We start from the raw sequence: 1,082,063 nt of genomic DNA, 5'->3' as shown, positions 1-1,082,063 counted from the left end.
TAACCATTAAAACCACTGCAACTGTAATTGCAGAGCAAAGGTGAGTCTGAGCTCCAAGTATGGGGACACTTGGATGTGATGGATTTGTTTAGCTTGTCACAGAAATGGAGGCTAATGTTAAAATTTGAAGTGTACTGGTCGCTGCAAGTATGGTTTTTAGCATGTGAGTTCCTTTAAAAAGCCTCTCTCTTTCATCCTCTTACTGTTTTTTTTTATTTTCAAACAGGTTAGGACACTTGGAAAGTGACACTTAAAAGGAGAGTGGATTATTCTGTAGCAGGAGCCAATAATGAATGAATCAATCAACTTTTCTTTTGAAAGAGGAGGGAACAAGAGGGTAGGGAGACAGGGGAGGAAGCGCTAAATGTTCATTTAACCGAATGAACTAACAGGCTAAACTTTGGGGAATGCTTTATATGATGTATTACCATGCAATTAAATGGCAGTCTGGATTGCAGTGTTACATCAAATTCCATTTAATTTCCTGCAAGCTCACATGATGAAAATGCAGGTGAAAGCTGATTCTATTGATCTCTCTTGCTCTAACCTACTGAACAGCTCTTCAGCGGACAAATGACTGTTTTCCTCAGGTTAGTTACATGAGTGTCATTTGGACTTACACACTGTGAGGTAACAATTTGCTTGTGTAAATGGCTTCACTGAGGCAACTTCACGTTTGCCTGCGTCTCTGCGTCTCTCCTGGGGCATATTTGGGATGTCATCTTAGTGAATGTAGAGTGTGGATAGCTTGCTGTGTGATGCTAAATTGTTATTTTCTTTCAGTATTGCCAAAATCCATGACAATGACTAATGTTTTTTTCCTGTGCATAAGTGAGTCACTTTTTAAAAGTGGCTAAAAAACAAAGACCGATGTGGGAGGTGGGTGGGTGGGAGGGGTGGGGGGTGGGTGCGCGAGTGTGTGTAGTGTGTGTGTGGGATGTGTGTGTGTGTCTGTGTGTGTGAGAGAGAAATTAGTACTGCAGGCTTCTACAGCCTCATTTTGACACCTTGTATCAGTCTTCAGTCAGCAATACTCTTTTCATCTGGGGATGAAATGACGTTCAAGAGTAACTATTTACTTAAAGCATAAACAAAGAAAACCAATAGATTTGTGTGAATGAGGAAGGTTAAACTAACAGAGGAATGCATTGCAAAGTAGGGATGTAGTTAAGTATGTTCTTAAATACTCAAGGCTTTAATGAAAATCTTGATTGTTAGTCAGTTACTACAGCACTGAAGTATTATTATATCATATTCCTCTCATTATAGAGAGCTTGACTGGGTTTCATGCTAATCTCAAATTGCACAAAGTTTGTTATTCTCCTTTCGTTCTCTTTGCATCTGTAGTTTCTAAGGTGCACCACCAGTGTCAGCCTTGAAAGGAGCGTAACCTGGAGAAAGGAAGGAATGCAGCAGGCCAGGACTGAGCTAAGCAGAAAAGCTATATGGCAAAGATTACTTGAGATACACTAAGACCATGTTAGTTTCTACTTACTGATGTTAATTTGTAATCTTCATGAGTGCCATGATCAAATAAATTTACAAAAACATAATCCAGATTGCTGGGGCAGAGGAACGCTGAACACAGGGCTGCTCTAACATCCTGTGTATTATTGGCCCAGAGCCACTGCCAGCTGCAATGTTTTTTCTGTTAGAGATGAAATTGCTGCTCCTGAATGCACACAAATATTTAAACAACTGACACAATATAAAGCAATGGATATAAGGTCTTAAGAAATAAACCAGCATTTTGGCAATAAATGTTGTCGAGAGAGCAACAGCTTTGCAAATCCCATCTAACTTTTAACAGAGCCTTAGTCCTAATGCTGACCTCTGCCAATACATTTGTGTGTAGATTTGATAGCAATCCTAACAGTTTGGGGTCTTAGTTTTCCTTTCACCCATCTGTTGCTAACACAGCACATACTTGACATGACCGTTCCACTTCGTCTGAGACCTGCCAAATAAAAATTCTCTTTTATTTACATGAGTAGTAACTACTAATTATTTGCATTTACAGCACATTGTACCCTCTCTTGAAAACTGAAAGCACTTCATAAATATGGGAAATGGAGATTTTTCCAATACTTCTGGGAGGCAGTGTATTATTTTCCCTATTAGAAACTACAGAAGCTATCACAGATAAAACATCACATTCAGTGTTATGGCTAAAAGAGAAAGGCAGAGCCTTGAGGAGGCTGTGAGCCCCTTGAGTGCTTTTGCCACAAAATCACGCAGCAGTAAATGAGAAAACTACATGCACCATAAAAAGGGTAGTCACACTGAATGAAGGCAGTAGCGGCACCTATGAAATACTAAGCCATTTTAGAGTCAAAGAATTTTTATGAAACCTGCTCATTTGAAGTATTTCCCGTGGGGCATTTTGAGTCAGATTCAACCTGCTAAATAGAAGGAAAAAGTGCTAACTCACATTAAGGGAAAGGTCAAAGCTCTACTGACTAGCAAATGTGGGAAATAACCAGGCTGTCCATGGTTCAACCTGATGGATGCTGGTAACTGGAGACCTCAGTCCTCCCACACCACATGCCTCAGCAGACTCCTGCTGACTTGATGCTCCTCACAGCAGCAAAGATCTTCTCACACAAAGGCACTTTATGGCACTGAAGCGTTCAGTAGATTCCTTGTTCTGCACCGTGAGGGTGGAGAGAGCTGTGCTGATACGAAGCTGGGTCTGTACTGTCTCAGCGCCTTGTGATGAGAGCTACAGCAATATGTTGCCTAGTAATGATCTTTCTAGGGACTCAAAAAGCTTTATAAATTTTTAATGCTCCAAATTCAGTTTCTGATAGCCTTAACATACGTTTACAATTTCAGCCTGTGAAAAAATATCTGATGCATGTTCACAGTTACTAAGGTCCTACTGCATTTTTTGTTTATTTTTCAGTAGTAACTGTTTTGTTCAAGATCCCTTTTTTAACAAGAGCCACAGCAACAGTTTTATCCATCTCAGCTCACTATTCTGGGTTAGGCACAAGAAGGGGTGATTCAGGTCACATGCAAATCAGTTTTAGAGTGGGTTTAACTCCCTGAGCTCCCTGTGGGGTGGCTCCTCCTTTACACAAGGGTAAGTGCAGGATAAGGATCAGGCTATTGACATTTGCAACTTCTCTTCCCAAGGATCTGTGCAGCAGAGTCTGCCTCTGTGGTACGGGTAGTGAATATATCCATTCTGCTCTGCTTCCAGGCATTCATTTCCTGTAACATAATTTTTAAGGAGTCTCTGGCAGTTCAGTGGAAAGAGATTTTTTTTTTTTTGTTTTAATCTTACTTAAAGCCCTATTACCACTTTTAATTACCACTGTTTAACTTTCAGGGACAAAAAATCTGGCAGACTTGTTGAGCTGCTTAAGTCTCTCATTAAGTGCTCCTAGTTAACACAGCCGCTGTGTCAGCTGCAAGCCAAATGAGGGAGAGGGCAGCAGAGGCAGGGACCATGCATCTACCCACTCACATCCCTTTGTGGCATGTTGGTACCTGTGCTTCCCTGCTTTTATGTCTTTTTAGTCCTTCCTCAATTCTGTCATGGACACATTGGCACCATAAGGCCTGCAGGACAAGACAGTCTTTGCCTCTGCTGGTGACATGTCAGGACCTAAAGCCCCCACCATGGCCAGCATGCAGTGCTGCCTGCTACCTGTGATCCTTACGCTGCCATGGTCACCAGCACAGCTCAGAGCCACCCTTGCTGCCCCTCCTGGGTGGTGAATGACCCAGTGGTGACTCTCCCACCACTGAGCGGTGCTGGTGCTGTGGGGCTGCCTAGCCTAGGCACCAGGGCTGACCCAGTCCAGGCTATGGATGTCCCAGCCACCTCATGTCCCTGATGGACAGAGTGGGGGTGTGTCAGGTGAATACAGTGGCAGAGCAAAGAGCAGACAGCAAAAGGGGACAGAAAGGAAAAATATCTGGCTTTCAAACCACCTGGCTGCAGCAAGCTGTGAAGCAGGTGAGAACATTGGGAGGGCAAGTGCTCAGTGCTGCACATATGCAACACAGCAGGCTTGCTCCTGCCTCCTACACAAATTATGTGTGGTGAAAGCTTGCCCAGTGTCACCAACAGACAGTGTCTGATCATCATGGATACAATCTCCTTCTGTTCCTCAGTGAAGGGCTGGATGAATACCCTGACACAGGTGATGAAATGCTTATGGAGATGGTTGGTGTGTGGTGTGTTCTGCTATCTGAAGGGCATGGATAGGGGTCCCCTGTCTGCAGTTTTCCTCTTCCTTTATGCTTCTTCCTTTCTTCTTTTAAGAAAACTTTACAGAGGGAAATTTCTGTGTTTCAGGCAATCATTCGCTTCTATCAGTGCTTCTTGAAGAGTTCATGATTCCTGGTTATTTATCTGATGTGTCTAAATGAGAAAGTGTCATTTGAGTTGTGTTCAAATAGAGAGAACAAAATAAATAACGGTATGATGTGTTAGGCAGCTTTTCCTCTTGAAGACATCATGTGGCTGTTTACTGCTGGATCATTGTTTTCTGCAAACTGTTGTAAAATCTCTTACTGCCACCATCAGGACAGGACATCAAAATATAAAATACTTTTTTATACAGAACACAGCATCAAGGCCAAATAAGTCGGTACATCAAATAAAAATATGACTAGAATATAAATCTTTCGGATGTACACAACAATATATACTGAATTGAAAATTATAATAGCGTGTCTTTCCAGAGGGATGTTCATAAAGAAAAGTGTGTGTGTGGGGGGTGTCTGTAATTAGTGCAATAGTCATGTAGTAAATAAAAATCTAAGCAAAATAACTTGCATTGTGTGTATTTGTGAATGTGAATTAAAGGGGTATCTAATAATAACACTGTAAAAACATTAAGAATATTTTTACCTGTACTTAGTACAAAATCCACATAGATGCTGACTGTATTTGTGAATTCTTAGTCAGCTTTTGTGTATAACCTGGAAAACTAAATTCTTCAAAAGTTCTTCCTGCCACTTTGCAAATGCAGTCACATTTTTTAATGTAATATTCTACTAACTAGCACCAAATATAGCCAGGACGTACCACATCTATGTGGTATCACTTGGCTATCATCAGGAAGTCCTGGTTGAGGCTGGCCTGTGCAGGGTGTCAGTAGATGGAAATTATCTCCTTCTAGCATGATTTATATTAACAGAGAATTTGGTTTTGTATATATATATATAAATAACAGAACTCTGTAGTTTTATGTATAGCTTTGTGTAGTCCAAATAAAGAATCACTAATGCAACAATAAATAATAAAGACTTTTCTGAGTACACTGCAATGCAACACACCAGATTGTTTTTAGAACCAAGCATGCCAGGAAAGCCTCAGCTGCTTTAAGTTATTGTTTACTCTTATTCACTAATATTGTGAATTCCAGGAGAATATGGTTTGTATGTTTTCAATTAAAATTATATCAGCCTTAAATTGAACTGTCTTTGTTGAAGAAGTTAAGCCACCCTCCTTTAGTATTAGTAGCTCTCTACCTACTGTGCAGTTGCTGCTCTGCTGTTGCTGCTGTGACTAGGCACCCCAGGACACCCAGTGGGTGTGCAGGCAAAGCAAATACATACACATTTTCCAGGCACACCAACAGTAAGTAGTTATTTATTGTCAGCAATTATGTGCATACCTGGGTCCTCATTGTCCGAAGACATCATATATGTTCTAAGGGAAGCCCTCGTGACTTTACTGTTTTCATTTGTGTAACCAAGCACTGAAAAATTTGTAGGAAGAACCTTTGCTGCCCCAAATCAAGAGGGCCTGGTCTTTGATAGCAAGCTTTTTTTGGGACACATTTGTTCTTTGCTGGTTGTATAAGAAAGAACCTTCCATAATTCCCAGTAATTTATTTAAAAGGAGAGGCTCGTGAAAGTGGAAAGCAATGGGAGTAGGGGTGCTGGAGGAGTGAACAGTCATTCATTATGGTCATTTATGGGAACAGTTTTCAGAACAGGGGGAGGTTTCTCCACAGCGCAGTAGAAAGAAACATTTGGCCCCAGTGGGGTTACAGGAAAGACCACAAGGAAGTCTGAGGGGGAAGAGGCCACGGGAAACAAAAAGAGGTGCAGAGTGAGGGCAAGCAGCCTGCAGTTCTGTGCCGCACAGCCGGCAGCTTATTGTGGGAAGGATGGGGATTTCTTCTGGACTGCATTCCTTGAAGTGTTGAGGAAATCCCTGGGTGCAGCAAGGAGGCTAGAAGAGCAGGAGAGCAGAGGGACAGGAGGACTGGTGGGTTTGGGGTGTAGGCCTGAGGCTGGCAGAAGTCTTCCAGACCTGGAAATGGAGCAGGAAGGTTCCCAGCAGGGGAACTCCCTGTAGCTGAATTTTGGCTTTGGAAGAGCTCTAGACCAAATGACTGGGAAGCACAAAAGCACCTTCCCAGCCTGCTTAGGGCAGCTGATTCCTATGGGGAATCGAGGCATGATATCAGCCAGGTGAGCATTACTGCAGACCAGTAAGGTCCAGCAGGCTGCTGGGAGGAGAGTGCTGCACAGCTGAGGTCCTTCTGCTGAAAATTACTCCTGTCCTGGGTGCACATTTATAGATTTTTAGGAAAAATGCCTCTGATTATCTGAGTTTCCATGGAGGTCTTTGGAGGAAGATGTGGTCCTTCAAGACCTAAACCATTTACCATCCAGTTTTACACAGCGTTAACAGCTCAGATTACATCCAGATGGGAAAATGGTGTGGCTGTGTCATTCCTTCAGCCAGTTCTCCCCACCGTGGAAACATGCTCTGCCCATGCTTTGCTTGCTGAAATGGATGACTGGCTTAATTGCCTTGCCGTATTGCCACTTGCACTTGCACTAGCCGTGGTCTGTTAAATAACTAGAAGCAGAAGGAGTAGTTTTGTGTGAGGTGGAACTAGGCAGGCCTGGTAGCGTCTCATGTTTGAACTATCTGACACCTAAGGAGGTGTGAACTCTAGCAGATGATTTTCCTCTTGTTGAGAAGAAATGGTTCATAATGGCTCTTTTCCATGGTGTCTGAAGAGGGCAAAATGTCACAGTCTTCCCCTCAATACAGGCACTAGTAGCATTTTTCTTCCCTTCTCAGTTACTTATTTTCATTTCATTTCACTGAGCATCATTTCTTCAGCTCACAGTAGCTGGGCTATGCATAGCTGGTTACTACGCCCCTGTTTGTGACTGGTCTCAGACACACTGAGAGTGATTTTGTTTTGTAGATGTTCACCTCCAAACCAAAGCTCCTGGTCTGCCCATACCAGCATACTGACCACCTGCTAGCCTTCCAGCAAAGAGCTAGAAGAAGCCAAAGTTAGAAGGCAGCTGTATTCCTGACATAGCAGAGTAACAGCCATAAATGGGTGTTTGTGACCCTCTAGGGGTGCTCTTTGCAGGAAAGGTACCCCAGTAATCAAAGTGGTGGGAGTCCTGCTCTCAGCTCTGGAAGACATATTAGGATCGCACTGAGAGTAGGACTGCAGAAAGCTGCTATTTTCTGCACTGAGAGCAATACAGGGCAATCTGAAACAAAATCTAAGTGGGAACAACCACTCTTGCTTTATGCTTTCCAGAACCAGAGGCAAAAATGCCTCCTTTGTGAATTAATGCACTGGATATATGGATGGCTCCCTCTGCTTTCTTTCCACATTTCAGGTATGTTTGCATACTGCATTACGATTATCTACAAATGTGTTTTATAGGGACAGATTCCAATCCCGAATATTTAAATAGTCAGACTGGACTGCTATGTCTCGTACACAGATGCGATTCCCTTTGTTTCCATAAAAAGGCAGGGAAGGGTGGTGGGGGAAGGCAAAGGGGAATGTGGGGAAGGTGTCGAAAGATGAGGGAAAAGCCACCTGGAAAGGGCAAAGGGAAATGGAGAGCTCTCCACACACAAGCCTACTTTGGCTCATGAATTTAACATGTGTGTAATGTTTCTTATAAGAAGTCATGTGAGCAATTTAAACTAGCCTCTAGGCAAGTCTAATCTGAACAAGCTGCTCTGAGACAAATTACAAATTGCAAGGTTTAATAAAAAGGGTAGGCCAGAGTCAGCAGAGCAGAGGATAACACAGGAGGGGGAAAGGGCTGATATAAATAGTATCAGAACTTGAAATGAAGTTTCCATGAGCAGATCTTAGTAATACATGACACTGAGAGCGGAGACCAAAGAGGAGATATTGCATTAAAATTCTGCACAGTTGGGTATGTAAGTCATATAAGATATTCTGACATTTACTTCATACCCAAGTGACAGTTCTTTTAGTTCATTTGCACCCGTGCTGTATCTGTGTCTTGCATTGTGTCCCTGCCATTAGGTGTCACCACTTCACAGCAGTAGATTTCTGAGGAGATAAGTCTAGAAAGTCTGGTCTAATAATGCAAATGCAATCTGTCTTTCTTAAGGGTTCCCAGGCTACCCCTACAAAAAGATTTTCTTGGATAACAAGCTAAGCTACTACAGCAGACAGCAATTGGATGAGGCTGGGCAGATCCTGAAAGCCTCTGGCATTGATGGAACAGTTTGGTATCAGGCTCTTAATATTGAGGTTCAACTTCTGGGTACGTTCAGCCTCAACACTGCAAAGCAAAGCTCCAGCCTGTCCTTCAGAGTGCCTTGCTTGCCTTGTTCCTTTGCTCATTTTCCACTTGTGACTGGGACTGAGCCTTTGCTGCTGCCCCCGATGGGCGATCAGCTTGCAGGTGGTGCAACTTGGCTTCATGTCATCTGTGCTTGTGTGACAGACTACGAATCTGCCTGTGAGTTCACGAGACCCAAAGTGACAGTGGGGTTAATGTGGCTAGTTTTTGTTTTGTGAGGAAAACACAGCTCCAGAGTGTTCTCCCTTCTCTGTCTTGTGTACCATAATGCTCTACAGCTTCCCCATGAGAAGAGACTGTACTACAGAGAGTTAAACACTCTTGGCACAAGCAAGTGTCATCTGCTTGGCAAAACTGATTTTGGAAATTACGGCAATGTTTGTTAACTGATTACCATTACAGGGATGGACAGCAATCCTTACTGCAATTTTCATGGAGTTCAATGAGTCATTATGCGGAAGTTTTCATCATAACCTGGAAACAATGGCCAAAACATCTAGAACAACCAGATTTGGTCTGTGCAAGATTGGCTTCCTAAAAAAACCCTCAAGCAAACCAAGAAGTTGTTGGCTTCTGGTGCTTCTGCCTGACCCCACCACCTGAAGACTAGGAGAGCTCCAGCCCCCTACGCACAGTGGCCTGGGCAGCCGCATGAATTTCCAGACTGCAAATGGCAATGTCTTTCCAATTAATTCAATACCTTCAAAAAACCAAGAATTCTTTGGAAATTCAAAGTAAAAATAACCTCTTGTAATCAATATTTACTCAGCAACATAAACAAGCAACTGAAGGACAGAATGTGAGTCATTATGTGGAATTAAAAATACTAATCTTTACTGATAGGTGACCGCTCTGTCACACTAACTGCTGCCAATGAGCTCATTTTGGCCTGAGACTCTACAGACTTGTTTCTCTGATGTGGCAACCTCTTCTACACTGTTGGGAAAGCAACACCAACCTAATGAAGTGTGAGAACCCCATGGTAATAGTCTTCTCTTTCTATCTTCCATCCTCCTCTCATCAGGGGAGGAAGTTAAAATGGTTTTTTTCCTTTCAATGTTCTCTTGCTTCTTAGTTAGTTGTATCCCAAGAGGCTGCAGAGGCCCCATGATGCTGTTCTGCTATAGTCCATATGCCTTCCCAACAAAGCTTTGTAATAAACATCACAAGGTAGACAAAGGGGAAACTACTCTTGTTAGCAAAAAATTCAAAATGTGCCACAAGCAGTCTGTAACAGAGCCTGGACATGCACAATGTTCTCTGGAAACCCAGTCAGCGTTTGTGACAAGACCCTTGCTGAGCAGACCTGTGTCCTTCCAGCCAGACACTACACTTCTGAGTCCGAATGAGCACCTTGCAGGAGGAATGGCCTGCCAGGGATAAAACCAATATATCTAATTAGGAACGTACCTGATTAAGAACCTCCAGAAGCAGGCCAATGCAAGGGCCCGCTTCACTCAATATCTTCTCCCTGTTTAAGGAGAACAGTATAAGAAGGATGAAGTATGGAGTGGTTTTCCCCCGGTATAATCTCCCAGGTTATAGAAATCTGCACTTTATAGTTCAGGAGTTGAAAGCTGCATCCACTCAAAAATGTTTTAAAGGCACTGTTAGATCTAGGCTTCACAACTGTTTAACTGTTCTGAATCTGTTTATACTCCCAGTGTCCATGACATCCTGTGACAAAGATTTTCATAGTTTACATGGCTGCATTTAACTCATTTAACTGCCTGCTTGCCAAAAATTTCATTGGGTGCCTCCTAGTTCTCCTTTTATGAGGAACAATAAATAACCATTCCCAGTTCATCTTCTCCAGACCACTTGTAATTTTATAGACGCCTACTTTCAAAAATGTTTAAAAATACATTCCCTGAGCTTTTATCAATGTTTTCACATCAACATACAACCTGTTTCATATTACTTAGGTTGAAGCCTGCCATGGCTATTGGCCAGCTAAATATTTTAGTAACAAAAGTAAATATGTCCAGCTGAGCCTCTTGCATTGTTTTGTTTATTTGTCTGGCAATATTGCTTCCTCCTTTTTTAGGGTTTGGTAGGAAGTATTCATTTAAAAGCAAGTCTGGATGCATACTTCCCTCATTGGACTGCCTCAAACAGTCACGGTGCTCCAGACCTTAACTGGAGGAAAATCGGGGAGGGGGTGGAATCCTGTGGCATACTGGCAGTGTAAGATGGGCAAGCACTGCATACCATGTGAGCTGGACTGACAGCTGGAAAATCTCACCTGACAATGGGTGCAAGTCCCAGAAGGCATTTTAACTTCCAGTGCCTCTTTGTGTGCACAGAGATTCACCCCATGGTTTGAGGTTTGCTGTCAGCCGGGAATAGGCATGGAGCGCAATTGTACATTAAATGCAAGCTGAAGTCAAAACTGGGTGTAGCTTCTTACTTCAAATAAATTTTGGGACCAAGATTGTGCAGTGTGAAAGGTCATATGTAGGATTTCCTTTTGCTATCACATAGGCTGCTGCCCCAGAGGAAACAGAGGCTGCCCAGCATGTCTGTGACTGCTTGTCTGTTCATCTGTCTGAGGTGTTTAATGGACTTCTAGCCTCCCTCTGGCAGCCCATACATTGGTGTAAAATCTACTTTGCCAGGAGATGCTGGTAAGATAACGAGGGGAATCAGCCAGAAAAAAAAAAAAGGGGGGTGGGGGGGTGGGGGGGGGGGGTGGGGGCAGAGAGAAGAGAGAAGAAGAAACTCAGCCACTGGAAAGAGAAATCTATTGACTCCCAGTAGAAATAGTCCTTTTCATATTCTGGGAGTGGAAAGACATTGAGAAGGCTTTGTGCTGCGCTTCATAAAAAGCAGGAGGGGAGGGATGCTGGGGAGGCTTTAAGCTGTTATACCTGGTTTTGGCACAAGACCACCTGTGGTCTGTCTGCACTGCTTCTGAGACCCACCTCAGCGGGGATGGCCAATGCTCAGTGGGGCCATGAGCTCCTTGAAGGGCGGCTGAGGTTATCTCCTGCCAGCCCCACATGGTGGTCCCCACAGCCCAGTCCTGGCTAATGGGGACAGGAGGGTGAAAGGCGCCAGTCTAGGGAGCTGGGGTATGTGCTGTGTTGCTCACAAAAGCCCAGATCCTTCATTGCTGACTGTTGGCTCTCCTGGCTTACTGAGGGCATGGGTGAATGAAGGTCTCATCACTGGTCCTGGCACGTCCCGATTTCCAGAGCTATGGAGGGAACGCAACTCCCTTGGCCACCCTGGAATGCCTGAAACCATATCCCAGACAGTTAAACAGGCTGCCTGAGGCTTCAGCCAAAGACTCTGCAGAAAGTCAACCGCATACAAAATAAATGTATTTGAGCATGTCTTTTAAAGAGTTCTCTCAAACTTATTCTTTCTCCTTAGGGAGACCATCTGAGCAAAAACGACACCAGCTTCTGCTAAAGAGAGCCATCCATGCTATTTCTTCAGTCCAGGCTGTGCAGCATCTGCTCAAGCATCCCAGTGAGTGCTCAAGGTACTTCCCTGCTTTTCAGAGGAGTCCCACCAGTTACAAGCAGTATTTCTTAATATGCCTGAGGACCTGCCTGTACCTCGACCATATTCTTGTTCAACCAGAATTTTCAGCTCTGATCTCTTGGGCCTTCTTGAAACTTTTTCTCTGCTGAAGATGGTCCTAGACAACGCAGCAATGATCTTTCTTCCGGTCTTGTGCTAAGCACAATGAAAAAACACCTCAGGCAGCCCTTAGCCATCTGAATTCAGCCAGACTTAGGCAGTAAGGATGCAGACCCAAGGCTTTCCCTTGGACTGGAGATGTATCCCACCTGTTTCTTCCATTCATGGCCCAGAATAGCTCTGCACAAACCCACACAGGAGCCCTTTCCTCTGAATCCATGGCCTTTCCCAAGCAGGTCTCGTTTCACAGTTTCAGAGCTATTCCTGCACAGAAAGGGCATGGCTACAGGCATCTTGGTATAGCAATATCACTTGTCTGAGGTTACCCATGGTGGGCCAAGAAGATAACATCTCTCCCTCTAGTAAGAGCACCACAGGCATGGAAACCTAAATGGAAGGGATGCTCCATAGGTTTCTGGTGAAGAGACTGCCACCTGAATAGCACTCAACTTACGTTTGATCAGTTTGTATGTTATGTTGCATGTTATGCAATAAAGTGGAGGAGAGACAGGAAAGCACCTCTACCTTATGAAATAGCCATGATAAAAAACAACTGAGAGAAATATAAGTTACTGCCTGTGTTGTGAATTTGGCTGTGCCTGTGGTAATCATCTCCAGCTGTTCTCCAGGTTAGGGCATCCCCATTAGAGACAAAGGGTGAAGTCTGCTAGTACATCTGTCTAGAGACTTGTGGAAAAATTGCTAAAGATATATTATACAATTAAGGCAATTTTAGGGTAAAACTGCAGCTGCTACTTCCACGATGGAATGCGGTTGGTATGCATGGAATCTACTCCCCAGCAGTTTCCCAGGCAACACAACCTGAAACTTTAGCACATGCTAAGATGAATTGAAAGGAGGGTGGAACAGAGTGGAGACACCATGGCCAGGCTCTGTTGCACTTTCTGCAGAAGGGGGACTTGATGGCACCATGTACTGATAAACCTCATATCAGCTGTCAAACAAGAAAGATAAAGGAAGAAGTCAGCTGTTAAGTCAGCAACTGTGGCAAAATCACTTCACTTGAGTGAACTTTACTCATTATAATCTCATTGTAACACCAAAGCACAGCTCCATCTCAAAGCTACCCACATCCAAGGTACAACCACCCGGCACGGAGCATGCACTTTGTATTTTTATTGACTGTACCTTTAAAGGTAAAGCGAGAGAATTTTAGACCTATCAGTAATGTATGAATAGAGTCACTCAACCTCCACCTAGAAGTAAAGAAATAATATACAAGTGAGTTAGGAAGGAGAGAAGTTGGGGAAGACTCCATCGTAATTGTTGAGATCAATCAACAGGCCAAACCTGTCTTCCTCCCCAGAGGGACACGTATGAGGTAAGAACTATACTCTGTATGCACTTAATGATTAACTCCATCTGTTTTTTATTAGTGATTAGATTTTGTGTGTATACAATTTCACACTTGTTCTGGCAGTCAGTGTACTATCAACAGCAATCTTGAACCTTAATCTGTCACACATTTGTATAATAAAAAATTCTCAGCTGAAATCCCTTTTGTGTGAGTTTCTGGAAACTTGAATAGTTGATTTGACTAGTGAACCTGCCACCTTGAATCCGTGAATAGGACAGTCAAATCACCCTCTGATACAGTGTGCTGTCCAGTAGAGTCCCTATAGCAAGCTCTGACAGGCTGGTCAGGTGCAAGGGTCTCGTCTTTCCTGGGATGTTGACAGGCTAGTTGAACATAAAGGGTTGGAGGGAAACCTCCCCCTTAACATGACAGGAGTCTTCCCTTTATAGCAAGAACACTGTGTGGGCTTTGTGGGTATTTCTGCAAAAGAGCAGAGATCTCCAGGGCAAAGGAATAGCAAACAGATGAGTAATGAAGAGAATTGTGGAGGGCAGCTCATCACTGCAGAGTAAATGGTGGGACTTGTTAGTCTATAGCCTAAATGAGGATAAGTGAAGGCACACCTGGGTTTGAGATATAGAGGACAACACACTGTGAACAAGTGGTTGCTGTTCACACCCTCATAATCCTTTACTGAGGAGTGATGAACACTCACATCATCCAGTGATTTTGGAGAAAGCATTTCTCTGGCTCTTTTGATAATTCTTTTGCTTCCTTTCTCTTATTTTTTTTTTTCCCTCCTTTATAATAAAGTATTGTTTGATTAAACCTCTTTCATTGCTTATGGTCAAAAAGCAGTTTGTTAAGTACTGACATGGAATAACTCCATTTTCCCAGCTTGACCTCTGCAAGTTGAAGCCAATGTTACTGCCAGGCAAAGCCTGGCAGAAGGGTCACAGAGGCAAATTCCAGTTCAAACACATGAGATTCTTCTGTGCCAGACAGAAAGCCTTTGAAATTTGGAGGGACTGGCAACACCACATGAACATGTATAGTAATATAAACATTGCTCTAATGCCAAGTCTTCAGATCACACTCCAAGTCTACATATAAGAGAGGGCAGAAATATAAAAGTAAGTGGTTTGTGAAAATTTCCATTGGTTAGTGCTATGTTAACAGCAGAACACTGCAGATGATGTGAATGTAGTAAACCAGGCAGAAGAAATAAGCAAGCCCTCTGCAACCTCAAAAATTACGGACAGATACTGTCACATTGACTGAAAAGCGGAAAGCACAAGTTTTTCTTCCAAAATTGTAATAGAAGCTTTTTCTGTTTAGTAAATATTTCTTCTCTGCTCCCATTCTTGAGTGAAGACATCTGTAGTTGAGATGTATGAGCCTTTTGGTAATAAGGCATTTTCCTGCACATTTCATTTCTACTTGTATTTTTGCTCTGGTTTGCATTCCTGCACTGAACTTGGATGTGAGAAATAAATATCCAGATAATTACATGCAAAAGCCCTGCACTGTCTCCCTGAATAATCAAAAAAGGGCTCAAAGAAGCAAATCTAAATTAAAAAATTTGACTAAGGGAAATGTAACCTACGAATGTAGACTATTGGCCCAACGAGTTCAAAAGCAGCCTAATTACTGCATGTTACACCGACCAGAAGCCATTGCCTTGTGTGGAGGCAGGAGGCAGAGGCATTTCTGTGCATCTGTTGGTGAAAGTCAGCACCAGATCTAGGTGCAATTCAATAGCACTCCTACCCCTAAAACAATATCCTGAGTTTATCCAGAGGTCAGTTTGTATTGATCTCTGAGGAAAAGGTCATTTAACGCTGAATCCTATGAAAACAAACATGAAAACTCATCTTGGAAACATTTAGATACTAAACAACAGAAACAAAAAAACCTTTTGTGGTCATGAAGTTTATTTTGCAAGGAGATGTACATCTGCATCCTATTCAAGCAAAGTGCTCATGAACATGCTCTGTGTGAAGCATACATACTACCTCTTTTGTTTCAATGCCAATTCTTGGATGTTTAAATTTTAGTATGAGTTTGGTTGGTTCGCTGTTCCTCATGGAACAGAAAGGACCCAACCACGCCGAAGCAGATGTTTTTAAAAATGGTAATTGAGATGATCACGAAGCTATTAATAAGTATAGATACATAGAAAACATAGATGATTTCTTCATATACTGCAATTGTCTGTATAATAAAGTTTTGCGTGCACTAGGCTTCTCAGATGGAGAAGGATGCTGCAGCCCACTGTCGGTAAATGTGAGTAACATGACCAGAAAGAGGAAGTGTTTCCATCCATGACATTTCAAAAGCTTGATTAAAGAAAATATCTGAGAAAAAAACCCAAAATACTGAGCAGGCTAAGGGGTGTAATATACATTTAACATCAAATTAACAGAAAGGGTAACTATGCATCATCTAGATTTTTGTTTTTGAGGCAGGAATTGTCTTTACCTGAGCCTGTCATGATGAAATCTTGAGTTGCCAGATCTCTGTGTACAGTTGAATAACATAATCTGGAGAATAAAACACACCACATACCCTGAAGTGGTAAAAATTAATTGTGTCATAGCTGTGTAGAAATGCAAATACAGTCAGTTCAAGTGGAAATTTTAAAGTTAGTTCTTTAATTGTGTATCCCAAAGTTGTAGGTTAACATTTTCAAATGGGTATTGTGATTTTTGAGTGCTTTAATTTTGAAATAATATGAGTGACTTTGAACATTAGGTCTCTATGGTACCTTAACCTAGCACCTAAAAGCTGAGGCTAATCATTCTGGTGGTGTGAGCTATGTGCATGACTAGCAACATGGAAGTTATTAAAAAAAGATTGCATGTGCAAAACTATTTTAAAAATCAGAAGGAAGGAGGAACCGAAAAAATTACAAAACATGTTCCCTCCAAATGAAAAGGATGATGGAAATTATATTTAACAGACCATCTGACATGTAGAAATACAGCTGTATGAAATGGTAGTTGGCTTCCACGGGGAAGACAGGACTGAGAAACTCCCTTTCTCAGAAAAAAAGAAATAGAATAAATGCTCTAAATGCTCAAAAATAAATGCAGGATAAACTATTAATAAGATACTGCTTTAAAATACTTTCCACCCTATCTGCCCCAGGAAACTGAATCCATTACTAGTCACTCATGTATAAAACTGAACGGTTCCTTGTAAATCATTATGCTTAAGTATTAAGTGCTCAGTATGTTAAGAGCTACTGGAGAAAAAATGGACACCTAATTTACCCTTATTATAAGCTAATATGGAAACATGCCAGGGTAGTCTGGAGGAGTCATAAAACCACAGTACGCATTGGGATCAAATGCCTGATGGTGGCCTGGGTATTTTTTAATTGGCGGGTAGGTCAGCGTCCCATGTGGCTTATATTAGTGCTGCTCCACTGACCCAAGTGGGGCTGCAGCAATGTGCAGCACCTGAAGACCCAGACCTGTGTAAAGACATTGGAAATTTTCAATGAAAGGATTCAGTTGCCAGCTCCTTGGTGGCATGCTGTGCTCACAGACCCACACGCTCCTGTGCGACGGTTGGTGCGCCAGGGAGTCACAGGGGCAGGGTGCTCCTCAGCAGCTGGTGGGGCCGTGCTCCCACTGGCAAGGGCACTGCCCCACAGCACCCACACAAGGCAATCAGGGCAGGGATGGTGGCAGCGACTGGGGACAGCCACTGCCCAGCTATCATCCTCATGCAGCTATTTTCCCAGGAGATGATCCAAGGGTGGCAACAGGCCCCATCACAGAGCTAGCAATACAGCAGTGTTTGCTCTGCCAGATTTCATTAGAGCTGGCCACTGTTCAAACTTTCTACAAACGCTGCAGGAAGCTTCCTGCTGGTGCTCCTTGCCTTGTGCCTCCTGTGGACTTTGCCCACGGGGAAGCCAGCCTGGACCAACCCAGAATTCTCACAGAGGTCCAAGGTGGCGTGGGCAGCTGTGGCTGGGCTTGCTGGCATTGCTGCTGGCATTCCAGTGGTGCTGGCTCCACACTGCCAGGTGGGGTGCAACAGCACCGTGAGTGTGCATGGGAAGAATTTGGTACCACAGGACAGGGGAAAGAGGCTGAGCTCCTTGGGGAGACTTAGGTGAGAACAAAGTACCCCACAGAGGGAGAAAGGTAGACCTTGTAAAACCCTGCTCAACACCCTGAGCTACTTGTTCCTCTTCCTTTTACCTTTGCCCATGCACAAATGAGACTGACTTCCCGGGACTCTGCAATGTGCAGGTCTATAGCTAAACTTTGCCTCTTGGGTAGTTTGCTTGTGCACAGTGAAAGCTTAATCTGAAAACAGTAACCCCAACTAAGCAGGTATCGAGTTGCTTGCAAGACTTTATGCCTGCAAAGCACCATCAGCATATTTCTGTCTTGAATGCATTGCTTTTCTAATCCCTTATTTTTTTATTATTATCCCTTATTGTTTTATGACAGCTGAAATTGCCTGACTGAGTGCCAACACATATGAGCTAATAATTCTTTCTTACATTTTATGGTCCATCCTGTTTTGAAATAAACTGCCTACTAAACAAAACCAGTTTCCTTGAATTTCTGATGACATAGATATGTGGATTTTGAGAAAGGGAAGTGGGCATGGGAAGAAATTCAGAAATCGCAGAAGGAAAAATGTTGAGGTTATTTTTTCTTCTTTCTACAATACATGCAGCAATAGACCTGCTGAAACTCCCTTCCTCTCCTGTTTGGGTTTATCTGGGCTTGTCTGCATGTGGCTCTAGTCCAGCTCATTTATACAAAGCTTCAGTGTATCACTGTGGATGATGCATCATGTCACACACCCTCTTCTTCATGTGCTTCTCACGTGCCCATCTCAGGGTCACAGCCAGATGGGACAGCTGAGGCAGCAGGATGCTCTTGGGAGGCCCAGGGGCTTTGCCACCAGCTGGTGAGCCCACAGAAAGCACCTCTTGGTCTTGCACTGTAGCTCAAGCCTTGCATCCATCCTGCACCTGTGGATCCCTGAGCTCCTGGTATGCTGCTCCCACAACTGTGTGCATGCAGGCTGAAGACGTGATTTTGGCAACTGATTTCTGAGGGTGACAAAGGTTAGGTTCTGCATTCAGTGATACGTGTCTGTGGCTTCTGGAAAAGTTTTGTCAAAAGTAATTGCCCCTTGTTTGCCGTCAAATTAGATCTTAGCTTTTATTACATGGAGATAATGTCCTCACTTGAGTCCTTGCTGCTGTATTTGTGTGGTTGATGTGAGGTCACTTATGGTACAGAACAATTTGCTTTCAATGCCAGGGTCAGGGCATCAGATTAATTTTATTGAAACTGTCTTAGTGCACAAAGCCAGGGCCAGAGCAGGGCCCTCCAGGCCTCCCACGCTAAACACCAGGCACGCATCCCGCACCCCTCGCAGCCAGGTGTCTTGGCCTCTTGCCTCAGATCCCAATTCCTTATCTCTTTTATACACGATCAACTGTGGCATTCTATCCTGACTTGGAAAAAGAGAAATTTGGGTCATCACATTGCTTGGCATCTGCTGCCCGCCCACAGAAATGAGGGTTTGTCTTTTAGCAACCTTGCGCTGAAATGTCAATAAATAAATAAATAAACGATGCCTTTCCGCAGAAGGATTAAAAACACACATACATGCAAAAAAAGGAGGGTTGCCTAAAAAGGTTTTTCCAACCATACTAAGTACATGCAAGCAGGGACGCTGGAGGCTCACGCATGTTTTGCAGCAGACCCTTAGCTAGCGCAGCAGGCGGCTGGCAGCTGGCCGCAAGTACCAGCTCCAGCTGGGATCAGCGCAGCCTTGGGGGTTCCCAGTCTCCAGAGTTCCCACTTTGAGGATTAAAGTGAGGGGCTGCGTTGCTACAGGCCAGGAGGCTGCCTTGGCCTTCTGCCGTCCCTCTTCTGCCACATTTAACCCGTCCTTCTTCCCATTGTTTCCACCTCATTGGTTTCAGTGAGGCTGGGGTGTGGGGTTTTTTTTCTTCCATCTTAATTTAACAAAAAAGGCAACCATTTTTGGAAGGTTTAATCAACCCCCGTGTTCAGCTGTTTGAGCCATTTAACTATGAAAATCCTTTCCCCAGCCGTTCTCTCCGTTAAGCAGCTGAGCTTGTAAAACCCTGCAGCTGCCCCAGCGGCCTCCAGGCCCCCTCAGGCCTGAGGCAGGTAGGCAGCCAAGCCCCAGCTGTGGTTTTCTTCTGTGCTTCCTGTTTTAAAGCCGCGGTACTCTACCAGCGCTTGTCTGCAACAGCTTTAATTTCGCAAAGAATTGCTCTGTGCCTGTAGGGTAGGGGCCGCATCGGCCGTGGAAGGGAGGAAAATGATTGTACCTCCCCGTCGGGGAATCGAACCCCGGTCTCCCGCGTGACAGGCGGGGATACTTACCACTATACTAACGAGGAACTGTACGGACGCAAGTCGTCTACCAGCCGCCACATGGTGTCTCCACGCTCCCAGCCTGGCCCCGGCTCCGCGCGGCCAACCAGGCTTCCCGGCGCGCTCCGCGCCGCCTCCTCCCGCGATGCGCCGCGGGCCTCGTAGTTCTCCGCGCGCTGCCCTCGCGCTTCCCGGGGAGGGCGGGACTACGCCTCCCAGAGGCCCTAGCGCGGGCACCCCTCCCGCACTAGGCGGGGCGGCCCCGGCGCTGCCCGCGGTCGCGCGGCTCGGGGCAGACGGCGCGCGAGCGATGGCGGCGGACCCCAGCTCCTTCGCGTCGCCCTCCTGCTGTCTCACGCGCCACCTCTACCTGCGCTGCCGCGTGGACTTCGGCGCGCAGGCGCTGCGGGGCACGGCGGCCTTCACCGCGCGCGCCGAGCGCGAGGCGCAGCGCTGCCTGGTAACGGCGGGGCGGGGTGGAGGCGCGACCCCCGCGCTGTCCGCGGCGGGGAAGGCGGCGGCCCGTGAGGGGTCGCTCCGGGGCGCCCGTCGGAGGGGGAGCGGCGGGGTGCGGGGGCCGTGCCGCTCGGGGCCGCCTCGGCGGCGTCTCCCCTCGGCCGTCGCCCCGGTCCCTCCTTCCCTGCAGCCGCTGGCGGCCACCTCACCCCCGGGACCCGCCGGTCCTGCCGCCTGCCGGGCTGGAGCCGCCGGCCGGTCGGGCGCGCCCGCGGCCCCTGCGCGCTCCCTGCGCGCTCCTCACACCGCGCCGCCCGGGCCTCCCGCTTGGCCGCGCCTGCAGCCGGCGCGTCGTGCAAGGGAAGGGCAGCCATGCGTTCGTTCCCCTTAAAATGGCGAAGAGCCTGTTGCCGAAAAGATGGGAATGAGCCATTGGAAAACTACGCTTACGGCTTTTTCACGTCTGTGTTTTATTATGCCAGCTACTTTCTCGGTTAGCTACGCAAATACACGTATAAACTTCATCAGCTTTGCTTAACATGCAAAGCGAAGTTTGGGGGTTGTGGGCTTTTTGCATGCTGGCTCCATAAAATCGTTTTGGTCGGCACATCTTATAGAAAAAAAACCCCAAACCATCCTGTTAATAATAAAAGAGTAACACTTCAGTCATGCTGCGTTATTTAACTCACCTTCCATTGCATGGAAGTCTAGATTCTTAGTGGGTAGTTCAGGGTGGAAACGTTGGCAGGGCCTTTTCTATCATTCTCATTTCATAGCAGCACTGGGAAGTCCCTTGTAGTTACCTTGTTTCCACTTCCACGGTCAGAAGTTGGTTATCATCCTCTTTGCCCTCCAGTTTTCTAATTTGAGTGCTGCTCTCTTAAAACGCTGGTTCCTAGTGCTCAGTCAGTTTTTTCTGGTTTTGCTTAGTAAATACTTTTTCCTTCAGAGACACTTGTGTTTAAGATTTTATGAGTGCTACATTCATTATTGCACTATTTAACGGGTATGTAATATTTGCTTCATTACAGGTCTTGGATACAAAAGACCTACAGATATTTAAAGTGACCGTAAATGGACAGGATGCAAAATTTGGTTTTGGACAAAAGCACAGTTTCAAGGGGACCCCCCTGGAAATCACACTTCCTTTTGAACTAAGAAGGTATGCATTTTTGCCTGTTTCTTTAAGTGGTTTCCAAAATGCACTGTGTAAAGTGCTTATGTGCCTGTAGGATCGTTGTGTAAAGCTTGCAAACACTTTATAAATTTAGGGTGATGCATTTATTTGGCATGATCATGTAGATAAATTTAGTATTTGGCTTTCGTTAGACAGCCAAAACTCTGGGAGTCTTTGTACGGGTCCCAAGGGCTTACACCATGTACAAAATGAGTTGCTAAAGAAAATAGTGGAATGATGTGTAATGCATTACAACTTTTCCAGTGCTGCTTGTCAGTAATATTCTTTCTGCTTCAACTACCTGAATTGTGTCATGTTCAGAATTGCTACAGTATGGCACATACCAAGTTACAGGCCCTGTTTGCCTTTTTCATACAAGAGTTGATCCTGCATTTCTCTAGAACTGCAGGTTACGACTCTGATTATATAGAAACATGTTTTCAAATAATAAATTTTTCATTGTATTGACTATGCTAGGCCCAAATCCCTAAAAACTGAAACTTGAGTTTTAACAGCATGATGGAGAATGAACTATCATAGTCTACCTTCTCAGTTGCAAAACTAAAAAGTTGTTGACAAATTACAGTAAATTTCTTGGCAATTTGTATGTTGTAACTGCATGGTATGGCATGTGCCCAACCTGCAAGCTGTGGTTGTATAAGGAAGTTCCTTTATATAAATAAAATTGTATACTAAGTTGGTTCTGATTGTTTTGTTTTCAGAAGTTTACTACCTCTACAAACTCATGTCTGGTTTCTACTTATTTTTTGTTGTCATTGTTCTCTGAATTAGTGCGATTTAGAAACATACAATGTGGAAGAGAATGTCATACAATAGCTGCCCTTTCTAGGGAGACGCTCATGATCTGATATGAAACTGATCAAATTAAATACAAACAGGCTACAGCAGAAACATAGGCCAGTTTTTGTTTGGCATTCAGCTTTTCTTTTTATTGCTAATTTCCTTGTAAGGAAAAAGCTACAAAGAGGGAGTTATGAGTTGTGATCGTAAGAATTTATAGTCTTGCGTGAGATACAGTCCCCCATGAAAATATCAATAAAACTGTGATAGGAAAGGGTAGGAGTTGCAGCTGAAAGCTTGACTGTTCACTAAGCAATGTGCCTTAACAGTAATATAAATTATTTTCTCTTTTTCTTGTCAAGTATGTACTTTGGAATACTGGTTATAAACCAGATACATATACCTAGTCAGCTTATCTAGTGTCCGGTTCCTCTGATCAGCTGAAGTTTGTTCTGTTTTATGCTTGGATTGTTAATTCCGGAGAGTTGCATGTGTAACCTGGAACTTTCCCATAACAGAAGCAAGTACTTCTGTGTGCTTTTGGTGTCAGTGATGGTAATGATAATGGTTTTAAAAAATAAAAAGTATGAATGTCAGGTTTGTGTGTGTTGTCTTGTTAGCGAGCTGATACCTGTCTTGCACAGAACTGTTAGTTTTTACTTTAGACATGTTCTGAATCCCTGAATAAAATGTGAATGATTTTTATTTTTCTTGTTAACCCTACTGTTAACAGGGTTTTTCAGGATTACTGTTTTCCGTATTGATGTATGTTTTTCTGCTTAAGGAACATACTTAAAGAACATAGCATCAGCTGCAAAATCTGAATTTCATTTACAGAATACACAAATCCTATGTTATTGAAACATGTATGTTCTTTTATAGGCTTTATAGACTTTTTTGTTTGCTTATTGCAGTGAGGTTTTTTTATACTTATGTGTACAGCGTTAGATAGTTGGGACAAAACTAGATGTACATAGCTCATCCAAATTGGTTAAAGTCCATGTTGGCCTTGCAGAGAAGAGAGGAAAAATTTCTGCTTAGTAAAGAAAATAATAGAAGTGTCTTGGACATTAAAATTAAAATAAACTGGCTAATTTTCACTATCATAATTGAAAGGGAGAGGTTGTTTTTAATAATTTTAATGCTTTTGGACAGTGCTGCAGACCTGTTCTTCAGAATCTTTGTGGAAGAGTTTCAGTAGTGATTGGGAGTTGTGTCAAAACAGTCTGACTGTATTCTTTATTACACAGGGGACAAGAAGCAATTGTTGAAATCTCTTTTGAAAGCTCTCCGAAGTCTTCAGCTCTCCAATGGTTCACTCCAGAGCAAACTTCTGGAAAGCAACACCCGTTTCTCTTCAGCCAGTGTCAGGTTGAGTGGATTTTAAAATATCTTTTTTTTTTCAAACTCATTGACATACTGCTGTAATACCCCTTGGTTTCCAGAGAGTTGGAGAGGAAGGCTGACATGGGAAAAAGTACAGTAGCCCATAACTTGTTGTGAGTGTCAAAGGTCTTAAATGAAAGCAGTTAATAAGTCAGGACGTGGCTGAGATTTTATTATATATTTGCAATTTAATCATTCCAGATCTGCTTTACCCTCTCTAGTGTTCTTGTTGAAGAACATGCAGTCCTCTGCAATCAATATATGTGGCTATTGATCTGTTTTACCTACTGTTATTTCTTTTAGAGAAGCCTTAACGATGAAAACTACTATATGCTATGTGATAGGAAGTGTTTGTTTGTAGGTAATTAATTCTCTGGATGAGCTGTATAGATGCCCAATATATTATGTTTGATTTATTTCTATATATCTGCATTATCAATGTCTCTGCATTAGAAAGATTGTTAGTTTAGCTGTTGTTGTTTGGGTTTTTTTTATCCCCTCCAGGCTACCCACTGCAGAGCCATCTTTCCATGCCAAGACACACCTGCTGTGAAACTGACCTACTATGCAGAGGTAGATGAACCTAAGTCATGTGTGTCTAAAGACACACAGTGGGTGAATTGTATTTTTTTGTAGCTGCCAGCATGTGGCCTAAAATAAAAACAAAGAATGACAACTGTAATCTTAATGTAAGAGCCATGTTCCCTGTGGCACTTCCCTAGCTTTACCGTTTTCTTAGGTATATATCATCTCCTTTTTCATTCGCATGTATCTTTATTTCAAAAAAAGGAAAAAAGTGCTGTAGTAGAAAGAAATATCTTCTTAAATCAGGAAAAGCTGTCAGTAAAGCAACAAACAGTGTTGTAGTACTTGAAATTACTCTCATATATGCCTTAAGTAATATATACTGGTACATAGTTAAGGGATCTTTGCAGTCCTGGTATAAAATAGTCTGATTGTTATAAGAAAGCAAAAAGCAAGATGTGCAATATGACATTACAGTTCAGGAGTATGAAGAAAGTGAAACTTTTAACTTCTGTCAGAGGTAATTTTTCTGGTTAATGAAATATTGCCAGCTTTAAGACAAAATGTTCTATATGCCTTATATTCTACTTGGTGGAGAGGAGTTAACAGAATAAATCCGGGCTACTCTCTTTGCTGTTGCTGCTTCTAGTATATTGTATAATCATGTGTGCCACCTGAGTTCCTCATGGCTGGGTAACCAAAATTTCTGTTTCAGATATCTGTTCCTAAAGAGCTGGTGGCTCTTATGAGTGCTAATCGTGATGGAGAGGTGCCTGACCCAGAGGACAGCAGTCGGAAGATATACCATTTCAGTCAGGATGTAAGTGCTCCAGGCTAGTAAAGATGCTTAAGGTCTTATTCAGAACTCGTGCAGTTCACAGTCACTTCAGATGGGGTTTTGATGTCATTGCTAAATCATGTGACTTACGATGGATCTTTGCCACTATAGAAATATGAGGTATTATGAATCTCCCAGCTCTGGAAAGTCACCCAGATCAGGTGATGTTTACTGGCTGTTTTGGCATTCCCTGAAAAGCCAAATTCAAGTTTTGAAGATGTTTAGTATACTGAAAGCTAGTACTGTCAAAACCCTTTCTGTCTGCGCTGATTCTTGGGAAGTAATGCATGGACTTGAATAACATGAGAGTGAGTTTTGGAAAACGGGTCCTGCAGATTTTAAGTTTACCAGGATCTCAGCAGTGAAGCTGAGCATTGGAATCAATTTGTAACTTGAAGTTAGGCAAATTCTGACAACATATTTTTTTATTTTTATTTAAAGGTGACAACTTTGGGTTTTATGGAAACTATCTCTAGCTAATTAGAGATTACCATTCTGACTGTGAAGTTTTATTAAGTGGTGCAGCTAGTTTAATGATACCACTGCTCCTAAAGTGGCAATCTCAATTTACTGTTGTGGCATTTTTGTTTTACAACTTCTTGGGTTACAGTTCTGATGTTTATGGGGTCCCTTGGTGAACCTAGTACATTTTGCTGAACAAGCAGATAAAATTAACTTAAATTTTAAAAAGAAATTGTTTTAGTGACCTGATCTGGGCTGCTGAGGGGACCGAATGACTGCAAGGAGGGATGGAATTGTGTGACTGGCGAGAAGAGGGAAACCTACTCTGAACTGCAGCAGCTGTTGGGTTGATTTGGCTGCTGTGTGAAACCTGAGAGAGGCGAGAGGGGAGGGAGAGAGGAAAATAATTGTGACCTTATCTGTGAGATCTGTGTGTGGTGTTCTGCCTTCTCTGTGAAGCCAAAACATTTGCCACTCTTGGTCTAGTGCATAAGGCTTCTATGTTTTATGTATCCAGAGCTGTATGTTATCTGGAAATACACTGTTGGTAAGTTTGGTGGACCTGTACAAGGAATAACATTTAGTTTAATTGAAATTGTACTACCCTTTTTAATATAGAAAGCTGTTAAAATAATTTGTTAGAAAAGGCATGTGTTTCATTCAACAAAAGAAGTCAGAATGCATTAAACACAAAATAAATCAATGAAAAAAGACAAATGCATCACAAAAAGACATATGCATCGTCTAACATAGAGAATCATGAGACTAATTTTTTTTAAAAAGGCATGTGTTTCCTTAGACAAAAAAGGAAAATGCATCACACACTGGGGTATGCATTTGTGCTGAGCTCACCCAGAACTGCTTTTTTTTTGTTCCTGCGTGGCCAAGCTGGTAAGAAGCATAGTGGTGAGCAGCCTCTGTAAAAATGAATTTATAACCCAAGAGCCACTGAAATTTGAAGTAATTTCAAAATTTCAGATTAGCAAATTGGGCATCAAAACGTAGGGCTATATTGACAGTCTTTTAGTAACTTGTCTATAACACAAGTCAATGGACTTAAATCTTTTCAAGAATATATTATGTGGGTTAATATGTTAAATTAAAACACACATGATATGGGTATTTTAATAAATTATATTGTAATGGTTTGGGGATACTAGAAAAATTTTTTTCTGAAATGTTGTCTTCAAGTAATTATGATTTAAAGTGTTACATACTTAATATTGTTTACTCAGATAAAATGGAACTCTTACAGGGACAGCTGTATTAACCCCTTTTTTCCCCAGAGCACTGGGATGAAGCGTTTCTCTATAAAGATACTGTCATTTTGGAATATTTTTCATTAAAATAACGAATATTTAGAATTTATTGTAATTCCAAATTTAGAAATAAAATATATATATTGCTGACTCTTTCGTATCCATAAATATTCTTGTTTACCTGAATTGAATAAAGCTCTTCCTGTGTCTTTCTGTGTGATACAACTGCCCTTTATCTGAGCAGTATCTCCTAACTTCTCTTCCATAAAATTTAATGGAACTGGAATGAATATGGAAAACTGATTTTCTTTTTGACCAGTAGCTGAACTAGTGACATTTTTGTAGGCAGATTTTTTTTCAGAGATGATACTTAAAATTTTGTGGCCTTTACATGAAACATTTGTGAAACAAGTACTACTTGTAGATAAAGAAATACCGTTAGGGGAGAGAAAACAATGCCTTTATTATAATATAAGGCAGGAAACTGTGGAGGAAATACGCACACTTCTTCATTTACATACCTTTGTTTTTCTTTGAATCAGTTGTGTTGATAGCTCACATTGCAAATAAGTTTTCTTTTTTTTCTCACATTCTCCACTAGGTTCCCATACCTTGCTACTTGATTGCTTTAGTGGTTGGAGCTTTAGAAAGCAGGTGAGTGCATCTGCACCAAGTATATATATTAATAATCATAATAAAACTTAAGTTATTCTTTTTGTTTCTTGGTCTTGTTTCTAGTTTTAAAAGGTCTTTCAGTGAACCAGTGTGTTAACAAACTGCTTGTATCTTGATTCACTCTTGCATCGTTTTTTCTATAGAGTATACTTTTGCTGTAAGTTAAGTAAATACCGTGAAGAGTTTGAAATTGATTGGAACCGCTAAGAGCTTTTTCTAGTTCTGGGAATAGTATCTTTTTCCTCAGGTAACAGATGAGCCTCATCATATACAAGAGGCAGAAAATTATAGCTTCAGCCTCCTTGCTCATCTGCACAAGGATGTGTTAATCTAACCCATAATAATGCTTTTATATTACGGCTTTGCAGAAATGTACGTTCTATTTATGTGTCCCGAAGAGTGGATATGTGTGCTTTGTTTTGTTTTGTAAAACTTACTTTAGTATGGAAAGGAAAAAGTGACAAAGATTCAGCAACAAGGCGTACTTGTGAGCAGTTAAACATGTGCTCTCTGTATTAGTTTCCCATAGAATTATTTCTGGCTCATGGTGTCTTAGTGGCATTTTTACTTTCAACAGAAAGATTGGCCCAAGGACACTGGTGTGGGCTGAAAAGGAACTAGTGGATAAGTCAGCCTATGAATTTGCTGAGGTGGGTAATTTACAAAAAAATCTTTTGTAAACTAACTTTGTTTAACATAGTATTGGAAAAGGAACAGACTGTAGTTCAGTGTTTTGTTCATGTATAGCTGTGCTTCCTCTACCTCCCACCCCAAAAAATGCTGCTGTTCTGTTGGAACACAAAACTACTACTGAAAATAAATATTGATTCGGTCTTGTACTCATTTTGCATGTGGGACATGCCAAGATGAAACAGAACGAAGTACAGGATCCATAGCTTATTACTTGTTCAGTGTTTGTAGTCAGAAGTCATGTTAGAAACTAATGTGAATTCTTGTTTCAGGCTGAAGCTATGCTGAAAATAGCAGAAGATTTAGCAGGACCCTATGTGTGGGGGCAGTATGATTTGTTAGTCTTGCCACCTTCTTTTCCTTATGGTGGTATGGAGAATCCTTGTCTTACTTTTGTAACTCCAACACTATTGGTAAGTGTAACACTGACAAAAGTCAGCTTTTGCTTAGGGCTTGCTTATCCATCAAGTGATGAATATTAATCACTGGATTATTGGATAATTAAATTGGATTAACCTTCCCTTTAGCAAGAACTGTAAATGTTCCTGCCTGCTTTGCAGTGAGGCAGATAGTGATCATCCGTGAAACTGCGTTAAGTAGTATATATTGATGTTTACTTGAACTGACAATTCCCTTGTCTTTTTTTTTTTTTAGGCAGGTGATCGATCTCTGTCAAATGTAAGTGCAAAATAGGTTCATGTCTTCAAGTAGAATGCAACTTGAAGTTGTGTCTTAACTTCTTGTAATAGATACCTGAAAACTTGGTCTCTTTTTCATTGGGGGAATTAAAAGTTAAGGCAGTAACTCAAGAAGTCCTACAAAGTGAGTTTTAGTTCTAAGTAAACTTTAGAAAACTGGAGACACATCTATTTGTATAACAAAGAGATGAAAACAACATGGGTGTCTGTGTGCCTAGGGGGCTGACTGAAGTAAGCTGGTCAGTATCTTTTGTCCTGTCCTGTGTATAGATATGTTTAAAACCCACAACTGAGTTGATCTCAGTGAAGTTGTTCGTAGAGAACTTCTTTCACTATATGTCTGTATGCACTAGAACTCACACTGTGTACAGCTTTCTTTTGAAGCAGAAATCATGAGTATGATTTGAATAAATTTTGGTTTTTCTGGAAGGTTGAGTATTCTGGATGCAGTTTTATCTCATGTCTTTCTACTAGACTGATACACTGCTAAAAATAAAAATAATGTTGCCTTATCCCAATAGTACTGAAATATTTGACATGGATACTTTTTAATATATCATGCTTCATTATCCTTCTGGGGGTGACTGTTTTCTTACTATTTGATATTTGAGAACATCTCAGCACTGCAGAAGTTGCTTACGTGGGGAAAGTAGTACTAGCCTGTCACTTGGCATGGGTCCAGTATTCTGAAATGTGACTTCATAAACCTGCACTGTACTACCAGAGGAATTATTTTTGTTGATCAGTGTGACTCTATGACTTGCAGGCTGGCCATTCAAAATTATTTCTGGAGAAGGTTCAGTAGCATAGTGTTAGTCCTCTAAATAAAATTCATATGGATAAGTTTACAGAGCTGTGAATGCTAACTGGCTTTGGGGATGTAATGCAGGGAATGAGATTCCATTAGGATTTTTTTTTTCTGTTGGGATTTGATGTTCGTTTTTCAGAGGAGTCTAAATAGTAGATCTGTCATTGTTTTCTGTGGTTTAGGTTATTGCTCATGAAATCTCTCACAGCTGGACAGGAAACTTGGTAACAAACAAAACATGGGAGCATTTTTGGTAGGTGTGATGTTCAATGCAATGCAAATCATATTTTATAGTTAATCTGTAAAGAGACCAACTAAATTCATTTTACCAAACTGCTGACTTTATCAATGTATTTCCAGGTTGAATGAGGGACATACTGTATACCTGGAACGCAGGATTGGTGGTCAGTTGTTTGGTGAGCAGTTCAGGCACTTTCAGGCCCTGGGAGGTTGGAGGGAACTGCAGAACACGGTAAATATTTTTAAAGTTGTGATAACTTCATGTTTAAGCCTATACCTAAATAAAATAAAGCTGATTTGTTGTGTTACCTACAAATAAGACTTCTCTAGTCAGCTTTTCTAAGACTTTTTTTATTAGAGGATGAACAACTTTGATTCCAAGATATATGATCTCTTCCCAAGGTAATAGTTTTAATATACTCAGATTTTTTGAACTGTTCTAAGCTGTTTTGTAAGGGTGAATATCTTTATAGACTCTCTTGTTTGTTCTGGGTATGGCTAAATTGCAGTATTATCTGTTAACATACAAGCAGCTGAAAGCTTGTCAAAATTATCTGCAAACATGACCATCAGAATTTCCAATGCCTCATGTAACTGATTTTTTTTTTTCTGTGTACTGCATTATAATTTAGCATATTCTTAATCTGTTACTGCCTAGGAAGGTGGTTTAGTTTTGTGTTTAAGTAGCATAGTTGAACTACAGTTTTCAGATTTCCAGCCTGTGATATTTCCAGCCCTTTCATTCAGTTTGGTGATGCAGATTACCTGGTTTACTATGAGTATTTCCTCGGATTTTATTCTTTATACCACCCATCTAAATCAAGTAGTTTAAATAGTTTGTTAATAAAGGGATAAATACAGTTTACTAGGTGCTCATGCTTATGACAGACATGACAGCAATTAACTGCTTTGAGACAACTGGAGCACAGAGTGACTGATCCTAACACCTTTCCGTTTGATACACGATCAGACACTGATAAAACAGATTAGTAAATAGGTTTTGTGGAGATTCACAATGTGAAGAAGGAGAATGAGAAAGAATGCTTTGAAATGAGGCCACCCTAGTTTTGGATGGGTTATAAATGGGATTAGTAGTGATTTGCAAGAGTGCTAGTTTTCCTAGTGATTATATTTTCTTGTGTCTTTATAACAGATAAATACTCTTGGAGATAAAAATCCTCTAACTAACCTTATCCCTAACCTGAGTGAAGTAGATCCTGATGTTGCCTATTCATCTGTTCCGTATGAGAAAGGCTTCGCTTTGCTTTTTTACCTTGAACAACTTCTTGGAGGACCAAGTAAGTGTTAGTCAGACTTTATGTATTACTGTTTCCTATTTCAATTTCAAATGCTGAAACAGTTTGTTTTTTAACTGCTAGATGTCTTCATTGGCTTCTTGAAGGCTTACATTCAGCAGTTTGCTTATAAGAGCATAGTAACGGAGGACTGGAAGAAGTTCTTGTACTCATACTTCAAGGATAAGGTTGGCTAGTATTTAAAACTAATTGCTTGAAACCTTTTAATTATGTGAAACTATGGCATAGCTCAGGAATTACCTTCTTGAAAGGACCTGTTCTTTATCTTTCTCTTACTTATCTCAAGATTTTAATATGATGTAGTCTGGCCTCTTACAAATACAGGTTTGCATTAATAGGCCTTTTTTTTTTTTTTTCTAGAAAGGAATATTGTTTTGAAGTAATCTGTATAGGATTCTCCAGGGTAATTGGAGAGATGTTAAAAAGATTGAAACTAGTTTTCGTAGGATAAGCTTTTCTCTAAAAATAACATATAAAACTGAATAAGAATTTGTGTTGCTTTCTAGGTAGCTGTTCTTGATAAAGTTGACTGGAACTCATGGTTTTATGCTCCAGGAATGCCACCAGCGAAGCCTACGTAAGCTGCATTCTTTCATAGCTCATCTTTTCCTTCTCCAGATTGCACATGATTTTCCAAACGCAGTCATGAAGCAGTTTGTAAACAGGGTGAAAGTCTTCCCCCAAACCTTTTATTAGAAAATGTCCTAGTACTATGCAGAAATTCATGTAGGAGAAAAATGCGTAGCTGTTAATATTTTCAATTTTTTTATTCTGGTAGAAATTCATTTTGCTTTGAAAGTTGCCAGGACAGATTCTTTTTTTTTGGCAGTTTGTTACAGCAATATTCTTCTTTTGGCTATAAGCTATAATAAATGTGTGAGCGTATGTGCTCAAAAGTATTGGTCGTTTTAGGAGTGTATGGATCAAAGGATAGTATCACCTATGCACAAAGTGCTTCTAACTAAAACTGAAATATATTGTGTTTTAATAGATCTTCTGAAAAATTTGTTGCAATATTGAGTTCAAGCCTACAATGAACAAATGTGGAGCTGTTTGAAAATAACGTATAACCATTCTTGTGAAAATATTGCAGGAGCTTTTTGTGTTTCCGAAGTGTGATCCTTTGTTTTTAATATTTGACAGGTATGATATGACACTAGCAAATGCTTGTGTTGCCTTGAGCCAACGATGGATCAAAGTGAGTGGTCAAAGAACACCGAGGTGCCTGTATCTTGAAAAGCTAGTTCTCTTTGTATAGTGAGCCATTCTCTTCTGAAGTCTGTCATTTGCTGAGAGAGAGTGTTTTCATGGCTGCCAGGGATTTTGCATTTCATAAGCTAGCCTTTTATCACAGACTCTGTGGATTTGCTATGACTTCTGTATGTGAAGTGCAGTACGTATTTTAACAAGACACACAGCCAGCTTTTGTTATGTGTAATAAACAAACTGGGAATAATCTTTTTGAAACTGATGTTACGGCTTGATTTAAAAACAAATGCCAAGGTATCTCTATATTACTGATTATATTGTATCAGCCATAGTTTCCCTACATTACACTGGACTAGTATGCATTTCTTATCAAAATCATAATAAGTAACTAATACCACACAATTTTCTCATAATTTTAAGCACAGAATTCATACAACTAATAGAGAATTCAGCATGCCTTCCTTTTGTTAGCTCTGTGGCTTTTCACTGTATTTAGCATGTTATCTTTAACTTCCTTAATGTTGCTTTTTACATAAAAAAGTAGTTGATTTTTCACTTTAAGACAAAGGCAGTGGAGATAAAATGTTAGTGGAGAGAAAACAAGTTAATTGAAGTGAAGAATACCAAGCATCAGGCGGTAGCTTAAGTCCCTCCCTTCCCCTTCTTGTAACATCCTGCACAAATACAGATCAGTATCTTTTTTTATGTGGAATGACACAACAGTAAATGTGGATTTCCAAACAAGAAATTATAGCTGATTATGCTTTGAAATACCTATTAAAAACTTAAGTAACCATTCTCTTTTAGGCGGAAGAGAGTGATTTGGGCTCATTCAGCTCAGCAGACCTCAAGGATATGTCATCTCATCAGTTGATTGAGTTCCTGGCACTGTTGCTTCTGGAGGTAAATGTGTGCCTGGGGTAACTTGATTTTGGTATCATAAAAGCAGACAGAACTCGCAAGTGTGCTTTGGAATTAAGTTGTCTGTTTTCTTCTAAAACTTGCTAAAATAATCTGCTCTTGCCATACATAGTTACTAAAATGTTCATCCGTGCCTCGCTGATTATGTCTGGCTCTTCAGCTAACAAGTGACATACAGAGTATTTTGGACTGAAAGGTAAAAGCAAAACTGTAAGGTGCTTAAATTTGTCTGCATTTGATGTTAAGCTAGAAATAAAATGGAATGAAAATACTGGATATGGGAATTTGCTAATGTTTATTCCTTGCTCCTCCCCCAATACTATGAGGAGGTGAAAGGAACAAATACAAATATTTGTCATGGTAAACTTTTAATTCCTTTGTAACATCAGTCTTCTTGCATGAACCTGTTTATTTTTGGAGTATGTGGCTTGAAGTGTGCCTCTGGCTTGTTCTGACTATGCAATATACTTTTTCAGGCTCCTCTTCCAGTGTCACATGTCCAACGAATGCAGCAAGTGTATGACTTCAATGCTATAAACAATTCTGAAATAAGATTCAGGTTAGTTCTAGTATGGGCATTTTTCTACTGTTAAATGCTTTCATAAAACAAAGTGTCCTGCTTCATAAATGTCTGAGACATACTGTTGTACAGAACTGGTGTAGGTTTTGGGGGATTTTTGTTGTTGTGGTGGTGTTTTTTTTGTCAGTGCACGTGCAAGCATGCTTACCAGAGCACTTTGTATTTACACATGCCAGTTGTTTAAAAAAAAAAAAAAGGTATTCTTGAGGACATAAACAGTCTTAACAAGTATCTTGAAGTATTGCATATTTTGTTGCTGTTATGTACTTAGATACATTTGCAATAATCATGGTTATTCTGCCTTAACTAACTTAGAGCTCTTTGTTTCTTATTAAAAAACCCAAGTATTTTAAATATACAGTATAGTTTCTAGTTCTTGTCAGTTTCTTATTTTTAAAACCAAACAAGCACATGCCAGTTGCTGGAGTTGTTTTGTTTGGGGTTTTTTTTGTTGTTTTTTTCAATCACTTGGTCAAATACGAGAAGTGCCCTGTAATTCTGAGTGATGCATCTGGACACTACTGTAATATAAAAGATACATAGCTGCAGAAGATCATTGGACCATTTTGGAGAAACTTTGAAGCAATTTTTTCCTATTTTATAGAAAAGTCCACTTCCGTAATGTGGTAGTCAGGCACTAAATATTTAATGTTGAACTTAGCTAGAATCTCATTCCCCTGGTGACACAGCACTGCCCAGGAAAAGAATTGTGAGCTAAGTAATCATCACAAATGAACATAAAAGTGTAATTTTTATTTTATTTTATTTTTTCTCCCCAGATGGCTGCGCCTCTGTATCAAGTCCAGGTGGGAAGAAGCTATTCCTCTGGCTTTAAAAATGGCAACAGATCAGGGCAGGATGAAGTTTACTCGACCCTTGTTCAGGTAACAGTAATCTCCAAATTGTAGGAGCTCATGCTGTTGACATTTTTAGTATAATGGAATGTATAATACTTGACATTGTACGTGTATTTGTTATGTTTCAAAGTGATATAATACAGAATTTTCTGTATACTGTGGACAAGCTTATCTTCAGAGTCACTTTCCACTTGCTGACTTTTTGGATAGAAGAGAGCTTAGTCTTCCGGTATACACTTTAATGCGAAGCTTTCAAGGCAAAAGTAAAACCTTGAGAAAACCCCCATTGTACTATTTTCAAGGATTTTTGTAATAATGAGTTGGGTTTTTTCTTTTTTTTCCTCCTTTTACAGGGACCTTTACAATTTTGACAAGTGTCAAGATCTGGCTGTAAAGACATTTCTGGAGCATAGAGCCTCTATGCACCCAGTCACTTCAATGCTTGTGGGCAAAGACTTGAAACTGGATCAGTGACAAATTTACTGATTTCTCTGAAATGTTCTTGTTGCTGAAAGAAGAGACTGATTCCACAAACTGTTGATATGCGTGCTTGGTTATGCCATAAAGTGCTCTGCTGCTTTAGTACTAATTTAGCTTAAAATGAACTTTCCACCTCAAGTTCAGTACTTTCTGTTTTGCATTTCCAAGTAAAACAGTAAAATTGCTAAATCTCTGGTATCGGGAGAATGGTTTTGTTACAAGCAATTTTTAGAACACAGATAAAAGCTGTTCTAAGATGTAGTCGTTTGTCAGTCGTGGAATTCAAAAACACAGAAAATTAATTGGTGGATGGTATGGCTCTTTGTGCACAGCTTTCTTTTTCATAGCAATGTGGTTGAAAGGTCCACTGTCTGAAGTCTGAAAAATAAATCTTTTCATTGTCTGCTTGTCTGTGTATTGATCTGTATGAAAATTTTTGAAATAACAGTTTTATTTACTCTTCTTTGTTGTGGAGAAATTCTTATTACGGGTCTAAGAGGACTACAAAAACCTAAACAGATTTCAACCCACTATGTATTTTCAAAGCTTCTAATTATTGCAGGGGGGCACTAAAGCCCAAGTCTTTCCATCCTCAGCTTGAATTTTTTAATATTTGCAATTTTTAATCAATTCTGGACATGCTAATATAACAACTTATCTCTAAGTTTAAAAACTTAAAAAAAGGCTGTTATCCTTACAGTTCTTGCAGCACTTCAAGTCAGTGGTTTAGGTGAAACTGTTGTGAATACTGCCATCTGTAGATTGGTTTTTGAAGTGAGTTTGAAAGAACTGCTTTTCCTGGAGAAGATCAGTTAGCATTAGATCTGTTGACACGGATTTAGATCTGAGAAACCGCTATATTAAGGAGTAACAAACAAATAAAAAGCGCTGGTTTAGAGGAGGAAGGTACCAAATACATGGCAAAAGGCTTGGATGTAATAATACCACTTCAGGTGGGTGTGGAAAGCCTACCAATCAATTTATTTCTGTTCTAAGTGTTGATCAGTATAAGCTTTCAAGTAGATGAAGTTACGTACTTTACCAGGAGACTCATCTTTTCATGCTGGCAGCTATAATACAAATAAAGGCATGAACATACCTTGTTATATTTTACCAATTTGAGGCATGCTGAGTCCTTCCATTCAACTTTAACTTATGTATGTCTAAGTAGTTTATGTAAAAATGATAGAAAAATTAAGTCCTAGCCGATTGAGGCTCAAAAATCAATTTAAATACTTTCTATGAATATTGTGATACTCAGTTTTTAATAAACACAAGAAAAGACTGGCTTTTTTGGGAGCAAAAGTAGTGTAATTTCCTTGTGTCTGAAGAGCAGGCTTTCTTCCTGTGTTAAGGACCTAACGAGCCATTCATTCCCTTCTTGCTAATCCTCTGAATGAGTGATAACTTCTGCTGGAAAACTCACTGAAAATAATTCTTCTATATTTCAGGTTAGAAATTTCTTTGATGTGATTCCAAAATCTAACCAGGTTTCTGCTACAGCATCACCTGATTGGGGATTCTCTCGGGTGGGGCTCTGGTAGGAGGAGGGTATCTGGTGTTAACAGGTTCTGGTTCAAGCTGTCAGATTGCAATGAGAACTCCTGTGCCCTGTTTTAGAAATGTTTTACGTTACTAGTTTTGTGGCAACATTTTGTTGTAAAAGCCAATCTATCATATATAGTGATTTGGCAGTTGGAGTTCGTGCTGCCAGGTAATTCTGGCTTCTTGCTGTTAGAGCTGGGAAAAGAAAAAAGTGGCATGCATGGCTTTTGGTAGCGTCCTGCTCTGCTGGGGCAGTGTCTCCCACACAGAGACTCCCACTGATAGGTCTTGAGTTAAAATTCCTTAGAATAGTTCAACCCCAGGTAAGTGCTCTTCATAGTATTCCCTTTGCTGGGAACGCTTTTGAGGATGGCATGGACTACGAGGTGTTACTGCTTTGTCTTTAAAGACAAAAGTATTTTCAGCTTCAGTGCAGACGTGGTTATTGCTAAACTGTTCTGGCACCATCTGACATACTTGTCCCCATCTTTTCCTCTTCGCATCTGCCTGCAAAAGGAGGATGATACAGCAGCACGAGGCTCAGTAGTGTGCAGGTGTGGCCTTATGTTTGTTGCTACCTGTTCTAGCAGCGTTTTCCAGAGCATAATGAAAGGGTAACGGAAATTCATGAATCTTTTCCTCACCTACGATACAAAATTATGTTTTCAAACTTCAGCATGGGATTGAGCAAAGTGGGCCTGCTTTTATCCTGCTCTGCAGAGATGTAAAAGTACTATAATACATTCTCCTTTCAATCCTAGCAGCCACAACCAACCCACAATAATGGGGTGACTTTCTTCCAGCCCGGTCCCTCATGGAAGTCTTCACTACTGTGATCTACCGCCAGGTGACAGCTCTTAACTCCTGCTAAACCCTTCAGTTTTTAGGACAGTTGCATGTCAGCTTAGTTTGATTTATTTATCTATGCTTGGTACATAAGCTCCAGCTCCTGGATTTTCATTTATGTATTCCTGAGGTGATCTTTGGAAAAAAATTCCTGTGGCAATGGTTGGGGGAGGGGGTTGCCTTTCCATGAAAAGGGTGTGCTCCCTGGGTTTGGTTTGGTTGGATGAAGTCAGCCACGTACATGGATCTTGCTTATTTACAAAGGTGGGGATTTTGAGGGTGGATTTTTGCCTCTGCCCAATTGCAACACTGGACTCCAGCTGGACACTGCTCTCCAGGCCATCGCGTGGTAAATGTAAGGCTGCTGCACGCTGCAGCCCTTCTTGGTCAAGGGACAATTTTGGAGAGAAAACATGCCGAGATACACTGTGCATGTCCGAGGGGAATGGCTGGCAGTGCCGTGCTTAAGCTGCAAGAACACAGTTGGGTGGCTGGGAAAGGAAGCTGTGAGACGGTACATGAAAAACAAACCTGACAACGGGGGATTCGCCTCAGTGGAAGAAGTAAAATTTTATATTCGAAGGTGCAAGGGACTTGGCTTGCTGGATCTTGATGATACTGTGGAGGATGCTCTCGATGACAATGAATTTGTTGAAGTTGGTAAGCAAAACCTCAAGCAACACATTGCAGAGTGATTGCGTTGGCATCTGAGTCAGCAAAGTGGCTTAGTTTATCTAAAATTGTATCTGACATAGTATCTAACAATTTTTATGGAAAAATGCCAAAGTGTTTTAAGAATATGTAATTTTTAGGAACAGAACTATGCAAGGTTTAGAAGGTACAGGATTCTATATACACCATCTGTATATGATGTCATATATAGTATATGTTTGAGTTGGGCTGTTCTGCTTTTGCCTTTAGAGTACCTTAAATAAATATATACTCCTTTGTTATTTTCCTGAAAGCACATAAATATGTTCAGGGCTGGTAACTGCAAGTTAGAATTCTTACTGCTGTGTATTGTAATGAAAAACAAATCAAATTATGTGTAGAATGCAATTTAATCCCATTTGTGTTTATTCTGCATATTTCTTCTAGTTATAGAAGGAGATATAATGTCTCCAGATTTCATACCATCTCAGCCAGAAGGAGTTCATTTGTATCCTTTTTTGAGCGTTTTGTGAATTTTTTATAATTCCAGATTTCTAATTTTCTAGATTTCTCTGTTCTTTTAGAGTTACTCCATTCTTAAAACACATTGCCAGCTGTAATCAAATGGTCACTACCTGTGAAATCCTGTCTGCCCTCTTTTTTCCTTTACAGAACTTTCAGATATAGCAAATACCGAGAACCAGAACAGGTAGGAATTGCCAATGATTTTACAACTCGGTAACGAATCCTGCTGTTCACCAGAACATGCTGAGAGCTGAGCCACTGCAATGTTCACAAGAGCAGGGGCTGTTAGATTGGCTGGGTCTAGGAATCCAAATTATACTGTGCTTATTATGTTTTTGTTAGCAAGTTCCTGTCTTACAGGTGAGCATGAGCAAGCTTCCTACGATTGAGTTTTGATATTATTTTTTTTTAATTCTGATTATTAAGCAACTTTATATGTATGCATATCCCAAACTAAAAGATGGTTCTTTGGTGTAGTATATTTCTTTAGATGGCAACAGCTTAACAACGGAGGACTTGGTCAATTTAGGAAAGGGGCTCTACAAGATAAAGGTAAAGATTCCGAACAAATGCAGCTAAAAATTACATGTTTATCTTTCTACAGTTAAATAACGACAGATACACTAATATTTAAACTACTCATGTTTTAGCTTATGCCTGAAGCTGAAGCAAAAGTCAATCAATCACGAGAAGTGATTGAAAGGATTGTAAAGGAACAGACGGGTAACTATTTTTATCTCTGACTATTAATTGTTTAGAAAACTTCATCAGGTTCCCTCCTTAACCAGCAGTGTATGTTTCTTGCAGTTGTTTATGGAATCACCACTGGATTTGGGAAGTTTGCCAGGACTGTCATCCCAAATAGTAAGCTGAGGTAAGTTGTGTGCGTGGCTTTCTCTGTCCTTTCTTTTCAGCAAGGGAAGAAGAGGGAGCAGTTCAACCCTGTACATTTATACTCTGTGGTTAGACGAGAGGGCTGCTTGCTTCAGTATTTCCCTGTTTTGTGCAAAATAAAACCTGATGAAATTTATTTGACGTTTTACATATATTTTTTTCATAGGGAGCTTCAAGTGAACTTGGTTCGTTCGCATTCTGCAGGTAATGAGAAATGGCTTGACGTTTCCCTTTGCTGCTGCTGTTGGTAGTGGGTTAGTAACCAAGAGGGTTACTGTTCCAGGTGTGGGGAAACCTTTGAGCCCAGAGAGATCTCGCATGCTATTGGCGCTGAGAATCAATGTCCTAGCAAAAGGATACAGTGGAATATCCCTAGAAACGCTCCAGCAAGTTATTGAAGCATTCAATGGTAAAAAGATGTTTAAAGAAAATCCCCTTTTGCCCTTTTATTTCTCTTTTAACTGTTTCGTTAAAGGGTATAGCACAGTAGGTCAAGCTACAGATGTTGGTCTTTCAACTTGGTAAGACCAGAGCTTGGCTGTACAAGTTTACAACTGGAGACCATTCCTCTCTTTAAGAACTTGGGATATGAGAAGAACTGATGGGAGAAGCTGAGAGAAAGGGATGCAACAGGCAGAAGTTTGGGAAATGAGCCTCTGAGAGGTCAGGTTTGAGACGAAGCTTGACCAAGAGCATGACTCTTGACTCTGGGCAGGCTCTTCTACAAGGGCTCAAATCTCTTAACTTTTGTCCTGTTGGGTGTGTGCTGATGTGTGTGCCACTGTCATTAGGGATGCTGGGATTTGTGGCGGGGCATGGGGGTGATTTCCATGTAGAAAACTGCATGTGCTGTTGTTTGCCAAGTAGACCTGCTTGAGCAGCACCTGCTTTTGTTAGTAGACCCCCTGAGACTTACACAAGTGTTTGTAAGCAAGGGCTACAAGGCAGCCACACAGAATTGCACAGCTAATCAGCAAGTCAGATGGCCACAGGTGTTAAAGCTGGGTGGCCTTGCTGGACGCTGCAGCACGGAAACCAAAGGGGTGGCTGTGCTGTTCGTTAGCAGATGTCCATTGATGGTCCCTCTGCTAAAGCATGCCGGTGCAGCAGTGGTGAGCAGAGAGCACCCTCTCTCTGTGTTAGAGTGTTAGCTTCAACTTTCCTTCTCTTTTTTCATAAACCATAGATTGGAAGGTTGTTGAGGCTATTTCTGCAGTTCCCTGGACTCCATTTCTTCATTTCCACTCATTCAGTGCTCAGAGGAGTAGGATGGGGCAAGAGGGCTTGAAGATGGTTTCTAGCAGTAATCCAGTGTTTAGCAGGAGGTAGCTTTGTCCACACCAGATGGTCACCCTGCAACAGAGAGCTGAGAGGAGTGATGTTTTACCTGCTTATGTGGCTGTAGATGCAATTGCCCCTGGCTCTGGTCCCCCCATTCTAAAACTAAATGCAGAACTAAGTGCAGAAGGGGGTTGATTTCTTTATAAACTGCAGCTAGCCTGTGAGCAGGGGCAAATCCCAGTCTGCGGCAAGAGTAGTCATGTTGGTGCCATTGGCTATGATTGCAGGATGTTAACTGTGACCGCATTCATGTGCTGGCTTCTCTGTTTTCCGTGGAGTGTATCGAGGGGAAGCTCTAACAGGAGTCGTTTTTGCTTTCTTTGTAGCGTCCTGCCTTCCTTATATCCCAGAGAAAGGGACAGTTGGAGCCAGCGGAGACTTGGCCCCCCTCTCTCATCTTGCTCTGGGATTAATTGGAGAGGGAAAGATGTGGTCCCCAAAGAGTGGCTGGGCTGATGCTAAATACGTAAGATTCCTGCAGCTGATTGCTTTTTTCTGCTTGCTGGCTCATTTGCCAAATTGCATGTAGCCTTGAGAGAAAGAGCTTTTGTTCAGTTTAATAACATGTTAAAGTCTGGATTTTTTTGTACCAGTTTGAACTGGGACTAGGTTGCCTTTGGCAGCTCATCTTCTACCTTGAGGAAGGTGGATCCATGAGAATGGAATAACTGACCTTACATGTCAGTGGAGCAGCTATGTTATTAAGTTATTAATATGTTATTAAGTCCTAAAGAGGTATCATGCTATAGTATTGCAGTACAAGGTACCACAGTAACATCACTTAGGACCTGGAGAGAGGGACAGGGTGTGATACCAGCTATGAAAGAACTATTACTGTGTCTTCAGCTCTATGAACATTAACACTGTTCCAACAAACCCAGTGTCACCTCACAAATTCAAAACTTCAGATGCTGAGGATGACTGGAGATTTATTGGAAGTGGTAACTTATCAGTAAAATTTATACTGATTTTATAATGGCTTTAAGCGAGCACACAGGTTTGCACATTTAATTTTTGATAAATTGACTAGCATTACAATGAATGATTATGATGGAATTAATTTTTAATTAATTCTGTCACGAATACATCAGTAGACTGAATTAGTGTTGCATATCTCCAAGTCTGGCCCCTTCAGTTTTTCATGTTCTGCTACAGCTATCACTTCAATCCAAGAATATTTGAACACCAGATTTATTCATGGATTGATAGCTGTACCATCACTCTAGGCTGGAGAAGTACTGAGAACTACACAAGCAGAGGAGTAGGGAGGAAGCAGGCCAGTGTGTCCTGGACCTTTAGGACCAGAAGTTACAGTTGTACACCTCTGAGATGTATTACCTCTTCAGTTGGAAAGGTTGAGAGGACTCTAGTCAGAATCAAGGTTATACTGTCCCTCCATTTCCCAGAAGAGCAATTGCCCTATAGAATAGACGTGTAGAATAAACTGAGGAGGACTCCTCTGTCATTGGAGATTTTCTGTAGAAAAGGTTAGGGAATCATTTATAAAGGAACAGTTTATGCCAAGCCAAACCTGCTATGAGGCAGGGTGTTGGCAGAACTACCTTCCCAAGGTGTTTCCAGCCTTCTCTCCTCTTACTCTCTCCCATCATAGAATCACAGAATGGTTTGGGTTGGAAGGAATCTTAAAGATCATCTAGTTCCAGCCCCTGTGCCATGGGCAGGGACACCTCCCACTAGACCAGGTTGCTCAAAGCCCCATCCAGCCTGGCCCTGAACACTTCCAGGGATGGGGCATCCACAGCTTCTCTGGGCAACCTGTTCCTGTGTCTCACCACCCTTACAATGAAGAATTTATTCCTAATATCTAATCTAAATCTACCCTCTTCCAGTTCAAAGCCATTCCCTCTTGTCCTATCGCTACATGCCCTTGGAAAAAGTCCCTCTCCAGCTTTCTTTCAGGCCCACCCCCCGCCTTAGCCTTCTCTTCCTTCTCCAGGCTGAACAGCCCCAACTCTCTCAGCCTGTCTTCACAGGAGAGTGCTCCAGCCCTCTGAGCATCTTCATGGCCCTACCCTGGGCTCTTCCAACACCTAAATACACAGTAGGTGTTAATATGCTGTGATGGTATTTCACTTCAGTGCTCCTGCTGCCTTCTTTTACTGGCACTGGGAAATGAAGCATTAGTTTGGAAGCCAAAAAATGTTGTCCCTTATTTAGCCCAGCAGAAAAAAAAGCATTTTAAATGTTTGTGATACAGAGCTCTATTTCTCCCATCACTTAAGGAATTTGTTAATATTTTTATTTATGGAAACAGTTAAGATTTAAAAATTTTGGTAATTGAATTACTGAAAAATATTTTTCATTGATTCTGTTGTCATTAAACTCCTCCACAGGTCCTGGAAGCCCATGGTCTGAGACCAATTGCCTTGAAACCAAAAGAGGTAAAAAAGTATAATGTCAGCTGATGGAAAACAAGCACAGTCCGTCACTAGTTGCTTCATACTTACAATTTAAGCATGAAATGAATTAACAGTTGCTTTAAATTAAGCTCCAGAAGGATATTAATGTAGTATTACCAGGAGTGGGATTCACCTCTTGTAGTGTCACCCTACTTGACTTGAAATGTCAGACCCATACTTGGATGTTTAAATTGGCTCTGTAGTTGGTGGAGAGACAGGCATCTCCAGAAAACACATATATCATCCTGAAACAGCTGTCCAAGAAGCCTTCTCAAGGTACCTATCTGCCTTTTGACCATAACAGGAGCTCAGATGACTGACTTGAACTAGGTATCTGAATTCTAGATCATTAAAACTAGGTGAGATGGTTTAACTAATAACTTAAGCAGAAATAAATATAGCATTCCACTTCCAAAGAACTGAAAAAGACTACAAATTTCCTGTACTTTTCTTGCTTAAGCTTTAAATAACATGAAATAAACCTCTTGCTTAGAATTACTGGAGCTCCAAGGGTGTATATAAGTGACTTAGTAGGGTCATGAACACTGACAATTTACATAGCAAAGAGTCAAACTGTGCACATCATGATTTCAGGATGATCCAGGAAGCCAAGTGAAGGTCTGTAACTCACTCATGTGAGAGGAAAATTATCACAGATACGGGGAGTTGTCACAGTGTGTGGAATAGCTGCAAGGAGTTTGCTTAACGTCTGCTCTCTTTTTGAAGGGTCTGGCTCTCATCAATGGGACACAAATGATCACCTCGCTGGGATGTGAAGCGGTTGAAAGAGCCAGTGCTATAGCTAGACAAGCTGACATAATTGCTGCCCTTACACTTGAAGTCTTGAAGGGTACAACGAGGGCCTTTGACACTGGTGGGTGCTGGGCTGTTCCTCTCTGTTTGCGTAACAGTTGTTGACACGAGAGGCAAAACCTAACAGTCTTGACTTGTGCTAGATATCCACGCAGTGCGCCCACATCGAGGGCAGGCTGAAGTGGCATTTCGATTCAGGTCCCTTCTAGATTCTGACCATCATCCATCAGAAATAGCAGGTGAACAATCTCAACCATCACCCTTCCAGGTTACCGGGACAGGCTGGGTTCTTCAACCGTAGCCTGTATGCTCAGGTTCCTCATGGTTATGTGAGGAATACTTGTTTTTTTCCTCCCTTGTTCCTTCTAGAGAGCCACAGATTCTGTGACCGAGTGCAGGATGCATACACAATGCGCTGCTGCCCTCAGGTAAGAACTGACTTTTATTCCCTTTCGTAGCAGTAGATAAATGATGGGGAAGCTCCTACCTCAGAAATACTGTTATGTGCTGTCTGACTCCATTAGAGGAAGCCATTTTATTTTGCTTCTCCCTCACTTTGAAGTTAGTGTTAATGGAGACTTTTCATTGATCCTGTGCACACACCCATCGGGCAGCATCTAACACAGCTGTATTCAGTCTGGAAGAGGCCAGGTGTCAGAAGCAGGGGGAAGGTGCTGGTTTGTGTGCTTGCAGGCTTTGTAGGACATTTCTTCTGCATTGATGCTAGGACCATGAACTGGGGAAAGGTGTTTGCAGAAGCAGGCAGAGTGTAGTACCTCAAACATACTGGAAGAACTCAATCCTATGAGTTTTAACATGAGCAAAGCTATTAAATCAGTCTATTTAATTATCTTCCATTAATTAATGAGAGGTTCTGTTTTCTATGTGGACTTTGTAGGGCTACTTCTCCCCTGATAACAGTTCTGCCACTGATTAAGTATCTTATCTTCCATTTAGGGTAAATCAACCCAAACAAAGAATGACATATTCAGATTCCCCTTTTAGCACTACTGCCATAATAATAGTAAATACAGTCTTTCAGGTGTCTAGGATGGGCAGTGTCCCACACTGGTGCTCCTGATTTTAAGAGCAAATATAAGAATATCTTTGTGTGTGGATGTAAAGAGCAAATCCAAGTCCATCTTCATGTGTGGATGTAGAGACTGAGGTGATGGGAAAGAGGGTGCCTGCAGCTCAGCGTTCTGAAGATTTAACTAAGTGTAGATACTAAGTTCAGGTGCTAATGTCTTTTTTTTTCCAGGTCCATGGAGTTGTAAATGATACAATTGCTTTTGTGAAGGACATAATGACAACTGAAATCAATAGTGCCACGGACAACCCTGTATCTTTTTGATGGCTTTATAACTATGTAATTTTTTGCTTGGCCTTTTTTATCCTTTTTGTCTATATAATTATTTGCATAGGAGGCAAAAAAAATCATAACTGGCTTTAGTCAATAACTGATTTGCTGCAACATCAACCTCTCTTCCTTTCCCCATGTCTGCATTGGTGCGTGCAAGTGTGTTGGGGCAAGGAAATCACGTGTGCATATGCTTTGGTGCATGTTAATGGTTTCCTAGATTAAATTCTATACACTTATATTGAATATGTAGATAGATGGGACTTGGCAACCACATGGACGTAGACAGATGGTGACTTGTCATATGAAAATTTGTTGATGCCAAATGAGTGAAACCTGCACTTACAGAGCAAGATTTGCACTCAAGTCAGGGCAGGCAGACAAAAGACATGTGGCTGGTCAGCCTCATCGTGGCTCAGCCTGGTAAATTCTGTGCACAGTTCTTGCGCTAGTACTGAGCAAGGCTGGGTTCCCCTCAGCCGTGTAGTGATCCTATATGTAATATCATTATCAATTGCTGATAAGCATTACTGTTTGTAACCTGTCTAATATTGTATCTACCATGGATGTAGTCAACTGGCTCTGTTATTAGATCAAAACTTGATATTCAGACAAATTATGTAAATATCTATAATGAATATGAAAGAATTTGAAAAACAGATGATGATACACGTAGTTAATGAAACATAGCCTTGGGAGAAGGGATAGACACCATAAATACGTCAAGCTGGGGCGTAACAAGATAAGCGCAAGGAGAGCCAAGTGGTTAATGAGACCAAACAGAAAATTACTTGAACTATTTGTAAACTATCCAAATTAGCATACTACAAGATCCCCCTCGAGGAAAGAAAGCTCCCTGCTAATAAAGCCCCCTCCCCACTGAACATGCGGGGTGAAAAGAGTACTGTACCTTTAAATGGAGGTGAGGCTCATAAGAACCAATGAGAAAATATGTGACTAAACATAATTGTAAACAATTGTTCAAAATGTATAAAATGTTTTACTGTGTTAAGAGGTGGGCTAGCTTTGTGGATGTACCACCTAGCACCCATCTCTGTGCAGACATGCAGTAAGTGATATCTCAGCTCTGTGTGTGAGACTGGCTCTTTGCACAGTGAGTAACAAACTCCGTTTGTGAGACAGCATTGGAGAGAATATACCAAGGAGCTGAGAAACTATGCTAGGGTCTGAACATGTGTTTCTTTGCACCCCTCCCCACCTTGATCAGAGACCTCATTTTGTGTAGCCTATTTGGAAATACACGTGTCAAAACTGTATCTGTAGATTTGGAGAACTGAGATTGAGTCTTCATTTTTTTAAAAGTGAACATGCAGATGTAACATAATGTGCTTGCAAATAAAAGCCTATTAGTACAAACATTCCTACAATTAAGATATTCCAATTATTGACAGATCTCTGTCATGTAAACTATATTTCACTCATGTTTGTGCCTTAACTTCTCTGTCAAGATGGTGTTTGCTGAAAGAGCAGAGACTATTTCTGGAGGAAATTTTCATGGTGAATATCCTGCAAAGGTAATTAAGTATTTGGAGAAACAAACAAACAAGCCCCTTAGTTTCTGTTTGAGTTTTTTGATTGTTTCTTCTGTCATTTGGTTTAACAAGATCTTCTTTTATAGGCTCTGGACTACTTGGCAATTGGTGTGCATGAACTTGCTGCAATTAGTGAAAGAAGAATTGAGAGGCTCTGCAACCCCTCACTCAGCGAACTGCCTGCATTTTTAGTCACTGAAGGTGGTCTGAACTCTGGCTTCATGATTGCACACTGCACAGCAGCTGCCCTGGGTGAGTGCTTGAGCAGTATCATCAAGAGAGAAAGCTAGAAAGACCCAATTTATATTGAGGCAGTTGTAATTTGATAGTAGATACAAAGGCATCTCACTCCTGTTTTCCATCTTTTCTTCACGTGCTTTGTGCTGTCTGGCTGCAGAGTTTGAGTGGTGAGTGCAGCTGCAATTATTTTAGCTCGGGGTTCTTTATTCTGCACTGAACCCATGAGCAAGTTTAGTGCTCTGAGCAGGCAAACCCTTAGGTGGACTTTGGTGGGGATGCTTGCCTGCTTGCATCTGTATGGGATTTGCAGGGAGTGCTCTGATTTACAGTCACCGTCATAAGAGCTCGGGTTGAAATCAGTGACAGCTGTGTACACAGGAGCCTGCAGATCAGCTCAGTTAGGGCTGTAATTAACAGCAAACACTGCATGCAACACACATACATCTGTCTGAGCTGTTCTGCTGAAGGTAGAACCTGCTAGAATAGTTATGGTCTGTAAGCAGGTGATAGCTCTTTCCCTCACTTCTCACCAGCATGGGGACACCACTTGTCTCAAAGCTGGGCCTGATACCCTTGGTAGTCAGGGTCTCCATTTAACAGCCAGGTCTGTACATCAACATCAGACTCCACAGTCCTCAGGAGACTGGAGTTCCCAGAGATGGTTTTGGAAGCACACTAAAAATAAGCATTAGTACATTTTTCCTCTGCTACTCAATGACTAAGGCAACAAGAAGCCTGCTGGCTGCTGGGATTTTACAGTTCATAGGTTCAGGAAAGTACGAGCCAACATAAAGATAAACGTGCTATGAACAGAGGGCAAGTCATAAGAGATGCAAACAGACAAAGGAACAGATGATGTCAGATAAATGAGTAGATAAACATCCTGCAGAAAAAAAGCCAATGAACTAAATTGATACAATAAAGGTACCCTGCCCAGAGGCCATTTTGGGAAGTGGGACTGGAAAAGGAGCTGAAGTGCTTGTCCCCTTCAAAGACTGGAAACTTTTGGTTTGGCAGAGTTTTGGATAGCTTCAGGCCTTAGCTGTTGCTTGGCTTCAGGTTTCACAGCTCACTTCTGCAATCTGGAGCAAAAGATTCTGGGGCGTTTGTGGTCTCTGCTGCAGGGAATGAAAATGACAGCTCTGCTTCCTAACTCATCGCTGCACTGACACCAGGAGTCTATGGGTTAAAATCATCTTTCCCTGGTCAAAATACCCAGGAATTTATCTAAAAGTGAAGTCAGAGCTTTTTCCTTTTCTCTTTATTTTTTTTTGCTTTAACAAGGTATTACTAATAGTTTTAAGGTCTCACTGCCGGTTTCTAAGGTGTTTGTGTACCAGCTAACCAACTCCCAGGGTTAATAGATAAAGCTGCAAAACATTTGCAGGTGTTTTGCAATGCCACTGGATGTGTCTCCCTTTCTCGCTGGTAGCACCGTGCCTGCTGGACCGAACTGTTTGCAGTAGCCACACGCAGTCTCTCTGGGACCTGCTGTTACCTGCCTGAATGTGCCAGCTGGGATCTGGCCCTGGACTGTGTCACTCCAGCCTATTTACAATTGGTGTCACCAACTCTCTGTTGCTTTCACTGCTTTTCTGAAACACCTAATTTGGTGAGGGTGTCACGCAGCATCCTGTTGGGGTTCAGAAGGAAAAGTTCTGTGTGCAGCCAGAGCACTGAATACAGACTTTGTTTCTTCTCTTCTAAAGAGCGATTCTCAGCCTCAGATTGTCACCGGATGGTGCCTATAGCCCTTCCTGCAGCCAAATTCTCCCTGCCTTTAGGTGCAGCTTGAGAGACTTGCTCCAAGTCTCGCAACTGGCTTTCAAAGCCAGAGCACTCCCACCCTCAGGGGTGTGTGTGCCTGGAGGAGGGTCATGGGCAGCCTCGTAGAGAGGCAAGGAGGGTGGGAGAGGATTTGTGTCCTGCTCCTGCATCTTCCTGGAGCAAGTTCTGTAGGCGCCTCAGCTCTGATGAGAAGAGGCCAGATGTTGAGCTCTACTCTCTCCTTGAAGCCAGGGGAGGGGCAGTGTCTGTGACCGAAAACAGAGGGAACCGATGCCCTTTTCAAAGAGTTGCCTTGGAGTGACAGGCAATACCAGGCTTGTATTTCAGTTGTGCTGTCCATTCTTTTTCTTCTTTTCCATCAGGCCTTTGAGCCAGAGCAACCCAATCCTGGTGTGGGGGGAGGAGCGAGTAGTCTTTCTACATTTGGTTAATATTTGCACCTGAGGATGGATACTGGTTACTGTTTTCAGAGGCAATAAGTAGTTTTCAAGGTGTTTATCACAAATTACTCAGTCCAGGTAAAAAATGGATGCATCCTCAAAAGAGGAGCAATAGTTGGACCTGTGGTGGTGGACAGGCTCTTTGCTCCAGGTTGGCCGTTGCTTCTGCTGTCTTGTGCCTATTCTGTCCTACATTCATTGCACTGGATTTTTGCAGTTTCTGAGAACAAGGCCTTGTGCCACCCCTCTTCGGTGGATTCTCTCTCAACCAGTGCTGCTACAGAGGATCACGTGTCCATGGGAGGATGGGCAGCCAGAAAAGCTTTGAGAGTTATTGAACACGTGGAACAAGGTAAAATTAAGATGCTGATTTCCAGACAGACCTTATGTCTGTCACTAGACAAAGATATTCATGCCATTTCTCTGTATTTTAACAAAAAAGAAGTTAATGCCATCTGAAAGAGCTATCTAAAAATATTATATTGAGTACATAGTTTTACAAGCATTTGGATCTTCCTAACAGAAATTAGGTAAATCTAGCATAAAGTGTTTTTCATGGGAAAAAAACTGCTTACTGCAGGACACTCGGAAAAATTTTCCTGTCTTGCTTACAAGGACAGATTGTTCTCTTGCTTTGTATTTATTTATTTGGCAGATGGTGTCCTTAGCTACAGATGTCAGCTGTTAGTGGAAGAGCAGAGTAATACATGGCACACAAATACTGAACTCACTTGCCTACTTAGGTTTATACATCTGAGTGCTCTGAAGACTTAGTTCTATAGAAACACTTTTTTCTGTGCAGAGAAACGAGTCTGAGAAACCATGTGTTTCAAAAACACGCTGACAAACAGTGTGTCCTATATCCAGTTGGCTCACTCAGTTCCTTGGGTGAATTGGCTTGTGAAAATGAGGAACTAATGACAATAATGATCAGGTATGAGATGTGCAGATAGTGGTGTAAACTTCTCCAGACAGAAGAGTCTCTTCCAAAGCTCTGTAATTTTACTGGTGCTATCATGTAGGCTCTTGCAAGCTTCATAGGCAGAACTTTTATAGCTCAGACCCCTTTCTACTCAGGCCTAAGGAGGTTTTCTGATTTATGGTGGTCATTGATGCTGGGCTGCCTTTCTAGGGTGTGTGGATCCACTGCTCTTTTCACATTGCCTGAAACCATATCATATTAGCCAGAGCAAACACCAGGGATAGCTTTAAAAGGGAGACCTCGCCTTGAGCTGTACCTGCCGAAAATCCCTTTTGCTCTTCTGTTTTCCTAGTTCTGGCTATTGAGCTGCTTGCTGCCTGCCAGGGCATTGAATTCCTACGCCCTCTGAGAACGACAACCCCATTGGAGAAGGTCTATGACCTTGTGCGTTCTGTTGTGAGGTAAGATCAGATAAATGCCTCCCCCAGAGGTTACCCGGCTGGAGCCTGGGGGCCAGCAGTGGTGGTTAATGTTTGGCCAATGTTCACCATGTGTCTCGTTACAGGCCTTGGATGAAGGATCGCTTCATGGCCCCAGATATCGAAGCAGCTCACAGGCTGCTCGTGGAGCAGAAGGCAGGTGTTGATTTTTGGCACATCTGGTAGGACTGTCCTGAGGAGCACGCTGCAGCTCTGTTTTGGAAATACCTCTCCATGCATTTAGTGGCAGGCCTCGCTAAATGCACTCTTCTGCCTGGGGTGAACCCAGCAGATCCTCTGCGATTTGCTTTTCCTTAGTTTTGGTGGGATAGATTTAGAAATCAGTTCCTGAATTTGCCCTGTGTAATAAACAACTTTAAATCTGGCAGGGTCCAGACATGGGTCCAACTTTGAATTGTTTGAGAGCAGGGTCCTATAACCAGAGATTATAGGCCCAGAGAAATTGGCAATCTTTCCAGATGGTGATCCTGAGTGTTCCCCAGCCTTGAGGCACTTGGGCATGGTCTGGAAGCAATAAGAGGATGTGCATGAGGGGATAGCAGTGGTGAAATGTTTGTGCAGCTATAGGATCTATCTATTTTATTTGTTTGTCAAATGTAAATAACAGAAGAATTGAGGAGAGTAAGCAAATGGGAGAAGAAAACAAGAAGACAGCTTGCTTGCCTTCCCCCCCCCCCCCCCCCCCGCAGCCCTTACAGGAGAAGAGACAAAAAAGACTGTATAAAATTTTTCTTTTCTGCCTTAAATCCCAGCTGCCAATCCCTCCCCTTTTTCTTTGTCCGTGTCAGCTGGCATTTTGCTTCGCCACCTCCTTCACGACCAAGTGGTTTTACAGCGTGACAGTGATCCTCTCCCAACTATTGCACACAGAGCATTAACCTGGTAACAAGACACAATGCTTTCACCTTGTGTCCCTTCACCTTGTCCTGCTGGAGCTTTATCTTTTCCCATTCACTGTCAACTGCATCCACACATTCATCCCTAAACCTCGCTCTGCCTGCCTCTCTGCCTCTACTGATCACGTACAGCGTGTCTGCGTAGGTCTGTAATTCTCACCTCCATCCTGATAACTTTTCTACAGGGTTTCCTGGACTTGTGCACTGATGTCTTACCTGACTTTTTGTTTTACCCCTGACTCTGCTGTTTCACTTTCTTGTTTCACAGGTGTGGGAAGTGGCTGAACCATACATTGAAAAGTACAGGAGGGAACACATCCCTGAATCAAGACCCATTTCGCCAACAGCTTTCTCCCTGGGATCACTGGAAATGAATATGGGTGTTGGTCACGACCACAGGCATCAGGATGAACTTTAAGAGTTGTGGTCCTCTGGTAGAGAGCAGATCCTTTCCAGGACCTTGCCTGAGGGTGGCCGTTCTACTCAAACTCAGTGTGGTTTCCCCAAGTGCCCCAAAGGACCTGACTGTTTAGCCTAGGAGCTCATACAGATAGTAGAGAGATGGCTCACTAGTCTCCTCATGCGTGAAAGACAGCTTTGTCATGATAGTGTGGTTTCAACTGAATTTCCTGAGCTTCCAAACACAAAACATTCAGACTCTTGCTGAAATGGGTGGATATTTTATACAGAGCTTTGCTTGTTTTCTCTTTGTCTGTGCCAATGGTATCAGCCTACATTTAATATTCTGAACTACTCTTTTTTTTTTTTTTTTTTTTTTGGGGGGGGGGAGCAGTAACTGCTGTGGTCCCCTTCATTCTGCCACAAGCAAAATTAATCTTTACACTTAATTCTCCTCTCTTTTGCAGATCATATGTGAGGTACAGGTTCCTGTATAACAAGGGCATTTTTAGAGCAGGTGCTTCACAAATCAGAAAAGCTGTGTGCATAAAAATGTGCTATGGACATCATTGCTCCAGAACAAATGTATTTTATTCTGGTGATGTACTACACTTACTGCAACTTTTCAAGAGCTATGGGCTTGCACCTGCAATGAATAAACTGAGGCTTCACATACGGCTGTAGCCATCTATTTTCCTGTCGTGTGTGATGATGAAAAGCATAGGATAGAAATCTTCCCAGGCTGCTGGCTATGCTGCAGGGGGCAGCCACAGTGCTGGTGTGGGGCTACCCTTGAGCATCTGAGACCTGCTGTGTTAAACGTGCCCTGAGGAGAGGACTCAATGCCTGATGGCAAGCTAGCAGGGAGCCACCTAACCTGGCCACAAGACCTGGGAACTAGGGTACCTACGCATGGCACACGAGTTCCCAGCTGAGCTCCTTCTGGCAACTGATTTGCAGCATCTCCAATCTCTGTCTCTCCCTCATGTGCCCAGTAAGACACTAACCTTTCAGCTCCAGGCTCTGTCACAGGCACATCTCAATCTCCTCCTGAAGCTGTGCCATTTTGTATAAAATCTAGGCTTACACCTTGTAGGGTCAACCATTTGCCTTCAGCCTAATGTTATGGCTGAACAATAAGGTTCCTTCAGCACCAAAGTGTCCCAGTCCCAGCTGCTGTGAGAGCCAGGGCAGTGAACATCACCCCTGAAGTGAGCCATGTTAAAACCAAGCAAACAAAAAGCTTCCTGCGTCTCAGTAGTGTGCGTCTTCCCTGGCAGGTGGTGACAGCACTGCAAGCGACAGCAGGACTGTGTAGCCAGCTGTGCCACTGAAGTGTAACTGCATGCTCTAACTGCAAACCTGCCACTAATTACAGCCCAGGGGCATGCTCCGAAACGGCTACTGGATTTGGCTAAGCTGGTCAGGCAAGCGTGTCGCTTGAGGTTCCTGTCAAAGCTCACGTGTGAGAGTAGAATCCCCTCATGTCAGTAGTTTCAGGCCATGAATGCCTATTCTTGTCCAGTGAGAGAATATTTGAGGTTTGCCTTATGCAATCCTGGGCCCCCAAACGCCTTAGGTACTTAAAGAGAGGAGGTGCTGGGCATTGCTTCCCACTCACCTCTGCTTTTGGCTGCCTGGGACCAAGAAACCACCTGCCCCTGCCGCAGCACAGTGGCCTCAGCTTTGCACCAGCCTATGCAAAGCCGAGAGGCACCACTCCGGCTACACACTGCAGAGCAGAACTGCCTGTGCTCGTACCCTGACAGCTTTCCACAACTGCCAGCATAAACATTTATGAAGGCTGTCGTGGGCAGAATTGACCATGAGCTCACACACTTCAGATATTCTTCCAAGCTCTATAGAAAAAGAAAGTTCACACCCACATCTGGTACAACATCTGCTTGCAGAAAAACACATCTAGTGGTAAGAATGCCATCAAATTGTTTTAAAAACTGATTTAGTTGGCTAGCCTGCCTCAAATAAAGCATGATCAAAGATACTCTAGGGGGTGGGTTATGTATTTTGGATGTTAACAGGTATGCCCAAGGCTCAGGGAGATCAGAAGCTCACACATGTTTGTGATGCCTTTCAAATATCTGTTAATCAGAATGAGACTGTTGTCCTTCCTCAGGGTTCTAGTTCACTAAAACACTCTGCTCTGTACCACAGATTATGTCACACTGCTTTTATCAATAATTATTTTTGATGCTAAGTTTCTCATACTTGTCAGGTGTAGTTTTATGACTTCACCTGCAGACAGTTAAGCCCTTTTGTTTCTGCAGCCACCATCCATTTGAAAAGTTGAAAAGCCTCAGTCAGTGTGTATTCACAGATCCTCCCTACTCCAGACCTTCTGCCAAAACACTGCAGCGGCGTGAACTCTCCAGAGCTGTATCATCCTTTTTTCTATATACCACATCCCCAAATGATGGTACAAGCCCCAGAAAAAAATAGTAACTGAAAGAAAAAAGAGCGCTCTAAAAAAACCCAGGATCTTGTTTTTTGACATTACTCTGAGTAGCTGTCATACTCACAAACTTATCATCAGATGTACATTCAAACTTCCATGAACAAACATGTCTCATGTTATTTAAGATTCAGCCTAGAATAAATGGAATCAGGTCTCTTCTGGAACATCTGTACAACACTGCCTGTGATCTTTAAAATTTCAGAGTAATTGAAATTCTGAGAGGTTGGCTGTACTCACCAGACCTCACTGGGCTAACTGCCTCCAAGAGCAAACTGTAAGGTTTTGGCATCACGATTTCCAATGGTAGGTCTGATTCAACCTCTAGCTTACAGTGCACTCCAACTTTCAGCAGCCCAGCGGGTGCTGTACGTGATTGCACTTTCCTCCTCTCCTCCTTCTTGTGCTCATACAGCCCCAAAGGAGCTTGAGAATCTCAGCAAGGGACAAAGTTGCAGACCAGCTGATAAGCAGCACCTTGCTGGGCTCCCACTGAGTTTCAGGGCTGCAGAAACCAGGAGACTTTGTACTTTGGAGAAGTAAGATACCATGCTTCCCACCACAACTGTGGCTCCTGCTATCTACTGGGTTTGGGACTGCGCAGAGATGGGACCTATGAACATCGCCTCAGGATGCTATAGCCTCCCAGCACCACCAAAGGCCATTCCAAATGTGCACGACTGAGCCCCTGGCCCTCCAGCACAGGTTACTCTTCCCAATAAATCTTACCTGGATCCAAACCTCTTCATTCATTGGTGGGTTTTTGGGGCTATTTTCAAATACAGTAATCTTGTAGATTAATTGTATAGGAAACAATTTTTGGAAACTGCCTTGTTTCAACTGGATACAGTTAGAAGTTACTTTCAGGCGATGGAGAGAAGGACAAGGGACATGAAGATGCACCAAATGGGTAACACTTGGTAAAGTTTGCTTGAAGAAGAGGGCTGGTAAGGTGAGCAGGCAAACAATTTACCAGTAAATACAAGTCTGATTTGTCTGTTGCTTTGAAATACTCCACGTTTATTTGATTACAGTAGCTTCCTAAATGACTGTCTTCTCTCAGTAACTGCTCATTGTCCCACACTTCTCATTTTGATAGATGACTTTCCCTTTAACTATAACATAGCTGATCAGTGCTTCATGTCCCCCAAACTGGTAAATCAAGTGCTCCCACCTAAAAAGACAACAAGTGGTTTACAAATACCCAGACTTGCATAAAAGCAGATCACATACCTAGTATACCTGGCAATTAGAAAAGATTTGCTTGAACCATGAGAAAATACTGTTCCATGTCTACATGTCGATCTCTTGTTGCATGAATACAGTGAGTTAATGTACAAATCAGTAAAGAATTCCTTCCACAAAATAAACATCTGTAGATAATTTGTAATTAGGCAAGGATCATTTGTAATATTAGCCCCAAAAGTCTTAGGCTTTATTTTCCACTGAAGTGATTAAGGAGAATGAAAATGGCTCTAAGATGCTAGCAATGTCCCTTTTTTCAGATTAAAATAACTTCTAAAGCACGAGGAATTCACTAACCTCTCCACTAGCTAAACATCATGAAAAACAAAGTCCCTTATGTTAAATCCCATATCAAACAACAATGGAAAAACAAACCTTGATGAATTTATGATAAGAAGATCCCCCTGCTTGCCAACCTCTATGGAGCCATGCGTGTCCGACTTTCCCAGGGCATAAGCCGCATTAATGGTGGCAGCTGCTAATGCTTCATTCATTGACATCTTCATGTTTACACAGGCTAGATGCATCACCATAGGCTGGTCGGCAAATTAAGTGGAACATGGGAGTTACCAGTCACATAAATAAAGCTCTTCATGCCTCACATCCCTAAGCACTCTCCTTCCTCCTGGTGCAACAGAAGGAGTTGTCCTGCATAAGGCAAATCTTGCCAACTCCATAATGGGAACTCTAAAATCAGGAAGTCTGAGAGCCTTTTTTATAAGCCTCTCAGTGCATATGAAGAATAGAGCCCCTTCTGGTTTCAAGAATTTCTGGCAAAAACTACCAATACAAATAAGCATAAGCAGTTGCCTGAGCAGGGCATACAGGTCTCTGCGGTTATGAAGAATGTTTTAAGTGTGCAAGATCTATACACAAGCTGTACTACAAAGAGATTTCATAATTTTGTGGTGTCATGAGTATTAGGAATAGCTTACCATTGAAAAGCAGTATGCATTAGGATTAAAGTCACTGCCAAGAGCAACTATAACTCCTTCTTCTAACATTTTTCTAGCTTGAGGTTGCTTCAGTCTAGTGGGGAAAAAGACACTTGTCAGTACAATTTGCTTAGTTATTATATGATGATTTACAGGAGCAAAAGTCATCACTCAGTTTGGCTACATTCATGCGTTCAGTTACACTAATCCTTCCGGAGACAAAAGCCCAAAATCTTCTCTTGACTCCCTACCTATCACCCTATGGACAGCATAAATGGGAAGTGTGATCCACTGCTTTTGCAGTAACAGCATGTGGCAGCAGGCAGTACAAACTATCGGGCTCCAGGTCACCAAAGTTCTGGTATTTATCCAGACCTCAGCCACTTTGAGGATTTACAAGGTGAAAATCTTCATTTCTCAAAAATGTAATTTTCTAATTCTTATAGCTTCAAAGACAGGCTCCCAAATACGAGCAGTGGCACAAGCGATGCAGTCCTTCCTTCCTGATTCTGCTGGCAATTCAAAATAGTAAGTTCAGGTTGTGAATTTAATTTGTATATATTTGAGGATTTGCTCACTTAGCAATGTTAATGCAAAATAGATCTTCAATAACTTCAATATCTGGAATAGCCATTTCAAAATTGTTTGGATGCTGGATTAAACTGGGTAGGTGTTTGCAAGGGTGGGCACTAGGAAATATACTCCCTAAGAAGTTTTAACCACAGCTGCTAGTAAAGCCAATGCTGCCAAACATGGTGTCTGAAAATAAACTAGTGTAACAATAAAAATGAAACATTACAGCAACTGCTGCTCAAAAAGCAGTATTAAAAGCACCGTAGTTAACAGAAAAGAACAATAAATGAGATCTCGATGAAGTACTTACATTTGGTATAAGCCAATCCTCTCCCTATAGAAGCCTCTTAGCAGATTTATGAGAAAATACCACCGGTTCCTGCACACCACGATGCCCTGGGAGTTAACCGTGTTTAAAAAGATTTGTCTGAAGAGCCATTCCCCATCCTCATGTGTCCTTCCAGCCTCTGCACCCCCTGCTGCGCCATGCCGCCAGACTTCTTAGGGGTACTGCAGGCAATGGTTAGCAAAGGCCAAAACAAGTGCGCTTACCATTAAGCGGCTCTCCAGCTGCACTTGCCAGCTCAGCTTTGGCCATCAGGTGAAGCCCTGACCACTACTGCTTTTCTTAAAGCCAGGGGACAGTGCAGGAGCCAGACCTCCCAAGGTCTGAGCTCTCATAAGTGGTACAGAAGGAGCTGAGGGAGGCCAGCAAAAGATGCACCACATGACATCATAGCAACTCCTTCTCATACACTGCACAGATTTCAGCCCTCTAATACTCTTTTAATGAGTATCTCGCTCATGGCTTCTTCATTTTTAGAATACATCAGACCAGGAGACCTGTTTTCAGTAAACAGTGCACCAGACACCGCAACAAATGAGGCCTCATTTCTTACAGCTCATTATTATACCCATCTTAGGCTCATCCTGAGGTTATAAACTTTCACTGCACGGAATCTCTGGAGTAACACGTGAGTAACAGCTGCAGCTTTTTCCATGGGTGGTTGTGCCTCTGTGTGTCCTTTACCTCCCTGCCTGGGAGGGAACACACATCCCCCCTGAGATCTGTATCCTGGCCGTGCATGTAGTTGCAATCAGCCAGTGGTTCAAAAGCACTGGTGCAGGACACGAACAACTAACCGCAAACAGAAACACCAGCACGGACATAGGAGTGAGCACAGGTGGCAATGGCCCAAGCCTCAATGCTTCAGAAAGCAGGGTGTTGAAAATAAACCAATATCAGCTCAAGGATCTTCTCTTCATGGGAAGGAAGGTGTTATCGGGTCATGGTCCTCATCATCTAATTGGCTTATTTTTGGCATTAGGGGTAAGCAGGTGATCCACCTATGTTTATCAGTAATATCTGCATATGGAAAATTGTGTTCTTAAGGCAATTCTGCTCAGTGTTGCCTGGGTAAAATCAGACGAGATTTTTAAAATGCTACCCACAGTCTTTCAGCTTTTTTGATAACAAAAGATTAACTTCCCAGCAAAACCTTCTGCAAGAGAGCAAATACATATATTGCAGATATAATTACCTGAAAAGAAGCCAACTCAGTTTTCAAAGTCTAAATAGATTAAAGAATCTGAATGGATTAAAGGTCCAGTTTTCTCCCTAAATGAATGCCCTATTATTACCTTAGCCTGTCATAAGGGTTAAATTCCAGTGCTGACTGAACCACTCCACATCTACTGTGAGACTCCTCAGAAGGGAATGGTACTGCCTCATTTTTGAGGATCTCCTCCAGAAACAAGATGTAAGGAGTTTCATTCAGTTCTTTGTATTTGTGATTGTCTTCACTGATCCAGCCTGATCTTTAAGGCACAGATACAAGCTTATGCTTTTGCATTAAAAGACCCGGAAATCACAAACATGGTTTTGCTGTTACAAAGGTTTCCCTCCAATCTGGTGGCCTTACCTTAGCATGTAGGCAGTTGTTGGTAAAAGGACAGCAGCGCACTTAGCTCTTGCCATCGCCGTGATACCTTCATCACTAACTTCTTCCAGGTGGCTGATAGCCCGGGCTCCTAGTTCAGCTCCAAGCTACACAAATTTTCAAGAAAGTTACTCAATTCAGTAAAGCAGTTGTTGTTCTCAAACAACTGGAGGCGACATTTCACTATTAATGTAAAATTTACTAAAAGAAAAATCATAAAGAATACTTAAAAGAACAAACAGAATATAGAGAGAAAGCATTTGCTAATTTACTGCAGGAAAAGTTGATCACAAAAAGGTATTAACCATCTATTAAGTGCAAGCATACCTTTGGTGGGGTTTTTAATCAGCCTACCATGCAAACTCTGGGACTGCTATGGGTAAAACCGTTATCAACTCCTGTTTATAAAGTATCCAGCAGAAAACAAAACTGACACTGGTTGCTGAAGTAGTAGTGCTGCTGCCTTCAATGGTGAAACACCAAAAAGGCTTTTATGATCAATCAACTTTTTGTTTGTTTTTGGTGTTTTTCAATTACAGCAGACAATAACTTGAGTTGACCCCACAGAAAGGAAGCAACATTTATATGATGGTGAAACATGGTCTCAGAGTGACTTTTTTTAATCAAGATACGTGGGAGCCTATTCTTGCCTAAACCATCCCTCTGAGTGTGCTCACCGCACATCTGACTTGTTGACAAGACATTTAAGGAAAAAAGATTTTTCAAGTTCTATAGAAACTGTGGTTTTGCCATTGCTGGGTTCACAGATATCCACCTTCCCCATCTGTATCCCATGTGGAAGATAAGCAAAGTCAATGTTTGATTAGGCAGTGAATGTTAGTCCCAGAGGTCAAGGCTTCCTCCCATGTCCTTAACTCCAAAGTGCAGAAGAATGGCTGCAGAAGCATGGCTTTAGAATCTCTGAAGATCTGCACAATCCAGGCCTGGTATTAGAATAGGCCTGTAATCAGAATTGTACTGAAGTTGCTGTGCTGAAGATAACAAGCAAGGTAGCCTTGAGCTATTCTTGAATCCTGAGACCGAGTAACTGTGTTGTGCTAACAGGCCCTGGCTGTAACAAGCTACAGCTGCTGGGAAAGCAGGTGCAGGGCCAAGAGAGATAGGGACCGGTATGGGAAAATAGGGAGTAGCAAACCGCAAGGCTGAAGCACAGCAACACAATTAGCTACATGGATAGAATGCTTATTTTAGTCATGATAATTAGGGGTGTGAGAACCGCGCACATTTAGAGACTACTAACCAATTACATTTCTGCTTTACGAATATGCATATGTATCGGTTCTATATAAGTAGTGTTAGAAACTAATAAAGTTGAGCAAGATGCATAACTCATATTGAGCGTCTTCTTGACTCCGGCAAACCCTTCTCCCAACACCAAAGCTGCACTAGGGTTGCACGTTCTATCATCTGATAGAAATAGGTGTCTATGAACGGTCTATTTTATAAAGTCTTAGAAAAGAAAACCTCAGGTTTGAAAACTGCAATTCTTTCAAAGATTCAGCTGTCACAAGAGCAAAAATGGCTTAACTGAATGTTAAGAAAGATGTACCTCAGCAGATTTCATTGGATGGAGTTCATCACCATGGAAGTTAATCTGTAACCCTATATCTTTTCCAGCTTGAAGAATCCTCCTAGTAGACTCCAGATCAAAGACTCCCTTCTCACAGAACACATCTATATTGTCAACATGTATTTCACCACTTAGTTTCAATTCTTTCAGTTTAGGGAGATGGTTATTGATAATGTCATCTGTGGCTTCAGTAGCAGTTTTCCCTCTAAGGAAAAGAAAATATTATATAACATAAAAGAAAATATTAAATAACATCCTTGAAGTCTGGCAAACATTCAAATCGTACATGCAATTACAAGATTATTTAGAAAATGATGCAAATACAAATCACTCAACAAACCTGCAGATTTAAAATTTTAAAACTACTGTAATTCATGTACTCTCAAACTTGAGTTACTTTCAATTCAAAGAATATTAGCTTGCACTGCTATATATATTTCATAAGGTTGGTGTCTGGATCGCTAACCAAGATACAGGTTATTTTAAAATTAATTATTCTGCTTACCTATTCATATATTCTGACCTCCTTATACTGTATTCTAAAACACAACTATTTACAAAAATGTAAATTATTATATATGTTAAATAGTATGCATGCAATATTGTTATGCAAGTATCAAAGCTCAAAGGGGATGTACAGCACAAATCATTAAATGTATCTCTCCTCCTTTCATATCATTCAGAGCGATAGCTGGAAAACTGTTTCTAAGTCAGAGGGGCCTCTGGAGGTTCAATTTGCCAAAGCCAGAACCATTTGTGAACCCCCTATTATGCAAAGATAACCCGGGACAGATCAGTAAATGCTTTTGAAAGAGCAAACAATCCCAAAATATGCAGTTAAGTTAATATTTTGCAATTTTAAGATCTAAAGCTAAGTGACATACTGCAGCTAGAGGTGCCTGTGACACCTCAATCCTCCCTTCAGGCCCTGCAGGGCATGCACAGACCAGCATTATTCGAGTACCATGTGTGGGCGACTTGGGAGTTTTACAGCAGCAGCAAATTCAAGAAGCCAAATTCTGGTTAGATTTATAAATGAGGCTGTGTGGTTCTAAAGCAGAGCAGAACCCAGCTTATGGCCCTTCTTTTGTTCGCCTCTCACTGTAACAGTCATTGAGGTTGCTCGAGCTTCTCCCTTTTCTTCTTTTACTCAGTAGCCTTTGGAGGAACTTGGACTAAAAAATGAGGACCAGAGCCAAGGCAAAACAGAGGGAGACCTAAGTCTTGGTTTCACTTTTTGGGGGACATAATGCCCAAGAATGCCATTGTTTTAACACAAGAGACTTCTGCTCGGGAAACCACTTCCAAAATGTCTTCCCAAAGATGAAAAGGGCACAATGCACAATGAACCCTTGCCAATCAAAAAACAAACAAACAAACAAACAAACCCCAACAAAACCAACCAAAACCCACAATTGCAATCAGACATCCCCACAATCATAAATTGGATTCAAAATTATGACTAAAGGGATGATAGAGCAATTGTTTCTTTGCCCCCCTACTATAAGCATTTTAGATTCAATTCCTAAAGAACCGGAGATACTCGAAGGCTGGAAGTTCCAAGGCTGGAAACATTTCTTAAAAGGAATGGATGGAACAAGGATCACTATAAACAAAGCAGCCTTATTTTTCTCTAGGACGGCTCAGACTACAGTCGCCTGCCCTGCTTGGTGCACACTTCACTAAGTACTGCGTATTACCATTATCATACCATAATACTGTGTATTACCAGTGCACTGTATCACAGTCCCACAGATTTAGTGTTTGTTTGTAAAGACCACTGGAACTCATCTGACCCAACCCCTGGTGCACAGCAGGGTCAGTTTGAATCATGTTTCAATGGTGCCTTCTAGAAACAGAAAACCAGACGGAATCACCATATGCCTAGAATCACGGACAAATACATGCAGCAAGTTCTCAGCATTTGCCCAAAGCTAATTTCCAGGTGGGAAAAAAAAGAATAACCAGTACTGGCAAGTCTGGAGGTAGGTTCCTCTTAAGACTCTACATACTGAGGCTTTACAAGACATGCCACATACTGCAAGACTTGGCAACATGGAAGAGTTGGCACTTTTGCCAATTAAATGAACTTTATGGAGAGGCTTCAGCTGTAAGAGGCCAGACTTGCAACAGTAAATTAAACCAAGTACAAGACGTAAACAAGCAAATGCCTCAGCAAGAACTTAACAACGCTCCTCGGCAGCAGCCCTGTGGGGGTCTCAGCAGCAGTTTCCGTGAGCAAGCATAGTATTGCTCTCTTGTTTCACATTAAATAGAATGATTTTAAATTGATTTCATGTTAGCAGATTGATGGTAATGAATTTGCATGACCATGATCATTCCAAAACCATCACAAGATTATTAGACTTTTAACGGCCATCTACTCAAGAATAACCATTAAGTACCTGCCACAAAAAACATCTTGCAGGCATTGCATTTTAAGACCTGCATAAATCAAGAAGTTTTAAATAAAAATAGTTAAATCAATATTACTCTTCTGTTCGTAAGATTTATGCGTAAGTGAACTACAAGGCAGTTTTATGGAATATAAAGATGAAAGCAAACTGCATGAGCTTAAATGACTTGGAAGATGTCTGTTTAACAGCTTCTGGAATCCACAAGATCATAAACTCATTTGCATATGTAATATTACAGAGCAACTCCCAGCCCCAAGCCTGCTTCCCCTTGCAATCCTCCACTGTTACTGAAGCTGCAGGAAATTCAGTTTAAAATTGCAGCTCAGCAAAGCAGGATGCTTTCCTCAGCTGAACCCAGATGTTCAGGCGCCAGCCAAAGGATGAGGACCATGGCTCTGATCATCAGGCCTTGGATGAGGGAAGGACTGCAGAATTCCTTCTGGTCAAAATAAAAACCCAAGGCAGAGACTAAGTTTGAAGAGTAGCAGGAAACTCAAGCAAAATATTCTAGATGTGAACATTTGAATGAAAAGAAGATCCAAGTTAGAAAATACAGGTAATTCAGTATTTCCTTCAGGAAATTTCTTCAATTCCCCAACAACATTTTCTACTTACTTAAAATAGAATATCCTCACTACCTCTATTTTGTTATGCTTGATATGCATCAGTGGGGACAGAACCGTGCAGAGAATGAGATGGTACACCTGTCTTTCTAACACATAAGATTTGATATATTTGTAAAAACACTGGAATTTATTTCAATAGTTTATAGAAATGCTTGAAATATTTTGGTGGGAAAGACTATTGATCGTGATTTTGACCAAAATCTTCCCCAGGTTTTTTAGAGGAGGAGGAAAGGAAGGGCTAAGAAATATATATAAAGTGGGAGTAAAACCTCAATTTTATTTAACCACTAAGTCCTCCAAATTTTAGTAGAGCTTCTTGAAAGAAATATTTGATGTTTTCAGCAGATTATACTTATTTTATTCTTAACCATCTTCCAGTTATAGAAGATGATATAGGATTCCTTTTGAAGAGTTACATTAACAAAAGAAAATTTCCCATCCTGCCCCAAATACACAATAATTAAATTGCAAATAATTTTTTCTAGGTCATGTTTTCTTGAATGCTGGAAGAGGTAGGCTTTTTCTGGAGTAAAAATTTTTTTTTTTTTAAATTAACATCTCATAAACATTGCTACAGTATCACTGTGATGCTACGCCTGCCTCCACCTTATGTGCCTTGTTTTGCAGCAGCCTGCCACTTAGTCTGTCAAAATACATGGGTCACATGCACCTACCTAGGTAAAACTCCTCATTAATTTTTTCATACAATGAAATCTGGTAACTTGAAGATGTTATTTTCATCATAAGGAAAAAAACATCAAGGTGAGGAAGGCTTGTTATGGTATGCCTACTTCAGCCATCAAAATAGTTGTGATTAAGGACATTAATTTTCTACTCATGCCTATAAGACATATGTAATTCTTCACTGCATGGAAGCATAACTAAGCTTTGTTTACTGAGGTATTATTAAATAATATTTATTTATTTAATATATATTTCATATATTTATATATATGTGATGTTTATAATTATATAAAAAGATTAATTTTATAAATATGATATATATTTAATATAATAATGATATATAAATATTAAGTATATGATAAAATAAAATATAAAAATAAAAGCTCATGGCAGAGACTAAGCTTGAAGGATAGCCGAAAACTCAAGCAGGAGAACTTGCTGTAAAGGAATATTTTGAAATATTGTTATGCTCACTGTACGTTATGCTCACTGTGAGCACCAGTGGGAGGAGGGTGTTCTGTGCTAAGCTTATGCTGGCATTTAGTATCCATTAAATAATGCTTCCCCATCTTCTTTCAAATTAAAAATTTAGGAGAGCCTTCTTTAAATACTGGCTACCATTTCAAATACGTTACAAGTTAGGAGGGCTGGGCAGAAGAAACCTTTCTGAAAATAACAGCCAATTTTCAATGTAAAGCAGTAATACTTAACAAAAGCAAGAAAAATCAAGGCGTATTACTTTGGCACCGAATGAGCTCCACAGTACGTTGAAGAAATGCCAATATCCATGGTTTGCTTAGCACGTTCGATCACCCTGAGCATCTTAAGCTCTGTGTCTAAGTTTAAGCCGTATCCACTTTTGCACTCAACCAAGGTAGATCCTGCTCTGCACATGCGTTCCAGTCGGTGTTTGAAAGTAGTGAACAGCTCTTCTTCTGTAGCCTTCCGAGTGTGTTCCACAGTAAAATGGATTCCTCCCCCAGCCTCATGGATATCCATGTAGGACGCACCTGCCAGCTTTGGAAAAAAAAAGGAAACAAAAAACAACCCCCACACACAATTAGCTTTTAAATGTGCATTCTCTATCCAAGGGATTCTGGAAAGTGATTTGAGGTCTCTTTGCAGTGAGAGAGAAAAAGAAACAGGGGGAAAATTCCCATTAGTTCTTCCTCCCTCCCCCTCCTCTTCTCTATCCCCTCCACTTAAGTGAAAAAATGATTTAAGAAGCGACATAAAGAGAATGATTCCGAAGACTTGCTTCCCCCTGAGTCCAAAGGGAAAACCTATCTCTAGCTCAAAAGTTAACTTGTATGGAAAAAAACAAATAATCAAGGTTTGAATGGTAATAGAAGGCAGCACTCCTGTATTGCTTCAATTAATGCAAAAAATATATCAAGGCTGGCTGCAAAGGCTGCTGTTACACTCCTCCCTCAGCCTACCAGTATGCAAAAATCATCCCTCCTCCCTCAGTTAGATTATCTAACAAAAATTATGTATTTTTCTACAAATGAAAGATGGGAGTCACTAGAAAGTAGAAATAGTTATGCATAAAAAAAAAAAAAAAAAAAAAAAGAGGAAGAAAAATCCAGCTGTGCGATTTTGTGCCATTACCTTCATTGCAAACTCATGAACCCTATCACCAGCCCATATTGGATGTGTGTGTGCATCTACCAGGCCTAAAGAAAACAAAGTAAACAAACTCCAGTTATTTCACTCTGTAAGAGAAGAGGTTATGAACATGGAAGCAAATTAAATGAACAGCAGAAGCTCCCCTATAAAGTCTCTATTGGTTAGAGAAAAACAAAAATCCAACCAGCCAAAAATCTAGGATTTTCTTCAAAGGCTATACATTTTCTGTCAAATTTTTAGGTGTCACACCTTATGCATAATGTCTCTAGGTAAATGCATCAGTTGCTGATTTTTTTGTGTTGCTTTGGTGGTGTTTTCAAACTGTGGAAAAAATTATAACTGACAAACTTTGAAAGAGTTCATTAGACTTTAAGTTTTTGTTCTTTCAAAAAGGCAAACTGTTTAGGCTGGGCTTAGTATGCTAGCACTTGCTCTTACTCCAGCAACAGTCCACTTACTCCAGCAGGAGCTTTTTCTGCAAGCTGAGAAACCAACACTACTGGGTGCCCAAGGCCACTGCAAATGAAACATGAAATGATAAAAAAAAAAAATGCGAGGTCTAACAGTCATGTGCTAACACTTGCAAAGTTTAACATGCCATAAACTTGCTCAGGTTTATTTTTTATCAGGTAAAGTTGCAAAATATGCAGCTTAAAATTCAACCGACTGTGGACAGGCTTGGACAGACTGAGCTCCGTGGCTGAAGGGCTGATGGGCACAAAGGGTGCAGAAAAGAGAGGTGAATCTGAAAGTCACTCAGTGGGCCAACTACATTACCGTTGTGATCTATGCTACAGAGGAACAGATGTAAGATGAAACAGGAGACAGATCTCCACTATGGAGTCCAAAAGAACCATCCCGAGTACTGCAATTTTCTCCTTGCAGCGGTCCTGATGAGGAACCTATGATACTCTGCACCCCGCACAAGGTATTACCAAACCAGTACTGAATATAGAGGAGAAAGGATGGAGGGACATCTAACACGCACGTACTTTGTCTCTAAGCTCTTGCCACCATTCAGCACCGTATCTTTATGAAAAAATATGCCTACCTGGTAACACACACTTCCCAGAGCAGTCAATTATTCTTTCAAATGTTGCTCCTGAAAACTGATGGCGAATAACATCTGCCTGGCCCACAGCTATGATACAACCATCTCTGCAAACGACAGACAATGAACGAAGGGAGCATGAGCAACAACTCTCCAGAGGCAGGGGTAGGGACGTTCAGCAGGACTGCAGCTGCACACAGGAGGTGGTTTGCTAATCTTATAGATTCACAGGGGTCGATGGGGTAATGCCACACATTTCAAGTTGTTTGCCATAACACCTGTCATGTCCTCTGCTTAGACCCCTCAGGACAATGCCTTGGTACTCTTTTGCTAGACAACAGAATCTTTCTCTTGTGGATCGGCAAATATACAGCTTTCCTCCAGCAAGTATCTGCAGGGCACTCTTCCCCCTCACGGACGTCAAACTGCCATTGCTAGCCTCCACCACCTGGACCTGAATCATACCCTTGTGCCCTTGGAAGCCATAAGGATAAATCTCTTTGGGGCTGATCATCGGTTCATCAGCTATTTTCTTGAGGATGGTACTGGGAACCCCAGGCTGCACCTGAGGGCTGCCCTGTAGCCATGCATGGGCTGCACCCCACCTGCACCAGAGGAGCTTCCTGGGGAGCACGCAGCACCCCTCTCCTTCATGCCCTGCCTTTCTCCAGCTCTTCTCAAGCCACTGGGATAGTAACAGGGAGTCATCGTGAGTACCTCACTGAAGGTACCTCTGTGCTACGCAGCTGAGTATTTACAAGATGCAAATAGCAGAGCATTAGGAAATGAGAGAGAAGAGATGTAGCTATGTTATTAATTATGATTTCATTAATCAAATTATTTATATGACCGCTATTGGTTTGCGTCAGTTCACCCAGAAACGGAGCAGAGGCAGAAGAGGGTAACAATAACGATCAATAAGTTATCTTCCCCAGGCTGGAAGCGCCAACGCAGTATGACAGTGGAAGGTATCGACACATTGACTGACATAATCAACGTGATGAAGGCCCGCCTCGACGCAGGCCGGCGGCTGCAGCCCCCGGCCCCGCAGCCCGCCCCGCCGCCGCTCCCGGGCGCAGGCAGCCCCCGGGCCCGGCAGCACCCCGGGCGCAGGCAGCCCCCGGGCCCGGCAGCACCCCGGGCGCAGGCAGCCCCCGGGCCCGGCAGCACCCCGGGCGCAGGCAGCCCCCGGGCCCGGCAGCACCCCGGGCCCAGGCAGCACCCCGGGCGCAGGCAGCCCCCGGTCCCGGCAGCACCCCGGTCCCGGCAGCACCCCGGGCGCAGGCAGCACCCCGGGCCCGGCAGCACCCCGGGCCCGGCAGCACCCCGGGCGCAGGCAGCATCCCGGGCGCAGGCAGCCCCCGGGCGCAGGCAGCACCCCGGGCCCAGGCAGCACCCCGGGCCCAGGCAGCACCCCGGGCCCAGGCAGCCCCCGGTCCCGGCAGCACCCCGGTCCCGGCAGCACCCCGGGCGCAGGCAGCACCCCGGGCCCGGCAGCACCCCGGGCCCGGCAGCACCCCGGGCGCAGGCAGCACCCCGGGCGCAGGCAGCATCCCGGGCGCAGGCAGCACCCCGGGCCCAGGCAGCACCCCGGGCCCAGGCAGCACCCCGGGCGCAGGCAGCACCCCGGGCCCGGCAGCACCCCGGGCGCAGGCAGCATCCCGGGCGCAGGCAGCCCCCGGGCGCAGGCAGCAACCCGGGCGCAGGCAGCACCCCGGGCGCAGGCAGCCCCCGGGCCCAGGCAGCACCCCGGGCGCAGGCAGCCCCCGGGCCCGGCAGCACCCCGGGCCCGGCAGCACCCCGGGCCCGGCAGCACCCCGGGCGCAGGCAGCCCCCGGGCGCAGCAGCACCCCGGGCGCAGGCAGCACCCCGGGCGCAGGCAGCCGGCCCCCGCAGCCCGCCCCGCACTCACAGCCCCACCACCAGGCTGGCGTCCCGCAGCACGGCCAGGCCGCCGGCGCCCTCCCGCCGCAGACACTCCTCGCCGCGGGCGCAGACCAGCACCAGCTGCCGGGCGTTCTCCAGCAGCAGCCGGTGCCGGCCCGCCATGGCAGCGGCGTGCGGGGGCGGCGGCCGCTCCGCTCAAAGTCCCCCCGGGGCGGGGCGGGCGAGGGGCCTCCTGCCCCACCCCCCCATCTCCCACCTCCCACCACACCAGAGGGCGAGGGCAGGGCAGTGGGAAGCGAAGCCGGCGCTTGGCACAGGCACCGGGCTTCAAGGGCGAGCTCGGCAGCAGGCTGCTGTCGGCGGGGGATGCTGGATTTGGTGCGGTCCGAGGCAGGGACAACATCCGCACGTGGTGCTGGTCTGTGACAAGCTCCGAAGCACCGGTCTGGCCGGCGGGGGCGTCCCAGAGCCTTCTGTCCCCGCCGCACTGCCTGGAGATCTTCCTCTGCCCAGATAACGGGAGCTCCTGAACTGGGAGCGTTTGTCTGCCCACGTCCCCCCTCCCCGGCGTCCATCACCTCCCCGGCATCCCAGCGCCAGCCTCTGAGGGACCGTAACACCTCTTACCGCGCTGGATATCCTGGCAGGCATTACTTCATCCCGGCAGACATTAATTTATCCAATTCCATTATCAAAAGGTTTGTGCGATTCTGCTACCCCCTATAGAATGAGGGATGGGAGAACTGGGAGCAAACATTTACTCCTAATGTGGATTTTCGGTTTTCTTCTCTCTTCAAACGTTCATAGCATCTACAGGGCTTCAGTAATTCCCAGATGGAAAACAGAGTGTCTTTCTGAGTGGTCCCTCAAACACCCTTCTAATGATGGTAATCTTCTTTAGACATCCTCTTTTCTTTTAGAAAGAGGATCAATTTAAAATGCTTGTAACACATCTCTGTGCATACACACATTCCTGTAGAGCAGAAACACATACGGGCTCTTTGAATGAGCCTTTCTGGTGAGGTCCTGTTTGCAAATGAGGCAAGGTATGCAGCTAAAATACAGTGATTTGCATTTAACAACAAACCTGAAAGGTGAGTAATAGTATCGGCTATCATCTTCTAATACTACTTCACTGGCTCAGTATTGCACTATGACATAACCTTCATCTTCCTCCTAAGCATCATTCTCTCTCGCTAGGCATGAGGAAGATTGCCAGGAGATGGGGTAGATGGTACTTTACTGTTTCCAGGGGTTCCTGCTGCTGACTTTGGCTTTCCCCGGCAGTATGTTTGGAAGCAGAAGTTAGAGAGGAACCTTGCAACAGCATCATAGCAAGGGCAGGACGCTCCATTGCAGGGGGAATGCTTAAGCAGCAGTGGTGGGGGGAGAGCTGGTGTGTCAGGAATGAAACACAGCAGGCTGTGGTGGAGCCTGGCACCGGCCGGATCAGCCCTGCCAATAAACCAGGGGGGAGGTGGTTCAGCCAGAGCAGAATCTCACTTCTCTGTGCATGGTGGGATGGTGGCAAATAAAGTGCTACAGCGAAGCCATGAATTCTCTAACAAGCACTGCCATTCTACATCGAAGAGTTCTCACCCCCTAGGAAGGGAATCAGAGGAAGTGCTATGCATCACAGGAGGGCTTTAGCTCTCTCTGCAGCGCGAAAACATTTTCTTTACCCTCTTGAGAGGAATAAAGCATGCTGCCTGTATTGTACAACTTGAAAGACATCTTTCTAGAGATACATACTTCTCTGTAGTTGAGGAACCAGTCACATTCACCTACATACACAAAAGTGGTTCAGCATATGCTAGGGCTTCCCAGTTACTCTCTAAAGCTGAAGGACTAAAACACTTAGCATGTTATTGCAGTGATGGCACCATCCGGTGATCCAGCGCCCAGATCCTACATTACACAACTCACCTCCAGTCCTGCTTCGCCTCATGTGGAGGAGCTGCTTTCAGGGCAGTGCCAGGCCACTCGAGACAAGGAATGAACTGTATACTAAGACGACAATCACAATCATCTTCTTCTCCAATACTGATACCACTGTAAATATCAGTAACATGGAAAGGGCACTATTCTGCATCATGCAGATGTTAAACTGGGCATGCATCACAAACATCTTTTTGCCTCTCATTCCTGCAACTGAAAGTGTTCCAAGAACGCATTTGCTGTAGTTGTTTTCAAGTTTCCTAAGCTCACTGCTGATTTAAAAGTACTCATTTATTCTTGTGCTAGTGCTGATTTTAGCTTAAATAGCTACTTTCACTTTTCCAATGAGATTGTAAGGTACTTCTTCAGCAGGCCTAGGAAGTAAGCCTTCAAGCTGCCAAAAATAAGGGACTAGTTAAAGTAGTAAAAGACCTTCACAAGTACATCCAATGTGATTTTTCAGTTTATGGCAACTTACAGATTTAAATATCAAAGGAACACACACATGTTCCAATTCCAACATGAGAAAGAAACAGGGCAGTATTTCTCTGCAGGAGCTATTCCCACAGGCTGGTTTTCTCCCAATTCACATAACCAGTATTAAATCCTAACACTGCCCAAAGCGTCCAGCACTCTGTTCACTCATCATCTCTGAAAGGATGCATGATCCTAGCCTAAGGACCTGGGGATCTGCACGCCACATGTGCCTACCACAGTTGCCACCTGTGTAGCTTTTATACAGAACTTTTCTACTTCAGAATGCTCTGAGGAAGACACAGCAGAAACTAAGGTACAGTCGTTGCAGTGGCTTGCCCAGCAATTCAAGCCGCACTGGTAAGTGACCAGGGTCTGGGCTCAAGTTCCATGTCAGTGAGATCTACTTCCACAGCTGGGTCCCTGCCTAATTTTTATGCCAGAGACTCACAAAGTACACTCCCATTTTGCAGTGCGTTGTCTTAATCCTCTGAATGCTATGGACCTTTATAGCTGGCAAGAGGCTTTTGTTTGTGTAGATATTGGCTACAAAGTTGATACAAATTTGTCCTTCTTTACTAATGATTGCACAGCTGCACTTCCAGCTTTATGGCTCAAAGCAGAATATTTCTCAGATACACTGAGATGTAACAGATCTCCACATCTCACCTGCAGTGAAGTCTTCACAGCTATCTCCAAAGAGTCTGTAAACAGGTTTAAAGATTAAGTGTATTTAAAAAGTAACTACATAAATACTGTAAAATATACAGATGGCCATATTTTCCTGTTTCAGATGGGCAAATAACTGGCATTTTGCCCACAGCCTTCAACTGTTAAAAGCAGAGACAGCTAAGAGCGAGGTTCTTGCAAATACTGAAGATGACTTAGTTTTGTCACTTAAGAGGTGAAACCTTGTTTCTACTAAAAAGGGCTACAAAGCATTATACCTGTGTCCTCTTCATTAACCAATCCAGAGCTGAAGGAATCATCACCAAACCGTCAGCAGCAGGCATATCAGGTTATTTTTTAAAAAGATTTTTCTGTTTACTATTCCACAGTCCATACTATCATCAACATTAAGAGAGAGAAAAGGCTATTCCTGCAGCTCCTTCAATCTACTTAGCAATGCAGCTTAGAATGACAGAAGAAAGTCACATATACACGGCAAAACGTTCTTCACCCTCTATTACATGCTAGTTTGCACTGCCCGTATGGCTGTCTGACAGCAGATGCTGAACTGAGCCAACGCATCAATGAAACATCAATTTTCTTCTGGAGTACACAACTTCGAAGATTTAATTCATTCTGGCAATCACTTAAATTCAGGTACTTCCTTCGACAATAATGGCATTTGTTGATCCTGGTAAGACTTGTAAGTTGTTCTGGGGGGCTCTTTTGGGTTGGTTGGTTTGGTTTTTTTCAATACTGACTTTTCACTCTAATATTTTCAGCTTTAAATGGAAATAATTGCCTGACCCTCCAGCATTAGTTTTTTGGATATCAATAAAAAATTAGAGTAGTTTTAAAGGATTAACTTCCCCCATATTAAAACACAATGGGGCAAAAAGTAAACACCTTATTACAAAAGTATGGAAAACAAAAAAAGAAAAAAAAGTTTATTTCCAGATATACAAAACACCTATTCTCTCATTTCTCCATCTTCTTCCTCTTCTTCCACACCTCTGATGTACAAAACATTATTACACCTGTAAATAGAACCAAGAGCTCCCTTAGTTATTAATGATTTTCTTTAATACAGCTTTTCCACAAAGTTCACTGCAATTGCACACACAACACCACCCCAAAAGTAATAACTGGCTAACAATGCTGTAGAAGAAGTTTTTACTTCTGAGTTAACAGTTACGGTCATGTTTAACTTCCAAGCATGCAAAACGTTTTCAGTAGCAATGCACTAGTTATAATGCCAAGCGATTAACAGATATACAATAATCTGGAAAAACGAAGTATTTCGTTACCCAAAGGAGGGATTGTAAATACTTCTTATAGAAATATTTAAAAATTCATTTTTCCTCCCCTGCAAAGAGATCTCAATTTCACATTGTCACATTCATAGCCTTCACATAAGAGCTACGTCAATAAGTTAGACAAGAAAAAGCACCTACCAATACAAGTTTTAATGCAAGTGGTGAGAAAGTTTGGAAAGATGCTGCCTCTACCGTAAATACTCTAATTACCTTATCAAAACTTCACCCAGGTGTCCAGACAACGCACCGTCTATATACTCCTCTGTGTTTGCAAGCTTGAGAAGGAAGCCGGCAAAAGTCAGAACGATTGTAACAGCAGCACCTCCGCGAGGCACGCGGCGGTTTTGCCCCGCAGCCCGGTTGCGGTCACCGGGGGAGGCCCAGCGCCCACCGGTGCGGCACCGCCGAGCCTCTGCAAGCGCCCCGCTTCGCCCCGCCGGGGCCGAGGCCTAGTGCCCCCCCCGCAGCCCCGGCGCGGCCCCCGCCCCGCCCTCACCTGCATGTTCATGTAGCCGTCGACGGAGACGAGGTAGCCCTTGTACTCCATCCCCCACTTCAGCTTCACCATCACCGGCTTCCCCGTCAGCCCGTTCAGGAAGGGCTTGGGGTTGAGGGGCAGGCTCTGCCGGGGAAAGCGGCCCGTCAGCGCCGCCGCTGCCCGCCCCGCCCCGCCGCCTCGGGGCCGGTAACGGCCGCGGCTCCCACCGTCGTTCCCCCCCGCCCCCGCCGCCCCTTCCCTCGCGCAACGCGAGCACCGCCCTCACCATGGCGACGCGGCGCGCGGCAGGGGCGCGAGAAGCACAGGCCGACGCGGGAACCTCTCGTGCGCGCCGCGGGATGCGTGAGAATAGGCACAGCCCCGCTCCCGCTCCCGCTCCCGCTTCCACTTCCGGGGCGCCGCGCTCCCCTCTGACCCCTCACCCCGCTGAGCCGAGCTTTCGATAGGCTGGGGCACTCTCACGCGCGAAGCGAAAAGCGGGGCTGCCCATTGGCTCGGCGGCCCTTCGGGCCTCTCTCATTGGCCAATCTGGCCGCCCTCCTCCCTTTCCTAGCCAATCGTTGGCGCTGCAGGGCGCTCCGCGCTCGGCGGGGCGGGGCCGGGCCGCGCCGCGCCGCGCCGCCGCACGGTGGTGGGCTGCGGGCCGGGGACCGCGTTCTTGCGTTCCGCGGGCCCACAAGGCCCTTCCCTGGCCGGTGGCCGCCTCGCAGGCCCTAGGGGGCTGGTTTCACCCCGCGCAGACCGGCAGCAACCTGATTTTGCCTTGGAAGCCGGGCGGCCGGAGCGGTAGCTGCCCTGCGGCCGGGGGCGGGCGCACCGCTCCTGGGCAGTCGGGCGGGCGCAGCTCCCGGTGGCGTACCGCTGCGTGCGCCCCGCGAGAGGCGCCGGGCCCGGAGCGCGGCCACTCGGCCGCGGCCGTACTGTCCGTGCTGCCTCTGCTCCCCGCGCCGGCGCGTCCCCACGAGGTGGCGGTGCTGGCCTGGCGCCGGGGCCGTGGCGCTCCGCGGGGGGCGGCCCGATGGTACCCACGAGTCTTGCAGGCGGTGACAGCGTGGCGGCAGCGAGCCGTGTGTAAGAGTAGATTTGCGGACCAGTAGGTTTGCGTGGGTTGAAAACCTCGGAGTTTCTAAGACATGTAAGCGATCTCCTTGCCCGTGTAAGAGTGCTCTACCCGGTCCCACTTGATGCCCAGGTGCCGAAGTTGCTGGAGCTTTGCTTGGCTGTAAAGACCATCAGGCTGTGCGCCCACATGAAACATCAGTCCTGCTTTATTACAATTTGTGGCTCTTTAACCTTTGACAGACTTAATATGTTGGACCAACGTTTGTAGCGTTTACTAATTTGTCACGTCTACACTTAACATCTTCTCTATGTCTAAAGTCATTAAATGCCACAATGTGTATTTGTGTTCCTGCATACAGCATGTTCCCTTCAATGTATTGGATACTCAATGTGGAAAACATGCGTTCAGGAAGTAACCTTTCTGTAACAGAACCATTAGGTTTCTTGCACACTTCACCTTCCAAAGATCAGTCTAGCGCCCTAGTGTTGAAAGCAAAACCATCATCACCTGCTTAAATCTGCATGTTTATTGGTGCTGACTCAACAACCTGTCTTCTCCAGGTCCAGACTGTCCTCACACACAATTGTTGTGATACTTTTACAAACAAGTAGGAGTGAATAAGAGTTGAAATTTCTTTGTAACTAGCACGTATCAAATCTGCACTCAGATACTTGTTTCCATGATCGTTAGAAATGAGTGTGATTTTCTTTTAGTGAGTGTATTGGATGGGCAACAGAGACAACATAAAATTTATGCTAATCGTCTTTCTGGTAGCAAGACTCAGATTTTTGCTACTCTGGTAGCAAAATGTTTCATGTTACTTGGAGTAAAGAATAGCTAATTTCAAGTGATAACATGTATAGTGTTGCAGAATGCAATGAGCTTAGAGGAGTGTCTTGGATAAAATCATACAGTGGGAGTAATTTTTGCACTTTTCAGACAACTACGAAGGATAAGTATGTGTATCTGTGGGTGGCAATATAACAGGTTTAGTATGCTATCTGTAGAAAGCGCTTCTTATTTTCATACTGAACAAATTTTGATCTCGTGTCATGCTCATGTAGGGAAATCTTTCTGCGTACCAAGAAATACAGGAGCAATTACATTTAACTTCTAATACACTCTGTTCCTCTGACAGATGAGTAAATATTTCAGCCCTGTTGTTATAAAGTTAGCAAAACCCAGAAGAATTTCCGAGGGTCACAGATAGCAGCATAGAAGTCAGAGAGCAGGAGTGCTTGACTTCTTTCATAATCAGTGCATGAATTCACGCGTCAGTAATCTCATCAGCTGTAGACTGGGTCTGGAGCAATTTTGTGTGGTGGTAGGGTAGAAAGGAGTACTGAAAGCACAGAATGCGTGACTACATCTGATGTAGTTAACTGAATAACTTGGTTAATCAGGAAGTGAAATAGCTTTTGCTTTTTTTTTCCCCTGTGAAGAATTTGCTGTTCATCTTGTTGACTGAATCATTCTGACTCAGAGACAGTTTTCTTATGCGTGTCTTCTCCTGACCTTCAGCGCAGGGGTGAAGTTCACCTTTTGTCTTCTTTGTATTTCCCCATGTAATAGTGGAAGTAATCATGTGCATTCTTTTCTGCCTTTGGGTCAGGGTATTTAGGCTGCTTCTCACCAGGAAATGAACAGGAAAGATTCTTTGTCGTAGATTAATCCAAACCTTAGGTCTTGAGTGGATAGATAGGATTTTCTCTTACGGGTCAGGGGTAGGAATTTAGCACAAGCACCTACACTCCGTTCCTAAGGAAACACATTAAGCAGTGGGACATCCCACGGCAGCAGCATTTCTGGTGGAGGGACTCATTAGATGCCATTCTCTGTGTAAGTGCAAATGCTCACTGATGTTATTAATGTACCATGTCACCGTAATGCCAGGCAGAGAGGGCTAGCCCCTGTAGCCTCACATCACCAAGAGGAAGCTGAGCTGCCTAGAAATATTTCCTGATTGAGCTGAGTTTGCTGAGACAGGAACTCCCTGCAATAACCCCCTTCTGCCTGCCATAACACATTTCTTAAGCAAACTTCCAGGACTGCCCTATCTTCCAGCTTCTGAGCTGCACATTTAGTGACCATCCCGTGCCTTTTCCTAGTGATATGTCAGTGTAAATGGGGTTTTGCTCTGCTGCACTCTTCTTCCACATCAAGCAAGTTACTTCTGATACCTTGCAGTTCATCTCCACTGAAATAGTAGCAGTGTCAACTTTGCCATCACACCATAGACATCATGAGAAGGTTGCAGTCAGAGAACTTAAAGCAGCGGTGAAGGCACATCCCTGAATTAAGGCTGGGAAGAGCTGAGTTAACAAAAAGGAAGCTCCATCAGGAGACAGTACCTTCAAAGGACAGGTTTGCATCAAAATAAATCCAGTGTAGCAGCATGGAGTTAGCCCTGCTACGTGGTGGATGAACCTCAGCTTCTGGTTCTGTTGGGTTCATAATTGGCAAAGCTGTGCAAGAACCTGCTGCTCTCCCCATACCAACCTGTCCCAGATGAAGACATACCACCCTTCTTCCTCTCTCTTGCCAAAGTCCCAGACTGCAGTGTCTGGTTCTTGGAAATATTAGGTGATATGATGCCTCAATCTAAGCTAGATAGTTGTTAAGTAGTCTTGTGCAGACCGTGAGTTGATTTCTGACAAGCTTTCTATTCTAACTACTTAGGGATGCAGTGGTTATGACTCTCACATACTTAGAAGGATTTTGAGGCTGTGTGCATCCTTGGAGAGTTTTGCTGCTGTAGCCGTACTGCTGAAATGTAATAAGGATCTAGGACTCAGGCCAACTCTTGCCATGAAGAAAATTTATTTTTCCTTCAGCAGTAGGCATAATGGAAGATTTGCTGTTATAAATCACACTAATGGAAAATTTGCTCTTGCCCACAGATTTTCTGCAGAAAATACCTGATGAAATTTTGCCTAAAAATCTTTTTCAATAAGAAACACATTATTTTTTTTGTATGTGCAAAAAAATCTGTATGAATTACCAGCTCTTGGTGTTTTGAGAACTGCTGTGGCAGTATGGGTAGATTGTCACTAGCCCTCACATGAGGTATAATCCTGACCTTCTGGGACTGTGCCAGGATAAACCAGTTTGCCTTCAAGCAGTATTTTCACAGAGATTTCTACCAGTACAACACCTTTCCTCTCTGTGCTGACAATTTATTATTTTAATAACACCATCTTTGATCAAATGAGGCAATAACTGTCCACCACAAACCTTCACCATGGATCAGGACTGGGATCCAGTAGGTAGTGACATCAGGCTTCAGACGAACAGAGGTCTGTAATTTCTCTCCAAGATCCTCATCAACCAAACCAAAGCAAGCTGTGCCACAGGGGTGGGTATATAGAATCCAGGTGCAGGGAACCACAAAGCTGGTTAGCCTGTTTCAGGTTTGACCTGAGTGACATACCACTTTCCACATGCTGCTATGTTTTCATCTCAGTGAAAGACTAGCCTAGAATTTAGATGCTCGGTCTTGCTGAACAGTGTTTGGAAACAGCTGAATGGAAAGGCACAGGGGAACCAAAAAAACCAAAGGACTTGCCATCGTCCCTGCGTGCTTGGGGGTGGCTGGCATACTAATGTGAGGAAACACAAGCAAGATGCAAAAGTCTCTTTAGGATGAACTTGCCTAGTGAGCAGACTGTGCTGTGAAGGACTCCCCAGGCAGGAGATGGAGGTGAGCCTGGGAAGATGAAAACAGAGGGTTTCTTCTTGGGTAGGGGTTTTATGTGCAGTTTCAGATCAACACAATGCCTTTTTCCCACAGAGTGATGTTGGTGTGACATGAGGTTTGGGGGGTGGCAGGTATATGCTAACAAAAGGCCAGATCTTGATGGAGTTACAAAAATTTTTTGCCCCCCTTCACTGTAGAGGTTTGCCAGAGTGGCTCTGCTGTGAACCTGTCACCAGGCTGGGCTGTGCCAGCGAGAAGGGGCATAGGATGGGTATTGTACAGAAATTATGGGAACATTAAAGCCTCCTTTTATGCATGTTGAAAACCTTTATTTATTTGTGCAAATAGTATTCATGCAAATTATGCAGCTACACTGAAGAGAGGCCCTTTAAGAATGTGTCTCTGAAAACACAGGCTCCTTTGCCAAGAAATAATGGGACTTCCTTAATTATCAGCTGTTATCTTCTGGTTTTGGCAAACTTTTGTTGCTTTATGTGCTGTTGCTTCTTTTATGCTTTGACATTAATGAATTGGAATTGAAATTATGTGCTGAGGAAAACAAAGTGATCTGTATAAATAATAAAATGGCATTCTTGTGTGTGTCAAAAAGTGAGGGGATCAAGCATTGTGCAGAAGGAATTTGGAAACTGCTTTCACACAAACATCTTAATGGAAACTAATAGCTGGCTCCAAATCACAGAAGTGGTTCAAGAGTTGGTGTTTTGAGAAACCTGTCTGAGCAGAGCTCAGGAAGTCTGGTTGGTGCTGGAGGTTCTCTGTGCTAGGTGGCAACCTGTATTTTAACAGAGGAACTTGTCTGCTGCTTCTCTTGTCCTTTTACTTCCAGCTGTGGCTGAAATTCCAGTGGTGGTGGTACAAACCTAACAATAGTTTCTAAACCTTAATGGCCCTTTTTTCATGCTGAAGCCCTCTTAGACAAGCAGTTACCCTGGCAAACAGAGGAAAGCAATTTTTAACAGTGAATCCTGGCAGGGCAGAGGAGAGGAAGGGGTGTTTAGGCAACAGGGCACTTGGATGGGTCAGCAGGAGATCACTGGTCAGGAGAGACTAGAGGTTGTACAAAAGGTTCCCTCGCCATTTCAGAGAAAGACCTGAAGGAAACTAGCTGGAGAGGAGAAAGTAAGAGAGAGGAATGCTGCTGGTTTAAAAGAAGTAGCTAAATCCATGATTCCTGAACTTCTTGGAAAACTCTCTCTGAGCCCAAGCCATATTCTGGAGACACAAGGCAGAGAAACAGGAGCTCGGGTCCCAAGGAAACCAAGGCTGACCGGCAGCCTGGCTGACAAAGCTGACCAAGGGCAAATACGGCCTGAACTCCCTCAATTACACTGTAGGGCTTTAATGTGCTGTGGTTTTATTTTTTTGGCCAGATACATCTAATCTTGTGATAGCCAGAGGGAAGAGTGATTTGGGGTTGGAGCCTCTGCAAGGTCTGCCAGGCTGTTTGCTGTTTGCACCTCTCCCAGGGGAGCCAGAGCTGGTCCTCGGACAGCTGGGCTAGAAAGTCTCGTTTCCAGGAAGGGTCTGCAGACAGAAAAAAAATCCTGCCCCCCCGTCCGGCTCTGAAAATGTTCCAGAGGCGACGTCTGCATTTTGTGTTTGACTTGAACCTGAGCCCAGGGCCCAAATCTCAGCTGGGAGGCAGCAATCACTGCCCTGCATCTGAGACCAGTGACTTGTGCTTCTCCGCTAAATGGGTGGCCCTTTTGTGAGGACCTCTCCAGGGCTAGGGAGTGGTGAGGGTCCGCTGTAAAGTCAAACATATGGGTACAAACTTGCTCATGGAGCAGAATGGAGGAGAAGCTTTCGTGCAACCAGTTTCTGGTCAGCTACCAGAGCCTTGGAGCATCTCATTGCCTACCTGAAACAGGCAGGAGTCCAAGCTTGTGTAGGTGGGCAAGCTTTCTCAGACCCCACAAACCCCTTAGGCTTAGCGTACCTGAGATAGGAAGGGTTACCAGCGCCCAGGAATGAACTGTGGGGATGGCAAGGACCTGATGCCCAAGGCAGACAGCACAAAAGACCGCAGCGTGCTCAGGGCAAAATTAACTCAAAATCCTGTAACTCAACACACATCAACTGATACAAATCCAGGGAAAAGAGCCTGGGTATAGCTGTTTACACTGGTTTTATGCCAACCGCCCCCACATTACCAGTGCCCTGACTTTCATACTTCTTGGGGCAGTGCCCAACTGTGTGCTGGGTGCAGTGTGTCACCAGGGAAATGCCTTTCTTCAAAGTGCTTCAAGAGTTCAGTAACTGGAGTTTTGGCCAGCAAAGTTTCCGCTGCATTTTGTTAATGGCAACAGAGCTCACAGAAACCAGCTCTGCCTGGTTCATTTCTAGTCAGGAGGCCACTGATATGCTGGTGTTCTCTTGTCACAAGTGCTTTCTGTAACGCTTGAAATTATCATTTAGTTTGGCAGAGTTTTGGCGAGTACTCTGTTAAATCAGTTAACTGTTACTTTTTTTTTTTTCCCCCCAAAAAAAAGTAATGCACAGAGGATGGGAGCTGGCTTCTCTTGGGCCAGCAGGAGTTTCTGAGGAGGCAGCTGATGGGCTTTGGGCTTCCCTGCCTGGGCACCAAGAGCCTGGAGAGCCACAAGCAAATTTCAGTGCTTCTGATGGTGCACTGACAGTTCCTGATGCTCCTTGCATGCCCTAGGTGACCCGGCCCCACTGCTCCCTTTGGGTCCTTTTCTGTTCTTTACAGCCTACAGCAGCCACACTTGGCATGGGTGTCCTCAGCCACATAACACGGTCTTAGAGACATTTACATCCATTTGGTTCCTCCCTTCACAGAAGTGTCTTCTTTGTGGCAATTTACATTGCAGATAATGGGAAGGGCCAAGGAGGTAAGTGGAGCCTGTTCTTGCAATAGGACCCAAAGATGGGCAATGGGGGATCCACTCTCCTGCCCAGGAATGCAGTGACAAACACACTTGCAAGGGTAGGTGCTGACCAAGCAAGTGAAGAGAAGATCAGGCCATGACCATATTGTTTACCGCAATGCAGGATGGAGATCCTTAAGCTAGTTTGGGTAATAAAAACAATTGAAAAAAAGCCTGCTTCTCTGCCAACATATTCTGGTGTCTGAGCTGGCTTGCTCGGACCAACACCTGCAAACTGCAATAATTTGGAGGATTAGGGAACCTTCAGGGGTTAGACTGTGGACACATTTCACAAGCATAGCAAAAGGTGTACCTTAAAGACCATTTATTATGACACCCAAGTATTTGCTCCAAAGCTCATTAGCATTTTTTTCCAGAAGAAACATGTTATTTTATTTTTTTAAAATAACAGGAAAGGAACATTTTTTTTTTTTCCAAGCACCATTCATGGAAGTGACCTTCCTGGCTGAAATTTTCTTGAAAAATATCAGCTTGCTGCAGATACTTCCTGCTTCCAGGAAAGCTTTTCTAGAGATCTGCCTCCTGTAACTGTTTATACAAACAGTTAAAGGCTGCCAAGGAAAGAGGAGCTTAGAATGGAAAACAGTGAAACCTCAATAATAGCATTGCCAACTTCACTTAATAAACAGATGCATTTAATATGGGGTTTATATAATAAATGCTAGCTTAGATGTGAAACTATTGTACTGGTTTTTTCTACACAATAGACAAAGATTTAGCATATCCATGCAAAATGTTGAGTATTTTCTGGCAAATGTTGTGTTTCTTAAATTATCCTTAAGGTTGTTTGATCAGTTGTAGGTTTCAATGGACTGATACTGATGTTCCTTTCAAATGATGCTTCACATAAGGCAAGTGACGACTTGTTTTGACAGATGGTATAAGGTATGTAATTAGAAGGGGGAAAGGGCTAGTTCATACCTGTGACGCTTTATGGATTTACATGCTTCTGTGAATTGGGCACAAAACACTTCAGCTCATCTGTGGTTTTGTGGGTTCTTGCTTTAAATGCTCAAGAAGAAGCTCCTATCATTTTTTATCTCTGGGAAAGGAGATCTAAAGGATTAAATGATGGACTTAGAGTTTTATTTAACAACAGATATCAAATCCACAGCTAAACAGTCACGTGTAAGCTTAATTTGCAGTACTATCATGTTGAGACCCCAAGAATTTTAATGGAGATATGACTTCACATCAAGCGGTTTAAGCTAATTCACCATAGAGTCAAGTGGATGGCAATTCCCATGCCCCTCTCAGCTGGGCTGCTGGAGGAAAAGCACAGCTGCAGTGGCAGGTGACAAGCATTGGGCCACCAGCTCCCACCAGAAGACCCCACCAGATGCTTTACCCATCCAGAAGATAACAGTGGCTGGAATCCTGACTGCCGTGATACTTGTTCACCATTTAATGATTAGCGGAATTTAGTTGTGCAGAGGGACTTTCCCACAGGCCATGTTGACAATAACCTTTATAGTACGGCTCTACTTTTTGTGGTGTTTGGGAAGCAACAATTACTAGACTTAAGAACCTGTATTTTGTGAGGTATCTTGAAGGTTATATACAACTGATCTCTTTTCCTCTAATACACTATTCATACAGCACTTTTTCTTTACGGGTCCATTACTTGCGGTGCTAAACTTGGCAGAATTTCAAGGAGTTTATTCTGAAAATAAAAAGTTCATTTGCATGAAATTGGACTTTTTTCCCCCCAAGTAGTCGACATCAGTGAATTAAGTACAGATGGAAAATACTGCAGACCAGTGTTTCTGATGCTGAGCAAATATATGAGTATATAATAGCTTGTACAAATGAAAAAGACAACCTTTTTGATGTTGCCAAGTTGATTCCAGCCTCAGATAATGGGCTAAAAGGTGCAAGCTGAGCACATTGATTGCAGCTGTAATGTCTTCAGCAAATGAGGGAAACAATACCTTTTGCCTACATAACCTTTGCCTTCACTGGGTTTGCTTTATTCGCATTTGGAAGGACACATCATCTCCAAGTGTGTTTAAATAGCAGCAGGATGGAAGTAATGACTGCGCTTTCAAGGGCAGAATGCCCCCAAGTTCCATGGGAACTGGATGCTAAATTATACTAAAAAGTCATAGAGCACACATGACTCAGACCCGAGTGGTACATCCGAAATGTTGTTATAATGAAAAGCATTGCTTAATTATTTATTTTTTATTTATTTATAGCAAAGACAAATCCAAATCCATTTTTATATCATTTAAAAGTATGTTTTACTTTCTATATTTTCTCTGGTTTCATACTCATGCGTGTGTGTGTATATATATATACACACGATACCACAAAACAGTGCAGACCATACCATGATTATTAAGATATATTTGTGTGCTGCACCTTATATGTATATGTACTCTATATTATCTGCTAGCAACCTTTTTATTTCAGACACCAGAAAGATGTGGGATTCTGCTGTGTCTGAGAGCACTGATTACATTCACAATGGTGAACAGATTAACCGTTTAGTTGCAGGTATCAAGGTTGTCACTCAAACTGGCAGCACCTCAGAATAGCTAAAGCTTATCAAAAATTGTCTGGATTGGAAATGACAGCCATACATGCATGAATGCGTCTGTATGGCTGGAAGACTGTTGAAGTGTGAAGTGAAGAAGTTCACTTCAGTTTATTTTTTATCATAATTACTGTATTTCATAAGGGAACATTGACTTGCAGCATGATAAATATAAGTGGAAGCAGAAAGAAACTTCATTCTCTTATCATCTTTGCCTCCCAAAGGTCACCACGTTTGAACAAAGAATATTTCTTTCATTCCTTACGCATTTACGTAGCCATTTACTGTACTCTGTATAAGTGAAGCAGAATAATTTTTTGCGAGACTAATTAAAAGTTGCATGGTAGAAAATGTTTTTGTGATCACACCACCGTAACGAAATTGAGCTGTCTTTACTGACATGTGCTCCATTTACTGGGTTTTTAAAACATATTTCCCACACTTCCAGCACATCATTGTTTTTTAAGAGCAAAAACATGGTAAAGTTTTTCATCCTATGCAAAGTAATATCCTTAATGAACATATTATAAAAAAAATCTTGGCAATTTATGTCACCTTTATTCTATTTGTTCTGCAGCTTTATACTGCTTCCTAGCTCTATAGCATCTCAGAAAAATTCCATGTCAAATCAAGAATAACTAAACTGGCCCTGAGTCAATAGGATCGATGCATAAATTTTATTTGTCTCCATCCAAGTGGTGTTACAATCTCCTTCAGTTCCAGCATGAAATACTAACCAGGCAATTTTACTATGTTCTACATTTTGGATCACACGTGGAATAAACATTTAGCAAATGGAAGAAGCCATTAATTTAGGTATATGATTTCCTCGTAGACTGTTAATGGAGTTGAGAGTTGTGCTGAAAAAACCTCTAGGGTTTACCATGCCAAATAGAGAAAACCAAGCTTTTATTTAAAAAAAAAGAAAAATTAAAATCCCCCAAGTTAGTTCAAACCACAGTTAAGTCCTTCCCAGTGTTTGGGAAGAATTAGTTTTGTGGCTGACGTTTTTGAGGACAAAATGGTCTACCAAAGAGAGGGGAAGGTCCAGTTTTAACTGGCACAGAACTCCAAAGTGCCCATTTGTCTTCCACAGATAATTTAAAAAGTGTTCTTTTTCTGGTGTTATGTGCCTAATTAAAATCTAATAATGAATACTGTCTGTGTATATACTCAAAGGCAACTACTGTATCTGAACCGGCCTGTGGATAATGTGTTGATAATAGCAGAAGTTCATGCTATGCCCCAAAAGACTAAAACGTGGCAGCTTTGATGCATTCTGTCATCACAGGAGTGGGGCTGAGGACCAGTCTTACCCCCACTGCTGGTCCAACAAGTGGCCTTCAGCAAGTTGTGAAACTCCCATTTGCAAAACAGGAGCAATTTTTATCATTCTGACCATCATTGCATCATTTTATTGATGTTATGATGGCACCTAGAAGACATGCAAGACAGAGGCTCTGTGCTGTGGGGCACCTGAACAACATGAAGAGGGTGCCCTGCAGAGATGCCAAACCTCGGGTGGGGAAAAGGAAGCACCATGTAAAAGGTGGAGAACGGAGGTAGGAAAGATGACGCTTAAACGCTCTACCTGCCATTCAGGAAGTGAAAAAGGCACTGCCAGGGTATGGTAGTTTTTGTTGCAAAGCTGTGACCATCTTAAGGCACAAACCCATAAATATTTTTCTCCCTTCCTGGTGGCTGACCACATGAGGGAAGACGAAATGCCTTCTTTTCCAAATGCGTGCAAATGGCTCTGAGATATGGATAGATACGGGATTGTCAACTCCAATTAGTTGGTGAAATGACCTACTGTACTTCTCTTCTATAGGTATTAGAAAAGCCGTTCCGCCCATGAATTAGGCGTCGGTGAGAAGCTGAATTTAAGCCCACTATTGTATGGGAATGTCCACTCCGCTTTGCCACACTAAAGACATTCAGGCAGGCAGAACACCCTCCACTGACTCATTAGGGCATACATTAGAGGCAAACTCGCTGTGCTCGCCATGAACCCACAGTGCTCTCTTGAATGGTAGCCCTTGGTGGACGCTTGCAGGGCAGGCCAGTTCCCACAGCACCCCGCTGATCCCCTGTGAACAGATTCGCAGCTCCCCGCTGGCTGCAGAAATGGATTGCTTGCCCCATCCTCACTCGCCACTGACAGCCCTCATAATAATAACCTGCCCGGGAGGCGAGGGACGGGACGGGTTGCTGACAACTCATTAGCTTGAGATACGGTCGGTTCCTGCCAGGGATTGCCACCACCATCGCAGAGGGAGCAGGGCGATGCCATGCAACACTGGTCGGACCCTTTGGGATCATCCTTTCCCCAGAAAGTTACTTTCATCCTCAGAAAGGAGTGCCTACAGAGGGTGGCTGCGCGAGGAATCCCGAGGGGGGAAAGCCCAGGAAAACTGGCAGCGCAAGGAGTGCGGAGGAGAAAAGCGAGGCCAGCAGGGGCTCGTATGATACTACAATGAAACCACAGCTGCTCAGGGGGGTGGAGGCTGCCTTGGGCTGGGGCAGCACACACGCATCGGCCGCCTCCCAGGCAGCAGTTCAGCTCTGAGGTCCTGGGTCTGATTTCTGTAGTGCTGTCCCTCCTCCTCCTTTGGCTTCACCAGGACATCATGATCAAGGTATTACTCTGGGAAAAGAAACCAAGAAAAGAACCGGGAAGACTCCATTAAATACTGCTGCTCACTGTTCTTTGCAGTTTGTCTTTTAAAATCCAGATGCACTGAGCTACCCTGTGATTTTTTGGTCCGGTTGAGAGCTACACGTGAGATCCTGCCCACCCCCTGCGCCACCGGAGCGGTAGACAGGGCACTTCCGAGGCTGGCAGAAATGCTTTTGGGGTGTAACTGGTCTATGAAAACCACCAAGAAGAAGTTCCTCGAGCTGGTTCAGCAGGAGGGGATGTGGAGAGCCGTCCATAAAGAGCCTTTTTTTTTTTTTTTTTTTTTTCCTGGCTGTCATGGAATGTTGATAGCTTACCTCCAGCTTGGAGACTGATGCTTGCAAAGGAGAGATCTTCATTCAAAGCACCCAACAAGAGCAGTGTGGAGTGGATTGGTCACTACAGCCAAGAGATGCCCTTGCTTATAATGGTATGGGAGCAAGACATGGGAAATCTTAAAGGAGGTCACATATTTCACCTTCGCTACATATCTTTTGTGTGATATCAGAGGCAATTTTCTCTGCAAACTGAAACCCTGGACTGCACGTACTCTGACTGATGTTTTCAAGTTTAATCATTAGACTCAGAAGGAGCAAACCAGTTGATTTATAAGGTCTGTGTCCGGCTGCATATTGGTAGACGATGAAGATTTAATGAGTTTTCTACAGATTTTCATGCAAAACCAAGAAACAGCTTCACTAAGAGAAGTAAATTTCAGCACTACTGTGGAGAAATACCATCTACCAGGAACGGAGATGGTCACTCTAAAGCAAATGCCAGCAAGACCTAATCTGACAGCACAAAAAGTAAAAAACAATTTAGGCCATAAATAAGTAAATACATTAAAAGAATCACCACAGTGTGCTGTTCCCATAGCTCAGCTGCTTTGACAATAAGAATGAAGGCTTTCTGAGCCACAGCTCTCAAAGTACTTGAGTGTTGTGGTCAGGGAAGGCTCACAGCTATTGCTAAAGTGTTGGCAGGGACGTAAAATCACAAAGAAACAACTTCTGTTTCAGAAGGGAGGGAAGTGGGAGGGGTTGAATCCACAGGCAATGGTCTAAAACGGTGGTATTTTATTATTTCTGTCTTCTAAACAGCCTGTCTTGTAGGCAGGACTTAAACTATGGAGGTGGAAAGATATTCTGGACACCACTGGAGATATTTCAGACCCTCTAATAGTTCCTCTTAGTCATGGAAGCAACAACACATCGTAAATCATATTGAAGGGCAACAAAAGGTTTTTTAAAATTGTATTAATAAACTGCAAAGGGAGGAGCATGTCAGTGACATTAGTAGAACATGTTAAATTTGGATGTGTTGCAGGGAGAAAAATGGCTCAAAGACAATGTGAAGATTAGAACGACGTGGCAGGATTGATACAAAGTCATTCAGTTTCAGGAACTGTAACTGTTGAAAGGGAAGCCAAATACATTGATCTGGGTTTAACATTGCTTCCCATAACACATGCAGTCTGTCCAGAGAGCTGGAGGAACTGACCTTTTGTAAAAATAGAGGCTTGTCAGATATACGCCAAGGTGACATCACCTGCTGGCAAGTGACAGCTGGTACTGTCCCGCTGGCCTGAAACACAGCGATTAAAGGAAAAAAATGCAAAGAGAAAGAAACTAAATTAATCCAAATTAAAAGTCTGGCCCTTTTAATTTAAAAAACACGGTCCAACTCTGTGGTGAGATACTGCTAAGTAAACAAGGTACATGTTGTTCCCAGACTGTCTCGAGGAAGGTGTGAAAAAAACCCTAGATGCAGTCCTTCATGGGAGACTCAGGCAGGAAAGGAATGAAACGGCAGTGGCTGTGGGTGTGTGCTTGGTCAAAGCCAGGGAAAGTCAGTCTGCCGCTGGGATAAACAACAGAAGTATCTTGTCCTTCCCACCAGAAAGGTTCAGTTGCTAGACGGGGGTGGGGGTGGGGGGCTCTAACTTTTTGAAGAAGGAATTGTGATCAGCAGTGTAGGCAGGAGTGCAGCTGGGGTTTTGTGCACAGTAAAATGGTCTGGGGCGGGGAGGTAACCACGTACAGCTGAGGGGCTTTCCTCTGGAAGCACTCCTCCGGGGAATTCAGCGATGATGCCAGTGTCCAGTTTTCTGGAACAGGTTCATATTCCTGAACTGCCTTCAAGCACACAGTACAAAGCAGAGAGCAAGCTTTATTATCTATTTCCAAGGAACTGTGGCTTGCCAAACTAATATCAAAGAAACTTTCTTCAGGTACTAAAAACTTGTTCATGCAGAAAAAACCCCAACCTGACTGAAAATGCACATTCTGTTGAATTTTTTTGTCTTTCAATATTTTGTTAGGAGTGATCGTCTTGTGTATGGAAATTTCTTCTCGGATGGAAAATACTCATCTTCCCAGAGGTGACTGTATTTTTCAACTGCCTACAAATTTGAATGTGGTTGCAATCTTACTAAAGGCTGTTGTTTGAAGTGATTGCTGCACTTGCACATGGATGGACTCCAGCTGACGGTGCCACATAATCCAACAGTACAACTGTAATTAGAAAAACAGGTGCTTTTTTTCAAAGTTCATTTTCAGCACTGAATTTGCAACGGACTCAAAAAGTCTAAGGAAAAACGAGATGCAAAACTTGACTGGGCCAAAAGAGACATCGTCCAAAGGAGCAAAGGTTTCAGTGTTGCATCTCAGAGCCACTAACGGAACTGTGTTGGTTGCAGTCCCCCAGTGAGACACACATCTTAAAATCACAAATAAAGTACCTGCGCCAATATTCTCACTGTGATCCAGACTGCAGATTTGCAAGTAAGGTGGAGTCCAGTGTTTGAAGCTGAAAGTGCCTGGTAAAATATAGAAGTACGGAGGCAAGCGAGTCAACAGGAATCCACAGAGGAGGAGGATCCCTTAGAGGATACTCATGCTAAGGGCCACCACTTTTGTGAATGCAACAAACAGCAGCTCACCTGATATTCCTTGGGGCAGAGGAGCTGATGTTACTTTTCCTACTGTGTGAACAGCTCCACTTCCTGCCTGTGTGTTCATATGCAAGTATCTAAGACAAGGAAAAAATGGCTTCGGGAGATGAGTCTTCCCACTTTATGACATGAAGACTATATATAAAGTATATTTTAATAATGTTTGGAGAGCCTTCAGAGTGAGCCATTTCAATATATTCCACTGAAACTATTTTTCAATGGGAAAGCAAACATGTAAAGAAAAAAAGAGGATACTTTTCAAACTCTCCAGGAGATATTTTTGGCTTTCACACACTTCCTTCCAAGCCCATTAAACACTCTTTCCCAAAGTCAAAACTTCTTTCACTAGAGCAGGCTGAATGAGCCCAGAAAAGCAGCCAGCCCTAAGTTCTTGGTGCTGTTTCTGACCTCTCTTATAATATTTTAGATACCTTAGATATTTGTCCGCCAAGCTCTCTGAAGGCAAGAACTGTTAAATCACATCTGTAAACCAAAGCATGGAGAATTCTTTACATGTGTAAAATTCCTTCTCATTATATATAGAGGAATAGTTTACAGACTGCTCTGAGTACAAGGCGAATAACTCACCAGAACAATAGGAATAGTATATAAAAGCCTCTTAGCCTTGATGATCTTGTTTGGCAACAAATGTCTGAATGGCTTGACTGGATTACTTGAAAGTAGCTAAATTAAATACTCTTTTGTTCATCAGCTGGGAGATTTTTTCTAAGCACTCTACTCCAGTCCTGAAACATCTGCAGATAAATAAGGAAAAGAAAAGAAGGCAAACCAGCACATAAAGGGGATTTAACTCTCTCTTAAACAGAAATGCAAATGAAGGGATTCTGGCTAGCTTGGGAGATCCCTGCTCTGGGAGATTGATGCTAGAGACTGGACAGGAATGATACGAATATAAATTTCTAAGAGTATCCATATCACCCAGAGCTGAAAAACGGGGGGGGGGGGGGGGGGCACCCATGGTCATATTCAGAAGACAAGATAAAGTATTAGTACTTATATAGGGAAATGTCAAGCAATCAGATCAGAACCTGGATTCCCATGTGCTAGGCTGAACTTACACATATAAAGACACTCTCCCAGAAAGCTACTGCCCTCCCAAATGCTTGAATTTCTCTCATGAAACTATACTTCAGTACATATAGTACAGGTATTTGAAACATAGTAAGCTGTGTACATCCATTGGTGCGTGGGTTTGAGTGCTGTCTGATACATTTTCAAATATACCAAGCTCTGTGTATTTGTGCACTGCGGCTGAGACAGCAAATCCCTGGATAAATGGAGTGGAAGGCTTCTGTATTTTACTTCCTCCAGTGCTCACTGCTTTGTGTCTGTACCCTGATCAGAGGCAGTGGTTGCCTGGTCCATGATCTCTGAAGTCCAATAACAGAAGATCTGGATCCAGGGAACAGCCAGAGAGAGCCCTGTTTTGCAGCCATGGGGCAAACCTCACAAGTTTTTTTTTCCTGGACACGTCCTTTGTTTTCCACCTGGAAGTTTTGCTCAGGTGGCTTTTATCAGCTCCCTGTAAGTGCCCTCGTTTTCTGATTTCCCTCTCAGCAGAGAGGTGGGACTTTGCTGCACCTTTCCAGGCTGCTCCATAGCACTGGCTACTCCAGTCATTGCAGATGTGCAGTGGTGTCCCCTGGGCACGTGTTTCTGAGCAGGACAGCAGGTCTGTGCTCAGCGGGCTCCTTCCCCACTGCTGCTGAGTGCCACTGCCCTCCCGGGCACATCGTCCCACCTGCAGGTGCTGACGCCCGTCATGGGACCCCAGGCATACCATGTTCTTACATGCTCAGCAGTAGATGTTGAAAGGTGTGCTTTTAGAGTTACTAGCCATTTTTGTCTGAAGCATCTGCTCTACTGTGTGCTTTCTTGCTGCCTCTTACTCCCTCGAACAAGGAAGAAGCCAAGGTTTTGCGAGCCAAGTCTAATCCTGTTTACATGATGCTTTTAACTCCCGTATTACTAGTTCAAAGCATGTGTCCAAATTTAGAAGCAAGACTAATACAACCTCAGGCTTAGCACTCATCATCCTGCTAATTAAGCATGTTCAGGCCTGGTCTGTCCTGGATGGAAAGTTGTCAAAAAATTGTCTGCCTTAACTAGGAGTGGTCTCAGAGACTGCAGGTGATGCACTCCTCTCAGTAATCAAATACTGTCCCAGCCACGCTTAGCTTAGCAGTTTTGAATGTCTGGAGCAGAATTTGGTTTAATTACATGCATAGCACTTCGTGCTTATTTTCCCATCTGGAGAGGGAAAGCCAGACTGATTTTGAAGACCAGCACAGGGCTACTTGGCATTTAAATCCCAAAATTCCTGTCCGGAGGACAGAGAAGGACTTTGATGCTGCAGAACATGTGTGCTTGCCATCTGCACAGCACCATCTCCTAGTGCCATACCCTGAATACATAATGAAAATGCTGATGTGTCAGGCTGGGCTGCTGCAGATGCTCATTTATCATCAGTAAAATACTGAAATATTTTTTGCTTAAGGAAGGATGTTGATTGAGGTAACTTACTCCAAAGAGGCAAACTATTCTCTTCTTTCCTGTATTCTTTGTCCTGCCTATCCATCTGATGCCTACACTCGTCTGGCCATGCTGCTGTTATGCACTTCTCACATTTGAGTGGAACTCAGCCTGTGTTTAAAGGGCTAGCATGAGATCCACAAACAACCTGTATAAGGCTTCAGTGTGAACCAGATTTATCACTGTATAGCTGATAGCTGAGTTTAGCTCTAAAGAAGGTTTTGCAAACAGCTTGGGGATGATCATTGCAACACAAGTGGCTGTAATAAACCACTTTACATAGAAGACACTATTTTGCCAATGACAAATGCTCTTCAGTTGGAGAAAGTTTAGCACATCTACATGGAAAACTTGGCAGCAAACTTTCTGCTGCAAAGTTTTAACAACTCTGTAACTCCCTAGCTATGCTGCAAAACATGAAGGTCAGCTCATCAGGTGATAGAAATGCCCATAACGCTCATAATCTTTGCCACAGGATTGATGTCTGGTCCAAAGCAAGCCAGGATCAACATCTTGAAGTTATGACATGCTTCTGATTTCACATGAATTGTCAAAAAGAGATAGAAGGTAAAGGGGCAATTTACAGATCCAAAGCAAAGGCAGATTCCCACCTACAACATGGTACTATCTTTTAACTATTTGTTAAGAAACTGTTATATTCGGCACACATTTTGAGAGCTTCAACCAGTTCGGCTTTTCAATAGTCAGTAAACAGCAAAAAATACAAAGTGAAAATCAAGGGGGTTTTGCGAACAGTGTCTAATTCTGTTTATATGCTGTCGGATTTAGAAATAGCAGTGTTCCCCTTGCAGCTAATTGCTAATTCTAGGTAGGCAGAAACTATCTATATGTTTTAATTTGAAGATAAAAAAGCTCTCTCTTCTTCGTTAGTAATGTGCATAATCAGCACAGCTTTGCTCATGTTTTCCTGTGACTTCTAGGACATCTGACTGAACAAGACAGTGTGCTGGTGGTGGAGTGTAATGACAGAGAGCCACCAGCTATGCGGCAGGCTAGGATTTGTCTGTTATTCCCATTTCTACTTCTCCCCAGTAAGAAAGTACTCATCCAAAACCTGAGTGCCTTTGCAGTTGTCGGTGATCAATTAACAATTAAACTTTAAATGCCCCACCTTTCTCAGGGATCATAGCTCTGAGAGCAAAGGGCCATTTCAGTGTCTAAGGTGAGTACTTCTGTAGCCCTGTTGGGAAAGCAAACAAAGGAAGAAGAAGGTCTTAGTGGTATTGGTAGTTTGTCACTGCAGCTATAAACTAGCTTTACTCTTTCCCTGGCATGCCAGGATTTTGGCAATAGCCCAAAGAGCATATATAGAAACATCTTGACTGCTGCAGGGGAAAAATAACCCTGGCTGGAGCAGGTATCCTCTACCTTCAGTCTTTCCAAACAGAGGTGTCATCACGTTTCTGGTAAGGTATCACACTATCACCCTTAGAGAGGATTGTGCTTGGGGGTAACTTTTCTGGTGTGAATTCCTCTTTCTTCTCTGCTCTGACCATGTACCCCGTGGTAGAAACTGCTTAATCCGATGAGCCTTGCTGTGCATCCTTGCTGCACCAGGGAAATAGTAGCCTGTCACTGTGGGATGCCACCAGCACCGTGAGATCCCACCAGGACTGTGGGATGCCCTCGGCACCCTTTTAACCCACAGGAGGGAGGTGAATGCACGGGAAGGACCTCGTGCCTGATCCCTGCCCCATCCCCTCGCTGCTCAGGTGGACTCCCCCGGCCTCTCAGCCCACCACACATGGCGTCTCCTTTTGTAGACCTGTCAGTCAGGATAACGTCCTTGACCAGGCAAATCACAGCCACTTTTCAGCTGGAAACAATGCTCGAGCCACAACATGGTATTGTGCTCAAAGCGGATTACACAAGCAGAGCTGTCTGCCTGGCATGATATTATTATATCAATAGGACTTTTCTTTCTCCCGAAAAACATAAGCTCTGTCATCTTTTAACAAAGAAACCCAATGCCAACCTGCTGCCCATCGGCACTTTTAGCAAAACACTGCTGCTTTTCTTGGAAAGAGTGCTAACAACTATGGCTCATTTGTGACAAAAACATCAGGGGCTCTGGTGGGGAGAGAGGGGAGAACTTCATCAGCAATCCAGATTCCTTTTCCCAAATCTGGTGATGAGCAAACAAAAAAAAGGGTTCCCTGATGCAAAACCCTGCCCTGACGCAAAGGCTGTGTCTATCGGCAGAAAGCCCTCAGCTGGTGGGTGCGTGCAGTGGGGATGTCCCACAGGCGGTGGGGTGTGTGTCCCTGCAGCATCAGCGGGGTCCACATCTGGCACTGATGGTAAGGCAGGAGGAGGAGGCCAGTGGCTGTAGCAGCAGAAAAATGGCACTTGCCAAGAAATATCTTTTGCTGTTTCAGGGCTGTGTTTCTGACCACTCCTGAATGCTGTGGAGACCTTCACTGCTGGCTGACAGGGGGTCAGTGACAGCCAAAACGTGCCCCCAGGTCAGCTTATTCCTCTCAGTCCTCAGGTTTGTTACATTCAACAACTTCTAGACGCATTTTCCCCTCTGAAGCAATGTTGCACCGCCGTTGCCTTGCACTCTCTGTTATCTCTGGCTTGATCTGGGCTATTTATTTCTCATGACATAATTCCAATCAAGTTTCAGAGTGCTTGATTCCTGTAAAGCGGCATGAAAAGGCTGTTGCTGCTGTGCCTACTGACTGTTGGTTAAAACAAACATGTTTCCATCTGGCTACATCAATCTGTCATGTTCGGCCATCTGTGGTTTTGCCTGCCAGTTAAATTCATTTATCATTAGAATAAATCCCTTTCAAAAAAACAGGAAAAGAAAAGTAAGGCCATTTGTTGGGCTGAGTTTAGTTTAATTTGAGATGCCTGTCTGAATCTACCCAAGGAAATCTGTGAGCAGCATTCTCAGCTCATGCAGGGAAATATGCCTGTTTTCACAGAGACTGAATGTATCTGCTTGCACAGGAGGGCTAGAATACAACCAGATGCATACTCGGGTATTGCAGGAAGATTGTCCAAGGGGTGGTCTGGTCATATTTGTCTTTGTGCACATCAAGAGAAGCCTTACTGAAATCAGGGCAGGGCATTGATATAAATCTAGCATATGCCTCATCAGGAGGCAGTGTGTTCAAAAATGCTCAATCACCCTAGGTCCTGTTTTCGAAGGTGACCCAGTAGAAAAGGCCAGGATTTACTGGTGCCTGTCAGCACCTGTAATACATATGTTCACAGCATAGAGTCTATGCACTTTAGCGTAATTTTCCAGTCCTTCTCTGTTTTTCATCTATCAGTTGTATTTCCAGAGACTAATCCTCTTCCCAGTTTGAAATTTTCTGATCCTAAATCTTTCAGCCCCTGTTGGCCTAAGCAGGCACTCCCTGTCCTTCATCAACTTTAGTCTTCTCTGCTTTGCTCCTTATACAAGGTGAAGCCGCTGACATTTCCTAATGGGATGCTCAGTTTCCTCCTTCCCTGTGGTACTTACTCTCCCCAGGCCAGTGTTTGCAGAGCTGCTTATGCACCTTGCCTTGCAGATAGGAAGGGGCTTGGCTCACACAAGCCAGAAGTCTTGGCTGCCTTAAGATGGAGCATGTGCACGATGCACCTGAGCACTGGTACTCCTGTGGGTCCCCACTGCAGCAGTGCTTTGTAGCATCCCCAGGCACACACCACCTTCCAGACATGAAGAGGTGACCCAGAACTGGGCCAGAGATGCTGGATGTACACTGGAATAAACCACTGAGCCTCTGAACGTGAATAAGCCAGTCAGCTGTAGTTCATTACCACCTTAGTCATTACTTCACAAATATCTGGACTTCTGCCAGAATTCATCAACATATTTCTGGATTCCAAGAGTGTCAGAATTCATACCAGCTGTTCATTAGTCACTACTTACCCCTCAACTTGCTCATGCTAGGGAACCTTGGTGTTTGCTTAGGGAATCAGAAACCACACTGGCTCACCCTTGAGGCACCCCAGTCACAAAGGTTCATTAGTGTAACACCATAGCCAACATTTTGTAGGACACCCATAGCTGGAAAAGTATTTGCCCAGATACTCAGCTAATGTTTAAAAAAAACACAAATACTTCAGACTCATTTCCCAAAACTATACACTCCCTGCTGCATGACTGACTGCCCTTAGTGGCTTTGACCAGGGGATCTGCAGAGGGCTGGTGCTAGGGCTAGGGCTAGGGCTGCAGAGGGCCGTCACTTAATCGCTGCTCAAAGCCTTTTTGAGTGTCTGCGTGCCATTTCAGGGGTGTGTCAGGGCCTAAAGTCCACATTGGACAAGGCTCTGGAGCAGAGCCCCAGGATCAGCTCCTGCTTCATTGCATTGCTGCATCTGGCTCTGTCTCAGGAGGCAACCTGATGGCCGCACCCAGGTTCACTTGTCCCTCCTTGAAGATAAGGCTCCTGCACTGAGGTGGCTCTGAGCAGGAGCCAGCTGCTTCTCAGCGACGACTCCCATTTGATCCGACCAGCCTCGAAGCTTGCCATTGCCTAGTGATGGGGTCAGTGCTCTTCCGAAGGAGAAGGGAGAGGAGGTGAAGCAATGTGGTCAAAGCAGGGTTCTCGCTTAACCATAGAAACCCATCACAGTCCCCAGTACGGGACTTCACGTGCCAGCCTTGCACAGACATATTCCACAAAGACTTTCACACCCCTGTGAGGCTTTACTTGAAACTGAAGAGCTGCAGCAGCTACTCCTTTCGTGTTTTGAGTCAAAACAAGTAAATAGCCATGTCCCAGTGACTCTGCAGTGTGCAGCTTAGCCAAAGCTGCTGCCTGCCTTAAGTCACCGCAGAGTGGTAGCGTCAGTTGGTCCTGGACGTGTTACCTTCTCAAAGACAGTCCTTCGCTGGCTTTGTTTAGTGCCAGCATCTGTTACAGACCAAAGTGCATGGCCTTGGCTTCTGAGCACTGCCCAGTGTCCAGGGGCATACACCCCTGCAAATGGGCACCAGGCCCAGCTCCACTTCCTTACCTTTGCTCTGGGCAGCCTTGTGCCAGCAGGATGACACCTTCTGCCCTGGGACTCCCCAGGATATACAAGAAGGAGGGTGACACCCAGGAGGTCTCTTTATGTTGAGAGAATCAGCTCCATCAGGCAGCATTACCTGGTTCTGGTATTTTGGGTTGGATGTTTATAGATGCTGGTCATCCACAAGAGGTGGGTTTGGCTCTGAACCGAATGTCCCCAGCATCAAGAAGTCTTTTCCATAAGCTCACTCATGCCCATCTTTGCTAAAAGATCTCAAGTGGGAAATTACTGAGGAGAAACTAAATGGTAAATCTGGAGTCCAGTGTACTAAATGTTTGTGCAGATGAAAGGAAATTGCCTCTATTACAGGGAGATGAGGAAGGTACATAGAGTTTAACTAAATGGTTGATTTTCTCCAGTCAGTCCAAAGGAAAGCTTTAATTTCCCTAGAAAGGACAAAAGAAAGAAAAAAGCACAGCCCAAGGGAAGGGAGGAAAGAAAGACATTCAAAAACATAAGACAGTATTTCCCATTATGAAAGGGGCTTTTTGGAGACATAATGCTCAGAACTACATTATTACAAGATTTCTTGTGATTTATGACAAATCTTATAGCTGACAGAAAATACTTGACATAATTCAGTTAATATTACAAAAGGTCTTTGGAACAAGCTAGCACAAGCTTTAAACTTTTAACTTAAGATAAATTAAAATTCTTACACCAAGAGCCCATAAAGACAGCGCATGTCCCAGCAACATCACGAATGTTACAGTTGTTATGTGGACATATGCAAACCAGTTGCTGGGTTTTGGGGATTGTGCTTTAGTCCTCTTTTTTAGAATAATCTTGAAAATTAACTAGGAAAAAGAAACCCAAACTGTATGTCATATCTGTTCTTGCTTTCAAAAATACAAGCAATCGTTGCTGCTCACTGAACACTAAAATCTGCTTTCAGACAGTTCAGTGTCAATCCCACCAGACATTGTTTTCAGAAAATACAGAGCTTCTGTGTAGGAGGACAGAGACAAACCTGCATAATTACTCACCAAAAAAAAAATCCGTTGTCCCAAGACAGAAAATATAAATTGCTGGTCTGAAGATGAAGACTGGGGACTAACCCTTCACGACTGCAATCTAATGAGTCACTACTGACTTTTCTCCAGGCTCTGTTCTGAACCTATGTTGTTGGTTCTGCCTCTGCCTTCCTTTGCAGGCTGGGATAATTTGTTTACTTTCGTTGTGTCTGTATCTCTGTTCATAAAATGTATAAAAAATAATGTGTCCCACGTCTCCTTCCCTTTCAAAGAATAGTGTAGTTTGCTCAGATTTAGTGATGTATTGCTGCAGCAATGGGCAACATAAGTTGGATAAAGCAGCAGCTCAAAATGAGTTTTACTTTCTGTTGGACCACTTTAGAACAGAATTTTTTAGTGAAATGGCTTAAAAACATGATTTCAGGCAAGTATAACACTTATTTTATTCAAGCCCTTATAGAAAAAAACAAGCGACTTTCATTTTTGCTTCTTCCTTTTCTCTGGCCTTTCTACACTAGAAAGGAGGAATAAAGACTGCAGGGTAAGGGAGATACTTCAGTTTAGATCAGCAAACGTAAAGGCAATATTGCTTTATACATTGAAGGATGGGTAGAGAAAGAAAAATGACCCCTTTGGTTCCCTTTAAATTGTATCAACCCCCTAAACTTGTCCTGCTTTCATCCAATCTGGAAAGGGAATTCATGGCTTGAAATGTGTTTAGAAATCAGTAATTATTTTCTTATTAAAATCAGAGACATTTCAAGCACATCAACATGATTTTATTGAATGAAAAATCCTTTTTCATCTGACCTCATTAGATACTAGTGCTGACATGGCAGTCCTCTGCTAGATACACGTATTGAGCTGATGGCTTCGTGCTTTTTTGCATTCTCCCTTTCATCTCCTTCTTCTCTCCTTTGTTCTGTGGCGGGTTTCTGAACAGCAGCTTGTTTTTCTTGGCTGCCTCTCAGGAACGTCAGTCGACATTGGATCACTGGATCACATCTTCTTTGATTTCAAACCTATTTTAAACCCATTAAAAGTCTGAGCCATTTGTCCTGCGGTGTTCCCACTCCTGCCTGGTTTCCAGAAGCTTAAACGTATTTAGGCAAGGGCTGTAAGATGCCAAAATTCTTCCCAGTTCATGGTCTGAGCTTTGTCCTGGCTGTCCCCTCCCTTGCAGGACACAGTGCTGCGAATGCTGCAGTTACACAAGGCTGCTAGAGCCCATGGCCAGACCCTGGCACAAAAAAGCGACCTTGGGGCACGCCATGTCCCTGCCAGGGTTGTTAGAAACCCTCTCCCCAAAGCAGCAGGTTTCCAGGGGGCATCAGGGGCAGGTGGGGTTCGGAGCTGTTGTTTCAGCCTGTAGACTCCTGTAGACATTTCTGTACCAGGTGCCTATGGGGGGATTAGGATACTGCTGGCCTACAGGAGCACGCGGAACACATTCCCACCACCTGGATCTGCAGTGATCAGTGAGGAACATGGGGAGAATTTTGTTACCTCCTTGCACCCCCTTGCACTTGGGAAATCCTCCCCTTGCTGATGGCGAGGTAAAGTCTTGGTCTCCAGCCTCGCTGTCAGGCTGTTTCCATGCTGAACTTCTGACAGCTTCCATCCACAACCCTGCCCAACCCTCACAGTCAGTCCAGCTGTTAGAAATGTCTAAATTTATCCATTATGAAATGTGACTCAGTGGCTTCTTATCAACTCCTATGTCTCCAGATGTTTGGGGATCTCATCTGTCAGGAATGTATTTAGAATTTTGTCCAGTGCCAAAACTGCAAAGCTATAAAAAATATTTCCATCCTTACTAACTCCTGGATCATTCTGAATTCTCCTCTTAAGCATTGCTTATCTCTCTTCATGCTTTTCCGGTGCTTTCTGTTTTTAAACCGAGGAAGAACATTAGCTCAGTCATGATTCAGTCATTCATCATCCCATCTCTGAGAACCGCTGAGACCTGATGAAGAGCCAGGTTGGCCCAGAATGGAAAACTATGAAGTGATTTGACCATAGTTAGAGATACTCCCCAGAGCTTAGTGTCTGCTCTGTGTCTTAAAAAAGGTTTTGATCCTGTCTATTGCTACAGACTGTTCATTCATATACAACTATGTATGTGTTTATTTGCTTCCTTTAAAAATCTTAGCTCTGCAGGTCAGCACATTCCATTTTATGGTCTGTAAAGATACAGAAACTGGAAACGGAAAAAGGGGTCTCTCATATGTCTCACTCTCTCAGTGCTGTGATATTCCTATATTATGCATTATTATTATTTTTAAGGGACTTGGAAATCCCCTAATCTTGTTACATTTCTTCTTTTATTTCATTTTTCCTGGCATTCAGTTATGATTTCCTTTTGCTCAGCTGTGCTGCACACTGTACTTCATTGAATAACCATACCGTGGCTCGTATACCATCAGTATACCATCAGTATTTCTCTCCAGTTGTTCAGCCGGATCAGACTGTTCTCTGTCCATCTAACAGAAGTCTGTCCTCCCACTTTGATTCCTCCTGCTCTTATATAAATCCCTTCAGCATGTCAGCATCTTTTCTGCAGTGGGGTTCCCAAGGTGGTAAACAACCCTCTAGGTTCTGTCTAAGGAATTTTTCTATTACAGAGAAGGTCTTAGGACATAAGGAACATTAATTCATTGCCTGTGTTGTTGGTGGGCAGTGAGCCCAATCCCCCTGGCATCATAAAACTTGAGCTGAAGGACTCGGGTTGAAAGGCTTAGCAGTGCTTCAGTGGGTAGGAATGCAATTTCCACTGGGACTGGGGCCACAAATAGACAGAAGTGTTGCAAATCTGAGCATCCTGTCATCTGCTTTTTAGGCATCTTGCCATCTTCCTGTCCGTATTGCCCTGAATGAGCTGTCTGTGCTCCCTGTAAGGTGATGGAGAATGCCAGGTGCCCAGGAAAGGGAATATGGGGGTCAGGGCATTAGAGATCCAGGGCACGAACAGGTAATTCATCATGCTAGATGGATCAGTAGGTTAAAGCAGCATCCACCCAAAGGTTTTCCTTTGGACTGTAATGTCTCTACCATGCATGTGGCTTATAGCTGCCTGAAAGACTGGTTGTTCATGTGATCCCATCTGTGCCTCTGGGTGCTGGAGTGCTGCTGATGCCTCAGAGCTGGGGCAGAGCCTCCAGTTTAGTAGCCTCTGAAGGAAATTGCGTTCTCATGTGCCAGAACCACTCTGCAAATTCAACCAGTGAGCAGTAAGTGAAAATTGTTAGGGAATTTGTTTACAAACTGCGGTACTGCTCCTGCAATGCCAAGACTACTTCCATGCTTGTCTTTCAGAGGTTTTACGGGAGTAACGGTGGAAACACGCCACTGCATTGCTGAACTTTGTTGGTTTCAGATGCTAAGCACAACAGTTACCTTGTCACTGCAGTATTGTGCTTGCCCTGTGAAGGAGGAGTTTCAAGGCTATCAACTGACACTTTCCAAGAGGTCTAGACTCATTTTATAAAGACAGAAAGCACAAAGGGTGATTGTCTCACATTTTTTTAGTTCTGCAGATCACTTGGCTTTCAGACTCATGCTTTATAGCACAAAGTAAGGAATTTTATAATGACCCAGAAAGGTACGGTCTGCCATGCTTGAGCATTTCCTTTATTATTTGATTGTCTAATCTTCTTCAGGGGTAATTTCTTACACACAAACTTACACTAATTTGGTAAAAAAGGTAACAGCAGAAGAGGAATGAGGGAAGAGAAAGAGGTGGGGATGCAGAGGGCAAGTATGAATGACAGATCAGGGATGAGAAGATAGATATCCACTGTAGGCTACAGGGGTAGGATTTGTTTCGTGAACAGGAGGAAATTAAAGACCATGATGGCAGGAAGTAAGGGATGGATCTAGGCTGCAACATGGAAAAGCAGAGAAAGTTTGAGATTCAAGAACTGATAGTAAGGAAGAAAACAAGAAGAGATGAAAAAAAGACAACAGAAATGAAAGCTCATTCATTATTATTTTTGTTTTCCAGCCCAAATGGACCAGCTTTTTCTCCTTAAAGTATATGGTATGTGTTTCAGCTGATCAGTTCAGGACAAGGAGAAGAAAAAAAACCTTGTCAAGGCTTTGATTCACTGAAAGATGCATTTGGAGTAGCTGAAAATACTTGTGGATTAAGCACATAGATTTGGCTATAACAAGAAATAATTATTTGGAAATGCTGGGATAAGCCTTTTCATAAGAGCCACAGCAACTTTTATTACTCATTTGTGATAAAGACAAAAGTTTAAATTCAAGTAGTAATAGTATCAACACCAACTGCTACTGGTGTCATCCCAGTTGAAATAGCAGTCCCAGTTGAAAATGCATCCTTCAGGATGCACGAGAATTTGTTTCTAGCCCTTTCACTACCTGCAGACATTTGCACTTTTATCTCCTACCACACTGCTCTGTTTTTTGGAGGGTGTTTTTCAGTGTGCTTCTTTTCCTAGCTTCTGCTGACACTGTGCGTCTGTGCATGTATATTTACTTTGCACTTGTACATATATCATTGTAGAGATAGGCTATTCTTCACAGTGTGGTACCCAAAGCGCCAGGTGATAAAGCCATCCTCTCATGCACAATCTCTCTGCTGCAGCAGGCTGCAAAGTTTGCTAAGGAAATCTAAATAGGCAAGAGAAAACACTGAGAACAATTCATCCTACAATAGCTGGTTGGTTAGGATGCGTTTCTGAGATGGAGGTTTAATTCTGCCCAGGACTCAAATCAATACTTTACTGTTCATGGGCGAGGGCATCTTTCAGTCCTTCAGCTGCTTTGGGAAACTTGACATTTCAGTATGCTGCAAATGGCAAAAAGCAAAACATGCACCAAAAGTCAATGATGTTCGGATTTTCATTTCAGAAGTAAGAAAGGGCACGATTAGTGTTGTTCCTTGTGTTTGATGTGAGGTTGTCCAAGAAGAAAACAACCACATTTCTAATCAGATGGTGAAGTGAAAAAAAAAAAGTTACTGACTCGGTCCTAGGTAGTGATTTTTATTTTCTTGAAAATGATGCTTCCATGGCCTTGAAGTGCTACAGAAGCACCCTGACGCCCAGTGATTTCAGGGACCTGCCATTGAGACAGCTTGGAAATCCATGAGGACTGACAGTGTAGTGTCTGACAAGGACCTTCAGCAATGTCAGTAAATGAACAAGCTGAATCTCCCCAACCTAAGCATCAAATCATACCCTAAAGGGCAGCTGTGCCAGCTGGCCCCAAGCAGAGAACGCACCTAAGGCTTAACAGCAAAGCTGGCAGGGAACCAAGTCAAGAGCAACAGCAAAAAGAGAGCAAAACCTCCATTTTGAGCATGTCCCAGTCTAAGCATACACAGTAACTCAAACTCCTTCTTCAAAACTACTGTACAAATGTCCCAGTTCCCCACTGAATTAACATACCCTTGTGAGCAAGAGTGTCATGGCTGTTTATAGAATGGTCTCTTTCATACAAAAGTAGCATCTGGCTGGTATCCATCCCTTTTTGTATGCTTTTTTCTCCCCCAGCCGTGACAGAAGCACAGTCACAGCATCAAGTAGTGGTACTTGAAGGAGGTGCCGGTTGCCCAGAAAAAGTGGTCTTCAGCCACCAGCTATCAAAATTACCCTGCAGATTTCAGGCAGAATTTAAAGAAATCCTTTAAAGAAGGCTTGCCTATTGAAATGTCTTTATAGGAGTCCACAGGTCCATGCTGAAAGACCTAGATGAACTGTTGCACCTGGCTGTGTGCAGATGTGGCAGTCTTGGGTACCTCTTGGGTAAAAGCACATGGCCAGTGTGTCCTCTGGTAACAATCTGTCATTTTACTGGTATGTACTGCAAAGTGCGTCCAGATCCCCATGTTCCTGCTGGATGCTATGGAACCAGAGGCCCACACACCAGGGTCTGGAAACCTGAGCTGCTTTGAGGAGGATGGAGATCTGCCAGAGGACTCTCTTAGAGGAGATCTGGCATCTTTCTGGCTGTGCTGATATTTCATGTCTCCACTGCCGCCTGTTTGAGGTTTAGAGGTACCAAAAATAGCTGTAAGCAAGAGCTTAATATAGGCTAATTTAGCTTAATTGCTCAATTTTCAACCAGAGCAGAAGTCATGAAGTCCCTGGCATCTTTAACGTATCCTGGAATAAGGCAGCTGGGAATAGTGTTACTTAGGCTGGTTCCCTGGCTGTCTTCCCATTCCGTACATGTCCTACATCCATGGACACACTGAACAACCAGGGCTGTCATATTTAACTAACTATAAAAAATTCTGTTTAAAAGCTCCCTAGTGATCCAAGCTTGAAAGCAGCCTTGGGGTGACTAGACTAAATGCAGACTGACATGCATGAGCTACATGAATCCGTATCTGCTACATTAAGCTGCCACAACAGTACAGACACAGCACATTCCACATTTATGGAGCTCTTTCAGTTTAAAGAGCTAAGTGGTCTTCCATTTCCACTTACAAGAAGCTAATTAATTTGACGACATGATATATTCCGGATAATTTACTAGATGCATGTTAGACATACAGAACAAGAAATTCCCTTTTTAAGATGTGTTTTCCACTATAAATTATGCAGCACTAGGTGATACGCACACTCAGTAACCTGCAGCATGAAGTCTGACTATAATGCATGCACCTGGACTAGCACAAACTCTTTCTGGCACCGAGCCTTTCCACTGCATCCCAATGTGGTGAGTCTTACTGTAGAGTCTTTTCCTGCAGATCGGTCTGATAAGTTCAAGGAATCATAGATATGAAATGGCTTTGTCCTCTGCCTGTCAAAATAGAGGAGATTATTGTCAGAGACCAGAAATAGCCATGATGTCACCCTGTGTGTACGTCCAGCAGAAAGCAAAACAATGTCTAGAATAGGTGGAAGGGCTGCCAAGACCCCTAGCAAAAGCAACATCGGAGCTGAGATTTTGATACTAAGGAAAGGGGCATGGGGACAGACAGATTTCTCTAATATGCTGAAAGTCAAGACTTTAAAGACAGCCTTGTGGTTTGATCAAGTATCATCTCTTTACTATGTATATTATTCACATTCTCCTTAGTATAAACAAACTATCTCAGTTTAATTTTCTGGTGGGGATATTTAAATAAGTCCCCTCAGATTTAAAGATCATAGCAAGCACTAATGATGCCACTGTATCACACGCATTACTTTTTACAGCTTACCTGCACAGATGTTAAGAAGTTTGCAGAGGGAGAAATAGAAGTGTAGCCAAATTCAGGCCCCGTCCGTGCCATAGTTCTCCAGACAGATAGCCTGACTCACCTGAGCCCAAAAAGAGGCATGACCATCACACTAGGATTTCTCTGTGCCTATGTGCCTGCATGGGTATCCTGTTCTATGCCCAAGAGGTTCCAGCACTTGTCCAGGCTGTATTTTTCTGGTTCCCAGCATGCCCGCTCTGCCTTGCAAATCCATAAAGGATGGCTGTAAAAGCAACATTTTGACCCTGAACTAACAGAACAAAAGACAACGTTGAGCCAGCAGGGCAAATTACACCTATTTGCATCTTCCACCAGCACAAAAGGCATAGCCTGAGCCCACTGTCAGATCCAGTGCCTGGTGGTCCACTGTCTGTGCTACCACATTCCCTTTCTTTTAGCAACAGTGTGTGACACTTTCACTCGCAAGTGGACAAAAGGACCAAGCTACACAAGACTGAATTAAGACTTAGTGTGTCTGGGATAATGCGGGGCTTTTTCTTGAATCTCGTTGAAAGGAGCAGCATTAGCAGGAACCCCTGTAGCAATGGGCACCCGCCACTGTGCTAGGGCTCACCAGACTGCACAGCTAACAAGAGTGGGACTGGTAAAAGTGACTGTGTGACCAATCTGATGCCCCAAGGAGAGATTCAAAAGCAAAGAAATCATCACACAATTCTCACTAGTAAATAAGCAAAGTGAAAAAGCCTAGCAGAAAAGGGTCTGGGGGTGCTGGTTAATGTCCAGCTGAACATGAGCCAGGCAAGATGCCCAGCAGCATCCTGGATTGTATCAGAAGCAGTGTGCCCAGCAGGACCAGGGCAGTGATTGTCCCCCTGTACTCAGCACTGGTGAGGCCGCATCTCGAATGCTGTGTTCAGTTTTGGGTGTCTCACTACAAGAGGGATGTAGAGGTGCTGGAGCGTGTCCAGAGATGGGCAATAAATCTGGTGAAGGGTCTAGAGAACAAGTCTTATGAGGAGCAGCTGAGGGAACTGGGGTTGTCTAGTCTGGAGGAGACTTGGGGAATCTTATTGCTCTTTACACTTAAAGGTCTTTTCCAACCTAAGTGATTCCATGATTCTATGAAAGCAGGCAAGCAGTGGACAAGGACAAAGGCCAAGGTTTTCCAGCTTGGTTTGACTTCTAGTGTCTGGGTTTTTTAATGCCTTACCAGAGACACCAAGAGGGTGCATGCAGACTGTGAGTATTCACACTGCATGTGCTCATTTTAAGTGCCTGAAAATGGGGACACTGCAGTGTGACTGAAAGCCCTGGTGGCAAGGTGCCACTGTCAACCACCATCAAACCTTTCTGCTGTTTCTGGCACACTGAGATCAGCAATTCATGTGAAATAACGGCTTTTACTGTCATGCCAGGGTCACGTTCAAAGGAGTCGTTTTTAGCTTGTTCTATGTTGTGTCCAGCACATGCCTGTTCCTCGCTGATACTGGGAGACACGAGTGATATGCACTGTTTGGGCTGACACCGTGAAGGATGGCCTGGAGGCTTCCTCTGAACCAGATTAACCCAAAATCCATGTTGTGAGTCTGAAAATACAGCCTGAGAAACAGCCAGAGCAGGACACCCATGGGGCCACACTTACCTAGCCGTGCTCTCCATCTCACCAACGTAGGTGCAATCATAAGAAGAAGGGACCTTCACATGATGCGGCTGGTATCCTCGGAGACAGGGATCTGGCTCCTTTGGGTTCTTCCTGATGTCCCAGTTGCAGATACTTTGTTTTCCAAAGAAAGGATGGAAAACAGACCTTCTTTAACACACTTTTCTGTCAGGAGAGCTTCCCCACCAGTACGGAACAGATAGTGTTTCTTTTGTATTTTCATGGAGTCTCTGCTACACAGATGAGAAGAAGAGTGGCTGCCAATCATGTCCCTGCCCTGTATGTCCATGCCGTCACCCTCAGGACCATGGCACCTTCTGTCTTTGCTGCTGGTTCACTGGCACAAACCCCATCTCTTCTGTGTGGGGCTCTGCCCACCTCCGGAGGCGGCAGCGCGTGCCCTGCAGCCCGCCTGCTGGCCCCAAGGGCAGCAGCCCTCGCACTGCTTGCCAAAGGGACTCAGGCTCAAGAGGGGACCAACGCTCCTGGTACCTCTTAGACCCAGAGAGGAGCTTTCTATTCCAGCAGCTCATTCAGCCAAAGTGCAATCATTTAGTCAGTGTTTTTCCACATGTTGTCTGGCAATCATTTCTGTTTCTTTTTCAATGGGGTCCCATGAGATCACAAAACAATAACCTACTTTCTCTAAATGCTGCCTTTATTGCTATGTTTGATAAAATGTCATTATTTAAAGAGACCTGTAATGCCTGGAGGGGGTGATTTACAACCACGTAACCCTCCCCAAGTTTGCCATGAAACCACTGCCAAATGCTTCTTTGAGCATTTCTAAACGCAGTTTGTCAGGTTTTCATTTCTCATCCTGTTGATCAGGCAGATGGGGGAACGTTTTTTCCAGTCTTGCTTTCTACTAATACCATCTTTCCTCCGCATGAGTAGTGATTGTAACTGAAGGCTATTTAAATCTTCAAATTTATTTCAAATGTAATGTGGTTCTCAAACGGTCCTGCTGGGGAGGCGGGTCAGCAGCAAGTCACTGTCCTGGAGGAACCCCTGGCCATCCAGCGCCTTACTCCTGACTTACAAAGTTACATTTTAAGCCTTTTTTCTAAATTCATTCTGCATTTGCATCTGAGAGGCCCTGCAGCTGTCTCTGCTTAATTACCTTTCTGTATGGTGCACTGCAATAGGCTTGCGCACGCGCTTTGGTACCAAATTCCCATCAGTCAGGTCAGCATGGAAGAACTGGATACCATGACAGTCCCCAGGGCACTCGGCAGCCCAGAGGTAAGGAGGATCATGGAAGGATGATGCTCAGGGATGGAACCAAAAGGCAAAGAGAAGATGCTAAAGGGAGTGGCTTGGCCCCAGCAACAACTGCATGCCCATACACCCAAGGTCTTGCAAACAAGTCCTGCTGGCAGATGCCCTGGCTGAGAGGCAGGAGCAAACACAGCTGCCTTGCCCTCCTTTCCCGCTGCAGAAGGCATGAAGGAGAGCATGGCACAGTGGTTTCTGTCTCCACACACATATTAATGCCAGCTGGCAGAGGACACCTCCCTTGGTCACCTTGAACCCCAGTTTTGGGGGTTTGTCTCACCTTACATCAGCAGTGAGGCATAGCAATGCTGGGAGTCATTCCTCCACCAGGAACCGGGACACGGGCTGCAGTATGCCATAGCTGGCCCGGCGCTTCTCGGAGATGAAAGATGAGCTGACCCTGCTGCACTTGGTAGCTTTCCAGCACAAGGCATCATTCAGACCAGCTCCCCGTATGGGTTGGAGGGTGGCAGAGAGGTGACAGATGTCCTTGCCTAACCCTTCTCCCTCTGCCTCGCTCCTCCCAGCCCCACATCCCACGGCTGCAGTTGCTGCTGACTGCTGGGCTGCCCTCTAGCATCCCGCTCCCAGCTTTCAGGCTGGGTGCCAGGGCTGAAACAAGAGCCAGTGAGGGCCTGGGAGGGCTGCGCCTGGCCTCGTCCCACTGCCAGCCCCGATGCTGCTGGCCACGGCTGGCTGCCTAGCCACCTCAGCCGCCTCTCGCCACCCCGGCTGCCTTCCCTGGCTGCCAGGAGCGTTTTGGAGGCTTTCTGCCGACTAGATGCTGAAGTTGGCAGAGGTGGCACTCAGAAAGCAGCCAGCAGGTTAATCCTCCTAATAATTTGTAGCATGCAGGATGGAGTGGAGAACTGACATAGAAAGTGTCTGTGCTGTGGATTTCTATGGCATTTAAATGTCATCATTATCTTGATATCTGCATATCAATTACCCAAGAAAGGAAGGAAGGAGGAGGGGCAGAGGTTATGTGGGAGCTAAGAAAACAGTGACAGAATTAATCCGGCAAGCGCAGGTCTTACTGCAAAAAAATTACGCCAACTGCCTACCAACACTTTTCTTACTTTAGCAAGTCCTCCCCTTCTCCTTCTTGCTTTTGCTTTGCTTTTTTTCGTCCTGAATCCCCTCTAAATGGAACATGGGCAGATTAGCTGGTTCCCCTTCATTCTTGCTTGTCCAAAATGGATAGTAAGAAGAGAGAGAGAGAGAGAAAGCGAAAAAAACCCTCAAGATGCCTGGAGCCATGGGTTTTGGATAAAAAGCAGCTGCATGTGAAAAATAATTGATGTGGGTTTTGAGCTACTACAGTTGGAGAATAAAAAGCCATTTTTTCAAAGATCACCCCTTACTTCTAGAAAGACAGCAGAACCTTTAAAAGGTATTGTTGAAAAGAGGGGCTTGGGTTACATTTTTTTCAGCAGTGGATGCAGAGAATCTAATGCACCTGAACCCAGCCCTTTGTGCTGCCAGGCATTCCCCTGCGGCACTGAGCTCGGGGGCTGACCTTTCTTCCTAAAACAAATCCCTGTCAGAAGGTGTTTCGGTGTTGTTAGAGAAGTGTAGCAACTATCAGACCTCATAAACACCTGAATGAGCCTTAACCCTCTCATCCTTCCCATGAATCCTGAGGGTGGAAGTGATGATACCTGCTTTCATGACCAGGTGATAAACCCTTGTTGGAGCACAGGCGTCCCTTTGACTGCTGCAGGGAGACCCTTTTGCCCACTGGAAGGACCAATGCTATAACCAGAGGGAGAAAGATTCAAATCTTTACCAGATTACACAGTAAATGGGTTTGCCTGTGCTCAATAAAGGGATTTATCATTTTGTGCAGTGTGCAGAAGTCTACCCAAGAGACTGCAACGGTCTCTGCTTTGCCCACACACAAAATTAATGGCAGTGAGTAACTCCAGGGTTTCTTCTTCCTCTCTTTCATGTTCCCTGCTGACCCTTTGCATTATTCCCTCTGGTGGGCAGAAACAGGGTGCTTTCCATCCTCATTACAGACTTCTGAAGAATGGCACTATCACTGCAATAATGCTTCTGTGACTTGACTTCCAATTACACTAAAACCCATGAAAGTGCTTCTGTTCTCGTATGCACACTGGTCCAGCATGCAAAATACCTAGCTCCAAAAAGTCAATCACTGGGTACAGGGAAAAGTTAAGGGCACTTTGGTTCCTTCATTTTCTGCAGTTGTCTGTAGGGTGATGCCTTATATCAGAACTCAGCTTTAACAGGAACTTAAAAAAGGAAATACAAAACTTTAATCAGTAATTATAACTCTGGCTCATCTTTTAGTTTATTTTCATACAGAAAACTTAGGAGTCAATCTGTTTCAAAACATGACGAGTCAGTGTTTTCATCGATAATTTGATGACAGTTGGAAGATTTTCAGTGATTTGCAAGAAATGGAGAAACACAAGACTTAACAATGGGTTTTAATAAAAAATGTTAAAGATGCGGCATCAAAGAGACAAGAGGGAAGTGGCTTCAGACTCCATCCAAAATCCATAGATCAGATGCTGACTTCCATTGACTTCAGTGGACTTTGAATAAAGACCATATTTTTTCTTGAAACAAACAAATTTCTATTCCTTTCAATAAAGCTTTTTTAACATGTTTAGATGTGCATGTGGTACATCAACCTCTGTTCATGGCTGGAGGAATGGATCATCTGAAAACAGCAACAGCCACCAGATCTGTTTCAGCCAAATTTTCTTTAAAGTCAAAAGGACTGCTAATCCAGTAGACCCCTTGTAGAAACAGTAGCATCACCATTTCCAACACAGTAGGGCAAAGGACCAGTACCACATCACTTACCTCTATCACCTAGACATTTTATGTTGGTCACCCAAAACACTGGGAAAAGGCAAACCAGGTCAAGTAAAAATGATGTGGAGCAAGCCATAGCTGTCACGGGGAAGGGCTCTGTACAGGAGCATGGTGATGGCTCGCTCTTGCGTAACACAACACGCTCTGCACCAGTGCAAGGAGGGCATCCTTTTGCCCCCATCTCTCCCACCAGCAACTTACTGCTGAGCCATGCATGAGATACATCCAGTCCTGCCCAGAGGACATCTGAAAGGGCCCCTTAATGAAAAATCACTAACAAACTAAAAGTGAGCATCTCTAGAGCTAAAGCATGTAGGTAATTGTTCTACTGGAATTGTTGCCCTGTGGTTAGGCTGCTTGGTGGAGAGCACTCCAGTCCAGCCTCTCATCTTCCCACCGAGGTGCAGTGCTCCGTTTGGGTATCACCTCCGTTCCCCACACAGAGCCGAGTGGGCCATGCCCAGTCCGTGGGGCAGCAGTGAGTCACGGGCAGGTGCAAGACGGCACATGTGACACCACGTAAAATAGTCAGACATGTCTGAAGGACCACGCTGGCCCCAAGGGCCTCCTGTTAAACTGTAACAGGAGTTCTGCATACTTAGACAGATGCCAATAGAGAAAATAGTGATCTTTGAACAAACCTCTAGTTAAAAAGTAAATCTGATCTTTTGGATTTTCGAGTTTTTTATGACAAAAGTCTAAGTCAGGTGGCTCTGACTGAGTGGTAGGTGAGGTGTTCCTCCCATGGTTTTTGTTCTAAAATTAGCTTCACACACTGTCTTGAAAATTTTAATCCAGGCTCATCCCTACCCTTGGCAGGGGGCTTGGGGGAAGAAATTTGCAGAGGATCCTCTGTCATCACCCAGTTCAAGGGCCAGGATTTCACTCTGACAGAAAAGGCCAAAGGGCTTCTGCTACCTCTCTCCAGGGATGGCATCATGCCCTTGGGCACCTCTGCCAAAGCAGCAGGCTCTGCTTCTTCCCCCAGGTTACCTCCTTGGGCCTGCCACCCCTGCTTATTCCCCTCTAGCTTACTGGGACACATATACTCAGGGAACATCATCACTCTTCAAGAACTTCTTAAGTGTAATCAAGAAATACAAACACCAGACAAAAACAGGTGATCTTCACGTTTCTGGGCCTGTCTGTCTACTTGGCTACCTACAACGACTTTGCAGGAATGACAGCTGGAAACATCTTTTGCTCATCCTTAACCAGCAGTACAGCATGAACCCAAAAGCCTATAATCCTGAAGAAAATCTGGGGAGAGGTAAACACTTTCCTTCTCTTAACTACATGTTTTTCTCCTTTGGCACCTCAAGAGGCAACACTGACAGACAAAGAAAATAAAACTGGGCTGAAACATCTCTGTGCGCTTCCCACAACCTGCTGAACTCCCACCAGCCCTGTGAGGCAGCAAGCAGCGACACCTGCCCTGGGAAGATGCCCATAGCTTGTGGCCATACACAGTTCTGCAGGGGCTATTCAGTGAGCCACCGTCTTGGGTGCATTCATGGATGAGTGTTTGTGCAGGTCCCATGGGGCAACCAAGAGCCAGGAAGGGGGTGTTGGGAGGATCTGAGCTGCCTGTGGCCAGAGTTGCAGACTATGTGGCCTCCAACAAGTAAAACAAATTCATCTAGGAAGAGCAAACAGGTTTTATAAGGTTGCAGAGCTGCTAGGCAGAAAGAAAGTGTAACTCCATTATTTGGCTTATGTGGATCACGGCATGCGAGCCGTCAGCACCTTGAAAGAGCAGGCTTATGCTACCAAGGGGAAGGCGGTTCATGAGCTCTCTCAAATTTTCAGATACTCAAGCTGGCTTTGGGATGTCCTACCTGGGGTTATCTGGAAATTGCCCTTTATTGTCCCCAGTTTTCTATGCAATGGATCTGTTTCAGCAATATCAGACCTCCTGCCCCTGCCATGGCTGTGAGCATGTCCTTACCACATGTTCTTTCTCTCTTCTGTCCCTGTGATTCCATGCCCACAGCGTAGCCTCTCTCCTTCCATTTTCCCTTGCTGGCCACTGCTCTTCTCTCTCCTTTCGAGCCTGGTATCACTTTCCCTCTCCAGACACTGATACCGTCATCCATCTCTCTCAAGATTTTGTTCTGCAGTTTTTCAGTCCAGATCACCTCTTTCCCTGCTGCCCCAGGGGTTTCCCCAGAGCCACCCTCTGACCCAGTCAGCCCTGTCATCTCCTTCCAAGACAATTACTCCTTCTGTTCATGGACTTCAGCCTGCCCTATGCTCCTAACACCAAATGGGTTGGCACAGCAGTGTGCTCAGGTCCACCCAGACTTATCACCCTAGGGCAGACTTATTACCGGCCAGTTTTGACGTAGGAGGAACTATGAGCGATGAGTTACAACGGAGATAAATTCCTCGCCTGTGGCTTGTGCTTTCCCTTTCCCAGCCCTGCATGATGTGACTGCTGCAACCTGGCTTTAACAGCACAACCCCCCGTGTGATTCCTCAGCAGCCCATCACCCTTTTGCAAGATGTGAGGCAGACACCCTCCAGAACATCCTTTTCCTCCATGGCCACTGCTGTGAGGAGGCTCCAAAGTGTGGGTGCAGCCCCCATCATGGCGAGGACAAACCTCTGAGTAGCTCACAAGTGGCCATGGGGGCTTGACGGCTGCCCGGGGGCTGGAATTCCCTGTCTAGATGTGCTCGTCTGGAGGGCAGAGAAAATGACAGTGGCAATGCAAGCAAAATGCTTCTTGATGGTATGTAAGTCAGCACTGAAAAATTAGAAAGATGACCAAGATCAACATAGCTGTACCTTTTAAGGTATAGATATAGAGACAGCACCGCCCCGTGAGCCAGATGTTTGACTGCTGTCAGCAGATTATGGACTAAATACTTCTCAGGGAGCATTTTGGTGACGATATAACCCTGAGCAGCCCTGAATGCATGGCATTTTTGAAATCCATTGCAGAAAGCAGCACGGTGGTCTTAAGATACCATCATACTGGTTTTTTAAACCGAGTCATTCTTAAGTTATCCAAGTTCAAAGTGCAGAGAAAGAAGTACTAAACATTTTGTAAGGCTTGCAACACTCTCACTTCCCAGGTTAGATTCAGGTGAGTAAAAAAAGCAACCGCTCAGAAGCGCTTAGCCCTTGCTTTCCTAACGTCCCTCTGCTGAGAACTGAAAAGGTAACGGGCTGGCCGCAAAAAATAGCTGTAGCTGTGCCTTTTCCGGTTTTCAGAGCCCAAAACTCCTGCTGAGGTACGGCGACCGGCGCTGTTGAACCGACCAGACCGTGTGGGACTTGGGGGCTCTGGAACCTGTGAGCTAAGCCACAGATCGCCAAGTCCTGCCAACAGGGAAAACTTCTCATGCTTACGTGGCTCCACCGGTCGGTCCTTCAGGTGCCAGGACCGGGCCAAAAAAAGTCTCCAAAGCCCGTAGCAACTCGGTCTGGGGTGGCTCTTGTGAGAGGGAGCCGGGCCGCGGGGAGGCTGCGCTTCACGGCCGCGCTCGCCCCGCTCCGCCCCGACAGCGCGCCGGGCTCTGCAGCCGGCGCCTCCCGGGGCTGGTGCGGGACAGGCCCCCGCCCCGGGGCGCGGGTCCCTCTTCCGGGCACCGGCCCGCCCGCCTCGGGCTGCCGAGCGGAGCCGCTCGGGCGGCAGGGGGGGCGGGGGGCACCCTGCGCTGCAGTACCGCGCCTGGCCGCGCACCGGCAACCGCCCCCCGCGGCGGGGCTGCGGCGGCGGGGAGGGCAGAGCGGCGGCGCGGCGGGGCGGGGCGCGGGGCGGGCGGCGGCGGGGCGCTGCGCGGCGGGCGGCGGGCGGCGGGGCGGCGCGGTGCGCGGCGGGCGGCGGGGCGGTGCGCGGCGGGCGGCGGGGCGGTGCGCGCCCGCCCGCCGGTGCCGCGCGGGGCGCTGATGCCGCGCGGGGCCGGTCGCGCCGCGGGGCGGCGGGGCGCGCAGGGCGGGCGGCGGGCGCTCGGCCATGGGGCGCGGGATGTGGCTGGCGCTGCTGCTGGGCGCCGCCGCCGCTGCAGGTGGGTCGCGACCGTCCGGCGCTCGGCGTCTTCCGTCCTCCGCAGGCGTACGAGGTAGATACGGGGCCGTACGTGCGTGTGTACGCGCGTGTGTACATACACGTGCGTGCACGTATATCCGCGCGTGTGCACGCACACGGGTGTGTGCGGGTACATAGGCGCGCGCACGCATCGGGTGTCACACACGCGTGTGCGCGCCGCATACGCACGCGTACGTCCGTGTCTGCACGTATCTGTACACACGCGCGTATGCATGTACCTACGCATATATGTCCGTGCGTGCTGTGTGTGCCCGTGTCCGTGCGTGCTGTGTGCGTAGGTGCGCGCGTACGCGCGTGGAAGGGCAGGAGCACGGGAGCGGGCCGGGGCGGCGCCGCAGACAAAGAGGGGTCCGGGCGCGCGGCGCGGCGCGGGGCCGGGGGGGCGGCGGGGCCGGGCGGGCTCGGCCCGGGGGCTGCGCTCGGGGCAGCCGGGAGGCGACACGGGAGCGGGGCCCGGCCGCGGAGCGCTGCGGGGAGCGGCTGCGGGGGGCAGCCGCGGGACGCGGAGGGTGGGCGCTGCCCGCTCCGCAGGCGCTCCGGGGCGGCGGTGCCCGAGCCGTCGGGGCGCGGAGGCGGCAGGCGGGCCGGGCGGGGCAGGGCGAGGCGGGCAGTGTTTTCAAAGCCCCTTCCCGAAGGGTTTTCAAAGCCCCTTCCCGCAGCACAGACAGTTTGCGCTCAGATCTGCCCGCTGCGGGGTCCTGCCGCTCCGCGGCAGAGACAACTGGGCATAAACAGTTTGCATAACGCTTCCTCGGCTGGTTGCGAGCCGAGTGCCAGTTTTCTTCTTTGAAAAGAAAAAAACGAACCCAGATGGGAAATAAACATTTAATCAGGCACAAGATACAAATGAAACATCACAAGGCAAGTGTTGCTAAAATGCTTAAGCAGGAAGCATATGATTTTCCATGGATGTTTTACAGGTGAGTCATGGCATTCGCTTCGTGCTCTCGTTACTGAAGATCCCAGTCCGGTGGCATGTACAGTGTGTAGAATGGGAGTATTTAGTTGGGCAGACTCATTAAGCACAAGTAAGGAAAAGCACCTTTTCCTGGGCTGTAGCAGAGCAGTCATGAACTTGTGGCTGGTGGCGTGGAAATCTTTATGCTCTCATTTGTCCTTTTACTGAATTCCTGTGGCAGCCAGCATTACGCTAGAAAGCTGTCACTTTTCATAACATGCGGTACTCTGCATCTGTCAGGCAACTCTTTCCCATTCAAGTGAAAACAAACACCCTCTCAAAGGGGGTTTCCTCACCCCCCTTCCTGCCCCTGGGAGCCATGTCTGTGTGCCAGCGGCATTTCTCAAATCTTGCTGAAGCCAAGGTCCCTGGCCCCAGGTAAGAGAAGGACTCTCTGTGCCTGGCCTGAAGACAACTGCAGTCAGTGACTGTGTGTGACCGGGGCTGGAGCATACCAGGAGCTGGGAGCAATTGAATACTCTCAGCTCCCAGAGTCTCACGCGAAAATTTGGTAGCCAACCCCTCCTGGCTGGCCTCAGGAAGAGCTTTGCCCCCCACCCAGGGACAGCTACACCGAGCCCTGCCACCACCTGTCACCAGGGAACCCCCTGCTGAGCAGGTCCTCCACTGCCTCCCCCGGGGTGGCAATCAGTGGTGTGCAAAAACCAAAAGGACCTGACAACCGCAAAAAATAATATTGACCTGTCTTGGGCTGCTGACAGGGCTCACTGTTCTTCTTACCTCTTCCCAAATCTGCTTTGCAACCCCGCAACTGACAGAACCGCAGTAAATGTTCATCTGCTTGTTTAGCGGCTAACTGCGCTGTGTTACACGTAGCCAAAGAATCCAGGAAAGCTGCCAAAGACATAAATTAGACCAACTTGTGGCAAGCCTAACTGATAATATGATAATAACACTTACTTACCTACCCCTCAGGAGAGCTGTGTAGGTTAGTTAATGTTTATACAACGCTTTGAAAAGGATGTTCAGGAGATGTAAGTGATATTACATTAATTTTACAGTCACGTTTGTTTACTTTTCTAGGGTAAACGTATTCTGCACAGTTAATGTAGATCATCTCAGGTGTGGTTTTACGAGGTCTCCATAGGAAGCTAACTTGACTGAGCATTTTTTGTTCACTAAAAATTTTGCAAGACAGTTTAGCTGGTGAAATCCAGCGGCTGGATTCAGAGGTGCTATGTAATGGGTGCATAACAAGCAGTGGTCCACATCTGTTCTGAATAATTGGTATAGAAAACCTGTATAGACCTTTGGTGGTAGAAATATTTTCTTTCCAGGGGGTTTCTTGAGGAGCAGAAGGAGTGGGGAATGCTGTCAGGCTCTGAAGGGTTAGCCTCTGCTAGCGTGTAATATAGCTTAATTGCAACTATGACACTGTAGACAAAAGCTGAATAAACTCCAAATAAAGGATTTATTGGATGCTAGACTGAAACGACCTTTGGACATAACAGAGGTGCCAAGAAGAAGCCAAAATAATTGGTGCACAAAGCTGACTATGTGTGATTGGCCAGGTGATAAAGGCAACATTATGTACCTCAGATGGTTTGGCCTGCCCACATCCAAGTCATCAAACCTTTATTTTTCTTTTTATGTTAGACAGTTATGGTCAATCAAATACAGCCTTGACCTACTGTTACATTTATTAATAAAGACGTGGAGAGCCCCTAATCAAACATTCCTGCACCAGGAGGGTTACATTGCAGATGGTTTCACACCAAACCCCATGGTGATTTTTTTTTTCTTTGACACTTTAACTGTGGATTTTTTAATCAACAAGGCTTCCAGAGAAACTTGAACAAAACCCACAGAGCCTCAGCTATGAGGCAGCTTGCCAGCATAATTTCGACCAAGGATTATTTATTTCCCGACACACACACACACACCCCTCTTACACACATCAGTGACAGCCTTCCCAAACTTCAGTGATGCTTCAATTCAACCATGACCTTGGCAGCAGTTTGGGACTGTGGGGAGAACTGGCAACTGGCATAGGGACGAAGGGGTGGGAAAGGGGTAAAGGTTTGAGGTTATCAGTGTCAGGAGATACTCCTACCAGCTCTTGCACCCTGACACCCAATCTGCTGCATGGTGAGCTTGGGTGCAGCCATGCTGTGCCCCACAGCCGTCTCCTGGCCTCCCACCAGCATGCTGCCTTGGCTACCCCAGCGTTGCTGGCAGCCCGTCTTTCTTGTGCTTTTCTCCCCTTCCCTTGTACCACCTGGATCCCAATGAAGGCCTTGGAGCAAGGGTGGCACAGTCACAGTCACTGCCTGTGAAACCTCAGTGCTGCTCTGGGTCCCTCGGGGTGGGAGGGTGAGGTGGAGGCATCTGTCCTGCCTGCTGACTGCTCTGCTCTGCAACTCTTAGTAGGGATTTTCCCAAATGCAAGGAAGCCCTGAGGGTTTTTTGGTTTGTTTTGCTGTTGTAGACACACTGAGCTCCATGGAGGGGAGAGCTGAGCAGCGGTTCCACGCTGTCCCTCAGCCCCTCCGGGGCTCGGCAGGTACCGTCAGCATGTGGTCTTGACAGGGGCAGTGTCCCTGAGAAGTGCGCCATGGGGCGTATCTGCTTCCAACAGCGTGGGGTGTCATCCCCTGCTCTCTGCCTTGCAGGTCTGGGCAGCGTGGTGGGAGCGGTCAGCCCCTGCGAAAAGGCCTGCAACCCTCGGATGGGCAACCTGGCACACGGGCGGGAGCTGCGGACGGAGACAGCCTGTGGGCGCCATGCCACCGAGCCCTTCTGTGCCTATGCCGAGGATGCCCAGCGCCGCTGCAAGCGTCCCACCTGCGGCCGGTGCAGCAGGGCCCACGCGGGGCTGGCCCACCCCCCCGCCGCCATGGCCGACTCCCCCTTCCGCCTGCCCCGCACCTGGTGGCAGGCGGCCCAGGACGCCCCCCGCGAGACCATCCGGCTGGACCTGGAAGCTGCCTTCTACTTCACTCACTTGATTGTGGTCTTCAAGTCGCCCAGGCCGGCCGCCATGGTGCTGGAGCGCTCCCAGGACTTTGGCGAGACGTGGAAGCCTTACAAATACTTTGCTGCTAACTGCTCGGCCACCTTCGGGCTGGAGGATGATGTGAGGCAGAGAGGAGCCATTTGCACTTCCAGATATTCAAGTCCCTTCCCGTGCACCGGAGGAGAGGTAGGTCTGCCTGGGTCAGGAAGAGAAAGCCCTTGCTCCAGCCCCCTTTCCTTCTGCAATCTCCACTCTGGCATTTACCCATCTTAATTTACTGCACTGTCATCCCTTGTCATCGAATTTATTTCGATGAATTAGCACAATTGATTCCTAGGTAATGTAGGCATTGCCCTGCCACTCATTTTGCTGAGCTCCTAATTCCTGTCTTTTCCAAAACCTCCTGTCCCCTCACCCAGTGAAACCCCACACACAACTGCAAATGAGGCAGATGATGCTGATTCCTCAGGAAAGCCAAAGGGAGCATTGCCCTTAATGGTCTTCTCAAGATCTTGCAGTCTTGTGGTTTTGGGGGGATGCAAATCAGTCTGATTTGGACCAAAATGCAAGTATGTTAAGATTAATGGTCACCAGATTAATTTTTAATATTGACCGCCTTCACTGAGAAGTAACTGTGTAACCAGTCAAAACAGCTGCTGACCACATTGAGTTATGGTTCCCATAAACCAAAGTAGCCAGGTAATTAACAAGCTTAGACCTCATCTTTCTTTTTGTCTTTTTTTTTTTTTTTATGCACACTTATTGTCATGTGAAAAGATCTTGAAAAAAAGAAGAAAGACATTACATTCGCTAAGAGGAAAAATATATGTGAAAAAATGCAATTATTTTCAATGTCAGAAACAGCAGATAATAAGTCATGCATTTGGAGGTGCTAACAATAACACTGTTCCCTTTGGTGCCTAAGCCTGTCCTGCAGTGCTGGAGAACCTCCCCTGGGTGCCACAGCCGTGGGGTTGTCCTCCCTCCAGTGTCCCCACTCGTGGGGACATGTCCCCAAGTGACCAGCTCTGGACTTTTAGAGGCTGCTCCCTCTAGTGGCCTAATTTAATGAGCTTGTCTGAAAGTTTAATCAAACTTTAAAATTCCCCTCTAACATAACACAGAGCAAGGAGCAAATCTGATTAGTGAATCGGGGGTTCTGTTATATCATGGTAGTTTCTTCTGAGAACTGGTTTTGAGGTGCAAGCCCGGTCCTTGGAGACCAGCATTCATGTCTGAGAAAAATCACCTGTTCAGACCCCTTTGCAATCATTTGGGGTCACCTCTAGCCATGCTCTGGCTAGGAAGCCACCTTGCAGAAATACTGAAAGCTGTTTGCTCACCAAAGTGTGTCTCTTAGCTGCATCTCGGCTAGGAGAAGCTGCTCTGTGCTCTTGTCAGCTCTGAAACAAGGATCTCCAGACCTGCCAGACAGACCCAGGATAGTTATTTCATTAGCAAAAGGTTTAAGTCAGATGGTTGGTGACAGAATGTGCTATCTTCCTCTCTTCTCCTGCCTCCCTTTTCTTGTGCCCCCAAAAAGCTGCCTGAACTTCCTTTCACAGTGAAGCACTTAAAAGGGCTTGTGAGAAAGATGGAGAAAGACTTCTCAGCAGGGCCTGTTCTGACAGGACAAGAGATGACGGTTTTTAAACTGAAATTGGTTTAGGCTGGATATAAGGAAGACTTTTTTTACTATGAGGGTGGTGAGACACAGGAACAGGTTGTGCAGAGAAGCTGTGGATGCCCCATCCCTGGAGTGTTCAAGGCCAGGCCAGATGGGGCTTTGAGCAAACTGATCTAGTGGGAGATGTCCTTGCCTATGGCAGGGGGCTGGACTAGGTGGTCTTTAAAGGTCCCTTCCAACCCAAACCACTCTGTGGTTCTGAACTGGGGCTCACTACAAAGTGGGACCTAAAAAAGAAAGGCTGCATGTACCCCACTGGGAATTTTCCAGGCCCTCAGCACTACTGCCAGCCTCTGTGTCCCAACACCAACAACTATGCCAGCCTGTGACACAGGGCAGGGACTGAAATCTGTAGCTCTCAGGCCAGCCCCCCATGTCTGGGGTACTCTGACTTGCATGCTCCTTTTTCAGCTTCCCCAGGGATCGTTCTCAGGGACAGCAAATCCAGGGCATCACTCAGGGCAGTACTTGCTTCGTTTGTGCTGGGCCCCACATAGCTAGCACCCCAGTGCAGTTTTCAGTGTGGTCACCCCAGTCATGTACCTGCACACCAGGATGGGGGCTGCACCCAGCAAGAACCTGCGCAAATCCCAGCTTCGGGCTGGCTCCTCTACAGGTTGGTGCAATGCATGAGGGAGAATGATCAGCATCTTGTGTGTAGAAACCAATGCCTATCTCAAAAAGAAAAGGGATTTGTTGGTGTTTGATGCATCCGCAGTTGCATGCTGGAAAAACAGGGTATTTACCTAGCTTGCTCCTGTGGGATCTCTTCTTTTGGCATTGCTTTAGCCTGTGTTATTGCAAAGAAGCTATAAAAGTCAAGAGCATGTAATTATGCTGGGTTTTAAACAAATGTTGAGTCCAAGGCGCTGGAGCTTAGAGGATTTTATTTGAGTGGCACACTGCAGTTCCCTGCACTTAAACACCACTTTTTACCTGCAACGTAATAACAGCAGCTGTCTGGTGACCAGATGGCAAGCTGGATGCTTAGCAAATATGACATTTAATTTATTACAGGGAGCTACATTCCAGCAATTCTTGTAACTGCCAATAGCAACATGTATCTCACCTAAAGAAACATCGGAGTTTTGTGTTCTGTTTGGAGTTGTGTTGTGCTTTACTCCCACTTCTGGTAGCACCTTATTTCAGACACATGGAAACAGTAATTTCACTTGAAACAGTGGCTTCGAATATGCAGTCATCTGAAATGTCCAGGTCTGAAGGGCAGTACTTAATTGCAGTTCAGTTGCCAGGGTGTTTTTTTAAACCACAAACATAAATTCTGCAACTGCAACTGGACTACGTTTTAAACTTTGTAGAGTTTTTTAACTGAGATCTAACTACTGTAACTCGTGATCCAAACTTGTATCACACCATCTGTGTAGCACTTTCTTCCACTTCAAACATTTCAACGCCACATGTGCATTTCCTGGCACAGAATCAGGATTTTGCAGGACTGTGAGGTCTCTGGGTGCTGCTGGAAGCTGGGTCATTGCTGCCCATCCCCTTGGATGAGCAATTTGCCTCAGGGGAGGCCTCGGGAGTTGTCGGCTCACCCTAAATGTCACTGGAGCTTGGCACAGCCCTGAGTAGCTGGTTGGGCTGGTGGTTTCTGGCTTTAGCCCCCTGCAAAGAGCAGGCAGTGCTGATCCGCCTGCATGTCTGCCGATGGTTACGGTGCCTGCGAGCCCTGTTTCAAGGCAGTAGCATGCAGAAGCCCATAGTACTCACTCAGGGGCTTACAGCCTCTTTTTAGTAAATCACCTGTATTAATTTGGAGCAAAGCTGTATCCGCTCCAGTTTTCATTGAAAAGAAAGGTCAGTTTTTTTCCATTTCTTCTGCCCTCGTTTATCAGGAGTCATTCCTTAGATGCCTAGTTCAACTCTTGCGACAAAAATCCTCCCTCATCACGGTTTGCCATGATGTTGATCTTGAGGAGATTTATGATAGCACAGAAAGCACTGCCAGGCCTCTGGGTTCATTTCAAAGGTCCAGAGCTCAGGGCTGGTGGAGAAATCAGAGATGCTGAAATGGCTCTGGGAGATGCCTTTCATCTTTCTTCTGTAGTCGAGCAGCTCTGGGCTTCCCTTTGTGGTGGTGGGACTGGGGTGGTGGAGAGCTTTGGGAGAGCAATCTGTGCTCAGAGGGTGGGACTGTGGCTGTGGTCACCCAAGCTGGATGCCACCACAGCGGTGGGAGCCAGAAGAGGTAATGTCACATGCTATGTGTGGCACTTGACAGGTCTGCTGGTGGGTCGGGTCACCTAGGCAGGGACTTGGCAGGTCTCTGCTCTTCTTTGCTACCTATGACTGATGCTGCAAAACCACAAGGTGTGGGTATCCTCTGCTTTGGATGCATCTGAGTCTTTCACACTCAAGCAGGCATGAGCTGGAGGATCAACAGCTCAAGGGTGGGATTAGGAAGGAAAGGACAGAGGTTGAAGGCTGCATGGCACAGTACTGGTATCAGGAACACTACACTGATGCCCCAGGTTTGGCCTTAAAGGCTTTCTTCGTGGAAGTAAGCATGAGTTCATGGGTCAGCTCAGAGACTTTGCAAAGCTGAGCCCCATGCCGGAGCAGCCTGGTTGTAATCTGGCCTCATGCAAAGAAGAATCACCACCACTTTCAGCAGCCAGGAAAGCAATGACTTCTCTGCAAGGATCCAGGAGCCAAACAAAACAACTGAGCCCCTCCTCAGCAGGGAACAGAGGAAAAGGGCAGATTGCCTCCTGCCCTGGCATCCCCCAGGCACTCACTGCATCCTGCTCAGAAATCCACCCACAGGCTGGCACTGCTTTCAGAAGCACTTACTGTTCAACACCTAGGGCCAGGCTGTCCCCCATCATGGGATCCGTCCAGTAGTATGGGTGAAGGAGAAGCAGGAAGGAGGAGGAAACCTCAATACAGCCAACCCAGGTTTCCATCAAGCTTCAAGCATCTGCCAGTTTGAGGGGTCAGATTTGCAACACTGTGAAGGGGACAAGAAACTCCCCTATCAAGGAATAATTTCAGATCAGCTGCATGCAGAGGGGCCACCAAAGACTTTCCCCATGTTTAATTTAGTAAATTCATTTTTTTCACAGCAGCAGTTTATTTAGCATAGGCAGAAACCTTTAAATGCTGGCCTTATGTCATCAGTGTTTTAACAGAAAGGCTAGGGCCAAATTTTAGCCTGGATTATACAAGTGTGCTACATATCCAGAGTATTTCCACAGTTTTACAGGGTGTAACCCTTCAGCCACATTATTGCAAGGGAAATCAGAACTGGATTCACCAGCCAAACATAATCTGATCTAAGTAAACAAGATGCAGAAACAAACTTAGTTTCATGCTCAGACAGGAATGCCAATTTTATTAGTATGCATAAAAGGCTGTCTTCCCTCCCATGGTTCAGATCATATTAATTTTTCTTCTTTTACACCCTAATCTTAAAATTATCCTTGGCCTGAGATCACTGTTAAGGGCTCATCAACAAGGGGCCCTCAGCAGATGTTAATTCTTTAACTGTGAGCGAGAGTGACTGTCCACTCTGCAATGCAATTATCTCATTCACTTTACATTCCCATCTGTGGTCAATTCAGATTAGCTCGCCTGAGTGTCCCCATTTAGACAAGCTCCAGGATAAAAGGACTTACTGAAGCAGAGTCTCCTTGACAAGATTTTAGTAAATTACTAACTTATTTGAGTGTTCATCTATTCAGAATACTGCTAATAAATCACTTGGAGACCTCAGCTATTGTTGCTGCTTGCTGCTAATAGGAGAGGCGTATTTGCAGTTTGACTATATTCCAGCAACAAATTCTAACGTGCTTTTAACTTTTGAAACATCACATACCACTGGTTTACTGTAGGGTGTGTGTCTTACTGAGCATTTTATTGATCTCTTGTGCCTTCTGTAGCAGAAAAACCTTCAAATGTTTTGCCTTGCGCTGTTACTGCATGCAGCCTACCTCTGTTCCTTAAGGATTTGGACACCAGTCCTACTGATTCTACCTGAAATGAGCTGTGTAGAGAAGTAAATTGTGTCCTGCTACTCAAAACTTTGGCCCTGATACACAGTGAGAGGAACTGCAACACTTGCTGACACAAACAGGAGTTAAAGATGCTTGGTATTCTTTATTTTGGAGCCCTAATTTTGGGTTGTAGAAACACTCTGTTGCAGCCTAGAAGCTTTTACCCATTTTTTTGCCTGTCTTTTAGGCCTGAATAAGCTTGGGTTTTAAGCTTATCATTGTTGTCCTGAAATGAAGCTACATCTTCAATGCTCTCATCTCATGGGTCATGAGAGATTTGAGTTGTCACTTGCAGGACTTGGGACTCCACAAAGAACCTGGGCAAATGCAAGAATAACCTCAAAGCAGCCTGGGACATCAGCCCATTACAAGGCTGAAAATGGCTTTTTTAATCATCCTGTGCCACTGATGTCTGCACAGACAGAAAACAAAGGCCCAATTTGATGAGAAGGAAAGAGGGATCCTGGCTGGTGTTCAGCAGTGCTCAGGACACGTGAGGACATGGGTAGGGAAATATGTTTTCACGTCCCATCTCTACACTTTGTAGAAGTGCTTTTTGTAGGACAAAAACCCCAACCTTTAACAGCATCTTCCTTATCATTCTGTCTTTGGAAAAGCAGGAATAGTTGAGCTCTGCACAGAAATGCCACGTGCAAAGGAGAGTCTGTTCAGCTAGGGGCCAGGGGTGATGGGGGTGACGGCCAGCCCCAGCCCAGCTCTTTGCATTATATCAGTGAGTTTAGCAAGACATGGGGGCATTATTTCATAAGCACAAGAATAATGATGATTTCTAGGGGAACAGGTAATGAGACAAAGTAAACAAAGTCAGGCTGCAGTCAATGAAATTATGTAGGAACCTAGAAATCCCAGGCTGCGGCAGCTGCCTATTCAGTGCAGGGTGGCTGGGGAGGGTTTGTGAGAGTCAAGCAGGACGTGTGCCTGCCACCCAGCGTGGCACGGGGCTCCCTGCTCACGGCAGCAATCGCAGCGACAGCACACCAGCAGGATGCTGTCCCCCACCAGCTGACGGCTGTGGGGAGGTGTATCTCTTGGCTTGGCCCCCAGGCTTTCCCTCCTGGCAGGGAAGCCCGTCTTCCCAAGCCCTGCGTAGGGTTTCCACTGCCTTTAGCATAGCGGGCCAGAGGGTGGGAACCTTTAAATAAGGGGGCAGCAAAAAGAGGATTCGGGGAAAAAGGTGAAACCTGAACTTAGGTTTTACCTGTGCTTGGGAGGACAGGAGCTGAGAGCAGCTCTGGGTACATGTGGAGACAAACCTTTGGTCTCCAGAGAATATTACCATAAAAGATACTTTCTCTCTAGAGTTCAGGCACCGTCAGGGCTGAGCGACACAACTGCTGTTTTCTGGGCACTGGCACTTGCTTTTTAAGCTTTCCATACATGGAGTACCAGGAATGAGACCGCCAGATCTCTGGGTCAGGTTGTGACAGATACCTCCCCCTCTCTCATGGGCAGTCCTGGAGGAATGAGTTGTCCTTTTGCCAGACCTCCCAGGTGTTCTGCATCTCTGGAGCACCAGCATGGTCGAGGAGTGAGATGCTCCTCCAACCTGCCCGGTGAGCGTCTGCATAATTCTCCCCATTGCAGCTAGTGCACAGGAAGGTCTCATCGTCTCCTTTTCTCTCTGGCGTTCCCAGTGCTTTTGGCACTTGGAGGTTGGCCCTCCGCTTGGCCAGCTCTTGAATTGCAGCCGCCTCTGGGATGGAGCACAGCCAGTGTTTAACAGTGCGTATCGGCAGTCCCCCGTTTAGAACGGCAAGTTTCTAACAACTGCGGATCAGGGCTTCTGGATCAGCCTCCAATTATGGCTAAAACAAATTATTCCTCGGAGGGAGCTTGACCAGTCTGTGAAAAGGGGTATATTGTAGGCTGCCAACAGCAGGAGGGAATGGGTCCCAGGGCTGCAGGAGACCCTTTCCAAACTTCTTATGTAGGAAGTGAAGAGCACTGTACCCACATGAAACGAGGAATTTGGGTAGGCAGAATTTAATTCTCTAAACTGGCATCTGGCCTCGTTAGCAGGGCTATTGCTTCCCTTGAGAAAAGTGCCACAGGATTTTAGCAGTGCAGCCAGAGTCTCTCTTCAGGCACTGCACCCCACTGCTTCATTTCACAGTTCATTTTTGTCATGGAGAGAGGACTGGCTTACTTATTCAGCTCCAGTTCACTGGCTGGAAAGTGGGGCTGCCATGTTTCTCTTTGGGAATCCTGGATACAACTGGTTACAGGGGAAGCGTGTAACCTAAAGCAGTGAATTGACACATCTCAGAAGTTTTGGATCAAAAGCTCATGGGGACTTAATCTGAGATTAATCATCACACACAATGGGCGTTGGCATGAGATATCCGGTCTACCACTGTTCAAAATCCTACGCAAATTGAAGTCCTCAGATTCTCCCTGGGCAACATTTCCAGGAAGAAAAGAAGTTAATGTCCAAAAACAAACTTACTAGACACATGCCATGACTCTCTATCACCAGTCTCCCCACAGCATCCCTCATTGCTGTGGTCAAAATCTATAGCCATGAGTTGAAAGATGGGTGCCATTTCTCATGACCCTTTTGACAGTGCATATTTGCATGTATTTCAGACAGGTGTTCTTTTTCCTAAAATTAAGTGTAGGTCACGGTAACTGGATGGTTTAAGCAGCCGGTTCTATAGACACAAAGCCTTTTCACTATAGAGAAGAGCAACTGAAAAAGATTCATGAAATCAGGTTACTCTGAGGCTGAAAGAAATCCCCTTGATCCTTAGTACTATTGCAGTTACTGAAACACTAACCTGCTGCTTTGCAGGCTTTTGCAGTGGTGCGTCGCACTCAGAAGCTGTTAAAGGGGTTATTCTGCAGTTCTGGGGAGTGAGCCAGCTTTTCTCACAGCCCTGCCTGTGAACAAACAAGTCCAGTTCTTTGTTTGGCTCTTTGGAGGTAGCTCCAGGTTTTCTTGGTCTTCCATATGCACAACAGGTACTGCTGGCAGGCCAAGGCTGAGAACATAAATCTTTGTGGGGATAGGGAAAGGAGGGGAATTGCTGGAGGGAAGAGTATTTAAATACCATCTTTCTTACTGGCGGGTCAAAGGACTTTTTCATATGATCAACTGAAATATGCTGTTTCATTTTCCTATGCAGGATAGTGTAGCCTTGGAAACGGTGATTCTGAAGCTGAGAAAAAACCAAAATTATTTTCCTTGATAGTGCATAGCTGATGATATCATGCATCTGGAGGGTTTTGTGAGCCAAGAAACTGAGTGTTTCTATCTGATGAGTGAAAGTAGTGATTAGGCAAAATAAACCCATTGTGGAATAAACTGTCAATTCTTGGAGAAGCACTGTTAACTGGAGGTGAAAAAATCCAAACCTTTTGGGTTGTTTTGAGCTGGAGAGAGATTTTTCTGGTAAGGCTGTTACTTCTGTGATCATTGTCTGCATGAAGACAGGTGTGACCTAGCAGTGTTTCATTTTTGTCTAAGGAAATTGTGTGGCAGGGTGTTGAAGGGAAGAGAAGATGACTCTCATCTGATTGATTATTGCTAGAGATGTCAAGGATCATGGAGAAATCCCAAGGTGCTTGCTTAGCTCTCCTTGTGCCTTTCACAGCCCCACACCAGCCAGCTGCTGCACCTGAGTAGGAGCTCTTCCCATACAGCTTCTCACTTTTGAGAATGGCAGAAGAATGCCTTGAATTTCCAAAAAGATAAAAATTGCCTTGGTATAAATTAATTTGGCAAGGCCCCCACAAGGGCCGGTTAATTGAAATACCTGGATTCTCCTCCTGAAGTCTTTGTAGGATTGCATCACTCTTGGATGGTGAGACAAGGGATCATTTGCCTTATGTGCTGTAAAAGATTGCAGAAGGGTTGTAGGCATGGGCCAAATGCTGTTCTTTTTCGAAATACATGAAACAGCCGTAACAGCTGCAGGAGTGCCATTTCTCCAGCATCTCAAGGACCTCAGGGGGTGCTGGTGGTAGTACACAGCGGGTTTCTGTCACCATTGCTTGGGTATATGGACAGAATGCTTCACACTGTGGCTTGAAAGACAGGCTCCACTACTCACTGTGCTCTTAGTGTTTCTGATGGTCACCTCTCTGCAATGGTAAGGCAGGTTTTGCAATCTCTGTTGCTGTTTCATCTTCACCCAGGTGTTGCTGAAGTGTACACCATGAATGTGCACATGCAGGCGTTGGTCAGAGCTCTCTGTGAGAAAAAGAGAGGCTCTTCTTCCCTGCAGTCCACTTGGTCTGAGAGGCAGAAAAACAAAATGTCTTAGAGGAGCTGGTGAGTGATACCTGCCCAGTTTAAGCCAATGAGCTTCCCACACCATGTGAATTATTTACAGCATCTGCCAAAAAGTCCTGTTTTAGCCTAGGATCATTGCAATGAACATAGCACAGAGATGCACATGGATTTCTCTCTTAAAAGCTCTTTTTCTTGGTGTGTTAATACATCAGATAAGTCTGTTTTGCCAATAGAGGGTACCAGCGTTGTGGCTCTAGCAGCCTTCTTCACAGGGGGAGGAGTCCACCAGGCTTGATTTTGTGAAGGGACAAGATTGTCTTCATAAAACTTTTAGGATCCTTTAAGATATATCTCCTGAATGTGGTTGAAGTTAGCCAGTGGTTTCAAAAGTTTTTAGGGTGGACTGACAGACAGACGCATAGATACACATGCAGTGCAATGGCACAAGGCCTGTTTCAGTAGGAAACTAATCTAAAAGACACGGGAAGGCTTTGCCAGCAAAACAGACCTCTGCAGACATAGCTCTCCCCTCCAGGAAGAGCCAAGGAGAGAGCTTGGCAGAAGTTGACCACACTGATGCAAAAAATCCCTGGAAACTAAAATACTGACCATGAGGGTAAACGCTAGCATGGAGTTGAGCCCTCAGTACTGAAACTGGGAGGCAAGAAAAACCTTTCTGCAGAGTATGTGTCTCTCTCAGGGGACGTATGTGGGCAGGGAATATGTTGGTTGTTGTAGGTACTAGGTCTGGTGGTTAGACCATGCACCTGATAGACAGGGTGCCTGAGTTGCTCCTGCACTGGCAGGGCTGAGGGAGCCCTGTTGAAGCAGGCAGCTCCTGTGTCTGAGGCTTCCCGCTGTAAAAAGGGCTTCCCAAACGTGTCAGGGCAGGAAGGACTGTCGCTGCTCCCCATGGGTACCAAATAGGATTTATTGCTCTGGGGTGTGTCTTGCCACTTGGCACAGCAAACCTTGAATAAGCCATCCTCACACGTGCAATAAGACAGTCTCACCTCAGTCTTTCTTGCACATGCTGTTGGGTGATAAGCGTAATTGCTCTTTCCTGGGAAGGCACAGGGGAACGAGCACAGAGCAATCTCAGCCCCAAGGTTCCCTGCATCACCTCAGGGTGACCGAGCAGGGCTGTGCGAAGGAAGTGTGAGCACATCCTCTCTGAAGTGGAAGCACCTGGCTGGCACTGGATTTCTGCAGCTAAATTTACATCCAACTCCATCTGCAGGTGAAAAAAAGAAAAGTGCAATCAGGCTGTTGTGGTGATGATGGGTTTATTGCTCCTAATGCAGTTTCGTGGGTGGAAGCTGAAAGCAGACACTGTTGCAGGTTGATGTTATAGACTGACCCAGTGAGCACATAGGTGTTGCATCATTATTACTGTTTTTTCAATTACTCATTCCTACAAATCAGCTTTATTGCCCGCTGTGAGCTTTCCGTAATGCTTACCAAGAGAAATTATTACTTTTAACTTTTACCTCTATTGAGAAGGAAAGCTTAATTGGCCCAATAAAATTTCCCAGCTAAGCTTCTCTGAACAAGTCCAGCCAAGGCTGAAGGCAGTTGCCACTTTTGGGTATTCCCAATGGGAGAGGGTCTAGGCCGTTGGACAGGCTGGGCTGGCAGTGGAGGGAGGCACGGGGGGACAGGGTGCAGACACGCAGTGGCTGGGGGTGGCAGAGGTACCGAGCAGCAGATATAGCACAGAGCAGCTTAGCTTGTGCTGTGGCTGTGTGCAGCTGCGAGCAACAGCCAGAACCCGTGGGCACAAGATGTGAGGCAATGCCAGGCACACAGCTGGAAATCCTGGAGCCCGGAGGTGGGAGACAAGGGCTCTCTTCGCCTTAGCTCCAGCACCAGGCAGGCAGTGCCTCACCTCGGCTGTTGCTGGGCTCGAGGGAAGCTTTTTGGGAGGCAAAGGGATGAAGTCCTGGATGTGCTGGCAGAGCTCCACCACTGCCTTTACTGCCTACATTTTCAGAGCCTTGTCCAGGCATTAAATCAGGGGTCCTCAAACTACGGCCCGCGGGCCGGGTACGGCCCCCCAGGGTCCTCAATCTGGCCCCCGGTATTTACAGACCCCCCCGCCCCCCCCTGCCGGGGGTTTGGGGGGGGAACCAAGCAGCCGCAGGTGACTGCCTGCCACTGCATCCGCGCGCCGGCCCCCTGGTTAAAACGTTTGAGGGCCCCTGCATTAAATAAACCAGATAGCTTCCATGCTGTGGAGTTTCAACGGGGCCCCATAATACAGGCCAGTTAGCCACATTTATTTCACACCTGCATACCGAGAGACACTGCAGACTCCTAATGCAAAGCTGTTTCTGTTAAACGCTTCCCTAAACATCACATGTCCTTTTGTAAGGTGGTGCATGTCCCCCATTGCTTTTGCTATCTTATCTATTTGGAGAAGACAGCAAACCTTACATTCTTTTTATTCTTATGATTTTTTTACCCGTGTTCCTGTAAAATGCATTGAAAGGAATAAATCCTCCAGCAAAAATCAAACAAAGCCGTACTGAATTTATCAAATGCCCATGAGCCAAATAGGTGAATTACTATTGGTCATTATTGTAGAGTGCTTGTAGATGTGTTTTCATGCATCCAGGATGGATGATATAGGGTAGAGTCGACCAGTCTCTCTTGGAAAGAAACCACAGATCACTTCATGCAGTGTTACCACCTTGGTTTTCATTTATAACCAAATAAAAATGTGGTTATGTTTTTAATATTTATTGCTTTTATTTCTGCTGTATGTCTGTTTGTTGACTTGTTTCCAACAGCAAACCTTGAATAAGCCATCCTCACATGTACAATAAGACAGTCTCACCTCAGTCTTTCTTGCACATGCTGTTGGGTGATAAGCGTAATTGCTCTTTCCTGGGAAGGCACAGGGGAATGAGCACAGAGCAATCTCAGCCCCAAGGTTCCCTGCATCACCTCAGGGTGACCGAGCAGGGCTGTGCGAAGGAAGTGTGAGCACATCCTCTCTGAAGTGGGAGCTCCTTCCTGACTTCTTGAGTCTTCCATCCATTTATACCCTCTGTTTGTAATTTACTGGTGGTGTCATTTTGTGAACGTGTCCTGGTGTCTTCCAGGTTCAGGGGGAGAAACTTTGGCTGAGGCTGGGCTCCTGGCTGGAGGTGGGAGTGTGGCACCTCTCACCAGGCACAGGGACCCAGGGAAGGGGCATATGTGGGGGCTGCAGGTCCCTGTCGATGGCCTCTGCAGTTGTGCCTATTTCTGGAGGTCTGTGAGGAAGAAGCTTTTTGTGGATCATGAGTGTGTCTTCAATGTCATGGGCATTTGCGTCCCAAAGGGCCCCATTTTATTGCTGTGGACACTTGTATCTTGACAAAGGTCCGGGCCCTTGTAGCTGCAGTGGGTGGTGCGTCCATGACTCATCGAGAAGGCTGTGCTGGTGGCAAATCTTTCATTGGTTTTGTTGACTTCCTCAGGCAACTTTGACTTCAGAGCCTGTTTTGTTGCTCTCAGCATCATTCATTAGCATTTTCCTTCCCACTGTGGAGATATATATAAAGATGTCCTTTCATTGCCTCTCACATGTAAACATACTAGGGTACTTCTTGTGAAGGGACTTTTATGTATTTATAGATCGAGGTCACTGCAGTGCAAGCAGCTAATCGAGTGCGCCGTGTTCATGGCTGCTGCTTTGTATGCAGGGCTACATTACTGCATCCGTGAATGGCAAGTAGCTAAGGCTTCTTGTGCCACTAAGACAAAAAAGTGTGAAGTAATCAAGAGAGCAAGAGTTGCTCATGACAGCCCGTAAGGAAATGGAAACGCTGTGGAAATTTGTTAGAGGGTGTCTGTGTAATGATGTGCCCAAACTGCAGACAGCCGGAGCGGTCTGGCTGAAGAGTGACATATTTTTACTTCATGGCATATGCAAGGTGCTGCAGGGCAGCTTCTCCACTCCCACTCCACTGGGAGTGGAATGGGCTCCCTCCTGCCACCAGTGGGAATCCCACCAGGAGGTTCAGTTGAACCCGACCCTCTCAAGGCATCGCAATGACCTTTGTCCCTCAGGGATTGCACTCTACAGTTTCCATTTGGCTGTGTAGAGAGACTTCCCCCCACCGAAAACAATCCTTGTGCAACTTCTAAATCACTCCTCTATGGATGTTGCTTCACACAAAGTCCGCTTTTATAGGACATGGGATCCAACAACATAATTCCATGCGATGTGGAGGGAACATTACCCCAGATACTAGAATATTTTTTTTGAAGACAGAGGTTCTTTTTATTTGCCTCCTGGTTTGTGACATTTGCTGAGCAGATATGAGATATTGCCAGATACTTAGTTTTCAATGGAAGCTGAGGTAAAGATTTGGTTCCTGGGGCTGTGTTTAGGAAGAATCCCAAGTATCATAAAAATTATGGTGAGCTAGCAACACTGGGGATGAAAATATCTTAGGATCTTTTATAAGATATATTATGGCATGCCTAGCAGAGAAGTGCTGTGAGGTTTCAGTTTGTTTATTCCTACTTGTTCTACAAAATAGAAAACTTGGATTAGTGCATGCACTAAAAAGCTGCTGAGGTAAACATCCAAGCCTCCCACGCTGTGCTATCATATGTGGTGCTGACTACTGGGGAAAGTCACATTGTCTGCCGACCACTGTAATACTGGGTTTTGACACGTTGTTCGTAAGACATGTATAGAGGGACAGGCATGAGTGGGGAAGCAGGAGGTCTGGTCACTGTGGGGTGCTTTCTGGTGAGGCTTGCTGCGTGCAGGTGGCCACATTGTGCTGCCACTGCTCCACCACCAAGGGGATGTGTTCTCTTGCATGTGGTGGAGCTTTCTTCTGGCAGAGGCCTCACTCTGTGAAAACAAGGACAACATCATCTATCAAAAAAAGATGTTCTTCTATGCCTTACTGAGCTATTTTTACAACATGGCTTTTTGGCAGGACCCTTGGGCGCAGCTTCTTCCAGCGTTTTTGGGACAGTAAGAGTAATGGGCTTGATGGCTCTGCAGACAGAGGCTTCTCTGGAGGGTGGGAGGGAACTGCCATCCCCCCGTTGTGTCTGGCAGAGGGGCTGCCCCAACAGCTGAAAAGCTGACGTGACATGTGCCTACATCAGCCAAGACCACAACCGTGGTGGTGGAGCTGCTGCAGAGAGCTTCTCTCCCTGCAGGCTGAGCCTGGCACGCATGTTTTCTGGGTAGCTTTAGCAGGATAAACCCAGAGGGCCTTGGGAAGCTCTTGGGAAGAGGAAATGATGGCTGTGGATTGAGCACCTCACCACAAGCATTCCAGAGCAGCTGGGGATCGCTGGCCCAACAGAGTCAATCAGAGGAGCCAGCTGCCCCCGGCCATGCAGTGGGACTGAAGTCCTGCCCAGTGGCACCAGGGAGATGATGGATTTGCAGAACCCCATCATTGGATGCACATATATGTCAGCAACATGTTCTCAAATCCTGCCTACATTCTTCCCCTGCACTGTTAAAACTAAACAGTATTTTGGTTGAGGGGGCCTCCGACTGAGGTAGCTGGGGCCTGCGGGCTCCCCTGATCGACTCCGTTGGACCAGTGCTCCCCAGCTGCACTGGGATGCTCATGGCAGTGGGCCCAATCCACAGCCATCATTTCCTCTTCCTGAGAGCTAGGTGAGAAAATCTGGTCAAGTTTTCTGTGGAAACCATAGTTCATTCATGGACAGAATGCTACAGCCCCGAGCCTATCCTATCGGTGGGAGAATTGCACGGAAGAGTACAAGGAGAGATAAAAGCAGGAAATCTGGCACTTGCGTGTGTGTGTGTATGTGGGGCTGGGGTGCTGGACAGCACAGGAGCGTGGACCCATAACAGCTGTATGAGGGTGGTGTGGCCCCAGTGATGTGCTGACTCCTGAGATGGGATGGGATAAATCAGCAAGGTTAATAACTGAACAGGGAAATCGTGCTGGGAAGCACACGCTTGACCTTATTATGCAGTCTCTGGGGGCTCCAGCTCAATCTGCTGGGGCAGAGCAGAGAATTGCTGCTTGTCTGGTGTCCTACATGTTATAATGACTGGTTTGTATTTTATTAAAGCAGGGTTACTAGCGTCTGGGATGGAGGGATGAGGGTGTTTACTGTCTTGGCAGCACTGAGACCAGGCTCACCATGCTACATTGCAGTGCTGCAGGGTGCAGCGCAGCTCTGAAACTGGGACTGGGCATCACCAGAGTGATACAGGGCAGCCAGGGGGGGAGCGGCTGGGAGCCCACAGCCCCTGGGAATTACAGGCAGGGCTCATGTTTAGCATCACTGTTTTCAAGTAGCCATAAAAAGAAATGTTTGTAATATTTTAGGGCCTGAACAGGAATACTGGCTCCATTGAAATCAGCAGCATAACTCCCCCTGAATTCCACACAAACAAGATTTAACTCTCTCAACATGAAGGTGCTCAGGGTTATTGACTTCCTCGCTGCAATTGTCTTTGCTAAAACTACAAGCGTTAGTCACGTGCATTAAATGGAGATAGATAAACAAGAAAAACTGAAAATAATGAGAGGAAAGCCTGCAGCTGCATCTAGCGTAAATTCTTCCCATTTATGTATTTGCTTTGCTTTTTTCCATCTGAATCAGGAAAACAAAGAATTCTCTGAGATGTGATTTATGTAATAGCGAGAAACCCAAAATGCTAGTTTTTACAGAAAATTCTCAGCCCAGCATTTTCCATCATCTCCACTAAAAAGAAATAAATTCCTTTCCCAAGGAATTTTCTTTCCATATCTGAAAGCATCTCGTGTTCATAAAGCCACTAATGAGTAAATATGATCAGAATGACATTGATTTAAATTTTGGTGAATAACAAGCCTTGGGGAGAGGTGCAGGACCTGATAGTTGGGTTTGCTTGGGTTTCTGTTCATATCTTCTTGATGTTTTTATTTTAGGAAAGCAGGAAAAACTCTGTATGTTCCTGAAAGACAGGGGGGAAAAAAATACTTTTGAAATGTGTTACTCTATTAATATTCCTCATCAGACTCAACACTTCTACATAAGGGGCATACTGTTCACCAGCCTTGTCCTCTGACCACCTCTCCCAGTTAACCTTCTCCCTTATCTATGTCTTTCTGGCAGAAGATACTCAAATTTGTTTGGGAAGGAGAGTCTGCAGGATGGCGGTAGGGTGCTGCAGCCACGATGTGCTTGCCAGTGCACAGCACCCAGCACCAGCACACCCAAGCCTGGCTGTCACCGGCCGCTGGTCGCAACTGCATTTGGCAGGCTGACAGGATGTGCAAAAGTACACTGCCGCCATTCAGCTCCAAAATGAGCTCTAAATCTTCTTCCAGGCTGGGACAGAGCTTCCTCCAGCTGGATCCTGGCAGCTCTGGAGAGGAGCCAGGTCCTGGCCAGGAGTGGTGCCAGCAGTGGTGGGGCTGGCAGGGGCAGCAGCTGACAGGCAAAGCTCATGGGCAAGCAAGCTGGCAGCACTGGGGTCGTTATTTCCAGGATCTGTGAATCATGGTGGAATAAAAGGGAAGCCTTCATCAGCTGAAGCATAACAGCCACATCCTTCAGGAGAAGTGGATTTAAGGAGAAGAGGCTGTGATCCCATTAAGCGATGCCAGCAGCTCACACACTGCCTGCTGCCCCACACTCCACAGCATCTCCTGACAAAAAATGATGGTCGCCCTTCACTGCCGCACACATCCTGGCTCTGTAGGAGGCTGGCCAGCGTTTCAGGTGGTGTGGGTGATTATCAGTGGGGCAGCAGGGTGATTTGAGGAGGTTTTAAGCCACTGCTGGGAGCAGAGCATCCAGCCATTAGGCTGCAGCACGCCCTCAAACACTCATCAAGTGACTGATCAAATGTTGCTTGTAAATATTGTAGTTCATCAAGCCTTCAGTGGCTATCCAGTGAAGAGCTATTTAACTATTTAGAAAGTAACTTCACTGTAAGTTGAACGTACCAGTAACTAATATGCATCATAAATATGTCATTTTATGCCAATGGTAGTTATATAAAGTATATGCTGTTCCTGATGTCCCGCTGTAGGCAGTTAGACCAACAACTTTAAAATGAACCTCTTCAAGAAAATTGGTTATTTTTATCTAGTGCTCTCAATTTTCAGCTTGAGCCAATATTTACTTATTCAATCAAACTGAAGTTAAAATAAAGACTGACTGATAAGTATCCGTTTAAACTTCAGAACCCCCCCATTTTTCTTTCTTTCTTATCTTGGTTTCATCAACTATCAGCTTGCTGTCACTAATTGCCATACTTAATCACTTTTCTGCTTCGAAGCAGCCTGGGACTCACGGATGTCAAATATTTAGAAATCTGAGCTTATTTGCTAAAAAATGCACCCATTCTGGGGGACAGCAGGTTAATGAAGAGTGCCCCACCTAAGCATCGCCTGCCAGGACTGCCAGTCCCTGTGCTGGGCCACACCATGCACCAGCGGCACCAGCCTCTGCTTTAAGTTAATAGCAAAATGTCACTTGATGCCCATAGGGTCAGCACTTTGCTTAGGGACATAGGGGATCATGGGGGGAGGGGGGCTGTCACTTTCACACACTGGGGGTGGAAGTAGATTTGCTGCTCCTGCTGCTTGAGGAAGGGGAAGAGCACCATGAGAGACTGGTGCATGTTCCCAGGGGATGTTCCCATTGCCATCCCACCCCCCAGGCCACCATGGGGCTGGCTGACATCCTCCTTTCTGCTTCCCTTGCTGCATTTCTCTGCCCAGGTGATATACCGAGCCCTGTCACCACCTTATGCTGCGGAGGACCCATACAGCGCAGAAGCCCAGGCACAGCTGAAGATCACCAACCTGCGGGTGCGGCTGTTGGAGCGGCAAGGCTGCCCCTGCCTCCCACCCAGCCCAGACCCCCAGATCCCACAGCCCCTACCACCCCTGCACTACGCTGTCTACGACTTCATCGTGAAGGGCAGCTGCTTCTGCAATGGCCACGCTGACCACTGCATCCCTGTCGCTGGATTCAAGCCTGTCAAGGCAGCTGGCGTTTTCCACGTGGTATGTACATGTGCCCGACATCATCTGCACTGCAGGAAAGCAGAGTTTTAAGAATGGTAGGGATGGTATAGAGTATGGCATAGATCAAGAATGTGGTATTTGACACGTGATGCCCTGAATTCCAAGCACAGTGAGCACAAGTGATCTTTACAAAGGAGGTGGTCTCCATGTCAAGCTAAAGCGCTGGGCTTTCCTTGTGCTTTGGTGTGGGGTCCACCAGGACTCTCACACTTCAAGGGTGCTCCATGCTAATTTATTTAATGTGAATCCTTAAAAAACATTAAGATTGCTGTCTCCCTTCTTCCCCCAAATGCTAACTACCCAAATGCAATAAAACAATACCTAAAAGATAATAAATGCAGGACATTTTGATGACAAAGAAGGAGGAAACCTTCTCCAAAGGTACTAGGCATCTTGTGATTGCCGTTGCTTCTGGAGGGTCCTCAGACACAGGGTTGGGTCCTGAACCAAGGGGCCAGAGAGCTGGGTTTTGGCTCTCATTTTCAGGCTTTCAATTGTACTTTGCAATACCTTTCTCTAGATAAAAACCCTGTGCTTCGGTTTTGAGGGGACTTCCATCACAAGAGCTCTGAGCTCAAATCCCTTGTGATCCGCCAAGACTTAAACCCCAGTCCTCCCGTGTCCCAAAGTGACAGCCGCTTAACCTGCTGGGGAGGTGATAGGCACAACAGCGGCCAATGCGTTGGACACCTTGCTGTCCCCAGCATATCTTGTCCTTTCTGCCCATCTTGGCTGGCTTGAAAGTCCTGGCTTTGCTGGCAGACAAGCAGTAGGGAAAGCCAGGGCAATCAAACATACTGCGCTGAATAATGTTAGAAAGGGAAAGATCATAAAAAAAACATAAGGCAGTTACTTGAGGTAAAGAGGTCTGGCATCTGTCCAGCTCTTCAGGGAACTCTCATTTCACTTAAATTACCGTCTCAGATGTGAAGCAGACAGTATGTTTCCCTTCTAATAGAACTAGTCTTGCAATCTCTTGAAAATACACCCATTTGAAAGTGTGCAGCGCTATGATTGATAAGTCTGTTTCAAGTAGCACTGCTCCACTTTCCGCAGATGTTCCCTGAGCAAAAGTCTTTGAAAAAGAGCTGTTTGCTCAGGGTTATTTTGGTGGGATACAACTGCATGGGGGCATGTCCTAGAGCACCGCTGAGAGTTGTTACAGAGCCTGCAGCCAAATATGCTTCCACTACAGCTAAAACCATAGTGCACAGGTAACAGGCAGTGCTGTGAGAAGGAATCAAGTGCCAAAATCGCGCTGAAACCCAAAGCAAGAAACAGCAAAAAGCCCCTGCGCCATCCCCGAGGGGGCTGGAAAACGGTTATAAATGTGTGTGTGGCAAGAGTCCCAAAGGTGATGTTTCTGCAGTAAGGCTGACTCATTTTACTGTGCCTCACAGCTTATTCCATATGTTCCATAAGGGATGTGCTGATGTAGGGGTGACATAGCCCCATGGTTTGCGGGGAGGGTCAGGGAGTAGTAAGATGTTTATTCTCCCAGTACCACTTTTTCCATCACAGGATTGTGGCAGCTGGGACTGAGCCCAATCTGTGCCAGGCTTCTGCCTGGAGCAAGGCTGCTGCAATTTGGGGACTGCAGTGGCACCCCACCTGTGCATACCAGGATGGGGTTTGCCAGTGTGTTGCTTCAGGATGGGAAGAGAGGATTATTTCCACGATGTCAGCAAAACGTCCCGTGAAAAGGGATGAAAGATGGCAGGGTCTGTGGCTGCTTAGCTGAAACTTCTGAAAAGAAAGTAGGGTTTCAGAGAGGGAGCATTTTTGTGCATTTCACCTGAAAAAGTCATGTAAAAGGTAATTCTGAAGAACAGCAGTCATTCAAGTGTGAGATGGGGACTTCAGTCTTGTCTTTATGTAATTGTATATACATGGGGATTTAGCAGAAACTTCACTGTAAAACTGAGGATGACAAAAGCTGGGAAGCACATTACCATTTCACAATATGATTATAAAATCTGGCTCTGTCTTTATGCTTGTTTAGACCAGGGCACTCCTGAAGAATATATCCTAAGTTAGAGAGTTAACATCAAAATCTAAGCAAGTTTAAGATCCTTTAAAAAAAAAACCCAAACTTTTCCAAAAAACATATGTGCAAGTTTAACTCCCTGCTTGGTCTCAGCCCACAGGCAAAATCCTAACTGCAGGCTTTGGTGGAGTCCCTGCTTGGCCAGTGGAAGACTCAGATGTAATATAGTTGATTTTCTTTCGGGCTGTTCTGGGCAGTAAGCCGGGGTGTCCTGGCGGTGCTGGGCATAGCTGCCAGGTCTTGGGCAAGTCTCGCAAAGCAACCAGAAGCATTTCAGCCATCTTACCCAGAGAGGATCTGACAAAGCTATGCAGGGATGCTGGTAGCTGCTGCTCGGGCGGGTTTGATGTAGGGACCTGACCTGGGGGGCTGGGATGCTCCACTCAGCTTTTGACATTGGCCCAGCTTGCTGCCATGGGATGCCTCCCAGCAGATGCATTTTTTTCTCGAGGGCTGAGCTATCATGTTCTGAGAAGCTGACAGGTAAGGTAAATGTGGCTAAAAGGAGGCTAGAAGTCCATCTTGGCCATGAGATAATACTGACAGAGGACATCCTTGGGGTGTACAGGTGGGATGCAAACAGGGTGGCTTTGTGGACAAAGAGGGGCTCTTCCAGCCCAGAAGAAGCAGCTGTAGCTCCATTCACTGAGGTGGGATAACCTCCTTTGTGGTCCCTCTGAGTCAAGTGAAAGCAAAGGTGGACTTTACAGAATCCAAACTTTCACTGTGAGAAAAAATATTCCACATTAGTCGCAACAGCAAAAAGCAATCACCAGGGCCTGACAAGAGAAGAGGTTTGGTTTTGTGCCCTCACCACTGCCCAGCTGCAAAACTCTCCGTGATGCTCCTCTCCATGGCAGTTGCTGTGTAGGTATCACAAAGCAAATCTTGCTGGCAATTCCCCTGCCTGCCCTTTCTCCTAAAAGGAAAAGGAATTTATGTAGGAAAGCTCTGGGTTCGTTTGAGCATCAGAAATGCCATGTCAGCCTTTAGGTGAATTCTGAATATACAGATGGGGCTCCTGTAGTGGAGGGCGAAGACTACAGAGAAGACCTGCCTGTCTTCCAATGACAGCAAGGGCTGCTCCTCATGGGTAGTGTCATCCTGACTGTCTCTTGTTATACACTTCTGTGCAACAGACAGCTGTCAGGGTATACAGACACACTTCCTTCTCCTCCCAGCTTCTCCCAAATTTATTCAAAGGGTCACTACCCAAATCTCATCGACAACAGCCCCATGTGGGAAGAAATGTGCATGGACAAGTGCACCCCACACCATGCAAAGCAGTTGGATCAGTTTGTGAGCTGCGTTACATGGCGAGCTACCAGTGCAAGTAGAGACGTGGATTCACCTACACAAGAGATCCCTCCTGATCCTCAGTAGCTGTGGGAAGATTGATTTTTTGGCTGATCTGTGACATAGGAGCTTCTTGCCCCTTCCCAGTATCTCTTTGCATGGAGCTATTGCAGCGCATGCTTGGCCCCTTACCAACCCTCTAGCTTACCACTTAAAGCATCCCCATGGCCTGCTTGCAACTATGGCAGGGTTGTGAAAGACAAGATCACCCTGGAGATAAGTGGGATCTTGCAACTTAGGACTCCCAAGTGGGGAAAGCAAACCCAGAGATACTCCACCTGGGCTATGCAGTTCTGTCTCAAGGGCAGGAGTTTGTCCATCTTGGAGACTCCTTGGCCCTCCCTGACTGCAGAATCCTGCAACAGCTACGTGGTGTTCACAGTTGGCAGGAGTTATCAGTCTTAGAGGACTGTGTCCTGGCTGGGGCTTCCTGCTTTTTTCCTATAAGATGAGATCCCAGTATCAACTGATGACTTAATTATCTCATTGATAATCCAATATTATCAGCTATCTAATGTTTCCCACTCCGTCCTTTCTTTCCTCTCCAGCACTCCTGCTAGTGCAGCCCTATCTGCACATCTTTCACCTGCTGAACAGAGTGAGAACAAATGAAACTGTCTGGTTCTGTTCATCCTCTTGTTCTGTTTTTCCCCTCAATGACAGTTTTAATAGGGTGGTACAACAGCTATCTTTGCTCTGAAGAAAGAAAGTGGGAAATAAGAACTTAGAGATGAAGAAGCTTCAGTGAGCTTCAGACATGTGCTCAAGGTGGTTTGGTGTGGTGCTGCTTGCCATACTGAAATGCTCCTGCTGCAATTACACTTATACACCTCTTCAGTAGTGCAAGGTGCTGTGTCAGTGTAAGCCAAGGGCTTTTCCAGGAACTGTGCTTTATTTTCTAGGCTGAACAAACCAGTTCAGGATCCTGATTTCTGGAAGCTGCCCAACAATTAGGCACCAAACCCCAGATACACCTCACCTAATTTTAGGCACACATTTTGATATACCCAAGATAGCCAGCTGATCTCCCCGGGCTCCTTCTGTAGTTATGAAAGAGTGAGGGGATACAGTATCGTTGGGATCCTGAGTAAACTGAGCTACCGTACTAAAGCACTTCTGTATAGTCAGGCAGGGTGAATGTTCCTCCCTCTTCCCATGTGGCCAACCCAGTGGCTGTTATAAACTATTATCGTGCTACTGACATCAAAAGATGCTGAACATCTCCAGCAACACTGACAGAAGCCTATTGTTCAAGGAATTTTTAAAAACCCCACCAGACAGCCCCCACACCCTGGACAACAAGCTTTGTATTCTTTCACAAGAATGCGATAGGATATGAGAATTTTCTCATGCATAAATTTGGTTGTCTGGTGCTTTGGGAAAGAATACCTCCCCGCGTGCTGACAGCAGCCAGTAGGCATTGGTTCTAAAATTGGCACAGTGGCTCAAGCACAACAGTTTAAAAGTTATCGTTAGAGACTCAGTATGAATGCCATGATTTTCCTTTCAGCTGATATCATGCTCATTTTCCGTGAAAATAAAAAATAAAAATATAGAAAACACGATTATAGCAGTTCCAAGAAAGAAATTTTATTAAAAGCAGTTGCCCCTCCCAGCTATTTAGCTTATTTATGTTATCAGGTCTTCAGGACATTGATTTTCTTCTAGTGTGCATTTGTGTTGTACTCTATATAAATCAGTTCATAACAGGTGACTGAAAGTATTTTTCCCTCAGGGCAGCATTTCTTTCTCACTGCCCAACATTTTGGAACATGATAAATAGGGGGGAGTATTTTATAGAAACCGACTAAAGAAAAAGCCCTATGTATTTGCAATCTGAAAGGAAGTGCTGGAAGGTTATAATTCAGCAACAAAAGGCTCTGGAAGGAAGCATGCCCTAGCAACTGTCTTTCTATAGAGAAATCACTCGCTCGTTTATCTTGCAGAAGTCAACTTTTGTAACACTGTTTGCATTGTGCCCTCTAATGACTGACGTTGTGATGGGGCTGTCAAGCTAAGAAGGGAAACAGTGTGAAAGTGAACTGGGATGTAAAGACCCCATGACAAAATGAAAAATGCTATGAGAATGCTTTGCTGCTTAAATGAGTCAAGAGCCATGTGAATGCTTAAAGAGGTGAGACGTACTGGGAATTGTGTTTGTGTACTTAGCGATGCTCCAGAATGACCCAAGTGGGTACACCTTACAGTTAAATGTAAGTTGAGGTGAATTAAAAGGGAGGACAGTATGTCCTCTTTCCCTTGTTGATGTGTGGGGATCACATTCTGCCTTCGGAAAGGTGCTGAGGTGCTGGAGAAATCCCTGAGGCCAGGCTCATCATTTCCCTGCTCTACCCTGGGTCCCAGCAAAGCTGCTGGGCTGGTTTCTCAGCCCCAGCTCCCAGCCGCTCTGTAGCATGATGGGGAATTTACAAGGCACCACTGTTTCACATCTGGCCCTCCTGCAGCTCTCACAGGCATTAATTTTGCCTGGTGTAGACAGTCTGTTGGCTTTTTTTCACCTGCTGCCACTTCTCTTTTCCTTCTATTACCCCTTCTTCTTGTCCTGTTTTTCTCCTCTTTTCACCTGCCACAGTATTTCTTGACAAAAAGTACCTGTCTGCCTATAGGCTGCAAGAAAGGGCTTGCTAACATTCACCTTCTTTTGTTGCTTCCAATGCATAAAAATCTTTTCTGTCATGCTGGAATTGTGTAGAAGAAATAAGAGATTTTCTTCAATGGGATAAAGCTAGGATGGAGAGATTTTTTAAAGCAGAGGTGTTTTAGGGGGGTAATCATTATAATGCTATTGAAAGAGAGTAAGTACATCAGCCTGATGCAAGGTTTTTGAAGCACTTGGGTCTGACTTTCATTAAAATTCTGGGAAAAGGGGGGGGGGAAGTATTAACTAAGCTGTTGCACTAAGAAACAAGTTATTAAAGACCCTGTTTGCATCCCCTCACTCAGTCGAGACTGGCCATTTAGCTTGTCCATTAGTAGGTCTGCACCCCACTGCCTGGCTGAGAGGAGTCAGGGCCACCGTGAGACCCTGGGGGCCCTCAGAGGCAGAGTTTTCTCAAGGTCCAGCCCATTTCAGTAGCACCACTATAAAGGCTTGGCACTGCGGGAATTGGGAACCCTGCTGCCTTTTCCAAAGCTTGCTCCTGAAGACCAGAGCCTGGGTGGCTGCATTCGATGCAGAAGCAGGGCCAGACGGGCTGTCATGTCCTGAGCCTCTGTGGGTGCTCAGGCAGACGTGAATCCCACTGAGAATACAAGTCCCCAGCCCTGCAGCAAGCAAGGGCCCACAGGTTTGCAAGGCGTTCATAGCAGGCTGGGCTACTGGACGGCCATCCCAGCCCATGCCAAGGTGAGCGAAGGGGATACAGGATCGACAGTGCGATCTGGGCTTGGGAGGGAGCATCTGGTGAAGATCTGGAGCATGCGGTTGTGATAATTGCTGGAAGAAAGATAACTGCAAAGTAGTGCCCTTACAATAAGGACTGGGAACATGTGGTTCCTCCTGACCCAAGCTGCAACAGCACCCACCAAATCGGCTGGGGAGCCCAAACTTACGAACCTCTGTGCTGGTCTGTAGAGGAACAAAGGCAGTGGGCTGATCAGCATTGATAACATGCAGCTGTGGCCTTGCCTCAAAGGCAGCAGGTTGATTGGCATGGACGATGTGCAGCTGTAGCTCGTTCCTGCTAAGTGGTTAAATAGCACTGAGGATGGGGGGGAGGGTTGGGTGGAGGAGGAGTGGTGTGAGCTCTGGAGGAAGGTGAAGCAGCATGGACAGCGGAATCTGACCAACGGTAAAAGCCTTATTGCAGCTTACTACTTTGTGCTGCAGTGCTGGTCCTGTGCTTACCTTTATGCAGAAGTCAGAATCATGCTATTCTGTTATTTTTTTAACTTTTTCAGCCAGATGGTTTGTTTCTTTCACCCCAGGTGTATTGTACCTTTACAAGCTAGCAATACCAGGAGCATCATGCCCTGCTCTGCCTCAGGGTCTATCTAAACACCAGATGGCTTGATTTGCACCATTTCCACATTTGGCTCTTTAGCAGCGCTCTTTGCCACAGTATCTGAGAGCCCACAAGCCTGCTGTTCCTACAGCAGTTTAAGTTTATAAAACCTCTTTAGAGTTCACATACAGATTAATATTAATAAGTTGGCACACAGCTATTTAGTGGTTTACTTATTAGCTCTGCATGCCAAATTAATAGCTGCATGTCAAGTTCTTGGGATACCCATCCTCTTCTGTTTTATTTTCACCCACCTCCCCCTATTCTGGCAACACAACATGCTCTATTATACAATACTTGGGCTTTCAGAAAATGCAGGCTCTTATGCCTTGGGACTGTGAATACTCCTCAGCAGGGAGTTTTGCCTCATTTTCTGCTGGTGTCTTGGGGTGCTTAATCCTTTGAGGGTTTCTTAGGTGCTGCTGAGTTTCAGAGTCATACATTATTAATGCTGAGCAGTCGCTGGCTGATTGGTTGAGTCTCCACTGATTCTTTTTGCAGCTTTGGCAAGGGGGGAGCTGAATTTGAGGGGTGATGCTGCAGGCTGTGGGCACAGGCAGGGGGAGCACAGATCTCTGCAGTAATCCCAAGAGTCCCCGTGTCTGAGGCATACCCTTGCTTGCAAGTCTTCTCCCATGTCCTTCTTACTTCAACACCATGATCACCAAGAGACCACCTGCTTTTGACCATGGCACCCTCTGGCTCCCTCAGGTCACCTTCCCCTCCTGATCCCACATGTTGCAGGTCTAGTGGGTCCCTCTGTTCTAACAGATGGGACAGTCCTGTGAAGAACAGGCTGAAAGATTTCTCTGGCCACAGATATGGTTCAGCCTACTACAACTTCTTTAGAATTAACCACAATGGCCAAAGGGCCTGCAATAAACCCCTACCAAAAAATGTCATCGGAGAGTTAGGGCTCCATCAAAACCACCTGAAGATGACCACATGACCAATATAGGTTTAACCAATTTCTGTTTTTAAGCAGGTAGATGCTTTTAAATGTGTGTGAAGTAGCTCTGTAACATTGGTTTGTGTGGACTTTATCTAAAAAATATATGAAAGAGAGAAATTTTATTAAAGAGTGATAATTCAGGGAAGTGAGGCATCTGAGAGTTTGAAGAATATTTTGTGAGTGGTAGCAAAAATGAAAATATGAAAACACAAGATATACTTTGAGATCTAAACATTCCCTCTGCAAATTTTTTTTGTTTCTTTCTATATTTGCTTCTCATTCTTTTAAACATTAGCACACATTTCAGCATATATCAATATGATAAGACAGACAGACCACCTAATATATGTGGTGAGACCAACTGATATCTGTAATGAGGACAAACAGGACCAAAAGCAATTTTACCTTAGTATTTGTGCTTTAGCTTAAATGCTTGCACATTCTGTCTGACTCCCTCTCTATCTGTCCATTGATTATGTAGTCCACTTGCTGTACTATATTTTGCTTATTCCTGCTTTGACGATGCAGGCATTTTAATAAGGCAGGAAAGGATCACTTGAAAAGCTTTTGAAAGATTTTGCATTGCAGCTGAAAGTCTTTTAAGGACACTTTGGACCTTTTTTTCTGTACTGTTACATCTGACTCCTATAAGTTAGCAGCTGAAATCTATTAATTAAAAATAAGTAAATCAGAAGATCATCATTAACTAGAAGTGAGTGTGGTGGGTGTGCACCTACGTAACAGGCAGGAGCTGTTTACTATGTGTTCAAGGTACTCTTCTGTTTTGTTTACTGCTCAGGTTTTTTGGCAGGAACCTTTTTTGTAGCAGTTTTTGGCAGCAAGTCATACAGTTAGGAGCACCACACTTGTGGAACCACAAGTTAAACAGAGTGGAAGGCAGCATTTTGCAGTAGCAGTCAAAGCCATGCCCCAGCCCTGGGCAGGATCACCAGGCACCCCGACCGCCCTGTGCTGCTCCCAATGCCAACAGCAGCCGGCAACTGGTGCAGCTCCGTTGGTTTTATGGCCAACCTGTAGCATGGTTATGGGGCCATACTGGCAGAGCAGGCTGAGGTCTCTGGCTTGTTACTGAGCAGTAGAAGAAGCCAAACCATGCTCAGTTTATTCCCTTCCTTTCTCTATCGCTTTCCCCATGACCAGTGAAGGGGCAGTGGGGTGGTAAGGCACCGCTCAGCTCATGTTTCAGCAAACGCAGGATGCCAGTCGTGCCTCCAGCCTGGCCACGCATTGGACATCTAGAGAGACTTGCAGCTGAAATGCTCTCAGTAAAACTGTGTTTAAAAGTAAAATGTCGAGCAGAGTAAAGCTGCGAGCACAGGCACTGAAATAGCTATGGTAGGTAGCTGCCTGCCACACTCCACGGGAAAAGGCAGGGCCTTCAGCCGTGCCGGCAGAGCTGTGCTGCTTCAGAGCTTGATTTCATTGCATCTAGGGGCTGCCGGGCTGCTCTTGCCCTCTGGCTATGTCCTGTTTTCTTTGCATTTGCCAACAGTGTGAGTAATGCCAGCGGCTGACAGGGCAGCTGGCACCAAGTGTGCTATGCTGGCTTTTCATCTCTAATTACGCCCTTACACTAGGCTGTCTAGCTGTTAAATTATCTATCTGTCATTAACACATCCGAGCATAGTCACTCATGGTCCTTGTGCTATCCTTGGTTCACCCTTTGTGGGGCACCAATTCTGCCTCAGATGAGTAGATACCTGTGTTTCAGGGAGCTAAATTTTTTTCTTGCACTTATTTATGTTGGTGATGGCTATGCACACGGAAGTGGGTGCTGAGGTTGTGGGCGCTGTTCTTGCAGTACTGCAAAAGTGTATTCATATTTGGGAGGGAGAAAAAGAGAAAAGTTTTACACAGTGTTTCCCAAGGATGCTTTGAATCTTGGCTTTTTTTAACCTCTCCTGGAAATTCATGCTGCAGCTAGAAACTCTCTGCTAAAGATCCTTTAAGATCTAAAAGAAAAAAGGGTACGACTATGCAATAACATGAAGTGCAGATCCACAAATACTAATGTACTTGAAAGTGTAACTGCAGAATATTTGCCTTTGACTAAACTGGATATCAAGGCAGACATCATGCTAGCCCTCTTTCTAGTCTATGTGATAGCATCTAGCTGGTGTGGGATCTCCTGTACCTGGGCACTGCTTGTGCCCTGGACACTCTTTGGCCTTTGCTGTTGGTGATTCTTGCTCTCTTTCCCCTGCTAGGTCCATGGGAAATGCATGTGCAAGCACAACACAGCGGGGTCCCACTGCCAGCACTGCGCCCCGCTGTACAACGATCAGCCTTGGCAGCCTGCCGATGGCAAAACCGGAGCCCCCAAAGAGTGTCAGTGTAAGTAGCCAGCTGAGAACAGTGTCTCCAGAGCCTCTGCCAGAGCACAACACTCCCTCCTTGTGTGTCTTTCTCCTGTGTTTCCAAGAGGCAGCAGGTACCAGGGTGGTGGGCAGGTGCTTGTGAAGCAGGTCAGTGAGTGGAGAGCCACAGCTGCCCCGTGTTTGTATGGCAGGGACAGCCCTTCACTCAGAAATCCTCACAGGACCATGTTCTCAGTTGGTTTGGCCTTCCCGTGGGACCCCAGCACATCTCCTTGAGATATGGTCTTCTGCTGTGGGTAGACTGCAGCCTGCCTGCCCAGGGTGCCTTGGAGGTGATGGGGGGCCAGTGTTGTTCCTTCCATGGGCACCGCTGACAAAGATGTTTGTGGGAGGTATAGCCTTCTGCTGCTGGACCTGGGCTCTGCTCACACCCTGGGCGCTGGGGCAGGAGGAGCCGCAGGCTCTGGGCAGGTTTGAGGATTACTTCTGTGGTGCCAGGGAGGGTGCTCGGGGTGAGTACAGGCTGCAGGGGGCTGCAGAGGTCCTGAGGCAATCAGCTTCTGTAATAGGAGCAGTCTGGCCAGAAGGGTGCCCTGGGAAGGATTGCAGGCATGCTGAGTGCCATCCTGCCATGGCTGTGACGCTATCAACACTGAAGCTAGCATCAGCCTGCCTGTGCAGGCTGTGGTCACACTCACTGCAATATGGATGTTCCCCAAAGGAATGATACTGAATCCCTGTTTCCACCAGCAGCATTTGATGAGCAGGGGTTGGAGCAGGTTTCCCTTGGCCGCTGACTTCAGGTGTGTAGGCATCCAGACTTCTTCCACTGCCAGCACAGGGAAAGGGGGATGCTCACCCTCTCTCACACACCTCCACTCCACCTGCCTTTTCCATCTATCAGATGCAAGGAACATCCTGACAGCACCCAGGTGGCAGTTGCTGCACAGGGCACTGCTGATTTCTAAAGCAGGGAGGGAAGGATCCTGCCCCAGCAGGACCAGTGAATGTGGGAGATCTCCCTGCACTAGCCTGTCTGCATTGCTGTCCTTGTACTGGGAAACTCGTACTGGAAATAAAAGAGTTAAAGAAATCACTTTTTTTTTTAAATGTCACCTCTAGAGATTGGGAAGTGTAGGTGAAAATGTGATGTTACTTAATGCATTTTGAACGAATAACAGGTTCATAGGTCAGGTCTCCCATTCCCAAACGGTTTGGTTTTTTGTGTCTCTTTTCTATAAATCAACATCTTTCACTGCTTTAATGAGTCTTTCTGTTCCCTTTGGCTTCATCTCAGCATGCAAGTGTAATGGGCATGCTGACACTTGCCATTTTGACATGGATGCATGGCTGGCATCGGGCAATCGCAGCGGCGGCATCTGCGACAACTGTCAGCACAACACAGAAGGGCAGCACTGCCAGCGCTGCAAGCCGGGCTTCTACCGGGACCTCAGGAAGCCTTTCTCTGCCCCAGACGCCTGCAAACGTAAGTCAGCAACCTTTTGCTGGTAGAATGCTTCTCAGGTGGGAGGGTGTCAAAGGTAAGATCTACCTGCCTTTTCTTGGAGTAATCTTCTTGCTTCAGTGAAGGACAGGGGGCAACTTGAATTCCCTTTTTGATGCTGTTTGGAAAAAGCAACGGTGCAGTTTGCAGGGCAAAAGCCTGCAAGATGCTGTTGACAAATATATCCCAAGGATCCCTGTAACCTGGGGGCAGGGGAAGAGATGATTCATTGACTTTCTCCTGCTATTTTTGGAGAGCAAAAGCTGCATCATGTTTTCATGTTCTCCTTGTTTGGTGATTGCTGCAACCTCAGAAGCAGGGTGCCTCAGCCAACAGGGGTGCAGCTGATAAATAACATTGCCCACCAGTGTGTGTTCGCAGCAGCAGCAGGTGGATATGGAGTGAGATGTAAGGACACAAGTTAAGTGATATTCCAGAAGCCATGACACTGAGGAGGCCAGGCCAAAGGCAATGACTTGGCCGCATGTGAAATTAAATATTTCCCAAGCAAAAGCAGTGATCCAAAAGCTACACTCCCCAGGGACCACTGTGAGGATGGTGACTCACTGTGCGGGACTCCGGATCCCCAGCATTACACTGGTCAGCTAAATATAGGATGCAAGCATGCTCTGTGCTCTGCACTTACAACCACCCGCTGGCTTCTCCAGATTTCTCTTCACTGGTCCAAATCTGGAGGAGGACCTTCACGGGTGGGAGAAAACAATCTGACTGACACCCTGCTTGGGTCATTTGAGGAGACGCTGAGCACATCCCTCTCCTCCAAAGGAGAAGTACCTGCTTTTAAAGGAAGATAAACCCTTCTAGGGTAGGGAGCTGCACCCGAGGCTGGGAGCGTGTGTGCAGTGTCACTGTTATCTGAGGGGTTGGGTGGAGAACAACCACTTTTGCCCCACTCCCATGCTGTGCATCACCCTCATGAGACTCCCAGCAGCCCCCCCAGCCTGCCACAGAAGTGCTCCTCCTCTCCACCTTTCACTCATTGCAATGAGGAGCAGCAACAGCTGAACCACCTGTTTTACAATCCTAATTCTGTTTATGAAAACAGTTCTCCATTACTTGTGTAAATAATTACTTCACTGCTGTAGTATTTACACAAATTTGTTTTTTTAAACAAGGATTGTAATTACTTTTTAAGACTCCTTTACCTACTTGTGTACATTGAAGCTCCAAGTCTCCTCCTCTGAAATACGAGATAGTTTCCTTCTGTAATTATTGCCAGAACTTAGGCAATGGGCTTTTGGTTTGGAGTCTCATTAGTAAAGAACCAGATTCAAATCTTGTATATAGACCCAAAGCAGGGTCTTGAGGGTTGGGGTTTTTTTTTCTAACTCATGGATTCAGCCTTGCTGATTAAAAAAACCCACAACTGGATTCATTGACTCCTGGTAGATAACACAGGATAAAAGACTGAAATAAATTCTGTATGGGACCTTCAAGGTTTGAAATATGCTTTTACTGGAGTTGTGCTACCTTTCTTTGCTGGGATTGTATTTCCTGATGCTCTTTATGTGCCAGCTCGCATCAGGGCGGAGCATGCACTTCTCTGAGGTCATTGAAGCGAAGTCAAGCTTTGCCACTGATTTGGCTGTCATCTTCTGGACATCTAAAAAGCAATTTTTTAAATTGCTAAACCTAAAAACCTACCACCTTCACCTTGGAGGTGGTAGGAGTGGCTGCCCACTCCTGTGGCGTCTCACGCAGCCCATGGAGGAGACGGAGTTTCACAAAGGACCCATCAAAGAGTTTTCCTAGTGCCAAAATGCCCAGTCCAAATCTGTGGCTGTCTGGAGGGTCCAAGAGGAAGTCAAATGGCACCTCCTGGGCTGGCCAGCATGGAGCCTCCTTCCTTGCAAAACCAGATGGAAACAGAGGTCTCGGGATGTATCACTGCAAAACAGCCACAGCTCAAAGGGAGATCTGCCAACAGTGTGCGTGTGCCTGTGTGCAAGTGAGACCAGCACTAATGAAGTCAGGCATTACATCACATCATTAGCTATATGGTATCCAAATACCAGGAGAGTTGATTAAAAAGTTTTTCTCAGCCCTTCTGGGCAGGAGGAAGCTGTGGAGATGAAATGATTAATGGGTATTTTTGTTGATGTATGCTGGTGCTCAGTATTCTCTGCTTTCTGCATTCATTTCTAAATCACTGGCCCGTGGCATTCCACTTCTCACATTTTTTACCCCCCACAAGTGTACCTGACATAAAGACTATAAACCTGTTTCCATTATTCTTTAATGCAACAATCCAGCCTCTTTATGGACCAGTATGTATTCATGAACTCTGATATTTAAAGGCCAAAGGTAACATATATTTGACAAGAACTGTAAGATACTCTTGAGTGAGAAAAAGTCTGCCCTTACCTTCTGTATTAAGTACATCTACTTTGTTGCTTTTTTGTTTTTTCTTGTGTTTATGAATTACAGAGCATGAAGTACTTTATCTCAGGGAAATAACTTTCCCCGGCAGAAACTGGGTTCCACAAAAATGTAGGGATTATCTGAATGCTTTCCTTTCAGAGACCTTATTGGTACAAACACACAGATTATTTCCCTCGGGGCTTTTCAAACCCTCACAAATGGTCTCCTCCCTAAGACCCCTTCACCATTTCCCTTCTAGTCACCCTGGGACTCGGCATCTCACGGGGCAGCCCAGCAGCTTGCGAGGCTGTAGCAAATGATTAATGACTGTTAAATTAAATTATATAAGACTGATTACAGCCTATGCCTGGCACGTTTCCAAGTACCGTGCCATGGTCTGCAATAACAAGGGACATGCGTGGTGCCCTGTTATTCTCTCTGGGAAGGCCATGGCATTGCCTGGTTGCTTCTGGCTCAAGGCACCGTTATTGCTCAACCATGGGGTAGCACTGAATATTTAAAAATACCAAGGTCAAAGTAAATAAAGGAGTTGTTAAGCCATAATCTTTAAGGATACTTTAAAGATTCTCGTAGGTAAAGAGTGTATATAATATTTGCTCAGGAGTAGGTGTGTACCCGATAAAATGAGACGTTCTGCCATTTAAAGCAGCAATCTGATGACTCTTTTCCCCCCGCCTTACCTATCAGTCCTTTTCTTTACATCCTTTATGAATTTTTAAGCCGCAGCTACAGTATAATTGCAGACAATAAATTGGGTTTTATAATTGCCAAGTTTATTTCTGCTTTTCAACTGTAGGTTTTTGAGGGTAAATATTTGTCATTTCCAAAGGTTAACTGGCAGCTGAAGAAACCACAACAGTATCACCAATCCAGGGCAGTGAAATGCAGCTCTACTGGAGACCAGTGGGTTTCAATCCCGATCAGCACATGCAATGCTGGGACGGGTGGCTGTTAATTCAAATGTGCGTGGAAATCATGTGCAAAATACTGCTATGCAGTACAGGGTGGTAAACGGGCATTTTAACGATGCTGCTTACAAATTGAAAAGAAAGCTAAAAGATCAAGCTTGTGGAAGGTCTCTCTTGGTCCCAGGTTAGCGATGCCCAGCCAGCCCTTCTCTCACTGGAGCTCCCTTGGCCTGGAAATCCCCAGCTTCCCCTGTGGGGTGGCCATGGCATGAGACAGACACTGTCCTGAAGCCTCACGCTGACAGTCTCATGCTCTGCCACCCGTGTATCCACCGCAACGTTACATCCAGCTGTGTCTGTAGTTGCTTTATCTGCTGCTCAGCTGCTCTTCTCACCTTCCTGGAGGTGAGTGTTCTTCTGCCTGCACTACAGTGAGGTGCAGACTGGGTAGAAGGAGAAAAACGGGGTCTAAAACTAACAGTGCAGCAGCCCACGAGGGAGCAGTAGCTGCAGCTACCAATGTTGTGTGATCAGTCCTGCAGTCCTTTTCTTCCTGCCATTGCCATAGTATGGGAGCACTTGATCCTATTTTCATGCATTTCTTTCAAAGTTGGTATGACATACTCACATTGGAGCTCTGGAGCCTCATTTCTGTGCTTGGGGCGTAGTGATGGGCTGCACTTTATGCCTCTGCATTGCTCAGCACGTTCCCATTGCAGCACATCACAAACACTTACTGTGTCGTAAACTTGCCACCCAGAGCATCCATTTAACACCACCTAGTATCGTCTTGGGCCTCCACCCAAGGTGCAAGACCAAAAAGCTTCAGTTTGGTGCCCAAGGTTGCCCTTGGCAGCTCATAGGGGAGGAGCCAGGAAGGACAGGGTCCATGGAGGTCGGTGCACAGCCCTTGTAGAAATGACCAACTTTTACAGTACATCTCTGCAGCTTTTGTTAAAAAGTATAGCCAACTACATTCTCATTTTAATTGCGTGTGAGCTTGCTGCTGTATTTTTCATAACAGCCTTTGTAAGTTTAATATGCTTGCCTCACCATGGTGTTGCTGCTGCCATTAAATTTTTCATTAGGAAAAAATTATGTGAAAGCATTGTCTGAAACATAAAAAGCTCCAACCTCAATAGGGCTGGGTGCAAAACTCACTGAAACCAGACTGAACCAGGACCAAATCTCTCTCTGAGCGGTGGGTTTAGCTCACTCCTACTACTGCAGGAGAATAGAAGAGCTTTAAGTGCTTGATATTTCCCCTGAAGGGGCTGAGGAATGCCAGAAATACCCACCACATCTAGTAGGAAAAGAGAACATTAGGCTACATGTGTCAGGTGTAAAACACTTCACAGACTTCAGGAGAAAGGTATGTGAGTCTTGGTGAGCGCTGTTGAAAACTATGCTATTAAATGTACTGGAGTTCACTGCCTACAGCTAGTTATGGAGTTTGTGGAGAGGCTTTCTAATCTTTTAATTTTATATAATTATATTTGTTAGGGAATGGAAAGGGTGGGGAAAATTTGGGGATTACTTTGGCAAAGTTTTTGGAATTGTAGTCGCCTCTAAGTTAACTGCCAATATTAATCAAGCCTTTAACATTTTGAAGTGACACTCCAGGTATGTCAAATCCCTGAAACCACAAAAATGTTGTCAGAGAAAAATTAAATATATGTGCACAGCAGTAAGTATCTCAAGAGGAAGAAAGGTTGTGTTGCATGTAGTGGCTTTTCTGCTTTATTGCCTTCACAGCTGCAAGAAAAAAAATTGTATTAGAATTTGGTAAAAATTCTCCTTCCAAATGAAATTTTCTTGGGAGATCTGATTTTTATGTAAATGGGGTTTTAGCAAAAGTCTTTCAGCAGAGGATTTTTTGCCATAATGCACAAGGCTGACCATAACACATCCTGGTCAGAGAACCAAACCCTGAGGGAAGGAGAGCATGAGCCATCCAGCTACTGGTCCTAGAGGGCACTGCTTTGCCTGCTGGCCAGGCCAAATGGTTGGATTACAATAATATTACAATAAATATTTCTGATCTTTGGAAAGGTTTAACATCTTCTGGGGGGGAAAAGGTTGTAGTCTCACAACAGACACAAACTACATTTATGCAAAAGAAAAATTCTAAGCAGCTGGGCAAAGAAAACTTTATGCCACCTAATTTAGGGCATCCTTTCAGATTTGTGAGAATATCCATTTGTCCCAGTGTGTCCTACTATGCTTCCAGTGCATGGTTCTGCCGCAAGGGGTTGTGGGGGAGGAAAAAAGAGCAGCCACCATTTCTGACATGCACTCTTCAAACTCACATCCCAGAATATATGCAAAAGCGCGTCTCTGAGCCATGGGTGTCCTCATTCTTATATTTTTAACATTTTAAAATGATAGCGGTTAAAAGAAAATCAGACAGAGACAAAGGGGTACTTTTTGCTCAGCCTCTGCTTTAATTCCAGTGACCATTTTGAGGGGGGTTTTAACCTCCTGGATACAAGACAGTTGTTATTCATGTTTACAATGAAGCACCCACAGCTGCTTAAACATCATTGTGAGCCAGGCACATCGCCAGCTACTTGGCTGGACTGGAGTCCAGATGCAATAAGGAAAGTAATAACGACCTGTTTGGTAAAGCTTAACACCAGGCTAGGTTAACTAAGATAGCTCACAAAAGTTAAAATCATACAGATTCCAAAGGGAGACTCTGCTCAGATTTATATGGGCGAGGGGAAAAAAAGCCCAGAACCCCTCGCTGGTGTCCCTAGGCAGAGCGGCATTTTCACAGGCATCTCCTGCGCCTTTGTCCTGCAGAGCTTTTGCACTCACAGATGCTCTCCCTCCATGGTGTCCCCTGCAGCTTGCTCCTGCCACCCCCTGGGATCGGCCGCGCTCCCCCTCGGCCCCCGCAGCTTCTGCGACCCCAGCACCGGCGACTGCCCCTGCAAGCCCGGCGTGGCGGGGCCCCACTGCGACCGCTGCCTCCCCGGCTACTGGGGCTTTGGTGCCTATGGCTGCCGCCCCTGCGACTGTGCCCGCAGCTGCGACCCCCGCACCGGTGACTGCCGCAGCAGCAGGTGAGTTGGGGGGGCCCGGCCACCCACTCCCAGCCTCACCATACCCGTGCCATCTCCATCCCAGGGAGGGTACCGCATTGGTCCTATTTATGCATGGCACGAGGGCTGAAAAATATCCATTATATAAAATATTTGGGGTTCGGTATGGTCAGGAGCTGGGGATAGAGTGGGAGCTGAGGCTGCAGTCCAGCTGGATGCCTGGCACACCGTGGCTGGGCACCAGCCATGTGGGATTATTGGCTTTCAGCACTGGTGTTAATGTATCAAGTGTTTTCCATAACCTTCACAGTTGCTTCCTCTCCATGAGCAAAATATGGGCCTCAGGGACATCTGAGTGAGAGGAGGCCAAAGGCTTAATATTTTTGCTGCTGCAACTCAGCTTGCACTGACTGTGTTGGACTTAGACTCAAGCTCTGACTTTTAGAAGACAGCACATTTTAATGATACCCCATTCTCTGGATCTTATATGTTGCTTTTCTTTACCACACAGGGGATATTTATAGCATATAAATCCTTGTAATGTATTTTAAAGCCAAAATGGATTCATGACTCACTCTGACAGCACTTGGTGTGTTCACTTTCCGAAACTGCCTCTCGTGTTTAATGTCCCCAAGACATGCAGTCACGTTGCACCCGCAGGACAGGTTGGTAGTAGCCCTGCTTTTTGCTGGCTCCAGGAGGAAGGCTAACCGTCTCTCCCTTTCCCCTCAACAGCTCGGACGTGACATGGCACAATGAAGCACCTCCGTTCCAGGCAGTAATTAATGAAAGCGATCCCACCTGGGGCTGGGAGGATGAGCAGGGCTTCTCAGCACTCCGGCATTCTGGTAGGATGGCGGATTTGCACAGGTTTCTTTGCCTCATCCCTCCCACAGCAGCCAGCATGGATGGAGTCTTCTGCACTGGCTTTTATTTAGCAACCTGGCAGTTTCAGGAAGGGATGAATGCTCCCCCATTAACATCCCAGGTGACCACCTCCTTCCCCTTCAAAAGCTAGAGGAGCTTTCTGGCTTGTCCCATCAATGTGAGGACATGCAAACCCTTGAGGCAGGTTGCTCCGTGCTGAAAGCCTGCACCCAGCATTTAGCTGTCAGTAAGACAAGAGTTGCCTGCCTGAATTTGCAGTCCTTGAAATTAATTTCAAGGCTGAATACTCTCATGTTTTACTTGGCTGTCATGTTTTAAACATGTCTGTGTATTCACTGGAACTACTACCTGTTGGGCAAACCAGCAACGTTATTTAGAGGGTGAAGTTTGCCACTTCACTGGCAGGTAATAAAGAAATGTCTAACGCAGAATTTGTTTCCCCAATAACCAAAACAATTTTGGCATCAATGCAGCTTATGATGCAATTCAGGATGGCCTAGCATTTCAGCTACGGCTTCAGCTGGGGAAGTCATTTCCCTCCTGCACCCCCAGTCTGGACGAGGCTGGTGCTGCGTGAGGTTGCTGTGAGGCAGGATGGCCCCGCAGCACAGCATCAAGCCATCCTCCCTTGCCATCGCTGCATGCAAGCAGGCAAGCATAATTTCCTCCATCTGCAGAAAACAGCATGATAAAATCTTGAAGATACAGTAATTGAGTTAATTGAGGGGAAAGCTCCATCATTTGTCTGGGCAACTTCATTTTAAATGTAAATAAGTATATCGTGTTATTCTTTGTTCTAAGATCACGGAAGTCATTAATCTGCCTGAACCTCTGCAACATTTCCTTTAAAAATTTTGTCTGGTACATTATGGTGTGGAAAATACCACAGGGAAAGACATGCGTGTTATTTGCATCCCAAGGCAAAATAATAAGTCCTTTGTTTCCCTTCTCTTCAAATTGTAAACAAGGAATAATTGCCCTTGGACTAAGACTGTATATTCCGCCTGGATCTGAAAATAGGGCTTTTTTTGCATGAGGCTTGTGGATCACATGAAAATCTCTGGCTGGTCCTAGGCTCTGACTGTGAATGCTCCTGTCTTTGAAGTACAATCCACAGCCATTTGCTTCCTTCTCTTTCCCCAGGTAAATGCGAATGTAAAGAGCAAGTTTTAGGGAATCCCAAGGTCTTCTGCGGGATGAAGTACACCTATGGTGAGTTGTGGGTGAGGTGGCAGGGGTGTAAAGGGAGGTGCTGCAAGGCAGTGCAAGAGTGTAAAGCGTGAGAGGTGCTGCTGTATGCACCATTCCATGCTGGTAAACCCAGCAGCTACTTAGTCTAAGGGCAGATCTTTGACCTTTCCAAAATGTATAGATATCATGATGCCAAGTCAAGATGGCTGAAGTGTCTTGCTCTATTACACATCTCTCTTGCTACCAAAATACACTTGTGCCAAAATCACGGGAGGACAAAAGCTGGAAGTGTCCCTGAGAGGTTGTCTAGGTCCAAGACAGACTGTAAAGGACTGTTACCAAAAACAGGTCACTGAAACTCTCTGTAGACCAGGTGCCCCAAGCATGGTCTAGAAATCACTAAATCTGAGTTACACTGAAGGTAAGGAGGGGTGGTGATCACCACACAGCACTACATGGAGAAAACGGCTCCAGCAGCCACTGGGAACTTCCCTCTCTCAACAAAGTTCAGCTGTTGCAATGGGGTGATGTATATACATCTGATATATATACATGTCTGTGTGCATATTGGATTTAAATGAGTGAAAGGAGGCACTTTGTTTCCCAGGACCTCTCTGTCAGTGATCTGCCTCCTTCATACCACAGCTGAGCAAGGAATGCTCTGTGTAGCACTCCCTTCCTTCGCAGTCTTCCAGGGGTCTCTTGCACCTGTTTCATCTCACACTGAAGTTGAAAATGCACAGAGAGATAACCCATAACTCTGCAGGCTGCAGAGCAACCCACAAAGGGAAGTTCAAGGGGCCGACAGCTGTTGAAATACAGCCCTGGCTTAGCAATATTAGGGAAAAATCTGATTTTGCTTTGCTTTGCTCACTGGCTGTGATAGTGACTGTGTTTAATCTTGCAAAAGATAAGAATAAAAAAATAGAAAAGTCACAACAACTCTAAGTTCATAAATCATGTCTAAAGTGCACTCAGGCTTTCCACCCTTTCATCACTCAACATGCAAAGGTGTCAGCTAAACTGGAGAGGCAGATGAATTACGGGACTCATCACGAGCTTCAGGAGGCCATGCTGTAGGAGGAAAGGTTTTCCTGAACTTCCTAACGTGTGGTGTTGAATAAAGCACCATCATATGGTGATACCTACCAGTGTCAGCATCAGCACGGTCAGGGGGAGGCTCACGCACAAGACCGGAGCCCTGAGCCTCCACCACACAGGGGCTCAGCAGGTGGGATACCAGGCGGTGGGAATTGTGCCTGTGGGTATCTGTGAGCTCAAAATACTCTGTGATTTGCCTCAGTCCCCAACCATGTCTCAGTCTCCGCCACTGCATTTGGATTTGGCAATTCTGCAAAGCAGGAGGACCAGCAGCAGGAGTGCTCACCAGGGTGGGATGGGTGCAGCTCCTCACACCCCTGCCTGCTGCCTGTCCTGCCGGGGCCAAGGCCAGCAAAGCCTCCAGGTCCATCCCTGAAACCAAATATTTTCACTTGATTTCCAAAAGTGCTCAGGCAGCCAAAGTCTTTGCTGAGCTCCAGGGGAAAATGGGACACTCACAAGTTTTGAAAACCAGGTCATTGGACCTCTCCCATTGCCCACGTGACAAGCCCAGGGGCCGTGGCCAAACCAACTGGTGGCATTCCTGCCCACGGGTATGGGGTCATATGTGTTCCCCCATGGCTGTGCTGACCCCAGGCTCCCCAGCCAGGAGCACTGGGCTAACTCCACTGTAGTGAAGTAATTGTCCTCACTGCTTCACCCAGACACCTGCATTAGACCCCAAAAATAGAGCGCACTGTAAATAGTTTATATATCCCTGGTTTTGAATTTGTGTCTTCCCAGTGATCAAGACTAAGATTTTGTCAGCTCATGACAAAGGCTCCCATGCAGAAGTCAATGTGAAGGTCAAGAAAGTCTTGAAATCTACAAAGCTGAAGATCCTCCGTGGCAAGAGGACGCTCTACCCTGAGTCCTGGACTAACAGAGGCTGCACTTGTCCCATCCTCAATCCCGGTAGGTTTCACTCCCTCAGCAGTACATCCCCAGCATGTTTACACAGATATCATTCCCGGCCCTCCATCCCCTCATGTCAATGAGCTGAGATTGCAGCCCAGTGTTATTAAAAATTATTGGCTGTCACATAATTTGGATTCCAACAGCAATCTCCATCAAATTTGAATTTTCTAGAAAAAAACTTAATTCATTCTATAGATTTTCAAACATATGATTCTTTTTTTGAAGCATAACAGTTTTACAGCTTTACCACTCTCAGTCTGTTCCCAGAGGGAGGGAGGTCCACACCACACCATGACTACATGACGTATCTTTTAGAAACTAATGCTAAACTGAATACAGAAAAACACATTTAAATCTGATTTGAGTCATGGTATTGTACTGAAGTTCTCATCTAAACTCAAGGGAAGATGTCTTTTTGAAAGTAATGCTAATCTGTATCTACAAGATTTGGAAAAGATTCTCTTACGCAGTGAGAGAAGAGCTTTGGCTTCACAGGTTTTTCTTATCTTCTTTCATTGAAACAAAGTATAACCAGTGGTGGCTAAGCAGGGCATGCAGGCTGGTACTGTCGAGGAGATGCAGATGCAGGGGTTTCTTCAATAGAGCAAAACTAAGCTCTGGCTGACACACCTCTCTTTACAACTCCGAGATAAACCAACAGTTACCAGCTAATTCAGATAAAGGGTTTTCTTGCCATAAGGTGCACACATCTCTTGGAAATCAACCAATCGGAATGTTGACTTCAGTGCTGAGATGTCCCTTACATCTGCAGCACTAGGAACTTCCTTTGAGGGGGGAGGAAGGGCTGTCTGTGAAGCTGGATCACACAGAAAGGTTATTCATTGATGAGGTGTTTGCAGTCCTCTTTCATCTCCACCAGAGTGACTGTCTTTGGCTTTGAAGGCAAGCTGCCGTGATAGCACAGCTGTAGTCAGGAAGCCTTGTCAGGTGCAAGGGTCAGATGAATCAGCAGTGTTAGGCAGGAATTTACTGTTTAAGTGCAGTAAGACTTTGGATATTGGTAAAACACCATAAATCTATAATTAACTAGATACAGCTGTTTTATTTTTCCATAAGCAATGCAAACGCAAGCAAGAAAGCCCAAAAGCGGTTGCCTTAATATGAACCTGGAGGAATGCTGTGGAAGCTGTCGGACACCAAGCAGGCGGGGCAACCCCGCACCTGACACCCAGCTTTGCAACTCCACTAACTTAAGAGGTGCTTCACTGATTTTCCCCAGCATAGGAAAAGACAGCAGTAATCACAAATCAATGAAGGTCACTTGGACACCAGTGGAAGGGTGGAGATGCAATTCTCTTTAGGGACAATCCAAGCACCTGACACATCAGGTGTTACTCCCTTGCCAGTTTTCATGTTTTACACTGCAAAGCTTGGTATTGTCTTGAAATGCAGCTGCTGGAGTCCCATGAGTATAAACTAATCTCAGCTTTCGTGCTGGAAAGAAGTTGTAAATTTGATCCTAATGAAAAACTTGAAAACATCAACTGGGTGCATTGTAAAGATTCAGTCATTTCAAAGGGGGAAAATAAGGAATCCCAGATACTTTTTAAAATCTCATTATTTTCTTTAGCTGCCACGTTCACTTCTGAATATAAAATAGTATATTATCAGATTTAACCCCCTCTCAGAGTAAGAGCTTCTGACCTCCAGATGAATAAACCAACAGCAGCCAGATAAAAAGCCAAGCTGACATAAAACAATTTCCTGGCATACAGCTATAATGGAAATCACATCTCCCAAAAACATAGAGGAGATCAAAGATTTTAAAAAAATAAATAAATACATACAGACATGTTTTTATTCTGTTTCAGCACTAAAAGGATACCAAAAGGAGCCTTCTTCAAGGCTCTGGCAAGAAATAAAAACTCCAAGCATTTATCAAATCCCCATGGGCTCTTTTCAGACGATAAATGTACTTAAGTTCCTACAAGGGCAACTCTGCTACCCTTGCACACCTTCCCCTCCACACACACCCACAGAGGCAGGTTGGATTTCTGGGGGGACATTGAGCTGAAAACTTTAAAGGTCTCTGCAGTCTGCAAGGGAACTGGAGCCCTTCTCCTTCTTGGCTCTGCCAAGCACAGACACAAATAAGTGGAGAGCTGCCTGCCAGCAATGCAGGGCAAAACACACAGCCTCAGGTCCTGGCTTGTGGCATCTCAGTCGTTTGGTTTATTTTAATTTTACACTTCTGTAAGACAGATTGAAAATCTAGAAAGCCCTGCAGAATCAGCAGCTGCAGCAATATTTGCTCGCTTTCTGAGGGTGCGTGCCACATTTCCTCTCTCGAGGGAGGTTTAGGAGCCCTTAAAAAGTGATGTTTATAACAGCAGGATTGACCTGGCCAAAATGAATGTCTTGCAAAGGGTGATACTGCCATACAGATATCCTGTGTTTACGTGGCAGAAGAGAGGATGTGTGTGCCCAAAAACTCAGATGAAATAGATAACTAATTGTATTGAATTAAACAAAAACATGCTTGACCTTTAACTAGGGGACACTCTCCTTTTATTCTGAACTACAAAATGAAAACCCAAGAAAACACAACCAGGATGGAATAGGGTGACTGAGAGCACTGGGGGAGGCCCATCTCCCCAGGCTAGTTTGTACTGCCACGTGGTGCTCCTCAGAATGGTGAAAGGAGGAAGGGGTACAGGGGGCTCTCATGCTTGCTGTGCCCCAAGCATGCTGCCGAGAGACACTGGCCTTGGCAGGGAGTTCCTCCTGCCACGGGAGGGTTTACCCTCCTTGTTATCCCTATTTGCGGCACCCTTTTAGGTGTTTTTAGATGTCCCGTTTTAGGCTGTTGCGATCTGCAGCAGTGTTTCTTTAGCTAATTCAAGCCAAAGGCTTTGCCATGTCCTGCAGCTTAGCAGTTATTGCCTGGCTGCAAGCATTCTTCAAGTCCTGCTGTGAAAGCCAAGTGCAGATCTGGATGCCTGGGGCAAGCCCTGTGGCAGGGCACTGTGGAACCACGCTCCAGCCCTTCTGCTAGGTTCTGGACACTAGATGCTGTTGTCATGGTCTCTAAAACATCTGGCAGAGGCAGAAATTAATGAAGTTCTTTTCAGAGTGGCTGCCACCCCCTCGGGCTCTTCTAGGGTGCTCGCACCAGCAAATCTAGTATTGTGTCTTGTCAGGGTTTGGCTTGCCTTTGCCTGCAAGGGGGCACTGGCCATTTTGAGCAAGACATCAGCACTGGGCCATCCTGCACTGTCATTACTGCAGCGCACTGAACTGACTGATTTCCAGGCCCAGGTGTATTCAGGGAGGGGTGAGGCAGGTGGCTGCCAAATGAAGGTAATAGCAGTTCCCAAACAAGCTATAAAAAGCTGTAGCGCAGCCCCCAGAGTTCAGCTTCCATTTATATTTACAAGCTAAAAAAATCTAAGTTTGTATACTGCATCTCGCTGACAGATGCACCACAGGGGTCATTTTTCCATAGATACTGATATAGGTATAGAGATACACGAGAGAATCGGTATGTGTAAATATTTCTTTGTATAAGCACTTTTTCACATGGCACTAGATATCCAAGCAGACTTTGCAGCATCAGTAGTCCTCTGAAGCATAGTGCTGTGCAGTCCCTGACCGCTTTGCTGGTTTCCAGGCTTGGAGTACCTTGTGGCAGGACATGAGGACATCAGAACGGGCAGACTCATCGTCAACATGAAAAGTTTTGTCCAGCAGTGGAAGTCAGCTCTTGGAAGAAAGGTCCTGGAGATTTTGAAAAGAGACTGCAACTAGAGGTGCGCGGCTGCCTAGGGTGTTTCTTTATGCACGAAATGCAACAGCCTTCATGGAGAGAAGACCTCTAGGATGAAAACTGGAAAGTAAGAAAATAGTGCCAAAATGTGTAGCGAGGCATTCAGAGTTGTAGGCACTGTCTAATTTAACCCTTCCTGGCCATTGTTCATTCACGCACCTGTAGCTTCCTTGCAAGGGGCTCACCTGAGCCCAGCTCATCGTTACATTGAGGGAAACAAAAGGAAGGGTGGACGCTCGTCTCACTCCAGTGCAATGTTGGAGCAACTCTTACGAAGCCACTGATTGCCCCAAACTAAACTGCCACCCTAGAGATGGAAAGCAGGCCCATGAGCTGCAGCTGAGAAGCAAAACACCACTGCCAGTCCTGCCAGCGTGGATTCTGAGTGACTTCCAGAGGCTCCCGAAGGATACTGTGGGGAAGATGATGGCCGCAGTGGCAGGTAGGTGCTGGCAACAGCGTGGCAATGACAACAGCTCTTTAGAAACACCCCCTCAGGTTAGGACACGGGACGTGTCAAAGAGCATGGAGTGCCACTTGCTTTTAACCTGGTCAGCCTGCTGAAGGTTTCCAGGGCTAAATTCTCTGCTGGTGCTGGTGAAGGTGGAGTTGCTGGAGTGAATCAAATCCCTCTGCCTTGGCACAAGCGTGACGCAGGGCAGAGGCTGGCTCTTCACCCACCGCACGGCCACAGAGAAGAGCCAGCTCTGGAGGGTGCAGCGTCTCTGAGCTTTTTTCCTTGAAGTTTTAAAAAATGAACCTAGCCCTAGTGTAAATATTTCATTGTATAAAGCACTTTACTACCTGCCAGTTCATGGTGCGGGAAGTCTAATTGTGTTGGGGAAAGAAGAGGTTGAAGGTGTCACATGAAAAAAACTCCCTGAAACAGAAGCACTCCTGAAGACCCCCTCAGTTGGACGGCGTTAACGGTATAAAGGGAACAGCCAGCCTGGCACTGGCCACTCAGAGTATCTGAGGATGCAATCTGAAAGATAAAGTATTTGCACTGAAGTCCCAGCTTCAGACCAGCACTTGGACCCCGTGGGCAGGACTCCAGCAAGACTTTGCAAACAGTGTGAGAAGAGACTTTGAGATAAAAAATGCAATTGCCGGAGGAGAAAAACTCTGCCTGCAGAAAAAGGAGTGGATGCAGGGAACTGAAAGGACTCACATTCACATATCACAACCCAGCGATTCATGGTGGGCCTGGAGTTTATTTTTATGTTAGTATTTAAAACCGAACATTTTATTTGTTTTCTTCTGTGTTATTGTTTGAGATATATACAGCCATTATACATCCTCATTAACACCAGTATGGAATATAGCACAGTTTACTGCAGTTTTCAGCACTAAAATATATCTTTTATGTAAAGCATCCTTAAACCACATTGCATAGAGTGTATTTTGTTCATGAGCGAGAGGGGAAAGAAAAGGAAGCCATACAAAACCTGGAAAAAATCACGAGTCTACCAGTCCACTTCATGTATGTATTTTTCTTTCAAGGTCCTGTGGACTCACAAAAAAATTATACTATTTTGGTAATTTGTTTTTGTATCTCATGTATGTAATAAATACAATATGATTTCAACATCTTCATCTCCTGTTACTACTTACACCACTGGCAATGTGGTCTTCATGCCTGTGCTAAAGAGCACAGTGAAAATGGCACTGGGTGAGGAGAAGCTGCCATGGGGGATATTTTCCTCTCTGGAAGGGTAACGTTCACCATGGGGTAAAAAGCCAAGTAACGTGGATGGCTCACAGAAATCTCACTTCACCTCTGTTTTGGGAGGCTTACAAGCTCTTCTCATAAGAAGGAATTGTACCTAAATATTTTCAAAGCTGGCCAGATCCTTGCATCCACACAGACCTAATGGCTGAGCTGCAGAACAGCTACCCATAAAAAACAAGCTGGGGATGGCAGAAATCAGGCTCACTCCCTACATTTGAAACATTTGAAACTGTAAAGGGAAAAAAGAAGTCTGTGGGAAACAAGCACTGTGGCAGAAGGTCTATAAAAACACCACAGACTGAAGTCGAGCATCAGAAATGAGCGGCCAGGGTGTCAAGGCATAACCCACAGCGTGGGCAGCAGCTCCCTGGGCAGGCAGTTAATCAGTGACCACCGGAGCACCACACTGCAGCAGCACCCATCTCCTCGACAGAGGAGAGGGCAAGGAAAGAGCCCTCCTGTGGAGACACTTGGACACTAAGAGCCTCCAATATCTCTGGTTTGATTTAAAACTTTGTAGTTTTACCTGTTTGACGTTTTTTTCTTAGCTTCATTTTATATTAACGCCACTAAAACTATGTTTGCAATGGCTAGTTGATTAATGTGGCATTGTGAAAGCTGGAAGGTGTGAGCGGAGAGGCCTGCAATCCCAGCCAGCTCGAGCACCGCAGTGAACTGGGACGGCTACAGCAGCAGATGCTGCTTGTGGCATCTTGTCTGACCTCTGTCTTAGCCTTTGGTCTGGACACTGATGGTTTTATGAAGGAAAAGGATTAGCTTCCATAGGACAAATCTGCCCATGAGAGATTCCTGTGAGGGGATTTTGGCTGGAAGAAGACATGTCCTTTTACCAAGACCGGGCAAGCTGAATATCCCTCTGTCCCTATGAGATTGCCCCACAGCAACATGAACACCAGCCAAGCCCTTCTCAGAGAGAAAAGCTTGTTTGGACAGTAAATCTTTGCAACTGAGTGAGTTCATGGAAGCAGCCTGCCTGGTTTATCTAGTTAATCCCATCTGTTATATGTATGAGAATAAGATGTCTGTCCCTTGCCCACCTGAAGAGTGTATTTATTGCTTGATGACTTGAGGACAATGCCTTAACCAGTCCTCCTGTGTGACAGAGATCAGTGGCAGGAAAACCAAGCCATCATAATCAGAGTTGGCAGCAGCATCCACAAAAGGGTCTTTTCTTCCAGAAATATGCCTCTGGCCTTACAGACAAGAGTTGCTGATGCAGGCAAAGCTGGCAGCTTCCCAGAGGCTGAGATGTTCCTCTCTGGACTGTGCTGCTCCTGGCAGAGGCGAGTGCTGGGGTTTTAGGGACCAAAGTGGTGGCAGTGGCACCAGGAGCTGCAGCAGCTCTCCACAGACCATCCCCATGTTGTCCTCATGCCTCACCTGTGCCTAAAGATCAAGCACCTCCCTGCTGCAGAAGAAAACATGGTGGAGTGTTCGACCATCCCTATTTCCAATGCAGGAGGCTAGATGTAAGCAGCGGCCAGGGGTCAGTGACAAGAGCTAGGGCTGGCTGCCAGAGACCCCATGGTACTGGTTGTCTGTCAGGGTGGCAGCAGTGGCTCTCAGCTGGTGACATGCACTCAGGCTGGAGGAGGTAAAGCGGTCGTGTTGAAGCCAGCTGCCACCACAACACAGACCTTGAGTATCCATGGCAATACAGCCCCCCTCCAGTGTACGTATGATCAAAACCTATATTCCCTCAAGGTGCTCAAAGGAGACCTCTCTAGATCTTTCTGGTGGGCTCACACATGAGCTCTCAGCAGATGCTTTGGCACAAAGAAAGGAACACCCAGGCCCAACAACAAGCTTTCAAGTCCCTCCTTGCACTCTTTGAGCCCAAATCCTGTGCCACAAGGGCTGTCAGGACCAGGCGCTAAGCCCAATACATGCACTGCTGTGCGAGTGAGGCCTTCTCCACTGCCCTCTGCCACCACTGCTGCTTGTGGCTGAAAGCAGGGTGAGCCACCCAGATCTGCACGTCACTTTTCACTAACCTGAAGCTGGGTGCCTGCAGGAGTCTGTGCTCAGAGATGTCCCGCATCCTCCCTCAGAGAGGTCACCTTACTGTTCGGTAGCAAACATCTGCAAATGGGACGAGCACTCCCACTCTGCAGGGCCTGCGGGATGGTGTCCTCTGCCCATCAGGAAGCAGGAGGTGACTGGACAGAGGTGTTTAGGTGAAACATCTGCTTTTATTCTGTTAAAAAGCATTTTTCTCTTTGGACCACCTCAACAGATACCAACCATGCCTACAGGCTGTAAGTGCAAGGAGGGATGGGGAGAAGCCAGCTGCAGCCCTGGTCACAACCTCCCCCAGCAGCATGTACCCCCACTTCCCAGGAGGTGTTATTGACAAGGGCCTCCTCCATCCTTGACATCTCTGTGATCAAGCTCCAGCGGGCTGCAGGAGCGGTGTCCCTGCAAGAGGCAGGAGAAGGCTTGGGGCTGTGCCAGCTGCACATGCATGGGGTCCATCTGGCCAGCCATCGCTTGCCCCAGAGGAACGTCATCTTCCAGTCACAGTGGAAAATTACAGGCATGTTTAATATAGTTGCTCTGGCAGGCTAAATCTTCTGGGATCTGACCATGTTGCTGAAAATGACTGAACATCTGGTCTTACCGGCCTGCTTAAATGGAAAACCGGGCTGGTATGGGTAAACACAACAACTCGGGAACAAATAGCTGCAGTGTATTTTTTTTTTTAATCTTTATTTTTAGTTATCATATTGACTTCAGTATCAACACTGAATAGAATAAGCATCTCAAAAATGTCTGATGGCTGCTGCCCCAGCATCCAGCGGAGCTCTCTCTCCGATAAGGCAGGAGGAGATCGGCTGCCTGTGGGCCTTCTGGGCTGATGTGTTGATTTTTCGATGACAGCGTTTCCAAAGCATGCCCTTGCCCAGGGGTCACAACTTCTTTGCCGCTCTTTTCCCACAGTTCAGCATAGAAGCATCACGGATGCCTTTTATTGCTTCAAGGGAAGGCAATGTGGCCTCAGCAAGGCTCATACGCTGGGAAATATACTATATATGGAAAACTTGTTGACGTATTGAAAATGTTAACATGGCCGAGAGGCCAGCAGGCTATGGTGAGTATCGACAGAGCCACTCTCTGTGCGCAGCCCAGCCCCAGTCTGTGCCCATGTCCTCACTTCCCCATCACTCCGGTGGGTCCTCTGGAGCAAAAAAAATGCTGGGTCGCTTGCAGGTGTGATGCGCTTATGGCTGTGATGTGGTCACGGCTGTGATGTGCTCACAGGGGCGATACGCTCACAGATACGCTTAAGCCCAACTAATGCACGTAGCCCAGGGAAAATTCTGTCACACCCAAGCCTTGTTCCCTGCACTGCAATCTGCAGTTCAAGGCAACTCCAAGCTCTGCTTGGACACTTTCTCAGGAGTAAAAAATGCCTAAAAGAAGTTGCCAGGCTGCTGTCTGGGGAGGTTGTTGGTGTGGGTGCTGGTGTGTCCCCATGGAACTGCTCGCTGCTTCATTTCCCAGATGATGCTTTCTCTGCTTGTGTCTCTGAGCTCCCTCTGGCTGGATAGGTTGCTCATACTGCCAACATTTCTTTCTTTGCCCTCATCTCCCAGCCTTATACATAGAAACTACATACGCTTACTGAGCACAGGAGATGGATTTTAAGCCATCTGGAAGTCAGGACTGGGAAAATGCCCTCAGATCTGTGTGAAAATTGTGAAAATTGCTGAGAAGAATAAAATTTCTTCTTCAACCCAGAATAGTGAAGTTTCCCTGAACTGACTTGCTGTGGATGTGGGTATGGACCCCTTTCAGTTAGTACAAAACAGTCCACCTCCAGGCTCAGGACGCACACTGAGGTACTGAAGCACAGGGAAAACAAATCAAAACCAAGCAACTGTCCCTTAGGCTGTCATTAACCTAGGATAAAGAACATTCCTTACTGTATTCCCAAACCTGATTCACACATATCATCCCTACTTGGTTGAGTAGGAGATATTTCTAATATCATAACCTTAAATATATACCTATAAAAACCATTTTTTAATAGTTGTGCTCTCTGTCTCTGCTCTTCATCAGAGCTCTCCTTTGTTTGCATCTGATGTAACTCACATCTGGACCTTGAGCACTTGTGCAGCCTCCATGTGGTCAAACCTGCTGCACAATCTCTGCTTGGGCTTTATCTGAATAACACCTGTAGGAGATAAGGAAACATTATTTCAGGTACACAAACAAGGACTGGAGATTCACCCCACCTAGCATGAGGGTGTCTATGGCAAATGGCAGGCATGCAAGGATCCCCTGATTCCCCCCAGGGTTGCGGAAGAGAACCAAGAGCACCCCATGGAGGCCGTTACAGCTGCCCAACTGTCCCACAAGGGCAGGTTGGGGGTCAGGAAGGTGCACAGGTACTTTTGTAGCTCAAAGAGCATCATGAAAATGCTCTAGGCAGAAGACCAGGGGATTAACCCCATCCTAAATAGGGGCAGGGAAGTTAAACAGAGCAGAGGGCCAAACAGGGACACCACCAACTCTGTGGCCGTGGGCAAATGCAGGGACACCCCAGTGGTGGGAGATGAGCAAGCCTCAGCCATCGCTGCCATCGCCTCTTGCTTGGCATGGCTGCCCAGACCTGATCAGCCCCTTCTCCCAGAGAACTACAACAGGGGTCATTTCTTGACCTGCAAAGCAGGTCTTTGAAAAGGCTCCCAGAGCCACTGGGGCAACTGGAACAGGGAGGCCAGTCCAAGGGAGCCCGAGCCCAGTCACTGCAACGCATGCAGCTGGCAGCCACCTGAGGAGTTTGAAAACACTCACACCGAGCCATGTGTGCAAACTGAACATGTCCAGAGCTGCTCTGCAGTGCAAACAACCCATCTGTGCCATCAGACACCTCCAAAACAGACATTTTGGGAGGGATGCTGGCCCTCAGCAGCCCTAGGCCAGTGGGTGGCGAGAGGATGAAGTGGCACAGGAACCCTGTTAACAACTTGGCGGTACAGATGATCACCTACCAGTGCCTGGAAAAGTTCCTGAAAACTATGTATTTTATTCACATGTCTGTACCTCCGGAGAAGCAGCACATCCTGCCCCGTGACTTGGCCTGGGCTGCAGCCAACAGCTACAAAGGCAGGAGGAAAAAAACAACAACAAGAAAACAGAAGCCAAGTTATGCAGCAGAGGGGAAGAAAAAATATTTCCCTGGTCACGGTGGGTGACCAGCAGAAATCCCAAAAGGCACTGTAAATTACAGTGTAATGCAGCATGGACAAACAGCCTGGCCTCAGAACTCCAAGGAACCCGAACGCTCCATGACAGCGCTCTGGGTACCGGGGATGGTGGTGGTGCTGGTGGGACAAGCCAGCACTCCCAGTCCTGCGCCCGGACGTAAACAGGACACCCCACCCCGGGCTGATACCGATCAGAATAGGGAAGAGGTCGGGCCCCCGCTGCGCCCCGGTCACCTCTGAAATGACAAAGCAATACTGCAAATGCAAAATACAAGCAATACTACAAAAGGCTTCAAGAGGGAAGGGCGAGAGGAGGAGACGGCCTGGAGAACTGCCGCAGCGTGGTCTGCTCCCTCGCCCGCACTCCATGTTGGTGACTATTTAACTTTGACATGTTAAAAGCAGTAACAACCAAATTCTTCTGAGCAAAAAAGCACTTATAATTGGATAATGGCCATGGAGCATCAGTAGCTGGGTTGCCTAACGCCTGAAGGAAAGCATGAGAATTTTTTTTCCACCCACAGACCTATTATGAAGCTGACAAGGTCCTGCTCTCTGCAATTCCCATTAATTTTGCTGCTGGGCTTCAAGATTTATGACAGCTTTGTCTGACATTCATGGGGCAGACAGGTATTGTTACATGCCGACATAACCCAGGTAGCAGCCACAGGTTGTTCTCCACAAATGACTGCACTCTCAGCTTTGGAAAAGTCCCGGCTTTTGTACAGGGAAATACTAAATAAATGAGAATCACTTTAAATTCCAGTCTCCCTTTCCACCCTCAGGGAAGCCCTACACATGCCAGAGAAGAGGGATCACTGCTCCTCCTACATTCAAACAGCAAGCAAGCTTAAATCCTTAGAAATCCTCGAATACCCAGCAGATGATGACATACACCGAAGACATACCATACCTGTCATTTAAATTCTCTGTGATTTGGAAAAAATCAAACACACAGCAGTTACATTAGCCAGGAGCAAAGGAGGAGTGACCAGCTGGCATCCTCATTCTTCTCCTTCCAGAACTCTCTAGTTTTCTTTAGTTGTGCAGTCTTTTATATATATATATCTATATATATCTATATCTATATATATATATATCGCTGAAAATAGGGAGAAAACCAATAGAACCAAAATAGCAACAGTACAAGAGAAAATACCATCAGGATTTCCTGTTCACAAGGCTATCCTGGCATTTATCTGAGGCTGTTGACATATTTAATAGCCATCCAGTCTCTGCCAGCTGGATGCCAGCTTCAAGCTCAAATCCACAACTGAGGTAACTTCAAATCCACGACTGAGGTAACTTCTTGCTTCATGCTACAGTTTCTGCACTGTTATTTTCCCTGTAGTGTGTTAGCAGCATAGCATATTCTGGGGACAGCTTATCCAAAGGCATCCTGAAAAATAAACCTATGTGGCTTATCCCTGAGTTTCCTTTACCGGGAAGCAAGGATTTTGCTTTCATGTTAAAGAAATTTTTTTCTGAGTGAATTGAAATGAAGAAAGCCTGTTGTAAAGAACTGTGAGTGTTACCATGACTTCAATACAGTTTCTGAAATCTTCTGTATGTTTATTCATTATACTGAAGAAACATTTGCATTTTCATTATCTGTAGCTCATGGGGATACATCTATGGAAAAAGGCTGGGGAGTAACAGGGCTATAGTCTTCCCAATTCCCCCTCCTGCACCCAGCTTGTTGGTGGAGGCTGGTGCTGGGGTATACTAGGTGCTGCCCAGAGAGGTTTTCCCCCAAAGCCTGCAGGGTCTGAGGGCTCCAGGGAGACCAGGGCTTCAGGGAGAAGCATTGTTCCCCTTGTCTTGCTTGCAGGATGTGGTTTTCCTTCTCTGGCACTACTCAGGAGCAGAGCAGGGCTGGGCTTTCATGACTGGCAGTGCTGTCATGGTAAGACCACCACAACTCTCACTTGCTGCAGTCCTCACACAGATTTTGCAGAAGGTCAGACAGCCTGTCCCCTCCACTAGCAGGCCACCATCAAGCAGCAGATGCTACAGGAGCAGAGGCAGAGCCTGCCATACCGCTGCAGGAACCCAGGTCCTGGGGATCACCTGTGATAGCACCCAGCCTGCTGGTTACAGCTTAGTTGCCACGAAACAAGCCTGCCAAGAACCAGTAATATATGGCACATCAAACTCTCGGCCCACTTCTTCTAGGCTTTGGGCATGGAGGATCCCTCAGTGAGAGCACGGAGTTTGAGAGCAAGCAAGGGTCACCTACTGCAAACCAGAGGTGCTACAGGCCTTCCCTGCTGCAGCCAAGTGGGTTTATCCCAATGACTCACAAGCTGCTGAGCACTGACCTCCACTCTCGCCTTGCTACTCCTTGAATAAACACTATTTTAATAATAATGCTCCATACAGGTTATTGACTCATCCTTTCCCTTCCAGTTAAGGAACTGAATTGGTCTATTATCTTAAGCATCACATAACTCAAAAAAACCAGATTCCTGTCAAGGGATCCACTGTGCTGCCCATTATAAACTGAGAAACTGTGTTCAGGTATCAGTTCCCAACCAACACAACATAACACATTTGTATGTGTTATAAATAGATACTGGTTTTGTTGCTGCACAGTCCTGCAGTTGCAGTGCTTCCCACTGCAAACCCACACAAACTGTGTGACTTGGCCAATGACTTTGACCTTTTCTCATCAGTGAAATACAATGTAAGCTATTTTCAAGGGAGCATTTCTGCCTGCTTTTTTTCCCTTGATGCCATCATGCAACCGTGATAACTCTATTAAGCAGAGGGGGAAATAACAATAGTGGTCTATTGTATTATATACTGGGAAAGATTTTTTTTAATGCAAGTGGTTCACGATAAAATTCATTTTGACTCTGTTTCATGTTATGTGACAATAAGGTAGTGAACAAATGGAGATAGCTAGCCTCCCCACACAAAAAGACACAAAATAACAGTTAAATTTTTTCCTTGATTTTGCCTCCCTCACATTCACAGCCTTGGAGCCCTCCAGTATCTTTAGCTGCTCTGACCGGGATGATGGTGAATTGCAGGTCCCTGTGCTGTGCTGGTCCCTTCAATGCTTGCTGCCCTGGGAAAGTCCCTCCTGGCACTGGCTGCTGTCACATCCTACACGCAGGAGCACTACAACAGGTCCTTAGAGCTGGTTATCTGCTACATTTGCAGTGGCTTGGCACATGTTTCAAGGCACCCTAACACAGGCAGCGGCCCTGCTGGGCATCATCCCTGCAGGCAGCAGGGGCTCCTGGCAGCCACAGTCCTTGGGTCCGAGGGCAGTGCTGGTACTAAGGGTGAGCATGGGTTGCTCTGCTTTTGCTGGGTGTTGGGATGCTGGGGTGCTTCTCTGAACGTGTGATTGCAAGAATGGAGATAGGGAAGGAGATGAAGTGATAATAATGTTCAAATGGGACAGAGCTGATTGCTGTAGTCAGAAATGCCCCTGCTATGCGTGAGTACCATGCATTGTGAGCTTCTCAGAAGACAGCATCTAAAAATATCCTTTTAAAAAGAGAAGAAAGGTAGCAGTCATTAGTTGGTGGCAAGGAAAAACGTACAGGAAAACATCAAGTATGTAAAAAATCCAGAAAGTGGGTAAAAAGGACAACTGCTCAAAAAAACACCTCTACTAACCTAGCAGGAGCTGGTACCCAAGGGCTTGAACACTTCAAAGAGCTGCTGATCCATAAGTCGTGTTTTGCTTTCCATTACAAATCACCCAGTCATGTTACAAGACAATGAAATCCTGCATTTCATGGTGAGTAAGCACTTTCCTTGGCGGGTCTGAGAGGCGCACATGCACAGGGGAAACTGAGCAGCAATCTCAGCCCAGGTGCCCAACGACTTGTCTGTTTTTCAGCTATCCCTCTTGTTTTAGTAAAAAGTGTCACTCCCTGCTGTGTACCTTCTTTCACCTCTTCCCTTGGACCATCACAGACATAATGCTGACATGATAGCACTCCAAACCAAAGCACCCTAAAGGCAGAAATGGTTTAGCCGCAACCCCCCCCTCCTCCCCAACCTGACCCCGCTTGGGTCAGGGACCAGCTCCTGCCTGGAGCCAGCAGGGCGCCAGCTGGGACCGATGCCCACAGTGGGAACAGTGCCCTGGCTGGCATCTCGCCGGCCTTGCTCCCGGGCAGCTGGGGGCAGAGCTCAGCTCCTTGGGTTGAGTGCCACACGGAAGGTCTTCAGGGTGAATTGCACAGTGGTACCTGGTGCTCGGCAGGAGGCACGGATGTGCAGCCGTGGGCTGCAATTTACATTTAAAGAATTAATAAAAATTCCAGGCCAGAGAGTTTTTCTGGTGTTTATAACCTTGACATTTTTTTATCACCCCCTGGCTTGTTTTTTTTTCCCTTTATAACCAAACAGACCCATACAAATTAGTATTTGAAAGCATGCAATTAGCAAGCTGCTCCTGCAGCTATGCAGTTCTGCCACCCAGTTTCCCAATGGGACAAAAACAACAATAAAGAACAAAGAAAAGAATTTGCTGCCTCATATTAATGACTGCTCTTTGAGGACAGCATTTGTATTTTAAATTAATAGCTTACTGAGGACAAAAAGGTCAGAACTGCATTTTATGGTAGCAATAGAATAGCAAGAGGACAGAAGAAAGATGAAAGCTGCAAGCAGAAAGACGGAACACTCTCTGCTTGCTGGAGAGGTTGGACCAGCACCTGGCCATGCTGAGGCCATGGGTCCAGGAGTCAAAATACGGGCAGTCCTACAAGGTGGCGAGAACAGTGGTGGGAGGGGAGAACACTCACCTCACAGCGAAGTCAATGAGTTCTGTGGCACACAACATGGTTCGGGAATGATCAGCTCAGCCCAGTGATCCCCCTCCTATATGGATCCATCTCGTTGCATGTGGAATTTTTTTTATCAGCTCTGGTGCCCTGAATGTGCTCTGTCCCCCAAGATGCTGCCTGTGGGTATGCAATAAGACCCTGCCAACATTCATCGTGAAAGCCTGTGCCTACGTGTTGAGCTCAGCTACCTGGGAATGTGCCCTTTGCTACCTTAACGTCTTCGAACTGCCTGAAGTTAAATCTAAATTGAGAAACTCAAATGAAACCTGATTCTAGTTCAAGTTATACTGCAAAACTCCAGCCCTTATCCATGCGTATTGATCAATACCTTCAGGACAGCTCAGTCTGCTGGCTCTCTGAAGCTTCAAGATAAAGATGAGCCAGTATGGGACTATTTTGACCAATAATATGCAATGAGAATGAAATAGCTGCAACACAACTGATGATAAAGCTTGCCAGAACGGAAAGTCAAAGTCTCCAGAAGGGCTCTGGGATCCCTGAGGTGGACACCCTATCTGGGTATTACCTGAGCAAAGCAGAGCAGCCAGCTTATAGACAACTTCTGCAAAGCTGTCGAGAGGAGTAAGAGGTTTCTCCAAACACAAGGGCTTGTGCCACTAACCTCTCCTGGTGTGAAGCAGGCTCACAATGCCCCTGGGCCACAGGGACTGACTGGATCTCCCCAGCACTGTGTCTGTAAGGTGTGGCTCATTGCTGGGGTGCCAGACCCCTGGGTGAGAGGTGCCATGCATGGCACCTGCAGGCTGTCTGCCCTCCTGTGCACGTTTTGCTGCTGGGCTTTGCCCAGGGACATCCCTGACCTCCTCGGGAGCCTCCTTGCTGCTTTGGACTGTGGCACCAGGTCTGTGCAACTCTGGTACGCTGCCAGAGAGAGAGTGAAAGCTGGTGCCTTGCCCCCACCATCCCTTTCTATGTCCACAGGTTTTATTCCTGCCACTCTTCGGTGCCCTATCCTCCTCCTTCTTGGGCTCCTTCCCGTTGCTGCTGTCACCTCCTGCTTGCTGCACATCTCCTGGCTGCTTTCCCAGGTGCCCACAGCAGTCGATGGGGTCCTCGTACACCCATTTAGGACCTTTCTTGGAGGACAGGCATCTCTCTTGCCCAAGCCTCACTGCAGCTTTGACTTCAGGGCAAAGCTTTTGAGGAAAAAATAGGATATGTTAAAGCTGAGTGACTGGACTGCCGAGCTCTCTTATTGACTATAATAAGATGGAGAATAACATTTCATTAAGTGCATGTTTCTGCCAGTGTAACAAGCCCTTACCTGCAATCGTGTGTGAAGCACAGATGGCCTAAAGGCATCACACCTGAAGGAAAAATTCCAGTCCCTTCAAGAAAGTATTAACATTTTTAGCATGCATTCAGAATGTTTAATGCAGTAGGAAAAACACATGTTCTGGTCTTGGCGGCCTTGGTAATCCGTACGAGACAAGAAGGAAGGCTGCAGCTTTCCAGCAGTGACTTCCCGGCATGCATCCTTTTTTGAAGTGTTCAAGCCAGGAGAGAAATCAGAAAATCAGCTGGAAAACAAGGATGACCAAGCAAGGAAATGCACCTTTTGAACCAGAGCAGTTCTGAACATATTCCTGGAAAGTGTGACTGTAAACCTGTGAGCCAGATAATAAAACTGGTCCTCTGCCACCTCGACTCCCACACCCAGGTACTTCTGCTATAGCCGAATCACCCAGCGCCTCAGAGGTGCCTGAGAGTCACTCCTGGCTTCTCTCCAGGCACTTCAGCTATGAAAAGGAGTAGCTAAAAAAGTATCTCTTTAAAGAAGTGTTTGCATGGTACAGGTTAGTCCTTGTGTTGAGTAGAGCTGGCAAATAACCCCAGTCTGGGCAGGAGGTGGGGGAAAAGGTGTTATGTCAGGAATTCTCATCCAGTAGGACTGGCAGTCTATTCATGGTGTGTTTTCGGCTATAACTGAGCTGGAAGGAAAGGGGTGCTGGTGTCGGACAGAGTGAAGGAACAGGAAAGGTGATGGTCCTTTACTGCTTTGTCCTCCCACTGTGGCATCGGACGTGCTGTACAGAGTCCTGGCTCGAGTGTCCCCCCAGCACGAGCAGCCGAGCACAGCTGGGGTGCCTTGCTCTGGGCCTCTGCAGGGATCGGTGCTGGCTGCATGGAGCACCAAACGCATCTGCAAGAGCAGCTGAATGGCTATCACAGCTTCAGCAGTATTTGTTGGGTGTCTCCAGCTGCTGGGGGTGGACAGGTGACAGCTGGGTCCCCATGTCCCTTCTGGCAGCTGGACCCCCCTGAGAATAGGTGACAAACCATCACGCAGCACCCCTCTCCTTCCCCAGCCCTGCAACAGGCTTCTGGAAGCAAAACAGCTATTTTTGCCTTGATTTTTCAGTTCTTCTTATCTTAAAATCCTGGTTTGTTTCTGACTTACAGGTATTGATAGAAGAAATGTGCATGAGTACACTTAAACCACTTCAGGGATGTAATTTGCAAAGTTTACTTACTTCTGCCTTTTTTCTGTGCTTGCACCAAGGTTTTACCAGCCTACAGCCCAAAGGTCTGCCTGAAACACCTTGAAATATTCTGCATAAACTGTGCCAAAGTTCAGTAAAACCAATTTGCTGGCACAAGCAAGAGACTGGAAGCAGGAATTCTTGAAAAATGCTGGTAATGTCTCAAACATGAACCATTTTTCCCTTAGCTGGGAAATCATTCTGCTTGAAATAGAACAGAGAGGTGACAGAAAATTTTTTTAGCAGTCCCTGAGCCACAGGAGAAGAGCAAATTTTGTTGTTTTGGGGTGGCTTAGAAAACCCTTTCAGCCCTTGTGCACAGGTGAGCTTTCCATTTTGCGGAAGTGAAAATACCAGGATTTCTGGCCTCTGGTTGCACTTTAAGCCTCTGTACTGCCGTGGAGATGGAGACACACGATTTGAATCCATTTTTCTCCACATTGCATTAATGTGATGAAATACATTCGCAGTGTGTAAATAGTGGACTTAGCACAGCAGCCCTGCTTGCATGAATAAGTCTTTTGAGTTCCACTGCCCTTTCTGCCCCATGGTTGCGTAGATAAATACAGATAAGGCCTTATTGTATTTGTGGTCACTAAAATTAAAGGTCTCTGCTAAACCAAGGAAACTAAGCCTTCACATTTGTCCCCTGCCACTTGCTGCTCCTTAAATGCCTTGGTTTAGGCTCTATAACCTGGTGGGAGAGCACTATTCTGGGAGAGTGTTAAAGCTGGAGATGTGGTTACATACTGACAACAACGGGGTCTTTGCCAGATACAAAGCCCAAAGTCTCACAGCTGATGTACTACAGCCCCTCGCTGTATAAATAGACAGAAAGCACTTTATCCAGGGTTATTTGTATAATCCAGGGTTGTTGAGATGTTGTTAAAAGGGAGGGAGAATCTTTGACAAATTTTCGCACTTGGAAACCCATCTGGTTTGAACATGGTCAGTTGGGATATAGTTGTTTGGGGGGTAATCCTGGAAGCGGATTGCCAATTATGTATCCATCCATCCATTCAGGTGAGGACTGCCATGGTTTTTGGAAGGAAAAAAGAGAGGAGAGGGAGAGGAAAGACTATTCCACCCCAACACTGCCTTCTTCCCCCTGAATCTCGCAACCTTCTTGCCCCAAAGCCCCCAGTCCCTGTCCCACATTCCATGGAGTTCGGGTGTGCCCCTCATATGCATCTCCATTCCACCCAAGGTATCATCCTGGCCTTGTCCACAGCCACCAGTGCTTCCCAACTGGGGCGCTGCACTCTGCACACAACCCTTCCCAGAGCCCTTCCATCTCCTGCATCCATGTTGGAGTTACCCTCCACCCCACAGCTCCCCACCTTTCTTCCCTCAGGTCCCAGCAGTCACTCCCCCCTCTCCCCCCAGGCCCCCTCTCCCAGCCCTGCTCCCCAGGCATTTGAGGAGCATGGCTGTTGTCCCCTCTCTCCCTTGTTGTTGTCCCCTAACGCTGTTCCCTTCACAGCTGGTGGAGTCACCTGGCCTGGCCTTTGGTGGGCTCATAGATCCTGTGTCAGTGGGTGAAATCCCAATCCATGGCACTCCTTCAGGCAGCTCCACAAGACCATGGTCTCACTCAAGTGGAGTCAGATTTTCCAGGGGATGTAGAGCTAGAGTTGGGACATGGAGAGTCCCAAATCGCTAATACCAGCCTGAGGGACCTTGCCTTTCACTTGTCCTGGGCTCTCCACCACTGTCTGGACTCCTTTGCACTGTATCAGTCCTCAGGAAAGTGTTTTGCTTTCCTTTAAGAAGTGGGAGAAACTGCAGGGCCCAGACCTCCTACCCTGTGCCCTCAGCCACCCGTGAAGTATTTAGGAGTCAAAATCAGGGGCTGAAGGGCATGGCCAAGAAGGTGCTGGGAATGGTGGGATTAACACGCTCAGCATCCCTTGGAAACTCTCTGAGAAACACAAAGCTTGCCTTGGATGCTTCAAACAACACTCTTCAAAGAGATTTAGATACCTCATGGCTAAATTGAACTTCTGATGTTTTCAGCAGAAGGTAAGTGCCCGGTGCCACCCCCAGCTAGCAATCAGCATCTTTCTCTCCTCACCTGTCCTGGTGCCTTTCAGCTTAGTGCTTGCTCCCAGCAAACCCTCCCACCTGGCAAACCTTTGGGTTTACAGACTCAGAGCAACTAAAATTTACTGTTCACACCTGGCTGATATCACACTCTTCCTCACAGAAATAACCCTGTGGCCACAAACCTTACCATGCCTTCAGGGTGCTCGGCTCCCCATCAGACCAAAGTGTGCAGCACAAAATAAATTCAGTCCACTTTTTTATATCATTCTAGGAATACCTTAGGGGATGAGACCATCTCAGTGTGCAGGCAGACGAAGGGTCAGCACTAATGCAGGGCTTCATCCTTTCCATGCTTGCTTTCCTTACAGTAGAAATATTCCTGCTGTGCTAAAGGGATTAAAAAGATGGGTATCTAGGTGCTAAGAATTAAGATAATTTGGGTTCAAAACACTGTTGAGTTTTCTTTTGAAATGGCTATGTAAACACACAAATGATTAGCAGGCAGAGATCAAAACTTCCACATTAGTAAACACAAAAATGGACTTGGCGATTTTTCTTGAACTAAAATGTTATGAATGTAGTGAAGTTTACTTGTAGGCCAAGGCATTACCATAACAGAACATAAACTTTCAGGGCAGCCAGTTATCTGGCATAATAATTCTGTCTTTACTCATTAACAAACATCAGCATATCCACGCTGTAGGCACCAATATTGGGAAGTATCGGGTATAGTGGCTTCTTTGTGAATTAACGGTCTTTCTCTGAGAACTGAACTGCCAGTAATTAATTATCTCAATGTCTTTGATCTATTTACTTTGTGCATATTTCATCTGTTTTGGTTTGTTACTTGCATTTCAATGATCTCTCACATTACGGAGTAGTTCCTTCTGTTGGGAAAATTGCCTTTCCTTTTCCCATGGGAGCATAGCAGTGGACTAACTGCTCCTCAGAGATGACAGGTCCATTTGTTACTTCTGTGAGCATGACTGCACTGATTTAAGGAATCTGCCCGTATACAGCTGAGGAATTCAGTTTGCTCTTACGAAGCCTCTGTGTGCATTTATAGCAAACTGCAGACTCTCTTTGGACTGTGAAGCTCTTTGCCTGCTCTCTCTTCTAAAGGTAAAATGGTAGACAGAGATGGCAAAGGATCACTGTCATTAAAGATCTGTCTCTTATCAAAAACAAGATCATCTCTATTTCTAAGTACTGATTAAACAATTGTATTTAACCCAATTACATTAAGACTGAGTGTGTATTTGATTGACCTCAGATTTTCCCAAGAACAATTTTATTACCATTACATGTTGTGAACTTGAGCTCAAAATAAAAGGATGGCTCTTTTGGTTTTTTGCCATGACAGACAATAAACCCATGCTGATAGCATGGGGGTCAAAAACCCTATTCCCTCTGTCTCCTTCCCTGTAAAAAAAACTTGAAATCTGTGTGAGCTTTTTCAAATTATTGGTGTTGGAACAGGTTGGGAAGTTTTTGAATCCTTCCTCCTACAGGCTAATTTCTGAATATCTGATGTTTTGCCTTTAACAAATTATGTTATTTCATTATATAAGGTAGTAAAAGCAGACTTGATGAGACACTAGCAAATAATTTATGCATTTTTGGTTTCCTTTCCTGAAAAACAACATTGAAAAAAGCACAGCAAACAATATTTAACTAAAACTGCTAAAATAAAATCAGAATTAATTTTGCATTTGAAAACTATGGCAGAGTCCAGTTTTAGTTTGTTGTAACCCTACCCATTCCCATACAAATCAGTACCTCACCTCAGACAAAATTAACTCTAGGTTGACCTATATTGGAGATATTGAGCTCAAGACAAGGAGAAGCTAAGGGCAAATTACCAGAAAATCAGTTTTGTCACCTTGTGGTTGCAGGAGAGGGACAGCAGGGCTCTGCTGAGGATGCCGGAGCACAGGGTCAGTGAGCACAGGGCGCAGCATGTTTGCCTAAGCATGCATGCCCTGTGCGGGAAACATGATGAGACTTCATGCCAGAGCAGGGGAGGACGGACTCCTGCAGGCCAGCAGTTCGTCACCAAATATTGGTAAAATAGGACAAACCCAGAATCAGCAACTTAAACTAGAATCAACCCTGACTCAAAGCTCCCTTCTGATTTTCACAATGCATGAAGCCAGATTTCGCTGCCCTCTGGCTAAAGCACATCTAATTTATGCAGAGGCACTTATCTAGCAAACTTCTAAGGCTATAGTGATTGTGGGAGGTTCATGAGAACTTTATTTTCTTAAAACCTAAACTATATGCAAAGAGATTCAGCAGTACATTAGGTGCATGGGTATTTTTTTCCAACACCAGGGGACAAATATTGTCAGAGCATGCTCAAACCTCTGCTTGGTAGCTTCAATAACATCAGAAAGAGCTTTTGGAGCTTTCTCAGTCTGATGGTCTGTTATAACTTAGCCTGGAAAGCACAGCTCTTTGATTTCTATGAGAGTAATTCACACCCTATGGCTGGAGGCCAGGGATTCCATCTCCTGCCCTTGAGCACTGCTGTGGTTTGAATGTGAGCCTGCTTCTGTGCTCTGGCGTCACACTGTCACCAGCTGCCTCTGTGTTTGTTTCCCTTCATAGTTCTTCGTGCAGGAGAGGCCAAGATTGATTATTTTTGCCTTCCAAAGTGATAGTGGGACGTAAACAATATATGCTCTCTCTTCAGTTTTTATTGACTGAACAGCTGCCCTTGAGCTGTGTCATGAAGCAAATGTATTTGTCTGAGCTAATAAAAGTGTGAAATATACCCTGTATTGGATAAAGAGCATAGCAAAAGGATGTTTTCACAAAAAGATGTTTCAGGCTTCCTTTGAGCCACCATGATGCCCAGGCAAAGGAGGGAAGAAGAGGTGGCATCCCACCAGCTCTCCCAGCTCTGGAGCTGAAGCTTGCAGCCAGCTTTGGGGTTGTCCTCTCTGCCACTGCCCCACCAGTCCTTCAGCAGTACCTTGGGAAGCAGCAGCCTCTACAGCTCTAATTCTCTTTTCCCCTGGACCTACCTCTTGTGCCAGGGGATGGGAAGAACAGCAACCAGGGGCTGGAGCGGCAGTGAATTTTGTATCTGATATGGAAGAGCAGTGGTGGTGGCATTTTAAGGCACTCTGCAAGGGGTAGCCATTGAGTGACGCTGTGGGAAGTATTCTGTGTCCATTCATCAGTGGCTTATGCTTAGGGGACACAAGTGCCTTGCCCAGCACCACAGGAAGACAAGTTGGGACTTGAAGAGGATGAGGTTTTCTCTTCTATAACCCAGCAATCAGACTAGCAGCAGGTGACCTTTCAAAGCCCTGCACCAGGCTGGCTCGTTCAACATTAGAGATTACGTGCACTGGGAAAACTCAGCAGGAACTAGGAGGGTCGTGGTTACCAGTCCCCTTTTGGCAGGACCTAGCCTCATCAACACAGAGCAAAACCTGAGAGCTCCTTATAAATGCTTCTCTGAAGATGCCAAAGCTTCCATCCCTGCCTTGTGGTAGCTCTGCTCTTTCACCATGAGCACGTGCTGCTGTGGTCCACTTCCCACATCAGACCACGTAGTTTTTCCTCTGAAAGGAAATTTCAAAATACACATTCCTAGTACGAGAACACAGCTGTACAAAGTTGAATCTCATCTCTCTGACTCCTGACTTCAGGACTCGGGCATTATCTTTTCCAGGAAAGCATGAATTTAACTGTATTTACTGTAAATGCTCTCCTTTTGCAGCCATTGTGTCACCAATTGCAAAAATCCCTTCTAAAGTTAAATATAAGATGTTGGTTTGAGACAAGTAATTCATTCCTTGAGACAAGTAATTAATTCCTATCAATCATCTTCCTTTTTTTAATAAGAAAAACTCAGGTCTGTGCAAGATTACTTGCTTATGTAGTTATCTCAGACTGCCCTCTTATGGCAAAATATTAAACTGTAGGTTTTCTTGGGCTTTTCAAAGGTTTTGCAAGTTCTGTTACTGAACATTCCACTCTTAAAAATTACTGAACCAGACAGAAGTAGTCATGGTTGCCTCATTCATTTCCACCCCATACAGGTCATGTCACCGCTTCATCCCGCTGAGCCCAAGCACTGCCAATCCCCTAGTCGGCAGCTTGGCTACCACCTGGTACCCTCCTGCTCGCCCATCCTTCCTCCTCTGACAGAAGTGTGCCCAGCTGGGGCAGGGGTGTATTTGGGAAGCTTGCTAACATGCTTGTGCATGTATGTACATGTACTCATTGCTCTTCATACATATTATAGGAGGGCTGACTTCATGAAGGGCGTCTTTCGCATGGGATGAAGGCTGTCAATGGTCTCCAAATCCTGGAAATCTAGAGGAGTTTCTCAAACCCAGGGGCCAGCTGCCGACAAACTTTTGCTGAAGCCACAGGTGAACTCTCTCCTGCTGCAGAAAGCTCCAGAAAACCAGGGCAGCAAAACTGCTGGCCACTGAAATGATCCTAGAGACCGTTTCAGCTGTCTCAGACAAGTGGATGTGAGAGGGCTTTGCACGGGTGAGCAACCCCAGCCGTGGGTGGAAATGAGCAAGCAGGCAGGGGAATCTGCAGCCTCCTCCCCAGCCCTTCAGAGCCACTGTGCCCACTGTGGTCCTGGCTGCTTCTCCCCTCATCTTGCCCCACACGCGGTGGCCAGCGTGGGGCAGCGAGTGAAGAGGGTCTCATGCAAAGGAGTTTCTCACCATTTTAGAGCAGGGGTAGGGAGGAATTGATCTGTCTGTGGATTCACAGTGTCTATGCAATGTGCAAATGCTTTAAAAATCAGCAGTCACTTACTACAGACATGCAGTCTACACAGCTGGCAGAGAGAGGACTGGCGAGTGCTCTTTTCACTGTCTCCTAAGCCTTTGCGGTCTGTGCTGCGGTGGCTGCCTGGACACCTGGAGCCTTGCAGTGGTGGCACCAACACCTCGTGTCATTCATTCATCTCCCTCTTACTCTTGACTTAAAAGTGTTTCCACCAGAGATGGAGCCTTGCGGCATGCCTGAGCTCTTCTGAATCCACCCACTAGAGGACAGCAGGAGGGTGTCACATAGCCAGCTGTTTAACACCGCTACTAAACGCATCGAAAACAGCAGAAAGTAGTCTGTACACATGACTGACTGCAAGGAACTGGCAGCTCAAGCGATATGTTGGTGGTAAGGCCTGGCTCAGGAAGGAAGCCAAAAAAGAAGCTTCTGCCCCGAGGCGGTGTCAGCTCAGGCCACCACTGCTTTCTTCTAGGGCAGTGCCCTGGGTCTTCTGTAGCTGTGTGACCAGGAAAAAGGCCCAGGACATTACCTGCAGTATACAGACCCCTGCAAACTGCTCAAATGCCCCGGCAGAGAAAGGACGCTATAGTGGCAGCATCGCTTGTACTAGCCATGACCTGGAGAAGAACTCTGTCTTTCGTTTCCAGCCACATACAGCCAGAGATTACTTAATCCACAGATACATTTACATCCTCCCAACCAGCACCAGCCTGTCTGAGGTGCAGCCCTCTCCTGACTGCAACAACCTACAGGCTGGTGAAGGGACATGCATCACCTGTATGACAGTACAGCCCTCTGGAAGGAGTTATTTTCTCTTACAGCTGATTTATAGATAGTGAGGTAGGTGGAGAAGGTAAACACATACTTGACTCATCAACATTTTTATCAATCCCATTTGGCTCCCAGCTCTTAGTGTGTGTTACCTTGCCTGAGTTATGAAGTCTTGACATGACCTTTTTTATTTAGATATTCAATCTGGAAAAGCAATACCCTAGGCTTTCGCTTTCTAAACCAGAAGTCATACCTGGTTTATGCATTACAGTCCTGCACAGAGTGAGGAGGAAGCCCATTTATAGCCCCCAAACAGCAACTTTAAAACTTTTCTAAGGATTTGACATGATAAATGGTTATATCGTATGAATGTCAGCAAAACACCTTCCTTTGAAATTAGAAGAATATAAACAAGAAAGCACTGAGTTGCCAGAAGACCAATATGCAAAACATGAAACCAATGAGGAAGCGAAATAAATAAGGTCTGGTTCCTTTCTAATGAGCATGTGCCCCTGCTGTGAAAACACACCCCCAGGAGACAACCGCTTACCTGCTAATTCCTCAGCTTGGAAAATGAGGCTGTGGTCCCTGCAGGGACTTAGAAGAAGTTATTTCTCTCCCTCAGCCATCTGCTTTCCTGTGTATAAAGTGGAGATGATCATCATTACTTTTTCTGCCTTATTCATCTTGGGTGATGGATTGCATGAGCAAGAGGACGTTTATAGGCTCCATTCTGCTTGTGCATGGAATATAGCATTTGAGCCTCTACTTTGCAGACTGCCAGCTTTGACACACAAAGCCCAGCCACATCCAGCCTCCACTGCGCACCCCCAAACAAGGGTAGGTTTGAATATGAGATGCTGAAGCACGGCTGTGCCGCTGCCGAAGGAGGTTCTGCAGGGTCCCCTGCAGTTCCCCTTCTAGCTGTTTCCTCTGGAGCTGCTGTGAGCAGAGTTTGTTTCCTGGCTCTTGTCCTCAGGTGCCCTGATATCCAGCAAACCCTGACAGTTTGCACACAGGACCCCAGTTTAGCCCCAGTCCCATAGCCAGGCGTCCCTCCCAGGCCTCAGCTGCCCCTGTGAACCTTTAAAAAGGTTTCCTACTGCCTTGGGGATCCTGCAGGCAGAGGTGCAGGTTCTATGTTTTGGCTTTTCCCAGCTGTTTTCCCCCATGTGTGGCTGCAGGCAGGCAGTATGATGTCTCTCCTCCCTCACCCTTGACAGAGTGTCTTGGAGTCTCTGGCAGCCCTCAGTGGAGGGCAGGCAGCATCTCAAGCCTGCCTCCTTCTCCAGAGGTGGTGGAAGCTGTGCCTGAGGGTTCATGGATAAAGAAAGTTTTTTAAAAAGGGCTTTTAAATCATCAAAACCATGAAATATGTGACATAATTCCTTTGTCTCTAAAATTCCTTCATCTCCATTCTCTCCCAAGCATAAAGCAGATATGGGGCAAGCAGGAAAACCCCATGCCAAATTCTCCAATTCGGGGGAAGCCAATTCAGTGCAGTGCAATTGCCACTCACAGTGAGGATGAGGAGCTGCTTTGCTCCAGGTTAACCTCTCATCTAGAGCATCTAGGTCCAAACCTGGCTTTACCCAGCCTCACCCAGCAACGTTTGGTTATGTTCAGCTTTCTCATACATGCTGACATCCAAGACATCTGAATCATTAGATGTTTTGAGAACCCCAAACAAAAACATACCAGAAAGACAACAACCTTTCCCCATGAGGTGAGAATAAAATCTCTGCTTGAGCTGTCCTGGAGAGAGCCTGCATGCATCTGGTCCTGGGGCATGTATCAGGGAGCAGCAGCAGTAGCTACAGCTGTGGATCCACAGGGATCAGTTTATACCCCAAAAAAAAGCAGAGTCAGGATTTCATAAAGAATGTTGGTCGGTGTTTAACAAAATTGCAGGCGGGGCAGGGGGAAGAATAATCGCAAGTATTTTTAGTTTTAAAAATAGTTCTGTTAACTGAGGACACTGGCAAAAAATGGGCACTTTCTGCAGCTGCAGTGACTGTTTTGTTTCCCATACGACAGTCTGGATGTCTTTGCAAGTGCCCACAGATTCCTGCTGGTTTTACCTTTCACTTTATATGACAATTTGAAAACTCTTCTCTGTGGTTGCCATCCTTCCAACCACAAACTACCTACAGTGGTCACCACTGGAAAGCCCCAATGCTTATCGCCAGTGACCACACCATTTAAGGCCTGTACACTGCAACTGGCTGCACAGCAGCAGTCCGGCAAGTCCGTGTGATGCCCTTTGTGTTGTGCCCAAGACACCACAACATCTAAACTTAGAGCAGGAAATGCCTGTGGTGTTGCGGTGAACACTACCAACAATTTCCTTTTTGCTGCTGCTTGCAAGAGGTTGCTGCTGACATACCCAAGGAATTATTTATTATGAGCCCAGCTGAACTGCAAGAGCAGTGTTATTGTCTCTATCTTTCTTCCTGCTTCCTTGCCCTGCCTGTACTGATGGGTTTTTCCTTGCTTTTCATTTAGCTTAAGTGTCTCAGTGGAGGGACCATCCTTTCATCCTATGGTTACAGCATCCATGACCATGAGGCCCAGATCCTTGATGGACACAGTGGCAAGGTAACTGTTCCATGTTAGCAACATGCATCCTGGCTGTGAGGCTGAAGAACAAGCACTAACCACCCAACACAGCATGGCAAACCTGCTTTGCTGGTAACTCAGATTAAAACTGACTTTGAGAGGCTTCTGGTGCATATTGATGGGCCCTGGGCAGAGGGCAATGGTATGGAAGGAATAGGTTATACAGGAGTACAACCTCCTAGTGTAAGGGTTATCTCTCTATTTCCAGTTTAATATCTAGAAAAAGAGGATTTTTAAAAATATTTAAAATTTTAAAAATATTTTAAAATACACCCTTTTCATAAAAAGATTATGGCCCTACAGTGTGAATGTAGCATTGTCTTGTTCTTTTACTTCACTGGAATGTTTTTCCTTGTGTATATAACATACGTCTGTGTTGAAAATTACACATAATTTCTATTTTCTTACTCCCAATGGCAACCGAGCAGAAGTGACCAGCGCCTGCAATACAAGAAACCTCTACCCATCATGAGACCTTTTTTACCATTTCCCCTTACTTCTGCTCTACACACACTCCATTCATTTCCAGCTTAAGTAAATCCAGTTCCTTGAGCCTTTCCTAACAGATCAGTCTTCATCCTTTTTGTTGCTGTCTGAACCTGCCCACCATGTTTCTTAAATGACAGTGCCCACAGCTGGACACAGCGGCCAGGCAAGGCCCTCGCTGGCAGCAGGGTGCATGGGGCAAGCACCATGTCACTCCTCCTCAGCTCCTGCTGGCCGGGCTGGCTTGGAGGGAGGCACAGGTCCCACGGATCTGACCCATGAGGAGAAGCAGAGGGACAGGGGCTGGCTCAGCCTGGAGCTGCGGTCCCTGATGAGAGGATTATGGAGATGGAGCCAAGCTGCTCACAGCCTGCTGGGAGAACAAGAGGCAACGGGCATGAGGTGAAAGACAAGAGTTTCAGACAGGGTATAAGGACACATTCTTTCCCCTTTAAGTGAGGACACTCAAACAGTGGGATGGGCTGCCCAGAGAGGTTGTCCAGCTTCCATTCCTGGAGCTTTTCAAGTCCCAGCTAGATGAAAACCTGAGCAACCTGGTCTGATCTCACGACTGCTCCAGCTTTGACAGGAGGTTGGACCAGAGACCTCCTCATGTCCTTTCAACATTAAATAGCCTGTGGTTCTCTGAGCTTATGATCTTCCAGATGACAAAATTGGGTACACAGCCATTTGTATGTATTGTATAAGCCATTCCCCACAGAGAATATACATACAAAACTAAAGCAGAAAGATGTTTGAAACAGGACTCATGAGGCATATAGGAGGACCTAGTTCAGTGCTGTATTCCCAGTCAGTGTATGCTTCAAGGAGAGGCCTACCAAAAAGATTAATTTTGGTGAAAAGCCTGGGAAGTCAGAAAGATCTCATTGCTTTGAAATCTAGTCAATTAAAAAAATCAAAGTGGTTTCAAAGGTCGTGCCTGCCAAATGCCCTTTGCCACCACCAGTGGTTTCACAATCTTGTCCTCCCATTCGATTGCAGTATTTTCTCACCTTTATTGCATAAAAGACTCACTTGTGGTGAAGCACCAAAAAATCCTGAACAGCTAGAGAAAGGAGACAAGCAGTGAACCTCATTAAACCCACAATGTTTTTGAGGGTTTGAAGTAAACAAACAGGAAAGACGTTTCCTTGAATTGCTTCAAGTTCTAGTACACTAAGCGGGTGGTTTTACCCATAGTAAGTGAAATATTTTCAGAACTGGATTTTGAACTGGTGTTTCTTAAAGTGACATCTTGAAAACTCTCCCTGCCTACAAAGAGCACACATCAGAGCCTGTAATGAGCCTTGATTTCTGACTATCTTGGCAGTAGATCCATGAAAATTACACCACTGCCTCCGTAAACCAAAGTGTCTCATCTGTTTTGTAATTGCAGCTTTTATGAAACTTCACTGCAATAGCACTGAGTGACTGCAGTAAACTGTGCTAAATGTCAGCACTGGATGACTAGAAGTTGTCAGAATCCTAGGTTAGGCTCCAAAGTCAATGCTTTCTTCTTGAATTTTTCCCTGTGAGCAACAGTGGAGAAAAGAGAAGGCACAAAAAAGTTTACAAGAATTGAAACATAAATGTAAAATATTCTAGCATCAATATTATTAAAATAGTGTCAGGCATGTATTTTAAAAAGGAAGTTTTTTACAGGCAGGAAGGCGTGTGCTTTCATGCATGTATAGAACAGTGGGAGCGAGGATTACGTTTCTCTCCTCCAGGGGCTGCCTTTGTGGGCTGAGGGAGCACCCCTGCTCCTGGATCTGGCCACCCTTCCTCTTCCCCCATCTTGTTCACAGCCAAGGCCTGGGTGAGCAAAGGGGCCAAGTCCTGAGCTCTTTCCACAGAGCAGTCCAGCCTTCACTCCACTCCCCTGGCCCCTCCCTGTCATCTGGGAAGGGAATTTCCACACTCTGGAGAAAACATCATTAGCTTTCCAGCATGTTTCCAGATGTTCACTATTTTTCTTTTTATTTTTTCTTTACATGAGGGCTTTTTAAAAGGCACCTCAAGTTTTGGGAAGCCAGCTGTCACTCAGAAGAACTTACTGGTACTTAACCCTATGCAGGTGAAGCAGCCCAAGAAGCATGACAACTACAATAAATTAATGCCATACACTTCCTCTCCTGTCTATATTATCAACTTAGAATACAGTCTCTTCATTGCAGGAACTTCCTCTTGCTACGCATTCGTACCATGCCTAAAGGAGCAGGATGCTGCTGTCAGTCGGTCACACCTTGTGGGAGGTGAACTCACATGGCTCCTTCCTCGCACTCCTCTGCGGTGGAGCTGCCCCTGTGCTTTTGCAGGGCTATGCTGCAGTTGCCCACCTATCCTGTGGATCCACCTGTGAGCCTGGCTATCCAGGCATGGCATTGATATGCCAACACCTTGGAGCCAGTAAGGGAGATCCGAAAGGCAGTGGCAAGAGCACCTGAGCATGCGTCTCCTCATGGGCCTTGAGAGTGGCTTTGGAGGAGCCTGGATGAGAGGCACAAGCAGAGGCATACCTGCAGCCCCCTCTTTGGACACCTGCTCTGGGGTCTGCCAGCAGCTGTCCCCTCCTGGCATACAGCTCATGCAGAGACACCAGGTCATGCCATGGTCAGTGTCAGAAGCTCTGGTACAAACATTCTGGTAGACTGTTCTGGTACAAATGAAAGGTCATGATTATTTGTTGCATGTTTTTTATACATCTTACTTCCATATGTATACATGCACATCTATGTGGGCACACACCGATCTTCCATTCACACCTCTGTGTGAATGTTTCCAAATACACAAAAACCATGGAAAAATAAATAAGTGAAGTATAAGACCAGTCTGTGATTCTTGCAAATCCTCAGGCTCCCACTGGAGTCAAGGAAAATGCAGCAAGCACAGAAAGCGCACATTCAGTAGATATTTATTTCATTGCCTTCATTGCTGTGTCATGGGCTCATGTGAGGCAGGTGTTGGCTTTTCACTCCCAATGTTTAGGCAGCAACAGAAGGGAAGCAAAACAAGAAACGCACAAGTAGATATAAAAGCAAAACCCCTGGAAACGCACAAGTAGATATAAACAGCTGGGATGAAGAAACTTTTTTTTCTTAAGTTTTATGTTTTTTGCTTCTCTCACAGAGGGACTGCTGGGTGAAAAAGATTGCAACCACCAGAGGATATATTTGAGTTATTTGGAAGTCTGGAGAAGTCTGTATACAAAACTATTCATCTGATTGCTACAACTTGTAAAACTGAAACTTTCCAAGGCCTTTTTTTTTGCTAATGCAACTTTTTCCTGACTTTAAGCCCTCATTTGAACATGCATGAGGAGCATTTTCTGCAGAGATTCAACAGAGAACACTGCAATCAGCACCAGATTTCCAAAGGTTTATTCTGGGGGACAGTATCTAATTCAATGGCAGATCTCTTCCTGTGTCATATGGATGCAATTTCTGTCTGACCCTACTCTGGGAAGGGACCAAGGGAACCAGAGGATACCCATTCACGCCCTAATCCACCCCACACAATAAATGTGCTATTGCTGGCCTCTCTTTATCGCTTATCTCCTATCCTTATCTACCATCCTCTTTATACACCTCTCTCACCATCTCCAAATCGGGAATAAGGAACAGCAACCATATAAAAGGCTGTTCCACAATCAGGGAAATTGCAGCAAATTTTGTTTTTACAGTCAGCTATCAAAAACAACGGCTTTTACAGCAAGTGTGTTCTTATTATATGTGCCACTGTCACATTCTGGTTTTGTTTCCTTTCTGTAATTTACTCAGCAGGGGAGAAGCATATAAATTTCCTGTGCGTGCTCCCAGCAGTTTTTGCACTCGAAAGCTCAGATCAGCAGGTAGCGAGCTGGGGCTCCTCGGGATCAACGCGGAAGCGGCAAAATCAGCGCCGGGATCTGTAGGCAGCAATGAAATGGCATTAACTTGGTAGGGGTGTAATTCAGGAAATCTCTCCTTGTTACATACCTTGGAAAATAACAACCACAAGGCCCGCAATAAGTAAGAGTGATAGCAGCCGTAGGTAAAGGTAAGTTTATAATTCAAGTAAGAAAAAAAAAAAGGGGGGGGGGGGCGGGAGAAAAAAAAAAAAAAGAAAGAAAAAAAGCCCAAAACAGCTTTTCATTGTTTCCCAGGGCTGCTCTCCTGCAACTTGAAATAAAGTACTGGAGCAATATACTGTTCTCTAGGGGTTAATGTTACATTAATCAGAACTGACAAGCATGAAAATCATTCTTTGTTGTCTTTAAATTGCTAATTTAAGATCGAAATCTAAAACGCTTGAGCACCGATCGTTAACACTAAGGCTCAAACAAAACCCAAGTACAATCTTCTCTCCTATGGGCCACTACACAATTGTTTTACATTTGGTTGAGAAAACAAATGCAAAGTCTGTAACTAAATCCTAATATATCGTTTAAGTGTTTCCATTCACAGGCCTTCTTTGGCTAAACTTCAACGAATTGTACTACAGTTTAATTGAAAAGCAGCATTTGCACAGGCATTTACATCTGAAGGCAGAAATACTGGCATTGTACCATGCAGTGCAATGGCAGCAATAATTCCCCAAAATCCAAATAATTTTTTGCAGGTATTATTTTTTCCAGTTGCAGAGGTATTTCAATGAGGACATTCTCAACTGAGGTATCAAGCAAAGTCTGAGATATTCAGTAACAGAAAGCATATTTAATAATCTCATTAGATTTAATAATCTCATTAAAAACCTGTTAAAGGGTACAGTCCAAATTCAGCACAATGGAGACAGGCACCAGATAAAATCAAGGGGAAGAACATGCCATCAAACACGGGGCTACAAAACTAACAAAAAAGTATGTAGTAGCAAAACAAATGGGACAAAAGCATGTTCTCCTCCTGCCTCTTTAATGGAATTACAGATTGTGTTAAGGTCCAAACCAAGTCGTTCCTGGTGCCAGCTTGAATATTTGCAGGTTTAGGCCTATTTGCAGACACAGCTCCCACTGAATTCCGTGGACATAAGCACTTGCAGCTGAAATAAGCTGAATCTGAATCTTCCGCTTTGCAGAAGTAAACTCCGACCTAAAATCATTTAACTCCAAACCCATCAGCCGATCTGGTTTGATCTGGTCCCTTGTGATAAGGAAGGAAGGAGAAGGACATCTGCAGTAGGGTCACACTCTATGTGACTGTATGGATGCTCCAGCGGATGCTTGGCAGGATGAGAGTAGAAGGGCCGGGGGCAAAGCAAGCTGTGCCCTCATTCTTCCCTCTGAGGAGCCAGTGAGCTACAGTAGCTGCAATAGCCAGCATCCAGAGTGAAGAATGACACATTTATCACATCCAAGCACTTCCCCTTTCTTTGCAATTACAGTAAAGCGGGGTTGAGCTATGCAGACATACTTACCAGATCCATTGACCTCGATGGGAGATCCATAGCAAATCTTAGGGCAGAACTTGCCACACAAAAGACGTGTTAAAGACACAAGCACTGTCATGCAGAACAAGCTCTTAGAGCAGAAGAAAAGAACTCAGCATTTGGCCAAGGAGTGGGGTCATGCACTGAGGGTGCTTTGTATTCTGGGGGAGGACATGGGACGATGGCTCTCCAGGCTCATGCAGAGCAAAGGCAGAGGAACATAGGGCTTAGGGAAAGAGAAAATTAATGTAGGGTGTGGGGAAAGAGAAAATGTGAAAGATTCTGAGTGTTTTCTCATCTGGTAGCCGGGTCCAGAATATGAAGGTGCCTACAGAAGCGGGCACTTATCTTTCCTTCTGGTAGACAGGAGTATAAAACTGCTCTTGTATTAAGAGTTCATCAGAGCAACATTCCTTTGTTTGTCAACCCCAATATCACTAAGAAATCTCCTTCTGGTGTCTAGACTCAAAGTCAGATCTAATGTAAGTATAAGAAAATCAAATGTCCGTTGCATCGCATGCTCCTCCACAGCACCCCTTGTGTATAGTAGTAGAGCAGGTCCCAGTAGAGCAGATTACTGACAAGCATGTTTTCACTAGGATATGTTGGATTCAGAGACATAGCGGATGACTCCTAAGTCTGAAAATTAAAAACATTTTTCACTATATATTTGTCCTTACAAGAAGCAGTAGAAAGATTTGATTGATAGATTTTTGTTGCATTAAGTTCTGTCTCTTGACACTTACAATGCATGTTTAGTTGGTTTCTGTGAAAGACTGGCAGGAAAAGAACCTGTCTGGGCATTTTTAGTGACAATATTTGTGTTAGAGCTGGGACTCAGAAGCTCACCAGCAGCACAAGCAGAGCAAGTCAAATGCCTAACGTTGAAAAGGACCCTTACAGCCTCAGATTTTTCAGTAAAAATCAATAGCACCTGCCTAAACAACTGTTTGTTAAATTTTCACTTCTATTTCAAGCTATTTAAAAACTAGAAATGAGTAGAAAAACCCAAAGGGTCATGAAGCATTTTGGTATATTTAACGTTGTCAATAGGCCTTCAAAGCCCAGGCCCAAATACTTGCTTATTGTTAAATCATTTTAGCCATGGGTTTGTCTGCATTTGCCTGGCAAAGCCAGTGTGAAGAAGTGAAGGGAAGCTGAATGGGAAAGAGTGAAATAAGCATTGCATTAATCTTGACAATGACAATTTTCCCTCAAATCAGCATTAAAACGAGTATTTTCTGTTTTCTTTATTGTAATGCAGAAAAGTAGGAAAATGATTGGGAAAATATGTAGTGTTTTGTATTGTCATATGTACACTTTAAATTTTTTGCTTTTCTTTTAAACCTGCAGATCATTTAAAGACTAGGGAATACTCCCAAACTTTCATCCCATTTGTGAAAAACACATATTTTCAAACTATATCTTCTATGTTCAGACCCAGTCAAACTTGAGTTGAGTAGGGGTGGGATCCAGTGCACCAGGCAGACACCCAAACCTAAGAATCTGCACACAGACTAAGCGCAAGATTCCATTGCCTAAGGAAGAAACCTGGGCTGGGGAGAGGTGCCCAGCCTCACAGGCAGCTCCAGGAAGGTTTGGTTCTTCTGCAGACTCTCCATCATGCCAGTCAGCCTCCGAGGATGCCTTTGGTGCCCACAGCCATCTCTAGGGCCTATATTTAGGCAACTAAGCATGTTTGCATTTCTGTTATAGCAACGGAGATCCAAGGCTTGATTCAGTTGCCTACGTATTGGATTCTAAAACAATGTAAGAACCCCTGAAGTATCTGAGGCATCTTCCTGGAACTAGCAGATATGGCACAGGACATATGAAAACTGATGCCTTTCCAGAAGCGTAGCCTGAGACACAGCTGAGCTGAGAAGCGTAGCCTGTAGGACATCCCACAGCCTCCCTAGTCACATTAGATGTTCACATAATTGAATGAGCTCATGGTTAGTGTATTCAAAGGAGTCTAGAGATTGATTTGTTTAACCAGCCATCAGCTCGCTGCTTAGGGTCAACCTAAGAAGATCTCCTGTCCTCAATTCAGCTGTCTTGGCACCCAATACCATTTGAGAGGCTATAGATTACCCCATCTTGTTTCCAGTTTCTGCTCCAGAAGGGCACTGCAGTCCTGCAAGTTGTGTGCCAGGTTGCCCAGCCCTGTCTGAATGTCTCACATACCAGAACCACCTCAGATAGATTCATGCAAGCCCCTCTGCAGCTCTACTGGGAATTAAAATACCTAGCTCATATGTAGACACAAACATGTATGTATCTTTGTCTTGAATTGAATTCCAGCCAATAAGTTTCACAGGTGCTGGAGGAAATCCTGTGTTATTTTCAGGGTCACACACAGACAGAAATTATCTTTGAGTCCTGAATCTGTTAATAAATAAAGTATTTTGTATGTATCAAGAAACATGGAAACACAACAAATGCCCAGTGCAGATGTTGCATGAAGGTAAGCATGCAAACATTCCCAAAACATGCAAATACTGGTTCATATATGTGTTGAGCTTTTAGATGAGCTTTCCGAGGGTCCCCTTCTCATATGTTGTTTTAAAACACCCGCACTGTTTTAGAAAAAATTTTTTCCTATTTGTCATCTAGAGCTGGACCAGAAACCAGCAAGCTGCTCATATTAATAGATGCAACTCTGTGATTTATTATCACTCCCATCACCCCATCTATTTTGTGTGCCTCAGATGTGCAATTAACTCCATATTGTTGGCTCCATCTGCTTATGTCTACACAGGACATGTCGGTACTGTCATAAAAGCAAAAGAACAGATTTCCTGATCACCAGTACTGCCTTGCACTTCAGGGAAGCCGGCTGGCTCTCCAGGAGGAGATATTTCATATAGGAGTGGCTTGAACTCAAAATAATTCCTGGTGTATGCAGTGTGGATGCAGGCAGCTTGAGACTAGAGCGGTGATAAATGTGACTTCACATCGGAGCAGTGTGGCTGCCACGGTGACATCATACCCTGCAAGCGCCGTGGGCATGCAGGGGCACCATTCCTAACTGGGGTGCTGCAAACAAGTAACCCCATTGACATCAGCCAGAGCAAAAGACGGCTCCATATCTTTTAAAGCTTGCTTATAATTTCTTTAGCTTATGCAAGGCTTTCTCTTTGTCTTTCCCTTTTCACCATTTCTGAACATTCAAACGACCCAAAACTAGTGGAGACAAAGATGCCTATGCATCCAGTCTTCATTGCTGTACCATATCAACTCTCTTTTCAGACAGACTCTGAAGGTTTGGTTAATTTACCCCTTTCTTGTTCTGGAGTGTTACAGCCTATGACTATTTTATAATTATTTTCTATTTGACAGAAATTCAGAATTTTAGTAACTTGTAGAAGTTTAGATGCTTCATTTGAAATAACAGCTCATGATGCCTCCACCCATCAAACAGACTAAGTATTTTTCCAGCTTTATTAATGCAGTAAGTATACACAGTGTATATAATGCTGGGGAATATTTAAAAAATACATTACAACTATTTGCCATATTGGAAAGATTTTAGCATTGAGTTAGAACTGGTGTTTTCCCCTGCAGAGAATCTTTTTACACATAATAGGAAGATATGAGGTTACATTACTTTTAGGGATTTACTGCATTTGCTTGCTTCTTGACAATATATTCTATATGTGGCATAAATTTTCATAAATGCCCAATGAATTTAAAATTAAATCACATTTGGGAAATCAATTTCTGGCTGTCTCAATAAATCACAAACATTATAGCTGTGATGTCTGGATGGTGGAAAGGAGCTGGGTCTTATATGTGTCCCTAAGGCTCAAGAATTCTCTTACCAGCCATGAATGTTTTTAATGTGGCCATTATTTAGAAGAATAAATATATGACTGTGAGAAAGGTTAAAGGAAAGTGAAAAATTGTAAGCAGGTTGTCACTGAAGGCATATATGGAGCAGGATAGATATGGTAAGAACAGCACATACCAATTCAGTGATTTACGTGTTATGCTGGAGCCAAATCCCAATTCCAAATCAATACTTTGCAATGTATTAGCCAATGTGGCAGGAACAGAGATTGAAGGCTGCCCTAACCCAATAAGAGTATGAAGTGTGCTTAGTGAAAGTCAGCTGAAACGTTGTTCATTAACACAGAGAACAACCCCCCATTCCCCACCCGCCCCCCCCCCCCCCAAAAAAAGGACCTTTATCTATTCTGTGTTAAATCAGATATTGCAGAGATAGCAGAGACATAGCAAATCTCTGTTATCACTAGAACAGAGTTTTGAAAGATAGGGGCTATCTGGTGAAAGAGAAAGGGGTAGCACTGTGCATTACAGAAATTATAGGCTAGCAAAATCAAAAATAGCAACTAAGTACGAATTTCTCAGGATGGTAATCACTTTGGGAATGGCTGCTAAAAGTGGCCATTTAGGGCATAAAGGGGATTGGTGACAAGGCCTCAGGCTGTATCTGAGTGAATAATCAGCTCTGGAGTGAAGCTTATGCACGGCTGAGAGCCACCGTTTCCCATTTACATTGCAGGCCCTAGCCCTCCTGCCAGCTGCCCAGGATCAAAGTCTGTCCTGGATGCTTAGGAAAACCAGGATTTGGGATTAACTATTTCTCGGTGCCCTGAATGGTAGTTCCCTGAGCCTCACCTAGACTTCATCCACCCGGACCACACGGACAAGACCTCCAGCATGTGCAGAGGCACCAGGAGCTTGGGCTCTCCCCCTGTAGAGGCTTAGAGGGGCTGAGGAGCTCAGGTGAAAGCAGTCTGCAAATGCAGCTGACGAGGTTACAGTAGGGATGGGAGTCAGATCCGTCTCAAAAGCAGATCCAACAGCTGCTTTTAACCAACAGACAGACATGCACACAGAATTGGATTTAGATATTGAGCGTGAGAATATTGTAAGAGGATTCCAGAGACATAGCACTACGGGAGGGTTAGTTTGCCAACTATGACTGAAGAAAATACTGCCGCTGTTAAAGATGGAGGTAGTAACTTGGCAAAAATAAATACAGCTATTTGGAAATTGTTAAGGTTGTCTTAAAAACACCTAAGAGGGATGTGGAAACACATGGAATCACTGTGTACGAACAGCTTTCATAAATATTTTGATTAGGCAACAGTATTCCTCACTTTAAAGTTACAAGTTAGAAACACACTGGAATCAGGAGAGAAGCTTAGTAAATTTACTTTATCTATATACTCTTTTTATGAGCTTCTGAAAGCACCGTGATAAAGTGAACCTGAAGAAAAGCTGAATTGCGTCTATTGGCCACATCCTGCTAACGCCGTCTCAGCAGCCTCATTAGAAACAGCAAGAACTGGAAAGCACCACTGGAGGAGAAGAGAGACAACTGGGGCCTCTAGATTTCAGGTTTTAAACTGAAACACATTTGCTGCGATGACACAATTAGAAACGCAGAAACAGATGTGCGAGGTTTTGATGCCGTCATGAAAACAGCCTGATGCATGATGGATCGAAAATGAGTGGTGTGATCTGTAGCGCTCACATTCTGCATCAAACCACTGCTTGTTTATCGTGGCTAAGCTGCAGCACGCACATGCACACACACCACGACCACGTTCTGCAGCTGCTAGCAGCACCAGGCACCAACTTTCTGGGCAGGTTCACCTAAAATAAAAGCCAACCCGATTCAGCTTGGTGCAAAAAGTGATCTCGGCCCCGTCAGGAGGAAGTTTTCTCTGGACAACGTGCAGCCTGTGCACGGCTGCCCAGCACGTCCCGGGGCAGAGCAGGAGGCATGCTGACTCTGAGTTAGCTCAATTCAGGACAAGCAGAACTGGAAAGCAGCTAAAAAGAGCTGGCTGCTTTTCAGAAACAGTTTTTGCCTATTTAACTTTCTGTAATGAAACCTGAAGCTGGAAAAGTACCCGATGGGTAGGTAACAGGGGCCTGGTAAGAGCTTTTTGTGTGTGTGTGTGTGAGCTGCCTGGCAGGAGTTTCCACAAGCAATAGGCACAGAGAGATGTGAAGGAGTCTCTCCGTCCCCTGCACGGTGTTTTGGACGCCCCTCGCGTCCGGGCAGGCAGCGCCCAGGCCAGGCACGGCTCCGGGAAGCACCTGCGAGCCCGGCCCGGGGTGCAGCGCTGGCCGCCGCCCGCTTGGGGAAATGCGAGCGGAGGGCCCGCTCCGGCCGAACAAGGGCGACGCCGCCGAGGATAAAACAAGAGTGAAACGTAGGAAGGAAAATAAGGAAACCCGCCGGGGAAGCCCGGGACGCCGCGTCTCCCGGTTGGGTGCAGACCCGCCTGACGGAAAACAAGGTGCCCTGCGGGGACAGGCCGTGGCAGGAGCAGCCCTCGGTGCCTCGGGACCCGGCTCCGACGCCCGCCCGCCTCAGCCCCGACCCCGGGGCGGCAGCCCCTCCACTCCCCGCCCGCCTTCCTGCGCCCGGCCCCGCGGGACCGGCCCGCTTGGCCCGGCGGCGGGCGGGGGCGGCCGGGGGAGGTGGGAGGAGACGTGGGAAGGACTTGTGTTGCCACTACAAATCTGGTGACAGACCCGCCACCGGCACATGGCGATCGGCCCTTCCCGCCCCGCGCTCGGCAGGTGGGTGCGGGGCGGCGGCGCGGGGCGGGGCGGCCGCGGGGGGTGCCTGGCGGCCGCTGCCCCGCAAGCCCGACGCCGCTTGTTTGCCCGCGGGCCCTCCCCCGACGCCCGCTGCCCACCCGTGGGCGAGCGGCAGCGGCTGAGGGGCGACGGGCGCGGGGATCCCGCGGCGGGCCGGGGGGGGTGTGGGGTGCGGGGGCGGCCGCCGCGCGGCGCTGACGTCGCCGAGGGGCCGCTCCGAGGAGGCTGTGGCTCGGGGCGCCCAAGATGGCGGCAGCGGCGGGTGACGGGTGCGTGCGGGGGCGGCCGGCGGGAGCGGGATGGCGGCTCCGCGACCCCGCCGCCCGGCGGGGCAGGTGGCCGGGGCAGGGCGGGGGGTGGTGGCGGCACTCTTTCCCCCGGGGAGGGGCGGTCGCGGCGGCGCGGTGCCCGCGCTGGGATACCTGAGGAGGGGGCGCCCGTCGCCGCGGGGGCGAACCGGGCACGGCGTGGGGCCAGGAGAGCCGCCGGGGCGGGAGCGGCGGGGCAGCGGCGCGCCCGGGACCGTCCTCCCCTGCCGGCAGGAGACGTCCTGCCGCCTCCCCGCCGCGCTCCTGCGTGGGGCCCGGGCCTCTCACCCGTCCCGGCGGGGTCGGGAGGGCGTCGAGGTAAGGGAGACCGGGGGGAGGAGGAGGGGGCGGCGGTGAGCCGCGCCGCCGGGCCGGTCCCGCGGGGCTCCTGCGGCCCGTGCCGCTCGTCGGCGAGAGGCGCGGAGTCGCGCCATGTCGCGGGGCGCTGGGAAGCGCCGGACCGTCCTGCCGAAGCGGCCGCGGGCAGGCTCGGGCTGCGGCGTCGAGCGCCGGGTCAGCTCGGCTGGAGCGTCTGTGCGTGCGCGGGCTGTCAGAACAGGGGCCAGGCGGCGTCCGAGCGGCTGTCAGAGCGGTCGGGGACGCTTATTTTTCTAAATGGATAGAACCGTCAAGTGGAAATCCAGACTAATTAGAAATGCGGTGGTTTTCATGCTTCTGTGAAAGTGCTTCGATCTAAACTATTTGTTTACCTTGAGTTCTCAGCTGCTGGGAACGACCGGTTATTCGCAGCAAGAGACATAGAGTGTAATGCTGTGCCGGTGTCCTGGTGTAAATGACTACTTCTAGGCAGCATAGTGTATATACATTCCTTAGTTGGCGGGAAAAAAAGGAGAAAAAAGTTAGGTGACGATTTGTATGGCTCCAAAGAAAGGAGGCTGAGGCCTTTCTTGTGAAAGGCTGCACTGTTAAACATTGGAAATAATTTACAAAACTTCCTTTTGAAGTGCTGCTTTGATTTTTAAGTCTTAACTGCTATGCCCGCAGGACTGTACCGCAGCTTGAAGCTGTGCACATCAGTGTTTTGTTGGGATGCTGTCTTTAAAAAAGGAACTGTGTAAGAAAGCAGTACATATGCCTGGTATTTAGCAGACTTGTTATCTAGAACTTTCAGTTGTTCAAGTACCCGTGATTGCTGGTTTTTCAAGTACTCTGAACCTGACGAAAATCAATCGGTAAAATGTCATCTGATGTAAAAGCCAGCATATTAATAGGGCACATGGGGGTGTAAACACAGGCACACAGACAAGCATACGCACACACGGACACACACATATTTATATATTTGTAAAACTGTATTGCATTTCTAGTTCAACGCTTGAGATAAACTGATTTTTCATTTACTTGCCAAACAATTAATTACAAAAGTCGTGACTAAGGGACAAAGTTGTCACTAATGGAAAAAGTTTCCTTTCGGTTATGTTTAGAGTTACAATTTTAAAATGTACTAGCTGTGAAGATGAATCTTAATTTCTTGTTTACACGGAACACAAATGGAAGAAAACCAGCCATTTTCCTAAGTTGGATGGGTTTTTTTGACATCAAGTACTTTTTCAGCTCATGTGTAACCCCAGAATGTACATTTTACCAGCCATTCTTTAGTGAGACTGAAGAAATGAGTATGCCAGTAAAGTTGAAATGTGTTTCAATGAAAAAAAAAAAAAAAAAAAAAAAAAAAGCAGAGCTATTCCATATACCTCTATTTCTAACTTGTGAAACTTTGGTGCAGAAAAATATACCTTTGTGTTTCTTTTTACCAGACAACTTAATGCTTCCAGCGGTGCTATTCTGTGTGTTGGTACTCGTTATTTTGCTTACCACTTCAGCTCAGGTCTGTGCTAAGAACACAGGGGGGCTTGATCTCTGAAGTGCTGGTCAACTAATTCACAGTTTCTTTGTGTGTGTGCACAGAACTGAATCTCGGGAGAGAAGAATGCATAAACTAGCGCTGAATAACTTTCTTCAGGGAAATTTAACATTAGAGTATTTGCTTGTACTATTTTATTCTGGCTGCAGCTTTCTTCTAGGAGTGGGAATGACTGTGCAGTATTTTTTAGGTTTCTTCCACCATTATCTGTCACTTCACCCCTGTTTTTTCCCTGAGCTCTTCTAGTTAACAAGTCTTGGTTCTAAGGTAAAGTTTTTAGATTTTGTGACTCGACGTAGTCAGTCTCAGTCCTTCAGTACTCCACATCTTAAAACATTTGAACTGTCATCATGCTGCTTGACGTTCAGCTGAAAATTTTTTGGTCTCAGTTTTGTAATTCTAGCTTTTTCAAAGACTTTTCAGATATTTCTGTCTTTTTGACCAAACTCTGCGTTTTGATTTCTTCAAAGACTTCTCCCATGTCAATGATTTTCCTCCCCCTCCCCCCTTCCACCTCATCTCCTTTTCTCCACACGACGACGTAGGTGGGAAAATGTCATGCTGGCTTGGTTGTTGGTGGGGGAGCTGGGGTTTTAGTTTTTTTTCTTCAAGCCGCTGATCTTGTGCTTTCGTAGAATCGTGTTGCTTTTGCATGAAGAGCTTGATTGTGCAACCCTGGTTTGCACAGTGCCTGAAATCAGCAGGCTGTTTTGTCCTCAGTCCAGTATCTGCTTACATTGAGACATGTAAGTAGTTTCACTTTTGATAATATTTTTAAAATAGAGAAACACACATTTTCTGACCATATATTATTAAAAATAAGGGTTAAATAGGGCACAGTGTTTACACAGTGACTTTAACAAAACCAGAAAGGGTTGACCTGTCAGACTCCTCTGACTGACAGCATTGCTGTGTGTGACAGCCCTGTGGGAAGGCAGGGTTTAGTTTTCTTTTCTGGCCTGCTGGAAAGGACCGTTACTAATACGTTACGCAGGAGAATCTATTTCTGTTAGCCCAAAAACACAAAGATGAGTCTTGTCTCTTAAAATCCTCTCTACTATATTTAATTCTTGCAGCACACTTTAGATATTACTTTGATAGTCCAGGAAGGATTAACATACATAGTTCAACTCTGAAATTTATGTGAATTTTATCAAGTGCTAGAAAAGCTCAGTTTTCTTGGGGAAAACAGGTTGTCAGACTAGAAGAGGACATGGGATAGCTCTAGCAGTAATTGTAAAGACTAAAAACCCAAACTTGGTAAGCAAAGCTATTTGTAAAAGGATCTCATTAGCAGCCTACCGATAGACTACCTTTTAGAAGGAAAGAATTTTGTGGATGATAGCAAGCTCATCAAGGTGTTATTTGTGTGATCTGTTGACGGTAGCACACAAGGGATCTCGATCTCCTGTGATACACTTGTGAATGGTACTTAACCTGGGAAACTGAATGGGTACCTAGACGTCATGGTTCCTGAAATTCTTCAGTGTAGTCAGCGAGTACGGACTAGAGACAAGTCTTGGATAAAACTGAATGAGAACGATTTATATAGGTATGTAAAACTGTATAATTTATTAGTTTCACTACAGCTGGCTCAACCTTTTCTGTATTACAGGGTAACACCTAACAGTGCGTTGCAGTGCTTGATGCTGATTATGTGCTTTAGAGTTATTTGTGGCTCTTATGCTGGTGTCTCTATTGTAACATTTTAAAAGGCAGTAGCTGTGGGCCATTTAAGCAAACACAGCAATTTTTTGTTAAATCTTTTAACTACAGTTTTTATCTAAGTACCAAATGAAAATTAAAGGTTCTTTTCCTATCTAGCTGCAACTTTTTACCTGTTTCCCTCCCTTAGCAGTGTCATGGCATTGTACGTTAGGATTCCCTCAGTCTAATGCTTATTCTGACCTAGACATCTGTTCTAAGTTGAGTAACCTATTATTGTGTATTTCTGAATTGTAAAAATGGAGAAATATTAGTATATTTAAGGATAATAGCGGGAATATAATTTTTTGGGTTCTATCCAGAGTTGTCTGAATCACTCAGTATTTTTGTGATGTGGTTTACTTATTGTAAAACAGAATCCTGGACCTTGATAATTTAGAGCCTAGGTCAGGTCTACAATCTGCATGCATTTTTAACGGTGCAACTTGTCTTAATTGGCATAGCCTGGATATTTTACAAACCCCTGGTACCCCTCAGATGAATAATCGTTTCATCTGGCAAATACTGTGCATAATGATACTGGTGCCATGTGCTGTTTAGCTCTTTAGCTAGTGACATCGTGGTACGAACATCCCAGATCAAATACAATAACTTCCTGATATATGGTTTCTCTATAGAGATAGTCGAAAGATGGCAAAACCAAAGAATGAATCACTGTCTCTTTAATTCTTGTTAGGCAGAGCCTGCCTGTTTGTTTTAGGTAAACGCACCTTATAGGACAAAGCAAATACAGCAGCTTTGAGCAAGTAAATGCTACCACATAAACTTATTAAAAGATGTAAGCCAGTGTTGGCCAAATTTTTAAATAATTTTTTGAAGACATGGATTAGAAAGATCGTTCAAAATGCAGGTTTTTATAAAGTTTACAGCAACTGAGGTAGATACCTTCTGTCTTATGAAGAAAGCAAGTTTTGCTTTTTAGGTCACACTTTTGCTTTCAGAGGTGTTAGGATGACATGTTAAAATGTCCTTATTGAAGATACATTATTGTAGAGAGCATTGGTATTATGGGCTTGCCTGAGCACAAAGGTGCAGTGATTTAATTAAAGGTGTGGTTTAATTAAGGGTTTGAATTGTATAAAGCCTCATTTGTCTGAACTGTTGGCACTGTGTAAACATAATAAATTTAAGCGAACTTTGTACTTCTGCACTTTCTTGCACTTATGCTTAGGAAAAGAATTAATAGGAGCAGTTTATAGCCATAGTCTCACAGAACGGTTTGAGTTGGAAGGGGCCTTCAAAGATCCTCGAGTCCAAGCCCCCTGCCATGGGCAGCCCTCCTTGCACTAGATCAGGTTGCTCAAAGCTTATCCAACCTGACCTTGAGTGCTTCCTGGGATGGGACACCTGCAGCTTCACTGGCAACTTGTCCCATTTTAAGTTGTTTGTATCCAAACTCTTTAACAGTGTCTTGTAATTTAATGGGTGCCCTGAAAAAAACAGGCCTCATCTGAAGTGTGGCTAGTATGTTTCAGTCCTGAGTCGGAAGGTACTGGGAACACAGTGAGATTGAGACCATTTAGTCTGAAGGTCGAACTGCAGTTGATGATGTTGATTGTGGCCCCACGTAACTGACTGCCTTTATGTGTTTGGTGACACTTAATTGGATGGCAGTCGTGATCTTGGCCTCAAGTATGAGTTTGGTATACTCTTGATACCTGTAAAAGTGATGCACTTGGGTATTTATGAACTGTAATTTATGACTTCTTTTTTTTAGTTGCAGATTGAAATATGGACAGCGAATAGTTTGGATGATGTGTTTTGCCAGTGTATCTCTGCAAGTTCAGTTTTAACAATGGATAAATGTAAGCACATCGGGCGTCTGCGTCTGGCCCAAGATCACTCCATTCTCAATCCTCAGAAATGGCATTGCATGGACTGCAATACTACCGAATCTGTGTGGGCATGCCTCAGCTGCTCGTATGTGGCGTGTGGAAGATACATTGAAGAACATGCACTAAAGCACTTTCAGGAGAGCAGTCATCCAGTGGCATTGGAAGTAAACGAGCTGTATGTTTTCTGTTATCTCTGTGATGATTATGTTCTTAATGATAATGCAACTGGTGATCTAAAACTGTTGCGAAGTACGTTAAGTGCAATCAAGAGTCAAAACTATGAGTGCACTACTCGAAGTGGGAGGACTTTGCGTTCTATGGGCACAAGTGATGATTCTTACCTTTCACATGGTGGTGCCCAAGCCTTGCTTCGGAATGAAGATCGTATGTTCACAGCTCTCTGGCACCGACGGCGTGCATCCCTGGGAAGAATATTCAGATCATGGTTTGAGTTGACACCTACTGGAAAAAAGATTTTGGAAGAAGGACGTAGGGAAGAAGCAGAAGAAAGAAGGGACAAAGCTAGGAAGAGAAGACAAGAACGAAAGCGTGAGTTGAAAGCAGAGATGGAAAAGATGCCTCCAAGAAAGAGCAGTCGTCTGCAAAATCAGATTAGAATGTCCTCCCAAACAGCACCCTGCCTGCAAAAACCATCTCAGAACATGGAATCTGTGGCAGAGTTGAAAGAAACATATACCTCAGATGAAGTAAGATTGAAAAAAATAAGTGACTCTCCAATTAAACGAAGGCCCACAGTGACTCCTGGGGTAACAGGACTGAGAAACCTGGGAAATACATGCTATATGAATTCTGTCCTGCAGGTATTAAGTCACTTACTTATTTTTCGAGAATGCTTTTTAAAGCTTGACCTCAACCAAACTCAGGAACTGCTGGCAACAGCAACCAATGATAAAACCAGATCTTCATCGAAACACCTGTCAATAGCTGCCTCAACATTACATGTGAATGAGAGCCAAGAGAAAGCAAAGGGATCATCTTCTGTGAGGCGGCCTGGTTTATCCTCTGGCTTAAGTGGAGGAGCATCAAAAAGTAGAAGTATGGAACTTATTCAGCCCAGGGAGCCCAGTTCAAAGCATATTTCTCTCTGTCATGAGCTGCATACTCTGTTCCAAGTTATGTGGTCTGGCAAATGGGCACTGGTGTCTCCTTTTGCCATGCTTCATTCTGTGTGGAGACTAATTCCAGCCTTCAGAGGATATGCCCAACAAGATGCTCAGGAATTTCTCTGTGAACTTTTGGATAAAGTGCAGCAGGAACTGGAGGCTACGGGAACCAGATACACAGCTGTCATCCCTGCTTCTCAAAGAAAACTTATAAAACATGTTTTGAACGTGGTTAACAGCATCTTTCATGGACAGCTATTAAGTCAGGTATGTTTTATGAGTATTTTTTTAATGTAATGATTTGTAGTTATGGATTTATACTGGCCAGTGGTAGGCATACTTAATATAATTAGCATACCTTAATATAATACTGAAGGTCAATACAATTGTAACTACTGAGGAGGCATGGGGAGGATTAAATACACACGGTTTCAGAAGAAAGGTCATTTGGATACTCATAAAACTTTCAATAGAAGAGTCACTGGATAAAAATGAAAGTTTAAATTTGGTATTCTAAAGCACTGAGAAATATCTGTCTTTGCTATTAAGTACCAACTAATTTGTAGGAATAAAGAATTTACAGTCTTAAGTATATAGCTTATCCCTATAGTGATACTAGATAAAAAGTGTTAAGGAAGGTGTTAAATCTTGTCTAAGTGGAAACTGATGAGGTAATGGCTGCCAAGCAGGGTATTATTTCAGTAAATAGCTTGAATTTGAGATTCATTACTACGGAGTAATTGCGTGTAATGATGCTGTGTACAGGAATACTAATACTTTTCTGTTGCAACATAAAGGTACAGAAGGTTCTGTCAGCACAGGAACTAAATTTGTGGGATGAAGGCAACTGTTGTTTTTCTTTTTTCTGTCTGATTGCTCTCCTTTTTTCTGTCTGACTGCTCTCCTTTTTTCTTCTTTTCGGCTTCCTGTTAAGTACTTCAGTGTGTCCACTTACGATTATGCATATCCCAACCGTGTGTATGTACAAACGCCTGAGAACTGACTGAACAAACAAATGCTGGTTTCTGTTGAATTAATCTAAAAACTGACCAGACTGCAGCAGGAACAGAGGTTGGGAAAGTCTTGGTCCCCAGGAACTGATCTTTAGTATGCATGCACACGTTAATGAAGGAGTACAGAAGCATTTTATGGATATGTCAGGTAAAGGACATAGTTCTAACACAGATTAACAAAAATGTTGATGTTCCTATTGTTCTATTTTGATTTGTAGTTTAATGTTTTAGTATGTGGAGTTAGAAATCCAAGTTGTTTTTGACAAAGGTAGGATTGTTTACTGCTATGATACTGTAAACTTTATCATGAGATAACAGGGTTGTTTGCAGCATATGCTGGCTTTTAGGTTATTTTAGGGTTTGTGTAACTACAAGAAACTGTTTTATCAACTAAAAAAACCGGATAATCCTCTACCTTCCATTTGGCCCAGTGTAAGAGCATTTCTGCTGGCATACCTCCTTTCCTTAAGGTAGTTTATCTATCTTGTGTCAGGGTTGTGCTAAAGTGTCTAGTATATTATGTCATTAAAGCTTTCTATTTGAAAATCACATTCCTGTCCAAAATAGTAACTTTGTTAGTAAAACAAAGTAATTCTTAAGTATACTGACAAAGTTTTGTTGCATTCCAAGCCTTCTTACGAGATCTAATTTTTTGGAAGTATTTTCAAGGTTTTGAAGGCACACGCATTATTTCAGTAGTACCACTTTTACATGCTTTTAGGTTTGTTATGTGAAAAGGCTTGTGACTAGAAACCCTCCCACCCTCCTGAAACCAGGGAGGGAAATAGTGATAATTCACTCAAGTGTCATCAAGTAAGACTGAAAGGGAATTAAACAGTTTTGAGCTATCCTGTGATTTCTGTGACTACAACACATATTTCTTTTACTGCAGCTGGTTAAAGTCTGTGTGCAAAATACAGCCTTGATGAACTTGAATGCCTCAAGTGAGGGGAACAAGGAAAAGAGCATTGAGGCTGTTATCTGTAGTAATTCCTCCCTAGCTCATTGGGCAGTTCCACAGACAACATCCAACACTTCATCTCCTAACGTTCCCTTTGTCTTCCACCACTCTTTTGTTTCAGTTTAAGTCTTCACTAGCACTTTGGAACATTGTAAGTATTAAAAGCAAAAGGTAACTCCTGAAGATTTACATTTCTTCCTTGATAAAATGTATTCGGGTCATCTTATGATTCAGTCCCTGGTGTTTGGACATAGAAGGGTAAGTTTTAAAGACTCTCATTAGGCTATTACTTTTCTCTCCTCAATAAGCTGCCTGCATCATGATTTCACTAGGCATTTGTCAGAACTGGCACAAAGTTCTATAATGCAGTTAACAAAAAAGGCAAGAAAACATCCATGCAGGGCTGAATTAAAATGTGACGTACTTCTTGCTGTGTCATCACATCGTTGACAACGTTACTTATTAAAAGCAAGGAGTGTATGCTTTGTCCCCGTAGGTTTAATTGTATCTACCTACAAGCTGTAACAGCATTACAGTTTCTCCCTAGAAGATTGTTGGAGCTGTAGCCTGTTGCATTAAAAACAGGATGGGATTTTAGTCTACAGTATTTAATAAGCTACATCTTAATTCAGTGAATAAGGGGAATTGAGAAGTTACTTTCTGTGTGCAGTTGCCTTCCACTTAAGGATCACTAAAAAAAATTATTATCCTTACTGTCCCTTTGTACTGAAGATACCAGTTGAACGTACTTGATTCTGTGAGGTACTTAAGCATAGTGAAGTCAGTCTTCTTGACCTTCAAACCTCAGCAATACTATGAACTACTCTTGATACAGTACGCAGAGGATCACTTACAATGCAGATAAGCTGTATGTTTACATAGGTTTCACATTACTTTCATGCGCAATAAAACATTGTCCCTATTCTTCTAGCTCTTCTATTTTAACTTGAAGTCATAATCCTGAGTTTGCCTTCAGTCTCTTGCTATTGCAGTGGCTGCCTGGTTCAGCACTAATTTAGGATATAAGATTAAGAAAGGAGAAAATCGGGTGTGTGAGAATCTTACGCAGATTATTTTTTGATAATTAGGAAAAGCTTAAGGCGATGTCAAAACAATTCCACATTTTATATGAGTTGTTGTTTTGTAATGTTCTTGGCTGATTTAAAGTGAGTATTTGTCACCTACTACTTGAAATCTTTTATTACTTTATGGATACTAGACTAGGTAACAAGTAACTTCAGGAATAGCACAAGTGGATTGCTTCTTGACTTTTTTTAAATTTTTTTTTTTATTTTATTCCAATATCCTTTTTAGGATCAGAGCTTTTTGCTTTGCAACACAGACTGAAACTTCAATACCCAGTACATCTAAGGGAAGTAAAGACAGCATAACTAGCTACAAAACCCTTCCCCTCTTTTTCCTTTTTCACATGCTAGTCTTCCTCCAGGGATTGCCTGGAGAAAGTTGTGCTGTAGCACTTACTGGACAAAGGAGTATCTTGTAAACATGGGCTTTTGGAGACAGATCTGGAGCAGTGGCTTGTCCCTCTCAACCCCATTGGGAATGTAAGCAGGTGCCAATATATCTATTGAAGTCCCAGTTGTTTTCAATCCCTCAAGTGTTTGTACTCGTAGAAGGTACCCGCTATCTTCTGTCCTCAGTCCTTCAGTGGGAAAGGAGAAGATACTGCACTATGAAGTTATGTGGTACACTGATCTACACTGATCCACAGATCTTCAAAGTACACTTCAAGGGCTCAAGTAGGTTAGCTGCTCTCTCTGTCAAGAGTTTTTTGGCTTGTGTTTTTTCAATTGGTCCCAGCTAAATAGCACAGTATCTTTAAAGTATCTTTATTTCAAACTCTGTCCATATTAAGCAAGGAAGTGGGCAGGTATATATGTAAAAGTCCAGAGATTGAAATAGCAGATTTTAGCTTCCAGGGTAAATGTGTGTTTTCAGCACTGCTTTCGGAGAATTGTCCTGCATATCTGCAGAGATCTTATAAGCAGTAACTCTGATGTGTGTAGTTGTACCAGTATTACATTTTTGTCAGGATGATTTTACCGGGCAGGGGGGAAACAGGGAAACTAGTATGAAGTATTTGTGAAAGCTGATCTAGGCAATCTAGCTGATCTAGAAAGCTAGTTTAGCAGGTCTATTGCAGATACTTAACGCTGGCAAAATCTTATGCCATAGTAGTGGCAATGTTGATTTAGTAACAAGTTTCCTCTACAGATAAATTGTGATTAGTTACCATTTCTTCTTAGGACAAGCCTGTTGTGGGCTGTGAGACTTTTTCCCAATAATTCACCATTTATTATAGAAATGCCTAGTAAGAACTAATTTTGGTATCTCTAGGCATACTTAAAAAAATCCCAAATGGTTTGATTACTTCCTGATCATTTTTAAGATGGAGTCTGAGCAGAATGCCTCCCCCTGGACCCTGGGAGAGTAAGTGTGCAGCGCTCAGAGAAGTGAGTATGTCAAGACCCAGAGAGTGAAGTAGGTTCTAACCATTGTAGGATGTAAACTATGTTTTAAAATTTTAAAAGGCGCTGCCTTCGCTTGCAAGTCTTGCTCCGTTTACTTTCTTAACCGCTACTTCAGGACAGATTGACTGAGAGAAAGGGAAGTGTTTGACACCCTTTGGTTTTGGGTAGTATGCTGTGAGTTAAGGTTTGGGGGAGAATGCTGAAGCTGACTTGTGCAGAGCTGGGTGTTAAGTGTCCCACTGAATACACTATTAAAAACTATGAGAACTTCAGGCAGGTCATAGGAGAATTTGCACTTAAACCAATCCGTGACCTGCGTACTGTTTTCTGTATTCTGGTATCAGTCGCTGTTTTTACGTGTAGCATGAACCACAAAATGGTTGTCAAGTTGCTTTCTAACCAGATGAAGGTGACATTTTAAGTTAATCTACAAGAGGCAATTGAATCACAGACCATGGTTTGCTGTGGTTATGCTTATGTTATTCTGTTAAATAGATACAGATAACTGTGATGATGCTGTATACTCATCACTACAAAGTTTAGGGCTTTTTTATGACTGCAGAAATACAGTATGGACTGTCATGTAGAATTTTGTATTACAGCAGTATCCTAGAAATCCCCTTCTACTTGGATTACTTTGTGGAAAAATGCAATTACTGCTCTTTCTATATATGTTTCACATAGTGAAAACTTAAGTAGTAGTGAAAGCACAAAAATGGGGCTGGCCATCTTGCTGTTCTTAAAAAAAAACCAACCAAACAAAAAAGAATTAAGAGCAGAGATAGTAACAGTTGTTTTTCTTCCACGCAAGTGCAGGCAAAATAGGCAAAACAGCTGATGATGGAATTGGCTTCTTCTGTAGCAAAATGTTAACTATTTTCTTCGGCTGCATTTAGGTTAAATGCCATCCAGGGCAGTGGCTGTCCATCAAATTATTGTGGGCACAATGATCCTTGTGCAAGTGGTCTCCATGCTTAGCTTCAATCAAGCAATTTGATCCATCTCTTTTCAGTCTGGCCTTTGGCCCATGATTGAATACTGAGCTTTAACCAAACAATTGTATATAAGTACCCATGTTTCAAGGCATGAGAGGGTGGTCAGGGAAGAACATAAGGTAGAGATTTCAGACTAGCTAAAACCAGGAATTTACTTTCTTTGCTCTAATGTAAACTTCTCATGTAGCTTTGTTGCAAAGGACAGCATTAAGGCTTCCTGAAATAGAAATTATGGAATATAATGGGGAAGGTGAAATCAAACTCTGAATTTGTAAAATGTAGTCATAAAAAGATAAACGTCATTAACCAGATTGCTAGAGCAGACTTGGTTTTCTATTACTGTTATTCATACTCATACCATAGAGAGCTACACTGGACAGATGTATAAAAGTTTTTGCCAGCCCTGTGAGTTTGTGTGTTTTTGGTTTTATAAAAACCTCACGTCTTGTTCAGCTTTTGAGCAGTTTATACAGTTTCAGTGCTCTTCATGAAGAAGAAAATCTGGGTTGCACTTTGTGAATGGAAGTGGAGTGTGAGATAAAGGAGTGCCATTTAGGACTGAAAGAGGAGTGATGGGAGTGTTGTAAAGCCTGTGCTGCACAGGCCAGTGCAGATGGATTCCAACGAAGGGTAGGGATCCTCCTACTTGTTAAGTAACCCAATTTATGAGCTCGGGCCTGGCTAAGAAAAATACTTCCAACCTTTGTTCCAGCCCTGATTTGCCTCTCATTTACCACTGAGTGAGCGTACAGGAGCAGTTATACACAGTGGCTGATACAGTTGGGTGTATGCGTATCCGAAGACTGCAGGTTACTTGGCTATTACGCAGATCCCAGTTGAACTCTTTAAGAGTTTAACTCTGCTGCAGACTCAGGGTGAGGAGGACTGTCTTGAGTTGGAGAAAGTAAGTGCAGCTCTATATCAGTACAGGATTTTGTCAACACAGGTCAGCTTTGCTTGCAGTTGCATGATGATGAGAAGCAGCACTGTTGCATTAGAGTATTGTTTTTTTAGTTTTTTGAGAGGCAAAAATCAGAAACTAGATCAATTATTTGTTTCTTTTTCTTTGAGGTAGTACTTATTAGCTAGTTGGGAAAGAGGATCTGAAAATAACCTAGTCTATTAACATTACACGCTAAATTTTAAACCTCAGACTTGTTAGAAATTATTTGAAGTACATACTGAGTTCATGTATGCACTTCATCCTGACCTCTTTAATCTTCAGTGTGCGTTCGTGTGCAACAAATTCTTAAGTTGTCAGTTAAATCAACTTTTGGCCCAACAAAATCACCCATTTATACAGTAGAAATCTATTAGTCATATTGTTTTTATGCTGGAGTTAGCTTGAACTGTGGCCAAACATATTATTTTGTCTCCAAGTCTAGATTCTGGCTCTGAATTACTAATAGTTTGTGGCTTTGAAGCGCTGCCAGATGTTAGCGCTTACAAAAGAAGCTCCTGTCAGTGTAAATTAAAGGAGAAGATTCTCTTTTCTGCCATGTAAGTTCAAAGTTTTGTTTTCTAAGAACAAGGCAGTGGCATTTTCTTCTTCTTAGAACTTAAAGCAGCTACCAGCTTTCCTAACTCCACTGCTAAACATGTACAGGTGCACAAATACATATATGCTAATGCATAGATCATGTACAAGCTGTTGTAGCTAATGAATATATTAAATACTAGTTACTCACAAGAACACCTAGAAGGAAGATTCCATAAGGTGACAGGTCTGTCATTATATAAATGATCATGAAATAACAGTCAAAGCAGGGTGAATAACTGTGTAACAGCAAACTTTTAGAGGATTGTAAAGGAACTCTCAAACAAAACCAAGTGTCACACTTGTGTGGGCTTACTAACCTAACTGAAGAGAACTACACCAAATTTATGTAGAGCAGCAACGCAAAGGCGTGCCTGTGAAATAACATTTGGATTCCTTGTGGATTTTTTCATTCCTTTATTACTACGTCTTTGTATTAGTTGTTCCAACTTGTGGTATTTTCCTAAATAGGAAGCATGTTTATAGAGATTTAATTTAGAATTACTTACCCTTGTGGTGCAAACTTAAGGAAATACTTGATATTCCATTTACTTTAAAACATGAATGGTGGTGTCTCATCACACCTGGCTGTTTTTCTGAGCTGATACATAGCAGTATCTTGATAGTAGGTTCTATATGAAAATTCTGAGTTCCTTTAATCTTATTGGTGGGGAAGTTTAATTGTTGGGGAAGGGGGTGGGAACATGTTAGATGCTTATGGAAGTTCTGTCAAAGCCATCTTATCTAAGCCCAATTAAAATTCAATGTATTTTCAGAATGTGTCTTTTCTAGAGCAGTGAGGCTAGAGCTGCTTGAGTTAGTGGTCAACTGCAACTTATAAGCCAATAAATACATTAACAGTAGAAAACACGGGTAATTAATCTTCAGGATTGTATTGTACTTTATTGTATTGAACATACCAAGGTGAGTGTATCTTTAGTCTCAAACACAGACTTGATATCTACTGGTATTTCTGTATAGCCTTTATGAACTATGCTTGTTGCAGTCTAAATGGAGTTTCACTACTGCGTAAGTTCAGCTGCTAATAGAAGTTATTAATCCACATGGATCATGGAAGGGTGGAGGTCCTTTGGAAGAAGACTCAAATGATGTGGCACTCTTCTGTAAGCAGCTTGAGCTGGCTTTTAGAAGACTGCATTGCGAATCAGCACCTAGTGTGTTGTCATTCCAACTTAGAGAGCTACTGGTTTTAACTTATTTCCATAAATATTGGATGTTATCATAATTGTCCCCTGATGTATTATCTGCATTTTCCAGGTTGACTCACTTCACTTCTTGACATTTTATTTATGTTGTCTTACTGCTTGTCCTTTCCCTAGTGTGACGATGGATCCACTTACTGAAAGAAGAAATAAATTATTTTTACCTGTTAATTTTTCTTTGAAGAAGTATGCTTCCTAATCCAGGCTTCCCTGGAAGACTTACAAAGTAAGAAGGATATGACTTTAAAACCCCCAGCTGTTTTTTTTGTTTGGTGCTTTTTTGTTGTTGTTGTTTCTAAACTTTACTTTCTCTCTCTAATGTGAATTTTATTTTTGGAGTGTTTCTTTTTGGAGAAAAGACTCCTGAGACTCCACCAGCTGCTTTCTCTTGGACAGTCCCAGACAGACAATTCTGACACTGCTTTTGTTTCTCTAAGAATATACCTGTATGTGATAACAGTGTTGGACATGCTACTTCAGAGAAAAGAAATTATGTGTACCATTTCTTCTGTTAAATGACTATGTCTTGTCTTTGGTTGCATCAGTTATCTCTAGGGGGATTTTTTTTTTTTTAAAAAAAGCTATTATTACGGTACTTTTAGCAAAGTAAGTATTTGAGTATAAGCAACTGATGAAATATCATTTTACAGGTTACATGTCTTGCCTGTGACAATAAATCAAATACCATAGAACCTTTTTGGGACTTATCCCTGGAGTTTCCTGAGAGGTATCACTGCAACGGCAAGGAGATGTCATCTCAGTATCCATGTCTGCTGACAGAAATGCTGGCCAAGTTTACAGAAACCGAAGCTTTGGAAGGAAAGATATATGCATGCGATCGGTGCAACAGTGAGTAAAGACAGTATGTACTCATGCATACATTCTCTGTGTAAAATGTAAAGTAAGCTGACAGTGAAAGTACAGAAGAAAATACTAAAAGTCTTAGAAGTATGTTGCAAACAAAGACGTCCTTCTTATGTCCTGATGTGGTCATTTGACAGCTGTTACTTGCCACCTAGAAGATTAAATTGTTCAAAGGATGTGTTGAAGTGTGATGCTTCTCTTAGATAAAGTCTGATCACACACTAATAGCAATTCTGATACTCCCAGCTGAAGAACCCATCAGCTTTTTATATTAAGGTGACTAACCTAAGTGACCACAAGTATTTCATACTTACATCATAAAATAATCCTTGCAAAATGGCTCTCAGTATATCCTTTTTAAGGAGGCACATAACCAGAGCTATTCAGGTCCACACAAATTTGGTGCATAAATCTTAGACTGAAATACTGTTAGGCTGTTATCAAGATTTGTGTTGTGTAACTGTGTGTTTGGCCTCAGCAAAACGAAGGAAGTTTTCTTCTAAACCAGTTATACTCACAGAAGCTCAGAAGCAGCTTATGGTGTGTCGACTACCTCAGGTTCTCAGATTACACCTTAAACGGTTTAGGTAAGTAGTACCACAGCAAACAGTACTGCAAACTGCCCCATTCAGTTCTGCTCTTTCTGTTGTTTGGGATCAATGTTTTTCAGCATCAGTTTAATTTCCTTTTACTAGTATGATGGAAATAGTTATTTGAAACTTCTTTTTCTTCTTTAATTTAAATGTCAATAAGATACACTGTAAGTAGAGAATTGACTTTTTGGATACACTTGCTACTTTAATAGCAAAATTATTTCATCCTTCTTTTCAGTCAAAACCTACTAACCTTGCTGTGAACTCCGTTGGTAAAAATTAATCTTGTGTTATCTTCAGGTAGAGTAAATGCTCATAGTCACTAACGTATAAACCAAGATTGTATTCAGTGGAAGTCTCACATAGCCAGATAGAACTTTCTCATATAACCAAATACATTAATATTAATGCATTAGCTTGAGAGCTAGGAAGTGGAGACTTCATCTGTGTGAATTCTTAGTCCACGCATTAGCCTGTGCCCAATACGAAGGAAACTGAAAATGAGATAGAATAAATGAGAAATACTGATTAGATATCCTACAATCATTTAGGTTGGAAAATACATTTGAGATCAAATAATATGTGGAAAGTACTTCCCAGTCACTGTAACACAGATCTTAAGATGGATGTTTCAGAAGATGAGAATCATAAAATCATTTAGGTTGGAAAAGACCTTCAGGTGGATCCCATCTGACCCTATAGAGGTGTGTGTGTCTTAAGTGGAGCAGAAGGTCACTGTTTCCTCCTGGACTGTGGGGACTTCATTCTGCTCCTTGTCCCTGTCTTCTAGCTCAGGGGGCTGAGTACCCTGAGGGTAACTGGCCTTGCTATTAAAGACAAGGCAAAAAAGTCATTAAGTACCTCAGCCTTATCCTTATCCTTTGTGGCAATGTCCCATGCCCCGCCCCAGCCCCCTCTTCCAATAAAGAATGGAGATTATCCTTGGACCTCCTTTTGTTGCTAATATATTTCTAAATACATTTTTTGTTACCTTTTATGGCTGAATAGTAGCTACCATAGACACATTTTGAAAGGCCTTGAAATACAGAAGTGAAAGAGGAAGCCTAGAAAAGAAGTATGCAAATTAGCATTGATCTTGTGCACAAAGACAACAGTGATGATAAAATTTGTTATGTTAAAACATATTTCAGAACACTTTCTTTCTTTGGGGAAAAAAAAAAAAAGAAAAAAAAAAGTAAAAAAAAAGTAAGTTTTCATTTGACAACCTTCCAGGTGGTCAGGACGCAATCATCGTGAGAAGATCGGCATACACGTTAATTTTGATCAGATGCTGAACATGGAGCCTTACTGCTGCAGAGAATCCCTCAAGTCCCTCCTGCCTGACTGCTTTATCTACGACTTGTCCGCTGTGGTAATGCATCACGGGAAAGGATTTGGCTCAGGGCACTACACTGCCTACTGCTACAATTCAGAAGGAGGTAGGAATCAGCTGTGGAATAAGGAGTGTGGGAGAAAGGGGTATTTGTAATTCTGAACTGATAGGCTTACTGTCTTCTGTCAAAAGCAGAAGGGGAGTCACTTGTAGCTGAACTGCCTGGAGTGAGAATTGCAGTTCTGTAGAGCAAAACAGTTCAATTTTTGTATTGGCTTGTTAAATGTGTTCTGGCTATAAACTCTCTTGTAAATGTGAGGAAGCTAATCTGGGCCTGAAACAGCATAGGGTTCACTTACAACTCCTTGAATGGGACTGAACACTGATTGGTTATTAAGTGTAACACAGTTACTTCAAATCAGTGTCCTGATGTCTTTTTTTTGGTGTATTTCTTCGCCGCAGGATTTTGGGTACACTGCAATGATTCGAAACTCAACATGTGCACTATGGAAGAAGTACGCAAGGCTCAAGCCTACATTTTGTTTTACAGCCAACGACTTACTCAGGCAAACGGACATGGTAAAACACTGTGTCCTAGCACAGCTGAAATTCAGCAGCACACAGAATTAGCTGGCTCTTCCATGGCCAACAGTAGTAGCAGCTAATCCAAAGCCAGTCAACTGTGTATGGTAAAAGTTTGAATTGTCATAACTATATATTTTTAAATGAAACAGAAGTACAGTATTGTACTTTTTAAATTTGAATCTGTGTACAATGTTTATGTACTTTTGTATGAGTTAAAGTGCTCTTTACAATTGTTAGTAAAAGTTTTTATTGACAGTAAGTAACTTTTAAAGTACCTAGAATTTCAATATAGCTATTTTTTTTAAGAAAAAAGATTGCTATTTGCATTTAACTCTTACCTCAGGCTGTTTGTTTGTTTGTTTGTTTTTTAAGCTGGTTTTGTATTTTGATAAAAGTTTTGAATTGGTTTAGAAAAATGACTTTCAATGGGCAACTGATGTTTCTCTGGTTAATTTTTTATATATGCTTCTGTACATTTTATAGGATAGTTCTAATGATACCGTGATTTTTACTGTCTGCAGGAATTGCTACTAAGTTTTAGAATATTAACATTCACAAGCAAGGAATGTTTTACATGTCAAATAGTAACTGAACTTTTCATAGGTAACACTCTGTATATTCTTTGTGACTAAAGTGAAATTATTTTGCAAGTTTCAAGGGAGCTACACTAAAGATACATTGATAGAATTTCTTAAAGTCTGAAATCAAGGAAATAGAGCGTGAACTTATTTTTATGTAAGAGGAGCATCTAATAATGCAAGAATGTATCTTTACCAAGACTTTCCATGTTTTAAGCCTTAAAAAGTCTGGGAACTTAAAACTCAAGTGCCATAGTCAAAGTACTAACTTGACAACCAGGGGCTTTTTTATTCCAGTAACTCAGAAAGCTTTCTTAAAAACAAAACCACAAAACACCACCAAAAACACAAAACCACATTCACCCACCTCACTGTCATTGCTATTAGCACCCCTCTTTCTTGCATTGGGCAAGCTCAATTTAAACTGTAGCAAGCATTGTTGGTCTCGGTAATCTCTAATTCAGACCAAAAGAAGCTGTAACATTTCTATGAAAGTATTTTCAATCTGACTGTTTCCATTACCTGAAACTGCTGTACCTTCTCCATGGTCCTACCACTAGCATTAACAGAACTGTGCACTGATAAGAACTAACAAGCAGGAATTATCAGTCCTCCACATACAGTACTTAATGCCAAGTAAATTTCAATTGTGAAGTTTTGCGTAAGTCCTATGCAAATTGTTACCTCATCTTCTGCAAAGTTTATACCTCAATAAAATGCCTTTATGTGGACAGGAAAACGTGTGTACTGGAATTAGCTCCTACATTATCATTACAATCTTCTTAATTATTATTTTAAAATTTTGTCTAATGTGGGTCAAGGCATTAACTGTAAGACTGCTTTGGCCATCTGTTACTGATTTAACAGCTGGGGTTTTTTTCATGACTTTTCCTATCGTTTCTATCTATGTTTCTGAAAGATGCCATATTACAGGGAGTACATAGTGGTCTCAGTCCTCAAACTTTCTTTGCCTTGTGCTCATCCTAATTTAATGTGCAAGAACGGTTTGCTTCTTTGGGTTTTTTTATTTAAGCCAAGGGCCACCCGCTGAAGTGAGATGATCTGACAAATCTACTCGTTATGGCTGTACAGTCTTTCAAATACTTTCCTTCTCTGTTGGCCTTTCTGATGAGGAAACAAATGTCATTTAAATGCTTCTTTCCACTTACAGGTAGTTCAGGGGAATAGAAAGGAAGGGGAAAGAGTTGTGATAATTGCCTTTCAGACTCCTGATACTTTTTCTTCTCCCAGGAGTATCTCAACTAGATAATGTAGGAGTCCTGAGAGACTCAAGCATTAGTGGAAGAGCTTATCTTGGGACTGGGGGGGTTGGGGGAGGAGAAGGAGGTTAATTAGCCTCAATCATCAGTATTAAGCACATAATCAAGTCCCTTAGAAAGGGCCTTATCCTACCAGGATTGCCTAGGCTGTGCTTATAGCTGTCCCCCTGCATTTTCTCTTGCTGCAGCAAGCATTGCTAAGTCTCGAGGCTTTCTCTAAAAGAGATCATTAGCTTAGGAGAAGCAGATTCTGCTTTCTTCCCATTGGTGCTCTCTTGGGTGGAACAAGAGAAGGAGAAAGGACATACTCAGAGTTCTGGTCCTAATCCAAGTTGTAGCAAGGATAGAGATGATTACTGCAGTCCAGCATAAGGATGAGCTAATTCAGGTGCACTTCTCAACAGCTTCTGCTTGGGTTCTTAATACTTGCCAGGTGATGCAGCTAGCTCTGCACCCTTTTAAGATGGAGTAAGGCTCAAGCTCAGTGTAAGTCTACATGCTTATGTTCTGCCTTCCTTCACTCAGGTACGTATTTAAAATAGCACTCCAACTGGAGCCAAGGAAGTGGCAAGGTTCAGGAGCAGAAATACCACAGCCAGTGCAGAAGCCTACATTGTGCTGACCTTAGGAAACCAAACAGCTATTTGAGCAAAGGCCACCTACCCATTTTAGCGGCAGCTGTGGAACCCTGACCCCAGGAACAACTCAGTCGCAGTTCTGAAGAGTGGTAAAGCTAAGGGTCCAGCAACTCGGCACCTATATCAGCAACAGGGGTATAGTTAGGTAGAGTTGCCTAAGAGACCCAGGCAAACCCACCTGATTGATAGTTCCAGAGCGAGCTCGTCTGGTAGCTTAAGTTACTGGTATGAAAGATAATCGCGTGAAGGCATCTCAAGAAGCCTAACCCTTGTTTCCTCTACTCGCCACCTTCATTTTAATCTACACTCAGAAAAACAGGTTCAGTTCCATTGCTACCTTGCTAAGAGCTGTCTGCAGCTGACATACAGGCTACCTGGTCACCTAGAGCACCGTACACTGCCCTTGCTGAATTTCCTCATTGCACAAGCAATCAGTGCTTGTAGCAACTAGGTAAAGCAATTATGTAGTAATTATTTTTAATGAAGGGTTCAGGACCACCTCACACACACAGTAACTCTCCGTGAGTAGTAATTTGGCAGCCAGCCACACTGTGGACATAGAAATGTTAACACCAGTTATGGTTTTGCATGCATTTATGAGGTCACTTGCCAACTCCCTTCTGCAGCCTTCCAGGAGAGATGCTGGGTTTTTTTCTCCAGCTACACAAGGGAAGTGGTAGTGTGCCTTAACGAGTTACCTACCAAGTACATTTGAGGAGGGTACACAAAACTGTTGATAGTGGAAGGGGCCTGTGGAGACTGTAGAGTCCAGCTCTGCTCAAAACAGGGTCAACCAGAACAGATGGCTTAAGGGTGTGTGCAGTCAGGCTTTAAACAGGACCAAGGATGGAGACACCACAAACATTCCAGGCAGCCTGTGCCAGTGCTAGACCATCCTCACTGTAAAAGCTTACTTCTGACTAAATGGTACTTCCTGTGTTGCACTTTGTGCTGGTTTCCCCTTGTCCTGTCACTGGGTACCACTGAGAAGAGCCTCGCTAGGTCTTCTTGACTCCCTCCCCACCAGGTGTTTACACACAAGGATAAACTCTACCCTGAGCTCCCCTTCTCCAGGCTAAGCGCTCCCAGCTCTCTCAGCCTCTACTCGTGTCAGATGCTCCAATACCTTTCGTCACCTTTTTAGCCCTTTGGTGGGCTCCCTCCAGTCAGTCTGTATCTTGTACTGGGAAGTGCAGCACTGGAGCCAGCCCTCCAGCTGTGTCTCTCCAGTGCTGAGGAGAGGGGAAGCATCGCCTCCCTTGATCTGCTGGCAGTGCTCTGCCTAATGCAGCCCTGGAGGCAGTTGGCCTTAGTGGTGGTGCCTGGGGTTATTCCTGCCCAGGCGCAGCACGTGGGACGTCCCGGTGTAGAGCTGCACGAGGTCCCTTCCAGTGTGAGATACTCCAGGCTCCTGCTGGCCCATCTCCCCAGCCTGTCCCGGTCCCTCTGGGCAGCAGTGCCCCCAGCCGGCCCAGCCAGCCGCTCCTCCCTGCTGTCCCCCACCCGCCAGCTTGCCGAGCGCACCGATGCATCACGCAGGGCACAGCAGCCCACTCTTCCACTGACAAAGAATCCCATTTTCCCGTCCCAGGTGGTAATGATGTATGCATCCAGACAGCATGCAGTGGGATTATGTGTTTGCACTTCTATCAAGTGGTAAATAGGGCTTCCATACAGCTCTCTCCCATTTAAGGATTTGGAGATTTGGCCTTACTGGGGTGGGGGAATATTTAAAAAACAACTAGGCCAAAAGGCTTACTCTTTATCTTAACTGCTGACAACTGCTAACTAGGCAGTTGTGGGTGGTTTTTTTTTTATAAATCACTGTAACTTTGCAAAAGAAGTCAGCAGCAGTAGAAATGCAAAGCAAAGCTAAAATTAATACGACTTTCAACCTTAGTTGGGTGGCTGTCATGGCAAAAACACAAGTCAAAAATTCTGAAAGAGTCACAGGACAGCTGTCTTAATTAGTTTTTCTTTTACTTTAAAAGTAGTCAAACATTCAACTGCCTCTTGAACCCTTGTAGAAAAAAAATATACTGTATATATTTCATATAAAAATAACATCCTGCTTCAAAGCACACAATGCTTTTCTCAAGTTACATGGTCTTTCTCTAAATACACCTTCATAAAACCATTTGGCAAACCCACTATTTTGTGAATGACTTAAGAATATATACTGCCTGCCTTTGTTTATGGACAGCTGATTGATATTCCATGGAATGCCAAGTACTAACAAGTTGGAAGAGCAAAATCCTGGCAAATAATTAACACAAGAAATACTAACCCTCTTCTTCCTTCCTGTAAAAAAAAAAAAAAAAAAAAAAGTAAGAAAGATTTGGCAAAGTTCCTCTGCCTCCAAACACCGCCTGTAAAAATCAAACGAACAAATTCCAGTCATGCTTACACATCGTATCATTTATGTTTCCATGATACTGTCTTACCCTGGTTTTGTACTGTTATGTAACGCTAATATTATTTTGATATACTGAAGGTAACACAGCATGAAGCAATTGGAAGACAACAGCAACTTAACCTCCCTCCCTAGATGCCCCATTTCAGCTTCCTCTTTGGAAAGTTATAGTTATAACTCACCCTTGAAATACCTGCTGCTCCCTTGCAAGCCAGGTTGCTACACAGCAGCTTGCACAAAGCTAGTGCTAGAACTGCTCCGCTATTTCACAAGCCGGAGTCTCAAGTAGAAAAGCATGTTCCCAGGGGTGTACCTTACAGTTCCTACTTAGCACCAAGTTCACTTCAATTTTCAATAAAATCCACCACTAAAAAGGTGAAATGCTGATTTCTCTTGTAGGGTGGTATTTTTAAGCCAAAATTTGAAGTGCAGAACTCCAAGGAAATCTACCATCAACACACAAGTGGAAAAATAGTTTTAAAAAGAAGACCAGGGACAACAAAACAAAAAGCTGATGCATTAGTTTAGGCTTTCACCTAAAGAAGCCAAGAAAGCAACTGCGTGTAGCAAGTGCTGGAGCTGCCCTGGCATTTTCCCTCTGGCAGCGTGCTCCTGGGCTGGAGCTGGGCCTGGCACGACGCAGCGTAGGAGGCCCACGTCAAATGCCTTTTACAGGGTGGGACGGGGAAAGCAGGGCTGCAGGATGCAAACACAGCCAGCTTTTTGTTTTGGGACATAAAGTTCACTTTGCTTTTGCAAGCTGCAGTCAGGAGTCTCTGCTGCATCCTGCTCCTTGCATACAGGTAGAGGGGCAGGCTTTAAACGTTTCAACCACCTGGGAAAGACTGCTGCAAGCTGGCAGTGCCTGTTGCCCACACGGAGCATGTGCACTGCATTAGGGTGCCGCTAAGGCAGGTAAACACAAGGCAAAGTAACTTTGCCATTTTACAGGCATAAACTTATACAAGACTCCATGAAACTAACAGAAGACTGACTCAGGTTGAAGACTTGCTCAAGCAGGTGATCAAAAAGGGGAGGAAAAAAACCAACCCAAACCCAAGCCCCACATTGGAAAAGCATGTTGTTTGAGCCTAAAATGAGTCTCGAGAGAATCTTAAGCTGTACCTTCATCAAAAGGACAGGTCAAGGTCAAGCTGTACATTCTTTAATGATGCGTGTCTCAAGGTCTACATGAAGGAGAAAGCCTGCCAATTAGGTCTGGGACTCTCCGGCACCTCTAATGAATGTACTCACTGCAAAAACTATTACCATTTCTGGTGCTGCACATACTTGAAAAGTAAGATGATCCCCATCTCTGGGTATTCGAGAAAGACGAAAGACAGACTTCAGTATCTGGCTCAAAAAAAAATAATTTGATTTTGCCAAGTGACAAGACGGTATGATCCAGTTATCAGATAGTGTGGCCAGGACCTTATAACTACACCTACAGCAACAGGAAAATGCAGACTATACGGCATGAAAGCCATAGAAGAATATTTTTTTTTCTTAATGCAAGGTGCAAGGAGGTAGAAATAGGGCTTACCTTCTACACTGACTGTAAATGCAGGATGGTCAGTGGCACAGGAAGCATGTTTCCAGACAAACCCAATTAAATTTAATGGCAACAAACAATCCATCATGTTCTGCAAATGTTTTTGTGAAACATTTCCTCTACAACTTGTTATGCATGATGATCAGCTTCCATATGTGGATTAGTAAACAGCCAGTAAATTACAAAGTTAAAAGAATAGGCCATAATCCAAAGTAGCTCTGCTAGTCCAGATCTTCATACTACGTTCAGGTGAAATAAAAGACAAAGGGAGGAAACCAAATCATGGATCTGCAATACCAAGTGTTCCTGAAGTAACCATCAGTGAAGATAAAAAAGCCTTAACCTGTAGGAACAGTACCAAGTGCCACTGAGCTAGTAACAGATGATCCTTCTAGACAGGAAAGTCTGGAATTGGCAGTTAAGAGGCTAAGCACTGAAGCAAATTTGTCTTGTTTCTAGCAGAACTTGCAGTAACCTGGTTTGTTACAAAAACAGGTAAGTGAACCAGAAGCCATCAATTCCACCACAGCCTGCTCATATCAAGTCAAAAAGTGCATCAGTGGTATGGTCCTATTAGCGTAAGTAAAAAGAGCAGCAGCTGATGTACCCAGCAACCCTGTTCATCACAGATTCTTTCAAGTACCAGTTTTTATTTTGCATTGTACAAGCATGTACACTAGTTACTGTTTGTTTGGAAGTTGAGACACACATGCCCATGCAGCTGCATAAATCACTTAAAATCCAATGCTGGGATGCCAAGACCCCCAGACAGCAACAACAGAAATACACATTTCAATATCCCGTTTCATCCATTTCTACAAGTTTGAACGGTACTAAGTTTAAACAATACTTACAATTGGGGAAAAATACCACTGATGTATATTATTTTTAAACTGTTGCCAGTGCTCATAATACTTGTGTTTTTAAAAGGACAAAGTGCAGCTTTTACTCGAAAGACAGGGGGATTGAACTGGTATTTCTAAATTAGTATGAACTCCTCTAACTAAACACAGGCTGTCATCTATGAAGGAGCAGGTGAAGTGTCTCTGTTTCGTAAGCAATTGTTTAAGGCACTGTTGTGGATCCATGAAAGCAGCTGTCCTTTTTGTTACTTTTGTATGTAGAATTTTAATGTGCAAGTCACGAGGCAAGTATATAGCACTGAAAGACATACTGCACCTAGGCCTGAAGAACCATTTAATTTAATAATAAATAGGGATTTAATTTACCTTTACAAATGCGATTCAGCAGATTCACTGCAGCAGGAAGAAGATATGACCTCTTATGTCAAGATGACATCAATTACTCCAGATTTGTTTGCCTGTATAGAAGAACTTTTAACACTCCAAAATAAATTAATATTTCATTGCCCCTAAAACATGTCCAATTGAATGTGAACTTTAAGGAGACTGGGAATCACACATAGGAAAATTTTACTCTGTGCAAGAGGGCATGCCAACCGCAAAGAATATATAGGGATATATACTAATATTCACAGCTGACTTCAGCCCGAAGTTGCACGTTGCTGGTAACAGCAGAGACCACCAAATGCATTTGACATGTTCTAATACAGCAGAAGTCTGAAGACCGGCACACTCAAAACCAAATCACACCACGCACCTTTACTGAAGTTGTCCCATTCTGTCCTGCAAAGAGTTGATGACTTCTTACCCTGTATCCCAGTACCGACAAGACTAAATTGGCACTGAAAGGCCACATTTCATACTAAGGGTAAGACAGATCCAGTTTCAAGACAAGAAATGGCAAATCAAGTTTGTAAAATATTTAATAGAGCAGTTCCCGAGCAGACTCCTGACTAGAATCATAACCAGACTTCTAAAAAGTATATATATTTTTAGATCTGAAAATTTGTCTTTATTTTTTACAAAATGGATTCCAGGAAGTTTAAAAGGCAGTATCATAGAGGACTTGGGCGCAGAAATCAGGTGTAGTCATTCAAAGCATTCAAGTAGGAATATGGTAATATAAATATTTGAAAAGCATCTTTTCTCATAAATGTTCAAAACAAAATGTATAACTCATTCCAAACTAAAAATCGAGCTTTATAGCACGTATTTCCCTGAACAAAAAAAATAAGTAACTTTTGAAATATTTCTAAAGGCCTGAAAGCTTTTTCCTTGGTTAGTTACATTAGAAGACTTGCCTTTGATTAAATTCCTTCCTTTCCAAATACGGAAAGTATTACATCAGTCCACTGTTAAAACAGACAATACGTTGCAAATTAATTCTGGTATAGTATGTTCTGACAAAGCCTGGAGTATAAAGGTGCTGAGGTGGCTTTGAGTTTAGTAGTCATCTCCTCTGCTGACAACCTCCTTGCACGTTGGGCGCAACAGTATAGTGTGCTCAAACTGTGCCGTGTATGAGCCTTTAATGTCGCACAAGGGAGGATACGGATCCACTATACCCAAGTCGCACAGGTTCTTCAACGCCATTAGGTATTTACTCTCTCCCAGGCGATCTAGCCATCTGCGGCAGAAGGCAAGAGTACCAAAGTTTTCATTGATAACGTTTAGCAAGTGTTTTGCTCTTGGAAGCCTGAAGAAAAAAGAAGTAGTAATTTGAGAAGGAAGAAGTATCACCAGCAAGTATTCCCTACAGAAATGAAACACACTAATTAAGAAAAGGGTTAGATTTCAAGGTATTTTAAGACTGCCCAGTCTTGGGATGTCTTTCTACATCAATGAGATGTTCTGTTCACAAAAGAAAGTGCATTTTCCTCCTGCAAAAAGATATCCTTCAAAACAAAGCTGAATGCTGCCAAATATCCTGGCCATCCATTTTGAATGGGGGACGTCAGATTGGGAACGTTATCTGCATCTAACTATGCAAGCAAAACTAAATGCAGTGACAGGAATAGTTCTCTTAAATAATAAAAGGACAATTCGTTTTATACGGAAAACCAGAATTCTTCCTGATCCAAAGTGGTTAATAATCTGAACTAACTTAGGCATGAGCCTGGTAGTTTAAAATGCTGAAGTTTTACTTCTGAAGTAAAATACTTTTTATTCATACTTCTTGCGATATATAAGCATAAAAATCAGAGATTTATAGATCTGCTAAGAAATAAATTTACTTCCAACCGTAAGATGTTCCTTTCCAACCCTTAGGCTAATTCTACAACCCCTCCCCCTTTTTCATATTACTAGATAGGTCTATTTTGTTTCCACAGAACAATCTGGAAAAGCATGCCTGCCTGCTACAGTTCTAACCATAACAGCCTTCACTTCAGAAAATAGATTGCACTCCTAGAAATGTTAAAACGCAATCCCAGTGAAAACTGAACATTAATAATCTATTTCATTTTATAGCTATACACTAAAATAAGAACTTAAACCCCACAAAATATCTACACAAACAAAACAGATGACACTAATAGCTTGATATATTCTGGGAACAGCACTAAAATAAAGATTCTAGCACACAACCATAATACGGATGTTGATTTTTTTTTTTAATCTATACTTTTAATATATAGACTAATATACCACCATAATATATTATTAATTATTAAAAAAATATTAATGATAGGAAGATTGTTAACAAACAATCTAGGTTTCTGAAGACATAATAATGTATTTTCTCCATTTCAAGACTCTTTGGAATAAATAATTCCATATTGTTCCAGACTTACAATCAGAGCATATTTCATAGCATGAACATTGCTACCACCACCCTTTGAATCCTCCGACAACCTCAAGAGAAGAATCTGCATTGTATCAAATTTGAACCTTAAGAGGGTGGTAGCTCTAGCACAAAATACCAACAAACCCAACAAAATCCAACCTTATTGGCACATGCCCAACATCAAAGTTCTTCATGTAATGAGAACATTCCATATCATCATGAACAACACCTTTTCCCGTGCTACCGAAGGTTTCTATAGCATACACTTCGCCTTCCTAAGGAGAGAAGAAAAAACAAACAAACAAACATGTTGCAATATGAAAATAAGTGACATCAGGCCATTCTGACATGACAATCTCAGTATAACAACTTCTGAATACAAGTAATTAAATGTGAATATATTCAATCACCGGATCAATGTAGAGAAAAATTTAATACGGAGATTTCACACTTAGTTACAGACATCTCCAAATCACCAGCTATTTATGTTAGTACCATTTGTTTCAAGCGATAAATATCAGCACATTTCTAGTCACAATTTCTCAAAGTCATTGCAGTTAAATTGTCAAAGCATATATCTAACATAGCTAAGAAACTACATTCTGTTGTAAAACATTTGCTAACTGGAAGCAATACTCCTTTTATATTCAGATAGAAGTCCTAGGAAACGTATAGTTTAGACATAGCAAATAGATGTTGATTACAGAGACTTACTGCACTGAAGAACTTTCTGCCCAATTTCTGCAAGAATTTTCTGGTAACAGCTGCTAGTATAAACCCTTAACCTGCTCATTTCCACTCCACAAGATGAATTTCTTCAAGAAATGAAGGTGATAAATATCTGCAAGGGCATTATCAAAATTCTAGCCAAGAACATACTGAAATGCCATTATATAAACTCATTTCTGGCAAGTGCACTCACATATCCTTAACGGTAGGATTGTGAAAGGGACTTTACAAGATAGGGCATCAAACATTAATGCACAGCAGGAGCTGGGTTTTTCAGTTTATTAAGCTACTTCGAAAGTCACAACCCAAAAATAAGAAGCCAACACAGCCTTCAAATTCAAGACAAACTCTTAAAGATGCCCTTGAATATTTAACTGATTTAATTTAAAAAAGCGCCCCGAAATACAAAAGCACAAAAACCTGCACACAATGCCACAAAAACAAGAAAACAAACAAACAAATAAATCACTTTACACCCACTTTTTCAGAATAAGGATTGTCAGAGGCTGTATTTCTCTCCGTCACAAAAAACTCACTGGATTGCAGTTTTATACTATAATTAGTACGGTACAGTAAGAGCTTGGCTATGCTCCACATTCTTCATTGGCAAAACCCACTGTCTTTAATGCTGTAGGATTGTGTCCTAAGTAACCTACAGAAGCTGAAGAAATCTAAAAAAGGTCTTCTCCCCAGTGTCTGGATATTAAATTAAAACAATCTCAAATCTCTGAAATCTGTAAGTAAGATTTGCTTAAAGAACTTAAATTTTATACTAGTAATAGATGATGGAAGATACACAAGACCTAACCATTCACTAAGCTAAAACAAGAACGGCACACAAGTTTTTTCTATCTTCCTTTTCCACCACTCTTTCATCCCTTTGAACACTCCTATAGATAAGATTAGAGTTAAAGCGGTCTCTTTGCTCACATCATTAACAAGGTGATCCATAATTACCATACAAGTTTTAGGCAATGAGGGTGAGCCTACCTCAAAAAAACCAGTCCTGTCTAGACCACACCTGTCCCTGTTCAGCTCTTACAAGTCTTATTTACTCTGATAGGCTTACCAGTGACCATTGCTGATCAGTGATCAAGCTTAGAATTAAATTAAAAGCTTCTTATCTCATTATCAATCTTCTAAATAAGCCTTCCTTTCTTGTTAGAACACATTTACATCAAAATGATGGCTGAATCTCAGGTTACATATTTCAACATTACATTTCCAATTGGTAGTTGCCATATCATGTACAGCAATTTCTCTTCCCGTTCTCCAAAACACTATTCAAACAGCATCTCTCATCCAGCCTCTCACATTAACTAGAAATATGCTTGATTATCTTATATCTGCAAAGAAAACCTGCGCTGGAAGCTTCTTGAGAAAGTTAGCATACCTAACTGTACTTGCAAAAAGTCATCCAAAGCTAGAACACTACATAAATATTTCTCAAGAATTACTGGAGCAAGAGAAGATTGTTATTTCATCTTTTTAATTACAGTGAACAAACAAGGAAAGTGTGAATGACTGGCAAGTCCAAACACCTTTCAGGAAAACTCTGATCCCAAAATTTGAATTCCTGACTTTTTCCCTGCACTTAAGTGCAACATTCCAACACTGCATTAAGTAATATATACACACTGAGAAATAAACACGCAAGAGTTTCTGTAAGCATCACTATGGCCATTCAGAATTCAAGGTTTTTTTGTTTTGGTTTGTTGTTTTTTTTTTTTTTTTAAATAGCAGGGTCCCTAGGCTTCAATTTCATAAAGTATTAGATACCAGAACACTCCAGGGCTAAATGTAGAAGCCACTGAGATGAAACAAGAGTGATCACTCTTTACAGTAACACTACAAAGTACAGTTTTTCTTCTGCTGCTATTACCAACCAGCATCACAAATACCACACATCAGGAGTGCACAGGAAATAATAATACTCTTGCAGTGACAGTCAGGGAAACTAAACAAAGATTTAATAACTCCATTTACCTCCATTCTTGTTGCTTCTCCTCCTTTCACAATGGGCACTGTTTTCCCAGCATGTATCCTATATGGCCCAATCGAGTGTCCATTCAAATTGCGAATTGGTTTCACTTTTGAAGAAAACATCAGTATTACAGGCAATTTCCTAACAATTCCTTTAAGGCAATTTGGTTTGCTAGCCCATATTGAAAGTACAATAGTGACTCATCATATTGCAGAGGAATTAAACACAGAACTATCCACACATCTTGTACAAATCCCAACCAAGACACAAGTTAGTTTTGTATGCTGTATCAAAACTTCATTATTAAAGACTAGCAACTCCAACATTAACAAAAGCTCTATGGAAAAATGGAAAATATGAAAAAATGGAAAATAATGGAAAATAAAGGAAAAGCATTAATAAAGCCAAACAACAGGTATCAAATTATTTGCACATTTTGAAACAGTTGTTTAGCCTTCATCTTATCTGTTGAAGATACAATACTTGGAAGGATAAACGAAGAAAATCCCTCCAGAGGAACGGCAAGCCAGCCAGAAACCCGTATTTATGCAAGACTCGTACCATACTTCTAGTACAGAGGTCTTTTCAATATGTTACATATAAATCAGTATTTGTACAAATATATATAGACACACATACACTCTCTAAGAACAACTATCCTTACATAAAGAAAAGAACTTGCCTTGGTATGTTTTGCCATCAATTTCAACCTCATAAGACTCCATAACTTCTTGTATGGCCTCCCCCACATCACAGAGACGTACATCTATTCCAGCACACTGAAAACAAAGTGCAAATATAAATGGAAAAGAATCACAAGGTTTACTGTGAGACTTGGTAAATTACTTACATAGTGATCATACCTTTATTCCAGTATTTGTGGCATCCTTTACAGCTTGTAATAGTCTGTCATATTTTGGATTGAACGTGACTGTAAAAGCACAGTCAATAATACGACCTGAAATCAGCAGAAATTAATTAGCTTTAATCTTTGCACTGAACAATGTTCTCAAAGTTTTAATTCATAAATAAAAACTAACCACTAATATGTGTCCCAAAATCTATTTTGCAAATATCATCATACTGCAGCACTGTTGGATCTCCGGCATTGGGAGTGTAGTGGGCAGCACAGTTATTCAGAGAGCAGCCAGTAGGAAATGCAAGACCTGCATTTAAACCATTCTCCTTTATCAGCTTACGTGAGCAGTCTTCTAGTTTTTCACTAAAAGGCAGAAGGGAGGGAGAAGGAAAAAAAAAAAGAACATAACAGTTGTCATCAATACTTCTTATGATGACTTCAGACAAATCAATGCAACAACAAAGCCTCAGAAAAAATATTCAAGCATATGTTTTCATGTGAAATCTTAAATTACTTATATGCTAACTAGAAGGAGACCCTAGACTGGAAAACGTTAAGTACAACAATAATGATCTTCAGTTCTTTGTGTTGTTTCTTCTACTGGTTCTTGGCCAAAATGGAGGACTTCACTAGTGTGTTTACTCTAAATTTAAAATATCCATCCTTTACCAGCTACATTTAATCCATTCCTCCTGAGCAGCAGTTATACAACTAAAAAAATTCAGGCAATTTAAATAAACTCTTTAAAATTACCGGCATTTAAAAGAGGGTGGGGTGGGTGGGGGAAGGCAACAGTATAGTCACTTCGTTTATTAAAAAAAATAAAATCTAATTAAAGGACTAATATTTTTTTCATTTAAGCAATAACTGTAATAAAATAAAACCTTATGAGACTAGCATTTGTTCATGGTTTTTGTCTACTCTCAAGCTGCTAGCTACTGGAAAGCTACAGAAACAAACACGTTCACCACTGTCCTATAGCGGCAGTGAATGACGCACTCACACCAGCGCACCATACTCCGATTTCATTTAAGAGCGCTATTCACTCAAAGCAATCTGGAAAAAGAAGAGAGCTCATTAAGAGCAAGTCCCCACAGCCTGAGGTATTTTAGAAGGAAAAGTCATGTTTTGAGAAAATTATCGCTTTTAACTGTAATAGTCAAACTGTATAATTCAGCATGACAGATTTGTTTCAGCCAGACTAGTTATTAAGGTAGCTGTCTGTCTTCCACTTTCCCTGATGGTCTATTACTTCTTTCCATTATCCTCACACAGTTACCTTGGGGATCAGCTCAGATTTGCTTTCTTACTATCCTGCTCTTGTCAGCACAGTCCTCAGTCATACCAGGCTGAAAACATCTGATTTTGGAATCTAAACTGTCCCATATCAGTGCAGTACTTGGACAGTAGACATTCACTCCAGATAAACTGAAGGACAGAAAAAGGACTCAGTCTAGCCTAATTAATTCTTTAAACTTCAGCTTAATCAAACTCATGTTTATCTTAATCCATTTGCTCAATTATTTATCAGCTGAGCATAACACAAAGAAACACTGCCATCAGCCAGTGAAGACTAAATCAAGTCAGTCTTCCTGCCCTGGACCGAGTACGCAGCCACCCCATTTTTATGCTTCCTCACCCTCCCAGAAACAGACTGCACCCGTGTTGCTCATTCACATACAATTTCACTGACAATTCTGGCAAAAGCCAGGATGTTTACTACCACTATTGCTGTTTCTCTCAGCACCGCTGCAGAACTTGTGTGCAAGAGTAGCCAAGGTACTGAACATTAAAATCAAGCATGTGCTCAAAATTAAGTGAACGCAACTAAAATCTTAAGTTTGAAATTCAGTATGATCCCAGACCCTGTAAAACTGCATAAGCTAAGAACATGTTGTAAGAGGAAACTCAGAGGAAGTAGTTTGGGATACTGGTTGTGTACTTCAAGCAGAAATCCCCCACAACACTCGTGACACGGTGAATTAAGCACACAAAATTGAGACTAAATCCCACCCCCACACAGAATGAAGAAAAATCTACAGCAGAGGTCTCTGAGAAGATCTGTGTGCTCACCAGATTTCTATCATTGTCATTCCAGGTTTTATCCAGCTCATAACATATTTTCTCACTTGTCTGTGTGCCTCTGCAGCCTCCCGAAAATCATTCCAGATTTCCTCACTGGCTTGGTCTAGCGCTTTCTTTTCTTCATTAGTTGTTCTCCAAGCAGCAGTTCGCCTTCAACATAGATTATGTGTGTCATGAAGTTACTCAGTTAGACCACAAGCTATACTACCCCCTTTATACTTTCAAAAGCCCTACCTCCCAGCCTTCCCAAAAGCCCAGAGAAGCAGTGTCCTTGAAGGATGCATACTTTTCAACAAGACAGAACAAGCATATAAAATTCATATCAATGCTTGCATTTCTACCTTGAGTTTAGCAGGGCAAATCACCGCAACATGCTCTGCTCATGCAAAGTTTATTTTTTGCACAATCTTGCTCATTCAGACAGTGCTCTTCCTGTATGCAGGAGAATCTCAGCATTGTAGCATAGCTACTTGGCCCAGAAACTGTTACCGACACAGAGACAATAGCTCCTTCAAAATTTAAGAGCTTGCAGATCCAGTATTACTTTCACTCACCCTCAGAATTACCTAATGCAGTGCATGGTAACTATGACACATGCCAGGAAGTTACTTTCTAAATTTGTTGGATGGTGAATTAATTTGTTCCAAGAGAATACCACTCATTTTGGCTCTTTTGTAGGTTCATAGAACAAACAGAAGAATGATTTTCAATGCAAGACTAAAGATAAGATCAGGTTTGAATATATTTTTTTGTTATGCAAGAAACGATACAACTAAGTTTTGAAGAAAGCAAACAAACAAGTAATTTAAGCACTCCAGCAGCTGTCAGAACTTAAATACTAATTTTCTGACTACAAAGTAGATACACCTTCAAATAGTGAAGCTGCAGTACTGTAATAATACAAAAAAAACATAGTGCTAACTCAGAGAACTCCATACACATTGTGAGGGACAAATACTAATAAAAACAACAGATAGCTGCACATCCTGCTAGGTGGGTAATAAAAGAAAAGCCATGGTGGGCAAGATGGACCAAAGATGCTGAACTGTGCCAAGGTTTCCAAGTTTAGAAACTAACTTTTACCTTTATCCAAGTGAGCTGAATATGAAGTGTTAAAGGATTACTTTTTGAAATTCAAAGGTGTAGCTACTTAGCTGTTTTATAGACATGTAACTTGGCTCCACTCTAAGTTTCCTTCACAGCCAAAAACCAGGTATGAGTAGCCAAGAGACTATGTCCTGCAATTTTACTGCATTTTGAACTTATTATTTATACATTGTTCAGAGGCCTAATCCTAAAGCAGAGATGAAAAGATAAAGAAGGGTAACAGGCTATTCCATAAACGTTTTCTCTGGATGACTAGAGGATCAAAGTATTTTGAGACTCTTTTGCTTGTTTCCCTTGAACTTTTTGTCCCTGCTCAGATAAAGTAACAACAGTGTGAAGGAGAAATCTCATGCTTAGTTTTCTGAGCAGTTTTCTGGCTCCGATAGCAAGTCTCATGCATACTACTCTTAGAATTTGCCTTCCACCAACAAAGAAACAAAGCAACAGCCTGCAACACCTAAGCCACCTTACTGCACTTGGAAACTGGACTACTGCCAACAATGCAGTCACGGCACAAGATGGAAAACGTGTACTGCAGGAAAACAGTGGGGAGAGGCTTGAGGATCCTTTCAGACTACTCTGGATTCCAGCAGGGAACACCCTCTGGTAGCAAGAGCTGCTGACAATCTGGGCAGCTGCTCTGCCAGTCACAGACTAAAGCACAAACTCCAGCAAATGGGCAGGAAGCCATCCTCACTCTATCCTACTGCATTTCAGCATATAGTCACTCCATGCAATACAGCCGAAGGACAAAGTAGTCCCTACATTTAAAAATACCGTATCAGACCCAAAGCATTTTGCTGCCAAAGCTGCACCACTGCCACCTGGGAGCTCAGGAAAGGAGGTGACAAATCCTGTGTGGGTCTAAGCACTCAAGACATGCAAAAAATCAGTTTATCAGATAAAGGTCAAACATCAAACATCAAGTCCTCTGACAGGTACATGAGCTAACAAGCTTTTCCAAGAACAGTATCCTAATGTGCTGGCTACCATGTGTCAACTTAAGAAGTTCACCTCTTGCTCCAAGCAATTTGTTCCCATCTTTTCACTGCAGTTCACAGCCCCCAGTTTTCACTAGACAAATCTTTGTAAGACTGTGCTGTAAACTAGATTTTAGTGATCAAAGATAAGAATTCCAGAAAACAATTCCCACAGATTACCTTAACCCTGACAACACCACAGAGGAAGAAACAAGCAGTCAGGGACAAGAATTCCTTAATCCCACTTCAACAAAATCAGCGTATCATGAAATATTGCTTAGAGCTTTTCCGTCCTCCCTGTCACGTCATTTCAAATTCCGGTGTCTTCAATAAAAAAACCACAAGCCTTCAAACAAAACCGAATACTTGAGATATAAAAATATCAAACCTGTTAGTCTGTTGCTTATATAAGGATTGATTATCTGCTATTTTTTCCCCTGAAAATTGAATGATACCCACCTTAGTTCAACTTCCTACACAAAATATACAATTCCAGGTTGATGAGAGGTAGCTTCAGAAAGCACTTGACACCAACAGCTAAGCACAGAAGTGCGACTCTTTAAAAAAGCAAAGACAAAACCCTACTGCCCTCTGAATGAATAAGAGAAGCAGCACAAAAATGCTTCACCAATATATAAAATGAAACTGTTCTTCAGAATAGGAAATACCCTAGCATTCATGTCAGTTACTAAGTAGCTACTTGTGTTCAAAAATGCTAAAGTACATCATAAGATGTAAATATTTAAATTAGGAACAAAACTAAGCATATATTTGCTTAAGCAAATTATATAAAGAAATAATTTCCAGTTCCTTAGAAAAGTATACTCTTTTTCCATAGCAGAATGCTCTTGGTACAGAAAAGATGCTATACTTAAATCCTGTTACAAAACGCGGTTTGTTTTTGGTTTGGTTTTTTGTTTGTTTGGGTTTTTTTGTTTGAGTTTTTTTACTTTTCAAATGAATAATAGCAAACCTAGAGTTCAAACATTTAATCTTCAATAGCTGGATATTTAACAGATGTGCAAAAATGGCGTGTTAATAAACTATGGATGTGCTTAAAGACATTTATAACCGAATTTTCTGGACTGCTTAAATCATGTCTATCTGAATGTGTCATATGCATATACAGACACTTAAGCATCAAAGAATCACTCCTGGATCAGCCTGTCAGGATTACTCTGATAAAAAGTTTAATGCACACAAAAAGGCAGTAATTTGTAAATAGATATGAGTACACCTTCTGATCAAATTAAAGTCATTACAAAGAAGAAAAGCTTCCTCAAAACTGAGTTTTAAACTCATAAAAATGAAACCATATCATCTGTGAATATCTGAGTAGAATTTATAGGATATAGTAGACTCTTTAGTTGCTTACACTGAGAAACAGGCATTGACCTTAACCAATAAATGTTTCAAAGTAATTCGATTCTGAAAAGAGTCACTGAAAACTAAACAATGCTTTCAAAAATATAAATATTTATCTACTCCCTGCCCCCCCCCAGCCTTTCATTTAAACACTTTTTTCAGAGTTTTAATGCAAAATTTCCCAGGAATTTTTCAGTAATACTTGGTCTTTTCATTCAGATTTTCATGCAGTTCAAGCTATTTCCACACCACCTCTCATTCCATACCCCCATATTCCCAGTAAAATATGACCTTCCACAACACTTCATGTAGGAAAAAAAATCAGGAAACTCAAGTCAAGCTGGTATATTCTAGTTCCTAACAAAGCACAAGGAAACAGTAGTACTCTATGAAAACCTAAGAATGCAGATCTTTGTTCCAGTAAACTGCTAAAAGTTGTTGCTTGTTTAGTAAAATTGCACACCATTCCCATGTCTGAATGAATTATAAAAAAGTTTGTTATAACATATTCATACAAACAAGAGAAGCAAAGTGCAGAATGTACCACTTAAAGAATATGAGACAGTTTAAGTCTGACACAGACACCTCTTCAACAACAAAAAAACCCCCAAACCAAGTAGTTGACATCTAGATGCCCCCAGAACTGCTGCATAAGTAAGTATCTTATCACCTTAAATTTTAAATCTTCACTCAGTTCTAAATCAGAGTATATTTTTCTTACAAGCTACCTACTGAAATCCTGTTGGCCCCTTGCCTCATAGCAATTCTGCTCAGGCTATATCTTAATTAAAAAGGCAGGGAATGAGAAACATTTCTGAACCAAAGACTTCCAGTTAAAAAAAAAAAAAATAAAGGAAGAAAAAAAAGCAAAAAAAGCAAAAGCAAAAAAAAAGAAAAGAAAAAAGCACACCACAACTACACTTACTTTGTCCATTTAGTCATACATTAACAGTTTTGCAATTCCACACATCTAGATGACAGCATTTTTATTTTTTTTTAAAGCTTAAAACACTTACCCATCTTGTGTTGGTGGGTATTCGCATTCTTCCCCCTTTGGGAATATGTTGCTAGGAAATAGATCACATATTGGAATAGAAGGTGGATCTGTCTGGACTTTAGCTGTTGAGTATAATTTAAGAAAGTTTTAAATATGGTACATGAAATACTAGGTATCTTATTTCAACCATAAAAGCTAAATGGCACAAATTATTTAAGATCCCCTTACCAAAATTTAGGCTTCTACCAAGGTAACATCATTATCACAATGCCCTCATATGACTTTATTCGGCCCAACGTTTAACATGGCATTCAGTGATACCAGAAAGAAGAAAACTCAGCCAGACTTAGCCTACAAACCCAAGATGCACCCCAAAATTTGTTTCTACTGCCAAGAACAGCACTTACACATGCTTATACCAATATTCATGCGGTCTATCTTTATTTTTGTGCCCGATACCTACGTCCTTTCTTCTTTTTCTTCTTCTTCTTCTTTTTCCCTGTTGCTCCATCTCCTTCACCCTCTCCATCTACAGGAAAGAAAGTGTTCAGGTGAACATTAAGTAACTTTAAAACCTGAAGAATTCTGAATGAGACATAAAACCATCTGGAAACACTTCTTTCACAGCAGAATTTAATGGATTAAAAGAAACTAGAAGCTGATACCAAACCATTAGCATTTTTCGTCCCTACAACAAACACAGATCTACGAAAATACTTGCTCAAGTTGAGACTTAAAGATATCACCAGAGAAAAAAAAAGTTGTTCAGGGAAAGAGCTTTCAGAAAGCCCTACTTAAAATTCCTCTATTCTCAATTCACCCAAAAAGATGCATGGGGTAGGGGAAAGCATGAGAGAGAACTGTATTAGACACAACATGTAACAAAAAGCTAAGAACTACTGCTTTGAACCCATCTTCTGATGCTTCAGCTAAAGGAACTTCTGGAAAGATAAAAAACCCAAACAAGTAAAGATGACAGCACTTAGGTCAGGATGAGTTTAATCTGGAGATAACTGGGAAAGTCACAACCAGCACCAAGCAAAACTACTGCGTGTGGGAAGTACGAGTGGGAGGTTTTCAGAAAGCACAGCATGTAAGCACCAAGAACTGGCCACACGGCATTACAGGCACATTTGAGAGTTAACAATAACCCCATGGACTTCACATTTAGTAACATCTAATGCTTAGTTACTTCCATACACTTCATATATACTTCATATCTAGTGTGATACCATCTAACTAAACCTTCTGGACCTCAACACAAATGCATTGCAGAACCAATAGGTACTAGTCATCTACATTTAAAACATTTATTTTTTTATCTAAAGTGAGAAGTAAATCAAGAGTACTTTTAAATCAAGTAAAAGCACTGCCATTTTGAACGTATTTATACAGAATTTTTTATTTGCTCCTTTATTTAAAAAACAAACCAAAACACTGACCAGTTGTTCCAGTCACTAGATTTCAAGCCTCTCATGATGGTCAGTGTCATCTGCATTTTTATGCCACGGTAAATGCTCCTGCAGCTGGAGCAAATTTCAGTAAGGTGTCACTCCCACCCCTCCCCAGCTCATCTTGTCATTAAGTATTTTAATTTAAATTCTTGTAAAAAATCGCAAGTATAAATACTTTGTAACTACAATTGTAGTCCAGCCTACCAGATTCTCAATCAGTCTGTATTTCATAGGCAGCCAAAAATCCTTAAGAGTGCATAAATTTCTTCAAAATGTGGTAATTTTGCCACATTTCTCTTGACCTTGATGTCAAACCATACATCAAGAAATAAATTAGACATGACTCCATTTCATTCACCTAGTGATTTCTGGATATTTATTTTTTTTAAACACACGGCCTAAACTGCAAAAAAAGTACTGTTGCTATCTGCTTATTATGGCTTTTTCATACATCAACGCACGTGAGTCAGCCAACTGCAAGCCAAACCAACCCAGCCTATGCTTTCATGTCCTTGAAGACTGCTGCAGACTAACTTATGCTTCTGCCACAAATTAACTACTGCATCTGAGCAATACCCTGTGTGTCTACAGGTTATTTAGCTGATAATAATAAAAAAAAAAAAAAATCACCAGAAAAGCAATTCCAGATCTTTTCAAAACTGAAGCCCAACCTTAAGCCATTTTGGTATAGCCATTTAATAACTTAGCCTAGGATCATGCAAAAGTCTTACGTATCAGCATGTTTTAACACTGCAGTGGAGGTCAGAAGTGCTACTCCTAATCAGTCCTGGACTTCAAAAGGTATGCAGTCTCATTTCTGGGGCCACATTATGGGCTTATTAGAAGAAAAAAGAAAAGAAGGGGGTGGTGGTGGGAGGGTGGTAGATATTTTATTGGTTTTAATCTAACGCTGCACCATGTCTTAAGCAATATCCTTGAAACTACACAATTAAGATGGCAAGTGGTGAGGATCAGTACAGGCAGGAACACACAGTTGTCTTAAAACCCCCTTACAGTAATTTTTATTTTTCTGCAAAAATATTACTGCTTTTCTAAAAATAAATCCAAGTCTAATATATGGAAAAAAAATATTTCAGTGATAGTACCACTTCATTTCTTTATACCTCCTAATACTGTAATACTAATTGCTAATACTCTAAAAAGGATAAAAGTACACAGCACTTGACCTGCAACTAACAACCTTATTTCTCCTGAGATGGAACTATAGTCATTCTAATAACTTTCAAAGTATTCTTTTTATTGTATGAAGTTTTCACTACTCTCCTCAATACTTATCACTTTTGTTGCAATGATGGAAAAGCAGATATTGTATTAATTATCTTTCAACTATGTAACCTGAAATATAGCATAAAACAACAATCCATCAGAATATACTTCTGCAGAAAGTAACTGCATAAAACTGGATGCTATATATAGATTAATAATGTTCAAAGATCAATCTATTTGTAATTTTCTATATCTCAGCACACTTGTAAAAAATGTCTATAACTAATTTATTGAATTCTGGAATGATGAATTCCAACATTAGTCAACTAAGAAGATTTCTCAGCAAAACAACAAGAAACATTTTCAGGGTGCTGAGCAAACTTTAAATGCTAATGCACACAAAGGAGATTAAATGACTAAAGATTTGTATTTTCTTAAATGTTCACTTCTATTGAGAAACATTCATCAAAACAAAGAAAATACAGCATCTTTATCTGATATTCCTACAGAAAAGACGCATCCAGCCTGGATTTCAATACTGGATGCTTTTGAGGCATTTGCTTTGAACATCAGCTGCACAGCACAGGCAACATACAAGGTGTATACCTTCCTTGTGTATTAATCCCTTTCCTGTTCTGTTTTAATGAAAAATTAGGATTACAGATGAACAGGTTTCAAGTCACTGATAAAGAGACTAAAACCTGGTATTAATTAAAATGCTTCCTTAAAATCTGTATTTTTTTGTTCCAAGTCAAGTATAAAAGACATAATTTGGAACAAATTTGTACTGACCATAGTAACTCAAGTTAAGAATTATTTGTACCTTACCTTATCTTGAGCTAAACATCTCCCTTCAGTAATAAGATCCATGAAAACAAGAAGCCTTAACAAAGCCGTTACCCCCATTATTCTTTATACATATCTGCATGTGCAACAGCTGAATTGCTGCCAAAAAAGTTGAAAAGTATATACAGGTGCATTTTACCTCTCACAAGCCAACCCCCCCCCCCCCCCCCCCCCCCAAAACCAACTAAAAAAACCCACAAACCCAAAAAGCATCTGTAAAAGTTTTGTTAAAATAGGAGTCCAGGAATAAGCTGAAACTGGAAATGTCAACAGAAAAGTTACACTTGCCTTCATCATCATCATCTTTTTCTTTCTCCTCCAGTGCTTGTTTATCCAACTGTTTTGCTACATCATCAAGAGCACCTTCCATTTCTTTATCTGTTTCTTGTCCTGTTTGTAAAAGTAAAGTATGACTTACAATAAAAGATTAGCTCCATGTTAGTAAACAATAATGCCCAAAACTTTTTAAAAAAAAAAAAAAAAAGGCATCATAAAGCAGACCCAACGTAGATAGTAGGGCACTACAGTGACAGGTGCTGTTACTGAAACTTGCATAAAAAGGCAGCACTACCCAGACACTTCTGACTACTTTTTTTTTATTTCCTGCCAGGGCAACTAATTTTTCTTGCCATAGCAGCAACCTGCTCTTGTGAGATAATATGGGCGTGAAGTAGATAATTATAAAGGCACAGCATGATCATCACTAACTGCTACCCTATTAAACAAACCCAAGCCGTAGTTCTTTTACGCTATTTGCCCAGACTTGCTCCAGCTCTGAGAACCTGGGAGGGTACGGGGAACCCATAGAGACTCCATCATGCGGGATGACTTTCACAGCAGCAGTCTTACGCCTTTCCCCCCGCAAGGCATGGGAGGGGATAAGGGAAGGGGTGGCCTCTCCTGCGCGCACCTGAGCAAGGAGGACTTTCCTCACCCCTGCTTCCCAGGTGCCGAACGGCAGCGGCGTCCCCTCGGCACCCGCCAGCCCCCTCCTCGCCGAAGGGGTTCCCCCTCAGCCCACACGGGGCGGCACGGCGGCCTCGGGGGCGCCCATCGCCCTGCCTGCGCCCCGCACGGCAGGACCCTTCAGCCACCCTCAGCCACCCGCAGCCGCCCGCCACCGCGTACGAGGCCCGGTCTGCCGGGTCGCGGCCCCCTCAGCCCGCCCCGCCGGCCTGTCAGCGGAGCGTCCCGACGCGGCGCGGCCCGGCCCCTACCCGCGGGGCCCGCTTTGCCCTTCTTCTTCTTCTTGCGCTTCTTCTTGGCACCATCATCGGCGCCGAGCCCCACCGCGCCGCCCTCCGCGCCATCCTTGTCCTCAGGTTCCGGCAGCAGCTCGCCGTTGAGGTGCTTCTCCGCCTCGGCGGCAGCGCTGCCCGCCGGCCCCACGCCCGCCATGTCGCCGCGGCCGCGCCGCCTCCCACTCGCGGTGCGAGCGAAAGAGAGCGAGCGGCGGGGCCGGCCCTCCGCTCTATGGTGAGCGCGGGGCACGCCGGGAAGGCTGGAGGACTCCGCCGGGGAGGGGAGGGCGGAGGAGGAGCGCTGGGGAGGAGGGAGCGGCCTCCCCGCACGCCGGGCCTGGTGTGCGCGGGCGGCCTGTGAGGGCCCGGCCCGGGTGGTGGCGGCGTAACGGCCGCGCCTGGCTGCCCGCGGCTGCCCCGCCGTCCGTCCGTCCGTCCGTCCATCCGTGGGCCCGGCCCCCCCCGGCCTGGCCGCCGGCTGCCAGCCTGGCCGTGCCGTCGGAGCGCCGCGGCTCGGCGGCCCCGCTGCCCCCCGCAGCCTGCGGCCGGGTCAGGGCCCGCGGCCCGCCGCACGACTGGGCGCCGGCACCATCGCTGTCGTAACCGCAGTCCGCCGTGGCCGGTCATGTTGTGCTTCCTGTTGGTAGTCCCCACTGGCACGCAGAGCGGTGACCAGATGACGTGTTATGTGTGTCAGTGTTTTAGGGGGAGCGTGTGCCTTTGAGTTTGAAGGGCCACGGTTTAGTCTTTTGGCGTTTTCCTGCCGGCTGGAATCGGGGGGCCTAAACTCCCTGGGTGGCACAGAGCACTTCCACGTAACAGGGTTTCAGTTTGGAGAGGGTCAGTGGAGGCACAGCAGGTGGTGCCCATCGCAAGGGGGGGTTCAGAGGTGCAGGGTGAGGGCGCTCGGCAACTCCAGTTGTTACTGCGTATTCATCAGCAAGCGCCGTCCTGGGGAAAGAGTGAAAAATGGAAAATCCTGTTAAAACAAAGCAGTCCTTTCCCAGCAAGAGCAGCTGCCATGGAATGGTTTGTACCATTTAAGTTTGTTAAGGTTTTACGTCTTGAGAACATGGCAAATTAAGTCGTATGAGAGAGAACGTGTAAAGAAGGAAAATGATGTCAGAAAAAAGAACTTGTTCCAAGTCCCATGGAGCAAAAAAGGGAAGATTCTAATATGTGGCAAAGGGCACTGCCTTGTCCCATTTCCATCTCTACTTAGAAAACCAGTGTTACCAGCATCCACGAATAGTTCATTAAATCAGCCTGATTCTTAAAATTCCTGTACCAAGTTTATGCTTTTCACAGCTTTTCTACTAGTATAACCATGCTGGCTAAAAATACTTCCCCCACCCCCCCTTCCTTACTGGTATATTTTAAAAACTCTTGCCTGAGATGTATTTATAGTCTTTAGTATAATGTAGTGTCATGACAGTTTATAACATACAAAAATTATACACAGGCATAATCTGCATAGCTGTGTTTTAAAATGCTTCTGCAGCTAGGTCTGTGCTTGGGAAAACTGGTAGTGCCTTGTATCTCACCGAGGTACGAATTCTGGCCTCTCTGACCCACTGAGGCTGGCTGCCTGCTTCCATTCCCCCTGCCCCCAGCTCACACCCGTGGGCATCTCCTCACTCCTGGCCTGCTACAATTCTCAGCGGGCAGAAGGCTTCAAAATGATTTCCAGCCTGGTCTGTGCAGGTTTCACAGCAGCGTGTTCTCCACTGTTTTTACTCGTAAGAGTACTTGAACAAGGAAATATCCAGCTGGGCCTTTTATGAGACCAGGATGGGTGCAGGGAAGCTGACTGCCCTGGGTTTAAGGCGTGTTCAGAGCAGTGAGACATGCCTCACCAGTTGGGAATGGCTGTGTTACCACTTGTTCACCCTTTAAACCATGTTGTTATATGCGGGTGTTAATTAATACAACTGGACCACCTCCAGGAGGGTCCTATTACTATGATTAAAGCAGAATAAACCTTGTATGATAGAGCAGGTGAGTGATTTAAGTCTTGCTGCTGGTTTTCTGCTGTTTTGTTACCCCTGCTCCAGTGAGAATTGACGTTGTCTGAGGCTGATGAAGAGAGCAACGGAGGAATAGCTTTTTATCATAGCGAGAATGGATGACACAAAAGCATGTAAACTGATGTTGCTTAGAACACTTTTTGTTTATTGCTTATAATTTTAGTTTTCTAATTAGGTAGAAGAGGAATCTATAGAGCAGTGGGGGGTTTGTCATTGGTGGTAGAGGGAGGAGGAACATCACGGGTCAAATTCCCTGAATTCTCCATTTTGAGTCATCTTAGATCTTCCTGTTGCATATTACCCCTTGCTATATCCCCTTTGGTGCCTTTGACAGCTTGAAAAAGAGAGTTATGAACTTCTGCTCCTGGTCCCTTTGCTCTGGTATGTGCCAAAACAGACAAGTTGCCATGCCATGGATTTTGTTGGCTCTAGAACTGAAATCGCAGATAAAGTAGGCCATAAAATCTACAGAAGCCCAGGGAATACAGAGAGATGTTGACCAGAGACAGATAAAAGAAAAATAAGGCGTACATCTTGTGCAGAGGCTGCAGACATGAGATTCAGAAGTAAGGGCATCAGAAGAAAAAGGACAACAAGCAGAACAAATATTTCTGTGATCAGCTGAATTAATGAAGCCAGTTAAGAATATGAAATATTATGAAATAATGAAAGTAGAATCAGAGGGTTGTTTATTTCTTCCCCAGAATGACTCCAGTACCATTCATAACCACTGTGATAGCCCAACGGAGAGAGAGGGAGATGACTTGTGCTGTAGTAATGTGCGTGCAGTTGGCCAGCTGACTGCTTGCTGCACAGTGGGGGCACTTCCCGGGGCCTCTATCGCCTACTCAGCTGCTGACTTTCACAAAGTATGTCCAGGTGTCATTATTTTTGTGTTGTTCTGCCAAATTTGGCTGAAACTGGGCATTTGTATAAACCTCCTTTCCTTAAAAAAGTAGGTTGACAGCAATTTGCAGAGGGGAGTCACACTTTACTTAACAAAGAATATGAATAAAACCTAGAAAAGTGAAATAAAACTGGCAGTGAACTAGTAAGAGGCAGGATTAACAATGTGTCTCTACAGTTTGAGGTGTTACCGGACCCAGGAGCACTCCATAAGCTGTGTTCATTAGGCTGGCAGAGAAGAGGGCTTGTTGAACAGAGCGAAGTTAAGCACCTTCCAGGTTACACGGCTTCCAGCCCAAGAATTAGCACTATTATATAGTATAGAAGATAGCCAGCAGGATAATAGTTTAATAATCAACGTGCAGAAATGGGAACACTGTATGAAAAAAATTGCAAAGTGTGAGTAAGAAGCTGGACGGACTGCATTAACAAAGCAAACATTAACATGAACAGACTGACAACCGGATTCTGTGTTCCTCACTTGGCTGCTTTTAAAAGGATCCAATCTCTCAGAAGCAGAAAGAGTCACATCTTGTAGCATACCCTTACCAGCTCAGATGTTTTTTGTCCTTCTTCTGTTATTGCCGGTCAGCTGTTCCGATATTAATGAATGCTGTGTTTTCCAATTTCATGCTCTAGGCAGTGTGATGAGAAGACAGCATCAGACAGGCCATAGGCCAGAAGAGTCGTGTGAATTTTTAGCTGGAGAAAGATACTGGACTTTTTTGTTTTCTCACAGTGGCTATTCCTTTTTCGTAACCAGTGTCCCAGACAAAGGTAGGCGGTGGCTGGAGAGTTAAGGGAAAGGCTGAATGCCATCCAAAACATGTAGGAACTAAGCAGCAGGACTTGAAACACTTGCCGGAAAAATGGCACAGAGACTCACATTCTCTTTTTCTTCCAAGGAGGCAGTTCCCATTGCACTATTTTCCCAGCAAAAGGAGCTATGATCTTCAGGAAAAGACTTTTTTCAGGGTATGTTACGTTTTCTTTTGTGTTTTCTTTTCAAGCACTATGTAAGTGTCAAGGAATGGCATAGAATGGGGTAGAGGGAGCTGCCTCAGACCACTGCAGTTTAATCCCGCAAAGGGGGAGGAAGGACGACTAGGGAGTAAGTGGCCTGTATCAGTCCCAAGAAGAATTGAACAGAGGGAAGTTATGTTTTTTTCTGTTTGTATTTTTGGGACTGATGCAATTATTTATGTGTTTATGACGCTTTTAATACTCTTTTTCCTAGCTTAGGGCCAAACTCATAGTCCTTACTGAGCTCTAAAAATCCACTGAAGTCAATGGGACAATTTTTATGACCAGAGGTTTAATATTGGGCCTAAAGGCTGGATGTAAACAAAGAAAATATTTCTTGCATGAGAGCAAGTATGTGTTATGAACTCTAGCAGGAAAGATATTCCCCCTCAGCAATTGCTAAGGACAGAGGACACTTGTACATTCTCAGCCATCATCACCCACAGCATTTACTGTGGGAATGACAGCTGTCACCAAGAAGTGTCTTCCTTAGCATGAGCAGGATAAAGGACTTCTTTAATTCTGAAACCACTCCTACTCTGAGATTGTACTTAAAACCTAGGTGAAGTAGCTAAATCAAAACTTCAAGTGACAAAAGCAGCCAAAGATTTCACATTTAACACTGTTCACTATGGACTTCTTTCCACATTCCTCAGAGATTTCTTTTTCTTTTCTTTTACCAAACACTAGTTTGATTACAGCCTGTCAGCCATAATCCAAATGTATGGGTTTGCATCAGCTAGTGTCATAACATCTATGTCCTTTGGAGGACAGATTTTCAAAGGATGCAATGAGTGTTTCTGAAAAGAAGCAAATTTCATCTCTGTTACTGCTGAAAGTAACCTTGAGAAGCACAGACTGCTGTTTGTGCACTCAGACTGGGACAAAGTAAACGCTTTTCAGTTTGCATAAATAGATGCATGCTGTGAAATATAAAAATAAGTCAGTTTATTGCCGCCTATGGAGCTCATTTTTTAAATTGCTTTTAAGCGACAAGATTCATATGAACAAAACAAGCCATTGTCTGTACCAGGGCTTCTGGTTCCTTGTATTTCTGTGATAAGAAGCATTAGGCATGTACACAGATATGTGCCTTAGGGTGTGCTACAGTGAGTGTAGACAGCAGATCTCAGTGCCTGTGTGCAGTCTTGGTAGGGGTTGGAAGGCTGCACAGAGTCCCCACACTGGTATCTTTCAAATAATTTTTTAATATTTATGATGAAGTCATAACTCCCCTTTTTAAATAAAAGCTTATTTATTGACGTACTCACTGAGTCATAACTGCAGATGCAAGCAGTCTTTTTCAGATATCAAACTGAGACATTGCCTCTCCTTAGAAATAATGGTAGCTCATGTCTCATGAAAATGCTAATTTAGAGTAGTGTGCACCTAAGTTATAAAAAAAAAAAATATTTTGATCTTCAGTTTTTTTGTCACAGAATCACAGAATGGTCAGGGTTGGAAGGGACCACTGGAGATCATCTAGGCCAGCCCCCTGCTAAAGCAGGTTCACCTACAGCAGGTTGCACAGAGTCATGTCCAGGCAGGTTTGGAATGTCTCCAGAGAAGGAGACTTCACAAACTCTCTGGGAAGCCTGTACCAGTGCTCTGTCACTCTCAGAGAAGTTCTTCCTCATATTCAGAAGGAACTTCCTGTGTTTCAATTTGTGCCCATTGCTCCTTGTCCTCTTGCTTGGTACTACTGGAGAGTCTGGCCCCATCCTCTTGACACTTGCCCTCAAGATATTTGTAGACATTAATAAGATCCCCTCTCAGTCTTCTCCAGGCTTAAAAGGCCCAGGTCCCTCAGCCTTTCTTCATAAAGGAGATGACCCAGTGCCCTAATCATCTTGGTAGCCCTCCACTGGAACCTCTCCAGTAGTTCCCTGTCTCTCTTGAACTGGGGAGCCCAGCACTGGACACAGCACTCCCGGTGCAGCCTCACCAGGGCAGAGCAGAGGGGGAGGACAACCTCCCTCAACCTGCTGGCCATGCTTCTCCCAATGCACTCCAGGATCCCATTGGTCTCCTTGGCCACAAGGGCACGTTGCTGGCTCGTGGTCAACTTAATTAATCAACTTCATATAATTTAATCTACTGATGCATTAATGTATTCCCATTCATACAGTGCTGGTTCCTGTATTATTTGAAGCAGATTTTCAAGGTCTTGCACAGAAAGTAATTCCTCAGCTTCATTGTTAGTGTAAAAAACATAAACAGTTTCTTTCTCACAGCCTGCTGATATAACTATTTTTCCTCTGGGGTTCTCCATCTCTTCTTCATTTGAGGGAGTAATGGGTATTTCTTTGACCAGTTTCTTTTATGTCCAGGATATTTTTATGCGGTGCTGTCTTATGCACCAGCAGTGCTGTCACAGCTCCCACTCTGGCGGCTGCTGCAGCCTGTGAGGCGGGTATGCAGCTGGAGCGGCTTTCTGCTCTCCGTCACCACAATGGCGTGGGACCGCAACAGGCCCTGACATCTCTTTCTCTCCTGCAATCCTGTTTTACTTCTTTCTTATGTTCACTGTTGTCTTTCTGGGGCACTTTTGATCTTTTTTGCTAGAGCCCAAAGCAAACTCTTGGTGAGTTCAATAGTTAGCTGTTAGCATTTTCCTTACACCAGATAAGGTGTTACATGAAGTACCAAACAAAACACCTTTTCCTAAAGATGCATTTCAGCATCCCATCTGGGATGACCATGGACCTCAGGAGCACTCCCAAGGGCTCCACACCCAGGCTTCTTGGTATATGACTGAGCTATGCTTGCTCCTACGTGGCAGGGAGAACTGTATACCTGCACCTCAAGTCCCCCTGTCCAACCTCTTCCACTTTTCATCTGTGGAAAGAAAATACCAATGCAGGCTTTGCAATGAATGAAGTACTCTTTGCCCACACTGGCAGTCCAGACGTGATCTTTGTGGCCTTGGAAAACAGCAGGCACCAACCTCTTTGTAGCGATAATTCATTTAACTGAACAAACAAAAGAGAGGAGCACCAAGATGATGAACATCTGAAAGACCAGCCTATTCAGTCAGGAGTCCTCCAACTGGAAGATGAAGCCACTCTTGGATTTTTCCCAAGAGAATCCAAACCCCTTTACTTATCCTTACAACCCACCTGCATGCCTCCACCCACTGCTAAGTGGGTGTCCCTTCAGTTACTTGCTTGTCAAACTATAATGCTTATGGCTGTTTGCTGCAGAAATATAATGATAAAAATCTTTTTTTGGGAGGAAGGTGGTTTTTTTTAATTATTATTTCATTCTCTAACATAAACAAACTACATCTGTATCACTACTCCAGTTTTCAGGCAGGTATTTTTTCTGCAAGCTTTGTAATATAAGGGAGTTTCTTTGTCTAGCATAGACACTTGCATAGATGCTGTTATATACTATGAAAAAACCCCAACCCCTTAATCTGCAGAAAGGTGGTGATTTGGAGAAGCAGAGACTTTTCATCTCAAGTTAACTGCAAATCCTGCATGATATTTGACTGGTTGGCTAGTGGATAACATAAGGGGCATTTGGCAGTGTCAGGAAGGTGTGTGTTTTGTGTTCCTTAGTCTGTGCACAGAAGCAGAGCCCATTTGGTAAAGGAAAGGCTCACACTGATTTTGCTGCCTTTCAGGTAAGGCCCAGAATGAGCATCAGCTGCCTGACTGCTAGATCCACGGAGGGACTTCAGCCATTGCAGTACTGAGCTTGGAGTTTATCAGCTCTTAGACCCTGTGAAACCTGGGGGAATTCACACCCGTGTTGGGAAGCTCTGGCTACCCGCACGATGCACTGCGTACTCCTTCCACGTCTATATTGAAATGTCTATTCTAGCAAGGGGACTGGAACACAACCATTTATTTGTTCTATTTTTTCACACAAACTACCTGAGTTAGATCTTTTAGTGGTGAGACAAGCTTGACAGTACGTCCCCTGCATTTTGTAACAGTGTTGTTCTTGCAAAATTATAACTGTGAATATAAGACAAATGCTTATAACAGTAATAAGCCTCCCATTTCAATAACAGTCTTTTGTTTTTATCTCTTTTGGAGTACTATTGCAATATGAACTTATTGTCAGTGATTATTAGCAACAGCAGAGAAGACAAAAAAGAAATGTGTTTGGAAAGAAGCATGCCTAGTGCTTAATATTATAAAAAGCTCATAATGAATTTTAGATCAGAAACACTGTTCCGTTAGAAAGACAAAAGAAGACCACTAGATGGTGGTAAAACCCCAAGCCTTTGCTAACAAAATCTGTGAAAAGAGAAGTTCAGCGGGGCAAAGAAGGGGAGGAGGAGCTACAGTTTGAGTACTGAAATGATTATTGCTTGGAGTCTATAAAAAAGCATTTGCACAGTAAGTAATTTATACATGGTCAGCCTTGACTCTATGGATTTACTCATTCCTTTTTCTCTGTTTTTGTCACCTCTTCCCACCAAGGAATCCCAAGCCCCAGATGTCAGGTGAGGAGGGGGCTCTGTGGAGGAAAGGTTGCAGGCGATGAAGAGCAAGAGCAGCTGAAGGAGCAGCTCTGGTAGATAGGTACAGTTAATTCTTGATTACAAATAAAAGGTTAATTTTAAAAACTGAGAATTATCTTGATATGCTTTGAATTTTATTTGCAACTGACATCTTTAAGTGTTCCCCTTCTTAAGAATCTGATGACTTACAGGTTTGGCTTGAATATTGTCATTACCAAAAATGCACTGAATAAAATATGATCTGGAATAGAGAACTTTTTTTTATTACAGAATTCTACCCATACCAATTCTTAATTCGTAACCTTAGTGTACCCTGAAATGTATGGATTTGTCTTCGTTAGGTGTTTAATACTATGCTTTTATGTAAGCATGTTAGTATTGTACAGGTAAACTGTTTATAACACCATTCCTATGAACTTAAGAAGGACAAAGGCCAGGAAAGCATTTAATTCTTTTTGCTGAAAATGTTCAATTCTTAATTGTGGCAATAATTTAAACTTAGGTATGTTGTATTCGAGTGAGCAGTTTCTGCTGAACCTGCATTTCTGGGGTCTGAGAATTGAGACTTCGAAAACTGTTGTTTGGTTTTCAGCAGAATTTCCAGGACATTGTGCTCACTTCTGCAGGACCAAATAGAATAAACAAAACTATGAATGAAGAGTGCATGAGTCTCTTGCTATCCATCCTTACTTGGAAATTAAAACACAAATTAACAAATCTCTATCAGAGGTTAATTTAGAATCAGTAGAGGAATATGGTGTGGAAGAGGTGGGATGTGTACAAGCCAATTTAAATAGAAATGGGTGATATTTGTTTTGTCAACTTCTGCCTGTTCTCGTCATGCTATATTTTTTTTGGCAGGGTCTTTTGCCTTTTGGAAAATGCATTTATCACACTCCTTGGCAAGTCCCTCAGAAAGAACAGAACGTGTTTGCTTCCATAAATGATGAACACGTCCTCTCAACTGTATGTTTCTGAACCAAACCTGAGTGCCTCTGGTAGCAACTTTACTGTGTCTACTGTCAAGAGCTAGTCATTGCCTTGTGAGCAAGTGGTCATTGCAGCTGAGGTGTTCCTAACTCTGGGCATTGTAAGCCTCCTTGAAAATATCTTAGTTATATGTGCAATAGTTAAGAACAAGAACTTGCATTCACCCATGTATTTTTTCGTTTGCAGTTTAGCAGTGGCTGACATGCTGGTTGGTGTGTCCAATGCTTGGGAGACCATAACGATATACTTAATAAACAATAGACACATAATTATGAAAGATACCTTTGTCCGTCAAATAGACAATGTCTTTGATTCAATGATCTGCATATCTGTGCTGGCTTCCATGTGCAGTTTGCTGGCTATAGCAGTAGACAGGTATATCACTACCTTCTATGCCCTACGTTATCACAACATCATGACAGTGAAAAGATCAGGGCTTATTATTGCATGCATCTGGACCTTTTGTACGGGCTGTGACATTATCTTCATTCTTTATTATGAATCAACTTACGTGATCATTTGTCTCATCACAATGTTTTTTACCATGTTGTTCCTCATGGTCTCACTAAACATCCATATGTTCCTCCTGGCTTGTACTCATGTGAAGAAAATAGCTGTTTTGCCTGGGTACAACTCTGTCCGTCAAAGAACCAGCATGAAAGGAGCCATCACTCTGACTATGCTACTTGGCATCTTCATTGTTTTGCTGGGCTCCATTCTTTCTTTCTTTTTTATTCCTTCCTTTCTTGCTTTCTTTCTCTTTCTTGCCCTCACATTCTTTCTTCCTTTCTTTCTATCTTTCTATACATTCTTTCTATCTTTCTCTCACATTCTTTCTTTCTCTCTTTCTTTCTTTCTATCATTCTATCTTTCTTTTTTATTCCTTCCTTTCTTTCTTTCTTTCTCTCACATGCTGTCTTTTCTTTCTCTTTCTTTCTTTCTTTCTCTCACATTCTTTCTTTCACATTCTTTCCCTTTCTTTCTCTTTCTTTCTTATTCCTTTTTTCCTTCCTTTCTTTCTTTCTTTCTCTCTTTCACTCATTATTTCTTTTTTCCATCTTTCTCTCTTTCTTTCTTTCTTTCTCTCTTTCTTTCTACCACATTCTTTCTTTCCTGCTTTCTCTCTTTCTTTCTTTTTTATTCATTCCTTCTTCTTTTTCTTTCTTTCTTTCTCTCACATTCTTCCTTTCTTTCTTCCTTTCTTTCTTCCTTTCTTTCTTTCTTTCTTCCTTCCTTCCTTTCTTTCTTACAGTGGTGTCTTACAGAATGTCTTGAAGAAATGCACACTAAAATAACTCTGTGTCCCTGGTGCTCAAATCGATGCATGGCTTAATTTTCCAACTACTTCTCCAGATTGCTTCTGAGAATAGAGAGTCTGCATTACCTGCATCCTTTTTCAGCAGCAATCCTGGGCTGTACACAAACAGTGACTGTGACTGATGTGGGAAGTTGAGGTAGTTCATGTGAAGGTCTAACCCAGGACTGATCTGAATAACCCATTTTTCCGGACACCCATCTTCTTCCTAGACGTTATTTTGTTTTTCAGTTGAAGGTGCATACAATGCACATTCCCTCATTCTTTTATTGTGCTCTTCAAGGCAAAGAATCAGTTTTAGCTCTATAAGAAGGCAGTTCCCAAAGCTTCAGCACTTTGTATTCATAGCAATGAACCATACTTTCTATTGACAGGTGTTGTAGAATAGGACTGACATTAACATCTGTCTTGATTTATGCGTCTAATTATAATCTCTCGTTCTGTTTCTCTAGGTTGGATTTTCCAACTGTCTGACTCAAATTCTGAAGATATTCACCAGAAGCTGCCTTTTTGAAATTTTCACTGTGACTCACGCTGGCCATGCTGATTAGTAAGAAGTCGGAACCTCCGCACTCTGCTGCAACTCAAGGGCAGAGTCCGGTGACAAAGTGCTCAAAGGTCTGTAACAAATTCAACAGGTGATGGGGCTATTTGCTGATGTTTGTGAGGCTGCCTGAATTCCTAGATACATTAGTAACCTTAATCATTTCTCTCTCAGCTGAGAAACTCAAATCAAAGTATGTTTTCTGCTTAGGTCACACTTCATTCTAAATTAATCAAAGTCTTGTCTGAGGATTCTGCTTAGCAAAAGCAGAGGTGTAATTTTTTTCCTCCCACATGTAAAAGAGAAGAGCAAACACCTAAGCTGAAAGAAGTGGAGTTTGACAAACCAATTATTCTCCAGCATTATGGTGATCACAGAGAAGAAACTTTCTCTGAGACATGGAAGGTTCAGACTGGCATGATTGTCACAGCAGAGCTGACATATAGCAAAGCTCAGATCCCAGTGATCAAGAAAGCAGGCACAACACAGAGAAAACTGCACTATGGACTGAATGATGGCTCATCTTCATTTAATATCCTTTCTGTTTACACAGCACGTGTGAATTCTAGCAAGAGTGTGAGAGGTGGTGGGAGGACTTTTACGGGGGGAAGACTCAGACTTAATGTGTAGCTGAACAGCTTCCAAGACTCTGCTATGTGAAAATGTTCATTTCTTATCAGGATGTATTTATATAGTACCAGAGCTATAGCGAGGTAGTCAGATTATAGCAACAAAGCCCAATATGTGTCAGGTGGGTGGACATGCCTCAGAAAGAAATTTTCCAGAATGAAGAATGCAGCTACAAGTTAATGGTGTCACACTGCAATCCATTTAGAGTATAACCTTGTGTTGAACAAAGATAACTTTTATCAATCATAGTCATCAAACTGGGTAAGGAGCAGCCTGCCCTGTCACAGGGAAAACCACCAAAGATACTGTGCTTCATAAACGTATTTCTGATTCACGTGTTGCTTCTGTGAAGATCACTTTTGGCCTGTACCAGACATGTTAGCTTAGTCAAGTGGGTGGATTTTGTACTGAGAGCCTTGCTCATCCTCCGTCCCTCCCAACCCACTTGTTCAGGGAAGGAGATGACTGGGTTAGTAACTTCACTTGTGCTTATACACTTGGACCCAATACCCAGGATATAGAGCTGATAGAGCGAGTTAGCCCCCTTGTTCTCTGCAGGGTCATGTAACAGAAGCCATAAAACTGGAGAATGATAACAAGTAAACTCCTTGACTAGTTTTAGCTGTCCTTCTGAGTATCTTGATGTTTGCCAAAGCTGCTGCAATCTCCAGAGTGGGGGTTTCTATACCAACATATTTAGCCTTTCTCCACATCATTCTATAGTTGGAACTTTCACCCCTTTTGGATGTGGCAGCATCTGTCTTCTTAGCAGGTAGGTGGATGCACTATGAGCATGTGCTTGGAGCTGCAAATTAGAGCAGAAAGCATGAAGCTATACAAGGATGTGAACAATGTTCAAAACCATAATGGGCATGAGAAAGATTATATGTTGTGTGATACCATATTTTTTCTGCAGCTTAGAGTCATAGCCTAGTTGGGTGTCTAACAATGGATTGGGTTTGTTTTGATTGGTTTTTTTGCATCTACCCTCTTCACTCAAGAAAGTGAAGCCAGGCACGGTCTTTAGTGACCAGGCTTCTGCTCAGATAGACTGGTAGTCCATGGAGAGTTTGGCATTGGAGGAGACTGACATCTACAGTGTGGGAAGATGAAAAACACCACTTCCATCTTCTTTGCAGGTCAGCTGGAGGTGAAGAAAGCTGGAAGTGAAGGTACTTTACCCTCTACAGGTCCCATCTAGCAGTAAAGTGCCACCATTTTTTCAAGCAGCACAAAAGCACTATGTTATCTAAATTGCTAAGCTAGACAGAAATTGCTTTGACAATTGAATTTCCCATTTGTGAAACCCATGCTGTAAGGACAGGATGCACTTTGGCTTACTAGAAAATTTACACACACAAAGGAGACAGCACACATTTGGGGATCCAGCCTTCTGGCTGCCTTGAATGCGTGAGATGAGGTGCAGATGGATATTACACACAGACAAAATGCAGAAACCCTCTTCCTCCCTGCACCCCTGCCACTTCTTGCTGCCTCACAATGCAGTGCATTATACAGGTCATAAAAAGAGCTGATCAAATGTTATTTGTTCTATGTATTGTTCAATCATCATTATGATTTTCTGTATTAAAAATAATTGGCATAACTTCATGGGGAAAGTGGAGCTACTGACCTAATCTGGAATAATTTACACGCAACAAAATGCTGAGATCTTAGTGACTGTCCACCAGCAAATATTTGCAAACCTGTTTGGCCCTTCCCTCTAAATGTGTCTGAGTGACTTCTCTAAGTCCCTTCCAGCTCCTTTTTCCACAATCTGTTTCTAATAAGCATAAAAATTAGACTATAATTGTCTTCACTAGATCTTACATGCTTGTTTTAAGAAAAATCCTTCAAAAGGTATTACTCATGGGTTTACATTTTCAACTTGATTATATTCCTTTCACTGGGTTACATTTATTCTCTGAGGTTTAGTCTTACACGTTCTTTTTAGGATTTGTTTTGGATACTTATCCTTCTATACAGTTTTCTTCCCTTCGTGGGTTGGTCTCCTGCCTAAAGGGGCATAGATAGGTCTGTCATTAAAATGCTACCTAATAAAAGCTGCAGGATGAACAGCGATATTCTCAATATCCTTGTGTCAAATCTCAATCTCAAATGCAGTTGTAAAGAGCAGATCGCCACTTGTGGAAAGCAAGCACACAGGTGATTTCCTCTGAAGTTTCAGACCCACCAGGCCATGTAAATTGAACAGTTCTCTTCTGGGTAATGTTACTCTCTGTTTGTATCTCTCTGTGTAGTTTTTTGCACCTTTACATGATATGAATAAAGGTTGTCATTGATTCCTACTTACAGCACAGTCTTTTCCTCAGTTTTTCTCTTTTATGCTCCTTTAGTGACTTTGGAGTACTCAAGGCATCTGGCATCATGCTCTGCAGAGAGGAACAGTAGCGAAAAATGAGGGACACATTAATTTGCAACTGCCTTCATTTTTAAAGAAGCCAAGTTCATTGGTTTACCATCCTGACTAAGATCTTGGGACTGGAGGGATATGTTTTACTGGAGCTGTGAAGAGAAGGATTATTCAGCTCATATAGAAAGACTTCAGGAGGAGTTTAATGTCCTCATAGCTAGTGGAAGGAGCTGGCCCTTATTTATATATATAAAAAAAGTCTAGGAGTCCAAAATATAAAAACCGAAACTGTAGAAGAATGGCTGCAGAAGCATGGCCATAGAATCTCTAAAGATCTGCACAATCCAGGCCTGGTATTAGAATAGGCCTGTAATTAGAATTGTGCTGAAGCTGCTGTGCTGAAGTTACCAAGAAGGTAGCCTTGAGCTATTCTTGAATCCTGAGACCAAGTAACTATGTTGTGCTAACAGGCCGTGGCTGTAACAAGCTACAGCTGCTGGGAAAGCAGGTGCAGGGCCAAGAGAGATAGGGACCGGTATGGGAAAATAGGGAGTAGCAAACCGCAAGGCTGAAGCACAGCAACACAATTAGCTACATGGATAGAATGCTTATTTTAGTCATGATAATTAGGGGTGTGAGAACAGCGCGTGCTCAGAGGCTAATAACCAATTATATTTTTGCTTTGGGAGTATGCATGTGTATCGAGTCTATATAAGTAGTGTTAGAAACTAATAAAGTTGAGCAAGATGCATAACTCATATTGAGTAATTTCTTGACTCCGGCGAACCCTTCTCCCAACACAAAACCATGTTAAACAATTCTCAATTGTGATTTAAAAAATCAAATCAAGCAAATTCACTTACACTGGCCAAACTTACATTATGGAAAAGCAAGCAAAAATACACAGAAGATATAAAGTGCAAGCATCAAATCTCAGGATTCCTGGTGCTTCTTACTTTGTCCTTGTTAATATGTATGTATTTTTCAAAACACAGTGGCAACTCAAGAAAACATAGCTTTTCTTAAAAATTCAGTTGCTGTATTCAGTTGAATTGTGAGGAAAAATCAGCAAACTTAGGACTATCTCTGGTGCTTCAAACAGTAAGTCCCACAATTTTCCAATCCCCTGTGTCCAGGGAAGACCATTGATACACAGAATACACTTAAGAACCCTTTTTTGATGATTTGAGGACTTCTTCCATGTGTTTCAAAATTTATGTCTTTCTGCAGGTCACCAGGTGTTTTTTTACATATGGGTAGATAAAAGAAGTATCAGAATACTGTTATTCTTAACAAATATTAAGGATAGAGACATAAAAAATGTTGCTGCAACTGTCAGCTGAAGGCTTATACATGAATGGCACCTATGTGCTGTTTTACTTTGTTTCTTCCTTTAAATTTACACTAGAATTTCAAGTGTTTTAGAACTCCTAGGAATGTCCTAGTAAGTGGAAATGGCATTAAAATCACACCTTTTGACATCAGTTCCTTTTTAATTTGTATTATTAAAACAAGAATTTAACTTGACTCTTTTGTCTGTATCACAGGGATACCAGCCTCACAGGCCTGTAGCATGAGAAAAGCTTGATGAGGGAGCGGATATGCAAAGTGGCTTTTGAATTAAAGACTCCTAGATCAAAGAGAGCTTCTTGGATTGCTTAGGCTTTACTGAGATACACCAGGAAAAACAGGTTTCATATTTCTACTTGATTACAGCAACACCGTAACAGTCATGTTTAGTCAGGAAGGAGGTCTGGTGACTAATGAAGAAATGGTCAGAGAATGGAAATGGCCTTGGGATAGCAAGCTTGCCCAGCCAGCTATAACACAGGTAATACTTATTGCTTTGCTTTTCTTACTGATGTTCTTACCTTTTCTTATTTTTTTAAATTGCACATTTTCTGGCCTCTCTGAGGTGTCTTAATTGCAAGGAACATGGTACCTACATTTCTTCTCCTTTAACACATTCTTTACAAAGAATGGCTTTCTCAGCAGCCTCTACATGAGTGAGTACCTTTACCTCTGTTTTACTCGTGTGGCATCTTAGCAAGAAGAAAGAAAAGCAAATTGCCTGGCAGTGCTGTAACTCATGATCTCAATAAAGCAGAGGCCCATCCTCCCTGCTGCAAGCATCTTGGAAGCATCTTTTCTGAGCTTGGGAATATGAACAAGCAATTCCTCATTTTTCTTTTGGGCATGTTCAGTAGTAGGCAGTTGTTTGCCTTACTTCAGGCCTGATCCAATTTCCACTGACATCCATGAAAAGTTTCCTCCTGCTTTGTAGTTACCAGAGCTGGGCCTAGAATGCTGCAAAAATACCAGAAACAAAGGTAAAACATTTGTGACCGAAGTCGGTAAGCGTGCCTTCAGGCACAGAGTTTGTAAACACATCCATTATTTTCAAGGGTTGGGTCAGGTGATTTTTTTATTCCTTGCTACCTAATACAGAGCTACTGACATCATGCTTAGTGTTTTTTACAAGGCATACATAAAACCCTGACTGAATGACAGGTAGCCAAACCCATAACACATTTTCTTTACTTGGCTCATACTACTAGGCTGGCAGCTAACATGAAGGAATAACTTCAAACAAATGGCAATAAAATTCTTAACAGCTGCCATGGCTGTTTCATGCAGGCGGATATTCTTATTTGGAGTTGGATTTTTTTCCTGTAAACCGACTTTTGTTTGTTCTTTAAAATCTGCAAGACTTTGAGACTTGCAAAATACCATGAGGTATCTGCAGTTTTGGTTTTTACAAAGTCTGTAAAAATTAAATCAGATAATTATTGAAACAGTTTGGGTCATCAAATACAGATTATAGAATGTGAATTATATGGTGTATCAAATTCATCTGACGTTCTTCAAGAGCCATATGGAAATGGTAATGAGTTTAGTAAAGCTGTTAGTTTTTGCAACATAATATTTGAATGGGTAAGAGTGTCAGAGGCTGGTAAAGGCTGGTGCAAACTGGCTTTTGGATTAAATGGGAGTGATTCTGAGTCCCCTGCTTGGTGTCACCAGGGCATTCTTCATGGTCTGTGTGCACAGACAATGCTAAAGGCTTCAGTGACTGTGATTTTAAGAAAGTACTTTGTATGTGTCAAAATACTAATTCTTTACTGGTGACTAAACATTGACCAAATCCTGCTCTCTGTCACCAGCAACAGTAATTAAAGGGCAAGCAAGGACTAGACCTTCCCGAATCGGTCCGTGTCTGACTCCACAGCCTCTGCTGCAGAAGTACACAAACTTCCCTTACGTGGTTTGAGAGTTGGAGAGTTTCTCAGGTCTTCCTGCTGTACAGCATCACCTTCCAAAACACGCACATTTGCTTTGGGCAGGGGTCATCCACATAAAGGGCTGGGAGCTGTCTCTGGCCACAGCTCTTACACCACAAGCTAACTTTGCAGGTTTCAAATGACAGTGACAGCACTTGTTTGTAGACTTAGGCCTAGAGTAACTGATGGTTCCCTCACCTATGACCAACTGTCTTGGACACCCTCTGAGACTTCAGTCTGCCTCTTCCATCCAAAGATAAATATGAAAATTTGTTGGAATTTGTAAATCTCCAATCTCCTTTTTTTCTCTTTCAGGTTAGTGAATACATCCCAATGATGACTGGAGGGTGCTTTGCAATTAGTTTGATCTACAAGTAGCAACATGAAAGTGTGTGCTTGTCTTTGTTACCGCTGCAGGGTGTGGCTCTCCCACAGTTAGAATTGGTATGTTGTAACTGCTACAGTAATGCATTTTATGAAGGCCCTTTAAATATATTATTTGCTCTGTGAACTCTGGAATTGATGAGCTTTCCCATAAAACACACTTTGCAAGTTTATTTCTTTTTAAGTGTGCTAAGTGCAGTCACACAGTGATCAAGGAAGAACTTACAGAGTTTAAGTGTAAACTCCGGTGGATTTATGCCAATGTCCACCTACTACAGGTCTGGCCCAAAAGGACAGTTATTCCTATGTACTTAGGTTCCTTTTGCTGCCTTTTTTTCCTGGCTGATTTCCTTAATGATTTGATGTATTCCCTGTTGTTGCATGCTGGTCTGAGACCAGAGCATGGTTCTGTTTGTATTCTCAGGAACAGAATTAAGACTCAAAACGGAGTCAAGAGCCAAGGAACTTTATTTGCCCAACAATAAATTTGCGAATGCAAAGGGAGAGAGAGCAAGAGATAAAGAGAGAGGAAGGAAGGAAAGAAAGAAGAAAAAAGAAAAAGAAAGAGTTCAAAGCAATAGCTACCACCCTGGAGCTGTGGCATCCCGACAGTCCGATTTGTTTCCAAGTCTGGTGGGGGAACGTTCCCTCTGATGTTAGTTGGTTCCATTTTTTTATAGAGTTGTTACAAGCTGTTCTGCTTAACCGCACCTTCCACCTGGCAATGGTGTACCAGCCCCACATTCCTCAAGGGCCTCCAGGCACCTTGACCCCCCTGACTCCAAGCCTGGGCACATGCACAGGGGTTTGGTTAAGTTTTGCAGGATCAGCCTCCTCTGTTGCTCCATGGCGTCAATCAGTTTTCTCCTTTAACAATGTATAGATAAATCTCTGTGGTGGAAGTGGTGTTATCTTCCTAACTTTAAATCTTTTCTGTGGCAGTGGTGTTACCTTCCTGCCTTAACAATGTATAGATCATTCACTGTGCTGATGGCGTGAGTTTCCTGCCATAGCCATGGGCAGACAACACATCTGCTGCAGCGATGGTGGGTCTCACCGGTGCAGTCTCTTAACACCTATTCACAACTTTTGGTGATTAAGTCCCTACCACCCTACTTCCAATGCTTATAGGTGCAGCTAGAACACAGATTAATCTTCTTTTTTGCTCAGAAAGGATGGTTAAATATTACCTGTAATTTATCTAGAATTCTCTAGTCTATGAGATAGAACACTAAGTGCATTGACAGCCCATTCTGATGTAGGTATAATTTATTAAGTGTAGGTGGCAAGCCTACACCTAATGAAGCCCCAAGAAATCCTGGTCTAAATCTTTTTGGGTTTCATTTCCATGCAGTGAGCTGCCTGTCTAGCTAGGTTAATCATCCAGCCAAACCTCTACATCTTCATAGCAAATGCTGTCTTATATTGGATTGAAATACACTGTTGGTAAAATGTTTTTTTTGGTGTGATCTGGAGGTCAGGCAAAAGATAGTTACAAAACAGTTGTTGGAAAAGCCGAAGAAATCTATGATCCAAGTAAAACAAAAATAAAATTCTGTTTGTTCAGAGGTTATTTCCTCCTTCCTGTTATATATGAAAGCATTTAACCTAAGAAAAGTAAAAGCACGCATTGCAGGCCTATAAAAGGCATGTATACGTCTCATTGATTTTAAGAGAAATTTAGATTAACTCCCGAACATCTGAGAAATTAAATTTTCAGAGTTATTAAATGTCATTTTTTATTTTTTAAGAGTTTCACAATGTGTAGCTCCTAGGCTTAGATATTAGAACACATTCTGTGAAATTGCCGCAACTAACATCACATCATTAGCAAAAAAACTCCCAGCTTCTCATTTGCACACCTTTCTGCTTACATGGGCAAGGAAACATTCTAAATGAGGGAAGATAAAAGTAGTGAATTAACGTATTCAAAATCTATTTTTTATTTGTTTGGAAACAAAAAATCAATCTATGTTTCATAAGCTAAACCCTAGATTTTTTAAACAGTTCTTTGATAAAAGAAGATTGAGGTGCTCTTAATACCTCCCTAATAAGCTGTAACGATTTGTAACAGTGGGATGAGAAACAATACCTTATTCCTTCTAATTCTGGAAATGGCTGGGCCGTACCAATAATAGAGCTACTATAATAGAGACCCTGTAAGACTGCCATCTGAAATGCCAACAGAACAAAAAAATGTTCAAAAAAATTAGAGAATTTCTTCTCTCATTTCTTCTTCCTGTGCAAAAAAATGGAGAATCTAAGCCTCTCTTAAAGCAGAATTAGGGAAGATGAAGCACCATGAGGAATTTCCTGGGTGTCTTTCACTGGTGGAATTGGAAGGGCCACTGCTCTGAGGGACAACAAGGGAACAGGGAGGATTGGTCTAACAGGAATAAGCCTTTTGGCTCATTCACACCCTTAAGTAGGTGTTTAGATTTTATCCAAATCTCTGTTCAGACCTACTTCTTTACACATAAAGCTTTCCTTGACACAGCACTGAGGTGGAGAGTTTGGCTTTAAGAGGATTTGACTTTAAATAGCTGACATGGAAAATTCCACCTGCAAAAAATTATAGGAAATATATGGCGAACAGCTAAGTTCTGAGTCAGAGAGAACCTGTGTCTTCACTTATTCTACTGGCATGAGGGTGTGTCAGTAAAAACCTATGAAGAAGGTAGGACCAGAAGCTTTTATTGAGTTATTTTAGTTGATTATGGGTCTGTACCCTCTAAGACTCCACACCAACTCATTAAGAGGTACCCCAGCGACACACACCAAATGTATATGATATTCTGCAATCTTACTGTCCTCCCTCCTCCAAGCAGATCTGTCATTTTAAACACTACTGGTCCAAAAGAACCAATTATTTTGAAAGGTCAGACTTTTTTGAAAATGCATATGAGAAGGTGGCATTTGCTTACATGAGAAATATCAGCTGTAGTTAGTGGCATTTTAAATACTTCTACATGTTATTTAATTATAGATTAACTGACCACACCAAAAATGGTCTAAACTTTACAGTAAAGCATTTGTCTTTGTACTTCGCCCTTTGTTTCTTATTAATGAAAATTATCTTTCCTCTGAATTTCAAACAGTGCTTCTTACTTATAATCAACAAGAATATCTCTCTCAATCTTTTTCTCTTCCAAAAATCAAATAAACTCCTTTTATAGCAATTAAAATAGCTCTATTTTCTTAGAGTTGTCAGCAATTCAAATAATTAAAGACAGTACACAGTAAAACCTCATAAAACAACAAATATTTAAATGCCGTGCAATGAAAACTGTGAATCATCATAGCAGAAATGATGAATACTCTCTTTAAATGCAGTTGAGCATACCGGGTATTTGTCTTTCTTCAAGTGGTAGATTCTAAGCCTAACATCATTCTTTTTGGAGTCCCATTTAGCATCCAGTTTCACATCAGTCCGCGCTCCCTATGAAGGTTCTTCACCCCGAGAACTCTCTTGCCCTAGACATGGTCTTCGTTATGAGGAGCTGGCCAGTAGACAACATAATCCATACCCTGCTGCTGGCTACACCTTTAGCCTGAGCAAGCAGCGTAATCAGAGATCATTAAAACCAGACATATTGACACTACCTGTCACTTAGTAGTTGCCTTGCATTTGTATTTTCTACCAGCAGAAAATTATTTTCTTCAAAGCTGAGATAATTTGGACAAACTATTGGAAGGACCTGCTATTTAGAGGAGACGAGACTTCATTCTGAGAATTTTCTTCTGATTCTTGTCTCCCTAGCCCTCCAATATGTTTAGCCACAGAGACTTTACATTCATTTCTTCTGAAAGGTCTAGGTAATATATAATTCACAGGGGCAAATCTGAAAGAGAAGGAGGAATATTTTCAGGTAAATTTAAATTAATAGTTACACTGTGGCATGGTAGAATCTGCAGCATTTTTAGAGAATACAGAATGCTGGCATGCAAACTAAGCTTTTGTTAAAAAGAAATAAAAAATAGTTACATTAACCTTCAGTGGGTAAAGTGACAGATTGCAAGTGAAGAGGCAGGTATCAGACTGATTTTGATTTATGCAAGAAATTAACAAGACAAGAACTGCATAGAATGAAAAATATACTTCAGTCTTAACTGGAGAGAATCCTACAGCTCTGGAGAATAGTGGGTTACCTGGTATCTACTCAAATTTAAAGAATTAGGGAAACAAAAATAAAACCACAGCAGTCCTGCCATAGCTACCTTCTGGGAAAAAAAAGAATCTCAAGGGGTGCAATATTAAAAATGTTTATTTTCATTCTAAAAGCATTTCATTTAAGATATGAAGTATATATTCTGTGTGGAATTAATTTTATATTAACTTGAGGTTACATTTTTATTTTTCAGAGGGGCCTTTGTTGTTAATTTTCATTTTCCATAGTTGTCAGGGGCTCTTTCAAACATGCACTGATATATGACTTACTGTTTGTAAAATGTTATTACATATATCACATCATTACTGTATGTTCAGAACAAACTAAAGGTAGAGCATTTGTTTGGAATGCAAAGATTTAATTGGTTCTAGATTCAGTGAAAAATCTAGCTGTCATATATGGTTCATGTGCTTTTTTTTTTTTGCGTAGTGCAAAGTGCTATCTTCTTTGGTCACTAGAGTTTTCATGGGCCCAGCCAAGCAGACAGATAGTAAGACTATTTACTCTGCTTTTCAGTATTTGTAGTCTCCTTTGTCCAGGTTAGAAGAGAGCAGGATTCACTATTGCAATTGTTCTCCAGTGATGGCTGAGCTGGCTAAAAAAGTTTCTTTTTGAATTATACCTTGTTCTATCAATAACTTGTACTTTGTACAAATACTTGCAGCTATTTGTATCTTTCAGGCATTTGATAGTGTTATGTCAGTGTCGGCACCATTAAACACCAAATGGAATCATTAGCTCCTTTAATTTGTTTTCCCATTGTTATTTTTTAAGGCCAAAGTTGACGGAGCTGTTGATGAAAGAAGAAGTTCCAGAGGCAACTGCAAGCCACATAAATGACATCAGTGCAGCCAGAGAACGGAAGAATTTGCAGAGGAAGATCTGGAGCATTGTGGGTGACTGGCTGCAGTATTATCACACAACCCTAGGTCAAGCACGGTCATAAACCAGCTGGGGACATGGTTTTATGAGCTTACTTCTATATCAGCTGGTACCAGAGTAGACTAAACAGTGCTATGAAAGGCAGTCCCAGACTGACCATCAGGGAATATAGACACTGCCGGCTTGAACACTGAGCTAGAACCTGTTAGTCAAATTGGCGAGCAGGTACTTGGGATACATGTTCCTCTGAGGTCAGCAGGTATTTCTATGCTGTTTCCGTACAGCACGGCATTAAAATTGCCAGACAAAAGCTGAAGAAGCCCACCCCGCAACTGACAGCAGTAGAACCGCATCAGAGCGCCACTGCATTCGGACTGATAAGTCATGCAGGAATTTGGCCGTTTAGAGCAAATACAGCAACATGTTAACACACTGTACTGTTCCCGGGGCCAGGCTAATACCTCTGTGTGGTACTGCACCGAGCCAAGCACATCGACTCGGTCAGGGATTGCTGCAGCGAGGTACACTGCGCAGTACAGATGCCCTGTGTAGATCCTTGAGATATAATTGGGTTGACAGACAGCAATTTCCAGTCCTGTACTGAGGAAACTACTGGGGACGTCAAGACAGGCAATGACCTGTCTGATTCCCTCCTTCCTTTTTAGTGCAACTTTTGTTAGACTGAGACTGTGGAAGTGGAGGAAGAAGCATTCAAAAAAGAGGAGGGAAAAAAGTGTGTAGTAACTAAAAAACATTTTTGAAGACTGTTGCTCTATATCCATTAGCTATAACTTTTAAACGAACTATCTGATAAGGTAATCCACTGTGAGTTCATATAACTCCTGACAGCATAAAAGCCAGGCCTGGGCAGAAGGCTAATATAAACTTGATTTCAGCCTTGAATGGAATGAAATTGACTTAGAGAGCTCATGCTTGTGCATTACATGCCATGGGAATCATTCTGTGAGTGCTTGATACATAAAAGCCTCCTTAATAATACAAGCAAAAGCTGTAAGAACATGTTCTGGTTTACAGAATGTTGTTCAGTAAATTCAGGCACTGCCTGAATCTGGTTTCTTTTCTGATTAATCTAGCAGAATACACATTCCATATATTGGAGTCCTCTTACAGGGAAGACAGCTTGAGCTTCACTTTGTTCCTTTGGCATGGTTCATTTTCCCTTTTCTACCTTGTTGACATCGTTTTCAACACTGATAATGTTTTCTTCTGGATTACAATCTAGCCACCAGAAAAACCTGCCAACCTGCCAATTAGTTATACCTAATCCAACAGCAGAGAATTGGTTTTGGGCAGGAAGAGGGAGATATAAAAGGCTGAGGATCAGATTTAAGATCTACCACTTCAGTTAAGACTTTGGCCTTTAGGAGGTCAAGGGAGGTGATCCTTCCCCTCTGCTTAGCGCTAGGAAGGCCATACCTGGAGTACTGTGTCCAGTTCTGGGCTCCTCAGTACAAGAGAGACAGGGATATACTGGAGACAGTCCAGTGAAGGGCCATGAAGATGATTAAGGGACTGGAGCATCCCTCCTATGAGGAAAGGCTGAGAGAGTTGGGGCTGTTCAGCCTGGAGAAGAGAAGGCTTGAGGGATCTCATCGGTGTATGTAAATACCTCAAGGAGGTTACATAGAGGACGGAGACAGGCTCTTTTCAGTGGTGCCCAGCGACAGGACCAGAGGCACTGGGAAAAAACTCAAACCCAGGAGGTTCCCTCTGAATGTCAGGAAATGCTTTTTTACTGTGAGGGTGACCAAGGACTGGCACAGGTTGCCCAGAGAGGTTGTTGAGTCTGTGGAGAGGTTGCTGGAGATATTAAAAAGCCATCTGGACATGGTCTTGGGCAATCAGCTGTCTCTGGCCCTGCTTGAGCAGGGGTTTGGACCAGATGATCTCCAGAGGTTCCTTCCAATCTCAAGAATTCTGTTGTTCTGTAATTGTGTGATTAACTTTCACGATTAATTTTCCAGTTTGGATCACAGAGCAAATGAGTTACATTTATAAGTACAAAACCACCATCAGTTACTGGGCCTGCTTTGTCACTGATTTCAGCATTGGTGGTGTATTTCAGGAACGGACCACATACACCTTCAGAAAATGTCTGACCTTCCTCTGTGACCCTTAAGGAAGGCCATAATTCAGTCTACAGATGCTCTGTCAGTTACTTCAGGTATGCAGAGATCACAAGGGAAGAGGAACAAGCCCAGCCAAACTTCCAAGTCAGAAATCCCTCTTCTAAATCAAATGCAGTTGACTCCTCCTTACAGCATGCAGCAGGAACCATACTTCTATCCTGTCAGGTAAATGAGGGGGACAAGGGGAGGAGATGAAAGAACTACTTTTCCCCCAAGTCACTGGTTCTTTTATGATTGCTTACTTATGCCACACAGTAAGAATTTGCATTCTTTTTCCATGAGATGTTATTATCAGTACCTCAGAGCTTTCATATATACTTGGATGATACTCAAAAAGCAGCAACAACAATGAAGCAGCAATTGCAAAGGTTTGGGAAAATGCCCACCTTAGATCCTGAAATACTATTTTGGCAAAAAAGATTATTTTTTCTTATTATCATCAACATTTTGATAGTAGGAACCTAAAAACTCTGTCTGGGAGCAGTGCCTATCTATACCAGCATTTATGAAGAGGCAAGCCCTGTGTGTCATGCGCTTGAATGATGCTTTGCTCTTCCAAGTGCCACCACCTGTCAAGTATAATATATAGAAAATCTGAGCTTCAGACTCATTTTCTAAGAGTTTGTTTAGAGTCATAGTCATACTACTTTGATTCACTTCTTGAAAATGTGTAAGGGAAGTCAGAGAAATGGAAGGAATGTTGTTTTCAATATCTTTCTTGAGTCCTTGCCTTTTCAAGTACCAGACGGTCTGTATTTGATTTCAAATTATCTGATAGTCTCAGACAAATGTCTTTTTATTCAATCCATTAAAGCAAAGAGGTTTACAATATCCTTAGCAATTCTCTCAAACCTGACTTCACCTATCCACCTATCCACACAAGCTAATGCAAGATGCTTGTGTGTTTTGTTTTGCCATTAAACTTTCACTTACTTGCTGTTATTTTCTCATATGGGGATCCTGTTTTACTAAGTAGAAATACCAAATCAGAGAAGGTGCATACAACTCAGTTCAATGTAAACAGAAGGAAGGTACTGTATGTCATTAATTCATGGCAAGGATATCTAAGCTAAGGCTGGACAATGATGTAAACATTTGATGGTAATAGCTTACGGGCAGTTCATTTCTGGATATGGTTTAAGGAGTTCACCTATGCTTCCAAGCTGTTACACCATTGCATGGGATGCATTGCATGTGGATCAAAAGCAGTAGTAACTTTTCACACCTAAGTAATCTACAGCTGTCATTCATGCTGTGCCTGCAGTTTCTCAGAACAGGAAAAAAAGGTGACATGATTCCTCACTGTATTTTTGGTGGCTCAAGGTTCCCTTGCGTCTTTGAGGTGTTTGCTTTTATTGATAACTTTCCTACAGGTGAATAGCAACAGTGCTTTTTCCAAACACAATGATATCTAAAAATGAGCAAAATAAAAGGAGCAAAGTACTTTTAATTTCATACAACTAGTTTGTAGCTCAACTAATAAAGTAGAAATACCATAAATCTCAAGCATTTTATTATTGCTCCTAGTATACTGAAATTGTAATCTTGTTTTACATACATTTGAAGCTGAAAGCCAAAATTTTGCACATTCTCCTGCTGCCTGTGAGATCACTAGTGGTCTCTTTTCCCTGATCCATTTATTTTAGAATTATTTCCTTTTTCCTTCTGCTCCTTCCAGCACAATATACCCCAAGCAAACATCTGATTCAGGCCAGTGCTCCTCATAGCTCTCTCTGTTTTAATGGTTTTCTCTTGGCACAGCCATTTAGGGATTGATCCAGCATTCCTAAATACAGCATCAATCTTTCCATTAGCTTCAGAAGGGCACAGGGGAGGCCTGTGGGATTTAGAGTCTTCTTTTTTTTTTTTTTTTCCCTGGTCCAAAACTTTCGTAGGATTTGCTCTCACTATGAGGAAGTTTCGTTCAAAAGATACTGTCACCTAGAGAGGCGTGGCAGTTTCTTAATGTTGACGTCTTCACTAGAGGTGTGAAGATAAGGCTCTGGAACTTGGCACTCCTGCTGCCTGCCTTACAGGACCAAACAACCTACAGAATTCCACCACCCCCACCCCCAAATGGCAAAGGACTTCTCAAACAAACTAGTCTTCACCATACTCATGAAAAATAAATAATACCAACACACATAGTACATACACATGAATATAAAACGAGTATACTACAATCAGCTGTCTGAGATAAGAGGTGCCTATGAGACCTTCAAATAATTAGGGAGTAGCCTTTGGAGTCTGCCCTTAGCTGCTACCAAAGTTAGCCTGGCTAGCTCATCTGGCTAAAGCCCATCCCTCTTTCTCCTGTTGGCTTGATTTCAGAGGCTGTGTTTTGGGAGAAGCTAGGGTCTCCACAGCACTCATGGTTGCATCAAACCTTAAGAAAGACCTGAAACGTGTAGATAACTGCACGCCTTAGATGGATGACTGGGCCTAGGCCTGTCATTTATAGGGCTGATATTAAATTATTCTTCAATCTGTACTTGATTTATTTTACAATCTAAGTTGCTAACACTTTCCCCTATTTTCTCTTCCTTGTGGCAGGGACAAGCTGTGGGTCACATCGCAGACTGTGCTGCTGTGCTTCAAAGAATTATGACTGGCGAGGAAGGAAAGACATGCAGGTGCAGTAATCATCAGATTCCATATGTGTCAGATCTGGAGTATGATCACCTCATTAACAATCAGTTGTCCTTTAAAGGAGCAGATTATAGTGGTCTGTGTCTCATCTTCACAAACAAGGATCCTAATGAAGACAAGATAGAGCAGCTGTATAAAAGAGAGAATCAGCAGAAGTATGCCTTGTGCTCAGGTGGGTTTACATCAGACAGTAGATAGTTTTTCCAACACTATCAGCTAAGTTGAAAACTTTGAAGAGTCTTTTTGGAATAATTTTCTGTTTATCTGGTTGCTAAAATACCTGAAAAGTTGTCTCACCAGAAACGGCTAACTGATACAACTTCAAATGTGCATTCTACAGGGAATTTAATATTAAAAAAAAAAATACTTCCAAAGTAGGAAAAAAGTTTAGAAATGCAGGGTTTCCTACCAAAAAAGGCCATTTAAAAAAAAACTGTTTCTGAAAACAAAATATTACTTGAATCTGTATCTTTGAAGATGGAGAAAATCACTATTCCCAACTTAAAGGAATTCCTCACATCATTCTTTTTTTCTGGAACAGCTGAGGGAGTAACCCTGAATAATCCCTTGATGTAGACCAGGGACCTCAAATGTTGATTGAAAATCCCTAGAACTGAGTCTGGGGGGCTTTCTAGCTCTGTGGCAGAGTGCCAGAAAACCTTGGGGGTGGTGATGGTGGGTGGCTACTGCGGCATAGCCAGCTCGGAGGATTAGTAACCACAACAGTATTTTGCATCATTTGAGCAGAAACCTGTGATTTGGTAGCAGTGTGACAAAATATCTTTTTTTGAAACATTTTGGTTTCCAGGAATCAGCACTTTCTAATAAAAATGAATTTTAAAAATTCTACACAGAAGCATGCTGCTAGAACATTTCAAACCAGCTCATTTTCCTTACAGTATAAACGTACTGAGTAGTGATTTAATACAAGACTCTGTTCTTACATTCCCATGGCCAAATACTAAGGAAACATGCAGCACAGAGTATCTTTGTGTAAGTGTAGTTAGAAGGACTGGAAATATGAGTAAGTCAAAGTTCAGAAGGGCAAAAAAGCAAAAGTAGGCAATATGAGAAATACTTTAAAACAAGGGATGTTTTTTTTTTTGTTTCAATGTCCCCCTGACATTGTCTATTCTCATAATTACCTGAAAAATTCTCAATAAAGCTAACAGTGGAAGTGGTAGTAGAGACTCAACAGGCATTTTTATCATCTTGACATAGTGGGCACAACAGTAAACACCAGCGACTGCTGTATTCAAAATCTTCCCCTTGTCACTAGACATTTGTGGAGCTGCACTGAAATTAAAATGTTAAGAGGATTTGAGTTTGTGTAGATGCAGGTCCAGTACAAATTAAGGCATTAAAATTACTTCTTTCACTCTGTCTTATTTGTCCATTCCTTGAGAAGCTGGTCACACAGCAACTATAATTTCTGATTTGCATTTGAAAAAGTTAGCATAGAAGGGGTCAAATTCTGGCCTTCATGAAGTCTTTGGGAAAACTCCCATGCATTTCAGCACCAGCAGGATTTTTAGTCCAAGAAGCAAAGACTAAATCTGAATTAAATAGCTAAATTTATATAAAGAGAAGAGGAAGAAAGTAAGGGTGTTTTCAGATCTAAATTTTCATGTTGTTGTTTCCTCCTGGAAGCCTGCCCCAAAAGCCTATTGGGAAATCGGTGGGAAAAAGACTTGTGTCTTGCCTCCTTGTCTCATAGTGTAGTCCTGTAGTTGGCCCCTGTCCACTAACAGCAGGAGCACAAGACTTCTGGAAGCCAGGATTCCAGAGGATTATGGAATCCATAAGGAGGTTGCACAATGACTAGCTACCACCTCTGTTCTTGCAACTATGAAGTTTAGTTTTATAAGTCAGAGGAGATGTTTCTTTTAAGAAGAGAGAAATACACTCACAAAGAACCTGAGAAATTTAGAAGCCTCTGTCATCAAACTTGGAGTCTAAAGAACCACTGCTACCTGGTCTGAAAGAGAAAGGTAATTCAGCTGAGTTCATAAGGACTTATTTAGAAGGAATGTTACTAGCTTAATTGTTCAGGAAAAATTTACAGCTTAATTATAGAATTGTGTTTCCCTTGTTGTTTCAGGGTTCTCTGGATTCCTTTCGTCTCCTCAAATATGGTATCACTCCTGCAGATGCATTTACAGATTGTAAGGGTTCCTTATTGGAAACAAGACATAGGGTAGCTCCTGGCATGTTTTTGGTATGTTAAAACTATTACAGTCAATTATTTAAAACTTTTAATGCTATTACTGTGATCTGGTTACAAAGAGTGACTTTGGGATTGTCACATGCCATGAGTATTCGGGCCGTCAGGAGAGTGGAGTGCTAATATTCCTTCTTCAGGAGTACTGACTTGTCCCAGCAGCCCCAACTCCTCTTTGTCTATTAGCAGTTCAGGATTTACAATGCATCAGGTCATTCTCATTCTACCCGCAAGGGGCAAGAAGCCACAGCATTAGAAAGGGAACATGATTTCTTCCTTTAGACTCTGTGGGTTAGATCTAGCCATCTATATGCACTTAACCCCATTTCTGCTTCATCTGTGGCAAAAAGTCTTGAAGCACATCACACAACAGCATGTTCTGGTCTTTAAAAAAAGAAAACACTTCTGTTTTCCAACATTCTAGAAGTACTTTTTGCAAATTAGGAAAAGGTTTTAAGAACTTTAAGGTCAGTTAGGAACCTTAAAAGGTCAGTTAGAACCTTACAAGGTCAGTTAGGAACGAGCTATTCCTGCAGAAAGAAAAACTTGTCTACATGACGCCTGTCTGTGATCAACTTCTCTGTCCACTGGGTGACACCAGCAGACTATCTGACATTGCTCAGCTGTGTATAGTACCACAGAACACATGTCTGAAGATTAAATTCTTAACTACACAGCTTCTTTTTTCCTGGTAATATTAATATTTCTTTCCTCTCTGGTGGCAAAGTGATATAAATAAATAGGAAAAACACAATGCAGAAAAAACCAAACTTCTCCCAAACCTCTTACATGTAGTTTACAAAGTGAAGAAGACAAAGCGGAAAATACTCTGTAAAATACAAAATGAACTGAGAGCCTGTTGCAGAAAAAAGATGATGATGACACACTTTAGTATGAATGACCCACAGCTGATAAAAATGATTGTTAACAGTTCTGAGGAACACAGGTAACCAATTACAGAGGTGCAGTTTGATTCTGCTCCATGTTACCTTTTTGCATTCCCATATGCAAATGACTTATTTTTGAAAGAAAAATCAGCATAACAAGAAATTTTTGTGGCTGATGAACTGATTCATTCTTAGAACAGCTCATAAACTACTTCTGTTTTGAAAATAATTTGAAGACATTCTATGGTGTATGTATGTGCAGCATTTTGGTTTGTTTTGGTTTTGGTTTTTTTTTTACTTTACCTGTAATTCGCTGCTATAATGATAAGCCACCAGTACAAGCTCAGTTTCAGTCAGTACCTACATACAGATGGAAATAAAAGATGCATGAGGAGTAAAACCTGAAACCTAATTAGCCTGTCAGCATGGTCTTAATTACTGTTTGTAAAAACTGAATAGTTCTTTTGCTTGAACAAGAAACTAACCATTGCTTAAGGAAGAATGGAGTTTGTTTTAAGAAGGAATGTGTTAATAGTCCTTGCTATCAGTACTCCTAATGACTTTCAGATGGTAAATAATCAGTCCAAGCAAACAAAAAGTCATAGAATCCTAGAACCGTATTTCACCTGGTTACAACCCCTAAAGCCTTTCAAATGATACAGTGAGCGTTCTATACAGATGAAGCCACCTTTGCTGTTCACAGGGAGCTATTCGCCCCATCCTCAAGCAGATCCCAGACATACTCAGATGTTACCATGCTCAGCCAGAACAGCTCTATCTACCAAAAGCAGTAGCAATTCAGAACTGTTTCGCAGGACTGGCTTTGAAGAGCAAGACTTCACCAGAGCTGTACTGCAGGATACAAACATTCCCTGTGGACCAGGGGGCACTAAGGAAACATGCCAGAGGTAGCAGCTCCAGCTCTCATGTTATCTTCGCACAGCAGTGACTTGCAAAGACCAGGAGAAAAGTGAGAAGCTGTCAAATGCAACTCTACCAGAAGTCACAAATTGGAAAGGACCACAGTCACTTCCAGAGCAGCTCAAAAGCAAAATAATGAATAATATTCAGAAATTCTGGAACCTAAAATAGGCTACGGTGCTTTTCTGTTGGACAACAGCATGACCTCTGCTGAGGAACTGGGACTAGCCTGAGTGCACTTTAGAAGTAATAATCACTAAGAATGAAGTCACTACATCTAGGGTAGAATAGAACTGTCCTTTTTTTTTTTTGCAGTTCTGAAAAATCAGTCATGTGTCAGAGATGACAAAATTCCAGGTCATGCTTGATTGTCTGGAATGCTCAAAGCTGATCAGAGAGAGCTCCAAAGGATTGTGCAATGCTCAGTAACTAATGATCAGTTGGTGTGTGAAATTCACTGTCAGTAACTGCAGAGTAATTTACATGGAGGAAAAGCATGGTAATTATTTATATAGCTGCAAAGATGGACACAATAGTTCTTAACACTGAAGAGATCAAAGACTCGTTCACTGACATGTTCCTGAAAACATCTGATAAGTGCTCTGCCACAGTCATAAGGTAAGCAGAATGTTAATTAAAGGGTAGATAAAACATTCTTGAGATTCTGGTATACAGCACATGACTGCCTTCACTACATCTCAAAAAAGGATGTAGTATGGCATGGCTGTTTGTATAAGGAAGGACCAAATAGGGCAGCTTACAGAAGAGGCTAAGATGAGTATGAGAAAGCTTTATAAAGCAAAAGTGGTGTGGCAAAAGAATAAGAAATAATTATTCATTGTTCCTTAAAACACAGAAATTATCAGACACCAATGAAGAGATAAGCATGGGATTTAAAACTAAAGGAAGTTCTTTTTCTCACAGCACATCATTAAATTGTGGAACTTTTTGCCACAGGATGTTGTGGAAGCCAAAAGCATAAGTGTGTTCAAAATGGAATTAGATACATTCCTGAAGGTTAGCTCCACTGGCAGCTATCAAACATGGTGGCCCAGACACAGCTTTTGGTTGAGGAAATCCCTGAATTGTTAACTGCTTATGGCTGATAACAGGTCACAAAGAACAGGATTTTCTTATAAAAGCTCTTCCACTCCTCCCCCAGCTACCAACCACTCACAGGGACAGGACACTGGATGGGTTAGATGAGCCTTTGGTATAATCTTGCACAGCTGCTTTTACACCAGTATGTGCAAGGTTATTGCTTTAATTGGGGTAAAACTTTAATAAAAGGATTAGGGGGGAAAACGCACAGAGGTCATGAGAAGAATGTTCTTTGCCTCTGAAATCATGCTCAGTGACATATATCAAACAATGCTGTATATATTTTCATTTGTAAAGGGTCAATAATGCACATTTAATGTTCCCAGGAAGGGAAGGTCTCTCTCAAACTGTGTAAAAGTAGGATTAAAAATTTACTTAATTTTACTTGCTTTCTTCTTGAGGCAGATAACTGATTTCCTCTGTTCCTTGGGAATTTCCTCAGATGATCAGGAAAAAAACTTCAAAATAAAACGCAATTGTCCTCTGTGCCTAATGACTCAAAAGGCTACCCTTAGTACACTTAGAAGGACAGAGTCCATCCTTAATTTCCTACTAAAATAACTATTGTTCAGCTAAATAAATATAAGTGAGTTTAGGAGAGGGAATTTGTGGCTTCAAAGGCAAGAAGGAAATGTTGTATGATATTAAACATTTGCTTTTAGACAGCTTTCTATATAGCCTTTTAGATGCCTCAAGGAAATGGTTTTACAGAAGCATTACAATAATGCAGTTGCTCCCAGGGGCAGTTGCTTCTCTCTGATCGTGGCATGCACTTCCTGCCATATGGACAATCCCACTCTCCCCCTGCCCCCCATTGAAAGATCTTCAGCCAGGACTTAATTTTTGTGCCTTCAAAATGTTAGGGAGCTGTGTGCTTGAGGGGCAGGAGGCAGAAGGGAACCAAAGTTTTCATTTTATTTACAAGAAGTGGCTTTTCAAAAGCATTGTTTGTGCCGAGTTAAAAAAAACCAACAACTAAACACCAAACATTCCTGCTGTTTTCTTTCCCATAGTATTTCCATTCCTCTTTTTTCTAAAGTAGATACCTTTTCTGTGTAATTTACAAACTTAAAATCATACATGATATGTGAAGAAATTACTGGGACAACAAACATAAAGCTAACAATAACAAAGCATGGTGTGCTTGCATACATAGGCAAACACACACTGCTGTTGCAGGTTAAGAATGAACTTAAGCCGATGTAATTGCTTTAATCCATCAGTGCTGTACTACACGGAATGGTGGTTAAATACGGTGAAAGCTAGCTGAGGGGAAGTGGCATCGAATAATTAGATTTCTAGATTTATAATCATCTCTGGATGTCACTGACTGAGGGCTAGCAGCATAATTCTTAAAGATTGCATTTCCCAGTTTCTGGAGCATGTCAGACTGACACTGTGATGCAATGGAGAGGAGAAGGCAACTTAAGGTCAAAACCAGATCCATGGGTCTGGAAATGTGTTCCTGCCCCGAAGACTGCAACATGAGCTGTGAAAGTTCCTTATGTTTACTTAGCTCTCACTTGCGGTGCGGCTATGCAGTAACAGATGGAAAGCAGCAGCTTTAGACTTCAATCCATTAGTCCAGATCCTCTGTTTATCCCAAACCACAAAGGTAACAGGCCTCTCCAGCAAGCAGCAGTGTACCCAGTTTGTGCCACTGGTGGTAACCTGCTAAGTGTGAAACAAGAAGTTTCCCAAATGCGTAAGGAAGATAGAAGAGGAAAAATAAAAAGGGAAACAAAGCAGGAAGGGGAGAAAGCTTACCCTCATCAACACCTGCTGCATTTGCCATTAGTGGTGAAATTCATACACACCTGTAAGACATCTGTGGAGAAATCAGCCATCCAAGCATAGATGCAAGGCCTAGGACGAAGAGCAGGAGAATCCATGGTTTTTTTCCTCCCAAGATGGGAATATGTACAAGACTTCCAGAAAAGGCCAGGTGAAACCACAGCCTGACTTTAACCTAACCCAAACCTTCCCATCCCCAACCAGTGTTCTGGCATGGAGGTTTGAGATGGGAAACGTAACACAGTTAATTAAATCCACTAGTGACTTTTTTATTGCCGTTCCTACAGGCTGAAAATATTGAGACAGCCTAGCCATAAGGGGCAGTACACATTTATAACTGGTTGTACAAGCCAAGCTAAACTATCAGTATAAGAAACTTGACAGATGAGGTTTTCATGATTCTTCTCCCTTGAAAAATAAAGTACTGTCCTGGAAAAGGTGAGGGAAAATCACGACAGTCCATTTCATTCCAGATGATCTCCAAAACTTTTTAATGGAATGCTAGGTTCTATAATTGCATTTGCCTTGCAGCCTTGCCAGCTTCTTCAGTGCACTCACTGCAATACAGGCTGAATGCTTTGAGCTGATTGTGCAGCTCATCAATAGCATGGAAGGATTTCATGCAATTGAGGCCATTCAGTGAGTCTGGACTTCTCTGGATTCAAGAGCTGATGGCAGTCTTCTCGGAATATAATTCAAAATTGTTTCTGCCATTTTCTGCCGCAGATAATCAAGATTACAATGTTTTTTAGTAATTCTTCTCCAGTAAAAATAACGCTTATGACATAAGCCCAGGATGTGCGATCCCCTATTTGTACACAGAACCCAAAAACACACCCAGCAACTGTTTGTACAGTCTTCTGTTTCACAAAACCTATTCTGGAAAGGCCATTGTCAGGGACTTACAGGATAATCAGTCTCTATGCTTCTTCTACTCTTAAACTTCTTTGACTAAATAAGAACACCAGTTTGCTCATTGTGTGCTGATAACGTACATGTTTGCTTATTAACCATTAGATTATTCATTATCTCATTCCAAATTGTTCAGCCAAGCAGCTGTCAAACAGTAACAAAGTTTTGTTACTGTCATCCTACTGAACTTCTGTTTTCAGTTAGGTCTCTAGTTTGGCAGATCTTCTGCAATGACGGTTCTTTATTTCCTCCATAGTCTAGACCAGGGGTCCTCAAACTACGGCCCCCCAGGGTCCTCAATCCGGCCCCCGGTATTTACAGACACCCCCACCCCCCCCCCGCCGGGGGTTGAGGGGGGGGAACCAAGCAGCCGCAGGTGACTGCCTGCCACTGCATCCGCGCGCCGGGCCCCTGGTTAAAAAGTTTGAGGACCCCTGGTCTAGAAACAACCTCAAGAGGCCACCTAGCCTTGCCATTTTCACCAGTACAAAATTAACTATATCAGTGCTATTACGGAGACAAGAGATGGTATGGTCCTGACAGAGCTGTACACACCTACAAAACAGACCTTTAGTCTTGAATTGGTTTTCTAAAGTCTTTCACAGCTCCCAAAGGGAAACGGGCACTTCCATACTGTAGTTAATCTCCTTCCAGTGTAGAACGGAAGCGGGTCAAATGAATCACATGCTGGAAATGCATTTTTCTGCTCCATGGGATTCAGCCGTAGGTGAGGTGAATTCCACTCTTGCTGCTTAACCTGTTCATAAAGACTCAGTGACAGAGAAGCCACAATATACTTACAAAAATACTTCTGAATGCTTTTATACTGATATTGCTTGACATCTTTTTCTATTTAATTTTGTCTTCCTGTCGTTAAAGCCCATTATTTCTTGCTCTTTTTATCATAGACATGGAAAAGAGATTGTTCTCTTCCTTTCTGTAGCAGGTTATATTTTTATGTCCTTTCTGTCTCCTATAACTATACTCCCATAGTCAGTTTTCATGTCTGTATATCAAACAAACAGATGTTATGCAACCTTTCTTGATAGTTCATATTTTCTGGACCTCTAGTCATTCCCCTCGCTTTCCTGAAGATTCTTTCTGGTTGATATGCATTTGGCCACTTCAGCACTGCTGAGCTTACAGGTTATATTTTGTATTTCACAGGTTGATTCCTATTTGCACACCCCACAACGATTAAAAGTTATATGTCATCATCAGCCCAGATAATCTGTAACATGAAAAGGACAGCTCAACTATCTTGTTTGTACATTACCAGCCCAAGAAGGGTGGTACTACAAAACCCAAACAGATAACAAAGCTTTCATTGAATGTATTTCAATGCTGGTGATTAAATCTAAATGAACTTTAGCATGGGCAAATCTTTTTTTACTTGAACATCTGAATGCACATGCATGTATATACATGAATTTGTCAAGTTGCTTCTCTAAGGGGCAATCTGAATGAACAGAGTTGTTTCTGTAATACGAACGTGTGAAGTTTGCTAATCTGCATGAAATATTCCTCGACAGAAGGAAGAAGGAAATTAACCTTGAGAATGACCGTCTCAGTCAAAAAAGCCAGGGAAAGAGAACTTGTGGTAACTTTAAGACAGCCACATTTTACTCCTTCCGTCAGCTAGAAAGATGTTGAAGGGCACATAAGGGGAAAAGTATGGGCTGAACTCCCAAAACCTCTACTGTGGATTGCTTAATGTCTGTGTTTAATATCTAAAATTTCCCTTTCTCCCAAAGGTTAAAAGGAATCAGGACAGAGATATATATGCTTATAAAACCAACCTACCATGGCCAATAATAAAACATCTTTTATTTTGGCTTTTTTTAATGTTCTGACATATTATTGCTCTGAAGTTCAGAATTTCTTTAGTATTAAAGTTCATCTTTGACCTTTTGCCTTTTTATGTGGAAGAATTAGTCAAGGAGGAAAAAAACCATTCCTCTTTGCCCTGGCTTGCTTATTATGACTCCCTCAAGAATTTCAGTCTGAGGCCATTTGCCAGAACTATGTTTAGCTCTGAGAGGAGAAGGAACCTCCCCCTACTCTGAAATGCTGCCATCCAAGTTTATCTCTTGGCTTTCACTAAAGTCTTGGGTTTTAAAACACTCTGGATTAAATTTGCCCCAGTAAGGGGTAAAAGAGTTTTGCTACGCCTGTTTGTGTCCACTGAGAAAAGTTGACCTTCAGAGCTACTTGCTAATGAACCTTCTTATTCTATAAAATCCTTGTGTTTTAGGAGTGAACCAAGCCAGAAAGATACCTTGTAGAAGATAAAATTCTTACTCATGCCATAAAATGCCAGCCTGTGTAAGTCACATGCTACAGAAGGCCATAATGAGAGTGACAGGAATTTGAAAACCATTGGAAAACTTTGACTGGTAACATTTATGTATTATGCAAGCAAGCAAAGCTTCAAGCATACTTGAATTTTATGCTTGAAGGCACAAATTGATTGCTTGTGGTGGAAGGAATAATGAAATTCCTCCATGTCATAACATCACAGAATCAGCCAGGTGAATTGTAATGGAAAGGGCTACATTCCTCTGACAGCGATGGTGATTGCCAGAGGCAGCCTTCTCATTTATTTTCACTTAGCAAAGTTGCAATGTATTGTGTATTCATGCATCAGATCATCTTTGGAATACATTTATCTACCCCTTCTATCAGCCTCTTCATTTTGTACAATTATAGAACACATACGTATCAGAGAACAGGGGTGCTATTTGCAAGGCATTCTGTGCGCAACCCTGCAGTGGCAAAAGGTTCCTTCCCTATCTGCTTGTTACAGTTTTCATCACTAGCCACACTGAAACAGATTCAGAGCTCTGAATGAAATAACAGAACCGGTACACACCACACCACATTTTGGCAGAATGAATGATAATGCCAGTGGTTAGACAAAGCCAAAGTGTTGTGCGTTGCTTCCTCATTCATGTGGCCATGAAAGGCAATTAAATGGACAACACAACATCTAAGGGTTTGCAGCAGCAAGCAGCAGCTAGTTCTGATTATCTGTATCAGGAACCCGAAGGCCAGAACAGACCAGGGAGTGGTGACCAAACCAGAGCACAAATCCCTGGCATATGGCTGCAGGTGGCTGCAGGTTTCTTCTCTTGCTCTCTGTGCTCCCACCATAGGCAAGGAAAGAACATGCACAACTGAGGGAGAATGATAACAGAGATACAGAGGAAAAGTATGAGAGACTGGATGCCAGATCAGGATGGTCTGTGTAAGGAGAAATGCAATAGGGAAGCGGAGGTAAGACCAGTTGTGGGAAGCAAGAGGAGGTACTGATTACAAAAAAAGTAAGAAGCAGGGAAAGAAACATACATACATGTAAAGTATGAGGAAGAAACTGAAATGAGAATAGGAAAATGAAGAGAGAGTCAGGAAAGTCTGGGCAAATAAGAAAGAGTTTGCCTCAAGGGGAAAGCACACAGACATGAAGGGGTACATATAGCCAGAGAATCAGTAGCTGAGGCCAAATGTTACTGTCATTTCCACCTGCTGATGTACACTCAAAACTGTACCCCAAGGGGAGCTTACAGGAGTCGCTTTGGTGAGATGCTGACGCTGCTCACAACACTGGATTTAAGCAAGGGAGCAGAGAAATGAGGACCTGTGTCACAGTGTAACTGTATTATACTGCTTATCACTTCCAAATCTGCACGGTTGCGAGTGCTCCTCTCACTCAGGTTAACAGACCTCTTCATAATAATGAGACAAGCTACTTGACTGAAAGCAAAATGTTTCAGAGCTGCGTACAACAGTGCTGTCATAATAACTTTTGCCTATAAAACTGAAAAATGCATGATGTAAAATGGTTTTTCCCTCTCAATTTCCCACAAGTAAAGGCAGTGTTCTACATCATGTTCATTACTGGCTATATTACAGATGAGTACGTACTGGTGTGAGCATACGATGAAAACAGTTCAGTGGTCCTCTGGATCTTCTCATAGCCAATACAACCATTGTTACTTGGATGTGTGTTATCCTGAAGTATTCGAAGAGTCTTGGAGTCCTGCATGCTGAGAACGAAATAAGCCAGATGCTTCCAGTTGTGTAACACTGGGGACATCCCACAACACCAGCAGCTTTAGATAGTCCATCAGCTTAAATGATTCTTATAAATTCAATGAAGCCGATCTGCACTTACACAAAGGCTCCTGTACATTGCCAGAACGACACAGGCTTTCACATCAGTGAGAATCTGGCCCAGCTACGTTACTGCTTCTTTTCTGACCGAGAAAAGGCTGATGCTCTCGCCTTCATTCTTTTTATATCTACTATTTCAACAGTCTTTTTTTTAAGTCCTAATTTGGAGATTATCCATATGTTGTATCTTAGTGGAACTGTCTTTGCAACATGTGGAAGAAGTATTTATCTTTTCTTGAACTTCCTGTGGTAATTTTGAGTCTGGGGACATTAAATCCAAAAGGCCCAACTCAACAAGCCAATCCAAACCAAACTGAAATAGTGTAACAATCCAGAAGGCTTCCCCCTTTCATTTCTTGAGATCTCAGTACAAAATGCATCATCTACCTTGTTTAAGAATTCTAAGTTCTAGCACAAAACAGAATTTGGCTTTTAACTCATCTGTTTTGTTGAGGATGTCATAAGATAATAATCTACAAATGCCAGTTTTGGGAAACATGCAAATGATTGAGATGCCGTGAAATATACTTCAGAATCAAAAGCATGATTGAAACAGTGGAAATAGAGCTGGAAAATGTTTCTGGATCTTTCTGAACAGTTCTGAATTAGCTTTAGTCTCCTGGTTTACTTTTCCAGGGAGAGAAAATTGCTAAAGTTTCAGATTTTGCCCGTATTTTGAATCCATATGGCTTTGAACGTCAGGCCTAGTTAATTCCTATAGATTTACAATCACTTGTTAAATGGCCTTGGTCACCCTTCTTCTCTGGAAGACCATTTCCAATGAAATACAGTATTTAAACAGGAAAGGTCACTGCTACTTACAAAAGTTTAGAAGTACGAGACTCTACTTCTACCCATTAGAAAAAAAAAAAAAAAGAATAATATTTAGTTAACATGTGCAACCCCCCCCCCCCCCCAATAAACAGCTGTTTTTTCCTATGCCTAACATATCTGTCTGTGTTCATCTTCAAATATGTCATATTATGCCACACCTAAACTGAAATATTACTGGGACGGATGGTAGTGGGTTTTGGTAGCCCATGAAGCAACATGATAAATGTTGTTCTATGTGCTCCAGTATGCGGTGTTTCACAGTCTTGGAGGGACTAGAAAAAACAGGAGTTCTATTTTTTGATTTCTTAACTATATTAATATTATGTAAATATTTATATATATAAAAATAAAATAAATAAAATATTTTACATAACGAAGTCATGAAGCTGTAAGCCATAACAAAGTTGTAAGTCAGGCTACCCAACAACCTTTGTTTCTCAGCCTATCATCATCATTCAGAATAATGGTTGCTCTTGCCAATTCTACGTTTTTTTTGTTCTCTTCTTTGGCAGATGTACGTTCAAGGAAAGCTACTCTTTGCCAACTATATTTTCAATGGGTACAGCAAGTCAACTAAAGACCTTCAAAAACAGCCAAGATGAGGATTGATTATCACATGGGTTAGTGTTTTCCAAGCGATTTCAAGTTCAGGTATTTCTATCATGATGGTTTTTAATCACTTTATCCTGAGACCTTTGGCTTCTTTGTTCAGTTTCTTAAATGTAAAGCACCGTGACTCTGAGCAGCAAGTACAGCAGTCTCAATATCAATGCATTTGCACCTTTTCTGTGTGTTTACAAGTTCTCCATCTCGTATATTCCTCTCTGTCCCATTCAACAGTTAGGGCTGTCTAACCCTAACCGCTGAGCTACAGAATCTTTACTGGCAGTTACTGGCAAGGAGGAAATGAGAAAACAGATGAAGGTCCTGGACTCATCCCCCATTTCTTTTCTGTATGTCTGAATAACACATTTTATGGGCTGTTATATTTACATTTTGGCACTATCCATAAAAATTTAATTGCAATTAAAGGACCAATTACTTTAGTCAGGTGTCTTCTGGCAGCTAGCTGCTTCATTTAATTAAAAGTAGCAGGGAAGCTTTAGAAGCATAACCTGGAGAAAAAGCAGCAGATGGTCCACTACTTCACAGCTGCACACCGAGCATACAGCTCATGGAGGGAGCGTTCCCAGGAGTTAAAGCATATGCTGCAACAGTCAGCTCTCTTATAGAAGTTTCCAGAGCAGAAACAATGACAGGCAGAAAGGGGAAATAATTGCAACTTTTGCAATTTATTTATTACATAGCGTTTGGGAACCATATCATTACTTTTAATTTAGTGGTGCTGCAAACCAGTAATCCAACCGGAACTTCAGAGTGCCTGGTATGAATGCAAAGGCCACCGCATTCCACTACTGATTTAACCAATAAATTCTGCAGGGTGTGATGATGATGATGATCTATTAAATGAGTGCTAATAGCTGGGAAGCAGTTATTAGCAGTGACAACAAAGAACACAGGATATAACCCAAAATGAAGTGTGCAGTCTTTTGCCGAGCTGCTCTTAGCCAGCTCTGACAGGTCACGGAAAGTTCGTTCCTTTCTTGTCTTTTTCGGTTTAACAAAACAATGTATTTCATTTATATTGAAGCGCAGAAACCAGCACATATTATAGCTGCAGTCCATTCTTCTCTGAAGGAAGCTTCACATGTGTACACAGAACAATTACTGGAGTAGTAGAGAAGTTAGGGATTAAGTATGACAGGTAATTAACAGTAGCATTTTCAAAAGTATTAATTACCGGCCTACCGTGTTTTCCCTCAGTCAGTGGCAAGCTTTCTTGATTGCAGTCAGGACAGATTAGTTTTAGGCTGGGTGTTTTTGCAAATGCTTCTCTGAGTGACTGGGAAGGCTGCACTGGCCTGTGGAATTCCCTGTGCTGGTTCTTCTCTACACCAGAATTTTCCTAAATATCTCCCACTGTGGCATCATCCCTAAATGCAACTTTAGAAGTAAATGTATGCAGTCGCACAGAGGGTGTTTGCCTAACCTACGTCTAAGTATAACTGATGCCACGTGTGGTCAGAGCCAGCATGGTTATTCTGCATCTGTGTTTCTTCCCCTTGCTACCACAGCACCACGACAAGAAATCCTTAAATGGGACACTCCACAGGGTTCTTTCATGCACAGGCTGTGAGCACACAAGCAGATGCAGCTGGGGGCACAAAAACAGTCTTAATGAAGGAGAGGGTGATGAAGAGTCTGAGAGACAACCAAGGCTAGGTGACATAGCTATTTCCATATACGCTACTATAATTATATAGGTGGTGCTAAAGATGTGATTAATTTAATCCTTAAGTAAGTGTCTAATTATAGATGAAACAGTAAGTTCTCCAAGACCTGATGCTCCTGGTATTTTCCCTCTTGCCAGCGTATCTCCCACCCTCGAAAATTGCCAAATACTCAACACATATGTGCATGTGCATGTTCTGTTCTTTTTCTTTATTTCAATACTTCGGGTCCACTGTAATTGACCTCTGAACTCTTTCCTCCTGGATACCATGCCGCGGAACAGGTACTATTAAGAGTACACCTGGAGGCCAAGGAAGATCCTGCACTGCTAAAAAGGAATTAGCATCAGTGAAACACTGAAAATCTTGCTTTTCATTGGGAGGGTAAAAGAAGCACTATCATTGCTCTATCTGTTCACGAAATTATTTCTTGGGAGATGGCATTTTCTTGTTTGTAAATCAGGTGTTTCTCTAATGGAAATAAGCAAGCAGATCTTACCCTGCGTTCATTTTTTCCTCTTCATCTACCTGGAAGATGAGTTAAGCATGGAGACAGCAAAGAGAATTGACTGACTTAAGTTGAAGGCCACATTTCTAGAAGAAATACGCCCTTAGATTGCTCTTTCAAATCTCTCCTCAAAACTTGATTCACTCAGGAAGACCACCGGTGTCTTAGCATATGTCAGCAGAAACAACCATCCACAAGACTTACGGGCTTCATCTCTCAGTACATGTTTTGTGTCCTGTCCATTTGTTTATATCACGAGTATCCCATTCCAGGTTTCTTCTTCACTGTCTTACAAAAGTATGGACTGTGCTGCAAAATAATGCTAGGGAAGGTTAATACAGTACAACTGATTACATGTTGCGATCAATGAAATGATATAATAGAAGTCTGAATGGCTGGCTTTTTAGGACTGGTCTGATTCCATCTCAGCCAGCCACACCACTCTGGACCAGGTTAACTGATACAGTACAAGAATTTCCAATAAGAAGCAGCATAGCAGAAGGATGAGAAGAACAGGTTTTAATGAGAGAAAGGAGAAATACAGCAATACAGCTGATACAAAAAAGTACACAATATAACACAAGTGTCTATTAAATTAGCAGAGAACTTGAGAAACAGGAAGAAAGTTTCAGATGGTTGAAGAAAGAGGCTTGCTCAAAAAGATACAATCTTAAGTCTTCATAGATATATATATACATTCTTGGCAGTATAGGAAACGTACAGTTCTTACATAGAAAATATTGACTGTCTGACGTGGTAGTATCAATTCCTGAAGAATATTTGCATATGGTACATTATGAAGAATACACACAGGCAATTTAGCATTCAAAAAAATCTCCAAGGATAACATTACGGACCCCTCTTAGTAGACAGGCTTCTCCTTCTAACAGCAGCAATTGGATCTGTTCAGTATTCCATATGAAAACAAACCAACCAACCTGGAAACAGTAAAGAATAAGCAAGACCTTTTGTACTGCACAAAAAATTATGCACCAGTTAGGCAGCAAGATTCAATACATAAGAATAAATACTCCTGCCTCACTAAGCATCCCCTTGCCATTCAAGCAGAAATTATTTCCCTTCTTTCCCAGTCATCTCTAAGCTTTCTTTCCTGGGGATATGAATTAGGTGAGTCATACCTCAGTGAGAAGAGTGGTCAACAGCTGTTAACCTTAAAACCAATACAGGGAAAGCTCACAGGAAGAGGTGTGCCTCAGCCACAGCTCCTGACATCAGCAGAATACAGCCTTTGTTCTGATAATAAAGTCTAAGCATTATGAGGGAGCCACAAAGCTTCAGATAAAAGAAGCCAGTCTGTACTGCTGCCACTATTTTGGCACTTCTGAAGTGTACAAAGAAAGTCTGTTTCTTAGGAATCATCCAGTTAGACAAGTAGAAGACATCTCCTGCACAGCACCTAAGTTCAGTTTCCAGGTTAAAGATCGACCTGCTACCAGTGTCCTCAAGTGACGCATTATTCTCTTCCTAAAGCCTCACTTACCTAGCTATTTATGTGATGCTAAAAGGGATTTTGCTGATAGTTGCCCCATGGTTGCATGGCATACAGGCCTCTGAAAGATGATAGGAAGGTGCAGCTGGAAGCACATGACACACAGAAAACATTCTTTCTACAGTCATCACTTATTTAGACAAGAGTAACCAGTGTTCATTACTAAAGTGCTTGTACTAAGGAGCCAGCAAAATATACTGCAGAAACTAACTACTGCCAGGATTGCTTAAAATTAATTTCATCTTCAGGATGAAAGAGGAATTATAAATAAACTTCTGTCTAAAAGATCAAACAAAGTGCTGATACACCATTTACGTGTCCCTGTAAAAGCATTCCCTATTCCATTCAATCATTACTAATTGAAGGATGGATAAGCCACATCTATGCCACCTAGGCAGCTGTCAGGCATAGAGGATGAGGAGAAAAAGCGATACACGCAGCAGTGAGGCAGAATTTTACTACAGATGCCGAAGAAACAATAGCAACCAAAAAGACTTTGAAAGCGATTAGCATTACAATTAAGCAAACTATTTCTGAAACGAGGGAAATGCAGCCAAAAATGTAAAGAAATGGCTTCAATATAATCCTGGTGGTGCACGTCATCAAATATGTCAAAAAAACCTTTAGGTCCTGATTCATAGCCATGGGAAAAACTAAGGAGGTAAAGTGGGAAAGTAAGAAAAAAAGAAACAAAAGGGTTCGGGAAAATATCACAGGCAAAAAAACCTGTCACACAGAAAGGGCAGAACCCAGGAATGTATTCCTGCTACTGCCTACATCCAACCCAGAGCTTCAGTTCTTGGAGCTGTAACAGAGCCAGCCACCAGGCTTCATACCTGCTTTAAAGACTTCCTGATCTAAACCTGCTTGAGGCCCATCTCATCAATTGTGTTTAAAGCAGCATCAGCAACTGGCAGGGTAAGTGCAGAAGAGGCTCCTGGTGGAGCCAAACCACATGGGTTTTCAGTACAGTCAGGAAAGACTGTCATCATATAGAGCTTAAAGGAAGAGATATGGAGATTGATTTACATACAGCTTGATACACCAGCACAGCAGGACTGAGTCTTTCTGTGGAAATGAAATGTAGATAAAATAGAGGGGCTTTTAAGAGCGGCTGAAGACTACCAGTTTGATGAATGTTTCCTGTCTCCACACTGAAGAGAAATTGGTGGATCCTTCCCAGTGTCTGCAAACTTCAGAGCGTATCACATGTGATTTCCCTCTGTAGCCCTGCCAAGGTTTTTTGCTGCAGTTTGCTCTTTTCAACATTTCCTCTTATATTTTAGCTCTCATTTATTAACCAATTAAACAGCAGCTTATCAAGATTCTTTTCTTCCTTTCCCTCTGGCTTGCTCAGCAATCTATGGTGCCCTTAGGCCCCGTTTTGGGAAGTACTGAGACGTAGCAGGCAGAAAATGTTGAGGAACACGTATTTGTTTACATGTTTAAGGCAAGGCAGATGGGTGTACAGGCACTCACAGCAGCTCCAGTGGAAAGCCTTGATAAGAGAAAACAAGGTTAAATAGCTTTTCTAATTCAGGGTGTAAAATCAGCATGCATTTTAAATACCTCCACACAGCCTGCTTGGTTGAACAGAATTCAGTTCTTTTGCCATTAGATAACAAAAATTAAGTTTTTGTTTATCTTTTAAGTAAGCAACTGGAACGTCTGATGTGAGAAAGATACAGTCTCTGTGCTAGACAAACCACTAAATCGGATACCTGGCAATACACATGTACAATATGAAGAGTGTGTGTGTGTGTATATATATATATATATATATATATATAATACCTCATACAAACCCCTCAAATTAAGTTAAGAAACAATCCGTTAACACTGCTCAATAAAAATTCAAAATGGTTCAAAATTCAGAGGAGATTTAGCAGCAATTATGTTCTGAAAACACATGGTCTTTGACAGCGGGAAAGACCGAAGCACAACTGCTAGATCCCAGAGCTTCCAGAGCTCAAGGTGAGGCAGCTGTGGAGCCAAAGCACATTGGTGTAGCAGCTGGAGAGCTCGTTTTAAGCCTGTCCTGCAGGAAGAAGCAAACATGTTTAGAGGAACACAGGCTCAGCCGTAACTGTGCCACCCTCCTCTTGGAAAGAACAAGTAAAGCTCATGTAATGAGGAACATGTGTTCAAGGATCGGTCTTGCTAAGGAGACATTACTATCTCATTATCATTATCACTATCAGATCATTAAGGAGGGAGATTTCTGGAAGTGAATGTTCTGAAGTCCAGGAAGGAACAGGAGGGCCAGGTTCAAATGTAGGTCAAAGCTCCCTGGAAGGAAAGTCATAACAGACAAGTTACCAGCCCTAAGAATCCTTCTGTTTATGAGTTTATGACTGGGAATGCACAGCAGCGCCTTGGTGTGGATTCCCTCTAGCCTGCCATTTCATAAAGTTCAGAGAACATGTTCAGAAATGAAGGGAAAAAGTGGCTAAGTTCCTAAAGAGCTGGGAGCAGAATGCTGCAGAAGGGCTGAAGACTGCTGAGAGTGAAGAGAGAGACCACCAGAGGGAAGAACGAACCTAGCAAGAACTGGAGCTTTGAAAGACACCAGCAGAGTCATCAAGCGTAGCTCAGCACCCCCATAGTCAAACCACCTCAGTACAACTCTTCCCAGAGGTGGTCAGACCAGAAGAGCTTCTCCACCCCGTGTGCCCAGGCCTTGTCTTCTGCAGTATGGCCACGAATGTTTAAGCTTTCATTGGAGGTCTACTACCTGGTGCATTATAGCATAGTAACCTAGGTGAGAAACAAGAAAAAAACAAACATCCACAATTAGTTTGTGTGGCCTGTGAAGAGGAAAGCTGAGAAGGAAAAAGTTTATGAGTGGGACTGCATGTGGCATGGGTGCTGCAACGGAGCATGACAGAGACAATAAACCCAAAAGGTTTCCCTCAGCACTGTTCCGTGATCTCTACAAGCTTTGCAGACCTTGGGCGTACAGGTGCATGCAAACTGTCTGTAAGCACTCATGTTAGGACATTAAAAACTGTCTCATACTGAGCAGTGCTGGAACAGACAGCATGAACTTGTTTAAATTTGACCAGCTGTGGCTTTGGATGAAAGATCTGAAGGACAATCCATAGGTTTTTGGCTTTTATCCCGTAATACATTTAAAGCCTATTATTAATACTATTTTAGAAACACAGATATCAAACATTATAAAGAGCCCTCATTTATGGTGCTTCTATTGAGATCAAATGCATGACTGTGTTAGTAATGACTACTGAAGATATTCAGGAATGACTTTTTTTGTTTATTTAGGACCTCTTTTTAATAGCACAAAGTAATGGAATGCATTGCTCACTCTCTGTTTGGAAATTTGAGATTATTTTCTGTTCTTGTCCATACAACTGGAGAAGGTCAGGAAGCAGACTTTAAATATTAAGACAAGCACAAATCAAGGCAACTAATGACACCTATTTTGGGACCTTGTACTGGAATCGCAGTTATTTCTAAAACAAAACTGGTGTACACACCAAAAATGTGGTATAAATTTGAGCTGCTATATGTTATTATTTCTGTTTTGACTGCAGTACTCCCCGTTCTGGTGTCCACCTTCTGGTTCAGTTCTCAAATTCAGTATACACATCTAGGTCTAGACATTCCAATGCTGAAGATGCAGAAGAATCAAGCTGTGTCACAAACACACACAAGAAGAATCTGTGTTATTATTTCAAAATCTGGACCTCTTAAGAGTGGTGGTAAAGGGAAAACCATAGGTGTCAGAGGACCAGAAGGGTGAAAACAGTAAGCAGAAAAAACCATGCATTGTAACTTCAGTTTTACTGGCAGTATAATAAACAGTTTAGAAACTCTGTGGAGTAAAACAGAACAGGTCTTGGGCAGCCTAAGCCTGAAGAACAAAAACCCATGGAGTCAAAATGAGTAAGGAAAATGATGAGTGGCATCATCCTCGGTCAACAGAAAATAGGGAGATGAAGGAAGCAACATACGGAGTTGAGTTTATCCCACTTCACTGCATACACGAATGATGTAATTCATGTAAATATTAATTCAAACTGATGTAAATTTGATCTATGGCATTCCTCCTCAGCACCCAGGCATGTATTCCCTCCTGCTTCCCTGAAATGCTACTAGAACTCTTTCAACCACATGATGAATTAGTTGAGGGAGCCCGGTGAAAGTTAAAGCAGTGGTGCATTTTCAGCCAGATCCACGTCCTAAATCACTGAGTGGTTACAAAAGCCAGCCTAAAGGAGGGACCGAGATTGCATGGCTGTGGCATGGCCATGGCAGCCTGGATCTGGATTGGTTTAAGATGCTATAGAACTGCATCCCCTAAAGCAGACTGTCTATGAAGCCTTTAAGATTTAAAGGTGAGAAGGTATAAAGGTCAAAATATGCTGATCATATGAAAGTATTCAAGTCTTGGTCCTATTAAACCCTTTTAAAATAAGCCATTTGTAACAGAAGCAAACTCTTTTTCCTCATCTACTAAATTATAGTCACCTCCTCAGAATCCTATGTTCGATTCAGAAAGTGTAACATGGGCTAACAGAACATCCAAGCTGTTGAGTCAAGTTTTATTCTGACAAACCTTGAGAGACGGCAGCGTGAAAGGTGAGGCAGACTATCGAGAACAGTTACGTACTGATCTGTAGCTCAAACTACACTGCTCTACCCATCTACAAAGCAAAGTTCACGGTAGGTAGCTTTCACCCCTACCTGTGAACATGTCTTATTATCACAGCTACAGTACCATTACCACTTCTCTGTTTACTGCACAAATTTCCAAGTCAAATAAATCAAAGTGTACTTTTTGGCATTTAAAATTCAAGTGGTAAAATAAAAACACATACACGAGGGAATTAAATATCATGAGAGTATGAATAAAGCACACCTCCAGGCACCTTAAAAATTACCCACAGAAGCCTTCAGTTTAATCTCTGATATCTATATATCCACTGCCACATTTCTTGTGCAATAATACATTTTCTGATACATGCTTATTCATCAGAGACCAAGAACACTGCTGAAAAGTCAAGCTGAAATTTAAACAAGTGTTGTTTGGCATCTTCAGTTTCTGTTAGACCAGGTGGCAGCTGCTGGAAGTTCATTTTGATTTAACAACTTTTTGTTTTGTTAGCAAAGAAAAACATTATCCAGCCAAATCCTGCTGATGACAGTGAATAAATATTTCTCCTCTCTCAGACCAAATATTTTCATTTGTCATCTGAACAGCTAAGGGTAAAAGATCTGAAAAGATTTTTTTTCCTATATGGACTTAAATATATTTGAATGGTTCAGTGTTTTATGGGAGGTGATTACTACTCCATACTCGGCACTGCTGAGGCTACGTCTGGAGTACTGCACCACACTTCGGTCATTATACTTGAAAAACTGGATAGATTTCTAAGGAAAGCAACTGAAAGGTGGAAAACATGACCTCTGCAGAAGGACTGAGAGAAGTGGGCTTGCTCTGTTCAAAAAAAGAAACTTAAAAACCATTATTGACAAATCACCTCCTTTGTAAAACACTGTAATAAAGATAAGCACATAGCAGCATCGGGACTAGTAATGACTGACTAAGCATGAGACTGAAGAAATTTATGAAGAGAATTCCATCAGGACCTGTTAAAGCTGACAGCCACCACCACCACTAGCTCAAGGAGTCCCTAAGCCACAAATTGTTGGGGAGCAGCCTGGGGAGACATCACTACACGATCTGCCTTTCCTCACAACTCTTCCCTCACCATCTGCTATTAGTCTCTGCCACAGACAAGATCCCAGTGTAGCCTGACCCTTTCCACTGATGAAGCGCCTTCTCACACTCTGCCTGCTTTTTCAGATGAGACAGTATGAAACCCTGTTAATTCTAAAAAATAGTTGGGTCTGGGAACAAGCCACTTGCATAGCAACAGCAGCCCTTCACTAAGTACTTTAAAGAACAGGGGCAGTTTAGTACACTTGATCCCTTGCTTCTATTTAAAAAAAAGCAAGATAAAAAGGGATAGACTACAAGATTACGAAGTTCAGTGTTGGCCAACAACTCTACAATCCACCGTTTAGATACCTTTTTTTACTACCAAAGAAATTATTAAGACAGTTGCAAATTCTGCACTTTAGATACACATAAAATCTCCAATACTGTAAACAGTCAGGTCACACACAGATAGGTGTCCTCAGGACAAAGTCTGAAACCTCAGTAAAACTGGCTACTCTGCCAGATTCCATCTTGTATTTAGAAAAATAAACGCAGGATTCAGCGATGTCTAGTAATCCTGTCGGGAGTAAAACTGTCCCATTACTGCAACTGATAGCAGAAGCCTTCACATTTGTGAATCTTGCTTATAGTTGACAGAACATTTGACTCTATTTGAAAGATGCTCAGTTATCTGTAATTCTCAAAATTTGCTTCCATTACACCACCGTTTCATTTGTCACGAAGACATACACTTAAAAAAAGAGGACAAATATCACAGATCTTTGTCCCTATTTAAGCCTTTACCTAGATCTTTAGCTGTAAAGTCACATAAAAGATGTAGTGCTAGATTGCAATCCAACCTAAGAAGCAAGTATCTCCTTTGGAGTGCCTTCCAGGTAGGACAGGAGAAGAAATTACTTAACTCTATATAATTACTTGCTTCTTTACAACTTCACAGAGCCGCTAATTGGCACAGAGCTGCTAACTGGAAATAGAATAGGGAAAATGCATTTAGTGTTAGCCCTGCTCTTCACAAATAATTTTTGCCGCTGGTATCCTTTGGCATAACCCATTATTTAGTATGGATTTCCTGATTAACACGTTTCAAAAAGTTACAAAGCTCTAAGAAGCAAATGTTTTGTTTTCACAAAAATCCCTACCTAGGGTAATGAGCCAAAGAACACAGGACAGCACTCAGATCTTGACATGCTCAATATATTCACACAACCCTTTAGTGCCAATTCACACTTCAGTGTGTTCACATATATGTAATTTTAAATGCAACAATTAATTATGATTGCCAATAAATCAGTCAGGTTCTTGACGGAATCTATAGCATGTATGCACAGTCCTTTCAAATGGAATAATTATGAGGAAACCTGGATTATAACAGATTATTTACATGTAAATGGAACCTGATTATCAAATTAAGGGAAGTCATGCTTTGTGTGCTTTACACTGTTAGCCATATTTTTTCTGCAGAGGGAATATTAAAAAAAAATAAAAATAAATGACCTGATGGCTGTTATATATAGATGTGATGGGAGGCAGAAAAAGCAAGTGAGCCCAGATGTTCATGTGTGCAGTTTCTAAGACTGCACTAAGACAGACTGTGGAAAGCAGTTAAATTGCTTGTAGAAAATCTGTTTGTTCAAAGTAGGATCAGAACTTGCTCTGAAAAGTCATGCTTTGGTCAAACCCACGTCTAATGTCAAGGCTGTAACTTCACACTATACAATCTTTGCCAATAATGTAAATGCGAACAATCCTGAGTCTCATACCCGCAACACAGTATGTGCTGGTACAGCTGTTTGGAGGTAAACACTGTAAACTGCATCATGCATAAGAACAGTGAAAAGTAGCCCCTAAAAGGAGTGGAATTTAGACCCAAGTGGACTTACGAGCTGGTTTATAACATGGCTGCAAAAACCTGTGTTGACACAGCTGATGGGTGAAGATGAACAACTAATGATGGATGGGGTTTCTTAGGCCAGTTTCATCACCAAGACCAGTGTATTATAAAACTAGGTCCCAAAGTCAGTCACCAAAGTAGATTCTCCAGCTCTTTTGCTAAGGACTGTAGCAAAGGAGTAAGAGATAGCAACTTTTATAAATGTGAGATCTGAAACCTATTTTAGTAGCAATGCAAAGCACTCGGGTTACTACCGACTTAATCCAAAACTGTGAGGACAGAGATAATAAATATCCTAAATCTGATCATTTTTCCAGGTTGGTATCATAGCCATACACATTGTAAACTAAGATTTGTATCCCGTAGGAAAAAATCAGGACATCATTTCTGGGATACACAACATAAGATCACGAGATGCTGGTGGATGAGTTAGTGGAAAAATATTAATGGAACATACATTTAGACAGTCAGAACAGTTAGCTAGGAACAAAAAGTATCTGGGCACTTTGTGAACTCAAGGATCTCAAGCCAAGGATGAGGAAGACTTCTTTTTCAGAAGCATGAACAGACTTGATAAAAAAAATAAATTGCTTACCACAGAGAAAATAAAACAGTGTTTCATCATTTTAGCCTAACCTTTACAGGTTACAGAAGAACATCCTTTGCCACTAAGAGGAGGCTTAGCTTCTAAATACACTACGAGAAGCATTTTTCTTCTCTTTTCTTTTACAAGTTCCCCAAGACATCATCCATTGAGCTTCCAGTCACTTACACAAAATTAAGGGCACAGAACACCGTCTTACTGGTTAACAAAGAACGGCAAAACATTCTCTTCCCAAAATCTGTGTGTGAGGGAGAAGACAGGCATTATATTGTGAAAGAACAGTGTAAGTCACATACTCCCTTTGCCTTATCAATTGACATTTACCTCTTCATGGTCTGTAAAAAAATCCACATATTTAACAGCGTTCATACAAAATCACTAATATAAGGGACGGAGGTTGAAAAAAAGCGCTTGTTTTCTGACATATGGTCAGAGTTCCACCCTAACCTGCTGACCTTCATTAGCTTCCCCACTTCTCATGACAGCGTCCTCTGAACAATTTGCATCTAAAAACCCCTTTATTCTATAGAATCATCAAGAGACAACAAATACCCTAAGTAACTGATGAGGTGTTTTGTGACTGGAAATGTATCAAGGTGCAAGTAGAGTATTCCATACAAAGAGGCAGCTCTCTCGCCATTAGACATGAGACCTTTGCTTCATTTTGTGTCAGAGGGCAAAAGGAAGAGAAGGCAGTGAAACTATTGACCAGCTCCTCTGTGAGGTTAGCATCACTTTGCTGCTCCTCCTAACGCCACCACAGAGAAAAAAAACAACCCACATAACCTCATACCAAACATCCAGATTTCAGTGTCAACCAAGTTACAAGATACACCTTAGAAAATACACAATTCTTGTTCTCTCATGGGTTCTTAATCACACGGGTTACAGGTGTGATCTAAGGAAAAATGAAAGAACATTAGGGAAAAGCAAGTATGCTGTTTAAACAAAATACTGTATGTTGTTAAGTGCTCAGATAATTTTGCTTTAAGAAAATTACTTCAGGACGTAAAAATGTACAATCAATTCTAATATCAAACCAAACAATTATATTAAGGTTCAATTTACAAAAGGTTAACAAATAATTAATAGCTGTTTTAATAAATAGGTATTTACTTCTCAACGATTATCAATCCAACAGATAGCTTCTAGCTGTCTACAGTACTTTCTACCAACGTGCTTATAACCCTCCCTAACATATACTACACATTTCTCTAACAGGAATTACAACATCTAGAAATCATTTATTAACCCTTCATAAAATTCTAAGTAAACCTTAATCTGAAGCATGACTAACTTCATACTGTCAGCCCCATACCCCAAGACACATCAAATACTAGCTCTTTCAAGTTTTTATTTAAAATTCTACATTTTAGTTGGGAGCCACATCACTAGCCACAGAATCACAAATGCCTACGGTGGCTTAGCCAACACACTGCAGACACAAGAAGTGAAATGAAAGTGGTGGGGGAATATCGCAGGGAACAGTTCAGGTTCTCCCAGAAGAAACATCCTGGCTTTTTTGTTGGAACAAACATTGATACCACGATAACGGAATCTGAGAACAAAAAAATGTCTGTTGTAATTCAAGACATTGTTTTGCCTTCTTTTTAGAAACAAAAACCACAATACATTAGAATATAAATAAATAAAACAGAAAACACAAAGGTAAATTCCAAAACCCACCACTAGGTTCTTAAAAAGGGAACAGCCAACTATTTCTTGGATGCAGCCTAAACTTCTCTTACCTGCAAATTTTTGATATACTTAGAAGTCCTATTTAGTGTACCAGACTTAGGGAACAAGATGTATTATACTTAGGTCTCCTTTTTTTCCCGTGCAGTATTTTCATCTTCAAACCCCTACCTTAGTTTTTTGTGTCAAATTGCCTGCTGTTGGTTTAATAAAGTTCAGCTCAGACTTATACTTTTCCTTCATTTTCAGAGCCTCTATCTTCATTCTCACAGTCCTCCACAAGGACTTCATGCTCCTGTGTCTTCTCCTGCTCCCCCTCCTCCTCCCCCTCATCTCCAAAAGTCTCTTCTTGCATTGTAGTAAAAGCAAAAGACCTGGCAGCAACTTGTGCAGCCAGACCAGATGTGAAGTTTAAATCTGTTGATATGTGGAGCTGGGCCAGCCTATGCTTGATTTTTGAATGTAACACATCCTTAGAGGGAGACTGTGAAACCTTTACCCCATCCCTATTGCTCGGCTTGAGTTCTTCAATTTCCCCTTCACGCTGATAACACATTCTTTCTTCGGCCCCTGTAGAAATACCTTCAGCAGCAGCACCGTCTTTGTTTTTCTCCATCTCAGGATCTTCATACAAATATTCTGTCCTGCTTGTATCAGCAGTGTTCACTTTTGGATTAGAGTCGTCATCTTCAGATTTATCACAGCTTTGGCTGCAGTCCTGCTTTTCTGTATCTGAATTCATATGTGATTCCAAATTATTTAGTGGCTTCAGTGGTTCTACAGGAGACAAGGGTTTCACTGCAGCTTAAAAAGGGGGAAAAAAATTAAATGATAACTAAAAGCAAACTGCTATATATAAATGATTTATTTGTGTTTGAAAAGATGCAAGATTGTCAAAATGGCTCAACCCCCCCTCAAAACAACAGAAACAAAACCCACAAAACTTAAAATAACAGTGTTTTCTAATCACAAAGCTGAAGTGAAATGTGATATCTGCGTGTTGTAACTACTTCTTAAAATCTGTGACGTAAAGAGGCAGCACATTTAAAACCAGCATCAAACACAGATGATGCATTCAATGTTAAAGTAAAAAACAAGTAAAACTACTGCACTGTATACAGATTTGAACTGTCTTCATTTTAAACAACAGTTTACCTAATCCAATAAAGATAAGCTGACACATGGAAAAGTCCTTATAGGCAATATCTGATCTCATACACCACAACATATAAATACAACACGTATTCATACAGTCAAGTAAGGTGTCCTCACAAATAAAGTGTGGTTTAATTTAGCCTCTCTTGAAGTTAGTAGCAGCAGCGAGTCCCATTGCCAGCAACGGGATGCTTGCCAGGAAGTCTCTCCTCCCAGTGTTAAGGGTTAGTATAACTCGTACAATCACTTCTTGAAGAACAGACGTCTTTCTTTTTAAGAAAACGATATAATGTCCATTTCCAAGTAACAGATTCCCTAAACTGCAGCAGCTCCTTTACAGTAGCAGCACGAACATAAATGAGAGCGGCAACAGCAGATTCCCAAGTAGCATTTCCCTTTCTAATTCCATTCTGACTTTACCCCTGTAAGCAGAGATGAAAATAACTCTGGGAAATACACAAACTTTTCACGGGAAACAAAATTTATGGTATTAGGATTTTTCCATTGCATCCTATTTCAGTAATATTCACTTTAGCTAGCTGAAGGCAGGTGCATCATTATGGCTGTCACATTAGATAATTATTGTCATTAGCACACTGAAAGACCTTGGCTTCGAATTTGTATTGTACTGTTTGTTTTAAAACCTTACAGACTGAAGGAGCACTGCACCAGACCCATCTCAGTTGTTAATGGGGTAGTTCTTCCCCCAACTTGTAAAAACCATGCTGCTGCTTATTTCTGCCCATTTGCTTGAAGAGGCAGGAATATGCACAGTAATCATTTGGAAGCAAACTTGTTGCCTACTTCCTCCAAAGAATACTTCCAAAGCCAAAATTTCTCAAAAAGTAGATACATCAGATTGGTAGCTGGCCAATTTGCTGAGTTGACTAGTTAATAAGCAAGGTGGAATTCATCAATTCTTAGAGCATAGCTTTCCAAATCTGAGAAATATTTGTATAAGAACTGTTGTATGGACAAGGTGGGAGAAAGGCAAACAGCTGGGTACAATGCAGCCACCGACAGGATGAACTTTTTTGGGGGGAGAGATTAGGGGAAGGCCAGAAGTGATTTTGCACCAGAAGAAAGTTGTTCTACAGTGTTTAACAAATGAGAACAAAGCCACTAACAACTTCACAGACCTCTTCAAAAGCATCTCCATTTCACTGGCTCAACAGGATGCCAAAGGACCAAAAACAGAAGCTCACTTAACGCTCCCATAAATTGCCTACTGCCCAGCCCGTAAGCAGTTATTGCCATGGTGCTGGGCCCAGGCAAATTTGCTTTAGTCTGGTGCTCTGCTAAGATAATGTTTTTCTTCTGGAATCCAACCTATTGTCATCTCCAGTTGACTTTATGCTGTGTTCCTCAGATGCATCAAGTTGTTTGGAGCTGACCTCTTTTATGTCAAAACCATCACCAGCCCCTCCTTCAACAAACCAAAAACCATAACAAATCAGATTGGCTTGCTGGGTGCCTTGACTAACACATTTTAAAGTCTTTGAATATTTCAGGATCTTTTTTCACGATAATCACAATTTAGGAGAAGACAGGGTTTCTGGAATATGACTGCTTTGTAAAAACAGTATTTAAGAGGATTATGGAAAAGTGTGGTATCACAGCCATCCATTGGGTTGGGCCAATAGAGACAAGAATATGAACCTTTGTGGGTTTAAATCTTCAAGATAAAGCAAGCCACAAATTGGAAAGCACAGCTCACAAAAATGTTTAATTTATCCATATGCACGAGTCATTCCTTAAAGTCTGCAGCTGTATGTCATAAACACATGACTTGTGTTTCTTCTGAAGAATGGAGAAAGTCCTTAAAAAACAGTAGATCTTATGTCTGCTGTCCGTATCAGTCTTTCAGATTAGACACACTGTCTCTGAGCCAAATAGAAACAATATTAATTACTTTCATGAACTGCCCTCATGTTTTCCAGTTTTGTATAGACGGAAGTAAGCAATGATTAGTCCTAGGCAGCTGGAGGAAATCACACTTTCCTCTCTCCCCGCCATTGAATCTCTAATGCTAAAACAATGTAATATCTATACATGGAAAGGAACCAACATGAGCCACAAAGGCTTTCAGGTGAACAGTTACTGATGACTACAGGAGTCAGCTGACTCTTTTCAGCTATGGCTGCAAATGGCCTGAGGACATACTGATGTGGACAGGTATCAGCTGCTAACTTAGATAAGAGAACATCCTGTGCAAGCTTTCCTGACAAGAACTCTTTCTGCAGCAGTCACTAGGTCTGTCAACACTTAAACTGGGGGTAGGATTCCTTCCTTCCTTCTGCCCTTAACAGGGAGGAAAGGAAGAGTTGAAGAGGTTCATCCGAAGAGTTGTGAGTTGTTGCATCTAACGCCAGAAGAATAATACAGAAATCCTACTCTTGAGCAGACTATGATGCAATCTGATGTCTCACGGTTTTTTGACTCAGCTAGAAGTCAAAACCGATAGCCAAGTGACTTCTACCATAGTTGTAGCTAAATGGACATGAAGAAAGCTGTGAAGAACAGATATTTTTGTGGGTTTGACGTCAAAAGAAAAGAAACAGTCTCATAAATAATATGGTCTGTTACTGTGTGTTCTCACTTAAGTACAGAAAGACGCTATCCATGGTCTTTCTTTCTGGTAGACACTGGCAGAGACAGAATCCTTGGATATGTTGCCAGACTTGAAGGTTGTTTTGCATAACATAGAGCATGAAATTTCTTAGAGGGCTTTTCCTAACCTGTCTCTAAGAGGAAGGATTGAAAATGGGAAAAAGAAGGGAAAAAGGAAAAGACAAATTACTGCCAATTTTAAAGATAATAAATCAAACAGCTCAAGCAGTGAAAGGAATCAAGTTGCATCCAGTCTTATTGCTGGAACAGACAGACTGTCTCATTGAGGTAAGAGAAATTTTCATATTCCTGCCTTCAAGTGCAAGTGGATGGCGCAACCTAGCAGCCTGTAGATGGAGCAACCCAGCAGTCCTCACAGTTAGTAAAGGCTAGTTTGGAAGAACTCTTCTTGCAAGGTTTGTTGGGATTTTTTGGTTGTTTTTTTTTAAAACATATCGTATATACTCACACTCATGGAATCAAAAGCCAGTCTTACTCTTTTGGAAGTCTTTAATATTTCAAAGTCTAGCTTTCCACTTCAATGTATTTTTGTAAGACTGAGATGATTTCTAATGGTTTCTTTAAATTCTGAAAAGTAATCTATTTATGCACCCCAATTAAAATTCATATTTACTGGAAAGCCATGAAAGCCAGCCAGTTCAGTTTGTGTGGTTTATAGCCTGACAGTTCTCTTTGCACTGTCTTAATGTTTTGTGTGTTTAATATTTTAGCTCAATATTTTGTTTAAAGCCAAATTCCTGTTTCTCTGAGTTCTTTCCAATATATAGTAAAATGATTGCTACAAAGAGTATCAAGAGATGGAATAGCAATAAAGACCACACAGCTCTATCAATGACACTACTATAGCTAAGTACTGTCTGAATTCTAACATAGTCAGAAGCTGATGGCAAACAGACACCTACCCTTTCTTAGAAAGGAATTAGTTTTCAAAAGAACGCTTACCATGGTCACTGAATAGCAGCTGTTTCCATTTTTGTCTTTCTATTTCTGATGCTTTAAATCCCAGTACAGATTTCAGTTCTTGTAACACCCTCTTAGATTCCTGTCTCTCTCGTTCTTGTCTCTCTCTTTCTTCCTGGGAAAAGCAGTAAAAATCTTCCCTTTTATATTCATTCTCCGTGTCTGAATAATCAACATATGCTTCCAATTCCTAAAGAAAGAAAGAAAAAAAATCTTTGATTTTCACTGTCAGTGTAGACCATGTCCTACAATCTGATGCATGATCAATTGATCTCAACACAAGTCAATGACAGTATTAGGATGGAGCCCTCTTTTAGCAGAGTCAGTGGATCTGACAAGGCTCTCATATTTGTATAGTTTTGGAGCAAGTACACTCACTGAAAAGTTAACATTATTGCAGTCACCTAAGATTTACTTTCATACACACCATGATCAAGTGATATACCTTGAAAATGAGAGTCCATTTCCTCATAATTACAAGTGGAGATAAGCAATGCTGATACAGGTTTCTAATTTACACAATAAGAAATTCTTCCTCCTTGCTAATTTAACTTAGGTAAATCTTTATTAAGAGGATGCTGATAATAACAAACTCCTCCTCTGATTTTAACTATATTGGCTTACAAGCATGAAAAAAATAGAGCTGCATTTATGTTATAACAGACAGACAGAAAAGTTATTAGTCCCAGTTCTTTGATATGGAAAAAAAATCTAGAAAGAATATTTGTGGGGTAGGCTTGGGAGAAGGCCAGGGAGGGACAGAGCAGAGCACAGCTGTTCCAGTCTGCTTTCAGAGTGCATCTGCCACTCAGTTCTGAGATGGAGGATCTTCAAGACAGCCCAACCATCACACACAAGTTCCCTAAAAAGCTGTTCAGTGTCAGTCTGCTTTAGGTATCTAAAAACGCAGATTACTCAAACTGAAAACAGGCTGGTTTGCTCTGAAGCCTGTCACTTCTGCAGCTGTGTCAGTTTACCTAACAATATGCAAACAGGACTCTCTTTTATATACCACCTTTTAGCAATTCACACTTTTTTTTCTATATTACTCTGACTTGTGTTGCTGCTCTCCTTTTGTCACTTATTTCTAATGATGTATATGAGAATAAGTGAATGCTACTGCTCTTTTTTCTAGGAATACCTCCCCATGGAACAGCAAAAGGAATATACATCTTTTTTCTTCGTATGTCCAGTTATGAAATGGCACATGGCTACCTACTTGATCTGTCTGGGCAAGAAGGGCGCTGCACAAGCAACTGAAAAAGGAATGGATACAGCAAACAAGCCTCAATTATTATGTTAAATAGTCCTTTTTTTTTTTTTTTTTTTTTTTTTTTTTACCTGCTCCTCAGGGATTGGATCTTTGTTTTCTATGTATATGGCAGGCTGTGTTAAAGGTACTGTAGTACGCTGTAGGTTGTCACAGGAAACTTCAAGTTTGCCTTTACGAGGAAAGAATAAAAGGGATTAAAAATAAAAGAAAAAGATTGAGTGTTGAATGATGTTTTTGCCTCACTCAGGTAGGATCCCGGCATTTTCATTAGGCAGGATTGGTACATACAAAAAATGGTGAGACAGCTGGTTAGAATACACTGAAACACTGTTAGAGAGCACTTAAATAACTCAGCTATTTTAATATAAGCTGGGTCTGATGAAACTCATCTTGAACTACTTCAACTAACAAATCTCAAATTTTTTATAGACTTTGAAAACCTGCAGATGGCAAGAAAAAAGGGTAAAAACAGAAAAGAGACTTGGTGCCCAAGTTTAGAAAAAGAAATAAAACAGTAGAACTACAGGCACATCAGCTTCAAATAATTGGAAAATATTGGAAGAAACAATCAAGCAAAATTTACAGGAAACTATTTGGAAGGTAGCAAGGAGGTAAGTGCCAGCCAATGGGGGTTTGTTGAGAAAAGATGTCAAATCACTCCAATTTCATTTCCCAATGCAGTAATTGGTCTTATGAATACAAAGAAGCCAAAGATGTTCTGCATTTTGTTTTCAGTATGGCTTTTGACACGGTATCATGGCGTACTCATAAGCAAAATGCATAGGCCAGGAGAAGTTGCTATTGGGTGCATAGACAATCTCTTGGATAACCACAGTGCAGTTACCATTTTCAGACAGGAACAATATATGGAGTGAGTATTTGTCTCAAACCCAATACTCTTCAATATTTCCAATGGGTGAAAGAGAAGTGTTTCAGCTCATTAAATCTGCTGATATTGGGATAATCTGCAAGGATACTGAAGGGCATGATTAGAATAAAAAATAATACTGAAAAATCAGAGATACAGCCCAGGAAGAATTCGATTTTAGATAGAGCAGTTTCACGACAGTGGCTGCGAATTTTTGTGCTTTGGAATAGTAAAACGCAGAAATATATGACAACTGACTGAGCAGCACCACCAAGAAAAAGATGTGAGAAGCCTAGTAGTCAACTCTACCCTGCTGCAAGCAAAAAGCCAAACTACATACCAACATATAAACAACAGACTGTTAAGACACATGAAATTACGTTTCTACTCTGGCACTGATCAGGCTGTGAATGGAACATAGTGCCCAGTCTGGGGCTCTCATTCAACAATATTGTGGACCAACTAGAGGGCATCTGAAGGAAAAATGGAAATGATCAAAGGACTAAATAAAGTATAGTCATCAGGGAAGAGCTGAAGTATAGTCATGTAAAGAAAACAGAAAGAAACATATTAACTGACTTAAAAAATGTAAGAGTTACAAAGAGGAAATGGATTTCCATTGTGGGTGGATAAAAAGTACTGCTTTTAAATTGCAGCAAGCAATATTTATATTCAGTAATAACTTTATACTATTAATGGAATTAAGTGCTGGAATAGATGCCTGGAAATACTGTAAAATGTCTCTAAAGAGAGGCCTTTAGGAATAGGTAAACATCTTTCAGCCACGCACACTAATTTACTTTTGAGCAGGGAAAAGGGCTAGATGACCTTGCCAAGCCCCACATACCCCTATTTTCAATTTCTAATTATGGATGGAATACTTAGGGATGGTATTCTGAAAGTAGGCAGTTATGACAATAATGACAATTTTAGTGGTGCTCGGTTACTTGCTTTTGCAAACAAGGGAAGTATGTAATTCCCTAGTTGCCTGGGCTGAGCTAAAGATTTGATGTTCCAGAAATATCTAAATGCAAAGTTCAAAAGAAAGGTGAAGCACGTAGTGAAATCTGTATTGGAAAATTGATATTTATAAAATAAATATTTCATGTCAAGTCCCCTTGTCCATTGCCTAACTCTGCCTTGTAATAAACATTTTAATAATAATGACAGCAACAATAGAAATATGTTCCATGAAGACATATATGAAGAAAAATTTGGAAGAGTATATGGAAGTTACCAATTAAAAGCTTGCCTTCCCAAATCAGAGGGAAACAGCTGCTCTAGTATGTACAACCAGCTCTGTTTGCCACCTATATGGGATGATTCCCTTGCTAAGGATATGCTTCAAGATCACAAATTCAGAGTGTTTAACTAAAACTGCTGCTGCTTTAGTTCCTCTCCAGCAGATCAAGATCCAGGATCTTGCAGCAGTCCTATGGCCTTGCTCTCATAAATATATAAAAAAAGCTGTATACATTTGCAAAGACAGAGACAGTTTAAAAGGAAAAAGGATGACATTTAAACAGTTTGAGGGATATTATTTCAAAGATCATTAAACCAACACTGTAACTAGCCATTGAGGATATTCCATTATGTAAAACTACCAGCAGATTACTACATGCTTGAATTGTTGAGGCCTTAAGTGGTAGATCAGTTTTATTGACGAAAGATGTCGAAGAGTAAAGAGATGATGGCTGGAAGTCTAGAATCAACTCATGCTGGAAATGAGCAAAGATCTACATGTAGATCAACGATAGATAAGTCTACCATTGCCCAGTGCATTTAAGTAGAGGTGAATTCTCCTCAAGGTGCTAAAGCCCCATTTGCTCTCAGGGTCTGTCCTGTATCTGACAGGATCAGTGACTAACAGCTCTGGTTCTAGAAACACACCAAGTCCTGTAAACAAAGAAGCCAAACGGCATTTACTAAAGTAACCATATGCTATAATACATGTTAGCATCACCACCCATGAAAGGCCAATGGGAATGTATGAACGTTCAATCAGTTAGACTGAAAGGCTTTGCTTTGACAGAGCTTGACACAAAGAGCTATTTAATGTAGCTGTAAGAAACCTGCTCTGGCCCAGTAGGATTTAGGGCAAGAAGCAGGTAGTGCTTGCTGAAAGAGCCTCATATGTTTATACAGAGAACAATTAAAGATATGCAAAGGGCTCTGAAAAGTAGTGATAGGCAGCTACGTAGAATGCCACAACTAGGTTAGCCCACAGTTCAAAGCAGCTCCTTAGAGGCTGGAAACTTCCAACTCCTGGTTCAACAACAGCACTCTGATGCTGAACGGACCAATGAGTTCCCAATTTCTTCCTCTCTGCAGAGCAGCACAGACCCTTTGCTGCTGCAACTGCTGAGCTGATTTCTACTTATGCAAGGAAACCTTCCCGTGCTGACAGCACTAGGAGCCAAGAAGAACAAGCAAAGATACATTTGTGCTCATAATATAAACACGGTAAGAACGAAACCCAAGCAAACAGTAAATTTAAATACTGGATACATTTTGAATTTATATATGAAGAAGGAAAATGACTTATTTTGTTTAAATACTAAGCACAATTATGAGATACTGCTAAAAATATTTAACAAATATATACAGCTTTTATGTAATGAAATATTTCCTCTCAAAACTGGGTCTAAGCCATCAGAAATAGCTCCCTTTTCAACAGTGCTCATAACTGACACTGAAAATGGTATTGCCACTGCTCTACTGGTCAAACTAGTTAGTTGAACTAAACATCTACTGCAGCAAAAGAGCTGGGCATCCACTTAGACACAATTTTTGACTATCATGGGGTTCTTGCTACAGCTCTTACCAAAAGATTCATCTGATTTTGGCTAATAGTGTGTGAAGACAAAAGAAAGATGTGTTTAGCAGCTATATTATTTCAGCAGGAAGGAAGCACTGAAAAAAAACCCAGATAATTTAATGAAGCTATTTACATAATCATGACTGACAGACCAGCTGTTAAGATTTGTAGAAAGACAGCAGAAGAACTAGACTTAATTTCATGCACAGCTTGAAAAGGTCAACTCACAGAAGCTGGACTGCTCAGAAATATATCGGGAAAGTAAAATGCAGTCAGATAACAATAGTTTTCAATGACCAACAAAATGTAAAAATAGCTCATAAGGAGCAATTCAGTAAACTTGTTGCAAAATAGAGATTCAACCCCAGCACATTTCTAGGAAAGTCACTGCGCAGAAGTGAAAGTGAAGATTTTATTTTTATATATTTCCCATGCAATCCCTCCCTTCTAGGTCACACACTAGGTTATTTTTATACTGAACTTTAAAAGATGTTATAATAAGAGTGCCTGCTGTGAAATTTATACACAAAGTAAAAATAAAACTTAAACAACTAAAAATACAGTGGCATGCAGTCTAGAACGAACATTTAAGTAAAGGAGAAAAAAAAGATCAGTGGAACTGCTGGCTGTGAAATGCATCAACAAAACACAACAAGCTAGCACAGGCAGATGTACCAGACTACACCTAATATCCTCATAGGCTGTTTTACGCAGGACTGAAGAGGGAAGTTGTAAGACTGGACTATCAGGCAAAGTACACACAAATGTAGCTACACCATGTCTGGACCTGCACAGAGCCTGCATTAGGCCTCTCAGTGCTCCCAGTTCTGATGTAAGCATGAACAAGGTCAGCCTGTATTTCTCTACGCCCACAGCAATATTCATCCATCTACTGGATATCTCACCTATATATCATTAAGAGCATAGCTCACTACAAATTTGGATTTCTGCAGGTAACTTGCTGAGAACCCCAAGCCATAATTTTCCTAACACAGTCTCCATTACCAGCATTTTTCAAATGCTGGGCTGTGCCTGCCTAAGACAGTAAAAAAGCTCCTGGAAAAAAGAAGGATCAGAAATTACATGTTCAGCTCCGTATCAGGAGCCCAAGTTCACATCCATTATTTAAGCTTGTTGTGATTCACAAGGAAAACAGCATGGGCAGTACAGGCAATTAAGGGGAAGGACATAAGGCAAAAGTTTGGGATATGCTGCTCAGTATGACCGTTAAACACACAGAAGATTAGCTCACCCTCTCTGAGAGAGCAGGTAAACAGGTACTATATGCTCAATACATTCTCTACAATTTAGAATGTACCAGGAAATGTTGCCAAAAAAGTTTCACGACAGTGCCACTGTGATTTCAGTTAGCTATTTTATGCAGTAAATAAATGAAAATCTCAAGGACAACTGATCAAAATCCCACCCCTTCACATGTGATTCACCAAGCAAAGGCAAAAAGCCGCTATTGGTCTACACCTGGAAATGTAAAAATCTGAATCCACAGGTCTAACAGACTGAACCAACAAATTACATTTTTTGCTGAGACAAAAACTCCAAGGTCATCACAATGAAAAAGTTTGACATATGTGCATAGTTTTTCAAAGTGTATGGTTGTAAAACCTTCTTCAGCTAAAATTCTAATATACAGGCTGAATGCTGTCTTTGATCCATCTGACCATTCCATCTCTGAAGTGTATCCCATTCATTGCTAAATTAATCTCTCACACTTACCTTTTTTATTTGGGTTTCTTCCACTCATTTTCTCCACCTGAGAAATGGCTTCTTCCCAGCAGCTGTTGCTTGCTTGGATATGAGGCTGAATAAACTTTAGTTTTTGTTCCAGAACCTGATGGGCTTCTGTTGTCAACTCAGGTGTCTCCTTAGTGCTAACAAGTTTTTCAAGTTCATCCTCAAGAATTATTACCCTAAGTGACAAGGAGATTAACAGAAATAAGTAATAGTAAATATTTGACTTGACCATTCGTTGAAGTATTTCATTTAATATCCTGTTACTTTCTTCGAGTTTTAAGAATCTAACTCAGCCAACTCCTCAAAAATGCCCTGAAATTTTAAAAATAAGAACTGTGTCTCCACATCAAGATACACTGCTCACCTGCATTTGTTATAGTAGTTCTTATATGTAAGATTAAATGAGTAGGACAGTTTTGTCACCAAGGCAGTGATGAATATTTAAAAACATTTTCTAGGTAGTTACTATGAGCTGAACTTTTTTATAAAGCATTCGGTATGTTGCTAAATCAATGAAAGATAAGTATGTAAAGACAAGTAAAATGTTCAGATTTTTTCAAGGGAGTGGCAAAAGCAAGGCAAGATCTTAACGCACTGCTTAGCTTTGAATTTTCACCAGATACTTTAAAGAATAACCAGGAAACAATATCAGATTCCATATTGAACCAAGGGTCTTTGACCCCATACTATGTGAATATATGCCTATGATTACAATGAGTTTTTTGTTTTTAATCTGGGATACAAGCTGCCAACCCAAAGAACTCAGGACTGAAGCCTTCTTCCTACCAGCATATCCTCTTAATTCATGTGTAAACTTACTCATTGAGCAGTGCCTTGAGATGAAGCTGCAAGCTGCGTACTGCTGTCTGAAGACTGTTCAGCTCTCTTGACTTCTGCTTTGTCCTGGCCGGCCGCTCAAAACCCAGCTGATGCTGCGTTTCAAAGTACCGATAAAACTCATAGCTTCGCTTAAGCTCCTCCAAGCAGGCAGCATGTGTATGAGGTAGGCCTTGAGTCACATCAGACAAGATATGATGAGGCAGCCGTTCAGGGGAGACCAAGGGCTTGGGGGATGCATTGGCTGGGGAGAGGAGCAGCACCAGCCTTCTGAAGAATTCTGAGCTCTGCCCGACCCAGAGCTGAAAGAGGACCTGCAGAACAGGGCAGGGTTAACTCTGCGCACCTGGGAAAACAGCCAGCCTCCAAAGTCAACGTACAGATGCACCACGGGAAAACATTCCTCAGATAGCAACAGGAACTTTGAAAAACTGCAAAAATCCATTGAAGGGCACCCCAGACCATGTGAGGTTCAGATCTTGTGAACCTTAGGCGACTGTTAATTTGTCGATGAAGGACATTGTATACAATTATGCTCAGAAGGCTGTCAGAGGCCTAAAAACTCGTATTCTCAGCAGGTAGTTTCATTATTTGCTATAACGTCCACATATCCTACAGCTCATAAAGGGCTGCAGAAATTCCAGTGGCAGCAAAGACATTTTTTCCTTTATGATGCCAAGCTATCGTTTCTACAATTTCTAACTACTGCACTGCCCCACACCCAACCCTGAAACACAAGTCTAATTGCACTGTACTTCAACAAAACACATCCTACATCTGAAGAAAGTTGAGCTGCCAGCTTAATTCTTCTTTCAGCCAAAGTAAAACTTCACCAATACCACTAACGAGGGAAAGGCTTGTGAGAAATGAATCGAGCCACAATGTTATATATGGTTCAAAAGAGGTCATTCCATCTGGGAGCAAGGAAACCCACAATTTCAATTTCCTGAGAATTTCCTCTTCCAATGAAATGAAAAGAACTGTTGTCTTAGTTTAGGGAAGACTGTAGGCTCAGTAGACCATGACAGAACAGTAGCATCTAATATCTCTAAAATGGAAAGGAAAGGTTATGACACTTTTCTCTGCAATAGTGGCCTTTATTAAAAGGGATGAACTGTCTGTCACTACGCGGCGTAGTCCATAATCTGTTCTCAAGCATTCCACACCGAAGAAGACAAAGTTACTACTTATCATGCTTCTTTCCACCTCCTCAGCTACAGAACAGGACTAACAATTTACTTGTTCTGAGATCTGAATAATATATTTGCATCTTTGTATTCATATGACTATGGACAAGGAGCAGTTTTTTCCAGTGTGCAAACAATCAAGAACAAAACATTCAGAACAGTAACACAAAAAATTAAATGCCTTCAGATAGATGTGGTCTGATATACCCCAAGGGTACATAAAAAAATACTTGAATGCAAGCTGATAAAATATTCCAAAAGAAAAGAAATAATTCTTGATTTACAAAAGATGGTCAGGAGAAAGAACATAGAATGATACACAATAATTTGGGGCACATGTGCAAGACTGATTTGGCTGGGTGCTAAAACAAAAAGCAAACAAATGGACAGCGATCACCCAAGTTCCCTGAAGGTGTGGTGCCCTGGATAGAAAGTTAAGAGCTCATGCTATAATAAAGCACAAAAGAAAGCCAATCCCTTCCATGAGACATAAAGCAAATGCAGTGAAAAAGTAGCACACAAAAGTAGTGGACTTTAGGTGACAATAATAATCCAAAACCTACCTGAAAAAATGCACAATGATGAGAAAAGGGAATTCCAGATGTATTTAGGGTTGCAAATAGCTTGTTCTGCCAATGGCTTCTGATGATTTTTACTGACACTTAAACTTCACCCAAAACATCCTACTGGCTCTCATCAGCTTGAATTGGTATTTATTCTTAAGCCAAAATTTTTCATTCTTTAAATTGATTCAGTTCAAGGACAAAGTAGCCGAAACACACAGACTACATTTGTCATATGGTCTAGACATGGGCTTGAATGAAAATTAAAATATTAAGCAAATCTGGATACACATCTATATTCTACCTGCATTTTAATATAAAGACAAGTTCTCTCAAATTAAAAAAAAAAACAAACCTGAAGAGGTCTGGGCATAAATATGTCCCAAGGTTATTGAAGTATACCTATTTTATTATATATGCAAGAATCTGCTTAGGACTGATTCATGTTAATTTAGCTTGGTTCAACTACACCACATCCAGCCTACATTACTGTCAGTTATGTGTTCACACAAATTGAGATATTCAATTTGTAACCCAGAAAGAGTCCCAACTAGTTTAACTAAAACAGATTTTAGTTAAATTACTGCAAACTGCAGGTAAACAAAGATTTAGCTTACGAGTTTGGGCAGCTCTGAATTCTTGTGCTTAAAAAGAAGTGGGTAAATAAGTGAGCTTGTATGGTTGCAATTAGAACTTCAGCTAATGAAAAGGCAAGAAAAAATTCCCAAAAGCTTACAACTGATGTAGCTCTTAGCTTACAACTAATTAGACCAAGCCTCAAAGCTTAGCAATCACTATTACTGGTAATATTTACTGTCAGAACAAAAGAAGTCAAGATCTAGGAATTAAGTGCATAAAATGCAACAAAAGCCAACCCCACAGAAACACAGAAGTCATATAATAATGATGTGCAATTTTCCACTAGAAAAACAATGTTAAAAGGGAACTGCCACAGCAAAGAACCACCAGAGTGTAGAAGTTTTGCATTCAAATTAGATCTTTCAATTGCAAACATTGCCTCATACAAGTTAAAAATACCTAACATCTCAAAACAAATAGATAAAAAGGCCATTATAGGGTTGTCATTCTGTTCAGTTAAATGTTTTTCAAAGATCAAAGAACCACACTGGCTCACGGCAGCAGGGGTGCAAGCTTATGATTTCTACTCCTCAGTGTAACTAAATGCAGCTACTGCCTTTGGCAATTACAACTGATTTGCATCTTCTGATGTCTCTCTTTCTATCCAAGTCAAGAGATAAGCTAAAAAAGATGTAAGTACAAATCTGTAAATTATTTTATTCAGCTCGTATCAAGTGAAATCGGAGAGTAAAAATAATGTTTAAGAAAGAGATTGATCAAGCTAATTATAAAACATTGGCTTCAATTTACATGATTTGCAGAAAAAAATCCTAATGTAGTATTGTGCAGCTTCTCTTTGACCACATGCAAAAAGAAAGCATCTAAATGTCAATAACTGTGGAAACACATCATAGGAGACCAACTACATCTCTCCCTCAGATGACTGTGTTACTACAGGCTAGTACATACAAGCCACAGGGCTCCATGACAACCAAAAGAGAATTTCATTAGGACCCTGTGCTGGTGCAGATGTCCTTCTAGGAGAGGTTACCTTGAGTGCAGGCAAGCTAAAGCCATCTGTTAGATTGTGTGCCTCCTCTTCAGAAACTTGGTCTTCACTCAGTCCCAGACCCAGCTCCTTAAAGGGGACTACACAGATGTAGCTGGTCACATTATCACTCTCCGAGTTCAGAGGGTAGGTTTAGCTGGAGTTAAGGTGGTTAACAAAGCAATTTTTGCATTAAAAACACAAAAAAGGAAAAAAACCCACCCAGTAAGGTTTCTTATTGCAGGCAATTTGTGTGAAAGCACATACATTCCACCCAAATCCACCTCAATCCTGTTTAATTGAACATTTTGCAACCCTTATTCAGAGCACAAGTTTTAAAGGCTCTTAAAAGGATGAGAGATTAGACATTGATGAAACGCCTAGGTATAAACACAAACACATGAAACAAAACAGACTGATGAAAAATCCCTGCATCCCTTTCAAGTGAGGAAAACATCTTATGTTTAAGTATCTTTCTCTCTGATAAAATCTCTATGTTTAAATATTAACTTCCCAGGATGTAGCTCATTCATGTCAATCTTAAACCAAGGGAAAGAGAAAAACAATAGTAAAATTTTAAGTTTCAAAGGTAGCCTATGTTTTAGACCAAACTTAGGACAATGGAAATTCCAAGCAAGTTCTGTCTGTGGAGAAATTGCTCAGAGATCTCGACAATAATTGGTGTTTGACATTTCAGATAGTACCGTGAAGAACAGGAGTTCCCCAATTGTCATACCTTTAACTTTATTGATTACATTGCTGTAAAGCCACTATGATCTTGGTAGGAACAGCAGTGAACTGTTTTTTATCAACATTCTTCAGCACATTTAAATTCTCAGTAGGAAAATGTACATTTCCAGTCCTCAGAAATGCTTAAAAAGTAGGGAGCAAGCACAATATAACTGATACCAGAAGACAGATAAAAATAATTCATAGACAAAGCAGCATTTATTTTAAAATAGCATTAATTTTAGGCTAACCTCATGCTGGGAAAAGGGGAGGAGGAACAGTCCAAGATTTCTGCACATTTTGCATAGTCACCCAGTCACAAAATAGTAAAATTTGCTTTAAAATTGAAACTTATAACTTATGGTCATAAGCACGTTTGTTCCATAGAAAAAACCACATTTGTAAGGCATTCATGAAAATAAGGCCTTAATTTAAACTATGGGGTTTTTTTAATTTATATTTCAATTTACAAACTGAATACTCTCATCTCTTGGGGCACATAAAGATGATTAGAAGCACCTATCTCTTGTCCAACTATTATGCTTTCTGGAGAAGCTACAAGTTCCACCCACTTTCACTCCCAATTTTTCCATGTGATAAATTCTCATAGGATTGAACTTGTAAAAGTGATTTGCTCAAGAAAATTTTCACCACTTGAGTAGAACATTGTATAAAAAGAAATAATCATATTCTGTGTCACAGGATACAGCAATGATAAGTGTCCAGGCTCTAAACAAACACACACACACACACTCTTCCCTAATTTCTCCACAAAGTCCATGAAGAAAGAAGCCTATTAAGTGTTCAGACAAAAACCTGCAATGCAAATTAATTAGGAACAAAGTATTACTGTTGCCACCAGCAGCTGCCTCATAAGCAGTGTCTACTCTAAGTTAACCTGATAGCATGCCCACCAGATGGAGCACATGGGATGAGGATGGTATTAGAGACTGAAAAGTCAGGTCAAACCCCTTCAGAACCAGTTATCTCTGGGACTAATTATATCTCTTGTTATTCTTTTCCCACAACAAGACATAAAAACCAGTTTGGACATGTGAATTTCTAAGTCATGCTAAAAAAATTCCAGGCAACATCTCAAATGAGTGGTTTGACCAAAGGAGCCACTTACCAATACTACATCTCAGCTAGGGATTCCCAGTGGACTCCCACATCTCCTGCCTTGCCCTCCTCTATTGTAGCCCTCCCACCCCCATCTCTATGGGATAGATGAAAGCAGAGAACTGATCCCATGCTCCCATTAGCTTCCCAAAGATTAGACCTTTAGAAAGGTTAAACACATACACACAAACATATACATACACACAAAGACATTTCCTTCACGTGCTTTGCTGTAAAACAAAAGTATTTTTAGTGTTGATGTTTTCTATTAAAGCCAAAATAGAGTAATTAACCTTAGGTTAGTTAAATTTTTCTATGTCTTTGTGAAAATATATCTTTCGCCTGTTTAACTTACATTCTTTACTAGCTTGGAAGAAGACAAGGCAAAGCTCTTAATAATAAACTGACAAATCCAGAATAAAGTTATCTGTCCAGTGAATGTCTAACCTCTGCCACTGGGCCAATATTATTTATATATAGAAAATCAAGAACACTAATGTACCCCTGTATGTAGAAATTTAACATTCATACTTGGCTCTTCAAAAGCACATTTCCATCCAAAGAACAGCTTCACAATATCCCTGAGAAATCCAAGCTGCTCTTTTATAAAATTCTCACCAGCCCACCAGGTGGGAAGGGATGAGCTAAGCATGTGATGAAACAGGTGGTCAAGAAAGAAACATCACGCTGAAAAATGCTCAAGTATCTTTATTCAAGCCTTCCAGCATCAGATTTCTGATTTAGGCTTTTCTAACCCCAAAAGGGTACTACTTTTTGTTTAGCTTACTGTTTTCTTTTTCCCAACTAAAAAGGTATGTGTTTTTCTAACATTTCATGATACAATAACTGAATTTTTACAGAGAAGGAACACTTTTTTACTGGATTTACTAGAGAAAATTAGCAAGTTGCCCTGTGCTCAGTGCATCTCTAAGACACAGAATGCATTTTATATCTATTCCACCTTAATGGGGTAAGATATCATTCCATTTAAAACACTGCTATCCAATGACTGCGTTTGTAATACTGTTTATGCCTGGCCACCAGAGAACAACACCTTACACTTACAACAAAATTAAAAGTTTTTTCAGTTTAGATGGTCCAGTGCCCAGGTCATACCTATCAATATAGTTCAATGGAAAAAGGAGTATCACACCGTCTTGCATCAGCTGACAATGAGACTATTAGCATCATGAAGTAACATAAGCTATAAAATTTCCTCCATCTAGCTTGCATATAATTAAATCAATAAATGAACAATATTCCCATGACACAAGGCTCTTAAGTATAAAAATATTAAGCAACTAGCACGCCAACTGAAGTACTGTCTGAGTTATTACACAATGCAATGGAGTACAGTGCAGGGATCTGTTGAACCAGTAGTGACTAGTCTGCACAACATCCTGTAAATACTTAACCCAAAATGCCTAATTGGGAACAGTTATCTTCACTGCATTATGAACTTCAATCTCAGATTTCCAGGTTGATACTAAGAAACACAAAGATGAAGGAAAATAGGACATATGCCACATCATCATGCTTTTGCAGGCCTGTACACCAGTCAGAAGGCCCAGTCACAGACTAGGACCTTATTTTGATATCTGGACATCACACAGAAATGATCCCTGGAGTCAAAGGATCACCACTGTTGTTGAATGACAAATACCATGCCCATGTTGCAGCACCAACTGAATGCCATCAACCAAGGAAAGCAAACTATAATACAGACATTTATTTCCCATGCACATAAATGTTTCCATGAAATGCACACTCTGTGGTTCAAAGCAGTGCCTGTCCCACGTATTTGTTCACAGTCTTTAGAAATTACTGCTTCCTTATTCCTTAAACAGAAAAATCTAGGAAAATTCAATTTTTGTTGCCCTTGAGACTAGATTTTTGCATATTAAATTCCTATTGAAGATTGTTCCAAGCAAAAATAATTCAGTTTTTCACTTGCCTAAATATGCAGAGAGATATATCTGCTCTGCAACAAAAGTACAAAGCAATATCCAGTAAAGCAAAAAATGTTTATTTAAACAGTATTACAACCAACCAGGGAAAATAGTTTTTGGGGTTTTTAAATGTAATTTTGTAATATTAATCCAAATTTTAAATATCTGGAATATTTCTCTAATACATTTTTCTCTAATAAAAGCATTTTGTTTTGCTGTTGCCAGTGTAAATCACTAGCAGTGCTACTGGACTCATGTCTCTCGCAATGCTCAGGAAACATTTCAAAAAGCAATTCATTAATTTATACTCAAATAACCTAGAGGAGTTAAAGTCGACAATATCTTCTGATTTTGTGCAAAGCAGAACTTATTAAAAAGAACTGTAAAAGTTGGAATTGGGATCTCATTTCCAGACATTGGATATAAGTTCCTTTAATTTATCAACATTCTGTTCCTTCAATTTATTACCTCCCTCCTTTATTTAATCTCTCCAGTTCCTCTTTCTCCTTGCTCTAGGCCAGATTTGCACTAACAATCTGATGATGGACAAGGGCATTAAAGTTGTCACAAGTGGCAACTGTGAATGCTTTTGACATGAAGGAATCTTTGGCCCCTCCAGCATAACAGTAATATTTAATTGGAATTTATTTGAAAGATGCTCCTTGCCATCAATACCCATGTAATACACATAACATTTTCAGACATTCACAATACTCAGGGAAAAATTCAAACTAAGGCAACTTGGAACTATTTTAAAGCTGCTCTTAATTATCCTGGTGGGAAGAAGGAATCCTTTACTCACCTTCCTTACACTTAAATGCCTTACTTGCAGTTTTCGTGCACTGCAGAATTGGCCCAGCCTGCATCTCAACTCACAGGCTACCACTGTTTTTGCCACTATGTTCTGCACAAATACAACGCTTCTCTTTCCATTTGTCAAGAACTTTACGCATGCAACTTTAATAAATTCTTGGCCATTTATTTCTTACTGCTGCAATATCTGCATGATAATTTAGTATAATGGAACTTCCATGTTAAAAATTTTACAAAGACAGATATAAATGTCAAATTATTCAAAGTAAACAGAACTTTCTTCTCTCCCATTCTTTTATTTAAGTCACTCCTGTAGTAGTTTCAAAGCCAATGCACAGTCTAATACACACTAATATTCCGTATTTGGGAAGGCCACGTTAACTGATCCATTTTCAGATCTTTCTTCCCATATTCCCATATTCAATTATTTCCAACCTAGGTATCAATTGCTCTTATCAATGTGTCTCAATCAGTCAGTATTTTTTTCTTTCTTTGCATAGCAAATACACCTCGTTCCTTACAGCCAAGAGTAAAGTCTTGAGCCCAGACAGAGGATGCCCATCCCTACACAAGTTGTTACTATTTTGCAAATACTCATTTCCTTCAAACTGAATGCATGCACTTGCAGCACTGCATGTACCTCTGTATGTGTACACATCATCACTCAACACATCCATCCATTTGCCAGGCAAGATGCATCAGTCAAATACTATGTTCCAGGAAGACAAACCAAGTAATTTGTCATGTCGGATTTTCAACACCTGCATTACCACCAGCTTTTGTTTCCCTGCGTTTGTTTTTTCACATCAGGGATATATCTGTTCTATTTTTTGCTATAATACAGGGTGAAGACATGGTTATTTCCTATGTAGTACAATAAGTACAAGAAACAGAAAAAATCCTTGAAATGCTAATGCCATTAACGTATGCAATTCACTGAGGAAATACAGAAGGCAGTTCACAAAATGGAATCTGAATAAATTCTTCTGCTTTGATTCAGCGTAGAAACTCCTCACTCTTAAATGTGCCTTCTGGATAATAAACATAATCAGAGTTTCACCCAGCTTATCTGAAGCAGGAAATCCACTTACCTTTGAACACAGGGGTGTTGACTGAAAGACTACATTGTTCAGAGAAAAATGTATTTTGGTGCAAGGGAAAAAGATGGCTAAGAGGAATTATAAAACAAAATCCTGAAGGACCCTGAAACACATTATCAGTACTTACACCAAAGGCATGCGTGTCAGTAACGGGGACAATGTTTTCAGTGCACAGAATCTTACCTCACACTGCACAGTACACAAAAAGACAAATTTAAGAGTGTTTCAAACCAAGCATAAGCCCCAGTTCACTAGGCTACCCTTTATCTTGTTTAGATATGCAATTAGATATTGTATGTTTCTAGACATAACTCACATTGGCACAATTACAGGTAGGTAACATGATATATCTGAACTTGTGGGTTTTTACAAAAAGGATATTTTTTCAGCATGTATAGAGTAGCCAGTCTTGAAGCTCGAAAGTTGGCTCTGACAGATCGATAAACAGCTTTCCGGAGACCAATAAGATGCTGACTAGGATGCTGTCCAGCTTTATTAAATGGGCAAGCGGCACTGACCCTGTCAAGCAAACTTGAAAAGTAAAATGTGATACAACTGTACAGATGTCCTAAAGTATTTTTAAAAGACAGTACAACAGTTTCCTTATTCCATTACTTAGAAAACTTTTTCAAACCCTCAGTAACTACAAGAACAAAGAAAAGAAAAAAAAGGAAAAAAAAAAGTCCATCCTATTAATGATATATTTAATCAAAATTTCCAATAAGTAGCCAGGATTCCTCTGTAGACAGCCTGAACATCTTCTCATCTAAGCCATGGCAAAACTCCTGAGGACATCTGTTTTCTCCAAAATGTTATAAAATGATACACTAAGGGTAGACAGGTCACCTAACATTATCTCTGATACCAAGATATCACAAGCCCTCTGTAAGCTTTAGAAGTTTTAACATACAGATATTTAACATACACTTCTTTATATCCAAATTTGTTCCTTCAATAATTTTTGCAGAAAAAAATGTGCTACTACATATTGGTTTTCGTGCAAAACACTATATTCTTTCAACCTTCTCCATGCAGAATCTTTTCTGGATCAACAGAAATATTATTTGAGAGGTGACACAGATTTTATCATCATGCAATGAATGACAGCTGTTTTGTGGGAGTCTGACAGGTAAACACATGAAATGTATGCAACTATACAAGCATATTTGAAAATACATTTTGGTGTCCACATTCAGGTGAATATACCATTTAAAAGAAACTGCCATTTGCCTATTAGAATATACTTCAGAATGGTTTTAGAACTCTAAGAAATTGCCTCATCTGGAAGTAAACTGAATTGTGAATTAGGTGATTATTACACATGTCTGTGTAACATTAAACTGCAGAAAAGGGAAAAAAAGATTAATTCCAGCTATATGTATTCATAGACAGTCAGATGCCAAACCTATAACTGAGATACTGAAAACAGCCTAGGTACACTCTTACTTGCTGGGACTGTTTTTACAAGAATCAACTCAGGAATTGACATAGTGTGGACAACAGGACAATAAATTATGATTGTTTTGGGACTGGAAGCCTGCTTCTGCTCTCACCTTTCCCAGGGCACGGTGGGGAGGTGATTTCATGTCCACAGTCACTTAAAAAGGAAAACCATAGAGGGTACCCAGCAAGAATGAGGTGGGCTGCTACGCTGGTATCTAGTTCTGTAGCCCATCTCACTAAGCCAGCAGACCTGACCCTGCTGGAAAAACGTCAGTCTTACTGCATGTGCTGAGCTGGACCAGGAGAGGAAACAGCTTATCACCTTCACTGTCAAATGTGAAAAGCAATGCAGCCTACCCAGTGAGCAAGGCTGGACCAATATCAGTTTGTTAAATATGATTAACACAAGAAGATTCATGCCAATTACTGCAGTATATTGAATACACTAGCTGAAATGCTCTATTAAAATATCTGTGTACCATATTAAATTATGGGAGTGATACTAAACGGTTTATCTAACACGTCTTAAAGTACTTTAAAATCTGAGTAAAATAAAAACAAACTGTGTTAATTTCAATTTCTAAATGTAAATTTAAAATGCTAGTCTTGCCATATGTTTCACTAGGGAATGCAGAACGTAACATAGTACATGCCAATCTTCTAACGTTTCCCTAGCTTTTGAAGGTGAAGTGCTTATCCATAAACTCTGACATCAGTTTGTAGACTCAAGCCCTGGGTGAATCATCAGAAGCAGGCTGAAAGAAAATGAGCAAAATTCTTCTACCTTAAAAAGAGAGATACATCTATGTTCTGCTACAGCAATATAAGCATTTCCAGCTTCTACACAGAGCAAATACAGCACAACTCATGCACAGCATGTACTGCCAGTAGTCAGCAAAACAATTTGCTTTCCTTCTAGGAAGGCTTGTCTCAGTGTTCTTTATAAAATAATTCTTCTTTATTCCAGTAATCTTAAATTAATGTAACTTGCTATAAATGTCTATGTGCCAGACATGCCATAACCCCAACTTCCTAATGTTTCATTTGTCTTACATGTATTTAATTTGACTTACAAAACATTATCAGCTTTGTGTATCAGCCACAAATAGCAAGAAGGAAAAAGGTTAAGGGTGAACTTCCTCTCTTCTACTGCTCCAAACCCATTTTACTTGTAAAGAACAGTGAGTTATTTTTCCGTTAACCTCACAAGCCAAATTTTAAATAGGCTCTCAACTTTTAACAAACTTGTATAGACACATTAATAAAAACCTTTTACTGCACTCCAACAAGAAAGCATTTCTACAAAGATGCTCTATACACCAATATGTGCTTGTAGAGCTTGATTCTAGTTTAAAACATAGTAGAAAGGGAGTATTTTGGAGAAAACGCTAATTATTTCCATGACAGACAAGAAAATAACTACTTGCTGCTTATTGCTGCAGCCTTTCATTGGGTATTCCTATAGTTTTCATTCTATAATGTGCAAGACAACGGACATACTTTTATTACCCAGTGGAAATTTCAGGCCACAACCTGTGATCAGGCTTCATTTGTCTATTTACAAATGAAGCAGTTAGGCAGAAACACTGCCCTACCTTGGCTACATGATTTTTGTAATCCAAAGTACCCTGGTGAGGTCTCAGTCATCTCTGCATCGCAGAGCTTGTACCACAAAGTCATACCTGCAATGCCAACAGCAGTATTAAACACTTCTGATGGCCATTCTGAAATCAAAATGTCCAGTTGCCTTTGAGAGCAGGTAATAGAGGCCTGACAGGGTTCTTAGTACCTTTTCTAAGTGGCTGCTGTGAGTTTTTTTGGGTGGGAGGGGAATGAAGGCAAAAAGATGTGGAACCAGCAAACAACTGACCAAAACCATATAAAGAATAATTTAACGTTTAGAGAGACAGTCAAATATCAGTTAACAAGGTCAAATAGGGTAGAATAAAGCAAAGACATAGATACTTCAAAGCATGTGTAAATGAGCCTACAAGAATATAGCAATGGATCGTACAATGGGGAATGCAATGAAATTCAAGCCAAATCTACAGACCTGGGCTTGCCATATCAGAGTTTAGTTAAGTATAGCTAGCCAAAATCTGAACTCAGTACTATTTACATGTCAGCTTTGGTATCTTTCGATTCACGACATCATTAATGCAGTCCAAACTATGCTGAGCTAGCAGTACATTAAAACAGCAGCATACATATCATTGAACTGGATACTGTGCTACCTGCTTGAATTCCCATTCCTTCAAGGATGTAAAATGACACAAGATACTCATTAACTTTTCAGATGCAACCATTTCTATTGCTATGTGACTCTGAACAAGCATTAAGACTGACAAGGATACTACAGGTCAATATACTGAACTTTGTTCTGCTAAGGTTTATTGTAGCAAAATTCTGGAAGAAAAAAGGCGTAGCTAGTTTTTTAGATCATACATGAAGTGCTACCTCAAACAAAGAATTTCATGTGAAGCAGCATCTCTTGCATACATGGATGCCGAAAAGGACACTGGAGTTAGAACTTCCTCCAGGCTAAACCAAACCAAAACCTATACAGCAATGACTTCTTCATACTGCACAATTGTTCCAGTGAGGATGTTGGCACAGTCAGACTTCTACTCCATCCATACTCCAAAGTCTTTTGAAAAGCTTGCCAAAGTTTTAAGTAAAGAGGCTATTAGATCAAGCATCAACTTAAAGACCAGTCTGTTTTCTGTTAATTTGTTATCTAAGATATGTAGTAAAAGAACAAGGCACCAGGAATTTAGATACTGACCACAAGTTCATTTGCTTAAACTTAGGAAAAAATCCAAATGTTTTTCTTATTTGTAATTTGGACAAGCCCTGACAATAATTTATTTTAAGAACCCATTTGCAAAGATAAGACTGCCTATTGCTTAACTATATGCTTCTTCAGCAAAAAACCAAACCAAACAAAAACAAAACACATAGCTAGGCAGACTGAAGACATGCTTATGCATTCCAAAGGGAGAATGAAACATTTCTTCTAATGAAGCATACTGAAGGTATCTCAAGCTAGAAAATTAATTCAAAATATTAAGTCTACAGTTTCAAGCTTGCATGTAAAAACATGTGCCTGACTGCAGAATAGTTGGTCTGGCATGAACAAACAATTTCTTGGTGCACACAAGGTCATTTTTTATTGTTTTTAGAAAGAAGTTGACTGCATTTTAGCTGTTGGCATTTCCCACCTCCCTTAACCTTAAGTCTGACTGGCAAAGCTACATACCTAACCATAGGTTGTTGTAAGGGCATAAGGGCAATGAGAGTACACAGAGCGGACCTGTTGGCTTTGGGATCATTGCATACACCGAACATTTTCTGATGTCCTTTCACACAGAATTATGCAAATATTACCAAATAGCTACAAAAGCTAAACAACCAGGAACACTTTCACATCCCTTAAGTGGATGAGAGGAAAATTCAGCAGTAAATAATTTAAGAATCTAAACTTCTCAACAACTGCATGGAAGAAAAAAAGAGTAAACTTTATTTGAGGTGGGAAATGACCTTGATGGTCTTTGCTGATTGCTGTATTCTTATTACTTCAGGCTGTTATTTGTTACATAAAAATAGGATGGTTTTGATGTCATCTTGTTTTCTAAAATATGAATGATTACTTGGAGGTCAATTTATTTACATAGATTTGGTAATATACGATATAAAAAATCCTCAAACTACCCTCTAAATGACTCCCCAAAATAGTTAACAAAATTGGTTTAAGTTCCATTTTTTCATGTACTTCATTGCTAGCAGAGCAGGAGATTCCAAAGGCATATGAGTTTTGTGAGACTTAATTCTCCTTCAGGATACAGGATTTTAACACTGAGTTATTAGAATTCATACTTCTAGTACGAATGGTAATTATACTATTTTAGGTAAACAAAAAGCTTTAAATATTATATTTTTTATGAATTGCACTTGTTATTGGTGATAGTGGAACAAGACAATTTTAGAAGACTTCTTGCTTGAATGGATCTGTGTATTAAATAAAGTGAAATACAGACTCACAGGGTAAATCCTCTGGAAATTACTTCAGTCTCTTGAATGAGTCGTAGAGCTTTCCTCACGAGATTAGTAAAAGCTCGGCTATTCGCCACTGTTTCTTCCAGCTGGATACAGTATTTTCGCAGGGACATTTGCAGCTTGGCTGTCCTCCATGTGCCCCACACTCTGAAGACTGCATAGACAAGCAGAACTAGTCCCCACGGCAGCCACGATGATTCCTTCCACCACGAAGGAAGCATAAACAGTGCACTTACAAAGGCAAGAAACAGCGAGACATCCCTGCAAACAGAGAAAGTACCATCAACCATCAACAGATTCCGGAAGTCAAACAAGTGGGAAAAATCACGAAGCTTTTGGTTACATTTGAGATTACGCCATCTTATTACAGGGCTTTTATGTAGGTCCTGAAGGGAGCTGTAAACACCAAAAACTACTCCTAGTGGCAGATTTAGATGCATAAGCACATGATATTACTTGGTCAATATACTCTAAGGAAACATTTTTCTGCTTTTTTTGCACCATGTCAGTTTCACTTACACATGATACTTTAAAAAAAAAGAAAAAAAGAAAAGAAAATAGAAAAAAAAATCTGACTACTCAGCATTATAAGACAGGGTGGGTAGGAACTGGAGTATCTGTACTTCCAGGTTCAAGAGTACAGTAGGGAAGGGCATGTTTCTTTTGGTAACAAAACTCTCAAGTAATGCCAGCTTTATTTTTTCCAGACCCTGACTCATTTAACTTGGATACAAACGCACCACTAGTTTTTAACTCATTTTTATAAAGATGGCTTGAATAATAATTTGGAATAATTTGGCAGTTTTTGAAAATCTTTAAAGAAAAGATCTTCTAGTATCTCAGTTCAGTTATTTCTCAAGGAAATTTTAAAAACTTCATAAAGCTGTTACTTTCATCTAGAAAAATTCAACAACAAAAAAAAACCTGCTAGAAAATACAGTGTGTTTCATATATAGTATTATAGTTGCAGTTTTATAAAATTGTGAGAGTCTTCACAGAGATGAATGGGATATGGGCTTCAAGGTACATAACAGCTTTACTTTTCCAGAATTTTTTGGAAGAAAAATATTCAATGTCTTCACCCCTTTAAGCTGTATATCCTGTATTTAGTTTTGGAAATACTCACAAGGAATATTCTCCGATTTCTAAAATAAGGTATGATCTCTGGGTTTCTATTTTCTGGACAGTTTTGTGGTCATATTTAAACAAGCTTTGCAAGTGTTGACTCTTCAGGGCTACTGATAGGCTTCAGTAAAGGTCCAGGGTTAAAATATTCCAGATATGTAGTTAACTTTAAAAAGGACAGACAGGCATTCTAGAACTTCCTTGGTGCATTAAAAAAAATAATCACACACACAAAAAATGAATCTCAACAATGAAAGACTGGACGGGATTTAAGAGCTCACTTTGTCCATTTTCAGTTTCTGGTTAATCCAGACCATCACAGACAGACTGAAGGAGAAAATGGAGACTCCACAATCCACCCAGGTAACTATTCTGATTTTCCCAAAGTCCTATCTGATTTACTGGTAAATTCATCACATTATTTTTCCCCATCCCCTTCCCTTTTCTGAACAGAATAAACAATGACAGATGACCACCTTCTCACCAGCTACCTTCTGCACATCATAACACTGTTCTATCCCACCTCCGTTTTCTCTCTTTTGGCCATACAATCCTAGCACACTCTAATGTTTCTGAAAGATTACATTTTATACACTCATTATTCATCTTGTTCTGCTCTTGACTGTCTCTAAATTACCTATGCCACTCCAAGTGTGGCATCCAAACCCAGATACTGTAGCCTAACACAAGGATTAGAAACATACAGAAAAATAAACCCCTGTGCCACAAGGACACCAGGATGATATTTGCCTTTTGACTAATTTGCTGACACATTCCATTTACACTCTGCAACAATGTGCCGACCCTTTTCTGAAGTAGTGCTGCCTACCCAGTTATTCACTACTTTATTTTTTAATTTGATTTTTCCTTCCCAAGTCTAGCTTTAGACTTTTGTCTTTATTGACTTTTCTGCTGACTTCAAGATATTTCTCCAAGCTACTTTTGAACTCCATTCTACCATAACACAAACTTGTTGTCATCTGTAAGCTGAGCAATATTCACAAATTTTGTAAGTGTACTTCATCATCTGAACAGTTAAAGAAACAATGATAGGAGCAGGACCACTGGAAAAATCTGGTTCAAAAGTCCTCTTGTTTGACTGAGAGCATCAATAATGACATATTACAACTTAAACAGCTGGGGTTTTTAACCTGCTGTGGCTTTATAATAATTTTATCTATTTTCCTAATATATGTATGAAAACACAGTACAGATCTCTGTTATGACATATTTTTATCTACTGATTCCTGTCCATTTCTGAGCAAGCCACTCTGTCAGAAGACCCACCACCCTTGTTACTCTTCAAACACAGGTGGTAGCTGTTCAGACACTGCTGCAACTAGCTCCTTCAGTATTCTAGGGTGAATTTCACCAGCCACTGCAGACTTGAATGCATCTTATTTAAATATTCTTTAGTCTGTTCTTCCGGTATTCTATGTCTGAAAATTAACTGCATCCCCTCCAACATATTTTATGAAGACCACAGCAAAGAAAACACGCTCCAATTCAGACTTCACAATCATGTCTCATTTATCAAAATCACCACTGCACAGCTTTAGAAATTCAAGAATTAATCCACCAGGCTAGTTCTTGCGTATAGCACATATTAGGGAGTGGAAGTATCCATTCATGTCCGTGTAGTGATCTCAGATTAAAACTTGCTCTTTCAATAAAACACCCAAGGAAAAAAAAAACCCACATGCTTATACAACAGTATGGGGACTACTCGACCAACGACTCAAAGACCTAAGAAAAAAAAGTAGTTACTTTATTGCTACATTTTATATAAAGACCACACAATGTATTTTTTGCTTGTTTTACAGTGAATATAGTGGTAGATATTCTCTATACAATACCAAATATTAGGAGTTGCTAGGGAGCGTAGTGTTGGAAGCTGTCCGTTTTCCTGTTGCTTACACTGCCCTGCAGACAGGATACTGGGGTCAAGGAACTCAATCAGTTCCACATCCTCCTGCAGCAGAACTTCCTGTTGCAGGATGGTTCGGAGTGTGTCAAATCGAAATCCAACATCCTTACCACAAAGGAGAAAAAACAGGCATTAATAAAGAATATGCAAATTCTTAAGTTAGCAGAACAAGGAAAAGACCCAGACACTCTACAATTTACTGACAACAATCTGTTCCCAAAGACTACAGGAATGTTTCAGATATATGACAAATAGCTACATCATTTTTCTTGAACTTGCTTAACTTTAAAAACTCACATACTACCAAATAGTTTAGACTTGTAGGATGCATTGCACTTTGTCATCTGACCTAGATAGTAACAATACCTGGAAACATGCCACAGATTATGCCAATATATTTCAGTAAGAATCAGAAAGGTACTATATCTATTAGAAGATCATTAATAAAACAGCAAACACTGTTGGGTTTTTTTTTAACATCATGACATATTTTAAGTCATTAATAAACAACAAAAAACTGAAAGAGGAAGAGAGATAAAGTAGTCAACAAAAAGCAACCTGTTGGGACACTTGGTTACAGTAGGGGCAATGCACCAGACTCAAGCCCCGAGTCAAGGCAGTGAAGTCCTCTCCTGCAGGATTCTGTGCCTTTCCCAAGGGAACTTGATCCAAACATGAAAGAGCAGGGGCTCTGAAGACCTCACACTTGCTAAACTCCAGGTAAACTTCAGGGAGTTACTTGTGGATTTGATGCCGTGATAAGCATTTGCTATTTTTTTCCCTGCAACTACAGCTCTTCAAGACAAATACACAGTTCTTGAAGACAAATATATCCAAGATGGCCCCTTGAAATTTTAATTTGCATCCCGCACCAAACTGTACTTACAAAACTTTAAGTTAAGAATGTCATAACACAACCCAAGTAACACTGAACATGTGCATCTTTGCATCTAGCTAGATTACAGGAGGGGAAGGAGAATATTTCTGAAAAACCTCTAATAGAAGCTGTTAACATAAGTATGACATTTCACAGTACAAAATCTGTTTAGTTCTGTCATTGACAGAATGAGATTCTTTATGAAACCATAAAACAGCTAGTCAAAAGTTTAATTCCACACATTGATATCACTTGAGATAACTTGCATTCTATTTTTAATGGAAAACATTTGCTTCAGGACTGTATGCAAAAGGAAATTCTGCCATCCTCCGAGGCATCCTGTGTCATTTCAGTACCCTGCTGTAGCATGCGGCAGGAGAAACACCTTTTCCATGTTCTTTGGTTGTGTCTCCATCTCATGAAAGTAAGGCTATAAAAAGCTGTTAAGATAATAACTATAATTCATAGGGGAAGAGGGAGGAAGAAAAGACTATCAAAGATCACTAATGAGAGGTTTCAGAGGAAATTTTGTCCTCTTAAGATAAGGGAGAAGTGACACCAATTGGGCTTGGCAGAACTGTCTGAGAAATGGAAACCCCTAACTTCTCATGTTGCTCACTTCTTTTTTTTAAGATACATTTGAAGACATCATCCCTCCATCACAGTAGAAAAAAAATATCAAAAATCTAACTTTTAGATTCTGGAACAGTCTGACTAATATAACATTTGCAAGCTAGACTAAGGAACCTGAAGCAGCTGGGTGCAGGTTAAAGCAGATCTCCAGCAAGCCCAGGCTAGAGACTGAAGTGGATAGAAAGTGGTACTGCGAAGAACAGGTGTAAAGGCAGCATAAAACTATTTTTAACTATCTGGGGTAAAACTATCACCCTTCAGGTCTGCCCCACACAGGCTGACTTGGGCCCTATAAGTTTCTGCATGCTCCAGGAGTAGCAGAATACAACTTCTGGTGAGGCAGATGGATACCCAGCCTGCTTCTGAACTGCTGAGATGAGAGCACATAGGCAGTACAAAGAACTGTTCTTGCCTCTCCCTACAGTCAGACCACTACACAGATGTCATCTGCTCTTAATGCATTAATACTGCTGAAGCATTATAACGGAGGTGCCTTAGTTTGCCTCGCTTTTCCCACATGCACAAGCACTGTGGACAGCAGTGCAGAAACAAATATGCCAGTATGAGTCCAGGGGTAGTACTGCTGCACTGTAGTGGTGCTACACCTGAGCTGACAAGCTGAAAAAGCAGGCAAAGCAATACTCAGATGAAGCTCAAGAGCATTCTGTCTTGAGATGTGTCTGCAAGGCACTAAACTGAAACATAGAGACTTGCTCAGGCAACATCTCCACACTGTTTTTCACCAAAGGGGGTAGCTACACTGTAACTTAAATCCTTTCAGACTTCCAGAATTTCTTTAATTTCTCACAGGTTTTATTTTAATCCCTCTTCCACATTTTGAACATCTTCAACCTGGCTACTGATATTGTTCCTGTTCTCGTGTGTCCAATTGACCTGACACACTGAAAACCAAAATAAATATTATCCAAAAAATAAGTAAAACTCTTAGACCCAAAACTAACAATACAGATTAAAGATGGTGCTCAGAGGACAAGGTACAGAGAAGGAAGACTTGTGGATTAGGAAAGGAAATGGGAAGAAAAAAAAAAAAAGTGATCACTTACCAGTCGGTGAAGTATGTCATCGTTTTTCTTATACTGTGGAAAAGGAAACCAACTTCTAAAGAACTCAACTAGTTTTGACAGGATGCCTTGCTGAAGGGAACAGAAATTACTCCAATTAAAAAAAAACAACAACCAAAGCCAAAAATACATAAATAACAACAGACAACTCTTTTATTTCTGCATTTGCTTTTCTTGTTAACGGGGACTCAAGTACCTGTAAGGAAGTTTCACTTACTGTGTCTGGCCTAACTTCAGAGTACGCTAAGGGAACATCTGCTTCCCGTTAGTTTGCCTGTACACAAGAGCATGAAATAAAGCTTTCAGTAACCCCACCTATTTGCAGCATAATGGATTGTTATGTTATACTGTTAAAAATAACTACAGCTAGATTTAGTTTGATCTCAAGTTGGCAGCTACTGCATTGATATGAAAGACTTTCTCTCTCCCTGAGTATAAAAAAGGCAGGTTAAATTGCTGACAGGGACTGAAGAAAAGTAAAAGACCAGGAGAGGAACAACCTCTCCTTGGCAGACCACCACAGCCTGAGGACAAGACTCTGGAGGAAACTCCCTGTCCCAACCAGGGTGTGTTAGCTGGTACTTTGTCTCCATGCTGCTTCACATGCAACCTAAATCCACACTTTCATCTGAGCTGAAAACACAACTTTGCACACCATTAGTTGGCGGGACTGCCACTCGGTCATCACACATTTTACTCATGTGTCTTTCTAAAATATGATGCATGGAAGATCATCATTAAATAGATGCATGATTTTGCTTCACTCTGCAGCCATTCAATGAAAAAAAAAGTTTTTTTGACACACACTGTATATCTACTTTCCTCAGACTGAGCTGACAGGAAGTATTTTTCAAAATATCTACTTACATATATTTCATGAAGGCCCTACCTCTTAATCTTCAGACTGCTGACACTGTAATACAATCAAATGAAATGTATGCCAAAAAACATAATTGTGGAGTACTTACATTTTGTGGCATACTGTCTCAAAATAAAAAAAAACAACAAACCAAACAGATTATAATAGCTTAATGTATAAAGGGTGTCTGCATTAAATCAGCTTCTTTTTCTTCTGGTTTTTCTCTTTGTTCTTTTTCTTCTCCCCCCCCCCCCTTTTTTTTTTTCTTCCTTTTTTCCCCCAACTCTAAGGTGGGAAATAGGAGAGTAAAACCAAGCAACTGAAGCTTGGAGCTTGGCGGTTAGCCCTGTGATCAGCCTGACAGCCCTCTGAAAGGCAGTGTGACACAAGTTTGATGAAGCAAGCAGGGAAGAATGGTTTTAAGTAACATCAGAATTGCCACCCTAAAGCCTTTATGCTTCAAGAATTTTTGAAATAACTTTGGTGTCCATTTAGGTAACCTAATTCCTATATTATATATCTATATCTATATATAAAGCTTTCCTTTATGTATGCCTCATCTTTCTGTGTACACTTAGAACTGCACACCTATGCCAAAAGAAGTGTTTTTAGGTCAGTGGAGAGACAAACCAACAACAGGGGTTTGATAACGACAGCTCTTCCCGATATACAGACATCACCGTGGCTTATTAGGCGAAGCTACCCCAGCAAACCACACTTCTTAAGACTGTGGAATAAATCCAAGTGATTGTACTTTGATGTTGCTCAAGAGCACTGACAGAATTTGGAAAATAAGTGTCACAAACTGCAGCACTAGCTTATCCTCCAAATTTCTTGTAAAGTGGTGCAAAATAAAATAAAACATTTTGATTAGGATTTGTGGAAAATCAAGATTAAATAAGCAAAGGTCCTTGCTCTGCGTTTGAGTTGCAGACAGATACTTCATTCAGAAGTACTCTTCCCCATACTTTGAAAGCAGAATACAGAAGGAATTGTCCATTTACTATGTAAAATTATGTCTTGGAGCCTACCATTTTCAACTGCTTAGCCTTCACAAGTCTTTTGAGTTTTCATCATAAACATTTAAACCTACACCAAGGATAATTTTAAACTGCTGCCAGCTGACTAAACTAGACTGGAATTACTGAAAGAAACTCTCATACTAGTGTGCTACATAAGTAACCTTTTGGTTTATTTTCTGTGTTTTAGTTTAAAAATAAAAACCTGAGCTTGCATAAACACTCAATAGGCATGTCAGTGCTTGAAAACACAAAACAAGACAACCCACTGTCTTGGGCCGTGACCCAGTAGAGTACAGTAACACATTAAATTATTCAGATCTTTGGAACAGTGTCTCACAGTTTGCATTCCCATTGGGAGTGTTACTGACAAGTAAAACAACTTTCATCAACATGCAAGTCAGGTCATGTTGGCAATGCTTCTGGAGTATTCTTACAACTTTAGATCACCACTCAGTCAAACTCTCTGTAAACTGAGTAACAAAGATGTATTAACTCCTAACATTTAAAGAAATAGCATAAGACATGCACATTTTAGGTACGCTCATTTAAATCTAAAATAAAATTCTAAGGACTATTTCTCTTTTGTACAGGATGAACCTGAAATGGCAAACTAGCAGGTATCTGAAATACTATCATTCACATTGGCAGCTTTCAGTTCTGTGCACTTCAGAAAGAAGATAATGCTACATATGAAATGCCTTCCAGCTACTCAGAGCTAGCATTAAGTGAGTGGGAGCCCTAGACAAAGGCAAAGGGCTGGTCCCTCTGCCCTTCCTCATCAGGTCACCTGCACAGCCACTGAGGGCTAGCTAGCCTCAACACCATCCTTAGTAGCTGCCTCCAGCACCAGCCCTGTTCTAGTGATGAAATATTATCACATCTAAGATGGGATAAGGTGTGACAGTATAATCAATTTAAACATTCAGATATGCACAGCAGTCTAGGAAAATGACTGAGAAAAGAAAAATGTAAACAGGAGGAAAGACATTCCTTGAAGATCAAGCAGAGTTACTCAAATAGAATTTAACTCCAGAAAACAAGTTTAGGAACTCTTGCAAAAGTGCTTTAGAGTATCAAGTGATCATGAGACCAGAACTTTAGCTGTAACTTTCTCCAGAGATGGGTACAGCCAGGAACACTGCACCTATAAATACCATGCTAAATCACATCTCTGTACTCCCTCAGATGGGAGACTGGCATTTCATCAGCCCTCAGAACACAACCTTGAAGCACTTTTTCAGCTCAATGTTCATTAAGACTATGTTCCGATTAAAAAAATCCACTAAAACCACACACACAGAGAACTATTTAAGATGTGCTTTAAATTCAGCTGATGCTTTCTGCCTTTCATTAGACCTGAACCATACGCTCTGCTTGGCAGGACAGCAAGACACAGCAGCAATACTTGTATCAGTCACTAGGGTCCTCTTTTTTTTCCAGATTCATTTTTTCAGTCACTGAAGATCCCAAACTATATCATTGCCTTGCCAAAATCTTGCTACATGTCACCAGATTGCATCCGTACAGGGTTCCTACTTGACAAAGTACAAGACGAGTAAACAATCTCAACTCAAAGAAAAAGCAATACTGCAGCTTTTCTATCTTAATAAGTGTTAAAGGCATTTGTAAACTTGCTTTTCAGAACAGAACGAAAATGATACACACACTAAGCATCACTCAGCATGGAACATCATCTACTCCCTGTGCATATATTTTGCACTACACTAAGCCTCAACTAAGATAATTTTATATTAGGACTGTGGGTAGGTACATATTCAGAACTCAGAAACCATTTGTTTCCCAGACATTTCATAATTTCAATAGACTAGGCTAGTGAAGGCTGACAGAAGGGAAGTGGTAATAGTCTCATGTAAAAATGAGCACATGATTGGATGGGAACGTAAACAATTTGCCTGTATGTCACAAAAAGTTTGCAACAAAGCCTCAGATCCCCCAAAATCCAGTCTACTTCTGTAAATGTGTGGCCAACTGCCCCTGCCTCATTCTCTTTCCTTTTGAGACACCCTACAAAAATGGGACATCGAAATCAAATGACAAAAACAGACTTTCTGGTATCAGATTACAAAAGACAAGTGTTAACATTCCTAAAGTGGTACTGGAACAGCAGCAGGAAGAACCTATGACATTTTATCGCTAGAAATGACACACAGGTTTCTTCCTTATTTCCACTACATACCCTTGTCTAGACAGAGATGAGATAATATGAATGTCATCCTAGTATTTGTAAGAAATGGACAGCCCATTTCACACACCCACTCCCTTCAAGTTGCAAGACAAACCATGACGAATGACTTCTACATCTGACACAATACTGGAGGACTTGCTCCCAACACAATAAAATTAAGTGTAAAATGCCTGAGGGGAAGGGAAGGGAAAAACCAGAATACTTGAAGCTTTTAAAAGCACTATATCTTAATATTTTTGAGGTTCTTAACCCCACAGCACTTTTGTATTACATTCAGTGGAAATTATATACGTGAACAAAGCATCATACTGCTTTTACTGACTTCCACAAAAGTAATTATGCAAAATAAAATAATGCAGCTAACAAGTGATAGTCCGTGCATTGCTTCATACTAATGAACAGATAATCAGCCAATTAAATATGTCACTCTAATTTTCATTTAACAGTGGTTTAATTAAAGTCTTCCTGCTTTAAGCCAGAATAGGTATCTTCAATGTAAATGGACCACAAAATTGCCAAAAGCTTTAAAGGGAAAATTTATTTTCATGTGGTTTCTTGGGGGTTATGGTGAATGCCAGCTGACAATTCTGAAGAGGGCAGTGTACCTAATATTTCCATGAATACTTTTAAAGGTAGTTTAAATTAAAAGTATAAAAATGGTGTTAAACCCTGAATTAAATTCACCCTTGTCTTGTGACCACTTACAGAAGCAATCATTATTGCAAATGCAATAGCTACCCACACCAACAGTAACTAGAAATCAATTTATTCATTAAATTTAAAATAATCTTACATTACTAGCCAAGGAAGCATGGAGACACTGTAAGAATCAGTTCTCCTCCTCCTCTCAGTTAATCTGTTTCTTGGGCTTACAAATCCTCAGCACATGAGACTTTTTCAAATGACTAATGAGTGTGTGAGGAATCTTATATAGTCTATGCAGAAAGAAGCTGAAATGAGTATCACTATATGAAACTATGATCCATCAACACTTCCCTAAATACTGATAGATGAATGATCCATCAACACTTCCCTAAATACTGATAGATGAATAAGCTTCACACTGCAGCTTCTAAAATTTCACTTCAAACACTGTGCATGTCAGTCCTTGCATGTACACCATGCGACTGTAAACATTTCAAAAATCACATTCTTCCCCCAGATCAGAAAAATATTGACTAATGTTATCCACATCAATTAATACACTTCTGAATCCTACCGCACCTATGATACTACACAGAGCAGAACAGATTAAAAATCCCACAAGAAAAAAATACTTCTGACCTAAAACAAAGGAGGAACAAGAGGGACATGTATAAAATTGAAAACATTTAGTTGAAATAAAGCTTAACTGCCACCATTACTTCGCTAACTCCTTGCAGCATCTGAGAACTGACTAGCAGATATACGTCAAGATGGCATTATTTGAGAAAATATCCTAATTAAAGCATAAGCTCTCCTTATTTGCCATATGATCACTCATCTACGAAAACCTGCAGAGAGATCTGGAGATCTCAGGGCCACTCATATCATATTGCCTGTGTTTGGGAAAAACAGGATGCTCTCCTCAGTTTACCGCCAGTTAATTGGGAGGGTAGAACATTGTGGAGCAGGAAAGGAGAAAAAGTTACAAACAAGAGGAAAGTGGTTGTGAAGCTCTAATTTGAAGATGGTTGAAAAGATATAAAGCAGGAACAAATAACTGGAAAACTGAGCTCCAGTGGAAAGTTAAAAGCCACAGAAGGCAAGAATCAGATGCCCTAAGGTGCACAAAGATGGAAGCTACCATAGATGATGGGGAGAAAGGAGAAAGAAATAGTAATTCTTCAGAGGCAATGCATCAACCCATGAATGCTTGGTTTGGGTTCTTACCTGTGAGGTGCTGCCCACCTCAGCCTGGAGTGGTCAGGACAGAGAAGTCTGCATGGAGGCCTCTCTTTCCCCTGGCACATAGTTGGAGCATGTCCACTGAAAATTGAACTCTCCACTGTGGAAGTGAGAGGCAGGCAGAACATAACTGCTCTTTGCATGCTCCATCTAGGTGCTAAGGAGAAGACAGACCAACTACTGAATTTTCAATATACTTGTTGCAAACAGATTCCTACATCAGCTGCCTCAAAAGAGGAATTTCCTCACCCACACTACAGCTCCTCATCTGAATGACATTGCCTGTACACTACTACTAACAGTAAAATAACATTTTTAATGAGGAAAAGAAAAAATGTGTAGGTCATAGTAGGTGTTAAATGGCCAAATTCTCAAGCATTTTAACACCAAAAGTCCACAAACTTTTACTTAAAATGATAGAGAAACAGGAAGTCTGAATTAATCAGCTGATGATCCTTGTCAGCTGTTACAGTTAGGAAATCACCATAACATAAGCAGAGTTCTACTACCTCATTCATATTAGTTATTGTACTTATACTTCCCAGAAATCCTCTTTCTTAATATGTTTTGTCACAGAGTAAGCTATATTTAGCAACTGAATGCCTGAGAAGGGCTGGGAACTGTAAATGTTCTGTTCCAGAAAATTACCGGGTTTATTCCCAGAATCTCATCCTAGGCTAACATAATAATATCCAGTAAATAAAATAATTTACAACACTCAAAAACCTCCTCAACAAAGTCTCCTGCTTCCCTAGCTTACATGAGTGCAAAGAAACACTCCAAACTATACCGGCAAACCATGCATTTCCAAACACATTCCCAGACTAGACAGGACAGCTGGTTGGGGTTTGTGTTTGGTTTTTGGGGTTGTTTTTTGGGTGGGAGTTCTTTTTTTTTTCTTCTTTTTAATACACTAAGAGATTTATCTTTATCCCCTCTGATTTTGCCTATTTGTGAAGTAATGTGGTTCTCTTTTGAGAAGATAAACACTCAGGAACAGGAGAATGCTCACTTTCTGGGCAGCATGCACAGTCCGCTCTTTTTGGCTTTCCACTGCTGCACATTGCTCTGCCTTCTGTGACACCGATGAACATACTTCAAAATCTGTGTGTCCCAAATCCTGCAGATAGCGGTAGAGTGGGGAATTCTAAAAGAGATTTTAAAAAGAAAAATGAGAAAAAGAAGTTAAAAATCATTCCACATTTCCCACAAAACACAACTGTAAATACAGCAGCCACACAACCAGCAACTAATTGATTGGGAGCAGCCCTGCACAGAAGGACTTTGGGATAGCGGCAGATGAAAAATTGGACATGAGCTGGCAATGCCTGTGCGCAGCCCAGAAGGCCAAATCATACGCTGGGCAGCATAAAAGGCATGGCCAGCAGGTTGAGGGAGGTGATTCTCCCTCTCTACTCCGCTCTGGTGGGACCCCACCTGGAGTACTGCATTCAGCTCTGGGGTCCTCAGTACAGGAAAGACAGGGACCTGTTGGAGTGGGTCCAGAGGAGGGCCATGAAGGTAGGGGGCTGGAACACCTCTCCTATGAGGAAAGGCTGAGAGAGCTGGGGCTGTTCAAACCAGAGAAGCAAAGGCTCCAGAAAGACCTTATTGCAGCTTTTCAATAATTAAAGAGGGCTTATAAGAAAGACAGACTTTTTACCAAGGCCTGTACGGACAGGACAAGGGGTGACAGCTTTAAACTAAAAAAGAGCAGACTTAGATCAGATACAAGGAAAAATCTTTTTACAGTGAGGGTGGTGAGACACAGGAACAGGTTGCCCAGAGAAGCTGTGGATGCCCCATCCCTGGAGTGTTCAGGGCCAGGCTGGATGGGGCTTTGAGCAAACTGATCTAGTGGAAGGTGTCCTTGCCTATGGCAGGGGGCTGGACTAGGTGGTCTTAGAAAGTCCCTTCCAACCCAAACCACTCTGTGATTCTATGTAACAGGAAAAAACCCAGCACAGTTAATAGCAAAGAAACCAAAATTTTGCTTTAAATACCTCCTTTTCCTGACCATAATGAAAGAGGCTGCAAAGCAGTCAACATACAAAACAATGGGATGAGAAGTAAGCACGTAACCGATCAACTTTTCCCACAGCAAGGTTTTTTTTAGGTTATCTGACAGGGTTCTTTAGCTTATAACTTCCATCTTTTCAATAAATAAATTATGTATTTGGCTATATTTTAAAATATTATTGTGTGGCTCCAGAACACTTAATGACACCGTTTTCCTACAGTTTATAAAAACTGATTACATTTTGAACCACTTCTACTGAAATAAACTTCAAGACTAGAGCACTTCTCTAATTTCAATAAACGAAGCCTCAGTGTAATGTGATTAGGTACTTAAGAGAGTGTTTTACAGAAATGGAAAAACAAATTAGAAAAAGGCTTCTGCTCTCTCCAAGGATGGTACTAGCACTTCTCACAAAGGAGTATCACGGTTTATTTAAAAAAACAACAACCAAACCCCTCAACTTTTTTAAGCTGCTGGCAAAACTACTGATTTACAAATAGACCTTAATAAAACTTCTTAAAGTATGGAATTCTGATCTCCAGAGAGTGGATTTTTACATGTTTAGGTATTCATACAGACTTCTGAAATTTCTTCTTGTCATCTGCATCAAATATCTAGATTTACTTAACTTATTTTTCTGTTTACAACCACATATATGGCAGTATCTGGGACAGATTTGATGGAAAGGGTACTTATGTTAACTCCAGTTCTACTCAGGACATGTGAAGAGACTTTGTTTTTAAGAAAACCTCTCAGCAATCAGTCTTAAATAACCTAGTAGTTAGGGATTCAGTTTGACCTTTGAAAAATTTTAACATCTCACGCTAGCAAACCACATAGGAAGAACACAAACCATTAACACACTATCAATGAGAAAACAAAAATACTGTAAAAAAAAAGCGAAAACTTTACGGTAAATAATGCATAGTTGTGGAGGTCTGCAAAACCACCAACAGAACATCTACTACAAATTGTTACATTAACTGTCATTAACTTGCTAGTGCAAGCTGTGAAGGCAGCTCATCTAATGTGACTGTGAACCAACATGGCCAAATCTCAAACAATTGCTTGCTGTACAATAAAACTTGGAAGCCACCATTCATACTAGCTAAACAAATTAACTTGTTACCTCTAGGAATTTTTTTAACCCCATCACCAAAGTGCTCTTTTGATCACTCTTACCTATTTAAAGCATGCAAATTCATACTTTGGCATGCTCTGCCTGAGTTACTCACAACAGATTCACTGTCCAGTCATTACCCGAAACTCAAAACACTCATACCAACTCAGAAGCACAATACCCCTCACCCACAATGACAATGACTGTGCAAAATGCTAGGACAGGTTAATGACTTGTTTCCTTGTGGGAATTTTGCCAGTGTGACAACTCAGTCCTATCTTTTTTCCAAGTACCCTTCCTCCATGGCTGAGTACTTTTTCAAATGCATCTAACTAATTAAAAAATGTGCTGCTCTGGACTGGGAAAGCAGGTATGTTTTTCTCTAAGCAGAATATGCCACTTTACCAGAATTACTTAATTAAAATGGGAAAGAAAACATAAAAGACTAGAATACTTCTCTTCTTTAAGACACTGTTAAATTTGCTTAATAACTTCAGGACAAAACTCAGAATATGAATGAATATGCATGACCTCGTTATCTTAAATGGTTTCCATAGAGAGCCAGGCTGCATGCTGCCAGCATACCTGGAACAACCTGAACACCCCCAACATGAGAGACTTTAGGGTACCATGGAGGTTTCAGTCAGAACCAGCCAGAATTTCCCCATTTAGATGAAGACACATAGACAAAATGGTGGATGAACAGATAATGTTTTATTCAAACTCATAGTTTTGATGCTCACTCCAGGCAGGACTCTAAGGAAACCGTATCTATGCTATTGGCAGACCTGTCCATCATTATGACCAAACTTGTCATAACCGAGGCCAGTCATCATTTGACACGTGATTATTCTTGTACTTTACTGGTACTCGCCTACATACAGACAGCTGGCAAAACAATCCAAAAATACCACGGAGTTTTTCCATGAGTATCTCAGGGTACACCTGGCTTTGGGGTCCATGATGAGATAACTTTCTAGAAGTTGATCACGAAAACCAGTCTAATGCTGTTTAGAGTGGTTCTATTTCCTCACAAAAATGGATGAAGAAAGGCAGAAAGAGAGACACAGATGGAGACTGTCCACTGAAGACAGAGAGATTTAGGCAGAATCCTGAACGCTACATGAAGTGAAAAATTACACAAATATAAGAGCCCAATTCTTCCTTCTTACTGCGTATTTGACAACATCAAACCCTCCCATTTAACTGTAATTAGTACATTTTCTGCTCTATAGAAATAGTGAAAAATACACCATCTCTCCAAGTGCTAATGAAACTTCAGCCCCTAGCTAGGAAGAATAATTTTATTTGTTCTTGCAATCAAGGTAGAATACAAGCACCTTACTAGCTTTACGTAAATCCCTTCTGATTAACTTTTTGAAGGCTTTTAATGGGGTCTCATTATGGGTAGATTGCAATTTTTTATCACTGCTCAGAACTGGAAATCAGTTTTCTGACTATTGAGTTAGCAAATTATAATTAAAATTTAACTTGAATGTTTAGCACATATTCCTTCAAGTAGATAAAGGTTGTTCTCTTTTGCTTTCTCAGAAAGTACTCAGGGTGCATTAATCCTCCTCTAACACATTTCTCTGGCTCCACGTGCTTTCTCTTCCACATTTTTTCTAAAAGATTATTAGCAGAACTTAAGTATGCATTGGAAAATCTCATTTTTTATTAACTTAAATGACCAAGAACTATGCTGCAACTAAAATCCCTTATGCTGTAAGTAAAACCACCATTGTTCCTCTTTCTGAATCCATCAGAAGCATGTAAGATGTGGGTGAAGAAAGCACTGAATAAGAAGTGGGTTGAGGTACTCGTGAAATTAGATTATTAAATACCTTAATGAACCAATCATAAAATTCTTCCTTTAAGAGTGAAGGCTTTTGTGTAGCACACATAGCTTTATATTTTGCTCAGATAATCTGAAGATTGCACTCCCATTACAAATATCACTGATGGCATACATATATTAGCCTATGCTAACATAAAAGCACATAGGATTGATTGATTGATTGTATTTCACATCCTAGATACTGCTCAACAACCTAGATACAGCTTTACAAGTGACAGCCTTGTCAATATTGTTTCTTGTAAAGCTGTTTGGTCTGTATAACTCACTGAGGATATCTCCACCAGTCTACAGCAAATTTCTCCCATGGCATGTATAACAGGTAGAAAATCCAATAAAAGAATCTTAAAAAGTTGAAGGGTAGATTTTATATATGTGAACATTCACACTAAGTTCCAATATTATCAAAGAATCAGAAAATTATCAATTATGCAACTACAGAACTGCAGTATGATACTTAATACCCTATTCTATATACTGCTTGTTTCAGTACAAGAGACACTTAATGCTTACAAACCATCCTTCATTTCCACAAAGCTTTAGAAACAATAATTAAATTTCATAATGTGTCTGATGTCCCACAAATTATAGCTCTGAATTTCTAGCTTACATCCTTACCCAAGCCTTCCACTTGTAAATGCCTTCTTTGCTATAAAAAAAAATCACAGATATGCACATATTCTTGCACATGCACTGCTAACTGTGAGAAAAGTTCCTTGGTTTAAATTCATGCCATCATTCATCAGCATTGTCAGGTTCAGCTGTTTTCAGCTGCAAATTCTGTGATAATATTAAAATAATGTACTTCTTGGCTGGAGAAAACAGGAGGGATCTGTCTTTTTTCCTCCTAATTTTCTTTGCCCAAAATTCATGCATTCTTTTTCAAACAGTCCAACATTAAAAAAAAAAAAAGAAGCACAACTGATTTTACATTTCTGCATGTATTACAGATACTATACTTTTAGTTTAAGAAATTCGGGACATACCAGAAAGTTTATCCTTGCAAGCAGTGATAGGTTATAATTTAAAAAAAAAATAATAAAGAGGTTTACTTGAGAAAGCTTTTATGTTACTATGTGAATGAAAAGGACTGCAAATTTGTTTCAGCGGCCATTATAAAAAGGAAATTTAAATATAAAATCTCATCTTCCTATTTATACAGCATCACATTATTCTACAGGAATTATTTCATGTGTTTTGAGATCTTTACTTTCAACCACTCGCAACTTAGATAATAACTAGAATAGTTAGTATTGCTTATGTTTGACAGTCAGGTTCATTTATTTCTAGTTGTCTCTGGCAGAATTACAAGGTAATGTACAAATTAAAGAAGAAAAAAGGTTTAATAATAAGCTTATTGTTATGTTACCATCACACTGCCAGTTACTGATGGGAAATACTATCTAAAGTAAGTGAGGGTACCAAGACAAGGTTTTTCAGCAGTATGCTGTATTTATTTCTGCAGTTTCTTCTACGTTTCTTCTAAGTCACTTTCTGAGACCACCTAGACACAAAAGATAGGCATTACATTTACAGCCAGGGCATCTTTTTATTATGCTACTTGTTCAAAATGTGTGCTGCAAAAGGAAAACAGTTCCAGGACAGACAGAAGAAAAAATGGCATTATTCTTTGGTGTACTTTGTACAGATTATACATGGAAAATCTTGTTATTAAGTGAAGCAATGTAGTCAGAAACAGCTGATGTACTGAGTAAGAATATACTTTTTGAAGAGTTAGGGTTTTCTGGGGACTCAGCAGAAACTGACAACAAAAAACTCACCCATCTTTCTGAGACTTTTCTAATTTACTACAGTCAGTCATATGCAAAGCCATTCAATTGTAACTAGACATTTATAGTACAGTATAGTATAGGTTTATATAAAATCCCATTTCCAGAATCAAGAAAGAAAATTCTTTCCTCCTCATTCGTAACTCACTGAACATCTTTATTTTAGATCCATACTGCTAAAATTTCACTCACATACATATGTTTAATTGCAACTCTCATTTTTCATTGTTGGAAGTGGTTGAGTCTCATTCTAAACCCAAGATATATTATGCAGGATTAAAGAACTGCCCACTAAATTAGTTTTGTTCTTTAACACTTTCCCAATGCTTATTAGTGCTGCTTGCAATACAGCACTGACTTGGTTAGAAAAAGCCATCACCTAAACTGAAGACCAAACATTGTGTTTGCAACTGTAAGCCTACAGTAAAAACAAATACAAAAAATCAAAGCCAAGCCAAACATTGAAAGCTAATCAAACATACATAAAATTGCCTACGGCTATGTGATGGAAAGCTTGTTACAGCAGTGAATTCCCTAGCTTCAGGAAAGAGCTTACTTTTGATAAATGTCTATTCAAATACTTACATCTATTGCAGCCCTGCAAGCACAGATACTGCACTTAAATATGTAAAGGCATTTTGTGCATGTTCTGAGAAAAATATTTGCAATCACACATCAGATTAAGACACTGTTAGCTTTCAGTCTTTTTACAGTAGCATCTGAAAATCAAAGCCACACCCAAATTATTTTTGCTGATGCATCATGAAGTAAATGACTCAGGATTTCTCCATTAGAGACAGGAGCTTCCCACACCCGATGTTCTTTACTATGATAAAATTTACCACCTAGTAACCCCCTGCTTTAGTTTCCAAGAATAGGTAATGGAGCAGATTAACCTTAAAAGTAATATTTAATGCTACTGCACAAAATAAGAGGTTTAAAGATCTCTTAAAATATGGGTATGTTTTTCCAAAGCTGAGGTTTCCAATATGCCCAAAACACAGTGGGAGCTTAAACCACCTCCAAAATAACTACAAGATACGAATTATCTTTTTTTATTGTTAAACATTTCTACCACAGAGACAGCAAAGGCTAAGATATGCTGAACAGGTAGCAAAACTCAGAACAAAATAAACAGTATTCAATCTTCCCCCATCTCTCGAAACACAGATTTGAAGAAGTTGAGCTAACACTTACAGACAGCGCGATCTTTGTCTCCTGGAATAGGGTATTCCATTTTTCTCTTCGGTACTGCTCCCATGCACCTGATAGAAACTCGCCCACCTCCCCGTTTCTTTCCACTTGTCCCTCCAGGATGACCCGAGCCGAGGATGAGAAGCAGCCGTCAGTCTAATTGCACCTGTGCCCCTGCACAGTAGCATTTTCCTGACAGCATCAGTGGATGCAGTTTGAAACTTCCCAGGACTGTGCAATTTCTCCTGACTAATGTGCCTTTCTAACTTGGGGGAGGGAGACAAGGATGACAGATTGCTAAAGGCTTTTAAAAAGATACCGCTTGAAAGAATTATTGCACATCGATCTTATATGCAGCCATTAATAAGACTTTCCAAGCAACAGTATCTAAAAGCCTCGGTCATATTCTCCTGGCTGGTAACCACCTCCTCCTGTGCTCCGACTGACAAAGAGCCAGGCGCTGACAGGGCTAATATTAGACAATGACTTCAAGGCAGTGAAAGAGTCATTTAAATTTCCTATTCTGCTTTCACTGCCACAGGAGCATAGACCTTGGTTTCTCCAGCATCACTGTATCATCTGATTTAGAAACAGGCTCCGAAAACTACTTTGAAGTCATTAATCTATTACTGTTCCCAAATATTTTCCAATGCACAATATGCATCTAATTCTGCATGCACCCAAATGTCCCGAAGAGTTAGGAAAGTTTTATAGCCTGTGTATAGTTCCTTATCACTGGATCTGTAATACAGGAAAGCTCTTTTTTTTTTTGCATTTTCAGCAGGTGACTGCATATTATTGCCATAACGGCAAAGTCTTAGAAAAAAATAGTACGTACTAGACAAAGCACTGAAACTCACCGAGAGCTCTGGACTATTTACCTTATCAAAAATGTACCTGTGAATACAGGTGAAAAGTTGAGCAGGACCTTTCTGACAAGGACAGAGATGAAAAATACCTTGAACAATTGAAAATAAAAGTGCAAGACTGGGTAACAGGCCAGCCAGACTCTGTACCTGGAGCTTTGAATGGGAAATCACTGATCATGCAGGTCATCAGACTAGGCTGATACAGGAAAACTGGTTTGTTTTATACCACTTACTAACAACTCACAGATTTTTACCCCTCAATTACATTCAAAACTAAATTCATTAAATTATTGCCTCTTGTAAACCAGTGGAGTATTTCTGAAACATTTTGGAAACCTCTTTAAAACACCAGCTCCAAAAAATTAACTTGTTTATCCATTATAAATCATGTTAATTCTGACTCCTAATGACAACACAGTGTAAGCAAATATCTTTACTGAAATGAAAAACATCCAAGAAACTAAAGAGACTGTCACATGATAAAGACTAAAAGAAAAGTACAGTGAGTCATTCTTTTTATTCATGTGTCTCAAGGAAGTTTATTCATGACTTGAAGTTGTGAGGGCAGTACTGCAGTATTAACCCTCCTGTAAACACGACCTCAGAACAATTAATATAGAGGAGGATTAAAAAATTTTTGGACTAACAGACCTCAAATGTACTATGGATCATCATGTACTTTTGGCTTCAAAATTTCTATTAAAAATAATAAAGGCAATATGGGTTTACACACCATATGGCCTATATAATACTTTTCTCTATCCTTTCAGATATGACATCAGTGCGATCCAAAAACATCTGATGAATTTACTTGCCTCCACAACAAGAATGTTTTTTACACAGCTTTAAATTTGCAGTTTCATTTATTTTTCTCTCCAGTATCACCTGCCTCCTAGTCACGTGACGAAAAGGAGCACTGTCTGTCCTCCCCTTCCTCTTAGTGGACTGCTGAGAAGCAAAATACCCGCAACAGTCCATCCATCACTAGTCCAGGCACCTCCACAGTACACGGCAATTTGCAGCAGGGATATCTCCCCAAGCTGCATTTACATGGTCAATTTAAGCTGCCATTACCAGTGGGTGCAGATGAAAGCTGCAGTACCATTTTAGAACACTAATGGCAATATTTATATAGTCAAATGGTGAGATGGAACAAGGAACTGATCTGATTGTAAAAAAAATAAAAACTCTTTTTTTTTTTTTTTTTTTTGTCTTTCTTAGCCAGGTTAGTTTACAGTCTAACCAGTCTCCGGAGCTAATTTACAGTATCACCCACAAATCCAGGTGCCAGCATAAGGAAGAGGATGGGATTAAGCCTGAAAAGAGGAGTGAAGCCTGAACATCTCTTCCAGCAACAGCCCACACTTAGGCAGACAAAGCATAGTCTCAGAACCACCTCATCAGAATGACAAGTGAACGGTGGTTGTGACAGAACTGTGCATTTAAAACTGACTTTATTTCAGCTTTTTATGTATGAAATGAAAACACTACATATTTAGCCCACCCAATATTTGGTGAGAAAAATCCTGTTGAGGGAACATTACTGACACTACCATTGACATTGTTTGACTGTTCTTTTTCAGCTTCCTCTTAACATTTGAGATGTTATTTTTTAGAATACTCATTTATAAGCCCGATGCTTGACAAAAATCACATTACTTTGCAAGTACTGATGTTTTCAGGGTTTTGAATGAATGTGACTTAAAATTTTCATCACAACAAAAAGTTTCTGAGGTTAGGTTACTTGGAGTTTTCATCTGGGTTTGTTTCATTTTTTAAACTAATTTTAGAACAGCTCAATTTAGGTGGAGAAAGCATTTGTGAAAACAAACATCACTGAGTGTTTCGATAAAAGCTACATTTGGTTGTTATAAGGGTTCAGATGAGGATTTGAACATCTCAATTTAATGATGCACAGTATTCCCAAGAAATACCTATTGGAGTCATGTTTTACTACTGTAGGCATGCAGAGAACAAATCAGCTAAAGGCTGTTTTGAAGATAGTTGTATTATGCTGGGAAAGGTGGTGTCTCTTGCTGGAATCTTAAATCTTACAGAAGTATGTATATCAGATCATTATACGTAGGCATTCTCCATGCCTCTCAGCACCAAGCAGTTCCTTGGCTTGTAGCCTAAATTAGCAGTGAGTGCTGTCTTTCTGAACCTGACATTTGAACACATTATGATCTTGTCCACTATTTCCCAAGCACTTTTGTTTCATGTCCCTCCTAAACAGACTCCACCATTCCTACAACCTCCCCACAGAGGCCAGACCCAGTGCCAAGCAGCTGCCAGCTCTGCTGGGCCCTGGTGCTTCCTTTCTCTCTCAGGATGGCACGCTGTTCATGGAGCACTTCTCCACTGTTTTCAGGCCTCATTTTTCACATTAGCTTCTTCCACCACAGCAAGAAGACAAAGAATGCAGACCATGTCTCTCCAAACCCTGGAGAGGGTAATTCCATTTCTGTGCATATTTTCTGCCAATGATGATGACTGCTTGAGCAAGGGCTGGCTGGGAAACAAGAGCACCTGTTATACGTTCAAAATCTTTGTTCTGAGTTTGTGGGTTCCAATTCTAGGTTCAGTACAGCTGTGTTCAGTATTTCACATAGATACAAACTTTTGAATTTGGACACGAGATTTTTTTTTCCTCTCTTTGTGTTCATCCCCAGCTTGTTTTCTTTTTAGATACAGATTAGTATGGATATGAGGTCTGATGCAGATAGGCTAGCCAAAGAAAGTCTCATTTTGTTAATTTGGTATTATTCTCTTATTTGTGCAAAACAAAACTTGAAGTCAGGAAAGCTCACACACACAATTTATATTGTATTTTTCAGTTTGGGATTTCTAACAGTACAAACAATAAATCCCAAATTTAAAAGTCTGGAACCATACTTATGATCAGATTCTCTAGATCTAGAATAAAATATCAGATTCAACAACCACACTCAGCCAGCCTTTAGTGGGGCTATTATTTAACATGAATTTCCATTAGTACTGAAATAGCTAGTGAATAGCAATATTAAGTAAATAATATGGACAGAACTGGTTGCAGGAATGGCACAAGACTCATGAGTTAATTAAAACAATGTCTCAAGTGAGGGGAACTTACTTTCCTAATTAAAATTTTAAAAACTTGAGAGATGTTTATGGCAATGAAATTAATCCAGTGGTATATTTTATACAATTCTACATGCAAAGCTTTATTTTTCAAACATTGTGTATGAAAATGCCCTTAAAAATCTAAGGTGGTGGCAGTTTGACATTGTGGGTGTCAAAATCTCTTTTTTTTTCTGTGCAATCTGGTGAAAAATCTTGCATGGATTAACTTTCTTCTGCAAACACAGCATTAAAATGGAAAACAGCAAAAAGTCAGCTCCAATCCTTCCAGCAGTACCATGCACGTGACACAGGAAGTCTTTCTGGGATTAGGTTCCAATGATGGTCTGGGCAAACCTGAAGAAAGGAGCATCTCATACAAGAGGAAAAGCTGAAAGAGCTGGGACTTCTCAGCCTGGAGAAGAGAAGGCTTGAGGGATCTCATCGGTGTATGTAAATACCCAAAGGGAGGGAGCAAAGTGGACAGAGCCAGGCTCTTTTCAGTGGTGCCCAGCGACAGGACCAGAGGCACTGGGAAAAAACTCAAACCCAGGAGGTTCCCTCTGAACGTCAGGAAATGCTTTTTTACTGTGAGGGTGACCAAGGACTGGCACAGGTTGCCCAGAGAGGTTGTTGAGTCTGTGGAGAGGTTGCTGGAGATATTAAAAAGCCATCTGGACATGGTCTTGGGCAATCAGCCATCTCTGGCCCTGCTTCAGCAGGGGGGTTGGACCAGATGACCTCCAGAAGTTCCTTCCAACCTCAACCATTCTGTGACTCTAGCTTTATAATCTTCTCTAGTTTCTGTGAGCATAGCTTTGATATCTATCCAAATGTAACAAAAAACCAAACCAACTTGCACAAGCTCATTAAAATATAGGACAGGTGACTTAGCTGGAAGTAGAAACTGAGAGCCGAAAATGCACTCAAAGAGCAGTATTTGGATCACCTTCACCCCTGTGTTCTGAAAGAATGGGCACAGGAGATAACAGAACCAGCAGAAAGGGTTTTTCATAAATCTATAAACTCAAAAGTGGAAAAAACCATAGTGCCTATATTTACAAGAGAAAAAGGCAATCAGGAATATGTCAGGCCTATGAATATGATTAAAAGCCAGCAGGCTACTGAGAATAATTATTCTCTCTGGCAAAATTCAAAGACAAAGAAGAAAACAGATGATCATCAAAGATGGTATCACATGGGTTTGCCAGAGGTAAATTGTGCCAAACCCACTTGACATCTTTCTTTGAAAGACAAGCTAATTTTTTCTAGATAAAGGAAATGCAGGAAGTTTATATGGACTTTTTATACTGTGCCATATGGGGTATGGACTTTTGATACCATGTTGTATCAGTTAAGACAAAAAAGATGGGAAAGGAACCAAATATGTAGATGGCAGAGATAAAAGTGGGTTATGTTGAACAGAAAGGTATCAGATCAAAAGTAGCTTACTAATGGATTTCCTAAAGAATGAGTCCTTGGTCAAAGCTTTTAAATTTTCTTAATTAACCCTATACCAAAAAAGCATACTAATGAAATTTCCCAATAACACCAAATAACATCACACATGCAAAAAACAATTGAAACATCATACAAAAAAACCTGGATGACCTTGAGTGGGTACTGATAATGGGCATGCAATTTAACATTAGACAACAGCCAGACCTTACGCAGGGACTAGTAAAAACAAACTCTCCAATAATGTGGAAGCTGTTGATAAAAATGAGAAGTAAGGGGTTACGCTACCACATTACTACCAAGTCAAACAGTATGAAGACTTGAAAAAGTTGTGTGCAGGCCCAGGATGCAAGTAACAAAGTATTCCCAGCAGAAGCAAGTGAAAGTAGTTGTACAAGACCCCATCAAGAACACCAAGTACCATGCTGCAAGCTCAGATCAAGAAAGATAGATTCAAACTGAAGAGAACGCAAAAAAACCCCCAAACCCAAACAAATAAAAAAACAGAACCAAAAATGAAGAACAGGAAAATCTGTTTTGAGAAAGGAAGCTAAAATATATTGGATTATTTGGTTTAGGAAAATTCTTAGCCAGGATGGGGTTGCTTTCTACGACTACATAAAGAGAGGTAAATTCTAAAGAAATGTGAGAACTATATATGCTAATGGGCAAAATTAACAAAAGTGCAAGTAGGTATTAAGTGGCCATGAATAAATTTTAAGTCAGAAATTAGATGGCAGTTATTAATTACCAAAGCAATGAAGTTCTAACATAGTCCTCCCCCTGGAATAATGATGCAGAAATTTAGCCAGTTTGAACAAGGAGCTTCTTTAATTTATACATTTAAAAAAGAAAAAGAAAACAAGGAGATGTCATTGTCCAAACAACAACAAAAAACCCTCACACAATTCCAGTCTTCACATCAAAATACACAAAACAGTCAAATTTTCCAGAGGACTCTGGGGTATACAGTAACTGCAGCATTCTGTCTTCTAGCCCATTTTGGTAAAAAGCTCATCTCAAGTAACTTAACATCAAATTTCCTATTTCATGATCTCCCTTAATAAATTAAGACAGACATTAATAAAGAATCTCATTCTTTGTTCGTCCATTTTTTAGTACAATCTGCTCCACATTGCAAAAATTATTGACACACTGCTGGCGGACAAGCCCAGGCTAAGCAGATCAGGGGCACCCCTGTGTTTCTTGGGTTCTGCCCCCTCCCCTCAATATTTATAGTATTTTAATTACAGGATCAACTGGTTGTAACAAATGCAAGAACTGAAGTGCTGAGGGCTATGCAGTCGGTGAATGAAAATCACTGGCTGCTGTAAGAATTAATTTATAAACTGGATAGAGTGTGGCAGCACTTACTGGATAGATTAAAATGCCCATCATTCATTATTGTTCAATCAAAATGACCTGCAATGGCTCTTGAACTGGATGGGTAACACTGCTTTCCCAGGGCAGTGATGCCACGATTGTGTTTCCCTTGCTTCAGAGATACATTAATATAAGATACTTTGACAGTGAGAAAAACGACTGGTCCTTGGAAGCTCATAAATATCTATCAGCAGGCCATCATCTGTGTGATGCTGCAAAATCTGTAATGTGGACAGCTGTCCTGCTGGACAGAGCTATGACCTGAAAAACGTGCAGAAAATAACACAGGGCATAACTGTGATGTGGAACAGGTGAAGCGTACCCCATTGCTTCTCTTGCCCCTTCTACTCATTCTTTTGCACATAAAAATATGAAGGACCACTTCTTTACTGATTATGCATCTGTTAGCAAACCACTATTGCTTACAATATTGACTGATACCTTGTTCACAGGAGCTCCAAAAGCACAAAGAAAACAGGTGTTGGCAGTAATCTAGATGTAAATGCTCAGGGCCTTGCAGGAATGACCACTGAAAGAACAACATGGGAAGTGACCTACTAAGGTGCAGAGAAAACTGTAATTGCTTACAAAACCCCACAAATAATTAAGGGGGAGAGTCTGGGGCCCAAGAAAAAAATCCAAATGCTAATTAAAAAATAAATATGTTGTAACATTAACCACCCAAATACTTTTCAGTTCCTTGCTAATTCCCATCTCTGGCTCATCTATGTGGAACATACTCATAATTCTCTGTGGAGCCTTCATTTTACAGTAACATGAACCCTGCTGAGCACTTTTGAAGATAATTTTTTCAGGTATTTCAAGATACCCATTATTATCAGCGGGTATCTCACGCAGCTCTGCACCCCAACCTATCGACCAACCAACCAAAAAAATATGTATTTTTCCTACCATTGCTTATCCAATGTTATAGTTGTACCCTCATATATGAAAGATATGACACTTAGTATACCTATAAGTGTGTGTACACACACACACTTAATACAATAATGTACCAAAGAGCCTTTACTAGTGATGGAAATCTGTTCCCAAAACACAAAGAAAATAGCGAAGTGCATATGCACGTGCAGAGTTATCTTTTACTCCCTATGCGGCCATTATTTTCAATCAAAACGGTAACCACTGCATGAACTGTAGAACTGTGGAACTATAAAACGAGTATCACTATTACTGAAAAAGGAAATGCAGACGGCAGGCATTACACCAGTGAAATAAATTCTCACCACGGATTTATGCTATTAAAGGAAGTGATTTAACATAGCAGCAATTATAAATAACAGATTTTATTGTTAGGATTCAAGGTTGGTTGTAGATAAACACTAAACTTTGTGGTACAAACCAAAGCCATATACAGGCAGTACTTACGCAGCTGAGAAAAAAAATCATTCCTTATGTGAGGAGCTTTTTGCATCCTGGGAAAACCAGACACATTATCACTATCATAAATAATTAATAATTTTAAAGACAGTATTTCTCCGTAACTACTTTCTCTGTACACCTGCAAAAACAGGTGTGCCCTCCATGAAGATGCAATTACATTTACCCACTCCAAACTAACCTGATTTTGTCACCAAACTGCAACTGATACATTTAGCCACTGTTTTAAATAAGGCCAAAATGATATGGTTGCTGTGTTATCCAACGAGATATGCAATACAATCGTAAAAGTTTTATGTAAATAATACAAATACTGTTAAGATAAGGTAGTTTCGGTACTTACTACACACGTGAGTGCGTGCTGAAGTGTACCTTTTACGCGGATTACACCGATTCAGAAGCCAGATTTATTAGCTGCACATGGGATTTACCACCTTCGCCCCGACCGCAGAGGTCGGTGGTCAGCACGGCGCGGCGCTGATCCCACCCGCACCGAGCCGCCTGCACCCGCGGGTACAAGGGCGCTCGCCGCCCCCCCTCAGCCCCCGACGGTGCTCACAGGCCGGCGCCGGCCGCTCTGAGGGAACACCCGCCGCCACCGGCCTCCCGGCACCTCTCACCGAGACTGCAACGCCGGCAGCCGCCGACCCGCGCAGCCCCGGCGGGCCGCCGCACAAAGGATCGACCGCCGCCTCCCCGGCCGAGCCTTCCCGGCCCCGGCCCGGCTCCCGCTCCCGCCGGCGGTCCCGCCCTCGGCCTGCGCGGAGGGGCGCGGCGCGGCTCCCGGCCCGCAGGCTGCTCCGGAGCGCGGGACACCCCCGCCGTCCCGCCGGCTCCCGCCCTCCCCCGCTCCCCCGCCCGCCGCCGATTGCCCGCGGCAGGCGCTGCCCCCGGCCGGGCCCCGCGCCCGGCTCGCGCCCGCCGGTCACCTCGGCCCGCCCGGCACACGCCGTCCCCGGGGGCCGCGGCGCAACGCCCCGGCGAGGGGCGGAGAGACACGGGCCCAGCCCGCCCCGGGTCGCCCCCGCGCCCACCTCAAACACCACTTCTTCGTCAAACTCCGGTGTCATCCTTCTCCGCCATGCCACCCCCTGTGGGCACTCTGGGAAACGGAGTCCGCCGCGCAGCCGACGGCCCCTCCCCTCCCCGCCCGGCCCTGCCCGGCGCCGGGGGGAACTACAGCCCCCAGAAGGCACCGGGAGCGCGCGCTTCCGGGCGCCCTGTGGGCGGGGCGGGCGGCGGGCCGGCAGGGGGCGCCGCGGGGCGGCGGCGACGGGGCTGGCGGCGGGTGCTCACTCTGCTGCCGGCCGCGGGCTGTTATGCAGTGGCGGGCGGGCGGTGCTGCTGCTGCTCGGTGGTGGCACGGGGGAACAATGGGCTCCTTCTCCTCGGCCCTCAGAGGGGCCGTGGCGTAAGGGACGAGGGGGAGGCCGGTGCAGCGCTCGGGGAGCACCATGAGCTCCGCCGGTGAGTGCCCGGGGAAAGTTTGGGGAGCGGCGGTTCCGCTCCGACCGCCCGGCCGGCGGCAGGCGGGGGCCGTCCGCGTGCCCCCGCGGCTGGAGAGCTTCGCCTCACCCGGTGGCGGCCGGCGGGGCGCGGCGGGGCGGGGGGGTGAGGTGAGGTGAGGGAGCTGCGCCGCAGCCGTGCCGGCGCGGGACGGGAGCCGTCGCCGTCGCCGCGCTCCTTGTCCCGGCAGCGCTGGGCGGTTGCGCCCCGCTCTCCCCCGCCGCCGCGGCTGCGTCCTCCCCTCGCCCCGAGGGAAGCCCGGGGAGGCGGGCTGGGCGAGCCTGCGGGGGGCGAGCCGAGGCGGGGGCGCATCCTCGCACCCTGCTCCCGCCCTGGGGGGCGGCCCTTCCCCGGGGTCCGCCACGGGCGCCCCGCTTCCCCGTGCCCCCGGCACGTTTGGCCTCGGGGCTGTGCGGGGCGGCCGGCGCTGCGCGGGGCTGAGGCGCTCCCCGCTCCCCGCCCGGCGTGCGGCTCCGGCCGCTCTCGCGTGTCCGGCGGAGGGACTCGCTCCCGGCGGGGCCGCTGGGGGCTGCGCGGCGGCGGGTGGAAGCGGCCGGGAGCCGGGGCCGGGTGTTGCTGGCAGCGGAGCCAGCGCCCGGTTCTGGGGTGTCGCTCCGTCTGACTTCGTGGGGCGGCCAGTTAGCCAGCGTGCGAGCCCCGGCTGTGGCGGAGGGGTGTACCTGCCCGGGTCGAGCCGGCCCCAGCTGGAGCCCTCACGCAGGGCCAGGGGTGCTGGAAAGCGCCTGCTGCCGGCCTCTCCAGCTGGTTTGAACCGACCTACCCCAGCGCTTTCCTTACCTTTCCTCCCCCTTTTCCTGACCGCTGCCAACTTTATCCCTAGAAGAGCTGCAAGGCAAATTCCTGGCTTAAAACGAGAGCTCCCCGTGTTTAAGGGAGTTGCTCACGTTTTTTTATTTGGCTGCACGGTGGTGTGCTGCTAGTACCCTAGTTCGCCCGTCCGTTAGATCAGTAGATTCCTTTCTTAGTCCACTTGCAGATGAGAACAGGAGTCGCTTCTGTGCTGAAGAGGTGTCACGCTGAAGTTATGATGTGCGGGGTGAAAATGCGACTAATTACAGCACACACCTTCAGCGTCAAAGTGCTTCCTGGGAGGACAGGGCTGGGGGTTGTTCCAAACAGAGCAACACACAGACACCAGCCAAAAACATCTGCCTAATTCTCAGTGTTTTCCTCTCAAATATGTCAAATTGTTATTGGGTCCAGCGTTAACCGGATTAGCTGGGCTCTCCTAATTAATTTACTGGAAAATGCTATTTAATGCATCTTTCTCCTTTCAATATATTCCCAGGTTTTATACATATATATATATTTATATATAACTTTTAATATATACATGTGATGGAACTTATTTCGTTTAGATCTTTAAAAGCATCCAGTAAAGCGGGATATCATCTCTACCTAACAGCTGCATTGCATATTCATGTTCTTTACTAGTGCCGCTGGTAGGGCAGTTCACCCCTGCTCTCTTTGAACAGCTGTGCAAATAAAAGATGTGTTAGGGGGTGCTCAAGAGCTTAGAGCTGGGCTGTTAAAATTTGGTACGGTGCTAAGTTTCAGAAAGTTGGGTAGATTTTCAGCCCTAAACCGTGATTCCAGGACTTCTAGAGCTGCGGTTTTGTGACTGAGTCTCTCTGTTGCGGTTGGTGTTGTAATGGTGTTTGTGGGGAAGGTGAGTGAGGAGGAAGGGGTTCTGGTGAACAAAGTCACTTAGAAGGCAAAAGAGAAAGGGATGCTGAGGAATATCAGTAAGAAGAAAGTGGGACAGTTTCATGGAAAATGTGAATGTTAGCAAAGGATTTGAAGAGGAAGGCAGAGAGTGTGTCCTGGAGGGCAGGAAGGGGGAAGCTGAGAGGTATGTGAAGGCTGCTGAGGCAGGGATGAAGAGTATTTTGTGTGTAATGGATTATGTGAGGATAAAAAAATATATGGGCAACAGTTAAAACAGGATTGGAGATTCATGATTCTGGTGACAGTGTCATTACAGCTTTTGACATTTCAGTTAAGAAGCTCATAGGCAGGGTATGAAAAGACTGAGGATTGTCAGTAGACAGTTTGGAAAGTTTAATATCTGTCTCTTTGTATTGCTGCAGAATTTAGCTCCTGAAATATGGAAACACGCTTTGTAAAGCTACTGCACACATAAAAAACCAACTCCTGTATTTTAATTTAAGTCCTGTGATCTATAGGATCTATTTCCTATGTTGAAATCATTTAACTGAATTCAGTTATTACTCTGGTTTGTGCTACTTAAGCTAGCTTTCTGACAAACTGGTAATACAGTGTTTCAGTAAAAATGTTACTATGTGTGAGGGCTTCAGGTGGAACCTGAAATGCCTAGAAATCCTTCTGCTCTCCCTTCAGTTTAACTTGAAGGGCTTGAGTGTTGTTCTTCTTTTAATGTACCTTTAGAATAAAGCCTCCTGGTACAGCATCATCAGCATTGTTTTAATATTTTTAAGTAGGATTTGAAGATATGACTGACTTTTGCTTTATGTGCAAGAGTCTTAGATACTGTGCTATTTGAAGGGTCTGCGGTAGGGAGTGAGATACCGAACACGGCTTCTGTCCCCAAACAGAAGTTGCGAAAGGTCCAATATTGATAACCCAGCCTTAACTCCACTCCAGCTTGCCTTCTGTCTTTCTAAATAATGCAGTGCATATTCAGCTTCGTGCTGTGTATCTTTTGTAGTTCCTCTACAAAATTGTTTCAGTTGCATCTCAGTCCAGAGCTGGATGTAATTCAGTGATAGGTGAAGGAGTTCTGCCATAGCTGTTGCATACATATTTGAGAAGGTATGTGTAAATCTGGACTTGTTAGAACTAAGGAACTATAGCACTTATTTAGAATGCTTATAGATAATTTAAAAATTATCTTATTGTAGTGATCAACCTGTATGTTGGTTTCAACCTTCATTTATAGCTACTCTCCTCTCATTGCTTTCTCATGTGCTGCATATTCTTTATACACAATGCTGATGAATGTGCATTTACTCATTTTCTGCCTGGAACTATTATGCTGCCTTCAAGTATGCACATTGCCTTTAAAAGGGAAAAACAAAAGCTCAGTTATGAGTTTGACATTTATTATTTCTTGCTGGAGAAACGGTCCTTATATGTGAATCTATACAGCTTATTTAATGTGGATAGAATGTATATCTTAGACTTGAAATCTGATTTGACAACAACAATGAGAAATATGTAGTGTATTTTAATGTCAAAAATGTAGTTTGAAGGGAAAAAAACCATCAGGAACAGAATAAACAAAATCAACATGACTTTTCCAATCAAACTTCATTGCTTTCAAGGGTTGAAAAAATGAGGCCTACGGGGTTTAACGTCCCTTTAACCCTCTAATATGTCAAGTCTCATTACAGTTACTCAGCTCAGTCTCCACATACGATCTTAAAAGGTTGTTTATTCATCTCTTGCCCTTACTCTAAAGTTATCCCCAACTTTCCTGTTTTATTTCAACAAGTCATTGAACAACCTGAGGTTTTGAAATTAATGTTTTCCTTTTGCAGTTTATTTAGGATGTTTTCTAAAACCGTAGTGGTTTGGAAACCGTCGTTTTCCCTTGTATTTTAAAAACTACATGTGTTATCTTCCAGGATGTCATGACTCATTCTTTTTTTTTATTTCCTTTTGATCATTGTGGCACCTGAGAAAATCGGAGCCTCTGTATAATGAGAAAATAAATACACATTTGCAGGAAATAATGATCTCTGAATACTTTTTTTGAGGTGTTTACTTAATGAAACTTACTGTACCTGAAAGCAGAGTAATTGAACTGAAAAGCCTTGTTGTGAGTCATTAAAACTTAAGTTGCTGTAGATCAGGAGCTTTACAATACTTTCTCTGTTTCTCTGTGCAGTGTATTAATTGCCATTGCAGTAATTTCTGAGTGTATCCCAAACATACATCAGTAATTCTCTCTCTGCCTACATGGTCTTTAAAAGCTGGGTTGGCTTTCTTGTTTTGCGTCTGTGAGTGGTAGTGTTTTATGCCAAAAGTAGTCCCAGGAATAGTAAATTGACTGTTGGAGAGAGCTTTTCCTTCACCTAAGCAAGAACAGCATATCAATCCCTCAGTAGATACCTTCTGGGCATCGTATTATTTTCATATATAGCCTACAGATGTGATTTCCTAACTCTGAGAACACAGTATGCTTATGTAAACAAGGTGCTATGAGAAAGGCAGTATATAGGCTTGCAGTGGGCCAGCTGCTAAGCGGTAGCTGTTTCAAGCCCTTTCCTTTTCTTTTCCTAGTACATGTGAAAGTATTAGATATGTGAAGTAGTATATGAAATGGATTTCACCTCACACAGGTGAAAAGGAATAAACTACCTTCTATACTGTGCAGTAAGGTAAGAGTATACATATGGCCTCCTTCTCTAAAGTAGCTGATCTGTTAAATTCACACCTTTGCTAACCCCATAGTAACATAGATTGTGTACTTATACCTTAAGTTTAGGTCCAGCTGCTGTCAAAATCTTATGTCACACTGATTATTTTACTGTTTTACTACTGTTTTGTGTCTCAAAAAGGCTATTGCTTTAGGATGGGTTGCAGGATCCTGCCACGGGGTTAGCTCTTGTGACTAGGGACAGTCCCATAGGGGACCCTGAATGCCAGGAGCATTGCAAGGAAATGAATATCAAGTTTGTGTTTGCACGACAGCCTCCAGATTTAATTTCTCTGTCTCTTGGACAGATGCAGGTGAACGTAACTTGTTGTTTTGCTGTTCCTAAGTGTAGAAGTTGTTAACATAATCTCAAAAGTGTGGGCTTAAAGATAACTTTAGCAATAGCAGGGTTATTGCAGAAGGGGTATTGCTATTTGGTTGGGGGTTTTGCCTCAGATCAACTCTATATATCTTTTCTGCCTATTCCTGAGCTGGGCCGACAAGATAACGATGTAAAAATTTGAGGAGAAAATTTAAAGCTCTGTAATAATAGTGATTAAGACTGCACTGTCTGATTGGCTTTCCTGCTCATGCATGGTACTGCACAGGAGAAGAGACATGAGCATTTTTAAGTGAGGTCCTTGGTTGCCAAATCCTGTCATCTGAAGAACAGAAATGGACACTTTAAGGACGAAGCATTGAGAATAGTAGTTCCTCCAGGGTGTTCTCATTTTCCTCTAAACCAGCTTGGAGGTAGGACAGGAACACGTGCTGGTTGAGCAATAGCGAGTGTTGGTTGCAGAGGAGCTCAGCAGGATGGGAACGGGTGCTGCTTTTTCCTCAGCAGCTGAAGAAGGAAACTCACTAGAGGGTCAAATGTCTGTTCTCTGTGCTGTGACCTAAAATCGAGCAAAGAGCATGTGTATTGACATGCATAGGTGATGCTAATGGTTATTGGTAGAAAAATAATGCCTTTCTTATTCCACTTTAAGGGTGTTGGGTGTATTGGTATTTTTAAGGATTTTTTTTTCTTCAGCGCTGAACGTGGTGTTGGCTGTTCTTAGATGAGCAGTAGATTTCCTGTTGATGATGGCAGCTTTGTTAAGTCACTTTATTTATGGATTTCTCCCTTTGCCTAGTCAAGCAAGTCAGAGGATATCTCTGGCTGCTTCTCTGGCTCCTAATAATTTAATCTGTTTATGCAAATAAAACTTTGTGTTTCTGCTCTTACATTTGGGTTTATTACTGGTAACCCATGATGCTAGTCTGGAAGCAGGGATTCTCTCTGAGAAATAGAATAAGATTGGAGGGAGGAGCAGGGGAAAACATAGTGATTCTCTGTTCTGATCTCCTGAGTAAGATAAGCCAGAGAATCAAATGTCCAGTCCAGAGTTTCCTCTGAAACTTCTACACATCTTGGAAAATGAGTTTAGGTTGACTGTAAGTGCTGGTGGCTCCACCACAGCCCTAGGTGAGATGTTTCTGTAGTCAATGATCCTTTGGGTTTAATAGTAATTTTAAAGCTTTGTTTCTAGTTTGTAGTTGTCAAACTTCAGTGGTCAGCTTCTTGCTCTGACTGAAGAGACATCTGTTATCAAAAATCTTTAACATGTGCATAAGTATAAATGCTATTACCATCTCACTTGTTAACTTCTTGATTAAATTAAGCAGGGTGAGCTTTCTTGGGATTTGAGGCATGATTTTTAGACCTTGGATACTTCTGTGGTTATTTCTTGCGTTCATCCCAAGTTTTCATCTAAGAATGCCAGAACGTGATGTAGCATGTCACTAACAGTCTGGCAGATGCTGCGTACAGAAATATTTTCAGCTCTCTTCAGCTTTTTATATTTATCTCCTTGTAATTTGAAGGATTATTTACTGCTTAGCTGCTGACCTGCATGGAGCTTTCATAAAATAACTATCTACAATGATTTCCAAATTCTCTTCAGTTTTTACTCTCCTAAGCATAACCAGTCATCTCTGTTCTTAGGTGAACAGTTCCCTATGGCACCAGGAAAAAGACCCTTGTCCAAACAACTCGCCACTTCATGCTTTTGTTGTGTAACATTTCCTTGATTATGTTTATTGTTTTTCACCAAAGAGGCTTGCTTATGCTTGTCATTTAACAAAAAGTCATCCTCATATGACTTCCAGTCATTCCTTACACCTTTATATATAAACAGTTGCCTCCTACTTAGTTTTCTTTCTGTTTGGGATGTGAAATTTTACTTTTTAAAGCACTGTGTTATGTAGAACTGGTTTTTATCCACACATGATTTATTAGTTTACAATCAACTGAACTTTAATTCTTGATTCCTAATCAAAACCTTTTGCCCTTGCCTACCTGCTGTGTGTTTTTCTAAAAAGTCATAACTTGCATTTTTCAGAAACTTAAAGGTATTTTATTGAGGAAAACTGCTGGTATGCATTCCCTTCCTGGAGTCTTTCCTCTCACGTCATATTTGTGTTTGAAAGGGCTCTTCATCACATTCCTTTCTGATTGAGTGGTTGACTGCAAATCTGTATTGATACTGAGACTATAATGTGCCTGTTAATACATTGACCCATATGTAGTCTAGATGGAATGAGCAATCACTTTAAAGCAGATAGTGGTGTCTATTGTAACATGCAACTTGCCAGACTGTTCTGTCTGACCCACTGCTTTTTAACGTTGCAGTCATTTGAAACATTCTAGTAGGCTTTCTGAATCACACTTATTATCAGAAGGGGATTTTTCTTGCTCTCTTCGTTATCCAGGTTTCCACTATTGGTGTATAAACAACTGGTTTGTTTTCTTTGCATCCCTTTACATTTTCATGTTTTAGTTTTGAATCTTATGTTCAGGTAATGGTATCATACAACTTCGGAATGTCCTCCCTGATAAATGCTAGTTGAAAGCCCTGCAGGGTAGTCTAGTTTGATCGGTATCCAAAATGTCAGGCAGTCCCACTACAGAGAGAAACTTCCAAGGTTTAAGGACCTCAGTTTGCGGAGTGGGACAAATAAGCCACAGGATATCACTTTATCTAGCCAGTGTTTAATCTCCTGTATCTTCTGCCATCTGTTTCTCTCATTTGCACATCAGGAAGGATTTCTAAGCAGACTGTCTCTCTCCTGTTTTCAGGAAGCTTTAATACCTTGATAAATATTACTGAACGTGGCCCAGGTCTACTACTGTGTTATGTTCTGTGACAAACTGGGTATCCCTTCCTCATTCTTTACCACAGAAAACAGGCTTCTTTGTTGCTGTTGCTTCATTCTCCATCTGAACAGGCAGTTGCCTTGTCTGAAAGTGAGCGTACAACTCTTCTGCTCTTCAGGATTAGTAGGTGCCTATCCAAAGGGTTAATTTTTTAATTATTTTTTTCCTAGCAAAGTGTTGACTCTTCACTCTGTGGGGAAACTGGCTTTTGGACAGGAAACAGAAGGCGATATGGCTTTTGCAGTAGCTGGTAGTTGGGTCACTGTTGGCTGTTGTTAGTGGCTATAGGGAGCTGTACATTTGGAAAGAAATTCTGCTTTCCTGGTTGCAAAATGTCTCAAAAATTGTCTCTGCTATAGGGTTTACCTCTTTGCTGATGTAATTGCAGCAAGGACAGCTATTCTGAGTTTAAGTGGAGTCAGTCTGGATACCATTTAATGATTCATGTCCTAGAAAAACATGGTTTTCCTGTTTCTATAGTAGACACATTGTTTCTGGCTGTCATTGCCAGGGCAGTGGCTTTGTGTTTGGGAAATGCTTACAACTGAGGCATCTGCTTTTTTTTTTTTTTTTTAAACATCTATTTTTCTTTCAAACAAAAAAAATCCAAAACAAACAAAAAAACAAGCCTGAAACTTTGTTCTTGTATTTCTAGGCTAGAGATTAAGATATAGTTGCACATCTATAATAATATTGGTGATAAAAAACAACCAAACACCAAAACCACAGTTCAAAGGGAATAATAAATCCATGGCTTACCCAATCTCTTTGCATGTGAAACATTAATTAGCATGTTTTCTTGAGAGTTTTAACATGTGTGTGACTTCCTGAAAGTATACCAACATATTATTCAAAACAAAGGTAAATAGAGGTAGTACATAAAAAAACAGAATGAGAAGATTGTTTACTTTATGAATGAGTTCTGGTATGTCAAAAATCACTTCAGAGCACTTTAGAAATCTGAAATTATTACAGCATATGGAAATAAATTGGTCATAAAAGATCTCCTGCAATATTAAAGTGTTTCAGGCATCCATTAAATAAAAAACCCCCACAAACCAAACAACCAAACAAAAAAACCCCAAACCAACGCCACAATCAAAACTCTATAATCTCCAAGTTCCTCATGTACTCCTTTTCCTGCTGTCCACTCTCCCCCAGGTTTGTCATCTTCTGCTGTCAAGTAGGTCATAAGTCATAGCAGTCGTTACTATTTCTAGGTCAGACAGTAACATGTTCGGAAGAGTAATTTTTATAAGATGCACGGAAGGAGGGTACTGACTTGCTACCCATTACTGTGTTACATGTGTTCACACCATGGGCTCATTTCACTGAGCTGATGGTAATGACGTGCCAGTTCTACAGCTGATACAATAATGCATTTCAGTATTGTTTGAAAAGAAGAAGAAGGGAAAGGGGTAATTTAGGTTACACATTTTCCAAAGGTGGCAGGGGAAGGGACTGAACTGTCCTGGTAGTTACCCTAGCTGTTCTGTTATCTTCATGGCTTATTATACATGAGGCACTTAACGTATTTACACAGTTTTTAAACAGTATTCTAGTAGTTCAAACTGCAAAACCAGGTTAATCTGCCCTGTTTTTATTAGCATCATACTTAGCATCTGAGCAAGGAGATACACTTTCATAAAATTAAACTGCTTTTTAACAAATAAGTTACCCTTGAAGACTTTTCCTACAATTCCTTGATTGCGTCTGTTAAAACAAAGAAAGGCAACTAGTAAAAAAGCAGTGGTAGGGAAGGGAGGCATGCTTTTAAGAGGAAAATGTATACATACACAGACTGACATCTTGTAGATCACATGCTTTAAATGTTTTGCAGAACTTCTAATAATACTGTGGTGCAAGTGAAGTTGTTCTGTGGGCTCACGGTGACTAAAGTCTTTGTTTTCCATCCTTTCTAGAAATTAAGAAGCCACCAGTGGCCCCCAAACCAAAATTTGTGGTAGGACACAAGGCAACGCCTCCACCTGTTGCACCGAAGCCCGATGTTGTACTTTCTGGTGTTATACAAGCAGCAAGGAAAACCAAGCCAGCAATTGCACCAAAACCAAAGGTTCTAAAGAGCTCATCCATTCCAGAAGTTAAACCTCCATCGTCTATACAAAAAAGCACAAAAAGCTTTGAGGAGCACAGGGGAGATTCTTCTCAAACGCTAGACCACTTGAACTATAAAAATGAAGCCTCGGAAGGGAGTACTGGTAACACAGCATATATTCTACCAATGTCATCTTGCAAATTTGAATGCCTTCAGAAGCTTGGAAATGGGGAGAACGCCTGTAAAACTCAGATTATTTTTGAGCAATTTGAAAACTTAGAAAACATCAAAGTTGGTGAAAAAACCACACCAGGTCTGGGCAATAGTCACAATGAAAAACTAGTAAATAGAAATCAGGTGGTTTTGAAAGCCAGCATTTTGGAAGAGAAACTTAAGGACGTTCTAACTCATAGTGTGTTTCCTAATAACAGTCCTGTGAGGCACAGGCATGCAGACAGACTTGACAAAGGGGATGGCAGCAGTTCCAAGAATGACGTTAAAAGAGAGTTTATGGAACTTATACAGTCTTCATTGTCTTCTGAGGTAGCTAAAGGAAAGCAACAAAATACTGATGGTAAGCTCACTGCTGATGAGTTTCAGATGTCTGAAATTTGTCCTGGTTTGACTGAAAATAACCATAGTTGCTCTTGCCCATTGGACCAGGAAAACCTGGAAAATGAAAATTTAAATAGTGATAGTACATTGTCAGGTGAAATAGGTATGAAAGCAGATGCTGATAAAGCCTCCTTTGAAATATCTTCAGTCCTGAGCTCAAAAGTGCTTCCTATCCCTAAGCCAAGAAAGCCACGTGCTGCATGTCTAGTCCGTCAGGATGGCATAGACACCACAGGAGAAGGAACAAAAGAACCATCTAATGCAGAGAAAGATTCCTTTGGGCTTGTGGACCAAAGCTTTAAAAAGCCAGCAAAAATTAATATCCTTGGTCAAAGTGTTTGCTATAACAATAATACAGAAGTGCTTCATCCTGAAAAATGTGAGGTAACTCAAAGCAACGCAGACAAAAAGCATCAGGTGAAGGAACCAGCTATGGAAGAGTCAGCTTCACAAAATCTTTTGCCTCAGTTGTCACACAAAACTTCTGATTTGGTGGAAAGTGTTGAATGTTCTTTAGGTGCAGACCATAACTTAGTTAACTCCATGGATGAGATGATAGATGATACCAGTATGCTAGATGCTGTGGACAAAAGAACTAACTTTGTCAGGTGTGATGCTTTGTCCATGAGTTTGCCAAAGCAACTCAAATTAACTAGCAGTCACCACTCAGCTTCCAATAGCCTTCATGTTTCCCCACAAAAATTGGAAGATAAAGAAGTTAAAATAAAGGATGAAAGTTCTCCAAAAACAGTTCCTAAGAAACCACAGAGGCACAGCCTTCCAGCTGCTGGCCTGCTGAAAAAAGCTGCATCAGCAGAGCTGGTGGAGAAAAGTTCTTACAGCTCCAGTGAGGACAAATCGAACAGTGTTCTGGAAGGATCTCACTTCACGCATCTGCCAGCCAAGGAGCCACATGCACTGTCATCCTGTGACATACCTAAACGGTCTTCTGAGAAACCTGTCTGGAAGTTACCTCATCCTATTCTTCCGTTTTCAGGAAATCCTGAATCGTTAAAAACTGCTAACATTGCTACCAGCTTCACCCACTTGACCGTCGTGACGAAGCCTAGGGCCAAATCTCTCTCTTCTGTGGACATGGAAAGGACAGACAAGCCTTGCAAAGACCATCAGAAGAAAAATAGCTTGAAAAAATTTCTCAACATGAAGCTGTCAGTTTGCTTAATGAAAAGCGACTTCCAAAAATTTCTGTCTAAAGGCAGCCAGTCAATGGATAGTGCTATTGCCAACCTTTCCACCGGGGATGGGTGTGGAAGTGGTAACAACCGGAATATAGCATCTGTAGGCAATGAAAGGAAAGCTAAATCTGCCAAGGTACGTTCCATAGAAATAAGTAGTCCAGCATTACAGAAGAAGAGGCAAAGAAACAGAAGTCAACCTGAGATGCGGAATAACCAAAGACTGGAGTCTTTAGATGGGCATGTACTTTTGGGAGAGAATTTGTCACAAATGCATTTGAATTCTGTAACCAGCACTTGTGCTCCCGAGTATGAAAACGTGCGTCACTATGAGGAAATACCCGAGTATGAGAACTTGCCTTTTGCTATGGGTGCTGGGAGACGTCTCTGTTTTGACTGGCAGAACTCCAGCAGCATGGAAGACCAGAGCCCTGGCTTCTATGAGGTTGAGGAGCTTTGTGAAGCTACAAGCAGGTATTTGAGACTTGGCAGGTAAAATAAAACCAGAAGTTTTTACTTCTCCATTGTAACTCTGTTGGTTGTAAACATGTTTAGAGGATGACTTGAGGTTGTACCCCTTCCATTAAATGTCACCAGGACAGCCACTGCTGTATATCTTTCCATGTGCTTTTGCTGTTTTGAGAAGTGCTTGCACTTGGTGAAGAGTCAAAAGTAAGCTAGTTATTCCTCATGTATGATCAAACTTTGGGAAACTAACGTATGTGCTTTTCCAGATTTAATTAAAGCAAATCGGATACAGTCATGTATTTGTATCCAAGAATACTTAAATGGGGAGGAATAAACCTTACCACAGGTTCAGGGTGAACTTGAACAAGCGTCCATAGAGTGCATAGTTGCTACGTTTGTAGGGGGATATATTTTGAGATCAGCTGATAGAGCTGGGAAAAGCAGACAGGCTTTTGGGTATGCAAATTCTTCATCAGGTCTTGACAGCTTTTTGGGTATAACAACAGATGCTGCCTCTCCCTGAATGTAGTGAGTCTTCTGTATCTCCCTGTGCTCCCAGCAAAGGTAGTAGTGATGCATGACTTCTGTGTGACTTACAGAATATTGCTGAAGCATGGGTTTGGTGACTCTGCAGGTTGTTGTCGTGTTTCGTTGTCTCAGAAGGTGATGAAGACAGATAAGATCGGCAGATTAAAAAAAGGGATTGGACTGATTTATAGATATATCCAAAACAGATGCTAAATGGAATAGGCAGGAACATATCTCTTTAATATCTGTAATGCTGTGACTGTGGATGCTGGGAAGAGGGATGCGCCACAGAGAGTGGCCAGGCTTTTGTGTTCTCCCTAAATAGCATCATTTACTGTGTCTGTTGGAGTTTGGTAACAGATGAAGCGTTGTTTTGACCCAATACAGTATCATTTAACCTCTTAACTTCAGCGACTCAGTTGGTCTTGCAGATCCTAAAGATTTATCTCAAACCAGCAATAAGGATTTGAATTAAATATGCAGACTCTGTATTTCATAGTCCCCAGCAAACTTCCTTACACTGTTGAGAACATATGCATAATGACAAGAATAAATGAGCTAGCTTATAGATAGTCACGTTTAACTTCATGTTTCACTGAGAGATACTAAGCTTCATTTCATTTTGGATGCGTGTGTAGCAAACACATGCTCCAAAGAATCTGAGAGCTGGCTGTTCTTTAGGGGAGCATATCCTTTTATATAGGATGAGACAGATAAATTTAATGGTTGGACTTGATGATCTTAAAGGTCTTTTCCAACCTAAATGAGTCTATGATTCTATGATTTTAAGTGGTATCCTGTCTTAATAACTGTTTATAGAGTTGATATTCTCAACATTGGACTGTTTGATGGAAAGCATGAAGCCTTACCACGGGAAGCAAGGTTCCTGGTTATGGGCTCGATATTTGTAGATTTATTCATGTGGCTGTTGCGTATTTTTCTTGTTTACAGTGGAGTGTTTCTTGGTTTTGTCTTTGGTATACTTGACGTTCTTGACTGAGTGATTGCTTTTTGTTTAAGTCTAATCTTCAGCTGTCTTTTAGGGGTTTTCACTGCATTCTCTTGGTATACTTTTGATTTGATTTACCCAAGAAGGGTGAGACCAAACTTAAATAAGGATATGTTTTATGTGTTTATGCTATCTGTTTTGGTTTGTGTTGTGGTTCTGAATCCAGGTGAATGCTTGTATTTTCTTTAGGAAAAGAAGAGGACAGTTTTGCTGTATGAACCATGGTAGCCATGAGACTGCAGTTGCGCCTTGAGTAAAATTCTGTAGTTTTCTTACCTGGCTGAGTGTGTGAGATCTATTCCCTCACCACACAAACCTTGCCCAGTACTAATGATGATTTAAGGGTTTCAGTGATCTCTTGCACCCTGGCACGTCTGCATCTGTAGTTGCTCCCTAAGCTGGATGTTCTTGACATAACTGGGTTTGTGGTTTTCTTTAAAAAGCACACAAAACCCCATAACCAGAGCACTTTATGTAAATGTTTATTTTAAACTAAATTATATTGTTAGAAACTACCTTAGCAGTTAATGCATGCAGTTACTTCAGTAGATCCTAGGAGCAAAGAAATCCCTAGGAAAAAAAGGGAAAATAATGGGGCAGTGGTCTCCTAACCCGGTTCAGCTGCTGCTGGAAGAGCAGGTACAGGTATTCGCTTTTGCTCTGGCTTGGGAGGTGTAAGGGTCCTTGCCCAGATGGAACCAGACAGGCAGCTTCTCCAGTTTTCCCATCCATTGTTATCTCAAATCTTTTGAAGCTTCTTTATCAATGTCATCTTACCTTTTCTGCATAGTTCTTTAAGAGCCTTTTATCATTTCCTGGGCCAGGTGGTATTATAAAACCAGTTAAAGAAACAGGCTGATGTTACTGAAATAATTACGGCTTGCATTTTCCCCAGCCTGTCAGAACACGCACTTAGCTCTTTTTTTTTCCTAGATCATGGCACATAAAACTCCTGTAATGCACTGCTAATGGGGATCTTAAAGCAAATTATCTTATGATTAAAGCCGATGTACAAATGAGATTGTTCTTCTGAGAAATTCGTAGACTGATTGCCTACACTTCTAGTCATAATAACACATACGCAGTATATTAAGTCTGAATGCCAGGCTTGCCATTACCAGAAGTGTTTAGTGGTGTTTTTACCTGATGTTACATCTCTTTCTGGAGGAAGAAATAAAATTTTCATAATGTACGTAGTACTTCGATGGTTGCTGAGAAATTTCATCCCAATCCCATTTGATGAAACCATTATGCTTTAATGGAGCATGGACATAGCATCTGACACTCTTATTCTAACTTGTATCTGAATTTAATAACACATATAATTTTGTTTGCTTGGGCCTTCTCACATATAAATGCAAATGGTGGGCTTGCGTAATCAATGGTGGATATCAGCTGTCACTTACCACTTGATTTTTTGAGTTACTAGAAGGGAGGTTGACATCAGCTGAAGGTGGGCTTGGATCTGAAAGGAAGAAAACTAGGGTCCTGATACGGGGTGAGCAACAGAGCTGGGACAGGTGCTGCCGAGGGAAGACTGAAGGGTTTTTCTTGTGTTCAGTAGTTCAGGGGAATATTCTCAACAAAGTAATGACAATACCTTGGGAGCAGATAATCCATGTTTTGTTTCCACTATGGAAAAACAGTCTCTTGAAACAGCTTTTTAAGGATGGTTTATTTTATCCTAGCCTACCTGTCTGACTACCAATTTCAAATGGATAATTAAGATTAATGTGTTATTCTAAGGACCCTGTAAACAAAATGAGTGAAGAATAGATGCTGTGGGATGAAAAATTTACTGTTAAATGTGAAAGATGTTTTAAATGTAATTATCTAGTTGCAGATAACAGGGGAAGCAGCTCTTTTGGTTTGGGTCGTTTGGGGTTTTTTTTGAGAAATGAATGGTTCAGGCCTGAAAAGTGAGTGCTGCTTGGTATGGCCACAATGCATTGTAATGTTGTCAGAGACTGGTAGTTGTAATGGTTCTGTTTTGAAGGGACACCTTTTTGTTTTGTTGGGTTTTTTTCTTTCTTAAAACCTCCTAATGAAAGAAATATTTATGCATTGGCTCTCCTCTTTTCAGTGACAAACCTTTACTGAGGAGAACAGCAAAATTTTCCTTAAAACTAAAAATAAAATTGAGTATATATTTGTCCAGTAATCTAAAGATGCAAAGGAACATGCGCTGGAATGTGTGTCATGCTGCAGAAGACAGAAACTTACACTTTTCTGGATCTTGTGGGCTTCCTTTTGGTCTTTGTTACATTGTTCTAGGCAAGAGAATTGTACTTCAGGTTGAGCGAGTCTGCTCCTTCACCCTTCAGGGAATAGCATATTGTATTTACTGACTACTTTGGACGGCGTTCCTTCAAAATGTTGCAAATGTGCATGACTGCAAATTGATTTTGACAAGATTTATAGCTGTGTCATTGTGATTGTGGCTAGGATTTATCTTTGCAAAGGGCTGGGGGAGTACCATGTGACAACAACCCTTTTTGATATCTTCATGTTGGTTTAATTAAATACTGCTTCCTATTTTTCCCACCCCTGTGGATTTAGAATAATCCATTGGTATTTTTGTAAGCTTAGGTTTTTTGGACTAAATTCTGCTTCGGTGACTGAGTCCCCACAGGTCAATTAAGTGTCCATGAAAGCTTTCCTGGAATATTGAATTTAGTATTGAAATCTGTGTGGTTAAGCACTTTGATAGATATTCCTCTTTGATGTACTGAACTTTGTTAGGGTTGAGACATGCTTCTGATGAGCAATATTGTACCAGATAAATGTGGTGGTGTTTAGAGATTGGCTGCATTAGGGAAGGGCTTTTTTTTCAGTTGTAAAATCCCATTCAGAACCACTAAATTAATAAAATACTGTAGGGTCTAAATGGCATTTAAAAACAGTTTTGAAACACTTATACTGAGATTTGAATGCGCAAAATAAAATTTAGATATTGAAGGTGTTATATTTATACATTAAAAACCACATTTTCTTTTTATTGAAGGATATAACTTCCTGAAAAGTAGATGCCAGGTATGTAGATTTTTTGGATTTCATACACTACTAAAAGGTGATAGTGGATTACTTTCTGCTCTGAGGAAGGCAGGTTCCTTTTCCTCCATCAGCTCTGCAGTCTTGCCATGTGTTCAGTCTCCCCCTGTATTCTAGTTGGCTTCTGCCACCCTTAGTTGTTCATTAAATTCTTTCTCCACAATTGTACCTCAGGTTTTAGTGGAATAGCTTTGATAATACACTGTTTAGGTTTCCTATCAGGCTTCCTTATCTTCGGTCATGTTATCACTGGCTTTCTTTTTGTATTCTGCTTCCTTGAGCTTGCCTCTTTCTCCACACCCCCCCACACCCCCCTGCTTTCTCACGTACATGTCATGCAGCTGGCAGGCTTCTGCCAGTTCCAAGGGCTTGTCAGTAAAGAGTGAGTCAGAAGGCTCAGATCTCTGCTTCCCATCCCCTCCAAGGCTGAATACAAAGCCTATCTGGCAGTCTCAGCTCTGGTGCTCCGGAGCAGGGAATGGACAAAGAAATTCTTGGCTACCAAGCATAAGGAATGTGCCGTTTTGCTTCTACAGATGGTGAAGAAACAAATTCTGTAATGAAATTAGGTGTGTCTAACCAGAGTCCAAATCAATGAGAAACTGAAATATTGGTGAGAAGTGGTAGTGCTGTTGCTTGGGGATACTGATGTTCTGACACAGGGACTTTGGGAAGGAATTGGGTGCATGCAGTGGTGGGACTCTGATCCTGGGGCTGTATGCTGCTCTCTGGAGTTCCTTCTCTTTCCTGAGGGTTAGTAAAATCACTGACCTTGGGTCTGGAATTACTCTATTTTGTAGTGTCAAGTTAATTATTTTATACACTACTAGGATAGCCTGTGAAACTACATGAGAGACAGTGATTTTTTTTTTTTTCCCTTAGGAAAGCATGTGCAGTGTTTTGGGGTTTCTTCCCTTTCCTTGCAAGAAACTTCAAGCAAGTCAGTGTCTCCATGTTCTGCTTCTCCAGTAAGAGAAGTTTTCTTTAGTTTTGGGATGTCTTTTGGTTATACAGCTTTACAGTTTAGTCTGCTATACTACATGAAATAAGATGCATGTATTATAAGAAGGAGATATGCCCTTTGGGACAATACTTAAATCTTCTAAAGCAATCTAGGGGTATGCCAATCCATCCCCTCACCTTTTTTTTTTTTTTTTCCTAAATCAGACTAAATAGGAATTTCTTGCTTTGAAAGAATCTTCACCCATTCTCATCCAAATGTTTGAGATGAGATGATTTCATCTGTTTTGACATTGGGGAAGATTCTGAAGTCTGATGCTCCCCTCTCCAACGAGGGAAAGGAGTTGGAGAACTGTATTTTTCTAATACCAAGTCCATTATTTTAGTATATAATCCAGTCTTGAAAAGGTTTGAAAGGTCTTACAAAATGAAAACAGTTGGAGGATCTCCAAGATTGTAATGAAAGAGAATTTCTGTCTTTGGTATTCCTTTCATTCCTGTTTTCAAGAGCTCCCTGTTGGTTTTAGTAAATGAAAGACGTGGGTGAAGCAGGTTGATGTGGACACGGCACATAGGGAAACTTTTGGCAGGGTTGGAGGTGCCATAATGAAAGACTTCTAACTTACTGGATGGCATTACAAGTGTTACATAAAAACAGATGTAGTTCAAGTTCTTGATATCTTTTCATGAAGTGTAGTCAAGGCTGGGTGGGGTGTGTTTGTAAGTATGAGACGGGGAAAGCTGACCGTGGCAGCAGCGATGGTGATGAGGCAGCACTGCTGGGGAGTGCTCCCTGGCTGCTGGGCAGATCCCTTTGCCACTCTCCAAAAGATTTGGTGCTTTTTTTGTCAGTCTTGTGCAGTCCAGAAAATTACATCACACTAACCTTGTAGCCCGCGCAGTCCATCTGCATTAAGAGCCATTTTAAGGGTAAACTGTGCTGTCCTTTGTTTCCCATTGAAGAAGTGCTCACCACAGATGGCAAAAATGTCTTAATTGTGCTGTTCCCATCGATCTCCCTGGTACAATACAAGGATGTCCTCGTCTTTCCTCCTGGTGACGTCGCCTCAGCTCAGCGTGTCAGCCCTTCCCTTCAGCTGAAGGGTGACTTAGCATGATGTGGGGGAGCCTGAAGTAAGCAAAGCAGCACAAAAAAACCCCTGTGTCCTTTACCCTGCTTCCTAACCCACCTGTTTATGGATAACAGGAACTCAGGTGTCACATACTTTCATAAATTAATCTGAAAAACTTTTGCTTTCCTCTTTTATTCTGTGTTTGTTTTTTTCCTAATTTTGGCACTCTTCATATGTATTTCCTTTTCCTTAAAATGGGAGAAGCTAAGGTAACGTTGTATATTTGTCACTCTACAAATATATGGCATTTCTGCCTTGCCTCTGACATGCACACTCTGTCTCCAGTTGCCAGCAGTGGTATAAATTGCAGGTTAACACATAGCTCCAGAGAGTATCGCAGATGTAGAATGGAGAGTCAAATGTGACATGAGAACTGATGAAAGACCCATTTATATGCTCAACAACAGCCTTTTCCTGTGGGTTTTCTTCAGTGTTAGCTCAGGAAACATTTTTGTGAAGCTTGGTGGTACTCTGGTTTGTATGGTGATATTTTAACTGTGGCAAGGTCTAATATAATTGTATATGTAAAATAGTAAGATTTTGGGGGGCATAAAATGAATGTTGGAAGAAAGCAATCAAAATATTAACTTCAGTTTCTATTTAAATATCAACAGTTATATTAATATGCCTCATTTATCCAACATCTGTATTTGATCAATTTAAAGATGTTTTAACGAATAGACATACAAAACCGTGCAGCTGTGTTTTTTCAGACAAAATTTATGCTAAGGAATGCAGGCTTTATTTTAGATGCTAGAATCAGAGACATTTCTTTTAAAAATACTGAGTTTATGCAAGTTTTAATTTTTCTTTGAAATATCTTCGTGCTTCACTCAAGCAAAGTGGACTAAAAAAAAATCTCTTAAGATTTTTGCCTGTAAATAAATAAAAGGAGTTTTTATCAAAACTGCTATTTTGATAGCTACAACCTGAGCCTTATGGCTCAGTGATTTCAACTGTGCAGAGTTTGGTGGATTTTTTTATGTTCTGTTTTTCCTCCCCCAGTGGTGTTCCTGGGGGCTGGATGTTCGGTATTGATTTTGAGATGAGCGGAATAGTTTAGAAAAAGTGTCTAAATCCCATTCTTCCTCTAATCTGTGCAAAAGATTAGAGGAAGAGAGTGCACAAGTCCAATCTTGCTAACAGCTCAGTTATTTTTTACAGGTAGTCTGTGCTGGTCTCAACCAAACTGTTTCAACCTCTGTTTTCCAGCAGCCTGGAGCCGCATCAGCTCCCACACATGTCGGCAGTCGTGTTAAGTTAAGCAGTTAAGAGTTAAGTCACTCCACATTTATTTTAGATCTAAGTCACAACCTTTAGAGTACTCTGCTGCTTAGCACTTTCTTGTCATCTTCTAGCTATCCAACACATAAAATTGGAGTGCAATAGGTTGTGCACAGCCCTGATTTCAGGGATAAAGTCACCCAAAAATCATAAAAACAATGATGAATCAATATAGGAGATATTTAGGGCCTTGCCTTAATTCTGATTTTAGTGGAGGAGTAGTAGTTATACAATGGAACTCCATGGTAGCTCTGGCAAGGTGAAATCAATTTTGTTTGAAATGAGTATTAATAGGAGGTTTTGTTCTCACTTGGTATAGGTTTTCCCTTTCCTATTTGATGTGTTTGGTTTGAAATTTTGTCACATTTTTATTATAGTTTTCTAGAAGTCAATTTAATGTGTGCTGGAGTTGTGTTGTGGTTTTTCTTTTTGTTCTGTGACTGGGAAGTAAAGTATTATTTTTCTTCTGATCCTGCTGTCTTTTTCCCAATAAACCTTTTCCCACTATGTGTCTGTTTTGTGGACTGAGAGAAGTTAGAATAGCATGTCCTGATTGTAAATGAGTGCTGTATTTTGGTGGTCCTGATTTATATTCTTTATCACTTCCATGCCTGGAGCTTTTTTCCAAAGGTCTTGGCCATGAGCATTGCAGCTCTCCCTATGAAATGAGAATTGGTGATAAGGGAAGGCAAAAAGCTGTAAATTCTGCGAAGACTTCCCTGTTTACCTACCTGAGAAGGCAAGTAATCCCTCACAGCTTTGGGTGGTGGTGGAAAGAACTGATGCAGCAACTCCTTCTCCTGTACAAGTCTCCAGGCAAGGATTTAAATCTCAGGGGTTCAGCACAGTGTTTCACTTTCCAGTATCAATGGTTGAAACTGTCCCCTTGTGTCCTCTTCGATTATGTTCTGCTACACTGGCATGATCTCCTTTTGGCACTTTTGCTGGGGCTGTCCCAGCAGAAGCAGGGCAGTGTGACTGTGTCTCCTACTTGTCATGATACCAGCTGTGCCGTGCTGCCTTGGGAGCTGCACTGGCCTGCTGCGGGCACCCGTGTTCTTGAAGGCTTGTAAAACTGAGATCTCTCAGGTTTTTGGGGTTTTTTTTGTTTGGTGTTTTTTTTTTTTTATTGTGGCTTTTCTATGGTGAGTGTGGAAACATCTGAAGCATGCATGTGTGTTTATGTTGAGCTTTCCAAGGAACTGAGGAATTGTCAACAAACGGTCTCACTGAAGATGCCTCCCTTGTGCATGGGAGGCTGCTTGTGGCGAGAGCGGTCCCCTGGGCACTTCCACCCGCGGGAGCTTGTGTGTTCAAATCGCAGCTAAACATGGAGATAATCTGAGAGCTGTTTGCACCTTCTTTAAGCTGTGCTTTTTAAAATCGTGCAAAGAAGTATGCGCAAGACTACTGATCAATAGTGTGCCTGAAGTAGGGTGACTGACACAACGGATTGCTTAAAAAAAAAAAAAGTACAAAATTTATTAAGTGTGAAACACATATGACAAATGCCTTACTTTTTGCTTGGAATGTGAGTCAGATTTAATTTCTTCTTGTTGAGGAAAGAAAGAAGTGCTGTCTTGGCCTGAGGATAACAAATGCTAAACTAAATGCTGCTGGCTACAAATGCTAGGATAACTTGGTTCCAGCAAATCAGGTATTGCAGTTTGCAACATGCTCAGCCAAGTACAGAAGAAGCTGCCAGTGGCATGATCTAACAGGCTAAATATGGTGGCAGCTCTCAGCAGTGTTTGTGATATTCGTCTTGCCCAGAAAACCCAGGTGTGAGCAGGGAGTGCCAGGGGTAAAGACCAGAACAAAGAGGGTAGTTCTTGGCATTTCTTTTGGCAGGAACAAACTCCCAGCATTCCTACCTGGCCTCTCTACAGCCAGCCCGTTGCCCAGGAGGTAGCAGGCAGCTTTCGAAGTACAAGAGGCTCTGAACCAAAATCCATTTCAAATAGATTGTCTTAAGCTTCTCTTTTGACAGCATATCACTGTCACCAATGATCCTGACTTCCTATAAAAAAATATAGACGCTTGGGCATGCATACAGTATGTATGACATTGTTTAAAATAATGCTGTTTCAATTCTTGAAGTCTTTAAATTGCAACTGGAAAAAGTAACCTGACGCGCACAAAATATTTTCGAGTTGCTCAGCTGGATGCTGGTTGTTTCTGTTTTCTAGCTGTGGTTCCTGAGAAGTGTTTATGTTTGTAATTGTATCCTTAAAGTTCCCTAACGGGCCTGGAGAGAATATAGCACAACAGTTATAAGTGATGCAAATAATCATGGATTCATTGGTCTAATTTGTTTGCCTCTTGTTTTGTGGTGCTTTGGTTTTTTTAAAAACTGTTGTAGACGTCTATTTCATTCCTCGGCCATGTCACCAAGGAAGGATAGCTTGCAAAAGGCACTAATGAATCTCACAGATGCAATCTCTTCAGGTGGTCTTAAAAAATATAAATAAAAGGGAGATCAACATTAAGTGTCTGTTGTGTTCCTTAGCATCAGATCAAGAAAAATTCCTGGTCTATTGCCTTTTGTGTTGTTATTAGTCCTAATAATACGAAGGACTTACTAAAATCATTGGGCTGTCACTGCAGAAGAACAAATGGCATAACTTTAATGCTATCATGTAAAACACTATTTGAGAGGACACCCTGCTGTATTTCACTGTGAAAAAGCACCATTTTTGGCAGAGAAGTTGAAGCCCAAGCAGCTTGGATACAATAAGGCAACGAGTCCCCAGTGCTGGCAGCCAAGCCAGCACTGTGACAGCCGCAGCAGTATCCACCAGCCCTTTTTCACACAGTCCACTACACCTAGAGAGGAGAGACAGGATCTCGGCTTCAGTTCTTTCCATTGGTGCGTCTGTCATTAAAGCAGAGGTGACTGATGCTGTAGGAATAACTCAGATAAGTAAGCCACCTGGTCTAGGCTGCATTTCATCCTCATTTGCTGCTTAATGGTCTGGTATGCCTGAAGGAGAAATAAAAGCAAGGGGACGTGAAGAGGACAATGAGGGAGGGGATTTTTTAGCTATAATGGTAGACAGTCACCATTGTTCAGAGAATCTGAGGTTTTAACAGTGAGGTGAATATGATGGGTTAGGGTCCAGGTGCATCTGGAGTGATTTGAAGTTCACCTTTATGCTTGCCAGACGAAGTTCACCTTTACGCTTTCCAGACAGGTTTGCAAAAGGAAACATGCTGATGTTTGCTTCTTCAGGATGGTTGTGGAGCAGAGGTATTGCAGCAAAATGTAACTCATCCAAAAAGTACATTAATTGATGCCTTTATTAACCTTGCTGATCACTAATCCTGTCATATATCTTCTTAATATGTCATAGGAGCTCACTAGTGATCTTGGTTGTATTCATGGTTATCTTTGTGCTTTGCCAAGTGTGCTTGCTTTCCAGAACTGGTTTCCTTTTTTCTAAAAACTTGCAGTAAATAAGTAATAAAGACATTGAACTTAAATAAAAGTATTAAATTAAAGCAGAAGGAAGTTCACAAAACAAAATCAAGGAAATTAACCAAGCAATAATTTCATTTTTGCTTTGGCTTTCCAAGAACGTCTTCTGTTGTCTTGAGCACCCAAATTAGATAATTGCTTCCTAAGTTGTTTGGGGTTCTTAACTCGATTTCTGTATTTACAGCCCTTTCTACCTCAAAAGAGATTCTGAATTTAGATAGGAGCTAACAGAAAAGATGCCATAGGACATTTTTTTCTCCTTTTTAAAGTCTTTTATCCTCAGGGTTTCCCAGAAGTGCACAACTCTCATCCATTGAGGGAATCGGTCAGTGAGGCATGCTGCCTTACCTACAGCTATTACAAGTGTGAGGCTTTATGAAAAAAATAAGTAAGCATGTCAGCTACTGACTCCGTGGAGAGCCAGTGTGCTTTTAGGTCTTAAAAAAAAAAAAAAAAAAAAAAATATTTAAAAAAAAATAATAAAAAAAGAGCTGAATGTGTTCCTTAATTATTGAAATTGATTGCAGGGACTGATGATACTAAAAAGTGAAAATGGATGAACAGCAATAGTAATTGTTGTCTCTCTGGAGGAAAGTGAGGTTGCAAGCAGCTGTGAAAGGATTGTGAAATGCTGTAACAGTACAAAAAGAATTTGAGATGAAATATTATAGTAGGGTATGCTTATTGGCTCTCTGATGTTTTGGCGTGTATCTTGTAGTTGAGTGGGAACTTCAGTGTGTGTAATTTTGCCTGTATGACGAAGGCTTGCTTTAAAAATTAACAAACACCGCCACCCACAAAAAACTGCAATGAAATACTGGAGGAAGAGGCAGAAGAAGGATAAAGATGCTGGGACACTCCTACAAAACAAAGAGTGGAATGGACACTCATTTTAAAATAACGGATGAGAAAATAATTGAGCAGTGTGTTGTGTGCAAGGTTCTGTTTATTCAGTGTTCCTACGTATTTGTGATTACTTACTGTAAGCAGAAAAAAAATCTAAAAATAATGAAGATCATAAGGAAATGTGTAGCATTTCCTTGCCACAAGTAGCAGCATGGCTGAATCTATTTTAAAAAATACGTTGGAGCTGTGGAAACTTGCTTTTTAGTAGTTATGGTGATGCTAACACTTGGAAGTAATTCCAGTATACTATAAAATACTTAATGTTGGGGCAGTCCATGGCATATAGTATTTCAAGCTTGACTGAGATGATTCAGAGAGATTCTGTCCCTTCTAAATGAATTGGGAACTGAGACTGAAATGTTAATTGTGACTTCAGGCTATAGTGTCCTATGCAGTGTCTGAATCAACAGTGCCTACAAGTGAAGCCTTGAGTGTATTTGAAGCTTCTGCAATAATACAAATAGTCTGAACTAGTCTTGATCATCTTTTGAAGAAATTAGAGAGTTTTATGCTGACTAGGATTATTTTTCTGCTGTAATAGTTTGATAGCCGTTCTTAAGGTTTGACAGTTTATCTTGCTGTATGTCTTACTAGGACTGGCATGTGTCCTTTCATTAATATTTTACTACTGCATTAGGAAAATACAGCACAATCTATGTCCCATAAACCGCTCATTCTGAGGCGAACTAACGATCCCTTCATTTTATGTGTCAAATAAAAAAACCCCACATCTATATTTAGGTAACTTGTTCACAAGATAGGGCAAGGTATTCTTACTCAGTGGGCAGCATGGTGAGTTGGCAGTGATGATGTTTCACATGACCGATAATGCAGAAGTCTCTCTTGTAGTGCTGTGGGCAGGACAAAGAACCGTGATGAAGAGGGAACAAGATAGAGATAGTTCATAGTATCCCCAAAATACCGATCAGAAGAGCTGCTTAAAAATAACCATTACTGCATGCTTGTGGTATTTTGCAAAAGGGGAATTGACATGTGGCAGAAAAGATTCTGTTTAAAGATTTACTATAAAGGCTACAAGGGTTTCACTTCATCCAGAGATAACTTTTGAGAGAACTGTATATACACTTACATTATAGATTACTTCAGAGGTCAAAGTACAGAAAGAGCAATCAGTAAACACAGAACTGCTTTCTGTTTCAAGAAAAAAGCTGTGGTATTTGTGATGGCGTAAGGTCCAAGGAGAGGCACATGTTCTGTGGCACATGACTGATAAAGGCAGATCAACATAGTGACTTTATCACCATCTCCTCTGAGGAAGAGGACACAACCAGATTACCCCTAGGAGTGCATCTGTCTGTGGCTACAATATTGTGTCCTATTCCTGAACTGGTAGCTTGTTTGAGTCTGGAAAATAGCTGGATGTGAACTGGCTTTTGATCATTAATCATCTAATCATCCATGTGGGTTTAAAAAAAACCAACCACACACACAAATAAAGAAAAAAAATTAAATATAACCCAACCAAAACCCACTCAACAAAATATGTCAGGTGGAAGAACCTGAGGGCTGTGTTAGGCTGTGAGCTGAGGAAATACAGGATAAAGACAAACGGGGATTACTCTGATGTGCTTGACTGGTGGGGCAGATATCCTAGGCAAGATTTGGTATATGGTTCTCTCAGCTCTGTTTGCTTTAAACAAATAGTATGCACCACAAAGGCAAGAAAAGGAGCTTACTGCTTAAATGTTGTTGTGATTCACAGGAAGAAAAAAAATGTAGAGTGGCTCTCATTTGTGAACACTTAGTAACCATCCTAAATCATCAATAGTTAATTATTAACATTTTTTTAGTAGTTTTCTTACTGAAACTTTCTATTAGATAAGCTGATTAATCTTTCATTTAGAATTTTTTTTACGTAGCACAGGTCAGCTACTTTGATCCTTATCCTTCAGTGGTGAGGGGGTTATGTTTGTGCAAGCAGAATACGGCCTTAGCTAGAAATGTGCTTGTTTCTGACTTCCAAAAGGGCAGGTTTTCTAAAACTTGTAAGTGTTGGCGTGGTTGTCCTGAAAAATTTAAATGGAAAATGACAGCAAAATCTGGGAATGGGCATCCTGTAGAATATGCTTAGGCAAAAGAGCTGTGATTTCACAAGTGTGAAAAGTTTCATTAATGGAAAGGAATCTTAGTTAAAGGAAATTAAAGTAGCAATTAAAACAAATATTAAGGCTAGGAAAAGGGGCAATGAAATGTCCATTAACAAAAGTAATATTTAATGAATAAGTGGCTAAAAAGTTAATTCCCTTGTGGTTAGAGATAAAATGCTTAATACAATGGGGGGAAAAAAATAGCCCAGATCAGATGTAGATTCAGTGACAGATGAGGATGGTTAAACTGAGTAATACAGTAAAGGAAGGAATAGTAGTAGTTATTTCTGTTGCAGGTTTTTACTAAAGCGGGGGGATATATCTACCTCATGTAATGCTACAGATGTAATAAATATGTTTGCCATCTATAAAATGAAAGGATCTGAAATGGCATCTGTCAAAATAAACATTCTCAGGCCAACAGGTCATTTGACTGTGAATTAGATAGACTAGCCAAGGAGTTTTCTGGATTGCTGGAGTTAACAAGTAACTGCAGAAGTCTTAGCGTCCTGCTACTGTGGTTCCAGGGAAAGCCTCAGTCAAAAGCTGCTGTTTTGCCTTCCCAAAGCTCACAGAGGCTCACTGGGAGCCGTCCCTGGCATACCCTATGCACTGTTGCCACCAGCAGTCATCTCTCTGGTGGCTGCTCTCTTCCCGTGTGAAGCTGATAATTTCCAGACTGAAATAAATGGGTTTGCCTGCACCCCGGGTGCTGCAGTCTTGGCTCAGGGTCTCATTTGAACTCTGTGATGAGCTTGCAGTCGCCTTCCTCCCCCCATTGCATTTGGTTCTGGGAGACAGTAACTGCTTGGGTGTTTCCTGCATCCTTCCTGTGTTGTCTTAATAGAACCAAGCTATTTTTAATCTTTTCCCTGTCTTCGTGGCTGACCGAGGTCTGTGTGCAGCCCAGCTTATCTTGTTTTCATCTTTAAATACATTTCTATTTGTGATAAGCATTTGTGTATCTAGATTGTTGGGGTTTTTTTGTTTGTTTTGGTTTGGGGTGTGTTGTTTTTTTTAAACTCTGCCTTGAGCATTAAATAGTCAACACCTTGCTATGGCTGCTGAAGCATCCTCACACAGCTGGTATTCCTTACTTCTGGTGTTCAGGTTACTGGCAGCCACCTCCCATGGGATCCATGCTGAGTGTTTTTTCTGGTAACTGACAGTTGGAGGTGGTGACTCTCAAAGAGTTGCCCTCCATCCCTGCTTTCTTGTGATTCAAAGTTAGGCAAAGAAAAGATCAGTCATAACCATCCCTTGCGTGGGGAGGCAGAGGGCAGCTATCTGAAGAAGTGTGTAGCCCTGACAGGTGTTGGCTGCACAAAATGAGGTGTTGATCAGCATAGTGAGATCTCTGCTGGCTGCAACAGCTTGGGGACAAGGGTTTCTGGATTTGCTTTTTGCTTTGGAGGATAGTTAGTAACATCGGGCTCATCAAGTAGGAGCCCAGGGATTTGCTGTTTCTGTGTAACTCATAACTGTGAGTTCATGCTCAGTTTCCTCTAGTCTCTGTTTTCTTCTTTATCTTTCCTTACCCCCTTTTTTATTTTCTTTTAGAATTGCATTCCTTAAATCTCTACCGAAGTTGTCAAGGCTAGTTAGAGGAAGAAGGTTGTGCACCTGCCTCATGCAATTTCCGTATTGCAAATACGGCTGAAGCTAATGAAGAGAGACGTGAACAAGGTTATATTTTATAGCTTTGACAGCTACCTGGAAGGTGTCTATCTCAGGGGGATGGGAGTTTTTAATCACAAAAGATTCTGCTCTCTTGTTTTTAAGAAAAATTATTGGACAGAACAGTTATAATATTGCCATCCCTGATGCAGTTGTTTAGCGTATGTCCTGAGGAGCAGCCCTGTGTATATATACAGACATCTAAAACTTCAGACAGAAAGCTCCGGTCTGAGTACCATATCTGGAACAAGTCATGATGCCATGAGACAGAGGAGAGCAAAACGGCTGGGACTGTTCTTTATCCTTCTGACACACAGTGCAAGTGTTGCACCATGCATGTGCATAGCAGTAAGGGGATAGATTTTAAACTTTGCTGTCAGGCAAACTGATGGACAAATGTAACATAAATATTCCAAAGGTACTGTGGCTTTTGTTTGCTGTCGGCAAGCATTGTATCAATACCAGCATAGATGAAACATTGCAGAGTTATGAGTCCACTGTGGAAAAGCCTACCATTGTTGTCATCTTCAGACCATCCACTACTGTTTTCAATGTTTTGATACCAAGTAAACTGTTTATTGTGGGGTAAACCAGAAAGTTTTTCACATAAATAGGTATGGTATATTTATTGACTATACATAATTTTAATTTTAGGTCCTTAGAAGAACACCATGATCATCCTAACGTGGTAATTGGAGATCTTCAGTCAGATGAAGAAGATATCATGAACAGTTCTGATGAAGATGATGACACAAATTCTGATTCCAGCAAAGGGGAGCCTGATCCTCAAGAAGATAAACAGGTATCTTTTTATCTTTCTCCTCTGAAGCTATTCTTCACTCTTGCGCTATTTTGTAAGTTGTAACCTGTTGGGATATTTTCAAATAAAAGGCATTGAGTCAACATTACTTTATATATTTATTTTCATCATTCTTATTGTTTAGTGGGCTTCTGTTTCTAAAATTTTAATTTAGTATGTGTACATTAGCCTGATATTAAGAGGTCAACTTTAGAAATATCCCACTACAAAGTGTGTGTTGCCTGGCATATTTTTTGTTAATCTTTCACTGAATTGTGGAGCTCTAGACCTGCCTACCATGCCCCTCTAAAAATGCTACGTGCACAGATTTAAGTTTAGAGATCTTCAGTTTTGAGACCTGTAAATACCTTTTAATGAGGCTGTCTACGCCTCACAGATCCTGAAGTGCGGTGTCTCTTCTGCACTGAACATTTAAAGTCAACCTTTGAGTTGTCAGCCTTGGTGAAACCCAAGGGAAGGGGACAGGTGAAGGTTGCAAGGTCTGAGAAGGTCCTTCTGAAGAATCTCTGGGAGGCTGTAGTTTTGCCTGGATGATCCTGTTTCAGGGGTCTTGGCCATGCAGCAAAGGCCACATCCCAGTAACCATTTCTGTGCAGACAGCTGTCTTGCATTTGCAGGTTCTGCATACTGACCTGCCAAATCACTGCTTGGCGCACAGGGGACAGGTGACTGAACCAGTTTTTAATTCTTCCTTTTCAATGGCATGAAACACAAAGATCTCAACCCTCTTTTCAGCCTTTAAGTTCCTTAATTCACTCCTTTGGTGCTGAGGAGAGACTATTGGTGTGGCAAGAGAGCTGTCATCGTAGGGTTGCAGAGCCACCTCTATGGCCCTTGGGCGAATGTAAGCCACGCTTGGCTGTTGGGGTTGAGTTCTGACCTTCTGCTTCTGCAAGTGCCAGCTTGGAATCATTTCCCCTATTTTGATTTTATTTATTCTTCAGATGAGGAGCAGGAATACAGTGCTCACTACTTCAGAATGAAATTAAGTTCTGGGTGTCCTATCCCTCTCCTTGGGGATACCCACTGTCTTACTTCTCAGTCCTGGATGCCCTGACACCAGCCTGCCTTTGGACTGGTGCCTCTCCTCAGCATTAGTCCTGGCAGCTGTGTTTCCTTTGACAGGGATTATATTCGCTTCCTTTCCTTCAAAATGAATAATAATTTAAAAAAAACCACAACAAAACACGGAAAGTCAATGAGACTTTTTAGTGCTGGAAAAGAAGACCCGACGATGTGTCAAACCTGAATGTCATTTAAACAAACCTTCTGAGAGGAATAAATTGGGGGAGGGAAAGAGAGTTGAGGGGAAAGCTTGTGCCTGTGAAATTAATCAGGATGGTACCTGTATAGAAGCTAACTTACCCTGTGTGCCTCTAGAAGTGGCCTCAACCTTTCATGTTGGAGTTTTACAGGAAAGCATCCCCGTTAGGAGGCTTCTCAGGCAGGTTTCACAGAGCAATTCAGCACTTGCTGTGAAGCATCTGCTCATCGGCTTGCCTTGGCCGCCTGCGGCACGTGCAGCCGGCAGCTGGGGATTAACAACCAACTTCCTAACAGAGAGAGCAGCTGCAGAGGAGAGTGAAGCAGTCTCTGCATTGGTCATCAGCTGGGCTTGTTTCTATTTCTCCTTACCACAAGCATCTGGCTGTTTTGATGTGTTTTATCCATTAGAAGAGTTACAGGGTTCCTTTCCAGTGCCATGTCTGAGAGCCGGATTTGCATCCCTTCAGTTCTCCCATTAGAGACTCTCTTAGACCCAGAGTACCTTTGGCTGAGCAAATGCAAAGTGGCCTTTTCAGTGCCAGCTGGTACGTGAAAAGTCTTTCAAATGGGGTTGAAAACAGACTGTGATACTTCATTTTGTAGTTGTTTAGCGATAGCGTCTTGTTCTCAAAATACTAATTTTCATCTCATTTGCAACTGTCACACTGACAGTGATGGCAGATACCTTGCTGTGCATAATTGAGTTACTTGTGAATTCAGTCTCATAGGGAGTGTGTCAGCTGTGCTTTCTAAAAAGAAATGGAGGTCTGAGGATCGGTGTTACAGTTTCACCTGAGTCTGATTGACCCTTACTGGGTATTTTTTTGGAAATAAGTGTAACTTTACAAGTAAAATCCTAGCCCTGTGTAAAGATGTCTATGTACTATATAAAATAAGTAATGTATTTTGCATATATGGGATGCAACACCAAATTATTAAATTTATAAATTAATCTTAATTTAGTAATTTAGCACTGTGTCAAATTCAAATTAAAAAATATTTTAGATTATTTTTTTTTTTAATACAACAATATTATTAAAACCAATCTATGAATATAATCAGTTCCATGGTTTGATTTCCGGCATTTGAGGCTTGTTTCTAGGTTCAGAGAAGAACTAAAACGCCGGACAAATCTCGCAACATTAGTGCTTATGAACCAAAGGTTCATGTACCTAATGCTGCTGATACCTGCTTTTCTAGATAAACTGTTCAATGCCTATATTATAGTACCATACCTGATACAGCCTCCCCAGGACTTCCATCACACTCCCGTGTGGTATATCCTGTGATGTTTTAGTGTTCCTCACCCACACTCTTTCTTTGCAGCCCATTAAAATGAAAGCCTGAATATCTAATAGATGTGGTGACAGCTGGCAGCAGAGAAGCATATGGCAAACCATGAAAGCTGTTATGGAGAAAGGTGTTTTATCTGAGGGAAATTGTACATGGGGAGCTACACTGTGTAGAAAACACATTTGTATCCTGACACCTACCCGCTTTTGCTTTGTTACACCTGTTCCTTCTATCTGATGTTGAACAGTAGCATTGATTTTTTTGGAAGCCAAGCATGTGCGCATAAAAACCAACATTGCCTCCACAGTGTTTCAGGTAGATGACAAGGCTCACACTTCTACATCTTTGCAGTACAGTTGCTATGTATTCCAGCAGCTTCTTCAGTAGATTGCCAGAAGTTGACTTTTCAGTATGATTTTTTTTCTTTTTCCTCCTTTCATCTTCTTTTTCAGTAAAGAAAATGTGTATTTCATTTAAAATGTTCCTGAAACCCATTTGAGTTTGCTGGAAGTATTACTGTTGCTGTATTAATAAAAAAAAAATTGAAATAATGTAGAAATATTATCTGTACTTTACTACTTTTGCTAAACAGTGATCATTACTTGCTAGGGCTTCACTCTTTATGGACTTCAGTGCTTCCTGTAATAATTAAATAGACAGGCTCATAGCATTTTAAAAACTACTCTTAGCTAATGTTGTTTCCAGCTACAAGCTAAATTGATTTTTCTCACAGATCCTGAAAGTCTGGAAGATTTCAAAGCAGTATAAAATGTTTTTATTAGAAATAACTGTTGAATAATTACATTGAATTTGAGGAACTACTAGCTGGAAATGATCTTTATGACAGTTTTGGAAGGTGCATAGTATAACATAATTTTATTTGCAGAGTAAGGCAGCTGGAAAGAAAACAAAGGTTTACCATATTGCCAAGGAGATCATGAGCTCAGAGAAAGTGTAAGTGTCAATGCTAAACTTAACAGCTACTCAGTTTATTTTAATTGGGGAATTAAAATGTAACTATTTGCTTTTTCTTGCTTTTCTGGTAGGTTTGTGGATGTGCTAAAACTCTTGCACATTGTAAGTACCTAAAAAAAAGTTTCCTGTTCTATTTGTTTAATTTGTTAAAGTTCTGTGTTGAGGCTTTATTGTAATGAATGTGACTTTTTTTTTTTCTGCTGTCTACATATTCAAAATATGCTTAATTAGATTAACCTTTATAACTTTAAATTTTCAGATTTTATGTAGTGGATGAGTATTTTGGTGGTTCCTTCTGCATCTCCTTAATTAATGTATGCAGTCTTACAACTGAGTGGTGATATTGCTTGAATATTGAAAATGGAATACATATCCATTTATGTTAATCAGCATCATATTTATAAGCCAGCTTGTACCATAGCAACCAAAATAAAATCTTTGGTTAGAATAATTTCTAAAGTAGCAGGGGGATGCAGGAACAATTCACCTTTAGAAATGGTACATAAAAAAATACACATTCTTTAGGTAATTTAATTAGCTCTAATGGTGCATCCATCACCATGGCAGTATATTTTTTGAGGCTGCAATTCTTTGACAGATGCTTGCTTTCTGATAACAGCTGTGATTGTAGTACCTGCAATGTGTTGTCCACAGCAAGGGTTAAGTATTTAATCCATGCTTATGCAGACCAATCATTTTAAACATGCTGTGTTGAAGGTGGTAATAGTAAATTAATGAAGAATTTAGCTTTGTCTAGCTCTGGTTTTTCTGTTTTCTGTAGACTTCTGGGTGATGTGTGTGTGTTTGTACTATTTTGTGCCTCTATGAAATGCAAGCATAGTGATTTTTTTTTCCTTGGGCAATAGAAGTGGTTATATTGCAAACAGATGCTTTGGTCTATCTCAGTCTCTTGAGAAGCATGTTCTGTGAAACTGGGAACAAAGGCTCTTATAGATGAATGTATGCAGTCCTATAATAGGGAGATCTTTCAGGAAACAAAAAACTGACTACACCACTTGTTGATTCCTTTTTTGCCTTCCATTTTAGTAATTGATTTTTTTATTCTGTTCAAGCCTGGTTTTTAAAAGCTGGGTCAGGCAGTTGTGGCTAATATGTAATTTATATTTGACATGGTTTCTAGTAACAGAACTCAAACTTAAACACTGGTTAAAGGAAGGGAGTTGTCTACTGAGTATAGACAAGTTTTAAGCTATATGATTTTTAGTTACCATATTTTTCAGGCATATAACTTGTATCTTAAAGGAGTCTTCACTTTTCAGCGTACCAGTTTGTCAGATTATGTGCACGGTACTGGAAGAAAAGGCTGTTGGTGAGGAGGATGCAGGCAAGCAGAGGAAGAATACGGGAGAGGGAAAATAGGAAGTTCAGGAAGTTTCTGGCATAAACTTAAGGTTGTCCACACAGTGTAAACGTACAGTGCTATAGGATGTGTTTTGCTTTTTTTTCTTCTCTTTTTTTCTAATGGCTCAGTCACAACTCTCTTCATGACAGTATAATAGTGTCTAGCTGCCATATAAAAACCATTAGGAATGTTTTTGTTGGCTAGCAATAACAATTGACGTGTATTCAGCCTGGTCTAACAGAGAAGATGCTAGGCTAGGAGTCGAGGAAATACTTTGCCCATAACCTGTCTGTTGGCCTGTGGTAGGAGCCTTGGCGAGTGTCCTTGTCAGAGTGGGCACCAGTTTTGAAGCTCTGTGTGCAGGCATTCTTCGTTAAATAAAAATTGCCATACCTGAGAGAGCTTGGAATAACTAATTTTATTTTATTTCCACAGAGTAGTATGCTGTAGGATCTGTGTATGTTTGTTGCAGACATTATTAAATCTGTTTAATCATATGTTTCTTATGTGGATAACATTTAAACGTTGATAAAACTATCCTTTTTATTTCACATGCACTGAACCAGTTTGGCTCACTAGTTTCAAGTGTCAGGACTGCTAACTACCAGTCAAGCAACCTCTGATAGATTTCTGGAATTAAAACTTAGATTTTCCCCAGGCTGGGCTGTATTACCCACAGTAAAGATTTAGCCGGTCATGGGAGGCTCTGTTATACCTTCTGAACCATCTGTTGGTGTTTTCCAAAGAGTAAATACTTGAAATTTAGTGACTAATTCCACTAGCGATGAACTGAAATTAATAGTGTTCTCCGCAGCCTGTTTTACCAATGCCAGTTAATGCAGCTCCATGGCTCTTAGTACAGCCAGGGAACAGCACTGTTGATGTAAGAAAAATTGCTACTGCTTAGAACATTTGAAGTGGAGTCTGAAGCAGATGAGAAGGTGGGAATGTGACTGCAAACTGATTACAAGTACCATGGGAATTTTTTTTAGCATTTTTTTCTTTTATATTGACAAAAGTGGAGCAACCCTTCCAAGATAGCAGGGTGCCAGCCTATTTCAAGAGCTGTCACACTTTGTAAGTACACCTGACTACTTCTGTTGAAGACAGACTACAGAAGTTCTCTAGAAAATGATAGACACTTGGGGACGTTTCTGTAATAACAAAATAAGCTGGTCATAACAGAGATAAGGGACTGGCTTTGCACACTGATGCTCTGTCAAAGGTACATTCAAAGGTGAATGGGGCTACCTGAGGGAGTAATCAAACATCAGATGTCATCTTGAATTCTCTGTATCTCTGTAATTATTGTATTGCTTTCTTAGAGGACAAGATTCCAGTAAAAATGCTGTTAAAAACTTGTGAAAACAAAGGGGCTCAAATCAGACCAGCTCATCTCTATGCACCTTTGTGAGATGGTTCATGCATGGCCTCCAGAGGCTAAACAGGGGTTGAGAAGATGGGAGAAGTGCTGTTTCTTCCCTAAGAGCACTTACAGGAAAAAAACCCAAGGAACAGTGAACTGGGTGTAAAATCTAGGTGATGCAAGAGAAGCAAGCTTGTCACTACTGCCTGAGGTGCTCTGTGTCCATAAAACACCTGGTGTTTCCAGAAAAGGAGCAAGGTGGGATTGGTGCTATTTGTACTAGTATGTTGTGGAATTATTTGTAAACAGTTTGCTTTGCACAAGCAAGAGGACCTCCTCAGCAGCACCCTGCTGCTGTAAGGGTAAGCTGCCTGGCTTATTTGCTGTTCTTTTGTCCATTTTTGTTCCAAATGTTTTGCCAAAACCCACCACTCTTTTTGTTCTCCTATCCTGTTTGATTTTGTTTTCCCTCTGCTGCTATGGTATGGGCAGTGAGATTTCTGGGCAAGCAGAGGAACGTGCTTTTTGGGATGACTCCTTCCGCTGCAGGGCTTAGTGTATCACTGTGCTGTGTGAGCAAAGAAAAGGTCAGGCCTGTGAGCTTTTACCTGAGCCTTTAGATCTGGGCTTCTGACTTAGACCCCAGCTCTGTCCTAATTAGGGCTCTGAGAGCAGGTAGGCTGTTGTCAGGAGGCACCTCTAACTCTTCTGCAGCCAAAAGATCAGTCCTTTATTGAAGGCAGGTAAGAGGCCAAACGTGTGTGTCCTTCTTACAAGAGTGAGAAGCATCTTACAAGATGCTTACAAGAGTGAGAAATTCTGGTTTAGTATGTTTACATTTTCAGAAAACAATTGCAAAATTTGTATATATATACACACACAAACTATATAATAGTTTTACATGTCTATAAAAATGTATACTTTTTAATATTATGAACAATAATTCATAGTAGATTTGGAAAAATAATGTAGCCTGTATACTGAGAAATAAAATCGCTATGGGTATTGAAGCAAAGAAAGTCCTGACCTCTGGTCCTGGCTTACAACTGACCTGCTGTTTAGCTGTGGAAAATTCTGTCAATCTCAACTCCTTTCTCTCCACTGTAAAACTTCAATATTTGACCAGTCTGAGGTGAGTATGTTGATACATTTCTAGTCATGAAGTGCTGTGGAATTGCTGATTGAGACATTTGACAATGAATTGCAGCTGTATTTATCTTGTTAACAAGGCTAATGAAATAGCGTTGGTTTGGAAGGAAACATTGTTCTACTACCCAGCCTATTCCTTGAAATCACATTCTGGGAATGTGCCACAGTCAAATAATTGATTTTTGTAAAAAATTATCTATCTTATATTGTTTAAGACTTACAAATGATTTTACTACTTGAGAAAAAAGGTGCGGAACTACTTGGCCGCTTTCCAGAAGTGATCTCATATGTTTGAAAAATGTCATGACCCACACTTAGAGTCTACATTAACTATCATCGTAGTTTAACTTAACAGTTTATGGCTAATAGTCTAACCTCAGTTAAGACTGCCTGTTTATATTTTAAATAACGTATTTGTAAAGTCTTCTGTAGCAGTATTGCTAGCAGTCCTGTTTACAGTTTGTCACATACAGCAGCTTGGCTGTTCCCCAGAGTGTGAAACTTCCTCCCCTTCTCTCCTCCCCCTGCATAGGGAATTTGTGTGTGTGTGTTCCTTGAAAAGCGTCCAAATGCAACCATATTTTTTTCCTTAAATTAAACTGATATTTGAGCTATCTGCAGGTGTATTTAGCTGGGAGTTGTACCTCAGCAGAAGGGATTATGGTTTATTTTTGCTTTACTGATGGTATGTTCTAGGAAAACGGATCCAAGATGAATATTGGTTGAAGCCTTAGGAAGAAAACACGTGACCACACTTAAGATAGTGTCGCTTTTTCTCTTCTGGTTAAATTCACAAGAAGTTTTAATTTCACCCATTTGAAATTATCTTAATTCAGCTATTAGATACCTGAAGGTGCACTGAACCCAGCCAGCAGCTGAGTGAGGGTTTAGCCTGGTCAGCACCTACTTTGGTTTACACCTGAATGTGTTCCTTCGCTCCTTTGATGCAGACAGGTTGCTTTGCTGCACGCTGGGAATCCTCCAGTGGAAGAACCGAGAGGGACTGTGAGTCAGGGCCTTTGCAGAGGGGAAGTGCGTGGGCTGATCACAGATGATTCACAACAGGGTCAAAATTATTTCAGATATCACTGCTCTTTCTTATTTAAGGAAGCTGCATTGAAGGAGGGGTGGGAGGAAATAGAAGCAGCAATGGTGGTATCTTCCTCAAATATTGTTTAAAACCTGCGCAGCTCTAGGAGGAGTGTTTACTAATAGGATAAATAAAATTCTTTAAACATTTTCAAGTTGGGAATGCTTTATCAGACAGTAATTCAGCAACAATATGTACTCAGAAGCCTTCAAAACTGCCTAAACTAGATTTTCATATGGACAGGTACCCAGTGGGATGCTGTCCTAGTCTAGAAACTAAGACTTTCTGGTTTGGAAAGAATGTGTGTTCCAGGGATGATAAGGAGTGCTGTCCTCTTGAAGTAGCTGTGTGAAGACAATTGCCTTTTGCAGTAAAAAGTGGTATCAGAAGATTATTATTGGACCAGAATATAATGTAAACTAGAAACTATAAACCAGCATTTCAGAAAGTGCATAATAGCCTCCCTCCTTCTGAAAGGAAAAATTATCCTGATAAGAAGCTGGTATGATTCAGTATAACTAGCATAATCTTTTGTTTTCTGTCATACAGCATATGAAACTTTTTGTCTGGAGCTGCAAATGGTGGTTTTCAGTGAAATAAGCACATTAATTCCAAAGCATGACAAGGCTTTTTTAATGAGTAAGATTGTAGTATTTGAAAGGCTCATTTTTAATTAGAAAATCTCTGTCTTTAGGATTCGCTGTTATGGATTGCAGCATTGCTTCAAACAGAATAATTTCTAGGACTACCTAGGCGACTGTCTTTGAACACGCTGATGAAAGCAATGCTCTTCAGCAGCGTTATATAGTACTATATGATAAATATGTTTGAAATATGAATCACTTATTGCAGTTATATATAGATATCAAGACAATGTATAATTTGCAACAGTGATTCTGTTTTGATGTAGCAGTGTAGGGATTTTGTTTTGGAAGTGATTAGATTCTGGTGCATTAAATGATTATTAATGCAACTTCTAAGTCACCCTTAGGAGTGAAATTTCAGAATTTACTTTTTCAGTTAACGTATTTTACATTTGGCAATTAAAACAGACCTATTCTGTGTTTTGTCCTTTTGGTTAAGAAATTACTTTCTCAGAAGGCCAGCACCTTCAAGTGTAAACACTGTTAACTCCTGTCTTGTTATGTTTTACTTTTCCTACTCCCACTCCTCAGGCATGTGCTCTCTGTTTTCAGCTCTTAAGTTTATCTCAAGATGAACTTGGCATGACAGTTACTTCACACCCACTGCCAGGTTAAAAATAAATCTTAATATGATTGCAGTGACAAATTCATTGTACTGCTTCTGTAGTGAAGACTTGATAATTTTTTTTTAAAAAGGAAAAAGATAAAAAAGCATTGAAATCTAGCTCTTTTGTTGTTTAGCAGGCTGGTTTGCATCATTTGAAAGCTCCACTTTATCTGTCTTCCCTGCGTTTCCTCTCTGCAAGGCTTCCTCCATTTACTCAGTTTTGGAAGGGGAATGAGGAGAGTGATGAAGCAAAGTTTTGGTTGGCTGTTTTAATGATAGTTTTTCATGGTATGATCCAAAGCCTGATGAGGCTGATGGACTTTGAATCAAGCTGGTGAAAAACCAAATCTGTATTTGGAAAACATCCTGCAGACTCTTTGAGTTCTATATCTAGAAGTTAAATAAATGCTCTTAAACTACAAATGACATTCCTGTCTTATCTACTGGTGCTTAAACCTGGTTCCCTGCTCTTTTATTGTTTGGTCAGGGAAAAGCCTGGGTTGTTGATTATGCTACAGACAAAACTGCTTTTCTTTTCCTTATGCAAGTAGCCTTATAACATTCAGACAAAATTCTTGTTTCATCCCATGGCAAAGTACATACAGTGTATTGTGTGTGCATGTGATTTGGGGGTTGGGGGAAGAATATTATCATAATATGATGATGCATTTTACATGAAGCTCTTCAGAATGCTTCATTTGAGCTTTTGCCATTGTAATTCCATGTATCATTTCAGTGTTAAGCAATGCCCTAGGGTCAGGAAAACCCATAAGATGCAGCTGGTAGTTAACCTATGTGTCTGTAGTCTGCACAGAGGATGTAAACCAGAACATTTCCATATGAATAACACCATCTGTTTTTTAACTCCCTTGCATTTAGTTCTCAGCCTTCCCCCATCACAGCCATTGCCCTGTATCTCTTTTCAGTTTCTTGTCATAACTCTGCCCAGTCACAGCCTTCATGACCCAGAGGGTCACAAAGCAAGAAAGTGTGTCTGGAACTCACGTTGCCCAGAGCTGATGTAATGAGGAGAGAGGGCAAGGGAAAATTGAGGCTTAAGTTTGAGAGACCCTAAATAGTGCCAGATGCTGGACAGATGAGAGAGCTGGTAAGACCTGTAGCAGTAAACCTGGGGAGGGGAAAGAGGGAGCTAATTTTTTTCCTCACCACCCCCCCCCCACCCCACCCCCACCCCCCAGGACTATACAGATTTTCAAAGGCAGGTATGGAACCCCTGCACATTTAAAATGTAATTCATCTTTATACTTACAAACATGTTGCTGGTCACCTTTTTTAGGATGCATGTAGATTGTGCTTGCACTATCAGGTTTTAGCAGACCACAAACGTGAAAAGAGCTATTGCAGATTGTCTTTTTTCCACTGTTGCCCAAATTCAAGTGAGACACAATAATACAGTGCACCACCTAATTTGCATTTTCTTTTTTGTAAGTTCAGACAGTGTTGGTTTTCAAGTGAAATATGAAAATGTTAACCTTTTTTAAAAATTTCCTTTTTTGAAAATTTTGTTTGTATGTGATCAGGGAAAATACCTCTTGTGATGGATGCTGAGTTTCAATGTAGATACAATCCTGGCCATACTGACTTGTGTGGGGCCCAGATTTTAATTCTGTATAGTTTAATGAGGACCAATAAGCCTGGTTATACAATAAAAATGCTATAAGAAGATCCTTCAAGTGCAAGTAGGGGTTTCTGTCTCCCTGTAAATGTTTTGAAGGTACCAGTGTTGGTTTTGATCTTTGTTAACATTTGAAATCTCATTATTCCCATGTGTCTAAGTTACACTGTCTTTTTGTTAGATGTTCATTTCCCTGTATATAGAAGAGCTGTTGTGACCCTACATTTTTGTCCAAAAGGCTCATCTTCCAAAAGGGTATTTGTAGATAACTTATGAAAACTAGAATGATTTAAAAATATTATTACTGTATTAGCTGATACAACATTTTTGCTTTTTGACCCAAATATTAGCAAGAAGATACTCAAGGCTAGCAACACCCTTGCAGATACAAGCTTTTTTTCCTCCTAAGCTTCCTCTTATGCAGTACAAGCACGTTTCTTAAGGGCATGTTGTAAAAATAATGAAGAACTTCCATATTATGCATACGGAAGCAAGAAAGTAAAGCTCCAGCATCAAACCAAAGGGATTAAGGGCAGGCCCAGGGGAGTAAGCTGAGGCTGTGGGGAAACATAACCCAGATGGTACCCGCCTTGCCTTTGGTAATAGGGAGCAGCGCCTGGAATGTCTGTGGAGAGAATGCCGTTGTCTCTGTTGGTGCTTTGAAGGCTGTTCGCTCAGGGACGGGGGGGTTCTGTCCTCTTTGTGCTCCGGCAGGATTTCCGGGATGCTGTGGCCCATGCCTCTAGGCAGCTTGGAAAGCCAGTGATTGAGGACAGAATCCTGAATCAGATCCTGTACTACCTACCTCAGCTGTACGAACTCAATCGGGACCTCCTGAGGGAACTGGAAGAGCGATTATCTCACTGGTGACTATCAATAAAGGGATACCATGCCTTTGATGTTGTTGAAATTTATTTGTGGGGCTTATGTGACTCTATGTGACCATGGTTTGACTCTTGTGTTTCACATGCCTTCTTAAATGACAGAAATGACTTGGAAAGTACAGGAGATAATTTTCTGTTTAGCTGTACTTTTTGCCATTTAGATGTATCTAGAAAAGTCCAGAAGTCACGTCAATATAAATTTTTTTTTAGCAATCACACTTTTTTACTTAAAATTTAATTTTTAATTGAATGTTCTGGTCTATGCATGGCCATAAGAAGTGGACATTGCATTTTAAAGGTAGTCCAGATCTACTAACCAGACACGGTGCTGATTGACAGCCACAATCCCATTGAAATCCATTCTCTAAATGGATCTAAATCAGCTATACAAAACCTACTGACAAAGGCACTGAAATAGGTAAAGACTGCAGTCCCATGCTTGCTGTTAGAGGATGGAGACTGCATGTTGAAATTTGAAGATCTGTCTCCTCAGAAATCCAGCTTGTACTGAAGTGTTCAAACAGTTCAAGACCTTTTTAAACGGACTGTGTCTTAAGTGGTTGTAATCTAACACTAAACTAGCGTGTGGAGGTGTGCCTGGTAAGGTTTCTCAGAACAGCTACTGAGATGGGTGGCTATCTGCTGAACTGTAAGCTTTTTGTTCAGAACCTAAAGTAGCACATCTTACTGTGAAAAAGATAGATGTTTTGCAGCAGGGTTAAGATGTATGCTCTTTTTAGCTCTTTCTAATTGCTCTATTTTTTGTTTCTAGGCTCGAACATCAAAGAATTGCTGATATATTCGTTAAAAAGGGTCCCTACTTGAAGATGTATTCAACTTACATCAAAGAATTTGATAAAAATGTTGCACTATTAGATGAACAGTGTAAGAAGAATGCCGGGTTTGCTTCAGTAGTCAAAGACTTTGAGGTACTGTAGTCATTTGTAAGACATATCCTATTTTGTGGCTTTTCAGCAGTTGTGATCCTCCATAAGGTCTTAGAGACTATCCTCCAATTTTTTGGGGGGCTTTTTTTTTTTTCTGCAGTCTTGGCTTGAGACTTTGTAGGGTGGAAGTGGAAAGAAGTAAATTCAGATTTGGTGAAGTAACTACTAATTTTGGCTACCGCTGTGAGATATGATAAAGGACCTTGATTTTCAGAAAGTGCAGCACTTGCTACAAATTATATCAAAGACACATTAACAAAATCTATACCTGCTTTTTTTTTTCCCCAGTTTTGTCTTCTGATCATACTATGCACTGATTAACTGTCCTATTATAACCAGGTTGATTCCTCTACCGCGTCATAGGGCAGTGGCTTACTCATAGGAACGGTGTTTCAGTTGAAAACATAAATGTGAATTTTCTCATCTGCGTGTTTCTGGAAGTTTCAAACCCAGTGCATGCAGGAATCAGATGAAAGCTGATTCCTGTCCCTAAGAGCATTGCCAGATTTTTATGTAACTTCCTTAAAACAAATCAGAGAAGAGGAGCAAGCTCCCTAAGCAGTTGATCTGCACAAACTGAATTTACCCCCTATTATGTGGGCTTCCCCTTGGGTAATCCCTGCTCTGTTTGCTTATGAGTGGTTCAAAAGGCTACTTACAGTGGGCAAAGGTAGAGTGAGCAAAAATGGGAAGAAGATGATGCTTTTTTAAGGACTCAGTGTTTCAGATGCACATTATTTTGAATGCAAACTCAAGATAATTAACACTTTTGAAGCATGGATCTTGTAATTCCGTGTTGTCTTTAGAGGTGTGGATTAATTACTTTAATTAAATCAATTTTAAAAATAATTGCATTAATTAATTAAAACTTCTGCAGTGAGCACTGCTGTCCTCTCTGCCTTTCTGCCCAAGGGACGCTGAGGGATTACGAAGCAGCATGTTGCCCTTGCCACCGATGTTTCCTTTATTTCTGGGAAGCTTCATCTCTCTTCCTCATAAGCAAAAGCACCTGTTTTGAATCCACAGAGTATGAGTCCTTACCAGTGTCTTTTAACGCAGGGTGCTGGCTTTGTAGTGCAGTGTTTTAGCTGTAGTTGCACCTTCTTAAGATAAAGCTTCTCCAGTGTAATCAGTAGTTGTTTGTAGGTATGTTTTCTTTTGCTGGAATCCTTGATTACCACAGAATCATTACTTATTTTGGGTGTTTCTTTCAGATGAGCCCCCGCTGTGCTAGTCTGGCCCTCAAGCACTATCTGCTCAAGCCAGTTCAGAGGATTCCCCAATACAGGCTCCTGTTGACAGGTACAGTCAAGCTCTTTTGCAGGCTTGGGAAGCCAGTCTTCACACGTCCCAGAAACTTGTTTTCAGGCAGTTGGAACCATCTGTAAAGCATGTTTATCTGACTTCAGATATGTGAAGCATTTTTAGAAACATGGCATGGGTTTAGAAGTTTTCTGTGTTAATATTGATTGCCGTCAGATGCACAAGCAGGGAGCTAACATACCCAACGCTGTGGTGTGTCCTCTGATGGAACATTCAGCAGTACTTGGAAAGCGTGAAACCTGTGGTGGTTTCTGTTTGTTTCTGTGGTAATAGAAACCTGTAATTTTCTTAGAGGGTTGGAATTGCTCCTGTTTTGCTTTGGGTTTGGCGTGGGGGTTTTTTGTCTTTTTGGTGGTTTGTTGGTTTTTTTTAATGAAGGAAAAAGGTAGTATGGAAAAGTTGAGCTAGGAGAAGGAAATGAAGGATGTCTATGCAGCTATGAACTGCTGCAAGTAGCTTCTCCATTTCTCCCCCACCCAGGTGTTTTGTCTGTAAAACCCATTCACTTTTAAAGGCAAAACACATGTTTAGTATGTGTTTACCAGTAAGCGCTTAAGACTTGTTACAGGGGCATTGTAGGCTGAAAAGCTGGCTTGGGGCTAGAAAATCTGGGCTCTATACCCTGTTCTGGCACTGGCATGTTTGGGTGACCTTGAGCAAGTCATCTCCAGGATGCAGTGCTTTCTCTTCTGTAAGAGGAGGGCAATGATAGAGCCCTCTTTTGTGAAGTGTTTTGAGATCTTTGTTGTAAGAGGGGGATGGCTCCTGTAAGGATTTGGAAATACTTAAGGCATTGTTTTTAAAGCCATTGCTTCTTGATGAGCCATTTAAAAATAGCCTGTGTTTATGTAGTAACTGCAAAATAAAATGCTCTGTGACCTTTTTTTTTTTTGGCTCTGCAGCAGCTTGTTGGCATTTCCCCAGCAAGTACTTAGACTAGTGATGCTGTGGGAGATAGAGACTTAAGTGTTTTACAGCAGTTACCAAGATATTAACATTGACTGGTTTAACTTTTATCATTTTAATAAAGTCACAGGTGTTGAAAAAAGGGTGAAAACCCCTTATTAAATGGACTACTTTGTAGGGGAAGATCTTGGTGACTTTTAATTGATGAAATCAAGCCATAAAAGGATGTTTGGGGAATTTCTTTATTTTAAAGGATACTGACTCAGGGCATGGTATAGGCTTGTTATACACTCCAAAATCAGTGGAGCTTTGGATATGTTCAAAAGTTTTAATTAAAAAGATTCAAAAGCGGATCACGATGGAGTAAATGCCATGCCAGTTATACATGGCAAAACGAAAGGTCTTGGGGTGAATGGCACTGAAACAAAACTCAGATGTTGAAAGGGAATTCCTCATGATCATTAACTGCCATTGTGGCTAGTACTCATTCTGTGGTGATTGGTTGCTGTGGGTGTCCCCAGTCTGCAGACCTCACTGTGACTGCCCAGCTTTAAATACAGCTGCAAATGTTATTGACAGGAATGGGATTGCAATGCTGGCTGCTGATTTAGAAAAGTAATTTTTTCTTGTTTTATGGGAGCAATAAAGGAGGTCAGACTAAGAATTTAATTGTGCTGGAACTGGGGAGTGTTATTTTGGGCTGTTTCTTTTTCAGTCTGCTCAGTCTATCATGCATTTCATTGTGCTTGAGCTTGTCACTCTTCTGTATTTCTGTGGATGACCCATCTGCTCTGTTACCTTCCAGCAGCTCTGTGCAATATTGAGCAATCTCTTCGTAAACATGTGCTGCAAAACACTTGGATGATGCACAAAACACTTGAACCTGTTGTTGCAGTGGGTGAGACACTGCAACGCAGCAGCTGCCCAGTCTGAAGATGGGGGGACCTGTGGGCGAGGGAGGAGGGGGCAATGGGTAAGAGCAGAGGAGCAAAAATAATCCAGGAAACGAAGCTGCTAGGCCTGAGTCAGCAGGGATTTCTTCCTATTTAGATGTTCTGTGTCAGTGGGACAGCTTTGTACTGGTAACCTGCTGCTACATGGTCACATCACAAGATGGTTGCTGTGCTTTGAAGTGGAGTTACTTTTGTGCGAACAAAAGCAGGAGCAGGTGGGCTCATAAATCGGCGAAGGAGAGGCGCAGCTCAGCTGTGTTTCTGTTTAATTATACAGCTTCTCCAGTCCAGCAAGTGAACTTTAACTTCTGCCATGTATTAGCCCCGAGCTCTATACAGCAAATACTAGATGGGTTTTGGGGAGGTTAATTAGAGGCCTCTGATTTCTAACAGAAATGAAGTAGAGGTGATTCCTTCCAAAACGCTCTGATTTGAGTAGGTGACTTGAGACTGTACCATACGAACAGGCTCTTCATTGTCACATGATAAGTGCCTCTCTTTCTCAACATAGGTTTGCAGAGAGTGAGTCTTTTGTTATCCTTAACTGGGGTATAGTGAGGGGATGCTGAGGGGGATGCATTGCTGCTTTGCAGGTTAGAAACAGAGTTGTCAGACTTGAGTCCATTATGTGTTGGGGAGCGATTGCTCTGAGTTTAACTTAATTAAATCAGACAACCTGAGACAAAAAGCAGTTAATGAATCAGAGGAGAGTTTTTAGCAGGAGAAGTGATAGTCACTGCCCCCCAGTGAGAAGGAAGAGAGACTTGCTGGCCGCTGTGGGGTAGAAGCAGGGCATAAGGAAATTTTATTCATCACAGGAACAGTAGTTACGTGCTTTTGTGTTGATTTTTGTTGTGTTTTGGAGTATCCAGCAGAGCTATGGATTTTAATTTCTAACTCTGCCTTTCTGAAGGTATGCTTAAGGTCTTCCTGGTCTGAACAACTAAAGCACATTTCAGAGGGGAAGATTTTTTTTTTTTTTGGCAAAACAGTAGATGCCATTCCACCTTAATATTTGACTCTGTATTTATTTTATCTAGGAATATTTTTGCTAAATTTTTACTGCAATGTTACTCATGTCTGAAATCTGCTTGTCTGTATAGTTTAAGCCAGTACCTCCAGAAAGTTTTTGTAAGCACAAAACTTCCAGTGTGTATCCACAGAAGAGACTAAAAATATCTGTTCTGATGCTTCTCTGAAGCTGAGTTTTAGCTATGAACTGAGGTCCACTTACTAGATGTTCATAGAGAGTATCAAGATGAAGTTATGTATTTATCACTGTCAAGATTTTACAGTTGCAACTTTTATTGGCTGCTTCAGTCTTATAATGTAAAAGCTGCCTTCCATTTTAAATACAGAATTTTAAGTGAAAAATATCTAATTTTCCCTCTTTTATTCACTGATCATATGATTTAAAATGCTGGAATACAGCCATCAAAAAATATTTTGAGGGATATAACATGTTGTTTTGGGGAACAAGTCATAAAGCATGAATATGCCAAGAAACAGTTAGTTCCCATGTTGGATCTCTGGTTTTAAGTTTCCACTGCAGTCACTTTGGATGCTAAATTGAATGTTTCCATGTACTAGGGACATTTACTTACAGTGCCAGCAGTATGTTTTGCAGATGAGTAAATTATACCCACCTCACCTCTTGCTCCCAGCCTGTAGGGGTGAGTGTGTGGTTAGTAGCTTTAAGAAGCTGGTATTTCTGTGTAAGCTGTAGACGCTCATTCTTATACTGGGAGGTTCCCACTGCAGTCCTTTGTGCTGACCCTGATGAAGATCTATTTGGAATTGTAAAGCTTTAGCTTGATTGCTTTATGGTGGAGTCCCAGGAGTGCTCTGCCTGGGCAGTATGGCACAGATCTGACTTGAGAGAGCGCCCATGGGCAGGCAGGACAGGAGAGGGCAGCTGGTATTATGTGTGTGATGGGTTCTTCCAGGTCAAACCAAGTTAAAAACAATGTAAAGTCTTCTCAGTTCCTTTCAGAATACCTCCTGTTGATTTATTTTTTAACTCTCACACCAGTTTCTTACCAGCATCACCCAGGGTGAAGCAAGATGACCTTTGGTTTTAGTGGAATATGCGTCCACCTAAACATTGCACTGGAGTGTCTGGTAGCTACTACAGCACAAGATCTTGAGGGATGTGAAACTGCAATATTTATGGAGCACAGCTAGTGAGGTTTTGGTGCCATATCAGACTTGTCTTAAAAGATCACACGTTGACCAGTGCCTGCTAAAGATAAGACAAAACTCTGAGGAGAGCAGAAAGCTGTGGGTGTTCCTGTGGCCCAGCCAGCCAGACCTCCCAGTGCTCCCTTCCCACTTCCCTGCAGGAGACCCCATCTGGTTCCTCTTCCTTCACCCCAACCTGCTTTTCATGCTTCTCTCTTGGATCCTCCCTTAGGTCTTTGCCAAAAAATAAAATTTTAGTGCCAAATATTTCTCTTCCCGTAGTTCTGTTTTTCTCAAAGCTTTCATTAACTGTGACAAGGTTTTCACTCTTTGTAGCATTTCTACCGCAGAAACATGTTTCATAATTCCCTTTTTCTTGCATAAGGAAAAGATTACAGTACACTGAGCAGTCTCTGAGGGGCATGCATGAAGCAAGACCTCTTAGGAAGGCAGGAACAGTTGGCTCCTGATTCTTCTTGAGTAAAAGGATGAATTTGGGTAGGGCAAGCATGTGGGAGTTGAATTATTTCACCCCTGCATGAAACTTGTACAACTGCAAAGCAAAATCGAACGCTTGCTAGGTCACACATGATTAGGTTTTGGTAGATCTGCCAGAATCTTAATACCTCATTTAAAAGGTAATTATAAAACAGTCTTTGTTGATATTATCAATCTAACACGTATATTTCTTTGAAAGTTTTTGATTTGATTTCTTTCAATTTTAAGTACTTCAAAGCTGTAGCATGTAGAGAATAGATGACTGAATTTTTACTGAGGATATATGTTAATCTTTGTCAGGATACAGTACTTGCTGGTGAACTAGGCGCTTGACCAGGGAATGGGAACTCGAGGGGGATGTTTTCTTGTATAGTCATACACTTGGAGCTAATTTTAACTAAGTAAAATAAATTTTAAAACTCCCAAGACTTGCATGGATTGAGGGTGCCATCTTGTGGTTGAAGAACTAAGTTTGTAACTGAAAACCAAAAATCACTGAACTTTAGGGGGGGGTATAATACTTTCATTGTTGAAAAATATTAATCATAACCAGATCTTCTGTAATGGGCTACTTTTTTCTTCGCTTCTATAGACAAGTTTGGTGCTCAGGCAAATATCTATAATATTAAAAATTTTTGCATCAGCTTAAATATTGCAATATTTTGCACAATAAATATTTTTCACTTGCTTGTTTTGTTCTGGAATAATATATACAACATACCATTTGTCTTTGGGGAAGGCCAGTGCTTCAATAACCCTCTCTTCCCTGAGCAAGGTATTATGATATACTTTAGTTATGGAAGCACGAGTTTTCCTTTTGTTATTGCTTTTACAGATTTAAAAGATTAAGTAGTAGATCTTTGTGGCATAGATCTGCCTGAAAAGCAGATTTACCGGAAAAAGGTGGGCTTTTCTACTTTCTGGTGCTGTTTATTTCTTTAACAAAACTATCTATTTTTTTTAATACAGATTATTTAAAGAATCTTTTAGAAGAATCTGCAGACTATAGGGATACTCAAGGTAAATGTCTCTTTAGATTAAAGAAATAACAGCTTACATACTTATTGTAATGTTTCTAAATGTTATATGCATGCAAAGTGCTTAGCCAGTAATAGAAACATTTTCTATTTAGTTCTAAGTTTCTCAGCAAGGATACTGAAAGACTGCAGACTTGTGTTTCAAAAACGTTTGGAGCTGACATTTGTATCAGCTTACTTTTGAGTGGAAACCAAGAGATAAGAGTGAAGTTCCACGGGCAGCTGAAGCAGATATTTGAGGCACTGCCACTGAAAGAGACAGTCCTTCCATCTGTAGACCTTTTATGATAGGCAGTCTGGTCTACCAGCTGGTCTCCCCCAGCTATGAGCCTTTCTGGCTGCCTCCTCACTCTTTGTGCCAGGACAAGTGTTTGTGTGGTGGGAGTGAACAAGATCAAGGAGCTGCTCTGGGTTATATTTACCCTGAGGAGTTCTCCAGTTTGACTTGTCACAAGTTGCACAAACTCAAGTGACTTCCACAAGTTTGCATGCATGTGGGGCAAGAGGAGGTAAGGGGAAGGGAGAAGGAATAGAAGGTGATGGAAGAGGACAGTGCTACATGTTTCATGGTAGTTTGGGATTAAGCTGGTTTAACTTGAGTGTAGCAATGCAATGGACATTCAGACTGTTTCCTCCTTTCATGTGTGTGCCTCAGCAGTATTAAAAATGCTGCCAGCCAGTGTTTCAGTTTCATTTGCATGAGCCCCTGTCACTTATTCCAGTCTCTTTAGTGACATTTGTGCAAAGCCCATTATCTTTAGGAGGGTTGTGCAGATGTAGTTCATTGGACTGTAATAAATGAGTGCCTTCAATGCACTGAGCCAAGTTTGCTTTCTTACAGCTTTGTCTGCTGGTATAGTACTGTAAAACTTGTGAGTAAATACAATTCCTAGGAAATTTAGCCATATTTGTTTGATTATATTGAAAAACATAAGCCAAAATATTTTAAATGATGACTCTCTAAGAGACAGAAAAGTTTGTCTTGTACTCCTTACGGCTGTGAACAAACTGATGCTTGCACTGCACATTAAATAATTGACCACTTAAAAAGTGAGCAACTTAAATATATATTTACTTTATATTTTCTTGTGATTTCTCCAGCTTCTGCATTTTTTGTGGTTGTACCTTCCATAGTATTTTTCTCTCACTTCATATGTCAAAGATAAAAGCAGAAGCTTAGTTGTAACAATAACTGTTAATTTTATGCATTTGACATGTTTGGTAGTCTATCTTTGAAACTGGGTAAGAAAAGAAAATCTGACCTTTACTCACCAAGACCTATCCTGTGAGAATTAAGCTTAACTTAGTTGTAACTTCGCTTAGTTGTTTAATTCCATTGCAGCGTGGGGGGAGACTGAGTTTGGTTATGGTTAGTGTTCTTGGAAAAAAACCCAAACAACACAATTCTTCCTGATGACCTTCATTTGCATACATCACTCCAGCTAAGGGGTATAAGAAGTGGAATGCTTCTCCCTGCCAAAACCCACTTTGTTTATGGACTTTGACCCTATGGATTATTTTCTGTTGTTGTTTAGATTAATTTAGTGTTGGCTGCGTAAGTGGCCCTGAGATTGTGGAACTTTCCCTTCAAATAACCAGCAAATTTTCTCTAACATTCTTCAATCTTTCTTGAAGTCAGTCAGTAAAATTTTAAGTTTTTAATGGATATAATAACTGATAGATGAAGGAAAGTATAACAAAAAATTCAGGTACTCATTCCTGTCTTTGTGAATTTAGCTAAATTTCCCTTCGTTTTCTTCCAAGTGGATGGGAGCTGGGGAGTGTTTTGGCTGGAGCAGCTCCAACATTTCCTAGTAGGAGGCCACCAGCTATGTTTCAGCAGGCTCAGTTGGCATCATGACATCTCTATCTAAACTTAAATTTTGATCAAATGCTCGATATGTGCTATGCCTTTTAACTATTTGACTCCTGTGCTTGCATTGCCTTGGTTCATGAAAATCTTGAACAAAAATTCTCCTTAGGTTGACTTAGGAGAAGCTTTTTGTTTGCACAGTTTAGTCTTACATGGCTTCATGACCTTTTGAACCTTTCAGTTCAGAAAGCTGTATCTTTTAACATGCCTTCTTTCTGACTATGACCTCAACAGTAAAGGAAGTATATACATCCTACAGTACTAATACTCTAATGATTAACTGGAAAAAAAACCTAAGGCTTTGGGTTTACCTACCAGGCTTCTCTGTGGACTTTTAAGCAAATGTAGTTCCTTTATTTGAAGTGCCTGACTGCACTTCAGTTACTCAGAAGGTGCTAAAAGCTTTAAAGACTGGTTTTATCAGAGCAGTTGTTCTAGCTTTCAGTTAAATGAGTCGTCTTTTTCTAATTCTACTTAAGTAAGTCACAGGTTTTTGGATAAGATCCTTGGATGGATTGTGTCATATATACTCACTCTTCAGTAATTTACTAACCCTTCTATGTAACCCCTTTTTGCAGTTACACTTCAGCATAGATTACAGTCAAGTTGCTATTAAATATCAGGACTTAATAAAATCACTCGTCTTTGCTAACTTTTCTCTTTCAGAGATATTTTTTTCTACTAAGTTTGAAATTTAGAAATTTATACTTTATACTGTTATCTTGAGGTGCAGGAAAACCAAAGGCAGAAGAAACAAATTGCAAAGATTGGGATAATTTTTCTAGGTAGCCTTCCATGACTGGCACGGGAGGCAGTTGTGTAAAATGGAAAAAACGTAATCTCTATACAGCCTCAGTTAAAACGATGTAACTTTTCTGCTGTAAGTAGAGATACTGAAATTAGACTAATTCTTTGTGTGAGAAACTAGAATTTAATTTTGCTTGTACACTGTTTTTGATTAGCTGTAAGAAATGATTGACGCTGTTGGTTGAAGCAGTGACTTGCTGGGGCACACTTAGTAAACCATGATCCAAAGACTCTAGGATCTATGGGAAGTGCTCCTGAAGGCAGTGACTGTAAATCAGGTCCCTGAATTTTAGCATGATATGGAAGGGCAATATTGTACCTGTGCTTTACATAATACCAATGCTAACTAGTCTGTATAACCGAAGCATCATTTCTTCATCCTTCAGATGCTCTAGCTGTTGTCATAGAAGTTGCAAACCATGCCAATGACATCATGAAGCAAGGAGTGAGTATTTTGACTTATGAAGCTGGTTGATTCAAGCTTTTTCTCTCTCTATTTTTTTTTTTTTTTTTGAGTTGGGGGTGGGTGGTTGGAGGGGGAAAAGGGGGGAAGTCATGGATGCAAGGGCAATTACTTACCTTTTGCTTTTTCTCCCTGTAGGATAACTTTCAGAAACTCATGCAGATTCAGTACAGTTTAAATGGACACCATGAGATTGTACAGCCAGGAAGGGTAGGTCCTCCAGATGGCATTCAGCACACTGCAGTAAAGGTGCAGCACAGATGATATGCAAGAAAAGTACTGAAGCTGGCATATACAGAAAAGGAAAATGGTCCATCACTTAATTATTTGGTTCTAACAGTCAGAGGAATACTCTTTCCATATGTGTAGGGTTATTCTTAGATGTTTATCTGATGAAAACTTACACGTTTTAGAATACAATTCTTTGCCAGATCTTGCAGTCAGGCTTTTTCCTCAACCTTAACCTTGTATTTGTCAGGGTTTCAAGTGCAGCATGGAAAACTGTAATGCAGCCATTCATACTCACTTTTAAGAGAAACCTAAGGATGAACAGCCTTTCTCAGAAAGGGAACCTTAAATCCCAAAACTTCTGAATCACCTCTTGCGTAGTAATAGTAATGGTGATGAAAAAGCTCATTTGTACAGCTTGTGCCCTGAAAAACTAGGGTTTGAATTACTTGTTTTAATTTGGTAGGTCTTTTTGAAAGAGGGAACACTGATGAAGCTGTCCCGGAAAGTCATGCAGCCACGAATGTTTTTTCTGGTAAGATGCTGAGTGTGTTGCTGTGTGCCTAATGCTACTGTAATTTGAAGTGGTTGAAACATTACACTGCAAACGTAACTAACTGGTACCTTCAGGTAGTGGAAAAAATGAGCAGTTGTTACTGTTCTACTTAGTTCTAATTTAGAGAGATCATGTGTTGCATATGTACTAATTTTAATAGAAAACTTTCTTGCTAAAATGTACTGGTTTGAACAACGCTCGTTTAGAAGTTGAGCTCATTTATGAAGAGACATCATCTGTGGTAGTGCAAAAACTAACACAGTTACTCCATCCCACTTAGCCTTACCAGGTCTTAGAAATTACAACTCTGCTGCAGCTATTGCATCCCTCCCGCCCTCCCTCCTTCCATCTTTCCTCTTCCTCTCTTTCCCCTGCACGAGCCCACTTGCATCCTGCGCGGAGCACTGGGCTGGAAGTTAGGTGCTGGGTTCACTTCCTGTCTCTGCTACTGTTTTGAAACTTCTGTGTATCTCTGAAGTTTCTGTTTCCACTTGAACCTGTTTTTATCTCTTCTGTTTAGATAGTAAAGCAGCTGTTGCCCAGTGTAATTTGTGGCATTATTGGTCCGTGGTCCTGGCTGAAATCTATCTTGTAGTTACTGTAGTACAAATAAGTATTTTCCTAGGCAGTCGTGGAAAATGTATTTTGAGCTTGCAAGCACCTGTCTTATGCTCTGGAGATGATTTTGTAGCGTATAAAGCACTGAGATATCTGCAAATTGTATCACTTAAGGTAATGTTCTCTAAAATCTGGTGCTATCTCAAGCTAGACTAGTCAGATGTTGCTAATTTCAGTGGCTCTAGCAGGGATTTCTTTGTTTTTACTTTTTGGGGTGGTGGGGTTTTGTTGTGGTTTTGTTTGGGGTTTGGGTATTGGGGTTTTTTTGGTGGTTTGGGTTTTTTTTAGATATAAATCATGTAGGCCAGTTTTTATACCTTTAGACACTTAAGCAGTGATTTTTTCCATTGATCACGTTGTGAAGATTTAGTAAGGCTCGTGAAACATTTGGTTATTTTGCAAAGAACCTGATAGCAAAAACTTTATATGAGACAGTTCAGTTTCTGGTCTGTGTTTACATGCAGTAAATGAAGTTTGGATCTGTGTGTTAAACAACACAGAAAATAGAAAAAAATCTTAAATGCTGTTCAGTAAGTGCACTGAATAAATCCAGTCTGGTAGAACAGGAAATAAACAGTAGATGCACATTTAAACTGGTAAAATTCACATGGTACATATGGATGCTTGTCCTTATAATCATAAATTGCTAATCTTAATTCTGCTGTCTCTGAGTTTCTGGAACTTTTTTTGAATGGTTAATGGTTTTGCATTGTTTTGAACGGTTAATTGTAATGTCCTTTTGAAGTAATTTGTTATACGTTATAGCTGTGTACATGAGACTCAATATTTGTGTCCTTTTTGACAGCCTGTTCTTTGACATTCGTGCACTGTTTACTCATGTGCCAAATGTATATTTACACAAGGAGGATATAACTAGACACCTACTGTTCTCTAAATTCATACATGAAAATGTTTCTTGGGTTCTAAGTGGAATAATAGGAAGTAGAAAATGCCCTTCTGGACAGTTGATCTCAGTGCTGTATGAGTTCTGTACTTCCAGTAAAGTGTATCTGAAATTATCTGTCTCTAAATAGTCTTTAGTCATTAAAAAGTTTGTTTCTATATCACAGTTCAATGATGCCTTGTTGTATACTACTCCAGTTCAGTCAGGGATGTATAAACTCAACAACATGTTGTCATTGGCTGGAATGAAGGTGAGTCACTTGTTAAAATTACTCTTTCTCCAAATCTATTTAAACTCAGGCCTTCAGATTTTCAAAACACAATTGTGTTTATTGTTGGAAAGAGATGTTAAAGATGCTTATATTCCAGAGCAGTCCTACAGGCTTAATGTTTCTTGCAAATGTGGCCTGTGGTATTGTTATCTAGGTTTCCCTAATAAACTCTGTTGCCACAGGATCATCTCACCTGCATTTCATCCAGTATCGTTCTACGCTGAAATACTCTGCCTGCTTAATTTTTGTGTTGGATTTTGTTTAGACTGCCTCACTTTTGTCTTGCAACTGCTTCTTATTGCCCACACCCAGAGGTTAGGCACCTCTGCCTGATAAGCTTCTGGTGGATCAGATCTCCATGGTTTACAGAGATCTGCTAACTGTGAGGGAAGATAACAGCTTTTGTTTCTGAGCCTTTGTGAAAAGCATCCAAGTTAAGCCCTGAGCGCCCCTGGGTAGGGATAAGGGACATGCATGACCATATGTTGACATAGTCTCTGACATGACAGTTAGTGGGAATAGCAAACTGTCACCTTAGGCATCAAGTAACTTGTCTCTGGTCCTGTCAGAGAACAGCACCAAGTCCAGCTGCAGTGCAGATCTGGTGCCCAGGTACAGGCTTTCGCAGACAGAGCTGCAAAATCTCTTTTGCCAGCAGGTGTCTTGTGGTGGATGAGAACTGCTCCTAACTTCTAAACCTCCTCATGTTTGAAACTTTGTTATTCAGAAGGGATTGGCAGGGTGATCCAGCCGTTGGGGGTATGAGGCACATGCTCACTCTGGGGTACGCTGGTGAGCTACATCTTCTCCTGCAGCAGTGCCTTTTTTTTGCCCAGTTGCAGAAGGTGCTTAGAGGGCAACGGGCCTGGGCATGTTGAAGCACAGTGGGAGGTGTCTGACAGCTCTTGAGCTTCATTCCTCTGTACATCTCCAGTGCTTGTGTGGGGCCACAGTCAATTAAAATGGTAGGCTGCACATAATCTTACTGTAGCTGGGCCCTCTGGATTGCTGTATGATCCCCAGTTTTTGAGATCTTTCCCTCCAATGTACCCCTTCTGCAATAAAAATGTAAGAATTTTTGAAGTAATTAAAAATAAAGCAACTATAAAAGTACTATTTCAGTTTGAATGTCGTATTTCCTCTTTTGACTGAAGGTTAGAAAGCCAACCCAGGAAGCATATCAGAATGAACTGAACATTGAAAGCGTAGAGAGATCCTTCATTCTTTCAGCAAGGTAAGTCTTTATAAAGTAATGATTTTAAAACCATGTGATTTCAAACAGGCCACATAAGCTTTTTATAGCTTATTTTGTATTTATGTAATGAAAAGTTACCCTTGGCTAGAGTAATTACAGAGTAGAGGGAATGAGAGATGGGTTTCTGGAAATAAGACAGACTTTGCTCTAGTTCACTTTTGTTCACATTCAAAATCTAATTTTGAAAATTTAAGTTTATTTTTAAATGGACCAGCAGAAAGGAAGCCTGGTCACATGTAGTAAATTTCAGTAATACCATATGAATTTGTAGTTTCTAATACAGTTCACCCTGACTTGTAAGGAATGCTGCCCGTTGTGAAGTGATGCACAGAAGCAAAAACACTATAATAAACGTGTCTGGTATTTGAGCACTTTGGGCTTAAGGGTGCAGCTGGTGGGGATTCTGCTGTCCTCAAGACAGTTAACTGTTAATCAGAGTGAACGTTACTCTTGCTTGGTTCAGCTCAGCTACACCTTCAGAAACTTTAAGTAAACTGAAATAGTATCCTCTCACTGCCTTTCCTTGAGAGGTACAAGAATTAAAATAGTTTCAATTTAGTTAATTTTAGGCTTTGGTTTTCAGCATTTTTTCGTTCTTCCAAAGTTACTGATGCGATCTGTCAGTGCATTAACGGGACAGGAGATGAAACATGACAATAAATTTTTGTATTATTATTGGTAACTGATATAAATTGGAATAAGTCATCCTGGTCTTCCAGCTAAAATAACAGTGTAATTGAAACAAGTAATAGATCTCAGTGAACCTGAAATTATGGAAATGGCAGAAATTACTGGAATGGTGCTTGTCTTTACCAGAAAACCAAATTCTCCGTGTAGCAGCAAAAGGATACACGGCCACTAAACCAGAGCACCTCTGGTCTGTCTTCACCGAGGTGCCTTTAGCAAAGACCTGGTTTTGTGGATTGTGGTTTTTACTGTGTTTGAGTTGAAGTTTTATATGTTCTGACATTTGTGACAGTGCTGATACCAATGAAGAAAGACATATTTTCTCTTTTGTTTAGCAAAGCTGGGCAAGGGCAGACTGCTTCTGTTTGTGTGACCTTGTAAATACGGACATGAGGATGTCTGCACAAAGACAGCAGTATCTCTAGCTGAAGGGTTGACCAAGGTTAACTTTGTCAAAGTAGCCAGAGGAAGTAGCTCAATTGTCTGAACAGTAGTTATTTATAACAGACTTGAAAGCAGTTTTTTAATATTTTTTGAGCAAGTTTACATGTTTCTTATGGTTCTTCTGCACATTGGGGAAAAAAATAGGTGCATTTCACTGTTTAGGGTATGGTTCTGCTCCAGTATAATATGAGCAGGTCTGTGCTGCTTAGGTCCCTTTATGACTGGGTGTTGCACAGATACATGAAGGTATTTATGAGATTGCGGTAGGCATTGTGGATTTATCTCTGCTTGACTTGAAACAGCATTTCATTTTTAATTCAGATGTTTTAAAGAATTGAAAAAAATCATTGGAACTTGTGAAAAGTTTATCAGCTTGAAATACAACCTATTTATTTTCCACAAAACAGGACAGACTTGTCTTTTTGAGGAACAGATTATGTGGTAGATTAAAAGCAAGTCCTGTGAAATACATGCTGGTTCACAGGGGAAAACCCCTATACATAACATTCTCACCAAATTGTGCAGTGTTTCTGACATGTTTTTGTCTTGACCTTGAAATTACTGGTATTAACCTCACGTTACCAACTAAAGCTGCTCTGCTTTGCTCTTTCATTTTTAGTGTTGTTAATCTTGCATCTTTGGAAAGCATTGAGCTCTGTTATTTTATTCTTGCTGGAAGCTATGTGTATGCAAGAACCCTGAGTTACACAACAGTGACAGAGAGAGGTTGCATTTGCTTGGGATGAACGAGGTGCTGGGGCCTCAGGTGTAAATGACAGTTTTCAGATTATTTGTCTGTAAGCTAAACCTGGGTCTGTTGTGATGTAGGAGGGGAAACAAGTGAACAACTACCAGCAGGAGGTGCTTGCATGTATTTTTTCCCAATTAATTGTATTATTTCTATTGATAAATATCCCAGATGTGAAGAGAATGGATATCTTGTCAATACAGACTGCATCTTCCTTTTAATGATACCTCAGTCTAACAGCTGCTTGGCTCCTATGTAGTAAAAATTTCAATTACAAAACATTTCAAGTTAATCTTACAGACATCGGAGACAAATTTCACTTCTGTGTTTTTTCAAATAGTAAGCATTATGTGGCGTGTACACCAAAGAGATACTGAAATGATCCTGGGGGCAGAGATGGGGAGGGGAGCAATTAAGCTGGTGGAAAAATGCTGGTAATAAACAGTAAGCCTGTTAATAACAGAAGTATAGATTAATGCCTAGACAAGAGTCTTTGTCACTTCAGGTTTAGTTTTATGACTGCGTTAGTATTCTGCTTTATCTAGTCTGGCCTGAGGTTTCGGTTTTCCTGGGATAGCTGTAGGAATGTGTATTGTTTTACATGGTACAATGCAGTATTGTACTAGAAATCTCTCAATCAGAGAAACAAGTTAGCACATCTGCATGATGCAGTGCTGTACAGAAGTAAAGCTTTGGTCCTGAAAACAATAATTGTGCCACCCTGACACGGTCTGAGGCCAGCTGGCCCTGTCCCCCTCAGTAAGGCTAGCAAAGAGCTACCCTGGGCAGACAGGGCAGACAGCTGCATCGCTTCCCCTCACATGAGGATAGTTCATGCAAGACTAGCTCAGCTGGGAGAGGTCGCCTAAGGCTCTGATCCTGGGAACAAGAGGGGGGTGTTTCTGTGAGCCCTCCTGGGACCACCAAGCTGCTTTGCTCCATTGGGCAGCTATGACGTGTGCCCCTAGCACAAGTTTGCCAGTAATAACAATTGCTGGGGCTCTCAGCAGTGCAGTTGAAGTTTTCTACTGTTGTGTTAAATAATTTTTTTAAAAATAATAATTTTAAGAAAAGCTAAGAAAACACTGCAATTTTAGTAAACAAAATGACTTTTGGAACGATGCAACAAACACTGGACCTTTGGTGAGGGAAGTGGTAGGGCTGCACAGCTGCAGGGGGAGGGCTGGGACTTACAGCAGAAGAAACACTGCCAATTTTGCTGCAGCAAACCATTACGTCAATTCAGTTGCCAATGGCACCGCCTTTGCTCTTAAGTTCTGAAGGGTGGTAAACAATTGCTAGGAAATCTACCAAGTGCAAGCTCCCTAGTGAAAGTATCTCATTGTGCAAGCAGCCCCATATGTAGCAATCTCCACAGGACTGGGGGATGCTTAATCTCCAAAAATGGGGCCAACTTTTAAATTTAGTTATTTAATGCACTTATAGAAACATAATTAAATGTAACAGATTTTGAAAAAGCCAAAGGAGTTGATTAGAGTTATGAATGTTACATGGTTAATGCAGTCCAGTTGTTCTTTCCGGTTGAGAAACCAAAAGTAAATAAACTGAACAAAAAATGTTCCACTTGGAGTGTGAAATATTAGGACAGACAATAATACATGCTTTGCCCCTGCTTTTATCTTATTTCTTCTCCTTTTGTTCTGATTTTGTTGCTGTGTGCGCTAGATCAGGGGGTTTTGCCTCATGCCTCACAGGCTTCTCCTGTGTTTACTTTACCAGATTTGTCCTCTCTGATTCTGTAGAGAACACAATTTCATCCAGTTCAAAACCCTGGCTCACAGTATCTTCCTTAAAGGTTCAAAGATGATCAAAGCTTCCATATTCACCTACAAAAGCCATTAAGCAATAATTGGTGTTGCACACCCAATTTGTGTAGATCATTGCTTTCTTCTTCCCTGACTTCCCTTTTTGTGTACGTGTCACGTTCAATTCCTTGGTTTAAACAAATTCATTTATTTGATATTATCTAAGAAGTGGGGAATAAAAAAAGTGTTGGTGGTAGATGCTGGTTTAAACTTTAGAAGCCCTTTTTAAGCTGGCATGGCATCTTAAATAAGCAATCCAGCTGTTCCTCTGCCACAGAACTGCTTCTTCCTCCCTTCCTCAGAGCACCTTCCATGGTGCTGCACAAGTGGTTGTTCAGCTGCGTGATGAACCCAGTTGGGAAATTGATCCAGAGGAAAGGCAGGTTGATGGCTGGCTTTAGCAAGACCTGTTTCCAGGTCCAGCCCACTGCACTTATAGCCCGCTGTGTGTGTTCTGGCACAAGGGTGAATAGAAGACTTCCTGGGTGAGAGGGCATGTAGGCTGCCCTTTGCAGCAGCAGCATGGATTGATGTTACGTGAAGTGGTGGTGTGCCCACGGTCAGAGGACATGCTTTGGCAGTGTATGTAATCCAGTATAGCTGCAGGCTCCTGCTGTGCCAGGCACTCCTTGTTTTCCCTGCTCCCTGTGCCATGCCCCTGCAGCCTAATGCTTTCCTTGCAATTGATTAGTGATCCACCAGCTGTGTGATAAAGAGATACATTAGGCTTCTCTGGTTTTCGCTTTGGGTTAGCTAATCCAATGGAAAAAATTGGAAAAGAAGAATTATTTAGAAGCATCATGACCTGGTAGGAGCAAACAGTTGGGAGCACAAGGCTGGGAAAGAGCATGTTTTTTCTGACAGAAGCTTGGGGTTTCGCAGTGATGGGTACAACAAACTGCACCCTGAGACAGAAGGAAGGAGCGGGGGGAAAGGCTTGCTGAAATTTCGGAGTCCCTTTCAAGAGGGAGGGCCCATGCCTTTTGTCTGGAGCACCATTTACACCAGTACACTCAAGCTATTCAAAGGTCCAGGGAGAAGGAGGGAGCAATGACACACAAGCCTTGAAACAATTCTGGAAGGAGAGGGAGGGAGTCTACATTATAGCAACAGACACAGAAATCTTTTTTAGTATTAATCAACACAACTGGCACCATGTGGACAGTTAAAATGCCAGTTTCAGCAGGAACTGGCATATAAAACTGAAATCGCAAGAGAGTTAAGTCAACGTGTAATAAAGCTAATGGAATTCTAATCAACACTTGCTTCTGAGTTTTAAATGTTAATACTAATAAATTGATTTTTTTTTTTTACTCCAATAGTTCTGCTACAGAAAGAGATGAGTGGTTAGAAGCCATCTCCAAGTCAATTGAAGAATACACAAAAAAGAGAATCACATTTAATCCTAGTAAAAGTCTTGAAGAGGTATATCACACTATTATTGTTGGTTTGTTCCCTTTTTGAATATAAAGTTTCTTTGCAGATATTTAGAGAAACAAGAGGCATTCCGTGATGAATAATAAAACAGGATGGTAAATAAGTGAACAGATGATAGTACAGAATGATATAATGTTATGTACTTCATAAATTTAAAATTATTTTCTTAAAGAAAACCCCAAACTTGCTTTCTCAACTATCTTGATAATCTTGCTAACAGAAAGATAAAATGAAAAGTCTTTAAAACGTAGCAGCTAGCAATATAAGTAGGCTGGTAAAGCTTGAAAGTCACACACCCTTTTGGAAGTAATTAAATGCAGCTCTGTCTTTCAGACCATGACAGTTTGTCAGAGACAGCTTTCCAAAATAATTAGAGTTAACCTATAATCACTGATAAGTATTAATCATTTCTCATCACTGAATGTAGTCTTCTGTGTATGTTCTCTCAGGCAGATCCAGAGAAACGAGAAGATAGTCCGCTGGGATCAAAAGCTCCCATCTGGATCCCTGATACTAGAGCTACTATGTGTATGATCTGTACAAGTGAATTCACGTTGACGTGGAGAAGACATCACTGCAGGGCATGCGGAAAGGTTGGGCAATTTTGTGATTACGTTTTCCATTAGTCATTCAGGTTCCTTGTGTGACAAATACAGATGGAGCCCAATTGCGCTGCAACAACTCTTAAAAGAGAGCACTGTACTATGACACAATTATATGTGGATTGAAAACGTGTTGAGGTTGCGGGGTTTTGCTTTTTTTGGGGGGTGTGGGGTGTGTTTAGAAGTTGGTTTTGGGGTTGGTTGGTTGGTTGTGGTTTTTTAAGGTGTTGTGACAGATCAGTGGTTAACCTTTTAACCTGTTACAAGTTTCTTATTTTACTTTTTGGAGTACTATTTATGGTTGTCTTCTGCCTCCACTATTACATAGTACAAAGAAAGAATGCTAGCTGAAATGAGAAAAATATCTTCTTACTAACTTTTGTAGGATAAACAATGATTTTGTTTTTAAGCTAGTACCAAGCTTATTTTATATTTAACACTTCTGAAAGGTACGTCTAATAAACCTTCATTTTTTTCTTTCTATCAAATGAGAACACAGAATTCAATGCACTGAGACATTGGTGTTGTAGAGAAGTTGTCAAGAGAGCAATGACTAAAAATTACTATTTTCAGTTATTTCTTTAAACACGATTTAAACAGTAACACAGTAGGCTTACTCTGTATTTCGTGGATTGTTACCATTGGCTTATTGACTTGTCTAATTCAGTGATTTTTATATATTTAAATGTTTATCGTTTAGAGGAGGAAAGATCAGTGTGTTGAACATAAGGACATGGGGAAAAGCCAAGACCTTAAACCATCTTCAATGTAAAATAGTGCCTATTTCAGATTCTGTTATGGGCTTAACAGTGCTGAAGGGAATGTTTTTGAGTATTTAGTGATTTACAGGTGCATATCATGTTCAATAATGCTTTTGATTGCTTCCAGATTGTCTGTCAAGCTTGCTCATCAAATAAACATGGTTTAGACTATATGAAAAACCAGCCAGCAAGAGTATGTGATCATTGCTTCAGGGAGCTACAGAAACAAGGTAAAGAAAATCCTCACAAACTACGTCTTATTTTTGTGGCCCTTATTAACGTGGTATGTTTGTACCTCACCTTTACTGCTGGGTTCAAGTGCCTACTTCTGCCATAGCATGCCTGAAAAGCAATAGGCATCCGAGATTACAAGAGCCCAAATAAGTTTCTGTGAAGTGAGCTAGGCAGTGAATTTACACTACATTGGCTCTTCTTTCCAGAAATGTGCGTGCACTTGCCCTATGGTAATGACATGTGGCTTATGCTGCATTCTTTTTTTGAGATAACTAGTGTTATTTGCTTTTCATTAATTACAGGGTACTAGTAGTACGTTAAAGTCCTTGCAGCTTATTGTGACCTCCCAGTGGGTTCATGTGTACTTTCACTCTCTGTAACTTGTATGCCTGTAAACTTCATTTTTGCCAGCTAAGCTGCTGAGATAGCTGAGGTTCTGGGGCTCTATAAATAGATAGGTCTTCGTCTTACTGAAGCTCAGTCTCTTCAGCCCCAAGCTTTGGCTCATCTGGGTTTCAAGAAGCTGGCATACCTGCACCTCAGTTCTGAGGGCAGACTTCTAACCATTACCTACTGCACACTGGCAACATGGATTTCAATGTAAAACACCACAGCTAGAGCTATTTTCATTGAAATACTGAGACGTGGTACTACTAAGGCCTGCTGGAAAGCAAGGGTTAGATGGCCTGGTCGTAATAACATTTGTTTAGAGAAGAGGTCCAGGGTCAGTTTCCTTCTCATCCTGAGGGAACTCAAATCCATCTCTTTGAAGGAGCTACATATCTTTACGCAGAAATGAATGTAAAATCAGTGGGAATGTAAAATCCCACCAGTGAGGTGGGAATCCAGTCTCATCTCGCAAGACCTGCTCCAAGTTCTGTCCAAAGACTCTAGTATTAAATACAAAAAAGAGCCATAAGCAAGGGACTGAAACAGTTTGCTGCTCGTCCCTCAGGCAGAGGCTCCAGTTCGACACAAGCTCTCTAGGGTATCAGGAAATCTGTGATCCCCCTGAAATAATCGAGCAACACCGACGACTCTTCAAGTAGGGGTGGGAGCCTGCGACGGTGTCTGGACTACCTGCAGGTCTCCGCGCTGGGCACTAGAGGCCGCTGTGCTGCTGCAGTTGCAGGTGCTCTGTTAGCAGGGGAGGAGCCGCAGGGCAGGTGCGGTACAGCTGGCTATCCAGTCACTCTCCTGCTCTGCTCATTAGTTCAGAGCCTCACCATGTTCACGGACAGCTCTAGAATTAGACTTCACGAAGTTACTTGTTCCAGGCTGAGCTGTAAAATAGTGGTGAAAAGGGGGTTTTAAAAGACTGAAGTGTTGCAGATGTCTTCCAAGAGAGATGAAGGAACTGCCTGCAGCAGTGGATAAAGACATCACATGCCCTGTAGGTGGGAATCTCCAGAAGTGTGTGTGTGTGATGGCATGATGCTGGAAGAGGAGCCCTACAGCATCCATACTGAAAAAAGCTGAGAAGATAGCAGACGTAGAGAATTGAAGGGCAGAGTTGGGCAACAGAGGTGAAGCACGGAGTAAACTGCAGAGGACAGCTCTGAAAATCTGGTGTGGTTTTAAAGACTTGATTTGCACCCTGCTTATGGCCAAAGGTAGTTCAACATCAAGAAAACAGACTATGAAAACAAACAAGACCAATCCGTTTAGTTTTAAATATCTTGTGGTTGGTTTTAGTCTGATTGTGATTTGGGGGATTCTAAGTCATGGTGTTGTAATAATACTGAGAAGTTAATTTAACACTGAATTTAACGTGATAGGTGAAACGCTATAATCAGAAGAAAAATGTCATCTGTTTTTAAGAAAAAAAAAAACCACTCCAAGAATCATTACCTGTGTTTAGTTATCTGTGACATGAAAACAATCTATTAATCTTATGCGTTTTAGATAACCAGTGCACTCCTAAGAGTGGATCCCCAGTCAACCATAAATCTCCATCAAGTGCCTTGTCTACAGTATTACATAGTATTCCCTCTGGAAGAAAGCAGAAAAAAATTCCTGCAGCCCTCAAAGAAGTAAGTGCTTTATTGGTCAAAAGTAATGTCTTGTTGGTATTATATCATTAATATTAACAATGAAGAAAATAATTCCATACTTTGGCTATCTTCTCTGGTATCAGAAGTCAAATATTTGACTACAGCAGGGGTTTGGGCCTTAGTTTTTTATAGGCAGGGATTTGAACTATGAAGCAGAGTATTAACTGCATAAATACCTATGAGACTGCGATTCAGAGAGATAGCTGGATTATAATTTCTTTCTTGCTTCACTGTGTTTCAAGGAATTATGATTTACTTCTGCACCAACAGTCAGTGAGAAGACTCCTACACCAACCCAGCTCTTGGCTTATGATTAGGAAAGGTAGAGCTAAAGTCTCCCTACTGCACTGGAGGTCTTGGGAATGAGAGGAACTAATTTTTCTTATAAAGGAATGCGTGTTCTCCAGCTGTATGTGGTCCTCAGTGTTGCAGCCCTTTCTTGTACTGTTGCATCCAATTTAAGTTCCAAACCTTAGTGACTGCAGAAACCTCTCTTCCAGACCAGACAGATGTTGGCAGACAAAATTATTTTTCTTTCAGCCATCTGAGTTAATTAACAACATTAATTGAGATCAGGTAAGACTTCGAGTCTTTGACAGGACAAGGTTCTGGAGATGTGTTTTAAAAAACAGCTTTACTGTGAAGACCTGGACAGATGCATACATACTCTTGGGGTTTGTTTGTCTGGTTTGGGTTTTGTGTTTTTTTTTTTTCTCTTCAGGTTTCAGCAAACACGGAAGACTCTACAATGAGTGGCTACCTGCACAGATCTAAGGGCAGTAAGAAACCATGGAAACACCTATGGTTTGTTATAAAAAATAAGGTGCTATACACGTATGCTGCTAGTGAGGTAAGAGACTACATATAGGAAATCAAATATCCAATGATAATACTGTCTTTGTAACAAAGTTGTTTATTTTTATGATCTAGAAACAACCTATAAAATTAGATCACCTTACAGTAATCTGATTGCGATGTAGTATTTTGAAAAGGCCCAGTCAGCTTGGTACCGTAATACGCTGATATAGCTACGCTGTTTCTGATTTCAGACCTAGCTTTGAGTACCTCTGCACTGCACACCATTGCACAGTTGTAGGTATGTTCTGAGTCAGTTGAGTACACCGGGGGGGTCTGTTTGGATGCATCACACTGGAATAGTGGCAAAGCCAACATTATAAAAGCATCTTGAAATATCTTGTTTCTGCAGTTCCATAAGGTATCTTAAATGCTTGGAAAATAGCAAACTAAAACTCTTTACTTCTCCTCAAACTGTTGTCTTCAGCCTGGAGTTATTATTTAATATACAGTGCTGCAGTAGAAAAATAAAATGCATCTTATCTAATGGCATTTGCTTTTTTATTTAGAATGTGTAGTTCTATTGCAGTTTGGAATAATCTCTAACCAATTTATATAAGCTCTGCACATCTCAGCATGTGCTGGGGATGTGGAGTTTATGGCATCTTAAAATGTTTTGCAATATATATGGATGTATTGTAGCACTGGAAGATCTCGGGGTTTTGCTTTTTTGTATTATATGTTATAGCTTGCTAATAGCTTTCAAGAGCAAAATATCCAAAGCATCTGCTAAAGGTATTGCTATCCTTCACTTTCTTTTAAAATTTAAAGCCCAATCTATCCTGACCAGGTAAAGAATTACCCTTCTTCACCCCCATGCCTCCCCCACTCTAGTTATTTCCTGGTTCGTATGCAGGTTTGTTCCTGGGTTGTCTCTGCTGTAGTGACAGCCTTTGTTTTAGAATTCCTGAATTATGTCCAGAATCTGTGATATTTCCACCACAGCATTGACAATAGTACCAAAAAAAAAAAAAAAAAAAAGTTCTAAAAGTATCCTTAATAATCATTTACAAACCAATTACTTTTGCAAAGATTTGAAAAATATTTGAGAGCATTGTGCCTATTCTGACAGTTGCAAAGGAGACTTTGACAGCTGTAAAGAAAGGCATGTTAGTGTGTGACAGTCACCTTAAATTTTCTTTTGCTTGGCTTCCTCTGAGATATCACACTTCCAGAGTAGTTTCATTTGGCACGTTGCAATCACAGAATTATTCCGTTTTCTGTAAGGAATATCTGTCCTCATTTTCCATTTTTATGAGCTTTTGCAGGAGACGTTGTTTAGAGTCTCAAGGGAAGGTCCTGCATGGCCTTAGCCAGAAAACCCCACTTAGGCTATTTACATTAGTTCCGAGTGATATAAAGATTAGTGGTAAAAAGACTACTTATTAGTGGTACAAAGACCTAAAATAGTAAAACATATGCTAAGCCTTACTTAACTGTTTTCCAGTATCAAAACATATCAGTATGCTTCACAGGATACTGTTTCAATGCAGAGGCAATTACCAAAGTTTTCACCTGATGTGTCAGTGTTTATGTACATTCTTTGTTTTTTTTTCCTATTCAGAAGTGTTAAGAGACTCTGCCTAGTTGCAGAACACTGTTTTGGAATTTGCACAGGATGAAAATACTTTTTTTTTTCCTTCCAAAAATGTTGTGCATTGTATTTATTAATTAAAAGACAGGAGTACGAAAACAGGAAGTAATTGAGATGAATGAGGAAGGGAAAGTGTTGCCTTTTTAGCTAGATTTTGAAATTAAATGAAGAGAAAATAAAAAGGTACAGCTTCTCTTGCTACTCTTTCCTAGCCAACCACTTGTGAACAGTCAGCAACTTTTTTTACCCTGTCCTGTCAATTTTCAGCAACAGAAGGCAAAGTAAGCCATCAAAAGTATTGGGAGTGTGACTCCAGCGTTTGAGAACATGGGTTACATCCATAGCTCATCCTGTAGCATACTCAGTGCAGCTAGTAGCATCCCATAGCACTTCTAAGGCATGAGAACTTAGTAGTAAGGTTGTTGGAGAGAGGTGGACCTTTGGTCTGCTGCCAGGCGGCAGTCAATCTTTTGATACAAATTCTTACCAGGCAGAACTGTGAGGCTATACACTGAAAGGCAAGGTAGATGTTACTAGGGAAATAAAAAAAGGAACAGCAATGTTGAAGTCTATGAGGGTTTTTTTGTTTCCTGTCCCTGGACCTCATGCATGGAGGCTATAAACAGCAGCATTTTGTGCATGACTGTTTGTAGCAACTTGTTTGTTGTGTAATCTGTTGCAATGGTATGGTGCATGAGTAAAGTCTAAATGGATTCCTTAGTATGTCTTACAAGTTCTAATTCTGTCTTGTTTGCTTTTTTTCCCATAAAATAGGATGTGGCAGCATTAGAGAGCCAGCCTCTACTTGGATTCACAGTCAGTGAAGTAAAAGATGAAAACTCAGAGTCTAGAGTGTTCCATTTACTGCACAAAAACACTTTATTTTACATATTCAAAGCAGATGATCCCCATTCAGCTCAAAAGTAAGAAACTATTTGTATTCATTTTTGTTACTTTTTTCTAGAAAACATTTCAGAAGTCACACATGTTAATATTCACAGACTAAGCATACGTACAAAGGATGCATATTATATAATATATAACTAAAACTTTGCAATTACTTAAACTGGTAAGTCATTAGGACTTCTACAATGCTTTAAATGAAGAAGCAGCCTTTCCTCTGCAAAAGAATGAATGTAAGAGAATGAAAAAGTCTAAGATAAAGTAAGAAATCCTTTGTTTTCCTAGCCTATTTCTCTACTGGTCTGCTCTGAAAATTTAATGTTACCTTTTGGAGAAATCCAGAAAATGTGTTTTAGGAATGAGCGGATGTGCCCCCTTTTTTATTTCCAGCTGTAAATTTCAGTTATTTTTAATTAATATATGGCAGTGAAAAGTAAAGCAAACCCTAAAAAGTAGGGGACAGAAGTTTGATGCGTGTGTGCAGGTGTGTATGAACACTTAGGCATATTTAATGTGTTCAAACCAAAAGCTTGAATTCAAAGAAGACTCACACAAGCTGTTTCATTTCTAGTCCTGCTGTTGTGTCTGAGTTTGGAGTCATACTTCTTGATTTATGTATCGTGTGTGTTTTATATAAAATAACTTAAAAGCTTGGTCATTAATCAGTGCAAGACGGTTGCTATGTGAGTCATGAAGTAAACTAGGAATGAGCATAGAAGCAAGGCATTTAAGTTACCTTGCCTATATGCCTAGCTTATCTGACTGGTTTCACTGCAGTTTTCCCAAATGGATTTTGCATTAATAAAATAGATTTCATGCACTAACTAGTCCATTATTAATACTTAAGCATTCACATGGCTGCAGGTATAGTTTTATGCAAATAGGAATATTCTAAAAACCAAAGTACCCAGGACAACTGAAAATTGTGAACAGCTGAGAACGTGCTTAATGATACTTCTCTACACACAAAATCTGGAAGTCCATTTGATTTTTGTGGGTATTTTGTATTGCAGGTGCACACAAATGTTCCCTTGTTAATTAAGATACTATTCTCGTTTCCACTGTGTCCTCATTTACACTATATAAAACAAAACTAAAAAAATCCAAGGTGTTCAGTAGTTTTGTTTTCCTATTCAGACAGGGGTTTGTCATCAGTAGGAAAACTTGAATTTGGAAATACTCTATTTTGCTGAGGCTAGGTGTCATGGTTTAACCCCAGCCAGAAACTAAGCACTATGCAGCCACTTGCTTACTCCCCACCTATCCCAGGATGCAGGGGAGAATCAGAAAAGAATGTGTAATTCAAGGGTTGTGATAAGAATAATAATAACATAAAATAAGAGAAAAACCCAAACCCAATAATAATAATTAATAGTAATAACAATTATAATGAAAAGGGGGGAGAAGGGGAGAAGAATAAAATCCAAAGGGAAGGGAGAAAACACAAGTGATGCACAATGGAATTGCTCACCACCCGCTGACTGATGCCCAGCCAGTCTATGAGCAGGCATTGGCCGGCTCTGGCCAGCTCCCCCCAGTTTATATACTGAGCATGATGCCATATGGTATGGAGTAGCCCTTTGGCCAGTTCAAATCAGCTGTCCTGGCTGTGCCCCCTCCCAATTTCTTGTGCCCCTCCAGCCCTCTCGCTGACAGGGCCTGAGAAACTGAAAAGTCCTTGGCTTTAATATAAACCTTACTGAACAAATAAAAACGTCTGTTGTCAACATGGTTCTCACACCAAATCCGTAACACAGCACTGCACCAGCTACTGAGAAGAAAATTAACTCTATTCCAGCTGAAAACAGGACACTATGAATAACATTAAGTACCTGAAATTGCAAGCTTTCTCCAAGTATTTAATATCCTTAGGAGATGTATGCTGAATCTCCAGAATAAATGCTGCTTTGATAGCATTCAAAGAAGAAACAAAGAACGTGCTCTTGGCCTGTTTGCATCAGTGGATGCTATTTTTTCCTGTTAGAGCCCAAGAAATACCTGATGTATTTATGTAAGTGCAGTAATAAATTTTAACTTTACAAATTATGTTTACTTTTTGATGAGCTTTTAAATGTCTTAGTTCATTACTGTGTTCAGTGCTTAAGTTGTTTATGAATTAGTTGTATTTGTATTCAATTGTAGTTATTTTAAGGAATATACAGCAGTGGAAAATACAGTGAGCCCTAAAAAATAAGGGATAGAATTTTGAATTGTGTGTGCAGACAGGCATGAGCACTTATACATCCTTAATACGTTCATACCAAAAGCTTGAATTCAGCAAATGTGCACACAGTTACAAAGTTAAATACTTAAGGCAAGGAAGAGCCAACATCTGTGACTAACATTTAGAAACCCTCTGAATACTAAGACAGGTCTGAATTTCCATTATAAAGATAATTTTACAGTCGTTGTTTCATTGAGTTCTTGCAAGATTTTCACTCAGGAAAAAAATCATCAGTATGTGGGCATCATAATTTTACATGCACACAGTTCAGCCCTCACTTGGAAGACAGAATTATTCCTTTTTTTTACTCTATTTGTCCATGTAGCATTGGACTGCTTCAGAAACATTTTTTGCAGCGTCCTTGAGGTAAGGGTGTTTATCACTCTCATAATCAAGTAGGAACAGATAAGGGGGTAAAAGTGTCTAAATATTAACTTTGAATTTCCAGTTTGAGACGCCCTGGATTAGCTGTTTGGGATCTTCCCCCTCCCCTTTACATATACTTGTATTTTCACAGATACCTGTTATTGTATGATTCAGCAGTAGCACATACCATGTGTGTGAACACAGGGAAGTTCTGTCATCATGCAAAGGCAGCGTTCCTCCAGCCCAGCCCATGAGCCCTGTGGCTTCCTCCCTCAGCCCCCACAGTCCTCCACTAATAACCTTTGCACCAGCTGCAAAAGCAGAGAGCATGGGTTTCGCAGATGGATACCTCAGTTATAGTAGTGTCTTCATTCATCTCAGATTTTTGCAGTGAACTAAGAGGAGGGAGTATTGGGGTTTTTTCAAAGGTATGCAATCTTGTTATTAAAGTTGGCAGAACCTTGGCATCTATCTTACGTTTTGAGCATTTGACTCCTGAGCTTCACTTGTTCTTTATGCATGTAACTTCAGTATGGAGGAAGGACAGGAGAAAATTTCCATCATCTGGCCTTCTACTGATACCTAATAAGAATATGACTCTAGCAAGTATGTTTGGACTCATTGGATAGATTCCTGGCATTTGCACTAACAGACCAACTGGTAATGGAAGGATGTTGTTAACTTCTTGTGTGAATCTGTAGCTAGTCACAGCAGCGTGATTTATACTTTTACCAGCAAATTCCTAACATTGTTTAATTTTCCCATAGATGGATAGAAGCTTTTCAAGAAGGCACAATTTTATAGCAGTGTCAGCATCATATCTACAAGTTCAAAGGAAAATGTCCAAGGATGGTGGTAAAACAGACTACAGCAGCTGTTCAAAGAAACAGAATCCTACCGTCTCAACCTACACAAAACTGTATATTTTCCAGGGTTAGGAGTTGTTGCATCTTTAGTGTAAGGTAATATTTTTTTAAAGTATTGTGTGTATTTCTGTGTTTATACAAATGTGTTATTTATTAAATTCCAATGTTTACTTTAATGGTCAGAATTATTTGTGAGGTCTGCATTGATGTCCGAAGTGTCCATGTCTTCAGAATGGCAGATGGTTGGTCAACATATTTGTAAACTTTGTGCTTTTTTAAAAAAACAAACCACAAGTCAAATCTGTTGCAATTGTACAGTTCCTCATGATTTTTGTATAGGTATTGAGTTGCTCATGCTCACCTTGCAATTTAGGAAGAACAGATCAGAATAGGAATTTCAAAGACTTTGGATCTTCGTTAGCTATGTAAATTCCTTTATAAGAAGTGCTGTGATATTGCTGCTTCTTTCCTTGAATGGCAGTTGAACTCTTGCATACCAGTACATTAAAACAGTGCATCAAATTCTGTATCACAGAAGCAACTGCAAAGTACAGTTCAATTATTAAAAAAGAGAAAAGGAAAAAATATTGTAAAACAGACGTTGCAATTACAGAGATAAGGCACTAGAGCTTTTACAGTACTACAAATGCCAAAGAGACTGAATGAGTTCTCTTCAAGTAATTGCAGGATGTATTTTATTTTAGGTTTCCAGCAGCAGTTTAAAGCACAGTAAAAAAAATACATTTTTGATATACAGGAAAAAGATTAAATACCTTATTCGTTTAAAAACTGTGTCAAATGAGTTCTGTATGCAGTATGAAACACTGTATAAACTATTGTTCAAAGAACGTTAAACAAATATATGCACCCCCCCTCCCAATTTTTTTAACTATTGTATATTTAAATATTATGTTTAAACTGGAATTGCCATACCAAGAAAACCCTGCTTTTTTTAGTGCAGATGGCATTGAAAATGCATACCATTCTTTGAAATATCTTTTGTTTACACTATGTTTTGTTCTATTTGACATTTTAAAACACAATTCAGCTTTAGGTGTTTGGGGTTTGTTGGGGTAGTTTGTGGGTTTTTTTTTTCTTTAAGAAACTTGTCAGTATACCTCACTAGGAAATACTTACTGATGATTCTGGTGCATTTATTCTATTTAACTTTTGAAATTTTTTTAACACTGTAATAGCATAAATGGAACTAGAACTATGAAAAACATGTGAAAGGAAGCCATTTTTATGTCAAATGAGATGCATATGTAGCCAGTTAATTTTACTGTATGAAACACTTCTCAGTAGTCCTCTGTATCAAGCTAACTGTGGTAACAGAATTAAGAGCAATTCCCTTTTAATTAATGGTTTGAATCCATGCTAATAGCTATTCTATGGCCTCACAAAGGAAAGAGAATAGATGATAGAACAGTTGTTAGTTACCACAAAAAGGCCAAGAATGAAAATGCAAACCAAAATTCTCATACTCCCTCAAATACCTCAAGATCAGGTCTAAGATACTAACATAGCTCTGAAGAAGCTTGATTTTTCCAGAGCTTCTGTTAAGTTTGTAGCGGGCTTGGAAGCTTAATGCTTAAGTATACAAGTAATTTCATTGACTTCAAGCATTTCAGTAGAGTACCTTTCTGCATCAGGGACTTAAGGCTGTAGATCTGTCTTCCCTCATGAACGCTAGAGATTTGACTAGGTAGTGTTTGAAATTCAGTGGGCGTCTGGTCAAAGCCTTTATCATCTTTTAATACAAATGTGATTAAATGAATACTTTCCTCCAATATAAAGGGCTTTCACTTAATTTTCAAAAGCAGCTGCTGACTGAAGCTATGTAAGCTATTGGCATGTCTCTTCAGGGTGATTTCTGACATGGTTTTTACTGTATCTGAAACCAAACTGATACTAACGTAACATAGATGTGATGTGGCTTTTCCAGTTGATAGTATCAAAGGGACAAGCTTCTTAATATTTTCATAGGAACTGCACACTAGCTAAGACGGAAAGCCATGAACCAGCAAATCGATCAGAAATCTGGCTAGGAGCAAGCTAATTTAATTTCAGTTTATGGTCTGATATTGATCTCCCTGCTGCAAAACAGAGCAATAAAAGTCAAAACACATACTGAATAAGATGCCCGAGTTTTGCCTCGTGTGGTGTCAAACTACCTCTCAAGGATTTGGCGCAGAGTGAGAAAACAGTGTTCTGTAAAAACCAGAGGACTTCTTCCAGCAGCAGCTGATCAATCGAAAAATCTTCCTGTGGCAGAAATAGATTAGAACCGAGCCTTAAAAACAATACGACACATATTGCAGTCTAATTCTGTGTGAAATAAATTGTCTTTGTAAACATGTTTGAATATTTCTTTTCCTTTTTCTCCATCATTAGTGCTTTGCGTCACATGAAGAACCGACAATGTAGGCATTTTCATAACATTTTCAGATGGTTGCTTTTCAGACTTACCCTATTTCTCTAGCTTGCCTCCCATTTTGATTCATTACTATCAAAAATAAAGTATTCACTTCTTGATTTGACTAAACACTAGAACAAGACCAGAAGTTTTTAAACACCTGGCTACCTCCTCTTATAAGACTCTATAGTTAATAATTAATTTAAGATTGTTTAGTAGAGTATGAGACAAACATTAGCATTGAATATTAGATCTAGTATCTTTATTCTTGGATAAAGAAAAGGTTCTAGGATCCTGAATTCTCTCTAAATTAACTTAAAAACTATATTTTGTGCCCAGAGGACTTAAAACTTAAGCAGATAGCTGAGCAGCTATGGAATGCATTTTACTAAATATTTTTTATATGTGGAAACTTGATTACTCAATTATGTATATTACATCATAAAGAGATGTTTGGAAAGACACATTCAATGTATTTGTTTGCTGTAACTGCTGTCTCCTGCATTTACCAGCCAAATAGGCTTTTATTTGGAGCAGTCCTAAATCTTGCTGTCTAAATGAAAGAATCTTTATTTTGTAAATGAAAACAGTTCAAAGTTGTTGTAAATATTCCTGTGAATATGTATCATTTTTGTATAAATAAATTCACATTAGTTGAGTCTGCATCTTTTTTAAAATATTTTCAGGTTTTTATGTATTGTGTATTTATTTATTTTCAAAGGGCAGAATTTGCTGCCATCATCCTGCACATCAGTCTTGTTTTAAAATTTGTAATATTTTTTTGCCCTTATGAACAAAAAACAGCCTGGAAAGGTAGGCTGCGCGCACAGACTGACACTGCTGCTGGATTTGACCACCTGAAGCATTAGTTTTAAGTGAATTATCTTGCTCGTGTCAGCCAAGACACTACACACTACCAAAACTGGTGTGTCTGCTACAAAAATTGTTTCTGTCTTCCTTCCCTCCTGTCTTTCCTTACCTGCCTCTTGCTGTTTAGTTCTTAATTTTGTTCCTTCTTCCTCAGGCCCCCCTAAACTAAAAGCCCATGCTTTTGTGAGATCATGATGTTTGTTTTCTACAGAGCCCTTCCACAACTGGGTGCAGAGCCTGTGCTGGAATGTGGCTTGCAGACAGAAATGTGACAATCCAAAAAATTGCGCCTGAGCAGTCCCACCTGTAGGACACCAAGCAGTGGGGTTTTATCTCCTGAAGCCACCTCCCAGCTCTGGGGCATGATGGCCCTTCCAAGCTTCATCAGCCCAGTAATGAAGTAGGCTCCCTATGCTGATTATAACGCAGTGTGATTTACAGGTCTATAAGCAGAAACTGTAGCTGGAGCAACAGCTGACTAGGATACGTTAACCCATAGAGAAAGCACTTCATTAATGTAATAATCTTGGGCATTTACCAGTGAAGATAAGACAGTTCTGGAACATAGGATACAGGATGAGAGGGTTATTCTCTCAGTCTCCTGATGAATAGACATACCCATAGCAAAGAAAGCATCCTAAGAAACCATCGTTCTAAAGAATTAAGGGAGTTACTTCTACGTGAAGGTCAAATGAAGGGTGTTACATTAATAAATCCTTTTGCAAAATTCAATTCTGCTGCACCTTAAAGTATGTCTGAAGTTCAGTTTTTGTTGGCATCAGGTCCTGCACTTGGGTCACACCAACCCCACACAGCGCTACAGGCTTGGGGCAGAGCGGCTGGAAAGCTGCCTGGGGAAAAGGACCTGGGGGTGCTGGTTGGCAGCCGGCTGGACATGAGCTGGCAGTGTGCCCAGGGGGCCAAGAAGGCCAACAGCATCCTGGCTTGTATCAGAAGCAGTGTGGCCAGCAGGACCAGGGCAGTGATTGTCCCCCGGTACTGGGCACTGGTGAGGCCGCACCTCAAATCCAGTGTTCAGTTTTGGGCCCCTCACTGCAAGAAGGACACTGAGGTGCTGGAGCGTGTCCAGAGACGGGCAACGGAGCTGGGGAAGGGTCTAGAGAACGAGGCCCGTGAGGAGCGGCTGAGGGAACTGGGGCTGTTTAGGCTGGAGAAAAGGAGGCTCAGGGGGGACCTTATCGCTCTCAACAACCACCTGAAGGGAGGTTGTAGGCAGGTGGGGGTCGGTCTCATCTTCCGTTTAACAAGTAATAGGGCGAGAGGGAATGGTCTCATGTTGTGCCTGGGCAGGTTTAGATGGGCTATTAGGAAAAATTCCTTCACTGAAGGGGTTGTCAAGCATTGGAGCAGGCTGCCCAGGGAGGTGGCTACATCACCATCCCTGGAGATCTTTAAAATAGGTGTAGATGTGGCACTTAAGGACATAGTTTAGTGGTGGATATGGCAGTGCCAGGTTAATAGTTGGACTGGATATTAAAGGCCTTTTCCAACCTAAACGATTCAATGGTTCTGTAAGTATTTTAAGTGGGGCTTGTAAAGGAGAGATTTTCCTGTCAGGTTAGTTATGCTGCCTCCCTGTACTTCTGTGACAGATGTTTGAAAGCAGTTTTTTGGTAACTCGCGGTAACAGCATAAAAGGGTTTTGCTTCTCTGCATGTTTTTGATAGGGATGTGTCTCTTGTAATCCTGGCTGACACAGCTACACAGACATGCCTTAGTAATATAAAATATAAAATCTAATATGAATTGGGTCACTTGCTGAGAAAAGAATCAAAACACATTTTATTGGTTACAGGGACATTTCTACTCTATTGAGGGTATCAGACTACTTGCCTGAAATAAGCTTTGGTGCAAATTCCTTGGTATTTGTTAACTTAAACTGCAGTAAGCTCCTTCATTTAGAAGGCTAGAGGTGATAAGTACTGCAAATTCGAGAGTGCTGTTACATTTGACACTTTCATGAAAGGCTTAGGAAGATAATTGTTCCAATTTAAAAATTCTTCATAAGGTTCATTTGCATTTGGCTTTTGGGAATGTGTTTGATCAAGAAGCAAAACATGATGCTTGCAAGTACTGACTAAACTAGTGATCTTGAGCTAGGGCTGCTAGATGCAAGCGCAGCAGTGGGATGGGGTGGGAAGCAGTGAAGGAATGGACAATATAAGTGCATGAGTAGTGTTACTAACACATAAATTGCTTGTATTCTTTGGCATTTTTCCTGTATCTCTGCTTCTCAGATGCTGATGCTTATGTCACCCGATTCAGTAGAAATTGCATAAACTGGTCTAAATGAATTTCAGACAGTGAAACTGTGCATACAGCCCTGGTGACCTACATGAGCTACAAGTTCCTGCTGGTCTCTTAACCACCGCTACACAATCTTCACTGAACAGACAGGAAAGGAAAAAAGGAACATGAAGTATAAAACTCCTACTTAAAATCAAGCTCGCTAAAATAATTAGCACAAGCTACGTAATTAGCTAACACAACTTTGGTCCAAACGAATGTCGAGACTCAGCCGGAAGAGCAGTGCGTTGTCCCATCTGGCAGTTTTCCGGCCGCCCTACCGCTGCAGGGTGTGCGGCTAGCGGCCAGGCTCCCCATCACCTTCCCCAAACCTGCTCGGAGCAGCGGTTAATGAAGTAATTTGCTGCTGCCACGCTGGCGGAGGCCAGCTCTGCCAGCTACCGCGGGCTGGGCCGCCACAGCCGCCCGTGAGCAGCCCCGGCAGGATGACGCCGCGTTGGTGCCTCCATCATGTTGCGCGGTGCGAGCCTCATCTCTTTGCCTCAGTGACAAGACCCCACCAAGCCACCCAAAGCCGAAAGCAGACGCTTTGCGCCTGTCATCTTCGAAGCTGACACGTCCCCGTTTCCTCGCAGAGCGCTGCGGGGGGGACCTGAGACTCGAGCTCTCCTGCCGGCGGGCACGACAGCCCCGCAGGGCGGGCACAACGACTCGGGGCAGAGCCACGTTCCCCATTTGCGAGGGAGCTCCGCCTCAGGCCAGGCCCGCTGCCGCCTGCCCGCGGCACCACGGCAATCGGTGCCCCCCACAGCACCCCCCGCCCCGCGGCCTGTGCCCGGCGGCGGCACCGCCCGCCAGCGCGGACAAAGAGCCACCGCGCCCCGCCCCGCCCCGGGCTCCGTTAGCGGCCGCCGGAAGGGTGGGGAAGGGGAGGCGGGCGCGGCAGCGGCGCCCAGCCCCGCCCCGCCCCGCCCCGCCCTGCCCCGCGCGGCCCCCTCCCCGCAGGGCCCCCGCCCTCCCCGCAAGGCGGCCGGGCGCGAGCGCAGGCGCAGGCGCAGCCGCGGCGGCGGCGGGAGGGGCGGGGCGGCGCCGAGCGGAGCTGAGCTGAGGGGGCGGGGTCGCGAACTCTGACCTCCGGGAGCAGGAGCCGTCGCCGACAAATAAGCCTGCCGGAGTGGCCGCCGGGCGCCCAGCCCGCCAGGTGAGCGACTCCCCCGGCAGCGGCCGCGGCCTGGCGGGGGCGGCCGCACAGTAACGGTGCGGGCCCGCGCGGCTGCCGGCCCGCCGCCTCCGCGGAGCGTGGCGCAGGGCGCCGCCCGTCCCGCCTCAGGCCTCGGCGCGTCCCGCGGGAGGCCGCGCGCCCCCCGACCTTTCACCTACAGGAACCGCTTGCGCCTCCCGCCGCCCCGCATCCGGGCGGCGCCGGCCGCCGCTCCCGCCGCCGCAGCGGGCCCCGGCCCCTCCTGCCGGGGAGAGGGAGCCGCGGCGGGGCGGTGGCGGCCGCGACGGGCGATGTCACCCTCGTGTTGGGCGGCGGCGCCCCCCCCCTCCGGCCCCGCGCAGCCATTTTGTGCGGGGCGCCGCTGGGCCGCCCCCCTGGCCGCGGCGGGGGTTGAGCCCTCGCGCTGGCTCGCCGCCCCCTCCCCTTGCCGTCTCACCGCAGCCCCGCGACCCCCCCGGGAGGGGAGGGCGCTCGCCGGGGGGCTGGGGGGAGGGCGGGCCCGCGCGCTGGGCTGAAGCGTGGCCGCCGCGCGCCTCTCCCCGCGGCTGCCGTGCGCAGCCTCAGTGCTCCGGGGTGGGGGGTGACCGTGCCCCCTGCCCCCCCGCCCCCCCCCCCCCCCCCCCCCCAGCCACTTTGTGCCTGCTGACTCCCTTAGCCCGCCGGTTTGCTTTTCCCTGGCATCTCTGGCGGCTGCCCGGGTGTGTTTGGGATAAGGTGGTATGTCCTGCGGAGCACCCGGTATTAGCCTTGCTGGGGCAGATGACCTGATTTGTCTCTCTGGGTGGGGTTTTTCTGCTCGGCTGCGGTGTTTGTGGGTCCTTTCTCTTTTCAGTGCTGCAGTATATTGTCTTTAAGCATAAAAAGCACAGCCCTGTACCACGGGATCAACTTGCATTTGCACGTTGTGGAGGCAAGAGAGGAGATGGCATGTGTTGTGCAAATAAACTTAACGCAGCAGGAAGAAAAGTCTTTTGATATTGGTTTTTCCGGCAAAATGAGTGTGTGGACGTGATTCTTGAAAAACTGAGTTGGCGTTCTTCATATTTGAAATATCTGATCTGAAGCTGCTGATAAGAGTATGAGCAAGGTGGACTTGGGGAAAGTGGTGTAGGAAGAGCTGTGTCCACACCTATCACAGAAAAAGAAGAGCAAAAAAAAAAACCAAACAGTTTTCTGTAGGACAATCTCCTGGTTTTGTAATCAGCATTGTATAAGTAGAAATATAAGTATTGGGGAAGGGGGGAGGCAAGACATCATGATACTGTGTTGGATGAGGCAGTGTTCACCTGGTGATTTACTTCTATGCTTTGTAATTTTGGGTGACTATAACAGCATTTCTACCTGAAAATAATTCTATAGATGTTTCCCCGCCCTGTTAGTTTATGGTAGCAGTTGTGCAATGAGGTGTCCAACAGCTTACACCTTGCTGTTCAACTTTCCCCAGGGACGCTTGTTTGAGGGAAGTCTTATGCTCTGTGAAATATTTGAGTGCTTCTGTCTGTAGCTCTTTCTCCAGAGACGTTGCAGATCCTCTCTTATCACAGTACCAAGTATTTTCATGTGGTGGTGGTCAGCTGTATATGTGCACGTGCATGGTAATATAATGAACACAACTGACATCAGTACTGGTCTCAGCTGCTTCTGCAGTTCACGCAGACTGTTCTAGCTGGATGATTGACCACACCGTTGTGAAGTCTGTTGCATTCTGCAACAGCAGATCAAGAGGCTTATTACAGAAAAGAGCTTGCAGTAGATTAACTAGCTTAAACTTTCTCCCTTAATTCTTATTTCTGTTTTTTTTCTTGCTGGTTGTATTTTTCTTGTGAATTGTTGGTGGAAATTCTGATATCTTTAAGAATAGCCATGGCCCAGGCTATGTGGTGGGTGGTTGTTTGTTTGTTTAAATAAAGTCTATCTTGATTTTTCTGATCAAGCTTCTTAGCCTCTGAAGACAAAGCCCTAAACAATGTGTGTAACTCTGAAGCTGACTGTTTTGGGGGAAAAGGGGTTGGACCAGACAACATCCAGAAGTACATTTCAACATGAATTATTTAATGATTGTATTATGTTATTAAAGTTGGGGGAGGGTGGTGGGGGTGGTGGGGTACAGGGAGCCAAACCCAAACAAAACCCTTCACTGATACTGTAGCATGCAGTTGAATAAATCACATGTGAAATATAACTACAGAATGCTTAAAGCTGATGTGCTCATCCAGTGAAAGCTGGCTTTCATCTGTAATGTGAAATCTAAATATTTATACTGGTAGATTAGTTTGCTTGTTCCCTATGCTGATACTCAATTTCCATTTTGATCTATTGCGTGCTCATATGATGCAATTAAAGTTTGTGCAGCCAGTGAAATTGCTGGAGTTCCCTTGCAGTTTGTGAAGGAAAGTAGTCCCCCTGAATGAAGTTAACCTGTGTCTAATGTCTGGGTCAAAAAACCCTGGAAAAAACCAGCACCCCTTGCTTAAAGTAGGGACCTTAACTGTGTAGAAGGAATAGAGCAGTGCCAAATCTTTAACTTGTATGTTTGTTCTGCTGGTGGACAAAGCGTGGATCTCAGCTCGCAGTGCTGCAGCTGGCAGAGGGTATGTGTGCCTTTCCTACTTCAGCAGCCATACTAGCTTAAGCAGTTTTAATGGTAAGCTTTGCTAACCTGAGTTATTTTGGTTGATACAGGTCAGGGAGCTCTCATGTGAGTGTCTGCTCTCCCAGACCCATGGAGTATTAACATTCACTGTGAGGAGGTGGCAAGCAGCTGTGGTGGGTGGGGGGACTGCAGGCTCTGGCTGGCACAGCTGTCTGCATATATTTTTTTTGTTACACCAGGCTGCAGCATGCAACCCAATAGTGACCATCAGAGAGAATTAAACAATACCTAAGTGACTTGCTGGTAAAGTCCTCATATTTTTACCTCAGTGCCATTTCAAGCTGCTTTTAGCGCTTAAAACTTGCGCCTGTATGTTATTTGCATAAGGTAAGCTGCTGCAAAACAGAATTTCATCATTGTGAGAATAATGGATAAAACTGCAAAGGTGCAGTTAATCAAATTCTTATGCTTGTGTATGCAGATCTGTCTGTATTCTTAGCCTTCAGTCAGCAGCTTTTGATTCTGGAGATTGCTGTGTTAGATAGCACTCACCAAACTCTTAAAGCAACAAAGGATTTTTCTTCTGAAGAATCAAACTCGTTAATTTCCAATTCTCTGAGACCAGGAGGTTGCTTGTGCTTTCTGGGTGAGTCCTATATATCTTAGGATGCAGTGGTGCAGACTTTGTGATGAAGAATGTTCCTTCCTGAAAATCATGGTCTGAGAACTGCCTTTCTTTATCAATATTTAGATTTTGTTGGTTTGGCCTTCTCTGAAAGGCTGTTCAAATTTGTTTAACTTAAATTACTGTTGCTCAACTTGATAGTAGGACAGGCTGGGCTAAGCTAAGTATTTGACTGCTTTTGTAGGAAGTTAAACTAGAAACTTGAAAAGCATAAACCACCAAAATACTGAAGCCAAACCCTCTGCTATTGTCATATTAGCAATAATTAATGGTTATTTCATTCCAGATGGGTTGAGGTTGCTGTTTATAGCTTAGCAGTAACTTTGTGGTATGAAAACTGCTCCATTTATTTTGGTAGTATGTTTGTTTTGAAGTGTTAGCAGGACAGTGTGTCAACATGACTAATGCTTTCACTCTTGACTGACTTAATCTGAGTATTTCTTCACTAGTGTTTTACATACATGTTTATAGGAATTTAAAAAAAAACACAAACCAAACCCACACACCTTCTAACAAAATCTAATCCTGTGGTGTTGGTAAAGGAAAAAAATCGAGGAACATGTGGGTGATGATATTTATAAAGGGATATTTTTATCTGAAACAATGTCAACAGTGATTTACTGGAAGGATGTGTGTGAAACAGGATTTTTTTTTCTGAAGGAAGTTTCTGTGGATATGGGTACATCTAAGTTGTAAGGGTACATCTAAGTTGTAAGGGGAGAGTTATTAATAGCACTGTTGAATAGGTTTGCAAGTCCTTTCCATATTGTATATTCACGTATCTGCTACCTTGTCTGTGGCCGTAGTTCAGTGAATACTCTGAGCAGTCACCTGACACCGCACCTGTATGGGCAATTTGGTGTTACACATAAGCTGATGTAACACTGTGGACTTTTTTCCAAAAGTAATGGTCTTATTTCTCCTTCTACCTGCTTTTCTTGTTACAAATAGCAGTTGTTAGCTGCAGAGTGAATAAATTTAGGTGAGTTTACCTTGCAGCTATACAACCACAAGGTTGGGGAGCAGAAGGGGACAAAGCTGTGAGCCAGGAGTTAGGGGTAGCCTCAGGTAGGCTACCTCTTCATGAAGTGCTGTACTTGCACCCATAGTGGTTATAATGCCTTGGTGTGTTTGGGAAGAGGGGTTTGCACTCACTATGCTGTGTTAGCATAATCTTTGTGTGCCAGATAGGAGAACAGACGTGGTTGAACCTGGTCAGTGAAGGGGGAAGCCTCTGGTCAGATGAGCTTCCTGGTCTGGTTCATTGTGCAGCTTCAGCTCTGGTGCAGGGAACCAGTTTGGAGTTTTTTCTTCCTATAGCAGTGCAGGATTTTGCAAGCCACATGTGGAGATGCAGGCCATGACTGACATTACACAGGGCAGCTTGACCTCATTGAATGGCTGTCTCCTTACCTAGCTCTCATGTGTAGCCAGTATTCATGTGAGTGGGCTCAGCTTGCAGACAGCCCCCCTTACCTTGCCTCCTCCTTCCTTTCCCCAGCTGTTGTGGGGCTGATGAATTCAATCAGCTCTGTAACTGTTCAGGCATGTTTTAGAGATGGCATGCTAAAAGCAGCAGGAGCCCAGGGCTAAAAGTGAGACTGTCCCTTTGGTGGCCCAAGCTGTAAGAATGATTTAAGTCTCCTGAAAACTTATCCTAGCAATTCTGTTTTCTCATCTCTACTCCCATTGTAGCACTCACTTACACAAAAAAAGCAATGAGAGCATTGATTCTAAATTAATTGTGCAGGCATGCCTGCAAATGCATCTCTTCCTATATTGCTGTGTGCTTTTTAATTATTCCCTTATGCTTTTATAAGCATTTCATTCCTTGCTTGCCTGCAGGTTTAGCTGCTTCATTTTCCTGTTATCTGTCTCTTACATATGTACTCTCTAAATCTTGATGTAATGTAAATTTAATAAGCAGTATCTAACTGGGTGTCAAGAGTCACATAAATATTCTGTAGTTCATTGATAAAGAGAATGTTACTCCTTTAAGTCTGTCAACTGTTCTACCATCTTGAGCAATATGGCTTATAGAACAATAATACAAGAATAGCACATTTAGCTTGCTGTGTTCATTGGGCTTTTCTTGTATGGAGCATTGAGTAGTGTCACTTGTTTCACTAATGTGTTTGGATTCCTTGGCTTAATTTATTATCTATAAAGCATTGCATAATGCTGTTCTAAATATAAAGACATCTTTGTGCTTCAAACAAGTAACACAACCCCCTGACAGGCGCCTCTAATCATAGAGGGATTAAGTGCTTTCTATTTTACATGTAGATATTTACTAAACAAGTTTGGCACAGGTTATGCTGAATTCTTAATAGTACATGATGAGTTTGAGAATGGACATGAGGACTAGCTTCCATTTTAAGGTATAGAGCAGCTGTGAGCCCAGTTTGATGACCTGAGCTAAAGTAGTGTATCCTTAGTTCATTTTCTGAGATCTGTTGAAATAATTTACCACTGAAGCAGTATGACTAGATAGAGAGATTAAGACAGTTGCCTCTAAGAGGCAGTAGCTTTCCTAGGAAGTCATGTTGATCTTTCTATATTTGTCTTTACTGCTGTAAAAGAACAGAAAGTTCACAGTAACTTACACAGTCATAACTAGTTAACGTGCCTGTACCTCAAAAGTATCTAGAAAGTTCTTATGCACCTTAGTTTAAATGTGCATCTGATCTTCTACAGGTGGATTTAATCTAGGAAAGACCCCTGTATTTGCACACATTCCATACATATACATGGTCATTACCAGAATCATTATGCATTCCATAGACAGTGTCAAACTGGTTTGACAGTGCCAGCAGGGTAAGTTAAACTACTCAAATTTTACAGGCATTGTTTTTGCACCAGTAAAACTATGCTGGTCAGGGTTATGACTTTTTTTAAAAAAGTAAACTGAAGATCTCTGGTGTGGACAGAATTTTCTTGTGTTGTGTCTTCGTACTGACATGGTTTGTTCTTAACTCATTTAAGGGGTTTTAAATCGGAATCAAGGTACTTAATAGTGGGGCAGCTATACCAACAGAACAAGAGACATTACCATTTATATCAAATGGAGAGTCCAAACATAAAGAAATATTCTTCCTGCTACTGCTTTTAAAGTCCTTAGTCTACACTGGTATAATATTTTGAAATTTTATTGGTAGGAACTTCCTACTAGGACAATTAAAGTTGTGTAACTGTGGTCCCTGGAGAAGGGCTTGAGTTAAAAACATCAATGTCTTCTGGGTATAATTGTACTAGTGGAGGGGTTAGTGCTTCTGATTGCCAGCCCTCACATCTGCTGGCCTTTCTTGTGGGAATGTTTTCTAACCCATTGCAGTTGAAGTAAGCAAAAAACAATTTAAAAAGTCTTAACTAAGTTACTTAGAGTAAAACATTGGGGAAAACTCTGGCACAGAAAAACTGAGCAAAAAGTGGTGTGGTTGAATTAATGCAAGCTAATGGAAGTTTTCCACTGACATGGTAGCTCATGGAGTGCTTATCTAGAGTGATGGAAAACCATTGGCAAGGATGGCAGGTTCAATACCAACACATTTGGGCTAACACTGGTGATAATGATGTGTTTAAAAATAATTCTGACCTCTTCTGCCGAGAAGGCTCACTGACTCATTTACTAGGGGCATAAACCAACAATATTTGCATAGGATTTACATACAGAAAGAGATTCTGGTTACATTTTGGTTTGAGTCTGAAGACTGAAGAGAGGTGCAGTAAATGCATTGTAATTAACAGGGAGGAAGTCTAATGCCTGTCTCTTGTTAAAATGCCTGCTTTTAGATGCTGCTTCTAATAATTTGCATTGGGGGATTGAGGTTTTGAAAAGAGATGGATATATAAATCTGTGTCTCTGTGAGTTTCTTTTTCAAAGGCTTTTGAAAGACTTACTTTTTTTTTCAGTTGTTCGGGAAGTGATACTGTCAAGCATCCAAGAAACAACTTTGAGAACAAATGCAATGACTAGACATGTAAAGCAAGTCTAATCAGTATAAATGCAGATGCTAATATTTATGTATAATTATATACATATAATTATATATTTAAATATATGCATTATATATAATGCAGATGCTAATATTTACCTAATACCTAGAGCAACAGAAAAGGAGCCGAACTATGTTGGATATGTTCTGAGAAAGTGGGGTTTTTTTCTCCTGGTGCCAGAAATTTGCCATTAATGAAAAAGTACACAAATGGATCATCATAGATTAAGGGAATACAAGGCTACAAAAGCAGAATGTTGAACAGTGTGAGAGGTGGTGATCTAATGTTGACTGTCTAAATGTTGTCAGTTTTGACATAGTTGTCAGCAACACGTCTCCTTTAAGACAAATTGAAGAAAGGTTATGTATTTGTTTTATAGAGGTTTAGAAAGAGTGTTTCCAATATTAACGGTGGTTCTGCAGAAAATTTTAGAAGGGAGAAAGCATAAGCTGTGAACAGTATTACTAGCAAAGTGGTCCTGTGACAAAGCATTTCTTACCCCTTCAGTTTTCAAAACCTTCATGGTAAAAGGCAAGGATCTTAAGTCTGGTGTGAAAAAGGGAAACCAGTAGAGCAATTAAGCAGTAATTCCTCTAAGGAATTATAGACTCACTGGTTGACACTGAGACTGAAGAAAATAGTTCTGCAGGCATATGTAAAGTGAGATATAAATGAGGTAAGATGTAGTTGGCCAGTGTTTGCAAACAACTCTGTGCTTGAAGAATTGACAGGAGCTTTGGCTCTCCTTCTTCTTGGAGTAATAATATAACTGTAATATTACAGTTCTTTTAATTGTAGTGCATTATAAAGAAGATTCTAAAAGTGCAGTTTTTTCATGTGCTATTCTTTTGTCTGTCTTAGAATTCCAGCTCTTACCTTTCATTGGTTTAGATACCTTCAGAAAGGAAATATAAATGTAATTAGTAGTCTTCAACTAGCATCTGGATAGTTTGGTTTATCTTGATCTGTCTTATTCCATTTGAGAGTAAAGCATTCTTAAGCAAGAAACCATCAATTATTTGACTCAATCTACTCCTTTCCTATACTAGCAATAAAAAGTGTTTCTCTTGCATTGCCTGATGGATGCTGTGAAGGTGTGTGGCATGGTTTAGACAAGCGTGGGGAAATAAGAAGCATGTCTTAAATTAGGAAGTTTCACATTAGATGAGAAGACCTTCAAGATTACTTCCAGCTATTGAAGATCAAAACTCAGAGTGTGGGGATAGTTAACTTACATCTTTTTCTTTACTGAGAAATGAAGACTTGTTTTAAATTGTTAAAGGAATATTTCCTAATTTCAAGTAGATCCCAGCTTAGAATATATTCATCATTTCATGTGAAACAGTTCAGCCTTTTGGAATGTTTTCTGGAGTAGCTTGGGAAAAGAAGCTTTAGAAAACATGTAAAATGTGCTAAATTTTTAAGTTTACATAATAGAAGAAAAAACAGCTAATTTTTTTAAGATATTAATTATGTCCCTGCTGATGTCATTCAGTAATACACTTACATTCGCACAGGGATTTTATTGTATTGTTGCTCTTTGGGAAAGCAGAGGAGGAAAAATAGGAAGCGAGTTACTTTAGTAAAAAGATACAGAAGTTTACAAATAGAAAATAAATCATTACTTTTATAGTATAATCAAATTTAAATTCTGCAGGGTTGTCGCCTTCAGACAACTGTGAACATACTTACGTGAACTATATTTTCCCCAAGATATTTTTACTTTTGAGGCTATAGAAGTTAAGCATCTTCTTTCCTTTCTTTGACAGGAAATTCATGGCAACCATAGAGGAACTGGCCCATCAAATTATTGAACAGCAAATGGGAGAGGTACATAAATTTTGAGTCCTATTTAAGAGACATTGAGTAGTGAAATGTACAGACTGGTATGTAAAAACCAAAATCACAAGAGAAAGTAATTTTTAGTACACCCAAAGCTTCTGGAAACTCTCCTGTGGAAGACTGGAAGAACCTTCTATGTACGTTTTGAAGTTATGCTGCAAAGTCTTTTTTGCCAAAGTTTGCCCCACAGAAATGAAGCTAAGGAAAATCTGGCAGTGTTTCCAGTATGTGACTAGCTGTTCAGCTCTGGTTTTTGGGCTTCAGAGAGCCATCTGGTTGTATAATTGCTTTGCTCACTTCCAGTTACAAAATTTACAACTGAGTCGTTGGGACATAGCTTTTACTTTCCCGTTAAGCAATTGTTTCAGTTGTCATTTTTTGTTTTGCTGCTAAAGGTTTGCCATGCTCTTTACTGTAAAATGTTTGCTGGTGTTTGGTGTAAGTCAAAAGGAAGATTGATCCCTTGTTTCTGCTAACTTCTGGTTTTCATTTTCGATAACCTGTGTGCAGAATCTGTGTGCTGCAGCCAGAGAACTTCCCAGAGATGCACAGATTGTTTGGGAGTGTGGATAAGAGCATATACATACTTACCTATAAAGTTTCATCATAGTATAGTCAATTTAAAATCAGCATTTTAAATTAGATGAAGTAACTTAATTATCTTAAATAGTATTTTTTAGCTTGAAATATCCACCCTTGGTTTCTCATCTACACATGGACTGACTTTGCAAGTAATTTTAGTTCTTTTCAGTCTTTATTTCAAATAGAAAATTTGGAGTGGGGGGCAAGATAGTTAATTCTATTCTGTATAAATTCTTACAGGTTTTATTGTAGCATCTGAGTGTTGCTAAGGTTGTCTCAAAGGACTTTAATTTGTGCAATGTATGGTGTTTTTCTTTCACTTGTCCTCTTTGTAGGTGAGAATGATGTGTCTAGTGTACTACTAGTGTAGTTTTGTTAATGTAATTCCTGGAGTGGGGCGGGTTTTTTTGTTTTTTTGTTTGTTTTTTAAATTACAAATTTAATTAAGTCAAAGCTAGCTGAAGTGTATGTTCCACTCAGAAAACAAGATGGTGTGGTGATAATGTTTAGCCTCTCTGGGGGTTGTTTCATAATGTGATTCCATGAGACACTGAGTTGACTTAGTATCTCAGTGCCATGGGAGAAGGAAGGTCCTTTTTCTGTTTCTCACCTTATTTAATTTCCACGCTAACAGCAAGCCAACCCAGCGAAAACAAGTAAAGGTTTTCTGCCAGGTTAGTGGCATTGACTAGGGTTTGAGAAGGCTCTAATGAGTACCGGACCCAGCATAAAGGAGATGGCTGGGACCCGAAAGAAAGCAGAGGAGAAGATGGAGGGAGTGGAGGTGCGACACTGCAGAGAACTGTTGGCTGTTTCTGTTCATGGTGAAACTAGAGCCGTACAGTTCTCATGGATATCATTCTGTCAGCAGTGTAGATTAGAATTTGTCCTTCAGCAAGGTTTTACTGAGCCTAAGACTGTCACATCTTATTTGGCAGCAGTGTGACTTAAGCATTCTCCAGTCCTCACTTGAGCCAGAGTAGCATAGCATGAGACCAAGTGGCTATCTAAGCTCTTTATGTTATTGTGTGGTGGACAAAACTGGAAAAAATTATGGATAGTGGAGGAGGGTCTTCTCTCCCCCATCTGGGGTTAGTTCCCTTACCTGGTACAAGGTGCAACCGAACCTGGCACTTAGTTAGAAGGATTGAAAAGCATCACCCAGGGCAGTGCAACATGGGATTCTGGAAGCCAGAATTACTGTTAAAAGTCATGCCATGCACGAGTGCACTGCCTGAAAGGTAGAGCCAGCAAGGAAAGTGGTCTTACACGGGCATTTGTGTAACATTTTACGTTCCTTCCTACCTACCTGTCACCTGCCAGCTGTAATTGGTGGTGTTCTTGTTTGATGTAAGCATTAAAATCCATAGTTTAAGGCCTGTGGAACTTCAAGCAGTATTTTTGCTAGCATTTGTAATTCTTTGGAATGTTGAAATAGTTTTAATTGAATTTACAAGAAAAATTTACATGAGTAGATGTCATGGTTTAACCCCAGCCAACAACTAAGTACCACACAGCTGCTTGCTCACCCCACCACTCCCAGTGGGATGGGGAGGAGAACTGGAAAAAAAGGTAAAACCTGTGGGTTGAGATAAGAACAGTTTAATAATTGAAATAGAGAAAAATACAGTACTACTAATAACAGTAATGAAAAAGGAGATAACAGAAAAAGAAAGAGAAATAAAACTCAAGGGGGGAAGTAAACCCATCCAAATGATACACAGTACAGTTGCTCACCACCCACTGACTGATGCCCAGCCAGTCCCCAAGCAGCGATCCTCCCGGGCCACCTCCTTCCAGTTTATATGCTGAGCATGATGTCATATGGAATGGACAAGCACTTTGGTCAGTCCAGGTGAGCTGTCCTGGCTGTGTCCCCTCCCAACTTCTTGTGCCCCTCCAGCTTTGTCACTGGCAGGCCTGAGAAGCTGAAAAGTCCTTGACTTGGTGTATACACTACTTAGCAACATCTGAAAAATCAGTGTGTTATCAACATGATCGTCATACTAAATCCAAAACACAGCATTGGACCAGTTACTAAGAAGAAGATTAACAGTATCCCAGCTGTGAAACCAGGACAGTAGAATGTGAAAGGAAAAAGGCAGATGTCCCTTTTCTGAGCAGAACGGATACTGCTTCTGTGTCTCATTGAAATAATCATCAAAAGTGTTCTGTGTCATAGGTTTTGATTTCTTTATAATATTATTTCTTGTTCATGAAGCATTTCAAAACAAAGTTACGGCAGATGATTTTATGATTATCACAAATGTGTTTTTGTTAATTTAGGGCTTTTTTGCATAAGATCAAAACTAAAAAAAAAAAGGAATTTAAATACTGCACTATGCTCCACATAGGCAAAGTTATATCTGTTCTCAAATTCTGCCAACTGCTAATCATCTTTTGCCAAGTGTGAAATAATTCATGTTTCTACATCACAATCACATTTCTTGATTCATGTAGGGAAGCTGTCTGTAAAGAGCCTGGAGCAATTTGCTTTCTTTAATCTGTGGTTGGGTACACCAAGTATATGGTGGTTTGTTTCGATAGCCCTGCCGGGTAACAGTAACAGAAGAAAGTTTTGTATTTGTTGAAACAGAGTCTGTTATATGCATACAAAATAAAATTTTAACAAATATTGCACTTATTCTTACCAGTTTTATTTTTTTAAACTGCAATAAAACCCCTGTATTCTGTATAGAAGTAAAACTGTCAAGCTGACATTTTGTGGGGATGAAGAGCGGTTTTACCTTGGACAGCATGTAGATTATGACATTTTAAGGGAGCATACATAGAACAGTCCTGGAATATGTAGCCTATTTTGTAAAGCAAAGATAAAAACCACATAAAACTCCAATCCCCTATAAATCATTACCACCACCACATTTGAGAGGCTGATGGAGAATTTTAGTGCTTGAAAGTACCTCTTCCAAACAGTAAATATTGCTATATAATGAACATTTCTTTGTCCTTTACTTAAGCAAAGAAGTGGATGAATTGTTTGAATATTGAAAGTATTCATTCTCATGAAAAATGGGATATTTTTAGAAAGCAGTGTTTGAAAATGGCTTGGACAGTAGTTTGACAAGCTCTTCTTTTGATGGTGCTGGCAGTTTAAGCATCCCTCCCAGAAGCTTAATCCTACTCTTTAATTTGCTCTGATGCTCTGCTTTTGAGCATTCTGGAGATCTAGATTGAAGGTTTGAATTATGGAAAGAATATTCTTTGTCTGCTTTTTAACCTGCATCGCTGTCCTATTCCAGATCACTGAATGACTAACCAACCAGTTTTACCTACCAAGCTGAAGAGATAAGAGCTAGTAGGTTGTAAGAGCTGAGACTGGTACCAAAAGTTATGCCTTTTCAGGTCAAATTTCAAAATCAGCTTAGGCTGGAGGGAGCTTGTATTTCTGCTGTAAGGTGAAGCCTTACCCACTGCTTCTTCCCCTTCTCATACTCCTTTCCAGCTGTGTGTTCATGCCTGCTTCCTTCTGCTGGTACTAGCATTTACCTGGTGGTATGGTTGCAAAATCAGGAAGCTGATCCAGAAGGAATGAAAAAGCCCTCAACCTGTTACGAAACAGACCTTTCCTGCAATACAGATACATATTCTCTATATTAATTCCTAAGGGGGGTGCGGTGGCAGCTTAAGACAATCATTTTTATAATGATGTAAATACTGGGAATTGTTAATACAGAATTGCAGGATGTTCCAGAGTTTTTGAACTGCAAAATGTTTGGGGAGTTACTTGGGAATTTAAGACAAAAATTTCACTTTGAAGGTATTTGTAAACTCTGTGAAGACAGACGACTTTTGTACTACACAAAGTCCAGCCTTTTTGATCAAGCCTCTGTAAATAGTAGCTGTACTTCTTAAATTTTGTTGACAAGTAATGTAATGAATAATACCTTCCCCCATATACCTTTTGGCTACAGCATGTGACGAATTTTTAGATAATTGTTAAAACACTACTACAAATTGTGCCTGAGAGCATTCACACAGAGATTTAAATTTGTTTTAAGATACACTGCTTGCCAACTTCATGCATTTCACTAATTTTCTCTAACTTTCTTGATAGTTCCCCACTATAGAATTCTGTTGTTCTGGTTTTGCTGTTTTAACAGAAAAACAGAAGAGAAAAGGCAAATTGCTGTGTTTCCACACCAAAAATTCTTTTGTCATTTTAAGTAAGCCATTGAGGTAAAAGTTATTTTAGTGTAAATGTAGCACAGCTATGATGAAAGGTACTGTGTCTTGTGAATATCGACAGTAATAAATACTCGGTCTGGTTAACTTACATGGACTTGTCAACACTGAATTGTTTTACTTAACATGTTTCTAAATTTCGGATTGGAAGGTTTTCAAAATGGGTTTAAAACAGTGAAACAAACAGTTTTCTAACTAGAGTAAGGGTATCAGACTTTCCACAGACTTGTGCAGGGAAAACAGAAGCTGGTGAAAACTTAAGGTTTCATCCATTAAGGTAGTGTATCCATCCTTAAGGTAGTATTATCCGTTGTCAATCCATTATGTTTGTTTCTTCTTTCTAGATTACCCATTCCCAGGGAGGTGGTACACAAACACTAATGGATGGGACAGCACAACGAATACAGATTTTCCCTGCAGATTCAGGCCTCTCTTTACCACAACGTATACAGGTATGCTTCATCTGATATATTTTAAAGCAGAGATGAACTATTTATTTTTGCCAGTTTTCACATACAATTCTTTTTTTGTGTCATATTATTTGATTGAATGTAAATATTCAGCCCTGGGTGGCAGAGACCATTTCTATATAAACAGGGGTAAAACATCGTTCCCCCCCTGCCTTTTTTTTTCTCTTAAAAATTTTAAGATAACAAAAAATTACAACCACTGAACAGAAAAAGACTTTTCCCCAGTACTGTAATGATACTGCTTTTTAAAAGCTGGATAATTTTTAGATTTTGTAATTCAGCTGAATTGTTGGAATATTTCTACATTTGGAAGCAGGGAGGGAGGGAGATACTGCATTGTGTCCCTGATACAAGTCATGAAAAAGTGCAAGGCAACAATGTCTGAGAAGGGTACTGATTTTTGGTTTTCCCAACCAACGTGACATGTCCTGCTAAACTAATTCATAGCCTGGCCAGGTAATAATCTCAATTAAGTGAAGGTATGAAGCTTTTAGCAATGTAGGTAGTTAAATCAACATAGATGGAGATTAGAAGGATTTGGGAATGGAATTTTATATTTTATCCCTTGAAAGTCAATGCAAGTCCTTGCAAACGTTTCATTTTTCAGTTTCATCCTAGAGAAAAATATCAACAGCAGAATACATTTTTAAATAATCTCAGGTATAATTTGTTGCATACAAAAGCACTAATTTAAGCAAGCCAGCTGATAGTGTAAACTTGGCTGATTTTTCTTTTGCTGGCTTCAGTCTTCAACATTTTCTGTGCAGTTTTTTCTTCCGCCTTCCAAGACTCTTCACAGCTGCCCCCCCATATACAATCTTCTGGGTTTTTTTATCATCCCCTACCTGTGCTTTAGTCATGGTACCAGTGTTGTCAACCCAGTAGATCTTTATTCTTTCAGGTACCTCCACTCCTTTTCTACACTTTGTGTACAGCTGTTCCTTTTATTAACTAATTTATGTTAATCAACTAACCGCCATCTCTTCATTCTCTGTTTTCATTGTCAATACCTGTGTGCTATAATGTCCCTGTAGTGTGAAGCCATTTAAGGTAATTTCAGCATCAGGGTCTGAATGTGGGATGATGGCATATAAACCCATGAGCCTGTATGATGAACAGCGGGACAGTTCTGTTGGTTCAAAGCCAGTGGCAGACTTCTAACCCTTCTGTGCCAGCTTTTTTGTGGGGGGAGAACTACTTTTGGTTAGGCACTGTAATTACTGCAAATATGATGAACATAGAAGAATTGTATTTCGAGGGACAGGGACCGTTACATAGATTTTAATTGTCTCGTGTAGCTGGGAGATCACTTGTTTCTAACCCAGCTACTTTGTTCCTTGTCCTTTTCGCCATGCTCATAGATTCTTGCTTCAAAATGGATGGTAAGCGCTCTGGGGCGATGGTTGTCTCTTGATATGTGGGGAACAACACACATTCAAATGGCGTCCCTCCTGCAACAGACATCTACAAACATCTCACCAATATCAATAATAATAAATTAGATATGAGGTAGAACTTAGTAATGAAAACGTTCCTCAAAGCAGAATTTATGTGAAGAATAAAGTAGTTTGTAGGAGCAAATACATCTCAGTGCAATGTTCAAAATATATGTTAAATTGATTAGTTTTGAGTTTATATTTTCAATCAATATTTTTTCCTTTTTTATTGTTAAATGCACGTAAATAATTATCTGAAATCTTTAAATACAAAATCCTCAGTAAAATGTTCTTTAAAACATGCTTCAGTAGTCAACCTTTTTAGGGAAGGCTCACATTTCTCTAGGATAAAAGTTGAATGTCACATTTGTTGTTACAGACATTTCTGTTCAAAAGCAGCTTTATTATAAACAAGTGGATGAGTCCTCTGTGTTCAGCCACTTTCTAATTTTTTTTTCTAAAACAGGAACACAGAATTATTGAGGTATTTAATTTACTGAAATGTTATTCAAATGGAATTAAAAACTTGTTAACAGACAAGGCTTAAAAGCAATAAAGGGAAATACTATCCTCCATTATTGTCAGGGTGCTTAAATAAAATACATGGGAGAAGTGTTTTTAAGCAGACAATCATGAACTAATATCTTAATGTTATATATATTCATATATTTTATAACATTATCCCTTCAGCGATGTTGAGTTTCAGGTATATTAAGAAACACAATGTGTTGTCACTGAGCCCTGATGGGATTCCATTGAGAAGTGGTTTTCTTTTTCTTTCCGATTATTTTTTTCTCTTATCTCAGTGTTTAGGTACTGCCAGTTGTTACACTTTGGTGAACTGCACCACTTTTCAGAGTCCTGTTGTAATTTAGGTGAAATTTTTGCAGGTATATGGCCATAAGAGGTCAGCTGCAGACAGATTGTGCTTAGTTATTTAAAACGCTTTCTCTGATGCCTCTGTCAGTTGTCAAATCCTTGACAGGTGCAGAAACCATTTCTGCAGATTGAATAGCTTTGTATGGATATTAACATTAACGCTATACCTACTATATCATGTAGTGGAAACTACATATTTAGGTATCCTCCTAGAATTGCAGGAAGCCATTTGAAGAATCAGAACACGATGTGTTAAATGGGAGGGGAATTGTGGGAAGTAGCAATGATTCTTTTGCCTGCTGTCCTGCCATATTTATCTACAAATACATACCTTTTTTAAATTATGGGGCTGGACTACAATAGGAAAAAAGGTAATTTAGCATATACATCCAAAAAATAATTTCAACTTTAATACGAGTTCGTATCTTCACTGTTTGGGACATGCTGGATTTTGAGTTAGTTTTATACTATACTTCGTATAAACCTAACTAGATCAAGTATATATATACACCTTTTTTGATGTAACCTAGTTGCACTTACAGGGTTTGATAGGGAGACAAATTTTAACTCAGAGTGTCTTTCGAACAGCAGGTCTGGAAATTCAAGAAACCACAATATTCTGTGTTTGGCTTTTGTATGTGTATGCACCCTGTTGAGGGTAACGTGCAGTGGATTTCTAATCCCAATAAATGGCGTGTGTTTGCAGAGAAAGGGAAGGGAGCATCAGCTACTTTGAAAATAGTCAGAAATGACACAGGAGAAATAAAGGCTGTGAATGAAGAAAAATGGAATGGAAGGAGAAAGTTAAGCAAGTAAGGGAATTAAAAGGGCAAGAAAGTTTGCCACCTTAAGAATATGGAACCAACATAAAGGAAATGAAAGGAGAAAAAAGGGACTTCTGTAGTCATTTGTGGTACCAGGCATGTGGATGTTTGAGAAGACTGAATGGAGAACCCTGTATTAATCGTTGTGGTAACTATTGGGGTTTTTGTATTGTCTTCCCACCCGACACCTCAAATGTCATAATAATTTATATTCTTTTCTTATATCTTTAGTGTCTGGAATTTTATTGTCTTCCCTGGACTTCTCTCTTAAACAAGCTTTTAATTGTGTTTTGCAGAGAAAAAACCTGAAATTTGATCCATTAACATGTTAATAGCAAAAGGCCACTCCTGAAGGAAACGTATTCCTTTTATCTATTTTGAAACTCACAGCTTCTGAATATTTTAAAGTGCCAATATTGATTTATAATTGCTGAAATTAGATACTCAAGCAGCGAGAGATATGAATTATTATATTTTTAAAATGTAAGCTATATACATAGGTTTTTGAAACAAACTTAGGTGTATTGAATGTTTAGAGAAAATAACAAGCTAGTTGTGAAGGTGCAATAGCAAAGTTGATAAACACTTGTGTGAAGTTCAGTGTCTCAGTGCCCCTGTTCTCCACCTAGAAAATATAATGAATCTTGCTGCTTTAATTGCATGAAACTAGTTATAAGTGTTAGACCATGACATAAATAATTTAATCAGTAATTATAGCCATATAAATGTTAGGGATGGATAGATGGACATAAATGTTTGGTTATAGGTTAAGAAGAAAAAAAAGGACCTGTTTTTTTGATCTGTGATTCAAAAATAGTTTGCAGGAGACAGTCTCTGTGGGATGAGTTCCCTCAGTCTCCAGAATAAACCAGTTTTCCCTATAGGCATTTTGATGGAGAAAGGCAGGAGGTGACTAAAAGTGAGATTTATAATGGAAGATACACAGAATCCTGATTATTTTTTCTGAGGATTATGATCTTCTGACGAATTTGGCAAAAAAAATGTGGTCAGTGGAGGATTATTCAATAAAATTCTGCTGTATTTGTGCTTGACAATAGGATAAAATGGAAAAAACCAGTCTGTGGGTCTGTTGGTCATGAAATGAAACATGAAAATAACTTTTTACTTTAAAAAAAGGAAAAAGGTGGCAGGGAGAGAAATTCTGGTTTACTTATTTTATTTAGGAATATATATGTAACAAAAAAAGCCCCCCACAAAATGAAGCCTAAAATGTCTATACAGGGGCAACAAGATTATTGCTTTTCTTGCTGTTTGATGCTTGCTTTTTTCACTTGGAAGTCTACATTTGTGTTTCTAAGAAGTTTTTTGTTAAGCAGCCAAACCTGGGAGGTGCTAAGCACTTCATGTGGTATGCAGTGAATTGAAGAGTTAAAATTTCTCATAACCTGACAGGTCCTAGGGCTGAGCTACAGACATACATTGAATTCTGGATGCCACAGTTATCAAGGGTTTCAGTAGTGTTGTAAAAGCATGGGCTAATTGTAAAACTTGAGTATGAACTCAGATTTTGACTTCAAATACCCTCGATTGAAATGTGTTTCAAATACAGTGAAAGTCCAAGGTTTCGCCTGAGTTTACTTTACTCTTGTGTGACAAAGGGGAAGACAATCCTGCTTCACAAGTGCCAAAGGCAAAATTCCCTTTTTCTTCAAGTGCCCAGATTGGGCCACAAAGGTCAACTTAAATTACCGTAACAATTTGAGATAAATGTATTATTAGATTGTCACAGATCAGCAGACGGGCCAGAAGATTCAGATTGTTACAGCACTTGATCAGAGCTCAGCAGGCAAGCAGTTCATCTTAACAAATCATGATGGCTCTACCCCAAGCAAGGTGATCCTTGCCAGACAAGATTCCACTCCAGGAAAAGTTATCCTAGCAACTCCAGATGCTGCAGGTGTCAACCAACTGTTTTTTGCATCCCCTGATATATCTGCACAACACATCCAGGTAGATAATCCACTTTATTTCATAATTTTCGTTCAAATGGGATAAGAAGAGATGGTTTTGTTTCCAAATATGTCTGTCTGGGTTCTCCTTTTTTGAGGTTTTTTTTTTGTAACGGTATCCTTTTCCTTGCACTAGGACTCAGCATGGAAACTTAGAAATTATGAAGAAAACTTTTTTTTTCTAAATTTCTTGCTTTTAGAATTTATATCCTGGCTCATGACATTAGAAAGAATACTGCTATTTTTATTGCCATTTCCAGCTGCTGCCATACAACACTCCTTTATTTCTGCTTCATTGACTCTCTGTGTGGTTTTGTGTATTGTTAAAAAGCATACTCTTTTCTCCATTGTCTTTATCATTTAACGTCCCCTGCTGCTTGTTTTCCTTTTTGTACACTGTTCTAACTATGTTCAGCTGTGTGAACTGTACTCCAAGGTAGTTTCACAGAGAGACTGTTGAGTAGGGAAGTACATGACTCTGTGGGGATGGAAAAACACCACTAAAGATTTTGGGTTTGCTAAGGTGAGATTGTAACTAGCCAGGGGTGTAACTCCCTAAACTGGTCCCCAGTGCACATTACTCCCATGTGCCGCTTCCTTAGTCGTCACCCTCCAACTGCCAAGCTTTCAGCCCCGTATCATCACCTGGAAAGAATGGGATGGCACTGATGTGAATAACATGCACCAAGACTTGGGAGATGTGAGCTCCTTCAGCGTGAAGCAGGAGATTACTGGGCTCCAGCTAAAGCATAGTTATTGCGTGTTGTTTACCCATGTACATTTAGGCTGCTGTTAAAACACATCAGTGTGGTAGGTGAGCAAAAAACATTAGGATAGCTACAGTCCATTTAGTCCAGTATCTTACACTTAAACAATGGCCAGAAACAGTTGCTTAAGGAAAAATACCAAAAACTGGACAAGTGAATAATGATCCTTCTAAGCATATCCTTTCACTTCCATTTGCTGCTGATTTAGAGCAACCTCCTGACTTGGAGACTGCAATGAGACCATCATATTTGATAGCTGACACTAAAGTGTAAAAAACTTTTGTTATTTATATAGAACATATATACTTTGGTTTGTATAATATCGTGTAGTGTAATTGTGTGTTGTGCAAAGAACACTTTAGTTGATCTTCTGAAATAAGTATTAAATTAGGTGTCTATTGCACTACAAGAAACAGCTATAAAGGTTCTGTTGTTTTTATAAGTCACTATTATGTCCTCTTTCAAGTAATCTCTTTTCAACTGAAGACCCCTGATCTTTTTAGTTTGTGCTCTTCTGAGACCTTGTCCACTACTCTTGATTCGCTACTTACATATTGTGTAAGCTTGAAACACATCTGTGTATTATGTATTACATTTTTTTTTTTTTTGAAACTTAGAAATCTTTGCAAATGGACATACGTTTTTTGCTCAAGAAAATTTGCTTGCTATTAATAGGGGAGCAGTAGCAAAAGCCAATCCTATTGAGAGGCATTTAAGCATGTTTAGTGGTATCATACACTTTGTATTTTAGGTAAACCTCAACAAAAGTATACGCTAGTGGGATATGATTTGAAGTACTCCATCTAAAAAATTATTTTCAAAGACAACTTAAGAGATGAGAAATGTGCCACACTGGTTTAAAAGGCAAAATTCAAGAACAGAGGAAGTCTGGACAAAAAAATTGAAACTCTGATTATACAATTTGGGCAAAATAGGTTAGTTTGAGAGGCAACAGATTATTTTGTCACTTTAGTTAGATTGTTTGATTGTCAGTATATATGTATGGGTAGCGATTTCTTTTTTCCACTTAAAGTTCATAAAATAGAGAGTACTGTTCATTTGCTGTTCAACTGCATCCTCTTTGGGATCTTTCATATTTTCTCCCTAAATGATCTTTTCATCTGCAGTTTCACCTTTTTTGTTGTTCTTCTGTAGCCTTCACTTGAAATGCCCATTCATTTGCTATGTAAAAAACATCTCTTTTATTGCAGCTTATCTTTACATTGACTTATTTGGCAAGGCCCTCTGTCCCCTCATCAATTGTACTTTCAGTGGCTCTTCTTCGTCTGAATAATCAATTTTTATTCCTCATGTTCAAGGTCAGTTGATGAGCTCTCTAAGTCTTGGATTTTTATCTCCTCATGGGCCCAATTCTGTAGTCCTTCCTTATGTGGAACTTCCCATTTTTGTGCAGGTTTCATTTATGGAAGGACTTAGAATTTGTTGATATATATATATATATGTAGTATAATACCATGAAAAATATATGATGTTAATAATGAAAATTAGGAAGGAAAGGTTAATGTTTTTTAACTCATCAATATTATTTTTCTTAAAAAGATGTTTTATTAAAAGAAAACAGGTGGATCTCTGAGACAATACTGTTAGCAAAGGCTAACTAGAAAGAAGTATGCTTGTTAAACCTTCGCATATATGTTGTCTATGTTATCTTCCAAACTTTCTAAAAAAGCAATTTCTTAATTTTTTCCATAGCAGGTACTGTACTTTCTTTCAGTAAGTTGTCTTTCTTTTTATCAGAGGTCCTGTTTTGAATATGCAAGGCAAGCATGAGTCTGATTTCCCATTAAGGCACAGTACAAGTTAGAAACTCTTAAAACTTCTAAACTGTAATCTCTTTAACGGGAATAATGATTTTTTTTTCTGTTTTACATAATTGTCAAGATGATATTTGGTTGTTACTTGTGATATGTGTGTTCCTTTTTTACGTGGAATTTTTGCTGTGCTTTATTTATGTCGCAGTGGGATAGAGTTTTTATAGATCAAATGGAAGGCAGTAGCACCTACCCTGCACTGCAGGGGTTTTAATGTGTGCTTAATGAAGCTTTACAGGTACCAGCGATAAATGAATGAGACAAGATAAGAATACTGTATTAATGTCAAACTGTTACTGAAAGCCAAACTATATACCACTTGATAGTTAATGGTAGTGTCCAGAGTATGTTTTCTGTTGCTCCACTATTTATGTGTATTATAAAAAAATGAGTGAATAAACCAGAACGTAGATACAGTAGCCTTTACAAGGGATTTTTTTGGTCCGTCTGTTTAATGCTTCAGTCTCTTGTGCTATGAACAAGTCTTTAGGATATAAATACAAAATTGAACAAAAGGTAAGAGTATGCAAATGCTAAATGTTTTTAAAAATGTCTCCATTTTGCAGAAGTAGTATTTAGATAAATGAAATCTTGAGTTCTGTTCAGAAGTATTACAAGGAAAACTTTTGTTCCATCTTGAAAAGGAGCACAGTGGCACAGCAGGTGGCTCCTTTGTGTCGATGAAGACTGTAAAATGTAGTCAAGAAAACCTTATATTTTGTAGATTTGGTCCCTATCTTAGAGAAAAAACACAAGCATGAGATATATTTTAATCTTTCTTGATGGTAAGAAAAATTAAATTGTTTCACACTTTTTTCCAGATATTTACAGACAACTCCCCCAGTGAACAGGGCCTAAATAAAGTCTTTGATCTGTGTGTTGTATGTGGAGACAAGGCATCAGGTATTTACTGTCTTCTTTTTCTTTTTTTTTAAAGCCGTGCAATTTTATAAAAGCATTTTAAAATTATTCTGAAGCTATATAACAGTTTGCATGCGTATGCATATATATACAACCGTACATGCACAAACAGAAAGGATATGCTAGCCTTTCAGCGAAGAATTACACTAAATGATACTGTCATGTCCATGGGTGAGATTTATTCTTGTTTTACATTGTCAATTTAATGCTCTCTACCAGTTTTTGTCTTTCTTTCTTAAGGTGAATATTTTATTTTCTACTAGAAAAGCTTTGGTGATAAAATTATTTGGGCAACAATGTTGAGAGTTTTTCCTTCCTTAAAATAAGGTCATGCAGTGAACTTTGTTATTGTTGACAGGTTCTCTTAAAATATATGAGAAACCTGTTCGTTATTTTAAATATGAAACCAGTAGGCAAGGAATATTTTGCAAGTATATGAAAAAAATGCTAATACGAGATTCATGCAGGACAGCTGGTTATTTGAAGAACCATTATTAAAATGGTAAAAACGTATTAGAATTCCAGTAAGAAATAAGCTTAATAATGGTATAGTCATATTTTACCAAAGGAGAGTGCTAAGGTAAGAAAAGAAAAATGTTTCATGCAATGAATTTTGTGTATTAAGACAGTGGAAAGAAACACAGTGGGAGCAGTGCACTGGAGAACTCTTGTCTCCCACATTCCCTTTGCATATGTGCCTGCCACTCAGTGTGCTAGGTCTGTCAGGGTTGGAACTGGTGAGAGGGAGTCTTGTCTTTTATTTTTAAAAAAATGAGAGAGAGAGCTACAAGGGCTTGCTCTTCAGTATAGTTTAGCTGACAGCTCCTTTTTCTTTGCACTTTCTTTGTTAAAGATAATGGGGTGTAAGAGAGATGAGACATTTAACTTTGCTCTTTACTTATTTAGCTAAAATTAGTGTTAAGGAGGGAAATGGTTGCTCCATTAGAAGATTCATATGGTTTGTCATGAAGTCTGTATGATGGACCTCCAGTAACACCAAAATATGACAGCTGCAGTTAAATGCTCCTTTTGGGAAGCGATGAGAATAAAGTGTATAAAAATGGGGGCCAAGGGGAAGAAGTAGTTAATGTTAAAATGTCATAATGAGAATAAGTAGGATGGGGAACAAACTTCCTAGAAAATAAAACCAGTTAAATTTTTTGTCTGTGGCAAAGTTTACCGTTAAAACTAGAACTAGAATCTAGAACTGTATTGTTCCTAGAACCCCAGTCAGACTTCAGCCATCTCAAAGGGAATTACTGCCAAACATAAGGCAAAGATTGGGTTGGTCTGCTCCAATTGGCAGGACTCCTGGCTCGCCAGCGGAGGGCTGGAGTACTCCTTGAGAGGCTGGAGATCCCAGGAGCTATTCCTCCTGTCCTGGCCCAGGGATATCAAGCAGTGGTAGTAAATTTGGGGAGAGTGCCATGTTTCCCTGAGCAGCTGCAGGTGCTGGGGAGCTTCCTGAGTGACAAGCAGTGTCGTGCAAACTGCTTTGCAGACACCTCCAAGCTGGAGTCCAAGAAGCTACATCAAAGAGCCGGTGAAGAAGCAGCCCCAGTGCTTTGCAGGGTGCATATGAAGTATTCACAATCCAACTGCTGTTAAAGTGTTTCACTTAGTAATACTCTTTTAATATAGATGATGTTTTATAAATTCCACATTTGAGTAGTGTGGTTGTGATAAAGGCACCTAGAAAACCTGTCAGAATTTCTAGAAACTTCAGGCAGACAAGATTGATGTATCTAAAAAAAGTTTGTGAGGAGTGAGGAAAGAATCTAAAAATACATTTTCCCTTAAATTAGTTTCTGTTTGAGATTTATTTCTGCAATGTGCCCTACTTAGGTCAAAGAGCAGCCTTACTGCCTCTGCAGTGGGTATTTTGAGTGTTTGTCAGTGATCTTTGGGTTTAGGATTATTTTTTTCTTCAGGATAATAGAATTAAAATTGTTGGAATTGCCAAGCATGCCTTAATCAAAACCAGTACTTTTTAGTATATTTTGTGCTATAGCAGAATCAATTTACTTCTGAAAAATATTTTTTCAACTTTACTTTTTTCTGTAGTATATCCTAGAGATTTTTATATTTGTTACATGTATATAAAACATATATATGTGTGTTAGAAAATTAACAGAAGAACTGATTTTTTAAAAACATTATTTAGCTATTTTAGGTTATACTTTCATTGAAGTTTTAAGGAAAGAACTAAGGATGTATCATTACCCTGTTAGGAAAATGAAAGGTGAAAGTAAGATCTTTGAAGTGATTACCTACTACTGTCAAATGCCCTGTTTGCACTTACCATGGTTTCATTAGATTTAATGCATACAATTTTGACAGCCAAATTTCTAATGAGCAATAATAGGGCTTGACTGTAGCAACATTTTAAAAAAATTGCCAGAGTGTGTAAATTAAAGAGTTACTTCTGTGTTCCTGCTAACCTGTTTTCTTAGCTTTTTTTAACACTGCTGTCAACAGCAAGAATTTAATAGGCAACTTGCCTATTTGTAAAATCTGTCCTATTTAAGTGAACTAGAAAAATGGTTCACTTGCCTTTGTATGTTGTTTTACAGCCAGAATATATTTTAAGATCTGTAACCCATGGGGATAAAAGGTGTTCTTATTTTGGGTAAATCCTTCATTTTTAATAAATAAAACCTCTGAAAATGTAATACTACAGTGTAAAATTAATGTAGTGGGTTTTGTTGTTCTGTAACTAGGGCGTCACTATGGAGCAGTAACTTGTGAGGGATGCAAAGGATTCTTTAAAAGGAGTATACGGAAAAATTTAGTTTATTCATGTCGAGGAACAAAAGACTGTGTCATTAACAAACACCACCGGAACCGATGTCAGTACTGTAGGCTGCAGAGATGCATCGCGTTTGGGATGAAACAAGATTGTAAGTCTGAATAAGTGTCAATTATTTTAGTTGGCAGCTATGTTAAAGTTTATGCTACAAAAGGTATGCTTTTTATGCAAAAGGTATTGTATTATTACAAATTGTTATCTTGATTGTGTATTTTAAAATCGCTGTATCTTTCTCTTTTAAAGCATTGTACAAGTTTGGTGTATAGAAGTCTGAAATGTTTACAAGTGTGCATATTGCTTGACAGGCTTAATAAGTGCATTGCATGTGGTAAAAGTGAATAAACTGTTACTCCTAGGTGGCAAATGTCAAGCATGTCTTCATCTTTGTTTTTTATATATGCCGTTCAGTTTTTCTATGTGTAAGTTAAGGTACTGAACATTTTGAATCGTTTACCTTCTTGCCACTTTTCCCACAACAGCATACCAGCAATTGCTGTTCACTTTTGGCAAAGCTCTGCAGACAGTTAAAGTGTAAACTGGTGTCTTCTGGCTTTATTCTGTAGAGCTAGAGGTTTTTCCATAGGATATAATACTGTAAGTTTCATTTGAATGTTTTCTGCTCGACTCAAAGCAAGATGATGTATTTGTAGGCTAAAGCCCAGATTCGTTCCTTGTATTTTCACTGAGCTATTAAAATTAAGAATCTGCTCCTCTGAAGTCAGTGAGTGTAGGTCAGGGTGTTAGCAAGATCTTAAATGGTCTGATCTGAACTTTGTGAATGTCTCTTTCTCTTTGTATTGTCTAAGGTCCTAACTTGAGAAACTTCTTTAAGTGCATTAAGTTGTGTGGGTTCAATCCAGACACACAGTCCATGGTAAAGGGTACCATGAGTCCTTTACAGAGTGTGTGGGATAGTGAAATTGAGAGAAGGAGAAGCTGTAAGCCTCCACTTAAAGATCCAAATTAAAAATAATGTAAGTTAGTGTATATATAATATAGTAAGGGGATTTCTTTCTCAATTGTAACTTGAAAAATTTAGTGTCTATATGTTTGGTCTTTGACTACTACATCATTTCATTAAGAACAAGTCAAGCTGATGTGTTGGGTTTTTGCCCAGGTTGTTAGCTTATTGCTTAAGGGATTATTTTTTTTAGTGATTTTCAAAATCACTATTAAAATTGCAGATTAAATAGAGGGGGGGGAAAAAGGATTATTTCTTAGTGAGTAATTTGGGATGTGACTTAATAGTTGCATATTGTTTTGTTAGCTGTGCAGTGTGAGAGGAAGCCTATTGAAGTGTCAAGAGAAAAATCTTCAAACTGTGCAGCTTCTACAGAAAAGATCTACATTCGGAAAGATCTCCGTAGTCCATTAGCTGCAACTCCAACTTTTGTAACAGACAATGAAACAGCAAGGTATGTAAATTCTACTCAGAAGCAGCTATCTCTGTTTCCTGAAACGGGAAAAATCAATTTTAAAATTAATGAAAATTAAAATGTGTGCTGTTTTGTGTCAGATCAACAGGTCTGCTAGAATCGGGAATGTTTGTTAACATTCATCCGTCTGCAATAAAAAATGAGCCTACTGTTCTGATGACTCCAGATAAGGTATATGATGATGTAACTGATATATTAAGTAGAATTGATTGCTGTAATTGTGCATGTAGGGAGGGAAGAGTGTTCTATTCTGTTGTACTTCCGTTTTGTTAATTTAATGTTTAAAACGCTCCATTACAACATTAGCCAGTGTTGCAAATGCCTTCTTTCCACAAGAATGTTTTTAGTCTCGCATAGTAAAAGTGCTAAGAACTCTACAAAGTAAATGCCTTCCTCCACATTTTTAGAGAACTTGAAGGGCTGCATTATTTTTCTTTGTATTGGACAATCCTGACACCTGGATATTCCTTTTGTACCAATAAAATGAGGTGCTTGCAAAACCTCGCATGGCAGTATCAGTGGATTTCTTAAATACTGTTAAGGTTTTTTTCCCCTGATTCACTAATGGTTTTTTGCAAAGCTAATAAGAGCTATCTCAGCAGTAGTCTTATTTCTGAGCTGTTTTTTCTTTGTTTCCATTTTGTTACATTTAGTGATCCACTAGAGCCATGTGGTAACTTCCCTACACATGCACAGTAGGAAGCTTTTGTATTTTTCTAGCTGATATTAAATTACCTCATACTGTTTTCATGCATTTTGCCTTGCTTGCTCTGTCTGCAAAGGGCCCCATCAAAAGCTGTTTATTCCATTTCACTTTTCCCATTTTCTGTGCAAGCTAAATGACATGTAGCATGCTGGTGTTAGTGGCAGCATACTTGTCTGTGATCATGCACTTCCCTTCTTAATTTTATGGGGCAGGGTGGGAAACATGTCTTACTGCCTCCCTGAGTTGCTGGTCAGTACTGAATCACCTTGTTCCCTTGCAGTTAGATAAAAACATAAAAACCAGAAAGGCTGCAGCAGAATTCTTTTTCTGCTTGCTTTTAAAGGCGACTTTTTATCCATTCCTTCTTTTCAAACATTCTCCTACGCTCCTGACTCATTAACATGAGGAAAGAAGGAAGATGCTAAAAATGTAATCTAGTGCAGTCTTACAGTCCTGGTGACTTGACTAGTGAGCGGAGATGATAATTTCTTTCTGCGCTTGCTTACCTTCTGTAGTATTCTTTCTGAGAGAAATAGATAGCTATTACTTGTAAAAGTAAATGTCTAAATATTTCCTATTTTAGGAGCAGTGCAGTGTCTAATTACTGCATTATATGATTACTCATTTACTGAAAACAATAATTTTCTTACAGGTCTATTCACATGCTCAATTCTTCATTTGTATAGAAGTTAGATTCTTCTGTTGCAAGTTAACTGCTGCCAATATGAGAGCATTAAAAGTTGTACTTCTCCTTTAGGTTGAAGCATGTCAGGGAGATTTAAGTACACTGGCAAACGTGGTGACTTCATTAGCAAATCTCAGCAAATGCAAAGACATGTCACAAAGCAGTACAGAGCTATCTATGATTGAGAGTTTAAGTAATGGAGATGCATCATTGTCTGAACTGCAGCAAGAAGAACAAGCTAGTAGTGATGTTACAAGGTAAGGCGTGTTACACTTGAAAGTAGTATTCTTTTCAAGAAGGGAAGGTCTCTGTCAATTCAGACCATTAATTAAATTATCACAGTGTAGGAGACTTATTTGTATTAAAAATAATGGTAATAGCAGCCAAAGCTCATGTAGAACATAAATCTTGCAAGATTTTTTCAAGTGAAATCATAAGGAAGTTCCATTTGAGAAATAAATACTTGTAGTTGTTTGTACTTTAAACAAATTTCAATGTCAATATTACAGCTGATTTTCTTATTTTTGGTTGGACTTCATAACGTGAGTGAGATCTTGTACTAACTATAGTCTTAGTACTTTCTGTCATCCTGGAAAACTCTTTCTTAGAGTTCTCATCTGTGCAAGTAGTTTAATGCCTGTAACTATTAATCTCCTTAAAAGCTTGAAAAGCATTTGCCTTCTACACAGGAGAAGTCATAGAATTCTCACCGTCAATACAATACAAGTACATTCATTGATTATCTTACAGACTTGTGTCTTGCACTGGTTTTAACTGAGCCATTTTGGTGAGCATATGTGTAAGATATTCTGTGTAGCACGTGTTCAGTTATTCTGTTGATCATTATTGTGTTCTTCCTCGGTTGTCATCTTGCACAAGCTTCTGTCAATACACAGCAGTATTGCTTTATATGCCATCTACCTTGTACACGCTGTTTTGAAAATGCATATATGGAGTAAATCCATCAAGGAAGAAGATTAGTATATAGTGAAGTAGTCTGTGCTGACTGAAATACAGGATTTCCCTTATGGTGTTTACTGCTTTGTGTAATTGCAAGCAGAATGTATTTTTTCTGCTCATTTCTTTATATGCTGCTTAGAAAGTCAGTGTGACTTTATATAGGTGCTGATTTGGGCCTTTGCTGTGTCCTTTCAGGTAAAGAATACAAGAATATACTGGTAAAAAGTATCATTGTACATGCTGATAAACTTCATTCAATACTAGGGCTGTTCAAAAAGATGCAGTAATGTTTAATTTCTTTATTTCTTGGCACTTTCAGATGCTTGCTTTTGCAAGATCCAGTGTTTCCACTCAGTTTTAAAAATCTGCCTATGAAAAGGCATCAAGTTCTCTCAGCCAGAGAGCCTGGAAGAGCTCTGACTGTGCTTAATGCATACTCTTGGCCAGTAGCTTACCTAACAGATCTCCAGTGGAGAGGTTCAAGTTAAGTATTCTTGTGAAAGGGAAGTTGTTACTGAAACTAAAATTTTTATCTAAATCTTCCATTTCCTTGCCAGGCCCTATGCCAGCTTGATCTAGCAGACACAGATGCTTACTGAAGAAAAAAGAGTTTAAGGGATTTCAGGAAGCAAGTTATATCCATCCATGTCTTTCGTGTATTTTAGTATATTCCATTTCTTGCAGCTACAGTAGTTAAGCTTTCACTTTTGCTGACACAAATTTACTATACAACTTTGCTGTGAGCATTCCGCTGCTTTTATATTATAATGTTGTATGCCTTGTTCTCCAATGGCTTCATGATCTATTTCCATTTTTTGGTTTATCAGCAGTCCTATATATCTGTTAGTGACTAAGCCTGACAAAAAGAGAACTAAAGTTGTTTCTAGCGAAACATGGTATCGATACCATGTATTTTAATGTTGATTATACCTTTTTTTCTTCACTTTGTGGGCTAGGTTTTCATAGCTTCCAGGCAAGCTTTTGTTCTTGAGTCTCTTTTTCCTTGGTGTTTTACTTTGAAATCATTGCTCATGTTGGGGCTTCGTGTGTGAAAAGGGCCCACAGTGCTGAGCCATGAGGAAGCAAAGCTTCCACTGACTTCTGCTGGCTTACTCCTGCCGTTTTGTGAGATGGGAGGGAGAAGATTTCTTTGAAAGCAAACATCCAAGAGTAAGTTGGAAACTTAAGTATCATGGGCAGACATGGTTAGCCAGGGTACCTGCCCACCCTATTTAAAAAGGACTTTTCAGCCTATACTAGATCCAGGATTGTGACAGGTGCATATGACATTTACCTTCTGGGGAAAGGAGAGAGGTCATTCCTCTCTTATATTCCTGTCCCTGCTACATGGAGAGCCCTGCGCAGATCCTGTTTTCCTAAGAAGCAGCTGCCGCTGAGCACTGGCTTTGCCTATTCTGCTTAAGGCTGCCAAGAGTGAGCCACACAGGACCTGAAACTCAAATCTCCTAGTAGGAGTCAAATAAGTCCTTCTAGACTTTACCCTTTATGCCTATGTTCCGTATACCAGAGACAGAAGACATCTCAGGCATATCTGTGTAGTCCACTTGTGCATGCCCCGGTCACCCTCACGTGTACACATCAAAGCGTATAGGCTATTACAGGACCAGAAACCAGTTCATTTACCATCTCAAACTGAGGCAGCGTCAACAGCTCTTTTACAGTGCTGTTTCCTTTGGTTGTAAATACTTATGTCAATAGCAAACATTTAGATTTTTTTTTAGCATGTTAATGAATTTAGATAGCTAGAGAGTGTGTGGGAAGAGAAGGAAGCAAAGTCCTACTCCAGTCTTTGGTGTTAAATCTGTGATTTTAGATTCTGTGGTAATAAGCGTATGTCTCTAAATTGAGAATCGGCTATATATACAAGCCGGTAATCAGCTTTTGTAAAGTTTTCAGACCTCAGTGCGTAAGTTTTTCATGCAACGCTATATACAAATGATACTGCTCTCAGGATATGTCATCTGTCTGTAGGCAGTGATGAAGTCTGTATATTTTTGATTGAAGATGTATCAGTTGTGATTCTCAGGTGTATTTGTGAACAGAAAAACAACAGATCTGTTATCAAGCGGCAAAAGTAATGTATCTGTGCTTGTCCATGGTAATGTTTGTGCATGTGACAGGAGTCACTGCCGTACATCAAAGGCTACTAAGGATAGTACTGAAAGCATGAGTGCTTTCTCTTACATATTTTGAAACAATCTTTTCAAGTTAAGTTGAATAACCTAACCGCTACTTACTACTATAACATATAACATATAAACTTACTCTGTGCTTCATAGCAGCAAAAATTCTTAAAATTTATACATGCATTAAGTTGCTTTAACAGCAGTCTGATGATCATGTCCTCAAAACGCTCATGCCAGCACTCTCAGTAAACATCACTAAAGAGATCTTCAAAGGCAAACTGTGATTCAGCAGCACAATCAGTATGTCAAAACTGTGAATTTGTTGGCAACTAGTGTGAACAGGATCCGCTGCTAATTTTGGTTTCAGAGCCGCTGTAAGTTGGAGTTTTCAGGGATTTTGTTTGGAGTGCCAGGAGAAGCATGCTACTGACTTATTTTCCAAATCTAGTTCTTTGAAACAGACATCTAAATACGGGTTTTAGACATGCACAGGTTCCCCCAAAACTGAAACAGTCTCTAAAATGAAATTTTCTTTTCTTTTTTGTTTGTTTGCTTGCTTGTTGTGATCTTACAGGGCATTTGATACTCTTGCAAAAGCATTAAATCCAGGAGAGAGTGCAGCATGCCAGAACTCTGAAAGTATTGAAGCCAGTGTACAGCTGATCGGTGGAGAAACAAGCATGAATATCGTTGAAATAGAGGGGCCACTACTCAGTGATGCACATGTAGCATTCAGGGTACTTAATATTTTTTTACCGTTGACTTTATAACCATTTTAACATAGTAATATAAAATCATGATCTGATTAAATCTTGGTGTGAATTTCTTAGAACAGCAGCTGTTTGTTCAGGTATTGGCATTAATTTCTGATGAATGCACTGCTTTTGTTCACTGGTTAACTGTTTGGGAAAATGTACAGCTCTTTATGGTTTAGCTGCACTATTTATTTTATATCTTCTTACCTTAAAAATACTAGGTAGTCCATGCAAAAGGATTTACGTAGACAAGTGTCACATGAAGCAGAGTCAGCATCCACATTCTTACTTGTTAACAGGTGTATCTGATACAATCTGCAACTGGATTTTGAGGCTCTTAAGTGTATTTCTCAGTTTCTCCTTTGTGTATATACCCTATTTTAGTATGGTATTAATTGACTTTCATCATTAAGGGAAAATACAGTTTCTTTGTTAGTGAGTTGGATATTTTCTGGCTTTATTTAACATTTCGTGAGTCTGCAGATACTCTTCTGTCCACTTTTTTCATCTAATTATTATTCATGGATAAATCAAAAAGTGCGCTTATCTGAAAATTTCTTCAGTACCAGGCATTTTATGAAACATTGCCCCTCTCATCAGCATGTGTTTTGATCACTCAAATAAACATCTCACTAATGCAGATGTCAGGGTTTTTTTAAAAATGTGTAAGCCAAACCATTATATTAAGAAGTATTAATTTCTGAACATAAAATTACAATACTATAATTAGCACTTTCTTCACATATGCAGGTAACACCACTGGTTTTACTCATGTACGTTGAGAAAGGTAGAGCTGGTCCTTTCTGATGTATATTGATTATATTTTTAGGACTTGGGAGCGGCTGTATGTTAGGCATTTTACTAACATATCAAAAGATTTTTTATGTGTTTATTTGTAAAACATTAATTGAAAGTACAAATAAAGACGTTTTGTGAAACAGAATTCACATATGGACACTCTCCCCAGGAACTGTGGTAACTCTAATTTTTCAGGCTGTTTATTCCACTCCTCTTGGGGAAGTTTTAGAAAGTAATGATGCCTCTGCATTTGTGTATTTTATATATTTTTATATATAGAAATGTAAGCAACTTCATTCTAATTGTAATGATTCTTCTAAAACTTTTATTCTTAGAGAATGTCTCAAAAGTTGAGTTTTATTTGGGATTTTCCATCTCCAGGTGTCTCAGACATTAATATTTATCCAAGATTCAGGTTTTTTTGCCTTTTTTGTTGCTTTATGGTTACTATAGGGTATAACAGTATGGCTAATAATAGAAAAGGCAGTAATTCAATTTTATTTCAGGATTATGTCATAGTTATTTAGAAAAAACAATTTTTCTTCTTCACTTAAAAGAAACTGTAAGACTGATTTTTTTGCTTACCATGTTTTCTATGAAGAAAGTAAAATAACTGACTTGCAGGGGGTTTTTTTCCTTGTGTTTTCGGTTGCCAGCTCACCATGCCTTCTCCTATGCCTGAATATCTTAATGTTCACTATATCTGCGAGTCTGCCTCCAGGTTGCTTTTCTTGTCCATGCACTGGGCACGTTCCATTCCATCTTTCCAAGCTTTAGGGTAAGTGTTCAGTTACTCTATTCATTCATGTTGCGAATACACACTTTATCTTTTTTATTTTCACTGTCTTCTTCAGGGGCATTTTAAAATATAAATCTACTTAATAAAACTGTTTTATAGGCCTTCATCATGAATGTAAATTTTCTGAATCAAAACTACTCCCGACTTCAGTCCAATTCAGGTACCTTTGGTTTTGAAGGAAAAAGGAGTAGTAGATTGATGCACACTGGTACTCCTTTAATAAATTTTTAGTAAATAGGACTTCCTATCATTTTTGTTTAATAGCTACATCCCAAACTAGGTTGCTTATCAGGCAGTCACCAAAATACACTCCTCTCTGGATCCCCCAATACTGTTATCTTTATAGGTGAATTAGTAGTAATAATTTTGCCTTTAATAACCTACTTGAAGAAAATGGTTAGCTAGGTTCAGCAAGCATTCAGGGTGAAGTAGTTTTTAATTTCAAAGGATTTTCCAAAAACAAGGGGTTGCTGTAACCAGAAAGTAATTCTTACTCCTCTTTCTACAGCTGGTATAACATCCTGCTTTTCCAGCAGAATTCAGTGTATCACTTAAAATTCTTAAGCTAAATGTAGTAGTCCGTTGCTGATCATCATGAGAAAACATCTCAAAGCAGCACAAGGAAAAGTGATTTATGTTATTTTCAGAAGTAATTCTATGAAGGCACATCAAACATAAAGATACTGTATCACCTGTGACACAAATAGAGTATAAATTATAATTGTCTGTTCTCATCTACAGTGTTTTTCCTCAATTCAGTATCAAAATAGTGTATGACTGCAGAAAAGAGAGTTCCTTTTTTGAAGAAAAAGGACTGTCCCCTTTTCCAAGAAGACTGTCGAAAGCAGGATGATCTGTGATTACCATTTGTGTTTACTTAGATGTTTAAGCCAAATGATTCTACATTGTTTAAGGAAAGACACTATATTGTGTGTAATTGAAGGCTGTGTTTTGGAGAAGGAAAAAGTAGAATTCTGTGAACAGTAGCAAGGGTAAAAAATACCAAATAAATATGTTTTATTTTTGTAGAAACTGTTGTACTGCAGAATTTCAACAAAATATTTAGTAAAGTATCATAGTACATTGTATCATACATTTTTTAAAGGTTTATGTGACAGAGACACTGCAAGTTAGTGTTAGAACAACAAATGGGAATGTTTTTTTAAAGACAAAATGTAAAGAAGAGCAGTATCTCCAAAAAGATTTAACAAGATATGCTTATAGAAAATCAGCATATTTTTTAATATGTTACTTCCCAATATATTTTTCTGTTTGAATAAATAAAATGGAGCAGAAGGCTGTCTTAAGTGTTAATATTCACCTGTCTTAGCATTTACAGTCGCAGTCAAGACAGTATATTTAAACACCATTTAACATAAATATACAGTTTTCCTTTTGAAGAGCTTAAAATACTAACTTTTTTCAAGTGGAGGTTTATTTGAAATTAACGCAGCTTTTTTAGTTTGAGCACATTATGTACTGTGATTTTCACTTCTAGAAGGGTGACTCAACGCACTTTTGAAAGGAAGATAAATTCATGGTACTAGTAATTGAGATGAGTTGACAAGCCAAAACAAAACCATAGTAATGGGTTTGTAAGGAAGAGAGATAATTGTATCCAGGTGGTTCCCTCCTCAGGCAATATTTTCCTTAGTTGCAGCAAGATAGTTGGCTTTGGCATACTGATGTAGTTAGTGATACCAGATTATTGCTTAGTTCATTTTCCTGCAGCAAGATAGTTGGCTTTGGCATACTGATGTAGTTAGTGATACCAGATTATTGCTTAGTTCATTTTCCTGCATGAGGACCTTTGTAGGCAAGAGAGATGAACAAACGTTCATCAGGTTGGTTATAGCCTCTTAGCTTTTTGAGGCTGCCAGTTCTGGTCCAAGTTTGATCAGCCATGAGGGTACCACCCTAGATGATACATTTATGTACACCCATACCAGCTGAGTAGCCAGCGCACCCTATTTTCACTGTTCCTTAGCATAGTCCTTTTGACAGGAGATAAAGTGGATGTGACAAATATGTGTAGAAGCTGAATGTACAGTATCGTGTCTACTATAACGAACACTTGATCATAGTAAAAAACAGTGCCCTGGGTAAACTCTCTACAATCCAAGGACAAGCCTACATTAATCTTTTATTTGGCATATTAGCATTGCAGTAAATCATCAGAAATGTTCTTGAAGATTACACCTTGTAAAAATCCATTCCATTGTATTTTTGTAGTTGAAATCCTAGCTTTAATATGCTTTTCTTCTCTGATAGGTCTTGTGCTTCTTTTAAATTCCCATTATTTATATTTACTGGCTAAAACTGTGAAACATGGTACCTGAATTTTGACTCCTCACTGGTAGGATTTCTGTTTTTTAAGGTACTGAGCTCTTGTTAAGCTCTACAAGTTAGAGATGCTTGGCAGTACTGTAAGTTAGGTTACTAATATGGGAGTGTCTGAATATGCATTGGTGTACCTAATTTTAAGCTTCAGCATTTGAAAAAAAAAATACTGACTACACATGCAACTTAATTTAAGGACTAATTCTTACAACAAAGAAATCCTCGTGACTTCTATTTATACTTCGAAGTCTGTATTTCAAACCTTATTCCAAACATGAAGGGGATACAGAAAACAGCATTCAGGAAGCTCAGGAACTTGATCTCACCTGTTCCGTTTTGCTTGTATTTTTAATTAAAAAATACCAACCTGCCAAATTTTAAGTAAATAAAAACACCTTTGAGTCTGTCCTCCATCCACGACAGAAGAACAGTGCAAATTTTTTTTGCATGTAAATGTTATTCAAAACCCAGTGTAAATCCTAAGAAAACTAGCTTGATGGAATATGCCTGAACAGTTGTCATTTACTGTAACTTCAGCTTGCTTTTGTGATAGAAGTCTATCATCATTAAAACAAAAATTAAATGTCACTCTAAACCAGGTATTTTAATCCTAGCATGCAAATAAAAATAATTTTGATTCAGGGCTTCGTTTTGGCACTGATTGCAATGGTTGAATTAGAATAATGTTTTATGAAGTGTTCTTCAAATTAAAGAAAACATGTGAATGCAAATGGCTGGTTTTATTAAGTGAAATTGTTTTATTTTTTTAATAGACAGGATAACAGCATATCTTTAGTGAAAGCCTGCTGGAATGAACTTTTTACACTTGGTCTTGCACAATGTTCACAAGTTATGAATGTGGCAACTATATTAAGTGCATTTGTTAATCACCTTCATGGCAGTTTACAGCAAGGTAAGGTGTATACTGTGCATATTGCCAGACTTGGGGAATTACTTCATGGATTTTATGTTTTGCACTGTGCAGGAGCTTCTTACTTATCCTTTGGTTGTTAATAAAAATTTATTATTTATAGAATTCCATGGTTAGTATCGAATACTAAAATAATACTAGACAATACAGTTCACAGAATGGAATTTTTTAGCAATTTCGTAGAAGTCAGCTATGCTAGTACTTACCCCCAAATTAATGGGTAGTTTTATTTTTTTCTTTTTTTATCTAATACAGGTTAACATTTACTGGGGTTGTTTTTATTGTGGGCCTGTGTAGTGTCCAATAGTGTTCTGCTGTTCCGTTAATATCATAAACTCAAATCAGGAATATTTCAGACAGCATCAACATGAAGAACACAAGTGTACTGTGAATATGATTCCTCTGTATTGAGGGTATAAATTAAAGAATGACCCACTTGTCCTTGATGTTCATAGCTGTGAAACAAAGCAGCCAAATGCCAACTTGGTGATATATTTCCTTCACGTAACTTGGCTTTTTACTTCTTTATACTAGATTTAGACTACACGTAAGTCTTCAACAGACCTTCACTAAGCATACTTTGTTCCTTATGTACCTTACTAATCCTATGCCCTGCATCTTGTGCGTATTTTTCATTCAGATGAAAGAGATGTCAGTTGGCCTTTTCTTTCATTTACTTAACAGTGAAGGAAATGTTCTTCTGAGTGGTAGGGGAGTCTTCTAGCTAATCCTCTTTGTGTGCTTGTGAACACTCACAAGGTTGTCAGCACTAAAAGCTAACCAATCAAAACCAGTATAGTCTCCATCTGTTTGTAGTCTTAACACATTTTTAATAAGCTAGATGCACATACAAAAATCTTAGCTTTTTCAGGCTTAACTAGATTTTTGGGTTATTTGCTGTTACGTGTATGAAAATTCACTGTTGTTAATGTTATGCAAAAACAGATTGGTAAGCTGTGGAAAAGCAGCCCACCAGACTATACATTTTTCCTCTCCTTTTATGATGAGGGAATTAAAGAATTATTTCTGAAGGATTTCATGAGTTAAAAATCCACAACATCCTCCTGTAAATAACAGTAGTTAAAGATAAAAAAAGGTAAAAACAGCTAAAGATACTAACAAATCTGTGAATGTCTTTAGGGATACAGATGGAATTTGGGAACTTTACTTTGGTCTCTCTTAATTTTTAGGCATCTTCACCAAAAAGGGTATGATGGTAATAATTAATCATGGGTTTATCGTTGCTACAAATATATATATATTTTGCCATTTAATTTAGGAATTCAGTCTGCATGCAAAAATAAAAAAATTATAACCACTGCCTTGCATTTGTATGGTATGCCAGCTGCAGCATCTCCAAGAGATGACAGGTTTGTGGAACCTGCGGACCGTAGCTTGATGGTTTGTGGAGGGAATGGCATTTTCAGGCTGCTTAGCTATTGCTGAGCCAAGGGGAACAGCTCTGTACCAGCCACAGTCCCCTAGGTGCACATCAGGAAGGATATACAGAACACCTTCTTTTTCAGCAGTGGCACGGTCTTTAACTGACTAAAATAAGCTATGAAACTGCATACTAACGTGCCTCATGGCACCTGACCCTGAGGTGTAGAGCGCAGATCTGCAGTAGCAGTAGTGTATTTTTTACTTGCGAGTAGTCTTTCCCTTCCTTGATCAAGCTCTAGTGCACTCTTGATTACTGGGAGCTTTAGTGGCAGGAAGAGACCTACTTGTACAATGTGAGGGGGAAAAAAAGATTGTTATAGTCCGTAATTGTTGGTGTCAAGAGTATTCATACCTAGTGTGTGAGTTTGTAGATGACGTGAATTTCCCACTGTTTGAATCTACTACGATCATTATTTTTAACAGTGTGGCATGACCACATTTTTCACACGTGTATTGACTTGGGGTTTTTATATTTATGTGTGTGTTGACTTAGATAAGCTGCCAACAGACAGAGGAAAACTAGTAATGGAGCATATCTTCAAACTGCAAGAGTTCTGTAACAGCATGGTTAAGCTTTGCCTAGATGGATATGAATATGCATATTTGAAAGCAATCGTCCTCTTCAGTCCTGGTATGTAATTATTCCAAATGTAAAACATTAATCTATGGTATATTTTGTAATATAACTTCTGTCTGTTTTACTTTATGCAGTTACTATCATATATAGAATTACAGCGTCACTTATTGGGGAATCTTGGAAGGTGTGAAATGAGGACTGGAGGAAGAGGAGGGTTAATCTTTAATGTAAATGGTTGAATACTGCTTTGGAGACATAAGCTTTACTTTTGTCTCTGCCATTGATGTTTTTTAAAATTTTGCTTATTTATTGCTTTTAATTCTGTGCCTCCTTTCTGGGGTGCTTTTTCTGAGGACCTGCAGTTTAATTTTCAGAAGCGTTACTCTTTGACTTCCAGCTGAGATAAATTGAAATTAGGTGTTTAATGTACAAGAGACTATCTCTGGGCATTGATTCTCACATGCAAAATTACAGAAACTTACCACGTCACTTCACATATGTATTTTGAAAATAAATATTACACATTGCATTTCTGGTGAATGAACACCACAAACATTCCCTTATATTTCTGTCTTCTGAACAGTATTTGCCTAATTTACTCCAAGTAACATTAATGGACTTGCATTAGACAGTGAAGATAAGATAAAACGATTAATTTTTTTCCTTCTGGGACATTAATATGGAGGAAGAAGAGTCCTGTAGTCATGGTAGGTAGTGACCGAGTAGTTAGATTATGTAACACACATCTGGATGGTAGAAAAATAAAAAAAAAAATTTCTTCTTTTGATAATTAATTTATCAATTAACTCTTCACTAAAGGCATTTAGATATTATATCACTCTACTTCAGTTCTTAGATTCATCATTGAGAATTTAGGGATTTAATAAAAAACCAAAACCAAATCTTTTGATAAAAGAAAAATGTATAAACCTCAAGTACTTTCTGTATCTTCAGAAATTTTTCACTGTCACATTTAGAAAGTAAATCTTCAGTGACTCCGTTTTACATTAGAAAGTTTTAAAAGCATCAGTAGCTTCCTTAATCATCGTTGCTCTGCCTTTTTTAGACGCCAGTGTTCCATAAAAAAAGATAAGAGCAAATTTTAAAAAGCTGTCTGAATCTTGGTGACCTGCCCCCCATCAGTAGCGTAGGATATGGAGAACTGGGTATTTGGTTCTGTACATTTATTAGATCTGAGATGTTGTTTCTTTTTCCATTTAGTTGCAGTTCACCCTTTCACTGAAAAATTAGTTGAGGTGAAAAAATCTGGAACTTGGACACTTCCAAAATGTAAATCTTAAGTGGGTTTTCTTAGGTAGAGAGATAGAGAAATACAGAGATTGAGATGTAAAAGAATTGTGAGGCTCTTGCTTTGCAGTTTCCCTCGTATTTACATGATCATTTCCGTATGTAGTATCTACAAGGAGTATCTGTGTCTCCCAGTAGAAGTGCCAGCTTCAGCAGGAATTCCTGGTGTTAATCTTAAGCGCATAACAAAACCCTGCATACCTTCCATGGCTCTTTTGCTCTCCTCTCCCCTTTTCTTTTTTAATACTGCATTAATGGAAGACTTCTGAGAAGAAAGACGTTCTTGCGTAAGAGGCAGTATAAGTAGTGTCAGAACCCTTCAGGAAAGATGGTAAATTCCAGAGGATATTCTAGTGATACTCTCTTTTTTTTGTGGATTACCAAGGAAAATTGGATCCTGAGTATTTTCACTATAGACATAATCCTGCTGTCAGTCCTCATGACTAATAGAATCTTTCATGGTTTTATGTGTTGAATGTTTCTACAGTCCACTGAAAGACAGGAATGATTTCGGTGTTCTGGTAAGAAGTACCAAGCATAAGTTTAATTGCAATATTTAAGAGCGCTTGAAAATGTTCGCAATTTTTATTTTCTGCTGAGGACTGAATTGTTGCCCAGACTTTTCACTGTTATTTCAGAACAGGCAGAGACTTTCTGTAAGTGGAGGGTGGGATGGTGTCCGCTTGTTTAATTTTAGTAGATAATGCTTGCAGGAGATACTCTCGTTTAGGTACTCCTTTACCCCAAAATAGTTCCTTACCCCAAAATAGTCCTTTCATGGCGGACCTGTACTCAGAACTGGTACAAGTTGCTCCAGGAAAGAAACAAAATGATGGAAGAACACCTCAAGCCCATTTTTCTGGCACAGTGTCTGCTAGCATTTATGACAGAATCTGTTGGCCATTCTGACGAAGTCAGTCCTGGCAGACATCAGAAAATACTTCTCTAGGAACCTTACACTTGCAAAGCAATCTTTATGTATTTGTTTAGTATTTCCCCCCTTCTGATTAGATTTGACAACACAAAAGGTAGAAGGAAAAATACCTTTGGAAAAGACTATATCTAGTCACATGATTGAGATGAATTTTCTTTTATCTCACATGCTTTCAGGATCACATTCCTAATGAGGTGTAGCTGCTTTAATGGCAGTGTGTTGTCAATATTCTTGATCCTATGAGCCATATACCTGAAAGTCACGTTCAGTACCTTGAACAGAAGGGATTTTCTGGCGATGATTCACAGGCCAGAAATTCCAACTTCAAGGATTTTACTGCTGTACTATAGGATGGGGCTGGGCTGCACATGCAGCAGAGTCCTAAGGTAAGAACATGTGCTTTAGTAGGCTGTCTTCCATAGCTGGAGACTTGACAGTTACTGAAAATATCTGCCAGGGCAGCTGCTTGTCACAAGACAGCCTTGGGCAAAGAGTTGAGTGTAAGGGGAGTGCCTAGAAGGCTTTGCATCTTTATAAATGGCGCTTGTTACTAGCAGTGGTCTTCAAACTACTGTTTTCAGAAGTTGACTTCTAGCTGTCTTTCTGACATTGCTGTAAAAGAAGCATCATGAAGCCATACATATTGCATATCAACAGCTGTTGAAAATGTGTTGCTTCTTGAGAAACTTACTATCGTCTTGTCCTCTGCATGAATTTGAAATGCTTTCAGAATTACTGAATTAATACATAGGACAAAACATTTGTCTCTGAAATGATGCGTTAAGGAGAGTCCGTTGTATCACATAACTGCTAAATTGCTCTGAAAGCTTCTGTATCTGCAAAGCTAGACCAAAACCTCCTGGTTTTGTTGACAGAAGGCCATATATTTGGAGAGGAGGAGTGACTGTTGGAAATAATCTTTTATCTGACATAACTTGGCAGCTTATTTATGATATTTATGATCCCATTTCTGAAAAGTAAAATCTACATGATTTTTCATGCTACCTATGACAGCAAAATATTTACATTAAGATAGATGGATAATAAAAATTACAGATTATGTAAAGTGTTCAGAATTATTAAGTAGTAATTTCTAAATGTGACTTGACAGTTAGGTTAACATCCTTTCATTTTAGCAATGTTTAGATTTCAACTTGCTTAAATCACTGCTAAAAATTATGTTTAGCACATTTGAAAACATTGTACTAAACAGTTAAAAAATAATGATCTGCTACATATCTTCTGCAGGTTTTGGAAACAAATGGTTCGTAGGCTTTTAGTCTGCTTTTTCCACTGGTCTTCATTTTGTCCTTTCCACCCAAATGCTATTTGTGTATGCAATAGTCCAATAAATGTCAGTATATTGAAACAATGCTGTTCTACAGCTACACAGAGAACAGAGCTGTATCATCAAAATGCTGTAAGCATTGCAAGCACGGCATTTATTTCAACTCTTTAAAATGTTTGGTTGTATTTATAAAAAACTAAGTAAAACATAAACACAGAAGAAAATAAATATGAGGAGGTAAAGCAGTGTCCTCCACTAAAACTGTGAAGTTCCTGCAGCTACTAAATAATGATTTCTCTATGCTTAGTTAGATATTCTGTATGGATTTTAGTGCATCTTATATAGAACAGGTATAACAATGTAGAGTGGGGGGTTTGGGGGTTTTGGTTTTTTTTTTCAGATCACCCAGGTCTGGAAAACGTTGTGCAGATTGAGAAATTTCAAGAAAAGGCTTACATGGAGTTCCAAGACTATGTAACAAAAGTATACCCAGATGATACTTACAGGTCTGTAAACTTACATGCTTACTTGATTGATTCTTTTTTCAGAGCATCAGTGATACTGATTTGTACAGTATTTCTTGTAATAAATATGTACATTTTGTTTTTACCTCCTTAAAGGTAAGAAATTACCTTTAGAGCACTTGAAATGTTATGCATGTACTCGTACATATTGTGAGTATTATTTATCCACTTATTCATTGTTAATTTCCGAAGTGAAATAGTGGAAATAAATACTTTTAAATGTTTTCATTTTGAATTGCACCTGCTTGAAGTATTTCCTTTTTTAGTCTAAGTCCAAACATTATAAAGTCCATGAAATTGACAGGCATGTTCACATTTTTGGTACTGTTGAAGACATGACTGAACATAAATTTAATACTCTGCTGATTTAAATACTTAAGCCTTTCACGAACTAGGTATAGCGAATTTTGACCACTGTTGTCCCTTGTTAATTTTGTCTCTTCTCTTACTGATAACGTGATTGTGAATAACACAAAAATCTGTGACCACAAGTAACACCTTTTACCAAACTTACTTTCCAGACTGTCTAGACTTCTTCTTCGATTGCCTGCTCTTAGGCTGATGAGTGCTGCCATCACTGAAGAGCTATTCTTTGCCGGACTAATTGGAAATGTTCAGATTGATAGCATCATCCCATATATTTTGCGAATGGAGACAGCGGACTACAACTCTCAGATAATTGGTCATGGCGTATAAAAGTAGCAGCCAAGGATTCTGTACCATGGCAGTCATGGTGATGTAAATGCATACCCTGTCTCCAAGAGATGGCAATAAGCCTTCCCGTGCAGCTTTCCAAAGAAGGCTAATATTCCTCCTTTCCAGTGCACTTGGGAAACATGGTGGAGTGTGTATTAAGGAATATAGGATCGCTTCCTATTTTCCATCTGATCTTCAAGGACTTGTAAATTAACTTGGTGTCTGAAGAAAGTCAAGAATTGCCCATCCTATTTTTGTAGATAGATGAACTTGGAATATTTGCTTATGAAGTCCAGGCTTGTGAAGAAACTGAAGAAGCTTTGACTGAACTAAGGTATCTCAACTTAGTTTGGTGTTTTAGACAAATAAATTAACCTTCCTCTCTGAGTTGTGTTTTGCTGCTAGTTCTTTCTCACTGATCAAATAGAAAATACATGATCAAACCTCCTGAAAAGGCCAGTGTTTCCATGGAAACAAGACCGTTCTAATCAAACTTGGTTCTTCCTGTTGTTTTGAAGAGAGAGTTGTTTCTTGTTGGATTAAACACTGGACACCATTACGAGTTGTTTCTTGTTGGATTAAACACTGGACACCATTACAAGTGCAGGGAAAGTAGAGGAAGTTCACACTTTAAAATATTCTGATATGTTGATGCAGTTGATCAAACCCAGCAAAGGGTCAGTACTGACTGCTTTGTGGATACAGTGGAATTACTAAGAGAGACGTGTATACTGCAGGCATTCAAACACAGCATTGTCCTGGTTTTTCTGGTCTCGGAAGTTAAAGCTTTTTCACACTACCCTCTGTCTTTCATACTCAGTACACAGCAGTGCAGGCATTCTAGATGCCTCTTAACTTGTGTTCATGTCTAATTTTTTTTATTATTGTTAGCTTTTGGGGCTATGTAGTTCTCTTTTCCAACCAGTCTCGTACGATTATTTTTTAAATTTGAGTTTGTCAAATCCAGTGCCCCTCCCTGTGGGAGCATGGTCTCTACTGCTTTTCCTTTCCTTATTAGAAATGGGTCTAGATACTTCATATATGTTACCTGAATCATACTCCATAGCTCCATCTAAGGATGGGTTAAATGTTTTACTATCTTGAGGCATATGCCTCACTGACAAGTAATATGGACATGTGGTTGCTTCTTGCTTCCTTTTGCAACAGGAGGTCATACATCCCTAGCACATTTAATACCTGTTGCCTAAAATGAGAGAAGTATCCTTGTGAAAGTGGTGGTCTACCTCTGACACTAGCATTTAAGATTAACTAAATCTGAGATCAAGGCTGAGTTCTACTCATCATGAACCTTCTCTTTCTCTGGGAATGTTGGGTGAGGAAGAGCAAGCCTCACCCGGTCAAGAAACATTGTTGAAGCAGAAATTGCTTAGCCAGAAGATCAGCTTAAATGGGGGCCTTTGCCCACGCTGCAGTAGCAGCTCCAAGGCCACCTTAACACCAAGAGACTAATAGATGAGGCTTGGGTGAGTTCTGCAGTTTTTCTCAGCGCTTGAGGATCTCAACCACTCAAAAAGAATCTGAGAACTGCCTCTGACACTATTTCTGTGTACTTTTCAGTTCCACTAAGCTGCTTGGATCTTCCTCTACCCAAGCTCTGTGATCAGAGGCTGTACTACAGGATCAGTCATATCCAATACCGCAGACCAAAGCACGCAGTGCTGAGGGCCCCCAGTGGGACGGAACCAGCCCCCCTGCTCTGCCTTGGCACTTACTGACTTGCTGGAGGACAGCCCTTCATTGTTGGAGCTGGCCATGGCACCGAGCTCTTGCCACATTCCACCATTCGAAGGGCGCAGGATTCAAGCTTTTCATCTGTGTTCCCTGGATAGCAGTGTGAGAACTACTCTATCTCAGGAAATGCATATCTCATCAGCAGGGTTTATGGAAATAGGAAAGACAGTTGCTGCGAATATGCTGTGCCTGTTCTCTCCCCAGGGGTTAGAGGCCCATCTTGCTGTCTGCAGGACCAAGCTGCAGGTGGGAGGTGTCTCATTCTTCCATTCAGCTCTCCTTAGAGATTCTGACCCTGCTTTCTAGTCCACTGCTATCCTTAACCCACTCGTGCCCCTAACAGGCATGGGAAATTTACAATCCTCTGTGTTTAACTTTTTAAGAAAGCTGACAGCACGTTACTCCTGAGTATTTTGAAGGTGGTTTCCCAGGCATTCCAGTACTCCTGGGAGTTTAAATCCAGTATTCTCCATATTCATGTAACCCAGCTTATAGTAAGATGGAAATAAAAGCTTGTTTTCCTTCTAAACACAGTACATTGTACAAATTTCTCTCACATCCTTGCAGAAATCTTTTACTCCATAGCTTGAGCCTCAGGTGTGATATGCAGTTCTTTGTTTACAGCTGGCCAAAAGATTCAGCTGATGTAGCCTTCTGCATGCTACTGTCCAGCTTCAGAAACAGCTGAGGAAATACCAGTGTACTGTTTCTACAGACATAAATCTTTAGCGACTGAATCCCTCAGTTCATCCATCTTTACCACAGAACAGCCCTGGTTTGAAGTGACCTTGAAAGACCATCCAGTCCAACCTTCCATGGGAAGGGGAGCCTAGATGAGATTATCTAGCACCCTGTCCAATTGCATCTTGAAAATCTCCAGTGATGGGGACTCCACCACATCTCTGGAGAGGTTGCTGCAGTGATCGATTGTTCTCAGCATAAAAAACTTCTTTCTTATGTTGAGATTTCCAAGACTTTTCAAAGATTGTAGATGGTGGCCTAGCACCAATGTAAGCCACTTCTCTTTAATACCCTAGGGTGGATTTTCTTTACCCATGGATTTATGTGGGTTGAGCCCTTGCAAGAGGCTGCAGACCAGCCCTTCCTCCACTGCTGGTGGGTCGACACATGCATTGTCTTAGCTACTTGATCCTGTGGTCTGCAGTCCAGCTGCGCTGGTAAAGCCAGGGGCAAAGAAGATAACGAGAATCTCTGCCTTGTCAGCATCGTTCGTGAGGCCCTGTTAGGCAGTGGGTCTGTGTCTTCCCTGTGCTTCTGCTTACTGCTCATGTATCTGAAGAACACTTTCTTGTTGTTCTTGACATCTTTGGCCAATTTCAGTTCTAGCTCAGCTTTAACCTTCCTGACCATATTTCTGCCTGCCCTAGCAAGGTTCTTGTAGTTCTTGATGGGTACTTAGCCACCTTTCCATACCCAGTATGCTGCTTTTTTGTCCTCTTTTTTCTTTTTTGGGGTCTTATTTTGTCAGAGCACTCTTTTGGAGGAGATAGCCTCTGAACCTTGCTTTCTTTGGATTTTTGTTGTTGCTTCTTGTGCTCCAGTCTGTCTGAATACAAGTTAGCCTACTTCAGTAACGTGGGCTGCCATTACCACTGACTGCTGGGTCAAGGCTACTTTCTTAGATATGGTAACTCTGAAGCACAAGAACACTGGTCATGTGTTTCATATCAGGTTGTTTAAATTCAGGTGTTTGTGTATTGTGAGGGCCCAAAACCCCCATTTTGTCATCTTGGATACCTTCGATGATTTGGACCTCTGTAGAGCAAATGTGTATTGCTCTACAATTGCAGTACATTGCAATTGTACATCTGCATTGCAGTGAGCTCTGGCTACTGGTAAGTAACCTTTTTCTCCACAAAATTTTCTTAGATTTTTTCATAATAATACATTTTCATCAGAAGTATTGATTTATAGGTAGGGTGCAGCTCCTATATGCTGCCTGGCAAGTAATTTCTCTTCTCTTCGTGATGATCTAGTAGCTGGATCCCATACTGCAGGTTGTTGCATCAGTGTTATTGACCATACTCATCAAGGTTTTTCATTATTCATTTAAAAATAATTTCATTAATAATTCTTAAGCTATAAAGTCATGCTCTTGATAAGGAATGAGGCATAACTGGGTTTTCTCAGGAATGGGAGCTTTAAAACAGGGAAATTAATATGGGGATGGACATGGGTTTTCCTTGTTTCTGGAGTTAACGACTACAGTCATCTGAGAATAATGCAACAGCTCATGGAAAGGCTAAACAGTGAAGTTCTTGTTTGGTTGTTTCGGTTTATTTTTAGATAACTGCTGCTCATTTAAATGGAGCATATTAAGTTCCCTGCAATCCAGGCTCTTAGTGTTTCTAATAGCTATTTTTTATGATGACATGATCTCACATTACCACCTGTGTGATTTATTGTAATTTACAGTGTTGAGAATAAATGTTCTTTATTACTACTGGATGAAAGGCTGGCTGATATTAACTGGTTTCTTTTATACTGTTCAGTAACACTGTTAATCAGCTATATTGAAGCTCACTCTGCCATTATTTTTGTGACCTCTTCCTTTCACCTTTCATTTATTTTTCAATTTTTTGATCTTCAGCAGTCTGACAGTTTTCATAGTAATCAGGATTCAACAGAACTGTGGCATTACTAGCCAAAAAAAAAGAAGTCTGTTTGCTAATGAAAGGACAAAGTTTAGTTTCAACAGCTTTAAAATTTTCAATGTTAATAGCAAGAAAAATCATTTTAATATAAATCACGTGAAAGTAAAAATTTTGTACATTTTAGAATCCTGTCATTTAAAGATGGGAGCAATTTTACAAATATTAAGCTTACTAGTTGAAACATTTTTCATGGAAGTGTATGTTGTACATATATACGTGAGTTTAGGTTGCTTGTTTCATACTGCTAAACTTCCTGGTGCAAATAATTGTTATATTTTGCACTTTTTTCAAAAGTACATTCATTGAAATACCTTCTGCAGTTATGAACTTACTGGTCCATACATTTATTCTCTTTGTGTGATCTTCAGTGTCAGTGAAAGTCTGTTCATTTTGAAGTTGGTTTGTTCATTCTGTTCAGCCCCTGCGGTTTGCTAGTACATCAGTTTCAGTATTACAATGTCACCATAGTTGTCTTGCTGTTGTATAAAAATCACTGTAAATGTCTTGAAACCTGGCTAAATTGGTAAATTCTATTTTGGCTGTATTTTTTAAAATAAATTGTAACTTTCTCTTATAGAAAACAATTGCAATAACCTGTTACTTTGTTAGTGTTTTATATGGATTGACTTAGAGACCTAAACAAGTGTATATGATTACAAAGACTGTGGATCTTTCACACCTTCGTTACACAGTGTAGTATTGTCAATTATATTCAGTCTCTGGGATTTGTGATAGCTGCAGTATCTTGCTGTTTGGTACTCTCTGGTGCTATTAACCCTTTGTTTCCATGCTTACTATTTTCCAGCTTACAAATTCAAAAATGTAACAATTTATTGTAAAATTTAATTTACCATTTTTTTCTTTTTAAAACACTACATAGAAGTATGTATTGTAATGAACCTTGATCGCAGATCTTCATGTCATATAATGCAATAACTTACATTTTCTAGGTGGCTATTTGATTCATTATAGATGAGTTCTAGGTTGGAAGTTAAGAGTATGGTTGAACACAGTTTCTTTTCTTTTGAAAGAAATACAGACTTCAGATATTCAGGTTTAATTATCTCAGTTTTAAATATTACTGGATAAATAATGAATTTATTCATGTTTAAAATTGTGACATTATCACAAGTTTTGGTCTATTCCAGAATTGATTTCTCAGTGATAATTGGAAATGTGGTTTTTTTAGTCTTTGTCGTCTTCTGTTATAAATCAACATTATGTTTACATGAATGTGCAGATAACCCAGAACAGCATCCCAAATGAGAAATGAGCTACTATTCTTTCCATGTTTAAATTCTGAAATGTTTCTGGCATGAAGTAAATTAATTACCCACTGTCAAACTGCAGAGAAAATGTTTGTAAGGTACACTGGTAAAAGATAAAGTTTGGATGATGCAATGAGTTTACTCATTATGAGAGCTGGACACTGGTATTTAGAGTCTCTTCCCCATCACAACTTACTCCAGGCTTTCTCCTGCCTCTGTTTTAAAAACTTAACTTTGTCATTACTTAGAATCATAGTCTCACAGAGTGGTTTGGGTGGGAAGGGACCTTCAAAGGTCATCTAGTCCAAGCCTCCTGCCGTAAGCAGGGACGTCTTTCAGTAGATCAGGTTGCTCAGTCCTGTCCAATCTGACCTTGAACACACAGGGATGGGGCATCCACAACTTCTCTGGGCAACCTGTGCCAGTGTCCCACCACCCTCATCGTATAGAATTTATTCCTTATGTCCAATCTAAATCTACCCTCTTTGCCATTTAAAAGCATTGGCCCTTGTCCTGTCACTACAGGCCCTGCTAAGAAGTCTTTCTCCATCTTTATTATAAGCCATCTTTATTTATTGAAAGGTTGCAATAAGGTTTCTCTGGACCCTTCTCCAGGCTGAACAACCCCAACCAGCTCTCAGCCTTTCTTCATAGGAGTGGTGTTCCAGCCCTTCTGGCCATTTTTGTGGCTCCCTCTGGACTCCCTCTAACTCCTACACAGCCCTGTTCCACAATCAGATTCCTAATAAATTACTCTCTCTTTCAACAGCCTTTTTGTCACCTCTGAAGGGAAGAGGAATTACTGTGTAGAAAAAAAGTGCTCTTTGGGTGAAGGGCAAGAACTTGTCCGGGAACTCGCCACCTTTATTTCTCCATGGCATCTCCCTTTTCCCCTCTACTCAACAAACATCCTAGCGCCCAGTCTTGCCTCTCCTCCTCATACCTCTATCAAAAAACCCCAAAGAACATTTGTACTTCATCATATGAATCCACCTCTCATGAGCTCCTCTGCATTTCTTCATATGTGTACGAAGTCTTGCATCAATACATGCCTGTGAGCAGCCCTGCACAGCCGCCTCAGCCTTCACTTACCCTCTCAGCTCTCCAGTGTAAAGCCCAAATGCGCAACAGAATACAATTTTCTCCTGCGTGAATCTTTATCAGAAGTCAGGGTTGTGCATTCTGGCTTCAGTATAGGAACTGAGCGTGTCCTCCGAGTCACTGTGTTGGAGGTGAAAGCACATCATTTGGACCACTAGAGTATCTCTGTCTTCAAGTATCAGCATCTGGCTGCTACATTGTGTGTGGCTGTTGATACTGGCTGAACTAATGCATTTCCTGATTATTTTTAGTAACTGGATCTTGTAGTAATGCTGGCTCAAATATACTTTCAGGTTAACCGCGCTTGGATTAGGGGAAGGTGGGTGGGGTGCTAACGGGGACAGAAGAGTATCTGTGGCTTGTGTGGAAGGGTAGGGGAAAAGAGGGATAGCACAGAAGCAATGTTCTGAGGATGCTTTTAACTACACTTCTGTGGTGAGGTTGCCTGGGAGAGCAGAGAAACTAGATGGAGCTGGTCCATCATGGGTTCTTCTGCATTGCTACAGTACATTTCACTCAGCAGAACTGTCCACTGGACATCCAGAGGACCAAACCACCACGCTGTGAACCTCCTGGTAATACCAAATTCCTAAACAAGGAAGTTGGTTGGCAAGAGACTTATGAGCGGCCAACACTGTGGCTTCACTCCTGCAGGTTTCTGATGCCCTGCAGACCTGTAGTCTAATCCCTTCCAAGGAGCTGTTCATGAGGTGTCTAAGCTCCTTTTATGACAACTTCAATTCTGCTTCCTCTTAAAAGGGTTTTACTGGGGAGCAAACTGAGTAGCCACATACTCTGGCTAATGAAGGCTAGCCGTGGAACAACTGTAGAATGAGGTTTTCTTTCGCCCTGTAACCAGTGGAATTTTGCCATTGGGAAATGGAAGAAGGTGGAGTTACTGCTGGAGATGTAACCTTAACAGCTCCCACGAAATGCCAGGTGTTTTCTAAAAGTGCCAGTAAGTCTTTGATTCTGGGGGGTTTGAGTGTTTTGCTGTTGTCACAGAGGTATGTACATATTTTAATGTTTTTGAAAAATTATAGAATATGTATGGGTTTTAGTAACATTACACTTTAGTTCCAGGCTATGAAATTAACTTTTTACCTTTTAAAGCAATTGAACCCAAGTGACAAAAACTTGTTCATTGTGCATTTGGGAAATAATATGGATTATAGGACTGGGTAAAAAATCCATTAGTGAAAACATGAGAGTTTGCATTGTTTAGACTAAAGGGAGAGAAACTATGGGTAGAGACTGGACTTCAGTATTATGGGACACTGAGTCGTGAAGACTTGTGTTGTGGATTGGACTTTGCTTCTAGAACTCTGCAATTTTAGCAGGATGGGGCAGGAAGTGGTAACATTTTCAAAATCTACATAGTTTGGTGTTATTTGTTAGTCTCTCTTCTGTTGGATTTGTTTCTTATTTTAATTAGCAAAATGAATTCAGTTTAATGTTGCAAATGTATGTTCCACAATTACGAGCCATTGCAGAATAAATTTATATGACTTTCCAAACTAAGAATAGAAGGAGTGGCAGTGGAATAGACAAACATAATGAAAATAGTTCTTCTAAAGTAAAATGGAAATACTAAATTACTCTGTAGACTGGTTGATTTTTGCGCTGAGAATATATGAACTTAGGTTTTTCAAGAGTAACTGTACCACTGAATAAAGTTTTTTAAAGGAAAACTAAAATATGTGGGATTCAGTGAGGCTGTTGTGTGCTATCGAAGTCGAGGGATCCTTGTGAGTCATTCAGGAAATGGATGTTTGTCTTTGAAAAACATGTTCTTGTTTGTTACACTTTGAATCTGTATTGGAAAAGAAGCAACTAAAACATCTTGAGATTTGAGAGGAGGGGTTTAGGCCTGAAAGAGAGTTCTGTCATTAATTCTGTGCCATTTACTTGGACCACAGGAGAAAAACAAGGCAGCATTAAATGTGTTTAGTAAGTGTTCTTGAGGCAGCAAGGTTCAGTGTACTAACTTTTGGGGAGCAAAAGCAGCATCTAAGAGAGTCCTAAGTTTTTAAAACCGGGCATTAAAAGTTTCTGATGGGTACATGAGTTTTGTAAGTTACTTGAGTGACAAGACAGGACTTGATGTCTCCCAAAGATGCCCCAATAAATTCTTAGGAAGATGCTATACTTGTATTTGCACTCCACTGCATTTGACTGTGGCATTTGCACCAAGTTCAGGGATAATTTTGAACACAGTAGTAAGATTCTTTTTTTATGCTCAGTGACCAAACACATTAACCAGTTTACATAGATGTGATGGGACTTTATACAGTTATGAGGTAATAAAATTCTCAGTGGCAAATCTCACTTGACCAGATTACTGGAGAAAAATAGTACAAAGAAAAATCAAAATGTAATTCAAAGATCATGTAAAATGTTCCTGCTACTAAGAATGTATTTCTACAACATCTTCTGTAGGACCAAAGTCACATTAATAAGTTGATCTCTTCTTTCAGCTTTGTGTCACAATGTCCTATCCTCCACAGTGGTCTCAGTCTAAACTATGGTGCCACGTGGATCAGTGAAGTGTTCCAGATCATTTTAACCCTTGGGGGAAAAAACCAAACCAAAAGACATTTTATTTCACTGCCAGCAGAGGAATGCTCATGGACTTATACTCTCGATCAATGAAAATTATCCCAGTTACACGAATCAGGAATAGGTTTAGAAATTGGTTCAAGAGATGAATCTACCGATGTTTCAAATGTTGGTTGACCTAATTTAAACTACATATCTTTTGTATTTTACACTCCATTATCAGTAGTTTGTATCAAAATAATGGTTTCTGTGTATGAAGTTACAGACAACAAAACAAGTGAATTCTGACTGTAAATATTCCCCCCTTGTTTTCTGCCTGCTAACGTGCAATTATCTGAGCATGTTTTAATAATACATCAAATACATTTTCTAGGAGTTTGATTGTGAAAATGCAAATAACCTGCCACAAGTGTACTGAACCCTGAAACTTAACATCATAAAACAGATGCTGTGATTAGAGGACAGACCACTGAACCAGCAGGGCTTGTGTTTTATGTTTGAACACAAAATCACTTGTGTTCAAATTTAAAAATGTTGAATGGGAAACTTAGACCACTAGAATTTACATTGAAATGGGTATATATTTCCACACTGTAAACTTGGCTGACAGACCTTTTTCCCAGTCTCATTCTCCTTTCAGGTTCAACACCACCTACTTCATTTTTCACTTCAACTCCTGCTTTATCCCTTCTCGAAACCCCAGTTCCAACGGTGTCAGCACCCAGCAGTTTGTCCTCTCCGTGCTGGCTGACAGCCCGGCTCTGCTGATCGGCCAGTGATGGCTGCAACACTGGTGTGTTTACCAGGTGCTTTTCCAAGTCCTGCCTGCTCTGACAAGGTACTGTGGATATATTTTTGGCTGGCCTGTGTAGCCTTAGCCTTGTGAAGGTCAGTGAAGTAGTTTCTGCACCTTACCAGACCAGCCTTGCAGTGACAGCAGTAAAGTCAGCAACAGCAATAAAGTACTCCCAATGTCCACAGCAGGGTGATCAAAAGTATTTCAGAGAAGCAGGAGAAGGCAGTGGGACAAGACAGAGATGGCAGGCTGGATAGGTGGACAAGGTAAGACACATTTCTTAATAATCTGCCAGAGTTAGGAAAAAGCCAGGGACAGGCCAAACTATTAAGTTATTCTCTGACCATCACCCACAGTCTGCATGGGGTGAGATGTCACAGAATAAAATCATTTAGGTTGGAAAAGACCTCTAAGATCATTAAGTCCAACCATTAACCCAGGACTGCCACATCCACCACTAAACTATGTCCCTAAGTGCCACATCTATGTGTTATTTGAACACCTCCAGGGATGGTGACGCAGCCACCTCCCTGGGCAGCCTGCTCCAATGCTTGACAACCCCTTCAGTGAAGGAATTTTTCCTAATAGCCCATCTAAACCTGCCCAGGCACAACATGAGACCATTCCCTCTCGCCCTATTACTTGTTAAACGGAAGATGAGACCGACCCCCACCTGCCTACAACCTCCCTTCAGGTGGTTGTTGAGAGCGATAAGGTCCCCCCTGAGCCTCCTTTTCTCCAGCCTAAACAACCCCAGTTCCCTCAGCCGCTCCTCACGGGCCTCGTTCTCTAGACCCTTCCCCAGCTCCGTTGCCCGTCTCTGGACACGCTCCAGCACCTCAGTGTCCTTCTTGCAGTGAGGGGCCCAAAACTGAACACTGGATTTGAGGTGCGGCCTCACCAGTGCCCAGTACCGGGGGACAATCACTGCCCTGGTCCTGCTGGCCACACTGCTTCTGATACAAGCCTTGATCTAGGCAATTCTGGACGACTCATTCCCTGTCTTGGTAACTTTTCTCATCACAGATCTTGTGGCCTGTCTGAAATAATGGATAGACAGTAGACATTTCTACTAAAAAAGTTTTTTTTCCCTATCCTGAAATTTTGTCTCTTGCTGATCTTCACATGTAAGCAGTAGGCAAATGCTCTATGAATCTAGATTATGCAGACTGGCAGCCCAAATCTGTGTCTTCATCAGAAAATAACCTTCACCAACCAGGGCCAGAACAAGCCTCTCATGGCTGGTTATGTTTCTGGACAGTTGCTCTGTTATCACAAACAAATCCAACAACATGGTGGCTGCACTGGGAGAAGCCTGGTTTGCCAGTCCTGGCAAATTGGCATCCCCTTTGCGGGGGAGGTGGTACCAGGGATACCAGGGTCCTATGTAAGTGGGACGTGTAGATCCTGCTCCAGTAGAAGGCTGCAATGGCCACAGCCAGGGACATGTGCATTTGTGAAAATGGCTTTTGAGGCAGCTCTGCACCTACAGCCTGGGAAGAGATGGTCAGGGGCGTCTAACCGCAGCCTACAACCGTCTGCAGGAGAGGTTACATGGGCGACAGAGCCACGTTCCTCACCGGGGTGGATCACCGAGGAGGAGGGGATGGCTGAACAGCTGCTTGCCAGCCAGCACCGCACTCCGCCGCCGGGCTGCCCGGGGGGCCGCGCACCTCCCTCCTTGCCCGCTCCCGCGGCAGGCATCGGCGGGCCCAGACAGCCCCAGCGCCCGCCTCCAACCGGGCCAGCCTCCGTGGCGCACCACGCAAATGGCAGAGCCGGGGCCGCGCCGGCAGCTCGCTGCCCCGCCTCGGGCGCTGGGGGACGAGACGGCGCTGTCCCGCCGGCGGGGCCGGGCCGGGGCCGGGGCCGGGGCGGCCCCGGGAGCGGGTGGCACCGCCCCAAGATGGCGGAGTACGCGCAGCTGGTGAAGCGGGCGCTGAAGCACCTCGGCGGCCATGGCGGCGTGCGCGGCGCCCTATGGCAGCTGCTGAGGTAACGGCGCCCCCGGAGCAGGCGGCGGGGGGGGCTGCCCGCTCCCGCCTCGCCGCCCCCCGCGGGGTCACCTTGGCGGGTCGCGGCCGCGTTCTGGGCGCCCTGCGAAGCGGGGGTGCCGCGGGCGGGGGGACGGCAGGGGACGGGCGGTGCTGCTCGCCGCCGCTCGGCGCAGCGCCGGGGTGGCCGGCGGGCTCGGCCTGCCGAGCGGCGTGCGGTGCCGGGCCAGGCCCGGGCGAAGGCCGCTCCGTGCGCGCCCCCGAGGGGCGGTGGCCGCTGGCGTCCGGTGGGCAGCGGTTACCGTGCCAGAGCGTTCCCCCGGCAGGCTCCGGCGGGTGGTTTCTCGTCTCCGGGCATCTGAGTGGGTTCCTCCGTGCCGCGCTGTCGGTATTGCCCGGGCAGGTTGCCCCGGTGTCCAGCCTCAGCCCGCCCTAGTCCTGCTGCCGCAGCCGTGCCTGCCGCGGTGACACCGCGCTGCGACCGCCCTCCCGGCCCGGCGGCGCCGCCGATTGCGGCTGCTGCGGGCCGGCCTGCTGCGGTGCGAAGCTGGGGGGCAATTCCCCCGCCTTACCGGCTGTAATTCGTTAACGTATCGAGCCCTGCTCTGCCTCTTGGGCAGCAGGTGGTCACCATTGACCTGTGCCCCGCTTTGGGTGCCCTCAAGCCCCAGTGGCGTTTTGGTCCCCAAGCACAGAACCTTGCACTCACAGGTGTGTAACTTTCTCCTGTGCTTTTTTTCTGCCCACACTTGCATCTCCTCCCTCCCTTGCAAAGGGTATTTTGAATTGTGATGCAGCACCTTGAAGCTCCTCCCGAGCCGGAGGTGCTGTGCACTTTTTTTTCATTCAGGCCCCTTGGGGAGATGTAGGCTGGAACGTGATCCACGTTCAGCACTGTCAGTAAGCTGTGTTACCCTTCTAGTTGGCCTCGAGGAGGTAATGGAACATTTCTGCAGGGTACGGTGGGTGTTGTAGGCCCGACCACACAGCCCAGAAGCCTTTTTTTAATCAGTACTGGGAAGTCAGAGGTATGGGATAGGGAGGATTCGCAAAGTAAAGTTCCCTGCAATATATCAAGGGCTCTTTTGCGCTAGAATAAGTAAGTCAGGTCTTCTGAGCATTGCTGAACACTAACTTATTTATTTTTCTCCCCGGTCATCATAATAGCCCTTTTCCTCTTATTTCTTGCAATTTAAATTGACCTCTTTTGAACAGTTAAAGGTAACATTTTACGCAGTTGCTGATAGGCCTCATTAGTATTTTCATACGGTGGCTTTAGTACTTCTTCGCTTCACTGAAGACAGCTCAGTTCACCTGGTACGTGTTACTTAATTGGCAGTTTGTATTGCCTTGTGACATCCTGATATTTTCCTTCTGATTACGCATGCACACAGTGCTTCAGATCTTACTAGTCTCCAGGTGCATCACCTTATGCTATGACCTTCATAGCACTGAGTTTCATTCCGGTGGTATCACTCCTGAAGACAGTACAGAACCTCCTGTACAGTGATGTGACCTTCATCTGTATGGTAATGCCATAATCTGTCAGATCCCGGTGCTTTTTGGGGGTGGTTTCTGTTTTGTTTTTGTCCTGGTCAGGAACCCTGTAAAGTATTAAATAAGGCTACTAACATCAGCACTCTTTGTGGAACTTCACTAGTAACCTTCAATCAGCTCTGTGTATCTTCCTTCAGCTGAGCATGTTGTGTTCTTCCTGTCAATCAATGTATTGCTCCTTTTACAATTATTATACATTTAAAATTATTTTCTGATTTGTTTTGTGGTACAATAATGCTTTTCTGAAGTCAGCTTGACTTTTGGGAGGTCTCGCCTTTGTATTCCTACTAACTGTGGTGTCAGGCAGCTTCTGGCTTTTCTCTCTCCACTGTAGAAAGCAGCTCTGAGAGACCATCCTCTCGCACAACTTTTAAGAGAGAAATTTCAAGCTGTTAAGTAGTATAAGTTAAGACAATATGCAGTTTCCCTGGCTAGTATTTTTACTATTATTACTCTCTGCCACCCCCACCCCAGGTTGTTTTCTCCACTTTGTTTCCATTCTCAGGCTGTAGCTATTACATTGGCAGTTCTCACGATTAAATGGAACTGTGGGAAAATAGAAGTGTAGAAGAGTTTGAGTATTAGGTTTCACCAGAGTGCCTCTTCCTAAGCACATCTTAATGAATGTCTTGTCAGAGAGGTTTTGTGAGTCAGAGATCACAGGCTGTGTTGACATGTTCTGCCATGCAGAAAAAGGGAACAGGCAAGACGGGAGGCAGTGGGTTTTTTCTTTTTTTTCTTTCAGAAGGCTGAAGTTAGGAGAGAGGTGTGTTAGGTGGAGAATCACACCTGATGCTCATAACCATATCAACCACAAACACAGGTGCTGCCTCCACTTCACACCACTGAATCTTCCATCCCACTCAAGGAATAGACTTTAGCACAGGAAGAGTAATCAAGGTTTATCTTTCTTGGAACAATCTATGTGTTTAAGAAGCAGTTACTGGCAACTTGGCAGAATTATTTACCCTTATCAGGAGTCTCTTTCTCTGCAAGGGTGTTATTCTGATTTTTCCTCCTTTTCTCTGTATGTTTGCTGCTAAGGTGACTGGAACAGGTTTTATGCAGTAGAAGTCAAATTATTAAGAGCCTACATTCCTAGAAAGAGTCTCCTTACTCAAGACTCGGTGAAATTGGCTGGAAAATGTCCTCTGGAAGCCGTAAACACCTCTTAGTGTTTGATACCGGTATTCGGGACGTGAAGTCATGACAAGGGCATAAGAACCCTTGCAAGAAAGAAAGGGGAAGAAGGAAGGGGGAGCAGCACTGAAACGGCTCTTTTTCTGAAGCTGGGAGCTTGGGCTTGGGTAGCTGAGCCAGAAATCTTTAACTGTATCTTTGACAGAGGAGAGCTGTGTTAGAGAATCTTTCTGCCTGGGACTACAGAGGTTTAAAATGACTACTTGGTGGAGTGATTATCACTTTCACGCATCCCAGAGGAAAATTTATTTGTGGGCTATGTAGTTAAAACTCCCAACCAAGGAAGCATGCATGTGCACATTCCTTCTGTCCCTTGGGGTTGAGATGAGTATGTGTATAATACTACAAATAACTAAAACATTTGAGAGTAAACTTTTCTTTATATAATTCTGCCAGGGATATAGTGTCAGTAAAAAGGAAAACAAAGGTGCAGATGTACGGGGAAAAGAGCACTTCAGTAATTTTAAGGTTTTATCAATAAATCACAAGTTCAGTTTAATTATTGATATTGATAATAATGTTAAAATATGTTCTATATAAAGAATCAAAATTGGTATGTTTATCTGGGTCAGTGTTAAGTCTCCTGGAGTGGCAGAGTATGTTCTTGCATCTTTCACGGTTACACAAAAGTTAAAAACTTAACAATTGTAATTCAGGGTTTATCATGTATTTCTTTGGCAAGCAGCTACACTGTCTTAAAACATCGCTGTTCTTCTCCTGCAGGTTAGTTCTCACACATCTGTGTAGGCACTAACCTCCCGTTAGTGAAGCTCCAGAAGCTGCTTCGGTGCTGACTGCTTTCCATGGCAATTCAAGCTGAAATGGTAGTAACAAGTAGTTGAGAAGGATGGTAGTATCTTCAACTAAGTGAATTAACACATGTTTCTGGGACTCTCTTCCACAGTATTTAAGGTTTTGTGGGTGTTAAATTGTGCCATATTGCAGAGTTGCTTTATCTCCCACTATAAAGAGCTTTTAAATAAATAATAGCACCCAGAAGCCTTTTTATATGACTGTTACCCTGTCAGTGGGGTGCACAGTTAAGGCACGCTGAGATTAGTTGCAGGAATTGGTGGTTATGTTTTGCAATCCTTAAGCTTAAATAGCTTTTTTAATAGCTTTACATATATGTGTTTAAGAAGGGGTTTTTTACAGATTTTTAGCAACCTCTAAGAAAACTACCACAATTTCATTCTAAGATGATGTCAGTTGAAACTGTTGTTTTGGGAATTCACAGAGTCAATGATTTGAAGACTGGTACGCTGATAGGAATTGACAAATACGGGAACAAATACTATGAAGATAAAAGAAACTTCTTTGGTATGTATGCTAATGTGAATCCCTCCTGAGTGACTGTCCAGCTTCGTATAGCTTGTGTTGTTTCTGCTAGTGAAATAGAACTTGTTGCCTGCCCAGCTTCTTTGCGTTTGACTTTTGTGAGCCTTAGAGGCAGGGTTCATAGAAATGTTTTGACATTTTCTGTCTCACCTCTGCTTCCCTCAATTCATTGACATAGTCAATCTGAAATAATAAATATGGGATAAATATAAGCCAGTCAGATGTTGTCTGTAGAGTTATGCCTATATGATAATAACATTGAGAGCTGAATTTGGTCCTTGACCTAAAAGCTGATAGCTTAACAAGTGAGGGAAGAAAGCAAACTGCCTCACAGCTGTACTTGCTTACATGGTCACTTCGGGGCAAAGCAATACAGGGTAGCTTAAACTTCCTATTGCCTTAAGTAATGGGATTTTAAATAACATTTTTAGAGTAGTTGAAAAGGTGGCACCTAAAACACTGAAGGTGTCACGTAAGCTGACAGGCTGCTTGGGCCAAGCTCTTCCTGCTGTAGGCTGACTTGTAAGGTGCCTGGGGAAAGCCGTGCTGGTGAGCTTCGCTTGGTAGTTTTATACAGCTGAAACTTAGTTTAATCTTAGATTACTGATAGCGATGTCCTTTTGGAAAAGATTCCTCATAATGGGGGGAAAAAAGATCCCCAAGCCTGTTTCTCTGCCTGAAAGTTTTGTAAGTTCCTATTTCCTGTTACTTATACAGTAGCTAATAATTGCTTCCTTGTGAGAGCGTTAGATTCAGCCGTAGGAAAATACAGTAAAGCAGAAATACAGAAGACTTAGAAAAAGAAAGGCTGAACTGGTTTTGAAATAAGTGCCCATAATGGTAGATCCTTTTAGTCAGAATACTTTTCCTTGTGTTTTCATGAATTCTGATTGTTACATAAATTTTTTTTCCCCTAATACAATATTTCTGTTTGTTTATTTAAGGTCGACACAGATGGGTCATCTATACTAATGAAATGAATGGCAAAAATACCTTTTGGGAAGTTGATGGAAGTATGGTGCCCCCTGAATGGTAAATCATTTAGCTTAATAATGTGGACAGATAGCAGTTGTGTAATTACCTGTACATTTTCTTGTATTACAAAGCGGAATATTTTTTAAAAAATTATAGTAATAAAGTTGTCTTGGACACAGCTATATTACATGTGACCAGAAGATTTCAGACTGATTACTTTTAATTTAGAACCGCATTCATGATGTTATATTGCTTACTGTCCCGACAGTCACGCTCGCTGCTTCTTGGAATGAATGAGAAAAGCATTTTGCTAGCTAAGTTGAGGAGGCCTAACCGATTTTCCAGTTTTCCTTATCAGTTGTGATTCCATCTTAATGGTTTTTCAAAGCCTACAATAACATTGCATACTCGGAGGTAGAAAAAATATTTTTATTAGCCATTGTAGACAAGAACCTAAAGAATGTAAGGCAACAATGGAACATTCCTCAATACACAGCCATCACAGCATAATCTTTTCAACTGATACATGTTGCTGTATGTTGATGAACACCAAAGGGCCGGGATGTCCTGTATGTTGACTGCTACTTGACTATAATTTTTCCTAAGGTTTTAATTTCTGTTCATGCGTTTCAGTAATAATTCTGTGCAACTTTCAGTTCCAGAAGGTGTCTGGCCACGCAGCTGCTAATACTTTTTTTGTTTTCCTAAATAACTCGGGGGGGGGGGGGGGGGGGGGGGAAAACACACACGAAATAAGGTAGCAGTGTATGCTGGCAAAAACAGTATCTGCTCGATTCTTGAAGAGTATGAATAGCATTTCAGCCACAAAGCAGTGAAAGGTGATATAAAGTATTATTATTCCTGTGATAAATGTTCCATGGCAAGGCTGAGATTGATTATCTAACTCCTAAATTGTGGCTCTCACTAGAACATCTGAGAAATGTGTGGGCAGACTGGCTAGGTAGTTAGTGTTGTTTCAGATTCTCCCAGCCTTAAAATTATGTTTAGTGCAGTTAATGCTTTTGTCTGTCTTCTCCAGTTAAGAGCTTAACGGCATTGTTTTTTTGAAGTGACATTAATATATCCAAAACTGGCACATTCATGCCAGTGTGGGGCCACTCCTTGTTACCTGCATAATAACTGCTGTTTGTTTCTAGTTTTTATCCTTTTGCTATGAGACTGTGCCAGTTCTCAGTATTTCCTTTATTTTGAAGCACGTTCTTTTGTTGTTTTTTTTCCCCTTTGCTCATGCTTATGTGTTGTTTATTGTGTCCTTACAAACCTCAGTAAAGGGTTTCTCCCAGAGTATCAGTGTGATGTTTTAGGATTAAGTAGCTTGTTTAGATCACATAAATTAGCGAGGTAGAAAAATTTGTTTTCCTATCGGTGTAGAAAAAATTGTCCTAAAAGCAATGGTAAATACTGCATTATTTTCAAGACTGGTCAGTGCAGTGGGGTAATAAAGGGTAAACAGTCCTGTGTTCTAAGGTATTTTTGTCAAGGAATTTAATTCTTCAGTACTGTTCAGCTTTTTGGTTTGGGTTGGGTTTTTTTGTTGCTCATAATTTTGTATGTTCCATGGCAACCTTAGATGTTTATTCTTATGTAGAATCCTAGCTTTGTGACACTTGTAAATAATTGATGTGTAATTCTATGCTGTTTAGATACATGTTTAAAAATAGAAGTATTGTGACTAGGAATACATGCTGTCTTGAGACTGTATTTTTTTTCATCAGATGGTATACTGTTTTAAAATTTTAACATGTATAGACTTCTGAATTGAGACCATTAATATATTGTAAAAATCGCTGTCAGTGTGATACTGGGGTTGTGCAGCTGTGCAGGGTTTTTTGGACCCAGGCATTTGTTGGAAATAAATTAGGTTGTGTGAAATTACTTCTATTCACAAAGCGATTAATTTGGTCCATAGTATAATAGTATCTGTCCTCTTAGTTGTAAAAAATGTTTACTTCTTAAAGCACTAGCCCTCCTTTCAACAGACAAAAACATGGGATGAGTTTGTCATCATTGGGTCAACTGGGAAGTACCATTGTAACAGCTGGGTTGTGATCTGAATACTTCTAAACACTGATTTTTGACTTCTGGTTTTAGTTAATTCCGCTCAGTAGAGCATTCTGTTGGTATGTTGTACCATGTATGTATGTTGCAGATAGGAGCAGGTTTTACTACATTGTTTATGCTGGAGTAACTTTCAGAAAATAGTTTGCAACTGTCATGCCTAAAGATGACCCTTTTAACAAAATCAAGGTATAAGACTAGGGCTAACTTAGATAGTTCAGGTTTTCCTTTTTTAAATGTTAATGCTAAGTAGTTTGTAATGGTTTTGTAGTACTCTTAGAAAAATCCTACTCTGTGTAGGATTGCACTACTGATTACACCATTTTCTTGAAGTATAAAGAACACTAGCAGATGTGCAGGAAGAACAGTACAAGTCATACTACAGGTTTTTCTCCATGTTTATGGATGTTGAATACACTGTGCGTCCTAAAGTATAATTTTGTGGTCAGTCGTGTGCCTTCAGGATTGTGGAATATGAGTGATGTTGAAATACAGTCAGATGGACCTCATCATGTGTGATGAATTGGAAAAAAACATTTTTATATACTGAAAAGTTCTGAAAACAACTGTGGAAAAAATAAAATGAGAATTCATTTAGCTATCCTTTACCACCTTATGTCAGATACTAAAGAAAAGGAAAAAGCAGCCAGAAAAAACATCTCTTATGTAATAACATATATTGTAGTATCATTTTTAGGAACTGCTGAATATTTTTGGTGTTCTGAAATAATTGATGTGATGTCTTTTGACAACGGATGTACTGAAACCACAGTCTGAAGGAAATCAACAGAGTTGTTTTGACATACATCCACTATATAGGGAATTGAGACTGTTGCATTTTTAAAATATTGCCATACCAGAATATGTGGGCTTGTGGTTTATTCTGATTTAGTTGTGTTATTTAACCTCTTTGCTGCTCTGGGTTTTCTTTTCTTATCTTCAAAGTCAAGATGTTAGTTGTACTTCATTGGAGACAAGTTAATTAGAAAATTTTTACAATTCCCTCAATACTTGCATTGGGAATTACTAGTATTAATCTTCTTGTAATGCTATACAAGATATTCGGCACCTTTTCTTTCCCCCTACACAAAGACATCTTTTACACAGAAGAGCCAAAATACCTGTTTCATCTCCTACTGTTCAGAGCATGTTGTTTGCAGGAAATTAGTACTTCCATTGTTGGACACACTGAGCATGCTCTGCAAGCATAGAAACAATAAAAGTTGAATCTGTTTATGCCAGTGCCTGTGTGCCCTCTGTTTAGTGCTTTCATAGATGTTTCCATTACAGGATTGCTCTAATTTTGGGGCTGTGTGTTGAGGTTGTTTCCATTTTACTGTTACGTTAGAAGGCCCACTATTTCCTTTAGTTTATCCTTCTTTCATCTCCCAACCTAAAAAATACTACAGTTTAGCAAATCACCTCCAGGAGCCCCAGGGGGTACTTCTATACGACTGGCATATGCTGCTTCATGCATGTGCTCACGTTCACAGGTAGTCACAACTTACGTACAGATACACTCATTACAACCAAAACTTTTTCCTGTTTGCTCAAAAATAATGAAGAATCAAGCAGGAAGATGATACAGATAAATCACTTTCAGGTTTAATATTTTATACTTTTGGCTCTAAAAAAGCTTTTGAAAGGTTTTAGGGAAGAAAAAGCGTTAAGATGAAAAGGAACATGTGACCTCTTGGGAGTCCTTGAGCAGCTCGTGAGTACTAGTTAGGGTGCCTAAAGTATTTTCACAGACAGAATTTTCATAGTAAAAACCAGCTATCTTGGCTATGTACTACTTGATAGTAATGCAGTTTGCTCTCTTCCTAGGACAAGGGCTGTAGGGGTTCTAGTTCTCTCCATCTACCCTCCCACCTGCCCCAGTAGAAGCAGGCTTGGATCACGGTCAAGCTGAAGCCTAAAATGTTAGTGAGGAAGTGTGCTTAAAGCAGCGTTAGCTTTTTCCCACCTTAATCAAAGGCTGCACAGGGAAGTGAAATATTAGGGGTGTAAAATATAGAGGAATCAAAGAACTCTATGCAGCTTTTTTCATGAACGTTACTACTAGCTGCAGGTTATCTGCACTCGTAAGTTTGGCAACATAGCAAGTTGCATTGTCTTGCTTCATGATCACAAGAGGAAAAGGAGTGAAATCATACGGCTGTGTGCAGAGACAGAGGGCAGGACCGTGCTCTTCTGGCACCTACAGCCTCTTTATGGTATGCAGGAGGAGAGCAACTGGCAGCGCTGCAGGATGATCTAGGTGTTACGGGGACGGCAGGTTGAGTAAGTCCATGTAGTGCTAAGAAGAAACATGGCATCCTGAGAAGTAGAAAGAATTACTGCCTGCACTTACACTGCAGTGACTCATCCTTTCTGCTTATTACCAGAAAGACTTATGTAGGGTATAGCGTTTTGACTCTGGGTACTGTGCTCTTAAAAAACCCGAACAACAAATACACACATGGAGCAATGGAAGAAGACTGGGGAAGAGCAGCAAGAACAGTCAGACATCTGAGGAAAGTTGGAAAGAATTTGGATTGCTTAAAAAGGAGGGGAAATGACCATGGATATAATCTTAAACCATTTAATCTCTTGCGGAAGGGAAAGGCATAGTCTTGCCTTCCACAGATAGATGGGTAGAATAAGTAGTAGTAAGTTTAAATTACAGAAGTGATACAGGTTGGACATTACTATCCTTACCGCTAAAAAGTTCTACTCATCTTCACTGGCGTAACTTGGTTTGGGAAGATGAGCAAGCCAGCGTTACAGCAACTGTGTAACAACTTAAGCAGGTCTCTTCTGGGAGCGGTGTGGATGTACTTGATGCTTGCTTGGGCCTAAAGCATTTCCCTTCCAGACTTTTATTTCTTGATTCTTTGATCCTCACAATTAAGATGAAGGGAGAGGACTGAGTATTTCAGTGTGCTTAATGTGTTTGGGATCAGAGGAGCAAATAGCAATTTCCCCCACCCCACCCCCCAAAGTTCCTATGTCAGTCTTGATCTTCAGGTTTTGTTCACATCTCACGGAAAAGTTCCCCATGTGTCTGTTTATTCCTGCCATAGGCTCCTATTTGCTATTCAGTCATCACGAAGTACCTGAAGATTGGAAGAGCACAAGTTTGTACTTGGAGGATTCTGGGAGGTTCAGCTTGAGCCCGCTGAGGGGGAGCATCTTGGAACTCAGTTTTCCGCTTTCAACACAGTTATGCTGTGGAGTAAGGCTTCCTTTGGAGAGTATGTAAAATCCAGCAAGTTAAGGCCTGATATCTAGACACCAGGTGTGCTACATTCAAAGCCTTCTGTAGCTGTCCTCACACTGTTCATTTACCGTTTATCTGGTTTAATGTAATTTAGTTTGTGTTTTGGCCAAATACTTTGCAAAAGCAAACCAAGAACTGGTGTATGTGTACAAACTAGTTAAAAAGAATTTGCTCTTTCAATATATTTTGTCCTGTGGGGAAAGAAGAGCTGTAATTTGAGAATAGTTTTTTTCCTTTTGCAGGGACAATTAATGTTGCCAGCACCGTCCTATATATATGTAACATCTGTCCTGTACTTTGATATTTATTTCCTTGTGGTGCAAGTCTGACAACTTTGGAAGAAGCTTCAGGAGTGCTAACTTCATACAATGAAATATTTCAAATTTAACTTCAGTTTAATAATCTACATCGTCTTTGTTAGTTGATCTGACAGCCGAAGAAGGGAGGAATGTAGCATCCCAGACTTGAAAGTGCCAGCATACTAAGAAATGTAAAGAAATGTGCTATTCTCCTGTAAAACTGCTGCTTTTCAAGTCTGCTGAGGAAAAAAAAAAATGAATAGAAAAGGAAGGGGTTTCAAGATTTCCATCCTTTCAGTAGCTTCACAATAAATCTGTGGGGTTTATAGCTAGATTAAATCCTAGTGTGGTGTTTTCAGGTAGATGAGATGCTGTCTCATTACTGTACAGTGGTATCATATAGTGGCTTGCATGAGAAACCAAAGTTATCTCCCATGTGTAAACCAATAAAAACATGTTTCTTCTCCCTTTTTCCTTCTCTTTCCATTCTTCTCTGCCCATTGACAGTAACGCACGTCTTCTCATTTGTCTTACTGCAACATGGTTAACTAGTTGAAAAAAGTGGATGCTAACACATTGGTAAATATCCTGAACTTGCGTAGATGGTGCCTGAACCTTGCAGATGCACATATGGTAGTAGCTACGGAGTTTGTGTAGCGTCAGTTCTTGTTTGACAGCTTGTACATCATATAGTTGGCTTTGGTCCCTTGTAGCTTCAGTTTGAAATCTCCTTGCTTTTAAATATTTGTCTAAGATGTGGGAGAAAATTCTACATAGTCTTGAGAGCATTTAAAGATACTTTGAGGTGTCTTGCATCTGTTTACCCAAGGAAAAGTCCAGAGGTTTTGCTAGCCTCGGTCCTTGGTGGTGACTCTGCTCTGTGATTCAGAAAGCTGCTTCAGCCTCTTCAAAGCTTCTGCTAGCCTGATTTTCTTTGCTTCATGTAAGTTATCTGCTTCTTTGTAGGTTTTAAGTCATTAATTCCTTTTGAATCCTGTTTTTCCATGCATGGATTTATAGGCAGAGTTTGTATAGAAATCTGGCCATCTGCAAGACATAAAATCTCTTTATTCATGCTGTTCAATCTATTGCATGAACAGCTTTTCTTCAGCATCTGGGAGTAGAGTCTATGAGACATCAGGGCTTCAAAGGACTCTTTGAGGGAGGCTGTCAAGGGGAAAGCCTTCCCAAAATAAAAGTTTTCGGATTTTATGTTTTTTTGCTTAAGTGGAGAGAACAGGAGACTGCAAACCGCAGTGCTTTTGTAAGTCGTATGTTGGGCTTCTGAGGTGAATCTGTTGTGACCAGGCTTAAGCCCTGAAACTCTTAAATATAATCATACTTAATAGTGGTTGGACTAAAGAAACTTCCGAAATTTCTTCAGGTATTTCAATACCTGTGACTGTACTGACATGTCTTGTAAGCAAGCGATTCTATTGCTAATTTCCAGTGAGAAAATGCGGTTTAAGGATTGGGTTTGATACTGAGATGAAATCAGGCTCCAATTTAAATAGATCAGCATAGAACTTCAGAAAATCCTGAAAGCAACTACGTTATTTACTCCAAAATACTGTATCTTAAAAGACTTTATGGATTTTGTCTTAGAAAAGCTGCAAACAATAGTTTAAATGACAAAATAAAACTATTCTGTTAAATGAGTAAATAACTCAATGTTGTGATAATTTTTCCAACGTTTCAAGGAGCAAGTCTGTGACATAAGTACAGTTGTGATGACAGAGGTGCTGGAGTCATGCAGGTGTGAAATCTAGTTGATTTTAACTGAGCTTTAATATAGTTCTTGTGCTCCACCTGCTTCAGCCTGTCTTTCAGGGCCTTTGTAACTGCATTTCTGTCCGAGAAGACAATTTTTTTGCCTTGTTGGTGTGCATGACCCTTGGGGGAGTGGTGAGGCGTGGCGACAGGTGCATGAATAGGGTTTTGTGTGCAGGGTCCCTACCCACTATTACCAGAAGCATCACTAGGTGAAGGTGTGTGACTAAGTGCCTCTATATGTTATGGTAAGCAGTTTTGAAAAGCTGTGGCTCCTCTGGAGTGTACAAGGAAGCGTTTTGAGGTGCAGTACTTAAGTCAGTATTGGCAGAATGTGTATGGGTACATGGACTGTTCTCTTCCCCTTCCTCCCATGCCACCAACTGTGTTTGTGTCAGCAATGGAGAGCCAGCTGCTGGCTATGAGCGTTATGATCCCACCTCTGTCAAGGTAGCTTTTTGCAGCGTTTCTGCCAACTTTGATGCTAGCCATGATAGGACACGTGCTATCTCAGGTGGTGTGAAGCACGGTAGTACACAGAATTCTTGTAATAGGCATGAATGGGGAGGGGGAGTTCACCTAAGGTCAGAGCTTTGTGTAATGTGGCCAGGCCATTTCAGAGGCTGGTAATACCAGGTTTAAAATCCAGCAAGGCCTGATCCTGTATGCTCAGACCACATTGCAGTTAGTAGTGCTGTGGGGCTGCTGCCTTCCAGACAGAAATAGTTACCCACATCTTCTTTATTGAATAGAAGTAGTGGGAAATGTGTACTTCAGATGACACCAGACTTACAAAGGAGAGGTGGGGAGAGGAAGAGAGACATCTCTTGCGCATTCATGTTATTGGGTCACTTTGTCTGAACTTTCAGACTCCTGAGTAGATGATTTTTCCTATAGGAGGCCATTCTTTACCTCTAAACAAGGTTTTTCTTATTAATTTTAAAGGATGTTATGGTTCCATCTGGTTTTGTATTCAAGCCAGTTTCCTGGCAGTCCCTAGTCCTACAGTGTGTGGCTTTCATTTGGGGTTTTCATTTGTTTTTTACTTACAGAAAATGAACACATGGCTGACTTTTTTTAAAGTGAGATTTTTGTACTACAGTTGTATCCAAAGTTGTGAGTCTTTCTGAAATAAATGACTAGAAGCTATTTGACTGAAAAGATAATCAACCTTCTGTAGAGCTCTGCAGGTTTAGAATATACTTGTCAGTAATTTCTCACTGCTTTTATTGTAGTTCTGTTTTGCTGTATCAAGGAAGTGTGTTGGATTTGTTGCTGAAGGCTGAAGATGCAATTTTTAGGCTTTCTAATAACTGAAATGGAAGATTTCTTATTTTTAGGTCAAGTCTTTGGCAGAAGCCTCTTTAATTCTACCTGAGTAAAAAATACGTAAGCTTGCAAAAAAAGTCATAACCTCACTTCTGTCATAACTGTATGCAGTATGAAGTACATGTAAACTGGCAAACAATTAAAATGTTATTCAGGTTTGAAAGTTGTTTTAGGCACTGAAATAGAAAAGAGATTAAATCAATTCAGTTGATCCCTGCTGTAGCATTTTAGTAAATTGTTATGGAAAATACTTTGCTTGATCATTAGTGGTTTTTGCACAGAGGAGGATTGACATTTAGTTCATGGGTAAAGGATAATCACTATAATCACTTGGTATTTACCCCATTACTGATTGGCATTAATCATTTTATCGTACAGTCAGTAAACACTTAGGTGATTGTTCTAGGTGAACCTGCATCATTAAACCATATCCCAAGTGATCCATGTCCTCATGAGTGCTTTGGAGATAGTATTGAAATTGTTGTGCAGCATAGTCTTCTGGTAATTAAAAACAAAACAAAACAAAAAAAACAATACACACACACACCCCCAAAACACCCCGGACAACAAAATGAAACCTTGTGGTTTTGTCATTTGTAGTGCCTACCTTGAGCTGGCTGGCTGGTGAAGGCCATACAAACAAGTTACAATGAAATATTCTCTGCCCAAATACTAAGCATACAGAGCAGGAGATTCAGACTCAGGTGTGCTTTTATTAACTTGCAAGCAGAACTGTTACTTACCAGTTATGTTTGTGTAATTACTTTAAATCTGTATCCTGTAGTCTTATTCAAAGTCATACTGAATTAAAATTATTTTTTCCCCCTTCTCAAAATAAATACTTGGTGTCCCTTAAGAGGAACCCCAGGAGTCAGGAGGAAGGCTTGTAATGGATCGTGTAATGTTCCTTAATAACAGTGTGTCTTTTTCCTCTTAAGGCATCGCTGGCTTCACTCAATGACAGATGACCCTCCAACTACTCATCCACCAGTTGCTCGTAAATTTATCTGGGAGAACCATAAATTCAATCTGAGTGGCACTCCCCAACAGTATGTACCTTATTCTACTACTCGCAAGAAGATACAAGAGTGGATCCCACCTACAACAGCTAGCAAATAGCAACAAAAAATGTGACTTGCCTCAGCTTTGGCTGAATTTACACTGAAGTGTAAATTGTATTTTCACTGGTTTTGTTCAAAATAAAAGCCTCCTGTAACAGCTGTAGTTTAGTATATTTAATTGGGGGGGGAAAAAAGTGAGAAAACAGGAAGAGGTAGAGGACAGAATACATGACGAGTCTTAATCTCATCAAGATACTGGGCTTTTTGTCTTATTGTTAGTGGCTCTTGTCTTCACATAAGCAGCTCTCAAACTCATTTTAGCATGTCACCGTTCATGTCAGAGTCACTTCTCACATTTGTACCATTCAACAGAATACAGATATAAATTTGAAATACAGGATTCTCATCTTCAACATTATCCTTTGATAATTATCAAAGGATGTGATAACATTATCAACATTGTCTGTGTGTGGCAAATAACGTACTATTTTAGGAAGCCATTTCTTTGAGTATTTATAAGACAAGTTAGAATAATAAGGCAAATCAAGGATTGTAGTTTTTATTCTTAAATTCTTAGTAATGCATGCATACTCGTGCACGTTTACAGTATGGTGTGATGCATAATATAAAACTCCCTAATCGCCACCCCAGTGGCCACGCTATTGGCTCTGTGCTGTGTTCTTTTCCTTCTCATCCCCACCTGACAGGGTCACTTAACCCCCAGTTGCCTCCTATTAAATCCAGATCCGTAATAATTTGTTATTTGAAGTTGGGGGGTTTAGCTTTAATTGCTTTAAACTAGTTCTAGTCTTTAAATTAGTAGGAAGTAATGCTTACTGAGATCTCTTAGCCTATCTAATTAAAAAAGAATAATGTTTAATTTACTTTGTCAACAAAAGTACAGAGCACAACCCAAAAGCAATTTGAGCCGTACTGAGCAGCGTACATTTTCGTCTTGATAGATTATTTGACCTTAAGAGCCAAGCTTGCCCTAGTGCTGCTGAAGAGCTTCATTACTAACACACATCTAGACATGCCCTGCAGGCACAAACCTGGGTAGAGCAATTAACTCTATTAGTTTTAGCCTCTACTTTTTCATGCATTTTCTACCTATTTCATTCCTCTTCCTTCTTTGTCCTGTGGACTTTTTTGGATTGCAGCCTAAATGGGTCAGGAGGTACAGCTGAGAATAAGCCTCTATTCAGGGGACAGAGAGGGATACAGTAACTCTTCCTACACCTCCTGTGCTGAAGAAAGATGCCTCGGAGCTTGTTTGTCCTTTTTTTTTTGTTTTTGTTTTTGTCAGCTGGGACAGAAACATCATTGAGGGAGCAAACAGTTTTGAACAGCTTTGTGTGCAGCAATACTCGACAGAAAGGCAGGAAAACGGGCTTGTCCTCCTGCCCGGCTGGGCTGAAGCAAGCCTAGGACTTAGTAGCTCAGTTTGGTAAGTATCTGTCCTGTTCCTGGGGAGGAGAAGCCTGCTCATCTTGCTTTAATCAGCAGGAACCACAAATTCTTGATTTGAAATGCAGAATTTCACTGACATCCTTTGTAACATTGCTTCTCCAAGGTAGATTGTGTAAGGCACGTACAGGAAATGAAGCATATGCAGAAAAATCAGCAGTCTTCTGCAGGGTGCTTTGTAAATGCTTCTGTGATTCAGTCTATTTTTCAGCAACCTAATCCTAATTTGTTTATGGAAGTTCACCTTTGCTGGTGACATCTGCCTCAGTATCCAGGCTCAGTTGCTGTCTGGTCTAAATGACATTTTAAATGCCAAGCCAGCCAAGTGTCACAGCAGATGGTGTCTTCAGCCAAGTGCAACTGAAGCACTGACAGGAATATTCTGCTTTCACTAAATGTGAGTTTTAGAAGAGGCAACTTACTGACATGGGAACCATCTCAATAAGAAGACAAGTAGCTCTTCCAGCAATAACAGAGTGCTGAAATTCACTTTTTAAAAATTGTGTCTTTACCAGTGGTTTTCCACATCCCCATGGTCTAGGGGAGCCCTTTGCTGTAGCTACCTCCTGGTCATTGCTGTGCTGACGGCATGCTCGGCTCAGCTCCGTGCGTTGCTGTGGAGCCCTTCTCTCAACGGGGCACTGCATCATCCCTCGCTGCTGCCTGGGGCTGCGCCACTGCCTGATACAGCCAAAACTGGCCACGAGACATCGGGGTGGAGAACGACAGAGAAAGGAGCTTCAGGAGGCCATCTCCCCACGTGAAGATCCCAGAAACAATAGGACAACACAGGGGCGTGCAACGCGGCCTTACAGCAGCTGCACCGCCAGCCACACGTGCCTGCCGTGTACCGCGTTCATCACCCCTGCCAAGCTGGCTGGCATCGTGCAGCGACACAGGCTGCCCTGTCACCATCACGAGGGGTGACCCTTGGCCAGCAGAGTTCATCAAGACCCTGGCAGTCCAACAGCCCAGGTGAGCACAACACAGTAAAAGTAAGCGGGCTCCATTAGCAGGATCCGTTGGCAGCACACTGCTCGCTAAGCCTCCAGATTTCATCTTTACAACCTGAAAATTATGCTGCCTGCACAGGCGTGGAGCAGGTGGAGATTGCCTGGCAGATGGAGGACCTGTGCTGTAGGTGAGTACAAACAACGCTGTTTTTCAAGTGCTTTCAAGACTTGGTGGTGGTGGTGATGTTCAGAGCAGCTAGTGAATCCGCTGTAGATGTTTGGCAAAACGTTACTTCAGCAGATGAGGTGGGTGGAGGGGAGAGGCCGCACCAGCATCGCACTGAAGAGCTCGCAGAAACAAGTTAATATTCCATAACCATTTCTAGCTACAGCAAGAGGAGAAATTTTTACAGGCAAGGACATCTTAGACCATATTTGAAGTCTGGAAGGAGAGGGGAGGAGGCCTTGTGCAAGCGCCTGCTGTACGGACTCCTGCACGCTGCACCCACCTGGCTCCTTGAGGGCACACTGAGAACGTTCAGACACTCTCCACCGTATGTTTCTGTGTCATAAAAGCTCAGGCTTCCATTTTTGGAGTGTTTCCTGCTAAGGTTAGTGCTGGGAAGCAGTCTTGAGTGGGAATTACAAGGATTATCGTTTAGGATACTGTTGGAAGTCATCAGTCCAGAAAGCCGGGGTGTGTATTTTCCACAGCTGTGGTGCGTTCAGAGTGAAACCTTTGAGTTCCTAGTTGTGGGGCTTATTCTGCTGGCAGCCGAGGGGGAGAGAGGGAACAGATCCTTGCTTTGCTAGGAGGTTAAACCTCATCCTTCCTGCAGTGTTTGCAAGGGATGCACACAAGCAGGTACTTCGAGGTTAGGGGAGAGAGGGGGGAGGAAGCAGCAGCCTTTAAATGGCATTCAGGTTCCTCATGCAAATCCCACAGTAAATACTGGATTATGCTGGAGGAAGTCTATCTCAGCGGAATTGATCAGAGCAATGCATGTCAGCGGGGAAGTACCGAGCAGGGATTTCCTCCTGGAGACCTGCTGAGCATCGAACACCACTCTCCGGTTCCCAAGCAGAGCAGGGCCCATGCGTTGGAGCTAATGGTGGCTCTTGCTTCCACACATAGGGTCCAGGAAGGGGAGGGCTTGGCTTTGCGTGCCGTTCTCAGCTGCCAGCAGGAGCACAGCCCACAGAGGATCTCCGAGCTCCTAGAGACTTCCCTTTGCTGAAGAGCCAAAACCAGGTCTGGCCATTTCATTTACTCATGTCTTCAAGTCACTTGAACCCACGTAATAGCATTTCCCAGACTCATGAATTTTGCAGGCACTCTTAGCTTTGTTGGTATGTGACGAACACAAAGGGCAGAATACGAAAAAGGCTTTTGAGGAAAAAAAACCAGTGCCTTCAAAATTTATATATGTAATAATCACCTATAAGATGGTTTGGTTTTTGAAAAAGGACTTTAAGATGTACATTTATCATTTTCTCTATACATTTTAGTTAGAAGTTTTGACTCACAATTTTCCCCCTATTAAGTATCAACAGATTTAAAAAAAAATTAGAACAAGAATGTGTGCTAAGCAATACGCGTACACACAAATGTGCATGGATACACTTTTAGCAGGAAAAATAAATACCAAATTTAGTATAACGACTATATTTAGCTGGCAATTTGCCTTACAAAGTTTCCAACAAATTATGCTAAACTTTCTTAATGAAATTATAAAGATAAGTAATACAAGTTAAAAACATGTTCACATCAATGTTTCTTTTTTATTAATTAAAATCCTGAGTCACTTCATTTAGATCAGTTCATCCTGCACTGCAAACCTGATAAGGCAGAAGAGATTGATTTTGATGTTGCAACCAAATATTTTTGTCTGTGTGCACAAGAACAAAAATAAGGGTTACTGGCTAATTTTTAAGTGGGTGTTTAGAGGAGCAATGATTATGGGAGAGCTTCACAAATTGTTTCTAAATTCTAAATTGTTTTGAAATTTGTCCCCATTAAGGATATGCAGCAAACTATAATTTAAGGAGTCTTATATTTTCCTTTCTGTAAATTACCCACCAAAAACTACATTAATAGCTTAGTGTAATATCATCACTGTAATAACAACAGCGCTTACAAAATCCATTTAAACAATCTGTACTACTGTTAGGATCACTTAAGCAAATTACAGCTCAAGAGACATCTGTTTTACATTGATTTATATTTGTAGAATATTGTATATAGTTCTTTCTCTTTGCCCACAGTGTAATTTCTTTCCCACTCCTCTAATGGACTAAGTTTTCCCCTGTGATAAACATCTTAAATACTAGTTTTAAGGCAAGTTGTTCTAGGACTATTTTATATCCTTCATAGCCCGAAGGATTTTTAGTTGTTGGAATAGCAATCCATCAAAACACAGCTCGAGTGTAACAGATGAAGTCTCATGTGGTTGAGCATTCAGACACAGGCCTATTAATAGTTTGTTTTTTGAGGGTAACCATCCATAAAAATTCAGTGAGGCAAAACCAAATTCAGCAATATCTGTCCCTGTCATGATTCCCTCATGTCTTGCAGCAAAACAATGGCCAGGGGAAACAAGAAAACCGTAGCGTGTTTTAATTTGAGGCAGCTGTGTTAAAAAAGAGGAAAGATTTATTTACCCTGGCTGTCAGGGATTGCACAGAGTGGCTTTACTTTCCAAAGAAAAGAGCTAGGTGCGAGAGTTTTGCAGCATGAACCCTGGGTGCCCCTCGCTTGCCCATAACACAGCAGCAAGACCATTGTTGGCACAGTTGAGACATTCTCTGTTATTTGGCACATCTCAGTGACCTTGAACATCTCCAGTCTGACCTTCACGTCTCTCTGGGACCCAGCCTAGGGTGCCTCAGGCCACGTCGCACAAAGCTGCCCTGAGACAGAGACCTCTCTGCCTGTGGCAGGGGAGGTCGCCTCCGCATCTCAAACTGAGCCTTGTCCCTGTGGGTCTAAATCAGGTGCCGACTCCTGGCAGCACACTTGGCCTTCTGGGTACGTCAGAGCTTAATTTCTGGATGTCTGTGCCCCAGAGATCCCATTAATACTGTGAATCTATGCAGAAGAGCAAGTCTGAAAATAGAAACTGAAGCCGATGAGGGAGCTATGCTCTCTTTCTTCTGCCTCACAGATGGGAGGAGTGCAGGTGACACCAGGAGCTGTGCCCTGTACCTGCAAGTCATGGTGGCTTCAGAGTTCTCTCCAGCTGGGGTCTGGCCAGGCAGTCGGAATATGTGTCTCTCCATTCAAGAATTTGCAATTTTCTGTGAATTATTATTAAAATGGAGGAGAAAACCCCTGCCACTAAAATGAGCCTCACAGAGAGGGAGCGTATATTTTGAGCTGCCAACTCACATTTGTATTTTTAACGAGCAAGATATGAAATCACAAAGAGTAAAGCAAGATTCAGATTTCTTATATTAAAGTGTAAAAATTCAAACTTTTTACTCGTTTGAAAAAAGAACAGTGTAAGGAATATCTGGCCTTACTTCTGCCTTAGAAAAAGCTTTCTTCGCTAACTCAGTATCACCTGTGGGAATTGAAGGCCATGGCAGAGTCATACAGGGCTGACGCTGAGTCAGATGCAGGGTTGAGATATAAGCCATGGGCTGCAGGTCAGGACGCAATCTTACACTGTCTGAAAGAGCTCAATCTGAAGTTACTAATACTTTTTAAACATTTTTTAGATTGTTTTTTAGCTATTAGATTAAAATCTACCTCACTTTCCTTTAACATATGCTATTTAATTTGCATTCCCCTCCAGCAGGATCTGGTTTCATTTTTATAAATAAGCTTTTTCAGTTTGAGGCTCTCTGTCCTGCAGCGCTGTTGCTGTAAATACTCCACAGGAAATGTTAATTTGTGTTCCATCAGTATCAAATTATTTCTAATGGACTTCAAATGATGGACTTCAAATTATTTCTGATGGGTTTTCTTCTTCAAAAAAATTCCTTACACCTCGAATAGTCTTTGGGCTTTTAAAGCTTGATTTGGCCATTGAAGTTTAGCTTTTGAAAAGCAGCAACCGAAGCCAATGTGTCCTGGCAGGATAATTTCTAACTGTGCAGTAAATAGCAACGTGTCTTCTGACACTTTGGGAAGTACAGAGCTGGAGAGGGCAAGAATTAATTCAGCACCCAACTGTTACTTGCTGTAACCAATTATCAGAGCTGATAACTGGCTACGTTTGATGTAACCCATGAAGAATGAAGAATTAAATTAAGCATGGCTTCTTTTTTGCACTCATAAAAGTGGGTTGCAAAGCTTGCAGTAGGTAGGGAGGTAGGTGGGTACCTGGCAGCGCAGGGCTGGGGACCCAGAGCTGGCTCCAGGCAGCTGCGTGCGTGCACCAGGAAGGGGCTCCTCAGCGTCGGCCTCTGCTCAGCACCGTGGCTGGGTGCTCCGCTGTTCTGCAGTAACCTATGGCCATTTACATCTGTAAGAAACAAAACCGAGGTGGCAGAGATTAATCTCAAACCTAACATCCAGATTTGCGTGGTGATTGGGGAACCATATTACCCATTGGACCTGGGTCTGTGCGTGCTGTCCCTGCTGTGCTCACACAAATCCGCAGCAACAACTCCCCTGCAGTGTGCACGTCCTTGGGAGGTGGCTGCCCTTCCACCCCACAAATCTGTCCTCCTGGCAAGGTGCCAGCCGCTCACTTGGATCCAAACAATCATGAGAGTGTCTATTGACTCTGTGCTAATAACAGCCTTCATCCTCAGAGCTGGAAAACTTCTCCGAAACACAGTCATCTCTGCCGTTTGCTACTTAACCACTGCTGCTTACAAAAGAAAGCACAGTAAGTAATTGCTGTGTAACCCACACCATAACAACCACCTTACAGCTACAGCCTTACCACAGCTACTAAGGACTGCCAGCAGCCCTATCACCCGTGCTACGGCTGTGAGCCTGTTTCTGGCAGCTGAAGAAAAGCACAAACGTGCTTCCAAAAAGCAGAAACAGTGAACATTCCATCACAGCCAAGCGCAGGCCAGATGCTCCAAACCCAACCTGTGAGCACAATTACATACCTGCAAAAGAAAAGTGGCGGGCAGCAATTAATCTGTTCTGTAACACTTGTAAAATTACATTGAGTAAACTTCTGTTTCTTCTAAAGCCCAAGTGGGTTATCATCTGTACTTGTAGTTCCTATTAGTCGGGATTGTAATTGCTGCTGTTACTCAGCAATAGGAAAACACAAGCCATAACTGACCGTTCAGGCCTGATTGTGGCAGCAAATCTTTTGTCCATTTATCTAACACCACACTGGGCAAAATGAATGCCCTCATGTCACAACACATAATTTGACAGTATAATTAACTATATGCTCTGTGATTAACAAAATAGCATCTCGGTGCAGAAAGATATCAAGGAAACAAACAACTTCTATCACCCGCCATATGCTGCCTAGAATCAAGTGTTTAAAAGTTGCCAATTGTACATTATAATGCACACAAATCTTTCAGAGAAGACGATGTTTCACAGGCATCTAGACAATATCTTTCCTGAGCAGCTTGCCAGTGTTAAGAAGCTGTGAGTGAATTTGTAGGACTGTCTTGTCCTCCTTCCTGTCCTTCCCCTGTGCATCAATTAAAATAATACTAAAATAAGAATAGTTTGTTATTTTAATTAATAATTCTAAGAGAGACACTAACCTCCTAAATAGGGTTAATAGACACATGTACCTTTATACATACGTGTTATACAGGGAATATTTGTGCTTGTCACTTGAGTTGCTTGAGCCTTTAATTGTCTTTTGGTAGCTATTTAGCTTTGCTATACATTTAGCCTATAGGGCACCTATTCTCACCTCCAGCATTGCCTGGAACTCCCACTTCTCTTCATTTATTCCCCAAAAGCCATGCCACAGCGGGTCAGGACAGCCCAAGCCCATGGGGCGCATACATGTTTTGTCTCTACATTTTAGGGCAGCGTTTAATGGCACAGAAAAGCTTTTCACTTGCTTGTTTGTTCAATTTTTTTCTGTGAAGCCCCACGCTGTCAAGAGCACTGTGGCAATAGCTGGTGAGATCCAGGAGCTTCCCTGCAGCTTGGCTTCTCCACAGCAGGACACAGTGCTTTTACAGCGATGACTGTAGCAGGCAGTGGGAGGTTGATAGCGCAAACAGATTTTGTAGTTGTAATCACTTCTGAGAAGAAAGCAGGGGGAAACTCTGCAGATAATAGTTTTGCTTCTCTTGAAGCAGTCGATGGGCTCGTATGTTTTCGCTCTGAGGCACATCTGCACATCTTTCCAGCTTCCCTGCCACTTTCTGCATGTTATGGACCAACACCCCTCCTGTCCAAGACAGGTGCCCTGCTGTGCTGCCTTGCTCTAGGGGGTGGCCCTGCAGGTCTGCGCACTGCCTCCTGTGTATCTCCCCCCCTCCACAGCCAAGGAGGGTTGTGCCTCTCCCCCCCCCCCCCCAGCTCCCTGCATCAGACCCTGCCCTCCCTTCTCATGATGGTAGCTGTCTGCCTCTCTCCTCCCCTGTCTAATCTTGCAAGGTTGCCCTTCTGGGTGTTAATGCTGTGCTCATCGCTGACAAAGATGAGTACTTAATGAAATTGCATCAATCCAATCGCCAATCTAATCAAAGTTGGTCTCACATTTTCTTCACCCAGACATCCTAACTAACAGGAAAGGTATATGCTTACTTACCACTATGAAGGAACTGAGCAAGAGAGATGAGATTTCCATTTTGTTCAGGCAGCACATCATTCTTGGCCATTTTCCTTTCAAGTATGAGTGGCTCTTTTGTTAGCCTACAGAGACTGGAAAGATCTCCCCTTGCTCTCCTAGTCTGACAGAAATTCATGATCCCAGCAAAATGAACTGAAGAGGTTTTTTTGCTTTTAAAGTAGGCATTTGACCATTTAATCTCTCCTCTTAGAAATTACTAACTTATATTTATGTTTCTCAAAGTTGAGTCAAACATCTCAGGCTTGGATAAAACACATCATCTTGCAAAGCATCCCGCCTCGCCCTGTGGAACTGTCTCTCCTTGGTTACGTGTTGTAATGAGCACTTGCCTCGACAGTTACAAAGCTGGGCCTAATTTCTAATTGAATTTGTCTGGCTCCAGCTTTCAGCCACTGGATCCTGTTGTTGTCTTTCTCTGCAAGCTGAGAGAAGTGATGACTACCCAGTATTTTCTGCCTGGGAAAGCACTTGTACACTGAAATCAAGTCACCTCTCACTTTTCTTGTTGACTAGCTAAATAGATTGAACTCTCCATCTCTCCATGAAAAGCACTTTTCCGTTGCAATTTTTGTGGTTCTCTACCCTCCCTGATTTTTCATCAGCCTTTTCAGAATAAGAATTACCTACCATACCAATCCTGTATACAACATGTAAAAAGAAGAACAAACACAAAAAAACTTCTTTCTCCTCCTTCTTGCTTTATTCCCCTCATGCCTGCAGCAAGGAGTCAAGGATGTACTAGACTCTTTTTTTGTGTGTGTGTGTTTGCTGCAGGATTGTGCAGGGAGCTCACTTTATGTTGTCCCAAAGGCAGTAGGTGAGCAGGTCCCATCTGAGAAGCTTGGCTGTCGTTCGGCACTTTGCAGCACCCCCAGGCCCGAGTACTGCTCGCCGTGGGCTCCAGACCTTCCCTCTACCCTGCCCTTCCCATCTCGCCCACATCCTGCTGGGTGCAGCTCTGGCTCCACTCTCAGTTGCATCCCTCTAGGTTAGGAGTTGCTGAGTTAGATGTTAGCAAACACCAAAAGGGACAACAAGATGGGACATATACTTGAGATACAGGGGGAAGAGCTAAATAAAAACATACATTCACGAGAACTGCTGAATTAGCCCATTCTTAAACCACTTAGCAAGTGATTTACTGACATGTCATATTGCTAACTTTTCATCAGGTTTTACACAGTAACAAATTAAACTCCTTGAAATCATCTAGGGGTGTTACTTCTCCACATTTACCTGTGCAAACCTGTAATCTGAAATGATGAAATAAGATTTCTTTGGCAAGTCTCAGAAAATTCATAACAATTGACACTCTGTGCCTACCATTAATTCTTGGCATATCATTACCCACTGTGGTCTCTACCAGTATGGTTTTTCCACACTCTTGGTCACTGCTAGGGTATATTTATTTCAGTTAAGTCACTTCAACATTTTATATACTAGCACAGCATAAGTATTCTTCCAGTCCCCTGAAATTTCCCCAGTACCTTCAAAATCAAGGTCAATGAAAAAGAAGGATCCTTAGCCAACTCTCCTGCCACTCCAGGGGTTCACTGGCATCTAAACATGCCAGGTTAGTAACACTCATCCTACATATCTTCAGTTCCTGATGATCAAAGAACAAATTCTAATTGATACAAATTATATGAATCCTATTTTTTTCCAGATTAAAAAAAATAATAATATTAAGCTGTTCTATATTATTAGCACTTTCATTATGCAATTCTGAAGCACCTACCCTCCTGCAATATTTGGCCTTTCATGTACTTCTGTATTGACCTTAGCATCACAGCTGGTGTGCAAGCCTCCTTCACAGGAACTGCCTGACCTTTAGAGTCAATGGCAAAAAGATGAGTGCTTGCACACCTCGTTTCTCCACTCAGGGGAACCTAAGGACCAGGGAACCCGCTCTCTCAGAGGCACAACAAGGCTAACAGCTGTGGGGAAAACAGGGCTCACAGCAGCATTCTTTTACCACCCCTCTCTGATGACTCTTGATCATTTCAGCTGATAATAACCTCCTCACAGGATAATTCAGGTTTTAAAATGACTGATGACTCACACTGCTCTATCTGGTGTTTTTTATTGGGGGAGGTATAGTCAGAGCAGGGGGCTGTTAAGGAAAGATGGAAACTGTCACTCTGCTTTTAGTCTCCTACTGTTCCCAGTTTTCTCTATTTTCTACAGACTCAAGAGCTATGCTGGGGCTATGTTCCCTGCATCACCCTGATTACCATCAGTTTAGAATCATACAGACAAATGGGAAATTACAATTAAAATGAAACAAAAAAATCAAAGCCAGGAATCTCATTAGATTCTGCTTCCTCTGACTATTCCTGTGTTGTTAGGTTTCATTTAAGAAGAGGAAGATTTTTTCCTCTTGCATATGTTTTGTGCTAATTCTTTCAGTGTATTTACTTCTGACTAGCATCAGAGAAACTTCAGGCACCTGCGGGCATATTTTTTCTGTGTTGCAAGGCTGTAGCAAAGCCAGAATGTAGGAAGCAGCTAATGCTAAAATTACACCTTGTTTATATATTTAGTGAAAAATAACCCTGCAGAAGGCTTTGCTGACTCACAGGGGAGCATTGCACTCACATCACAGACTGGACCAGGGCTGAAAACCCCAGTAAGGCTGCTCCAGGCAGCCGCTGAGCAAGCCATAACGTGGTGCCACCACAAAACTGACGGGGTGGCTTCACACCAGCTGTAGCTGCGCTCCTAATTTAGCATTTGGTGACTCTGAAAATGTAGTACTTTAAAGTTGCTTGTCAAAATCCCCAACTGTGTTAAAATATCACATTCTATAAATCTTACCCGATGTGTTAGGCCTTACTTCTTTAGTGGCACAAGCTTTATTTTGATTCTGTTACTCTTGATTCACCCTGTCATTCAGAAATTTCGGAAGGAAACCAATTTAAACTGCCCCTATTTCTCACTGTGATAACTGCTACACTTCAGGATTTTATATCAACACCAGTACTCTCTAAATCATTGGCTTCCTAACGTGTGAGCCCCATGAAGAATTTGGCACCAATGTAATGTTGCTTTTTGCTTTGAAGATACAGCACCTGGCACTAACCTTTGAACGAGGGTATGGTGCCAAGCAGAAAGCCAGAGGTACCGGTACGTGGGATGTCAAAGTACTGACAAGTTTTGTAAATACTGACACCTGGCTAAAGGAGAAAAGGAGAATTAATGGTTCACCTGGAGCTGGACTGCTTGTGTGAGTGTCAGAGCCACTTGCGCTGGCTGCCCTGCCCCAGCTAGCCGGTGAGTGCGGGGTGTGAGCCAGGGTGACGGCAGGCAGGGAGCACTGAGAGCAGGGTGGAATTTAGGGTGTGCAGAGGAAACAGGGCATATGATGGGGTCATGCAGGGAGGAAAAAGCCAGGGCTATTTTGGTGGGTGCATAAGGCCACAGGGCTTCCCTGTTTCCAGCACTTGTGCAACTGTGTTTGTATTTACCTACATATATCAGCTGGGCTATTGAAAACAATAAGCCAAACCACGAGGTGGAAGGCTGCCTCATCATTACCAGTTCTCCATGCCGTCCAAGATGCCATCTTTTGTGGCCATTCTTCTATGGCAGTAGGCACATGGCCTTTCCCTTCCCTTCTCCTGCCACACTACAAGAGTTGAATCCGTTTAATACATGCTGCCACAGATGATTTATTTACATTTGTTCAAGACAAGAACTCAGTCGGTTGTGTAGCGTAACTGCTAAAAACAAAAAATAAAAAAACCTTATGTCAAGACACATTTTATATTGAACTTATAGTTCTAGCATTTGATTTACCATTCAACAGCCAAAATACATAAGAACTACCTCAGTGATGGGAATTGATTTTCACATGATGTGTTTTATGAGGTAGTTAACATGATGGTACTTGACTAATTCAACGCAGCCATCCATGGCTTTCCATTTTGCTCTGCACAGCCCATATACCACTCATAGCATACTGCCTTGAGTTAAAAGATAGGAAAATGCCAACTAAATAAAAGTTGCCTTTTAAGCATCTCACTGCTGAGTGTGCTACTGCTTGTGGTCTTTGATCTGGTCACAGTTTACATCACTGAGCTTTAAATGGAGATTATCTTGACAAAAGCCTTTTTAAGTTTGAGAGATTCCAATTTTGGATTGAAATACCAGATGTCATCCTGGGATTTAATATATTCTTTCCTTCTAATTGATGGCAGACAAACTGTTTGATCTGACACCACACACTGAAGTTTTATTTTTTTCCATGCTGTGTGCTAAAGATCACTTTTAAAAACTGTCAGTAGAGGCCTGACAGCTTTATTTGTACTTGGTAATGAAGGGGCCTGATTTGATGTCCAAATGGCTCTGGAAAATGTTGTATTTTCTTTGCTAGATTTTTACTTTATACTTTTATTATTCCTATTGTTTACAAAGGCCTTTTCTCTGTTCTGTAGGAAGGGAACTGGCTCCAGTTGGCTTGAGGAGGGTGTTGGGTGGAGGGGATATTCACGCTACATACTTTAAGTAAATTTACATCATCATAAAAGGAGCTTTCTATAGGCAAGGTAGAGGTAAACAACTTGCGAGCAGCTGAGCTAGGCACTGTCTCGTGTGAATACCCACTAAGAGGTATAGAAAGTAGGAGAAGCAGAGCAATAGTTCTTCTCCATTAGTTCTGAATTCCCATGTTCCCAAGTCCTTGCTGCTATCAAAAGTATGTCATTGTTATGATTTTGAAGTGGACCATGGTGCTTTACATACCCCAGGTTATGCCACATGTATAGTTTTGTGTAGATGCACTCATCTGCTAGGACTGCTGAGAGCTGTGCCCTTTATGGTAATTTGTAACGAGAGATGATCTGCTCCTCAGAATACCCATCATGTGGTAAAGATATTGGTAGTGGATTGGGAAGGAATACAGCAAAGTAACATTTCTAAACTGCATTTCTTCTACAGAAGTGGTGGAAAGCAATGCTAAGACAGAAAGTCATTTCAGGACAATCTAGTATGGTGTAAGTGCAAGAAACATTTCAACAACACAGTAAACTTTAAGCACTTCAAGCAAGTGCTTAAGGGACTCAAGGTTATTATTAAATGCTTTCCTGAGCCAGGACTAATATCTGATCATTTAAACAAAGTTAAGAATTCTGTAAGCTTAGCCAGAATGCAAAACTGAAGTCAGAACCCAGTTTGATAAAAGACCTACGGCCTAGGCAGCCTTCCAGAGGGCAGGCACTCTCAAATGTCAGTGCAGTTAAGGGATACAAAATATTTCCTGGATGCACCAGTGCTGTATCTGAGTTAGCCAACTCTGGGAAAGGCTAGGTTTATTTTTACAGCAGCTGTGGGGAGAATTACTTTATCTATAGAGCAGGTAAAGCCAAATGCAAACTCTTTTTGTACCTTTCAGAAAATCTACAGGCTTGAACCAGAATGGCAGTTACTGAAATTGCTACGAATGCAGCTTGGTGTGCTGAGTTCAGCAAAGTTACATTCAGGTAATCTCATAAGTAGCAGGGTAGCTACCTGCCATCGTGCCACTAAAACGTTGGAGTGTAGTGCTGGCTGAGCTTGTTTCTTTAGCCACAGGATAATGTATTTCCATTAATTCTGGTGTGTTCTACCTGACTGGAATATTTTGTTATTTTCAGTAGGCTTTTACTCCCTGAGCTTACTCATGTGCTTGAAAATACATGCTTATGTGGTTCGCTTGGTCTATGTTTCCTTTACTAATAACTGGTACTAATGCCATCGCTGTAAGAATTTTGATCTCATGACTAAAGGATAATGCTGAAATAGCGACGCTGAATGAATACTACTCCCTTGTCTTTTATTTTCTGGGGAAAGTTATTTTTTTTGTATCAACTCTCTCACATTCCACGAGTTTTTTTACTATCTAGATAGATCTATCTATTTAGATCTCTCTGTCTATCTGTTGTTCAAAATATATCAAAATAACAACACCATAGCCAGTTATTAAGCTACAATTTTTTTGTATTTATTTCTCCTCCGAATAGGCTTGAAGTACAAGTTAAATTTTAAATGTGATGCTTACTTAACAAAGCCAATTTCTTTCATCTTTCCTTAGCTCAGATGCAAATTTTTCCATGTAAAATTTTCAACTCCCCTGCAACAGCTTATGGAAGCAGAAAAGAAAAGGCAGTTTCAAAATATTTGCTGGCCTGAAGCACTTGATTCCTGACTACTAGGCAGTTTGCTAATTCATCTACTTCCAATATGCAAAAGGGTGAGTAAGCAATAAACCATTTCAAATCAATCCATCTGGCAGTAGGTAAAATAGCTATAATGAACAGCATGTTTACAGAGCACATTTCCTACTCAGTCTAGTCATTTGCAGGATTCAGGCCGTGGATGTCACAGGTTGTCTGAGAAGCATGAGATGCAAGGAGGTGACTGCATGTGAAAGGGGAGTTTGAGGATAATTTATGGTGATGGCTGTTTGCTGTTTATGCACACTTCATTAGCTAAGTCAGTCTGGCTAGTGCTCCTGGGACTTCTCTGCTCTCCCTGCGGCTTGCTGATGGCCATTTGCTCTGAGTTCATAGGTAAGTGAACACAGACATATGGTTTTGGATATATGATTTGCTTTATGATGACTAAGGAATGCATGAGGCATCTATTACGGAGCTGTTAGAAGTTGCCATGTTCTTCAGTACAGAAGCTGGGATGAATACATTGTATTATTTCCCTCTTCTGCAGGCAAAGGAAAGGCACAATCTATTATGTTGCTGTTTAACATATGGCAATTTTATTCTGACTTGAGGTGTTGTAGGATCTAACAAGAACCTAAATTCACACCCAACATGAGAAGCTTTGTATCTGCCTCAGCCAATGCCATCAGCTGCTGTCCTGGTATTATGATTGCCTTCAATGGGAACACAGGTGTACATAAATAATAGCAGGATTTGGCTCTGTGTATGTAAAATTATTGGGCAAATCAGTAGGAGCAGCAAGACCAACTGAGTAGCTGTCTGAAAAGCAAGAACATGAAGTGCTTTTTAATAATCCTGAACACAACAGCTAAATTCACAGTGAGTTCAAAGTTACAGCACAATTATGTAGCATGCTGTTTAGCAAGGACAATTCTTTTGCTTTGCGAGTGAGGAACAACACTACATTTTTACAGTTACAATCAAATTCCTCATGTAAATACATACGGAAGCATTCATACAGGCAGCAACAGGAACAGTCACTTGATCATCAACATGTACCTTCCAGATTTCTAGGAACAAAGGACACTGTAAATAAATATGTATTTTTTAATTGTATCTCTTTTCTGAATGACAGCTTCCAGGAAATAGTGACAAGGACAGTTCTGGACAGAGGATCCGCTCAGGTTGCTTAATGCAGCTTGAAAAGTGCAAACAGCAAGACAGCTGAAAATAGTACAGTAAGATGCAATATTGCAAATGATAAAACAAAAACCACTAATAAATTCAAATTACTGGTGCACCATTTGCCATTGTCATCAAAGCACCTCTGCAGGTGAGGCCAGACAACCGGTATGCATCAGCAGGAACCGAAGCTGCGTGTCCACCACATGAGCATCTCCAGGATAAAACTGCTTTAAAGCTGTGCTCCCGCTTCCTTTCCAGCTCTGCTGTACCCCACATGCTCTTTCTTTCAGTGTTGCTGCAGGTATTACAGCAGCTGAACAAGTTCAGCATAAGAACTGAACTGATGGAACAGTCCAAGGATAGGCACAATGGTAACAACATGTTATGCTGGTAATGGAAGTGCTTACTTACATTGGAAATACTTGTCCTTAAAATCAATATTAACCATCCTGGTATAACTGTCTTATACCAAATAGTTTCCTTATCGTACCCATATTTTTTTAAATTATGATAGCTGCAATAGCAAGAGCTCATACTCCTAACTGAGTAACTGAGCTGATACAACCGTGATGCATAGAAAAGGCCGCAGGACCCTTTTCCTTTCTAAGGTGTTATGATTCATACGCTGCAGTACTGGGCGTCTCCTCAGGTCAACACGGAATATAACTGAGGCAGCAGCCCTGTTTGGTCCCCTGCATGCTGAGCACTCCAGTGGTCAAAGCCCTCCTCAAGTCAGGTCTCTTAATAACAGCCACTCGCTCAAACTTGGTGATATCCCAGCATTTTGGGCTGAAGCCTGCTAAGGAAACTCATCCGCTTCTCTGGCTGTTTATGTTGTACTCATGAACGAAGCTGTGTATCTGTCCTGTGTTGCCCATCCCAGGATTTGCACTTCCCACAGCGACAGAAGATCTTAATATCTCTGCAGAATGGACTGAGCCTAGAATCTGCCTTCTCATTTGAAGTTAGCACCATGTCTGACAACACCCTGACTTGCATGAGAAACACTGAGGTCTTATCATAACATAGACCATTGAAATTTTCCTGCTTTAAATTTTACTATTGAATCATGTGCAGCTAATTTAAAAAAGTTTAAATAATTCTTATATTAGACGTGAAGGTAGGCTGATCCGAAATTCAATAATTTATGTCACTACAATTTTTCACATACCTGTAAGAACCACAAAGCACAGATCATTCTTCTACATTTGACATGAAGAAAATAATGAGGATGATGCTCACATTTTATTTTGTGTAATAGTATTATTTTATTTTTATTATGGGCCTTATGAGCAGACAGCTACTTCCTGTCTTCTATGGACCATCTCACAGCTTTAAATTGACAGCTCCTGGAGGAGACAGCATGTGACATGTGTACAGAATCCGAGACAGATAAGGGTATGCTTTCATTCATTATAATGACTAAGAAGGAGTGAAGACTGACAGTTCAATCACTCATTAATAAAGACTTACTGTATTCCAATTCACGAAAGTGTTAGTCAAATCCTAAAACATTTTTAAAGGGTATTATTATTAAAGTTTGATTTAGTAGTTTCTCCTCAACTGACAGTGTACAAAATTATCCATCAATAAGCAGAATCAGTCTGAAAAATACCCCAAAATCACTGATCTTTTCCCTTTTTTTTTTAATTTTGGGAAGTATCTTTTTTGCTTATAGGCTGACGAGAGGCAGGACTTGAATATATGGTTACTGTAGCTTAATAGGTTGCTAAACCTCAGTGGAGCCAAAAGACTAATGCATCATTCCAGACAAGAGAGGATCAAGCTAGGTTATGTTACTTTTAATTTGCTGTGGACAGAGGTCTCTGACTTAACATTGACTGAATTAAAACATTAATGACAGAGACTAAGCAGAATCCACTGTGAAGGACTTGTCGGAGCAGGGTACGAGCCTTGTCTCAGAGAGCAGCTCTGCCCACAGCCCCTTTCCCTGGAGGAGCTGGTGCTCGGTGATGGGCTGGTCCATGCTTCTGTGGAGCAGCAGTACGCACCAGTCACTGAGGGAAGCCAATGTTGATCACAGCTTTTGCAGGCTACCAGGCTGTCATTTGTGTGAGCAGCCTGGACACCCCTGTGGTGGGATGAGCAGCAGAGCTGCTGTCTTGGAGTAGATGGCACCAGCTCATGGCAAAGAAAGTCACCGCACAAACCCAGTCTCAACATGCATGCAGGGTAAAGGAGGCAATCACATGATCATGTTAAGTCTTGCCCTTTGTTACAAATATTCCTCTTCCAAATTCTTTGAGGACCTTTTCAAGCTTTCTCTCCCAAAGCAAGATTTAGTTAGATTCAAGCAGTTTCACACCCATTTCTTTCCTTGATTCCACTGCCAAATGGGACTGATTTGTCAATTTGTCTTATGTCTGTTCATGTTCTACAGTAAGATGGCAGTCTCCCATCCCTAAGAAGCTTACAGGGTTTTTTGTGCGGTGAACGCGTCACATTTTCCCACTGTTTGATTGTGAAAATTGTTGTTCTTTGTCTTGTGCTGACTGATTAGGTGAAGAGCAGATATAGACAATCTCATTATTTTTAAAAAAAACACCTCTTGCTTCAGCTGATTGGGTGGAGAGAAGGTTTTGTTCCCATAGCAACATTTTGCATTCGAGCCTTCAGAAATGAGGCTGGCTAGAGGCATTTCAAACACACTGCATTTAAAGCGCGGACTGTGCTCTACAATGCATTTTCATTTTTGCATCTGACAGAATTATTTAGTAAACACCAGAGAAACAAAAAGAAAAATCTTCATCCCCATATGTGAAACTTGAGCCTGCTGACACTAGGCATGCTACAGAGCATTGCTCAAACTGCTCTTGTAAAATGCACACAGTGAAGCAACCTGACCGCATTGTTATCATTTGTCTGAACAAACCCCGCAACTTTACGTACAAATCAGTCCAAAAGCTCAGATGTCACTTTTGTAATAGTTCTTCTCCTGCCTTCAGTGGAGACGACACTGAGCATGGCGTTTGAGGGAACTGGCCAGTAGGCTGAGGAAGCATAAAACCCATATGAAGGTTGTATCTCAGAGATGTGGAGCAGCAGTAGGGGAGGAGCTGTTGAATTCTTGCAAAAGTGGCAGATAGGACAAAGGAGAAAAGTCTTTCCCAATACAAGTTGCTGCTGAAGGAAGACACCACTGGAGAAAGAATGGAGGACAAAAGCACATTAGTTTCTGGTTTTTTGCACTTTTGCACACTGTAAAGGTTTATAACATGGTAGCAGGTAATTTTTGTGGCTAAAGAAGAGGGAATTAGACTACAATGACAGAGGACAAGACAAGGAACATATTTCGTTTCAGTGCTTTTGGTTCATTAGTGAAATACTGGGAAAGAAGGACAGAGAAGAAGAAATTTGTAATAGTTTTTAAGGGAGATGATATAAACTGGCCCTTCCACTTTGGCTGCCATTGGTCTTTCACCAGACATGCCCTTTCACTGAGCACAAATCTTGTTCAGGCAGAACTGGGAGATTCCACATATTTATCCAGGATTTCACTCTGGGAGGTACACAGCTCAGTAGCACAGTACACACGTGTCAGAAGCGCAGTGGTTTGGTCCAGGAAAAAATGATGGCAAGTCACCTGGTTGCAAACAAAATGCACACATAGAGTTAATGTTAATGTATATATTATGTTAATATACAGTGATACTTCAATGGCAAATTAAGTCACCTTTTCTCTGTGTTTGACTTTAGGCACTCAGAAGCAAAGTAATGACATTACAAATAACAAAAAAGCTGGTGTTACTGTCAAATACCTTAGCGGGTAGAAGCTGAGAGAGCATTGTTGTAGTGTAGCACCACAAAACTGTAAAATGCCCCCAATATAAGAAGGCAGTATATCGTTACCTAAAGCTTTTTTTGGGGAAGAGGTAGATTGATTTCAGAAGTTTGGTGGAAGGAAAAACCCTCACACAAAAAATATGAGTGAAAGTCAGAAGAAATATGAAGCAGGCGTGCTTGTGCTGAGTGCTGGTGGCTCTCCAGTTACCCAAGCTTCATCTGAGCTGACCAGCATGGGCTGGAATTCCCACCTATCATACTGTGATTAAGTGGCATTATTGCACGTGAGTAAAGCTCTTTGAAGACCAGCAAACTAACACGGCTTTGCCAAAACAAGCTTGAAAATATTTGTACAATACTTGTCAGTCATAATTTTTATTGAAAGGTTTTTGGAGGAGGAATGAAGTTTGCATACAGGGAAACTGATCGAGGGTCTGTTCCTGGAAATCATGGATCAGTCCCAACAAATCATACATTGCTTCATGACCAGACTTTCTCTGAAGATACATGGTGTTGCACAAGTGTGATAAATGGGCTTAAACTATAAGAGAAAAGGGTCACAAGGGGTGATGTAAGAGTGAGTATGCTGAGGAGGAACATGGAGACAGCTTATGGCTCAGAAGGGCAGGGGAAAGGGTGGGTGCCAAGAGCCATGCTGAGTCACAACTGACAAAGATCACAAAAAAAAAAAAAAAAAAAGAAAAAAGGAAAGAATATTGTGATGAAATGAAAGAGTGGAAAGACAAGCAATCCTGATGCCCTGAAATGATAGTATCTCAGGCAAGACAAGACAAGTCAGCAAGGTTAATTATTTACTGCTGGTTGGTCAGAGGGCCCTGGAGTTGTATCAGAAATCCCTGCCCACCACATTTCTCCATAGGTGTGGATTTCAAACTTTTCATCTACCTTAAAATGCTTATGTTTTCAAAATAAATGGATGGACTCAAACTTTTGTAGGTCCAGAAAAAAGTGCAGAGGTCAATAGTGGAAGAAGGCAGCAGCAGTATTCCTGTTGTTATGAGAAAACAAATAAAAAATGTACACGGAGGTGAGTTATCTAATACAGCTTTTGAAAGATATGGACATCAGGGTCTACCCTCAGGGCAAATGGCTCAGCCCTGCATTCTGAGAAAGCAAAAGTTCTGGCCTTGAGGTGTGGAGCCAGATTTCCAACTGTCTGTCATGAGAGATCCCAAGGGGGTTGCCTTATGAAAAGCCACATTCAGTTGGTGACTTTAGACAGTTTGTGGCTCATCAGGAGGGGAAGATTGCTATGAAACTCATTCCGAGTTCTTGAACCCTCCTAATACATAAAAAGCCAAGGTACCAAGCACTGAGCTTTGGGGTACTCTAAGAACCCCATAGCTGTAATTTAAGCATTGCAACACCTGAATCTTAGGGTTCCAACTCTCTTTTAATCATACTCAGATCTTCTCCAGAAAAGAAGTGATTCCAGAGCAAGTGTCTCTTCATAAGTGTAACTACAGAGAAAACAAACCAAATACCCAGAGCACATTCCCATGTGCCTATGGTCCAGGATTGTTGCTGATGTTCTTATTCTTCTTGATTATCCTGTTTCACTTTAGGTAAACTAGTAATTGTATCAAGCTTACACAATCAGTCCTCATGCAAGAAGGACATGTGCACTTCAGTGAGAAATGTCTGGAAGAAAGAAAAGCCGTTTAAGAGTCTGGCGTGACCAGAGGTGACAGCAGGTACATTAAGAGGGATGTGACCTGTACTGTTTTACACTGGGCAGGGGACAAGAAGGGTTCGTGGCTGTAGCAGGCAATATTCTTGGAAATGCCGCTGATTTCTGTGAATAGTCATCTACAGTGGATATGAAAACATTGTATCGTACTTGTAATACAGAAATTTTGTCAAAACGCGGGGTTCTTCATTTTCAGGAGACAAATGAAAGGGAAGAGGCAACCTGGGCAAGTGAACAGAAGCACAGCTGAAGCCCGTATATTCAGACCTGAGTGCGAACTAACAACCAGCACCATGAGGTGTAAATTAATGTGCTAATAGAAGCCCAGCAAATCTGAGCCCCATAGCTGTCACCAGCCATTGGTGAACCACAGCCAACATAAAAACCCACTGGTCATGCAGGTTTTGCTCAAGTGACCCCCCTCCATTTTAGCACCTTAATGCAACATTGCGCTGAGCGATACCTTACAGCGCCACACCAAAGGCAGCAGCACCTGGCCCAGTCTGCACAGCACTGTGAATGTGATGGCCGAGATTTCATGGCTGGGTACTATGGTGTGGCTCCCGGCTCCCCATGAAACGAGGTTATGAGCTCTGTGTTAGCCTGCCAGCTGATATTCAGCCACTTCAGCTAAACCGCTCCTGTCAGGCTAATTCTGAATGCAAATGCGATGACAGTTTGCTCTGACTTCTTTGTCTGCTTTGTACTTACTAACTGGCTTGCTGGAAATGAATCTGCCATTCGTGGGTCATTATACGCTCAGAGGACTGAAGTTTCACCAAAAGTTACTTGAGAACATGCCGGGACACCGGGAAAACTTGCAACAATGGATTGCCCCGAGATAAGCCACATCCTTTGGAATCTGAAACGCGTGATCCTGTCCTCCCGAGACATGGAGCAACCTGCTGCTGTGTGGTGTGGGTTTGGCCGCTGGGCACTCAGGCTGGCCCGGGGCTGTGTGTGCAGATGCAACGCACCCGGCCACGGTTCGCCTCAGCGCACTGGACAGCAGGAGCCTCGGGCTCTTGCATTTAATATTAATAAAGTGCGTCATAATTAGCACTAAATACCTTTCGAGATCAGGCTCTATTTTAACCTGAGAACAACTTGTAGCTCTGACGGTGTGCTACAGCTTGCAGGAGCAGCGAATTGCTCCTGGAACAGGTGTAATTTGCTCTGGGAGAGGTTTGCTTCGCTACGGGCAGCCGGAGCGTTGTGGCCGCGTACGGTGTTCAAGCCCCGGACCGGCGTGGGCCAAACGGCTCCCCAGTGCCCGGAGCCGGCCGGCGCATGAAGCCCTCCGGCCCGCGTCGCCCTCCCCCCCGGGAGGGGAGCGACCCTCCGCCCTGCCGCGGCCCGGCCGGCTGGGCAGCAGGCGGCTGCAAGCGGGGCCGGACCCGCGGCCTGCTTTCCGCGGCTGTGGGCGCCCGCGCAGCGGGAGCGGGGGCCGCCCGGAGCCGGGCGCCCAGCTCGGTCCCCGGCCCTCCCGGGACAGGCGGCCCCTCCGGCGGGCGGGGGGGGAGGGGGCTGCCCGCGGCCGGGGAAGGGGCCGGGCGGCGGGGCCGGGCCTCCCTCGCGGCCGCGCTGCCTCGTGGCGGGCGGCAGCCCTCGCGCCGCCGCTCCGTGTGGGCAGGCGGGCGGCGCGCGGGGAGGGCCGCCGCGCCCGCGGGCTCTGGGCACGGCCGCGCCGTGAGGGGCGGGAGAGCGCGGCGCCGCGGCGGGGAGTCCCCGGCGCCGCCTTGCCCAGCATGCTGCGGAAGGTAAGGGCCCCCGCCGCTGCCCCGCCGGCCGCGCACACCGGAGCGGGGGCCGGCAGCGCGGGGCCGCCGCCGAGCACCCGGCGCCGCGACCGGGCGCCGAGGCGAGGAGGGAGGGTGGGCAGCGGCGTGTGGCCGCCGGGGCCCCGCCAGGGGGCGCCGCGGCGCCGGGAGCGGCCCCCGCGGGTTCGGGTGCGCCCGCCAGGGCGGCCGGGGGCCGGGGGGCGGCGGGGCGGCCGGCGGGAGCCCGCCGGGCGCTGTCCATGGTGCGGCGGCGGGGGGCGGCGGGGGGCGGGGGGCGGCGGGCCCGGTCGGTCGAGGCCGGCCAAACTTTGCCGCTCCGGCCGGCGGCGCCCCGCGCGGGAGCTGCCATGGCTGCCTGCGGCCGGCAGCGCGGGGCGCGGCGGGGCCGGGCTGCGGGTCTCCCCGCTGGCTGCGCGCCCGGCGGCGGCGGGGGAGGCTCAGCCGGGCGGCGCAGGGTGGGCGCCCGGGGCCGCCCGGGACTGCCCGGGGCGGGGGAGCGCCGCGCTGCCCGTCGGCCGCGCAGAGGGACCGGCGGCCCGCGTCGCTCCCGGCCGCCGCCGCTGTGCCTCGCACGGGCCCTGCGCGCCCGGACCGCGGGCGGGGAGAGGCTGGGGCGAGCGAACAGCTCTTGGTTTGCGCGCTGGGCAGCGGCGCGGTTTATTCTGCGCGCAGGCGAATGCAAGACTCCGATGGCTGGTGAAGTCGCTCCTAATAGCGTTAGAAAAACAGCCTGAAGGTCTGAGCCGAGGGGAGAGCCCTCCTTCCCACAGCGGCACCGGACCCCACTTCGGATCCCCAACCAAAGGCTGTTAAAGTCAGTAGAGTCCTTTCCCTGACCTGAGAGGGTGTGCGTACAGACCTTCCAGTGCTTATCACAATTTCCAGTACTCCTTCCAAAAGGCAAGCTTTCCTTCTAGGTCCACCTGGGCTGCTTCCTATCATTGCTTGAAACTGGCTGTAACAGGGAAGTGCCAGTGGAGAAGGAGTGTTATAAAAAGAATGAGTCACATAACTGCTCAGGCTTCTCGTCCCGCTGTTGTTCTTCTCTTGCTCTCATTGTGTGATGTCTTCCCAAATTCTGTTGTTACAGCTTCAGGTCTGCTAGCCTGAGTGCACAGTAGCTCAGACAACTGGAGTAGCCAGGCATCCCTCAAAATTTGTGATAAAAGGCGTGGGAAGTCTCTAACCTCGCTGTGTGGTGAGTGGGGTGGTTGGAGTCCATGGTCCTCTCCAGTGCTTCTGAGCCACTGATCTGGGCTCTGATGGCTGCGCTTGGTTTGGCAGAGCCCAAGTGACACAGAACAAACAAGGTGATTTAGGAATTCCCTTTGTTCTGGAGACGAACCCTCTGCATAGCCAGACTCCTGAAGCCCGACATTGCTATTCTGTTTTTGCAAATATTCCCAGAGCAGTATTTTATGCTGTTAGTGTTAATTATTATGTAGTTATGATACAGTTTGGACAGGCTGGGTAAGAGAAAGCTGATTAATTCTACCCTTGCATTGTGAATTATGTGGAACAAATGCATCGTTTGCATTGTACCTTCTTCCACTGCCTGTCATACTCCTTTGCTTACAAGGAGGGGGAGTGCAGAGATGGTCAAGATTTGAAATTGAGGGTTTATTAAAGGTCAAGATGACCTCGGGGATTGTGGATACAAGGTATTCGAGCCTCGTTTCTTTTTCATACTATTTCTGCTGCTGGCCAAGGGCTGAATCAGGGCTTGAGGGTTCGTCTACGCTGGCAGCCTGTTCTGTGTTGCACACGCATGAGCTGTCCATTGCAGACTGACCTCACTGTGAATTATGGGCCACCTGTGCTAAATTTCTGTGCTGCATGAGAACTATAGTGGTGCCAAGAGAAGTTAAACTAAGATAACTTCAGCTTAAAAATGGTAAAAATTGTAATCCCTAGTTCTTAGGCAACACCTTAGAGTTAATGAAGGCTGCATTATGGACCGTCATGAAAAAGGGAATCTCCTTTTAGGCAAAAGGAGCAAGAAATAAAAAGAAACAAAACTGCAGCCCTCATTTTGGATCATGAGTGCCCAGATCCTACTCTAGGTATCGCATTGTACAACCTTCCTTCTGAGTTCATGGATCAGATCCTTAGCATGTCTTGGAAAAACAGTAGTCATGTGTGCAACCAACAGTTAAAATTAATTTCATGCTGTGGCTCTCTAGGCTGGCATGTGAAACCTCGGTGTCGATTACATTGTCTCCTCTTTATTCTCTGCTCTTCCAGAGGATTTTCTACCATTTGTGACTTAGCAACCCCTTTGTGCTTTTTTATCTGTCAGGAAGGGAAGATAAAATAGGGAGAAATGCCCAGTTTTGTATTGTTCTGCCTGTCACGTGATTTTATGGCTGACACAAGGAAGCCTAACACTGGGGACCTCTCTGACTTTGCTGTCCCTAAATGCACTTGATGTTTCATTGATTGCTTCAAAAATAAACTAAGCTGGAGAGGACTTGTCCACAGAGATAGAAAGCTGAAATGCTTGCACAGGGTTTAGTATGGGTCAACAGCTCAGTGTTAAATCCACACTTTCCATTTGGATCAAGTTTTCCAGTGCCATCTGTGCTTGTAAAGGAGCAGTAAGTAGAAGAATTTTCAGATGTCTCAGAAGCATAGTAGAAACCTAGGTTTTGTTGCCAGAGCTAGATGAAATAATGTCCTTGCCCTTTCTTTTGGGAGTGTACTGAATTTCAACTCTAATGTGGAGAAAATGGACCTGTGAGGATGGGTGGAATCAGTGAAATGTTAGTGTCTTGGTGGAGCTGCTGCTGAGCTGTGTGTGTGAGGTGGGCTTTGGTTTTCCTAAGCTGAGCCCTTGGCTCCTCAGGTGAGACGTCTCTGTGGGGAGCCTGCCCGCTCCCTGTGCTTTAGTCACTGAAGCAGGGTGAAGTCCTTCAGGGAGTGGTGACCTGAAGCCAGCAGTAGAACGCAGGTGCTGCGGCTTCAAGAGTGACACAGTGATGCTCTGTGCAACCTCCTTTGCACTTTTGCTCACCAGTGCAGAGACACATCTTAGACAGGTGACCCGCCATGTGTTCCTCAGGTCCCCGCTGTAGTCTGTGGAAGAAAGCAGAGTGGCTGGGGCTAAGTTGGCACTGTATGCATCAGAGCTGTACAGCATGGAAGAGAGACCACCACGGGAAGGGATGGGCAGTAGCAGGATGCTAGCCCGCTGCTTTCAGGGCTCTCTACTGAACCTGGAGCCTAGCTCAGCAGCTCTTACCCAATGCTGCTGCCAGGGAGCAGTTTAGACCTCTCTGCCTGCCACCCCTCGCCCTTCTTCTGGCCTCTCCAGCTACGTATGTCCAACTTGTTCTTCATGAAGGGAGTGCTTTCTAAAATCCTCTGAGTGCTAGTGAGGTTGAGGTTTCCCAATTATCCTAATGCCTTATTTGAGATGCTTTACAGGAGTTTCATCCTTCCAGAGAGCACGCCTCCCTTTCTTGTCTCTACACACTCTTTTCAGGTTGGAGAAAGACAATGGCTCTATGCACAGTTTCCTGGCCACCACTGCTTTTCCTCCCTCTTCAAGCTGTCAGAACGGTTAAAGGTGACATAGGCATTTCCAAGTACTTTCTTGTTTGTATGAGTACATATTTTAAGAACGTAATTGTGTAGTATCTAGGTGCTGCACCTGGATGTATAGCTAACATCAGCTGGGGTTGATCCACTTGATTTTGTTCCAGGTGATCTGATTATTTTCTTCCATATGCCCCTCGCTTTTTACTCATTTTCTTATTAGTAAGAAAGCACTAATGCATATATAAGCAGGAAGAAAATCCCTGAGGTTTTTCCCTGTTTTTACATACCTCCCTCTTCCCGGTCATTCAAATAAAGTAGATTGATGTTCTAGTTCATAGAGACAAGCTGTCTATTAGACATTGCAGGAAGGCGGTAAGAGAGTTAAGAGAGGAGAGACTACATTTCCAGGCAACGGATGGAAAGCCAGTTCTCCAAACCTCAGCAATCTTGTCTCTTCGGACTTGTTTCTCTCGGCTTCTCTTGCTACATGACCTACCTGTCTTAATTGACCATATTAGGAACTAATTTATTCAGCCTCAACAGTCTTCTACCAGATCACTAAAGTACATATTATATATAACTTCTCATTTTTATCTCCTTTTATTATAATTTTGAATAGCAGCTCTGTGTATCTTGTTCATTTTCGCTAGGGAAAACAAATTCACATGTCAAATACTGCTGGCGTTATTTCTTCAGGCAAGATGTACTCACACTTGGAAATGAATGGAAATCAAAAACATCAAGAAATTAGCATTTAGGGACAACAAAAAGAAGAAATTAGTATGGGCAGTGTATACTGAAAATCCGGGCTGGGCTAAATAAAGTGTGTAATAAAGATGAAATTGCTTATTATTTCTGTTTGTATTATATATCATTTAATGTTCTTAGGTGTCTTTTGGCTCTGATGCTCAGTAATCAGTAGCTCCTCTTGTAGGTACAAATGAGGAGGGAAAAGGCACAGCCTTGCTTGGTAATTCTCGGTTCAGTTCGTAAGATAGTTAGGAGGGACATATATACCTTGGCAGATACAGAGCAGTGCTGCATCTTGCTATAAATTTTATTCACCAAATATTTGAGCGGAATGAAAGCTTTATTTTTAACCAAGTTGTCATTGTCTGGTCTTTACAACTTGTTGGGCAAAACTGCACATACTGGAATAACTTGGGCTAATGGGAATGGGTGGCACCATAGCTCTGCTGCGGTAAAAGAAGTGCCATTTTAGTATTTTTAGTTGTCTGGAGATTGTCTCCAAATACTACATAGCACTGTCAGTCAACGACTACATTTCAGGGTTGAGGTAACAGTGAGATTTTCTTTATTCAGCTATTTTGGCTACCCTTGGGGAATATAAAATGTGTCAGCAATTAAATCCATGACAACAGATAACTTAAACATTAGATTTAGCCAAGCTAACATGCAGACAATTTAACTGGGTAAGACGCAGGCCACCCTAGCATGAGGGAGCACTGAATAAATCCTTGCTCCAAACACAACAGAGTGGGGCTTTGAACAGGGGCTTCTGACTGTCAGGAGAAACAGGACAGACAGGCAGTCGGAGATTTCAGCTACAGCTTGGGCAGGCTGTGACTGGGGCAGGTTTAAGTGGGTTTTAGTGGATTTTTAGTTAATTTAGGTGTCTGGAGGCGTTTAAGTGCCTAAAAGATTACATGATGTTTGAGTGAGGATTTCGCTGGGGTATCAGCATTGGTTTTGAAGGACTAAAGATAAGAGGATTTCCTGCCTTTACCTCAAGCACTCCTGTTTGCTAAAGCGTTCATCTTTCCCATCACTGCTTCTGCTGTATTTTTTTCGTGACTGAACTGATTAGCAGCAGGATCCATCTCTGCCAGTGGTGCCTGTGATGCAAATACAGACCGAAATACAGGGCTGGAATTTCCCAGTGCTTGAAAAGACTTGAAACGGTAGCGAGGGAGTAAAGGGGACCAAGGCAATGAAGCCGAGGCTTCAGGCTCATGGTGGTGTGTGCTGTGGCAGGCAATAGATGATGGAAGGGCAATTCATTCTGCTCTGCAATGCAGACTAGAGATTTTAAAAGGTAGGCTGGTAATTCTGCAGTTTTGGGGGTCTTAAAGTTGGAAGTGTCATTGTGGTATAAATACATGTCAATGGGCTGTCTCAAATATATCTGCCATCTATTTAAAATCTCTGACCTAAAATTTATTTTCTTAAGATTCTAGAGTAAAATTATTTGAAGTTGGGCAATAAGGAGCCAAAATCTAATAGAAAGTCAGCGAGGTTTATGTATCGAAGTCCCTGGGTTCACTTTTGAAAATGGGATTTAAATGGCTGATGTGCTTTCAACTGTCTTTCTTAGTGGTGGTATTTTTATCTGCCACCTCTGTCAATAAGCGGAGAGGAGAGCGAGGTGAAAATGGCATGGGGAGGAAGAATTAGAGCGACTGATCGTTCACTGTCTGTCAGCAGAAGAACTGGAGCCATCAAATGAAACTGTCAGGCCCCAGGTTCAGAGAAAAACAATGTGCTCCCTGTTTAGCTGTGCAGCTCCTTGCCATTGGGCATTGTGGGGGGCATGAGTTCCATGGATTCAAAAAACAAGCGGGCAAATCCAAGAAGGATACTTCAGAAGTCCCTGAGTACAAAATTAACACCGCTGGCTCAGAAAGCCCTTGGCCTGCAGATCCCCAGCAGCTGGGAAGTATTCCAGGGAGCAGCATTACACGAGTATTCTGGTCATGAGAGTCTTCCCAAGGCATCCAGTGTTGGCCACTGCTTCAGCCAAGATACAGGCATGCATTTAATGAGAGCCAGTATGCTTCTTACAGTCCAGCACCACACAACCGAGCTTTTTTTTCTCCCGAGGTTGCTTCTGAGATATTGACCCTGTTAGAGTCATACTGTTCATTGAGCAGGTCAGCTGAGAAATGTTTTATGAGTTTATGTCATCTCAGAGAACGTGTGCATACTTAAGATTAAAGCAGTGGGAAAACAAATGGAGGAAGATTAAAATCTCTTAAACAGGTTGGCTTCATTGAACTAAAACCAGAAGGATTTTCTTTTTTAAGTCATTTCTTGTGTTTGTGACTCCCATTCAGGGCAATGATAGGTCAGAGTGGCTGGTTGCATGTTTCCTGACAGCTTGCCTGTGCCAGGACCAAGATTTCCCTGTCCTCATGTTCTGAGGTGAGGATGAAGCAGATTCTAGCACAACAGACACAAAAAAGGATAGTTAATACCTTTTCCTTTTCCTCTGTATGTTCCCCACTGCTGGAACGTTGTCCTGGTGAGAAGACAATAAAATCTTTGCTTTAAAAAATATATATGAAAAAAAATCCCCAAACAGACATGGAAAAAAAGGGGGCAGATGAGCTGACTGACCTTTTTGGCTCTGAGGAAAGGAGGGAAATTTTGCCTCTCTTAACAAAGATGATTTCCAGGTCTGCCCAGTGATAAAACTGCAATTTCCAAAGGGTTTCTCCTTTCAATTGTTTGGGGTATGGCAGAGCAGTGAAATAAATGGAGTTAATAGGTTCACCTTGATATGAATTCCTGGTAAGTAAGCCACGTGTGACTATTTTTTCCTGTCAGCCCTTTCTGCAGTAGTTAGCAATTAGTGCAAAAATGGATTTCTTCAGTCTGCTGTTTTACTGTGTAGCAGAGGTTAGCAGAGGTACATTTAGAAATTGGCATCAATGGTTTGTGTTTTGGTCTCCATGGCCGCCTGTTTCACCTAAGAGAAGCAGCGAGTCCTCTCGGGTAAGGATGTAGCTGGTGTGTCCGCCCAGCGCATCAGACAGTAACACCCCTTTTCCAAATAACTGAGCTGAGACTGAGCAAATCTGGGATTTCCTGGACCAACCAGTTCATTTGATATTAGATTCTGTGTAGCTTGATAATGACTGAGGTGTCTTTAAGTTATAATATCTAACTAACTGATGTAGCATCTCGAGTACTTTGTGGTGGGACTTGGAGGCCAAACGTTTCAGACCCACAGATGACTGTGAACTGTTAACCCCTGTAAAACTATATTAATAGTTTTTCAGTTGGAAATGGTTGCACTTTTCTGGTCTGTGCACCGTTTTGTGAAGCCTCTGTGATAGTTTGCAAACAGCACGAAGCATTCAATGTACCTCCTCCTTGCTGCCTGAGGAGTAATTGCCATCTTCAGAGGGTCAGTGGCACCGACCTGTAGTCCTTGGTACGATGATGCCTCCTCTGAAACAGGTCGTGTGGGTCAGTGGCTTGGGCTTTGGGCTTGGTTAAACAGGTATGCTGTTTTCACTGGGCTGTTGAACTTGACATGGGATTTTTTTGGCAAATTTATTTGATCTTTTTCTGCTACTGTCTGTCTTGAGCGTGTTGTTGGTGGAGAAACCTTTTGTTTCATTAAAGATTAAGTAAGACTTCCAAAAATCTTTGATAGTCTGTAGTTGTGAGGTGAAAAGTGGCTAGGGCTCTTTTCTGCCCTACTACAACATCTGTACATGCCCTGACAGATCTCATGTGGCTTTAGGACGTATAAAATAAGGACACTGGCTCGCTGGTCACTGTTTTCCTGCTTCTGAACAATTGATCTTAAGCTATTGTATTTAATGTAGTGGAGCCTGACCTTGAATGCCAGAAACCATCATAAAAGGATATGCTTCACTGGCCTGTATTATTTTCGTCTAATCTGATTTTAATAGAAAATAAGGTTCTGATTTAAAAGAAAAAAACACCACAGAAAAGATATTTCTGCTGAAAATATTGATTTTTTTCCCCTGAAAAACTAACCTCTAGTTGAAAAAAACGGCTTAAAGCTCTTTATTCTCAATGGAAAGTCAAAAATCTTTTCCAGAAGGGGAAAATATATATTTTTTTCCCAACAGCAATATAGTATTAATGCTTGCTAGTTTTATTCAGATATTCTACTCTTTTTTCCTAAATGAATTAGTATTTACATCTGTTTTTTCTTTTTTTCTTTTTTTAGTTGTTCTTGGATATTTGCCAGCATATAATTTTTCATACCAGTAATTGAATTTGCCAGTCTCCCAGTAGTTCTTCCTTTTCAGATGCTCTAAAAACTGTTCTGTTACATGTTCTCTTTGTCTTTTTGTCTTTTTCAGCTTATTTCTGGGCAGCTGAATAAACACACTTTTTAATGCATTTCAATTATCTTGCTTTTGTCAAGATATATTTTCAGGTAACACAATTAATTAAAACTCCATTAACCATTTCAAAAGGACATATCCCCTAGTGGCAAGCCTTTGTTACTGGCCTACTTGAGTTAATGAGTGCAAATGGATGTATGATACATATTGACTTGCTAAGAAATAAAGAGGGTTTTTTGTCCTTTTTCTTGTTTTTTTTTAATGTATAAAGGAAGCCTGAAGAGATACCCTTTCCATTGCTTTTTACCATTTAGATTCAGTCTGTTCAGGTCTTCCTGAGAGTTAGATTGCAGGGCTATTTCATTATTTTAAAAAAATAAATTTTTTTAAAATTCTATTCTAATTTGGTTTTTGTTGTTGAGAGCAGGGCTGTTTGTACAGACTTGGGATGCCTTCTCAGTAAGCAGATTACTTCTGACCTTTCGTAAGGGAGAACTGGGACAAGTTTTCTAAGCTTTTTGCTGTTTGCATCTACTCTCAGCAAAGATATAACCATGCCCAGCTTTACAGCTGAGAAGCTGTGTCCGGCCTCAGAGACTTTTCTCCTTCTGCTGCCAGAATGACCTGGCATCCCCTGCTATTCCGTTCCCACTGGAGCAGTGAGTCCTTGAGGATGCTTGTTCAGGCCAAGGAAAAGCTCAGGTAGACAGAGTTGTTTTTCTGAACTGCTTTGCAACACAAAGAAAACTTTTCAGAAAGGGCTACTTTCACTGCCGCTTGCTGCTGCCAGGTCAGCTGCTGCTCTGGGAAAACTGGGTTTTTGTGGCTTGCAGAGCACTTGCATGGGAAGGCAGCTGAGCACAGACTACCTTGATGAGGGGAGGGAGCAGAAAAAAGGCCCTTCTGCAGAGTGGTAAGTGCTATGTTACATTAATAAAGTTTGGGTTTTTTAATTATCAAGGAAAAGTGTAGCCAGAGAGTTTTCTGGGCTGTAACCCTGGGTGCCATCATTGCAGAAACTATGTAAAATGAGTTGAGGTATGTATGCAGAATAAAATGTCCCCAGCTTTGGGTGATAAGAGAAGCCATAGTTTCCTGACAGTCATTTATCATTGCTCAAAAAGCTTTTTTTAATCAAGAGGATTTTTAAACTTAGCCTTACAACAGATGACTTCTTCTAACTGCTGTTTTCAGATCCTAAAAAGCAGGAGTGCCGCTTTAGCAAGCAAGAATGTGTATCTGCATACGTAATACTTTGGTAATTCACACATGTTGGGAGAAAAAGAACAGGTTTATATCCTAATAGCCTGACGTACCCATTGTAGAGGTGGAGTGAGTAGTCAAGACTTTTGTACTTGGCACCTCTGCTGCCAGACTCTACGGAAATTGGAATACTTGGAATAATTAGAGAATGATGAAGTTACTTTTATTCAGTATGTCTCTTACAGAAATACGGCAATGGTGGAGAAAAACGAAATTTTGAATCGCTGGTCATGGATAGTGATCTAATGTAAATCCCGAGGCAGGTTAAGTTAATGTATTCTTGGCATGGTGCCTGGAGTAGGGTGTGGGGGGGAAGGGATGGGAAAGGATGAATCAGCTCTGATGTTTTGCAAGATCCTGCCTTCTAGTTCAATATTGTCTTGTTTTCTTTGCCTGAATTTATTCCTGACAGGTGGTGACAGAATGTTTTTATTAAAAAAAGGCAAATACCTACCTAGAATCACAGAAATAATATAAAATCTCCCATGGAAAACCACTCAGTATTCAGACTAACAAGTGGCCAAATTCTCTTCACCAGTTCTTTAAAGCTTTGGAATTCCTCATTGCTACCCCAGACCCCTTTCTTCTGGGCCCCATCACCCAGCAAGGCAAGGACAAGCGCAGACAGGCTGTATCGCTTGCTGCCTGCCCCTGCCTAGGGGGGGAATGGCTGCCTGTGGGAGGCCTGGTTGGCCACGGATCTTAGCACTCTTTTGCTAGAGCCTCTGAGGTTAGGGTACAGTTTTAAAACTACTGTCAAGAGAGGGTAAGCTGGTGCTTTGGCAAGCCAGGCGTAGGAAGCACTCCCACAACAATGCCACTGTAAGAATACATGTGACTAGCACTTGCAAAGGGTGCTTGTTCCTCCTTTGTTCGTGGCTGGTGGGGCCAGGGTAGATCCTGATGGTCAGGGAGCAAACACGTGAAGTCTGAATCTGGACCGTGAAGTCTGAATCTGGACCGTCTGGGTGGTGCCTCACCTCAGATGTCCTCGAGAGCTGGTTGCTCAAGTTTGTTGGAGCCTGTGCTGCTTGCTGTGGTTTCCCAGTTGTGATTCCCCAGTGAATCTGAATGAGAATGTGGGTCACTGTCAGACTGCAGCACCATGGAGATAGAGGAGAAATGACTGTCTGTACCTGAGCAAGGTGGGCAGTCCACCAGATAGCTACTATTGATGGCTTCAGGGCCAAGGGACTGTGTGTGGCCTGGGTCTCCATGTATAGAGTGGGACAGGGGAGAGGAAGAGGAGCTGCCTGATGAACCAAGGGCTGTTGTCATGAGTCTCAGCAAAGCCGAGCACACTGGAGGCAGTTTTTAATTGCTGGTTCTGGTGTGCTGAACAACCACCTCCAGAATAGCCTGCCTGTAACAAGTGCCCAGGTGTTCAGGCTGGGTTTACTGTTCTCTATGGTAACTAAATTTAAACAGAATATAATTTAGAAACAAAAGACAACGAATCACTAAATCAGAGGGAAGAATGACATCAAATAAAATGAGGAAAAAGTAATAATTACCCCAGGCTAATAACAATCAGTTCATTTGTGCCTTGCTTCTGGAGCCCATTTTGATTTCATAAGTGTGTTTTTCTTCCTTGGCACTGCAGCTGTCAGGGTTTTGAAAGTATATGTGTGTTCTCAAAATTTTTGCTGTGCTTGAGATCAGCATTGTTAACTTTACTTGGCCTGGTGTTTGGTTCAGTCCCCTGAGCCTATCCAGAGGTCAGCTTTGGCTGTCCCACAGGGCAGATTTTGGCAAACAGCTTTAGAGATGCTAATAGGGGTGTTGGAAGGGGAGAGATACCACAGAGATAAGTGTGCATTAGAACCAGTTGCCTTGATGGATCTTCTTGCTTGTAGGACTTCTCATCTTCACAGTATATATAAGCATTAACGAATCCTCATGACACCGCTATGAAGTGATGTAGATATGTATTATAACTACGGTACATGAGAGGGCAAGAGATAAAATTTTCTTGTGTAAGGCTTACCAAAGAAACGAAGGGGAAAGCCAGTAGTTTTAGAGGACTGTCTTGGCCAAGACAACTAGAATTTGTCTTTCTAAGACACTGCGTTGTAAAAGCATGCACTTTTACATGCATCAGTGCTCTCCTGAATAAAGAAATGTTCCTAAACTAGTGCTTGGGAAACCAGTGCAGTTTTGAAATAGCTGAATGATTCTGCGGGGAAGAGCTGTCAGGTTTTTGTATCTGTTACTGAGCATACTAAGGTTTTCCATTCTAATAGGATTTAAGATTAGAGCTTGTTTAGCAATTTCAGTCTTTTCTCATGCAGTTTCTCCTTCCCCATACCTCTATTTGAAAAAGAGGATGGAGGAAAGGGAAACGGACGGCACCTCCAAAATATATGAGGAGTGGTGCTTGGGTCCCCGGGCAGCGGATGGGAGGAGAGTGAGCAGCTGAAGGAGGTGGCTCAGGGCTGAAGATGCCTGACAGGTCTGTTGTGGCTGTGAAACTCCAGCTAGGGAAGGAGGCACTGCTGGGATCTTCAGGGGTCCTTCTGCTAGTTCTGCTGGAGCATCCTTGCCTAGGCTCTGTAGGTCCTGAGCTTTGTCTGTTCCTGTTGCCTGTTATCATCACCCTTTGTAGCCAAAACCTTTTCAGCGTAATTCCACCCTTGCTGCATCCACCTCCTCCCATCTGTATTTGTTCTCTGCTCCTAGCAGCTCCTTGGCAACCTGCCGCATGAGATATAATCTGCAGCCTCACTTAGAGAATTACTCTACTCTGACCTCCTCTGTATTGCAGACTACTTCTGCTTCATAGGGCTTAATCCTGCAAAGAGCTAAACTCAGCTTAAACTAGGCACCCTTAGCTGAGACTGCCTTCCCTCAGGTGGATTTATAGTTAAAAGCAGCACATGTGGATGTACATTAACCACTATAGGGTAGAAATCAGTATGACGAATTGAATCTTTCTAGCTGTATAAATTCTAATTCTAGCTGTATAAAAGCACTTTTCTGGGGGAGGATCTTCTTTCATGAATAAAAAGCTAAGGTAAAAATGAAAGCCTGTTCAGTATTATTTGTCATGTATTTCTTTCACAGGTAGCACTGTCTTCTGATCAGTGGTCACTGAACATCATTCAAGATTTTATATATACATATATATATATATAGCATAAGTCTAGAGATGCATTGGGAGTAATGTTTTGTAAGACAAATACTTAGGTATAGTGAAGAACTAGGACACAGATAATTATGTTTCTGATCAAATTAAGTTTCTGCATACAGAAATATCCATGAAACAACCCTTCTGAGGCATTTCAAGTGGCATAGAGCTCACCAGCTGTATCCCTGCTGATTCTAATGCCCATTGCAACCCGCATACTCTGAGCTCTACAGCCTGTCACGGTGACTTGGTCACAGAAAAGCTGACTGGGTTCATGTGCTCGCAGTAACATTGTTTCAAAAGCTGTAAAGGCCGTTTTTCCTGTGCCTTGGGTTGCTCCATGATAGCCTCTTTATTTTCTGCAGGCACCTCCTTTCTGCTCTGCTTCCAAAGGAGGCCTTCCCACAAATGTTGCCTTCTGCCCTCGATTGTACTGCTGTCCTTTTGTGGTCCATCCACCAGTGCTGCATCGTTTCAGACTTCCCTGGCATGCTCTGCAGCTCTGGCTTGCATTCTCCTTGGTCCCTGTCTCCTGCTATGTGATGCTTGTGTAGTTTTCCCTGGTTCCCTCACCGCTACTCAGTTGTCCCCTTCTCCAGCTCTCAGTGCTGCTCTGCAGAAATCCGTGGTGCCAGATGTTTTCTTCACCCTCTCCTTTCACTGAATCACACTTCTTTGCTGAAAGCCCCCCCCCCCCGCCCCCAGCCCCCCCCCGCGCCAGTGCCTTTGCATGGCGTTGCCCTGTGACAAGGGCTTCGTGTACAGGTCTCTCTCAGGTGTCTTATACTGCTAGGATGCTTTTTGGATAATGAGGTATGAAAGAGTGACACAATGTACTGAATGAGCTGGATTAGATTGATGTATCACCTCTAAACCTGTCTTCCTAAAAACAGAGCAGAAGCTGATGTCCCACATTTCGCTAATGCTGTATTTTAAGAATTTTTCTGTTAGCTGGTGGGACATAGTGCTGACCAGGAACTAGGCTTCGGTGATGCTTTGGCAGTTGCGAACCTCCCTATGCTCTCCATGGGCTTTTCCCAAGAAGGTGGGCTGATTGATTGGTAAAGCGATTTCCCCCTAGACTTTGATTGTGCGTCTCGTGGGTTTTGTTTCCCCTTTTAAGAATGCCAGGGAGATACTACTAAGGGTGATGAGTGAGTCCGGTGCCTCGGTACTGTTGTGCACTTCTGCATTTGAGGTAAACACATGGGAATTAATTCATGCAGAGGAGTTCTGCGTAGTCCATCACCAGTATATTAAAAAAGGGATATGTGAACTCATACACTGAGCTTGCTCTGTTTAAGTATCCTGCATTGCTACAACAGACTAAGAATTAGTATCTGCATGTCACATTTTTGTAGTACTAGTTTAAACTAATTGAGCTGTGTATGATTTGCCTTCTGGACTCTCACTCCTACTAAAAACAACTGATGATCGGTGCCAGTGTAAGTTAGACATGAGTAAAATGCTGTTCAGCGGAACAGCTTGAATAATGTAACAAATGGTGCCATTTTGAGTGCCTATTCAGAGCACAGAAAATCAATCTGCTTCCAAAGCTGGAGCCCTGCCACTTGATTTGTGGGTTTCTAGCAGTTTCAGACTTAAAGCCCAGTTTGCCTTATAGTTAGCATAATCATGCTGCCCTATTGTGGCATGTAAACTGCACAGATTTTGTTCAGGAATTACACTGTAGAAATACAGATGGGTCTGTTTAATGAGGTATAAAGCCTGTTTTTCAGGAAATGTGTAAACCTCAATTATCCATGCACCACAAGGGACAAAGGATAATTTTGATAATCAAGCTTTCAGAAAATGGCAGGAATATTCAATATGATAAGCATTAAGAATCATGACCTCATCTGGGATAACACAAGGCTTGGATAATTGAAGTGCTTCTGTACTGGATTCAAAGACCTTAATAGTATTTAATGTTTGGGCTTCACTTCAGTAACTGCTATTAGTATCCAGATCAAAAAGATCTGTAAGAGCCAAGTAGCTCCAAGTGCTTCTCACTGACACTGGTAGTCCTCAGTTACCTATTACTCAGGACAGAAAAGAAGAATTTGAAAGCCTGCTTCTCAAAGAGAGCCAATGTGCTATTTTTACACAGTGTATTTGCTGACTCAAAAAAAATATTAGTAGACTTAATTTTCTCTGAAAGTTGTATTTTAAAGATAAATCCTTTTTTAAAATTTTGTTAAGGTTTGGAGCTCAGAATGTTTTAGAATATTTTTCTTGCTCATTTAGAGTAAATCCCACTTCATTTGAATTAATTACTGCTCCTATGGTGATATTTGAAATAAAGACAATCTTGGATGCTCCAAAGAGGAAAAAAAAAGACTAAAACTCATCATATGAGTCTTACTGATAGAATCTTATTAACTCTGCATGCTGATGTTCACAAGTTCCTCCATCTTTCTGCCTCCCACTATTGCTGCCTTTTGGTTTTTAAATGCATTCAGGGTTTTTCAGACAACTCCAGCAAAAGTAAGCTTCACCTTACCTTGCCAGAGTGGTAGAGATATCCCAAAATCATCTTGAGTCACTATGCTCTGAAGAGATCTGTTTACATTCTTGGTGTGGATTAGCATATTCCCCTGTTTGAAGTACCAGTAAGTTTATAGTAAATAAGGACATACTCATGTTGTTATGGGTGGACCATTTTGGTGGCTCTCCAGCTGTTTTACTTGACTGCTTTGCATTCTGCCAGACTGTGTACGAGTGTGTCTTCTGCTCCACAGGCAGAATGAATAGATGAATCCAAACAGACAGATGCATGAATGAATGGATGTTGTTTGTCTGTTGAGATGCAGCCTGGGTCAATTCACTGGCAATTGCACATCCTGAATTCAGTCTGTAGCTGACCCTGCTTTGTTATTCCGCTGTGCAGTGCACTTGGAAAGGGGTCTGTGGCCCGTCCATTCTTCCACTGGCTTTTTGAACACTTTAATCCACTGGCTGAAAGGGTGCCAGTGCAAGGTCACTATTGGGTTGTAATACTAGACCAAAAGTACCGTGAGAAAGAAAATATCTAAGACCAGGCTCAGTTAGTTCTGCTGTGTCCCTAATGTGTTCTTCTGCACAGCATGTGGTAGCTGGGCAAGCCGTACTTTGTGGTAGAGACTGCAAAAATAACAGCGGTTTAGGACCTTGTACTGAGCTCTACAGTTCATAGTAAAGGGCTGCCTGAAAGCTGAGGAGTTCTTTGCAGTGCAGGAGACAGAAGATCAAGGGGCACCTGAACTCATGGCCTTGCTATTTTCAGATCAGTTGGACCCCTTACATGATGACCCTGCAGAAGGTCCTTCAGTCGGTGAGCATTTATCTTCTGACCCATTTCTTTTCCTTGTGCTATGAGTAAGTGGCACTGCACACTGACACACAGCCAGCATCGCATTCTCTGTGAATGCATAGGATATTTGGAAATTCAGTCAGGTCCCTGTCTTTGCATTCGAGAAGATTTGTTAAGTATCAGTCTTGCACTATTCTCTCCCAGACTGTCATGATCTCCTGCCTTCTTATAGCTGTCTTTAGGTCCCTTTTGCTGTTCTTTTAAAGTGGTGCCAGCTGTACCGTGTTGTTTTACAACAGCAAATCAGTAAGTCACAGGGGATCTCTCTAGTTCATTTTACCATAACCACTATTAATTTCCTGTGACTCTGCTTGCAAAGCCTGCTTTCCCAAACTCTCTGCCAGTCTTGTCCTGCCCATTACATGCGAAACAGAAAATGACTTCTTAGAATGTCTTTGTTGGCTGTTAATGTGGCACAGAAAAAGAGCAGAATCTTTATGGTACTACATGTTAGAGGACAATCGGTTGTACAAAGCGGAGGTGTGTTACACACAAAATCATACATTTTGAAATAGGCGGTGCAGTGCTTGAGAAAAAGTATCTGAGACATTTAACTTTTCAGCACAAAACTTAGCAATTTAAGAGTAAATATGTCAAAGTACATATGCCAACGATGTTAATCCTCACTATATCACTGAGGTTTCTGTTGGATCACTTTATTCACTTGATTTCTGTGGGAACTCTGTGTGTTCTTGTAGAGTATAGAAAATGCCATGGAAAATACTCGGAGGTAATGTTTCAAAGCAGTGCCACCCTATGGTTCATTTCAGAATAGAATATGCGGCTTCCCGCTCATCCAAAACACCGTGTGTATCTGGCTGGGCGCTCTAACTTTCTTAAATGGTCACCTTCTGTGTTTCTGATCACAGGGATCAGTGATGGCCTATACCTATCACTATCAGGACTAATTGCAGAGAAACAATGCAATTATTGGCCTGCTTCTCAAAGAAAAGCCGTTCCCTCTGTACAATTAACCATCGCATTGCTCACATGGGCAAAAAATCCTGCCCCAAGTCCTTCCCTCCCAAGACTGCTTGCAGAGGTGCACATGCAATTACTGTCCAGGGCTCCCATTTCTCCTGAGGTGTTGCACTCCAGCCCCATGTCACCATCTATAATCTTGATAGCTGCAGCACATACTCATCGTACCTACCCCTGCAGTGCTGTCGTTCATGCCATGGTAAATAATCACTGACTGGCCAAGAGCAGGAGGAAAGGCTTTGAAGTTTTGCAGCACTGTTGCTCACCTAGATCCCTGACCCCTAAGCAGAATGGGTTTCATGGGCCTGAATGTGACCCGGCACCAGGGAAGACGATCTTAGAAAAGTCCTTGCAGAGGAAATTGGTTTCGGTCTCTTCCTCCTCTTTTTCCAGTTTCTGGCAGGATTAGCTGCTGCTTGCATGCCAAAAGATTGTCAGAGCTGCTTGGTTGTGTGGCTGCACTGAAGTTCCTGAGAAGTCAATTACATATTGATGTATGCTCATGTGTTAATTACAGCTACTGGTGCAGCTTGGAGACCTCTATTGTCCTCAGTAGCCGTAACAGTTTGCAAATAATTCTGGTTAGACTGTGAAAGAAGGGTCATTGAATTACAGGAGAAAAGTCCTGGGGGGACTTTAATCAAATGCTAGGTTTAAAAGTAGCGGTTTCTTCCAACAACTGCAATGCATACATCCCAGAAGTGAAATTAAGGAAAATGGGATTCTTCACTAACCTGTCAAATGCAGAGGAAATCCATTTCTTGGGGAAATTACTTATGAACTGGGGTAGGAAGTGGCACAGGGGTGGATGTGGCAGGAGCAGCTGAAACTAGTTTTTAGCTGTTACCGCACTGCTGCTCTGCAGTTTACACAACCGTCATCACTGCTGTTCTCAGTGTTGAGCTGCCACCGGTTGCCATGGGGTTAAAATAAAATAGGAGCCATTAGCCAGGCTTCGACTCCTTCTGTTGGACTAGTTTATTCATACTTAGTAGCCCTTTCTTCTTCCTTTTAGGCACATAGACACTACACAGCAGCTTTACTGAGCTTTGTGCAGAGTTGGTGAGCTCAGCATAACTGTGAAATTCCCTCAGATTCTATCAGCAGTCCCATGTATTGTGGAAGACAGTAAAGCTTAGCAGTGAAAACCTCGTCATTAGTATTAGCTTAAATATAGCTGCTGCTATGAATTTAGCTTCTTCACAAAGGAATATATGTTAAGTCCTGTGGCTACAGGGAATACTGTAGAAACTCAGTTTCCTGTGGTCTTGAGCCTTTTCATTCGTAGACTTTTACAAATTAAATTATACTACCATTTCCTGTTCTCACCATGTATCTTATAAAATTTCTATCCTTTCTCATACAGCCTTTCTTCTGCCAAATATTTTGACAGCTACATGCAGGCTGCCTCATTTGACTGATCTGGCCAACAAAATCAAAACCTTGGCGTTCCCTCACTCCGGTTCTACAAAATACACGGAGAGCTCATCATATTTGAGATCTCCAGTATCTGCCTGATTAGTCTGAAATAAACATTAGAAATTTATTACAGACATATACACAGACTGATTCTGGAAATCTGATTTCCATAGGGAACCAGGCTAATTAACCAAGTCAAAAGTATGGAAATAAAAAATAATGTAAGATGAAAATTATGAGACTCACAGACTTGGGTCAGGTTCTTGGGAATCGACAGTTACAGCTTTTCTGACAGCAATTTCAATGCCAGCAGCAATTCCATCAGCTGAGGGCGAGCACATCTTGGAACAATTTTGCAATGTATTTTGAATCGTGTATTTCCAAATCACTTTGAAAAAACTGCGCTGTTCTGCCTCAGGGCATCCATAGCAACTTTAATACGTGGTACTGGTTTGGCAGGCCTGTCTATGATTTACTCTTTTGCTTGATATTATTTCTGTATAGTCAATATTTCCCTTTCATTGTAATAAAGCTTTTTTTATATATATATATCAAACAGTGATTGTATGTGTTATAAAAAAAGATTTATCCTAAATGAGAGAACTCACCGACAGGGAACTTACTATGTTTCTCTGTGCCCTCTATATAATCATTCAACAGCATCATCTGTACATGGAATGTATTCTTATTCCAATGCATGATGGATTTATTAGTGTCACACAAACTACTGGATATCAGAATTATATATATATGGGGAATTAAGTAACTGCCATGCTGGAGCAGTTTCTGGTAAGTCATTTCAGTGAGATTCAGGTGACTTTAGACACATACAGTAGGTCACACAAAATTCTGAAATAGCTAAACACTCCTGTGACCATGCGTAGCCTGCTGTGACAACCTGGTATGCCGATTGCAAGGGCCAGATGTCAGAGCTCCGTGCTCCCAGATTGCGGGGGCTAGATGCCAGACCTCCCTGCTCAACAGGCTTCTCTTGACATAAGCAGGAACCTTTCTCAGCCATACAGGACCCTGTGACTCACAGGTGTATAGTTCTGATCATGTTCAGCAACACGTATGTTTGCTTTTATATGCACTCTCACCCGGCATTAGGTGAATGGAATGGTTTTACTCCTCCCGCTCTTTGTAAGAAAAGGGTTTAAGTTTTAGGAAAAAGGTTGACTTTCAAAAAATGAGTCTATTCTCATTAAAAATGTGGCATTAATGGAATAATTGTTAAGAGATTTGTCTTAAAATCTCCTTTGACTTGTTAGCATTTTAAGTGTGTAAATCTATTTTGTTATACATATTTTTGAGACAGGAGTTACTGGTTTGACTTTTTTTTTTATAAACACATTTTATGGAGACAGAAGGTTACTTTTATAAAATATTTATTACCTTCAATATTACATTGCTGAATTTGAGAGACAAAGAAAGAAGCTTTTCAAAGATTCTGCCAGGTTCTTTAATGCCAGGTTTTCCTATATGAAATAAAACATCTAGAAAGGATTCAGGATTATATGAGTAGAAAAAGTGGGTTTTAGTTTGCTTCTGAAGATGCAGTTTCTGAGGCTGTACAAGGTCCCAAGTTCAGGAGGGCTCATAGTTGTAGTGAAACTCATGTTGTCAGCAAGGCATTGCTGGTGAGTGCTCTTCTACAAAGAGTCTTCTGGTGGTTTTCTTCTATCTTTCCCACCTCTCCCTACTTTTCTTACCTCAGAAAGAGTAGTCTTTTGTCACTGTTGTTTGTTTTAATGTTCCCTGGCGTCTAACTATGGTTTCAGGCATGAAGTGGCAATACACTAGTTTTCCAACCCTCTCAGTGGTATTCATGGCCAGATTTAAAGATGGGCTGATATTTACTTGCCTCCAACAGTAGCCGCAGGTCTACAGCATCTCCGATTGTCAGCCTTGAAGGTTTGCTTACACTTGTGTACAAAATCTGACCACTGTATATGTAGCTGAATATCGTTTTATTTCTCTGTGTTAGAAAATCTCTCAGCTTTGTGGAAGATGAGACTGAAAAGCATGCCATGTCTTACTAGTGTTTTTTACATCTGTCAGAGCATTGTCATTTGTGACACTTACACTCTGATCAGCTTCTAATTGCACCACCAGTAAATACTCATGGTTTATTTTTATGCTGTTTACTTTCTAATGCATTTGAAACCTTTGCATTTTTTCACACTTTTAACAGAGGATTGAGTTTTGGAAAATTTTATCTGTATCAAAAGAATTAGGCTGCTTTTCTCACCATTTTTACCTCAAAGATGTATAAAGAATGTGTACAAAGTGATCAAGCATGCAACGCAGAGAATGATGCGCTATACATGCTTCTCATGTGAGGGCATTTTGTTTCAGAGTTACACCTTGTGGTGTATCCCCAGGAAATTATTGTGGATGCTACAAGTTGTACGGAGAAAGTAGTGCTGCTAAAGGGCACGGGGTAATTAATGTTACGTAGGACTTCGTGCTTGCGTGGATCTTGCTGCAAGGGTCAGTGTGTGATGTCAGTGTGAATCTGGGTGGGACGCTCAGCCTGTGAAGTGGGAGTGGCAGGCTTAGGGTCTAAAATGCAATATAATGCTTTGTCTTCCAGTTTGTTTTTCTGAGTTCTGCAGTAAATGCTTCTGGTTGAATGCTCTCCACTTGGTTTCCTCTTTCTTCAAGGCCCTGCCATGCTCAGCTGGAGTGCATTAGGATGAAGAGCTTTGGGTAGTTGAGCTTCCAGCCTCCTGCTCTGTTGCATCCTTCCAACACAGCACTGCAAGCGAAAAAGGGATTGATTATTTATGAGAGATCATACTAGGAGCTAGGCTTCCTGCAAGAGACAGGTTAACTCCATCTCATTTCAGAAACCGAGCCTGTCTTGTCCTGTATCCTAAATTTCTTGTATACAAAATGACACTAAGCTGCCGCAAGGTCTGCATCTGCTGATGTGATCAGTACCATTTGTTCTTTTACACTCAGTTTTCTGAGGTTTAGGTTTTGTACAGATGTTGCACTCTAAATCCAAAGCTTACAGAAAGCCATGAGGTACCCAGTGACTTCAGTGGGCTCTGGGGCCACCCCTAGGTCCTAGCTTCACCAATGCCTTTCAAAGGACCAAATTATTAGATAGAGTTTTGAAACTGGTAAATCAGCAGGATCTCCATGCAAGGTACGACATATGAGTCCTTCTGCTACACCTGTTCTGAAAGTTATTGCCTCCCCTCTGATTAAGAGATGTAATTTTATATGGAAACTAATCTGTGAGGTGAGACTGTAATGTAACTTTCTAGTTTCTACAGGTGTATAGAGATGTATTATGCATTATGTGCAGAGATGTAATTGCAGTAAGACCTTGGTTAACCAAAGAGCCACAGAAGTCAAATGGAGTAATTTTTTTCTGCCATTTCTAATGTGGTTTTGGATTAACCACTTATGAGGGACAACAGCTCATGGTGTTCTTATGTGCAGGTTCCTCGTGGACCTTCAGGAGACAGACTTACTGCATGTGCTTTTCTGTGAACACTACAGCTAGCAGACATATAGGTCTGTGTAAGGTTTAACATACTTAGAGGGAAAAATAAAGTTCAGATCTGTGTGTAGACTGCCAGAAGAGACCACTGCCTTCACTTCGCCAGGACAGTGTTTTCAGCAGCTATGGGGGCTTTGAAATGGAGCTGGAATACTGGGAAAGTCATGGAGGGGGGCAGTTATGCCTCTAGCAGATACAGTCAGTTCAGGCAGGTGCTGCATTTTGTCTTCCAGAAAAATTCACTTGCTCAGGCTCTTGCCATGTATCTAGCTTGCCTGGGCTCACCATGTTGCTTATGGGCACTTAGTGAGCTCATTTTCAGGGGTGGATGGTAATATTCAGAGAGATGTGAATAAAAATGCCACAAACTTGTTAATTCCTACTTTTTAAAATTTTGTAAAAATAACAAAATTACATTTTTTTGACACAACAAGGATGCACAGACTGAGAAACCTGTGTGTTGTGTTTATAAAGGGAGACTAGAAAGTAACTTCATTCACTGTAACCATCTCCTTTTCAGAAGAGCTAAAGTGCAAGTGAGCTGTAACTGTATAGCTTTGGCCTTGAAATTGGTAAGGTAGGAAATATTTGGTTTATTCTTGCTCAAAGACTTAGCCAGTGGCACAGAATAAAACAGAGGTTCTTATGAGGAAATGCAGTGTTGTCCTCTAGATTTAGCAGTGGAGTTTTATTGTATACTTATGGCAGTTTTAGTTACTGTCTGTTCAGATCCACGTCGAGAGCTCCAATACCAAGGCTGTGTGACTAAGAAATGCAGATTCATCTCCTTACCAGCCGCAAGAGGCACTGAGGTTTGAGGCCATTCAGTGTTTTTCCCAGTGTTTAGTGAAAATTTGGGCCCTGTTTTATTCTGATGTTCAGATCTCACTTGCTGGAGACCATACCTAGGATCTGCCACCGCTGAGCCTGCATCGCAGCCAGCCGTGGGGAAAGCTGAAGCTGTGTGGGTGGTTGTCAATGCCCACCAGCCCTGGGCGCAGAGGGCCACGCACAGAGCACGCGTGCCGCATGCCTCCAGCACCTACCATGCCGCGCAGCTTGGTCCATCAGCGTGGGGCTCCCCTGCTGAGGTGCACATGCTGAATTAATTTCCAATGGGCTCCTCCACTGCCATGCCCCACCACCCCCATGGCTGGGAAGGAGGCATTCAGGGGAATGCTGGCTGCCCAGGGCAGTGAGAGGACACCAGTATGAACAGCTTTCAGGAGGATTTGTTAAACCTTAGCTTGCACGTAGTCTCACCAGCTGCAAGCCTCTGTGAAAAGAAACATATTCCCCAGGTCTTGTCTTTAGACCCCGAAGAGGGGCCAGTGCTCCGGAGTCATGACAGTGTCCAGTCTGCAGAGCAGCCTGGTAAGGAAGGCACAAGGGCTTGCACTGGGTCTTTTCTAAATGTTACTGCTTCGTGACTTCCAGGGGGAGTCACTGCAGTTTTCTGTGCATCATTTGCTCCCCCTCCCTTGCAAGACAGAATGCCATCTAATGGACTCTGCAATGTATTTTGATATCCTTAAATGAAAAACAATCTCAGAAATGGGAGAGTATCTGTTTACATTTAGCTAAGACTAAAACAAATCATTTGAGTTTCACTTTGCTGATGCAAAATTACAGGACCAAAAGTACGAGAGAATAAATCTCCCAAGATCACCCAGTTCAAAGCTTTATTTGATGTTGAACAGTATACGCCTTGTGAAAGATCTGTTGATTAGGGTTGTTTCTGAACCAGACTCTCCAAGTTGTGGATCTAATCTCACCTTAAGACCGTAAGATTAAATAATACTTTACACCTGCTCCTGCAGTTCAAAAGAAGATGCCTCACAGTTACTGTTTGATCTGATTTCAAGGTCTTCCACAATGCAAACAGAGACTGTTTTTATCCTACCTCTGCTGAGGAGTCACGCAAGGTTTTTCAGCTGCTGTTGCTTCATTTGAACAAAATAACAACAAAACCTTCAGGTCCAACATTCCTTTCTGGAAAAATGTTCAAAGTCTACTAAGCTATCAAATAAATCAGCACCTAGCAACAGATTGCTCAGAATACATGTGGATGTGATGTGATTCAGGAAGAAACAACTCTGCAATACGTACATTGCTAAATGTTTTTTTCCTGCACTACGGACGGCAGTGCCAGCTCAGGATCTGAGCCTTTTGATTTTTTGTTTGTTTGTTTGAGTCACAGGTGGGCATCTATTTTCATTTCAACCTATTCTTTCTTATAGCTAGCAAGGTTTCTGCACGCTCTGGAAGGAGGAGGATCCTGCTGAATTGAGCTTCTGTTGCATGGTAGCAGCAGCAAGTCACAAGTAGAACTGGCTGGTGCAGTGCCCAGTTGGGTGCTGCTGGTTAACCACTGGCTGGCTCGAGGGGAGGGGTTGATTGATGACCTTGTTTACCATTGATAATCAAAGATTTTAAGATCTTGAGAAGGTGAAGAGCTAGAAGAGGGCTAGAAAGGTGTGGAAGATTCCTTCCTTTCCCTCCATTTTTCATTTTGTCTGAAGGATTTTGCTACGGGCGGCAGCCGTGACCAGTCTGTTCAGGGAGAAGTGATTGCTCGATTTGGCTCAGGAGGTTGATCTGACAGCTGAGAGGGCCACGAGCTGAGGTGAGCCTTACACCAAACTTCCTCCGTGACCCCTAAGGCACTCAGGGTTTCACAGTCCCTCTTCCTCTGCAGTGGGAGAGGGCACAGCCACCATCCTTGAAGGAGGGCTGGGAGGCTGCACTCATTAGAGTTGGGAAAGCCCTATGAAATGCAAGTCAAAATACCATTTGCTGTCTTACACCTTAGAATAGTTCACAGCAAATACTTCATTTTGAGGAGGACAGCAGCTGATTTAAAAATACATCTTGTAGTGATATGCTTAGCATGGTTTTAAAAGGACTCACTTGTTCCTGTTGCAATATTTTTAGGAGTGGTTTGGTGAAGAAGAAAAAGGAAGCTCTGAAAGTGGCAATAAAAATGGCCATCAATGACACAAAACACACTGAAAACCAGACAGGTTTCAAACCACGCTATTCTTTGGTAGCATCTTGTACTCTGATAAATTTAAGAGTTGCTGCAACTATGGCAAGTAAAAATCAAACCATAAATGTGATCTTTGCCTTTCTTTAACACAATGTTTCTTTCCCAAGTGGTGGCTGAGAGTAGCTGAGGCATATTATTAAAGAGCTGAAGCTCTTTACTATGTATGGCCTAAATAGCCCTTTTTAAATAATAAAGTGATTAGCTTCCATTTGTGTGTTTATCTTATGCCTGTTTATTAGGTTTGTTATATCAAATGATCTAGAAGTGAAGACTCAAACCCCTGAAGATACAGCCCAGCATTCAATACAAAAGACCAGGAAGAAAATAAAGTTGCAGTGTGTACCTCAGCATGTTTTTTTATCGTAGGTGAAATATTATTTGTATTTACAAGTGCAGGAACTAGTTTTACAAGATATGCAACATTATCAGTCCACACCACAAGGCCAAATACAAACATAAGTTCAGGGAAACAGAAGGGAAGGGGACTGTGTGGGGGACTGGCATCCTTCCCCATAAGACCAGGAGTGCACATCAGTTCAGGCAGTATTGCTGAGGGTCAGTGCTGCCTGGGGTTATCTGATGCCACTTTACCTTAGATAATTCCTTCAGAAAAATACTAAGTGTGTCAAATCTTTAAAAATAGAAAGTGCAACAGATTTTTCCCTAAGAGAAAAAGCAGATTTGGTGGCAGTATCATATCCCATATGTATGAGATATTAGTCAGATTTTTTTTTTGTTCTGAAAAGACAAAGTATCTTTGTTTTTTTATAAAAATCATAATTTTTTAAATTTTAAGTAAAATTAGAAGTTTAAAACAATACTGAATGATTTCGTGGAAGTTGAGAATACTTTGAATTTTTTATTTGCTAGGAATTCAGAAAGTGTTTGTATTTACTTTGTAACAGAACCAAATAACCTTCTGGGGGAAAAAAGAGCAATATGAATCAGTTTTTCACTTACCGCTGTCATAAAACGCTATAGGAGTGGTAACTCTTTTTATTAATTCCCTCCAACAGCAAAAGCTAGCACAGGCACATGCTTCTCTTGTCAGAGACCCAACAGACAAATTTTAGGGGGTTCTGTGACAGGTGAAGTCTCTCAGAGTCCTTCAGGATCAAGCATCCAGAGCTGGATTTTTTGAGAATTGTCCCTGGATTTCTGAAGAGTCTTTGGTTGACATCCTTAAGCAGAGGCCATCTAAGAAAACCAAGATGTGCAGTGTCCGTGAATTAAGTGTGTTAGTTCCATCACCGTGTGTTTATTTTCAGCTCTTCACATTGTGTTCATGGTTTCATTTCCTTTTGGTGAGCACTTAGGCCAGAAGCTGACTTGCAAGTGACATCTGAATCAATTAAACCTAATTTTAAATAAGCATCCAAAATTGCATTTCATCATCAAAGGTAAAGCTTAGTGGGGTTTTGAATGCCTGCTTTGGTCTCCCATGAGTGCTTCAAATGCAGGTTTGAGACTTTTGAGCAGGGTCCTCTCCTTCATGCAGAACTCAAGGAAATAATTTTCCTTTAGAAAACTGTCATATCGAAATTTCCCCAGTTACTACAGTCTTGTGTTATTACCACTGTGTGTGCATAGATGTGAGAGTTCAGAAATAGCTTTTGCTATACTGTATACCTTAATACAGCCAAACACGCTGTATTAGAAATGCTATAATAGGAGAGGGGAAGGAAAGAGCATTGCCGTATCTGGTGTGCAACACGCGCAGGTAGGACTTCAGCTGTGTTTCCCTTGTAGTTCACGTATCTCTTGGGTGTTGACAGCCACAAATTTTTGGTCTTCAATCCTAATTAAGATGAAGGAAAGAAAGGACAAGATGGACACTGCTGTCATCTCTCACAGCAATAGACTGTATGGCATAAGAGAACATTTGCTTCTTGCTGACAGCCAGAAAATAAAAGATATTAAATTGTATTGTCTATTTAAACAAATTCTCTAAGTTCTGTATTTTAAATTAATTAAGCTAAAAAGATTAGTTCACCTGTAGCTTTTTCTTTTTCTAAACCTTTTTCAAATGCCTTACTTATGAATTGTATTTTTCTGATTTCCAGAAAATAGAGCTTTCAAATCATTAGTGCTAAGACATATTTCCTGAGGTCTTTACTGTCTTGTCTTCTCTTCCATTTTCTTATAAAACATCTGAAATCCTATCCTGAGGCACAGAAACAAGGTTGTTTGATTTCAATTTCATGTTCTTTAACTAATTAACTTACTCTCCTGCTGTGGCTGTTTTATTGTAATTGGTCCCCAATTCTTGGTAAAAGCTTTACAGGCACCTCAGGAAATAGTAAGAAAAATGCAATCTGTAACTCGGAGAGTCCCACTGTGAAAGACTGATACAGAGCCGTGCCAGTTAGAGGAATGTTTCTGTATCAGTGGAGATAAAGCTGTGTGACAGTACACTTTCAAACCACTTTTATCTTGGGTTATGTAGGTAAAAATACCGCTTTTAAAAGAGGTTGTTTTAAGCTGAACCCATTAAACTTGTGTGTGCATGCAAGCTCCAAGAAGTGTGCAGCGGATGTCCTGAACAGGCAGATATGTCACGAGGCCACAGTTCACCCAAATAACCAAATTTCTCATTCCTTTGTGTCCTATAGGTTTCTTTTCACATCTGTATGAAGTGAGTGACAGTTTCATGCTGAATTTACCCAGAGCAACACACAGTCCATGAAGCCCCCGGTCCTGCAACCTTGGACCTTTAGCTTTTAAAATGTTTGCACTTCTTTTTCAATGTGTACATTCAGACTTCGGTTTGTTTTTGTTTTTTGTTTTTATATTACTAATGCGATGAAATGCAGAGCTGTGGGCTAGATTCTTATGCTGTTTATACTTTTTCTTCTAGTGTAACTTGGCTGAATCTGGGGGAGCCAGTCTTGATTTACATGGAAGGTTAGTTAGCAGATCCTTGCTTTCTTCATCTTTCAGCTTCTCAATGACTCTGGTTCCCTCTGTTTTGTAAGAAATGGCTGTTGTTGCTAACACATTTGTGATTGGGATGTAATTTTTCCCATCCAGACTGTAATCCCCAACAGAGTTTCCAGGCTTGCTTAAGATAGTATCTTTGGTGAGGGATAGTAAAGAGGAAGCTGAGCTTGCTTTGCTGCAGGGAGACCACCCCCCACCATCCCACTGCTTCTACTTGCATCACCACTGTTCTCAGGCAGTAAACGCTGTGCTGGTTAGAAGGACCAGGGTGTCTCAGGCAGGAGGGATCTGATGCAGAAGCTTTAAGACCAGTGGACTTTATTTTGTTTGAACTGCCGGTGCTACCTGTTAGGAGTGAGGACAAGGCTTGTTTTCTCATCCTTTCCCTCCCTAATCCTTTATGTCAGAATGGGATGGGACAAAGCTTACTTTAGACCCTGGCAACATTTAAGGTGAGATGTTCTGCCAGCCACAGATTTTGAGAAAGTCAGAGAGTCCTTAGGTTGACTTAAAACTACTGACAATCTAGATGTATTATCCTGCTTGTTATGGAACATAGTTCCTGTTCTTAGACAAGCATATATTGGTGTAGACAAACCAGAACCCATCAAATGATAGGCACTTTTAAGTACATGTGTACTTAAATGGTACATGTGTATCAGGGCTGAAAGGGGGAAAGTATTTTTTTCAATGCATCCGTATAGAATCGGTGTGTCCTGCAGGACTCTCAGGCTGTACTGTTAAATAACCAGCACCCTCAGCACCCTTCATCTCCACTGCAATGACAGTCACAGCAACATTTGTCTGGGTGCCAAATAACCTTGCTGTGAATGAAATGGAAGGAGTAAAGGGTGCTCACTGTCATCTCTCTAATCTACAAGAAGGTGGCAGCGTACCTCAGGACTTGCTGATGTATCTGCATCTGCAGCTGGCTGGCCATTAGCTATGCCTTGTCTGGGACACCGCTGGCTATACATACAGCCTGCATCCCCTGCTGCAACAGCACTCCTGGGCAGGCAAGAGTCATGAGAAGAGATGTTACTGATTATCTGTCTCTGGTAGAATAATGACCATGCCAGGTCTCACTGTAGGTCTCCCATGACAATCAGTATTAGATACTAAAACACGAATTTAGGCTGAGAGGGTGTGTATATAGATACAGCTATAGGTATGTATGGAAGGGATCATGGCTACAATAGCCCACTTCTGGTAATCAGTGTTGTTAGGGGACTGTCCTGAGCTAAAGCTTATGCCCAAGCTGCCATTCTCACTAGCTGCTGATGGTCACAGCCTCCATGAGGTTTCCACATTTTAGCCCATTTATACTTCTGTCCTCCAGAACGTCACTGCCAATAACTACCACAGTTAAGCTCTGCCATGCAACAGGGGTGGCTCTTAGCCACAGGCAGCTGGGTGTAGTTGTCACAGGCAACAGATCAAAGTGGATGGCAGGGCAAAATTGGGTTTGTTGGGTGCTAAAGCTGTAGGTCTGCCTGCACTTAAATCCTACGGAATCCTAATGCTGCATGTTCTCTGACTGCTAGGAAGAGCTGATTTAAATGTCGCTGAGAGGTCCTCACATGGATCTGCAGAGCATCTCAATGTCATGTCATATTTGTTCCTTCCATCCGTTGGTCACTTTTCTCACTTGCTAATGTCTGTGCACAGAGGAGCAATTTCTGTAACCTGAGCTGACGTGCAGCCCTGCATGTGCCAGCAAGGACCCACTGAGCATGGGGACCTCTGCCTTCGTCTGGAAAGATTCAGAGCAGGAATGAGCATGTCTGTACCTGGGTGTATACAGACTGTGAGTAGTGTCCAGTACTCCATGGGGAAGGAGAGGAGGATATCCTCACATTGCTTTCTTATCAGCATGTGTTGTCTCATGTGCATGTTGCTCTGGCACTCCTGCTGCCTCAAGCTGCAGCCACCAATGTAGCACGACAGTCCTCAAGGGCTGTTTTGGCCTCATCGTGGAGACAGATTACTGGGGTGAGATATTCCCTAGACCCCCAAGAAAAGAGGACACTGGTCACAGCCCAAGAAGGGCTTCTTTGTGCTTCTTGCACATCTTCCTTGCTGCCCACTTGTCCTCCCTGGCTCCTGAAAACTCCTTCATTTCCTTTCAGTCTGGTGCCTGGGGCATCTACTCGTTGTCTTTCACACGGAGTTGTACTTCACAGTGTTGACTGCAAGCAAGAAGCTTAGAGCTGGTTCTGTATTACAATGTAGTACATATCATGACAGATGAAGGTCTAGAGAGCTACCTGAGACTGACACCAAGGTATCGGGTAAGAACCAGAGAGGTGAGAAGTACAGAAATATTTGCACCTTACCTGAAGACATGTCTTCACCTGTGTGTTTCAGAGGAGCAAGTCTTTGGGTATTTTTTTTTTTTCCTGTGATTGAACATGCTTGGCTGCACATAGGCCCAGAGATGGAGCTCTTGAGAAGACTGGGAGAAATAATAATTTGGAAACAAGATAAAAAGGGGAAAAAGACAGACTTGATTTTAAGAAGTGTAAAATGGAAGGCAAATACTATCAGCTTTCTTTTCTTATTAATTTGGAAGAGCTTTTGTTTTTTTGTTTTTTCCAGCTGATAAATGAACTTTTTGCTTTTTATTGCATATACTGGGTCCTGATTTGCAGCTGTGTGGGAAAGCAGCAATGACCCTCTTAGTTAAAGTAAGATTCTCATCTGAGGTGGTTTTGCCTTCAAACTTCTTCTCAGAGTCAAGGTATCTACTTTCAACTGGAATTACATTCTTGTATTACTTTCCAGCCTGATGCTGTTTGGCTATTCTTTTTCAATCAAAACAAGAATGTATTTCACCTCTTCTTTTTGATTCATGAGGGTTCTCCCCTGCAGGACAGCACGTGAACAGACACAGACTTCCTGAAAGTACTTTTGGAATGAAACAAGCTTAAACCAGTGACCCAGACACACAGCTTTTTCTGATATTTGCAGCAATCTTTCTCCTTAACAAGAGGTCCTATGGCTTCAGAGGTAATGATTGCAGAATTGGATTCAGGATTGAATTCATTGCATGTTCATCACAGGATTATTAACAGCTGCTTCTGCTGTTTGTAAATCCTGTCATAGAACTTCAGGATTTGGCTATAAAGGTGAAAATTTCCTCTACTAGAGCTACCTGAGAGAGACAATGCTGGCTGGGAGAAAGGTGAGACTGAAGCGACAGGGTGGATGCATGTTAACCTGAATTTTTCCGCAGTTTACGCTACTGAAGGAGTGCGAAGCAGAAATAAAGCTGTCCTTGTTCCTCTGGGAAGATCAGGTGGCAAAAATGTTGCCTAATATTTCCCAAGAGAGATGCTTGGTTGGTGGATAGTAATTCGCTATGAAGTGTTTCTCCTGAATTTTGGTTTCAGGTTAGAATAAATTTGTATCTGGCCCATAGACTAGAGAAGAAGTTGGTTGTGGTAGATGATAAGAACATGCAGTCCTTGGCTGAAATGAGTATCTGTGATACAGTTGGGAAGATGAAGAAATCAATTGTTATATGACAAGTCCTGGGACATGTGTTTGGTAGTTCCAGAGTATATTTCACTGCTTGTGTAACAGCAGGAAATAAAATCCTGCTCTGAGCTTTAAAGTGTTTACTCTGTGAAAATCCTCTTTGTTCAGTCTCCAGATATTTATGATCCAGTGAGAGTCAAACCTTAGCAGAAGGTTTATGAAGCATGAACATTTATGTAAGCAAATGCACACACTTGGATGTGCATGTCTATACATTCTGCATTGAAGTCCTGATTTCCTACTTGAAGGGGGAAAAAATAATTGATTCAAAATTACACAACTGAATTTAGGTACTTAAAGTAATTAGGGTGATGTACGTGGCTTGTGGAGAAGCCCTGAGGGTGACTTTTTGTGTGAAATCATAGCTTCTCCTAAACTTCTAACTCATTAAAAGATGAAGTATGTAAACTGGCCCCCTTGTTTCAATGGTCTCCTGGGGCTATGGACTGAAGTATGGAGCTGCAACTGCTCCGCAGTACGACAATAGTTCAAAAAGGACTTCCCAAATAGTGTTTGGAGTTTATTGGCATACTAGATACTTTGAGATCGTACACAGCTATGAAAGAGGGGGAACACTTTGCTCTGAAGTGGCCAGGAGAGAATGGAATATGAGGGGGCTAATAACATACAGTTCTATTTTCAGTAGTGTTTATGTACTTTTTGTACAGGGAAAATAACTTAATCCTTTGTGGCAGTCTTCCCTTTTGGAAATGCATAGGTCTAGCATTATGTGTGTTTTACGTCTGCATTTCTCCTTTTCTACTTGTGTGTGTGGTGTTAATCTATAATAACATCCGGGGGAAAAAAAATCACAGTTTTAAAATATTTTCTTTTGCCAGTTTTTATTAGCAATTTTCAGCTTTTTTGTGAGATGCTGTGTGTACAGTACATGGAGTGGTAGCAGAAGCTGAACTGGCCTGGGGAGAAAAGAGGACTTGGGAGACTTAGAAATACTAACACCATTTTGAGCTAAATTACTAATATATACTTTGTAGTAGACAGAAGTTGTACTGGAGTAATTTCCTGGCATTCAAACATATATCTGAGTACACTTGCTATTATAATTCCAGCTTTTTCCATATACAGACTTGAGTTTCAATTTACATAAACCTTACGCTGTGGGGTGTCTTTCTGCTTCCTCTCTTTATCATTCTGTATATTTTCTTGTACATAGCAACGCTTCAAAAAGACTCGCTATCTTTCTGAGGCATCCTGAATGAGGAGACATATTCTCCAGATCTGTTCTCCCAGTCTTAATTGTCTTACTTTGTAAATAAATCCAGCAAGCCTAAGCCAGAATATTATATTTTATGTTAAAGATTATGATAGCCAAGTGAACTGGCAAATATACAGAGCCTGTTTGTTCTGTGATTGGTAGTATTTATACTGTCATAGTGTTCTAGGTTATCTGTCTTTGGTCAGCAAATCAAAAATATCATGAAAGTTTGTTTAGCCCATGTGCTTCTGAATGCTTTGATCTAGCAATGTGTGTAGTGCTTGGCAGGCTGGAAGCCTTAAGTTAGAGAATGTCTTGATTTACAAACAGTACAGATAGATAAAATTGTTTGAACGTTGGTACTGCTGCATTTTTCTCACTTTCCTCTTACCTCTGATTGTTTGTGAACTGTACTTTCCTACCGTATCTACCAATCCTTGGTAATGTAAGTATTATTAACAGGTTTAACAAAAACCAAGCGAGAGATGAGTTTTAGTGTGAATTTTAGTTTCTACATTCACATCATAATTTTGCAGCTGTAGCATGGAGTAGTAAAATATTGCTTTGTTAGCTACAGCTTTGTTAGCTATATAAAAAAGAGAACTCTTGATCATTTTGTGTTTTAAAAGTAGGCATAATAAAATCATTTCTAACCAAGGAAACAGATTGGAAGTTCTTTCACTATAATACTTAATTTGCAATGTTAATTTGCAGAAACCTGAGGGATGATGGAGGTTGATCCTGTCATGGGTGCTTAATTTGATGCTTCTGGTACATGCATCCTAATGACTTTCAAATTATGGAGGAAATTAGTTTTGTTCATCTGCCATTGCCTGAGAATCTTGCTTGCATGTATCAAATGCTGCAATCGGTTGAGAGGACTGATGGAAAATGACAGCACATAATCTCATTCAAGTGAATCTGTGTACTCCCAGCTGGTTATTACTGGGTTTCTCTTGATACCTGTAGATTTTGCACTTTTATTTTTTGGTTTTGTGGTCTTTCAAATGGTCCTTTCCAAACCCGCATCACCTGTGCAGGTGCAGACTTGTCTATGATTCGTTTCTTGCTGTTGGAGAGTCACAAATGGCTCTCACAGATGGAGAAAAGATCCAAAAGGGAGGGTGACCCTGCTCACATAGCTACTATGTGTGCCACAGGAGAGGATGTGCTTTGATTAATGGGGAGGAGAACTGGGAAGAAAAGGGAAAAAAAGCCTAGTGGTCTCCCCCTCTCTCCTGTGCCCTGTGGAGCAAATATTCAACCTGTATCCATTAAAACTTCATATGGTTGTACGTCATCCTGTAAAAGATTGTTGGGAAGAGATTTGTTTTGATTTTGTCTGATTTATAAAACTTACAAGTGTTCCTTTTTGATTTCTTGATGCATCCCTCATTTGTCTTTAGAATGATCCTCCAAATAGAAAATCAGTAATAAATTCGTTTTGTGTAGCTGACCGGTAGTTTGCTGCTGACAGCTACATATTACATAGGCTGTTTTGTGATGGAAGGTTGAAACTCTTTCTCTTGGCCCCCCTGGCAAAGTGAAGGAGAGGTGCCTTATGTTTGTCTTGCAGCCCCAGCCTGCTGTCAGCAGGGGCTGGGGGATGGGGATGCCTTTGTAAGCACAGTCCATTCTCAAGGCTAAAGGGGTTCTGCTTTCCTTATCAGGCAACTGTATCTGAAGCAAACAAAAAAGGGCTTGTGTGCCTGAAGATATTTTGTATGACATGTATTCAAGCAGAAATGGCTGTGGCCTCTGGGTTACCTTTGCTTACGTAAGGGAGGGGATGGCAGAGGAAGGCACGTCCCAGCCCACGGCACAGCACGCTCCTGCTCTGGCACCGGGCACACACAGGAGGCTGAGGTGGCAGCGGTGCCCGGGCTTCAGGGGATGTGAGTAGCTGGAGGTCTCTCTCGGGCTGGTGGTGGGGCTTTTGCTTGCCACGTCCCTGACTTCAGTCTGGGAGCGCAGCCAGCCCCACCGCTGGGCTCTGACAGGAGAGCAGGCACACACCACTGTGGAGGTTTTACCCATGGCAAAAGAACTTAATGTTTTACTGAAAAGAGTAAATAGAAAACACTTTCTGAGGCGGGGCAGGGTGGCCTTAGGTTCCTGCAGGCACTGATGCTGAAATGATGAAGGTTTGTGCTATCTAGTCAGAGAGAAGTTTATCTTCAGACATTTTCATAACATTCCCTCAGCCTGAGGAGCAGAGATTCCCGAGTCAAAACTCCTATTTGTCTCCTCTTAAGGTGTAGCGTTTCCCCAGCATTTAGTGAGCTGAAAATACGGGTATGTGCAGCATCACGTAGTAGGAAAACACTGAGGCTGTTTGAATCTCTTAAGTTTTTTACTTGAGTTTTAGTGAAGTACATCAAAGAAGCATGGGCCCCTGTGGATACCCATGCTCATTCTAAGACATCTGTTGCTTTAGATTTTTGTATGCTTGGTAGATATTCATTAACACAAAAAGAAAAGACATGCTTTTATAATTTTTTTTTGAGCTTTTTGGTGCTAGTTTCCCATGTCTGCATTTGGAATCTCTAGGACTATCCACTGCAGGGAGTTCTTCAATTAGCAGCAACACTCTCCCACCACTGCATTTTTCGCTCTGTTTCCAAGCACATCGCTTTGGCTTCTCCTTTTCTGTATCTGAATTTTTTTTTCCTCCCTGTCACTAAATTTAGAGTAGAAACTGTAATGCCGCCGAACCACTGCTGTGCCTCCCTGTCCTTTCTGTATCAATCAAATCATGAGGGACAGAGAGAACACCTTGAAGGTCACAGCCCTACTTTTGCTCTGGCTATACATTTGAAATAAAGGCTGTAGGCAAGAAGGAAATTAGCTGTGCTTTTAGTGGGGTGATCTGAACCCAGGGCCTCTGTTCTAGTTCTGATGCTGGCTGTCCCATTTATAACTTGCAGATGCATTTCCCTGTGAGAACAGTGATGTGGCTGTTAAAGAAACCAGCATTTCTGTAGAACAAAATTTCCCATGTTGTACTATGGAAAACATCATCTGACTAGTCTGTGATACAGGATGAGTAACGGGAATGGGAGTCACATGAAAGATGTAATATGGTCAGGGATCCTGTGCAGTAGCAGAGAAGGGGAGCAGAGGAATCCTGAACTAAATGCAACAGCTCCAGTTACTGTTCTCATTACATTTAATTATCTGTGTTCTTCTTTGGCCACCCTACGGTAGTCTGTGCTTTCTCAGAAGTGCTGTGCCCAGGCTGGGTGCAATACTCTTGTTTCAGCTGTAGATATTAATGCTTCAGCTAATGTTTATAGATTCCAAGGTGAAGTTTGTTTTAGGGACATTGTTTGTTTGGCTGTTTGTTTTTGCAACAGCATGACATGGACATATATATTTGTGACCTTGTCCGATGTCCACATCCATCCATTCTCCGTGTTGTATTTGTGCAGCTGATAATTACATCTTCATTTGCTCATACAGTATTATCATATTATTTTAAGTTCATTCCAACAGGTTTCTCAAATCCTTTTAACTTCCAATTCTGCCCTCCTATGTGCTTGCAGCCCTTCCAGCTGCTGTCTGTACTGTGTGTAGAAAATTCATGTTTTCTATTTCACTGTCTTAGTTGAGATGTAAGCGAGTATCACACGGTACAGCCTTCCCGTTTGGCAGCAAACCACTGAGAAGCACTTTCTGGTTTTTATTGTGAAAGAGCATAAAAAAAGCTGTATATTAACAGAAGATACAGAGCATCATCTACTTCTGTCTTGCAGAAAGGCCTTTTATTCTGTTGTAGGAGGAAAAGTGACATGATCTGTCTCTGGTAAATCCACATTACCTCTTTCTTAATACCCTGTAACCTTCTGGGTGATTGCAAGAGAGAGCTAATTTCCTTTCCTGTTTCCATGTTTCCTGTGAGCTGAAGTTCAGTGGGGCCAGGAAGTTATTTATCAGTCAGTATGATTGTTGCTTCCAGAGAGACAGCAAATTTTCTGCTGAATGGAGGTGCTCAAACTCTGTCTCTTATGTGGAGGTAACTATAATCTATTTCATTTCAAATTTCACTGCGTTTTTACAGAAACTGGGTTTTCTATCTATAATTTTGATGCGAAATTTCTGGCGTGCTTACTTTTGACAATCACTGCTGAATACAGTGTCCTCTTAATGAATTACTATGGCAGTGGAAACTCTGTTAGTCCACTTTCCGAAAGAGTGGGAGTCAGAAAGCAGAGTCTTATCTCTGATGCAAAAACATTGATCTGTCTGTAGCTGTTACTATTGGGAGATCTAGATATATCAGCCCAAAATCACTCCAGAAAATTTGAAGCTTTTAAATGACAACTCATTTGTCTTTCTACGGAATATAGAGTGCTTGGATAGCAATTAGGTGTCACAGTTAAAGAAAACAAGTTAGGTGGATGAGCTTAGGCAGCAGAGAGCAAGTAAACTCACTTTGAAGTCAATGATTTACTGCAGTAATTGATGCAGTCACTTAACCTCCTGAAAAAAACATGGGGACCTTACTAAAAGTGGAATGGCCTGAGAGAGACTCTCTGTAATTAGTTTTGGCCATAACTGTGACTATCCAAAATGCTGACACTAAAAAGACAGGCTGATCAGCCAACTAAGTTAGGTCATGTTCCAGATTGCACTAAAAATAATGGATGGACTATGACCTCATGAGAGCTGAATTGAGCTCTAATAGATAAAAATTCACTAAACATAAGACACTTCAGAATATTTTTCTTGCTGTTTAAAAGTTATATTTAGCTTAAAATTTTAAAGCCTCTTTCTTGAAGTAGTATCTGACAATGGTGAACTGCAAATGACTGGTCTGGATTACAGCAGAACAGGAGTTAGTTAAAACTTTGTCTGTTGTCTTTCCTCAAAATTTACAGTTTAAGATTTCTTCCATATTTTAACCCTACCAAATATTACCTCCTTTGACTTTTATGTTCATTATTTTTCATATTAACATCTTGCACAGTTTCAGCTTGCTATTTTTAGGGGAGCGATGAATCACAGAACCAGATAAACTGGACAGGACCTCTGGATGCTTCTATTCCCATCTCCTGCTCAAAGCAAGGTCCAGTTAGAGCAGGTGGTTTGGGTGTGTTGCTGTTGAGCTTTGAGTATCTCCAAGGAAGGAGACTCCATGGCCTTTCTGGGCAGCCTGTCCCATGGTCTGGACAAAACAGCTGTATTGAGCAGATGACATCCAAAACAGCTGTGAAAAGTGTTGCCATGATCTCAGTGGATGGACAAGTATCCTGGTTTTCCTCTAGATAAAAAATCATAGAATCATCTAGTTGGAGAAGACCTCTAAGATCATTAAGTCCAACCATTAATCCAGGACTGCCACATCCACCACTAAACCATGTCCCTAAGTGCCACATCTACATGTTATTTGAACACCTCCAGGGATGGTGATGCAGCCACCTCCCTGGGCAGCCTGTTCCAATGCTTGACAACCTCTTCAGTGAAGGAATTTTTACTAATATCCCATCTAACCTTCCCTGGCATAATTTGAGGCTAATTTCTCTTGTCCCGTTGCTGCTTACTTGGGGGAAGAGACCGACCCCCACCTGCCTACAACCTCCTTTCAGGTGGTTGTTGAGAGTGATAAGGTCCCCCCTGAGCCTCCTTTTCTCCAGCCTAAACAACCCCAGTTCCCTCAGCCGCTCCTCACGGGCCTCGTTCTCTAGACCCTTCCCCAGCTCCGTTGCCCGTCTGTGGACACGCTCCAGCACCTCAGTGTCCTTCTTGCAGTGAGGGGCCCAAAACTGAACACTGGATTTGAGGTGCGGCCTCACCAGTGCCCAGTACCGGGGGACAATCACTGCCCTGGTCCTGCTGGCCACACTGCTTCTGATACAAGCCGGGATGCTGTTGGCCTTCTTGGCCACCTGGGCACACTGCCAGCTCATGTCCAGCCGGCTGCCAACCAGCACCCCCAGGTCCTTTTCCCCAGGCAGCTTTCCAGCCGCTCTGCCCCAAGCCTGTAGCGCTGTGTGGGGTTGGTGTGACCCAAGTGCAGGACCAACTGTAGTTGCAGAAAGGCCCAGAAAGACTGTATGTGCAATAGATACTCCATCCTAATTCTTTTTTGTAGGCTCCGTTAGGGTTTAATTAGTGTGTGTGCAATCTGTAGTCTTGCTGGAGTTTTTCAAACAGGGAGAAAACCCAATCTCATCTTGAGCACTGTATCTCCCATTAAGTTTTCCTGGTTGGATTTCTTTGGCTGGTACAGAGCTTGCTATTTAGGATGATCCTTTGGATTAGTGGAGATGATCTCCAGGAGGCTGTGGTGGATGTGGAGCTGGCTGAGCTGGCTGCCGAGTCCTTTACCTTGACCCACCTGCAGTGACACTTTCTCTGGCTGTGTTTGACATTGCTTTGGTAGAAAGCCTGTCTGCAGGTAGGCAGGAGGGAGGATGGTAGCTCTGACAGCCTTCCAGCAAACACTTGGGACCGCCGTCTGCCAGTGCTGGCCTCCATCCTTGCTGAGCTGCTAAAATCAGTTTGAGGGGACCAGAGGACCCTAGAGGAACAGTAAGGCCTAGGCCTAGAATTAAAGGTGACTCTTTTGTGCCAACTCAGGCACTTCCAACAGATTCTAGGGCTTGCCTTTCATAAGGCTTAGTCTCCTCATTTCTTGAGGCTGGACCCCACTTGGCTGAAGTGGGGCCGCAGGCAGCTGCTGCCTGCTCCCCCTGTTCAGGTCTGGCAGTGATGCTGCAGCTGGCACTTGGAGGGGTGGAGACTGCTTTTTTCCTCTTACAGCCTCCTGGAGATACATCAGTAAACCATGTGCATCGTGTTATGGGAAATATTAAATGCAACAATTTTCTTATTGAGGTGAAAAATGGCATCTTGTGAGCATTGTTTGAAGATAAAATATAATATTAGCTAAACAAGTTGCTTATATTAATAGCAGCATGCACTCACAGGGACCCTTGCTACACTCTGCTGGTTTTAGAGTGACTTCTTTTTGAGATAGTCACACTAAGTTCTCACCTTTTAAATACCGTTTCTAGTTTCTCAAGTGCTGGGAAAACCTGGGCAAATAAGAATTTTGAGACCTGTAAAACAGAAGACAAAAACTTTAAAAGTATGCCATCTGACATCTCCTGGTTCCTGGTTGTTTCCTTAAAACAAGGTCTTCAATCTCAGGGACTCTTACTATTTTAAAATACTGAAATTCTACTTTGACTGTCCTTGCTCTGCAGCCTTATACTGTCTAGAGCTGCTGAAACCAACCTTGGTTTGGGTCTCAAAACTCAAATGTTAATACCACTAATTGACTTCTGGCATGCTGAAATGGCAAGAGTATTAAAATAGTTTTTTATTCTGTGTCCCTGTTTTGACAGATTGGATTGTTTGAATGTCATTAGGCTACTTATTTATAGCAGGAGTATAAGCACTACAGTATGAGCAGTGGAAGTAATTCCTGGCTGCTTGACTAAAGTCCAAATGTTAATTTTTTGTTAGTGTTTAAATTAAATGAAAGCACCATTTTGTTCATATCTTCAGTATCCAAAAGAAATTGATTACACAAGTGCGTTGAAGATGACAAGCTTAATCTCTCCTTTTATTGTGCAAGTTAACCGTGTCAGTGTTGGTCTGCAGTCTTCATGACTTGTTTATGAATATGGTACATTGCAGTCACTTAATAAAATTAAACTTCCTGAACTTAAAAGAAGTAGTTCAATTATTGTTAGAATAACAGCCCAGATATCCATATCATGGAGACAGTAATATTTTATCAAAATACATTCTCATTAGAAGACATTTTGCAAAACCTGCCTTTTTGGAAATAGTATTTGATCTCGCTGTTGTCTCTGGATTTTATGCATGTGAATTAAGTTCATGATTCAACACTGTTTAAGCCAGCGGTTATGCATGTTATAATGACGGCTGACATCCCAGGGCTGGTGGGCAATGTGGTATGTGACAAGATGCACATCGTCCCTGTCACCTGCAGCTGGTGGTACACAGTGAAGAGGAGATCAACAAGTTGCTGGGCAGCATCACCATCACAGAGGGAAGCGTTCTGCCTAACATCCAGGCCATGATGCTGCTCAGGAAGGCAGGTGGCAACAGCACAGGTCCCACCAGGGCCGGCAAGAGTCACAGGACTGCTAAGGCAGCTGGCTGGCCAGCCCCCACCAGCACCACACAAAGGCCCTTTTCAGGGCCCAAAAAAATCAAGGCCAGGTTGGATGGGTCTTTGAGCAACCTGGTCTAGTGGAAGGTGTCTCTGCTTATAGTAGAGGGTTGGAACTAGGACATATGGTCCACATAATACATCTTTAAGGTCCATTCCAACCCAAACCATTCTATGATATAGGGTCCTTAGATTACAGAGCTTGACTCTTAATCAAAGCAATGCTTTAAGGAGCTAAGAAGTTCTATCATGAACATACATGCCCCAATAACCCACCCCACACATTAAAAGACAATAATTACCAACCAGAAAAAAATTATCAGCAACCCTTTCCTCCTAGAAGAGATCCTTACAATAGGTTCTGCATGTTCTTCCTGCATTAGAACTCAATTAACTTTTTAAAAAAAAAAAATGCCTAGAAAGACCTTAGTCTTAGAAACTTCATTTTTTTTTTTTACTTTCTTCTTTCTTGCTCCCCTCCATATGTAGAGGAATAGCAATGCAGATTTGTTGTTGTGGGGTTTTTTTTGTTTGTTTTTACAATCCTTGGAGTCTAGCTCAAGAAGTCACCTGTTTGTGTTGACTTTTTTACCTTGAAAACTGTGTGCAAAACTTGAGATCAGCTAGGGAGTTTGTTTTCCCAGCTCATCCTGTTGTGGTTTGATAGCTGTGGAGCCCTTCTAGCTTCTGTGTGTGGAGACTGCAGCACCTCCAGGGACTTTACACCGTTCTCATGACCATGGTGTTTATGAGAAACGGTATTTGGTTACAAAGCAGCATGGGACTGAGGTAGGAACAGAATATCAGCCCCTGGAGTCTCATTTCAGTTTTGCATCTTTTACTTCCACTCTAGCATCCAGGGCAATGCCCAAACTTTTCTTGTCCCTGGAATCTTTTGCCTGTCCAGGTCCAAAATGTGCTTTCAGTCTGGCTTCAAGCCCAGGGAGACTAGAACTGAGGAAATACTCCTGACCTGATTAGTGACAGGAGGAAGACAGCTGATCTAATGATTCTGATCTGCTAGATATATGGGAAAATTATTGCATTTTAGAAGTAAAAAGTAGTTTGTAAGTTTGGGTCAGGTCTTTTTTAAGTTACATTTGTTAAGGATGCCTACTGGCAACAGATGGATGTGCAGTTGTAATCTCTATGTAAGTAAACCAAAGAAGACCTTTATGCTATCATCAATGGTCCACACTTTAGTATTAACCAGCAGTTAAGTGTTTAAGTGAGGGAGTGCTTTGCAAAGTTAATACGCTTTGCACTAAAGCAGGTAGTGTGATGGTCCCTAGCTGGAGAGTAAATGCTTTACTTAACTCATTATATCACTGTAGAGTTAAAATCTGATTAAGATACCTGACAGAAAACAGTGCAGAGAGCATATTCACAGGGAACTCGGATAAAATGATTTCTAAAAAGGGAAATCTGAGTGGGAAACAGACAGAAAGTGCTAGTGAGCTGAGTGCTACTGGTATGTTTTAGTTGTCCCTGTTTTTGCTCAGTTTTTGCTCAGTAGGTGTTATGGTTTGGTGCTGGTTTGTGGCCAGAATTCCAAGCAATGCCACAGAGAGCAGATCAGGTCATTCGTAAATCTGCTGGCTTTACAGCATGCAGAGAAAGGCACAAAAATTACTACATGTGATCATCATAATCATCTTTGTTTATCTGTAATAAATAATAAAGCTGGAATACTGCAGCATGATGAAAGGACTAAATGAATGTGCTTAAGGAACGCCTATGCGTAGACAGTGGAAACAGGAAAGTGCTGATGTATCTTTGGCTGGTGTATTTGCAGATCAGACTGGCTGATGAGTATAACAGTCTTGGTGGCCTTAATAGCTATTAATTCAAATCATGTCAGTCATTAACTGTTATTTTTCCTCTTCTTTTTTTTCAAAGAGGTACTCACATATTTGATCAGTTCTTAATGAGATGGCTCCATCTGATTTCTTTGCGTAATTGCAGTTCGTGCACATCTGCGAGTAGCAGTTTTGAGTTTTGCTTTTCATTTTTTCGTGTTCCAGTAAATCAGTCACAGAAGAAAACATGGAGACATCTGTGGGGAAAATCTAAGTAGCCTGCCAGGCTGCCTTAAGATCAGACATCTAGCAGCCTGGGCTAGAAAGAACAATACCATCTGGATATGGAAAGAACCCTTAAGATGTTTTTGCATCATACAGGGTTATTTACGTGGTAAATGTACAGCAGTGAGGCCTGCCAGAAATCTGCACACTGGTTCATGTGCTTTCCAGCAGCTGTGGGTGTCAAACCCCCCCGGACTAGCAGCCTGCAGCTGTACTTTCATTATCTTCCCGTGAATTTCAGCGCTCACTGATGTTTAGTTCCTAGATGATAGGACTACTTGAAGAAAAAAACCTCATTTGATTTATTATTTTTGGGTTCCCAGTATGAATCTGTCCCAAAAGCCTTTTCAGTGCCAGCAGCTGAAACATACTACTTTATGCAATTGAAGTGAGTGCTAGCATTCGGGGTCTATTTTTTAGCCATCTACAAAATTCAGCTATTTTAACTAAAACTGTTCTTAAAGCCTAAAGCATAAAAAAATCTGTTTGTGACCGTTACCCAGACTTGTCCCTAGCAGATGCTAAAACCTCTTATTCTTGTTACAAATAAGCCTTTGAGATAGTTTCATTTCACCATTTCCTAGCAGAAGCTCAGCTGACCCGTTTGGTTAGCCCAGCAAAGGCAGGTGGGTGTCGTGTTGAGCCGGGTTACTTACTCGGTGTAGATAGCCATCACTTACAGTGAGGGTGCCTGGGACTGGGCTTTGGGATGCAACTGGAGCAATGTGTCAGCTCTTAGCCAGACCTGAGCTGCCTTATCAATTCCGCTGCTGTGATCAGTGCTTGTTACTCATTTTACAGGGGGATAAAATGCCAGTTAAGAATTTACAGCTAGTTGGACCGGTTTTTCAGAAACACTCTCTCCCAGTCTGGAGGAAACAATTTGATCTTACCCTTCTGATTTGAGGAAAGATGATATTGCATCCTGCCTTTCAGCTGCACCCTTTCACTACTCTTCAACAACTGTCTTGGATTTGGGGAAATGTAAGTGGTGCCCTTGGTGTTCTGTTAAGCGGAACCCTCTCCAGGAACTAACCCAACCTAAATCAAAATGTGATGAAAGTGAAGTTGAAAGAAAAATATTTTAAAAGCCAGCCTGTGCTGTAATGACCCTGTGAACCTTTCCTTCCTCATTTGGGTTTGTTATCCCACCTGAGGCAGCTTAAAATCAGACCAAGTGCAGATGTTATCAAATACAACTCCGTATTCTGCAGGCAGAGCTCTGTGCTGCCTCCTGACTGCTCCATTTTTAGCTTCCGAGTAATGTAGTGCTCTCATGATTTATTACACAAAATGTTCTGGCAGCAGAAAGGATCAAGAGTAGGCGGGGCCATTATAGCTGTTATCTAATTCCTTCTGAATGTTAGAGTATCTAAAAACAGAAAAAAAAAAAAAGCCTTTTTTAATGTGTGTTCCAGGGTTTCCATTTTGAATTGAAAAAGGCGTGTTCTAACATCTAGTTAACCCTCCCTGTACAGGGTAAGGTCCAAACACTGAAAATCAAGAGCAAAAACTCCCAGGAGGGGCAGGGTTTTAAATCCCTTTAGCGTGACCACAAAAGAGACTTTTTCCCTGCTCTCTGGAGAACTGCCTGGACATCTCCCTTCCCAGCCCATTTCCCTGCTTTTGTGGGAGCAGGAGATGGTGCTGGAGGCGAACAGGCACTCTGTCTCCTGTGTCTCCTTCCAGTGCATGGCTCCCCCAGGAGACTGCTCTGAAACTACTTGGATCATGGCGCAAGGAAGGAGCAGGTAGATGGGGACAAACTTGTAACTAGTAATAAATGCAGGCTCCAGTGAATAAAGGACAGCTAAACATGGGAGCATGGGAAGTACTGTCAGCTTTCAGAAGCCTCAGGTTCAAGTGCAGTATGATTTTTCCCCAGTAGAGAGGCACCACGTGTTGGATGATGCCATGGGCCGCTTGTCAGTCATGTGAAAAGGGAATGGCCACAGCACTAAGCCACATCTGTGGGTTGTGTAGTGGGACTGAGGAGAAGGAACAGTGTCACCGTCTGAAATATGCTCAGCAACAATATAGGGTGGTGGCCCCTCTCTGGCTCCGTGACCCCTTGTGTTGGGTTCGCCTGCTCAAGGAGACCATATATCACACCGATGAGCTGTGTACAGTACATGGGTGCCCATTGTGGTGGAGGGATGTCTCAGCATGGTATAACGCAGGCCTGACTAAAGATGGTTGTGAGGTAGGAGCTGGCATGTGCCTGTGTCCTCAAGGTACAATTAATGCAACCGGTGGTGCTGAAACAGTTGCAATTGGGTGTAGCAGGGCTATGCATAGCGTGCCTCTTGAACGCAGCTGATGCAGAGAGCAGGAATGAACTGGCCATTAATAGAAGATCTAGAATGTTTTGCAAAAAAAAGCATTATAAAAAAGAAAAAAAAGATGACCCGGTGGTTGTACTTCTTCAGAGAAGCTTGCTCTGTAGTGCAGAAGCAATGGAGATTGCTTTATTCTTTTGTTTGATCAAGAAGTGCATTAGTCAAATTATTTGGTTTATTCTTTTACTTTTATTTATAGTAGCCTAAGAACAAGACATGGCTGGTCTCTCCCTGGGAGAGCTTAGGGCACCTACAATCTCTAAGTGCTCATATGTTGGAGTTTAAGCTTGATTGTGTGTGACTGCGTGGGGAGGAGGAGCAAAGGGTTTATCTTTCCCTCATTGGCCTTAGTAATCTTGCAAGGAAAACTTAAACCATTTTACATGTTTTTATAGAATTTTTAATGATGCTGTAAAGAAAAAAGAGCAAGCCTACGTCCTCCCTGAAGTTTCTGGTTCTTGTGTATTCCTGTGGGGTCTCCAGCCTTTTCATTAATATTCAGCTATCAAAATTCAGCCTGAAAACATTGCCTACACATCTTTGCTCAGAAGGAGCAGCCTCTAGAAAAGCCATAGGCATTGCATGCCCTCCTGCACATTCTGTCCATCCAGGACATCCGGGGCAAGTAGGCTGATCACTGCGGATGTGCTGTCTGGGCTCAGTGCTGGGCAGGATGTGCTCCTGCAATGCAAGAGGCTTTGCATTCATGCAAGAGGAGGAGTCTTGTTTTGAGGAAGGCTCTCAGGCTATCTTTAACAGACAGACAACTGCTGGGTTGCACTTCTAGAAACAGAAACAACCCTTTAGTCTGGCTTCAGTGCTGTTCAGGTCCTTGCTGCCCAGCTCACACTTCTGTTTCTCTCCAGGGGCTGACACCTGCAGATGCCACACCAAATCAGAAACCATCTACCTCTCCAAATCAATGGTACCTACTCAACTCTTCTTACCTTGCTGGGAGAACATTGGCCTTCTGGACTGCTTAGGGAACGCTGTTGGCTTCCTGAGTGCAACTCACCTGTATTTAGATATTGCTGTCATCTCATTTCCAGCCAGGACTAGGTGGTCTGCTGTGGATATGGTCAGAGAGTAAAGATGTTCTCCAAATGCTTAAACACTTTTTAATTTGACTTACAGCAGCCTTATTCTTTGCCGCCACAACAGTGAGATGTATTGTGTATGTGCTAAACAAGTAGTAGTTAGCCTGCAGAGGTGACTGTTCACATAGGATGGATTGTGTTTGTATCCTGACTATCCAGAGTTTGGCTGTAATAACTACCAGTGATTAATTAGATGACACAAGCTGTTTGTGATAGTATCAGTATTTACTGGAGTTGTTTTACTTTTGACATGTGCAAGTTCAGAGAATAGGTCAGTCAGCATTTCTGTAGCCCTTGTTTGGCAGCGCTTACCACTAAATGCAGTTTGTAGTCATATGATTTAGTGTTAGGTAGTGTGCGAGGAGCGGGGAGTTGGACTTGATCCTTATGGGTCCCTTCCAATTTGAGATATTATATGATTCCATATAACTCACAATTTTCCTTCAATTTAGAAAAAGAGCCTTGCATTTACAATGTTAAAAATTATTTGTCATGTTCCTCATTCATCTCTTGTTTTGCAAGGGCTAGTTTTGAGCATTTACTGCTCAAGTTAGCAGTTGACTCGGTTTATGAATTTATTATCATATGTTTTTGAAAAATTATCCAGGAGACCAGTTTCACTGGTGCTGACTTGAGTGCCCACATACAGAATGCAGTGGTAAAAATGAGCAACAGATTTATCAAAGGTCCTAGCCTGTTTTTCATATAATACTAATTTTTAAAGCGGATTAAAATCACTGAGACTTGTCACCTTCCTTCCTTTAAATGTAATATGGTTTTCCTTCCTGATATAATAGCCAAGATACTCCACACCATATCTGTCTTCTTACTGTATTGACCATAAGAAGACAACATGAAATTTCTTCAGAATAAGAACATATTTCTGGATTTAATGACTCTTTAGATTCTGAATAGTAGTTGACAATGCAATAACCTGGGATTTCAGGGTTGGGGGTGTTCTTGTGAGGGACAGGCGACACTAACTGAAAGTGGAACAAGTTGTTTCAGATGATTATCCCCTGACTGTGTGGTCATCCACAGTAAATGCGTTCTGTGGGTAGGGCAAGGCTGCTTTTTATAAGCAAACCTGAAAAGTTTGTGAGCAACACATGCATATAGAGGACAGAAAGCAGCTGACATGTAAGAACCGGGAAAGAACAACAGAATTGGAAAACTAACAGACAAGCAAAATCAATTTTTAAAAAGGTATTGTACTTCGCAAGGCAGCAAAATGCCAGGAGATAGGCAGCCCAGTGGGAATTCCTGCTCTGTTGCAGTGTAGTTTGGGACTGACTGCCTGGCTCGTGGTACTCCTTGCTTAAATTCAGGCAGCTTAATTTTAGACAGGGACAGTTCAGGTCATCCATCTAATTGCCTATGGCAATCAAAGGGGTTTTAAATATACAAAGGCCACAATGCAATGGTGTAAATAAGGCAATTTACACTGTTTAAAAGAAGACAGTTTACAGCCTCTAAGTTGTGTAGATAAACGTGCATAAGAAAATTCAAATGATGAGGTAAAGGGAACATGTATGACTGGATTTCTCCTGGTACTGTGAGAACACTTTCTTATTATCTGTATCTAAGTGTCAGCCTACAGCCTGTCAGTGAAAACCTCAAACACCTCAGGGGTACTCTGGCTAGTGCTTTAACAATGGTGAGGCTGTGCCCTCTCTTCTCTGCTGGGTGGCGAGAGCTCCAGTGAACATTTCCTTCTAGTTAGATGTTGCTGTAATTAGTGTGTGTAAATGTGCTGCCAAAATAGTAGACGTTATATCTGACAATCTGGGGCGGTATCGACACTGTGTAGTGTCCATACAGCTTGGCATCTGGCAGGATCTGTCCCTGCAGTACAGTGCAATGCTGTCTTCGGAAGCAATTCACATCTTTGTTAGGAGCACCACAGGTACAAAGGCCCAAAGATAGCTCCTAGAACAAACTCATTTTTGTTGGTTCATCTATCCCCTTTGATAAACTGAGTGTAAGTATTTAATGACTGATGTGTGTGTTGAGCATACTTTGGTGGTATTTTGCATTATTCCAATGGGTTTATTTCTTTGAATGCAGCTCTTTTATGGGGCCATACAGAACAGTGTTCTGGCAGGACCAGGTGATTTCGTCGGAAAACTGCAGAAAGCTCAGGTCCCACAAAATGATATATCATTGCACTCCTGTTTTAAAGACAGCCGCTCAGGGATTAAATGCATGCTCTTGGGTATCTTAAGCCAGCTGCTGTTCAGCAGGGTAAAACCCACTCTAATTCTGTGTATTGGGTGGCAGTAACCAGGGAAGTCTGTTGTTCCAGGAGATGGCTGTATGGGATAGGTCAGTGGTTTTCTGCATGCATGCATGCCTTTGGGCTGGCACACAGTGAGACTTGGGCTTTCCTTCCACGTTAGACTCTGTGTCTGAAGGTTTCATCCACTGATGTATTTCCCTGCCTGTGTAAGGAACCCAGGATTTCTCAGGATAAAAGTAAAGGCAGTGCACAACACCTGTAGTAGGGAGTCCTTGTCCAGTTGTGTGGATGATGTGTGCTACCATCTCCCGTATCTGCCTTGCAAGAAGGAATACTGCAAGGTCTCAGTTCTTTCTTATGTCATCAGTTAGTCTTCTTAGTAGGAGGAGATTTAAGAAACAGGATCTCAAATCCACAAAAAGGGATGATTAATCATAATAACTGACAGTGCAGTGTGTGTGTTTAAAACTTACAGGTAAAGGGAGGCTGTTAAATCCTTGGAGAGAAAGTAGCTTGACTTGTGCTTGGATTTTGAACTTCTTAAAAGTAATGCATTATAATAGCATCATCACTGCAAATACCAATAAGCAGCTGCTCTTGGCTTCCTCTGACCTAATGTGGTTCCTTTTGAGAAGACTGAGACTGTAGCATTTACATGCAGTTCAGCTCAGTTTTTGTCAGTTGCTCCACCTGAAAAGCAGCAGCTCCCCTCTAGCTTTGGAGCCTTGTTCCTAAAACTGCATCCATTGATACCACCTCTGGGGGCTAGAGGTGTGTTGGGCTATTCTCTAGCCTTCTACTACACAGTGTTGAGATTTATGTAATGATTTAAATCATGAGTAGCAGCATACCAGGAGTTTTACCTTCCCCTCCCATTTATGCATCTCAGAGAATCTGTGTTGAAGAGTGAGTTACATTTAAGAGAGTAAGAGGTTGAGACACAAAGTGTGAGATGCCTTCCTAAGAGGGATAGGACTATGTTCTTGCATCTCCAGCCTATCCTAGCAGGGTAAAAAAGACTCAAATGGATGTAAGGCCAGCCTCAGTGCAAATCATAACCGGGCCTGGGATTTATTTAATCTACAGACTCCTAAGATCAATGTTTGCCCACGAGGCTCAGAAGAAGTCATCCCTTCACTGCAGGGATTCCTGGGTGACTTCCGTGTCCCACATGGTGCAGGAGATCAGAGCTGTGTGTTGTGGTTTTTGCTGGCCTAAAATGTTGCTGCTGCTGTGAACTGGGAAACGGCAAAAAGTGGAGCAGTTGTTTGTCAGAAAAGCTGACAGACCACATCAGCACCGTGTTTAATGCAAACTCTTATTTTGACCCCCTGTCATGTTAATTAGGTGCTATTTGGAGTTCAACAGGGGATGCGGTGTTAACCAGACCCATGTTTTGCTGTTACTTCTTTAAACAGTTAACTTGACACCAAACCCCACAACACAACTATCTCCATTATTAATGGCTTTCGCTACTGAAGTATTTTTAGTCTTGTAAGAAAATACATGAGAAGAAGGAAGGACTCCACTAGCAGACAAACATAAAGGCTTAAGCAGGGCTTTCACTGCAATAATTTTTCTTGCTGCCTTCGGTGCTGGTTGCCTGGAGAGTGTGTAGGGATAAGCCTCCATGTGACTGTGTCCTAGCTGGTGCTGTCTGTCTTTTTGAGATAAAGAATTGAATGAGATGATCTGGGACTACTGTCAAAGTCTGCTTTTCTTTTTTTCCCCCCCCTGTTAGAACAGGAAATAGGTAGATAATGGAGATGACCAAAATGATGACATTTCTACCTCTGACATTCACTTGTATGTGTAGCCCTATTCTGTAAAATTAAAAACATAACACAAAGTGTCAGAAGCTCAGGCCTTGTAGGTTTACCCTAGTCCTGAGCTGTAAAAAACACTGCTTTCCTCTTGCTTTCTGGTTACAGGCTTCAGTCAGTATTTCATGTAGTCGAGACGACTTAGCTAACTAATTTCAGCACTTACTACACAGGGGACAGAAAATGAGAAGTTTGTAAGAGGAGAAATACAGATGAAAGAATGGTATCCATCTTTTAGAGGGGTAGGATTTAGCTGATAATGCTAATAATAGAGATTTTGCATTCCGTTCCACTGGCAAAAATTCTCTCTGCAGTTTTTATTAGTGGGAAGAATGGAAACAAAAAGTATGGTCACTTCTGATTCTTCCAGACCATCCATTCTTATGCTCCTTTGACTCCTTTGTGTCATCTAGAGAAACAATTCCAGAAAGTAGTGTTAACTGTATGCACTTAAAATTTACCAGTCTGAACGCTTTCATAGCATCTGTCATACTTCATTGTAAATCTCCTATTTCTAGAGTATTTCAGGTTTCGGGTGTTTTGAGTTTTTGGGGTATTTTGTCCCCATGAAGGTACTCAAAACATCAAAGGAATTTGATTGGTTCTTTTACTTTAAAATACCAAATTATATAAACAGATTTATTTCCTTTTTTTTCTCAGTTTTATGACTGAGACTTTGATAGGCGTGACTCTGTGCAGAGGCCTGAATTGGATTTCATTCTTCGGAAAACAGACCTCTGCCCCAGACCCTTACTTTTGTGCAGACCTGAGCTGGAAGTTGTGCACATTTACTCAAGATGTAAAGTAATAACATACATGCTCTGAGAAAATCACAGGTTATCAAAATTGGGATACTGCAGTATGATTGCATTATTGCTGGGACAGAATTTAAAACGTTTTGGTTACTTTTTTTTACATATTTTCTAGATGAGATTCCATTCCATGTTCCTGTTGCCTTTACAAACTAACCGATTTTAGATATCTTGAAGCAAAGTTACTGAATGTGGGGGGGTTTTTTTGCTATGGGGTATATATGTATTTGCTATAAGGACGCTTACCTTTATGCAGCTGACACAATAATTGGTACTGCCAAGCCTATATATAAATACATCAAAAAACCTTTAGGGCAAAAAAAGCAAAAACTTTCTAGCACCTGGCTTGTAGGAATACCTGGGATTTATGGCAAAATGTATAAATGGTTGCAACAGGTCTACTGGCAAAACCTTTAGTTAGTTTTTCATTGTTTAAGCAAATTAAAAAACATATAGCACTTTCCCCAAATTTATGGCCTCATTTAAAGCCCAGTTGAATTTTGCCTTTCTAGAGACTTCAACAGACTTTGGATCACAGTGATATTTTGAAAGGTAAGTGTTTATTTTCAGGGGACACATGCTAAGAGATAGGGAAAGACTGTTGGATCATATTCTTCATCATTGTGAATCCACTGTGAATTTTCTTACGGTATTTATGTGATTCTTTTCACATCTAATTGTGAATTGCTTCAGCAGTGAAGGCTCCATCAGCTGCCTAAGGAAAGTATCCCACACTTGAGTAGAGCTTTCTTCCCCAAGGCTCAGCATTCATGCTCCCTCTCTCAGTTGAAACACTCAGTCTTGGTTACATCCTCTTAGCATCTCACTTGGAAAACCTGAGCTGACCTTTGAGGACATGGGGCTGTTGGTTGCCTGTGGAGTTCGTTTCTAAGTATTATCCTCTCTCTTCTCTCAGGCTAGCAGTAGTTAGGGGCTGCCCTTGGCTTTTAAAAAGGTGGTTACCTTGTGTATAGGAGAGAGGGTGAGTTCTGCCTTGGTTTTCCAGCAATATCTGCCAGAAGCGAAAGCCTGTGCACCAGCTGTGATGCTCTCCTCCTGTATTCCCACCTTCTGGGCAGGGTGAACTCCTTGCAGCACCAATGGGGGAAGGAGGGATGGCACTCCCAAACTAAATGACCTGCATTCCTTCTGATAGGAAGAATAACTGCTGCTGTTGCCACTGCTAATTTTAGTATAATTTTTGCTTGCATGTTTTAGAGAGCATCAGTAGGATCAGGCATAAGGCCACAGCTCTGCAAACAAAACCGCTTGGATTACATACTCTGTTCGATGTTTGTATTGTGCCAGGCACAGTGAGGTCTTGCTCTAGACTGGAAGTGCCACGGTGTTATAAATAATAAATAATAACATCTAACAGTAATTGTTTCATTACTTTAAGAATCAGACCCTTTACTGGGATATTTGCTAATTGACAGACATGTGGTTCGGCTCTGCGTTTCCATTAAGGAGACTGTACCAGGCTTGTCTGCGCCTTTGTAATGAGATAGAGACTTGAGGTCACGAATCATGATAATAAATAAAAAAAGAAATAAGAAATCAGACAAATAAGTTGAAATTCAATGCTTAATGGCTTGCTTTAGGATTCTCTCCACAGCTCCAGGCAAGTGAAATAGATAATGAGGGATTTCCCATGCTGGTCATAGCCTGTGTCTCTAGGTGACAGGAGAGGCAGGAGGCAAAGGGAGGGTGGCACGGTGATCATCACAGCTTGGCTTTAACTTGCCAGCCCTTGCAGCCACACAGCTGCCCTCCCAGCAGCCTGCCAGGGCATACTGGGGCTGTACTCTGGGTCTCCTCTGCCTTGGTCACCTGAGACCACCTCGCTTGTGCTAGGGGGCACGCTCCAGAGCGCTAAGAGGCAAGTTAGTTTTAGCGTTAAAACAGAGGTGTGATACTAGTCTGAAAATGGAAATTCCCTTCCTGGTTCTGCCACATACTTCTGGTGATGCCTGGGACAACTTGCTTCTCTCCCACTTTCCAAAGAGTCATGGAAATACTATTTTCCACCAATTTCCCACCACCTTGCCCTGTTCCTCCCACAAATGTTCTTTCAGGGAATTCAGAACATTTCTGCACTTTACTGATAAAAAATGTTTGTTTCACCTTTGCAAAATGACACCTAATCCACACCAATGTCCTGTCATGGAGGTGAAAGACCTGTCAACCCTGCAGTGATGTGCTTCTCAAGAGCCTCCATCATGCACAAAAGGGGCAGTGATTCTGACTAGATTGCTGGGCTTGTGTGTGGATCTGACTATTAATTTTTTGTTGCACAGATGATTTTGAACAGCTTAGAAATTGTTTACCTGCTTTATGAATAAATCCCGTCCTGACAGAGGAATGCCACTTTTCTCCATGATGTTTGATGTTTTCTCCAAATTGTATTGAGTTTTTATCTTCTATCCTGGTCACCAGTTTATATTGCTTTACATTAATTAATTAAAGTGGGTGAATGCTGATTTGATGAGTTAGTCTCTGCTATTACTGTAACCTGACTCCCCTCCAATAAACTAGATAGCATGGGATAGTTTTTTTTTTTTCAACTACACGTTATGAATGGAGCAAGAGGAAATTGTGCTATATGGTGTTTGTATTCCATAAATCACATTTCTTACTCCTCCAGCTGTGGGTACCCTCGTGTGCCTGGGAGGTGATTTCTGCAGGCAGTTCTGGATGCTATGTGCAGGCAGGGTATGGCCCAAGCCCTGTTCCCAGCTGAGGGAAGATCACGCTCTCTTCCAACACTGCTTCTGGCATACAAGAAAAAAATCGTGGCATTCATTTTCCTCCTGTCATTTCAGCAACACCACCATTACATTTGTAGCTTTAATTTCAGCCTAGAAGGAAGGCAGAGGAAGGCATGGGGAGATGGTCTGTGTTAGGGTGTGAGCAGAAATCCAGAGGCAATTGAATTGCTTTCTCCTGAGTCACCCCTACTTGTCAGCTGAGCCTAAGGAACTGCTCGTGTGCCTGGAGCAGACTGCCAGAGCAGTGGCAGCCAGAAAGCAATTACTGCTATAATATTATTGCTATAATTTATACCGAGACCCACATGAACCCTGAGGATGAGGGAGCTGGAAGGCAACTGAACCTTCTTGCACATTTCCTATCTTCTGTTGGTGCGAGGCAGAGGTCATGTCTGTGACGTAGTGACTAGCTTTCCTGTGCTCGGGTGCCATCAATGAGACTTGTCAAACCTCACTGAAAAAAAAATAAAAATCATGCTGACATAAACAAAAGACAATTGTTAAGATCAAGGAGATCCAAACCCCATTTTACTATAATCCACAAAACTCTCCCTTGAGCTCCAGTTGAGCCAAACTTTCACAGATCAAGCTTATTTTATTTTGGGGAGTTTGCAGACCTGAAGCAGTCTAGGCAACACTTAGTTGCCTGTGTGTGAACGTGTAAAGCAGTGTAATGAATAAAGGTCATATAGTTTGCAAATCTCTGCAATGAAATTTTTATGAATTTTGTTACTGATCTTGGAAGGCAGAGAATAGCTCCATATCGTGTCCTCAGCATCAAGTGGTCCTCTTGCTTTGCAAGAGGTTTGGACATATTTTTCAAATATATTTTGATTTCAAAAATGAAGTAAACTGAACATTGTAAGTAACTTCTACTTATGAGAATTACCACACTAAATTCATTCAAATAAAGTTACATAAGTGCAAGAATGTTTGCAGGACATTGCTCAAAAGGAGAATGTCTCTGGCCCCATTTACAAGGTGCAAATAATCCTACTTTGTGACTACAAATGTCTTTAAAGCGTGGCTTTCACTGGCAATTTCTGATTTTGTTTTCAATATATGCTCAATGGGACAAAAATTTTCCATGAGCAGCATTCAAATATGCTGGTTTAAACTCATATAGTAGAAAAAAAGCTTATTAAATATAATACAGAAAGGACCACTAGGCATATTTCAAATTTTAGTGGGCACAAGAAAGGAGGTAAAATTAGCATTTACTCATTATTTATCTACTTTTTAATATTTATGACTGGCTGTAATTGTACTCTTTTTCTTTTCTTCTCTTTCTTTCTTTTTTGAGAGTGCCAGTGTAGTTAGATTCCGTAGAAGTGGTATTTTGGGGCAAATAGCAGAACTGCTGGACTTAAAAGTGTTTTAAAACTGAGATGACAAAAACTGTTTTCTTCATTCATCTTATAATTCGTGAGTCTTCAGATGTACTGTGATCCCATTTCACATTTTCTCTAGGACAGCTAAAATCTTCGAACTTTGGCACTGTTATTTTTTCTACTGACAGGTGATATGTTCACCTGATGATGCTGGTACAGACACTGAGTCCTTTTAGCATTATTGTGGGTGTGCTGGTGTGCCTAGGCTGGAAGGGAGAGGACAAGGACATTTCCTTTTTTTTGTGGAGACAGTTAGCTCTAGACCACCAGATTTGTCCCTAAAAGGCAGATGGGTAGAAGTTGTAGTTCTGGGAAAAGCTTAAGTGGGAAGAGTCTTGGAAGAGCTTAAGTCAGAATTCATAAGCACCAAGGCTTCCCAACTATTAGACACGAGAGTTCAGGAAGCCATACTTTACTCCTGCTTCTCAGAGAGCTTGTCGTCTCCTTAGAAAATTTCTGTAGAAGAGCTAAGCAATCCAACTGGAAACTATCAATTAAAGATGCACTTTGAATGTATTAAGTGCTGTGAAAGTATGAAGTTCTGTGCAAAATGAAACCAAAATTGGTGGATGTTATGGCACTGATATTTCTGTCTCATTTTCCCTCCTGTAAAATTGTAGCCTATAATTTTCTAATGCATTTAAGAGAACTTTAGAAAAGTTTGAGAACTCTGTGAGTCTGATTATCTCACAATAATGCCCTTGCAGAAATGCAGGGTACAGGCATTGGGAAGTCACAATATAAAATAAGAAAAACTCAGCTGGAATGTTAGATAGATAACAACAGCAAATACCATTTTCTTCATTCAGGTAAACGATGCAATTGTTTTGTTTAATCATTGTCCTTTTTTCCATATCCTTCAGTGTCTGTCAAAAGCACTGCTGTTGTGATATGCTCTGACCAAGTTTCCTGCAAGAAGTCCAGGTCATCTTCTGCAGTCCTGGGAAACATGGCAGAACATGGCAGGTCCTGCTCACCTAGGCTTTCTAACATGGGCTTTATCTTGCGGCTCCCGAGAGCAAGGATGGAAGTGAGGAGCATGGGCAGCCAAAAAACAAGTGTGTGCTAAGATGTGCTTCTTCCTGGGGGATTGTTGGGAAGTCAGTGTGTGCATGCTCCCCTGGCATGGTGAGGGTGCACCAGCTTCAGCAGAGGTGGTTATTGTGACTAGCTGGTGTGCCCTGCACTGTCTCCCAATTAACAAGGCAGGAAAGCAGCCAAGCACTCTAGAAGCTTCCTTGTTTCAGGACATGATTTCTCACTTCCTTCTCACTTAGCCTTTGTTATTCCTCCCCTGAGAGGGTTGACAGTTTTCTTGCGTTTCCGGAGCACCCTTTTTCCCTAGTCTTCTGGCAAATGCACTTTGCTGTTCTCTCCTACCTTTGATTGCCCTTGGCCTACTTGAGCCTTCCAGTTCCCACTCCTCCCTTGCAGGGTCTCTGCCTGTCCACGAGACTCCCAGCTCTCTTCCCCTCATCTCCTGTGCAGAGAGTGCTAATGGGCACTTTTAAACCTTTCCTCTGTGCACGCTGTGTCTTGAGCGGATGGTGATACGGCTTTGTTGAAGTCACGGGGGTCATGCTGACCTGCGCTTGCTGAAGCTCTGGTGGGTAGGTAATGAGCAGCTTTGAGAGGTTGATCTGAGATGTGACAGGTGAAGCTGGGGAAGAAGGCGTACTGCGAGTTATTATTTGTGCATTTGTTTTAGCCTGCCTGATGCTGTAAATGAAGGTCTAGCATTGTGAAGCCCAGTGTTGAACGCTGGAGATTACTGAGTAAGGCTTATTTGTAGGTACTTTGGCGCCAGTGTTCATATCAAGAGCTATTAAAAATAATGAGAAGCTGCAGCTTTACTAATGATTTAAGAGGTTCTCCTTGCATCTCAGTATGAGGCTAATCTGATGAAGCCATCTTCATCATAGCATCCCACAGTATTTTGTCTTTATAAGTACATCTTGTTCTGGCTTGTTTCAGAAATCTGCTCTTAGCTTAAGGTCTGCAATTGTTGGCCCATAAATTAGTACCAATATTATGGTGCAATTACTGCACTGGTCTGAACTGTTCTCTATTTTTAGGTATGACATTGTTCAGGTTTTTGTTGCATAGCTTATTTCTTTCATCATGAATCAGCAGGCTGCTGAGTATAATGTAATGCTGGTTTTTAGAACAATTAGTGCAGGCTTACGTAGATACCAGTAATTCCGTATTTACACAGATGTCTCTTTAGATGGAGACCATGGTCCAGTTCCAGACTGAAGGAGACTGTGGTCAATATTCCCTTCTGGTGGCTTGAAATACTAAGTACCTGTTGTTTCCCATGGGCCAGGTAGTTGAGTGGATTTACACCTGATCAGAATCTCAGCATGCACACAAGTCATGTAGGTAATAACATCTACCATCACTGAAACTGAACTGTTTGTCAAGAAGCTAAATACTTCTAACATCTTAACAAGAAAGAGCCAAGTTTATGCCTTACAGAGAACTAATAACAGGAAGCTTGATTTCATGAAAACTCGGGTAGCAACTAGGATGTGTGCTGTGTCAGTACCCTACAGCTAATGTCTGAGTTCTCTCAACTTGTATCTTCTCTTTGAACAGTAAAACATTGGCCCTCCGGTGGCTGTAGTGTCCTTGAGTCTCAGTTAGTATTAATCATAGACTGCACAGCCTTTGTAAGTATGTTGCAGCTTCAAATTTTGGCCATCTTCTTTGAATGCCCATAGGTTTTATTCACAAATAAAACTGTATTCTCTTTTCCTTTCTTAGCACTGTTGTTAAAGAGGATTTCCTTTCTATTACACCTCTAAACCAAGACCAAGAGGTGCTAAATGTAAAAACTTACTGAGCCTGGTGAAGAAAAACCCCATGCAGCTATTGTTGATATGGTCCTTGATTCTGCCGGAGAAACGCTTAAGTCTTTAATAGTCCAGAGAACAGGCTGGTCTACTTAAAGGTGCAGGCTGAATGAGAGGTAATTAAAGCTAAACTGGAAACAGGCAGTTCCCATCTATGATTATAGAATCCTACAAAATACTTACATCGGAAAGGAAGGCATCAGAGCACAGAACTAGAAAAACAGATATCGGGAGGCTACCTCCAACATGGATGTTCGCTGCCCATGTGTACTAAGCAAGTCATCACAAAGAAAGATAGAAATGCATTCAGAAAAAAATTATATTGTCCCTAAAATAAACCTAGATCTGGGGAGAAATTTTCATAGAAAGAGAAATGCTTGAAAGGTTTAATTCTGAAAAAGTCCCACGAGTGAGAGCATGCAGTTACGATGTTGCAATTAATATGAATTGTTCTTTGTAATTTGATAACATTCAGAGGTATCAATAACAAATGAGCATTTAATTTTTTCTATAGAACCTGTCATTTTTTTATCCATATTGGCTGGGTAATTACTGCCTAAATCTCAGCAGCATTATGAAGTTTAATTCATTAATTTGTTTAAAGATCTTTGATGCTCTGTGCTAAAAGATGACATCAATATAAAAATAATGATGAGCACTTATATTTTAGTATCATTTCTGGGTTTTGTTAGTTGATTAATCTCTCAAACATGCATCCCTATGTACATTTATGAAAATATGCACGTTTTCAGTTTCAGATTTCAATAATTTGTACACTACTTCTAGTCTCTTGCACTTCAGAAGAAAGTTTAGTGATCTGCATTTCTATATAGTGGCATTTTAAGCCTTACTTACATTTCAAGTGAGAACAATACATCCTGAGATGTGGCTGACCAGGGCTGAAACTGCTGCATACTGTAAACAGACAGCATGTGGCAAGCTGTGGGTCCAAGCCCATGACCCCACTGTCTAGAGGGTTGCCAGCAGCTTTTTCTGTAGAAGATGTGAGTCCGTTCTGTGGGTGAAGAGAGGATGTTTCAGCCCTTTCGCAGAGGCTCTGTATCCAGCTGTCGGAAGAGAGAAGACCTCATGACTGCAGTGGCTGAACATTGTGACATTCAATCATAAAAACCAAAGGCATTTTAAGTGATCTGGCAAAAGTGGAGTCAGGACACTCCTGAGCACCTCCAGCTACAGTGATCACGACCTCATTTCTCTAAGTGTGAACATGAGCCTCTTCCATATGTAAATGCAAGAAATTAATTGCACTGATAAAACTATCCTGTGGTTGCTCATGCAGAGACATGAAATTCTAACATGGTTGTTCACCAGAATGGAAAAACTGCCTTACTTCAATAAGCGACTGCAGCTAACAGAACAGAAATATTTCTTAGCCCAGTTTTCCTTTCTCTGATTACTGACCAATCTGCCCTCCACAGGAAAGCAGAAAAGAAACCCTCCTAAAAAGTTTGGTTACTATCTAAGTTGAATGATAGAGGTTTTTTAAAATTAAGTTCTGGAAATACGTCTCCTCTTTAGGGAAATAAAGACATCTTTATTAACCTTGCCAGCAAACATTGCTGAAGATCATCAACTCCTTTTAGCATTTAATTTCTAAATGCATACATGTGAAATTTCTGGGCTTCAATGAGCTTTCTCAGTGATGAATATAACTCCTTATTTTGCCCCACTGCACAACCTGCTTGTCTTATGTGAGCTGCATCTAGCAGCTTCTTTCCAAACTTCTGGAAGTCATGTACCCCAGGCAGCCATCAGGGCATTCCTGTACCTCATGGCCACCTCATCCCCAACTTGAATTGCAGCTGGCTTCAGTTAGGGCCTTCAGTTAGTGCCTTCCTTCTCCTTCACCTCCTTGTGTACGCATGTTTGGGAGGACAGGAGGACTTCACGGTCACCACATGTGCATCCCCTTCTTCCTCTCGCTGCCTTGCCCTCTGCTGCAGCTCCTGGCTTCCTGGGCTTGCTGAGTTTCATTCTTAGGAGGCTGCCACACACTTGACTCACCTAAATTATCTTTTTTTTTTTTTTTTCTGCTTTCCCTTATTCTAGCAGGTGCATAGAGCAGACACTTCTCTTGCCTTATTCCTGCTGTGGCTTTGTCTTGAGAAGTCAAAGCAATTTTGTGCTAGATCTTGCATTTTGAATTTTTTACTTTCCTGGCTATTGGAAGCCCACAGGAAGGTTCTGTATATGAGAACAATGAGAGTCTGCCAGTGTGCCCGAGAAAATGGAAGGCTGCTGACCCCTATTGGGGTGCTCCGGGCTCCAGAAATGATTACTGAGCACTGCCAATCAGTCTGCCTTTGTTCCATGACAAAATACAACTTGGGGATTAATATGGTGCAGGGGTACAACTCCAGCTGCATCTAATTTCATCACTAGGAGCCCATCTGTCTAGCTGCGATGTTGTGATAGGAAGTATTGTGATACAAAGTATTGCCAGTTGCATTGACTCATATTCTCTTTTCCTAATGAAGCCCAGAGATCAATTACCCATATGTTTCCAGTGCGTGTATCTGCCTTTCATGCAGTCCCTCCTGGGGAGTTATTGATGTTCCCATAGAGAATGAGCAAAGGATGGGACTCTTGCAAGCAGCCTCTCTACTAATTTGTGAAGAGATCCTGAGGAGGAAACTGGGAAATTGTTTCCCTTCCCTCATGGTGCTGCGTGATATATATGCATATAAGTTCTGTCTAAATGGATTTTCATTTCTTTTTGATTTCTTCATTAAAAGGTGTGTCACATGTACCTTCTTCATATTGCTTGTGGCTAATATGCAGCTGAGCAATTTTTTCAGTATCATGTCAAGACAGAAAAATAGAGGAGAGTAAGATGGCTTATTTTCAGTGCAGGTGAAAAAGGCTTGGGAAGAATACCCTGAATATGCCCGCCCCCTTTACCCCAAGGCAGTGGTTGCACCTTGAGGCTGCTGAGTGCCTCAGTTAGACTCCCAGATACACCAAAGAATCACCATGTGCTCCCTTATGGTGCTTGTTTTATTTGTATTTGTTTGCTGTTACTTCAACGTTCGGGATGTATGCAATGAATTATATTCTGAGTTGCTGCTTAGTTGCTCCTGTATAGACTAAGCAATGTACAACACTTCAACAGAGCATCTTACTTCAATCATATTATACTGTTCTGCTTTCTTACTGGAGGCTCTTGATTTTTGATCAGGCTATTAAAATACTGATGTATCAGTATTTATCAGTGAGGCTGCTCAACATCCTTACATCTTCTGGTTTCAGTAACATGCTGATTGCTAGATTAGAAAAGCGCCTCATTAACACTTGTTGCTTTTAGTAGGTTTGTTTTGACTGGACACAGTGACAGAATAGGAAGTAACAGGACTTTCTGTACAGAAACAGAGAGTTAATATTCTTTTTTAGCTTAACTTGGCAGAAGCAGAACCATGCCACTGAACACAGCTTTTGCAATATGTTGGACTGTGAGTATTTATTCATTCTTAATTACATCTTTACATGAATATATCCTCACTTACGCTGAAAAAATATTTTTAAATGCTTAATTCTTCCCTGATTTAATTTTTCTTGAATCTTTACCATGGCAGAATCAAAGAATAAAATTCACTGGCAGTGTTGTGGCTCTGTCTTCTGGTTATGTGAGCTTTCTGGTAAGCAGAAGAGTTTTACCTTTGTACTTTGCCAGGTCAACACTCATATAAGAGGTGAGGTGATGCTGGTTTTTTTTTTTTAGGCCAGTTGGTCTATTTTAAAAGAACTGAATTACAGTCTGAGGCATGCACAGTATTTCAATAAATAACAACGTTTCTGTCTGCAGATATTTCTGGGGTTTGGTTTGCGCTTTTTTTTTATTTGGGTTTTTTTTCTGTTTCATTACTTCAAGAAGGAAGCAGACTGCTTAAAGGCACATAGGAGTTACCAATTTGGATCACATTGGTAGTTCACCAACTAGTTATGATCACAGCTAAGTGCATCAGAGGAAAGTGTAGTAATATGCAGCACAGAGTGTACTTCGTAACTTGTCTCTGTGAAAATGACCTTCTTAACCTCTTCTGTCTGCTCACATTCCCCCCACCAATTGTGAAGATGCACTTTCTAACGTTACTTTCAATTTTTCTATTTGTAAGCTGCGCTGTTGTTCCTGGGTTGTTCTTGTAGAGGATTTGGGTCCACAAGTCCTGCTTGTTCCCTTCTGTCTGAAGCCATTTCCTAACCCTGCAGGTTAGGTCCTGACCATCTGGGCAGAATTTAGGTGGCAGCTGATCCCTAGGGAACCATGACAGATAGAGGATGTCTGTGAAGGGAAGCAAAGTTTCTTTAGGATAGAAAGAAACCCTGCAGAAAAGCTGGGAATAAACAGATTTGGGAATTAACCTTGCGTAATAAGGAAACCAAGTATCAAACTGGGCAGGATGGAAACTTCTTTGTGAGTTTTATATTTTTGGAATAGAATTCCATCAGATAATAGTTGGTTGTGTCTCAGGCTGAGTGGAAATACCTTTGCCTATTATTCTGTGTGAAATCCAGCCACCTCTAGCAAACATTTCCTTGCCAGCTTGTGTTTGCCACTCCTTGCTGCACTACTAGCTACCTGCGAGTTGGGTGTTCACAGCACAGTGTTGACAGTTCGTGTCACCCAAGTGAACTAACAGGATTTTAAGGTGCTTGATCTCATCCAGACCATTTGACAGCTAAACATAAAGGCTATGAACTTTAATTCTTCCATCCGTCAGGTCCCTGTTTACACGGATGTCAAGAGGTGTCAGCAAAGTGTTGAAACACGTTCTGATGCAGGAGGCACCTCTACAAGAGTTGACCTGGCTGCACTGTAGAGGCTGTGCACTTCAGCTAGTCCAGCTAGGAGAAAAAACTCAAATGCAATGGAATCAGGTATTTTTGTACTTCCTTGTAAATAAACAGAATTGCATCAAAATCCCACTGCCTTGAATGCTAGGGATAGTCAGTAACCCAAGGCAGTGTCCTTGCTCACATCCCCAACACTTGGGACAGCGGGTAGCTCCCCAAGGCTTGCTCTGAAAGCTGCTTCAGTCACAGCTAGGCTTGAGATTTCTTCTGATGCAAGCCATCTCTCCAGGCTTTTGATGCCGAGCTGTCACTCACACACGTATTTCTGACCACAGTGATTCTCTGCAGAGTTTCACTGTTCAAGGTTCAACAGCCTTTGGCCTTTCCCTAGTTTGGGAGGCAAGGAGGGACGAATACATAAATCTCTGTCAAGGACTGTTTAGCTAGCTGGTCCCTAAGGCAGCTCTGTGTCTCCTTGTCTCCTTCACATTTTTTCAGGGGTCTGAATTTTGGATTTTAATCATTTTAGGGGACTAACTACTTGTCCATAAGGGGGCATGATACCACTGTCCCCTCATCGGTTTTGTGGAAGGTATGTAAGTTCTCAAGTTAGCTGGAAGATTGAACACTTCCAGACATAAATACATTAAACTAGAATTGCTTTACAAATACTTGACTTTATTAATTTCAACCAAAATTTTTTAGTGACTTCTGGCTGAGTTGCAACTTTTGCCAGGTGAACTGAAACCGCACTCTTTTTCTGTAAATGAACGGTTTGTTACTATACTGACTCAGTCTTTCATGCCAGTCTAGTGTCCTGTTTACAGCAAGATGAAACCAGCTGTGCCTTGATAAAATACATATTCCAGTGTGTTTTTTCAGTTGATAAAAAAACCTGATAAATGTTATCCATTTCTCCTCGCTGTCATGGAGGCTCTACTCTGGAAGCATGAGAAGTATGTGCATTTGTCAGAGTTTCAATTTGGTTAAAAATGTTGAGTATCATCAGTTAAAACAGGAGATTTGTGAATCGGAAGCTCGTAAGGAATTCAGGAGTGCTGACTGAAAGGTTAAATGAACTAGGACACATTATGTATTTCCCTTTCTCAGACTGAATTTCCCAGACTGAATGGAAGAGATGGATGCTATTTCCCAGACAGGTACATTTTGTGGATTAATCCCTTTAGAATTATTTGATAATAGAACTGTGGCTTACAATGTCTTAAATAAACCTTATTTCTTAAATATGCAGGAAACTGTTTCCATCTTTAATAAAGGCGTCTTCTAGTGTCTACTTCAGTGTTACTAAAACTAGCTATTACCGTTTAAATGGCCTTAAATGAGGCAGCTTGCATAACGGCTGAAGAGCAACAAAACCAAAATAATATTAATCTAATAAATACCCCAAACGCATGCATATTATTTAAAGATATTTCAAGGACCTAGTTAGATTTGACATCTTTTAATTAGAAGCTTAACATTGAGCTGTACTAATGCCACAATTAACTTGGACTGTTACTAATGAATTTTCTAAATACATTTTTATGCAAGTTGTTACCACCCAGTTGCCAGAGGCAAGGAAGTACAAGCAGTTGCGATAATGTCTGGGACTAATTGCCTCGCAGGGCTTGGCCTTGCCAATTACTCAGTTTTCATCAGCTTCAATGATTCATTTTTTACAGAATCAGAGCTGGACAATATGAAAGCAATCAAGTAGGTTTGCTTTTGAAAAGCATAATCTGTTGCTCGTTTTCAGCCAAAGCAATGGTACTTTTGGGCTGCTGCAGATAGAGTCCAGTTCCTGGCTTAGCTCAACTTTGTGACTTGAGTGAGTTGTTTCTGCCAAGACACTCCACAACACTGATTAATTTTTAGCTACATCAAAGCTTGGGGGCAAGGTGTACAAGTTCTTTGAGGCAGCATTTAGATGTATTATGTCCTCTCTGCCACTTTTGTACTTAGCAGCCATGAGTCAGACCTTCCAAAGTAATGAGATTAAAAACAGTGACTTTTTTCTCTTTGCCATCTGCTTTATGAGATATTAGGTGACACTCTTGACAGATCTTTAGCTTTTCTTTGTAATCAAAATATTACACCATTAAATATGAAAGCGAGAATCTCACTTGGTTATACCACTCTGGGACTAGGAGCTTTGGGAAACTCTAAATGTCAGCAAATTTGGAGAAAATCATGAGAGTTGACAGGGCTGCGGCAGGATAATAGATCCTTCTTTTGGTTCTGCATGCTAGCCTGCAGGAGGGCTTGCACGGATCTCCCAGTGATATCAAGGGATCAAAGTTTGTCAAGGGATCAAGGCCTCCTGACCCAAGAAGACACAAACCAGGAGTTAATGACAAGTAAGGAGACACACACCACAAGCGTGGTTCCCTTGGAAAGGTTGTGTGGGATTGCAGCCGCTGCTTGCCCGTATCTTCTGTATATTGGCTAGCTGTGTGTGGATGGGGAGTTGAGGAAACTACCTACTTCTCAACTGTACTGAATCCCTGTCAAAAATTGACTACTTGGCCCATGTGCAGCTGTAGTGTGGTGACAGCTGGTCTTCACATCCTTATTATGAGTTATGTGCCTTGAGAACTCTTACTCTTGGTGTAGGAAGGGCCATAGTTTGACCTAACCTTCGCCTGTGACAGTGGCACAGTGTTTATCTGCCCTTGAAGAAAAGAGAAGAAAGTAATATCTGAATTTCCTCCCTGTTAGTGAGCATAGGGATTTATTTGTTTTTCATAGAGAGCTATGCAACATTAGGAAAACAGTGTTTACGAGACAGAGCTCCTGGTGGCATTCAGAGCTGGTTTCAACCCCTTGTCAAAGTGACTGCAGTTTGAGCTACTGGGGCACAAGAGTAAGTCCTAAAATAAGCAATAGTGGTTTGCAGTTGCACATTCTGACCCCCTCTAGATTTTGTAGCTGCCTCCAATAAGGAATTAAAAACAAAGCGGTGCTGTTAACCTTGTACAATACTTACAGAATGGCTAAACAGGAGAATGATTGGAAAAAATGTCAAGAGAGAAATGTCTCTTGCATTTCACAGAAATCAAGTAGAAAGTTGTTATCTTTCTGAATTTCCATGTTTGCATCATATTTGAAATTGGTATTTCCTAATATGATTTAAATAATTTGTGAATGTACTTTTCTGATTTTAAAAACCTGATTATTTTATCCCAAGGAAGACCTGTGCATCATCAGAGTGCCATGCATTTTGAAAAGTCATTAGACTAAGGATGAGGAATGGCGTATGTTAGAAACTCAGCATTGTATTTATGTGCAAGAACTCCGCTACAGCCTTTGGTGATAAACAACAGTCTAGATAGAGTCCTTGAGAATCCAGACAGCATTACCTTATGACTTACTTAGCCTGACTCACTGCTGAGTCTTTTCTCTGTAGTCTAATGCTGCGTGGCGTGCTCCCACCCTGTGGGAAATGTGAAGGCAGTGGCAAAAAGAGTATGTGTGAGATAAAAACATTTCCTTTCAGTATTTGTATTGTAGTCTCACTTCCTTTTTTTGGATGTGTACAAGTGAAAAACATCAGCTTTGCATGCAGAACTCAAATATAATCTTTTCAATCAGCGAAGCTAAAACTTGGTGGTATGTATTAAAAAGAAAAACCCCAACAGCCAAATACCTGGTAATCTAAGCATTTTGGTTAAGATGTATGTATGCTTTTTGGTCCGTCCAGGCATGTGGAGTCCCCAGGCTGTGTTCTGGAATTGAGAGAATTTTAGAAATGAGCATTTAGAGCAAGGTGTATTGACTATATGGAAAGTTTTATTTCCCCACCCCGATAACACTTCTGCTTCTTGTCAGCTCTCTCGCTTATGCACTATGTATATGCTGCTCCTACAACCTCCCGTTGGCGCTCTGCATGCTAACAACCAGCTGCTGTGTCGTGCTTTTGGAAGTGGCTTTGCTAGAGGGAAGGATGTCAAGAAGAGGAGGCACAAACCACACTCAGCATGCAAAGAGGGCTTGAGAGGAAGAGGTCATTGTCTTCTGCTTCTGTTCTGTCAGATGTGTCTGCTCAGATGTGCAGAAATTGCCCTATTAAAGCTACTAGGGAGGTGGAGCAATGAGAGCTTTAATATTACCAATGAACTGAGAAGATCTGGACCTGTGCTGAGGTTCACGATAGATATCATATTTAGTATATGCCCAGAGTAATTTTTGTGGTGAATTGTCTGTACTTCTTACTGAACCCAGTACAAGTCCTTGGAGGAGATAATCTGATTTCAGAAGACTAAAGAAATTCAGCAGGAAAGTGGGAGAATTGAGCAAAACAGCAGGAGATCTATCAGGCTGAAGGAAGCCAGCTTTGCTCAAAAAATGAGGTACCTTTAGGTGTAAAGCCAGGAAGCTCATTACCAAACCTGCTTACGGGTAAGTGTGTATTTTTGATGTTATAACCCACATGGATTGTTTGGAAAGTGGCAGGCAAGGTTATCTCTGTTCTCATACCTTAGTTCAACTTAGTCATTGGTTACCAAGGCTGGTAAGAAGAATAGGACCTAACTTTTGCTGAAGTATTCAGGGTCCCAGAAATGTTCTTCACTGGGTTATTTTTAGGTGTGTCAAACTGTCTTGAATGAACTAGCATTCTGCACTTGTTGCAAGTAAGGTCTTTGACTTTTCAGAGCTTTAGTTAGCAAAATTTTTATTTTTTAAGTTTTATTCAAAATTAGGTATAGCTAATGACATTTATGAAAGTGTTCTTTTTCTTGAAAAAAAATTGATAATAATTAGCCATTTCTCCTCATGTATTTGATTTGTTCATGTAGACTGCACGCCAACTCTCCTTGAGGCTGGTTATTTTGTTAGAATGACAAATGCTCATGTATGGTCTTTGCCAAATGAAGACCCTGGGAAAAACTGGGATACTATGTTCAGGTGAAGACACTGTTCCTCTCTGTCCCCACACCTAATTTAAGGAATTCAGGTAATTGGTAAGCTGGTGAGAAGAGACACTTTAGCAATGCAGATTCTACTTATGACTAGAGTAACTTACATCTAAGTGTGCCGTGGTGATCTAAGCCAGCCAGGTGCTTTAGGTGTGTCTCGGAGCTCTCTTTCACAGGTGACACTAGGCAGCTAAGGTGGCAAGTACTCTTGTACAGGCAGCTCCCAGGCATATGGCACAAACATAGCTGGAGATGGAGTGGGCCTGTGCGTTTGAGATCCCTGAGGAAATGACCTAGAAGAGGCCGAACAGGAGTTGGAAGCCATTTGGCTACTTCTGAAAGGTGGACCGGACAGGACCGGTTGAGGTGATCTTTCAGCTCCCTACAGATATGCATCTATATTTACCCTTTCTGGGGCAGTTGAGGTAAAGGAACCCCCTTTTTTTAATGTAGGAATTTTAACATATGAGTGAGTAGAGCGCACTGTTTGCAAAAGACTGCTGTGGAGACTTGTGGCAAGCCTCCAGCCCTCTGCAACTCAGCTAAAATGTATCGGTCTATTTATTTCTGCCTTTCCTCATCCCTGGGAAGGACTTTTTACCAGACAAGAGCCCAAGACTGAAAGACTTGCAGCTGAATTTTGTCATTGACTCATCACGTGCCTATTGGTAAGCCATCTGCAAATAAAATAATTGTAATTTGGGGTGTCTCATCTAAAGACCTCAATTTCTATTGCCAAAAAATGAGACTAATTCATATAACACAAGGATAACTCAATTTATCTATTGAAGAGCTCTTTGCAGGTGTAGAGTGCTTGTTAATGGCTAATTAGCATTATTTAACTGTGTTTCCAGCCATTAAAACTCCACTGTCCCAAATGAGGCTTTTATCCTAACCTGTACATAGAGTAATTTTTCCAGCCATAACTGTGTGTAATTTGCCATTTGCTCTCAACTGATCCACTTACTAGCTGTTGACAGCAAACTGAGTTCAATCTCATCTCAGTAGCTCAGATGTTCCTAGACTTCAGCCTGAAAACCTGTGTGCACAGTTAACATGTTAAATCCCTATTTTGTTTAACAGAGCAATTGTCCCATTTGAAGCAGTTGAGGGGTGAGAGCCCTACTCAATAAGGAGGGGTGCAGGTTAAAAAAATCAGTTTGTGCTGCACTCAGCAGGAAGATTTTTAGGCCAGTAGAAAAGGGACATGATAGATTGACTGCTCGGGCAGTAGCTCACCCGTTGCAGGTATTACAAAGCCACAGAGAGCCTTTCTCCAAAGAAGGTACCTGCTTTGTCAGTTCAGCTATACCCCAAAACAGCACGTGCCTCATCTTTGCCTATACCAAGACACAATAAACTAGGATAACACAGGATTTTCTTTCTTCTTTGTTTCACTGGCCAGAGACAAGTTCCTTATTCATTCACTTAGAACAAGTGTCTCGGGACAGGCTGTGGAAGGTAGCACAAAAATGCCAATTGTTATCTGTAATTTCACTGTGATGTTTCTTACTGCGTTTCACAAAAGTGATTTTCTTTATGAAACAATTTCCAATTTCCTGTCTTACTACTTCCTAACGCACCTTGCTGCTACCTTCAAATGCACAATTTTAGAAGACATTTCCAAAAAATCTTTTTCAGTTCCCAAATTTTAAAATATTCAATATACTCCAGAGTGAATGTCATTAGTTCTTAGAATCTATAGACCTACCGTATTTACTTTAAATTTCATTTTCTAGAAATACTCAGTTACTTATAGTGACATGTGATTGATGACATTTCTGCAGCCTGGTGGAATCCAGTTACTTGGTTCAGCAAAAGTTCACTTTTTGAAGGGTCACAGTGGGAACACATTATCTTGGAAGTAAGTTTTCAGCAGTTTTCCATTTCCTCCTCCTCGCATGTACTTAGTCATTTCAGCATTGGTTATGCTGTGCTGAAATCCTGTCTCTGCAAGCTCAATTCCTACTCCAAGTGGATGGCATATTCTCATTTATACCCTTTCAGATGTTGTGGCTGAACTTGCCTTCTAAGCAAGAGAGCAGGGGCTTGACCCAGAGCTCTTTGAAATCAGCCTTTCTATTTACTCTTCTTAGACTTTGTGCTGAGTTAACAGCATACTCCAGTCAATTGCAGAAGCAGCACATCCCTTTCCCGAGCTTTCCCTGTCCAAAGCCCAGCACAGAGCAGGTTGTCATAATTTCTTTCATCCTTCTGCCAGTTTTTGGGTTTTTTTTTCAGTTCAGTGTAAGTGTCTACTGTCTGATGTTTCTGCCATGGGACGTATGTTTTAGAGTAAACAAGGTTTGTTTTAATTTTTCCAAGAAAAATTACCTGTAAAAAAAAATTTAAAAATCTTTGCTTGAAAAAGCTAATTGCACTTAGTCTAAAGTGCACCAGTTAGCGTGTCTCATTTCAGAGCTGAGGCAGGTACCTGAGCCCCTTGCTCTGCTCTCGTGTCAAAGGCTGTTCCTAGTGAGCGCTGCTGGAAATGGGTACCTGCTTTGTCAGGGCCAGCAAGGGTACAGGACACATCCAAGTGACCTCTTGTGCTCCAAGCTACAGAAAGGAACATGCTTGCTGTGCCATCTGAATTGGGGATGGGCCAGGAAAATAAAAAGGAATCAGTTGGATGTGCCTAAAGCTAAGTTTGTAACTTACTTAGCAGCGTGAAGTCTGTATTAATGTGGAAGCAGGAATGGTGCACACGTGTCTGTGAGGAGGAGAGAGAATGGAAAGAAAACTTCACAATGAGCGGAAAACAGAAAGTTAAAAACTTCTATGTTCAGATCTGATGCTAGTCAAATTTCTTAGTAGTTCTGAACGATGCTGAATGGAAAGCTAGAACGCCTTGAACCTAAATATCCTTGCATTGTACTTAGCCTGCTAGATGTACAAGTAAATCCAACAAAAGAACTTCTGTGTCCCCAGGTACCTGTGAACATAACTGTGCAAATCCTCTCACCCCTTCCTACCTACCTTGCCCACCTTGAACTTCTGGTTAGGAGGAATCGGGAAGGGAACTGTGTTTGATTTGCAGTACAATTTGGCCATGCACTTATGATGTAATTATATGCCATGCCAGACAAGAGTTGTATTATGTCATCTTGATTAAAAAATGACTGCTGTATCAATAAGCTACCGCCTATCGTGATGTCAGTCTGCACAATGCTGTTGATCTGGCAGACTCTTAAGCAAAAGGATAACCCCTTTCCTTTTGGTCGCTTTATTAAATCCAGATTGATCTTTCATCCAAAATGTCAACAGATCTGCCAGCAGCTTAGCAATTAATGAGAATAATGACCTGCTGTAAAACAAAAAACAGTGAATTAAAAGTACAGGTCATGTCTGCATTGGCCAACAAGACACAGATAACTTTTTTTTCAGCTGTTCTTAACTCTCATCTTTAAAAAAAAGACATAGATACTAGGGAGAGTCTGTAATCGCAATCGAACTCAGGGTCCTATTTGAGCGCTCAAAGATGTTGGCTCGTAATTAGGGACAGCTTCTGCTGTCTGCTGTGGTGATTCTGGCCTCACGCTTTTCACTCTATTCTTCTTCAAAGATTTCTGCTCCTGCTGCTAGGGTTGCTCGGCTAATCATAAAGCAGTTACAGATCTTAAATCATAGCTGGATGCACTAGGAAAGATCAAAATTGATGCCAATTTACATTAATATGAAAGAGTGATACAGCATCTACTTCACCAGAAGCTGAGCTGGTCCTGTAAGAAGGGAGGGAGGCATCTAAAATGGGCGGATTATTAGGACAGAAAATTCTTCTAAGCTTTCTTAAGCTCATCTATATCTACTGACGAATTAGAGCTTTAATTCCCAATGAATTAAAGAGATCAGCTCTGAGAGTTTTTTGTACTTGTGTATTTTTAAGATTCCAGCTGTTAAATTCTGAAGCTATTTTGATGATAGGACTGAAGATCCTGAATCACTTGGACTCTGCAGTGTTGTATCTAAAATACTCTAATTCCATTTGAAAATTCATACAACTCAGATGCTATCTGTAAATCATATTCTCGGTCAAAAAAAATGTGTACTCTGAGTAAATGTACTGTTTCTTGTTCACATTTATAATTAAAAGGGTTTTATTTTAAAGGTTAAATGCTTTATATTTTTGGACCAACATGGAAGTGAAACTGTGTTATATTTTAGCATAAATTTTAACAGTACTTCTACTTTCCTTTCATGTTGACACAGACCACATTGGTAAGATTTTATCTGCATAGAAGAAACATGCCTATTATAGTAGCTGGGAAGATGTGTGAAAGTGTAACTTAAGTCAGAGGCAAAAACTCTTGCTAAGTTTAGTGAAATCAGTTTTCCTAGTGCATTTAAGAATATATTAATTCTTTGCAAAAAATCTTGTTCTTTCCCTTAGAATAAAACACCAGAATCTGCTAAGAATAAGAGCAACAAGAGTCAGTGTACCAATAAAAGCCTCTAAACACCATTGGAGACATTATTCCTTGAACAATGTGGGTTTATTTGTTTGCATTATTCGGCATGTGAAGATACTTTGGTTGTTTCTTATATATGTATTAATATCAAAGCCAAAATTAATCTTTGTCAGATCCTGCATGGGAGAACTTTAGAGCTCCCCATCACATAATACAAGTCCCAGCTTCTTGCTTGGCCTCCAAGAGGGCATGTCAAGAGGTCTTTTTCGTTTGTTTTTGCCTGACTCCCCGTGCTGTCTTCTCAGAGCTACTGAACCCGTGGCATTGTTGGCATAGCCATCGGCTCCCAGGCCTGATCTCCACACCCCTCACTCCTGTCAGTGGCGCGGCCCCTCTCATGTAGTGTGGAGAATGCAAGCTGTGTCTCTTCTAACACACAGTGCATTTCTTGCTTCATAACAGTTCAGAAAGATGTACCATCATTTCTCAAATGAGTCTCATTTTCTAGGGGTAAAATGGCCAGTAGCTGCTTTGGCTGCGGTGCTGCCCCCACTTTAGCTGAGCACTGTGTCAGCTGTGAGATTTGCCGTGGTTTGTGCGCATCTTCTGATTTCAGATGGGTGCTTTTCATACTGCTTATATCTGTTCAAATGCTGTATGTTTTGTGCTCTGACGCATTTCCCGACCACTCGGTTGAAATTTCTGATTAAATAGATATTATCAGGTTGAAATTTAGTTAATTACAAAACCAGAGGTAATTGCTTCAAGGATGATGCTTGCATATTTTATTTTTTTCCCTGTTCCCTCCCTCCAATCTACTGTTGAAAAACAACCTGTTCTTTGTTCTGCTGTGGAAAGGCCCCATACAACGAGACAGCTAGAGCTGAATTGTGCACAAAATGTTCTTGAATGAAAGTGTGAGAAAGTGAAGAGAAGGAAATGTTTTTTTCACTCTTTGAAATCTTGTAAAGGGGCCTGAGTCTGGTAAAGCTGAAACTTGGCCATTTACCTTAAAAGTAGAACACTGAAAGACAGGTACTTCTAGCAAGAAATTTCTGTAGTTTTTCTGTATATAGAGTGAACCTGCTTTTCCTGCATAGATAGGATTTTGGAGGAGTCCAAGTAATACACACCTGTTTTGTAACTTATTGCACAGAGCTTCGCATCTGATTGGGTTTGTCTGGTATGTGGTATTTAAGTGGTAGTTGTTTTTTATTTCTTGGCTCATAATTTTTTATGCACATAAACATGGCAAAAGCATGCAAAAAGAAATATCTGCATTTGGATTGAAATTATCCATTAATATGAAAGCCCAAACTATATCAAGATCATTTGTATTCTGTATACATGCATATGCTAAATAATTTTGTTTTCAAAGTGGATATATTATGGCTTTCTGACTCTGAAATAGTTACAAGCCTTAGCTATAGCTGAAGTGTTAGTCACTGTGATTTAGCTCTGCTGGTAATATTGTGAATATATAGATTATTAATGTGGTGTGGAGCAGCAATGGTGAAGATGAATCTATGGCTGTACCAAGTATTCACCTTTCCCAACAACACCCATCTCTCTGTCAGTACTTGCACCCATTCACCTGTGTAAAACTGGGAAACACTATTAAAATCAGATCCCTGTTTTCAGTAGAAAACTTTTTTTTTTTCCCTAAATTAAGACCATTATATTATTCATTTTTCCAAGGTCTTGTGTACCAGTTCCCATACCCATCCTCACATACCCTGGTGCCTCAGTGCTCTCAATACTTTTCAATACTGCACTTGGGAAGTCCAAAACGTGTCAAAAGCAATTGATTTTATTATTCCAACTACACTATTTTTCTAATATTTGTTTCTTCAGCTTTTCTCAAAATGGCTAGCGGTCACAGCTTCTTTCATTTTCCAGTGATATTTGTAGATACAGAGCATATCTGGAAATTACAGCGCAACTAAAATAGGAATTCAAATAAGCTTAAGTACTTCATTTGGAAACCTTTGTGATTGACTTACTCGTAGGCGGTGATCGGTCTGAGCAACAAGTATTATAGTCACCACTAAAAATTACGATTAAATTTCCTTCTTAAAAACAGTTTCCAAATGAAGTTAAAAAAGTTGCAGGTTTAGAGAGGTTGCTCAGAAGGCACTCTGCTCTGCCCAAGTGTGTGTTACCTTAAGAGACAAAGGCTGTTGCCTCCCCCTCTTAGACAAGGCAGCAAAGACAGACAACCACATCCTTGCTGTGCACTTTGTGTTCTCAACTGGAGCTTGGAGTTACCAAACCTGCTAATTCCTCATTCAGCAGAGACCAGAGCTAGCTCCAGCTGTAGGATTTTTGCTGCCCTGAGCCTGAGCACTGGCTTGCTCCACTGCCTGGGCGTGTACCATCGAGCACATTCTCTGCAGGTTTTTACTGTCTGCAGAAGCTAACTAACTGCTAAGACAGTGTCTGATCATATAGAGCAAGTCTTTTTTTTTTTCCTAACTACAATTTATATTTTTAGCCTTTCTGCCACTGATTTTTTTGACATTTTTCCACATTCAAGTGAGTAGTAGTTCACTGAATTTTACAGTAGATGTTCAGTTGTAGCTTCAGAGAGCTGATGATGTTACATCTTCAATGAATTACATGTAATGATTGAGTTTACCAAAGTTTAGTGTCAGGACAATATGCTTCACTATTTTGTGTAATGAAGAGAATAATACCTGTAGGTGGCAATAGTACTGAAGCTGTAGCCACACACTATTTTGGTTTTTTTTAAAGTAGTAGGTTACCATCAAGTTAATTTTCAAGTTAGCTTTCTGCAGTTCCAATTGAATAAACAGCTTTACTGATGCTGAAGGCCAGGGCAGTGTGGTCCCTAATGTCTGACTGGAAATCTAAGTGCCAGATTCTCCATGCTACCAGCACTGTCTGGCTCAGGCAAATTAATGGGTGGCTTTGGAACTTCCGTTTCAATGTTTGTCTATCTCTCTTTGTTTATTTTCAGCCACTGAGTGCTGGCATGGATTTTTAATGACAGCATTGAGAGAAGTGTGACACTTTAATCATTATTTTAATACACACGATACAAGAAGCTACAATAGTATAGTCACAAATTACAGAATTCTCTCAGTGAACTGGAAAGATAAAAGTTTGTATGTACCCAAAATAAAAAAAAAAACAAAAAAAACAACACTGTCCAGGGATGAAGCGTAAGTTCTAGCCCATGGTTGCTCTTTCAAGATGAACTCATGGTGCCAATGGGTAGCAGCAATATCTGGACAGTGTAACAGTACCTGTGCAGCTTTGAGGGCAGCTGAGGGAGGAGGTGTGCTGTGAGCTGTCAGGGTTAGCAACTGAGGGGCTGGTGTGCTCTGGGTTTCAGCTACACTCAGGACAGACCTTGGGCATCTTAAACGTGGGCAGCTGTAGCATGGGATTGCAACAGGATACTCTGGGAAGTGTGGCTGGCTCCAGGACTGCTGGACTCCGAGCAGCATGTCAGTGGTTTACACCCCGTTCAGTGTGTTGCCCAATACTTTTGCAATGTGCTTCTTGAGCAGAAACACAGCCGAAGTGTCCTAAGTTGCTAGTTCAGTTGGTCATTGCACTGTGATGCACTGTATTTATCACTGCAGTGGTTGAAGATAAACTAGGATTACAGAAGTATTGCAAACAACCGCACAGGTACAAAGTAATGAACAGTTCTTAATTTACAGTCTATATCAGTATTTCTTCTGCCGCATTATTACTTGGTAAGTTATTTAAATGCCTACTGAAAATTAAGTAAGATCTCACTTTGACACAAATAGTTTGGATTAGATGAGGCAATGCTAACTGAACAGAAAAATCTTAAGTTCTATTTATGGCCCACTATCTGTGATGGCATTTTTATTAAATTCCACACAATGGGGAGGTGACACATCCACTCAAAATTTTAATTGCCACGAGAATAAATATTTGTCCAGAATATTATTTTTTGGGGGAGTGATAATAGTTCAAAATAAAGAACATTTTTGCAGAAATTTAATCATTACCTTCAGCTATGAATGCCCATTGCTCAGAGAAAATTATTGCTGTAATTGTGCTACCATTCTAACTGGCGTTTTAATTAAGAGTCTTCTGATCAGTGTAAAATCAGGGACCTCTTAATGTGCACCTGAATCCACTGACTAAAATGAACAAGCTGGAGAAATAAACTCCATGTAAAATGTCAGAGAGCTGTTTGAAACAATGAAATAGTTGCAAGTGCCAAACATGCACAGTAACATGTGAAATCAAAGCAAAAGAAAGCAAGTCTGTTGTGACTGTGGGAGCAACAGATGAAGTGGTGACTCCATGACCTACTTTGCTGCACTGATTCACTGGCATTTGTCATCCTGGTAGTCCAAACCCAAGATCCACATCTGTTGATATTGCTACCAGGTGCTTGTAAAGGAAAGTCTGTGATGGCAATTTCAAGCATGGCTGTGATTTCTCTTTCTGTGATTCACTGTACCTGACTAGACTTGTTGTCCTAGAAGGTTAGCATGTTGTTCTCCTTAACATATTTTATCCCTCTTTTTTTTTTTTAATACTTTTTGCTCTGCAGCTTCAAATAGTCCAGGCCTTTAAGAAAACTTCTATGGTAGCAGAATTCAGCTGTCAAGTAAAATATAGCTAAGACTAAGCTTGCAACTGGTGTGTGTAGGTCTTGTATTTAGTTCAAATTAGGATCAATAACTATCTTGGACCACATGCCTGCTTTATAGGCAGTCTTAAGAGTTCAGCCTTGTGGAGGAGCAACATTACAGCCTCCAAAGGTTAAGAAAAATGAGCAGCCAACACACATAAGAGGAATTTTCTAAGAGTGGTGGTGGGTGGGAACAGTTTAAAAACCTTTCTGTGAACCAAAGATCAGACACATGTTTCTGTTGTCAGGGCTGGGAACTTAAGGAATAATGACCTCAGCTGACCTTAATTACCTTGTTGCATAATGATCATAAAAAAGGGAGAGGCTTAGAAATAATGGTTTTACTGTCCTTGTGTAAATGCTAGGCAAGGAATTACTGGGTTACATAGAAGTTGAAGCTGACTCTTTTGCATGTATGTGCATGCTTCAAGTCCGTGTTGTGTATTTGTGGGGGTTTTTATGTGATATTTTAAGAAGATCACAAAAGAATTTAAAATCTTGACTTGATTACACAGGTTGTTTAAGTACTGAGGAACCTGGGGGCCACCCGACCCTTGATAATCGTGCTAGGCAACATAGATAAGGGGTTTATAGACCGGCAGTAACGTTCTAAAATACTTTGCACCTTCTCAGTTTTATGACATGGGCAGACCCTACACATAAGCTACAGGGTTCACAGGGGAAAACAAAACATCTGTCAGTGAATCACAGACTTATGTGTTGTGCTGCCATTTTCCAACTCATCATTGTTCTGTCTTGCAGCAGCCCTCAGAGAGATGATCTTTGGTGGGCACAGGGCTGGGGAAAAGCACACCTAGAGGTATTGCCCGCAGCTTGCTCCATGATGAATGTCTGTCTCTTGCCCTGCACCAGGTTACCAAAGGGAAGCATCAGGGGATGATGTTACATCTGACAGGGGGATGGTGTAGACCTCTGGGCCTCTTACAGTGGCAGAGCTAACTAGCCTCTGACCCAGCCATCTAGCTCCCATCTCCCCACCTGACACCTCCTCCAAGTATGGTGGTACATGGCTAACAGACCCTGTAACCTGCCCTAGCCCTCTGTTGGCTGCTGTGGGACTTGTGCAGCTGGGGACTTAGCAGGTCAGTGAGAAGTCATGCTTCACATTGCTGCATGTTCCCATGCCGTGTGTGCCGGGTGGTGCTGCCATGTCTCACTGGCTCCTCTCAGCAGGTAGTGTTTTCACCAGGGAACTTGAAGCAAGGATGACGGTGTATTAAAAAGCCAACATGCTTGTTGCTCTGCAAAAATGTAATCATACATCCGTTGCTTGAGTTTTCCCTGTCTTCTCTCTTGTACTTCCCATACTGCTGCTTCCCTCCTGTGCATTATTCCATGTCCTATTGCTTCCTCCTCCCCATATGTCCAGACGATGGTGGAACACATGGGTTAAAAGTAAGTTTCTTGAATGAGAAGCATGTTTCCAGCAGCAGCAGACAAGGGAAACAAAAATCAATAGAAATGGTTTTCTGGTTCACAGGTTTATTAATGTCTTCAGCTTTAAAGGGATTTGAGATTTTTTTTTGAGGTACATGACCCATCGCAGGCTACACAGACATTTCAAGTTACATAAAAATTTTAAGGAATAACACAGCATTCATGCATGCTCCTGCTCTTGAGGATTTGAAAGGTTACTGCAGATTTCCTTTCCTGTTGCTATGTGTTTTGTTTTCATTCTTGGGAAGCATAGATGAAGGCAAAGGTAGCAGCTGTTTTCGGATGCTGCCCATGAAGCAGGGAAGTTTTGTCAAAAATGTTTTGGGTATCTTCTTCTGTGCTTGTTCCATCCTGCACAAGGGCAGATGTTGAGTACCACATGCTGTCCTATTTTGTCTGTTAGCTTCTTACACAGGATTTGTCTCTGCTTCTTGTGTAAAGGCCTTCTAGTAAATCTTAGCCGCTGAGCCTGTTCCACTGCCCCCATCCCTGTGCCCAATTTGTAAAAAAGCACCTTGAGGAGGGTTACAAACTTGTATATGCCCCAGTAACTTCACATGGCTGTCCCTGGGGTCCTGTACAAGCAGCATAATGTGAAAATATTTGAGAAACATGGCAACAGAAAGATGGAGCTATGACGGTGCACCTCTTTTTCCCTTCTAGATGAATTAGTGCAAAACAGTCCTTGATGGGCGTTTATCCAGGGTAACCGGCATTAGTAAATAAGGCCACTGGCAGATTTTAACAGAAAAAACAAACAAACAAACCCAGCTTAAAAATTTACCATATCACCTCATCGGAGACAACAATACCTCCTGGCAGAGGTTTCATCCACCCCACAAGTGAACAGAGCAGGACACACATCTGCATGTCAACTCCTTAAGAACATGGAAGGTGACATCTGCCACCCCAACCCCCTTCTCCTCTGCTCTATTTGGAGGGAAGGATCAGACATGTAACTCAATGGCAAATGAAGCGATGTTGGACTGAAAGACAGTGCTTGCTGTTTTTTTTTTTTTTTTCTTTTTTTTTTTTTTCCCCAGAGCTGCAGCTAAACTGTGTGTACTGCACACTGGCTTTATTTTATTTTTAGGCTTCCAGTGATCAATATACATTGAGAGATAAATGTTGACAAATACAGGCAGAGTGTTTACACTGAGTTTTCTCACCTCAGAGGAAATTTAAAACATGGTACCACTGCATTACAGCATGCCAGCAGATGCAGTAGACTGTTTCAGGCAAGCTTTCCTGTGCCTTGCAGTATCACCTGCACACAGCAGATTGCTGAGTTTTGTTGCCATGTTTAGTATCAGATTTAACTTTCTCAGTACCCACGTGCTTTTAACTTCGCCTGAAATCTGGCTGCTGCCACAAAATAACCCCATCTCTGTTGTTATAATAACATTTAATTGGCATGGCCTGATTGAAACTAACCATCTGTGCTGACAAGAATTTCCCTCAGTACACAGCTAAGGCATCAGCCTTCAGCAGCAGAAGAGACCCAATTAATATCTGTCTTCTTTATGGCTTATTTCAAATTCATATAAGGCATCCATACACTGTCTTCCATCTTCCAGGGAGGCTGACAGAAATGAGATTAGTCGGAAAGTGTCTGAGGGGTGAAATTCATCCTGTGCTGACAGCGCCAAACTGCATGATGATACCCCTGACTATGGGATGGAGCTCAACACAGGCAGAGCTCAAGAACTGTTCTGGGAACAGTGTCATCTCTGATTTGCTTAACTGTATCAGATATATTTGTTTGTGTTACACTAAAGCACAACTGCTATAAACAATTTTGTATATATACATAAATAAAATAAAAAATACTGTTCAGAATGATACTTGAAAGATTCCTGTATGTATCAAGTCTTTCAAGCAAACCACAAAATCAAAGGATGCAGAAAGATCAAGGTTGAATATTAATAAAAGGGTGCAGCAGGAGGCCTTTCAGACTCCCTGTTTAGCAATGCTAGTGCTGTGGCCATATCTGAAAGTTAAATTGGGGTTGTTTTTTTGTTTTGTTAGCACCTCAGCTTGATAGTCTCCAGATCTCTTTTAAGGAAAAACATTAGAAATGAAGTGAAAAGACCAAGTAGATTATCCAGGGAAATTTAAGTTTTAATAAAAGATGCTTGTAACTATAGCCCTGAAGTGATGGATAATTCGGTAAAATATCAGTGTGCCTTTGAAATAACCTCACAGAAAAGCTGTTGGCCATACATAAGTCAATAACTTGTACGTGCATATTTCTAAAATCTTGAAAATAGTTTCCACATTCTCTCTCAGATGCCATGTGATCTGACAGGATCAGCATATTCTTCAAAGCACTTGCATAAATACATCAGTGTCTTTGCAAAACTACATGGAATTTAAGGTCCAAAGAATTAGTCCTGAGTATCCATTGCAGCAGATCTCAGCTACATGGTAAATTCTGCCACAGCTGCTCCAGAGACTGATGCTGACTGGTACTGACAGTATGATCTACAAGGTCTAACTAAATGGTGATATTTCATGTGTAGGAATCCCCATTTGTCTAAGCAGCAGCACTATATGCTGATAAAATCCTTGATGATCAAAATCAGTTTAATTACTATCATTAGATTTTAATCAGGAAGGTGACATACATACAGATACCTGGAGACATATTTCTGAAATTTCTTATGGGAACAAACTCTCATCACGTATATGGCTTTTTAGATAGCTATTCTTCCCTCATTCAGTTAAATCCTAGTAAATGGAATTAGGAAAAGGCAGCTAGAACAAATTATATATTTCTTCCCTCTTCCTGAGACACAGTCCTGGTGGAAGTGCTCCTGCTAGCTTGCAGCCCACCTATTAATATGGAAACACTGCAGGTGCTCGGTATTAAAACTGCAAGTTTTCATACAGCTTCTCATGATTTTGATTCAAGAAATGATGATATTGCATGCTTTCTTATGTGTGTATATATATGTATCTACAAATATGTGTACTTATGTATATAAATTCTAGCTTACAATAGCTAGACACACAATTAAGTCTGACTGAGGGCTCCATATCCAACACTCAAAGATATCCAAATGCCACAGAATTTGTGGTGAAAAGTATTTCAAATTTACTAGTTGCTGAAACCAAGATTTTATTGTGCATCTGCAGCAGTGCTGTCGTAAACTACAGACACTGATGCTGTGCCCGTATTTGAATGGTTCTGCAGAATGTGATAACTTGCTCATTCCAGTTACAGGACTGATTTTTTTCCTGCTTTAATGGCTGTCCACAATTAATTGAACTAAAACCCATTGGCAGTAACAGAAGTGATTTGGGAGTGCCCTTAGATTTTTGGTAATGTTTCACAGAAGTCAAAAGGTTCGTTGCAATTTCACGCCATCTTAAAAATCTGTTGCAAGAATTACTAAAAATCAGCTCAGAACCGCCCCCCTCCCCCAATCAACCTGTAACATGCAGGACAAGTCCACTTACTTCTTCTTGGGGTAAAAATGTACCAGGTCTGTCACATCCTTTCTAAAAGAAACTGTTAACTCTCTTCCTACTGCCCTGTATTGCTATTTACTGTCCATCCAACACAGTGCCCAGCTGACAACTGCTCAGGCTTTTGGCAGACTGAAGTCAAGAAGGTACGGTGTGGGTGTTCCCCCTACACGCCATGCAGTGCCACATGGAAACTGCTCCCTCTGCCTATAAAACGCTGTAAGCACTGGGGAGGCTTTAATTAATAATGTGTGTTTATACATACGCATGTCTGTAGAACACCTAATGAACAAAGAGAAGGTAGCTTGAGCAGTTTATATTCAAAATTTTCTGTCTAGTGTTTTTCTTATTTCTGAGATTACAGGGCGTTATGAAGACATGTTGAAAATAGTAGGGATTCATTTGCTGGAACAGTCATTCACAGCTGCTGAGGAATACTGGAAAAGTAGGGGAGGGGGAAATGCTCCTGCGCCTGTGTTTGATGATGCATGTTTTTATGTGCATAAATCTAGAAATTACAAAAGGAAACAAGAGGGTTGTGTCAAGAACTTCTAGGGGAATCGAATCAAAAAGAGGTTTGTTGCAATGCAAACAAGTTGCAGGGAGTTTAGCTCTGTGCATGCGAAGAGGAGGTAAAGAACTGTCCACAGATAGAAAACACACCCTGTGGGGGGAGAACCTGCCGACTGGGAGCTGTTCATCTCTTCTCATTCAAAATTGCTGTATGATTTTGATATACGGGATGAAGGTGTCTTGCTGAGAGCAGTTACTACATCTGTTTGTTTCTATTTTCATCTGAAGAAGAGGATTCACTTTAAGCTGTTTAAATGCTTAGGGACTTTGTTTAACTTTTACATGTTTATTCTGCTGCCTGTGTCCATTCACTACAGAGGAATGCAAAACTTCCCTGCTGATTTAGTTGAGTTTATCTACTTCTTTTCTGCATCAGTGAAGCTGAGTTGTGTACAGATGTGCCCTTCTTACTATTGGATGCCTTAGAAAAATAAATACGTTATGGTTTTGGGGGCTGACCAGATAAAATCCCGATAACTAAAGGAAATTTCATTATCAGTAGGCAGGGGAAAGTTTATACAGATTTAGTGAAGCATCCCCTGGGGATGACACATTCTTAGAGAAGACAAGAGCATATTCCTGCTGGGTCACTTATTTTAGTTATACAGAATGATTTTTTTTTCACTTTTCTAGCAAACCAGATAATTGTTTGTGTACCTCAGATGCTTTATCTCCACAGATGTTCTAATGCCACATTTGCATTACCCTTGGTCCTTCAGGCAGTGCTGTTAGTTTCATCTTTCCCTCATCATAATTTCAGCAGCTGGTATTACGACACTCAGATATAACTGCTGATTTCAGCTTTAGCACGAGATTCACTCTGAAGCTTCCTGCTGGGTTTTTGCTTGGAAGATGCTGTATGTTATTTTTCCAAGGCCTGACTGAATCATACTATTATTGAAGATCTGTTAGAAAATGAGAAAATGGTTCATTTTAAAGGCTTAATAGTTCATTTTGGGGTGTCCATACTTTTACAAATTTCCATAAATGTTAGATTCCTTAATATTTGACTGCATCCTCATTCCATATCTTTTACAAGGATAATGAGCCTTTATAAAAATCCACAGCATATTGATGTTAAAAGCCTTTGAATACAAACTTACCCAACAAGCTATGACACCATTAAACCCTTGGCAACTAAGAATGTGGTCACACGATCAACTTTAGTCCTTACTTCTGACTTCTGCTAGGTTCTGACTTCTGTCCTGAGGCATGATTCCCTGACCATTTTCCAGAGTCAACACCGAGGCTTGAGGAGCTGTGCAGCCAGTCGGATGTGGGAGCTAATAAAACTCATACCTGTGTATTTTTGCAATCTAATAATGTATTTTGTTTTGACAGAGGTAGTTTTCACCTGGATCAAGTCTCTGAGCAGCTCATAACTTCTGCATCCATATTACAACCCAGCCTCAAGGATAAGATACTAGACCAAACACAGGCAGTAAAGGTACATCTCTCTGCCCTGATAATGCATATATAGATGTAGCATTACAGGCTATCAGCCATCAGTTTTACATAGGAAGCAGTGACATCCAAGCAGTCAGTGTTTTTTGTTGCAGTTTACATGCATTGTATAAATACTCTTCTGCCTTTGTTACTTACCTGTGAGCAGCTCACATGGCTTGCTTCCAGGCTGATACCAGTAACTGGCCGTGTCTCTTTATGGCCTCTGGTATCTTCCCATGCCAGTAGTTTCAAGGCTGCTGATGTCACCTGGTGGCTGTGCTGTCGGGGAGGCCCCACCTGTAGCTGGAATTGTTCTTCATCTGCACAACGGGCACATATAAATAGTGCCCTTTGGCAGCTGCTTGCTATTACTCTCTGTGCAGTTACAGCAGAGCTACAGGTATGTGACCAGAGCAGTTTGGCTTACCAGCCAAGGCAGAACTGTGCCTTTCAGTTTAGGCAAATCCTCAAACCATGCCTAGAATTTCAGCGTGCAAAACAGAGCTGTTGGAAAATGGTAAGTTATTTTCTTGAAAACTTGTGGCAGAAATGAAAAATAAGTGAAATGAAAAATGAAAGTGAAAATAGAATGTTTTTCCTGTTAATTTTTCAGACAGTGAAAGGTTTGCGATATGTTGTCTTAAAAGAAAATGTATCTTTTAGAAAAAGGACAACCTTTCATTGAAAGAAATAGAATCATTTAGGTTGGAAAAGACTTCTAAGATCATCAAGTCCAACCGTTAACCTAGCACTGCCAAGTCCACCACTAAACCATGTCCCAAAGTGCTACTTCTACACGTCTTTTAAATGCCTCCAGGGAAGGTGACTCAACCACTTCCCTGGGCAGCCTGTTCCAATGCTTGCCCACCCTTTTAGTGAAGAAATTTTTATTAATATCCCATCTAATCTCTGCTGGTGCAACTTGAGGCTGTTCTTGTCCTATTGCTTGTGATCTGGGAGAAGAGAGCTACCTTCACCTCATTACAATCTCCTTTCAGGTAGTTATAGAGAGCAATAACATCCCGCCTGAGCCTGCTTTTCAGTTTTGGTGAGTGTTAATGGAGAATAGCTCCATTATTTTGTAATTGTACCAGACCAGTGCATTTGAGATACTGAAAATCATTAGAATTGGTGTCAGAGTGAGTTTCAAGGCAGGCACCTTCCTTTCATGTCCTATGTTTTTGCAATACCACTTGTTTCTGAAGGTTTTTCTTGATTTGTGTAACACAGCTTCTCCTCAGCTGTGTTACTTTGTCCTGAGCCCCAGAACTATAATCGCTTATGATATGCCATGTTGCTATTAGAGTTTTTATGTTGCTTTGAGAGTTTATATATTCCTTCAATGCTTTCTACTGAGACTCATAATTACAACCATTTCAAAACCTATGTGTAATAATTAATCTTTATTAGTAGAATAGGAAAGCTGGAACATTCAATTTCTCCCCTTATAATACTTTAAATAAAATTGTTTATAAGGCTGTGTATGTAAGATACACAAACATAAATAAATGTAAGGGAACATTGTAAAAGAACAGTTTCACTAGCAAGCCTATAATTATTACAGGTTTTTTCTCTGTTTTGGTTTGTAAGTGTGTGCCTGTGAGATTTTTGTTGGTAATGTCATGCCTTTATATTGGGCTTGAAAAATCTGTCTGACATCTGTAAAATTGCTGGCCTGAGGTGGTTACATAAAAGAAGTGGGGAGTTGCTTGTAGCTCGAGCAGAGGCAATTACTTGTCAACCTCCCAGATCAGACCAACCCAAACTGTGCTGCCAAAACTGGTGAGTTTTAGGCAGGAAGAGGGAGAGCTTCATATTTCAGTGGCATGTGAGGCTAACTGGTGATGGGTAGGACAGAGTACAGAGGGGGCACTGGAAGGGCAGAGAGGTTTCATTTTCTTTCAGCCACAGAACTGTCTGGCTGCTGCAGGGTGTCTTCGGCTCTCCTGTCAGGTGTCTGTGGACACTGAGGTTCTCTATGCTTCTGTTGCCTTAAGATTGGTTTACACATAAATGCTTTAGCAACATAGCTGTATTGCTTAAGAAGATAAAGAAATCCTACCCTTCATGGATATAACTTTAGTAAGAAAAGCTCAGTTACAATTATTCTGGGAGAAAAGGTATTAATTTTGTTCCAGAAAATTATATTCCTGTATAACAGAATAGGAATTTTTAATGGCAGATGTTTTATCTCCCCTGATCCATTTTCTAGTGATTGCATGCTGTAACATTTTCCATTAATGGAAGTTCAGGGGGAAACAAAATGCTAGAACTCAACTTTGTGTTGCTACAGTTTCCAAAACATTGCAAAATAGGCTGCTGCTTATATGTTCCTGCTAAAACTCAGGTCCCAGGGGATAAGAAAACTGTACTGTAAGATATCTCATACATTACACTAGTTGTACAAGAACAAAGCAGAACACTTGAATCTTTCAAAAATTGTCCCCAAATTTTTTTAACAAATAATAGTTTATGAAATTATGATTTTAAAAGTCCTAAAAGGATGAGTATGAGTATATGTTAAACAATTAGATTTATTTTTTCTGCTTAGAATCTGTGTTCTCTCACAGACTATAATGAAGCATCTGACAACACCAGGATAGTTAAAAATAGGAATCATGTTATATCTTATCTCTTGCCTCCATGGGCAACTAGTCACATATCTAAACTCACTAAACCTAAATTCCAATCTAAATCATGATTCCAGTATTAGTAATTGTATAGTTCTGATGCAGGAATGTATGCATACAGGTGCTGCAGTTTGATATTTTGAAGAATGAATACTTACATGCAGGCAGTTACGAAGCTCTGCTCCTATATTTGGGACATGAGTAGTGAGTGAATTTCTGTGGAATATACAGAAATATGTAATAAAGGCCTTGCATATTGAAGCAGTTGGCAAAACTTTAATCGAGGGACCTGGATTTTTTCCATAAAAAGCATTGTAAAATGAAAATAAAATGAATGTAATACCTGTTAGCAACACAACCAAGAAGCAAATAACAGCAAATGCTTTATTCAGTGAAAACTATCCTGTAGCATTATATAGTAATACATAGTAATAACCCAGAACCAACTCCTTGATAAATTACTATATTTAGGTGATTAAAGGGATTACGTTGCTGGATACTTATAAATGATGGTTGATACAAATTTACTTAGTGTAATGCAAATATCTATGCTATTCTGTGGGGTTTTTTTGTTTGCATTTTGCTGCCTTTAAAATATTTGTTGTAAAAATCAGGCACTTGGAAAATTTATGCTAATTAAATATAGTGGCACATAGTGGCATTTGGACTTTTCTGCTTAGTTGATGTTGATCTTTTGAGTCCCTGTCACCCAAATCAGAGCTAAATGTCATATGTTTAGGTCTGGCAGACAGAAAAGTAAACTGGAAGGAGCTTTCTGGTTTTATTATGCTAATCTTAAATGGGCTCTTAACCGTATTTATCTAATGGCTTTTATTATTACCTGGTTAACCCACCAGGTAACTGACTTAACACATTCCCTGTTCACCTGGTTTTAAAGGAAAGCTTTCATATTACATTGAATTAGAATTAGCAAAACCAGTTAGATGAGTTATAGGTGGTCAGTTTTGATAGTGATGAGGGAACTTGAGTTTCATGTCCCTGTAACTTGCATGTCTGTAGATAGAGTCACTACACTGAAACCCAAAGAGCTGCATTGTAACAACGCTCACCAGGAAGTAGTGTATACTTACTTGTGCAATCATGAATATTTCTGTCCTCTCATAACCCATCTGTGTTTTCTGGTTGACTGGCAAAGAAGTCCTAACCCTGCATTTGACATTGTCTCTTAATATGGAAATAATTGATGTCACGTGTTTACCATGACATAACTTCTGCAGAGCCACAGCCATGCAATGCACTTCATAGACAGATAAAATTGACGGGTTCCTATCCAGCACGATCTACAATCTCCGTGTGCAGCCATCAGCCACAAACTGAGCCGAGATGTCTGTGAAGCTACGGCCATAAAGCAGTGGGGAGAAGGCTGTGGTGTATTGACTTACAGAGCATCTAGGAGCTCAGATGTCAGCTACCTGGCTACATGCCACTTCAGGGAGGCTCTGTGCAGTGGGTAGAGGTCACACATCCTGAGACCAATTCTTGTGCTTATGGGCTATGTCTAGTTTGAGGTTTTGGCTTCTTTGTTTTAATTTGGAATAATTTGGGATAAAAGGTTACACTGATATAACCACCAGGATATGCAGTAATAGGAGATTCAGGCTGGCTGCCTTCTGGCTGCAGTCTGAACAGTTTAGATGCAAGTTCACATTTGTGTTTTGGAATGGGGTACACCTTTATGTGCCAACAGGCTGCAGCTGTTGGTCCAGCATACCTCATGGCAATATTGAAATGGCTGATTCGGGGCAGCCAGGCTGCATACACTTATTTCCAGAAGGGCCCCAAATGACGTATTATGGGGCAGAAGAAAATTTGTAAGCTTATGAGCAGCAACTGTTAACATTGCCCGAGGGAGAATTCTGCACAGCGTTTGAAACGTGGGTCATCTTTAATGTAAATAGCTGGGCTCCAGGCAAGTTCTTGGACATACAGAACAGGTGGCAATCAAGTCTGCTAAAAAGGTGGCTTTTATTCATAGCATTTAAAATGCAAAACATCGCCACAGTCCTGTAAGTACTGTTTGCACTAATGCTGTCACTCAGCAGGTGCAATGAGGAATTATGTAGCAGAAATTTCCTAGGCTGAGCAAGAATAAGGAAGGGGCTTGAAATTGCCTGTCATCACACAGCAAGAAACACAGGATAGTAGGCAGGGGAAGGGAAGAGGGAGAACTGCTGTTACCCTCAACTGTAATTTTTCATTTGCTTCTCTATCCTTCACCCCCTATCAATGCATAAGACATGATGACAGTCTTAGTTTTGCAGTTTTTTCCTGTGTTGAAAACGGGTATTCACAGAGTGTCCATGGCTTTTATATCCTGAAAGCACATAAAACATTTCTCCATGAGGAGAGAATCAGGGGAGGAGAGGAATCAATTTAAAATTTCAGTTTGAATGTTTATCAGTATCTTCTGAATGAACGTCACAGCTTGGCAATGCAATCTGCATGTCTCTGTGTGTGTGATCCCTTGGTAGTTTGTTCTGGGTACAGACAAGTGAAGTATCTCCTTTCCTATGAGCTTGGAAGGCTCATGCTTTGGCAGATAAACTAAGAACCGTGACAGTGCACTCAGGGATAACTGCAAGACCGATGTCACTCAGCACTGTTCCATTTGCCATCAGACTTAGAAATGGCACTGACAGTCTGTAATCATGCAGACCTTTTCCCTGGAGACTGGTTGCTACAAGCTTTTGGAAAAAGATTTGGAGGGCATGTCAAAAAGTCTTTCATGAGAAGCAGCAGTATCCTGTTTAGAGTACAGATGTTACCATTGTAGAAAAAAGGACCTTCGCCTTCTTCCTGATTGTACCTTTGCCAATATACTCTTGACACTGTATGTTTAATTTCTCCCAAACATCAGAACACAAGATTTAATAATAGCATTTTTAATTGTGGAGAGCTCAAGGTTCTCCGCAGAAGAAAGGTGTGCTGTGCTTCTCCTTTTACAAATGTGCTAGTGGAAGTCCAAAGTAGTAAAGTAAATTGCCAAGATCCGGATTCATGATAAATCTGGAAAAAGAATGGGGCCAAACCTCAGACCAGCCTCCTAACAACAGAATTTCCACGCCTTCCATCTCCATACAGGTTTTCTTTCTTGTGATGCTTCCCAGTATGCGTATACAACCTCATCTCTGGGATTACATTGTGTGAGAGTTGGGTTTTTGCTAAGTAATCCCACTGTTGCCACTGCCAATTCTTCTCCCTCCCTCCACGGCCTATGCGTAAGTGAGTATAGATAATTCATGGCTTACAGGTGGGACCTGCTGTGCAGGGTCGTGCAGCAGGAAATGGATGGCAAAGATGCAGCTTTCGCAGGGAAGAGTGAGACAGGAGTTGTCTGTAGAAAGCCCAGGCTCCCCCTGACAGGCTTGCTTTGGGAAATGCCTCTGCTGCCCCGACACCGATTTGATTTTCCTAACACAGGGCAATGCAGGCAAAGCCAGTATTGATGTCTGTCCCTCTGAAAGCTGAACGCAGTGGTGTACAGTGATCTTAAAGTCTAACCAGACCTTCCATTCCTAATTGGCATTACTTTTTAAAAGGTCACTTTAAGAAGGTAGGCAAAAAAATGTAAATAACAGGAGTTAAGTATGTTGAAGGAGCCAGTATGTTGAAGTGAGGGAAAGCACTGGAGAAGGATGTGCCTGTAAGGACTCTGGGCAGTCAGTGAGGGATTTTGAGGTATGTGAACTTTAAAATTGACACAATGGATGTCTGGGATGATTTAATGCTTTTATCATTAATTTAAACCATAGAAATGAGTTTTTAAAAATACTTTGTGAGAAGAACAAAGGATAAGACAATTCATCTATGGGCTACCACTTCTATCTGTGGCACTGCCTCATGCTCCTGCCAGTATCTGGAAGGATTTGCTTTAGTGGGTTGAAAGTTCAGCTGAGAGCAGGTGCAGTGTGTGGGAAGAGCATTTATCTAAACTCTGTGGGCTTTTGAAAATAACAGTGAGAGAAGTACCTGGTGAGGCTGTCAGAAGTGCTGTGCAGTATTCTGCAACGTTTGGGGAGTCATGTTTCTGTTTTGGAGTGGGAAAGGAGCTCTGTACAAACCAGCTGTGTGTGCAAGAGAAGGGTGAGTTGTCCTTGCTCAGCCAAGCAAAATGAAATGTATTCCACAAACACACCATAGGATAACAGTCCTGCTCCTGCTACAGCCCAGGAAGGACCTAGCAGCACATGTGTGAGGGGGGGAAAGTTAAAGGGGAAAAGAGCAGCCTTTGGCCAGAGAATTGCATGGCACCATAGTTTGGTACACACTAAATTTGCAGTCTTAAGATGCAGATGATTTAGCTCCAGCATATGAAAAGAACCATTTATTGAGATATCTGCAAAGTGCAGCACCTGCAGAGACTGCTGAGATGGCAACAGCTCCTAATGCAGCTTGCATGGAAGGGCTCTCCTGATCTGTGGGACCAGTGCCTCTACCCAGGCAGCTATTTCTCCTTCACCATAACTTGCTGCTGTGTGCAGCAGTTGCTCCTAGTTGTCCAGCCCGCTGCCCTGTGGTTACAGCTCCTCTGGGAACCACCATGCCAGGACTTTTGCTGCGGGTGCAGGATGCTGTTGCCAGTACGTGTGTCACCACTGAGAGCAGCACCCAAGCAAGCGGATCCACAGGCTTAATTGGAAGGTGTAACTAATGCAACGCCAAGGTCTTGTCAGACTAACTGTATTATCCTCTCTTCTTAGAAGCTACATTAGGAGAGAGTGCTTCCTTTGTGAATATATTGGTACATATGTTAATACTACTGAGCCCAACCACACACGATATAACTCTAAATACATATTGCACATCCCTGCCTCTTTTCATCTTGAAGAGAAGTTTCATCATTTTGCAGCTAGTCTGCTTGTATGATTTAAATAAAACTCTTAAACTTTTGAATAAACAATGATTTACAATAAACCATGTTTTACTAAAAAGCCAAGCAGCTGAAGCCTTTTATGTGCCCTTTTTCCAACTACTTACCCCCTCTGTGCTTTGATTGACTATGTCTGGCAAGGCTTAAAAAACTCCTGAAAGTTTCTGAGGAATTAGGGATGTTTCATCTGAGGTGCTGGAAACTGCACAGTCCCCTTTGGAAATGCACAATTATGACTTCAGTCAAAACCCCAAACCCACAACATTTGCCTATTTAATTTCTTGATGACCTTTACCTCTAGAGTTCCCCACCCTCTGGTACATTTTGAGTCATGAATTAACTTTCATGCCTGAGCTGAAGGATTGAAGAAATCCAGTTCCCGTTTTAAAGCTTTTTCCCAGCAGCCTTCCAACTTCAGCTGTCTTGTTCAGCTGTGTAAGAAGTATAGGAAGGATGGCAAGTCATCGCCTGTGTGCAGTTATCCTGTGTTAGTTTGGTTACTTTGAATACTGCGTTGGGCAAATAATGCTTCCTTTAGTAAACCCACTCACTAATTCATTTGGGATAGCTTTGTAAAAACTGATGTCAGAGTTGAAGAAGAAACTCCTGTCAAGAAGTTGCGGTCTAGGATTTTTACTTTGGTATTTTAGGTCTTTCACCAAGGAGGCCCTTATATCAGATCATTAACCTGTGATAGTAGTGTTGTCTCAGAGCATAAGATTACAATAAAAAATGTAAATGGTGGCAGGGAAACATTTTTTATGTGCTGTGTGCCCCCCCTAGGATAGTTAGCTATGTTGATTTATTTATGTTTTTATATGCACATGCCTTGAGACTGTTGCTGTCTCCAGCTAGGGAAAAGCAGTGTGACTCATGCATGAACATCTTAACAACTGTACCTAAAAGGTGAAGTCCTGCTGCGGTTGCAAGGCTGTAATTCTGAAGGAACTCCAGATTTACTTTATGTAACGAGGTAGAAGTGGTAACTTAGCTGTTCTGTTTATTCCATAAGAGAAAGAAGTACATTTCCTGTACAACTTAACGAGTGATTACAAAAACAGTATTCTACTTGCACTTTTCAGCAGTTTAAAATATAAGTGTTGCTGATTTAAATGCATTCATCAGCATAGATATTCTGAAGACAAATGGAAAAAAGAGTCAGAAACCCTGCTCAGCATTTAGGAATTTAATTACATTGGCATACGCATGCCCGGGAAGACAAGTTTGCTTTGGGTGTTCACAAGTAAGGTTTGCAGCTTCCCTGTGCTAGGGCGCCAAAGGATTTATCTGATCTGTGTGATGTGCAGAAATGGGGACTGGATTGGCTGCTGTACACCACTGGCCACTTTGGAAAATGCAGACCCTTGGTTATTTAGTTGGTTTGACAGAGTTTTTACAACATGTTTATTGTGGTGAACCTCTAGGTATGGAGGATTTTCCAGCAGCCCCACTCACCTGTGTCCTGGCTGCCTTATGCTACCGCAAACAGCCAAAACCTTACAGCTGAGTCTGTGCCAAAATGACAATACACTTACGGTTTCTTCCTGTCTCTCCCCTTTGTACTTCTGAACCTTCAGGATGTGCTAGGTTTTGTGAGGTTTTGCTATAGCTGCTGGTTCTAACTTTCTTTTAAAAGAAGTGGAGATGGCCACTCGATGGTAACGTCCTCCGAGAGCTGGAGCTTTAGCGAAAAGCCTGAACTAAAGCAGTGGCTGTCTGCAGGAGGAATGGGGCTGTTACCCCTCCATACCTCTGGGAAGATCGTCGTTGTCCCAGCTCCTGCTGCCCCCCGCCCAACAAGTGCCGGCCTTCAAAATTAAAAAAAAAAAAAAAAAAAAAAAGGCAAAAAAACCCCGCGGTTTATGGCTCCCTCCCCCTGGCTGAAGCTCGCTCCCACCCTCGCCTCCCTTCAGGCGTCTTCCCTATTTCGCAGAGAGCGGGAAATAGGGAAATACCACAGCCCCGACCCCCCCCACCCCCGACCGTGAGGCGCCACCACGCGCGGCGGCAGCGGGCGCGCTGAGGGGTTAATGCGGGTGCGGCGGCCGAGGAGAAGCGGGCGGGGGGCCGCCCGGTGCCGGAGGAGGGCACACCCGGTGCGGGCGGGGGGCCGCCCGGTGCCGGAGGAGGGCACACCCGCGGGGCACACCCGGCGGGGCGTGCCCTCCCGCACGGCGGCGGCCGCGGCGGGCCCCTCAGTGCTGCGGCCGCTGCGCTGGTGGCTGGGCGGCCGCTGGCGGGGCTGCCTGCGCGCGGGCGTTTGGCGGGCGGCGCTGAGGGGAGGCGGCAGTGGCGGCGGGGCAGCATGCCGGGCAGCGACACGGCGCTGGCCGTGGACAGGACGTACTCGGATCCGGAGCGGCACCGGCGCCGCAAGACGCGGGTAAGGCGTGTGGGGGTGCGGAGGGGGCTGTGAGGCCACCCTTGGAAGCCGACGGGCCGGGACGGCAGGGCTGCCCGGTGGGCCTGGGTGCCGAGCTGTGAGGGGCAGCCACCGACCTGCTGCCTGTTCCCAAGAGGGCTCTGCGTTTGCTAGGTTGTCGGTCCGAAGGGAAGTTTTTTTTATCTGTGGTTTCGTATTCCGACTCTAAATACTCTTTGATATAGGAAAATGAAATCAACCCGGTTGTTGACATAACAGAAACTGATGTTCGAGATATATCCACAATAGAAACTAGCTGGAGGTGAGAGTAACAGAGAACTTACCGAAGTCAACAGCGCTGATGATTTAATAAAGTGACTCTGTGTCTAGATCACGCTGGTGAATACATGGTTTTGGTCTTGTTTCTCAAGGTGTGTCTAATGAACTGTGAATCAGGTGATTGTATCTAGCAGCAGAGAATCATTGTGGTTCCCTTCCTGAAGTTACCTGCAACACGGCTGTGGCAGGGATGGAGATTTGCAGAAAAGGTCTATCTGCGTGTGCTAGGGATAAAGTAAGAATATACTGTGTATCCATGGCGTCTGGCTTTGTTGGGGTAGTTTCTCTTACGGTCTCCTAGCAAGTTCATCTTTATCTTACTGTTTTGATGATTTGTTCATACAATATATGATAAACATGTATAGGCAATACTTGTGATCCTTTCATGTATTTAGTAGCCTTTGTGGTGGATGTCCTGCTGATGAAGGCAGTTGGCTCTCTAGTTAATGCACAGATTTCAAATTCTTACCTAAATGCTCAGCTCAAACAGGTGTCAAACAAATGGCTCTTCCTTCCCATGCGCTGCAGGAAGATATGAAGGAAAGAGAGGTTGCTCTAGCTGACTTGGGATATCAGCAGAAATTCTGTTTTCTATTCTGAGATCCTGCATCTGTCAGTAAATGAGCTTTACAGTTTGAAGTGTAGGGATTAGCTTCTTGTGCAAGAAGACTGATTTTGGTGTTTTTGATGGGTGAGGGTTCTTGGGGTGTTTTCCTTTTTGTTTTGTTTGGGTTTTTTTTCTTTTCTTGTACTGCACATTAGTAGTATTTTCCATCCAGCCCCATTAATAGACAGTGCTGGAAGGGAGATGCTGTGCTTCAGATTGTTGTTGCATAATGAAATGTTTTAAAAATGGTAACCCTGTACACTGTAGCTTTACTAGTGGGGTCTACAATGCTCTTCATACCATAAGCTGGGTGCATATGCTACTCATAACTCATTTAAAATTTTTATATATTTCCTTTGTTTTTAGTCTTTGAAAGTTGAACTCATTAGTTCCTCTTAATTGTTCTTGCTGAAAGAATAATGTAGTACCTAGCTTACTGTGGCCACAGAAGAAAGTTGCATATCTTCAAGGATGATTTTTGGTGTCTTTTAAGAGTTAAATCTGAAGTCCACTCTATAGTCTAGCTGATTTGTTTAAAAGCATGAAGTATCACAGCTAATTTTCAGCGTTGCATATTGTACTTGTGCATTGAAAAACAACAACAAAAAATGCTTAAGAGAATTTTATGAAAGCTTTGGGCTTCAGTCGGATTTTGGGTTTCTTTTAATCAGGATTAGCCTCTCCTTCCCTTCCTGCGACCATGAGAACTGGTAATATAACCCTGTAACAGGTTTGTAGAGTTGTATGTAATTGCTTTGCTCGAGGGGTTGGGCTTTACAAGTTGTGTCAGATACCACAGAACTTGTAATATAATTGCTGGAGGTGGTAGCAGCAGGTTGTATGTTCTAGATGATGGCAAGAACTTGCATTAAATCCATTTGTGCTTTTTTCAGACAAATAGGATTGTTTCCTGGGTAAATTGCTTGAATAACTTCAACATTCCTCTTACTGCTTTAACCAGGGGGATGGAAGTGGTCAGGCACTGGAGCAGCAGCAACTGGTGGTGTTACTTAGGAAAGACGCGAGAAAGCAGGACACTGCTTTTCTTTCAGAGACTGAATAAAAAGCATCAGAACAGCAGTAGTTAAAGCTGTAATTTCCAAACATTCATTGATGAGAGCAATGCAGAGCACGAACACAGCAATACAGAGCTGAGGCAGCACACTCAGAGAACCTGAACAAACTAGGGAGACTTGCTTGTGTGAAGAAAGTCTTAGTAGTTGGTTTTGTCTGCAGGATAGGGACAGTGGTATAAGAAGTAGGGTGAGATAGTTCTAATAAAGCCTGAGGAAAAGAGCTGTCAAAACAGTTTCTGGATCTCATAGTCTGTATAACACAGGCTATTGAGTCCAGTTTTTAGGTGGGCGTGTTTTGAAGAGCTTCTGCAGCCCTGTAGATTACTGCCTGTGTTTTTCAAGCCCATCTAAGGATTTTTCTTGTGAGAAAGTGAAGCCTTCTCTATTGACATGCAAGAAGACAGTTCAAAAATTCCAACATACTGTAGGAAGGCATCATCACATTCAGTTTGCAGAAGTGCTAGAGCATCTTGCTGTGAATATAGCCTATAGTTTGTAAACTAGAATCTGAGGGGAAAAGGATTTTAAAATTCCTGCTGCAGCTAAAAAACTCCTTCTGCATATGACAACAGGTCTATTCAAGACCTTCTTCTTTAAGGCCATTTGAAGTATAAGATGTCCTGGCCTCTGTTAACAACTTTCCAGTGAACCATATGCCATGTTTTTTGCAAAGTTCCCAGTGCCTGAAAGAGAAACAATAATGAAGGACAGCTGGGCCATTCTTAACATGGGGGAGTCATTACCACCTAAAGAGGCAATGTATTTTGAGGGAAGGGTTGGGTTCCTGTTCTCTTTCTTGGACGAGTCACAAGAGAGCCAAGCTATGCTGTGCATGGCAGCACAGAGTGGGGCATAAAACTACTATTGCTTGCAACAATACCAGTGCCTTACAGTTTTGGTATTACTTAGTGGGGATAGGTTTGCAGTTGTGTGGTTACCTCGGTTCTGGTAAATTGTCCATCCCCAGCTTTAAAAAAGGGTACCCTTCTAGAAGACTTCTGCCTCTCCTTGTCAATAGTATCTAGTCACTCTCGTAATCTGCATTACTGCACCTCTGGTGGCGCAGGTGGAATCGATGTGGACAATACAGTTGTGCAAAATGTTTCAGTCTGCCTCTGCTAATGCCAGTCACTACAGTTTCACTGTGCTTCGCATCATTACAAGCTGATTCCTGCAACACTTCGAAAACTAATCCAAATCTTTCAAAATCAGGACTGAAGCTGTGAAGTAGGACAAGATTTGGGAACAAGGGCTGCATTTTTATCTATCAGGCACCAAGTGCTGTTCTTGCTGGAATGTAGCTTGCAGAATAACTAAAGAGTGTCATGGGGAGCTTTCTGAAGGGACTTGTTTTTGCAGTGAGTACTGTGGGAGACTAGAGCTGCTCAGATTCTGGCTACACTGTACTTCTTGGGCAGTAAGTCCATGCAGAGGTCTATGTATTTGCAATAGTTAGATTTCTGATGCTCAGACTGGCTTGGCTGTGCTAATTTACACCTTGCTGTGTTGACTTTTTTTTTGTAGAGCATTGTGTTGGGGCCACCTTTCAAGGCTTACTTAAAGCTATTGTTTCTGCTCACCAGGTTGTCCTATTTAGACCTCAGAAACCTGTGTATATATTTTTTCTGCATTGCTCTTCTCTGTTGATCTCTTGCTCCTTACAGAACAAGAATCCTCCATGTGTCATCAGGATTATAAATGTGTATGTGTGGCTTTGTAGGAGAGAAATCCTTTCCTAGTACAACTAGAACATATGAGCTCCTTTACTGCATCCCATCAGAAGTCTATGCAGTGATACGTCCTACTTTTAAGAAGTACCAGATGCTTTAGAGAGATGTAGGAAGTCCTAATTAGGTAATTTTTTGCACATCGGAGCCAATTCAGAGCTTTCTCTTTATTAGTGGTAGACATATTTGAAATAGTAAGAATTCTTCCTTTATTTAAAAAAACAAAAAACCCCCAAAAAAACAAAACCAAAAAACCAAACACAAAAACAAACTCCAAACCTTAGCTGGAAAAAATGTGGCTTATTTAGTAACAAATAAAGAATCTTAATTTCAATCTTCCTGGGCTTTCAGCCTTAGTGAGACTAGCAATAGAACCAGTGTTTGTGGATTGATTCTAACGTGTGTGTGATCACACACACAAAAAGGCTTACATTAAAAAGGAATACAGAAATCCATTTGCTTTCTACTGATGAAAAAACTTCTGTGGAATGTCTCTTCTCATTTTCCGTGTCTCTTTTATGATCCCTCCCATTCATCTTATCTATAAGCAAGGCAGTCTTTTTACTAATCTCTTCTCATATTGAAATCTTTCTAAGCCTCTAATCACTTTCATCATCTGTCCTTGAATTCCCTCTATTGCTTAAAATTTTAGTACATTTAGAGGAAATAACATAAAGGGACCTAGAAGGATTAAAAATGTAAAAACCAAAACAAAACCCAAACCAAAAAAACCCCAAAACAAACAGATCAACAAAAAACCCCCTTCTACCCAAACCAAAAAAACCCACCTCACCCACAGTGTTAGATTTAATCTCCTGGTGTTACTTTAAATGCAACAATCAGCATAGGAGAAATGCTTGTTCTGGGCTTTTTTGACTTGTAACCAAACCCCCAGATATTTTGTGCTCCAAGAACTTAGGCATGCTTTTCCCACAGTGCCCTCATATTTTGACATAAGAGGAAGATAATTTGATGGGACAGAATATTATTATGACCTCCAATGGTTTTGAATCCGCTGTGTATCTAGAAATATGTGAAACCTGTTGAAGAGTAGGCTAAATGATACAGGGGTATTGGGAGTAAGAGAGGGAAGCGATAATTGTAATGTGAACCCAAAAAGACAGATTAGCTGATCCAAACTGAAGAAAATCCTGGTTTGATCATTTAAAACAATAATCAAGTTTTGTTTATTTTGTCATTGTAGAGCTATTTGGAAAAGTGTGACTTCTTATTTTTTTTGTTAGTTCCAGAAATGATTATTAGGAAGTTTAGAAAGCTGGTATCTTTCTTTAGTATACTTTGAGTTTTGGGATTAAATACATCTAAAAGCTAAAGGTCAATGTTAGGTGTAATTTGTTGTCAAATGAAATAAAGGGGGAAATTGTTTCTGTATGGCTTAGTATAGTATTGCTGTGCTCCCCGGATCCTGCAAGGTGAACCTCTTTGGTAGAGTTATAAGCAATAAAGGTTGTATTTTAACCCAATCAATCTTCTCCCTTCCAACCCAAGAAGACTGTTTTAAACAGTAAGTAGAAGTGGGGATGTGTGTTCTTTTCAAGGTTTAAACTGATTTTTAGGTTTGGAAGCTTTATACTCAGACCTTTCATAGTTTTTGGGTTCCACCTGGAAATTTCATGTTTCTGAAGATTGTACAGTGTCTCCTTTCCTTTTGATTCAACCTTATTGCAGTGGATGGTATTGCTTACAGGACTAGGACATCTATTATCACCTTTTAAATGTTAGGTATATTTAAAAAAAAAAAGTCACTGGGGGAAAATTGCCAGCCTTCTGGTTAGCTTTCATTTTGAAGGTCATGTAATTGTCCTTCTGTCAGGTTGCCAGTGGTGATGTAGGGGGATGGATGCCAACAGCTTTAAATTCCTAGCTTGCTTATTGTCATCACCTTTATAGGTAGGGCTTTAACTAGGCACCACCTGGCACAATGCCTGCATAGAGGCTGAGTCTTTAAGGTTTTGGCTGGATTTGACATCTAGCATTGTCCAGGCTAAAAAGCTTGCCGCTTTCAATTGTCTAGTTTTAGTTGTTTTGGCACCAAATAGCAAGTGTGCAATTTTCATCTTCACACTACAACTCCTGCCCAGTAAATATGGTTTTGGGAAAGACCTGTGTGGGAGATGAGTTTCTATGTAGTGTTGGGGAATAGTGGAACGTAAATCTTGCTTTTCATTTATGTATCCAGATAGATAAACTTTGCTAAAGAAAATTTGCAGTATTGCTAATGAGGATAGCGAGTTACTTTACTATTGAAAGTTTTCTGCTCTTCCATTAGTCTGAAAGAGCGGAGGATTAATATGCAAAGACAAAAATAAACCTGCTGTTCTAAAGCCTTGACATATGGGATCTGGTATGCAACTGGGATGGCTTGTAGCTGTGTAACTAGACTTTTTTAGTCACTCAGCAAGTGAGAACCCCTCTGAGGCAGTTCTTTATATTATTGTACATAATCTAAGCTTTAATTTAGGGACAAGGATGAGAGTGGAGGGGATGCCTCTATGGGCTGAGGTATAAAGAATATCTACAAATTATGAGCTGCAATGCTGTTATTGTAGAAAGCTGAAATGAGGCTTTTTGTTTTCTAAAAAATTATAGAAAAGCTTAATCATATTGAGAGCTGGCCCACTTCATTATTGCTCCGTTTAGGTGTTGCAGATGGATAAAATTTGAGAGGGCAGAAGTTACAGAAATAATAATATTTTTTTTAGTTATCTCTGTATTGGACACTGAGACTATGGTACACTTTAATGAAACTTTGATATGAAATATTTGGCATCAATTCTGAAGGCTTTTTCGTTAACCTTTACTATAGTAGGCATCTCTTCCTTGATTTACCTGTTTGGGTACAGTATAGTAACAGTTACCTTCCTTTGTCAGTGTTTCTTCAGTAGCTCTGGATGAAGTTGTTACGCAGGGATGCAAAGAATTAAAGCTGTGCTATTGAATTAAAAAATGTGATCCAAGTAGTGCTGAATCCATTGGAAACTTTTGGTTGGCATCAGTGGCCTATGGAATCAATCTGAAATGAACAACCTTATGGAAAAATCTCTACATATTAAGTGTTCTTTAGAGAGTGGTAGATGCTACTTACTTTTGTATTACAGTTTCATCTAGCTTAAACTGGGATGGTGTAGGTGGATTTTATTCTTTGTTTTTGTTTTGTAAGTAAATGCTTTTGCAGTGAGTTTGCTAAAAATTTATGGAAACCTCTTAAGTTTCCTGGCAAAGGCTGTGATGCAGCCAGTGTGTGTGTGTATATATATATGTATAAGGATTGCAACAATTAAACACTCTGATTACTATGTCGTGATTTTTGTTAAAGTTAATAGGATGATGGCTTTCAAAAAGGCTACTCTTATTTACAGAATACTAAACTGTTGGCTCCTCAAGCATTAAATAAGATTAATTTTTGTTCTATTGACTTGCTAATCCTGTGTTTAAAGCAAGGCTTTTCAGCTGAAGAAGCATTATGGTGGAAGATGGTGTTTTAAAGATAGAGAGGACTGCAGTGCCCTGGAGTGAGTTTATATGCACTGAAGGTATTGATTTATAAGGTGAGTGAAAGTATTGTGCAGAGCTGGTGGAAATGTAAGTCCTCCATTCTTAAGAAAAACCTGATATTGCCTAGCACCACCAAAAAAGCAAGTAACACAACTTACAGGAAATATGAGGAGTCAGTGCTTCAGGGTCTGTAGATTATTAGTTTTTAAATCCAAGTGGATTTCTAAGTGGGCTTTCAGTGCTACGCTACAAGAATTACTGACAGAAAGAGAAGCCTTGTTAGGGTAAGCTGCTTTATACAAGCATGTCTGTGCAGGTGAGTGATGCCCAAAGATCAAACTGACAGACCAATTAGAACTGACTCTTAACATTTTTTCTGGTTCAGGGCAGTTCAGTTTAGTAACATACTCTACTGTAAGTGTGCTGAGGACTTCTGAAGGTTCACTCCTTAGTCTCGCTTCCAAGGAGATGAATTTATATTAAACAGGAGGTGGCTGTTGTTTGGACTCTGGTGGCTGTTGTAGGTGTTTTGGATTGCAGTAGGTAAGAAGCTTTGGTTGAAGGCTGCAGAAAACTGCAAGGAAAGATGGAAGCTTTGGAACCAAGTAGGATCAAACCCAGTACTGATCTCAGAGAGATATTTAGTGTTAGAAAAACTAAATAAAGAGATCTTGTTGAGTGAGAGTTGCCTAGATCAGGTGTGAGGAACATTTCTCACTTAAGAAGAGCTAAAGAAAACTCTTCACTGTGTGCTCATTCATGGCTTCTTTCTCCTCCAGTCTGCCGTATTGCAGGTTGCCATCTTCATTCAGGCTGCCAGCTTTCCTGAAGTTGCTCAGAACTATCTTGTATCAAATCCATCATCAGCAACCTAGCATGGGGCTCCTCCACCCCCACTGTGGTAATTTTGTACTTGCAGATTCTGCACCCCTCCCAGTGCTAAGCTTCCTTGCTCCCCGTCCCAGGGCTGAGGGAGAGGGGAAGTGTGTGGGTGTGACTGGGCAGTTCTCAGCAGCTTCTGGGCACGGTCAGAGCAATAGCAAGAAATGGAGGGGATAGTGGGGAGACATGATGGAGAGAAGAATAGAGGTGGGACTTCACATGCTCTGCCCAGAATGGAGTCATTCTCACTTTGTGTTTTCTCTTTAACTTTTTTTTTGTTGTTGAGAGAAGTGTCTAAATGTTGTAGATGCTGTGAGACACAGAATTCCATATGCAGTAAATCTTGAATGTACTGGTCTTGAGCCTTTGAATCCACACTTTGATAATTCAGTGTCCACATACAGCACAAATATCAGTGTTAATAGTGTCATACTGTTGTCAATATATTGTAATTATTTTATTATTATAAGATATTAGATTATTATTATCTTCTTATGTAAGTCTGGAAGAAATGTGAGTTCAAATCCGAAAATTACAGTAGCCAGAAAGGGATAGGAGAAATGCTTCTTGATGTTGGGGGCAGGGCACACACTAAAAAAAGCAAAGGAAGAAAAGGGAATAAAATATTATTAACATGACAGTGACTTAGTACGGTAAAAAAGTTAAGCAAGAAAGGTACATTGCTCTTGTGATAAGTCTTTTTGTTAAGGCATTTTGTGCAGGAAAGCTTCAACTTCTGGAACCCTTTCTTGTATCTATCTCAATTCTACTCTTTACCAATAAATGTTCTAATACATGCAGTTATGAAGAGGATGCATCCTGTATCATGCCTTTGGATTCTCTTTAGTCTCATAAAATAAAATTGACTGCACTTCTTGAATTATATATCTGGTTGTTGTTTTTTCTTTTTGTTTGTACCTAAACCATTAAGAAGAATCTATGATGTGTTGAAGCAAGTATGAAAAATGTGGACTTGGTTAGCATCAAGCTAAAAATTATTCCAAAGGCCATGTGTAGTTTTCTTGGTTCCTTTCTTGATTCCACACAGATGACTTGAAATTAAATTACTTCTTCATACTTGATATTGCTCCAATTACTGATGCGTGTGCATAATATAGGAATGTGTTTTACTAGAGGTTTTGGCAGGAGTAGTGTAGTTCTGTGTCATGGTTGTCGCTGACGTTTGTTGCCAGATGAGCACAGTATTTCGTCACCTCATCAGGTTTCTGATTTCTTTCTTTCCCCTTCCCTGCTGTGTTCAGAAAAAGTAGTTATCTTTGTTCATTTCGCCCTCCTCCCATATATTAAGGAAGAAATCTGACTACATCTTGTCACCTGTTACCAATCCTTTTTTGGAGCAAATTACATAATTTCACTTTAATGAACAAAAGAAGGATGACAGCCTGCTCCTAAGATAAGAATTAAGAGTCTCTTTTAAAGCCATGTAGTAGATGGCAGCAGACTAATTCAGTAACTGCCAGGCTCCTGTTTTGTTGAAATGGGTCCAGAATGTTGACAGTAAGTTTGCCATACTCTTAAGTTGTCCTGCTCAGCTTTTGTGATGGGTTGTACAGTGAAACTCTATCTTCACACATGAATTCATGCAATGGGTGACACTCAGGCCCTTCTGATATACAGCATCATCAGAAGCAGGTGCTTCTGGTCCTCATGATGGCCTGCAATCTATACAAGAACTGTGCTCTTTGTGTCCTGTGCAAGTGGATTGGATTTGGTAGCCTTTGTACCAAAGATATGGGAAGACCTAGGGGATGGGAGTGTGAAAGCATTTATTAACAAGACCTCAGGAAGATTTAAGAAAAGGAGAAGAGTAAAGACAATGAGAAGATCTTTTGACAATCAGCGAGAGTTTCTCCTCTCTTTGCCAGTAGATACATAAAGAAATTCTGAGACCGTCCTTGCTGTCCCTTATATGTGTTATTCCCATAAACTGTGTGGATGTGGTTGTAATTGGTCTTGGGAAGCACCAAGGAGCATTATGGTCTGTAAGAGCCAGATGCTTTCTGCTACTGTTAAAGGAGGTGCGCCATCATCAGGCGATTCCATTGTGTCTTCCCAGTGTGAACTCCTATAATATTCTCTCTCTAGTGCACAGAGATCTCCTGTTGAGCAAATCTTCTATTTCTGATATTTATGAAACTGGCTTCCTATGGATTTCTATCCAAGGGCATCATTGTGTCTTGCACCAGAAATTTAATGTAGAAAAAAGATGCACCTTTCTTTTCTGTGTGTGTGTTTGGGGTTTTTTTGCCCCTCCCGCCCCCTGAACTCTTTACCAAGGAACTGGAAAGTCTTGGATTGCATATGAGATCAGGAGGATGAATAAGGCATGAACTGACAAAGCCTGATCTGGAAGTGACCAAGTGGGATCTCTAGTGACATAAGACTTGGTGTCAAGCTTTTGTGTGTGATTTGTTGATGCCAGAAGCTATGATATTCTTTCAGGTTTGGAAAGCTGGGCTTTGAGTGCAGTAACTTACAAATTGTTCTTTCACAAAACGTTTTGACATATGTTGCTACTTTTCATGCATACTTTAGGTGGGATTTCTCATTTACTAGTGAATATGTATGTTACGCTGTAGCATATATTCAAACTGCTCTTTAATTTTGATGAAGTACTCTTGCAATGAAGATACGCCCACTTGTAATGTTATGAAACAAATAGCCAAGCCCTTTTTTCAGTTATTCTTGTTCAGGCTTGAGAGAGTCAACTAGGATAATCTTTGTGTGCTCTGTTCCCTCATGTGGTGTGGCAGTTAATGTCAGGGAAGGTTGAAGTTCAGTGATTTGCTTGAAGAGAATCTATGGTTTGAAATGAAGTCGAGAGCGGCGGTGACAATGTTAGCCTAAGGCTCTGGTGACAGGGGTTCAGGCTACTGTGGCGGCTTTCAGCCTTTGTATAATGATGGGAGTCATTTAACCTCTGAAGGGAACGTGATTTCTCCCAGGGTGCACAGGGGAGGGGATACGTACTGTGAAAGATATATATTGCAGAATCATTATCCATCTTCAAGTGGATACTTGAAGAAAGAAAGAAACAAAATCCCCCCCAAAACATTTCTGACCTTTTTTGTTTTGTTTTTGAGATCCAAAAATACACAGTGGATGCATGTTCCTGCTCTCCACATCAGGCAGATTTTAAGACTATCAGCCATAGGTACTTCTTCCCCTGGAATCATGTAAGTCATGAATAACTGTTTGAAATTGGGCATTTGCTCTTCAGGTAGTTGTGTAAGGCACCTTCAGTAGCCGGGAGGGGTACAGCTCTTGCAGGTTGTCTGTCTGATCTCTGTGGATTTGGTAGAAGCTTAAACTAGGTCACATAAAGGTGGGCATCTGAATCTGGGTGAGCCTAAATCCAGTTTATAGCTGTGTGGCAGTGGATATTGCAGGCACTGCATAAAAGATAGAAGTTTCACCATTTTTCATAGATTATAGAACTAGATGTATGTACTGACTATCTAGGTACCTGTGCCAAATCAACTTTACTCTTGAGTGAGACTTTAAAGTTCTTATCATGCAGAAAAGCAAAAGGCTTTTTTGGCTCTCCCTCTTGCACAGTGCATTCTTAATATTACTGAATCTTCATTTCACTTATGCATAACTGTACTGTTTTAGGATTTTTTTTTTTCCAAATCTGTTGTTTGCCAGCTTTTCCATTATGTGGAGAAACCATTGGTCTCTGGTTGCTCAGAAATTTGGCAATACAGGATGTTACCTGTCCTTTCTCCTCTTCTGTTTTGGCTCTGTTTTGATTATTATAGAGTGCTCCTGCTGTACTGTACAGAAATACTTATTTTTCTCGGTGTAGTTAAGCCAGAATTAAATTGCAGAAAGCTTGTGTTTTTTTGCTAAAGGAAGAAAGGTGAAAAAAATACCTATGTGTGACTTGGAAAGGAGGAGAGTAATCTTAAGTTTATTATTACTGCAAGAAAGTAAAAGATTGCTTCTGTAAATCTGTAGGTTTCTTACTACTTCTGGTGGCAGAATGTGCTTCTGATAATCTTAAGTTTGGCAGCTTTGCACTTTTAGTGGTGCATTTAATTGGAATTAGACTGGTACTGATTTCACATGTCATCTTATGGAAGACTATAGGCTGCAAACAGATGAGACCGCTACCAGGGCATTCCTGTCAGCTGTGTCCTGTTCCTGGGCGAATAAGCAGCAACAATGGGTAATTTCATCAGTGCAGGATTAGATGCTATCTAATAAAATAGCATCTTCTACAGATGCTATTTTAAATAATTTCATTAATGAAAGCAGATGTTCATGAACTTTTAGCATGGCAGTAAGTAGTCACAAAGAGACAAGCTTTTAGTGATAGAAGCTGCAAGCACACAGCCACCGTGTAAAGTATTTGTATTGTCTTGTTATAGGTGTTGCTGATGAAGAAAAAAAAAAAAGAATTTAAAAAAATCATTCTTTCAGCAAGGTAGGCATCATGAGTTTCAGAAATTCAGAACCTGATTGTTAAAAAGCCTAAGGCAGAAATTTATCTAGGAATTTTTAGAACATCAAATTAGGAAGTCTGATTGAACTTGTTTCTTTGTGTATATACAGTACTACTTTGGGTTTGAAGTAAGATAATTTTTTTCCATATATTCTTCTGTTGTTTAAAGAGTTCACTTTGGCCTTGCCTAACCTACAGCAAAAGATGTACTGATAGGACATATGAGACAGTTTATTATTCCTCATATGTTTGTCAGACTTCAGTCTACTGTAACCTTTTTGGGCAGGTTCTGCTAATAAAACAAATCTTCTGTAAGAGCAGGAATTTAGTTTTCAAAGACTAGGGTGTTTGAGCATATGCAGCCAGACTTCACATCTTGGCGAGAAGTGCTGTGTGGTAAGTTTTCAGTGTCACATGTTGTTTATATGAGACTACTTTATGCCCAGACGCTGGCAAATATTAGTGCCATCATGTTGGTTTTGTAAAGTGAGTGTGGCTGAAAAAGAAACCAGTATAGCACAGTGGCAGGGGTAGAAGGGTGAAGAAGGCTGAAATTTGGGGTGCAAAGATGATCTTCGAGCACTGTGGTTGTATTAAAGTGTGGATGGAACTTATACTCAATGGCTTCAACAGAGGTCCAAAATAGAGGCTGTCTGAGAAAATACATAACTTGCTTAAATCCTGGCCTTCCAAAGACAGATGATACTGTGTCCTAATTCCTTTGAAACTTTTAGTCTTTATGATGATCTTCTAATTTACCCTGTTCCAATCCTCAGAGTAATTATGCATTAGTACCCTTGTAAGTGCTTCAGCATGATCTGTCAGTGAATTCCCCAAACTATAACATCTTTTCAGAATGTGCCCTGTAATCTTCAGCATGTAATTGCTTTTGCTATTCCTGAATGGACATTTTGAAGAGAATGGGGGAAAGGAGTGAGCTGGGGGAAAGAGGAAATTTTTGCCCTTTTATCTACAGTGCTGTAGCTCACATCAGTGTGTGTGAGCTAAGGAAATTTGAGTCTGATGTTCATCACTCCTCAGGTGTAACTGTGTAGTTAATATTTGTGCCTACTTGCTTGTGACTGACAGTACGAAGGGAGTTGTAGCAGTGGTCCCTGTTCCTGCAGATGCCACTTTGCCTCACTTTGCCTTTCTCTAGCAATGAGAAAACAAAGGTTGTTCAGCCTTATACTGTTATTACAGATGCTGATTGAGTTAACTTGTACTGGAGCTGTTAATAATGGAAACTGAAATCTTAAGTGAAGATTTGGTTTAGAAGTTGCATTTTTAAAAGTAGAGAAAGTAATTTTATGTGTAAAACAGAATACTCGTACTGTTTTGGTTTTGTGGTGTTTTTTTGTAACGTGTGTCTGATTTTAGGAGAATAAAGGGCTGCAATTAATTTGTAGAATGCCTAGTAAGCTACCTTTAAAATGTCAGCAAGAATTAATTTTCACTTTATTAATACCCCTTGCACATTGCTATAAAGTGTTAATTTCTATTTTTAAGTAGAAATTTTTATCTCTGGTTACATCCAGTGTAGCTTGCTAATTTTAGGGGTATGAACTCCTCCTGGTTTAGTGAGACAAAGTTTTAATAGCTATGCCTGAATACTTGTATAAAATTTAGCACTGTATGTTTCTGTGTAAGGCTAAATATGTTGGTTATGATGTTGCTTTTTTGGTGCCTAACAGGCTGATCTACTGATAAATACATACTTCAGTAACAGTAGGGTTAGTGAATTGAAAATGAGAAGAAATTCTCATTCCGAGATGATTTTGAACAGTTTCTTAGTGTACTGAATCATCATATCAGTGTGTTTTAATGCTGCAGAGTTAGAATTGGCTTGGAAGTATTGTATTTGAACTGAGTTTTTGAAATTTTCATATAAAGGGCAGTGAACTTGGCATATATTTTACTAGCCAACACATGAAAATATCTTTATTTCCTGTAGTAATTATTCTTTGCTGAACTTGGGGAAGCTTTAATTTTGGAAGGGTAGTGCCTGGTACCATCCAGTGCTGTGGTTAACATAACTGGGAAGATTGTTCTGCCTGCTCTAAGAATTTTATGATAAAATTGCATCATTCTCTGCAATATCTTTTCCTCCTGGAGCAGGCAGGTCTATGTGTTGTCGTTATCTTCGCAATAGCAATAAGAGTTAGGACACAGTCATGTTAACAAAGGTACAAACTGTCCTCAGTTGAACAGCTCATTTCCAAACACAAAAAACCCCTCAGCGTTATCACAGGAGATGTACTTGCTTTTTTGAATGTTGAGAAGTATTCTTCAGGCTAAAGCTGCTCAGCTTTCTCCTGCTTGAGCAGGCTTTGCATTGTTTATTCATCCCTGTCATTTTAAAAAGGGAGAATGACTAAAAATTATTCTCATGCATTATCTGAAATTGTAGGTATGTTATATATTCTACATAATTTCTGTATACTTTTTTCAGAAGTGAACAAATTGACAGTGTGAAAATATTAATATTGCAGTGTTTTGATATTTGAACGTCCCAGAAGACACAATCCTATTTTTAATCTCCTTATTCTGAATTATATTAAGTCATCCCCCTGTTTCCACCAAAGTAAAGGACTGTCTCTACTGTATAAAGCTCTTTTCTGTCAAGGTGTGTTCTTCATGCGACATGGTGCTCTCAGGGTAACTTTTTTCCTAAATAGACTTGGAACTCTATGTTCTTGGTGTGCTCTTGCAGGTGTAAAATGGAGTTTCCTAATTGCTAGGTGTTAATTTAAAATTACCAGCTTGTACCAAATATGTGTTTTCAGTAGTAAAGATTTAGACTTGGGTTGTCTGTGTTTTGTGGGAGAGGGGAAAAGAGGACACAGATGTAATTACATTGCCATAAAATATGCCGTTGTGTGGTTTGCTTTATTTTATACATACATACACATACATGTATAAAATATTTAAAATAATTATACTCTTTCTGTATTTTATGTATTTAACCTTTCTTTTCCTTTTAGAAAAGTGAGCACAAGCAGAACCGAAGAATGAATATCTGGTTGATCTTTTCCTCCAATGTTTTGTTTGTGGAGAAAAAATATTGTAAAATTACACTATGTGAAATGCATGGAATGTGATTATTTTTCTTTTTCCTCTGGGAGCTATATTTCATACCAGTTCCTGCGGTTTTCTGTCTCTGGGAAAACGTCTATAGAGATTGTAGTTTGTCAACTTCATTATGAAAGGCAAAGTTGGGAGAATAGGGGTGAGGGCTGCACGAGATAAGACAATTATATTGTTGTCTCAGGATATACTCTGGGGTTTACTGGCCAGTGTGAGTTACAGTAGCAACATGTATTAGCTTTTTCTTAAAGCATTAGTGGTTTAGTGGCTAAACTGCTCCTACTTTTGCATGTGACACCCACCGGGATTTTAGCCAGAGGTCTCATAAATTGAATTGCCTATGGTGGTTGTAGTGCTGACAGTACTTAAATTTGGCAACAAAAGATGTTCTATCGTATCAGCATAGATTTTTTCATAACATTAAAGAAAGCTTAGAAGCCCTCTAAACGCCCCTAAAAGATTCTTCACGTTACAGCTTTACACCCTGTCCAGAGCTTGTATAAAACTGATGCATCATTTTTCTGATTCTTTGGGCATTCTTTTTCCCAGTCTGAAGCATGCAGATTTCCCATCACCTTCTTGACTAACCTTTCTCTTCTTTTCCCTCTGCATCCATTTAATTTTGGACTAATACATTGTCAGCTCTTTTGTCTCATTAGGTTTCATCTCTTTTGGATACCTTTTAAATTGTTTATTAAATGATTCAGATACTTGTTTCCAAAGTATTTACTTTTTTAATCCCTTAGAACTAGAAACAGTGTGTTCCACTGTAAATAAAAAGAGAACAGGTAAATTCTTCAGTGAAGGTAATGTGGGAATGAGATTAACCTATTTAGATGTGTGCATAGATTTTAAGTAGTTAACTTTGTCCTGCGTGTTTAGCAAGAAGGCACTGGTCTTTGAGTGTAGGCAGAACGGCAAATCTGACTGAATATGTAGAAATGTACTTGTAATCAAGGTGAAAATAAAACATGGACTTTGTCTTCAATCTTTGTGCTGGAGAGAAAACTGCAAGGAGTTAGCAAGACTAAACTCCTCCAGAAGAGTACAAATATAGGACCTCTTTGTAAAAGGGAAAGGAGTAGTGTAACCTCAGTCATGTGGAAAGCTTTAAAGCAAATAGATCTCTGAGCAAATTTTCAAGAAGAGAATAATGAAAGACGTAATTAAAGATAAATAGAAAATGAAAAAAAATTAACTTTTGGTTTAACCAGTGGTGGATTCTGCCAGATGAATATGGTCTGTTATCTCAGCAAAGGTAAACACCATGTCTGCTGATTTGCCTGTGCTTAGAATAAGAGTGTGGCCCTGAGTCAAAGCCTTGCTATGGTGCCATGTGATGCACATACAACAGTATGTGCAGTTGGTGATTTCACAGGGAATAGGGAAATAGAAGAGAGATGGGGCTAGAGATCATTAATAATCTTGCAAAGTGTCTGGTATAGTTTTCCTTTAGGCAAAGAGAGGAAGTTTGTGCTGTGAAATTAATTTTTGTTTAATATACGTCATCCTGCACCTACATGCCATTAACAAGGAGAAATGGTTGAAATAGAGTTGGGTGCAGAAGAGAAAGACATAACGGCAAGTAAAGGTAGTAAATCAAGATGAAATTTTTATCCATGGGAATAATGATGATCTGAAATTACTTTCCAAACTTGAGTAGCAGGAAAAATATATTACTCCTTTGGAAAGGAAGCCTGGTAAGTTGAATGTAACTTCAATGGTAGGAGCCCAGAATTTCCTATAAGTCCTTTGTTTCTGTCCTGGAAATTATTTTACACATTTCCTGAGGCTTTTACATCATTCAGTTGTGTTGAAATGAATATATTCTGCCTAGAAAATTTGACAGGAGGCTAGAGGCTTCAAAGTTAATGAGCCCGGATAACTTGTGAAAATAGTTTTCCTGTGTCCTCACCAGGTGCTTATCTGTTCTTGTGGGGAGTGAAAGAGACAATTGGCTTGTGATCCATTGGCTGGCATGCTTGTCTGTCAGTAGGCAGATGTAAGATTATCCACAAAATATGCTTTCTTGCCCACCTTCCAGGCCAGAAAGATTATACAAGGAACACTAGTGAAGCTGGAGCCATTTAAAAAGACAATTATGGACACTGGAAGAAGCAGAAAAAAAATCTGTAGCGTTTTAGAGACATAAGAGAAACTGTGGGTATTGAAGTGTGGGACTGAGGGGATCTGGGAAGGTGTTGCTGCCATTGTGGCTGTAGGAAACAAGTCAAAGGTCCATAATGATACCACATTTCATTGTTTTTGCTGAACTAATGCTTCTGCTGGATTGTGGGGGATTATACAGCAGACTGTCCCTGTGACGACTTCTCTATCAATTCAGGTATGTCCAGGGGAATACAGCAAGTGTTCCACACTGCTGTTCAGGCTGAGCTAAGGCTCAATTTTGCAAGAGGTAGTGGAAAGCATTATGGAACACTTTCAGAAGTTTTATTTGTGGTAGAGAGCTGTCAAGTCCCGTCTCACGTGCTTTTCCACATGCAGCAATATATACACACTTGTATTTCAGTTCAAATGCAATTATTATGTTAAACTGCTTAGCTAACAATCCAATCCATTTAGTGATGGGTAAGCCTTAATTTTGCTTAACAGTATTAGACTAGAATATATATTCACTCTAGACCTCTGTCCTAGCTGCTGGTCCTGATACCCTCCAGGTGCATTGGAAAAAAGCTATGTGATGGGCAATGTGCAGCTGGAGTTTGGAGTGGGTAATTTAAGGCAACCAGAAATTGTTGCTAAAAAATAGTAACACTAAGTAAACATGTAGATGTTTTTATGTTTTTGCCCATAGTGCTCACCAGTTCAAGCAGTAAGTCACAGCCTAACAGAAGATTAATGTTCCAGAGAAATCCAGTCTATTAATAAAAAATGGATTGGCTAGGCTTTGTGGGCATATGTGGTTTCTGCCAGTGATTTAGAGATGCTGCTTGGATAATTCATACAGTTTGTCTTAGTAATTATTGTTCATCTGTCAGTTGTCCACTGCAAGACAATTGGGTTGCTAGTGTCTTTAAAGCCATTACTGTTATTTGCTTTTTTTATTTTTTTTATACAGTTTATTTACTGTAGAACTGCAGACAACTTGCTTAATGTACAGGCTGTGCTCAGGTATGAGATACCCTTTTTAGCTTCCTTAGTAACCTTAGAAGGTTCAGCCCGTCTGCTGGTGCTGAACGTAGTCTGATGCTGCTGTCTTTGGCTTGACCATCAATTTGCATGTAACCAACCCTGCAAAAGTTCATTCTTTCTCTCTGGAAACAAATTTTTGATCATCTGTGGTCTCCTCTGCATTGCATTGCTAATAATAATGACACTCTTCAGAAGGAGTATAGAGTTAATGTAGGATCAAGTTATCCAACTGATAGATAGCTGATGCTTATTCAGCCACTGATCAGGTGTAACATGTGCCCCCTCTGACAGTGTCTATGTACCATGGAGCTCTGCCGCAAAAAGCAGCTTTATACTCGAATTTGAATGAAGTTTTTGAATCAGCAGGGTGCGGATGAATTGACAAAAGTGCGTTAATAGTGAAAGCTCTAAAATGATCTACACTAAATGCTTGGGGAACGGTGCTCTAGCATCCTCAGCATGTCATGCTGGAGTGTAGAAAGAGAAAACAGGCCTGCCAGAGAGCACTCTTTAGGACCATTTGGGAAGGCAAGTTTGATTTGAACACAACACCCCAGCCAACTCTTACTACTTAGCAGCAAATAGGTGGCCAGAAAAAGTGCTATGAAGGGAGGTAGGTGGTTTCAAAATGAGATGGTGTACCTTTGGGAAGGCAAAACACATCAAATGAAGAAGCAGATAGTGACTGTGGACCACTTTGGTGTGGTGCTTGGTGTTGCTCAAAGTGCTTCCTATCATGATTGATGTGCACAGTTATTCTCGTATCTGCTGCATTTTGAGGTGTCTGTTTCCTATCACACCATTGCGCTCTTCATTGAGAGTAAGTGCCACAGGAAGCATTTGTGTTGATACATATAGAAAGTGTCACTGAAATTTTAGAAGGGGACTAGTTCCCTTTTTTTTTTTTTTCTTTTTGACCATTTCCATGGTTGTATTTGTTATTGGAAACTAAAATCTTAGGGTTTAGTTTGAAATGATTCTTGGTCTTAGATTTTTTTATCCATGTTCCATGAGTTAATGTAAGATTTGCAAAAGACTAGTGTTAACTATATTTGGGCATACACTTCATGTGGCAGGGGATGAATGGAAAATTATGGTCCATCTACATTTTGAATTCTCTCTCCAACAACACAGCATGTTCATTGCTGTCTAGTGTGGGGTTTTTTTCTTTCAGTAGGCACACTTAATTCTGTTTGACAGGGTTTCATTGTCTTCAGGTGCATACTATAGTGATATTCCTGATATTTTTTTTTTGAGAATCTGGATTCATCCATGCTTGCAAACACAAAAAGCAATTAATGTTAGTCAAATATTTTCTGCACTGCTTAGCTGCCACGTAGTGTGGAAGAATGGTTTTTACTGAAGTAGCTCTGTTTGTACCTTCTGAAACTCTGGATCTAGGTGTCTGGACAGAGCTCTGGGGGTTTTCACTATTGTCATGGTTTAACCCCAGCTGGTAACCAAATACCATGCAGCTGCTCACTCACTCACTCTCACACAGAGGGGTAGGGAGGAGAAGCAGAAAGGAATGTAGAACTCAAGGGTTGAGATAGAAACAATTTAATAATTGAAATAAAGTAAAACAAAACCAATTATAATAGTTATAATGAAAAGGAAGCAGAAGGGGAGAAGAATAAAATCCAAAGGGAAGGGAGAAAAAAAACAAGTGATGCACAATATAGTTGCTCGCTGCCCACTGACTGATGCCCAGCCAGTTCCTGAGCCACGATCAGAAGGCCCCAGCCAACCCCCCAGTTTATATACCAAGCATGACGTCCCATGGTATGGAATATCCCTTTGGCTAGTTCTGGTCAGCTGTCCTGGCTGTGTCCCCTCCCAATTTCTTGTGCCCCTACAGCCTTCTTGCTGGCATGGTCTGAGAAGCTAAGGAGTCCTTGACTTAGTATAAACATTACCTTAACAACTACTATAACCATCAGTGTGCTATCAACATTGTTCTCACACCAAACCCAAAAGAGAGCACTGCACCAGCTACTAAGAAGAAAATTAACTCTATCCCAGCCAAAACCAGGAAAAGTATGCGTAATTTCTGTGTATGACATTAATATTTCATTTTCACAAGCACTGAAGCAAGAAAATAATGACCTTGGTAAAAAGAAATTAAAAAATGTTGCTTTTTTTGCAATGGATTGCTCTGTAGTATCTTACTAAGTGTTAAGTGTTCATCAGCTTGTCTATACTTTGTGTACTTTCATTTAAAAAAATCTGACTTGGGAAGTATTGGGCTTTGCTGCATACAAGGCTGGATATTGCTGGTAGCTTTTTAGCTCTGGTTCAGTTTTTATTTGCTGAACTTTAGATGTTCGTGTTAAGGTTAATAATCTGAAGAACTGAAGCTTCACTTGATACAGAAATATTATTTTTTTTCTTCAGAATTTTCCTATTGATTTTTCTAATACCTGACAATACAGAGCAGGATTGTTCAAGAAAATATTCCAAAGGATGTAAGCAATTTTGTGCAGGTACTTGGCTGCCCTCTGACTAGTTCATGAAAATCTCTTTCATGAGTATGTTTAAGAGAAAAAAATAAATTGTAAAGCACTCAAGCATAACAGTAATTAAAGTTGTAGCCAACAACTTGGGGTTCTTAAGTGGGGAAACGGGCACAAGGGGAGTCTCAAAAGCGACAGACTCGTGGCTTAATTTCAAACTAGAGTGCAATCACATCTCTTCAGTGATGAATTATTTAGGTGTATAAGCTCTGAAATCATGGTGAACTGGCTAACTAGATGGTATTAATTCTGTTATTATTTACTGAAGAGGTAAGAAGAGTGTATGGAAATTGGGTTCTGTCTGCAATCCATTTAAGCACTCTGGCTTGCACAGTACCATTTTTCAAGTTATTCCTGTCAATATTAAGAAGTGATAGATGGTTTTTTTGGCAGACTTTGTTCAGGTCATGGCTGGTAGGGCACATTACAGCACAATTTCTCTTTTAATGGGAGAGATGTGTGGCTCTGACCCTGCTGATGAATAACGTACTGAAAAAATGGTCCAAAACATGGTTTTACAAGAGTAGGATAAAAATCAGATATGTTTCATGGAAATACTGCAGCATGAGTAAGCTGCTGCTGAACTAAGGAAAGGAGCCTGTTGGACACCTTGAGTATTCCCTGCCGTCTTGTTTGCTGAGCTGCTTGGGAGCCTGTGTTTGAGGTGTGCAGTCTTATAAAGATTTCTGTGCCTCCTGAGGCAGTTGGCCCCAGCACTGTAGGGGCTCAGGGCAACAAGTTCCCTGTTGAAGAATAACAAGAGCAAGCCCAAGAACATGAGGGAACATGCTAGCGTGCCCTCTTGTAGTGACAGTGCATTTCTTCAAAACACATCTGTAGTGTGAGGACAGTTTTGCTTTTGCTGGGGCATGCCCTCACTGACCTACTGTCCATAAAGCTCAGAATCTGGTGGTCAGAGTTCTTCAGGAGAGGCAGAGGAATGCCATTGTCTTTGCTGTCAGTTTGGTGGTTGGGGTTTCTTCCTTGAAGCTGTGAGTTTGGATGTGTCTTAAGCTGAGGAGAGCCTACAATGTGACTGTTAGTTCCTTGATGAACAGTCTTAATTGTAGGCTTGCTTGTCAGTTTCTTTCTTTCCCCATGCCTGTTGCTGAAGGCACATGTGACTAAAGGTGTGATTCATCCTGATGGAGTATTTCTTCCTCATTGATTTCTCCCCTGAAGTTGTGATACATGTTGCATCTGAACTGATTCCCCTGGCAAGAGGCTGTGATATTAGTGGACTGTTATGAAGTCACTGCAAAGAAATCCCTGGAGAATGAGGGAATAAACTCTTCAGGAAAACAGATTTCAAAGCATGTGAAATAACAGGAAAAAGAATTTAGGAAATGACTGGCTACATGCATCTCACTTCAAGCAGTGACATTTGCCTTAGTACTAAGTCTTCAGACTACCTACATTAGTTCTCTTGTATGTTGTTTAGAATCATGGCTCTATTTCAATCAGCTAAAATTGCTTTTGAAGTATTACTTACCATCGTTCCAATCTGTTATTTGAGTAGCACAAAAGAGAGACAAGAAGATGTTTGTCAATTCTTTTCATTATACAGATACCACAGAGCTTTAATTTATTCTGCTAATTGCTGTAAGCTTGGGAAAAAGCTGAAAAAAATTGGAAGTATATTTTATAGGGCAATTGCAATCATCTCCCCCTCATGCATTATCTACAGTGTAGTGCAATGGTAGGTTTTAAATCAGATGTTATTTTTGCTTGACAAGTGGCAGCCTGGATAGCCTCATGAGTAGAGTATGAATAAGAATAATTTAGTACTTAAGCTTTCCATATTGGCCTGGGTTTGTTTGGGGTTTGTTTTGGGTCTTATATGTGATCCCTTTCGTACTTTTTTGTGCTTCTGAGAAGTGAAGATGCATACACAGGGGACTAGAGCAGAAAAGGTTTCTGACAGGCTGATGGGGAAGGCTGAGTGTCAGAGATTGTTTCATTTTTTATGGAGCTGCTGGTTCTGCATTCGCATTGGTTCTTATTTCTGCAGCTGCATCATATTGCTGCAGTTAAATTAGTGTTAGACTTCTAGAATTAAAGCTTCTGTTGCTTTCCTTGTAAAGTTATGTAAGCTAAAGAGCATCTGTATGTTTAAGGCATCTTTTGAGAGACTGAGAATGACCTACTAGAAAGATTAAGCTTGCATAGTGGGATTATTTTCTTCAAATTTCCTAATGTGAATGGGTACTGATATGATTTACAGGAAGTTTTACCACTGATGACAAAATATATGCTTGTTATAAGTGTTATAAAGCTGGATCCTGGCTTCAAGACCCCTTGGCTCAGAGATGAGCAGAATCTTAAGTTGAGTTGGAGATTTTGGGCAGCAGGTAGATACTGCAGAAGTTCTGGGTGAGGAGAAGGTACTCACCTATTACAAAGTATGTAGATAGAAAAGTGGGAGGAAAGCAGTGACAGAAAAGGAACTGAGAACCGAAGAATTCACAAAAAAGTATACAGAGATAAAGGAAGGGTGGAAAAGAGGTAAGGGGAAAAGCCTGAACTAACATGAGTTTTTGCTCACACAAATAGAACTCATGAACTTGCACTTAACCAGTAAGCTGTGACTTGAAGCAAAGGCCTTGTATGTGGCATCCTCGCATCCTCTCATCCTCTGGGAAGGAGCAGAACAGGCCCTGCGGTGTCCTCCCTGAGCTTAATGCTTAGAAAACTTCCAGGCCTTCCTGCCTCACCCAAAATAGCAACTGGTTCAGCTTCCACCTACCAAAGTGGCTGGTATCATCATTCATGCCATGGATGAGATAAAGTGAAGACATAAGAGCCCAGGTTTTGATTTGCAGGTAGTGGAATACTATGTGCAAGGTGTCAGATGCCTGTGGTGTCAGACTGAGGATGAAATTTCACCTGAGGTGGCTGCAGGAGCTGTGTGGCATTTAAACATAAGCACAGATCAAGTGTCTGTGGTTGTCAAAGACAGGCTTTGTTTACTTTTGGCCAGACAGGAGTCTTTGAATGTTTCGACAACGAAAGCAGTTGTGACACCTGATCTTCTGTGGGCAGGGGATCACAAAATCTTCATGTTATGAACAGATGCGGAGCAGGTTCAGGAGGCAATATTGACCAAAAGGGAAATAAATAGATCCTGTTTTAACACTTAGAACTCATGATAGGTTTGAAAAAACAATGTGGTGATTAGGTTTACTTTTCATCTCTGGCTTGTATTACCCAACAGTGTGTCTTTGTGCTTTGGGGGTAGGAGGAAAGGCAAATTCCTGTGGAACAGATCATTGAGTACGTCTGGCATGACTATCTTAATGCAAGCTTTGAGATACGGTTTGTCACTGGGGCCTCTCTTGTAACTAGTGGAGTTTTTCTAGGATTTGCCTTTTTGCAGATCAGAAGTACAGCTCAAATCATTCTGGCAGGTTGTGCCAGAGGCAGGGGTCTAGAACTACTGGCTATAACTTTTAGATTCTGCTGTTAACAATGAGAACCCTTCAGAAGGTGATCATAAAGCCATAATAACCTAACTCTGAAAATTTTACTCTAAAATACTTTGACCTTGCTAGACTTGCTCACTTTAAGGGATATTGGCAGACTTCCAAGTCCTGTAGGTAGTGGTTTTATGTACATTCATCTGTAGCAGTCTCTTACACAACCAGTCTGTGGGCACACCTACTGAATCAGTTGATTCTATTTTAGTTGAACTATGTGATATTGTCTGACAGAAAGATAACTGCTTGTAGTTGGATCTTGGCCTTCTGGGCTGTAATGAAATTTCTCTGGTGGGGTTAAATCTTACATAGTCCCTACAGGGTTGTTGCTCTGTGTAATGAAATCATGTACATTCTGGAAATGCGTACTCTTTCTAGGAGGTGTTTCTGGGAAGATTCCTTTCCTTTCCATGTAGGTAGTAATAAAACTGATCAGTGACCAGTGGTAAGTTCTGACACAAATTTCAACCCATATATGTTAGGTAATCAAATATCACAATATTGTGATATTTTAAACATAGTAAGAACTTCTTTTGCCTCGTGTGACCCAGAAGCCACCTAGTGAACTTGAAAAGCAGTATTAAAATGAATGTAAATTTTTTATTATGCCACATCATAAGTGTCTTTAAGTTAGTTAAAATCTGCTAACCTCCAAGCGCAGCTCTGCACACTTAATAAGAATGCATGCACAACATTGTGCATGAATCTTTAAAAACCTGTACTGTGAAGTCAATCCAGAAACTAAACATCACCTTTGTCATACTAAGAGGGAACAGCTCTTCAATAAAAAGCTAAATAAATGACAAATAGTTGTTTTTACTAGTCTATTTTAAACTACTTTAAGTGCAGTTAAGAGTTGTTACATGGATATACTACGCTATAGTGGTCTCAGTATCTGTGGCTAAGCATCTGAAAATATTTGAATATATAGCTGCTTTTAATTTGGTGAGTCTTTGGCTTTCAGCTAGCAGTCAGCTGTAGCAGGCTTTTAGAATTTTTACTTTTTTTTTTTTTTTTTGCTTTCAGGCTATATGAGTGTTGTCTAAATATTGTTAAAGTACACAGAGGAACATAACACCTGGCATATTTATTTCTGTACTGACCTTTTTTTAATAAGTCTTGTTAAAGCAGTAAATGAACAAGAAAGATAATAAAAAGCAAATAAAAAGCCTACAGATCAAATGGAATGAATAATTAAATATGTCAGTTTATTCCATAATGTTAAAATGATGCAGTGTTGCCTGGTTAGTACATACATAGAGAATTTTTAAATCTGAATTTGGAGAGCAAATCAATTAAAGAAGTGACTTGTCGTTTGCTCTTGCAGTTGCGGGGACAGGGAAGATCCTTGCTTTCATGTTTGCGTGGAAGGTTTTTGGTCTGCGCGAAGCACTGCAGCACATTAACATTTCCCAAAGCATTTAATGAATGTTTGCAAATCTACAGGCTTCCTTTCTAGCTGACATAGAATATAAGCCATTCAGGCCACCTTAAGTTGCTGAAACGTTAGGTATTCTTGTTTTTGTTTTATTATAAGTAGTGTACAGAAGCTAATTTTTAAGGTACATTTCTGCCCAGACAATGCTGGGAGCAAGTACTTTTCCTCAACTTTGGAAAACAGTTGATACTCTGGAACCAAAATCTGAACTGCAGCTAGGTTAGTGTGTGTTACACTCCTGTGTACAAAAGGTGACACCTCTAACGCATTTCTTCCACTTGCTTGCTTAGCTGCAGGCAGTCTACTACAATTGAAACATACCAGGAACTAGGGGGCATATGCTGAAGCAGCTGCCATTGCAGTTTGCACTATAATTTCTTGGACAACCCTCTATTTCTCTGAAATCAAAGTGATACCAGCAAAAGCTTCTTGGCACAGCAGCAAATACAAATTGTTCTGGGAAAGGACTCTCCAAAATCTGACGTAACTACTATCCATGTGACTCCTGAATTTTTGGCCTTGGCCCTAGCTGTGAAACCTGGACATATGTTGTGGAATTTTCAGTCAGGTAATAGGTAAAAACTTTCCTTAGAAATAATAAAATTGAAGTCAAGGCATGACAGACTTCATGGATGAGCAAAGGGCAGTAGCTGAAAGGAGGAGCGGGACTTGCTTGGGGAACTGTTGGCACTGTTGGTTTGCAAAGGAGCTATGGTGCAATCTATGTGTTTCTCAAACTTGTCAAGTAACTCACTACAGAAAGTGAGAGTATTTGTCAGTCTGCTTTAGGAAGAGTATCTGGAAAATGTTTTTTCAACATGTAACACAGTATAAAATACTAACTCACTGTGTGGAAGTTGTAATTAGGCTAGCATCATTTGGCTAATCTCACAGGAGGCGTATTTTTGAGGGTTTGGTAGTGGATATAGAGCTTTGTCTGCCTGCTGAGACCACTAAATATCTGATTTATAGATGGTGGCTTATGCAGGTTAAATTACTCTAAGGACATGACCAAATGAGAAAGGGAAAAAGTATTTAGACAATCTTTCTAATGCCTTGATCTTTTAAAATGAGTACTGTGTTTTGGGTTTTGTTTTGTTTTTCCACTTTCAAAGGTAGAGGTCTCCAGTGTCAAATGTTAGGGTGTTTTCTACAGGATTGCAGAACTCCCTGCTCAGGTACAGAGCGCTGGCTCAGTGCAGTGCCAGTAACCGTGGTTGGGCTCCAAGGACAGCATGACTTGTGTCTGCTTCCTTTCCCACTGAGCTCTGCTTTGTTGCTTTTTTCTGTGCTGTTGCTATGACTGAATATGGTAATATGTTTATAAGTCTTTTACACCAAAGCCAACCATGTGATAAAACATATCCTTTTAGACTGTCTGAATAGAAACTTAAGAGAGAAAAAAAAATTTAATCTCTTTAGGAAGTTCAAAGGAGAGGGACGAAGGCAGGCTAGGAACAGAATGTTGATTGCAGCTTCATTTCTAATGAAATCATGTTGGTGAATAAGCTGCTAACATCCACAACTCTAAAAATAGAAGAAAAAAGTCATCTGAGTTTAGTAATTAGGAACTAGCATTAAAAGAAAATTGGCAATGTCTTTTTAGGTCTGTGCTTTTGAGAAACCCTCTGGATTTAGCTTGAATGTAAGATGAACATATACCATTTTCTGTTGGTAATTTTTTTTAAATGCTCTGAATTAAGATTACAAGCTGCCTTAAAAAGACCATCAGGTTTATCGCAGTATTTTATGGCGTAATAAAATGATATATGGAAGTTAGGTAGGGAAACACATGACTGAACTTCATTATCCTGCTTTAAATGATTCTGTTGTGCTGTAATAGCCAAAGAATGTGGGGAACAAGTTTACCTGAGTTGGACAGCCTATATCTTCATGCAAGAATGCTATAATGAGATGAGTGAAACTGTTTGAGTGTGGCAGTGGCTTGAGAGAGGTTCCCCCAATTCTCTGGGGTTAGGGAAGGGAGGCAGTGACTTTCAATTAGCTGAAAAATAACTTTTTAAAATGCTCTGCAGCATCTTCTGTTGTTTTCATAGACTTAGCAGAGAAGTTGGTTGGTCAACTCTGTGACTCAGTTCCTGGAAGGTGTAAGTCATGGATGGCGAGTGTCTGTGTGACAACTCGACCAAGCAGAAAAGGAATAGTCTGTGTTGCTGAAAAGGAATAGTCTGTGTTGCTGTTTCAGAAGCGCTATCTTCGTCTAGCTAACATGGGTTATGGCTGTGTAAGAATCTGAAATACCTATTTGCTTAATGAAATTTTTGTTAGATATAATACAAATAACTTCTATTACCATGTCTGCTTAGACAATATAGGTAGCTTTATGTTTCTTCACAGCATGTGAAGCTTACCAGCAATACTGAAAGGGATTCTTGGGTAAAACAGAGGTCTGTACTAACGCCTAATTTGAAAATTGTGTCTATCATACATATTTATACCCATCACTATGGGTTTAATAATAGACACTACTAAGGATGTAGCAAAATCCATTCTCTTTTAAGTTTGTATTGTATTAATTAAGCAATATTATCAGTTGTTGTGTCAAGTATCCATTCAAATTGAATTGAATGTATTCCATAAAATCATCGGCTTTGGAGTCTGCAAAGTTTTACAAGCGTATTACAAGAGTAAACACTTGTTTGTATGGTGTGATATAACTCTTCACTATTATTTTTAAAAGGTGAATAATTCTGAGATAGTCTTAATTTCCTGTATCTCCTTCTATATGACTCTTAAGAAACATCAATGCATAGATTGGCAATTTTTTAACATCTTGGCAAATACTGTACCAGGTAAAATGTATCCCAGATAAAAAGCATGATTAAACTAATTTCAGATAAAAAGATGAAGTTGCAAATATTAGATGAGTAAAAGCAAGACAATAGAAGGAAAGATATACTGAAAAGAAAAATGTACAAAGTTAGAGCATGAAGAGGCACGTAACTGTCAGTGTAGACATTATTTCTGGAACAAGCTATGCTTGTTCCTGTTTATGCAGAGTTGACTGTACTGCAATATTCTAATGACAATATTAAGGTTTCCTCTTCCAAAAAAATCTGTTTGATTAGCCAGTGCTGCTTGTTGATATGAATTGACAAGTTTGTCTGTTTCATCTTTAAAGTCTGAATTATGGTTAGTGCAGTGTCTGGCCATGTAAACATCTTGGTAAAGTAAACCCTTCAGATTTTTAATTATGTTTCCACAGATATTATTTGAAGAATAATTTTATCATTACCTGAGGGACACTATCCCAGAATAATGAAACATTGTTCATATTGCCCTATTCAATTAAATATGTACTTCTGACACCATCATGTTCTTTGGAGGGCTAGGACAAAACACCCAAGATATCCTTAACGATGCTGAGATCCAAATTAAATTGTGACTCTGAAAACATTATAAAGGCTTTAATCGCCTCTGTCCTCCTAGATAGAGTTTTAACAAAAATAAAAAACCTGAAGGGCTTTCTATATGAAGGGTCTATAACACTTATCAAAAGGCAAGAAAAGACAGTTAAAGGAATACAGGCTGCAAAGCTGTCATTGATTGTAATTTTGTTATGTGACTCTTACTGTTGCTGTTGCATTATTGGTGTTGCCTTTTTAGTCCTGCTGTCTCCTATGATTGATAGTTCTTGACTAGGTCTGTGCCACATTGAGTACTATTTTGCATAAACATATTAATGTAGCCAAGAAGTTGCATAAATTTGCTCTGTAATGTATTGTAACTGAAGGGTTGATGAAATGTAAGATAAAGGGTTTAACTTCACTGTATTAAATTACTTTTAGATTTGCAACATGGTTTTAGCAGATTAAGAAAGACCAACCTGAACACATTTTTTTTGTACTGAATCTGTTCTATGCAATTTAATGTGCAGTGCAACTGCACTGTTTCTGAGCACTTCCCAGTAGTCTGTTAAACAAAGTCACTATTGTTTCTTGCCTGTGACTCTCCTCTTGCAGTCCTGCATTTGGGAATGGTTTTTGTGTTGGATGGGAGAGAGGAGCGGGGGTTTTTTGGGGTTTGGTTTGTTTAGTTTATGAGCATTGAATTTGTGCCTGAATTGTGTGCATAATACATGTTTTCCTGTGTATTTATATTACATGAAGACATGTTCACCACATGTGCCCAGTAGTTGGACTAGAAGGCAGTGAGCTTTGTAAATGAGCCTTTAGTATCAGCAGGAGGTCATTCCACAGTTAACTCTACCCTTGACATTTTAGTTCTGGCCAAACAGACACAGATGTATTTTCAGTTTGCAAACATCTCTTGAGAGGAAAAGTCTGCTTTCATTTGCCAGTACTCTACACTGACAATACATGACGGTTGCTACTCAAGCTTGTTCAAAATTACATCCGAGGTTTTGTACCATACGCTCAAAATTTTGTGAATCCCTGTTAAAGGCAGTTCAAAAAATAGTTTCTTTCCTTACCCCTAGAACTTAAAAAAAAAAAAAAGATGATTTAATAGTTTTTTTACAAGTAATGTGGTGACATAAGTGTAACTTAACCTAGTTTATCTTCCAAAATTGTCTGAATTGCTGTCTCAAAGTAATTCAGTTTAATCTCACTAACAGGGAAAGTGTGTTTTCAGGATAGGAATATTTTAAGACTAGAGAAAAATTTTACCATAGGGTTTTATTACTCTCTGATTTGGTGAAACTTTAATTTTCTTTTCAGTTAGACAAACTTTCAGCATTTTGTTTTTTTTAATTAATTGATGTTATCTTACTAACTTGTGGAACTTCTCTACGATACAGTTTCTTTAATGGGTTATCTTCTGTAATGTGCATGAGTATTTGCAGTGTATGTTGTATATAAAAATTTGAAAGTAAAAGGGAAAAAATCGAGTATTGAGATGACCCATCACCAAGTACAAGTAAGTAGTGGGTTATTTTAGTTCAATAAAATTGATACAACAGTTTTAGCTGAACTTGGTTCAGAGAGAAAAGTCTGATAGGAAAGTTGTTTTTTTTTTAAAAAAAAAAACAAAACACAACCCCAGCCTCTTCAGTACAAACATTCACTCCAGTACGAACTTACAAGCATTTTAAAAGATTGTGTGAGAAACTACTTAAAATTGTGTGTAAAGACAGTGTTTTAATGTATGATTCCTGCAAGATGCTTAACCTAAGAGTTTATTTTAAAATTTTTGTAGCCTTCTAAAAAGATTTTCTTCCTTTGCAGCTAACAAATAGGCAGTAGGGGCACACACTAAAAGTGTCACTAGCTGGAGTAGTTGTCACTGATGGCGTTGCTATTATGTGCACATGGAGCCCCTTCAAAAAGGAGGATTCAGGGAGATCTGCTTGTAGTAGAGGCACACCCCTTTTCAACATGTGTGCTATTTATGTCTTTTTTTCCTGGAAAAGCTACTTTTTTTTAATTAATATTTAGTTGTAACTATTTGAATTGATTTTAAGGTGTAAACTTAAAATACCATGCCAAGAGCTGGTTTTCCAGAAGGTGAATATCAGCTGAAACACTGATTTATTTATTTTTTATGTATATGACATCTTCTGTGGACTAGTACTTTCAATAATAATAATTTTATGTATATTTAAAAATATTCATAAAAGTATATTTTTATGTGTACATTTATATAAATAATCTGGAGGAAATGTCTTCATATATTTGTATGCTTACTATCATCTTAAGAACTGTTACAGTTGCTTTCAAGAAGATTCAATTAGTTCTATTTGTAAATGGAAAGTGTTGCTTGTGACCCTGTTTAGTAGCACAGTCATAGCAGCAGAAAACCTTATTCCATTATATTTTTACTTTTCAAAACAATGTTATTTATATTAACATGTAGGGACAATGTTACATTTTCTTCCAGGAGGATGGTACTGCCTGAGCAGGGAACTATGGTTCTGTTGCCTAATGCTTTATATTGCCCCTTGAGTCAAAAGAAAGGAAAAGATTTTTGCTATTTTAAAAAGAAATGTAAATAAGAAAATTCTTTAAAGTTTTGTTGTTGTGGTCTTCAGGAGGCAGAGGGTTAAATCCACCAAATCCAGAGAGAATTTTGGCACTTAGCTGCACTGTAATTAAGATGTTTTCTCCAGAGTTTATTCAGAGCAGTGTTAATCAGTTGTGTAGTAGCTTAGACCATTACTGCAGCAGTGTTTTTGAGTAACAAATGACCTGTGTAATAATACATCTGTGTGATTCCAGTTTTAGTTGACCTTATTTTGCATAATGAAATATGATTTTGCTAATAAAAATTTTTTTTTCAAATAAAACAGGTTTTAAAATAAAACTTTTTTTTCTTTTCTAGGCTTGTCATCTTTTTTCTTTCTTTCAGTGTATGCAGGTCATGAAGTATGGCCAAAGGTTTTTATTTTTTTGATGGCCCAGTCTCCCTGTGGTTTTCTGCCTTTGGGCTTATTTGCAGTATTAGGTACAAATACAAGCCTGGATATAGGCATGGAACAAAAAAACGTACTCATATGTATAATGTGGCAAACAGTGGAAATCTGCTTGTATATGTAAGTGTAACTAAGCTTTAAAAGATAAGAGTAGCCTTGTCATGAAATGTACTAGTTCTTATGGAGAGGTAAATAAAATGCTCTATCCTGAAGAGCAGCCTTGAAGTAAAGGGGAGGGGAGTAAGAGACCTTGTGTTGTTTGGCACACATCCAAGCTCAAATAGGTTTGTTTGCTGCTGACACTTGTAAGGAGGGCTGCCAGGTATTAAACTTAATGGACAAGCAAAGCTTAGGGCACCTAATATCTAAAAGTTAGAGAGATGGGGTACGTGTAAAGTAGTCTTAAAAAGGGATCAAAGCTATAGCTGTAAGCCTTCCAATAGTTTCCACAAAAGTGAAAAATGACATCTAAGCTGCTTATTAGGCAGCCTGTGGTTGTTAGTCATGTAATGCGATGAGGCAGGACTTACTTTTTCATCAGGCCTTCATATCAAAAAATCAACTTAAAAAGTCCTGCTGATGTAACAGAAACATATTTTTGAGATTTTACTTTATTGGCCCAGTGTGGAGAGAAGTGGGGGTGGGGGGGGGGTGGGGGGTGGAAAGTAAGAAGTAAGCAGGCTACTTTTTGGTAAGTGACTCAGTTCATGTACAGGACAAGATGTGATTGTTTATACGCTCAGGATGTGCTGCCACAGCATTAACAAAAATTAAAAGATCTTATGCATGACGGAGCTATTGTTCTCTTGTTTATAAATGGAAGTTTTACAATGGTTAAAACAAACAAAAACCCCATGCCTTGGGTCTTCTGCCTACGATGGCTGCTGTGTCTGGATTTAGAGTGGTTTATCTCTGAATGGTAGTACTTCCAAAATTCCATGCTACAGTAAATTCTTAATGTGCCTGTTACAAAATAGGTTTTTTGTAAGTGTTGCTAGCTCAAAGCGATAAAAAGTCATTAATTAAACATTCTAAAATCAGTGTTGTGGGTTTGATTTTTGTAGATCTTTAAATCACGCATTTAAAATTTCCTTAACATTGTCTGTATTTTGGGGGAAGGAGGATTTGGTTGGTTGTTGACTATGAAGTTCTAGATGGGGGTTATTTCTCTATAACAGAGTGCAAGAAACTTCCTAATATTCCTTGGAATCTCTTGTGTGATTGTACAGTTCCAGGAGTTGGGATTTCAGGAAATGCATAGACAGTCTGAATAGCAATGAAATTAATTGTCGACACTGAAACAGAAAGAACCAGGTGGAGGGAGCAGGTGACTTGTAGCTTTGTCAAGATGGAATAGATAATTTGTGATGTGCAGTTAGGCAATGGAGCGATACGAAGGAAAGCACACTAAATCACAAGTGGTAGGAAATCAGAAGCATATGCACTGTGAAAGTGGTTAGTCATAGCAGGGCTGTGGCTGGCTTTTTGTCAAATTCTCATTCATAGAAAAGGATTTAATAATTGCAAATGTATAGCAGGTGGCTTTTCACAAAGTATTTCACAGTGTTCAGGAAAATTTCGTTCCTGCCACCTATGTGAACATCTTTTAGGAGAAGAAAGCTTACTATTGAATGGGAGGGGAAGAAAATCCATAAAAGCTAGGGGTGGGGGGTGGAAAGCACTTATTAGAAACACTAAGAGTTGAACAGTTAGTCTAGAAGGAGATACAGAATGTCTTGCATCACTCTTCAAAAATATGCGACCTCCGCACTGATTCATAGTGGCTGTATGTTGAGGGATTTGTGTCAGATGAAAGGCATTTTCCTTCAGTGGAGTGGGAGTGCAGGCTTCTCGTGAGCACTTCTTGGTAGAACCACTTGTGTAGCACCTGGGGCTCCCAAGTACTTCCTTACATTGCTATAGAAACCTGAGACAGAAGGGACATGCATATAAAAGGTTTTTTTATATTTTGTATTTATATTCTTAAACAAAAAAAATTTGTTTAAGAAGTTAGGAGAGAGTATTTGAATGACTCCTTAATTAACGGTGCTTATCTGAAGCAAAATAGTTTGTGGGGTGTGGAGCCTACCTCTTGCCTGCTTAAGAAACTTAAGCATAATAAATGTATTAGTTTATAGCTATATTGTTTTCCCTTGTCAGAACAGTTAATTATATTTTTTTTAACATGACTGCTGGACAGTAAATGGAAATTAGCTTGCTTACTTTTATAAAGGTCTGTTGAAGTTTGTAGAGTCTAGGCACAGAAGTTGTCTGTGTTGGAACTGGTTTGCTTGTGTCAATTTTATACTGTGGAACAACCTGGAACAGGACTGTGTGCAAGTCATGACATGGGAGGCACTTCATGGATGTTTTTGGGTTTTGAAGGAGCTGGTGTTAGCAATGACCAGAGAACTGCCTCTTCCCCTCATTGTTCTCTTCTCCCATTGTTGGTTTAATCTGAAATAGTACTGTATCTAAAGACTTATTTACACACAAGCAGTGAGTGACCTAGCTAAATTGGCCTTAGTTCAATCCTTTCATTATAAATTAGATAAAAGGTTATTTCTGTGATACTCCTAGTTTGAACTGAGCATGTCCATAGGATTTGAGGCAAAAGAACACTGGTGTGAACTTGGTTGTTTGGGTTGCAGGTTATACATGGCTATTTGGCGTTGACCAAATTAGACCAAGAGAGGAAAACCTGTCTTTCTAGTAACACCAGAACTTACATGTATATGCTTCTGTTGCAATTGCTTTCTACAGAGTTTATTTTAAAGCATTTTGAATGTCGAGGGGTGTTTTGGGTTTGTTTTTTTTTGCTTAAACTAAAATTACAAGTTCACTTATATCTTTCTTGAGGTGCTTGTGCTTACAGTCTCAACTCTGTGGTGGTAATAAAAATAATTAAAATGGAAGGAAAGATAGGTGATCAAACTGACCCTGAGGAGGAGTGGGTTCTATGTTTGAGGTCTTGCCTAAGTTGCTTAGTATAACAACTGAATTTTTCTAATTACCAGACCTTGTTGGCATAGTGGGGAAAATTTTCAAAAGTATCCAAAGCTGCACAGGCTAGTCTGCCTGACTATGATGCCTTACTCATGAAACAGCCTTGAAGCTCCCCAGCCTTTGAGTATTGAGTTATATTCAATACCTGCCAGAGGGTATCTGGGTTTATCTTTGACTCTCACCTGGAATAAACCCCTCACTTATGTTAGTGAGACACCTTACAGATTTAATGTTTGTCTTTTTGATAGGTGATAGAAGAACTGTTGATGGTAAAAGAGCCACCTTCTGCCTTACTTGACTCCCATCAGTGTTTGCTGGGTGGGCTCAGACAAATCCTTTACCCTGGATCTCTGATTTCCCCAGCAAGAAGTAGAAGCAGGCTGTCTCCCTCCATTTCTATATTCTCAACCCTCTGCATGATCATTAGTATGATGTTCAGAGTGTACATGCTTCTAAACAGTACTATCAAGCAGCTCTTTAAAAAAATGTGAGCAGAGGGTATTTTGCTCTTATGTATTGCACAGCAATTTGGGTACGGATTTTATGTAATGTAAAATATTTTATGATGATTAAGCACTGTTTTAAGCCTTTCATAAGGAGACTTCTCCTGTGGATTTTAGAAGGTGCAGTGAATTTGAAAGAGATGGTAAACTTTCTCCCCAAACACGTTTCTGCTTTGGAATATACTGGAAAAGTAACAAAATCTCCTCTGCGTGCTCTTTTACCCATTGGAACCCCTGTGCTTCTGGTATATGTCTGCTTCTTAACAAAAGAGAATTACTCCTCATTATTTTTATTGCTATTGATAAACCATGAAAGCTTTAAAACTGTTTTAATCCTATCTTCTATGTTTCTTAAGGGATTCTTTTTCTAAGCACTAAGCAGATACCCCTCTAAAAGTCTTGCATGATGGACTTGAATTGTCATCATAAGCTTTTGTTTAGCTTGCACAGTTATGACTGGCAATGGTAATGAGGCTGTTTGGGGAAAGAAAAAAACCACCAACGACCAAACCCAAAAACACCTTTACATTAAGCCTATTCAAATAAATAATCACTTTGTCTTCATGGTTTGTTTCTTTTAGTAAGACACACAAAGATGTGGGCTTTCTGGAGCCTGATGAATATATGCAGTCAATGACTCAGTCTTGCAAATGCTTTTTCTCTATGCTTCTTTTAGATGCTTCTTAGAGTATAAAAGAAATTATGAAATTAACAGTAGAGTTCAGTTTGACACCTAAACATAGATGGCTGAGCTCTCACTTGTTGGTGGAGAACCTCTGACACAGTCAGTGGAATGCAGGAAATGATTCATCTGAACAGCCATGAGATATTTGCTTGACAGTGGGCTGCATGCTCTCTATGCTCTATTTGCTATGGATTTCTTTCTCAAAAGTGGATCTCACCCAGGATCTTTGGGGAAAGAAAGAACATTTTATGTCTGCTTTACATTTTGCAACCAGGGGATATAATGGCCAATCTGCATAGGCTGTCAGCACGATGTTCTCACCTGTTCAGCAGTTCCTGTCCATATGGAACCCCTTTCTAGCAGTCTTACCTGTGGCATTTGGGCATGTGGGTCCTTTTGTACTCTGGGCTTATTGTTAGCATGGCCTGCAGATCTGAGCTTGGGTTGCTTTTGCAGATGGTAAATGAAAAAACATGTGGATCATTTATGATGCCAATAAAATCCCTATCCTTGCTTTTGTGATTGGGTTTTCAAAGCACTGTTTTGGTCTGAGTGCTGCTTTATGAGCAGCGGGTTGCCTTTTACCCAGCCCTCCGCTTACCATTTAAGACTGAAAGTATAGCTGCCAACTTATGTGTAATGAAAGTTTCCTAGCAGTGTGCCTGTGGTTGTTGCACCGAGCAGTTATTCCACTATCCCTTTCAAAGCTCTGCACTTTGGCCTGGGGTGGGCTGCATGAACAGCCTGACCATGCAGCCAGGCATCTGCTTGGCTCCTTGGAAAAAGGCGGGTCAGGGCAGAAGGAAATTGCTTTACCTATGAGAGGTACCTATCTAGTCACGTGTAGTGTCTGGTTCTGATGCAGGCAGGGAGCCTGAATTGCTGCACTCCTAAATAACAGTTCTTAAAAGCTAGTTTTCAAGCAGCACAAACATTGCAATTAGTTCTCAGCTGGGTTATAGCAAACTGCATATGTGAACTGCACCATAAAATGGTCTCTCCAAGCTCCATGTTTCTTCTTTCAAGCTAACATCAGCTATGACTATCCCAGCAGCCATGTGCAAACTTTTTTCCCTGGTTTTCCTAGAAGCCAGATCCTGGGCATGTCTCTGGTATTTCCTCAGACTCTGGGCTTGTGTTACCACTTGTCTTGGAACTGCTTCCTCTCATTTGCTGCTAATCCCCAGCTCCCTATTAACTGCTATCGTAATAGGAGAGATGTATAATAATTCTGTTCTTTTTTTCTTTAAGTGCTTCTCTTTTCCAAAATATGTCTGGTCCGATTTTGGCTATTGAGGCCACTGCTGTGTATATATATTTATTTTTCTATTGGAGACCGCAATGACAATCTTTTTTTAAAAAAAATAATAATTCAATCTCTCAGCAACTTCTTTATTATTAACAGCTTGGAGCCCTGTCAGGTGTTGGTGACCTAAGAGTCACAGAAAGAACAATGGCATGGATGGCATTCATCCATGTCTCTTCCTGTAGCGTAGCTGGAAGACCACTCACATAGTTTGAGGGGGATGTGTGTTCAGCCCTCCTGCATGTGGGAAGATTTCAGCCCACATCACAGGAGAGTGCAGCAGTCCCTATGGGGATGAGGTACCATCTTGAACTCTACTGACAGTCTTTTGTTCAGTATAAAGAACTGGGCATTTGATACAGCAGGACGTGCAAGCTACACTTACTGTGCTTCAGGAAGGAGCATTAATTACTAACACAGAAGGTAATTCTTGTCTCAGGATTAGACTGTTGCAGCAAGGTGGATTTGGGGTAGGATTTGAAGTTGGATCTCTGTTGTCTTGGGGTTGCTTTAGTGTTGAGCTATAAAGCAATCACAAATGAATCTTTGCCAAACTGTTCTACCTCATCAAGGTAGAAGACAGGTGATAGGCCACTTGTCTACTGAGATACCTGGGTCCTTCAGTGTCTACTTGCTTCTGCATTAAAAGAAAGAAAGAAAAAAAAAAAAAAAAAAGAAAAAGAAAGCAATCAGACAACAAAAACCCAAACCAGAAAAAAAAAAAAACCAAACAACCCCAAACAACTAACAACACCATCCCGCCCCCCCCCCTCCTGCCCCCAGCTCCCCCAAACCTAAACCCAACAAAGTGCATTACATCAACAGAAGGTTTCAAGAGCCTCTTAGTGAGCTCTTAATTCAGTAAGCCGAAAAAACTACTCCTAGCAGTGTTTTGGGAATTTAGACATAGTTCTTTTCTAAACTTCACAGAATTTGAACTGACCCTATGATAGGTTTTACAAATTTCAGAAGTATATTTGCCAGATGCTGAATTATTTCCTTCACTTCAAAAGCAAGGCAGTTTTCAGCTTCGATGCTATTGTTCTTATTATCTCTATTGCTCTTGTGACCTTGGAAGTTCCAGGAAGCCGTGGGGTGCATGGTGATGATAGCCCTTGCTGACTGCTAGACTCCTGTGAAGGAGAGGACATAAGGGAGAAGGGATCTGGTTTGGGCTTGTATCCAATTATTATAACATATTTTTAGACTATTTTGTACTAAGGAAGTAAACACTTAATGCTGTGTAAAGGTTAGAGATAGACCCACCCATTCTTGGGAGTATGTACAGCTTGTCCTGAGTGACATCAGTGATAGATCTGTGTGTATATGCAATTTGGTGATTTATTACAGCATAATTTTGTGCCAAAGCTTATTAAAAAAGGTCTTGGGTTCTTTCAGGAAACTCTTATTTTATACAGAGCTTTTTCTCTTTACTGAATTTGTCCAGACCCAGTAAATCCATTTAAAGGAATATTTGCAATATGGGGTTCAGATCTAGTACCTAAGCTTTCCAGCTCTTTGCCTTGATTGCTTCTCTTTACTGTATGGGCCTTCTGGAAAGATACAAGTATCCTATGTCAAACTATTTTTGCTTATATTAAATGTATATTTTAGTTACCACAACAGTATTGTGAGTCTTACTGCTTTAAAAAATGATCTGTAAAAGCTATTCTTTTTCTATTAGTTATGTTTCTAAGATTTGTTCAATTTAAAAAAACCGACACCAGAAATCAAAAAAATGCACACAATAAAAATGGAAGCTACTTTTGACACTTGTGGGTTTTATCACTCTTTTAACAGGTGTCACCCTGAATATAGAATACCATCCATGTGTGTCATATCTGTGCAAATACTAAAATGAAATCTCATCAACAAAGTAGATTTTCAGTGAAGCACATATGACTGATGGAATTAAATCATATACAATTTTTATATATTCATAAAATTTATTTGCATGTCTTTTTAATAATTAAGCATATGGTTCAATATCAGTTATTTTTAACAACCTGGTAAAGTGCAGAGCTATTAGGCAGCAGCATTGGTTTAATCCCCAGAACAGAGTCCCAGTCGTAAAGGTTACCATTAACCGATATACTCCAGAAGAAATTGTGAACTCTAGAACTCTTCAGTTTGCATGTTGGAAGTGTCCATTTTTCTTAGAGATTGGTGAAAGTGAACTTCCGTCACCTGGTTTGCACCATGAACAGTGCATTAGCAAAAGAAAAAGGAAAAAAAAAAAGCACTGTAATTCTCAGTAATATAAGGATAAGAGTATAAAGTAGGAGTAGAGATGATCTTGTCTCTGAAATGGTCAGGTACAGATCTAGTTTTATGGCTGTGTTGCCTCCTATGTGTTTGTAACTCATCATGGTAGACACAGAGCGAGAATAGTTCTGATCAACCTGTTCGCGATGCATATCACTAATAGTAGGACACCATATCTGGTACCTGAGCCTGTATTTTAAGGGCAATACAGAAATGCTGGAGAGAATTTCCAGGAGGGCCACCAAAACTGTACAAGGGTGGGAAAACAAACCTTACCGCAATGCTTAATGATGTTTTTATGGTTTTTTTAATCAAGAAAGTAATTGAATGGTGATCACTGAACATGCATGTGCATATAGGTCTTGCTGCAAGATTTTCAGTATTATAGATAAATACTGTAGTTGGAAATCAAACTTTTGACATAGTATCTCAGGTATTTTGAAGAGTAGTTAAAGCATTTCACAAATTTGTCTTTAAAAGATACTTTGATACAGCTTGTGATTTGTCGGAAATGGTCTTGCCTGAGCAATTTGTATTAGTACCCTCTGGTGTTAAAGCTCTGAAAGCCCATTAGGGCTGGAGTGTTTCTTAAGCAGTCTCTACAGATATGATGATGCGGCAGCTTTAACGAAATACACCTTCTTTGTCACACAGCCTAGTACAAGACCATAATACAGATGAAGCTGTTTTAGTTGGGTCATTCTTGTCTATTGCCTCCCCTGTGGCTTTGACTTTCTGAGGAAATACTTTTTATGTTTTGTATCAGATTATCTTGCCTTTCTGTTGTTTGTGTTGTGACCTGATCGTTTTTGTTACGCTTCCTCAGAGCACTGTTAAGGTGTATGGATCCTATACTTGAGCAAATGCAGTTTTCTTTCAGAAGTTTCTTTCTGCAAATCCCCCTCAGTGCATTTGCTATTAAAACAGTTTGCCACAGCAGTTGAAGTTGTTAAACATCTTCATCAAGCATGCCAAGTCAAATGTGGGCCCATTCTTTCTCTATGCTCTCTGTATTAAAAGCTAGCAGCTTCTTCTTGTTGAATCATGTGGTAAATTTCCAAGAATTTTCAACTAGTTGTGCAAAAACTTTGAATTGTGTGACAAATTTGAATGGGAGGAACATGTATCAAAAAAGGACTTAACCTAGTAAAATACACTGGACAGTTAATACTGCTGTAGAGGAGAACATGTGTTTACATCTCTATCGGTTTGACCATTTCTAAGAGAAAGATGGAGTGATTATCAGTCATGATGTCTTTGAAACCGTTAATAATAAACAATAATTTTAGGCACCTTGTCTAACTAGGCATTGTTCTGATTTAATGAATAACTGTAAATGATTCTGAAAATCTATACTTGAATAATTTCCACTCTAATTCATCTTGCTGCTTTTTTAATAGGAACAGGCAGTTCCTTGGGCTGTTTGTCAACCTAGGGAAATTGAGAAAAATGCTTCTTAATTTCAAAGAAAAGTTCATTCTGTTTTGCTACTCGAAGCTACTTTATATGGTGTACCTGTTATAATTACATGCAGAGAAGGAACTGGACAGAGAAGTTGGATTTTAAAAAAGTAAAATTTAAATGCCATCTATCTTTGTTCCTCTCAGGTGGAAAGACATGACATGAATACCCTGAGTTTACCACTTAACATTCGCCGTGGAGGCTCTGACACCAACCTGAACTTTGATGTACCAGATGGGGTCCTGGAATTTCACAAAGTCAAGCTCAGTGCAGATAGCTTGAAACAGAAAATCCTCAAGGTTACGGAACAAATCAAAGTTGAACAAACAGCTCGAGATGGGAATGTGGCTGAGTATTTGAAACTGGTAAACAGTGCAGACAAGCAACAGGCTGGGCGCATTAAACAAGTCTTTGAGAAAAAGAACCAGAAATCTGCCCACTCCATTGCCCAGCTGCAGAAGAAGTTGGAACAGTATCACAAAAAGCTCAAGGATATTGAACAAAATGGATCTTCCAAAACTACTAAGGATACATCCAAAGATAACCTGAAAGATATTCAGCATGGAAAGCCTCGTATCTCTGGACACGGAACAGAGAGCAGCAAGTCGGGTGTGCCAGGTGTATCTTTGACACCACCTGTCTTTGTTTTCAGCAAGTCTAGAGAGTTTGCAAACCTGATCCGAAACAAATTTGGTAGTGCAGACAACATTGCTCATCTCAAAAACACCTTGGATGAATTTCGGCCAGAAACGAGTTCTAGAACGTATGGGGGAAGTGCCACCATTGTTGCCAAACCAAAATACGTTAGTGATGATGAATGCTCAAGCGGAACCTCTGGCTCAGCAGATAGTAATGGGAATACTTCCTTTGGTCATGCTGTGGCAAGTACCCTGGACAGTCAAGGAAAGCTTTCCATGATTTTGGAGGAACTAAGGGAAATCAAGGACACACAGTCCCAATTAGCTGATGATATCGAGAATTTAAAAACACAATTTAAAAGAGACTATGGCTTTATTTCTCAGATGTTACAAGAGGAAAGATATAGGTATTTTTTTAACTGTTTTCTTGAGATTATTTTTGAATTGGTATAGAAGCTATTTGGAAAGTGTAAATGTGGGTGTGTGCTTGTGTGTGTGATATTTCAGAAGCAAGAGGAAAATATAATTCCAATGAATATCTGGTACAAAAATGTTCCTTCCAGTAACTGAAAATATGTGTAGAACATTAATACTTTCTATCAGATGGTGTGGTAGGTCTTTGCCTTTTGTCGAAGGCTTGTCAGAAAATTCTCTCATCTGGCATACTGTATTATGTGAATATTACGTATAGGAGAAGCCAATTGTTTCTTAACTGGTGGAAGGATTCTAATCTATTGTAACTTGAAAATGCTAATCAGTCTACAGTGTAGCAGAGCTGACTTACAGCTGATAAGTATACCCTTTAGTCCCGAGTGCCTTGTCCAAATAACTTCTCAGGCATATTGCTATTTTGTGGACACAATGTCACTTTGTACCTGGTGTAACACACAGCTGTGAAATGTTGGTTTAAGTACTGTAGCATTGTTTCCTCTTGCATTTGTTACTTGGCAATTAATTTCTTTATCATCCGCTGTGGAAAGTGACATATGTTCTACAGAGGGCTTGCACCTGCTCTACCTATTTTCCATTTGTCATATCGCTTGTTAAATTAAGTGTTGATTCTTGAAGTCTTTACTATGCTAATTGGCAAAAATTCAGTATGAAGTGCAATATTTAATGTTTCCCTTGTTCTTGAATTACACGGGGAGGCTGGATAGCAGGTGGTAACATGAGGGAGGAAAGAACAGAGCAAATGGCCTTCTGAACTCAGGACTTGGTTTCAGGAAAAGGCAGAGCAGCCTTTTCTGACAGCTCACTGCTATTAAGATCTCAAGCCTCCTGCCACTATTTCCACAGCTAGACTACTTTGCCTCCATCATTTCTGTGCCAGCTGCACAGAAATTGTTTGTGTGTTAAATCAAGTTACAAACTCACCAAAAATATTTCTGCTTTCCTGATGGTTTACTTGAACTGGTTTACTATGCAGAGACATGCCAGAACAGGCTGTACATGAATGGCAGCACCTCACAGTTGTGTTTGAGAGGGGATCCAGGGAACATATTTTTCCTTTCACTACTGGTGAGCTGTTAACTGGCTCAAGCTTACTTGTGAAACCATATCTTCTTGTCTAATTGAAGAGTGAGAATGGGAAAATGTGTGTTGGATACTCTGAGGCACTGTTTATAGTTCTTATAATTTGTCTATGATGTACAAATATTTGCTTTTTAACACCCACTGCCAGCAAGAAACACTAAAAAAAAAAGGCTTTCAGTTTGCTGAATAAATGCTTATGAAGAGTTTCCAAAGATTTTACTGATTTCACTATGTGCTCTCTAATGCCAGTCAGTCAAATCTATAGCACACTGAGAAATTACCATTTAAAATGTGTAATTGTTTTCATGATTTAACATTACTTGAATAGAAGGCACTAAATTTAGACCTTTTTTCCTAATAAGATACGAAAGATTGGAAGACCAGCTAAATGACCTGACCGACCTTCATCAACATGAAACAGCAAACTTGAAACAAGAGCTAGCCAGCATAGAGGAGAAAGTGGCGTATCAGGCGTATGAGCGGTCACGAGATGTTCAGGTACTTCTTTTTCACCTTGTCATAATCTCGTAACGTTTTGTAGAAATCTTGTACTATAAAACCCTTGCATCTTTCTGCATCTTTGTGTAAAAGGAACCTCTGGAAAGATTTAAGCCCATGTTTTGTCTATTTTAAGGTGAAAACCCGGCATGCTTTAAATTGATGACAGTCTCTATTTTAATAAATTCAGAATTTTATCTGCTGGAATTGATGATATAGACTATGCAGATTTGTGGATGAAGAATGTCCTGGTTTAGTTTCTTGTACCAGAGGAGGAAGGAATTGAATCTCCCTGTATTATGTAAACGCCACTTCTGAAAGTGTCCTAACAAACGTCTGGCTCAGACTTTCTCCAATAGGTAGTCATATCACTGGCAAGACTTATTATAATTTGAATTTAAGGTAAAAAGTAAGAACTCTAATTGATAAATGGACTTGTAGATTTCCCAGTTATAGTTTAAGAGGTTTAACTTATAGTCACAACGGCCCATGTAATCAAAGCTGTAGCATACGTTCACCTCTGTGATCAGTTATAGTCATGTCTGGCTTCAATCAAAAGCCAGTAATAATGTCTACAAGTTTGTTCTGACAGCATGTAGTTACATACTGTAATATTTATATACAATATAAGCATTGATATAATGCATAATATTTCTACCCAAAATCTGAGCAGGTGGTGAAAACATTAGTTTGCCTTACCTTGGGCTTAAATTCGCTAACAACTAAGTAATGCTCAAAGACTGTCTTCATATTGGCTCAGATGGTGGTGGAGGGAGGGGGGAAGAGGAAAAAAAACCCCAAAGCAAAACAAAAACCCAAACCGGAAAAAAACACCACAACCAACCAACCCTGTCCTGTCCACCCCTGTGCCCACATCTCTAAATGTAGAGAGCGCAGGCAGCAAGATGATCACACTGTTTCCTGATTGGTGTGAGACTTGGGAAACTCCTGGGAGCAGAGTGGGAAAGGGATGTTGCTGAATCGAAGCATATCTCAGGTTGTTTTGTAGGTTTAAGGAGAGTTCTCTTATGCAGGACTCCTTTCTGGGATGGCATCTTGAGGATGTAAAAACTGAGCAAGACCCAAGTTCTCCAGCAGAATGGCTGTGAAACATTTGCTAACTCAATAGCAGAACTCTGGCGGGATGTCAGAGGCTTTTAAAACTCATTGAAGTGCTGCGTTGATACAGCCTTGTTTCTTTTATCTCTGTACAGTTGGATCTGTTTAAACCTGTCTCTTTGTGGGGTTTTAGATAGGCTAGAACGGAGTAAAAGCATTTAAATTGTGGCTGGTTTAGGTAACAATGTAACTTGGGAGTACTCTGTCCGTAAGGGATGGGCAGATTGTTTTTAAAACACTTTCTCAGCCTCTCAAGCAGAACTGCAGGTATTGGACTTTTGCACCTGGACTTTCTTTAAAGCAGCACAAGAAAATTTGCAAATACCATACGGTCAGAGTGAAAGAAGGCCCAGGAAAGTTCTTTAGTGTGTAATGGAGAGCATGTGTGAATCATAAGGGACTTCGTGCCACCCATTAAGAACTGTCTCCTATATTATTACTAATTCCTAGAACAGTGAAAGGAAGCAGCCTTTTGTAAGGTGCTGTGCCATATGCTTTGCGCTGACGTTGGTGCCTGGCTGGTCACATGGTAAGCCAGTTCTACTTGCCAGAACAACGGAGAACTGACCAGCAAAATAAAGCTAATAACACTGTGCGCAGTGGTTTTGTTTCTTCTTCACGGAGGATTGGGTTGAATCGGCTTGCTGTCTGATCAGGTGAACATCCGCCAGTGCAAGGAAAATGTTTAGAGTTTGAGACTGAGGAAAAAAGTAGGGATGCTGGAGCATGATTTTTCCCTTTTACACAGTGGTAAAAGGTTATGTCAACTTGATCAATCTTGCTAAATTATAGCTTTGCACTGTGTAACATAGCAATCCCCAAGTCCCAACTCCAGTAGAAAGTGGCATTTTTGGCAAGTAAGTGAAGCAGCTGGAAATTTTTCCATGTTTCACTTTGAAAGGGCTTAAGCATGGGGTTAGTGACTTAGGAAGTGTTTTACTCAAAACACCATTTTTAGTCCACCCTCAAGCAGAAGAGAAAGGTCTGCTTTCTTTAGAACAAAATGTGAAGTGGAATATATCGTGTGAGAGAGAGAATCCCATAAAAGCATCACCACTGTCTCTGCTGCCAACTTGGAGTACGGATTGATGAGCCGTCACACTACAGAAGGAAAAGGCAATCTGTTACTGAAGGCTCAAGCCCTGCACTGTACCATGGGTGGCTTTGAGAGAAAAAGTAACATAGACCAGAGAGGGTGCTGTAAACCAAATGCTACATGTTGCAAAGTAGATTTAATTAGTATCACAGCAGGCTTGTACTGCCCTGATATTTTCTATAGTATATATGAAGAAACTAACTATGATGTTGTTCTAATGCAGTGCAAGTTGCCACGGCAACAGCTTTCCCAGTACTTTATCTCATCAGTATATGCAGGAAACATTTTCTGTTGTGAACACTATGAGTTACGATACTTCTTCTCAAGCATGAAAAATGTAAAAACTACATTTTGGACAGTGTTGTCAGACTAGATTATGCTTGAGCAGGCAGTGATACAAAAACACACGCAGATATATATGTGCACTTATTTTTTAAAAAGTTGGTGGCTTATTCAAATTTTAGGAGTCTATAATAAATTATACTTCTAATCTAGCTGATGGATGGCTCTGCAGCCAGAATGGGAGGAGTGCTGTATGGAAATATAGCTGCCCTAATTCTTATTTTCTGTCTCCAGGAAGCCTTAGAATCATGCCAGACCCGGGTTTCAAAGCTGGAGCTTCATCAGCAAGAACAGCAAGCACAGCAGTCTGAAACAGTTAATGCCAAAGTGCTCCTGGGGAAATGTATAAATGTTATCCTGGCCTTCATGACTGTCATCTTAGTATGCGTTTCTACTATTGCAAAGTTCATTGCTCCTATGATGAAGAGCCGTTTTCATATCATCTGCACTTTTTTCGCAGTGACGCTGCTGGCAATATTTTGTAAGAACTGGGATCATATAATTTGTGCCATAGAAAGGATGATTATACCAAGATAAAGCTTCTGGTCTAGCTACTTTCTTTGTCCCTTTTTTATTTTTCTTTTTTCCTTTCCCTCCTTGTTTTTAAGTGCTCTGTGTATACAAATCATTTTTTGTCAGTTTAAATGTACAAACTGGATGGAGAAGACCACAAAGACTCTTGGGCTGCAAGGTATAAATACAAACACGCGTACTTGTTGGCAGTCAGTTGCCTGTTCAATTCAATTGTGTGTAATTGTCTGTGTCTGTGATGAACTGCTTGCTTATGTCAGTCTTCTGCCTTAATACAATGGTTTTTCCACTTTACAAACACACACCCACAAAAGATGGTATGATGCTCTGAGAGGGATCCAAGCAACTCCCGTGTCAGGTGTGCATTTTACTAGACTGGAGTGCAAAGAGTGTAATCGGGCAGGAGTGGACCATAATGTGTATCAGTCCTGTTAGACTAATTAGTTTCCTCTCTAAATCCAACTAGAATAAGAAGCCAAATTATACAGTCCTATGTATTGATAGTTCTTGATTCTAAATTAATGGGTATCTGTATACGGGATTTTTAGTTTTCAGGACCAGCAAAACTTGATGCTTCTGCTAGTAACCTTTTGCACAGAGAGTTTATTGTTTGTAAATTAGACCGGTAATTATTGACCATAGTTTGTGGTTGTTCTATCCTGGCACTGTTCCTTATCACATTTGGGAAGTTCATAAATGTGGCAGAAGACTTCCAAACAGGAACTGAATTGAACGGCTGGATCTCCAGGCCACTTTGTAAAGGAGCAAAGTAGTAAGTAACTGGTGGATAAGTTGTCATGCAGACCAAAGCACGCGCTTGCTTCAAGCCCTGCAAACTGCGCGGGGAAAGAAGTACACAGAAAAGCAACATTTAGGTTAGCCTTTGTTAGCACTGAATTGTTGGGGTGCTCGGAATGCAGAGCAGATAGGTGGTGGGACTCTGGGTACAGTGGATTTCTTCCCTGTGTCAGATTAAGGAATGTGGAAGGAGTGCAAGTGAGCAGCTTCTGAGGGGAGCAGGGAGTTAAACTTCTGTAAATATACACACACAGTGCAGGCTTTCCTGACAAACGTTCCTGAAAATAATATATTAGCGTACAGTACCACGGCTAGGAGACAAGGTTGGGGTTTTTTCTTACTGGAATTTATTTTGCTTGGTTTAAAAATCGCAAAAAAAATTTCCTTGAAATCTACTTGTCTTTCAGCCATGATGAACAAGATCTTAAAAACCCCCAAAGCCAAAACAAACCACCACAATCATAATTATTCTTCACTGTCCATTAAATGGAAAGACAGTTTCTCCAGTTATTTGATGTTCAGTGTTACTTATTTAGAAAATAATTGTCATGACAGATTTTCTTTTCAGTTGCTGTATCTGTTATGCTGGTTTTATGGGATTGGGGGGTGGGGAATTACTCAGTGTGTGTATTTCTTTTTAATCAAGTGCAATAGTTGGTGTAGAAATTCAGAAGACCTCATTCAGAAGAAAGGGAGTGGGGAAGGGGAGGCGGGGGAAGAATTCTGATATTTTACCATGATAGGATTAACAGTGAATATAGTTACTTTTTGTGGCTTCAGGGAATGAAGGGCAGAATTAACTGCATAAATAATTATATGACTCAGCATTTATAAAATTAAAACAATTTAATAATCGTTAAAGAATTCTTTATATGTGCTACATCTTTGAACGGAGAGATCTGGAGGGATTGTGCTGGCTTGCAGGCACCAGAAATTGATCACATCAGGCATGTTATCCTAACCCAGCCCTGCCCCATCTTCAGGGGAAGGTGGAGTGTACAACCTAAGTCCTGCTGAGAGGGATATGACTTTTTAAAGCCCAGACTTACCGATTTGTTTATCCCTGGCTGTGTCAAGAATTACTATATAGATACATTCTTCTTTTCCTTAGTGTTTGGGGTTTGGGTTTTTTTCGTCTTTGTGTTTACCTCTGTACTCCTGGTATCCCCTGAAGAAGGGAAGTAGTACTAAGTATAAAACTTTTCTGTCTTGATTTCTGTATGTGCTCCTGTTGCTGTTCGGTCCAGGGAGACCTTTCTTCTCATGTGTCTCAACCCATTTTGGTACTTATATGCATGCATTGCAACAGGCCTTCACCCCCACCTTCCAAGTGCCTGTCCTTAGCCTCAGCCAGCTAATAAACTGCAGGGATTGCTTCCACCAATGCAGCTCATAAACTTATCTCCACAGGAAAGTCCCTTCCACAATGTTAATGAGGTTAAAAGGAAAAAAACAGTTTTTTCCTGGCATTTACATCACAAGAAAGGGTTTCCTTTGGTTTGTTTTTATGCCCTTTTGATGTGTCCTGAGATCCTCTTGGTCTTTTCCACTGTTTTCATATAACTTGTTCTGATCTTCATTTTTGAAAAGGCGTATGATGTCTTTTTATAGTCTGTACTTTCCATTTCGTTAGCCAGTGAGTGTGCTTCTATTCAGTGTCCTCTCCTTTCTGAAATCTTTTCCTGAATTCCACCATCCATTTTACTAATCATCTCTATGACCCTCCCCTGCCATTTCCATAGGCCACAAGATGAATACATCCATTAAAAAAAAAAAAAAAAAAAGTCCTGGTACTGATCCTCAGAAAGCTGTGACTCTTCATGGTGTTTTCTTGCCATCTTTATTACAACCTCCATTCTTCTGTGGTTTGCACAGCCACCTTCTGGTTTGGCCACTTGAGGAAAACACTTTGTCTAGCATTTTGTTAAATGGGTTCAGAAGGATACATGTGCAAGAAAGGAATACCATGTGTTCATCATTTTTATGTAAGAAAAACTTTGCCTGTTGTGTGGTTATATGTTTAAAGAGAAGATCCTCCCAGTGCTAGTGTATGTAGTTAAAAATGTAATGTCAAGTAGTCTTGGGGTCAGGCAGGAAAAAGTTTAGTCACTTTTCTTATAACAAAGGAAGCTGGTATGGTATGACCTGGGGATGTGAAGGCTTCTGCTCCAAGGGCATCCTGTTACAATTCTGGAAGATTACCTCAGTGCAAAATGAGGGCAGAACATAAAATCAGTGGGCTTGTGAAAGATTACTTGCTGTCTTGATAAACTCTGTCTGGGTCCAAACTGGAAAGACCAAAAAGGTCTTGCCTTTCCGTATTGGCTTTATATCTGGCAGAGGACACAGTAAAAGCTGTAAAGGCTGCATAATGTTAGTTGTGCAAATTAAAACAACCCTAATTGGTACATGGGCATAGCACTTCTATAGGTTATTTTCCCAGCTGAATGTAAATCACTGGAGGATGTGACATGCACCAAGAAATTAAAAAAAAAATAAATGTGAAGGGCAAAAGCCTGCTTTCAGGTGCAACTGCTATAGTTTTACAGGGAGTAAGGCTGCAGGGCCAGGAGCTCTCCCAAGCAGAGGGCCACCCAAAGGGGAGGGAGGTCTCCCCTCCTGCCTTTGCCCTTCCATCTCTTACCTCGTGCTGACTGTGGTGTGTGGTGCAGTCTTCCATGTGCCATGTTCGCTCACAAGGCTGGAAGAAGCACCTAGCAAGAGCGGTGGAAAGCTTTCCACATCTAGAGACTTAGAGGGCTGATGGGATGGTCTTGCGAGTGTGAAGCGGGGATGGAAAGTGAGAGGAGCCTTTTTCTTTCTTGCTGCAGTGAATTAGCTGCCCCTGAAACTGCACTCTGGGCAGCCTCCCTGCAGAATGGTGGGGCAGCTTCAGCATAGAGAGGTTCTTCCTCACTTGTTCACAGGGAACAAGATAGAAACAGCACCAGGATGTGGCCAGCTGTGTCTGTGTCTAGATCAAGAGCAGGCTGACGGCTGAGCTAGCCAGGGCTGATGCCTGTGCCACTAACTTCGGTATCAGTATCACTTCCGCTGCTTGGGCTGGAATAATATGAGTGTTTGTATGTGGCCTGCAGTCAGAGTTCTGCTTGCCATGAAAGCATGCCTAGGCCATCCCAAATGGTTGCAAGACTTCTCTTAATGAGAACTTTGTGCAGCTTCTCGATCGATTAACCATATTCTGTCAGGATACCATTTGCTTTTCTGTTCTCATACCACATGCTAGACATTTGTAGTATGCTCCTTATGCTTACTCATCATGAGCCTCTAAAACACTCCTACTCAACAAAAAGTTGCCAGACAGCGTCTTTTCTGCTTGGTGTTGCCTGGAGTCAGTTATTTCACTTCACTTTGACAGTAGTTCTCCAACCGAAAAGACCTTCAGTTAGTTGTTAATATCTGTTCTATAGGCTTCTGGCAGTTTTTCACTCAGAGCTTTCTGGAGATTTAGTTTCTTATGAAAATTAGCACAATCCTACTGATCTCTCCCGTTTCAGCATTCAGGTCTAAATTAGGTTTCCTCTAAAACTTGTATAATGGATCCCTCCACTAGCTTCAACTATAACTCTATTGTTGTTGAACATCTGATTAGTCATTGACAGCACTGAATGAGGCCCAGTTTAAATTCCTTCTCCTTTCAGCTTTACGTTACGTGCGGTGGTGCAACTTCTCATTTAACTGCACTCCTGAGGTATCCACTTGTTCTGAATTCTTAGAGAAGCACTATCAATTCTGACTGCTTTTCAGTTTAATATCAAAATATTTGTGTTATGCAGGACCATCATGTATAGTTCCAATATCTGCACTACATGAAAGATATTTACATACTGATGGTTTTCTGTGAACAAATCATGACTGCTTATCTGGGGAATAGAAATTCAATAGATGAAGGCAATTTTCTGTAGGAAGGATATGTGATCCCCTGACTAGAAGTTGAAGCTAGACAAATCCAGTGTAAGCGTGAGCTTCAGGTTTGTAATCATAAGGGTTACAAGCTAAATGTTAGTCGTGCAAAAAAAACCCACAAGTACTCCAACATTTGAAGTGAAAGTTGAATGCTGCTGTTCGAAGAGGAATTGGTTCAGGCTTAAGTTTGGTACAAAGTCAACTGAATAATCACAGGCAGTGCCTTCTGGAGTTAAAATCAATGCACAGGAAATTATTCAGAAAAATAACAAACCAAACCACAGAAGCTTGTGGTTCATTTAGGTGGTATGGAAACCGATTTTGGAAACCAAGCCCTTTTCCACTGTGATATAGACAACTTACTTCTGGATTCAATGGTACAACAGAAGGTAAACACAGATTAATGTAATTAAACACTTTAATTTGGATAGCAGAATTTAATCACTTCTGAAAGTCCATCTAGGAACAGCAATCAGGCAAGTTTATTCCCTTTTTTTTTAATTAGGCAAATATTTATCTGGGTTTTTTTTCATTTACCATCATGCCAGAATGTGACCTTTAATTAATTATATTGCTTCCCTTTAAAATGCAAAAGATTATGAAAGGCTTGTTTTCAGATAAAGTTTGAATGGTGTCTCTGATGCTGAGTAGGATCCACCAGAAAGAATGAGACAATTTTGCATTACAGCAGTGAAAGACTGAGAAAAGTTTAATTTTAGTTTATGGACTTGCTTATTTTCCCTGAAAAAGCAAACTGAGATGATGCTGTATATATATATATAAAGACTGCATGAGGACTAATCAAGCTGTCTCATACGGCTGATTTGCTGTATGTTTAGCATAAGTTGTGTTGTTGTTGGAAAGTTTTGCACAAAGCCACCTTTCCTTTTTACCCAGGGGACCTGGGTCTGGTAGTATCAATTGTCTGGTTTTATTGACTAAAGTTAATTGTCTCACTATGTGATCTACAATGTTTCTCATACCATTTTCATTTTGTACAGCACTGTGGAAAGATGAAATTACGAAGATGTAATTTTTGTATATTTTGTTGTGTAGTCATGACTGCCTCTAAGGTGCCATTAACATTTTTTAAAATAAAAATATTTGCAATTATTTGATGATGAACATTGTTTCCTAAACTTACTGTCTCATTATTCAAACCCTTAGCAGTATTTCTTTGTCAGTAACAAAGTTATTCAATTGGCAGCGACAAAGCTATTCAACTGAGTGTAAAGCCCCAGTGTCGTGGTTTAACCCCAGCTGGTAACGAAGTACCATGCAGCCGCTCACTCACTTCCCTGCTGGTGGGATGGGGGGAAGAATTGGAAAAGTGAGAAAACTTGTGGGTTGAGATGAAGACAGTTTAACAGGTAAAGCCAAAGCCGTGCACACAAGCAAAGCAAGGAATTCATTCACCACTTCCCATGGGCAGGCAGGGGTTCAGCCATCCCCAGGGAAGCAGGGCTCCTTCATGTGTAATGGCAACTTGGGAAGACAAATGCCATCACTCCAAATGCCTCCCCCCCCCCCCCCCCCCCCCGGCTTACTCTTCCTTCCCCCAGCTTACACACTCAGCATGATGCCATATGGTATGGAACATCCCTTTGGCCAGTTCAAGTCAGCTGCCCTGGCTGTGCCCCCTCCCAGTTCCCCGTGCCCCTCCAGCCCTCTCCCTGGCAGGGACCAAGAAACTGAAAAGTCCTTGACTGAGTGTAAACATCACCCAGCAGCAACCAAAGCCATCAGTGTGCCATCAGTATCTCACACCAAATCCAAAGCACAGCACTGCGCCAGCTACTAAGAAGAAAATGAACTCTATTCCAGCTGAAACCAGGACAGCCAGCTTAAAATACTGATGAAACTAAGCATTCTGCTCTGCCACAGTTTTGACCAAAACTGGTAATTTAATTATTCACAAGCTTATGACATGATAAAATTGCAGACATGAGGGATCATCATTGCTCTTCTCCAGAGCTTGTGTGAACATGCTATGCAAATGTCATACTATTGTGCCAAGCAGTTGGATTTGCTTTGGATTATTTCTTTGGAAAACCAAATTAGAAATCTAAGCTGAGTTTTTACTTTATTGTCAGAAATCTTGGGTCATGTCTCCCAAAAAAGTAATAGTGACATGCCTAATAGTTAACATAGCTGACATAAAGCAAAACGTTTGCATTTATTTTTCACAAAGCAGAGGTCTTGTCAGCTGGCTCCAGTAGCCATTGGGAATTATATTATGTTTTTATATGAAAACCAGAGTAGAAACAGCATGGTAACAGCGTGCAACTTTGCAATCATGCTGTACTTCCTATTTCTTCCTATCTGAGGAAATGGCATACAGCAGCTCCCACGTCACCTGCAGACTTTCCAAGGTCTTGTCATGCTGAGTTTCATGTGGGTGCCTGGAACTCAGCCTATATTAAGACTGACTCTATTCACAAACAGCAGGTTCTGCCTCCCAGCTGCTGACGACTTTTGCCCACTTCTGCCAGGGGCTGAATGACCCCTGCTAACACACTGGCAAACTAGGCGTGAAAAAAGGCATCTCTTTCATCATCAGTTCTCAAGAGTTGCTCATAGTTCTGACTTTGAAGAGTGCATCAGGTACCTGGTAACTGGTTTAGCACCCAAAGATAGAAAGGTGAAGAGGAAAATACAACAGTGCTGTTTAGCTTTGCACAGAAAGAAAAATGTCACTCATAGCCTAGTAGTAGTCACAATGCAGCATTAGTCATCACCGGATGAGACAAATTGTCCTCACCATTAGGTGTCTCTAATACCTCTGAGAACTAAAGTTGGGTGAATGTGCCAGGAACTAGCTGAAGATTAGTTTAGAAGGTTAACCCAAGACTTAATCTGTTACTACACTGCAACTCATTCTGCAACACCAAAACCTACTCTGAAGTAGCTAGTTCAGATGCCGCCAGCAGTGCAGTTTAGAGTTGGTGATAAATGCTTCCTGAACGCGTGTGTGCTGTTGCTCTGCCTGCACTACTGTGGAGCACAGCAATCAAGTGGCAGGTGCTGCCTCCCATAGCAACTAGCAGAGAGTTGATGTAATTAAAAGAGGGAATTTCCACACTGTATCCTCCTCAGTTCCTGTTTGGACCACAGACTTAGGGGGCAACTCATTAGTTTTGTGAAGTTACCTAGTGGATCAATGCTATGTTACCTTTTATGTGCAGCCTACCAGATCCAGACAGAAGTGAAGCAGGGAGGCTGAACTACCCTGCCTTAGGACAAGCTGGAAGCTGGCTGGTGGCAAGCTGCTGAAAGAAGCACTGGCACGCTTTTGACAGAAGCTTTAGGAACCGAACTCACATTTGATGCAGTCATATCCCTTCAGTTGGTGAGTGTGTGGTTCTACCCATCCATGTGTGTAAATTTGGAAAAAGCCTTTAGTTAGTGTGGCTAGAATGGAGTCAATTTAATGGAAATGAAAGCACAGCCCAGACTGAAGCCTGTAACACAGGAGGACAATATACATGAACGTGATACCTCCTTGTAGCCCAATAAATTCCTGTCACGGTATAACCCAGCTGGCAACTAAGTACCATGCAGCTGCTCACTCACTCCCCGCCCTGGTGGGATGGGGAGAACTGGAAAAAGGTAAAACCCCATGGTTTGAGGTAAAAACATTGAAATAAAGGAAAACATAATACTACTAATAATAATTGTAATGAAAAGGAAAATAACAAAAATAGAAAGAGAAATAAAACTCAAGAAAAAAAACCACAAATGAAGCACAATATAATTGCTCACCATCCTCTGACTGATGCCCAGCCAGTTCCTGTGCAGCAATCCACACTGCCCCAGCCAACTGCCCCCGGTTCATATACTGAGCATGACATTATATAGTAACAGAATATCCCTTTGGCCAGTTTGGGTCAGCTGTCCTGGCTGCCAGCCTCTTCTGCCTCTCCAGCCTTCATGCTGGCATGGCTTGAGAAGCTCCTAAGTCCTTGACTTAATATGAACACTACTTAGCAACAACTGAACATCAGTGTCTTATCAACATTATTTTCATACTAAATCCAAAACACAGCATTGTACTAGCCACTAGGAAGAAAATCAACTATCCCAGCTAAAACCAGGACAATTCTCCCTGTATTTTGCTGTTGAATAGCATCTTAATGAGTTTGTACTGGTCTGGGAAACATCCTTTTTCCTCATAGCCACAGAAACACAGTTGAAGGGGAAGGATGCAGAAGATCAGTACTTATAAGCATGAGATACTCCACGCACATGCTGAACAGAGAAGTAGGTAATGCCTGTGTGATCAGCAGTCCCATACAACACATCTGCCCGAGTAATGGCTTCATGAACTGCCTCATGCTTTGTATCTTCTGATGTCCTAAGTGCTACACATTGCATTCTGGCCCTACTGAGCTCAACAGTAAAAACCCCTCTGAGTTTAACCAGGGAAGATTCTTATCACAGCACTATGGCACTGCCCTGTTTTCGGCTGGGATAGAGTTTATTTTCTTCTTAGTAGCTGGTGCAGTGCTCTCTTTTGGGTTTGGTGTGAGAACAATGTTGATAGCACACTGATGGTTTAAGTTGTTGCTAAGCAATTTTATATTAAGTCAAGGAGTTTTTAATTTCTCAGGTCCTGCCAGTGAGAGGGCTGTAGCGGCACGAGAAATTGGGAGGGGACACAGCCAGGACAGCTGACCAGAACTAGCCAAAGGGATATTCCATACCATATGACATCATGCTTGGTATATAAAGCTGGGGGAAGGAAGAGGAAGCGGGGGGGCATTCGGAGTGATGGCATTTGTCTTCCCAAGTAGCCATTGCACATGCTGGAGCCCTGCTTCCCTGGGGATGGCCAAACCCCTGCCTGCCCATGGGAAGTGGTGAATGAATTCCTTGTTTGCTTTGCTTGCGCGTGCAGCTTTTGCTTTACCTGTTAAACTGTCTTGATCTCAATCCACGAGTTTTCTCATTTTTACTCTTCCAATTCTTCCCCCCATCCCACCAGCAGGGAAGTGAGTGAGTGGCTGCATGGGGCTTAGTTGCCAGCTGGGGTTAAACCATGACAGGCATTAAAAAATTAAAAGTAATTTTGCAATGGCCAAAATACTATTTTTCTCAGGCAAGCTGCGCACAACAATGTATGGTTTTATCTCTCCACCACAAATAGCACACTACTCAGTCACAGACATCTCTGCCATATGAGATGATGGAACTATTTGGATGCTTTCAGGTTCTGCTGACTCAGAGGCTGAACAGAGCTTGTACTCCCAACACTAATTTCCCACTTGGCGTCTGTCCTGCTAGGTTGGATTCAGGTCAAGGTGACATAAACTAAGCATGGATTAAACTACAGGTATGTCCAGCAGCATGTCTGCGTAAAAGCAAAACCCTTCTCTAAAGATATGCCACTGGGCTACAGGAGCTTGAGGATTTATCTAATCTAGCAACTATTTTCAGATTGCTCAACTGAGGCAGCATGGAAGTCTAAACGAGCCTTCAAACTCATCAAGACATTTTCTGACCATACTTACACAATATCTTCTTCCAAAGAGTGTATCTGCAAAAAGCATTGAAATATTTTCCTGGGCTTTTCCACATATTTTTCAGCTCTTTGCATGTTGCTTTCTTTGTGTGAGGATGAACCTTGCTGCCCTGTGAAATGCTGATCTACCCGGAACTAATCTAAGATGACATTAAAGAGACATAAGTAATCCCTAATACTGTTAAACAAAACCCTTGAGGTCTCTAAATGGTATCTCTTTATTACTTTTACTTGAGCCCCACAGTGAATTTAGCGTAACTTAGAGAGACTTTACTTCTTTGAAAAATAAACCACTGAGATCTGTAGCTGCATAAATTTCTATTTCTACAAAAAAACTGTGTTGTGGGAGATGTTTTAAAAAGGGGAATTTGCCACTGTTGGGAGAATCCAACATATTATAAGGGTATTATACCTGCTTCTTTTAAGTACTGACTGAATTAGAAGAGTAAGACTGACATAAACAAAGAGAAAATAAACAAACAAACCCCAATGTATTTCCCCTCACTCCTCAACAGGAGGGCTTCTTTTCATATTTACTTCTCTCTCACTGTTTTAATTTGTCTTGTAATATTTATAGTCTACATTTTCTAGCCGTTTGTTCCTCTTGCTCTCTCAGCTCATCTCTTGATTGACCCTCTTCTCTCTTCTCCCTCTGCTGTGTTCGTAAGTCCCACACACCTGCTTTCTACTCCTCCTTCCTTCAGCAAGCTCCTCCTTGTGCCTTTGAACTCCATCTTGCCTCTTGATTTTTCTCTTTCCTTCTACTCTACAAGATTCCCAGGTCAAGCCCATCTGAGTCACTGCAGCAGCTCTATTTTTAAAGCAAGAAGAGGTAGGAGCAGGTTTTCAGCGCTGCTTCTCACATTGCTGTGAGACATGATGAGAGACGGTCACTGTGATGAAGAGCATCATTACCACCCATACTTCAAAAATGCTATCAGGTGATTAACTAGAATTACATGACTCAGTGGGCCTTGGATGGAAATAAATGCCATTTTTTGATGAATGTGAACAACATGGAGGCAAAAATAAATTAACACGATTTCCACCATCTTGAGTCATCCTCTTAGAACAAGATTCTACCTTGGAAATGATTACACAAAAATGGCACCATTATCCAACATATTAGCTGGCAAAAGACACCCAACCCTGTCAGTTGATTTTTCGTTAACTAAATAACTTTGAATATTGTAACTTTTTTGCTATGTTCTCTGCAGTACTCACACTGAGTGAGCTAGATTCTTGACGTCACGTTTCTCGTGTAAATTAATTGTTTTCCAACAGGTAACAGCTGTGTAATCCTGATGTTAACACTAATAGAACCAAAGAAAGAATCTGGGCCATGCTACCATTCCTGTTAATGAAGCTCTACAAGGGAGGAAGACTTCTGTTTAACCTCAGTTAGCGTTAATATTTGTAGAGCTGATAATAGGAGAAGTAATTTGAAAATCAGCAAGTTTGATACAGAAAACAAGAGAGGCACACAACTTCATAATACTGTTTGTAAAGATTTTTTGCATTGTAAAGCTGTGTAGAACTACGGCGCTTCCCCACCCCCCACCCCCCCTTCCCCACCAAAATCTGTTTTGCACCAGAATTAAATTTCAGTTCATTTTGGAAGGTGAAGTTTAACTTGCTGTAATGTTACTTATTTCAGTATAGATATATACACTGGTAGAGACTGAATACTGTTGGTATTTTATTTCTAATATTGCAAAGGTATTGACCACAAGCACAAGATACACATAAAACTGTACAGCAACATCAGTTCCCAGTCAGACTTCCAGTGAAGTACTAAACTCTTGTCAATGTAGCGATGGAAGTGGCTGTAACACGTTTTAGACACCTTCATATTAACTGAGCTTAGAACCACCTCTAGGGGAGCTAACTGTTACTGGAATCTCCAGATCTGTATAAAACTGCTGGCAATTTTAACATGTGGCTTTTTTCCTCAGGGATGTGTGTGTCGTCAGTAATATTCATCTTCTAATACACTAACTGAAAAAAAAAAATACATCCCTATTAAAGGATTAATCTTATTAGGGGACTGTCAATACCGGTCCAGATGGTCGGTCTCCTACTTTAGTCAAAGAGATTTTAGAGAGAAATTGAGGAAGTTTACAAGAAGATCCTGTTCACAGTATTTCAGCTGCTCTTACAAGCTGATTTCTGTCAGAAAACAGCGACTACTGCCTGGAACGTATTTTTCCTTGTAGGTGGCTATGTGAGCCCGAGTGTTCAGTCTGGTATTAGCAGCTGGACATCAGCTACTTAGTACCGCTGAATACAAAACATAATGCATACTTTTTTCCTCAGGGTTAGCCTCGGCTACCTGTTACCAGAAACTACTGTGTGCCGCACGACCGCGCCGTCGGGCCCGTCAGCGCTGCTGTTTCCCTCTCTCCTTCAGAGGCGAAACTGCAACGATGGGCTCGGAGCGCCGTATTTTGGTGCCGGAGCTGCACAGCGCCGCACCGGGACGCATCACCCGGGCTTTAACCCCACGCGGTTCACCAGAGGGGGGTTATTTTGGCACGGCATCCTACGCTACTGCCCCTCGCCCCAACCGCGGAACGACCGCTGGCGCCGGAAGCCCGCGCAGGGACGCTGGCGCACACGCGCACGCGGCGAGCAGAGGTCGCGCGAGCCCGTTTCCCCGGCAACGCTGCCCCGCCTCCCCCCGCCCCGCCCCGCCCCGCCCCGCCCCGCGCGGCTCGCCTCGGCCAACCCCGGGGCGGTGGCGTGGCGCCCCCGCGCTCCCAGGATGCTCAGCGCCTCGCGGGACCCCGGCGGGCGGAGGCGCCGGCGGAAGGTTAGGCGCCATTTTTAAATTCTTCGAACCGGTGGCGGCCGTGCCGGCTGAGCGGGCCGGGATATGAGGGGCAGGGCACTGCCGAGGGGAGGCCGGGCGGGCGGGCGGGCGGGCGGACCGGACCGGACCGACCGACCGGGGCCTTCTTGCTTGCGGCGTCACCTCGCGGCGTTCGAGCTGGGCCGTTACCCCGGCCCCGCTCGCTCCTCCCCTGGGCCGTTAGTTACCTAGCAGAGGGGCCGGCAGCCTGTCCCGCAGGGCGATTGTCTTTGTCTTGTGTTCTGCCTGGCGGTAGCAGCCTGCCGCGGCCTGTTGGCGGGTTGTGGGCTGGTGGGTCGGGAATCGCCCAGCGCAAGCCGGGGCGGCAGGGTTCCGGGGCAGGGAAGGCCGCGCGCTGCCCCCTGTCACCTGCTGGTTTGCGTGCTTGCTTTTGCACCGGTGAACTGCAGGCACGTGCGGTTTGAGGGTAATGATTATTTTCCCGCTCTTCTGGATGCGTGACGTCCGTATTAGTGCTGCTCCTCAGACCAGGCTCCTATGTCCGTAAGCCACAGGAAAATTAACAGTAAAAATATTATGGTGACTTACAGAGCTTGCTTTGCCTCTCACGTGCTCGTTGCCTGCATACTGTAAGGTGCATATAATCATATTTCTGCCTATAGGAGGTGTAGGATACATATACTTATATGAGACCTTTGCCCTCTCTGAACATCTCTGTTTTGAAGTCAGTATGAAAGGGATGTGATTTTTCAGAAGAGTTTTGGTTGTGGACTATAGGATTATTTATGACAAGCAGTCATCTCTATGCCCTAGTTAAACTTTGAATGAGATTCTGGTGAGGAAAAGTTTCTCATATGTGTTTGAAGGGCTCTTGTCATGAAGAAACAGTGGAAAACATGTATAAATTACTTGTTCTTGAGTATAGCTGGATTTACCCGCTGTGGCTCCCATACAAAATTTCAGTTTGATTAGTAACTGCTGTCAGTTTGACTTAGTAGTGTATGTGGTTAAAACAAAAATTCCAATTCTGAGTTAAGACACAACCTTATTTGTTGCTTTTCACCTAATTATTAACCATATCTCTAGTATAAGACAGAAATTGAACAGGTGATGCTGTATGCCATGTGTAGGGATGGACACTCAAATAATGTATGGTTAATTGGTGGAATTTGTAATTTGAACAGCGTTGTGGAGGAAGCCATAGTAGTTTGAGAGTGATGTCTCCTGTAATGAAGAAGCTGTACAGATGTTCTCAAAAACGTCTGCAGTAGGTGCACAAAAGTATTAAGTGTTTATTTTCACTGGATTCTCTACACTGATATCTGAGCAGTAGCGAGATTATGGAACTTCCTGTAATGAAAGTTTGCATGTTTCTCTGATATTTCCCACCTGCCCCCATATATATATATATATATATATGTATGTATGTATATTTAAGGTGATTACTTTGGCTGTTGCAAGTTGTTGATAGTGTGGTAGTAGAATATGGACTGTTAAAATAATGAGAGGTATACTATCATATTTCTTAAATGATATTATTTTCTCTTGTTTTTTATTCACTTGATGTTCATGGGAAGTCTTATCTCTGTGGGTATGTTGCATAGTCTTTTAAGGTAGGATGTGTTTCACTTCGACTGTCTAAAAGCTACGTATCTAGCTAGGTATCCAAGGCTAGGTATCTAGCTAGGTATCAAAGGCTGTGATTTTGCGAACATCCAAGTTCATGATGTGACAACTCTGCTCCTGAAAGGAGAAAGCCTTCCTCCTCCTCCTGCCTATTTACTTGGCTTTTTTTCCTTTCTCCTAGCCAGTACCAGCAGCCTACTTTCACTGATGTAGCTTGTTGGATTTTTCCGAGAGCTACTGTGACTCACTGACCTCAGAAAACTAGTGAGTGCTTTCTGCTTGTTTAAGTGCGTTGGCTTCTTGAGTTAAATCAGTTCATGGAAGGGTCTGATGAGTGACAAATCTAGGAATGGGGATGAAGAAAGGAGAAGTGGAATCTTCCCATTCCTGGTGACAGTGAGCCCTCATATTGTTCATTATCTAGTCTTGCTGTAGACTCTTAAGCTTAAGGAGTGGTGTTTGAAGGAGCACTTTCACGAGGCTGTCCTTCTTTTGAGTGTCTCACTCTTTCAGGCAAATGGTTTGTTTCACAAGACCTTGGCTGATGCGATTAAAAAAAAAGGAAGAGTGACAGAAGCAGGCAAATAGATTAAACCATACATTGTGTGAAACTGCTGTTTGGCTTTCAGCAGATTTTAATGATAATTTTATTGCTTGAACAAAACATGGCACAAGGCTAAATACTATTAATTTTTTCATCAGTAGTTGCAAAACTACATCCATTATATCACCTAACTGTTTAAAACAGTGTTCAGAAATGATAAGCTTTTAAGTGTGACTGTGCTATGGAAAACAGAGCCATGAGTGAGTTATATATGTCACCCAGGTGAATTACCAATATGTGCTGAAATAACAATTTGGTTGTGTTGGGTAAGCTAGAAGGAAACTTTGTTGTTGTAAACAACATAAAATAAAAATTGGAATATAAATAAATAAAATTATATTGATATCTTAATATTTTCTCTAAATGCAAGTATTACCATTTTAACTGTTTGTAGCAAACAAAAAGTTAAAATAGTTGAAAAATCTTTTAAAAGAAGAAAAGCCCTTTCACAATGTCTAGATACAAAAAAGCGATGCGAAGTAGGTCTTTAAGCAATGTTTCCATATGAAACAAACAGTTGGAGAAGAAAGGCAAACCAAAAGTGATTCTTGGAAAAAGATTGAGTTACTTCACTTAGCTAGATATTCTACAATAAATAGTGCTTTATTGTGGATACCAAGAGTGCGTTTCCAAGGTTTCAGGACTCTGTACTGATACCTTTATACGTGTACCTGCACAAAATGATGTTAAGATTTCATAGTATGAATTTGGCACAACTGATACAAGTTTGCAGTTCTGTAACCTGATAACATTTGGCAAATATATAGCTGGAGAATTAATTTTAGATATGGTGTGATTTTAGTTTCTTTGAAGTATGTTTTATGGTTCTCTACCTCTTGAACAGATCTCCAAGAGAGGAAGAAATTTTAACTAGTGTTCCTTTAAAGTATTTCTCAAAAATTATGGGTGTATTTTGTGTAATTCTGAAGATTATTTAAGTTCTGTTCATTGACTGTGAGCAAGTACTGTAAGTCATTAGCACAGAAGAAATGCTTGTTAGGAATATACGTAGAGTATTTGTAGCCCTGAACAATGTTTACTATTGACAGTTCACTGGCAGGGATTATTTTATGATTACTTTTTTTTTTTTGGTGGGGAAAGCTTTTTATTTCTAAGAATGTGAGTTGGTTAAATATTACAAGTTGCGATTAATGATTTCAAAGAAAGAGCTCTCATGAAGTAATGAAATACCTTTGTTACTGTAGTTTGTTTCAGTTATCACCAGGACTGCAAATCATGAAATATGCCACTAGATGTCCCTGCAAGCCAAAATAGTTTTGTTTCCTTAAATACATACTGCTTAGGTTTTTGCAGCCTGAAACAATTTTTTGTAAGATACATTCCCACCCCCACCACCCCTGTCCTTTCCTTTTTCATGAAATATTCATGCAGATGAATGCATGACCAGGTGTGTGCCTTGCTTTATAATTTGTGAACTTTTTGATAGTAGCAAAAGCTACAGATCTGAGCTTTGGCTTACGGTTTGATAGTTACATTTGATATCTGTAGCTTATAAAAACAAAGACCTGTGACAGAGAAAAATACTATTACCTGGTGGTTGGTTGGGTATTTGTGGGATTTTTTTATTATTATTTCTGGTTTTTGGGGGGTGTTGTTTGTGGAGTTTTTTTCTTTGGTGGTTGGTTGTTTTTCTTACAGTGATCATGATAACTGTGTTGGTATGCTTAGAAATTCTTAGGGATGTACTGCCTTCGGTTTTCTCAGTGTACCAGAACCTCGCACATGGTTTGTTTGTCCTTAGGATCACTGACCAGTTCTCCATACAGCTGTTGGTTTAACAATTGAAAATGACTTTATATTGAGTTTGGAAACTACTCTTGTCCTTTGTTTCTCAACAACCAACAAAATTCAGGAATGAAAAAATAGATACTGTATTGATTAGAAGGTTCTTTGAAACTTGTGCTATTAATGTTTGAAATTGGTTGTGCATGTAGGACAGTCACTGAGGAGAATGTTCTTTTTTTTCCTGATTTCTTCCCCCTTATTCTCTGAGCAAATGTGGGTGAAGCAGAATACAGTTGCTGTTGTTGCCTATACTGGTGGTATAATTCTGGTAGATTTTCCTCTGACCTCTTCCCATCTTAGTGATGGAGCAGGGAAAAGATATGAAAGAAAATGTAAATGTGTTTTTTGACATTGTTATATCTTTATTGGAATGGGCACTGACATGCAATGTTTATTGTCCTATATGGAAGATAAATTTTCATCTTACTACTTGTCCTGAACTATTGTTCAGGGGTTTATAAAATCAAATGTTAAATGTTTTAAGATAGACCCACGAAAGATTTAGAGTAGAATGGTAGCAAACATTATATATTAAACCATATATGTAAAGATGGGGAGGTAGAAGTGATGGTGGAAATTGAACATTTTTCCTGTTTTGAGTTTTACTTTGTACAAAGTTACAGTTTGTAACTTTGAATTAAACTTTGTACACTGCAACCATAGAGTTCTTAGGCATCAGTCCAGCTATGCCAAAAGCTAAAATGGCAGAGTAGTTGGTTTCACAGCTTTGTGACTTCCCTAAAATTCAGTTACAGTCCTTCCTGCCCCAGAACCCTTAGAAGTGTCAGTAATGATCAGATAAATACATCTTGCTTCTATTATTGAGAAGAATTAATGAGGCATATTAGAATATGTCCTCATTTCTCAGCATCTGTCAGTTTGCAGCTTTCTCACACCAATCTGATATTGTCAGATTTGGCAAAACTCCTTCTGGAAAGGTCACAAGAAACCACTAGATAAACTTTGAAAACAAGGAAGTGACATGTATCAATGATATATTTCAGGGCTGAACTCTGAGCAGCTATCTTCCAGTCTTTCCATGAAACCTTAACTCTTCTCTTAGGGCAACAAAGTTGAAGGGCCTAGAGCACAAGTCTTACGAGGAGCTGCTAGGGGAACTGAGGTTGTTTAGGCTGGAGAAAAGGAGGCTCAGGGGAGACCTTATCGCTCTTGACAACCACTTGAAAGGAGGTTGTAGCCAGGGGGGGTCTGTCTCTTCTCTCAAGTAACAAGTAATAGGACAAGGAAATGGCCTCTAGTTGTGCCAGGGGAGGTTTAGATGGGATATTAGTAAAAATTCCTTCACTGAAAGGGTGGGCAAGCATTGGAACAGGCTGCTCAGGGAAGCAGTTGAGTAACCGTCCTTGGAGGTATTTAAAAGACATGTAAATGTGGCACAGGGGTCCTCAAACTTTTTAACCAGGGGGCCGGCGCGCGGATGCAGTGGCAGGCAGTCACCTGCGGCTGCTTGGTTCCCCCCCCAACCGCCGGCGGGGGGGGCAGGGGGGTCTGTAAATACCGGGGGCCGGATTGAGGACCCTGGGGGGCCGTACCCGGCCCGCGGGCCGTAGTTTGAGGACCCCTGATGTGGCACTTAGGGACATGGTTTAGTGGTGGACCTGGCAGTGCTGGGTTAACAGTTGGACTTGATGATCTTAAAGGTCTTTTCCAACCTAAACAATTCTATGATTGTTATTCCAGAGAGGGCTTGATAGGGATTAAACAGTGAGAATTATCTGTTCTTCTTCCAGTTGAAATGGTAGTGTATTGAGTCGTACAAATTGTTAGGGTAGTGTGACAGACTGTGATAAGTAGTAGTAAAAGCTATGTGTCTGGTGTCTGTGGTGTCTGCTTGAACTCTGGTTAACAAGGTGTAATTAGGGCATTACTAGCATCATAGTTCGATTCTTAGTGTACAGCATAAATAAAAATAACTTGTCATGTAATCTGTTAGATAAAGTGCTTGTGCTTATTTTGTATTGATCAAATAATCTCCATATTTGTTTATTCAGTGCCCCTGGAAGGGCTTTTACTTCTCAGGGCAGGCAGAACATGCAGAGAAGAGTTGCTCTTTCAGTAGAGGTTTGTAACCTGAGTTACAGCAGAGCTAGGGTCTTTCTGTACTGAAAGCAAAAGCAGCATGTGAAATCTTTGAACTGTGAATGTACTTGATTGCTAATTAGATGTGCTTGGTTTTTTTCAGGTGACTTGATCTTCTGGGACGTCAGCAGAAAAAGTGAATGGCTTTGTAAATTAGTTATAATTTTATTTTGTCCTTTCCATACTCATTGTGAACAGTCATCATAAAATGGATACTTTGGGCAGTCTCCTTCCTCCTGCGGTTGGAAATGGTGATACGGCTAATTCACAAGAGTTACAAAAACTTCTGATTGATGAAAAAATGCGATGTGAACACCATAAAGCAAATTATCAAACGATAAAGGCAGAACATCTAAGGTATATGAATTTAAACAGGTTTCTTCATTTGAACTGTTAAAAGGTGAAGCTGAATGTTAGGTGGAAGGGTGAAGGTGTGCGTGTATGTTAGCTATTTCTGTATTTAAGAACAGATTTAAGCATTGTTCATATTAGAACATAAACAATTCAAAATACCTTAAGACATTGCAAATACATGTTTCTGCAATACTTTTTAGGCTTGTAAATATGCGATGACTTTTCAGTATACTACAGAATGAGGATATTAATAGCTTAGTTCCAACATGGTATTTGCATGTTTGCTTCCGCACGTTAGTTTTATAAGCTTTAAGATCTAATTTTAGAGGGTAATTATAAAATAGCTCTGTATTTTATCTTGCAGATTACAGGAGGAATATACAAAATCACAAGATGAACTGAAGCGGTTGTTAGTTGAAAAGCAGACTGTACATGACAAATTTCAGTTTCTTCTTGCTGAATATCGAGAAGAGTTGCTGGGTAAAACTCAAGAGCTGGAAAAACTGAAGATGCAGGTGAGATAATTTAATGGCAGGATTTAATATGAATTTTAATCCTGTAATAGGACCATGCATGTATTTATGTGAACATGTATATACCTAGTTTGAATATATTTCAGATATCTTGAAATTCATCCGACCCCAATAATATTTCTTCTCTGGAGTGACTATGGGTTGAAATATCGTTTTCTTGTTTGTCTGAATCTTCCAAATCCTGTTATGTGCTATGTTAATAGTAAGACCTTTAGTCTCTGTCTGTGCATGCTGTTGTGTTATGGGGAGAACCATCTTCCCTGGAAAATAACTTAGATGCTTAAACTTGTTAGGATAAGTGACTGGAAAAATAGATATTTGTTTCTGTTCATGAACGATAGCTTTCTTCATCTTTAAAAAAACAACAACCAAACACAAAGCCAAACAAACCCCCCTCACATTTAAGGTAACTTCTGATGACGCTTTCTAGAACTGCTTTTTTCCTTAAACTAATTCAGGACATGTTCTTGGGAAACAAATACAGCATCTAACAAAGGATCCCAGGCTTCAAATGGAGATGTCCCTTGCTACCATAACTAGAATAGTTTCAGGGACTTCAAGGTACAGATAAGTGGAAGAAAAGTAGAATAAATTAGGATATGTTGGAGGTTGTGGATGACAAAATTTTAAACATTTTCTTGGTATTTAGTTTGCTATATATACACTTTCAAAAGTGTAACTAAATAATTAGTAGCTATACCCAAGAAAGCTTAACAGAATACCATGCAGCATGGAGCTTAAGGCAGGTTATCTTTCCTGATGTTAATTTCTTTTAAAACCAGTATCCATGTGTCTGTGGGAGAACACGTATCTAATGTGTTTAACAAAGCATTTGTTTGGTGTTGCTCAGTTTGATTCTTTGGGGTTGATTCACTTACTGTTTAAGGTTTTCCAAACACCAATTCTTTGTCTTTTATGTGAGACCACTTTTCCTTCCCCCCTCTCTCCCGCAAAGGAGATGAATCTCTTGGCAATTCAGCTTGACATTTGTATTCCTTCTACCAGTAAATACTGACATTTTAAATGCCTCAGTTATCCTTATAGAATATTTTTAGTTCACTAATCCGTTTTTTTGCTTCTGTAACTACTATTGAAAATTCTTCAGAAAAACATAGAAAATTAAGCAGGATTCCTAAAATCTTAAATACTTTATTCCTGGTTATTTGTCCTATCACAGTGTAAATGTGAATGAATACAACTAGTTATTTATGATACCTTTCTGTCTTAAGGTGCTAACTCCTCAAAAATTAGAACTGTTAAAAGCACAAATACAGCAGGATTTGGAATCTCCTATGACAGAACGTTATCAGAAGCTAGAAAATGTAAGTAGTAAGTATTGAAATTCTATTTCATTTAGAGTAGAGATCACCAGTTCATAGTTGTTGGTAAAACCTTAGGAAATTAAAACTGAAAGGGGAGCAAAGTATGACATTCTTTGTCTGGTACTGTTGCCCCAGGCGGTGAAGGTTGAAACCTTAGAAGAGGGAGGAGGAGGGATTCAATTCATCAAATATAACTTGTAAAATAATGGGAATATTGCATGGACATTTGAAGGAAATAAATCTGAAAACTTCTCTGATGTTTTTGTGTTGGTTTGGGTTTTTTTTTGTCTAACTTAGGAAGTGGAAAAATACAGAACAGAATATAACAAACTTCGTTATGAACATACTTTTCTGAAATCAGAATTTGAACATCAAAAGGAAGAGCATGCACGTATTTTAGAAGAGAAGAAAATCAAATATGAGGCTGAGGTACATTGAATCTTACAGTAGCTTAAAATGTATCTGATCACAATGTTCAGGCAGCTTTGCTAAGATGTTGGTACTTGATGGGTTGTCAGTTTGACACCATTTCATAATGTGGTGTTTGTTTCCGTTCTCTGCATTCTGAAAAAACTTTTATGACTTAGCCTAAAGCTGTCTCTGTAGGTTTGCTTCAGTGATGTGTCGCAATATCGTTTGTGCTATTATAAGTAATAGACTTGCCTTCTGATAACTGACAGTCAGTAGCTTTGCTTAAAAAAAAAATTATTTAATTTTTTAATTGCAATTGTTTTGGAATTTGAGACATTATGCTAATCTGAAATTAATAAATTATCTGAGCTGTTGATGTAAGTTTAGATTTTAAATTACTGGTGTGGCAACTAATCCAGGAAGAAGGCTGCGGACGACATTGTTAATAGCAGACAAGGGTACATTTTGCAACAAGGTTGCATCATGACAGTGGTGGTCAAAAAGATACTGAAAACTTTGGTAACTTTATTTCAGTTGTATTAACTCTTGAATAAACAATTCTTAAATTGTTTAAGATTTGGACTTTCAAAAGTGTAACTAAATAAATTGCCAGCTTATTTATGTTTTAATTATATGCAGCAGTGTAAATGAGTGTTGTATGCCATTTGCATATTCATTTAAGTATTTGTCTGGGAGCATATATCCTAAGATGCCAGACTTGAATGTATTAGTCCAAACATGAGACACAAATCCAAGCAATCATCACTTTCAAAATCAATCAAAATTTGCAAATGTAATGCATTGAAAACTGAACAGTTGTCCTTTTCGGAGTGAAACCCACATGCTGCTTTACAGCCAGTCTTTCTTGCGGGCTTGTTGAGTTTGTGCTAGTCCTGCAGCTAGTTAGCACACTTACAGAGAATGAAACTACCTTGAGCTCAGGGCACAATGTGATTTAGTTCCTCTTAGAGCCTTTTTAATCTTCCATGCCATTTAGCATAAGGAGGCTACAAAACCATCCTGATTCTTAAATGATGGCTTGGACATGTCATGCAATAAGCATTTGAATCTCCTCATAAAAGGGATTTGGAGGGCTTTTGCTGCAGAAATTGGCTTTGTTCCATAGAGGTCACTGATGCAACTTCTAAAAATTGCTGCGGATCAGAGTTTGGACTAGTCTCCAAATATCAAGAGAACTCTTACATACCATACTTGCTCACTCTTTTGCCCCCAATATTACATTTAGTCCATATAACTAATTTTGAAACAATAGAGTTTATATGTTTATAATATGTTTGTTAGGTACAGTCTTGAGATTAGTTTGTACCTATTATACTACCTTGAAACAGTAAGTTTGGGGGTTTTTTGCATTATTTTCTGGCTGACAGGGCCCGATCATGTTGATTATCTTGAGTTACTAGCAGATTTGAGTTCTGTTGTGGTTACAGAATTGTGGAATCATAAGTTGGAAGAGACCTCCTTATAGTCCAACATCCTGCTTAAAATATTGAAGTGTAATGAGATAGGGTTGCTTAGGGCCATGTCCAGTTAATTCTTGAACATTTGCAAGGATGGAGATTCCACAACCTTTCTGGGCAAACTATTTCAGTACTTAACCATCTTCGTGGTAAACTTTTTTTCCTAATATCTAATTGGAATTTCACATCTCCCAACTTGTGTCCATTGCCCCTCTTCCCATCACCATGCATCTCTTTCTCCTCTCCAAGCTGAAAAGGCATAGTTCTCTTAGCCTGTCCTTACATGTCATATTCCCCAACCCTGTGACCATCTTTGTGAACATCCACTGGACATGCTCCAGTTTGTCGTCATTCTTCATGTACTGGACACAGACTCCACATGCAGTCTTAGGAGTACTGGAAAGGGGACACAGGATCACTTCCTTGGATCTGCTAGCTAGGTTTCTGCCAATCTGCATCTTTGCTGAAAGGGTACTCTGCTGACAAATGTTCAACTTATTGTCGGCTAGGACCCCCTTTTCCATGGAGCTGCTTTCTAAACAATTGCCCCCAGCCTGCACTGTTGCACTGGATTACTCCTTCCCAGATGCATGACTTGCCCTTGTTGAAGAGGTTCCAGGCAGCCCGTTCTTTCAGTCTGTCCAGGTCCCTCTGAATAGCAGTTCTGCTTTCCAGCACATTGACTATTCCCCGCCCCACCCCCACCCCCCCACCCCCCCCCCCCCCGGTTTAGTGTCACCTTCAATTTGCTGAACGTGTACTCCATTCAGGTCACTAATGAAGGCATCAATCAATATTGGACCCTGTACTGATCTCAGAAAGACCCCACTAGTTACAGGCAGCCTATCAGGCTTTGCACCAGTGATCATCACTTGCTGAGCCTGGCAGCTCAGCCAATTTTCCACCCACTTTATCATCCACTTTCCCAGCCTATATCTCACCAATTTGGAGATTATGAGAGACTGTATCCAAGGGCTTGTTAAAATCAAGGTATACAGGATCCACTGCTCTCTCCTTATCTGCAGCGCTGGTCACCTCTTTCTAGAAAGCAGAGAAGTAGGTCAGGCATGATTTGCCCTTAGTAAGTCCTGCTTTCCATCACCTTGTCTTTCATGTGTTTTGAAATGGCTTTGAGAAGCTTTGTTTCATAACCTTCACAGAGACTGATGTGAAAGCCGATTGTCCAATAGTTATCTGGATCCTTCTTCTTGACCCTCTTGCTGCTCTTGATGATGGGCCTGCTGTCTGCCTCTTTCCAGTCAACAAGAACCTTCTCTGATCACCATGACTTTTTAAAGATGATCGAGAATAGGCTTGTGATTATATCAGTGAGCTTCTTCAAAATGCTTGGGCCCATTCCAAGGACTTGTGTTTGTCCAGTGGATTAAATAATCCCTAACATTTTCTTCCTCTACTCTGGGTACTGCTTTACTCCCACAGACTGTGAGGGAGCTCAGGGACATCTGAGGACAATCCTTATCAGTGAAAACTGAAGCAAAAAAGGCATTGAAGAATGGGTCTGTTGATTTTCTTGCTCTAAGAAAGAAAATAAGTGTGAATGTAATTTAATAGTTTAAATGCACACTGCTGCTGTTTTCTGAATTGTCAACTGCTGTATTTATGCTGCCTGACACTTAACCAATGTAAAAGCTTTTATTTTTCTGATTAAAAAATATCAGATTGCAAGGCTGGATAAAGATAAAGAAGAGCTCCATAATCAGCTGCTTAGCGTTGATCCCACGAGGGACAGTAAACGTGTGGAAGCACTCTCTAGAGAAAAGGCACAACTGTATCAGAAACTAAAAGGCTTAGAAGCAGAAGTAGCAGAACTAAGAGCAGAAAGAGACAATTGTGGTGTGCAAGCAGAAAGTGTTCAAAGAGTACAAGTACGACAGTTAGCTGAGATGCAGACTATGACAAGGTCTCTAGAGGTAAGAATTTTTTTTCCTTTTTAAATTTTGCTTCCTTGTAGAGTGTAGTGAGGTTAATGCTTGGCCTGTTAGAACTGTCACTGGAGTCACTGATAATTTTGCCATGGACTCCACAATTTCAATTTGTACACTTCAGATTTTAAACCAAATTGTAAGTACATTGGGAGTCACATACTGCCAATTCAACTTTGGAAAGGTGGAGAGCTCAACTCAGAGATTCTGTTGAATGTTCTCCTTTCTAAACATGCGAGTGATATTCATGTTTGCAGTCAGTAAGATGATCACGTTAGCACTTGTCACTTGGCTGGAGTTAGAAACTGATGACAGTATGTTAATAATCTGCTATAGTAAATTTTTTATACTTTTCAAAAATGTTGTATGGTGCTCCCCTATTTCTTTAATCCTTTCCTCATCTATTGTCTTTCTTGCGTGCCCATGTCTCTCCTTTCTCCAGCACGTTACTGCAATTGTTTAGTTTTTGGTTGTTGCTTCCCTTTAAAGAACCTTTGCTATTTTCTGGCCTGTTATATGCTTCCCCGGGTTTCATTGTATTCCTCATCTGCGGTCTTCAGTCTTCCTCTCCGTTCTTGATCTCTCTTTAGGTAGTGAGTCTTTCCATGTAGATTTCTCACACGGTTGCATACGGATAGATTGTTCATCTTCCTTTTTACTGTTATCAGTGCAGTATATCTGTGTTACAAATGTTCTGATCAGAACTTAAAAAGTGCTGTAATATTCGTAATGTAGAAAACTTTAAAAAGTCTTGCTGGAAATAGGTCAGTTTGGAAAAAGGAAGTTGAAATCATAGGTTAGATTAACTTTTTGATGCTTAGTAAATCTCAGGGTCTTGAGTCTACAGTACTCACAGTAATTGCATTTTATTTCCTCTCCATGATGTTAATTCTTCAGTTATTATAACTGCATAGACCAACATATGACATCTTTTTGAGCACTGCTTGTAGTCATACTGGTGTTTACAGCCCAGTAATTTACTGGTAGGAATACCTGCTGCCTCCTAACCAAGTCAGATTGCCTCTTGTGAAGTAGGATTGAAAATATGTGATTCTGTGCAGGCAGTGCTAGTAAAAACAGTTGTGACTTTTGAGTAAAATTCAAGACCCTTGTTGTATTGGAACATACTGTTGAGCAAAGATAAATACTTATATATTATATTACCGTATAACATAAAGGATCAGTAATATCTGAAAGCCCAGATGAATTGCACCTTTCAAGTGAATAGCAAGAGACAGCCTTGCTCCAAAAATCTTACATATAACTCCTTTATTCAAGGCAGAAAAGAAGTCTGCTGAACTACAGTTAGATCGAATTGAGAAAGAACTGCGGATGAGTCATGAGCAAAACATACTCTTGACTAGCAAACTTCACAAATCTGAACGAGAAGTCAATTCCTTAGCTGCTAAAGTAAGTGCTTTAATGGTATCTTAAATACATGTTTCAAATCCTGTTATGTTCAAATTTTTCCATTTATATTTTACATGAAGAATAAAGTAACTGCTGTAACTTAAAATAGGTTTGGAATTTTTTTCGCGGTTTCAGTTGGAAGATGTAGAATATGTGACTTTACAGGAAAAATGTCACCCTTAAAACTAACTCTATAGATTGTGGTTACGCTGTTTTTATTTAATTTTCTAAATTTTTTTCTAAACAGAACACACCTCGAAGATGTGTCTGTTTGTGTTTTTAGTATTAATGAAAATAGCCAGCCTTATTTGATAGAAACAAGCATTACTTTTTCATAAAGTGTATAAAAGTGCAATAGAGTTTTAAATTGTTTTTTGGGTTTTGGTGGTTTGTGGTTTTGTGTTTTTTTTTCTAATGGAGCTATGACTTCTGGAGATCTTACAAAGTGTCCTTTGAATGGGCTGCGTTAGCTACAGGAAGCAAGCTGCATTGGAATCACCTGTGGAGATTTTGGTTCTATTAGAAGGGGGATAGTCACATTAGCATAGCGTTCCTCTTGGGCTAATGCCAGCATAGCTTGTACAAAAACATTTCTGTACAGCACTGCATAGTATCATTTTAAGGAGATCATTGTCTTGCAACATGTTTGAGTATCTTAGTTCTTGGGTTGGCACCAGATCTTAGAGGTTTTGGTCTATGTTTGTATACTTTCTTCTTTTGAGTTTTTAGAGAAATTTCTAGAAAAATACTTAATGAAAAAAGATCAGAAGGCTTCAAGTTTAGGGAAAACCTGAAAGTGCTTAAGGAACTTGACATCACTGTTTAGTATTTCAGCATAATTAGGTTAGTATGGATGCCAGATTCAGAGTTTTATCTGGTTGCAGTGACTCCTCAGCTACACAAAACAGAGAGATCCTTTATGCAATGCCATATGTGATGATTTGAATAAACAAGAAAAATCGAAACATTAGTAAACTGTTTTACCTTCAAATGTTGCAGAATACTTACATTACTTTATGTAAATTTGAGTCAGGATACTAGCCCTAATGAAATAGTTACTCAGGTAAATATTAGCTTTCTGCTGTCTCTTATTCCCTCCTTTCTGGAGAGGATACCGGGTAATAAATTTTTATCACATCTGTCAGTTGCTGGTATTTAATCCCTGTGTTTTCTTACCTTTCTGGAGAGGCTTTAGTTAATTCTGAACCAACTGTAAAGCTAGTAACTTTGGTCTTGTACATCTAGTAGTAGTAGTGTATCTGTAAGTTCTAATTTACGGTAAGAATAAGATATACCTATACCAGTATTTAAAGCCCATTTATACAGCGTGTCATACTTGTCTCATATGAATAAATAGGAAGGGAAAGCTTCTGTTAAACATTTTTTTTTCAGTTGTCTATTGGAATAGAAGATTGTTACCATCCTTACTTTTTGTATTAACTGTTGTTCTCTGCTCACCTCTAGAAGGACCAGAGAATTAAAATGTTCAGTGGTGTTTCTTGAAGGGAGGAAAACAGAAACCAATTTCTATGCTAACCTCCACCCCCCGCTGCACCCGCTCAAACTTACTTCTGAGCACAGGTGCATGCATTTGTATTCTGGATTTTGGGCCTTAAAAAAGCCACCTTAAATCTTTGCAAGTTGCCTTGAAATGTCTTTGCTTAGTATTTAAGCAACCAAATCCACCATGTAGTTACTTAATAAGCTACTATGTCGTTCTTAACCTTTTGCCACTTGTATATGCTAGCAGGTTGTAATTACATTTGTCACTGTGAATGGATTTTTATTTTAAGTGCTTTCCTCTAGATATTTAATTCTCATTGACCGTGTAATTACTGCATACAAATGCCTAAACTATAGAAAGTTTCCATGCAAGCAGTAATTTTCTTTGATTTGGTGTTCTTAAAGCTCCTGCTTTTATGAGGCCATTTGATGTGCATGTCACAGTTGTAGAGAAATGCACTTTAAAATTATGAAGAACTGGATTTTTAGAAAGTACTATAGCACTCCAGGAGGTCAGGAGGACTGTAGGTAGTTACTAAATTGAGATTAGTTGGGGGAGGCAATTGGTAATCTGGTTTTGCATATCACTGTTTTGTTTTACTTAGGGAATTAAATTTATTTTAGCTTGACTGAGGGATCTTTAGTCAGAAGTGAGGTTTGTGTAAACTTGACATGCTAATGCTTGAGTTAGCGAGGCATCAGTGTCTTAAACAATTTGGACCAGTATCATAGCAAGATATTTCCAATGAGTAGTCTTTCCAGAAGTACCCCAGTATTCGGAGGCTAGCTTGTGGAACGTATAGCATTTACTCAGAAACCAAGTTTTCACAGGCAGTCCTGTGCATCTGTGCATATATCACCAAGGCTTCTTAAAAGAGTAACTTTTCTACACTGTAGCTTGCAATAACTGCCTGGTTAAAGATGGAATACTTGCCAATAGTCAGTTCACAGAATATATGTTATGTTTGAGCACTTTGATTCTTTTAATCGGGGAATATGTAAAACTTGCATTTCAAGATGACTGACTTCACACACTGAAAATCATTGAATGAGACTTGAGGAATTAATAAAAACCTGTAATAGCCTGATTATGATTTAGGGAATCAGATCATGTCAATAGCTTTAGTGTTACAGTATCTATATAATAGATACCATTAAAAATTCTCTACAAAAGTGCGTATTCTAGATTGTCTTCAGGAAACTGGATAAAAAATAAAATTAAGGTAGGTTTAAAATAAGCATAGTCCATGATCATTTGGCAGATTTTCTTGTTACCAAAGGATCACATGAAAAAAACTTAAAGCTGCAAATATAGATATATTTTTTATTTGGGTTTTTCTTTTTTGTAATTCATAGGTGGAAGAACTTAAACACTCACACAAATTGGAAGTAACAAATGTCAAACTGGAGGCAGCAAGAACAAAGAGTGAGGTAGAAAGAGAGAGAAACAAGATTCAAAGTGAAATGGATGGTAAAACATGCAATTGATTCCTAAAGATTTCTTTTGTAACTTCTAGTTAGAATACTACAATTATATTTCCTCCAAACATTTCCCAGCAGCCTTCACCTTCTACTTCTGGTCTAGATCATAGATCTGACAATTCTGTATCTGAAATAACTGTGTTGTTTTACTTGGTCTACTAGGTTAAGAAGATCAGTTACAGAACAATTTTGCATTTACTTAAATTGGTGACTTTGTGACATAATCTGAGCGTAATCTGTTTCAAATTGTGTACTTCATATGGTTATTTTTTATATTATTGCCAAATTTTAGTCTTTCACACTCTGCTTGAAACGTACCATGGGGTTTCAGTAGATGTTTTGTTTTCTGATTCTGTGGAATTGATAACAATTGGGTAAGGCTGCCATGTGAACCAAAATACAATTTCTAGCTCATTCTTTGAAGAAAATAGGCAGTGTTCTAAGCTACCTAATACAGCTGAGAATGTAGACAACTTGAAATAGCTTTCTAGAGTGAAAAGGCCCAAGCTTCCTAGTGCTAGTTATGTGTTGATGATTTAAATCACTACACAGCTTTTAAGTGGACTGTACTCACCAATCTGCCATAACCTCAAAACAGTATCTTTGTCTTCCTGGAATAGTTGTTTCTGTTCACTTGCTTTTAGTATTAAGTTCCCTTAAGAGCAGCTGAAAAGTGGTGTTTCTATACCGACACTAACAGTATATTGTGAACTAAAAATCCCTATGAAATACGAAACCAAATACAGACAAGATTTATGCTAACCTGAATTTTCTGTGTAATCCAGGAGAAATTATTATAGCATGTGCATGTTGGCTTATTTGCCAGTGAACACATGTGTCTTGGTCGCAAATTTTTAGTTTTTATCTTTTGTCCCTGCCTATAGAGTCATAATTTTAGAATTGCCTTATTTGGTAATACAAATGGATTAAAATTTGAGATTTATTGTAGACAGGTTACTGTAGCTTTGTTGGTAACCAGTTAGTGTTTACCACAAACTTTTCCATCAAAAGAAAATGACAAATTTTTTTGCTTGACCTTCTTGTAGCTATTGTGGAACTTTTTTTTTTTTTTTTTTTTTAGTCTGGACACAACTACTTAGCAGAAATTGCTTTAGACTAAATCTATGATAATATCAACTGTTTAATTACTTTTGTATGTTAAAATAATAAACCATCGTAGACTGATTCCAGTATAATGGTTAATCTTCAAAAGTTTTTGAAATGTTGCTATTATACTAAGAAAGGCCATGCCTTTTCTGTTTTTCTTGGGTTGTTTTCCCCCATTCATTCATTCTATCATGTGAATTGTGATTTTTAGCTCTCTTTTATCAATTTATAAAGTTATTTTAATGCTAGATTTTATCAGGTTGATATCAATAATGATATTTTACCTTTTTTTAATGTATAATGCAGGACTGCTGTCAGACAAGGAAATTCTTAAGGCAGCTGTTGAACGTCATAAGGTGCTTTTAGTAGAAAAGGATCGGGAGCTAATTCGTAAAGTGCAAGCTGCCAAAGAGGAAGTTTTTGAACAAATTGCAGCCTTACAGGATGAAAAGTATGTTTGTTGATTTACTGCTCAACTTCTAAACGAGGAATGTTTTGAGTAACTTTTAAAAATGTTGTTCTTAGCAACGAAATGCTTCTGGCATTTTGTCATGATTGTGTGCATGTTCAATAACGTCTCAGGTTAGAACTCGAGACCAGATTAGCTGATCTAGAGAAGATGAAACTGGAACAAGATACATGGAGACAATCTGAAAAGGATCAATATGAAGAGAAACTACGTGTTGTACAGATAGCAGAAGAATCTAGCAAAAAGGAACTTCAGCGTTTGCGGTAGTGTGGCTTTTCTAATCATAACACAAATTTCTCTTCCACCCCTCTCCCCCCACTTTCTTTACAATAGTCAGGATAAAGGTTTTCTGTTCATAGATACACAAATATTCATTATGGTAAATTAAAATTATCTTTTGCATTGTGTAAAAAGAGGGCAGAATTTAAAATGTGCTGTTGAAAAAAGAAAAAACAAGAACCAAACTACCAAACCTAACGTTTTTCATCCAAACATTTAAAATTTATTTGATTTTAATTAAATTTTTTAAGACATAATTTTTCAATGCTTATGTTTGTTAAAACTGGGTTCATGTTGGCTTCTGCCATAGCCCCAATTTTAGAGTAAACCATTTCCCTTCCCGCAGTGGCACCGTATCAGCAACTGGCAAACGGTGACCCTAATACGATGTCTCTTTGAGTTGATTATTATAGTTCTCAGCGGTTTTACTATAGCATTTATATGAAGGTCAGTATGATAAAATGAGCAAAAGTCACACTCCAAAAGCAAACAAATCAACGTCTTATTTACTCCTAGATGAATTTCAATAATCAATAAAAATATATTTTAAAACATTATTTTGTTCAATATTTATCAGCCTTTCAAATTTTGCAATATATTCTGTTGTCAGACTGATTTGTCTTAACTTGCAATATTTATATTTTAATTAGATAAAAATAAGGATGTGTTATACAATTTTAGATTAAAAATTCAACAGCAAGCTATTCAGACAGAGGAGTTGGAAGAAAAGAAACGTGAAAGTGCTGATCTGAAACAGGTAAGGTTTTATTGCATTGTAATGTTTTATAGAGAAATAAAATCTTTCCTGCAGTTACCATGTCCAGTGTTTGAAGATTAGAATGAATTTTTAAGGCTTTTTTTCCTGAGGGACAAAATGCATACAACAGATATTTAAAAGCAAAAGCGTTCAGAAATCAGTCATGCTTTCCTGGACCTTTATGAATGGATTACAGCTTTTTGCTTCATACATTTTGTGGGTACCAAGGATTTCAAAGCTGAATGTTTATAGACTGTTATATTGAATACAGTTATGTGCTATTTAACTGTTTCCATGGAGACTTAGAAATTGTTTCTAGGTAATGCTTTGCATTTACACTGCATCTCTCATCTGAGGTTCTTCAAGTGCTTAACAGATGTTTCATAAATGAATAAACTAGTGTAAAGAGGTATATTTCTATTGCAAAGTGAATTGATGGCAGCGTTGAAAATAAAACCTAATTCTTTTAACTCCTGCTCACCCATGATGTTATTTAATGGGCAAGAACATAGCTGTGGATCAAAGTAGTCTGCAAGCTGTGTGCATTTGGAGTTCAAGGCAATATTTTTTTTTTCCCCCTCTAGAAATCAGAAGGTGGGGTATATGCGTGTCTGTGTAGGGAAAGGATAAGGAAAGGGAAACCATCCTTTCTCTGTGTTTGCTGCAGGGCGTGGACTTTTTATACTCTATGCTTATTTGTTTTTCTGAACTGGTTGGTACAGCCACTGCTGGCTATCACACGTTGTGTGTTATGAGAGAGAAGAGTCTGGGTAGCTCCACAGCTCTGTCACTACATGTTGTGTGGTGATCTAGTTCTGTTCAGCCCTGGGGCTTAATGTTGGATTTCTTATATTCTGGGGGACACATCAATGACTGAAGAGTCCTGCCTTGCTTATCTTTCTTATTTTAGCTACAATAGAAAACCTTCTTTGTCTAGCAGTGATTTACTGTAAAGCTTCTGGAGAAGAGTAAAGAGAAAAGGAACAAATAAGAAGTGCTCATGAAAAGATAATGCAGCCACTTGGTATCTGCCTTTTGCTTTGTCTCTGTATCTCAGAGTTAATTGTTAAGTTATTTATATACCTTATCAGATAGAAAATTTTCTTTATTTTTGGTAGCAAATTCATGACATGCAACTCCAGCTTGCCTCACTTTCTCAATCAGAAAATGATTTGTTGGAGTCTAATCAGAAGCTGAAGGAAATAGTAGAGAGATTGAAACAAGAATGTCAACATGCAAGGACTCAGGCAGAAAAAGCTCAACTGGAAACAGAGAAGTAATTTTTTTTCTTCCTTTTGGCTTTACTTTTCCTTTTCATGTTGCTTGTGTTCTTCCACGGGGATTACTTAACTATGGATGGTAAATTCTGAAAAAAGTCAGAAATTAAAAATGACCAGGAAATATTGAACCATTGTTAAAAATGGCCATACCTTCTCTTATGCAGTATATATTAAAGCTTTGCTTGTGGTAACTTCAAAAAATAGGAGTTTGTTTCCATTCCTGTCTGTTACAATTAATTGAGTAGTGAAATACACTATCTGTATAAAAGGAAATCCTATTTATACTGAAGTGAATTCAAACATATTATAGTTTAAGTGGATCTAGAGTTTCACACACAGTTCATCTAAGAGTGTGAAGCATTAAGGGTGAAAAAAACATTTAAGCATTGTGTTATGCTTTGATAAGCTTTCAGGGACCTAGTCTTTGTATGTGTGTGTATATACTTTTTATTTTTCTGCTCCCACTAGACCCTTTTAGCTGATAGGAGGCTAATAAATGCTTAGTGGATATCTTATTGTTGCTCTCATCAAAATCAGAAATAATCACTTTCCTTTTATGCACAAGCTTGACCACATACTATCAAAACCAAATCTTGTTCAGACTCCACATAGCAATGAACAGTTTCCTGAAATGTAAAGATTAATTTGTCAGTTATCTGAAATGGCTGTTTGGTATTTCCTATCCTAATAACCAAATACATGTCTAATTTATAGTGGATTATTGTGTGCTGGGTTTTTAAAAAAATTAGCATCCTAGCTTAAATAGAAAACTTCCAAAAGGTACAATGTGGCGTTTTTTGTTTTCACTTCTCTTTTGCTACCAATTGGTACTGCAGTTGCTTCATTGTCATTAGCTTAAGTATTGCTTTTCAGTTTAACATGAGAAGAAATGATTGCATTGGGACTGGGGGGCACATTCAGTTGTCAGTAGCATGTTGAATACCTTTTGGATGTTTATTTTAGGAAGGTGTATTCATATTTTGAATGAGATTGTCACTGTTATTTGAGGGAGACTGTAAATGTAATTTCTGTGTTTGTGGGCCATAGATGAGTCAGGTTTTCCTGGGAAGGCAGTGGGAGGATCCTGGCAGTCCTCGGAGATCTTTCTATAAGTAAGCAGCTTTGCAGCCTGCATGTAGGTCCTCCAGGTCTGTCCTACTGTTACTGTGGGAGCCTTGGGACTGGTTTCCGTTCCTGTTCTGACCGTGGGTGATAGGACTTCCTTCCTCTGTTTGGTAATTCTTACAAGCTTGAACTTCAAGTGTTAAGTTTCAGCAAAGCAACTTGGCTTAAAGAGGAAGTGAAATAAGGACCAAAAGATAAGGAAGCCTAAGATAAAAAGTTCCAGATAACTAAAATAAAGCCAGTTTAGTCGTAAGTAGGCAAAGCAGCTGCCTGCCTGCCTGTACCAACGTTAGGCTTGGAAATGAAAATGTGAAATGAGGACTGAAGGCAAACTGAGACTGATACAGATCAGAGATGAGCTTAAACAGGCACTTGTTAAGCATTCCAGGAACACTGTTAGTGGAATTGGAAAAAAGAAAAAACTCATGGCATTTTTAACCACTTTCTCAATTGAAATTCTTTTGTTGTTAAGCAGAGCTTTTTGAGAAAGCTCTTTGGTTTCTAGATAGTAGTAGTAGTAGTTTACAGTCAAGAACAAAGTACAAACCATGCTGGGTCTACTAAAAGAACTGTGTTGGGTATCAAGTGGGCCAGAAGCCTGGTTCTGATATGAGAGTGGATGATTCCTAATACCTCTGCTGTGGGGAAGGAAAAGGCCGTTTGATGAGAAATGTATGAGGATTCATTCAGAATCCCTGTAGGTAAATGGCATTAGCCCAGATTTGGAGTGGAATGGATGCATGGATACCAAGCCTTGATCTGCATTTCTTAAAAATTGCTGCACAGAATCTCACTATTTATTTTTTTTAATACTAATGTAGTTAAATATGTAGGTAGTTCTTGTCTACTTTGACGCACAATGCAGATAGCCCAAACAAGGCAGCTGAGAGAAACTGGCTTCTTTCCTATCCCCTGCTAGGGAACACAGCCTCATTTTAGTATGTTTTAACCATGCAAAGGCCTGAACAGATAGCGCATGCTGTTGGTGGTGTGTGTTTGGCTGGAATGTTGTCTAGGAACCATATTGGTGGGAGCTTCATGTTGTCTTGGTGTTTGTTCTGGCTGGGAGAACATACTGGTCAAGTCTGTACTTCTCTGTTACAAAGGTGTAGTAGACTGCACAGGACAACAACCTATTGTTTTACATTTTGCCTCCCAAACAGAAAAGGTACTTGTCAGCTCTTCTGACAGCTGATGTTTGGCATAGGTGTCTACTGTGCTCCAGTGTCATTGTCTGACCTGAATGTAGAAATTTTCCGTGGATTGTTGGGCAGCTCACCAAACCACCATGCAGCTGACAGTTAAATAGCTTAGTGAAATCAGTTTTCAAAATTTGCCTTATAGTTGAACAACACCTAGGATGATGTTAATGCACAGGTTCGAATGTTGTTAGTCACAATTAATTGTTAGCATAATCAAATTAAATCAGATCCTTCAAGTATATAAAGGTAAGAGCGGTGAAAAGATCTATATTTTAAGAGCCTTAAGGCATTAATTGAATGCACTGCTTTGTCTGTATAACCTCTTAATCTTTTAATCTGATTTGTTCGAAGGACTTTAGAATATAAACGTATAGAATGGCTGGAGGAGAAGCACATGCTTACTCAGCGCATCACAGAGACAGAAGAGAAATACAACCAAGTGAAGAACAAGCTATCTCGAGCTGCTGTTGCTCAGAAAAAGGCATGTTGACTCTTCTTTTTTTGAATGATCTGGCTTATGAAAAGTTGAGCTTTATTATTTCGGTCAGCTAGAATAGTTTTTAATGTTAAGAGTTTATTTACAGCCAACAACTCTGTTGTAATGCCATCAAAGATTTTGTGAGGCTTTTTTTGTGCATGTGTGTGTGTATACGGTTAAGAGGTGGACTCCTTGATTAGTAAGAATGATGTTTTGGATACCAGACAAATTATGTTCTACTTTTTCTTGATGGAATGTTATAACTTCTCATAAGCTTGCATTTTATGAAAGAACTTGAAAGGAAAAGCTGATTAATTGTTTATAAAAGCCTAAGATTACTTGGCAATTTTATGCATTGAACATTTACAGGCTGTGAAACCTGCCAGTAGCTTTTAATTTTGTAAAAGGTTGAGGTCAACATGAGGAGGGGAAAAAAACCACATGCATTTTTTTGGTCATGTTTATACTTATTTATACATGGGAATGAGTTTTGTAATTCTCAAATACAGTCCGTGTTTGTTAATACAGTTGGTCACTGACCAGCAAGTGACTGACAGCTGTGGTGCATATTTCAGTTGCAGTTGTGGATGATTTCCCATCTCATCTGTTTCCCATCATGGAGATTCAGAACCTTCAAACACCACAGCACCTCCTCTTAAGGAAGGAAAATCCTAAGAACTGTCACAGCTTGAAACCATGTACAATGTAGGTTTAATTTTTACAGGATCTAATCTATCAAGACATTACTTAGCTGTTTGAAATGTCTGTTTGACAGAGAAAGACTCTCAATGACAATAAACAGAGGAGGATGCAAGAGAAACTAGAACTTCTGGAAGCCAAGATAGAAGAACTAGAAAAAGAAAACCAGGTGTTAAACAGGTAATAAACTTTGCTTTTTCTTAGCTTGAAAAATGGTATATGCCCAAGATCTAATTTAAAAAATGAAGTATTTTTGAAGATACATGACACTTAGTTTAGTAACTGGAGTCCCGTCTGATGGCATTTTCAGCACTAGAATTATTTAAATGGAGTCCGTTTGGGACAGGCACCCGAGAGCCCGTAAGACAACTGCGGAGGAAATAGAGGAAAAAATATCTGATGGATGCTGTTGCAGGAATCCCTTCGAAAGAAGAAAGTGAAACAGACTTCGTATTTGTAAAAGAAACAGACTTAGCATGCACTTTGAAAGACAAACTCCTATTTTTTTTCTTTATTGAGCACCTACAGAGGGCTTGATTCAAATAATTAATGTAATGTGACTGCTGTGGCTTACTGCTGTGAATGATATTAAAGGCTTAATTTATTCCATGTAAATTCTAATCTGTAATACAGGAGATACCTTAATATGTAGAGGGACTTCTCGAATATGCACAGGTCTTTCACCTTCCAGTTCTTCTGGTATATTGTTTTGCTTCGTAGGGATAGTAAACAGCAGAGTACTTGTGGAGAAGTATGCTTCTGTGTCGGGACAATAAAGATTTTGAGCAGTAAGAAATCTCTTCTTTCCTAGGCAGAATGTTTCCTCTGAAGAATATGCACGCCTCCAGAAGAGACTAAAGGACTTGCAACGTAGGCATAATGAATTCCGGAGTTTAATTCTGAATCCTAACATACCATCACTCAATCCAGTCAGTATAATGTCATCATCTGCCTTGCCTCCTGGGCCTGAAGTGTCCTTCTCCCTTCTTCAGGTGGTGATGTATTACAAGTTGTGAAAAATAATACAGCAAAAGAGGGTACTGGAACACTCCTTCATCACAGACCTTAGTCTTAAAGAAGGAGTATTTGGTCTTTGAACGGAGGAAGGAAACTTTGAGGAAAGCTTCTAGTGACGTTCCCTTCCTCAGAATAGGAAGGAGTTCTTGAAAGACAGATGATACATTGCAGAATATAACAAACAGGCAGCTTTAACCCAGTTCTCTGTACTTTCTCCTGACAGTCTTTAAATAGTTCGTTCTGGGCAAGAAATACCATAATGGTGTTCAAATACCATGGTTTCATTATTAGAAAGCGCCATTGCTGCTCTTGATTTCTTGTATGGTTAAAAGAATTTTACTTACTCCAGTGGGCTTCTGGGGGTGAAAATCTCTCTGGCTGAGGCTGACCAGGCTGACTTTACAGATCCTTGGTTACTGAGACCTCAGGTCTATGTCCCTCTTCATCTGAGAGGAGGAACGCCTGCACACGTATTTCTTGCTGATGCTGCTCATCATGAATATTGGAACAATACCAACAAAACATTGAGGAGTAAAATTTAACAAATAAGGATATTTTAGACATCAGTGTTTTTATTTTAAAATCACTAATTAAAAGAAAAGGAATTATTGCTCACTTTGGTCCCCTGTAGGTGTGCAAAATGTAATAGAGCCACTTTTTTTGTATTATTTATTTCAAGGAGGAACAGCATCAAAGAGAACTTTCCCTTCTTCGCAAGCGGCTGGAAGAACTAGAAACCACACAGAGAAAACAGCTGCAAGACCTTGGACCATCTAGAGAGCGAGCAGCGGTGGGTGCGTACAGGGATTTAGCTAGAAATAAGATTGCTGGAGAAAGTGATGCACAAAGTGAGGACTCCAAATAAAATCTGTAAACTTTACATGCTGTTAGTTTTCAATAGGTTAATCTTTGTACGTGCTTTTAATATTTTGCCAAAAACATGCTTATATGTGCCTGAATAGCGTAATATAGATTCTACATAGTTTTGTATTTTTGATAGACTGTCATAAATTATCAAATCTTATGGTTCAAAACAGAAGTATTGAAAGATAACTATATTTTGAAATGTGTTTATATAAATGAGATAAAATTATTTGGAAGTCAAAATATAGGAAATAATCTCATCACACAAAACTCGAAAAAACACTTATCAAAGTTTGAGTTGTGCTGATATTTAAAATAAAAATTTAAATTTTTTTTGTAAACCCTTTGAGACTTACTTGATAATATCCTCTTATTTCTTCAACGTAGAAGCTACTGTATCGGTGTGGAGTTTTGCTGGGTTACTGTTTTGATTGTTAACAATGCTGTAATCCACATGTGGATTGTCATTTTGAAGTTCCCATGCAGATAAAGAGGATGAAATGAAAAGGAAGAAGTGCTGAAAACTTTTATTTGCTACCCTTGGCACTGTGCTTCTATTTTTATAACGGGAATAAGCAATAATCAGGGTTTTTAATATAATGTAGTAGAGATGAAGTATAACAAATTGCCTTCACATGATGAAAATGTAAGTTTGTATTTGTTGCTACTGTGATTTGTTTACTTAACTATTATAAAAATATTTATTCAAGGTTGAATGCATTTTTCCCCTTCATTATCAGCTTAGTGACAGAAACTTGTAAAGAATCAATTATTCTTTTTACTTGATAGCAAAAACTTTCCTGGAAGTACAGGGATGTTGTTATCTGGTTTTTGTTTGGAGTCTTCCCCCCCCCCCCCCCCCCCCTCAAAATACTGCAGTAAAAGTATGAGCCAATGAGATACACAGTGCGATTTTTCTTTTTTTAATAGCTTATTCAGTATTGTTATTAGACTGTAGTAATAGACAACTGACTAATGACAGTGCATATGGTGACATTTCTCTCCTGAGGCTGTGGTTTTGATTTTCCATCCAGTCCCCAAGTGTAAGGATTGTACTGCGCTCTCTTGGGGAATTTTGTTAGACATCTCTGAGGAAAAGTGTAACTACTGGAAGTAACAGAAACTATTTCTGTGGTCTCCTGCAGGGTTAATTTGGAAAAAGTACCTACCTGTTCCCCACTGGCTTTGCCCAGTGTAAGGTTCATACATAATGGCTGGTGGCCTGCACGTCTGTCCTCAGCTCCGCCTATGTGGCCTTCAGCAAGGCTTTACATGACAGCAGGGGGCAGGGAGGGCAGTTTACACAAACTAGGGGAAGTCTTGGAGGGCAGAAAAAGGGGTAATAGCAGGAGGAAGAATTATGGTTATTTGCTGGGTCAGCACCTCTCTGCCCTCGTGTTGCTCGCCACTGTACAGTTCGTTGGGGTTTTTTTGTACTTTAGAGTGACGGAAGAGGTTTGTAACGCACGCCTTGGAGCCTCGCAGGGCTGGAACTGCAGTGGTACTTCTCAGCTGACACCAGTCAGTGTCTTGTGCTTTGTTCCTTGCATGACCTTGGCATTGCTACAAGCTGTGCTTGCCTTAACTGTTTTAAAGCAGACAAGTTAATCAAAATAACCTCCAAATGCATTTTATTCTAGATAAACCCATACAAACACCAACATTTGTCATTTGCACTTTTTTTAAACCATTCATTTTAAACAACAGATTAACTTCTGTACAACAGGAATTACTTTACACATTAGTAAGATTTGACTTCAAACTAGATGACTGCAAAATAATGCTCTGTAAGCTAGTGTTAGAAAATATGCTGTTTGCCATAGCAGTTTGCCTGTAAACATATGAAAATAAGTTAAAGAGAAGTTTGCTTTCAGTTCAGAGGATGCGATTAGAATTGTTGGGTTGCCATAATTAATACAGCTTTAGTCAGAGGTTGTTTTTTTGGTCCGTGTAAACAGTGCATTGCAGATGTAGAAGATGTGCCAATGTTTTGTGTGCTGACTCAAACCTACCAAAAGAGCCACAATCACTTAATTATACTTCACATCACTTTGTGAGATCCACTTGATGGGTTACGAAGTCTCAGCATGACTTTAAATGGTTTACTAACAGAGTGACGCTGTTTAGGAGGCTTGAATAAAAGGCAATAATCCTATTCCAGGCTGTAGGCTAAAGCTACGGGGCCTGCTTCAACACATACTTAATCTCTAGAAATAATTAAAGCTATTGTAGCAAACAAGCAGTAGTACAAATACAGAATAGGACTGATTTTTGTTTCCTCATCATATAAACACATATAGTGAAGTTCACAGGATCCGACCCACGCAAACAGATTATATTTTACAGCTTTTCAAGCAGAAATGTTGGTGGTTTTGGTTTTTTCTGCCTGTACAGAAAGTTACTGTTGAACAAAACTATCACAGTTAATTCAAATGCACTGCCAGCAAACACCTGGAATGGAACAGAACTGCTGAGACAGCTGTCTAGCTGGAAAATCTGCTCATGCCCCTCCTTTAATTACTGTGCTTTTTTTATTTATTTGATGCTGCTTCAAAACGTTGGGTTAGGAAGGATAAAAACTGAGCCCTTAAGGTACGTGTATGCTAAGCTTAAGTGCTACTCAAGCCATGGTCCACTTCTTCAGGACAGAGGGCAAGATAGGTTAGGGTTGGGGTGGGACTTTTTCTCCAATTAAAATTAAACTTATCAAAATATATTGTGCCAGGCAGAGAAGAGAACTGCTGAAAGTACTGCAACACTGTAGTGCAGTTTCCTGAACAAAGCCATACATTCCATCAAGTATAAAGTGTAAACTTAATAGCGAGTGTAAGCCTTAAATTTAAAAAAAAAAAAAAAAAAAAAAAAAGCAAGCCATCACAGTATGTGTTGGTGGCTGCCCTCTCTGATACGCAAGAGGTACAACTTGTGCAATCGCAGGGTAGGGAGGGGGCAGACCAGTAGGCAACGTGTTTTTGTGTTTGCTTTCATCCACGTTAACAGCCGGCCTTGCTTCTGCCAAAGCATGGTCAGCGACGTGCTCCGGAGTTGTGCCTGGTACCAGCTGCTGGTGGCCTCTGCCACTGAAGCAGCCGGCTTTAGAGCCGTTGTGCTGCAGCCTTTGGGCTCCTCCAAAGCAGCAGCATGTGACAATAAATGACTGGTTCGCTCCGCTGCTCGGGAGCCCCACACGTAGGTGTCCCCGGCTGGTCACAGCCCAGCCCAGGCTTTCTGTACTGAACTTGGGCCATCTGCACTGTTCGCAGCCCATGGCGCACTCGCCCCTGCCAAGGCAGCGACAGCTCTTCCCGCTCCCGTGGGCCACCGCGCTACGCCACTCACCTCCAGGGGTGGACCCCTCTGGAAACACGTGGAAACGTCTGTCTCATCGGCGCCTTCCCTCCATCCAGGGACGGGTGGAGGCCTGCCCAGGTGCCTCTGCGCGACCGGAGCAGACTCCACAGCAACACAACACTTGGGCTTTGCAGTGGGTGCTAGAGCTAGAGCCACGGCTGCCGCTCCACGGCCTCGCACGGCAGCCCCATCTCAGCAGCATGGCCACACACCCGCCCTCCAGCTGGGCTGACTTTAGCCACCGCAGCAACTGTAATGGCCACCCTCCTTTTGAAATGCCCACGCCCCGCAAACCCACCCCCCCAGCAGGACCACGGCAGGCAGCTACCCCCTCCCCATCCGGCCCTAGCTGTCACGTTTGCATCAGTTTCTCAGACAGTCGGAGATTACACCGGCCCTGCTGTTCCTACGTATTATTAACCTAACCCTCTTTTGACAAAGTCTTTGCGCAGATCAACCTGAAAAAAAAATATGCTGGCTTCAGAGTTGGGAGGCCCTTGTATACAGATGGCAAGACCTGCCAGGACTGCCAGCACTGACCCATGGGCTGACCACGCACCTGAGGACAGGTCTGTGCACCGAAGTGCAGCCATCGTCAACTGCTTCATCAAATCAGGGTGTCCCCACACACTGCAGCTGCACGGAGATTTCACCTGTGAAGCTGCTCACGGGTGTTTCACAGCTTATTTAAGGATGGAACGGTAGCAATGTAAACACAGACTGATGCCCGTCTAGTGCCTTTCCCCAAAAGCCTCTCCCTTGCTCAGTGGCTGGCTTTGCTTTGCATGTGGAATTTCTAACCTAAGAAAGGTAAGTACGTCCTGCCATGCGGCATCTGCCTTCAAACCTCAAACCCACTTTTTCTGCTAAACAAACACACTTGTCCTAAGTGTTGCTTTGGTGCTGTTGTTTTGTTGGGTTTTTTTCTTTTTTCTCCAAACAGGAACCAGTGTACATTTGTCTGGAAGGAAGGAAACTGCAGCTGACCCGTATTCTGAAGCCGGAGCTCATCCTTACAGTTTGGAAGTATGTGGCAAAACATCAGCTTTCTCTCTTAAAAAAAAAAAAAGAGGCAGGCAACTTACAAGTTCACACAGGCAGCTCTGAACTTGCAGTGTGTTTTGCACATCTCCTATGAGCTTGGTTTTAAGTAAGCAGAAAGCTTACTTAGGCTGTATTTTTAAACCAAAAGGTATGTGTGTTCAAGTACCTAAAAATGCTGGTCCTGCCAACGCTAGACTCGCTTTCGCATTCACATGCCCATGTTTGAATATGTAACCCTGCCCGTACTTCAGTCCCAAACGCAGACATAAATTGGAATGGTCAGAGTGGAGAAGTGTCCAAATGTTTCAAACCCTGTAAATACAGTCAGTCAAAACAGTTCTGGGAGCAGTAGCACTTTTTTAAAATCCCCCACAGTGATGCTGTGAGCCAGTGCTCTGCTCAAAGCCATTTGCATTTTTTCTTTTCATCAAATAAGGCTTTTACTTGCTGGAGCTGTTTCTGGACTTCTTCAAACCCCCGTTCTCGCTCGAGTTTGCTGACAATCTGTTAACAATTAGCAAAAAAAAAAAGAAATTTTTTTAGTGCTTATTTTACTCGCTGTTTTTTAAAGCCTGCTCTTCTGCATTCCAACAACTACTGGCAGAAAAATCCATCTGAATGCCTGCCTATATGTAAACATTCTTTTCTGACTTCAACACTCTATTTTGGTAGTTTTCCTTTTAAGTCATTGTGATTACAGGATTTGATACGCTTCCACAAAAGAATGACAGAGCCAAGCAAAAAACCCAAAACAAATCCAACACATGTTCATCTCTTGAAGTGTGAGGCAAGGCCAGTGCTCCGGTTTCACCCTAGAGCAGACTTGCAAACCATATTTATTTCTCTTCCTCTGCTCTATAAACCGAGGGCAGTAAACTGCCTCTCTTCCTCTAACTGGCCCACTTGGCACCAGCCCAGGCGATAGCAAGGCGCACTGCTGCTGTCTGAAAACTCTGCTGGCAACTCTACAAAGCGACTGAGGTCTCAGCAAACAATGAATGAGGTTTAGCCGCTCCCAGTCCAAAGCCGGAGGGGAAGGGCACAGGGAGGGTTTCCTTCTAAGGATGGGGTGAGTTTAGCCAGTACTAGCTTCAAAAACGCAAAAATGGGCACTAAGATTAGAAAGTATTCTGAAGTCTCCTCTATCAACAACTTTAATGAGCTTAATACAGTGTAGTGCCATTCTGAGGATCATCCCAAGCTTCTTTTAAGAGGGAAAGATTTGCTGCTGCACCCAGATGATTTGAGACGTTAAGAGATCAGAACCGGTAAGCTAGCTAACAGGTGACTGAGAGCTGGATGATTACAGCCAGTGCTGATGCTGTGCTGCCGGGGATGAAAGAGAGAAAGGTCTGGTTGCTGGGAGACCCAGACAACCTGCTGGAAGTGGTAACGAGACCTTCAGGCAACACACCCCAGCTCGGCTCTTATCTGCCTCCCTGCGCAGTCACACGCAGCCTCTGTTAAGGATGCTGAGCAAAACGGAGCGGAGAATCCTATCGTGCAAAGTGGAGGGCAGGGATTTTCTTACAAAGCAGCTTAGAGGTAGCCTGTGACTAAGTGCTTTCAGTTGAGAAAAGATTTCTTTTGCTAGCAATAGCAGGGACCAGAAGCTATAGCTTTTTCTCTTTAAGAGAAAGACTATGAAAGCAGAGCGTAAGAGGGCTATGATGGGAAGGGAGCAGACGCCTCTTGCTGTAAGGCTGAGTGTGCTCTGCCGAGGTGTTTGTACCGACTGTTAAATCGAGACCCCCGGTGCTACAGTCTAATCTGATTTCTGAATCTCCAGGGAAATGGAGCGTGTGCACAGGAGTTGCGACAGGCGTTAGCAGATACTCTGCAAACACAGTAAAACAAGAAATCTGGACTATATAGGAACTTCCTCAAAACTGCAAGGGAGGATTTTATTGCTACTGTTCTGTGAAATCCAGTGGTGACAGTAAAGGTGCATTTACTTCGGCCTGTGACCCCTCTTGAGAGGTGGGGCTCCAACTGCCCGGGGGGCTACACTGCTCTGCCACCCCCCTCCCCCCCTCCCCAGCTCAGCAGGAGGAGCAGCCTCAGCTGCATCACCCAGGGGCCGTCCCTGGGGCGGCACCCGCTAAGTCACCCGTCAGGCCAGCCCTTGGTTACTTCCAAGTCAAGGCCAGCTTCCAAGCCTGAGGTAGCAAGGTAACATTCAGGGATTAAGCAGGAATAGCAGACACGCTTACCTCATCATAGTATTTCACTACGTATCTGTAGATTTCAATCAAGGCCACTTTCTCATTAAATTCATTTTCATGTTTCTAAACCAGAAAAAGGTTCTAGTCAGATAGTTCTCCTTTTTAAAAAACTTAACATACAAGAAAATGAAGTTGCCGCTTCTCAACCATACCTTAGATTCCTGAGTTAGAAATTCTTCAACCTCTGAAGTGGTCAGCGGAGGCAGATCCCTGATGGCTTTATAGTATGCTTTCACCTCCTTCTTGTAGAGTGGAATGTCCTTAGCGTAGAGAAGTTTATTTGTTGGTGCTTCCTTAAAAGAAAGTATTTGAAGCCTTGTCAATTTTCACAGCACAGATTTCCTAACGTTCCACCTCCACATAGTTAATTGCATCTAATTGTGTCTGTTCTCTTTGTGACTCATTCCTCTTTGTGGTGGTTATACGCAAGGAATTAAGGTTATGAAATAAAGATGAAGAACAGATGCAGGACCTCAGTAACAGCGCATTGTGTTTCACGACAGTTGCCACGTAATTATTTCTATTGGCATCAGGAGCAATGAACATTTGTCCCTTAGACGTATTTTTCTTTCTCGCTTCCCCCTCACTGCTGCCCAGGCCTGAAAGATGGTGAAAGCTGAACCAAAGGGCTTGAGGCTGGTACCCTGTTTACGCACAGTATACAGCAGTGCTGTGGAAAGGTCCCCAGGGTAATGTGCCAGAGAGCCTTGCTAGATCCTGTCCTGGCAGGGGTTTCCCTAAAACTCTCCGGTCCCTACTACTCCTTTTGCTCAGGGGTTCGAGTGCGTGCAGAACTGACCGCCAGGCATGCACAGCCAAAGGGATGTATTTTTTTTCCCCAGGACTTCAAGAACCCAGGTCAGCACTGACCTACCAGGCAGCTTTAGGCTTATCTGTGGAAATAAACTGCTGATGTTTGTTTGGCAGGAGCCGAAGCCCCACCTGGAAACCATGTTTTCAGAACGTAAAAGTGGGGGCTGGTAGTTTCCTGTCACTGCTCTAGTTTAAAGTCTGGGGAATAAATGACATCACCACGTGACATCTTGTCACTACTGTTTCCACTGTGCAATGAGATTATTTAAATGTTTGTTTTCTAAGTGGCTAAAGAATGTTTTAAGATAAAAGGCTAACAATCATGAAAGTAAATAGATTTTAGTACTAAAAGGCCACAAGATATTTACTGCACTGAAAACCTTTATCACATTTCAGCATCCCTTTTCAAATGGCTAATGGAAGCCGTAGTATCAACAGTACTTCAGAACAGATGTTAAGCACAGAAACCTGACAGACCATGCTCATTTGCAGTTTTCCCATCAAGTTATGTGATTAGTCTGAATTCATGACACTTCACTCCTAAAATTAGATAAATAAATATTTTTCATTTACCTGCAACAGATAAGCAGTTGGTTCAGATCACACAGGAAATTAGTCTATTTTTTTTTAGGCTAAAAAACGACTAGCCTTTTTTTCTTGGTAGCGTGAGCCTGAACAAATGCTTCCTGCTTTGGTCCAAAGAAAAGGAAAATATCCTTGGGGAAAAATGAAGTATTTCTGCTCCCCAGAGTCCTGGACACTATACTACAGAGCTTTTGAATGTAACGTTTCTGGACTTGTTACTCCAACAAATAATTTTGCATATAAAAAGAGAGCAGCTAGTACATCTGAAAGGAACTGTTTCAAACTTTAAAGCTCTTTCAAGTATTCTTACAGCTCCCAGTAGCTTACCGTGTGTGTTTTCTGCACACTGGTGTACGGCAGACAAAATTTGGACTACTTACCAAATAATGCTAATATTTTTAAGACCTGTGTTCAAAAATCCTTTAAACCTTCATTAAAATCTTACAATTTCCACCCTCTCCCACACGTTCTACAAACACACTGTGCAGAGACTAACTGCAGAGAGGACAAGCAGCAGTTAACTATACAGCTTTTCAGCAGCTGTATCTGTCTCCTCCAGTGAATTCTTCAAAGTCTCGTGAGACAGAGCAACAAGGAATGGAAACCCAGCTTAATTAGGCCACTGACAGTTTTGCCCCCGATGTCAGCAGATCCAGGACTCCATCCCCTAAATCATTACAGAGTTGAAAAAGACATGGTTTGAGAAGTGCGGAAAAAACTGGAAGGGCAGCATACCTTCCCCAGAGTCTGTTCTGCTAGAGAAAAGGCATCCATGAAAGCTTGTGCGATTACAGACAAACAGCCATCTATATGCGAAGTCTTCTTAATATCAAAGACAAACTGGGGATTCTTCAGTATGTTCACCCAGAAGCGAAGAGGAAGACTAGACAGAGAAACAACAAGCATCTTTAAAATTAACAACTCGGGTAGCACAACTGCCTTAAAATGGTAGTTTAATTACACTGCACTCACGGAAAGAAGCACATTTCTGGCTGTTAAAAAAGGGATCAGGGAACAAAGGCTACAGAGCAAACGCATCACTCGGTCACCCTTCCATCTTCGAATAATGTCACAACCTGCAGGTACTTCTGTCTGAGTGAGAAGTCACCATGCAGACTTACAAGTCCTGGAAGCTATGGTGGTTTGTATCAGTATCCAATCACAATATACTAGTTACTGGGATCCACAGAGCCAAACCCAGACCTGCCAAAATCTCAATTCTTCTGACGGCAGGTGACCTGTTCCATCTTTGCAACTACCCTTTCAGAGAGTGCACGCACTCCTGTGCATATCGTATGGGCATACCTGTTGGTTTTCCATATGTGAACCACGTCAGGGTCAGTAATTTTTTTGCTCTCAGCCTGGGCGTCCAGAAAGTCAAAAAAGTACTTGATGGCAACAGGTGCTTTATTGTTGGGTAAACTCCAAATGCTCCTGAAGAGCTTTTCAACAACCGAATGAATTGCAACCTGAAAAGTAAGAAAATGAACCACGCTATTTTTGCACAAGAATAGTGCTTTTTCTCTCAGAGAGCTGAGCAAGGCAATCATGCACCGAAACTACAATACACTTGTGGCAAACATCTAGGCCATAGGTTATTGGCAAACAAGACAGTCAATAGTAAAACTGAAACTACAAATGCACCATAATGATCTGCTTTCAAATGTCACATGGCCTATCACTTTACCAACAGAAGAATTGTGGTGAACTTTGTGATACATCGTAGGTGGAAGGAATCGCTCCTTTCAAACAAGACAATATCAACTCTTCAGATACTGTCAGCACTGTTGCTAAAGGCATTTGGAGCTTGGACTGGAAGCAAGAGGAAGGTGAGCAAAAGGAGTTTAAGCAGTTTTCTAGGGCACTGGTCTCCAGGGTGCTGTCTGCGACACATGTTGAACACAGGTGCTCATCAACACTTCACAGCCAAGTGACTGTGGCGCTTGATCTAGTTCTAGGATAACAGCTTTGGACGGCATATGAAGACACTAACATTAGAGAGAAGAACTGAAAACTGGGTATTTCTGATCCAGAAGTGAAACTACTTGGCTCATAAAAGCAAAGGCTTGGCTGCTGGTGGACTCACTGACATCACAGAGTATTCATAAGGGGAAGCAAACAAAGCAAAACTGTTTTGTGCTTTTTTTCTTCACGTCTGTTCTGAAGCTCAGTTCAACCCAATTTTCTCTCAACAAGAAGGACTTAAGTGTACCCCAGGGCCTCGGTGCACCACTGGCCAGTTCATTTCACGGGGCAAACTCTGCATCTGTGTCTCTGTGTGTGTATGGGTGAGAGAGAGAGCAAGGGAGAGACACGGCTCAATGCCATTTCCTTTAGTGCGCAGCGTATCACGGGTGGAATTTCGCAGCAAAGGGTATCACGGCACTGTTGTTCAGAGCACTATCCTGCTCTGGAGAAGATGATTAATTTAAAGCCCTGTAAAAGGACTGTTTCTTAAGAGTCTGATCTTTCCTTTTGTACTTCAGCCTTCCACCGTAAGTTACTGGTTTACTCCAGTAATTCCTAAGGGCTTATGTTAGTTTCCACAGCTAATGAGAGATGACCAGTCTTCATTCTCACTTTGGGCAGTGTCCCAAATTACTTCAGATGCTATCAACAATCTAACTAAATAATGACTGATAGATTTTTAAATTCAAGGTGGCCATAATCATCATCCCTTCAGGCCTCTTGCATCACACAGCTCTCTGTGTTGTGTACTAATTAATATTTTAAGAAATATGCTGTTGCAAAGAGTTTCATAACCCTTTTGAGTAAGTCAGAAACAAGATGGCATTACTGGAGGGAGTAGGAAGGACTTATTCCTAAGGAAAGTGCATTGTATAAATTGGGTAATTGTAGTAAAACTCCAAAAGACCTATTAAAATGAAAAAAAAAATTAAATGTTTTAAAATAAAATAAAATAAGACCTTGTTTTCAAAATTAATCTAGTTATTCTGGATGCTTAATTTGAGATCCTAAAAGATTATTTCATTTCATGGGCAGTATTTTATGAAACTCAGGCCTTGGAAGTGGTCTGTAAGCTGGGCAAAGTCTAGCAGAGAGTGAGAAGATCGTTGACTGAAAGCTGTCTCTCCAGAAGGGATCGTTCTCATTCTATGGGACTCAGTGGCAAAACTCGCTTTCTATAAGCTCAGTAACCCACCTTTATTCTTTAACCTGAGAAAAGAAGTCGTGCTTACTGAGGAGATAGAGAGATAGGAGATAGACAGATAGGAGATAGACAACTTTAAAACTCTAGCATTAGAAAACCTGAAATATGTCTGTCTTTGCAAATGGTCGTAATCCATACTTAGCACAGTGACTTTTTTTAGGCTACCTTTTTATTTAACATTGGATACACATGCGGGAAGTCTGCGTAATTTCTGCTTTCATTTCTATTTCTGTTCTGCCAGATTAGCCAAGCCTAACATCAGCCCTCCCCCCAACAAGGCTTTTACAGTGTACCTTAGTTGACAGAAGCTTTGTCAGGTACATTTCTTTCACTTTGAATTTTTGCTTTCCTTTGTGACCTCCTCCTTTCACATCCTTGTTTGCTTCAGAGTCTGGTAAAATCTGTCACGAAGGGATTAGAGAGATTACACAGATACAAATACAGCTCAGTACTAAATCTACCACTTAACAGTGTAATGACTGAACTCACCAAATGACAGTGTTCATCCGAGTAGTCCACATCTAAACAACAGAAAGGAGAGAGCAAAGAGGCATTAACGAAAGACATAGCTACAAGCTTGTGAATTCTGCTGGGCTCTGGGTTGTGCAGCAGGGTGCGTGCCCGCATGCCGAGGAAGCGGGCTGGCTGTCCTGCTTTCCTGCCTGTGGTGTGGGGGGAGCCTCTGAGAAACACACAGGTCATGTCTCCCCTCTCCAGTGCCAGCCTGTAGCTGGGACCACTAAGCTAGGGCATCATCACCTGCTGCTGGGGTAAGCTGGCTGCAGATTGAAGCTCCTCTGAAAGGAGGACAACAGACAGCAGGTGAGATGATTGCATTGGTTTAGTCTCTAACAGTACTCGGTGCAGGTGGGCTAAGGTCAGGCTTGAAAGCAGTGACTGAGAACAGACAACCCTGTTCTTGCTGAGGGCGAGAGCAGTGCCATCCCAGTGACTTGCACCTCAGGGATGCATCTCTCCTAACTCTAGATGTCGACTTTGACAGTGAGGACCACATGCTAGGAGTGTCTGTTTCTCCCCAGGGGCTACAGAAAGTCCACCTTCCCCAAGCCACCAGCTGGGATAGAGCAACCTGATTGCAGGGGTAGATGAGATTAACTGACCCCTCGTAAGCACCTTTTAATTCCTGACCTGCTGTTGAGACAGCCCAAAGAAAGCTTTCAGAAACACAGCCAAGAGAATAAAAAAAAATAAATCCCAAACTACACTTTTTTTGTTACGCCTGTGTCTGGACAGCACACTATGTCTGTGATGCACAGCACTGGGCACCAGAGCAAGGCATGTTCCCTGTGTTGGTCCCACCAGTCACTGCTTTGTGTCGCCCGGGCTTTCCTGCCTATGAGTCCGTATCTTTAAGCACTCATATGCCGAGGACTGTAAGTCCTTCTGTCCTTTCTTTCTCCTCCTAGGCCCACTATGCCTACCAGAGGCCCAGAGCCAGGGTAACACGGCTCTTCGTTTGGCTCAACCATATCAAAGTGCCAATTTGTCTGACCTCCTATTGACCAGGATACAACCTGTCACAGCTCAGCTCTCTGCATTCCCAGCTCATTCCCCACAAAAGGTTAAATAGGTTGCAGCTCCTTTGTTACCTGATCGGGTGTTTGCCTTCTTTTTAAAGACTTTTACGGTGGCTCCATTTGAAATCTGAAAGCAAAACCAAACATATCATGCTGAGACAAAAGTGTTTAGAATTCACAAACCCCTCAGTTTCATTTCTCCTGTCTTTAAGCCCGTGGTGGTGAAGGAGCACGCCAGCCCGCCTCATCCTCACCACGGCGTGCACGGCTGTCAGCCCACAGCCAGGGCTGGGCTTTCAGGCATGGGCAGCAGCTGTGGTTTGTTAGCCTTACCTGGAAAGGTGGGATGGCAGTTCTTCTGCAAACCAGTCTTTAAGACCTTTCCCTTTCTTTGATTTTTCTAGTTCAGCTCCTATTTGGACATTTTCATTTCCATGTACTGCTTTGTGCCGCTTCTTGCAACCCATCTTTCTACAGACTGCCCAGGCTGAGTTCCCTGGCTCCAGCGCGATAGGATCTTAGAGGAAGCTGAGGCAGGGAGGGGAAAACCAGGACGGTTTCTCTTCTGGCTGCCTTTCTTTGAGCTCAGTCCATTCCCCTCATGCCCTACAGCGGGGACATGTTGAGGGCCTAGCCTGGTGCTCCCAAGAACTATTTTCAAACTTAGCAAAATATTTACACCCTGTGAACTGTAAAGTCAAGATCCATATCTAGCTACCTTGGGATTTCTAGGAAAAAAACAACCCCCGCCTTCCCTGAATTTATAGTGCTGCCGGGGGATGGTAACTATTATCTTTAAAAGAAACTGGCAAGTCATGCTTTTATTGTCGAAGAGTAACTGAAAAAAGGTTCCCACTGAGAACTACACCACTGCTCTGCTGTCAAATGCTGGGTCTTGCCAAGTGCTAGTGTACTTCCCTCTATAATTACAAAAACAACTGGCCAGTTCTAGGAAGGGATCTCTGCCAAAATAATTTAAGTGTTTTTTAAACCTTGGCAGCCAGCCTGGTGTGAGAAACCAGTTTAAACATTAAGATACTCTATCAAAAGCTGTGTCTTGCGCCAAAGAAATCTGCACTTGCACTTGCTCCTGGAAAGTAAATGCGATCTATTTTATAAGTACGATTTTTTGCAGGGTTTCCATTTGTCATACAGTGTTCCAGAGCTCTTTCAGATAACACAGAGCACTTTAAAACCTACAAGTGGGAATACGCTCTAAGGCTAGCTTGTGAGGTGACACAGACAGTCCTCCTCCTTGGCCCTCAAGATAAGTAAACCGGAACAGCGCTACCCAGCAGCTGACACGCTCCCAGAGCAGTGTGGCTATACGCTGCCTCCGCTCCTTCTCCAAGAAGCAGGAGCACAGCTCCACGCTGGAATCTGTTGCCTCCTGTCCTGAGGGAGATGGGCAGAGCTCGGAGGCAGAACTGTGCTTCCTGCCAGGAACGGGAAGCATTGGTGCAGTGCAGTCATAATCCAAGCCCCCACTTCAGGTTTTATTTCTGGGACAAATTGTGCTTTTAGCACTGAGTGGAATACGCTTTCCCTGCTTTATCATTACTGCAGCAGCCATACCTCCTGTTTCTTTCATTATGATCCAATAACAATAAAAGTAAGCCCTTCTTTTTGTGTCCTGATGCCTAAACCGCTTTTCATGGTGGGCTGCTTCCACGGGCACCTCAAAACATCTTTACTTTGTCAGGTGCGTTATTGAGGGGCACAAACAGAGAGAGTGGAGATCTGTTCAGATCCACACAACATGGAGTACAAGCTACTTTGCAAAACATAAGACGTAGCAGAGTGGCTCTATGTATCTTTCCTGTTCTCCAGGCCTCCTGTCCTCCCTATAATCCAGTTCTTGGCAGTGAGCTCCCTGGATCACTCATTCAGATTTACCCTCTGGGGCTGTGCCTGATCCTGGAATATGCAATGCTGCTACAGGCTGAGAAATTGGAGATCTGTGACTGGACAGCAGACCTGAAAGCGGTTCTCTAGCTCTCTTCTTATGTGGGAACGAGGACATCATGATAACCAGCAACTTTCTTGTCAAGGCTTCTCATTATTCTCATGCAAACAATACTGCAGACCTCATAAAAAAATCACATCAATAACCCTACCAGGAGCAAAAAATTAGAGCAAAAGGAGCACACAAATCAGACACACATGAAAGTCTAGAAACAGCGACTTTTTTCACGTTCAGAAACACCACAAGAAATGCAAACATCCTCTACTTGTGCATTTTCAAAGCCAGTGTAGAAACTATGTCTGCTTTTTCAAGAATGACCGGGTCTTCTGGGACCTTTGCAACACAACCCTCATCCTCCAGTATCTTAAAAATATTTGATGGTGCTTCCCAGTTTCAAAAATCTGGTTACATTCTAGCATTTAAGGCTGGCAAACAGAAAGAAAAAATCAGGCTTGTCACGAAACTAGGCACTGTTGAAATGTAAGTTGGAATTCCTCAGGCAATGCTACTACCCTCACACTGTGTATGCAATGTTCCTTTTTCTTGCTAACTAGACACCTTTACACTCCTTTTTGCATTAATATGCATACAAGAAAATAAACTAGATATGCTAATGGCTGATACTTGCCACTAAGCCACAACCTAAAATGCCACTAAGCTTCTGCCTAAAAGGTCCATTTTTGTGTCAGAAAAAGCAAACTAAAATATCTGAGACAACCAGCACAATTTCCATAAGGCAGCTGCTAAGCTATAATTGGTGTAGTTACAGCTTTGCAAAAACAATTGAGCCTCCAATCTAACTTGCATCTGCCTGCAGAAACCTCAGACGAAAATAAGGGCTGGGACAATGATACCCAGGAATGACAGTGACCAACTGGAGCAGACTCGTTTGCCATGAGGTACGGCACCCAGGAGCCATGGCATGCCATGAGCTCAGGAAGTGCCAAAAGCTACCAGGTAAAATCAGGGAATTGGAATAGCTGCCTGCAGTAAAGAGAGTGGGTACTACGACGTTAGAGAGAAGTTCAAATACCTAATCGGACTCGAATCTCCATTGACCTTTGCTGCACAGACTCCGAGTGTAACACCGCAATGTCCTAATATGTACAAATCTTTACAAGTGGAGAGGGGGGAGTCCCACATTAATCTACAGATGATTCAAAAAAGGCACAGGAAAAGCTGTATTTGAGACACAGGGCATCGGGGTTCACTGCTGCCTCCCCAAGAGGTAAGGAGCGCAACAAACACCTACAGAAATCTGTAAAGTGACTCCAAATGAGCTTGGGCCAGATCTGAGCAGCTTTTTGTTCTGCCCAAGCTACTAACAGTCCTGCTAGGAGTCCTCGTTTCTCTCTGTGGATCGCACTGTATTTGCTTATGCAGACAACAATGTGTTCAGGGCTGGCTCAGGTTTCGCAGCACCATACTGCATTGCATGGCACAGACTACACTCATCAGCAAAACTTCTAAATAAATAAAAATAGATCATGATGTTAAGAGCCAGATTTTCAAATTCAACAACAAGGCATGAAGAAAGCTCACTGAAAGCACTCAGCATACTAACCTCATTTCCCAAATCCATCTGTAAGCATCAAAACGTGAGCTACCTTATCACCCGAGGCCAACCATCTGTTGCACGTTGTACCCCAGCCTCTCACCTTCTACTTTGACTACTGTCAGTGGAAACTCCTTAGACAGGCAATGCGACTTGCTATGCTTTTGCAACGTGCTACCCCCGGAAGGGCTCTTCGACCAGTTGCAGCCTTGTGTGTTTTGCAACAATGAACAAATTACTGCAACATTAAAAGTGACTGGTTTATAGCTGCAATTGGAAGTGGAGGGGAAAACTTACGGTACGAGTGGTGACAGTTGATGGAAGCAGAAACAGAGAGAAAAAGGGAAGGAGGCTGACACAGGAGGTCTGAAGAGAAGAGCGAGAGCAAACTCATCAGTCCTTTCTATTCTGACTCGCAATGAGCTTTCACAAATATCACTACTGCCTGTTCAGAAAATCAAAATATGAGGTGGGAAGAGATATAAACAATTGCTCATGGTGCAACAAAACCTCAGCAGCAGAGACTAGAAAAGACTCAAGGCAACATTCATAGCTGGAAATCAGATGCTGTTCTAACTGAAATGCTCAACAGAAACAACAGTTTACCTGGTATGCTTAAACCAAGCAACCCTGCAACAAGCAAACCTCTGAAAAGTAACAGAAAACATATGACTCATTGGCAAGTTGTGTGTCACACATTCCTTCCCTTCTGTTGATAATGCTCAGTGCTTTCTTCAAGGTTTTGGTCAATCAAGATACTTCTATGAGGACAGTATAGTCTTCTATAGACTTCTGGATTCATTAGTATGGCTCCTGTACTTACCTCATAATGACCAATGGTATTTAGCTTCCTTATCCCATCCTCCATCACCTCTGAGGAACCATCAATATCTAACAGTTCTCTTTGCTGCTCTTCAGACACAAGTTCTGCGATATGACAGCAACAGAAAACAATTACATCCCAACAGCATTCTTACTGTACAGATGTTTGTAAAGAAAAACAACACCTAATTATTTCTAGACCAGTGGCTCCCAACTGAGCTGTTTCTCTCTGTCCTTGTGCTAGGTCATATGAGAGTCATTTTGCACTCCCCACGCTACAGATTCTTTTTCTGAGGTGACAGTTTGGGTGGCTTCCACTACTGCAGGCTACTGGTGCTTCACTTTGTGTTGGAGTTCTTGGAGGTGCTTTCACCTAATCTAGCTATTCTGTTGCACGAGCGTGCCCGGGTGTTACGGCCACATTGAGACTAGAAGAAAGGTTCCACAAGCCACTTCTAAGAGATCACCAAAACGAGCTGCACGAGACTGACACAGTATTTGTGAAGGGTGGTCAGGCACTGGTAGTAGATATAAACATCAGATATAAAAGTAAATTATCACCACTTGCTGACATAGCGTCTGAGAAGGTGAGGAAATACCAGCATCTTAGGGGGCAAATCTGGGAGGTGACAAATACAAATACAAATAAAGTTTGTTAGATTTCTTACTGGATCACACGGGAAGTGGTATGGTGGCAACTACATGGTGGCTTTTATCTGACCCTGGGCCCCTGAAGACCTGAGAAGGAAAGGTGGCTCGACTCATCTGCTGGAATGGCCTTATTTACATGTGTAGATATTATAGGTATCTTTGTGATTCACATGCAAACTATTCTATAAACCTAATCTGGCTGTAAATAAACTATATTTGTGAGTTCTCCTGATCAAGTGAAATGTAGGCCTGTTGGAAGGAAGGGCGGTGGTAGAAGGGGTAGTAGATAGGGACTAAAGTACTTGGTAATCATGACACCTCATCTTACCCACTGACAAAATTTATCAACTGGCTGTACTTAGGTGGATGGGCCACCTTAACCCAGAAAAGAAACAAATAAATTATGTACATTCAATAAATATGTGTTTGTTAACTGCATGCTGAAGTCCTGGCAGAAGCACTATAGATACAGTTCCAGTGCTCTAACTGGTAGCATAAATGCTCTAGTATTTCCCTAAAATCCCTTATGTTCTTTCTTCTAGAACGTATCTTTCTTCTAGAAAGATAATGTTCTGCCTAATCACTGGAAAAAAAAGCAAAAAAAAAAGCAAAGCCAAAGGTAGGAATTCCTAACAAGAAAACCAGTGAATTCCAATAAACTATAATAGAGTGACACTCTCTTACCAAGACCAATTTCATCCAGCTGAAGACCATAGAGAAAGCCATTCTTATTAAGGAAAGCCTGAAGGCTCTTCTCCTTGGCTTGGCCTATGGTGTCGCAGTCCAGAACATTAACTTGGATAGTTTGACAGGCATCTCCACTCTCATTTTCTGGGATTTTTTCAAAGATAACGTTCACTGTCTGGGGAAAGAAACACATGTTATTCTGACTTACAGGGAATACCTGGCATGGGAAATTTACAAATTCCTGACAGCAAACCTGAGAGATTTTCAGCATATTTATTATTAAAGCAATTTCAAATAAAGATTATTTGAAGGAATTACACAATGAAGCATTCAGAAATCCTTGTGTCTGAAGAATCAAAGATATATAGCTATATATTTCCAAAAGTGTATTTTGTACTCTCTTTTTGTGCAAACCTATATAGCGAATTACTAAAAAAAGACAGGACACTAGGAAAAATTACAATGCATGTTCTAAAAAAAAAGCGCATCATTTATTTAAAATGAATGCCTTAAAAGCAAAACTGTAAGCGACTAGAGATCTGATAAGGTTGCTAAGTAAGTCGTCATGGTAAGCATGGCCGATTTTGAGTGGATAGGAAGTAGTGTTAAAATGCCTATTTACACCAGCAGATCATGCCGAATGCCTTATACCATACAAAAAAATACACCTCCCCTGGAGACGTCAGCGCCTGTCTGCATACAGCTGTGTCTCCAGAGGCAGCAGAGACAGGGCTGCTGCAGGAGCAGTGGAAAGCAAAAGCATGTTGCAGCAGACAGAATCCAAAGTGGTCCAGATCTGCACAGAAAAGCGTGATTTATTCTATCCGTTATTAATCCAGGTCAAACACCCATACAGCCTGTCCAGTCACAACACCCCTGCCCTTTAGCTCCCTCTTAGCTGGGGCACAACTCAGCTGCTAGGCTGCGCACAAGGTGAGTATGGGCTAGAGGGAGGTGCCAATGAGACTGGGTGACCATCTCCAGAGAATTTCAGTCAAGTCATATTTCTGGTCAGGTCAGGCAGATCAACTGCCAAAAGGCAGGGGAAAAGGGATGAGCACAGAATTGCTAGTGCTGAGAGATAACAGCAATCGCTTCCAGTGCCACAGCCTGCTCCATGCAGAGAAATCACTGTTCAGCTACACAGATACAGATGTTCTGCTGGGGATGTCTTGGGGCAGAATTAAAACAAGTGTTTCAGGTGCTGGCACTTTACTGTAAGTGGTGCAGGAAAATCTACATACTCAAACTGTTCTGGCTGTTGGACATCTCTGATATAATACATATCTTTTGATTGAAATGAGAGGACCGCAGGTGAGACTCAGTGAAGGAGTGACTGTGAAGAGAGGAAGCAACTAAAAATTTTTTCCCCCTGCTGTCACGTGAAGGAAAGAACTTCCGTCCAGGTCGCTGCAAGGACAACTTTTCCCTCTTCTTAGAAAAATGGGTAGCTATTATTTAATAACTACTATTTAATAACAAATGTATTTAATAGTTGTAGAATGCTGTTTTCTGCTTTATTACCCAGCAAGAATGGGAATTACGACACACTGGTGGTGAAAAAAAGTAGTTCAATGAGACATAATTTAACTTCACTGTTTCTACAGAAGCAAAAGGATTATTAAAAACAGGGTTGCAAGACTATGAAGATCAGGATTTAACAAAGGCTACAATATAACTGAAGTAACTGAGAATAACTTAATCAGGACACCAAGATGTTTAATTGTGAGGAAAATGAGTCCATGGAAAGGACAGACAGAACAGAAGAGGAGGATATGTGGGAATGGTGCCTACAGAAGGAGAAGCAGACTGAACGCCATGCCTCAGGTTGGGATTTCATGCAGAAAATTAGTAAAAAATATATTGGCACAGGAATGAGGGAGTCATGCTTGGTTAGGCCCACAGACCCGCTGAACAGACAGCAGTCCTGTCCTTGACTTTGACTGCCCTGAGGTCGTGGTCTTGTAGGATAAAAATATGGACAGGGACTAACTGTATTTTGACTTTGGAAAACTCATTTTAATCAGACTTTGTCTCTTGTAGTCTCCAGACTGATCTTTCTGGAGTAGCTAGTCACACTTTAACTAATGTTGATTTGTCTTTACATCCTTGGAAGCATCCCTTCCCTTAGTTGATCCTTTCCTCCTAACATTATTCCTACACTGCAATATGCACATTCCTGATTCCTTTATTTTCTCTTCCTTTCAGACCATCAGGAGAAACTGTCTTTTTCTCTGCTGCATTCCCTTTTCAGCACATGGTCTCACACGGATCACACATAAATGTGCAGACTCTTCAGTTATTAGCATGTGAGAGCTCTCCCATCCCTGCGCGCTCAACTCATTGCAGGATGACAGGACTGTAAAAAGAGAGCAGCAGTCCTTTATGTAGGTGGAATACAAGTAATTTATGGACTCCTTAATTGACAGTATCCACAAAGTGAGGATAATAACAACACTTTACGACTCAAAGGTGGTCAGATGGGAAGAAATATTGAAATGCATAAAAATCTAAACCAAGAGAGCCAGACAGTTTTGCTGATATGATTTCCTGCAGAAGTTAATCTTAAGTGATGAAGCAATTGATGGGGAGCTAGGAAAGCCAATTATTATTAAGTCTTCCCTCTGCAGCTGAAGTCCTCATAAATCAGATTCAACCTGTCTGACAGCACGATCCCTGGCTTTAGAAACCATTAATCAGAATCTGACAGTCACAATCACTGCATTTAGACACAAAGCGTAGAACTGGAAAAAGGATCAGAAAGGACTGTAAAATTATGAAAGCCCTTTTATGATCAGCTCTGAAGGTCAGAAAACATTTAAGAGAAATCACAGGAGAATACACGGAAGGCACAAAGAAACATTATCAGGCCCCTTTTCTAAGCTTTCTCACTTTACAAAGTAAACAGAAATACAAGTTAACTTAGGGAAAGATTCAGGAGAAAATTACAGGACATGGTTCAGCCTAGTAATGTCTAGAGTTGAGACTTTGTGCACTAGATACTAGTGATTAGCAACACAAAGTCACAGTGCTCTTCAGCAAAGGCTTAACAAAGGTTGCAAGAATTGTTAAAGGCTACTGAAGGAGAACAAGGCAAGCACCTGCAACTACTTGTATAGGAACTAGTTTGGTACCTAGCTAAAAGAAAGGAACAAATTTTAAAAACATTTTTTTTGCACTCATGCAGTGACAGAAATAATGACATTTGAAGACAATGTTTATAGATGATTCTTCAGTTTTGCAGTTTTCTTGAAAATGAATTTCCAACAATGAATTACTTAGTAAAGCTATGAATAACCATAGCAGATAAATGTCATGTGGTTTAACAAGTAAATGTGATAATGCCGTATTTTCTTAGAAGTAAAGAAAAATCATCTGGGATATTCAAGGGTTCTTACTCATTACTCTGTTCTCTATTCAGCTATGCATCTGAACAAAGTGTATTTCCATTTAACACACTGACTGAAAAAACAAGAAAAACTTTTGACTGCTAGAACTTAAGAGAATTTATGTAAAGGAGACAGCACCATGATGTACAGCGCAACAAAACTGCCTTAGACCTACACTCCTGTCACCCAGACTATGAAATACAACAAACAGGAAAAAACATGGTGATTGTATGATCCTTCTGTGGCAGCCAGAACAGTTACCCATGAAGAGGTTATAGAACAGCTAACAAATTGGCACCAAAAATGTTACAGGAGTTAAATTTAGGCTAGATGGGCACTATGCAAAGCAAGGGTTCTACTCTCGATGCTACAACGGTACTCAATCTGTACCTAATTCAGAAGACTCTCCTGCAGCCAACATCTGCCCTGCTTGCTTCCTAGAGAGGGCTGTTGCGTCTTCTTTTGCTGACAAAAATCCCCGTATGTCACATGCTCTTATAGCTTCCTTATCTCTCACAAAGTGTGCCTAATAATACCACAAGCATGGGTATTATTAGGAAATCGGGTTCCCTTTCGCTGCTCTACTCCCTTGCAGCCCTCCCACTTCTTTTAACACCCTTCTTTAACTCATAAAGCAGTTGGACACTTTGAACAACCTTCCACCACTTGGCTTTGCTTCACTGTCAATAAAAAGCAGTTGGCTGAACAGGTGCATTAGATAATTTCTTCCCATCTCAAAATGCAAACTCATTTCAGCAAAGAATTCAACAGCCCAAATCCTCTCTTTTAAAATAAGCAGTGACTATTCAAAAGAATGCTGGAGCACCAAGTCTACCACAGGAAGAAGTCCCCTGGTTTTCCACAGGAGAGATTCCACCAAGAACTTCTCCCATGCTAGGCTGACATTGTGTAGCTTTTCTATTTAAAATGAAACACTTCAGTGAAACGCTAACACTCAGCTGTGCGCTGCACTGCTTCATCAGTCATTGAGCAAATTATTCACTGAGGGGTGCAGCTGCTTGTCTGCCTGTGAGAAAGCAGACTTGCTTCCCCAGCCTGTGAAAAGGCTCCACAACACATCCAAGTCTCTTTCAAGGCAGTTTTATTTCTCAATACCCAAATATAAGCACAGTGTGAAACCACACAGCTCCTCAGCTCATACTGGACCAGTGCTTTTAGAAGCATCTTTCCTTCAATTCCTCTGCTTGAGTATTTACTTCAGCAGCTCATCTCCGTTCAATATCTGACCCTTTCCAGCAGAGAGGGCTAACAGTAGGGAGCTGGCTGGGTCCAAGGTCTGTAGCCTTTTTAAAAAAGGCATGGGGCCCAGCCAAGGGCCAGCTCTAACACAATTCAAAACCAACATATTTCTTAGTTCTCTTTTTGACCTGTTACAAATGGCCTGAATTTTAGAAAATCTGTCTTGTCCTTCCTTCTTGCTCTCTGCTCGGTGCATCTTCATTGTCCTGCTCCAAGAGTTTACCTGCATAGTGGTGTGTTTAGGAGAGAACCGGTGGAACCCCCCTTGATTTTTTTGAGCCTGTCTGTATTCTGCTTTTATTGGCTTAGAACCGACTCCCGATCCTGAAAGGAGATATTTGCATGCAGAATGCCTACACCCTTCTTTGCGCCCTGCCACTATTTTGAGCGTTAAACTCCTTACCAGATGCATCTCTGCATCTTCAAGTGGCTACACAGCTTAAAAACCTGGACACTGTGTGCCTGCAGATGTGCTTCAGTATCTTTCTGTCACTCTCCTTTTGGCTGTGTTTTTATACTTTGCTCTGGACAGGTAGGTTTTAATGTACTGCTATTGTAGGGCTGTGGAAAGGGCCAAAATAAAATACCAACAAAATACTGCAAGACTCAGAATGTAACTGCAGTGAGCAAATGTGCAAATGCATTTGAAAATTCAGCTCAGAATTAATTCCATCTAAAAACCAAAACCTGCAATCCCTTAGGGAGAAATTTGCTTCCAAAGAAAGGAGAAAATACTTGGTTTCCTGTTGGTACGCTCAAAGGTCCTGCATTTCATTGCAGTGCACGTGAGTGGTGTTAGTGAGAGAAGAAAAGCTGACTCCTTCCACTTCAGCATCCTGTTAAATGCTATTCTTGAAGAGAAAACGTGCACAGCTGGCCTGCTTCCCCAGCCCAGAAAGCTTCACTGTTCCACCTAAATCTCTTTCACAGCTGAGTTCTAGTTTCTAGCATAAATCTTAGACAGAACACCGAACAAAACTGTTTCCCTGTCCAGCCAGAACCAGAGTCCTTGGGCTTCATCTCTATAATTTTACTGCAGGATCCCCTCCCCTTTTCTGATAGTTTTAAAGGCAACATTCAGCCACTTTCAGCCAAGTCCAATACCCTACTGGACCTTAGTGGGGAAAGCTGACTTACTAACTAACCCTGGAACAGTATCATTCTCTCCTACTAAAAAGCAGGAATACAAAGCACAAAGGCAGCAAACAATGTTCAAGAAAGGCTCTCTGCTCTCTCACTTCCTCATCCATCTCCAGCCAGCCTTCCCCACTGATACCGAGTCCTTCAGACCGCTTCCCCTCTCTCCACTGCAGGCTGCCCACAAGACCTTATCAGCAACTGTATGCATAGAAGTAGCACTAGGGAAAGTATTTAAGGCAGTGTACAGTGGTTCAGCATCAGCTATCCCCCCCAAGGTGCTCTCAGTTTGAATTTGTGCTATAAATAAGAAAAGTCAATCAATTCCACAGGACCAGATGTTCCTGCGCAGTCTACTAGGAACAAGCATATTGAGCTTGCTTGAAAATTGTTGCTCTGCATAACTACTGGGTTTTGTATGCTATGGCTATATATAGCGATATATTTAAACTTACCCTGGATCCCAAATGCATGCCAGAACGCAGCGCACAAACAAGGAAACCAAAGATACAATATTATGCATTTAATTTTTAGTCACAAACTTCCTTTCCAAATGCACGTTGTGGTAACTTAGCTTGAAGTACCTTCAAATGAAGCTTCCAACAACAGCTTTGTAAACAGCTATAAGAAGATCTGCCTATAAATTTGTCAGTCCAAGAGCTTTTGGCAGAAAATAACAATTCAGAAATGTTTCACAGAAAGGTTGTCATTTCAGTGAGCTTCCTATGTGACCCAGTGAGCTAAGTCCAAAGGGTTACTGACCAGCCAAAATTTTCAAGGTCACATAGTCTGCTCCAGTATATGGCATCTTAGGACCTCCAGGTTCTTGCTGCAGAAATGGAAGATGGACAGACCTAGAAGCTCCAGCCCTACCTGAGGCTCAGAATATGGACTCTGAAAAGTACTGAATTCTCCTCCAAAGCCACCAGCACTTGCAGTGTCCCTGCCATGGCAGTTTCTGCTCCCAAGCTCTGAAGCTCGCTATTCAGTCACACTTCTCATACTCCTAAGTATGTCTGGTAACTCTAACAGGAAGCCAGGAGTTAAGAAGCAAGGAAGCTATGGAAATGACTGGAAACACAGATTTTTAAGTTCTCAGGCTCAAAATCTGGAAATTCTGGAAAAAAAGTGCTCAGGTTATTCTGAAACCCTTTTTCAGACCTTCTACTCAAAAAGCCACAATTTTTACATGCTCCAAAGTACAATAATCCTTGCTGCCCTCCTCCCCTCAGTGTCAGAATGACAATCAGTAAAAGAACTCCAGCTTTAAAAGAATTCTGGGTGTAACTGGAAAAGAGAAAGCGCTTTGTAATTGCTTTGAGAAGGCAAGAAATCTATGCTGAAGTTCAGAAATTTAGCTAGGCTTCCCAGACACCTTGTTTTTAACCATGCAACTAATTAAAATCCACCACATTAACCTTGCTAATTTAGAGCTAGTAACATGGAAACACACAGCAAAGGATTGCTGCCTGAAGATTAGCCACAAGTAAACACAATAGAAAAATAAAACCTCAGCATTCCATTCTTTCATTCATTGGAAAAGTGTAATTTAGCTTAAATTCTAAGCATATGTTTATATTTTTGTAGTACACTTTAAAATAAGAAGGAATTTTAATACCCTGAGACTTCATTAAGCCTAACCTTTGGCGATTAAGGCATGCTGTGAAGCCACAAGTGAGTGCTATTTCTGAAATGTGTATTGGTGAAACGCTAGCTAGTTAAACTCTGTTGCGTTTTGAAATTTTGTCAGCAATAACAATTGTATTTTCGGGGTACTTAACCATCACCTTAGCATCCAAGAACCTTAATTTAGCTTCCTAGAAAAAGACAAAATGCGGTAGTTGTCCATGTTTGGAGGGAACACAAACTGGCAAACATACCACTGTTTTGAACTCAGACACTTGCCACAGCAGCCAGTCTTCGTTAAGCGTGTACAGGGCTTTGCAAGTTATCGCGTCAACAGGGCCTTTGTTTATCCTCTGATTGAGGGTTGTCACTAGCAAATAGAAAGGTTCACCAATCGTCTCCTAGGACATGAAACAAATGCAAGGAACATGTTTATTTTTGCAATAATTAAATGGGCACGAATAATGACAGAAAAATATCAAGTGTAACAAATTATTTCCTTTTAACTGACTTGCTATCTTGCAATTAGAAAAGAAAATCCCTCTGAGCCGATTTATCTAGTTATTTGTTTAAGCCCCATCCTTTGCTTTTCATGTGAAAGTCTCATGCAAATAGCAAGGGACAGCTGGAGTGTGTGGCAAGACAGCTCACAGCCCCTTGCTGTGCACAAGCACGCTACAGACAAGCTGCTCCTACTCCACCTGGCAGATGCTTCCTAGTTCCACCAGAGAGTGGGTGGGGGGCGAGATGTGCATGTGTTCACACACATACTTCAGCTATTTCAACCTTTTTCAGTCTTGTGAGAAAACAAGCTAACAACTGGTTTCCTTTTGACTTGGTGTCTCCCCTTGCTGTCCCTGAAAAAAAGCCTTGGGAGCAAGGTCGTGGGATGTAGACTGGTGTATCAGCAAAAGAGGGAATGAACCTGGGGCTTCCCTCTCCTGCCTGAACTGCAGGCTTCAGGGAAGTACCTGAGAAAGGAAGGATGGATCTTTGTTTCCACATGACACCATTCCTGCAGCCTGGCTAAGGCATCTCACTAGCACAGCTCTGTAAAGATGACTGGTGTACCGAGAACAGATCTCTGACAGTTCCTTGGCTTTCTCCTGGGGTTTCAGGAAACTGGTGTGAGCTGCTAAGCCTCAAACAATTCTGCTGCTATATTAATGCAAGAACTGATATGAGTGATACCAACAGTACAATACCACCACACTGGTAAGAGAAACAGGAAGCATAACCAAGCACTGAAACCAAGAACGAGGTGCTATGAAGTGGAATAAAATAAACAGCAAAATGAAAGAAAATGCTTATTTTGTTTCCACTTGAAGTCATTTAGTTCTTAAAATCTGCAGGCTGTTTGGAGGTTAAAAAGTGTGGAAAGAAGTTTAGTTTTCCAAAAGATGGTATTCCTTACATTTCCATTACGTGGTAGCTTTCCAACAGCTTGCACAGAAAGGTACAGCTGTACTTAAACAAGCATGTCAGTCTTTTAGTATGACCAGAATACATCTCCCGGAGATGAAATGTCTAACATGAGAAAAGAATATGCTTGAACTGCAAAACTACCCAAATCTCAGCCAAATAAAGGACGTGATCATCGCTTACATACGTGCTCTTTTCCTACCTCCCATTGATGACAGCTAGCTAAGTTATCTAAACTAGAAGAGAACACATTAATAATGTTAAATTGAATGCTTTAAACTGATCCCTCTAACAATTCCTACGGAAGAAATCAGTTAAAACAGTTCTTTGCATATCTTACATAGTAACAAGATGTACACGTACCCGAAGAAATCCAGAAAGGCAGACAGACATCCAGTTTGTCAGCAGTTTTTCTACCACAGATTCTGTTCGCCTGAGCAGGAGCTTAGGCTGTACATTGCTTGATTGCTCCATCAAGTCCTTTGTCAACACTTCCAAAATATGGGTTAAATAAACTAGCTTAGTTTGTAGTGCAATAGTCAAGAAGGATGCAAACAAGCACCTGTTAAACAAACAAACAAACAAACAAAAATAAAAGGAAGAAAAAAAAAGGAAGAAGAAGGGGGCAGGAGGGAAGAATGCTATAGTATTTGGAATTTCTCTTCCCAGTCATCTTTAACAAATGAAATACACTTTAGTGCAGTTCATATCTTAAGTTCTCCCTCCACAGGTACAGAAATTGTCCACTGATCTGTACAAAAATATAAAATATTGAAGTCCATCTGCTCTTGTGATTATTTTTAAACACAGAATTTGTGTCTCTAGATTTAATTCTGCAGAACAACACCTGCTTCAGTGACAGAACACTTCTAAACTGTAGAACTGTTGATCTAACTGCAGGAAGTGTTTACAGTTTTGAAGTGAGTTTTCCTGCTTCTCTGCCTCTTTGTTTACATGTGCAAACATTCTGATTTCTCTTTAATGGCTTTTTTTAATGGCAATGTTTTTTCTTCCTCATTGTGTGCAGATGGAGAAGATAGAAAAATGCTCTGGGGTAATGCAAGCGTGTTTTGCAAGAAACAGAAATTACATTTGTGCGCTACAATCCATGTTGTTTTTTCCTGCTAATTCTTTGTCTTGAAGATGATAAGCATAATCATACTATACCTGTCTTTCACAGAGAAATTTTTCTGCTTTTCAAGGGTGTGAATGAGAGTAACAAGAAAGTTCTTGTTACAAATTAAAGCATGCAACATGTTGAAGCTTTCGTCCTTGCTTGTTTGGTCTCTGCTCTGGAATAGTTAAACAAAAATAAGCAAACTGTAGTTTGGCTATGATGGATTCTTAATGCTCAGAAAAATGGTAAGCAACATATGGGATAAGAACCTGGCTTCATTCAAATCAGCGGGAATTTTGCATTTACTTCACGGGTCTCAGGATTTTACCAAAGATACAGTTGCATTTCTGTGCAACACAGAGTACACACAGGCAGAGCACACATTTTCTGTCATATACACAAAGTAATGCCAATAGCTAAGTTTGCCTGTCATTTTCCATCACTAGATTCTGTTTATTTCATTTAAATAAATCATAATATACATTGGGTAACAGCATCTTACATACCAAATTCTTTTTATACATAAATCCACGTAACCTTCCTCATGGGGGAAAGGGAACACACTGAAAATGCAATCCAATGTGTTCTAGAACAACACTGAGATAAGGGATACAATTACTCTTGAAAAACTGTTTGTTAAATAAGGCATATCACACTACATCAACTTACCTGTGGCATGTCTTCACTGAAGATGGATGCAAAGCCTCCTGACTAAAATATAAGACAGGTGATATTTATCATTCTTAAGCATACCAAAAATTTCTAACACATGTATGTTAAACATGCCAAGCACGTTCCTGATGGCATACGACTTGAAATAAAACAATGCAAATGCTGTTTTCTAGCACAGCTACAATATAAAAAACTCTACACAATAAGGTGCTGCCAAGGTTCACTGAAAAGTGAACTCTCAAAGATGAGCTGGTACTGACTTCAGTGCTGCTCTGTGTGTTACTCTGTGCTGCTGAGCTGCACTAGCACAGCAGTCAACTATCGGTCCGCAGGAAAAGCTGTTCATCACCCTCATCTGCAAATGTGCTGGCGTGTGAGGGGTGCTGTAGGCTGCATCCTTCTAGGACAGCAATGATAGCCTTCGGTATACAGGGTTTCTGTAACAGAGTGACACTCAAGTTCATCTGCCTCCATTCATTTCAAGGCACTTCATGAATGTTCACTAATGAGCTCTCCAGGAGGTCCATGCTGTCAGTCTCCAGAGAGGCACAGGTGCCACCACACATCCAGTCCTAGCAAAAGCTCTCACAACAAAGGGAAGCCCCCAGTTCTCCAATACCTTGTCAGTGCCTCTTGTCTGATTCTAACAGCCACAAAGGTCCCAACACAGCTGCATGTTCCCAAAGCAGCACCCTTGAGCAACAAATTCACACTCCTAACAGTCATCTGCTCTATCTGTGATGCTGGCAGCCCCTAGTTTCCTTACAGAATCATAGAATCACAGAATTGTTTAGGTTGGAAGGGACCTTCAAAGATCATCTAGTTCCAGCCCCCTTGCCATGGACAGGACACCTCCCACTAGATCAGGTTGCTCAAAGTTCCATCCAACCTGACCTTGAACACTTCCAGGGATGGGACATCCACAGCTTCTCTGGGCAACATGTTCCAGTGTCTCACCACCTTCATCGTAAAGAATGTCTTCCTTATGTCCAATCTAAATCTATCCTCTTTCAGTTTAAAACCATTGCCCCTTGTTCTGTCACTACAGGCCCTGGTAAAAAGTCTGTCTCTGTCTTTCTTATAAGCTTGCTTTATATTGAAAGGCTGCAATAAGATCTCTTCAGAGCCTCCTCTTCTCCAAGCTGAACAATCTCAGCTCACTCAGGCTTTCTTCACAGGAGTGGTATCCCAGCCCTCCAACCATTTTCATGGCCCTCCTCAGGACTCACTTCAACAGGTCCATGTCCTTCTTATGCTGGAGACACTCTTGTGAGAGCAGAGTAGGGAGGGAGGATCACCTCCCCCAGCCTGCTGGCCAGGCTTCTTTTTATGCAGCCCAGGATATGATCAGCTTTCTAGGCTGCAAGTGCACATTGCCAGCTCACATCTAATTTTTCATCTACCTATCTGATTTTTCATCCCTCCTTTTCCTCATGACTCCTGTTCTCTTCTCCCCTACCATATTCTTCTCCCTCTTCCTCCATTGGCTATTCCCATTTTTCCAGAACTTTTTCAGCCCCCCCTAACACCATCTACCAATAAAACACACACACACAGAGAATGAAACAATCAAAACCACGTTAAAGGTTAAAAATGCTTGTGAACAGGGAACAAGTATGGTAGCATCAAACCAAACAATGTGGGAAATTGAGGGAAAACAGAAAAAAATCTAAATTGAACAAGTAAAGCAAAAAACCAGGCTGAACAGAAGGAATATTTTAAGAACAGATGTAATATCCATCTAAAAACCTACAAGCATTAAGCACAAAACAAAAGCTATCAAGCCAGATTAAATATAAAAAAATTGAAGCAGCAGGAAGTGAGAAGCTCAAAATGAGATGGGGTCTATCACTCTTCATTTCAGGTATCTGATTCAGGTATCCTTAAGCAACTCATCCCATCCTGAGACAGATTCTTAGACGAGTAGGATGGATCGCTTTCTTGAGCTGCCTGTCTCTGCACTGACTACAGAAGATGCTCAGTGAACAGCTTTGATGTCCATGTTTAAACAGCTTAGGTTAGGAGAGACAAAGCTCATTGAACATTGAACACACTGGAAGGCAGAAAGAGTACAGTACAGGCATCATTCAAACACATGAGGTTAGTGAGGGAAGTGGTGGTTTGTCACTTTGACCCTTCTGACACTCAGTTGCAATCTACTACCCCATCACCTTTTCTGTTCACCAGCAATATTTGTTTAGTAGAGCACTGCTCTCCTACCACATTCATAAAGCACAAGGCATGTTTGGACACTCCGGTAATGTAAACGGTAAGTACTTAGCAGGACAAATCGGTACACAATACATTAAATAACTTGCCTGACTGACACTGCATGTCTGCAGAGAGCTAATAGTGGCAAGTTTACCTTTGTGGTATCAGTATTTCACACTGAGATAAGATCTAATTGGAATCGTTTCCAGGATGCAGCAGCATGAGTCTCGCCAAGGCAAAACAGGAGCCCTTCCCTTTCTGACCTCACATAATGCAATGGAGTGGCAGACTTCATGTCTTTTTTCCTTTCCTTTTCATTTGCATAAAGCAAAGCATTTCCACCCAGACAGCTTCTACAGATTGTTACTGTTTTGACAGGAGACTACCACTAGTAAAAGATGCATTCCTAAAAATAACCACTATTTTAATTCTAATATGCCTGGCAACAAATTAAACTGAAAGAAAAGAGATACACAAAGTAACGTTTCCTTGGTCCAATTCCTTCAAACCTCCTAGTGACCCCATAAAAATTACACTGGGGGCATCCCAGCAGTACCAGAAGAGATATTCCCAGTTTCCTTTGGTGTGAGAGCTGGACTCAAAGCGTACAAAGATTATGCATACGTAATTGTTAAATATTAGTCTACCTTAGTATCTGGTATTTGGTGGTGTACATAAAAAGACCCTCATTCTGCACTATCACATGTTTAATTTTATCACAATGAGCTTTTAGTGGAATCGCACATGGCAATAAAGCGATGCAGTGTGCAGATAAGACTGCAGGATGGGACCACAGCACTGATGAGTAATACATGAAGACTAGTGGGTAGTTCGCATACATACCAGCTATACCCTACAAAACCGCAGCACTAACCAAAGTTTTCTACTCATTGGTGACAGTTACACAGCAAAATATCACCAGCTGAGATCACAGCTTCTACCAATTAGTAAATGTCGGTAAGCATTGCTTAACATCATGATAAAATTTTGAAAGCTGTGGCAAATGCACTTATCAGCATTGTAATGTGCTACATATGCAAAAAAAAAACCCCAACAGCAAGAGAAGTAAAACATTTGAAAAAAGGCCTCTTCGGTCCTCTGATGCAGTGGCACAAACTGCTCCAAAGAACAATGAAAATATCCACATCTAAACCAGACAGCACTTAAGTACTAATGAAATTTTTAAGCATGTGACCTGCACTCCTCTGAATCAAGGTCTTACCATTTCTGTCAGCAGCTTGGAGTAGAAAGTTAGCACAACCTTAGAGCCATTTCTTCATCCCACAAGTCTAATTAGGAAGTGTCATGATGTTAGTAGCATGTTAGCTAGCCTGACTGTTGCTTTAATTAGCTATAGCATGGAAAGTGAAAGCATGAGAACAAGAAAAAGCAGTGGATAAATTATAGCTTAGTTAGGATGGCCTGAAAGGCAAGCAGCTTAGGGAGGCTGAGCCAAAAAGAAATGGATGCACACACAACCCTTGAAAATTCAACAATAGTTCTTTATCTATAGCAGTTAGGCTTCATTAAATATAGAGATGTACAGCCATAAGTGTTCTTTGCTAATTCTTGACTTAAGAAAAGTTTCTCGTGAAAACAATGTGCAATCACTATGTAGTATTTACTGTAGTTATTTGATCCTGATCTTCCTAGCTTTTTCATTATTAGGCAGGGCTGACAACTGAAAGACTTGTAAATAATTACCTCTGGAAAGAAAGTTCTAAGAGCAAAGTGTTTGTAGTCAAGGAAGGGAACAGTTCCAAAACTATCCACCACATCTAATTCATCCATCTGCAGCTCAGCAAATCCTGAAAAAGCAACCCCCCTCCCCACCCAGAGAGTTAGTTTAGCTGACACAAAATCATCTTTACGATTATAACTTGGCCCCAGTAGATATTCCTTAAAAACAGTTTTCAGGGAAGAGAGGTTGTTTTACTACTGAAGCTCTTATGAACAGGAAAGTACCAATCCATTTTTTTCCTCCCACTTTTGCTGAAGGAAATATTACGTGCAATCCTATTAGTAGCTCAGTGCTTTCTGCTACTGCAGTGCACAACATTAAAGCGGAACTCTGATACAACACAAAAATATTCTAACAGCTATAAAATTAAAATGTTTATATCATGTGAGCTTCTTGACAGTTTCAGTTCAGAAATTATCCTGTACTTAAGCTCTATAAAGCTCTTTAGACCTACCCTCACGTATTTCCTTCCGAATCTCATATTCCAGCAGTTCAAGTTGCTGACTCTGTTTACGAGTTAACTCTTTGGATTTGTATCTAGTAACTATGAATGCCGCTAAAAAGGAAGAAAAAAAGATTCTGAGTACAGAAATCGCAGAACAGAAAACCCCTATATAAAATATATATTAATATTACTTTAAGAAACAGAAAGATTAACATACACTTGCACTCTCCAGGAGGATTACTGTTTCTACTGTTGTTAGTGTGCTAGTACCCATGAGCCCTGGTTATCTGGATCTAAACCCTAATGTTTAATAAAAAACATTCCTTTTAACAAGGTCATAGAATTGTCAATCCAACTTTATTCGAAGCACACCCTGCTACGTACAACCTGCACAGTGAGACACAGAATCTAACAACCACTTCTGCTAGCAGCCTTCTTAAAGTAGCACTGATAGAACAGGAAAACCAGTTGTTTTAAGCAGCAAATCTGAATTAACTTCTCTAAAGTTTATTTTGAGAGAGTAAAGGCATGAGATACGGTTCCTGTAAAGGTAATGCACTTTTTAAAAAGAAAACCAAGTAAACAAAACAACAAACTCCTAAACTTATTACAATGGATGGAAATTCATCAAATACATAATCAGGTCAACACGTTCAGAAAACAAGTGTGACAAAAAGAGGAGGGTATAATTATTTACCCCCCTCAATTTAGTAATGACCTACAAATTCATGAATGATCCAAATGAGACTGAGCAGAAACACCACAAACACTGCCTGAGGATAAGCAGTTTGTTAGGGAACATCTGCCCCAGGGACAGGAGGGAAGCCCAGCTGACAGCTGGAAGGGCCCGAGTTGTGACACAAGGATGTCAGTCCTACGGCTTGCCTCACTAAATGATGACAAATAATCCCAGCAGAACAGACATAACTACTGTCTCCTAACGTGCTGTAATCTGACAAGATGGACTTCACCACCAGACCGGAGTTAACTTTGTCCACGCTTATTGGGAACCAGGGAAAACCATCGGACTGCTTGTGACAGTCCCAAACATGTATGTGTGCATGTATATGTGTTTTATGTGTCATGATTATACCCTTCAGCAAATCAAAAACTGAAAACACGTTATTGTACTTACCTATAATGACACCCACTACAATAGGTAGCAAAATAAGAACATATAAATATATGTGTGATGATGTTGGTTTGACTTCATGCTCAAAATTTCCTAATTTGACCTGAAGAAAAATAATGACTGTGTTAATAGAGGACAGGCATTATACCAGTGCTTAAAATGACATTTATTGTATTAAAAAAAAATAAGGCACATGGAAGACACTGGTTCTGCAGATTACTGGGAAAACAGCAGCAATTTGGGAAAATATGTATGAACCAACACAAACTTAACTTTTGGTGTGTTTGATGTTTACGCAGGATAACAGAGCAGTGACAAGAGAAAAATTTGGAGGTCTTCATGCAGCATCAAATTTTGCCATTGCTCTCACTGTAAACTAGAGCCCTCGAATGGCAAGATCTGGCCTCAGGCTGGCCAAGTGGCTCATGGACTTCAGAATCGCTGCTAAACATTCTGGCATTTTGAGGTAAGGAAGGTGTGTTGTTAAAAATATTCCTTTGCACTCACAGTGTTACTCTGCTGAGCAGAAAAGTAAGATAAGACTCATGCTAATAATAAGGGAAGTAAAATGTTTGACATACACCTAGCCCACAGCCCTCTTCCCTATTTCTTTGCAGAAGTTTCAACCTCTTTACATAGGATGCAGGGCATTCCTGAAGGTCTGTTTGAGAACAAAAACAACATACACACACAACATCCCCCAACAGCCACTGGGCTTGTCGAAGGCAGGACAGGCATTAACTCTTAGGGATACACAAAAGTGCTGAAGTCTGCCAGATGCCAAACTGAGGCATTCACCACTGATAATTATGGCAGAAGAAATTTCACAAAGGAGGATCTCAAAGAGGACTGTGAAAGCACATAAATAAAGGGTAGCTAAGACTATAAAAATACTAGAAGTAAAAATACACTTTGACACAGGAAAAGAATACCACCAAGTGCCAGGGACAGAAATGAGCCTGGGATAATTGAAAAGGAGAGTCGGGTTGAAATTATTTTGGGTTACAGCAGGGAAGGCAAAGATCTGGTGATTTCAGTCACTGGCTTGTCACAGGAGGTGAGCAGCCAGGGCAGCTGGAGACTGCCAACTGGATAGTCACATTGCAGCTACACAGACACAAGCAAGCAAAGAAACCCCACAGGGCTGGAAGAACAGAGACTTCGTATTGCTGGGGCTACAAAGAACAGAACATAAAGCAGACCTATTTCCTCTGTCAAATGTTATTTTTTCCTCAGTTGTTTATATGTTTTCACAGTTCCTACACAAAGTACTTCCGATCTGAGCCTTCCTAAGATCCTATTTGCCATTTCCAAGACTGAAATGCATTGGTGGCTAAATACATTAATCATCCTGTGACTAATACACCTGCTTTTCTCCACTTGTCACATCCAGCCAAAGCATTCCTAAAGCAGAAATTTCTGTTCCTCATCCCCGCTTATTGAAAATAGAGGCAAAACATTCACTTAATTTTCTGCTTATATTTAGATTATCTTTAATCTTCACCATAACCTCTGTATCCAGTGGCCCCATTTCTTTCCTTATCTTTTATTTATCTTGCTTATGAATCACAGACTAAATAAGGTACACCTGAATCAATCCAATTCCTATTCCTAAACTCATATTCTTCCTGCATGGCATTATAAAACCTCCTCTGGACAGGTAATGCCTCTGAGCTTTATGTCATCACCAAATGTTATTAGCACATGCCTTATTTTTGTACTCAAGTCACTACCGATGTTAAATAATAACCGTATGAAAATCAACATTGCCCAGTGTAAGCTTCCCCTTACAGAGCATCCAGTTTTTCTAATCCCTAGTGTCTTCATAATCAACATGTTAAGTAGTTTACTGAATGACTAGGTACATGTGATCTACTGCTTTTTTCTTGCTGAGAAAACAACTCATCTTATAAAATAAAGATACCTAGCATAATCTGCTTTTATTGAAAAGAAGTTGACACCCCATTTTCCATTTACCTCCAGGTCTTTCATGAGACCCTCATTCCAAATACATTATAAAGCTTTACACAGAGGTAGGATTAGATCAGCACATCTCCATTTGCCTAGTTATTTTTTTCTTCTTTTGAATATTGGCTTTATATTTGCTGCTCTCCAGTCATACAGTATGTCTTCTGACTGCAGTTTTCCTTTAAATCTTTCCTATGAAGCCTACAGTATTATGTGCCATTTCCTTCACAGTGCTGTGATGGGAATGATCCTGCTCCTACTGTCTTGAGCCCCTTGATCTACCTGAATCCTGGTACTGTAACAAGAATGGCATTCTCTTCTTTGACACCTCCATTCAGACTGATCCTGTCTTTGACCCCACACTCAATATCCTCTTTCATCCTGAAAACTAAGGCAAGACATACATTTATTCTTAAACCATATCTATCTTTTATACCCATCTTATCCTTTCTTCAGGGTGGCCCTACTTCTTCGATGATGATTTATTTATAAGGTTGAAAAAAACACTTGATGGTTTATGACATTTACATTTTTCTTGATGTTGAAAAAAATAATTTTTAAGGTACCAGAAGTGAAATGTTACATTCTAACTATTGCATGTGATTTGCCTTAGCAAAGTGGTGACTTTTTGATGACAGTGACTCCTATGAAGCTTGCAGGATGAGCACGTGATATTGCAAGGCAACGTTAATATTTAAATGCAACACCAATCTCAGAAAGGCTTTTCCGTGCCATAACTGGCTCAGACGGCAGGATTCACAGATGGGGGATCAGTTAACAGTGATATGAAATTGAGAATAGCTTCGTTAATCTTTACTATGAGCCATATGCCTTGAAGTCAATAGAGTGATTTCAGCTTTATGCCACCATACACTGCAATAAGGGTCTGGCATCATTTTTCTCCCTCATAAATGGTGATGATTGCATTTTAAAAAATTCCTATCTTCATCTTTTTCCTGGAGCAAATATCTTAAGCTGCCATTTAGCTTTGACATCCATGCTAATGTTCTTATGTTTGGGCCTGGCTTTGTGCCACATGTTCAAAGCATTTTGGCCTTCCCAGCACACAATGAATATCACCCCTTTTTCATGCAGAAATGCCTTCTCTTCTGTCTAGGTGGCAATCCCTATGCACTCTCCAAGATCCTTATCTACTTTAGGAAGAACAAGCAAATGGGAGGACACAATCCTTTTAGTCATGGCCACAGTACAGCAGCAGATTGCTTACAGATCTAAGATGAGGGGCTTTCCTAGAGCCAGTGATGCTGTATCGGTGATGTCTGTGCTGCAGCTAGAGGTGTGACAAACTACTGCTTTCCTGGAGCTCAGCAGAAGTGAGCTCAGTTTGGGCTGCAAAGCCTACCTCTGACACTACATCAGTAACCAGACAGTAAATGAACTCAGTACCGTCAGTGGTACCTAAGCTAGGCAGGCATGCTTAGATATGAGGCGGATAACTGTACTACTGAGTACCAGTACAGCAGAAAACGCATCCAGTTCCTCCCTCTATAAAGAACATTCACGATGGCAGCATTATCGATACAGTTTACTACATTTGTATAAACATCCAAACACTGTTGAACTGCAACAAAAGGGAATTCTACTTACAAAAACTTTCACCGTGGAAAAGTCAATCTTGTCTGTTCCTTCCCTTTTGAATTTGCACAGTATAGTGCTACGGTCTGGCTTTTTGGTAATATTTTGGACACTGAACCATATCTTTTTGGTCTGTGCACCATTCATATATGACAGATAAACTTCTACCTCAGTTTTAGAAATATTCAAGTTGTCATTTTCTTTCTAGAGGGAAAAACAATGAAATAATAAAAACTAAATAAACTACATACAGCAAGAAACAAAATCCCCAATAACTACTTTAAATAAGGAATTAAGAGTTTATTACTTTCAAACTTACATATATTTTTAATTCCAGATCAGGATCCAGCTCAGTGTGCAGCTGGTAGTTAATGAACACTGGGTCAGGGTGATAGTGTAATTTGACGCATGGTATAAAGGTAGTTTCCACTTTTAACATCATATCAACAACTTTACCCTCCGTTGCATGGCCCAGGCTTGGTGTTAAGTAATGATATTCAGATTCATTTCCAGGACACCTAGAGACCTAGAAATGCAATAGCAAAGCTGTAAGTCATTAAGTACTCAACAGTGAGCACAATCACAAACAGGCACTCAAAATCATTTTAATGTCTTCCTGACTTCACACAGGTATCTGCTAAACCTCTGCGATCAGGGCTGCATGCAGAGCACCTGGGAAAGTTTCTGTGTTGAGCCTGTGTCTACCTTTATGCACATTCACCACACACTCTGCACGCTGCTTTAAGGCTGATTGCACACTGCTATGGCAGCTATTTCCTGCAGTGAGACAGGAATAGTGACAGTGATTTCTCCTTCCTTCCCCTCAGTGTAGGTGATACGAGAGGAGCAGGACAAGCCCTCCAGCACCCCTCGCACTGGCTCTCCCCAGCTTTACTTCTGAGCGGGGTTTGCTACAGTCACCCCATTGTTTACTCCACGGGGTTTTCTGGTCTCTGTGCTGCAAGCCCAGGAGTCAACAGGGTGCCTACCTCCTCACAGCCTTGGAGAAAGGGTTTTGTCCCAACATCAGCTCCACCCCTTGCTGAGGCAGTGGCACCATTTGGGTGCTCAACACAAAGCCAGAGAGAAGTACACCACCCCCGTCTGGAGGCTGGGGAGACTCAAAAAGGATGGATTTGGAACAAGTCTCTAGAGCACATTAAAAATACTCAGGGAATTATGCAGGAGAGTAGCTTTTGTGTATCCATGATCTTGTACCGAGAATGTGTGCAACTGTAATCCTACAAGTGGTCACATTTATTTCAGTAGGGTGTCTGACGTGTGCCTGCAAGTGTTCAAAAAATATTGAGATTCTCCTGCAACCTTAGGAACAAAACCTTCAAGAGACCTCTATTTGGTATTGTAAAGGAGATTAAGACTTACGGTGAGGTTTGATCTCTGGTCATCTGAAATAATCACACTGTCCACCACATTAAAATTTCTACCAATCGTAGTAATTTTGCGACCACCACTGTAAAAAAAGAAAGAGGGGTTGGAGGGCAGTGGTTGGGGTTAATATTATCTGTTTTCTCACAGATAAAGTCCTGCATTAAGGCTTCAGCCATGAATAAACTACTCATGCATTTTGCTTTGGTAGCAGCCAATATAATACACTCAAGCTGCAGGACAAGATAATATGAGCTATACAGTGTGCTTCCATTCTTTTCTCGTAATGTAACGGTAAATACTTTTGCTACCACAAAACCAAATGACTAGATAGCACAAACATGCATACTCCTTTTCAGGGACTTGCTTTCTATTCATGCAGCCAAAGAACTAGACCATGATTTAACATTCTGTCTTGAAGAAAGAACGTCAGGGTCTTTCACTGCCCCAGAGTAGCCCTGCCTATGCTTAATTCTTGCCTTTTTCAGGACGAACCAATGGTGCCAGGCACCTCACAGGAAACATTCTCGGCAGTGTTCAGACCATCTGTCTCAGCACACACAATGGTGCTTGTGTCTGAGGGCTCTTGGCTCCCAATCTCTGCTGAACACAGCTGGAGTAGTTTAAGGTATTATTAATTTCCAGCTGCCTGAGCTGCCTCTCACCTGGAAATGAGGGCATGCACCCTAGCTGCTCAGCTGCTGCAGGGGCCAGTCCAACGTATTGCCTCAAAGCCACATATGCCAGTGCTTGACACCAAGTTACCAGATTAAGAACAGGGAAGTGGGTAAAAACAGTGCAGCCAGAGGACAGGTGGAAAGCTGTGCCTGAGAGTATCTTAAAACCACCCTGTAAGTCTTTCACTGGAGCTATGAGCCTCTCACAGAACACAGCAGAGGCTTGAAAAGGGCTCTTTTGGCTTTAGGGAACCAAGTCCTAAAGCAAGTCTAGGTGTATCACTGCAGTGGTGATAATTTTCGTGTGATTTCCAATTCACTGATACTTTATACTGTTTCAGAGGTGAAGGGTGTATTAGTATCAAGAAATCAAAGTTAACTGGAGTTTGAATTCATGCATGCTACCCATATTTTGGATTTAGCTTTAGTATGAAGAGACTATTTTTGACTTCTGTGGAAGTCAAAAGAAGACCTGGGGTGGGCAGGGAAGTTTACAGAATCCTGACAAACACAGAATCTGTCTTGCATGATGACCCTATCTGTATGCTAAATCAGTTCACCGGCGTAAATTCATTCTTCATGACAGGTTACAGCAGTCATCCAAGTTTACATCAGCTGCAGTCTTGCCAAGTAGGTTCATATCAGCTCAGTGGGACTACACTTCAGTAAATAAATAAAAAGTATAAAAAGACAAATTTACCTAATCCAGGAAGTGTTGGGTGTGATTCCAAAACATGATGGCAGTGAAACATAATGCAGGGTCATTGGTGGTGAGCATTTTTCTCCATTAGCCTGTATACATATACGTTTGGCCTCTTTACGTGTTGGTGGGAGAGCAAATGTCATTTGTGTATCATTTAGCACACTTCTAACCTTAATACTGGAAGAGAAAGAAAACAGTCAGAAATGCAGAACCCACTATGCCACTCACTGCTGTTACTACACAAAGCCTATGACCTATAGCAAAGGATAAGGAGAAAAGAGAAATGAATCTCTGACTTGCCAGATGGAGGTGGAAAGATAGAGCAGGGAGCTGAAAAGACAAAGTAGGGCATCTTTTGAATGAAGTTGCTGTGTGTCACAGTAATCAGGCAAGACAGTACAGATACAGGTCTTGTGGCCTTGGGATGAGGCTATGTAAGGCAACGTGTGGTTTTGCTGTTTACTGTGTACTCCTTTGTGCTACCAACACAGTCCACGAGCTAGTCAAGAATGAGAACCTTAAACTTTCTTTTCTTTCTTCTTTTTCTTTCTCTCTTTCCCTCTCCCTGCCCCTCGCCCCCTTCCTCCTTTTCACTCCTTCCTCTTTCTACTTCCTCTCTCTCACTTCTTCTCTCTGTTTTTTCTTCTGCAGTCCCCAGGAAATCCATGGTTGAAGTAAAAATCAAACAGTACCACATGAATGCTTTTTCAAGTGCTAGCTATGGAAAATGGGCTTGGTAATCACAGGCAGCCATTGCAGATGCATCTGAAAATGACTGATTCAGAATAAGATAGCCTAATTATCTAGGGGGTAACACTGTGCAATCATTAACAGAGAAAAGTACAAGCTATTGCATGAGAGCTTCCCTTCCCTGGCACGGTGTTTGTGCTTTCACAAGCAGAATCCTAGAATATATGGGGGATATTCTGAAGCAGCAGTGAGTCAAACAAAATCTGAGGCTTTCTTGTGACCTAACTTCTTGCTGCCTGCTGCAAAGCACAGAGGATCACAGGTACAGAACTGTCCTACTACTGCTGCGAGAACTGCCTATCTACATATCCATCCCTTGTATTGTACCCAAACACCAAATTAATTTCCATCCTTTGGGAATTTAAAGTGGAAGTATAACTAAAGGAGTGCAGAGCATCCCCCACTCTGCTGAGAAGGGTTACTGGACAACTGTATTGCTAGGGCAAAATGGGCATAATTTTCACCATGCAAAGTAAAAAGTATTATTATTTTTCAGAGCTTAACTCACATGTCTGGCTTACAGCCTGTGATTCCAGTCAGTATCAGTTTTATGCCCGATGCACGTGTAAAGTTTTCTCCTTTGACTGTTATTTCACTTTTGCCTAACGTAGAAATCCACAGAGGTTCAATGGAATGAATGCTGATAAGCTATCAGAAAACAAAACAAAACAAAATCTGGTTATAAAAAGGCTAGGCAGTTAAACAACAGCTGCAAAACCAACCACCACCCAGGAATGCAATCTTTATTGCACTGGGACAGATCTGTCTTATTAATTTCAAATTTCGTTAAGCTTGACCCTGGGAATAACTGTCAATCAGAACTTCTTTACAAGCCAACTATTTTTACCTACATATTTTCTATTTTAATGTATCTCATAACAAAGTTGTCCAATGGAATCACAATCTGACATACTGGAAGGTAAGCATCATAAAAACCCAGCTTGAAATGATACATCTTGTGTGACCCTTGAAGAACTAAGAAACAATGCAAGACGAAACCTGTGGTGCCGTCACTATGAGAGATCAGAGAAACAAATGAAGGCATCTCTCATGACCTGAAAAGGGGAAGCAGGGTCAAATCCTAGAATGAAAAGTTGAGAAAGAGCCCCAGAATTAGCTTTACTAGAAAGTCTTTTCAAAGTTATACATAGAGCTAAAGGTACAACACAACTGCAGGGATTTTTTGGTATCCCATTTTGATTCTAAGAAGTTTACAAATCTCTTTTCCAGCACTGAAGAATAATTCTAGTTTGCTCTGTCACAGTCTTGCAGAAACGTGGACAATTTTTAAACTGTGCTTTTCTTTGGCTATCTTTGCATTTACTTATTTTAACTTACTAACGCTACCAAGCAAGAAGAGATAGGTTTTTTTCCCCTAGTGTATTTACTTGATCCATTTGACAGCATCTCATGTTTAATCAATTTTACTGCTTCCTCAGTTTTATAATCACACAGACTGTTTCCTCTCAGTGTATCTTTCAGACAACAAACTGAAGACATTCAAAAAAACCAGGAAAAAACACATGTGAAAAAAACCACAAACTGTTTGGGACCTTCTCAGCCAAATGATTTATTAGCTTGCTTCTAGACTGCCTATAATATTAAAATGAGTTTTTAGAGTATTATGATTATCCTGACTTCTTGACTTCTGCTGTGCACCTGTGGACACCTCCACTGGGCAGTTCAGCCTTCCTGAGCCCAGAAAAGCTGCTGGTGCAAAACCTCCAGGAAAGACCTTCCCACAGGGTTTTTCTCCCCAGTAATCTTTTCAGAGCAACACCAAGACTTCGGGCTGGTGGTCTGTGGGGACCACTGGGGTCACATCACCATCCTCTGCAAACACAGCCATTGCCTGCTTCAGAAAGGTCCCTGGCACGTTGTTCCCACACGCTACCACAGCCTGCTGAACACCAGAGTGCTCTGGAGCAAATGTGAGACCTGTCACAACTGACTGAAAGCTGCAACTTGTGTCTCAGGAAAAGGCAAGAGAGTGAAAGGCTGGGGCCAGAGGGCCTGCAAATGGGCCTCCAAGATGACCTCTGGTATGGATAATGGGGCAAAGGAAAGCCCTGACAAAAACAGCCCGAGGGTGGGGGTGGGTGGGGAGAAATTCGCTCCCATCCTGATCCAGGGATCAGTTTAACCCTCAGTATGCAAGCAGGACAAGTGAAGTAGAAATCTGAGAGATCAGAGCCAGCGAAGCACCAGTGCTTTTCTCCACCCACATCCCTGTCCCTCTGCTTCTCCCCAGCCTCAAGCGCACCAAGGACAGTCAATATCCTCACACAAATCCAGAAGCCAAATCCTACAGAAATGAGTAAAACACATGCTTTGGGGCTCTCACTGGTAACCAGCAGGGAGCTGTGAAGCACAGGAATAATGCAGTGTCACACAAACACATGGCGATCCCCCAGAGCTGCACCAGGGCTGTGAGCCCCGGTGAGGGCAACGTCAGGCACCCCCAGCCACTGGAGAGCCTGCTTCCCCGCTTGACCACCGCGGTCTGTGACACTTTCCTCAGCAGCAAAAGAAACTGCGAATTTCCTCACTGAATGCAGGAGGGACCAAGCACCCTCGCTGGAGCCTGGGGTGCTCATCTGCCCAGTGCTAGAGAGCTGATGACCTCCCAGTTGCTGCATGGTAGGGCGGGGGGAGATGCCTGGCAGCGAGAGGGGAGAGAGACAGTTGAGAGGCAGAAGGGTATTTATAAAAATCACTAGTGGTGAGGCATATGATGAAAGCAGCGTAAACATGCAGAGAGACATACAGACAGCGTGTGCCAGGTCCTCAGGTAATGTAAATCAGCACAGCCCTGTCAACTTCAATAGAGATCCACATTTCTGAGCTGCAGCCCCTGGTCCCCTGGACAGCCTAGCACTTCCCTGGGGCTGCGTAAACAGCAGCAGCCACATCCTCAGAGGTGTGGTTAGCATGGCTGCAGGTCCCAGCCAGATCTCTGGCAGCAGCCCAGGTTAAGCAGCCTCTGCCACCCAGGGGAGCTCATCCCCGCTCCTGCACAGCCCCTCCTGCGGTGCTAGCACGGGCCCGAGGCCACGCGAAGAACTGGATCAGGAAACTGGCCCAGATGAAAAATAACCTGCCGAAAGACAACAGTTATTTCCAGCCGAATCAGTTCCCCAGCCAAGCGTACTCTGCAACCACTCCAAGTGCTGCTCTGGCACGGGGAGGGGGAAGGCACATGCATGGAATCCAGCAGCTGGATTCAGGAGGAGGGCTGGGGCTGTCACTGAAAAAAAAAGTATATTAATCTAAATGCTCAGCTGGGGTTGTGGGAAAACACAAATCCTCTTTCTCAGAACTCCAGTATGTTCTCCTTAAAGCACCAGCAGTCAAAGGAGAGCAGGATTTCAAATGCAATTTCAAGCCCTCTGAATGGATCAATCACTTCTAAATAAACATCTGCCTTTGGACTGCCTCTGGTGCTTTCACTGCCTTGTCCATCACTGTCTTTCCAAGATAAGGCCCGTGGAAGAAAGCCATCTCCCAGGCAATTCCAACTATTTACCAATGTCAAATTAATGCACTTGGAAGCAGAGCAAAGAAGAATTTCCTCTGTTCTTCCACCAGCCATAATGTTTTATATGCAAACCAAATCCAGAATATTAATGCTCAGAAGCACAAGTATTACAATCCCACTTGTCTCTGTGAAAAACAAAATGGATTTTGTGATTTTGTTTAAGAAACCTCAGCTGAACAGCTGAATTTAAGAGGCAATTCCTATCTTCACAGGTAAAAGTTGGGGTAATTCTAACAAAACGTTTCGAGATAAGAACACAGTTGCTATTTATACCAACCGTGCTATCACTCACAGAAAAGCAGAAACCAAAAAGTGTAGGCAGCAAATCTCTGTGTACTTACTCATCAGTCAAATTTCTCTTCGCTACTCATTTCTTTCCTAACACCTGCATGCCATAAGCAACCACTGATGTCAAGATTGCTCAGTTTTATGAGAAAATAAAACCATTTTGGCACCTTAAATAATGAAGGGATAACCTCATGGTTGAAGGGCTGGCCTACAAGGCAAATCGTGTAGACTGCACACTCACATAGTCTATACGATTTCAATAGAGAACTCAAGAACCAGATTCAGAAGGGCACCAGTGACACTCCTTCCTTTCCAGTGATCCAGCTTGAGCAGGATGGATGGAGAGTAGCTCCATCTCCCGTTCTGTCTACAGTCTGGAAGCAAAGAGAATTTTTCTGGAACTGTGAACCAGGGATTTACTAACACCCAGGGTTTTCAGTTCCTGGATGCATCCTCTAGCCACTTGTCTGTTACACAGAAACTGGATGACACGTCCTCCCCTTCCTTCTGCTCTCCTGGCAGCTATGTTTCAGGAGAAGCTGTGATCTGGCTGCATAAAATCAGGAAGAGGTTTGAGACTCTGAAACTTAGTTTCCCAGAGTTGTCTGTGAGAGAAGAACTCAAACAGGCATTTAAGTCCAGGTGGGAAACTAAGTTCAAGATGTTCTCCTTTGGGGTTTTTTGTTGGTGGTCAGCTTATACGTCCCAGCTCTCAGTACGCTGGCTCCTGTGGAGTGCCTAAATATAGCACATGTGGACTTTGGCATTTAAAGCAATATTGTAAACACTGCATCTAGAGCTAGGCATGTAACTGTTGTAGTTTTCACTGTCTCAGTGCCTAGATATGAAACACAAATCTTTGTTGGTACCTTTAAGCATCAACAAAGCATTAAGAAAAAATAGTATCAATCCAAGTCCTGCATTACCTTTCTATGTAACCTGACTGCCTTCTCATCCATATCTCTGTTCTTCCTGCAAAGTCCTTTCATTTTGAATAAATTTTTCCCCCAACCCACAGAACCTCAGTAATGGCGATCTTAAAATGCCAACTAACCTCTGTTTTCTGCGTAGTGGCGATCCCCTCGGAAGCAGCTGCATTACAACTATCCTGAAAAAAAATCAGCATTTCTCCACGTCAGGACAAGGAAGAGACACACTGCTCCTCAGATATTAAAAAAGAAGGAAAAGGCATCACAGGGGATTCCAGTCCTCCCCAATAAACTTCACCTGGCAGGTGGTGGCAGGAGAGACACGCGTCTGTTTACAGCTGGCACACTCACCCTTGTGTATACATCGTGAGCAGCTGGTAACACAGAAAACAGAGGGTTTGTAAGACACAGGAACTCAACCTAGATTCAGCCATGACTGTGAAATTTCAAGTGACAGAAAAAAGCTCAAACCCAAGAGAACAACCTGGCAAACATATAATGAAATGCATAAAACTTTACCCTCTAAGTCTATTGTTCTGTTGTGCTTATTTTGAGGACAAATTTAGTATGAAATACAATCTGTGCTGAGATGCTGAGTCATAAATTTCCAAAAAGCATGAAGCAGACAGAACACTCTGTGTTTCATTTTGCTGTGGTTTTCTCCAGTACATAAGTGGCCAGATAGTACTTTTTAAGCAGAGAAGGGCAAAAAAACATCACTGATTCTTTCACAGCCTGCCTTAACTTCTGTGTGTGTAGAGCTAGCAAGTACTGCTAGTTTACTATTGCCTTCCCTTACCAAATAATACGCCTGTTGAAAAGTAGTTTGTCCCTATCTTGCTTTGCAATGCATCTATCAGCGTGGAGGAAAGCCAAGAGCAGCACAGGCCCTCCCCACACCTGCTGAGAAATGCTCTGATTTAGAGAAAGACAGCTCCTTCCCTGTGTTGCTCCAGGGACAGGGAAGTGATGTGCTGCTTCCCAAAAAACAGGAGTTCAATTTCATTCCAGGTGCCTATGTGCCAAGAGGCCAGATGCCCTTTGTATAGGGGAGGACCATTCTGAACAGGAACACTGCAGTTACCTACAGTATATGATAGCCATGTCTTTCTAAGTTTTAACAACCACATATCATAAAGAGTTAGGCCACGTACTGGGCACAAATGCTTTCTACTGCGAGCTCTCAATAAAGAGTACAGCTCTGAAAGATAACGTATACAGAACAATAGGTATTAATTATTCCTATTAGCAGATTAGATATCACTTTCTGGTTTAATTGTATTCATGTTACCCCTGGACTATATTTCAGTTGCATCTGGCTCTATTAAAAACCAGCTCCATAAAGTGGCTTTTACAGAATCTCTTGACTCCTCTGATCTAGGTCCTATCCCGAGTTCCAGGGGCCCACCTTTTTCACAAGGACAAAAAGGATTTTAATGTCATTGTGACATCCTTTATTATCTCTTCAGGCACTTGTCTTAAATTCAATCATTGTAATAACTCTCCTACAGCTAGCTGCCAGGGTCCTGATAAATAAAAGCGTCATCAGAAGAAGTAGCTTTCTAAGGACAACAAAAAAAAGAGGAGGAGGAGGAGGAAATGGGCCAGGAAAAGGGATTTGACTACCTTTAGCAAAATGCATTTCTTTAATAAATACAAAAAAGAAGAATGATCATACTTCAGCCCCCCTTCCCCACAAACACACAAACACCTCAGTGAACTTGAATAGGAACAAGGCTCTTACTTTTTCAGCTGAAATGTTTGTGTGATATTCCAAGAGCTTGAGGACAGCGATGCTTCAAGAACTAGACAATCTGGAAAAATGTGACTGTTAGACATACAGACATATGCTGGACATTACAAGAAATAACTGTCAAAAAATAATTCAGTTGAAAGCTCACGTGCCTTCAGCTGTTCTCTACGTGGTATGCACCTTCTCTCACACATTCATTCACACTTTTGACTGATACAAATAACTAGATTTTGTCCTTCCATAGCATCCTTCAGCTGAGTTATTCCAAGACTTTATACACATTCATTAATTAAGCTTGATGCCACCACTGCATGACATACAAAAGTAACGTTATTGTCAGCATACAGATAAGGAAATGCTACCATGGGGCAGGGATCTAGAATCATCTCCTGAAGAGCACACAATGGTATACTATAATACAGTCAGACCCCAGATTCAAGCCTTCTAACACAACAGACTGTGCTAATGTGAGGGACCCTAACACACCATACTTCTCTCGCTTTCTGTCTCAGAGACTTGGTTTCAGAGTCTTCTTTTGTAATCTATGCAGTAGCAATTTTCATCCTATTTAAATCTTTTATGATTGCATGAGTCAATTTGCCATTATTTCAGCTAGCAATTACTATACCAACAATTCACTGGCAGCTGTGGAATGAAAGAGTATCTTCTCCTATGAGCAGAATACCACATCGAAAAGCAGAGTTAGATATATACCACTTAAGCCAAGGTCCCTTTCATCTGTGTGCCTGCAGATGTGTACGTCTGTGAAATGAATGACTGTCTGAGATCAAACAAAACTCGTGTGTGCAGACTTTTCTGGCTTCTCTATGCTAGGAAGTAGATAGCTTTTTAATCCAGGAAAGTTACAGAGATTTAAAGTATATCTACCTTGCAAAGGTAAAGAAAGCTTTGTCTTTGTCACAGGCTGGCTTGTTCAGATGAAAGCTAGCTTTGGCTACATCTAAATTGTTAAATCAGAAGTATCTCCTAGCTCCACATGTCAGCATGGCACTAGGGGTGCTCACTGCAAAGGTTGCCTGCATTGCTTGTTAGAAACAGCCCTTGGGACTGTTCCTATGCTTAAATATCTCACTACACGGGTAGCAAAGAATCTGATTTTTAAAGGTGTTTTAATGCTTGAAGATGTGGATTAGCACACATAAACATTCTGAAATCCTTCACCAAGCACCTATTGGCATCTCCAGAAATCCACGTATCTGCATACATCTGACATAGTGGGCACACAGTTGCCTAAATCATTTGCCTAGGTCATTACATGAGAAAGGTCTCAAGCCGTGTACTACTGAAAAGTAGCATTTTACTAGGACTACTAAGTAGAAATAAGGAATCTATTTGCTTCTGGCAAGGCGTGTCTTCTCTTATAAATTTGTGTAATTTTTTAAAAACAACACTGTCAAATATGGTTTCATGATTTTGTCTGTGTGGAAATTCATGGAAGCTATTATTTTCTGTAAGGCCTGGTCTGACCTTTCAAAATACACTTGATTGCACTGAGTAGCAGGCATTTTAATTTTTTTTTCCAGAAATGATACCTGAAGGAGTTTTGCAAGTGCATCTTCTTGTGAGGCTGAGACCACTTTACATGAGGTACCATAAACAGTCAACATAACTTCCACACTTGCATAATCCACTAATATATCTCAACTCACAGGAGCATGTGAGTGGCAGTAATACTGGTGGGCACAAGCTAAGCTTCTGATTGATGCTGTTAAAGGGGTCATCTTTGGCACAAAGCACAGGCAAGGCAAGCTGGCTTCCATAACACTATACTCTGAAAACCTGCTAATGGAGTAAGGGAAAGCCTTAGTCCGTGAAGGCACAGAAACTAAACAATGTACTCCATAATTACAAGAAAACGTGGCTTTTGGGACTGGGTCAGTAAAGGACAGTTTTTCCTTCTATAATGCATTTGTCCCTCTTAAAAATCCACTAATAGTGTTTACTAGAGACAGCTTAATAGACCAGAATACTCATGGATATCAACCCTAGCTGTCATCTGCTAGTGACAAAGTCTCTTACTCTAGATTCCCAAATCAGTATAGGACAGGAAATTGACACAACGCTTGTATGACGTCAGAGGAGCTTTTCTCATACAAAGTCTGTAGGATGAGCTCCTGAGATCCCAGTATTCCAAGAAACCTCCCTCAAGGGCAAGGGTCCCCAAGACAGCACTCTTTGCAGCACTGAGCTCTCCAGAACAACAGGTCATTGTAAGTTCTGGCTAACATTTCATACCTCTTTCTACACAAAGGTGTTATAAAAGAAACATATTCCTGCAAAGTATTAGGTGTCTTTTGGGCTATATTATCCGGGGAAAAATAAAAGCAGGCATTTATCTGAAAATTTTGTTTCCTCTTCAAGTCACTTAAGAGCACATGGTATCCTTGCTATCTTTGTCCCTCAGTTTAGATGAAAACTCTCTTTTGTATTCTAACATAAGCGAGTTTAAAAAAGTACAAGGTCAATCTGTATTCAAAAAGCTTTGTGCTTCCATACAGACCCTTGAAGCAATGCAAGCAGGACATTTTCCTCCTAGCAGTCATATAAGACTCTATTGTGAAGGATTATCATCTGATCTTTGAGACCAAAGCCTAGAGAACAGCTCAAAAGTCCAGACATTCAGTAATTTACCATCTCATTCTAAAACTTGTAGCTGCCCATAAGATGCACAAAACAGATCACATGCATTCAATATAAATGGCTCAGGTCTCTAATTCTGAGAACTACTGGTGAACAAAGTAGTATAAGAATTATTGCAAAATGACTCAACCAGTAATTCAGAAAGATGAATAAAATCAAGTCAAAAAGATGTACCAGCCAAACTGCCCCCGAACCACTTATTTTTCTGCTAATCCTCTACATGGGGCAATCACTTTCTCACAAGTGTCTAAGTTAGGTTGAAACAGTTAATTGAAGGTTAAGTTTATTTATTGCACAGATATCCATAGTCAGATTCTCCTCTTATTTATACTAGTACAGTTTCTTGCAAAAACAAGTTATGTTTGCAGGTGAAAGAAGGGTTAAGATGGGTTGATTTGTCAAGGCAGAGCACTGGACCAGCTTGCATAGCTCTAGTCAGCTTGATTGTCATTGGAGCTATCTTAAGTTTCCTTAGACAGTGATTAATGGCACCATGTAAATACACCCTAGGCTAAAACGTTGCAGTGCTACAGGCTGAACTGAGGAAGCCGTTTCCAACCATAGGTTAACCTGTTTTATTACTTCTAGAAATAATTCCGTATCTTTAATTATCAAGAATAGTGTGACTATACTCAAATCACCTGACAAAACACAGATTTTTTTTTCAATGACATTTAATAAAAATCACTACCTACTCTCACATTCATTAGGCCTGTATTTATGCTCAATTCTCCCCAGAGATAAAGGACACTGAATAAGCATTACATACATGTAATAGTAACACATACCATGATCAGATATCGCTGGAGTGGTTAGATTGCAGAAGCAGGATGAATTTTTCAGCACTACGTTTTCATAAAATATTTCAACAGGTGTTACAACTTTTATTGTACAGGAAGTAAGGATTTTGCTTATGCTTGCAGCCACAGCAACCTAGAAAACAATAAAAAAAAGAACACAACAGACTTCTTGTAATACTTGCTAAGTGGTCACCTTGTCTTTGCAGAAAACTACAAAACCATGAAATGTACAAAATGGAAATTTTTGTGGTGGAAGCAGAAAATTCACTAGGTAGCCTCTCAAAGGAGTGGGCCTCTCCCAGCTGAAGAGGCAATACAGAAGGAGTCCTGACAGGAACTGCACTGTTTACTTCCAGAACCTAAATGGATCTGTAAGGTACGTTAGGGGAGCAATCTGGAATAATATTGGATTTAAAAACAAGAATTTTGCTGTAACAGTGTCATATGCTGTTATAGTTCCTTAAAAATATTTGAGCAAGAATGTACAAATCCTCGCAGATGACGACATTTGCATCCATAATCAAAATGCACTTAATTATGAAACAGAATTTGTCTTGTGAAGAATTATCCTTTGTTTCTGGCTGAGAGTGCTTTACAAATATGATCACATTAGTGCATTCAATCAGGAAACCAGAAACAATGGCATGCAGATTAAGTGGCCAGTCACAATACTTGATAATCAGATACTCAAGGCTGTGTGTGCTGTGAACAGATACTGAGTAAATACTAGTATCAAACACTTAAAGATGCATTTGTGTTAGCGTATGTGTCCCAGTGAATGTTTTGTAACTTGTTACAAAGCTCAGAGCTTACATAAAACACTTGATATATAGTCATTAGAAAGATAAAAATAGCTGATAAAGTGATATAACAGAAAGATTTCCTTTGTCAGCATAGTGAATTTTTGACTCAACATCAGAAGTATGGCTTCAGGACACATTTTACAGGAGAGGAAGAGGACATCTATCTGATTGACATATTCAACTTACTGGGATTTCCAATACATTTGCCAGTTGTTGAGATAAGAGACTAATATATGGAACATGGTGACAAAAGAAGGGAAGCTGCAGTAAGTGACAAAATGACACATTTTAAGTCACAATAAACAAACACACATAAAACTCGATGTACATACCTGATTTTTGGCAGGGAGACTTAGCAGGATTTTCAGATCTTTATCAGGTGCATGTGAAATGTTATACCAACCCTTTATGCTGTTTGAACGTGTACAATTTTCTTTTAATGTGCACCTAAAAGTATACATAAAATTATACTAGCCTCCTTATTGTGGTTTTGACTTCAGACACTGTACTTCTATTTATTTAATGTTACTGATTTTTTACAGGAACACTATTGATTTTTTACAGAAATATGGTTATAACTGCAAAAAGCTTCAGGAAACAATCAGTAAAGTCTTCTGCTTATCAAAATAAATTACAATGCATCGATATATGCCCTAGGGTCCTGATTATGTCAATAGGACTTGAGCAAATATTAGACGCTTGGCTAGTAACAGTGGACTTGGTAGCCTGGTATCGAATTCATCACCCGCAACTTGATTGCACCATGGTACAGCTCCAGATCTGACCCTTCCAGTTCCCTCGACACTCAATGAGGAAAAAGATGTTCTTTCAGGGTACAAGTCACCTAACCTGCTTTAGACATTCATACAAAAATGAAATGAATCACACTACAAAAGCTGCTCATTCTCTCCGAACAGTATAAAAGGAGACGGGGATGAAGCTCAGATGTAGAGCTATGCTACAAATGTGTATAGCTATATATCTACAAATACGAGATGCACCCTCCTTCCAAATATCCTCTGTCATCTATTGATGTGAATTGTAATCTTTCCCTTTTATGTCAGTGCACTTGGTTAAAAACACCAGGTTTGAAAAGGTAGCTCAAAACAGATTTCTCTGTCTTCAAGAATAAAACCCATGTCAGAAGTAGGATGGCACAAAGTAAATAAAAATGTTAGCTGCCAAATTGTAGGAAACAGAAACTATACAAGAGAAAAGGAAGAAGGACGAAACACTGGGCTATACAAATACTACAAATATTATCTGTATTAAAAATGTGTGATAAGAAAAAGAGAACATAGGCATACAAATTAGATGTACAATCACTGAGTTTGGAAGGTGAATCCTTAAAATACTGTCTGCTGTAAAGAGTTAATGAACAATCCACAGATTAACTCCAAGTAATTTCATATAGCTAGCAATTAAAGACAAGTAAGTGCTAGCTGTGTATCTTAATATTAAGACTGAATATTTATAAATGAATGTAACATCAAACATTTTTAATACTACTATTTTCCTACCAAATATAGAAGCGTGTATAGCTTCGATCATGTGATCACTGACATGTGCCTTAATGAACTATTCTTTCACTAAAAGCTAGAAATTAGTACATACTTGAGAAGCATGTGACTTTTTCATGAGGAGCTCACTGTATAAACATATTTCACAAACAGTGTGTTTTCTCTCCAGAAGGAATAACACAAGAATGACTTTTAAGAAAAATACCCACTGCTCTCCAAAATGCCTGAAATAATCCCACAAACCATAGAAATGATAAAGCCATCTTCTCTGTACTTCAAGACACTGGCAACTGGAATGCAGTTAAGCAAAGGTCACTTCCTTTGCGGTCTAACTCAGGAAACTGAGTTCCTGCTGCACAAGAACCTGGTGAGGCTTTGCATCTGAATACATTCAGATCATAACTACAGTGCAAGAAACTGGGACTATGCCTGACATATTTCAAACTGTCTGAACCAGGACAGATTTCAGTCCCATGTATGTCTCTCTTTACCTTACTGAGATCACAAAGGTCCATCAGCACCAATGTTTTAGAACCACAGAGGATGGGTTCTGGCATCAACAGATGTGCATAAACCAGATATTTGGATACATATGAGTAAGTAACTCTCAGTGGAAATGATGCAGGAGAAAGAGACATCCTATAGTTTCTTACAGGCTGAGGATCATGATGTTGAAGATGCAAGGCAACACACTTGCAATACTTGATACTAAATAAGTATATACGTTTCAGTGACGCATACTAAAATACTAAAAAAGAAAACTGTTTATAAATCTGAATATTTAAAACTGCCCTAGGACAAAGTTATTTGCCTTAGACTGCCTGAGAAACACAAGCAGTGAACTTGTTTCCCTCATCTACAATGAAGAATCTAAGAGTTTAATGACAAAAAATGTAATGTCACCCAAGACCCAGGGTCATGCTTGTCTTCATGGCAGGAAAAATGTGTCTTTTGTGGCTTTAAAAGCTGACCTTTAACACTGAAACAATATGCTATGGAGAATAGTTATTTCATAGGAAGCAGTCGCAAAGCGGGCAGCAGAGCATCTGATGCCCCTCAGCACAAATTCTCACAATTGCTCTGCACAGGACGAGAGTAACAGGAATTCCAGTGACCTAAAGATGAGACTGTTTTGTTATATTCCTATTTTTAGACAACTGATATTGTTTGCAAGCACATTGGAATGAATATAACCGATAAATATTATTTGTGAACCACATAGTTCTGAAAACTAACATACAGGCTCAGACAATTACCAAGTCTCACTTTCTTGGAAAGGTGGACTAGACTAGACCCTACACAAGCATGAAAGTATAAGATATAAATTCCTAGGATCAAGTTTCAGTCATGCATAGATATGTGCACAGAGAAAAGCAGAGTCAAGATATTTTTTTTTAAATCTTTCACAGCAAGCTAGTTCTTTATGCCACTAAAGATTCCTCTTCACAATTGGAATCAAGCTCCTCTTATTTCATTATAACACAATACCTATGCATACCAGTTTGTTCATATGTACTTAAGTCTCTGCTTCAGTAATTTTGCATTAACTACAGATCCTGCTGAGTTTGCCCTCTCTAGCTTGCTAAAGCACACTGATTTCATCATGGAATGAGAACTTTGTTTCAGATAAAATTTTGGCTTCTGAGGTACCAGCCCCAGAATGAAGTCCACAGATTTCACACACACTGACCAAATTAAAAAGTAAGTCCTAAGCTGAAACCAGGACAGTCTGGTCATGTCAGGTAACTAACTTATTGTGTTAGTTCCATATGGAAAATATAAGTAAAACATCAGTGCCTTGTATTGGAATAATTTCAGCATACTTCAGGTAAATCCGATTCATCTATAGAAAATGTAGAAACATCAAGAGAAATCACACAATGTTATGACTAATTGTTTTAAATTACTGTGAAAAGGAGAATTTATATATTTCTCTCTATGGAAGAAAGAGTAGAAATATGAACAGCAGAAACACTTTGTTTCATTTTTTTTTTTTTACTTGAAATACAAGCTGCAGATCTTTTTTACAAAACACTGGATTTGAGTTCACGTCTTTAAAATGAAGCATTACTGCTAAGTTTTATTTAAAAAATTGAGTACATATTTAATATAACAGTTATTTCCCAGTAAGAATATAAAACATATCATCAATGTCATATGGAATATATTGCTTTAGTGGACATGTATGGGCTTTGATTAAAATATTGGCTAAAAACATGTCTTCCTCTTTTTCTAAAGCTTCACTCAGAGCTCTCTCTTCACAAAACCAAGTATTTAATGATGCTAAGTGCTTAATAGTGAAAAATTATGTGGGTGTTGAATAGGATTCATATTATAGTAGGTAATTTTTTCTGCAAAGGAGTAAATTGTTTCTGTTTCAACCAGATGGAAACTTTTGGTGATTCCCCTCATAAACAGGGGATTTACTGACTAAAGCTGTTATTCGCAGACAGTAAGGTAACGAAAAGCCTGAAAAGCTTAGTATTGTAACATACACCCTTTCTAACAAGATAGAAAAAAGAGAGTTTGAAGAAAACAGGTAACAGAATACACTGCCACTCTCTTCTAGTAACTACCTTTGCAAAACAAAGTAGCAGGTCTTCAGCAAAATCAAGTTAACATTGTAACAAGCCAAAATAACCTAAATGGGTAGTATTAACCTTCTAAAATAAGGCTACTAGTAGAATTCCTCAAAAATCAACCTTATAACCACTTCTGTTTAATGTTTTAATCCCTGATAAACTGGCATAAAAGAAGGGTTACACTGTCAACATCTGACGATGATAAAAAATTGGGAACATTACCATGCAGAGGAAGATGAGAATATCACAGAGGAAAGCTTGGACAACCTTGAAATGGGATGACATTTCAAAGCATAAAAGTACAAGAACATGTACCTAGAGCAATGAAGATCTCACAACCCATGTGTTATAGACTGGAAACTCATCAACTGGAAAGAAAACAAAGAAAGAGAAGGACCTGGGGGCATTATTTGATCATGGGTGATTGTGGCCCATCAATGTGACGCTGTCATGAAAAAGACGTTTGTGATCCCAGGACATACTAAGTAAGGTGCTTCCTGGACAGACTGATTAAACACCATTGAACAAGGCACAGCTGAAAGTTTCTGGAATACTGTGACAGTCCTGGCCATCTTTATTTTTAAAATAATACATAAATTTCACAGACAGCCTACTGGAGTGGAGTTAAGAAAGGAGTGTCTTATGTGAGAGGATCTTAGTGAAGTTAGCTGTTTCAGCACACCAAAATGAAAGCCAGAAAAGAGACTGCCTTCACAAAACCATTGAGGAGATTAAGTGCGAGGGAAGAGGAAAAAACCTATTCAAGCCAAGGAGATGCGAGCACTAGAACAAATTAGTGTACCAGTGTAACCTGTCCATGAACACACACATGATGAAAATGAGCAGCCAGATTTTAACCAGCAGAAAAATAAGACTCTCAGGTAGCCACACAACCAGGCCAGGGAGGACAAAAAAACCTATCTAAACTTAGAATGGTCCTTGATTAGTTTATGAGCAGGTTTCCATGATGTGGTTGTCGATTAGTTCATGAGTAGGTTTACATGATGTGGTTGCTTGCAATTGCCAAGACTACACTTGATGACCCAGGAATTTCTCCAGTCCAGGCCAAAGATATACAATAGCTTTCAAACCTTCAAAGAAAGCACCAAAACTATGACCCAAATGTGGGAATGAAGTGTTTAGAAAGAAATTCTCCTCTGACCTAAACCAAAGGCAGTGATTCCAAAGCAAGGAACTATGAATACAGAAGGCAACTGAGCACTTTCTCCATTCTCACATGCAAGATGCTCTCAGCAATCGAGATGCTTCAAGCATGAGCATACAGTTTTATCTCTCAATCAATCTGGAAAGCAAAAACATCTGTTCTAAAACCAAAATAATTTATTCTTCTTAGCCCAACATATATTTTATAGGTAGATCTCAAAAATCTGAGGGGTTAACATGGTTTTTAAAAACTGCAGAGCTCCCTTCCACGTGACAGTAGTGTCTCGTTTATGGCTGTGACTGATTCCATAAAAACTCAGTAGATACAATCTTGATGCTGAATAGCCCCAAGCCAGTCAAAATGTACACTGACTAATAATGCATTGCTTTTATATGAAAGTCTAAAATACAAAAAATACCTGCGACTCAAAGAACACCACCCACAGTAGGGATCCTTCGCAGATAAGCATTCTTGCTCAGAAATGTATCTACTGCAATTTGCAACTGGTATTCTCCTCACCTAAAACCAAAGAACGCAGTAACACACTGAATTAAAATAAATAGCCTTCATAAACAGGGAAATTGAGGGTTACTATTAAAAATCTGACAGCAACCAAGCACAATCCCTTTGGGGAAGTTTCATTATGGACTCCCCTCTGCCAGAAGACCTCTGGATAGAAATATGCAGCCTATTTTACACACACTGTATTTTGCCATCAGATGATGAAACGCCTCTTGACAATGATAATTGGGTTCTACTACTGAAAGGCCAGCATGGACAGGCTAATGCAAGAAAGACTGATTAGCATAGCGAATTATAGATAACAATAGAAAAGAGCTTTATTTTACAAATAATGCTCTGCTTAGCAGAACACTGTTTTCCTCTCATCAGAACTGAGATTTTTAAATGATTGATGAAGGTGCATCCAAAAATGCATGCGCAAAACAAAATGCATCTGTGTTTGCATCACCATGTCAGGTTACTGCATGTGCACATTAGAACAAACGCATGCAACTACTTAGCATGCATGAAAATGCCATTTCAATAAGTAAATGTAGATAATTGTGGCTATATTATATGTAGCTATACTTGTACATTCATCTTGAATATCCTAGCCGGCCATTTTCAGAAAAGGAAAGGAAAAAGAAAAAGAGAAATCTGATTACAAATACAAATAATATTATTAATAACAATGTTAATTAATAATCTTAATAAGAAAAATATTCCTAATTCAAGCCATTATTTTTTTTACAAATTTGCAGGAATTAAAAATTCCTATGCTTGGAGAACGGAAACAAGGATACGTGGCTTTCTGCAAAAGTATATTTACTGTTCTTTCCAGCCATATCTTGTAAAATTAAATTTAGCCGCAGGTGTGCAAGATAATCAGCTCAGAAACCAGCCAACTTCATAGACTACTAGCAAGTTAAAAAAAGATAGTTTAAAAGCATTATTTAAGCTCCAAGAGATGATCACAGAGAGGCATTTATTCCTAAAAGTGTTGTTCCTCTATAACAACTTGCTCTTTTACCAAAGCTGAAGAAAATTTGAGTCTTTATTTTGAATATCTACATATACTTTTGACTGAAATTTTGATTCCTTCTGCATTTGTGATAGATGTTTGTATCAGTCAGGAGCTCTCCTACCAACTTACCCATTCTCTCAGACGACAGGCTAAAATGCCATGTTCACTGCTGGAAAAGTGATTTTATTGTAAATGAAAGTAATCAAGTGCTGGGTGAAATCCTGTCCGGCTCAGATGGACAGCCAGCCCTTATGTTTCACTGCCATCTTCCCCGCTGCTAGTGAGACAAAGGGATTTGCCAAGTTGACGCTCAGTAGCCCTGCTGCAGGATGTGCTGCAACAACTGCACTGGCTCCTGGGAGCTGCTCTCTGCTTGACATGAAGCTCTGATGTGTTTGCTCACATGCAGTAGCTCCCAGTGATTGCTGAACTCCTTGGCATCACTATGCAGACACATTAATCATTTCTGATTGTGGTTTTGGTTTGGTTTGGTTTTTTTAAAATCTATGCCTAACTGAAGATTATGAGAATTCTATCATTGATTTCAGCAGAACTAAGACTTCAAACCCATCTCTTAAATTAAGAGTTTTCTCCACATTAGAAACTCCATAACTGACTAGCAGACCCCAGCCTACCAATAGCCGGATTGCTAATTCAGAGAAACTCCCACCTCCAAAGAGTCTACAAGGGTTTTTTTGCTGCCTCCAAGTCTGATTCTGCATGATGTCTCCAGGTAAAAGAGAAGCAAAGACTCTGTCCACAGAATGACATAAAATAAGCATAGGATTAAGGGTGCTGCTGGATCACAGCAACAGTAGGCAGCACCATTACAGTGGAAGCTCTTCCAAGCTCTGCAGCAGTGCAGCCCAAACTTAGACGACATAATCAGATACTAGATGTAAAGTTGTTCACCGCAGTTTGGATACTTAAGGTCTAACTCCGACCAAAACTGATGCTTCAATTATAATGTGGCAGAAACCCTTAAAGCAGCAGCTTATTTGAACCTACTCTTTTATTTAATATTGCGCTTACCTTATTGGCAGAGGACAGATAGATGTAGTTATTATCTACTGGATCAAGTCGAAGTTTGGGGAAAATGGAGGTTTCTTCCTTAATTTCATATAAAACCTCTGGGCAATTAGATTCCATATCCTCATTAAGAACAGCCTAAAACACAAGAAACTAAATTATCCACAAGTCCTTTTACTGATCAGTCAGTATTTTAAACAAAATCCTAATTTCAGCTACATCAGAGCTGCTGAGATGATTTATTGTGCCCTGATTCAACTCACCTACTGCACTGGCTCTCACACTGCAGAAAGATGGAGGAAAAGAACACCAGAACAGAATTCCAACAAAATCCAGGCCAGACACATTTCGCAATGAATCTCGCACTGGTTTAGTGTATGAAACACCCCTCCCACCAAGTATGTTCCTGATTGACACAGAAACTGAATGTGGAAGAGACGCCTATATCCCAAAGCCCTAATGTGTTAACTACTCCTATGAATGGAGAAGGAAGTATTAGCCTTCAGAAAACAAACCAACATCCAGACACCCATAATGTAAATAGGAACTTACTGACAACTGTCTTCAGGACAGAAGTTTCTCTGTGGCTTCTGTGAGTATACATCTGTGGTAGTACTTCTTTTTCTTACCTTGCCTAACTCTACAGTCTTCCACCACCCTTCACACAAAATTCAAGAGAACCAGAGACCACGGAAACTTTATTTTGCAAGTTAATAATCACACCAACATTGATACAAGGTTTTCCATAAACATGACTAAACAAGGGAGATACATTCATGCATTCATGGTCTCCACTGCACTAAGGAGACAGGGAAGATTTCAATTTTATTTTTCATTATCAAAAGCACAGTGAAATCAAATGGGTAAAAGCTTTTCAAGCTCTCTACTATATTCCTCTCCAACTGCCTGCTTAATAAAAACAAAAAATGAGAGTCATCCTTTGCAGTGAAGACAGGAAATGCACATTCTCGCAAAACCCGGAAAAAAATTGAAGCATAAAAGACATTTGACTGGATGGTTGAAAAGTTTGATAATAAGATAAGATAACTTTCACTTCCAGGTGATTGATTTAAGGTAGCGTAGGTCGACTATTCAGAAGCTAAAGCAAAATGAATCTTGACTTTTCTCTTTAATGGACAGCTGTTCACATCACAAGACAGGCCAACAAACAAATAAATATGTTTCCAAAATTTAACAATATTTAACATTTCTACTGGACAACCAAAGCAAGGAAGGAAACAAAAGACCAAGTAACTGAGAACTCCACAGTCCATAAATTGATACTGTAGGCATTAGCAGTTTAATGAAACGTTTCCATGAATTTTAAGCAGGGTACATAATTGCTTTTGGAAGTTATGTTGCTCTTCACGTAACAACACAGCAGTTACTTCACAAACCAACAAAAAAAGAAACAGAGATTCAGGAGATTATATCTGTTTATAATACAGTGCCTAAGCCAGGAAACATTTACCCACTTGAACACAGTGGCAGCTGATGGAGAAGAACTGCCACTCTCAGCTTAGCTTACCTTCAGTAACTGTCCATCATCTGTTCCCAAAAAGAGAACTATCTGATCCAAAACAACTGTGCCATAAACAGCCACTAATCCAGAGTGAATCAAGGTAGGTAGTTTCTTGATTGATCGTGCCTCCTGAAAATCAGATATAAGAGAAATCTATTACAAAATCATTCACCTATACTGTAAAACATTAAGAAAAAGAAGAATCCCTGGAAAGATTCTCAGAGAACTCAACTTTAGCCAATACTTTGGCTAACATTTTAATTCTGACACAATTTCAGTGCCACATATCATTGGAAATGGCACATGAAACATTAAACTACTTATTTTTTATACATGGCAACTGACCACACCTGTGATAAAGATTACACCTACTGCAGCTAAAACACTGACCTCAGTGGGACATAGGCTTGGCCTAACAGCAAGTTACTCTGCAACAGAATTCCTCTTTTGGGGGCTTATTCTGCCCTGGGCTTATTCTGAATTGCCAGTTCTTCTCAGCAAAGCCATGCTTTGCCATCACCTGTCTGCACCTACTATGAAGGCTACAGATACACTCAGCAACCATGCTGCAACTCAGCATGTTAATATTCTGGAGAAAGAAAGCACTTCAAACACATGGACTTTTGGGTTTTTCTACTATGCTTCAAAAAATGCAAAGCTTCATCCTCCCCTTTCTGGTTTCCTGCTTTACACTAAAGGAAGTTGAGACTTGCGTATTTACATAAATATGAGATAAAGTAGTATAAAGTTCATGCCAGGGAAAATATGAATGTACCTGTATGAACTTTAAATTTAACATGTTGCCTACAATTCTCCATCAAAGCTGGAGGAAGTCAAGTGACAAGTGTGTAAGGAGCTCATGAAAGAAAACATCACGCAGGAAATCCCTGTATCTTGTGGAAGGAAAAACCTGACGAAGTAACTCCGATTGTAAACAATCAAGTGCTGAAAGGAAGCTCCGATGTGTGAGAATAAGGTTATTCACCAGGTGAGAGATGGTCTCTGCCCTGAACTCCCTACAAGCCCAGGTATCTCCCCAGCAAGCAGTAACTCAGGTGTGCAGTCCTGTAACTGCTTTCAGTCAACCTCCAAATGGGTCCAACCACAGCCAAGCTTTACCTCCCCTTCCCCTCTATTAGTATAATACTTTCCGGTAAGCTTAGTGAAGGAAATTACGTGCCTGGAAAATGGTCTGTAAATCCATCTATCTACCTAATTTTTCGTTTGAGTCATTCTCCTCACCACATGAACGTGTGGCTGCATGACACCAGCGTGGGCACAAAGGAGTAGCAGGCATGGAGAGGTGGGGGGCAAGAGCTCGGGCAGGACCAGGACCTTGGGAACAAGCCCTGCAGGTCAGCTTACAAAGCCCAGAATCTCAGCCTCAAGGACAGATGCCTAAACCTACAGGCACCCTCTTACTGTGAGAACCTATTTTGCTTTAATGCACAAAACAAAGTGTGAGAATAGACTATTAAAACTGACATTTTGCAGAAAGGTGAAGGCATTTCTCAAAGTTATGAAGTGAATCCATAACACGGTAACAGCTGAATTCAACTCTCTGGCATGCTAGGATGCTGGCTTAACCCCAAAAAGTCTTTCCACATAGAACTATTTTTTTTCTGAACTGCAATCCTAAATCAATTAAAATCTTTTTCAGTCATCTGAATCATTTTAATTAGCTTGCAAGAACAGCCACTTGGAGTAAAAGAAGACTTGATTAACTCTTATATTTAAAGATACTGGGTTTTTTTCATCCAGGAGGAAGACGACTGGCACCGAACTTCAGTAAAACCCGCCTAGGCATGAGACTCCAGTGCCATGGAGATCTGTTTTAGATATGGGGCGGGAAAAGTGATTGCAAGTATTTTAAGGTGGAAAAAGTTAACTCACTCACTAGATCAGAGGGTCACAAAACTCCAGCACTGATATACACAATGAGGCTTCACTCAGGCAAAGGACTGAAGTGAAGCTTCGCTTCCAGGCTTTCATTTCTGCCAGAATTAGGGGGTTTCTTTCTGCAGTGCACCATGCAGTAGTGTAAGGAAAACAAACCACCCCAGGTTCCTTTGCAGACTCGGCACAATAAGATCACAGAAGAGCGGAGGACTCATCCAGTCTCTGAAAAGCTCTGCTGCCAGATTTTCTTTTGACCCACATACTAATAAAATAACTAGTGTCATATCAGTGCATCCTCCTCATCTGACTGAAGAACCAATACTGACAAGTGTGGAAGCCCCCTCCCCTCACTCGGCTTGCTAGAGGGAGGGTCAATGCGACACTGAGCTAATACAGATAAGAAGAGGGGGGAATTCAGATGGTGGGCAGTCACAACAAAAATTGCCTTCTCCCTTTTGCAACCTATTTCTCCAGCTTGCCCGTTCCCTCCAGGGTGCAGCTGCTGCTTTCACCCTTCTGTCACCCCTTTTCCATGTGCATTTATTTTTTTAACAAGCCCTTTTACTTCTTCCACTGTGACTAATGGGGTTACAGCACTGTAGGGCCTTCCCAAGCTCTTTCTTTCACAGCTATATCCATCCTTAAAAATGCATTTACAGTCCAAACTTCCTTTATACTTGAAGAGTCACTCATCTCCACAATCATCCGTCTATCCTGTAACACTTCCAGGCTCATACTAACACAAGAAAAGCAAAAGAAAAGACATTACTACTCTAGAAGACCTTTGGGTTTTTAATTCTTCAGTTCTACCCTCTGCTCTATTCTATAGTCCCCCAAAATCTTCATGTGTACAGGTAAGCCTAGAGTTCTCCTGAATTGACTTACATTTTGCTTTTAAGTTCACCCCACTATGAAGTTTGGTTATTGGCATGAAAAGTATTTATACTAATTTTCTATTTTACATGTAATTTTCAGATTTATCACTGCATGATTCCAGCTGCAGCAACCATATTCACAATTCTACTTTCTGTCTTTATTTCCTCCTGATTATTTTACATTGCAAGCCTCAGAGGGAAGGGCAGCATTTTTAGCTCACGCAGCATTCATCATATTGCAGCTGGCCAAAAAGTAAAAATAAAGGGTTTGAGCATCACAGTGAATGAACAGATGGAGCTATACAAAAGGACACAAGACTTGTGAGCAGCGCATAAGCGATAGTCAACACTGGAACAATAGATCGATGCTTTTCCTAGAGGGAAAAAAACTTCTGCTACCTCATCCTTCTTTCTTAGTTTCACCACCCTTCAACCACCTGCATCAATTTTTATTGTATCAGAGGGTAACAAACTTAAATATTGGTGCACGCAGCAAGCCTTTATTAGGGCTAAGGAACGAGGAGATTAACTGTTCCAAAATTTTATTTCCAGGAATTTTTTTTAGTTTGTGTACTGCATAGCAATGCTAGGTAGACAAACCATCTCAGGCAAGCAGACTGCAAAAAATCAGGGTGGATGACCAGTAAATGACAGGGTCTTTACAGAGATCTTGCAGAGGTAAGATCCTGAGCCTCATGACGCAAGGCAGGAGGAATAGTCAGAGGCTACACTTGAGCAAGAGGTTGATGGAGACTCTTGAGATGGGGAGGCTATAAATCTGTGACTCCTTGCAGCAGCAGAAACACTCCTTCTCTGGCCTCAGATCCAAGTTTACAGAATTGGTAAAGTGTCCTAATAAACAATGAGGAAGAACAACCTCCATTAAGGAAGGCTTTGAAACCAGCAGAGCTTGAACAGAGCATTAGCAGAGAGTGAGAGGAAGTGGTGAGTGACCATGGTCAGAGATTCCCTCCTGTGAGGGCTGAAGGCACACACCTGCTAAAGTCATGCTGTTACAAGAAGTTTCTTTTTTTTTTTAGGGGCCCTGATTAACTGCAGAGAGACTGCCAGTGATTTTCCATTCCTTTGACCACTACCCATTGTTGCACATACACGCAGACACCAAGGATGTTGCCTAGTGCAGATCAGGACTACAGAGCTCTGTGGGCAAAGTGAATGAGATGGGACCCCAGGATTTGTTAACTCCACAGGGTCAGCGAAGGATGATGCTCTTCTGGATTTGCTACTCACAATCAAGGAAGAACTGACTGGAGCTGTGATAATCAATGGCAGTCTTCACTGTAGTAACTATGAAATAACCGAGTTCAGGATTCTGAGGGCAGTGAGGAAAGAACAGCAGAGTACAAAGCTGAAAACCAGGCTTCAGGTTGTTCAGGGAACTGGTTTGTGGGATCCCCTGAAAGGCAGCTTTGAAGGGAAATGGAGCTCAGGAAAGTTAACAGGTCTTTCAGGACGACCTCCTCCAAGCACAAAACTCAGGAAAACAGGCAGCCACATCAGGAGATGGCCCGAGCTAAGCAGGGAAGTCATGACTGAACTACAATGCAGAAAAACAGTATGAAAGAGGTAGAAGCTGGAACAAGTGACTAAGGACGAACGGCCTGGACACATAGGAATGGTGTTAGGAAAGCCCAAGCTCACCTGGGTTTGAAACTGGCAAGGGATGTTACAGGCAACAAGACGACCTTCTACAACTACATGAGCAATAAAAGAATAAACAATGAAAATATGCACCGGCTGCTGAATAGGTCATGATTTATTGACAGTAGATGCAGACAAGGCTCTGGACTACACCAGCAAGGTCTTGTAGTCCTCACAGAGTTCAAGGAAGAGAGAAACTACCAGTACTGGAAAAGGATTAAGCCAGGGATCTCTTACAAAATCTCAGGCAGGCCACGTGGGATCTGCAGGAAGATGCTGAGAGACTGTCTGATGATACTGCAAGGCCATTCTCTCATATTTCAAAAGTTGTGGAGATCAGGGGAAGTCTCCAAGAACCGAATAAAGGCAAATACTGCACTCATCTTCAAAAAAGACATGGATGACCTGGGGAACTACACATTGGCCAGTCTCACTTTTTCCCTGGGAAAATCATGGAGCAAATCCTCTTGGAAGCCACTTCTGGGCACAAGAATAAAGTGACTGTGGAAAGCCAACATGAATTCACCAAGGATGAATCATGCCTGACCAACCTGAGGCATTTAAAAGATGTGTAGATGTGGCACTTAGGGACACAGTTTAGTGGTGGACTTGGCAGTGCCATGTTAATGGTTGGACTCAATGATCTTAAAGGTCTTTTCCAACCTAAACAGTTCTATGATTCCGTGACTGCCTTCTGTGATGATGACTCAGTTTGTGGAGGAGGGACGAACAGTAGACGTAATTGACTTTAGCAAAGCTCCTGACACCGTTTAGCACAGCATCCTTGTATCCAACTTGAGATGTTACAGCTTAGACAGGAGGACTACTGGACGGGTGGAAAAACTGGATGGATCAACAGGCTCAGAGGGTATTGGTTAGTGGTTTGTACTCTACCCAGGCACTAGTTACAAGCGGAGTTCTTAAGGGAACCTATCCTGGGACATGTCCTGGTCAGTATCTTTATCAATGACCTGGAGGAAGACATTGAAAGCTTCCAGATTAATCTTGCAGATAGTATCAAAATGAGCTGATATTCTTTACTGCAGGGCTGCCATTCAGAAAGACCTAAAGAAGCTGGAGGAACAGGCCAACAAGAACTGCAAGAAATTCAACAAGGACAAATGCAAAGTCCTGCACCTGGGATGGCCTAACCCCCTGTGACAGTACAGGCCGGGGAGCAGCTCTGCTGCAATGGACACAAGGGTCCTGGAGGGCTGTAGGCTAAACAGTGTAGCCAGGGAGCAGTGAAGGGTAACAGCATCCTGGGCTGTATCGACAGCAGCACAGCCAGATCGCGCAAGGAAAGTGATCATTCTCCTTTAATTGGCACATGTTCTGTTGTGTCCAGGATACCGTGCTCAGTTCTGGGACCCTTAGTACCAGTGATCTTGGTAAATCAGAGTGAGTTCAGCAGTGGGCCACTGTGACAGTCGGAGCCCAGAGCAGCTGACCTATGAGGAAAGGCTGAGGGACCCAGGCTGATTCAGCCTACAGAGGAGACAGTTTCAGAGGGACCAGAGAAACAGAGCCAGGCTCTTGACTGAAGTGTATGCGGGACGAGATAATAACACAAACTGAAACAAGGGAGGTTTCTAGTGGACAGAAGATTTAAAAAATCACCATGAGGACAATTAAGCAGAACAGGTTGTCCAGAGATATTGTGCAGTCTCCATCCCTGGAGGTTTCAAGACCTGACAGGACAAAGCCCAGAGCAACCTTGTCTGATATCAGAGCTGACCATGCTGTGAGCAGGGGGATGGACGGAGACCTCCTCTGAGGTTCCTTTCAACCTGAACGACTCTGTGATCCCAAGGAAGTGAATCTTCTGTTCAAGAGCCCCCAGGCCTTCAAAAGTTTCCACTAAGAACACCTGGTGAAGCCAGATGACTAAAAGCAACTCTTCTTCTTACTGACAGTGTGAGTTTACAAGTCTCCTATGGCTTACTTCCCACACCAAACAGGAACGAACTGAAAATTCATTGTAACTGGACAGAAATATTCACTTCAGAAACAACTCTAGAAATCTGTCAAACATCAGATGAAATACTAGCAGTCTGGTAATACACAGGAGATGACTTTACTACTAGAAAATTAATTACAGGATCAATTTTGATACCAAATGATATTTAGAAGCCTGTAATTCTTTCCTTAAATAAAAGACCATGAATCATTTTGGAATGAGTTACCACACAAATTCAAATGTCATTCCTGCAAATTAATGGCCATGATTAAGCTGATGTAACTATGTTGACTTCAAAATCTCTTTAGCAGAGCTTACACCAGCTAACATTTGTCCTACGATTCCAAACTATGCTCTAAAAAGGGGTATATACCAACCCACATATTTATCACCCACTGAAAAATGCAAAAATTCAAAGAACAGACTGTTATACATCTTTACTTGCATTAAATGGCAGATTAAAAACCAACCAAGACAGCTTATAATTTAGTAACTATCACAGCTACTTAGCCTTTGCACATCATAAAATAAACACCTTAATATACACTACAGCAACTTGTCTCTGTCTTATAAGTATATGCTTAACATTTTTTTGGATTTTCTCCCTGAAAAACTGTAGAATCCTTTTCTTCCCATACAACCTCTTATATTGGCAACACTAATTTCCAGATTTGTCAGTGTGGTTAGATAACACCCTACAACTCTCTCCTTTTCATGTTCTCTAATTTCAGCACTTCTCCTACTCATCTGCTTGGCTGTGATCCATGAGATCCTGGGATCTCTGGGAGAGATCTGAGATTCTAGTAGCTTCTGTTCAGCCACAGAACAACTAAAGAAAAGCCTTTCTTCAAGTTCACTAGCTACTGTGAGCAAGTTTGTGACAAATTCCAACATTCCTCCTATGTACTGGCTAAGGAGCTTCAATTTCATAATTGTAAACCACCAGAGATGTTTGCTAGTGCTCAGTCAGGTTTCTGAAAAGAAATGGAGAATGAAATGTGGCAAATTCACATTTATCAACTAAGAAAATTGTGAAGAAGATGCACTTATGTACATGCAGGTTACGCTAGAGTCCATTAATGCATACACCTTGACAGTGCATGTAAGTAGATATACTCAAAACAGAGACGTGTGGATCAGAGGAAAACCACCCATATAAATATAAAACTGCAAAATATTTTCAGAGTAGTTTAAGATACCACTTGCCTCTTGCTAGTTCAGAATCTTGTCTTTGGGAATCCAGTATTACATATGCCCAGAATAAACACATCCAATTAGGACAAAATGCTTTGTGCACAATACTTCACAAAACAAAACCAGAATTAGTTTGTTCTTCTAAGGAGCAATTCCACAGAATCTGTAGCAGTCACATAGTTTTTGATAAAGCAAGGATCTTAAAAACTACTAATTTTCAATGACAGACTCAAAACCAGCATTGAAACTTAATGCAAATGTCAACTTTGGCCTAAGTAGCAATGCAAGGCTAAAGAGACTGCACACCTACAATCAGTTCCTACAGGATGCAGAGCAATTTGGTTCCAATCCAGTGAAGTACTCAAGTTCATGCTTAACTTTAAATGCATGGGCATGAAGATGATGGAAGTACTTATAGGCCTAATGTTAAATATGCCCTAAAGTGCTTTACTGGGTTAAGGCCAGAAAGCTCAGTACCTTACAGGAATGAGTTTAGAGCAGAACATGCAGCAGTAGCATAGCAGGGAATTCAGGATCACAAATACCTCAGACTCAGTCCCTCTTGCACTGTACTATTGAGAAGCACAGTGCCAACACACACTGCCAACACACACTGCCAACACAGTGCAAATACAAGCAGCTGTGTGAGTGCTGACAGGTAACAGGACGTCTTGCCTAAAGGTAATCAGAATAATTACAGAAATCTGAAAAATTACAAGATCAGAAGGAAAACAAACTGCCACTACTCCCTAACATATACTCTTGACTATAAACTGCATTCCTGCAGTGAAAAAAAGTATTTTCAATTCCTACATCAACTGACAAACTGTGTCCGTGATCTGTGTACCTCATCACATCTGAGCTCCAGAACTGAAGTGTACCCAGCAAAGCAGACTAAGATCCACAGAACCCTACAACACCGCACCCGCAATGCAAAAGTCAGGCTGACACTCAGCACGGTCTACCCACCACAAACAGTGTAGAGGTCTTGCACTCCAGGCAATCATAACACTGCAACACATTCATTTGCTCAGTATCAATACTGCCTTTGTAAAAGACTGGACTTCAAAGCACACGTTAAGTACCGTTGCTCGCTGTCATTCCTGCATGTTGTACTACAATGTACTCCCAACAGCTCTGTGTTATGAGGCACTCCCTTCTGGCTAAAGCCACTGCTAGCTATTGCACACACTTCTACAAGCTGCGCAGTGATGGACACACTGTGCACCATCTTCCTGCCAGTTCTGAAGCCCTGGTGCTTCTGAATCCAAGAAGAGCATATTCCACATTTGCAGGGACTGCATGATTTGGTGAGAGACAGTAGAAGGATCTGGTCTAAAACAACCCAGAAGCAGCAGCATATGGGCCTGTCATCTCCAAACCTACTCTGCAATAGCCTGGCCTAACCTTCTGTAGTATAAAAAACATATTAAAGCTGAACTACACGCATTTATTTCTATGTTTATATACCATAAGCACATATAATTAGCTTTAAAAGGAAGTCTAATTAGCCATGTAATGTTATAGGTCGTATTACTACACAACACCCAGATGTCCTGCTATCTCACAAAATATTAAAACACCACTTTCCTGTCAGTGGTAAACTGTATTTATTGTGCCAAGATATCATTATTAATAACATCACCATAGTTAGGAACATAATGTTAAGCAAACAATCCTTTAAATAACTTTTAAAGTTGGGATTCTTCAGCATTGTACTCAAATATAATCTACATTTCCAGGAGGGACAAGCCTTTTGGGACATGAAAGTAACTCTGAAGTCACAGGAGTCTGACTTGAATCAGACCAACCCTTAAACAACTGGGTTGTTGATTTTTCATATTCAGGCACTGGGAGGCAACAGGTACAGGGGATTGAGAGGAACACTGGTCAGACAGAAAAACCTGCCTCACCTTACCTGCATTACACTAATCTGAAATCCATGAGACTCTTCTGGAATTTCTAGCCTAGGGCTTTGGGAAGTGGTTATAAAGGATCTGCTGCCCAGGGAGGTTTCTTTTTCTTTGTTGTTTTGCAGTCTCAGAAAGCACCTTGCAAAGAAACTCCACGAGTAATTACGAACAAAGAATACGAATTAAAAATCCAACTAGTAAATAGGTGTTCTGAGATGAAAATGAGACTGCAAATTCATTCAGCAAGTTTGCCTTGTGAGAACACAGAAATGCATTGAGCTATAAACTGGCATTGGAAATCCAAGGATCGGCTCCGTGTCTGCTGCGAGAGTTTCACTATTTACTTCAGCACAGTCATTTCACCCACATACGGGGTTCTCATTCATAACTACGTCCCTCTAACACTGGCAATAGTCTCGCAACTCATCCGGGAGATGAGCAGACTGAACCACACGTGCCCTCCGGTAGTTTGTATTTGGAAGAATCTCAGCACTGTTCTCTGCTACGGGCTACACTTGGGAAGCCAAGGAGTGACCTTAAATCTACCACACTTTTCAAAGAGTTTCCAACAAACTCCCACCGTAACACAGCAAGGATTCAGGGGTTAAGCTGCAAAGTCCCTGGACGGTGGGGGAACTGCAAAAGGCCACGGCTTGCTTTATGTTGGCTTGCTTGATCCCCTGTGGTTCTCCCTGATACTTTTCAGTACTGTTCCTTTTGCCACTGCTCTGAAAAGACTTCTGAGTGTGACTTCAAAGCACGGAATGGCCTTGCAAAAGCACCTTCTTTGCCTGAACTACATTTTTTAGCTTCTTGAATTCAATTTTTAGTCCATTCCTTTACTAGCTACTGAGGCAACAGCAAAGCTGGTAGCCTTGCCCATCCCACCCTGCACGTACCCAGCTCACCCTCAAAAGGAGGAAGGAGCTTAAGAGTGCTAGAGAAGTAGGTGACCAGGGGATCTCCATGGGATACTGCTGCCTGTGAAAATGTAACCACTGCAACAACAAGGATGTATCACCTATCACTTTCTGCTGAGCATACAGGTTGGGGGGGTGGCTGCGAGCCCTCTTGAGCAAGGCCAGTCCTGGGAGGTTTGGGAAACACCTACCACCGAACAAGCAACACAAGCAACCGTAAATAACTAGTGAGCAACAGCCCAGTGCACAGAAGTCAATCTGATGGGCTTTTTTTCCATTTCCAATGTAGCTGCAATGACATGAGATGTGAATGCACAGAATAAGGTAGGAGATGCTTTATCTAGGCTGTAAAGAAAATACAATGAAGTATGACTAATCCCTGGCAGAAAAGGGCACACAGAGTGAGGACCCCGAGACTCAGGCCTGACCCAGGATGCCCTCAGGTGTTCCCTCAAACATGTCTTCCCTGAGATGTAGGTGGGAAGGACACTCCAGGATCTGATAAGGGATCAGCTTTTCAGAAACAGAAAGTACTCTATCACCAGGGCTGATGGAGCCAGGGCTGACACACAAAGCCTGGTGCAGCTCTGAAGTTCCCAGCAAACTTCATGTGCCTTCAGGTCAGGGACACCCCATGAGTCATGCACAGCGACACCAGCCACAACAACAACAGTGTCAACAACGGTGTGTAGGATGAAAGCTTAGCAAAATGATGCCTGGACTTACACAGCTCTCCCCGTTCATGACGAAGTGTGTGGATGCACAGGCTTGCTTCTTCATCTCCTCCATCCCAAAGATGCAGACGGCAGTGGCGTTCCAGGCCTTGGTGCCACGGCTGTGGCGGAAAACACCCACCCACCAGCCTTGCTCACCCTGACGGACAAGGCTGGAGGAAACAATGAGGCTCCTGCACCCACAGTCCAAATACACATGCCCTTGCAAAGCGAGGCCACCGTCTGAGGGGCGCAGCTGGTGCAGGACAGCCATGCTCGGTGGCTCCGAGTCCTCACCCAACCTGGCCTTCAACCTGTAGTAGGGAAAGAAGAGGTGATCCCCCCACCGGAGCGCATCAACAAAGTGCAAAGGCTCCTCCTTGCGCTTGATGATGCCCAGCTCCTCCTTGGACTCCAGGTTGTCCATGCTGCGGACCGTGATGACGGTCGCCTCGTCCGACTGGGAAGGCTCGCAGCCCAGATGGTTCCCATAGGGGCCGGCCGAGTAGGTGGCTGCCACGGCCAGGTACCAGGCGCCAGCCAGCTGGAAGACGACGCCGGCGGTGGAGCCGTCGGGCAGGCAGCTGACCACCTCGCTGCGGTTGAGGCGCTGCCGGTAGGCCGGCTGCTCCCACACCTGGCAGGTGCCGTCCTTCTGGGTCCAGCCGGCCAGCAGGACGCCCTCCCCGCCGGCCTCCTCGTAGGGCAGCAGCAGGTTGCTGCGCACGCCGGGGGGCTCCCCGCAGCCCTGCCCCGCCGCCGCCGGCACCACGCGGCGGCGGGGCCGCAGCTCGGGCCGCAGCTCGTAGAGGCAGCTGCCGCCCGCCACCAGCACGCCGCCGCCGCTCACCTCGATGTTGTCGATGGGGGCCCCCGGCAGCTCGAAGCTCTGGGGGCCGCCGGCGCCCGCCAGCGCCGCCAGCAGGGGCAGCGCCCAGCTGAGGGCGGGCGGCGGCGCCGCCATGGGCGCGGGCTCGGCTCGGCGCCGCGGGGCGCCTCAGGCGGCGGCGGGCGGCGGGCGCTGCTGCGCCATGCTGTGCCGAGGGGCCGGGCGCGCTGCCGCTGCCGCCGCCGCGGCTTCTCCCTCCGCCGCGGCCGGGCTGCGCGCGGGCGGGGAGTTCCTCTTTCGGGGCGGGGAGGAGGGGGTGCCAGCACGGGAGAGGTGGGCCGGGCTCCTCCGGCAGGGCTGCCGAGCCACCTCGCCGCCGTGCGCCGCCGCTCCCCCTCCGCCCCCCGGCCCCGCCGGCCCGCCTCGCCGCGGCCGGGGGGCGGCGGCGGCGCGGGGGCCCGCCGGCCTGTGGGGGGCCGGGGGCGGCTCCTTCCCCGCGGCGTGGCGGGAGGCGGAGGGGGCGCGACCCGCTTCGCCTCAAGGCGGCCCGCCTCGACCGGCCGCCAGCCGGGGCAGCCGCCCCCCCGCGCCGCCCAGCACCCGGTCCCTCACGGGGACGCCTGCGGGGCAGGGCGGCCCCCGCGCACCCGCTTTGCCTCACTCCCCGCCCGGCCGAAGCCGCCCGGCGGCCACCGCGCGGGCAGCGGGCGGCGGGGGGCGACGGTCCCTGGCGGGGGCAGGCCCGGACCTGCCCGCCGGCGGGCGCGGGGGCCGGCAGCGCCCGTGGCACACGGCTGGTACCCGTTACCGCGCGGCGACCGCCCTGCCGCACGGCGCGCCCCTGGGCCAGGGGGTCGCGGCCACCGCGACCGGGAAGCTTGGGGTGTGGGATCTCCCGTTAGACATGTCATGGCCTTCCCTGAAGCAGCAAGAACAAAGGCTTCGGGCTTTTTCCCCCGCGTTCGGCAGGGTTGGGGAGAAGCCCTGCCCTCTCCTTGCGGGACGGGCACCCGCACAGCCCGCGCTCAGGGATGGCCACGCTGCGTGGCCTGACCGATGGCCTCGCTGCCTGCTGGGTCATGGCTGGTACGGGTTCTGTCAGATGGGAGGTGTGGGCTGCGTGCTCAGCTCATTATTGTTTTGCTGCATTTTAAATGAAAAATGGGTTTGTGAAAGGTAGCAAAGATGCATTTTAGTGTTCTCTCTTGGGTGTCTCTGGAAGTTCCGGGTGAGGATGGGCATAGGGCCCATTGCCACTCTTACTGAGAACAGCATGTAATGTTCAAAACCAAGGGGCCTTCTGACCCTCTGTTTACACTGCTTTTATGCTAAAGTAGCTTTACAGCAGGAATAAGTGGAACCGTAAAAACTAGAACAAAAGCAACCTCTGTATAAAGGAGTCAAGCACAACATTTTCAAGTAGGAAGTGCCATGTAGTTAGCAAATTCTTTTTTTCTCCGTTACTGTGCTCAGCAGTGGTTATTGTGCAAGGATTGATGCTGCTCTCATCAGCAAGAATACTTTACTGTCTTGCTGCAATCGGTGCCTAGGACATAGATAATTGTGAAATTCAGAGCCCTCCACAACACATCTGCTTATCTCTTCTGCGGTGACTCCAAAATGCGTTCAAAAACTGCAGAATGTAGCAGAGGATGTGGAAAAGAATCATTCCGCAGTTTGTCCTCTCACTAGATGCAGAGAGGTGGTCTGTGAACTACCAAACACTGCCTGCAGCTTCTCGTGCGGGACTGGACTGCTAGTCAACATGTAAGCAAAGTAAACCCTCATGCCAGTATCACCAAAACAGATTTTGTACAAAGTGCAATTTATATGGCATTGCAAAGGAGGTTGAACATGTCATGCTGGAACGCGTTATACAGTACCTTGCCTTCAAGTTGCTTTTCAGTACAAATACAAAGCTCTCGGTGATCTACATCTTGCTCGCGACTTACGAGGCTAACCAGAAAGCACACCAACCTCCTATCAGCAAGACATCTTTGCTCCTGGCCACAGAGCATGCCCCGCAATAGGTCTTCTGTGGACATCTCTCTGTTTGCAAAATCACCAAGTTTTGCATTTTTTGCCTCTCAGGACTGACCAAACAGCTGGTTTCTCAGGCTTTATGTTTAAAATAAGCCACATGTACTTTGCCGAATGACTGATTTGGTTAAATGGGTGAGATCAGGGTTGTTCTAATCTTAGAGAACAGCAATGTCTCCTAAGGCTACAGACTAATTTGACTGCCAAACCAGCAGTGTTTTTCTCCAAATTTTGCTTATTCTAGGACCTGGGAATGCTATACTGCATATAGCTGCTGTGTGGGGAAGCAGGTACTACCACGATGGAATGGGATAAGGATAATGTAGGGTAGGGTGGGGTGGGATGGGATGGGAGGCTGCACCCCACTTGTCCCAGGGACAGCCATCAGAGCCCAGTTCTGTAGATTTTTCCCTGCCTGCGTCACTTCCCTGTTTCTGTTCTTTCCTTCCTCTTCCCAGGGAAGCAGTAGCTCAGACCAGAGCCTCATCTTGCAGTGTTTAATTTTGCATATGCTTCCGAGAGCCACTGAAGCAGCTTTGCACTAACAATTAGTGCATGAAGTCTTGCTCATGAGTGGCCCTGTTCTTGAAGTGGCAAAGCATTTTCAATTCCTTTCAAAGTCACTGAAGTAAATAGGAGTTCCCATCTTCAACCTGTTCTTCTAGAGATACCCATCAGGATATTGGAAAAGTTGAGCTTCTACTGTTGTTATGGAAATAGAAAGGGAGGCTACAGGGTTTTTTTTTAATGCTGTGGAGTATAGTATTTGTTATTAATACAGCAGACCAGAAAACAGTGCAGTCAGTTAATGCTTGAACTGATTCTGATATGGACTGATTGATGTTCGTGTTGGAACCAGATAATCTTCAAAGGTGCCTTCCAACCCAAACCATTCTACGATACTTTTATAAAAACTAAGCAGGCAACAGCAAATTGTCTTGCTGTATTTTCTTTGCTGTCAGTTCCATAGTTGGTGTTTTCATCCTATTGCTGCACTGTTTTATTTTTCAGGCACTGAAGGAAGCGCAGACAAGGGAGTCTGCTTATTAACGTTAGACTTTACAAAGTGTTGCAGCCTAACCCTTTCACTCCAACCAAAATTTATAAAAAAGCCAGAGAACCAAATTGAGCTTCCTTCGCTATCCTAAGCAAGCTTTACATGTTTCAGCAGGGTGTATGAGATCTGAAGTTAGAATGTGAATCACACCAGGACTTGGTTCTACAAATGCAGTTTAAAGAGCTCTCATTTAGATTTTCATCAGTGTTAGGCAGAACACATCCTGAATTAACTTACATTTGCTTTCCCACTACATCTGCCTGCTTCCCTCCTCCTTATTTCTCATCTGCATGCTTAATTTCTCTGAATTTATGACTCCACAGAGAATCTGACAAAATATTACTCAGTAAATGAGATTTATTTTTCATGTTTAATTTATTTAGCTTAACTTTGATATTTTCCCTGTTTTGAAGCTCCAAGCCTAATTAAAGTTTGATTTGATTTGTTTATTTAATGCATGTGGTTACCTTAGTTTGGTTCTGAAATGTTTTTTTCTCAAAAGGTAAATAACCTTCCATTTACAAAGTCATAATTGGTAGCATTAATGTTAACGTGCATTTCATCCTCAATGTAATACTTGAAATAACTGCTTTTCTCATTATATAGTTAAGTCAGTTTTGTACTGTAACTAAATGTTGACATAAAATGAAATAAAATGGAAACACTGAGCAGTTTTTCAAAAGACTTTGCTGAGAAGGATTCCCTTCCCAGCCAGAGTTAAGTGCATTTGAATTCTGAAACTGAATTTGCAGATTTGTGTTTTAGTTCTGCTTTTCAGTTTTGTTTCTATGCATCATTTAGTTGAAAAGTTACTGACCCTTCTGCTTTTTTGGGTTTTTTTTGTTTGGTTTTTTTTTGGTGGTGGTGGTCTTCACAATGAGGAAATGGCACATTCAAGAACAGGTACCTTTGGGACCCTTGAGAGGAACTTCCAGTTGCTATGGCAAAAACCGAGCAATTAACTGTGAAAGGTCTGCAAATAATGCAATCAAAGGTAGAGGACATTGACCTAAATTAATGAATCTACTAGTCACATATTTGCCTATGTTAAAATATTCACAGGGACTAATACTTTCTGTATTGTGGGAATGAGTGGGAAAGAAGGAAAGAAGAGAGGGAGGGAGGAAGAAACAAAGAATGGAAGGTTATAATCCTATTTCCATTATAAGTGTTATAAAAATTTGCATAAAAAATCAGGAAACCATGATTATATAAGTAAAACACTTTTTTTCAATCACATTATGTTCTCTTTCTTTTCAAATGTGGTATTTTTGAGATACGGTAGCAATGTTACAGAAAAGGAAATGAGGAATATACACAAAGGAAAAATACAGTTTGCTCTTCTCTACATTGAAAAATGTTCATTATCTAAATTAAAGCGACACTGAGAAGGTTGGTTTGGTATCAGAAACACAAGCAGGAAACCTGGGCTCTAGAAGCCACAACATTACTATATAACTTTGGACAAGACAAATCCCTCGCTGAACCCCCTTTATGAAAGAAGTAAAATTATTTACCTTTCAAGGACGGTCTGAAGAATCCACACCAGTAAAGGCATTGTATGCATGGGAAATAAAATTACAGGATTACAGGAAGGCACACATGCCATACAGGTAACGTCATAACTGAAAATAATAGGAGTTTTTTATCCTCAGCTTATCTTAAGTTCTGGAGCTGATACATATAAACAGCTATGTTTTACCTAGGATGTATTTTCTTTTTTATTGTATTTATTATAAAACATTGTTCCATGGCATTCAGCAAAATAATGTCTCCATGAATTAACTAAGAGGAACAAGAGTTGAACAACATCAATCTCCTTTTTTTTCTGTCGCAACTGGTGGGGCTCATAGGTAGTGCTCTCTGGCTTGTACTGTGCTGGAGCAGAATGATGCGACTGGATGGTAGTGGCCAAAGTGTGACAATATAGCTGGAACTTGTATTTGCTGGTGGATGCAGAGAAGGACTCCTGGACAGAAAGCTTTGCCTATACTCACTTGGGGATGAGTTTAGTGTATCAGTGCATCTTGCCAGCATCCAAGGCAATGCAGAATAAGGAAGGCACAAAGGTGTCTCAAAATGATGGTAGGTTCCTCCATCCTCTGTAGGTGGGCATGTTGTTTCATCTTTCTGGTGCTGCCTGTCTGTGAAGGGAGCTGTGAAGGAACTCCAGCTGGAGTAAAAGATGCCAGGACTTAAGTAAAAAAAAAGAAAAAAGCTTTGTGGGTGTGACAAGAGGTAATGCAGAGACACTGTGACGATAATGCTGAGGATTGAGGGAAGGAGGTTGAACCACGGAGGATGAGAAAGGATGTGAGGCAGATGAGAGGAAGGGAACAATATCTTTTTAGATAAGAGGAAGAAGAGTGTAGATAAATCTGGAGACAAGGCTGATAACAGCCAGTGAGGGCTATGCTGTTATAACTCCTTGGGGATCTGCATGGGGTGGGTGTCAGCTGTAGCCACCAGTGATGCCTCCGTAGGCTCCATGGAGAATGTTGCTTTGCTGGAGTCCTACCAATGCATCTGAGCCACTTGCTCAGGGAAGTGCTCCCTTCTGATGAAATGCTCGAGCTGTGCACAATACCTGGGCATCTCTGAGCCAGCAGAGTGCTCTGGATGCTGGTTAATGCTTCCCTTCATGGGACCAGCATGTTCTAACCAAAAGACTCAGCCTCCAACTAACAAGGGCTGGAAACTTGGGGCTGGGTTCTGACTATCAGAACATGGTCCTTGAAAAAAATTTTAACAGGAGCAGTGAGTACAGAGTGGCAGTGTTTTTAGAATGGAACTTCATGACTTTATGGTGGGGGTATATGACATGGAAACCTGCAGGAATTAATGACCCAGAAGGCTCCTTCCAGTGGTTCATTCTTACGTCAGACTGGCCAGGAAGGGTCGTGCCTGCTGTTACTCAAAAGTTTTTCGAAGTGATCCAGGCTCTTGACCTGACTGTGTCTTCAGTCAGTGATAATAATCACACAGTGGAAGAGCCTAAGATCTAGAGTGGGGTGTGAAGCAAGAGCGATTTTGATCAGATGAGAAAAGGGTAACTGCTGTATGATGTGGCCCTTCCTGTATGAGCCAAAATACAAAACAGAAACTTCCGCATCAAGTCAGTTCCTCAGAATTAGCATTAGACAAACACACCCTGAGTAAAACAAGGACAAATTTAATCTGCCACATCTAACTGTGCCAGTAGAAAAGGAAAACTATCAAGAACCTGTCCTAAACTCCTATTCATTTTTCTCCTTGGCACCTTTACACCTGAAGAGGAGATACTCATCCAAAGACTTACTAAACCATTTCAAACAAAATTTGTTGGGCTGCCATGCTTGCTATTTAAGCTGTCTAAACCAGCCCATCTGATTTGAATGGGACAGATGTAGGAGAGCTTGTGCAGATTTTTCTGCTGGTAGATCTAAAGGGATGATAAATTCAGCTGGGGGGGTTGTGGTGATAAACAGTGGAGTATAGGCCAAGAAGTGGTAAAGGAAACTGTGGCTGACCACCCAGGAGTCTGTCTGTTTTAATGTCTTGTTGATGTGAACCGAGGCTGTGAGATGCGTACATCCCTTTCACAGATGCCTTGAGTGTTTCTTAATTGAACTTTTTGTTAAAGGCTCATCATCTGTCATTAAGAACATCTAGCACAAAAACACCATAGTACCATCTTGCATCAGCACCACCATTTGCAGAGTCACCATCTGCCTAAATCCTTAATATTTTCCTATCTCTGGCAGCCTTGTCTTACTCAGTTTTGTCCTCACCCTATTCATTTCTAACAAACATTAAATTTAATGGATATACAAATAATTTTAATGGATACATTTAGCAAGAGCTTTTTAAAAATAGAGCTTTTTGCACCTGAATTCAATAAATTTTCATCTAATAGGATCTGAAATGCCTGTGTCATTCCCCTAATAAGAACCTTCAAGTCATAGAAAAGTTAAAATGCATGCTAAAATTTGTTCATTGAATTTATTTCAAATTAAACTTGGAATACTCACTCAATTGAAAAAAGCAACTTCTCAAAGTGGGGGAATAAGATACTGTAATCTTCCTCAGGGACAAGCAAAATGAACAACTGCTTTAAAGGACAGTCATCTCAACTTTAATTACAGAACTGGTGCAAGAGCCATCATAACATTATTACATGTTTATATTCTCCAGGATTAGAATAGGTTCTGAATGGATCAAGAACTATTTATTTCCACCATTTTTTCTCCGATTTCCCAAATGATACCAATGTGATGCAATCCCACTGCAGCTGTTAATTATAACTCCTTTTTGTTGTGGTTATTCTGGTCACAGCCAGAGTTTCATAATCCGACACAAAGACATCACTTGGAAATTGAGTAGGATTACAGATATATTCCACTGTAGCAGATAGATAGGAATATTTGTTAACTTTAAGAGAAGGGTATTAATGGCTATTATCCACAAAGGAACAAGCCTAAATTACATATAGTTTCCAAAGTATTAGAATACCCTGCCACTAATCCTGACAACCACTTAATGAAATATTACTTTTGCTTGCCATTAGACACACTTGCATCAGTTGGAATATTATCTAAGTTTAGATCCAAGTCTGCCACAGCACTCCCCAAACTATCAAACTGCAATAAGGTCTTTTACCATCTCATACCAACACAGTCTCCATACAATCCCTCTGCTGCCTTCTCCCCACCTCACCCAAAGCATGTGTTCTCTCTTTTTCTGCTTCTTTCTTCCTCAGCTGCTCCCTCTTCATTGGCTCTCAACCTCTTACCAGAACCAGCCACAGCTGCACCTTGTCCACATCGGCCAACCCACCTCCTCTGAAGCCAGCCCACAGCTGTATATTATCAATGCTAATTAACCCAGCTTCATTCCTCTACACAAGTCCACCCTGCCGCATTGTAACACTGATGCTGCATCCTTTACTTTCCAGCATATGGACTCAAAAATGATGGCAAACCAAACCTGCTTTGCCAGGGCAGCTTGGGAAAAGGATCCTCCACAATCTCTCATGTGGCAGAAATTCCAGTTTCTTCCATGTGGCTTTCCTCTTTCAGCCTGCAAGTCCTACCATCCTGGATTCCTACCATCTAGAGCCCAGATGCTAACTGTGGGAGAGATCCCATCTGAAACACCGACCCTTGTTACCAAGTGTACAGGTCTCCACATACCCAGTTCAACAAATTAAAATACTTACCTATGTTAGAGAAAGTTCAAGCATGTCTGCAAAAAGACACCTTGGATTTTCCTGTTGTAAGTAAAGATGTAAACAACACACTGGTGCTAGATAGGTTAATACAGAGAGATGCATGAAACTAAAATTGATTTTTGGAATAGAAAACAAAATGTTTTTCCAAATGCATGTTCATTTAAGGGACCATGTAACTAAGCACCTATTTATGTATTTACTTCTCCTTGCACACTGACCTGTATGTTTTGAAATACTGTTGGTGAGAGAAAGAAAAATCACTGTATTGTTTCTCAAAGACCTATGCAATTATGCTGTGAAATGAATGGCATATCAGGAAAAAAAAAAACTTTGCAATTAGCTGTGCATAGGAAGGCAGTGAAAGATATTAACTCCACTCAGGAGGTAACCTGAAAACTGTTCTGGTGTCCAGACCAGTTTTCATCTCTCACTGCTGGTGCTTGACCTTTCCTCCCTGACTCCATGGCTGGTTTCCATGAGCAAGTCTTCACAGAAAGGTAAAAGCTGACCCAAGATTAACTCCTTATTCATCATTCTGGTAATTGGTTTTCGTTCATCTCAGTCTCACTTCCCCCTTTTTGTTTCTGCTGAAGAGACTTTTGCATGGAAACAGGACATTAGTCTCAGGCAAGCTGGCCCAATGCTGCAGGGTATTCAATGCCTGCAGGCTGTGATCTGCAGGCTGATATTTTTTTTCTTCTGTAGTCATCTAAGAGGAATCAAAAAGACAAGACAGAGTGAAAGACAAGCTTGGCACAGAGAAAAACCCCAATTTCTATAGAGAGCATTTTTCAAAGTTGTCTGGGTACAAACAATCTTTTAATAAGCATTTTTAAAAAAAACATTATCAACACAAAAGCAGTACTTTGTTTTTTCATTGGTTTTAATGAAAGTCTGAATAATTAAGTTAGCCAAATTAATTAAGCTAATGAAATTAACGAAGACAACTTTCAGTTTTGTGTCCAGAGGCTACAAAGATAGCTTTTGCCAAATAATTTCCTCAGTGTTCCCACTCTGAGATAATAGAAAGATACAAGATATACACTACCTTTGCCACCAGAGAGCAGTGGAATGAAGTATTTTAATTACAGCAATAATTGTTTTTAATTAGTGACATGTGCTAAATGCAAGTACTTGCCTTTCCTTGAGTGCTGTTGCATAGTGGTGTCTCTGAAGGGAACAAGGACAAACCTCTTAGTTTATTTATTAGTTCACTTGAAATTGTTTCTTTTTTTCCTAGTAGTTCCCTTCACTATGCTCATTCTGAGAAGGGTCTGATTGAATTGTCATTATATCTGATGATTCACCAACAAATTTGCCCAGAACTTGTTAGCTGGTGGTTGTATCCCCAGTACATCAATCTGGAATACCATTTGGAAAGCCTGTCTCCAGTCTTCATTGTTGCCATGTTTGCAGTGAAGACTAACAGACAGATTGCTCTGCCTATCTTCCTTCCTTCTTTTCCACCTGCCTTTCTCTCTCTCTCTCTCTCTCTCTCCCTTCCTTCCTTCCTTCTTCTTTCCTTTCTCTCTTTCTCTCTTTCTCTCTTTCTCTCTTTCTCTCTTTCTCTCTTTCTCTCTTTCTCTCTTTCCTCTCTTTCTCTCTTTCTCTCTTTCTCTCTTTCTCTCTTTCTCTCTTTCTCTCTTTCTCTCTTTCTCTCTTCTCTCTCTCTTTCTTTCTTTCCCACACTCCTGCTTGGTCTTTATTTTGATTTCAATTTCTGCTCTTACTTTTCCCTTTTTAATCACTCCCTATTTCAGGCATGTTTGTCTTCATGTTTATAAAAATGCTTAGCGCTCCTTGCAAATTCCCTCTCTAGTGGGAGTTGTTTACACCGCAGTATATGACCATGTTCCCATAGATTCTCCCTCTGTTCCTCTCCTTTCAGTCTGGGGCATTGTTCAGTGCCAGATCTGGGCTACAAACCTGTGCTGCATGCCCCGTGTGCCTTCTTTCTCAAGTTAAATCCACATTGTAAATGTGAAACAGAGGATTCTGGATTGTCAGAGGAAAACAAGGATGGTGGATTCTGCAACTAAATGTAGGTTGCTGGAGTATGAAACCTTGATGTGTATGACATCGGTCAGCTTCGCCATTACAAATGCTATTGAGCTTATTTATTAACTGCAGAAATATCTTGCTTCTTTTCTGTCTTGTTACAAATACCTGTGGCTTTTCTCATCATGAACAAATGCATCCAGGATCCCTTGTGTTCCCCATATCCTCTAACTTCAGTAATTCACCTAATAATCTGCTGTAAGATGCCTATCCAAATAACCAAATAACTAGCTATTGTAATGGCACTGCTTATATGAAATGAAGTGTTTACTGTGCCGTCTGAAACTGAAATAGAGCTTAAATTACTGAAGCATACCATGCTTTAAAACCTTCCATAACTTAATGTACATGAAAGGACACCAGATGCAGTTGTTTTATTTTAATGAACAGTATATTGCTTTTAATATTCTAGTTGAAGTGTAACAGAGGCAGGTCCTCAACTGATACAAAATGTCACAAGTCTGCTGTGGTCAATGAAGCAGTAGCAGTTTATCCCAAAGGAGGATCTGAAACAGAGGAGAAAAAAAAAAGTCATAATTTGTTTATCTGCAGAATCAGTGCCTGAAAGATGATGGGGTTCTCTGTATCTTCATATTCTCTATATTCTTATAATTTTATCTCATAATCTCTATATGCATTAATTCACCAAATAATCTATTTTGAGACCTCCCATTCAAATAATCCTCCAGATAGCGTGACTCTAAGCCAGAAATATACATTGAAAAAATGCCACTCTGTGATAGTATAAAGTATGTGATAATGATCCAGAAGCTAAGAGCTCGCCCTGATCCAAAAATTACCCTAGTGAAAACTAGTTTGCTGCATGAGCACTTCTGTTAAGTATTTCTGTGAAAGTTCAACATGTACAAAAAGCCTTTGAATCATTGTCTTTATAATTAAAAAAAAAAAAAAAAAGAATGAATAGACATATATGCAGTTAGACCTGAATTCAAAAAGACTAGATGATCTCCAGAGGTCACTTTCAACCCTGACCATTCTGTGATTCTGTGAATTAGACCTGTTACGGAAGTGTGTGGAGGCCAGGCAGTGGCTCAAAGAGCAAAACAAAAAGTTTGCTTTTTCTACAGGAAAGAGCTGCAAGAAATACAGTCTTTGCAGGACTGCTCTGGATTAATGTCGTTTGCCAGCCCAGATGTCTCTTCCTTTAGAAGAGTACCAGTAAATAAAGTCTCTCCCTTTTTTCAAGATACTTAAGAGTCTTTTAATCCAGACTAAGGAAAATACTTCCCCAAACTGACCCACAGGTGATGCAGCTCAGCAAAAAGTTAACATTTATCATCTGTGTTCAAAAGTCGCCTAGGGTCTTTGTTTGCAATGAGTGTTGGCAACCACCAGGCTGGAAGGGGCTTCAAACAGTTTGGAGGACAGGATTATAATTCAAAATGATCTTTACAAATTGGAGAAGTAGCCTGGGGGGAAAATAGAATGAAATTCAATAAAGGAAAGGAAAAACCCACATAATTTGTTTGGCTGTAAAACCATGGCTAGAAAGATGAAACGGAGAACTTGTGTAAGTTCCTTGAAAGTATAAGGTTCCACGTGTAACTGAAACAACCTGTGTCACAGGGCACAAGATTTTGAGGAACAAGGTAACCCACAGTTTTACAGACAAAAATCCATGGGGTATCCTATCCAGTCTAGAGCCTGGAACATGAGTTAACAGCATCATGCTTTTGTGCAAAATCACTTGCAGATTAACCTTCCCTGTGAGCAGAAATACTGCCTTCAAGAGCATAAAGCAATCCTTCTGCTCTGCTCAGATGCCTCTGGTTTTGGGCATCACCCTTCAAGGAGGAGGAGAACCAGTGGAAAGCAGCAAAAACCAGAATGGGCCTTTGAAGACAAGACTGGATTAGTTAGAATTGTTTTGAATTTGTTTTTCTCAAGAGGAAAAGAGAAAAGGGTAAACTGAGAAGGGCTGTGATGATCTTCAGATATGCAACAGGAAAGGAAACTGTTCCCCTTTGTCTGTGGTTGATTGCATGACAGGAAAACTGCAGTGAGAAAGGTTCAGATTTGACATCAGGAAATGTCAGGAAAGCGAAGTCTCAAAGGATTGATCACTGGGCAGTATTTAAGAACATAAACCTTGGTCTGGAATGACAGGCAGAGTTGGTCTTGCCTAGGTGGTTCCACAGCGCCCCACCAAATTTGCAATCCATGTTCTGACTCTATCTTGCTGAAAATAACTGGGCCTGAGCAGACATGAATAATGAATAACTGGAAGAGGAAGATGCACATGTGTGTATGGGGATGACACCATTTTTGGGGAAGATGTGCTACGCATTCATGTATCCTCATCCTGAACTCAGACCAGTAGCATTCTGTATGATGATAGGATGGCATTTGCTTCTGTGTCGTTGTTTAACCCTGGCCGGGCAGCCAAGCCCCCCACAGCCACTCTCTTACTCCCCCTCACCCAGAGGGATGGGGAGGTGAATCAGAAAAGAATGTAAAACTCAGGGGTTGATACAAGAACAATTTAATAGGTAAAGCAAAAGCCGTGCACGCAAGCAAATGAAAACAAGGAATTCATTCACCGCTTCCCATGGGCAGGCAGGGGTTCAGCCATCCCCAGGGAAGCAGGGCTCCAGCACACGTTAACGGTTACTCGGGAAGACAAACGCCGTAATGTCGGATGTTCCCTCCTTCCTTCTTCTTCCCCCAGCTTATACACTCAGCATGAGGCCATATGGTATGGAATATCCTTTTGGCCAGTTCAAGTCAGCTGCCCTGGCTGTGCCCCCTCCCAGTTCCCCGTGCCCCTCCAGCCCTCTCCCTGGCAGGGACCGAGAAACTGAAAAGTCCTTGACTGAGTGTAAACATCACCCAGCAGCAACCAAACCCATCAGTGTGCCATCAGTATCTCACACCAAATCCAAAGCACAGCACTGCGCCAGCTAATAAGAAGAAAATGAACTCTATTCCAGCTGAAACCAGGACACTGTTTCATTCTTTATCAGTTCCCTGTGTTTATCATTCCTGCTCCCCCTTCAAGCTGGTTTTGGTTGGGTGAGGAGTGGGGAAAGGGGCTCTCACTCTCTTCATCCTATTGGAACATCCTGCATTTTACAGGGATTAGGAAAAAGCTCTGTGAAGTCCACCTGGTGGTGCCGACCTCTTTATTACCACTGTGAGAAAATGGGAAGGTCCCTCGTAGTGTGACAGCTGCAGAGGCCACTAAGCTTGAGCAAGGTAAAATAAGCACAAGATTTTGCAGGCAGAACATTTTCAAAATATTGTCTGCAAAAACTGATGTGAAAATACCTCACTAATACGTATTTATTAAAGGTAGAATTATCTCAGATATGAAAGACAGCAATTACTGAATCATGAAAAAAGGATGTGGATCCTCTTTTAAGTACCATTTTAAATGCAGTGCAAACTTTATGTCATGTATTAATCAGTAGGTTTTTTTAATTGGCCACAACCGATCAGCAAATATTTTTGTGCATTTAATGGACTTAAGACAAAATAAGACTTTATATTTGCTACAAAGAAGTATCACTGTTCAGGGGGAGCGGGGGGGTACTGGAGATTTTTGGTGGGTTTGGGTTTGGTAGTGGTTTTTTGTTTGGTTGGTTTTGTTAGGATCTTAATCAGTGTAGAAAGTCCCTTCATGTCAGAGATCTCTAGAAACTGAAACTACTAGAGATCATAGAAAATAGGGCTGAACAGTACTTTAGGAGGTCCTGTAGTCCATCCTCTCATAATGGAGGGACAGCTACAAGTAAATAATTTTCAAGAGATTTTTGCCTTTTTTTTTTTGTAAGAGTTGTCAGTGGTGAAGAGTGCTCTGCCTCACCAGACAAGCTATTCCTGTGCTTCATTAACCACACAGAGCCTGAATGCATAAGCTGAGCCAGGTCTTCTCTGGCTCTTTAGGAAACTATCACTGAAGATTTCCCATCACATCCTGCTGTGTGAGGTGTTTGCTCAGCAGCTGGAAGGCAAAAATGGAGAAGGCTCCAAGTGCATCAAGCTCACAGTAAAAAAAAAAAAAAAAGGTGGTACTTTTCACTCCTGTGAAAGTACCCATGGAGGTGGGTGGCTGAGATGAGTTTGCTTCTGCTGTAGGTAGAGGAAGCCCTGGAAAAGGGGTGGGGGCTAGAGATGGGAATGTCTCCAGCTGTTTGCTTCTTCCTAACTCCAACATCTTGCACTCAGAAGTGAGCATTCCTATGGCAGGGTGTTCTCTTGGCCAGTGGTTCCCAAAGGAAGAACAACTGGCCGAAGTGAGGATCACGTCTGTAACTAGCTGTGCAGCAGGTGTGTTTCTCTCCAGTGCTTAAACTCTGGTGTGGTAGGAGGGGAGACTTACAACTAGGAGAAACAACCAGAACAGAAACCAGTTTTGAAATTGTCCCGCACGGCGTTATCTTGGTGCACAAGGCACAGAACAACACGGCACCTGCTGGTGCGTGTTTTTAAAGCTTTTTATGGCGGCTGTGCTTGGCAGCTTCGCCTTAAGCTTCCCCGATGGTTTTGTGAGGGCAGCAGTGATCTGTAGTTACGACCACAAGCCGGCAGGCGAGGTCTGGGCTGTGGTGAGTCCTTCAGTGAGTGCTTGCTTTCACTGCCTCCGCATCAGCCAGCTTCTCCCATTTTTGAATAGTGCATGGCACTTTCTGCTGCTCCTTCCCAGCTTTCCATGTACCAGGTTATCTCTCTGAGCTACCATGGGTGGCCACATATTTGTAACCGCTTGCACCACACAGCATCTGCGTTTATTGTCTCGTGTGAAGGGTGTGTTGGTGGTTTTCATATTAGTACTGATCTTACATTGCCTTGAAAAATGTTATTTTACTTTTTGTGGTTCACTAAGAGCTTTGTCTGAGTACTTAGAAATACATTTATTATTATAGCAAGATGTTTCTGGCTGCTGCTGTCAGAGTAGGTGCAACTCTACGGATGAGCACCCTGAGATCAGGGTCCCTGAAAGGTTCTGGGGGCTCAGTCCAAAGGCCCAAGGCCATGCAGTGAGAAACCCATGTCTCACAGAACTCTGTGAGAGTTTTATCAGCAGCAGGGAAGATATGGCAGCAGAAGCCCTCCTATACACACTTAAGGGATGCTTAGCAGATCTCCAATTAACAAAGGTCATAGCCCCTGCCATTGCAGCTCTGCTGCCCCTGTTACCTGGACCAGGGGGATGAAGCCTGCAGAGCAGTGTGAGCATCACCTGCCCTCATGGGATGGATGCATTCAGGAGGCCAGTATTTCAGCCCCAGTGTTTCCTCCACAAACACTGATTCATGAAGTGTTGATACTGAACGACTTCATGTCAGCTTTTAAATTGTGAGCAACACGGACCAGTAGATACTGGACTCTTGGTATTAATATACTGGGTCTGCCTATTTGTTTTGCTACAAAATATGTGTGCACGCAGACACATATATAATTATATGTAACACACATATATAAATACATATAACATGCACGTACATGTGTAAATAGAAATACATGTAATGTCAAAGGCAGTTATAGTGTGCTATAGCATGGGCTACATATAGCCAGGAGCTCACTGCAGATATTTTGCTTCCTATTTGCAATTACAAGGATCACCTCCTTTCCCAAAAATCGTTATATAAACCTCCCGTGGCAACTGCAGCAGTTGCCCAGGAAAATAATGTTAGGAAAATATGTGTATTTAGCTGTTTTGGTGAAAAAGGGAGTATTCCAAGGGTAGTTAGGTACTTCAATGCCAGACTCTTTCAGTACTCGTGAGAGAGGCTGGAAACAGTTTCCCCTTGCTAGGATCAACCTGTGCTTAGCTGGAAGCTTTTTACCTGGTGGGCACGAGTGCACTGGAGTTGGGAAATCTTTGGGTATTTGCAGTCTGTGTTTTAACCACTGGGTGCCGCTACCAATTCAGTTGACAAAACCAGTTTCTCTGGCAAATACGAGACTAATTTTAACAGCACGCCTTGTTGTAACTCAGCCTGGGACAGTAGGTTTTCTGGAGCTGCCTGTTGTCCAAGGGTCATACAATAACCCTTCTCTCTCAATCACCAATGGGCTTCAGTTCAGCTGCAGTCAAGATGTTTCTTCAGAAAAGAATGGCTTTTTATTAAAGTGCACAAATGAAAAGTGAGCAGAATTTATAATAAAAGGATCTAAAAGAGAACTTTAAGAGGTATTTCATAAACATCATATGGTTATAGAGGGTTAAAAAACCTGATTCTTACGATATGATTTGAGATGAAGCCACTGAAAATAAGCCATGCATCTCTGCTGTTATACAAACTCATAAAAAGTATTAGTGAAACAAGATGATCAACTAATCCTATTCCAAACCTCAAACAGCTCCATCATCATTAGAAAAGTGCTGTTTCAGGTATTTTTTTTTAAAAACCTATCATCATTAGAAAAGTGCTGTTTCAGGTATTTTTTAAAAAAAACCTGCAGATTTTTTCAAACTATTTCCTCACGTTATCCTCACTGTTTTAACAATGCTTGTTCTGTTGGAAAGTGCTGGATGTAAATGCAATACCATCATGGTAGTCTAGTGGTATATTCAGACCTGAGAACATTTATTTGCAGTCCTCAGGGTTTGGGAAAGTGCGTATTTTCTAACATGGTAAAAGCATACGTCTCAACAGATGCAGGTAATTACTGAAAAGCTCATCAGCATTTTGCAGCATCTTCAGGTAGAGGAAGAGAATGCGATGCTATTGAGTCACCTCTCCAACAACAGCTGGGCAGACTCCAGCTGCAAACTGCTGAGAGTGCTCACCCTGGTCTCCTCTGGGAGGCAATGACAAAAGGAGAGGAGAATGTGGTGGGAATCCTGTGTGGGTTGCCAGAAATGAAGAGGGGAGTAGTGGTAGCAGCAGCACTAAGGACAAGTGGCAGGAGGAAAAGGAGCAGGATTTTGGGGGTGGAGGGAAAGGCATATAATACTATCAGTTTTCTCTAGTGAGCCTTTCTTACAAAACAGTCAGGAGCCACTGACCTAGAATTCATGGTTCTGCAGGTGATAGAGACTGTGTCCTCATCCTGGAAATCGTATTTTTTTCCTGGAAATCATAACTTCTTGAATACTGCTGGCATCTGGCCAAATCGGATACAATTTCACTGATCCTCTGCCTGAAATCAATTCGTGATAGTGCAGTATGGTGAGAGCCTGACAAATAACCTCACAGAGCTGTTCTTGATTGCGGAGGGGATTTCATCTCTGAAGCAGAAATTTGCCTCTATTCATAGCCAGTTGCTTTCACTTGCCTGATATTAGCTCATGCAACAGTGAGTTTCAGGCATGCATTTCAATGTCAAGCCTTTGAAAAGGATTTCACATTGTTCTGTCAGTTATATATCACCTTGTTTCACTTCCCTGTATTCTGCAAGATCTTGGATTAAGAAAGTAAATAAAAGAAACTGAGGTTAACTTTGTGCTATTTATGTGCAAGGTACAGGACTGATGTTCCCACAGGAAAACAGTCTGCTCAATTCCCTAAATGCAAGTTCAGTAAAAACCCCCAGATTCTCATTAAATGGCTGGAATGTGTCAGGCTGTAGGAATCAAAACACTATGCTGAAATAATTCAGAGAAAGCTCTGGCAGTCTCCTGCTTGTTGTGCACGTGAATGTGTGCATGTATGTGCAGGCATATACATACTCCTGCCCTACTCCATGGCAGCTCAGCAGCTGGATTGCCTTTAGCGTTGGATCCTAGTGGTCCATGGCTGTTACCTCCTTCCAAGGAATATGAAGCAGTTTGGTATCTGCTCCCCAACAGGAGGAACACATCTTGGAAAACCCTCAAATCCTCTTCTGAACAAATCCCCATTGCTCTGGCCAGTCCAATCACCATCTTAAAACTCTTTTTTCTCTAGAGAGGTGCTGCAATGGGGTTTTGCTTGCATGAGCTGTTTACTCACAGGTTAGCGAACACCATTGTGAAGTTGTTATTGCTGTCCTTGAACTTGTGTCCTGAGAGAACAGAAGGCCTCTAAGACCTCTCATGTTGGAGCAAGCAGCTCCTTTTGAAGCTGTCACGGCTGCTCCAGTGCTCTGCATCCTCTTGCTTCTCCCTTGTGAGGACTTTGGTACAAGGGATTGTTTTCCATGGCAGTTAGGATAGGAACTGGGAGAGCACTGGCTGTTACTGGAAAAGAACAGGCACTCAACTTGATTTGCACATGTAATTGGTGCTGTTTTCCCAGACTGATAACCACGTCCCCTTTCAATTAATAAAGATCCCTCTATTTGCATTTTCTCACCTGCCCGCTTGCAGCAGGTGTAAGGGCAGGCCAGGCCAGTGCCTTTAGCTTCCGCATGTCTTGGGATGCGGGCTCAAGTAGCTAAGCTGCTTGGCAGATGATTGCCAACTGCACTCACAATGGTGGAAAAGGTCAATACTTATTTAAAGAATTAAGCTAATGAATACAGCAGAAGGGGGGAAAGAAGGAAGTAACACAACCCAGCTGCCACATGACTTTGTGGCAGATAGCTGTGGATAAACTGTAGGTACTTGTGCTAAACAAAGACACCAATTTTGTTGTATAGAGGTTTTCTAGTTAGAGCACTGCTCAAACTTGACTGTGCTTTTTTCAAAGGATCTGACAGGAGCAAAAGTGCAAATGCATGGAAGGAGGCCTGACTCAGTCAATCACTTTTTATTGATGCCCCATACAGGCAAGCTGGCAGGAGCAGGAATCTAAGATTTCCTGAGAAAAAAAAAAAAAAAACAAAAAACCAAAAACAAAAGAAAAAAAACCCCCAAAAACAAAACAGCGTGGTCTTCTGTAGCGAAGACTGCAGAATAAAACAGTAAGAGATCTATTAAACTTCTCAGCAGGGGCAAGAGCCTGCCCACCTGCACGTGCACAGCTGAACAAATACTCTGCCTTTGCTGTGATCCAAAGATACAGTGCCTGAGCCTCCTTTCCGCTATTAGCTTTCTAAACACGGCACAGCAACGGCAAGCTTCAGCTGAAGCCTGCACAAATCTTGCAAAAATTCAGTGCTATTGCTTCTTGGCTAAAGCTGGTTTGGATATTCCTGAAATGCACTGCAGTAATCATAGTCTGACTGCCTTCTGGAAATCTTGTTCTGACTCAAAACCAACAAAAGCTCAAGCCTGCAGGGTAATCCGAATGCTTCAGCCTCCCTTACTCTGTTTGGCTGGTCCCAAAACTGAGGCCTGAACTTAACTGCCATTGCAATTAGTGGCTTCAAGGGAACAAAGAAGGGGCCTTATTTACTACAGTGAGACTGGTAAGATGATCTCTTTCCCAGCCCTAAGCTCCCACTGGTCCAATAAGAACCAATAACTGGGATTTCCATCACTTGCATCCTCTGGGAGACACACATATATCACTCATTCATATTGCAGGTTTCCTTGTTATGTGACTGCCATAAGCCTGGCAAATCACATAGCGCTGACAGCTTACTGAAGGAAGGGATACAGAGCAGAGCCAGACAGGAATTTTTCAACAAAACAACACGTCAACACTGAAACATTTAAAGGAAACAATAGGAGTGCCAGTGAAAGTTTAATGAGGAAGGTATTACAGAGAGAGACGCATCCACTTCTGATTGATGGGTACCCATGGGGAGGGACGTTATCTGGCAGGCAGGAACCTTCTGTTCAGTGAATTTGTGCCTGGGTGTCTCCCTCCGCCCTAACCCACTGGAGCTACCACCTGCAATATAAACTGTGGGCATACTCCCTTCAAAGCTGGTATGCCAGATGGCGTCCTCCCTTCCTAAATTAGAGATGAAGTGTGTTGGCAGAAACTCCTTGGGAAGCAGGAAATGTCTGTGTGATGCCTTCCTGCTCCCTTCCCAGCAGATCTCCTTGCTGCCTCACCACTGCCTGAACCGGCAGCTCCCAGCTCCCATCCATGACAAAACTCAGAGCTCCTTGGTTTTCTGAAATTATAGGAACAACCCTGTATATCTGAGCCTTCTGTTCCCACTACTTTATTTCCAGTGCTTCAAACTCCTGTTTGATTATATCCTACGAAGGCAGTAATATGTCTGCAGGTCTAGCTTGATATGATATAGTTGAATCCTTAGAAGTAAACTGTTTTGACAGTACCTAGAAGCAAAAAACCCTCATCTCTTAAAATATTCTTTTAGTAAACAAATTTCTAAACTTTGAATTATTTGCAGGAAGTTTCCACAATGAGATATTTGGGACAAAAAGATTGCATTTGACAAAAAAAAAAGGAGATAAAGTAGTTGTAACATTTCAGTCCTGTGGCAGTGGTAGTATAGTCATGCTTCTAGCCCAGAACTGCTTGCCTGATTTCCACAGGCACCGTTTCAGAGGAACAGCCAGCTTATTCCCTCATGGAAAGACTAACTTTCATGTATTAACTAAAGCACTCGCAACAGGTGTAAACAACTTTCCATTAGAGGTAAAGTTCCCAATACATTAGACAACATCACACTTTAACCTTCCAAGATCTAATTTAATTCCTAGGATCAATAGCTCATGTTACTAATACATTTTGCCAAAACCCTGGGATCATGTCCTACATATTATAGTAATTCTTTCCAGAAGAATTTCAATTTGTAAATAATGAAGAGCTCGTACAACTCCTTCTGTTAGCAGTGCTGCTGGGCCTTTTGCCAGTTTGTAAGCTGAAGAATTTTGGTGTTTAGTGCTCCCATCTGTTCGGAAAGCCTGAGGGTGAGTAGTTATCAAAAGCAATATGTGGGCTTTTTTATTCCATGTCTGAGATTTTATGACACACTTTGTCACAAAACAGGCCACTGGGGAGAAGAGATTTCCCTCCTCCTGAGTCTTTCTGCCTGGGGAACCTCTGAAGTCCCACATAGTTGATTTTTTTTGCAATCTTGATCTAAACAGACCAGAATTCACACAAATATCTAATAATTCCTATCCTGATAGCTCAGATAGAAATATGACCAAGTGCTTCACAGTTACGAAAGAATTAAAATCTCAGGCATGTGTATACTCAGCGCAGAGGAATTTGATAAACACAGCTCTGTTTGAACGAGGGCTTTGAAGGCAGTCCTGCTGTCAAGGTATAAGCAACCTCTTGTTCCCCAAATAAATACTTCAAATGTGCCCTTCTACTTCATCCAGATTTAGAAGGTGAGGGCTTCTCTCCCCATGGGGATGGCAGGGTGCACAGGGGGGACACAGGGCTGCAGGCAACTTGCCTGCTCCAGAGGGACTGCCTGCCTGCTGCAAGCCCATCTGATCCACCCGGTGAAATGGCATTCTTGCTGCCTTTCGGATGGGATGCCTCCACCCTCCCAGCTTGAATGCAGTCCGGCATAAAGGTTATTTTCCACAAGTGGCCATTTCACTGGAAGTCGCTCAGGACACCTAAGGGCAGGTAGTTTGGCAGCTACGAGCTCTCTACATGCTGTGTCAACAGGCTGTTTGCCATCTGTCCTCTGTCCCACTGTAGGGACATGCTCCTTTCCTGTTGAAGGTGCCTTCTGCCTCTTCCCCTGGGGCAAGTGGATCATTCTGGGGTAGTGTTTGCATTGCATCTCCTGCAAGATCTGTTTGTAGGGCTTGCACAAGAATAAAAGTTGTCATTGACTTCTTCTGGCAGCACAGGAAACAGTGCAGATGTCAATGGGGTGGCTTCAGGGCTGGTGGCATCCACTGCAAAAAGCAGAAGTGGGAACTTTGTAGAAACCTCTTCCTGGTTCATCAAAGCAAGTTACTGCCCCCAGTGACCCTGAATTCCAGTGTGATGCCAGGGTATAGGTGGAGTAATTCCTCCCTCTGCTTTTTATTTCTTCAGGAAGGCTTAACTGTACAAATTAAGAAACGGGACTCCTGAATTGGAGAAAATAAGGGAAAAACTCCAAGGGGCCTTAGATGACAAGTAGATTTTTAACTGTTATTTAAAGCCTACTGTTTGTGGACACCAGCTTCTTTGGGGTTTGCTCTTGGCCTGCTGTAACTCAGAAGACACTGTCAAGATAATCATGAGCAGGATCCTAAATGTTTACCAAAGTTTCTGATCTGTTTGTTGTAAATGTTAAGTGTTGTAAAGTTGTAAACATTGATAGTTTTTGTAAGCTTCATCCACTAAAAAACTGGTGGTTTCATGTAGCTCTGTTTTAGTACAGCAGAAACCAGACAAAATCCAAATGAACTCTATTACTAAAATTAAAAGCAGTACTAAGAACTTAGAATTCAAATAAGCTCCGTGTTCAGAGAAGCCTGGCACAGCAGGCACAAGGTGAAAAAGAAGTGTCAAAACACAAGCCTGAGAAGGAACTCCAAGGAACCATTTTTTAACACCCCTTTTATCTCCAAATCAGCCAGTTTCCATATTCATTAGATATGGTCTGTAAGTATAACTTACCAGTAACAGAGCAGCACATTCAACTGGTTTCACACAACTTTGCACTTACTTTGCAGTATCATTACAAGTACGAAGCAACCTCTGCTCAACCCTGCACAAGTCTATGTGCATTTGCAAGTCAGGCCATCTAGTCTCATTAAAAAAATCCGCATCAGTTAAAAGTGTCAGAGCTGCTTTTCTTTTCCTTAGTCACAATGCATTCCAGTCCTAATGAAGCCAGCACAGCAAGAGGTTTATTACCCTTCTGCTTAGTTAAGAAACAAGAGTCTTCCCTGTGGATGCAGATCATCTAAAACCTGTTCTGCTTTTTATTTGTTATCAGATCTTCTAACGCACCATGGCTAATTAGGCCTTTGCCTTCCACACCCCAGTTCTTCTCTTACTGCTGTCCTTCAGTTTCACTCTTAGTTGGCTTATGCGTGTGCAACTGAATAAGCCTGGTTTTGTTAAATTCCCTGGCTTAAGAGGGATTGTTTGGGAAGTGATGAGGAGAGTATAAAACCAGTACCTGAGCAAGATTTAGGCATTTATTCTCCTTTTTCATTTAAGTGAGAGTCCCACATTTGAAATATCCTTGAAAGCCAGGGCCCTGAAGGCAGGAAATAGTACATTTAGGGTTTTATCCCCAAGCTGTTAGAAATCATCCTAACTCCAGCCATGCATGGGGCTGGAATAATGAGTAACACGACAGCCAGCAGCCAGCGGCCAAGCCATCCCCCACGCGAGAGGCTGCTGCTCCCATCCAGAGGGCAGCGCTCAGCATGGCTGGTGAACCTGACCTCTGCCCATTCCGGCACTGCGGTGTGGTAAATGTGCCCGGCAGTCAGCAAGGAGAGGTGGGGGGCAGGCAAGGTCCCCGCGCTTTGCGGGGTCTGGCAATCCCCAAAGCCTGCTGACTGGCTGGGGACGGCAAGGGGAGCTCCCGCGCGGTGTCCTCTGGGAAGAGATGCTCTTGACATTTGCTGTGGGGTGAAGGGCAGGGTCCAACATGGAAGGCACAGACTTTGACTCCTTGCCACCGCTGGGAAAGGTGGTAGGGAAGCAATTGGTCCAGCTTGCTGCATGGCTGCCTTAGGCGACTCAGCCATGGTGCTGTCAGCAGACTGCCCAGGCAAGCAAGCACACGCAGCGCTGGCACGGTGACGTGTCAGTAAACATTTTATTTGCTTGCTTGTTTTTTGTTTGTTTTCAAAGGGAATCTCCTTTACCCCTGTCTCCACAAAATTTCAGATGGGCAGAAAGCACATCTGTAGAGCAGCGTGATGTGCCATGAAAGGCCTTACAGTAATGTCCATCTCTGCGATTGCAGTGATAAGGAATGGGAGCGCAGCATGCCCCGTGGGAAAGGGGAGGGCTCTGGAGGTGCAGCTTAACGAAGTGAAAAGGTTCCTTTCAGTAGCCAAGAAAGCGTATCAGTATTGACTGGAAGCATTAAGCTTGTATCATTAGTTTTATGGTTTAGAAAGTCTGACTTCCTGGAAATTAATTGAACATTCCTTTTCCAACTATGAGCACAGTACACCCTCATCAAGGATCCAACGAACGAATTCGTTCTTTTGTATACTTTGCAGCGTGATGCTTGCCATCTGTGACACTTGGATACAAATTCTCTGTGAGACTTGTTGGCATTTGAAAAACTGAAGTTTTTATTGTGGGGGTTTTTTTCCATCAGAAGATGAGCTGCAGGAACTCTAATTTTATTTAGTTGAATACTAAATTAAATGCACGTGATTTGTTTGTCTTCGGTGCCTAATATGTCAGCTTTAAACTTTACAGTTAACAGCTGCAAGGAAGCACAAAGTTGGAGTTTGTATTTCCCGGCCGCTACCTGGACAGCTGCAAGCTCAAGCTCTGCAATATCTATTTTCAAGAGCTTCTTCAAAATCCTGAGAACTGACCTAATCATTGGATCATAAATGGACACCAAGCTGCAGTGGAGGGTTCAATGGGAACAGGGAGCTTCCACAGGGAATGGCAGAGTTCCATGGTCTCTGAACCCAGAGTTCCATGGGTCAGCCCATTCAGAGACGTGAGTTATATCGGCTAAGGTTGTAGGCAGCAAAAATCATGTTTAAGTCAAGTTTTTATCTGAAGGGCTCCTGGAAAGCTCCAGGTGAAAACCCAACCCAACAAATCTTTCTGAGCTCACTAGAACTTTCTATGTGAGGTGCTACAATGTACCAAAACCTTGCTTTTAAAAAACGTAAAGAAAGGGAACTCAACACATAGAAACAAATTAGTGACACCATCTTAAAATAGGTTTTTGAAGCAGGTTTTGAGGGGTCACTGCCAATTAGAGAATTACTAGAGATTTACTAGAAAACTAGAGTAATGATTTAAAACTGCTTTCAGGTTTTATTGTTCTACGCCTTATCAGGTATTGTGGTGGAAGCATCATATTTCTCATTGTTTTAAGAAGCAGTTCCCTGAGTAGAAGACCCAATGAGCTCTGGTTGCTTGTTCTTCTGTGCCTAATGACATTCTGTGCCTCATGTGGTGCAAGCTCTGACAGAAGCATTTCCTATGGCTGGAATATTTAAACCTCCTTTCTCCTGGGTGGCTTCCTTTAATGTCTAGTCATATTGCTCAGAGCTCACAGTAAGAGAACTGGTTTAGATCTTTCTCCTCCACTCAGTCACAAAAGATCATGAGACCTGTAGGAATTTAATATATTTATGAATTCTACATCTCTGATGTGGCTGCAACTGGCCAAAAGTCATTGAGGACGACAAGGAGAAAGATGGGCAGATCTCCAGGCTCTGTAGTCATGTGAACAGCCAGATATCTTAGGAAATTTGACTAAAAATAGGTTCTTTGTAATCTCTAACTGTGTGACTGGCCTACCCCAGCCACAGGATATCATCCTTAAAGGACTACACTAGGAAATGGGAAAACTGACTTAAAAGTCATGTCAAAGGTTCAAAACACACTACATGATTTTTTTCCCCAGTGTAGTCATCCTGAGTGTTGCTCGTCACTGCTGTAAATTTGGATTAATAACCTTGAAATCACCCTGTCATCTCCCTCTTTGTTGTTTTGCTAGAGTTCCCTCTCTATTCCTTTTCTTCGGGGCTCACACATGCATCTATAAATCTATTGTCTGTGTGAGTGTCGCGTAGGTGCACACACAAGAACACGCATGCTTGTTGAAATGTAACATTCATATTAGTAAATTCTTGGTGTTATATGACTATTTCCAACATCGCTAACAATTCGAACTACTATATATCTCAATATATAAAAATACTTACGTATGTACATATCTGGTAACTGTTCCTTTAAGGTGCCAGAAGTGAGGCAGCCAGGGTTCAGTTTAGGCAACTTAGTAGGCTGTGTGTAGGCAGTGAGGAGCAACTTAGAATATGAGTCCTGGCTCAGCTTTGATGTAATCTCCACTGAAGTTGAGGGAGTTGCTCTGGATTTACGCTGTTGTTTATGAGAGCGGAGCTTGGCGCAGAGCCCTGTGGCTCAGCCTTTTTAATACATATAAAATATCATCTAATTGTACTTGCTTCTACAAGATTAACCCAGCTGGTGAGATTTCTGCATGTAAATAGCTATGAAATGCATTGTGTAATCCCTGTGACTGATGTTTTTGAACACGTTTTGGGCAGTCCTGTGGTGACTGTCTACACCAGATTCATTACCCACTGGAGGGCTGGCAGTATTAGCACAAGCGCTGGTTTGCAGTGTCTCCTGTGCAGTCAAATCAAGCCAAAATGAGCCACTTCAAAGCAAGGATATGTGGAAGGCAAAAATTTCTGACTCACTCTCCCCCGAAGGAGAAGGCGTAATGCTGGCATATGTGTGGCTCTTCTCCCACGTGCCTTCCTCTCCCCACCTTTCCTTATTGATACATTAACAAGCTTCCTGACATAGAGATAGGGATTTGCGTAACTATCCAAGTTCAACAGCTCTTCCTACTCCTTCCTCAAGTGGCTGAGGAGTCTCTTTGTAACATCACAGGTACTTGCTGTGGACGCGCTTAAAGATCGGGTTGACGCATGAAGATCCACAGTCAAGGCAAAGGGAGGGTTTGCTGTGATCTTAATCTCTGCTGGTTTGTTCCCAGTTAATTTTACCTGGAGTTGCCAGCTCATGTGAACTCAGAAATCACAGCTGAAAAACAGAAAGTCACATAAGACTATGCCCTCCTCCCTTGGGTTAACCCAAGTCTTGAAAGCCACACGTTTGGCCTCTTTTATCCAGAAAGCATGCTGTAGATGCAAAGAGCACACAAGCCTGTGATGAAAGCTGGGTTTGTAACACAAGGCCAGCAAAAGGTGAGCTCCATAATAAGCTTGGTTAGAACTGAGAAGTCTAATTAAGCAGCAGCCAAACAAAGAGCAAGTAACTCTGAGCTTTGTACTCATAGTGCTCTACTGAGGAAGAGTAGAGAACCCACCCAGCTCCTAACAAAATTAAAGACATATTTATAAACAGAATTGTTTCTAACAAGAAGACAAATCTCATCCTTGTGTAACTGTCCTGAGGTCAATGGAGAACCCCAAGGGATTAATTAAAATCAGAATGTTCATAAAAGTCTTCTGTGATGTGCCAGCTGGTCTTAAAGAGGGAAGCACGTTAATGGTTTCTCAACAAACATGTTGCAAGATTAGCTTCTTTTATTCAGCAATTCCAATGTCCGGAAACTGTGGGGTTGCTTTTTTTTTTTTTTTTACAGAAACAATATTCCCCAGTACTGTTGGAAAAAATAATCAAAACCCAATACTGTTTGGATGGATTCTAAATCTGTAATTTGTTCTGGCATTTTTCTGGAAGTCCTGGAGTCTATTTTTTTTATTTTTTTATAATTTGTAGGATAATTCTTGATCTGTAGAAAATGATGAAGATGTTTTTTAAGTCATTGATTATAAAAGTTACTGTTTTGGTTATCTGTGTCTAGACAAAAAAGTCAGAATAAAAACGTGGTCTTAGTCAAAATTCACTTAATCTTTTGAGTCAGATTTCCAATGCAAGAGTTCATGTTTATACATTTAAAATAATTTTGAAAAGTGTTTTGCAGTTTCAATGGATATTATAGTGTTTCTTTAAACAGCAAAATGATTTTTACAGTTTCTTGTAATTTAACACAGAAGAGTATGCATGAAGTCTACAGAAATCCATTAAAATAATTTGACTAAAGAAATTTAGTCACTGAAAGGAATATTCTCATGCTTCACCTATTGATTTTAGCAGCTTTAAGAAACAGCTCATTATAAATCTGTTGTATATCAATAACACTGCTCCGTCTGTGATTTTCCTTCTGTTTCTCTTTACTTTTTATAGAAATTAACTTTGCTTATGAGACCCTCCCAGTTCCCTGAGCTTCCACCAATAAAATTGTTCATGTAAAAAAAAACATTTAAAAACCTATTTCCATGTCAATGTGTTATAGTAGCTTGCTATTTATTTTAAATGTGAGTGAATAATAATACATTAATATTTTCTAATAAACTCTCATTCCTAAATCTCAGAGTTTTTCTAACTCAAAGTAGAATATGAACATGTATGTGCAGGAGCAAAAGGTAGAATACAAGAATCAGTAAAATAAAAGCAACAGTTGTAGAGCTGAGATTTTACTCCTCTGAAAACTGTAAATTTCAACTTATTTTTAATCTCTATTCTCCAGCTTTTTGGAAGGCATGAAGACGTCTTTAGAAAATACAATTATTGGAAGACGTGTGCTTGTTGTGTGAGGCACCACTCTAATATATGGCAGAGAGATATAAGAAGGATTGTCGAAGAGGGGACACCCTGCTGTACATTTGTAGACCTATTTTGTGGCACAACAAAAGATCTCTATAGAAACATTATATCCCGCAGCACAGTTCCTGGAAGTTTAAGAACTGGCTGCAAACCCTTATAGCTGGTTTATTACACAAAATCATAATGACTTACTACTGACTATTAATTTTAAACTGTAAGAAACTCTGTTTTAGGAATGTCTTGACTGGACTTCCAGGGGCTTATTTGTACAGACAGAAAGCAAGCTTCTGAACTTCAGCCAAATCCAGAACCATCTTAGACTATATAAGGACTTCAGGCCTTGCTCCTCAAAGTCAAGCGTTTTACATACGAAACCTTTTCAATATGTTGGTGGTTACATTCCTGCTAGCTTGATGCAAACAGCAGTCCATTTTTCTCTGGGCAGAGTCTGTCTCATTTTTTGGAGTAGCAGAGTATGATAGCTATCCAAAAAGCCTTGATCCAACTTCCAGGGATGTTCAGTGGGAAACTTTTGTGCCACCAGTTTCAACTGGATTTGATCAGAAGCAAAAGGATTTTCAGGACCATTCAGCTTTGCAATAACTCCATTTTTTCCAGTACCTGTACCACCAACCTCAGAGGCAGAAGAGCTGAAGACCAATCCTTTGACGGTGCCTCCATGGTGTTCCAGCATGGGTAAGATACTGCCCGGTGTCCCACGCAGCCATCTGTTCAATAGGCACCAGCATTGTTTCCCGCTGTCAGCAGACAGCAGCATGAGGACAGCAGCCACCGTGCTGCCGCAGCACTGGCATAGCTGTCCACAGCTGCAACAAAAAAAATGGGTCAAGGGGTCACTTGAATGAGTGACCAGGAGAAGGCATATAAGGCAACATCAGGCAATGCTCCTCACTTTCTGAAGCATGTCTTGGGGTATCTCAGCTCTTAATCTTCCCCTATATCTTTCCCCCTCTTTCTTCTTATCTTTCCTATATTATCTACCCAGGTCAGAGCCTCTGAGATGCCATGGGAACAGATACCTCTTTCATCTCCACATAGGCTGTTTTCATTGCTTCTGCAATCCCATAGCGTCTGAGATAAGACTGCAAGCTGGAAAGGAGGAATACAAAATGAAGCTAAACCTCACTTATCATGTCACAGCATGTCTGCACATCTTGGGGCCAGATATGGTGCAGAAGAGAGCAAGCCAAGGTATGGATAGCCCTCTCCTCCTTATAAACCCCCAAACCACAAATCTGAACATGGAGATACACATGGAAGGATTTATATGAGCCCATGAACCCAAAACAACTGTTGGAAGTTACATATCTAGTACCATAGCTTCTTCAATCAGTAGGGCAGCACCAACACCTTGACAACACCACTGGACATTAATGATGAGTTTGTGCTTCTGTTTCCCTCAGCATCCTTTCAAACTTCACTTTCCATTGACGTAACTCTCCTTTCTCCTTCCTAACTCTCTCCATATCTCTTCTATTTCAGGGCTAGTTGCAGGTCACACTCTCTTACCTATTCCACTACTGTTTACCTTGTGCTCATTTAAGGAATAGGCAATAAACAAGAAACCACAGCTTTTTCCTCCCTGCAGTCACTCGGTGAATTATGTGGTAATTGTTTATTGGAAGTGACCTCATAGTTTCCTAATTCTGTGGGATGATCTGAAGAATAGTTCTATTGCAACCACAACACATAAATGCCTTGGAATTATTCAGCTGGAACGTATAACCACAGATGATTCCTGTCCTGTTGGCACCTAAAATGTAGCCCATGTTTGTAAGTGACAAACTATAGGATAATAGTAACCTTTGTGGAGTTAGATATCCCAGAACATATGATGCCAAGAGACAATAAAATGGCTGTGTAAGGATGGTATGGAGAACTACTCTTTATATGAGGTGACTGTATATTCAAAAGAAAACTGAAATAAAACAGGATGCTTCGTGCTAACATTTTGCAACCAGTAAATACTCACAAGACAAGTGTATTTTTGAATTTTTAGAAGTATGTGTAGGTTTTGCCAGCACAAGCAACTCTTGCTGCTCTCCTCCTCTTAACTCTGCCTCTCTTGTTGAATGGTTGGTAGGTTTCATCTGGTCAATGTTAATTTGCTGATTTTTAACAGGAAAAATAATCTCTGGCATTTCATAAACATTCCAAGACTTCAGTTATCTTTCTTTTGTCACCTCTGGATTCCTTTTTTGCCATCTTTTACTTCTTTTTGTGGTACGTGACCATGAGGCTCATTCACTTTAGAGCGGGCTCTCATTGAATGAGTTTTGTTGTGGAAATCTTCTAATAGCTTAGGTTTCTGACTGTTTTTTAATGATACACTGAAAAGCTGTCACCATTTTAAAGGAAGTGGTTTGGATAGTGACTACACTTCTCTCAATTTCTTTTACACCAGGTACTGTTCATCGGCCCTCAGTGTGCATCCCCCATTCCTGGTTTACTGCCTTGTGATAAACACAGCTTGATTCTGTACAGCATTGTCACATGAGCAAGCTTTCAGTAAGTAGGAAACAAAAACCTGGGGGGGGGTTTCTGATAAAATGAAAAATAGACTATTTCAGATCACAGTTTCACAAAATATGGACAAACTTTTTGTTTGCTTGATAGTAGCTTTTGACTCAAATGCAATCTGATTAGAAATTGCATCGAAATTGTCCCTTTGGAAGTCGCTCTTGTAAAAAGTTGGTTTCAAGGTTCTTCTTAAGAAGAGGTTTTCTAAAAATGGACAACCTTTTTCTGGAAAAGATCTTTAAATCCCAAGCTTCTTTCAAGAAGACAGATCCTTCCCTGTCTTTGCTCACTTACACAGCCCATATTTGATATATATTTTTATCTATAATTTTTGTCACAGCATTCTCTAGACTATCAAGCTGGAACAAGGTCATTTACCATCTCATACCATCATACTCCTCATACAGTCCCTCTGCTGCCTTCACCTCATCCAGCACCCACTCTCTTTTCTCTTGCTTCTTTCTGCCTCTCCCTCGGCCACTCTCTCCTCATTGGCTCTCAACCCCTTCACAGAACCAGCCACAGCTGCACCTTATCCACAACAGCCAGCCCGACACCCCTGAAGCCAGCCCACAGTTGTGTATTATCAATGATAATTAACCCAGCTTCATTCCTCTACAAATCTTGATAATTTTAAGTGAATGAGTAGCGAAGACTACAATTTTGAGTGAGTACTTTGGTTATTCAAGGGCACCTAAACCATTTGAACCTTGCATAGCTGTTCTTGAGGGACTCATTGCCTGAGCTTCTAGCATGCTTCTACCTTGCATATCCATCAGATTTATCCCAGCAAAAACACTGAATTCAGAGTGGGATTTGGTACCTTGGGATAAACCAAGCCACGTGTTCAATAGCAGGAAAAAAGACAGTGACATGGGTATTCTGGTTTATAGAAAAGATTTTCATTAATAGCTTTTTTTCTAAAATTAAAATACAGCTAAAGAGGAGGAATACTGTTCACAGAAAGAAAGTTCGTATTTCATAGTTATTTTGCATGGGTCTCTAAATAGTACTTTTAAGCTATTTCACTTTCAAATCCAGCCAAGCTCTTAATGTGAGCTTATATTAAGCATGTAAGCAAAGTCCTTTAAGGCCAATGGAGCTGTTCTTACAGTAAAAGGATAAGTACCTGGTTAAGTGCTTTATTCAACTCTAAGCCCTTAATCTTAATTTTTTTGTACCTGAAATTAGTGCATATAACATTTAAAACACAAGCATTTTTAAAATAAACATCACAAGTAGGAAGCAGACTATTACAAAAACTCTCTACAGTTATTACAAGCAACGGATGTTGAAATCACTATGAATAACAACATGGGATGTTTTGATGGTCAGTTAAAGGTGAACCTAATGCTTCTGCAGTTTGTGTAAAACATAATTGCAGTAGCCCAGAAAAGCAGGAGTGCTGCAACTTTCATTAGATATAGCTGTTACACCTCACAGCATCAACCTCTTAAATCTCTGTAATGAGCAGCAGGCATTTCAATAATGTCAGAAATAACTGTGACTTTGTAAAGTATTGCTACTTCATGTGTATATCCACTTTCAACAGTTAAAGACACCATCAACAGTCCCTTTTTCTACTTACTGCCTCTGATTTACTGGCTGACTTTGTTATTTCCTTTGTGCGGTTTATAGGGCATAATTATTAAAAATGGAAAAGAGAGAACTTCTAATAGACATTTTGCTGCAGACAGTTTCTGCTTTATATTTATTTAGTTCACCAGTCTCTAACATCAAGGAAGATGTACTGGCTTGCAGAAGGAATAAAAATGGCAGAACTGTGATGAAAATAAGCCATAAATAGTGAAAGATATATTACCAAATCATTCATTATTTCAGCTGTGCAGTTTCTGTAGTATAAAATCAAAACAGAAATTAAGCCGTCACTCGCAAAATGCATCGAAGGCCCTTGTAGATGTATGGGCCCAGCACAGGATTTATGTTCCTTTTAAAGCAAACAGTCTCTGAGAAACAATGATTTCTCCATTTCATCCAGCTCCAAAAAGGAGTGCTTTGTTTCATTTTCAGGTTATTTAACCTCATTTTCAAGATACCATCATCAATTTCAAAACAAAAATAATTTTGAAATGAGGAGTTCAGGCATTTTCTGTTGAAAATGTTTAAATTAAGCTACCCCTACTACTAAAATCAGAATTTTCTTTGCTTTTTATGTCACATGTGTAGAAGACGCCGTGCTGTACAAAGCCCCATCTGCAAATTGACACAACTTCATTTACATATTACATAGGCCCGTTTTACAATTCAAATGCATATTATTTGCCAACACTTAATTAGAAAGGATATGTATCTGAAGATGAGTTACTACATCTTCTCTTGATGAGGTGGTTCAGTAGCAACATCAAAAGCAGGGTGAGGAGGATGGGAGAGAAATTGTCCTGGTTTTTTGTTTGGAAGATGGGCACCAGAGAGCAGCAGTTCCCAGGAGTTGGAGAGCTGTCAGCCAGCAGAGCAGCTCTTCAGCGTTTGTTGGGCGAAACAAAGCGGCAACTTGCGTTTTTCAAATCAGCTCTTCCAGTTTAAACGTAAGATTCTGTGTTATTAGCAGCAAGACTGAGTATTTCACAGACTAAAATTTTTAATGTGTACTAGAGCCAGCTCATCACATCTTTCTCCCATTCCTATTTGAGGGGTTGCTGAGTCTATGAAGCTTCAATGTTTAAAAGGGAAAGTGCTAATCCATAATCCATCCATTACATATGGTGCAGGGGAATCCCAAAGTACCCGGTGAATGACCTTGGCACTTTAATGCCATTAAAGCTTCATCAGCAACAGCTCAGGTTTGTGTTACTAATTTTCCTCCTTCCAACTACAGCGCGCTCTTGTTTTCTACCCAAACCTGCTACCTGTGCGTCTCTCTGCATTGTGGAATTACTACCTTTTAACACGATGGACTTCAGTCTTGGAGAATTACCAGATATTTTTAGCCATCTGGAAGTACGAGAGAACCTTGCTCTCTTCCTCAGAGCTTTTCTGTGCACCTGAGCATCTGCACAATCAAGAGGCCATCTCCCTCTTGCCTCAGCACTGCCAAATAACTAAGTGCTAAATTGAACAAAAGAAGACAGACCATTTAAAGATGGTATGCTGGGTCAGAACAAGGGTCCATCCATCCCACCTGGCTGCAGCAGATGCAGGGAGAGACCATGAGAAACTAGCCAAGTATAATCCTTACATTGTTACATTTTTCCAGTTTCTGGAAGTCATAGGTTAGAGACTTGCTGAGCAGAGTTGCACTTTAACAGCCACATATTTCACTCCATGTAGCCACCTGGTTTTATTTTGAACCTCCTTAAATCCTAAACCTCCTTAACACCCTATGGCACTTCCATAATTGTATGTGTGCTATGTGCAAAAGTATTTCTTTTTGTTTGTTTCAGATGTGCTGTTTAGGTTTTCTTCTGGATGATCCTAGTTCTTGTATTGGGAGAAACTGAATTGTTCCCTCCTCCTCCATATCATTCAGGATTTTTATACGTCTTAGGTATGTCCTGTTGGAGCCTTCTTTTTCTACTGTTAGTAGTCTTCCTATATTAAACTCTGTTTTGCATAGAAGCCTCTGCTCATTTTTGTTACTTATATTTCGTAACTTTTCTAATTCTTCTGTATCCTTTATGAGACAGAAGCTGACCCTGTCTCTAAGCTGTGACAGCATCATTAGCATAATGTTGTTTCCTCTTAGCCCACCTCTAATGTTGTTCACCTTTTTGACAATTAAAGGCTGTCAAGCAGATGTCTTTGGAGGACTGTGCTAAGTTCTCCCTCTTCTCCAAAACGAAACCAGATAAATAGATCTGATCATTGTCTAAGTGTGCTTAGGACTACATTGCCACAGCATATTACTTTGTATTTATCAAGGATGAATTTGATCTTCCATTTTTTCACCTATTCAGCATGATGCAAAGTTCTGAAATTCTCGAGTCTGCTTTGGTTTCGATTGACCTGACTACTTCCAAAATATCAGCAAACTTTCTCCTTTTGCTGTGCTTCAGCCTTTCTAGGTGATTTGTGTCCATTCCTAGCCAGATCTCCCTGGGATTCCCTGAGTAACTGCTCCAGGAAGAATAGCAACCATTTATTCCTGCCTGCTGTTCCATCTGCTTTGAGCAGTTATTAATGCACAGCAATCTCCCCCTGACATTAGGTTTCTGTAAGATTGTTTGGCAAGGGATATTATAGGAAGGTTTAGGAATCCAAAGGTAATTTTTTTGCTCAAGTTGCCCGTGTCTACAAGTGCAATGATCCTTTCAAAGAACTGTACAGGATTTGTGAGGCATGATTTCTTTATTTATGAACCCTGTTCACTATCTCCAGTAAGTTGTATATATTCATGTCTACTAATTCTGCTCATTATTATAACTTCCATCAGTCTGCCTCAGCAGGAAGTCAAATTTACAATTCTTCGGTTTCCTGGCTTCCCTCCGGAGATTATTTTAAAAACTGAGGCCACATTTGCCTCCTTCCATTACTCTGGAATCTGGGCCAATGTAAGCGATAGGTTACACACTACTGTGAAAAGTTCAGCAATTTTATATTTGAATTCCCTTAGATCCCTCGAGTGACTGTTACCTGCTCCTGGCAATGTGTTGCTACTCACTTTATTGATTTGCTCTAAACCCTCTTTACTGACAGTTCAACTTGACAAAACCCCTCAGCCTCATCCCCATAAATAAAGACTTTGTTGCACAAACTTCCTCAAGCCTCTGTGCTGAATCCTGACACAAAGAATCCTTTTCACTTGTCTTTTTTTCCTTTTCCTTTTTCTTTTTCTTTTTCTGTTTCTTTTTCTTTTTCTTTCTTTTTCTTTTCCTTTTCCTTCTTTCTTCTTTCTCCTTTCCTCTTCCTTCTTCCTTCTTTTCTTTTTTCTTTTTTGCAGTGGCCTTACTTCTCTGAGCATCTATTCTGTACTTTGTTTACCTGTCTAACTCTGATAGGCTTCCTGCTAATCCTGTGTTTGAAAAGGCTTTTAATAGTTTTCATGCCATTTGCTTGTTGCTTCTCAAGATCCTTTTAGCATGCTCTCTTACACTCTTGCATTTAACTACCAGGATATACCTTCTTGTCTATTTTCCTCATTTAGAGTCAACTTTAATTTTTCAGTTCTAGGCAGCTCATTTACTCCAATCTTTAATCATAAAAGCTATTCTATTTTTGATTTTTAGGCCTGAGTTTGGGTTTGAGTGTTTTTTGTAGGGGATTTACATTTACTCAGACTCTGATAAGGTATCTATAAAAAAAGCCCCTTTTAACAAGCTTCCTTATTCTTATTAATCACCCTTTTTAAAGTGCCATAATAATATAGCTGACTTTTTGACATTTACCTCCTTGGTAGTGTAGGCACTACAGAGTATCCTTTCTATGATTTTATATATATAGTATCGTGAACTGTATCTTGTACAATGCCCACAAGATGCTTTTTTCTTGTATATATCCAGTATTCATCTAGACTGTTTTTTTCCACTTTTCTTGAGAAAACACAGTCATTTATGACGTCTACAAGTTTCGTCTCTGTGTGATGCCTGTAATGGCATTCCTCCATTGTCATGGGGATAAGCAATGACCAAAATCTTCCATTATTGTTCTGTTTCTGATCCTGGAAGCGGTGGTCACCATTGTGCTCCACCTATGTGGACTGTTGCCCCACTCTTAGCCTATAACCCACATATGCCCTAGGATTTGTTAACGTGGATGACTTAATCATATTATTTGACTGCCAAGGCTTTCTTTAACACAGTTACTGTTTCTCCACCAGCAGACAGCTACACTTTCTGATGTAATTTTTACTTTAGTGTTACACTAATTTTATTTCCTTCCTCCTAGTTCACATTTCAATCTCATATAACAATATCTTCATTTAGACCCAAGCATTTCTGTTCATCTGTCTCTGGTTTTAGACCATTAACTTTTGCCTACAGGTATTATACATTTTTTGCTCTTGTTCTTATTGTATGCTCTATTTGATTGTAGCTTTATTTATTCTTCAGTATTGCCCAACGGTTTTACTGACTTCTTTTGCATATTCTTTTTCCAGAAGACAGAGATTTTATCTCTTCCTCTCTGGAAGATGAATTTTTCTAACCTTCTTTTCATTTGCAAAGCAAAGTACAGAATTACATTAGGCTAATACTAATAAAACTCTATTTACAAACCAGTCTGTTCAAACAAAGGTAGAAATTGTGTTCTGTGAAAAGGTATCCTTGTTCTTTTTTGATTTATTTGATTGTTAACACTAATCTAGTAACAATTCAAATGTTCTCCATGACCACTGTATGACCTTCTTTAATACAATCTGAACTGCTTAGTCTAAGGCAACCCAATTAACAGCAATAGAAGTGTTGAAAAATGCATGCATTTTTTACAAATTTTAGGAAAGACTAATGGAAGTATATCAGGGAAGCACAAGCTAATGCAAATTGCACCTGATACCACATTCATTTGGACACCCCAATCCCTTGTTTTGATTTTCTCACCCCAGAGGAGCATGCTACCTATTAGAACTCATTTTATTTTAAGAGATTGCCTTGAAAGCGTCACTGACTTCAGCAGAGTAGTTCCCTCTTCTGGCCATGATCCTGTCAACTAATCTGGTCCAGAGTAGGCAGGAACTGTGCATGGAGTCCTGCTTGGGTCTGGGGTCCTGGGAGGTGGACTTCTCACTGGATTTGGGTGCCAGGCAGGTGTGCTGGTAAAAGCTCACCTCAGTGCTGTTAATCTTCTGGATGTGATTAATTTGTCATGTTCTTATCATAGTTTATCAGTTCAGAAACATGAAAGTTATACATAATTGCCATTTCACTGTTAATTTTCAATTGTAGAGTATTTATAATGACAAACAATATTCAGTATGTATATGTGTATACACATATGCCTTTGTGGATATAAAGCATACACAAACACACATATATGCATGCACTGGCCCTCACGCACAGAAAACCACTAATTATACCTTTGAAAAGGAGAACAGAAAAAGAAATAAACTTTTCCCAGGCACTGGGTTTGTAATGGAGCACAGCAGGAGGAGGTAAAGAGCAGCAATGATATTAGAAAATGTCAGTAAAGCCAATAATCAATCTTGTAAAATGTCACAGAAAAAAATAAACACATAAGCTAAACACTGTTTCAAAAATAGGGATCTTTCCTTGCTTCATACTCAGTGTGAAAAAAAGACTCCAGATGTCAATTTTTTTATAGCAATTGATTTAATCTGTTCCTGGTTTTAGCTTGCTTATGGCTGATCTTTCACAAACTGTGTGTGTCCATATGTACATATATGTACTTCTAACAATTCTATAACCATACACATATACACATTTATCTATGTATCTTTGAGCTCAATACTTTTTCAGAGGCCATATGCATTTATAATGTAAAGGTAAATCAAACCATGCATGTATTTAGAGAGTTGGAACAATGTCGTTTTGTTTTAAAGACAAAAGTAATTTTCAGGGCGATACCTTAAACACAAATGTTGAAGTTTGTGGTGGGTGAGCCTCATCATTGCATACCTAAGGAAGGAAGAAAAATGCTTCAAAGTCCTCCATGAAAGCAGAGCTAGCATGGTCGGGAAGGGTAAAAGAAGTCCAGAAAACCAGAACAGGGCTGAAAAAAGAAAAGTGTAACTCCCTTAATCTATCAGATTGAACTCTTAGGGGCTTTGAAGCCAAAGAGATATTCCTGTCTTGCTCAGCTTTTTAGTTGCCCTTCTGTGATCCAAGTGCAGAAGTGAGTCACAAGGTCGTGATAAGTCTGAGAAGTTTGCATAGGATCATTGTCAGCAAATGGCAGGCAAAAAGCTTCTCAGGGTCCTAAGGTCCTAGGAATATAGCAGCAGGCAATGAGCTGACAAAAGTCTAAATAAAAAAATAAACTTACATTGTTATTTTCCTTATTAAAAATTAATGCACTTTAATGGGTTTAGTTTAAATGCACTTAAACAATCATCAAGACCTATATTAACTCCTGATCTTATGCTATTAAAAACCTTTAGGTTATGTGAGGAACACTATTTAGCCAGTATATATTTGCTTAAATGAAATTTAGATAGAAGTAAGTTTACCTGTAAATCACTAGCTGAGCTCTGGGAATAGAATTTGCTAAAGCATTAAATTTCTTTTTGGTAATCTGTAGTGTCTTCTGCTGGAAGGGTATTTTCTTCCTATCAGATGTGTTCAATTCAATAGCTACTTTAATAATGTAATAATATTTGAGAAACCAGCTGGGACTTGAAAAAAGAAAAAAACCAGGTTTCCTCTTCCAATTTACTTATAAAAATGGGGTGTGAGAGGATGAGATCTATTAGTTCTAAAATGCTGAAGAGTAGCTGGTATGCTGATCAGAAACCATTAGTTTGATTAACTTCCTATGAATAATGCTTTCTTTGTCTAAGGTGTCATTTTGTTGTAAATGCATAGCGTGTTCCAATTAAAACTTTTCTTGTTCATTCAGCACAAGAATTTTACTTTGAAGCTATGTATTTAATGTATGTATAGTATATCACCTTGGCTACCAAAAAGGAAATGCCAGTTGTAATTACGGGCTAACTTTAAGTAACAAACCAACATATTTTAATAGCTACCAACCAGTGAGAACCAGTCTGTTAGGAAAATAAATCTAAAATCCAAATATAAGTAGAAAGTCAAAACAAAATTAAACAGAATTATTTGATTTATGATAAAAATTAGATTATTGCAAATCATCTGGTGCTGTCCTGACATGGACGGCACATCTCCTGTTGGCCAAGAACCCAGTGCCAGGAGAGGTTCAGAGAGAAGTGATGTACCCTGTAACAGGCTGAGCACTGGAGAGTCTGTCGGGGACTGCAGTTCTGCTGCTTGACGTGCCGGCCAGCAAAGCTTCTGACTTTTTCAGTGCAACCTCTGCTGGTTCTGAAAGAATGAGAAAGTAGACACTCAGGTTGAGAGTGGAGTTAAAGATTGTGTAACCTTTATAAAGACCCTTAGGTATTAGAGAAGTTAGCTTGGAACTTAACTTTTTAACAAATACATTTAAAACACAAATTGTGTTTTATGGGGTTATTGTATTCTATATTGATTTCAGAAGATTAAGTTGGTGAGTTTTATTACAGACAGCTAACTTTGCAGAGTCACAGGGTTATTTGAAAGCCAAGGAGACCGGCAGTTGCCTAACTCTGTCCCCCAGCCCATCGCAAACACTTTCATTCTGGCCTGTCAATCATTTTGGGGGGTTCTTCAGTTAACAGTTGATTAAAACATGCTTTCTTCAAAGCCTTGCACTTCTGATACAAAGACATCAAGAAATGAAAATTTCACCGTGTCCATGGCAGTCTGGTCCACTGTTACACAACCTTGCTGGTCAAAATCTAAATTTTATGTCTCATTTGAGCTTAAATGGCTTCCGCTTCCAGCCACTAAACTCGTGCCATTTCCCATTTGAGCAAAAAGCACTGTTGTAGCTAGTATTTCCATCTTCTGAAAGCATTTCTATGCTATAATAAATTACTTATACATGCTTTCCTGCCTCATTGTCCCTTGCTAGTAGAAGCTCTGTTACAGAAGTCAGGACAGACACAAATACTTCCATACTTCAGATGGGGATGCAAATCCCATGCTTACATATGTAGATGAAAAACCAGACTGTTCTTGATAAAAGAACACATCTTCACTATATCAAAGAGCACAGCTTTTTATTATTGCTTTCCGTGCTCCAAGAGAAAGATAAATCAACTGGAGAGAGAATCAGAGTGCTGCTGGGTCAGGTGCAGCTCCATGCTGCCACTGCCTCAGCCCGACTTGCTGTCTTCCCTCTCTTTTCTGAAACCATAGATAAGAAACTTGTTCAAACCAGATTGCCAGAATTTATTTACTGTACTTTACTAAGCTTCCCCCTTTTAAGCTCTTTAAACAAAGAGGCACTTCATAGCAAACCTCTGCTGATTCCCAAGTCAAACACTTCCTTCTGCAGCTCAGTTGTGATTGAAGAGTGTTTTCTGAGCCTGAAAAGCTCCTACAGGATCTCAGTCGCTGACTTGCATATCGCAGGGAATAACCCAGGCAGCCCTTGTCCCTCCACTCTGCACCCTGGTTTATTTTGGGGAGTTTTGGTTGCTCTGTTCCCCAGGGTATAACTCTCCCTGCAAAGCTGTCTGAATTAGCATGGAGCATGCACACGACCTGACATCGCAACCTTTTAGGAAAGCACATTTTAGGGCACTGAGGGAGCAGGGTGAGACCCTATCGGATGGAAGACCAAGATGTGAGAGAAGTGGTGGAAAGGAAGGAGAGATCCGTGCCAGACTCATTGTGGTGCTGGACACTGGAGCTGGTGGCTCCTTGCATTTCACTGAAGGCCTTGCTCTCCCTGCTGGGAACAATCACATCTTTGGCTCCCAGATGCCTCCTCCGGGTCTTCTACAGGATCATCATCCCATGCCAAGCCTTCTGAGGTGTAGTCAGGAGGAGATGCTGCTTTGAGGCAGGAAAGGACATGCTCCAGTCCCATGTTGTTTCTCCTCAGTTCAAAGGTTATTTTCCAACATCCAAAAAGTGTAGAAAAAAATTATGGTGCTATCATTGCAGGGTCCGCTGCTGCCCAAGAGGGAAATAGGATGGACAGTGTCAATGGAGATGCTGTTTAGGGAGAGTGCACAGTCCTCAGTGGTTTGTTTTCTAGTACTCCCTAGCATCCCCCATTATTATACCAGGGCTACTACAGGGTAGTAGTTTAGTGTTGCTTTTATGTCTGCACCATAAACCACTTTAACCATTTAAGTTGCCCTTTTCTGACTCCATTATGTCCTTCTGCATGGGGAATGTTTTCAAGTCTATTAAGAAGGAAGGTGTCTCAGTACACTTTCTCTGACATCTGCCATGGATGTTTTTAGTTTCCCTTATTGGTGGCTAATTGCTTGAAAATAAATAGGGTACTCTTTATGACATGCACTTTCAAATTACTGGTTTTTATTTCCCTGCATCATCTCCTTGACTCTAGCCAAGTCTATAAACTTATCTACAATATTGATTTTGGTAGCATCCCTGAGTACAGTGTGTCCAAAATAAGCAGAGGGGTAAGTAGCATACAGAACAGTCTTCCAACAGTGAGTCACCAAATAAAAAGTTATCCGGCTCACTACATTATCAAGGTACTGACGGTTCTGCCTTTTTCAGTGCAAGCCACAGAAATCTACCTTGTCCTTAATTATTCAGGCTCCTGGACAATATATTAATGCCCCTTGGATGGAGAGGCTAGCCAATGTTCAAGGTTTGCAAGGAGAATTGATTATAAAAGTCTATTACTAGCTCTCTGAGCTTGTACTGATTATTTACAAAGAATGCAATATTTTACACAAAATCTGTTTCTGTGAATGCAGTAAAAACAAATATCTGGCAGTTTCCTTGTGCACCATTTCCAAGATGACTGTTCCAGGGAGTACACTTTCTGCCTGTGCTGTCTCTTGGGGACAGGACATCAGTCCTCATTTGCTGTCTTTCTCTTGCTACTGCAGCTTTTTACTTGTGATGTAACTGATGAATTGTGGGTTTGTGGTCGGTTTTCAGACAATCTCTGAATTTTTGGTGGTGTCTTAGCTTCTGCTTCGGCTTTGCAGTGATGGCTAGCCATTTCCTTGGGCAATGGCTTCAGCTGCCTTTACATTAGAGGATGTTTAATCACTCCTTATGGCCCAAATGAAGGCATCTGCATGCATTGAGTTTATACAGTCTGTGCTGACTGACTACTATGATCCACCACAGTAATATTGTCAGAAGTCTGATAGAGAGCATGACAACATTTGTTAAAATGCATAAAAATTGAAGTCTACGAGCTGCTGTGACATTCTCATCTTATGTTAATTTCTTTTTATTAGGTTCATTTAAAACTCCATTGTCACTGTATCTCTTAAAAGATGAAGCCAGGAGGTGGCCCAGTTTCCAAACCCCATTATCACCTAGGAGGTATGTGTTGCTCTCATGTCTCGACAAGCAAAATGCAGTCATGCAGCACAGTCATTCAGTAATCTCAGCTCCTGGCTGGGAGCAGGAAGTTGTTATGTATTGCACACACAATTTGTATGAGAAGAAGTTTCCGTCTGTGATTTAAACATTTTCCAGGAAACTAGGACATGGCACTGTGCTTCAAAGGCAGTTAATGACTTGTTGGAAGCTTACTGAAATAAGGGAAGAGTCATTAAAGACAGAGTTCATCTTGCCTATTTTAGATTCCTCCAGTGCAGAGATCCACACATGAGAGAGCTACTCGAGAAAATCCTGCTTGAGAGAGTGTGATTCATCTGGTCTCCTTGAGATGTTGCTTTAGTAGGTGGTGAGCATAGCCTAGAAGTTCATGTAAAACATTCATCAGCTCTAACAGAAGCACAGATCCTGGTGTCAGCTGTTGAAATCCACCTTAGAGATGTCCACATTTGGTCAGACAAGCCCTGCTCTGTCCAGCTGGAATGGTGAGACCGTTTAGGCCACGCATCGTTAGTTTCACCAAAGTTTCTCCAGCAATGGTTTGAAAGGAGGAAGATCCAGGTGTCCAGCTGATGGAAGGTAAAGAAATGGGTGAGGAGTTAAATGTGTACAATCTCCAGACATTGATCTCAGCTACCAAAAGGGTTAGCAGGGTTTGTTGCTGTTCAGGTCCGGGCTCTTGGACATGGTCTGGAGGAGTAGGGCTGAGTGCGAAACAGGGTCCCTGGCCAAGGAGTGTTGGCGATGGCTCCTGCCCCTGGGAAAGTCAGTCTGAGAGGTGGCAGCACAAGAGCCTGGAGGAAATGGGGCTGTCCTCCGCTCAGACACAGGTCTCTGGACGTGGCAAGGCAGCAGTGAACACCTCTGAGCTCTGGGGGTCACAAAGGGAGTTTTCTGGGTTTCCCTGTAAATAAGGCATCTGCTTGTTGTGCACCATTCTGCTCCATTATGCTTTTTTTATTGCAGCCTCATTACATGGAAATTGAGCATTAAACTAGCACAAAACTGCCAGAGTGGAGTGAGGAATCAGGATCCTCCCATTTTTATGCATATAGTTATATACCACAAGCCAAAATGTGGGTTTCAGATTCTGAAGCTCTTGGCCTTAGGCTTTATGTATGTGTTGCTGCAGCATAACTGTGGACTTGATACTGAATCACTAGGCAATATATTGGCAAAACACAGCAAAATCGTTTGACTGTGGGAAAAGCCTACAGCACGAGTAGAGAAAAAACCCACACAGTATGCCAGTCTGACAACTCCCCTTGCTGCTGAAGGGTCTCCACCTTGTATTACAGACAGCTGCAAGCCCAATCCAGAGGGAGGGGAAGAGAGGAGAAAAAGACAAGACAAGAGTGAGGACGAATGCAACAGTCCCAGGTGTGACCATGGCATCAGTATGTGGCATTCCACGATCAGGCCCTGGGAGGACCAGGGATGCAGGTGGAAAGGAAATTCCCATGGGAGAGGACTGACACTGCCTCCTGATTTCTCTGAGCCCAGGCACTGGGAGTTTTTGCTCCCTTCACACCCTGAGGGCGATTGCTCTTCCCCAAGCACAGGGGATTTGCAATTATGCGATATGAAAAAGGAAGATGATGGCATGGGCGGTCATGCAGGAGCATGCCCCCAGGGTGGCCTTGCAGCAATGAGGAGAGTAGTGGGAAGGGCCAAGAGAAGCTGCTTGATCCACTCGTGCCCAAGGCCAGCCTCTGATGGGCAGACACCGAAATAACCCTTCAAGGACAAGCGTTGGCAGAAACGTTTGGCAGTTTTGTTGCCTGAGGTGAGGAATGCCTTTCTTAGGATTGCTTTCTTAGGAACAGCTTCCAAGGATGGTGTTACACGCCACCACAAATGCCCTGAGACAGGAGAATATCATCGTCCTCTAGTTTAATTATAATTGACATTTGAATAAAAAATCCTCCATTCCTCACACTACTGATCCCATTGCTATTTGATTCCAGTGCGTACGTCTAAAATTAGGCCTTTGAAAGCACTTCATGGCAGGGGTTGTAAATGGTGTATTTTCCTAAGCCTGCTGCTCTCAAGGCTTATGTTTTGCCATCTTATGACTTGGCTCATGGCCGGAATTGCATCTGCGTACATTTGGGACACGAGGGCTCAGTAATACACTGTGACTTCAATAACAGAGGAGCTGAAAAAAATCCATTAAAGCATATCAGGTTCATTTAAACAAAGAGCATTATTATTTAACCATTAGACTTGCACTAGTCAGAATATGGGAAATAAATCCTCAGCAGTCCCGGATCTACCTAGCTTTCAGTGTAGCATTTTCCTCTCCTGAGGTTTCCTTGAGGCACAAGCAAGGACATTCTGAAACATGGCATGCAATCTCAGCTCAGCACTGCGTGGATGCGGCAGAACCTGCTGTCACTGTGAGCGCTGGGGAGGGGGGAAATGGTCTTCTTCGCTGCTAACAGCCTGAGCACCCCACTTTGCCAGCGTCTTCAGAACACATCAGTTAAGTTTTTGTGCAATCATTTTTTAATGACCACACATTACATTAAAATAAAGACTAGTCTACTAAACCATCTGCACAAATAAAACAAGTTTTGTGTAGTCAAAAGTTTGGCTTCAGATCACATTTCAGCGGGGCGTTCCCTGAAGGGTATCTTGAAATAAAACCAGGCTATTAAAAGAAACAGAGCTCTATTTTTACACGAGTTTTCTAATTTTAATTCCCACTATGGGTCCCAGGACTCTTGTGAGTTTTGGACCAGAGATGGGCTCATAATAGAGGGTGAGATTCTCCCATGCGACCTACCTCCTTTGATTTGGACCTTGTTTACTTGAAGAAGCTAATAATGTGTATACTATAGGTGAATGTAAAGGGCAGCAGTGCTCACTTCTTGGACATTCATCACATGTGCATCTAAAACACAGATGCCATCAGGCAGTTCATGTTGATCTCTTTAGAAGCAGATTACCACAAACTGCGAAAAAACACTTGCAGTGAGGGGTAAGAGTGATACACACTTGCTCTTTCTCATCCCTTCGTATTCCCACCTGTCCTTCGTCCTGTTTTTCTTCTGATGTCAGGGTAACATCGCTGTCATTTAATCTGTCTAGTGCACGGCACACAACAATGTCCTGTGAGATGCTATATTAGCTCTCTCCAAGCCTGCCTTTTTAGGGCTTCACTCCGCTCCCTGCATTTTAGCCGCTCTTTACTGTGGCACCATTCTTGTCATTCCTTCTGATATTTTTGTCTTTGAGTTTCTCCACATCCTGTCATTAAGTGATTTTTTGAAGCCACACTATGCACCCCTGTTATTTTCTTTCCCTCCAAGCACTTGTCTTTGTCCACCATCTCAGCTAAGATAACCAGAATAATGGTTTGGTGTTTACCATAGCTAAAAAAAGTGAAAACTTTTAGGCATACCAGTGCCATGATTTCACTACCAAATCGTTGATGGAAGCAGTGTAGCCTGAAGGACAAGGGCTGGCCAAAAAGGCAAGACACTTACCCTCCATTTCTTGTGAGACCCAGAGCCATCACTTAACTCACTCCCCTCCAGATTCCCCAGCTATAGGATGAAGCTGACAGGGTGCTGCTCTGCTGTGCAGGAAAGAGGCACTGTAAGTGGCAGATAATTACTAAAATTGTTTGCTTGATTTCAGTCCATGACATTTTGTCTCTCTGGAGACAAAGGTCAGGGAGGGAGTTCATGAGAAGGAAATTCCGTATTGCTTGAAGGCATAGATGGCATTTCCATTACTGATGGAGTAGTGTGTAAAATAAATGCTATAAAGTAAAAAAAAAAAATCACGAGTGGCATTATAAATTACTTTTTTTCCCTTTCTATCGCACTGATTTGATTTGTTCTTATGTATTTACCTTGTTAGCTAGAAATACCCTCAGGTTTGCCGTTGCAACCTTTGTGATGACTTGTGTCATTCCACTTCAAAGCAAGGCCAAGCTTTTGACTATTTCTCTACTACCTCCAGCCCTTGTGATACCCTTTGCTGGAGTTTTAGAAGAAATTTCGAGCCCCCATGGGCTCTGTGCATGGTCTAGGGTCTGGAGGAGGCCTTACCTCCCTCTGGACACTCCCAGGTTGGAGTCCTGCCAGCGCCTCTTGGTCTGCCAAGGCTGAGCTGTCCCTGCTGGCGACCTCTTTTGGGCTCTCCAGGCTTGCACTAGAAGTACAAACATCTGCCTGACATCCCCTGTGGGGATCTCAGGTGCCTGCTCCCCTGAGAGTGAGTGCCACCACAAATGTGCCACTGCTTTCCTGCCTGTCCCACCACCAGTGCCAGCCCTCCACACCTCTGCACACTTGCAGGCTGACAGACTAGCACGCATGGACAAGATCATGCAAAAGCACTAAGATACTCCAGCAAGTGGGGGTCTGCTGTGCTAGGGAAATCAGGGATCCTTTAACTGGCAGGGTGCAGGCACGCAGAAGTCCTCCTGTTGTTTTCTCATCACTGTGGAGCATGCCATATCTGCTGGCCTGGTCCATCATTCTCCTGCTACTGCACACCATATGCTTCCCCACCCCAGCATCTCTGAGCCCCTGTCAGGGCTGGCACACTGACAGCAAGGTGCCCGCTTCTGCAGCACTGAGATGCCATATCCCCTCTCCCAGCCTGGGGTCCACTGGGCACATTGATCTGGGCTCCATTTACCACCTGCAATGCTTGTAGGGCTGGGGACCCCAAGGCTGCTCCACTCTGCGGGCTGAGAAATAGGGAAGGGTGTTGGGAACTTTCATCTTTCTTGGATACATCCAACTTACTGCATGTGCACTGAATGATGTTTCTGCTCCGACTGGACTGTTTGATATCTGGCCAAATTCCTCTTTTCCCATCTGGACAAGATTTTCAGGCAGAAAAAAAAAAAAGATGTTTCATAGAAACTGTTGATACAAAGGCAGTATTGGGTGAGGGAATGAGCCATCTGCCTCACGGACCTGCACGAAGTGCCAGGAGGAGGTGAGTGGGCACACACCATTGTGAAGGTGAGCTGGAGGAGACGGGGAGAGTCTCTGCAGAAACTCTGCAGAGCCAGGAGCCCAAGCCCTGTGTTTGGGAAGGAGAGCTGGAGATAGCTTATAGATGGATAGAAGCTCACAAGATGGGAAAGGCTGCACCATTTCAGGCATCCTATGTAAGGGCCCTCCTCGGCCTGCAGTTCTGTAGTTACAGAAACAGTGCATTGCCCTGGGACCAGGGGGAGATGACCTCACTTCAGGGAGGTGGCATGGCTGGCTGGCCCTCAACCAAACATCTGCATGGAGAGGAACAGGAGATCAAAGGTGGCTGGAGACACCCTGCTGCAGGAGACAGAAGTCTCTGCCTGCCAACCTGACCTGTGCTTAAGTCCAGGACACTGCAGAGATGACCAAGGGTTGTCTGGCCTCGGACTGTTACCCTAGCTGCTCTTCCTCATGGGCACCAACGTTACTGCCAGGGACTTCAAACATATCAGGAGAGACTACATGGATTTTGGGGTGCTGGCTAAGGGCATGGGGACCCAAGGTGTGTCTCAGCAGTCTGGTTGGTGAAGAGGAACTAGAACAACATTGGAGTAACTGGGCCAAGTTGGGACAGCTCACACAACTGGAGTGCTGTGATGGGTGGATACCAGGTCTTTAGGAAAGACCGTCAGGGAAACAAGGGGGTGTGGGTGCATAGATATGGTGGAGCAGCTCTGATATATGGAGCTCCTCAATGGGCCAGACAGTAGGCTGGGTGGGAGTGTGGATCAGGACAGGGGTGGGTTATCATTAATGGTGACAGTTTGGTGGGAGTTTGTTAATGACGAATTAATTGGGATGAGGAAGAAAATGAAGCCTTCTGTAAACAACTTGGAGATATTTCTGGATCCCATCTCTGCCGCTTATGAGAGATTTTAACTTCCCTGATGTATGCTGGAAGAACACTAGAGAGGAATGCAGACAATCCAGGAGGTTCCTGGAAGATATCAGGGCCAACTGCTTGATACAGGTACTAGATAAGCCAACCTTGGGATCACACACACACACACACACACACACTGGACTTGTTATTCACAAAATGTTCACATGGGTTGGGGGAGTGATAATCAATGGCAGGATTGATTGTGGAGACCCTGAAATAGTGGACTTAATGATACTGAAGAGAATGAGGAAGACAAGTAGCAGACTACAGACCATGGACTTGAGGAGAGCAGAGACTTCAGTTTCTTCAGACTACTGAGGGTTGGATCCTATAGGAACCAACTCTGAAGGGCAAAAAAGCTCAGGAACAGTCCCAAGTCTCTCCTGACAACGTCTTCCAAGCACAAAGCCATCCTAGTGTGCAGGAAAACAAGCAGATGTATCAAGAAAGTGGCTTGACTCAGTAGGCAACTCATGAGTGAGCTATCGTGCAAACACTGGATGTAGGGAGAAATGTTTTCTCCATCAGGACAGTCAAGCAGTGGCTGCCCAGAGAGACCGTGCAGTCCCCATCCTCACAGGTTTTAAGGTCCCGGGCGGATGAATTCCTGAGCAACCTGATTCAGTCTCAGATCTAAACCTGCTTGGAGCAGAGGGTTGGACTAGAGACCGTCTGAGGTCCCTTGCAGTCTGAATGGTTCTGTCATTACATGAAATAGTTAACTGAAAGGGTACGGCTACCTGATTCTTTGTCTTCGATGTCAGTATGACCACTGAAGCCTAGCGAATTTCCAGGATAACACTGTTGAGTAACTGTAAACCTAAGGCTCTCTTTTTAGCTTTTTTTATGTGCACATTCAGGAAGGCAGCAGTTTTGGAAAGGGAAGTCTGGATGTTGCACATACTAATAACTGCCAAAGAATGCTGGAGTGATGTACAAATACCAGTATACATCTACTCAATCTCTGTCTTTGTACAGAGGTAGTTATAAGACCTAGCAATATTTTAGAGGGATATTTTGGTTTAAAAATACAGAGTCATGGCATCACTGACATTATGAAGAGAAACCAAGCAAGGCTGTTATTACTGCCTTCAGCTTTCTGTGTCAAAAATCAGATCTTCTTTTTCCAAGAACAGCCCTTCATGGAGTGGTAAGTATTGTTTGTTTTTCAAGGATGATGAAGTGAAGCTTCCTATCAGTCCAATCTTTTTCATATTTGGAGATCAGCTTATCTTATTGAGCAGGCTGCCAAAAGTGATTACAGCTGCAGAAACTCTACATTTGAACAGGGATTTTAGCAAATCACTCACATCTGGAAAAAGGCCAAGAAAAACAGTGACTGGAGAGAGTGGAAATCATGCCTCAATGGGATGAGAAGATGTGGAATAATTATTCAAAAGCTATGGGAACTTACATGAACATCTGCCAGGTGACCAGAATTGCCATCTGAATAAGGCATTACAGTTAGACCAGACTTAGCTAAATAAGCCATTCCACCAGGCATAATTTCACATTTTCCATCCTTATAGCTTTCCTATCAAGTGCGGCTACCTCAAGAGCACTGTAAATTCATGCCTCATCTTAATGCACATTAGCCTCCTCTTGTAGACAAGCCCTTAGAAACAAAGGTAACTCTACCAGTTTGAATGGGGTAATTTTTATGTGCTGCAAGATGAGGAAGCAATTCAGTGGTCACTGCAAACAAAAGTGAGTAAATACACCACTGGCTGTTGGGGTAGACTTTTAGTAATGAAGCTGTCCATTATATTTGCTTAGCCAAAAACACAGAAATATATCTGTAGGCATCCACTTCATATATCAGTATGCACACTTCACAGTCTATGAGAGCACTGTGTGCAAAATTAGTTTCTCAAGCACTGCTGAAGACTCTCTTTCCACTAATGTGAGAAAAGGGGGAAAAGGATACAAGTCTTTTTCCATCCCAGTTGTGTTCCACAAAATGGCTGTCCACAGTCATAAGCATCAGGCACCCAGAACACCTGTAGTCTTCCAAGGGACATTAATCACAGCCAGTCAGGGAGGAGAGGCATGCGAACACCAGTGTCAGGAGGACTGGCTCCACGCACGGGGCCAGGGGAGCACTCTTTGAAGGTAGTGTGAGACTGCTGCTCCAGCTTACTTTTTTGCTAATGCTCCAGGAGGAAGGCTGCACTAGCCAGAATTCCTCCAAGGATTTGGGGGCAGCAAGGGCTGTAAAAAAACATGTTAGTTGGTTTCGGGCCATAGTCTGCATCTGCATAGCAAGATGCTGTTTGCATATGGGTAAATTCAGGATCTGTATTCCCTTTGCTCATTTCAATACAGTCTGTGAGTTCACAGAGCGAACCTTAAATGCAGATGGAAAAACTTGCCTTTTGAACTAACACTTCCCTTTTGTTATTTCCTTCTGAAGTGTATTGCCTGGAGTAAAGAGTTTACAAGTGCCAGGCTTTCAATTAATTTTGTTACATCACAAATCATAAATTAGAGATGGAATGCGTGGTCAGGTCCATCTAGTTTATCTGCCAGTATAACATTTCACAAAGAGAGGATACAGGCTGCTTTTCAATTGCATGTTCAAAAAAAAAAAAAGTTATCTTAAAAAAATATATTCCTATGATATTTTGGTGCCACTTGAGCCCCTGTAGATTGTCATAGCTATACAAAATGGGAGAGTGCACACACATGTGTGTGTACATGCACATATGTGTACATCAGGAGAAACAATCAAGGAGAGGGAGAGAACCAAAATTAAGTGCTTCATATGCATAAGGCATGTCTACACAGATTGGTGTGGACAGATGTGGTATCTTCTGCAGGGCCTCTTAGCTTGGGCACAGAGCTTCAGGAAAATGACTCAATGGTTTCCAGACCAGAACTGGCTCCCATTCGATCAGCTTAAAGCATGGCAGATGAGCATACTTGTCTGGGCCCATCCATGTAGACATGCCCAGACTCACCTCCAGACTTTCAAAATATCCCTGGAATGGAAAGGAGCTTTTCGCGTTATGACCTAAAATAAATGTTTGCTGGGATAACATGCATACTTGCTAAAGTGTTCGAAGTGGAGAAAGACAAAAATGACAGTAGAAACCAAAATTAGATGACCATGAATAGGGTTTTTTAAGCAGGGCTCACTTATCATGAAACCATGGCAGATCTCCAGCCCAGGGTCAGGTATTTATTTCAAAAAATGAAAAGGGACATGAAAAATAAAAATAAAATTTGGTAGAGCTCAAAGGAGAGGAGTGTAAAAGGAGGAGAAAAGGCAAAAATTAATTCCCTTTATGAGGCTTACACACCGAGCTTTTCTCTGGGTACCTTTGATGCCACTGGCAGTGTTTTTGTCCTTTTCAGTGCTCTGATTTTTGGGGAAAAGAAAGTGTAAGGTGATTATGGACACTAGCATGATCATTGATCAAACTTACCTTAAGCCATCTAATCAGAGCCATGTGTTCATGGTCCCAGAGGCTGTATTTAGGGTAGTGAGAAATGAAATTTAGGATAAGTGACATGAATTATATACTACAGTTGGTGTCTCTCTCCTTCTATTGACTTTAGCAGATGAGTAGTTTAATCTAAAGCACCTGAAATCAGGGGAGATGAATCTCAACCTAAAGGGGAGTAACACAAAGAAGTAAATAATGTTCACGGAGGATTCTGCACACACTGGATCCACCTTCTTCTCTGGTGTAAAGCTAAGAGTATCTCAGAGATCAATGAGGGTCAACATATCTGCAAATTTTGTAGCTGAAGGAAAGGCCTCAAACGAATACCCTCAATTAAAGCAGAACTTGGAGGCAGCACTGTTGGAAGAGGCAGACTTGCTTTGACCAGCTCCCCACCTTGCAGTCCACATTTCTTGAAAGTACCTCCATCTATTGACTTCAAAGGCACCATTTCTTTTTATACCAGTGCTAACACTCAGAGGCTTAATAGAAAATTGCAACTTGAATCATGTGCTTCCTCTGCTTATACAGATATTGTCAGGTCAAATTACCACACCCCCCACACACACCTCTTGCTCCTTTTAAGAGTCTTAATTTAGGCTTTTTCCATTACACAGTTTAGTAATGATTAAAGGTCAGATTCACCTTCAGGCTTCCTTTAACAAACACAATCTGCCTGTGATGTAATCTGAGACATGCCGGTTTTCATAGTACTACACATTCAACAAATCCTTAGTAAACAAACCCGAAGCTTGCTGGTTCTCTGTTTCTCATCACTTACCTGACCAAATCTGAGAGAGTAGCAGATGTAGCAGCATCCTTGACCATCCCTGTGCAGGCTCTGAGCGAGGGCCGGACCCAAGTGTCTAATGTTTACAACACAGGAAGATCAATGCACACTACAGGTGTGTTTGCTTCAGTCCTGCTCTTGCTGGTCCCACAAACGGACTCCTTATGTTAGACAAAGTGAGCAATAATAAGTGTGTTTAAAAAAAAGGCCTTAACAACATGGGAGAGGAGCCACCCTTTCTTCTTCACCCCACAGGTGAGATAAAAAAAAGTCAGGGCTGTAACCACCTTTCAGGTAAGAAAAGGCCAATGAGGTTGGCTGGGTAAAGAGTCTAGCGTGGGAAGGAAGGAAATGTGCTGTATAGCATAAAGATGGCAAGTATGAGAATACCTGGCTGAAAAAATCCAATAAGGCATCACAAGTGTAAGAAAGGGAATTCACATCTGAAATAGCAGCAGCTGATTATGCTGCTTGGCTGTAATGACCTGAAGGCATCAGTGTGCCCTGGGGACAAGCAGTTCAGGCCTGCGTTATGGCTTGTTGCGTGCATGATTGGCAAAGACTGGCCATGGTTAATCCCAGTCCTTACCCACTGCTTTAACTGAGATCCCTCACGGTGCTCTTTGGGAATGAAGGAAATGCTCAGCGATGAACCACCGCTCCACAGCAGGACCTGTTGGCTCTCCGGCCTTGTTCCCAGAGCGACCTCTGTGAAAAGTCACCAAAAAGATAACAATGTGACACCAGTAGTATTATAGATGGGCACCAGCTGTGACTGGGAGATGGCTATCATCTGAAAAGCCATAATTATTAGAATAACTAACGTTAATGTATTCCACTTGGGCTAGACCAGCCATGCCAGAGATTATTGCAGTTTAAAAAAATAAAACCAGAAGCCTGAAGCAGTTGTGTTTCTCCAGGAATTTATTTTTATTTTTTTTTAATGAGTGTTTCATTTATAAAGTCCAGATTTTAGTACCCTGTACAGCCACAAGATGACTAGGCCTACCTCAAACTGATCAAAATGGAATTTTTCCATTGGGTTCAGTGTTCAGTTGACTATCCAAACATCTGTTTTGTGGTTCGTTCAACCTTATACATCAATATGATGTTAATCTCTTTTATACAGAAAAACTGAAGCAGTGCCAATGATTTAACTTCCTAGGAAGATGGAAGATCCTTTCTCAAGCTGTAAATCCTTCTGGCCCATGTCCAAAGTGAAAAATGTAAATCACCAGAGTGGAAACATGGCAAACATGATTTTCTGTCTAAACAAGGGCAGTCTTAACTTTGGAAATTAATCAGACTCTTTCTTAGGAACACCTTCAATGACAATGAAGGCAAATCTCCCAGAAAATTACTTTGGAAATTAACCAGCCTCTTCCTTACATATTTTTTCCAGTAATTTTCTGGGAGATTTGTCTTCGTTGCCATTGTAGGTGTTTCTAAGTCAGGAAAAATCTCTTCTTCAAGCACAGAGCCAGCAAAAGCATTTTTTAATGTATTGCAAACTTCCTTTCTCTACGCCATTTTCTAAATAATCCCATTCCTTCTTTTCCCTGAAACCAAATTGTCAATCTGTGCAGAGGTGGACCTAGTGAGGGGGTAGGAGCAAGGGGATTAGTAGGTACCATTCCTGCCCCTGTGGGAGCATTGTCCCACTTAGGAAGCAACCACTTGCACCTAGATCCAGTCCTGCAGCCCAGAGTCACTCATGGTGGGATAAAAAGCCCTTTCTTGTTACAAAAAAGATGAAGACCCTACCAAGAACAATCCTATCTTAACATCCTTACTGCTGACTTTCAAACTTGATTATCAAGTTTCCTTTAGGAAGCTGCAGTCCCTTATTTTTTTACTGCTCTTTTGTATGTGTTTTATGGCCTCCCTGCACTACAGTGCAATTCCTAATAAATGATCGAGTTTAACTGTCCATATCCCCACCTTTCTTCTTTCTTCCCTGCAATTTTCTCCAATAAAAAAATCCAGGAAAATCCCAGATTCCCTTGACACAGACTCCTTCACCTCTTGAAATCTGAGAACTGTCACAAGCAGGTTTTGTCACTTATGACATCGTGTGATGCCAAAATGGAGTTGGACGGTATGGGAGTACGCACTGAGGGACGCGGGACTGGAGCAAAGGAAAGTCTGGAAGGACTTTGAAAATTCAGCAAGACTTCTGCAGAGCTTTGGTGGGAAAATGGGGTACCTCAAGCAAGCAGAAATGAAGGAAGCAGGGCAGCATCTGCAGGGCGGACGTGCAGGAACAGAGGAAGGGAGCAGATGGAGATCTGCGGAGGGGGGAGGGACTTGAGTGGCAGGGCAAGGTAGGAGTGCAGGGAAGATGTGGATGTGGAGGAAGGGAATGTGGGGAGCACATGATGCCATAAAGCAGCAGCTTCTGCAGAAGGGCTCGCAAGTCCGGAAGGGCAAACAGAAGTAGATGAGTGACACGGGAAGTGGGGTTGTAAATAAAAAAGTTTGGAAACTGCTGCCAAAAAGTTATTGAAGTTTGGGAACAGGAAAGCAGCTCCTGCTCTGATTCAGTCTGGAAACCTTGTTGCGTCCTCCAGAAATTCTGGCAGCAAATGTTTCAGGGGAAGGTGTAAGAGCTGTGAGTGGGTGCAGAGGTAAATGCAGCTATGGTCAGGTTGGGAGGAATAGCCCGACTGCATTGCTCTGATACCACTGGTGGCCAGAAACATGCCACATGTGGCAGAGTTGATCTGGGGGCTCAGAAAGCTACATTAGCTCCCGCATAAGAAATGCTCACCTTGGAAGTGTAAGACACTTAGCACCTCATGAGTTACCCTGGCACTGAATTGTTAGAGACTGGCATGAGTTTTGGAGAACAAGATTTAGCACCTTTCTTCACAACTGTTTTCAGTACACATGCTATCTGGAAATGTACTCCATCCACATCCATGCCCCGTGTGGCTTTTTGAATCTTACATCTCAGCTGAAAAGAGTTCTTGTGGCAATGAATGGTATAATAATAAGACTGTGAAAGAAAAGGCTTCCATTTATCCATCTCAAATTTCTTGCTTTTTACATGTCAGTGACCTATTGTTAGAAGGAAGAAAGAACTACCCACATCTTCTACCTGACATAAACAATCCAGATCTCCATTGTACTTTCACAGCCGTCACGTTGCAGAGTAAATAGACAAGTAGAAGATTTACACAGGCATGAGCACAGCAAGATTTTGCAATAGCAGGAAGATTAGATGAATGCAACTTTTTCTTAGCAACTAATAGAACCACCCAAAACACAAGATTTAGTATTAATGAGATTAACTCCTACACAAGAATTTGCTGGAAGAGAAAAACAGCAGGATAGAGATGGTCCACAAGATCCTGGGTTGTGTCATGAGCAGCATTGTTAATGCAAAGGGTGGAGAAAGCAATTGGAAGAGAGGATCTTCTTCGTTTGCTGCTATGTAAGAACATGAAAGTGAAGGTGATCTGTACAGGTGTGCCCATGATATGACATACCTTATAACTCTTAGGAAAAGCAGAAACAGAAAAGACTAAAATAAAGAGAATGGACTTAAGAAAGGAGTCCTCAAAATACTCAAGTGATCTAGCAGGTAAGATCAACACAGAAAAACAACCATAAAAGAGAAAGGATTGAGGGAAGGTGGAGAGTCCCTGAATGTTACAGTAAGGTCAAAAATATGATCTATCTGTCCTAGTGAGGAGGACATCTAGAACTGAGTGTCAGAGGCAAACCTGGATGAATCATGAGCCTAAAAAAAGGTCAATACAGTTCTCATCATTGTAAGAGAACAGGAAAATTACAAGGCAATCAGCTTTTCTTCAATTAATAGAAAAATACTGGGAAAAGAAATCAGAGAATTTGGGGCATCTGGAAGGTAAAAAACAGGTGAGTGACATCTAACAAGCATCTGTCATGTCAAACTAATATAATTTACTCTCTGCGGCAGGCAACAGGTCTTGTTGGCTAGGAAGAAGTTAATGGCACATACTTTTAGTTTATGAAGGCTGGCATGATATTCCCATAAATAGGCATGGAAAAAAGTAGATAATAATTGGAAGTACCATGACTGGTTAAAACCATGTACTCAGAGAGCAGTGATCAACAGCTCATTCTCAAATTCACGAAAAGTATCTGCTGAGGTTCAGCAGTGTCTGTACTCTGCCCAGCACTATTCCAGATTTTCAACAGTTACGTGAGAGAGCAGACATATGCTTTTTAATTACATGAATGACTAAACTGGGAGAAGCTGCAGTGAAGACAGAAGGCAAGATGGGAAAGTAGAACGATCTTGACAAATTGAAGAAATGGCTTGGAAGAAATAGGGTGCAACTGAAAAAGGATAAATTAAAAATTTTAGTAACTAAATAGGAATAGCAAACTCCAGAAAACTAGGAGGGGAATGACTAATTAATGCAAGGTAACGCAGCTTGTGGGTATAGTAGTCTGCAAATTCATTACTAGTCAGGAATTCAGACACAAAATAGGCAATAGCTGTGTTATGATGGATAAAAATGACCAGCCCATGAAATATGATGCAATTCTTTTGCTATATGTGGTGCTGGTAAGGTTGTGTCCCATTTAGGTCACAGTGATTCAAGAAGGAATTGTCCTTTAGGGGCTGGTAGTGAGAAGGGTTGGAGGAATATGGCTTAGTATGGAGTAGACTCCAGTGAGAGCTGATGAGTCCTTAAATATCTCATGATATTTAGATATCTTAGATACTTAGGCACACATAAATTACTAAACCTGAAAATAATTCTTTAAATATGCAAAAGATAAGTCATAGGAAAGGAATAAACTCTTCTCAGTGTCTGCTGCGGGTTGGATAAAGAGTAATGTCAAGCATCACAACAAAGATGGGTTACTCATCAGGAAAATTTCTGCAATAGTAAGGACTGTGCAGCAGTGGAGTAGACTGGCAAAGAAGGGCAGTGAAGTCTCCATAACTGGAGCTTTTAGAAAAGGATCAGGCAAGCATCTGCCAAGAATGTCAAGTCTAATTAATCTTTCTCTACTTCCTTCTTTGAATCACTCATAATTTTGTTACCTTACAACCCACCCTGATTTCCAAATTATTGATAAGCATAGTGAATAACACAGGCACCAGGACAGGATCTTCTGCATTTCACTATTTTGCTGTAATGAAAATAAACCTTTAGTCCTACCCACTGCTTTCTGCCTCTTGCACAAAGACTGGCTCACAACAGTGCTCTGACTCTTACTTTTTTCCTGTTTAGCTAGCTGCTGAGGTGATACCTGACTAGATCCCTGTAGAAATCCAGACAACTCATTCCGCTTCCAGACATTTTATTGCTCTAGTTTCAATTATAGTTTCGTTGAAGCAGTTCTGAGGTACAAATGCAGCAGTTAGTGATCATTGTCAGATTTTTTCCTGTGTATGTGTAAACACTGGATAAGCCTACCACTTGCAGTCTCAGGCACACAAAAAGCTTGCTTTCTTTCAGCCCATCAGCCTCCTTGAGGAGTGGAGCACCTTCCCAGTCGTGGATATACTATCTGAACGTAGCAACTTGCAACTTTTTTCAGTTTGCTCCGACATCTCGGTTGTGGTATTTCCTCAGCAGCTTCATCCCATCTGTAGGAACAGGTCCAACATCATCAATGGTAAAGACTTACACTGAAAAATAACTTTACTTCTGAAAAATGCCCTTGTTTTCCTTCAGCTGCTTCCTTTGGTCCCTGGTGCTTTCACAGTCCCGTGGATTGTTTCCTATGACTATCCCTTCTGATAGACTTAAGAAAACATCTTTTTATCTGTACTTTTATTTTTAGCTATATTCCTTTGAAGCTTATGTTGATCCTTCTGATTTCCTGCTAATTTATCACCTACCATAATTTATAATCCTGTTTATTGCCCTCAGTAGGGTCAGATTTCTAAATGCTGAAGGACTGGCTCAAATTACCTCTTAAATCTTGTCACTTGGCATTCCTCTGCCCTGTCTGGTTCCCCTTTATTCAGCCCTATGCATATCTTCTGACACCGTACAACTGTTTTGAGTAGTTCACTTTCTAGGCATTTAATTTTAATTTTAAAGCCTTTTAAACTAATGTGTTCACCTTGTTTTTTAATGCTTACAAGAACCATGTCACTTTCTGGGTTTGTGTTTTGTTTTCCCTTTGAGACTCTAATTTTATGGTTATCTTTAATTATTTAATATTCAACTACTGTCATTTTCTTGAAATTAACTCCTTGTTTTAATTAAGACTGAATGAGGAATAGCTTTCCCTCTGATGTGCAAGCTCTTAGCTTAGCTACTCTGACACCCAACACTGACACTCAACACTTGTATCCAAGAAAAAGTCTCCCTGGGGTTGGTGCAAGCTGTCCAAGCTGTGGGTAGGCTACTGAACTCTCCTACCATTGCCTCTTCCCTGCTGCTGGGCTCATTTCTCTCTGTATTCACTTTCCTCCCTTTCATCTGCAGATGTGCAGTTCTGCTATGATCTTGCTATCAATCCGGCAATGCCATTTTTCTTTGCATTCACGATGACATTACAAGCTTGCTCTTTCCCTCTGAAGGCTGTGCATATCTGGGTTTCGCTCAGGCTGGTGATTTGTCAGTAACACCTATTGTGTCTGCATCACCCACAACTACTCATTCCCCTCCTGGCTGAGGGGGCTCGTAGACCTTAGGCAGCAAGGACACGCTGGCCACAACTTGCTGCTGGCCAGGAAGAAACCCCTGCTTCCTCCATAAGCTCTGGAAACGCTTCTTTTTCCCACGTCTGCCTTGCAGAGGTGAGGAGACCCTGCATCCTGGGAGGAACCAGGACCTCTGTGGCAGGGTCCAGCCCTGGTGTAGGGGTGAGGAGGAACAGCTCGACTCACAGCTTCTCACTTGACCAACAAAGAGACCTTCAAGGAAACAGTTCGCTGCTGTCAGTGGTGCTGGGGCTGCCTGGGCTGGTGTGCTTCTATTCCAGTCCCAGTCAGGTGGTGTGTCTCATGAGGGGAGAATACAGGCAACTATTAATACATTTCTTTTGAGGAGTTCTGATTTGGGGACAATCTCATTAAAGGTATCTGTGGCAGCCTGGGCACTCACAAATATCTGCTCAGGAGACTGCCATAATATGGCAATGCCTTCTTCCCGCTCCACTCCCACCAGCATGGCCTCACCGCTGTGCTCTGCCGGTGGCACTGCTCCATCTGTCTTTGGCAGGAACACGCCACACAACGTTCAGCGCTCATCAGGAGGATGCTGCGCTGGGTGCAGGGACGCATAAACCCTCCTGGCGTCAGGTTACGCGTTACACAGCTGTTTAAATTGTTGGGAGCCTTCCCCTTGGTGGTTTTTTCATATGGTTTATATGGTGTGAAGGGAGCATTACTCCTAAAGGGACTTAAAGATCTTGGCCCACTTTGTCTGTGGTCTTTAAAGATCCCATGACTCTTTTTGCAAGAGCTGGAGAATTAATCTCGTTCTGCTGCTTAAATTTCAACGGGGAGAATTACATTTTGCTTTTCTATCCTTTCTTTTTCTGTGCTCTGCTTTGTAGATTCAGGCATTATTAATACCTTTTATAGCATTTTAAATGTACACTGTGTGTGGCACTGTGAATGGAAATCTGAGGGGTTAAAGTCAAAGGAAAATCAGATCCTGAACAGTTTATGTGCTGGGAGATCATGGTAACAAGCAAGAGGCAGCACTGGTGGCTAACATATGGGCATTGTGGATATCGAGTAAGAAAGTACAAGTTAAACCTCAGCTAAGTACACAAAATATTTTTTAATTCCAATATGATTTTCAAAACACTTTTTGATTTTAAAAACTGAGTATTTTCTTCAAAAGCTTATTTCTTTGGCATTATGGTGGAGAGGATAACAGACCTCACATCTCATGTAAACACAGAATACTGTGACTAGATGTCAAAAAACAACTCAGTCTGTGTCAGCATAAACAAAAGCAGAATCTGTCCCGCAGCAGCAACCGCACACAGTGTGTTAGCTGGGCAGCTGTCTCACACTCGGATTCTTTCTTAACATAAGAAACAGTCAAATGCCAAATTCACAGAAATAATTTGGCTTTGTGTAACAGGTACATAATACCCATTAAATAAAAGGTGAGGAAATGTGGGGAAATGAAATGGAAAGAGTTATTAAAAAATGCAGGAAGATAAACAGGCAATAAGAAATAAATAGCCTTGAAGACAGGATTTTAAAAGCCTCAGTTAATTTCTAACAGCAGTCATAGGACGTCTGAAGGTTTTCTACTGTAAATAACAACTGTAATTCAGTTACTGAGGATAGAAAGACTATCAACACCACAGACTGCGCCTGTCCCTAAAACAAGCTTTCTACCAGAAGCGGTGGTGCCTTCCAGACCAGACTCCAGCTGCTGTCTATGCCAGACCTAGCAACCACATTGTGCCCCAAATGGCACATCCCAGAGGATGTTTTCTTGCAGGCGTGCCAGCCAGCAAGCTGTGAGCTGCCCACCACCCGCCTTGCATGCTCTGCAGCCCCCCCAGCACAGGCTGGATCCCCAAACAGGCACTGCTCAGCCCCGTGCCCCCCCCCCCTGCGCTGCCTCCTTCATGGCCAAGTTTGGGGAGCAGCATGTAGCACCTCCCTTTACTGCAGCAGACAAAGCAGGGTAGCATAGGAAATGCATTTGAGCAGAAGCCTGAGTGCCAAGCCATGGTGGGAGGGGACCCAGCTACACTGAGCATGGCCACCAGTGTGAAGTGCTCTTCTGAAAACACCGGCAAAGAACCATAAATTCAAACAGCATGTTTCCTCTGCTTCAGGAGAGACCGTGGTAGGAGCAGGGAGGAGGAATGCCAGAAACGTTATTGCTTCATGTCTAATAAGCAATAAATGGATTTTATTATTTGTGTTAAATCATAACCCCTATGCTAGGTTTCAGAGCTGCTGCAATCCGAGATAGCCAGTATATTAGATAATATTGTGTTGTGGGGAAATATATGGCTTCCTGAGGTTCACACTGCCAGATCACACCCAATTGCTATTGTTCGAAAATTGCGTGAGTGTTATAACTGTAACAGATGACACAGGGAAGCTATGTTGAAGTGCTGTAGTCGAAAATCATCAAGTATTAGTAATCGCACAGTGGGGCCATTCTGATTTAACAGAATCTGGAATTAAGTCTGGGTCTGCGTATCCTGATTTCTCTTTGATTTAGCATGGGCCATGACATATGTCCTTAGCTGCTTCTCTTCCAGGCTGCATGGAGGAAGCCTTCAATCTAGTCAGTGGATTAAAAGTAAAATATGATGTTGTCACAGGAAAAACAGAAGCTTTTAAGTGAAGAAGCCTATACTTGGGAACAAGTTTCAGGCTAAAGGCTGTTTTTTATTCATAATCTAAACACACGAGACAAAGAATTGTTCCAATACTTATCCTACAGACCAGAGATAACATACAGAGGCCATGTGGTTTGCTCTGGCTGACACAGGAACGGGGAAGGGAGCTGTGCATGCAGACCATATTTTCCTGCAGGAATCAGGTGAAATCTAGATAAACAAATACAGATATGCTTGTTCTCAAATTTTGCTTTGCAACTCCAGCTTCCCTATGCACACATCTGATATGCAACGAGAGGTATGTAATCGCTGGCACCTAATGGAAGGGAAGAGGGTTTGTGGCAGACTTATTTGTCTAATAGATGGTATTTCTACTCAGAGTGAAAAAAAGAAAATATCAGTTCCCAAGGACTCAAAAGGCAATAGGGAATTATTCCAATGTTTAGGAAACTTCCTTAGTTTACTGGAAAGATTTCACAACTATAAACCTGACACCTTCTTTGAGTCTTGCAAAGCTCATAAGCCTTTTGTCTGGACATGTGTGCCAACTCCTATTTCAGCACAAACCCAGCTTGCCAGGATGAGGGGGCTGCTCCAGCTCCCCTGCCAGCAGCCCTGGAGCCCGCAGGGGCAGTGATCAGCAAGGCACTCCAAAATTTAATGTTCCAGCACCAGACATACCAGTGACAGTGGCCATGTAAGTGTCTGGGTTAAAATCGGCACTAAGATTTTCAGTGTGACGTGACATTTGCTCCCTTCTCCCCTAAATGAGACAATTTAAAGCAATCGGGTTGTTCCCCATTAGAACTAGGTAATGTCCAGAGTCCCTTATCCCACCCTGTGAAAGCACAGGAGTACTATTGCCCGCCCCATCACTAAAAGTGAGTCCCTTCCCAAGGTGTAAGCATTGATGGGACCTTTCCCTTGGCAGGGCCAGCAACCCAGGACAGGTCTGGTTCTGGGCTAAACAAGCTGGATATGTCCCTCACCACAATTAAAAAACCACACACACATCACTTCGGATACTTCTGACCAAATTTCTCTCTAGCTTTCTTCTAACCATTAAAACATTAATGATTCCCCCAGTGTTTCCTGCAAGAGTTAGAAGACAGTTTTTGAAGCATTCAAAAGGCTGCACATTCAGTCTTTCCGATCTTTGTATTGTTTGGGTTTGCTAAATGCATTTTCAAGTAAATGCTAAATACTATTAATTTTCATTTTCTCACAAATGCTGCAGACGCACACAGCTGAGTGTAACCTTTCTGTCATACACAAACCAGAGATTATTAAAACTTTATTATCATACATTTTGAGAAGCGCAGTTTGTTTAGCTCCCTGAAAACTGAAATATTTATCCACAATTTCTTTTAACAAAAAGAATCTTTAAACAGATTTATGCATTTCTCGGCATTTGAAAAATGTTTGCTCTGGGGTTTTTTATTTACATATTTATTAATGCTCCATTTTATATGGACCAAATTGATATAAATGACATGTAACTGTGAGGAAAAAATGGAGGCTCGCATGTCCTCTCTCTCCTACATACATGCAAACACACACACACAAAGAATTGGGGAACTGAGGAGCCAAATTTTCCTTAAATACTTTCATTTGCATTTCCTTGAACCCTTGTGAATGCTGATAGAAATTCTATAAACTTTTTGTATAAGAAAAATTAAGATCAAAATGATGGTACCCCCCCCAAATGTACTCATACCCCAAATGATAATATTATTAGGTGCTGTTTTGCATACCCTGTGGTTTGTAATGAAAGAAGATAGCTAGGCTTTGTAACTTTGAGCCCTGGAAGCATTTGCTATCTGCTGCCAGTTGCAGAAGCACCAATCCAAAATAATTCTATTAGGAGCAGTTGTTTCACATTTGCTCTGTAATATGGCCATTAATTTTACCATCAAGAAAGCGTACTCCTGCTAGAATTTAACTGATACTAGCAAAGCGTTTACTGCACAAGGCTGTACAGCAGGGCAAGGAAGTAAAATAATGAACTCCACACCACAGAGGACTGGGAAGAGCCCACATAATCAAATAATGAGAAAGTGTCCAAGCAACTAATGGCAGAAACCATTATCTGTCCTAAGGGTTTTTACGCAAAGGAAATGAAGGGTCTCTGTGTGATTGTACACAGGAAAAGACTCTGCCAGACTCCAGTAAAACTGCCTGGCAGAGCCCATTGCAGCCTCAGCAGAGGGGCAGCGGTGCGGGGGGACAGACCTGGCAAACCTGGTGGTGAGGACTGGGAGGTGCTGCTGGGCAGAAGAGTTGCCTGGCTGCTTTTCAGGGCAGTACCTGTCCTGGGACGTATTTTGGCTTTCTAGCCTTGTAAAGTGACTTCATGTCACACCCCACCCCCCAACCTTTCTTCACACAGAGAATCACATGGTCACACTTCTTTCAGTCCAGCAGATTTTGCATTTCCATTTGCCTTTGGCTTGAAGTGAGATCCAAACATGAAGCAATGCCCTCCACCTCACCAATGTAGTCTAAATTTGTTTGATACATAGACCAAATCCTTGGGTGGTAAAGACCCTTGGACACTGTGGTTAAAAATAAAACTTTAGGTTTTCTTACCTGGCTTGCAGTCATCACCCTCCAATGCTGTGCTCAGCAACGGGCCCTGGGGACCAGGATTTTTGCCTTGCTGTCAATGTCCCAGCCTGCCAGGTAACGGGGTGGCCACTGGCAATAAGCCGTGGTTTGATAATGTGCTTTCTGCTCTCCGCAGCTTGGGTGAAGCCATCAGCCAGAGCAGCGCTGGTGGGTGGGAGACGTCAGGTGCTGTGGGGGAAGTAGGGGCACCTGACCACCGCCCCACTCGCCACCACTTCAATTCAACTGAGACATGAAACTTGTAAGTTCGTTTCCTGTTGCAGAAGACTTTATCCTTCAAATTATTGTATAACTTTGAATAAATGGTTAATGTTCACTTAAAGACAGATTTTGGAGATTGTATTCATATATATTTACATTTGATTTCTAGGTCAATTGATGTGACTATTTTTGTTAAATGTTGCCTTGTGCCCTTGACTACGAACTGGATTGTATTAAACACTACAAAGTCATCTGAGTATTTTAATCAGTTTGTGTAGTTAGGCTTCCCAGCTTCTGTGGTTACCTAATGTTTAATATTGTAGAGCTGTCCTCAAGTTTTTTGTCAATTTTCAAGGCTATAAAGAAAATCAGAAGGACTCTTTTAAATTCTGTATTTATCACTTTCTGTATATATAGTTTAATAACCTGCTTGGGTGTACTTGCCAAGCTAGAATTCTTCAATGCATTTGCATAAATTCTATACTACTTAGAGCTTGAAAACCACAGAAGCATTAATAGAAATTACTTGGACGCTAATTTTTAAGCCTTTGTTAGCATGTTCATCCTCCCCTGTCATTATCCTGAAGTCCAAGAGAAATGCTTAATGTATATTACTAGAGGCTACATATGTGCTATCTATTTTAACGCCAAATGTTTGCTGTTTGTCCTCAATGGCCTACTTGGTAAGGGAAGACCCCCCCCTTCAGATATCTAGCACTCCAGCTATGCTCCAGTGGTCTGTACGTGGAACCAAGAACAGGCAGTACTTTCGGCTTGCTTTCACTAATTCTTCACGAGGTCCTCCAGGTAGCGGTTTGCCTTCCTGCCTCAGGTTGTGTGTCCCTGCATGACCAAAACACTGTCTTTGGTCACCCCTTCCCTGCCCTGCAGCTCTGGAAAGGGTTCTGCAGTTCAGATGGTTAGAGGGCTTAGCAATGAAAAGCCATTAGCGTTAGTCAACCCTCTTCCAGGCTTCGCTGACCTGGTAACCTGAAGCAAGTAGTAAGTTACAGAGGTTTTTACTCCTGTGGCTAACGCATGATGGGCTTTCTGGGTTATTATTTACTATTGTTTTAAAGGCCCATGTTGGAGTTACATGGTGCCTGCCCCACCTGCCAAGCAGCAGGGTGGCAGGAATGAGCAATGCCCACGCTGCCCAGCACCCATCTTCCACCTCCCCTTGCAATGATGCATCCTCTGCCCAGTCCCCTCCTTTGCTGGTTCCTGCTGGGAGACGTGATCGCAGGATGTTCTTAAAACAAGAAATTAAGAGCCTTTCTTTTAATTGACCTCGTGCACAACCAGGCTTAAAATCTCTTATTGTGTTTTGCAGAATCTTTTGTAATAGGATTAGATACAGCTGTACAGTAACAGCAGCGTAAATATGTTATGACTTAAGGGCAATTTTTTACTAGAACACCTGCCTTAGTGATTTGTCATAGCTCAGGGTGAACTGCCCTTCCTGACCCACACAGGCTTTGGGCCATCAGTATTAAGGCTGTACAGCTTTACCTCTGTGGGCTGCAGTGTTTCCACTTTCAGGTTGCATCAGCCCTTTCAGTTTAGCTTCAAACCCACTGCTGAGCTTAAGGGCCATTTTCAAAAAGCACTGGAGCACCTGGGAACCCAAAAATTTACACCTACTCATGCTCTTACTATTTTTATGTCTGTGTACTCTTAATGGATTTTCAACTTTTGCATCCACCTGTTAAGACAGGAGGAACATCCAAGCTCGAGATTCAGAGCTGCATCTCAGAAGCAGAGATTTTCAATAACCAATCTTAAGCTGGTAATTGCAGCAAACCCCCTAAAGACTGGGTGTAGTTATACCAATACCAGAGTGCTGAAAATGGACAGTTTCACTGTAGGATCAGCTAAACTAAGGTTTCACTACTGAACTCTGCCCCTGTAAAAGCTCTTACTGACATGAACGTGTATGAGAAAATTCAAAACCATAGGAGATGCAATCATGTCAGCAAAGCTTGCATTTCTTAAGGATTTCAGGCATGCAATCTCTTTTAAAACAAATGAAAATTAAAGGCATTTAGATGCCCACCACTTACAGATTCTAAAGCCTATTAGATGCTTGCACCCTTTGAGGAGCTAGTGCTAGGATTATTTTTATCCTTTTCTTGCTTTCATTCAAAACCAATGGGACTGAAGTGGTGCTGAGGATTTTGCTGTAGCATCTCCGCTGGACAGTGAAAATCTGCATGCTGGTTTTGGCATTGGCTGCCCAATGCCCGGCCCTCTTGGAAAGAAAACATTGCTAGGGTCACTGTCACCAGTGCTACCTAGTTCATTGGGTTGCCAAAAACTGAGCAATACTCACAGTCAGTACAAATTCAAAAGAGGAAATATTCAGGAACAGATGTAGTTTCAACACCATTCAGAGATGTGAACATGTTTTTTTCTGAATTACCAGCACAGAGAGTGCACCAGGGGACAAGTCCAGTGCCATTCCCGGTCCCACCAGGAAGGCACATGCACAGGAGTAAAAGGGACGAACAATCCCATCACATCTACACCCCTGCACCCAGGCTCTCCAGCTGGCCCTTGGCACAGGAACCCTTGCAGGATGGCCACCTGGACACATCCCAGGTGCCATCTGGCTGTGCTTGGGGTGGCCACTCTACACAGAGCCATGCCCCATACCATGTATGGGCCATGGCTCTGCACAGGGGCAACCACCCCAAGCACCTTCCACCATTTGCAGGGACCCCTCTGCTGCACAGAGGGGGCTGCTGCCTCCTCTCTGTCCCACAGGGCAGGGAAAATGGGTGGCTTTTTGGAAAGTGTGTTAATAGCAGCTCCCATACTCCTCCAGACAAGCCCTGTGCAGGCAGAACCCCAAGCTTTGGGGCAGACTGGCCCTAGAAATACAACCTCACTGCTCCTCACTGCTCTTCCTAACATAACAATCCCAAATTAGTGCCACTGCTTGGCTGGGAGGCAGTTAAACACTTCTTATCATATTGTACAAGATGGGGACAGACTGTAAAGATGACCTCTGAATGTACACATGGCACGTTTATAGCATCAAACGTGTCTTAGTGCTTCTGGTGTGCAGACCTGCCTCGGACAGTAGTCAGAGCTGCAACATGCCTGCTGGAAACCCACACATGACTGCGAGAAGTGCACTGCCTCACTGACTGAAGGACAGAGCTTATGAATTATGTTGTGCATGGTAGCAGAAGGAGCTTTATAGGTACTGAGAAATGGGTGGTGGATGCCTGAGCATCCCCGTGGATGCAGGTGGGGTTGGAGCTGCTGGAGCCCTGAAAGGGGATGGGGGTCAGGCTTCCTGGCAGGGATAGAGATGCTCCTGCTTTCCACCACAGCTAACAGCCTGGCTGCGGGCTGGGCAGGACAAAGGCAGGATGGCACCCAGGGCTTGAGAAAAGCTCAGCACTGGAAAACTGCACCTCATCTTTGATGGGGAAAGAAACAGCAGGACCGTTTTGGGGCCAGGGGCAGGCTGTTGCTTCAGGCTGCCACCTGCTTTGCCTCTCTAGCTCTAGCTTTAAATAGAGGAGCTTGTCTGGTGAAAGCATCCATTTTTACCCTCTTCCTAAAGGGGGGGGAAAAAAAGTTTATTGCAATTTGCATAACTGATAGTGTTATCTGATAGGATAATTGTTGGGTGTAATAGCAAACATTCCTCCACACAGCCAGCAGGTTTGGGGAATGAATAGGGGATTCTTGTTTGAGCAGTTACCCCTGATGGATTCCAGCTCTTTCCCTGAGAAAGGGCCCGCTGCATGCCAGACCAGCCTGGGGCGCCCATGTCTCTCAAATGCAGCATGTGTTTCAAGACTCACAAAGATCAGCAAGCCCACAAGGCAGTGGCTGTGATCCTCACCCTCTCCTGTCTTGTTTTTTTTAAATCTATGTGGATTATTTAATTGGTTATGGTGAGGACCACTGTATACAAAAGTCTAGAGACCACTTCGCATGTGAGCTACAAGACAGTCGACGTGGGCTTTGTTTTCCAGACATTTGGGTGGCCCTTCGAGCACTCTCTCAGCCCTTGCTACCTCCATTAGCACAACCAAGGGGTGGCACTTTGTTACCACCAGGCTGGCACCAGAACCAGGCCATTCTGGGTGAAAGCAGAGCCAGGTGGGAAGGTAAGTAAAAAGGCATTGGTAGAACAAGAGAACAGGCCTATGCAGTAGCAGTTCCAGCATGTATTAGGTTGCATGCCTGCTCCAGCCCAAGTGTGTCAGATGAGCAGGTGCAGACAGACTCCCACTCCTCTGCCAGTGTGCCCCGGGTGCAATCCAGCTTGGGATCAATCCTGCGTTAGCACAGTGCTGACCGCAACACATTAAGCTGCCAGGAGCGCGGTGACACACTATTACAGTAGCAGGGCTTTGGGATGAGGACTCACATCTGTTTGCTCCTGACTGTGAAGACATGCTCCGGGTGGGGGGGCACTCTGTGGGTGAGCTTTGCTTTTCTAAGGTTCCCTGTTCACCTGTCATTGCATCCTGATGGCCTTCACAGAATCACTGCGTATTTCCCTCCACCGCCTGCAGCCTTGTGCAGGTGTAGCCAGCTTGCCAGGCTGGCTCTCCTGGTTGTTATTTTTCCCACAAGCTACTTTTTTTCCCTTGTACCATTGCAATAGCTGGATGGGACTGTGAACTTTCAGCTTTTTGCTCAATAAGATTATCAAACCTGCTCTATGATCCCAGTGAAAAAGCATGGGCAGGCTCCTTGCCAAGCACATGTGGGAACAGGCAGTAAGTGCAATAAAAAGCCTTTATGTATGGCAGCTTCACATCTTCACCAGCATGTATAAATGCTGTCCTAAACTATAAGCCATCCAGGTGTCTGCAAAGTTGGTGCAGGACCCTTGAAAATGGAGAGGCCTCTGGACAAGTACTTTGGCTTTGCAAAGTTGCGACAGCCTACAGCTTACCCAGGGAAATGGTCAGCCACTGCAGGTGTAAGCAACCAGGCAGCTAGAGCCCAGTATGTTCCCCTGGATGGTCTGTCCACATATAGGGCTGCAGAGAGAGAAGGTGAAGCACCTGCTTGGCTGGAGGCAGGGCTGTGAGCAAGCGAAACACAAAGAGCCACCTGAGCAGGGAGTTTGCAAAACTACCTTCTCTGTATGTGTGTCTTGTTTGCTAAGGGAGCAGCTATTGCCTTTTCCTCATGTATTGTCTCTTTCTGTCTTGTTTGAATTTCCCTCTATCCATAACAAAGAAAGAGCATTGTGCTGTGTTTACTGTGCTAGGTACCTGCTTCACTGAGCAAACATACAGATTTTGTAATTCCAGGATAAGTAAGCAGCAGCTCAACCAGTGTGAACAATGGAAAAGAGAAACACAAGAAACCTGTTAGTAGGGACTTGAGCATAACAGAAGGGGAGGAACAGGTGTTCTGGCTGTCAATAGTTTGAAATGGGAAGATGTCATCTTCTTGGGCCACAGAACATCAAAATCTCAAGAGATGGAAAACCAGAAAAAACCCCATGTGTTTTTCAGATAGAGTGTCTGTGATTTTCTATGCCCATTTGTAGTAAAACATGCTGTGCATATGCACAGCACTCTCAATGATATAATTTCACAAGCAAATCACTCTCGTAATGCATTCTTCCAAAAAGCAGTCAGCAACAGCTTCAGGAGGCTCAGGAGCTGCCTCCAGCAGCCATCTCAGCACAGCACCTTCTGCATCAAGCAGGAGATGGTGGAGGCAGGCAGAGGGGCTCCAGTCCCTGGCAGTGTGCCTGGATAAGCACCCAGTGCTGAGGCCCTAGGCAGGGCACGTGCTCCCCATGCCTCCCTCCTTGCTCCAGCACTGTCCACGGCCACCTTGTGCAGAGGGTGGGTGGGTGGGTGGCCAGGGTGAGCCATCCCATCACAGCATCCACTCAGGCCCCTACGCTGCTCCAAAACACCAAGGGCTATAAAGTGCGATGAAAGCTTGAGGCCATTGCCCAGGGTTTTACCCCTGAAACCTCCTGTGAGATCAAGCTCTCATTCCAGACTCAGACCTAGTCAGATGTGAGATGGCAAACACTGAAATGAGTCTGAGATCTGAAGCACTTATTTTTCTCATTGACTGCATTCAGATTTCTCCGGTTTTAGACCAGAGAATTAAAAAACAAACAAAAAAAACCAAAACAAAAAAAAAACAAACCAAAAAACCCCACGCACATCTCTGCAATTCTTTCTAAGAGACTTCAAACAGAAAATTCTTCTGTGAGTGTACCAGAAGAAAACTGTGTTTCAAAATTACCCCTCAAGCCAACAAAAACAAGAAGAGAGAGAAAGAAAATCAGGAAGACAAAGATGAGCCCTTGTTACACAAACTGGCATGAAGTTGCCATTTGTGCTGCAGTTCTTGGCTCTCACATGAGCCCAGTATGTTCCAGCAGTGCCTTTGACTCAAGCATTATTTCACTAGGAAGCTTGAATTAAGTGGCTGCTATCTAGAAAGTAGCCTACCAGACTAAACTAGGGGATTTTAATTAAGGTATTTCCTTACAAGGAACAGTAAAGTCACTGAGAACAGGAGCTGTTTAGTGGATTAGCTCCCAGGTGGGAGCCAGGTCACTGGAAGTTCATCAGCTGGAGGTCCTCTGGTCTTGCCCCCTGCTCCACCACGCAAGCCGGAGGATTTCAGCAAAGGACTCCTGGCCACAGCTGCTGCTGTTCTTGCTGGCTCACGTGCAGCATAGGTAAGTCTGGTCTTGAGAGCAGCCCTGCAGCAACTCACACCAGCTGGTGCAGATGTAACCATCATGGCCCAGAAAGGAGCAACAGTACAGGGAGAAGAGTCCTTTTTAACAAAAGCAAGGGAAACTGCTGGCATGCATAAAAAGGATCTCTTTCAGACATGTGGACCCAGAGGACTCCATAAATGTCACAGTCTGCATGAAGAAGGATAAAAAATTATATCCATGGTCTACAGGATAGGGTGTACAGGTGATTTGCTGTCAATGCTAGCTAGGCAGAGGTGGCTGGAAAACAACAAACTGATATCAGGACCCAACAGCAGGGCCCATGGGCAGTTGTTGCTTGGTGGGGAAGAGATGAGGAGTGGAAGTTTAGTTAGTGTAAAGAGTGTTAGAGGTGTACATTGATCCAAGTGCAGCAGTAGAGGACGTGCTGCTTCCTTGGGGATTTGCATTCTCTCTCTTCCTTCCTCCATCTTTGTCCCCTTGCACCATAGCAAATCTGGTTCCCATCGTTGAACTCCAATGACTGCCCCCTGCTACAAGACTTTCAATTCCTCCAACACCTCCTGGATTCCTTGCTCCCCTCACACCCTTATCCCTTCTCTGTATCAACTGCTTCCAACATCCCTCAGCTGTGACTTGGGCAGAAGGCAGAATGCTGTACTCTATGTACTGTCTACTATGCTGTAGAGAGCTAAAAAGGTTAGATAAAACTATTGTTCCACTATACAGAAGCTTTCCTCTCAGAAAGGCCATGAATTTGTGTCTCCTTCCTCTCCACAGCTGCCTGTTACCCAAAGACTTGCAGGATCTTTGACATTTCTACCTCACAGTCAGATATGGTGGAATCTAGTCAACCTGGACAAATCTGTGAAGAAGGGGCTGACAGACATGTAGGGACAGCACAGTTCCATAAGTGAAATTACCTTAGGAAATCAGTCTACAAAAATCTCACTGCTAGACATAAAATGAAATAAAATAAAGAGCTTGGTTTCATTTGCAAAGAATTTGCAATCTGGCATTTGTGGTTTTCTGCAGGGAAGATTCTGATAACGGTTTGAATTCCAATCAGGGGTGTAGGCAGAATAAAGGAATTACTCTCCTCCTTTAAATGATGGGAAAAAAACAAATGGGCTAACCCAGCAGACTTGTACAAGGAAACAATTTTCACATCTGTGCTCAGATAACAGTGATACAGTCCATTTTTATAGTATGCATCAGCTGAGGATCTCAAAATGCCTTGGAACTCATTGAGCACTCCTACCTCCACTTAAAACGCACCACCTTTTGAATGATGCGAAACAGCTGGTTTGCACAAGAGCTGGCAGGAAACATGGAAGAGATCCATATTACATCTCTTCTAAATAAGATTGATCAATATACTCAGGGTAACGTGTTGTACAGTCAAGAAAAAGGCTTGGGACATGGGCGTCACACTTCATGGGTTGCCTCTCTTGACCTTGCTAGATACGCCTTTGTACCATTTAGACTGCATACAGAGCAATCCCATGGCGCCCATGAGGATTTGGCAATGTCATGTCACCAGATGGCAGAACTGAGGACTGAGAGCAAGGATTTGTAGGTGGTGACCAAAAGTTTGTCTCCCGGGACAGCTCTTTCACCACCCATGGGACATGAGTTGCTGATGTCAGTGCAGTTCTCAGAGAATAAGCGATGAAATTACCACCACTGTCACCAAAGTCAGTACAATTAGCTTTCTTGCTGGTTGCTTCAGAAATTAGCCCAAGGGTTGTCTTGAGCTTTTTCCTACATACAATTTCATTGGCTTAAATCTAAGCCAGACCAAAACCTGGAGAGTCCTGGAGGGCAGATGTTCCCGTACCCTTAGGAAATGGCTGCTGAAATAATTTGGAAGTACAATGGCAGGCAGCCACCAATGCTGATTTTCATCAGTCCAGCCTCAGGCTTGTTCCAACTATATCTGAGAGGTCACATCTCATGATCTCTATGCACAACTCTCACAGCTACCTTCTGCCTCATGCTGTCCTGCACAGAGACCCCTCAGACATGCCCAGTGCAGGCCTGCTGTTCTGCCCAGCTGGGACCTACCCGGGGCCAGACACAGCCCTGGAGAACTGCCAAGAGATGTAGAGCAGGGCAGCCCCAAGGTGAGGCCCGTGCTCCAGCACAGTCCTCAGCCGCAGCCTTTAGATACCACCTCTCCCGCCCTACATGACCCAGTACGCCATGTGCATCCAGCAGCTGTCTACAGCTCCTTTCAGCAGTAGTGGAAGGGGCTGTAAGCAGTTTTGATTGGCATAGTCTTCCCCAAAATGAGCACAGGACTCTTCCTGTGCTCACGGGTTAAGCTGCTGGTCTACTTTGATCATGCTTTTGCAAGAGGATTGTGCTCTTCATGTTCAGGATTACAGTTTCCTACAATGGCTCAATTTCATACTCATGACTGTGGCACATGAATGGCAGCCTTCACAGTACATTGCAATAGCTTTGCAAATCCCATTAAGCTTTTTTGTCCGTTCAAAGTCTTATTTCCATTTGTCACTGGCACAGGCATATTGATGATTGTCTTTACTAAAATCTGTCTGAGATCTATCTATACACCTTGCAGCTTTCATGCTCCAATTAGGCACTTAGGTTTTCAGTTTTTTACTTTATTTACTACCACTGGTTTCCAAACTCCTCCAAGCCTCTGGTGATGCTCTTCCAAAATTTGCCCCGATTCATAGCACCACATGTAAACCTCTGTATTATTCAAATAACATCTGCAGTTACTCCAATGGCATGTCAAGCACTCAGTGCTTGAAGTGTTTGCAAGTGATCTGCTTTATTCCATGTCCCGTTTAAACTGCTTGCACACAGCAACTAGAGGAATTTCCTATTGTCTCTATCTGTCTGGGAAAGCTGGCCTTCAAAACTACCACCCCCTGTGCCACAAGGCTGTTCATTAACACCGTTGCATTGCTAATGCAATGAGAATGGAGCCCTGTGGGGAACATGAGGGATCAAAACCTCCCCGTGTTCAAAAGGGGGTCCCAAGGGTCTAACAGCTCTCTGATTCTCACTTGCAGGTGCTAAAGCTCAAGGCTGGGTCCACAATAGATAGCCAGGAACTGTACCACACAGGGGGAAGGGAGTGTGTGTGTGGGGGGGGTGTGAGACCTGGAGACCACTCAGATGAAATTGTGCAAACTGATGCCCACAATGAAGCCTCCACGTAGCAAAACTAGAAGAACAGGTGCTAAATGCAGCCCTCGCTAGCAGACACTCTGGTGGGTAGTCAGGATCACCCAGAAGGACACTGGCGAGTCAACCAACAGATGCTCATGGTTCTGTTTATTCATTTAGTAAAGAAAGGACCTCTTCCCCTCTTTTAAAAGAATAAAAAATTTAATAATAAAATTTTTAAAAGCCCAGAATCAGAGTGGCATAGCTAGCGATGCAATGAAGTGAAAACTGTCAGCTGCGGCAAATGACTCTGCTTACAGGCAACCCACTGATGAAAGGCTGTCCTTGTAGACAAATTCCTTTACAGACCCCTGACACTCAGGTCATGGCTTTTTCCACCACCCCCATTTTATACACAAGTTTCATAGCATTCCTCCCTCCCCTCCCAGTCCCCTCTGCCTTGTATTGAAAGCAGCTACATGTAAAGTGGGCTTAGCATCAAGCTCCGGGGCTCTTTGGAATCGCTACAACAAATTACAAATGATGTGATCTGATGTTATGAAATGAATAATCTCTGCAAATGGCATGGTGTACTTGCCTGTTTGCTGCATTAGTCAGACACACGCTTCGGTTCAGCAAAGATGCCAAAAATTCTGACCACACCCAGAAAGAAACATGAAAATATTCCTCCCAGGAAAACAGAAAGCTTATTTTAGTTAATTTTTGAAATGAGATGGTGGCCAGTGGCCAGCTAACTGGATTTGACACAGAGGAGAAAAAAATAAAAGCGGTATAGCCCTCCTTCCTCACAAAGGAATTATAAGTCATTCAAAAGGTTTTTCAGTTACTGGGCCATTACAAAAATGCAGACAAATGCTGGATGTGCATGAGCATATACAAATGCATGTGTAAATTTAGGGGTAAAAGCGTGCATAGATCCTAGACAAGCACACTGCATATCATTAATGTCTCCTTCGAGGGTTTCAGATTATAAGAATGTAAAAAAAAAAAGAAAAAAGATCCCTGTTAGGTCAAACACAGACCCAGCCAGCCCAGTGTCCTGACTCAGACAGTCACCAGCAACAGATGCTTTGGAAAGAGTATAAGAAAGCAAGCAAATATAGAGCTGTCCCACACTTCCAACAGTCAAGCAGGCGCTGTGGGGACTTTCTAAGCTGGAGACTACATCTGGAGCCCAGTTTTTAATAGCCACAGAGATGCTTACTGCTCAGGTGGTCTCTCTGCACACCAGGGAGCTTTGCCTTGTAAATAGCGACGAAGGAACAGCCCCAGGGGCTGCACTCGGCTGCTGCAGAGCTACCACCTGCCCCTGCTTCTCCAGGGAGCCCCCACTTCAGGGCATAATCAGTCCCGGGCTCTGAGACAGACAACAAAAGTTACTATAATTAATATAAATTGTGGTGATGGACTTCCTAATTCTGTTCAGGGAGGTTATTATACAGCTATTAGACTGCAACAAAATGTGGCCACTACTGATCCGGGCTGGTTTGAATTAATGATCCAGAAATGAAAGACTCTATATCCTATTAACACTCTGCCAAGCCATGCCATATCCCATTACTTTGGTTTATTTGTAACCCGTCAGGAAGGACCCAATGCAAATCCATTTCTGGAGTTGATCCAGAGCAACTCCGAAAGTCACCTCTACAATGTCTCTCACACAGCAGAGCAGCATCTGCCCAGTTTCAACCAGCAGTGGGGAAATGTTCAGTTCCATGGGGTTTTATTCACACAGACACATCAGAGGACGACGGTGGAAAGGGACCAGTGAGACGTGAAGAGGCACTTGGATGCCCACTTTGCAAAAACCATCTGCTGCACTGATACTACATTGCAACAGGTAAATGCATGACAATTACCTTACATTTAAACTCTGTCAGCGCACAACGCTGGTTTGTACTTCGCTGGTTCCAGCTGGCAAAAGAGGGGTGGGTTTGGCAGTGGCAGGGGTGCAGGTCATGGTGTGCGTGGTGGGACAGGCCCCAGCAGGTAGCCCCTACTGCCTGTGACCTGCAACCCCTCTCCTTGCCAGTCGATCGGAGTGGGTGGGTCTCTCCAGCTGGCACAGGGCCACTGTGACAGGACCTTCCCAGGGCACGTTTCAACCTCACTCCCCACCCTACCACCCACACAACTGCTGGTGCAGATTGTGAAACCTCAGTACCACAGCGATAACTTCAGGTTATCATGTTAATTCCAGCAATAAAGCGATAAAGGAATACCAAGAATGTCACACAGGGAGCGAGTTATGATTGAGGGTGCATGTGCTGGTCTTGGCAGCTGATGCTGGTGATTGTCTATGGACTAGCCCAGGTGGGTTGTGTGCCAGGCTGACAGCCCAGTCCCATGCAGCACTGCAGGTTTTCCTATCTGCACACTGCTGGAGACTGCAAGTAAGGATAAGTGTAACAGTGAGCTGAGACGATACACACACAAAAAATCACACCTTCTCTCCCTGTCATTCCCATCTGATGCAAAAGGAGGAGGAGGAGGGGGGGGGGGAGAAAACACAGCTCCCCCCACCCAGGCCCCCCGCATCCCCTGCTCCCAAAAGAGCTGCTGCAACAGCATCACCACCTTGGCGTCTGACTGCAGCCTTGATCCAGTCCAGGCTTTCTGCAGATCCCTACTGGAAGGAAGCCATTTTTCTTGAGTGTATTTCCAAGAAACAGTTGACAGGCTTGGCACAGCTATTCCTGGAAATGTTCAATAGGTCATCTTCTGGAAGAGAGTGCTGACTGATGGAATTGAACAGATCTTGTTCTGCGCACCATGTGCCGCTCGCTCCCTCTCTCACGACGAGTTGGTATTTGCCTTTGCACCATGCATGGGCCCCCCGCTGCCTTGGCATTCCCCCGCCCCAGCTTCAGCACTGCACCAGCCGTGCACCCAACCTGCTCCGCACCACGGTGGCCCGCAGGATTCACTGTGCTGCGAGCCGTGTGTCCCTCCTGGCAGCACCACCGTGGCTGTCCTGCACTGTCAGAACCATGGCTGCGTGAAGGCAAATGGCCCCAGACTATAAATTACAGCCTTGCCCCTTTGCACACACACACCAGTGCAGTGGAAATCTGTGCGCATACACACACACGCACACTTGCACATAGCAGCTGGAAGGGTCTCCAGCCATGCTGTCCCTGCTTGTCCCTGGCCACCCCCCTGAGCTGTGGCATACACCAGAGACGGGCTTTTAGCTTTTGCAGCGTGTTGCTGTTTGCTAGCAGCGAGGAAGTGCAGGGTGAAGTCATGCTAGGAGAAAGTTGCTTAAGGTGAGGCATGCTGGCAAGGAAAAAAACCCCAGGATCCATGTTGGGCGGTTTCTTCGGTGCTTCTCCTGCTTTTAACCTGTTCCTTGTTGTAATTGCCCTGGCAAGATCTATTTCCTTCGCTGATTTTGGGGCGGATCTTGGCATCTCTTGCTAACTGAGGAAAAGGTCTTGGACAGTGATCACAGCCCAGCCTGAGCCAGGGCAGGTCAGGACACTCGGCTGGCATTGCCACCCAGGGCGAGGAAGTGCCATCATGTGCTGGGATGGCCCCAGTGGCAGCAGCGGGGAGGGTCTGTGAGCAGGGGCAGTCACCCAGCCTCCCCAGCGCCTGTGTACCAGCCTTAGCACGTAGAAAGTGCCAGGGGTTGTACCCTCAGGGCATGAGCCAGGGAGGAAAGTTGCTCCATTTTAGGAAAGCACACAAGTTTCCTCCCCACAAAGTGCCATAGCCTGTCTCTGTGACATCCCAGCCCAGCCTGCCTGCAGAGGAGAGCCTGGATCCCCCCCTGCATCTTAGCTCCAGGGTCAGGCTTGCCCTTCTGCCCATGACAGGTATTTCCTCCCCATGTTCAGAGATTTAGCATGGCTGGCTGGGTTTAATTCTGGCCTGGATAGCACCTTATCACATTAAAGGATCTTTGCTTCTGTATCAGCACAGCTCAGCAGGCATATGCTGATACCACCAGTAGCAGCCACATAATACTCCATGTCCCTGTCCCACAAGAGGAGCACGAGCACGGCTTGTCTTCACGTCCCTCCCCAGCAGCCTGAGGTGGACAAAGGCCAGGAGGGACAACCCAGGTGCTTAGCTGGGATGTGATGCAAAGATCCACCCTTGCCTCCGCATTTGGGCTGTGGTGATTGTGCAGATTAAATACTGTCTCTGCCCTGAGTTCCATGAGCTTTTTCTTTCTCTTCTGTAACTTGTGCATGCAACTGTTCACTAGAATTATTTTTAAATAATTCTCTGCATGTTCTGTGTTGTCCCCCTTCAACTATACCCCCAAATAATGTACTTGCTCTCTTCCAGGAATTAAATTTCATCCATATCTGTAAAAACATCAAGACAAAACATGCTGTCCTAGTTTCAGCTGGGATAGAGTTAATTTTCTTCTTAGCAGATGGCACAGTGCTGTGTTTCAAATTTACTATGAGAATAATGTTGATAACCCACTGATGTTTTAGTTGTTGCCAAGTAGCGCTTGCTCATAATCAAGGGCTTTTCAAGTTTCCCATGCTCTGCCAGTGAGCAGGTGCACAAGAAGCCGGGAAGGGAGAGTAGCCAGGACAGCTGACCAGAGCTAGCCAGAGGGCTTGTCCATACCATAGAACGTCATACCCAGAATATATACTGGGGAGAGCTGGCTGGGAGTCACTGATCGCTGCTCGGGGACTGGCCGGGCATCGGTCAGTGGGTGGTGAGTGGTTGTATTGTGCATCATTTGTGGGTTTTTTTCCCCTTGGATTTATTCCTCTCTCCCTCTCCTCTTCATTACAATTATTATTGCTGTTTTTTATAATAATAATAATAATAGTAGTAGTAGTAGTAATAATAATAATAATAATCCTCAGTTATTAAACTGTTCTTATGTCGACCCACAAAAGGTTTTACCTTTTTCCAATTCTCCTCCCCATGCCGCTGGGGCGGGGCGGGGGGTGGCGGTGGGGGGTGGCGGGGAGCAAGTGAGCAGCTGTGTGGTGCTTAGTTGCTGGCTGGGGTTAAACCACGACATGCACTTGACTTGTACAGTTGCCAGAGCTGGCACCAGACCTGCTGGGTCCCCGGGCGGGGTCTCAGAGAAGCCTTCCCTTTCCCCCTCTCACATCATGGATACACTGCTCTGCTGCTTGATTTTCCACTTATTGCCCCCTCCTTGATTCCCAGTGGCCTGGAGCTCATCTCCTCTAGGCTGTGGATTCCTAAAAGTAGTTTAGCATATGGCTGCAGAGGTATTTTAAGACAGGAAAAATAAGGACTGGAAGGTATCCTTGTGCTAGCAACGCAAACAGGGATGAACGTGCAATGGACACTCGGTCCCCACACCTCTGGAACACACCCACTTCATATCTTCCCACTCGCTCTCAGATTGTGCAGGTCTTCCTCATTTGAAAAATTCAAAGCCTTTTCTCAAGGGGAAAATAAAATCACTGCCCCTGTTTACCGGTAAGCAGAGAGGTCTGAAGCGGGGGCTGCACTGAGCTCACAGCCACCAGGGCACCCAGGCCACCGACTCCAAACCAGAAGTCCCACGAGGAGGCCCATGGCAGTCATGGCTGTACACCCCATTACAAACACAGGAATAAACTGTGAAGTTTAGCCCAAGACAAGGACCTTCCCCAGAGCTGGGGGGAGGTATGAAATGAAGGGTTCATTTTAGAGAAACTCTTTCAAAGGGAGAAAGTTGTAACCCTTCTGAGTAGAGAATGGGAACACAACTTTACTCTTTAGGCTGAGGAACGCTTCTCCCATAGACACCCTCTTACACGTGGGTGCAGTTGCCTGCTGCAGCACGTCGGGATGACAGCTGTGCCCGTGGCTTCCCTCACTCCTTCCCTTGCCCCAGCCACCATGGGTTCTCTCATCCGCTTGACATAACCCCAGGCACGCACGCACCACAGACCGACTGCTGTATTTCTCCAAATTGAGCTCACTGTGAGATGCACCTGCTCTGTAACACTGACAAAGCTGTGTTTCTCCAAATCTATGCCTTCCAGTCCTTTTTTGAGGCATTAATAAACATCCCAAATTGTCATTTGCTACTGACTTAATTACTGGTTGTCACTACTCAGCAAATATTTCAAACAGCAGACAGTGGATTCAAACAGCAGACAGTGGATAACAGTCTTGTAATGCACAATATACAAGACAAGCTCTTGAAAAAAGATCTCTAAAATAGAAAAGGAGTTGTTCACAGTGACACTTTTTGGGGTCCTTGCCTCCTAGTGGGTGGACATACAGAAAAGCGTGCAAAAATCTTCTATCCGGCATTCATTCATTCATTCAGAAAAAGCTTCTCAGAAACTTCACCTAATTCTCAGAAGCTCATGGGTGCTGGCAGGACCATCCGCTGTGGCTTCCCGGGGGTCTGGGTCTCCCACCCTGGCAGGGAAAACTGGCTCCATAGTCCCCTAGGCTAGCACAGTGTAGAGTGGTGGGAGGACCTCCTGGAGCTGGAGGCTTTGCAGGGCTGTGTCAGGCTGAGGAACTCACCTCACCTTTCACCTAACCTTCAAGAGACCACTTTCTTTAACGTAAGACTTGCCAAGGCTGCAGAAAATACAGTTTTATGGCTAAATGCAAGTAGTTTGGGGTAAGGGTGTAGCACAAGGGGCCAAGTTGTGGGTTTTTTTGAGTAGCTACAGGAGAACTCACCCTCCCCTAGCTGAGAAAGAAATCCTAGCTTACAGTTTGGGACAGGATTCACAGGAAGATACATCTTTTAAATCATACAGTGTTTATTAATAGAACATGCTCACCTTCCTAAACCTAGATTCCCCATAGCTCGGTGTCTGCTGACAGACAGCTAAGTCGCTGTTGCTTTGCCATTTTTGTTCAGAGCTGTGTTTTTTTAGAAGCTATTTAGAAACATCTCTTCCATTTTACTTGCCTGTGTATCTCCCCACAGTCTGGCCAGCTTGCGGTTGATAATTCTCTGTGACTCACGGATAAAACCTACTAAACCTGCCGCCCCCACCCCCACCCCCCCAGCGGTGACGCACCAGATGTGCAGTGAAATTTTAAAAACATGCTATGACTTTTTAGGAATACATGCAATTAATATTAAACAGATGCCTGAAGTTTCCTGCACAGCTGTTTCTCTATTACGTGTCATGACTTTTAATGGCACTGAGGTGAGACACACAGACATGAGGAAATGCAAGACTATTCCAAATTCAAGCTTTTAAAATTCTAGCAACAAAGGGGGGGGGGGGGGAGGGGGAGGCAGGGATGAGATGACTCTGTGTGTGTGTGTGTGTGTGTGTGTGTGTGTGTGCAGGGAAGCCAAGCCACCAAACCTCTCACAAGGTGCAAAATGGAACAATTTTGCTCGGGTGCTTTACAAAGTCAACTATCTCAGTCAAGGTAAACATACATGATCTACTGCTTGGTAGTTTATCACATTTGTTAGGCACCCTCGTTGTCTTTGGCTTCCTTTGATATATCTATTTTTGTAGTAGAGATCCACTCCGTGTTTATATACGCTTAGGACTAGAACTGGATGACAAGGCTGCATTTTGTTCCAGAATCCCTGTTGCTGTGTGTGAATTGTTTATACAAACTGAGTAGGTCTTTTTCCAGGGAAGCCTGTCTACCAAGTTTCAATTTCCTTTTATTGGCTACATGAGCCATTTATTACACCCTGAAAGGCCTCCCTGAAACTCACGATGTCAGGACTTCCACAGCTGGTGAGGTGGCAGCGTTACCACAGGGGCTGTCAGCATTGGCAGACAGAACCATCAGGAGCTGAAAGCACCTTGTCTCAAAAAGCAGGACTTTGGGGTGGGATTGATGTAATCCAACACAAGGGATGGGATTCATCTCAATTAATGTACACACTTACAGCTGAGGTAGGCATCAATTATAGCCACCGGGGTGTGAATTTGTCTCGTCCTAGCAAAACCATAAGGAAAGGTAGATGAATTGCACCCCAAAGGTGTCTGCTTCTCTCCCTTGACTGTAAAAGGATGTGACAGGGATCAGCTCTCATTTAGGTTTCTCTACAGTAGAGGTCTACAGTCAGGTGCATCCTTCTCTGGCTTTCTAATGCTAAATGGTTGGCCAAAGTAAGTCATATACATTCCCTCGACAGCCAGCGGAAAAAGAGATCCCTCTGGAACATGTCATTCACATCAACCTGACAGGTGAGCTGAGCTGCCTGCCAACGGTGCCCATCTTCATTCTTCTGTCTATGGGAGAATCACAGGCTAGGATACATGCCTTATCTTTAGCTGGTGAAAGCTAGAAGGGATGAAGTCAGGTCTCTGTTGCATAGGGTTGCTTTGCTTCAGGATCACACCCTTGCCCATGACCTCAGGAAGGCCTCAGCTCATCTTTTGGCTGGTATGGCACAAACGCATGGGTGATTTTGCATTTCCTTGGATATCTTTTCTGGCTCCAGGGCTAAGCAGTTAAAGTGACACACGAAAGACTCTGGATGCTAAGCAGCTCCACCCCAGGTGCCCTACAGGCTCTTACCCATAGGGTGCAGTTCCCCCTCCCACCCACTGCCCTCTCTTCCAAGGGCATCTCCTGCAGCCCCAAATTCCTCCAAGAGGAGCTGGTGTCGCTCCCCATGTCCCTTTGGAGGCTCATTATAGTTCTGATATTTGCTTTCTTGCCATTCATTGTGCCTTCTGTGGGGAGTCACAACCAGTTTATCAGCTACCAGGAGCATGCTTTCTGGGCTGAAAAGCAATTTCCTTTTCTCCTCTTATTGCAGAAGCCTAAGAAGGGTTTGATTTATGCCATCAGTTTTAGATTTAAAAATCTTCAGCTTCACCTAGGTACATTTCCTGGAGATCGGCAATGCTTAGTATAGTAAGCATTTAGTAATGCTTAACAGATGAGCAATTCTGTTATGCCATATGATCATCTCTCATACATTAGGTCTGGATTTTTCCTACCATGTTAGTTACAGCCACTGTCAAATGGTGCCATTCATCTTTTCCTCTTTCTCTTACCAAGCTTATCTCCCCAGGAGAGTTCACAGCAGCGAATGTGGCAGCCCTGCATTGCTGCTTCTGATCACCAGCACTTCTGGCTTACTTGTGTCAGCACTCCTACTCTGTTGCTCTAATGGCCCTTAAAAAACATACACATTTGCCAACAGGCTCAAGTATAGGAAAACACAATGGCACTATTTGAGAAATGCTGGCTTGTTAATGAAAAACAATGCTGTTTGCCAGGGGGAGTGGCATTGACCACTGCATGGACAGCTCAAACTCAACGGGCCACACTCATTGTCCCTGGATTTCTGCTGGGCTCATCAGAAGTAAGAGCCAGCGTGGTCCACTCTGAGGGTCCACACAAGCCCACACTGAGGATGTCCACAGTGGGGGAGGCAGAGCAGGACTGGCTGCAAGTGTGTGTTGGGCCCACCATTGGCATACAGCAAAGGGGCACTGTGAGGAGTGAGCAGGAACACAGTATTGAGCCCAGCACTCACCCATTCCTCTTCTCCAAGTTGGGAACAGGTTGCCCAGAGGGGTGGTAGATGCCCCATCCCTGGAAACCTTCAAGGCCAGGATGGACGGGGCTCTGAGCAACCTGATCTAGTTGAAGATGTCCCTGCTCATTGCAAGGGGGTTGGACTGCACGACCTTCAAAGGTCCCTTCCAACCCCAGCTATTCTATGATTTTATGATTTCATGCTCAAGGTGCTTCTTTAATAACACCAAAGAGAACAGCCTGCATTTCTAAGCTGAGACACTCAAGAGAGGTTTTGAAGCAGGTGATGCTTCTGTTGACTTGTTTTGATTCCCAAAGGAACCAGCTATTTCAGTTGCCAGTTTCCTGAAGCTAGGCTGTGTATTGACCCACAGCCCCGCACCAGAGCTGGGCAAGCCTCTCACAGCCTCAGAGCAGCAGACAGGTTTCTCCAGCCAATGGAGCTTGGCCTTCCTGTGACACCCTTCAGCTCCATCTGGACCAAAACAGGACTCAAGAGCTTGGGCAGTTAAACATGTACCCAAACCAGGGCCCTAAAGCCAGCAGGAGGCCCTGGATGGGGTGGCCGAGCCTCATCGTCCAGCCCCGTGTGGTGCATGTCCTGACATTGGCCTGGTGCTCATGTCCACATGTGGGGATGCGGTGACGGCTGCACGTTGGCTGTGCTTGGTCAGGCGCCTGCTGGTGTTTCTTTCAGGTGACGACTTTGCTTCAGTCACTCATGGCTTGTCACCTCGCCAGGATGCACGCCTCATGGGATTAGCTTTTGGAAACTGCAGCTGCGTGCCCTGTGAGCAATGTCCCTTCTAGGAAAGCATGTTAAACCTAAAGCCAGCCTGTCAGCTGGATTTCAGGGTGAAATCTGATGTGTCAGTTGTGCCTGCCTGGGAAAAGGGGAAAAAAAAAGAAAGAAAAATCCTACCTGCTGTGGCATCTGCTAGCATCAGAGGACAGGTCTGCCAACACACAGCCTTGTGGCAGGGAAAGGGAGCCAGCAGGAAGGGACCTGGGGCACTGGGAAGGAAGGGGCAGTGCTGGGAGTGAGCCCTCCAGGGGCTCTGGAGTTTGTTCCCTCCTCTCCTGATCCTTGTTCTTGTCCTCTACATGCTCACGCACATGTTTCCCTCTCTGACCTGTTTGCTATTCCCTGCCTTTACCAGGTGCCCCGGGGCTGACTCACCAGAGCCCCAAGCTCTCCACAGAAGTGGAGAAGCTGACAGCCCGTGACATGGAGCCCAGTCAACAAGAATCGCAGTCCTCAAATTCACAACAGGCTGGTCAGCCAGATTTGGTGCTTTTTTTTCCAGTCTGGTTTTCTTCAGATCTTTGTTATTACTCTTGCCTGCTTCTATGGTGTGTCTCTGACTTTAGGTAGCTAGTTTAAGGGTTGGGGGGTGGGGGGTGGGATTTTTTCAGAGTTCTGTGGAACCCAAATACTTGGTGCTGGGTGAGAAAACCTGTGTGTATCACAAGGAGGAAAACCTCTGGTTGCCTCTTCAAGGCCCCGTTGACACACTGCACCATGGCTGAGCAGCATGCCCATGCTCCTCTGCAGCGGTGTTGGTGCTCCACCCTGCTCGACGCATGGTGGCCGCATGCTCAAGCAGCAAACCCCAGGCCTGAATTCAGCAAATCACCTCGGGCTCGCTAGGCCTTCACCAAACTCTGCTCATCGGAAGTCTGCATCCCTCTACAAATTGCAGCCTGAAGTGGTTTCTCAAATGTTGCAAAGTCAGGACCAGCAACGTAGAGGAGGAATAGGTAATTATTGAGGCTCATTTCACATGCAGACATCACACCCAACAGCCCAGTGAGCCCAGCACCAGGCATGTAAAATTCCTTCAGAAGGCTTGATTTCCCAGGTCCCTACGTGGCTTGTTTGTTAAACCCAGGAATTTTCTCAGAAGTATTTATTATCCAGAACAGGGGTGTGTGCTGTTCGCATGCCGCTTCTTGGAAATTACTGGGAGGCAACTTACTGGGAGGTAATTCTAGATGAGAATCTGAACAAAAGGTGTTGCTTAAGCATTTTGAAGAATAATTGAGCACTTGCTATGCAGTTTGTTTAATAAACTGAAAGACGGATCCTTATCAGGAGTCTCCACATGGTCTAGTTATTCAGTTGCTTTCTTATTTAAATAAAGCCTAGCAAATGTGTCCATAAAAATAAAATTACCTCATAAAAGGCAGTATCACTGAGGTGTGCCTGCTTAGATAATTGAAAGTTATATTTTCCTGTTAGTCTTTGTATCCCTTTTTTACAGAGCCGTGGGGTGCCCGTTGGGCTTTCAAGGCCAATGACTGTGCCATGCGTCCCTAGCACGGCTCCTGTCAAGGTGGCATGAAGGCAGATGTGGTTGTTGGCTTATCCCAATCGGCCTCAGCCAAGTGGGATCACTCCCAGCCCCTTCCTGGAGTTCACAGGGTGAAGCTAGGAAGCATCACCCTCCTGGCTGAGAAAGTATCACTAAAACACCGAAATGAGCATAAAAGGAGTGTAAGAATCCCTGTGTGACTGGTTCCTAGGGAACAGCGTTCAGTATGCATGCAAAAAACCCCCAAACCACCACTCTGGTTTGTGAGGATAACTGAATGATTCCCTTCAGGATAATCCAAAATTAATGGTGCAAAGACGGAAGATTAGAGTTGATAACAATAAAACAGCTAATGACTGGAATGGCCGTGAACAGCAACATGCAGGTGTGCCAGGTACTAGAAGCGTTTGCATATTTTGACAGTCAGAAGGGCTGATACTGTGGCCCGTGCCGGAGCTGCACATGCCACAGGGCAGGCTGACTTACAGCTGTTGAGCGGCCACGTGCAAGCACCCCCATCACAGGGCAAAATTCACTCTGCCGGCACAGAAATCAAACCAGGAAGCAAGTGCTGGATCAGCTCTGAATTTCAGAAAATAAAAGGTATTGTTAACTAGAAAATTATTCCGATTCTGGAAATACATCTTCAGCTAGAAACTCTGCCAATGGGATCTGCACTTGAGCAGTGCTCCCAGCTAAGGTGGTGTCCTGCCCTGCCCTGAACCTCTCCATCGAGGTGACTCTGTCATGCAGAAACAGGACTTCAGGCAGTTAAATATTATGCCCAGACACACATTCCTCAGGAAGGGCTGTGACAGCACTCACAAGAGTCATAACTAGCCAGCCAGTGAACACAGCCTTGGAGCGTATGCTGCACGGAGCCGTTGAGGAGGTCTCTTTGCATGCTCCCCATGTGAATGAGCTTGCTGCTGGTGTGGCAAAGGTCTGGGTGACATCCCAGGTAGATGATGGCCTCTCCGCACAGGCCACATGAACATTAACACCAGCCATGGCAAAGCACGTTGCCTACTTTACCCTCCCAGGGTTTTGTCCCTCTTCTGGGCAGAGTGCAGTTCAAGTACTTGGCTCATTCAACCCCCTCTGCCCTTTTCTAAGTCTGATAGCAAGGGCTGGTGCTGCATAGGTCAGATATGAAGATTGTAAAGACAGACAAAAGAAAATGCACAGACTGTGATTAGGTTGCATTTCTTTTGGGTCAATAGCAGCTTTGGATCCTTCATCTCTCAAGGTGGAAAACTCCGTGAAGGTATTAACAACCTCCTGAGCCATCAAATCCCACCTCTTAGAAGATTATTCACATTCCAGAACTTAAAATGATCTCGGTTTTGGAGACTAACTGATATCCTTTGCTAAATGGCTCGACTCCACCGTTCTTTTTCCTTTCTCGTGACGTTTACTTTGAAGTGAATAGTGCAAAGTAGCACTTGAGGCAGTGAAAAGAGGACCCCATAACCTAGAATGCTTACTACACCCACAAAAACCCCTTTCCTTTTTATTGCCCCAAATCCATAAAGACTGCTTTTCAAAGGGAGGTAGTAAAAGTACCGCGCTTCAGCAGGTTCCAATTAAAGAAGGCCTAATGCAAAGCGCATTGAAGTTAATAAGAGACTTTTTGTCTCCTTGCTTTTGAGGCTTGGACCAGACATCAGCGTCAGAAATGGCATCTACAACACATGCGGACATTTTAACGCAGTCACTGCTGCAGGAGAGCCAGCAGTCCTCCTGCGCCACTATCAGCTCAACTGATCATTCAGCTCTCCCCAACAGCTTCAAAGGGAAATTGCCAGTTCGTCTTTTTTTTCCACAACTAAAACACTAGGTTCAGAAGTGAATTCTTCTAAAACACATACTTCTTCTTTTAATCTGGAAAGATACTTTGAAAGATTATTCTGTTTCTGGCAAATGTTCCTTTTTCTCAGGACATCAGTTAAAAAAACCCACTGTATTCAGGCCAAAAAAAGCCTAAACACTGGATTTATTTTTAGGTCTATTTATCAGGTGATAGAAAGACACCTTGAAAGTCAAAACTCTTTCAACTTGGTGAAATCTGGACAAAGCTTTTGAATATTCATTGTAAATACACAAAGCTTTTAGGAACTGTCTTTTCAGGTCTACTTCTACAATGCTTTGACATTAGTCTATGGCTACAGAGTATATGGAAGCTTATAAACAGATTAGCTCTCAGAGACTGTTTTTATTTCCAGTAAGAAAAAAAATCGGGAGCATGACCAATTTTAGCATCAGATGAGCATGCCTTTGATGTTCTTTGAATATAATACGACCTTGTTTATTTTTCCAGCCATTTGCAAAATGTTTTATTCCATAGATCAATGACTACCGTAATATATGACTCAAGATGGAAATTTCCTCTGCACCATCTGGGAGAAGCAGCTCAAAGATAACTGCATTTTCATTTTACTCAACACTTCAGCCGCTCTTCAGTGCAGCATAAAGTCTCCTTGACATCGTTCTGCCCTGAGGAGATCTCTCCTTTGTGATCATCCATGTCGCTTTACGCAGGTGGGAAGTAGTGCTCTTAGACCTTGCCTATTACCTGTACTTGCAGACTACAAATGGCTTTTATAAAGCCTACTTACCACTCAGGAGAGTTAAACAGGATCTCAAAAACTCCTTTATAGACAAAGGAAGAAAATCAATGACTACTTTTTCCAAGGACTAGAAGTTAAGCCATTCATTCCAGTGGAGGGTCCAGCAGGAGCCACCTTTATGCTTTCCTCTGTTAGGCTTCCTAAACACCATAAAACAAACAAGCAGATAGCAGTAATACCATTTTCACTAGGAAGGCTTTGTCAACATCAGTTAAGAAACCTAAACACATCAGAGAGCAGCTGCTGCTGGCTAGCATTTGCCCCTGAGCCCACACGTTTGCTCGAAGTTTGGAGTGGCCCTGTACCTCGCTGAAAGCGATGAGCAGTTGAAGAGGGACGAGTCCTTGCTGGGGGCCACCAGCCTGCCCCGTGCCTCAGGCCTGGGGGTGCAGGGGGCAGCGAGGACAGGAGACCCTGCGTAAGCTGCCGCGCAAGCCCCCTGTTGCCTCCCAGACTGGTGGTGCAAGGGAGCTGAGGCGAAGGGAGGGATGGGGAAAGGCGCTCACTGAGCTGCCTCGCTCCTGGGCAATGCTCAAGCTGGAGGCTTCGCTACAAGTGAGTTTTAAATACATAACATTTGCTCACAAATTAGCTAGAGAAGAATAAACATTTTAAGACCTTTTGGCTGTCCTAAGAGAGAATGAGAGGCCTTGCTATACATCAGAAGAATTGTTTAATTGCATCCTTGTGCAAAATAAAGCATTACATACAGAGGACAAATACTTTTAAGTGGATGGAAAAATCCACTGGGTTAAAGGAATACTACTGTCAAGTTAAACGTGTCCCTGCATTTGTGTGGTGCAAAAACAAGCTTTAATAAAACTGAAGAGTCTAATAGGAACATTTCCATGAATTTAAAAATAACAGCAATGGAAACAATCTCATAAAATAAGTAAACCTCTCCCTTCAATATATGCAACTCAAGTATTCCAGCATTAATTTAGGGCCTGGGAATGTGAAAGTAACTATGAATCAAGTGCTTTGTTCTACCATATGAGAGGCCAGGTTTAAAATTCCTTGTCTAGCTGTGGCTTCTGTAATTTCAGTACCACTGCTGGGATGCACAATTCAGCTGACTTAAAAGACCAATTTAAAGGGAGAAATTAACTGATATGATACCCACCAGGTTTCCACTGGCCCATAGTAGATACACAGAAGGGTACATGACTTGTAAGGAAGGCTTCTTTGGCATGGCACTTCATACTTACTGCAGGCTGTTCTCTTAGCCATTAAAAAGACTCTTAATATTTCAGTTACAGATAACTGACATTGGCCTTACAAATGAAGAACATGAAATGCAAAGTTCACCCAAAGAAGGTGGGGTGAACCGGGGCCCCATGAGTGTACCCATTACACTGCTTTACCACCTGGACTGGTTGCCTTCCTGGAGTACTCTGCTCACGCTGGGTTAACTGGGGATGACTCCTTTGGAGATCAGTCTGTGTTAAGGCTTGGTCCATGCTGGCTCAGAACAAGATGAGGTACTCATATTTATGTCACTGGGAGCCAGCTGCTTCCTCTAAATCGTGTTTTCAGTATTTTCACCTGTTCCCTATCTCCAGCTTTTGTTCCTCCAAACCGCTGTCAGAGACACTCATGTGCCCCTTGTCCCTAACATGCAGAATGTGCTCCTGCCCATCTCACTGGCAGAATTGCTTCAGTTTTCGTCACACTCCCTAAGCTGGGCCATGATCATATGGATTTGCCCAATCTCTGTACACCTCTCTAGGATGGTTTTCAACCAAAAAAAAGAATAATCTGGCATTAAAGCATCATGAAACAGAAAAGTAAATCCTAAGGCCTAAATTGATTTGCATTGTTTATTTGGGATTTGTTGATACACTTAAACTCTATAAGCAGCCATAATAGGATATGGTTAGTTGAGATCTGAGTGAGGTATAACAGGATCATTGTTTACTGAAGATCAGAACTGCATACAGAAGACTAAAACCAAAATACCACCAGATTGCTTTGGGACCTGCAGGACCTGATCCTGCAAGGATGCGTTCTCTGCTTTCATGCTTCTGAAAAAAGAGGCAGACAGGATTTCCTTAAAATCTCTTTGTCTTTCCTAATTTCCTGGATGTCTTCCAAAATCTGGGTATAGGAAAAAATATAAATAAATAAATAAATATGGAAAGGCAGTGAAGTTCATTCTTGCCCCAATAAAGACTTCTGACAAAGCTGTTAAGTTGTTAAATTATATAGGGTAGATCTTGGAGGATGAGAATTTACTTGCAATGACTCTGTAGATGAAAAAGTCTACCGCAACTTGCTCACAAATAAACCTGGAAACCCTACATCCAAACATTGTTCCTCACCTACTGTACAGCAAACAGCTCAGGGAGAATTAAAACATATTCTGCCTCTTTCATCAGGGCTCAGAGAGCAGCTGGTCACTTCCTTCACCTTTGGTTACATTCCCTGTAGACTGATCCCCAGCAAAAACCTCAGTGGTTGCTTCCAGCAGGAAAAAAATCTCCTTGACAGGAGGGAAGGAGGAGAAAAGCCCAAGCTTTAGTGTTTTTCTGGACAAAATCCATTTATCGCTGCTGGTACAATTACAGCTGGCAAAGAACTGGGGACAGACGTGTCAAAGCTGCCCCCATTAGGTGCACAAAAGCTGGTAAAAAGCAAATGAGTCTGGTGGATGGCACAAGCTGGAAGGAGAGCGCTGGGGAGTTCATCTTGAGCAGAAAGGACCTGCAAGCTTCACTACCCTGTTGGGCACGTGGTGGTCAGAGAAAGGTGCCTATGGATACCTGACCTAAGAGTAAAACTTCTGTGAAACAAGACTGCCTGGATCCAGAGCACAGTACAAAGACCCAGCAGGCACCAGGCTGTCTCCCAGTTTATTAGTGGAGACAAACATGGACAGCTTAGAAGCTGTCTCATTTTTTACGACCCTTCTCACTCTGCCTGCTCCTGCCCATCTCCTGGTCACTTTTCTACTGCATGTCTCTTCCCTCAGAACTCCCCATCTGTGCTATTCTAAAAGATGGCATGTGTACATGGTGCCCATCCACACCCATTAAATAACAACAGCAGAAACTCTCACGGGCACACTTGGTTCCTGTTACTTCCACTTAGGGCCAGTTTCAAAGGCAGATGAAGGTGGCAGCCATCTACCCTAGCAAGAAACCATATGTGCTAAAACTTTTATAAATGTGAAATTAGCCACCTGCAATAACTGTTGTAAAATTGTTAAATTAGTAACAGTGATTATTCTTGTTTCAGGGGTATCAGGGAACGAGCATGGAACAGCAGTAAAAAAGGCTCCTACATAGTCCAGAAAATAGGTTAAAACAAGTGTTGCTCCTGCAATGAAACCAGAAACCTTGCTGCACTCACGGCAGGGCCGCCTGCTTGCAAGGACTTTAAGTGTCACCCTATATCCCCACTGGAATAGTACCAAAGTGAACAGGAAAAAGTGATCCATTTTTTAATGCCTGCTAAAAATTAATCTGGCATGAAAAGAATTACAAGTCACAAGATGCCACAGAAAACTGGAATGTTTAAGCTTAATAAAACCACAGTTCCCAACTGCTTTTTTTTTTTTTCAGTTTGAAGCATCAGATCTTCAACATACATTTCCTCTTTATTTAATTTAACAGAGTACTTGAAAGCTCCCAATCAAAAGCAAGGCTTCACTCAAGCATGTACTGTATCACAGAAGGATCCACTTCTTCTGCCATCAGACCAGCTTGCAAACATTGGATTGTTGCTTTTTTCCCCAAACGCTGTCTCCACAGGACGAATGCAGCTACAACCTGTGACTGCAGGTTGTGAGGGTGATTGACTTTACATCGATAGATGTCAGTATGGGACAAACCCAAGCACAGAACTATATGCTCCCATTCGGGTCCCAGTCTCCTCGCAAGCTTGTTCAGCTGCTGATCTGTGGGTGAAGTCCTCAAAACACATGGTGCAATTTCAGTTATATCTGTAAAAAAAAGAAAAAGAAAATGCATACCCTTGTCACTAGGCAATGCTGCAAATATTAATGTAAGACCTTGACAAAGAAGGGAATAAGCAAAGTTGAGGGTGAAAGAATTAATTAATTAAAGAAACAGAATACATACATAGAAAAAGTAATTTCATAATCAACCAGAAGACTAATTAGACAAAAACTAATGCTCAGTGGACCATACTAGGGCACCTTGAGTACACTACTTTTGGGGGTCAGAAACTCAGGTATCAGAATTCTACTCCAAAGCCAAGACTTCTAAAAGTAATTATAGATTTTGGGGTAGTGAACAAGAAAGGTTTTCAAAGAACACGTTTCCACCAGCCATCGCCCTCTGAAAGTCAATCTGCTTGCACCAGTATGATATAGCGACAAAGGACAAATATGGGACCAATAATACTTTATTACACCTATTCTGTGACTCTATTTATACAATTCAGAAATAACTTTGATTCCTTAGTTACTAGGTATGACTATTTTTTTGCTGAGAGCTGTTCACAGGGAATTCTTCTGTCTCCTCAGATGTTACTTACTCTTTGTGTCCTGTCATATATGGCAAACTCATCTTGAGGAGACCAGCTTTGGGGCGTTTTCTTCTATTTGAATGAACCCAAAAGCATGGTTCAGGTGAACCCAAATGAACAGGGCATCAGCACTGTTCCTTGACACAAATTATGCTTATGCCTCACCTCAGCTGTACTAACACTCTTGAAAACAGGCATGTATGTGCTACAGTCCCATTCATCTGGCCCTCCTTGAAACTATTCTCAGGGGAGTGCAAGGAAGTCCCATGTTCTCTGAGATTTCTGCCCTATGTTCCTTAGTATTGCCCAAGCACCAACATACCCCAGAATGTGCTTTTCATCCCAGAAGATGTTCAGCATTGAACTGGTACCTGAGTCATGGAGGACAGGATCAATGCAACTACTGAAACAGCTTGCACAGGAAGCATTAAGGTAGCTGTAATTATCAGTACTAAAAAACTCTTAGGGAACAATCCAAGTATTTCTTACAAACATAAATGATCTCTCTGTGTATTCCCTATGGTATTCTGATCATTAAAAAAAAAAAAAAAAAAGCATTCATACAAACAGTGTTAATACAGTGATAATACAGTGTTATTCAGAAGCATGCTGTATGGGATTAATCTCATCTAACTTGGGCTAGCCCCTCCTGAACTAATTATACTAGGATTAATTATTGCTAAGGAGAGAAATAGGTTGTTCTAGATTACAATCCATCTCATTGGGAAGAAGATGTCCAAAATAATCAGATAAATTACTCCTCTAAATGTGCACATTTCTTTCTATTGACTGTAAAAGGAGTGCTGGGTATAAACTCAGATGTTGAAGTTGATGCTGTAAACATCTAGTGCTGGTTAAACAATTCTCTGCCACATACAAATTGCTTTTAAAAGTTGCATTTAGAAAAGCAGCATAAGATATCTATGAAGCATATTTGCTCTTCAGTACCTTTTGTGATCACAAGCTGAAACGAAGGGTCAATGCAGCCTGCAATTGGTTCTCTACTTTTACTGTTGAAGATACTGCATCAAACCAGTGCAAAAATATCCCCAAGAAAATGCTGATTACAGCCTGTTGGTCTGACGCAGCAGACTCCCTACATGAGAGCTGCTTTGCAAAATCTAATTTATAGCTCCAATATCATGCTCACAGTCTCCACTACAGCAGAACAGCAACACTAGAAAGCACCACTCCTTCATTTTATCAAAAGTAATTGTTTTTGCATAGAATAACCAGAGCCTGCAAATGTTTGTACAATTTAAGCCCAATCACACATAAGTACTATACAAAGCTGCTTTGAGTAAAGGGAAAATTGCTTTCTGAAGAGTGTTTAGGTCCCTTTGATCTTTCTGCTTCCAGATTGCCAAAGGAACCCTAGGCAAGTGGCTGGTTTGGGGACAGAGCCCAGGCTCCTGAAGAAGGCTGAGCAATACTGGTGGGGCTGACCTGTGCTGTCACATCAGACGCGATACCTACTCCACAGGTAAGTCAGGACGAGGAAGCGCCTTTCACGAATGCAAATATTTGATAATAACTAAAATTTAAAATAAATATAGCTACACTGTGCTGTCACCAACACTACCTTGCCTTGGCTTATGGTCAGCTACTAAGCATAAGTGCCATAAGCTACCAAGTGCCCAAAGGAGCACTACCTGCCAGCCTGGGCTTTATGCTTTCATGCTGGAATTTTTATACTTCATGTGCACTAGCAAAATGTTTTTATGATACTGAAATGAGATCAAGCAGGGAGGCCTAACAATAATACATGTCAGCTCGTCCATCCAGCCTTTGATATTAGGCAGATTTTTTTACTACAACAAGTATCTTGCCTTCAGCCTGTTATCAGCCCTTTAATAAGAGTAAGAATTAAACCCATCCAGGAAATCTTTTCATCTTATGCTACCATCTGATTCTAATATGGATGTGGAAAATTCTGGGACAGAAGCCAAATGTTAAATTTAATACAAAGGACTGTTATTTTAGTCCCATTTTATTTTCTATGATAGCTCTTTTTCAGTTCTGATACAAAGTCACTGAGGAAAATCTGAAACAAGTATTACATGATGGGCAATATTATTTAGAGGTACAGAGAAATATTTAGCGAGATCTTTTGGTTATGACAAATGCAAAATCACAAAAAGATCTGGATATGTTCTAGGATTAATGTTACTCAATTTAATAAACATAATGCCATTTCAGGTAAAAGGGAAATGAGTTTTCTGTGCTTAGCACCCAAGCTGCTTTGAACACATTGCAAAAATATTAAAGATGCCTTTTTTTAGTTATGTTTACTACGTACCCTCACTTATAATCTCCATTTGTCAGGAACTGCCTGAGGGAGGTAATGAGATTAGAGCAAAAGTTTCAATTATGCAGAACCTGCAGTTGCCTTTGAAAGGTATGTCTAAGATACTGAGACCTCAATTCTGCAAAAAATGTAAGGCTCTTCTTGTTTTAGGTGGATCCAGTGTGGAGACATGTGTACGTGTTTACGTTAGGTATATGCTTCAGCTTAGCAAAATGAGGACTGCGCTGTTAGAAATGGGGTTTGGGGCACCAGCAGAGGCTGTTGAGGGTTTCCCTGGAGAAGGCAGTTTGCGCTGCTGTCACCTCCAGCAGGCACACCAAGTGAAACATCAAGTCCAGCTGTGGGCACAGTCTACGCCACAAAGTGCCAGAGCTGCATGCTGCAGAGATTTAGAGGCTGAAGTCTCAGTACTCATGCTGAAGCCACCAAGTCCTTGAGGTATGGGGAGCTGACATGTGCTGGAGAGCGAGCCAGCCTAGTGCTCAGCTGCTCTCCTGGGACTGCCAGCCAGCTCACTGGCATGGTGCTTGGGACCATGCAAATTCCCCTTTTCCAAGCTGGAGGTGGGCAGGACACTCTCCACCCTGGTTTTGGAGCTGAAACCGACTCACAGAAAGACCCACAACTCCTATTCAAAGTTGCAGCACGAGGGAATGTGCTTCTTCCTGGTCAAGAAAGCTCATCCACCCTAAGCTGTTATCCTACTTGTCCTAATTAAAAAACAGGAGATGCTGACAACCTCTGGCCTGTGTGTACATCTGTGCCTCCAGACCACTGCACAGACCAGGAGATACAAAGGTGCTGGTGAGTGTGGACGGGAAACAGAACTGGATACTAATAGACAGTATCACAGATACGTACCAGAAAAAAACAGAGTAACCCAGATACCAAAGCTATATATGGGGCAAAGGCAGCCAGTTGCCACTTTGGCATTTCTTTTTCTTCAGGGCCTCTCCAGCTTTAAGTAGGGGACTTCAAAAAGATATTGCAACAATCAGGGGGATGGAAAATAAACTCGCCCCAGCTCTGTTCCACTTGATACAAGTGGGAGGATGCAAGATAAAGTGCAATGACAATGGGCTTTGAATCACTCAAAGGTATTTTTTTGCTTTTGCTTTCTCATCACCATCCCTAGGTGATGAAAAAAGCTGAGATCATCTTTAGGCTGTCTTGCACCATGGGAAAGTCTTTATCAGCATCGAGGAACTGACCTCCCACTCTCCACGCTGCTGGAACGCAGTGGGGAGCAAGCGAGCTTGGTCCAACACAGGACACAGCAGCAAAACCTGCTGAGTCATTTTTGGATGATCTGCAAAGTATCCAGCTGATCCCCCAGAACTGCTGGCAGCCCAGAGTGCCTCATGGGTTTGTCTAAAGGACCCTTCTGCATGTAAGTGTGACTCCTCTGTGCACGACCAAAAGCATCTGTGGGAAGTTTCAGGGAGACTTCACCCTTATGCAGTCAATACATTTTTACATGATGCAACACAAAAACAGCTTTTTGGCTTTTGCTCTTTGCTGTGTAAAAGGGACTTTGATGGAAATGATGAACCTGAATCCAAGGTGCTGAAAGAGTCTCAATCAGCTGCTACCTAATCCAGCAAGGGCAACTCCACAGGTAGTTCAGGAGACCAGTGGAGAGCCAGGGATACAACGACCCACCTCTTACCCAGTAACTAGCTAACAAATCTGTCCCTTGGGAAAGGATGTTCTGGGGACTGGTCTCTGCTTCCAGCGCTGACTCTGTATTTCATCCAATTAAATGACCATGTACATACTCATTGGATAAGAAGGCATAAGCAGCCCTGGCAGAGGAGACAGGAATTCAGGTCCCTCTGAGCTGCACAACCTAATGTTGAGGTACACAGTCATGGTCCTCTTCATCTCCTTTCTCCTGATAAATCATTCCAGCAAAAAATAAAAAGATTTCCCCGGGAAGGGTCAAGAATGCTTCCCACTCTCTAGAATGGGGCCTGTTGGAGAGAAAACTCCTGGGAATCAAGGGTATGTTGAAACAGAACAAAATTGCATGCAAGAGCCCTTGGCAGGAGCAATGCTAGGCAAATGCTCTGATTTTTACACAATCATACCAGAAACAGCTAGGTGATTCTGGGCTTCAGGCACTGCTTAATTGGAATGGGACTGCAAAAAGGACTAACTGCTTAGGCATGCATCTGGCCTCAGCATCTCCTACTGCTAGGTGTACAGAGTCCTTCAGTGATCTCTACTCAAGTCACTAACTGTTGTTCACTTGACCCTCTTACCAGATCCTGCTCATAATTTCTGAAGAGTTCAAAGCAAGCATTTCAGAGTCCTCTTTAATCGTCTTTCCTGGCATCTGGAGTACAGTTCTTCCCTGAGAAGTGCTAAAATTAGATTAAGCAGGTCCACAAGCAGCAAACTAATGAAGCCTTGTTTCCCCCAGGTGTCAGTCCTACAGCTGACTTGTGCTTCAGGACTTCTCCAGCTGCTTACCAATTCTCAAGACATTCATGACATTGCTTCTGTCCACAACAGCAACCTAGGCAGGCTTCTTGAAGTTGGCCAACAGGTTCAGAAGCTACTAGGGGTACATGCAGACACGCGACAGCTCGCAATAGAGGAACACACAGCTGTGGTTACTATAGGAAACTATGCTAAAAGGGACTTCAAAGCTCCGGAGAGCCATCATGGCTAACACGCCAGCAGCCAGTGACATTTGGGGCGCTTCAGCTAAAGGGAAACATGCAAAGAATCTTGTGCCAGGCTCTGCTTTCCTCCAGCCCCCTCAGAGTGCAGTGCACTTATTCAACCAGCCTGAGCCACAGACCCAGCAGTGGCTACTGAATGGGCATGGCCATGGTTGCCAAGACTGTGCGCTGTGTGTTTTGGCAGCTGTGTATATGTTCCAGAAATTATTTAATGACTGAATGTCACAATAGCAAACAACTTGCACATAACCAGGTATATTTGCTTTAAAGTGAAATCCCCTTGGCCTGAGCACAACAGTAAAAGTGGGTCATGAAGCAGAACAACACTTGGCGGATCAGGTTGGGACAGGCTTTCAAGAGCAATGAGGTGGGGTTGCAGAACCTGAATTGGAAGGTATGTAACACTACCACAAAGGGAGATGTCGAAGACTTCTGAGAGCTGTAGCCCCCCTTAAGCCGCTGGAGATAATGGATGAAAGGGAAAGCAAAGAGTAAGCATTCTGAGGGATCCCAGTGGGTGCTGTAGATCACTGAAGTCGAAGACCAGACCATGGTGGAGGTCCTGGTGAGAAGGGTGGAATAAACAGAAGGTTCTGGGTAACTGCAGGGGCTGGGGGGGCTTGGCTTGATATGTTAGAAAAGGGGCTGAGATGGGAGGTGACAGTGGGCCTCCACTTGCATGGCTGTTCTTCTGCTTCCTTGTTCAGCTGTTCTCTCCCAACCCTATCCTAACAGGTGGTACTGCAGGCAAATGCCTGCCCTCTTCCTACAGCAAATCCGAACTCATAAGCTCCAAGCCAGCCTGCAGCAATGAATGACTAGAGTGCCAGATGGGAAAGTATCACGCTGGATATATGACAATTGGCAGGCCTGTATGGAGAACGCAGCGCTTCCTCCCTCCCGTGCAAGTTAAAAATGATCATGAAGCATTATAAGGTTATTTTGTTGCTGTGAACTTTAGAAGGGTCTGATTCAGGACCTGTTCAATCACAAGCAACAAGCTCAAATTGCTGATCATTAAAAAAGTAGAACAGGCTACCCAGAAACTGACCCCTGCTACATAATTTGGGCGTTGTTCTTATTGTCACTGTCATTGTTGCTAATTAATGCAAACTGGACTGATTCAAAGGCTGGGAAGGGAACATTATAGTGTTTTGCAACAGCTTCAAATAATTGTGCTCCAGAGAACATGGAAAAATACTCCTCGTCTCTATTACCATATACACATCTGCTATATATATCTTGAAACAACACAGATCATGCAGCCCATTTAAAGTCTATTCAAAACCACCAGGTCTGCCTCCTGGTGTCAGGTGGTTCCAAAAAGTGTTTTACCAAGAAGCGAGAAAAACTGAACTGTAAATCCTTTACTATTTGAAGACAGATAGCTGACCCCATTATAGATATCTTCCCATATATAAAGTTAATACACTCAGATTAAAATAACTTATAGAAGATTGAAATAATTTGGAGAAGATGTATAGCTTTCTCCTGCTTTTAGCACAGGCATAGCTGTTTCTCTGTTTTTCCTGCCAAACATGAGTGGTGAGTTACATGGGTAGCTGCAAGATACAAGACTGCGGTAGCTGTTCCACTTAGCTGCGCTGGTTGCCTCCTCTGGCGGCTTCTGCTCACTATCAGAGAGATGCCCACCTCCTTCACCCCATCTGAGACTCTCAGAGGACTCCATCTAACGATGACTGCCAAGCATGCACTGATCTCTGTTCTCTGCTTGGGAACTCCCGCTTCTGCGCCCCATAGAGCTGACTCAGCACAGGGAAATCCTGCACCTTTGCAGGAACAACAGGCCCACTTACCTTCCTAAGAAGAAACACTATCTTACCTAGCGCAATAAAAATCAAATCTTGCTCAGTTAAATACCCAGACTAAACTATAGAGTGGAATCTGTACCAAAAGAAAAACACCTAAACCAAAGGTTTAGAAAGCAGCGCATTTTTTTCATCTGACCATGTTACAGTGAAACAAACTTGATAGAGAATTTTATGTTCAGCCGAGTATATGCCACAGTTATGCTTCACAAATGCAGGACTGTAAAGTTTCTGTAGCTTAAAAACTTCTGATATGATGAATGCAAACAGTCATTAACAGACAGAATGTGCAATAATAAAACCAACCTCTGTTAATTATTGATCGTAAAACACTTGTAAGCATACTTCTATCACAGTAATTTACATTTCCATATCTTGTAATTACATTATGAAAGGCACTAATCAAAATGAAAGCAAATATGAAATAAATTTTTCAGACAGGCTGCATTCTTCCATATCATGCTGGGTTTTATGACTTGCAGTAAAAGATAGGAAGTTCTCTGTCTTATTTTAAATAAACTGGAATCTAATACTATGACAGCCAACGTGCAGAATCAGTTGTGGCCATGATCCCGTGACAATCAAATCTATGGCAATTTTAAACAGTCTCCCTCAAGTGAAACAGAATCTACCCACGGTACCAAATTCAGCTCCTTACTGCCAAAAGCTTGCTGGGACCCTGCGTTACTGCTGTAATTAAAAAGTACATATATCCTCATTTGTTGCCAGTCTCTTCTTCTTTGTGAGCTCTAAAGCATCACGCTTTGTGACAATAAATACATTTTGGGTATTAGGGTAGGAAAAAAAGACAGCATAAAATTTTGTAAATCTACACGCAATTCAAGAACACAGATGTTTCTATTTTGGCTCAATACCAACAGCTAATTTGTATATTCTTTTTCACTTGCTAATGACTGCCTAGTAGCTGCAGATGTGGCAGCACACTGCTAAAACCTGAAACATAAACATTTCAGATTTCATGACAAAAGTTTTCAGTTGTATTCCCACTATTCACCTCCAGTAGCTATGCAGTTTTCCCAAACATTTTTTTAATCTGTTTCAGAGGTTATGTACCTCCACCGATTTCTGCTATACTGATGGCCTTCAGTATTAATCCAATTAAACAGATTGACAGAAGTCCCTAAATAAATTCATGCTGTCTTAAGTTTTCATCATTTTTAAGTCATAGGGAGCTATCCCTGGAGTTGAAAGAGATTGGGTTTTCACTTCTTCGTCTGCTTTTTATTGGGCAGTGCAGGGAGGAAATTTCAGCAATAGTGTAGATGTTACTCTGTTTCCCATGTAAAACATTAATTATAATCCCACATAGTATATCTCTATTGTTGCATACCATGAAATCAAATAATGAATTTCATAAATCAAATGGCAACTGCATATGCATGCAAGGGAAAGAATACCTATGCAAAGAAAACACAAACACAACATACTATATCTGCCCTCTTTTCAAGCAGGATTACCCTACATTACAGACAAGATCAGACTTAATTATTCTGTGTTTTTATACTTTTTTTATTCTTAGCAGCACTTGATGTTGCTGTAGACACTGAAGTGGAAAAAAAATTTGCTTGGTATTTCCTATGAATTTCTATATTGTGATATGTAAATAAGCTACATTCATTAGCACTGAAGCCATAGCTAATAATGCTATCCTTGCAGTGATACCTTCAGTATAAATGTATGAACAAGTTCAGCATGCAGCATTACACTAAAAAAAAAAAAAAAAAAAAATCTACTCGGGAGGTTCTGAGGAACAACTGAGTTTTTAGGAATTACTTGGAGGAGCTGCCTCAATACAGATACCAAACATTTAGACCTTGGCCAAAGATTTTTTTTCCAAATGAACAAATAGGACTTGAAAAGTTATATGGAAAGAAGATACATGATCAGTTTTTGAAAGCCAGGTGCAACTAGTTGTTAGACATACAAAGCTACCTGATAGCCTGCGAAAGCAGAGATGAGAGTCTCTGTTTTACGTGCTGGCAGTCACACCAGGAGTCAACTCTAGAAATAATGCTGAAAAAAACAAATTCTGAAGTATACCAATGGATTTCTATATACTTTTGAATGCTCTGCAGTTCTTAGTGAATTCAACAGTGTGTGATAACACTCATAATAACCACTAATTATTGGTCTGAGGCACACAAAGCCATCATTTCCCTCAGTCAAATTTCTTCTCCACGCTATCAGAAATAATAATTAACCACCAGCGCATGGTTGTATGAAGTCACGACGATCAAAAGTACATTCATTTTTGCAGTAGACCTCTCATGGTTTCATAGGGGGCAAATGTCACCGGAGTGGGCAGGGCAGCTCTGACAGAGTAACTCACTTAAAGTGCAAAACAAAGACAAATGGAGCAATTAATGATTGTTTTGTCAGCTAGGTGACAAACTCATCACGTAACTTTTGTCAGGGGATTGGAAGTTAACATCTTTTGACAGATACTACTTGGATGCTTATTTCAAATAGCCTGAGCTGCCTTTCAAGGAACTGAGGCAAGTGTTATTCCTGCTGTTTCTTTGCGTGCAAGAATCACAGCAGACTCTTTGGGTTTTTTATTTGCAAAGTACAATAACTGAGTAAATTTTTTACTAGCAACTTTCCTACCAAGAAATCTTTCTAAAGGCTGCAGCACTTCAACAACAAAATTGTGCGCTTGGACTTTACTATTAACATTCCTTTCATGCAACAACAAAAATCACATTGCCAGTATGAAGGACTGTTTTCTTATGTAACACAACTAATCGTACATGTCTCCCTTACAGGACTTAAACCAAGTATGAAAACAAGCCATTATATTTAGCCTTGATAAAACTGTTCATTCCTCCTAGAGATTTTTTTTTTTCTTCAATTTCGCTCCTCCTTTTGCTTTAGCTCGAGTAGTTAGAAATATCAGAACCGAAGATCTGTGCAACAGATGGAGCTCGGTTAAGAAGAATGCCTTTGGCTGGTGAAGATCTTTGCCTGGCAGGTGTCAAACCAAGATTAATTTTGCACATACTATGCTTTACTGAGCTTCAGATTTTAGCGAAGTGAGACTACATTCCTTCCTGACCACAAACATATATTAATAGAACAAGCCAGGCAAAGCAAGCTAAAACAGTACTATCATTATGCCAAATCCTCCACTGCTTGGCATTTTATTTATTCATTTACACCCATGCAAGCAAGTAAATAAAATGCAACAGGTTTGTTTTGCGTCTCATTACCGACATTTTGCACAGGTGTAAAAGACTTCACAGAATGCCATAAGCAACATGGACTTAGACCCTTCTGTTCTGGTTTGTTTTTTTCCTCCTTGTGTCAGTGCCTTAAAGACTTATGAACTTTAGTAGACTCTTTGACATTTCAAAATCCACAGGAAAAGACAGGTACTGGTACTAAAATACACTGCTCAGCTACATTTGGTTTCTACGCCTGGCTTGCCAAGTGCAATTCAACAGCCTGAGTCAGAAGGCAGAGCTTTCCACAGGCGTAGGGAAGGAGAGCTTCAGGTGGTGTCATTTGCTTCTCTCCTTTTCCAGACTTGTGGGAGGCTGAGCATCGCAAACAGCCCTCTCAAGTGCTAAGTCACTTGAAGACCTGAAAGAAACTGGTTTGGAATATTACGGCTGGTTTGACAGATCAGTACTGTCCGAAAGTAACTTCAGCTGACGAGTAAGGCAGTCAGTCATTTTAGAAGGTCACAGTCATAGGACTTTTAATTATCTGTAAAGCAAATGTGAGATTGTATTTGTGTGTGGTATACATATATATACACATGCATATATTTTCAAAATCTTAATTAAAAAATATGAAAGTCTTAAGTATCTGCAAGTCAAATTCATCCCCTTTTTTATTTCATTTCCACAAATTCAGATTAGGGAACTGTCACAACGCTCTGTGAGAAAAAGGATGAAAATGGGAGCGTGGGTGAAGTCACTTCATAAACAGAGGTACTAATTCACAGGGCACTTTATACTACCACGGGTTTGATGAGTAGTCCTTTCCCCTCTGAGTCAGCACTGACCTAATATCCCTTGCGATGCGCTCACTGGCGTGGCTTGTGGCTGCCCTGTGACACGGCTTGTACCGTGTGACACCACACACTGACCAGCTGCAGTCATCAGAGATCCCAAGACACTACTGAAAATAATGAGGTGACTCACAGTCACAGCCGTGCACCCGAAGGCTGCAAACCCAATTATTCTGTTACTCACTCAGAGATAGTGTTTTGCCAAAGCAACTGAAGCAAGTTCAAAATCAAACATTTGTATTACTTACGGTATCTGTAGAAGATTTATGCTAGTATTGGTGGGACAATTCATATGAAAAACCTAAACATTTGAAAAAATCTTTTCCTTAAGACATTAATTTTCCTGTCTCATGCATATAGAACAATGTTTTCCCTCATGGTTTTGCAGTCTACTAGCTGCCAGATTTTGATCCAGAACTGAAATTTCAGTCATTTTGGCTTTTGTACATAGCAAATCAGAAATGCAAATGTTTTAACATCAGAAATGAAAAGACTGGAAGATCACACAGACTATGAAAGATTTGTTTTACTTGGTTTGGGATTTTCACACAGCTATACCTAATCTAAGAAACACTGAAACAAAACCAAAAGGCAAATTGTTCCATCCCAGAGATGCAGGAATACAAATGATTCTTGTGTCCCTGGGGGAGCCAAAACTGAAATCCTGCTATGAACAAGAGAGAAGGGCTGTTATTTCCTCAACAACTGTTCCTGACATCATAGCTACCTCCTAGAGGTAACAATGGAAAAGCAATCTTAAAAAAGGGTATTTTTTTTTTCTTAAGGAAACATTTTCTTAGTTCTACAAACTCAGAAACAAAGAGATCAGTGGGGTTTTTTTGTAATGCTGAATATTTCGGTGCCAGAACCGTAAACATCCACATCATTCTCTTCCTCCCTTCTTCAGATGTTAACTGCTATGCATTGGTTGACTTTATTAAAGAAATCAAACACACCCTGCAATGACCCTTCTAACTGATTTTGGAGACAGGGCTAAGTATTTTCAGCTTCATGTTCAACATGTTACCTAATTTTGTGTGTGTGCTCCTCAGAGAAGCGCTGAACAATCTGGTGATGAGAGGTTAACACATTCTGCAAAAGTGGCCTCAAATTTCCATTTGCAGAAATGTGCCACACCACATCAGCATATGCAAACCTAACTTTGCTGTGTGCAGACCACACAAACAGTGCCCAGCTACCTCACCTGACCTTCCACTTGCACTTCAGTGTGTGTAAATATGCTAATGACAGGCACAGAGGGTTCATGAGCAAGTTTACAAGTTCAAGTGCAGAAGACAGAAGAAAAGTTGGCTGCAATGCTTTGGTTTTCCCTGATTTTGGGAGATCCCAGCTTTCTAAGACTGTTATACAGCCTAGGAGTTGTGTGCTAAAGCCACAAGACTGAGCTATTTAAATATCTTTATTCAGTTCTGTAGATTGAAAGTGAGGGCTTCTTGTCTACACAAAAGAGGTTGACAAGAACATGAGGGTAATGCTATGACTTAGGCTTTTGAAGGCATTCTTTACTAGACATTATTCAGTGACATTTATACTGTATTTGAATCATTTGAGAACTTTAGGTACCACATGAAAACTCCTTGCTCGAGGCATCTTGGAATTTAAAGATCTATGAAGGTTTTTACTTCCAACATTGCCAAGTGAATGGGCACAGTTAAGCTGAAAAGTATGAAGAGCCTCGATGTTTTCAGAAAGCTCTGTGCAGTCAGATTGTGAGACTTGAGAAAAGGATCCCTGGATCACCAGAAGCTACTAGTTCTTTTCAAACAACCCAGATCCAAAGCATTTGACAAAGAGACTCAACAGACCCCTTCTGTACACAAAGCAAGGAAAGTATAAGCAATTTTTAATACTGTTCTTTGTGTCATGCAATTATTTCCACATGCAAGTAGAGAAACTTGGTCAACCAAAGACGCCTGTGTCTGTAAGCATGGCAGGAGCACAACGTTTACAGGGAACAGAAGTATGTTTGGAACAGCTGAACATAAGCTTAATGAAGTAATTCCAAACAACATATAAAGTTGTCTCAGATACACAACTGTAAAAAATTTGTAGTTCTGTAAACCCATGGATTGCTATTTTGAAGACAGTTTCATTAAGAAACACAGCTTGAGAATATCTATGAAATAAAATCAGAGCTACATGCAGGGACAGCAGGAGGCAGCTGAAGCAATCTGCAGCACAGCTCTGGTGCTCATCCATCTCTGACCCTGAGAAAAAATATAATTACTGCATGAATACCCATATTACATCAAAAGAGAACGCCTAGGAAAAGACAAAACACTAGAAAGAGGTGGTGAGAACTGCTCAGGTTTTATGCAACAGTTTGCTCTCTGTGTCCCAATCCGATATACTTTATTAGACTAACAACACAGCTGTGGCTTTGATTTTGAAGTCCACATTTTTCTATGGGAATCATTAAATATGACACACTTGTCCTGTTCAACAGAAAAACAAATCTGACTCTACTTTTTATTCTTCTGAAACCTTAATTTAATTGTGCAACATTTGCTTTAGAAACATTTGAAGATGTTTTAGATATTACCTCATTTGTACACCATCCCAAGCTTTCCAGGAACTCTGAACCAACAGCCTCCTAGCCCTTCTTACATCTGAACTACTGTATTTTGTGGCTTCCACACTGCACTGTCTGGAAACTCCCTGTGAGACTGGCCTTCTGTTAAATACAAACACAGGAGGAGAGACACTGCACTGGAGAGTTTGCAATTGCAGGTGTGGGTTGTGAAAAAGGCTTTGCATTCATTATGTACACAGAGACTGCCATGCTTACGTTCAAATGACTCCAAAGAGCTGGGCCTACACAGGTAAAAAAGGAAAAGCACCACAGAAGCCAACAGCCCAGCAGCTCGTCCATGCTGGACTCATGACCACTGCTTTGAAAGGTGCCCATCTTCAGATGCCAATGGAGCCCTGCCATGCCTCTGCAGCTTTAATCAGAGAACCTAACTGACCACATCCCAGAAATGTAAATAATAAATTGTCCCAAATAATCTCAAGTATGGTATTGAACATACTGGAATTTGGAAATCCAGAGGTACTGATAACCAAAGGGGCCAGTAGCCATTTGAGATACAAAGGCTAAAATATTATGCAGATACATATGCACATATGAGCTTGGGATGAGGCTGGAGCTCTGATCTCACAGCTCTATACAGAGCAGATCCTCCTAAAGCTTTTGAGGAGCTAGAAAAGCCCTGCATAGAGGAGCTCCCATGCATTCAAGATAGAGGTAGTTAAGATTTGCCCTGTTCTGTTTTCAGTCATCCGGTGACCACAGGTAGTTCATGAAGGTATCTAAAAATATCTCCTATCTGTGCTCATTGCGCATGCAGGTGCTGTCATGACAGTTTCTCAAAAATTCATGAAAAGCTACACCAAGAGCAGAGCTGATCCACTGTCAGTGCTTACCAAAGCATCCTCCAGTGTCTGCACCTCAGCTCTATTCTGCCAGTTTCTTCAGGCGGAATTTAAGGCATTGGGTTTAATCTGGAAAAAAACACCTGTGAGTCAAATTCTGATGTCTGCATTTACACAGTGATAGATTTTCCCAGAAAGTTCAAAGCGTGGACTACTTCTGGTTTCCCACTGTTAGCACTGACTTAGCCTATTGTCACTGTCTGCTATCTCCTCCACCTCTCTTCCCTGCCTTGTGCTGCAGCTGCCGGAGGACCCTGGAGCTGGGGCAGGGTGCTACCACCATGTGCCTCCATCACAGAAAGGCAGTTAGTCTGTCTCCTAACCCATGTCAGGCAGGGGCGCAGCTCTCCCACCGGATGGGTAGACTGCTGTGTCAAAGGTATGTTGCAAGTTTTTCCATAACAAAAATCCCTTCCTACTTTTAAATAATGAATTTGGTTTTTTCTTTTTTTCTTCCTTCTCCAGCCTTTTCCCTCATTCCACACCCACTTTTTCAAGCAGGAAGGAGAGTGACAGGGAGAATAATGATTTCCTCAGCTTCTGTTGGAAAAAAAACCACAAAAATTTTCCACCAAGACAGATTTTTTTGGGGCTTTTTTTCTTCAGCGAGGTTCAGAAGCCATTTTTTAATTTAAAATTTCCTAAATCAGTGTCCACTTAATACTGACATTTGATGTGGAAGGTAGCAGACAGCTGGTACCTCTGTTTCATTTAGCACAGAACCCAGCCTCAAGTGTGGCAAGATGTCACCTTGGAGTCTTCTCTTGAACTGTATCTTTGCAAACTGTTTTTCATAGTTTCAGCTGTATAAATCAAATCCCGTAGCCCAGTGTGGATGCACAGCTTGTGATGCTTTCCTTCTGCCAGTTGGCTTTGCACACCCCCGGTGTTAATCCCCACAGCCTGCTCATGTTTGGGAAGGAGGGAGGAAAGCACTGGTGAGCAAGGAAAGGACCGGAGCGGCCAAAAGCCGGGGCAGCCTTCCCATGTACAGAGGGAGCGGGGAGAGACTGGAGTAGCCAATAAAGGAGAAGAAATAGGCACAGAGGCTATTGATTTTCCAGTGGTGTTGATGGGCTGGGGTCTGAGCAGGTTTGGGACCCTACAGTCACTCATGGGAATGACGTGCATGTATACATTGCACACTGTCTCCGTTTCTGCTCAGGCATCAGCGTTGTTAAAGGTGTGCTTTGTCTGAGCAGATGGCAAAGCATGATGGCTGCTGGGTTAAGATTTTGCTGCCAAACCAGCCCCTGGCTGTTTTCAAAAATAAAGACTGTTGGCGCTTTTTACCAATGCAAAAATAGTCATCTCTCCAATTCCTTCCTTCAAACTATTATTTTAAGTATTACAGGAGCACATATCTAGCCAGACTATATAATTAACATTACACAATTTTTAATTAACTGCCTACAACAATCTTCCTGCTTTAACTGGTGGTGGTGGTGGAGGGTGGTGGTTTTTTTGAGGCTACTAGGAAAATCTGAATTCCCAACTAGAAATTCACATGGTTCAGAGCAGAGCCTGCACCACTAGGTGCAGAATGCAACCCATTGCTCTGGCTATTCTAGTTCTCCCATGAAAAAAAAAAAAAAAAGCTTGTGACACAGGAATGAGTCTAAACCTTATCTGCAATAGGAAGTACATAAGGCAGGACTGTACCAGAAAAGACAGTGACAGAAACACATACTTATTTATTTTATTCCTTCAGCAGCTTTTATTTATTTATTTATTTATGGCCAGGAAACTCCTGTAAGGCTTGGCTGTTAACCAACCAGACCCTTTCCAGCAGAGTCTCCAGGGGTGTGCTGTGACCACAAGGCAGCACAGCTTCCTCTGTGTATTCCCCCTTCCAACAGCGTGGCAGGGCTCACCAGCACAGCAAGATGTAACTCAATGCTGCCCTGACCCAGCAGCAGGGTGTTGGCCTCCTAAAACTCAACAACTATCTACAAAACATGATATAAGTGAAAGTCCAGTAACCATCGTTGGCACAAGTAAGTTCCACGCAAACCAACACAAATAACAGCTCTTAGAAACATGATGAGTTCTGGGGACAACCAACCATCACCCTCTTTCCTCTATGACTCTCAGTCTGCTTGCACCTGGAAATAGGAGTAGAAGAAACATCCCAACTGCACACACACACGCAACTTCTCAGCAGACCACCAGCAACTGTTAATCCAGCTGGTGCAGCTGGAACACAGCAACCCTACACCAGCAATAAAGCATCAATGGGTCATATTTTATGGTGTCAGCCCAAACTCAGTATCACAGAGCATGCATCAGCCAAGCCAGCTGTTCTTCCTAGCTTCAGCAAGCCTTGAGCTGTGCTGTGTAGAAGTGCGGCTTTCCACACGGAACATCTCATTAAGTGCAGTGTCTGCCACAGCAACTGCAATAGCACCATGCATTTTTTGTTGTGATAAGCTGTATTTAGAGTGGGAAAGTATTGCTTTGTGAGCTGAAAAGCTGTATTTAGAGCGGGAAAGTATTGCTTTGTGAGCTGAAAAGCAAATGAAACTACGAGCAATAAAGCCCAGAGCTTCAGGCCAAAGGTTTTAATATCTGGTGTCGGTCCCAAATATCTGGTGTCTCCCAAAACAAGGGATAGCTTATGCACACTGCAGACATTCTCTGTCTGGAGCAATACTAACACATTATGTCTTTATTTACACTGCAAATTAAGTGTCCTGCACACCCACCCATACGATGGCCTGAATCTAGATCCACCCTGCTGTTGTTCGTGGGTAGAAATCTAGGTGTGTTGCAGAGCTGATGGATCCTGATATTCTGCAACAACATCAGGCAGAAAAGACATGGGTCATTCCTCACAAGGCTCCAGGGTCCTCCCAGGCTGATTTTAATATCACCTGTGGCAAGGAAAGGGGGGAATGGCAGACAGATCTGTGGCAGAGCTAAAAAATCAGGATTTCTGGAGTCTCCGTCATACACTGTAATTGCAAAATCATGCTTCCTGTCTTCCATGCACACAGCAAATCTTTTTTCTCCCTTCATCCTGGAGGGGATGAGATGATTAGAAAATTCTTTAAGCTTCCCTTACTTCGGTTTCTTCCCTCACTTTGGTTTCTTCCCTCATTTCACAACCTGACTTCAAAAAAAGATAAGGCCACTGAACAGTCTGGACTTTCACTTCCAAATACTTCTTTCAGCATGGAAAGGACCAACCATGGAATAACCAAGCAAGTCACCCTATTATGCAACAAACAGGAAAACTATCTGTGCTGGTATGCTGTGGGTTTCATTCCTCTGAAGGCTGCTTTCCTCCAGGGAATTCCAGTAATTGCAGTAATTGAAGTGTGTTTTGACAAGTTATAACAGCCCAGAAAACCCACCTATGAAATTACATCCTGGTAGCATCTTCCAAAGTAAACTGAAATCTTGATATCACAGCTCATTTGGGAAACTACTACGCCATACCTTTCATTTGTTATGAGAACACAGCTTGAGTTTTTGTTGTAGATAACAGGTGGTGTTATTAGTTACACCTAATGACATGGCTTCATCTTCCCCCACAGCAGGTTTTTGTACCAGCAGGGGTCCCATGGATCATCTCCTGAAACTCTAATGAGAATAAAAACATATAGTCTTAATTTATTTTCATTTTGTCTACTTTCTCTCACTTTAGGTTAATCCCTCACACAGTCATCAAGCTTACCCCTAAGGTTGTCTGTCCATCCCCAGTCAACAAAGTAATCAAAGAAAATCAGAACAAGCTGCCTGCATAGATGCTGGCCTGTGGGGAAGACAGGCAGAGTACAGTGGTAGAGTGCAAGGACCAGGCAATGCTATCGAGAAAGCCTTCTTACTACTAAAACTAGCAGTGTCTGTAAGCCCCAGCCACGTGCTACCTGCCAGGCACAGCACGCAGTTCCCATCACTTAGGTTTTCTTGGTTTATTCCACTGCTCCACAAGCCTACTGGTCTCACACTGCCTTTTGTTTGCCACTGCCATAGAGAGAAAATATTTGGCTGGGTGGGAAGCTCTTACATACAAACAATTTAGGATTCAGAAGGCAGAAGCTTTAAAATGCTAGAGGTTAGAACGTTCTAGAAAGTGAGCCACTAGAAGTATGGATGTACCAACTCCATTCTGGCTCCTGGGCTCAGCTGCAGCCCAGCTGAGTTAGCACATACTGGAGGTATCTACCAGGAAGACAAAGGCGAAGGAGGCAGAGAAAAGGAAGGAAGTCCCAGACCGAAATACTTCATTTTCCCTTATTTTTCTTCCTGAACATCCCAAAACAGAAAGCAGACAGATTTTTTGCAGAAGTGACCAGGATTTATTAAAGACAGGATATTGATATGAAACATTCATGACCCTCAGCTTAGTCGTATTTCTCTTGGATGGGGTAATGAAGTAAATTTATTACATATCAGTGCCAAGAAGCTCATAATAAAAATACAGATTATAGTTTTCAGATTCATCAACTCAAACCAGATATTTTTGAAAAAACACTCCAGCAGGAAGAATGTAAGTCCCAAGATACTTGGGCTACCAAAGCAGCATATGAAATACATATTTTATCCAACAATAGGATACAATGTAAATTATTTGATTTAAAAACCCTGACACAAAGGCAAGTCTGTGAAGACCTAAGAAAGAGACCTCTCATCATGTTATCCCAGGTGTGGGACGTGCAGAGGAAGAAAGATATCTATGTTTGACATAAACAAAGCAAGCAGAAATTTTATTGCATTGTGAGTTGTTGATTTTACGAGACTTGAAATAAAATAATAAAGCACAGATAAAGCAAGATAGAGAAATACAGCAACTTCTTGGGAAGCCAGACTTCGGCAAAGGTTCAGACAGACCACAGGCACAGCAAACCTTCACATCAATTCTACCCTGATCATTTGGTCCCCTTTTCCATTTCTGACCTTCATTTCTTTCTTTACTGGGACATACCCAGTGGAGAATCAGCCAAGGAGGACCCATGAATATTTCATTCTTCTTCTGCCACACTCCTGCAAAAAGGAAAGATCTGTCTTCAAAACATCTGCATGGTCTGCACGGCTTTGGGAAGACCTAACACATCAGCATGCTGTGAAAGAAGGAACTTGCATGTCCCTAGGTACAACTGAAGGCATCGTCACTACCGAAAGTTTCCATAAATCAGAGTGTAATGACCAATTCTTTAACAACTCATCTCTCCTCATTTCCAAACATACTACCAAAGGGGAAAAACTTCCTTTGATTTTAGTGCCAAGGATTTCCAGGGTTTCCAATTCCTCACTTTTCCCAGCCCATAGTCAGGAAAAACAAAGAAAAAAAAATCCCCCCAAAATCCCCAAAGCCCCAAAGCAAAGAAAAACAAAATAAAACAAACAAGTAAGCACCATAGTGTTTCTAATTGCCTTCCAAAATACAAAAAAAAAAAAAACAAACCAACAGAAAAGCATTTAATATTGCTTTAGTTTGGGGAAATTACTAATCATGAGAACTCTAGTGTATGTCTGTGTTTAATAGAGAATGTAATGGAAAAAAAATAATAGAGCATTAGTGACCATCCAAGAAAGATTTCATGAAAAACAGGGTGGAAGGGAGTTTGTTTGGATAGAATGTTTCCCCAGAAGCATCTCTATTCCAAACATTACAGCACAGGTCAAATGGAGGGGAGCCAGAAAGTGAAACACTTTAAAAATAGCCCTTAGAAAGGAAAGTGAAAGTGGCCAATCAAGTTCCACCTTTCATGACCATGAAATGCAAATTCTGTGATGAAAACCAAATTTGGGTTCTGGTACCATTACTGAGTGTCAGTAAACACTGCAACCTATGCATGGAAAGTTCAACAGAAAATTATAGGTCCAGCTTCTAAAATCCTTCCAGCCTTAGCAATTCAAGCTGGTACTACTGCTTGTAAGTAAGCTTACATTAAAATATTTCAGTTTGGAACTTACAGTTTAAAATACTGTGAACTGTCTCCGTCCTTTGTTGTAGCCCTTCCAAGCCACCTCCCTGCAGATACAGAAGTTCAGCAAAGCTCTCCTATGAGACCGGCTGCCACTGTGAGCAGAAAGACTGCATGGGGCAACTGCCTTGGTAATATTTTATGGCCCTAAGATTAGTCTTGCCAGCCTGTTTCACACTTTGCAATACTCACTTTACTTCTAGATGTTCCTTCCAAATGAAGGAAAGGAACCTTTTTAGTGTTTGTTAAGGCTCAGACTTTGCATCCTGATGCTCATGGAGGTTAATTTCTCCTTTATAGCATTTCTCTGAGCCTCAAGGCTGAAGATGCTGAGGGAAGAGAGAAGGATGGTGATGAGCATTACAACAATGGAAAGCAGTCACATCGTTGCTAGTAGATTCTCACAGACAATCCTCACAGTCCCCCTCAAAGCCTCTCAAATTGTCAAGATTGCAAAATGCCTGTAAGGCAATTTTTCTCTCTTCTCCACCTGCTCTTTCAGAAAGAGATGTGCACCATTAAACAAGGAATCAGAGGGTTAAGCATTAAATTACCTGAAAGACAGAGTACTTGAGGCCCAAACAAGCTAAATGTCTTAGTCAAAGGAAAGGCAATTCCAAACTTTTTGCCAAGTGTCATTGAGAAAGAAGTGATCTTACCTGAGGATGAAATGACCAGCAGCTTGCAGCACTGAAGCAAAAAGTACAAGCTTTGGGAGAAAAATCTGACGCATTCTCAGAGGTTGTTGACAAGAGCTTTGAAAAGCTAATCTCTCCTGAGGCTCATGAGGCTAAAGGGAAAACCTCTGAGAAGGCAGGGGAGGTGGCATCTATCTACTCTGACATGTCATCTTGTGGGAACAGCCATAGCCTGATAAGAGTAGCAAAGGAGAAAAACTGAGAAAAGACAAGTTCTGTATTTTGGAATTGACCCAGAGTGGGAGATCTGCTGCAGTGCTGCAAGCTGAGTACTTCAGACCTCAGCAGCAAGCACACTCTGCATTTCTTAAGAGGAACAGGCAAACATAAAAAATGCTCCAGGACAAAGATGCTGATGAAAGGTATTGTACTATGTGCTTAAAAAGAGAAAACTGCTCCAAACAGCTAAGGGCTCCACAGAGGTCTGAACAAATGAAAACTGGGAAGTGCAAACTTGCAAAATGTCAGACTGGATTTTCATGTGATCTTCACACACCTTCCTGAAGGCTGAGGCTCCCTCTAAGCTATGCATGGGGCAAGTGAGACTTATGAGAGCATGATTCACAATAGCTAGCAGACTGAACAAGAAACAAAGAAATGAGAAATGCCAGGCCATACTCCCCTCAATAACGTGAGAGTCTAACACAGGGCCACAAGGAGGTACGTCTCCATTCATGGTTCTCAGCCGAGAATCCTCTTCCAGAGCTGGATTAATCCATCATTTCAAAAGCAAGTGTCACAGTCCTCGCAATGAGATCTGAGGACTAGTGCTGCCACTGAGCCACTTTGTCCAACATCCCTAGGCACCCACAATTCATTTCTTAGGAGGTTTGAATCCACACGTCTTGGTTCCCAGAAGACTGCTCTAACCTCTTTGTCCTTCTTAGTGAAATTGTTCTTCCAGCTGCCCTCAGGCAGTAAAAGCATGTAGGGCTTTCTAGCCTCCTGCTTTGGTGCTCACAACCAGCGGTTGCTCAAGGGTCTGCAAAGGACTGGTGAAACACTTCGCCTGAGCTGCAGAAGGAGATGAGTCTTGAGCAGGGTGCAGCAGAACTTCCTGTCCCAGCGCAGCCAGCGGAAGCCAGGGAGGAAATGGGAAAATTGAGTTAACTGAGGAAGCAGTCCTGGCCAGGAATGTCTTTGGTTTCTAAACTGCCTGATTTGAAAAGAAAAGGAAAGAAAGAAGAAAAAAAAGAGAAGAAAAAAAAGGGGGGGGAGAGGCGGGGGGGGGGGCTGTGTTAGAAGAAGCTCAGTCGACCAATTAGTCAGTCATTTTCAGATCTAATATTTCCATAAGTGCTTGGCAGTGTTTTCTACGTAAGGGATGTCTACTACTGAGGAAAGATTTCTTAGATGGCAGAGAATTCCCCTTGATGACAAACTCTCCTCAGACATATTCCAGTCTGGGCAATTTCCCTTTGGAAGCCCTCACAACTTGTTAATTTGTTCAAGCATTCTGAGTCTTCTTAAAAGAAAAGCCAGTTGGCTATCAGTTGCATTTCCAAACCAAATACACTGCAAAAGACAGCGCTGAAGTGTAGGAAAATTGCTAAATTTAAGACACCAGGAGCATACTATGTACCTGACCTAAATACATCTTCACAGAAAACATTTACACAAGTCCTTGATGTGTCCCAAACAGGTCTACAAACAAGGTGTGTTTAAGAACAATTTTGTCTGTTACTGAAATTCAGCCTCATCTGAATTATAACTTGGCAGCTGAAAGCTGGCAGTTCTTACACAGGAAAGTATATAGCTGTAAGTAAAGAGAAATACTGCGGTATTTTATATTCTGATAACCTAAACTCCCCCTGAAGTTTTAAAATATAAATAATTTGAGATTTGGCCATGGTTTTGAATTTAGACATCTTTTCTTACAGAAAATGTTGTGGGCTTTTAGTCAGCCCCGTGAGCTCAGTAGAGATTTACAAGATAAGGAGTTCATGATCTGTCTCTGCAAGCAGGCAGCAGTATATTCCACTTATTAAAGTTATTAAAGCATATATGAATATCACAGCAGTTATGTGATCATCTGTTCTGCTGCTTGAAGGACTACATTCTTTGAGATCACCTTCTGTACTTTGCGAGTTAATCAAATTGGCCTTGCAGGTTTGCTGAAAATCTGGAAGGCTTTGCCAAGAAACTAGAAGCTGTTCTCCCCAGTCCACGTCTTCCCTCTGATTCTTCATCACAGCCAGCCAGCTGCCATACAAGTCAAGTGATGCACATATGAACACAATGCGCCTGAGTCCGAACTGGAGATCAGGGCACATCCAAACTCTGATTATTAATCCCAGATCAGACCATACCCCCACAAAGGGATGTACAGGCCAGCCAGCACACAAGTAGGATTATGAAGCCTATGACACAAAGGCAAATTTTAATTATGGCACATAAGCATCTCTATTGTGCAACAAAGTCTAAAAATATCTACTCATTTATTCCCAAACTTCACAAAGTGGTTACAATGCCAGTAACAGAGGATCTGTAATCACAGCGTTTGGTGGCTTTGTCTTATTTTTTCTTTATTGGTTATGCTGGCAAATCACGTATGAGAACCGATGATGAATATTCCTCACACTGGAGAATGCTCTAATGCTTTCTTATAAAGAGATCTAAATTATGCAGTTTCTCTTTCTTTTTTTTTCCCCTGTTGTTGAAGTTTTTTTAGCTTTGAAATGGGAAGTGAAGTGCTCAGCAGCAGCAAAGTGCTACTTTAATATCACCCATGCAACAATTACCTCTGCAATAACCTTCATTATATTAAATTACATGCTATCCTTCCCCAGCTCAGTGTGAAGATTAGCTGGAGAATAAAACAAGGAAAAAACCCAACCCACTGAGAAGCCATTGTGCAATACTATGCCTGCACAACAAAGGTGAATACAGTTCCTGCAGGGAAACTAAGTATCACTTAAGAACTACCTGCCCTTGTTTGAAGTCTTAAATAAAGCCTAAGGGAAGACCCTCACCTATTCCAATGTTCATTTCACTGTAATGATGCAGTGCTATTGCTGAACATGCATACATATAACTATGTAATTCAAGAGTGTTGCAATACGCAGTAACAAGGGGTTAAATAGTGAAGACAAATTTTGCTTTCAGCATTTTCTTAATTTTTAATAATTTTCTTAGTAACCCAAATATTCTCATGAGGTCTCTTTCAGCACAGAGCAGAGGTTTGTATATTCCATTGCTTTCTCTGAATAACCAGAACTAGTTTCTTTCTTTCTATTCCATTCTAAATGTGTCTGTACATGCCAGCTTTTTTTAAAAAAACATATTTACCTATTGACAATCTGAGGTTTTAAAGTGAAATTTATTCTGAAAAGTGGCTTATCAAAATGACATTAAAATCATGCACCTTTTATGTCTCAGTGACTTCCAGATAAAATTAGCTCCATTTACGAAGTATAAGCTTGGGGAAATTTTTTGGTGGTGGCTTCTCCTAACTCTTGGCCTTATTTACTGCCCAGGAGCTGAAAACTCAGCTGTACTCTTTTTGATTCGGTCATTAATACTGGTAGTAACAACTATGCAGGACAAGACGTGCATTCAAGAGAACAGGGCAGTGTAAGTAAAGGCAGGATGTAGTAACTCAGAAAAGTTAATTACCTGACACTGAACAGAAAACTGTTCATAGCTATGTGAAAAAATCAGGATTCTGAAAGAAAGAAACAAAAGAGGAACTACCGAGTTTCAAGACCTTGTAGGCAAGGCACATTCCTTGTTGATGGGTAACTTTGTAGCAAGGACATGAGCGCCCACAGCACCACCAGAAGTAGAGGGAGACTGTCAACATGCTCTGATGGAGCTCAGTAGAAGGATGAGGAATTCTGCTCCAGGATCTGCGGCCCCAGAGCACAGCTTGAATACTGAATGACACATCTCCTCCATGTCCTCGGACAGAGAAGGTCGGGTGGAGGCTCACACCTTAGGGCTCTCCAGCGGGGACCCTGTCCGTGGAACCATCCTGCCCCACGCCAGGCTGTGTGCTGCTGGAGCCCTGGGCTTGGATCATCTATACGGTTATAACTTGGTGAAGTCCCGGCTAAGTTGGACCGGTAATGATGATCATGTGTATAACCAATAAGTTCACTGGAAAGAATGTGGAAGTGCTTATGCTCTTTGACATATATTTATGCTGTGAAGCAAGCACCAGCTGCTCAAGTCTCAATAGACAGAGGGTATTGCCAACTCTGTCCCAGTCTGGATCTCTGAAAGTGGTCATAGCTTTCTCTCTTCAGCCTTTAGAGATCTTGCTGGAAATTGGGGGAACTGGTTGAGAAAGAAAAGGATACCACAAGCAACAAGACAATGATCGATGTCCCTGAACTCATGCTCCTGGAATTAAAATGTTGCTATTGCTAACACCTTTGGCAGCAATGAGATCCACCACAGGAAGCCTCACTGATGTTTAACAGCTCTCTGTCAGCTTCTTGTGAATTGCCCCTTCTACTCTGCAAGTTCACAAATTTATTTTTACCTCCTGAAAGTGAAGAGCTAAAAGAGATACTCCATTCTGAAAGCATAATTTTGGAAGTTTGAGAACTTCTACGTCTCCAGAGAAAAAATGAATAAGCATTTACTTGAATTTCTTGTCAAGCATCACCGAGATAATGTCCATTGGGGTCTGCACTGTGGATTTTTGGTAAGAGTGAGAATACGGTATCATATTTATGGTCCAGAGTTCCAAAGCATTCATAGGACCTGATGTCTTCTAATTACCATGTCTCAAAGTATATATCAACTATATTCCCAAAAATATTCTGGAAACATCAACGATCAAATCCTCTGCTGGGGGGCTGGTGGGTTAAGAAGGACATCCTGCTGTGGGAGTTTTAACTCATCTGTCAACTGGGAGGACATGAACCAGCACGAAATCTTTTGTGTATATCTGCTGTTAAAATAAGGAATGGGTGCACTGAAGCCAGCGCTCAGCCGCTCCTCACATGGCACGTGCTCCTGCCTCCAACGATCTTGGTGGGCCTTTGTCCTCCCTGCTGTTTATTGATGTCTTTCCTGTGCTCAGGAGGCCAAAACTAGCCACAGTATCTAGATGTGCCCTGTTAACTGTGGAGGGAGATAATCAGCTCCCTCAATCTACTGGCTCTGCTCCTCTTAAAAAGAGTCCAGGATGGTGTCGGCCCCCTTTGCTGTCGGGGCACAGCACCAGCTCATGTTTGGTTGCTGTCTATCACATTCCTACGTTCCCTTCCAGCACAGCTGTTCCCCACAATCAGCCCCCAGCCTGTATTGCTTCTTTCCCAGCTGCAAGACTTCACATTCATCCCTAATGAATTTCCTAAGGTTGCTGTTGACCCATGTCTCTAGTCTGTCCAGGTCCCTCTGAATGGCAACCTTGTGCTTTAGCATACTGACTGGTTCCCCCAGTTTGATGTCATCTGTCAACCTGGTGAACGTGCACTTGGTCTCCTCCCCCAGGTCACTGATGTTAAACAGGGCATGTCCCAGTACAGACCCTGTGCTCCTCCACTTGTCACGGGCCTCCAAGTTGAGTATGAACCATTAACCACTGAAAGAGTCTATCCCACCCTCAAACCACCACAGAACAACAAGAGATTGCATCACTTGTGCAAAAATGACTGTTTTCACAACAGTAATATCCCAAACTGCTTTGTGGGCTACAGTAAGTTTCAAGACATCATTTTAAAAGTATGTTCTTAGCTTATTTGAAACTGAGTCTGTGAACACTAAAAAGCCACCATCTGTGCAGAGAACATACAATCTTCTTGAAAAGATTATTTGTCCTCATACTTCCCATTTGGTAATAATTTTTTATATTTAGTACCGATCACCATGTCAGCAACACTCACTGAAAACAAAGAAACAGAAAGACAGATGCAAGCCACCCTTGAGCACAGGTGCTTACCATACATACCTTAACAGGCTGCTTATAAGTAAAAAAGGAATAAGGAAAAAATCAGCTTTTTTCTTCACTCTACAATTTGCTAAACTCGTAGACACAGGATGTTCTAGAGGCTGAAGTAAAATTGGGCTCAAAACAGATTAGACAAATTCAGAGGATAAACAGTCTCCAGTGACTACAAACCACAGTGATCCAAATGCAGCCTTTGGACATGCTGAGAACCTATACATCTCCACCAGTATCTCCTACCAGCCTCTTTCAGACAAGCAACACTGCGCTAGGTAGCCTCTTTTTCCAAGCCAATCCACAGCTTCTGTCAGACTTCCCTATCAAAGAGAAATACTTAAAATAAGCGCCTCCCATAAAAAAAAAAAAAGCAGCCAAATTTCCCATCAACTGCCCCAGAATTTCCCCTTAAGCTCTAGCAGAAAGATCCCACCATATTGTCTCAGTTGACACAGTGCTCCAGGCCAGTGCTAAATACCCCTACTAAGCTATCAGCTGATATTAGGCACTGTGACACAATAAACTAATCAATCCAGAGATGCAAGCTGGATCATCTGAATTCCCAGACTAATAATAAGAATGCTTGCAGAACTTCTAGAAATGGGTTGTCTCTATTAACAGGTTAAGTCAGCATCTTCTAACAGACAGTATCCAGTCCTCAAAAAAAAAAACAAAACTCCAGGCTAACCTGGAGAGAAAATGTGTCATTTGCTTCAGATAGTCTTCTTCCCACTCTTTCTCCAGTTCTTTCTTATGCCGCCTACAAAACTTCAGCAATATTCAGAACATGGAGGTTCTGAGTTCAGTGCATACCATCTTGCTGACAAATGTCACTTCATAATTCACTGTGGACCACAGTGGTTGGCTGGTTTGTTTGCTAAGTAATTGCAGTGGTGTAAATAAAGCCTGGGATTCCTGAGAGGTCCAGCAGATTAAGATCTCCGTTGGCTGGCCTGAAAGATAAGTAATTTCTTTTTCCATAATAGAAGAAGGAATTGTTTCCTGCTAATTAGGTAAGAGGCAATGAAATGTGTGATGTGCTAATTGGGCAGCTTGGAATGCATAGAGAAGGTGGGGAAGATGATGTGATACAGGATGATGAGAGTATTTGGGTATGATATTATGAGATAAAAAGGTTGGATAAGATATTTGTAAGGTCATTGTGACACTGATTATATTCAAAATTCCAAAGCAAGGTAAATGTAATAAAAGCAGGGTTCATATAATAAAAATTAAACCTGATCATCTGATTTATATGGTTTATAAAAGGCCATGTATGTGGAGTTTCCTCTTTAGCTCAAAACCCCAGGATGACCAAAACATAAGTGATCTCAAAGTGCTGGTGGAGTTACACATTTTGAGAGTACCTCTTCGATTTTAGTTAATAAAGAAAGTTTCTGGTTACACAAACTAGTAACTTCTCTTTAAATATCAAATGATTTATTCTGTGCCATAACAATTTATGTCAAGTATGACTAAGAGCAGGAACCATCTGCAAAATGAAGGTGACACTTTGCATTTGCATAATAGTCCTTGCTCAGTCCCTAAGTCCATAATAAAATGCATATAACAAAAATAACAATAAAACCACACCACTTAAAGCAATGTTTCCAGTCAAAAAATAAATCTCACAACAAGTATGAACTTCCCAACAACGTATTACTTCCTATCATCTTCCCAGCCCTACGCAGAACGACTGTGTTCTGAACACAAGTTTCTGGGAATTATAATTGGCTGATTTCTGAAATGCATTACAAATGCCATTTTTATTTTTAGGCCAATTATTTGAATAAACAACTTTTCTCATAGTTGGAGTTTCTATAGGCGAGTCAGATCACAGCAGCTAATCTGCTTGGAAATTCATGCCTGAGATTTCTAGAGAAGACCAGTGGAGTTCGGTGGGAGCTGAACCCCAATGCACTAACACACTTTTGGAAGCCTCAGACTTGGTTCACAGCAGTCTTATTTCTGATTCATGGGACTGTGGACACAATTCAACACAATGTCAAACACTGTCACTACCAGTGTCTTCAGTGGATCTCAAGTGGCGACGGAACTATGACCCAGCCACAGGAGTCTCAGTGTTCTTTCTGCTGTCATAAGAAGATAATTTCACTAAATTATATGGGTTTCTTAATTACCCCACACATTATTAATTCATAGCTGACTCATCTTCAAGGCCTTACACACACCCAGGATCACAAGAAAAAAACAACACATTGTATTTGTTGTACCTTCTGTCTGAGGATCAGAGGGCACCTGTTCCACACAGCCATGCCTTTGTGAATTAGCCAAATGTTTTCTCCTTATTATAAATGAACATGTTGAACGGCAGTACTTTCACTCCTTGCCCATCCTTGCCTTGCATCTATTTTTCCAGAAAATTCTGACTGAGTTCAACAGAAGTTATAAGGTTCACAGAAGAATTACTGTGCAAAATATGTGAGCTATAATGTGGGAGGGCAAGCTAACAGCAGCTTGTAACTCCTCACTTTCCCCACTGACCCCAATGTGAAAATTACATTGACGAGATCCTTATCTTCTACGTTTCCTTCTTAGGTCTTAATCACAGGACCCTTTTCTATCTCTTAAGGGGAGTTATGTGGTTCCTCAGCTCCATTCCTGTATGGTTACACTACACCAATGATGAGAACTTTCCTGGGGCAGTTGCTATGAGTTCCTCCCAGATTTTTCAGTCTTCAAATTTTGACTGTGGGTAGATCACCTTGTCTTTCTAAATGATTGTATCCACATCTGCCCTCTTCAATGTTATCTGCATACCTAATCCCAGACTTCAAGCTGAACTTCAAGGGCCAGTGCTGGAGTGATTTTCCAATGGTACAGCTAGGCTCCCACATCTTCTTGACTGTTCTCTGACAGAGGGACCTGGGGGCAGGTTACCACCACCAGAACGGTCTCTCTGGTGAAACCTCAGGAGCAGTGTGGTCTACAGGCTGGACAATTGTGTGTCTTAGCAGAAGTAGCTATTAGCCACAATCTTCCCGGAGGCAGGCTACTTTTCACCCTGTCTCACGATGGATGAGTGCTACAGCAACAGATAGTAGCAGGCTGAGTGAGGGCATGTGTGATCTAGACACTGAACATCCCTGGTCTTGTCTAACCTTTTGCATTATCACAAGCCATTTTATTTCAGATTGTTGCCCCTGCACTAGGTTCAACTGTGTCTGAATATAGGACAAATTTATGTTTGGCTACAGTGCATCTTCCAGAAAATCTGTTAGTCTTTACTAAAAAGAAACATTTAATTTGTCAACCAGCAATTTCCTCCAAAGGTTAGCCACCTCTCTTATTAAAAGTATGAACCCTGCATCTAATTTGAAATTTTCTGGCCTCAGCTTCCAGCCACTGGTTCCTGTTATGCCTTCTACTCCTCTGAAAGTGACCTTTTAGTAACCCCCTAGTTTAGCATCAAGCATTTTTTAATCCATGAAAGAACTTACAAATTACAAATGACCAATGCTCTAGTTTCATTTTAACAAAAGAACTCAAACTGTTAAGTTTAACTCTCTCCTTAAGTAATTGAAGGTCATATAAAAAAAAAAATCTTGTTTTCCCTCATTTCTTCATTCTCTTAATTAGAGCCAAATGTTAGAAATATCCTTAGAAAGACAGAAATAGGCAATACATCCCTGCTTGGCCTAGTTACACAGCATGACTCAACAGTGGCCACAGAATTGCAACACATTAAAAAAAAAAAAGAAAAAGAAAAAGCACTACTTATGCAGGCAATGAGCCAAACTTACTCCCTGAAAATCTAGTATAGTATTGAACATGTATAAAAGATTAACTAGCACAGGAGTTAAAAAGTTAAACTACAACAAGAAAAAAAACCAACTCCAACTGAAATAGCAGAACAGTACACAAAATTGCAAACTCCAGATTTCATTTCTGTTTAGCTTACAGTATGAAAAAACTTAATCACATTTGAAAAGCCATAATATTGCAGTGTTACGTGGCCTTCTTCCTTATAATGCCTAAAGAGCTCATATATTACTACTGCTAACCTGCTTGATCCAAAGTTCAAGAATAATTTTTTGCACTGATTTTATGCCCCGTTCTTGTAACTAGAATTAAAAAATCCAGTTTGAAAAGTTCTACTAATTATTTCTTAAATTAAATTAAAAAACATTTTTCCATCTTAAAAGTAGCCAGCTTAAAACTGCACGTGTTTTACAGCCTCTTGAGATTTGAACAGCTAGCTAGCAAATTCACTGGCTGAGAAAGTAATGCAACAGTGTATTAACTGCTGCTTTTATCCTCAGCCCTTTAATGGCAACATGATAGCTCAACCTGATAGCTTTCTACCATGTGATGACTGCTTGCAGCAGATGTTGTTTATCTGGACTTCAGTAATGCCTCTGATGCTGTCTCCCATAACATCCTAGTAGACAAGAGATGTGGTTCAGTCTAGTTAAGTGGACAGTGAGGCAGACTGACAACAGAACAAACTGTTGGGCCTCAAGGGCTGCAGTTAGTGGCACAACATCCAGCAACAGGATGACAAAGGGGACAAATTCAAATACAGAAAATTCAACTTAAACACCAGAAAATCTTTTACTGAGGGAGTGATCAAACACTGGACCAGGTTACCCAGGGAGGTTGTGGAGTCCCCATCCTTGGAGATGCTCAAAATCTGATGGGTCACAACCTGCCCTGGCTGACATTGCTCTCAGCAGAAAGTTGGACTGGATGATGCCCAAGTGTCTCTGCCATTCTCAACCATTCTGTAATGCTGTGACCATGCATATGGAAGTAGAAATTCTTTTCATTAAGGATATCATTTTGGCAATCCTGAGAAGTCACTTGCCGCTCATTGGAAACTAATGTTTTGAAATTTCCATGTTCTGTAGAAGTTCGTTCTCTTGGCCTCTTTGATAAACATTTCTTTTTCCGTGCCTCACTCACTCTGTTAAAAGAAATTAAATCCTTCCACTCTGAAAGAGCCTCATGTATATCGGGGGTGAAAAAGCAGGAAGAGGAAGATAAAACAGGACAAATGGTCAAATATCACTTCTTATGCTAGCAGAAAATACAACAGGCTTGTATTTAAAGAAGTCAGGAAAGGGACTCTTGGAGATGGCTTTGTCAACACCCGTAATAAGTGGCACTATCCATATGCCTGAAGTTAGGTTTGTGATTAAGGACTCCTTTGAACAAGAGCCAGAATATCAAACAAGGAAGCCCCCTGAATTCTGCTCAGCTTACGGACAAAGTTTAGAGCAATAAAATCAGCCAAACAAGCCAGACTAACTCAAATGCAGCCATATCCCTTGCTGGCTTTTCACTAATTGTCCCTACTAATGAGGATATGCCCATCAGCCCTTGAAATTACATCTAATTTACTTACAGAGTTTCTATGCCACAGATAGCAATTCATAATCAGTTTGGTCTACATTCATAAAGCTGCTAAGAAATTATTTCCATTTCAAACTCCTAAACACAAGTCATTAGAAAAAGGCACTAAGGTTCCTGGACATGTCCAGATAGAGCCAAAATGGCAAAATAGCTTTGCTACCAGGGAACTGAGGTCACTCTCAAACACACACATACATGCCTTACAATGCAAATCAACCTGAGATATCCACGGATGTGCACCGTAGTCATATGACGGATAGAACAGGTCATACATGTACGACATGTAAGCACACCGTAGTGCAAGTACAATAAGAACTTTCATTCATTACAGGGACATTTTAGCAGAAACAGGGCACCAGGGGATCACAGATGTAAGTTACTCTAATCTCCATTGTACTTTAACATAAAATCAGCCCTTAAGGTCAAGAGGACTGCAGGAAGAAGGATGGCACAGCTCTAACCAGTTTCACCATTGCTCACTAATAAATCAGCTTGGCAACTTGTCCTCATTTTAATTTAGATATTCTGGAGGGAAAATAAAATGATAATTTGGGGATAGAAATTTCAAAATAGGTAGTTGTGTTGCTAGGGTGTCCCACTCTGGCTGCAGTTTGGTTTGGAGAGTTGGATGGTTTGGGTTTATTGGGTTGTTTTGGGTGTGCATGTTGCTTTTCTTGTAACTGAGGGACGTACCTGAGAGCTGTGTGTTTTTATGCTGCACAGAAAATACCACTTCCTATGGGGCTGATGAACAAACATGCCTCAATCACACTCAGAGAGCTCTTTTTTATTATTATCTTGAATAAAAGAAATATGGGAGGAATCAGTTTCTCCCTTGCTTGTTTTCTCTCCTTCACATAAAAAAATAAGACAGCCCCAAGATTGATTTTACTGTTAACACACAAAGTCAAAAGCATAGCTCAAGTCCTTTATCAAATGCAGTGAATTTTCTAAAGAAAGGACTGATCAGCCTTCCCCACCTTCCACAGGCATCAAAGGGTCCCAAGGGGCCTCCAGTTCCCCTTAAACTCTGGTAAAAGCAAACTCCAGTTCAGAGAGGAAAAAGAGATATTCCGTATTTTGGCCTTGACACACAGATTCTATTAAAAGAAGTAAACAAACCTCAGGAAGAAAGGAATAACAGGAATTGGGGGGATGCTCTGAACACTCAAGCCACCTGCTCTAGTCTTTCTAACCTCAATGACTGCACTTAGTTTCAAGGATATTTTTCCTAATGCTGTCTTCAGAAAGCTCTGATATACTACAGATAAAAAGTACTTTAAGTCACCTTAAAAGCCTAACAGTACAATAAAAGTAAAAAGCAAAGCAGCAACTATGGCTGATAGTCCCTTGTTTCTGCAAGCCCCTCTGCTATTTGTATCACTCCACCAAGCAAAGCTCACACCAAATGGATGTTCTGGCAGAGATGCCAGATACACATGCCACCTATAGTCAAAAGCAGGTCACCATCACATCACTCTTAGTAATGAGAAGAAGCAAGCTACAGTAGCAGTTCTTCAGCATCTTTTCCTCTCTACTCTCCTGGGACACGTTCCTTATGCCCTCTCCTGCCTTCCCCAGCCAGCTGGAGGACTGCTGACCCCAGGAGAAATAAGGAAGAGAGAGATGGGGAACTGCAGGATGTGTCCTATGAGGAAGAGGCTGCTCTCACAAGGAAAACCACAGGGAGGGCAGCTAACTGTGACTAGGCAGGGGCGGCAGGAGGTAGGCACCCAGAACTGACCACAGCTAGAGACGGGTAGGCTGTCAGCCTCCATGATGAAAGACTGATGCTGCATTGGCCACTGGCTACCACGTGCTGCTGCTTCTCCTGCTCTGCCCTCTTTCATCTTCCCCAAACAACTGAAGATCTGTACCAGGCACTTCTTCCCAGGTACTCCCTTTGCTCTACTCCCTGAAGGACACCATGGTGCAATGCATCCTGCCTTCCCCCCCAGTATATTCCACATTCCCCATCAGACAGAGGTGTTTCCTGGCTTGGCAAGCCACCGTGCTGCATCACTGGGAAAGGGGAACAGCAAAACACTATATGGTGTGAAAAGCTGTTTGGATGGGAGGGTAGGCAGCTGGTATGCAAGAGTAGGAAGATTCAGAGTGAAAAGTTGCAGAGCAAAGCCAAGCCCAGATGAGACACTGAGTGGTAGGCACAGTTAACAGCAGGAGAGAAAAAAAGTAAAGACAAAGATCTTCCTTCAAAAGAGCTGGAAAGGATTATGTAGGATTGTGACCACATCTTTCCTCAACTATCCAGGCCCACCTTCCAGCTAAGCAAAAAACCAGGAAAGCTTATTTTTCATTATGCACAAGGAAGCTATGGGAAACTTCTTTTCAGAGAAGTGGCTATTCTTCATTCAGAGGACAAGAAACAGATTTTTCTTTTGCAGGTTGCTTCAAGCACTGAGATAATCCAGATGCTGGCTTCTTCCTGAAGCCTGGGAAGAGCCCTAAGCATGTACAAAGTATTCCTGAGCAGAACAGTTAGCTCATTCCAGAAAGAAATGCAAAGGAAGAGCAAACAGATCCACCAGACTGTGACAGCATCTGTGCATGCTGGAAAGTGAAGTGGATGTTTTTGGGAGTGTTCAGAAAGGGAGATGGGTGAGGACAGAGGCCATGACCACACTCAAGGCCCAGAGAAGGTCTAATAGAAGGGACTGAGAGTCTGGAAACCAGGGAGTGAAAGCATGTGCAGCTTGAGGGAAATCATAAAGGAAGTCATGATGGGAAAAATGAAGAGCTCTCAAAGGAAGGCACCGATATATATCTCCATTACACCATTGCCTTCCCCTCTAGGGAATTAGCATCTCTTCTCTATGCTCCATACTGGGTACCTGGGTGGGGTTGGGGGTACACTGTATCACCAAGAGGGGGGAGACCCTGCTGCTGAGTAAGCAGGATCCAGCACAGGTCTCACTGTCCAGTAGAAGCCACCACAGCCCTGAAGCCAGATTCATCATTCTGCTAAATCCATGCAATTTACACTATGTACAAGGCAAAGACAAAGGAGAAGGAAGGTGGTTTCTCAGTGCTGTTTTGGGGTGCAAGATGAGCCACTGCACAGCCTTGAATCAGCCTCTCTTCTGAGGTCTCTCTTCCTCACAGGCCCACTAGCTGTAAGGACTGGCAGATGAACTTGCTGGCACAGCCTCGCAGATGGGGGTGGCCATTCAGACAACAGGCAGCAGGAAAAAGCACTGGGAACCTCTGGGTTATTGTATTTTGGATTGTTTATCTTATACCACCTCTGTGGTCAACATTGTTGAATGGGAGAAAAAGTTGTGGTGTGTTCCAAGAAAAAGAAGGCTCCAGGGGGAGAAGAGGATAACAAGCTCGGGACAGACCTAGCAGGTGCCACCAGAGGCACTGTCCACACAGGACATCGTAAGAGCAGTGACTTGCGGCCTTTTCCTGAGAGATGTGCAAGTGCAGCAGGGCTGTGGCGATGGCAGCCAGCACCAAGTCCTGTACAAATTGCTTGGCAGTGGTACAGCTTCAAGGACCCAGCATGCCACTTCCTTGAAAGGTGTTGTGCAGATTACATCACATTTAAAACATATTTCACCACTGGGGAATACACTCTCATATTTTCAGTTAATTACCAAGAAGACATTCAAATAAAAAATCACTCTCCAAGACAGCACAGGCATTTACCACATCCAACATCAATGCCTGCTCCCAGCAGCACCAGCACAGACATTTTATGGAGGGACTGTCTTTTTTTTTTTTCGTTCTTGTTTTTTTTACACATTTCAGATAGCCAGAGACTTCTGACCAACAGTATCATGAAATGTGAGAAAACTCTTAAGGTTTAAGTAACTAATCTTAAATATTGGAATTTTAGTATTGAAAGGGAACCTGACGGAAAAAGCAAAAACAACTGATATCAGCACTGTAAGTAAATCTGCACTAAAAAGCCAACTGTGCTGCTGCCTGGCAGGGAGAAAATTGCAGGTTAGGAAGAAGAAATGCCTTGCAAATACAGAGCTTCACTCAAGCTACCTGTTACAATGAAGTGAGAAAATGGATGTTACTCCTGTCACCTGTAACTGCTACAGAGTGGACTCAAGCCAGTCTAGACACACTAGTATGTCAAGCAAAAGTGTGCATATCAACAGGAATGTAGTTTTCTCAGCACTGACAAAAACAGAATTTAATTTATTATGGTCAACATACACCAGCTATCAGAAAGGAGATTGCTTTATCATTAGAACCTATTGAAGAAACTCAGCTGGAGAAAAGGAAAAGCTTTTACCCAGGAAAATGCAAGAAACAGAAGAGCAAAGCAATATTCAAGACAGCCCATCAACCTAAAAGAGCAGAATTATATCTTGGAATGGGTAATCATGTGTCTGGTTCCGAAGGTACACTGCAGAACCTCAAAGAAATGCTGGCATTATGTACTGCTTGCTTATAATTTGCTTGGCTAACAGTACACAGCCAGTGTATGCTATGGCATTATTGGCCCTCAAATGGGAGACGTCTGGAACACATCCCAGGATGCAGGCCAGGACAAGGAGTAGGCAGGTGTTGCTCTGGGAGGCAGCAAGTCTTAGCTTTCTGAGGGCCATTTTAGTGTGGCAAGATAAGGGCTCAGAGTGGCCCGTGTCTGCTGGAGAAGAAGCTGCTGAGACCCAGGCCTGATGAAAAGGGAAACGGAGAGCCCTCTGTGGAAGAGCTGATTCTGCTAACAGTTTTGGACCTGCTTTCCCGTAACAGACTGTCAGAAAAGATCCTCCTGGCACATATCAGTAATTCTTACTCATAAATTAAACCTGGGCTGTGATAAATGAAGTATTTGTCGCCATGCACTGACTGACTGCTGGGAGAGCACTTGTGCGCTTGATTGACAACTCATTTAAGCTGCGCTCAGTATCTTTCCCCAAAGACATTATTCACTTCTCTCAGATGGCAGAAACTGTTGTAAACCCAAGCAGGATTAGCGGAGCTGTATCGTTTTACATTATGTAATAACCAGCCTATTTACCTTAAACTGTATTTAACTTCACAGGCTACTTATTTCATCTTTTCCCAGGAGTGCTTATCATGATCCTGAAAAGAGAAGGAGAGCTGCACTGGGTATTAAAACCCAACAAGATAGGGCCTGGTGGCTGAGACACATTCTGAGATAACAAGGCAAGTGAATTTCAGTTCCTACATCCAAGCCTGAATTCTGCTGATGTGAAACCTACTTGTGTTTCACATTTACTAGGCTAGTACTTCCTTCCCTCTCTCTTTTTTTTTCCATGTAAAATATTTTTTTTAATAGTAGACGTTAATAATAGGTTTCTGGTTGCAGCCTCCAGTGCAGGTGACTGAGGGAGAGATGTCTTTTACTTTTTCCTCACTAAGAACAGGATGGGACCTGCAAGCCTAAGGAAAATACTGTTGTGGTTTCCTCTGAATACCGAGCATCCCTGGACTTGGGACCTGAGAAAAGAAGAATGAGGGTGGAAAAGATACAAAAAATGCAGAAAAGGACTAAAGATAGAATACTTCTGAGGAAAGAGGTGGAAAAGTGGAAGAATAAAATGAGAAAAAGGTCAAGTTTAGGCATGTTTAATGTGAAAAATAACTTAATCGGAAAATGACAGGAAAAAAGGAACTTCCTACTTTCACAGAAGTCAGTGAGAATAAAAAGCAGATATGTTTAATTCAAGCACAGAGGAGAATGGCAACAAGCTATTACATAATTTGTTTTTAAAAAAATTCCATTTTTATTATTTAGTTACTTACCCCTTCCTTTTTTTGTTTTGTTATTAAAATCACTCTCTTTCAGATGGCAATGTTTGTTTGTTTAATGTTGCAAGAATGTATCTGCAATTACTGTTTGTGGTTTTTTGCTCCATGAAGTGCAATTAAATTATATTAAACAAGTTTACAAGATAGTACATAGAGGAACAAATTAGAAACCTCTATTTCACTGCTTTCCAAACTTAAAAACAAACTCACCGAATCAAAGGCTTTATGTTTTCAAATTCTAAGTAGAACATTTCTTAGTTCCAGAATTCCTGGAAAACAGTAAGAGTAACTGAGAAAAAAACCTAGGCACAGCAAAAGCTCAATAAATAGCAACTGTAACTTAATTAAAACGTACTTAATTTCATGCTCAGCTGCAGGAAACACCTGCAATTGTAACACAAATTTTGGTCTGTTATTCAACTGTCAGACTGAAATAATTCATCAATATTCTATACTTTAGTATGTTTTTAGCATCAGTTTTTCTGGAGAGGGAGGATCATCCACTAATTTGTCAAAAGCTCTAAATTATGCCGGTTTATATTAAAAAAAAAATCCTCCAACTTGAGAAAGAATAAAAACGTAAAGCTCTGACTGTGACTCAACCAACAAACAAGCTTTAATAATTTCTCAATTACTGTAAAAGATTTGTATGAATGATAAGAAATCATTCTGAATGTTGCCTGCACTTTTTTCAGGCTCAAACATACAATGAGAATTTATCTTACTAGAATCAGCCATACTAAAGGAATATGTTGCTTTTGTCTATTACTTGGATTTTCCGGCAGCTTCACCCAGAAAAAGTTAATTTATAGAAGCACCTTCATTTCTCAGGAAAAGAAAACATTCTTTGAAATTACAGCTTTGAAGTATCTCTGTTAATACCTACAGTTCAAATATTAAAACACTTTCCTACAATGCTGGTACGCTTTTCTTTTTGGTATACATTGTAGTCAGATGTTCCTTTAATACAGTAACAAGAAACCTTTATCAATATAACTTTTACCAACTTTCACTATGCTGTGTGCAACTCCTTAGTGTAAGTCTTTCTATTAAGCAATTCAATAAATTCCAATAACTGGCCAGTGGGGAAGCAGACCCGCCTGGCTGAACAGAGACCTTGGTCTGGAAGTCAGGGAAACTAAGAGAGTTTATGACTTTTGGAAGAAGGGGCAGGCAACTCAGGAGGACTATAAGGACGTCATGATGTTACACAGCAAGAATGGAAGGCCCAAAGCCCAAACTAGAACTTAATCTGGCTACTGCCATAAAGACAACAAAAAATGTTTCTATAAATACATTAGCAACAAAAGGAGGGCTAAGGAGAATCTCCATCCTTTACTGGATGCAGGCAAAAATGTAGCCACAAAAGATGAGGAAAAGACTGAGGTACCTAATGCCTTCTTTGCCTCAGTATTTAATATTAAAACCAGTTGTTGTCTGGGTACCCAGCCCCCTGATCTGGAAGACAGGGGGACGGGGAGCAGAATGAAGCCAAGGGGAAATGGTCAGTGACCAGCTACACTAATTAAAGACACACACAAGTCTATGGGGCCTGATGAGATCCACCTGAGGGTACCAAGGTTGCTGGCAGAAGCACTCAGCCAGCCACTTTCCATCATTCATCAGCAGTCCTGGCTAAACTGGGAAGGTCGCAGTTGACTGGAAGTTAGCAAATGTGATGCCCATCTACAAGAAGGGCCGGAAAGAGGATCTGGGAAACTACAGGCCTGCCTGCCTGTGCTGGGGAAGGTTATGGAGCAGATGATCTTGAGTGCCATCACACAGCACGTACAGGACAACCAGAAGACCAGGCCCAGACAGCGTGGGTTGAGGAAAGGCAGGTTCTGACCTCCTTCTATGACAAGGTGACCCACTTAGTGGATGAGGGAAAGGCTGTGGATGCTGTCTACCTGAACTTCAGTAAAGTCTTTGACACCATCTCCCACAGCATTCTCCTGGAGAAACTGGCTTGGATGGGTGTACTCTTCACTGTGTAAAAAACCTCATTGAACGGCTGAGCCTAAAGAGTTGTGGTGAATAGAGTTACATTCAGTTGGTGGCCAGTCACAAGTGGTGTGCCCCAGGGTTCAGTACTGGGGCCAGTTCTGTTTAATATGTTTATTGATGATCTGGACAAGGGGATTCTCCTCAGTGAGTTTGCAGACAACACCAAGTTGGGCAGAACTGTTGATCTGCTTGAGGGCAGGAAGGCTCTGCAGAGGGATCTGGACCATGTGGATCAATGGGTTGAGGCCAATTGTATGAGGTTCAACAAGGAAAAGTGCTGGGTCCTGCACCTGGGTCACAACAAACCCACAACAGGCTTGGGGCAGAGCGGCTGGAAAGCTGCCTGGTGGTAAGGGACCTGGGGGTGCTGGTTGGCAGCCGGCTGGACATGAGCCAGCAGTGTGCCCAGGTAGCCAAGAAGGCCAACAGCATCCCGGCTTGTATCAGAAGCAGCGTGGCCAGCAGGACCAGGGCAGTGATTGTCCCCCGGTACTGGGCACTGGTGAGGCCGCACCTCAAATCCAGTGTTCAGTTTTGGGCCCCTCACTGCAAGAAGGACACTGAGGTGCTGGAGCGTGTCCAGAGACGGGCAACGGAGCTGGGGAAGGGTCTAGAGAACGAGGCCCATGAGGAGCAGCTGAGGGAACTGGGGCTGTTTAGGCTGGAGAAAAGGAGGCTCACGGGGGACCTTATCGCTCTCAACAACCACCTGAAGGGAGGTTGTAGGCAGGTGGGGGTCGGTCTCTTCTCACAGGTAACAACAGGACAAGAGAAAATGGCCTCAAGTTGCACCAGAGGAGGTTTAGATGGGATATTAGGAAAAACTTCTTCACCAAAAGGGTTACCAAACATTGGAACAGGCTGCCCTGGGGAGTGGTTGAATCACCATCCCCAGAGGTATTTAAAAGATGTATAGACATGGTGTTTAGGGACATGGTTTAGTGGTGGACTTGGCAGCGCCAGGTTAACAGTTGGACTCAATGATCTTAAAGGTCTTTTCCAACTTAACGATTCTATGATTCTGTGAAAAATTTCCTAGATAAGGGTGATCACATAAGCAGAAAATGAGACCCACAAACAGTGGAGGGAAAGGGAACATGAGAAAAATAGCATTACAAGAAGAAGAAAGAACAGAAACATTGAGGGACTGGATCCTGACAGTGTACTAGAGACTGCAGGTAACACAGTGAACAGAATGCTTCACCAACAGGAGAAAAGATGGAAGAGAAAGGAGTCAGATTCATACCAACACCAGGAAGAGGAAGAAGGTACACATGATGGGAGACTGTTCTTAACAAGGCTGAAAAAGTGTCATCTGACTGGATCTACAATTAAGAATGGCATATCAAATGGATATAGGATATGGATTTAGGTTTAAAAATTATCCTGAAAAACGTTGCACTTAAAAGATACAGCTATGGGCAAAGGAACATCAGCTGAGTAAAAAATGAGAAAGAAAACAGATTCAATACTGCAGAGTACAGTAATTGAGAGGAAATACAGGATTATGCCTAATCCAGTAAGTAAGGGAAACAGATGAGGTTAGTGAGAAACAAGAAAAATGTCTATGTACTAATCCTTAGGCCATGGACCAGAAAAGAAAAAGTGGAATTTTAATTGCTGGTGCAAAATATGAAGAAATATGTTGCAGGAATAACAAAAAAATTCAGTCAGGACTAGGATATGACTGTGTTCAGGAAAGACAGAAACAGTAATAAAAATTATGAACAAGAACTGAACATGAATAATATAAATAGCAATGTGATAAGAAGGAATAGCATTGATAATACAAAATGCATTTAGGAGAAAGACACTTAGCAGTAGACTTTCATTTCCTTTGCAGCAGATGTCTTCCATTTTTCCCCAAAGAAATTTTTACCTGACACTCAAAAGACCCAATTCCTAGGAGAAAACAAGAGTTTACATTATGAGATACAGACAGCAGAACAACTGGATCTAGTAATAGCAGGGTCCCAGTTATTTCTGCATGTGAGATCCTATGTATTTCTTTACCAAACACTGGTTAAACAAGAGGGTCTGTGGGTATCCTTAGGGTTGGCTTGGGGAGCAGCAAAGGTATCTGCAGTACAATTGTATTAAGAAAATAATCATGAGTTGTGAGACTATTATTCACTGTTGTTTAAACTAAACAGACAGATAAGCAAAATGCCTGTAATAAAAGTTCAGGACTTCAAGAGGGCAAGTCTGATAAACTAAAATAAACCAGTTTATTAAATAATCACCTGGCCTGTGGAGTTATCAAATAAGAACAACTGTCTAAGGTCACGAAGCATTGCTATAGAAATGCAACTGAAAAAGCAAGATCACAAACAAAAGGACTGGAATCAAAATTTCTGCTATAAACTGGAAACTGATCACACAGATCAGAGTGTCACTCTGATCTAATCATAAAAGACAAAGACACTGCTAAAGTGTATCAGATATGCTTCTGCTAGACAAAGATCACTGCAGTGCTCCTGCTCTGCAAAGCAAGAGCTCACCTGGAGCACTGAGCAGTTTTTCACTACTCACATTGAAGGAAACTGGCCTCAAACTGGTGCAAAGCAGGGTTATTGGGGTGGTCAAGCAAACAGACAAGCTTCTCCTAGATGAGAAGAGGGCCTAAGGAGCTTGGCTTCATTAGCCTCAGAAGATGCAGGCTGACAGGGCTGAAAGATTTTTTTCTATAAATATATTGCAGAGGAAGTAGAAGAGCTATTTAAGCAAAATGGCAATGTTAACTCAAGAACAAGTGGATATAAACAGGCCACAATGAAATTCAGGCTGAAGTTAGAAGAAGACTTCTAGTCTGACCACAGTGAGGTTTTGGAACATATTTTTAATAACAGTAGTGAAGACAAAGAACTTAATGAGATTGTGATCACTTTGAGAATGGCATAGCAGGAGGAGGTTGCCTGGAACAGTAAGAGAATGAATACTAGGTTTAGGAAATCTTTTCCATTCCTAATTTAAATAAAAATTTGTTCACTGAAACTTGGCAGAAGTTATTCAATGCTGTCTTTTAATGACTGTCTTTGTTGCTTCATGAAATGTACTTAAAAGGATTGTTAAAAGGAAAACCTTTCTGTTGAAAGACAGCATGGTGTTTTTATGATGTATAAACAATAAGTATCCTGGAACCCTAGCCAGCACACTGAAAACCATTAAAGTAAGTTGTAGCAAATTCATTAGGAACAGTGATAACTATAAAAATGAGGAATTATTGAAACAGTTTAAAGATCATGCATTCTGGAGTTATGTATTTTGGTAAAATTCCCCAAATCTAATTCCAGATTCCAAGTGAAAATTCAATGCAAATAATGTGATACCTACTCTTCATGCCCACTGGAATCTAATGTTCAGACATGTACAACTGTACTGCAAAAGAATTTAGTTTTTTTTAACACATTCACCTCTGTGCCACCTAATCTCCAGAGCAGAAGAAAAGCCCCTGGGTTTATAAACAAGGACGGAAGCAAGAACAATAGGAAAAAAAACATATTTAGAACTAATATAGCATTGCAATCTTTCAGGAATCTAAAGAATTATTTTACCAGGTTTTCTAGAAAACACACACTGATGGTTTTGAAATACTACCTCAAGTAATTCTCTGCAGGGGAAACAGCAATTTCTCTTTTCTTTTGGGACTACAGAAGAATTCAAAAGTGAGCTAGTAGGAGACTTTAATCTCAAAAGTTAAATTCCTGAAATTTTTTAAATAAAATAGATACCAGACATTAAAATGCTCACAGGTTAAGATGGACCAGTGCCATTAGCTCTGAGGTATCCCTGAAAAAGAGCTTCGAAAGCTTTCAAATTTCATTTAATTGATGATAGGAAAAACCATCTGTGGTTAGGACAGTGGCCTGGGACTTAATAGTTCAGTTCCTGAATCTGCCATAAACTTTAGGGAAATCATTCATTTTGCTGCTTAATTTGCTAGCTGTAAAAGATGAGTATTTTGCTTTTTTTTTCCCTTGCCCTACATATTGAAGCTTCCACACCTGGAGAGGGTGATTGCCGAGAACAATGGGGCCGGTTCTCATTTTACATTTCTCATGTTACTGCGACCAATGAGTCGATCATGCAGGATGAATTTGGCTCCATCAGCTGACTGGGCTGCACTTTTCCAAGTAAAATCACGCACAACCTGGAACCCAACCGTGGCAGAAGTCGACATATCAATCATATTAGGTCTGTATCAACCTGAAAGAGCAAAGCTCTGACTTGCAAATGAATTATATGTAAATGAAAGGCAATGCAATTGTAACCACACTTCACACGGTCAATCACAGACCCTCATATTAATAACCCCCAGTCTTCAAGTTCAAAGGTCAAATTTAGTCATATTGTTTATATTTAAATAAAAAGAAAACATACATTTTAACTTAATCTTTAACATCTTTACTCTTCACAGAATATATTCTACATTTGAAGGTGTGTCTGAAAATGCTAGTTTTATTCAACTTCATACCTCTCAAAACCATAACAAAAGTAAACAGGATAAAACCCAAGGATTTCCATGTGAGCAAAAACCCCTGCTGCGTGTCTGAAGAAGTTTTTGTGAAAACAAGGATTACCACGTGTGCATAAAAGTTGACTTGGTTTAATCCATATTTTGTCATGGGAGCCTTTCATAATTTTCTTGCTGATTATCATCATATCATCATCATCATCATCATCATTATTATTATTACAACCTATAGGGCAACATGGAAACCCATTCTACCTCCTGTGAATCAAACATCTACAAACTTTTATCTTCATTTAAAAAAACCACAGCAGATATGAATTAATAAGCACTACTTAATATGACGCAGGACAAATTCTACCCGCCTGGTATGCAAAGAGCACAGTTTTATTATCTTCCTTCTGACTGCCAAGAAATTAGCAAAGAGATGAAGCAGCAGAGTCAATGAAGCAGCTTTCGACAGATCTGGAAGATTGCCTGTTTTAAGCAACTTCCATATCACAGCACATATCATTTCATGTTACTGCAGAACAACTACACAAATGGTGCAGATTAATCCTACCCAGAAAAAAAATAATCAATACTGAAAGTTGTGCCAGCCAGAAGGCAGCCACTCATAGTAACACTGCTGGGGACTATTTTATACAGGGAGACAGACAGACAGACAGACATTGCCCTTTCACATGTGCAGGTGGTTTGTTGTGCATTGTGTATCAGCCAATAAAGGGAAATCTTCAAGCCTTTATGCAAGGCTTTATGTAAATAACACCAAATTGGCATGCTCAGGCAGTTGGGTGCCATTATCCTTTATCAGAAGCATTTGTCAGACTAAAACAGTTTCACTATGTGACTTTACAGGGTCAATCCTAAAAGCAGAAAAGGCTCACTTTGGTCTCCTGAGCCTAGGAAAAGCCCTGGTGAATGAAGAGGATAGAAAAGCCAAAGAGGAAGGGTCTTTCTGCTTGCATCACTTTGTAGAACTGGAACTTCCTTTTGTGCTTGAAGGTAGATGTTTTTTATTACCTGGTCATCACAGGCTACATCCTTAGTGAGAGTATACTGCTCTCTCTCCTTCAAGCCAACTATGTTTGAGGAACAAAAGTGCATCAAATGCAACCAAATGGGAAAGCAGGCCAAAAGTTAAATCTGTCAAAATCTCCTGGCACCAGATTTCAACAAGCATATTCTCAAATTAAGGGAGAGAAATTCCATGATGGGCTATACAACACCAAGATACAAATTGCAGCTCATGGAGCCTCCAAGCCCCAGCCTGCAGGAAGAACATGGTAAGTACCTACTGCTATGGGCAGGTCCTCTTCTTGCAGCTTTCCCTCAGGCACTGGGCTACTGATCTTAATCAGAAACTGGTTGCTGAGACAGACAGATCTTGGTCTGGCTTCATATCTTTCATATCCATCCTTAGATTATTTTTATATTCATATTATTTCAAAGTCTGTTCATACAAAAAATACACACAAAATACACTTTTTCAAAGATCAGAAGAAATCGGTGATACTTTGTACAACACCTGCCAATCCTGAGCGGCCTACACACCAGGATGACAGAGCAAAAGAAAAATCTGGAAACAGCACGGATGGGAGAGGAAGTTTATTTTGCAAATTTTCGACTAGCCAATTTGTTTTTCATTGTTTCCATAATTGGTAGGGGCAACATGCTGACATCATCAAGAATTCTTTGCAGGCTTCCAGTACCTTTGCAAAAGGAAAATGAAAAGAGAAGTTCTAAAATAGCTACAAGTCTGAGCAGCACACCATTCAGCATGTTAATACCCTCTAAAATCAGCACTCATTTTTCTTTTTCTCTCTCCCAGCAGTCCTCAATGTTAGCTATCTAATGCACATTGCAAGCGTAAACTGAACCTGATGAAATGGATGCAGAGCTCTCCCTCCTATATAAAACTCAGGAAAGAAGGTTTAGGAAGAAAATCAGGGCAGTGTTTTATCTGTTGCAGCATGAGATTTGTCTCCCTCTTCTTATATGGGAGTAACAGCTGTCCCTCAAGAAGATTCCCAAGATACTTCCTTGATCTTGGGGAACCTCTAGAGCACCATGACATCCCACTCTGGTGCTGATACTACCAGTTTCACAGCCATAAGCCTAAACCATGACCACGACTCTAGGGGAGCTGCACCTGCCCTGGCTTAGCAGCAGGATTCTCCATGGCACACCTACAACTGTTTGCTAAATTTTCTTTCCAAAGCTGTATGGCACCAGGGATGGGCTGGGACCAAGGACAGATGCTATAGGAAAGTGCTCTTCCTTTTGCCAAATCTTTGCTCCTGGCCCATGAATCTGAAATCCTTTCGGCCTACCCTGGGACTGTGAGAGGATACAGCTCAGCCTTTGATATTCTCCCTGCCTTTACACAGTAATGAAAAAATGAATGGCCTGAGGAAAAGAATCAGTCTACCAGGATCTTCTGCACCACAACAAGAACAAAGTTCCTGAAAATCTCCTCTCATGCCAGGCAAACTACAGCCAAAGACAGAAGAGCCTGCTGGTTACAAAGCATGCTATTAATTTTTGCTTTTCGCTTCCTCTTGCGGGCAAAACAACTCTGGGCATTTTACTTATTTCACTTTATTGTCAATTAACACGAAGTCTTAATTACTGCTTCAGATACTGGGGGGGATATGAACTTCTCCCCCTTCCTAGCCTCAGTTTCCCTTGTTTCACCCACATACCATGCTCAGAGGTCTGTGGGAGAAGCGGCAGCACAGGCGGCTGGGGTCAGGCTGCTGTACCTTCCTGCTGTGCCTCCTTTATTCCTTCTCCTCCACACATCTTGTTCTCCCCTGCCCCTCTGAAGACCAGGAGTGGGTCCCCAGCTGTGTCCGCAGCCATGGTCCCCTTCCAGATGTCTCCTTCCGCTCGCTCCCAGCAGCCACTCTTCCCTCAGCATGTGTGGGCCAGGCGGCGGGGGCCGCTGAGGGACCGCCAGCAAGAGCTCACTGACACCCGCCGCAGGGCACCCCACGGCCCCCTCTGCCCAAGCCCTGCAACTTACACCCCAAAGCCTCGCTGCCCACAAAACCCCAGAAGCCAGGGCTGGTTTAATTTCAGAAATCACACTATGAACCCTTTTTTTTTGAATCAGCAAAATGAGGAAAAGGAACAGCGAGAGACCAAAACATGCACTGCCCAGGCATCTCCTAAAGCTGCAGCTGCAGGGCTGCTAACAAGCACACGGCTGACATCAGCCAGGCTGGGTTTTTGCAAGCGACTCGTTCTACTTTTTTCCAGACAAAATCAGTTTTAGACACAAAATCCAGTTGTCCAGGTGGGTGTCTCTGCTTCGGGGGGGGGGGGGGGGGCGGGAAGTGGTGTTTCAAGCATGCAGAAAGCGCACGGGCAAGGTTTCGGAAGGGGCAGGCATTGCCCCTCTGCCGGGGCTCCAGCTGGCACGGCCACACCAGCAGAAGCGTGAAGTTTTGTGCCAGTAAAACTCTCAGGGTAATGCTCCAAAAGTAATAGCTATAAATATTTATCTTTTATGCTTAAAAAAACCTGACTGTCCAGAACTGCTAGATGTTGGTGCGTGCACCGGAGGGACAGGAGAAGGAGAAGAGAATCAAGGCCCTAAAGATTGTCTGCTAAACTCCTTCTAAGGTAAATTTTCTGTAGCATGTTAGCAAGAAATCATCCACTTTAGAGAGAAGCACGCATTGGCATGTTTTGTTTTCTCAGAGAAGTGTGGAATTTGAAGCCAGGTCCTTTGGCTTATCTGTTGTAAACCATGACTGCTCCTCAGCGCCACACCACTCAGTATTTCCTAGAGAAGGGATTCTGAGAAAAAAGAAAGAGCCCCAGTTCCCTAGAAGCATTAAATTAACACAAGGGATCTGTAAACGAAACAGCAGAGGTTTGAAAGCCTTACCCTTTACTGTTTCCTGCTTTCTTGGAAAAATCTCAGTATTAAAACAGATTGGATTACATTACAGGACTAGTTGCTGCTGAAGAATTTTATTTTGGGTTATAAAACACAATGTTTGCTGTTTTTCTAATTTGATTTACTTTTACCTTCATTATGTCACATTGTTACTGAGGTTCCTGTGAGAAAACGCAGGTTGTTATTGCCTGCAAACTACCCCAATTATCATCTGCTCTCACTTCACAAAGTAATCGTGGCTAGAAACTGTGTAGTAAGTATAACGCTGACCTAAAGAGGTATGTCATAATTGCAAACCCTTTTACAGCCTTTGCCTGTGCATATAAAAAAATTACATTAAGAACGTGCTCCCCCCCCAAAAAAAAGCCAAAAACCTCAAAAGGTTAATACATCTCTAAATTAAAACACTTACCATAAAAGCAGCAACCAGTTTTCATCTCTGAATTATAAAATGTAAACAAGTGGTCTTGCGAACTTTATTTTCAAGGGCTTCTGCCTTTGTAGTAAAGTTTTCAGCTAGAGTAACAACAGCAGCAGCCTTGCGTGGACTCAGAATAATTTTACCACGAAGGGCTGACTGTAACTCCAGCCCTGCTCCCGCAGTCCTGACACAAGGAAGACTTGTATTTAATACACTGGGAATTTTTGCCAGGTGATAGCCACAGGATCAAGCTTCCTGGGTAGGATAAAAATCTAAAGCAAATTTTTATATTCACGTTTAAATGTTTTAAGTAGGTGAAGTGAAAATTCTTGGCACTCCCAAATGACATCAAAGATTGAGGGAGGAAAAAACCAGAAGATTCTTGGTAGCAATATATTTAGCACCTTCCTTGGAATGTAATTGTTACTGGAAATTTTGGGGGTGTATCCATATGCGTTAACCACTCTTGTACAGTCTCTGAACTCATAAAAGTATTACACAATATTCTGACCACCTCAAGAGGCCTGATAATAATCATAAAATCATAGCATTCCACAATAATCCTAAAGATAAAGGGAATAATTAATTTGCAGCTGGAAAAAATATGCTACTGCGTATGTTACTGCAATTACAATTCCTCTGCATAGTGCAGGGATGCTTCTCTCATAGCAAGTCAGAACAGAGTTAAAAATACAAAAGTGGCAGGCCCAGGCAAGTAATTGACTCTGCCAAATTTATAGATGCATGTAAAAATTTGATTTAACAATGTTTTTTTCCAAGTATTCATGGGCTATGTGAAAAATGTGGGGTCAGGGGGGAAACTGCAGTGAAAACAAGTGATGCAGGTCAGAATCAGATTGTTTTTCCTGTTGTCTTTTAGTAATACTCATCTGCTTGGTTTAATCTTCCTACTGCCACCTGTATGCTAAAACAGCAAAGTTTTAATGAACATTTAATGATACTACAATGCTTGTAAACAGTAATTCCTGAAATGGCAGAGCACAGCACTATCAGATTTGAAAAAGAGGGAATAGTGTAAGTGAAAATCTATAGCGACTGCCCAGTCTGTAGGCTTGTTCTTAAGTGTTTGTAAACAGTTTTGTTTAAAGGTAAGAGAACAACAGGACAGATCAAAATCCCCTGTACATTCCTCTTGTAAATACTTTACCACCACCACCTTTATATTTAGAGAAGACATACAACAATCCAAAACCTGACTGTAGAGCCATTCTTAAGCTAGACATGAAGAAAATATAAATAACATGAATTAACTAATGGAAAATATATGAAAGTCCTACAGACTTTTGAATTTTTTATTCTTATTTCCTTTTACATACTAATGTAGTTTCTAATACCACAAGCAGAAAATATAGACATCAAAACATACAGTTATTACAATATTAAACAAATACTTAGAGTGTAAAATATTCTGCATTTCAAACTGAAATGCTGAGATTTTTTCAAAAAGTTAAATAAAAAAATTATGACTCAGACCTGCCTACAACTTGCAGGTGACTTAAAATGACCTAAAAAATAAATAGATACAATTCAGCCAAATGAATTCCTAGTTGAGTATTCAGATCAAATAGCAACAAGGACAGTAGCTCATATAATCTTTGGGATGTAATTTTTAAAACTCAGCCACAGAATTATAGCAATTTTGATAGCACGAGGAATATAAATATGGTTCATACAGAAACCTTTCTGTCTACCAACTTAACATATTATCTATTAAGTTATAATAAGGTAAAAAGGTACTTGCTGAAGGAAAAAATATTTTAGTTTTTGTTGTTCCATACACAATATTCCTGTTCAGCTCTCAATACTTTCAGAATTTTTTTCTTTTACCTCATCTCCTCTTCAGAGTACATTTACCACTGACCATCAGATTTTTCTAAGTGCTGCTACTGTGTGCCTTAGAACATTTGGGGTGCTCTGTATTTTAACAATTAAGCCCCAACTACATAAAAAAAAGCACATAAAACATTAGTGGACTAAAAAATATTCTAGGCTGTCACAACCAATAAATATCCATGTCTGAATGTTTTTAAAGGAAGTTAATGTTAAATCTAGATGCTCTATTTGAGCCACAAATATACCCAATATAGTGGAGTTCAAGTAGAAAGGAAACAGTCTGAATTCTTCCCTCTTCTACAATGCAACTTCTACTACCGACTTCTGGGAAACTTCAGATCTTAGGAAAATCAGACCAACGTTACATGAGCATACTGAATTTTATGGGAATAGAACATTTAAACTCCTTGTAAGTTTCTACACCCATTTCTTCTTTATACATATATATGGGGGGGGGGGGGGTGTATACACATCTATTTTAGACATCTGCATACATGTGACTTCTTCAAAAATTTAAATATTGATCACATATTGTGTGATAGTGATAACCATAAAGTGCTAAGCAACCCACTGCCAAGAACAATAACAAAACTATACCCAGAAAATATTTTTCTTAGGCTTTTGTAATATTTGCAGAAACTGTTCCGTATTATTAATATTTATAACTAAAACTTATTCCTGTAGCAGATCTGTGTGAAAAACACAGACATACTTAATATTTGGTACAAGTCCTCAGAATAAATGTAATTAATGAAAATGGTACAGTATCAGTTATTTTATATAAGCATTCAATTTTTAAGACTATGATATACTTTTTTTTTTTAAGAGGCTGTGCTAGCAAATAGGTTTTAAGAACTTACCAAATATACAAAATATATTTATCATGAAAATTATATGCTTGGAGGAATATACTCCTGATTTAAGTGTGGATGATATGACAAAATATTTGCTTTGAGGAGGAGTGACAGAATTAGAAAAGCAAACTCATTCCGTCTGAAATATTTAAGCAGTTTAGTGAACTTCCTACTCTAAATCCTATTCACGATAGACAACATGAAACAAGTCAATGTAGCTTGATAATAAAACCAAAGGTAGTGCTGTAACTGGTAGCTTTGGGTGCAAAGGAGTATGTTGGTTAAATGCAGCATGTGGGACAGGTTCTCAGTTGATGGTCCACTGGTTTAGCTGCTTTCAGTGGGACTGTGACAATTTAAAGCAGCTGAAGGGCTACCCCACCATTTTGTTGTTCAAACAATTCAATACGATCCCTGCTTCAGGGAGAAAAGGAGGGCAAGATTTCTAATAAAATGAATACCACCACCTGATTTTGTGTTTTCTTCATTTTTAAAATAGGCAGAGCTCTAAAAATCAATAATAATATCACGCTGTAGATGCAGGACTGAAGTCATTAAGACACAGTAAATTCAGTTATGGGAAACAGCTTTGAATGGTTTTAATTATATTTTCCTAGAAAGGCTTATAGAATGTTATTGATATTTGACCTGGATAGTTCTGTTTTCTATTACAAAGTACATAATATCAATACAGCACCATATATGTCTGCATTCAGCAGTCCTTAACCCTTTGCAGGCCCCAAATGAAAGGAGAGGCAGGTGGATATATTTATTTTTTTTAATCTCAGAAAAGCAGATGCCATCAAACCTGTCACCTGTCATAAAGCATTAAACCTCAGTCAAAGTAAAGATGTAATGAGGTCTGAAACACCATCACATTCTAGCATAATGAAGAAAGAGAGCAGACTATTCCTTTTCTGTATGGTATTTGTATGTTAACTACATTAGACATCTTTTATACTACAGTTGGCTCATTCTTTCTCTCTCCTAAAACCGTCTCATGTGCCTGGCCTCCCCTGGAAGCCTCTGATGTCTGTCACTTTCCAATGTGCATATTCCAGCTGATTGAAACCTTTATTAAATTAGATACCCCAACACTGGGGGGGCCGGGAGGCAAAGAAAAAAAAGGGGGGGTGAGCCATACAATATGAACAAAGGAATCCAGTTTCTCAGAACTATAAATTTCAAATCCTCCCTGGCCTGGGAGGGGGACAATAAAAATATACAGAAAGTGATTAAGAAGTACTCCATGATACCCACTGCAGCTAGTTACCGCAGGTCCTGTGGGTCCATCCACCCTGTGTATTCATACCACAGCTGAGCAGCTTCAGGAGATGCATAAATGAATATCGTTGCCTCCAGTGAACATAAGGGAAAGCAGACCAGCAATCACTTGCCCCAGGCGCCTTAAATCAGTGCTAGAACTAGGAATAAAATTCCCAAATCATTCTGCTTTCCTGGTGCAGGCACCATTCAGCGGATTGCAGCACAAAAACCCAAACAAGCACAGACAAAATTAACAGTTTGGTGTAAAGGGAAAAATATTTCAAGACAGGAGCATTGTGACAAAGCTAACAGCAGCTGAACAACATGCATTCGGCCTCAATCAAAGAACCTACCTGAAATGGGAGTGCTGATAAGCCTCAAAGAAAAGTAAGTAATTTTAGGAGGCCTGGGCGTTATCAGCACACCAGTTCAGGAAAAAAGCAGGTTTTTTACATGCTGCGGCCAACAGTAACCACCCTGCTACTTACAGTATATATACCATATATATAATTGTAGATATATTTATACATCCACATAAACAGAAGACAGCTCTCCATGCTGATTCAGTAAGGTCAGAAGTGAAAAGGAGCTGCACAGCACTTGATGTGATGACAGAAACGAGCAAAGACAGCAAGGTTCAGATGCATGCCCCAGTCACACATCAGTAGAATACAAAAAATTGGAGCTACAAGTTTGACAGCAAATATAGGTTAGAAATACACGGGAGTGACTGGTGGAATAGGCCAGGGGAGTTGTTTCAACACCTTGGCATGCTGCTTTATGATCTTTAAAAGCCATTAAAAAGAATAAACAGTGAGAGTGAAAAGGCAGCAAATGTAAAAGACTAAAGAAAACAACCTCCTGCCCACTTAACGCTGTGCTGAGCTGTGTCCACCGACACAGCATCAAACTGAAACCAAGGGGGCACCAACACACACAGCAATTTTTCCTCCCGATTTCTTTTTTGTTTTAAATACCAAAACAAGCGTTCTTGTGCTCCACAACTTAAAAGCAACTGTTAACGCTAAGAGGGCAGGGAAGGAATTTTTCATGGGAGAAGTTTTATTCATATCTCAATAAAATGGGGATTCTTTTGTGTTTTTCAAGAAGCTCTAAAACTAACCAGCCCAATATAATTTGGATGGATGGCACATCTGGGGGTGGTTTGAAGAAGCCATCTACTGAAAAAAAAATAAGCAAAGGCTCTTAGGATAGTTTTTTGATGCTCGAGGAGGAAGCCTTTGCAGAGGCCATATACAGTGATTTTTAAGGGCAGGAAGTAAATTCAGTAATCTTAAAGGGGAAGGGAGCCTACTGCCCTCAAACTACAACAGGATCAGTCTCTGGAAGCATAAGACATATGGCATTCGGGTAAGTGCACCAGATCAGGCCAAACGTAAAACAGAACATAGATAAGACCACACGGGGGGTTCAGAGACAACTCAACAGCAGCACATCAGAAGACAGTTTGTGACCTGCAAAACGGGCTGTAAAAAGGCACAGTTAAGCTGGGGTAAGTGAGCCAAGTGTATGAATACATGACAGTTACCAAAGTGTCCTTTAAAGATAAAAATCCTCCACACTGCCACAAATAAATGGAGACCTGCGTGTCAAGGAAGGCAAAAACTGAATAGGCCATCTGAGCAGCGAGGGTGCCGTCTGAAGTGGGAGCTAACGGACTAGTCTCCAGATCATGCTGTCCACATCCCACCATCACCTTTGCCACTGACCCAGTACCAACAGCTCCTTCTCCACAGGAACAACCCTCTTTGCTGTTTTGCCTAAATGTCCAGGTCCTGGCACCATTTTGCCAAACCTGCTGCCCTTGGTTTTCATGAAGAAAAGAGCCATACAGAAAAGTGCTGAAGAGAAGGGGGGAAGAGTTTAAAATGTTAACCCTCAAGAGTTAGAAATTAAAGCCATGCATTGTCCCCTTTGCCATGCACGCAGCTGGGGGTGGCACGCTCCAGCTACCCTGAGACACCCCGGGGGAGAGGCAACTGATATCATGCGTGGCCTCAGGAGACAGCAGATTTCTGGGATATTGGTTTGGCATCCAGACAAAGTTTAGTCATGGTCCAGATCAAGACCAGAGTCCCCTGTTTAAACATCTTTTCAGCAGGCACAACTGTCATGGAAACAATCATCTAAAACCCATTTTCTTTGGTAACATTTTTTAGGAGGAGAACAATAAGATGGCATGTATGACTGCAGCCCATCTCAGCCACCCATGGGAGCAGAACAGACAGTTACATGAACTTTTTTACATAATTTTTTGCTGTTGAGCTAAAAGGGGAAATTAGTTTTCCAAACAATTCTTATGGCTTGTTCGTCTGTCCTGGACAAAGATTAAAATCCATACAGAGTAAATTACAGAATAGTTTGGGAAGTTCAAGTGCCAGAAGTCCCTTGGATCAGAAATTCTGAGAGAACAGCATAAAACAGCAACAAAGCTTGCTGATAGAGCAAACTGAACCCTTTAAAAGAGCAACTATTCCTGAAAAGTCAATTACGCAGTGCCATTTTTAAAAATACTCAAGTTCAGGCAGAACATGACAATTAACACACCAGAAGTTACCAGCAGCAAACCTTATCTCAGTCCCAGGGGAACAGGGCAAGGCAAAACCAACAGGTTAGGCGTAATACCATACAATCAAATCAAAACAGGTTGAGTAAAGGAAAACCGAGGGTTGCGCAGCAACTGAAACCATGAGCTCAGTTGAATGGCAATGTATACTTTAGACCAGTTTCCTCTTCTCTTCCAAATGCAATACAAGGTGCTCACAACACTCTGCTGAAACCCTAAAAAACCTGCTGTAGTTAACAAAGGTGTTTGCCATGGTAAGTTATGAATACTTCGCACTTACAGCCTTCACCCCTGGCATTAAAACTCCTCTGCAGCAGCGAGAGGTGCCTTGCCAGAAAAGTTCAAATTTTTGGAAAGTGCATCCTCTAAAACGTTGTGCTACAGGCCCCTAAGGATCTTCAATTTATACCAATAAGCTGTATCTTCTTTTATGAGTTTTAAACATGAACTACTGTAAACGCTTCAGGACTTAAGAGTAAAGCACCTATCCAAGATCTTTCTTTGTGTGCTACTTAACTAAAAAAAGAGTGTCATTGCTAGCCTGTAAGAAACCTGGGAGCTTTATCCCTCTTAACAAGAGGTGTCTTGCTAGTCCCAATGCTTGGTGAGAACATGAGATGTTTCTGGTCTGAGATGGTAACATCTCAGCTTTCCTGAGGTTCAGCTTTCCTCTGCCTATTCCTTAGGACAGGTCACAGAGCAGACCTGAAAAACCGCACCTTCACCTTGAGAGGTATATAATAAAAGTCAGCAGGCAATACAGTGACATCTATTCCATAAGTGAGGCTATTTACAACAATTTAAATAAATTAAATGATTTTTCATGTCACTGTCTAAAGGTTCTAATTTTTTTCTTTACAGATTACAATCCAACTGTTCAACCACAGTGAGAACAAAAAACAAAGAAATTTATCATGGGAAGACAAAGGAGTGATAAAAAGACAGCCTTGCCTAGTTCCCAGAAGTCCACTGGTTTACCAAAAACTTTGATAAAAAAAGATATTCTACTTGTCATTCATGTTTCTCATGGTCCACAAGAAAACAGGAACTACTAAGAAACATGATGAGAAAACACAGAATGGACAGGACTTCATTCCTAAGGAGAACCTTTTCCTTAATCTCTCCTGATATTAGAAGAATTAATTTTTGTTTGGAACAATAAACAAAGCAATACTTGAATCTTCAACTTGTAGCAGAAAGAGTTATGACCAGCTTTATCTCCAAACAGGAATGATCCTTTAAAGTTCCATTTCAAGACTTCATAATGAAACTGGACCAATTACTAGGCTTTTAAGAATAACTGAAACTCTACAAGACAAAAAGGCTGTAGACAAAAGGCAAATTTTGTCTTCCTCTGGCTTCAATCATGAAGAAAATTACCCTGAAATTAAGTTCTGGTATATTTTACAGTATAAATGTAATGCACACACTTTGTGTACTGGGACAAAGCTCCAGCTGCTATGTACTGACTGATTAAAGTGTAAGACGCTTTTCTGAGAAAACTTAGCTAAGCTGGGTACTGCCTAGGGTGTAACACACCCAACTTGTATGGAGGGAGAAAAGTAAGTGATATGAAACAATTCTAAAGACAAGCCATTCAGCTTTCTTCCATACTAAATATAATTCAATCATGCAGATTTGCCCACCAAGAACAGCAACAGATTCAGCTGGGTTTCCTCCCAAGGCCAAAGGTTCACCAGCCCGCCTGGGTGAGAAGATTCTTACCACAAGGTAAGAGAATCACAGTCTGCCAGAAGCACCAATTCTCTTGAAGAACTTTTTTTTCAGCTACTTTAACACATTCATTTCCCATAGGAAATAAACTGCTTAGGTATGTATGTATATTCTGAATTCAAGCTACCAAAACAGGATGACCCACTCAAAGCTGAGAACAGCTCTCAACACTTTCTCATAACCTGTAGGCAAAAACAAGCATAGAATTGGTTGTAGTTCTGTCAAGCAGCTACATCCTCTTTGGCATTCCTAAAGCACCAACCACCTTTGTGTGCAGATGCCAATACTTATTTTATAAACCTGGAATGGTGGGGGAAAATTATCTAATAGTGCATTTCCCGTATCTTGATCCTAAATTATCCCTTGTTTTGTGTGATTGCCTTCTGTCTCTATATCTGAGGTAATTACTTTTGGTGTCCCAGACATGGCATACACACTTTCTTCAGGTGTGTGTTGTAGTATCACTTTGCATGAAAATGACTATGGTGCTAAAAGACAGAATTTGATTAGCTACCTCCAGTCAAACAAAAAAAATTATCAAACTAAGTACTAAAACCTATGCCTAAAAACACAGTCACTGAAAGCCCTGGGATTACATGCTCACGCTTGGCTTATCCTTTTCTAGACCACTGTCCTGACTGGCTTTCCTACCTGGGACAGGTATCAGAGGGCTACATGTGGGAAAACCAAGAAAATTACTGGATATGACAATCAAGAAAAAAAGAGAGGCATGAGGATCAAGGGGTTCAAAAAACATAAGAACAGGAGGCCAAAGGGGAGCCTTAAGTCAGGTGTTCCTGACACCGTTTCCCAAAGACTCATTAAGAAACCACCTCATTAAGATGCCACCTGGCACCTCTCTGGAGACAGGACAGCAAAAGGGAGTAGAAAGAGGTCCTACCCCACTGTTGGGATTCCCCTCGGTCAAGCTTCCCTCTGGTGGTGCTGTGGGTGTCCAGCTTGGGCAAAGGTTAATGGTGAGTTCCTTGATGCAGTGGGTGTATTGAAAAAGACAGAACCAGCATGGCTGTCTGTTCATCAGCTCTCATCCCAGTAGCTATATTATGGAAATGCTGAACAAAACCTCAGGCATCTCTCTCTCCTTTTGCAGCTAAGGCTTTATGGCTGAGCAACTGCAAGACTACTATAGGAGAAGGAATATTACTAATAACAAAATAGATCCCACAGGTGGAAACAAACCCCATCAAAGCCTATATGCCCCTACAGCTCAAAGGCAAACAACACTGGTAAGTTTGTAATGTAGGCTATGCTATGCTAGGATAGGATTATGATGAAGTCTTGAGAAAGCCCCTTTTTCAAAACGAGGGTGAGGAAATCTACAAAGCATAGTATGAGGAGTAAGCCCATCAGCTGTGGTCAGGAATCAGTGGGTGTCTGCAACACAGCTGCAATGATTTAAGGACAAAGCAGTAGTTGCAACTGTACATTAGAATTTATATCAGGTACATTACAACCAGGAAAAGATAAAAGACCATGATGGCAAGCATGAATGTTACCACTGCAAAAGAAAGACGTACAGCTTTTGTAGAAGGAGGACACTTCAGGGTCATTTTGGTGCTGACAATTTTTAACACAAGGAAGAAATTATACCCAAAAACCCAAACGTGATATCCAGTTTCAGTGTCATGCAGAAAATAAGCATGTAGATAACTCACAGCAGTTCCCTATGGTGAAGCAAAGCAGTCAATTCTTCATGCTTATATGTGCCAATGACTTATTTTTTAACCTTGTGACACCATTGGACTCAGAAGTTGGTTAAGAAAGGAATGAAACAATAACGTACCCACTCCAAACACCCTGACAAAGGCAGAACATGCAATCCCAGAGAAAAGTTCAAGTAGTAACTTTGCTTTTAGATCTTTAAAGAAGGTACAATACAATTATGCTTGGTTTGTTCACAGAAATGCCATTAAACTCTTCTCTGATATGTATGACCAATGTCCTTTGTGTCTCAGAATTAAATCAACTATATGTTAAAACATTAACTTATCTGTGAAAGGGTTATGCATGTGGAAATAGTAAACTGAGAAGGAAAAAGCTATCCAGAAGAAGGAAAATGCTCAAAAGTTCTGGTTCAGGCATGACTGGAAGCAGATAAGGAGAAAGGGAGCCGTTCAGAATTGGGTGTACATGGAAGGGATATAGGATCACAATGGCTTTCCAGGGGATTTTATACCCTACTCCTGTATTAGCTTACTCAATAAACCAAAGGACTTAATCTATTCAGGGTGTAACTCTTCATTAATGATATGACAACATAAATGCTTTTCGGGATGCACATGATTAAATTAGCAGTCTGAGTAACTAAATGGTGGTAGGCCTATGGGAGGAAAAAGGGCTACAGCAACTACTTGTAGAGTCAATAGCAAATGAGCAACAAAAAAAAGCAAAACGTCACACTTCCAGCATAAAATAGAAGAGCACTTTGTTTATCAGTGCAAACCCTAGAGGTGTACAAATGTTAGCTGGTGCCAAACCAGAAGGCTAATTAACGTCTGGAAGTACAGAATCTCTTACCACCTCCCTCTCCCCACCCGGAATAGGCATGTTTTGGGACTGCATGCCTGCTCTGATGCTCCAGGATTAACAGTTATTAGATCCACAGTTCCAGGACTTGTGGTATTCTCCAGTCTTGTGTGGAAAGAGTTCATAATTACCCCATAGGCAGTAATGCAAGACAGTGATGAAGTCTGAAGAGCTCCAGACTTTTCTGGATATGTATATCTCAGCCAATATTGCTGACATGATGACAGCTTCCCAGAATGAACCTACAAGGTAACAACAGCACATACAAAAATAATGTCTGTACATAAATGAGAGGGTTTTCAGTTTTGACTGCACAGCATATTCTTTAGTACAAAAAGCACCAGTAAAGCTCTATCCTGCACAAGTAATTCATAACCCTTCCTCAGTTCATACTAGGTGGAATCAGCATGAAAGCAGTATCAAGAAGTGGACATCCTATATATTTCCTTATGTTAGACCTCAAGCTTTATGGACAAAAGTTACCCAATATTTGATAGTATTCAACAAAAGAATGTTGAAGTTGAAAAACCAAGCTGAAGAAGTGTACAATGGTGAACTTTATCTTGGGGGACACTATCAGGAGGGCTAGACATGTAACAAACACAACATAATATTTAAGACCAACATGGAAGGCTTATGCACAAAAGCAAAAAGCTAGTTCTGCCCTTCTTAACATTTACAGATTACAGAAAACTTGCAGAGAATCTCATAGGATTACTGTTGCTATCATCATCATCAAGACTGTTTTTCCTTAAAAAAAAAAGCCCCAAAGTGATTTCAGCAGTTACCAAAGAGGTTTTGAATGGAAAGGAGTAGTACATTTGTGCAGGCAGAACAAAAGGAGGAAAACCCAGCTGCTTTCTTAATCAGAATATAATCCCTGTTAACAAAAATACTCAGTGATACAGGAGGAACTTTACCAAGTCCACGGGCTACTGAGCAGTGAAATTGAAAGCTGTTAAATCATAAATTCAAGGCTGTAAATCACAGTTCCCTTTTTACCTAGCTTCATAAAACAAACAGAGAGAAATCTTCTAAACCAGAGCCTGGCAGGCAAAGAATTTTGTAAGAGGGTGCACATACCAAAGGCAAAATGAGCACTGCAGTGGACATACAATGACACTAGGAATGCCTCTAATCAGCATTAGCCATTAGCTGGGAAAACACCTTGTCACGCAGCAGGCTAGAGCATGAATCTCAAGTGAAGAGCAGTTTACACTCCCAATTCTTCCTAATACTAATCTGAATAGAAAGGCACCAAACTGTTGAGATTCACCTTTTCTCTAAATGACTTGATGTTGATTCTTTACATAGGAGGCAAATTGAAAAACAAAAGGAAAATGCTAACAGCGCCCAAACAAGATGTGTACAACCCCGTAGTATCCCCCTGACTCCCTGAGCATCCTTCAGTGGAAACAGTTGCTTTCACTCCTACAGACTCTGTTTATACATTATAGCCCAATCCTGTGGATAATTAAAGTAAATTTAGAGCAAGCAATCCAACTGAGGCCAGTGAGCATGCTAACATGCATACAGTCACACAAATGGTTGCAGGTTGAGTTTGATAATAAAGATATATTAGCTCAGGCCTCTAGTTAAAGCTATTCAAATTAAACTTTAGTAACACATGCATTTTAACTAATTGGGATGTGGACACCATGTAAGATGACCATCACCTTCTGAAGAATGAGGAGCTCCTTTCAGGCCTCTGTCTTGTGCAAAGATACCAGATCAACGCAGTGCCATGCCAGCAGCTGGCCAACTTAATTTTACACAAACAAAAGTATGGTAACAGCCTTTTAATAAAATGGTAGACATCTGTGCTAAACAGGTATTAATTATTTCTTTCTTAACTATATTTTACCCATTGGTCACACTGGAAGCTGAAAAATCCCTAACGTAGGTAACAACTTTAAAGAGACAAGTGAAGTGTACGTATCTATCCTTTGCATAGGAAAAGGAAGGTCACACACTTAAGTTGTGGTTTAACCCCAGCTGGTAAATAAGTAACATGCAGCCGCTCACTCACTCACCCTGATTCCCGCAGCAGGATGGGGAAGAGAATTGGAAAAAGGTAAAACCTGTGGGTTGAGCTAAGAACAATTTAATAATTGAAATAAAATAAAATAAACCAATAATAACAACAACAATTACAATGAAAAGGAGAGGGAGAAAGAGAGGAATAAAATCCAAAGGAAAAAAAAAAAACCACAAATGATGCACAATACAACCACTCACCACCCACTGACCGATGCCCGGCCAGTCCCCGAGCAGCGATCAGTGACTCCCAGCCAGCTCTCCCCAGTATATATTCTGGGTATGACGTTCTATGGTATGGACAAGCCCTTTGGCTAGTTCAGGTCAGCTGTCCTGGCTACTCTCCCTTCCTGGCTTCTTGTGCACCTGCTCACTGGCAGAGCATGGGAAACTTGAAAAGCCCTTGATTATGAGCAAGCGCTACTTGGCAACAACTAAAGTATCAGTGGGTTATCAACATTATTCTCATAGTAAATCCAAAACACAGCACTGTACCAGCTACTAAGAAAACTCTATCCCAGCCAAAACCAGGACAACTTAGTTGAATGATTTAAGGATACAATAACATTGCTAAATATGAGACCTAGTAAAAATGAAATATATAAACAAATAGTGATAAATGAAAACAAGACTCAGTTATAGGGTCAATTCACCTCCATTTAGGTACAAGGCAGAGACATGGGTTTATCACCAATCCCCTTCCCTCACAACAGATCTGAATTATTCTGCTAAAATCCATGCATAATTTCTGGGGAAAGTTAAGGGCATTAAGAAGGGGATGCACAAAGGCCAGCGCATCAACTGAGAAGCTGCCTCAATTAGCCCAGATGAAACACAGAGGAACAGAAATCAAGCCCTATCTTCTCCCTTTCTAGGACTTAGATAAATTTCTTTCAACTAATGGGAAGGGCTTTATTCTAGTCAAAATTCAAGATCTGATCTCTCTCTTGGAGCAACGTCTCCACCAAAGATTTATAAAACACAGCTGAGGGGGCACCGCTCAGATAAACCATAGATTCACTCACTAGGGAAGTGCCTAAGACATCAAATCACAAGATGGTATCCTACCTGTTAGCACTGTGGGGTCACATTAATATTTAACTACTCCATGCAAAGAGCTGTACCTTACTGCCTGCCAGGTGCTGGCAGGGACGCAGCCCCATCTGACAGGTGTGCCCCATGAACGCCCACAGGATTCGGCCCCGTGAGATTGCTGGAGAAATGCCTGGCCGCCTGTTCCAATGCTGCCTGTGAGCGAGGCGCTGCACTGCTTGGCACTGCAGAGAGGCAGGCAGCCCAGGACCTGCCCAGAGCAGGCTTTGAAGTGCCTGAGATGCTCCAAAGGCAAAAGCTGCAGGCACAGCCAGCAGCTTGGTGGGGAAAGATTTAAGGCTTCCCATTTTGGATCCAGGTGCCTGCAAGAGGAATGACCCAGGAATCCCAAGTTAATTTCTACTTCAAACAGCTAGCTAGCATTTCTAGCTATAGCCTGACATTGCTTTTAAAATGAGTGTTTTGCAGGTGAACTTGTCAGATCCACTATAAGCACATGAACCAAGTGTTTTGCAATCCTAACTGCAGGAATTGTTGTTCAAGGATATGAAGATGGAACTAATCTTATGTGGGATGTGGCAGAACAGGATCACAGGGAAATACATGACTGTTGCATTAAACAGAAGAGGAGTAAGAATACAGAATATGTCTGGTCACTTTGAAAAGCTGAGAAAACCCAGCCATTGCTTACAGTAAATAAAAACATATTTAAAGAAATACTTTTTTCACATAGAAACACTAGAAAGTACTGGCTTTCCTTTTCATTCCAGCTTTCCTTTCTCAACAGTTATCTTGCTGAGGATTCATGTGTACCTGCAGAAAGGCAGCAGCAGCTGTCTGTGGAGGAAGCCTACCTTCCACCAGAGCCAGCCAGAGACCCCCCAGGGCTGGCAAGGGCCTTAGTCAGCCCTTTACCTATGTAAAGTCCTTTCACTCAACCATAGCATGTTTTATTTAGAAAGATCCAAAGACTGCAACAGGCCACTCATTAAAGAGCTCCACATATTATTAACTACAAATGAAAGGTAATTTCAAAAGCACCAGCACAGGACTAAAATTGCTGTCTTTCAAGCCAAGGGGAGCTTACCCTTGACCTTGACGGGAGGAGGGTTGGGTGAGCTTGAGTTAACTACGAGTCTTTTTGAAAATCCCAGGCAAGGTGGTGAAATACGAAGATTAAGAAGCCTGCCAAAAGAAGTGGTGCACTAACGGCAATTTATTCCCCTTGACCCAATGCATTAATGCTTATTTCCTGCACACACTAACTGGATAGTATAAATCAAATTGACTCCTCTAACTGTAGATTGGAAGAAACACCAAAGCTTCACTTCAGTTTGCAGCAGAGGTGTTTGCCAAAACATGTGCAACTGCTTGCCAATACATCAATATATGAGGGAGCACAAATCTATCCATGGACTAAGCAAGAGCAGGAAGAAAATTTAAGAAAATCTGAGAGTATACTGGAACAATGGTTTAATGGCTAAAAGAAGCAACAAGATTGGTTTTCTGTTTACACAGACAACTGCCAAATAGATAAAAATTGGTTTTAAAAGTCTTGTATACAAACCTGTAACTCTTCTAACAAGATAAACTGCAGCTGCATCACTGTGAGGCAACAACGAGTGATACCTGCTTCCTCTAGTTCTCATATATATAAACACATACATATGATGGTAAACAAATCTGGAAGGAAAGCTTAGTTGTGTATGGCAGTGGATGGAGGACTTCAAGATACAATAATCATGCATAATTAACTGTATTCTAGTGGAATTTCCTGGCCTTTGCAATACAAGTGACATTTCCCAATGAGAAGTCAGTCACATCACTGCTGATATTCTCAGTCAACAGGCAAAAGGAGTGCAGAGTCTGACTAGTAATAGCTTTTCAGCTGATGAAATAATTTTTCTTTGAAGGTTGAGACAAGCTGCCATGTCAGTGTAGGGAAGACAGCATAGCACCCATTCCTCCATCAGGGAGAACACTGCAGTCATCAGTGGCAAGACCTTTGTCCTGCTCTGGTCAATGGGAGTCTGGCCTCTGACTTCACTGCAAGACACTAGTTAACATTTTTACTGACTTTGGAAGGCTATGCAGCCTCCACAACACATGCAAGCTAAGGTGGGCGTGTTTGCTGCTTGGTTATTTTGTTTTTAAAACAGCATTCATAGACTTAATTTACAAAAGACAATAGATTTTCCCCATGCATTTGGAATACAAAAATTTAACAAACATTTTCAGATGAAGCTGCAAGGCAATTTCAGAGGTGCTAAAAGAAGAGCTGGCGAGCTCTGCAGGAAAGTATTAATGAAGAAAAAATTCATGAAAAGAAGTCTACAAAGACTTAAGTAGGAAGTTCTCTCAGTTATTCTGGAGCATATATTAGTGTATTATCTATGAGCTACAAGGGCCATTAATTAGCATCAACAGAATGCTTATACTGATGACAATGCAAAAATAACTGCATCTTACTTTACATGTTTACAAGTAGCTTTATGAAGTCACAGGATCAAGTCCTTACAAGAAAGTTACCCGTCTGTTCTAGAAAACAATTATTATTGTCTGTACAAAGCTTTTTCAATGGTTCCCTCACCACACCCTGAGACAAGAACAGTGGGAAGCTGTCAACAATTAACAAAAGATCTCAAGGATCACAGAGGACTGCAACTATGCATGTTTTTGGAAATGTAAGACATAGGCATGATTTTATCATACTGTGATACAGGTTGAGGTGGAAAATGGACAGGGAACAAAGATATTTTGTCTAATAGAAAACTCCAGGTAGTGAACTCTCTAAAACATTTAGGATGGACATACCCCAAAGATGAGGAACACTACTATAAACTCTGTGAAACAGAGATACTTAAATAATCAAAGGAAAAAAAAAAAAAAAAGAACTTATTTGCATGCAGCAGCATCCCTGAGAGGATGCACATCTACATCTGTATGTATGTATGACCACGGAATTTTGGGAAGAAAGGATTCCCAGACTGCAGGTGTTTACGGACAAAATCACTTCAACCACTGGCCAGAAAAGGCTATGTCTATATTAGCAAGCAGTATACAGCAATAGGAGAGGTCCTACAGACTGGTAAGAGATCATGCTGAGGATCTGGCATCCAGACTGTACACAGCCAGTAGGTTTCACTTCTAACTGGCTCAGTCTGGTCCTATGGACTCTATGAACACCTGGAGCATATTTTCCTGTTTAGATTCACCTGAAAGAAATCTAATTCAAACACTCCACTTAAAAAACACATTCCTAATCTGAACTAGAAGTCGTGCATACATATCCAAAGTGTCCTTCATCAGCACCAGTTACATTTGGACTAAAATCCCACATACTGAGTACACAGAGTGTGATGCCAAGCTTAAAGAATTGCAGAAAAAATTAGGCTGGGAGGAACCTTTGGAGGTCATCTACTCCAACCTCCTGCTCAAAAAAAAGGCCAGCTTCAAAGTCTGATCAGGTTGCTCTGGGTCTTGTATTGCTGAATGACGACTGTCTCCAAGGATGGAGATTCCATAGCCTCTTTCGGCAACCCTACTTGGGCCACAGCCTCTGGTGGCTAGTGCTTAACCTGACTTGTGAAGTATTTCCCTTGCTAAAACTTGTGGCTGCCACTTCTTTTCCTTTTGTGATGCACCTGTAGGAAGAGACTGATTTCACCTTTTCTGAGTCTACTTGGCCTTCTCTTCTCTGAGAACAAATTCAGTTGTCTCAGACTTTCCTTGCACTTCATGTTACAATAACCACTTTAGTCATGTCCCACAGGACCCTCTAGTTTGTCATCTCTCCCTTGTACTGGTGGCATAAAGCTCAACACAGTATTTTGAATACAGCCTCCTAGTACCAAGTACAGGGGAATAATCACTTCCCTCAGCCTGCTGGCTTCGCTCTTGCTGATGCAGTCCTATGCATGGTTAATCTTCATCATTGTACTTACTGTGTATCAAGACATCCAGCTTCTTTCCTGCAGAGCTGCAACTGACCATCTCATGTTATTTTGCCAGAATTTTGTATCCCAGGTGCAGGACTTTACACTTACTTCTGCTGAATGTCATGAGGTTCTTGCTGGCCCATTCATGCAGTTTGCTGGGATACATCTGAGAGGCAGTTCTGCTATTCTGTGTCAAATGATCCCCAAGGCCTGGACTCATCCTGCCTTCCTGCTTTAGGCACAGTTCAGAACATCTCAGAACACAGACAAGTGTGCAAAGTTAATTCACCTACAAACCACCTGAAGATACAGTCCGTCCGATCGCCCAGGTCACTGACAAAGAGCTTAAACAGAACTGGTCCCACTGTCAGTCCTGAGGAACATCACTCATAACTAACACCCAGTTAGATAGATATTGAACCACTGACCACCACCTTTGAGCCTGGTAGTCCAGCCTTTTTTTTCCACCCACTGTGACGTCCACCTATTCAGTCTGATACCTTCCCAGATAGTCATAAAAATGCTATGAGACTGTGCTGAAAGCCTTGCTGAAGTCAATTAAATGAAATCTACTGCTGTCATCCACTGAGGCAGTCATTTTATCACAGAAGGCAAGAATGAAGTTGGTCAAGCTTGATTTATCTGTGGTAAACCTAACCGGGCTGTTCCCAGTCACTTTACTGCACATTTGGCTTACCTCGGCCTACCAAACATGACAGAAAACAGCCTCTCAAAGACATAGGCTGGCTCCCTCAGCACTCTGACACATCCCATCCAGCTCCATGGATTTGGGTATGCCCACTCTGCTCAGGTATTTCCCAACTCAATTATCTTCTACTATAAACAGCACCTCCCTCATCCAAATTCCACTACTAGGCAAAGAGACGAGGGCCAACTGACAGCAGACTTTGCATATAAAGACCCAGCCTTTTCTGTGCCCCTCTTCAGTGGTTGCCTTAGACTTCCTTCCACTGCCAATGTACCTGCAGAAGCCCATCTTGTTGTCCTTCACATCCTTGAACACTGTCAAACTCAGATGAGCTTTGTCCTTCATAATTCTATCCCCAAAAGCCCATGAATGCTTTTATATTGCTCCTGGGTAGCCTGTCCTCACTTCTATCTCCTAGACAATTCCTTTTTGAATTTGAGCTCAGTTGGGTGCTCCCCTTTCAGCCAAGCTGGCCTCCTGCCATGCCTGCTGATTTTCCTTTATGTAGGAATGGACCATTTTTGTGCTTTGAAGAGGTTTTCCTTGATGATCAGCCAGGTTTCCTGCATGCTTCTGTCCTCCAGAACTGTCTCCTACAGTGTCCCTTCAACCAGTTTAATAAACAAGCTAAAGTCCAGGACCTTTACTCTGGTACTTGTTTTCCTCTCTTCTCTCAGTATCTTAAATTTGAGCACTGCATGGTAACTGCAGCCATGACTGACATTAACATACACATCCCTAAAGAGCATACCAAGTCCAGTAAAGCACCTCCCTCAGTCTACTCATTTAGGACATTCATCAAGATATTGTCTGTTCTGCATTCCAGAAGTCTCCTGGATCGCTGTACTGTGTCACATTCCCAGTAGACACCAGGGTTGTTAAAGTTTCCCTGAGAACCAGGGCCTGCAATAGAAGCAATCTTTTAAGAAGGCTTCATAGGATCATAGGGAACTTCGGGTTGGAAAAGACCTCAGGAGTCTCCTGTCCAACCTCCTGTTCAAATCAGGGTCAGCTCTGAGATCAGACCATGTTGCTCAGTATTCTACCCAGCCAGATCTTGAAAATCTCCAAGGATGAAGACTAATCAAACTCTCTGGGTCCCTTATTGACTGGTTCTACTTACTGACTTCCCTTACAATGAAACACTCTCATTATAGCCAGTCAGAACCTTGCACTTCAACTAACACACTTCATCCCTCCTCTTCCCACCATGAATTGCTTTGTAGAGCCTATACCTGTCTTCCCTTCATATCCTCTCTGTAGGTATTGGAAAGCATTTATCTTCCCTTCTCCAGGCTCTAACGCAAATAAGCTCTTGACCAGCCTGGTGCCCAGGCAACAGCAAAGCTCTGTGCATTCCAGACACTTCTTTGAAGAGACTGCAATGGCATCCTTGTCTAAGAACTTGATGCCATGCACTATGGCACTGCAGTTGTGTGAACTATCCCAGCGCATCTCTGCAAATCCAGGGACATCTCAGTGCTGCAACTGTGCAGACTTCCTCCCAGCACACCTGCTGGTGAAGATGCTTTTGCCCCACACTGTTGAGTAGATCCATCTGTCCCTAGTAGTTCCCATCTGCTGAAAATGGTCCTGTGGTCACAGAATCCAAAATGCTCCCATGACACCAGGTGCACAGATAGGTGTGTATATGCAGGATGCATCCACCGCTGCCCAGGTTCTTCCCCTTGAATGACAGGATGGAGAACACTGCTTGGGCTCCATCTCATCACATGGGATCACCGAGCCCCATGGTCATCCTTAATCTACTGACATGCCCGCATGAGAGAGTAGCAAAGTCTGATGATTGGCCAGGCCTTGGAAACCTCTGTGATGCCCTGGATCCCATCCCTGGGGAAGCAACAAACTTTCGAAGTCATCAGGTCTGGTCAACAGGTGGATGTCTCCATTCCCTACACCAGGGAGTCTTAATCCCAATTACCCATTGCTTACTCTTAGTGGCACTGGTTGTGAGTTACTGATCAGGCATAGCCGGCCCAAACACCTCACCTGCCACAACTCACTCCACTCCTGTTTCCAGGGACTATATATTTTAAAAAATCTCTACTGTTATTAGCGTCACATTTGTGTTACTAAGGATGACATGACGCATGGTTATATCTTTCCATTAACTTACCTGAAACAAAATGTTTCAGACTAGACGGGGAACACTACAGATCTTAACAGTGACGTCTAGGATTTAAGCTTGTCAAAGTTTAAAACATAGATGTAAGCAGCATAAACACAGCTGCTTATTAACATGGCAAAAAAGCAACAAAGCAAATATTCCTTAAACTGTTAAAAAAAAAAAAGAAAATATGTTCATTTTAATGAACACTTTAAAACCAAAATACATACACAGAACACTCTGTAGAATGAGGGAAGTTGATTACTTGTCCATGTTATGATGCATGCTGTTAATGTTGAGCGTGTGTGCAAACCTTTAATGCCAGACTTCACAGATCTCGTTGCAGTCAGGAACAAAGCCAAAGCCATAAATGTAACACCTGATTTTCAGGGGAGATGGGAACGTGGAAAAGCGTTTTGGAAATTCTCCTACAATGACGCTTTTAATCTCTCCGGAGAACCAGAGAATATTTTCTATAGCCTCCAGGCATTGGGATGTGGCACAAGGGCACTCCTCCATCTCCAGGTCAATCCACTGCGGCCAAGGCTGCTAAGCCCATCCCTTTCCTTCAGACATACATGGGAGGAAACTCCCCCTTCTGCCACTGGACTATACAAGAGATGGGAGGGAAAGAGAATTAAAAAAAAAAAAAAGCTACCATCTTCTGTCCACCATTTTAGAGAGAGAAAAGGAATTCATCAGCTGCTCTCCTATCTGACATCCCAATGGAAAAGGCAAGAGACCAGGCTGTTTCCTCACTGCATTAGACGTGAGAGGAAGCAGGATAGGAAGAGGGCAGGAAGCAGCCAACAAAAGGTAAGAAGAGATGCTGAACTCTTTCCCATGCCCTAATGCTGTTACATTTGAATCTAAATTCTTAGAAACCTACAACCCAGCTGTGGAAAAAGGACTTTGGGAAAGCTTGGGGTAGGGGGGGGGGGGGGGTAGGGGCGGGGGAGAATGGCTTTCTCAGCAGAAGTACATTTTGCATTTGCATGCTTCATCCAAAGTGTTACACAACAAGAAGCTTTATATAGCTATACAAGAACACACACTCCCTACACACCCAAGGAAAAACTCCAGCCATGCCAAAATCTGTTCAAATCAGAAAGCCTCACCCAAGTCTAACAGGACCCTGATGCAGACTCCTGACTAGGTAGCACAACAACAACGACAAAATCATGCATTAGAAAATATTCCTTGCTTAGTTGTGAGAGAACAGCTTTCCTGAGATGTTTCTGTGTAAGTCCATGCCCCAAATTCACTAATGTTTGCCAGATAGCAACGGCTGCCGCACGATTCCTTTGGCAAATGCTGTATCTCAGACTTTTCTCTTTCTTGGTATGCTGCTATTTCCTGTGAAATGGAGAATCATCTATGCTACAAAGAGGTGTAGTACTAACACTTTTAGAAGTAAATAATTTTATAGCAACTTAAGAGTATAGAGAGAAATACAATACTTGGGCAGAGAAATTCCCAAGCAGAGAGAGAGATTAGAAAAACATTCTGATAAACAAACATCACTGAATGTTATATTCTTTTATTCATTGCAAAAAATATTGGGTAACCATTTGCTGTTCCTAGAAAGAATGGAATTCTGGTGCCAACAGCTGTAGTTTTTCATAGGAATTTTAATACTATATTGAAGATTTATGTTCCTGACAAAAGCACAAAGTTATCCAGACCAGGGCAGAAAAAACGGAACAGTCTTTTCCCAATGAAACAGTCCCGCACTATTTTTGTTAACTCTTACTACTGCAGAAGTTTTGATCTTCAAAAGCACGAACTCATGCTGTGGTTGATGTTTATAAATTATTAACTCCTGCAATGCCACGCTGCACAAGGTGCACTGTTTTATCGCAGGTTCTTACACAGGCAAGAAACACATCCTAAAATCTTGAAATCTATTAAAGTCATAAATATTTACCTCCAAAAGCACATGTCTAAATTTTCTTCTTGAGATTTTTGGGGTTTACAGTGAAGCTTTCCCTACCTTAAGAAAAGATTTCCCCAAAGCTGCAGCCATCTGACAGATCCATATGAGAGAGAAGAAAGGTGACTAGGTAAAAGGCTGTCCTGTGCATAAAGTAAACAAGCAGGGGAAGGAATCTTGGGTCTTTTTGCTGCAATTATATAGATGCAAGCGGTCCCACCTGCTTGCAAGTCACTCTCCTGATTCTCATGCAAAAACTACTCCTCATGCTCTGCAGGATTGGGGTCTTCTGTGTTCCTTGGAACTAGAGCAGTTAACAGTACACAGAACTATTAAGTCAACTGATGTTCAGCAATGAAACTCAGGATATCACAGGTTTTTAAGTTCATTTATACATAAGCAGCCAAACAGCACACTCTGGGTTCAATCCCGGGCCAACTCTATGCTGCCCCATGAACTGAGTTACATCACTTGGGAATCAATAAATCCATTGCCTTGGAAGAATTTGCCCAAAGGCTCCCAATGAGTCAGTGGCAGTGTCTTGTTGACGTCTCAGACTTTGGCTTCCATTTCATGGCTGCTCAGTCCACCAGATCATATTTACACTATGTCACCAAAAATATTTCTGTTCCTGTCCTCCTGAAATTGCTATTTGTTTGGTTTGGTTGTTTTTTTGGTTTGGTTTTTGGGTTTTTTTACTAGGGGAAGAAAATACATTAAAAGCTTCTTAACAATTACAGTTGTGAATTTTATTTTTTTAACTGGGAACCAACGAACTATTTCTCGGCTGAAGCAAAGATAGAAAGCCTGATCTCTTTGAACAAAATGCATAATAATACAAAGGCCTACACAGAAAAATCACTGTGCACATGCCACAGTTTTTACATTCAGAGAGAGAAAACCTAATAGTCTACTTCTACTAACTTTAAAAATCCTACATGTAGTCAGCAAGAAGTGAAAGACTATAAAATAAAACATCCTTCAAGGAACAACTTGCCACCACTCCTTAGTCCTGCAAAAGATCTGCAAAACCTGAGGATATTTTGCTTGAGTAAACAGATTTTTTAATTGAGCATAAACAAGTGAACACCAGGCATGCAATTTCTGTAAGTATGCATGAATCAAAGAAAAAAAGGATTTAAAAACCTGCAGCCATAAAACCAACTTAAATTTTAAAAGTTTTAGGGTCTAAAAAAGGTAGTGTGTATGCAGCAGGCTTTTTTTTCACTACAAATGGATTCTTCAAAAGGCACTACCACTGACAAATCATCATTTATAAGAACTGTTTCCAGTAAGGCAGAAGTTATCTAGCATGGCACTAAAGAACACATTTAATTTTAAGTATGCCTATAGTTTTATTAGAGCAAATGGGTTTTTCCATGCTTAAGGCCAAGCATATGCTCATGTACTCTGCTGAGACAAAAGCTTACAAGTTTGTTGTTTAGAATGCAAAGCGAGGCTTTTTATCCCAAACCACATTTTCTTGCATGTAATCAGTACTGATGATGCCGCCAGAGTTTCCAATTCATTCCAGGGTGCACTCAGCATTTATTAGGGCACAGATGGTGTGCTCTTTTTTTGGCTTCTAAAGAACATGCCTAAATATTAAAACAAACTTGGCTATCTGCCTCTTATGCTGTTTTTACACTTTGTATTGCCACAGTAAAAATAACAGTAAACTTTGACCTAATCTGGAAGCCTTCTACTAATTTACACACACAATTTGGCAATAGGATCATCAAGTACAGTCAGCCCACTCAAAACTGGAGAACCTGATATGCATAAATCCATCATGCTAGTCACAGGCGATGAAGGACAGGAACAAGCAATCCACAAAACAATAAAAAGAACAAAAATTGGAAACAATTTTTCTAGTAACAAACTATGTGATCCTGACTGTACTCAATGGCTGTGTGTGCTTTTCTGGAACTGTAAGGATTATTCAACAGCTTAACCAGCAATTAGCAAACAAACAGGCTGATTTGTAAGGCAAATAGAGCTTTAACATGACAGGATTTGTAGTAACAGCCAGGAAAGTCTTTTCCAACACACTCAGTATCACAAGTCTGCACTGTGCTGAGAACTTGCGGTGTTTTCCCCCATGGGCAGCACAGGACCATTTATTTCCCAAATTCTGAAAACTATTTACCCATTTCCAAGCAAGCATAAAGCAAATTCCACAGAGACACAACAGAAAGCTAAGCTGTCATGGTATTCCATTAAAAATGTGCTAAGATAAGATAATGTCAGATTTGTCCAGCAGATCTTGACAAACGTTCTTGCACATGCAGCTGAGATGCAGGTGTACATGACAGTCAACAGGTCTTAGTCATCCATCTTCACAGGCTTTCAGTCTCACCCAAAGTACACTCACACTGGAAAAAACGTGTCATGTGCATCAAAATACATACAGCCAAACTCAAATGGGGGGAGCCAGGGGGTGGAGAGCTTGGAGAAAAGTTAATTAGACTGATTGGAAATGATGCTCCCAAGTGAGGGCTATTTCACTATCTCACTGGTAACATCAGGTTAGCAGCCAGTGCATGCTGACAGAATCTAGGGCAAGAAATACGCATTTTAAGCAGTCATCTTGACTTCAAAACAGTTCAACAATTGCATGCATGGATTGGTAAAGAAATAACTTCTGAACAAACATCAAGTCCAGAAAACTAGTTTTAGAAGTACATTTAAATGTCAGAAAGACAGAGAATTGACTAAATAAGATTATGTAACACCCACTAAATCAGTTAGCTCCCAAATTTTCTTGATAACTGAGCAACAGCTAGTAAATTTGGAAGTAATGTTCCTAGATATTTGCACTCCAATAAACTTAATAAACTAAATAAATCTAAAATAGCATATTGTACTAAATCAAAATGGCATTAAAATCATAATAAAAGTAAACAAATGAAAATTCTGTCACTATAAACAATCCAGAAACAAACCACTGCATAACATACATAAAACAATAATCAGGTATGGATGGTGAAGAGACTGTTCTGTAGCCAGTCAAAGCTGTGTTTTATAGTCCATTCCTAATGGAATCCGGGTCCTCCCACAACCCAGCCTCCCCCCAGGCAGCCTCTCATGCTGTCCCCCAGTCTCCTGAAATTCAGCCCTGCTTACTCCCCAAATTTTGCAATACTGTGGCTGGCATCCAGGAAATTCAGCCTGTCCCCTTTTCTTGGCATCATGCTTTATATCTACATGACACATAACTTGAAATTACTCGTATATTCAATACTTTCAAAATTACAGCTTGAGAACGAGCTTCAAAATATCAGCAATAATCCTGGCCTTACCTGCAGGATCTTGCACTGTCATTTCCTTACGCTTCACCACCAGCTTGTCTTTAACCCACGGGAACTCCTGTAAGGAATCCAAGAACACATCAAAAGCCTTGGGTCCTCTGGTGGGGAGAATATCAAGGAGCATCATGGTTTTCCTCTGACTGGTGGTTTGGGATTTTATTTCTTGAACATGACTGTCCGTGAGAATCCCTTCTTGGTAGAGATACTGAATAACAACTCCGTCCACCAGCACCTCTGTGCAGAGCTCCAGGCGCAGGGAGCGTAAAAGCTGCTTGTCTCTGGCATTCATCTGGCAACGTAGACTGTAAGAAAAGACACATGTGTGAATATTAAATAATTCAATCTTTAACATCCAGAAGTGATGTATGAACATCCAGAAGTGATGTTTGATACCTGGCAGCCTTTAGAAAGAATGGCAAACTCAGAATCACCAGATACTGAGAAAGCTATTAACTGATCCCCACCATCTTCTTTCCACTCAGATGTCACTGTCTCATGAGCTAAAATGCAGCCATTTCTGGGAAATATTAGACAGGAAGAGAACCTTTGGCATTGTGAAGACCGGTCCTTTGCTGGAATAAAACCCATGCCAAATGATTCTGCTCACTAACTGGTCAAGGTCCATACTAAACGCAGCTAGAGCATTTGCCAGTCCTTAAGAGACTCCACCCAAAAAAGTTAAGAGATGTCATGCCTGACCTCTGGCACTGATGTCTGTGACGCTATTGCTGCTGCAGTAGTGCAAAAGCAGCAGCAGGACTGGTAGATGCACCACAGCCAGGCAGGAATGGCAGGGACACAATCAGCAGGTAGCTTTGCCCCGTGCGATGCATTTTAATTTTAGGAAGGGCAGAAATGTACCTTACACACCAGGTTGTTCTCCCCTGACTCATCCTGGAAGGCTGCTCTGGAACTCAACTGATCTGATGATGAGAAACTTTCTTCGAATTTCCATCTCAAATTTATCCACCTTCTATTTATAGGCACTTGTTCTGCCAAAACTGTTCTTTAGCTTAAGTAGCTCTTCTCCCCCTCTGGTATTTATCCTTCTGATATATTCACAGGAAGCAATTGGATGCCCTCTGCCATCTCCCATTTCACTTGACTAACACTCTGACTAGACAAAAGCTGGAAAAGATGCATTTTATAGCCACTCTACAGAAGAGGAATCAAGGTCCAGAGAGACCAAGCAATTCATCCAAGATCATACTGGGAGTCTGTGCCAGACCTATGAACTGAATCAAGATGTCTAGTCTAGTTCTTAACAACAAACATATCCCTAGGCCTATTAATGGCACTTGATAAGGAAAATGACAGAGTAATACAATTAAATACTTTCTCATCACTAAATAATTAAGAAAAAAACCTGCAGCAGGTGGTGTGATTACCAAGAGAGTTTCTGATAATTAAACTAGAGGCTGCTGTTCGAACAGCTATACCTTGCAGAAACTGTACTTCATGCAGCTTGAGGTACAAGAAGAGGCAGAGATTTTCAAAGGTTTTGTAAGAACTCTGCTAAAGTCTTTTTATCATCAGAGGTGCTTGCAGAGTCCCGAGGGCCCATCAAAGGATGGCTGGTGGGCCTGGTTGTTAAAATCGTGGGCAGGTAACCAACAGAACATACAGGCATGTAAACGGCATCTCAGGACAGAATGCAAGAGCACAGCACCACAAGAGAGAGACTGGAAAACCCTGTCTGTGTCAACCTCCGATAAAGCCACTTTCCGAAAATCCTCCCTCTGAGTGCTAAAGGCATTGCTGGACAGCACCTTCCCAGGAGGACTCCATCTTTCCTGGGTTACCCAGTACATTTCTTGTATACTGAAGTGAATTTTGAGGTACCTGCCTGCTGTCTAGGGGTCATTTGGGAATCAAACAACAGTATCCCAGCCCATGTCCTTAAAAAAATGCCAGTTTGCTAAGCATAGCTCAAACATCAAACTCCATCATAGAGTGAGATGATAGTGCAAGTAAGGAGATGGAAAAAGAGCAGGCAAGAAAGAGAACTGGATTTCTCCATTTGATGTTCGGATGCTCATTTTGGACAGGTGAAGCTAAAGATTCTTGTCTCTAACAAGGGCTATCTTTACGCTACTTGGAGCAATCACCAGACTAACGCAAAGTCAGATAAAATTCAGGCAGCAGATCTCTGCCATTTCTCCCTTCCATGATTCCCTGACCACCCCGCATCTCATGAAGTGCTTGCAGAGTTCAAGACAAGCACTCAGCAGCAGCTCTGAGCACATTCTCTCAGCTTGGGCAGAAGACCGTTTCAGATGCTACGAAGCTCTTGTGCTTCACATTCTGCATGGGCCACCGCGAGTCCCCATCCAGCAGCCTCCTCACCCACATGCTGGATGAGGAAGTCGGCTCTGCCAGTCACTGTTACAGCACTTGATGAGTTCCCCCTCCTTGTGACCAAAGGGTAAATGCTTTTCCAAAATAAGGGCATTTCAAACCATCTCAGTTTGAACCTTTGTGCACTGAAAAATGCCTATCAAGCCATGAACCTGAAGTGGGGATTTCTGCTGAGAAAGGCCTTTGGCTCGCTGACCGCAGGGTGAGCACAACTGAAGTTTTAAAGCCCTTAACACCAAGGCCACTGGCCCAGCAAACTTCCAGGATGGGGCATATAGACTTCTAAGGTCTTTTTAAAGATTAAATATTTCTTTGTGTGTGTTTGCAGTGGGAAGGAAATGTCTGAGTCTGGAACTAAGCAGCCAGATATGGAAACGTAGCAGGATTCTGGTGTGCAACAGTATAGGGATGGGGTTCAGAGTGAGACAGAACTAATTTAATTTTAATCTCAGTCTACATCTCGGGATCCAAAGTAAGCTCTAAAATTAATTTTCTCTAGCAATGCTGTCACTAAAGGGAAAGTAAAAGAATGGAGGTCTGTTTACCCAAACGATGACATGGCTCAGATCTTCCCCAGATACTTCTAAAAATGCATCTTTTCCACTGCAGAGCCAAAATTCGAGAAATATATACCCACCCCACCCCCCGCCCGCCCCAGTCCTCCTGAAAGAGAGCAGCCCCTGCGCTGCCGGCCGGTCTGCCACGGCCTTTCACTGGATGGACACAGCACCTGCCCATGAATGGGGAAGTATAAAGTTTTGAAAGCCTTAACCTTGAAGAGCCCCATTCTGATACTAAAAGGCGCATTCACTTTAGTTTTTGCCTCGAAACACTTCGGCGCTCTCCCACACCCCAGCTGCCCCGGGCCGCTGCTGCCTGGGGGCGCGCTCCCGGCCGGCTGCGCAGCGCTGCGCAGGGCCGCCCCGCCCCCCCGCCATGCCCGCGCGCACGGCGCGAACACGCGCCACACGTCGCCCCGGCCAGTCTCCAGTTCTCCGTTTGGCTTCTCCCCGGTCACCGAGGCCCGGCAGCTGCCGCCCCTGCCGCGCCTGCAGCCCGGCCGGCGGCGCACGGCGGCCGCCCACCTCCGCCCGCCCCCCGATCACGACAGCCGCAGCGGAGGCGGGCGCTGCCGCCGGCCCGCGGCCCCTGCCGCCCCGGCCCGCCCCGCGAAAGCCCGGCCCCTGCCCCGGCCCCGCGGCGAGGGGTGCCGCCGCCTGACGGCCCCTCGGCTCTGTTTAGTGCCGCTTCCCCCCGGCGGCGGCCGGGGCAGCGGGCGCGGGCAGCCGGGCCGGGCCGCCGTGGGGGGGCGGCGAGCGCCGTGAGGGGAGAGCCCCGCCGCCCTCGCCCCGTACTTACGAGAGGGCAGTGGGGAGCTACACCGGGCGCCCGGGTGCCCGCCGAGCCTGCGCGGGGAGCACCATCTTTGTTGAAGGCAAGAGAGCTTCGCCGGAAGCCGCCGCCGCCGCCCTGCTGCGGGCCGGCCGAGGAAGGGCCGCCGCCGCCGGCCCCGCTGAGGACGGGGCGGGCGCGCGCGCCGCGGCCGCCATGTCAGCTATGGGCAGCGAGGCAGGGCGCCCCCGCAGGTCGGGGCGCGGAGCTGCGTCCCACCCGCCTCCCGGCCGGGAAGGTGGGCCTCGGGGCGGGGGACGCGGGCGGGTCTGCAGCGGGTCTGCGGGGGCGGGGGGGGCGCAGGCAGCGCGGAGCCCCCGGCCGCGGCGGCACTGGCTGGAGCTCGCGCGGGGGCGCCCGGCAAGGGGGCGCCCGGCGGGCAGGGCGGCCACCGGCGGGCAGGGCGGCCACCGGCGGGCAGGGCGGCCACCGGCGGGCAGGGCGGCCACCGGGGGCAGGGCGGCCACCGGCGGGCAGGGCGGCCACCGGCGGGCAGCCGGCCCCGCGCCAGCTCGGCCACCGCCGGCGGGAGAGGGGCCGCGGCGGGGACCCCCTGCTGTGGGGCGAGCGGGATGCGGCTCCTGCCCGGCAGCGCGGAGGACCCGCTGCGCTCTCAGCCTCTGGGCGGTGCGAATTTTTTTCGATAGTGGAGGAGTCGTGTCCAAAATTAAATTGGAAATTACGAAAAATTGGAGTTTTCGTGACATTAGAAGGAGCTGATCTCATTACTTTCTAGGGATACTGGTTCCTGTTTGCAAGTGTATGCTAAACCATACATCGTCCAGGTGCTGGCATCATCTTACCAAACACGCATTAATACTATATCGAATACTATGTATATTTAGCTTCATTACTTACATCTGTACAGCCTGAAAACGAAGAACTTTCACAGATGAAAACCATTTAGTAAAGTAAGATCCAGCCTGTGTCTACCGCAGCCCTATGCATATCCTCATAACTGTATTCATCTGTTACTGAATAGAAAAACATCTCTTTCAGGTCATTTTGTGCAAACATTGGAAACCAAAGTACAGCAGGAGAGAGAAAACTGCAATTCACAGAGCTATAACAATGAGACAGTGTGGTTTCCTATCACATAGCATCGAAGAACTTTTTTCCATCTTTACGTAGGTGCCAAGTGTCACACGGGCTTGAGCAGTTTGGCTGTTTTCAGTTGGGATCCCAAGAGCAATGAAGGGGAGGGGGGGGGATGGGAAATCAAACAAAAACAGATCCTGCAGAGCTGGAACGTGCTACCTTGAAGCTGCAGGCAGCCACAGCTAGGAAAAGCAGGAGAGATGGTTGGGGCAGCTGCTGCTAGAAATGTTGCCACCGTGTGAATCCCATTTGTACAGTCAGGTTAGACTAATCATACAGATTTAAGGGTATTTGGAAGATTCAAGGGTGTTTGGAAGTTGTGTTATGGAAACCTTTACGTGCCTTTCCTAGGTACTGCACCCAGGAAATGTTTGCCATGGAAAAATATAACAAAGTATTATTGGTAGAGCTGAGATACTACGTATGCTTAACATGATGTTTATCTACAAGATTTTGCATTAAGATACACATATAAGTCACACTCTGAAAGCTTAGATCATTTTCCTTTGATTTTCATGTGGCTGACAAACACAACAAAGTTGAGAATTTATGTGGATGCAGAATGTAAATTGCAGTCTTAAAGGCAAAGTTTGTATGCTGGATTTAAGAAATGTGTAAAAAATTATGTACATTTATTATGTGGCCAACTTCTGCAGAGGTGCTACTTATTTGGCAATTGTAAAGAAGTTTTTGGTTTAATTGGCATAACACACTTATCTAGGATTATTTCCAGACAATAAATTTGATACAAGGGGTTTAAATTGCTTTTGAATAATTGATAAATAGTATCTTATTCCAGTACATCTTTCAAACCAAGGTAAATGTTTTTGTCTCAGGAACACATGTTAGTCTTCTAGGAACACAGACATAAAGAAATTAAATACTCCTATGAGTTGTTCCAGAGCGATGCATTAACATATTTATTATGACCTTGACAACACTGGAAACCACACAAGTAAGTCATCATCAGTAACTGTAAGACAAGAAGCATGCTGCTGTTATAGCCAAAGTACAGCTGAGGTGGTTTTAAATTTTCATGTCATGGATAGTCTGTAATACTGGTTGTGAGAAAATACAACACAAACTGGCACCAGGGAGCAGGGAACACCACAATCCATCTATATGATTATACCTCAGCACAGCGCTGTACAGCTACTGCAAGTTTCCTTTCTCAGCTTCTTGTATTTGTGATTGCCGGGGTTTTTTTTTTCTTCAGTCATGATCTAAGGAACTGTATTATGTCTGGAGTCAGACTGACCAAACTTGGAGACTTTTAAAATACCACGTCATTGTAATCCTGACAGCTGCATTTAATTGTAGATAATGTGCCTACATTTTAAAATAGAACATGAAGACGAGCAGTTACATCACTTGCATTTACTGTATCTTTTTGCCAGATGACACAATTAGGATTATTTATTTTGTACTGTCCAAGAATATCTTAGAAAGTTAGCAAAACATATGGATATGCACAGAGCAACTCTGGTTCCCACTGAAGTAAATGGTAGCAGTTGCACATGCAGCTTTTAGTCACATCTTTGCTTGCAGTCTGAACAGAGATGCAAAGAGGGAAAGCAGTGAAAGATAACAGGTAAGCCTAGGAAGGAAGAGTATGACAGCAATGGTCCAAGTTTGATTAAAGGGAAAAATCTGGTGTTTCCTTTTCCTTCCACTAGTTTATAACTAGTGCTGCAAATTCACTAGTGGAAACTGTAAATGTGCTACTGGTATTTTGGATTCATCTTTAGCAATGCACCCCAGGTGTTGATTATACTCTGCAGTTATGGATAAAGATGCACACAGGTAATACTTTTAAGTCCAAGGAGAGAAACCCTTAACCTTTTCAGTCCAGTTCTGTTTGGGCTCAGCCCTGACTAAAGTTCTTCCAGTTCAGTTCTGGCCTGAGTTCAACAAAACTACAGAAGGATGGTTTGGTTCTGTTCCAGTTTTAGGGACAAATACGTATCTCTATATATCTGTCATTGAGGCAGTTTGGGTTCAGCTCAGCTCCCCACTAACTCTGCTCAAATCTCAAAGCTAACCATGTAGCTTAAAAAAGTATTTCTAGACTTCGTTGATCAACGGACCACGGTCAGTCCTGCACATCAGTATCATCAGACTTTTAGAGTTAAAGCCTTGTTCTCTTTGGTTCTGTGGACTGGGGAATCACCGGTGGTCATCAAGCCACTCTTTTTGAGGACTTCTGAGTTCAGGGTAGCAAGTCCAAATCTGTAGGAATGAAGCTAAGCAGCATGTCTTCTGACAATGCTATTCTTTTTACATGAGGGTTATTCCAGGTCAGAATACCAGATTTTTAAATTTACCATACACTTTTTTAAAGCTCACTTAAAAGTCTCAAATCTTTTTAGAAACTCTGGCAAGTATAATGAGATATTTTTTTAAAAAAAAGCTTTTGAGAGAATCCTTTATGCTAATTAGAGTCAAGCTGTATCCTAGCATGTATGTATTTCTTTGTTTTCTACAGACTAATTTGTTTCTGCTGATAACAAGAGCCAAATTGTGTTTTTAAAACCAGTGCAAGCAGATTTAATCTATTAAGACTATGCTGTTTTCAATTGTCTGTAGGACAGCATTCCAACTTTAAGGACAAAAGAAAAGAAATATGAGCCTCTAGATTTGTTTATTAAAAACACATCTAATTGGTTAAATCTCTCACAAAACCTCTGAAATGAAGATGGAAAAAAAAGAAACATATATTATATGGTTGCCTGTCATTTTTAGAAAGAACAACAAAGAAAACATTTCTTAATGTGATGTATCCCAAAAACACTGTTAAAATACAAGTAAGGGTGGCCCAAACTCGGTGGTCTGAAGACCAGATGAGGGTCTTGCAAGACATTGCCATCCACCACCATCCCAGGCAATAATCCTTTCCTCCCGCTCTCCCCATCCTCCTCACTATGGTCCCCATTGCACTCCCCTTCACGAGCGTGGGCCTCCCTAATGCCGACATCCAGGTCTCCTGCGCCAGCCACCAAAAACCAGGCTGATGCCAAGGAAGGAAAGGGTTTGGTGCGGAGGCGTTGCCCAACTTGTAGACCGAGCTTGGGTGTGCTGCGCTGGGTGCCGGCAGGGTTTGAGGGGACTGGACTGTGGGTTGGGAGGGGGTATCGCTCTGCTCTTCAGGTGACATTTGCTACTCCAAAAGTGGTTCCTTATCAGTCCTGAGAAAAGATGACAGGCAGCACTGAAGTGCATCACCGAAGGGATCAGCCCCTGGCCTGCCGCTTACATTATGACTTCCCATTCATTTAAATAATAAAGGCTTGAAATTAAATGCAGTTCGAAGAGAGCAATGAATATAAAATGTAGGTGACACATGACAAACTTCCTTAAAAGTATTATTTTATTAAAAGGCATGTCCAGCATATAGGTAAAATATAGCAGAGAAAGTTCCAAAACATCATAAACCGTGGGGTTTGAAGTGGCCGTGTAGTGTCTATACATTTACATTTGTTTCAATAATAAAAATAAGTGTTTATTAGCAGTACTGCAGTGAATTAATTACTTTGATACAAATAATCTCTAGCCAAAAGTTGAATGCAGAATAGTTATAAGAAAGAAGCAGGCATCAAATGTGACACTTTTATGTTCATTCCAGGAAAAAAAAAAATAAATCTCTGCAATGAATGGTAATAAACCCCCTGCAATTAATATTTGCAAAATGTGACTCAGTATTTCTCCAAATTTTTAGTCAATTTTCGTTAAAAATATGAATTAACCTAGTTCTCTGGTTTTTAAGTTTAATTTAAAGATGCTTTGAGGAGACATGAAATACTGCAAGCCTCTAAATATTTACTCCAGATATCTGAAACACTTTTTTAAATATAAAGCAACCATTTTAATAATGTGAGAACAAACAGAAAATTCACCAATCATCCTGAAAATCAAAGATTGACAAATAAGTAAAAGGAATGTAAGATTTAAGTCTGAAACCTTTTCACAAAACCAACTTATTTTGTTTGCAAATTACAGCATATGAAATGGTTGTCTAGCATTTTAGATAAAAGACTGAAAGGCTGGTTTAGGAGAAGAGTAACTACTGCTTTTTGTAATCTGTTTCTTTCCCGGGCTTTGAACTGGACAAACTCATGTACAGTACCTATATTTTTAAAGGTTCTTACTTTCAGGTTAAGCCTTTCTGGAGCTAGTAATGATTCATGGAAAGTTTTTACAGGTAGCCTAGCAAGAGGTTTGTCACTGGTTATACTTTTTCCATATGTCCTGTTTTCAAACAAAAAATATGCTTTGATTAAAAATCCACTTACTCTATTTTGTTCCCTTTCAAAATGAAACCTGCCTGCATGTATGGTTACAGTGGGTTAGTTAAGCAGCCCGCAGTAGGCACTGCATCTTCCATCAGGGGAGTTAAACATACAGATTTCCAGAAAGCAGTTACCTTCTTGCAAGCAGTTTGCCTCGCAGACAACACACATCTGAAGCGCATCAGCTCACAAAGGAGCTGCGATGCTACTTCCACTGCAATCCAGTTAGACAAGAACCTTAATTTCCTAACTTTATTTTCTTTTCTCTTCCTAGCAATGCAGCCAGTCAAAGATATTACCATCATTGCAGCTGAAGTTCCCATCAATGTTAGTTGAAATATAAGTGACTTTTCACCCCACGCTGATAAATTACAAAATGTAAAGTCCACTGGCCACTTTACAGATGGGTAAATTGCAGCTAATATAGGCTCAGTCTTGTTTAATGCTGCTCTAAAGAAAATGAACGGGCTGAAAAGCCCATAAACAATAATAGTTGATCCACAACTTACTCTGCCCTCCAGACTGTGTCAAGCAGCGTGCTAGGCAAGAAAAAAGCAAATGTGTGATGTCTGTAATACAGGTGTCCAGAGCAATCCCTCAAAATGGAGATTCTCCCTGAGACACAGTGGGTGTGGGTACAGAGATTCAGGGGAACAGAACCTATTTCAGGGCTGCAACCTAAAGAGAGACGATTAAATTGTAACAACACATTTTGGAAAAGGATTTTACAGCTTTCAACTATCAGTCGTGGAACTGTTTCTTATATAATTCTTGTTATCAAGCCTGATCCAAATAACCTTAATAAAGTCAAAAAAAGGATTTGCATTGGACTTTGAATCTTTTCCTGCATTTAACACACCTCTGCACTTACTATTTATTAACTGACAATGCACCAAATTGCAAGCCTCAGCGATGAAACATCAGTTATGGAACAATTTGACTGAAAACAAAAGGATTTACTTACATAAACCCTGCCTGCCAGTGAAAGAAAAATTAAAGCAGGAACATTGAATTTGGATTTTTTAAAATTTATTTTGTTCTTTGCAGCACTCAGCACTAAACTTTTCCTGGGTATTATCTGTTTGAACTTTTTCCTACTAAATGTCAGCTTGTTCCTTAGGCTAATATAAATGGCTTTTGCTCCTGCATTTTATTCCTCCTTAATACCACAGAAAGTAATGGTATTATTTTGGTATTTCAGTTCCTGGAGAGTTAATGGCTCCAAATCTGGAAGGAAACAAAACACAGGTGCAATCCTTTTTGTAAATAGGATTTACGTAGAATAAAATCCACAATTTATCAGGCAGATGAAACACCATAATCATGATGATACGTTTCTACATTTCCCTAAGCTTTTTCAGAGGGACAGGCTACTTCAAAGCCCTGTAGATAACCTGATTAATAAACACAGGTAATCCCTCCCCACTTTGGCAACCCTGGGACAGTACAGATTAATTATGCTATAAGCTTATTTTTTTTCCATGAAATTCAGTTATCTAGCCAGACTTTTTTTATATGTGGTTTCAGACTGTGCTGATACTAGTTACTCCCCTGGAACTTTGAGCTCTACTAATACACCTTTCAGCATCGAACTAGTCCTGATGGTCAGTTATTTGATATACCCTGTGAGAAGTGCTACCTGTCATAGGAGCTGCTGGCTTTTCTGTGTCCTTCCCCTTCAGTCCCTTCTCAGACACCAAAAGCCGGACACGTAATTCCTTCCTTAGCAAGCAGAACAGCTTCTCATCTGCTTTCCTGGCAGCTGAATTTTACCTAGCCTGTAGCATGCCCTCTGTCTAAGACAACAGGTAAGGACCAGCCATGGTCTGCGCTGATGCCCTTCACAGCCCCTGCCCTGGCAGCACCAACTTTGCCTCCCAGTTTCTTTGACTGGTCTTCAGCCTGTTGAAATTACCCAATTTCAGCAATACTGCGGCGAACCGCCATGTTGTTGTAAAGCGAGCTCAGACCCTGGTGACTGAAGTTATGTGTCGTGGAATGTTGTTTCCGGGCATTTTCAGTCATGCAAAGGGCTTAGCTAAATACTGCAACCTGCTGAAGTTAACACTAATAAAGAAGTGGTTTTCAGGAACTAGGCTGATATACCAAAGTAGCCTGTCATCCCCACTTCCTTTGTGTATACAGCACTACCAGCTCAGACCTTTCAAGTAATTTCTATTTATTCTACTTGGAAAGTTAGGGTTTATGTACCAAAAGTTTCCTTTATTGCTATAGTTTTTGAAAAATAAAAATTCTCCTTTCAACAGTGAAGTTTCTTACAATTCTTAAGAATCAGTAATACAACTTCTAGAATCCCTCAAGCCATTATTTTCTCTAGCAGTCAATATGAGACAACAAAGCCAGCAGAAGTTTTATTTTACTTTATTTTAAAAGACTCTTAGACACGACACCCACATCTAAAGGTATGTCTTCCCATTTCCATCACGTGTTTTGGCTTAAGAAGAACAAAGCCCTGACACCACTGGACTTAGTTTCTGCTAGATCTTAAGCCAAAGGAAAAAAAACCCACAGGAATTTTTTCAGGAATACAAGAAAAAGCTCTTGAATAGAACATGTAGGTAAGTAAAGTTTTTCTACGAACTTTAACAAGGTAGTTTACCTACAGGAACACTTTGCTGAGACACAAGAGGTGGATAAGATATAGGAATTCATGCAGCTACAGAACCCCGTTCTTCCTATCGTATGTAGATTCTGTTTTCTTAAGGTGATGAGACTTAGTAACATCTCAGATTCTAAAGCTCCACAATTTTTAGTGAGGAGTAAGTTCTGGATTGTTTTAAGATACACAAATAAACCCATATTCTAGTGAACAATTTTCCCTTCTCACTTATAATTACATATTGTTTATCTAGAATGCAGTTACATAAAATATAATTAGGACAATACTGATGATATCAGATTAAAATAAAATTACTTCTAATGCATGGGGCACAGCTGCGTGGTTACATTCCCACTCTACCCACCCGTCTTGTACTTGAACCATTTTCTGTCTCTGGTGATAATGCTAGCAGCACAGAAATAGCCATACAACTAAAATGGAGCCATAGTTCACACTTCTTCTAGGTTTAGTCCTAAACTAAATACAATCACCAATTTAATTTTCATCATTCATCTTGCAGTTTCAGGTATTGTTTTTTTTTTTCCCAAGCATCACCTTCTAGGGTTGTTGGGTTCTCAGCTTTCCTTTAATTAAAATGAAGAGGTTTTCAGCAACTAACATTGCAGGTATAAGCTAGAAAATGTGAAACCTCAAGACTCAAAAATGAAAAGCCAAACCAACACGTGGGGTAAAAAAAAAAAGGCTTAGGATTAAAGTCCTTATCATGATTTTTGATTGACTCACGGGCATTGAAACTGTGAAACGGGCTTTACTGGACACTCTCTACTAGCAACTCAAGATGACATGTATCAGTTAGAAGCAATTTTTGGACTCTGAAGGGCCAGCAATTTAAAACTAGTCTGCCAACAAGCCACAACATCCATAAAGTTAAAAGAAAAAAAAAAAAAAAAACCACCAACAAAAAAAAAAAAAAGCACTGGAATGCTGGAACATTTTAAAAATGTTTGGACAACATGATTGTGCCTGAAAATTCACAAGGTCTACGTGCAAGATTTTTACACCACTGTAATCTAATCGTGCACTATCCTTAGATTTTTTTGTACCAGAACAAGTCATTCCTCTGTGCCGCGTTAGAATGAAGCTGAGCTTTCAGCGAGCTATAGTGTGGTTTAGTTTTACTGGTGCAATGCATCAACCCTAGGGCTGGCATCCTAATGAGGACAAGAACTATGCTTTCATACGAAGAGGACTAGTTCCCCCTCCAGTCTGTTCAAAATATTGTTCACTACTTCCAGCACACCATAGCTACAGACCCTACTTCCCCTCACAGTAACTAATACAAATGATACGAAGTATAAGTCAGTATAATAATATCATCTCAGGGTTTGCTGACTTGATTCCACATCACAGTAACTACTCTTGATTATTTGCAAGAATCAACACCTTTCACTTTGCTAGCACTCCTTGTCTTCAGGCTGCCGTTTGTCCTTGTGCTTTGGAGAACTGCGAACAAGAAGCCCGGTGAGCTGCCCTGCATCTGCCGCATGTTGTTCCTTAGAGCCTGGTTCTGCCGTGGGGTGTACCTGGCCTGTCACCACTTACAGCAGGCTGCCAGCAACGAGCCATGAATCATTTCTTACACGTACAACACGACTGTCTCATTGCAGCTCAAAGCTCTTCTCAATCTGGTTGTTCCAGCATTGGTATTCATGATTTTAAATCCCCAGGCCAGGGGCTAGCTGGAGGGAAATTATTTTAAAGGACCTTAGTATAACACGTTCACCGCTGAGACCCCAAGCTTATCACAGCGAAGTATCACCTTGGCTAAAAATGCCCAGTAGTAGAAGGTTAACGTCGCAGCAGCTTAGAGGGTTTCTTACTGTAACAAGTTATTCCGTATAGCAGCTATCTCATCTCAAGGTAGAGGTAGACTGAAGAACTGTAAGAAAACAGATTCATCAGAACAAAAAGTGTTCCCGGGAATACAGTTGTTTCACAGGCACTGTTCACGGGAAAAGCTCCGCAGCGTCAGGGTGGCAGATCCTAGCAAGACAGAAGAACCGTGTGATTATGATACATACCTGGACTACAAGAGCTGTTCTGGGATGGAAACCCGAGGGTGGTCACGGTGTTCTGTGAAAAACTTCCAACGATCTGCTACATTTTGGCAGAGCGTGGGGAGGAGGTGGGTGGGGGTGGGGTGAATGTTACATAACAAAGGCTTTTGTTTTGTTTTTCAGGAGAAAACTCCCCCCATTTCTATACTAAAGTTTGTATTAAAAACAGGGAAAGAGAATTGAAACTGTGGAGGAGGAGGAACAAAAGCCAGCTTTTCCACGGAGAGAACAACATACCAAGTATTTGCCATACCAAGGGACCATTCCCTCTGCCTCGAGTTCTTGGTGTGTCCCTTGTGTCAAGGGACAAGTGAATGACAAAACTGAGTGCGTAACACTGGGACTTCAGGTGCAACAGAGTAAGACAGCCAGTGCCCTAGAGCTTATGAGAAAGGACAGAGCATCTTGACAGTACTACAGAGCAGTTAAGTCACAAGGAAAACAAAGATTATTTTGTTTCCATTTCAGCCTGGGCAGGGCTAGATTACAGCAAGTCTTGACAGCCTTCCTTGTTCAAACACAGGTCAATTTGCTTTAATTAAAAAGTAAGCGAGGGAAAGAGTTAAAACTATGAAATTGTTGACCGAGGATGAATATATGTCCTTGTTTCTCTCTTTACTGCTCTCCTATTACTCTCATCCTGGATATTTCTTCTTTGAAATACTTTACGTTTAAACTGAGGAACAGGTACTGAGGGTCTTAGTCCCTTCTTGCCATTTGGAGGACTGCTGTAACAGAAAAAGCAATGTTGTGTGCTAATTAATACCTAACTACAGGAATTCAGCAGCCTCTAAGCCACTAATCTGTACATAATCCAGCTATACCTTTGAGCAGCAGCACAAGGCAAAGCAGTGGTATTCATCCTCACCGGTTCATGCACATTTATTTGAGTATTAGCTGGGAAACAATATAGGTTCGTAAGATCGGTTTCCTGAATAGCAGCAAATCCATACATACAAAGATTGGGAGATTATTGTGCAATTTGATTTACTTTATTGAATAATAGCCTGATAGCTACAATGGTGAACTAGAAGAAAAAGGAAAAAAAAGGAAAAACCCCCACCCAATCCCCTCCAACCCCATAAACCCCCCCATCATATTTCCCCATATTTTGGGAAACAAGCTGAAAAGAACATTCTACACTGTAGAAGACAGCTGTAACTGCTGATATCCATGTTCTGACATTGGAACTGAGCAACTGCAAGTCTGCAGCATCCTAAAGCCTCAACCAAAAAAGGCTTAATAGTAATAACATGGATATATCACCACTGGGAAGATGTTAACATGTTAAAGATTCTGGGATACCAATCTGGTATAATCAGCAACATACTGGGTTCCTGCGAAAGATGTGCATTTCTCCTGAAGGTCAGCTTTTAGAGAATTTTGAAAAACAGTGTTTTAAACTGATGACTTACAGTACTCCTTTACTTGCAGAAAAGCACAAGAATTATAGTTCAATAAAAACTGAATACATGATCACTTTTTTGACTGGATTTGATTAGTTGCATAACTTTGGCAAGGTTATCACAGTGTGATCCAGTTAAGCTTTCAGTATTATATGAACACCAGCACCAAATTAATTTTGGAATCAGACAACCGAGATACTTATGCACTCTCATAGGTCTCTGACCACTTCTGCAGTCTCTCCCGGTCCCACTTTTTCAGTTAGCATTTGATAGTGCAGTATTTCATGCCATTGACAAAGCAACACAATCTGGACAGATTCCTGGCTTCTCTCTCCTAGCAAGAATAGCACGCTACCTTGTTGAACCCCCGAGGATGCAAGCTGGGATTATTCTACATAAAGTCTCCCTTTGTGGCATCTGAAATAAAAACCTTTCCCCCAGAACTGCCACTGTTTTGACAGTGAATTCCATGCTGAGTTGTACAACTGATTGCTCAGTCTTTGGCTGATTTTAAGAACTGCATTTAAAAGTTACTCTACATTAGAGGCATTTAGAAAAGATATTTATACCTGGTATTGGTACTCTTTCAAGTACTCTTTTAGTCTCGTTGGTAATGGCAGCTCCCAGATCTGATTTGTACATTTGTTTATAGTTATTCTGCAGCGATGTTGCAGAGATGGAGCAGATGTATAGAGGGGTTTGTTCAAGTAAAGATGAACTGTTCCATTAGAAGGTGTTTCGGTTCTGTCCTTACACATAAGAACATAGTACTCAATCAAATGCACAACGCTGTTGAACTGTTTAAGTCTAGATCTGACACAAGTGATAGAGTCCAGTCTAAATTTGCCATCTTGATATTCTATACGCAAATTGGTCGGTCCCGCTGATGTTTTTACCGAAATAGTCAGTAGATACTCTGAATGTGAGCTATCCCTAACCAAGAAGGTCCCTTCGGGGGCATCCTGTAATCTCTCTTTGGCTTCAGCAACAGTCATGTTGCCCCAGTACCATCCTGTTAAAAGAGAGAAAGAAGGGGTTTGTTTATTCCTGTTTGTTAGTTTAAAAAGCTGGTCTTTGGCTGCTACACTTGTAATAACCCATTTCCTTTGTTGTTTGAAAGCTGAAGTCCTGCAGGCATTGTAAATTTTAATTTGCTTTACAATGTGTCTCGTTTTGACAGAGCCTTCCAGGTCACTGCTTACTTTCGTACCTATACATCCACACGCACAAACCTTCCTGCAGCGTCCTGCGAGGCTAACGCCGGAGCCGCCGACCTCACGGGCCGCCCCGACGGCGGCAGGGACGCGTCCCGTGGCTCCGCGCTACGCACACCCGGGGCGAGCGCTGCGGGCGCACGCTGGCAGCCCGCAAAAACCCCGCTTTCGGTAACTCTAGGTAGGCTGTTGTTGAAATGAGCTTTGCCTAGCAATCGGAAGCAGAGAGGGGTAAAAAAAAAAAACTTCGGCCGTGCGGCTGCGTTCGTAACGGGGAGGCGATGCAGACAAATGCCCTTCTCTACGCCCGTGGCCAAGCCCCGCTCCTTGCGGGGCCGGGCGAGCCGCCCCCACGTCGGCGAGGGGAGCGCAGGTATGCGGGGCCGAGGGGATGCGGCGGCGCCGCCGCCCGCTCCCAAAGCCGCGGCCGCCCCGGCCGGCGGCAGCGCCCGGCCCGCGATCCCGGGCTGCCGCCGGGGCGCGGCGCTGCTGCTGGCGGCGCTTTCGCTTCGGCCGCCGCAGCCCTCGGAAGGTCGGAGCCGCCGCCGCCCCTCGCCACCGCGGGGCCGCGACAAGCGTTGCCCTCCGCCCGCTTTCCCTCTCGGCCCGGCGGGGCTCCCTGCCGCGCCGCTCCGCCTCCCCCGGGACCGCGGCGCGAAGGGCGGCGGCGAGCCGGGCACCCCGGCGAGCGCCGCCGCCCCGGGCGCTCCTCTCTTCCCGGCCGGCCGGCCTTACCTGCCCGCCGCAGTTCCTCCATAGCCGCGGCCAGCTGCGCCGCCCCACGGGACTCCTCGGCAGCAGGCGCCGCCGCACCGGGGTGCCGCCAGCCCGCCCGGGAGCCCTCCGCACTCTCCAGGGACCCGGCGGAGCGCAGGGTCATGGGGGGCGGCGGCGGCCGGCGCGGCCCCGCTCGCACGCAGGTCGGGGACCGCCGGCGAGGAGAAGGCTCCGCTTCGCCGCCGCAGTGCTCAGCGCCGCACCGAGTGCATGGCCCCGGCCCCCGGCCCGGGCGCCGCCTGCGAGCGGAGAGAGAGCGTGGTTAGCGGCCAGCCCCGCGAGAGGCGCTCCCGACGCAGCCCGTGCGTTTCTGGCGCTCCCGGTTCGGAACTTCCCAGCATCCAGAGGAGGGACCCGAGGCGAGAGATCACCTCCCGGCGGAGCGGGGGAGGGACATCTCCTCCGCCCGCCGCCCAGCCTGCCCCCGGCTCCCCTCCGCCGGGGACGAGGCGGGAGGCGCCGGCCCGCCAAGGTGGTCTCGCTTTACTGCAAGGGCGAACCCGCTGATGCGCCGCTCTCTCGGCCGGGGTAGGCGAGCCCGGTCCGCAGCGCCAGGGGGTCGGCTGAGGAGGAAGGAGGTCGTGGGGGAGAGCCGAGCACGTAAAGGTACGAGTGGGGAGGGCTAGCCAAGGAGCACCGGCGCTGCCCGGGTTGCACGCTGCGGTGCGCAGGAACGGTACGGTACGCCTTTCACTGAGGTCATGCGCCAAGTCATATCTCTAGGAACGGGAGCCCGGCGTGGGCCGCGCTGGGGGGCTGCGAGCGAGCCTCTCCCGGGCTGCGGCGTGCCTGCGGGGCGGGTGCGCGGGCAGCGCTGGCTCCCGGGACTCGCTGGCCGCCTGGGTACGGGAAGGGGCAGCGCGGTGCAGGACGCGATGTATTTGGCGCGGGGCAGGTAGCGTGCTTTGCACGTTCCACTGAATGGCGGTACTATGAAAAAAAAATTATCTTTCTGCTCGGCTGAAGCGAACGGGAGGGGCAACAAGAGCCTCTCGCTCCGGGAACGACGTGAAGCCGGGCAGCGCCAGCGAGGGGGAGCCCAGCAGGCTTGGCCGGGGGCGGGGAGGGGGCTCACGGGAAAGAGCGGGACCCCCGCCGGCGCTCCCGAACCGGGCAGTCTCTGCCTCCAGGTGCGCGGCAGCCGCCAGGTGAGGGGTTACGCCGAGGTGGCTCCTCCCGTCACAAGTTCCACGCCGGAGCTCAGAAACTTTTCCGAATTAAACTCTAGAGGCAGCTGATAGGTTGCTCTGCCGGGTTTCTATCGCTACGTGCGCAGGCACACACGCGGCAACCTCCCGGCAAAGCCCATCCCCATCCCCTTCTCCCCCGCACAGGACCTCCGGCCGCCGGCTCGGGGACTGGGCACAGGTGCGCCTGTCGCCGGAGCGGCTGCGGGGCCGCCGGCCGCAAAGCCCCGAGCGCAGGTGAGCGCAGCCTTGCCGGGGCTGCCCGGGCGCGACCCCTTGTGAAGGGGAAGCGCCGGGAGCGCCTGGCCGCGGAGCGCCGCCGCCCGCGGGAGTTTGGCGGAGACGGAGAGTTTGCCAGGCGGTGGCAGCCAGCTGCAGCGGGGCGTCCCCCGGCAGAGAAGAGGGGCACGGCAGCAGCCTGCCTCCGGCTTCGGGGGAGCCTTCAGCCCGCCTGTCGGCGGCTCCGTCCCGGGAGCCGAGCGGCACGCTCCCTGCGCTCCCTACTCTCGAGAAGCGGCAGGACGCCGGGCGCAGGGAGGGGGACGATGGCAGAACTCACCCGGGCTCCGCGGGACGGGGCTGGGGCGGCTGGGGCCGCTGGGGCCGCCGCTGCCGCCGCCGCCGCCTGGAGGTGGGGCGGTCAGGTTTTCGCTGCCGGCGGCGCTGAGGGGCCGGCGCGGTACAGCACCCGCCGCCGGAGAGAGGCGGCGGGGCTGCGCTCGGGCAGACAGACAGGCTGCCGCTGCCGGAGGAGGACGGTGCTCCTGGGGAAACAACACCCTTAGCTCCCCCCCTCTCCCCGGCGCGGGCGGTCTGTTCGCCTTTGATTGCGAGGCGAGGGCATCCTGCCCCCGCCGCTCCCCCCTCCCGGGGTGGCTACATACAAAGGCTGCTTTCCAGGAACTTTCCAGGAACCGCATCATGTGACAGGACCCGCTCCGGCGCCTCCGCCGCGATCGCGGCCAGCCGGAGCCGCCGCACCGAGCCACCGCCCCTGTCACGCCGGGGCAGCGGTGGCCTGACCCCTCCCTGCGCCCCCCCCCTTCCACCCGCGGAGCCGCGGGAGACGCGCGGCGAGCAGGTCAGTGGCCGGGGCTGCTGAGGCACGGGCGCGCGAGCGGCCGTTGAAGCCCGCCGGCGGGCTCCAGCAGCCGCCCGCGTGCGCGGCACCTCTCGAGGTAACTGGGCGGGCGCGGAGCGCGGCACCCTCCCCCTGCGGGGCGGCGGCGTGCGGGCGAGGGGTGCCCGGCCTGCCCGGCGCCAGCAGCCGCGGGCACCTGAGCGCGGCGGCGGGGCCCGCCCTCGGGGCCGGGAGCGCGTCAGGGGCCCGTGCCAGGAGCTCCATGCCAGGGACTTGCGGCGGCCGAAGCTCCTGGGACACCGCACCCTGCTCTCCACCCCCCTTCACCCTCCGGCGCTAAATACCTCGTTGCTACAAACAGCCATTACAGCCGATGCGCGCGCCGCTTCTCCCCCCCCCCGCCCCCGCCCCCGCCCCCCCTGCGATTTTTTTTTTTATTATTATTTCTTTTTTATGTAATAAACCCAAAGCTGTTTTTTGGCGTGAAGATGATTGATTGCACCGCGGGTGCTGCTCGGTATCCAGCCACCTTTCGCCGCTGCCCCGGCGGCCTCGAGCCGACTTTAGAAAGACAAAAAAAAAAAAAGGAAAAAAAGGAGGGGAAACAAAGCAAAAGTAGACGTATTGGTCTCACCCCTGTCCCTGGCTGCAGGTCAGGGCTCCCTGCAAATTGCACGGCGGTGCTTGGGAGAGAGTATTTTTCGGCTTTGACGGGTGAAGGATTAAGAGATGTCTTTTTCAAGTCCTCAGGAAAAAATAATATAAAATAATAATACAAAATAATAGCTTTAAAAATCGGGTGTGGGGGTGTGTGTGTGTGTGTGTTTATTATCAAAGAGAAAAATTAGCCTGTATTAGGCTGGACAGTCTGGCTGAGGGAGCTGGGCAGCACCGGTGTGCCAGCTCCCCAGCACGGAGAACGCTCCCGCAGGGACACTCTTGCCTTGGGTAGCACTCCCCAGAAACTTCTGAAATTCAGGATTTCTTTATAAAGAAAAAAAGGGACCGTGGAAGACAGTTCCTGAAGGCTTTTGTAATAGATATTACAATTTTTAAACGTAAGGGGATGAGTGAAGAGTATTAGAATTAATAGCTCTCTTAAAAAATAAGTGCTGTATTTAGTAATTAGCAGATTCATTTGAGAAAAAAAAAATTAAGTGAATTGGTCAGTATGGTTTCATCTGTTTGTAATGCCTGGGTGCTTTTTAATTTAATTTATTCAGTTTATGAAAAAAAGGTGGGTTTAGTCACTGACAGCACTGCAGATTTAAAATGAGGTCTGAAGAGAAAACATGGTCTTTCTTAAGCTTTCTCAGAAATAGTTTAAAACAATTTAGGTCTTGAAGGTCATTCTTGTTCATGTTTTCGTCAGTGCAGTTCGGATAGCCTCAGATCTAGCCTCCAGTGATTTGTGGAATCCTCACTGACTTTTAGTTGGATAGATGTGAGGAGGGGAAAGAACATGTCCGTGTACTTCGAAATTTAGTTTACTGTTCCGCTACTAATGATGTGAGATCTTGCGTAAAATCTTACTTTTTCAGAATTGCCCTAGTTTCATTATATTCAGAAGAACAACAACAACAAAGAATACAGACATATTTTTTAACTAAATAATTCCATATATGTATATGCAGTCACAGAGCTTTTGCTCAAAAATCTTATTTTGCTATAATAGAGTTGAAATTGGGGATATTCCTTTAAAGTTCACTAAATCGTCTTGGAGAAATGGAATGCATGTTGTCTACATGCAAAGCTGCTTTTTTACAGCTTTGCTGTAGTTCTTTTCCCGTTATTTATTAATGGCATTTTTATGTGGATAGTATCGCAAGACTTCCTTTGCTTCTGCTGTTTATTCGTCACTTGAAGTCATAATAATTTGTTTCTAAAACCACAGCTGGCTGCTATAAAGGCAGAGAGAGGAAGACCATGATTTATGTGGTGAATGAGAAACAAGAACAGAAGAATGTAATACATATTTGTTACTTAAAACTTCAGATATTGTAATGAAAAAGGTAGCATAAAAATTACATAGGTAGTGTATCAGCAGGATCTTTCCTAAACAGAGATCTGTTGTATTTTTTTTTCATGAGAATTTAATGTCTTTTAAGAATAGTACTAAAGATCTGATAAATTTACAAGAGTAATGAATTTAAAACTTAAAAACTGCAAATCGATTTGTAAATGACACTTTTGGCACCTCATAAGAGTACTTTGGTTCACAGTTACCTTTATTCTGTGGTATGAGACTTCCCTAAGTACTATGGGCTCGGTGGAGTAAGTTAGTATTTTAGTTTCTTTCAGCAATGTTAGTTAGCTGGTTTTCTCTCCTGTCTGCGTGAGCCTTTCACACAGTAACAGGGGAGAAAAAAATACAATTTTTAAGGGTAAGAAAAGGTGATTAAATTAAATTACTTTTGGGATTATGGGCCACATGTGGTGCATGAAACTAAGCTACTTTTTAGCTTCTTTGGCATTGGGATGTTTAATACATGCTTGGTCTGCCTGAAGTGTTTTACTGTATAAAAAACTATAATGGAGTAGGAGATGTGAAATGGAGAAAGAGAAAAGCAGCAGCAGACATTGAAAACTTAGCTTTCCATCATGTAAACAAAATGAGGTCTTTTAATTTGTCATGTAACAAACAATAATTCTTCTAAACAGAGCCATTAATATGAACAGAAACCTAGTTTATACAGATGGGGATTAAACATCTCTAAGTGCAGTTCAAACCAAGTGCTTTATTTATTTTTAGTCTTTATGTTTTGGGGTAGCGATTCTAGGACAGATACTGCCTGGACGTATACAGTTAGGAATGTTTGTGAGCCAGTTTTAGAGGTGTATTATCTGAATGGAGATGAAAGGCACAGACTTAAGGAATCTCTGATTTCTTTTCCAGATACTTTCTGCTGGGCATGAATGGTTTAGTTTGGGCAGTATATCATCCATGTAATAGATATTTTTAATAGAGCTTTATATTAGTAGTGAAAACATGAACATTTAAGAGTTCTTGAAAATCAGAAGCAGAATATATTACATTTCTGTCTTGATTTCAAATGTATATGCTCAAAAAGAGAAGGAGAGAGACAAGTGCATTTAATTTTTATTTTTCCTTCAGGCAAAAATCCTTTTCATGACCAAGGATGGAGGCAACAATGTTTTTACACTCATGGGAAGTGCCTGTTGCTAGAAATTATTTTCACTTTATTCCTGAAAAGTATGCCAAATTTACTAGAGAGTTAGCATGCTGGTTTATTTATATAATATAATGTGAGCGGAGTAGGGAATGATGCATTTTTGGCCCAGCTGATTTTGCTAGATTTGGTCTGATTTGCTGAAAAGGTTTACTGATTTATTTAGCTAGATTTAGAACCTGGAAGAATACAAGGGGCCTCTCCTTGCTCTCTGCTTCCTTCCTTCCTGAAGATGCAGCACAGAATATCCATTATCCATGACATACCATTTTGCTCAGATAAAATCTGTGTTAGTTAAAAGGCCAGCTATTGCTTATCACATACGTCTTATTTATTGACCATATTTTGACAAATGTTTACCTGAGCTGATCTAAACAACAGTGTATAACTGCCATGGTTCCTCCCTGTCCTGTGATTATAGTGGTCAGGCAGCATGTCTGGTTCTCAAGCAGAGAAATATGAATATTGAGCTTTTATCTCAAGCAAATGAGAACAATTGTAGCTCCACACCACGAACAAGGTCCCCAGTGTGAGACCTGAGAGAATTTCGCACTCAGCAGTCAGGAGGAAGGTTTGCTTATTTCACAGAGTTCCTAAAACATCATAAATATAGCAGAGAGAAAACAAGTATTTTCATAAATGGGATCACTTTGCTCTTTCCAGCTGCCCCAAGGAACAGAATGTTTTGATGAAATAAATTATGGTGTATACCAAACAATTTTACTCTTAACCAGCTGCCACCTTATTTCCTGCCATTTTTACTATTCAGATGTGAATGCTTTATCTTTCTTGAAAATAGACACTTAGTAAAGGAGAATAATAAAAAATACAGTGAATAATTTCTGTAAATCAGCGGTGTTCTGAAAGAAAACCAGCACTTGTAATTTAAAAGCAAACCATCAAGAGATGGTACTAAAGAGAGCAGTACTTTGAAATAGCACCCAGATTTTTTCTTTCCACGACAGCTGAGAAAAAGAAGGATCGTTTCCTTTAATTCAGTGGATAGGTAGACAGATAATCACCAGCAAGCATGTAACTCTGACCATAAAAAGGTGGTATTAAAATCCTTCTTTCATCTCATATGTGCTTTATACTATTGAAACTTACGGTAGCATCTAAAGGCCTCAACTGCATTGAATAAGAGGTTATCTAGACATACTTAGGATCTTTAATTAAAAATATTAAATGTAGTGCTTTTATAGTGTCTCTAATTTACCATTTACAACTTACAGTAAAAACAAAACATAAAAATAATTTGGCTGGACTTGTTAAGGAAAAGTGGAATGTGGTGACACAGGGTACTAAGTATATATATATATATATATATATAAAAAGATAATTTATCCAGCAGTTTTCACCTTATGCTATGTTAGGCTCCTTTATAAACAGCAGAAATTTGGTCTGTCACTTTATTATTTTGTGAATTATCCAATTTCACTCTGACTAGAACTAGCTAAATACTGCTGAAAGTTACCTGAGGACAATTTGTAAATATACATGCTTTGACAGCATTTTCTTCCCTATCACATTTGCTTTTTATGAACATGATAGAAAAAAAAGAACCATTTTGATAGCAGTCATTTTGAACTACTAGGAGAATATTTGCTATGGATTTCAGTTTTCAGATTGTAGTATGAGATGCCATGACTGTAATACTTGTTTATCTTGTTTTTTTGGCTGAGAAAGTGTGTATAGGTGTATATATACACATACATCTCTACATATACATGTTCAGAACCATGCTCTTTGAAGTTCTGGATTTTTGGGAAATTACACTCTTGTTTTTGTTTTAGAAAAATCCTAAAGATAGCACAGCTGAAAGCACTGTGAAATCTTGCATTCTCGTCCTAGATGCTGCCAGAAAAAACAAGCCTTTTATGCTTGAGGAGGCTTGAGATGTTTTCTTGCCAGTTGCGAGTCCTACTTCCCAAAGAGAGCAAGTAATGTCTGTGAAAAAAGTTTTCCTGACAGACAGCATGCAGGCAGCTCTCCTGTGCTCTGCCAATCCATAAGTAATTAAAGTTCCTTTGTTGGCAATGAGTCAGTTCTGAAACTAGTAAGGAGAATTAAAACAGGTGATGCAGTGGCTGTCTCCAAAGGAGGGAATTTTGAGTGCAAAGTAAAACAAAGAAGAAACTGGGTTATGTTTCTGAATATATGGTCTCCCATCAGAAAGATCGATTTTAAATCACTGTTCTAGTTCCTACATTAAAGATGGTTTAATTCACCCAGAGCTATTTGGCCTTGGGGATGAATTCCTACAATTAAGTGTTTATGATTGGAAGTGCTGCCATGGAAAGCAGACAGATGAATATCATTTCAGGAGTACAGTGAATCATTAAATGAGTTGTAGAACCTTTTCCTGGCATGAGCCACTTCTAAATTTCAGACTAAGGCTATAATAGACTTCAGCAGAAGGCCTGACGTGTTGCTGTATTTAGGAGTTTCAATAACAGGATAATCGACATGTACTAATGTGTTTATATAATTTTAAACTGCTTGCAGTGAATTGAAAATCTGCTGCCCATGGTATGTTTATATGCTGCTTGGATCAAATAAATTTTTCAAATTAGTGCGTTAAGTGTTAAGTGTCAGGTAATGGCCTTAACCTCCCTCCCCGACGACATGTTGGCCTCTTTTGGCTCAAGGTAGGCACGGCTGCTTTCCCCACTTCACTATAGAGGCTGGAGGTGGGATGTCATACAAACCTGAAGAGATGACAAGAAAACAGTGCTAGCTGCCAGCTACCTCCCCTCTCTCTATTTGTGATGATTAACGCTTGTTTTTTGTGAGGAAGGCTCAAGGCATTGTCCTGTAACTGACTGGCATGTTGGGAGTTCATAAACTGAAACACAGACCTGACAGACAGACTAGCATTTTTGGGGCTCAACCGAGGAAACAGCCACAGGGCTACTCTTCCTGGTTAAGGAAAGAGCAGTGGTCCACAGCTCGCCTTTTCTTGGCACTGCCTGTCCATTCCCAGGATTGTTTGACCCTGCTGTAAGTGTATTTGCCAGGTTTGTGGAAATTAAAGCTCAGACACTAGTAGGTAAAATTGGATAGAGTGCTCGAGGAAGTTGTGTCTCCCCTTGTACTGTACCTGAGGCATCCTTCCCCCTGGCTGTGACAGAGTGCTGCCAGCAGCAGGGATGAGGAATTAACGCACGCATCTCCTCCTAAACAACTGGAGCTTTCCGTCTGGTGTGTTAAGAACAACCCCAGTTTCAGCGTGGCTTGGAACTGCTGTCGTTCAGGAGCAGCTTCATGAGCTGTTTGGTCGTGAGGTGGCAAATTCTGTCACGGGGTGGGGTGAATGGTTGAGGATGAGAGTAGTAACTCCTTCAGCCATCTGATTTTAATCCCTTACCATATGTGACTTGAAGTCCTTAGATGCCCTCTACTGCCATACACCAGAATTAACAGATGGCTCTGTGTAACCAAATTCTGATTTGCTGGTTTGTTATTATCTCTCTGTCCTTGTAAATGAATGGGGGAGGGGAAATAATATCCACAATTATTATAAAATATGCAAAGCCTTTTATAAAGTGTGAGTTTGGGCTAGACATCTTTCCTGACTTTCAGTGCCATTACCCCATATTTCAAAATTTTAACCCTATTTTTAGCATTCTCTTCAGAGCTCACTTCTCTGATAAATTATCCCTCCGGGAATACATTTGATCCAGAAAGGTGCCTGAGGCACAGCAGAATTTTTCCCCAGCATTTCAGGCCACACCATGCTGGATGGAAGGGAGCTGCAAAACCTGCTGCTGTAGCTCAGTCTGTTCTGGGAAGGAACTAGAGGATGCATTTAGCCATCAGATGTCTCATTTGCGTAAGGCAGAACAGCAGGCAGGAGTCTGTATCTAAAATGGACCCAGAATGAAATTTCTGTCCCACGTTTGCCTGCATGATGATAGTTTTTGTGTGCTGGCAGGTACAAAGCAATCCCAAGTCAAGCAGAGCTAATCCTGGGGGAATCACTACAGGCTCCAAGAATCAAATGTTTCTGCAATGCTTGAGCTTTAGCTGTGTTGGTTTCATCAGTTCCTTTTCCCATTTATAAGGAAAGCCCAGCAAAACAATCACACCTTTAATTCCCCAGCCCAGGTTCCTACTGCTGATGCTGATTTGACTGAGTGGGTTTGGTCCAAATGAAATTAGCAGCCACGTCTCACGTACATTTTTAAACATGCCTAACCTTTTCTGAGGACAGTCTATTACTGTTTATTTTACTCTAGGTGGTTGCCAGTGATGTTACTGATAGAAGCTGGCATGGCAGGAGGGAGTGTGAGCTTCCCAGTGGAACACGTAACAGTGGGGATCTGCTCCGGGTAAGCGAAGGGGGACACGTACAGGGGACATGCAGCAGGGCCTCTGCCAGGCTAATAAAAAGGTAAAGCCTGGGTTCACTGAAGGGGTGAGCTTTCACACCGTGCTTTCTTTTCCCTCCAGCACAGTCCTTCATGTCCAGGCACACTGGTCTAGAATACGCTACCTACATTTTTCAGGACCTTTTTGTTATTTTTCCAGAACATAATCTCAAACTAACGTAAGTCCACAGCAAAATCTTGTTGTGAATGGGGACTTTGTTCTGTGAGACTATTTCTGAAAATGCCTGGCTCTCTGTTAGTCATTGCATAAAAGACTGAAACACGAATTTGTTCATATGCTTTAGTTTTCAGCACATGCATTCCTGCAACCCCTCCTTTCTCCAAGAAACATGTGAAGCTCTTCAAGTCCTCTGGCAGGCAGGCTGTATATTGTTGTGGTGGCAAACCTGTGAGGCTATACTGATTTACACCACCCAACATTGCATGTATTTCTACTAGATCTGTATTTTTCCAATTTCTTCATGTTCTTTCAATGTCTTTCCCTCCCCCCCCCCCCGCCTCAACTATCAGGGAATGTAATCCTGCATTCAGAGAATGTAAATAACAGCTGTTTCCATTCAGTTTGCATTTATACACTTAACTCTTCAAAATAGATTATTTCTAGGAGCTTTCATAATCTAGTCAAAATTCCTACATAGTCAGAGGTACTAGTGCAATGTTATGAAATCCCTTTGGACTGGCTGATGGAAAAGATGCAGCAACAATAAAAATCCCCAAACGACTGATCAATTATGCTTCTGATAGTTATACTTCAACAATCAATTGATGCGTATCTTTTAATCTCCTTGGGCATTTTCAGGATCGGTTCCTTGGGCTGTTCTAAGGGGGCAAGAATATGCCAGGTAAGGAGATGAACTGTTAAAAAAATCTGTGCTGAATTGGTAGCATATTTTTAGCAAAATTAATTTATCATGAGTACAGCTGAAAAGGAAAAAAAACCAAACCACCTGGCAAGCTACTTAAAGTGAACAGCTCATTTGCCCGTGTCACAGATTTTTAAATAAATAAATCCCTTATGTCCTGAGAGTAACTGAAAAACAGTTCTTTGGGGTTTATACCACTATTTTCTTTTGTTGACATTTCACTAGCCCTGAAATGGAAACACAGCATTTTCATTTAGTAATGCCTAAATGAAGATTTTAAGAATTATGTCCAATTACTGGTTTTTTCTCCAGAAAAATCTGAAAGCCTTTCACCTCATTATTTTGCCAGATGCCTCAACTTGAACCATTTCTTCAGATTTCTTTGATCCTCTGAAGGCTGAGAATTACAGAATATTGACATTTAGTGATCTTTGGTATGGTTCATTTACTCTGATGTGGACTGTTGAAGAAGTTGCTAAATTCTGATTTTCTTTGAAGTTACAGAAATGTACTTTCTTCTGCATATTTAATTTTGTTTATCCAGAAGAAAAACAGTTTTATTTTTACAGGAGTCTCAACGGGGACATCTCTGAACTGGATTGGACAATCTCGATGACCGAGTTGTTTAGGGAACAGTAATTATGCATGTGAGTTGCTGTTTTCTCATCTCAATAAGCCCATACCAGACTCAGTCAGATTTAGTAGTCCAAACAGTCTGAGCTCAGGTTATCTGTAAAAATGATGTGGTTCCCAACTACCTGATTTCAGAGGGCAGTCTTGCCTTTCTAATAAAGTCCCTGATGCCAAGAGGCTTGGCTCATATCCACACTAGCTGGGGCTACTTCCCTCTAGAGCAGACTCCGACTCCTATATCCACATCCCACAGTACTCCCTGGATTCTTTCTGGTGCCCCTACAGACCCAACATGTAATTCTGATTTTTTGGTGTATTGTACAGTTTGAAGTATATGAAATTATGTGAAACTATACTGCAGCCTGTGAGAACGGTGCTTTCCTAGCATGAAACTGAGGGTACACATTATACATTTTGGGATGCAGTAATGTTTGAGGGTGTACCATCAGCTTGAGTTTAAAAGAGCACACAAGGTCAAGTCAGACAAGGTGTGATCTTCAGAGCAGTGCTTGTGTGAACTCTCACTGCAGGTGTGTGCAGCCATTGCTTTAAAGAGGGCTAGGTGGAACAGGGGGAACTAACAATGGCTTGTGGGTATCAGCAGCTGGAGCTTGAGCTTGTTCCCCAGCCTGCAGCAGTAAGGACTGCTCAGAGGGACCCAGAGCATCAGTCTGCCGCTGGGGGCCACCTCTGGCCGAAGTGTAGACACAGGTATTTTGACTGCAGGATAAACACTTCACTCAAAAAAATAATCTAAGGCTTCTCATGTATCATTTCCACAAAGTCATGAGTTAAAATCTTGGTCATATGGAAGCAAAACACTCACCCAGTTCCAGCGATTCACCGCTTTGCCCTCAGACTGGATAAGGACTGGCTAAGCACTGTGTAGGTACTAACCACAGCTGCTCTCCATCAGGACCACCACTGCTCTTCTCTTCAGAGACCATTGTGCCACCTTTCAGCCTTACCAGTGGCCTCTTTGGGCTCATTTCAAATCTCTTTCTTCAACAAATACGGCCACATAAAGTCAATGAATTGTAACACATGCAGCTAACATACAGCATGTTTATTTTAGTCATTTGAACATACAAATATATGCTCTAGAAAGGGAATTTCTGTCATTTTTTCTTTTCTCTGCTTATGATGAACTTACCATGAATTTTGTTTGCACTGTGCCTCTACTCTGAATAGGAAATCCTTTTTCTTAATCCAGTTCTAAAATTTATGGAACTTGCTGCCACCCTCCATTTTCCCATCACTGAATGCCAGGATTTTAACAGTATGAAAAATGGCCTGGGGGAGTGGGAGTTTTACAAAGATACAAAGTATTCTTGAGAAATAACAAGTGAATCCATACTTAAACCAGTCAGGATTAAAACCTACAAAAGAACAAAAAAATATGAGAAGGTACCTGTAGGCTTATACTACTGTATCCCAACCAATTGTTAACTTAATTAGGGGTCAAAGAAAAATTTTCCCTGGCATTAGTTTATTATTCAGTTGAAATCCTCAGTGTCTCAACTAAAGCAGAAGGTGAAGATCACTGCCACAGCACAGCTCTGATCCTGTGCAATTCCTACAGATGTTGACTTTAGAAAAATGCTACTTAGCTTATTATTTGTTTAAACAAATAAAACATAAATCTGAATAATGAGAAAGACTAGCAGTATTTTAAGAAACACTAATCTTTGCATGCAACTATATAGCTCAGTTTTGTTAGCATTAGTGAGTAGGAAATACATGTTTGTACAGGAGGGTCTTTAATTGTTTACTTAGGTTAATTTTTATTCGGTGTGATAATGGCTTAATGCAGTTGCCTAATTTAACAGTAACTTTTCAGTGTTCATTAAAATGATGTGCTACTTAGTTAAATCTATATTAGTTTTGACAGAAGAAATGCTAAAACCCATCTCTTCCAGAATACAACTTTTCCTGTGATATCTTATATTTTGCTAGTAGGGAGATTCTTTTGCCAAGGAATTATAAGCTTTGGTAGCAGTCAGAACTGGCCTTATTTAAAAATGGTAAACTGCCTCTGAGCCAAGACTTGACAAGCAGTAAAGCTGAATATAAGCACAACTGGGTTTTGTACTTATTACTTGATTTTTCAGAAAGAGTAGTTGACAAACTTGCTCAGTTCTGTTGGCCATTCCAACCTCCTTGGTGCCTCTAGGTGATGAAGAGCTTTGTGATACATGGATTATCGTTTCTCACCTACATCATGACACTTAATAAAGTGGTACTCCAGGCCATAAACTTTTACTTCTCCAGAAGCCATGCAATGAAAATTGCTGACCAAACATGCCGTTTGGTTTATGCAGCTTCCACATAACTCCCATCTTCTGATAAGCAGTGTCCTAACAGCTGTAGTTACATACAGGGGAACTAATACTCTGCATAAATTGTATTTAAATATTCAGATAATTCTGTGCAAATTACCCAGTAAATTATGATTTATTGTGTTCATTTTTCTAGAAGGACCTAGAGGTATGGTTGCAATCATAAGCTCATTAGAAGAGGTGCTATAAAGATAGATAAAATAAGCAATTACCTTATTTCTCCTGTGACTACACACCAAATGGAACAAAAAAAATAACAGCTCAAGTATTATCTTTTAACATTGGAGGGCTGATTACATTTAAGGAGGTGAAATTAAAATCCTATACACAGTTTACTCAAAATTACAAATTAAATGTGTGTGAATTACTCTATATAGAAAACAGAGTTCCTGTATGTGGACTGCATGCTACTGAAGCCTAGCAGAAACAGCAAAAACGTTTTTGTATTAAAATTAAGTGGAGTATTTTTCTTTTACATATATGCTCTCTTGAATTAAAAAACAAACCTGCTTTTATTTTCTCTAATGCAAGCACCTGAATCTCAGCTAAGCTTCATCCTCCCTTTATAGACGAGAAGCAAAAAGCACCTCCAGTGAAAAATTCGTGTCATGTATTCTAGACAATAAAATTTTAAAATAAAATCAGCTGCCTTGCGTCAGTACTTTTTTGTGTCAATTGACTATAAGAAGAGCCTACAAAGATTAACTCAAGCTTAGATGTCTAATTAGTACCCATCTCAGTCCTGGAGATGAATCCAACTTTTACATATCGTAGGTACACAATTTGTCTGACATTTATTCCTGTGACCAGTGGGCTTATTTTAAGTCAATTTTTTTATATTATTGCATTACAACTAAGTACACATCCTTTATTACAGAATAGGAATGCAGCCTACACCTATTTCATATCTTCATTCTATCACTTGGTACTGGGTTTGAGGATGGAATGAGCATGTGAGAAATTACCACAGAGCAGCTGCTAAAATTCATACAGATTGGAGTAACTGAGAAATGTAGAGTTGGCTTTAAATAGCAATCATCACTGGGACTTTTAGCATCGCTGCTGCAGTGGGTTATTCTGGTACAGCAGAATTGAGACGCGGCAGCTGAAATTCAGATCTATTACAACAGTAAACAGACAAGAAGAGACCTTTCTTGTAGGACTGAACAACTGGAGGGGCAGGAAGGGGTGGGTGGATAACAGCTCCCTGCACTACAGCCATGAGGAACTGAAGTGTAAAGCCATGCAACTTGGATGTGGCTGTTGCGTCCCATTACTGCTCCACTATTGGCTCATGTTTTCAAAACCGGGAGGGTGAGGTTTGTTTCGGTGTGAATATACATCTCTGCTACACATTACAAAAGTGAAAGCAAAGCAAATAGGCAAGTTCCACAAAAGAAGCACTGACCCTTTGAATCCAACCACTTTCAAGCCTGCTAGGGAGCTCCTTTTTTCAGTACTTACAAATTTGAGTAAAGAACCACTAATGCATGTCTCGAGTAGTGTTAAGTGTGATGCTATAGCTACATCCTCTATGGTTTCAAGCAAATCCAGTTGCGTTACTGTGCAAGACTGCCTCCTGGTGGTAGTACCAAGAATCTGCAGAACAACATAATTTGCACATAGAAAAGGCAAAAACCTGTTTTGGTTTTTGCATGCTTTCTTTTTTAATTCGGGTCTAACTAGAGGAAGCGAAAGAACTTTTCACTAGGACATCGAGATAGATTGAACTGCTATTTAAGTGGTCTGAATTGAAGACAGTTTTTGCTACTTAATTGAGACAGTTTTCTAATAGCAAAGCCCGAGAGGACTTAGTGACACAATAAAAAAAAAATATATATATACCCAACTGTATACTACCTACAGCAGCAAGCCTAATAAGGTCTGAAACACTTAGTAACTACTAGATACAAAGCAAATGGGTAGGCGCCTAAAACTGGATACAAAGACCCCAGAGCAGACTTAACAACATTGTAAATTTTATGCAACTTAAGTTTTCAATTACAAAGACCAAGAGCAACAGAAAATAAGAAATCCCAGATTAACTTTCAAAGGGATCATTCTTTTGCATGAAGTGGGACAAGAATCAAATGGATGGATTTCTAATTCCAAGTTTAAGTGAAGAGAAACAGATAAAGACAGCTTTATGTAGATGTTCAAGACTAGAAAATCAGGGGAACAGCTTGGAATTACTGAGGGAGTAGGATTTTAATTAAGTCATGCTTCAGATGACCCAGAAGAAAGATTTAGTAGATGAGAGCATAGAAAGACTGAGCGGCAGTGTAATGCAGGGAAAGATTTTAAAATACCAATTTTACGAATTAACGTAGCAACAAAATGGCAGAGGGTATATGTAGGGAACGTGTTTTAGACTCAGTTTCCAGTAGCTGGTCAGAAGACGTTTAAAGTACAGCAGTCCAGCACATCATAGATTTTTTAGGCCTCAAAATGCCTGAAAAGCATCCAGAAATGCTTGGGAAACATTGAGAAATCCACCATTTCTACAGTGATTGTGGATGTTTGATCACAAACAGGGTTTGACAGGCAAGAAAAGACAAATGTGGTAATGAGGTTTCTGTAAAGCAAAATGCCTTAATAGTATTAGGCAGCAATAAGCAAAAGCATCAGGGAGAAGGGGGAAAAATAACTGAAAGTTTAAATTAGTCCAAGGATATCTCTTTTTACACTGGTGTAAAGTTGAACAGTGACAAATTAGGTCTCAGTTTTACAGAAATAAAGAGGGCTTGATTTTATGCAGTGGAATGTAACAAAACTCTAAACATGAGATGTAAGCTTCTCACTTAAGGACCCGTATCAGTACCAGGCACCATAAATAGATGAAAATACTAAAATCTGTTGTACTGCAAATCACTGAAGACTTTTTTTTAAGGTTATATTCTAGGCAGAAAAAAATAACCATTTTCATGCAATTGAACTTGCAGAATAAGCAGTGGTCCTTTTCATAGACACAATAGACATTCCTTCATGATACCGCGTTTGTTATCACACAAGCAACATATAGTATAATGTGGAGCCAAAATAATTTGGCTGGTGTAGGCTTAAACATGGACTCAGATATCTTAACTGAAAGAGTACGCAAAATGATTCCATGCTCTGCCATGATAAGCCATTATCAGCTAACTGGCATTTGGATTTAAAAATGTATTTTTAAAAATAATACCAAGATAAATACTTCAACTAGCTTCACATAAAATTTTCCAGAAGTATTTAGAGGCAGACTTTTACACACATCCAACATCGTGTTAAGGAAATTAAATTAAATTAAAGGAAATTAAAGGAAAAAAGGTTATTTGGTAATAACCTCAGAAAAATAAGCATGTTTTATACTAACAGTGACGGGATTAGAGACTTTATGAGGTACTCCGAGCAAAATCTGTAGGTATCACATGCTGGCAAAATTAAACTAACAGAAGAAACGAGAACCTTCCTAGCTTACCAAAGTTCCTTTAGAAAGGAAATACAATCAAAATGAATTACATATATGGGATAATTATTTTTTTATTATGTATAAGGATCTCCTTAGGAGACATTATGAAGTCACTGGGATCTCTGCAGAGGCACAATGTTCTAAGCCAGCTCTTTCTATCAGAAGTCTGATGCCTAAAATTGTAGACTGGAGTAAAGGATCTCCTTTTCCTGAGAAAAAATATGCTAGATGACATAAAATATTCTAATAGCAGAAACATTTAAGCACTATAAATTCTGAATCTATGAAGTAGAATCAAGCCAAATGTCTTTGAAGTATTTTATATATTCAAGGGCCAATCCTTCCACCTAGGTGAGCTATAAAGAGCTGTGAGTCTTCACTGATAACCTTGCTGAGGCAAAACACTCCTGCCCGAGCTACAGTTATTCTGATTTATATGAACATAGCATCCTCACTGAACAGTAGTTAGGGTGGGATTAAAAAATGAAAATACCCACCTGCCCCAAACGCACACAGAAGTTACCTCAGATATTTAGGAATACTGGGTGACTTAGAAGGACAAGTTACTAAGTCTACAAGTTGGCCAGTTTTCAATATAGGACAATAGGCTTAAATAGAATCACTTGGCTGATGTAGGGTTAAACATGGAATCGGCTATCTTGCAAGTTAATAGAAGAAGCAAAACTATTCCATCGGTTTTGTAAATACCTCACAATATTTTTCATTAATACTATCTCATTAATATCTCAGTATTGAAACACACCTGCATTTCGGTTACCAGGTACCAAAAAAAATTTTAAAAATCCCCCAAAATAACACTAAACCCCACATGTCTAGTTCTAGACTTCCCATTTTGACATGACTTCATGCATCCACTTCAATAAGCCTCTGACTGAGTTTAATCAGAGCATTCTGTCACCTGTTACACCCAATTCTATGACTAGCACATTTGCTGACTGTACAACAGCCTTCACTGAATCCTTACTAGTGCAGTTTTGATGTTTTTCTGTCAGCTAGATGATGAAGTAGAAAATAACAGTCAAATTAAAAATGTTTTTGTTATAGCACTCACACAGAATTGCCAAACATCTCACTTACTGTAATTTTTATTTCCAATAAAGATCAACAGCAAAGCGCTGACGAACAAGAAGTTATCTTAATTATCGATCTTTAGGAGGATTAGGATTCTTGCGTCTTCTGTGGTATCTAGAAGAAAAAAAGGCTGCAGAGAATGCAAGCTTTGGACAGTCTTTGATTTTCTGATATTTTTGCACCCAGCAAGTAACCTGAGCTTACACAAGTAAGAGAAACACAAGATACATGAGCACAACCCATGACCACTCATTAGATTGTCCTCTCTGTTCATGGAGTTACATAATGCTACTCATTTCTATTGCTACATCTGCTACAAGCACGCAATAATACAATCAGTTCTACAGCCTGAATAGGTACAAAGGCTGCTGTTTATTCTTAATCCTTTGTGTGAAGTTAATTTTATTACATGGTCAGCTTTTCCTTTGGCTAAAGTGATTGCTACAGAACAAAGACACTTGATATCTAAAGGAGTTGTGCCAAACTGTATGTTAAATAGCATAATATTTTGCAGACAAACTAAAAACCAAATTATTCACAACAACAAGCTATCCCTACTTCCCTCTTAATTATCCACCCTAAACCAAGGAAGATCCTCTTGGATGCTCATTTAAGTTGCAGCTACCCTTTGGCCATAGAAAGTCCTATCATTTCATTCCTTTTATCTACACTCAAAACACAGTAATTAAAAAATTTTCTGTGGACTAAAAAAATTCTGCCTGTATCAAGTCTCCATAGCTATAAAATAAGCAGCTACCATAGACTAGAAAGGAGCAACACAAACCAGAATGCCATGTTTCCATTAGTATATCTGAATGTATATAGCTCCTCTTTAAGCTCAGTGATGCATATTTGCCCCTCTCCTCCTCCTAGCTTTCTGAATACAAGGCACGCTAAAGTGCACTTTTCACCACTTCACATGAAAAACCTCTACTGTTTTTTCATCTGAGAATCACCCCAGTAAGTCTTTTTTCCTGAGAAGTTGATAAAGAATAAACAATGCATGTTTCCAAGCTGTATTTGGGTATGTCCATTGAGGGTATTTTACATAATAGATTCTCTTAGGCAACTTTAATAAACGACCTGAACCAGTAGCTAACTAGATTGTATGAAAAAAATTCTACTCTGTGATAGATTTTATCAAAAAAAAAAAAAAGTGGCAAAGGCTAGCAAAGGGGCAGTGTTAAAAAACCTTATGAAATAGTCTTCCATTTACATAACACTGCATTTAAGATTTTATGTAGTAGCCCATGTGCTGACAGTATCTTCTCTCACATGACTTATCCTAGGTTGAAGCTGGTCATTAAATTATTCCTGTATTTCCCTTGACCTCTAAAAGGAACAAACATTGAAAAGAAAATACTTACTGTCCCACAGGATACCAGCGATGTTTTGTTGTGTAAAACATTTTGCTGAGCTCTTCAATTGTAGGACCGCTATTGTTCTTTAGATCTTTTTCATTCAATCTGGATTTCAAAACTTGATCAAGGGTTTCTTCTTTATTATTCACTGGATCTGGCCGTGGTACGGGCTATAAAAACAGTAGTGCATATATTTCCTTTTTCTCCTTTTTTTGAGAAAAACAAAAAGCCAAGCTACATAGATAGCATTACAATTTACCTTTAACAGCTGAAACCAATGGAATACAGAAGAATGCTTGTAATCGTAAAGGCTGTTTACCACCGCCCCCGCCTGCCCAAAACAAAACCACACCACTGTGCAGCAGATGTCTAGAAACCTCTAATTACCCCAGGTGCTACAGCTGATTATCCTAACCCTAAAATCAGCACTGCTGTCATCATTATTGCTGATCTCATCCTTACAATTCACCAGCTGAATCATAAGCCTCAGTCCTACTAATACAAAAGTACCTACATTATTCCTATGTAGAAATTTATTCATAGTGACAATCATCACTAAAAAGGCTTTTAGATTATGTGCACCTTAGAGAAGAATGTCACTTCCTAATCGTTTGTGCATCTGCTAAGACCAGGATGTTTGTTCTTAACCTGAAACCTAACTACTAGCACCATTACAAACGTTTTTCCTTGTTTTAGTCTTTTACACCTGTTTTTCCCAACAGACATGCAACTGAAATTTAAAAATACTGGTACGTAACTTGCAGGCAAACAGTGCTAAAACTTTTTAAGTTTTCAATGGAGAATTTTCACATTGGGTACATCAGCAACACAGTTACCATTTGCAGTATTTTACTAGCACACTAGTACATGAGAACTGGAAATCAAAACGAAAAGTGTACACTAGAAAAGTTTATCTAGACTTACTTTCATCAGTGTAAAGAACACATTGGAAGTACTAATAGATAAAAATAAAATATTTAAAGTTTTTTGTGGCATTTATGAACCCAGAGCACTGAACGAAATTTAAAGCTCGAGCTGAAAACAGCAGCAGCACTTTATATCCTCTTGCCCAGTCTGCAGCATCTGTACGCAGTAGGATGTTTGAACTATAACATGCATCCCAAACATCCTGAGGAGTGCTCAAACAGACACTAGTTTTCTCTGTAATATCCAAGTGCCTCATTTAATTCTATTTCAGTTACGATATGCTGTGATATCTGAGCATTTCTTACTCTCCAATTTTCCCTCAGTTCAACTGAGAATAAGGTCCTCCTCATGGCAGCAACTACATTCATCATTCACTCCACAGATACACTGATCATGTACTAAAAAGTACCTCAGCATTTAAAATTTTAAAAAAGATGCCCTAAAGACTCAAAATTATGAACTACTTATGCCTTTACAAGAGAAAGAAATATAAATGTGTAAATTTGGACATACTTTTGTATGCTCGTATGGAATCTCAAGCGAAGGGTGGTAGCAGACAATTGTCTTCAAATCTGATGTCACCGCAAGTTCCACTTTGCTATAAAAATAAAAACTTACACTCTTAGATATACCCCCTACAATTTTCAGAAAACCTGAACAGCCGAAGTCCCATAGAAAACTATATTTGACCCTGCAATTACAAATTCTTAAGAATCTTCTATAAATAAGGGTCACAAATACTTGATCTGAACTTGCTCTTTTTTTTTTTTTTCCCAGCAATCTTCATGTTTCTTTTTTGGATGGAGAGCAAAACAAGGGCTAAAATAAAGTATTAAAGATAGCTGGAAATATGGGTTGGGAAAAAAAATCTTTAACACTTTGAATAATTGCATATAAAACTGTAGCAACAGATGGAGATAATGATCTCTAGGAGAACATGCCTTTGTAAGAAGTATGGCACCTACAGAAGAAAGAATAGGAAACAAAGCTCTGTTTGGGGTTCCAACTTTTGTATTTGGTAAAAGATAATAAGCATGTTGAAGAAAAAGTCCTACTTAGAGGTTCCTTGAGGGAACATGACTTTCTCGCCTTCCTTCCCCTTCCTGTAACACATTAGCTTCCTAAAGCCTTGAATGGCATGGGCGCTGTGTTTCTCACTATATTTGTATCATCTTTTCTGGTTTCTACGAAAGTTTCCCATGTGGTAGCACAAAAATACCTGGACTTTGTCTTAACAACAAACATCAATAAAGATTACTTCCTTAGCTAATTTTGCTCTTCCACAAACAAAACTGAAGGGGTACTGGGATCATCACAATGTTTAGTATGAGTCCTGCATGATTTTTCGCTACTCAATTTTTTTTTTAAATATTAACTTCACAATCATTATGATCGGAAACAGTACTTTAGTTAAAAATTGCTTATATTCACAACTGGTAGAAGATGTATTTGATATCACTATATGACAACTTCACAACACAGAAAGCAGCCCTGGAATAAACGTCACATGGAAAGGGCACACATTGAAGTACCAATTGTAGTCTTCAGGGAGAACTGAATATGTAGATTTATGGCAAGCACGATACATAGCTCCATCTGCAAAACAAAAAAAAAGCAAGTAAAAAAAAGCAAGTAACTAGAACACTAATGTAAAAACAAGCAGAGCTGTGCCAAATTTAAGAATGTTTATATTTTCATTCTCTTCCAAGTCTCAACTGGGGAATCCTCAGTTCTAGATTAACAAAACCCAAATACTGTCTAAATAGAAGTTCACTTTACTACACAGATTTCTAGAGCAATAAAAAAATAAAGTATCTAAGAGGCTACAGCCTGCATTTACCTTTTCAATTTCATTGTTTTCCTAAGAAAAATCACAGTACGAACAAAATACCTATAGATTCCACCACTACAGTACGTTCTTTATATATGCAAAGAACATTACGTTCTGACTTACCAGGAAGATCATAACTTCATTCATAGCAATATTTACTATAAAAATCAAATTTGTACTTCACTGGCCACTGCTATATATGGTATACAAAATACAGAACTATAATGTCTTGACTGCTATCATACCAGACAACTTCACCCCTTTCCCCAGGTTCCTGTTGCTCCAAGGAAAGCAATCACAAGAATTACAAGTAGTAACGAAGGCCAACAGCATCCAGGACTGTACTAAGCAGAATGAAGGAAGGGATTAGCTCCCTCTACTCAGCACCTGTTAGACCACATCTAGATACTACAGCCTTTTTGGGGCCTCGACAAACTCGAATGAGTTCAGCAAAGGCCTGCCAAGACGGTCAGGGGCTGCAGCACCTGCCCTGTGGGGAAAGGCTGAGGGACTGGAGCTGGCTCCGCCTGGAGCAGAGAAAGTTTTGGGGATACCCAACAGCAGCCCCCAGTGACTATGTATGAGGTTACTGAGGTGAGGGAACCAGTCTGTTCACAGTGCTGCATGGCAGGAGGACATGAAACAAAACCCGTAAGCTGGAACGAGAGGTTGACTGGATATGTAGAGAAATGTTTTCCCCATGAGGACAGTCAACCAACAGGACCGGGGCCCTGACAGGTCTGCGCTGCCTCTGTCCTTGGAGACTTAAAAGACCCAGCTGGACAAAGCCCTGAGCAAGCTGGTATGACTGCAGAGCTGAGCCTGCTTTGAACAGGAGGTTGGACCACACACCACCCAGAGTGCCTTCCAACTGAGCTTTCCCATGATCTATTCCGATTTTTTTTATAGAATCATAGAATCATTTAGGTTGGAAAAGACATTTAAGATCATCAAGTCCAACTGTAAACCTGATGTAAGGTGTTAAACAGTAACAGTCCCTTACATAGGAACCATACCGTGGGCATCTTGCCTTCCACAACCATATAGGTGTGCACGCCTAAGGTGGGCCTAGGAGCTGCCTGTAGTTGACTTGTACTGGCAACCCCCTTCCTTTACTGCTAGAACCTGACACAAATCCATATGTAAGTTTCCGAGTCCAGTGAAGCTTCTTCTACCACTATGCTTTAAAGACCAAATTATGACCACAAGAACTAAGTCTTAGCATGTTCCGAGTGTTCTGTTTTCAAGTCATAAAAAGGTTTCAACTTTTTTCTAACATGTTGTTTTATGTTGACCATAGTTTTAATATAAACAGGATTTTTCTTGGCTGTTCATAACAGAGGGGGAGAGCATTCAGTGTGTCAAAATTGGGAAAGCTGACAGAACCAAGTAGAAACTTTTCTGTGGCTATCTTCCTCTAATAAATATTTTAGATGCAAAATTCTTAAATTTATATATTTAAATGTATTAGCTATATCTATTTAAAATATAAAATTCTTAAATTTAGAATTTTTGTTAGCGCTTCAGTTCTTCCAATTAAGCCATTCTTATTTATTAAAAAATTGAGTTCTGGTAAAATATTCCTGCAAATAGTTCATATTTCTTCCTAATATTTCTTTCCCCTTTTGCTCACTAACCTCTAAAATGTAACATGTCCATTATATTTTCCAAACTCTTTACTACCTTTACTATCTCCCCTACATCTTTCTATTGACATCTAAAACATGGACAAAAATCTTAAGAAATAATATTGCCTGTTTTCACTTGTTCTATATGTTAAATAATGAAATTTTACTGTAGTCTTTTCTCACCACTAAGTCTGAAAAATAAATTTAAATCTTCAAATTCAAACAGTGACAAGAGGGTGGTATTTACAAGCTAGTTAATAAGTTAAAGAAGCACCATATGTGGACCATGGATGCTTTAAAAGAAAACAAAAACAAACCAAAATATTCTCTTATTATTAGCAGAGAATATGGAATAGCAGACTTGATTCCGTTCAAATAAAAATTCACTTACATGCTTCCATTACCTTAAAAAGTACAGTAATAAACTCTCAAAGAACAAGTTTTAGTATAGGGCTTCTGGTTGCATCACTACTTACTCTGCAGTGGGGTCTGCTTACAGGTTGCTACTGAACGCATCCAGAACAAGCTGGACCACACAGCTCTAACTGACATTGCCATGCTGACAGCAGAAGAAATCAGTCCTGGACAAGACAGAATTCAGACACCACATCCTTTTTTTCTCCAGAACAACCTCTGAAAGAAACCAGTTTCATAACAAAAGGGTACAAAAGACCAATAATTTAATTTCTTGAATATCTTAAGGATAAATAAAATGTGTGCAGTATATTAATCATTATTTGTCGGTTGTTTAGAAGTCCTTATTAAGAGCCTGGTACCTGCCTCCTTAATAGCCAAATGCAGTACAAGACTTTATTTACTTAAAGGTACATCTTTTAACTTTTTTCAAGTTTCCAAGCTTGGATCTTCTCAGTTTTTCTACTGGTACTCACCTACTTAAGTTTTGCATCCTTCCTTCTGTGCAAGTCACAGAGTTATACCTGAAATATGCTTTTTTTGTTCACAATGTCAGTATCATTACCCAGTATAAAAATAAAAGTACTTAGAAATAACACCTGCTGTAGTTAAACAGAGCAGTTGGTTTCATCCATCTCAAAAGCAATACACCTAAAAGCTATGAAACACCATTTAGAACACCTTAAATATTACCCCAAATTGCACAGAGGCAGAACAACACATATAAACATCTTAAGTTTTCACTGCCTACAGAAAAAAAAAAAATTGCTTCAAAGAGAATCTTTAAAAAAAACTTAATTGGAGGCAGTTTAAAGACATACTCATAAAAAAAAAGAAAAAAGCAACAATACCTCTTTAAAACTACTTCATATTTAGCACTTAAGAACATCACCAGAAATGTGTTTTTTCAAATTTTGAAAAATCATTAGTCATCATTTTCTTTACCTGTGACAAGTGCTGCTGAAGTTAGCAAACACTAACACACCATCTACAGAGCTGCTCATAACATGCCTCTGAGAGCTCATTAATAAAAAAGGTGTGTGGAATATGGCGGATCCGGACCACCTTGTCAAAAGACAGGGTTCAAGCACCGGCCCGTTCTCGGCCTCGCCTCAAGGACCACTACAGTTTAAATCGGGGCATTCCCATCCCGCAGACCGCACATGGATCTGCAGGCTATTAAAAGAAAAAAACAACAAACAAGCAAAACCCGAGTGCGAAAGACAGCGATTTAATCCTTCCGAAAGTATATAAACTCTCTTCCTCCGGCCCGTTTCGGAGGCCTAGCCTGCAGTTCCCCTGCATCAGCCGGGCACACATTGTCATTAAGAACAGAAACAAGGGGGGCCGGGGCAGTGCTGCACGGAGCGACCCTCCGGCGAAGCGGCCCGGCCCTCGGCGGCCCGGCCCGGCCCGCGGACACGAGCGCTGCAACCCGGAGGGAGGGAGGGAGCCAGGCCGCCCCCCTCCGGCCGCCACGGCGCTGCTGTTACCTGTGCGGGCGCCGCCGCGTCCCCTCACGGCCGCCCACCGACGGCCACAGTGCCGGAAGCGGCACCTAGTGCCCTTCCGGTTCCTTTCCGGTTCCGGCGGCGGCTGGCCCCGCGGCACGCCGGGACACGCAGTGCGGGCCTCCTCTGGCGGGGCCCGGGCGCGGTCGTCGCCTCCCTCCCCGCCCCCCTCCCCGCCCAGGGCCGTCCCGACACCGGCATCGAACCCTGAGGGGCTCCGAAATGCGGCTGCCGCGGCCAGCGAGACGCTCCTTGGCTGGTGGGGGGCGGCCCCGCCGCGCCGGGCCCGGCCCCTGATGGTGGTGGGCCGGGCCGGGCCGGGCCGGGCCCGGGGGAGCGGGCGGACGGCGGCCGCTGCAGCCCGCCATCGGTGCTGGCTGGCGGTCCCTGTGCTGAGGGGGTTTCGGGGGGCAGCGCGCCCCGAAATACAACGTATGTCGTCCTGTTATACTAGCTGAAAAATAACCCCCTCTAATCCTGTAATTTGAAGGGGCATCTCTGACATCGGTAATTTCACAAGCCTGTGAGCACTGCCTGCTTGCTTTCCAGGTTAAGTTACACAACGGCTGCAGCAGCTCCCTCTCTTCAGCCTGCCAACGTTTCACAGTGCCTGTAATACCTTTCCACTGGGAAGGCCCGGCTTTTATGTACGTGAAATAGCACATTTGAGATCTTTAAGGCATGCAGAAAGCTCACCTGAACGCCTCAGGCACGCTGCTGCTCTGGGGCTACTTGCTTTGCTTCTTTCAAAGACTGAGTCACAAAGTTTAAAAAATAATGTTGTGTTTACACAACACTGATAAAAGACAAGAAGTATAAACAAAATTCAATTATCTGACTTGCTGTAGTACCTGAAATGGCTCCAGCACCATGAACTCTCACATGCCCATGAAGCATCTCTAAATCAGATCAGTCAGCTGTGTTTCAGTTCCTTTCACAGAATTACTCCTCTGGAGAGTCGTGGACAAGAGACCTCTTGAAAAAGCTGTGACCTCTTCCAGGTAACTTCAAATCATTGCATCTTTTCTGGTCATTGGCTGTATTACAGCAATTTCATGCAGTTGTGGGTGGAAATTTCACAATTTCAACAGCGTCCAACTTTGTTCTGTAGCTGCAGGGTTGTAGTGACACTGATAACTTCTGGAAGTGTAGCGGAAGTGTAACCAGAAATCACTAGTCAAGAGCTGATTGTTCCCATCAGCAGTGGCAAAGGTTTCTTTTTGAATGTTTTTCATGAAAGAGGGAAGACATCCATTCTGGGTCTTATTGCAATATTAGATTAAGCAAGCCACAGAGAAAAGAGATGGAGATGGGCCAAAATGTTTTACATACTGCTTGGAGAAATGCAAGGTGGGACGCCATATCTCCACTACAACACTCCTCCAGGTTTGTGGAGATCACCTCTCTCCATCGTTCCCATTAAGTTCCTGTGTGCAGCTACAGAGGGGTCTGATCTGAGCTCAAGCACCAACCGGAAGCAACACAGTTCTATGTGTCTTCTGCGGTGTTCCAGCTCATTATTCCCACAAGGAAATCCTTGTACTAGCATGAGGACAGCCCTCGGCTGAAGAACAGCCTTTTGAAGCTGAATACAAGCAAGATGGTGGTTATACTGATAGACAAAGAAAACATATTGAGGATTATAAGCTCCCGGACAGTGTTGACAAAAATAAATAAAGGTTATAAACTGTCTGAAACAATTGCAGTCTGGGAATTAAAAGAAGGAAGTGAAACTGCATGTAAGGAGTGAGCTTCAGGAATACCTTGTCCACAAGTATAGTGGGGATAAACAGAATTACTTCAAAGTGACTCTTGCCAAATTTATGACCAGAAGCAGTTTGTGACAACAAAAAATATTCAGTGCTCCTGTACTGCTGAATGCTCCTTCTTGCCTTTGTTTATTGTCTGCCGCGACAGCGTGATATGGTAATAAAATCAACTGCACAATATACTTTCGGGATAGTACAGGGAGGATTTGCAGTCCAGAGCATTATTTTAATCTCTCCATTAAAGCTGGAATTGATAACTCCAGGTAATATGAAAAGTCCGGACTTGGTGGTTGAAGAATGTCCAATTAATAGACCACTTACCTTGTGAGGTAGGGGGCCATATACCCCAGTAGGTATAAGGTTCACTGATCCAACTGATAATGTAAGTGTTGTCGCTGTGGCCAGGTCCAGCCCGGCGCTACAAGCTGTGTTGTGTTGGAGGGACTGAATGGTTTTATGCTGGGGTTCACCATGTTTTGGTCCCAGCTCAGGTACGCCCACTGTCACTGAGGGACCCTGTTGTGCATTTTCGGGGCGCCAGGTCTTGTGGGCCGCTTCCTGTTTCCCTGGGTTGGATTTCCTTGTTTATCAAATTTTGAGCAGCATTGATTTCCCCAGTGATACCCTTTTCCACACTTTGGGCACAGCTGTGTAGGAGGTTTTTTCATATTCTGTCTGTTTTCTCTTCTGGGGACAATTCTGCTTCATATGTCCCTCTTGACGGCATTGAAAGCATTTAAGTGCAGCCCGTGCCACTACCATCCGCTGAGCTACAACAGTGGTGAGCATTTCTGCTTTATGTTGTTCTGACCTGACATTCTGACAAGCCTTTACGAGATGAGCAATAGTTTTTGCTGAATTACGTATAGGATCAATTGCTCTCTTACAGTCTGCTTTTGCATTTTCAATTGTAAGCTGAAATAGCAAAATCTCAGCGGCTTCCTCTTATTCAATTTGTCTCATAATAGCAGTTTGTAACTGATCTAGGAATTGAACATAAGGTTCCTGAGATCCCTGTAAAATTGATGTAAGAGACGCTTCTCACCAGACAGAAGCTGGCACCTTTCGCAAGGCCTTGACAGTTAATTCCACGGCTTGTGTAAATACTGCTCTTGGCGGTGCAGTCTGTGCTCCCCCCCCGTGGCCTAGTTGCCTTGGCCTAGCAACTCGTTCTCTCCAATACCTAGTCCAGCAGCAATATTATCCATAACCTGTGCAGTCACAAGTTCCTTATATTCTGATGTCCAGACAGTATATTGTGTAGATGATAGAACCATTCCAAGAATTGATCGCCAATCAGGAGGGGTCATGACATAAGATTCTCCTATAGCTTGTATAAGGTTTATAGCAAATTAAGTCTGGAGACCATATTTTCATATTGATTTCCGAACTTCCTTAATAACCCCATCTGGTAAGTGAGCATACTCTGGGGCTTGGTTAGGTTTATATATTACAGGTATCGTTTGGAGTATAGAAACATCTCCTTTGCAGAGCGCTTCAATCCTACATTTATCTAACAATCCGTTTGACTGTCCAACTACATGCAGTGGCCCCGTATGTGTCAGAGGCGGTGTGGGAGCAAAAGGGGGGGCATGTCAGTAATAAGTGACATGCATGATATTGACTTCTTTCGCTGTGTCTGCAAAATTGCATCTGCCATAGAGGCAGTGGCTACCATAACCTTTACTGGAGTTGGTGGTGGGTATAAATCAGGTTCATCCTTGGGGTCTGTTTCCCTGGGATCAAAAGGATCGTAAGGTTCTGGCAGATCTACCTCCCGCACATCCTGTGTCGTGTTAGGAATTTCATTGTACACAGGAGGTAATATTTCAAAAGACTGCGGCTCTGCCTGTTCCTGCTTCTGAGAGAACAGAGGAGGGGCAGCAGATGCTTGTAAGATATCTTCTGCGGGTCTTAGAGCATTTAAAGCTGTATACACTGTTTTCCAGGTAATAATGATTTCCTCAGGGACTTAGAGCTGCAAGTCTTTTTCATTTGCAATTCCTCCCCACCTTTGCCCACAAAGAGCTATCATAAGAACCTGAGGAAGGGAACCATGGGCAATAGTCTCTTATCCAAACCAGCAATGTAACCAACTTTAAGGCCAATACTGCAAAGCACTGTTCTTTCAAAATTCTCTGTAAAATCTCTTGATGGAGGTTTTGCTCCTTCGTAACTGACTGCCCCATCTTATAATTGCTACAGCTGCTCACCTCAATCATTCGGCAAAGGGTGATGCCTCTCGAGAGTGCATGCGTACATATGTCTCCTCCGTTTCAGCTGCGGATCCACCACCAGCACTGAGTTTCAGTTCCAGATGTCTTCAGGTCCATGTTCAGGCACCATTTGTGTTGAATGATTACACGGACTCCAATCTGTGCTCAATCAGAATCCCTCTATTGCTCAAGTGAACGCCTTATATACTAACACACCGGCTACTAGAGCCAGTCAGCTTTGGATTCGTGGCTTTGTGGATGCCAATAATACTGCTTGCCAAGCATGTTCATGGTTTCTGGTTTTCAGGATCTTTTGCAGCTGCACGTGTGATAACAAGCTCATAGTTCTGTGTTCAAGCAAACAACCACAACCCTTGGCTGGCCCTGTGCCGTGTCCAGCTAATCTCTAGTGTAAATTTCCCATGCAAACAGCAAAGGGAGGAACAGGATGTAGCGCCTTTCCGTCTCCAGCTATACCGTCTCCCACAGCAACAGGGGAATACTGCCCAGGATTCTTGCCTTTCTCCTAGACGGCTGCAGTGTGACACACCTGTATACAAATGCACCTTGCTGTGGTCCCTTAGTGCAGAATGCTGTCATGTGTGCTCTGTGTGTGTGTGTGTGTGAACTTGTGAACTTGTGAACTTGTGAGACAAGCACAGTAGGCCTTGTTCTGGTTTCCTAGATATTAAGTAAAATTAAGGCTTCTCTGACTTATCTTGAAGGTACTTATAAATTTGTCATAGCTTCTTTAAAAGCTTGCCTAAACAGTGATGATGACGACTGTGGTTGACACCTCTGATTCTTAGATACTTTCTCAGAAGGATATTGTTCATCAAGGATATTGTTCATCCATGCAGGTGACAAAAATCCTTTGCTGTCAGGTGCAAACCTTGAAATTAAGTCCCTTCACAGCTGGAGATCACAGCAAATCACACCTGCTTCTTTCTCCAGTGTAAGTTGCCTCTTTTTTTTTAACTTATCTTCTCCATATTGAGCAGCAACCTGTTAGAAAAATCAATTTTTAAAAACCTCTCACTAGCCTCTTAGAAAATTTCCTTCTCCATAAAAAATACTAGATCTTGATATGATTGAGCATATTAGCCATCACTGCAATATAAGCCTTCTGTGGTGTTCCTACATTACTGTCTCCTATGTTGATTTATTTGCTTTTATCAAGACAATTTTTTTATTCTTCAGTACCATATGTATTTTCTGAGGACTGCATACAGAGATATACTCACACGTATGTGTGCTCTCCTCAGACACAAGTTTGAAAAAGTAGTTTCTGATGTTGCTGGTGAATGTGACCAACGTCTTATAATGGTGGGATTTTACAGGCTGGTGGTATTAGGTTGTTAATGGCTATAGGGGCTAATTCATCAATGAGATTGCAAGGAACAGCAAAAGTTATTGAATTTGAAGTATTTTGTTTTGTTTTGTTTTTAATAGATGTTGCACCACATGGCAGCCTGTACTGTTTGGGTTTTTTCCACATAGCAAATGCTACATGGTTCTATGGGGGGAATTTCCAATTCCAGACAGGAGGGCAGGCACTGTGAGGATTACTGGGTATCTGTTGCCTGGTGCTACCACATCTTTAGCCTCTGCTTTCACATCACTGCAATGGAATATCGCTTGCAAGGTTCATCAGAAATCGTTAGCAATCTTCTGTTCATTGTGTGAACTCACTGGGAAACTTGATAGCACTCTGGAATCTTGATTCACAAAACAGCCTTCGCTAGATTTTTCAGATTTCCATATATTAGGCCCTCATTACATAATTAGTTTTAAATTAGAGGTAACCTGTAGGTGTTTTTGTAACGATTTTATTCTAGAAATATGTGCTTTTAAAACATCATGGTAATGGGAAATCTTATAACTTAAACCCTGGTTCTAAAAGGTTGTAATTGAAGGTACTGCAGAGCTTTATTTTGTAAAAACTAAACCACATTCCCTGTTAAGCTTCCAGGCTACTTTTAGATAGTTTCTATAAAAAGGTTTTTTTTAGGAGAGAGTAGACGAGGTCTACCCCCTTCCTGACACATAATGTTCTGCGAGTCTATTCTTGGAACCATGTTCTGACAGATTACAACTTTCTGGTAGGGAGACAGGAATTGCTTCAGGACAGCTCAGAAGCGTGACTACACACTTCTCTAGCATGTCTGGAGATGGGGTTATTAATAACTGCCAACGGCCTTGCTTGCTTCAGCAGGTTGTAGACAGTGAAGAGGAGAGCTGCTCATTCTGTATTGGCTCATCAGAAAGGAGGCTGCTCTCTCCATTAGTTGCGAGGTCACTGTGAAGGTGCTAATGGTGAGTTGCAGACCTCTGGGACTTCATGTCTTTGAAAACCTGGAAAGCTTTATTTCTAGGTTGCTCTGTCACTGAAGAAAAACCATCACCTGTTCTTAGTCAGTCAGTTACGAACTTCTCCAGGAAATATTCTAATCGGTGAAGGAGTTGAGCTACAGCTGAGCAGCAAACTCTATGTAGTAATGAGGGTAGGACTACATTGGTTGGCTCTGTTTTGGAAGAACAAATTTATAAATCAGAGTTGGTATGTGGATTGGCATGGCTTTTGTGTAAGCAGTTGCACACACACACACTCTCCTCCCTCCCTCCCTCCTTGCAGGAAGTGGAAAACTGGGACTTGGCTATTCTAGTTCTTGTGCTGCAGTGGCATATTTAGGAAATTGTTTCTTAGTAAAATCATTCAGGCTGCTCATTAACAAACTGAATATAATAAATATTTTTTTTTTCATAGAAACCAGTATTTCAGAATCTTCCAGGAATAAGCGTTTGGTTTCCTTTGTTTCCTTTAAATCTGGAGTAGAAAAGGTACTATATAGTCATACCTAGAAGTGGAACTGAATTTGTAAACAGATGGGTTTGTTTTGTTGTAAAGGTGGTATCTTAACAATAGAGATGGATGAGCCTTCACTCCTGAAATAATGTATCTTAATCTTTATGAGGTTATTCTATAAATGTAGGATATAAATTTCTAATGAGACATTGTAATTTAATTATGGTTTTAATTCTCAAATCTTCTCAAGTTATGCTATACCCAGACAGGTTTCTATGTTGTAAGTCAATCTGTAAACACCCAGAATAAATGCCAACGCTTGTGTCAACAGGCTGTCTTCATTCTTTAGCAGATCTCGCACCATCACATCAGTGGGCCATGCAGTTACCGGTAAGGAGTCAAGCTGAAACTGCAAATAACAGATGACTAAATGCAGCCTAAATAGAATGTGTTCCTGTTGATTACTGTAGTTGAAGTAAAAAATATTATGCCTCTATTAAAGCATCCACTTAATGAAAAAAAACCAAAAAATCTAAAGTTATTTGCTACAGTGAAGGCTCCTACTCACAGCATTCTATTCTGATGTCCTAAGTTGGTAAAACATGCAACTGGTGGGTTTTTTTCTTCTCTCAGTACAGTTTCCCCCAGTACTGCTGGTTAAGATAATTCAGAAATTGTCCAGTGACTCTTACAATTAGTGCTAAGTGAAAAACACTGCACTTCTGTGCCTCAGTTTCCCCATTTGTACATAAGGATCATAAACTCTTGTAAAATACTCTGGGATTTACTGACAAACATTTTTAATATCTATATATTACTGTGAGAATTCATTCTGTATGTGTACATCCATCCATCTATTTTTTTTCTGTAGAACTGACTTTCTGCAATACTTGACAAAAATATAAAAATGCTTTTATGCAAAATAAAGAACTTGGGGTTTGAAATACACTTGTAATTGCAGTAAGACTTTTACAAGATTGCAAAGGGGGGGTAGGAGGAGGAAGTCAGATTAGTCAGCCACAGGCTCAGCTGGCCTGGATGCACCCACTCAGTGAGTAACTCAATGACAGCAAAAGCTGTCATAGGAAGATGGTCAGCAGCTGTGTCGAATGGTTCTGGGAGTATTAATTGCTTAATTGCAACTATTTGTTTACCTTTTCTGTTTACAGTGACATTATACAGCACTTTGGTGAATAAGGTGATTGCCTGACTTTGTTCTCAGAACCACTGTAATCCCAGCAGTGATTCGTGGTAGTCATGGGTTTGTGGGAGGAGGATTGTGCTCTCCATCCTGGCCTTCACATTTGTGTGGTGGGACAAGATCGCTCAGCCAGCAGAACAGGCCACTGCTGTGGGAAGGGGTAATCTCACATTGCCACATCTCCCTCTGTTTCCTACTGCTTCTCTTGTGCTAGCTCTGATGCCTCATTGAGCTGGTCAGAAAGGTAACTTGGCCAAAAACCCCACCCTGTACTCTAATAGATACATACCAATGGAAGGAGGGGAGCAGGAATACAGGGCAGAGTGCAGGGAAAGGGAGCAGGAGCTCAGTGTTGCTTGCAGTTTCTCTGAAAGGATAAGAGGCATCCAAAGTTGAGTTAATAACTCCTGGATACTAGAAGGGGCAATTTCATTCCCACTTGTGTTACTTGCTGTCTCTGGTGCTTGCTAGACCCCACTGCAAGCCAGATCAGTCCAGCAGAAGACCAGACCAAATGACTGTTTTTCTGCCAAGTTTTTGCATTGAATCAGCTCAGCAGAATCTGACAAGCCTCAGGAATTAATGGTAGGGGAAATGCCGTGCATGAGGAGGGAGGGTAGGAGGAGTGAGATGGGAAAGGGAAGTAAGAAGTCCTCTTTTTGTCAGATTGACTTAGCTGTCTGGTATAACTTGACCTCAGATATGTGGTTTCACACTGTCCCTAATACAGTGAACTAGAGACATTCCCCTTCCCTCACCCTCTGGTATGGGTTCCTGTCCCCTTTCTTGTGCCAGACCTACACAGCTGCATGACTGCCAGTGGTTCCTATCAGCTCATAGTTCACTCAGGAGCTATTAACACTTTTGATCAGCTCGTCTTCCATGAGCTCATGATGTGAACTGAGGGAGCTGTGGTGTGTGGCAGAGGAGGGCAGGAGCCTGTTTGCAGCAATGCAAACACAAAGTGGCATAACCCTGACATGAAACTACACCCTAAATAACCCCTGTGGAGGTAGGCCTTGGTGGAGCTGGGCTGTAGGAATGAACTCTGATTTAAATGGGGACTACAGGTGACACCAGACTTGCTGAACACTGTACCTATACTTCCTCTAAAATGCAAATATAGATGTTGCTTTATAGAAGACGAGCAGCAGCAACTGTAGCGTGACAATATCACGGAATAAATCTCTTTAACACCAATGTAGCATTAAGAAGCAGACATTCTCTTTTATTTACAATGCTGGATGCGCAGGGGATTGCTCCGCCCAGTGTACACACCAGGTTACTTGAGGGTACACATTATATACAGTAGAGTACTTGTACCTTCATAGTGTACTGCATATTCATTTTCATTCACGTACAGGATTGGTTACAAGTTTCTCAGTTCTAATGGAAACTAGTGCACATCCTCAGATAGCACCACTGATGTTTTTTGCTAACTACGTATGCTCCTCAAGTGGGGTTTTGCCCTCTTTCAGTGGGGCTATTTGAATCAGAGGCCACAATCTCCCACTGCCACAATTACCTTTGTCCTACTTTCAACCAGCTTTCTGTGACCTGCAGCTCTTCAACTTGCCTCCTCTTGTGGCCAGAACTTCCTCACTTGGAGGTTTCTTTCCGCATAACTTAACAGTGTTCTTTTCACCATCCATTCACTGCTTCCCATCCTTCCAAGGCTGACTCCCTTGATTAGAAATCCCATCATTCATCACTTTTAACAACTTTAGAGAGTCAGTTTGGCCTAAATGTTGTGCACAGATTCGTTTAGTGTATAGCTAAACACTAAATCGGAGTTTGGCAATTCAGGAGCTTAGATGCCGATCAGATTGCTTTTCTAAAATGAACCTGCATTTCAGGTGCTCTGAACTCAGAAAGCAAGCATTAGGGAGCAGCAAGGGTGGCACTGCTCCCTCAGGGTGGGTGAGCTGGGAGCCAAGGGCACCCCAAGGTGAGCCAGGTGGTGACCCCACTGTGCCTGAGGCAGGTGAGCAGGGCAGGGTGGTTTCTGCAGCAGGGCCTATCCACAGTCAAGGGGTCATCAGGCAGGACGCAGTAATGGGCCAGGTCTGAGGATGGTCCAGGAGCCCCCGACGGTCAGGCAGGCACAGCTGAGGCGTAGCTAAGGAAGGACTGAGCACCCAGGACCATCAGAGGGTGAGGGTGGAGGCCCCTGTTGAGGCTGTCACAGCAGTTGAGGTCTATTTGTGCACTCGGCACTCTGACGCAAAGCTGTGGAGTCAAAATAGCATCCCACAAAGCCTTTACTGATCTAAGGGCAGTACAACGATCCAGAGTCCTGCCTGATATCCTTGAACTGTTGGTCAGTATACATCTGACAAAATACAAGCATATAATATTCCCAGATTTCCTCACATTCTGCCTGAGGTGCAGGGTTTATTTCAGGGTATTAAGAGAGCAAACAGTTAGCAATTGCCAGTGCTAACACAGCATCAGACAGAGCTCCAGGCAATGAGTCTAATGAAAAATTTCAATTTGATTTGAACAAAAATATCAATCTAAATGACTTCCAAACACATAGCACTGAAATCGCTCAGCCTAGCAAAATTAAAATAGCAGGTTGAGTCAGGGAGGGCAGCTGCCTAAATGAGGATGCATAACTTCATTAATTACAATACTTGGGATGAAAGGAGAATTTTTTTCCCCATCAAACATTTATTTTACCAAAAAAGAAAAAAAAAAAAGGATTGCTGAAACACTCTGCAAGTTTTGACAAACTACACATGTAGCACTGCGGAAAGTAGCGTTTCAGATCTACTTTTTCTTCCCTTCTCCTCCTCTCTGTCTCCCCTCCCATGCCCTCCTAGAAACTTTTAGGGTTTTTTAGATGGTTTTAATGCCATTGTCATATGTTTAATGGCATTATCATATGTTTAATGGTATATGTGGCTGTGAAAAATGGTATGAATAAAGAATCCCTGTGCCATACTGCTCAAAATAAATAATCTGGCAGAGAAGCATAAATACATTTTAGCAACAACTCCGAACTCTGGAATTCAGGAGTGCTGAAGTACTGTTCTACCCAGGCAAGTGGAAAGCAGAAGCATGCTAGGCTGGATCACCTGTGGTGCTTCTCCAAGGATGTCTTCCAAGACACATGCCAAATGGAGGATATGCACACAGAGTGAAGCAGGCGTCGGTCCAGAACCCAGTTACAGTGGCAATAATGGCTGAGTGGAAAATCCTGAAGGACAGGGGTGGACACTGGAAGGTCATTGGGTTGGGAAAGCACCTAGAAGATGCAAGAACTTCCATGGGGCATGGCTAGCTTGAGGAGAGACAAAGCTCTGCTGGCACGTATGTGTCTTGCTCCAGCTTTCATTCAGAGGATTAAGTTGCCTCCTTCAGGAATTTGAGAATGCTATAAAAGAAGGATGATTTTTACTATGGCTTTTACTGGAAGATATCCTTTGGTACAGAAGGTGCACAAATGACCAAAGTCTAAAGCCGTTTTTTTGGAGTAGTGAGTTTGGATGGCTTTTCCAGCACCTGTATGGATACTCAGGAATATCTGCAGCAGTCCTTGCAGGAGCTAGAATGACTTGGGGGAGCAATCTAAATCTTTGTAGATTTGACAACAGAAAACAATCTTTTTGTTCACTGCCATCTCCTGAGCAAGTAGACTTCAAAAGCTTCTCCCTAAGAGGAGAGAAAGAGAGGTGTCATGAAAACTGCAACTTTCCCAGATTGTGGCAGGCCACTTGTTAAGCAATGAAAACTGTCAGAACATAGTAACTTGCTAGGCTGATTTGCTGCATCTTCAGACTGAAGCAAGATTCGTGGTCTACAACACTTGAAAGGTGACACTGAATACAACATTCATGAACATTTGAGCCACTATGCTCCACTCTGTTATTGCATCTCATAGATATAGGGCAAGGCTCACAGAGCAGAAGTTCCAGCACTTCCAAGAAACTGAGTGGCATTTTACTTGCATTGAACCTAAAAGCATCTTTTGGCCCATGTTTTCTTCCACTTATGCCAGTCCTTTAATGGTCAATGTTCTGAGAGAAGGGTTAAAAAAAAAAGAGTAGGAGAAAGCAGAAACAAAGAAAAAGAAGTAATTCTGCAAGCAGTGTAACAAAATACATTGGTTTCCGATTATTTTGGTCTTGAGGATATGGCCCAGTGAAGATACTTTGATGTCTAATGAAGTGTTGGAGTCATGGAGTCTTTCTCCTAGTGAGATTACCAGCAACATTTTTTTCCTCTTTTTTCTTCCTACTTTCATAATATTCACAAGGAATTACTGTCTTTCACAAGGAGCTGCTTCACCTCTCCAGCTGTATCTTTGTATTTGTTTGATGCTGGCAAGTGCATGCAAAGGTTACCAGCACAGGACAGAAGGGTGAAAAGGGATCATTTGGCTTACATACCGTTTCTGGTCTTGGTCCCTAAACTATTGTATTATGTGAAATTTATACAACATGGAGAGAACAATTTTAAAAATAACCTAAATGTTTGTATTCCTTCTACATATGTCATTATATCTGCTAACTCAAAATGAAGGCTCCTAGTTATAACTGGGTATCACAGCAACATGATTACAAATATTTTCAGTTATTCACAAATTTTCAAGATTATATGAATGTTAATTTCCTCTTCTCACTAATCTTATGTCCTCCTGACTTCTGTTTCTCCTAACTTCCTAAGCAAAGTTCACTGTAATCCCATTCCTCAAAAGCAATTAGATTCTCTACCCCATACACATGCTGCTCAGCGGTAAGCAGTTATTTATATGCAGGTCAGCACTACATTGTGGTCATCACTAGATGTTGTTAATTCATTTACACCAACCTCATGGCTCTCCCAAGTGACAGATGATTTGAGAAGGCATTACTGCATTTTTGCCTTGTAAAATTTACTGCAAAGTAAGTCTTCATTTGTGATCTGAGTGCTAGAAACAGGCACTAAATATAGCCTCAGAATTCTTCCAATTTAACAAGGATTGCCTGAGAACAATTTAATATCATATGGGTTCTAAACCCCACTGTATGAGCTCAGGCCAGAGGTTTACATACAAAGCTTAAGGTTAGCCCATACAAAAAACATCCTGAATACCATACTTCCCATATAGTCTATTTGTTCCTGCAGAGGGGTGGGAAGCTGTGCTATAGTCATTTGGAAGATGTTTCACTTGTCTGTGTGTGATCTCACCTATCTAAAAAAACCCAATAAAATACCCTCAAAACCAGCCCAAAACCCAACCCCAAAAGCAATAATCAGCAAGACTGCTGCCACCAGGATCAAACAATAAGACACTGTGCATCCTCAGGAGAGCCCTATCTGCCCAGAGTATATATGTTTATTCTAAGGTACATAAGGTATATGTGGTATAGACCAATATCTGTGAAACTAGGAAAAAAACAGGCTAACATCCAGCTGATAAAATGTATTATGCTAGGAGTTTTTTTCTCTTCCTTACAGCTTTTTTCCCCCTAGAGATCAGCATTTCATCTTTTTAGGTAAGTACTGTGAAGGTGCTGAGTACACAGCAGTATCTACTTGGTCTATTTTGGTAGCAGCAATAGGCTGTAATAATTAAGCACAAAGAAAAATCCCCAATTAAAGAATAGTGTATGTGTACTATGTATTTTATGTGTAACAAGCAAGACCAGATTTTGCTGAAGGACCACATCTAAACATGGCCATTTCACATGCTAATGTACGCAAATGAACTCACTCATCTCCACTGCAGAACAAGGTGTGTTATTGATGAATGTTTCACGCCTGAATTCTGCAAATGTGTTTTCATGCACTGCTGTTGGTGAGTCTCACTTCATTGATTTGACTGACTTCAGAGAAAGTTATATGCAGAAAGTTAGGAAGGGATCTAAGTGCTTAAAGGGCTGAGGACGTACACAGGAGCTCACAGAGATTATGCATTTTCATGAATTTACATGAAGTTTGAAATTACTGGTGTATTCAACGACTGAGGATATCAAATAGTGTAGAACTACTCTATGTGCTAATTGTCTTCTGTAGTGCCAGCGGCTTAATAAGAGGGGTAGAGAAGGAAAACTCGGTAAGTTTTTAGGAAGCATTGCAGGGAAGATGAAGGAGGGAGCCACACCACTCTTCTGACACGTGCTTCATGTTATGGTAACCATTGTGTAATAATATGAATGCTTAAATTTTAAGATATAGAACATGTTTGTAATATCTGTGATAGACGTGTTTCAGCAATTACACTGTCCAGATTTGCCAGTGTCAGAGAACTTTCCATTCTACCAGAGGGTACAGAAATTACGTAGATCATCTAGAAGTCCTGTGTTTAAACCAGGAGAAAACACTTGGCAGAGAATCATACATACGCAGGGTCCTGTTCCTGTCTGTGCTGCTAGCCTGCTTAGTAACCAATGGCAAGTTGCTTCACCTGTCTGTGCTTTTATTTCCCATCAACAATGATGCAGAGTGCTAGATGTTACTATTACTGTGCAGCTGTAGTAGTGTCATAGGATGCTCAGGTGATGATAATACTCTAACTTCCACAATATTTTTCTTTCTGCTAAGAAAGAAGGAGGTTTACTAACCAGGTGTTATCAAGACAAAGATGTTCTACAGTATCTTTGTGACAGGTATGCTGTCACACTGCCTAAAATCAGGAAGTGGTACACGTTGTGCCATTACTGTTCACAGGACATGCTGAAGAAATCTTAGTTGTCAGTGTTGAGTGATGATCCCACACACTTACTCCAAACGGGCTTCTCCTGCCTTTGCAGACAGCCGAAGTGCATCACCGAGGGCATAAACCAAAGGGACTACAAGGGGCTCTAGCAGCCGGGCTCTGCCAGCTCGCACCGGGGTGGGCGCGAAGGCCGCTGCCCCCCAGCGTTGCCCACTCCTCCCGCAGGCTGACGGCCCCGGCCTATTTCAGCCTGGGGCTGCCCGCAGGGCCGCGAAGGCAGCGGTCGAGCTCGTCCCGCCACCGGCGGCGGCACGGCCTCAGGCAGAGGGCGGTGCGGGAGGCGGCGCGCCCCGGCCCGCCTGCCGCCTCACGGCCCCGCTCGGCTCCCCCCCCAGCGTCCCCTCCACCGCATTCCTGCCCACGGGCAGCGGGACCCCGGGAGCCCCCTTTCAGCCGAGGGGGCCGCCTCACCCCCGGAGCGCCCCTCAGCGGAGTTCGCGGCCGTCCGGGCGGGCGCGGCCTACATTGCCCAGCGTCCCGCGCCGAGGGTGGCGCCACCGGAAGCGCGGGGCGGACTACTTCCGGCTGTGCGCGAGCCCCAAGCGGAGGCGAGCCCGCGAGCCTACACCCCGACGAGACAAGATGGCCGGGCTGCCCCGCAGGATCATCAAGGTACCCCCGCCTGCCCCGCCGCGCTCTGCGGGGCGCCTGAGGGGTGGCTGGGCCGGGCCCGGCCCCGCGCGGCGGGTCAGGGCAGGGTAGGGCTGGGCTGGGCTGGGCTGGGCCGGGCCGGGCCGCGCACCGCTTCCGGTGCCCGGGAGCAGGGCCGCGCGGGGGCAGGGCCCTCCCGGGCCTCCTCCTTCCCCAGCCGGGCGGGGGGGGACCCGCCGCTGAGCCCGTCCGCCGCGGGAGCGACTAGGGGTTGGGGCCGCGCCGGTTCCGGTCCTGGTCCCTGCGCCGCTGGCTGTGTGGCCGCCGGCGGGGGCTCCTGGGTGTGTGCGGGCGGTGGGGAGCGGCTGGGCCCTCCTGACGGGCCGGGGGCGGCGAGCGGCAGTGGGCCCGCGCCTTCCACGGTGGCCGCCCAGGCGGCGGCAGCGCCTCACGGCCTGCCCTGCTGCCGTCTGCTGGGTGCCTGCGCGCCCTTTCCGCGGCCCGGAGCTTGGAGGGCACCGGACGCGCCCCCCTGGCTCTTTCCCCGGCTGCGCGGCTCCTCGCCGGCTCGGGGCCGGGGGAGCGCGGCGGCGGCGCGGTGCTGGGCTCCCGCTCCGGTACGAGGAGGGGCGAAACTCAGCGAGTGGTTAAACCGGGGCTTGAGCTGCACGTCGGGGGCATCCGTGCCGGCACACGCGAAGCCAGCCTGGTTACTACTACGTGTGCTCTGAGCTGTCGGCCCTTACGGTGTTAGCGTCTTCCTGTTGGCGGTTCACTGTCTCGCTTGGACTTTCGTTTAAGCTCAAAAGCTTTTTAAGGGCTCTCTTCTTCGGGGTATTTTCAGCTGACCCTTAGGACTTGAATGGTTTGGAGTCACTTCACAGAGATACACAGCTAGCTGCATTGCAAGCTATCAAAAGATGGTTTAGTCGTGGATGTTTGTGCTGGGCTACTCCTTCCCACTCCATTTGCAGTGTTGTGAGTTGAAGCCCTCAAATTGATGATTGCTCCCTTTACAAGAGTTACGAAGTGATTCCAGTGAGGTTCGCTAGCCCTCATAGGAAATAACAGCACCGTTGCTACTTGTTGAACTGTACAAATGTCACAAATAATTTCTAACACTGTGAAGCTCTCTTGGTTGAGCACATGATGTTGGCAACCATTGTAAAACACCTGAGTGGAGAACATGTTAAATAGAGGAAAATACAGTTTTATTTTTTCATATACTAAAAAGTCAAGCTATCTAACAGGTGATAGAGGAGATGAGTTAAAAATAAGGCTGGAGTAGCATTTATCTGGTGTGAAATAGACTAAACTATGATTACTGCTCAGATTTGTAAGCAGTGAAAATAAAAAAGACAAATCTTACAAAATGAGTTTGACGCTTATCCAGCTGCCTTAGTGCACAGCATGCAAAGCTGAATGTATTTCAGGTGTGAGAGGGATCACTGATTCATAATACAGTGGAACTGGTATTAATCAGAGTTGTGGTAAGAGCTCAGTCATGAGGCTGATGTCCGTATTAAATTTTTTAATAGCTCTTGACAATTCCCCTAAATACAACCAAGAAGCACACCCGCTTGTAAGCTGGTGCATATGTTTCCTTCTTGGTGCTTTTGGGGTTTTTGTGTTTCCTAAAAGAAAACGTGGAGCAATTTACGACTTGCTTCAAAGATGTGTGATGGCATGGGAATGTTTCTTCTCCTCCTGGAGAGGGGAGGTGGATGCCAGCAGAACAGAGACCTAGAAACTTCATGTTTCCTCCAGAGTATCCTCTTCAGTACTTTCAGGATTATTACGTGTTACAAGGTGGTCTGTACAGTGGGTTGTGTATTTCCATGTGTGCATTATAAGTTCTCTGCAGCCAATGCAGAGCTTTTAAATCTTGGGTGGGTCACATTAGATGACCAATTCTTTAGCTCCTGTGCTATACATACATTAGGTTGCCAGATGTGCATACAGTCTAGGACTTGAATCTGACTATTTACTACAGACTCAAAAATGTGCAAAGTCATATTTTGAAATACTGCAGCTGCAGAGGTGCAGACCTAGAAATATGCCTGCTTGAGTCCTCAGGAGTCTTGAGTGAGAATTGTTTTGACCTTTTCTATCCTGCTAATCTTGATGTTGGAGTTAAATTTCCTATTGCTAGTTGCCTTAGAGGGAGGGGAAGGAGTGAACTCTGCTTAGTGAGAATGAAAAACAAGGAAAGGAAATGGAAGTGAGAGAGATTGGGAAGGAAAGAGCTGTAGAAAGGTGAAATAACTCCAATAACAAGGTGAACTGATTTTCTTTATGCACAGTAATAAATTTGATGATAAATAAATGGTTTGGGTTAGTGTTAGGAAAAGACCTCCTCCCTTTGATCCACATGCACCCTTTGTGTTGTCATCCGAGGGAGACCGCTGATGGCTGATTTGGGATACGAGTGCATATTTGGACTGTAATGAAGTATAGAATCTAGCTAGCTGCTCGAAATACAGCTGGCATTCCTCATTTTGACCGACTGCTGGCAGATGGCCTGGCTCTCAGGTTGACTAGCAGCCCTGTACTCCTCAGCTTGCTGCTTTGCTATGTGGAGGCTGTCATCTGGCCCAGTAGGAGAGCAGTAGTTTTCCTTGTCTCAGCAGAGCACTCTATTTATATTTCTAATACTTCCCCCAAATTCAATTTAAAGGTGTTAGTATAGATGTTGCAAAGCAATTGTTACAGAAGATACAGAATTAGTCCCAGTTTGCTGTCCTCAGGTTACTTAGGATCACGGACTGAGTGTGTGTATGGGAAAGATCTGTAAGCTCAAGAGATTACTTGCTTTAGTGTTACAACTTGGTGTTAGCACTTCACAAATGTTGAGTAGAAAATGATGACATAGTTTTGAATCTTTAAAGATATAGTCAGAATTGGAAAATCTATCTTGTGAATAGAGAAGAGGTATTTTTATTTTCTTCAGTAGTCCAAAGCTAGGAGTCCTCTGAGAATCACCTTGACAAGAAAATCCGTTCATGTAAGATAAAATAAAAATATGCTATGGCACATTTACATAGGTGTGCATTTTTGATGCTGTAAAATTTTTTCTTAATATTAATCCTGTATTAAAATGTGAGCCTTTGCAATATACACAATAAAGAAGCCCAGCGACTTTTACATTCAAGCATGTATTACACCAATTCTCTCCAGTGTTGCAAAGTCACGTAGCTCCAGTCAAGTAAGGAATTGAATTGCATCTGATTTTTTTTTTTTTTTTTTTGGCTGACATTCAGTCCACCTCATTGCTGTGTCAAGTGCAGTCAGTATATCTGAATGGGATGGGCAATACTGCCTCCTGTCATCTTTTCAAATGGTTTTTTTTCCCTGCTGTTTTCACTACTGCAGTGATCTCATTATTCATGATTTGATGTCCAGGTCTGTTTTGACTGTGTAGCCAGTTGTTAGTAGTGCTTCTGTTGCAACCACTGCAGCTGCTCATATCATGAAGCAACCATCTGAAGCAGTATCTGAGACTCCTTCAAACTTTTTTAGTTGATGAATTTATCGGCATTAAATTACTGAGTCTTTGATTTCCTCCCCTGCATGGTATTGTGGTGTTGTATGAGATACTAATTTCTTGGTGTTTACTGTGAGAAGCTGTTTCCATATTGCTGCTAGCTTGCAGTATTTTTCGAGGATCTGGGTGACATTTGGATTGCTGAGTTATAAAATGCTACCTGAAAATGTAAAATTTCTCAGAGGTTTTATGAAGATTCTCATGGTGTGTGTGGTGATGGGCACCAACAGCATTCTATATTAGAGGTCAGTATGAACAGCTTTATATGTTTCTTAAAATATAAATCAGGCATTTAGTCTGCAACTTCTGAAACTTCTAGAAGTTCTTGAACAGTGTTACTGGTAGCCAACTTGAAGTTTGTCATTTTGTCTTGGAAGCTATGGGCTTTTGGGGTGTGGACATCTGTCTCCACCTGAAAATTTAAGTTGCCATTACTTCTTGATTTCTTTGATGTTTTTTTTTGTTTCCTGGATAGAAAAAATTAAAAAGGCTGAAGGTAAGCTTAGCATCTTTTAGTGGTATTTTGCATTTGTTTGGATGGTGGTTAGGCATAAAAACATTACTTCTGGACAGTGCTGTTCCTTGGCATTTGCAGAGGAACTGTATATTTGGTCTTTGTAATGTGTTTTTGCCCCTTGTATGCTGTTTGAATCTTGTGGATAACGTCAAGTTTGACAGGAGGGTGAAAACTTGAGGAATTTTCAGAGGGTGTTTTGTATCATTCTTCTTAAAACCACCTTCCCCTGCCTCCCCAACAAATGTAGGAAGGTAGGAATATAAGACATAACACTACTTTGCAACCCACATTGAATCTTCTTGCCAGGTGACCAGTATAGCATAGGCTGGCTCTGGTAGTGGGAGGGGTGTAGAGGCAGGTATTGGAAGCCCGAAGTTTGGCGGGATGCAACCTTTGTGGAGGTGTCGGGGGAAAGCTGAGAAGGTGGTTCAGGCTCAGAGGATAGGAAAACTTTCAAGTCAGACTAAGGTACCAGTTTTGAAAGGAAGACATGGATTCCTAATAAAAGATATTAAAGAGGACACTGATAACTTTTCACATCCTTTTCCTTAAAGAAGCTTTCAGCAGACACTAGAGAAGAAAAACCGAGGAAAAAACTAGATAATCCAACTAAAGGCAAAAGCCTTGTTTGGACCACCTCTTTGTATAACACTGGAGCAACTTTGAGGTACAAATCTATAGTACACCAAGCTTTCTAACTACCGATGCTAATGGTTTTCTATTGTTTTGCATGCAGGTTTTTTTAATACTGTGCTTGTCTTATGTTTACATGGCTTTCAGTGTACCTCAAAATTGGTTTTGTGTAATAGTACAAAACAAAAACGTATTTTCATAGTTATATGTGACTGGTGAGTTAATAGTGAGAAGCAAGTGGCAAATTTTGCCATAGATGATATGGTGGGTTGGGTACCTGGATGGATGCCAGGTGCCCACCAAAGCTGCTCTATCACTCAGCTGGACAGAGGAGAGAAAATGCAATGAAAGGCTTGGCTTGTGGGTTGAAACAAGGACAGGGAGAAATCACGCACCCATTACCATCATGGGCAAAACAGACTCTACTTGAGGAAATTAGTTTAATTTATCACCAATCAAAACAGAGTAGGCTAATGAGAAAATGAAAACTAAATCTTAACACACTTTCCCTCCACCTCTCCCTTCTTCCTGGGCTTAACTTTACTCCCAAATTCTCTACATCCTCCCCCACTGAGGGGCAGGGGCGCAGGGAATGGGGGTTGTGCTCAGTTCATGACATGTCTCTGCCACTCCCTCCCCGGGGGGAGGACTCCTCACACTCTTTCCTTGCTCTGTTGTGGGGTCCCTCCCAAGGGAGGCAGGCCTCCACAAACTTCTCCAAGGGGAGCCCTTCCCACAGGCTGCAGTCCTTCACAACCTGCTCCAGCATGGGTCCCTTCCACAGGGTGCAGTCCTTCAGGAGCAGACTGCTCCGTCATGGGGGGTCACAAGCCCTGCCAGCAAAGGTGCTCCAGTGTGGGCTTCTCTCTCTCTGTGGGTCCACAGGGTCCTGCCAGGAGCCTACTCCAGCATAGGGTCCCCATGGGGTCACAGCCTCCTTTGGGCACATCTACCTGCTCCAGCGTGGGGTCCTCCACGGGCTGCAGGTGGATTTCTGCTCTGCTGTGGAGCTCCATGGGCTGCAGGGGGTCAGCCTGCCTCACCATGGTCTTCACCGCAGGGTGCAGGGGTGAAGAATCTCTGTTCTGGTGCCTGGAGCACCTGCTCCCCCTCCTTCTTCACTGACCTTGGTGTCTGCAGCGTTGTTTCTCTTGCATTTTCACACTCCTGCCCCTCCTTTCTTAAATACGTTATCACAGAGGCACTACCAACATTACTGATAGGCTCAGCCTTGGCCAGCAGTGGGTCCATCTTGGAGCTGACTGGCATACCCTCTGTTGGGGGAAGCTTCTAGCAGCTTCTCACAGAATCCACCTCTGTAGCTCTCCCTGCTACCAAAACCTTGCCACGCAAGCCCAGTACAGATGGCATTTGACAGAAGCTCTGTATGAATTACTGTTTGCTTTAACCACACTTTGATAGTTGACTCTGCACTGTATATTAATGCGATTGTGCTCCATCAGTATATCTGCAGGAATGGGTTCGCTGTTAGCTTAGTGAATTTAGTTGTGCCTTACTTTGCTATAGCTGGAGATACACCATGAAAAGCTTGATCTGTGTTAGTACATAGATAATCCTCTAGGAATTTGCATAGGATCTCAGCTTCACAGTTCTAAAATCATGTAATCTGCTCTGGAAAATTTGAGGAGGTGGTTGTTTTCAGGGGAGAATGGTGCTGACCTTAAAAATGCCCCTCTTCATGTTACTATTGCTTGGCAATAAGGTCTTGTTCCAAGAGTGGGTAGATTCTGGATTTTTTTTTTTTTCTGGGAAGGTTGTTACCTGGAGTAAGTTTGTCTTCATCTCCCTGTAAGTGACTGTGCAATGGTTAAAATTGTGTGGTGATAGGAACTGGAGAACCAGAAATGCATGAGGGAAGGTTGTGAGCAATCTGGAGTTCGTGGTGCTTGCTTAGCAGAGCTGTGGTTTCAAGCTGCTGGACAATTGTTCATAGATTTGAGTACTAGTTAATGGTTTCTAAATCTACTGTACCACTGTTCTTTTTTACAGCTGTTGCCTTTGATATGTTGACACTCAGAACATTTTCTTGCTTTTTTGTTTGGGTTTTTTTTTTTGAGGTGGTAGTGTAGTTACAGTTGGGGCTGGCGGTGGAGGCTGGTGGTAGGGTCTGGGAACCCGCAGGGTGATGGAAGCATTAGTGTACAGAGATGTTAGCCTAGTAATGAGTGCAGGAAGCAGAGGCGTGTGGGATGCTGACACCTGGGGAATATATGGCAAGGAAGAGAAGAATTAATGTGGAGGCCAGCTACTGGAAACCACAAGTGCAGCCTTCTATTTATGATGTTTGACCTCTGCCTTACAGTTTAATGGGCTTTATTGCTAATTCTTTTTTTTTTTTTTCTTCCCTAAAAGGTAGATGTTATTTTCAGAAGACTTCCTTCAATGTAGTTGTTTTACAGTGACACACATTCAATCTAAACATTCTTAAATCTCTCTTGGCTATGATTTCTGGTTAGGTAACCAGTTCATTTTGAGTAATGCTGGTTATAGCCAGTTCTTTACATAATTGTAGCTAATGAATTGATAGACCCTAGAAGAACTTGTGCCAAAATGTTATGTACTGTTATAAAAGGTGTTTGAATTAAGTCTTTGTGGTTTTCTGAGGCAGCTTTATCCGTATATGTAAAAGGCAGTTTTGACTGATACATTTCACTTTCCCCTACTGCCCCCCCCAATAAAAATCAAAGCAGAAACATGCATGTGGTTTACCTTCTCATGTGTCACTTGCCATTTCTTGGCGAAGGAGATAACTGTGATCTTCCCCCTTATCCCACTCTGACAGAAAAGGAAAGAATTGCCGTTTGGCAAGTAATTATTAACTTGTCGGTGTGCCAGTATGCTGCTTTAAGTTTTGCCCTATGCCACTAAAACCTTCAGTTTCTACTTCGTACCTCAAAATTAACCTGAACTATTAGATGTAGTTGGACGATAATGGCACTGGTAGCTGGCAAGGGTTTCCTGCAATTGGCATAAAAATATGAAACAAATGTATGTCGTATGTAGTCTGAATTGAAATGCTAAAGTTGGTGGTGTACTTCTGTGTTTTTTTCAGAGAGCCAGCACAAGGTGGAAGAGTTACCACCTAGTTAAGTTAGATTAACCAGAAGTTCTCAAGGTGATTACCCTGGGTTCATGATGAGTAGCCTTACTATATAAACAGATTTAGCCTGGGTTGTGCTGGCACAAAAGTTTTTGTGCTGCTGTGGTAAGCTTGCACTGGGGGACTGATTTGGTTCAGAACTCTGCAGTAAAGGTTATTTCTTAAGCCAAATCAGTTCTGTGACCTCATTTGTTGTTTGACTTTGCAAACACTTGGGCTGATAGAAGGGTTGCCTGGAATGGGGACTGTATAAATTAGCGCTGCTGCTGAGAAGTTTGGGCTTCTCATTCGGGCAAACCCTGCAATTTGTGAGGAAAGGAAAAGGTGGAGGTAGTTACAGATGTGAGTGAAGTTGATCAAGGAGGACTGAGAATCAGGCTGAAATGGTGGGGAGAAAAGCAGTTTGACTCAATTGTAAGCTCAATAGCTAAAGCCAGTGAAGCATAAGGTAAAGGACTTCAACTCTCAATGACTAAAAAAATCAGTGCAACTTAGGTGTACTTTTTTTTAAAGCTTTTCACTTTTTGCTATTGGTAGTGACTTTTCAACTGCTGGAGGACTTGGCAGCAGATGTCTGATCTCTCCTAGGAAGCAAATACTGAAGAAGCTGAGAAGCAATGAGTTAAACTGAAAGAGATCACTTTCCTCATCATATATTCTCCCACATAAATTGGTGCGTGTGGTACCCTCCAGTGATAAGTGTTATCATTACAGCTATAGCAAAAAATGGAGCTAGTGGCTTTGATTTTAGTTCTGTTACCTTTTTGAAAAACCTCTAATTTGCAATATCATCTGTGGAGTCTGAAGCTGTCTACCACATCCTCACTAAAAGTGCTTCTGGATACAACAGTTCAAACATTTCAGATTAAAAAGTACATTGTGATTCATGCTGTAGTGGGTTGACACTGGCCAGCTGCCCACCCAGTCACTCCCCACCTCAACCAGGCAGCAGGAGAAAAAAGATGAAAAAGCTTATAGTCCAAGAGAAAGATGGGGAGATCATTTACTGATTGTCATCACGGGCAAAACAGGCTTGGCTTGGGGAAAATTAGTTTATTGCCAAGTAAAAGAGTTGGGTGGTAAGAAACAAAGATGGAGTTAAAACAACACCTTTGCCTCCTTTTTCCACACTCAACTGCAGTCCTTCCACTCCTGACTCCTCTACCTCCCCTGCCCCTGATGGTTCCAGGAGAATGGAAGTGTTTGCTTAGTTCCCCAGCAGCTCCTGTCTGCTGTTCTCTCCTCCTCCTTGTGCTTCTCCTGTGCTCCAGCATGGTCCTCTCCATGGGTTGCAGTGTGGACGTCTGCTCTGTTCTGGTCCTCCATGAGCTACAGGGAATCTCTGTTCCAGTGTCTGAAGCACCTCCTCATCCTCCTCTGAGCTTGGTGTTCAGACTAGTTTTGCTCACATTTGGTTTTTTTTTTTTCTTCCCCCTCACTGTTCTCTCTGTGGGATGCCTTCTATCCTGTTTTCCCAGGTGTGCCACCAGTGTGGCTGATGGGCTCAGCTGTGCGCTGTGTCATGTCTGTTGGAGCTGGCTGTGTCTGGCACAGCACAGCCCCTGGCCCCTTCCCACAGAGGTCAGCCCGGAGCCCCCCTGCTGCCAACGCCTTGATACCTGCACCCTGTACATATGCCTAGATGATTAAGTAGTTACGCTAAACCAAATAAAAGTTTTATGTCCCAAAGCAGTGAGGCAAGCTGATGTGTATTTCTTTCAGTCTGGGTGCTTCTTTCATTTTACCAATAACTTTCTTTTAGGCTGTCTTGGGACTATTCATGCAGCGTTGCATCCTGTTGTTCCTATTATAAATGGCCAAGACTATCAAAGAAATTTGCTTTATAGTCAGCTGTTTGGAGACCCTTGCTTGTAGTACCTATGGAAGAAAACTATCAAGAGATGTGCAGATTTCATTTAATCTTACTGTTGGAAGATGCTTTTACCTGCAGCCGGCGCCAAGTGTTCATCCATTTCTATTCAAAGTTACTGTCCTCTGCTAGATGACAGCAGAGTTTGTATGCTGTCAGTCAACATTTTTTGGTTTAAAGATCTGGTTAAAAGAGCCCAGTATGCTTCCCTTGAGTTGAATTGGGAATACTGACAAGGTTTACTTTCTGGTGGTGACTTCTGCCAAGGGAGCAGCAATAAGCACTGGGAGTAGAGCTCTGAGCTGTGATTTGTTGCAGATTAAGTTTTACTAAGACATACTTATCCGTCACCTGTCTTCCCTGATCTGTTCAGAATAAAACCATCTTGGGTTAGTTGAACGTACAGGTAAAGGTGGATATTGCCTATGCTTTTTCACTGTCTGAAGTAGATTAGAGAGGCCTTGTACCTTGCCTTGAACTGATGAAGTTGTAGGGATGTAACCTCCATCTTGGGTGATGCTGAAGGTAAATTACTTGACTACCGCATAAGAATTGTGCTAGTAAATCTGCTGCTGAAAATACAAGGGAAGGGTCATTCCCCTGAGACTTTGCATAAAGATGCGGTATTGTGCCATTTTAAATATTTAACAGCTCTAAGACCTGCAATATTTTCTCTTTGTGTAAGAGGCCGTATTAATGGTTTCTGTTACGAAGTTTCAGAATAATTTTATTGCAGCTATGTTGACCTTTGTAAGTCTTAATGATGTTATCTCTTTAAGGTACTAGCATAAAGCTGCTTGTCACAAGGATGCTTTTCTGTAGTTGCAGTACTATAAAAGGTTGCTAGATAACTATAACATGTAAGAAGATACACAGAGTCTAAGACGTTTGTGGAGGGATGAAGACTTTAATTTAGCAGTTACTGAAATTAGTGCTGTTGGTAGTTAAGCTTCTTCCTTTGGAATGAGGAGGTAGTCTGTGTTTCCTTTTTAGGTTGGTTACAGAACAGTAATCTGTTATGCTAGTATCTTGCTGTGATTGATGTTGCAGTCTCAGCTCTTTAAACTGGCCCCTTCACCAAAAGGAGCAGTCTGTTCTCCCATCCTTCTGACAGCATGTGTTTGCACCCTTCTTGGCACAGCTGTTTGCGTGGACATGTGGTGAGCTGCATCAGGGACTCTTCTTTCTTGTATGACTTTTTTTTTTTTTTTTCTTCTCCTTCCAGATCAGCTCCATGCTATCTCAACATGAGGCTGAGAAACAGCTATACACGCAAAAGTGAAGGTGCACAATAGGCTGAAGTGGAAAGGCAGCACAGCTTTTTTTTTTCTTCCTTTTCTCTGTGTCTGCTCATTTATCAGCTTATAATGTTCAGGTTTTGTAAGGTGTTGGGATTTCTCTAAGCTCCTTTTGTTCTAATAGATTTTATGAATTTCACCAAGTGATTTCACAGCTGGTATTAAAGGACTGTGTGGAGCAGAAGACCATGTTAGGTTATGTCAGAAGGTATATTCCTTCAATTGTAACACCTCACTAAAGACTACTATATTGAATGTGTGGATTAATATGCAGAATTTTTTACTTAGTGAAGGTAACTGTATAGTAGTAATATTGAATATGAAATAAGAAAACGAGTGTCAGGAAATTGAGCATGCAGACAGCTGAATTACTAAGCAAAGCAAATTTGCCTGGAGACATGGAGTATGGATTTCTTCTTTGAGCTAGTTTGTGCTGACTTTGCAGGCAAGCTTTTCTCTTAAATTCTAGTGGGCTTCATACAGTAGCCTTAAAGTTCTTGTAATTTGTGGGTGCTAGATATTGATCTGTTCTTAACTCTTTTCTTCTCACATCCCTTGGCAGGCAGTGTGAAATTTGTTGTGATTAGCTACTGCCATAGTACAGGGAATGGAATTGCAATTATTTTCCCAAACAAAGAATACAGTACTCCTTTCTAAAAAGCAGTGAAAAAGCTTTAAAAATTTCTAATCCCATGCAACGATTTCTTCACTACTGGATTGGTCTCTGTCAGGCAGGTGAAGCTTTAGAGATTTCAGTTCAGCTCTGCTATGTAAGAAATAACATTTGGGTTTTTGGGTATTTTTTTTTTTTTTTTGCAAATACTTGTATACATGAGTTTTCTGATTGTGGTTATTTGTCAATATGCCACTGTTTGATCCTGCACTAGTCTGTTGATAGCAAATAAAACTTCTGAATTAGCTTTTTGTTTTCCAAAAACATAGCATACAGAAATCTTTTTTGGTTGTTTTGACTGAGGCCTTGGCAGCTTGAGGCTCTTATGAACACTTCTGCAAGACTGGAAGTGATTAAAATAGTATATTTCTAATGGATTCCTTTGTATGCTTGTTCATATTCCTGTGTGCTCTAACAATTGATTTTTGTGCATGTGTGTATGGAAGAATCTTCTGGGTTGTTCAATTCACTCCTTTAAAGAAGGACTTTTGTGTTATTCTGGGTGTATGAACCAGGAGAATCCTGGTGGTTATGTCTGCTTTTCAGTAACTTTTTTTCCTTCTGCTGAAAGCAGATAACCAAGCAAAAATTCAAAGAATGAAACATCCCTGTGCAAACTGATCTCTTGTGTTTACGTGGCTTCTCAGTCTTTGCAAGCTGAAAACCCCTCATCCCCACCTCTTGCTCTGTTGGTCTCTTCTACAGGTCAGAGTGCACTCCCTTCCTGAGGCTTCTTGTCCTCACAGGTTACTGTAAAAACAGGTTGAGGGTTTTTTCCCCCTTGGGTACAATTAGTTTTCAATTTAATGTCTTCATAGAAGAATAGCTATGCAGAATGTCAGCTGCACCATCTGTCCGATCCATATCATCTGTCACTCTACTTCAGGCCACCTGTGTTGCGAAAGCAAAGCTTTTCTTATTTTGTCAAAACACCTTCAGCACTTCAGTGTTTTTTAATCACTTAATTAAAAATAAGAAAGATAAAATTGTGGGGGGGGCATAACCAGTTGTGAATGACAGTGTTGTGGCTTGGTGTGTTGGGTTTTTTTTTGTTTTGTTTTTTTCTGAAGTACTGACTGACATGTATCTTCATTTTGGGTTTATTTTCTGCTGGCCAACGGAAATGACAACATACTCTTGGAATTGGAAGAAGTGGAGTAAAAGCAGGAGTGAGAGGAGATCTCAATCTAAAAACATAGCAGAGTATGACAGATAGAAGTAACTGCTTACAGCAGCATGCGATACTTCATTAAATGCTTTAGAGCTCAAAATATGTCCTGATATCTCTTCTGTGAAACTTCAGTATGCTAGAGCAGAGCTAATAAGAAACACTATAAAGTACTGTTCTGGAACACTTACTTGATGGAAATTTGTATTTCCATGAAGAGAACGTTAACTGCTCTATTGTAAGAACATCTATTGTGAACAGCAAAACTGCAAAACCTAGTTCTTGGTGAATTTGTCCTTTTCCCTCTTTAGTATGTTAATATTTGGATGTTCCAGCTCTTTCTGTCCTTATTGACAGGGGTTTTTGCCAGGCAAGAATAGTACATACTTCGTTAGAATAAACTGGCTGAAGAGCATGTAATATCAAAGTTCTTCACGTCTTTCTCTTCAGAAACATTGAGCTTGGTTTCTGTCTTAGTCACTGACAGCTTACAAAGTGCACAGAAACGTTCAAATTGGACAAAGGTTTCAAAGGCAGTTTTAGGGGCAAAGCAGGAAGTAACAGCTTGCACAAAATTCACTTCCTCAGCCAAAAGGCTGTTAGAAAGATTTTGCTTAAAAAGGTGCTGGAAAGTGAAATATTGCATATGCTTGATCTTCCTGATTAGTTAAAAAAAGGTGGGAAGTTAGAAGTTTAATTAGAAGTGATTTATTTGTTTGTTTATTTTAATGTGTTTGAGAGACTTTTTCATTCGGTAACCATCCTCTGGGGAAAGTAGTATAAAATTACAAAATAAGATCAACATGTTGTTAAACCATTTCCTTGTTTGTAGGTTGAGTCCACATCTTGTGACTCTTATGGGTAATTTACAGGGTGGGTTTTTTTTATTTTACAAAAAGAAAGTCTTTAAGCAGTTTGATTTCCAGACCTGGTGCATAGTGTTTCCCTGTTTACTGACAACTGTTTCTCTCGAATATGATTTATTTCTCCAAGTCTTATGGCAAATCAAATTGATTTTGGTATCAGCATGTCTTTAACTGGCCACTGTACTCCAAAATGTGGAACTCAAGTCCCTGATATCACTTTAGAGCTGGACCTACTTGTATGTTGAAGCATTTTATATGCTTAGACCTTAAAATGGAATTTTTTGATAAATTTTTCCCTTTCTGTTCTTCTTCTATGGTTTCCCCCAAATATATTGAAGATATTTTGGAGTTCTTCATAATTGAAGTGCAAAAGCCTTATTTACCGTCTGATTTTAGCAGTGGTATTGATGGATTTAAGTACAGACATTTCACATTCTTTTTAATAAATGGCACCTTTCTTGTGTTTTTCATAGACTAACAAGTGTTTCTGTTATACTGTTTTAAAAAGATGCTGTTTCTAAACTGAAGATGCTTCTCAGCTTTTGCGTAAAACAGTAGTGATGTATGTTCACAGGAATCACGACCTGTCATTTTGTGTGTCAGAGGAGTTTAGGCTGTTGCTTGTGCTCTTGGCATGATGGCTGCATCAGAGCCTGGCGAGTGTGAAAGATGAGTGTCAACAAATTCCCTCACAGATTTCTTGCAAGTATTTCTCACTTCTGTTTGAAAACAGCTTGAATTATCCCGATAGTGGTGGAGCTCCATGCACAGTGCAAGCAGTGAAGTGTGCTTTCTTAAAGTGTTTTTCATCTAATATTAATGTTCCACAGCGCGCCTGTATGGGTCTTAGCGCTACTAGTGTAGCTGCATGAAGCATGAATGCTTTTCTTTGCACTCACCTCTTCTGTGGTGTTTTACCGCAAGATAACTGTATCCACATAACATAGAGGCATAAAGGGCTATCTGAATGTGATGACATATTAGCAATGGTGTAGCTCCTTCAGTATTATGTGGTACCTTGATTAAAATAATTGGTTTTCTCATACATGGGCTCTCTCATTGTTTGTTGACAACTGGTTTTTAGTGGCAGAATGTGCAGGTTGCAGCCAGGCACTGCTCGCTCAGTTATGCTAGCAGGTAGAAGTGCTGATGCTGCTGCCAGAGAACTGCTGATTCTGGGTTATTTTAAGCCAGGATTGGCTGCCCAATATGGTTACAGTCAGCATACTGACATAACTAGGGAGGCAGTCTGGGGACTAGCGTGACTGCGTGGGGGCTAGGGGCTGCTGAGATCAGCCCAGCTATTAAAATGCGTTACCCTTAATATTTAAAAAGGGGGAGAAAAAAAAGTCTTTAAATTTTAGCATGCCCATAAGAACCAAAACCATGATTTGCCTACAAGCATGTATCTGGCAAAGTCCAAGGGGTAGCAGCTGTGAACAAATTTAAAAATTGGATCTTTTCATTAAGTTTGTTCTTTTTCCAATGTCACCTTGGGTCCTTGTATTAGTTTGTGTTTGGCATAAGACACTGTTTCCTCTGCCAAAACTGTCAAGCTATATAGTAAGTATGTGGTCCTTTGTAGGCAGACACCCAAATTGTCCCATTTACCTGCAGCAGCACTCACACTGAAAACTTGCTGAAAGAAATGGAGAATGTTTTATGCATTTACAGGGATAATCTGTCATTTCTTAATGCTTTAGTTCAGTGGTATGAAAGTCAGTAAGCATTCGTTATAACTTTTCTACAGAATTACTGTACAAGTAAATAGCCAGCAGAATACAGAGTCCGAGTACATTACACGTTTATGTGTATAATTTAAAATATACTCGCAGAAGTGTAGACAGCTCTAAGGATCTTGGATGGCCTTCTAGTAAGGTGTGTAAGTGGCACTGGCAGCTAATGCCTATGCATATTAAGTAGGCAGTATGTAGTCACAACAGGGAATTAGACCAGATAAATTGATTTTTATGCTTGTGTATGTGTATAGTAACAACTTCAATATTATGGTCTGTAGGACCTTGGCAATTTTGAGATGAATGACTGGATTTTGGCATTAATTACTGTGACATCACTTTTTATATTATATATTTGATTATTTTTTTGCTAAGGTGACGTGTTATTAACTGCATCAAGACAGCCATATCACTTAAGTGCTGTGTAAATTAATTTTTACAAAATGCCAGTACTGTAACAATCCAGTTATGTTTGAAGAATGTATTAAGCCAAGCAGTGGTAATCTGTCTATTTTGTGCTTGTATTGGTGCTATTGTAGACACACAGAATAAATGCTACAAAACTAGAATAATAAATGAATGCACCTACAAGTCTCAATTTTTCATCAGTAGATACAGATAGTGGTGAAAAAATTAACTGTACATAGTAATAACAAGCTAGAGGAAAAGCAGGAAATGGGGCTAAAATTACCCGAGGAAATGAGGCTTCGGCGGGACTTCTTGTCCCTGTCTAATGTCCTTTTGTCACTTTTGGCCTTGAGTCTTTTTTTTTTTTTTTTTTTTAGTAAGAATGAGCAGAATGGTGCCTGGTAAGACTTGTGAAGGCTGGTGGCAGAGGAGGGGGAAAGATGTACAGGACTTGGTCGGTGTGTCTGTTCAGTGCATTGGTGGGATGATGGATGGTCAGAACATGGGCAGCTCTTAGCTATGGTCACAGCATGGTACCTGAAGTAGGATCGGTGCTGTAGGCAGAAGAATTGAGCAACGAAGAATACAAATACCTGTAGGAAACCAGGCTTCTCTAATTTTGCTGCTTACAGAACAACTTGCCTGTCTCCTGCTGTTTTTTAGGGTAAACTTGAAACGTGGCTATTTGTAGGCTGGAAATGCCCACACCAGAGGTTATATGTAGGCTGAAAGTGCTCACACCAAAGCTATTTATACATACATATGTGTAAATATATAAAACATCCTTAAAAACACTTTTAGTGTTGCAGCATAGTACTTTAAAATCTCTGAAGTTGGATCTGATTCCAGTACAAATGTTCATCTTAATAAACTGGTTCACTCTTGTTAAAGTAAACCTTGAACGCTTTCTGTGAGTGATTAACCCTTTTGGCTTTTCACTTAGGGGATTCTCTATTTAAGGTAGCATGGGAAATGCTTTTGGTATTTTCATTGTGGTATTCTTTAAATTGCTCTTAAGTATATTGAAAAAAATAACAGCTTGGTAGTAGTTTAATCAAAAGTTAAGAGATTTGAGAACAATTTAATTGTTATCTATTATCTTGTGCTATAGAAGCACACTATTACAGCAGTTGAGAGATCTGAAAGATGTGTACCAGTTTACCACATCCTCATCTCCTTTCTGTTGATGTTCTTTAACATGTTTGTCTAACACTGTTTCTGTGGATGTAGGCAAATAGCTCATAATGTTGTTTTTAAAATAGTTTGTATAGGTTGTGTTTATTTTGAATGGGTTGTGTTTGTTAACATTGCTGCCTCTTCTTCTTCTAGGAAACCCAGCGCTTGCTGGCAGAGCCAGTCCCTGGGATAAAAGCGGAGCCAGATGAAAGCAACGCACGTTATTTTCACGTAGTCATTGCAGGTCCACAGGATTCCCCCTTTGAGGGTGGGACATTTAAACTTGAACTATTCCTTCCAGAAGAATATCCAATGGCAGCTCCTAAAGTACGTTTCATGACCAAAATTTATCATCCTAATGTAGACAAGCTGGGAAGAATATGTTTAGATATTTTGAAAGGTAAGTACTATCTTGTTTTCTTTCTTTAGATTTTACTAAGTACAGAAATGTATAAAATGACCTGAAAAATAGGTTTAATTTGTTTAAAAAATACCGTGTGTATTCTTTAATCTAGGTGATGAAAACTTGCTGTTTCTATAGATTATGGTGAATACGGTGTTTCATACAGTTATAAATGTCTCTTCAGATAAATGGTCCCCAGCTTTGCAGATTCGTACAGTTCTGCTATCAATCCAGGCTTTGTTAAGCGCTCCCAATCCAGATGATCCACTAGCAAATGATGTAGCTGAGCAATGGAAGACCAATGAAGCCCAAGCCATAGAAACAGGTGATGTCTTACACTTTTTTCTTTTTCCCCCCTAGTTCTAGGAAGTTGCTGATTACTTGTTGGTGGGGGATGTAAATCCTGACCTCTTTGTCTTATGTCTGCAACTTGCAGAAACAATTACTGCATACAGTCATAGTCCAAGTACTCTGAATGTGCCTGCAGTGGTCTATTTTCAAGTCTGTGAGGCTTGCTAGAAGAAAAGGTCTGTCTGTTTTATCATGGATTTTCATGTTGCTAAATTGCAAGCGTGTCTAATTTGGAGTTGTGGTAAAATACAAGTATACACCACTGCTTTTCCTCTGTAGCTTAAAGAACAGATTATCTGGTTTCAGAAAGTACATCTCTTCTGTACTAGCTTCTGTTGCAGGCCGCAGTGAACCGAAAGAATTGCTTCGTTACGCCTCTTCACTTTTGGATCCACTGTAGTCAGGCCATTTCTGTAATATACAAAAGCTGACAGCTGCTGGCCTTCAAAATTGCATTTAAAATCTCGGAACTAGTATATTTTGTGTACTTGCAGCAGTGATATACAAGTGATCTTTAAAAAAAAGTGTTTAAAATTACTTTATTAAAGCCTGAAAAATGCATCTTTTCTTAAATATGTTTCTTTTTCTTTCCAGCCAGAGCATGGACTAGGCTATATGCCATGAATAATATTTAAATGCGCTTTGAACATCAAGTGTGCATCACTTCTCCTGTTCTGCCAAGACCTCTTCCTTTTTTGTTTGCATTTAATGGACACAGTTTTAGAAACATTACAGAATAAAAGCCCAGACATCTTCAGTCCTTTGGTGATTAAATGCACATTAGCAAATCTGTGTCTTGTCCTAATTCACTATTGTACCGCATGAGCAGAGGCTAGAAGTATCATCTGGATTGTTGTGAAATTGTTTGAAAGCAGCAGCACATCTCTGCTTTTAATCATTTTTCCCATCATGGTTTAAGTATAAGCACTGTGAGTGAAGGTAGGCAGGGTTAGCTGTGGGGCTTTTTGTTTTAATTTTGTGGGCTCCTCCTCCCTTTTTATGGTGATGCTAATTGCATTGGTAAAAGCAGCTAACCAGTTATACTTTAGAATATACCCTCTAGCCCAGTCTAACTTAGGCGCTGTAGATGGACAAGCTTCATTGTTTGAACAAAAAATGGGAACATTAAACATCCATCACCTTCACTAATAATATTGTGATTCTGCTGTCAAGTGTAGAAAAATCCCTCCAAGAAAAAGCTTGTGACCATTTTGTATGGCTTGTCTGGAAAATCTCCTGTAAATCTTATGTTTTAGTAAAATATTTTTTGTTATTCTACTTTGCCTTTGTACAGTTTATTTTGCTGTGTTTTCATTTCTCTAATGTGACAATCGTATTTAAAAAAGTTAAACAAGAATTGACAATTTGTCTTCAGCAGTCTGACAGATTAAACAGTAAAGAGGTGGAATTCACAAGATTTTTTTTGCTTTTGACTTTTTTAATGAACTTGTGTTATGTGGGTGATCTTACCTGGCCAATTTAGTATGAAAATGCATTTGAAGTGACTTCTAGAAACAACTCTCTGATGTAGCCATTGTAACCATAATTTTAGTAATGTATTGACATGCATTTTCATGGAAATAACTGTAATAAAGTAGGAGGTTGAGAGCAAGTGACAGCACTAATTACGAGTATCTGCATAACTTTGCTGAGTGTCATCAGATGTTACACTACACAGTTTTCTAACTTATTTAATTCCTACCCTCCATTAACAGGAAATACCACTGTTACATCAGTTGATACACAAACTGGCTCTTTGGTTAACCACTTACAGGTAGCGGCTCATACCACTGGTTTTCTCTACAAGCCTTATTAAGCTACTTGCTTGAGCAACTGGTTTGCTTACATAGCAACAAAGCTTTTTTTTATTGGAGGGAAGTGATTAAAAAACTTCTTACTCATCCTTGGTTTTTGCGTATGCGTTGTGTTTGGGAGTCCAGCATCTTTTCTGGGAACCCATCTGATTGCTTCCCTTAATTTCTTGTGTCCCTGTTATCATTCTTTCCCCAAGCCCTCTCACTCACACACACAAAAAAAAAAAGCTTAAAAGCTTTTGGCAAGGCCAGCCTGAAGTGTATAAATGACAGCTTGTAGTGGTTGCAGTAGGGAGTGTTTTGTCATGCAATTCAGGGGTATGGATATGTAGTCTATTGGTATTCTCCCTCTTTCACCTCTTCTTGTGTCATCTGAAATTTCTATAGAATGTTGTGTATTTATTGTGCTCTTATGTAAGATGAAGAATATCTATTAAAACTACATTTTTCCAACAGACAGTGCTTTCAGTGGTTAGTAACTGGTATTGTCCCTCAAAGTAGCCTTCGTAACATGGTTGAAGCTTGATGCAGAGTTCAACTTTTTCACCAGACTGAGCTATAACCCCAATCCCCCGAACTGTTTTAAAAGTAGTTTGTGTTGAATGTAAGCCAAAGTTGCATTCAAGGCTTGTAACAAATTGTTTGCTCTTCAGAGTGGGTAAGCACCATTACCCCCGCCCCTTTACAAGTGAGCATGTGTTTGGATTTAGCAGGCATACATCCTATATGTGCTATTAACATGGGCAACTTCTGTGGCAGGCAGCTGAGACTAGTGAGCTGTGGTAAACTGTGGATTCACTTCACCTACCTCTTAAAGCTTTACCTTACGCTACATACACAGCTTTCCTCAGCTCTGCCTGTAGTCCAAGGACAAGGGGCACCCCCACGGGACAGTCAGACCCACCTAAGCACCTGCTTTGAAAGTGGCTTTCCTTTCCTTTCATAGAGAACCAGGACCTGAACTGGCAGTGATGCAATTCAACTTCAGACTAGGTGGGATGAATCCAGAGCCGAGGCCAGGTAGCGGATGGCTAGGTATTTGTATGTTCAGGGCTTAAAACTGTGCTAGAGCTGATCAGAGGATGTAGTTAAAACTGAGGAAGTTCTGGATGGAATATTGTTAATAGAAAAAATCCTTTGCCTTCATTTGCTGTTGACTGAATAAAGTGGATTATAGAACAGTTTGAGTACACAGTAGCCATTATGTGCCTGCGTTCTTTTTTTTAACTATCTCAACAAATTTGAGATTTTATTAAAGAAGTTCATGCTGTCTTGAGTTTGAATGTATGAGTACATCATGATGGTATATATGAAATTAACTGTGTAAAAGGATAGGTAAAATATTGTATTTTTGATCTTTTTAAAGCATTTGCAAATGATAGTTGTAATGAAGGAAACTTTAAATGGGCTTCCTAAAACCTAAAACTTTGTGGGGTCTATTCAGGCATATCTTAAACCTTTTGAAGCTGATGATACATACTAAATACATATTATTTAACTTTTAAACCTGATTTAAGAGCCCTGTATAAAACCAAGCTGGGAATTTCATTCTGTCTTATACTGAGGAATGTGTGAAACTTTTAGGCTAAATTCTTTGAAGCCAGTTAGATATAACTTTTTCCTCAGTTAAGCAGACGTTTCAGACAATGGCTCTGAATATACTCAAGAGTTAGTTCTGTTAACATCTGCCATTACAGCTGGTTAGCAAATGCAGCCATCTTTCAGGGAGCATTAATTATATCTCCATTTTTAGTGGAGGATGTCCATTGGATAAATTAACAGTAAATGTAAAATAAATGGTTTTCCTCTAGTATTACTGGTGCTGTGTGTTAAAGGTCCTGAAACCCTGTGCAAGAATGGTGACATTGCATTTTATATGTTAGTGTCCAGGTAGTAGCTGTGGTACCTGTTGAGCCTGGGTTATCGCATGAGCTCTAAGACCACACATGCAAAATACTTTTGCAGTATTTTCCTTCAGATCAAGAGGAGGATTTGGAAGGCTTTTCTTTCTGCATAACCATTCAGTGGTGGTCTCTTCATGTATAGCCATGTTCTGTCATGCGTGTGAAGCGTATTATCGCTGGGAACTGATGGAGCAGGCTTTTTGTGTCTTAGCTGACTTTAGTCTAAACCAAGTGAAACGTTGCTTCTATAGCTTTCAAGAAAGTGTATTTCCAGCACATCGAGATTATTGTGAAACATCTTAATGGGCTCGTAACGTAACAAATTGTGACATCTTGATTTATGTACATTCCTTCTTGGGATTTTTTTTTTTTTGAGGGTTACTTTAAAGTGTCTGGTAGGTTTTGTCAGTAACATGTCTTGACTGTAACGTGACACTGAAATAAAAGGAAGAGTGATTATTCATCACATAGACACTGAGCTTCATTCAACTGTAGTGGGCTGCCATCGGGGTGGAATACAGTTTCCTAACAGTTCTTAACATCTGTTAAAATAAGGAAGGTAATAATTGATAACTTCTCTCACAAATCACCTTCCAGTTGCTGTGGCTTTTTCCCCCCTCTCTTGCCCTCAAGCCATCAGAGAGGACTGCTCTGGTACACAGCCTGAGGATGGTATCGTTTGTTTGGTTTTTTGTCTGCCTGTGTTTAAGTCTGCCTGGTTTAGTACAAGACTTTGCTACCTGAGCGCACAGCTTGGACAATTTCTAGTGCAATCTCATTGGCAGATGTATTAAGCTTTGCTAAAGCATGCTACATAATGGGCACGGCACGAAGTTAGTAATTATGTCCGCTATGATAGATTTTGTACTGGATGTTGCAATCTTGCCTGTCAAAGCATGCAGGAAGATTTTAAAGCAAATACCTAATTGTTAAGTTGCACTGAAGCACGTTGGAAGAGTGACATTAAAAGCAGCATAACTGCTTTGTCTGTGGTGTTTGCTTTCATAAACTCCCCTCAACCCTTATGATAAGGGGTTCGGTGTGAGCACACAGACTGTCTGCAGGGCAGAAAGGCAAGGATTAAAACTGCTGTGATTTCAAGGGTGGTGGTAGGGGAAGCTGTCAGCTGAACACCTACCCACGGAGTGATCTGTGTTAGGAAAGGGGATTATACCCTCAGATGACTCATCTTGGTAGCCCAGTTTGTTGCTAGGGAGTTGTCACCATTGATTAGCCCATCACCAAGACGCTGAACACTCAGGAATCCCTCAAGGTAGAGAGCGCGGGGAGGGACTGTACTTGCGGTTTCTGTACATCACACCGCATGAGCTTTCCCAGATAAAGAGATTGTAACTGTGGCGTGTAACAAAGATTTTTATTTTTTAAAAAGGGAAACATGAATTATTTTCTATGGGAAATGCCTCTGACTGGAGTACTGGTTGAAAAATTGTGTTTCAGATACTCTGGGGTAGGCTGGGCTCTTGTCTTCATTGCTGCTGTGGAATAGTTTTGGCTCAGGCCTCATCTGCTCCTCCCTGCCTGGCAGGGACCCAAGTTCAGATGTCCGGGATTTGTGTTGACAGGCTTGCACGGTCACTTACAGATCTGAAAGATTTCACGTGCGATGTTCAGTTGTTGCTTGCTGTAGCAGGTGTGCTTACCTCAGCCCAGGTACCTGCTGGGCCTTCAGAAGTACTGCTGCTGTGGTTTTCCCACCAGCTACTCAATTATTATTATTGCAGGTAACGCTGAAGGCTTAGGATGGGTACTGATAAATTTATGGAGGGGCATCTGTGGCAAATCTAGAAGAATAAGACACAGTGAGGTGATTCTAATGGTATTTTTCCTTTCTTCAGTTGCTGTGGGTGTTTCCCGCCTTATTCAAAGACAGGCTGTGCTAGCGGCATACCCAGAAGGCAGGAAAGAAGGAAGTGTTCAGGAGAATTAAGCAGTTAAATGGCAGCAAAAAGTCCCTTAGGACAAGGGCCTTGTTCTGGTCTGGGTGTAAGGGGTGCCAGGCCACCGGGCAGCCAGTGCCAGGGTAGTGTAATGTGACGGTACTTGGCCAGTCGTATGCATTGCTGGGCGTGCTGCTCCATACTGTCTGTCCATCAGAACTGGCGTTAGCAGGTAATGAGGGAAAGCTATTGGGAACCAGTGCTGCCACTGGTAGCTTAGAAGCTCAGCGTGGGCCATCAGGCAAATATCAGCTGATCGGATAGCAGGCTCATTCAGTGGTCTCTAGCCTTCCTAGACTAGCTCTTTGAAAAACATTTCCTGCTTATTTAGGGACAGAAAAACTGTCTTGAGAGCATTGTTCCAGGTGGTGCATAGCCCAGAGCACTCGGATCGCCACAGGCAGGGAGATGCCTGTGACTGTTTGCAGGCTAAGCAGCGATACCGTTCCTTTGGTGGAGCATTGCCCTCCGACTGTGGACAGTGCTGGCTTCATCTGAGCTGAGCACGCGGTGCCTAGCTTACCATCACAGCAATACTGAGGCCAGAACAGCGTAGAAAGTAAGAAGGTAAGTTTAAAAGAAACCAAACACATTCAACTTAAAAGTTTGAAGATTCTTATAGTCTTTCTGAGTCTTGGAAAAGAAGTCAATCATTTTGTCTTTCCTTTTTTGTGTTGTGCTGTGACACACACGCTTTACCCTGCTTGTGTCCTTCAATTTCACATGATGCATGGGAGATGCTCTGATAGGAACCAGACACAACTACAGTAAAACTCTTTCATCTGGCAAAGAGAAGGGTGTGTGGTCATGGTCTGCTTGTCTGAAGTCATACTGAGAGGATGAAGAGGGTAACTGCTCAGTGCCAAAACAAGGTGGAAAAAGCAAGGTAAGTAGAGATGGGGTCTGCAGCAGCAGGCTGAGCTCTGGCAGTGCTCTCTGAGCTGGGGTGGGTCGTGGAGATGTGTGTTCTAAGGGTGTGCATGTTGTGAAGTTCAAAAAAATACCCATTCCTTGTAACAGCACGGAACTGTGCCTGGCTGGAGAGGATCCACAGAGTGCAGTAGATGGGGAGGGACGACACTTTTAACAAGGCAAAAGTAGAACACACTAGATGAAACTAGGTATATTTTAGATGCTATTAGAGACTCTTGCACAAACGCTTCTTTTGCGGTATTTGCAATGGAATGACTACATCATCCACAGGACTAATTTAGATTTTATTCTGGTATTTCTCAAATATAAAAAGTCAAAATTCTTACATCAATCTTTAAAGAAAATCCATGCAAGCAGGTCAAAATGTTTACAACTTAATTTGCCCCCACCCCACCCCACCCCTTGTTTTCACTTCACCAACATGGTTTGTAAGTAAACCAACAGTTTGCCTCTCAGTTTTTTTCACAGCACATTGTTAACAGACCAATGCTAGGCTAAGTCAGGGGTGCAGTAAGCACCAAAATAAGATTTTTTTCACTTTCGACAGCCTCTCTGCAATACCTCAGTATTTCCCTAACAGCCAGGAAAAGCAGCGGTACAAACTAGACTTTTTGATAATTGCAGATGACGACCTGTCTCTTCCCTTTCACCTCTGGAGAACCAAATCTGGATACGTTGTACAGAATTTATGACACGAGAAAAATCTCAAGTGTGCTCTGTATGAAATAAGTTTAGCCCATCTAAATGGTGATGCATGTAAAACCAAAATGCTTCTACATTTAAATTGATAGGTAGTAGAAAAAAAGTTTAGCCTTCCTATTCTGATTTTTATACAGACCCTTTCTGTTGAAGTTTAGCATCAGTTTTCATTAGGACTGAAGCCATACCACTGCCTGTTCACTACAGTTGTTTGCTGTAGCGTAACTGATGTGTTTTCAATTTACCTTTAAAATTCACAGAACTTGAAAGGGAGTCTAAGTCAAATTAAGCAATAGAGCTTCATTCTGAAGGTTGCATAGAGACTGAAGAGATTTATACAAGAAATGCTGTTTAAAAAAAAAAAAAATAATCTGTCTGGCACTACTGAGCAGCTCAAATGTGTGTGACCAAAAAAATAACCAAAATATTTATAGGCAATCAACTCTTGAGTTTGTTAGCAACAGCAATACTGTACATTTTTACATTATTATCAAATACATAATTCAAGAGTTACAAAATAAGATCATGCATTACCACTAAATCTCATACAAGCTTGGACTGGTTTCATTCCAAGAATGCAAAATGGAGACAGAAGCATATTTTTTTTTTTATGAATAAGAACTTAAAACTCTGGATTGTTTTAGCTTTCACAGATTCTATACAATCTTGTTACAAGAAAGCCTGTACAAGTTTGCTCAATTTAAAGTGTTAAAATGACTACTGAACAAAAAAGTGAGCATCAAAGTGATCAAAAAAGGGAGCTGAATGATGTACTCTTTTAAAGGCAGCTTTAGAGCCAGAGGGACTCTTACACACTGTGGGTATGATTTTAACAAAGATTAGACATTCTTCAACACGCTCAACTCTACCTCCTTGTGTTTCACCTGGCAAAACATTGCTTTTGATAGACCATTTAGTGTAAATAAGTGAGCCAAGCAAAGGGTGTCCCAATCTAGATGAGGGTCAGTATAAAGTATGCATATGCCTGTGTGTGCTACTGAAGCATCAACGCTCCTTTCCCAGCCCTCCACCTCATGACTGAAACGATACTTCCACCTCTAAGGTGCACCTGAACAGAGTTGTGTGTTTGTTCCAGTTCTGAAAGCGACCTGGAATAGGAGATACAGGGATGGAAAGCAGCATCCTACCCAACATTTCAGAAGTCTTCAGCTTTGCGGCTCATGCCTCTTGTCAGTAGTATTTATGCCTCTTCAAAGAGAGCAGCATCAAGAGATCAGATCATCTGCCTCCCTAATTTAACTGCATTTACATATGGCACAGGGTAAGTTTTCTAAGGAGTAACTTGTGGCAACGGTTTTTCCTAAAAAAGTGTAACAGCACAAGAAAATTCATAGCAGCATTTTACACAATTTGTGTTAAAAAAGTAGAAGTTAACCATTTGTGTACTGAGTAACAAAAGGTTTAAATTACATTTATTTTCCATTTTACACTCACTATTTACTAGTTGGACTATTTACAAAAGTTCAAATGTTGTGTAAGAGCATGAGCTTTACCCAGAATAAATTTCACATATGAGGTAGTGGTCTACCTCAGCCTCTGGTTTGGCTGGCTATAGAGGAGTTACAGCTGGGTTTAGATCCTAGAAAAAATTCATAATTAGGACACTCGTATGAATTAGATTGTGTTCCTGTAGAAGAAACCATACACACGCACATACATAGAGAGAGTAATCCTATGGTAAAAGCATTAAGACCAAGAGTGGATTTAGTTTTCATGTTTTTGGCTGAAAAAAAAAAAAAAAAAAAAATAGTTCAGAACAGGGAAGTTGTCAGCTGTACCTCATTTATTCCAATGGAGTTTTTATCAAGAGGCCAGCTTTTAATTCAAGAAGCTAAAGCAATTGGGTGTTAAACCAGTAAAACTGAAGTATTTAAGAGTTAACTTCAAACTAGGGCTTTCAGCAGACCTTCAGAGCAAGACAAAGGAATATTACTTTTCCACTAGTGTAAGTAAGTATCAACCCACCTGTCTCCAAGGCCAGGAGGTACCACTGCTAGCTTCTGCTGGGCCAGACACCTCAACACACGCATGCTAAGATGACATACATATCTGTAGCATAAGGGTAAGCCTTACTTTCCTCTAAACATTTTTAAATTACAACAGACTGCAGGAACATTGCGTGATGCTTCTCCTTGAAGATTAGAAGTTTTTGGAACCTGCAGTGTAATTATACCATGAACAAGATACTTATCAAAATGCTAATAAAAGGGAAAAAACCAAATGGGGCAAGAGGGACCTACAATGCTTTTCATGTAAGTCTTCTGACAGTTCATCAGCTGACCAAGTGATGAAGCAACAGTATAGTTTTGGTAGTTGCAAGACAAAGTTATTGTTCTTGCTCTAGTTATACATTATGTGAAGATTGCATAGGACAAGGCAACCTTTTGGATAATTGAGGCAAGCAGTGCTTAGTGTCGGTATCCTTTGCTCTTGACAGGCTGAATGTGGTTTAGTCCTTTATTGCAGTAACACTTAACGCATCTCTGCCTTCAACACACCCATTTACCCAAATACTGCCATCTTAAGATCTTAGCGCTTCATCTGCGGATACCAAGTAAGAGTTTAATATAAGACTATTTGCTCAAGCTTTTTTCTAAGCAAGTACTCTTGCAGAACTACTGACTAAAACTGACTAAGTCTTAAATAAGCTGAACACCACTGAGATGCATATTTTATTTTAGCAGATATGGAAATTTAATATACTCAAGTTTATGTTTTGTTTGGTTTTGTTTTGTTTTTTTTTTAAAAATGGCCTATTAAGGCATCTTAAAAAAAATCCATATATGGCTTTGGTTTGCTGAAATACTATTTTACATTGTTAAAAAGGAAAAAACATGTTCAAATAAATCTGACATTATGACACATTCACATATTTCACTTAGAACCGACAGTTATACAGATGCCTACACGTGATCACAGATGTCTCCCCTTTGTGATGACATGAATAAAAAGGTAATCCAAGTGTTTATCTCACAGTAGAGGGCAACCCAGAAGTCTGTGCAGAAGTGACATATAAGGAGTTATTGTCTGGAAGAGGGGGAACCACAGAGTTTCCATTAGTGGGTGAACAGCTCAGTTTCAGTTTTTCCAAGTACTCTGCATGAACAGGCTTGTGACACTGAAGGACCTTGATTGCATCTTCTACTTTAAACCATTCTCTTTTCCTTCCTGAATGAGTATAATCCACAAAGAACAACAGTTACAAATTTGTAACAGCACCATTTGCTGCTATTTGATCATTCACTTTTTCCTCATTTCTTTTACTTTAGAAGTTCCAAGTTGTTGGCCAAAAGATACAGAGTCAAAAGACCTTGAAAGAACTGGTGAACACAGGAGATTTTCATTCCTGCTGACTGAAACAGAGTTCATAATAAAGCCTTTCAGATAACTCTCTTAAAAGCAGATACTGGGCAGAAGTTTGGATGACTGTTCATATGCTCTAAAAGCCAAATCTACTTCTTAGGGAAAAGGATATTTTATTTAAATTAGTTAATACTGACTTCCTACACTGTCATGCCTAGCAGAAAATCAGTCTGAAGAATCAACACCCATGATGCAAGCATGAAATGCAGGAGAATGGCTTGGTCAGATTTAGAAAGTAGCGCTCCATACTCAAAACATATCCATGTTACTCAGGTTAGCCATAAGTTGTAAAAAATAGCGTATCTCATATACAGATATGTTTAGGTCTAGGACTTATCTTAAACAAGATAGTCCTAAGATCATCGTTCTTATATAGGTCCTTTAATATTAGAGGCCTCTGAAAATACTTCTAGACAAGGTCAAGGATAGTACTGCTAAAAGTGGGATTAATTCTGTTTTTCATTTAGTTTTGCAGTGTTACAGGTACCGTGCTTGAACATTATTAAGACATTTACAGACTGCTTGTTTAAGACCAAGGTATGTGGCCCCACAGGGCCGTTCATCCACTGCCCACAGCGCTCCCCAGAAGGAAGCCAGCAGCCATGCCGGTGCTGGATGCTCCCCTCCACCCCACAGCCTGGCGTAGAGCAGGAACAGACTAGTACTGCCCTCACAGGCCCTCTAGAGTTCCAGGTACAACTCTTCAAAACAATCCCACTCCTGCCAATATTGACCCTCTTAGGTAATGGACCACTGACCAGTGTTGCTACACAGGGAACCTGGCATGCAATTAAGAAGGTACGCTCCCCACAACTAGATAGTACTGGAAACAAAACGTTCTCTTTCCACCTGAAAAACTGAGCAGAGTTTTGAAATTACTCTTACAGTTACATGCCATCTGCTGACAGATCAATATTGCTAAGTTTATTAACACCCCTAAAGCACCACCTCCTGAAAAGGGCAAAGCATAACCAATCAAGGGTAGGATGTAATTTTTTTTAATACCAGTTCTTAGTTAGCTAAAATTTCAGCTGGACAAATACTATTACTGAACTAAGCTTTTTTTTTTTTTTTAAACTTTAGGTAAACATAACTGGTTTTGTCCTTATTAAATTCAAAGTGTAAGACCCATACAACATCACAAAGGATGTTAATTAACTAAACTGCATGACAGTGATATCTATAAGACATACACATATATATATACACAGAAATGGATCCCTCTTGAGGTCAGCACTACCACTACTGAAAAATTAGGCTAAGGTGAAAGTAGATACAAATGATTTCTGCCCCCCCAGAAGAATCAGGGGAAAAAGAACATCAAAACTTTCCAAGTATTTCCCCCCCCCCCCAAAGGCACTTTCAAAACCACCGTAAGACTATCATACAGCAAAACATTCTAAGGAAAAGGGAATTCATCAGTATAATATTTGGCCTTTAAATAAATTTAAAAAAAAAAAGGAAAAAAAAAGAGCTGTATCAACAAATAATAATGAGGTTTATTCCATCATAATGTTTAGAATACTCTAACCTTATATTATATTAACATATTATATTGGAAGCTACCCTTGTTACATGCATACAAAAAAGGTGTGGAAGAACAACATCATGATTTTCAGTAATTTCAGTTTATAGAATAGAATTAATATTCCCCCCAGAATTACACGAATTGCTTCAGAAAATGAAAAAGGTTTGCTTAATAAAATGTATTAGAGAATGGGTTTACCTATATTAACTGAATCCTCCCAGTCTTCCAGTATTTCTGTCACAGTAAGAACATAAACGTACGTCCTATGCTTCCGATCCTGGTTCTGCTTGAATGTTAAAAGTAGACGTTTTAATTCTCAGCAAAAAATAACTTACAGACTTACCACAACAACTGTAAGATTAGAAATTACTTACCTCTGAAGGACACTTGCCATCAAAACCTGGCTTTTATTTTCACTAAATAAACATCTGTACTGAACAGGCCCAAAAGGATGGTAAAACTGAAATTTATTTGAAAACAACAGCTATTCTGTTTTACTAGGCTAAAAAAGAACACCAAACAACCAACAAACAACCCAAGTGTATTTGAAGGTGGTGAAGCTGGGACCAAACTGTGCTCTCAGTCACCCAGTTTAATGTTAGCACTTGCCCACTAGTACTGCCCATTACTTGTCTTTTACATAAGCTGGAAGTTACTACAGTAGAGCACATTTGCTAAAACTGTTTCCACAACTCATGTTCCTAGATTAAAGGTTATTAAAAACACCTTTGCAAGATGGAACCCACTGTGCCATGTGGCCAGATCATCTACGCAATGCTGGCTATAAAGTTTCACTCAATAAGGCAAATTAAATAGCCTATGTTTGCAATCATGACAAATGCAAAAATCATTACCATCTGTTTGCTCGACAGGTTTGCCACATTCACAGTACTTAACCACCTACTGAGAAAGCACACGCTTTTTGAACAAGGCAAGTCAAATACAGAGACTGACAGAGGTATCTGCTCAGGGCAGGGTCACAGTGCCACAAGCAGACCACGCAAGATTTGTGTGGACATTACTTCCCGCTAGCTCCAAAGCGGGCCAGCGGCGCACCGCTAGCAGTGCTACCTGACTAACCAAACCAGACTGCCCCTTGGAAAAGAACTGAGCTTCTAGAATACCCATGACCATCTACGATTACAACTATATTAAGAACCAAGAGATGTTATGCCCTAGCTCCCCTTACAGCTGGTTTTATCCTTGTGCCAATAACCATCCCTACTTAACTCCGTTTCACTACAACTTTAGTAGAGTTTTTAAACTGTTGTGCTTTACTAGGAAATAAAAATACTCCAAGACAGTTCTTTGTCAATATCAGTATTAAATGGAGTAAATGCATCTATTAACATGTATCCTTTCTGGCTGTAGTTCCAGAATACAAAGACTCGGCAGTAATATAATTTCCATCTCATAGTTCCATCCCCAGGTCACGGTGTGTGGCCCCCTCAATGGTACTAACGACTGTTTGGGGGGCCACGTTGTGAAACTGAAGGAGGGCCTTGATTTAAGTTAGTAGTAAGCTAGAAAAGGGCCACAACACAGATTTTTATCTCCTCTGGTCTAGACAGTGGTAGACGGAGTCAGAAGAACATAGAACTGAATTACCAAAGAATCATCATCCCTTGCATGCCCTGTTTTAAGGCAACAAGATGATAGGCATCCTGCCTTTTTTGGTGTGAGCTGGGAAATACAGGATATTTCTGTAGACTAACCAGCAGAGTTAAAAAACAGACAAGTTTTTGAAGTGTAGGACCATCCAGGTGTACTCAAACCCAAAACAAATCAGAAAATGGGACAGTGCAACTAACTACAAACAGGAACTTACCTAATTTTGTCATTGTTTCCATACCTCACAATGGGGACACCTTTAGCACTTTTTCAACTAGTCATGCACGACTAATATTTCATATAGGAAACCGCTATCAGGAATACACTGCCTCTGAAAGTTGCTTTTCTAATTAAACTGAAGATTCATACCTAATTGACTGGAGGGACTTCCACTCTCCCCCATCATACAGCACAACCTAATAAAGCTGGATGTACTATGATCTGAAGACTCTCATCTGTGTTTCTACAGTCTGCTCCCGTCTAGAACCAGAGCACAAGCGGGCAAATGCCAATAGTAAGAGCGCTGTATCTAGCATGCACCCGTGTGCTGTTTGTATTTCAAACATCAGACTGAACTACCAGTTCTGAACTACATATTATTGCTAAAGGTTAGATTTATCTGTTATCCAAAGCTTTAGCTTTTTTAGTGAATCAAAGCCATAATGAGATACCTAAATTGATAGGTCTAACAATGAAGTAAGTGAAAGTTGACCAGTTACTTCAGCAAAATCTAATCAGAGAGGAAAAGTCAAAATAGTGCCCCAAAACAGACGTGTGATATTTCAGAAATCCTTGATCTATCAGTGTTGGTTTCACTTTTTTTTTTTTTAGTTCTAGATGTTGTCCAAGTAGTAATTTTATCTTTTCAGGAAAGTTCCAAGTACTTTGAAAACTTCCTATTCAGATCTTCCCATATCCTGTAACAACTGAAGGAAATCACCTGTCTAATGCAGCATTTCCAGTAGTATTGCAAAATTATAGGCAGGTAATACTTAAGCACTTAAAACTGTAACTATAACATCACACTTATCAACTCTAATGAGGAAAGAAAAAATCCAACCCCAACAACAAAAAAATCCAACACTGTTTCTAAAAGGTAAAAGAAATAGCTCACCTCAAATATCCCAAGCAGCCTGCCTAGCTTTCCCTTTACTCCAGCCTACAAAACAAACAGGAAAAAGTGTTAACGTGCTTTTCAATTTCAAAACCAAAAATATCAGTACCAGCCTCCTCCATCAGCATACTCCTCCTTATTAGGGTTAATTAAGCAAGTGTTTTAACATAAATTTTGATTAGACAGTGCTGCATTGCTTCTGGAGTTCTTAGTTTTAGAGTACACAAATGCTTGTCTTAATGAGTGGATCAAAGAATGCATAAATCTTTCAAGTTTTCCATCCAGCTTGAAATACTGTTTTACTTACCATGTTCTTTGTATACTGTATTTTATTAAAGAGATAAATGATATCCAATACTGAAATAATTCAGGGAAGTAGAAAGGACAAGAGATAATTTAAAAGACATAAAATAATAAATCTAGAGAAGGAATCATTAAAACTCCATTACTATTTTACACAGCAACTTAAGTCCGAGTCTTCAAAATACAGTAACAAATTAAACTGTAGGTTACTGGGTAGATCTTGCAGCATAATGATGTAATTTACAGTAGTTTTTTATATAAAAGTGTAGCTTTTGGCATATAAGCTTAAAACCAAGTTTATATCCCCAATTCCCTACAGTTTTAAATCTTTTTTTTCTGGTTACTAACATTACAAAAGACTTTGAATTCAGAGTTTCACTCCAACTTTTTAAAACCCCATTGTGTATCAGCTTGTGCTTAGTAATTTTTATCAACACAGTTAAGGCAGTCATTATATGCTACTAAGACTCTAGGGTTTGTTTTTCCAAAAGTAATATATAATGCCTCTTCCACCAGAAGTAGTTTAGGATCATTCATTTGTTCTAAACAAATCTCAGTCCATACGCCTGAGGCATAAAAGCATATATAGTCTACTGGTAGACAAAGCCATGTTTAGATTTTTTTTCATCTTGCTGTATAACCATTATTTTAAATAGGGCCTCTTAGCACTAAGATGACATTCTAGCCTTCAGTCTTTGTTTCATCTTTAACCAAAGAAAGTTATTGATGTCTTATGTCTTTATATAAAAAAGACCATATGGATCTTAATTACATTTTAATGAGTAACTGACAGACAACTGGGCAGGCTTTAGCAATAAGTCTAACCAAGATCTTACAAGTGAACATTTTCTGTGTCTGTCTTTTTAAAGAAAGCAGATGGCTCATGTTATTTATTAAGCAGTTTTGATGAAAGAAGTCTGACTGCAGGCCATGCAACTCAACAAGTATTTTCTTTATCTGGAGCAAGAGCTAGACCTGAAGTTAATGCAAAGCTACATACAGTATTCTTCTGTGTGTCTGCTGTGATGACAGAGATAAGCATTATGAGTTCATGAAGCTGAAACACGTAACTGGACCTGCTGGATAAGCAATTAGGCAGCACATTAATTATGAAAGCGACAGACCCTTATTTTGGTCTGAAAGGGTCAGCTATGCCACACCAGGTAACGAACTCCATTTGTGAGACAACATCACAACAGGCAATACAGTCTGCTGGGCTTTACATTAGGCTAATAAATGCTTCTTTATTACCCAAAGGAACACATGCTGAAAAAATATTTAGGTTTTACTAATCAGTCCAAATTTCCTCAACTTTACAGTATCTTTTTTAAAAGATAAGCAGAACCTAAAAGGCTACAAACACATGCTTCTGTACCCTATTTTTGCCTTTCTTCTCACGCAGCACTATCTAGGAATCACTACATTAAGACTTCTACTTTGGAACAACTGAAAAAAAGCAATTTCCCATCATCGTGTTCCATCAAAAGTAACAAATGAATCTGTAGGATTACTCTTTTTTTAATACTTCAGGTGTTTAAGTGTGCAGTTTTAGCTTCATGAGTTTTGTAATTTCTTCCCTAAAGTTGCAGCCAAGAACAAAATTGTTTACTATCCCCTTAAAGGTATGGCTTAACAGCATGACAGAGAGCCCAGTACAGACTCTGCAGGTTTCTCAAACATTAAGAAGAGTTTTTCCAAGTACCAAGGAGCTGCTCTAAAAGGGACTTAGCTCCACCAGAGGGAGGGAAAAAACAACTTACTCCCCCTCACCTCAAACACTTTGCCCTGCCCCCGCCCCCCCCAACAACCAACCAACCAACCAAAACACTTTCAGGATTTTAGCAAGCTTTTCAGAACTCCTAGCTAAGGCCATAATCACATTGTGAAGATTTCTTAAAGGCAGGTCTATAGAAACAGGACTGTTGAAGGACAAAGAAACCATCAATAGATTCAGGAGGGCTTCTCCGAACTGTTAAGTAGGAGTATGACCATTAACTGATATCCGACACACGGCACAAACACCATGATCAGGTAAGGTCGTCAATACTTAAACTTTCATGGAGAAGTTTGTTTCAACTTATTAGTACCCCATAGCCACAATATGATTATCATCAATGTTACTCTAAGTGGAATTTACTTAACAGCTCCTCTGTTCTCCCTCCAAGCAAATCACTGGCTTAAAGAAATGTTCTTCGCTGAGTAATTCTGAATGAAACAATTAGAAGCACTCCATTACATTAAGTGTAAAAATTCCCCAAAGCTTACAATGAAGTTTCTGTGCAAGCAGCTGTTGCTACGTAAATGTGATTACTGTCACTGATGTCTAGTTACTCTCCAGGCAAAGATACGTGCTTCCAAAATGTAGCATTATTCCTGCAGACAATAGCATCTTTTGAAAACCTTTATACTTAAAAGTATAAAAAGGTGGTCATTAGTCTCATAATCATCTTCATAGTTTAAAAAGTACCACCAACTTGACAGCAAAAGCAATTAAAAACATCACTAACAAAAATATTTCTTCCAAGGTCTTATCTTAATGTAGTTCCTTAAAACCATGTCAAAATTAAGCGCTAAAGGACCAAGAAATGCTTCAGCTTTTCCCCAGAAAGTCAAATAGAATTCCCACTTTCCCAACTGTAAGCTTCTAATCTAATACACTGGTTAAGTTCTAGGCTTTGAACCATTTTGTCTCTAATAAAAGTATCTTTCTTCCTTTGGGTTTTATGTACCCACAGCTGTTAAAACACGGTTCTTTTAAGTAAACAGAATGCTACAGGCTACTCTAAGTGTGTAAGACATCTAAACTTTGGGAGAAAAGCCTGAAAAAAATCAGCATTTCTTTTAACAGTCAAGCTGTTGAATTAAGTGCTTCACACCCTGCTCAGAATGATTCCCTAAGGAAGTCTAGGAGTACTACGTAGGTAAGGTCTCAAATCTGAGTTTATGCATATATTTTAATATTAGTCTAAATCCAGCCACGAGAGGGAAAACTGTCCGCTTCATCCCATAATCTTTCTGGCCTGGAGGTCATTCAGTGTTGGCAGCTCTACGCCTACTGCGCTCTCAGATGTGCAGTCAGCCTTGCCCCTTCTTCCCTGTAGATGGAGCAAGAGTCATGCTGCAGTGTAATTTTTAGGCTAACAGTTTACCAGGGCAAAAAGTTGCTTAAAATCTAGAAGATTTAAGAGTTATTTTTAACTGTGGTATCTGTTAGATACTACTTATTGGCCATGCCCCTGAAGGCACAGCGTAAGTGTATTCTGCCCCTTTGTTGCATACTCTTATAGAACCCAAACGGTTTCACTGTACCTGCCACAATCTTACAGCTGAAAGGGTGTGGGTTTTTATTTATTTTTTAAAGTATTTACCTAGTCCTAGTCTTTAACACCCAATCATTTTTCAAATACTAGACGCCCACTGGAGCAGATTCCTCTTATTTCCTGTGAGAGGTCTTAGATAGTATTACTGCCTAATTACTAAAAAAAAAAAATAAATTTTTGACTGTTGCAGCAGACTAACCTTCAGCATCAGCCTCTTCTTCTTAGAAGCTATATTCACACAGGTCTGGGAGGAATTGCATGTGTTTTAGTAGGCATTTCAATATATCACCAAGTATAAAGAAAGCGAGAGCCTGTTTTTGGTGCAGAGGAGGAAGAAAAGGGAGCAGGAGGGTGCTCCTTCCATTCAGCAGTGTGGACATGTTAGCTTGCCATGCTTGTTTGCATCTTACTTCTCTTTGAACACCACATATGCAAACACAACTCGTTTCCATCCTTCACCTATGCAATTAAAGACTAAGCTCCAAATTCATTACCAGAGTAGCTCCTCATTTTAGATGAGGTTTAGTATCTTTCTGGGATTGCTTTATATTGTAACCTCATTTTGGTACTTAACTTTCAAGTTTGTAAGAACTTACCGTACCTAAGGAACTTGACATTAACCTGTGAGATGGCAGATAGACTTAAATGAAATAAACATACTAAACATTGAGTAAAGGCAAAAGCCCAAATCGCTAACATGAACAAAACTTAAGGATAAAAAAAAACCCACCTGGAGTCATGCACACAGGCAGACTACGGAACAATTACAGTGCATATACATTTGACTACAAAGATTTTTACTTCCGTTTTTAACCAAAGATTTTAAATACACTACTGTTGGCGTGAAAGTGAGGGATATTTAGAGCCAGTGGGCTACCATATTGTGAGCTATTAGCACACCTACCATTAAGAAGAGCCACTGTAACTCCCACTATCATTTTTTTTCATTTTAATAAATTAATAGAAACTGATGATTAAGTTTGTGCATGATCCAATACTGAAGAAACACAGTTCAAACCAGTGCCACAGTGTGCCTCCTTTGAAGTTTATTCATTCACAAAACTCTTCACAGTTCAGTGTACTGTAACCAGCTTGCCAGGTGACATTGACCTTAGTATAAAAATAGAAAGGACATCCATCTCTAGAAAGGTTAGTATGAATTTCCATGGCTCAAGTCAAAGCCCTTAACACCACTCTGGCTTTTCTTTAAAAACGGCACTTTGCAGTCTCATGGCAGCACACAAGATTCAGCCTGCAGCTTAAGAATATTCCACTTTGAGCATGAGCTTTTAACACTCATCAGCCACACAAGCTATCAAGCCCAGGAAACTCTGAAGCCGTAGAACAGGTGTCACCAAATGATTTTTGCTTATTAAAGCCTATAGCCTTTGAAAAATCTTTATGCATTTGCAAGCACAGCTCAGAGCTAATAATGGCTGGCAGTTTGTCTCTTACCCTGTAACATCATTTAAAAAAAAAAAAAAGCATAGCCACTATTGTAGCATAATAGTAACTTCTGAGAAAAATGCTACTGTGCTAGCTCTTCTCAAGAGCTTTGTATTTGCTGGGTTCTCTTCCTTACCTTCAGAAACAGTTTCTATCACAGTGTAAAACACTGATGACATTGGCATTTTGAGTAATTTACAACATGCAGCTTTTCTATCATGAAGCCTCTTACCAAAATTTTGATGACAACACATTCTAAGCAGCTACAGAACAGCTTACCATACAATACACTGAAAGGTAAAGCACTTGCCTAAACCACGTTTACATGTAGCTGGTTTTAAGACTCATTTTGTGTAACAGCACTTGAATAAAACATTATCAAAAGAGAACTCTGTATGAGTGAAGAAGGCTGACCTCTGTCTTCAGGATTCAAAACAGCCTAGGGTTGCTGAGTACTACAATTCCTGACCAGAACCACCATGATGTACGAGAAAGTCTTTTGCTTTGCCCTGAGAAAGAAATGAGGGCAAGAACAAAACTGAGCCATGAAAGGACTGTTTCACACCGTAACAGCAGGTACTCCTATTTTTCACTTTCCGATTTGCTCTTTTTCTTTTGGCCCACTGATGTGAAAAGGATATCCAAAGGGAAAAAGAATATTCAGAAGTAACTAACATATTGTTATCTGTATGAACTACAGAAGTTCAGTGTCTGGGCAGTGCACTTTGACTGGGCTTCGACATTAACAGAGAAATATGTACTAAGTTTATACTATATGATATGCCTTTCAGTAATATTCTATACCCATTCCTTAGCTATCCCTGCTTAACCTTCTCCACCACTCACGGCCCACGTACTGCACCACTACAGCGATGTGCAAGCACAGCTGCAGCAAAGCCAGAACTTCCAAGTGTTCCCCTGAATATTCCCAGGGCAGAACCATGTGTAGTTGAAAGCTTGTCACAATCTCACTGCTATACTACTTTGCTATGAAGTCAGCCTGAGCGCTTCGTGTGTAGCACTGCATTCCCTGCGAGCTGAGAAGCTAGACCACTCAGGCAGCTTTCAATAGTTGGTCAAATCCCCACAGCAACTTTGGTGACATACTAACTGCAGACAGGCCCCTTCAAGGTGATCCATCTTCACCAAAGAAAAAACGCAAACACACAGCTACATTCAGTCAGCTCTAGTCTGACACTGAGATGAGATGATTACTATCCCTCATCTTGGACTGTGCCTTAGGTCAGATCAGCGATTAAAACTACCAGTGTTCACAGGAACACCAAGCCAGTGGTCCTGTACTTTTTAATCCCACTCATCAACTCATGACAGTGGAAAGTACCAGGACTTTCTCCAGGGGTGCTACTACTGCCTAGAAGCCTAAATCTCTGCTGACTCATTCCTAGAATCCTAAATCATTGCCCCTTTCGAATGGACTGCCTTATGATTGCTTCCTTTACTTTCACAAATACACCAGCACTTCATCCTAGGATGCCTTGTACAGCTCAAAACTGACTCCTCCAGCAAAGCTGGACAGAGACAGAATGTCTCGAATAACTTAGTATCAGTGAGGCTTACTCATGCTTGAACCTTGCTGCAGGAAGGCTGCTAAAAGCACTGATTTAGTCCCTTCCCCATGTAAGAGGAGGAGGGTCACCAAATCACAGTTCATAGAACACCTCATTTTGATACCCAGGAGCAGGCAGCTTTTGGCCCAAGCTGCATGTACATCAAGTTCCCAAGCCTCTACAACACAGCAGAACCAGTCTTAAGGGTAAGCAAGCTGAACCACAAGATAGCGCAGCTAATAGAAAAAAAAATCATTACACATACTAATTAGCAACAGTATTAGTGTTTTGTGAATATCAGTAGTCAAACTGGGATGAGAGAACTGTTTAAGACTAGCAGAAACTCCGTAGTTCACTCACTTGCCAGGATACATCCACTTTCTGCAAAACCTTGTACTTTCTGTTTAAGAATTAAGAGTTGACTGGTAGTCACTTACACATTGCATGATTTCTAGCTAAATCAAGTGACACTGATTTTTCTTGAATCTTTATTCTGCTTACAGTCCTGGCTGTTGGATATCCAAGTAACATTTATCATTTCTAACAGTTTGCCTAGGAAAAATAAATAGCTAGTTAAAAAACAGAATTTGGAATTTGAAATGGAAGTACCATACTAGGGTAGGAAACTGCATTAATTCATCAAGACTTAAAGCTTTGTTTTGCCTAAGCGCAGGAGCAGAGAAAGGCAGGCAGACTATACCTATGGTGCTTTCTTCAAAGATACTTTTGTAGATATATATACTTATATATAGATACAGCCTTAAAGGTACTTAAACAAGGCCTTTTTTATTGTTGAATTCTCAGCTGCTCAGATACATCAGTTTCTAATCCATTTATTTTGGAATCTCCTCAAAGGTCTGTTTATTTCTCTTATGCAGCTACACATTAATGATTAGTTCACCTTCAGTCTGTTCTGGAAGAGCTGAGAGTCAAAATTTTCTGCACAAACACATAAATGCTATACTACTATGATATGTCACCTGGCATAAAGTCACAGTTCCACTTTCAGTAACTGTTTTTAAAGGCATACAGAAATTTAGCTATGAAATGAAAGTGTGCTGGGAAGCAAGCTGATGTAGTTCACCTCACCACATTATACCCCAATTCCAACACACAGAACTGCAGTTCTTTGAATTTCAAAACCATGGAAGTCTTAGTCAGTCAAACCCTGTATAAAGGAGGTAGAGTCCCCTCTTTCTTCTTGGTTCCCACCTAAAGATAGCAGCAGCAGACAGAAAGTAGGTTTGTTTTGTTTTTTGTTACCTCTTCATACACCTCTCTGACAGCTGCTCCCCCTGGCTCTTCTTCTGGTTCCATTCCTCCACCTGGTACAATCCACTGATCTGGGTATCGGCTACTGCTTACCAACAGCACCTATAAATAATTGCAAATGACTGTCAAATATAGCTCACAAGTTAGGAATCTTCGTACTATCTACTTTTTCAGCAATGCACTTATGCACCTAGGCAGATGGACTATGGACTTTAGAAATGAAACATAATAGGCAACCAGGCACTGTAAGAAGAAGGAGAAAAAAAGTGAACTTATAAACATCCAATCTTTTTAATACAACTAAGTCAAGACAATGACATTGTAATCTCCCTGCACAAGCACTTTCATCAGATCTTAGGCACAACGTGAAAAACACCAATACAATATATGCACAGGAATTAAGATGTACAACAAAAAACCAAGAAACTCACAACTGGAGAATATAGTAAATCTCAGGGTCATACAGACGGTAAAGCATGAAAATTAAGACATTTTCATCCCACAGAAATTAAACTAATTCTTTTGGAACTGCATCTTTCGGATAAAAAAACTAGACTCCTGAAAATACTTCTAATGTTTAGTCTTAGACAAGCTTCTTTTCAGTTACTGATGTGTTATGTTAGCATAGCATGCGTACAGTATTGGGTAACTAAATTACAAGCAGTACATCATTGGCCCTTGTCCAATTTGGTTTCTTCTAACATTTCTTTAAGAAAAACTGCAACACATTGAATTTTACATGTTCTACTAAATGTAATTTAAAAAAATTTTTGAACATGTAGGTGGAGCATCTGTATCACCACAAAGAACGATCATGTCGGCAATGCTTGAAGAGCAGTTGTAAAAATCTAGTTATGAATTCACTTGTGGGATTCCCAGACATAAGCATTACACATTATTTTCTGCTGATGAAACTAGCACTCACTGCAGTCATGTGGAAGCTAGCAACAATGATGAACAAAAGGATGATTATATTACATTAAATCATTCCCAGCTTGGTAGAATGGTTTTAATCAGCATTCATAGTTTAGTTAAGGCTTAACATTAAATTCTTAATTACTACTAAGGGATAAATCAGGTTGCTGGTTCTGGAAGCACAGCATAAAGTCAGAAATTTTTTATGCCTTTATACATAGTAGTTGACTACTGGTAACCTGATCAATAGTCTATTGAGCTGGGTTTGTATTTCTGTTAGCTTTAAATTATCCTTTTAAAAAGCAGAAACAAATACATCTAGCAAGTAATTAACATTAAAATACATCAACTCTGATAGATAGGCTTTACAGCTATACATACAATAAACCCCCAAGCATCACAGCCTGGGAGTTCATTTTCACAACTATCCAAGTCTCCACTAACCCTGGAACTGAGCATCTTTCCCACTACGCTTTATTTTCCCATGATCCCACCGCTTTTACAGTCTGAATCCATGGGACCACACCTAAAGTATGTCCCCAAGACCTTCAGATGCACAATTTGTTCCACTCAGTAATATTATCGTTTGAAGCCACTACGGCATGCAGCATCTGTCCTGGGGTATGTGCTAGCAAAAACACACTCAATGGTAATCAATTTCTACAAAAGCCAAGAGCTGATAGCTAGATTGTGTGTTAAGGCTGAAAAGCATTCCACACAGATTCTTTCAGTTACGGTAGCAAGCAACCTTGCACTAACTTACACATTTTGGTTTTAGGCGTTTGTGTGGGTTTTTTTTTGTGTGTGTTTTTTTTTTTTTTTTTTTTTTTAATTTCATGTAGTGGATGTAGTTGTCAGGTACTTCCATCTGTAAGTGGCCAGAAGACACATCCCACAGTACCTGAATGACTAGGCTGTAAATATAAAGATCACTTAAAAATGAAGACATCAAAAAAACTGTGGCTGGTTGACAACACACATGCCAAGAGGTGGAAAATCAGCAGCAAAAAGCCAGCAATTCATCTTCCCTTAATGTAAGATAAGCAAAGCGGGAAAAGGGAGATCTTGGTTGCATGGACATCCAGTCTTTTCTGAGGAGGTTCATGTTCACACCAATTACAGTAGTCTACTGAAAACCAAAGACTGCAGAATCTCACATACCTACACTTTTGCTGGCCTATACACACCAAATTTTACATCATAGGCTCGTCAGGCTCAGAAGATGACAACAGCAGTACTCCCTATGCAGGGAAATCTGTATTCCGTATCTCTGCAAGCAGAGAAAGGCATAAAGTTTCTTGTGTTGTATTACTTGCCTCTCATGTAATCATGTAATTACTTGATTACAATCACCGCCTCTCCTGCTGTTACTCTGAAGAAGCCTTACTGTTGACTTGTTCAAAAGACTTCCAAAGTACAGAGTAACGGCATCAACTCTGCTTGCTCAGCTATACTGTTAAGTTTATCTTACGCCAAAGACTAAGGTAACGCTATTACTTTCCATAATACTGCCAAGTGAGGAAGTAAAGCTAAAAAATTCAGCTAAGAGAAGAAAAAGATAAATTCTTCCACTAACTCTTACTAGCCAAGTTTCCACCTTGTTTTCAAGTCCAGGAATAGCAATGACCTTTGAGTGCGGTGAGGAAGAGAAACTGCTGGCCAGCCTACATGTAATAAGCACCTATTGATATGCTTAACCAAGATACAGTTAACGAAAAAAACCAAAGGTAATTACAGAGCCTGTGGCATCATGGAACTTGCTCACTATAAATGCTAAAGCCTGCAGACAAACAACCAAAAATTTCTAGAGAAAGATGCCAATGTTTTGGCGTGGTTAGTGTTCTCAAGTCAAATGAAACTTGTGAAAAAGTTAGCAGCCATATATTCCAGACGACTAGGCAACAGCTCAGAGTAATATAAATTACCACTACAAGATATTCCTCTTTATATTTTTTCATATCAAGCACTTGAAAAGGTAGAAAATGGCTTAATATTATAAAAAATATCATTGCTTTCTATCTTCCTGAACTGTAGGGCATTATAGCTTACACAAATAACTATTAAAAATTCAGTTTACATAAAAAAAGGAAAAAAGCAATGCTAAAGTTGAAACTTGCTAGCCAGAACAAACTCCCACAGCTGGATTCTTCTGACTTCAGAGCAGAGACATCTATACCTTGAAGTAAGGAAGCAACAGCAGCAGAAGCCACTGTAAAACCAACTGCAAGATGGGAATTTTTCCATAGCAGATGTATTACTTCCACGGAAAAATGAACTTACAGATGAAAAGGTACCACTCCGATTCCATAGAAATTTATTTGTCATTAGACTTTTTTGTAAGATCTCTCTTCCCAGCCTAATCACATCTGTTCCTCTCTTCACCACTGGCTCATCCCATTTTCTCCCTGCTCATCACCCCTACTCATACACTAGCGACATCCAACTTGCTGTTTGAATTACTTAATGGACATAAAAAGAAAGCAAACTTGGCTTTTTTTAATAGTAAAATCGGCAGTTAAAAGGAACAACTTTCAAGAGGAAGAGAATCAACCCCTCACCCCAAAAGATCACTGAGCACCTGTGGCTCAGTTGCAAAAAACCACTGAATTGCTCAGGTGGATGACTGAACACTGTGCAGAGAAGGAAAGAAGGCAGATGCATGGAAGATGAAGGATTTAACTCACAAGCTCTGCAAAGACGAGTACATATAGTTTCAGGAGTTTTAAACTGACATAGGAAAGATGCTAGAGTATAAGAAAGATGTAAAGGCAGCAAGAAGTACCTCTCAGGTGTCAAAATGCTGTTAAAGAGAACAGATGAACTGCATGTTCTTACAAGCATCAGAAACACAGAGGGAAAGAGAAAAAAAAAAACCAGAACCCACTCTGATGGAGATTATATTAATCTAACCTAGCACACTCAACATGGAAGCTCCTACTACGTGGTTGGTCTGCCAAAGTTACAAGCACCTGAAAGTCATAAAGATGGTTTAATCCAAAAACAGCCAAAAGGGTCAGTCAAGCCCTGTGGTTTCTTTAAAAACGGCCATAAGGAGATGCTCAGGGAAGAGTAAGAGCAGGAAACATTTTATTATGCCCTAACACTTCAAACCTCCCATTATTTTCAGCTCAGGAGCTTCCTCAAAAGTACTGGAAAACTACTTTGAATGCTACCACACAGAAACATTTTGAGAAGCAAGGAAAAGCACCCCTTACAAACCCTGGATCATATCTGCAGGATTCACTGTATGAATACTTAAGGCAAAAGCACACATCTCAAATTAGAGAGCACATGTGAACCTGCTACTGTAGTTCATCTAACACTTTCTGTTACAGAATCACTGCTTCACTTCAGTAGTTCTGGAACAGTTTCTCAGTTCCCCTATACGTAGGTTACTGTGGGATCCTTGCCCTACGATGCCATTGTCTCTTTTTGGACTCCAGAAAGCTGAAAAATGCAATAGAGCTTTACAACTTGCCACAGCAATGCAGCCACACAGGTACTGTTTAGTAAGGAACATGCTTTTGCCTTCCTGAAAATATTCTCAGTAGAGTGATTGCCTATAGACCTCATTCTTTACTGCCATCATTTTCAGAATTACTTTAACCTGGAGATGCAATGGGCACAACATTATTGTAGAGCAGTAAAAAACCTTGGAATCAGACTTGACAGCATTCAAAAAGCTAATTTAAGTCAAGGCTGCAACATCTTTGCTTTCTTACAGTGGCACAATGAGTTCAGGAAGCTGATCTGGCTGAAACTACCTCATACCATTAAAGCTTAGTTTTCAGCCTGCACACACGCCACACTGATCAGTACACAGCCACACAAGGGTCAGCATGGCAGAAAGGCATGACTGCAGCTACCCATTTCAGATCAGCCTAAGCCAATTCAAGAGCCTCTAGCAAAGTACTTTACAGACAATAGACTGAAAAGCTGTCCCCCCCGCTATGACCGAGGTTAAAAAGATGACTTTGTCACAATGAACAAGAACTGGCAGAGAAGCAGCATAACAACTAGCAGTACATTAATCCTAACGCTCATTAACTTGAGCACAGCATCTTGAAAACAACCCAGGAAACTGGGTTCTGTCTATGTAATGTATTAAAGTCTGCAATGTCCTCCGAACTTCAAGTAAAGATCACTTTTCATAGCAGCAGCATGATGCCTGAACATCAGTCAGTGCAACTTTTCCCAATATTCTGAAGATGAGTGATATAAAAATAAATGCATGTATTTCTTTATTACTTCAAAAAAACAGATCTGCAAATTAATCTTCCTTTGACATCTTCTGATTTTAAGGCTATATGGCAATAGGGAGAAAAACATCAGACCTTTTCAGGAGTTTTGCTTTAACTTGCACTTAAAAATGACATTATTCTATACATTTTTACTTCACATAAAATTCACACATCTGGCTACCATGTTATAGTGATGCAGAATTTGAGTACCTTCCTCTGGCTATTTAAAGTACTTTGTTTTGTTCTTTGGCTGAAGTGTTCATATCAGGAACAGACAGCACTATACTACTGTGGCATGTCAGCTAGAACACATTTCTTCACATCAACAAGCACTCAAGTCACCTGTAACATAAGATCTCCCCCTAAGCTTTAGGATGCTTCAGAGAATCAGATGTGACAGGTCTCGTGGTGCGATGAAGGGTGCAGATCTTGTACCCAGCCATATGGCAAAAGGATTCCTGGCTGCAAAAACCCCTGCAAACAAGGAGAGCCCCCCCAGCAAGTGTCTGTAACAGAGGTGTTACTTCTCACACGGGGTCAGCTCACCAATCCACTTTACAGTACCTTCTCCTTCCCTTATGCTTGCCAATACAGACCAAGGGAAAAAACACATGAGGTAGTAGGGGAAGAGCTAAAACTCAATATTGCTGCCTATTTCCTTTTAGCTTAAAACCATGGCCTAATCTTGAGCAGGAGAACTGGGCTTTACCAGTTACTCAGCAACATAATCTGTTTGACTAAGGGATCAGCTTCAAAGTACTTGTCAGAAACAAGAGCTCCAAGTCTTTGAGAAATGTTCAGCTGCAGGTAAGACATGAAAAGGATACTTCTCGGCAAGTACCAGTTACCTTTCAGCCTTTTTTTGTCTTAAAGATACTTGGAAAAAACCCCATACATCTCTGAAGACAATTTGTTTTAAAATCTTCACATTTGTAGGACTGGTTCCATTAAAGTGCTTAAGCATTAAGGTCAGAAAGCCACCTAATTAAAATAAGCTTTTTAAATTTTCAACAAACGAGACTGGGAAAAAATAGGCATCAACCTGTGGTCCACAAACTCACATATTTATAAAAGATGTTTAAGAAAACATGTCTACAAATCCTAGTTAAGAGATACACGTGCATATATATGTGTGTGTATATGTATCTCTAGACAGGATTTGTATGCATTTCTCAAGAAGTCTGCCACCACTGTTTCACAGAAACCGGTAACTTGGAGGTTTTGTGCACCACTGAGTTAACTGAGACAATTCAAACAAACTTAGCTACCAGTTTAAAATCTCAGAGTAAACTTAGGATGGTGGAAGTAAGCTACAACGGGTATTTTCTCAGGTATCTACATACTTACAAATACTGCTAGTTCAAAAAGACATCTTCTAAACCGGGCAAAAGATAAAACATGTTTTGTTGCAGTCTGATGTCAGGCAGGTACAACCGTATTTCCTTCTGAGCAACTATCCACCCCATTAAACACATGCATATGGCATAGGCAAGTAATACCATAGGTACCAGAAAAAAAAATCGGAGGTTTTGCAACAAAAAAACCAGTGAATAGTTGATTGATTTCAGTATCTGAAGAGGCATGAGTGAAGACTGAAGCTTCCTGCCGTGGTGGACAGATGAATTCCTGCAGTTCGCCGAACTTAGAAGCTTCTACTGCTGACAGGGTGTTGCAGTTTGTCAAAAAAAAAAAAAAAAAAAAAAGATCCCAACATGAAAGCAAGGTGCATATGCAATGCCTGCAGAGAGCTGTTTTTCTGTGGAAGTAGGGATAAGAAGGCACTTGTGGTTTTTAAATTGGTTACCTGATACAAATCCTACCCACAGCAGCCTAACATTCAATTATTTTTCTTAACATTAACACAAGCCTAAACCACTGCAGAACCCCGTACGAGCCTGCAGGGATACACCATAAGCAGACACTGTCTCTGTAGACACATCATAAAGAGCCATTTTGGAAGCTGTTCATAGGTCTTGATTCTTTGAGCTACACCCCTTCCTACACCACACAGATGATATTCAAGTATCAAGAAAATGCTGATGAAAAACTAAGGCAGCAAATATCCTATGCCCATTATTCCTCCTGTGTGCTAGCAGGGCAGGGACATGAGACAGAACAAGTAAAACCCACAGTGCACCTGAAGTGCACATTGAAACATGTATTCTCTGGTATTTTAAAGTATACCTATACTCTATTAGGCAATCACAGAGCAAGCTAGGTAACCTGTATCAGTCCATACATTGTCTTGGAGAGCACGCCAGCCTTAAATATGGTGCTACGGTCATACTCTAAATTATATTTTAAAGCATACATTATCTGTGTGTGTACACCCAATAACTTACACTTAAGGATAAAGAAACCAAATGATGAATTTTGAGTCAAGCATAAAAGATCTTTCATCACCGTGCAAGTTTATTTACAAAAGTTCCTAGAACACCCCATTTTTCCAGGGTAGCCAGGTGACACTTCTGGGCCCTGGATTTATAGATGGGTTACATTACAACAGGTCCTTCTGGTTTTCAGATGACTTGGACCAACGCAAATAAAAATAAAATTTTACTTTTTCCTTTATTATCCTTTACTAAAACCATTGCTGATAAGAAGCAACAGCTGTACAAAACTGAACTACACTACTATTTAAAAAAAAAAAAAGAAACAATGACCACCAGAGCAAAGTAGATTGAACAAGGGTTTCTTAAATCTTGACATTCTACAGCCCAAGAAATAAAACTCTCTACATCAGACCCAAAAGATGACACAATACCAGGAGCCTGTAATTAACTCAAAGCTAAGAGGCAATAGGTGTCATGCAAGCGTGTGCCCTGCTACAGGGGGGAAAAAAAATTTACAAAAAAATATTCCATGTTTCCCCTAAGTGTATGACAATTGAGTTATCCTCGCTACTCTCAAGAGTAACAGAAAATCCTTCCTGTCTATTTTCATCTCCTGTACAAGTCTGAATAGCAAAAATGGCAAAATTAAAAATTGAAAAGCTTGAAGACTTTTTTGTACATGAAACTATTTTTTAGATCTGCCACTAGCAATGGCTGGCTGAACGCTAAAGTAGGGCTTTCCATACCATATTCCATTACATAAAGCAGTGTTGCAGATGCCAAAATAATTAAAATGGACTCAAGTTTTATATTCAAGGTATTTAAAAAGAACTGCTCATTTATTTGTATGGTATGTGGTTGATGGAAGAAAAATTAAATTAGCTTTTAAAATTGTTTAACTTATCCAAATTACTAGAAAAAAAAATGTTTATTACTATTTGTTCTTGTTGCTTTAAAGGCCTGCCTCATTCTGTGCTTTGAGAAGTAAGAATTTCCTTGCCTAGCCTCCGCCCAGACCCTAAGACAGCAGCATTTTATGTAAAACCAGTGTTTGCAGAATCCTGAATGCATAAGCAATTCCAACCCATGGAAGCAGTCAGTCCTCACAGCACAGAGAATCGTTCTCTTGTGGGCTTAACCTAAAGCTGCCATCCACATCTAGCTGCTCAAGAGAGACCTGCATTTCCTCATATACAAATTCGCCAGCCCATCCCAGTCTGCTGAATACCATCAGCTTTTTGCACACACCTAACAGCTTCTGGCTTGTTCAAAGCAAAAAGCCTGCAGCCCCCACGCATTTCATGCCCACATAGCCTTACTTCGTTTTTCATGGGACTTCTCCTGCTTAATTTCCAGCATTTTTCTTTTGTTCAAAGGGCAGACAGTGCCTGCAATTACTGCTTCATTTCCATCAAGAACAACAAAAGCAGCCAGCACTTAAGCTCATATCCAGCCATCTTGCTCTCTCTTCAGTCCAAATGAGAGACCAAAACAGGCAACACTGATGTAGTCTAAGATCTTCTAAAAGATTCAAAAAAAACCAACAACCAAAACCCAAACCTAACGCTACTGGCCACATTACTTGGCTATTTGGGCTTCTTCCAGGAGATATGGTTTAGATTTTGTAGCCTTCATGCTGTTATATTGTATGGTTTATATATTATATATGTAAGGGGCTATATAGCACTAAATTGGTGTATGTGGAGACACTTGAAGATGAAGAAACAGAAGGGAGGATTTTTGCAGTGGTGCGTGTGGACAATCAGTCATGTCACAGGTACATGCTTTCACAGCTGCAATACCAGCTCTCAAGACAAAGCAGAAGCTTTTGACAGGTCACAAGACTGCGGGCAAGCCCTGTTTCCAGCCTGTAACACCCAAGAGAACTGACTCAACAATTTTAAGCCTAGATGCAAAGACTGTTGGCAAGTCCAATTGGACACGGTGCTGTAGCTGGAGGCTGGGAGTACAGCACCTGTATTTCAAACTGTTTGCAGGGATCACCAAACTAAATTTTGCCTCAGCAGTACTCCAGAGCCCACCCATGTTTCAAATTTAGAAACGAACAGAAAATGAATGGAAATACAATGTGTTTTTACCAAAAACATCCTCTGTTACCAGTCTTTGATTTCTTTGACATGTTGCTTCACTGTCCATAAAAATCAACTGTAACATGGGCTTCAACAGGGCTACAAAGGTAGCATAAGAAGTGCAATACAGATAGGAAAGAAACCAGGAAGCTGTAACAAGCAGATTTTACTGGATGATGATTAATAGTAGAGATAGAGTGTTTTAGTGACTGGCCTGATTTTCATAGGTAATGAGCACAAAAAGCTGTTACTGAAATTTGTAAGTCTCCACATCGAGGCAGTGTCTGTAAGTCATGATATCAACAGCGAGATCTCATGCTGAAGTTGCAGAAGGATCACATTCGGTTAAGAACGTATTGTGGATCTAATGCACAGGATACTAAAATTTCTGGAACAAGCTGAGAGTTCACGAGGTGGGAACAAGTTACAGTCTTAGATACCACTACTAATTGCAAGATGACTACATGATAGCTTTACAATCATGACAGACAGCTCCTATCACAATGTTTTTTTTCTTGGTATACCTACAAAAGTATTATTAACCTTTTATACAACACAGTGATATTCCATCTAAAGCAATCACAACTGTGATTTAAAAAACCATTAAAAAAATACGGCTGTCAAACTGAAGATGAAAGAGCTACTACGATGATCAGAAAGAGAAAAATGGTTTTAGAAGCCAAGGCTTTAAGACTTCAACTCTTAACAAAAAACTGCTAAGAAAGGAATGACTGCTGTCTACAGATGTGTCAGAAAGCTAAGCGCAAGAAAGGAGGAAAACAGCTATAGCACAGGCACAACTGGACATAGACCGGCCTTTCAGAAAGTCAGAACAGAAGCAGGAAGACAGGTTAATTCCAGGATTGGTATCAGAAGATTGCTGCAGGTACCAGTGCCTCCAGATAGACACTGATCAGTTTCTATCAAGTAGAACATGATGTGCTGAGAAAGACTTGCAGATAGGATCCCCGCTCAAAAATTTTGATTTCTTGCTTTAAAATGCCCCAAAACAAATGCATTGCCCAAGATGGCTTTCAGTTGTATGTTCTATTGTCTCTCCTTCAATGTCGAGCAACTGTTTTCTTACAGTGTAGTAACCCTGTAGGTTAGAATAACTATGAAAACTAATTTGCCCCCCCAGTAGCTTCTACAGTAGTCTGCTGTTCCCTTCTTCTCCCTCCAGTCACCCAGGTACCGACTGCCTTTGAGCTCCTTTGCAGCAGAAACTACCCTGCACCTAAAAAGATCCCTGGAGATGTAGGTCAGCTGAAAATCAGTGGTACAGTCTCTGGAGAATTGGAAAGTAAACACTGAAGGCTTTATGTGGAGTTTGAAGTAGACCTACACAAAAACTTACTGAAAGAGCAGAGTTCAAGAAAAACAGAAGCAAGCTTCATCCAGCCAATCTGGGGAACATGGCTGGTGATACAAGTTAATCACAAACAGTAGTCAGGCATCAGACTTCTAAGGAATAGGTTCTGTATTGATACAGATGGAGCTGGCACTTGGGAAATGGCTACGGAAGTTCAAGATGTTGCCATTGCTCTTCTGGAAATAACTTATCAGAAAGTGATTTGAACTATTTCCACGCGCTGAATTTATATCCCAAATCTGACTTGGTGTTATCCCATTCATTTCACCCTCAAGCATGTCTACTTGCACAATGCCAAAGCCCGGCCTCACGCCAGCCATACAGGTACTCCATCCGCAATACCACAGAGCGCTCCAGTGCAACAAGTGTCAGCATCCACTCTTCTTACACAGCCCCGCAAAGCTGCTAATACCATCCTCAGCCTCAGAGGGTGTTCTTACACACAATTTTTTGAAGCAGCCAGTGGTCTCATTTGAATGCAAGACTGAAAGAGAATAGAAGATGTTGCAGCAGGAAATGAAGAGTGAATGGAAGTTACAGACAGAGGTGACCCCAACCACGAATTTCCAACTACAACTGGTGCAAGAAAACTGTAACAGTGGCTCCAAACAAGTCTGAGCAAAAGCAGCACCCAAAAATAAATAATGAAGACACATAAACAGGGAAGCACGCTAAAGTATCAGAAGTGCTGCTGAAACCAAAGAAAAGGTAGACCAATAGCAAGAACTAGCAAGATTCCTGTTGGGCACTTTATAATATTAGGATCAGCGTGGTCCCAAGGCTGTATTTACACCACACAGGGAATGGCATATACACAAACACTGTACAAATTTTTTTGCTAAATCCAAGGGTCCATAGTTTGAAATCAGGCCTCTCCCTGCTGCATTATATCGCTTAGTAGATGTTTAGGCAAGGAATTTGCCATACTGGCAGCACGGATAGGACGGTATGTTCTTCCAGCTCATAGATAAAAAGGGGGAACACCCCCAAGCCCTAACCTTTGTAGTTATTTTATAGCTATTAAACAACAAAACGAGAACGAAAACCAGGAAAGGGTATGCTTCCAGCCTGAGACAGCCTTTAAACGCATTGTGCAATGAAACCATCAGCAAAGTTTCCAGATAACGGCCAGTGCAATTGACCTTGGCTAGGAATATAGGACAACTTTGTTGCCACCTCCCGTTTCTGCTGCAACATAAAACCCCGGCTGAGCCCTATCCTCTACAACCAGCACCGCAGCACCCCCCTCTCCCGCCCCCGAGCTCCTTGGCAAAACATACGTAAGCACCATTTCACTCTCTCGGTAGGAAAAACAGTTTTTTCAAACACAAGATTTTTATTTTATTTTTTGCTTTTTATCCCACCCAAGCACGGCAGGGGGTTCCTCTTAAAAGCGTCACCAGCCCTGCCCTCCATGCGCCATCACCCCCTATGCGGGCACACAAAGGATAACCCCGCGCCCAGCAGCCGGTGCCCGGCGCCCCCCCGCCCCCCGCGGGGCGCGGCCGCCGCCGTGCACAAAGGCGGGCCGCGCGCACGTGGGCCCGCGCCCCGCCGCCCCAAGATGGTGGGCGAGAGGCGCCGCGGCCGGCCCGGTGGGGCACGGCGCAGGCCGGCCCGGCAGGGGGGTACCGCCACCGCCCCCCACCCCCCCCGCCCAGGCTGCGGGCCGCCACCGCCGCCTCCCCCCCCCCCACCGCCGCCGGCTTCGGCCACCCGGGCCCCGCAGCGCTCCGCGGCGGCGTGCCCTCCCCCGGCTCGCAGGGAGAGCCCCAGCACGGCTCCGTGCGTGCCGGGGGGGGGTCCCCCGGGAGCGGCCCGCGACCCCGGCCGGGCGCAGGAACGCGGCGGCAGGATCCCCCCGGGTGGCGGCGGGACGGGAGCCCCGCCCGGACCCGGCGCCCCCCGCCCCACGTGCGCGCGGGCTGAGGCGGGCTCACCTCGTCCTCCCGCTCGCTGCGGAAGCAGAGGCACGCCGCCCGCTTCTTGTAGCCCTCCCGGTCGTACGTCCGCGTCTGATTCGGCTTAAATTTCATCATAGAGGCGGTGACACGCCGGCTGCCCCCGGCCGCTGCCGCTGCCGCCGCCACGGCTCCGCTCTCGGAGCGCCGCCGCGCCCCCGGGACGCCGGCGCGGGCCCCCGCTCAGGAGTGGGGCAGGCGGAAGGCCAGTCCCAGCCGCCGAGCTCCCGTCACAGCAGCGCCGTGCGGCTGCCACCGCCCCAGGAGCCGCGCCGCGCCATGGAGGCTGCCTCGCCGCCCGGCCCGACCCTGAGCCGCCGGCCGCGAGCACCGCGGCGGCCGCCCCTGCGCCCACTATTTAACTGTAACGCACATTCCTGCGCCCGCGCGCACCGCACCGCGCAGGCGCCGGGCGCGGCAGCGGGAGGGGGAGGGGGAGGGGGAGGGGGGCGGGCCGGGCGCGGCGGCGGGCGGGGCCGGGCCGGGAGCGGGGCCGGGAGCGGAGGTGGGGGTAAAAGGCCGGTCGCGGCGCGGCGGCGGGTGTGCTTAGTCACCGGCGGGGCCCTGCTGGAAGGGGGACGCCGCCGCGCCCGTCCCCGAGAGGAAGGGGGTGGTGGGCAGGGCCCGAGGGGAGGCTGGCCTTCGCCTCCCAGCCCGCACCGGGCGGCGGCTCGGGGTCTGCCCCCCGTGTTCCGCTGGCGGCGGGTGCTCGGTGGAGCTGCGCGCGGGCGTGGCGGGGCAGGGCCGCACCATGGGCTGGCGCGACGCGGTGTCCCGCAGGGCTGCCGCGGGCGCCGCTCCAGCGTGCTGGGCTTGTGTACGGCGCGGCCGGTGGCCGGTGCCCGTGGCCCAGGTAACGTAGTCAGGGCGCAGCGTCAGCGGCGCAAGTTAAACCGTTTCCGAAATAACTTGTTTTAGGAGATGCTGGTGCATGCAGGCTGGAGAGTGGGCAGCCCGTGCTGTTCTGGTGGTGGTTGTGCAGTAACGTTATTGGGAGCTGGAGATGGGCAAAAGGCCTTCCCAATGCTGCCAGTGGGCTCGGAAAAGGTCTGCTGTCTGCGTGCCTTTTGTATCACCTAGTAGGGCAAAAGCCCTGGTGTTTGCATGATCATAAAAAAAAAATCCCACAAAACTCAACCCAAAAGCAAACCAGGAAAATGTTACTCTTCAATGCCCCTGGATTGCTGTTGATTGCAAGTAGCCATCAAAGCGCTTACTGCTTGTGCATGAAAGATTGCTTAATCCTGTTGGCAGACCGAAGGTAGTGTGCATTTACATACTTGTAGAGATCACCCACCCAAACTGTTCCATAAACTTTTTCCCTTATCTGCATCTTACTGGTGTTCAATAGGCTCCTTTGCGCTTTTAGAGTCGACCAGAGCGTGCTTTAAACTGGTATCCTAGTTGTTTCTTGTGGTTCCACAACACATTTTTTTATCCAAGATTTATTTTTTTAAAACAATTTTGTTGATCTGTGACAAATCAGACTTCTTATGTGCTCTTTGTGGCATGCATTGAAAGGAGACTGGTTTGTCATTACTAGTTACTCTGGTTCTCAGTGAAATTTGGATGTTCTGTTCTTCCAACATGAACTAAGTGCAATGAGTCAGTGCAATATCACACTTGAAAACTGTGGAGGCTGGAGGAAGAAAAGCACAATTGTATTGAATTACATTATTTTGTTAAAGTTATAATAAGCTATAAAGTTCAAACACCCAAAGATTGAGACACTCCAAATTTAATTTGTTTTTACACACTGATCACTTGTATAAACGCATTTTTCTTAAGAAGGCACTGCCACCTTTGCCACTTACCAAATGGACTGGCAGTGATATTTCTTTTTCCTCTTATTCATTGCAGGTCCAAGTGTCATTTAGTACTACCTGTCACCAGTCAGGCCTGAGGCTAAATACAGTTTTAGTAATTATTTAATGGCTCCCCAGTCAGGATGAGTAATTTTTTTGTGAGGGCAGGACTGGTCTGAAAAATCTGAAATTTTTAGTTCAAAGTTTAAAGGATTGAGATCTGAAACCTTTGTGAATACTGAGGAACAAAGGCATGTTTTTGATGCTTATATTCATAAATTTGTCTACTATACGGAAAAGGGAGTGTGGTATGATGTAATGAAACACAGGGGCTACAAATTAAGATTGCACAGTTAGTCAATGCACCGACATTTCTTAGATTTTACATATTTGACCTTGCCACCTTTGCCATATTCCCGGTCTTTACAAACAGTATAGCTGTGCATTCATGTAATGCACATATTGAAAAAAATCTTTGCATTGATCTGCTTTTTATAATAGACCATTATGATAGAACTCATTTTGCTTTGGGTTGTTCCTTGAGCTACTGTTTCAGGGTTTACATTTTAAGACAAACACATTTTAAGTCTTCAGTATTGTTCTTTTTGAATTGTCTCTTTTTTTTTTTTTTCTTTTTTTATTGGTTTGGGAGGCTTCACCTCTCACGTAATTGGAGGAAGTTCAAAAGTAGGATTTATACTTAACGAGAGCAGTGTCCAAAGATCAGGTGAACTTAGGCCAGGTTTTCCACTTTTGTACAACTCACTCCTCCCACCCCCCAAAACCAAACAAAACATTTGACTGCCAAATCAGAACACGACACACAAATCCTCTCTTGTGAAACTCAATGGTTTCTTCGTCACGTATCACAGAGGTAAGAGCCGGAAGGAAGATCTCCATGAAATGGGTCAGCCAGTAGGCTGCCTGTAGTTATGTTTTCTAGTCCATGAGTCCTCAAACACGGTAACATCTCTGATGATTGTAAATTCATTTGGGCTCTCTTTGTGAAAGCCCCAAAGCCCCAGCTTCTGTCTGTATGGCTGTAGTCCACATGGCTATGTATAATTAGGCTTTTGTTTTACAAAGTAGAAGAAACCCAACTTCGTCAATGTGGAAGAACATTAAAAAATAATGACAGATCAATCCTAAAATATGAAGCAGTAGGACTTTTTGTTTTTGGAAATTGGGGCCTTAGGAGATTCTGCTTGGAGAGGTACTACTTGCTCTTTTTTTTTTTTTTTTTTTTTTTTTAAGAAAAATTGAGGTTCATTTTGCTAGGAATTAATCTTAAATGCCTGAAACATTTTTTTTGTTTTGTTTGGAGCTGTGATTCTCAAATGGCCCTTGGCTTTTAGAATCATCAAGAGGCTTGAACCTTCAAAAGTTTTGTATTGTTAGTTGTTGATCTTCTTGTAAGTTTAAGTGATGCGGTCTGTCTATACACAGAAGTTGGCAACCATTGTATGTGAAACAGTCAAATCATCAGTAAATAACATTTACAATGCTATCACATATTCATATTCCCAGTAGTTCTGTAACGATGCATAGATTTGTATTTTGTTAATGCAGTGTATGAATACTGGGTATCAGTTTATGATTGCACGAGATGCATTACTGAAAGGAACTGTCTATTTTGTTCAGAGGTGAGTTTTTTTTGCTTTTGTGAAGTGTCTCTGGATTTTGCACTACAGCTATAGTAATTATGAACTGATGATACCTTGAGTACAAGTCTGAACAACAGCTGAGTGTACAATGCAGGATGCAGATACTTTAAAGGAAGTTCAAAACTCTCTACATTCAGACAAAAATAACTTTCCACCTAGCTGAAGTTACACTCTCAATGAAGTGAAGTCTGCTTAAATGCAAGGCAACAATTTTATTTTCCTTGAGAAGAAAGAAACGGGTTTAAAAATTTACAGAGTAATTAGATTTTCCAGTTCCCTTGACCTACATTTATTGTCGAGATTAGAAACTGCAGTGTTCAGTGACTATGGTCTGGCAAGTTTAAGTAACTTTCTTTTCCACTCTTAGTTTATTATGGTTAATGAAAATGAAATATTTGCATTGGAGGTACTTTTGGTCCTCTACTTCAGATTTACTTAGTAATAGATTTACTTAGAAATAGATATATAGATTTTTTTTTTCCTCACCTCTGCAGATAGCACATCAAATTAATTATATTAGTGAAACCAGTGTCTTTAGTTATCATCCTTCTATGTGATTATTTGTTCTGTCACAGTTATAACACTTCTTTGGTATTCAACAGTTAAACCAGCACCGAAATTCAAAAGTTTGGGAGCGAACAGTGTAGCCAACAGTGTGTTGAGAATGCATCCCTCCTGTGCTGTGCATTGTGTGGGCTTTTGAAACAGTAAATCCTGGTTCAGCTGCATTGTAGCCTGGTGGAAGGCTGCCTGCCACTCCACGCCCAGTTGTCCTTTCAGTAGGACTTACAGTAACTGCAACGTTGAGGTCGGCAAGGTTAACCTGACAACCAGACTGGTTAGCACCTTTCCCAAACCTAGAAAAACATCTTAAACATATTTGAATACAAGAAGGTTTGGTATATGGCAAAGGTAAGGATTCATCAGGTTAGTTCATATTTAAGGTGATTACTCCCCCAAGATACAATAGGAGGGAGGAGTGATTCTTCTGTGGTTAGCTGTATAGAAGAAAATGCGAACAGTGCCAAGCTAACTTCCCTGAAAACTTAAAATGTCATCCTTCTAATGATTTAGCAGTTACGAAAATGCTAGCATTAGTCTTAAAATACTTTTAAGTGCCAAAAAATATGCAGAAAGCTTGCCAAATCATACATACACTCTTCTGGTAAACACTGAACAGAGAGAACTTTAAAAAATGGAACATTTATTTCTAAATTGTGCTTCTGCATAAAGCAGCTTTTATATAGTAAGTCTCACATTGTCTTTTCCCATAGAGCCAGATTTTCACCTGAATCTGTTGTAAAATGCACTTTAAAGAGAATACATGCATATGCTCACTATGGTAAGGGTTGTGTTCCCCATCCACAGGACTCCCTTATTTTAGGTGAATCTATAGCACTGCTACAGCTGCCAACAAATATCTTTTCCTTTGGTTTGTTATCATTGATCAATTTATATGAACTATATGCAATTACGCTATTACTCTGTACCAGTGCAGCTTTATAATCTTGTCTTTTATGAAAAAGTATAGTTAGCATTGCTTTCATGTCTAGTAAAGTCACCCTCCCAGTAAAGAGAGGGTTTTGCATGAAATCCTTACAAATGCAGATAAATAATAATCACCAGTGAATGAAAAGCAGGAGATCAATTAAATACTGCTATGTTTATTTGAATGTAGACATCTAAGCATGTTTATATGTTAAGAGTATTGTATGCTTTTGTGTGCTTTTATGGGCTCAGTGAATTGTGATTGGTTTGGATGTGCTTAACATTGAACTTCTTTTAGCAAAATAGAAAAAGTAGTACTTTACAGAACTGTTTAGCATATTTTATCGGGCTTCTACAATAAACCTAGATTGACGATCCTCAACTTCAGTAAAAATACCTGAAGAAGATTTTTTTTTAACTGGTGCAAAATTCTTTTGTCTTTATCATAGAGACAACATAAAACCCCAAGGATTTGGCCAGAATTCATGAAATAACTAAGTATGAATTAAGATCATTGTTGCGTATTTCAGATTCTCTGTGAGATTATGTGTTTAAGCTCCTTAGCCTGTAGGGCTTTGTTAGTGGGATGTCTCCTGTTGTTTGGTTTATGTTCATAAATATTCTTCCCTTGAACAATGCATTTCACAATTGGGTCCTTAGTATTTTCTTCTCCTTAGTTATGAATTCATTGCCACTTGTTATTCGAGTTTTGAGTTAATTCTAATAATAGACTATTTTTGGTGTAAGTGGATGTAGTTTGCAAAAACTATTGTGAATTACTGGGCTTGTTCAGTGATAGAGTTATGCCGTCCAGTGATTGCAGGAAATCCTGCTTTACCTTCAAACATGTAAAATTATAAGTGTGGCTCCATGAAGGCTGTAGTAGTATGTGTAGGCTTTTCATTGGTCCTCATTCAGTTTCCTGAATAGAATAGGGCAAGATATATCTAGGTTTTGAGGAGTTGGGCTTCTTGGGAAAAATGGAACTTCACTGACTCAAAGCTGAAAAAATACCTGAATTGTTTTGGAAATCTACATGTGGTTAAGGTGTTATCACTGCCACAGCTGCAGCAGCAAGCTTGTACCAAGTATCAACTGCTCCGGAGTCCTAGCTCAAGGTGCAGAGTAAGTGGGACTGTGAAGTGGGTTGCTAAGAGATGGGCACGTGTTCTGTTTGGCTAAACGTACTGAGGAATGTGTTTTCCAGCAATGGTGGGAAGGAAAGAGTTGGTAGTGGGATTACTTCAAAACCACACAACTCCTTCTGGCAGAGCCAATCCCTTAGAAGCCAGGTTAATAATAATACAATGCAACTACCCTTTTATTAACAGGTGCATCAAAGAAGGATAGACTGCCATTTAAGCAATCTTCTAATCTAACAGAAGTCTGCTTGGCTAGACTTGGCACTCGAGTCCCACAGAACAGGTCATTTGTTTATTATGTTTATTTTGGTATGTTTGTGTAGCCAGGTTACTAACTGTTTCAGTCTGTTTCTGATATGACACTATATACATCTAGTAGAAGAGCTTGTCAGATAATGCACATCTTTTTTGACTGTGTGGAAAATCATAGTAATTTGTGGCAGAAAAAACACTGGAGGCTTGGCCAAGGTATGCTTTATGAGGAACTGTGCTAAATAGGAGTGGAAGCTATTTTGTGTAGCTGTGAGTTCAGGAAATAACTGAGATAATTACTAAAGGTAATTTTTTGTGAGAGGCAAACAGTGATTAAAATTTACTCTTATGTCTGGTTGAATTTCAAAGGTAAATCTTGGGAGTAGAGTATAGTGATTTTTTAAATATCTGAACAATATTTTGAGTGCTGTTATATTGCAACGTTCAACCAAGTTACCGGAAAAAGTGATTACTGCAAAGGTGTGGTGGCAGAGAAAGAAATAACACCCCGTGAATGTTCCTCTCCACTGTTTTCATCTGAAGGCTTCATTTCAAAATGTTGGCTTTTGACCCTCGTGTTTAGTCAGGCTTAATCTTTCTTATATGAAGCAACCTTTAAAAAAGATCAGGTCTACAGGTCAATATGGGTGGAGCAGACTCATAATAGGTACCCCACCAATTTTTTATCATAGTCATTATCATCTTTATGACCCATTACAAGAGTGTGAGATTGATCATGGGCTACTTGACAACACCTAGTCATGCAAGCTGATCATTGCTCTGTTTTTGAAGGGGGTCTAGATAATTGAATGTGTTACCAGTTTTGGAGCCAAATTACAGTGGGGCCTGGTGTTATCACTTTTATTTGAGTGCTTTTGTTTCAGACTGTGGTTTAGCTACTTTTATTAAATATATGCATCAGACCTGTTTGCAATTTAACTGTTGAACCTCCTAGTGTTAAGAGGGCCAGCAGAAGGTAGCATTTAAGGTATATGTGTAAAATTTATATATGTGTAAGGGTTCTGCTGGGATCAAAGGCACAGATGTGTACCTGTTTTGTTTTTATACACAGAGAATCATGGAAGGACAGTTTGTGGGAAATCAGAACATTTGCATGTAAACTTACATGTTGATAGCAGTAGGAAATCACTGTGGTGGCTCTGAATTTAGCCTAGTCATTTGCATATGCTTGGGATTCTGTTGCTTAGCTTTCAGCAGGTGAAGTATGTTCTCTGTGTATGGTTACAATAAAATGGCACTGATATGGGGGATGGAGTCGAACAAAAATGTATTATTAGAGCTAGCTAGGACCCCTTCAAGTTCTTTTTTCCCTAGAGAAGAAAGTTTTACTGAGGAATTGTAGTTCTTTTGACAAACTGTCTCTGGAAAACTTTCCAGGTCCTGTCAGATAGAATTTGGACTTGGCAGATGGGTACTAGTTTCCCTCTAGTTTTCCCCTAGGACCCAAATTGTTGTCCTAACTGTAGATGGTTTCTAGAGATGCATTGTAAATGGCACCAGAGTCCAGTAAAATAAATGAAAACTGAACACATGAATTAAAATAGCATAGTATAAATGCTGAGCATGTGCTTTTTAGCCTTTACCTCTCCTTCCTTTTCTGATTTTCTCTGATTATTCCAATCACGTTTCCTTTTATCTTTTTTTTTTTCTTTTCTTTTTGTGTTTGGGAAGCATTATCCCCTTTGTATCAGTTTTGTGCAATATTAATGTTTAGGCTACTGCCAGATGGACTTTCACAAAGGTATACTGAAGTCTTTTGGGGCTTCATGTATGTGAAAGTGAGCGGACTAGATCCAATTGTAGAATTGGGATTACGCTTGGTAAGAGTGCTGTGAGCTTGATGTGCAAGTGTTGCCCCGGTATTAGAGATGATAAAACCATTTCATTCTGGAATGCTGCAAAATGGTGTACTAATTGTATTATGTGGACTCCAGTTGTATGCTTTCCTGGTTTAACAACCGTGGAGCAGTCCCATTTGACTATGAAGTAAAGTCTGCCACTCAGTTTGTCCTCAGTTGAACTCCATGTACAGACTTCATATAGTAAAGTCTGAAGAATGAATATGTAGTACAAGTACTTTACTTCACAAATTTTAAATTCATGCTGATGCTGTCAGCATGTCCTAAACAGTTTTTAGATACAATATGCATGTGTTATACAGAGATATTAGTTTATTTAAGGTAACATTAGGTGTTTTACCAACTTCCCTGTTTACAATGATTTTGACTCCTGCAGAGAAACTGCTTCACTAGACTGATTTCTAAAGGTACTGTAAAATTTGTGCTTATGTTAGGGGCTGTATACTTGTACAGATGCAATCATGATACTGTTCTCTTGGCAGATATTTGAAGACACCTTTCATGTTTACAGGCTATTGAGCATTTGCCACCTTATGAGCTTTAACCTGATGTCAACCTCGTATTTCTGAGTGAACAGACTTGAAATACTAAAGTCAATTTCAAATGTAAAATGGTATAAAGAAACTTTCCTTTCAGGTATTTTCTTTTTAATTAGTGTTTTATGAAATAAATATTTAGGAGAAAAGTGCATGGAAAGGTATGACAGCAGCTGAAGTTCGGCATAAACTGACAATAGAAGTAAGATTTTAAGGTATGTCAAGACAACTCACTAAGCTGGGAGTAAAATTTGCATCATGGTCAGCAGCCTTCCCCTGTTGTACAGCCAGTGTGCTGCAAATTAATTTTGTCGTGTGTACTAAAAAAAACAACCCACTAGGCTGATATATCTTTAAGTTCTTTTTTACATGAACGAGGAAACTCCTAAACTCCTTTCACTTGCAGATACAAGCTGGATAGGAATCCAGCTACTTGGGTAACATTATTTCATTATAAGAACACTGTGGAGCACCTATGAAACGTGGATATAATATAAACTCAAACAGGATGTTCTTACATGTTTGTCTTTTCAGGTGAACCTGGTTGGTGGATGATTGCACTTCATAGTCCACTTCACAGACTGCTCATTAATGCATACTCCACTTCACCTTTTCTTTCTGCAGCCACAAGATACCTTGTTAACACATTGAACTTCCACATTTTTACTTGCTAACTTCACATGTAACAACACTTTGAAACTCCAGGTTTTAGAGTAATATATTTGTGCTTTTAGAAGTTGAACAGTACTAGAGGAAGAAAGTGTGAATGAATGTGGGGAAGGGAGTGTGCTCAGAAACAGCTCATGTAAGGCAGTGTGTGGAGTCACGCTGGGTGTGCCAGGTATATAGGTTGTGCCAGGGAATTAGTGAGTCTTCCTGAGTATGCAGAAGGGGCAATACAAATTTATTAAGGGCAGAGAGAGGCACAGTTGAATGTTGTAGCATAGGAATAACTAGCATTTGTATGAATGAATTGTCACTGTGTGAGCACACAAAAATAAGTTAAAAGCTTCATTTTAGGAGTAGTAGGTAGCTGGATTACCCTACAGAGTGCTAACAAAGAGCACGTCCTCACTGAGCTGCTAAGAATGAGAGAACCGCAGGTGGTAAAGAAAAGACTCATCCAAGGACCAGAATCAAAGTGTGCAATGAAGTAATGGCTGCCAAGGTAGACAGTTAACCCCCCAAATGCTAACATGAGGCACAACAGCTGGACAGAAAAGAGTAGTGGAGAACAGAGCAGACCTCCTGTTGAAGTGTGGAACTTCATTTCTTAAAAGGAGGAAAAAATGCTACTTCATGCAGGACATAAATAGATAAAAATTTGGGGATTGGGAGAAAACGTATAGAATATAGATTGAATCACCTTGCTTTAAAAAAAATGAATATTCAAGTTAATATTCAAGGATCACCTCTTCCAAGCTCAGGATTGATGTGTCCCAGCAAAGAGGAAGTCAGACAAAAATGCCAGAAGGCCTGCATGGGTAAACAAGGAGCTCCTGGACAACACCAAACACAAAAAGGAAGTCTACAGATGATGGAAGCAAGGACAGGCAGCCTGGGAGGAATACAAAGAAATTGTCTGAGCAGTCAGGGACCACGTTAGGAAAGCTAAAGCCCTGGTAGAATCTGGCCAGGATGTCAAGGGCAACAAGAAAAGCTTCTATAGGTATGTTGGTGATAAAAGGAAGACTAGGGAAAACACGGGCCCTCTCTGGAAGGAAACGTGAGACCTGGTTACCCAGGACATGGAGAAGGCTGAGACACTCAATGACTTTTTTTTTTCCTCAGTCTTGACCAGCAAGTGCTCCAGCCACACTACCTAAGTCACAGAAGGAAAAGGCAGGGACTGGGAGAATGAATAACTGCCCACTGTAGGAGATCAGGTTTGAGACCATCTAAGGAACCTGAAAGTGCGTAAGTCCATGGGACCTGATGAGATACATCCAGGGGTCCTAGGAAACTGGTGGATGAAGTGGCTAAGCCACTATCCATTGTATTTGAGAAGTAATGGCAATCCAGTGGAGTTCATGCTGACTGGAAAAGAGGAAATGTAATGCCCATTTTTAAGAAGGGAGGACCCTTTTTAAAGTAAGGAAGACCCAGGGGACTTCAGGCTGGTCAGTCTCACCTCTGTGCCTGGCAAGATCATGGAGCAGATCCTCCTGGAAACTATGCTAAGGCATGTGGAAACTAAGGAGGATATTGGTGACAGCATGGCTTCACTGAGGGCAAATCATGCCTGACAGATTTGGTGGCTTTCTACAATAGTGTTACAGTATTGGTAATGAAGGAAGCAACTGCTGTCATCTACCTGGACTTGTGCAAAGCATTTGATGCTGTCCTGCACAACATCCTTGTCTCTAAACTGGAGAGATGTAGATTTGATGGATGTACTACTCAGTGGATAAGGAATTGGCTGGATGGTTGCACTTGAAGGATTGTGGTCAACAGCTTGATGTCCAAGTGAAGACCAGTGATGAGTGGTGTTACTCATGGCACAGGCACCGTTTAACATCTTTGTTGGCAACATGAACAGTGGGATTGAGTGTACCCTCAGCAAGTTTGTGTGCTGTGGTTGATATGCCAGAGGGAAGGGGTACCATCCAGAGAGATCTTGACAGGCTTGAGAGGTGGGCCCATGTGAACCTCATGAAGTTCAGTAGGGCCAAGTGCAAGGTCCTGAATGTGGGTTGGGGCAATCCCAAGCACAAATACAGCCTGGGCGAAGAATGGATTGAGAGCAGCCCTGAGGAGAAAGACTTGGGGGTGTTGGTGGATGAGAAGCTCAACATGACCTGGTGATGTTCATTTGCAGCACAGAAAGCCAATTGTATCCTGGGATGCATCAAAAGAACCATGACCAGCAGGTCAAGGGAGGTGATTTTTGCCCCTCTGATCTGGTGAGACCCCACCTGGAGTACTGTGTTCAGCTCTGGGGCCCCCAACATAAGAAAGACAGGGACCTGTTGGAGTGAGTCTAGAGGAGGGCCACGAAGCTGATCAGTGGGCTGGAGCACCTCTCCTTTTAGGAATGGCTGAGAGAGTTGGGATTGTTCAGCCTGGAGAAGAGAAGGCTCTGGGGAGACCTTATAGCAGCCTGCCAGTGCCTAAAGGGGGCCTGCGGGAAAGCTGAAGACGGGCTTTTTACAAGGGCATGTAGTGATAGTACAAGGGGGAATGGCTTTAATCTGAAAGAATGTAAATTTAGATTAGATATGAGGAAGAAATTCTTCACTGTGAGGGTGGCAAGACTCAGGAACAGGTTGCCCAGAGAAGCTGTGGATGCTCCATCCTGGGAAGTGTTCAAGGCCAGGTTGGATGTGGCTTTGAGCAGCCTGGTCTGGTGGAAGGTGTCCCTGCCCATGGCAGGGGGGTTAGAACTAGGTGACCTTTAAGGTCCCTTGCAACCCAAACCATTCTATGATTCTGTGATTTTGGAAGAGCTTTTGCTTAGCAAAAATAATGTGGGTATTTTATAAAAATTCAAGTAAAGTTTTCTGTTCTCAATGTTCTCACATCTGTCTTTGATAATATGTCTTGCTATGCAGATGTAGATGAACAAATCTGGAATAACTGAAATTTAAGTTTGAGAAGTTGATGTAAACATAAAAATATTCTCTGTTATTAAAAAGAAAATTCCCATATGGGCAGATGATTCTAGAACTTGTCACTTCAGGGCTTTTTATAACCTCCTTTGAAGGGTTTTTTTGCAAGTGCTCATGGAAACAACAGGATCACTGGCTTATCTAGTAGCATTACTTCTAAAACTTTAATGGAAATGTTGTGCAAAAATGAGCTACAAAATTACTTAAATAGATCATGTAGATTCACATTAGCCATGATACTGATTTTAACTGGTAAGGAATATTTTCAAAGACTGGACTCTGTAAATCCTAAACAATTATTTTGCAATGGTAAAGCAAAACTAACCATTTTTACTTTGTTTTGAAATAGTATACAAAAATTTTAAACTTTTCTTTAAAAAGTATTTCTGTTAATGTACTAGAGGGCAAGACTCAGCATGTGCTAGAATTTTCTTTTACATTCATGATTTCTAGCACAGTTACTTTTTTTCTTTTCTTTTTTAAAATGAATATCAGATCTTTGTAATGCCAGCAAGGATGTCCTGTTGCCAGGCAAAAATGAAATAAAATAAATAATCCCAGAAGGCAATAAATGGAATTGATTTTTTTTTTGTTTGGGGTTTTTGTTTTGTTTTTTTGTTGTTTGCGGTTTTTTTTAACTCTTTTTACTCTTAAAGTAACTTGAGTAACATGCAGGGTTTCAGAACAAGATGTGGTATGTGTTTATTTTGGTAATAGCTGCCATATGTTATTTTTCTTTTTTCTTCAATCATCTCCTCTCATAAGGGGGGTTGAACACTAACAGAACATAACTTTAAAGAGAGTCACCCCAAATACATTCCATTGTGTTTTATAAACTGATGCAATCAAAGTGCTTGTTGGCCAGGGTAACTATACCTAAATAAATTTTGCTTATAAAATAGTGGTTAAACATAACACACATGCAGAACCTTAAAGCTAGTTTTCAAAGATGGCTGAAAGAAAGAAGGAGAATAGGGATTTCCTCAGTATTGGACTATGCTGTCAGAGTTTCTGAAAGACTTATGATAATATAGTGGTAACCAGCCAGTGCTGTCATGTACTATTAAAAGTCATACATAATGATACACTTCTTGATATATCTTTTTGTGCTGGCTGTGGCGTGATCTCCTTGCAAAATGGACATGAATCATGCCTAAGACATGCATGTGCTTTTCCCCCTTTCTCCTAAAAGGTATTGAGGCAGAAACAGGGCAGCTTCTCACTGCTGTTGGAGGGTGAAACAGTAAAGCTGAGACTGACAAATGCATTTAGGAGCTTGATTCCCGTTGAAATCTATAGGAATTGGATGCTTAAGGGCACTTGCAAATGTGGGACTGATTTTGGCTAGGCTGCATAACAGTATTATCGGGAGGATTCATGGGTGGGATCAACCAGCATGTTTTGGGTTCCACTTCCATTCTCATGTTGGTCCTACCCATTGTTTAAACAGTGTTAGTGAGCCCTTGGACCACCATCAGTGATGAGTTTGTTGACAGCTTGTTCTTTGTGATGGTCAAGCTGAGCTTTCCATTGACAGTAGCCCACAGCAAAGATGACTCAGTTTCTGTGTGTTGTCTTTCCTTATTTTGATTCCTGCATCAGCCACAGATGCCTTAGTGCATGATGTGTGTGGTTTCTCACTTTTTAACTTAAAAATATAGTCCTTCCTGCAACCAGTAGCATACATTTTGCATTTGTATTTAAGAAAGGAAGGTTTCCATACTTTGGAAAGCTGCTTGTTTCTTGGGTTGTTTTGTTTGTTTTATGTTTGTGTGCAACTAAATCTAAATGTCCCCCTCTCCCCTATAAAAAAAAATAAAAATTAATCCTGAATTTGTGTGGTAGCCTGTTTTGTAGCTACAGTTGTTGCAAAGGTGAGGTGACAGGTGCTGCCTCTGGGTCTTTCTCTCTGATATTTGTGTCCCATCTTCTGTATACCCACAGTTCACATGTTCTGAAATTAAATGTAAAACATGCTCAATGTTTATATCTACTGTCACTACATTGTGCAAACATAGCCATCAATGTCTTCTGAGCTGCAGTCTGCCTTGAAGATTTTCTTGTGGTGCTGCCCACACAAGAGGTTCTGCAGATGGAAGTTGTAGCAGAAGCTCCCAGCCTTTGCTTTTGATCCTGAGGTGGAAACTGGAGATAGAACTTGCTTATTGGCAGATAAAAACACAAAACTGTTGAGTACAGCCTGGATATATTTAAAACAAATTTGTATTATAATGAATCTGGATGTATGAAAGGTGATATGGAGGCAGTAACTCTTCCAGCAGTGCCACTCTGCATGAGACGTGCTCAGGGTTGAGTGGTAGGAAGGTGGCTGTGCTATTTTGTAGCTTCTTCCCTCTCCATCTGCAGCATGGCCTCTTGATTACTGCTTATAAAAGCATCAGAGCTGAAACTGAGTAGAGGATGAAAATCCCAAGACATTTTTAAGTTTTAGCATTTTGTTAGCCTTGGTTCTTTCCCAGATACTTGGATCGCCAAAGTATTTTTTTTGAAAACAGTTTCTCAATGGGGCTGCACGTGTGTATAATATGTTATAGTTTACCTTAAATATATATGTGCACTGCAAAGTAAAGTTACACATTGCTATGATGTAATATATTGCTTTCAGAAAAAGGTCAAAAGGGAAAATTATCTTGGCAGACTGAAGGAAGTTTCTCATGGCTTGGCTGCTTCCCCTCCAATTTCAGTATAGTTTGAGTTCGTAAGAGCGTTAGGTTAGGGAATGAAAATGCAGTGTAGCAAATGTCTAGCATCTCTTCATTTTGAAATAGCAGTCTTCAGGATGTCTTGGAAGTTTGGCACAGTTTACACTGAGATAGATATAATTCCCAGAATGCTTCTCTGCTTTTTCTTGTCATTTACCCTTTGCAATGTCCTTCCAAATGTGATCCATAGGTTCTACTAAAACATAACCTACTCACAAAAGTTTAGTGTCTCAAATAGTTGGGAAGGCAAATTGTCAGTTTTCATGTCTATGTGAGTTTAAAGCGCTGATGATAACTACCTGTGTCTGTATCTGTGTTACAGTTAAAGATATGACCGCAACTTGTATAGGTATTGCTTTGCAAACAAATATTGGTCTAGCTAGCCTAGACAACAGCACTGAAGTTACAAGAGCATTGAATTTGGCTTCAGCTGTACAAATCTGGGCAGTATGCTGGTACTATGTCGTAACTGAAGACTCTGCAGAACTACTTTGCTTATAGCTAATGAGTTTTGGCATAAATCAGCTTCAGTCCTGACTTTGACTGCAACTTACAAGTAGCCTGAAACTCATTCTGAAGAAAGAGAAGATACTAATGAAACGGGTCAATCTGAAGAAACAAAACAGTCAAGGTGCAAGAGGTGATGTTGCATCTTATGACTAATTGCTTGATCTTATGATGGCTTTCTTGATGGGGAAGCACTAACTTTGCAGCAGCAGCAGCCAGACCATGTCTGTCTGGCTTTTGGTCTCAGCTTGACCAAGAAGCTGTATTTATATGCAGTTTCATATAGACCATCCAACTATTTTCTTTGTCTTTTTCATCTCCAACTAGTTTTAGTGTGCTTTGTCAGCTATTATGATAGTCGTTATTGCACATATTGTCATTAATGCCACATACATGAATTGAGTTCCAGGAGCTCATGAGATTTAGAAAAAAATCCATGTGCACCTGACTTCTGTTTGCTTCCCAAGATTTTGACTCACTGGAGGTTCACACTTTTAAACTTTTCTTTAGAATCATGAACTCCATTATAAATTGCTTTTGAAAAGGCCAATGCCCTCATTCTTCCAAGAGCAATGTAAGAGTCTGGGTTTGATTCCCTCATCTGAGTAGTCTCTTACTTCTTCCCTGAACATGCCAGCCTCTAGACAGCCATGTGAAAGGTGGGGATTGCCACCTTCTGCTTTGATAGTGCTTCTGAGTGAAAGTGTGTTATACCCAGTGGTTTAATCTGGTCTTGGCGTGGCACTTGTGCTACAAGCCTCTCTGTTGGGTTGATCAGCAGACAAAGCACAGGGCTGATAGCTTGTGATCAGTAGGCATGAGATGGGCCCTTGAAATGCTCAGCTGAACCAAGGTCTTGGCATGCAGAGTAGTAGAACGTCTGGCACTTGGCTAACTTCACTGGTGAGAGTTAAAGCACTGATGACTTTCCAGGTGCCAGAGCTTTGAAAGCAGATTTATTTTTATAAATACAGCAGAGCCATTTGGCATGAGGTAACAAGTCACTGTGCCTCAATAGGTCTGTATGCTCCGTGCTCTTAGTATGTGTCAGGCACAAGTAATTTGAGTGAGCATAATCCATAGTGAAGGGAGCTAAGCTGCTGGGAGTTACTTTGCATTTTTTTTTTGTTGATTTGCACAGCCAGTTACTGTAGAACAGCTGAGGTGTGATACTTGATGAGCTTCCAGTGATTCATTTGAACCTTTGAACCTCCAGACACCTAAAAATGTGTGTGGATGTGGCAGTAATGATGTAGAAGCAACTTATCTGAAAGTTCTTTCATCTACTAGTTGGTCAGGGAAGACACTTAAGCTTACATTTGTATGAGAGGGGAGCAGCTGGCAGGGCATTTTTCCACACTGCT

The 1,082,063-nt window shown here is 41.8% G+C and overlaps 21 protein-coding genes, 2 long non-coding RNA genes and 2 other non-coding genes across 67 annotated transcripts; 13 read left to right on the top strand and 12 right to left on the bottom strand.

Moving 5' to 3' along the window:
* Positions 1-15,533: 15,533 nt before the first annotated feature.
* LOC129736118 (uncharacterized) lies at positions 15,534-20,079 on the bottom strand. The gene is made up of 3 exons (XR_008732299.1): positions 19,948-20,079; positions 16,028-16,089; positions 15,534-15,903 (listed from the first exon to the last, which is right to left on the bottom strand). It is a non-coding gene; the product is annotated as an uncharacterized LOC129736118 (long non-coding RNA).
* TRNAD-GUC (transfer RNA aspartic acid (anticodon GUC)) lies at positions 19,893-19,964 on the bottom strand. Its single transcript has one exon. It is a non-coding gene; the product is annotated as a tRNA-Asp (tRNA).
* A 101-nt stretch (positions 20,080-20,180) lies between the features above and the next one.
* Positions 20,181-35,719, top strand: LTA4H (leukotriene A4 hydrolase). Its single transcript, XM_055710661.1, has 19 exons — positions 20,181-20,398; positions 21,426-21,556; positions 23,623-23,743; positions 24,263-24,331; positions 24,999-25,103; positions 27,444-27,496; positions 28,095-28,167; positions 28,480-28,620; positions 28,862-28,885; positions 29,896-29,966; positions 30,074-30,185; positions 31,107-31,251; positions 31,333-31,436; positions 31,776-31,846; positions 32,413-32,467; positions 33,286-33,381; positions 33,876-33,958; positions 34,759-34,863; positions 35,190-35,719. The coding sequence occupies exons 1-19, from the start codon at positions 20,249-20,251 to the stop codon at positions 35,308-35,310; spliced, it is 1,830 nt and encodes a 609-aa protein (XP_055566636.1). The 5' UTR covers positions 20,181-20,248; the 3' UTR covers positions 35,311-35,719.
* Positions 35,720-38,000: 2,281 nt separating this feature from the next.
* HAL (histidine ammonia-lyase) lies at positions 38,001-53,124 on the top strand. Its single transcript, XM_005446311.3, has 20 exons — positions 38,001-38,367; positions 38,806-38,866; positions 39,040-39,067; positions 39,361-39,435; positions 39,534-39,606; positions 39,691-39,757; positions 39,944-39,981; positions 40,061-40,186; positions 41,445-41,584; positions 43,473-43,520; positions 44,265-44,412; positions 44,495-44,590; positions 44,721-44,779; positions 45,613-45,693; positions 47,181-47,246; positions 47,351-47,516; positions 49,950-50,084; positions 51,007-51,115; positions 51,220-51,289; positions 52,319-53,124. Exons 1-20 carry the CDS (start codon positions 38,121-38,123, stop codon positions 52,466-52,468), a joined length of 1,983 nt encoding a protein of 660 aa, XP_005446368.1. The 5' UTR covers positions 38,001-38,120; the 3' UTR covers positions 52,469-53,124.
* A 2,786-nt stretch (positions 53,125-55,910) lies between these two features.
* AMDHD1 (amidohydrolase domain containing 1) lies at positions 55,911-69,690 on the bottom strand. 2 transcript variants are annotated; one of them, XM_055710662.1, is made up of 9 exons: positions 69,523-69,688; positions 67,611-67,717; positions 66,542-66,606; positions 65,670-65,947; positions 61,183-61,408; positions 59,595-59,719; positions 57,100-57,193; positions 56,540-56,700; positions 55,911-56,093 (listed from the first exon to the last, which is right to left on the bottom strand). In XM_055710662.1, exons 1-9 carry the CDS (start codon positions 69,657-69,659, stop codon positions 55,979-55,981), a joined length of 1,308 nt encoding a protein of 435 aa, XP_055566637.1. In that variant the 5' UTR covers positions 69,660-69,688; the 3' UTR covers positions 55,911-55,978. The 2 variants fall into 2 exon arrangements, with proteins under 2 accessions (XP_055566637.1, XP_055566638.1); XM_055710663.1 differs by lacking the exon at positions 56,540-56,700 and having other exon boundaries at positions 69,523-69,690.
* Positions 69,691-73,497: 3,807 nt separating this feature from the next.
* SNRPF (small nuclear ribonucleoprotein polypeptide F) lies at positions 73,498-74,815 on the bottom strand. The gene is made up of 4 exons (XM_055710664.1): positions 74,659-74,815; positions 74,391-74,516; positions 74,105-74,169; positions 73,498-73,615 (listed from the first exon to the last, which is right to left on the bottom strand). Exons 1-4 carry the CDS (start codon positions 74,659-74,661, stop codon positions 73,549-73,551), a joined length of 261 nt encoding a protein of 86 aa, XP_055566639.1. The 5' UTR covers positions 74,662-74,815; the 3' UTR covers positions 73,498-73,548.
* A 40,858-nt stretch (positions 74,816-115,673) lies between these two features.
* NTN4 (netrin 4) lies at positions 115,674-166,843 on the top strand. Of its 7 annotated transcripts, none has more exons than XM_055712382.1 (10): positions 115,674-115,824; positions 119,457-119,986; positions 138,479-138,766; positions 149,396-149,522; positions 150,804-150,992; positions 157,173-157,389; positions 158,104-158,216; positions 159,400-159,468; positions 161,293-161,463; positions 165,098-166,843. In XM_055712382.1, exons 1-10 carry the CDS (start codon positions 115,773-115,775, stop codon positions 165,232-165,234), a joined length of 1,893 nt encoding a protein of 630 aa, XP_055568357.1. In that variant the 5' UTR covers positions 115,674-115,772; the 3' UTR covers positions 165,235-166,843. The 7 variants fall into 7 exon arrangements, with proteins under 7 accessions (XP_055568357.1, XP_027671202.2, XP_027671203.1 ...); XM_027815401.2 differs by having other exon boundaries at positions 115,679-115,878; XM_027815398.2 differs by lacking the exon at positions 115,674-115,824 and adding an exon at positions 116,302-116,893.
* Positions 166,844-201,977: 35,134 nt separating this feature from the next.
* Positions 201,978-222,010, top strand: USP44 (ubiquitin specific peptidase 44). 8 transcript variants are annotated; one of them, XM_055710766.1, is made up of 7 exons: positions 202,104-202,199; positions 205,049-205,159; positions 207,856-209,364; positions 217,969-218,167; positions 218,661-218,769; positions 220,009-220,214; positions 220,571-222,010. In XM_055710766.1, the coding sequence occupies exons 3-7, from the start codon at positions 207,934-207,936 to the stop codon at positions 220,771-220,773; spliced, it is 2,148 nt and encodes a 715-aa protein (XP_055566741.1). In that variant the 5' UTR covers positions 202,104-202,199; positions 205,049-205,159; positions 207,856-207,933; the 3' UTR covers positions 220,774-222,010. The 8 variants fall into 8 exon arrangements, with proteins under 8 accessions (XP_055566747.1, XP_055566741.1, XP_055566744.1 ...); XM_055710767.1 differs by lacking the exon at positions 202,104-202,199 and adding an exon at positions 202,419-202,489; XM_055710772.1 differs by lacking the exon at positions 205,049-205,159 and having other exon boundaries at positions 201,978-202,199.
* Positions 222,011-228,922: 6,912 nt separating this feature from the next.
* On the bottom strand, positions 228,923-245,941 carry METAP2 (methionyl aminopeptidase 2). The gene is made up of 11 exons (XM_055710765.1): positions 245,653-245,941; positions 244,724-244,825; positions 241,372-241,437; positions 240,928-241,030; positions 236,448-236,609; positions 234,556-234,737; positions 234,379-234,473; positions 234,198-234,294; positions 233,518-233,621; positions 230,962-231,077; positions 228,923-229,713 (listed from the first exon to the last, which is right to left on the bottom strand). Exons 1-11 carry the CDS (start codon positions 245,831-245,833, stop codon positions 229,461-229,463), a joined length of 1,461 nt encoding a protein of 486 aa, XP_055566740.1. The 5' UTR covers positions 245,834-245,941; the 3' UTR covers positions 228,923-229,460.
* An 8,803-nt stretch (positions 245,942-254,744) lies between these two features.
* On the top strand, positions 254,745-255,926 carry LOC102048278 (melanocortin receptor 5-like; the record flags this gene model as incomplete). The annotated part of the gene is given in 3 exon segments (XM_027815409.2): positions 254,745-254,838; positions 254,971-255,802; positions 255,804-255,926. Coding segments are annotated over 2 exon segments (873 nt in total), but the record flags the coding sequence as incomplete, so codon positions are not given.
* Positions 255,927-257,042: 1,116 nt separating this feature from the next.
* LOC106631597 (uncharacterized) lies at positions 257,043-289,385 on the top strand. The gene is made up of 7 exons (XR_008732308.1): positions 257,043-258,760; positions 261,510-261,793; positions 263,559-263,687; positions 268,571-268,692; positions 273,382-273,649; positions 275,579-275,695; positions 286,833-289,385. It is a non-coding gene; the product is annotated as an uncharacterized LOC106631597 (transcript).
* A 238-nt stretch (positions 289,386-289,623) lies between these two features.
* VEZT (vezatin, adherens junctions transmembrane protein) lies at positions 289,624-357,815 on the bottom strand. 5 transcript variants are annotated; one of them, XM_055710739.1, is made up of 12 exons: positions 357,515-357,815; positions 340,037-340,171; positions 333,033-333,122; positions 330,388-330,563; positions 327,392-327,667; positions 322,289-322,438; positions 316,201-316,348; positions 312,803-313,134; positions 311,966-312,159; positions 306,614-306,714; positions 305,255-305,462; positions 289,624-301,330 (listed from the first exon to the last, which is right to left on the bottom strand). In XM_055710739.1, exons 5-12 carry the CDS (start codon positions 327,625-327,627, stop codon positions 300,753-300,755), a joined length of 1,947 nt encoding a protein of 648 aa, XP_055566714.1. In that variant the 5' UTR covers positions 327,628-327,667; positions 330,388-330,563; positions 333,033-333,122; positions 340,037-340,171; positions 357,515-357,815; the 3' UTR covers positions 289,624-300,752. The 5 variants fall into 5 exon arrangements, with proteins under 5 accessions (XP_055566714.1, XP_055566711.1, XP_055566712.1 ...); XM_055710736.1 differs by lacking the exon at positions 357,515-357,815 and adding an exon at positions 356,245-356,368; XM_055710737.1 differs by lacking the exon at positions 357,515-357,815 and adding an exon at positions 356,245-356,368 and having other exon boundaries at positions 322,289-322,426.
* FGD6 (FYVE, RhoGEF and PH domain containing 6) lies at positions 356,496-431,398 on the top strand. Of its 2 annotated transcripts, none has more exons than XM_055710735.1 (21): positions 356,496-356,677; positions 366,264-368,682; positions 385,465-385,612; positions 389,076-389,143; positions 389,236-389,266; positions 397,734-397,885; positions 398,676-398,832; positions 400,065-400,152; positions 405,681-405,731; positions 408,815-408,873; positions 409,030-409,101; positions 409,586-409,654; positions 411,364-411,447; positions 412,623-412,702; positions 417,751-417,853; positions 418,315-418,458; positions 419,356-419,458; positions 421,368-421,495; positions 422,238-422,366; positions 424,740-424,888; positions 428,226-431,398. In XM_055710735.1, the coding sequence occupies exons 1-21, from the start codon at positions 356,665-356,667 to the stop codon at positions 428,260-428,262; spliced, it is 4,284 nt and encodes a 1,427-aa protein (XP_055566710.1). In that variant the 5' UTR covers positions 356,496-356,664; the 3' UTR covers positions 428,263-431,398. The 2 variants fall into 2 exon arrangements, with proteins under 2 accessions (XP_055566710.1, XP_055566709.1); XM_055710734.1 differs by having other exon boundaries at positions 366,264-368,700.
* Positions 431,399-434,952: 3,554 nt separating this feature from the next.
* NR2C1 (nuclear receptor subfamily 2 group C member 1) lies at positions 434,953-479,623 on the top strand. 6 transcript variants are annotated; one of them, XM_055710742.1, is made up of 16 exons: positions 434,978-435,079; positions 444,144-444,204; positions 449,346-449,453; positions 454,351-454,581; positions 456,559-456,666; positions 458,001-458,082; positions 460,821-461,000; positions 462,177-462,324; positions 462,426-462,516; positions 463,809-463,993; positions 467,418-467,580; positions 469,053-469,174; positions 472,309-472,448; positions 474,403-474,540; positions 478,417-478,522; positions 479,062-479,623. In XM_055710742.1, the coding sequence occupies exons 2-16, from the start codon at positions 444,151-444,153 to the stop codon at positions 479,234-479,236; spliced, it is 2,031 nt and encodes a 676-aa protein (XP_055566717.1). In that variant the 5' UTR covers positions 434,978-435,079; positions 444,144-444,150; the 3' UTR covers positions 479,237-479,623. The 6 variants fall into 6 exon arrangements, with proteins under 6 accessions (XP_055566718.1, XP_055566720.1, XP_055566722.1 ...); XM_055710743.1 differs by lacking the exon at positions 444,144-444,204 and having other exon boundaries at positions 434,953-435,079; XM_055710744.1 differs by lacking the exon at positions 456,559-456,666 and having other exon boundaries at positions 434,980-435,079.
* Positions 479,624-491,239: 11,616 nt separating this feature from the next.
* NDUFA12 (NADH:ubiquinone oxidoreductase subunit A12) lies at positions 491,240-506,408 on the top strand. The gene is made up of 4 exons (XM_055712009.1): positions 491,240-491,382; positions 495,376-495,458; positions 496,421-496,508; positions 506,129-506,408. Exons 1-4 carry the CDS (start codon positions 491,294-491,296, stop codon positions 506,307-506,309), a joined length of 441 nt encoding a protein of 146 aa, XP_055567984.1. The 5' UTR covers positions 491,240-491,293; the 3' UTR covers positions 506,310-506,408.
* Positions 506,409-529,914: 23,506 nt separating this feature from the next.
* On the top strand, positions 529,915-677,735 carry TMCC3 (transmembrane and coiled-coil domain family 3). 7 transcript variants are annotated; one of them, XM_055711631.1, is made up of 7 exons: positions 597,281-597,830; positions 598,229-598,714; positions 598,802-599,016; positions 600,088-600,212; positions 666,279-667,177; positions 668,666-668,801; positions 671,593-677,735. In XM_055711631.1, exons 5-7 carry the CDS (start codon positions 666,294-666,296, stop codon positions 671,893-671,895), a joined length of 1,323 nt encoding a protein of 440 aa, XP_055567606.1. In that variant the 5' UTR covers positions 597,281-597,830; positions 598,229-598,714; positions 598,802-599,016; positions 600,088-600,212; positions 666,279-666,293; the 3' UTR covers positions 671,896-677,735. The 7 variants fall into 7 exon arrangements, with proteins under 7 accessions (XP_055567602.1, XP_055567603.1, XP_055567606.1 ...); XM_055711633.1 differs by lacking the exon at positions 600,088-600,212; XM_055711632.1 differs by having other exon boundaries at positions 598,229-599,016.
* A 7,092-nt stretch (positions 677,736-684,827) lies between these two features.
* Positions 684,828-711,512, top strand: CEP83 (centrosomal protein 83). 4 transcript variants are annotated; one of them, XM_055711963.1, is made up of 16 exons: positions 684,828-684,947; positions 691,187-691,440; positions 691,802-691,952; positions 693,200-693,292; positions 693,590-693,721; positions 696,861-697,112; positions 698,403-698,534; positions 701,394-701,508; positions 702,933-703,077; positions 703,209-703,358; positions 704,056-704,131; positions 705,250-705,407; positions 708,090-708,219; positions 708,992-709,095; positions 709,727-709,907; positions 710,612-711,512. In XM_055711963.1, exons 2-16 carry the CDS (start codon positions 691,292-691,294, stop codon positions 710,795-710,797), a joined length of 2,154 nt encoding a protein of 717 aa, XP_055567938.1. In that variant the 5' UTR covers positions 684,828-684,947; positions 691,187-691,291; the 3' UTR covers positions 710,798-711,512. The 4 variants fall into 4 exon arrangements, with proteins under 4 accessions (XP_055567938.1, XP_055567939.1, XP_055567940.1 ...); XM_055711964.1 differs by lacking the exon at positions 684,828-684,947 and adding an exon at positions 685,152-686,837 and having other exon boundaries at positions 709,727-709,785; XM_005446325.4 differs by lacking the exon at positions 684,828-684,947 and adding an exon at positions 685,158-686,837.
* Positions 711,513-712,410: 898 nt separating this feature from the next.
* PLXNC1 (plexin C1) lies at positions 712,411-784,789 on the bottom strand. The gene is made up of 31 exons (XM_027815381.2): positions 783,702-784,789; positions 772,559-772,681; positions 771,034-771,168; positions 768,895-768,995; positions 763,542-763,656; positions 762,395-762,539; positions 758,937-759,006; positions 757,491-757,566; positions 757,318-757,371; positions 752,946-753,085; positions 751,685-751,864; positions 750,305-750,392; positions 749,241-749,447; positions 748,934-749,125; positions 745,361-745,460; positions 744,235-744,336; positions 743,744-743,847; positions 739,826-739,867; positions 739,207-739,331; positions 738,403-738,601; positions 736,872-737,018; positions 729,203-729,380; positions 727,869-727,972; positions 723,597-723,651; positions 722,476-722,507; positions 722,280-722,387; positions 720,120-720,283; positions 719,550-719,697; positions 717,569-717,709; positions 717,405-717,479; positions 712,411-715,695 (listed from the first exon to the last, which is right to left on the bottom strand). Exons 1-31 carry the CDS (start codon positions 784,650-784,652, stop codon positions 715,591-715,593), a joined length of 4,506 nt encoding a protein of 1,501 aa, XP_027671182.2. The 5' UTR covers positions 784,653-784,789; the 3' UTR covers positions 712,411-715,590.
* Positions 784,790-874,572: 89,783 nt separating this feature from the next.
* Positions 874,573-964,536, bottom strand: CRADD (CASP2 and RIPK1 domain containing adaptor with death domain). 5 transcript variants are annotated; one of them, XR_008732380.1, is made up of 5 exons: positions 956,867-964,536; positions 953,141-953,451; positions 897,629-897,715; positions 896,168-896,311; positions 895,616-895,745 (listed from the first exon to the last, which is right to left on the bottom strand). XR_008732380.1 is itself a non-coding variant. In XM_055711302.1 (4 exons), the coding sequence occupies exons 2-4, from the start codon at positions 953,436-953,438 to the stop codon at positions 877,564-877,566; spliced, it is 681 nt and encodes a 226-aa protein (XP_055567277.1). In that variant the 5' UTR covers positions 953,439-953,451; positions 956,867-964,536; the 3' UTR covers positions 874,573-877,563. The 5 variants fall into 5 exon arrangements, 4 of the variants coding, with proteins under 4 accessions (XP_055567277.1, XP_055567278.1, XP_055567280.1 ...); XM_055711302.1 differs by lacking the exons at positions 895,616-895,745; positions 896,168-896,311 and adding an exon at positions 874,573-877,859; XM_055711305.1 differs by lacking the exons at positions 895,616-895,745; positions 896,168-896,311 and adding an exon at positions 877,721-877,859 and having other exon boundaries at positions 897,657-897,715.
* A 4,289-nt stretch (positions 964,537-968,825) lies between these two features.
* On the bottom strand, positions 968,826-972,249 carry SOCS2 (suppressor of cytokine signaling 2). The gene is made up of 3 exons (XM_055711306.1): positions 972,125-972,249; positions 970,337-970,617; positions 968,826-969,399 (listed from the first exon to the last, which is right to left on the bottom strand). Exons 2-3 carry the CDS (start codon positions 970,479-970,481, stop codon positions 968,951-968,953), a joined length of 594 nt encoding a protein of 197 aa, XP_055567281.1. The 5' UTR covers positions 970,482-970,617; positions 972,125-972,249; the 3' UTR covers positions 968,826-968,950.
* On the top strand, positions 970,589-995,086 carry LOC106631600 (serine/arginine repetitive matrix protein 1-like). The gene is made up of 7 exons (XM_055711092.1): positions 970,589-970,850; positions 972,234-972,646; positions 980,076-980,230; positions 981,028-981,070; positions 981,441-981,525; positions 981,661-981,738; positions 994,850-995,086. Exons 1-5 carry the CDS (start codon positions 970,589-970,591, stop codon positions 981,483-981,485), a joined length of 918 nt encoding a protein of 305 aa, XP_055567067.1. The 3' UTR covers positions 981,486-981,525; positions 981,661-981,738; positions 994,850-995,086.
* Positions 986,026-994,967, bottom strand: MRPL42 (mitochondrial ribosomal protein L42). Of its 3 annotated transcripts, XR_003563102.2 has the most exons (6): positions 994,827-994,925; positions 992,424-992,487; positions 991,405-991,489; positions 989,971-990,134; positions 988,610-988,717; positions 986,026-987,720 (listed from the first exon to the last, which is right to left on the bottom strand). XR_003563102.2 is itself a non-coding variant. In XM_014285891.3 (5 exons), the coding sequence occupies exons 1-5, from the start codon at positions 994,906-994,908 to the stop codon at positions 988,718-988,720; spliced, it is 411 nt and encodes a 136-aa protein (XP_014141366.1). In that variant the 5' UTR covers positions 994,909-994,967; the 3' UTR covers positions 988,600-988,717. The 3 variants fall into 3 exon arrangements, 2 of the variants coding, with proteins under 2 accessions (XP_014141366.1, XP_005446361.1); XM_014285891.3 differs by lacking the exon at positions 986,026-987,720 and having other exon boundaries at positions 988,600-988,733; positions 994,827-994,967; XM_005446304.4 differs by lacking the exon at positions 986,026-987,720 and having other exon boundaries at positions 988,600-988,717; positions 994,827-994,967.
* Positions 995,087-996,573: 1,487 nt separating the features above from the next.
* Positions 996,574-1,011,187, bottom strand: LOC114017832 (uncharacterized). The gene is made up of 3 exons (XR_003563106.2): positions 1,007,348-1,011,187; positions 1,004,557-1,004,634; positions 996,574-1,003,475 (listed from the first exon to the last, which is right to left on the bottom strand). It is a non-coding gene; the product is annotated as an uncharacterized LOC114017832 (long non-coding RNA).
* A 242-nt stretch (positions 1,011,188-1,011,429) lies between these two features.
* Positions 1,011,430-1,030,606, top strand: UBE2N (ubiquitin conjugating enzyme E2 N). Its single transcript, XM_055711307.1, has 4 exons — positions 1,011,430-1,011,585; positions 1,028,728-1,028,974; positions 1,029,162-1,029,302; positions 1,029,923-1,030,606. Exons 1-4 carry the CDS (start codon positions 1,011,556-1,011,558, stop codon positions 1,029,961-1,029,963), a joined length of 459 nt encoding a protein of 152 aa, XP_055567282.1. The 5' UTR covers positions 1,011,430-1,011,555; the 3' UTR covers positions 1,029,964-1,030,606.
* Positions 1,030,607-1,036,202: 5,596 nt separating this feature from the next.
* On the bottom strand, positions 1,036,203-1,065,489 carry NUDT4 (nudix hydrolase 4). 4 transcript variants are annotated; one of them, XM_055711298.1, is made up of 5 exons: positions 1,065,074-1,065,489; positions 1,052,174-1,052,284; positions 1,044,274-1,044,318; positions 1,041,747-1,041,834; positions 1,036,203-1,039,825 (listed from the first exon to the last, which is right to left on the bottom strand). In XM_055711298.1, the coding sequence occupies exons 1-5, from the start codon at positions 1,065,170-1,065,172 to the stop codon at positions 1,039,623-1,039,625; spliced, it is 546 nt and encodes a 181-aa protein (XP_055567273.1). In that variant the 5' UTR covers positions 1,065,173-1,065,489; the 3' UTR covers positions 1,036,203-1,039,622. The 4 variants fall into 4 exon arrangements, with proteins under 4 accessions (XP_055567273.1, XP_055567274.1, XP_055567276.1 ...); XM_055711299.1 differs by having other exon boundaries at positions 1,041,747-1,041,831; XM_055711301.1 differs by having other exon boundaries at positions 1,039,805-1,040,010; positions 1,041,747-1,041,831.
* Positions 1,065,490-1,082,063: the final 16,574 nt, after the last annotated feature.

Source organism: Falco cherrug, chromosome 5 (genome assembly GCF_023634085.1).
Source record: "Falco cherrug isolate bFalChe1 chromosome 5, bFalChe1.pri, whole genome shotgun sequence".
Taxonomy (NCBI): domain Eukaryota; kingdom Metazoa; phylum Chordata; class Aves; order Falconiformes; family Falconidae; genus Falco; species Falco cherrug.
Note: the sequence above shows the minus strand (reverse complement) of the source record. Positions and strands in the feature narration are given on the sequence as shown.

Excerpts from the sequence above, each read along its gene's own strand:
- NTN4 (XM_027815398.2), top strand. The coding sequence starts at position 116,761 with ATGATTTTCCATGGATGTTTTACAGGTGAGTCATGGCATTCGCTTCGT. Across the intron at positions 138,767-149,395 it reads CAGCTGGCGTTTTCCACGTG|GTCCATGGGAAATGCATGTG; the intron begins GTATGTACATGT and ends TTCCCCTGCTAG. Across the intron at positions 161,464-165,097 it reads TTGTCCCATCCTCAATCCCG|GCTTGGAGTACCTTGTGGCA; the intron begins GTAGGTTTCACT and ends GCTGGTTTCCAG.
- LOC106631600 (XM_055711092.1), top strand. The coding sequence starts at position 970,589 with ATGGCCCCGGCCCCCGGCCCGGGCGCCGCCTGCGAGCGGAGAGAGAGC. Across the intron at positions 970,851-972,233 it reads GGAGGCGCCGGCCCGCCAAG|GGGCCGGCGCGGTACAGCAC; the intron begins GTGGTCTCGCTT and ends GGCGGCGCTGAG. Across the intron at positions 980,231-981,027 it reads TCTGCCAGGCTAATAAAAAG|GATCGGTTCCTTGGGCTGTT; the intron begins GTAAAGCCTGGG and ends GGGCATTTTCAG.
- NUDT4 (XM_055711298.1), bottom strand. The coding sequence starts at position 1,065,172 with ATGATGAAATTTAAGCCGAATCAGACGCGGACGTACGACCGGGAGGGC. Across the intron at positions 1,052,285-1,065,073 it reads GCAGCGAGCGGGAGGACGAG|GTGCTGTTGGTAAGCAGTAG; the intron begins GTGAGCCCGCCT and ends AATTATTTATAG. Across the intron at positions 1,039,826-1,041,746 it reads GGAGGATTCAGTTAATATAG|GAAGGAAAAGAGAATGGTTT; the intron begins GTAAACCCATTC and ends ATACTCATTCAG.
- FGD6 (XM_055710734.1), top strand. Across the intron at positions 397,886-398,675 it reads GAAGAGCGATTATCTCACTG|GCTCGAACATCAAAGAATTG; the intron begins GTGACTATCAAT and ends TTTTGTTTCTAG. Across the intron at positions 398,833-400,064 it reads CAGTAGTCAAAGACTTTGAG|ATGAGCCCCCGCTGTGCTAG; the intron begins GTACTGTAGTCA and ends TGTTTCTTTCAG.
- AMDHD1 (XM_055710662.1), bottom strand. The coding sequence starts at position 69,659 with ATGGCGGGCCGGCACCGGCTGCTGCTGGAGAACGCCCGGCAGCTGGTG. Across the intron at positions 61,409-65,669 it reads GGAGCTCATTCGGTGCCAAA|AGGGAAAACTGCTACTGAAG; the intron begins GTAATACGCCTT and ends TCTTTTCCTTAG. Across the intron at positions 57,194-59,594 it reads ACAACTGCCTACATGCTAAG|ACTGAAGCAACCTCAAGCTA; the intron begins GTAAGGCCACCA and ends TTTCCCCACTAG.
- NDUFA12 (XM_055712009.1), top strand. The coding sequence starts at position 491,294 with ATGGCGGAGTACGCGCAGCTGGTGAAGCGGGCGCTGAAGCACCTCGGC. Across the intron at positions 495,459-496,420 it reads AGATAAAAGAAACTTCTTTG|GTCGACACAGATGGGTCATC; the intron begins GTATGTATGCTA and ends TGTTTATTTAAG. Across the intron at positions 496,509-506,128 it reads AGTATGGTGCCCCCTGAATG|GCATCGCTGGCTTCACTCAA; the intron begins GTAAATCATTTA and ends TTTCCTCTTAAG.
- CRADD (XM_055711302.1), bottom strand. The coding sequence starts at position 953,438 with ATGAATGCCAGAGACAAGCAGCTTTTACGCTCCCTGCGCCTGGAGCTC. Across the intron at positions 897,716-953,140 it reads GACAGTGCAAGATCCTGCAG|GAGTGTGGCAGAAGAAGAAT; the intron begins GTAAGGCCAGGA and ends TCCTTTTTGCAG. Across the intron at positions 877,860-897,628 it reads CAGTAAAGAAAGAAATGAAG|ATATAACTGAAATTGCACCA; the intron begins GTCAGAAATGGA and ends TTTTTTTTACAG.
- CEP83 (XM_055711963.1), top strand. The coding sequence starts at position 691,292 with ATGGATACTTTGGGCAGTCTCCTTCCTCCTGCGGTTGGAAATGGTGAT. Across the intron at positions 703,078-703,208 it reads GCAGCCTTACAGGATGAAAA|GTTAGAACTCGAGACCAGAT; the intron begins GTATGTTTGTTG and ends ATAACGTCTCAG. Across the intron at positions 709,096-709,726 it reads GAAAACCAGGTGTTAAACAG|GCAGAATGTTTCCTCTGAAG; the intron begins GTAATAAACTTT and ends CTTCTTTCCTAG.
- NR2C1 (XM_055710742.1), top strand. The coding sequence starts at position 444,151 with ATGGCAACCATAGAGGAACTGGCCCATCAAATTATTGAACAGCAAATG. Across the intron at positions 461,001-462,176 it reads GTTTGGGATGAAACAAGATT|CTGTGCAGTGTGAGAGGAAG; the intron begins GTAAGTCTGAAT and ends TTGTTTTGTTAG. Across the intron at positions 462,517-463,808 it reads TTCTGATGACTCCAGATAAG|GTTGAAGCATGTCAGGGAGA; the intron begins GTATATGATGAT and ends CTTCTCCTTTAG.
- METAP2 (XM_055710765.1), bottom strand. The coding sequence starts at position 245,833 with ATGGCGGGCGTGGGGCCGGCGGGCAGCGCTGCCGCCGAGGCGGAGAAG. Across the intron at positions 244,826-245,652 it reads GGGCAAAGCGGGCCCCGCGG|GACAAGAAACAGATAAAGAA; the intron begins GTAGGGGCCGGG and ends TTTTACAAACAG. Across the intron at positions 234,738-236,447 it reads ATGACAATGATAGAAATCTG|TGAAAAACTAGAAGACTGCT; the intron begins GTGAGCACACAG and ends TCTGCCTTTTAG.
- SNRPF (XM_055710664.1), bottom strand. Across the intron at positions 74,170-74,390 it reads ACGGCTACATGAACATGCAG|CTTGCAAACACAGAGGAGTA; the intron begins GTGAGGGCGGGG and ends TTCCTTCTCAAG. Across the intron at positions 73,616-74,104 it reads CTGGGTGAAGTTTTGATAAG|GTGTAATAATGTTTTGTACA; the intron begins GTAATTAGAGTA and ends TTCTATTTACAG.
- MRPL42 (XM_005446304.4), bottom strand. The coding sequence starts at position 994,908 with ATGGCAATGTCAGTTAGAGCTGTGTGGTCCAGCTTGTTCTGGATGCGT. Across the intron at positions 992,488-994,826 it reads TAAGCAGACCCCACTGCAGA|ATGGAGCTATGTATCGTGCT; the intron begins GTAAGTAGTGAT and ends TTTGTTTTGCAG. Across the intron at positions 988,718-989,970 it reads CGCTGGTATCCTGTGGGACA|ATACCACAGAAGACGCAAGA; the intron begins GTAAGTATTTTC and ends TTTTTCTTCTAG.
- USP44 (XM_055710772.1), top strand. The coding sequence starts at position 207,934 with ATGGATAAATGTAAGCACATCGGGCGTCTGCGTCTGGCCCAAGATCAC. Across the intron at positions 218,168-218,660 it reads TGCATGCGATCGGTGCAACA|CAAAACGAAGGAAGTTTTCT; the intron begins GTGAGTAAAGAC and ends GTTTGGCCTCAG. Across the intron at positions 220,215-220,570 it reads CTGCTACAATTCAGAAGGAG|GATTTTGGGTACACTGCAAT; the intron begins GTAGGAATCAGC and ends TCTTCGCCGCAG.
- HAL (XM_005446311.3), top strand. The coding sequence starts at position 38,121 with ATGCCGAGATACACTGTGCATGTCCGAGGGGAATGGCTGGCAGTGCCG. Across the intron at positions 38,368-38,805 it reads CAATGAATTTGTTGAAGTTG|TTATAGAAGGAGATATAATG; the intron begins GTAAGCAAAACC and ends TATTTCTTCTAG. Across the intron at positions 44,413-44,494 it reads AACGAGGGCCTTTGACACTG|ATATCCACGCAGTGCGCCCA; the intron begins GTGGGTGCTGGG and ends GACTTGTGCTAG.
- SOCS2 (XM_055711306.1), bottom strand. The coding sequence starts at position 970,481 with ATGACCCTGCGCTCCGCCGGGTCCCTGGAGAGTGCGGAGGGCTCCCGG. Across the intron at positions 969,400-970,336 it reads GGAGGAACTGCGGCGGGCAG|GATGGTACTGGGGCAACATG; the intron begins GTAAGGCCGGCC and ends CTCTTTTAACAG.
- VEZT (XM_055710736.1), bottom strand. The coding sequence starts at position 356,280 with ATGACACCGGAGTTTGACGAAGAAGTGGTGTTTGAG. Across the intron at positions 316,349-322,288 it reads ACTCTATACATGCTGAAAAA|CTACCCTCTGAACTCGGAGA; the intron begins ATATCCTTTTTG and ends CTCCAGCTAAAC. Across the intron at positions 313,135-316,200 it reads TTAGCTTGCCTGCACTCAAG|GTCCTCTTTCAGCTCTGGGT; the intron begins GTAACCTCTCCT and ends CCTGTTCTGCAG.
- TMCC3 (XM_005446306.3), top strand. The coding sequence starts at position 624,177 with ATGCCGGGCAGCGACACGGCGCTGGCCGTGGACAGGACGTACTCGGAT. Across the intron at positions 624,255-666,278 it reads ACCGGCGCCGCAAGACGCGG|GTGGAAAGACATGACATGAA; the intron begins GTAAGGCGTGTG and ends TGTTCCTCTCAG. Across the intron at positions 667,178-668,665 it reads TTACAAGAGGAAAGATATAG|ATACGAAAGATTGGAAGACC; the intron begins GTATTTTTTTAA and ends TTTCCTAATAAG.
- LTA4H (XM_055710661.1), top strand. The coding sequence starts at position 20,249 with ATGGCGGCGGACCCCAGCTCCTTCGCGTCGCCCTCCTGCTGTCTCACG. Across the intron at positions 32,468-33,285 it reads TGAGCCAACGATGGATCAAA|GCGGAAGAGAGTGATTTGGG; the intron begins GTGAGTGGTCAA and ends ATTCTCTTTTAG. Across the intron at positions 33,382-33,875 it reads TGGCACTGTTGCTTCTGGAG|GCTCCTCTTCCAGTGTCACA; the intron begins GTAAATGTGTGC and ends ATACTTTTTCAG.
- UBE2N (XM_055711307.1), top strand. The coding sequence starts at position 1,011,556 with ATGGCCGGGCTGCCCCGCAGGATCATCAAG. Across the intron at positions 1,028,975-1,029,161 it reads ATGTTTAGATATTTTGAAAG|ATAAATGGTCCCCAGCTTTG; the intron begins GTAAGTACTATC and ends ATGTCTCTTCAG. Across the intron at positions 1,029,303-1,029,922 it reads AGCCCAAGCCATAGAAACAG|CCAGAGCATGGACTAGGCTA; the intron begins GTGATGTCTTAC and ends TTTTCTTTCCAG.
- PLXNC1 (XM_027815381.2), bottom strand. The coding sequence starts at position 784,652 with ATGGCGGCGCCGCCGCCCGCCCTCAGCTGGGCGCTGCCCCTGCTGGCG. Across the intron at positions 763,657-768,894 it reads TGGTGTTCTTTGAGTCGCAG|GTGCACATTAAAAGAAAATT; the intron begins GTATTTTTTGTA and ends GTATACTTTTAG. Across the intron at positions 729,381-736,871 it reads TGTCTGAGTTCAAAACAGTG|ACAGTGAACGTTATCTTTGA; the intron begins GTATGTTTGCCA and ends TTCTTTCCCCAG.